This window comes from Pectinophora gossypiella, chromosome 6, assembly GCF_024362695.1.
Source record: "Pectinophora gossypiella chromosome 6, ilPecGoss1.1, whole genome shotgun sequence".
NCBI classification, from domain to species: Eukaryota; Metazoa; Arthropoda; class Insecta; order Lepidoptera; family Gelechiidae; genus Pectinophora; species Pectinophora gossypiella.
The window spans coordinates 3370589-4458758 of record NC_065409.1 but is presented as its reverse complement, the minus strand read 5'-3'; the positions used below and the strand labels follow the sequence as shown (position 1 = coordinate 4458758).

The 1088170-nt window shown below is 37.7% G+C and overlaps 29 protein-coding genes, 2 long non-coding RNA genes and 2 other non-coding genes across 54 annotated transcripts; 17 read left to right on the top strand and 16 right to left on the bottom strand.

The window, feature by feature from the left end:
• Positions 1–47619: 47619 nt before the first annotated feature.
• On the top strand, positions 47620–60516 carry LOC126367468 (uncharacterized). 2 transcript variants are annotated; one of them, XM_050010984.1, is made up of 5 exons: positions 47620–47851; positions 50675–50843; positions 57269–57521; positions 58568–58883; positions 59315–60516. In XM_050010984.1, exons 2-5 carry the CDS (start codon positions 50675–50677, stop codon positions 60500–60502), a joined length of 1926 nt encoding a protein of 641 aa, XP_049866941.1. In that variant the 5' UTR covers positions 47620–47851; the 3' UTR covers positions 60503–60516. The 2 variants fall into 2 exon arrangements, with proteins under 2 accessions (XP_049866941.1, XP_049866942.1); XM_050010985.1 differs by lacking the exon at positions 50675–50843.
• Positions 60517–69975: 9459 nt separating this feature from the next.
• LOC126367507 (cilia- and flagella-associated protein 299-like) lies at positions 69976–77774 on the top strand. The gene is made up of 4 exons (XM_050011052.1): positions 69976–70273; positions 71095–71272; positions 71611–71808; positions 77441–77774. The coding sequence occupies exons 1-4, from the start codon at positions 70110–70112 to the stop codon at positions 77609–77611; spliced, it is 711 nt and encodes a 236-aa protein (XP_049867009.1). The 5' UTR covers positions 69976–70109; the 3' UTR covers positions 77612–77774.
• A 235-nt stretch (positions 77775–78009) lies between these two features.
• LOC126367457 (nitric oxide synthase-like) lies at positions 78010–115528 on the bottom strand. Its single transcript, XM_050010968.1, has 22 exons — positions 115048–115528; positions 97278–97414; positions 95563–95725; positions 92534–92625; positions 88654–88795; positions 87714–87853; positions 86560–86734; positions 85761–85942; positions 85099–85213; positions 84565–84795; positions 83954–84058; positions 83320–83396; positions 83011–83114; positions 82099–82322; positions 81715–81948; positions 81461–81614; positions 81065–81234; positions 80715–80925; positions 80315–80402; positions 79914–80190; positions 79637–79828; positions 78010–78856 (listed from the first exon to the last, which is right to left on the bottom strand). Exons 1-22 carry the CDS (start codon positions 115303–115305, stop codon positions 78740–78742), a joined length of 3588 nt encoding a protein of 1195 aa, XP_049866925.1. The 5' UTR covers positions 115306–115528; the 3' UTR covers positions 78010–78739.
• An 8319-nt stretch (positions 115529–123847) lies between these two features.
• Positions 123848–159973, bottom strand: LOC126367455 (nitric oxide synthase-like protein). Its single transcript, XM_050010966.1, has 22 exons — positions 159567–159973; positions 153601–153737; positions 148045–148207; positions 141080–141171; positions 140743–140884; positions 138983–139122; positions 137121–137295; positions 132430–132611; positions 131351–131465; positions 128526–128765; positions 128325–128429; positions 128171–128232; positions 127984–128096; positions 127644–127873; positions 127138–127386; positions 126898–127051; positions 126649–126818; positions 126358–126568; positions 125968–126055; positions 125620–125890; positions 125350–125541; positions 123848–125196 (listed from the first exon to the last, which is right to left on the bottom strand). The coding sequence occupies exons 1-22, from the start codon at positions 159873–159875 to the stop codon at positions 125086–125088; spliced, it is 3651 nt and encodes a 1216-aa protein (XP_049866923.1). The 5' UTR covers positions 159876–159973; the 3' UTR covers positions 123848–125085.
• Positions 159974–298273: 138300 nt separating this feature from the next.
• Positions 298274–300084, bottom strand: LOC126367629 (uncharacterized). Its single transcript, XM_050011245.1, has 2 exons — positions 298649–300084; positions 298274–298412 (listed from the first exon to the last, which is right to left on the bottom strand). The coding sequence occupies exons 1-2, from the start codon at positions 300082–300084 to the stop codon at positions 298274–298276; spliced, it is 1575 nt and encodes a 524-aa protein (XP_049867202.1).
• A 19384-nt stretch (positions 300085–319468) lies between these two features.
• Positions 319469–324059, bottom strand: LOC126367477 (UDP-glycosyltransferase UGT5-like). The gene is made up of 4 exons (XM_050011001.1): positions 323065–324059; positions 322557–322782; positions 320911–321127; positions 319469–319816 (listed from the first exon to the last, which is right to left on the bottom strand). Exons 1-4 carry the CDS (start codon positions 323911–323913, stop codon positions 319522–319524), a joined length of 1587 nt encoding a protein of 528 aa, XP_049866958.1. The 5' UTR covers positions 323914–324059; the 3' UTR covers positions 319469–319521.
• Positions 324060–324382: 323 nt separating this feature from the next.
• On the bottom strand, positions 324383–334726 carry LOC126367504 (vesicle transport protein SEC20-like). Its single transcript, XM_050011047.1, has 5 exons — positions 334492–334726; positions 333994–334166; positions 333076–333230; positions 326393–326496; positions 324383–325295 (listed from the first exon to the last, which is right to left on the bottom strand). Exons 1-5 carry the CDS (start codon positions 334624–334626, stop codon positions 325131–325133), a joined length of 732 nt encoding a protein of 243 aa, XP_049867004.1. The 5' UTR covers positions 334627–334726; the 3' UTR covers positions 324383–325130.
• A 640-nt stretch (positions 334727–335366) lies between these two features.
• On the bottom strand, positions 335367–337298 carry LOC126367502 (vesicle transport protein SEC20-like). The gene is made up of 5 exons (XM_050011045.1): positions 337082–337298; positions 336704–336879; positions 336254–336411; positions 336030–336133; positions 335367–335834 (listed from the first exon to the last, which is right to left on the bottom strand). The coding sequence occupies exons 1-5, from the start codon at positions 337217–337219 to the stop codon at positions 335670–335672; spliced, it is 741 nt and encodes a 246-aa protein (XP_049867002.1). The 5' UTR covers positions 337220–337298; the 3' UTR covers positions 335367–335669.
• Positions 337299–337627: 329 nt separating this feature from the next.
• Positions 337628–352103, top strand: LOC126367470 (NADPH oxidase 4-like). The gene is made up of 13 exons (XM_050010988.1): positions 337628–337906; positions 341049–341144; positions 341756–341954; positions 343271–343368; positions 344071–344249; positions 344675–344798; positions 347746–347841; positions 348176–348316; positions 348496–348602; positions 349197–349319; positions 349639–349814; positions 350493–350727; positions 351933–352103. Exons 1-13 carry the CDS (start codon positions 337850–337852, stop codon positions 352054–352056), a joined length of 1755 nt encoding a protein of 584 aa, XP_049866945.1. The 5' UTR covers positions 337628–337849; the 3' UTR covers positions 352057–352103.
• A 4643-nt stretch (positions 352104–356746) lies between these two features.
• On the top strand, positions 356747–359177 carry LOC126367882 (odorant receptor 49b-like). The gene is made up of 4 exons (XM_050011661.1): positions 356747–356766; positions 356862–356961; positions 358301–358456; positions 358948–359177. Exons 2-4 carry the CDS (start codon positions 356932–356934, stop codon positions 359005–359007), a joined length of 246 nt encoding a protein of 81 aa, XP_049867618.1. The 5' UTR covers positions 356747–356766; positions 356862–356931; the 3' UTR covers positions 359008–359177.
• Positions 359178–362092: 2915 nt separating this feature from the next.
• Positions 362093–363444, top strand: LOC126367942 (uncharacterized). Its single transcript, XR_007566523.1, has 3 exons — positions 362093–362303; positions 362936–362975; positions 363144–363444. It is a non-coding gene; the product is annotated as an uncharacterized LOC126367942 (long non-coding RNA).
• Positions 363445–364351: 907 nt separating this feature from the next.
• On the top strand, positions 364352–371550 carry LOC126367941 (protein downstream neighbor of son homolog). The gene is made up of 11 exons (XM_050011747.1): positions 364352–364549; positions 364758–364873; positions 365299–365497; positions 366188–366318; positions 366814–366883; positions 367369–367524; positions 368287–368437; positions 368659–368864; positions 369719–369922; positions 370310–370493; positions 371277–371550. Exons 1-11 carry the CDS (start codon positions 364469–364471, stop codon positions 371453–371455), a joined length of 1677 nt encoding a protein of 558 aa, XP_049867704.1. The 5' UTR covers positions 364352–364468; the 3' UTR covers positions 371456–371550.
• Positions 371551–372051: 501 nt separating this feature from the next.
• On the bottom strand, positions 372052–387956 carry LOC126367684 (chromodomain-helicase-DNA-binding protein Mi-2 homolog). Of its 2 annotated transcripts, none has more exons than XM_050011327.1 (19): positions 387772–387956; positions 387281–387351; positions 386768–386890; positions 385637–385778; positions 383689–383834; positions 383213–383389; positions 382390–382596; positions 381522–381671; positions 380784–380909; positions 380099–380274; positions 379133–379256; positions 378508–378657; positions 377834–378009; positions 373993–377596; positions 373622–373816; positions 373369–373531; positions 372930–373069; positions 372433–372487; positions 372052–372343 (listed from the first exon to the last, which is right to left on the bottom strand). In XM_050011327.1, exons 1-18 carry the CDS (start codon positions 387806–387808, stop codon positions 372479–372481), a joined length of 5916 nt encoding a protein of 1971 aa, XP_049867284.1. In that variant the 5' UTR covers positions 387809–387956; the 3' UTR covers positions 372052–372343; positions 372433–372478. The 2 variants fall into 2 exon arrangements, with proteins under 2 accessions (XP_049867284.1, XP_049867286.1); XM_050011329.1 differs by having other exon boundaries at positions 382405–382596.
• A 481-nt stretch (positions 387957–388437) lies between these two features.
• Positions 388438–390573, top strand: LOC126367686 (uncharacterized). Its single transcript, XM_050011332.1, has 4 exons — positions 388438–388632; positions 388702–388840; positions 390112–390261; positions 390336–390573. The coding sequence occupies exons 1-4, from the start codon at positions 388568–388570 to the stop codon at positions 390558–390560; spliced, it is 579 nt and encodes a 192-aa protein (XP_049867289.1). The 5' UTR covers positions 388438–388567; the 3' UTR covers positions 390561–390573.
• Positions 390574–391164: 591 nt separating this feature from the next.
• LOC126367685 (TRPL translocation defect protein 14) lies at positions 391165–419860 on the bottom strand. 2 transcript variants are annotated; one of them, XM_050011330.1, is made up of 9 exons: positions 419648–419860; positions 419375–419442; positions 418891–418928; positions 417925–417962; positions 400794–400922; positions 398018–398154; positions 394001–394545; positions 393535–393725; positions 391165–392960 (listed from the first exon to the last, which is right to left on the bottom strand). In XM_050011330.1, the coding sequence occupies exons 1-9, from the start codon at positions 419709–419711 to the stop codon at positions 392695–392697; spliced, it is 1476 nt and encodes a 491-aa protein (XP_049867287.1). In that variant the 5' UTR covers positions 419712–419860; the 3' UTR covers positions 391165–392694. The 2 variants fall into 2 exon arrangements, with proteins under 2 accessions (XP_049867287.1, XP_049867288.1); XM_050011331.1 differs by lacking the exon at positions 418891–418928 and having other exon boundaries at positions 419648–419720.
• Positions 419861–420607: 747 nt separating this feature from the next.
• LOC126367241 (DNA repair protein RAD51 homolog 4) lies at positions 420608–422345 on the bottom strand. 2 transcript variants are annotated; one of them, XM_050010651.1, is made up of 5 exons: positions 422028–422345; positions 421663–421873; positions 421373–421550; positions 421167–421289; positions 420608–420860 (listed from the first exon to the last, which is right to left on the bottom strand). In XM_050010651.1, exons 1-5 carry the CDS (start codon positions 422288–422290, stop codon positions 420628–420630), a joined length of 1008 nt encoding a protein of 335 aa, XP_049866608.1. In that variant the 5' UTR covers positions 422291–422345; the 3' UTR covers positions 420608–420627. The 2 variants fall into 2 exon arrangements, with proteins under 2 accessions (XP_049866608.1, XP_049866610.1); XM_050010653.1 differs by lacking the exons at positions 420608–420860; positions 421373–421550.
• Positions 422346–422554: 209 nt separating this feature from the next.
• Positions 422555–434107, top strand: LOC126367299 (FACT complex subunit spt16). Of its 2 annotated transcripts, XM_050010751.1 has the most exons (18): positions 422555–422752; positions 422826–422936; positions 423900–424061; positions 424299–424598; positions 425059–425474; positions 425616–425760; positions 426093–426252; positions 426906–426914; positions 427267–427506; positions 427726–427924; positions 428873–429270; positions 429529–429742; positions 430189–430443; positions 431213–431360; positions 432355–432484; positions 432843–433107; positions 433271–433420; positions 433875–434107. In XM_050010751.1, exons 1-18 carry the CDS (start codon positions 422684–422686, stop codon positions 433879–433881), a joined length of 3378 nt encoding a protein of 1125 aa, XP_049866708.1. In that variant the 5' UTR covers positions 422555–422683; the 3' UTR covers positions 433882–434107. The 2 variants fall into 2 exon arrangements, with proteins under 2 accessions (XP_049866708.1, XP_049866709.1); XM_050010752.1 differs by lacking the exon at positions 426906–426914.
• LOC126367343 (protoheme IX farnesyltransferase, mitochondrial) lies at positions 434101–438814 on the bottom strand. The gene is made up of 8 exons (XM_050010832.1): positions 438658–438814; positions 438065–438185; positions 437509–437713; positions 436613–436808; positions 435975–436150; positions 435471–435650; positions 434835–434969; positions 434101–434610 (listed from the first exon to the last, which is right to left on the bottom strand). Exons 2-8 carry the CDS (start codon positions 438149–438151, stop codon positions 434357–434359), a joined length of 1233 nt encoding a protein of 410 aa, XP_049866789.1. The 5' UTR covers positions 438152–438185; positions 438658–438814; the 3' UTR covers positions 434101–434356.
• Positions 438815–440512: 1698 nt separating this feature from the next.
• LOC126367307 (E3 ubiquitin-protein ligase TRIM37-like) lies at positions 440513–451950 on the top strand. Of its 2 annotated transcripts, none has more exons than XM_050010769.1 (15): positions 440513–440757; positions 440850–441109; positions 442480–442690; positions 443025–443233; positions 443804–443911; positions 444422–444560; positions 445522–445607; positions 446222–446401; positions 446594–446708; positions 447631–447832; positions 448225–448363; positions 448554–448744; positions 449501–449721; positions 450634–450739; positions 451212–451950. In XM_050010769.1, the coding sequence occupies exons 1-15, from the start codon at positions 440704–440706 to the stop codon at positions 451400–451402; spliced, it is 2412 nt and encodes an 803-aa protein (XP_049866726.1). In that variant the 5' UTR covers positions 440513–440703; the 3' UTR covers positions 451403–451950. The 2 variants fall into 2 exon arrangements, with proteins under 2 accessions (XP_049866726.1, XP_049866725.1); XM_050010768.1 differs by having other exon boundaries at positions 440517–440757; positions 447616–447832.
• A 164-nt stretch (positions 451951–452114) lies between these two features.
• On the top strand, positions 452115–456544 carry LOC126367628 (uncharacterized). The gene is made up of 6 exons (XM_050011244.1): positions 452115–452169; positions 452828–453142; positions 453382–453555; positions 454428–454463; positions 454818–454966; positions 455566–456544. The coding sequence occupies exons 1-6, from the start codon at positions 452115–452117 to the stop codon at positions 455728–455730; spliced, it is 894 nt and encodes a 297-aa protein (XP_049867201.1). The 3' UTR covers positions 455731–456544.
• A 2672-nt stretch (positions 456545–459216) lies between these two features.
• On the bottom strand, positions 459217–932160 carry LOC126367292 (rho GTPase-activating protein 21). 13 transcript variants are annotated; one of them, XM_050010738.1, is made up of 25 exons: positions 931746–932159; positions 841619–842220; positions 562115–562285; positions 561412–561675; positions 560963–561204; positions 560311–560889; positions 559834–560048; positions 558435–558542; positions 557612–557692; positions 556945–557118; positions 556010–556063; positions 555117–555228; positions 554042–554131; positions 552793–552898; positions 551848–551931; positions 466882–467040; positions 466262–466442; positions 465699–465910; positions 465084–465294; positions 464348–464607; positions 464005–464158; positions 463294–463519; positions 462974–463062; positions 462723–462783; positions 462192–462330 (listed from the first exon to the last, which is right to left on the bottom strand). In XM_050010738.1, exons 2-24 carry the CDS (start codon positions 842204–842206, stop codon positions 462770–462772), a joined length of 4374 nt encoding a protein of 1457 aa, XP_049866695.1. In that variant the 5' UTR covers positions 842207–842220; positions 931746–932159; the 3' UTR covers positions 462192–462330; positions 462723–462769. The 13 variants fall into 13 exon arrangements, with proteins under 13 accessions (XP_049866682.1, XP_049866686.1, XP_049866683.1 ...); XM_050010725.1 differs by lacking the exon at positions 462723–462783 and having other exon boundaries at positions 459217–462330; positions 931746–932160; XM_050010729.1 differs by lacking the exon at positions 462723–462783 and having other exon boundaries at positions 459217–462330; positions 464032–464158; positions 931746–932160.
• LOC126367389 (uncharacterized) lies at positions 693199–699382 on the bottom strand. The gene is made up of 3 exons (XM_050010894.1): positions 699171–699382; positions 698758–698823; positions 693199–694034 (listed from the first exon to the last, which is right to left on the bottom strand). Exons 1-3 carry the CDS (start codon positions 699380–699382, stop codon positions 693701–693703), a joined length of 612 nt encoding a protein of 203 aa, XP_049866851.1. The 3' UTR covers positions 693199–693700.
• Positions 758202–760983, top strand: LOC126367413 (uncharacterized). Its single transcript, XR_007566484.1, has 2 exons — positions 758202–758256; positions 760948–760983. It is a non-coding gene; the product is annotated as an uncharacterized LOC126367413 (long non-coding RNA).
• Positions 908077–908148, top strand: Trnae-cuc (transfer RNA glutamic acid (anticodon CUC)). Its single transcript has one exon. It is a non-coding gene; the product is annotated as a tRNA-Glu (tRNA).
• On the top strand, positions 910222–910293 carry Trnae-cuc (transfer RNA glutamic acid (anticodon CUC)). Its single transcript has one exon. It is a non-coding gene; the product is annotated as a tRNA-Glu (tRNA).
• A 492-nt stretch (positions 932161–932652) lies between the features above and the next one.
• On the bottom strand, positions 932653–958013 carry LOC126367317 (protein scarlet-like). The gene is made up of 14 exons (XM_050010789.1): positions 957847–958013; positions 955452–955644; positions 951848–951896; positions 949957–950006; positions 949080–949216; positions 948284–948454; positions 947393–947631; positions 944045–944240; positions 941330–941464; positions 940538–940765; positions 937337–937472; positions 936479–936584; positions 935127–935227; positions 932653–932914 (listed from the first exon to the last, which is right to left on the bottom strand). Exons 1-14 carry the CDS (start codon positions 957940–957942, stop codon positions 932739–932741), a joined length of 2013 nt encoding a protein of 670 aa, XP_049866746.1. The 5' UTR covers positions 957943–958013; the 3' UTR covers positions 932653–932738.
• A 4813-nt stretch (positions 958014–962826) lies between these two features.
• LOC126367314 (protein white) lies at positions 962827–985321 on the bottom strand. Of its 2 annotated transcripts, none has more exons than XM_050010784.1 (13): positions 985156–985321; positions 979915–980146; positions 978777–979015; positions 978038–978109; positions 975258–975437; positions 974530–974687; positions 973676–973856; positions 973119–973295; positions 971410–971541; positions 970039–970267; positions 965899–966004; positions 965119–965290; positions 962827–963753 (listed from the first exon to the last, which is right to left on the bottom strand). In XM_050010784.1, the coding sequence occupies exons 1-13, from the start codon at positions 985243–985245 to the stop codon at positions 963652–963654; spliced, it is 2070 nt and encodes a 689-aa protein (XP_049866741.1). In that variant the 5' UTR covers positions 985246–985321; the 3' UTR covers positions 962827–963651. The 2 variants fall into 2 exon arrangements, with proteins under 2 accessions (XP_049866741.1, XP_049866742.1); XM_050010785.1 differs by having other exon boundaries at positions 974530–974663.
• A 470-nt stretch (positions 985322–985791) lies between these two features.
• LOC126367300 (phosphatidylinositol 4,5-bisphosphate 3-kinase catalytic subunit delta isoform) lies at positions 985792–1033029 on the bottom strand. The gene is made up of 19 exons (XM_050010753.1): positions 1032897–1033029; positions 1032476–1032721; positions 1031856–1032087; positions 1028619–1028848; positions 1015824–1016076; positions 1015063–1015235; positions 1014327–1014545; positions 1013561–1013766; positions 1010944–1011135; positions 1004546–1004752; positions 1003864–1004007; positions 1003027–1003160; positions 1002085–1002229; positions 1001256–1001444; positions 1000238–1000380; positions 999406–999557; positions 997770–997949; positions 997148–997267; positions 985792–995713 (listed from the first exon to the last, which is right to left on the bottom strand). Exons 2-19 carry the CDS (start codon positions 1032620–1032622, stop codon positions 995591–995593), a joined length of 3189 nt encoding a protein of 1062 aa, XP_049866710.1. The 5' UTR covers positions 1032623–1032721; positions 1032897–1033029; the 3' UTR covers positions 985792–995590.
• Positions 1018264–1021344, top strand: LOC126367348 (leucine-rich repeat-containing protein 23-like). Its single transcript, XM_050010839.1, has 4 exons — positions 1018264–1018510; positions 1019614–1020211; positions 1020523–1020698; positions 1021075–1021344. The coding sequence occupies exons 1-4, from the start codon at positions 1018314–1018316 to the stop codon at positions 1021193–1021195; spliced, it is 1092 nt and encodes a 363-aa protein (XP_049866796.1). The 5' UTR covers positions 1018264–1018313; the 3' UTR covers positions 1021196–1021344.
• Positions 1033030–1033479: 450 nt separating the features above from the next.
• On the top strand, positions 1033480–1038526 carry LOC126367320 (28S rRNA (cytosine-C(5))-methyltransferase). The gene is made up of 6 exons (XM_050010792.1): positions 1033480–1033723; positions 1033809–1034064; positions 1034913–1035175; positions 1036145–1036258; positions 1036747–1036921; positions 1037514–1038526. The coding sequence occupies exons 1-6, from the start codon at positions 1033601–1033603 to the stop codon at positions 1038473–1038475; spliced, it is 1893 nt and encodes a 630-aa protein (XP_049866749.1). The 5' UTR covers positions 1033480–1033600; the 3' UTR covers positions 1038476–1038526.
• Positions 1038527–1052985: 14459 nt separating this feature from the next.
• LOC126367301 (echinoderm microtubule-associated protein-like CG42247) lies at positions 1052986–1087120 on the top strand. 2 transcript variants are annotated; one of them, XM_050010756.1, is made up of 20 exons: positions 1052986–1053061; positions 1055359–1055811; positions 1077667–1077855; positions 1078869–1078985; positions 1079413–1079543; positions 1079717–1079841; positions 1080264–1080402; positions 1080597–1080746; positions 1080952–1081123; positions 1081454–1081549; positions 1082925–1083062; positions 1083265–1083396; positions 1083483–1083611; positions 1083687–1083815; positions 1084044–1084172; positions 1084327–1084489; positions 1084655–1084837; positions 1084928–1085023; positions 1085187–1085301; positions 1085380–1087120. In XM_050010756.1, the coding sequence occupies exons 1-20, from the start codon at positions 1053026–1053028 to the stop codon at positions 1085531–1085533; spliced, it is 2976 nt and encodes a 991-aa protein (XP_049866713.1). In that variant the 5' UTR covers positions 1052986–1053025; the 3' UTR covers positions 1085534–1087120. The 2 variants fall into 2 exon arrangements, with proteins under 2 accessions (XP_049866713.1, XP_049866712.1); XM_050010755.1 differs by lacking the exon at positions 1052986–1053061 and having other exon boundaries at positions 1055311–1055811.
• On the top strand, positions 1067616–1069895 carry LOC126367347 (putative nuclease HARBI1). The gene is made up of 5 exons (XM_050010838.1): positions 1067616–1068047; positions 1068142–1068338; positions 1068458–1068590; positions 1068712–1068853; positions 1069135–1069895. The coding sequence occupies exons 1-5, from the start codon at positions 1067796–1067798 to the stop codon at positions 1069548–1069550; spliced, it is 1140 nt and encodes a 379-aa protein (XP_049866795.1). The 5' UTR covers positions 1067616–1067795; the 3' UTR covers positions 1069551–1069895.
• LOC126367356 (uncharacterized) lies at positions 1069923–1072480 on the bottom strand. Of its 2 annotated transcripts, XM_050010850.1 has the most exons (9): positions 1072249–1072477; positions 1071966–1072164; positions 1071662–1071847; positions 1071514–1071579; positions 1071376–1071435; positions 1070862–1070966; positions 1070488–1070644; positions 1070245–1070382; positions 1069923–1070169 (listed from the first exon to the last, which is right to left on the bottom strand). In XM_050010850.1, exons 1-9 carry the CDS (start codon positions 1072251–1072253, stop codon positions 1070141–1070143), a joined length of 945 nt encoding a protein of 314 aa, XP_049866807.1. In that variant the 5' UTR covers positions 1072254–1072477; the 3' UTR covers positions 1069923–1070140. The 2 variants fall into 2 exon arrangements, with proteins under 2 accessions (XP_049866807.1, XP_049866808.1); XM_050010851.1 differs by lacking the exon at positions 1071662–1071847 and having other exon boundaries at positions 1072249–1072480.
• Positions 1087121–1088170: the final 1050 nt, after the last annotated feature.

The following is a 1088170-nucleotide window of genomic DNA, read 5'->3' as shown; positions in this document are numbered from 1 at the left end:
ATAAATAAATATTAACTGATGATTATAAAAGCTTCCTTCGTAAGTAGTACTATCTACTAGACAGCAACCCTCAGACGTCACACACACAATTGCGCATGTACGATAACGTCAATGTGTAGTGTCTGCGTAAAAACAAGATTTTTTATTTTGTTTGTATTATTTTAATTTATTTTATTTTCTTTGTTTGTAGCTCTACTGAACTGAAATACTCATCTACCGTAAAATAAGTAATTTCTAAGCTCCTAAACCATGGCTGGGACAGGAAACTTAACTGAATAACGGTCGGGAAGCAACTCTAATTATTTCCTTACATTACGCGCAAACCATTAATCATCACAGTCCCACGAAAACATTATAATTGTTCGTATTAAATTCTGTTTACAACCAAAATTCTTTAATTGTGTTTGTGCAGAAAATTCTAATTTTATTTTTTCCGTCGCATAGACCCACGCTGGAGCAGCGTGGTGGAGTTTGCTTCATACCCCCTCCGCTTGATTAAGGGCAGGCCTATGCCCAGCTGAGGGATGTACACAATATAAGCTATATTATGTTGTGTAGGTATTTAATTTTTTTTTTTTTTTTTTGTTTTTTGTCGAATAAATCAGTGTAATTCATGTATATTTTGATCCCAATATAATATAATTAAATCATTTGTAAATATCAATATAACACTACGTCACAAATACAAACTTAAAAACTAGTCATTAAATAATTATTATATATTAATATTAGGTATTTAATTATCTTTTTTTGTTTCAGTCTTAAAAAATGTCTCAAAAGTCAAAAGATCTCAGTTTTGAAGTTTCACAATAGTAGTAAATTTTTACGACATATCCTTGGGATGATAAGTAAGTGGGTGTCCCAAAAACGGTCTCATTGGAGCAATTCATCTAAAAAAGCAATATTCGTATTTGTCATTTGTTGGCATTATGTACCTATTTACTTTTTATACCTTTCTGCAAATTTTAAAGCAAGCAATATTACTAAATATTTCTTTCCCCCCTGAACGATTTCTAAGTCTTTTCTTCACTCGCACTCCAGCGAATTCCCAGTCCAAAAGTGACTTTATTTTCATAACAATCTCTAACGAACGTGCGGCATCAGCATTAGTGATGGATCAGCTTCAAAGTATAACAAAAACATAATCAAAAGCCGAAAGAAAACCCGTGATGAATAGGGTATCAGGTAGCCAAACAAACGCTGACAATCAGTTATTCTTGGCAAAATTTTAATAAGGAAACTTGAGGTTCGGTTGGTAATACTTTTTTAAATCCTATGAAATGAAGTAGCAATATTAACTGGGATATAAGTAGTATTTTATTTGTATGTTGGCCGGACATTGCACAACGAGAAAAGTGGGGGAATCAAGGAGACGCCTTTATCCAGCAGTGAGATCAAGTAGGCTAATTAAGAATAACCCTTTTAACGTAGCATGATTAGAATGATTCCAGGACATAGATATAACACGTCACCTAGAGTGAAAGAGACGAAAGATATGTGTCTTATTAACGGTTAACAGCTTAGTACGAAAGATACGTGAGATATGTCATTCTAATTATGCGCTATTCTAATGAAGAGCTCGGTGGCGCAGCGGTTAACGCGCTCGGTCTGCGATTGTTGAAGTTAAGCAACTTTCGCAAAGGCCGGTGGTCATAGGATGGGTGACGACAAAACAAAGTTTTCATTTCGAGCTCCTCCGTGCTTCGGAAGGCACGTTAAGCCGTTGGTCCCGGCTGCATTAGCAGTCGTTAATAACCACCAATCCGCACTGGACCCGCGTGGTGGTTAAGGGCCCGATCTCCCTATCCATCCAATCCATAGAGAAGGCCCGTGCCCCAGCAGTGGGGACGTTAATGGGCTGATGATGATGATGATGAATTATGCGCTACTATGAAAGGGTCATTATATATTTTTCCTTATTTACTAAGCGTGAGGTTTTAATAGAATAGGTACGAGAGAGTGATGTGACAACTTGTTCTCCGACTTCTCTTGTTTATTATTTCAAAAAAGTCCCAGTATTTACGATTCTAAAACAAACATATTTCCCATCGATGTAAGCAGAGACTAATGGAATTCAATTCGCTACGCCTGACACGCGTCTTTTGTTTCCCCCAAATTCATCAATAATTTCATACACGCACGCCGGGTTCAGAGTAGATCGTACTAAACCTTTTCTAAGGACATCTCCAATTTGGTCAATGTACGTCCTTCTAGGTCTTCCTCTGCCAGCCCTACCACCAACCTTCGCATTCTATACTGCTTTCGTAATCCTATTATCCTTCATCCGCTCTACATGTCCAAACCAACTGAACATTCCCTTCTTAATCTTACTCACTATATCATCTTTTACACCACAACTCTCTCTTATCACACTGTTTCTCACTCTATCACTCAATTTAACACCGCAGATGCAACGCAACGACCTCGTTTCTACGGTATTAATCCTACTTTCATACTTCTTCTGTCATACCCAACATTCATTTTTTAGTCTAAGGTTTTGTAAAATGAGACAGAGGTTATAAAATACTAATGTACCATACCAAATAATACCGTACCATTCTAGAATCTCTACAAAAAAGCAACTTTTTAAGCATGTGTATCAAACCAATTTTTGATTTACTACTGATAGTCAAAGTTTGTCCCCATCATTATGTTGCGTACGATTAACTACGTACTGTACCTTCTTATACATGTAGACAACTTTATACTTATTCTATTTGAATATTTCCATCTCGTTTATCATATTCACTTGTTTCTCAAATGCAACACTTAAATATGGAATATAAAATTTTGCATGACAAATTACGTGTGAATTTATAAACCACATGTTCAATTTCCATGACGGAATTTAAAGAAAATTAAATGAATTTGAACGGTAATCGTTTTCATTTGGTTTCCATGCATGCCAACGAAGCAATTGGGACTCGTTAATAATTTTGACATTTGGTTAAAATGGCTTTTTCTTTTAACGTTTCATATCGAGGGAATATTGATATTGGCCGCCATTTTGAAATTTAAACATTTCTATAACATCATCAGGCGGCATTCATTCTTTTCCAGGTGATTTATGCAGTGTCTAGGAGGCACTTAGTACCTACCTAATTTAATAGTGTCTTCATAATCATACTAGTTATATTACTAAATGTTGAGGTAAAAGTAGAATAAACACAAATCTATGACTGCCATAAAACTTTAATGTATCTTTAAAGTATGTACAAAGATAATTATGTCATTTTTAGGGTTCCGTAGCCTAATGGCAAAAAACAGAACCCTTATAGATTCGTCATGTCTGTCCGTCCGTCTGTCCGTCCGTCCGTATGTCACAGCCACTTTTCTCCGAAATTATAATAGTTATACTGTTGAAACTTGATAAATATGTGTATGTATTCTGTGAACCGCATTAAGATTTTTACGCAATGATAGAAAAAAAAATTTGGTGGTCCCTATACATAGAACTGAAACTCAAAAAAAATTTATTCATCAAACCCATACGTGTGGGGTATCTATGGATAGGTCTTCCAAAATGGTATTGAGGTTTCTAATTTAATTTTTTTCTAAACTGAATAGTTTGCGCGAGAGACACTTCCAAAGTGGTAAAATGTGTCCCCCCCCCCTCCTGTAACTTCTAAAATAAGAGGAGGATAAAACTAAAAAAAATATATTATAATAATAATAATAATCATTTATTTCGGACTCATCCACATTGATTACATCCATATTTGTTAGTAAAATTGCAAGCTTACAAAACTAGTGTTAGTAACATACAATATTAAAATGGCAAGTCCGGATGGACTCCCCGACGCTGGCGGCCAATCATACGACTGCGTGCAGCCGAATCCAGCGAGCCAGCATCGGAGAGTCCCACCGGTCAACTAGCGCGCGCAGGATGATGTAGATGATGATGATTATGATGTAGATTAGCATGCAAACTATCAACGAAAATTTTTTGAACCAGATCTAGTAAGTAGTTTTTTTTTTTAATACATCATAAATCGTAAACCGTAAAAAACTTTTATATTATGTTACTTGCTGTTACGGAACCCTTCATGGGCGAGTCCGACTCGCACTTGGCCGCTTTTTATAACATAGAGTCGTAGCCAATTATATTTATAGGACAACTATACATAAAAAATAATTTGCAAAACCTTTCTTTTTTCTCCGTAGATTTCGTAGTTGAACTACGGAACGTAGTTATTTCGTAGCAACCATTGCTACGCTTGAACCCCATGTAACTTGTAGATTCTCTAAGTACTTATTCTTCAAGAGTAAGTATAGAGTTGATTTTCACTTTCTTAAAATTCATTATTATTTCGTTATTTTAACACACATTTGTTTGTAGTCGTTTTGTTTTAAGTAGCATTGAACTAGAGAAGTAGCTACGTAGATGCAGAATTATTATTTAATTTTATTCCTCAGATTTATTATACGGCTAAAATTAAAAGCTTCATTTTAGAAGTCGTTTTTTAATGAAGACCGAAAACGCCAAAAGATCTCTTTTTTTATTCATTAGCGGGGTAGGGTAAGTTTCCAACGAGGGTAATGGAAAATTTACGTTTCTCTTTAGAATTTTTGAAGCCAAAAATGAGGTATAGTATGAACCGAAATAATTAGGTGCTTTGTCGCTTTCCTTAGACTTTAATTTTAGAGTCATATTTAAAAATATATATAGAGAATACTTAACAAATGTATTTTTTATATATTATGTGCGTGTAAGGAGCAGGGATGAAAGGCATATTATGAGAGATTAAAGGAAAGTTATGAGTATGAATGCGGATAGGGGTGGGGGACGCCCCAAGGAAGTGTGGATGGATTGTGTGAAGAAAGATATGTGTGTGAAAAGTGTGAGTACTGAGATAACAACTAACAAATATTAAAGGAAGAGGAATACCGGACGAGACCCCAAAATTTTGGGATATAAAATAAATTTTTATTTTCTCCTCATATTGACCCCAATTCTAAATTCATACCATAAACAACCCAAATCCCCATTCATTATCCTTCCATAGTATTCTCTCTTTCCTACGTACATATTCCACTTAGAGTGGGATAAGGGCAGAACGATGAATTATATAGTAAACACAATTTAGTGCCTTATGATTGATTGCACGGAATAGAAGAAAGAGATTCGAAATGTCCTAACGCTTATTTTGTATGAGAACCGCTGTCGCCGGTTCAACCCCACTCTCTTTTACTACTACTCCTGCAAACAGAGAACTACCATAGCTCTACTGCTTCTCAAATTCCATAGCCACTTTACCGGAAATGTATATTTTATGTACATGTGCAATGTGTATTTTATGTATGTGTATGTGACTGCAGTTTTATCATTACTTTCCGTAAGTTTCTTTTTTGTTAAATAACCGATTATATTGATAGGTGTTTAGTTTTCCTGTGATAAGGAGCATGATAGGCGATGTTTGATTTTTGCTCTGCAGATTGTATTGCCAAGACGACCTTAGAGCTCCGTAGGTCGTAAAGTTTGTGAACGAGAGGAGTACAAAATTGAAGTATAAACTATTTTCTCGTACTTGCATGGCGCGCGTTTCGCGCTCACTTGTTTCCAATCACTTTCCGCTATTCCGTGGTTGATTGAATAGTAAATAAGTTTTATGTTATGGCGTTTTAAACATTTCTTTCTTTTTAATAGAATACACAAATAAAAGCTACAATGCACTATCTACTACGTCTACGGTATCTCGGTAAACGATCCATTGCGGCAGGCGCGCTCACGCTCTGTTTGTTCGAATGCGACCGTTCTATTTAAGTCTCATTGTTTACAGAGTAGCTCAGTTGCACTGCTGTCTGTATTTTAATTATTACACTGTATTTCACGGCTACAATAAATACTTAAGTATTATTATAATGATAGATGTGGTGGTTAGAGTCCCTAGTTCTAAAATGTTATTCATAGGCAGAAACATCTGCCTAAATGCCGTGTGTTCCATATTTTTTAGGCTGTCCATTAGGTATATCTTCTTTTCCGCGGATAAGAAAATGACAGAATATAACTTAAAATGGAGGCTGCTTTGAATCAGCACTAATATGTTTATGAAGAACTTAGTTCACCAAATGCAGAATGTTGTAACAGGAATTAACCTGAGTAGATTAATTTAAGTAAACGTCGAGTAACGTAAGTTGATTTATGAAACTGAAGCGTCAACAAGAACTCGTTAAGAGCGAATTAATCTTAATCCGAGTTCATCCACATAACATGTGTTCTTAACACCGCGTGGAAAATTGAAACTTTCCCTTTTAAATACACTGAAGCCTTTTGAAGCCTAACTGTGGATACAAACATTGCGAGGCATGTGCCCCACACGACATGCGTTGCTAGCACGGGTCACAAAGTCACAAATGTGTGTACTAACTGTCATATCCGTGGCGAGGAATGTGCTCCGCACGCGATGTGCTACACAGCACGCGTCACAATGTGTGTACTAAGCGTCATATTCGTGGCGAGACATGTGCCCCGCACGCGATGCGTTTCACAGCACGCGTTGTATAATGTGTGTACCTTAATATTCGTGGCGAGACGTGTGCTACGCTCGTATTATATAAACAAAGCAAATAACGCAAAGCAAAGCGTAGCAAAGCATAATAATATATTATAACTAAGTATAAGCGTAGAAAACTGTGCAGCACAGCACATACCTCGCAACAATATTTGTATCTTCGTAATAATTTTGACTAAATTACTTCTTTAATCTGCTAGTTGCTTTGAGGATACTCAGGAAATTAAGATGCTAAGAGGTGGAGTTATTAAGTATAACAATTTATTTTAAATCTGATAAATAAGCAGACATAGCATGTCAAGGTCGAATTCCAAATAGAATTCCATAGTTTCTGCTCACCCCAGTGGGAAATAAGCGTGAGGTTATGTCCGTACGGTACATACAAGCAAAGTTTCATCGAATTATTTGAAAATTGGGTTAAATTTTGCTTGGGTGTCAAGAAATACTTATTCACACGTTTACCGCTTATATATTGTATGGGAAAAGCGGATAGTAGGTATATAAAAGTTCAGCTACACTTTATAGGTAGGTACATGAGACATGCAGTATTCTCTACAAAAGGTTGAAAATAATACTCTACTTCTATTACTCGATAGTCTGAAGAATCTATTGTGGGTGAAATCTTAAGTACAAATATTTGAGGACCAGTAAAGTGGCGTTCCCGGGAATGTTCCCAAAGTGAGAATGTTCCCGTTATAAAGACTCGTTAACAGTAACCACATTAGCTGTTTTTATTTTTCAAATTGTTTTTTCTTGTCATTGATTTACCACTACCGTAGATAAAGCGCTTGATACAAAAACGCGGCGAAAACTTGGCGCTTGTTTAGCTATACATTCGTACACAAGGTTATATACATTCAATAAAATCTTGGTGACGCGGTCGGGTTTTACTGCGAAAATTAACATTTTTGTACTATAATAACATGCACATTATGCGCAATGATGTTCCATCCTTCTGAAGTTTTTACTACGCACTTCCCCGTGTTGCCAGTTCGGCGCCTAATCGCGCACTGTGAATGTTGCTATATTAACAGTAACTTTGCGTCCCACTTTTTGAGCGCTGATGTTTAATCTACGGTAGCAGTAAATCTATTCTTGTAAGTACTCTGGTCTTGTTTGTCTAAAGGTTAGGTAATAAAACTCTTTATACAAAAGTTTATCGGTTCTCTATTTTTACTCATAAAATTGTATGTAATAATTTACCATGGCATAATGTTACTTGTCCTATCATTAGTTACCTACGCATAGTATTAATTTGTCATAACTTTTTAAGCATAATTTTGAAACTCATTACTACGATGAGCATAATAATTAATGACAATAATGATATATACTTAAGCATAATTATTATAAGCATAAAAACTATACTCCGAATAAGAAAAGTTTTGGCACAACTTTGAACATTTCCGAAAATTACTTTTTCCTTGGCTGCATTTGGTTCATGATTGTCATTTTTTATATTTTTTGACTCTATTTCATGCTGTTGGTCATTATTCAGTATACTTTTCGTGTGTAAGATAAACATGCTGGCGGCGAAGGCCACCCCCGCCGCACCCTAACCTACTGTCATGCCTTTTAAAAATTATGACAAAACACTATTATTTCAAAAAAGAATTATGGATACCTATATGCGAATCAAATTTATGCCAACAAATATTAGTCCAAAAATAAGTTATACCTAACAAACCAGTATTCTTAGATGTGATTATGGGAAAGTGCTATTATGCTAAAAAACTTTATGCAAAAAGGATTATGATAATTAAAATTATGACAAAACCATTTATGCATTTTAAGAGAATCCCAAGTTTATCGCCTTTTTACTGTTGGGAATGTTCCCAAAGTGGGAACATTCTCGGGGACAGCACGTCACTGTTGAGGACCTATCGAGCGGAAAAATCGTTCTGTGTGCTGTATGTTAACTGAATTAAAAAGTACCATATGTCGTTACAATACTACTCTTATGTTATTTAATTATTATCAAAATACGTTAAAGCAATTTCAAAACGGAAATAGTGACTTATATCATTTATATTAAGTAGGTATTTCTCGACAATGGGCGCCCAACTGGGCACTCTCAGGCCTGTTGTCTTAAATTGTGTACCGGGTGAGAGCTCTCAGCGCTCTACATTTGTCCGGCAAGTAGTTAATGCCATTTGCGGAAAATCTACAATAAGTCAAGTTAATAAAATAACATATTTTCAGTCTAGCCTAGAACCTGATATAGAAATAAGATGAATACCAACATGAATGAAATGGGGAACTGTTTAATGAAGCCGTTAATGGGTCGTCAATCATTATTAGCAAATCAAAACCACACTTTGAATACAGTAATACATGTTCCTATTGAGGTTTCTATTCCAATTTACACTCGGAACCAGAATTTACAATGAAATGAAATATACTTATATATGCAAATGTTATCGACATGGTACCGAATACTGAGAAAAAAAATCCAATGTTATAGAAGAGCGAGGTCCCCTGGCACAGGCATACTTTGCTTAAAAGGAGACCCTAGCAATTTAGTTTTAAGATTTACTCTGTAAAAGGAAAAATAAATATTTTATTTATTTATTTTATTTTATTACTGAATACTGAGGGGGATCATTCAGGCTGGTTAATAATATAAAGTGGAATTTTCTGTCGCAAAATTCAATAGATTTTTGTGTTTTTTTTTTAAATTATATTCAATTAAGTAATACTTTTAGCTTTTCCGACGGAAAATTTCGCTTGATATCAACTCGGAATCATGGTCTGAATCATCCATCAAAGTTTTCGTTATGATGTCACTAACACCTACAGTATATGAATTTATCAAAGACAAATTCACAATATTACTACAAGCAGGTATTGAATGCAATCCGAGGACATGTTTTTTTTTTTTACTCAGTAGATTTGTCTCATATAGCTTTCATTATTTGGTCAAATGGGGAGTTCTGAGGGCTCTCACCCGATACAAAATTTTAGTCAACAGGCCTGAGGCCCAGAGTCTAAAGGTGTTGATTATGAGTTGATATCAAATCTGTAATAGGTAACAGGTCATGTAAAAAAAAATTAAGTAATACTTAGATCACCTAAGACCGGACCAATCTTGACGTCCAAATCAGAGACCGTGTTTTCGAACCCCGTTGGTTTAGTCTTGATAACAAAACATAAGCTCAAGAGATCTTTCTTTATTTATTTTCTATATTTATTAATTTACCTCCTCCGCTGATCATGTGTATCATTTGCGATTAAAACGTGAATTTATTATTTATTTATTTTATTTTATTTGGGTAGCTTACAGCCTTTTGACGCAAGCAAAGCAAATTCGGAAATTATTCGTTTAAGTACGCGAACATCATTTGCGAACTACTATTTTGTATGACAAAGTGGGTACTTCAAGCCATTGGAGTTGATTGAGGTAACGACCATGCTAATCATTAATTGGCACTCGCCGCAAAGCTTTTGCAGGGTTCCAAGGGATTAGTGGTCACAATACAAACACGCACTGATTTCCTGGTAATTGTGTTTGCCTTGTGTTCGCTATGAGGTTTCCGTTTGTTACGGAAACAGATTAATTTCTCATGAGAACGTGTGGGAACGGGCGGGGAGCAGAGTCCATAAGTCATGTAAAACAGAAGAGAAAAGAAATATTTTCTACATCAGCCCGTAGCTAATGTTTCCCTCATTCGGCGCTTATGGCTATCGAGCCATTAGGGTCGATTAATTCTTTCAAATATTTTCCTCTCAGACGACGCCCTGAGCCGAGGTTCGCGCTCAACTGGGCACTCAGGCCTGTTGTCTTAAATTTTGTAGCGGGTGAGAGCCTTCAGCGCTCCCCATTTGTCCGGCCACGTGGTTAATGCCATTTGTGGCAAATCTACAATTAGTAACGCCAAAAAAAGTAGCTATTCTCATTACCTAAATCAAAGGGATTAGAATAGATCATACTTTAGAAATATGTAAAAACTTAGGTAAACTTTATTCAAAAACACAGTCGCATATCACTAAATAAAATGAGACAAAATTACAAAATATCGTAACACCTACAAATAATCCTATATTTATGTAAAACCAGCGTTATCTCACATTTTCTTTTGTGCCTTGTATCCAAGACGTTTAGATAGAAAACCGTACAGCGTACATTTAGCTTGTGAAGGCTATCTGGTCAAACCAATACGTGTCGGGATAACTACGGGTGAGAATGTTCCTAAAGATGTGAGGTACCCTCCATTATTTATTTGTGAAAACAAGCTCGCTCCGAAAGGTACTTAATACTGACATGGACGTAAGAATGGAACACTCTTTAAGATGTATCATTAGATTTCATGCAACTACAATAGACAAACAGATTAAAGAAAAGGTTAACGTCGTGTCTTATAGGGAAGTCAAGGAATTGGCCTTTGATACATTGGAATGGAAAATGCTACATCGACAAGAGTGTGGCTCTTGAATTGATTTGATGACAATAGACTAGTTTTTCAGCTAGTCAAATCACTTACTTTTTACTTAAAATTCATAAATAAGTTAAATATAAAAAATAAAATGTTTTTCGTTAGTTGTAGATCTGTCTTTTAGTATTGAATTTCATAATTTATCTTGAACCTATTAAGTACACGACCCAATTTACCTATAGTAATAAATGAAGCCATGGTCGGATTGTGAGGTAAGTATGCCGGAAAGCAATGGATGAGACTTGCATAGGATCGGAAAGGATGGTGTGAATGAAAAGAGGTCTTTACCCAGCAGTGGGTGGTTACAGGCTGAGTAAAATGAAGTTGTTTTATTTCTGAGAGCCCTTTCAACGTCTTTCAAGGTACGCGTTTCTACCATTCCGTTGCTTCGACGGCGGTATTTCGGCGGTTTGGGGAAGCGAAGACGAACAATTGAATTCCCTAAATAGTTTAAGTTTAATATCTTAAATAACAATAATGGATTCAATTTCTGCAGACACCTCCTATTTTTATTTTAAGTTATCGCTGTCATTTTCTTATCCGCCGAAGAGGAAAGGGACGGATGATTGACAACTGATGGACAACTGTTAATTTTAAAATCAATGAGCGAATGAACTAATAACCCTATTTTTTTTTAACAATTATGTCAGCGACTTTTTGTTTCGATTTGTCACTAGAAAAAATCTAGAACAATCCTTTTAATATTCTCTAATAATATTCAAGCAACAAAATACTTATATAAAATAAGAAAATGAAAGTACTACTTCGTTCTTTGATCTACTTTTTTAGTGTAGAAACATCTACCTCTTCTGCATCAGCGCCTATTGTGCTCTAAGACGAAGATGACGAAAGTGTAGTTTATAACTGATTAAACGCTTAATTTCGTCTATCAAAATCTATTTAATTCCAGCGGATTTTTAAATAAGTTTACTCCTTTATAGGTTTTCGGACTCCATGTCCAAGGTCTAGGGTATTATTTTTATTTTTATAAAGGTTTTCACACGTCCCTATTTACAAGGCCCTGGTGAGAGGTCGACGGAAAAAAGTTGTTTTCGTAAATAATGAAAACGTTATTTTATTACCAGTTTTTCACAGACCTTCCTGTGATGTTTCTTGTTGATTAATTACTAGCGGTTTTGTTTTAGAGACCCCAAGGTTAAACTACTTGTGAACATTTTTGTGTGTTCTTTTTTGAATAGAGTCTATATCTAACATACACGGTGTTAGTGACATCGTAACGAAAACTTTGAGGGCTGATTCAGACCATGACTCTGAGTTGATATCAAGTGGAAACTGAATAGTATCAACATGGACCCGGTAAGGGCGCTGCAATTGGTAGAGACGACAACATACCTACTTAATTATTAGTCAGTAATAAAATTGATATTCATCATTTACATTTATCAACAATATTATTGTACTTATTTTTTAAGTATTGTTTGATAATATGATTTTTATAATTTAATTTTACAAATATTTATACAAATATCAATATCATTTATATATTTATTAACTGTGTAATAGCTTTTAGTGATAAGAAGTAGCTTTAGTTGTTTTATAAAAGTATTTTCATTGGTTTCACTTTTAATATTGTGTGTGAAAGTTTGTGTGTAGTTTTTTTAACTGAAAAGTGTAGAATAAAATGAGTTGTTGTTTGTATTAGATATTACAAAGAGGTCGTAAATATAACAGACTCAGAAACAGGCGAAACGCTGAACTGTGTTGTTAATTAAGCTGCGTCAGAGCTGAACATGCAACTCCATTGAGCGATGACGTACCGTCACCGTTTGCGCTAAAGGCGTTCATAACATTAAACTTAGATTTACTTGTACGGGGCTTCAGCTTCATAATTAGTATATTACCTGAGACTCAGAACTTTAAATAACCAGACACTACAGGCAAAATATCTTTAACTAAATATTTATTTTCATTCGTTTTGGAAGCAATATTCCAGTAAGTACCTACTTAAACGAATTTCATAAAGTACCGAAATCTGGGGAATTAAAAGGGCCCACATCGAAGCAATTTAATAAAAAGCAATATGTCAATTTTTGACATTTGTTCACATTCGTACTTACTTTTATAGACTCAATCAAGCGCAAATGACAAAAAAAGTTTCTAGTCTGAAAACCTGTTATAAGGGTTAATGAGTAATATGAGTTACTTATCTATGATTATTGGGGTCGGTATGTAAAGGTGCATTTGTTTTTTTGTAAAAAAAGGAGAAAGTAAATGGAGTGAAGATAAGTAAAATATCTTTTTTAGAATAAATAAATAAATTCTATAACACACAATTTTGGGGGGCTATATAACTAATGAGGAGCTCGGTGGCGCAGCGGTTAACGCGCTCGGTTTGCGATTGTTGAAGTTAAGCAACTTTCGCAAAGGCCGGTTATAGGATGGGTGACCACAAAAAAAAAGTTTTCATCTCGAGCTGCTCCGTGCTTCGGAAGGCACGTTAAGCCGTTGGTCCCGGCTGCATTAGCAGTCGTTAATAACCATCAATCCGCACTGGGCCCGCGTGATGGTTTAAGGCCCGATCTCCCTATCCATCCATAGGGAAGGCCCGGTCCCCAGCAGTGGGGACGTTAATGGGTTGATGATGATGATGATATAACAAATACTATTACCTGGAATTCTTAAAACTTTTCTGCATAAGTCTAAGCCTTGTCAAAACTCAACTTTTATTTGTCAGAAAATTTTACACCTAAATCGACTTCACAAGTTGAATTTAATAAGAAAATAGGTATGACTTCCAGGTGTTCGCTTGTAAGTTGCAACTTCCCAAGTGCAAGTTTACTATGTTTAGGAACTTTAATGGAATCTAGAGAGTTGGGTACTCCTGCGATAAATATCGTGGCTAAACTTTATCGATTGATGAATAGGCGTTTTCTTTAACGGAAATTGCGGTACCTCCCTGAATCTCGACTTCTTATTCTATCGTGTGGGTTGTGAAGTGAATTACCAACCTCACGAACCCTGTTGTCAGGGTTTTTATTCACTCGACGTGGCTCATATAATGATTACTCACTTACATCAGTAAGTAGTAACCGGGACCAACGAATTAACGTGCTTCCGAAGCACGACTTCCGAATCATTTTAATTTTGGACAACCAGGTGATCAATCTGTAATGTCCTGTTCAATCCACAAAGTGATTTTTGTGATATGTCCCCACCGGGATTCGCACCCGGGACCTCCGAATCGTGAGCCCAACGCTCAACCACTGGACCATAGAGGCCGTTAAAACTTGACTGATACATCGCTATTATAATGAACGTCACAACATTGGCTTCTGTGCTTTGACAAATCTTACTCGTACCGCGCTTAGAAGCTATTGGAAATGTTATCTATTCAATATTTATGTTTGTTAAAATAGGAATATTAAGAAGAATTGAATGAACCTAGGACGGCACAAAGTTTATATACTGGCAGACGGTTTATGTAGCCACATAGTTTACAATAAAGGCAGACAAGTACCTAAGTAAATAAATAAATAAGTACTTATAATTGTATTAACGGGTTAGTATCTAACGGTTGTGCCGTTCTAGGTTCATTCAGTTGAAGAAGGTGGAGCTTTCCTTTAATCTCACCCCCACCTCAAATAAGTAGAGTAGAATTATTCTCACATAAGTGTATAAAACAATGATCAGGTAAAAATATATATTCAAAGCACTTCCGTTTCTAATCCCCTTCTTTGTAAAGATATTATTCAAATACTTTCGCTACATCTCTTCAAAGGCCTTCACATTTAATCCTTACATACAAACATTGCAAAGAAACCGTTTGTTCGCCATTCATTCCTACTTGTATTGTCAAACATTCTCCACACATTTATGTTTCCAAAGAATTCTAGTCTGATTTGCTACAATCGCATTTCTTTATATTTTTGTATCATACGGTTCAAAGGGACCATATCCCATGTCAAATCGACCCTTATAAACGCCCAAACCCGTGCTGAAAATATTTATATTGGCTTCATCTTTGGACTTGTCTTTAAACGTGCTGAGCCTTGCACAAACTGAGATACTTATTACATTCTCGAGACAAGTTAAATTGTTTTCTTTGTGTCTGCTATTATTCCTTATTCTATGTCTGCTGTAAAACAATCATGTCCATGTTTTTTTTTTAGCGAATGAAATAAAAGTGAACAATCAACATAAAGCTCATGACTATGTCCCGATGGATCATCCATCGTAAGATGGTCTGGGTACCCACATCTCGCCAAGCTATCTGTTAGACCAGCGTGATAGGCGGTGAACCGTATCCCCGACTAACTACACATATCCTCCTAAGACCGAATGTTCTTTAATCCAAACCCCATTGTTTAACTATTGTGTCTGGAAATCACAGTCTTAAGAGGTTAAAATGATCGAGTCAATTGTGTTAGTGAAAACTGCACTTAAGATAAATGAATAAGCCATTGGTGCAAGTCCAGTGCCGGGGAACGAACCGGCGCTCCCAGTTTGAGAAGCAAGCCGGTCTACCATAGAACATTGATTTAAAATACAACCAAGTGGTATTAAACTTTTACGTGTGGGTATTAGAAAAGTTCGGAAAAATAGAGTGCATCGAAAGGTGCCGGGAGGAACATACTGTGGAACTCACACAGAAGTCGTGGGTTAACTTTGGCGATGCAAATAGGAGGGAGCCCGCACTCCAAATTGAGGGAATTGTGGCGACAGGAGAGCAGTTTCTGTCGCGCAAGTGTCTGCAACTTTTGTGAGATCGGTTCATAGCGGTGACAGCCAGTTGAATCCAGTTCTCTAGTCTAAGCTGTAACCAAATTATACTGCGCCACGAACTTGGCATATGTTGAGCAGGTAAACCTGAATGCATAGATAATTTAGGCGATTCTCACACGACAAATAAGTAATAATAATCTGGGGGTTTAAAAAGGCCACACGAAAGCAATTAATCTAAAAAGAAATATTGCAATTTGACATTAGCGCATAATAAAAGTAAGTACGCAATGTCAGCTTTGGCAAATAACAATATTGCTTTTAAGATGAATTATTTCAATATGGTCTGGCTTGTTAACCCCCAGATTGTACTTTCTTCTAGCTACCTATAGTTATAGCTGTAAGCAAAATAATGGTTGAAAGAGGAATACATTTTTAAATATGCAAAATCATAATTGTGACAGGCGCACAGCGCCGTAGTCACTCTCTGTCATATTAAGACAACTATTTAAAAAATACTTTTAGAATAACGCGCCTGCCAGTTAGGATGATGTGCCTAGAAGATACATCACCATAATACCTTCTGGGTCATTAACCCATTCTGTTCATCAAGCGAAGTTTATGAATTAGCTTCTTATTATAAACCTCTAGAATATAGCTTCCTCGTTAAGTAATAAATAGCTTTGTTTTACACCAAAATGTAACTAGAAACCCAAATTTACAAGTCGGCTTGATTGATGGTGTAATAAATTAACTTTATTAAAGCTAGACGAGTAAATAATTTTCCTTAGCTTGCCCATAATTATTCAGGCATTGTGTATGAATGAATAGGGTCTATTAATTATGTATGTAGTTGAAATAATATGTGTTATGACATGAATATAAATTGAATTTAGTAGTAGGTAATATGTACTGCCTCTAACTGTTATGCAGTTACGTCTAGTTAAAATTAAGAGTGCAAGATTTACTTAACGTTTTTTTTATTATTTTTTTTTTTATTCAAAGTAATAATAAACATTTTACAATCAAAAACGGTGTCTCATAAACCTATCGACAGGACCTATCCTAGGTTTTATGTTTATTATGTAGATAAGATACCTACTCCGTTAAGTCCAGATCAACCTGAACAAAGCATAAAAATCCCAAAAAAAATATTAGAATCCCACGCGTATCAATGAATTATTCAGCTATAAGCTAGAAAGTAAAATAATTAAATTGTAAGTAAGACTTAGATATTTTTGTTTTATTTCCAAAAGTCTTGCTCCCTGTAATATGGGACTGAAACATAGCTGGCGAGGAGACATAAGGGTATGTTATACAGTCGTTAAGTATGTTATTTTGTTGATATGATTACATGTTCATATTTCCAAGCGTATGCAATGCCACCCACAGACGACGAAGAATTACGGCACTTCACTTTTCTCTCTCTCTCTCTCTCTCTATTTAAGAGCCGCGATCTTGTCGCGTGGAGTAATCGCCATTCACCTCTTCTTCCCGCCAAAACCTTCACCTCCCGATACGACACGACTTGCACCTAACTAACTTCACTTTTATATACTAAAAAATAAAATAATACGTACAGTCATGAGCAATATCATGTACCCAATTTAGAACCCTGTCGCACTATCATGTTTGACATTAAATGAGATTTACAGTTTAATTTGTCAAAAAAGTTCATGTGACATGGTTTCAAAATGTATACATATTAGTACTCGTGACAGGACACATCGAGCAATACTTACATGTAATTTGACGACACTCAAAATATTATTTTGTTGACCTAAATCTTAACAATATATTCTGAAATATGTTATAGTCATATAAAAACTTATTACATATAGGGACCTGTACAATAATAAGGTAAAAGGAATGATAATAAAATTTATTAAGAACGTTTTTCCGGATTTATACGAGTCCATATGATTTGAATAATACTTACTGCTAGTTTTATGAGTATTCTTATTTCTTTGAAAAACTAATCTAAAATATTATAAGGAGAATGTATGTCGTATTATTGGTATTATGTAAGACTGCTGTGAATCTAACGCATCAAATTGTTTAATATTAAAAGTTATTAATAATAATAAAATATCTAATTCAGATTCTGCATCCATAATGTGATGTGAGTGAAACAATAGAGATTTACAAACTATGTTAGTAGATTAAATTAAATGGCATTACATGTTACTGGGCCACACGGCGTATAGGAAACACATGGGTCATGACCCAGTGTTTTCTCTGCTACGGTTCTTAGAAGACTGTTGGTGCTGCCACGCACTCTCATCATCTCGTATTCCCACAGTAGTTTGTGTGTTTGTTGTTTGTGGTAGTTTGTTGTTGTTTGTTATTGTGTTGTTGTTAATCTATGAAAAAATCTACATAATTTGTATGAATATCAGTTGTTGGTATATTGGTGGTTGGTTGGTGGTATGAATATCAGGCGAAATTAGTTATTGAACAGTTATTATATGTAGACAGACAGAAACACATTTCTTTACTTTTCTAGGTAATGTAAATGCATAAACACACAACCAAAAATAAGTAAATAATCATAAGATAAGTACACAAAATGTGGTCAACTTGTTGAGAATGTATATGTCGTGGCCAGATCATAGAATTGGCCATTTCATGAAATGATCGACCATTTCATGAAATGGTCGTATTTCATGAAATGGCCAACTTCAACTGACCATATCGTTGAAACGTCAGCGTTTAATGATATTTCCATCCACGTTTGGCCATATCATTAATGTAGGGTGTCCATGATAAGTGGTGTAATAAAAACGCGAAATAAGATAGGAAATAATGTATTACTCTAGTACAAAGTACAAAAATGTTTAAAAGTCAATTAAAAATTAAAAAGTCGTTTTCGATTAACGGAGTGTTGATGTAGTTGACATATACGCCGTAACTGCATCTCGCTTTGAAGTCGTCGTCATATTTTTTGACACTATTTCATGCCATTGGTCATCATTCAGTATACTTTTCGTGTGTAAGATAAACATACTGGCGGCGTAGGGGTGGCCCAAGGGCCACCCCCGCCGCACCCTAACCTACTGTTATGCCTTGTAAAAATTATAAAAAGAAGGATTATGATAATTTAAATTATGACAAAAACATTTATGCGTTTTAATAGAATCCTGTTTCAAGTAGTTAATGCCTACTGCGGCATATCTACAATAAGTCACGTCAAAAAAAGAAACTTTACGGACAGTAGGATCGTCTATATTTTTCTTTTTTAAAATTAATATCTCTTCATTCGCAGTTTTAATTATATCATATTTTGAAATCCAATAATAGTCCATTGATTTACGTAGCGTGGTCACTCGACCTTCATTATTTGCCATATAACCTAAAAATAAAAATAAAGTTGCTGTCTACTGTTAATACGAGTTTTTCTTTTCACCTTAGTGTCAAAACATTGCTTCAATGCACTTTTATCTTGTATTTGCTCATTATTATTCGTATTATTCGCGTTCACACAAGAATAATTATTGTCCGCCGCCATTATGCAAAACATAAACAAAGCGACACCAGCGCCACTACCGGTGGATAATGTTACTATTTTACGATATGATCGCTAACGTTTGGCCATATCATGAAGTAATCATGCATTTAGTTGGTCATATCGTTAAACGTTTTGTGTTCATTGATCTGGCCAAACCACATCATGATGTGGCCAACGAATGTTGTTCTATTTCATGAAATACGACCATTTCATGAAATGGGAATTAGAATATCAAAAGCAAAAAACATTCAGAGCTGATTTTTTATTGAAAAACTGGCAATGACATTAAAATAACAACAAAACGTAATTTAAATGACATAAGTATATAAAAAGAAACTTAATAAAACCAAGGCCGAGGCCGTCGGTAACAACACTATTAATTAGAGCGATTAGAAATTTTAGTGTTAATCTAATTATGCGTAATGAATTTCATGCGCGCAAATAGATCTAATGTTTCAGATTCACTTAAAGCTTTGAATAATTTATCATTATTATCATAGCGTAATTATACATAATTAAGTACTTAACACTTAATAACATGAGTCATGACTGAATGAATTGGTTGGCACTACTAGGCTGATGAGTGAAAACAGAAATTCTAAAATATTCTAAAATGGCTGCCAAGAAGACAACCTGACGAACGTATAGTGGACAGGAGCGATGCCAACCGAAGAGGTTGACACTTTCTTTTTTGACGTGACTTATTGTAGATTATGCGTATATAATGGCATTGACTTTGGCCGGATATATGAGGCGCTGAGGGCCCACACCCGGTAGGTAAGTTGGCAACATAACTTGCTAAAGTCATGTTTTGCATTGCAAGCGAAAATACACACTGTTACTCCCTTTACGCATAGAATAAGGAATAAAACTACGTATAGAACGGCAACTCTCCGCTCCCCACCAGCGTCTGAGCTAAGTTTACCTCACCCCCCCTCGAACATAGTTTAGAATTGAATCGTATGGTGTCAGACGTCATACACACAGATGCGCGTGTACGATAATGTCAATGTGTAGTGTCTGTTTAAAACGGAGTTGTTTGTATGAAGTGTCTGTTTCATTTTTTATATTATAGCAATTGCTATAATATAAAAAAAAGTGTCCGGGATGTGCTTTGGGACAAAGGGTTTTTATCTATATAGCCTATCTAGTCGCCAAATTGAAAACATAATTTATTACTGGAAACACGTTTGTGGCTTGTCACCATGTCATATTCCAGCTACTAACCACAACCTGTAGGGCTAAAATGCGCAACGTGATAAAATGTTGTCACGGTCATTTTATCGATTCTGATCATATAGTTATGTCGTTTTGTCGATTGGTGCTAATATGTGAACCTAAACAAGTTATGTCATTCTGTCAAAATACGAACAAAATCACGTGGCATGCATGTTAGAGAAAAACAAACTTTCCATTTCGAGAAAATTTATTGAATCGCTCGATAATTTTATCACTTTGCGCATGTTAGCCCAGCTGATGTTTGATGTGCATTGTTAGTTTATTAGTAAGTATTTTATTAGTAAGTTTGTGGCTTAAAAAATTGTTCGCATAAGGTCCCTATCTCACCAGGGCCACAATGATTGCGCAACCAGCAGGCCTAGCACGCTATGTAAGCGCGACGCGACGCGAGATATAATAAGGTTCTTAGTACACGCGACCACCGGGACATCTGCGATTTTTTCAAGATTCACTCCTAAGGAAATATCTTGTTATTGTATATTGCTTATAGAAGTGTCCAGAAAAAGAAACAACAAATACCTATATTAATAAGAAATGAGAAAATTGAACGACGGCCCTTAATTTGTTAAATTTGACAACTCGCGCTTTGACATTTACTCGCTCTACTCGCGTAGTTAGTGTGCTTACTACAGAGGCCTGCAGGTGACTTTATTCAACTGCATACATTTTGTTGGTGGCGCAGTCGTGTTGGCGGACTAAGTGTCCCTAAGTGTAAAGAAGACTGGAGGAGTAGTCTCTGAAGGAATATTAACACCGACAAGCGAAGAAATTGTTTCTAATCGTGTGAAAAATTACATCGCGATCTCTTCTAATTTCATTAATTTTTATTTTGCTTTTATTAGTAAATAAAGCTCGTGAATCAAAAGATTACGCGTCTAATTTTATTATTGTTTCGTCCTAATGGCTTTCGGATTGTCCCCGCGATTCTGAAAGACAACTTAATTTAAATGAGACAAGTAGGTAAGTAAATACATTATTTCCGTATACGAGTACAAGACAAAATATACCGAATTTTAGGCACATTCAGGCTTATTCAAACAAGGTTCGTCACTGGATGATAGCTTACAAGATTTTGTATCACTTTTTTGACGATCAGAGGTGCTCTTTTTGATTTGACGTAAGTACTTAGATTGTTTTTGACGTACGAAGAACGTGTTTATAATGTTTTTAAGTCTTCTCATGCTTTTTGAACGAATTTTATCTTATTAGTCGTTTCAAATTAAGCTTACCAACTGCCCGTAAATAGAGATATAACAAGATATTGACAGGTTACCGACTAACCCACGTCGCCTACAAACGTCCACTGTATTAGACAAGTCCCTTGATCGACTTGCCCGTGATGTTGGTACATTCCAAACTTTTCGTAGGTACTTTAAAATATTAATTCTAGGTCGGTTTTCTATACATTCAGAGGGTCGCGGTATTAGCCTAAACTTAATCCTTAAACTACCACACGTAAGTAATACACCCTAGGATTTCGTATCAAAAGTGTTTGTGAGTTGTCAATCCATTACTTGTGGCTCTCACCATAAAATAAGGAGTTATGGTCGTGAATAAGTGTGCAACGTTTATGCAATTTCAAAGTATTCATTGACCTGAATTACGAGCAGCCGTCGTTTCCTGATTGAAGGCTGCGTAAATGTCTGTAATACAGTTCTGTGATTTCATGAACAATTTTAATTGTAATTTTCCGACTTCATTTTATTATTGAAGTTTCGAAAATTATGACTTCGCCGTCCCGATGCGATGACGATAATTTTTATTTAAATGCCTACTTCCTCTGAAGAAGTGGTCGGTTCTTTTAACAACATAACATATATAAGCTCATGACTATATTCCAATGGGGTAGTCAGAGACACATCCATCGCAAGATGAACTAAGTACCTACACCTCACCGACCAAGGTGATAGGTGGTGAGCCATACCTATCACCGCCTATAATGGTCAAGCCAACTTCACTTAAGATAAATCAATAACTCTCTGGTACAAGTCCAGTTTCGTGGTTTGAACTGGCGTTAAGATGCAACCCAGTGATTCGTTCACGATGTTAATTTAAGCCAACTTCCCAAAAGTAGAAAGAGAAGAGAAAGAAAAAAAAAGAGAAAGAGAGAGAAAGAAGAGGAAGAAAAGAAGAGGAGGGGAGAGGGAGAGGGAGAAGAGGGGGGGGGGGCAATAGAGAACGAGTGGAGTAGTAGTAGGGAGTAGTACATGAGTAGAAGACGAAACACTACCAACAGTGATGATGATAAAGATGGTCTTATCCACTACAAAGAAACCAGATAGCTGTGAAAAAGTTAATTCTATTTTTACGTTTCTTATTTTGGTTTGCATCTTGATTTTGATAAAAGAGTATGATTTCTAAACTTCACACTCCATTCACGTCCATTTAAAAGCCACCTTGGCTACATTTTTCTGGATTTTTAGACCGTGAAGTGAACATGATCTCGGCATTAGACGATTTGTATGCAGTTTGCATTAACAAACAAATATTGCGCAAGTTTTAAACCGCGGCTGTTGATGCACTTCGCCATACAAAGTGGTCATTTTTATTAAGTAGTACCGATATGGTGCGAGTCGTTACCTACTGGACACCTCAAGGTAGGCATAGAAGTCAAGGCAGACCGCGTAAAAGATGGTGTGACTACCTCAATGCTAATCAGGGAGATTGGCCGGAGATCGCGCAGAGTCGGGAGGAGTAGCAAAATCAAGGGGAGGCCTTTGCCCAATAGGCTAGATAAGATGAGACGAGATAAGAGACTATATAATTTAATACAATAAATAATAAATAGACAGCCGTAAATTCGTAGAAAACTAACTTAACAAGGTAGGTACTTTTATCTTACCTACTTTTATTTGCATAACCGTCTTTGGAACTACGCGGCAACTGTTTTATTTGAGATAAGTACTTTTTCCTACTTTTCCTGGTTTAAAACTTTTATGCTTTCATTTTAAAACTGGAAATGTTTTCATTTCATTCTTAATCGTAATTTTTTTTTTATTTGAACTTTCGAGATTGTCAAAACTACAACTCTATAATTACCCAGGTATATACTTAAGTAAGTACTTTAGGTTAGTACGTAAGCAATACTTTTAGTATACATATAACGTAACTTTTTATAAAATATATACCTATAGATATGGTAAGTATTTACGATTAGGTCATTGACCACACCCCGGACACTTCATACAATAATCTTATTCTTACCTTGTGCAGCCAAACGCCTAAGTGTGAGCAAGACAGACTGTAATTGCTGTCTCACTCAGTTCTTAACGTCCATTTAAGACTAAAGAGACCATCGAAATAGCGGCATTTAATGCCCAGTTTTTAAGACAGTAGTTAAACAGAAACTTTGCAAAAAAGGTTATTATAGGGTTAGTGATTATTAAGAAGATATGAATGCATGGGATTAACTGTCTGAGAACCGATATTAGGCAGATACATTACTGAATTGTATTACAATATTTTGTTTATTTTTTTAAAAGAACGTCTAGGGCCCTGTGCCGAGGTTTTTCTGCTTCTTTTCCGGGCTATACAAGCTGCAGTTGTTTTAAGCGGATAAGACGTTCGTTATGTAAAAATTGTCGATTCAAAGTGTAACTATGTTACCTACTGAATAAAGATATTTTTTAATTTGAATTAGAGGGGGGGGGGGGTGCGCCGGATACGAATTGATTGATACGGGGCGGAGATAAACCTTTTTATACATACTAGTACTTATAATTTTGCCTTATATGACTAATACGAATATGATTATTTTTTTATTATAGTGGTTTACATAGGTATTTTATTTTAGGTTATGAAGCAGAGTTGCAGAGGACCACTTGAACTCGCGCCAGACCCAGACACAGAAATCAGTCACTACAGCTACTACGAAAACCTGATGCTTTCTCGCATTTCGCGTTCATTGCCTTCGACATTCTAACGAGATATTATATTTCTTTCAATTATATTAATTATAGTTATTTCAAAAGTTTTGAGTACTTCCTTAATTAAATTTGACTTGTAACCTGATAGTAACTTATTCATCAACTCAAGTTTATTCCGGTGAAGAACCTTATTATTGTAAAATAATGTCATCATCATCAATTTAAGAGCCACGCTCTTGTCGGCGCAGCATTTTCCATTCCAGTCTATCAAAGGCCAATTCCCTATAAGACACGACGTTAACGACGTTAACTTTTTCTTTAATCTGTTCCATGTAAGCTCTTCTTAGTCTTTCCCTTCCTCTCTTTCCTTCTATGATGTTTTCTAATAAATTCGTCGTGTTTTATTAGTTGTCCAATCATCTTGCCTCGTAAAATAATGTATGTGTAATATATTTTTTTCATATCGAGAATAGATTATATTTGCGAGTGTAATGTGACTTCGTATACCGTAGTAGGCAGTCAGTTATTGGCCCCAGCGAGCACTCTTCACGCCGCAATCACAGACTATTGTCGCCTGCATTTTTAATATCACACTATATCCTTCCCACTACTGAACCCACTATCGACGCGACGATACAACCAAATAGACGCCTAATGTTTGAATTTTCGCATAAAATCCTGACCTGGGGTCCTTTAAATCACGGGTGAATAGGCATTTTCTTGGTAAGCTCGTTCCAATGTCGATCTCTTCTTCTCTTCTTCCTCGTGGAAGAACGAAGTCAAGAGCAAACCCAACTTTATTAAAATAAAATCTCAAGCAAGCAAGAGGGGGAAAGCGGGACGCTGCTTTTGACTGATTCACTCTTATCGTATGTCAGTGATGTGGCATTCGTAAAAAGGCGCAAATGTTATGTAAAAAGAGCTTTACTATCTAGCCTTTAGATATATTGTTTACCTGTGGACTTACTATTAAAGAGTTTTTACAATAGGAACATTTCCACTTTGCGAACATTCCCAGAAGTGGCAAATCACTGCTCTCGAACCTAAGCACGGAATTAGTTGCGAAAAGTCATCTGGTCTTATAGTCAGATATGTTGACAGAAATCATTCGTCTGTAATTATGAGGCTAGAGGTTATATCGTCGATGACGCTTACTGGAAACCAGCCCATTCCTTCATTCATAAAACTATTAAAACTGCAACATTATGAATTGCTGCTTATTATTTTTGTTTTCCTTCATGAAGTTTGTTCTTTGTGCGGTAGGTAGTGTGTTTTTAAACTCGGACCCAAAGTAAGAAGAAAAAAAAATATGTATGTTTTTTAAAAGCGTATGCTTTAACTTTTAAAGATTTGGATTTTAAGAAAAATGGACTTTGGACCTTCAGACCTTAAATAGATTGTTGTTGTCAGTCGAATAGTATTGCACCAGTTTTTAGTGTAACCTACATAAACTAACGCCTATCTCCCACCAGGGTTAGCAGAGACTATGGAATTCCATTTGCTTTGATCCTGACACACTTATCTTGCTCCCTCCACATTCATCAATCGTTTCATACACGCACAACGCCGGTTCGAAATAGACCGTACTAAACCTTTTTTGAGAACATTTCCAATTTGGTCCTTCTAGGTCTTCCCCTGCCAGCTCTACCACCAAACTTCGCTTCATATACTGCTTTCGTAATCCTATTATTATCTTTCATCCGCTCTTCGTGTCCAAACCAACTTAACATTCCCTTCCCAATCTTAGTCACTATATCGTCTTTTACCACATCTCTCTCTAATCACACTGTTTCTCACTCTATCACTTTTAACACCGCAGATGCTACTCAAAGACCTCATATCTATATGCTTCTTCTGCCATACCCAACATTCATTTTTTAGTGTAAGGTTTTGTAAAATGAGACAGAGATTATAGAATAGTAACGTAAATGGGGTAATCGTTGTAGATGTAATTTGTTGTTATAGATGTTAATTAATTACTTGACATTTTATAAAAACACTGTAAACAGTTCTTTTGTTGTGATAAATTATGACATGTGAAATGAAGCGTATTGTTTATAATAACAACAGAGGGATCAAATGTTATCGTTAACGAAGCAAAAGTAGGAAACTTGACGAAAATATTTGGCAAAAAAACTAGCTAACAGCCTAGAAAATTGGGCTCATCTGTAACTTTAGGGGCGTATTTCTAGGACACCCCGGTTGGTGGCGCCACCAACCCAACAAAAAATAATTTAAGTACTGATATATAATAATTTATGGTGGTTGCCAACAAAAAATAAATTACTTAAATATAAAAAGGTGAGTTCTAGAACGCCACAACAGGGTAGTTTCCAACTAGTCAAATCAGTTACTTTTTACTAAACGTTAAAACACGAAATTCCTATGGAATATGTATGAAAACGCAACCTGTGACGTCATAGAAAAACGTGACTAATATCACACTTGTTAGTAAGTACATTGTTCTTTATTAAAATTCATAAATAAATGGAAAAAATAAAACGTTTTTTGTAACCTTTATATCTGTTATTATTTAGTAATCAAAATTTCATAATTTATCTTTCGCCTACGATACTACCCAATTGTATGTAGGCATTCATACCATTAAATTAATACTCTCATTACAAACCACCCCTATCCAATCACCGCCCCAACAAATAATTCCTAACCACAAAGCCATACCCAATCAAGCTTATTCAGCTGAAAATAATATGCTACCCAAAAATGAAAGTCATTTTCTTTTCTAAAATTACTCCTGTTGAAATGAAAATACCGAGAAACAGACAGCTAAGCTATTTTTTAATGTAATGAAAAATATTGATAACGGTACAGTTCTATTTCCATAGACAAGCACATTTTGTTTATTTGTAGAAAAAGTAAGTCTAATATAGGGGCCATATCTCACTAGGACCGATGGCCGATGGAGCGGAAAGGTTCTGGAATGGCGACCACGTGTCGGACGACGCTCAGTGGGTAGGCCCGCTACAAGGTGGACCGACGATCTGGTGAAGGTCGCGGGAAGCCGCTGCATGCGGGCAGCGCAGGACCGATCTTCGTGGAGATCCTTGGGGGAGGCCTATGCCCAGCAGTGGGCGTCGTACGGCTGATGATGATGATCTCACTAGGACACCGTGGTAGTGCAACCACGGAAGCGCAACCAATAAAATGTGACTTGTTGGTTGCGCAACCAATAAGTAACAAGACACAAGGTGACGTAGCGTTTATACAACTGCGATTGCGTCACTTTGGACTCCTAGTGAGATAAGCCCTAAGAATTTTGTTCACAGCCTGCGTTGTCTATTGGTTAGAGCATTAGGCTCACAATCTGGAGGTCCGGGTTCGAATCCTGTTGGGGACATTCTCGAAATTACTTTGTGGGACAGTCATTTGTTTGGTAAGGACTTTGCAGGTTTGAATCACCTGATTGTCTGAAAAAGTAAGATGATTCCGTTGTTGATTGATTTGATTTGATTGATGATTCCGTTGTTCGCAGGGCACGTTAAGCCGTTGGTCCCGGCTATTAGCCGTAAAAATACTTCCACCAACCCGCACTGGATCAGCGTGGTGGAGTATGCTCCATACCCCCTCCGGTTGATTGTGAGGAAGTCTGTGCCCAGCAGTGGTACGTATATAGGCTGTTTATGTTACTACAGCGTTAACGTATGGAATAAAAGTAAGTAATTAAATGTGCTTTTATTGATGCTTAGCTCAACAACCCATGTAAGGGTTGCAACGGACGCACACACTTACAGTGGCATGACTTACTTTCGCGGGGTTCCTCGATTTACAAGCGCAACTTATACTCTGTTAAACGTAACATGATTAGAATAACAGTAAGACATACATCTTTCACACTAACGGACCGGTATACAGCTGAGAATCTTCTTTTATCGTGTGGGTTGTGAGGTGGATAACCAACCCCATCAACCCTGGTGTCAGGGTTATTATTGAGCCGCCTTAGGTCCCTGACATGACTCATGTAACGACTACGTACTTACATCAGTAACTAATAACCGGGACTGTTTAACGTGCCTTCCGAAGCACGGATCATCTTACTTTTGGACAATCAGGTGATCAGCCTGTAATGTCCTATCCAAACTAGGGATCACAAAGTGATTTTTGTGATTTGTCCTGGAGATTCGAACCCGGGGCTTTCGGATCGTGAGCACAACGCTCAACCACTGGACCACGGAGGTCGTGAATGTAAGCTGAGAATGAAAGAGACGAGAGATATAATTATCATTCTCTTCATGTTACGTTTTTAAAATGCGAGGTTACGTACGCATGAACAATTCCACATATGAAGTTATTGGTTCGCGGCTTCCGATACAAATTGGTGCTTTCTCTATATTAACACCAAATTTGCCAATTAGATTGGCGGTTTCGATACAATTGCCGTCAATAATAATTGCTTTGTGTATGCGATTAAAATGCCCATTTAGGTGTACGGTTCATTTGTTGACAATAGAACGAATTTTTTGCTCCACTTCTCTTTAAACAATTAGCGAATCGTGTGCTGAAAGCTGTTGCTGACATATAAACGTAGACAGTAATAATTATGAAAGGTTTATTTTTCCACTTAAAAACACAAAACAAAAAATTGTTACAATTACAAATCTTTATTGGTAACATGTTAAGCAAAGAAATTTAAATTCATAGCATAATTATGTTCTTAAACAACCACTCTTTTATGAGCTTTTTAAAAGATTAGGTGGACGCTGCATCCAGTATTTCCGGTGGTAAGAGATTATACAGGGTGTTAGTCACATCGTAACGAATACTGAGAGGGATGATTCAGACCATGATTCTGAGTTGATGGGCTATTATTTTATTCTGGGTCCCATGGTTAACTTATTCGCCAAAAAAATTTTTTTTTATTTATGCTATTGTTTGTTAATATTTCTTACTATTATAACAATAATAATATTTAAATCACATTTTACAGGACTTTGCAGCGATGTTTACCAATTATTTTTCACTTATTTTTATATTTATACTAGGGAGGGTGCAGAAAAACAACAACTGTGTTACTTTGTTACATTATGTAGTTTTATTATTGGGAACGTTCACATTAAATTCAAACCTTTTTTTTTTTAAATTAAGATAAAAGATTTTTGAACTTATATTATTAAATAACGAAACATTTCAGTCTAATACATCTTTTTATGGTTAGGTTTACCACTTCGTTACCTAATTTTGATTTTATGAGATAAACTTTTTTAATAAAATAGAAAACAATAGCAGTTCAAGCATTTTATTTATGGAGGCCATTTATATATTAAAAATAATCAAAAAAAGTCAAAAATTTTAAAACATACTTAGGTAGTTTTAGCTATAATTCTGAAAATGTCTCCATAAAAATGGGGGACAAAAAAGTAACGCAGTAGTTTAGTAAGTAGTAACATAATGGTAAACTTTCCGCATCTATGGTGTTTAACTTACTGAAAACAATTAAAAACAGAATACAATTAAATTGAAACCATGACAAATTAAACAAAACTCTCTTAGAATAAAATAAAATCAAAACTTCTTTAAAAAACAGTATTAAACATACATTAGTTTCTGTCTGAGTCTCTCTTCAGTCTTATTTTTCAAATATATTTAATGGGACATCAAATTCATTCAATAAGTTTTCAGCAAATGGAATTCTATAGTCTCTGCTTACCCCGGTGGGAAATAGGCATGAGTTTATGTATGTATGTATGTCATCATCGTCATCAGCCTTACGACGCCCACTGCTGGGCATAGGCCTCCCCCAAGGATCTCCACGACGATCGGTCCTGCGCTGCCCGCATCCAGCGGCTTCCCGCGACCTTCACCAAATCGTTGGTCTACTTTGTAGCGGGCCTATACTCAGCGTCGTCCGACACGTGGTCGCCATTCTAGAACCTTTCCGCCCCAGCGGCTATCGGTTCTCCTCGCTATGTGTCCTGCCCACTGCCACTTCAGCTTTGCAATTCGCCGAGCTATGTCGGTGACTTTAGTTCTCCTGCGGATCTCCTCATTTCTGATTTGATCGAGCAGGGAAATACCGAGCATAGCTCTCTCCATTGCCCGCTGAGCGACACCGAGCCTCCTCACGGGATCCATAGTAAGCGGCCACGTCTCACTGCCGTAGGTCATCACTGGCAACACGCACTGGTCAAAGACTTTCCTCTTGAGACACTGAGGTATTTTGAACGAGAAGATATTCGCAGCTTCCCGAACGCTGCCCATCCGTGTTGGATCCGACGAGAGATCTCTTTCTCGAAGTTGGACTTACCTAACTAGATTATTTGTCCTAGGTAAATGTACTGGTCTACAACTTCGAGTGTAACGTTCCCAACCTGAACTGGAGTGGGTGCGACATGGTCGTTGGACACAAATGTTCGTGCTAAGACCCACTCGTTGGGATGCGTTACTGAGATGCTCGAGCATGGTGTTCTGGTCTTCCAGGGTCTCAGCCATTAGGACTATATCATCGGCAAATCGAAGGTGCGTCAGGTACTCCAATCTCAATCTCCCTCAGGATTTCGGGAGTCGACGAAATGACTCTGCCGTCCTCAGTTTTCAGTCTCGTTAGTTGACTTTGCCCAATAGACAGATCTTTTGCGAACACCTTGGAGCCCTTGTTCCGCTCTATAGCCACTTTAATACGTGTAGTATTAAATTGGCGAAGGTCGCTCGTCAAAGACTTCGAGATCTGTCTATTAAGTTGTCTATAATGTAAGACATCCGCTGAGTCCTGCAGCCTCATTTCGTGTCTCTTATCCATGAGTTCGAGTGTGTGTGCGAGAGTTTCTGCGTTTTGGTACGGCGGGTTCTAAAGTGTTTAGAACCTACCGTACGGACAGCATCCACCATCAGGTCGTTTATATCGTCCACTTCTGCGCAGTTATCAAGGTACTCGAAGCGGTTTTGAAGCTCGAGCTGAAAGTGCTCGGGTTTTTGGATCTGGGCTGGCGCCGGTCGGAGCGTGGATTTTATCACTCGCGATCTTTCTAGCTTGATATTGATATTCAATGTGCCTCTTACCATGCGGTGATCACTTCCCGTCCTAACGGCATTGATCACAGAGACATCATTGAATATGTGCTTTTTTGTCGACATGATAAAATCTATCTCGTTTTTATAATTTCCACTGGGACTTATCCAGGTCCATTTGCGGGTGCGGGCTTTCTGAAGAAGGAGTTCATCATATAGAGGTTATCCTTCTCCATAAAGTCCGCCAGCATCCGGCCTCTGGTGTTCCGGACCCCAAATCCAAATTGCCCCACTCTCAGCTCGTTACCGCAACGCTTCCCCAACTGTGCATTAAAGTCCCCTATCACAATCGTGTAGTGGCTTTTATGGCTATGCATGGCTTTAGAAATCTCCTCATACATAGTCTCCACTTCGTCATCGTGGTGTCCCGAGGTCGGAGCGTATGCCTGGATGACAGTCAGCGAATATCGAGATGATATTCTGAGTATCAGGCACGCTACCCTGCTCGAAACACTACCGATGGTCAACACGTTGTTGACTAGGGACTTGTGGACGATAAACTCGACACTCTGTAACGAAATAATTATAAATTAAATTATTAAAACCATTAAATTTGTAAATATTGAGCAAAAACTTTGAGTATTTCCACTGCGTTACGATTGCTACAACTGCGTTACATTTCGCAGTAACGCAGTGCATCGGTAACTCAGTTGTAGAAACCACGTGTATTCTAAAATAGCACTCATATGGTAATTCATTTTATAAAACAGATCGTGTACAATAAATATTTGCTCCTTTTTTTTAAGATATAACGTAAAAGATTATTCAATATTCAAAAAACTCACCTATCACAGCGGTCACTCAGCGGTCTCCCAATTAATACACGCACCTATCCCGCCGGCGTCCTCGCGACTGACTCGGCGAATTTCAAAGCCACGCACTCCCCCCGCGCCCCAATAATATTTGATTATATGTTATACGACTTTTGGCGCAAATGCATACAAAATTCTAATTTTAAGACTCAGTTTCGTATGGTAACATAGTGTTCGTAATTTTTCGGTTTGCCGCGGGGACACAATAAATATTTTGGAATAATTAAAAACTGATAAAGGAAAATAATATTTATTATTGTTAAAGTAAAGATTAAATTACGTGTTATTACCGCAAATATTACATTTTAATAGCGTCTTGAAGAGTTTTTAAGTAATGTATGTTTATATGGAGTAAATATATGAGAGGGACAGTGGAATTTTGTAGGGAAACAACTGCGTTACTCAAAAGTACAACTTAGTTACCGTGTTTTTGGTTAAATTCAAATAATTTTGATAAAAAACGTGGAACATAAAAGCACGAGTATAACATCAGAAATGTACCAATAGTGTAATTATTTAAAAAATAATTGTTTGCTTTAATAAAAATCGTGTTTGAACGTGAGAGACAGGTTATGGGACCCAAAATAAAATAATAGCCCTGATATCAAGTGGAATTTTCCGTCGCAAAATTCATGTTTTTTTTTAGTTTTTTTAAATTATTTTTAATTCTATACTTTTGAAAAAGAAAATTCCACTTGATATTAACTCAGAATAATGAGCTGAATCATCCCTGTCAATATTCATTACGATGTCAATAACACCCCGTGCAAGTACATACAGAAGCCATACAAGTAGGTATGGTATTAGTGACACCGTAACGAATACTGAGGGGGATGATTCAAACCATGATTCTGAGTTGATATCAAGTAGAATTTCCTGTCGGAAAATTCATGAAATTTTTTGTGATTTTTTAAGTTATCTTCCGTTTCATACTTTTGCGACGGAAAATTCCACTCGATATTAACTCAGAATCATGGTCTGAATCATCCCTCAAAGTTTTCGTTACGATGTCACTGACACCCTGTATACAGATGGGCCTATTATATAAACAGATTGCTCACTCATTTTAAATTTGTTAGTACGCTAACATTATGAGACAATACAAGCGTATTTTAAGGGAGATGGTGCTTGTAAAAGGATTTCCCTTATACTACAGGTCACCAGGCCCCAACCCTTGGAAATCATTTAAACTATTCTAATGCGCTACTAAGTAGCTACAAATATTAGAGAAATGTATATTATATAAGTAAGAGGAGTGAGAGGAGCTCGGTGGCGCAGCGGTAAACGCGCTTGGTCTGCGATTGTTGAAGTTAAGCAACTTTCGCAAAGGCCGGTCATAGGATGGGTGACCACAAAAAAAAAGTTTTCATCTCGAGCTCCTCCGTGCTTCGGAAGGCACGTTAAGCCGTTGGCCCCGGCTGCATTAGCAGTCGTTAATAACCATCAATCCGCACTGGGCCCGCGTGATGGTTTAAGGCCCGATCTCCCTATCCATCCATAGGGAAGGCCCGTGCCCCAGCAGTGGGGACGTTAATGGGCCGATGATGATGATATTATATAAGTAATCCAAAAAAAGTGTACTTGTATTCCTTTACAAGTTATTTCAGTTCATTTTGTTTACTACAGAAACAATAAAACATGTTACAAGTTGCCCAGACTTATGTTAAATTACTTAGAAACTAACAACAACATCTTGATAAGGGTACAAATTGCGAGTAATATAGGCAAGGAAAAATTGCCTGTACTCGAGTAAAAAAGTGATACGATAAATTGTAACGTGAGGTTTCCCTTATCGTCCTTCGTTCTATAAGTACCTATGTATATACACCCACGTTAGAATTCGTCTTTCAGTGTCTGAATTAGGTACTACTCTTGTCGAAAACGTACAAGACATTGGATGTCTGACTGGCCGTAAACTACTTTTTTTTATATAATTTATTGTCCACAGGATAACACAGAAACACAATATGACAACATGAAGAGCGACAACAACTTCCAGTAGGCCTGTAAGAGGTGAAAGACTAACGAGGAGACGGCAGATAGCGTGTACAAGCATACATATTTGTACATACACTTATAAAAATAAATATACACTAATTACAATACCTAATATAATAGACATAAGTACTTATATATTTTGATAAATTATATAAAGTTATACGTGCAATTAAATGTAAATATATAAAGCAATAACTATTTACATATTTAAACAAAAAAATAATAATACTTATTACCTACATAGAGAGATAATATTCCTTAATTCTTATTTTTAAAATGCCAATAGACTGCCTGTCGCGCATAGAGTGATGGAGTGAATTCCATAACCTACCTGCGTTTTTATTATACTGCTGAATATGTATTATGTTATTGTAATGTTAGGTACGAATAAATCCATAATACCTTATTTAAAAAAAAACTTTTTTTGTCTCATTCATCAACCGTTATAAATCAATAAATTCATACCATAAACAATCAAATGTTTATTCATTATTCTTCCGTAGTATTATCTCTTAGGGTGGTATTAATAAACTAATCTCAGCTGAGACTGCCCTAAAGATCCTGCTCAAGTCCCTGTTTTTATATAAGAACTGTCACTTTGACATGATCATGAGGGCACTCTCGAAGCTGAGATGAGTTAATCCCACCCTTACTTTCTATTAATCTTACGTTCCGTTCTACTCACTTTTCTACAATTATAAGACTATAATACACCTTTGTTTAAGGTTCGGATATTATCATAATTAAAACACATAATAACGGGTTCTTACCGCGTTTAAAGCAGGGATTTGAGACTCCCGATATTTCGACACTGTTGCAAGTGCCATGGTCACGGGATGACAGTCTCAGATCCCTGTTTTAAACGCGGTAAGAACCCGTTATGTGTTTTAATTATGATAATGCACCTACTACAAAATGACTCATGGGAGTCTAAATACCGATAATAGAGGCCACTGCCATACGTAAGCAACATATGCCTTCTTGTATGTAGGTAGGTACGTCCAAATAACATAAAAACGAAACAGGTTCTAAAAGATTGATCCGTAGATTCACATCCGGTGATTTCATCGAGACTTTATTGCGCATACATTCCTTTTTTCTGTCGAATAAAGAATATTTGATTTGAAGTACCTATATATCTGCGAGGGTCAGGTACAAAAGGTCTGGTTACGTGCGAACTCGGCAGAATACACCCTTTTGTTTTGGGTACCAGTATTTGTGGTGACATGTGCCGAAAGCATGAGGTATCCTTCACCCTCAACTTAGTTGGATCAGTCGGTTCCCTGTCATAATCAGGGCCTAAAATTCTGAATAACTTTCGTACACCGCAAACTACCGCAAATAATATAATCTGTAGAATATGGTTGTATTTTAGTGGGTGGGGAGTTCTTAATATTTACCAGCACAGAGTTCTCAGGCTAACAATAAAAAAATAATTAAAAAAGAGATAGCGACAAAATAATTATTTCTGAAATAAGGTAAAAAAACTTGAAAAAGGTACAAACATACATACATAAATAAACTCACGCCTATTTCCCATGGGGGTAAGCAGACACTATAATAATTCCATTTGCTTCGATCCTGACACATATCTCTTGCTTCCTCCGCATTCATCAATCGCTTCACACACACACGCCGGTTCAGTGTACAGTGTACTAAACCTTTTCTAAGGACATCACCAATTTGGTCAATGTAAGTCCTCCTAGGTCTTCCTCTGCCAGCCCTACCATCAACTTTTGCTTTATATACCGCTTTCGCAATTCTGTTATCCTTCATCCGCTCTACGTGTCCAAACCAACCTAACACTCCGTTCTCAATCTTCGTCATTATCGTCTTTTACACCACATCTCTGTCTTATCACACTGAACAATAAAGGTACAAAATGGATCATAATATCTTGTAAACCGCAAATAATCACTGAAACGTACAAAGGGGTGTTTTTGGTAGCCAATGAGCCCCTCTATCTAATTTTTCATTTTAAACGTGACCCTTTGGGTCACCTTTGGGTTAACCCGTAATCACTATTACACAACAGACACGGTCGACTTTTGTTTTATTCATTTGAAAATTCGAATGCCATCCAGTGACATTACATGCTGAATTCTTCTGGAGACGTCAAAAGAATTTTTCATATTAACAAAACAAAAACAAACTTTGTTCAGCCATAACTTTATTTGGAACAATGAGTAAAATTCAGACAGATAATTAACACATTTGATGTCTCAAACATTAGTATCTACCTACGTTTCTCAATAGAGACACATAATATACAATACAGAAAACTTACTGCTTCAAAGCGAAACGTTCATCAAACAGGACTGTTTCACATGTTCATTATTGTACGCCACAATTTATTCTTATGTTATTGAAAATGATGAGTTTCGTAGACGATTTAAAGAACGGATCTACACTGGTACCTACTTACTTATTACCAGTAAATTTCAAACACATTCAAAATTAATTATTGTATTTATAAATTAATCATTTTAAAGTTACCAACTTATTTTTTCAAGTTATATGTAATTTTATAAAATGTGATTGAGATCAAAATTTTATTTTACTTTTAAACTTGATAGAAAAATACTTTGACCTATTATGGCATAAGAGCAATGTATCTACAATCCTGATAAGTCTTCGCAATACTCCGTAAACTTCAGTAGATCCATAAAGACCTTTTTATGTCTCTAATCAACTGACTTACATACGGGCAATTGATTTGAAAAGGAACATCTGATACGGGTACCTATTATACTGAAAATTACCTTATGTTATAGAGACTGTTTAGTTTTGTACTCATTAATTAATAGGAGGCGCCTCAAAGAAACCTGCCGTTGTTCGGTTGATTGACCAAGAAATTACAACCCTCGGCATATCATAGGAGCAAGCTGCAGAAACCTGTTATTGAGCCCTACATCACAGCAGGAGATAACAAGGTTTAAAGAAGATGATTACTCATTAAATCACAAACTTTTAGAAAGACGTGTTTTGCTTTTTTATTCGCCCCTAGCGTTGACGAAATTAACCCTTACCCTTATTTCCATAACAAGTTTTATACGCGCAAACATTTTCTTCATTTGGTGACGAACCTAAAGACAGTTCCCAACTTTAATTTTAGATAGAAACATAATTGTATGAGTAACATCAATTTACACAAATGTATGCAAAGAGTTGTACATGTGCCTTCATTATCTTAATTAACGTTGTCGTTATCACATTACAAACAGTTTGAAGTTTTTCGCAATTAAATCTTGAGAGATTATGTTGGATTGCAGGTTTGTTTTGTGTAGGGATAAAATTTAAAGCGGGAAAGTAGTGGGAAAATAAACTTTTTATAGAAAGTACAACAGTATCTACTTAAAAGTGTTTTCGCATTACTTACATCCGAATGAGTCCGAGTCAAATGACGGATCCGAAGTAGGTCGCAGAATGAATTGTATGGAACCTTACCTATTAAGGTAAGGCGGCGTAATTTAATGTGTTACACAGCGTGCGTTCGTGCTGTCAGTACAGGGAAATAAGGCGCTCGTAGCGAGCGTCAACACTGATTTTAAGCACATGACGTAACATATCATGCTCGCTGCGAATGGTACAATACGCCTCGTAACACCCCGGTCAGTCACTCACCTTAACGGATACAGCCGATAACTCGTAATTGTTTATTAATGCACATCTCAACACTAATCTCTAGAACCTCTGATTGAATTTACATGCAATTTTTCCTGTTATGACATGCATCTTTCCAAGAAAGATATAGTTACTTACCTGTGAATCAATTTAGAGGAAAACGCAATGAAACACCAATTTAAGTACAGTTCATATTCCATTGTCTGTCGATTTAGCTTAGGTGTCTTTAATATTTAAAAACAGACGTTTATTATCACAAAAACCTTGTTACAAAAATGAGGTTTTTCGAAGGTTTGGTAACTTCTTAAAGAGAGATTCTTAAAGGGCGGGTTTAATTGAAATTCTTTCGAAACTTTTCAACTTTTTAAAACAAATTTATTTTCAGGGAAATGTAAACAAGTTTACTCTCACATTATCTTAAACAGCGAAAGTTTAAAGATTTCCAAGATTAAGACTTTTTATGTTCTATCCTTTGTTCTGATAAAAGATAGACTTTACCCATGTAAAGTTCTGCAAAAAAGAAATGCTAGGTAAGCTGCATCCGAAACTATAATGTTAACACCTCGACGTCAATAAGCTGATCCCATTTCGAACCTCTTCTCCCCGACATTAACCTAAATATCTCGGACAATGTCCAAAGGGTCCTATCTCACTAGGACACCGTGGCGGCGCAACCATTGTCGCACCACCAACAAAATGTAGGAAACTATTTAGTCGCACTTACCTATATATAAATGCTACCTCACCTGTAAGGTGTGCATGACAACCGTGCCGCGCTCGGCACGAATTTTATCCAGACGTTTGACGTTCATCTACGTAGATAGCATTCGTATCGTTTATTGGTCGAAGCGCTCAATATAATTCGCACCGCGGCTGGTATCAACAACAACCAACAAAACAGCAGGTGTCACCTGCATACATAAACAGTTGTTGGGGGCCTGACCATGGTCAGAATTTGGTATTTAGGTCCGCGCCCTCATGTGCACCTTCAGACATGTAACGGTTGCAATTCACTCGCGTTCTCTATTTTGCCAAATAAAGAATATAAAAGTAAAGTATAAAATTCGTGTATCGTATAATTTAAATAAAAAAAAACACTCTAATCTCAAAAGGAAAAAACAGTGTTGAAAATACAATGCGTGAAATATAAAAAACACATCTCACGCCAGAGGAGGATCAAATGCATGCGCATACATTGTTGTTTCCCTAAGGTTTGGGTAACTCTGCAAAGTGCGTATTAAAATATTTATTCACGCAGAAAGCCTTTGAAAATATAGTCTTTTGGGTGGCTGTGAGTAAATGAAAAATATACTTCGTACACGTATTTACTACTTTCAGACAGCGAAATGATTGTTCATGAATATAACATAAACAACAGCCTATACAAACCCCATTACTAGGCACCGCTATTGCGTTATCTACTGAGGGAGCGTATTGTAAAATATATCTCAAGTTATATCCGGTTAAGGGCCACATAGAAGCAATTACTCTCAGAAAGCAAAATTGCTATTTGACATTTTGTTGACATTACGCACTTACTTTTAAATGCGCAAATGTTGAATTGCAATATTGCTTTTTAGGTGGATTGTTTCTATGTGGCCTTTTTGACCCCCCCGGTCTTGTCATGGACAGCGTAATGGCGATAAAAAATCTGGAGACTTATATATCGAAGTCGTCTGATTAAATCCTGTCCAGTCATTATGTTAACGATTTGTTGGTAAGCTAAAGCCTTTAAATACTGCGTCCTCTTACATCGATGCAGTTGGAAAACATAATATAACTTTGCATGTATTTATGTATGTTTTATGTAGCTCGTTTTAAGTTATATTGCATTATTTACTTATACCTGTATTGCACCGTCCCCGACTCCAATATGTAGCAAGTTCATTCAAAATAAGGTTGCCTGGAAGAAATTGCTATTTAGCAATAAGGCCGCCGATTGTACTTCTCTTACTCTCTCTCTCACCCGGTAGAACGTTTAAGACAACTGGCTTGAGGGTGCCCAGTTGTGTTGTGTATTATTTTGTGTCGTATTGTAAACAGTCTTAACCAAACTATCCCTGTAGAAGTTTTAATAGACCACGAATAGACAAGACATAAAAATGTAATGGTATAGTTGCGGGCGGTATTAAGACGAAATTGCCTACATTTATCATACGCAAATGTGAATATATCTCATTTGTTCCCGCGTATCTAGTTGCCTAGGTTAGCAGAATTTCACACATGTTCTCGATATATTTTACGTAATATTGACATATTGGAAATGGAATATACTCTACCGACAAGAGCTCAATTACACAGTCGTTAGGTATTATTTGCATTTATGCTGGACTGAAATGGTGTCAAATGAAAAAGTGCTGGAAAGAGTTGAAGAAAAGAGAACCATATTGAAGACTATAGAGAACCGGAGAGGAAATATGATTGGCCACCTGATACGACACGATTCATTTATAACAAACATTATAGAAGGAAAAATTGAAGGGAAGAGAGGAAGGGGTAGACCTAGGATAACATTTATGAAACAAATAAAAGAGAAAGTGCAGGTCGTGTCGTATCGGGAGGTGAAGGTTTTGGTGGGAAGAAGAGAGGAATGGCGGTTACTCCACCGACAAGAGCGCAGCTCTTAAATAAAGAGAGAGAGAGAGGTATTATTTACTTTATTTCATTTTGGAGAACAGACAGTCATAACACAGCGTCTATATGTTACATAGTGATAAGTGAAGACAAAGAGTGTACTTAGATAAGATAGATAATTTAGGTACTTAGATAACAAAGTGACGGTATGATCAGATTAAGACGTCTAAGAACAATAAGTTATATTGATTTGTTCGACAATTTACAGTACACCTCTGCTTACCCGCTCGGGGAGACAGCCCTATACCATGTTATATCATTGGTTCGGCTTACGCGCTTCGAGTACAGCAACGAACGAAACTGTGGGCACAAGTCCGTTGATGCAGTAAAATTAAACCTTGAGTTATTATAATATATGAGGTAGGTTGTGCATGCGTCAAGTAAAGGACTAACGTACCCCACCTCTCCATCCGCCACACCACCCAAGGACTACAACCCGCACATTTGTGACTGTACAACAATGGGCAAATATTGTTAATTATTTTACTTGTTGAGAAGCTCGGTGGCGCAGCGGTAAACGCGCTCGGTCTGCGATTGTTGAAGTTAAGCAACTTTCGCAAAGGCCGGTCATAGAATGGGTGACCACAAAAATAAAGTTTTCATCTCGAGCTCCTCCGTGCTTCGGAAGGCACGTTAAGCCGTTGGTCCCGGCTGCATTAGCAGTCATTAATAACCACCAATCCGCACTGGGCCCGCGTGGTGGTTTAAGGCCCGATCTCCCTATCCATCCATAGGGAAGGCCCGTGCCCCAGCAGTGGGGACGTTAATGGGTTGGTGATGTGGTGATGTGATTTTACTTGTGTCTTAAGGTATTTCAACAATAGTTTCTTAAAGTTTAAAGTGTTAGTACAAAAAGGATCAATAACACATAAGATAGCATCACGCCTGTACCCCGAAGAAGACCTAGGCAGAGGTGTATAGTACATATATACCTACCCACTTCTCGCCAGATATGTTTAAGCCCGTTATAACACGGGGCAGCTCCATTATCATTAACCGGGCACAAGTCCTAGAAATCACGTGATATCAATTATCTATGATCCAAACATGAATTTATACTATATAATAGGGGTGTGATCGGAACGTCATCTTTGAAAACTGCTCCGCATCAGGGAGACACCCTACGGCCTGGCAAACATATCACACCTGGAACGTTTTGGTTTTCATGAGACCTATTAAAATCTTGGTCGAATACAATTGCCGGTAAAAAAAAAACAAAATGGCCGCCATACAAAGCTTCGGACTTATACAGGGCACACGAGCAGCTTGCTGCGAGCGAACCACGCGACATCTAGTAGTACATATATACCTACCCACTGTATAACTGCCAGTTATGTTTAAGTCCGATATAACACGGGGCGACTCCATTATCATTAACCGGGCACAAGTCCTAGAAACCACGTGATATCAATTATCTATGATCCAAACATGAATTCAAACTCATAAAGTTGAATTCAGTGCCACGCTTTCTCGGAACAGGGCTAGCAATGATTCGGTTTTATCCTGGTAAATCAAAATTGCATCTGTGCTGGAGTAAAGCCAACGCAAAATTTACGTAGATGACATACTAAGTAGTTAAATGAATTTATGGAACTTAAGTCAAAAAGTAGAAGAAGCGCCTGATTAAAAATCATCTAATTAATTATAGCGTCGAGTTGTAATGTCGACAGGCCCAGGTGCGTCCGGCAGAGGCAATTACAACTTTTATAACTTGAAAGATACATTTAACTTAATTAGCTACCTTAGCTCATGGCCTTTAAAATTAAGTGGAAGCAAACCTTCAGAGCTTAGCTTGTTAAAGCTGTCGGATTAGGCTTTTTACGCTGTCTATCCATCTATACGCTATGTTGTGAATCTCTTACATCATCATTATTATAAACAGCCTATATACGTCCCACAGGTCCCACTGCTGGGCACAGGGCTCCCCTCGATCAACCGGAGGGGGTATGGAGCGGAGTCTAACTTTTTTGACGTGACTTATTGTAGATTTGCCGCAAATGGCATTAACTAATTGGCCGGACAAATGCTGAAGGCACAAATAAAACAACAGGCCTGAGGGTTCCCAGCCCAGTCCAGCTTTTTTTTTTTTTGTCGTGACTTATTGTAGATTTGCCGCAGATGGCATTAACTACTTGGCCGGACAAATGGGGAGCGCTGAAGGCTCTCACCCGGTACAACGTTTAAGACAACAGGCCTGAGGGTGCCCAGCAACATACTTAGTTAAGTATAGGAAATGTTTTACCATAAATTAGCATGACGTCAGAACGTCGTGCTTACGTAATTTAATTACTAGTAAGTATCTATTACGTACTAATAATATTAAATGATAATAGATGATTCGTGCTTCGGAAGGCACGTTAAGCTGTTGGTCCCGGTTACTACTTACTGATGTAAGTATGTAGTCGTTACATGAGTCATGTCAGGGACCTTTGGCGGCTCAATAATAACCCTGACACCAGGGTTGATGAGGTTGGTATTCACCTGACAACCCACACTATAAGAAGAAGAAGAATACTCAAAGTATTAATATTCGTGTTGGCGATCGATAGTCGACTAGTATCGATATTAATAGACTTGGCCGGGCAAATGGGAAGCGCTGAGGGCCCTCACCCAGGATAAAATTTAAATCACACAAAACACCTCGTTTTACAAATATCCTACATATTGACGTTATCGTACACGCGCGTCTGTGTGTGTGACGTCAGACGCCCATACGATTGAAGACTAAAGTAAGACCCAGGGAAGTTGAGGTAAACCTAGCTCAGCCGCTGGTGGGGAGCGGAGAGTTGCCGTTCTATACGCAGTATTATTCCTTATTCTATACTAGTACTATAATAACATAATAGATTACGATTACGTCATTAGGATGCCGTTTGAAACACACTTTGCGTGAACATAAGTACCTATTCCAAGGAATGAGAACATGTTTTCTTATTAGCTATATCTAAAGAGGATAACAAAACTATCTATAGGTCAGTACCGAATAAAAAACATTGAATCTGTTCAGCTGCTTGTCTTCCCGGGCATGTCGTAAAATCCGACAGAGGGATTGCGTTCCTTCTAACTTGATGGACAACTGTTATGGGCTATGGGCGATGGGCTGATCCCTTTATACCAAAATGTTGTTAATCAACAATAGCCGCGAGTTGTCTGTGTTACTATATTAACATATTATACATCAATGTAAGTATGTATGTATAATGTTCTACTACCTTTCGACTGCCGAGGCCAGTCGCTCGACAAATCAAAGAGAATTTCGAATTTAACTATGATTTAAATTAAGAACGAATTCCAAAATGTAATCAGCCAGAACTTTAATTTCTAAATGGAGGACCAACCAATGAGATTATCACCGTTTACACTAGTAGTTTTTTTATGTGTATGTACCACATAATAGTAGAGGTACATGAACATGACGCTTCATTTGTGTCGAGGTGAAACAGTACGCTGTTTCGACGTTTCATGTTAGTTGCGTACATAAATATTGTACAATATTGTTTGTATACGTAGAACACCTGACTGGATAATGCAACCGAATAGACGGATACTTCTGTTGTATGTTGTGATAGTCTACTGTTTTACGGATATTTCTATTTACATCGGCATTTCTCTATGTTGGGCTTATAAAATTATACATGAACACAATTATATAACAAAACCAGGTATGCTCAATCCTATGAAAAGCCGCCTTTGCTAGCCGTTTAATAATGTAAGTGTTACATAAGTGTCAAATGTGTGCTACTCTGAACCGGCGTGCGTGTATGAAGCGATTGATGAATGTGGAGGAAGCAAGAGAAGTGTGTCAGGATCGAAGCAAATGGAATTCTATAGTCTCTGCTTACCCCGGTGGGAAATAGGCGTGAGTTTATGTATTTGTATTTTTGATACAAATGTACATAAGTGTTACCATTAAATTGGTGTCTCCAACATTCCAAGGACTTAAATTTTATTATTGAAAATTAAGCGAATTACTAACTTACTTAATTACTGTCGCTTGTCACATATATAAAAATCATTAAAACTGTAAGTAAATCGTTTACTAAAAGTTCAAAAGTGCCTTACAAAATAAATTAGAAACATTAGTCGCGGGTATTTTTTTTTACAAAATGGCAACCGAGTATGACGTCAGCGCGGCTAACCTTAAAATGTTAGCTGTCACTTTTGTTATACCATGCATTAACATAAAGATCAAAGCACATAATTATGCTTGTATTATTTGTTCTGCCATAGTGTTGTATCAACTTGTTGTGACATAAAGACGGGTAATCACTTGCGACACGGCAACCGTGCCGCGCGCTGCACGAGTTATATCGATGGTTTGACCAATAGCCGTACAACGTGTATCTAGCATTCGCATTCGCTGCGTCTATTGGTACAAAGCCTCGATATAATTCAGATAAGGTTGCCGTGCAAAACCTGCAGGAACTCTATACGGACCCCGCCAGCGTGAGTGGTTTCCCTCTTTCAACGGTCCATTCCGAGCCGCTTCTCTCAACTCAACACCGATGCGAAACGCTTGGTCACGGAACATAATTATAAGGTCGTTTAGCTCGTGATATAAGTTTTTTGATCGCGGAACACATTAGGTCGATTTACGTGTGATGCAAGTTTTTTTTACGTAACTTCAATGATTATATTCGTGATTTATTGTTATTTGTCTCGGTTGGCATTTAACACTTGGATGGACAACATAGGGCTCTCATATAACACAAGATTTAAGGGTGTAGGGAGCCAAGTCTAGTTCCTATCCGTTACCTAGTTGGCGTACGGTCACGAGCATCAATATGCATACACTTTGGGACCACGTCACATGATGTTTTTTGATAAATTGCACTGTAAGTCTCACTAAATCTATACTTATAATAAATCTGTAGAGAGGTCAATTCTGTACATTAAATATTTTTTCAAAATAACTATCAGGGGGTGATAAGTGATCGATACTGATGCCAAAAATGCAATCAGTAAAAATTTTGTCTGTCTGTCTGTCCGTCTGTCTGTCTGTCTGTCTGTCTGTCTGTCTGTATGTTCCTTATAGAAACAAAAACTACTGGACGGATTTTAATGAAACTTAATACAATATTTCTTCACACTCCTGGACAGGTTATAGTATACTTTTCATCACGCTACAATCAATAGGAGCAGAGTAGTGAAGGGAAATCCTTTTGTATGAAAAATCTAAACCACTCAAGTTAGACGTTTGAAATTTGGCATGCAGGTACCTTAGATACCGTAGAGGTGCACTAAGAAAGGAATTCCCGAAATTCCCACGAGAACGGGAATTAGCCGTAAAATCCTTTTGTATGAAAAATCTAAACCACTCAAGTTAGACAATTGAAATTTGTCATGCAGGTACCTTAGGTACCGTAGAGGTGCATTAAGAAAGGAATTCCCGAAATTCCCACGAGAACAGGAATTAGCGGAAAAATCCTTTTGTATGAAAAGTCTAAACCATTCAAGTTAGATGTTTGAAATTTGTCATGCAGGTACCTTAGATACCGTAAAGGTGTACTAAGAAAGGAATTCCCGAAATTGATACGGGAACGGGAATTAACGGGAAAATCCTTTTGTATGAAAAATCTAAACCGCTTAAGTTAGACGCTTGAAATTTGGCATGCAGGTACCTTAGTTAATTTAAAGCTTAGTTGCAACAGAATATTGCAAAATTCCCACGGAAACGGGAGTTAGCGGGAAAAAAACATTTGTATGAAAAAATCGAAACCGCGTAAGATAGATGTTTTCAATTCAATTAAATTATTTATTGCATTCCATGTAGTACAATGGGGTGTTACATAGGCATAGGAACTAAAACATGGACCCTGTAGGGCACAGCAACGTTGAAGGGAAGAGAGGAAGTGTGTATTAAAATTAAAACTCAATGAACAATCAATTAAAAAAAAAAACAATTCAATCAATTGAATCAATCTAGCATGCATGCATACCTTAGTAAATGTAAAGTTTATTTTTGGCTGTATTTTGAAAAATGGGAGTTATTGGGAAAAAAATTGTATGAAAAAATCTAAACTGCATCAGTTAGATGCTTGAAATTTGATATGCACACCCACACACAGAAAGATCTCTATCTTATATAACACGCCACGCGGACGAAGTCGCGGGCAAAAGCTAGTGTCAAATATGTTAGTACGACAGAGTCCTAAAGTGGGTACATTCTATAGCGCATTCAGTGTAAAACGTAAATACATTAGTCTTTTTTTTTTCATATATCATTACTTCTGAGGTTTCGTTTTATTTGTGCCACAAGAGCTAAAATAATAATGTCATCACATCACTAGCCCATTAACGTCCCCATTGCTGGGGCACGGGCCTTCCCTATGGATGGATAGAGAGATCGGGCCTTAAACCACCACGCGGGCCCAGTGCGGATTGGTGGTTATTAACAACTGCTAATGCAGCCGAGTCCAACGGCTTAACGTGCCTTCCGAAGCACGGAGGAGCTCGAGATGAAAACTATTTTTTTGTGGTCACCCGTCCTATGACCGGTCTTTGCGGAAGTTGAAATACATTATGTATTTTCTTTAAATGATTGATTAAATATACCTTCCCACATAAAAATATTTACTAAGTTTATAAATTTTATGTTACAAATAAACGTAAATAATCCTATATTTTTTTTTATATGTAAGTAGTTTCTATTAATAAGTAATAAAAAGGACATTTAAATAGGAAGTTGTCAAAAGCTTCAGAGCCAGAGCAAACCTGAAAAAAATAGTAAGGGTTTATAATATTTTTTATTGTTTGTAGGTTCTCTAGACCTTCAAGTAGAGGCAAAAAGGTGTAGAGTTCATTTTTTTTTCACGTGACTTATTGTAGATTCGCCGCAGATGGCACTAACTACTTGGCCGGACAAATGGGGAGCGCTGAAGGCTCTCACCCGGTGTAGAGTTCATTTAGCTTAGTTTATCTATGAAAAAAATCGATCACCGAATGGTGTGGCTACACTTACGCCATCTATTGTCATCAAAATTATATAGTGAGGGTCCAATACCCTTAAGATAACAGGCCTGAAGGTGCCCAGATAAGGTGAATCTCAAGATGGCGTCAGAGCGCTATAGTAAGCCCATAGCGTTGAAAGAGGGATTACGTTAACAACGAAACCCCGAAATACACCACACCAGGCACCACACCACCACCAGGCTTGATGATGTTGGTCAGCCTGGTGTCAGGGTTAATAGACAGAGTTATACACATACAGTCAGAGATACAGTAACAAAGCATGCAATATTTATTACACACTTCATTAGTACGTATTTATTTGGAATTGAAGGTTTCCGCAGTGATGGGCCAGTCATGTAACTACTGTGAACACGGTCGCTCCTCTGCCGACTATCAACCGGATACAGCGCGATACCAAAATTTAAATACAAAACAAAATGACCCATTGACATAGTAATTTACAAGTTTATAAAAAAATACTAATATACTTATATAAAACCGAGTACCTGTGAATAATGTGAATATTCTTGCTTTAATAGTTTTAATTATATCTACGTAATAATTCAATAAGGTAAGTACTTATTTGTTTTCTAATATATTTATTTACTGGCGCCATGGTAGCCCAGTTGGTAGAACGCTTGCCTCTCACTTTGAGGTCGCAGGTTCGAATCCAGCACAGGCCTAAACAAACTAAATCGAATTATCACGTGCTCAGCGGTGAAGGAAAACATCGTGAGGAAACCCACATTCCCGAGAAATGCATTTTCGGAGGCATGTGATCTAACCTGTATTGGGCTGATTTTCCTTTCGCGGGTTGGAAGGTCAGACAGGCAGTCGCTTTTGTAAAAAACCGAGCCTGTCAAATCGTCAGGTTAGGTAAGAGGACGCTGGGAAAAACGGGATAATGCTAGGGATATGATGATGCTGTACCTAATAAACTGGAAATGAAATCATTATCAATCAATCTACATACATTTATATGTATGTATGATTGTACTTTATAGTAAGGTCGCGCTTACTTTCCATTGTGTTAGCCTGAGACGGCGGGATTCCACTTACTATGATCCTGACACATAAGTTTCGTTTCTTCCACTCTCATCGAAATCGTTATTTAAGTATATTAATTTCTTTATTTATATCAGTTAACAAAGACCCATAGAAATATACACCTTAACGTAAAATACATATTTAACATTAAAAAAATACATGCTGGTCTACAAAACATAACATAAATTCACGACTATATTCCAAATTGGGCTTGTCAGAGGTACAATAAGGTGCAAAAGTCCAGTCAGTTTCTTGCAAAGTAATGAATTAACTGGTTGCACTGAAGACCTCCTGGTTATTGTTTCTGTAATAGACCAAAAACACCTACAAAAACATAAATTTTATACTTACGACAACCAATGGTTCATAATTTCACTACTGTTTACAAATAATTCGCTAGGCTCACTAACTACATTTTTACTCTTTGATTATAATATACGTATAAATACATCACAAGATGAACTGAATACCCACATTTCATCCATTTCGCATAGTATAGAAATAATCCGAAAAGGTGATATGAAATAATAAATTGATGAAGTTGTTAGGATGTTTGTTTCTTTGGATGTATACATCGATTACTTCGCTCGATAGAATGTCAAACAATGACTAGTTAAGGAATTTCTAGAACGTAATATCATCAAACAACGTAAATGAAACACAATGTTACTTCTTGGCAAGTAACAAGTAATCACGCGTAAAAATCTATATATTGTAATGAATCTACTGTAAGTACTTAGTAGGTGATTTTTTTGATCCATTTACAAAATAAAGTAAGTTGTTGGAATTATGTACTATTGTGGAAGAAGTTCTTATTAATATAGTACTAAAGTTCATATTTGAAGTTGCGTAATCTATATTATTGTCATTCGGCAGCACACGTTTATTGTAACCTACGGTTTTTTATTCGTGATTATGATTGTTACGCTAATTTTCTTCAAAAAATACGGTTATTTTAACATTGAGTTGTCTCTTATTTTTTTCATTTTATTTAAGTAGTTTAATTTTGTTCCGACGACTTCACTTCTCTTTTTAGCTTCAATTGGTATTTATTAATGAAAATAAAAAATAATGATGCCCTACATTATTGTTATTTCAAATTATTATTATTATCACTAGTTAATTACGACATTAATTACAACATTGCAACTAGTGATATTGCATAGTGCTCTGTTTTCGTTCCATCACAGGATGCGTCACTATTTCCTGTATAGTGTTCCAGAGATAAGTGTCACACTAACCAAAACATGGCAAGCTACAATGAAATAGATTAGATAGGCAGCACAGAAACGGAAAAATCTTTTTTTTTGTTAGTATTACCTACCTTCCTATTCCCGAGTTCGCGAACAGGAGTCCTCGTTAATTTTGAACGACTCCAGCTCGTTCAAGAGCACTTTTATAGATTTACTAAAGTTGGGACTGCTTCTTTTTCTATCGTGTGGGTTGTGAGGTGAAATACCAACCTCATTAACCCTGGTGTCAGGGTTACTATTTGGTTAAGTTGAGACTGCTTTTGACTACAGAATATTTGATTTAGATTACCTAAACACACGTATTAAATATACCATGTGTATATAAGGTTTTAATGAAAGCAAATTAGCGAATATGGTGTGAGGATCAGTGTGAGTGAAATTCTGTGATCTCTATCTATCTATCCTAATAAATAGGAAATAGGCATGATATTATATAGGCATGTATGTAGGTATAAAATCTTTTCCAGAGTATAACGTAAAATTCATTTTTAACGTCGTTATACACTGTTATACACAGTAATAATCCAAAGAGGATACATCGATTACTTTTTAAATTATTATAGTTATAATTATGAATAATTATTTGCATGCCTATTGTGGTTTAATTTTATTATTTTAAGAACTAATGATACCAATGTTTTCCGCAAATAAATGATGATTGATTGATCGATTGATTGCAACCACTTGGTTCGTCAACCACTCGTTCATATTGGCGGCACTTCTTCGAATTTATGGCGAATAAGTAATTCACCTGTAGATACTATGGGTCTTGAACACTAATGCCGGATTACTTTGTCTGTGAGTCAGTGATAGCCCAGTGAACGAGTGAATTACATTTTAGTGTCACGGGTTTGAAACCCGGCTCGGTTTCAACACCACTGAATTCGACTTTATGAGTTTGTATTCATAGTCTGATTCATAGATAATTGGTGTCCCGTGGTTTCCAGGATTTGTGCCCGATTAATGGATATAGGCTCTCCCCGTATTACATGGGACTTTAAGAGAAGTGGGTGTATTTATATTCCTCTGACTACTCATTTGGGGATATGGGGGATGCTATGTCATGTATGTAATAACTTGTCTTTATTTTTCAGATGACAACGATAAAAAATAAGACCTTAACAGTATTACTTGCTTTTGTATTGATCGCCACGATGTTCTATTACAATATTTTCGATCTTCTACAAAATTGTGCCGAGAATTCATTTGGAAATAATATACGTTATGCGTCCAAATATGACCTGTGGTTACCGCAGTATAATGGTAAGTCGTCCACCGACTGCAAAACTTAGTATCACAGTTTTAAATAAATTTTAAAGTACCCACAATTGAAAATATATAAATATCGATTCTAATAATGCCTCTCAAGCGTACTCCTCCTAAGCAAAACATATCCCTGAAAGAGTACAGTACGCCTATTAATTTAGATCCAACTGTAGGAAGCAGTGAACCCACCTTCACGCCATGTACCTATGACTCGGAACCCGATATTACTCGTGAAGAGGTTGCATGCACCGTCACACAAAGATACAAACGCCGTGCTCTTCATACTCCACCCCAAATGGAGACTGTTGCGAACATGGAAAGATTTATGGAAGAAATGCGATCACTCTTCTCATCGCTGTCAGCTCGTCAAGAGCAGCGATTTGAAGATATGAAAACCGCACTTGAAAAACAGAATTCTGATATCAAGGAAAGTATAAACTATCTATCCGAGAAGTATGACGTTGTGATGGCTGAAATGCAACAATTGAAAAAGGAAAAAAAGGAAGACAAGAAGTGTATTAAATACCTAGAAGAGAGAATCGAACAATTGGAACGGCAATCACGTTGTGCTAGTCTGGAAATAAGAAACATTCCTGTAAAACCTAATGAAACAAAGCAAGATTTAAGCAGAGTAGTCGTTGCCTTGAGCCATGTTCTTGGTACCCCTATCCAGACTAACGAAATTAAAGACGTGTTCCGTATTAGTTCCAAAAATACCCACAAACCGATAATCACTGAATTTGTCACAGTCACAGCAAAGGAAACATTAATAAACGCTCAGAAAACACGAAACAAAGCACAACCACGGGAACTGCTTAACACTACTGATTTAAATATTGATGGACCAAAAATTCCTATCTATCTGTCCGAAAGCCTTACATTAAAGACAAAGAGAATTTTTTACCTGGCCCGAATCTTTGCCACTGACAACAATTATAGATTCTGTTGGTCGGCACATGGAAGAGTTTATCTGCGGCAGAAAGAAGGTTCTCCAAAAATCAGCATTCTCCATGAAGAGGATCTGATAAAACTGAAGTCTGGGGAATGACTAGATCTAGTTCATTTATATTTAAGTAATTCTCAAATATGTACTGTTTTCCTGATTATTTTTTGCAAATCGTTACTTTACTACTTTTCAGATAATTTAGATAAGCTATTGTTAAACTACTTATATGAACCACTTCTCTTACATGTGTGTAACACACACGATTTTATCACTTACTACACACCACACCTACACACTCCTTACTACTACACATCACACGCTTCTTACCACGCATCATATTCTTACAAAATATCTTTTATATATAGTCACCCAGAGGTCTCACACATACCAACACAAAAAAACCATTGTAAAATGGATGCCGCAGTGATATCGATACGTTTAAATATACTTTTCCAAAATTCGATCACGTAAATATTCAAGCTGACCTTGCTGAGCTAGCTGAAAACAATTCTTATCTGTGTGCTCCAGACCAGTGTGTCCATTTGAGTAGTAACAAATCTAAACACATACGTCTGTTTCATATGAATATTCGTAGTGTAAACAAAAACTTTGATGAGCTTCTGGTTTTGCTACAAAGAGTCTCCTTAGAGTTAGATGTAATTATCTTGAGTGAGTGCTGGCTCAGTAAGGTAACCAATTTGCCTATTATAGACGGCTATCTATCATATGCCTCTAAAGAATGGATAAATCAGAATGACGGTGTCATCATTTTTGTCAAGAGTGACGTGGAACACAGCATTGAATATCCACCTTTCAAGGAAGGAAATACAATGTTGTGTAAATTTGGTAATAGTCTTGCAGTAGTAGCTATATATAGATCGCCATCATATACCTGTTTGGATGCTTTTATAGACAGTTTGAATAATCTTCTAACGAACATGACCTATATAAAGTCAGTAGCTATCTTAGGTGACATTAACATAGATATAAGTCGTAATAATGGTTCAAACGAGAAGGACGTCTACCTAAACATGCTTGCTTCAAACGGCTTCCTCTCGACACATTACTTTCCTACACACGGTCTTACCTGCTATGACCATATTATAATTAAGTCTGACAATAAGTCTCAGTCATTAGTTCTGACATCGACAACAACCGACCACTACTCGACCATTCTGTCCATAGAACTACACTTAAATAGATCGCAAGAATATAAATACCGTTCTCAGTATAACTATGCCGAAATTGCTAGAGAAGTAGAAAGTACAGACTTTTCTGATCTTTATGCATCTCAAAATCCTAACCATGTAGCAGACACACTAATTTCTACAATTTCTACACTAGTTTCCAAACATACAACGACAAAAAAAATTCCAAATCGACAACGAATAATTAAGCCCTGGATAACATCAGGACTCCTTAGGTGTATGCGCCATAGGGACAAATTGCATAAAAGATTTAAACTTGATCCCGATAATCTGATAAAAAAAACAGAATATACTCGGTATAGAAATTACTGCTCAAAATTAGGTAAACAACTTAAAAAGACATATGAGGAAAGTGAATTCAACAGGACTAAGTCAAATCCTAAAGAAACCTGGAAAGTGATAAAAAAAATAACACACATCAATAAAAGTAAGCTCCCACCTACAGAACTTCTAAAACTCTGTGACAGCCCTCGGGACTCTGCTAATCTTGTTAATATTTTCTTTGGAAATGTTGGTGAATCTTTGGCCAACAATATCCAACTTGTTGCTACTCCTGTGGTTCCCCTCGACGGATTTACATCACAGACATCTTTCCAAAACTCATTTGCCATTATACCAACTGACTGTGCTGAAATCGAAAGAACTATTATGCACCTACGTAATGATTGTGCGGTCGGCTGGGATGGTATTTCCTGTCGTACTTTAAAATCTTCTAGCCAAGTTCTTGTCCCTTTGCTCGCTCATTTATTTAACTTGTGTTTTGTACAAGGGATTTTCCCCAATGCTTTTAAAAGGGCTATTGTCCACCCCATCTACAAAACTGGAAACAGAGGCAGCGTCAACAATTATAGACCGATTTCAGTGCTTACTACTCTATCAAAGGTTCTTGAGAAATTACTGAACTACAGATTAATAAATTATCTTGAAAAGCATCACATAATTGCCAATAATCAATTTGGCTTCTGTAAAGGAAAATCCACTGAAGATGCTGTTTTACATCTTACAGAAACCATAGCCAAGCATATTGACTCAAGAAAAAAATGTATCACTATCTTCCTAGATCTGAAAAAGGCCTTTGACGCTGTCTCTGTTCCCATTCTTCTAAAAAAATTGGAAGAGATTGGTATCCGTGGCTCCACTTTGAATTTATTTCATGACTATTTATCGAATCGAAGTCAGTGTGTCAAAATCGAGAGTCAGCTGAGTGATTCAGTTTCTCTGAAATATGGTGTCCCACAGGGCAGTGTCCTGGGCCCAACATTGTTTTTAGTTTATATAAATAGACTATGCTTGCTCTCTATCCCGCACTGTTCTATAGTCACCTACGCAGACGACACAGCACTTATTGTGGAAGGGTCTTCTTGGACAGAGGTTCAAAATCGCGCAGAAGTGGCTTTAAATAGGGTAATGCATTGGTTGTCTTTGAATCTACTTACACTTAATGTTGATAAAACTACTTACGTTACTTTTTCTGGTGCTAGCACTGACATACCTACTCAGCAAAGTCTTCAAATTAAGGCTCATCAGTGTGACCTCCGGCAAGGCTGCATGTGCTCATGTCCAATTTTAATCCATACTGAGAGTGTTAAGTATCTTGGTGTTCTCATTGACCAAACGCTTTCTTGGAAGTCACACATACAGGCGCTAAGTGCCCGAACTAGGAAATTAATTTTTATATTTAAGAAGTTGAGAAATGCTGCGTCAGAAACTGTATTAAAAATGGTATACTATTCACTGACACAGTCAATTCTCAGCTACTGCATTGCTGCCTGGGGTGGTACACACAAAACCACTCTTCTAACTCTGGAAAGGTCACAAAGGGCTATCATAAAGGTAATGAGTGGGAAAAACTTCAGATACCCAACAACTCTGCTATATTCTGAGTGTCAAGTTTTGACGGTGAGGCAGTTATTCATTTTACAAGTAATCTTACGAACCCATACATCGTCCACATTTGATCCCCGTAAGTTTTCATCTTTGCGTAGGAAAGACAGAATTATTCAGACAATCCCGGTCAGGACTGCTCTAGCCGCAAGACAATGTTACGCAATTGGCCCCTATCTTTATAACCGGATTAGCAAATACATTACAATTTACCCAGTTTCTATGTATGAATGCAAAGAAATTGTGAAGACATGGCTCATGTCACTGAACTATGATTGTACTGAAGCATTACTTATACCAGTGCAATAGTAAAGTCTATTAATAATGTAGAAGCTAAATATATTATTATAAATTAATAATTAAACTATTATACGCCCACGCAAATACACACACACGCACGCACACACACACACACACACACACACACACACACACACACACACGCACGCACGCACACACGCGCATACGCTCACAAACAATAAAAAAAAAAAATTTGTCTTATGTATCATCAAATCTCATCTCTGCTAATTTGTGTTATATAAACATAAAATAAGTAGCTATAGACACTAATTATCCGAGGGGGGAGCCTGGGGTTCTGTACTACAAGCTAACGCTTCTCACAGACCCCAGTCTCTCTCACCAACCACTTTATCATAATCTTGTTTTATTGTAAAAAAAAAAAAAAAAAAAAAAAAAAAAAAAAAAAAAAAAAAAAAAAAAAAAAAAAAAAAATCTGTATATATATATATATGTGTAACTAAAAGCGTTTAATTTTGTATATAAGTTACAAAGAAAGCTGATAAACTCATCTTTAAACCTTATTTTTAAATTTAAATCTATAGTACTGGCTTCCTAAGTTTATTTTAAGTTATATCTGTCTTTTTCTTATCCGCCGAAAAGGAAAGGGACTAACGTATTCGACATTTAATGAGAGTGACACATATACTGCTACTATTTGTCAAAAAAGTTAATGTAACATGATGGTACTAAAGCGTATATCGTCGCTTTATAGAGAAAAAAACGTACGCGCCATTTTGCAAAATCCCATTCTGTTTTGATTTTCTGCAACAAAACCTCGATTTCTTACTATTAATTTCAATCCGGGTAGAAAATGAGACCACAAACTCTTACCTTCTTTCTCTATGTTTTATTTTTTTCTTCTTTGTCTTGAGGAAGGCTAGCGCAACCATGGCGGACAACTCGTAAGGTACAAAAAAGTGCTAAAGCGGCACATGAAAAAGTGCGGCATTAAGCTATGTCAGTGGGAAAACCTAACCGCTAAACGTTCAGAATGGAGAGTTTTGGTTCACACTAAAGTTCATGACTTTGAACATCGACGGCGCTTAGAGCTTGACGCCAAGCGCGATGAATTGACAGCCCGACCGTCTGAGGCGAACAATTATACATATTTAAATGGTGTGCTCACATGCCCGCTATGTGCGAGGATCTTTTCCAATAAGATTGGCTATATATTATAAGCCACATGCGAGCACATGAACGTCGGAGTTGAAGCAGTCGAAATTGGCTGGATCACATTATCATCTATGTTTTAACTTTTTTGTCCATTGCGAGGCTTTGTTCATAAAAATCACATCGGAATGTATTTTTTCTAAAAGACGCTCATGTGGTTTTCACTATAAGGCTGCGATATAATGTGCACGTGACCGTGCCCCAAAATGGCTTGGCCAATACTCAACTGATTTAGCAGGTGTTAGAGGCCAATCATGAGCGCAATGTTACGAAATGTCAAGGCCGATCACGATCCGCCGATTAAGTATGAACTGTATTTCCTTACCTTTAGATAATATAATATTACCAGTCATATATCTGTGATAGGTATGAGTGTTACCGCTTGTCCCGTAGGCGACATACACAGTAGTATTATAATTAACTTAATTACCCTATAGGGTGTGTCTTCCAAGTCGGGTACGGGTGTGGTTAGCGAGAATTAATAATTTTGTTTGATAATTATACTTTTTATTTACACCTATATTAGAGAGCCGTGGTAGTCCAGTTGGTAGAACGCTTGCCTCTCACTTTGAGGTCGCACGTTCGAATCCAGCACAAGCCTAAACCAATGACTGTCGAATTTGTTTTCGAATGCACGTTTGGATTATAAATGATTATCACGTGCTCAGCGGTGAAGGAAAACATCGTAAGGAAACCCACACTCCCGAGATATATGCATTTTCGGAGGTATGTAACCTAACCTGTATTGGGCTGGTTTTGTCTTCGCGGGTTGGAAGGTCAGATAGGCAGTCGTAAAAAACCGGACCTGTCAAATCTTCAGGTTAGGTAAGCGGACCATGTGAATAACGGGATAATGCTAAGGAGATGATGGCTTACACCTATATTATGTTCAACACTTTTTTTTCACATTTCAGGCACTGAAGACTTCCTGATCAACACACGAGGCTGTTATATACCCAATTATTCTAAAACAATGACCTTCATCGAAGCGAAAAAAATGAAATTTACATGTTACGAACGAATAGTTTTTGTGGACAAAGTTTCTGAAGATAAAATCAGATTTCGCATTGATCAAACTAAAACCAAACAGAATGTAACAACATTTAAATGTTGTTACAAGTTTGCCTCCCGGTCTATCGAACGAGATAAAGAAGATATTGCAATAACGTAAGTTACAATTGTTCTAAGTATAACGCCTAATAATCCTTTCGATTTTCACTAGGATATATTTATTTTTTTGATTTGCCGTAGATGGCATTAACGACTTGGCCGGGCAAATGGTTATAAATAACATTAGTAAGGATAAACAGTAGCACAAAACCATTGTATAAGTACTTTATATGATGTCCATATTGTCCGTCAATAGGTAAAAAATAAAAAGTATCAAGACGTTTTCATACAATTACCTACCCGAGTGTTGCTTACTATAGAAATTTTATTTCCCCATTTGCCATCAGATTCTGGTACACCTATACCTACTTAGTTACTTAGTAGGATGTATGGTCACGAGTAGTAATATGTATACACTTTTTTTTACCTTTGATTGGTTTGCTCTTGGCCCCAGACTTGCCCGAAGGCATTGACGAGGTCTAATATGGAGCGAACTCGCCCAGAAGGTGCCTGTTCATTCTGGCCTTGAAAGCAGCCGGGTTATATGCATACAGAAGACGGCAGAAAGTTTAACTCCTTAACCTCCTTACTTTGATGTCAAATATGATAGTGCGACAGGGTTCTAATGTGCGTACATGATATTACTCATGACTATACCTCTGACTAACCTAGAAGACGGCAGAGGGTTAATAGATATAGATGGATAGAGCGCTCGTTTGATGACCGGTAGTATAATTATTATATTTACGAATAGATAAAATATAAGTAACTGTCGACGAAGAATCAATAAGCCATACTTTGACATTTAGTACTTACTTACTTGAAAAGGTATTTTTCTTTATAACTGAGATTATTTTTAAACAATGGACCCAATCCTCACGAATAATTAAAGAGATTTCTGAAGGAAGTGCCTAAGGTAGGAAATCCTAAAAAAACAGAATTTTTATTTAAACGTTTTGACCGTCAGCCTAGGCCATTGTGTAAATCTACCACTTACCAATATTATTTATTTATTTACTTTTCGGAAAATTAACAGCTACTTTAAACATTATAGTACATATAAAATATATATTATTATTTTGCTTTCATCATATTCGTTGCAGCTACACAAGCTGTGTCCCGTTCGAAAATGACACTGTAACAGTATTAGAAGAGGAAGTAGTAATAGTGTCTTGTATCCAAAAGGCCAATAAAAAAACAGTTTTCACTTACGAAGATGCATACTTAATACTTAAGAAGCAATACACGGAACATTTAAAACTGCAGGTGAAGGAAGATGCTGTTATAATGAAAGACAACTGGAACGTCCTAATTGTGGGCATGGACACGATGTCTCGTGCGCGAGCGCACCACAGCATTCCGAAAACCCTTCGCTACATGCGAGAACACGATTGGTTAGACTACCAAGGCTACCAAAAGGTATTCACTCCTTTGATATTGAACGATTAGTTACTTTCAATTAATTTCAACAACGGCCTCCGTGATTCAGTGGTTGAGCGTTGGGCTCACGGTCCGGAGGTCTTGGGTTCGAATCCCAGTGGGGACATATCACAAAAGTCACTTTGTGATCCCTAGTTTAGTTAGGACATTACAGGGTGATCACATGATTGTACGAAAGTAAAACGATCCGTGCTTCGCAAAGCACTTTAAGCCATTGGTCCCGGTTACTACTTACTGATATATGTACGTAGTCGTTATATGAGTCGTCAGGGGCCTTTGGCGGCTCAACAGTAACCCTGACACCAGGGTTGATGAGGTTGGTAATCCACCTCACAACCCACACGATAGAAGAAGTTACTTTCAATAAGACTGAGTTATATATAATAACAAACTTTCTTTCTTGTTTCTAGGTCGGTGCAAATACTTATCCGAACATAATGGCAATTTTGACTGGAAAAAACTATACCGAAGTATCTAAAGCCTGCGGCATGACTATGGATAACTGCCAGCAGTTGCTAATTTGGAACAAATTTAGAGACGCCGGTTATGTAACCGCATACGGAGAAGATAACTTGAAATTGCCTGATACATTCTCTACGCGCCACGGGTTCAAGACGCCGCCTACAGACCACTACACCAGACCGTTCTTCCTCACAGGAGAACATCGTATCGGCAATCTAGTCTGCACGAAGAGTAGACCATCAGCCGAACATATGCTCGACTACGCTCTTCAATTTGCCCAAGAATACAAAAATGATAGTTTCTTCGGCTTTTTCTGGATTAATTCCTACAGTCATAACTTAGATAACTTACCTACACTATTAGAAAATAACTTAATCAACTTTTTTGAAAATTTACGCGACGTTGGTACTTTAGATAACACTTTTGTTATTTTCCTAAGTGATCATGGAATACGATTTGGCAAAGTGAGATTCCAAACAGAGGCGTATTATGAGGAACGTCTTCCAATGCTGTTCATGTGGGTGCCCCACGCGTTTAGAGAAACATATCCAGAAGAATATCATATTCTGAAGCTAAATCAATATCGGCTTACTACACCTTACGATTTGCACGCGACCCTTTGGGACTTTATGAAAATGACAACCAATTGGATTGATATCGTTCCTCCAGAAGCGTGTCCAGAATGCAAGAGTTTTACAAAGGAGGTATCGCCAAACAGGACGTGTGCGGATGTTCAAGTAAGCCAAAAATGGTGCACTTGTCACAATCTGACTGATGCTACACACGATCCCGCGGCAAATCGAAGCCTTGAGCTAGCTGTAGCGTTCGTACAAAATAGAAGTAAATCGATCAAAACAGCAGAATGCACGATGTGCAGCCCACTAATATTAAAGACTGTCTTAAGACAACATTCATACAGAGATGGAAACAACACCTACTACGTGGTCGCGTTTATGTTTAGTTCTGGTCCTGGTTTTGAAGCTACAGTAGAACATGATGGAAACAATTTCAATATATTACCATTTACAGATCCTATAACATCTTATAATATGAAAGGTTACTGTGTTATAAACAAACTGGACAGGCCGTATTGCTCGTGTCTTAAAGTAAGTAAATGTAAAAAGAAGAACAAATAAATTTATTAACTAAGTATGTAGTTTTATTACAGCTATCGTTGACTTAGCGTAACCTCGTGCACATCGCTATACTAATCGATACGTAAGGAAGATAGTGCATTGATTAGTATCCAAGTTTTCCAGGAATCATATCTCGTACTATCTATATTGCTTTTCAGCTTAAATAAAGCAAATCAGAGATAAGCGCCTAAGTAATAATTTGATTTCATTTAATGAAATCAGTCATGTTCACATAAGCTTAACTCAAAAGTACTATGATTTGGGTGAGATCGTCTTAGTAAACATTATTTGCGTTGCCAAGAACATTGCTATTGGAAGGGGATAGTATCTTAATGTTGTTTCTCCTTTCTCTCAGAAATAATTACATGTACTTAATTAACAAAGTAAATTGTAAGTAAATCAGTATAAGTAGGTACCTACATCCCATGCTGTTTAAATAAAAAACCTCTCATTTTCGATCGTTCTTCCATCTTGCTTGCATCAAAACTAATCAAAAGTCATTTAAAATATCGTTCCGACATCGACCCTTCCGTTGTCGTAGCATAAAATTTTATAACTTTCGAAGGAAAACGGACAAGTAAGTAATAAGGTAGACAGTCAGGAACATGTTTGGGACAAGAAGTGTAATTTTTCGTTTGTGATTTTCTTGGATTTTCCGACAGGAAATTCCACTTGTTATCAACTCATTATGGTACAAATTATCCCCCAAAGTTTTCGTTACAATGTCACTGTGTATAGAGTCAGTTGTTCTTCGATTTATGTAACAGATCACTCTTTATTATAAACAATATAGGTAATAACGATTAAGTAATACGGCTATATCTATAATGTGGTATTTCAGAATTTGTCAGAAAAATCCACGAATAATGAAGGGACCTTTCCAGGCTACGTTTACCAAAAACAATATAGATGGCGTTGTACAGCTTTAACGTAATAATTACTTTTTTTTTTACTTGGGTACATAATTATTCCAAAATACAATGTAATGGCAAAACATAAATCAAAATAATTGTTGCTTGATATTTGGATCACGTTATCTATAGAATTATGTTGCTACCTATATTGCTTCTCTTTATTTTGATCAGAATCGTAATGAGTTGAAGATGCATTTGTGCTGGATTGTAATAAAAAGGGTCATAATTTATACCAAAAAAAAAAGAAGATGCATAATGTCTGTTATCAATGGCTCACGATCTGGAGGTCCAGGTTCGATTCCCGATGGGGACACTGTCGAAATCACTTTGTGAGACTGTCCTTTGTTTGGTAAGGACTTTTCAGGCTTGAATTACCTGATTGTCCGAAAAAGTAAGATGATTCCGTGCTTCGGAGGGCACGTTAAGCCGTTGGTCTCGGCTATTAGCCGTAAAAACACCTCCACCAACCCACATTGGAGCAGCGTGGTGGAGTATGCTCCATACCCCCTCCGGTTGATTGAAGGGAGGCCTGTGCCCAGTAGTGGGACGTACATCGGCTGTTTATGTTATGTTATGTTACTTACTAAAACAGTATTTGCCTATAATACTATTGGGAATTACGGGTATGTCTTAACAAGTGGCAAACGGTGCAAATTGGTTGGCATTTGCTAATCTCATAGAATTAGTTAGAGCAGGCAAACTAACACCAAACTGCTCGGGACACGTTTGCACTTCCAATCAAAAGCCTGTTGGGGCGATTAGTTCACTTTCCGAACCCCAAGTTAACTTGTACTTGAAGTACCACCTAACTAAATTGGGTTTTATTATCATCTGTATTTATTAAGTAAGGGTTAAATTCAAATTTAAAAATATCTTTATTCAGTAGGTAACATAGTTACACTTTAAATCGTCAATTTTTATATCGAACGTCTCATCCGGCTAAAACTACTGCAGCTGCAAGAAAGTTCTCGGCACAGGGCCCCAGACGTTCTTTAAAAAAAAACACTTAAAATCATTGGTATCCTATACAAATATAAAAAAATTAAAAATAGCATACTTAAGTAATATTCACGTTAGAAGTCTACAAACTCGTCAGACAGACAGAGAAGTCCGATACATTACTACCTACCTAGTCTATTTTTGCAGACAGAATTCACAGATTCACTTCTTGCCCAGACAAAAGGGGATTATAGACGCTTTCCCCTAGTAAAAACTGTACCTACTATACTAAATGCCTAGTAGTACTTGCTAATAGCTTTAAGGCATCAGATTTGAGGTTTGTTGGCGGAGTCTCGACGCAAGTAATTGTCGAAGAAAAGCTGTCGGACGTTTGTCGTTAGCGATAAACGAGAGATCGGCGACGGTCTCCGTGGTCCAGTGGTTGAGCGTTTTGTGCTCACGATCCGAGGGTCCCGTGTTCGAATCCCGGTGGGGACAAATCACAAAAATGATTTTGTGATCCCTAGTTTGGTTAGGACATTACAGGCTGATCACCTGATTATCCAAAAAGTAAGATGATCCGTGCTTCGGAAGGCACGTTAAGCCGTTGGTCCCGGTTATTACCTACTGATGATTGTAAGTACGTAGTCGTTACAAGAATCATGTCAGGGGCCTATGGCGGCTATAACCCTGACACCAGCGTTGATGGGGTCCACCTCACAATCCACACGATAGAAGAACGAGAGATAGGATTATTTAAAGTTCCTTAAACCGCACCTGTGCCTCGTTTACACTGATATAAGCAGCAGTGTCAGAAACAACAACTGTCACGTTTGCAATCGGTAAGTTGGCTTTCCCGGAACAAGTTCAGACAGAAGTGCGGATCTCGTAAAAACTTCCCAACACTGCTCTTTGACAGGAGTCTTGTTACAGTTTTCTTGTTTTGGTAAAAGAAGAAGTTGGCCGAACAAAACAAATGAGTTGGTTCGTTTAGAAATTGTTTGCAGCTGGTTTTTTTAATAATACCTACTTTTTATATCTTTAAATGGGTTTGATCTTGACACCATTCTGCCTCTTAAAGAGGTTAAGAAAGTGTGAACGGTGTAACGAGCTTACCCTCACTTATTAATAAAAGCGTTTATTTTGAACAAACTACGACACACATAGGTATAGGGTGTAGTGACACCGTATCAAATACTGAGGGGAATGATTCAGCTCATGATTGTTGTCGCCGAACGAAACAAATACTCCTTTGGCCGAAACTCTATGGTCCAGTCCTTTAAAAAAGATACATAATGGCGGACATTTTTAAGAAGTAAACAAGAAGACAGTTGACGATCGGGAGCGAAAACGGTTGGTCATGGTTGAATTACAGATATTTAATGATATTTAGTCGTATTGAATAAATACTGGTAATTGGTAGATAATGGAAACAAACGTACCTAAGTGTATAATTAATGTTAGATGTCAATATAAATTTCTATGAACTAATATGGTTTTTCTTATGATTCTGAGTTAATATCAAGTGGAACTATCTTATAGATTTATGAAATTTTGACATTTGGTTTTCAGGATTTGTGCCCGGTTAAAGGTCACAGGCTCGCCTTCTATTACATTACATGCGATTTAAACATAGTTACTGAGGAGTGGGTGCTCTATACGCCTCTGTTTACTTTTTCTTGGGATACAGCCGTAATGCTACGTCATGTTAACTTTAATATGTCCTCAATGAACAAATCATCATCATCATCAGCCCATCAATGTCCCCACTGCTGGGGCACGGGCCTTCCCTATGGATAGATAGGGAGAACGGGCCTTAAACCATCACGCGGGCCCAGTGCGGATTGATGGTTATTAATGACTGCTAATGCAGCCGGAACCAACGGCTTAACTTGCCTTCTGAAGCACGAAGGAGCTCGAGATGAAAACTTTTTTTTTGTGGTCACCCATTCTATGAACGGCCTTTGCGGAAGTTGCTTAACTTCAACAATCGCAGACCGAACGCGTTTACCGCTGCGCCACCGAGCTTCTCAATGCTACGTTATGTTAACTTTAATATGTCCTCAATTAACAAATACTTGGCTGAATAGTAAGCATGATGGCCCTAGGTTCAATCTTCCCAGCAATTGTAGTTACTCAGTGATGCATAATGTTTTATCTCAACTTACTTCCGATTCACTGCATTTACACTTTCTGTTACATGTTCAACAATATTATTTTTACTTGTTGTAAACTTCCCTGTCTGGAGTGTGAATAGTAGGTTATATGACTGGGTCAATGATAAATCATAAAATGTTAAATCTAGAAATGACAGCTTGGACGCTTGCCTGAGGGACTGGCCTGAGTGCGCGTAGGAACGCGAAAGGTGGAAAATGATTCAGCTCATGATTCTGAGTTAATATCAAGTTGTATTTTCCATTGCAAAAGTATAGAATTGAATGTAATATTAAAAATCTCAAAAAAAAACAAACATGAAAACTAACTCAGAATCATGGTCTGAATCATTCCCCTCAGTATTCGTTACGATGTCACTAAAAGCCTACATCGTCGCCTTAAAGTGAAATCGTTATATAAGGCTACCTTAAAGATGTCTGCCTTTATGACAATATGCAACTATCACTACCTAAGTGTATATAGGTAGCACTTGAAACTCGCAACTTTTTGAATTTAAATTTAAATCAAATCACAGGTTCTGTACCTTCTCTAAAAGCATCTCTTTTCAAACCGTCACTTGTTTCTTTAGAAATTCTCAGTGGTAACACTAAATGGGATTGGGTTCGACGATTCCCAAGTGTTCGTAGTTTCCTGACTAGCACCGCTGAACGGCGTGTGGCGAATGCAGTTCTTATTCGATACACTACAGCCAAATATATTAGCACTCGGCATTTTACTGCAGATTGGCTCCCGTCTTGCATGGATTGCGATGCACTTTTCATATTTTTCTATCAAGTCGTACGGTCGTGGGACAACCAGTCACAACTTTGTATCATAGATATCTGATGCAATACAAATCCAATTTCACGTTACGAAATGCAAACAAACTAAGTACCTATCTACTGTCGAAAGTATCTAATATCAAATGTAAACGTAGATCGTACTAAAGCTTTTCTTAGAACATTTCCAACTTGGTCAATGATAATGAGGCTAAAAACGCGCGGCAGCACTGTTGAGTGCCCCTAATTTTGACAGTTCTCCGTACTGTCTAGCTAAAATTCGTAATAAATTGCTATAGAATGTGGTGCCACGTGGAGTGTATCCCTTCTGAAGGATGAGTTACGAAAAAGAAAAGCAGCCATCAATTGGTAAAAGAGGTTTTGATTGGCAATAAATCTTCCTAAGTTTTCTTCTTTCAAACCTTTAGGGATTAAATAAAACACTATGATTTTGTAACAATATGACCAATACAATTTGTTTGTTTATTCAAATACTGGCAAAATTTAAGGAGTTCTTCGCTACTCACCAGTAGCGATACTTAATGGGAGAAATAGGTAGTTTTTATCCTCATTATATAAATTCTTCAAACGATCACGTGCGTAGGTATACTTGGCAACAAAAGTAGCTGACCATTTCTTACCCTAATCTTGCGGTAACAAGTTTAACATTAGTGGCCGACCGTACTACTTTGACCACCTAACCCAACTCAAGTACTCTCAATAAATTACCTCCGCTTTGTGACTGTTTAAAAAACGATTTACCTTCCGATTGCCTAAAAAGAACTCGCGTTTTTGCCAATATTTACGGAATATAAAAATACGTTTTTCAGATAAAGCATTTTATTTTCTGAGGAAAAACTTATTGAGATCATTTTATATTTTGAGACGAACCGTTTTATTAACACAAAGTCACGACTATGTACTTCTTACCTGTATAATCCGAAGAATTTGATTGCACTGATAATAAACATTTTCGACGTTTTTACTTAAGTTTTCGTTTTAATTTAATAATTTCTTTGAGAATACTACAATAATCATCACCTTTTGACCTAGATCTTTTCCGTTTTGGCATGATAAACGCGAAAAACAACGTAATGGTGAGCGAATTATGTGTGAACTTGATGACACAAAATCACGTAATGATCGGGACGCATGGGCCGCTAGGCGAGGCGGGAGCGAGACGGGAGATCATAGTTTTCTTTCTAGGCTTATACTCTAAATGTGTGATGAAGATGGTGCATGCTCATGTACTGCTGCAAGTAAATATGTAATCGTCTTCGGTTGACACCTGAAGTATGATTGCTTATGGGTGTCCATAAATTTATGACAACTAACAGCCACTTTTGTCATAAAGTCATACATAACATGTATTTGATCTTCTATGGCATTGATCAACTTCACTCTGCTGTTAAGGGGTACTATTGAGACGAAAAGGCCCTTTTATGGCTCATGTAACGACTACATACTTACTGAAGTAAATAGTAACCGAGATTAAATGCTTAACGTGCCCTTCGAAACATGGATCATCTTATTTTCGAACAATCGAGTGATCAGCCTGCAATGTCCTTAACAAATAACTTTAATAATGAAATAATATTAACAAATAACAACTGAACAGAAAGCTCGGTGAGGTGTGGGTATCTAATTCATCTTGCGAAGGGATGTACCTCTGACTACCCCAACTGGCATATAGTCGTGAACTTATGATATGTGAACAACTAAACCTTCCTAGTGGAAAATAACCCCACTCAAATCAGTACGCGAGGATGCCAAATAATAATATATGGTAAACAAGGATTACATCAGCACATTTTATACTTACATTTTTTCGTTTCGGTTCCGTTTACACAAGTATTGAATTTAGATTTCCAGGCTGTCGCCTCTACTGTAACAAATGAAGCATATCTTTCCGCGGCTTCACGCCATCTTTAAAACCGCGTGAACGAGTGAATTATTTCTTTTTAGTGACGATTGACTAGCGTAGTTACTGAAGTGTATTTTGAACCTTTTGTTGTGCCAGGTGAGACGCTCCCTATTTGTCTGGTCAAGTAGTGAATGCCAACAGAGGAAAATCTTTAATAAGTCAATCATCATCATTATCATCATCAGCCCATTTAAATCGCCACTGCTGGGGCACGGGCCTTCCCTATGGAAGTCAATAATAAGTAATAATTAGGAATTTAAGTTTTCTGTTCTAAGCTTGCAGGTTTAAATTCAAATTCAAAGTTTTTTATTTGTAAGAATACAGGTACAAAATGATCTTATACCCCGCATGATTCTGGCATATATCTACTACTAGATTTTATTTTGAGGTTACCTTATTTATAGACAACAAATTAATAAGGAAATATATTATAAAGAAAAGAGAAATAAACTTTCATTGACAGTTCAAAATTCGGAGGTCCCCTAATGACCTAAACTGTGATTAGGTAAAATTTCGTCTAGATCATAAACCGATATTTCTACATGTTTGAAAACAAGAGAATTTACAGTAAGACAGGAAAAGATACGAAAATTGTACAAAGAGCGAACGAAGAAGTAACATTAGAAACACCACTATCCGAAACTAACACTAATGAGTTAGAAACTCGCAAAAATTTATCACTTGCCTTTTAAGAACCCTTCTGGCATGAAAAGTCTCTCGAGACTCAGCTAATCTATTGCCCGTCTGCACTAGAATAGTTGGTGGTCAAATTCTCCAGTAAGAGCTAAATAAAATGCAGTGGTGGAAAGTAAAAAGTAGAAAATTCAGTTCCACAAAAAAAATGACCTAAAACAACAAACTACTTTTGAGTTTGTTTTAAAACAGGTGATCGACTTTTAACTATTTTACACGAAAGACTTTGGCATTATCATACTTTGTTGCCTTCAATCATTAGAATATATTGGTGCTGATTCCTGTAGACATCATCTAATTTTATTTTAAGTTACACCTCTCATTTTCTATAGATATCTGCCGAATCGACAGGCATAAAATTTAAGGAACACACGTCAATTTTAGGCAAGAATTTTAAAACCCTCCGATTTTTTATAATGGCCAATAACCCGACAGAGTTAAGTTGACAGCACACGTCAAACGGGTTGCATAGGTACTAGCGAGATGCCTATTTTATTCGCTCGGGTTATTTATTTATTTAAAAATTTTTTGGCGTATAAGAAAATGACGGGGTATAACTTAAAATAAAATTAGGAGGAATCGGGGCCACTATCTCTTCTTCTAGTCATATTATCCTCTGTTGGGATATAGGGCTCGGACAACAAATTTCCATTCCTCGCGTTCTTTTGCAGCTTCCGCTCTGTATTTTAATATACAGAAATATAAAAAATAATAGAATGTCGAATGTCATATGGCGGCGGTGGATGTCCTCAATAAATGGACCTTACTCAACATAAGCCGCGACGTGGGCCACCACGCTGTTATTCTGCAGGCCTAGCGAAGTGAGACACGAACATAATATTTCACATGTATTACTTTTTAAGATAGATACCTACATAAATAACATACCTAACATCAAATTACTTAAATAGAATACAAATATACTCATTGATTTATTTCATTTAAAAAAGAACAGAACATGGGAATCCGGAGAAAAACTTTTAACATTTTACAAATAGCACACATAAACAGAATAAGAAGCAACAAACAGCATAAGTAACTAAAACATAATTTAGAAAAAATACAGTTATTTACATAGGTACCTAACAACTTTATCAGTCATCGTGAGTTAACTTTTCAATGAAAGACCAAAACCAACTTCATTCGAATTTCTGTACACAGCAGGTCAAATCTCCATAAATTAATAATAGTAATATACTTCATATTCATAAATTTACGTCTACGCTGCTATCAACTGCCTATTTCTGCCATCAGATGCCAATAACACAAACATTTAATATTGTACACGTCTGTGAAGAGAATGATTTTGTGACGTTGCTCGAACCGTTTACATATTTAATGTTGTCGCAAAATCACAAAGACAATATGAAATTCGTATTCCTATTTTGAATTGATAAGTGAACAGTGCTAAAAGGATACGAAATAAATCGTCCCGCGCTTTCCTATTAAATATTACATAACTTTCTCATTTCTTATTGTAGCTCTTTTTGCCAATGTTTTGAATCCATAGCTCTTTAAGTAATATACCTACTTGCCAATGAAAGTAAAACTCCATCATTCAAAACATGTGCATTTTGTAACATTACTCATTGTTTTGGTGAGTATGTTAATATATAAAATTAAAACACATAATAACGGGTTCTTACCGCGTTTAAAGCAAGGATATGAGAGTCCCGATACACTCCATCCATGACCCATACCATCCTCCAACTATTCTCATCCTTCCATGTCTCACATCCCTGCTTCAAATACAGTAAGAACCCGTTATTATGTGTTTAAATTATGATATTAACCGCGTAAACTTAAAACAATGTATGTTAATATAAGACGTGTAGACCAGTATGGCAGTATCACAGTAGAAGTTTATTTTACGAAGTTTTACTTAGTTCCTCTAGTTTTCTTCCAAGGTCCGTATTGCTCTATGTGTCCAATAGAACAAAAAGTACCTAATTCAGTCTCCTTACTATAATATTTTATCTACCTTTAAAAAAGTCATTGTTCACGGTCACCATGGAAACGCGCTTAACGTCATTAACATCACCTTATTTGAACATCACTGTATCACTGTGTACTTTCAAACTATCTGACGTATCGTATCTGACACAAATTTAGCGAAAAATTAAATAATTTACTATCCATGGATATTTTATTATAATATTTAATCTTTTTAGCAAAATTACTTGTAAAATAAATTAGTTAACGCAATGGCTGAGAAAAAGAACGAGACTTCGGCGAGTGTAGAGTCAGATCGGCGGTTGCTGCCGTTTGACACGTATGAGGACTATCTGGACTCTCTCATTGAAATAGAGGATCTCAGGAATCTGCGGAGTATCAAGTCTGCTCGGACTATCGCTGAACTTGGTTACAGGTACCTTTCAAAGCTTCTATGAACGAGGTTTACCTTCCATGCTGAACGTTTCCATGCGCCTAGTCCCAGCCTCGAAAAAAATCTCGAACTTTTTAGGTAAAACTTTGAAATCTTGCCTCCCGAATTTGTGAAAACGAAATATGCCGACTACGCATTCTCTCGCATAAACCGACAGAGAGATTATGCCTCTTTTTAACGTGATGCATTATGCGTTTCATCAGAAGTCCTAACTCTTCTGAAAACTCGTGGCTACGCTCATCTATGTGGTCGCCTACGCAGCCGACATCCAGACTGCGGTTATGAGCTCATAAAATATAAACAGTCATATTTTTTATCATTATATGCGCATCAACAATGACACCACTCATGCAAACACTATGAATATAATAGAGTAAAACTGCGCACTACGTTGTTGGCGTAATAAGGCAATCTGTCGTCGACGAGCTAAGCTTCTTAGTTTGTGACAGATTCGTACTCCATTTCTTTGCATTTTTGCTTTATTAGATCTTAAAGCTCCACTTATTTGTATTGCTTAGAGAACTAAAATTCGACTGATTCCTTTGCTTTTTAAACCAAACTTCCACGACTTCCGTAACTCTTCAAATCAGAGAGGTAGTGTTGCGATAACAACATCTGCTTTTCCATCTCCTGTCAGTTGTAAGAGCGCTGACAGCCCGTACTGACCTTGATGTCAGAATATTATTACAGATCCGTTTAAGACTTCTGAAATGATAGCGACTGATACCAACAACCGCTGGTCAAGATCAGGTTAAAATGCGTCAAACTTTTAAATAAATCAAAATCAATCATATTCTTTCCAGAGCAAGAGGAGACACTCTAACAGAGAAGGAGTTCTACAAACGGCGAGCAGTGATCCAAGAGGTGGTGTTTCCAACAGTCAGACCTTACGTGTTGGTGAGCGAGGGCGCTGACCTTGAGGACCCCTTCAACAGAGAGCTGGCGATCCGAGAGAGAGCTAACAGAGTTGGAATACTTCAAGTAAGTCGCTTTATACTCCGAAAGTTGTATCATTGACGCAAATGTAGAATATAGAAGTTGAAAAAGCCCAAGCCTATTTCGTCTATGCTGGACCGGGAGCAAATAAAAGACATTAGACGCGTACTGCTTTGTTTCCCGAGCATGTCGTAAAAACCGACAGATGATGTGCTTTCTAATATGATGGATCGATTTTATGGGATTGACATACTTACTTATAATCTTAGGACTTCGTATCACAAGTGGCTGCAAGTTGTCTTCTGATCGCTTGTGGCCAGTTGTGGCTGTAGCTTTACGATAATTGTCGAAACAAATAAATATCCTATAATTATCTCCCCCAGTCGATAATCTTCTTACGACACTTCACACGTGGTGGTTTCGAAATCTCTGGCTACATAGACTACGCTCACCGGCTGCTTACGGAGAATTGGAGGCCGTTCTTCAGGCAAGGACGACCTCTGTGGCCGAGAGACAGTGACCTTGGCTACTACCACTGGCGACATGGCACCGTCCGGAGTAATATCAGTAGGAATTATAAGGTGAGTTAGTTCATTATTGGCTGATTGCGGGGAGTCTCGAAGTCGTCAGTTCTCCAATTGTTGGACGTTCCTGGCAAGGACGGTCTCTGTGGCCGAGGGAGAGTGACCTTGGTTACTACAAGTATCACTGGTGACTCCGTCCGCAGCATTATCAGTCGGTAATTATAAGAAGCTTATAGGGAATCACTAGTTGGAAACTACCCTATTATAGGTTGAGATTATTTGAAAGAAAGAAAGAATCATTTATTATTTAGGACACCACAGACACGGATTACATATATATACATTTTAATGACATCACATCAGAAGTCAACGCACACACGAAATATTTATTATTTATTGACCTCTCTCTTACCTCTCAGCTTAACGTATACCTGGTTTTCATTACCAAACGCAACTATGTATATGTTTACGATATAACTCTGAAATCAAGAATTGGTTATTAGACTTTACAACCCACATGAGAAAAGACATTTAGATTTATCACTCAAGATTTGTCATTGGCGCATCGCTAGCCGCGGAAGCCAGAAGAAAAAAAAAAAAAGACATTTAGAGAATTTTTTTTTGGTTACTGATAAAACGAGCTCTGTTGTAAATTCCTCTATGGAAAATTACAGAATCTTATCGAACAATTAAGTCTGTCTATAAAATATGAAGTTGTCTGTTTTAATATTGTATAGTAGGTTCCTACGATCTTATTTGTATGATCTTGTTTAATATCCTTGTGATAAAAGCGCGTTGAATATTGTTTGCTATAAAAATATTCACCTTCATTATACTTTGAGAGAAATGCCATTGAAATTAATTTCTTTGATCTTAGATTAATAAATAAGTATCTGAATTAATTAAAAAGTAATATGTTCACTGGGACGGTGTGGTGGAGTATGCTCCTTTCCCCTCCGGTTGATTGATGGGAGGTCTATGGCCAGCAGTGCATAGATAGCAGCAGTATATAGATTATCAATGATTATGTTAAAGTAGTAAGTAAAATATTACTTTTAATTTCTTACTAATTATGATAGTAATTTATGATGTTAATTTTTACATCAGACATAAATCGTGGCTGACTTTGCAAACTGACGTATCTGCAATTTTTTGCTAAAATAATTTGTCTCTTTATCGTGTGGGTTGTGAGGTGGAATATCAAGCCTCATCAACGCTGGTGTCACGGTTATGATTGAGCCGCTAAAGGGCTAAAGGCCTGACATGGCTCATGTAACGATTACTCACATCAGTAAATAGTAACCGGGACCAACGGCAATAATTTGTGTCTTATTGACAATGGCAAAAGTTGTAAATCAGATTCTCCAAAAAATTCAGATACGTCAGTTAGCGATGCCAGCGGCGATATATTACCTAATTAAAAATTACTTACCAAAAATAACCTCAATTGAATCTACTTAATTATAAAAAGTTTTTGTATTGTATTGTTATTGGTTTACATAGTTAATTGCATACAAGTAAGTACTTAGAATACATTGGAATCGGTGGTCGGCGCTCTTAAAACCATTTTTCCTACAGAAACCATGCACTGACAATTTCATATAACTGGTAGGGACACAGTATATTCCAAATTATATCCCAGCGCAAAACTTTGCCCTATTCCAAACTTTCAAAAACATCAAAAACACACTTTTTTAACAAAATCCTTTGATCTAAACTCGCCTCACAACTACGTGAGTCTGACTCACTCATAAAAAATCCCTTTATTCAACACTCGGATATAAATGAGAAGAAAGATCTTTTTTTTTGTTATGTTGGTATCATTATATGTTTACTGCACCAGCCCGTGCTCCAATGAATAATCTTCTTTCACCCTAAGGTTGCCTGGCAGAAATTGCTGTTTAGCGATAAGGCCGCCTATTGTGCTTATGTTTTATTCGTATGTTTATGTCCTTTGTATATGTTGTTGTGCAATAAAGTATTATTGATTGATTGATTGATTGAAAGATCATTTTCATGAAAATCACAACGTATTATGTCTTTAGTTTCGTGGCACAGATGCGATGTACCTATCTAAAAGTGAAGGATGTAATTGTTTCCCTAGGCAACGATATATTTGTTTGTGTAAGTAGGTAGCTGTATTGATTCCATGCAATGCTACTCTGTCACTTTAAAGTGAAAATCTGGTAAGCACCTTTTTGAATAACCTCTTTCGTCTATTCCGTGAACAAAACCCCGATTTTTTTCAATGACGGTTCCAGGCTTTGTTCCCCGATAAAAATATGGATTACGCTCTTCAGATTAAACGTGATAATTTTAATTTTCTCATTGCTCGGGGTATATAATTATTCAAAAATATAATCTGTAATGGCAAAGGCATACATACCTCATCATCATCATCATCATCAGCCCATTAACGTCCCCACTGCTGGGGCACGGGCCTTCCCTATGGATGGATAGGGACATCGGGCCTTAAACCATCACGCGGGCCCAGTGTCTCAGATATGTTTAGAATTATGTTGCTACCTTTATTGTTTCTCTTTATTTTGATCAGAGAATATGTTGTGCCTGGATGTGATGACCAAGGGCGATCATTTATAAATAGTCAAAACAAAGATAAAAGAGGCATATATCTGAAGGTTAAACGTAGGCATATCTGTACAGTCCCATCAATATTTAACTTATCCTGGATAGTCCCTCATCATGAATATCAAATATATTGAATTATAACTCATTAACAGCCTCTGTGGTCCAGTGGTTGAGCGTTGGACTCACGATCCGGAAGCCCCGGGTTCGAATCCCGGTGGGGACATATCACAAAAATCACTTTGTGATCCCTAGTTTGGTTAGGACATTACAGGCTGATCACCTGATTGTCCGAAAGTAAGATGACCCGTGCTTCGGAAGGCACGTTAAGCCATTGTTCCCGGTTACTACTTACTGATGTAAGTAAGTAGTCGTTACGTGAGCCATGTCAGGGGCCTTTGGCGGCTCAATAGTAACCCTGACACCAGGGTTGATGAGGCTGGTATTCAACCCACACGATAAGAAGAAGACGCCACTATGTTTCTGTTCACAACAGTCTGTAGATTATTTCAAAACAATGTCATTAAGCAGAGCTTGCCAGTCGACTTGCATAGTTGTCGTCGCATAATCTCAGGCATTCAGGCAAGTTTAGAGTAGGTACCTAACGATAACTTTCCTCTTGTACACCTGATTTCACATACTTTCCAATAGTTTCACTTGAGCACCTTTGGATAATATTAATAATTATATTAGATTTTTTTTGTGAAGTGACTGTAGATTTGTCCCAGATGGCATTAACTACTGGGCCGGAAGATCATTTCATTATACCAGTATTTATGTATACAGGGTGTTAATGACATCGTAACGAACACTTTAAGGGATGGTTTAAACCATGATTCTGAGTTGATATTGCGTAGAATTTTCCGTCGCAAAAGTATGGAACTGAAATTAGTTTAAAAAAACACTCAAATTATCATGAATTTTTGGACAGAAATATCCACTTGATATCAATTCAGAATAATGAGTTGAATTATCCCTTTCAGTATTTGTTACGATGTCACTAACACCCTACCTACTTGTATGGCTACTTTTATGTACTTGTACGGGGTAAGTGACATCGTAACAAATACTGAGGGGGATGATTCAGCCCATTATTCTGATTTAATATCAAGTGGAAGTGGAAATTATAAATTGAAAATAAATTTAAAAAAATCACTAAATAAATCAGGAATATTGCGACGGAAAATTCCACTTGACATGAACTCAGAATCATGGTCTGAATCATTCCCGTCAGTATTCGATACGATGTCACTATTACCCTGTATATCAGTATAAAGGATGTATAATATAAGAGTGTAACGAGTATATTGTCAGTATTGTGTAACATGTTATGAATAGAAATGAAAATTCCGTCCTAGTTGAGCTTCGTTGGAATCTGAAGACAGACTCCATGAAAATAAACTATAAAAATATATTCGCTATTCTATCACACATACCTACTTACATAAACATTGTAAAGGCCAAAGCTGGGTTCCAAACTCAGCGCTCCTCGTTTAGTTGTAGTTACAGGTCTTCTTCTTCTATCATGTGGGCTATGAGGTGGATTACCAACCCCACCAACCCTGGTGTCAGGGTTATTATCAAGCCGCCATAGACCCCCGACATGACTCATTTAACGACTACGTATTTACATCAGTAAGTAGTAACCGGGATTAACGGCTTAAAGTGCCTTCCACAGCACGGATTCTCTTACTTTTGGACAATCAGGTGATAATTATGTAATGTTGTAACCAAATTAGGGATCAAAATGATTTTTCCCCACCGGGATTCGAACTCGGGACCTCCGGATTGTGAGCACAACGCTAAACCACTGAATCACGGAGGCCGTTAAGTTATAGGTAATGTAGTCGTTAAGTTAAAGATTCGTTGAATTAGGTTAAATAAGATTTATTAGCTGTTTATTAGCTGTGACGAGTAGGTACGTATCGTTTACGTCGAGTGACCGTTTCGCACTGACCTACTATAATAATTGAGTGTGCAGCGCTACTAAAAGCAGGGTGCAACGTTAGCATAAAATATGTCCGATTGAATACCGTACAAACTCGTCCAACTGGGCACAGGCCTCCCCTTAATCTACCAGAGGAGTAAGAATCATGAGAGGAAATAATGAAATTTTCCGATTTTGTGATCGTAATATTGGACAGTGCTCTGCCGTTCTGAAATAAATAGCTCTATTTTTCGCATGCTATGAAAAATTTCACGAAATGCATTGTTAGGAACTGCTACCGTATGAATTCTGACTGTCTCTTTGTTACAGAACCATTTGTGACTGACGTGTTCCATTATTTTTTTTTATGTCCTCAAACTGTAGTAGGGTTATTTTATTTAGTTTAATTTATTTATTATAAGTAAACGTTTGATCACAATCTCACCTGTTGATAGGTAAGTATACAGCTCACAGACTGCGGCAAGTTGTTCCAATTTATCGTCGTTCGCATTAAAAATGCACGTTGTATTTCTTTATACCTGTTGCTTATCACACCAGAGTCGGACATCCTACTTTATAACCATAGTAAGGACACGTTTTTGTGTCCATTAATTAAGTCGGTATACTTGTATTACTTAGACGAGACATGTGGTGTAAACGACGATATAGTATGTAAGATTGAGAAAGGAAATGTTAAGTTGGTTTGGACACGTAGAGCGGATGAAGGATAATAGGATTACGAAAGCATTATGCGAAGGTTGATGGTAGGGCTGGTAGAGGAAGACCTAGAAGGACGTACATTGCCCAAATTGGAGATGTTCATAGAAACTGTTTAGTACGATCTAGGTACTCTGAACCTGCGTGCGTGAAACGATTGATGAATGTGGAGGAAGCAAGAGAAATTTGTCAGGATCTAAGCAAATGGAATTCCATAGTATTTTCTTGCCCCGGCGGGAAATAGGCTAGAGTTTATGTAAGCGTGTATGTTATTTAGCAATTTTCTGGAAGTTATTTTAATTTTACTATGTTCTAGCAGGGTCTTCGATGAGTTATTGTATTTAGATCTACGTAAGTACCGCATGGAATGCAATAAAGATTTTTGATTTGATTCCATCTACTGTCCTTACACTGACATCAGTTTCATCCTCCATCTTCTAACTTACAAACGTTTCACAGCCAATCATGGATCCAGATCGAGGTTTGATGTTCCAAAATCGTCATGACCACAAGATCATTTGCCCGGACCCCGACGAGGACCCTGGCCAGAATACGATGAAGCAGCGTGTCCACTCCGACAGATATACGCAGATCGAGATCTATGACCATGTGGTCAGAAAGAGGAGCTAAGCTGATGATGGTAATAATTTAAATAGTACTACTGGATTTGAAATTCACGAGGGCCATGATAATGATGAAAATAAATAAAATGCACACTACATGTTTTTTAAATATTTATTGCGTGTTTCACACCACGACGAAACATGTGTCATGTGTTTTAGTCTTTCCATTTGGTGTTTTGGATCATTAATCCAGCAGAATACTTACATTCTCTTTTTTTTCTTACCATGACGGTTTTACCTGCTAGGTCACTGGGCCGATTTATTTTTGCACCATTAAATGCGGTATTCAAATTTCTCCCTGGTTCAATCCATCGCGGTATGTAGAGTTAATCAATTTCATCAATTTGTTATTTTAAGGAACAAATAACAATTTAGGAAGTAAAGGTTTTTAAGTAAGACAGTAAATGATCCCGTTGTGAAATTTATTTAAATCAAATCCAGACAATAAATAATGCACTCCTTCAACATTAACAAAAAATCATTCCAATTTAATGTTTTTACGAGTGAATGTGTGTATATGACGTATGTGTGTATAAGTCCAACATTCGTCTGCATCGTAATTCTGGGAATCTCTACTAAATCTAAAATCCAGATTTTCGAAACAAACAGTATTATAACGATTGTTGGACTCATTTATACCACTAATAGAATCCTTAAACAAAAACTTAAAAATAAAGACAGGTAATTCCAAAGGTTCATTTCAGATTTTTCAGTCCCAATACTGTGCAATACTGTTATTTATGCTGAGCGAGGTCCTTTTATTCCGGACTCCACCGCAGATGATCGGACCGTCAGTGCGTTGCATTTAGAATACTTAGTTTTATTATTATTGTTTTTATGATTTTGGTTTGTTTTTCTTTTTGTTTTGGTTTTTTTTTCTGTGTATTTATTGATTTCCGTGTGGTTTCTGTCCTGTGTTAAATGTAATGCACCTGTCTGTCTGTGTCTGTGGTGTCCGGAAGTAATAAATGTTTCTTTCTTTCTTTCTTTCTTATTTTTAAAAGCATGATTCACCACTTTTCAATTTTGGTAGATTACCTAGAACTTTTCTAGCAGGTAGCATTACCGCTATCAGGTACTTATCTGGCGGATAGAAAGTGTATAACTACGTGATAAAACAGACCCAAAATATAACTTAGTGTTCTGTTATCGACGACACTCGTTGACGAAAAGCTTTCTCCACCGACTCGTAGTGAACCTCTGAGGTGCGCAAAGTAATGCCAAATATGTCTTCGTGATAACGATTTGCATCCTGAAATGACAGATAGAAATTAATGTATTTACAAAATTTATAAACTTAACAGCGATAGAAAGAACGCCTTACTTATTGTGTGTCTATTTAATCAACAAGTCTGAGCCGGTATTACGGAAAACACTGAAAATGAAAATAGGCAGAAACAGTTTTGAACCTCAAAATTGTTTAGCCAGAAGAAAGTCCATAAAGCTTTGCGGGCTTTTTCGTTCGTTTATTTGAAACGCATCCGTTTTTGAATAGGAAATAAATTCTCTCAGCGTAGATACGAACAAAAACCTAAATACTCTGCAGTTGTTTAAACATTTCTGTATACATTAACATTTTAGCTACGGTTGTATGCATCGACTTTATTATCCTTCACAAAGTGTCTGAAAATCCTCCGTTTATGCACGAGTAAATAAAAAGTATTAAATATATGCTGTTATTTCACTGCTTTATTTAAAACAGATTAATATATTGAAATGAAATAAAAAATGAAAATGAGGAATATTGAAATAATAAGGAATATTATTTTTGCATATTTCAACTATTTATATTTCTGAGCAGCATTTGCTGGAGTGTCTAAGGCTAATTGGAATTAAAATATTATAGAGAGTAGGTTTAGTTCCCGCTTTCTTTTCAATATTTGGTATTTATTTTGAAGACCATACTATACATATTCAAGTTCACAGGCAATTTATACTCGAGTTTGATCCTGTGTTAACGAAACGGCAAAACTTCATTAAATTCTTGCTGCTAATGTTATTATGCAAGGCAAATAATTGTATAAAAACTTACCATTAATTCAAGAATGTAATCATCTACTTCCTCTGTCGTCATGTCAGCGTATTTTTTGAGAAGGTTCTTTAACCTCTGTTGCACGTCTTCTGCCATTTTGCAGTCTCCACATACGTAGAAGTGACCACCTTCTTGCAGTAATATACGTGCTATATTGGCGCCTTCCTTTTCTAATAAATCTTGCACATGTTGCTGCAAAAAAAAAACAAAAAAAATGATAATGATAGTAATTGAGGATTGATGGATAGAGAAAAAAGTAGCTAATGACATTACAAACCTTAGTTTCATTTGGTTCTCTAGAGAGCGCAAGTAAAGACTTGGTGAGAATTCCTTCTTGCATCATTTGTTGTTTCTCTTCTTTATACAAGTCCATTCCTTTAGTTCGGCAACCAAAGAACAGCCACATTGGTCCTGGCTGTTTCATGTTTGGTGTGAGACTCTTCTTCTGGACACTCCTTTGGTGCCAGAAGCCTCTGAAAGGTGCTATACCGGACCCTGGCCCCACGAGTAGAATTGGTGCTGTTATATCTTCGGGCATGTGAAAACTGTTTGCACTGCGAACGATAAATTTTAATATTTAACCTATTTTTTTTTTAAAGGCAAAGTCCTGAGCTAGCAGTTGGTGAAGCTATTTGTAGTTGGAAGTAGGAAGGCGTTATTTTTGAAAAAATATCTTACCTTTTCATGAATACCAGCAATTCCTGGCCTTTAGTCGAATCTTTAAGATAATTTGAACATACTCCATAGTGTTTGACACCTTTTCCTTCTGAAATAGGTACAAGCATTCGAATTATACGATAGTTAGTAACTTATAATCTAGGTCGAAAATAAATATTTAGTGGGATGATTGAAAGTACTATTGGTGGAAGAGGACTTAAGGATAAACTAAACATATAAATCATCAGGAGTCTGGTGACCTATTAGTACGTAACGTTGGCTTACAATCGCTGAAATTATTATCATTGATAAAGCACTACCAATCGGCTGGACATACTTAATAATTAAATAAATTAGTTGCCCTCAATAATGAACCAAATTGTGCTATAAATTGAACCCTAAAACTTATAATATAACTCACTTTGGGTCTTATAAACCACAACTGACACAGTTAGATGTATACTATTCCCGTGTGCAAGTGGCGTTGAAGAAACGGAATAGTATCTCGTCTGTAATGGGGGCAAAAGAGCGGCCAGCAACGCAGCCTTCGGTTTACACGATGGGAACATGGCCAGCACTTCTGCTAGATGTGGGTAATCAAAGTATCGCCAGTCGTCGTATTTATTGGGTTGCTGAAAAATAAGAAGGTATTAGATTCTTTCAAAAAATTGCACATCATTGCTTTTGTACTGCTTACTGTAAATAAACAGCACCACTTAAGTGAGTAATAGGAAAAAAATACCAGCAATACATGGTTTAAAAAATACTTACTGTGATTAGTTCATTAAGTTTATCTTTTTCTTTTTGGTCAATGCAAATTTGGAGGAGGTATTTCAAAATTTTGGTTGATGGTGGCGTTGTGATGTCTAGAAATCGAGTAAACATATCACGGGGTGTCACAGCTTGTATTTTATCGTGGTTCTCCCAGACTTTGACAACACCTATAAGAAAGAAATTGACATTAGCTGCTAACTATTATATGAAGACTTAAAATATTAATGTTTTCTTATTTTAATTTGTGCTCGAATCAGGAGTCTATCCTGTTAAACTTACTCGTAACTTCTCAAAAGTTTATCAAAGGTCATTTACTTTCATTCTTATAGAATTTCGAAAGGCTTCTCTGGCTAAAAATTGTTATGTTATTATTTACATTTCAAAACGACTTACTAGTAGGCGTAAGATGTTCTTTCTGAAGTTGTAGTTGCACGAGTTTGTCGCTATCATCCACATCCTTACACTGTGCTAATACTGCATCTACTATATCTTTTCTATTACAAGGTATTACTCCAACGTGATCACCAGGATCATATTTTATTTTAGCCTGTGAAATTTATCAATATAATATAACTTACACGTATTTAAAATGGATATATCATTCATTATTACATGTTTAGTCAAAATACCGCCAATGACGAACTTACTTCGGGTTTCATGTCAACAAATATTGTCATTTTATCTTCTGTGACGTCTCCTAGATATTTGTTTTCGTTCACAACACAAGTTACTAGTTGTTTCTTAGTGTGGAATTCTAAAGCTTGTTTCAACGGAACGGCTTTAGTTGCTTTACCGAATCTGACAGTTTCTTCAGTTAACGGCAATGCTGCTATAGCTTGCTTTCCATCATTTTCATCCAGACAGAATCTGTCACACGCATCCTAGGAAAAAAATAAACATAAAAAAATGTGAGACAAAGTATACATTTTCAGTTTTAAATCTCGCCTCAGCAAGTGCATCTAAGAAGTGGCATTATGCCTGTACATCCAAAGGGGTAGCCAGAGGTGTTGACATTTTAAAAATATACTTACTTTAAATATTTCCGAAGCCCAGTCACGGAAAGATTGTTCTTGGCCATACAATTCATCTCCCAAACCAACCTCATGAATTCTCTCGCCTCCTAGGTCGTTAAGGACCTTGTCTACTGTCTTTCCGAAATTGCAGAATTTCGGGTAAGCGCTGGAGCCTAGCGCAAATACCGCGAAACAAACATTATTAAGTGGTCCATCCGCTGTAGACTTTACCGTGCCGGTACCTGCAATTCAATCAACGTTATTAATTACATCGAAAAAAATATGTATACTGTCTTCTCTTAAGTTTGATACCATGCTGCAAAGTAGGTATAAGCCTTTGTCAACATGCTACGCTTTTATACGCAGTCCGTGGTAGAAAGAGGGACAAATAGTACCTAGTACCTACATAGTTCTCGATTAGCTATCTCTGCTTCTTGAAATTACGTGACAGGATCAAAAAATAAATGTTATCCAAGATCTATTTCCTCGACTCCGATTTCTCCGACTCGATCTATACTGTTTCCGATTTCACTATAAATGTCTGTGCACGGTTGGTCTCCGGCCAAGTAACTAATGCCATTTGCGGGAAATCTACAATAAATCACGTCGAAAAAAAGGTCATAACCTTTAGTTTAGGAATGTGTACCTTACGGTTAAAATTCAAGGATATATCATCGTGCGCGTTGTCGCGATTTACAAAATTCTTGACCATGGGGATTAAGACATTGCCGTTAATCGATATGATGACTGTACACAACTGGGCATATAGATTTGAAACGTGTTAGTTTGCTTATGCCGGGACTTGTCTCAGAACCTTGAAATTCCGATGAGTTGTTCTACACAGTGCTCATTCTTTTATTTAGAAAATGTCAAATATTTTTCGTAGCTTTCACATCCCTTATTGAATTATTAGATGAAACAATGACTTACTTTTGTTCGACTCCAGTCGTGTTAGCTGCCTCTTGTATTCGTTGCTAGGAGTCATCATACTGTTGGTCCTCATCAAAGACCTCGGTGTTGGCATTTTGTTATGTCTGTTAACATGTTATTAATTAATTGTATAAATATTCTACTTATCTAGACAAGTGAAACTAGTTTCCTTTGCAAGAATATTTAGAATAGTAGTAGTAGAATCATCATCAGAAATGCAGAAAATATTTCAATAAGTACATGATTGTCTTACTCATGTTATTAAATAAACAAGATTAAACACCCAATATAAAGTAGATCTTATCTTACCCAGGAGAGTCAGCAATGCCAGTTTGATCGCTTCCTTTTTCTTTGTACAACATTTCGAAGAGGTAGTCGGCGAAAGGCTAAATAGATAAAAGAAATAATTATTTTCCCTGCTACTGTTGTAGGTATATCACAAGAGATGTTTAGATGGACAGCTTCTGTATTTGACAGTTCTGTAACTGGATATAATAAGAGAAAGTTGTCAATTTATTTCCCTCATATCATCACTAATTTAAGAGCCACGCTTTTGTCTTATATTGTCTTGTAAATGTTGTCTTGTCTTGGAGATGGGAGCTATTTGCTGGAGGGAAGAGGCAAATCACAGGGACTGAAGGCAGCAGTAACTGTCAGTACTATTCAGATAGAGGAGGACAGGAGTCCTAGTACGGCTTTGAAATTGACTGCTCTGGGCGCCATCCCACTCGCGTCAGACAGACCACTGCCCTACTTTTTCCCTAAAAAGTAGCACGGGGAGGAATGCTTCCTTATATACCTATTATAAAACCAGTGTGACGTCTTCGAACTATCTAAATTACCTATTATGCCCCTAGTATGTGCCAGCAGCGTGGGCAATGTGTACACGGCCCCTTTGGCGTTGGCCAAGCCGATTAAGAATAATATTTATTTCTTTACTTACCACGCCGTTAGTTGGCGGCTCTCCATTACCAAATGTAGAAGTGACGACAATCAGAAGGGTTTCATGTTCGATAGAGACTAGATCGTACTCTGACATACATTGCACCTGAAAACAGATTTCAACTTTAAGTATCTCAATTCTAAGTTGCAATTATAACTTCTACTCCTAGTTTCATTTGCTATGACAGGTACAGGACTTAGTTAAATGTCTAGTCATGAAACTAGCGGAGAGTTCATGTATAAAGAACTTTCCTGATGAAACTAATGGAAAATAAGGTTAAAATGTTAAATGTAGATTTACAAATTGTATTTTACTGATTCTTTTTTACTACTTTTATTAAAATACTGTTGGAATGGGTCCGCCATTTTCCTGGTCGATACATAGGTACTTAATCTTATTTTAGTAGCCATCTTTCACTTACAATACGTGCAAGATTTTTAGAACGGTCAAACTAAGAGAAAAAATACTATCGGCACCATTATCCTTTCTCAAATGATTTATTATAAGAAAATGTACAAAAGACATGCACACAAATCGAAACGTTCTAGACTCTAGTTAATCGCTGATTTCAAAGCTTCAGCTTAGTACCTACTTAACATGGTCAAACTTACCTGAGTGTTGAATGCGTGTCCGAAAATTAACCCTAAGTCTCTAGCAAAACGTTCAGATTTGCCAGTTTCTGTGGCATACAAGATTGTCGCTTTAATGCGCTTAGAGAGGGCATTTTTGAACAGTTTGGATGTCAACTTCACGGTTAGAGCGACTTGCTTGAAGCTGAACTTTTTGGGTGGTCTTTTGTTGTCTTCATCCTTATCAAATTTGTAAAGATTCCATGCGGGTTCCTGGAACATCAAAGTGATTTTATTTTCATCATTTTCTTAACACTAACTTCTAGCCTGAGAAACCCAACTATTCAAGGTATCGGTACTATTTGACCATCGATATTATTGAGTTTGCTTTACTGATAGGCAACATTAGACGCTGTAAGTCATTGGATAGATGACCGTTTTGATAACCTTTTTAACTTAACCAAAGAATATGATAGCGATATTTCCAAAGTTATGTTGTTTTTGTCTCCGGACACGAACCTGTTATAAAGGATGAGCCTATGAAAGCAGATACATCCAGCTTAAATATATACTTACTTGATAGTCATAGGAAGGTCTGATATAGTACAACGCCATTTCCTGATGAAAAACGTCCGTGATTGACGCAGACATCGGAGGCACAACCCAGATCCAATCGGAAGGACAACCGCCCCTGTAATAGACTAATAGTTTATCTCTTTGATCTTTGACATGACGAACCTGTGTTTGATGACCTTTTGACGAACAGTTTACAACCCTCAGTTTCCAATATTGGAACAACCACAAAACAGAAAAGGTCGATTTCTGGGAACAACAATGGCTGAGTGAAAACTAGTTTCATACTCTATTAATATACCTGTAGCTTGATTATTTTGATAGGGGATTTTTGGAGCCCATAGCCAAGTTGCAAGCGATAAAAAAAAAACGGCAGGCTAATCGAATAAAATATATTATATGGAATTGACGAAAGGTCACATCAAGCCGACATGTTTCGTTACCTACATCTGTCCTGTTGTCAAATTAATCAAGCTATTTTAACGCGATAGGTATGATTTTGGAATGTTCCAACATGTTGATGATTGCTGCTCCATTGGATTGGTGGAGGTGTAAAGGCACACTTTTTTACACATAGATTTTTTAAAGGGAAATGAAAGTGAAATCACCTAACATCTTGTTGGTCAAATTACTTAAAAACAAAAAGAAGCCGTATTTATTTTTACCTAGTTCTATTTTCATTGTCCAAATGCTGCATGAACTGTTCGGACGCAGTGTGGTGGTCTACTAATGACACGTTCTGTTTAATGAAGCTGTGCACCACAGCCAGATTTATTTCAACCAGCGCCTTGTCTTTCCATAAAGACAGGTTGTTGCTGGTATCCAGACCCATTTTCTCCGCTACTGGCTATAAAAAAAATATATTTTAGATACTGCACTGTCTTAACCAAACAAAAGACAGCCTCACAAATAATTGGAACTGAATAACATCAGTTTCGTTTTGATGATCACGATATTGATGTTCATCGTGAAACGAGAGATAGAGATGTTCTTAAAAACGAAACTGATGTTATTCAGTTTCCGCTAAAACTCCCATAAAAGTCCCTAAAACAGCATCTTCTCAATTTGTATTTCTGTACGAAGTTAAATAATTGATGTTATACACAACTGATGTTGATTCTATATAAGTACTTACAATATAAAAAAAAATCATTCAACGTGTAACTTTGTTACTTACTTATTGAATATATTATAACTTGAATTGACCTGCAGCGAATTCGGATATTCATCCAATTTTGGATTATGATGAGCCGTATTGTAAAAGGTTATCTGACTCTCGCATCATTTTGGAAATTATATTTTGCCACATTTGAGTTGCAGTGTTAACTTTGAATGTAATAAATCATAATGGTGACAGGCCCTTTTTCGTCTGTTTGAACAGTTTTTTTGAAGAGGAATGTTTTGCAGCTACAGCTAGATTGAAGTCAGAAGATGGTTAAAAATAATTGAGTATGAAAAACCTACTTTGAGCATATTCCGTCGCCCGGAGTCGCAAAGGTTCCGGCAGCCGATCTCAGTGCTCATGTACCAGCCGTTGAAGGCCGCAGCGGTGAACTCCAGGCCTCCACAGTCCAACCGCATGTTGGCTACCGCCGGCAAGGTGTACCAGCGGAGCCCAAGGTCTTTGAACCACTCGTATCTAAGAAAATTTGGGTTACATAAGATAAGAAATCATAGAATTCCACTTACTAGATCAATGGTGACACATCATTTTCGCTTCTTTCACTATCAATTAAGTAAATTAGAGTAATAATTCCTAACGTGGCATTTTTTTAAAACAACCCGAGTTTGACCGCAATATGTTGTCTGTATCTAGACCTTCCTCTTCCAACACTACTATTTACTTACATAAATCTATCTCATAATCTTCTTTTATTCATTCTCTATACGTATCCGACGGTTCTAAGCACACTTTTCTCAATTCTTATCTTTAGTAGGTACATCTTTCACACTACAACACTCCCGTATAGTAGGTAATTATTGGTTTGATCAGTAAGGAGAAAGCGTAATCAAGCGAAAATTCCTTATCTCACATGAAGTCGCTATTCGTATCTCAAACCATAAAGTGCTACTTCATAAATCAAAGCATTCGTAAAATTATAAAGGCGATTTAATTGCTACCTTTATTACAGTCGTTAAAAATAAACTAAGTAGATAAAACATTAATTTGGGATAGATTACTATAGAAGATGGGGTTATAAGAGTTAGCAAAGAACATAATTAATCTAATTTTCATGTTCAATATTTTATATGATAGAGTGAACCTGACGTGAAACGAATTGAAACTATTACTTTTTTGGAATACGTATGTATATGTATGACATATTAATATACTATTATATACCCCCTCCGGTTGATTGAGGGGAGGCCTGTACCCAGCAGTGGGACGTATATAGGCTGTTTATGTATGTATGTATGTATGTATATACTATTATAGATATTAATATGTCTATAGCATAATGTTTAACCACTTGTTTTTTCGACAAATTATTTCCAAACCCTGGTTGTCTAGTCTTCGGGCCATTAAAATAGCTTATCCAGCATCAATTTAGCCATTTACAGTGAATTGTGCTTCTATTTCCTCCGATAAACTTAGTAGTTATAATTTGTCATCTCACTTTGGATGCTCGAAGTGCACCTCCTGGATAATATCACGAGGAATGTCGAAGACTTCCGGATCCTTGCCATCAGCGGACAGCACCAACGGCAATATGTCCCACTCCGTTCGAGGCGGATTCCAACCCAGTTTTAAACACACCTGAAAAAAGGTAAGTAATAAAAATCCGTACTAATTAGAACTACGTATTAACCCATCCTGACTTCGCACGTGTAGCGGAGCATATTTCAACCAATTTACAGAAAACAGTAGTTATTTATACACCAGAACCTCCCTCTTGAACCACTCCAGCCATTGTTGATACCCGTATGAAAATGGATTCAGTACTACTGAAGTAGTTTTTGTGTTCATCGCAAATAGACAGACAAACGCGGCGCTGACTTGTTTTTTTTTATCATTATCATCATAAATCTTTGGCAATATGCTTTAGTCTGTACGTTGGTAGATATTCTTTTGGGTTTCAAAATGGACCTGTTTTAATTATCATAAATATGCCAAAACGTCCTCATAAAAGTCAAAATAAACATCTATTATGTTGAAATCTGGTCATGTTAGAATTATCATTCTATTCAACGCCGGTAAACAGGTTCATGACGTATAATATGAACTATAACTACTCGCTGGTATTGGTGAACTAGAATTGGTTATAATCCTATAGAATGCAAGACAGGATTGCTAAGTTAATTCCGGCAAAATTATGCTCAAGAAGATAGCATGATGGTGACGAGATTCAGTGTTTCTTTGCGTCTCTGTCTCACATCATACATAGGTGATTAGAATGTGAGAAACGAATATAGAATTATAAGTATCAAAAATAAATAAATAAAAGAGACTGTGTCTGTCTACACGGGGATTTCCAATTTTATCGGTTCAAGGACATGCATCATTCAGGTTAGAAGCCCGTGTATGAATGAGTGTGTAATAGAAATTGTAATATTTACATCAGTAAACTCGACTCTCCCAGGGTCACCGAGGACAGTGCCATCAGGTTGCTTGTAACCAGCGTAGCCCACCAGCTGCGGGTTCCAGATCTTGTAGTCATGCTTGCCATCCGTCCGCTGCTTGAATATCGTTATCGCAGACCTGAAAATCACCAATGAAATCAAAATTGTATATAAATCTAATTGATTGACATGTTTGCTACTAGCCAAGATCAGAACGCCTAGCCACGTGGCAATTTCCAAATTCAGAAACATCGTTACATTCCGTAAGTAGTTATACTTTGAATCGTCTATTTTTATATAAACATATTTTTTTGTTTTGTCGAACGTCTCACTACGTCCACCTATAACTACTGCAGCCTGCTCAACCTGTATAGTCGTTCCTATTTCTACACTCGCTAATGAGAACTGAGACACCTCCTAGTTACGCATTTAATTCAGAATACATTAGCAATGGAGATCATCGGCTCTCCATACTTTGGCCGGCCCAAAATTGAAAGTGCCGGCCAGAGAAAAAAAATGTGTCGAACCTTTCGAGTAGATTGCTCTGAACATTTTTTACTATGACACCAAACGTGTATGACCATTAGTTTGGCTTTAATTGGATTTTAAAAATCTCGATTTTTCATACATTTTGTATAAAAAAATATTATGTCCGTTGGGAAAAAAAGGGATACAGGCGTATTACAAAGGACCGTTAGAACATTTATTAGTATGGTGCCAAACTTCTATGACCATTATTTTGACGTTTATTGGACTTTCCGTTTTGGTTAACATGTTAAAATGCCGGCCATCGAAAAAATACGTCGAATCTGTCTAATAGTTGCTTGTCAATATTTTTTAGTATGAGAACAAATTATCTATGACCATTATTTTGACTTTTATTGGAATTTACGTTTTAGTTCAAATGTGAAAAGTGCCCACCAGCAAAAATATCATGTAGAGAGTATTGAGTAGAAGCCTATTAACATTTTTTTCTATAGCGCCAAACGTGTACGATCATTAGTTTGGCTTTTAGTTTATTTTAAAAATCTTGATTTCTTATTTATTTTGTTTAAAAATAAAGTGCTTTGGGTAAAAATTGCGGTACGACGGATTACAAAGGACCTTTAGAACATTTAATAATCTGGCGCAAAACATTTTTGACCATTATTTTGACTTTTATTCGTCTCTCTTTCCGTTTTGGTTCAAATGGGAAAATGTCAGCTAGCGAAACAAAATGAGTCAAATCTTTTGGTAAACGACTTGAAACGTATTTTTTTACTATATTACCAAATGTCGACTTTGGCTTTTATTGGACTTTTTAAAAATGTTTACTTTTTTATACATTTTAACAATGACAACAAGTAGAGCTTTCCCAATACCTAGTTATTAGTCAGATAAATACTTTGTGTTTTTGTTTTGTGTGTTGTTAGGTGAACTTCTATATTAATACTATCTGATTATAAATATGACGTTGGCTGTAGTTTTTGCATTCGATTCAACGTTACGGCCTAAGTTTAGGTTGAATTATGGTATTGGTTCACCTTGACCGTAGATAGTCACCACACTCCAGAGATAAGCTTGCCATCTAGTGACGAAATTCGTATTTTGGCATGACGTCTGAAGTAGCTGCTAGGGAAGACAGGAGTCGGGCAGTTGTACTTTGCATGTATGCCGATCACAATGTCTTGGTGCTACTCGGCCGATAACATAGTACCTATATGGGTACTATGTTACCGGTCGAGTGAGGTGATATCACCCCACTGTATTTTCCTTGTATACACACTTTTCTTAAAAAAAGTAGCTTCTAAAGCGTGTATCATCATCAGGTGAGGTAGTGGTCAAACGCAAACCTATTTTTAATTTATAAAAATGTGTCAAAAAGACGACTATATTACGCCTTTAGAAAGATAGTTCCATTATCACCAGATAAAACTTTTTTTCGCCAAAGTGTAGGTATCTATGAAAACACTAGATTTTTGAAAAATCGAATTAAGTTCAAAATAGTGGTCATAAACGTTTAATGCTTTAGTAATCAATATTCTGACAATCCTTTAAATAACGCGCCCGTTATATTTTATTTTTTTACAAAATAAATAAAAAATCAAGTTTTTTTTAAATCCAACAAAAGCCAAACTAATGGTCATACACGTTTTTGTTATAGTGAATAATGTTTACAGGTATCTTCTCGATAGCTTTGATATGTGTTTTATGCTGACCGGCACTTTTCACACAGAAACTATAACGTAAAGTCCAACAAAAGTCAAAATAATGGTCATAGACGTTTGGTGCCCTAATAATAAATGGTCTAACGGATAAGTTATAACCGAATATACCAATATTGTTTCTTGGCCGGCACTTCACATTTTCACAAAAAAATTATAAAAATTCATGTTTTTTTAATTCGAATAAAACCGAATATATTGACCCTACAGTTTTGGTGCCATAGTAATAAATGCTCAGACGGATAAGTTCTAAGGATATATACCATTATTATTACTTGGCCGGCATTTTACATTTTGACCAAAAATGTATGAAAAATACAGTTTTTTTAATTAAAATAAAACCGAAGATATTGACCCTACAGCTTTGGTGCCATAGTAATAAATACTCAGATGGATAAGATCTAACGGAATATAGCAAAATTATTTTTTGGCCGGCACTTTGACTTCTGGGCCGAAATCCGATGATCTCCTTTATTTCTAGAACATTTGCCATTTGGACTAGTCGATATTTTTCAGAAGGCCTCCTTTTTACAACGTAGGCAAGCACTAAGACGGGAATTCAAGTTCTAAGGCATAAAAGAGAATTCGTCAAAATTATGATAGCAACCAGTTTTCTAATCATTGCAGAACTCTTATTGATTGTCAATAAGTATTTTTGTTTTAGCTCTAAACTGTTTAAAACTGAGGTTCAAAACATACAAATGACGTATAAGAATTAGGTATGTGTGGCTAGTAACGTCATTATCTCTTTTAACGTTCTCTCACCATACAGATCATAGCTGAAAAACGTTCTTTTTTACGTAATAAGGTGATTAATTGATCATTGTGTAAATACACAGATCTTTATGGTATCCGGCTTAATTTATTTATTACTTACAGTTATTTTGTTATTTAGTATAGATAAACTGTGATGAGGTAACGAAGATAATGTTTAAATGTTAAAAGAAAAAAGGAACGTATGGGTGCATTTTTATAATATTGGGCGTATAATAGTACTAAAATGAATATAAGAGTAAGTTGATCATATTATAGAACCATTGATATATAATAATTATGTTACTATTAGAACAGCCAAAACCGTAGATACGATGTTACACACATTCATTAACGTAATCATAATAAAACAAACTCAGTCAATAAATAAATAGGTGAAGAGGGTCATCTTATAGGAAAAGGTCATCACCGATCGATTGAGGATAAGCCGCGCTTGCGCACATTTAAATGTCACCTACTGTTCTATTGTATTTACAATTATAAAGTTCAAAATGCTTATTTACTTTTTAGATAGCATCACTAATTCATAACCGTAAAATACGGGATTTAGGAATATTTCACATGTGATCTGATTACAATCTCAACGGTATGACTTTTATATGAAATTGTGATACCTCCGACGTGGCTTGCAGCATGTTTCAACACTCACTGATAAACTGTCTGATATCCTTTCTTCTGGATAAGTGTCTGATAGCAGTACCGATACTTACCATCGACCTTAAACAGTCTTTATTTCAACATAACATTTTTTGCGTTGATTTTTTGAATTGCTATTGAAAACTTTCATTAACTTCTGTCAATTTGTCTCTTTGGTTACCCCAATAGGTTTAAGTTCTACGTATGGTTGCACATTTGTATGGCTACTATACGCTAACTAGAAATACTAGACTGTTTCTTACCTGATATTTCCTTTATTTGTTCCATATTTGATATGTGTACATAGAGCCTCGAACATTCCCCTGGCGGTTGTCACTTCCCGGCAGTCAAATACCTGTAAATATTGCATGTATTTATTATGTTTATTGAAAATGTAGAAGGAACAAGTAACAGGTATAATAGAGTTGTAGGAAGGGCAATCAGTATTCTAACACTCAATAAAAATACACAATAAGACAAAAAAAATACAATGGCAGAACAAATTAATAAGATGTGATTTTTTATTCAAGATATCAAAGTGTGACACAAGGTGAAACACGTTTACTATTAAATTCCTAAATCACTCTAATTTTAAAAGTAAAAATATACAAAAATGGAAAATCAAATGCTGAGGTGGATGAAAAAGAAAATAGCGTCACATCGGACGCTGTTTTTCAGAATTCACTTTAATTTCAACACATTTTAAAATCAAAATACCCGGTGGAATCGTTGCTCGTTAAAAGTGAATTCAAATGAATCATGTTTATTTTTAATCGACTGAAGACAATTTTGACCTAATTTACCGGAGGCCTGAAACGCAGATGTAAGTAATTCAGGCCTTAGAAACCGTATGTGGCGTAACGACATCCCGTTTGGTTCTCGTTATAAAGTTGTCGTCTTTAGCGGTTCCTGCTACCCTAATTAAAAGTTCACAATGTTTCTTTGCGGCAAAGAGATCGCTAACAAGTACCGTTTTAAAAAAATATAAACCACTAAGCTCTCTGCAGCTGGACTGAAACAATTTAACTGCGACTTCAGTTGAAAATGCTATTATTTCTATTTAAAACTCCGCCCGCTCAGACAGAAATAGGAAATTTTTGCTTTTTTAGTTTTGCAGTTGGGAAATAAGACGCCTAATTGCTCAGATTCTTTTAAAAAAGTAGATTCTGGAAATCATACTTATTTTTTCTTAAGTATTAACGTCACACATTTATTTTTTTTCTCAATGGTGGAGCGGTTTTTAAACTAGAGAATTCAAGCAGATAAACGTAATATTATTCAGGAGGTCTTGAATTAAATAAAACAAAATTCGTCACCTAACATACCCTAAAGCGAAATAATTGTCTTCATTCATTGTTATGAAGTACAAAATTTACCCCGGAATGAAAATCTTGGAAGCATTTTACTATAATCTCACTGCACCTAAGCGGTGTTTTGAATGTTGAAATAAATCGAGCATTAACAAAGGCTCTGCCCGCAAGGGACATGTCTGAAAATCTGCGGGAATTAAGAAAATCCTGAGTTAAGTGAATTTATTATGTTTTAGCTTTGTAATACTCTGGATTAATGTCATCTCTTTAGGAAAATAACCTTAAATGGTAATGTTAAGAGTTTTTTGTGACAATCTTGAGGTGAAAGCAGGCACAACGGCAAAAAACGTAAAATAAATAAGAACTTTGTGTTTTTGGTCTCGATATACATGTTTAGTCTATTATATACCAAAAACTACATTAAACACCATTAATATTATACTGTTCAATTGATAAGAACTTTAGAAAATATATAACATCTCACAGAGGAGACAACAAAAAAAACCTAATCCAATTAATTACCTGCCATCAAAATGTTTGATTAAACGCTACCTATTCCTAACTAACTGCAACCGGAACATCAGCCTTTGTCAAAATTCCACACACTAAATATTAAATTCAAGGAATGTTGGTCAACATTATTATTACCTGATAAACGTTGTGTTTTATTACAAAGATCAGAGATCCCTTTTGTAAGCGCTGGCTGTCACACAGGGAGCTGTTTTCGGCTCACTGTTATTCAATGTATATTATCTACAGTGCAGACAAATTTTATTTACAACATTCAAGACACGTTAATATTCTCATTTATTTGTTTACCTTAAATATGTTTGTTTAAATCCTTTTATCCTATGTTTCCAACATAGAGGTTAAAAGGATTTAAACAAACATAATCATAACCTAAAAGTAACACGATATTGTATTGGATAAAACTTTATCAGTAGTTGCTTGAATATGAATAATGCATTATTTTAGTTCCAATGTTTTGCATTTTCTATACAAAATTATTATAATACCTCACAGCTCACTCACGCCTGTTTATAATTTAAACTTTTCTTCACCTTATTAGTAACGGCTCCTGCGCGTGCTTTTTCGTATTTTCTTTTATAAATTACTTAGCTTTAGTAACTCAATTTTACTATTTGAGTACATCTTCGTCCGTAATGGAACCCGATACACAACATCTTTATTCGTGGGTCAAACAAATCGTAGGGAACACGCAACTCGGGTAGTAGATGGTGAAGTAATCTTTTTAGAAAAACGGCATTAGGTAAGCTTATTTGGAAAATACATCGATTTTAATTCAGGTAATGGGTATCAGACGAGTCTGTATAGCTTATTTTGACCCAAATAATATAAAAGTATTTGTTCAGAGGGTCTAATGTAATATTAAGGTACAGTCACGAACAAATGAAATATACGTAAAAAAACAGATCTAGCATAATTTTGGATCAACCAACGACGAGGACATCTTTTTAAAGGAAGCAATTTTGTAAGTAATGAATTATGTCCGAGTTTAAAGTGAATAATTCCTTTTCTCAAACTGCTAGATTTAGATCATGCACATTGCAGAATTTAGTGCTATATCTTACTGACATAGGAGTACATTTTCAGGTATATCACACACATTTTTATTAATAATAAAAATATTTGCGATTGACGGAACTCCGTCGCCGTCCGCCGTTAAAATTAAAATTAAAATTAAAACATTCTGAGGAAGGATGAATGTGTAAATAAGCTATTTTATTTTATACTTCGGTAATCGTGTTTCACCTTACCATCAACAGAGATTTATTTCGAAGCGAAAATATTAGAATAAAAATAAGTGCCTGTAAACTAAACAATGTCTGGGATCTTAATGTCACACTTATCCTTTATCCTATCAATTAGATATTTTAGCTTACCTACCTGCTAAACCAATTTGAGTTCACATTTGCTGGCTTGTTAAAGGCTAAACATAATTCAAACTACATTGCACTTACTTGTAATTTCTTCCACTGAATCCTACCGATGCATCGCTGTGCATTGCGCCAAGCCATTTTGGAACCATACACGAGTTCAGAAAGTTTGATTTGGTAAGCACCTGTATCATAAATTTCTTTCTTAACTTCTGCTAGTCTCTTGAGGTGAGCTTCCGAATTTTTCCTAAAAGAAATAAAAGCGATAAAGGTAGATGTTTAAAAATATAACGCAAAATCTGGATAAAGTTATGGTGGAGAAGATTGGGGTGCGCAGAACCCCCTGAACACCAGAAGACAATTTGCAAACATTCCCAGAACTCATAGGAGTTCTGGGATCAATGGCCAAGCTCAACAGCCGTAGTGTCAGAATTACTATTGAGCCACCAAAGTCCCCTGATATGGCTCAAATTGTAAAGACACGTATTATTTAAGATTTCCGTCACAAGCATGTTATAATATAATATTATTACAGCTTTTTGTAGAGGTGTATATAATGTATTATTTATCTCCCAATAACATAAATGTTCATATTAAAATTGTCAGCAAACAAATCGATGTTTTCTTCATGAATCCACTGGCTTGGATTCATAAGGCACATGAAAGAAAACTGATTTATTGTGGAGTCTATTGACCCAATAGGAATCCCCTTCACCCTGATCCATTCTACCTACCGCTATTCATGTCGTCCTATGTAATTTGATGACGTCACCAATGGGATTGCCATAGGTGTGACACTGAGCGGGATATTTGAGATAAGGGCGTCAGAATTTAAAGTCAAATGGGACTTAAAATGGAATTTTACCTAAAACTGTCAGTTCCAGCTGCTATTTACTTATGTAAGTATCTAAGTAGTCGTTATTTGATTACGTCAGGGGCCACACGAGAGAAGAAACGGATAAAAGGGAACAATTTTGCAATCTTATTTTCTGTTAACTTTTAAAGTTGTAGATAACGCCTAAGTAGATTAAAATTTACTTATAGTTACAATTTTAATTACATTTTCTTGTCGAATCTGACTCAGTAACCTGGACGCAAAAAATAACAGCTCTCTACAGCGGGACTAGTCTCAGATATTTTGAAAAGTATGGTAGCCCTACATTTGGTAGAATGTATATGGATTATTCACAAATCAAAGTCTATAATAACATTATGAGCTTATTTATATATAACGAAGGTTTTTGATGGTATAGAAACTAATTTTCCTATCTATTGAAAGAAAATTTTATGATTAAACAAACTAAGGTAAGTAGTCGAAAAAAGCGAATATTTAATTTCGGTACCTTGCGAAAACACATTAACTTATTTATTGTTAACATAATACATCATGCCTATATCTCCTAAGGTAATGGGGACGGGGGAAGGGGGTTGTAATTATGTAGAGGTGTATATAGCATATTTTTCATTACGCCTAACCTCTACACGGTGTTAGTGACATCGTAACGCAAACTTTGAGGGATGATTTAGACCATGACTCTGAGTTGATATCAAGTGGAATTTCCCGTCGCAAAAGTAAATAAATGAATATAATTTATAAAAATTCAAAATAATTACAGTGTCACTAACACCCAATAGTACTTGTATAGCTATCTGTATGTACTTGTGCCTATGCCTATGCGCTTATACTGTGTACCTGATATTAACTCAGAATCATGGTCTGTATCACTCCTCCTCAGTATTCGTTACGATGTCATTAACACTCTGTATATACTAAATAAAACAAAATAGTAGATACTTACTTATTGACTGAAGCGTAGTATTGTTTAAGGAAGGTGTCAGCTTCATGGAAACATTCATCCGGGGTCCGGGGGGTGTCCCCGCGGCCTGTGATCCCCATTATACTGGAGAGACACACTGACTCCGAGCATACTGTTTTCTGAAAAAAAAAAAACAAGAAATATTCATATATATTTTTTTCTCTCTCTTTATTTAAGAGCTGCGCTCTTGTCGGTGGAGTAATCGTCATTCCTCTCTTCTTCCCGCCAAATCTTTCACCTCCTGATACGACACGGCCTGCACCTTTTCTTTTATTTGTTCCATAAATGTTCTCCTAGGTCTACCCCTTCCTCTCTTCCGTTAAATTTTTCCTTCTATGATGTTTGTTATAAATGAATCGTGTCGTATCAGGTGGCCAATCATATTTCCTCTCCGGTTCTCTATAGTCTTCATTATGGTTCTTTTTTTCTTCAACTCTATATATATTTGTTGTACCTAAATAAAATGGTATAGTTACAATAGAGACTTAACTAGTGCATGGCAAACGTCCTAACCGCTTAAAACGGTTTCTTCCATGCCACCATAAGGCGAGGTAAATATGCAAAAATTCAAAGATAGCGGTTGCAAATTAGGTACAATACAACTACAAATAAATACATAATATTACTTCTAGGCCGTGACTAATACTGGGGAGCTTTCAGCTTTTTCAGCTTTTGTAATAACATACACATACATACATAAACTCACGCCTATTTCCCACCGGGGTAAGCAGAGACCATAGAATTCCATTTGCTTCGATCCTGACACACTTCTCTTGCTTCCTCCAAAATATATATCATTCATCAATCGCTTCATACACGCACGCCGGTTCAGAGTAGATCGTATCTACCCCGATCTCGATCGATCGATCTATCTCGATCGGATCTTTTGTAATAAATGGTAATCTAAATAATGGATCCCAAACTGGTGTACTTAAAGAACTAAAAAAAATACAAGTAGTATTACCGTAATGGACGTGATCTTATGTAAGTACACACAGGAAATACAAAATTACAAACAAAAGAGAAACAGAAGAGTAAAATAAGCGCCCTTTTTGCTAAATTGCAATCTCTTCTAGGAAATCTTTGGCTTATTTACGTACCTATGCTATGTATGATAAAAACAGAAAATCCAGCGTATTAGACATTTCATAAATTTCGCATTAAATTAGACAGAAGCATCGAATGGAAAATATATATCATTCTCTACGCTGATAAATTGCTGCTCAGTAATAAGGTCGCCAGATTGTACTGTATCTTTCGTGTATGTTTTCTTTCTTTTCTTTTTTTTAATATAAAACTTTGTGTAAAACTTGTTTTGTATGTTGTGTACACTAAGTATATTTGTATTTGCATAAATGCTATGGCGATCACCAGTTAACACTTTGTACCGAGCTGAATGTGAAGGTTATATCTTCACATTCAGCACTTGCCCTTTATCCTCCCTTGACAACTCCGGAAGCTATATCACGTTATATCGCGCGTAGATAAGACTAGCTCAGTTCCAAGTTTACGCTACGTTGTATAATCGTCGTGGTGGTGTTACGTCATATACATCTACGTCATAATTATTCTTGTCTGAATTGACTGTGGGGTACAACAAATAGATAATTTAAACAATATGAGTACACAAAGGGAAAGAATTTGTTAGACAACAAATTATCCGTCGTCTATTAAAGTAATTTTCGTCGCCTTGAGGAGCTCGGTAGCGCAGCGGTAAACGCGCTCGGTCTGCGATTGTTGAAATTAAGCAACTTTCGCAAAGGCCGGTCATAGGATGGGTGACCACAAAAAAAAGTTTTCATCTCGAGCTCCTCCGTGCTTCGGAAGGCACGTTAAGCTGTTGGTCCCGGCTGCATTAGCAGTCGTTAATAACCATCAATCCGCACTGGGTCCGCGTGGTTTAAGGCCCGATCTCCATATCCATCCATAGGGAAGGCCCGTGCCCCAGCAGTGGGGACGCTGATGATGATGATGATGATAGTGAAAATCTCGTAAGCGCCATTTTGAAAAATTACATAATACGATTGTGATTTTTGTTAACAAAACTTCGCAAATTGGAGGTAAAAAAAATTTTGTTTCACTTTTTACTTAGAATGAAAGTAGGTTGTGAGTTTTTATTGAAAGAAATATTATCAAAATGTGATTTTCCGTAAATATTACCCTCCTCAACAGTCGGGTAAAAAGGTGCTTGCGAAATTTTCAATATAAGGCAATGTTATGTCAACTATACATTTTAACATAACATAAGCTCTATATCCCAATTGGGGTAGTCAGAGGTCGCCGCCTTCACCGAGCTTTCTGTTAGACCAACGTGATATGTATGTAGTAAGCCGTATCGCCGTCGATTACCTATACAATTTCTTTCCGTTTTACTGTAACTAATAAGAAGAGAATTGGCCAAGCTCTCAGGGCAGTGCAATGGAGGTTTCTATACATGACATTATTTGACCTGGCTAATTTTAAGTTAATACCCAAAATGTTTTTTAATAATCGGACGTACTAATGATGACTAGTCGGCAAATGCCACTTAAAAATAAAACGCTAATTTGCAACGGTACATTAAACAGCTTTGACAATGTCTGAATTAAGATGATTATAGAGCGAAATATAATCATATATGATCACAGTACCAAACTGGACCCGTGTTACGATCATATTCCGGTATATAATCCGGTGTATTCATAGGGTTATAAATATGATGTCGGTAACGTAAGTTGCTGAAAAAAGTGTCTCTTACGCATGATGCATCGCCCCTGTAAGGTGGCTCAATTGGTTTCATGTTTAATTGGTTTCAGGTTTCATTTGTGACCTGTGTTATGTTATCTTATCTAGCCTCTTCGATTTGCTGGGCAAAGGCTTCCCCTTGATTTTTCCACTCCTCTCGACTTCGCGTGATCTCCGGACAATCCCCCCGAAAGCATTGAGGTCTTCACAACATCTTTTACGCGGTCTGCTTCGACTTCTATATCCGCCTTGAGGTGTCCAATCAGTAACGACTTGTGCCCATCGCTCCGGGTACAACGGACAAATGTGTCCAGGTCAGTCCGACTTTAGTTTGGACTTTTCCTCTACATCAACGTGATACCCGTTTTGGAGTGCAGTGTACGGTTCCGCACCCGGTCGATTCGTTGACGCCCAGAACACTGCGTTCCATTGCTCTTTGGTAGACCTTGAGCTTGGACTTCTGAGATTCTGTCAGTAACCATATTTGGGCACCGTAGGATGGGCAGGATATATTATTGAACAGAGCACTGAGTTCAGTATAATTAATACCTAGTTGGCACTGCAACTATGATGCACTTACAATTATTGCGCATGCTACTAATTACACACACGTCTGGCGGCAGCCTATCAAATGTTTTTTTTATTAGAAGTTCCCCTTTGCCTGTTACATTGTGACTATCGTCATATCAAGACACGTACGTAAACCGTCTTCAAATACATAGTATAAGAAAACCAGGTATGCTCAAAAGTGACAGCTAACATTTCAAGGCTAGCCCAGCTGACGTCATCCCACCCTGCGTTGCCATTTCGTAAAATATTTTTACCCACATTTACCCACAACCAATGTTTTTCTATTTATTTTGAAAGGAAATTTCGAACTTTTTGTAAAAGATTTACTTACAGTTATAATTATTGTTATATATGTGACAAGTAGTAGTAATTACATTAGTCAGTAATTCACTTAATTTTCAATAATAAAGTTTCCGTCCATAAAATATTTGAGATACCAATTTAATGGTAACACAGTGGTAACACTTACGTCATCAAAGGGCTAGCAATGGCGGCTTGTCATAGGATTGAGCGTACCTGGTTTTCTTATACCATGTTCAAATACATTATAGTAAAAACCACGTAAGCGCCTTTTTAAAAACTCACATTACCAAATCCTCGATTTCTATCAATTAATTTTGAAGATTTACTTATAAGTAATTGAAATCACAATTTTTTAATTGAATTAAAACTAACATGTCTATTGCGAGGGTTTTTGGCAAAAATCACATCAGATAGTTGGTTTGAGTCGTTGGAAGTAATAAGGCGATTCCCACACGACACTGCGCACCGAAGCGGTTGGTAAGGTCGCATTGACTGTTTGTGATTCGCTGACGCCTAACACACGGACACACTCATCGCCTCGCCGCGCACGGTCACAGCTACAAAATACGCGTCGTTTTAGAATCGCCTTAATGTGAGGAATGCGATCTTTATCTCGTACGGCACAGTAATGCACACAATCCGTTTCATTTACACTTGTAAATTGGTTATTCCATCCAGCAATATCTAGATCACTGACAAGTTTTTCCTTATAGGTTTAAGATGTTTATTAAAATTCATGTTAAGTTGAATTTGAAACGTCATTCAACCTGTGTTTATGGAAAAGTATTCAGAAAAATAAGTACGATCACATCATATATAACTAATTAAACTACGAACTCGTAGGGATTTTTCTCTACCTTTCTTTTCTGAAGGTTTTTTATCTTTTTTGTCTAATTTTCCATCAACCAGTAGTGGAGCAGCGAGTATGCTCCATACCTCTTCCGGTTGATTAAGAGGAGGCCTGTACTCAGCAATGGGATGTTTATAGGCTGTTTATGTTTACGTATTTCTCATTTTTTTAAATTGCGAAATTGTAGGTAACTTTACACATAGTGTCATTAGTTAAATGCAAGCCTTAAATTCGTTTTTATGTATATATATATGTGCTCCAATTACAGGTACACAATAAGGTAATCTAATTTACCTGTGTCAGGAACATCCATCGCTTACATAAATTATATCTATTATATTTCAACTGGTATTTTTTTTATATAATTTTGCATGTCACAATCATAAATTAAGGTGGAACATCAAACTAAATATTGCAAAATTAAGTAATAAGGTACAAAATTATATAACACAGTTGTTTAGATTACCTGTAAATCCTGAAGAAAAATCGTATCTTAGGTAGAAGTAGTTAGAAGTGATGGCGATGGTGATGATGAGTGTCCTTGGTATTTCGGACGAAAGAGCAAAGAACATTGTACAGGTTCAAGTTACGGTCTTTGATATCTGAATCATCCAAAGCAATTACTGAGGAATGCAGTTTCCATGTAATAAGATTACAATACGACTATGAGACGCATAACAAAGATTTTATCGTGATATAAATCAGCCAAATCGGCGAGTAACTTAGTTTGAGTATTCGTCTACTAAGTTAGAGCTTCATTTAACATTCAAAAGACAACATACCTGCATATCTATGTAACCAATCAGCTCTTGTCAGATGTTTATAAATGTTTACATTACACGGGTTGTTTGTATCTTGTGTACGCAGAAGAAAAACTCCCTTTTGTTTAATATATTATTCATATACGTATATATATTATTATCATTAATTTTGCGACGGAAAATTCCACTTGATATCAACTCAGAATCATGGTCTCAATCAGCCCTCAAAGATTTCGTTACGATGTCACTAACACCCTGTATATATATTTGTAAAAGTCATGTTCACATTCGTAGATACTGATACTACAAAGTTTTAGTCAAAATTAAATGTGTTCCCAGATAAGTAACAGTCCCATAAACGCGATGGTTAAATGACGTAATAACGATATACCAACGTCAATTGTGCTGTTATCTATCTTGTGTAAGTATTTTTTTTAATGTTTCGTGTGTGTGTGTATGTCTGTGTGTATAAATCTATAATGATTATTTGATTTTTTATATAAGTAATAAAATATATTTTATTGCTTCTCTCTCTCTCTCTATTTAAGAGCTGCGCTGCGATTTTATTGCTTAAACCAGATAAAAAAAAATACAATAATTGGGATCTGCTAGTAAGCAAGGTAATTTACATGTGTCAGGAGCATCCCTCGCTTACATAAATTATATCTATTATATTTCAACTGGTATTTTTTTTTATATAATTTTGCATGTCACAATCAATTAAGTAATAAGGTACAAAATTATATAACACAGTTGTTTAGATTATTGCTGTTTATTTTCGATTTGAATAGCAGAATATTGCATTGAAACAAATTAGCAACGCGTTAATATAACTCTTATTTTAGGTAACCTTTATGAAAAAAAGTCCGCATTGGGATATTAGGTCATTACAAAATCAATACATCATAGAAATAAATTACAATTTTATCACCTTAAAGTGTTTACTATCAGCAATATAAAAAAGCTTTTTGTAATTTCAGTGCTTAATCGAGATACGAAAGCAGAATGTTTTTGTTTATAGTGTGCCTGCTTATATTGGCTTTTAAAACTTATTATGGTAACAAACAGACGAATTTACTGTCAGATTTATAATATTTGTATGGTATTCTGCCCGTGAACTTCGAGTATCGCGCGCGACACATTGTTTTCCACCTCTTTCACCCCTCCAGTGATAATTGCCGTGATAGAAATTCTGTACGGGTGGAATATATGTGGCGTCATTATATTTGTGTTTTGAACTGTCCAAACAAATTCGAAGAATCGACGTTCAGGGAATCGTTGTCAAAGGTATAATGACGTTGTTTTTGAAGAACGTTTAGGGCCCAGTGCCGAGGTTTTTATTGCAGCTTCTTTTCCCCGGCTATACAGGTTGTGAGAAGCTACAGTAGTTTTTGACGGATGAGACGTTCGTAATATAAAAATTGACGATTGAAAATGTAACTGTTACCTACCTACTAAAGATATTTTTGATTGTAGACGGCGTTAAATAGAAAAATAAACTGTTTTTTGTCACCTTTAGATCTGTATTTATTTAGTAAATCAGAATTTAATAATTTATCTGTGACCAATATAACTTAGCTGTAAATAATCAACACTAAGTTACATGACATTCAATTATCTATTCACATTTTTCTACTAAGTCATACTTATAATAACTTAATAAGCAAAAGAGTATAGACATGCTTAAAAATGTCTAAGTTTGTAATAAGTAATGTATGATGTCATATAACATTTCTTAAGAAAAAAACAGCAGTTACTATCTTTAGTGACTAAGTATTTTAGCTTCACAGCTTAGCTCAACTATTAACCACATTCTATTACAGTTGCATGACAGTCAGTTTGCAGCTAAGATGCAGTTACGCATACAAACCAGCAGTAGTAATGCTGTCCATTGTAGCTCTAAAATCCCAATTACTAATAACAAAAGACTACTTATCAACTGAAAATATCCTAAAATGTCTCACTTAACATACAATTTACGATATTTTACACAGTGCAATATAGAATACTTGACTATGACAAACACTCATGCACCCTCAAACGCGCGCGCACACCCACACACACACACCCACACTCACCCAATTATACTTGCGCATGCGTGGCACATACTCTTACACAATCAATCATACCCATTACGATACTGTACAATACTAGTATTAATTCTGCCTCTTTACCTTTAATTTAAATTTGTTTTCTATCTCTATACTTGCAGACTCGGAACCGAGGTATAAGTTACACTAAGTGATTTCATGTAAGAGTTGGGCCACTCCTAACACAGGCAAATCCTCCGATTCGCCTACTGGGAGATCCCATACACTGATGTATAACAACATGTTGGTTCTTGAATAAATTTTATTTATTTATTTATTATAATTACTATGTCTCCACAGGTATTCAAAAATATAGGTAACTACTGAAGATTTGATATTACAGAAGAAATTGTTATTCATTTAGTCTTTAACATGTAGAGTCACTAATATCAAGGTACCTAGGTATGCCATAATAAAAATACATAGAGCTGACGTAACGGTAATGACAAACAGGTTTATAAATACCTACTTATATTTCGATTGAATTTCGTTTGAATTCGATTAAGCCGAACAAGATCCGTCTTTTGAGGTCATCGCTCCGATCTGATTCAGAAATGTCCATTGCTCTTTCTAGGAACACTCTTTCAGTTCCGCCATGGGAATTTCATGCAGTTTTTTCATCATTTTTACGACTGTAGCTTGCATCTTGCGTCTGCGCAGGTAAGCAGGTATTTCCCGCATCCGCCTGGTGTCGGTCACGCGTCCGCCGACACTCAATTGTTTCTCGGTCATTATCCCGTGTAGCCGTGTTCCGTCATCCAGATCAACATCTGATAATAATACTGTCATTATTATACCCCACATTTTTTGTAACGGTAACTGATCGTGATTGAATCGATAACTACTTTTGTTAAGTCGAGATGATCGATTTATTCTATGAGTTGTATTCGATATGTACCTACCTAATATATTCGAATTGGATTTAGATGGAAGTAATTTATCTTCTCTTTGAATATAAGCTTCTTGTTTAATATGTTTAAATATCTCCATAATCGAAACAGCTAGGTTTCTGTCTCACGGATTGCTTTCCATAATTGATTTCATTATGGTGGAAACTTTCTAAAGGTAGGTATTTGCATATTCGAATATAGGCCTGAGCTGTGAGCGACGTTTGCCCAACGTTCGGGTTTGCTATTTATCCAGAGCAAATTGAATGCGTGGGATTACTTACACCGTCTGTCTGTGTACAATTGTACATGTCGATTATTTTTACAACGCTAATTTATGTTCCAAACATAATAGATTATATCGAGTAGACCATTTCTTTTAAGTACTCGTAAATGGACTGTGTTTCGACATTAGACTGTACTGTAAGTAAGTTTTCTTTTATTTTTATTCGTTAAAAGCTTTATAAGTAGGTACACTAAACAGCTGTAACAATTCAGTAATTTACTTAATTTTGAAAAACACGTTTTGTTCAATCATTATAATAATTATCACAAACGCGAAGCACTACAAAACTGTAAGAAACTGAAATCACCGAATAATTATGAAATGAGTAACATTGATTTCGCACGAATTAGTTACTATGTCTGTAATGTACATTATTAATTTCTGTTTTTGTTAATAGAGTAGGTACTAATAAGATTTCAAGATGCAACTTTGGAATGCCCACAAACAGAGAACTCAGTCTCCAACTCAATTTCGAAGGTCGCAAATTTCCAAATTCGAATCGTCATCTCGAGCTACAAATTCTAAGAGCTGTAAATTAATAATGGATCACTAACAAGGTCTTCGGGTAACTCATTCATTACCTGATACGTGAACCGGGCACAAGCAGGCTTTGTTATTGAATTAACACGTCACGCCGGCTTGTTCTCACGACCTACAAGTCTTTCGGTATAATACTTAGCGCTGTGAAAATTAATAACGTACAATCAGCCGCAAATTACAAATGTAAAAAATATCTAAAATTTCGGTAAAAGGACATAACATACGCGCACCACTGTATTCCTATTGGAATAGTCGTACATCCAATGCAAGATGAACTAAGTACCTAAGTATACACCTCACCGAACTTTCCATTACACCAACAAAAAAGGTCATTAAAAGCTTATCTGATATCTGCCTACACTACACATCATCAGGCGACAGCCAGCAGTACAAAAAAAATATACTTACAAAAATATTTCATACGGATATACATGAAGATATCGCCTTGAGCATTTTTTTTTTTCATATATTGAACACTTTTTGTTGTAATTTCTTGATGGAATTGCATTTCCACAACAAGATTCGAGTAAAACATAAATATAAATATTCCAATTTACAAATTCCATTATTTAATCCCGTAGCGTAAGATGTAATACGCAGTGCATTGTACTTTACTCGTTTTTCGTTGATAACTCGCTAATGTGGTGTGACCATTCGTAATTTGGATAATTTTGGCAACACCACGCTGAATCATTTCGTTTTTTATTTACAGCTCATTAATTAAATGGTTTACTGTTCAACCGGAAAACAAGTAAGAGTAAAAAACTGAGCTGTTGTTGTGACATAATTTTGAATCTGGTTTAATTAGTGAGTTCCGTTTAGTAACAAAAAATGTTATGTTACAGTTGAATTGCGTTTCTATGTATGGTGAGTCAGCACAACGGAATTCTTCTTCTTTCTTTCTTTCATGTCGTTTCTTCACTGCTGAGGATCGAGATTATATGCAATCTTCCTCCACTGGATTCGGTCCTGTGCCATATGCACTGTTCTTGGTATAGGGCCCCCTGCCACCTGCTTGGCCTGATCCACCCACCCAATCAGTGATCTTCCTCTAGCACGCTTACCCTCAATCTGGCTCAGAATAATGTGTTTCTCTAGACAGTGCAAAGGGGATCGCATTATGTGCCCAAAGAAACTCAGGAGTGTCTCCTGGCGTATGGTAAGCAGACGCATGGCGACCTTAATCTCATTGAGAATGTTAATTTGTTCTCATAGCTATCCAAGGAATGCGTAGCAGCTTTCTCCAACACCACATTTCAAAAGCTTGGACAACGGAATTAGGAGTGAAAAAATACAGTGCATTTAGCTGGTTATAATCTGGAGCACATCAAAAACCTCTGGATGGATTATCTATTACCTAATAGATAATCCATGTTGGAGAGGTTTTTGATGTGCTCCAGATCACTCCTAATTCACTCCTAATTCCGTTGTCCAAGCTTTTGAAATGTGGTGTTGGAGAAAGCTGCTACGCATTCCTTGGATAGCTATGAGAACAAATTAACATTCTCAATGAGATTAAGGTCGCCATGCGTCTGCTTACCACACGCCAGGAGACACTCCTGAGTTTCTTTGGGCACATAATGCGATCCCCTTTGCACTGTCTAGAGAAACACATTATTCTGAGCCAGATTGATATATACACTAGTCGCATTCGTTTCAGCGTATTTATTATAACCCATCTTAGGACTTTAATGTGACAAGAGATCTTCTGGATAGTTGTGATTCCGCCCACTTCGATACGGGTTGTTCACCTCTCTCTCTCTTTTCTTTTCTTTCTTTTTCCTCCTTTTTTTCTTTGGTCTTCGAGGTAATATTTAAATATCTCATAGTACCTAATAAGTATGAAACCTTTTCACTAAATTCAAATTTGGAAGAAGCTTTAAGCTAACTTTTACGAATATTGTTAAATCCTGCACGTTTTGCACACATCTTTATTTTATGGATCTCGCTTATTCTATTGTTTACTGATACACATCAGGCAATTGTTTTTATTACCGTCGTCTGCGCATTAGCTTTCGTCAGTTTGGAACGGAGTAATATTTTAAAGTGGAGGTGTAATGTAAACATTATAGACAACAATATGGCTGGATATTTGTTATTCTACTGCCATAGACACATTTCTGTCCGATCTATTTACGTAATTAAATAATAAAAAATGAAAATCTCTACGTATACCTAATTTTGCGGACTACATTATCAATTCATTTCTTTTATAAACCTAGTGGTTAGCTTTTTCTTCGAGGCAATGACGTATTAATCGTCTGAAACAGACGTATAAGGCCAATGATGATGAGTGGTTATCTTGATCTCAATCGTCAATTTCTCAACAACACTATTTTAACACCACCTAACCTGCAAACAAACGGTTCCGTGCTTCGAAAGGCACGTTAAACCGTTGGTCCCGGTTACTACTTACTGATGTAAATTAGTAGTCGTTACATGAGCCATGTCAGAGGCCTTCGGCGTCAATAGTAACCCTGGCACTAGGGTTGACGGGGTTGGTAATCAACCTCATAACCCACACGATAGAAGAAGAAAAAACGGTTTACCATTAAAAGCCACTGGGTGTCTTCGGAATACTTGCGGCTCTACCCACCCAGAAATCAGAATCATTTATTCAACGTAATTATAATGGATAAAATTGTTGAAAATCAATTTTGTATCTACGTCATTTCGCGAAGTGTTATGAGGAGAAGGACAAATTACAATTAACCGCTACTGCAACACATCTTTTAAATCAATTTAGGTATACAATGGCCCTGATTCCTGCAAACACATTCTAATTTTATTTTAAGTTATACTTACCTGTCATTTTTCTATTCGCCGAAAAGGAAAGGGACGATGATTGATAACTGTTAATTTTAAAATGAATGTACATATTGGCCAATAGCAAATATAAAATTTTGGACGGGGCTTTTTAAATTTCTGCCTAAAATTGATATGTGTTCCATAAATTTTATGCCTGACGTTTCCGTCCCTTTCCTTATCGGCGGATGAGAAAATGACGGGTATAACTTTAAATAAAATTAGTACTAATTATATGTATACACTTTGAAACCATGTCACATTAACTTTTTTGAAAAATTAAACCGTAAGTCTCATTAAATGTCAAATATGGTAGTGCGACAGGGTTCTAAAGTGGGTACATCATATTGCTCATGACTGTACTGGAATCAGTGCTATTACAAGTTATTTAATAACTAGAGGAAAACATTTAGGGATTACGGACCTGAGTTGAAGTATGTTTTCGTTTATGTTTAGAGTCTCAATCGCAACACTTTCAATTATCGGTTTGCCAACAACACAGGTTATCCTATTGGTTATAATTCTTTTGATATTACATCGTAATTTGCTTACATTAATCTGTTGCATATTAATAGTCCCATTGTCATGGGTACAAAGTGTTAAGCCACAAGCAATCCGAATGATTACCACTTAATTACCTTATAATACTGCTACTGCAATAAAAAATCTACTTAATAGCAATTGCATACCCACTTGTTTGAAACAGTCTTTATCTCAGAAAATATGCATTGATTTCCCTGTCGAGAAGTATTAATTGACAATGAAAAAATGCAATTTGATCGTGTTTTTATCATGATTAGATTATACAAGTGTCATTGAAATACATTGAATGTAAATTTTCTTTCGTAATTGTCTTTTGTTAGTAGATTGGTACACACATACATAAACTCACGCCTATTTCCCACCGGGGTAAGCAGAGACTATGGAATTCCATTTGCTTCGATCCTGACACACTTCTCTTGCTTCCTCCACATTCATCAATCGCTTCATACACGCACGCCGGTTCAGAGTAGATCGTATTAAACCTTTTCTAAGGACATCTCCAATTTGGTCAATGTAAGTCCTTCGCGGTAGATTGGTAAACATTACATAGCGTCACGTCTATATCCCCGAAGGGTAAGGCAGAGGTGTATAGTTTTACACACCTACTCGTCGTAAGTTATGTTTAAGTCCCCATGAATCAATGTCCCCATGTAATAGGGCGAGAGCCCATTGCGATCAACCGGTCACAAATCTGGGCAACCACGTGATATATAACATAACATAACATAACATAACCCTGGTGTCAGGGTGATTACTGAGTTATCGTGTGGGTTGTCAGGTGGAATACCAACCGTTGGCAGTTTTTGCGATATAGGATGAAAGCGGATTATTCTTCTTTTTTCGTGTGTGTTATTAACCCTGGTGTCAGGGTGATTACTGAGTTATCGTGTGGGTTGTCAGGTGGAATACCAACCGTTGGCAGTTTTTGCGATATAGGATGAAAGCGGATTATTCTTCTTCTTTCGTGTGGTTTATTAACCCTGGTGTCAGGGTGATTACTGAGTTATCGTGTGGGTTGTCAGGTGGAATACCAACCGTTGGCAGTTTTTGCGATATAGGATGAAAGCGGATTATTCTTCATCTTTCGTGTGGGTTATTAACCCTGGTGTCAGGGTGATTACTGAGCCGCCATAGGCCCCTGACATGGCTCATGTATCGACTACATACTTACATCAGTAAGTAGTAACCGGGACGAACGGCTTAACGTGCCTTCCGAAGCACGGATCATCTTACTTTCGGACAATCAGGTGATCAGCCTGTAATGTCCTAACCAAACTAGGGATCACAAAGTGATTTTATCTATAAACCACACATGCAAATAAATTCGAATTAAGTCAAGAGCCCTAGCCGGGATTAAAACCTGTGACAGTACGATACGGAGAAGTCCTATCATGGATTTGTAAACATTAGCTACTTCAATTGCTCAATCTAAGTACCGCTGCCCGTCATAACTTAACATAACAAATACTTTATTGCACAAACAGGAAAGAAAAACAAAATTAAAAACAAAAGAGAAATAGAATGAGTAAAATCAAATGAATGAGTGAAATAGAATGAATGTGTCGCGCATATTCTTTCTATTCTTGTATAAAAAAATCTGTCTAAAACACCTTATTACCTAGGTGGATTTTTTCTACTACGGTTCTAAGGCTGCGTACAAACAGTTTCCTTCCTAATACTTATCTACTACTTACATATTTTAAATCAAATACAGTCATTAATGCAAAGTTGTTAATTGCGAATAATATCTGCAACTATATACAACTGGAACAAGTTTTCTTATCAATTGATACTATTAAGAATCGTAATTCCTATTACGCTAGAATTCATTATTTATTATTAACAAAACCAACGTAAGCATTATACTTATATACAACCGTATGCAACATAACATAAGCTTAAGATTTTATTTCCAATTCAGGCCAGTCAGAGATATATCTATCGCAAGATGAACTAAGTACCCGCGCTTCACCCGAGCCCTCTGTTAGACCAACGTGGCTAGCCGTATCGCCGTATGTAATGGTCGAGCGAACTGTGTTAGTGAAAATTGCACTTTAGATAGGTAATCGGAGATAAAATCAGCGCTCTCCGTTTAAAAAGCAAGCCGGGTATTAAGTATTTATTTATTTACAATTGGGTTGTTTCTAAAGCCAAATTTATAAAGAAAAATGTTATAATAAGTGCGACATTTTGTCACGTTTTTCTATGACGTCTCAGGTTGCTTTTCCATACAAATTCCATTGTAATTTCGTATTTTGACATTTAGTAAAAAGTAACTGACTTAACTAGTTGGAAACTACCCCATACAACCTAGAAAAGGTAGAGAATAGGTAAGGTTACGTACAGTCATGAGCAATATCAGGTACCCACTTTAGAACCCTGTTGCACTATCATACTTGACATTTAATGAGACTTACGGTTTAATTTTTCAAAAAAGTTAATATGACATGGTTTCAAAGTGTATACATATTAGTGCAACATGTGCTAAGGGACCACAAAGACACTCATAAATAGAGATACAAGTCTGTTATTGCATTATACCACTTGCATGGCTATTTGCGAAATAAGATTGTCAATATACAAGCAAATGTGCTAAATGGGATGTAAATTATACTTCTGTCATTCTTTTGAAGGCCATGATGTAAACAAGCATTATTGATCTATGACAATAATCTAGGTACATAAAATCTCGTCTTTATTAGGCTATGGAAAATCCAGAATATTAATTTTGGTATCTAAACAGAATAATATCAAGGACCTAAGCTCTATAAAGGCGGGCAAAATGACGAATTGCCAGTAGGGAGATAAAAAGAATAGCATAGTTGTATGTTCAACAAAAAATTCTCGATGTATGTGGGTAAGAAAATCTACATGTTTCGTAGGTAAGGAAATTCTTCTCTAAAATAAAATTTTGCTTTTCCCCTCAATCCCGAATTCGTTTGTTTCATTTGTTCCACAAAAATATAACCATGTAACATTATTTCTAAAAAATATCTACCTATTCGTCATTACACTAATTTGTGAAAATATGTGTAAGTACAAAGGTAATCATACAGACAATAGGTGGTTTCAACTGATTTGCCCCAATTATCGGTACCTAGAAACCGCCAATTACGGACGTGGGTATTGATCACTGGCTGATTGTTATGGTAGTGACCAAATCTCATTTACCAACTAATATATCTATCTATAGTTATTCCGTTTTCACAGGCCAAAACGGCCATCATAGCGTGCCTCCAGTTAAATACTAATGGCGACCTATTGATCATATTTTATATTTTGGAATATTATTTTATTGAAATTGGCGAGTTTCCTAGGTCAAAGACAAATTATGAAATTCTGATTACTAAATAAAGACAGATCTAAAAGTGAAAAAACGTTCGCCTTTTTCTATTTAACTTATTTATGAATATTAATAAAGAAAAATATAACGATAATTGCGACATTAATTTGTCACTTTTTTCTATGACGTCACAGGTTGCTTTTTCATACAAATTCCATAGTAACTTTGTGTTTTCACGTATAATAAAAAGTAACTGATTTCACTAGTTGGAATGTGTTGGAAATTACCATATTGTATTCAATGTTTTTTTCTTTAATCAAGCACGGCTAGAGCCCTGTGGCTCTGCAAAAAAAACCTTCGCCACTTTTTACAGAGATTGATGGTCTATTTTTTATATGAGGTCTATGGTAAGTACCTAATTTATACTTGGCCAGCGTAACTGATTGCAACACGGTGATTACAAGCTATGAAAATGGCTAGCGTTAATGAACAATAGGTATTTTTATAACACGTCTCACGGTAGTTGTGTCAGGGCCAAAACTTTGCTCCACTATTGGTCTTTTTTATAACTTCCGCGTGAACCACGAAATGTCATAAATATAATTTACTTAACTAAATTCCATGGAATATTATTATACTTATTACACGTATTTACGAAACTGGTATGATATTTTAAATATAATTAAACTAAAGTAATAAATATATAAATATTGGATAATTAAAAAGGTATATAATTATTATTTTATATTTTTATATATAAATTTTGGTCATAAATGAAAAATAAACATAAACACAATACTAGACTTAGCAAGCAAAATGTGACTGCAAATTAGGTAAACCTTGACATACACATCTTCAAAATTGTTCTTTTTGATATTAAGAGGTTTTTTCTGACGTAACTTATTGTAGGTTTGCCTCAGATGGTATTAACTACTTGGTCGGACATATGGGGAGCTTTAAGGACTCTCACCCTATACAAACATTTAAGACAACAGGCCTGAGGGTGCCTAGGCGCGAGGCTCGGCTCAGGGCGTCGCCTAAAATGGATTACGAACATAACTGTATGCTAACAAGCAAATTTATAGTTCCTCTAGCTTGAAATCTAGTGTGGGTTTGTTTACTTAGTAACACATTAAAGTTTCTTGTAATGACCATTCTATAACGAAGTTTACTCAAGGTGTGTGTTTAAGAAATAACAAGCAATGTAAACTACTAAAATATGGCCAAATACCGACGGCGGCGCAGCCTTGTAGTGTATTGATTGGTATTAACTTAATATGCATTGCATAAATACTTATTATTGTAATGTAAATTATTTACTTTCTTTTTATCGTGTCGGTTGTGAAGTGGAATACCAAACTCATCGACCCTGGTGTCAGGGTTATTATTGAGCCGCCAAAGGCCCCTGACATGACTAACCCCCAATGCCACTAACACAGTTATCTCGACCATTAGTATTAGTATAGATGGCCATACCACCGATGATACCTCTGCTTAGTCAAAGGTTGTTATGTTATAGTCAGAATCTTAATCCCTATAGAGCAATTTACTCCTGATATTGGCCTAAGATGGATAATTACTCCTTACTCATGTAGTCCATATTTTTAAAGGACATTTACACCACTTAGATCACTATAAGTACTTGAAACGTATACTGGACACAGACATTTAAAGTATTGTAAGATATGGTTTTTGTTGAGAAACAATGGGTAATTATTCGTTTTGTATCAAAACTGCAACTAGAAGCGTATTACCAAGTACTTCTAAATTATAATTATAATCATTATAATGGTACGTACCAGCAAAAACTCGACTCTAACATTCCAAAAGCAAATCTCATAAGTAGCACTGAGTGATGACAGACAAGACATGTATTAGAACGATTCACTTTTTTGCCAGTAGATGATCAGTATTGTTTAGTCACCTAAATATTTAAATAACGCCTACACTCCCAGAGACATTGACTTTGTTATGTTGGTACTTCTGAACAAAAAATGGTAGAGTGTAGATTTTGTCGTAATGATAGGTACAGACGCAATATTACGACATTTACATTTATGATAGAGAAGAAATATTATTTGGGTATGTACATACTAAAATAGGTACTTACACCGGCAGGGATGTGTTTTTCATGTAGAGTGTCTTCAGTTTCAGTCAGAGTTTTATAGTTCATTAATCTTAATCGATGGGGAAGTTTTAATTTAAGGTTGTTCTTTTTCACTGAATTTTGTTTTTCATTCGCACTGTCACTTGTGGTTCCTGAAGATGTTGCCGGGTCAATGTTACCGTTCGTTTGCATTGTTGGCTCTGGAAACTCAGGGGAGTCCGGAGAGTCTTTCGCACGACAATTACAACAACTTTTCGGCATGTTGGATGTTTATTGATTCGTTAAACGCGGTCACTGAAGAATGTCGCGCGGGAGTGAGACGTGTGGTGGACGCGGCGGTATATATGCACGTAGTAGGAGATCCGGTGGTGGACTGAAGCTGGCCGTCTAGGTCCGTGGGCTACTAAATCAGTAGCAAAAAATATCAACAAGCATGCGTCATGTCACGACCGCGCGCGTGCGGCGTCCGCGCAACCGACCGACGAGTGCGCGGCCGTAGCGGATATCACCGCCTTGATCAAGGTAATGGGAAGACCAAATATTTGATATGTGATTAGACGATGTCGCATGACTTTAGTGAAAATCTTATAGCGTCATCGACGAGTCATCGAGTTCAGGCCCTTCAATTGTCTAATAATAGTTAATAAGTACCTACAATCAAAGCAATATAATATTTTTATAAGTACTTACTTAAGTAGGTGACAGTCACTAAGTGGAATCACTGCTTCTGATGGTTATATTGTCGATAACAACTTATATTTGTCACTATCTATTACGATCATTATCTAATCTACTTAAAGGTTTATACAAACACGAAGGTACGGAATAAATTGCTTCTTTTTTTGACGTGACTTATTGTAAATTTGCCTCAGACAGCGTTAACTACTTGACCGGACATATGGGGAGCACCAGGTGCACTCACCCGATTGGAAAGCTTTCGTCTACCGTTTGGAATTTAGTGAAATTTATATAATAAATAAACCAAATTTATTGTAGATGTTAGTATAATGTTATATACAGGGTCTTAGCGACATCATAACGAATAGGTACTGAAGGGGATGATACCGGTCATGATTCTAAGTTAATATCTATATTAATTATATAAATATATAATAAAAAATATATAGTAAAAAATATAATATAATACTCGTCTTTATGATTATTAACATGGATTTCGATCACCAAACGGACGATGAATCATTAGTGTATCATCAATCAATATTAAGTATGCATTATAATTTTAAATTGCCTTTTTAGGTTGCTTTATAAATGTTTTAATTATGTAAATGTTATCATCATATTAGAGAAAACTTAAAATACCTTAATTAAGTGGTAAAATAAGATATATATAATATATTTATCGTGAATTATTGTAGATTTGCCGCAGGTGGCATTAACTACTTGGCCGGAAAAATAAGACACTGACGATGAAATTCCAAGCTATAATCAACAACTCATCTCAAGACGACTTTTTTACTAAATGGCTAGACATCTATACCGCCAAGTAATTAAATTACCTCTATATGTTATTTCATTTTGTCTTTGTAGTCACTGTTGCTATGAGTTATTTATATTTTGTGATATATGTCATATTAAATAAATTAATCATAAATATAATTAAGTACGTAGGAATTATATAAATATTTTAATTTTTGTAATACACATAAATATAGCATCGCGGCGAGGCGTATATCATATACACCAACTCCTCGACACTCTTTATTATTATACATATATTGGCCCCGATTCCTGCAAACACCGCCTAATTTTATTTTAAGTTATATCCGTCATTTTCATATCCGTCGAAAAGGAAAGGGACGGATGATTCACAGCTCTTAATTTTAGGAAGAATGAGTAAATTAATGTGTCGGGTTATTGACTGATGTAAAATTTTTAGACGGTTGGTTTAGATTTGTGCTTAAAATTGACGTGTGTTCCATAAATTTTATGCTTGTCAATTACCCGTCCCTTTCCTTTTCGGCGGATAAGAAAATGACAGATATAACTTAAAATAAAATTAGATGGTATTTACAGGAATTAGCACCATTATATCTATATATTATATCTTCAGTTTATTGTAAGTACGTACACAAGAAACAATAAAACACAATTTGACGATAAGAAAGGGCACAACTTATTTCTGAATGTTTTATAAAAGCACCTACTTAAAAAAAATCTAATAAATATTCAACATCGTGGCAGGTAATGATTGTCTTTAGTTTATATGTTATATGTTACTATTGAAAATTTTTGTGTTTTTTTTATTATTTTTGTTCCATACTTTCAGACGGAAAAATTCCACTTGATATTAACTCAGAATCACAGTCTGAATCATCCCCCTCAGTATTCGTTACGATGTCACTAACACCCTGTATAATCTTTAGCAGACAGAGGTGATTGTCTTATGGCCTTCTCTTTCACAATTAACTGAATTTTATATATCTAAAATTTATCTCAATAAAATGAGCTATATCTCAATAAAATGAGCTATAACAGTATTGTAATGACCATTAATAGTGTTCGCATTGCACTATTTGCTGTGATAACTGCGTTGATATGAACTGCAAAAGCTAATTAGTTTTATCACAATCATACACTAGTAAATAATAGGTAAGTACTAGGATTTTTATCGAAATACTGCGTCTATATACATATTTTTTTTGACGTGACTTATTGTAGATTTGCCGCAGATGGCATTAACTACTTGGCCAGACAAATGGGGAGCGCTGAAGGCTCTCACCCGGTACAACGTTTAAGACTGCGTCTATAGTAGTCTATTGTATCGTTAACAATACGCCATATTATAAGGTTGTTCTATACTGACTGCAATTAAACGGGAAGCTACGTGCGAAATTGCAGCTGGGATACAGTTATGTATATTTTACTTATTTTTTCTTTTTTTATTTTCTGACTAATGGTCAATTAGGTATATTTTAAAGGTTCTACTGTATATAGGAGGTAACTTTTAACAAATGTAATTTTCTCTATTAAAAAAAACAAAGCTAAGTAGGTACTTACAGTGGCAGTGACGTCAGTTCTGAGTAGAACGTCTTGATCACTATTCGTATGCACCATGTTTCTCAAATGTACCGGCTCAGGGTGTTCTATTTTAAAATATTCTGATTTCACCGATTCCTCTGGTCTTTGGTCCATATTATCACCTGGACCTTTCATCACCGTAAAAGCAACGTTTGTTGGCTGCGTTTTGATAGGTTCTGGGGAGTCGGGAGGGTCCCAAGAAAAACAAATATTGCAATCATATGGCATAGCTAATCTGAAATGGACAGTCTACACACAATCCCACGGTGCTTTTACGAATAAAGAGCAGAATATGCTTTATTTTGTGGATGTCTGACTTATAACTCTTCAGGTTAGGTTTGGTCTTTAGTCATCAGCAATTTGTCCAGTTCTCAGATATCTTTCCGTGCCCGAGCTGATGATTCATCTGAGTATAAGACACCAAATTCAAGCCAGTCTGACTTGCGAACCCGGACACCTGTGTGAATAGTGCCAAAAATGTTGTCCAGGTGTCCAGCTATAAGCCGAAAGAATCCAATTATGCCCTCGAACAAAAAAGAAAAATAAAACCAGAAGATTAAGAAGTACTTTAAAGGTTTTGAAACGCGGTCACTAAAGAAATAATACTGAATAATACTAGAGCAATATATAATGTGCATGTTGTAAAAGACTTAATGGAGAATCGAAGTTGATTTTCTAGGTTGTTGATCCGTGAACTTTACAGGTTAATAATACACTGATGACTGAGGTTAATACGACATAACCGCAACAATAGGCTTCGATCAATAAATACAAAATTTTATCACGACATGTAATAAATACACACAATGTTATTAATGTGCGTGTAATGTGTTTATTTGCACACGTGATAACAGAAATACGTGAATCATCAAATGAATAGAAATATTTATATTATACCTTTCTCCCTCTGAATGCGTGTATTTCATATTAGTTCTCTAAACCGGTTGGGTTAGATTTGTTTTAGAAAAATTCGTGTGGTCCGCTACCCATGACTATCTGTTTCATTAGACCCTCTAGTTTCTGATATATCCCGATACCGATAAAAGGTGTGTTATTCTATCTACTCAGTCTGTGTCCACCCTGATCTTTCCGGTCCTGTGCAAGACTCATCCGTTACATTCCGGCGTACCTCACATACTTAGGTATAAATATTATAACCATCTCATGATAATCAGAGTATTTTATTATAGACAAATATTTTAATTTTGAGAGAATATCGTTTAAATAAATCAATATTTTTTAAGATCCACTGTTTTTGTCTGTTTTAACAAAGCAGTCATATAGGCACGTTCATTCGTAGTCACATAATGAGGCGCATTAAAGACGACAAAAGACGACGGAAGACGGTCTTGTCTGTACCTATGGGCTCATCGTACAATCTTTCTTCTTGTAATTATGTTTTATTTACTCATTCGTTATATTGTGTGCAATAAAGAATATTTATTTCTACTATTGCTGTAAAGTTTATTTTTAAATACTTAGTGTGTTCATGTTGAAATTGTTCAATTAATCCAATGCATACAAGGTACGAGGCAGACAACAAAATGTCAATCTAAATGCAATTAATAATTTTGAACAAATTATTATCAGTGATAAAAAACTTCAAATTCGAAACAACAACATACTTACTTAAAAACCGTAAGTAGATCTTTATCCAAACATATCATCAGAAACATAATTTATGAATACAAATAATTAGTGTCAATTAGTGGTTTGTCAATGATTTAATAGATGACATAAGTATTGACAAAATATTTACCATTAGCATCTACTTTGCATTGATGGGAAATACCTATAATGTAATAGCACAATCATATTGAAATAAAACTACTAACACCTAATAAATGATATTTATCATCCCTTGGTGAAATTCGATTAGAGTATTGGAATATGTTCGTCAATATTGTCATCGATAAAAGAAGAAGAAAAATATATCTTTTTTTTGTTGCAAGTTTTACTTTACCACTTTACTGCGCCAGTACTGCGCAATATGTTTTATGAATATTACCCCATGTTGCAGCGCGTTGAACGTACTATTGTAATACAACATAACAGATATAAAATACTTGCCGTGTAAGTAACATCGCCTTTAAGTAAATTGTCATGATTTTCATTCAAATGAATTTGGTTCCTCAATTTTAACGGACCAGAATGTTCTTGGTCATTAGACCATTTCTTGTCGATTCCATTCTCTTCATTTCTATCTTTCTCTTCGTCTTCCTTTTTATTTTCTTTGTGGTCATTAACTTTCTTCCTACAGTGTTAGGAGTCTTACCTACATTACACTACACTACAGTCTACAGTGTTATCAGATGGCACGACGTCATCATTCTTATTTTCGGAATTGTCCGAATCATCACAACAGCAGCAGCAGCGATAGTAGCGAAGCATTTTAGGCTGACCTGGTGAGGTGCGACTATTCCATGTAAGAGTTTTAAACAAAAAGGTAATGAAGTAACAAAATTACAAATAATATTACAAATACACGCTGTTTAACTAATACTAATAAATACGCAAATGTAGTTTTATGTTTTGGATGATGCAGTTTCCAATGACAAACAACATTAACAAATAATACTACAGACCAGGGGTCACCAAAAAAGGCGGACCGCGGTCCGCACCCGGATTGCCGAAGAATGTAAAAATATCAATTTAAAATGTGTGGTTATTCTTCTGCCACTCATCAGCCACGCGAGAACAGACGGACTAAGTTTTAAATTTTGAATTCGTGATGGAATATTACCTTAAATCTTTGTTGCTGGTGAACATCTACCAAGCCAATATATACTTTGTTCAATTAATATGTTTGCCCTTGTTTATACCTGATTTAGACTGTTGAGAACTATGGGACATAGTTCTTCATTATGCTTTATTATGTACTTACAAATGTTTGAGACGTATTATTATTCTTATCATCTCAGATGACTTCTACAACATGCCCGAGAACTTATATGACAATAATAAGTTTCGCTTCTAACTCCAGAACATTTACAAAAGACTCAGCCTCGAATTTATTTCAACCACACTTGAAACAGCAGTAAATATATTCAAAAGGAATTGTTTACAGTGACAGCAATCTCGTATCTTATTGCAGTACCGTGTTTTCGCTATCACATCCACTCAGGCCTGTCATTCAACTGGCACAGCAATTTACTCTAAGTGATCGGTTTGATAGCACTTTGAATATACTTTACTATTATACTGACTGAGTAATATTATGGAAACAGAAACTACTTACCACTGAGTACAAAAAGTACTTACATAATAGTACAAGAAACTAGACACAACTTTGCGTTTTGTACCTTCTATTTATTCTTTGTGCAATTAAGTTTTATGATATCTTATCGTATAAAACGATGTGTAGGCTACAAAATATTTTGTCCGGCCAAGTAGTTAATGCTGTTTGCAGCAAATACAATAAGTCAGGTCAAAAAAAGTTTAAAATCCGCAGGATAGAAGAAGAAAAGGAAGATTAACCTACCTATGACTACCTAGAGAAACCACATACGAGGGGCGGCTGGAAAATTATGAGCCTAAGTACCTTTAACTATTACTAGTGAGCCGCGCGGTACAGCACTAATTGAGGGTATCTCAAGCAATATAAATCTCAATTTTCATGTCTTTAGCATCAGTACTTTTTTAGTAATTGAACCTTAAACGTCACCATGTCTGAGTATTCCGCGAATTGCACGAAATTCGAGTACAGAGCTGTCATCAAATACCTTACAAAGAAGAATAAAACGCCGACGGAAATATTTTAAGACATGTCTACTGTTTACGGAGCGTCTACACCTTCGTTTGCCACCGTAAAACGTTGGAGCCGAAAATTCAAACATGGCAGGGAGTCGCTCAAAGATGACCCCAGGCCGGGGCGGCCGAACACCGCCGTTACCGAAGAAAACATCGAAAAAGTAAAAAAAACTTGTTCTTGAAGATCGGCGATTAAAGTTGTGGCATCTCGCTGAAGCTATAGGCATTAGCAAGGACCGAATCGGCGCCATTCTGCATAATCATTTGCACATGAAAAAGGTGTGTGCGCGATGGGTGCCAAAAATGTTCACGCCGTAGGATAAACAGCGACTCGTCACAACTTCGCAGGAGTTTTTGGACATCTGTGGTGATAATCCTGATGATGTTTTTTCGCGTCTTGTCACTGTTGATGAAACATGAATTCGACAGTATGATCCTGAATCCAAACAGGAGTCAATGCAGTGGATAGAAAAAGGAGAAAGGCAGCCTCGGAAATTCAAAGTTGAAAGATCGGCGTCCAAGCTCTTGGCCACTGTTTTTTGGGATTGTGAAGGAATTTTGTTTATAGATTACCTTTCCAAAAATACTACAATGAATGGTAATTATTATGCTGGATTGTTGACAAGAGTGCGTCAAGTGGTTGTCGAGAAAAGGAGAGGCAAACTTGCGAAAGGTGTCCTGTTTTTGCAAGACAATGCGCCCGTCCACACTGCGCGAGTTGCAAGGCGTGCCCTTGCCGAGACTGGATTTGAAGAAATCAACCACCCACCGTACAGTCTAGACCTGGCCTCTAGCGACTATTTCCTTTTTTCCGATTTAAAAAAGGACCTCCGAGGACGGAGATTTGCCAGTGACGAGGGAATGAAGGCGGCCGTAAACGAACATTTCGAAGACAAAGACGGCGAATATTTTTTGACCGGGTTAAAAGCGCTTTATAATAAATGTAAGAAGTGTGTTGAAGTAGAGGGAGATTACATAGAAAAATATTTTTTTTATACACATCTATCAGTATTTTTAATACCTTAGGCTCATAACTTTTCAGCCGCCCCTCGTATATACAAAAATAAGCCACATTGGTTTGTACCAATGACTTGGACGACTTTGACCAAACAGTGACGTTATATTGTCTTTTTTTAAAATCCCCTTACCCGAGTGCACCGGACAGTCATCTTCTGAGAATAAAACTTACCTCACAATTTCCCTGACCTACCACCGTCATAGATTTATTTACCTTTACCTGTAAATCTGATATCATCTAGTATTATCCATAGTATTATTATTATAATAACAATCAATTGGCAAATATCCATTGGATAAAAATAAATTATCTATACAGCAGATAGTAGACAAGTTAGATGACTAATCAGCTAAATTAGTTGTATAGTTTATTAAGGATTTGTATTGGTATTTTTCATGTTCATCCTTGTGTAGCTATTGAAAAAGTATTTTCTTAGCGTATCATTTTCAATGAGATAGGTGGCATTAACTACTTGGCCAGACAAATGGGGAGCGCTGAGAAGTTTTATCGGGAATCAAATTTGAGATTCCAGGTATGAGAGCCTATTTGGGCATGAACGAGGGTTCAGACCGTTATCAAAGAAATATTTGAAATAATTAATTATTTCGACCCCCGTGAGCTGATAGTGATAAGAGCTGAATGAGGGAAAACTTCGACCACGCCGGAGAGGTCGGTATCGAGGTAAGCATGGCAAAGAATGTATTGGGATATAAGGAAACAATAAATAAAATACTTTCTTGCATACGAAGGAACTTTATTTGACCAATAACAGACAAATATTCTCGTTATTCAAATTTCATATGTTTGTTCCTTTAACAGTTCTTAGATGAAATAGTGCATATTAATTATATTTCGCGTGATATGAGTTCGATAATATACTCTTTAAGTCACAAAATGTGCATTTGATTAAATTTAGAAGATATGAAGTCCACAATTTGTAAATATCCGGTAAAGACAGGTATTATTAGGTAAGATACTTTATTTAATATAGAAACATTAGGTATCAGAAAAGATTGTATATTAAATTCTTGTAACATGGATAATAGAAAATATGAATATATTTCTTAAGTCTAGTTAGAACATCACAAATTCAACACTCACACCTATTACAGTTGTATCGAAGGACAGATCAATCAAAGTACCAGAATATGAATTGGATAGTTGCACAATTCATTCCAATTATCCTAATATTTAAGCCTTTTTATAATATAGCTAAACATTTTTGTAATGATATCAACATATAAGTAAATATTTTGAAAATTTTAAAACATTCGTTTATGGCGTACAGTACGAATAAAAATATACGTAAACAAAACGCTTAACTTAACTTTATTTACATAGATAGCATACCGTAAACCTAACTACTTCATAAACTGTACACACTTTGGCAATTAAAATATATTTATAAAACTGAAACGTCGTTGTATTTATTAATTAAACAACGCTACGTATATATTTAAAACAAATGTTAAAAGGTATTAAGTATTTTTAAATCGTTATAATGGTTTAAGAACAGATTTTATCGAAAGGTTTATTAATAATTGGACAATATTATTGTAAACATGAAGTTAGTTAATTACAATTCATTACATCTATTAAATCGGATAAAATTACGTCTAAAGAGTATGTAATTGTTAAATTCTCACGCCTGAATAATTTCTTTGACATCATGCTCGATGCACTTACAGCGTTTTCCAAGAAACTTAGCAAACGAGTAAGTAATGCATTTTGTGCGCTATTTATACATAGTAACCCTGCTTTTAATTCTTTAAAATCAATAATTCAGATAGCTGCCTCTGAAAGTTGGCGTCAAAAAATACTTAAATCTGTAAATTAATGTTTTAGTATTTATGTAGTAACTTCTTTGAGGTTGCTTGTTTTCAAAACTATGTACAATTCGAAGACCCATGAATATGCACAACCTCCGTAACGACCATTTGCAATGGTCCAGATAAACCTACTCTCCCCGAAGCTAAAGCGAAAAACTCAGGTGATTTAATTGACTTTGCTTAAACCACATTAAAACATCATTAGCGATGGAAACAGAACCCTAAGCATAAATATTGTTGACCTTATAATGGTCTCGGATGTTGCAAAGCTGCCTCAAGTAGTTGGATTTAAGGACGTTGTAGGAGACGTCGTCCAAATGGTTTTAGAAGCTATACTTATAGATATAGCTTTGAAAGGTATGTCGGCTAGGGAAGCGAGTCGGGCCGAAAACGCGAAGACCGGCGTCAAGGTTGCGCCGCCACGCGGTTGCGGCGTGCCGACTCGCGGGATGCGCTGTGGACCTCTGCTGTGCGCAGTGTGATGCCGAAAATGTCCTCGTGGTAGCGATTCTCCTCCTATATGCAAACAAACAACTATAAGCAAAGATACTGTTGCAAAGAAATTATTTTATCATTTTATTTTAAAATTATTTCAGTATAATAATTTAATGAGAGTTTTACTTTTTACTTGCAAAAAATGGATGGCCATACGTTGCGTTACTAACTAACCTTTAGCTTAAACATAAAGTTCTGCACTTGATCATCCGTCATATCCCCATGTTTCTTTATAATCCCCTTCAGCTTCTGATGCACATCTTCAGCCATTTTGCAGTCACCGCAGACGTAAAAATGACCGCCGCGGTTTAATAGCAGATCGTGTATCTCTGAACCTTCCTTCTCTGCCAACTCTTGGACGTACATCTGTGGAATTTGCCATAGCGGTTAGATGCCTGCGCTTTAAAACTGTATCTGTAAAGGTTGTTTTCTATCTTTACTTACTTTTGGAATATTCTTCTCCCTTGACAAAGCAAGGAAAACCTTCGAGAGTACGCCTTCTCTGAGGGCCTGTTCTTTTTCCTCTCGATACAAATCCATGGTTCTTGTTCGACACCCAAAGAACAGCCATACGGGACCAGCGGTTGGTCGGCTGCGTGCGTTCAGGAGAGCACGACGATGGTGCCAGAAACCGCGGAACGGTGCTATACCCGTACCAGGTCCGATCAATATCAATGGAACTGTCAAGTCTTGAGGTAGATGGAAATTTGGTGCGCTAAAAATATGTACACTGTTAATAATGCCCCAATAAACTACACTATAATAATCATAAATATATAAATCAAATCGTACCTTCTGATGAAAAGATAAACCTCGTCTCCTGGTTTACGATCCATAAGATAATTCGAGCAAACACCATAATGGACAGGGCCTTCGCCGTCTGTTTAAAGATGATATCATTAATTTATATCTCATCAAAGCTAATTATTACACGCACAATAAAAATAGAAACTGAGTAATTTCCTCATAACGGTAATATTAGAATCTCACCTATCGAATCATTGTGTATAAAACACATGTTGATGAAAACTCAAAAATAGATCGTTTGTAATCAATTTTTCGATAGAATTCGTTGAACACGAATCCAGAACACACGTGGGAATCAACATTTATAACCATGAGGCACAATAGGTGTTGCGACGTACATAACATTATTATTTTATTCGGTGCACCTAAAATTACCTTGAGTTCTATACGTCACAACAGCAACTGTGAGGTGTAGTCTCCTAGGATGAGCTAAAGGAGATGATGAGATCGAATAGAATCTTGGCTGCAACGGTGATAGTAAAGCAGCCAATAGTGAAGCGCTCGGTCTAGCTGACGGGAACTGATCCAAAACTTCAGACAGGGTTGGGTAGTGATAATGACGCCAATCTTCATACGCCCCGGGATCCTAAAAATACATTTTCGTTTCAGTTTTCGTTCTAAGGAAATAATGTCCACTCGCAATAGAATTTTTTTTAAAAAGCTTACGTTAGCGAGCACATTTAATTGTTTGCGCTCTTCTTCATTGTCACAAGTTTTGGCTAAATACTGCAGTAGTATTGTAGTCGGTGGTGTAGTGACATCTAGGAATCTGGTGAATAAATCTCGCACGCCTACTACTGGGAGTCTCTCATGTGGTTCCCAAGACTTGACTGGTCCTGTTAAAACCGATAAAATGTTAAATTAATTCAAGAAATTCACAGGTGCAAAACATTTTATTCGTTTTTATATAGTTACCGCTGGAAGTATGCGTCTCCTTCATAAGTTGAATTTGCAATGGTTCATCATAATCATCAATATCCCTGATTCGATCCAAAACTTTATCTACTATTTCTTTGCGATTGCAAGCAATAATTCCTACGTGATCTCCAGGATCATATTTTATCTCATCCTAAAAACAATAACATAAAAATAATTATCATCAATAAGCAAACTTGAATATAATAAATTGTCTGATAATATTTAAATAATAGATACCTGAGGTTCCAAATCGATAAAAATGGTTGACCTCTCGGCGGACGCATCTCCTAAATCTTTGTTAGCCCTTACAGTACAAGTGACTAACTGTTTATTCAATGCAGATTGCAGAGCTGCAGGCAGATTTGGTGGACGAACTTCAGGGTGAGCAAATCGTACTGTTTCTTCACTGAGAGCTACTGTACCAAGAGCTCTTTTAGCTTCTTGCAGTGTTTCGTCGTCATCCAAGCAGAATGTTTCACATGCCACCTACAATGTAATAACACCGTATTATGAATTTACGACTCAACTTTATAAGTTTAGAAAACAAACTTTTATTAATCATTTCACGCGTGTAAAGTAATGAATGTGTCTATGTCTACTAACAAGACTAAAACGTTCTTCACAACTTATGTTCCTAATTGGCTTTTAAAATTTCCAAGTCTTGACTCATAAATGATGACACGTGGAATTGAGGCATTAGCACATTTGCCACGGTAGTTAAGAACTCGCATTATTTTACTTACGTTGAAAACGCTGGAGGCCCATTTCCGGAAGGCCTGGTCTTGGCCGCACATCTCGTCACCGCTGGCAAGGTCATGGATTCGTTCGCCTCCGAGGTCACCGAGCAACTTGTCTACATACTTGCCAAAGTTACAGAAGTTCGGATACGCACTGGAGCCCAGAGCGAATACTGCGAATCGTACGTTGCTCAATGGACCGAAACTATCAATTGATGCGGCGTCTGTTGTGCTTCCTGTAGACAAAAGGTGAAGTTGAAATGGTTTTAAATATAATCATCAATTATTTTGATAAACTGGAAGGAATTCCATGAATATATAGGATTATAAGTAAAAGGGTAGGTACCTTTAAGCGACTCTATTCTGCTTAATTTTTTTGTGCTGCTTGCCGCATATCTTTGCAACTCGATCTGACTATTTGCTTTAATAAACGATTTAGGCGTCATCAACTGTACATTTCTGAAAATATTGTTCGATGTTACTTTTTGTTAATTTATTTTATTCTAACACGTTCAAGTCAAAAACTATCTTACCCTGTTGGCTCCTCACCAACTTGATCTGCGTACAAAAGTTCACAAAGATGTTCTCCAAATGCCTGAAATGAATTGAATCGGTTAATACAAATAATTGTTTTTGTGAAAAGATAGCACTATAATTGTCATGTAAGTAATTTAAAAGTATACATACAACACCATTTTCGGGTGGGTCACCATTTCCAAACGTCGAAGTCACAACCAGCAGGAGAGCCTCGTGCTCTATGGAAGTTATGTCATAATCCGCCATGCAGTGGACCTTTGCAAACGAATCGTAATTATTTTCCTTTGCCGGACAGCTTGGCTAACATTACTACTAGCAACATTTTAATCTCGGCTACAAAGTTTGACGTACCTGCGCATTAAAGGCGTGTCCAAATATAACTCCTAGTTCTTTGGCATACTGTTCAGACTTGCCCGTCTCAGTGGCGTATAGCACCGTCGCTTTGATCCTCTTAGAGAGGGCTCTGCCGAATAGTTTGGATGTGAATTTGACAGCGCGAGCGATTTGTTTGAAGTGAAACTTCCTATTTATTGGTCTCTTGCCAGATATCGGTTTAGACTTCTGCCATTGATGAGTCTTCCAGGCCGGCTCCTGTCATTGAGATAACTTGTATTAATTACTTACCTGCGGCAACATTTCGGTATACGTAACTTAAAGAGCACCAGCTGCAGGGTTTCCTGACTCAACGGTTCACTTCAATTTATTATGAAGACAATTTTCTCAAAATATTTAAAAACGCTATCATAATCTTAAATAAGTACTAAAGTCGCAGATTTGAATCTAAAGTTTTCGGATTCATTATGGAAAACTTTACATTCTATTTTAGATCTAATTGTTACTCCTCCACAGTTTCATTTTAAATTTAAATATTTGCCAAACAAATAACAATGCAAGTCTTGTATTATTTTGTTGACCTATTTCAGTTAAGTATGCAAATGAATGGTAAACTTGAATTTATGTGATTGCAATAATAATGAATGGGTGGAAACGATACTTTTAGGTAGGTATTTTAACACAATGCAATTTCAAAGATAAAATGTTGATCAGCAAGCCATATTAAAATATAGGTACTTACATGTATCGAGTGAAAAATGTTGTAATATTTTGATTAAGTATTATGATAATGTTTCATAGTTAACATACAAAAATAATGTAACGTTAATGCCTTCTGGCAGCGGGAGTAGGTATTTTAAAATGGGTTCGTATACAAGGTTCAAGATAAATTATGAAATTCTGACTACTAAATAAACACAGATCTAAAACTAATGAAAAATATTTTCTTTTTTACTTATTAAGACTTTTAATCAAGAAAAACGTAATGATAAATCAGACATTTTATCACGTTTTTCTATGACGTCACAGTGTGCTTTTTACGTAACGTCTGACGTCTTTTATTTGTCATATGACGTCTGTTATTAAAATTATATATTTTTTAATTGCTACACTGCGAGTTGATGGAGAATCCCCTTCTCCATCAACTCGCAGTGTAGCAGTTTGGTTAAGATTATTTGTACTCTCTATTGTAAATTACTGTATTCCTTGAGTCTAGCAATCTAAATACATATATAAAAGGAGAAACTGACTGACTGACATATCAACGCACAGCCTAAACGGCTAAACGTAGGCATTTGAAATTTGGAAGGGACGTAGCTTAGGTAACATAGAGGTGCACTAAGAAAGGAATTCCCGGAATTCCCACGGAAACGGGAATTAGCAGGAAAATCCTTTTGTATGAAAAATCTAAACCGCTTAAGTTAGACGCTTGAAATTTGGCATGCAGGTACCTTAGTTAACTTAAAGCTTAGTTGCAACAGGATATTGTAAAATTCCCACGGAAACGGGAGTTAGCGGGAAAAAACATTTGTATGGAAAAATCGAAACCGCGTAAGATAGATGTTTTCAATCTAGCATGCATGCATACCTTAGTAAATATAAAGTTCAGTTATGGCTGTATTTTGAAAAATGGGAGTTAGCGGGAAAAAAATGTATGAAAAAATCTAAACTGCATAAGTTAGATGCTTGAAATTTGATATGCACTCCCACACACACAAAGATCTCTCTTTTATAACACGCCACGCGGACGAAGTCGCGAGCAAAAGCTAGTAGAATATATATTAAGGTATTTGTTTAGAAAGGTACACTCTTCTCGTCTTACTAATAAAACATAAACAAACGATGAACATGTGTGTATAAGTACTTGAGAGCCAAGCAAAGTTCAATCGAATTATTTGATAAGTGGATTCACACGTCGCTAGTTTATTTTTTATTGTTAAGGCGTTTAATGTTAGTAACAATGATTTCTTACTTAATAATGTTAGTATAGCACAAATACACGGTACAGTCACGAGCAATATTATGTACCCACTTTAGGATTCTGTCGCACAAACATATTTGACATTTAGTGAGACTTACAGTTCAATTTGTCAAAAAACTTAATGTGACATGGTACCAAAGTGTATACATATTAATGCTCGTGACCGTACACACACATACACAATAATACACATCTATTTACTGATTCTATAGTACAGTGATGTTCTCGGGAATGTTGCCAAAGTGGAAATATTCCCGTTGTAAAAACTCTTTAACAGTAAGGACACGGCTGCTTTTCTTTTTCAATTTTTTCTTTCTTGTACTCTGGTGTTATTTGCGTATTGGTTAAGTAATAAAGATCTTTTTACATAGGTTTTGCGTCTTTTTACTGCCGGGAACATTCTCAAGCGGGAATATTCGGCACGTCACTAGTCATTTACGGACAGTCCAGTCTACTTACAATCACGCTCAGCCGGGTCTGCATGACAACCGCGCCGCGCGCGGTGCGAACTATTTGAGCGCTTCGACCAATAGCCGTTTAACGTCCATCTACGTAGGTAGCGTTCGTATACTTTATTGGTCCAAGCGCTCGATACAATCGAGCGGCGCGGTTGGAATGCAGATCCGGCAGCGGGGGGAAGGCTACGTCAAAGCTATTCATGTAAAACAGCAATATTGCTATTTGACATTTGTTTGCATTACGCACTTACTTTTATTTGCGCAAACCTCAGATTGCAATATTGCTTTTTTTAGATGAATTGCTTCGATGTGGCCTTTTTTAACCCCTCATGATAATATGTATAGTGTGAGTGTTTAGTCTCTGAAAAAAGATACGTACGAAAAGAAACATGCATTTTTTTAACCTGATATTCATAAGACGGGCGTAGGTAGTAGAGCGCCATCTCCTGATGGAACACTGGAGTGATGGATGAGGACATTGGCGGCACGATCCATATCCAGTCAGCTGGGCATCCGGAACTACGTACAAATAAATATAAGTTCATACATCAATAAGTTGATGTCAGCTGTAGAAAGAGAATAATGATGATGTATGCAAAATAAGTTTAATTACACCAATGTACCAAATTGGATGAATTTATCCATCCATATCGATATTATAATTTGAATTTGGGGTCATTAGGAAAAGGGAACCCCGAATTTAACGCGAGTGAAGCCGCGGGCTAAAAGCCAGTAGATAATACATTGTTTTAAGTTTACGCGGTTATTATCATAATTAAAAAACATAATAACGTGTTCTTACCGCATTTAAAATAGGGATACGAGACTCCCGATATTTCGACACTGTTGCAAGTGCCATGATTACGGGATGACTGATGAGATTGGAGTGGAGTAGGTAGATCCATAATTTCCAGATATGTCTGACCGTAGAAAATTATGGATCTACCTACTTTCCCTATTTTAAACGCGGTAAGAACCCGTTATTATGTGTTTCAGTAGATAATAAATCTAGCTAGGTATAGCCTCACTGGGTCACACGAGACCTGTTCATTGTTTACGTAAAACCACATGTGCTTACTATACTTTGATAGTGGCATTTGTTAAACATTGCCAGGACCTAATGCCGACAGTTTTATAGCTTAAGTCCTACAAATCTGGATGCAATCTTATTTGGGTTAGGTCAAGTTCCCATGGTATGTTTATGTTCACTTTAGCCTAAATCCGGGCGTAATATGTAGACATAACATAACCTTCTCATTCTATGTTCAATGTCATAATTTTAGTCTTCTATCGTGTGGGTTGTGAGGTGAATTACCAACCAAGCCTGGTGTCAGGGTTGAAAAAATCAGCCTGTCCCTTCCTTCTGTCTTTCGTCCAGTTGTATGCATTAAATGAACTATCCATGGTAAGGGGTGAACATGGTTTTTGAAAATAGGTGTCTTATACATTATCGTGTGTAAAGTAAGAGAGCATTCTCACTTACCGTAGTCTGTTTTCGTTGTCCAGATGTTTAATGAAGCTCTCCGATGCGGTGTGATGGTCCACTATGGTGGCGTTGTGCTGTTGAAAGCTGTGCAGTACAGCCACGTTCACTTCCACAAGGGTCTTGTCCTTCCACAGGTTCACTGGTGTCCGGGTGTCCAGGCCCATTTTTGCTGCGACTTTCTGCAATGATAAATAGTAACATAACATTGTCTCACGACTATACCCCAATCGGGGTAGTCAGAGGTACATCCTGCTTTCTGTTACACCAACGTTAGGTGGTTAGCCGTGTCGCTGTCTATAATAGTCGAGCCAACTGTGTTGTTAGTAAAAAAATATAAATCATTGATGCAAATGCAAAAAATAATGTATATATACCTTCATTTGAATTATCCGTAAAATAGAATCCAATCAAAAACATGAATGTCAAAGGAAACCCAAGTTCAATATTATGATAAATGCCTTGATTGTTGACTTCGTTGGTAGGTTTATAAAAACTAGCCAAGACAGACCTTAGGCTACAATACATTATCTTATGTTATAAGAAGGTATGATATGTTATACTGTTACTTATAAATAAATTTCAGGACTGACCATTGAACTTGGCACCCATTTAGATCTCACTTCTTTTGTCGTTGAAGTCAACAACCAAGGCATTTATCATAATATTGAACTTGGCTTTCATTTCACATTTAAGTTTTTGATTGGATATCATTACTTTTTGTAGGTAAGAACATAATCCTCGTAACACCGTGGGTCCTTTTAAAAGAACAAATTCAAAACTAAAAGTACTTACTGCTCTGCCTACCTCGTTAGGGCATATAGGCGTGATTATATGTTATGTTATGTTATATGTTAAGTTAATCCACATACCTACCACATAAAGACCGGCTGTCATGAGTTTTGACTACTTACTGATTCTTACATTCTTACATCTATAGTTAGGTACAGACACTAATTAGGTACTTATGTTAAGCGTTCATAATAGAATCTAATTATTAAAAAATTGGCAGTTTTTTATTTATTCCTTTGTATTCATCTAATTACCTATATGCATACCAAATTTTAACTCTCTAGGTCATCTGGAACTGATACATAGATAGATAGATCGTTTATTTGCATGAACACAGTACAATTAATTAGAGTTTTGATCTATAGGTCAGTCAGTCAGTCAGTCAATGATAAAATATCTAAATAACCGTTTGAGATAAGCTAATGAAATTTAGAACACATATATATCTCGAAAGTCTCAATATATGAGCCAAATTTGATGCGTTTATATGAAATAGTTTTTGATTTATGAGGGGGTCAAAAGTGGCTCGAAATGGTTCGTGTAATATTACACACGGTGCGGCTCGCAAGTTCTGTTTCTTGAACTTGGCTTGACACGCTAACGCGTGTCTAGATATAACTAAGAATATGTCCACTAATACTTCTGAGGAAGACACTATATTCTTATGCTCTTTTTTATACGGTTAAATAAACATGAATTATACAATTTGAAAAATAATATTTGGAAAAATACAAATGGCGTGGGGTGAGCTACAAGTAATCAAATACAACTTAAAGCCACTGTTGACATGATGTAAGCTAGATATGATGAACCTTATGGTGATAAGGGATCAGCCTTTTGCTCATAACATTAAACCATCATGTTAGAAAGGCACAATTCCTCTGTCGAATTTTACGACGTGCCCGGGAAGACAAGCAGGTGAACGTGTTCTATGTTTTTAATTTGCTCCCAGAACAGCATAGAATTAAGAAATAATTTGTAACCAACCCTACATATTGTGAAAAGATCAACATTATCTATTGTAGCAATCGTTTCTTGTCTGAGTATATATCATGGTGTTTTAGGAATTGCATGAGTTAATTCCATTCCACTCCATCTGCTGGCACCAGACGTATAATCCGTCAATCCACACGCAACACACTTATTCGTTTTTATTAGAAAAAGCAAATGACTGAATAAAACTGAATATAAAATAGCTCTAAATAACAATGAAACGTGTGAATTAATAGGAAAAAAACAACTAAATGGAATTACAAATTACCACTTTTTTTTGACGTTACTTATTGTAGATTTGCCGCAGATAGCATTAACTACTTGGCCGGATAAACGTTGTACCTTCAGCGTAGCGCTGAAGGATCTAACCCGGTACAACGATTAAGACAACAGGCCTGAGGGTGCCCAGTTGGGCGCGAACCTCGGCTCAGGGCGTCGTCTGAGAGGAAAAATATTCAAAAGAATTAATCGATCCTAGTGGGCCGATAGCGATAAGCGCTGATTGAGGGAAATCGTCGACTACGCCTGTGGGGTCGGTATCGGAGTCCTGAAGAGTTTGGTGTCGTGAGCTGATTAGCCGCCTCTATGGCTAGAGTAATCGGGTCGTCGGGATCGTATATTACGTCCTTCGACAAAATACCACTGAATGTTGTAGGTAATAGAAGTAACTAAAATATTGCGTATACTTCAAGGGAAGGTTAGATTATCTGTTAACGCGAGTAAACTTTGAATAAATAACCAGCCAATTTCTCGATTTTCCGTAATAACATATGCAATGCTTGCTACTCTTATTTGGTGCATACAAACTAGAATAACATATTGTATAGGTATGAAGGTCCAAATGAACGCTTAGCACCAGCTTTAGTGTAACGAACTATTGTGGATTTGCATAGAACAAGCTTAATATTCCACCGTCGCGTCGGTAATCTGCGGTCTTAGCACAATGCTTTCCACCACAGATTCGTATTAGATAGGTAGTACCTATGTATAATTTTACGAGGCATTTTAATACGAGTGTCTCGGACTCCAGTAACTTACTGTAACTTAGTTACTTCAGTAATTTACTCCTAAAAGCACCCTAGACATAAATATGAATTATATTTTATCTTACGGAAATTGTTAATGTAAGTAAGTACTTTAAACAGAAATTGACCATTGTGACTTATGTTGACCAGAACCAGGTTCCATGCCCAACAAGTGCAAAACAATTACCAATGAAAAGAAAAAAATGTAATTAATACTAATGTTTTTTTTTAATGTGATTCAAGTGCAATAAGGAGATTTTGTATTTGTACTTGTATTTAAAAATAAAAAAAAAGTATATCAAGAAATAAATAAAAAATATATTATTAAAAATAATAATAATGTGTACGTAATGTTTTAAAAAAAAGACATCCATGTCCTGCGAGCATGCATGAAAACTTTGAAGAGAGTGGAAAAAGCGAAAGTGGTGTGTCAGGATCGTAGTAAGTGGAATTCCGTGGTCTCTACCTACCCCAACGGGAAATAGGCGTGATCGTATGTATGTGTGTGTATGTACAGTCATGATCAATATAATATACCCACTTTAGGACTCTGTCGCACTAACATATTTGACATTTAGTGAGAGTTACAGTTCAATTTGTCAAAAAAGTTAATGTGACATGGTACCAAAGTGTATACGTAATAATGCTCTTACCAATTTGCAAGCTACAGAGGTGTGGATACTTAGTTCCCCTGGCGATAGATGTACCTATGAGTACCCCAATTGGAATATAGTCGTGAACGTACCTTACAACTGTTAAGAATGAAATATTTCATTCCAATTTTCCATCATTTACCACTTCAATTCTTACATAGTAGCCATCTATCGAAACATTATGCTCTAGATTCAATGTAGAGCAACCGTAAAATCTAGTAACTTAGTATAAGGAAAACCGTAATCCTCCCAACTTGGTGCTAAACTACAAGGAAACGATCAAAAATGTAGCAAATACGTTTTCAGCGACTTTGAAAATAACAAAATTCTTATTTCGTATAAATATGTTTGGGAAAACTTATTTCGTGTAAACTTTTACAACCCAATAGGTATTTATTATTAAAAACAATTGCAGTTTCAATACCCTGTTATTAAATCGGTTAAAATCTAGCCAAGTAAGACATAAACGTGCGATTCAATTTTAGAAGACGATGCTATGAATTTTTATATTATAGAAGCGATCAAAGTCTAAAGCTCACTTAGGCTTTACGTTGGAGATTGGTTAACACCGATTAAGCGGATCTGGGAATAAATACGGCTTTTATTTTGGACAAAAGACTGAATCTTTTATGGTACTTATATAGATACCTTTTTTGATGTGGAAGTAGACGTGAAATGCAGACAAAATCATCAATCAATATTTTCCCTTTCGACTTTGTACGGATTATAGATAATTTATATCACGTGGTGCCCATGTTTTGTGCTCGGTTGAAGGCAATTTCCCCAAGCAAGGTGGATTGGTATTACACGGGACTTACACAATTTAAACATAGCTGGCAAGGAATAGGCGCTGGTGTATATACTATACGGGTAAGCAGAGGTGCTAACCCCTTTACAGCATACTATTTTAAGGGTTAATATTTTAACACATACATACACACATATACTCACGCCTATATCTCATCAGGGTAAGCAGAGACTAAGGAATTCCATTTGGATCGAATATATTTTAAATTTGTTAAAATTGTGATTTGTTTTGTTGTGCGTGTATGAAACGATTGATGAATGTGTTGCAAGAGAAGTGTGTCAGGATCGAAGCAAATGGAATTCCATAGTCTCTGCTTACGACAGTGGGAAATAGGCGTGAGTTTATGTATGTATATGTATGTGTTTGTAAAAAATTTAAGGGATAATAATTTCCCGAAGGTTTACCCTCTCGTTTCCTTACCTCCATCATGTTCAATCGGTTGGTGTCACAGAAGTTCCGGCAGCCGATCTCGGTACTCATATACCAACCGTTGAATGCGTTCGCAGTGAATTCGATACCACCACAGTCAAACCTCATACTTGACACTGCTGGCAATGCGTACCAGCGCAGGTTCAGCTCTTCAAACCATTCGTACCTGTGATAAAGTGTGAAATGCTGATTAAATGCAGCAATCCAAACTTCTTAGAGAATAATACACTTTATATTGCAGCTTTGTATTAAGTGTATATGCTATAGTTTGTAAGTAACAAACAAACAGTGCACTTTGATAAAATACGTGCTTATTAGTACGACCTCCGTGGACCAGTGGTTGAGCGTTGGGCTCACGATCCGACGTCCCGGGTTCGAATCCCGGTGGGGATATATGACAAAAAATACTTTGTTATCCCTAGTTTGGTTAGAACATTACAGGCTGATCACCTGATTGTTCGAAAGTAAGATGATCCGTGCTTCAGAAAGTACGTTAAGCTGTTGATCCCGGTTACTACTTACTGATGTAAGTAAGTAGTCGATACATGAGCCATGTCAGGGGCCTTTGGCGGCTCAATAGTAACCCTGACACCAGAGTTGATGAGGTTGGTACTCCGCCTCACAACCCACACGATAAGAAGAAGAGTGCTTATTAAAAAACATTTATGATACTTAAAAATACAAGACCACAAGAGCGTGGCTCTTAAATTGATGATGATGAAAAATACAAAATTCAGTAATCACTCTATTTTGCAAACAAAAAACAAAGTTTTGCTAAGTATTTTTTTTCTCAGAACGAACAGCGTTCGAAAAGTACAATGTTATGAATTCTATCAGTGCTCGTAACTTATACCGAAAAATATCTCAATTCCAAAGTAAGTTCTAAACATTCAATCACAAGTTATAACGATCGTTTATCACGCGTTAACGCCTGTTAACATTATAAATACTTATACATTATTGAATCGGGCCGGAGTTATGGGCTATAAACTCTGATTGGAGATCACTGGACCACACTTTTACGATAAGCAATCTGCCCCGCATGGGGATAAGTGTTCGTCTATTGGAGCCTCGCGACACAATATGCATTCCCGGCGTTTTTATGTCGGCATAAATCTGTGATGGAAAGCGATATATGGCGACGTGTTGCACGTAAGTAGCCGTGTAACACATAGTTTGATCTCGTAAATCGTGGGCTCACCGAGAACATTCCCGCTTTTTGTTTCACTTGAATGGTCTTTGAAGGCTTTACGGCCTATATCAAAAGAAATTGTTTTCTATTCTTTCGATACATTTTATGTCTGAATCACGTTTGTAAATGTTCGGTTACGTAAGCCTCTGTGCCGGTAGATTTAAGCTGAGAACTCGTACATTCACTTCAAGTGGGGAAACGGGTAAAAGAAATCGCGGATATTTTCGTTCCTTATATTTTTTTGGCTACGATACATCGTATCGATGGCTTACAAGCCATCGTCATAAATATTTCTGATTTATCTATTAACATCTTAAAGAACGTGACTAATGTTATTGGGAAACATCTATATAAGGTAACATTCATGCGGGTGGAAGTTTTACTTTGTTGGAGCTTTGAGTTTCTAATAACAATTTGGGTGCCGCCATCTAGAAGACATACTTATTTTTTATTCTCCTCCATAAATGCGAATGTCAAAATATCGAGTACTAACATTTGCTCGATTCCACAAATCAATAACCAGTTAATTCCTGTAAACATCAATCTGTTTCCGTTCAAGCTAATAAAATCCTTCGTCAAAGCTTCGTCTTTGTCAATCTTATTTGGATCTACGGAGCAATCCCAGTGATCCCGGGATTAGTATATCGAGATTGCTACTTACGTGGGATGAGTCATGTGTACCTCCATCACGAGCTCTCTAGGGATCTCGAAGTAGTCGGGGTCCTTTCCATTAGCCGAGAGCACCAGAGGCAGTATGTCCCAAGCGGTGCGGGCAGGCTTCCAACCAAGCTTCAGGCAAAGCTGTAATAAGGCTATTTGTGAGCAACACTGCACTGTTAAATCTGGTCCTATGGGACGGCCGGAAATGTTTGGAACTCCGTGATGTCCACAGTTTCAAGGAGATAGTGCTATATCGTTGTATACGGGACTAGATTACAGTGCTAACAACTGCTTTGTTTACATAATGGTGAATGCGCATTTGCTAAGCTTGAATTTGTTCATACATATTAGAAGCAGTATGAAATGTAAATAATTTAAAGTTACCTACTTTTTCAACTGACCAACCAATCGATAGATAGTCTCAAATTTTGCGGCGAAGACGATCCATCATTACAATTTTCGCCGACGTATCATGCATATTGATATCCCAGACAGTTCCGAAATCAAGTAATTGATTAAAACGTAGCAGGTGCAGGCGAAGTCAATACATTTCAACACAACAGGCAGAATGATTTATTTTCAGTGCCCATGTTAATTGAATAGTGTTTTTGCAATGCGGCTATCAAATTTCCCTGACTGGTTTAATCATATTTTTGTTCATATTTTCCGTTACCAGGAATGTCTGTCTATGTCCATTGTATGGTTGTTTAATTGTTACGCCAGTCGCTCGAACTCCGTTCTACTTTCAAATTTTCTGAAGCGACCACTATTCGATCGAATTTTGGAATAAAAGAGCGTTTCTTATCGTGATAATTATTGCAGTCGGAGTTTCATAATGAAGCATAATAAGCGGAAGTATGTAATTTATTCTACATTAACGTAGTGTAATTGTTGCTTAGATTAGGCTATGTATTATAATTTATTGACGATACTCTGTGGGGTGCTAGTATGGAACGTGACTTAAGTACTAAGTATAATAATATTGTGACAAATAATATACTACCTATGTAAAAGTATACGTACCTATACGTTACGACGATTCTTTCTACTACTAAATAATAATTAACTAAATTGTTAGTGTTACTAAACAACAGTAATATTGTAGATAACGAATATAAAATATAATGTCATATTAAGCTATATTTATAATGATATTTTTTTCATGTCGCTTCATATTCAATATTCGTTATTACCTGCTAAGGAAAAGGAGATAGGAGAATAATAAAATACATATCAAATATGGTGCTACTACATAAATAGCATTTTCGAGTGGCAAGATTCGACGCCGTAAAGATAGGTCTGCAAAAGACGTGGGTGTACAATGTTATGACGTCGTTGCCAATTTAAAAGGAAAATAATTTTCCGTTCGCCAAAAATATTTAGTTACATCTAGGCACATCCCTCTAAAATATTAACCATACACCCATAAAACTATTTTGCTACAAATAAACAACTCTGCCAACAAATCATGTAGCACCAATAAGTTCAAAACTACCACCAAATTTTTTTCATTCATCATCAGCCGTACGACGCCCACTGCTGGGCATAGGCCTCCCCCAAGGATCTCCTCCTCCACGACAATGTAAGGGGCTCCAAATTACACCTTTCGGAGCCCAAGCCAACCTCGCCTGCACGCGGTACATCCTGCTGTTCAACGAAAGAGTATCTGGCGACCTACCAACACGCACTGGACCAGCACGGTGGGCTTATGGTGGGCTTATAACCATGCTTGCGTTTTTAGATACTACATAGAGTACGTACCTCAGTAAACTCACAGTGCATAGGGTCGCCCAGTACTGAGCCGTCGGGTTGTCGGTACCCAGCGTAGCTAATAAGCTGGCTGTTCCATATCCTATAGTCGTGTTGACCGTCTGTACGTTGTGGGAACACCGTTATAGCCGACCTGTGTATAAAAGTTATTATTAAAAAAAACACTGGTTCCTCTTGTATATAATACTTATTGTTATACATTTGGTCAATTAAAAACAACGTCAATAAATTTATGAAAAACGTACCTATAATAATAGGAATAAAGCTCTGCGTTGAGTTTGAATTCTACTTATGAGTTTAATTAACCTATCCTAAAGCTAAAACCAACCTTATATTCCCTTTATTGGTGCTGTATTTGATGTGGTTACAAAGTGCCTCGAACATTCCGCTTGTGGTCGTCACTTGTCGGCAATCGAAAACCTGAACAGAAAGCAAATTGGTTGTCACTTGGATCATGTTGACAGATGTCGCTTAGTTCCGATAGTCCCGGAGATTGTGGCATTTGCAAGCGGGTTACGAGGTTCCGGGGTTCCAAGGTTTTGATCCTCCGGGGTTCCGGAACAAATGTTCCGCGTTGTTAGCTAATCGTCGCCGAGAGCGCATCCTTCACTGTCCAATTAACAGACGAGAACACGAAACGGTGTCTTAAGGGGAATAATCGGTTCATATACCCGCTGCGGACTAACGGATTGCATCTATTATTGAATCATTCTCACCCAATGAAAATATAAAATGAATAGGGTTCACGACGATGTAGTAGTAGGACGTAATGTAGAATGATTACGTAGTAGGACGGGGTTTGTCATATCCAGCTTAGGACGCTACTTTCAAGTATAGCTGCGAAGATAACTTTTAGTGACTTGAGAATTTATAAAATAGATAATATTGCCGTGGCTAACAAAACTTAATTTTATTTTCAGCTGACAGTTTTATAAATATGCGTGACGTACATTGTAGTGTGACGGGTTCGAGTCCCGGCTCAGACTCAAAACTTAATTCGACTTATAAACATAACATACATAAACTGCCTATATACGTCCCACTGCTGGGCACTGTCCTCCCCTCAATCAACCGGAGGGGGTATGGAGTATACACCACCACGCTGCTCCAATGCGGGTTGGTGGAGGTGTTTTTTACGGCTAATAGCCGGGACCAACAGCTTAAAGTGCCCTCCGAAGCACGGAATCATCTTACGTTTTCAGACAATCAGGTGATTCAAGCCTGAAAAGTCCTTACCAAACAAAGGACAGTCTCACAAAGTGATTTCGACTATGTCCCCATTGGGAATCGTACCCGGATCTCCAGATCGTGAGCCTAACGCTCTAACCACTAAACCACGGAGGTTGTTTAATTCGACTTAATGAGTTTGAATTCATGATTGACTCGTACGCAGCACAGGCATGAGATTTTTTTTCTTTTGAATTGATAACACTGGTTGATTTGTGCCCGCGTAATCGAAATAGGCTCGCCCCCTATTCAATGGAAGTTAAACATGGCTAACGAGGAGTGGGTGTATATAGTGTACACCACTGTCTACCTTTTGTGGGATACGGGCGTGATGCTATGTTATATTATGTATTCTGAAAATAGTGATGCGATCCTGATTTTCGATGAATGCCCGATGTAAATAGAGCTAGTTTCAGATAAGATGTGTCGAACAGTAATCAGAATCATTTATTAAACGTAATTAAATATCATGGATAAACTTGTTGCAGGTCAAATTAACATTACAAGAGAGCAGGCTCCGTTGGTTTGGGCACGTAAAAAAAAGACCTCCAGATTATGTGGGTAACGTTACAGCCAATCTAAACATACCAGGGCTTAGACCAAGAGGACGACCAAAAACAAGATGGGCGGATGTGGTCAAACAGGACCTGTGTATGTGCAATGTCTCCGAGAACGACACGTCCGATAGAGCTAAGTGGAAGAGAAGTACGAAGAAGGCAGACCCCACCATCAGATGGGAATAATAAATGCCAAGGAGAGAGACTGAATCTAAGTCATTAGCCAAGGTGTTATGGCTGAGGAGAAGAAATGATAAGAAACTGCAACAGCTACACATCTTTTAAATCAGTGTAAGTATACATTACAAGTTATATAATAACTGGAAGAACACATTTAATACCAGGCATTTTTTATAATTTTGGTAATCATTAATCTCATAATAAGCTTTTTTACATAAAGTAAGCTCTATTAGAATCGGCTTCAATGTGCAATAATGAAAAAACTAACCCCGACGTACCATACCACGTTGATTGCATTATCGTTACGTTGATTAAACATATTTGATATTGCATTTTAAACATGAAACTATTGTGAACTAATTAGGTCTCACTGTGGTCTCACCAAATCATAACTGTATTGTTCCGATCAAAGTAACCTCAACGGCCAATTAAATTATTTTGGTACATTGTTCTTATTTAATTGTACTGTGTTATATGTGACAATTGCAACATAATGCAAGGTGTAAAGGTGTTGATTCTTGCAGACACGTCCTATATTTATTTTAAGTTCTTCTTATATCGTATGGGTTGTGAGATGGATTACCAACCCCATTAACGCTGGTGTCAGGGTTACTATTGCGCCGCCAAAGGCCCCCGACATGGCTCACATAACGACTACTTACTTACATCAGTAAGTAGTAACCGGAACCAACAGCTATACAGGGTGTTAGTGACATCGTAACGAAAACTTTGAGGGATGATTCAGGCCATGATTCTGAGTTGATATCAAGTGGAATTTTCCGTCGCAAAAGTATGGAACGGAAAATAATTTAAATAAGCTCTAAAATTTTCATGACTTCTCCGACAGGAAATTCCACTTGATATCGACTCAGAATCATGGTCTGAATCATCCCCTTCAGTATTTGTTACAGTGTCACTAACACCCATACCTACTTGTATGGCTACTGTATGTACTTGTATGGGGTGTAAGTGACATCGTAACGAATACTGAGAGGGATGATTAAGCTGATTATTCTGAGTTAATATCAAGTGGAATTTTCCATCGCAAAAGTATAGAATTGAAAATAATTTAAAAAAACTAAAAAAATAACATGAATTTTGCGACGGAAAATTCCACTTGATATTAACTCAGAATCAAAGTCTGAATCATCCCTCTGAGTATTCGTTACGATGTCACTAACACCCTGTATATGACTTCCGAAGCACGGATCATCTTACTTTCGGACAATCAGGTGATTAGCCGGTAATGTCCTAACCAACCTAGGGATCACAAAGGGATTTTAGTGATATGTCTCCATCGGGTAGTTTCCTAGGTCACAAATGAATTATGAATTTCTGTTTATTAAATAATAATAAATCTTAAGGTGACAAAAAACATTTTCTTTTTTTATTTTACTTATTTATGAATTTTAATAAAGAAAAACTTAATAATAAGTGCGACAGTTTGACACGTTTTTCTATAACGTCGTATAAATCATACAAATTCCATAGTCATTTCGTGTTTTGACGTTAAGAATCATGGTTTGAATCATCCCGCAAGCTTTTCGTTACGGTGTCATTTCGTTCCATCGCAAAAGTAAATCAAAATAAATTAAAAAAATTAATATATTTTGCGACGCAAAATTCCATTGTGCTGAAACATTAATAATCATTATTCGGTAAGGTGTCACTAACAAGCTGTATGTGTAGGTTCATTATTTCTACATACTTATACACATACATACAGGGTGTTAGTGACATCGTAACGAATACTCAGGGGGATGATTCAGACCCTGATTCTGAGTTAATATCAAGTGGAATTTTTCGTCGCAAAATTCATGTTTTTTTTTAGTTTTTTTTAAATTATTTTCAATTTTATACTTTTGCGATGGAAAATTCCACTTGATATTAACTCAGAATAATCAGCTGAATCATTCCCCTCAGTATTCGTTACGATGTCACTTACACCCCACACAAATACATACGGTAGCCATGCAAGTAGGTATGGGTGTTAGTGACACCGTAACGAATACTGAGGGGGATGGTTCAGACCATGATTCTGAGTTGATGTCAAGTGGAATTTTCAGTCTGAATCATCCTGTAAATTTTTGTGTTTTTTTTTAATTATTTTCAATTCCATACTTTTGCGACGGAAAATTCCACTTGATATCATCTCAGAATCATGGCCTCAATCACCCCTCAAAGTTTTCGTTACGATGTCACTAACACCCGTATATACACTACACAGATACTATACACTATTATACTTATACATATTTATTTTAAGATTAAAACACTTCAAAGTAGCTGCTTATCTTGCGATAATTTGTGTCTCTACCAGCCAACAGGGATCAATGATGGGATTCTATGTATGTTAAAAGGTTGATTAATAGAGGGTGTATGTTCGTATATTGGATCGCAAGCAATCAGTATAAGCGGTGTAATTACAAAATGTACTGGAGAATGTTGGAAGGCTTAGTAATGCGGGCGCGTGGATGTTTATTTAAGTCGCCTTCAGCCCCCGACGAATGGAAACGAATGAATTAATACAGTTACCCCGTTGCCAATCGGCTGGATTAATAAGAAAAACAAACGGAAAAAATCTTTGTAGACTTTCAGGAAAAGTCTTCTAGACTAGACAGCCGATTCTCGCGACTACCTACATGTATATCTTCGCCTTATAGTGACAAAATCACATAAGCGCCTTTTTTGAAAAATCACATTCGAATGTATATTTGTTATCAAAATTTCACAATAGACACACTAGTGGTCTAGTATTTAACCCGAATTGAAATTAATTGAATGAAATTTAAAAAGGTTCAGTACGATCAACTCTGAACCGGCGTGCGTATATGAAACGATTGATGAATGTGGAGGAAGCAAGAGAAGTGTGTTAGGATCGATACAAATGGAATTCCATAGTCTAATAAAACACACAGGCACACGACTACGGCATGCAACTACTTTTGGTGCTAAAGTTCTGCTCCGTGCTACTACTTGATATTCCCGGGTTTTTAGTAGAAACCTGTTCTTTCTAAACCCTTTGTAGAGGCGTTTTCTCGGCAGTACTATAAATAGGTAGGTAATTACCAAAAAATAACCAAATTTTTCAAATTTTCCAAAAGTCCAAACTTGGTGAAGAAATTTCTGGAAAAATCGAATGTTTACCTAAACAATCGATTTTTCCAGAAATTTCTTCGCTAAGTTACGTAGGATGCCAGTTTAAAAGTAAATTATCGCTTATGGAAAACAATTTCCCAATAAATACAAAACGAACATTTGAAAAGTTCACAAAGAACACTTCTTCAACGTTTGTGTCATGTCTGAACAACATGATGCTAGTGAAACAGCTGTTTACAATCTGCTAGGTAATTCTGTTACATTTAGGGTACTGTAGAAAAACATGAGAGCCGTTTAGACGGAACTATTATTATACTACTTGTATTAGACCCTCGTCTGAAAACGAAGCTCAGTCTTAATTTGGGACTTGAAATGAATAAAACATCGCACGAATGTTCTTTTGAATAAATTTCCATTGTGCTGACAAATGACTAGATTTAGGAGTGAACGTATAAGATTCCGCGTGGGAAATGTGATTGCCTTGCACTTTGCAGAGTATTTTCTTTAAATTGGAAATATATTAAACATATGTTTTGTTACCCAGAATATTACTATAGGTAATAAATAATAGGAATGAAGAAGAAACTTTATTTGATTATTTTTCAGACAAGTTAAAATTAATCGAGCAAATGAACGTCAGAGTTGAAGAAGTAGCCATAGCCGAAACTGTCTGGATTTATTATCACTGTTGTGCCATTGTAGACATTTTTATGAGCTTTATGAAGCAACGATGAGCTCTAAATTATATTACTATTTGCTTCTCACTTAGCTTTGTTGCTGTTGTATTGTTAATGAGTACATTCACAAATATAGAACTACAACGTGTAATTAAACCGAAACTGATCTATCTAAAATAGTAGCTATTTTCACATCGTACAAAAGAAGCAGGCAAACAATTGTCCGAAACTAGTGTAGCTGAAAAAGCAACAACTTTCACAAAATGTAGTCCCAAAAACTACACGGCTGTTCCCGCCCCATCGCCGCAAAGAAAATAAACGTCAGCGGATGGAAGTCAAATGAAAATACGCTACGGAACCTTTTCACTATTGGACACTAGTCACTAGATAATTGCCCATGTTTTTTTTTTGTACCAGCGCGAAATGGGAGTTTTCTCATTAGAGTCAGCAAATTCATTTAGTTCCTCCTTTTGCACTCTTTCAGACTCTTCGTCAGCTAGTCCGGTATAATTGATTTTAGTTTTGTGTTGTAATTCTTTTTCAACCTGCTACTTAGTTTTCTACCACTTCGCTTCGCTACTAATAGAACTGGACTTTCTCTCTAGTAATAAGTTATCTACTTGACATCTCGCTACAAAGGCTGAGATTCAAAACTTTTACTGAATGTAATACAGTGTTCTGAAAACTTGTAGAGTTGAAATTAAACTGCCTTTCCAGTTTAAATTATAAGTGCTGTGTATGCGTACAAGGTGAAATAAAATTTAAAATTCGGAGCACGGAGGCGCCGTAGTCAAGATGATTTCTTTAGAACACCTGAAAATTACACAGTATTTTTGAATTTGGAGAAAAAGCCGCCTATCAAATAAATGCGACTCTAACCACTTCACTTCTCGAAAAATAAAATAAAAGTATGTAGACGTAAATTATTTTTAAACTGTATATACTAGAGGTATATTATTTACATTGTTCTTATGAAAAACAGATTCTTATAGACAGATTTGTATCGAAGAAAATTGACAAACTTAAAGCAGTTTGTCTTTATCAAATGATATATTAAAACTTTGACAATTGATTAATTTATTTTGCTTAAATTTACCAAACATTATTGGGCATAGAAAAGACTAGACACCTGAACATCTGCGTGTAAAGAAGTTGAATCCTTGTTTGTGGCCTGTAAACTACAGTGATCTAAATTAGATGATTATTTATTTGACGTGGGCGCGTCTGAGCGGGATTTCGCGTACACAGCAAGCTGCGTAACTGTGAAACGTGTTCTAAGAGAGAGGCCACATTGGCAACGCCTGTCTGTTACGTCGCCGTACATTATATACATAAACCCACGCCTCTTTCCCACCGGAGTATGCAGATACTATGGAATTCCATTGGCTTCGATCCTGACACACTTCTCTTGCTCCCTTCAAGTTCGTCAATCGTCACGTAATAGTTACGTCGTCGTAGCTCTTTGAATTCAGCCATTTTCAAAACGCAAAAATGTTTACAACGCATATATAACCTCACTCTAACATCTCAACATTTCCAACCGTTCAACTCACCTGTAACTTAGACCACTGAATTCTGCCAATGCATCGGCTGGCGTTCCTCCAAGCCAGCTTGGCTCCGAAGACTAGCTCAGTGGTGGTCAGCTGGTAGGTGCCAGTCTTCGCCACCTCATCCTGCACCGCCTGCCAACGGGCCTCGTGGGCTGGGGTGTTGGCTCTGTGGGAATTAACATTAGTTATTACCTCATAAGAATTTGATGTATTATGTTATGTGACCTACCGGGTGAGAGCGCTCAGCGCTCTACAATAAGTCATGTCAAAAAAAAAACAATGTTATGTGACAACATAAGATACGTTCACAATTAAATTCCCACTAGCTACTCACTAGTTACTCACACCTTTCACGTGAACCGAACTTACTATTAAAACTAGAAGTTTAATGCAAACTTTTCACCCCGTTTCGGGGTAGAATTTCGCAAAATCCCGTCTTAGTGAGCAAGTCCTAAATTGAACCCCTAAAATAAAAAAATAAAAACCGCTACTGCTCCTACCGCTTGATTTTGTGAGATTTCATGATAAGTGAGTCAATAAGTAAGTGACCTTTCGCTTTATATATCGACGGTAAAAAGCAATCCTGCTGTAACCCACAAAATGCAAAATGTTCACCAGAGCCCAAAAACTTTTGAAAAATTTGAAAAAAAATCATATCTCCTAAACTATTACGCCTATAAATGTGATTTTTAGAACCAAAATGTATTTTTTGATTATCTATCAGTTCAAATACCTAAAACTTACTAGAAGTTAATTTAAGCCTATGTTTGTGTGGGTTACAGCAATCACACTTTTTTTTCTGTTACACAAAGTTGCTGTAAATGAAGCAGGTAAATGTATGGGCCACTCAAAATCAAGTACTTTATTTATACGCAAAATTGTTGTAATTCACTTATAATAACTATTCCTATATAGCAATTTTGATGTAAATGTCATAAGTCTGTGTTAGCTGGTGCACTTAATTGTCTTAACTAACAGAAGTTGTGAAATGATAATAAAATTAAAATGATGTAAGTATGGAATGACATTTATATGAAGTCATTTTAAAATGTTAAAGAACATAAACCCACTAATAAATAGCTAAATTATGAAATTAAAAATTAACATCTTGCATACACCTAAGCAACTATAGTGTACTCCGACCGCTTAAAGCACGGGAAATATTACCTGTAGCGTGCCAAACTATTTAACAGGTAAATTGTATCAAAAACATTATACACTACTCCTACTTAGGTATCTATTAAAGAAAATACTTCTGTAGATTTGCCGCAAATGGCATTATTTACTTGGCTAGACAAATGGGGGGCGCTGAGGGCTCGTACCCGGTACAAAATATAAGACAACAGGCCTGAGGGTGCCCAGTTAGGCAGATTAGCTGCTGTACTTAAAGCTTTGAAGGTACTCGGAAGCCAATCTTTTTCTGCGGCTACCCACTCTGCGACCTGAGGCGTGAAGTAGGAGGTGTATTTTAAAGTACCCTCTTGCGCGGTGACAAACGATACCACCGTTACCGCTCCTAAACCAGCGAGTCTCACCGGGAAGGGAGTGGTAGCTAGGGCTCTGTCGCACGGCCCGCTAGGCTTCGTACCGGTATAGTCCTGCCACGCCTAGGCCGTTAAGGTCGAAGCAGGCTCCCCCAATGGCAAGCGTGACAAAGGAACGAACGCGCACATTTGTTCGCTCGCGCATCCCTATGTTGCTAGCCGCTGTCTCGAGCCGCAACTCGCCGCACACCAAATACGACGCATACTTCGCTGGCGGAGATCTTCGGCCATCCCCCTTTCCACTGCCCCTACCCCAACTCTCTAGAGCAGAACATGTCGGGAATAAGAGGATAACAACACCGCCAGAACGGTAGTCAACGCACCAAAACCTATACCAATCTCCGGTTTCTCCATGCCCTCTTTGGACATGGAGACAACACCACCGCGCTCATACGCGGCGGTTTACACTACCCCTGGCTCACCCCCACATGCGCCTCCATGTCCATCCCTGCGCATGACGCCCACGCCTGCGCCCGCTCTCGCTCCGGTGAGTTTGCAACCACTGATCCGCCCACGCAAGAAGGTTCCGCCCACAGTGGTGGATCATCTGCCCAATTGGACGCACCACTTCCGACAGGTGTGGGATAAGTTAGGCCATGTTCCCAACGCGCGTCCATACGGCAAAAGAGTACGCTTCCTGGCGAAAACCGATGAGGAGTTCAGGCTTTACCAGCGTTACGTCACCAACCTGGAGAAAGACACTGGACTCTTTTGGTTCACGTACACTCCCTTGATGGAACATTCGCTGAAACTGGCGACCCGCGAATTACCGGTGGATACTGACATCGCAAAACTCGAGGAGGAGCTGAAGAACCGAGGCTACGAACAGGAGTATATCCGCCCCATCCAGGCCCGCACAGGCAAGCCTGGTTGCATCTTCTTCGTGGAGATCCGGCAAACACTGGGGTTCCAAAAGATCTACGAAACCTCCGAACTCCCGGTATAAAAGTCAAAGCATAAAGAAGACCCAAGCGCCACAGTGCCATCACTGCCAATAATTCCGGCACAGCAGCCACAACTGTCATCGTCCCATAGCCTGCGTGCGATGCGGTAAGAGCCATGCGGCGAAAGACTGCATGCCTCCCCGTGAGGAACCGGCTATCTGTTGTAACTGCAGCGGACTTCACCCGGCTAACAGCTCATCCTGCCCGGTAAAGGTGCGCGAGCTGGCAACATGAATGGAGGGCACTACGCCATCAACGAGTGCAAGAGCCTCGAAACCCACAGCAGCAGCTACCGTCGCGAAGCATCCCAGCGAACTGACAGCCCAGAATTCGCACATGGCAGTGGCAAACGTCCAGATGGGCATAAACTGCACAGGTCGAAGCACTCACGCAAGAATGCAAAATCTACCCTGTCTGCCGCTGTGGATTCCGAACCACCACGACCAACACCAACCGCAACAACAACAGCAGTCACTGTCCCTCCATAGGAGAAGAAGGCCAAGCGGAGACATTACTTCCTACAATGAATAAGCTGGAGATGCTGGAGCAGACTATCCAGCTACTCTACGATATCCTGGACGCCATCCGAAGCAAGATAGACCCGGTGCCCATTATATTGAGAGGCTTGACCTCACTACTAATCCAGTTCAGTGGCGGTATTGACCATCTCCATTGAACTGCCAACGACTGGAACGAGGCTGTCCACATCTACTACTCTTCGCTGAATAGTTAGTATTGTGGTCACCTTCGAGGGTGAGTGAAGTTTCCAAGTAGTAGTTAACAGTCGTCGCCCCAAACCTTCTTCAGACCGAGCAATATGACGGAGCAGCCGGACGGCTCCAACACCGGACTCGACCATCGCCACAAGCTGAGGGATGTTCGATCCGGTAGCGTTGTATCGATATTCCGGATCGCAATGGATCGTAATGTACTGTATCGATCCTAGTATCGATCCTTATGACTCGATACGATTTTTTGGATCGATCCAGTATCGAATCAAATATTTAGAAAAATAAGATGTTGTGTTTTTGCTGACTTTCTGACACAAATTCCGTGTTTTTATGATGCCTTTTTATGTGCTTTGCCAAATTGGTGGTGTTTCCTTTAGTTTTCACCTCGATATGACATAATTTGCACTTTTCTCCAGTATCCGTTTTCACAAACAACGACCAAACATTGGATTTTTACTTTCCAGACAAGCTGTACTGTACTTGTACAACCTAATACGATTTTTCGATCCGATCCACCGTGCTTCTGTATCGATCCGCCTACGGATCGAATGACATTGTATCGATACAAAAATCGAGTGGATCGTATTACTTTGTATCGATCCACATAAGTATCGGATCGGATTGAACATCCCTAACGTGCGCTCACCGGGCCTCCCCCAACGGGTAACCACCCGGTGGGCTAGACCTCGCTAGTGGCAGAAATAAGGATTAGACCAACTCCAAATGGACAATCCCGTGACCCACTCGTATAAGTAATAATAAATAATTAAAAAAATGACTCCATATTGGTAGCGAAACATAGTTACAGCAAATATGTCACTCCTTCCCGACTGTCGCGGAGTAACTGAGCGACGCGGTAACCCGCGGTCATATACGCGCGAGCGCGTATTATAATGGCGGTAAATGCGCATGACCAGTAAATATCGATGTTTTTAAATTGGCGTAAGTTGTCATTGTCTGTAATATCATACTTGTTTAAAATGTAGTAAACAACGCCGATCAACAGATTATTGTCTAATAAATGTAGTAAACACAGTACGTTACTTAAATGTGTTATGCAATTATGCAGTAACCCGCACTGTTCACTATTAAATAGTGCTGTAACTACAAAGATCAAATTATTTGCAAAAGCAAAATTGGTGTAAAAGACATATCACAGAAAAATGCTGTTTTTAATGCTATTTACAGCAAATATTCAGTTGTCTTTTTAGAAAAATAAGCAAAATCCCAACGCTGTACAGAAATTTCTAGAGGTCGTAGAGCCATGGGAATAGGACCATTCGACGCAGAATTTTTTTCTGATTCCGAATCAAAAATAAAAAAATTTTGGCCAAGGTGTGGTTTACAGCAGGATTGCTTTTTACCGTCGATATTATAATTTGTCGTTGCCAAATAAAAATAAAAATTAAAAGCTCTTTTATATGTCGCCCTCAACAAATTTCTTTTTTGTCAGGGTTGAATAGTATTTTGCTCTTGAAAAATTCAGTACAAACTCTTATGTACGTAAATAACAATTATCTTTTAATATTTTTAACACAGTCATACAAAAAAAAACAGGCGAAAGTTTTTTTTAATTTCTGTAAAATTGATTAATTGCACATAATTAGATTTTAAATTGGCAACGACGGATTGTAGATTTGGGATAGACCGGAGTGTAGCCATCGTATGATGGACTAAGGACCCACCGAGCTTTGTTAGACCAACGTACTATACCTAGGTGGTAAGGCGTATAGCGCCGTCAGTATTGCCAACTGTGTTTGTATTTGGTACTGTATCCGGAAAATGGAAAGATTACAATGGTTTCAACCAGATTACAAATATAATCCATGTTAGTTCTAAAAAAATGTTTCATATTGATAAAGATAAGTATATTTTTAAGTTGCGTACAATTAATCAGTTCATAATATATTAGGCAAAGACCAGGGGATTCCGACGACAGACGAAGAGGTGGATTTTGTTTTATCATATTTATTGTATTTGGTATTAGTAGTATAAGTTACATGAAGTTTTGCCTTAGTATGAAAACTAAGTACTGTTCTCCTGTATGAAGTACTCGCTCCCGCCCGGTATGATGTATTAGGTATTATTAGGAAGTCTTGCATCTGTAAGGAAGCGAAATAATGTCCATGGATGCCTTTGGCTTCATTAAACACCTTTACTCGGCGCGTGGGGCTGCTCCCCTACCCAAGATGATGTTACGTGTAAAATATTGAACGAATGAATGAATGAAATGTTTATTTCGGATTTGAATCCATAGGTGTTAGTAGGTACAAAAGAAACAAAAATAACAATAAAGATCAAACAGATACAACAGATAAAGCAGAAATATTGAAGTCTTACCTTCGTATGGAAGCGAAGTACTGTCCGAGGAAGTCTTTGGCGTCATTGAGGACCTCTTCCGGGGCACGAGGCACGTCACCCCTCCCCGGGATACCCATCACACTGCCCAGGCATGCCTTCTCGTTACATTGTGTTTGCTGTAACAATAATAAAATTATTATTAGAAATAAGAATAATCTTCTTCTGCTTAACTTTTTCCAAGCCAGGGTCCAATTTCCTGCGTAATCTCTTTTACTTTACCAATAAAGGGAAAAGATCTGGCTGAATAGGTAGACAATACAGTACCCAAAACGAAATGCCGCCAATTAAAAATAGAATAATATTTCTTCTAAATACAATCGTACCCATTTTAAAATCAAGTTAAAGTCTCATGTTATTTGTATTTAAATTACACACTTAAGTAGGTACCACAGCTAATAATCTATTAATCTATTTTTCTACTCCTCTACTTTAATCTGGCATTTAAATAACCAAAAAGTCTAATATAAGTACATACATAATTAAACTCTTTGAAAAAGTGTACGCTCTATGGCCTATAAAAGCATTGTTTACAAAGTGTAACTGTACTATAATGTCGCCAAAAAAGCATTGTTGTTGTTTTTTTTTTTTGACCTGGAAACTGGCACCTTTACTTTGTTTGGTGCCATAGATATACTATAAAAAAAAAGTATACATTTGCCGCCATTTTCCCGCGCGTTGGAAAATAAATTGGAAAATTTTTGTGTTTCGTTTCAAAACACTAAAAAGTATAAAATAAAAAGGAAAAATGGATGAAGAACTATTGAATTCTACACCAAAATTACGTCGTCGTAGAAAAAGTATTGTATGCAACGTTGTATAACTAGGTCAAAAAATGCTCGTGGCGTCTCTTATTGCGATGTTCGCCAAGGCTCACATCGCAACTCACGCCACTCGCATTTTTTGACCCTTCTTATACAACTGTTGCATAAAATACTATAATGGAAACACCTAAGAATGGTAACACATTCATGACGTCAGCTTTGCAAAATCTCTGTTTATCAAAAGAAAAAACTTACCTTGTTTTGTTTTACCATGATTGCAAAGAATTCAATACTTCGAAAGTGTACAATTTCAACAGGGGTAGGTAAATACCTATTCCTAGTTATTCAAATGAGCGTCTACATGGAAATTGAACGTTACGTTGTAATGAAAATTCTAGTGCTTGTACTGATTGAATGAAATGGAATTCATTCTGCGACTTAGTATGATGTGATTTATTGTTTTTAGTTTATAAATTTGTATAAGTTTAAAATAAATAAATACTATTTTTTGTAACGGCCTCTGTTCTGAGTTGATATCAAGTGGAAATTTCAGTCGGAAAATTCATGAAATATTTTGTGTTTTAGAAATTATTTTCAACTTCATACTTTTGCGACGGAAAATTCCACTTGGTATCAACTCAGAATCATCCCTCAAAGTTTTCGTTACGATGTCCTTAACAGCCTGTATATACACATTTTCTTCATATTTCTTTTTCATATTTCATATTTTCTTTTATTATTCCCACTACCTACAGCTTGAGGTATACCTACTTACTGCCACAAAAAATATCAAAAGGTTAATAAATCCTTCACATTTATATTTGAGTCTCAAACCTTTGAAGTCATATTGGAACCAATTACCTAGAGAGTAGGGAACACAAATCGTTCACGTTTTGCAAACATTTTAGTTGTGAACTGAACGATGTATTAACATGACGACATCGGTTAACAGACGGAGATGGAGTCGTCGTAAACAGAACTTCGATTTGCAACATATTTTTAAATGTGAACATAAATCAAATCAAATCAAATATACTTTATTGCACAGAACTAGAATTACGATAAACTGCCATCCGTTCTAAAAACTATTTACTAAGTACTAAATTTTTGTAGAAAGCAAATAAAATTCCATAGTATCCGCTTACCCTGGTGGAAAATAGGCGTGAACAGAATAAGGGCCCTATTTCACTAGGACACCACGACAGTGCAACCACAGTCGAGCCATCAAGAAACTGTATGCAGTTGTATAAACGCTATCTCTCCTGCAGCATGCAACTGCATAAATTTTGTTAGTGGCACAACTGTGGTGACGCTACCATGGTATCTTAGTGTGATTTGACCCTTAATAAGTAAGTATTATGAATATGATTAAAATTGTATTTCATTATTAGCTGATATGTGTCTGATAGTCAGACATTTATTCATCAGTCACGCTATCAAATAGTATATCAAGAAGTAGTAAAACAGGCCTTGACACTAAATAAAATGAAGGCTCAATAAAATAACAATAAAGAATACCGAACTCGGTCTTTACAAAAAATGAAGTTGTTCCAGTGAAAATTTATTACTATACAACGGAGATCCGATGATTAAAGCAGGCTATGGTAAGATTCTTGTCACGTTTGAATGGAGGTTTTCCTGCTACAAAATTCATAGAAGAGTTAAAAAATAAAATTTCTAAAATTTTAATCAGACACAATGATGAGACTCAATTACAGTTTATTTTTGAAAATAATAAGTAAATATACCGATATTGGATGTTAGTATTTTTGCCATAGGCTTTAAATTGGCTTGGAGCAATAATAAAACAGTAACTAACCTAGACTAGACTTAAATTTTATTTTTGTTTGTACTTAGTAGTAGGTAAGTCTCCGTAGGTAAGTCTACGGCCTGCGTGGTCCAGTGGTTGAGCGTTGTGCTCACGATCCGGACGTCCCGGGTTCGAATTCCGGTGGGGACAAATCACAAAAATCACTTTGTGATCCCTAGTTTGGTTAGGACATTACACGCTGATCACCTGATTGTTCAAAAGTAAGGTGATCCGTGCTTCGGAAGGTAAGATAAGCCATTGGTTCCGGTTACTACTCATTGGTGTAAGTACGTAGTCGTTACATGAGTCATATCAGAGGCCTATGGCGGCTCAATAATAACCCTGATACCGGGGTTGATGGGGTTGGTGATCCACCTCACAACCCACACGATAGAAGAAGGAGTGGTAACTGGTAAGTGTCTGCATCTTTCTTCTCTATTAAAAATACCAGTTAATTAGGGGGTTTTGAATAAAGATCAACTATGTAGAAGTGAATGATCCAACAAAAACATTTTCATGTAAAATGTTCCAATACGAGATGATCACAAAACGTCAAGAAGTTATCAGATCTCATGTAGAGCCAAGCTTCTAACACTACAAGGGCTAACTATATACAAACCCAATGTTTACAAACTCTACACGTTAGGCAAAATATGGGGCTTGTCGGTTTCGTTCCTACAAGAACTGTACAGAACGGTAATGAACAGTCAATAAACTTGTCCATGATGACGTCATAAAATAGTTTTTTTTCATCTCACGCTCATGTGATGGTAGCGAAACAGCCCTCGTGGCCCCAGAACACTAAACACGTATCTTCAAACAAGCTCCAGAGCCTTGTTAATACAAATAACTCAGTATTTTTATGTAAAATTAAAATATTATTCGTTATAATCGCAATATTTTTTCACTCCAATAAAAGAATAAAATAGGCTCTAATATTGACAACTACACAACAAAGAAGGAGCTCGGTGGCGCGAGGAGCTCGGTGGCGCAGTGGTAAACGCGCTCGGTCTGCGATTGTTGAAGTTAAGCAACTTTCGCAAAGGCCGGTATTAGGATGGGTGACCATAAAAAAAATAAGATTTCATCTCGAGCTCCTCCGTGCTTCGGAAGGCACGTTAAGCCGTTGGTCCCGGCTGCATTAGCAGTCGTTAATAACCACCAATCCGCACTGGGCCCGCGTGGTGGTTTAGGCCCGATCTCCCTATCCATGCATAGGGAAGGCCCGTGCCCCTGCAGTGGGGACGTTAATGGGCTGGTGATGATGATATTAACAACATCAAAGTTATAGAAGTACTTTTGAGAAGCATGCAGCGGAAATTAATCGGTAATTATGTTGAACATGAAGTTATACCTTCAAAACATCATGTTCCAACCACAAAAGATGTAACAACAAACTCGTCTAACTTTATAAAACCCTACAAGAAGCAGAGATGGTTCACCGTGAACTCTTTAGAAAATCTTTTAAAAGTTCTGTTTTTGAGGAGCGTGTGTCTTGTGAATCCAGATGCGAGTTGCGTGCCTCGAGGCATCTTCGCGCGAAACTTCGAGTGCGATTCTATACGCCCCTTTTAAACATAACATTGAATAACAGGAGATAACTCTTATATATTTTAGATAATCTTTTATTTTATAAAAATGTTTCAAATCTGTGGAAAGAGAATAAATAGAAAAAGGAATAAAAAAATATAATGAATAGTAAGTTGCTATATAAGGCGTAACATTATAATTATAAACAGTCACAAACACGTAGGTACTACTACGCATAACAGGTTATTTTTCAAATAGAATATCTAGGTAGTACGTGCGTTGCCTAATTACTTTAAAATGTGACGCAAAAGGCACGTCTATTAAAAAGTTCGTTATTATGTTTGTATTTCCAAAAGGATGTGTTACATGTGAGTAAACAAAGGTGACCAATGGTTGGCTAATGTTCTGAACGCACTCAATCGCCGGCAATAAAATCGGTCACATCATAAACAGCTTTTGCAAATATTGTGAACTGAGATATATAGAGTTGCTAGATACGGCAATATTGTTTGACTTACAGTTAAAGCTACTACTCGGGTTCTAAGGGAGCAAATCAAATCGTATTTCACTAATAGACTACCACGATTATAGTTCATTATTTTATCTACCTATCTAATTTTTTGCAGTTTTACACATTCTTAGATTTACTTTATAATATGTAAATAAAAATAAAATCATTTTATTTCAGGCATGTAACCCATATTAAATATTAGCAATTATAAAATTAAAATTCCAAAATCAATAAAACAAAATTGTAAAATTAAATTAAGTTAAAACTAAATCAAATAAGAAAAATAAGTACTTAAATAAATATGATATAATTATGTTAATACATATTTAGTCAGTCACTACTAATAACTAATATGGCCCTAGTTACGTCATCAAATGCAAAAGATGGCTATACCACATTTTATATCATAATCCGATTAAAGATTACAGTATATCAGACATACCTGCGAGAGATACGCGGGAATATGACGAATTACAACCTGTACGCGAGCCTCGGCGTGATCTATGGCCGAAACGTTCCCTACGTAATAAGATATCCCTTCTCTTTCCAAGATTTATAGGTATTGGAAAGAATTGTATTATTTAATTCAGAAATCACGTGTCTAAAAGTGATACAGATATTCGTGGAATAGACTCGCCATGCGTCATGGGAACGCGATCTTTGGATAAAGTTAATTAAAAAGGTGCATTTTGTCGTGGATTCCAGGACTTGTGCCCGGATAATGGTAATGACTTAAACATAGCTGGCGAGGACTGGGTGTACTATACACCTCTGCCTACCCCTGTGGGGATACAGGCCTGATGCTATATTGTTACGTCAAGTCAAATTGAATTCTCATTCTTCACTATTTTAATTATATTTTCCAATTTACACTCAAAAACACTAATTGCCAACAAAAAATACACCAAAAAAATGCTGTTACAAGTTTTTTGCAAGATGGAGCGGAAAATCAAGATGGCGGATAATAACGGAAGTTTGGCAAACGTTAAAATAGGTTTAAAAAGTCACCTGAATTCAGCAGACAAGTGACGATTATGGTTTCAGGATCTTTCACATCCAGTTATCGCTTTATCATGGGTGTAGTGAGAAAATTACATATTTGTTTAGTGAGCGCGTGCCTAACACAAATGATCTTTCAACAAAGTAAACGTATCAAGAGGTTCGACTTATTCGTTTGGAATTTTACAGAAACTTCGTTTTAAATAATATTCGATACTCAACTCTTTCAGATAGTTCTATAAAATTCAACTATCACTAGTTTTGTAGGTACTACAAAAACTTTGTAATAGAACTCGAAGAACAGAACTAAATAGTTCGAAACACAAAAACTTACCACTCTAGGGCAAGTAGTATCATACAGCCGGTCGTACAAATAGTCTCCCGATTCCAAGTTCTTCAAGACCTTTGGCTTGATGGCTCTCCTCGGCGGATTCTTCCCGAGCTTCGGGTAGTCAAACACTGGACATTTCCCTTCAAACGCGTCATCGACATCATTAATATCCACTTCATTAGTCAAGCTCAGGTGATCAATAGGGCACGCTTTAACGGGTTCTATGAAGTTAACGATGAGATCGCCATTATGCCCGTTCAAAATGTCGTTATTAATTATACTTTCAGAATTTTGGGTGACTCCGGGAGCCATTTTTAGGAGAAATTGGGATTAGTTTGAGAGTTCAAACGAGGCACACGCGGCCGCGAGCGCACTAACCGTCGAGTGGTGTCACCGATGTATTTATAAGGCTATTTTATCGTATGTGCCAGATCGTAGTTTACTTATGTTTGCAAACAAAGTATTTGGTTGACGCAGCGTTGACATCCAGCATTAGGGGTTGACGTTATGAGTGCATTTAAGTATTTGTTACGGTTTAATGAACTTAATGTTGAATGAACGCTGACCGGGTAACTTGTAAAAACATATATTTTTTTAGATGGAATTTTAAGTATATTATAAATAATATAATGTGAGTTTATTAATCCGTGTGGAATAGGCAAGTGTCCAGCAAACTATTATGATAAAAATGTACACGGGAGCTATACCGGATATAAATTTATATTTACAGGTACTGTAAAACCCACTGATTTTAAAGAAAATCCTCACGAAACTAAAGCACCCACTCACCAGTACGTGTTAACATTTACTAACCTATTAAATATCAAGTCTTCGAATCGCAATGATAACAATAGTATTGTTCTTTCTCAAAACACAAAGGAAGATTATCCTTCCATTCTGCGAGGACCACAAAGCCTGAGTGATTATGATTTAATTATATTATTGTCATCTATATTAAACATAGAATAAGGTACAAACAGGACGTTAACGCGACGGAGGTCCAACGCATCAACAAATTCCGAATTTGTTCCCGAATTAATCAGGCCAGTGCCGCCCAATGCATAATAATATAATTATGTGTCAACATTATGTAATTAACAGTTTACAAAATCGTACGGTTCAAACATGTAGATATCTAAACTCCAGAAGATTTCAAAAAGATATGATCTTTGACATAATTCTCTACAAGTTGTAGTGAAAGAGGTGGTTAGAGTACGTTCAACGCCTACCCGGTTATTAACAAAATAAACAATCATAAAATCCCTTTATTTTTTGACGTGACTTATTGCAGATTTTCCGCACATGACATGGAATGAAATCACTTTGACTACTTGCTTAACAGTAGTATTTACGCTAAATTCAAAAATACAATCCAACATCCACCTCTGACACCGCCATAGAAAGGTCATGTAGTCTATGTAAACTTACACGGAAATGATAATTCCCATCTTAATTAACCAAATACACATTTAAATGCAAAGTAGCAAACATTATTATCAACAAAATGTTCGTTTAGTATTCATTACATACCTATGCTGGTATTGTTTATCGGTTATGTCAACATGCAAAACCGTGAGAGAAGTCATGTGCTTTCACATAATAATATTTGCCCAAAGTCATGCACTGAATCGTCATTTTGTTTACTTGTGACGAATCACAAGACTTTTTCTAATGTAAATACTTTTTTGATTGACGTAGGTAAGCTTAGTATACATTTTGAGAGGGGTCATGGTCACAAGGTTGTTAGAAAATAATTTGTAGTCAGTTGTTTGGTGGCCTGTGGTAAAATTGTACTAAGTATAGTGAACATTAGATACCTCATCAAATATGATAAGTGCGTGAGCCACGTTAGAGGTGATTGTCGAAACATTTATAATTATAAATGTTTCGTTTGAATACCCTGCGGATCTTTCCCTAGTGTTGCCTAAAGGATAGAAAGACGGACAGAAGTGATCAGAAGTTGACCGATAGCGGAAAGGAAAATCGTTAACCCTCTCTTAAGGGGTCGGTAAAGGAGATTTATTTCTTACAGAAAACTATATTGACATGGCGAATGATAGAATGTGGCGTCGAAATTAGATTCCTTTTTTGAATTTCGAGTTCGGATTAAAAAAAACAAGTTCTGCCGAAGTGTTTTTATTTCGTGAATTAATTGGTCGCCCCTAAGGATGTACTTGTATGTAAGTCCTTTAAATAATTCTTTTTTTGAAAAAAGGGGTTGATTTAATTTTTGCTCTTCTAGTGCTTGTATTCGTTTTATTTTCACCACAGAACTGAGGAGTGAAGCTTGTGAACTTTCCACTTCCGTAGCTCTAACGAGTCTATTTCATACAGAGGAGATCTGTATGAGTTCTAGTATGGTGTGGTGCTACTATTTGCAGTTTGTAGTTGCTTACTTTTGAAATATTTTTAATGTACTTGCAATAGTCGTTGACTATTTGTAGACACTACACAAAGGATTTGAACGTGATTTAGTGTAGGGTTGTCTCAAATGTTATAAGGTACTTGACCAGATAAATGAGGAGTGGCTCTCACTCGATACAAAATTGAAGACAAAATGCATGAGGGTGTTCAGTTGGATCGAACCTCGGCTCAGGGCATCGTCTGAGTGCATTATATTTTAATAAAAAAAAAAAAAATATATAATTTCGCAATTTTCATGGTAGAAAGTTAAATTTGTTATGCGGACTATTTGTGACTAACAAAAAAGAATATTTATCTGCTAGTTTTTTTTTTTTAAATCTGCCCGCAACCCCTTCAAAGAGGGGGTGAAATTTTATATGGGACTTTTCGCAATTTTCAAGTTAAGAAGCTAAAAATCGGTACTTACATTAGGAAAAGGAACCGTGTTACACCGAATTTAACGCAAGCGACGCCGCGGGCAAAAGCTTGTTATTAATATAACATAACATAAACTCAAGAGTATATTCCCAGAGGTACATCCATCGCAAGATCTTCTTCTATCGTGTTGGTTGTGAGGTGGATTATCAACCTCATCAACTCTGATGTCAGGGTTAATATTGAGCCGCCAAAGGCCCCTGACATGGCTTATGTAACGAATACGTACTTACATCAGTAGTACTCGTAGTAACCGGGACCAACAGCTTAGCGTCGCCAGATGAACTAAGTTAGACCCACGCCTCATCGAGCTAATACATAACATAACATAAACTGCCTATATACGTCCCACTGCTGGGCACAGGCCTCCCCTCAATCAACCGGAGGGGGTATGGAGCATACTCCACCACGCTGCTCCACTGCGGGTTGGTGGAGGTGTGTTTACGGCTAATAGCCGGGACCAACGGCTTAACGTGCCTTCCGAAGCACGGAATCATCTTACTTTTTCGGACAATCAGGTGATTCAAGCCTGAAAAGTCCTTACCAAACAAAGGACAGTCTCACAAAGTGATTTCGACAATGTCCCCATCGGGAATCGAACCCGGACCTCCAGATCTTGAGCCTAACGCTCTAACCACTAGACCACGGAGGCTGTTTGGCGCTGTCATCGAGCTAATAATTCTCTGTAATTCTTTTGATTTTAATGAGATTTCGCACCAATCAGCCTGTAGAAATGTGAACTAGCAAGGTAATATGTCTATAGATATCAATTAGTTGATTTCTATGTAGGTACTACGATATGAATTTTTCACTCGAGCTTATAAGCCGTATTCGTGTAAATGCGTTTTGAATTTAATATGAATCTTCCAGTCAACTGGTTTACCCTAGCATTTATTCCGTTTAGGTGGGGTTCGCTTATCGCCTTACGATATTGACAGACGCAGATTTTCAACGGAAGCTAATATTTGAATTTTTCGCACGTCATGGGGAAATCATTTCTTCATTTGTCAATTGTGATGGGGACTCCATACCTCCTTCGGTTGACAGAAGGGGAGTTTGGTGTGTTCAGCAGTAACCTACCGCACATTATATTAACTGAAAAGGTAAGGTCGAGGCAAGGTTGAGGTCGCGTGACTGTCACCGTAAGGTCGCAGTTTCAAATCCAGCACGCGCCTAATCCTATGATTTTCGAAATCGCTTTGCGAATTCATGTTTGGGTCATAAAGGATTACCACGTGCTCAGCGGTGAAGGAATACATCGTGAGGAAACCCACATATCCGAGAAATGCGTTTCGGAGGTATGTAACCTAACCTGTATAAGGTCGCCCAAGTAGCAATCAAGAATTGTGATTAAGTCATATATGTCTAAACTTTAGCTAAAGTGAGATTTATCCAAATCAAATAGGACTTATTAGGACTTCATAAATTCATTTCCTTCTTTAATACTATATAGTTTTCAACAAATCCTACTTTAGATAATTTAGAATACACAAAACCAAGTTAAGTATTCACAAAACTATTTAGTCTTATCTCAGCCTAATGTTAAGTCTACAAGTATTCTTTTACTTTACTCAGATTATTTAAAGGCTCACTTAACACGAAATTGATTTAGTGAAGTATCAGTTTAGTCTTGTAAAGTAAAAATTGATTGCCTAGATATACTTAAGGCAATTTTTATTATTTGTTGCTCCTATACAAGACTGTTTTATTCTTTTTTGACTACAATAAGTAAAACATAAGAAAAGTCTATTCAATGGACGATAAAATCGAAATAGAAGCAAGCAAAAAGATGGATGAAGACCAAATAATAAAAGGATCTGGTGGTTTTCGAAGGCAGAATATTAAATACAGAAAATTAACCTGTGATAATGCACATCCCACTGTTTTTGTTAGCGATGCGATATATTCTTCATTGCCATCATTTTTTTTATATCGATTGGTATAACACAATCATTTAATTTTGGCAAAAAAATCGTAAGTTCCTGTTTTTCAAATCCGATCCTGCGTGTGGCGGCCCAGGTACCTACGTCTCGCACAAATCTTCTCAAAAATGACTAAGCTAGTCTAACCTAGTCTAAGCGCACGGCAAGACTACACCATGAAAAAACGAGTTTTATATTAAAACCTGCTAAGTTAAAATATAAAATTAGGTACCTATTAGTCTAATAATAAATAAATCCAATCAAAAACATAAATGTGAAATGAGAGCCAAGTTCAATATTATGCAATGCTTTGGTTGTTGACTTTAACGACAAAAGAAGTGAGATCTAAATGGGTGCCAAGTTCAATGGTCAGTCCTGAAATTTATTTATAAGTAACAGTATAACATATCATATCTTCTTATAACATAAGATAATATATTGTAGCCTAAAGTCTGTCTTATTGTAGGTAAGTACATATCTTCGTAACGCGTGGGTCCTTTTAAAAGGACAAATTCAAAACTAAAAGTCGATTTTATAGGTATAAGACATTTGAATACCTATTAAACTCGTTTAAGATTCACGTTAAGTTAATGTTATGTAACGAATACGTACTTACATCAGTAGTACTCGTAGTAACCGGGACCAACAGCTTAGCGTCGCCAGATGAACTAAGTTAGACCCACGCCTCATCGAGCTAATACATAACATAACATAAACTGCCTATATACGTCCCACTGCTGGGCACAGGCCTCCCCTCAATCAACCGGAGGGGGTATGGAGCATACTCCACCACGCTGCTCCACTGCGGGTTGGTGGAGGTGTGTTTACGGCTAATAGCCGGGACCAACGGCTTAACGTGCCTTCCGAAGCACGGAATCATCTTACTTTTTCGGACAATCAGGTGATTCAAGCCTGAAAAGTCCTTACCAAACAAAGGACAGTCTCACAAAGTGATTTCGACAATGTCCCCATCGGGAATCGAACCCGGACCTCCAGATCTTGAGCCTAACGCTCTAACCACTAGACCACGGAGGCTGTTTGGCGCTGTCATCGAGCTAATAATTCTCTGTAATTCTTTTGATTTTAATGAGATTTCGCACCAATCAGCCTGTAGAAATGTGAACTAGCAAGGTAATATGTCTATAGATATCAATTAGTTGATTTCTATGTAGGTACTACGATATGAATTTTTCACTCGAGCTTATAAGCCGTATTCGTGTAAATGCGTTTTGAATTTAATATGAATCTTCCAGTCAACTGGTTTACCCTAGCATTTATTCCGTTTAGGTGGGGTTCGCTTATCGCCTTACGATATTGACAGACGCAGATTTTCAACGGAAGCTAATATTTGAATTTTTCGCACGTCATGGGGAAATCATTTCTTCATTTGTCAATTGTGATGGGGACTCCATACCTCCTTCGGTTGACAGAAGGGGAGTTTGGTGTGTTCAGCAGTAACCTACCGCACATTATATTAACTGAAAAGGTAAGGTCGAGGCAAGGTTGAGGTCGCGTGACTGTCACCGTAAGGTCGCAGTTTCAAATCCAGCACGCGCCTAATCCTATGATTTTCGAAATCGCTTTGCGAATTCATGTTTGGGTCATAAAGGATTACCACGTGCTCAGCGGTGAAGGAATACATCGTGAGGAAACCCACATATCCGAGAAATGCGTTTCGGAGGTATGTAACCTAACCTGTATAAGGTCGCCCAAGTAGCAATCAAGAATTGTGATTAAGTCATATATGTCTAAACTTTAGCTAAAGTGAGATTTATCCAAATCAAATAGGACTTATTAGGACTTCATAAATTCATTTCCTTCTTTAATACTATATAGTTTTCAACAAATCCTACTTTAGATAATTTAGAATACACAAAACCAAGTTAAGTATTCACAAAACTATTTAGTCTTATCTCAGCCTAATGTTAAGTCTACAAGTATTCTTTTACTTTACTCAGATTATTTAAAGGCTCACTTAACACGAAATTGATTTAGTGAAGTATCAGTTTAGTCTTGTAAAGTAAAAATTGATTGCCTAGATATACTTAAGGCAATTTTTATTATTTGTTGCTCCTATACAAGACTGTTTTATTCTTTTTTGACTACAATAAGTAAAACATAAGAAAAGTCTATTCAATGGACGATAAAATCGAAATAGAAGCAAGCAAAAAGATGGATGAAGACCAAATAATAAAAGGATCTGGTGGTTTTCGAAGGCAGAATATTAAATACAGAAAATTAACCTGTGATAATGCACATCCCACTGTTTTTGTTAGCGATGCGATATATTCTTCATTGCCATCATTTTTTTTATATCGATTGGTATAACACAATCATTTAATTTTGGCAAAAAAATCGTAAGTTCCTGTTTTTCAAATCCGATCCTGCGTGTGGCGGCCCAGGTACCTACGTCTCGCACAAATCTTCTCAAAAATGACTAAGCTAGTCTAACCTAGTCTAAGCGCACGGCAAGACTACACCATGAAAAAACGAGTTTTATATTAAAACCTGCTAAGTTAAAATATAAAATTAGGTACCTATTAGTCTAATAATAAATAAATCCAATCAAAAACATAAATGTGAAATGAGAGCCAAGTTCAATATTATGCAATGCTTTGGTTGTTGACTTTAACGACAAAAGAAGTGAGATCTAAATGGGTGCCAAGTTCAATGGTCAGTCCTGAAATTTATTTATAAGTAACAGTATAACATATCATATCTTCTTATAACATAAGATAATATATTGTAGCCTAAAGTCTGTCTTATTGTAGGTAAGTACATATCTTCGTAACGCGTGGGTCCTTTTAAAAGGACAAATTCAAAACTAAAAGTCGATTTTATAGGTATAAGACATTTGAATACCTATTAAACTCGTTTAAGATTCACGTTAAGTTAAAAAAAAATATATGCCAGTAAAATGGATGAGAGTTGTGTTGTATCGTGGGCGAAAAGCTGGCAACCTATCACCGCTAAACACATGTTCCAACTTGCTTACCTACCCTTAAAGTACTTGTCGAATGTGGCATCAAGTGGTTTTATGATCACTTAGTGCTCTGCCTACCCCGATAGGGCATACAGGCGTGATTGTATGTTATGTTAAGTTAATCTACATACCTACCACAAAAAGACCGGCTGTCATGAGTTTTGATTACTTACTGATACTTACATCTATAGTTAGGTACAGGCACTAATTAGGTATTTATGTTAAACGTTCATGATAGAATCTAATTATTAAAAAGTTGCCAGTTTTTTTATTTTTTCCTTTATATTCATCTAATTACCTATCTGCACACCAAATTTTAACTCTCTAGGTCATCTGGAACTGGGTTAGAGTTTTGATAAAAATGAGTCAGTCAGTCAGTCAATGATAAAAATGAGGATTTTGGACATATCTAAATAACCGTTTGAGATAAGCTTATGAAATTTAGAACACTTATATATGTATCTCACAAGTCTCAATATATGAGCCAAATTTGATACGTTTATGTGAAATAGTTTTTGATTTATGAGGGGGTCAAAAGTGGCTCCAAATGGTTCGTGTAATAATACACACGGTGCGGCTCGCCAGTTCTATTTCTTGAACTTGGCTTGACATGCTACCGCGTGTCTAGATACTTTTCTTTCTTCTTTCATTCTTTCTTTTAATAATTTTAAAAATGTACTATTTTTAACTAAGCTTTATTCACAATCATAAACAAAACATATCTATTTTAAGTTTTGTGTATGGTTAAATGCATTTAAAGTGGACATTAGATTCGATTCCTTTATTTTTTTAGCTTGATAAAGACATCGGGAATTTGGCCGCCTTTTTTAACAATAATGTTTTAGGTGGGATTAGAAACTACCGCGCACACACGACGTTAATCATATTGCAAGGGTTCTTCGTATATACAATATTCAACGGATACGGGTGAATTGCAAAAGTGAAAAAAAAAGTTGTCTTGGCTGAGAACGGTAGTGCAAAGTTCTGCTAAATGATTTTGAATATTTTTTCTGGGTAAAGTAAGTAGTCCTCTACCTTGGCAAAAAAAATCAGTCAGTTTCAGCAACTGTAACACGCTGAAAAATTTTTTTAAAGTGTCATTTTATCATTTCGGTAGCTTGTCCGTAACTCATTATCGCTTATAAAATGTCTTGCTCTACAATTATTTTCTATTATTGGGATTTAAATTGATAGAATTTCGTTAAATTATTAAATAATCTAACAACAAAAGCTATTTCTGTCTGTTTACCTTCCTTCTCGTACATTTGACAGGCAGTTAAATTTTGTCCGAAAAAAAGTTATCATTTCAGAGGACAGTAAGTTTTGGTAGAATAACTCCGTCAACATTGCGTCTATGACACCTCCTTACCTGCCAACACCTCGCATTGGTTCGGCTCGACCGCTAGATGTGAACATACCCGTCACAGCGTGTAATGGTTTCCCGCCAAAAAAAGAAATTTATCATTTCGGTGATAGGGGGACAAAAAAAAATCAGTAAAAAATCATTTCGGTAGCCATTATAACTCGTGTTAGATTAGTTCAATTTATTTCATATTGATGTGTTAAATCGGCTGCAAGTACTGTTTTGTTTGAGAAGTGTCGATTTTTCGATAGTTATTTAAATTCACAGTTTATACAAAAATAACCTGTTTTTTATCATCTCGGTGTTATCATTCCGGTGGATTCGGTGGACTGAAATGCCAATAACAGTTCATGGGAATGATAAGTAACACTGAAATGATAAAACCGTTAAGTTTTAGAGATCCGTGTGTTAAATTTTTGTTTCGAATTAGGTAATGTTTTAAGGGCCTTTTTAACAGTTCTGTGGAGCTATTTTATTTTTCCTCGAGATGATCTCATGGTTTTCCAAAACCATTTTGGGTGATTGGAAAACGTCATATAACCTTCTATCAAACTCCTCTTTCTGCTTTTCTCGGTAACCTTGAATACCCAGACTTATCCATTCTTTAGATCCTGGTGGACACTGGCCTAGATAAAATAGTTTACACCAGTGTCTACCGATCGCACAGCGGTAACTCTGAGACAAACAGGTTATTCACCTACCTCAGTAGGACAGTGGAGTTGGCACGGCGGAGGTATCTCTCAGCGCAACTTGTTCTTCTCCGGGACTCCAACGCCCACCAGCAAGAGTGGTTGTTCCCATTCCAGAAGACCAACCATGCTGGCAAAGAGGCGCAAGCTTTTGCCATGTGTGGCAAAATCTCTCACATCTGGTGAATTGCGTTACAAAGATACCTGACGTTGCTAACTATAGCGCCAACTGCTTGGACCTTTTACTGATAACTGATCCGGACCAATATCAATCTCTATCAGTGACTTCCCCCTTGGGAACATCCGACCATTGTCTGGTGAGATATGTGTCTGTCTATTCCCCACCTGATTCTAGCCCCAGAGGATCGAGGCAAATATGGTGACACACGCTAGCAAATTGGAATGAGATGCGGCACTTCTTCGCAAACCTATCCTTGGCGTGAGGTTTGCTTTTCTTCAGAAGACTCGACGAGCTGCGGAGATGCCATATTAGTTGTCAGGCAATGGAATACTCTATCCCATTTTCTGACATATCATCTGACGATAAGGCTCGCTCATGGTACATCGCGGAGTATGCTAGTGCAGAAGCTCTAATATGCCCCCTAACATGCGGGCTCTGAAAAATTCCCTGAATACCGCTGCAAAGTCTTGCAAGAAGACAATGCGCAGGGCACGTTTCGACAATATTGGCCAAATTGATGCCAAACTAACTGAGCTGGTAGTAAAACCTTTTAGCCGCTAGTCAAATCGGTCGAAGCAAACTTCTGCCGTATAAAAATGCTTCGCACTCTAGACGTGAATAAGGTCAGTAGTCCTGATGATATCCCAGCAATAGTACTGCGGAACTGTGCACCTGAATAGTCTCCTACTGACACGCCTCTACCTGCTCTCTCTGGGTTCAGGACAATTCCCGAAACCATGGAACCTTGCCAATGTGCAGTGTATGCCCAAAAAAGGCACTCGTACCAACCCTGCTAACTACCGCCCCATCTCGGCACAACCGCCGCTAATCCTGAACAACCGCCTCCTGGCGTACCCTGAAGCCAACAATTTACTCAGAGATAGGTCAACTGATGTTCTTCTTGTGTATGCTACACGCTTATGGAGTGAGGCAATCTAGAATCAAGGCGAGGATCTTGTTATGTCCCTTGATATATTCAGGATCCCTTCTAGCCTATGTAATTGGATAGATAGGGATAGATTGATTCGGGTAGTAGTTGATGGGTGCTTGTCTGATCTACATGCTATTAATGCCGGACTTCCTCAGGGATCTGTTCTCTCCGCCACGTTTTTTCTATCAATGATCTGCTGATTATGCCCGGTATCTTTAGGCATGCAGACGATAGCACAGTGACGGAGAGATACATGTCCAATGCACGCGTAAGCACCAGAGATGATAGTGCCCTCAGAGAGGATCTTGTGAGTCGTGTGAAACTGCCCCTTAAGTCCGTCTCAGACTGGGGTGACAACAAGTAGGTTGGACTCAACGCTTCCATGACCCAGGCGTGTCTGTTCACCGCAAAACGGAGTCCTTTCCTCCTGACTGGGACTTTCCGGAGTGAATTACCAACCATCTCGAGCTCTTGGGTATGGATATAACTTCCAACTCGTTATAATCTAGGAGACTTCAAGACTAGGGTGAATAGGCATTTGCTAGGTAAGTGTGATCCACCCTAGACCACATCGTCATTTACCATCAGGTGAGATTGTGGTCCTACGTGAACCTATATTATTTAAAATAATGTAGGTAAGTAATAAAGAAGCAATTACAATAGCCACAAAAAAGAGATATTGACAATAAGCATCATCCCCCTAGCATTATACCGATTTTTCACAGGGTCCGCTTACCTAACTTGAAGATTTGACAGGTCCAGTATTTTACAGAAGCGACTGCCTGTCTCACCTTCCAACCCACGAAGGGGAAACCAGCCCAATACACATTAGGTCACATACCTCCGAAAATGGAATTTTCGGGAATGTGGGTTTCCTCACGATGTTTTTCTTCACCGCTGAGCATGTGACAATCATTTCTGATCTAAACATGAATTACCTTACCACCCACCTATTAGCTACCACGGCTCCACATATTGACAACAACTAAATGCATTTTTTATTGCTCGATGAAAGAAACGAACAACAATCTATTACTATTAGTAAATAGTATTAAACTATTTTTTATTTAGCAAGTATTGAACTATTTATCTAAGAATGTATAAATCGATCTCCACCAACCCGCAGTGGAGCAGCGTGATGGAGTATGCTCCATACCCTCCTCTCCCCCCCCCCGTTAAATGAGAGTAGGCCTGTGCCCAGCAGTGGGACGTATATAGGCTATTTATGTATAAATCAAACTTCACTTTGTACGGAACCCTAGCTAAGCAGCACAATTTTTCTTGACTGTATCATTTCCGTGGGTTAATTTCATTTCAGTGGACTCATTATCATTTCAGTGTACATTTATATAATTTCGGTGTATATTTATATCATTTCAGTGGGTACTTATCATTTCAGTGGACTCATAAAAATTCAATTTTAAATATCTCAGTAACTTTCGATCGTATTTGATGCCCACTCACGCACATAATTCAAAATAGGTTAAAGTTTTATTTGTCGTCAAACATGTGAAGAAAAGTATTAAAATAAAAAATCTCACCGAAATGATAAAAAAATGAGACTTGTTGAAATTCACCCATACTCGTTAATTTTTACAATAATCACATTGTTTTGGCAATTAGAAGCGCGGTGATCGTACCTACTTTGCGTCAGCGAACCATGTAGCTACCTATGAGAATGTATGCGCGGAGACTCATTAGCAAATTGAGTTTATGTTTGTTAGTTCCAATTGTGATAAATATTAAATAATTAAGTAAATCACATTCCTATCCAAGTAAGAACTCAGCATAACAATATTTTTTTATCTTCCACGAGTCGAAAAACTTACCTCTCAAACAAACATACTTTCCATAGGTTTTAAGCTTGTTCGATTTTAATTGTTACTTGTTACATAGATAATTCTGGCACAGAATAAACAAACATGATTTTACGACATTACTTTACTAAATCAAAATAGAGGATCACTTTAGATATAAGAGTTTTAAGTAAGAATTCACTAAATACTTTTTGTCTTAAGTTGGTATACTCCTAGACAATTGAAGTAAAATTTATCTTAACTAGTACTTGATGAAGTGCAACTTGACTTTACTTTTCTAAACTGATTCTTACGAAATCAATTGTTTCTAAAGTCTTACTTCATTTAGAAAAATATTACTTAACGCCATTTTGCACTTACAGGAAGAAAACATGTAATATTTTTTTGACAATATTATCGTCAAAAACTGAAGTAAATTAATATATATTTCTGTTGTAGTAACAATTACTGCGTTCAGCTGTCACATATTAATAGAAAATGAATTTCTCTATACTATATGTCACCATTTTTTTTTATTTGCTGAATAATCAATCCAAATTTTATTATTATTTTTCTGGTATATTAAAGGCCCTTCTGTTTTTTAACACTTTCTATCGATTTTACACGAGAAACAATCATGCGTTTATAATTTCCTGTATGTGAAACGGCAGAATAACCTTTTGTTAAAACAACTTAACAAATATTTTAGACGCCATTTTCTTACAGACTTCATTTCTTGTGTTAATATAAATGTTCGCCATTATATTCTAAAATAAAGACGCGTGAAGTAAAAATCGTTTTAGTATGACCTGAAGTTTTACTTCGTTAAGTTACAATTGACTCAGTGCAATTCAATCCTATAGTCTTAACTAAGTATTGTAGATATCTTCAAGTATACATTCTTGGTATTAAGTGATACTACAAGAATTCTAAGTTTAGAATATGCAAGAACATTGTCTAAAGTAGGGTTTAAGTCTGACTTAGCGTTGTCTTAAGTCTGTCTTGTATAAGAGTTAAAGTATGTGCCCACTTTTACTAAACTGTATCTTCAAGATATCTTGAGGGATATCTTGGAGACCTATAAGACTTATCCAAGACAAGGGTTTGATTTAGTCTACTTGCCTTCAAGATATCTACAATTCTCTTTTAAGACAATCGGTTGCTACTTGGGCGAGATAGGTAGCTAATCCTTTAACCGCTTGTATACCATGACCCGTTTAAGGCCTGACAAAACGTAATGGACACAATACAATACATCATCATCATCATCACCCCATTAACGTCCCCACTGCTGGGGCACGGGCCTTCCCTATGGATGGATAAGGAGATCGGGCCTTAAACAACCACGCGGGCCCAGTCCGGATTGATGGTTATTAACGACTGCTAATGCAGCCGGGACCAACGGCTTCACGTGCCTTCCGAAGCACGGAGGAGATCGAGACGAAAACTTTTTTTTGTGGTCGCCCATCCTATGACCGGCCTTTGCGAAAGTTGCTTAACTTCAACAATCGCAGACCGAGCGCGTTAACCGCTGCGCCACCGAGCTCCTCAAAGAGTAATACTATACAAAAACGCTTTATTGCACACATAAACACAACACTAAAAACAATTACAAAAATGATAAGAGAAGCACAATCGGCAGCCTTATTGCTAAATAGCAATTTCTTCCAGGCAACGTCAGGGTGAAAGAACTTGCTATATATTGGAGTTACTACATACACATGTTTACTACATGTTGGGTTATTGATGGAGTCGGGGAAGGTGCAATACAGGTATAAGTAAATAATGCAATATAACTTAAAACGATCTACATAAAGCATAATGATACTATACACACACCTAAAACGTATAAGGCGATAGATTAGTATCTTGTCACAATTGTAGATCGTAGAGTAACACAAGCCTCTGGCAGCCCGGTTGTAGGTACGTCATATTCATCAGGGCACTAATAACAAAAGAAGTTTTCAGGAGCCTAAACTCAACTGGAAATGCAGCGTAATTTAGGAGTACTCAATCAGTCATTGACTCATCTATTCATTTCTATTTAAAGCCCTCTTCTATAAATAGTAATGCTAATATTAAACAATAGTCTATGTTTGTCATATTATATCGAAATAACAAAGGTAGTCGGCGTCTTATCGTTCATTAGCACGATGTATTACAAAATAATAAACGTATTAGCTGAATGTAGGCTAAATCAACTTGCTGAATATGTAACTTTGCTTTACAAAGTGCATTGAATGACGGATGTAGTTCTTAGATATTTTTCTAAAGACATGACAGGAAAAACAAGCCTTCTTCTTCTATCGCGTGGGTTGTGAGGTGGAGTACCAACCTCATCACCCCTGGTGTCAGGGATACCATTGAGCCGCCACAGACCCCTGACATGGCTCATGTAACGACTACTTATTTACATCAGTAAGTAGTCACCGGGACCAACGGCTTAACGTGCTTTCCGAAGCACGGATCGTCTTACTTTTGGACAATCTGGTGATCAGCCAGTAATGTCCGAACCAAACTAGGAACCACAAAGTAATTTTTGTGATATGTCCCCACCGGGAATCGAACCCAGGACCTCCGGATCGTGAGCACAACGCTCAACCACTGGACCACGGAGATCGTTGGAAAAACAAGTGGAAACAAAGAGAACATTTAAATGGAAAAAATAATAGGTCGAGGAGCCGGTGGTGTAATGTTATCACGCTCGTCCCGGTTTGACACTGTTGTCAAACCGTCCGAATCAGATCTTTTTCGATTTTAATTTTCTCTTTGTGAGTTTCCCTAAACACGGGTAAGTGCTAAAAAACAAAAATCATTCAAGTAGAACCAAATATTACGGAATAATAGCACAAAACCCGACTACGGAAAAATCGTTCTCTAAAAATTATAAATCATAAAATATTTATCGGAAATTCTTACGTACTTATAACAAGAATACATAAAATATATTATGTACATCTAATAAGTAGACAATCTTATATTTTATATATACCTAAATATTTTAATCAATTTTAGACTGTGCGCCAAATTACTTAAATTACATTACATAAAAAAGTACCCTTACTTACAAATCATAAAACTATTTTAATTCTATAGGTACTCATATGCCGTACTAAGTGAACGCTCATGACAGGCTCGACACGACTATCTTCTGAATAACACTGTATCTAATTAATGGCCCCGATTCCTGCAGACACCGCCTAATTTTATTTTAAGTTATATCCGTCTTTTTCATATCCGTCGAAAAGGAAAGGGACGGATGATTCACAGCTCTTAATTTTAGGAAGAATGAGTAAATGAATGAATAACCCGGGCGAATCAAAAGGTACGTCGCTGGTATGCAATCCGTTTGACGTGCTGTCTACTTAACTGTGTCGGGTTATTGACAGATGTAAAATTTTTAGACGGTTGGTTTAGATTTGTGCTTAAAATTGACGTGTGTTCCATAAATTTTATGCTTGTCAATTACCCGTCCCTTTCCTTTTCGGCGGATAAGAAAATAACAGATATAACTTAAAATAAAATTAGATGGTATTTACAGGAATTAGCACCAATATCTACCTATTGAATGGGAAACCTGGACAAATAGGAAGCGCTGAAGGTTCTCACCCGGTACAAAGTCTAAGACCACAGGTTTGAATTGTTGGACGCGAACCTCGGTTCAAGGGCGCGGGGGTCGTCTGAGGGGATAATATTTAAAAGATTCAATCGACCCTAGTGGGTCGATAGCGATAAGCGCTGATTGAGGAAATCGTCGACCACGCCGGAGGGGTCGGTATCGGGATTCTGAAGTGTTTGGTGTCGCGAGCTGATTGGCCGCCTCTATGGCTAAAGTAATCGAGTCGTCGGGATTGTATATTACGTTCTTCGGGCTCCGATATTTTTCAGCAAGGAGACCCTAAAGTACTCGTTAAGCAGTTGGTCCCGGTCACTACTTACTGATGTAAGTATATAGTCGTTACATGAGTCATGTTAGGGGGCTTTGTCGGCTCATTAATAACCCTGAAACCAGGGTTGGTGAGGTTGGTATTCCACCTCACAACGCACACGATAAGAAGAAGAGTACTTACTCGAATTCTTATACTAACTTTAGCTTGTTACAATTCCATTGCTTGTTCTCGCACGATCCGCTAACGGCCTCTTGAACGATTGTATCGCTTACATTGTTGCAATTTTTGCGTACCGCGTGAACAGGATCGTGTGCTATCTACCATCTCACTTGCGGCCCCAAATTGCTTATTAATACCTGTACGGCGTCTACAGTCGTGATCGTTTAGCTATTTTGTATGATCTTTAAACAATTTATTGTTATTGGTTTAGGGAGAGCTGACTCCGTTAGCTGACTTTGCAATGGGCTAATAATTAATAATTGTATTGTATTGTTTATTGTAAGCCTCCGTGGTCTAATGGTTAGAGCGTTAGGCTCACGATCTGGAGGTCCGGGTTCGATTCCCGTTGGGGACATTGTCGAAATCACTTTGTGAGACTGTCCTTTGTTTGGTAAGGACTTTTCAGGCTTGAATCACCTGATTGTCCGAAAATGTAAGATGATTCCGTGCTTCGGAGGGCATGTTAAGCCGTTGGTCCCAGCTATTAGCCGTAAAAACACCTCCACCAACCCGCAGTGGAGCAGCGTGGTGGAGTATGCTCCATACCCCCTCCAGTTGATTGAGGGGAGGCCTGTGCCCAGCAGTGGGTCGTATATAGGCTGTTTATGTATGTATGTTTATTGTAATAATTGTATTGTTAACTTCGCATATTTAAGTAGGTTTAGGTTTAAAGATAAGTACTTTATTCTCGGAAAGATAATACATAATGTCACTTATATGAGAAGAGGCTTAATTAATGACAAATGTTCACACATCACTGAACTAATCCCTATTAATAATAGATGGATATGCTTATTCAAAAAGCAAAAAACAAACGAGTACAAGTATTGATAACGTACGTATTGTAGTAACTGAATAAAATATTGTTTGATAGTTATTTTTTTATACGACGTAAAAATATTTTCCATATACGTAGTCATATGGTGGCGTCGTTATATGGTGCTGGTGCTGCAAAAATCATCGACTATAGATGTTGTGGCTAATGATGGTGACTCGATAATAACCCTGACACCAGGGGGGTTTCCAAGGTGTAAATGATTATGACAATTGACTGGTATTTTTGGACGTGACTTCTTGTAGCTTGTCCAATATGGCATTTACTACTTGGTCGGAAAAATTGATAGTGACAATGATAAAAATATATAAGATTATACAATGTTTTAAGTTTACGCGGTTATTATCATAATTAAAACACATAATAACGGGTTCTTACCGCGTAATATCGGGAGTCTCATATCCCCATTTAAACGCGGTAAGAACCCGTTATTATGTGTTTTAATTATATATAAGATAATCGTAATCGTTTTGTTAAGGCCCTCAGGTAGTTGATTATTTAGGTGAGTCAAAGACCTTAAAATCGTGTGGATGTACGAAAGAAGAAGAATAAATATACGTAAATATATAAAATGTCGCTAAATTCTAGGGTTACTAAGGAAATTCCTGAAAATAACGTAAAGTTTGTTTGATGTAAGCTTGCCATTTTAAAACACAAACTTGTGATACTTATTTAGGTAAAGCTTATAAGCGATTCAATACAGAAGTCATAGTTTTACTAGCTTTTGCTCGCGGCCTCGCTCACGTTACATTCGTGGTAACACGGTTCCCCTATCCTAATTTACCAATTTTTAGCTTTCTACCTTAAAAAATTGCAAAAATGTCACCCCCGCCCCCCTTGAAGGGGTTGCGAGCAGATTTAAAAAAAATTATACACGATTTTGTCAGTCACAAATAGTCCGCGTACCAATTTTTAGCTTTCTTCCTTGAAAATTGCGGAATTGTGCGTACAAACTTCCACCCCCCATTTTAGGGAAGTGGGGGGTTAGAAAGAGAGAGATAGCATATACCTCTCTCCATTCCTTCAACTATCATCGCTCCGTTTTGCCGTGAAAGACGGACAAACAAGCAGACAGCCACTTTCCTATTTATAATATTAGTGTGAATTTACTTTAGGTACGCGTGGTATGTTCTTAAGGATTATGTTTGTCATCATTTTATCATGTGACTGTTTGCTATGGCACAGAGGGTAAATGTTTAATGTATTCATAAGTTTTGAGTCACCTAATTACATTAGGGATGATATAAAACATTGTAAGTAAATATAAAACATTCTTCTATCGCGTGGGTTGTGAGGTGGAGTACCAACCTCATCACCCCTGGTGTCAGGGATACCATTGAGCCGCCACAGACCCCTGACATGGCTCATGTAACGACTACTTATTTACATCAGTAAGTAGTCACCGGGACCAACGGCTTAACGTGCTTTCCGAAGCACGGATCGTCTTACTTTTGGACAATCTGGTGATCAGCCAGTAATGTCCGAACCAAACTAGGAACCACAAAGTAATTTTTGTGATATGTCCCCGCCGGGAATCGAACCCGGGACCTCCGCATCGTGAGCCCAACGCTCAACCACTGGACCACGGAGATCGTTAATATAAAACATTGATTTATATTTAATCTTATAGTATAAGTATCATAGGTTCGAAATATCTGGGCTGGAAGCCGAAACAAACATCATTATTATCAGTTTCGGAGGTTTCTGACTTTGCTTAATTACTGCCTACTGAGCTTCAGTAACTATGATGGATGTTTTAAAAGTACTCTGAAATCTAAGGATCCTAAGCCACTGGGACACCATGATGGCGCAATCTTTTATAAAGGGTACCTCTTAATAATAATAGGGTAATAATTACCCGCTGGTGGCACCACCATGGTGTCCTAGTTAGGTCTTAGGACTCTAAAGTGAAGAGGACCTGTTTATAATGTGGGATGGGGCATGAAGTAAACGATTATATTTGTTTACCTTTGTTTATTTAAAAACGTTTTATAATCTTCTACGTTTTCCTCTTTAAAAATAACCGCCCGACATTTCCACACCACATTTCTCTCTTCTCTCTCGCTTACTCGTCGCTCTCTCTTTCACGCACCTTTGCGTTACATTTCATTCAACCTACCATTCCTACAATAACGATGTACCTACGAAGAAATCGACATCCATGTAATGTGGGTATTCCTCATGATGTTTTCCTTCATCGCTGAGCACGAGATAATCATTTATGATTCAAACATGAATTCGAAAAGAAATTCGACAACTATTGGTTTAAGCCTGTGCTAGATTCGAACCTGCGACCTCAAAGTGAGAGGCAAGCGTTCTACCGTCTGGTCTACTCGGTTACACGGAAAAGAGCATGGCTCTTAAATTTATGATGATGAAATATTTCAATGTTATGCGATATCTATTCACTTTAAAATAGCAGGTGAGATTAGTTGCTCATAGCGATATACTATATACTATTATATAGTGACGAGACAAAAGGTGTATTGTATCAAAATTATAATTTCACTTCACTGGCAATGTTAACTAGAACAATACCTGGCCGAGACAATGCCTTTAAAATGGTGGGGTATTGAACACTCGTGAAGTGTTAATTAATAGGCAAATTATTAAGCGCGCATCATATTAATAACAGAAATTATGAAACCCGTTTTATAACCGCTAGTTATCATTTTGTCTGTAATTAGAACAATGCACTCACTATAAAGCCTATACACATAGAAGCAAGACCGGAGGCGTTCCGGGACGAGAATAATATTTTGCAAGCAACGTTTGAGAAGTTTATGTACGCTTTCACACTAATATTCGGCACAATTAAAACACATAATAACGGATTCTTACCGCGTTTAAATCAGGGATATGAGACTCCCGATATTTCGACACTGTTTCAAGTGCCATGATCACGGGATGACTGATGAGATTGGAGTGGAGTAGGTAGATCCATAATTTTCTACGGGCAGACATATCTGTCTACCCTCTTTCTTTGCCGCTTGTTTATGTATTTGTTATCGGAATCATAATTAAAACACATAATAACGGGTTCTTACCGCCCGACATGTCTGCCCGTAGAAAATTATGGATCTACCTACTCCACTCCAATCTCATCAGTCATCCCGTGATCATGGCACTTGCAACAGTGTCGAAATATCGGGAGTCTCATATCCCCGCTTTAAACGCGATAAGAACCCGTTATTATGCGTTCTATAAGTAGTATAGTATGATTCTTTATTCTATGCCGCAATGCTCTGTGTGTGGAGAGCTTTATTCTGTTGGACGAGTTATGAAACAGACAACTTGTTTCGTGTACAAAGAGACTGTCTTAATAAGTTATTGGTAGTGCAAAGGACTTCCCGCAGTGCACTCTTGACAATGTGTCTGGCGAATCCTTTCTTTACTACGACTTCAAGCGGTAGACATTCTGTGGGCGATAGCTTTGTAAATGTAGATTTTCAGTATAATGAAATACAAAGTTGAAGGTATACTCGTGGTACAGTCATGAGCAATATAATGTACCCATTTAAGGACTCTGTCGCACTAACATATTTGATATTTAGTGAGACTTACAGTTCAATTTGTCAAAAAAGTTAATGTGACATGGTACCAAAGTGTATACATATTAATGCTCGTGACCGTATGTGGAGAATGAATGGTTACAGAAAAATGTTTAAGAAGTTAGTAGTAGAGTCAGAAGAAGGCCTCGGCGATTAAACAGTGATAAAAATCACGTGGATTGGTTTTAACTCTTAGCCGGTGAGCTTATTAAAATTGGGCAGTTTCCTAGGTCAAACATAAATTATGAAATACTGATTACTACTAAATAAAGATAGATATAAAGGTGACAAAAAACATTTTCTTTTTTTCTATTCAACTTATTTATGAATTTCAATAATGAAACTTGTAATAATAAGTGCGACATTTTGTCACTTTTCTATGACGTCACAGGTTGCTTTTTCATACAAATTCCATAGCAATTTCGTGTTTTGACGTTTAATAAAAAGTAACTGATTTGCCTAGTTGGAAACTATTCTATTTACTATTGACTTATAAGAGCGTCATTTTTATTTTCAACAATAAGTAGATGTATAAAGAAATGTAAAATAGAAGTGATATACTTTGTGGAAACTATCTATGAATATAAGTTTTGCGTATGAAAACTGGGAGCGGTAACTGTTTGAAAATATTTTCATATCTTTGAACGTACAGCAGTTTGCTTGGCAAACTTTAGTATATGGAGGGCTTACTTATCTTGAAGCATCGATACAAATAATAAGTACGATATTTATAAGACATTTATTTCTCATTCTTTTTCTCTCATGTGGGTTATGTTGTGAGATCAAATAATACAATAAGCCATTATTTGGTAATCGGATTGGATACGCATTTATCTAAAGACAACTTCACAAATTAATGCCACCCACTCCATTCAATCTAGGACAACTAGACGTCGGCAGGCACTCCATCCTTATGCTGTGGATATACCACCAATCGGCACTAAACGTTTCGCTTCTTCCTTTTTGATGCGAACAGCGAAATATTGGAACTGCCTGCCGTCGTGTTTTTTCTAAAATTCTTTTTTATCGGGAGTCTTCAGGGCTAGAGTGAATAGGCATTTACTAACTAAGCGTGATCCACCCTAGACCACATCGTCACTTACCATCAAGTGAGATTGTAGTCAAACGCGAGCCTATAATTTATTAAAAAAAAAGGTATTTGCAAAACTTACCCCAAATACTAATCCTTCCTGGTTATATAACGAGTTATGCCAAACCAATATGTTTCAGATTCCGTTAATGTGAAAGCTATTAATTTCATATTAATGATAGACACCTGTCGCCGTAGAGTCTAACAAGCTGTTTTCTAGTGATACTATTTCCAGCTTAATCGATACCATCTCGAGAGCGCGATGAATATTTATGTCGGCAACCTTTGGAATATCGGCCGTGGCTTGTTCATTACGCTATGGAGACACTGGGTCCTACTAACCTGCATATTTACTGATATCAATGCTTCGTTAATCTTCCGGCCAAATAGTTAATGCTCCGGTGGCAAATCTACAATCACTACATAGTATAAAACAAAGTCGCTTTTTCTGTCCCTATATCCCTATGTACGCTAAAGTCTTTAAAACTACGCAACGGATTTTGATGCATTTTTTTTTTAATAGATAGAGTGATTCAAGAGAAAGGTTTATATGTATAATAACATCCATTAGATAGTGGAGAAATACTGTTATTTCTGAGGTTTTTAATGTGATGTCGTAAATAATTTCATTTTTTCCTCAGCATTGCATCCGAGCGAAGCCGGGGCGGGCCGCTAGTAAAAAATAAATGCCTGTGTAGTGTTAGTTAGACATAGTTTTTATTTCAAGTATAAACTTGTCAAAGATCGATTTTACAATATATTTTTTTAAATATGTCGACGCTATTTTATAACGTGTACATGGTTAGGAAATGGCGTAGGCAGAAACTTCGAGACATGGTTTATCTGCACTATCTATAAAGGACCTGACGAACTAGAGTCAATGAACTATCGATGAATAACGAACTTCAGTCTTCTATGCACATTTTTATTTTGAATAATTGTTAGATGTTACGATAGTTACTGTAAGTGCTTTCCTTTCGCCTTCCACTTGTAGATAATTGCATTATGCATTCTTAGAAACTCTTATGTTGTGTAGGTAGTCTTTTGTTATATTTCTGATTCTAGGAGCTGTATATTTCTAGTTAGCATCTCACTAAGCCTAGCTTAAACGAATTGAAAATATTCGATAGTTGCTAGTATCTAAGAGCCGTGATAGCCGATTTGATAGAACGCTTACCTCTCACTTTGAGGTCGCAGGTTCGAATCCAGCACAGGCCTAAACCAATGATTGTCGAATTTCGATATCTGAGTTGAAATCAAGTGAAACTTTCCATAACAAAAGTATAGTAGTGAAAATAATGAAAAAAGAACACTAAATTTTTTATGAATTTTCCGACAGGAAATTCTACATGATATAAACTCAGAATCATGGTTTGAATCATCCCCTATTCAGTATTTGTATGGCTACTAATACTTGTACGGGGTGTAAGTGACATCGTAACGAACAATGAGGGGGGTGATTCCATGAATTTTCCATCGCAAAAGTATAAAAATTAAAATGAAAAAAAAAACTCAAAAATTCAACTTGATATTATCTCAGAATCATGGTCTGAATCATCCCTCTCAGTATTAATTACTATGTCACTAACATCCTGTATAATATTTGCTGCGTCTATTGGTCGAAACTCTTGATATAATTCGCGCGGTTGCCGAGCTTACATAAAAGTTTCATTATCAATATTTTAATTGAAAGCTATGAGATAATCGAGTAATTCTATGCGCTTAATTATACGTAAGTACGCGAATTCCCCTTTTTGTAGCCTTGTAAGTATTTCTGATGCAATGCGGAGATCTTTAGAATGATACGTGTTCTAGTGGAAATTGATGCAATTTATATGCAATCAATTTTGTCTCTACCTTTCGTGACTTTTTTGTAACCTTACCGCAGATCGTTATTGCAAGAATTATGTCATTTCTAGAAAATGTTTTACTGTGTACTTACCTACCCACCTAGGTACCCACCTACTTAGATAGTCTAGATACCTACATAGCTACTCAGCTCATAGAAGTCTTATAATATAATTATGTAGTTTGTTGTAATTCTATCTCTTGACACTTTTGATGCCTAAACTGCTAGGCCGATTTGGACAACAATTAATACTTCGTATACATTCTTGTGCAACATGTTTGCTCTTAGCGATAAGGCCGCCTTTTCCCACCTTAGTCTATCCTATAAATGTTTTGTAAATTTGTGTGCAATAAAGTGTTTTTATTATTATTATGTTTTTCTAGAAATGTACATTGCTTACTATTCGGTGTACGTCTACGTGCGTTTATAAAGAATATATTAAGTTTCCCTGTTACTTTTCACACGAAGTAAAATGATGAGAAAACTTATGAATAAGAAGCAGACAAATAAATGTAGACAAGGAAGGCACGGCAGAAAGTTTTCACTTTGAACCTTTGTTCACAGAGACAGCGCACTCAAATATTATGAATGACAAACACCAGGGAAATGTGTACAAGATATTTATGAGAAGAAGAAATACAGAGTCCGAGTTAAACGGTTCATATTTTTGGGGCACCGTGTTTTAAAATGAAAAACAGAACCCTCACTTTCTCTGCGTGTCTGTCTATCAAGACCCTTTTTCTCGAGAACGTGTGGAGCTATCAAATTGAAATTAACGTCTAATATAAAAATCACTTTGTGATTCCTTGTTTACTTAGGACATTATAAGCTGATCACATGATTGTCCTCGGAAGGCATGTTAAGACGCTGGTCTACGTTATTACTTGCTAATTTGCATTGTATGTTTTTTTTTTTTTGACGTGAAGTATTGTAGATTTGTCACAAAGTGCATCAACTTGACTAGACAAACAGGGAGTACTGAGGGCTTTTATACGGTTATATTTTTCTTAAATCACCTATAATGTCCTCTGAATTTGAACTGGGTATCCCCAGTTGTCTGTGACCAACGGACCGCGGCAGCGGCTCGCACAGGCGATTAACTTTTTTATTAATATCCAATGGACGTACTCCGACGTGTATCACTGAGGGATGAACGCATAATCCACTCCGACCATACACTTCAGTATACGGCTTGGGAACTTTGTTATTAAGCTCTACGAAAAAATATGTGGCAATAGTTTTGCACGAGTTTAGTGGTTAATAATTGAAATTGCTGCGATACTTATGTGGTGTGTTCGAAATTCCAATATTATATCGATGGTTAATTACCACGAAACCATCACAGTTGAGATGGACGTCGTACAAATCTACGTTAGAAATCCTTTCCGTGAAAACACGCTTTCCGCATTTTTCATTGGTATTATAAATTCAATGAATATCCTACTTTTATTGACAGAGGTAGAGGTCCAGTTCCAGGTCCAGGACGTTTCTCAAGTGCGTCCCAATTTGTTCACCGTAGGTAGGGTAAGAATGGCATTTTAGGCGTCTTTGAAATTTTTTTTAATAATGAAAACACACTCTTCTCATGTAGACTTAAAATGAAATTTCCAAAAAACCTATTGATAACTTTAATAACAGGGACTGTAACCTTTTTGTTTCATACAAAATGTCGGAATAATAACGAAAGGTAGATTATAAAGATATGAATTGTGACTTTGTCTTTGTGCAATAAAAATGGGGAGATAATTTTGGCACAAGGCGGAAAGATGGACCATTATGTTTTCATTAGGGAAATAATTGCGGGCACTGTAGGACATCGCGAGGACAGCGGCAAGTTAAACCGGAAACTTCGTGGGCCTAAAACATGAAATTATTATCACTTCAGTTTATGCTCCTCGAGATGATAATTTACGACTATTGCGTACTATAGAAGTAAGTACTGAGAGAATTAAAAACGGTTCATTGGTTTTCGATAAAGACATACCACCTTATTACAAAACGAAGTCTGAAGATGATATAAGTTATGAGGAGCTACGGTACGGTCACGAGTACTAATTTGTATACATTTTGAAACCATGTCACAAAGTGGGTACATGATATTTCTCATGACTATACATAGGCACCAAGTCGTACAAAACAGGGGAACAAAACTTTTTAGGGTTCGAAGAATATTGTTTGTACATCGTCCATTAATTTAGCATTGCTAGTTTAATTAACAGAATACTCGGTCCTTATTCATAAGTTCAAATGAGTTTGTCGAAGCCTGACCACGGATATGTAAATTACAAACAGCAACCCTAAAACAATGTAAACCCTATTTTAGTTTGTACGAAATTGTTTTAATGACACAGTTAGTGTGCGTTTGCAAATGGACGTTTTTTCCCCACTGCTCGATTTGTTGCGCGCTATTTTAATTCCGCTTTTGCTGACCCTATTCCGCAGTGGGTGGCGAACTGGCAAATGAGTGTTCATTGTTTGTCCCGGACGGTTTTTTGTGTGTTCCCGCAATGTCCCACACGGGTAATAGACTGTCTCGCACCTAGTAGCAACTTTTATAAGTGGGTCGAGCGGTGGCGTGGCTCTGCTTAGTGAGATCAATGCATAAACACGTGTAGAGCCCACTTTAATAACGTATTTCTTTGTCTGGGAAAAAGTATAAAATTATTAGTTTGAAACAGTAGATGCACTTGTTTTAGGTATTTACAGTCTAAAAGTTTGTGGTAGGTTGAACATACTCGTTGTAGGGGTATATTTATATTGGATTATTAATTTAGATAAGTACTTACGTGAAACAAGAACGCATTTTCTTGCAGCTCCTTTTCCCCGGCTATACAGGTTGTGAAAAGCTACAGTAGTTTTAGGCGGATTAGACGTTCGTTATTTAAAAAATGACGATTCAAACCGTAACTATGTTATCTACTGAATAAAGATATTTGTGAATTTTGAATTTGAATTGAAACTGATGAGAGATTGCAATTACCTGTACTCCTTTTTTTTTTTTTTTTTTTTTTTTTTTTTTTTGACGTGACTTATTGTAGATTTGCCGCAGATGGCATTAACTACTTGGCCGGACAAATGGGGAGCGCTGAAGGCTCTCACCCGGTACAACGTTTAAGACAACAGGCCTGAGGGTGCCCAGTTGGGCGCGAACCTCGGCTCAGGGCGTCGTCTGAGAGGAAAAATATTTGAAAGAATTAATCGACCCTAGTGGGTCGATAGCGATAAGCGCTGAATGAGGGAAATCGTCGACCACGCCGGCGGGGTCGGTATCACCTGTACTCCAAAGGGTAATAATTATACAATATAATAAAAAGTTGCTATTTTCTGAATAAACTATGCTACAAAGCTCCACATTGTTCGGAACAAACGAAACCAAACACCCGAATGAATTCTCTGAGGTGCAACTTTGAATATTTTATTTCTATATTCGATTTGTTCTGTATTTAATATTTCATTTCACAGAAGAAAATTAAATATTTTTTAATAAAAAGCTTAATGAGCACCACTAATAACATTATAGCTTTTAAGATTAAGCTAGATACCTTTATCTATACCGGTACCGATTTTACGGACCGTTAAGAAATCGGTAGCATAATCAAAATTTCATATCCATATGATAACGGCATCAGATAAAGCACACTTGCCCAATTCTATAACTTTTGTACTAGAGTAAATACTAACAACACAATATTCAAGCTTTTGCAAGGAATACATTACATATGAGCAAATTCACAGCAGTGAACATTGTACATAGGCTGTGTGGAACGGAACGCAGCTGCGTTCAAATCGTCCTGCGGTTGGCAACCCTAGGTCTGTCTGTAGGGCTGTCTCATCTAAAATGTAATCTAAACGCAGCGACTAAAACAGCTCCTTTATTTACAAACAAGAAGCATACATATCCGGATATAAAATAATAATGACACATACGCACAAACTAACACGCAGAATAATTTTAATAAAGCTTCAAAGCTAGAAAATTCGTTTACAGATCTAATCACTATGTCTCGGCTGTAGATAAATTCAATTGTCACTTTATCGGCACGTCTCTTTCAGTAACACAAAGTAAATAGGATCCTGCTGGCTTAGGAACAAATGGCTCTAGGATAGAAAGAAAAGCGCTATTGAACCGTATGACCATAAAAGTCCATGACAATCGCTACTACAACTCGTAGCATCAAGTCTATTGGTTTAGACAGTTGGGTGAGATCGACGCAGATGGGTATGGGTATACTTTTTTGACTTTATGATGATGAAAATAACCTATCGTGGAGAAAAGACTCTTGGGCTTCACTTACGGAGGAGACGCGCGATATGGCGCTTTATGAGAGCAATTTCGCACAGCTTAGTCCAATTATTTGCTTAACATAATTGACACAGGTTACCGAAATTAAAAATCACAGCGACACATCTTATCTTACTCATCATTGACCACTACATCTTGACAGATGATGGTAACAGTGACTGTGTAGCTGTCACGTTTTGCTACAGGATATCTTGTGACTTATCAAGCCAATAGCAGCACGGCATCTTTTGCCGCATTTCACACAAATAAAACGAGAGTGGGGGGGGGGAACAGTGGTGTGAAAGCGAAGCCTTTTCTGCTTCAGCTTCTCCAGGCAGGCTTCGTCATATCTCACTAAAAGAACAAAAAAAATAAAGAAAACTGAAACATGCAATTACGTGCACAACATATCAAATAGAAAGATAGAGAACAAACACATATGGAGAAAATTGGAGATAACAGCCACTGAATCAAAACGATCCGGAATTCCAGTAATTCGCTATTAGTGCATTATATCCAATAAGGCTTAGCTACATTTCTGCTGATTACGACCCGGTCCAGAGAAATTGCGGGAATGGATTTGGTAACAATATTAAGTATCATAATAGGATTGGGTGTGTGTGGGCTGGTGGTGCTGACGTAGGTTTACCCTTGAGACTTTACACGTGACCTCTGAGAGTTGCTAAACCAGCGACACCTTGCACACAAGGGTAAAGACCATTTTAGAGAAATTCAAATAATAACACAGAGCAAATGGCCCTTTTATCTCAGGACGTCCACCACCACCTTATGATCATTTCGACAAACATCCGTCTTGCTTTTTTTTTGTAATTGTTTAGTGGAAATTTGATATGATGTTATTGTTTGTGGCGCCCTTTTATAATAAACTATTTCTATTCTATTCAAATAAATGTAAGCTCAAGATTATATTCCCATTGGGGTAGTTGGAGATACAGCAAGCAAATGATGAACTACTCTTTCTGGCTAACTTATTATACTAAAGTGGTGACTGGTGTACCGGCGTCCGTAATGAATCATCAACTATCCCATTATCCCGTAGAAACGGCCTCCGTGGCCCAGTGGTTGAGCGTTAGGCTCACGATCCGGAGGTCTCGGGTTCGAATCCCGGTGGGGAAATATCACTAAAATTACTTTGTGATCTCTAGTTTGGTTAGGACATTACATGCTGATCCCCTGATTGTCCGAAAGTAAGATGATCCGTGCTTCGGAAGGCACGTTAAGCCGTTGGTCCTGGTTACTACTTACTGATATAAGTAAGTAGTCTTTACGTGAGTCATGTCAAGGGCCTTTGGCGGCTCAGTAGTAACCCTGACACTAGGGTTAATGAGGTTGGTAATCTCTCAACCCACACGAGAGAGAATAGATCCCGTGGTCACAGGGTCTGCTTACCTAACCAGAAGATTTGATAGGTTCGCTTGTTTGCAGAAGCGACTGCTCTCCGTAATGACTACCTATACTACATATATAATTAAATATAAATAAACACAGATCAAGATACGCAGTTTCACTCGCAAAAACCCGTGGCTGTCGCAACGTCAGCAAACAACACTAATGATCGTACAATAATTATCACAGACGCCGCTATTACTCTGCATTACTGCCGCAGTAGTCATACTTTATGAATTTTGACACTCAAACACTGAGCGCGTCACGTGTCGTCTTAAGTATACGACCGACGTTTAGCATTTCATATTTTCAGAGGAATTTGATTTTTAAGTTGGCTAAGTAGTGCTTTTTAAAGTCGAGTTATTAAGCAATCAATGTGCCTATTACCTACTATTAACAATGTACAAAATTGTGAAACAGAAATATAAAACCCAAAATACAGACCTGATTTATTTTGAAAATAAAACAAATGAAAACCTATTTCCGATCCCGGAAATTAAAAAGAAAGTTAAACTGCTCGAATTTGTTCGCAACAAAAGAGACTTAGGCAAGTTTTAAGATATCTGATAGAAGACTTTAAGTGAAATTCAATTGAATATATCGAGGTGTGATTTTGTAATGTACTGTAGTAATCAGGCACATGATAATATACATGGAATCGATACCAACACTCGTGGCGGCGTCATCCGAAACTAGTATGAAGAGGTTCTGTTCAACAGTTTTCTTTGAAGAAAACCCTAGTTAGGCGTTGACGGTTCGTCATAGAGAGGACAGTGGCTTTTAAAGTGTTGATGATCACGTATTTGGTTGTAGCAATTAAACTCGATCACGTTCACTTGTATAACGTTTATTTTTAGCACAGGATTATTAGCCATCGATGGAATGGGCCATGACAAATAACAAAAATCTGTCTGTTATTACTTTTTTAATTTGCTTTTTTAATTAGTGTTGTCATAATAACACAATTCACAACATAAAGACTCACATAGAATCTTAACACGTCGAGTATCTATGAAGTTTAATGACAGTGGAAAAAGTATAAATGAAATTATTTGAAGTAAAAAATTTGCTAAATTTATATATAGTGGGAAGATAGATGATATAGTTGATGTTGATACTAACAATTACAGCACTCTTGTTTCAGCAAGCCTGCTGACAGTAACGACTGTCACTGTACAAAGCTGACGACATACTAAGCGTGACAGCATTTTCATGTTTATTCGTCTTTCATAATTAATGATCACTTTACTTAGAGTTTCCTTCAGCTATACGTGTTCCGTTTGGGTTTTTTTTGTAATTGTCACATTTACACCCTAAAGTTTAGATTCTTAAAAATACTTACATCAATACAAAGATGGTAGACTCACAAAGCCTCAAAAGACACTTTCAATAATGTGTACTCACTAATATTTAAGTAAGTAAATAAGGCCCACCAGAAGAGATAAAGAATGTAAACAAAGTTTCAGGGGTTCAAAACATTTTCATTTGAATAAATTATCATAAAGTTCGAATTTTAATCGCTGTCGTCTGTACTAGACAAAGATGATTCGTCGAAAGAGTCAGAGTCAGCTGTTTAAGATAAAACTATCTATCGTAATATCAATCACGTTGTCAATGCTGTGTTTAAATCAACAACTACTCACAATAACAATAGCAAAAATCAAAAATAAAACTAACAGAAACGGTATAATAACAACAAAAAACTAATTAAATACGGAGACGAAAAAATATGTATCACTTTGAACGCAATCCAAATAGAAATGAACTTGTTCATAAAATGGCGGACCAAATGTTGACAGCTGCGGTACTGACTGATTTTCTGTCCTGTACCACGAAACACACAACGAAAGCTGTCGTTGATTAACTGACGCCATAACTTCGCGTACGAGTGATAAGGACAGAGATAATGATCCCTGGCTATCGCAATGTAACTCAGTAACGGTCCGCTTGTTTACGATTTTTATCTCGTCTGGTTGGCCTTCCTTTAGTTAGTATTTTTTACGAAGTTGGAATATCTAATAGCTTTGTCTCTACTCCGCTAAGCGAGAAAGCACGAGATTTATTTAAAATTGTTATGTCATGTTTATCTTTGTAGCAATATGAGGATGACATTTAAGTACTTGTAAGAAGAAATGCTCTATAAAATATTAGAATAAAAAAACGGATTAATTTTATAATCATTCTGCCTATGCGAAAGTTTAACAATTTACCGGATAGCCATTTAAAGGATAGAAAGAAAGAAAAAATATTCGGCATAACATAAATTAACATAACTTACTAAGAGGCAATTAAATTACTTCAGCAAATGTCACAGCCTAGCTGTAGCTAGACTATAACGCTGATTTTCAGCTGCAGCCGGTTGGGGAATCAAAAGACAGTGGAACAAAAAACTGAGCTCTAAAGTCTAAGCACATAATTATGTACCTAAACCGTAATGTGTTGAACTATTTGGTGTCTTTTATCCTGGCACCGCCACCATCACGGATAGATTACTTACTTATAAATTATCGGATCTTGTTACGTGAAATTATAACATTTTTTACTTATTCATAATGATTTGTTAGGTAACAATCTCAACAGATTTATACTAATGATATTTACAATGTAACGCTAACATATTATACACCAGCTATATACACGCGTAATATGTTATATTATCACAATGTGTTCGCTCACAATACACTCCTCGTGATGGATATGTTTCATTCACCTCCCAGTAATGACTTCTTGTATGTTTCTCTATTTACAGTCTCATTGCTGTCTCATAAGTGTTCATTACTATTCTAGCATAGAGAAAAAATACTACTAGCTTCTATTTTCTTACTATAAGTCGACTTATTATCCCATTTTATTCCTGAGTGTACAAAATAATAACTAATTAACTCTGAGTTCTGAATTCAAAGTATGACACGAAAAATATAAATGAAAATAATAATTCAATTCAATTTAATATTAATAAAAAATATATTATATGTATAATATATTATATTCAATTTTATGAACATGCAAATTATCATTTGTGAATATTAATAAAAAATATATTGTTATAATATATTATATTCAATTTTATGAACAAGCAATTTATCATTTGTTTATATTCGGAGAAGTACTGCTGTAGAGGCATAGTATGACAGCCCTGTTTGGAGGGCACGTTAAGCAGTCGATCTAGGCTACTATTTACCTACTTAAGAATGTAGTCATTGCATGAGCCATGTCAGGGGCCTTTCAATAGTATTATACTTTACATTTTATAATCGGGGTTCTTTCGTGCATATTTTATTATTTTTATAAGTACCTCGTTTATCTGTACTTCTTTCTTGCTAGAAATAGACACGTTTCTATCATGACTATTTCTAGCAAGAAAAAATATAAAATAAATCGCAGTAAATATAGGACAGTTCTTGTTTGCCTCTCCCGACTAGAACCGAAGCATGTTCTCGGAAACAGTGGTACTGGTAGGATTGCAGTATAAAATCTTGACTTTCAATGGGTGATTGTATTTTTTTAGAATAAAAAAAAATAGTCCTCAAGAACTCATTAGATGGCGCTTAACCAACGTCACTGGATCATTGCCAAGATGCCAAGAATAGAAAAAAAACCTTTCAACTTTTTTCAACTTTTTTTCTTGCACAAATCCACGAGACATAGACTTCTCTTCTTATTCTCATTTTTTCGGGAAATTCTGATAGAATTCTGTTTTTTTTTTATCTTCGTTATTTGTTTATTAAGTTTATTTTCAATAGTGACATGTACGTTTTGTTTTATGATATCAAAAAAAGAAAATCACAAATATTTAATATCGTTCTATTTCTTGCAGTAACCTTCCAAATTGTGGCCATCTACCCAGCAGCTAGGAAAAATAAAAAGAAAATTCCTGTTTGGTTACCCGCAGGCCTACTCGGCTAAAGTCTTCAGCGCTTCCCATTCATCCAGCCAAGTAACGAACGCTATCCGAGAAAAACTTAAAAAAAATTGACGTCCCCGATAAATCTACAATAAAAAATCTTAACTTTTGAAGAGTTCTGTAATGACCCTATGTTGAAAATGAACTGCTTTGATTTTGCCGCCAGATCTGTCAGGTTTGTTACGGCTTACGGAGTAAGTAGGTATTCATAAGACCTCTCAAACACTGACTTAAAAACCTACTTGCAGCTTCACACAAAACCGTTTATTCTTCGGTTGGAAGTTCCAAGTGAACATTGCCTTAGACAATCAAAAATATCTATATATTAAAGGTATATCCAACAACGATTGGGATGATATGCATCTAAACGTGTTATAATTTATCTTATGTCCCTTAAAGTCCTTTATATTACTTATATATTCATTTAAAACTACAGTCCCTCGTGAACTCTAAGAGCCATATTAACCTTTGCCACAAGTACATTGTTTTAATCATGTCACAAAAATGTAAAGGTCCGATATGATAATAAAATAAAATAAAATATAATAATAATATGTTTTGTATTTGTCATGTTATTTTTTATAAGCAATCTTATTTTTTTTATTTATTTTTTTACCTTTGATGGGTTTGCTCTTGGCCCTAGACTTGCCCGACGGCATTGAGGAAGCCTAAGATGAAGCGAACTCGCCCAGAAGGTGGAGGTGTGGTGTGGCGTGAAGGTGAAGGTAGGTATTTTTGTTTTGTTTCTTTTTTCATTCATAGTTTATTTTGTATATTAGATTTTATATTGTTTTCTCGTCATACAGCGCATTAGATTACACTGTAGTGTTGTATGTACCTTTATAAATAAAAAACAATATTTTATTCAAAAAAAGGTTTTTTTTTACATAATCAGCTTTTACAAGATGCTTACTTATATTATAAACCTTGACTTAAGAAGATTAAAGCATAATTATAACGTCAAGATTACCGTTAAACACTCGGCCGCCAGTTGACCGTAAATCTGATTTAGGAGCCGTTTTCCATCATGCGGATTTAACCCCACATGCGAAATTCCGCATTCGTACTGCAAGCAAACACTGGCTTTCCTAACAAGTGTTTATACCACGCGTGGAATCCGCAGCTGACTTTCTGCATGACAATAGTCAATAGCCCTCAGTCGCCCCTTGTTTGATTTCGTGGAAAGTGATTATCCGACTCCCAGTCAATCGGGATTATGTAAGGACTTCCGATATTTCCTCAAAACGGTCATAATGTCGGGTCCAATAGGAGACTAAAATAAGGCTTAAATGTTGAAAACACTTATGGCTGCAATATATAAAACTTCAATGTTGATAACACTTAACATACATGTAACACATACATAAACTCACGCCCGTAATCCCTAATGGGGTGGGCAGAGCCGCAGCTTGCAGCCACTGTTGATACGATGTCGTAAGTTGGATATGATGAACCTTATGGTGATAAGGGATCAGCCTATCGCCCATAACATTAGTCCGTCATGTTAGAGGACACAATCCCTTTGATAACACTTAAACGCATTGATATCAATGCTTGAACGGTTAGAATGTCGGTTCCAATAAGTAGGTAGATAACTAAAATAGAACTTAAATATTAATAACACGTAAACGGTTAGAATGTCGATTCCAATAGGTGACTAAAATAAGACGTGACTGTGAGCGAGGTACACAATTATGAGTGCACAATTGAAAAAACAAACAAGCAGAAGGTTTGATGGAAATGATTACATTTCCATTCTCCTTTTACCTGTCTGTCGCTAAAACAAACATCTAAATACCGTTATGAAATCCAAGATATCAAAAACATTATTTCAGTAAGTAACGAGGAGACACTTAATTTGACTAAAAAGTCTCGTTTACGCAGCAAAATTCAAACGAAATCATCAGAAAAGATACCTTTCAAACTTTTTACAGAATCCAGTTGTAATTTTATTAAAATACAAACAAGAACTTAGTGACAAAATTAACGTCTTAATTCCTCTCAAAGCAAAAATGTGGGTATCCATTAAAAACGCTCTGGAGAAGACATTTTCTCAATTAATGGAGTAAGCTTTTAGCAAACTAGTCTCTTGGTCGCGGTACTGCGAGTCGCTTATTTGTTATGCTTCGTCCTTTGGTTATGTTTTTGAGAACCTCATAATTAAAATTTACAATGAAGGTGTCAAAATGAAGGGAAATCCTTAATTTCTTATGAAAAGTTACATGAAATCTGTTTTGTAAGGACGTACTTATTATTATAATTATATATCTGCCCCAATAAGGTAGGGTAGTAGACTCAGAACATAATTAATCAGTAGTGGACCTGCAGGGCTTTACACATGTACCTAAATGAATATTATATAACACCTTAACTGTTTGCGACTTGCAATAAACAACCTCAACGATGACATCGACATTGAGAAGGAGTTAGGGCATTAGCAAATGCCTATTCACTCTAGCGTTGAAGACTCCTAGATTATAAGGAGTCTGAAAAACAGACAACGACAGACAATTCCAGATCTTTGCAGTTCGCATCAAAAAAGAAGAAGCAAAACGCTTAGTGCGGATTGGTGGTATATCCACAACATAAGGATGAAATGCCTGCCGACGCTTAGTTGTCCGTAGATGGAATGGCGTGGGTGGAATTAACTCGTGAAGTTCCATTGAATTTGAATTTAATATACCTAAACTTAATGACCAATAATCTTGAGATTTTCTGCTTCAGTGGAAATAATATGGTCGAACGTATCGAGGGTAAAAGAAAATTAAATAAACAAAATATTGTTCAAGATATCTTACCGTAAAGCAATTTCTTATTATGTAAATATCTGGTGCTACGCTTTGCTGACCTAAGTCAAATGCAAAATGTTGCTATTCGTATAAGTTATAAAAATATTGCATATATTGCAGCTAGCTAGAACTTCTGGGAATACCAACCGCGACTGAAATATACTGAAAATAAAAATAACGAAGATTTTAAACTGCATTGCAAAACATTGTGTTGCTGTTTAGAGTCGTAAAAATTGGTCAGGAAGATATCAAACTCCTTTTGATACCAAATATACATATATATTATTAGCTAGCAGGTACATGTCTGCACCTGTAATTTGGCTACTTCTACCTCCATACTTCTACAGACACAAATTGGCTTACCATAATATTAATGTCAACAGCCTCCGTGGTCTAGTAGTTAGAGCGTTAGGCTCACGGTCTGGACGTCCGGGTTCGATTCCCGATGGGGACATTGTCGAAATCACTTAGTGAGACTGTGTTTTGTTTGGTAAGGACTTTTCAGGCTTGAATCACCTGATTCTCCGAAAAAGTAAGATGATTCCGTGCTTCGGAGGGCACGTTAAGCCGTTGGTCCCGGCTATTAGCCGAGAGGAGGCCTGTGCCCAGCAGTGGGACGTATATAGGCAGTTTACGTAATATTAAGGTTCATCATATCCATCTTTGGACTTCGTATCAACAGTGGCTGCAAGTTGTCTGTGATTACTTGTGGCTCTGCCCACCCCATTAGGGATTACGGGCGTGAGTTTATGTATGTATGTATGTATGTTACGTAATATTAATTTAGAGTTCAAAGTTTTGTAAACATTCTTTTCTAAAAATTATAAGCATTACCCTTTATTCCCATCTGCCCCCTTTAGGCTTGCCACCGGGGTGGTGGTTGGCACTAATTAGGTGCCGTTTACCACCCCGGTGGTCGATGGCACTTAATCGTTTCATCTGCCCCCTTTACAGTTATAGTACGGGGATTTATTATCATGTCGTTCTGGACATTAAATAAAAAAATGTAAATTTAGCAATATTAATTTTAAATTTTTCGTTTCTTTATTGGATAAAATCACAGTTTTATTAGGTACACCAACGTAACTGATGGGCGTAAGATCTTTCACAAAATGTACTTAATCAGAAAAAAATACTTTAGGTAATATTTTCAATAGCTGGAATCACACTTTTTAATCACAGAATAATTTACAATTGATTTTCAAAATAATGTATTATTGGTGCAACCACATTCTTGTGACAACCGTTGGAGAATAAACACGTGTTCAAGAGCTGAGACTGACTATCATTTTACAGTACACAAAAATATTTATTCAGTGTCTATTCGCCTGGTCAATATTCCCATGATTGTATTCGTACCAGTTGTCTAGTTCAAGCGAAAAGCAAAAAATAGAATGCCGATGAGATCGATATTGCCGATATAACGTTGCAGCTACATCTTCGATTAGTGCGCCGGGCTAATCTCCGCCGATCGGCGCGCTTTGACGTAGATAATTATCTCGATGAATAACTCTGCCTGCATCGTCATAAACTTCCATAGGAGCGTCTCATAGACTGGCAACTGTCACTGACAGTTCTGACTCAATTGGAGTTTCCCTCGATTTTCCAAAGGGCAAACTATAATATTAAGTACTTAGAGTACGGTCACGAGCATATATGTATACACTTTGGTACCATGTCACATTAACTTTTTTGACAAATTGAACTGTAAGTCTCACTAAATGTCAAATATGTTAGTGCGACAGAGTCCTAAAGTGGGTACATTATATTGCTCATGACTGTACCTACTCTAAGCCCGAGCAAACATGATGTCTCTGATGAGAGTGGAAGAAGCGAAATCGGTGTATCAGGATCCTAGTAAGTGAAATTCCCCCCTATTCCCAGTAGTCTTACTAGTTGAACTACTAGGAATTTCCCTTCCCAATATTCCCCTCGGGTTCTCTGCCTACCCCAACAAGAAATAGGCATGATGTTATATAAAGGTGACATCGTAACTAAAACTTTGAGGGATGATTCTGAGTTGATATCAAGTGGAATTTTCCGTCGCAAAGTTAATTTATCTAGTCGTCTTTGCTCGACACCTGAAGTACAATTCTGTTATAATATTATGTATGTAACATTATATAATATATTACCTCGAGTACCAAGTTTTTGTATGAACCTTGTCAGATACAAGCACAAAAGCCCATTGAATTATAATTATTCATTTCACCCCTTCTGGGGGAAAGATTTGCCTGTACCCGCAAATTGATTGCCCGCGTTAAATATCCAGTACTGATTGAACGTGACGTGACGTCCCCATTTCATCGGCGGTATTTTTTCTGTTACGATATTGGAAAAGAATAAATTACGCCATCAAAAACAATTTACTGCATTCGACCAACTTAGTACCAGCTGTAAGTTACGTACTGTATTCGGAAGAATTTCAGAGAATAGAAGAGAATGTTTTCTTGTTTCATACTTTTTATAGCGTGATTTTCCGTAGTAGGGTTTTAGTTTTTAAACTTATATTTTTTTTACTTTACTTTTTACGAAAAGTATTTTTTATATATACTTATTTTGAGAACTACTACGGTGCTCTAATGCGGGAGGCATCTGGGGTCTAATAGCCACCTTAGTCATAAGAATTTTCAAGGTCTTCCCTAGATCGTAGAAGTTTAGTAAGAAAGTTCTATAAAGTCCCGTAAAGTTGAAGAAAACAACGATCGCTGATTCACCGCATACACTAAAATCCGCTCTTACCCAAAACCGAGTTCCTACTCCATTTTGGAGCCATTACCAGTGCTAGACACCGCAATCGGATCACTAACCACACCAGATCTCAGATTCCGATGACCCATTTACATGGCACTCGCTATTTGGTTTAAATAGTAAACAGCAAAAGAGACATGAGTAAGTTTTATACCGGGTGAGAATTGTAATGCCATCAAGAACACCTACAATAAGCCACGACAAAAAAGTAAACATTGATGTAGGTATGCCTGGGCCAAAAACATAAACTTAAAATGATCCTTACTGAATATCATCTCGAACTTCATGCCCTTTAAGGACGATATTAATTATGAATTATTTAATGTTCGTACATTATATGGTTAAGTGATGGACTTTTTTGTGTAATACAATTAATTTAAAAAATAATAATAAATAATTTAACAAAAATTAAAGATCTTTTGTACCACTCTAGAGCGAATAAATTTATTTCATTTCATAACTCACTGAGACGCCTGATCACGTCGCCAGCGACGTTTGGCAAAAAAACTTGGCAACACTTAAGCCGTTAGTAGTATTATTCCTTATTCTATAATTATAGGACCTGTGCTTCAGCGAAACCATTTTCGACGTCCAGTGAGTTGTGGCCCTATGTCCTATAAAAAGTCTACAACTGTATCGCTTCCGTAATGAACTATAATAGGGGAAGATAGATAGATTACTAAAGAAAGTCATAATTATTTATTTATTTAAGTTATATCCTGTATCATTACGGGGTATGAAACCAAGTCGATAACATTTTAACTTAGAGATTTTCATTATTTCGTTTAAAATGTAAACTATCAAATTAATAATACTTTATAAGTATATATTATCATGATATCTTCATCGTGAACCATTAATTGAGCAGTGTGTATCCTTCATACCACCTCCAGTTGACAAGGGAAGATATGAGAATTCCAGAGCGCCCACAAACTATAAGATTAAGTACATTCCTTTTGACATAATTCTCAACTCAGGCCAAAACCCTGCATTCAGAAGGGCGTGAACACGGAATCGTTGGTGGAATGCGTCGCGGACCAGTGGGCGCGTGACATAGGCTGTGGCGAATTGGCCTTAATCAGGAACATAGCAGCCTCTGTGGTCGAGTTGTTGAGCGTTGGGCTCGCAATCCAGAGGTCCCGGGTCACTTTGTTGTCTAGTATGGTTAGGACAACACAGGCTTATCACTTGATAGTTCGAAAGGAAGATGATCCGTGCTTCGAAAGGCATGTTATTGTTGGCGGCTCAATAATAACCTTGACACTAGGGTTGATAAGGTTGGTAATCCACTTCACAACTCACACGATAGAAGCAGGAACATAGCAAGAAAATAACAGTAGGTTAACCTCACACGAGGCCTGGGTAGAAAGAGTGTACACATATGGGTATGATATTTGCACGCTAGCCATATAATTACTTCACAACAGTTCTCGATGTATATAATGTTTTTGAACGTTGTATAAATTGATTGATGACAGGAAACCTAGCATCGAGACAAAACATTCCTGGTTTAGCGATGCTATGCGTCAAAACTGTATACTCAAGATTTAATTAAGTAAATAAATTTAAAAAAAACTGGTTGCACTTAAGACCTCCTGGTTATATGTCGTTTCTGTAATAGACCAACAAAACCTACAAAAAGATAAATTTTATAATTATGACAACTAATGGTTCATAATTTCCCACTGTTTACAAATTATTGGTTGGGCTTAGTGACTGAACTTTTGCTCTTTGATTGTACATGCGCTGTCCAAGTATGTGTATGTGTTCGTGTAAAGAGGAGAATTTTGGGTTAAGTTAAATAGACAACCCTACCTAACCTACTGATCTTTTTATACTATACCAGGAACCCTTTCGCAAGTCTGACATTGCACTCACTTCCTCACGATTGCTATTTACATTTCCGCGATTCAGGACAACAGTTTACCGTCAATTTGAATAGACGATGCGACGTTTAGCAAGGACAAATAAATTCTGTACGCCACCTTATTTCCCATTTTAGTTGTCTTGCTTATTTGAAAACTATTATTGATTTCTAAAATAGAATCATCTACCAGGTTATATATCCAATTCAACGGCGTTCAAATCTTGGATTTTTAGTGGGAAAAACAGTCGATATTTGTATTTTGACATACATCTGTGTCTTGTTATTGAAGTCTGCAGCATCTAGTTGACGTGTCTCTTACAGGTCTCGCTGTCATCCGTTCTCACCAGATAGTGCACCGGCCCCAGTACTCTCACAACCTCGCCTAAATTTCCATCTCTAGGACAGGTCCGTATAGTCTCGAACCTGTACCCTCTGGCCTAAGGTGAACACCAGTAGTAGGCAGACTCGTGACACGTATCCCATCCAAGTCGCCAATTATTATAATAATTAGTTAATTAATTAATAAAAATATATTAATTAATAATTGATTTATATTTATTAATTAATAATTTATTATTTATTTATTTATTATTATTATTTTATTATATTTTTATTTCGTCAATTATTATTATTATTTGTTGTTATTATATTCAATTAAACGGCGTTCAAATCTTGCAATTTTTATTGGGAAACAAACAATATTCATATGACATCTGTGACGACACAAAACCATAGAGAAATATTATACAGGTGATACAAGTGAGATGATTGATTCAGATTCCGTCGCAAAAGTATGGAACTGAAAATTATTTATAAAACACTACAATTTTAGAGCAACGGACGTCCCACAGGTCTTCCCCTAAATCTTGCAATTCGCTGCTATTGCTCTCTTGTTGCTGAATATTCCTGTTTTCCTGTCGAAAAATTCATGAAAATTGAACTGAACTGTAACTATTTCGTGGAAGAAGTCGTGATACCTGAACTCAACGACTGTCACGTTTCGTATCGACAGGAAAATTGGTTTCCTGCACACCGCGTCACGTGACGCTAAGATTGTACGAGTAAACCTCTTTTAGTCTAGTCCCGTTTATAACACGTTTATAATGCTTGTACAGGGATTAACATACATATACATACATATATTCACGCCTATTTCCCACCGGAGTAAGCAGAGACTATAGAATTCCATTTGCTTCGATCCTGACACACTTCTCTTGCTTCCTCCACATTCATCAATCGCTTCATACACGCACGCCGCGCCGGTTCAGAGTAGATCGTACTAAACCTTTTCTAAGGACATCTCCAATTTGGTCAATGTGAGAAAAATAAATGAGTAATTAATTGAATGCATGTGGATACCTGAAACGTTGGTTACTTGATTTTGCCTTGTATTATTGCTATTATCCTATTTCTCCCCAATCCACAATTACTGAGTAAGTTGTAGGTCTCTGCTACTTCCGTTAATGTCAACAAAGATTATAATCCAATCAAAATCCGTTGTGGAATAAAGTAAAAAAATGCGTAAAAAAATATAACGTATAAGTACTTTACGCGTAACGTTTCTCAGTTTAACCAAATCGATTAAAATAAAAAATCTAGTACCGTGACCATATAATCGCCGAAAACTACTGATTAACGAATTTGCCGAATGAACAACTCCCACTTACTACAGAATGCAGAAAAATCACAAAAAGCTGTAAATGCTACCTTTTAACTTTACAATTGTTCGATTGAGTAGTTTAAAATTCCATCAGAGAGCGAACTAACCACGAGGGTTGAGACTAGTGTTGGCTATCGATAGGATAATTAAAATAAGAGTAAATAAAATCCATAGTGTGACATAACCAAAACCCACAAAATTGGGTAGTTTCCTAGGTCAAACATAAATTATGAACGTTTACCTTTTTTATTTGCCTTATTTTATGAATTTTATTGAAGAAAAATGTAAATGTAAAAAAATAATAATAAGTGCGTCATTTTATCACGTTTTCTATGACGTCACAGGTTGCTTTTTCATACAAATTCGATTGTAATTTCGTGTTTTGACGTTTAGTAAAAAGTAACTGATTTGACCAGTTGGAAAGTAGCCTAGTGTCGGATAATTAACCAATATAACATTTTTTTAAACTTCTGCCTAAAATTGACATGTGTTCCATACATTTTATGTCTGTCAATTCCCCGGCCCTTTCCTTTTCGGCGGATAAGAAAATGACAGGTATGACTTAAAATCTAATTAGAACCGGAATCAGCACTAGAATTGGGTCGTGTTTGGTTCAAGATAAATTATGAAATTCTGATTACTAAATAAAGACAGATCTAAACCTAACGAAAAACATTATCTTTTTTCTATTTAACTTATTTACCTACGAATTTGAATCAAGAAAAACGTAATAATAAGTCCGACATTTTATCACGTTTTTCTATGACGTCACAGTGTGCATTTTCATACAAATTCCATAGTAATTTCGTGTTTTGACGTTTAGTACCAAATACTGAGAATTATTGAGGACAGAAGAGGCAAGATGATTGGACACCTAATAAGACACGACGAATTCATTAAAAACATCATAGAAGGAAAGCTAGAAGGAAAGAGAGGAAAGGGAAGACCAAGAAGAGCTTACATGGAACAGATTAAAGAAAAGGTTAACGTCGTGTCTTATAGGGAAGTCAAGGAATTGGCCTTTGATAGACTGGAATGGAAAATGCTACACCGACAAGAGCGTGGCTCTTAAATTGATGATGATGATGACGTTTAGTAAAAAGTAATGTAACGTTTTTTATGTATTTTTTTAATTATCTGTTTTTTAAATTTTATTATTTAGTTATCTAATAAACGATTACGTTGTCCTACTTTGCAAATGTTGTGTGCACCTATAATTGGCTTATGTAACAGTCTAATTCCTGATGTAACTTTTATTTTATTTAATGTTTTATTATATAAGCTGTTGGTGTACCTTTTTTATAAATAAAATAAAATAAAATAAAGTAACTGATTTGACTAGTTGGAAACTAGCGTATTGATCTAAATGACCTGTTGATAGTATAGGTGAACAATCGATATTTTCGCTATGGCTGGTTCGGTAGTGGAGGCTAGCATTTGCTGTGGAACTAATGAGCTCACGAGTGAGTAACCGATCGCTGCTAAACGACGAAACGGCATCTCAATTATCTGCGTCATCTGTTCATTGCTAATCCGAATCCCACAACACATTAGCTTATTACGGTCGTTGTTATTGCGTAAACATGGATCTATTTCGAGGTTGGTACGATCCTCCATCCTACTCAAAAGCATGCTGTTTTTGCCAGATCAGCGTTCCCTGTTTTGTCAAATATACCGACCTCAGCGCTCTCTGTATTTCACGAAATTGTGCAAAATCAACAGAATCATTATGATTGAACATTAGGATCATTACGTTTTAGTTTGTTTTTCGTTTTATTTTGTTTTCATTTACCCAGTCAAGTCTCTTTTATACATAAAGTAAATTTGAATTTGGAATAGAATAGAATAGAATCATTTATTTTAGGTATAAGTAGGTATTGGTACACAGTAGGAGTGACAAAGTAATTAAAAACTTATTTCTAAAAAGGGACGTCAGCTCAGCCATATGTTGTGACACTCCGACATTGAGGGAGTGCCACAACGCTGATTTTCAGCTGTGCCCCACTGCATTTGGGTCCCGACTGCATCTTTAACACACAATATAAATAGTAGGTACCTATTTTTTTTTCAGGTAAGTATACTTTTTGATGAGAGTGAAAGAAAAGTAAAATAGAAAACCTTTTTATTTTCTACCGAAGCACATATGTAATAGGTATGTGTTTTGTTTTTGTCCATTACATATATATGTTATATGATTACAATAGCACAATAAGGTGTACTAACCCAACCCAAAAGAGTAGAGCAAATTGTAAAGATTAATTGACGTCTGTTTCCGTACAAAAACCTCAAACGAGTGTTTGCATTTCGTTAGCGATATTTACAAGTCACACGAAAGGGGAACCACCGAAAACGAGGGTACTAGAGAAAAGGACGTACAGAGTATTTTACTCCACGATACTACTTACCTACTACCCTACTACCTCTAGTGTGCCCAAAGCAAACTTATGTAAAAAGAGTTTTATTACCTTACCTTTAGACAGATACGACCAGAAAGAACTATATGAAAAAGAAAAGCAGTAAGTGGTGTCCTTGATATATTTTTTTTTACAACGGGAACATTCCTACTTTCGGAACATTCCCAGGAAACGGCACATCACTGGTTGTAATGCCTATATTAGGTATGTTGATTTTTTTGATATATTTACAGCAAAAGGCACTTCACAGAAAAAGTTATCCCAACAGAAACATTTACATGGTTCAAAAAATCGACGAAACGTTTCGAGAAAAGGTAGGTAGTGCCCTGTCCTTGCGCTTCGCTTTGCTCGTCTTGGCGGAGGCACTCCCGTGCCCCCATACATCGTGTTTATAACAAAAACCTGACGGTAGAACTGATAATTAATAAAAATCAAATAGGTTAGATTATTTTTATTGTCTATTTTTAACCAGCGCAATTTCGCTTGTCTTCACGAGACTGGAAACAAAAGGAAAAGTAAGTACCCAATAATTATTTAATTTGCGTAGGTACTTCATTCAAATAATATTTTATGAAGCATATTTATTTCATTGTCTATTACTTTGTGCTGTTTTTCCCTACTCCTTCTCTACTCTGCAATAAAATTGTCCTAGCACCCCAAATTCCTTCGATCGCGCCTCAAAAGACGTGTCTGCGTCTGCCCATTCTTCCAGAGCTACTTTATTCTGATTTCCAAGTCTACAAACACTTGCTCCCTTGAACATCCTCCCGAGAGGTCTTGAAAAAATGGTCTTTCCGAAACAAAATTAATACTGTGAGTTCGGCAAATTAAATTACATGTTTTGTGTGCTCTACGAAAAGCGTATTTACATACCTTTTTGCACTCTTTTCCTTATTAGGTATTCTTATTACCTTTTTTCTCAATTAAAACACCTAACAGGTTTACATTAAGTGATATTCTGTTCTTGTAAGTTGTAATTCTTCGTCTAATTTAACACTCACTTCTTGTTTGGTTATGTTTTTGTCATGCTTTCCTCACCTCAACTACAATCTTACACAATTCATTAGTCTTCTTATTCAGTTCCAAAAGACATTACGCCCAGGTACTTATACATCTTATCGTTAAAATTCTTACTGACCAAGGTTACACATACAATATCATGCAAAAACGACCACATTTCTAAAGGAAACAGTCATTTGTTTTTTTTTATTTTAGCCCCTTGTGAGATAAAAGTTTTATGAACTTGCTGTCGCTTTGAAATTGTTAAGCCTTTTTTATGATATACTTCTAACTTATACAGGGTGTTAGTGACGTCGTAACGAAAACTTTGAGGGTTGATTCAGGCCATGATTCTGAGTTGATATCAAGTGGAATTTTCCGTCGCAAAATTCATGAAATTTTGAGTTTTGTTTTTAATTATTTTCAATTCCATACTGTGCTTTAAGCTGCATAGAACCCAAATTTCAATAAAAAAAACAATAACGACAAATTTTTGAAAATTTTCAATGTAATGGAGACAACAATTTTGCGGTATCCGTAATCAGCTGCTCGAACGGGCCAACGGCCACACGCACCGCGCGCCGTGCGCCCCGCTCCGTACGCCCCACTCCGCACGCCCCGCTCCGCACTCCGGCAGCGGCGCGGCGGCGGCGCAGCGGCGGCGCAGCCTACAAAGTAGGCACTACGAACCGATCCTATTTCTTTCTCTGTCTATCGTAAATTATAAATTTATTTTATTCTTATTCTTAAATGGACGGATAATCGACAGGCATAAAATTCACACAACACGTCAATTTTAAGCAGAAACCTAAAACAACCGACAGAATTAAGTTGACAGCACACGTCAAACGGTTTGCATACCAGCGAGATACCTTTTTGATTCGGCCGGGTTATTCATTCATTTACTCATAGGAATCGGGGCCATTATCTACCTAAAACAGTTGAAACAGTAAATAATTGTATTCTTTGTTGTCATTAGAATACCTAACAACCAACTAACACAACCACCACAGATTAGGTAATTAGTTACTTACTACGTCAATCATCCACCAACTCAGTATGTAAGTACCTACGCAAAACCTCGCTACACAAAAATCGAGCGAGGTCGCGTCTAGAATTGGGCGGACACTCCGCCAGAGTGTTGCCTATCGATATTCTATCGATAGGTACCTAGTTAAAAAAAAAACAATAGTAGGTACCTATCGATAGATCTCTTATATCAATACCTACCATTATTGTTACAAAGCAAGACTATCGACTATCGCTAGTATCGATCTAAATGTACTATCACTACTTTCGATAGTTTAGACAATTTTCAAGTTCAACAATTGATAATCTACCTATCGATAGTTCGGCAACTCCGCCGCGTAGGCAATGTCGGCATGTTCAAAGAAAAAAATTGTCCAAGAGGAGTGACCTTATTTTTTTCTTGTTACATGTTGGTACCGAGGTAAATAAGTACTAAGTTATTCGTGGTTTTAAATCTCATTGTTAAATCATCAGTAAAGAACTAATTAAACCTATCCTGTTCTGTGTACAATACCTATTCATGTAACGGCTACGTACCTACTTACATAAGTAGTAGACGGGAGCAATGGCTTAACGTGCCTTCCGAAGCACAAATCATTTTACTTTCGGACAATCAGGTGATCAACCTGTAACGTCCTAACCAACGGCCTTATAAACAGATTTTTATGATATGTCCCCACCGGAATAGGAACCCGGACCCTCCACATCATGAGCCCATCGCTCAACCACTGGACCACATAGGCCAAGAAGGTTCTAAGACATAATTAAAGGATCCTGGGACGCAAGACCTCCGAGTTAGGGCTTGTTTGATCTATCTTGATGAATACTCGGCCGTGAATAGCCGCACGGATCAAGGGCAACGCGCGCCAATAAAGTAGGCATTACGAACAGATACTAGGTATTTCTTTGAGTTGATAGGTATCAAGTAGAATTTCCTGTCGCAAAATTCATAAAAATTTTAGATATTTTCAGTCCCATATTGTGTTTTAAGCTGCATAGAACCCACACTTAAAATAAACAAATAAAAATTACTAATTATTAAATTTTATCAATGTCATCAATAATAATAATAACGTATCTACAACTTCAGCTATGCACAGGTGAATAGCCGGCGCACGGGTCAAGGGCAACGCGCGCCAATAAAGTAGGCATTCCGAACAGATACTATTTCTTTCTCTGTCACTTGCGCCATAAACATACTTCTCTCTCTCTCTCTAGTCGTCGGCTCGACTCGGCCGCGGCCGGCGCGTCGTCGGCGCCTTTGATGCTTTGCGCTAACGCCGCCGCGCGCTTCCGTTCAGTCGAATACTAACCTAGACCCGAATCGCGTGATGTTTTTCGAGGATATTTTTTTCGTGGTTGTGAGTGTTTTGTGTTTGTTTTATTCTGTAAATGAGTAGTGCCGACTATGATGATGGATCACCATTTACTGCGCAAAAGTATGGAAGATTGTTGATGTGTTATTAAAGAGCAAGGTTTTGTGTTTGTGAGTGCGTGTGATACCTACCTACCGCGGAGGAAACGCGATGTTGCATACCTACGTGACGTGATATGTTCTAGGGTAGGTACCTACCTAGATACTTCATCCGAAGGAATAACAATTAAGGTAAGGTAAGAGTAGGGTTTTTATTGTTAATAAGTTAGGAACATTTTAATAACTGGTAGGTAGGTACCATGTGTGAAAAATCGTGGTAGTAGGTGTTCTACTTCAACAAACTCAACAATTTTTAAACGTTGAACCACTAAACATCTAAATACAAGAGAATGAAAACTCCTACCTAGATATCAACATCGTATTACGCACGCGTAACTAGTGTTGGGTTCTTACCCGGAAAATTCCCGCGTTTTGGGAATTTTCCCAATTCTGAGGGAAAAAACCCGAAAAATTCCCATTTCAAGGGAAAATATTTTTTTATCGCATATATTTGTATTAAAAGTAAGGATTTCCAACAAAGACCATTTAAATATAATGTATGCCTACTTATGCCCAATTTATCTTCTGTCGTAGTGTCGTATGAACTCTTAAAAAACTTAAAGGAGATCATCGGATTTCGGCCCAGAAGTCAAAGTGCCGGCCAAAAAATAATTTTGCTATATTCCGTTAGATCTTATCCTTATGAGCATTTATTACTATGGCACCAAAGCTGTAGGGTCAATATCTTCGGTTTTATTCGATTTTAAAAAACTGTATTTTTCATACATTTTTGGTGAAAATGTAAAGTGCCGGCCAAGTAACAATAATGGTATTATCCTTAGAACTTATCCGTCTGAGCATTTATTACTATGGCACCAAAGCTGTAGGTTCAATATTTTCGGTTTTATTCGAATTAAAAAAAAACGGAATTATCATACATTTTTGGTGAAAATGTGAAGTGCCGGCCATGAAACAATATTTGTATATCCCGTTAGAACTTATCCATTTGACCATTTATTATTAGGGCACCAAACGTCTATGACCATTATTTTGACTTTTGTTGGACTTTACGTTATAGTTTCTGTGTGAAAAGTGCCGGTCAGCAAAAAACACATGCCAAAGCTATCGAGAAGATACCTGTAAACATTATTCACTATGACAAAAACGTGTATGACCATTAATTAGTTTGGCTTTTGTTGGATTTAAAAAAAAACTTGATTTTTGATTCATTTTGTATAAAAATAAAATATAACCGACGCGTTATTTAAAAGATCGTCAGAATGTTTATTACTATGGCATTAAACGACTATGACCAATATTTTGAACTTAATTCGATTTTCCAAAAATCAAAAAAAGTTTTATCTAGTGATAATGGAACTATCTTGCTAAAGGCGTAATATGGTGGTCGTCTTTTGAAAAATAGGTTTGCGTTTGACCACTACCTTACCTGATGGTGATACACGCTTAAGAAACTACTTTTTTTAAAGAAAAGTGTATACAAGGAATAAACAGTGGGGTGATAGAGGTACCTACTATGTTATCGGCCGAGTAGCTCCAGGACATTGTAATAGGCATACATGCAAAGTACAACTACCCGACTCCTGTTTTCCCTAACAGATACTTCAGACGTCATGCTAATATACGAGTTTCGTCACTAGATGGCAAGCTTATCTTTGGAGGGTGGTAACCATTTACGGTCAAGGTGAATCAATACCATAATTCAACCTAAACTTAGGCCGTAACGTTGAGTCGAATGCAAAAACTACAGCCAACGTCATATCTAAAATCAGATAGTATTAATATAGAAGTTCACCTAACAACACACAAAACAAAAACACAAAGTATTTATCTGAATAATAACTAGTCATTGGGAAAGCTCTGCTTGTTGTCATTGTTAAAATGTATAAAAAAAAAGTTTTTTTTAAAAAGTCCAATAAAAGCCAAAGTCGACATTTGGTAGTATAGTAAAAATACGTCGTTCAAGTCGTTTACCAAAAGATTTGACTTTTGTTTCGCTGGCTGACATTTTCCCATTTGAACCAAAACGGAAAGAGAGACGAATAAAAAGTCAAGATAACGGTCAAAAATGTTTTGCGCCAGATTATTAAATGTTCTAAAGGTCCTTTGTAATCCGCCGTACCGCATTTTTTACCCAAAGCACTTTATTTTCATACAAAATAAATAAGAAATCAAGATTTTTAAAATAGACTAAAAGCCAAACTAATGGTTATACAAGTTTGGCGCTATAGAAAAAAATGTTAACAGACATCTACTCGATACTCTCAACATGATATTTTTGCTGGTCGGCATTTTTCATATTTAAACAAAAACGTAAATTCCAATAAAAGTCAAAATAATGGTCATAGATGTTTGGTGTTATTAAAAAATATTGAGAAGCAACTATTAGACAGATTCGACGTATTTTTTTCGATGGCCGGCATTTTAACATATTAACCAAAACTGAAAGTCCAAATAATGGTCATAGAAGTTTGGCGCCATACTAATAAATGTTCTAACGGTCCTTTGTAATACGCCTGTATACCTCTTTTTCCCAACGGACATAATATTATTTTTTACAAAATGTATGAAAAGTCGAGATTTTTAAAATCCAAGCCAAACTAATGGTCATACACGTCTGGTGTCATAGTAAAAAATGTTCAGAACAATCTATTCGAAAGGTTTGACACATTTTTTTTCTCTGACCGGCACTTTCAAATTTGGGCCGGCCAAAGTATGGAAAGCCGATGATCTCCTTTGTAATATATTTTGAATGGAATGGTCGATTTTAATAATTCCATGCAAAGATATCTACATATTATAGGATATATAGGATGCTTTTGGCACGAGAGAATGTCATCATCGAGGAGCAACATGGTTTTGTGTAAGAAATTGGGAGGCACGAATACCTACAGATATTATTTACTTGGACTATGAAAAAGCTTTTGATCGAGTTCCTGTCACACCATTGATTGCTAAATTAGAGCCCTTTGGAATCAGAGGCAATGTCGTGAAGTGGACTTCCTGTCAAATCTCACATTCTCTGTGCGCATCGGAGAATCATACTCTGTTCCCAGAAAAGTCCTCAGCGGTGTGCCGCAGGGATCGGTGTTAGGACCTATTTTATTCAGTATCTACCTTACAGATCTTAAACATGGTATCATGTCTGATATATCACTCTTTGCAGATGACACGACAATAACGGGGAATCCACTTATTAGCCATAATATAATCCAAGATGATCTTGATAGGGTAATTGCTTGGACCCGAGATTGGCTAATCACATTAAACGTAGACAAATGCACTGTGTTGCATGTTGGCAGTAACCACCCCACGTTGAGTTACACCATTGACTCAAAACCTCTCGAGTGTGTTAAAAAACAAAAGGACCTTGGCATAACGATAACACATAATCTAAAGTGGGACGATCACATTATTGGAATCACTAAGAAGGATAACTCCCTCTTATACATAATTAGAAAAGCTTTTTATCATATAGATACGGAATTGTTTCTTAGGCTTTACAAAACTTACTTACGTCAGACCGCTGTTAGAACATGGGTTTCAAATATGGAGACTTTACTATCGGAAGGACATTGCACTACTAGAGAGAGTCCAAAGAAGAGCAACAAAGAAGGTGACAGTACTGGCTGGCCGGAGTGGACCTTAGCGGGGGCCGCAGGACTCTCACCTCTGGCTTGCCTTCATTGGCCAGCCAGAGTGGGGCGTTAGAGCTATACGCTCGCAGGGTGGAAGTGAAAGATGCATAAGTCGCGAGTTGGTAAGGCGGGTAAACCGCCTCGCAGAAACCGCACACCCTGACACCCTGAGATGCTCACAACTATGTTGCTGCCTTGCCGTCCAGTCGCGTCGGCTAGATAGGTGGCCCAACCAGTGAGTGACGAGTCACCGCCTGCCCAATGTATCTCTGTTATTAACATTGGTCGAGCAGGCGCCATAGTCCCCCATAGCCCCAGTATCCCGGTTCACTAACCCCCAACCCAATAGCCCAGTTAATTTTGTTCCCATAATCTGCCATAGTCCTACGCGAACCAGGGATTGTCTTTGGGTGCACTCCCATAGTGCATACAGGGATAATCGCCGGTTGGTGTCACAACACATTTAGAGTAAATTGTCTTAAGGGGCCTCTACGTGTTGGCTTCGGCCCCACGCACGCCTTCCAAAAGTCCGGGACTCCATGACAGACCCGACCCGAGACATGGAAACGACATACAAATAATAATAAGATTAAAAATAATTAAATAAAAAATATTTTCCCATGATTCGGGAATTTTTCGGGTGTTTATTTTATTTTCCCATATTTTCCCGATATTTTTTCTTTCCCACCCAATTTTTTCTTTCCCTGCCCATCACTACGCGTAACGTAGCCGCGCGTAGGTTTAGCGTCTGTGTGGCGCGTTGTTCGACTTACATTGCGGCACAGTAAAAATTGAAAATCTTAATTAGACATTTGCGACAAGAAAAACACCCACCATCGTTTTTAGTACAATCAAATAGGCGTTCCATTTTTTTTTTCGTTACGATGTCACTAACACCCTGTATACACTTATACTTACTCAAAAATTAACGTTACCCGTGTATCTTTTTATTACTCATATAATTACGTAACTTCTCGTCAACTGGAGCTCTCTGATGAATTTACTTTTGTCAAGCTACTTTTACTACTGGTATAGTACCTACAAAAGTTCATTTTCCTGTTCTTTCTTAAAAGCTCTTGTAATTAAAATATTTTGCATTGGGTGCAAAATACACGAGGGTCTTAGTTACTTGATCAGTTGAGCAAAACTTCATTAATTATTTGTAGATGCTCAAAGACTTGCTGAAGGTATTGCGAATCATAATTTATTCCCATCTCCAATTCAAGTTTGCCGTTTGTCATTTACAATTCTATTCCGTAAACACCTGTAGGAGTGTTTTGCAGGTTCAGCGATTAGTACCGTACAGCACTCGAGCCTTTCAACTTAACGTTTTAATACGTCTGCCCTGAGTCTGATTCTCTCTGTCCAAACACAAAAGCGTGCCAAACTCATATAATATTAATTATCCAGGTAATTTATATTCAAACAATACTTATTTTGTAATACTCTGTTTCATCATCAGAATATTTTATCAACTCTGTCAACAGTCGAATGTAAAGCATGAAACAAGACATTTTTAATTAAAATCTCAATTCCGGGGACAAATATTTTGTCCACTGCCCCTAGCAATTATTTATTGTTTGCATTCCCCAAACGAAGGGTTCAAACTAATTTCAGGCAAACGAAATCGTGAATTTAATTTGATATAAGTTGGGCCTTCGTCACGTTCATAATTACAAGGTTAATCTGCGATTACCCAGGGTCCAGGTTGGGTTACATTGGGAACACCCGTCTGTCGTTTGAAATAACACCTGAAATCCTAATAAGGGGAACGTGGAAGAAGGCGAGAGGATTTCAAAAAATAAGGGGGGGAAATCAGATGACGCACCTAACAATCACCCAATGGTAAATTGACAGCTTGGAATAGGGAAGTTTCAAACTAATCAAACCAGTTACTTTTTACTAAACGTCTAAATACAAAAATTACTATAGATTGTGTATGAAAAAGCAACCTGTGACGTCATAAAAAACGTGACTAATTATGTACTGATTATTACATGTTTCTTCATTAAAATTCATAAAGGTAAACAGAAAAATAAGGTGAATAGAAAAAAGTAATCAGAATTTCATAATTTATCTTTCCTAGAGAAACTACCCAATTATGTAGGTATATTATGCTACACTATAGATATTTTTTTATCTTATTTTGTCTGCAAACCGGCAAAGGCTTTGACCATACCCCTTAAAAATAAAGTCAAAGCACTGGACTACTGGAACTGCAGTCTCTGACCCGTAAACTTATCTGTGCCCCTAAAAAGACCAACCGCAATGAAATTTCAAATATAGCTTGTCTAAAATTTTATATTCCCTAATTTGACGACAGTAGGAGGAGATAAAAATAAAAAGTCCCAGTTTAAAGACAGTCGTTATTTTACCTAAGCTTAGTGCTCATGAATAATAAAAAAGTTTCGTTTATAAAATCTCTTTGCTAAACTTCACCATTATTCTAAATATCTATATTTTTGCCGGAAAGACTATTTTTCAATTGGATTTTTCATAATGATTTCTAACTATCTATTTTTAATAATCGTCATGCTGAATTATTCCTTATCGTAAGTATTACGTATTATGGAATACGTTTTTTTTCTGAATACATTAAATACAAATTTATCAAGCCACAACTTGTATGACAGCTTAAGAAGCTTTTTATGTCGCACCGAAATAACAAATTATATGGTTCTTTTAAAGTTGTTTTTATTTTCTGGTGTTCCATTAAAGGAAGAACAATAAATAGTGAGCGCTGAACGCTGTCACCAAGAAAGTGTCTCATAAACGGGAGTAAACATTATTTCGATATAAAAGTTTTGCTCCATCCCATAGTGGAGAAGCGTTGTGGATGGTGGAGCTCCCAGTGGCGACCCTAACAAAAATTTTTGGTGGTGCAAGACTTCAAACTGGCAACCTTCAGCCCCTTAAAACACAATCCCGGTATGAGTTTTATGTGGCCGCAATCTAACCCGATGAAGTTAGTTTGCGGCCAGAGTGAACCAGTCTTGGTTGATTTTAGCGCCCCCTCCTATTTCGACGCCACTGGGAGCTCTATTCCCCTCCGGTCCGGAAGAGGACAGCTCTAGCCCCCTACTAGATTTATACCAAGCAGTACATACAGACACACTTACCAGACCACACTTAGAAATACATTTTCGGAGGAATGTGACCTAACCTCTATTGGGCTGGTTTTCCCTTCGCGGGTTGGAAGGTCAGACAGGCAGTCACTTCTGTAAAAAACCGGACCTGTTCAATCTTCGGGTTAGGTAAGCGGACGCCGTGAAAAACGGGTTAATGCTAGGGATATTGCATTTGAATTTTGAATTTGAATATGTAAGTACTTTATATCAAGAGAGATAGAATTGAGCCTGTTTAGCAGCTAGTCGAGCTAATAATGGTGCAAGCAGCGAACTGTGACGTTGGCCCAATTACAGCGGCGCAGTTCTCATGGGCGATCAGTTTTATCGGCTTATTGCACCCTCACTGAACAGGATTTTGACTTGGGAAATAGACTTTTCATAGGGTAGTTTCCAACTAGTCAAATCAGTTACTTTTTACTAAACGTCAAACCACGAAATTACTATGGAATTTGTATGAAAAAGAAACCTGTGACGTCATAGAAGAACGTGACAAAATGTCGCACTTATAATTACATTTTTTGATTATTATAATTTATAAGTAAATTAAATAGAAAAAAGAAACCGTTTTTTGTCGCCTTTAGATCTGTCTTTATTTCATCATCATCATCAGCCGTACGACGCCCACTGCCCCACTAAATCTCTCTGTCTGTGTGTGTTGTGTGTCTGTCTGTGTGTCTCTGTTCTGTCTTTATTTAGTAATCAGAATTTCATAATTTATCTTTAACTTAGAAAACTACCCAATTGTAACTAGAGGGAGGTGCCCAAACTCACACACACACACGCGCGCACACATATTTAGACTTGTATACCACGAACTAAACTGTGGGTAAACTGATAGAATTGCGGCAAGATGGGTGGTGATGGAGTAGTAATAGTGAAGGAAACAGTAAACACCACCATCTTTTTCTCCATGTACAAAAGGGTCTGATTCTGTTTCAAGTGTCCACTTAAATGGAGGTCTTTTTGTGGAATGGAATGAGAATTTCGAAATTTAAAATGATTGACGGTAAGTAGGAGAGGCCAGTATGTGCAAAGTTTGTACTCTGCTACAGTATACACAACAAAATCAGCAAACCAACAATATTTACCGACGCATAACGAAACGAGATATAAATTCTAATTATGGGCCGAACAATTCTAAATACGAAGGAAAACAATAAAATCTCCAATGTAATGGTACAACATTTAATAAAGTCAACACAAGGAAAAACAAAAAAGAAATGGCCAAATGAAATCGCGATTTGGCCGCTTACTTAAGTCTGTCCGAAAAAAAGATAAATAGGTAATTCTTTCGGCGTTTTAATATTATTCAGAAGGTATTTCGTTGCGGTATCCGCGGATTACCTTCGCGAGGGAAAACTTGGGAAATCCTTAAAAATTCACTCTCATGAATAATAAAAATTAGCCCACTCTCTAAGAATACGGTGAGCGCAGGTAAACTTTGTAACTTGCCATAATTGGAAAACGAGAATACTTTTGCGACAATCGTTTGAGAGTTACGACAGACAGTTTTTATTATTCTAAGGTAAAATGTTGTTACTTTAGTATATATCTAATAAAAAACACTGAACGCTAAATTATTTTGTCTCGGAGCTTTTTTTTTTGACGCAACTTATTATAGATTTGCCCCAAATGGCATTGACTACTTGGCCTGACAAATGAGGAGCGCTGAGAGCTCTCACCCGGTACAACAAATGTTGTCCCTAGTGGGTCGGTAGCAATAAGCGATCAATGAGAGAAATCGTCGACCACGCCGGCGGGGTCGGTATCAGGGATCTGAAGTGTTTGTTGTCACGAGCTGGTTGGCTACCTCTATGGATAGAGTAATCGGGTTCGTCTTGGAGTGTGCATGGTACAAATGTAGGGGGTATATTTAATCATACCTGTGTGAGATACCCGTAGATTTCCTGACAACTCGTAAAATCAGAACATATTAAACTTATAGACACTGTCCTACACGTTGTCACAAATAAAAACTGCATAAACAAAGCCAAACCTTCTGGTACAGAAAATAAAGCCCCTATGAAGGCAGTTCCCCATATTTGTGGAGTATAAATAATCAAATAAACTTGGAATGTTTCATTCGATTCAATTTATTGGCGTAGTCTGATGATATTTGAAGTCACCTGTCGCGTACTGGTATAATTTCATGCAACGTTCATGGTATAAAGTGCAGGTGTACACTTGCGAAAGGAAACGGCGCGGTTTAAGACAGCTACCAATCTGACTGTAACCTGTATTTTCGTAAACATATTATAATATTCTCTTAATATATACATATATCCCTGTAGTAAATTTAATATCTAATATATCAAATCTCACAGTGTACTATTATTTTTAAATGAACAACAGAATTGGAAATAAGATAGGAAGTTTCATTCAACTTTTAATAAAATACAAAGTACATAAGTTTTCCTATTCTATTTAAAACGAGAAAGACAAAAAGAAATTAACTAATTTTAGAATATACCTTAAGAATGAGCCTAGGAAAATTGTCTGAACAAACATAATTATATTTGATGTCTACTTAATGTTATCATCTCCCTAGCACTGTTTTTCTCAGGGTCCGCTTGCCTAACCTGAAATTAATATTAATTTTAGGAAGGATTAAGATATTGATGTCTACTTAATAATGTGTTTAGAAATTACCTAAATAGTGATATCTTATTCAGTTATCACTGTTATGTTCAATAAATGATAAGTCATCATCATCAAGCCATTAACGTCCCCACTGCTGGGGCACGGGCCTTTCCTGTGGATGGATAGAGAGATCGGGCCTTATACCATAACGCGGGCCCAGTGCGGATTGTTGGTTATTTGAAATTATAAGTCACTTTTAAGTTGGATTTTATTTGAGACTGACACTGTTACATGGTAAAAAATTAAGATCAAAGAGAATGTGTGTTACCACAGTAAAATTATGTGTGTATCTAAGAATCACGAAGTTAAAGAGTTATCGTGATCGATGTACTTCTGGCTACCCCAATTGGGATATAGTCATCAACTTATGTTATGTTTATATTAGTTAGTTATTTAATAGTTTAGTCAATGAGTGGATAGGTTGCAGACCGTGAAGTAGCTTGACATTTCTGACAACGACAGCAGTTCCTGATGACTTTAGCGTGAATAATCCCGCCGCGTTTCTTCCGTTCGGTGTATCCTCGCCTTACTCCCCAATATAGAGCTCCGCGGATTTACTACTTTCATTCCGACCCTAAAGTTCAGTTAATAGCTCAGTTACCCCAAGTGCGTCGCCCCTAGCTACAAACAGTACCACCTTATTGTTTCTTCGTAACGTCTCTTGACCAAGTTTCTTGGACATATCAGTTTCAACTTGGGCTGTAACTTGGCAGGTAGGCATTTGGTCTAAGAAACTTCTGCGGTCTCGGAGCAGATGTTTAATTTAAATGTTGACATTCCAGCATGTTTGTCTTCATATTGAACTGCTGTTCCTGAACATTCTGAAATATCTGTAACTAGCAAGATATTGTACGCAATTCAGTATTTGTGCTGTAAAGGTTCCGTGACTTTACAAATTATAATCTAAATAAATGAGACTGTTTTAAATGACGACGTCCGCGGTCCAGTGGTTGAGCGTTGGGCTCACGATCCGGAGGTCCTGGGTTCGATTCCGGTTACTATTTACTGGTGTACCTAAGTAAGTAGTCGTTACATGAGCCACGTCATCAAGTTATTACCCACATTTGTAACGTCTTATTTTCTCATGCCATGATTGTTACCTGTTGTGTGTACCTTTTAAATAAATAAAAACAAATAATTTATTCTTAAGAAATGTAAAGTGCCTATGAACTTGGGACTGTACCGTTTGCTAAATTACCCTTTCGTCCAGCTATCGGGTCCATCTCCGCTGATTTTGTTTTTAATGCGGTCTTCCTGTGCTGGCAGACCGTTCCATCATTTCTTGTAGATGTACAACAGAGGTCTCGACCTTACGCCGTCAAATACCGCATTCGATTATAGCCAATAGGTACGAGTCCATAATAAATCAAGCAATTACATCAAGAACCGCGACCCACTCACATACTCATTACAAACAGCACTTAGGGGAAATTGGGTAGGTACTACGATTTGCTTACGAGCAAGGAAAAACATCCATTTGCGTGAGTATTTTTAGTAAATATATCGTTAAAATCGCGTAACCCAATTTAAGGTACGATTTGCACTCGGAAATTAATTATTTTTATTTGCTTTCGACGCACCTGTTACGCGCGTTTTTCGCGATAAAAAGAAAGTCATGGGACATCATAAATTTAAGAATTTTTACTTATTAACTTTTTTTGTGATCAATTATCTGATGCTGGATTGTGCCATATTTTTTTTATTTATTTAGCTTTGGCGACATGACCATCAGCCGAAAAAGAAACGTTACAATGATAAACAATGCATGAAACTTATGTCTAAAGAAAAGCGAATACGGCTATCAGCTTAAAAAAAGAAAAGTATTGTTACATGTCCCGTCCTGCTGCTCACAAACCTCAGGCGGTGAGAACAACTTCGCGCGGACATTGATGTGTCTTTCCCACTTCGGGAACATTTACGGCAATTAAAAAAGCGCAAAAGTTATGTAAAAGAGCTTTATTACCTAGCCTTTATATAGAATCAGAGTAGAAGAAAAAACAATCGTAAAAAAACCGTCAGAAAGACCTTTTTACAATAGAAACATTCCCACTTTAGGAACCATCCCGGCACATGACTGTATTATTTTTTTGGCGTGACTTATTGTAGATTTGCCGCAGATGGCATTAACTACTTGGCCGGACAAATGGGGAGCGCTGAAGGCTCTCACCCGGTACAACATTTAAGACAATAGGCCTGAGGGTACTCAGTTGGGCGCGCACCTCGGCTCAGGGCATCGTCTGAGAGGAAAAATATTCGAAAAAATTAATCGACCCTAGTGGGTCGATAGCGATAAGCGCTGATTGAGGGAACACATGACTGTAGCTAACGTCAAAGAATTAAATGAAAAATGAGCTTTCCAAAACACAAATTTACTTTTTAAGTTTTTTGTTAAAATCCACGACGGTTATTGAGTTTTAGCGACTGAGTTTCAGGTGTCAATCGAAGGCGATTACATATTTACTTACGATGTAAACGTCTTCGGTTGACACCCTCGCATAATTGGAATCAAACATCATCACAAACGAACTTCGTTTGAAACCTAATTATCATAATTGAAGTAATTCAATATGACAACAGTTCAATCGAAATTATAATCCGCTCAATGATTATAGTCTTAATATAATCGCGTAGTATATAAACACGTTATGACTTATTTTAAATATGAAGATGAAGTTTCTACCTATTATTAGATCACATATTATTTATTTTTTACTCTTTTGAAGAATAAGGATTTTGGATTGATTGGTGTGGTGTTTGTTTGTTGTGTGTTTGTGTGTTGGTGTTGATTTGTTTTGTATGTTCTGTGCAATAAAGTATATTTGATTTTGATTTGATTTGATGTTACGAATATCTATAGGTAATGATGACCACCTCACATGAAATAGATCGTCTACTTGTTTTGAATAATAAAAATAAAATGCGGGAAGCTAGCTTCATTCTTAAAACATTTTCCGTGATTTACTTATTAAAAATTTTTGACATACTTCCAAAGCAGATGTGACTTAATTAGAAATTCCTGACGGCTAAATAGAACACGTGCAATATTAGTCTTTCAAGTGTTGAATGTAGTATACTAATGACAGAATTAATGCTTTGGTTCGTTGCAGTCGAATACAAACTATTGCGAAGCATGTGCCCCGCACGCCGTATTGTGTAACCACGCCTCGTCACGAATATAAAGGTCCCTACGCACATTGTGAGGCATGCGTGGGTGTGCTCCACACTTCCCGACGACCCGATTACTCTAGCCATAGAGGCGGCCAGTCAGCTCGCGACACCAAAGACCAATCAGGACCCCGATCCCGCCGGCGTGGCCGACGATTTCCCTCAATCAGCGCTTATCGCTAGCGACCTACTAGGGTCGATTATTTCTTTCAAATATTTTTCCTCACCGACGACGCCCTGAGCCGAGGTTCGCGCTCAACTGGGCACCCTCAGGCCTGTTGTCTTAAACGTTGTACTGGGTGAGAGTCTTCAGTGCTCCCCATTTGTCCGGCCAAGTAGTAATGCCAGCTGCGGCAAATCTACAATAAGACACGTCAAAACGCCAACGCTTTATCGTACACCAGAATTATTTCATTATTCAGTAAAATTATTTACGTTGTACCCATTCGTAATATCTCCGTAGGACATGTTTCCGTTCGTTCCGAAATACGGGTAAGAAACATACAAAATGCAAACTAATTCCAATAGATAAAGAAACTAATGAAATAATGATGATATCTGTACATTATCGCTTAAAATGTACGATCGATGGTGTTCAGCCACGCTCGTTTAATGCCAGTCGATTGCGTTAATTTCGTGAGTAAAGTAACCGCAGCAAAGTACTCAAAACCATAATTTCCACTAAGTGCTGCCATCACTGTTCGTTTCGCCGAATTGTGGACCTTGTCAATATCCTGAAATCACATATTTCATGGACATTTACTAAGTACCATGAAAGTGTTTGTTATAAACAATTTACGGACACGACGACGCAGTATCCGTCGTTCACGTAGGTTGGTATAGTGGTACTTACTAGAGCTGTCAATAAATACAACAATAGTTGACTATAAGACGCATGATTATAATCGAACAAAAAAGGGAAATCCTGATACATTTTGCTAGCGATTCTCGAAGATTTTTTTTTCCTATTTCGAGCCACTAGCGATCGGTCATGCGGCCATAAGCAGGTGTTTTAGAATGTATGTGGGCGTTTATAATCCTCAGGCTCAGTAATAACCCTGACACCAGGGTTGATGGGGTTGGTAATCCACCTCACAACCCACACGATAGAAGAAGATAATCCTCTGATTACATGGCCCCCGTTTCTTTCCTCTATGTCAATAAAATGTTCTTTCTCTTGAGTCTGCTGCTGGTGTTTCCACCATGTAGGAGTTGAGTAGCAAGTGGATTGACATGGTTCTCTAGTCTCGCTCGGTATTTGGCATTTTGGTCCTTTATTTGTTCCATTATGGTCGGAATTCCCAAGTACTCGAGGAGTTCTAACATTCTGCTAAACAAAGGTGCTTTGGCTATCCATTTTAGTACACTGCTTTCGTATCTCAAAGAAATTATGTAGTAGGTAGACCAACCAATAAGCAAATCGACTATTTAGAAATCCATGAACTTCTACCACAACAACTGCATTACCTCCGAAGCACGGATCATCTTACTTTCGGTCAAGCTTCGTAAAACTTAGTAGGTACTTAGCTCGGTTTTCATTCTGTTCTTACATTATACGTCCAAAATCATGATTTGTCTAAAGTACCAAAATTAATAGAGATAATAATGGCAAAATTCCTTCTCAAAGGTGATTAATTACGCGTGTAATTTACAGATAAGTGCGGTACCGAGGCATGTTGAAAACGTTCCCAAACTTTGACGAATGTTTGTTCACGATTTCGCGATTCAATCTCGGGGACATGTGAACGGCGTGTTTGAATGAATTTAATTCATCTCCGTAATCTAAGATAATGACACGAATGAAGAGCTTGCTGGCGTAATGGCGTCTTGATACGCTTACTCGGTTATGTTATGTTTAATGGTTGTGCGAGCTAAGGTGATAGATACTGATGCTAACGAGAATTCAATTAAATTGTGAAATGGTATTTAATTTTGAAACCATAATCATGAATTAGGGTAAATCATAGTAAGGCATAGTTGGCCATACTTTTCTTTCGACTTTACTAAAGAAAATCATACGTTACTATAAAAATAAATATTTTTATTTAAACTTTAATTAATTAGCTTTGTGATATTAGATACTAAATTAACAATTTGTGTCGAGAACGCCTAAAAAAATATTTAAAAGAACACATTTGACCATCTCTCCTTAAGCGTCCGAATTAGGTAAGATGGTCAAAAAAAATCTAGATTTGCCATTAGTTTAAAATATTAATTATGTAAAAAATAACTGTCATTCGAGATGAAAAACACAATACTTACAATGGATACGTCATTTGAATACCTCAATTTGTGAAGAGGCGTAACGAATACACGGTTAGGAGTACACAAATACGTACATGAATACACAAATACGCGTATTATTTCAAACATTAGTCCCTTCCGCCGCGTAAAGTGATGGAAGTTACGGCACTCGTTTTGTTCAAATGAGTAATTTAATTTTTCCACAAAAGAGAGCACGTGAAAGTATTATATCGCTACATTACGATGCTTAAATTTCACGTGTCTGCCGCAATATACCTGGTGGTAAAAGAATCTTAAGTCTAAATAAGGATAATATATGCATATATTTTTTTTCCAGCGTACCTAGCGTTTCTTCTTCTTCTGTCGTGTGGGTTGTGAGGTGGATTACCAACCCCATCAACCCTGGTGTCAGGGTTATTATTGAGGCCTTTATGAACAATCATTATGCCGGTGTGACCTTCACCAAGAAAACTTCGATTCCTTTCAATTTTGGCTAGAACTGAGTTTTTTTTCTCTGTTTTTTTTTTGCCTTTGATAGACTGGAATGGAAAATGCTACACCGACTAGAGCGTGGCTCTTAAATTGATGATGATGATGGTTTATTTTTTATTGACTTTCTTTTGCGATATTTTGTTAACGAGAATCGCATCCGAATGTGATTCTTTCATAATAGCGCTTATATGGTTTGTAGTATAATATGCGAGTCGAGTGGAGAAAGAGTCGAGAGAATCTCTTAGAATACGGGTATGAGAATACGAAACTCCTCGAACGTCAACTCCCGCTACGGCGAATGATTTGACTCGTGTTTCTCTACGGTGCGTTCGATGGGCAAAACTACTAAACAACAAATAGTGTATTATACGACTTTGAGATATTGTCAACAAAAAGTTTTACGCGTAGGTAAGGCATTAAGTCCGCTCTAACACGTACGTGGCAAATAAAGCGGACTCTATAAAACAAATAATAAAATTGGGGGCAGCCAAAGGATACGTTAAATTCTGTTTTATGTACTGCTGAGACCCTAGTAAACCTTTGAAACTTAATTCGTTGCTACTAAATGTCGTAGGTAACAATAAGATCAAACGATAAAGCTTTCTGTAAACGATCTAATGTAGAGTTTGAAAGCGATAATATTTAAGGCCTTATTCTTCTTCTATCATGTGGGTTGTGAAGTGGATTACCAAACCCATCAACCCTGGTGTCAGGGTTACTATTGAGGCCTTTATGAAAAAAGGCCCCTGATATGGCTCATGTAACGACTACTTACTTACATCAGTAAGTAGTTACCGGCACCAACAGCTTAACGTGCCTTCCGAAGCACGGATCATCTTACTTTCGGACAATCGTGTGATTTTTGTGATATGTCTCCACCGGGATTTGAACCCGGAGCCTCCGGATCGTGAGCCGAACGCTCAAACCACTGGACCACGGAGGTCGTTACGAAGGCCTTATCGTTAATCTGACCTGTCACATCTTCAGATTAGATAAGCAGACCCTGTAAAAAACAAGATAATGCTAGAAGAATGACCTCTGATATTGTACATTTACAACTTATTGACGTTCTACTAGTCATGAATAGTGAATAGGTATCATTGTTAACACTTATCACGTGGCAGCATGCTTTGCCTGAGATGGTAACCAGCCACAGCCGAATCCTACAACCGGCGTGGGTCGTTCGATTAACACGCAGCGGTCACGTGTTATCGTGGTTAAACCTATAGTTGACGACAGGTCGACATGGCCGCCTCGCACACCCGCACAGTCCCCGCGGCGTCTTAGTCTTAGTGTCGCACGAGTCCGTATCGACCGCGTTTATCGATTATAATCTCGCTCACATAATTTATTACTATTGTGTTTTAAAAATGGCTACGGTTGCATCTTCGTCGCGTGTTCAAGCAAAAAAACCAATAATTCATTCACATGGGAATGGAAAATGAAATGGAAGATTTTATTATAAAAGTCGGAGATACCAGTGACGAAGATTCTTTAAGTTTTTGTAGCGATACGTTAGATGATTCAGATGAATAAATATTAACTTAAGTAAATGAAAACGTGGTATTATTTTATTCACATTTTGTTACATACATAATAAAAATATATCGATATTGAAAACGTCACGTCACTAGAGAATTGCCATGTCGGCCGACGCAAACAATATCAACCCTAGAAAATATCATCTCTGTCAACTGTTACTGTTGTCCCGGGTTGCTTTTCAATCGGAGAGCGCCGGTTCGAACCCCGCCACCAGACTTGCACCAATAAGATTAATTTATCTTCATCTTCATCATCATCATCATTGGCCTTATACGTCTATTTCAGACGATTTATGACGTCATTGCCTCGAAGAAATGCACTTTCTTTCATGGCTGTGCAAGCCAATCCTAGAGCGGCAAACTCTACCGCACACTCTGCAGGAGAAGTCTCCAACTAGTGGATTGACTAAACGACGTAATTTATCTTAAGTGCAGTCTTACTAACACAGTTGGTCAGTCGACCATTTATCACGTTGGTCTATAACAGAAAGCTCAGTAAGGTGTGGGTACCTAGTTCATCTTGCGATGATGTAACTCTGACTACCCCAATAGGGATACATCGTGAGCTTCTCTTATCCCTTTCAACCCATTAGACATACATATATGTTATATGTATGTCTTACCTTAATACTTATGCCACCAATACGTGAATAGAATGTTATATAGTCGATTATACGAAAACGCTAGAAATATATTAAACCTTTTTTCCGCTTTGATCATTAAATGCATAACATCAGCTACAGTTGGCAGATGTACATTGTACATACATCCATCGCAAGATAAACTAAGTACCCACATCTCACCGAGCTTTTTGTTAGACCATCATTTCATTAAATGCCTCAAGCATGAAACTCGAAATAAAATGACATTCCTAAGTATAAAGACTGACACATAACATAAACAGTCCAAATAAGTACGTTCCAATACCGGACGCAGGCACCCCTTCTATCAACCGGAGGGAGTATGGAGCATACTCCACCACGCTGCTCCACTGCGAGGTGGTGGATGTATTTTACTGCTAGTAGCCGGTACCAATCGCTTAAGTGCCAGCACGTAAATAAATCACAATGTAATTAGAAATGAGATTAGGTTCAAAATCATTTATTTTATTTATTGCAATCAGGCTGAGATATATATTTTTTTAAATAGCCCCAGAGTGCTTCAAATTACTACCTAATCCTAATCAATATGTTTGTTTCTAAAGCTGCAAAATAACACTGTTTTTCATAAACAGCATAATACAACAGTAATGGCGTAATCAGAGGTACGAACAACCAACTAAGTACCCACACCTCACCGAGCTTTTTGTTAGACCAACGTGATAGGTGGTGAGCCGTATCGCCGTCTATAATGGTCGAGCTGTGTTAGACAGGTAAACGAAAAAAGTACTAGAAGACCATGGAATGGATGGAGTCGGTGTTCCACACAGATTTAAAATTACAAATGTTTGCGCACATGTAGGCAGGTGTACAGTCCCGCCACTTCAGCCGAACAAACAGCTGGTGTGTTTATTCCCTGCAATTCAAACCAGAGTCGTTTGTTTAGGACGTAGTCGTTGCGCCACGACAAAAACAAACTGGGAACTTTCGGTCGCTTCGAGTGCCCACAATGATTTTTGTTTGCCTTATAATACAAATAGGTATGTTCTTAAGTTAGTTGGGTAATGATGGAAAGGTGTATTAGAAATTATTATAGTTATAATTTCATATTCTATTCTCTCTTTTTTTTTGTTTAAAATAATTAATTGAACATTCATCAATTGCAAAATCCCCAAAAGTTAGGTAATCTGATAATTATCGACAACGCATCTTTGTTTTTTCTTTATTATGCTTTTTTAGATTAATTTATGTTATTTTTGGCTGTAAATATTTATGTTTAATAAACGAAAAAGTTTTTATATTTTTATTTTTAGACAGCTTTCCTTGACGTCATTGTAATTTGAGTGAAAAGTGAATAAATAAAACTTCTGCAGAATGTAAATTGCCTTATCATTAGCGAGAGTAGCATTTTCAATGTTGTTTTTTCTTCAAAATATGTGCAATATTTATCCCGATACAATGCGGGTCCCTTGGCACATAAAGTTGTTCCAACTCCAAATGTAACGACTCGGGGCGAAGCCGTGGCGCGAAACGTCACTTCCCAAAACAAAATTAAACTTTCTTTGCTGCAAATTAATTACAATTTGTTACTGTAGGCATTATTTTGTTACACAAAAGCGATCTGTGCTAAATCTTAAGCGGTTTTAGTCGAGATTCTGTGTAAATGGATTGCTCACTACAAATTCCGACTCTCACTGAAGTTTCAATTAAGTACATAATTTCGGACTGACTTTCGCTTTGATCTTGTAATAGACTTTGACGTATCTCGCACTATTATTTCATGTAACAATAATAGGCAACTATCCATACTATTTTAGACCAGAAACAATTTATTGTACATTATTAGAGAGGGTGTACTGTAAAGCCTCGGCTAGCAAAACTAAATACTTATTGCTTTCAGAAAGATTTATTGAAGTAGGTTCTTTGCGGATTGATAATAAAGGTTCCGCTTTTTACATGCATAAATCCCTGTATTTTACATAAACTGCAACTAAGTTTGCCGAATATGGACATAAAGACTAATATATTATAAGGATATAAGTACAATAAATAAAGCTAGACTTCGTTTCTAATTACGTGCAAAATCAGTTCATAAAATCAATTCTACGAGAAGTAGTCAGATAGGTACCTGCGAGTTACTAAAGGAAGGCACATTCAATTCGAAAACTGAAAAAATACTACGACCCAGAGCCAAGCCTTTCATGGGGTAACAGAATGGTTTAGAAAACCATCACATTCAGCATACCCATTCCAGTAAAATGAAAAGGTTGGTTATTAAAACGGTTCATACATTTTCGATGCCGAAACCAAACGCGGCCAGTTTTTTTGTGCTCTAATACCATACTTATCTATATTAATTCCTGTGTACCTACAGTGCTTCTATTTTCTTTTTTCTCTTGTTTTATTTTAATTTTCGCGTGAACAAAACAATAATAAAGTACTAGTTCTGAATTTAAATTTTGATACTCGATAAATCTAATTTTTGATGAACATGGAAATTAGCATTCGTTTTACGAGAAGCTTAAAACAGTACCTAATTGACAAAAGTTTTATACTCTGCACGAGTTTTTGTAATGACAATTAGTTTTTTTATATTTTAAAGTTACTTTAAAAGGCCCAAAATATCTACTTATTAGTATTTATTAGGAATGTTTAAGCCTTAATATGAAACTGTAACTCTGTTTTAAAATTGCTGTGCCCAATCTGGGTCCATGTGTGTTACTCGCCCTATGTTACCAACCTTTTACCATGTGGAACGCAATAAATGATAATGATTACGTAGGCGTACCTATTACACTTGCAATATAACAGAACAGTCTCTCGGCACGCCGTAGTTCCGAAGGCGGTGAGGCGCACTCTCAAAATGCATTATGCCAGTACATTTTTGCATCTGCAATGCATGACGTTTATTGTGGCAAGAGAAACGACCCGTCGCCGCGACATTTTATTGCAATTTAGACGACGCAAACTTTAGAATGCCAATGAAGATAGGTCGAAAATATGTACTGAAATACGCTGAATTTATAGTTTATTTCGCGGTTACATTTTTGTTATTGCGTTAGTGTAATATTGCGGGAACATAGACAGGATGAATAAGATATGAAGAAGGAATAAGAGAACATTCTCGAACATTCTTTTGAACATTCTTAATAGTCACTGTGGGTCTGTGGTTCACCGGTTTGCTCCTCAAACGGGGAGCGCCGGTTTGGACTCCGTTACCGGACTTGCACCAATGAGTTACATATATTCATTTATCTTAAGTACAGTTTTCACTAAGACGGCGATAAGGCACATCACCTATCATATTGGTGTAACAAAAAGCTCAGTGAGGCGTGGGTACATATCTCACTGGGACTTATTCAGGACTCGGTTGCCAGCAATAAAATTAAATTCTTCTTCTATCGTGTGGGTTGTGAGGTAGAGTACCAACCTCATCAACCCTGGTGTCAGGGTTACTATTGAGCCGCCAAAGGCCCCTGACATGGCTCATGTAACGACTACTTACTTACATCAGTAAATAGTAACCGGTACCAACGGCTTAACGTGCCTTCCGAAGCACGGATCATCTTATTTTCGGACAATCTAGTGATCAGCCAGTAATGTCCTAACCAAACTAGGGACCACAAAGTAATTTTTGTGATATGTCCCCACCGGGAATCGAACCCGGGACCTCCGTATCGTGAGCCCAACGCTCAACCACTGGGCCACGAAGGTCGTCATAAAAAGAAGTAAAATTAAATGATGAAGCACAACCGCGGTGTCGCCACTATGGTGTCCTAGTTAGTGAGATAGAACCGTAATCAAATACAGCATTATAAACTATTTGTAAGAGATTATAGAAGAGGAAAAGTTAAGGGTACACGAACACCGTATATTAATTATTTACTAGTTGACTAATCTTCGCGCAGATTATTCAATACATTAATCAATGCAATAAATCTATTAGAAAACTTAACACACATTACAAAACTTACTTAACCTACACTAAGTTACACAGCGAAATTTTAATAAGTTTTGTAAAATGAGCCATCCAGCTTAACTAAATCCACTTGTTAAAGTTTGATCGAACTTCTTATGAAATAAATTATAATTTTGCTCATGTATAATTAATTCGACCCACATTTTTTGTTCAAAAGTTCGGAAGTACGGTAAGTTATATACATTTTTGAAAAAGATTTTGTTGCGAGATTTCCCAAAACAACAGGATGTTAAATCGCGGTTACTCCTGATCACCTTTCGTGATTGGTTCGCTCCATAAAACGGAAAAAAGACTGTTCTTTAATCTACGGTTTTATGTGATTAGCTGTAATCCATGATCCGGTCAAGTAGTTAATGCTTCGGCCAAGTAGTTAATGTCATCTGCGGCAAATCTACAATAAGTCACGACAAAAAAAATAGTGTAATCCATGAATACATGGACCATGATTCTGAGTTGATATCAAGTGGAATTTTCCGTCAACGAGGAGTATAAAATGGTCGAGCCAACTGTGTAGTCAAAACTGCTAACTTCATTTTTCAAAAAGCTTTTCATTAGTCTCGTAATCTACCTAAAAATGCGAAAAGTGAAATTTTCTCAACTTAATTTGCCCATTTGCTTCTGAAACTTTACAAAAAGGGCCTAGAGTTACTAAGGCAGCCCCGTATTACCTTGCTACGTTATATTTGGCACGCGTCGATGCCTCCAAATAGAGCTTTGTGTACATCAAAGTAGTTTATCAAAGTACTTCTGAACCTGAAATAACATTAATTACAAGATATTCGCCTCAAACAGTCTATTACAAACAAATTGTGTTGTATTTGTAAAGTTTACATGTCGCTTAAATTATCGTATAGGATTATATTATTCATGCCTTCAGACAATGCTGCTAATTCTGGTGATCACAAACTTAATTCTTCTTCCCTCGTATGGGTGGTGAGGTCAATGACCGAACTCATCAACTTGGTTACAAGGTTACTATTGAGCCGCCACAGTCCCCTGACATGGCCATGGCTCATTTTTAACATAAGCTCACGACTATGTCCCAATTGGGGTAGTCAGAGGTACATTCATCGCAAGATGAACTAAGTACCCACACCTCACCAAGCTTAAGTTTAGATTATTTTATTTATTATTACAAAATATTACAATAAATAATTATTAACTGACATCGTTAAACACTGGGAAAGCTTATCCCTACATCTATTCCACAACACATATTACTTAGTATACTAGCCAGTCGGGTCTGCATGACAACAGCACCGCGAGCGGCGCTAATTATATTGAGCGCTTCGACCAATAGCCGTTTGACATACGTAGATAGCATTCGTATCGTTTATTGGTCCAAACGCTCGATATAATTCGCGCCGCGTGCGGTCATGCAGACTCGGCTGGAGCGACTGCATAACGTGCGCTCTGAAACACGGATTATTTTACTTTCTGACAAAAGTAATAGTTTTTTCTTCCAAAATTGGCACCAAGGTCACTCTATTTCAAAAATCATAGACTTATGAACGTAAACTAAACTAACCCAACCTCTAATAGAATCTATTAAAATAAAAGCAGCACAACTTAGTGTAAGAGTTACGACGACATTCATACTTGTCCGTCATAATATAAAGATTTAAAAACAAAACATACTTAAATAAAATTAAGCAATTTATTTTTGAATAACAATAAAACTGAAACTTTGTTATAACAACAACATGCAACATGTTGGCACGCAGATTTGCACGTTGTGGCAAGCAGGTTAAGGCGATGCTTTTCAAAGTTTACTGCCAATCTTTCTACACGTGCAGCCTGTGGGTCAGCTATACGCAGAAGGCGTACAGCGCGCTACGTGTGCAGTACAATGATGCGCTCAGGATACTGTTTGGACTTCCGCGATTCTGTAGCGCTTCTCTCATGTTTGCTGAAGCGAGGATAGACTGCTTCTATACAATAATGAGGAAGAGAGGCGCCTCGACCCTAAATCGAATGTGTAAGAGTTCGAACAGTATCCTGAGTGTGCTGATCGGCAGGTGGGACGCGCCTATGTTCGCGCGGTGGATGCGATTGCACACATCTGGCAATCGTTAACTTATTTTGTGTTTTCTACTAACAATAGGTTAAGACTGCATCTTTACTAACAACTATGGATTGTAAATCTGAAAATAAACGATTATTATTATTATTATTATTATTATTATTATAACACCCTCTTCGAATACTACCTGGCGCAAATGGCTTGTCCCTTATACTAAAATGTATCATAACAATGGGAAAACTAAACCATGTAAGTATCTATAACTAGAAGCTTAGGTATATTGGTTCATAGAAGCTACAAGTGAGCTCTAAGCCTTATAAGGCCCGGAATGAATGCCTTGTTAAATTGTACCGACGGGAGTTGAGAGCCTACAAGGCTAATGACGGCTCTTTACAGGATATCAATTATTTATCTGATCAACGATTCCATTTATAAGCTATTATCTATGAGGAAGGCTAAATTAGCCGGAAAGGAAGTAACTAATTGCTACTATTTTGATACTGAAAATCATTTTATTTTCAAACAAATTTAATTGACAAGTAGGGAAATTAATAAGTCATACATTTTTTAATAAAATTTTACTTTCTGCCTACATAAATATGCATACTTACACAATTATTTATATATGTCACCGTAAAATTGTAAATAACGTTAGATTATAATCTATCTCGCGAGATTGTGAACTGTCGAAAAATTGTGAAACGTAATATACTGCTTACAATTTAACGTATTATTATTCGTCAGATTATAATCTATCGAAGTAAAACTGTTAAATCACAATCTTACAATTGTCAAATTGTCAACTGTCCGACGGCTGTCCCTGATTGGTCGGCCTTACAGTAGACCGTTCTGTGTCCATAGAGTTAGGAATATACATTTATCATATGACAAGTTTGTCTAAGTATGATAATTACGTTGAATAAATGATTCTGATTTCTATGTCATAGGTATGTCGTCTAAAACAGACGTTTAAGGGCTATGATGATGATGACGATGACGCGAATTGTCTTATTTAGCAATCTGCTATCTTCCTTTGACTTAATGAATAGACACTAACACTTTTATTCCTACCAGGTCCGTTATACATGACTCAAAACACATTAAAATCAAAACTGAATCCTACTAAAACCGTCTAAAACAATTATATTAAGTCACCCAAATCCCGCATACAAAAATATCATTTTCTTCAAAGATTCTTGCAGAAAAAACTCGTCGGGAATATTGTAGCACAAAAGTGGAAGCATAAAAATAATACTTCGTATTTAAGGAGAATGTTTTGCTCGTAATCTCAAGAGAAGGATTATGGCGGAGGTGAGGCGAATATCAACAGTCTAAAATGTTACAGAACAAACTTTATACATCATGGTTTACAAAAGAATATCCAAAAAAATGTTTACTTAAATACAGTTTCTTCAGTATTTGGAGCTGTGATGGCCTATTGCGACAGCGCATGCCTTGCATTCTAAACTCGCATAGTTGACATCCATACTAACCTCTGCATAAGCTCTCAGATCCATCTATAGATCATAAATTAATACCACCCACGATTCAATATTTCAATGTTTCTTTTAAAAAATACTAATAGCTTCGAAAAAGGAAGTTCGGAGGCTTTCTGTCCAAATCTTGGGACTGATTTTCTGATATCAAAACCTAGGAAGTCATAAGAATCACTGAGATCTAAAGTAAAAGGCTTTAATCATTCCAAATAGCGCCGGTAGTCTATGAGCTTCTCAGTTAAATAATTCTTGTCTTCCCTGGATTAAAAAAGTCTTACACAAATTACAAGCCGAATATTTCCTTAGATCAAACGTAACGGCATCTTGTCAAAGGCAACTGAAGGTAAGGAGGCCGTAGAGAGAATATTGAGACCAGAATGTAGGTTTATTCAGATATCGATACGATGCCAGTCGTATATGTTCCAGTAGATTGGAGAGTAATTGGAGATGTCCTTAGAAAAGGTTCAGTACGATCTACTCTAAACCGGCGTGCGTGTATGAAAGGATTGATGAATGTGCAGGAAGCAAGACAAGTGTGTCAGGATCGCAGCAAATGGTATTCCATAGTCTCTGCTTACCCCGGTAGGAAATAGGCGTGAGTGTGTGTATGTAGTAGATTGGAACGGCACCACACCATGGTTGCGCCACTAACGGTAAACTGCTCTGGATTCTGTTGCTGGAATAAAGAAATCTTACTATTCAGTAAGTTTATTGAGAAGGAAATTCCCAGTAATTCAACTGGTAAGACTACTCGGTAAGAACTACTGACTACTACGGACTACTGACTACTGGGAATAGGGAAAATTTGCGCAACCAGGTGAGGTACCCTTTACGTACAACTGCATACATTTCGTTGATAGTGCACCGTGGTAACCTAACCATGGTGTCCTAGAAAAACATACATGCTGGTTGTTATCCTGAAATCGACTAAAGAACATACTGATTAATATAATAATCACCATATGCGATGTATCCACGAATAATTTACGCTTTGAAATGCAAATAATCATCACCGACGCTTCTTCATTAAGCAACGTAAATATTTACATTTTTCGGTACAAAATTCCAGGTCTGATTGCAGTGTGATTCGATAATGCATTTATTCATGTGTCGATCACAGATGAACGCAATAATTACATTGCATCGGCTGTGGTACGATTGTTGGCTTTTGCTGAATGCCACGTTCGGTTTCGGTTCTGTTTCGGGTCTGTCGGCATTCGGAAATGTTAAGCCAATGCCACTGGAATTTAGAGCACATTAATAATCCGATGAATGAACGCTAAAGAGCCAATGCAAAGAGCTGTGGTTATTGGTGGATTGAACAGTGTAAACAGAATTGTAACTAGGAAGCTTGCTTGCGCGGTATTTCTGTTTAGGTGCCATTGGGTGAAACCCTGGACCATTCCCTATTTATCCGGATAAACCAAAAAGTACCCTCAGAAAATTACGACATTTGGTACACGTTTCATGTACCTAAACTCTTGACATACTTCTTCTTAGAAGAGATTAACGGCGTTTGTGACCTATCCATGGAAAACTAGTATTTACTACAGTGGCGTCGTTGCACGTCTGTTACTGTAACTGACATGTATCACATTAATAGGACAAGAATGAGTAAATTATATTTCAGCAGCTCAGAAAGGAAATACTTATTCGTACCGACGTTAGATTGAGCTCAGCCGCCGTGACATAAAGGCACGTGGGCTACCAGTAGCGGACTCAGTCAGGGGACTTAAACCCCTTAGTCCCAAAGCCCCCACAAAAGCATCTAACCTGTACCCCTAAAAATCACATATTAACGCTCACGCCTATAGTTATGTATATCCCAATTGGGTTAGTCAGACGTACATCCATCACAAAATAAACTTAGTACGTCTTACCGAGATTTCTACTAGACCAACGTGATAGGTGGTGAGCCGTATCGCCGTCTATAATGGTAGAACCTGTGTTAGTGAAAACTGCACCTAAGATAAATTAATCACAAATTAATCTTGACATTATTCTACTGTAAGTGACCTAACATACTCGTAGTAACTACTTTCCTAAACAGTTCCTTAATATCATGACTGTTAATGCAATGCAGTATTCAATGCTACTTACAGTACTTATTTTTTATTGCTTAACCTACTACTTAATACTCCAAAATAAATAGGTATTTCATGACCCATTGTCACACACACTCTATCTTACTCTATTTTAAGCAGCTAGCTAGAGTTTTCAACATTTTAAACAACGCCCTTCCAAACCAAGACCCTGAACTACGCCATCGCTTCGTACCGTGTTCTCGGCGCCAATAAAACAATATGGCGACCCGACACACGTCTGCGTCATAATTCGCAAGGGCAATCCCTATCGCAAAACAAAAGGAGAGAAAAAAGTGCCACGGGCACTCGTACCACTGACACGTCTCTATAGCTTACTTGCGTCAGTTGGTGTGTGCATAATCAAACGGTAGAACGAGAATCTAAAATATAGTTAAACATTCCGCGTACGTATTCTATTCGTTTCCAACTGTACCTACGTGCTGTAAGACCAAAAACACACACAAACACACACATACACACGCACACAGCACACAGCACACACATAGCACACAAAAAGCACACACACACACACACAGCCACTGATCCAGAAAAGACCGGCTTATCAAGAGTCACACAAAACATAACATAAGCTTACTTCACAATATTCCCAATTGGGATAGTCAGAGGTACGTTTATCTCATGGTGAACTATACATTTATATACCCGCGCCTCACCAAGCTTTCTATTAGATCTTTTTACTCAAAATGTCCGACCAAACTGGCTATTGTATCTTTCACTGTCTAGCCAGTCAGTTTAAAACATAAAGTTATTTGAACATAATTACGTATTAAAATACAGTCTAAAATCATCATTTTGCTGGGGTAACTTTTACAATAGCGAAACCTGCATTTGATATTGCGGTTAGGTTAGTATTGTATTGTTAATAGAAATCTGGTGCAAGTTTCATACAAATTCCACCTACCCGGAATCTTACTTTAATACTTATACCACCAAAAGTCTATACGTGAATATAATGTTACGTCGTCGATTATACGAAATCACTATAAATATTAAACCTTTATCGCGCTTTGGACATTTTATGAAAACATCAATATTTCATTCATTATTTCGGTCATCCAAACTCTATCCCAATTGGAATAGTCAGAGGTACATCCATCGCAAGATGAACTAAGTATCCACGCCTCACCGAACTTTCTGTTAGAGGAGGTGTCAACGTGATAGGTGAGCCGTATCGCCGTCTATAATGGTCGAGCAAACTGTGTTAGTGAAATCTGCACTCTGCCGGTATCGGGCTTCGAACCGGCGCGGCGAACCCCGTTTGAGAAGCGAGCCGGTGTACTACAGGACTACAATGACTCTGTCTCTCAGATCCTTCGCTATAGCGGCAGAGGTAAGACCTTTATACTCAATATAGACTACTAATAGTAATACCGAATAGTAATATAACGAACTACTAATAGTAATATTTCAGTATCAGTTTTCATTTTTACAAATGTGTCAAAAGTCTACATAAACCAGGAATATCCATTAAAAATACCTATAGATCTGTGTCGTACCCTGCGGCATGGGGTGACAACAAAATATGTGACAACGCTGCATATTTTTTGTGAATAAAAACATAATACATTCCATTCGGACGGATCGGTTTGTATTTTACAAACGAATTTTGGGGCACAAAAATAACTTTTATGTGGAGATCATATTAATACTTTTTCTTTTTCAGAATGATCAGATCATGTCGTATGATGGATACTGTAAAGCCCGTCATAAGGGGATAAAACGTTTACTAACAACTTAAAACACATAATAACGGGTTCTTACCGCGTTTAAATGGGGATATGAGACTCCCGATATTTCGACACTGTTGCAAGTGCCAGTCATCCCGTGATCATGGCACTTGCAACAGTGTCGAAATATCGGGAGTCTCATATCCCCATTTAAACGCGGTAAGAACCCGTTATTATGTGTTTTAATTATGATAATAACCGCGTAAACTTAAAACAATGTACTAACAACTTGTAAACCTGCTCCTTATTACAACCGGCTAATAAACTTAACCGCCTTGTATGTTAGCATTTTTTTTTTATTACAAATAGGTTTCCGTTTGACCAGAATCTCACCTGATTGTAAGTGAAGATGTGGTCTAAGTTGGACCGAGTGATAGCCCTCAGCGGTCCCCATTCGTCTGGCCAAGTGGTTAATGCCATTTGCGGCATATCTACAAATAATTCAAACCATATAAAATAAGTCTTAAGGTGGTGCTATTGCTGTGCCGCCTGTGCTATTGCCGTGGTAGCTTATTGGGTTAATAAATTATAAATTGCGTTGTTCGATTCGTTATCGACACGAAAGAAGAAGTCTAAGTTGGTACGCACGTACCTAGTATTAAATGTCCATTTACCCTAGTTTTGAGGATGAGTGAATAGGCGGGGAGAACGCAGCAAGGCGAGGTATTGCGTTATCGGCCCAGCAGTGCGTACACTAGGGCACTGCGTTGCACAACTACCCGGACCTTTCTCCCCTATCATATCGCTTCCCTAACTCTGCAACAACATTGGATTTAGAGAGCAATCCATTGCGATTACGCCCCATAATATAAGCCCCTGATAATTTACTAAGTACACATAACACCGTTACAATCAAGTTAATTGTGATTTCGGGCCACTTGCTGCGTAATCCAATTATCAGAATATTAATTAGGTATGATATCATACACTCTGTACTAGTGTCAAGTTGTTAATCTGTCTTGTTAATTTGTGTTACCAAATAACCAATGACTCTGTAAAGTTTTATTTACCTCGCGTAAAATAACATTATAGCTACTTTTTTTAAACCCTTTGTTCCATTATTGAGAACGTACCTATCGTTCTTCTGAACTAAATTAAAATGACGTTGAACTATATAGAAAGGAACATGAGAACTTTAAAAATTCCTATCCATTTCAACTTCGCAGCGGTCTAGATTTTAATTATCATGAAAACGGGCGTCCAAGAAATATCCACCCACATCTTTCTAGCATAAACTGTACAATAAAATATTTGATCACAGAATGTTAACTATTTACCAACAGAGGGTATTTTGTTTGCAGATTATAAGGGGTATTTGTTTATCCCGATCAGATTTTTTTCCGGATAACCGGAGGAAAGTATAGGGACAGTTGAGTTTGCCCTGAGCAAGGACGCCGTAATCTGATTGAATGGACGAACCGCCATAAGGCATTACGCCCGCTATTGAATTATCTAAAAAGTTTACGTAAATAAATAAACCTTGTAAAGCGATTTGGGAAACTTGGACTGTCTTCAGGAAAAATAGGTTATCTCTACTCGTACTCGCTTTCGTCTAACATGATAATAATATAAGGAGAAAGAGACAGTAAATAACATAAAAAGCCGATGACGTGAAGAAAAACATTGGATCTGATTGAAACAGTGGCTTTTCTCTACTGAAAACCAAGTCACTTCAATGTCAGAGAGAAACAGATATAGCTGAGGTTATCGACCATTGGAACGACCACGATAAAGACACGAAACATTGAAATTGAAACGTCTAACTAATATAAAGCTGTCAAAACAGAAAAAACGCCCGAGGAAAAATTTTACTTGGTTCCCTGTTGTACAGTCAATATATTTATCTGATAGCTGCTGTTTTTTGCGAGGTATCCAGCTTGTTTAAAACTGACATACCAGAAAAACGCCTGCAGATAAATTGAATAGGTATCATGTTGTGACTCAGTCTATCTATTTATTATTATCAAGAAAATAAATATAAATAAAAATATTTGCACAAATTAGGTTTTGTAACGGTTATAAGAACATTTTAATCAATTAATCATAATAAGAACATTTTAATCATAATTACAATCATTTGTCATCATCATCATACCTAAATACAAATTCCAGGCATCGAGCCAAACTTTTGCTGGTGTACCGTTGCATATATGCCATTTTCTATACTATTATTTTTACCTAACAATGAATAAAAAAAATATATCCTCCCAAAGCCGAGACTTCCAGACACAATAGTTACGCAATGGGGGTTTGAATTTTAAAAGGCTATTCGGTTTTACGACTATATATATTATTAACTTAATGCGATCTCCACAGAATCTCTGTACGCCTGTATTTCAATCGGGGTAGGCCGAACCACAAGTCATTATAATAACTAATATAAAACAACCCTCAGCCACTCTCCGTATTCGTCCCAAGGTAAATCGAATGGTGACAGATATACCGCGTCTGCAATAGCATAGATACCGAGTTCAACAATTTTGGACTCTCTATGCCTCGGTGGGCACGAGAATCTGTTAGCTTCAGTTATTGATGCATGTAACCCGTCGTCCAGGAACTTGTTGATTGGATCCAATCAACAAAGTTGAGCAATCTCAGATCCAGTCAGATGGAGAAACGTTTAGTAGTTTTTATTTGGAGCACGCGACCAGACCATCTTTTTGACACGTCCGTCGTGTGGAGTTTTCACTAACACAGTTGGCTCGACCATTATAGGCGGCGAGACGGCTCATCACCTATCGCGTTGGTCTAACAGAAACCTCAAATTCAAATTCAAAAATATCCTTATTCAGTAGATAACTTAGTTACACTTTGAATCATCATTTTTTACATAACGAACGTCTCATCCGCCTAAAACTACTGCAGCTTCTCACACACAACCTGTATAGCCGGGGAAAAAAAGCTGCAAGAAAAACCTCGGCACAGGGCCCTAGACGTTCTTTAAAAAAAATAAACATAAAATATTTTTAAGAATACAATTGAGTAATTTAGCTGCATAATATCAGTTCTCAGACAGGTAATCCCATGCATTCATATCTTCTAAATAATCACCAACTTTATAATAACCTTTTTTGTAAAATTTCTCTTTAACTACTGTCTTAAAACAGTTGAAAGGCAAATTCAATGGGAATCTTATTGTAAAAACCTACACATTGCCCCTTAAAACCCGACACCTCAGCGAGGTTCTGGAGCACTGGCCGCCTCTATGGCTAGAGTAATCGGGTCGCCGGGATCATTATATTACGTCCTTCGGTCGCCTTTTCAGTACCGTCCCTAAGCGGAACGTATTCGGAAGCCGCAACTACAAGGCGGTTTTCAAGAAACAGAGGAACTCACACTGGGTATGCTTCTAGTCCCGATATCGGCAACGTAGTTCTTTAGAGTATGCTACATACATACCATAACCCATTCTAAGATCGGTGAACTGTAAGTACGGTCACGGGCATTAATATGTATACACTTTGGTACCATGTCACATTAACTTTTTTGACAAATTGAACTGTAAGTCTCACGAAATGTCAAATATGTTAGTGCGACAGAGTCCTAAAGTGGGTACATTATATTGCTCATGACGTGCACTTTTAGACAAAAGAAACGTGCCTTTCTAACGACTCATTTTTAAATTAAACAGAACACTTTACTTACTTTTCCGGCTAAGTAGTGAATGCCATTCAAGACAAAGTTCATAATCCATACAGAAACCGAGCGGTGGCATAAAAAACTTTGTGTTCGAGTGAATGCGGCAGAGACAGCTATTGAAAGGTAAACAAAAGATCTGTTTGAACCGTGTGGCCGCCATCAGGCTATGACCACATTACAAAGAGCTTTGCTTATTGCTAAGAGCCAAAAGACTCGTTTAGTAACTGGCTGGCCATAGGTCATACCGGTGACCGAGGCACCCAACTAGACGGGTTGTTCACGTTGTGGCCGGCTGCGATAGTATTTAATACGCTTGGGTCAAATTTGAGGAGCTCGGTGGCGCAGCGGTAAACGCGCTCGGTCTGCGATTGTTGAAGTTAAGGAACTTTCGCAAAGGCCGATCATAGGATGGGTGACCACAAAAAAAAAGTTTTCATCTCGAGCTCCTCCGTGCTTCGGAAGGCACGTGAAGCCGTTGGTCCCGGCTGCATTAGCAGTCGTTAATAACCATCAATCCGCACTGGGCCCGCGTGAAGGCGCGTGCCCCAGCAGTGGGGACGTTAATGGGCTGATGATGATGATGACGCTTGGGTCACTAACCTAGCCAATAAACAAATCTCTACGTAGTGTGGCCTTAGCCTGTCAGATTAGCCTACGTTGACCTTCGTTGTCTTGTATACCCAATGTTGCTAAACGATAACTTTTTGACATCAGCCCGTCTGAAACAGGGATGTATCCTGATTATTTTCGGCAAATCTGTGATCTAAATCAGATACGAATATTATCTATCAGTTTGCCTCTGAGGCATACAAGAACCCTTTTGCCTGGACAGACAGTTTTACGTTTCTTACTAAACAGTTCAGTTTTTCATAATCTGAAAGTATTTTTTAGCACTAGCTGACATTGCCAAGGGGTGCGTCATCTCATTCATACATTATCTATTTATAACAACTGTCCAAAAATACGTTTACGTAGACTGCGATAATATGATTGGCCACAATATCAATTAATTTACAGGACTTGTTAGTTTCAACCAATCACAGGAAAGGATTTCTATATTATGTCAATATAGAAACAGAGTAACAGGATTAGATTGCAGCCACATGCAGTCTCTTTAAGAATAACATAACATAAGCCATGACTATATCCTTATTGAGGTAGTCAGAACATCCATCGCAAGTTGAATAAAGTACCTACCCGCACCTCACCCAGACCTCTAGTGACAGGTGGTGAGCCGTATCACCCTATGTCGTAATAATAACATAATTATTGTAGATCAATGCTCTCTATAGCAACTAGGTACCTTGTACAGTCATGAGCAATATCATATACCCACTTTAGAACCCTGTCGCACTATCATATTTGACATTTAATGAGACTTACGGTTTAATTTGCCAAAAAAGTTAATGTGACATGGTTTCAAAGTGTATATATATTAGTACTCGTGACCGTACTGCCGGTGACTGACAACACGAACTTCTTAATACACCCCATCCCTTTCAAACTTTGAAGATCGAAGCCAGCACCTGTCATCGGACAGTTCGCCAAACTTAATAGATTGACCTGCCTAATCCACCCGACCACTTGTTTTAGTTAAATTGCTCAAACTAACTGTCTTACCAATTGTGTCTTAGTATTGATTAATTGTTTCAGTATCTACAACACCACTAACGATGATAGAGTTTGTAAACTGCAACAGTCTTATCTCAATGGCAATAGCTGACGAAGACCGATTTCATACAAAATGGCCACGCGCTTGCTTATGTCATAAAAGTCGTAACCGCCTAATTTGTTTTTTATTTCAGCTTAATAAAAAACTATACGACATATTTTAAAATCTCCAGCGTTCCAATTCAAGATAAATTAATCACAGTTATGGTCTAATAACATAACATAACAAATACTTTATTGCACAAACAGGAAAAAAAAGGAAATTTAAAAAAAAGAGAAAACCAAAAACAATAAACAAAAAAAACAGCTATAAACGTATTACTTGTGAAAATGAAAGTTGAAAACAGCTTATTTTTTTTTTATATAGTATTTAATATGCCACAAACTTTTCAAACATTCCGATTGTAGGGAAGATTATCAAAGCGTATCATATGTTTTTTTTGTGGAATGTTTGGCCGGCTAATTTAGGAGGAGTAGTAATTCGAAACGGTCATTTCTGGTACATCCATAGGGGCCTTAAAAGGGCTAGCAATGGCGACTTGTCTTAGCATTGAGCATACCTGGCGTTCTTATACCATGAATTGTCGTAACTTATAAAAGCAGTTTTATCTGCCGGTTATATTTTCATACCCATAGGTATCGCTGCAGGTAAACCTTTTTTGATCGCGTTTTCCCCATATATCGCAAGAATCACAAATCATAACGCGTAAACCACAGCAATAGGTAACGTCATAGAGAAAATAAGTACCAATAAATATGTTTTATTACCCTTCTTGACGTTCGTGAATGTTTCCTTTTACATTTAGGTACGGTCTTTGACTCTGATCTTGATTTTACAAAACACGTAGGTACTTACGACATAAGGAAAACGGCCAATCTGGTAAATTGCCTCGATATAAACTTCTAATCTTTAAATTAAGAATGTTCAAACATACACTTATCATGTTGGTAACCCTGACACCAGGGTTGATAAGATTGGTAATTCACCTCACAACCCACACCATAGAAGAAGAACAGATAGTTCGGTGACGCGTGGATACTTAGTTCATCTTGCAATGGATGTACCTCTGACTACCTCAGTTAGGACATAGTCGTGAGTTTATGTTATGTGTTCAAATATTAAATTCGAATGTTCAAAAAAGTTCTTGAAAATCCTTGGAAATATTTACTGAAACGTGTATAAAATGTTTCAGACTTTTAAGTATTATTTTTTCGCTCAGAAAGTTGGCTGTGCCAAGTAAGTAAAACTTATCTAGATATCTAGACTTATAAAAATAAACTTCAATAGACTAGACGTAATATTTAGATTTTAAGTTAAATGTCATCACAGAAGTCGTTTTTTTTTTTATTTCATATTCACAAACGAATAACATATTTGTATGTGTTCTGTAACGTCACGAATTTATTAGAATTGGAGAATCGTCCTACTACTACTTTCTTAATGTAATATAATGATAAACATTCTAAAATGGCGAAACAAATAATGCAATCAAAATATATATTCTAATTATGATATTCGATAGACCTAAGATTATAAGACCGCACTCAGCGCGAGTTATTTATTTTTATTTGTTTTGTTTGTGACTGGGACCCATTTTCTGTACAACGATAGTACACTACATAATTTAGTACCGGCCAAGCCAAGTAGTTAAAAAATATACTATAGTGTTCCGTGGAGCGAAAAACTTACGAGACCAAAATTGAAAACAGAACACTTATGAAATCACTGATTCACATCTGGGGGGGTTAAAAAGTCCACATCGAAACAATTCATCTAAGAAAGCAATATTACAATTTGACATTAGCGCATATAAAAGTAAGTGCGCAACGCAAAAACATGTACGCAAAACATGAACGCAAAAACAAAAACATAGCAATATTGCTTTTTTAGATGAATTGCTTCGATGTGGCCTTTTTAACCCCCGAGATTGTCGCAGCCTACTTTCTGAGAAAACATCAGGCAACTGACCTTATAAATGAGCACTCCACAGATGCATATTTGAACAAAAAAAAGAAAAGTAGGGAGCAAACTTAATTTTTCCGTAGGAAATCTAGTCAATAAACTCGAGGACAGCGTTCTACGCCAATCAATGCGTTCAATTGCAGAGAACCGGAGCCGATACGATCCGATTGACGTCGTCTTAGCAGAAAATATTCATTTTACATCCACTTGATTCCCACCCACCCTACTCTGAAGTGCTTTCCATCTCAGGAATATTCAGTATTTTATATCTCAAAAGATAGTGTTTTGCAACGTTTTATTATCGGACATCTCTGCGGCTGATATCTCCGGAATATCGGAGACGGACTTCAGTGAAATTGAATCCGTAGTGCATTATTATTTTGCATGCTCATTATATTTTTTCCTTACTCACTGCGAGGGAAACTGTCCTTTTTCTAGTTGGTGTATAAAATATGTATAGAGTGACTACTCTAGATTTGTAAACTCGCACACATGGCAAAAAATTATGGATCAGACAGAAGACGATCTGAGTTTTAAAATTAAGAATAAGTAATGGACAAATCAAATTGCAGAACAATGAACCGTAAAACGAAAATATATATTATGAAAACACATTTTTCTTGATAAATATGGAACAGTAACATATTGACTGTGCCGTTTTCCGGGTAGTTAGATCCACATTAGCAGACGAGTGTGAAGGTAAGTTCTGAGCAAACATCGTCTGACGGCACAGACGACAAAAATCCCAGATTCCTCTTTCAGAACACTACTAGGTTTTATTACTACGTACTCGTAAGCACATTTTATACTTCACATGCTAAATTAGCCGTTTTTTAGAGATCTAAAATACCGCATGCAAAACCAGCCAGTAGTACTTGTGATTAGCTCGAACACAAAAATCTCCGAACAATAAAGCTCCGAAACACCTACAAATTGATATATTTGGGGCGCGTCATTTAGAAGATATTATGTCACATACGTAAGTATTCGTTGTAAATCAGCTGTCGCACAAAGAAAGTTAGTTGTAGCTACTTCGTGTGACATTAACGGCCTAACGCTCCTCCCGTCGAGTCAGACACGACATGACCCTTAGGCAATTCTCACACGACACCGCGCACTGACGCGGTTGGGGTAAAACGGTCGGCAAGGTTGCATATACAGGGTGTTAGTGACATCGTAACGAAAACTTTGAGGGATGCTTCAGACCATGATTCTGAGTTGATATCAAGTGACAGTTTTTCGACAAGAAATTCCACTTGATATTGACGCAAAATCAAAGTACAGTACTAGTACATACTAGTACACGAACGAATACTGAGGGGGGTGATTCCGCTCATTATTCTGAGATAATATCAAAGTATTTTTCATAGCAAAAGTATTAAATTGAAAATAATTAAAAAACACATGAATTTTGCGATAGAAAATGCCACTTGATAATAACTCAGAATCATGGTCTGAATCATACCCCTCAGTATTCGTTACGATGTCACTAACACCATGTATGTATTCCGTTGCTGCCTCATGAACACCGCCTAGCCGCGCGATGCACGGCTACAAAGTCAGCGTAGCGTCAAATGAGTATCGCCTTATGTTTCTTTCTTTCTTTCTTTATACTACTAATTCTGTATTAGGTTTTAAATTGAAATTGACTCAGTGGTTACTGTCAAAACTATTTTATGGTGTTAATGAATTTTTTTATAATTGCAATAAAATGTAATTATGACCAAAATTTAGAATAATGGAGTTTTTACGAGTTATGGATTTAATCCACTCACCGGCAGCAGCGGCTGAGGATGCTGCTGAGAAGAAGAGGGAGAAGTATGCAGCTCTATTGCCTGCATATAACTTCGTGCCCGTTGCCGTGGAGATCTTTGGTAGCTGGGGGGCGGACACCAAAATCTTTGTGTCAGAATTGGGTCTCAGGCTCAGGGAGAAAACAGGTGACTCCCGCTCCGGCTCGTTCCTGGTCCAATGCGGCTAGTGTTGTGGGCACCTTTGCTCCGGGAACAGTGAGGGGCGGGTTATTTAATGACTAGTTTTTAAGTTTGTTTTTGTGACGTATTGTTACTATTTACTTACATAATTTTAATCATATTCACATTTATATTAACTCACATTATTTTAATATCTAATTGAAATTGTAATTTAAATATATTAGAATTAAAATTGTACACCTAGACTGGTATGCTGCAGTGGATGTATGTAATATTGTTTAAGACCTTCTTGACCTGTAGCAATGCAATAAATACATTTGAATTTGAATTAGTATTACACTATAAGTACTCTAATTATGCATACAAATACTCGCGCCTATTTCCCACTAGGATTAGCAGGATAAGGCACGCCAGATTGTACGTATCTTTCGTGTATGTTTTGTGTAAAACTTGTTTTGTATGTTGTGTGCAATAAAGTATATTTGTATTAGTATTAGCAGAGAATATGGAATTCCATTTGCTTCGATTCTGACTTGCTTCCACCATATTAATTCATAGCTTAGCTTAGCTTGTTTATTGCTTAGTTTTAAAGATTAATCACACAGAGAAAAAGATCTAAAATTCTGACTCGAATCACAGGCGCAGGCACTAGTCAAGAGGAATTTTTAAATATTGAACTTAGGTATGAAAGAGATTCCACGAAAAGCAAAGACGCGCGAGGACAGTAGATATAACCTACCAGACCTACCCTGCTCTCTGTATTCAAAAAAATATTGAAAAACTTTGATAACTAAATAGAAGTTTTAATTATGTTGATTAGGTAATTAATTTTCAAAAAAATAAATAGTTTTTTTTTTTCAATATTATTCTTTATTTGCATACTATTGCCCCGGGCTTTTAAAAGGTTTGCGTTTTTATACAGTTGACCTGTGTATGTTATTTATCAAGAAAACAAACGTAGAATTTTTTTTACACGTAAAGATGCAATTGTTCTTCAATGGTGAGATGTGATGATAACCAATCACGTTTGATAATCGTCTCAAGATGGATAATGATGCGGTTCATTATCCAGTGCAGCTGCCAGTTATCATATTGGTTCCATTTGGCTCTACCTACAAAGGTATATTTAGTTGGTTTTTACGACATGCCCGGGAAGATAAGCAGATGAAGGCTATCTTTGTTTTTTATTCGCCCCAAATCCAGCATAGATGCACCTATATCACTCATCATCACTAATTTAAGAACCACGCTCTTGTCTTTGTTGCATTCTCCACTCTTGTCTATCAAAGATCAATTCTTTCACTTCCTTATAAGACACGACATTCTCTTTAATCTATACCATGTAAGCTCTTCTTGGTCTTCCCTTTCCTCTCTTTCCTTGTAGCTTCCCTTCTATGATGTTTTTAATAAATTCGTGTCTTATTAAGTGTCCTGTTATCTTGCTTCTTCTGTCCTCAAGAACTCTCAATATTTGCCTCTTTTCCCTTACTCATATTAGCACTTCCTCGTCAGGAACCCTTTTTGTCGAACTTTTTCTTTCCATCCTCCTCCAACATCACATTTCAAAGGCCTCGACTCCACTTATAACATTTGAATTTTTATATCAGATATGAATCAGTAAGTATAACCCATGTCTAAAAAGGCATCAAACAAGATCTTCTTTCACTACATTTGGTTAAAGATACTGTCCATTAAGATGCCAACTATTTCTCTTGACCCAAATGTTCTACTTTATAAATATTCAGCAACTTCGCTTGAATTTTCGTTTTCATACAAACAGTTTGCAGGTCCACTGAATTATGACTGACAAGTTTTTGTGGAATGTTTTCACTGCCGCTATTTGTTAAGGATGTAATATGGGGTCACAAAAACATATGAAACATTATTTCTTTATTTTTACGGATGTTTTCTTTGATGTTTTTAGAACTGTCATGTCGTTATGACTATGAATGTACCGGACAATTTAAAAAGAATACTACAATATACGTACATAGGGGGGTAAGGAATTTAACGTGCACTTTTTTTCATGGCTGTGCAAGGTAAAACATTAGGGCCGAGAAATTTCATACTCAAATTCCCAAGTATCTATATACGGTTTTTTTTTTTAAAAAGTTGACATACCTAGTAGTAAGCAATTTGTACAAACCAGTTGTTTCACAAACTGAGTAGTAGCTGCAATATGCAGCAAAACAATAAAGTCACAACAGGGAAAAAGCTAGTTCAAAATAATAGGTCGAGGGGCTTCTGAATATATATCTCTCCCGCTCTGTATAAAATAAACCAAAAGAATCAAAAGGCCACTGACCTCTAAGGCCAGTGTAAAGTTTATAGGGTCTAAGGCTGAACCGTTAGCCTACAACTTTATAGCCAGACCCGTGCAATATTGCGTAACGACGGGCTCAGGCGAGGAGGCTTTACGTTTCCGCTTTTAAAGAATAGTAGATCCTTAAGTGGCCTGTTGCGTGGATATTTTATTTGCCATTTGCCTGTGTAAGTAGGCACCTCGTCGACCAAGAGAATTTTGCAATGAATGATGTTATGACTACAAACTGAGTGTGGCCGCATATTGTTATTTCACAAAGTCCTTACTCACTGGGATACCATGGTTGCGCCACCAGTGGGAATATATTCGGGAACCGGTCGCAAGTAATAATTGTTTGCACTAAACCAGGTGAGGTCTTTTACAACTGCTGCACATTTGCAACACACACTTTTGTGAGATAGCGGGGTCCGCTTCTCTAACCTGAAATTATTGACAGGTCCGGGTTTTTACAGAACCGACTGCCAAACTGACCTTTCAATCCACAAATGCACAGTAAAATACTGCCTTCCAAATTCAAATTCAATTGTTTATTGATTCACATCACAATGTTATTGACGACGTGGTTTTGTCTATCCCAATATCGCTATATGCCTACGTGTCTATTATCTAACCAACTTTTTATTACATTCGATAAATTTAAAACAAAGGACCATCGCGATACGAATTTCTATCCTCTTTCATTTTATTTTTTTGCTTTTATTTATTTTAAAACAATCGACTGTCGCAAACAATAAAAACCCACCTATCGCATTTTAAGATCGAGACTCTATCTGTAACCTTTGTCTCGCGATCTCTAAAGACGCCAATTATAAAATTGCATCAAATCCTCGGGTTGTTCGATAGAATTGTCTTGAAGCTTGAAGTAGATTAGTCTAGTTAATAAAGCTGCTCCACAGTTAAGGCTTCGACACACTCAAAGCAGATCAAAACAGCTGAATCACACAGCTCCGCCGACGACGCCCTTATTTGGTCTCACGCACTTCATATCCTCTTGCGACCCGGATTACCTGACACAATAGTTAAACAATAGGGTTTGGATTTTACCACTTTCAAGGACAGAACGTTTAAGGACGTTCCGATTCCAAGGTGTCATACTACCTATTATGAACCACCAATGACCCATGGTCTCTATCCATGAAAGGGTTAAACGGACTTTAGACCATTATAATTTCTTGTGTTAACATGCGCGGACCAGCACTCAAACTGCACTGCTTCTAACCTGCATTTTGTATGCCAAAGGCCTTAGATAACACAATAAGCTCTGCAAAACACCCGCTTTCTATAAGGCGCTTGTACACGGCGAAAACGTCTTAATAGGTTTATAAGTTTTACCTTTAGTATTACCTTTTCTTTAACACGTTTACTGTGTAACGGAAAATTAGAAATCGACCCGTCACTTGTTATGTTATTTTTCGATAAACACATTGGGATTTATGTACATAGTACTATGGCAAGAAAAAATGTGCCCCACATATGGGACATGCACGTACGAGTTTCAAATGTATTGCATCATTTGTGGTTCATACACAGTGACCGTGTTAAAGGTCTGTCTCGTTGTTGAATAAAAAGCATAATTTAAAACTTGACTTTATTAGATATTATTCAATTATTATTTATTTCATTTAAAATTATGAGTAGTTTCGACGAAATTGTGGCAGGCTGCTGCAATAAGTGGATATTACAAAGTGTAGGTAGAGTATGATAGCGGTTTCCGCCACTTCTCTCCGACATGACATTATCCTCTCAGACAATACCGAAGTCAAAGTTCGCGTTGGGCACCCTCAGGCGTCAGGTAAGTAGATACAAGCCGAGATAAGTTACAATAACTGAAGAATCAACAACAGCCTCCGTGATCTAGTGGTTAGAACGTTAGACTCACGATCTGGAGGTCCGGGTTCGGTTCCCGATGGGGACATTGTCGAAATCACTTTGTGAGACTGTCCTTTGTTTGGTAAGGACTTTTTAGGCTTGAATCACCTGATCGTCCGAAAAAGTAAGATGATTCCATGCTTCGGAGGGCACGTTAAGCCGTTAGTCCCGGCTATTAGCCGTAAAACCTCCACCAACACGCATTGGAGCAGCGTGGTGGAGTATGCTCCATACCCCCTCCGGTTGATTGAGGGGAGGCCTGTGCCCAGCAGTGGGACGTATATAGGCTGTTTATGTAACTGAAGAATAAAATAAAGTAACACTCACAGGCCAGTATTACAACACATGCGATCGAGTTAGTGTGTAAACGACGCTACAGCTAAGTCCAGCTTCTTTTATGTTGTTAAACAATAAGATTTATCTATCTCGGCTGCCACACTATCCGATTATGCGACACAGGTCACATGCTGGCGGCTTTGTCTTATAAACTTGCTAACCTAACCTTGTTATAGAGCTTTGTTGTCGTAAATACGACAACTTATAGATGTGTATCTATACAGCACAACTGGAAATAATATTGAACATTATCTTTTCACCCGCGACTTCGGTTACATTGCAATAGAAAAGTACTCTAAGCACATTCTTAGGAAATACACTATTTCCGACCCTGGGTTTTAGTCCAGCAGTTTAGTGGTTTAGGTTACAAAAATATCAATACAAGTATAGCCTAATGATACAATCCATACGATAGGGTTAGTGTGTGAACGATGCTGCAGCTAAGTTCAGCTTCTTTTATGTTCTTAAACAATAAGACGTATCTTCCTCGGCTGCCATACTATCCGATTATGCGACAAAGGTCACATGCTGGCGGCTTTGTCTTACCTATAAACTTGCTAACCTAACCTTGTTATAGAGCTTTGTCGTCTTAAATACAACCTACAGAGGAATACGCTATAGGAATATTGGAAATAATATTAAACACTATCTTATCGCCCGAGGCCTAGTCCTTTTTTTGACGTGACTTATTGTGAATTTGTCGCGAATGGCATTAACTACTTGGCCGGACACTAGCCGTCTGTCTGTCGCTGCAATGTACTGTAATTACATAACACACGTTCATGACTTTATTTATTTATTATGTACCTATATCCATCGCAAGACAATCTAAGTACCCACGCCTCACCGAGATTTCTGTTAGACCAATGTGATAGGTGGTGAGCCGTATCGCCGTCTTTATGGTCTTAAATCTTAAAATGGTCGAGCCAACTGTGTTCAAGTAAAAACTCTAAGTATTTCCCTGGAAAATATTAGGTATTTATCCATCTCTGGATTTCTGTCTTTCGATATGCCAATCGATATCGGCTCAGCAGTTTAAGCGCGAAAGAGTAGCAGACAGTCAAAATTACTGTCGCATTTCGTTTCCTTATAGCGAAAACCAAGTAAGCGTCTTTTTGAAAAATGACACTAAGGTGATTTTCTTCAACAAAATCACACTTTCTCTCAATTACTTTCATTCCGGGTAACAGTAAAGGTCGCAATTTTTACGTGGATTGAAACCAGTCTGTCTATTCCGAGTATTACAAGCGAGCTGTAAGTGAGCAACATCCGAATGTGATTTTTCAAAAAGGCACTTAATACGTGGTTTTACCCCATCAACGGAATGATGGAAACCCATCTCCCTAGCATTATCCCGTTTTTCACAGGGTCCGCTTATCTAACCTGGCGATTTGACAGGTCAGTCTGTCCGACCCTCCAACCCGCGAAGGGAAAACCAGCCCACACGCCGAAAATGAATTTCTCGGGAATGTGGGTTTCCTCACGATGTTTTCCTTCACCGCTGAGCACGGGATAATCATTTACCATCCAAACATGAATTCGAAAACAAATTCGACAATCATTGGTTTAGGCCTGTACTGGATTCGATCCTTCTCAAACGACGCCCTGAGCCGAGGTTCGCGCCCAACTAGGCACCCTCAGGCCTGTTGTCTTAAATTTTGTACCGGGTGAGAGCCCTCAGCGCTTCCCATTTATTTGTCCTGACAAGTAGTTAATGCCATAAGTTACGACAAAAAAAAGGATTGGATCCTGCGACCTCAAAGTGAGAGGCAAGCGTTCTACCAACTGCGCTACCACGGCTCTAAGACGACGATTTATAATATTAGTATTGTACGGTTTGCAACCGCACATGTCCCGCGTCAGCTATTTTACCTTTTACGCAATTGTATAATTAGTTCACGACTCATCAAGGTAGTGTGTACTCGCGTATTAGTATAATTAACTTTAACAAGAAAGTAATCAATAAAACGCACTTTTTACGCTATCAATATTGTTCTCATTTTGACTCCACATCAGTTTATCAAGATAATCATCTTATCATCAAAAGATCATACACGTCTAGCAAGAGATTGTACAAGTATAGATACATCTCTTCCACGGAAAGAAATAAGTAGGTAGGTAAGTAGATACTTAGATACATACTAAACACTCTTTGTTATTAATGGTCAAGAACCACGGAAACTAGTTCAGCTTATTCGATCGTTTCCCAACAGAACTATGGGTTACTCATAAACCATTTATGAAACTTTTGCCTCTAAATATGTACGATAAGGAAATACGCGAATAACGTACCTTATTGTGTTAGGAACCCAAATAACAAAGGAATAATCTGATTTCATCCGCTAAGTTACATCTAAGATTGTATTCAGACATTATTAACTTATAAAATAAGTATATGTTATTTTCGCCTTATTTAAGCATGCCTTTGTATGAAATGTGTGCTGGGTTATGATTGAAATCTGTTTTATGGCGTAAAAATATCGTTTCGTAAAAAAAATGATCTTATCTTGGTATGTAAAATAATAACGTGAATTTACATACACACATACATAAACACACGTCGTGAGGAAACCCACATTCCCGAGAAATGCATTTGTGGAGGTTTGTGACCTAACCTGTATTAGGCTGGTTTTCCCTTCGCGGGTCGGAAGGCCAGACAGGCAGTCGTTCCGTAAAAAACCGGACTAGTCAAATCTTCAGGTTAGGTAAACGGACCCAGTGAAAAATGGGACAATGCTAGGGAGATGATGATGAAAGATTTGTAAGTCTTTGGTATACCCAGCATTACATACTACTTACTAGTGTCATTATTTTTTCTTCACAGTCCTACCATTTCAATAACATACCGAAACCATTTAAGAATCAGTAGCTTTCTACTTCATTACCATAACATAGACCATCAAATTAACACGAGGCTAAATTAACCTTTTTAAACAACATTGACATGAGCATATTGGCAATAACATTCTCCCAAAGAGTTATTTGTGGATAATTAAACAACTAATTGAATGTTTTAATTAAGAACAATATATACGTATACTGAATAATTGAATACCTCCACGCTCTACAAGGACGGTTTTTGTTTCCATTAAAACATGTTCGTTACTCAATGAAAATTTAATCTTTAATTATATGGAACAAACTATTTCGAATTAATACGTGGATTATCTGTAATGATCAGTACAAATTGATCGACGGAAAATACATATTGCCATCAATAATATATTTATACACAAGTAAGTATACAGGGTGTTAGTAAAACCGTAACGAATACTGAGGGGTTCAGGCCATGATTGTTAGTTAATATCAAGTGGAATTTTCCGTCGCAAAATTCATGATGTTTTTGTGTTTTTATAAATTATTTTCAATTCTACACTTTGTAGAGGACATAAACTGAGGATTAAGCATTTTGTTTTTAATAGTAGTGTGTTGGGTATCAATAAAAGGGCGTAATTTTTCGTTTTAAAAAAATATAAAGCAAGAAAATAGGTACAATTTTTTGAAATTCTTCCGAATAGTGATGTTTAGAAGATAGCCTTAGTCGTATGCCAATGTATCCTAAAAGTTTATTTACCGCGGCATATGACCACGGCTTATCTACTAACCATAACTTTTCTTAAGAATTTCAGAGAAATATAAGAGGTATATTTCTTGTTTTATATTTTTTAGTGCGATTTTTCCATAGTCGTTTTTTAGTTTTTTAAACTTATTTTCATTTTTTATTACATGTATACGTGTAAATTGATATCGCCGTTGCCAATTTAAAATATAATATGTGCAATCTGGTCAATTTTACAGAAATTATAAATACTTCCGTCTGAATTTTTTTTTGTATGACTTTGTGTTAAAAATATTAAAAGATATTTACGTACATAAGAGTTTGTACTGAATGTTTTAGGAGGAAAATACTATTCGATCCTGACAAAAAAGAAATTTGGTGAGAGCGACATATAAAAGCTTTTAAATTGACAACGACGATATGGCATGGTAAGATAAAATAATAGGTACGTACAACAAACATTACAAGAATTCGGCGGAACAATTTCATACACCCAAAACGAAAGTCAGCAGAAATAAAATTGTAAAATGTTTCTACAAATACGGTATGAAGCTTATAAAAGCCGTAGACAAATTCGTACATAGTTTAGCGTATGTAAACATTCAGGCGGTTGGGTATGTTTTCATAAATGTCCGACTCGGGAGCAAATGGTCGCATTAAAGAGATACGCGACCACACTATGCGAGAAGCTGACACTGTTTACATTTATCTCGCCAAAGACACTCAACAGACAAATTGGCCACTTTTTTACTCTTAAAAGGTTCGCATTTAGGCACAAACAGGAGCACGCCTACCTAATAAAAAAGTTAGGCAGAACTATCGTTATGAGCACCAGTCTTCTTCTATCGTGCGGGTTATGCGGTGGATTATCAATCTCTGACCCGCCCCTGACATGAATCATGTAACTAGGTACTTACATTTAGTAAGTAGTAACCGGGACCAACGGCTTGACGTGCCTTCCGAAGCACGGATCATCTTTCTTTCTGACAATCGGGTGATCATCCTTCGCTGGAAAAAGCTAAGAAAGCTTCGATGCTTCGATGTGGCCATTTTAACCCCCCAGGGCTCACAAGATGATTTTTGTGATCTCCGAATCCCAACGGTCAACCACTGCACCACGGAGTTAATACCACCAGTAAGTGAGTAAATAGTTTATTTCCTCCACAAAGTACTTGTTAGATAAGTACCACATGAGTAGAGTTTATATTTATAGAGTAATAGGGTACTTAGGTGACAAGTATCACAAACATTTTACTAACTATAATTCCATATTTTGAAATTCCCCCTCCCTCCCCCCACTCCCCCCATGGTCCTCCATTTTAGTGGACTAATGAAATGTATTAGGTTTAAGGTTTCTTTTAAAAAATAATAAATAAATGGCCACATGTGAAAACGGAATAGAAAGTCGTTGGACTCTACAAAATGATATATTTACAGCCATCCGAAATCAAGGAGTTAGAAAGAAATGGCAATAGGAACGCGTGACGTCACTTGTTCCTAATGCCATACAAGGTCCAATCAGCCACATTCAAATGTCGTTTTGATAGAAAGGGACGGAGCATTGCCTCACTACTAATATTAGGTACTCGCTTTCTCGGTTATTACTTTATTACACGGTCTATTATCTTTAATAACATTTTTTCTAAAGTATTTTCAAATGGAATGTATAGCACGAACGTAGCGTCGACTTTTGATATGCATTCAATATTTCCATCGAGATCCGTGAAGACGTTAGATAGTGGAATAACAGAATTCATATAAACGTAGCCAGAGGCAAACCACGGGACTGAAACATGCGTTTGTATTTCTAAAAGATTAGAATAGGATCAGGAAGGATGGAGAGAGTACTAGTTTGAAAATATAGTCTATAAGGTTTACTTTTGGTTGTTTTTACTTAACTGTATTGCCTAAGTACAGTCATGAGCAATATAATGTACCCACTTTAGGACTCTGTCGCACTAACATATTATTTGACATTCAGTGAGACTTACAGTTCAATTTGTCAAAATAGTTAATGTTACATGTTACCAAAGTGTATACATATTAATGCTCGTGACCGTACACCTACGTAAAAAATAGATTCTGTCAGACACCAACTTAATTTTAATTGAGTTTGTCATTTATAAAACTATCTCTGTCTCTTTCTTGCACTTATCATTAGAGAAAGACAGCATTATTTTAGACCTGTCAAGTTTTGTGTCTGTCAGAATCGGCTTCACCATCATCTTAAACACTTCATAATAAGTTTTGAATTCAAGACGCTGTTATTTGCATTCCTTAAAAATCATATTATGGTATGTTTTTCTTATTTTTATCTATCGATGGCTACCTATTGGAATTTGACTTCTCAAATGCGGTAAATGAGTTCGTCAATCACAACACAGCACAAAGCCAGCAATAGTAATCAATAGGTATGTTTCGGAAGTACGTTAATCGGGAGGCCCCTTTATGCCAGCTCAAAGCTTCGATGTAAAATAATAACTTTCTGTTGAAATTTTTATTTACGATTACATCAACTAAACCGTCTTTGAAACCGTGTTTAGGTATTCTGTCAAAATACATAAATTCATAGTAACATACATAGTTTAAAAGCAGAAACAGGTAATATTTTTAAAATAAATAAACAAATTATAGTTCTATTGGTCTATTAGCCTGCTTTTAGGTAATTTGATGTACCTACATAAAGCTCTGTACCCTACAAAAGTGTACACAATATACAATTGATATCCGCATAACAAGTGCTCTAAAGCAGAGTTCATGTAGCATTATCTGCGATAAGCCAATCACAACATTCACGTTTCCGCTAATAGCGATACGATTTAAGTGGGGAAAACCATCGATTACCGAGAATTATTATATGCACTGATTATAAAAAGATAACGTCCATTTTGCGGTCGATTATAAAAACAACTGGATGATGACTAGGAGGTGTGATACGCCGAAATTGTAAAGTCATGGAAATGTTCAATTGGTCTGCCCTACATATAATATTATAGTTTTTTGCTTATATTTTATAATAATAGGTGTTATGAACGTTTTAAAAAAGATCAAAACTCACATCGACTAATAAAGTGGTGGTACATTATACAATGGAGTACAACGGATTAGTATAGAATAAAAATATATGAGTACAATACGATAAAGGACACCTACATGAACAAAAAATATTATGACGACCTCTGTTCTAAAGTGTGACAATTCAAAAACAATTTGCACGTGTAAGTCGATTACACTAACAAACCAACACGTTAATAATGAAAACAAAATATAAACTGGAGGTTTAAAGAGGCGACACTGAAATAATGGATTATTTCAATTTGACATTTGTGCATATAAAAATAAGTGCGCAATGTCAAATAGCAATTGTTTTAAGTTTACGCGGTTATTATCAGTCATACGCAATTATTAGTCATATCCCCATTTAAACGCGGTAAGAACCCGTTATTATGTGTTTTAATTATGTCAAATAGCAATATTGCTTTTTAGATGAATTGCTCCAAAGTGGCCATCTTAAACTCTCTGTTACATACTTAGGTATCCATAATTCATTTACACGATACAATATAGCTGATTATTCACTTTTGGACTCGATTTTACCGGCTGATGACAATTGTGGCGTTTTCCAAATTCCACCAGATGGCGGCACTTGAACTATGCCAATATGGTTTGAACCCCTTTATATCCTAGAAATATTCAGAACATAAGTAAGATAAGAAGTTATATTACGTATTATCCCGCTTGAAAATGTAAAGAACTTTAAATATATAGGCCGCATAATAACAATTGATTCAAAATGTACTTTGGCAAAACAAGCCTTCTATAACAAGGGGAGCATATTTAAGGCTAAGATAGCCAAAGCAGAAAACGATGCATCAAAACTTTCGTATGGAGTATAGTCCTCTATGGTAGTGAAACTTGGATACTGACACAGAAAGACACAGAGAGACTCCAAGCCTTTGAAATGTGGTGTTGGAAGAGGATGGAAATAATGAGTTGGACTGAAAGGGTTACTGACGAGGAAGTGCTTGTAAGAGTAAGAGGAAAGAGGCAAATATTGACAGTTATTGAGGACAGAAAAGGCAAGATGATTGGACACTTAATAAGACACGACGAATTTATTTAAAACATCATAGAAGGAAAGCTACAAGGAAAGAGAGGAAGGGGAAAACCTTAAAGAGCTTACATGGAACAGATTAAAGAGAAGGTCGCGTCTTATAAGGAAGTGAAAGAATCGATCTTTGATAGACAGTAATGTAGAATGCTACAACGACACGATCTTAAATTAGTGATGATGAATGATATGTGGTTCTATGCTGGATTTGAGAAAATGTGAACGTCGTGTCTTATAAGGAAGTGTGCTATACCGACAAGAGCGTGACTCTTAAATTAATAGTGATGAAGTAAGATTATTTTAAACAATATATAATAAACCAGATACTCGTTACCATTTTAGCTATAAATGTGTGAAAATTATAGTAAGACACTCGTAATACAAGGTTACCACGGGGTTAAAAAAGAATATAACTTCACAAATAGGTATACATATCTACAAACAGCAATATTTGAATAACCTATTTCAACAATACGTACAATTTACATATTATGGTCCATTTGAGATTTCCCCTATTTTTCTTCAATTTTGTTCTCGGATCGGAAATTGTTCGTGCGGAAGGTATTGGTTAAGCAATGCTAATACTTTTTTAGGTAGAAATAATTCTAGCTGCTAAAGAAGATATTAGTTGAACACGGTTTTAAAAACGCGTTTAATATATTAAACTAAAAGTGAGGTGTGTAGAACTACATACAAATTCAAATACTTTATTTCGGAAACTAGTCCAAATTATGTAAGTAATAGAAAGCTTAACCTTGTATTAGTAAAATGACGGCCTCTATGGTCCAGTGGATGAGCGCTGGGCTCATGCTCCGGAGGTCCCGGGTTCGAATCCGGGTGAGGACATATCACAAAAATCTTTTTATGAGCCCAGGTTTGGTTAGGAAATTACAGGCCGATCAAAGTAAGATGATCCGTGCTTCGGACGTCACGTGGTCCCGGTTACTACTTACTGATGTAAGTACGTAGTCGTTACATGAGTCATATCAGGGGCCTTTGACTCAATAGTAACCCTGACACCAGGGTTCGTATGGGGTTGTTAATTTACCTGACAACCCACACGATACATGAAGTAATAAAAAAAGAAAAGAAAACAGAAACAAAAAAAAAGTAAAAAATGTATAAATCATATCTTATCATTACGTTGAAATATTGTGCATATATCGAGTATAATTATAATACATCCCTATTTGCATTCTTGACGCTTGCGTTACCCATGTGAATTCAGGGGGGTTAAAAAGGCCACATCGAAGCAATCCATCTAAAAAGCAATATTACAATTTGACATTTGCGCATATTAAAGTAAGTGCGCAATACTAACAAATGTCAAATAAAAAAATTTAAAAAAAGAAAACAAAAATAAAATGAAAAATATTACTTTTTGATGAATGGCTTTGATGTGGCCTTTTTAACCCTCCAGTTTCCATGTGGCGTGTTCATGTCATACAAAATTACATCAAGGTTTCAAGTAATACCAATTTATTATTTGAAAAGTTGTAAGGGTACATTTTATAAAGTAACAACAAATTACACCGATGTCTAACTAGCAGAGTCTGCAACGTTGACAAATTGCGCTCGTGTTAATATGGTGACAACTACTTAGTTGTTGTTGTAGCTGCTGGAAAATTTGGTTTATAATTTCTTAAATTGCTTTACAATAAAACAAAAGAATATTCTCTAAATATTTGAGTAGATATCTTTTCTTTTTTCATCTTTATTTCCGAGGTTAGTCACAGCATGTCACAGATCAGATATATCACAGACAGTGACGGTATAGTCACAGATATATTTATCGTGCACCTTTTCTCTATCCCAATATTATAATACACGTTGACATACAGTTTTGTGTTTTTATTTTAATTTTGTTGAAATTATTTTTTTTAGCTTCCGCTTACGTATTTGATATAAAACACTCATATCTTTGTGGAACATAATTTTAAATTTACGACATTCTATAAATTCATATACCGATTTTCTTTCGTAAAGCAAATATCCAAAGAATCCACCTAATATAAAGCAGTTATTACCAACTTTCAATAAATGCAACAGGTAATAGTAATTAAATACATTAGTCAGTAATTCACTTATTATGCGGTCTGTAATTCCGTCCGGAGCCCAGGAAACATACGGTGAGATAGGCATTTGACTTTTTATATGCGAAATGCGGGTAGATTCGTCTCAGTTTAGTCGATTTTTTCCCGATACTGCGAGGGTAGGCGCGCAAAGCTATAAATAGAATGCGCCTACGCGTTGTGACTCAGTTGGCGTTTTGACTTCGTCGTGTGCAGATGCGCGAGCGCAATGCAATTTACATCAAATTCGTCCAGCGAAGATGGCGAGGAATACGTGCCGCCGCGAAAAAATCCACGGCTCGAAGAAGAATCACCACGTGCTCCACCGCCGGTGGAAGCTAACGTCATGATACGCTCGGTCGTGCAAAGAGTGAACGAACAGCTACCACCACGTGCTCCGTCAACATCGAGGTCCACAGCGGACGATAGATTCGAATTATTAGCGCGGGAAGTCGCTAGTATTAAAAGTATTTTGGCACGCACCGTGCAAGCTCCACCTGTCGTGCCTGCGGAACACGCGCCAGCAAAGCCAGCGACCACGTTTGCGGTGCTCGATGACCTTGTCCCGCCCGCTGCACCGCTCTCGCCCGACCCCAAACTAGAGACGCCGCAGACTGTGATAGCTGATGTCACTAAACAAGCGGACCCCTCACGGCTTGCCATAGTCGATACTTTGCAGCATTTTAATGACCCTGATTGGGCGAATATTCGCTATGCCGACACGCAGAAAAAATATTTAGCATCTCCAGCGTTCACTTATCTTGAACTGAATGATGAATTGACTCCTTTCGAGTTGAAGCCATACTTACATAGGTCTCTGGACCAAACCTTTGGCATATTAACCAACATGCTGCTCGCACAGCGCGAAGCGGTACAAGTTGCTATGAAAAATATCTTATCATTACCCGGCGCACCGCCGGAGCTACATGAGAAACTAGTGGCTGCCTTCTCGGCTGGCAGCTCGTATGCCGAGGTATCCAAGGACTTACTGCAAGTTGTGTGCGGACGGCGAGCAGCCGTTATCGAACAACGTCGGGATCACGTATTGTCGGCAGTTAAGGACAAATACCACAAAACTGCTTTGCGGCGCATACCACCCACACGTGGTCATCTATTCCAAAAAGACCAGTTTGCTGACGCTGTTTCCAAGATGGGAGGAGTTACCAAAGTTTTTCGTCGTCCTTACGAATCCGCTGAGGGTCGATACTGTGCAGCTGCCAGGCAGGCTCCTGCCGTTTCACCAACGCAGACATTTCGTGGCACCGCCGGCGGCGCTGGCGCCGCCAACACCCGCTACCGCGCAGCAGCGGCACGCGGCCGGGGGGCCGGTGGCAGGCGCCCCGAAGGAGCGCGAGGACGAGCGCAGCAGCGGAGAGACGAGCGCCCCCGACGCTGAGTTCCGCGGTGGCAGATTGCGACACTTCCGCGCAGCATGGAGTGACAGAGGCGCGCCAGCGCACATTTTGGATATAATCAACGGGTACCGTATCCCCTTTTGTAAAAAGCCTCCTCTGAGGAGCATTAAATCTTGTGTGAAATTTCATATCGACCGCTCGTCGGAAATGTTGCGTGAAATACAGCGTATGTCTGCGCAAGGTATTATTGAGCCGGCAGAAGAAAATGTTGGGTTCGAGTCCCATATTTTTCTAGTAAAGAAGCAGGATAACTCCAACCGCCCTGTACTCAATTTAAAGGCTCTCAATCGTTATATGAAGCCAGGCAAGTTTAGACTCGTCAATATGCATAAGGTACCAGCATTTATACAGCCAAACGACTGGCTAATGAAACTTGATTTAAGTCAAGCATATTTTCATATAATGGTGGCGGCCTCCCATAGACGATTTTTAAGATTTACGTCAGTATCGACATCTAATACGCATGACACTATTGTCTGGCAAATGACTTGCTTACCGTTCGGTTTGGCAACGGCACCTAAAACCTTTGCTACATTAACCAATTGGGTAGCCCAGAAACTACGTGAACTTGGTATCAGGTTACTCGTATACTTGGATGATTTCTTATTGGTAAGCCAGTGCCCTCATCAGCTTCGGGCACATGTACGCCTTGCTAAAGCCCTCCTACATGAGTTAGGGTGGATAATAAACAACGAGAAATCATCCGAAGTTCCCTCACAAGTATTGGAGTTTTTGGGCATTCAATGGGATACCGCAAAGAATAAGAAATCGCTACCAACTAAAAACTAATACGCCTTCAGAAAACCCTAACTCAAATGATTTCTCACAAAGTGTGGTCCACATTTAAACTTCAATCAATAGTTGGTTGGTTAAATTTTGTCAGTTTTGTAGTGTCATACGGTAGACTGCATTTCCGCAATTTATTGAACCTAATGAGACAATCGGTTCGAGAACAGGTTCCAATACCCGCTACTGAGGCTGGTCGAGCAGACCTGCTATGGTGGAAGACCCATTATAATGACATGAGTGATATCTGGCCGCCGCCGGTTACGCAGTTTATTGTGTCTGACGCTTCTGACTTAGGGTGGGGAGCATATGTAAACGGTTATCACATAAAAGGTACCTGGACAGACTGTGAAAAGCTTCTATCGACAAATATGAAAGAACTGCTTACTATCCATTTTATACTAAAAGAGTTCGCTCCTCACTGTCGTGGAGAAACCGTTCTTATACAAAGTGACAATCGCACTGCGTTGGCATATTTGAGAAATCAAGGCGGAACTCGCTCAGACAATCTTATGAGCCTAACTAGGTCAATTTTTGCCTACATAGTGAAATACCGCATTCGACTTACATTAAGTTATATTCCAGGTCCACTGAACACGATAGCGGACAGCCTCTCAAGATTCGAAAAACTTCCCGAGTGGCACCTCATTCCAACGGCATGCAACGTACTCTTCACGAAGTGGGGCACCCCGTGCATCGACCTGTTCGCGTCGCACAGCGCGCACGTAGTCCCTCTATACGTGAGCAGAGACCTGCGCGACCCGCACGCAGTTCATTACGACGCGTTCAGCCGGGACTGGAGCTACAGCCTGGCTTGGGTGTTTCCCCCTCCTTGCCTGATGCCACAAGTCTTGCTGGCACTCAACCAAGCACGAGGCAGGTTCATAATAATTTGCCCACAATGGTCAAACGTACCGTGGAGAGCCGATCTCAAACCGAGGGCGCTGAGCTCTCCATATACCATCCGACACCTACATCGGTCATTAATAGACACAAGGACAGGCCTGCCACCCCCTCAGGTGGACAAGTTAAAATTGGAGGCATGGCTGGTACAGGGTGGGATGACCTATTACAGGACTGGTCACCCACGAAGAGATCTCTTATAGAGGCAAGTTGGCGCCCCTCTACTTTAAAAACCTACCGACAGGCTTGGACAAAGTGGATCACTTGGTGTGAGAACACAGGAATTAATCGCAAAGATCCTGGTGTCGGCAGTGTGGCGAGCTACTTAGCCTATTTGCATAGCGAAGTTGGTCTCGGATATAGGACAATATTGATCCACAAAACGGTGGTGACTAACTTCTGTAACCCACAACTTGCAACGGTTTTGGGCTCTCATCCTCTGATAAAGCATACACTGAAAGGCATTGCTAACACATCAAACACTAGATCAAAGGTTAAGCCACCTGTTTGGAACCCCCAGATTCTGGTTGACTGGCTTATTAAAAATAATCCACACAAAGAAACCTTATTTGAAATTTCTCGAAGATGTGCTATCTTACTGCTACTAGCATCGGGCCGCCGGGTTCACGACCTCACTCTCCTTTCAGTCGCAGAAGGTCACATCGAATGCGGAACCGATTATATCACACTTTGGCCGATATTCGGATCCAAAACGGACTCATTGACACACCGTCAGTCAGGATGGCGACTCACTGCTGGTGCCCACATCAACATCGACCCTGTGCACTGGCTGCAGAAGCTGGTGTCGGCTGGGGCCGCGCGGCGTCGGCCCTACTGCGGCAGCCTGTTCGTGGCCACGTGCGGCGAGCCGCGCGCCGCCAGCCGCGCTGTCATCGCCGGCTGGGTGCGCACCGTGTTGCGGGATGCCGGTATCGATGAGTCACCGGGCTCGCTTCGCTCCGCTGTAGCATCCCTTAATTGGGCTGAGGAGGTCCCGATTGACGAAATACTTGCGAGAGGTAATTGGGCTTCAGAAAACACGCTAGCAAAATTTTATAGAAGATCGTTAGCCCAACCTCTGTCAAGTGTCCCGTCTGTCGCTTCATGTTTTCAACCCATCTAAATTGTTTGTTTTCGTACATAATTGATCTCTAGTACAGATCTCAATTAGTTATAGTGAGAAGCACTGTTATGTTATTACACTTAATTAATGAATAAATATGCATTGATCATTTGTTTTGTTTTGTTTAAAATGACACAGTAGCCTGTGAGTTGTGTAGAGGCATTAAGGCAGTTGTTAAACCTAACAAGTACCTAACAAAACTTTTGTTATCATTTTCGTGTGTAATGTCTAGTAATAGACCACTCATTGCTAAACAGCTATGTACAGCTTACCTTGTAAATAGCATATGCTACATAATACATGTTGAGTTTTCGTGTCATTGGGCATTCGATTTTCCCTCACCATGCGATAATAAACACGTCTCACCGTATGTTTCCTGGGCTCCGGACGGAATTACAGACCGCATAATATACACATTCTTCCTAAAATAAAAATGATTATTATGCGTCTATTCCGTCCGGAGCCCAGGAAAACCATTTCTGCATGGTGATGACGCAACTGAGTCACAACGCGTAGGCGCATTCTATTTATAGCTTTGCGCGCCTACCCTCGCAGTATCGGGAAAAAATCGACTAAACTGAGACGAATCTACCCGCATTTCGCATATAAAAAGTCAAATGCCTATCTCACCGTATGTTTCCTGGGCTCCGGACGGAATAGACGCATAATAATCATTTTTATTTTAGGAAAAATGTGTATAATTTTCAATAAACTGAATAAAGATACCTAGTTTATTATATTATATATATATTTAAATGCATAAAAAATGCATATAAATGCATAAATGCATGTAAGTTATATATTGTCTCGATTACCGTGAGGTTCAATAAACTCTAAGGTCTTTATCTATAAACTTACCATAGTGGTGTTGCTGTAGAGCGTATCGTAGGACTCGGCCTTCGAAGCCACATTCCTCAACTTATAGGGCTTCTTGAGCGGCGCGGGCGGCTGCTTATGCGGCGAGGCCTGCTGCACCCCAGTCGCCACATGGTTCGCACTCGCCTTGTTCTCCTTCAACTTGCTATTATGCGTCAGGTTGTTCTTTGTAAAGTTCCCTAGCTGCTCGAACATGCTCGTCAAATGTTGCGCCATCATTTTGGATTTGATTTTAGTCACTTCTTGCGTCTGATAATATTCCTCAACCGAACCCGAACGTTCGGTGCATCGTTGAACACACTTTATATGAAGATTAGTGTTACTTCAGTCTCGTTTGCTGATACATTTGCTACCTGCTTTTATTCAGAATGAGAATTCGTCTCTTATTTTTTTTAAATTACAATGGCTGTTAAATATATTCAACTGCACTTCGTACTACAACTGTCTTGTTGCACGCGAAACTTACATTTGAATTCATACCATATTTCTAGTTTTCTTATTACAAAGTTTACTGTTGCACAATTAACAATCAAATAAATCGTATTAATCTTCAGAAAATACGAATTATCTAACAGGCTTAGTCCCAAGACGAAAATAAAAACTCCATCAATTTTTGCAACGCGATTGCAACAGTATCCTGTCATAACGAATATTAACGAGTCGCGCAAGCTCATATAAACCAGCGCAAACTACGTGCAGAGCTCAAATATACAGGCGAAGTCAAACGCAAACAGTGTAGGAACAGTCGTGTTCATACTAAACTTCCCTAAACATAGCAAGGAGGGTTGGCAAAACAATGAAGTGAAGCGATACTGTCACCGGGTTCCGCCAGAACTAGGCCTACGGAATACGAACAAGACGTTGGTAAGAAATGTTTGTTCGAGATTGGAATTGCGACATCGATTTCGCCGATATCGATTCCTCTGACGTTGATTGCCGGGGCTGTTTCGGCGGTAGAATATTTTCAAACCCTTGCGCGCCCGCTTTGCTTATTATTAGCCATGAATGGTTTGGTTAAAAATAAACAATCGTTGAATATAAACTTTTTTCGTTTTATGATTATTCGCTCGGTCTCTACCTACGCGAATATTAACAATAAAGAGTATAATGTAATTATTAAATTTGAAAAAAAGCAATCTCATTATTATATTAATATAGGTACGAAACAGTTGTGAAACAAATGGCCTTGTTAAAGTTATTCAAAAATAATACTTTAGTTTCATAAGATTGAAATCAGTTGGAATTTTTGATTTATTCACCCGGTCAGAAAGTCAAGCAATCTATGACCCGAAGTGGGTCAGCCCATAAGGCTAAGAAACTTAAATCCTACTCTTGTAAATATTAGATGAGACAATCCCTAACTTGCTTAACAACGCGACTTTGTTAAAGCTGTAAAATAAGAAAGGATTACGACGACATGATGTTATTTACATGAAGTTACTTTCGATGCAAATTCAAACACTGTTAATCAGTGATGTTGCTTATGAACTCTTTGATATTACATAAGCATACACATACGTCCAGTGAAGTGGCGTCATCGAAGAAATCTTCACATTATATATATTTATTTGCACACAATAAGACAAACAAAAGAAACATAGAGAATAGAAAAAGTATACTTAGATAGATTTCTTTCAGTTGATTAAATAATATTTTTATCGTTTTACAGTTTTGAAGAAACTCCAAAGCCTATCAAATGGAACGGTTCGCAATGCATAACCTGCTTACATCGGTTTATTTAACTTTTTAATCGTTTCCGAACGCTAAAGGCAACTAGGCTGCGAGTTCTTGCTATAAATATTTTAAAAAGCTGTTTTAAATTGGAAATCGAACACTCCCTACGGCTGAGCAGTCACGTTTTGGAAAAAACGAGCATCCGAGCACTTGCCAGTATCGTCCGACAAACTCCAATGGTGCCCCGGGCATCGCTAGATGCATTTACATAACGTGCACAGCAGTCCGTCGCTAAGATGCAAACAAGACTGCTTTAGCTTAAAGAGGTTCGATACAACTACTGAAAATATGGTAGAGGAAATTTTAAAAATCATGTACTTATGGGAATTTTAAAAAGCCGCGTTCAAAGGAGCTTCTTCTAGTCATATCTTTAAGCTCTTTTCGCATCGAGATGATTAGGCACACGTAGTAAAAGCTTATTGATTGAAACGTTCAACCCATTGTTGTAGAAGCAGATCGATGTTCATGGTCAATAGGCAAAAAGCGACACGATAAAAAAGCACTTAATAATAAGAAGTTGACCGCTTGACGAATGTACCTACAGAAAAGCGCCAGTGCTATTCCATTCATTACGTGTATACGCCGCAAGCGCATACTTCAGACCCATTAAGCAAGATTCAGGTTTTTAATTTGACGCATTTTTTTTTGCCTCAGGCATTATTTATCACTCAGCAGTTACATAAACGGGAGCGCTGACGCGTTGGGGTGGGATTAATTAAATATGGCCAACTTATTTTTATTATTCACACTGAATTTCTTCAGGAATTATTACTTTGAAATGTCTAATATTGAAATTACAAAAAAATATTTTCTCGACAATTGCTACCGAAACCTTGTGCGATAATATCCGCTTATGAAAGCTCGGCGGGGCGCGAGCGGACGAATTTCCTCAACTATTCAAAGAATTTGCTTGTAAAAAAATAATGAGGCAATATTTTGAAAGAAAATATTTGGGACAAAACAAAGCGGCTGAAATAATAGGCCTGGGAAAGTTGTCTGGTTGCTCAAAGGACACAGAACGCCGGCGAAGTTGAATCTTATCACGACCAAGTTTCAAGAAATGACACTTATCTCCTTTTACTTTGTCAATTGATTGGAAACCAATAAATTTTGGCGAAACTCGGGGAATGTTTGCTTATCTATCTGTCCTGTCCTACATGTTGTTTTCTATAGTTACTTTTGCTTAAATGGTTGCAGTTTTATAGATCGCATTTTAAATATCATAATTACATCGTTGATTATATTTCTTAACTACAATTGAATAGAGTGGGTTAAGGAGTATCTATAAATTATCTCAACCCTACCAGAAAAACGCCACTCAAATTCAAAATATAAATTTCCCTAAACAATCTAGAAACACCTTACTTCCTTTCTTTTAACAAAAAAGCTCCCTTGAGATTCGGGGCATTCCCTCAAAATTACCAATTCCGAGTCACTTGGAGTGATTTGCATAATTAAATTGAATTCGACATGTTCCTGCTCTAAATCTAGAAAATCTTAATTACTTACTTACTTAGGGCAAATTTTTATTATAATTACAGTTCAGACTTTAGACTGGAAAAAGTTTATCTTAAAAGCGTGGAATGACAGGATCTTAATGAAATTGAAGTTCGTTAGGAAAACTGTTTTGGTATCATTTAGGACTATACTGCGTCATGCATTATTATTAAATAGCTACTAGGTATATATAGAGTTATAGCCCAGTTGGAAGATCGCTTGACTCTCATTATGAGGTTGCAGGTTCGTATCATAGCACGGGCACCAATGATTTTAAAATTAATTTTCGAATTCATGTTTGGATTATAAATGGTTATCAGCGAAGTGAAGGAAAACATCGTGAGGAAACCCACATTCCCGAGAAATGCGTTTCGGAGGTATGTGACCTATCCTGTTTTGGGCTGGATTTCCCTTCGCGGGTTTGAAGGTCAGCCAGGCAGTCGCTTTTGGTTCTATTAAATCTTCAGGTTAGGTGAGCGGACTCCATGAGAAACGGGATAACGCTAGGGAGATAATGGCCCCGATTCCAGCAGACACCTCCTAATTTTATTTTAAGTTATACCCGTAATTTTCTTATCCGCCGAAAAGGAAAGGGACGGACGATTGTCAACAAGTTAATTTTAAAATGAATGAATGAATGACCCGTGCCAATAAAATAGGCATCTCGCTGGTATGCAATCCGTTTAACGTGCTGTCTACTTAATTCTGTCGGGTTATTGGCCGATGTAAAATATTTAGACAGTTTTAGATTTCAGCTTAAAATTGACGTGTATTCCATAAATTTTATGCCTGTCGATTACCCGTCCCTTTCTTTTTCAACGGATAAGAAAATGACAGGTATAACATAAAATAAAATTAGATAGCATCTGCAGGAATTAGCACCAATGTGATATTAGGAATAGAAAGGGACGTGAATAAAGTATATTGTCAAATAAAGCCAAACCCTCCTTTCAATTAGGCTTTTGTCCAGCGATATTCATTTAAAGCAGAGTTGTGAATAGTTTGTCCCGCAATTCTGACGGAACACGGGCGTCTCTTCAACGGGCGGGTCACGCTGACTAAGGGGTTTAATAATAAACGACCTACTGACAGAAATGACGAATAAATTCAAAGAAATACGAGTAGTAAGCTCGTCCGGAATGAGTCAAAATGTAGTATTTGTGACCCTAGTTTAGACATAATTGTGGTGGTGAATTTAATTGATTTGATAAATCTTTATACGTACTCGTATTGTTACACCCGCATATGGATGGGGCTAATCGAATTTAGCTTCCACTCAGCATTCGGAATTCTGAAGTGAAAGTTACAACAAAAGTAAAGAAAATCTATTGTTTAAATGTACCAATTTTACTTGTTTTAGTTATTCGTTATTTTGTCTCTACCTAGTTTGGGGTTAATTGATATATTATAAATACTTTTGACTGAAAAACCAATTATTATTTTTTTGCGAATAAATAATTGCAACTTTCACGTGACAATTTTTGTTTATTAAGAAGAAGTTATGTAGCCTCGTTTAATTAATAATATTTACTTTTTATTTACTTATTTGTTTTTTAGACCAAGGGTGACTGGTTATTATATTCCAAGACTGCGACTCTGGCTGCTCCAGTAGTCATTACAGACATAAACTTTACACATATGTTACATGTGTTTCCTTCAGCAAAATAACCATATAGCGCCTAACAAATGTTCGCGTTTGGTATCAGGGGCGAATATTTCACAAGTCGCAGGCGTTAAGGCTCGCAGATAACAAACGACCGTCGGATCAAGGAATACTGGTGCTGTAACGTTCACTCTTTAAGATATACCGTCTACGCCGCCGTTTCTACAGGCTATTTAGCGCGTAAGACAAATTATTTAGAAACTTTGAAGGAGTGGAGTTTCATAATTGAGTAGGCAGAATGTCGAAATATACGCTTCATTTTCTTCCGATGCCGTAATGACGCTTAGAATTGCATAAAAAATATTATTGTCAATCATTTCATCAAAGTTCACAAAATGGCACGGTATAAAACAAGGATGTTTTCGTCTTCTGACATCCCTCTAGTAGTCATTTATCCCCGCATAGTAAAAATCATGAAATGAAAAACTTGTCTAACTCAACAATAAATCTGCATTCAAATTTCATTTCCCTTCGCAAAAAGAAAACATGAAATTGAAAAGTATTTTATTCGTTATTTATTTTTTGACTTTCTCAAATATTAATTTTTGTTAACATTCTTAATTTTCTCTCAAGAGCATTTATTTGAAGGTAATCAACTTAAGCATAATAATTTATGAAACATTTTATTCTACAGAGACAAATTTTCTATAGAAATATATACTTAAGTACCTTTAAAAAATCATTTCAAATTAAATATGCAATTTCAATCAAAATTTGTGTCATGTTGTTGCTTTTCAAAATCAGAATTTTCAATTTTGATAATAATGAACGGGACAAACTCAATCGTTATATTACTACTTTTTCAGTTTCCTCGTTTAATTTTCTTGAAAACTTAGAAAAATACTTTTTATTCAAATAAGTGCCTAATTAATATTTAATAAATAAGTACTTACAATTGTAATATTGTAAGACTTCCACTTCAAAATTAAACCTTATTATTATTCTGCTCATATATCAATTTGAATGTACCTAAATAAGTAATTAATGTACTTGACCTAAACAAATAGGTTGTGAATGAATTAATTCATATTTTAAGTTGTTATTCTGAAACAGTAATATTAAATATAATAAAAAATTTTGAAATATTTATTTACATCTTATTAAACAAAATAATATACAATAAATCAAATAATAATAATAAAAAAATAAATTGAAGCAACGTAATCAATACAGGGAGCTAAACCGCGCGTGGTGGACATGTATAAATCATCGTAAATAAATTATGTACAAATATTAATATGATAAATGTGTGTATGAACGATAAATAATAGTTTTTCCATTATAATGTGTAGGTACCCAAATTAGCTGACGTCAACAGGGTCTGACGTCACATAATTGCGGTCATTTTGCGCATAACCACAACCTATCAAAGCTCAGCTTTGTTTGGTAATGTTAGGTCTCGCTATTTTTAGGGTCAATTTAAAAGGATAATTTACTAAACTATTTTTGGCATAATGAATTTTGGATCACGCTTGTATTCGTAAATAAAGCTAGTCTAATAGTTATAAGACCACTAAGAAAAGTGGTTTAGTGATATACGAGAAATTACTAAGTAAGTACTTGTTAAAGGTGGATAATATAATATATCCACAATAAATTCTAATTCAAGTCTAATTTTGCATCGAAAATAATAATGATTTAAAAGCGCACCCTAAGTTTCGTAATAAACACCTAATTAATATATTTAAGTAAAGTTTAACAGTTTAAAAAATATAATAATCTAGACTTTTTCAGTTTCGTACTACTAAGATTATAATGAACAATTATTTATTTAAAACGACTTTTAGATACTTTTTAGGCTAAATTAATCATGCAACGAATTTTATAAGTATCTCGTAAATTTTAAAAGATTAATTAAGCATAGCAACTTACTGATTAATAAACTTTTTAAACAAAATGTCAACAAGAGACGAATTCTCATCCGTACAAACCAAGTTTTCTTACTTCGAAAAACTTTTTGCAAGTTCAAAAGTTGTGGAAGTTGGGTTTCCGCAAAGTTGATTTTATGTGGGATATCTTTAGAGTTTATAGAGTTAATTTTTATGATTTGCACTAGGGAATTAGTTCGTCGGAGTATCTCCGGGAGTGCATGTCGGGTCGTGTGCGTGACACGAGGCGTTCGCGGCGACTGCTGTGCTTTGCCATCGGCAGTGGACGTCGAAGCCTCCGCAGCAGCTCTTCGGCGGGCGGACGGCGCATGCGCGGACAAGCTCCGCCTACTAAAACTTTTTCAGCAAAGTATCTGAACGCTTCCCGGAAGTTTTGTTTCTTGTGTCTATGGGCGATTCTTATGTGTAGAGCTTAGTGGATTTGCGAGCGTCATTGTGTATATTGGGATGACGTCAGAGATGACGCGTTCGGGTTTATTGCTTACAGACATTGATATGATAGATATCATCGCGCCAGTATAGTTTTAGGGATTACTACAACAAAATTGGATTTATTTAATTGCTGTTTTTGGTTTATCTAATTACATAAATAATACTTATTAATAATTAAATGTTCTTTAAAAATTAATAAGTATTACCTATAATGTTCTGTTATAATTATAAATTTCAATATAAGTCTTTATTTTTATTTAAAACCGGCTAATGAAATTTATTCACAGTAAGTGTCAAAAAGTGCTTTAAGAAAAGTTTTTTTTATACCTATGTAAGTATACAAATTTCATGAGAAACAGACGTAAGCACAGTATATTAACAAAGCAACGCCCGTTCTCACGCCCAAAACCTTAAACTTTATAACACAAATAGAATTTAACTTGCTACATCTTGGACATTATAGATACTAAAAATGGGTGTAAATGCAAAAGCGGGCGTATCGTCAGTTGTAAACAGTTTACAGATAGGTATAAAGGCAACAACGACCCTCGGAGCTTTCAACTGAAAATATATACAATTTTATCGCCCTAGGGTGAGTATAACCGTGAATATTGTGGGATCTGTCTTGTCCCCAGCGGCTACTAACTCGGTAACAACTATAATTTCTTATTCTAGAATGTGTAGTGTTACTTCTGTTTACTTGATGTTTATATTAATAGGATTTTCTGCGGTGTTTTGCCTCGGTTGGCTACCGAGTTTTCTCTTCTTGATTAGGTCAAAAGGTAAAATTGTATTTACTGTTTTCTATTAAGGTAGAATAAATAACATTTTTCTTAAAAATGAAAACTTTCTCCGGGAGGTCAATGCCCAGCAGTAGATGTATATAAGCTAAGCTGTTAATATTCATATCTTCATAATTACGAATTTTCGCGAAAAGAAAATCTGAAATTTTACATTTATTCGTGAAATTATGGTAGTCACGTACCAGATGAAAGATACGCTAGCTAAGCACAAGTAATGGCACTTTATAATGAGCCTGCGCAAGATTTTACGTTCTGTTTCACGTGTCTTACAGATTTAAGAGCTAAGCGCCGACAAATTCCAAATTTTATTATATTACGCACAATCGGCGCAGAAACACATTTAACAAGCACGCCTGTATCCCCGAAGGGGTAGGGTACGGTCACGAGCATTAATATGTATACACTTTGGTACCATGTCACATTAACTTTTTTGACAAATTGAACTGTAAGTCTCATTAAATGTCAAATATGTTAGTGCGACAGAGTCCTAAAGTGGGTACATTATATTGCTCATGACTGTACACCCACTCGGCTAAGTATGTTTGTTTGTTACAATAGCTTTAAACATTTCGGAATTTCCTAATGCTTGAAGAGCATTCAGAATTTGTCTTTCAACTGTTTTAAGACAGTAGTTAAACAAAAACTTTACAAAAAAAGTTATTTATTATAAAGTTAGTGATTATTTAGAAGATATGAATGCATGGGTTTTAACTGTCTGAGAACTGATATTAGGCAGCTAAATTACTCAATTGTATACCAATATTTTATGTTTATTTTTATTTTTTTAAAGAACGTCTAGGGCCCTATGCCGAGGTATTTCTTGCAGCTTCTTTTCCCCGGCTATACAGGTTGTGAGAAGCTGCAGTAGTTTTAGGCGGATGAGACGTTCGTTATGTAAAAATTGACGATTCAAAGTGTAACTATGTTACCTACTGAATAAAGATATTTTTGAATTTGAATTTGAAAGCCGTGGCAGCCCAGTTAGAAAAACGCTTGACTATTACTGTGAGGTGTCAGGTTCGAACCCCAACACGGGCTAATGAATTTTGAATTTGTTTTCGAATTGATATTTGGATCTTAAATATTTATCACGTTCTCAATGGTGGTAGAAAACATCGTGAAGAAACCTAGATTCGTGAGAAATGCGTTTCGGAGGTATGTGACCTAACCTGTATTGAGCTGGTTTTCACTTCGCGGGTTGGGAGGTCCTGTTCTGTAAAATACCCGGGTTGATTAATGAGTTAATGACAAAGTATGTAAGTAGATAAAACTAAAAGATTTATTTCAGTTTTAATGATATGTAGTAAGCAACCAACGTTACTACTGGCGATAGCAATACGCTTAATGTTCCCAAATATTGTACTTTTTATTCAACAGGTAAGTACATCGAAATCCATTGACATAAACCCCTAAATGGTCCATCTCTTTTTAACTCCGAAACACGGCACTGTTATCATTTTTATTATGTTTCAGCTCTCATATATGTTTTATGGGTGAGTAAAATAATACTCGTCGTAGAACATGTCGAACAAAGTCAACAGATAAAGACGAAAAAAAGAATTGACTGACCCTGACGGACAGTGCTAACAATGGTTATTGATAAAAACCACGATCACTTTACTCCTTAAATATAGCACGATTATAATGACAAGCAGGACAGAGATATACCACATCGCCTAGCGAGAAAGAGACGTGAGAATATGTCACTATAATCATACTACATAACTAGACTCGTAAAGAGAGCAAGAGTTTTTTTGGCCTAATTTCTTGTAGAGTTGATTCAGATGGCACTCACTTGACTAGACTAACGGGGAGCGCGGAGGGCTGTCAGTGGTCGAGGGTGGTGCACGAAATTGATACATGATTAGTCGTTTTTTAGACGCGGTTTACCGCAAATGGTATTAACTACTTGGCCGGATAGCTACTTGACCGGAACAGTTTTAACGAAAATAGTTTAATATACATAACATTAATAACAAGTCAGAGGTACATCCATCACAAGTGAATCAAGTAGTAAGCGCCCTCGCTTCACCGAGCTTTCTGTTAGACAAACGTGATAGGTGGTGAGCCGTATCGCCGTCTGTAATGGCCTCCGTAGTCCCAGTAGCTGAGCGTTGGGCTCATTATCCGGAGGTCCCAGATTAGAATCCCGGTAGGGACATATCACAAAAATTATTTTGTGATCCTTAGTTTGGTTAGGAGTCCTAACTAGGACATAACAGGCTGATCACCTGATTGTCCGAAAGTAAGATGATCCGTGCTTCGAAAGGCAAACCATTGATCCCGGTTACTTCTTACCGATGAAATTAGTAGTCGTTACATGAGCCAAGTCAAAGGCCTTTGGCGGCTCAATAGTAACCCTGACACCAGGGTTAACGGGGTTGGTATTCCATCTCACAACCCACACGATAGAAAAAGAGAGATGGTGCCAACTGTGTTAATGAAAACTGCACTGAATTAGGTATAGTTGTAAGCTGTTATAACTGATATACTTTAAGATAAATCGGCTTTCTATGTGCTATAAATTCACGTCAAAATACCTAATCCTACAAGCTGTGTTACTTGACATCAATTCCGAAGGTATAAGAATTCATGAAAAGCAGTCTAAACGATATCTTATTTCTCATTCTCATTAAATATTTAGAACTAAAAGCTCGTGTTATGTGTTTCATCTTGAAATCGTGTCGGCACTCGCTTTGTCAAATTGGCAGGGTGTCAAATAAAGCGAATCGTATGAGAATTTGTAAAAACAATCCTACTGAATACGAGATATTGGGTGGGCGAACAGAGGACGCTACTACAATAAGACAGAAGTATTTTTAAGTGAGGAGTTCGAATTGAATTGAAAATTCATTTTTCGGCGGGACAGTGTCGTGTTTTAATCTGAAGTCAGAATTTAATCCAAATAAAATGATATTCATTGATTATATAACGAAACAAAATAATAAAAAAGTATTTTTCCAATGAAGGACTTTCAAGGCAACGTTCCTAAAAGACAATGCAGATGGTGCTGTAAAGTTTTTTCAAAATAAAATATGCATCTTTTATCTTTGTTTTTGGGTTTCAATAAGTTATTAAACCAAGGCACAATTACTTGCCTCTCACTTTGAGGTCGCAGGTTCGTATCCAGCACAGGCCTAAACCAATGATTGTCGAATTTTTCGAGTTCATTTTTGGATCATAAATGATTATCACGTGCTCAGCGGTGAAGGAAAACATCGTGAGGAAACCCACATTCCCGAGAAATGTATTTCGGAGGTATGTGACCTAACCTCTATAGGGCCGGTTTTTCCTTCGCGGCTTGGAAGGTCAGACGAGCAGTCGCTTCTGTAAAAAACCGAACCTGTCAAATCTTCAGGTTAGGTAAGCGGACCCTGTGTAAAATCGGGATAATGCTAGGGGGATGATAATGTAACTTATTAGGAAAAGTACGTTAAAATGACATTAAACTAATTCAGTGAGTAGATATCATACACAAACTTTGGGATTTAATTATAAGTCATTATATTTTTTCACATCTCTCTTGGCTCATACTTAACATAACATAACATAACAAATACTTTATTGCACAAACAGGAAAAAACAAAATACAAAACAAAAGAGAAATAGAATTAGTACAATAGGCGGCCTTATTGCTAAGTAGCAATCTCTTCCAGGCAACCTTTAAGTATAGGAGATATTGACTTAAAATATTAATTTTAAAAAAGGCCTATCTTCGGGGGCTATATATTTAGTTATTTATTTATGAAACACTTACAGCTAAACACATATTTATATATTGTGCAAGCCTGTTAAAAGTGTAACATCGTTCAATATAAATGGCAATAAACACACCTGTTGAACATAATTCAACAGCTCAAAAATAATTCAACAAAAACAAATTATTTAAGTATATTGCTTGAGTTATTTCAATTATTTATTTATGGAAAACTTACAACTCATCACATTATACATATTATTATTGTGTAAGCCTGTTAAAAGTGTAACAACACGTACTTAAATGGCAATAAGCACGCCTGTTGAACATAATTCAAGAACTCAAAAATAATTCAAAATAATTTAATATTATATAGTAAAGATGTTAATGCCATTAAAAGCGAGTGGTTTGCCGGCAATGACGTTGAGCAAGTTGATGTAGATCTGTTGCTGCAGCGTGAGTGCTGGCAGGGGGGACCGGTCCTCTCTCGAGAAGTCAGGGGCCTCCGTCGCGTACCCATGCGCCCGAGTCATGCACTGGAGCACGGCCAAGAGGAATAACAGCTTCTGAAAACATAATGGAGAGGCGGAGTTTAACAAGACGCGTCATGCTGGTCGTAAAGCGAACAAAATCCTAGATAGATAGCATAGCATGCCGCCTGTGTCCCGTAAAGAGTAAGCATAGGTGCTTAGTATGTATGTATGATGTGTATGTATGTATGTAGGTGTATGTATGTAAGAGTGGAGATATATGTGTATCCTCCTTTTGATACCAAATATATATATTATTAGCTAGTAGGTACATGTCTGCACCAGTGCACCTGTAATTTGGGTACTTCTACCCCCATACTTCTACAGACACAAATTGGATTACCATAATATTAATGTCAACAGCCTCCGTGGTCTAGTGGTTAGAGCGTTAGGCTCACGATCTGGAGGTTCGGGTTCGATTTCCTATAGGGACATTGTCGAAATCAGTTTGTGAGACTGTCCTTTGTTTGGTAAGGACTTTTCAGGGTTGAATCACCTGATTGTCTGAAAAAGTAAGATTATTCGTGCTTCAGAGGGCACCTTAAGCCGTTGGACCCGGCTATTAGCCGTAAAAACACCTCCACGAAGCCGCATTGGAGCAGAGTGGTGGAGTATGCTCCTAGCGCCTCCGGTTGATTGAGGGGAGGCCTGTGCCCAGCAGTGGGACGTATATAGGCTGTTTATGTATGTATGTTTATGTATGTGTATGTATGTCATGTCATGCTATCAAAAGTACACAAGTTCTAGATCAGAGTGCAAAAAAGAAAAAGTTTATGGGGATGTCGAAATGGGATGTTCTTTCTTCTGAGTGATTAAAAGATAATGGACGACTCTTTATCTATCTCTGAACATCTACACTACACTAGTGGTCGGGTCTAAGTACACTCAAGAACAAACACTATCGACCCGTATTTATGTAATTGAAGCCGGGAAATATCTTATGAACCTTTCAAGAACAGTGAATAAACTACACACAACAAAGCTCATGGCTGTATTTTCAATTGGGGTAATCAGGGGTACAAGAACTAAGTACCTACCTATGCTATCTACAACACTGAAATAAGTACCCGTAAATTAACTATTAAACATAAACAGTATATGTATACAGTGTGTTAGTGACATCGTAACGAAGACTGAGGGGGATGATTCAGACCATGATTCTGAGTTAATATCAAGTGGGATTTTTTTTTAGTTTCTTAAATTATTTTCAATTCTATACTTTTACGATGGAAAATTCCACTTGATATTTACTCAGAATAATAAGCTGAATCATACCTCTCAGTATTCGTTACGATGTCACTTACACCCCGTACAAGTACATACAGTTAGCCATACAAGTAGGTATTGGTGTTAGTTACACCGTAACAAATACTCAGGGGGATGATTCAGACCATGACTCAGTTCCATACTTTTGCGACGGAAAATTCCACTTGATATCAACTCAGAATCACGGTCTGAATCATCCCTCAAAGTTTTCATTACGATGTCACTTCCTGTCGATGTGACGGGTGTATATTCACGCCCCACTTCTGGGAGCAGGCCTCCCCTCAATGAACCGGGGGGTGTATGGAGCATATTCCACCACGCTGCTACACTGTGGGTAGTTAACCAGTAAAAAAACTTACATAAATCCCCGTCCACATTTTACTGCACTGCACTGGTGGCACTGAACAGAATCTGCACACAACTGATTGCCTGACTTTAAATTGGTTCATCAATTATTTAAACTGTATGTTATACGATAATACTTTTAAATTCTGCCCTTCATTACGCTGTGGAAGGTCAAACACTAAATAACTAGTTTCAGCTACAATCATCAAGATTTGCGTGACTTACGAAATACATCGTGAAATCATTATAAAATGAATTTTCGCCGTTTGCCCATAATATCATGATACTAATTATCTACTTCACCACTAATTTAAGAGCCGCGCTCTTGTCGGTGTTATTTCATTCTCCATGCTGCTTAACCACAACACCACACACATACACATACACTTAATAATAAGTACGATATATAATTATTAACAAACTCTACAATAAAACGTAAATATTAGTAACATACTTAGCCAGTTTTAATCAGTTAATGGTGCTAATTCCTGCAGACGGTATCTCATTTTATTTTAAGTTATACCTGTCATTTTCCTATCCGCTGAAAAAGAAAGGGACGGCTAATCAACAGGCAAAAAAATATGGAACACAGTCAATTTTAGGCAGGAATCTTAAACAATCTTGGTTTAACCAGCGAGATGTGACGTGTCCGGGTTATTATTTCATTCTCTCATTCATTTTAAAAACAGCTGTCAATCATGCGTCTTTTACGCGTTTCGAGTTACAATTTCTATAAGAAAAGGTAATCACGGTTTTTAAATATAAAGATTAATAAAGATCCGATACCAAAATTAATTGCCGTCGGATCAAAATTCAATTCGGAAGGTCAAGAACTTAATATTGGCGACAATTTTGACTTACCTATTGCTATACCTATAAAGTGGTTTTAATACTTACATCAAAGGTAGGTAAGTAATCGTTTCACCGACAAACCAGCTATATTGGATGATCGATCCTTACTTCATTATAATATTCCAATTTATTTGAGTAGCTCGTAGGCCTGTGGTATTTGTTGATTGAATCCGATCAACGGAGATAAGACATTGAATATTAGATAGATATTTGTATTATTCCATGTTACCTATAGTCAATACAATATCCCTAGCATTATCCCATTTTTCACGGGGATCGCTTACCTAACCTGAAGATTTGACAGGTTCGGTTTTTTACAGAAGCGACTGCCTGTCTGACCTTCCAACCCGCGAAGGGAAAACCACCCCAATGCAGGTTAGGTCACATTCTTCCGAATATGCAATTCTCGGGAATGTTTCCCTTCACCGCTGAGCACGTGATAATAATTTATGATCCAAACATGAATTCGAAACCAAATTCGACAATCATTGGTTTAGGCCTGTGCTGGATTCGAACCTGCGACCTCAAAGTGAGAGGCAAGCATTCTACCAACTGGGCTACCACTTCCTCCTATAGTCAAGCGTAAAATTATATCAAACTGAAAGAAGTGGCCTGAAAGTGAGAAGTCTTTTACCTAATTACACTCCCCGGATACCCACACAAAAATCACATTTTTACCGTGTGCGAACGGCTTCCGTGGTCCAGTGGTTGTGCGTCGGGCTCACGACCTGGAGGTCACGGGTTCGAATCCCGATGGGGACATATTACAAAAATCACTTTGTGAGCCTGGTTTGGTTAGGACATTGCAGGGTGATCACCCGATAGTCTGTAAGCATGATAAGCCATTGGTCTCGGTTACTACTTACTGACGTAAGTACGTAGTCGTTACATGAGTCATGTCAGGAGCTTTTGGCGCCTCAAGAATAACCCTGACACCAGGGTTGCTGAGGTTGGTAATCCACCTCACAACCCAAACGATAGAAGAAGAAAAAAAGAAGATGGTTAACACACTCCTCCCGGTTTAACAAGAGCTTCGGGTGCAAGTCCCGTCCGAGTCAGATCTTTTTTCGATTTGAATTTTCTCTTTGTGGCCTCTACTGTATTTCTACAACCTATGCTGGTTGACTTTGTATCTGGATGTGTGAAGCTATGAAATGTATGAAAGTACTGAAAGTACTTTGCTATGTTCAGCTTAGATCAGAACCTCGTATGTCTCGTAACAATGTGGCATTGGCAGTATTTTAAAATACAATTGTGCAGCTAGTGCTTACATCGCTATATAGAACAGGATCCCGGCAACGAAGCGTAGAGACGGGCATAAGTTAGGGTGTTTTACCGACGAACACGACATAAATAGAAACAGCCTATATACGTCCGATAATGTGTTTTGATCGTTGTTTTTTTGTATCTTTTCAGGCTTGAATCACCTGATTGTCCGGAAAAGTAAGATGATTCCGTGCGTCGGAGGGCACGTTAAGCCGTTGGTCCCGGCTATTAGCCGTAAAAACACCTCCACCAACCCGCATTGGAGCAGCGTGGTGGAGTATGCTCAATACCCCCTCCTGATTGAAGGGAGGCCTGTGCCCAGCAGTGGGACGTATATAAGTTGTTTATGTTATGTTATGTATTTTGTTTATATACTTACCAATTTTTCTACATTATGTATTTAATATTGTGCTTTGCCGCTGACGTCGCTAACTGACGTATCTGAAATTTTTGGCGGATCTGATTAGCACCTTTTGTTATTATCAATAAGATACAAATATAGCAAAAATGCACTATACGTCAATTTGCAAAGTTAGCCACGTTATTTAATGTGGCGTCCTTCAATAATAAACGTTTCTTACTTTCAATCAACCGGAAGGAGCATGGACTGCTTCATCGCCAGTTGTTTTTACCGACATTGATGTACTTCTTCTTCTATCGTGTGGGTTGTGAGGTGGATAATCAACCTCATCAACCCTGGTATCAGGGTTACTATTGAGCCGCCAAAGGCCCCTGACATGACTCTTGTAACGACTACTTACAGCAGTAAGTAGTAACGTGCCTTCTGAAGCACGGATCATCTTACTTTCGAACAATCAGGTGATTAGCCTGTAAATGTCATAACCAAACTAGGGATCACAAAGTATTTTTTTGTGATATTTCCCCACCGGGATTCGAACCCGGGACCTCCGGCTCGTGAGCCTAACGCCCTACCACTGGACCACGGAGGCCGTTATTGATGTACTTATAATTTGGTACTATTCTTTGTTTATCAATATTTAACAATTAGAAAAGCTTATGCTGTTTCTGCTGTGTGTCTACTTATTCGGAAAAGTCGTGAAAGTGCAACAACAGGGGGGTTTTAACCCTTTTGCGCATATAAAAGTAAGTGCGCAATGCACACAAAGTCTTAGGTGAACTTGGTATATTATTTTTAAACCACAAAATAAATGCAATATGTAAAACGTCATCCATGGAATAAGGAATAATACTACGTATAGAACGACGGCTGAGCTAGCTTTAAGAACAACCCCGAACATACTTTAGTCTGACGTCACACATACACATGCGCATGTAAGATATCATCCATGTGTAGTATCGTGTAGTATCTGTGTAAAAAGAGGTGTTTTGTATGGAGTGTCCGGGGTGTAACGTCATCACAACAACCAAGTAGTAAATACTCGCATATGAAAAAGTTGTAAATTTGTTATTTGAAACGTCACAATTTTCCTTAGTGCGATGTTTGTCACTCACCAATTTACGTCAAGCGAATAATTCCGGTGCCGGTAGAGACCGCTCGACACCGTTATTCCCAGCTCCAGGCCGGTAACAGGATGATATATGAAGTGCAAGGCTGCGGACATCACAGCTGAGTGCGCAGGCGCCTCGTTACGCGCGTCTATTTGCCGCTACGTACATCATACTTGCATCGATGCGTTGGACTTGACAAATGCAGCCTGTTTTGTATACTTGAAGAATAATGAGAAATAAATGTATGTAGCCTTAAAATAAATAACATACAAGACAGGTCTTCCCTCGATCTATAGAAGGGGTACAGAGCGCACTCCACCACGACGCCCGAGTGCGGGTTGGTGGAGGTGTTTAGGCTAGTAATAATAGAATAAGGAATAATACTACATAAGAATAATGCTAGTAGCAAACCAGTTTTCAAGCAGCCTGTTTTCGATGTCACTTACACCCTGTATAAGTGACATCGTAACGAAATGTATATACTTATAGAGATTTTCTTTATAAAACAAAAAAACGTAATTCTAAGACAGCTTTTCGATAACGGTAAACATTGTCATGCAACGTTATCTTCAAAACCGAATACATATCTGCTTACTTATTTTCAAAATTGGCACATTATTGTGCTCATTGTGCAAGACAAAAGAATTCGCCGTATAAAAGAATAACAGGCAATAAAAGCATCCAGGAAAACCTTTTCATTTATATCTGCTGGTTATGTTACAAATTGGTGTGCCAACATACTTAATAAGTACCTATATGCTGCGTAGTTATACGGATAGGCTGCGTTGATAAGGCATAACTAATGCTCCAAAATATTGTCTGAAGACAACTTGCAGCTTCTTCTAAAATGGACTGTTTGAATAACCCTCATGTTAGAAACGACACATTGCCTAGAACCCCGATACCAACCCCGCCAGGGTGGTCGACGATTTCCCTCAATCAGCGCTTATCGCTATCAACCCACTAGGGTCGATTAATTCTTTCAAATATTTTTCCTCTCAGATGACGCCCTGAGACGAGGTTCGCGCAAAACTGGGCACCCCTGAGGGTGCCTGTTGTCTTAAACATTGTACCTGGTGAGAGCCTTCAGCGCTCCCCATGTGTCTGGCCAAGTAGTTAATGCCATTCAATAAAAAAAACACATTCCCTCTGATGGGTTTCTGATAAACAGGTGAACGCATTTTATGTTAATACACGACTACGGCAAAGCAAAAAGGAGAGTTTTGTGTTTTATCATCTACCGGTCACGTATTGAACTAGCATGTCTAAATACGCCTCCCGATCCTGCAGAAAACCAATCAATATATAAGTTTTTTTTTTCATCCATGACCATGCAGAAAATGAGAAAAATAGATAGGTACTCTTAAAGTATCGGTGGCCAGACAAAGCGAAGGGGTAATTTTCGATTCTTGTTGGTTTTATAACAAGACGTGCTGATCCTCTGGGAGGTAAGCAGCAGCGCCGCCAGATTGCAACATTTATCTCAACAAGCCAGCAACTATAAATAACATTGAACATTGATAAACGCTTCGAAATACAAAATAGACAAGTTTTTTTATTATTTTAAGAACCAGCATTAACTTTTGAGTTTATCTTTCTGGCTTTCACAATCATGTGATATGTAAAATTAATCATTCATGAATCATCCTCGTTAGTTCCAATTGAGGTAGACTACGCCACAAATAGAACAACAAAGCATAGAGCCCTTCCTTCCTTTTGTGTTTTAGATATTTATCATAATTATAATATATTCAGTGCGAATGACAAAGATATATTTCTTATCAATATTATTTAATTACTAACTAATTCCAATCAGGAAGACAAGCCATTTACAGTTTATAATTCGAAGCGCTTATCAATATTCAATGTAATGTTGTTATTAAATTGCTTTCATTAATAAAATGTATAATCAAAAATGTTTAATAACTAATAATAACTAGAATAATTCCTTTGTCGAAAATGTAATAAGTAAGCATATTTATAATAAATAACATGAAACGACAGTCCAAAGAAAATCGAAGTCTTTTAAAAGAAACATATTGAAATTCCAAAGGTGGTATTCCTTTAGGAAGCAACATTATTTTGTTATAACTCAATTCCTATCAAAAAAATTCCAAGCAATAATAGCGTAGTACCGCTGCGTAGTTCCTACAAAACCAATTCGCAATGTTGGAAAAGCGTGGTAGCATTCTTATTCCAATTTCAAAGTAACATCAATTAAATGCTGCATTTCTTATGAATATTGGACAAAGAGTAAATAAAGCTACCCGTTCACGGGTCCATTTTCCAGCAGTCAACGGGCGGTATAAACCAATTGCTTCTGAAATGGAGTCCAGAAGCAATTGAAAATGGCTCCATTCTCAGTACAAGCGACAATCTGCGTCCTACTGAAAATAGTTCCGCAAAATACGTTTGCGAAACGCCGAAATTTGGTACACAAATTTTAACCATGCAACGGCTAATTTGAATATTTTGAATATCGATTCGCCCTGGGTTGTGCAAAAATTTAATAGAAGCCAAACACTGGTTATATGTACCAATTACACAGTACAAATTTGGTGAAAAATGTTGCTGTTACTTAAAGTTACTTATTTTTAATTAAAATATAGAAACTAGGTAGTATGTATCAGAAAAATATGTAAAACGAAAATACTTACTTAGCTTTTATTTATGATATCTCATAACATAACTTTTTAAAAGTAAAAAAGTCGCCCTTGTTACATTTCTATATGAGTAATGTTTTTAATGATATTGTGATTATTACTGCCCGAGTATGTAGTAGACTACATAATACTTATTATAAATCCTATATCACGTTGCGTCTAACTTTGCAGACGCTGAGTTGATAACGTGTCACTTTTATTTAGTGCATCATATTTTTATAAAATATAGCAAAAGTTGCTGTAAGTTTTCTTACGTCTTATGACTTTACCAGTTGATATTTTCTGTTCTGTGACTTCACCCGACATAAAATGACATAAGCTCAGAATTATAAGTATTCCCAGTTGAGGTAGTCAGATGTACACCCATCGCAAGATGAACTGAGTATCCACGCTTCACCGAGCTTTCTGTTAGACCGTGCTAGGTGGTGGGCCGTATCGCCGTATATGGTCGAGCCAGTGAAAATTGCACTTAAGGTTGTCACAGGTAAAATAAAATAATCACGGTGAAGCGTTTGCAGGGTACAGAATTAAAATTCTAATATTGTATTCAACAAAATATACTTATTAGACAAATTTTGAAGTCGCTTTTTTTAATTACATTTTGTATTAAGGAATCTTAATCCGCAATAACTAAATACCATTTTATTGTTAAAAAATATTTTGCGCCTTTTTGAGACTTACGTTTTGAGTTACTTTCAAAAATTCACCCTAAACTTGTTTTGTGTTTTCAGGTACAGTTTCCAAGTTGCATCGTGTTAAGTCATCGATATGCCGAATATCAGTCAACCTTGACACACAACGCCGGATTGCCTCCAGCCGGAAACATGCAATTCAATCTCTATTTACACACAAACCAACCTTATGATTGCGCGCGCTCATTTTCCAACTCATTCGATTTTTGATTCGAATACGCTATAATAGCGAAACTGCAGAAATAAATGACGATCAAGTGAGATATTCCGTTTTCTAGGAACAATCATTTTTCCTTACAAGAATTCTTAGACGTTTTTTTTATTTTATTTAACAAAGCCCCCTTTGGTAGTCAATTAGTCTTCCGATCCGAAACTTGTAATTAATTTAAATTATTAGTAAGTAAGTACTTCTTTTCTGCACTGGTAGAGAAAAATGGATAATACATTTGGCCAATAGTAACTTAATTTATATATCAATAAAAACAATTTTACCCCAACAAGAATTCAAAAATAAATAGTTTTAATAAAATAGAGCCCTTTTGAAGGAGGTGTGTGTCTCTGTGTCAATCATTTAAAGGTTCGAGCAAAAGTAGTGTCACGGGTGCGAGTACCCTCGTCACACTGTCAACTGAGGAGACCAATCCGTCATCACGTCTTAGTATCGGGGACTCAACCAGCTTTTTATTTTTTGTTTTTACATATTTACAACTTACGTCATTCCCTTTTGGTAGAGCAAGAGCCACATGTTGGCAGTGACTTCCGAAGATAACTTTATAGTCAACAAGACGCGACTATATTCCAAATTCAAATTTGAATTTGGAACAGAATTAAAAACCTTATTGTAAAATAACATTTATTCTCTATTAGGTTGGCACTTGTATTTAATATATTTCTGATAATTACTTAATCCGTATGAAACACCTCGCATTTGTCGCTTTCTCTACTATTTATTATCCGGCAAAAAATTAATGCCATCTCAGGCAAACCTACAAAAAAATCTTTACTAACTTCAAGTAGAATAGGTACTTGAATTTTATACGGATAACTTACCGTCTCATCCTGTCTTGACAAGGCGTATTCGTAAGCAATTTTTCGAAACCATTTTTTGCATTCACTCTGCAATAAGTTTTCCTAAGTCGAATCCAATTCTAATTTCAATCCTTCACGGTAACAGCCAATAAATAGCTCTTGGGAACGACCACTAATCGGTAATTCCTAGCCGGGCTGAGACCCCGGACCCGATTTACAACCTATTCAAGTTTATGGGCAGCGCCGACGCGTGCCCGGACTGGCACCTTATTGTTTTATGTCAAGGAAACGGGACAAATTGTCTAGCTGTCCTGAAGGACAGGATCCGATCAAGACGGGTACACGCTTTTTTTTTTTGACGTGAGTTATTGTAGATTTGCCGCAGATGGCATTAACTACTTGGCCGGACAAATGGGGAGCGCTGAAGGCTCTCTCGCGTGTACACGGGTACACGCAAGGACACAATATTCTTAAGAAACTCAATAAATATGTAGAGCCGTTAAAATAGCGCGATACGACTCACCACCCCATTGGTGATATATTTGTGAACTTGGGTCTTAAAAAGACTATACCAATTAATCTAAAAAGCAATATTGCAATTTGACATTTGCACACAAATGTCAAATAGCAATATTGCTGTTGTTGTAAATTTATTGTTTCGATGTGGCCTTTTTAACCCCCCCTTATGTTATGTTAAAATAGCAAGGAACATAGGGGGGTTAAACGGGATGAAATTGATGCAATTCATCTAAAAAAGGAATAGATGAATTTCAATGAGGGCTGTGTTGACCCCCAGTTGATATATCCGTACATTGCCTACTTATGACGACGTAATTATTACTATCAGTAAACAGAGCCTACTCGTCATTAGCAGCCATGGTTCCTAACCCAGGTGGAAGAACTCTCGACTCTCACTGTGATGTCGCAGGTTCTACTCCAGCAAAGGGCGTAAACTAATGATTTTTGAATTTATTTATTTATTTATTAGGCACATCGACAGTACAAACACACAAAAATGAATATAACTTAATTAAATATTTATTATATTTTATTTATATTTATTTATTCCTATTAATTATTTTTTTATTTGTTTCAAATTTAGGTTTGAATCACAAAAAATGCTCAGTGGTGAAAGAAAACATCGCAAGGATACCTACATTCCCGAGAAATACTTTTCGAAGGTATGTGACCTAATTCCCTTTGCGAGTTAGAAGGTTAGACAGGTAGTCACTGCTGAAAAAAACCGAACCTGATAAATCTTCAGGTTAGGTAAGCGGACCCTGTGAAAACGGAATAACTAGACAGAGCTCATCTCCCGACTGGTAAAAATGTAGACTAATGAGTAATGTAGACTAGTTACATAGAATTCCATAGTCATGTAGTAGGCATGAGTTTATGTATACTGTATATCTCTAGACTAGACTATTTCCCAAAAGGTTGAGGTATCAATCCGTAAAAACCATTTTTTTCATGTGAGTTTGTTTCTCCAGTATTCTCGACACAAGAAATTCTAGTGTAGGTTATTAAAGGTAAAATAATACCTGGACTAAGTACGTCCCTGTTTATCCCTTTAGAAGACAAAGGCGAAGGATGACATATAAAAAAATGTTTCTTCGTGACAGAGTCGTAGCCAAGACGTTTTATCTGACGGGCTACGGACGGGCCTCTGACAGACTTGTAAATATTTGTCATGGTGGCGGAATTGGAACAGGAAATAATCCCCCAAAGTGTCGTTGCAGCTACGTGTTTATTTTTATTCCTTTCAATATGATTGCTGGAGTTTGTTCCGGCCAAGTAATCTTTTTTTTTAATGTTCCGGCCAAGTAGTCAATTCTACTTGCGGCAAATCTACAATAAGTCACACATACATTTTTTTTTATTCTACTTTTTTACATATATGGTCTCACGATTATATCCCAATTGGGATAACCAGAGGAACATCCATCGCAAGATGAACTGAGTACCTTCCCCTTCCGGAGCTTACTGTTAAACCAACGTCATAGGTGGTGAGCTGTGTCGCCCTCTAATGATCGCACTTAACAATAAGTCTAAGTCAAGTCTTACAAAAAAGTAGAGTCATAGTAAAAACCACATATCTAAGCGCTTTTTTGAAATATCACGTTCTGTTGTGGTTTTCTTCAACAAAACCTGGAATCAGGCTACTTTCATTCCAAGTAATACTGCCACAACAAAATCACATCAGAATATGTTTCAAAATTAAAGACGTTGCACAAACTGATTGAACGAACTTTTTTTCAATTCAGGTAAAATTTGTCGTCTCTGTTTGGTAGGCACCCGGTTATTTACTATAAGGCTACGTTATGTGGTTTTACAGATTTCGTAAGTCTGTATTTTACAAACTCACAGGTTTACAGGTGAGTTGGATTTGTGGCGCTACTCCCTATGCCACAAGTCGATATAGGTTAGATTAGGATAATACAGATATTCTTGTATATAGTTTAGGGACCAGTATCATAAATAAATTAAGATTCAAACATTTACAACTTAAACTATCTTGCGATGGATGTACCTCTGACTACCCTCTGATTAGTCGGGAGCCTATGCTTTTAACGTTTTTTTTTTTTTTTTGTTTCAAACATTTATTATTGGCTTTAACTTATTTATACATTGTCAACAGAAAGCTCGGTGAGGCTTAGTTCATCTTGTGATGGACTACCCGAATTGAAATATATGGGATATATGTATATGGTGCTTGTGTTATAGATATGTAGGAAAGTGAGAATACTATGGAAGGATAATGAATGGGAAATTGATTGTTTGGGGTATGAAAGGAGGATGGTTAATGAATGGGACGTAAGGAAGTTTTAAAAAGTAAGAAGGGCGGGTCTATGGTGCGATGTCGGTCGGGTTAGAGGATTTTGTTAAAATATAAGGAGTAAAGATATTTAAAATAACACGGGATTTATTTCTATATCCCACATATATTGTATTGTTTATAAGAAAATAATCAGATATATTATTATTTATTTATGGGATAACTTGTAACAACGTTTTTCACTGTACCACCACACCAGTAGAAGAGTTCCCAACTTAGTTAAGGAATATATAAACACTTCCCTAAACCTTCCGCATCTTTCATGTAAGAAACCACTGTTTTAAGAAACAAAAGTTTGCGCCGAATTTTATAAAATTTAAAAGTTAAATAAAGTTAGGTTTCCTACTAGTTACATATTAACAGCCTCTTATTTAACTCGAAAAACAAATGAAAACTTTTAGGATGTGGTTGGCCAATGGAAATTCCTTATTTCATATCTATAAACAATTTGAAGAGAAGTTAAACATGAATGTTGTTTAAATTAAATGAACAACTATATTTTGGTTTCCCATTTTAGTAAAACTAAGTACGAAAAGCGGGTACTATAATAGTACTTGATTTTATTTAGTAAATAAAGTACATTAGTAGATAATTAATAGTATACAGGGTGTTAGTGACATCGTAACGAATACTGAGAGGGATGATTCAGACCATGATTCTGAGTTGATATCAAGTGTAATTTCCTGTAAGTACGTAAACAAAAAAAATTATTTAAAAATACTTATCTGTTTGATTTGTGTTTTGTGAAAACAGGTTGTAAAAATTTTGGCGTAACTTTCCCACGTAGACGGGCCAAATTGAATTTCATAAAATACTGGACAAGTATTTTTTTTTTACACCGGACAGCCGAATTTATATAGCCGAAAGAGTAAAACATTTTTTTGTTTTCTTTCAATGTCAGTGATACAACCAACAAGGGTAAGAATTTTAACGGTCTTTACGTTGCCCACAGTCACTGTCTGTGATAAAAGAACCCTCGTCGCATCCGAGAACAAAAATATTTTTCTTATTTTTCTTCGGAGATTACTCAAGCAAACATTTTACTTTACTTTTGAAGAATTTCTAACTTTAGACTTATTTATAAAGATGAATGAAAGTAGAAAAATATGGTTGTTACTGTTCATCCCACTCATTCATAGCTTCTCGTTTATCTTTTTTTACTATTTTCTAACAGAACTTATCCAAGAGAACGAGAACAATCCATACGTATTCAATAGTGCCTTTTATTTTTATCTTAACTGAAATACGCCGCTGTAGAATTGTTATTATGTTTCTCGCAGGCGCTAATCCGATTTGCAAATCCGAAACTCTCTAACAATTTGCTCTTATTTCAACATTAAGCTTGATGGATTGTTCATTTGATGATGAAAGCATGAATCAGTAATGATACACACACACGTCACAAATCACACACGGTCAACAAAGCTAATCCCAGTGGTTAGAGCATTGATAACATAGGTAGGCAGTTGGTCATTACCAGTCACAAATAATATTGGAATGGTCATAGAATAAGGAATAAAAATGGTTGACCGTATTACTAGTATAATGAATATCCAAATTGTTTTTCGTAATGACAGGTTATTTTTGTTCAGGTTATTACCTAATTATTTTGCGACTTTAGTAGGTACCCACCCAAATAACTAGTCCCCATCTATGAAAGTATTTTGTTAGTACGGGAAAATAGCGTACGATGTCTACACGTGCCTAACTTTATTACCTTTGACTATAAACGACACATGTACTAATAATTGCCTTATTAAAGGAAATATTGAATTTTCGAGCCGTATCATTTTATGTAATTGCTGAATACTTCAATTTTCTTTATCTATTATTGTTACTTTTCCTCAACTTATAGTTATAATGCAATTGATTTTATATGTTTATACTCAGTTACAAAGTATGTGTTTGTTCATAGGGCATGTCGATCACTGATTAATATCTAAGTACCCTTTGACACATCACTTCAAGCCGTTTGATTGATTAACACGTTGTGTTCGATTACATGGTGATGCGCACGAGTAACTGTATTAATGAGTAACGTACAATCGATTTATTAACTGTATTCATAAACGGTAAAAAAAACGCAAAACATCGGAATATCCCAGAATACTTAAAAGATCTTGAGCTGTAAAGTTTCTATACCTACCCTCAGTTAAGCAGTATGGATTGCGCTCCCTATTTGCCCGGCCAAGTACCGGGTAAGAGCCTTCAGCGCTCCCCATTTGTCCGGCCAAGTAGTTAATGCCATCTGCGGCAAATCTACAATAAGTCACGTCAAAAAAAAGAGCAGTGTGGATATCTACACCTCTACGTTCCCTTTGGTTCTTAAGCCTTTTTAATTGACTCAAAGATACATACATGTTGATTTTTATAATTATTATCGACACCTGCCTATCTTCAAAATGACAGATAAACTATACCACTATAGAGCCGAGACTTTATTTGTCATCTACTTACCTTCCCTCTATTTTAATACTTACATACCTAGATGTAAATCAAATTACCTAAGCATCATTCGAACACAAACTATCATCATCATCTCCCTAGCGTTATCTTGTTTTTCACGGGGTCCGCTTACCTATTTAGAAGATTTGACAGATCCGGTTTTTACAGCAGCGACTGCCTGTCTGACCGTCCACCCTGCGAAGGGAAAACCAACCCAATACAGGTTAGGTCACATTCCTCCGACACGCATTTGTCGGGAACCTGCGATACCTAATGATGTTTCCCTTCAGCGTTGAAAACATGATAATCATTTATGATCCAAACATACATTCAAAAACAAATTCGGCCACAAGCTCTACTAATGTTTATTTAATACAAAATTATTGAAATGAAACAATATGTAGGACATCCCCGTCCAGAACACGGTTTATTTTATTAATGAAATTCGTCTCGTGTCCCCACAACATCGCCGTTCTGATTGCTTAGTATGCTGACAACGACAAAATACACAAATCGCAGAAGCGCTCATCAGCATTAATGGATATTTGATCGTATTATATCACAATACTAGCGCGCGTATATTTTATAAGTAACTTATACAAAATAAGTCTACCGGTCTGCATGACAACCGCATTTTATTATATCGAGCGCTTCGACCAATAAACGATACGAATGCTATCTACGTAGATGGACGTCAAATGGCTATTGGTCGAATTATTATAATAATTCGCGCCGCGCGCGGTGCGGTTACCGTGCAGAGCTTACTGCAGGGCTAACATGCGCAACGTAATAAAATTGTCGATCGATTCAATAAATTTTGCCGACATCGATAAATTTGGTTTTTTCCCTAACATGCGTGCCACGTGATTTTGTTCGTATTTTGACAGACATAATTATAAAAGGACATGATTATATCGTCAAAATCGATAATGTGCCCGTGAAAAAATTTTATCACGTTGTTCATGTTAACCCTACTGGACAGTTATCTGTGTCTTTATTTACCTAATTACTTACATAAGTATATAATTCGCGCCATGATTCTGAGTTGATATCAAGTGGAATTTTCCGTCGCAAAAGTATGGAACGGAAAATAATTAAAAAACGGTACTCTGGAATTCACCCTACTGGACACACCACCCCCGCCTTGCCAGGCACTCCGATCGAGTCCGGGAAGTGCACTCTGCAGATCTCCCCCCACGACTTCGTCTTCTTTGGCGGCGATCCAAGTCTTTGCGGATGCGGTCTCTCTTGGTTGTCTCCATTTTGGGAACCACTATGTCCAAAAACCCCTCGTCCGAATATCGCATCGTAGAGCACGTTAATCAAAGTCCTAGGAGCAGCGTGAACACGCGCGGCTGCGACGACCAGTAACATGAGCAGTATATGTTTGGAAACCATCACGGAAGATGCGATGTTAATTGAGTTGGCGTAGTGGCCTCGTTGTGAGGAAGCTCGCAACGTTCAGCCAAAGAGGATATATTTACTACGTAGTACAGTGTAATCGCAAATGATGCCGGGAACTCATGCGCGGACATAAAATACTTATCACTTAATAATAAGCAACTACACAAACATGATGACTGTTGACTTCTTATCAAACGAAAACTATCAAATAACCAATTATTCTAAAACAAACCGAACCTAATAGGTTACACGACAATCTTGCCAATAAATTATCGTCAATTTCAAACAACCTAGGAATTATAAACCCATTAAGTAAGACCTAATGAAAACACGTGTTTATTTAAAGACTTTTGGCCAGTATTACTAGTTTACCAGCCTCAGGTGGAACACGTAATTGGTTTAGACCAGGGGTGGCCAACAGGTCGATCGCGACTGTTAAACCACTCGATCGTGGCAAGGCAAAAAATATAAATACGTAAACCAGACTGTCCCACGTAATCACCTACTGCTGGACGCATCATCTTGTATAATTTTTCAACCGTCACGGTATTTATCCTCTATTTTACGCAGCATAGTCTTTTGTTTTCGGCTCGCGATGACCAATAAGCAGGAAGCGTGTGGGACGCGGGGAGGGACGGGAGGGTTTCAGTCAGTCAGTTGACTGACGACAGAGACTACCGGGGTTACGACGTTTCAACGATTGTCGATGTAAATCACGATTAGACTTTTTATTAGGCACGCCTCATAATTGTAATTTTTATACTTATGTTTTTTCTCTTAATAAAATAAAAAATGCTACATGATTGTGTACTCAACTATGCTGTTTCAATTAAGATTCTAGAAGTAGGTATGTAATAGGTAGATCGCGCAGGGTCTCGTTATTGAACAAGAGATCTTGGGTCCAATCAAGTTGGCCACCCCTGGTTTAGACCAATTAAACCTGGTGGCATTTTAAGTAGACATTTAGTTCTCAAAGTATTTTAGGTAAGGACTTTGGCAACATCTTCTATGATTTTCATGTTGATAGTGCTTGTAAATGTTGGGTAAAAATCGTCATTTAGCACAGAAGAGCTCGAGAATAACCGCCTGGGACCCATTATTAGACAGCCTAATTACAACATTTTAAAGAACCTCTAGCGCTCTGTGCCGAAATTTTCGTGCAGCTACTTTTCATCGGCTATACAGGTTGAGAAGCTGCAGTAATATTAGGCGGATGAGACGTTCAACGAATAAAGATATTTTTGAGTTTGAGTTTCATCGTTAGCTGGTATTTGGATCGCACTGCAAGCGGTCAAGATTCTATGTCTATGATGAATGCAAAAATCAATGCGTAGTGATGTGTCTATCAATAACTATACACAGCACTATCGATCAAGACTGCGACAGGAACTCATCATCATCATCATCAGCCTATTAACGTCCCCATTGCTGGGGCACGGGCCTACCCTATGGAGGTATAGGGAGAACGGGCCTTAAACCATCACGCGGGCCCAGTGCGGATTTGATGGTTATTAACGACTGCTAATGCAGCCCGGACCAACGGCTTAACGTGCCTTCCGAATCACGGAGGAGCTCGAGATGATTTTTTTTTTGTGGTCACCCATCCTATGACCGGCCTTTCCGAAAGTTGCTTAACTTCAACAATCGCAGACCGAGTGCGTTTACCGCTGCGCCACCGAGCTCACAACAAGGACTAAAATAATGTAAATATTATCCGCGTCAAAAGTAGAATTTTCATAATTATTGCTTCTATTCGTTTGCAAGCTCTGTGAGTGAAATGTCTTGTACAACAGAATAAAAGCTTCCCTTCTCATGCCATAAAGGTGAAAGTCTTTTGATTAGTCTCTTATAAGTGCACACTTAAAACCTCAGCTATACATTTAGGTATGCACTTTTGGGCTACGCAATGTGTTTACGTCTTTCGAGCGTTGGGCTCGCTATCTGGAGATCCGTGTTCGATTCCCGATGGGACATTATCGATCATTTTGTGAGATTGTCCTTGGTTTAGTAAGGACGTTGCAGGTTTGAATCACCTGATTATATTATCCAAAAAAATAAGATGATTCCGTGCTTTGAAAGGCACGTAAGGCCGCTGGTCCCGGGCTACTAGCCTAAACACCTCCACCAACCCGCAATGGAGCAGCAGCGTGGTAGAGTATGCTCCATACCGCATCCGGTTGATTGAGTGGAAGCCTGAGCCTGTGGCACGTTTATATTTATGTTTCACTATAACCGCCATAATTTTATATAATGTTGCCTATCATAGTTCAAGCCATTATCGAGGTCGTATAGAAGAAACCTCCAAACTAATCATTAGCTTCGTACCTCGCAGAATTTATTTAAACTTGTGTACCAGTTTATCTGTCTGTACCTACATCACCTGTCCATAAAACTGGCAGCGAACATTTATTTTTATAATTACAAAAACGTATTTTTGACGCAACTTGCAAGCGACTGTGGCCTGTGGTCATAAACCATTCGGTATTTTATTACGGCGTTTGCGCAAGCCGTGCCCTATCAGCCAGTCCTTTACACTCTAAGTTCTATTTATAAACCACTAGATTTGATCTAGATTTTATAGTGAGTAATCACGTGACTCATAATAATTATTTCCACTTATCCCACGACATAGAAATTATTTGTTTTAATTAAATAATACGTAGGTATAGTAAATATCGTAGGTAAATATGGATAAATATCCGAAATTTGCCTTTCAACTGTTTTAAGACAGTAGTTAAACAAAAACTTTACAAAAAAGGTTATTATAAAGTTAGTGATTATTTAGAAGATATGAATGCATGGGATTAACTGTCTGAGAACTGATATTAGGCAGCTAAATTACTCAATTGTATACCAATATTTTAGGTTTATTTTTATTTTTTAAAGAACGTCTAGGGCCCTGTGCCAAGGTTTTTCTTGCAGCTTCTTTTCCCCGGCTATACAGGTTGTGAGAAGCTGCAGTAGTTTTAGGCGGATGAGACGTTCGTTATGTAAAAATTGACGATTCAAAGTGTAACCATGTTACCTACTGAATAAAGATATTTTTGAATTTGAATATTTTTGAAATAAAATATTTCATTTCATAGTGGCTGTTGGGTTGATGGTGTTTCTTGCACGAATTACAGTGTATTTCGGAAATTAAACCACTTGTTATCACGTTGCGTTGTTTTATTTACGAGAGCTTGTCACAGAATTGTCATAGACAAAAAATATTTTTTACTTTTTAATTTGATATAATATTAAGGTAAGGTAGGGTATGTTTGTCGGTATGAATTTAATTTTACTTTATTTATTTATTATATTTTTACATATTAGCTTTAAGCAAGAACATACCGCCCCCCAAAAACGAAGTTTTTAGACAATGATATACAATGAATTATGTTTGTTAAACAAGACTAACATTCTTACAAAGTGTGCTAAACAATACTAATTATACAACTTACATTTATTTACTTTTACATTTTACAGTTATTATTTGAGATCAAGTTATTTTTATAAAGTTATAAAAGCTACTAGACACTATTGGTACTATTTATGAAACAATTTACATGAGTTTACAAAATGAAATTTGAATTATGTTTTCAAACATTTTAAAGTTACTAGAAATTGAAACATTTCACATTAATTTCTATGAATGATTAATCATTTTTTTTTACTTCAACATTTAAACATAAGTTTTAAAAATGAAATTTAACTTATATTACAAAACAAATTTCTAACTCAAAATTACACTTAGTATGAAACTTACACTTAGTTATTTTTAACTAACAGTGAGTACTAAGTACAAATTGAAAACAATATTTGAATAAGGAACACAATTTATAAAAACAATTAATGAATATAAACTAATTATTAATAGGTAGTTCACAAAGTTTAGAAATGGATTTAAACTCCTTATAGTATTCTTCTTATCAATAGTTATTCCAATTCTCAAATTAATTATTTCTTGCTTGAACTCACTATCTTGAACTATTTTTATACAACATTCTAATGCTTCATTTAATTCTTGTGGTGTTATTGATTTATTTTCTTCGCTAATGTTTATTCCTTTAAATTTCAAGAATCTTCTACAATAAAGAATTGTTTTTGTCAAATCCATTAAGGTATCAAAGTCTTCAAAATTGGTAAGTATTGTTTTTTCTTTCTCTTCTTTAGTTTTTAAGTTTACATTAATATTTTTTCTTTTTTCCAGGTCTACATCGGTGTCTTCGAGTTGGTGCATTTCTACATTTCCTTGTTTTAGCCATTCTGGCCCTTGCCACCATAGCTTTTCTTTCTTCAAATCCTTCAGTAACATTCCACGAGAGGCTATGTCAGCGGGGTTGTCGTGAGATTGTACATGAAACCATTTTTCCCCAATGTTGTCTAGGATAGTAACTACTCGATTCCTTACAAATGTTTGCCATCTTCCAGGATCTCCTCTCCACCAGGACAGGACTATCGTGGAGTCAGTCCAAGCGAAAATTTGTGAGGTAGGTATGTGAGTTGCTTCACTGATTTGGTTTAGAAGTTTCGATAGAAGAACGGCTCCACATAACTCTAACCTTGGTAGAGACACGGGCTTTATAGGTGCTACACGACATCTGGCTGCTATTAGCTGAGTTTTGTATACACCATGCTCATCTATTACTCTTAAGTATGCAGCTGCTCCATATGCTTTCATAGAAGCATCGCAGAAACCATGTATTGTTGCTTCAGGTAAGTTGTCTTTTGTTGTTTGTAACCATCTATCTATTTTTATTACTTTCAGGTCTTCAAAATTTTGTCGTATTTCTAACCATTCCTTTTCTATTTCAGGTTCTACTTTTTCATCCCAGGTCACTTTCTTCAACCATAACTTTTGCAGGAGCAATTTTGCAGGTAGTATTCCAGGAGCAAGCCATCCTAGTGGATCAAAATAATGTTGCATTTCAGCTAGGATACTTCTTTTTGTAATTATCTTCTGTGGCTGTGGTAAGTTCATGTTATATTGGAGGACATCTTCACCTAAGTTCCAGGATAAACCTAGTGTTCTGACTGTGCCACCAAGATTCATATCCATCTTTATATGAGTGCTTATTTCTTCAGGACTAAATTCTTTTAAAAATTGTGCATTGTTACAAGACCATTTTTGTAATTTAAAACCTCCTTTCTTTAAAATGGTTGTAATGTCTCTTGCTACTTGTAACGCTTCTTTTACAGTATCTTGTCCAGATATCAAGTCGTCCATAAAGAAATCTCTTTGTATTATGTTTTTAGCTTCAGGATGTTCTTCGCCTTCATCTTCTGCTACTTGTTGCAGGGTTCTTACCGCGAGATATGGAGCGGAAGCGGTCTCAAATGTTACTCTCAACAGTCTATAATCTTTTGTTTGTTCTTCAGGGTCATCACGCCATAATATTCTTTGATAGTCTGTATCTTCTTTCGTGACAAGAATTTGTCGGTACATCTTCTCTACATCGGACACAAATGCAATTTTTCTTAAACGCCATCTCATGACTATGCTTCTCATATCTTCTTGTAGTTGAGGTCCAACTAACATTTCATCATTGAGACAGATGTTGTTTATGTCTGGTGAAGAGGCATTGAAGACAACACGGACTTTCGTCGTGTCACTTGCTTCTCGCACGACTGCGTGATGTGGTAGGTAAACAGATGGTTTTTCTATTTCCTCTTTCGGTACTAGCTCCATGTGATTCAGTTCTATGTATTCTTTCATGACTTTATTGTATTCTGTTTGTAGTTCTTTATTCCTTTCTAGTCGTTTCTCCATTTGATTTAGTCTTTTCATTGCTATTTCTCTTGTTTTCCCTTCTGTACTTTTCGGTGGTTCTGTTCTAAAAGGTAGTTTCACGATGTATCTTCCTTCTTGATTCCTTCTTACTGTTTCTTGATATATTGTTTGACATGTTTCTTCTTCTTTTGTGTATTTGTTTCTATCATCAGCCTCTACTTCCCATAATTTGTATAGAATGTCGTCGAAATCTATCTGGTGATGCATTACCATAATTGGTTCATTTGAAGTGTCACTCTGTATATTAGCAAAAAGTATCCATCCAAGGCTTGTTTCTTGTGCGCATGGTGAGCCAGGAGGACCTCTGATGATATTGTTCTTCAATATTTGAGCATATACTTCTACACCTAGCAGGACATCTACTCGACCAGGTTGATTGAAGGTCGGGTCGGCTAAAGTGAGCGGTTGAATATGTGGCCAGGCGTGCGGCAAGTTCACCAATGATTTGGATGGTAGCTGTGAACATAATTGTGTAGGCATGACATAAGCTTTTAGAGTGAGTTGGAATTCTTCTTCATATTGTGACAACAATTGTATTTCTACTACATGATGTATTGCTGTCTGTGTAGATCCCACTCCAGATACTGTTCCACTTGTTGGTTTCTTCTTAATCTTCAAAAGTTGTGTGGCTCTTTCACTTATAAAGTTTGCTTGTGACCCTTGGTCTATTAGTGCCCGCAATATCAATGTTTGTCCATTCTTATCCTTCACAGGTATCAATGCTGTAGCTAACAGTGCAGTGGACTTCTTCATTGCCATATATGATTGAATTGCAGGTGATGAATTGTTCTCTTCAATAGGGTCTTCTACTACTTCTCCTTCGATTTGACTGTGATGAGTTTGCGTATTGTCTGACTGATTTGTATTCTTATTTTGATGTAGCAACGAGTGGTGACGTCTATTGCATACTCTACATGAAACTCGTAGTCTACATTTGTTTGCAGGATGCCCAGGGATCAGACAATTGTAGCATAAGCTTTTGTTCTTGGCAAACTCGCTCCTTTCCATAGGACTTAGCTTGGTGAATTCTGGACAATGACACAACGTGTGATTTCCGTTACAGCTGATACAGGTTCTCTCCGAGGTTGCAGATGACACATGGAATGATTTTACAGGTGCTTTGTTCTCTCTTGTGCTCGACATAATGGGTGTGACTAATTCAAGTGTGCGGAATTTTGCCTCTAGAAAGTTCTTCAATTGGTCCCAGGTAGGTAACTCATCTTTATTTGTAGTATATGCAAAATCTTCCCATGCTTTGTGTGTGTTTTCATCCAATTTCTGTACTACTATATAGATTATTACTGGATCCCACTTGTCTATACATACTTTTAGATTTTCTAAATTGTTTAAGCACTCTGTCGTTGTATCTAATAGGTTTTTTATCCAATTTGCAGTAGGTGTTGTAATCTTTTTCTGTCCAAATAGTCTTTTTAACACAGAATTGATTATCAATCTTTTGTTTCCGTACCTTTGTTGTAATATTTCCCATGCATTCTCATAGTTGGCTTCCGTTACAGGAATGTGTCTCAGTAGGACCTCAGCTTCGCCACCCACACTTGTCTTCAAATAGTGTAATTTTTGTACTTTAGAAAGTGAAGTGTTGTTATGAACTAGTGATGTAAATAAGTCATTGAAAGTTGTCCATTCTTCATAGCGGCCTAAAAATGTAGGAAGTTGAATACTTGGCAGATTGACACGTGGCACTGATGTGAATTCGGGCTCTACAAATGGGTTTTTTACTTTAGTTTCCAGCATGTCTCTTAAATCACCTGATAATGTTAAATACAGTTCTTCATATTGATAATAGTCCTCATTCACAAAATAGGTTATATTTGCCCTTTTTTCCTTTGATGTACATTTGATTAGGGATTGATGTAGTGATTTGAAAGCTTGCCAGTCTTCTTCAATGGATTTAATTCGAACTTCTATGTAACCTTTCGTCAGTCTTTGCTTCGGACATTTTTTCAAATTAACTTGCGTTTTCACTAACATTTCCGCCTTTTCTTCTAACATTGCTAATATTTCTTCACTAGTATAACTCATTTTTGTAGTTTATTTCTTCCAATCGTCGTAAATATTGTTATTTCACTTTCGTAAACAAATTTTTCATAACCTCACTTTTGGTGCCGGGCGCGTGTTCTGTATTTCTTTTGTAATCCGTTTTATTCGCACAAACTGATTGTATACTTCTTCATAATCCGGTTCGATATCGACCATATGTTGGGTTGTCGTGTTTCTTGCACGAATTACAGTGTATTTCGGAAATTAAACCACTTGTTATCACGTTGCGTTGTTTTATTTACGAGAGCTTGTCACAGAATTGTCATAGACAAAAAATATTTTTTACTTTTTAATTTGATATAATATTAAGGTAAGGTAGGGTATGTTTGTCGGTATGAATTTAATTTTACTTTATTTATTTATTATTATTTATACATATTAGCTTTAAGCAAGAACAGTGGCCATCAACATAACATCAGCTCAGGACTTTATAACCCAATTCAAGTAGTCAGAGGTACATCCATCACAAGGTGAATTAAAGACCCACACCTCACTGTTGAGCTTTCTGTTAGACCAACATGATAACGTGAAATAGACGGTGAGTCGTATCGCCGTCTATTATGGTCGAACCAACTGTGTTAGTAATAACTCATTGGTGCAAGTCCGATTCGAACCAGCGTTCCTCGTTTGAAAAGCGAACTGGTATACCACCTGACCACAATGACTATACAATAGTAATTAATAATAATGAATACTTATTATTATACAAGGCCAATAAATAATTAACACTTTATTTTCCATAATTTATTATAATAAATTATAACTAGAACATTTGTACTATAATACATTTGTAACACTAAACACATTGGCTGAACATGCATTGAAAACCTTTGAAGGAAAAGAGAGGAGTTTTAAAAAGCATCATCATGGAAGAAATCTTCAGAGTAGAGAGAAAACTATTATAATACAATTCTTTTTTGGCAGTCATAGAATTAAGTGAGATAAAGAATCGCTCGAATTCAATATTTTCCATTAATTTTGTAAGTACAATAAGCCAATTATCGTCAATTTTCAAGTTATTAAGCAGTATCGCGTGTTCTAGGCACTCCGGTAGCTATTCAATGCTTAGAGAAGCTACTATTATCGAATTTATTCACAGACGAACTAATTATCACAAGGTTATCACACTGTTTCTTTAGTTCCACAATCACACACTATTATACATAATATTTAACAATCACACATAAAAACAAAAATCACAACATTGCGGTGACATATCTTCGTCAGAAAACTTAACTAGGAGAATACCACATTATGAGGCTTTGCTGAAAACAGTCAGTAACGCTACACTTATCTGTAGGCAAATATCTTTTGCACGTGTATCAAAATTTGTTATTTTTTCCAGATCACTTCTGTCAGGAGTGAGAAGGCTGCTGCGTCAGCGTTTGCGGATACTAGTTCAGCCCATCCTCATAATGTTGCGGCGGCGCAGTAGGCGCTCCATTGCGTAGAACACGCGATCTGACCCTCAGTAGGGACACACGATCCCACCCTTGCCAGGCTGCGCGACCGAGTCCGGGAAGTGCACCCTGCAGATCTCCCCCCACGACTTCCCCTTCCTCGCCGCCGCCGGCGCTCGCTCCTGGCGATATCCGTAGTCATTGTAACCGTTGTATCCATTGTAACCAGCATATCCATTATAGCCGCCGTTGTAATTGTAATCGTAACCATAAGTCCGCCTACCGTTGCCGACAACCGCATCGTAGATCGCATCGAAGAACGGCCGCGGAGCTGCGTGGACGCACGCGATTGCGGCAACCAGCAACACTAGCAGCACGAGTTTGGAAGCCATCACGGAAGATGAGACAGTTGTGTCAATTCAGTTAGCGAAAAGTCCTCGTAGTGAGGAAGCTCGCGGCAGTGCAGTATAATCGCGAATGGTGCCGGGTGCCCACGCGCCGGCTTATATATCGGCCTCGGCTCATCCGACCGATAAACAATGTTCTCAGCTGCGCGAGCGCGGGTTCACGGTCCGTACCCTGGAATCGCATTGAAGCGTTGTTTACGACGGAATATTGAAAGGGTACGTTTCGCAAGGCAATTTCAACATAAATACTAGGAAGTATCGCAACCAACTGGATAAGAGCTTTGTTCAAGGCGAACTGAATGGAAACCAGAACTTGCGTAGCTGTCCCGATTGATTTTATCGCTATAGGGATATAGTTATATATATACCACTTACTCTCACTATTTGTAACGACAGCGATGTTATTGCGATACATAACAGCTTTTAAGGATCAAATAATCGGTTAACAAGGTCGACATGTCGGTAGCTAAATAGGGGCATTCCCAGGAGATGACTGAATGATGAGTAAGCTTCCTTGTCGCGCCATTTAAGTTTTTACTCACTTAGGGAAATGTAAATAAGCAACTCGAATGCAGCGTCAGACAATAAAGTGCGTCTGCGGTAAAGCGCAATAAATACGCGTAATTATAACTCACATATACAAATCATAATCTTATATATATTATATATATAAAAGGTTGGTATGGTTTTTATGTGTGTGTGTATTTTGACGTATTGTAGTGTAGGTTTTTTAATTTGACTATATTATATATTTTATTAACATTGTATTTAGTTAAATTTTAAATATTTTTTTTAAATAATAAAATAAAAGATAATATCTAATTAAGTATTTATATGCAGGTTTTCTTTTCCGTAGGTCTATTACATCATTTAAGTACAATGAAACACAACACTACGGTTGTAACTCACTCTTATTGCATTTATTATTTCCTATCTACTTATGTTACCTACGTAGGAAATAACAACGTACTTACTTCACCAACAAATCGAGACATTAATTATTATTCGAATGTTATCAATCATATCGATCAAAATAAATATGTAAATAGACTCAACTTTAAACTAATGGGTTAAAAAGATCCCTCTGTTAGTACGATCTAATCATAACTGGCGCGCGTGTATGAAACGGTTAATGAATGTGAAGGAAGCAAGAGAAGTACCTATATCACAATCGAAGTAAATGAAAGTCAAATCTGCTTACTCCGGTGGAAAATGGGCAAGAGTTTATGTGTTCAAGATAGGGCCCTACAGCTCCGCTAGCGATTGTCAGTTATGCAGTGACGCAACCCTGGTGTTAGTTATTAATGAGCTAACTGAATGATCTGGATGTCCCTTCCACCCTTTCGTCTAGAGGAAAGGACTATGCAAATCTTTTAAATACATTCATCAGCATGTAGCCACTTATGTTCTTTCCAAGATGATGGACTCCTCCAATTCGGACGTGATAGATGACCAACTGTCACCATTCCGTTCATATACTTAATGAACCATCTAATAATAATGTGGTCGGAATGACTCCAAATTCGAAATTCAATTTATTAATCGGCTTAAAAAAAGAAGGAAATTATTTTGTTTTCTTTTATAGGATCTTTATGCAAGTCAAGTTCAAGATGCAACCATTCACCTCTGCCCGTGAATAGTGGGTACAAGTATGAGTCGTTTTCCTCGAACGCATAGCTTCACGTAGTAAACTTGTAAGTTGAATAAACTACTTATTTTTGCATATGAAATGCGATTTGAACATGATTTCTACTGAAAGATAACACCAGTTGACCGAGGTCTGGGATAAAGATACAAACTTGAAATTTATAAGCTAAAAATATGCATTCAATGTACACCAATAATTACAGGGTTGTACGTTATTATTTGCAAATAAATTATCGTCAATTTCAAATAGCCTACGAGTTATAAACCCATTAAGTGAACCCTAATGAAAACACGTGTTTAATTAAAGGCTTTTGTCCCGCATAACCTGTTTATACTTACCTAATGCCCAGGTGGATATAATATTTGGTCTGAGTTGACTGATATTTTAAATACTTCAGATATAATAATAACTATTTGAAGTAAAGTAGGTGTTAAAACTAAATAATTTTCTAGTTTTCCGATCCCTTCACTCGTAAGTCCTTTCAAAAAACCGGTGTTTTGTCCTAGTTTTGTGATTTTGTTAGCCGATTCCAGTGGTTGAGCGTTGTAGTCACAATCCGGAGGTCCCGGGTTCAAATCCCGGTGGGGACAAATTACAGAAAATACTTTGTGATCCCTAGACTGATCACCTGATTGTCCAAAAAGTAAGATGATCCCTCCTTCGGAAGGCACGTTAAGCCGTTGGTCCCGGTTACTATTTACTGCATAGTATTACTATTTACTACATGAGCCATGTCAGGGGCCTTTGGCGGCTCAATAATAACCATGACATCAGGGTTGATGAGGTTGACCACCTCACCACCCACACAATAGAAGAAGAAGCAGATTCGAAATCCAACCCCGACTTTTGAACTAGGTAGGTACGTTTGATTACTTTAGATATAACTTAATAAGAAAGTTTATAAATTCTATTCTATTCTTCTTCTTATCTCGTCAGGGTTGCGTGTGAGATCAATGACCGAGCTCATCAACCCTGGTGTCAGGGTTACTTTTGATCTGGCATAGGCCGTTGACTTGTCTCATGTTATGTAACGACTACATACTAACTCCGACCGACTGCTTAACCAGCCTTCCGAAGTGCATGTCATCTTAGTTTAGAACAATCGGGTGATTAGCCTGTAATGATCTAACCAAACTAGGGATCACAAAATGTTTTTTGTGATATGTTTCCACCGGGATTCGAACCCATATAATAAACTTCTAACCTATAAAAAGTTAGAGGCACGCTCTTGTCGGTGTAGCATTCTCCATGCTAAGTAGCATCAAATTAGGGAAAATTAGGGCAGTGGTTTCCCGCTTGCCTTCCGCCATAGAATAAGGAATAATACTACGCATAGAACGGCAACTCTCCACCCCCCACCAGCGTTTGAACTAGGTTTACCTCACCCCCGAACACAGTTTAGACTTGAATCGTATGGCGTCAGACGGCACTTACACATATGCGCGTGTACAATAACGTCAATGTGTGGTGTCTGTGTATAAAGAGGTTGTTTATATGAAATGACCGGGGTTTGCTTCCGCCCCCACGCAGCACACAGTAGAGAAACAGTAATACCGTGGTTGATCAAGGGTGTTAAAAAGACCACATTGACGCAATTCCTATCAAAAATAACAATGATCTGTCAAAATCTTTATAAATGGAATAAGAGTAAAGGTGGACAAATACGGCCTTATGGCTATTTCTTGACAACAGTAAGCACAGGAAATGCGTGAAGGGACTGTTATAATATTGCTATACTTATGTAGGATATTTGCAGCATAATTTTGCTCAATAGTCGCACCTCGAAATGCCTTTCAATCTGAGTTGGAAATTATACATAGAACTGCACGGAATGGTCGGTATTTAATAAATATCGCAATTACTAAATGTTGAAATAACTGGACAAATCACCATCTGTCTTTATGGACTAAAATATCATCATCATGTCCCTAGCATTATCTCGTTTTTCACAGGGTCCGCTTATCTAACCTAAAGACTTGATAGGTCCGGTTTTTACAGAAGCGACTGCCTGCCTGACCTTCCAATCCGCGAAGGGAAAACCAGCTCAATACAAATTAGATCACATACCTCCGAAAAATGCACTTCTCGGGAATGTGGGGTTCCTCTCGATGTTTTCCTTCCAAACATGAATTCGAAAACAAATTCGACAATCATTAGTTTTAGGCCTGTGCTGGGTTCGAACCTGCGACCTCAAGGTGAGAGGCAAGAGTTCTATGAAATGGGCTTCATGGCAAAAATATTATCAGGTAAGGACTACAAAGATTTGCCTCAGAGATCGGAAAGCTCTCAGCGGCCTATTGTCCGGCACAGTAGGTAGTTAATCCCACAATTTGCGGCAAATCTACAATTAGTTAAGTCAAAAAGATGCCCCGGAATAACAAGCAAGAGAAGACACATCATTCTTTGACATCAAAAGAAAACGAATGCTAGGTAATATTATGTTACACATAAACTTCTTTCACCCTATGGTTGCCTGGCAGAAATTTCTGTTTAGCAATAAGGCCACATATTGTGCTTATTTTATTCGTCTGTACATGTCCTGAGTTTATGTTTATGTGCAATAAAGAATTATTGATTGATTTATTGACTGATAAAGTATGTTACGCTCAGCATATCAAATCACATTGAAGTTACTTTAGTTAATAAATGGAAAGGTCGCCGTAGTAGGCTTTACAGTACAAGCCACTACTACTACTACAAGCCTATACGGAGAAAGGATTTACTTGTGAAAGCTTTGCGATCTCTATTTGAATCAGTTTACTGCTGAACTTTACCTGATTGCGTCACAACAGCACGACTTATACCCCAAAGGTTACTACAACTATTGCCAGGAAGCTTACTATTTTAAATTACATAATGACCCCAGACCCCTGGCTGCAGACCGCTCCTTCTTTTTTTTTAAGTTATACTTACCCGTCATTTTCTTATTCACCGAAAAGAAAATCGCGCACCGCGCTAATCACTGGCGAATCTTATTGGTGAATCAATGATTAAAATTCCTTGGTGATAGTTTTTAAATTAGCGAATCAAAGTTTATGACACCCCGTCGGTGCGACCGCAAAGGTCCGACTATAAATGATTGTCGAGCCACAGTGTTAGTGAAAACTAACACAATTTAGTTGTGTTACATTATAAGTGTTTGAATAAGTATACTGTAGTTCTCCACTGACCGTGGGTGGGACTACATTCTCAGTGGAGTTCACGGATAAGCGCCGTCTCAAAGAATGCCGCCGCCGTTTACTCAGTGGTGAAGACGTAATTTATTTCCGATTTTGATCCTTGTATCTTAGATTATACAACATAACATCAGCTCACGAGTATATCCCAATTGGGGTAATCAGAGGTACATCCAATATGAACTAAGTACACACACCTCACCGAGCTTTCTTTTAGACCAACGCCGTATCACCGACTATAATTGTCGAGCCAACTGTGCTGCTGAAAACTAACACAATTTAGTAGTGTTACATTATATTTAAGTGTTTGAATATACTGTAGGTCGTAAAGTTCTCTACTGACCCACTCTAACTGGGCCCCTCAGGCCTGTTATCTTAAACGTTGTACCGGGTGAGAGCCTTCAGCGCTCCCCATTTGTCCGGCCAAGTAGTTAATGCCATCTGCGGCAAATCCACAATAAGTCACGTCAAAAAAAAAACACTGACCCACACAAGCAGGGTGAGGACGGCTCAATATATTCCTAAGCGTTTGTTCAAATAACTATCCCAATAGTCTTCTATATTTTGAAAACCTAACTTTATTAAGTAAATTAATTCCAGGCAGTATGAAATCACGAGGCAATTAAACTCTCAAGTACACAGGTAAATGACCACAGCCTGCCGTAGAACAGACAGCTGTCCTAACATTAGACTCACTTACCTCTTGAATCTGAAAATATCTGTAACTATTTACTTCAGTCTTACAGGGGGATTGACTGCGTGTTTTGAAAACAGCTCCCTTGAGGGTACTCTAGCAGGGTAAGGTATTTGTATAGGACCTGGCTTACTGCTGGAGTTATTGACGTCAGCGAATTTAGGCACAACCTAACTAATAAATAATAATTATATTAGTAATATGTATTAAGTACCTATTAATAATTGCAAATTTTTGCCTACTGATTAGAAAAGTCTACCAGCCCATCACCTTGTCAAGACATAATTTTTTGACGTTACTTACGGTCGATTTGACACAAACATCATTAACTACTTGACCGGATCTATTCAAGACAGTACCCTCAGGAATGATAAACAAAATGACATGCATTATTATTATGTTATCTTCTACAGAATCCCAGATGAGATAGGGCCAGGGGGTTTAAAAAGTGCACATCGAATCAATTCATCTACAAAAGCAATATTTCTATTTGTCATTTCTTCATATTGCGCTCTTACTTTTATACGCGCAATGTCAAATTGCAATATTTGCTTCTTTAGATGAATCGCTTCGATGTGGCCTTAACCCCACAGTTAAACGCAAACAAATTTAAGTCTAGGATTGTTTTTGCATGTCATTCAAGTACAGCTCTGGAAACCTAAAACATAAATACATAAAGCTATACAAAGTATTATTACTTATTTTAAAACGTGAATAATTTAACAAGTTAAGAAAATTCAGTGACATTAATGAAGCGTTTCCGGAGCTCATACCTCAGCAAGGGACTTCTTTGTTCCTTCATTGTTTTCGTATTCCAGCTTCGTAATTCGCTATAATAAATTAACATTTATATGGTCTATAAAGATTATTATAAAGTATTACGTGTGTATATAAATAATTCGCTGTAAGTACACATCCTTATTTTTGCATCGCTGATACAATCATTAAAATTTATGATCGTGCTTAGTTTATGACGAAGCCTTTCATTTGCATAATATGGAAGGCATCATGTAATGAACTTAGTATAGTACGAAAGATAAGAGACTATAAGAAGGCTGAAGAAGGAACTAAACTGTGTAATGTTAGGTATAGGCGCACCCTGGACACTTCATCACTAATTTAAGAGTCACGCTCTTGTCGGTGTAGCATTGTCCTAACTCTCCATGCTACTTTTTTATGGAAACATAGGGCAGTGGTTTCCCTCTTGTCTTCCGCCCCGCAGTACTCTGTCTGACGCAAGTGAGATGGACCCCAGAGTAGTCTATCCTGATGATGTGTGTCCTGGACACTTATACTATACAAAACATCTCGTTATCATACATGCACATCTGTGTGTGACGTCTGACGCCCATACGATTGAAGACCAAAGTAAGACCGAGGGCATGAGGTAAACCTAGCTCAGCCGCTGGTGGGGTGCGAAGAGTTGCCGTTCCAAAACCTCATCATCACCAGCCCATTAACGTCCCCACTGCTGGGGCACGGGCCTTCCCTATGGATGGATAGGGAGATCGGGCCTTAAACCACCACGCGGGCCCAGTGCGGATTGATGGTTATTAACGACTGCTAATGCAGCCGGGACCAACGGCTTAACGTGCCTTCCGAAGCACGGAGGAACTCGAGATGAAAACTTTTTTTTTTGTGGTCACCCATCCTATGACCGGCCTTTGCGAATGTTGCTTAACTTTAGCAATCGCAGACCGAGCGCGTTTACCGCTGCGCCACCGAGTTCCAAAACCTAGTTATTCCTTATTCTATGTTATAGACACCAATTTATATGTGCGCTACAGCAAAAACGTGGATTTCCCTGACGGTAGGCTACCTGCCCTAATTTACGGCACAATTACAATCTAGACTGCTTCGTTCTATCGAGTATGTTTGACCAATCCTAATTCACATTATATTGTGAGTGCCCAATCCTTTTTTTTATTGTTTAAGTGAGTCTGGTAATCCAATGGCATATAAACTACTTACCCGGATAAATGGAGAAAAAGTGCCCAGTCCATTCAAACTGTAGTACTTAAACCTTGAAAATCACATACTTATCAAAAGGTGTTTAGGAATCTTTACTTACATAATCATCAAATCGGATTTATTTGGGGCCACTTGTACTATCTCGTCTACATTCTCTCGTCTCGGTCGTTCAACCAAGTCACTTTATTCGAAAAAAAAAACTGGTGGCGTATACAACGTAAAGTTCTTTTTAAATCCCATAGAGTACATCTCAGATTGAATGCAAAACGTTATTTGAGACAATTTACCTTCTACGTGCCTGCGCTTCTAACCGCAGGTTTCTACGCCTCGATTACCATCATTATGTCATTCAACCTGAACTTACTTTACTTGACCATAATAACTTTACTATAAATACCTACATAATTCTAGTAATCGTAACCTTTTGTTACGGGAGAAAGTTCTTAGATAAGTTACCTATTTTATTACTGCGTGGAAAAGTTATGTATCTTTCCGGTTAGCATAACATAACAAATACTACTTGATTGCACGCACAGGAAATACGCATCAAAAGAGAGATAGGAAGAGTAGATAGATAGGCCTAGGTAGCAATTCTTTCTGGAAACCAAAGAAAAGTTTGACCGAGAAATAATGCCATCGTTTTTTTTTTTGACGTGACTTATTGTAGATTGGCCGCAGACGGCATTAACTACTTGGCCGGACAAATGGGGCTGAAGGCTCTCACCCGGTACAACATTTAAGACAACAGGCCTGAGGGTGCCCGCTCGGATCAGGGCGTCGTCTGAGAGAATAATGCCATCGCGTGGGTTTATTTATGTACGTATTTCTGATGAAACGCCTTAAATAAGCTGTTTTCCTTCTTAACGAACGCATCATGAAGATAAAAAAATATTTTTCCTATATTCGGACCCTACCTACTCCACCGTCTCAACTGCAGTTCAGTACCTATCTTTATTTACTTTTCATATGTCAATTCATCAGCTAATAGAAGCTACCTTTAATAGGTTGTGTAAGTATAAAGTATCAGGAGGTCGTCTTAAATCCAGCTCTTATAAATAAGATGAGGGCCTATTGAACTGCAACGATAGTTGTGAGCAGAGTGGGATCAAATGGGCTGTAAACAATGCCGGGCTGAAAAATACTTACAGGAGTTTCCCGAAGGTAGCTTAATTTTTTATTTGGTTCATAGGCACATAACAAAACCTTCAAGTGTAAAATATTGAGACCATCTTGGAATTTGGGATGGGTTTTTGTTAATGTATTTTTTCCATAATCACCTATATTTATAATCTATACCTACAGATTTAACGTTAATTCAATTCTAAAGTTTTCCCTAATTACGATATCAATCGCACTCAAACTGGGACGAGTCCGCAGAAACTGCGAATTAACTGGGAAGCCTTCGTCTTACAAACGCCCCTCTAACCTATCAATCAAATATTATTAATTGCACATAGAACAATTTGTGGCCGTTGTATTATTCTACAGCAATTTCAGTCTACCATCAAGTTTGAGTATTTAAATATGCTATAGAATTTCCGATCTAAGTTGGTATGGGCGTAAGTATTTAAATGGAATGTCCAGTCTATATTGTTATAGGTACGATTTGGCTAAAATTTGGAAAGTAGGTCGTACCTATGCAGGAGAGATCCTTTATTTTTACCTCAAATCACTCCTAGTAGGCCACATTTCCCCTAGGCCCAGCAAGTGGGAAGGCCACGTTACGAGGTACCCATATAAGGTATAAAACGGTAATGCGTCCAGCGCGGCGATATAACGCGGCTTTTAGCTTCATGGCCTCTCAACCATACCTGACTATACCTCTGTAATACAACTTGTGTTTACATCACTTCAGTAATTCTAATTGTAAAAAAAAAAACAAATCCTTCTCATAAGAAATAATTATATTGTTGAATACTATATCTAAATCTAAATTCTGAAGCCCACTAAATAACAAAGGTACTTATACGAATATTTTGTGCAATTTCAAAAATATTAAGTAGGTACATAAGTAAACAAACAAACGCGACGCCTACATATATTTATTTAATATTTTATCTTTGATCCAGTCAATTGCCCTATTTGTTCCTATTCAAGAAATATATTTTTTATTCAATAAATACGTATGCTAATTACACGTTGTACTTAATTTGGTTATTATTAAATGATTTTTAAATTAATAAATTAATGTCTATATGCACATGCCACAGGGTACAATTGATATTTTTTTAAGACGGTTAAAAAGCGGAAAAGGTATAATCCGCTTCGCTACTGTAGATACCTATTTGGATAACTGTTAGCCTGATACTCATATACCTAAGTAGGTACCTACGTTGTTCCGTCACGTGTCTCCATTTTTCCATCCCCATTTTTTTGACAATACTTATTAGGTATAGTTTTGCCACATTTTATGGCATTAACTACTTGGGCGGAACCTGGGGCAGTCTATATTCTCATACAATCCACCAACGCTTAATTAAATAAGGTTTATAATGTATTTCAATCAGCTAAAGCCCAAAAACCGTCAACTCCATCAAAGTCGGTAAATCCTGAACGTAGGTAAACAAGCAATGCATTCAGAAACGTATTTACATAAGAACAGAAGGCTCCGACTCAATTATTTACAAGTATTAAAGTTCCGGGCTCCCCACACAGTCATATGGTAATCCCTGAATGGGAAATTAAAATTCCGGGACGAATTGCTAATTAGGACTCTACAGTCCCGGTGGGGATACCTACCTACTGTACGAGTACGAATTTATTTCGTGTGAAAGGTGTTTGTGTATGTTCGAAACTACGTATGTAATTTGATATTAATGATCCTGACCAACTAATTGTTGTTTTATACCTATTGTGTAAATGCTTGTAAGTACAAATCATAGCTCTACCTACCCTAGTAATAGGCTACTTGACAACCTAGTCAAATGAGATACTTTTTACGAAACGTCAAAACGATAACTTTCTTTGGAGTTTGTTTGGGAATACTGTCCTGTGGTGTCATCAATACCTACTACTCAGTCTATGAGCTTTACAGGCTATGTTGACCAAAAACAATATGACGTAAGCTTTAACGTGATAATTACCTATTTTCTCATTACTCGGGTACTTACATTATTATTCCAAAATACAATGTAAATTGTTGTTTATAAATTGTTTATTTATTGTTTTTTATTTGTAATGTAATAGCAGGAGCATATAAAAATAATTGTTATTTGATATTTGCACCACATTATGTATTGAATTGTCGTACCTATATTGCTTGTCTTTATTTTGATCAGAATAATAATAGGTGGAAGATGTATTTGTGTTTGGGTGTAATAAAAAGGGTCATCATTTAGGCTCAAAAACAAAGATAAAAGATGCATATGTCTGTTATTCATGAAATTACCTTAGAAGGAAAATTTGTACAGCTCCCTCTATTTTGTTTTTGAGGAACGTAGCCTGAAAGACCCTCATTGTGTCTATCCCTTCAGGAATGAAGACGTGATAAGAACTATGTTGTTATGTGTTGTTTTAGTTCAACTAACCATAATAATGGTTAGTACTATATACTATAGGTACTATGACTATGTTGTGCAATACGTGCAATGCAATGCAAGACGGAGGGGGCAAGTCACAGGGACTGTAATCTGGTGCCTGACAGAGGGCAACAGTAACTGTCCGTACTATTCGGAGGCGGAGGACAGGAGTTCTAGTACGGCTGTGACATAGACTAGTCTAGGCCCCATCCCACTCGCGTGAGACAAATTACTGCGGGACGGAAGGCAAGAGGGAAATCCTATTTTTCGCTAAAAAAAATAGCTTGGAATGCTACACCGACAAGACCGTGGCTCTTAAATTAATAATTATGACTATATTATAGTAACTTAAGCTAAGGCTTACTGGTTGACAAGATCATTGTTACTTAGGTAGGTACGGTCACGAGCATTGATATGTAGGTATACACTTTGGTACCATGTCACATTAACTTTTTTTGAAAAATTTAACTGTAAGTCTTACTAATTGTCAAATGTGTTAGTGTGATAAGGTTCTAAAATGGGTACAGGATGATGCTCATGACTGTACGTTGCAGCTTTGTTATTCGTAATGATGTCTCCAATATACGTAGGTAAGTACCAAGCAATAGCGCCCATTTTTACGTGTAATTAACATGTGTGTCTTGATGTTTTTAAATGATGAGTACGTTGTTTGTTGTAATGGTAATGTATTTTTAAAATGAAGTCGACAAAAACAAAGGATTTTCCTTGTTAGGAAAAACAAATGAGCTAATACTTGTTAAAATGTCATTTGGTGTTCAAAATATACATACTTAAATAAAATATGTAGGTTGTTCATGATATCTTAGCAACTGTGGGAGAATCTGTCATGAATCGCCTGACTGTCCGAGTAAGATGATTCCGTGCTTCGGAAGGGACATTAAGCCGTTGGTCCCGGTTATTAGTCGCAAAACACCAACCCTCAGTGCTATATGCTCCATACCTCCTCCGGTTGATTGAGGGGAGGCCTGTGCCCCGAATACTAAGACTTACATAGGATGTTTATTTTTGTTTCTATTCCATAGAGCACACCCCGGACACTTCATACAAAACACCTCGTTTTACACAGACACTACATATTGACGTTATCGTACACGCGCATCTATGTGTGTGTGTGTGTGACGTCTGACGCCCATACGATTGAAGTCTAAAGTAAGATCGAGGGGGGTGAGGTAAAACTAGTTCAGCCGCTGGTGGGGAGCGGAGAGTTGACGTTCTATATGTACTTAGTATTATTCCTTATTCCATGCCTAGAGTACGTAAGTAGTATTATTCCATATTCTATGCCTAGAGGCAACTTCTTTATCTTTTTACCCGAAGAGACCTTAGCGCTACATTTGTCCGGCCAAGTAGGGAGTACCAACCGAATTTAAAATGCCCAGGATTATTTTAACCGGCCGCACTCTAACGTACGTAACTGACCTCGCACAAGTTCAATGCCGGCGCGCGCGCTCAACGAGCGAGACATGCGTCCGCGCATGCTCGCGAAATTTACGCGTACAGAGTGCTGGTTTTCTATTTATAGAACGAAAACATAGGTAAGTACTTACATAATTATCATGTTATGTATACATCAAATTACTAAATTGTATAACTTTTTTTTAAAGAACTTCTAGGGCCCTGTGCCGAGGTTTTTCTTACAGCTCATTTGCCTCGGCTATACAGGTTGTGAGAAGCTGCAGTAGTTTTAGGCGGATGAGACGTTTGTTATGTAAAAAATGACGATTCAAACTGTAACTAAGTTAAACCTTATAATAAAGATATTTTTGAATTTGAATTTGACACTTAATCGCCTAGTTGGACGGGACGAAGTTACGTATGTTTCTGATTATGCGACAAATTGTATTATTATAATTAAATTTGACAATTATCCCTACATATTTTTTTTTCTTTACATTGCGCATTTATTTTATATGCGGGAATGTCAAAAAGCAATATTGCTTTTTATATTAATTGTTTCAATGTGGCCTTTTTAACCCCCCTGGTCTATTTACAAGGAAAACGCTCACAAATAATAATGTTCAATTCCAATAAACATCAGTTGACGTCATTTTGGCCTCTAGATACTTACTATCAGGGTCCAAGAACGTGGGCGGTTCCAGAGGGCTCTGGTGACAGATCACTGACTCATTTATCGCGAACCTGGCCTTCCAGCCGACGGCATTGACGGCCAATCACACGAGGCAGGGGTGACGACAGAGGAACGGGAATATTTATGGGATTTTTGGCGTATAATATTAAAAAAAGAACATACTTACTTAACAGATAACATTAGCTCACGCCTATATCGCAATTGAGGTAGTCAGAGGTACGGTACATTCATCGCAAAATGAACTAACTCAAAAAGGAAACAATGTGAAAAAGGAAACAACGTAAAAAGAGAAAATAATGTGTTAAAAAAGTGGTAAGAAAAAGGCAACTGCTAAAGTTTATTATTGTTTCTACAATGGTGTTTAACGATTGATTGTCCTGTCCTGACCTATAAAAATCTTGACTTGTATGATGACGCGAAAATATTATTATAATACTGACTGCAAAAATCACTGGGCGCTACATAAAGCGGCTAACATCTTTCTACTTTTTTTCTCTTACGCGTAGATAACGTCCTCTTCCGAGGTAGATAATAATAGTAGATATCTAGCAGTCTATTATTATTATTGCATATGGCAGACAAAAATAAAATATCCTGCGTGGATCATATATCCAGCTTAAGATCCCCTAGCCTCTGCCGCATCCGCCACACAATGCAGCTCGGCTATGCCACCTGGGAACCGGTGCAGAGGGCACTCGTTCACTATGTGAGATAGGGTTTGATCCGAGTGACCACATTCACAGTATGGCGATCCCTTTAAGCCCCATTTATGTAGGTCATGGTTCGACTTTCCATGGCAGCAGTCTATCATTGAGCATAACACTTCTAACGAGAGTACAATATGAGTAGCAGCCACGTAGCAGCCCTGTCACATTCGTCACACGCGTCAAAGGTCAGGAGGTTACGAATCATTTCGGCGCATAATAGTTTTAAAGGCCATTTTGCGATAAATAATTGACGGAAAGATACATTTGGCGACATTTGGCAATGACGATAGATTAACTTACATTTATTTAATAGAACAAATAGCAGGGAAGCCCCTGAATACTTATTAATATTAATAAGGTAAAAGTGAAGTAAAGTGGCTAATACTAGAACTTATTGTTGTTAATATTACAGTCCAAAATATACAACGCTGAATAAAAAAACGACTTTTCCTGCTCCTTGAACAAGAGGCCGATTCGTCTGAAGCCGTTATCCTACGACCAAGACTTCTAAATTGGAAACTTTTCAACAAAATCGCATCAACCACATTAAACATTGGCGCACGACTGAACATTAGGATTCTTTAAAAAGAAAAAAGTTTCTGATACCAAATCTAGGCACGGGACTCTTAGTTTAAGTACCTAACTTGCATATTTTGTGTATAACATCTCATGGCCCCGTAACGCTAAAGCTAAAAAGTTAAAGACATACAAGTTTCTCTTTGCTAATTCGTCTTCCTATCCGAAAAAATCAGTACATGGTTCGGTACTTAAAACTTGTAACATGGGTTTGTCTCCACCCAAAAAGGGATTACGAATGTAACTTTATGCGATTGATGCCCCTAGTGGTCCCGAGTCGATGCAACTGTTCCGTGGTCGCAGGGTCACCAATCAGACGACCTTCACGTCACTCACTCACGTCGTCGCGACACGTCATACTACGCATGTTATTTATTGCCATCACCACATGTATGTACTATTGCATGATAGACGTATTGTACACGAAGGCAGAGAAAAAAGAATACGTATGAACGTATAGAACGGCGGTCAGGAGGATTTTTAAATTTAGGGATTTGGTCACAATAGATCTCGCTAGGTCGCAGTGGTCATTCGGGCTGCATCAGCTCGAGCCCTTCTCTTTTCAAATAATAACGGTAACTCAGCCCCGCACCAATTCATATCGGGCGCCGGCCTCACTTATTAACAGAGGTGTAAGATTAAATATGATGAACCGTATTGTGACAAGTCACCATCCCATTGATATTAAATAGGTCATCATTGGCGGAGTTTCGGTTGGTCATCCACCTCACAGCCTACACGATGGAAGAAGATTGGCGGATATATGGTAGGTGATGCCTAAGTCGTCTATGACTACGTGCTGTGCGTTCTGGCCGAAAATAAATTTTGGATAGGCTATGATGAATCAGTATCGGAATTGGAAACCATTTTTTTGACCATCATCACCAGCCCATTAACGTCCCCACTGCTGGGGCACGGGCCTTCCCTATGGATGCATAGGAGGAGCGGGCCTTAAACTACCACGCGGGCCCAGTGGGGATTGGTGGTTATTAACGACTGCTAATGCAGCCGGGACCAACGGCTTAATGTGCCTTCCGAAGCACGGAGGAGCTCGAGATGAAAAGTTTTTTTTGTGCGGTCCTATGAGCGGCCTTTGCGAAAGTTGCTTAACTTCAAAAACCGCAGACCGAGCGCGTTTACCGCTGCGCCACCGAGCTCCTCTTGACCCTTGCTTCGAAATACACGTCCAACTTACTGGATCTTAGAAATGTGTCTTGAACCATCCAAAATGTCAATAAAAAAGCGGGATATTGCGAATAAGAGCCTCCAAATTTTACGTGGTAGGAATTATCTATAATTAATTATGAAACAAATTATAGAAAGTATAACAACAACAATCCAATACTGGTTTAATTTCAACACATTCAATTACCACACTAATCTTTCTTCGTTTTTTTCTTACCGAACAGTGCTAAGAAGATTTTAGAAATAATTAAGTTTAAGAATTTAATTATAAAAGCTATAGTTAAAAGTACTGGTGAGATTAATATTAATATCACAATAGCGACATCTAATAGGATCTTTTCGTACCAAGCGGATTGCTTGGATGGTAGCGACGGTGGCGCGGATTGGTGTCGAGCTACGTACTCCGTCCAGTAGATGGCGCTGTCCATAGCAGGCATTGGTCGGTCATGCCACAGCTTTGATATCCTCTTCGCATTTTCTTGCATTCTGAAGATAACATTTCAGATAAATTATTACACCTTTAAAAAGCAAATGTTTGATGACACCAAACTGTAGGTATTTTTTTACTCGCGTACGATTTACGATACGTTGACCAATCGATAAAAGATTATAAATAGACTGAACGACTGTGTCAATGCACTGTCAATCTCATTACCCTGCCCTCTGTACATAACATGATGCCACAGTATGTTTATAGTGTTATAGTTAGTAGTAGACAGGTATTAAATATATAAGTCATCATTAGCCAATATCAGTCCCCTATAGAACACAGGGCTCTCCCTCTTCGGAGCAAGGAATCGTAAGAATATATTAGCAGACTAGTAGCCAAAGTCTGCTAGGTCAAAGATATTTTTATAGCCCTGTCCCAAGGCAAGCCACTGAGCTCGATCGATAAAAATACGATCGATTAAAATCATCGGCAAATGATTATCAGATTAATTTAACAAACTTTGAAGAACTGTTCACGACGGTCTACAGAATGTATTAGTGGATGAAAGAATCAGGCGAACTATTATTCTCAAGCTTCAGCTTTACCTGTTCCTCCAAATAACCTGTTTCTCCAAATAACCCAAGAATGTCCAGAATCAGATTTACAAAACAATATCATTACGAAGACCTTTCCCAACCTTTTCGTATGAACCCTAGATTGGAAACTCCTCAGTTAGCCAAGTTGCAAACAATTTCGAAAAGCGATAGTGAGAGTACATAGATACATAAACTCACACCTATTTCCCACCGGGGCGGGTTAAGCAGAGCCTTTGGAATTTCGATCTCTTTGATCCTGACACACTTCTCTTGCTTCTTCCACATTCATCAATCGTTTCATACACGCACGCCGGTTCAGAGTAGATCGTACTAAACCTTTTCTAAGGACATCTCCAATTTAGTCAATGTACGTCCTTCTAGGGCACACACAGCGATACAACAACGAAAGTAATAAAATAGTATAGGATTAATGTAAGATCACATAAGGTGACATGTCAATCCCATATAAGCATTTTATCGCTGTCACTGTCGTTTTTCGTAAAGTTTTGCAACTTGGCTAAGGCCATTGATCTAGTAGGTACTTCAATACTCACTTGGTTGAAGTTATCTCCTCAATGGCATCTGCTAAACTATCAGCGGTGAGACGGTCGAAGTAAAGTGTTTGGCTTAGTCCCACAGCTTGCGCTGACGCCGCATTGCCGAACTGATCTCCGAAGAACGGCATTACAACGGCAGGCTTGCCGCAGTATGCTGCTTCTGAGAGGCTGAGCATTCCACCGTGTGAGACGAACCCTATCACTTTGGGATTACCTGGAACATTCAATTTGGAAAGTGAGTATTATTCTTCTTCTTATCGTGTGGGTTATGAGGTGGATTACCAACCTCATCAACCCTGGTGTCAGAATTATTATTATTGAGCCGCCAAAGGCCCCTAATATGGCTTATGTTATTAGACAGTATTGGTGAGTATTATTAGACATATGAGAGCTTGCAGCCACTCTTTGACAATACCAAGAGAGATGCCAATGTATGATAATGGCCTCCGTGGTCCAGTGGTTGAGCATGTCTGTCTCACGATCCGGAGCTTCTGCGTTCGAATCCCGTTGGGGACATTACCACAAAAAAATAACTTTGTGATCCGTAGTTTGGTTAGGAAATTGCAGGCTGATCACCCCGATTGTCTGAAAGTAAGATGATTCGTGCTAAAGAGGGCATGTTAAGCAGACGGTACCGGCTGGTATTTACCTGAAGTACATAGTCGTTACAGGAGCTATGTCGGGGACATAAATCAGCTGATTAGTAGCAACCCTGGCACCAACAATTGGTGAGGTCGTCATTGATCTCACAATCCACACATAATATAATGAACAATTCATTGAATAGCGTATCATAACGCAGTTAGGTTTATATCAAATATAGTACCAGCTACATTAATTACACTTGGCACTTGGAATTGAGCCACGATATAAAGCAACCACCAATGCGATCAGTCAATGGATCGGCGACCTCCTGTGCGTTGGGCTCACGATCCGGAGGTCCCGGGTTCGATTCCCGGTGGGGACATATCACAAAAATTACTTTGTGATCCTTAGTTTGGTTAGAAAATTTCTGGCTGATCATCAGATTGTCTGAAAGTAAGATGATCCGTGCTTCGGAAGGCACGTTAAGCCGTTGGTCCCGGTTACCACTTACTGATGTAAGTAGTCGTTACATGAGCCATGTCAGGGGCCTTTGGCGGCTCAATAGTAACCCTGACTCCAGGGTTGATGAGGTTGGTACTTCACCTCACAGATAACTGAACTAAAAAAAGTTTTTGTTTTATGGTCATATTGTTACATCCACGTTACTTCAGAAATCGTGGGTGCTGTTATCTAGGCATGTCTTAAGTCTTCAAACCCAAAGATACACTTTAAAACTGACAAGTGACAATCACAATAAATATTTATTTGATTATTAGTTAGGTACTTCAAGAGTTACCTTCAAACACGAGTAAATATGGCTTGCCTCTGGCCTATTTAACTGATCTACACTAATATTATAAATGCGAAACTGACTCTATCTGTCTCTGTTTATGACGCTTAAACGCGATAAACGACGTCCACGAATGAAATCCCGTGCGGAAAGTAAGTAAACTGATAAAGAAATAATACACGCGCTTAGTACCTAAAGGTCATTTACATACATAAACTCACCATCACGATACGAAGTCCTAGGATGGATACTTGCAATGCGTACTCACATAAAACATCAACCTGTGGCATCCAAGTGTCGGTGTAAACATAATCGTCGTATCCTTCCGGTAAACTTGCGTTCTCGAACTTCCAGATTACTTTCTGCGGTATTTTCTTGAAAGCTTTCAGAAACTCTTGTAGTTTTTCCGGAGTCATAGTGTTTGCTTTCAGATTTGAGCCGAAACTCACATATATGGCGCCGTGTTCAGCATCCGCGAGGAATTTCTTAATGCTCTGTAAATATTTATTTCAAATATTTAGTAAAATAATAATGCTACCACCCTTTGAAGTGTAACCAGGTACTAATGAGTACCTATTGGTATTATTTAGTACTTAGTAGTATTGAGTGTCTATCGAAACATAATCATAGCTTGGAGGTATTATAGATATTAGGTATACCTACGTAAGAACCCAACCACAACAATTTTGCAATTTTTGGATAGTGTAGAAAATATCGAAGGTAGCGTAACGTTATCGAACCATAATACATGTTTTCGAATCTGCTTTTATCCTTACCTCTGGCACCGGTTTGGGCTGTGCTATGTGTATACCTCCAATCTCCAACACCTGCGGCGCGAGCAGACGAGCGCCGGTCAGCGAGTAATGTTGGTACACGAACATCATCTTCAACCTCTTCATTGTCACCTTCTCCATGTCCAAGGTATTAATCGGGAGGTACTGATCGAACACCTCATAGATTAAACCATGCATATACCATTTAACATACATGTTGTATATAAAGTCCAAAATAACCGCCTCAGTTTTATGATAGAGGGACGGATTCGGCCCGCCATTGGAGAAGTAAAAGGCATCAGAATCGAAGTTGAAGGGAATACCCAGTCGAGGGTACGCCGAAGGCAGCATCACATGAGACGTTATACCTATAATGGGAGCGTCATACAAAGCTCCTGCGTACGCCAGGCCGCACTCACCCATGAACATCTCCACGAAGATCACATCATATTTAATTCCTTTATCAAAATGAGCTTTAGCATTCTCATTCGTGAAGAAATTTTCGCAATCGGCTTTAGTAGACCCTGGACTCAACTGGAAGTGCCGAAAGAAGTTGTATAGATGCAAATAATTCGAATCGAATGTCTCGTAAAAGTCCATGGGGGTGATGTACCCAACATTGTTACCGTCTTGATCGAGGTCAATGAATTGCATGTTCTTGTGCGCGTTTTTGTCGGGATAGTTGTTCATTACTGTGACGGAGTGACCCTTGGCTGCTAACTCGCGGAATAAGGGGTGAACGGCCATGTAGTGGCTTTGGAGTGGTAGAGAGACGATGGCGAGGATGTTGAGGGCGAAGGCATGGTGTAGACACGATAGTATTGTGAGAAGTAGAAGCGGGTGTGAAGCCATTGGGCAGCGGGTACGCGAGTCGGCGCGGGCGCAGGGTGAACGACCGCGAGTGGACTTGGCTCAGTGGACTGGTGTGAGTCAGCCGGCAGCCGCGAGCTCTACACGACGACTGATGTGTGACTGGTCAAACCGCTTGCTCCGTAATTATACTGGCGTCATAGCTACACTACTACTTTTTATATCAATCAATGGCGGTATGCTAATGCCTAAACACACCGTAAATATAATATCAGCGACTTCGTTCGCGTATTTATTTAACTTTTACTAACTAAAAGATAAAGGCAAAAAACCTTGTCGATATAGGTAAGAACAGACATTTAGACACATAAATACATAACAACTTGTTATACCAACAGACCGACTCGCCTTCTAATTATATTGTAAGTAAATAAGTAGATTTATTCCTGTCAAGGGCAACCGGTGTACGAAGAATACTATTTAATGGTTCTTTACAATGAAACGATAATAATAAATGGAAAATTGTATATTACAGCACCGAAAGAGTTTATATTCAGTAAATGGAAGATATAACATTAATTTAATTGCTAATTATGTCATTTCATTATGTCACATAGGAACACATTTACTTAAAGGCACTTACCGATTTCAAAACAATTACATAAATATAATTATTATTTATTTACATGTAAAATTATACGTAAGTAGTCCAGATTACTTAGAATATATATTTTTCTTATAAAGTATTTTATAAATATTTACAAGATAACTAATATTTCCATAAGGATTTTCCTGTAGTTTTCCAAGAATTCAATGTAATGGTGGGTGCGTTATAAACACAATATATACCAATGTGGGTACTTTATATTTATATAAACCAATTTCATAAAACCCTAATTAAATTATTTTATGTCTAAAATTTCGTTGCCGTAGTATATTTTATCTTTAGTGTAAGTATAATTTATTACTTACTGCAATCGTTTTGATCAAATATCGTCACCTATTAGCAAAAACCATAAAAGCGCCTTTTAAAAAAAAACACACACAGATACTTATGTGATTTTTTACAACAAAACCTCGATTTAATTCCGGGGAAAAAATAAAAATGGAAAAAATTGGGACCACTTTTACCTGGATTTTTTATTTAAATACTAGCGTCTCTACTGTGAGGTTTTGTTAAAAAAATCTCAAGCGAATATGATTTTTCAAAAAGACGCTTACATTGTTTTCTAAGATATATCTATTTAATACCTAAAACATCAGAAAAGTCTCTTCTGCACAATGTAAAGGCAAACGGCAACGAAGAAAAGGAATGCAAAAAACATGATAACCTTGTCGGTGAACTCTCTTCGACCATACTTCTTGAGCAGCTTGCTAGATTGTGAGATAGTGCCCGCAGTGTTCTCTAGCTCGGATTGTGTGCTCTGAAACAATATATAACTTAGTCATCACTCTATTACATCACAAACAGAAAGAACAACGTAATGTAACTTTTATTACATAAGCTGCTTAGAAAAGGTTTAATACGATCTACTCTGAACCGGCGTGCGTTTCAGAAACATTGATGAATGTGGAGGAAGCAAGAAATGAGTCGGGATCGAAGCAAATGGAATTCCATAGTCTCTGCTAAACCCTAAATAAATAAATTCATTAAAAACATCACGGATGAAAAGATAGTAGGCATAGAAAACCAAAAAGATAAGGCGAACGTCCCGCTTTTCAAGCTTTGCGTTACACCGGAGTTTCCATACAAAATTCTTATTCTTACTGTGTAACCCGCTCACTCCTTAGTGGCTTAGGGCCATCGAAACTAAAGTGCCCAGAGGGGGTGAGGTAAATCTAGTTCGGCGCGCAATACGAATTGGTACGGGGGCGGAGAATGACCGTTCTGTATGCATTATTTATTCTATAGCTGTTTGCAGCAAGCATTATAATACTTGCATTCTACTCGTATGCTCTAGCGTGGTGAGGTGGACAGCTATCAGAATGGTCTATTCTATTATACTAAAATCAAACGCTCGCTGCCCGCGGTACATTAAAACGTGGAAGCAGGACGCCGATTGATGCGCTCTCTGTTGCACTTATGAGGCTTACGGGCGACCATAGTGACGTGCTACTGTCGTGTCGATAGTACTAATATAAAAAGGAATGATTGCACACTACGCGTATCCCTAGCGCACCGATGATTTATGGCACCGCGGGCAGCGAGCGATTTTAGTTATAGTATGTCTCTTTGGACTCTATATTTCTGCCCTATTGGCATACACATGATGCTAGAGCGCAAATAGTAGAAACAAACAAACATACGACTTTCAGAATTATACTATGTAGGTCATCAGATGCGATAAGAGATCAACGATATAACTTCAAGACAAGATAAGATAAAGAATGCATGACTATCAGTAGCATTTGTAATGTAGATATAATAAACAAATAGCTTTTAAATATTTACATTATACCATGTCTACTGAGTTGCAAAAAGTTATTTGTCTAGTTCTACTTGTCATAAAGATAAACTTACTTGCACTGTTGAACTAGATGAGACCAAACTATCTAACGTGTGCTGACTGCGTTGTGTAGTATCCGCTAGTTGTCTGCTGATTGAAAGTAATTGGTCTGTTACACCTGAAACAAAAATTATTGTTTATTCCTTAGAGACATTACATCTATCAATCGTCAATCGTGATTTAAGAGTAAAACAAAAATCGACCTCATTATCTAGTGATAATATTCCGTCAATCAGCATACGCTGCAGAATATGCTGATTGACGAAATACTGACAAGAAACCACGATCACGCTCCGACCGACTAGTGTTGTACCTATTAGTGGTATTGCAGAAAATTCGAAAAGATCCGTGGTAAAACCGTGGTATTGTTAGAAATTGACCGTGTATTGACCGTGTATGCATCACCCTTATAAGACCATAGATTAATAACATGACTTTTTATGTAGACATATTGTCTTTGCTCTCAACTGTCATTCCTTCTTCTTTGTTCAATGTCCAAACCAACTAGTCGACTCTTACGCCTATTTTATTTACGTAATTATATCGTGATATATCGTACAAGCAATATTGTAATCTCAAGTGCCAAAAACGTTTATTACACGCAGATCAGCTTCATCAGAATATTTGTGTTTTTATTTCATCAAACCAATCGCCGGTCCACGATTTACCTCGCCACAGGTTATGGGCCCAGCATACCTAGATTGGTTTATGCCCTAACCTTTGTGTGCAGGTTTCAGCGGTGGCTGTTCATCGGAGTGCATTTTGTCGGTGAGCTTGTCGGCGCGCCTTCCCTGCTGGTCGCCGTGCTCCCGTCGTCCTGTTTTTTACATGCCTCGTGTGAACTGAGCACGCTTATGTCAAAATGTCAAACAATGAAGATAATGGTAACACGTTGTCGAATGTTCCAGTCGCCTTTGCAGGTCAAAATATTGAGAAACTGCGCGGCGTGGAAAATTACCATGTGTGGAAATATCAGATGAAGCTTTTGCTAACTTTGGAGGGCCTATGGAAAACTGTAGAAGGAACGGATACCGACACCACGCGCGACGGTCGTGCTTTGGCCCGCATCGGATTGAGTGTTATGTCCTCATGTCATCAACACGTTCGTGATGCTAATACAGCTAAGGAGGCATGGACTAACCTCGAGAAAATATTTCAGGATAAAGGTCTGTATAGGCGTGTTTTGCTATTGCGTCAGCTACACAGAATTGAATACTGTCAGTTCGGATCAATGTCTCGCTATATAGAATCTGTAATGAATTTGGTTTGCCAGTTAGCTGACATTGGTAAAGTCATCGAGGACAAAGAAATTGCCGAACTTCTTCTAAGTGGTTTGCCTGAAGAATTTGATGCTTTGGTTTCTAACTTGGAAACTGCCTGCATGACCAATAGTGATTTAAGCAGTGAGATTGTTCGCTCACGGTTACTGCAAGAGGAATCTAGAAAAAGAAAATCTGACAACACGGAGAATGCTGCTTTTTATACAAACAAGAAGAATTATTCATCCAGTACGAGCGGAGTCGTGAAGAAGATTGTGTGTCACTACTGCGGGAAGCAAGGTCACATCAAGAGCAAGTGCTACAAGATGCGACGTGATAAGAAGAGTGATCACAAGCCCGTCAATCACTCACTCCTCGCTACAGGAATGGAGACAACCGCTTTCTTCGTGAAGAGTTGTGACTGGTATATTGATTCCGGTTGTTCCAATCATCTGTGTAACAATAAGGAACTGATGAGCAACTATAAGGAGATCAAAGGGAACAAGATCTTACTAGCAAATAACGAGTCTCTAGCTGCAGAGGGTGTTGGTGAAATCCAATTGGATGATTCATTTGGATCCAAGATTGAAAAGGTATTATTTGTTCCTAACTTGACTACTAATTTACTGTCTGTAAGTAGGCTAACCGAGAAGGGTTTGACTGTGGTGTTCAATAAGAATAGATGTAATATTTATAAAGATTGTAAAGTTCTTGGCAACCCGATTACCTCCGCATCTAGTCTTAATGGTCTTTATAAATGGGATAGGTATAGTCTAGCTGGTACTTCGCAAAAAGTGCACTCAATGTTCTTGTGTGATAGACAAGAAGCAGGTAGTGCTAAGGTCGCTGCCTCTGTGCCGATGTTGCCAATGGAGGTCTGGCACAGGCGCTTGGGGCATTTAGGGGTAAAGGGAATGTGTGCTTTAAAGGACGATCTAGCAACTGGATTGTGTTTTCAGGTTTGTAAAGATGTCAAGTGCGAAACCTGTCTGCTTGGGAAGCAAGCTGCCTTGCCGTTCCCCGCCGACGAGGTTGCACGTGCTACTTGTCCCTTAGAAATAATCCACAGTGATGTCGCTGGCCCTATGCAAGAGGCAAGCTTTGGAGGTGCGAAGTACATGGTGACGTTCACAGATGACTTCACAAGGAAGACGTACGCATATTTGATGAAGAATAAATCGGAGGTAATGCATCATTTTATTACATTTAAAAATGAAGTAGAAAAACAATTGGGGTTGCATATCAAAATTTTACGTTCCGACAATGGGTCTGAGTACTGTAATAGTAGTTTTGCTGAATTTTTAAGAAAAGAGGGGATCATTCATCAAACTTCTGTGCCTTATTGCCCGCAGCAAAATGGTGTGTCTGAGCGATTAAATAGGACGCTTTTGGACAAAGTGAGATGCTTATTAATTGATGCTGGTCTCTGCCCGCGCTTTTGGGGGGAAGCGGTTATGACTGCTGTCTATTTAAAGAATAGAAGTCCCACAGCTGCTTTGGCGGGACATACACCTGAGGGGTTGTGGACTGGATCACGGCCGGATCTTAGTCACCTTCACATCTTTGGATGCATCGCATATTCGCTTATACCTAAAGAAAAACGTCGTAAATTGGATGCTAGGAGCAAGGCTTACATTTTTGTTGGTTATAGTACTACTAGTAAAGGTTAGGCCCATAGCACACGGCGTATTTTAAACGCGCAGAAGACGCGCGTTTCAGGAACGCGCGTCTTCGGCGCCGTAGACGCTGATTGTTGCGTTTGCATTGATGATAGAAGCGCGCGCATGAAGCGCGTATACGCGCGTTTGAAGCGATACAAACGCGCGTACAAAGGAGCGGAGTAGGGGTAGGGGGAGGCGCTCACGCCGCCACTGCACCGCCCGCGCCTCGGCTCAGTTGCAATAAGAGGAGTCTCTGATCAAAACGCAAAAGCTACGGGCGACTACAGCGCGTCTGTATCGCTGTATCTGCGCGTATACGTGCAGTAGAGGCGCGTTTCACGATCGCCCCGTGTGCTTAAGTTACAAGGTTGCATTCGAATCTCGTTTGAATCGCGTATACGCGCGTAATCTGCGCGTCGTCTGCGCGTTTAAAATACGCCGTGTGCTATGGGCCTTATAGATTGCTGGACTCCTTGAACCCTCATAAAGTAATTGTGTCTAGGAATGTGGTTTTTATAGAGAATAAATATTACAAGGACATGGCAAATATTAATTTTAATGAATTATATAATGATAATAATTTATATTATGAATGTGACATTTCTAATAATTATACAAATGACAATAATTTATCTAACGGTGTTTGTGATGTCCCTAATATTGATAATGAAGACGTGAATAATGGTCAGACTTATGAAAATGAAATATTAAAATGTAATCCCATGCATTTTTCAGATGGAAGCGACGAAGAGTTCTGTACTGGCAGTGAAGATGATGAAGAGCAGGAGAATGCAGCGCTTGGCTTGAATGATTCGTTGTGTGCCCCCGCGCCGCAGCCGTCATCTGCAGGGGAAGCTGTGCCCGCGCCTAGCATATCCGTTGCTCCATCTACAAGACCTGTACGTTCTACTAGGTCTAAACCGCCGTTAAGGTATACTGACTTTGATACAGACTTTTCTATGGTCGCACGTGAGGTTCCTGAGGAAAGTTCAGTTACCCCTCAGTCATACGAAGAGGCCATGAACAGTGCACAGTGTGCTGAATGGTCTGCTGCCATGAAGAGTAAGTATGACTCTCTAATAGCTAATAAAGTGTGGGTATTAGTTGATAGGCCTCATGACAAAAATATAGTCAAATGTAAATGGGTTTATAGGACAAAAACGGATGCGTCAGGTAACTTTATGAAATTCAAAGCGCGTCTCGTTGCCAAGGGTTTTACTCAAATTCACGGTGTGGACTTTGAGGAGACATTTTCACCTGTAGTAAGATATAGTACCATGCGAATTTTATTTTCTTTAGCATGTGAATTAAATTTAAATATTGAACATCTTGATGTAGCTACTGCTTTTCTCAATGGTGAGCTGAAAGAAACCATTTATATGGATCAGCCACCTGGCTTTCATAATGGTGACAAAGATAAGGTTTGTCTGTTGCAAAAAGGTATTTATGGCCTTAAGCAAGCTAGTAGAATTTGGTATGAAAAGGTAAATAAACTATTGTGTGAAAATGTCTTCCATCAAAGTAAGTTAGAACCATGTATTTATATAAGAAAGACTAGTGATAAGAAAATGATTGTGATTGCTTTATATGTCGATGACTTTTATATATTTTACAATGACAATTTGCTGAAAGATGAGTTAATTAATTTGCTTATAAAAACATTTGACTGTAAGAATTTGGGAAATTTAAAAAGTTGTTTGGGAATTAATGTAACTAGAGAGAAAGACATTTTAAGGCTTGATCAAAAGGATTATATTAAGAGACTGCTCAAGCGGTTTGGTATGACAAATTGTAAGCCTGTATCGACACCCATGGCTGTAAATTATAAGTTTGACGATTCTGATGAAGAGTTATGTGACGAAAGGTATAACTATCGCGAGCTTATGGGTTGTCTCATGTACCTTTCGGTCTGCACTAGGCCAGATATTGCTTATGCGTGCAGCCAACTTAGTCAGTATAACACCAGGTTCAATCGGAGTCACTGGATCGCGGCAAAGCGCATACTTAGATATTTGTCAGGAACAATTAACTATTCTTTATTATTTGTAAACAGTAATGGTGAATTGTGTTTAACTGCATACACTGATGCTGATTGGGCCAACGATCCTATTGACAGGCGTTCTTATACTGGTTATATTGTTAAGCTAGGCAATAACACAATCAATTGGGAGTCTAGAAAGCAACGTTGTGTAGCGCTCTCTAGCACAGAGGCTGAATATTTGGCAATTAATGATGTCTGTAAAGATTTATGTTTCATTAAGAACTTTTTATTTGAAATTTTGAATAGAAACTTAGACATAAAAGTATACAATGATAATCAGAGTGCACACAAGTTGCTACAGGCTAAAGAGTACAGTCATAGACGTACTAAGCACATAGATGTAAGGTATCATTATATTAAGGACTTAGTACAGAATAATGTAATCACAGTTAAATATTTACCAACTGAGCATATGATTGCAGATGTACTCACCAAACCGTTAGGCTCTAGCAAGCATTCATTGTTTATCCATAGTATGAATCTAGCATAGGTGATGGATATGTTATGTACCAAATAGAGTTGAGTCTCTACGTTGAAGCTCTCTGATGTAATTGACGCTATATTAGGGAACTTCCTGTGTTGTAGAGTTTCCTCTAAAGAATGTAATACCCAATGTTATGTTGGCTTGTTAGATATAAGAATTTTAAGTAGTCTCTATCTTTGACACATGGCCTTATAAGCGTGAGGGGAAGTGTTAGAAATTGACCGTGTATTGACCGTGTATGCATCACCCTTATAAGACCATAGATTAATAACATGACTTTTTATGTAGACATATTGTCTTTGCTCTCAACTGTCATTCCTTCTTCTTTGTTCAATGTCCAAACCAACTAGTCGACTCTTACGCCTATTTTATTTACGTAATTATATCGTGATATATCGTACAAGCAATATTGTAATCTCAAGTGCCAAAAACGTTTATTACACGCAGATCAGCTTCATCAGCATATTTGTGTTTTTATTTCATCAAACCAATCGCCGGTCCACGATTTACCTCGCCACAGGTATTCCGTCAATCAGAATACGACCCACGTGCGACCTTATAAATAACGATCACAGTACAGTAATAATAAAGTCGATTTTTGTTTGAATAAAAAAACATGATTGACGAATGATTGGTGGATATAATGATGATGTAATGATGTAATACTCCTCTTAAATCTGATGTTAGTGAGGGAAAATGAAACGCAGTTCTGATTTAGCAGAACTAATATGGCCCATTCCTAGGCCCATTTTCCGCGGGATAAAGCTGGTCTGAACCTTCCACCACCCTGGCCGGCAAATACCTCAATCACCAATAACAGCTCACGTGCGTCTGTCTGGAGTCGGTCACCAGGCCTCCCTTAACAGGATCTCAATTAGTGGGCTGACACGCCGGCGGCACCACCTGGATGTGACTGACTCACGAAGGGGCGAACCTCGCCCGCCGTGGCCCAACTCTGCGTTTTACCGGGCAACGACTGCGCCTACGCCCAGGCCAAGCCCCAAAGGAAGACTACTCGACGACTCCTAGTCCTACATACAGGACGACTAGTATTCTGTAATCTATGGTGCAGCGTTCCTTCCGACAAATATTGCCGGTTGCAGAGTAGTGGCGTGCATGGTATGACGTTAAGGGATTTAAAGAGGAGATCACATCATCATCATTATCTCGCTTCCTTGTTACATCCAATCCTTCAATTAATCAGTTTATTTTGCCACACCTGTTAAACATACATAATTTAGAAACCACGAACCTGTGGACATTTGAAGCAGGCCATCTCTATCAACCTTCTTTCTATTTCTAACATTTGAATCCTCTGACTCAGCAGGTTTCAATAACTCTTGTCTTTGTTTCTTTTCTATGGCAAACATGCTGCTTATATTTGCATCTTTGAACTCTTTCAATAATCTGAAAATAAAGAACATATAACAGATCACAACTATATTCTAATTGGTGTAGTCAGATGTACATCCAGTAATTGTTGAGGATATGTCAGTGGATATATCTCTCATAAAGCCAAATTCCCCTTCAGCTCATCTGCTCATAGTAACACAAACGGATGTTTACTGATTGCAGATATAACTCAAAGAAAAATAAAAGATGTACATCCATCACAAGAAAGATTTATAACTTATACCAAATTATTTAAACAAAACAATTTACAATGTTTTACCTTATGGTAAAACTTAACCACTCATAGTGTTATCTTATCAGTGTGAGGGATCAAGTATGAGATTCAGAAGTTTTTTTTTAAATTCTTAAATTTTATAGAGGATTTTTTCTTACAAGAAAATGTCTTCACAAGTTATTAAATTCAAAATTAGACCTGTATTATCAAAATAAGCTGTCATACTGTATTTGTGGCCAGCACATAAAAATGTTGACAGTATTTTTTTCTTATTATGGTCAGCAAATAAGCAATCATTATTTCTCTAGCATGCTGCATATAATAGTGGGATAGAAAGATTGAGTACAGCCTAGTGGGAAAGAGCCATACCAATAAAATTTATCATAAGTGAGAGCAGCGGTCCTACTTTGCAAGAGTCTGAAAGATTTCATGAAATTACATTCTGCCTTATTGTAGTATATTTACTCCATTATGTGGTACTGAATCAAGAATTGAATTTAAGATTTCATAAAATATTTATGTGTGTATATAAAAGATTATTACCCAGCTAGCAGATGTCTTTGAGACTCCAACTCCACCGCATATTTCTGATCACCACTCTCTCGTCCATAAAGCTCTAGGTTCTCCAGTTCATCTCTAAGCAAGTTGATCTTCGCTCGCCCCTTCTCATTCAACTCATTTAAAGCCTCCATAGAATCTCTACATTCTAAAATATCCTGCAATAATAAAAAAAATAGTGAAATGCAAATGCTGGGTATAAAATATGTCTGTTAGTCTGTAAATTATCTAGTGTATGATTAAAAGTAAGAAAAAGCAAAACTATTTGGCTATAAACCAAATGTTATTTCTTTTTTGTTTATAAAAATCATGACATGCATGATTGAATAGAAAACAATTACGTGACGTATATAATTAAGAGAATAATAAAATGAGGTGAAGCGAATGGAATTTACAGTAATTTAACTATATGTATAGTAAGCGGACCCTCTGTCAACCCTACAAAGGACGCAGCATGAAGAAATATATACGTACGTCACGTACCTGGATTAATGCCTTAATTTGAAAGTTATACTTGGCCAATCTTTGCACGTAATTTTGGAATGTTACGTCAGGACTATCAGACTTCGTAAAAATTTTTTGATATTTGTCCATACTGTGCACCATTTTCATATTCATTTTTTATTATTTTACAATTGGAATTGTATTTAAAATGATAAAATTGGACGTGATAAAAAAATGTACTGAACAGATGATTTTGACAACTAGGCTAGCTGTCAATTTGTTTGTTTTGGTTTTCCCCGAAGGGTAAGGCAAAGGGAACTATGCCCATACAGCCATGTCTTACGTATTTTTTTTTTCTTGATGATTAATGAAATGATGAAAGGTGATGAATGAGGATGATGAAACCTAAGCCCCCACCCTCGGAGTAGACTCCTACTCCGAACCCCAAACGAATTAACTCAAAAGTCCGCATAAACTTTTGAGTTATGAAGCGGCTTCCCGGCACGAAGCGAAAATAGGCAGATACACTTTGTTCATTGAATACTCCAATATAATAACACTCGCGAATGTCTTCTGACTAACTTAATGCGATCATTAACCACAAAACACCACTTCGTATTAATTATTTAGATTACTCAACGAAGAAAGCAACTGTCCCGTTCCCGTTTCCCGCCGAAAAGCCGCTGTCAATTTGACACTGACAGATTTACACCGCTGGAGCTTGGCTGGAGCGTACTCCGATTTACGTAGAATACAAACCGAAGGTAGGTAACCCAAATGTAATCAGGAGAAACAATTTTAGTCGTTTCTTCAAGTTTCCTGTATTTTACAAATCCCCTAGCCATACTCTTAGTGGTACGATGGATATTCTAAAGTAAACCACCTTTCTTATTATGAGAAATAAATGTCGCACGTTACACTTTAAACAAGTATATTTCATATTCTTTGGAGTATTATATTTGAATCTATACAAAATAACAGCCACATTCAGAGATAAAAATACATTAGAATTCTGAGATCAAATCTTTACATTTATACACTTATCTAAATATTTAAGAGCATGCTACACAAACTAACATAATTTTCTAATATTGTAAGAGAGCCTCAACAAATAAGTTAATTTAAGTTAGCATATGAGTAAATACAAAGTATCTAAAACTTTATAGCCATTCTCAAAGTCCAGTCTTTTAATTTTTTAGATGCTTAGCACTTTATTCTTAAAATAATCTCTTTTGCACAATATAAAGACATACTGCGAGAAAGAAGAGGAAAGCAAAGAACATGATAACTTTGTCAGTGAACTCTCGACGACCATACTTTTTGAGCAGCTTGCTTGACTGCGATATAGTGCCAGCCGTGTTCTGTAACTCCGATTTTGTGCACTGAAATAACAGTTAATATTATAACAATATTCTAAAATTATTCAAAGAGCTATTTGGTATTCATTAGATACATATTTTATAGAGCTATTTGAGAATAATAAAAAACACTGGTCAACATAATATTCATGAACAAAAAACATTTTGAAGCTTCAAATGTTTTCTTAGTTATACTTATTTCAATTAAATTATACTTACATGCACTGTAGAACTAGATGATACTAAGTTGTCTAAAGTAATTTGGCTTCTATGAGTTGTATCTGCTAGTTGTCTACTGATTGAAAGTAACTGTTCTGTTACACCTGGAAAACATAATATCATATTTAATCAAGATATTAAACAGTTTTTTTTTGTCAATAAATCTTATTTTTTACATCATCCAGTCCAACAGATACATAATTTTTTATTAAGTAATGACCAACCTGACGACATTTTAAGCAGTCCATCTCTATCAACCTTCTTGTTCCTGTTTCGAATGCTGAACTCTTCTGAATCATTGGCTTTCAACAAGTCTTGTCTTTGTTTCTTCTCTATAGCAAACATACTGCTTATATTTGCTGATTTAAATTCTTTTAACAGCCTGTATACAAGAATGTAATTCAGTACTAATAAAATGGAATAATTTCTGAGACAAAACATTTGTTTGAGTAAAATACTATCCAAGTTAAATCTAGTTTCAAACTAGTTTTGCTATCTCTATTTCTTTTCACAATATGTCCTAAATTAAGCATTTATAATCCAATAAAAAAAAACAAATATAAAATATAACTACCCACATGATGGTTTAGAATGCTCCATAACTCTCTTTATTATTAAGATTATAAATATATTTTTTTTATATTATAATTATAACAAATATTTTTTAAGTTTACCCAGCCAGTTGATGTCTCTGTGACTCTATCTCCATGACAGTGTATGCCTGGTCACCAGTCTCTTTTGCATACAACTCCAAGCTCTCAAGTTCATCTCTGAACAGATTGATCATCATTCGTCCTCTTTCATTTAATTCCGACAAGGTTTCCATAGAATCTCTACATTCCAATATATCCTGAAGCAGAAAAAAATATATTTCTGAATGAGTCAATGTTTGAAATCGATCGATTTCTAACGTGCGACACAAATACAATACTACGGTCGTAATAATAAAAAAACTGTAATATTAATTTACTTGTAGAAGCTGTAGCCACATCTTTTCTTGTTGCTTCGCCGTTTGAGCTCATTATGTAATTAAATGAAATATTTTTACTTACCTGGATTACGGCTTTGGTTTGAAAATAATACTTCGCCAATCTTTTTACAAAATTCTGATAGATTACGTCGGGGTTTTCTAACTTCGAAAACAATGTTTGGTATGTTTCCGTACTATTAATATCTTGTTTACCATTCATTTTTCTTTATTTTCTTGGGCCTAAACTTTTTGATGAGATTATCGATTGCACAGAACAAACAAAACACAAATAATAACAAACAATTGTCAATATGACATTGACTGTCAGAATAACGTTCCGTTTTACCCAACCGTTTTATTTTTACTAAAATGATTTCGTTTTTTTTATGAAGTTGTTGCTAAAAATAACGTGTTAAATGTCGATAAATAAACTATCATCAGAATCAGTACTATTTTTGTACATACATGAACTGTATAAGAATTAGAAAGGTCGTAAAATGTATGCGGGTTTAAAATAACTACTAACACATAGTTGAGTATGACGATGACCTTTGAATGCAATGGGATAAAGTTTAGTCACCGTAGTATAAGCTCCCAGCCAGTCAGCTTTATCACAGGCAAGCCCAGATCGGCATGGGACGCATGGATCGCAGACGCGCGGTCGTAAAGGCTCTGCATACTCGCGTGTGAAATTTCGTCTCAAAGTTTTAAATAGTTCAAAAAAGTTATGTTAATATTTAGAAAAAACAAATTAAAAGAGTCTGAGTGGTCATGAAGCACATTACTGTAAAGTTTTGTATTTATTAAATTAATAATCATAATTAACACGTAGGTAATCAAGTAAAAGAAGATGGGTTTACGTATTATCAAGCATGGCTATGATTTTTTAAAAAGCCGGTTCTTTTTGGTGAGTGTTTTATTTACTTCAATATTTAAGAACCTATACCTACATAATCAAATATGATAAGTCCCTATTTAACTGGGTCCATTTATTTTTACTGTTCTGCTTGCTCTTGTCATTAGCAATAAACCAAAAGATACACGATGACAAAACCATACCGCGTGCAATTCGCAGAGTTTCGAAGTTCCAAGAATGTTTGATGATGTCAACTTCGCTATTATTATAAATTGTACATACATTGAGTATTTTATATAACTTGACTTGCTAAATTGATTTACCCAAGCTGCAATGAAACAGGACTTTGGAAATAGCACGAGAGATTAAAACCTTCACACGTTTATAATAAAAGCGAGTTCTAAATGGGCAGTCGCAGCTGATTTCGGATTCCAAGTTTCGAGTTAAGATACCTATACAGGTCACGGTCAATGCATTCGGTTACACTGCCTTTTAATATTGTCTTTCTAGATGAAATGATGATGACTTCATTTAGCTAGGCATTCCTACGTAAGTACCAACTTAAAAAAAAGTACGTTTTGAATAATATATGTTAGGTCCTTTCTTCTCTTTATTTTGGACTTCACACACTCATAGACTTCTGTTACACTGGCCTCATGTAAACAAAGCGCTTAAAATAGACCGTCTACATTATATCTTCATATACCAAATCTGTCACCGGCGTCTAGTCGTTAAATTTACAACAACAATTTACTAATCGATCATTCATGAAACAAGGCTGAAGGATTTTCCGCACAGTTAAACAAACATCACTGTAGTAAAGCAAACATTCAACGATTTTAACGCTATAATGATTACATTACATTAGTATTTTACCGTATTTGCTGGAGATTAGGAATAACGTGATAAGTAGCTTGTTTAGATCTGGAAAAAATAGAAGAGTAAACAAATATGGCGGGAAAGGAAAAGCGCTGTACATCGCAGTAGCGCTCGTAGTAACGCTGGTAGTAACGCTGTTGAGAAAAAAAAACTCTGTTCTGCCAAAAGCATGTTATGTACCTTATACGACTCACTCAACACCAGAAGTAGGTACTTAAAAAGCGGACATTAAACCATTAACAATGAGCTTTAAGCACAAAAATTCAAGTCCTTTTCTTACGATTCGCAACCGTTCACATCAGTAGGTAGGTAAGTAAGTAGTTTGTATCTGTAATTGATTAAATCGAATAATCAGACAGGACAATCGTAATGGAAACACCCAATAATTGTATTTATTAATAACGATTACCTAACGTTAAAGCTCAATACATACAGAGCATTAACCAAAAATACCCAAAACGTTACTGATCGAGGAGAGTTTGTATGAAACAGAGCTGAGAAGAAATGCAGCGCGTGTGTAGGTATTGAGTTAAACAGTAATAAAAGCAACGCTTTTCTAATTCTAGAAAATCTAAGATTCGTTCTTAGCCTAAAACGAAATCTAAATAGATTGTAAGAAATAAATGAACAGCTACAGCTACGGATGCAAATGCTCTACCGAGCATTTACTCGTACTCGGTACGTACCGGTAACGTTCAGCTGCCGATAATTAATGCTAGCACACACCCTGTCATCGGCACTACTTCGGAACCTACAGTCTATTGGCGCCCAGGGATGGATTGTTATCCTTGATTAACTGAAGTCCTGAGGGATTAAAAAAGCCACATCAAAGCAATTCATCTAAAATATCAATATTGCAATTTGACATTTGCGCATATACCAATATTGCTTTTTTTAGATGAATTGCTTCGATGTATCCTTTTTAACCCCCCAGATGTATATTGGTATAGACGCTAATTTAAACTTTTATAGATAATAGATACTGTTTGCGAAATAGATCTCGTGCGTAAGCAAAAAGGGCCACATCAGGAAATATGACTTTCCACTACACCACTTGTAGACCAGGAGCTCTTTATATCGTTACAGTGTATTATCTTAAACGCTCGTGAATAACAACAACTGATCCATATGCCAAAGATAATAAATAGAAGTCTGAGTATAATTAATGGGTCGACAGTTTTACTACCCGGCGAGCATCTTACTCAAATCACCCACTTGCCTAATTGGTCGAAAATACTCATATAATAGCTAAAGTTTTCCTAGTGAATTCCTGATGAACATTCGCAATTTCGAAGCTTCTCCTTGTTTTCCTTTACCTGTAGGCTATGGGTAAAAAGAATATTGTGATATTTACGTACAGCTTGGGGCCCCTTCTGACCTAAATACGGTACTGGTCCGTCAAGCTAGCTCCATTCACGCGGCTTCAATGGAGGCTGGCTGTCAAAGGCGTTACGGTTCTATACGCCTGTCGTTGTACGCGAGCCTTGAATAGAGTCTGAAGTGACTAGTTACAGCATAGCTACGGCAAATATACATACATGATAGAGTTAACTTCTAACGTAAGCAGTGTTTCTAGACTATGTCTGTAGGACGTAAATATCTGCAGGGAATCATTGTTACCAACCTCAATGTTCTTAATATGTAAATCTGTACTTCCTAATCAATATTTTAGAAAATTACATGAATTATCTCGTAAATAGACCAATTCAAATCAAGCTCATAGATCTCGTCTATAGTACCTAAGTATGTTTAACAACTCGAATAGGTACCTACTAATTTAAAATAATGCTATGTACACCGTTATTGTTACACATATCAGTCAGAATACCTAGTTAAGTTATGGAATAAGCTCAATATGTGTGATGTGGTTGTACTTTTTTTAAATAAATAAATAAATAAATGAAACACATAGGTAAGTAAGTACCTACAAAATCTACAAATAAATGTAGACAAGACTATAAACAACGTTAGTCAATATACGTAGAATAGACTAAACATCCAATAGCTCCCAATATATTTGTTTACTGTAATACCCAATATTAACTTTTCTTAAAATCGCGTAGTAACAGGCCGAACAAATATCAGCGATATTTTATGGAGTTTCCATTCCAAAAAATAAGTAGGTAGGTATTTGATACAGCTTATAAAGCGAGCTCGATGATTTTATAGATGTTTGTTTAGACAATACAAAAATACTTACTTACGGGTTAGTTTAGTTGGTATCTACTTCGGCAACTAGAGAAGTTTACAAATACTTATTACTCCAATTCGTCGCAATATTAGCAATATAATTTTATATTCTGTTTTGTTTCAGATATCATGGATCTCATTAGTTACGTACATTTTTTACCATTGTTTTGTTTATTACAAAAACGAACGACAATACTATTATTTAAGGCGAATACTGGGGGTAAGAACTCTTATCTCATACCTAGCCACCTATTATATAAGTCGTGCTAACCACAGAATAGAAGAAATAGATTGGGAAGTCTCTAACACGCATGTTGTACCTATATAAACAGCTGTCGCCGGTCGCCGGTTCAACCCCACTCTCTTTTACTACTTACTACTTCTCTGCAAAAGGATCGCCTTCATGATAGTCGATATTTGATTTGATCGCGGTCTTTTGGTCCTTCCAACTACTTTCTTCTATTCCGTGGTGCTAACCTATACTATATTCGTAATTAATCATTCGTACTTACATTTAAAAGTAAGTACTTAAATACTTACAAAATATTCTCACTGAACGCTGAACTTACCTTCTTACACATACCTATTTAAACCTAGGTCATCAGCGAAATATCTTGTAGGTATATCTACTGGAAGAGTATGTATGCCTTATAATACTACTACTATAATGTTTTAATAGCTAATAATGTATTATTCGTGCCTTATAAATATGTTACGTTACGTTTTATATTTATATATATTACGTACGTTATGTATGACATGAATTACAGGACACGATATATACCTAAATGGACAACTAGCATGCCTAGATACATAATAATTATGTTTCAGGTCGGTCTATGCGTATCCCGTGGTTCAGCGACAGTGTTAAATATATGCTGTGCTCTAGTTTTGCTGCCATTATGCAAGAAACTCAATCAGATATTGTATAGGATCTTGTGTAGAGCGTGGCCAGGGCTCTTCTTCTTCTGGCTGGAGAGAACAAAGAGTTTTCACATGACCGTTGCGATCACTTTGTACTTATTCGCTGGTAAGTCGCTGAATTACATTTCAGAGTTGTGCTGCTGAAACCTACTTATCAAGAAAAATAGTATTTTCTTTAAAAACCCCTTACTAGGCAAATTAGTGGACCAATTCGGATTATAATTATATGAAAAGTCGCTTAAGACACTCGACAATATATTTATTAAAATGTATTGAAATGCCTATTTTATATTAAGTACTTATATGTACATATATTAATTCATTAATTCATGGCCCTATCTATTCAAATGGTCCTTCCAACTCATTTGGAATTCTCATTGTATCTGTAAAAAATAGCTATTCTTTATTTTCTATCTGAATATATACCCACCAAAATATCAAATTAGGTTGGTAAGTATGTATTTAACTATCTGCACTATTGTCTTCTATAAACGGAGAGTGAGTCACTGAGCTAAAGCTCTAAAATTGGTAAGTAATAGTAGATTTATAGACACTAAGATTAATAATACGGTCACAGCCGAAAATGCACTTTAAGTTATAAAACCAGATGCGTATAATCATAACACTAAAGCCCTTTACAATAGACAGTTACGCCACTGTTGAAGCTAAAAAGCCTCACCATTAAGTTCTCGAGACGCAGGGTAATAACAGTACTTGTGTACCTACCCTGTTTAGAACTTGCTTTTGTACCCGCGACCTACTAGTCTGTAAGTTCCCGTAGCATTTATGAACCGGCGATTTTGAAACAAGCGTGAAGCGATGTGACGAGCTCATTATCAAAAATCTAAAACTGTGTAGATACAAATCTAAGCCTAGAAATTATCCTGCATCGAAATAAATTATGGTCATAATAAAATCCAAATAGGTAACGGTGTTCTACAAGTCTACATAATATCTGACTTACTGTCCATACGCACGTTTTCGAGTTATTTTTGGTAGCTTTTCGTTAAGAAAACATACAGTACAATAACATTATTAATGCGTGCTGGCCTTGTATACTTTCAAAATATGCGTCCGAGTCGAATTAGCGACCTAAATATGTTGGTGTGAAATGTCTAGACAACTCTTAAATATAACATACATAACATATAAAAAATACTTTATAGCACACATAGGAGGCGGTAAATGAGGCAGAGAACCATCTCTTCCTCGACCCTCTGTATGCTCAGCTTATCCCAAAAGATAACATCATCATCACCAGCCCATTAACGTCCCCACTGCTGGGGCACGGGCCTTCCCTATGGATGGATAGGGATAGCGTGCCTTCCGAAGCACGGAATCATCTTAATTTTTTGGACAATCAGGTTACCTATCGCAAAAGATAATATAAGTAAGTAATTTATAAATACAATGTGTTTGCAGTGATACATTCAATATCACACTTCAGTAACTTCTGGAACTTTTCCCGGAACTACGATGAGGTGCGACCCGACATCAATTTGGCTTCTTACAAGAATGAGGTAATATTTTTTTATATAATTTTACTAAAAATAATAGGAAACAGACTTACAAAAAAAATATACTACTATAATACTTATCAGAGACTCGATATAATATAGGTAAGTACTTAAAAGAGTTAGCGAAAATAACCCGTTATGGCCACCCTTTAACACCGCGCCCCTAGGGAATAATTTCCACACGACTACTCTGTTGACTGCTCAAATCTAAACGATATTAAAGATAGGTAGGTACTTAATGGAAATTATGTCGCTTTAATTTATGTATCTACCTTATTATATTCGAGATCAAGAGCACGCTGAGCACTTAAGTGTCTTCCTCACAAAATCAATTACTTAGACAAGGTGAATGTCGGACAAAGTCTTGTCATATACTATATTTTAAGTACATGTGAATCTCGTACGAAACACTTTTCATCAGTAGCATCGAGAAAAAATATAATTAGATACCATGACATAACATAAACATAAACAGCCTAAACACGTCCCACTTCTGGGCACAGCCCTCCCCTCAATCAACCGGAGGTGGTATGGAGCTCCACTGCGGGTTGTTGGATGTGCTTGGGCTTGTAACTCGGGACCAACCGGGACCTATTACATAAACGAAACGAAACTACAACGAAACTATATTTACCGAACTCGATAGATAGCGATATCCATGCAGGAGTATTAGACCAACTTTTAAATAACTAATGGCATTTACAGAACCCTCTTCTCTTGCTGCTGAGCCAACCAGGGTTGACAGGGCTGGCGATGTTAGCCATCACGACAACTATGTGCATCATGTCGCTCAGGGTAGTACGGAGGAAACTGTACAACGCTTTCTGGTACACCCACCAGCTTTACCTGCCTTTTATGGTGCTCCTCATCATACATCCTTTAAGGTACTTACCTATCTAAACCTTGTTCATACACTTCGTAATCAAAACTTGTCATGCAACGGCCTCTGTAGGCAACCACTGTATTGAGCGATGAGCTCACGATCCGATGTTCCCGAGTTCGAATCCCGCTGGAAATTTAACATTTCACAAAAAACACTTCGTGATTTCTTTAGCTACGACTATACAGGCTGATCTGATTGTCCGGAAGTAAGGTCCTGTTAACTACTTACTGATGTAAGTACCTACATAGTCGTCACATGGCTGGTTCTGTAGCGGCTTCAATAATAACCCTGACACCAGTTGCTGTGGTTGGTTGTTCACTTCACAACCCACACGATAAAAGTAGAAAAAGATCGCGGCCGGTAATATCGTAGAAGTGTAATATAAATATTTACAATATTTTACTAATTTAAACTCTTCTGTTACAGTGGCGTCCTAAAAGAAAACGTATTGGAAGAGAACGAACCAATTTATTATTCAACTGCAATAGACGAAGGGAACAATAGTTCTTATGTCACTCGTGGACCTATATTCGTACCCATCAAGTCAAAAGTAAGTAATAACTTGGAATTTGGTTCTTTTTCCATCCCACGTCACTGCCCACATCGGTTGTTAATGTTGCACAATCACAAATGGAATTCATAAATGGACAATGGTATAGTAACAGTTACTTTTTAAGATAATCCAAATAATGCCATCTTCTATCGTGTGGATTGTGAGGAGGATTACCAACCTCATCAACCCTGGTGTCAGGGTTACTATTGAGCCGCCAAAGGCCCCTGACATGACTCATGTAACGTCTACGTACAATGATCAGTAAGTAGTAACCGGGGCCAACGGCTTAACGTGCCTTCCGAAGCACGGATCATCTTACCATCTTACTTTCGGACAATCAGGTGATGACCGGGATTCGAACCCGGGGCCTCCGGATCGTGAGCCCAACGCTCAACCACTGGTCTACGGAGGCCGTTTCCTACCTACCTAATGATGGACCTAATGTTGCGGACCTAATGTTTCATAGTAGATACCCTAATATCGTACTAGCATCATTCGCATTTGTCCCATAAATTAACACTGTATTAGGTGGTAGACGTAGTCTCTACATAGATGTTTCCATAGGACATGTCCCAATGTATTCGCAAGGTATTAATTGTACGCATCTGCGTCCATATCGTGTCGACCACAAACGGACACATTGAATACGAGACCAATATGTGCCCTGGCTTAGTATTGGCACGTAGTATTATTCCTTATTACATGATATTGGCACATACCGGTCTCCCTTTCCAAGATAACGTATATTATGAATAGGATGCTTAACCAAGACTCGCGGGCTTATAATGTCATAAAAGGTTATGGGTTTATGCTACTGGTTGTTAAAACTGGTAGTTAAATAGTTAAGTGTATTGTCGTTACAAAAATAAACTTTTATTTGGGCGATTAAATGCTACTCAAAACTTTCGGTTTAAAGATTCTTTATTTTCAATAAAAACACAGTCACTTACATGACAAGAAAACGAATTTAACTTGATAACTAACTTATGCACCCTTCACCACCCTTGTAAACGTCCATTTCTTGTTTGTGATGTAACTAGTTGTTAAGTGCAATAAAGTATATTTTATGCAGTGTCGTCCGCACCGCGCCATACTTAGTAGATATCGCTCAATATAACTGCTTAGATTAGAAACCACCGCGCCAAAACATCACAAAAACCCCATAGTCATTCACTTATTTTGTGAAATATGCTACTTTACTGAACCCACACGCAGTTTCTAAATATACAAGTAAGTTTTGAAGTAGATAATATAAGTAGATTTGGCTAATAAAAAAATAAGTTATGGAGCTGTCACTTTCCGCGGGAATCGTCGATAGCTGGAACTAATATAAAAACTGTTCCGTTTTTTTTAAACATCTAGCTGGAATATTTAATACGGTAAAATCTACAGCCCGAGTGCGACATGTAGTTTGCCTACACCAATGCACTGTCAGGGTAATCAACCAATATCAAAATCGTTTATTTTCAATATTGATTCATTAGGCTTATTGAATATCGATGCTTCGGAAGGCACGTTAAGCCGTTGGTCCCGGCTGCATTAGCAGTCGTTAATAACCATCAATCCGCACTGGGCCCGCGTGGTGGTTTAAGGCCCGATCTCCCTATCCATCCATAGGGAAGGCCCGTGCCCCAGCAGTGGGGACGTTAATGGGCTGATGATGTATTCTTCTGTGATGAACTGGGGGCGAACAAAAGTAAAAACAGACTGATGACAATGTATCCTTTCTAACAAAATAGACCACTAGATTTTATATGGGCAATGGGCTTTTGGCGGCGAGGATGTGCTGCCGCCAAAGGATATTTTCGAGGTACCGAACAGAGCATAGTAGGTACCCCGCTAGTCACAAGTTGATAGTATGACTGGGGATCAACTATCCAACGGTGTCATGTTGGAAGATGTATATTGCGTCTCGCTGTGTAAACTTCGATAGCGCGTTTCACGACTGCTTCAAGACTGCATTATTGAATGTGGCGCCATCTGTTGCATGTGGGCGGAACTAGCTGGCCAACTAGTTGGGTCCGCCACAGGCTGATCGATCACTTACTAAAATACAATACGATTCATTATGTCGATCTTAGCATTTCGTCCTCTCAAGGTCTCGTACGGTCACGGTTCGTATGGTCTATGTTTAAATTAGCTTTGATATCACGGGCGTGGGAAGCAATCAAATCGATGTTCAGTTAGGTACACTTTGTTATAGGTAGGTACTAGGTACTTACATAATGAATACATTATAGACGAGACTTATTGTCCTGTGTCGATTCACAACAAATTACAATCCTTTAAACGGCCTCCCTCCGTGGTCCAGTGGTTGAGCGTTGGGCTCACGATCTGGAGGTCCTGGGTTCGAATCCCGGTGATCACCTGATGGTCCGAAAGTAAGACGATCCCTGCTTCGGAAGGCACGTTAAGCCATTGGTCCCGGTTACTACTTACTAATGTAGGTACGTAGTCGTTACATGAGTCATGTCAGGGGCCTTTGGCGGCTCAATAGTAACCCTGACACAAGAGTTGATGGGGTTGGTAATCCACCTCACATGATAGAAGAAGACAATCCTTTACAGTTAGGTGGATAGGTAGTAGTTATCTACTCCGAAACTCTATCGAAAGAATAAAGTATTTCTGTTTTACTGAGATTATATGTTACATAACTTTTTTAATAAATGACTTATAGAACTTTATTGAATAGTGAAAAGTAAAGTACAGAATACTTAGGGATAAGTACCTATGAAGCGACTCGACGAAGTGTATTCTTTCGTTTGTTTCTTTTCGGTTTGTCAAATCTATTTTATTCATCAATCTACTTACTGTTATTTTGCTAGATCAAAAAGATGAAAGCTGCTACGTAGCTAGGGACACCCAACAAGGGACACGATTTTTAAACATTCAGATAATCCATGGTTTGAGAAAAAAAATCATTTATAGATACTTTGGTTTCCAGACGTGGATGTGGATGGTGTTCCCGCTCAGCTGTTTCTTCCTGGATCTCATTTGGCGTATATTCGCCAGAAATCGAACAGCAGTCGACATTATAAATGTAAATATAAGTATTTTCTTAAAAGTTTTCAGGAATTCGTGATAGCTCTGTTCCGAAAACGCGTGACTAAACGCGTGCGTATAGTTAGGTACATTGAATTCGACTTTATGAGTTCGAAATCACGTTTGGATCTTGTGGTTTTTAGGTTTCGTTCCAGTTAACGGCAATAGGATCGTCCCCTTATTATCTACATGTGGTTTATACATGTAGTTACTGAGGAGCGGGCCTGGGCGTGTATACTATACACTTCTACCCCTTCTGGGATACGAGCATAATGCTATGTTGTTATTCTCTATACTTAGTTGTTTAATTTATTTAATGTTGTCTATACTAGGTGACTGCTATGCCCGGACGCATCATCAATTTGAGGATGAGCTGTCCTCACGAGGAGTTTGACTGCCGACCAGGGCAATACGTGCTATTACAATGTCCTGATATTTCCTCATTAGAATGGCACCCATTTACTGTAGTTAAAGTGAGTATAACCCGTGTGAATTAATTAGACACCTCCCGTCAAATGAGTTGCATACCAGCGAGGTGTCTATTTGATTCGCACGGGGTTCAATTTCGCACCCTTGTATTCTTTGATAGACACATTGGCGTAGTAGATCACTGGTTATATGATATATAAGAACTTATAAATATGGTTTTTAGGTACCCAACCCTGAGGAAAGGAATTTTGTAGTTTGGATCAAAGTGAGAGGAGATTGGACTGAAACTTTAGAGAATCTAGTCAATGAAAAAGAATTTAGCAAACTCAAGTAAGTAGCAAGACTGTTGTTTCTTTTATAATTTATAATACTTACAGACGCAACGCTACTAAAGTCTCCAAGCATTCAGGCATATGAATGGACAGATTTTTTATCAGCGTCACAATGGCGGCGGGACCTATTGCTTAATGTTGAAATTGCATTTTGTTAGATTATAGTACCCATCCAGTACTATTTGGTACCTAAACTAAAGAATCTAGTAACTTTCTCATTCAAAAAATATACACGTTAAATAAATTGTGGTCCCGCGTGGTCCATCTTAACGCTAATGATATTTTTAGCTTGAGGGAAAGAATTTAAATATATTGAAGCCTTGCCTTGTCCCGTACTGTATCTGCCAATGCGAGAGCGGCAAGTGATCGCACACGATCGACAGATGTAGTCAGTCAGTTAAAAACTCCAATAACAAAGAAAAAATAACTACTTTTTCTCCAATAGCAGGTCACCGCTTCTTAGGTAAGTACCTATGTGAGAGGAAACTATGCCAATTTCTTTGATGACCACCTGAAGTTGTCGGATATTTATTGTTTATTCTAAGGTTATGTACGAGGTGATAGGATATGTTAATTTATTTCCTGTATATAGAATGTTGGTGGACGGGCCAATGTGCAGCCCAATGGAGCGAGCTGCAGGCAGCGGTGTCGCGCTGTGTGTGGCTGCGGGTGTGGGTATCACGCCGTTTGTACCCCTGCTGGAACACTTACTCAGGTACCAGGACTTTATAACATTGGGAGAATATTTGGATAGACAGATTTTTACCTTGAGCGAAAGAACTAGAAAATATTGAAGCCTTGCCTTATTGTCCCGTACTATATCAGCCAATGCGAGTGTGGCAATGTCTACCACACGCTCTTCAAATGTAGTCACTGCCCCTACCAATTTCTTGTCGTTAACCGGGCAGAAATCGTGATGATAACAATTATCTACGATTCGAACATAAATTCAAACTCATAAAGTCTAATTCAGTCGTTTAGAGCGTAAGACGGAGTATTTTATTATGTACATTATATGATTATTGATTACTCAGGGAGCCACGCAGCGAGCTGCCAGGACGGGTACACCTATTATGGGTGGTGAGAAGCGAGAGAGAGGTGACGCCGTTAGCAGAACTAGCGACGAAATGTCTGCGAACTCTGAGAGACTCCAACCGCCCTGATCGGCTGCATCTGCAGATACATGTCACTAACTCCAGGGCTGGCAATGGTAGGTGGAAGCTTATTCCAATAGTTAGATACTTCTTTTCAGCCGTGTTGTGAGAAATAAGATTGGGGTGACGTCAATAGCAGAACTACCGGAGAAGTGTCTGCAAGCACTGAGGGACGCCAACCGCCCCGAACGGCTGCATCTGCAGATACATGTCACTAACTCCAGGACTGGCAATGGTATGTGGAAGCTTATTTTAAGAGTTAGGTAGGTACTTCTACGCAATCGTTATGACAAACTACGCCGTGGTGATGCCAATAGCAGAACTACTGAAGGAGTGTCTGCAAGCGCTGAGAGACGCCAACCACCCAAAACTGGCGACGGTATGAGATAGATTATTTGAATTCTTGACTAGGTTTATCCACAACGCTAGCAGAACTAGTTACCATTGTCTGAACGCGCTGGGAGATGCCAACTGCCACAACCGGCTGCATCTGCCGATACACATTACCAACTCCATGACTGGCAATGGTATGAGATAGATAGAGACATTATTCTAATACTTGACTAGGTTTATCCAAAACTTCGTAGAACTAGCGACTAGGGTTGAGGAGCGCCAACTGCTCCGACCAGCTACGTGATTAGATTAGATACGATTCTTAAACTAGATAGTTATCAAAAGTCATCTAAAATTTTACCTATCTAAAGAAGGTACTTAAACAAATAATTCTATTACAGCTCCAGCAAACACAATAGTGAACGAGAAAGGCGTGACATATGTGCTGAATATAAAAGAAGATGACAAAAACACATTATTGACACCAAATGTTAAGAAGAAGATGGCGGTTAACAGAGAGATGGATGATGACAAGTTTAGCTTAGCGAGAGAATATCCCCTGCTGGGGTGTCGACTGAACAGAGGCAGGCCTTACTGGGACCAGGTGGTCGGGTACTGGGTGCATCTGTATCCCAGGTGAGAGTTGTTGATGTAATCAGTCGAATTGTGCGGAGAGATATGGAGTTACGAATTTTGTTTCTTTTTGTCGCGTATATTATTTGGTTTGCCTCGAACTTTGAGTACACTATGCATTCTATAGCGTCCAGTGTACACTGGAATTGGGGACATTTGGAATAACATCGCTTCCAAATATTAATGAACAACATCCGATAGCTTAAGACTAAGTGCTTATGTAGACATATTGATAATATGTAAAATGAACTTTTTTTTGCAAACGTTTCAAAAAGTTTTTTCGTAAAGTTCTAAACAAAAAGTAACACCACCGTAAATAGGTGAGCAACTATGGAACATTCCTTCTCTGTACCAAGCTTAGCAGGAAAGTAAATAAGAATCATTTATATTCCCCGATGAATTATAAAATATAAATAATTTAATAAACCCTGCCACTTCTGGATAAACAAACAATCCTTGTTGCTAACTTAGCTTTTGTCACTGTCACACCACAGACACTTCATACAAAAAACCTCGTTTTACACAGACACTACACATTGACATTATCGTCCACGTGCGTCTGTTTGTGTGACGTCTGACATGTCTGACGCCCATAGGCACGATTTAAGACTAAAATGTAAAACCGAGAGGAGGTGAGGTAAACCTAACGCAGCCGCTGGTGTGCGCCTGGGTCTATTGTGTTTATTACCTAGTACCTACCTACTCATTATTTATTCTATGACGTCTGTTTCTGCACAAACAATTTCGCGGTTTTCCTTTCTAATTATGTCAATATTTTATGCGGTTTTAATTAATGAAAAGAAAAAACTAGTACTTAATAATATACCATTGTAAATGAAGAAAGTTTATCTTCCTGGGTTTTCCATTCTAACAATACGAACAATACGAGCTAGTAACTATTTTTTACGTATTGAGGTAAATATTTATATATGTCATTTCGTTATTATTCAATATTATATATAAAGTTTAATAGCTACATACTACTGTATAATAACATAACATAAGCTCACGAATATATCCCTACTGGGGTAGACAGAGGTACAGCCACAAGATGAACTAAGTACCCACGTTTTACTTCCGCCTCTTAGGTAGTATTAACAAAGCGACAACATTTTGACTGAACTGAACACTGAACTAGGTGATAGATTTAAAGACGAATTCTAGTATGTTTAGGAAATGGTTCTCATCAACAATATACTTTGTTCCAGACAACATCTGTCGCTGTATTGCTGTGGACCAAAGAAACTAGTGAGAATATTAAGAAATAAATGTAAGGACGTATCAAACTGTACAAAAACAAAAATTACATTCGTTCATGAACGATTTTCTTAAGTTCATACCTATTTATACTCAAATGAATTAAAATGCTGCGGTAAAGACTTGACTTGCTTTATTTTACTTTAGTAATGGTTTATGTTTAAGACAGGTGGAGTACCTACGCACCACGAAAGATGTCCCGTAGATTTTAAGATAAGAAAGTAAAGTACAAACAGGAACCCTGTGGGCACTACAACAACAGCTAAATTATACACAATGAAAATAAAAAACCAAGAATAAAAATAATAAAGATTAATCAGTTAAAAAAAATACATACATTTACAATAATCAGCTCCTAAAAGATTCGTTAAAAAACTCCTGTAGGCTCTGCACGGTAACGGCGCCGCGAGCGGCGCGAATTATATCGAGGCCTTCGACCAATAACCGTTTGACGTCCATCTACGTAGATAGCATATTCGTATCGTTTATTGGTCGAAGCGCTCAATATAATTCGCGTTGTGCGCGGCGCGGTTATCATGCAGACCCAGTTGCAGCGTATAGAATGATTTTTCAATTAAGTATTTTTTAACGACATTTAATGGAATAATTTTTTTGATTTTGATTTTTGGTTTTTTTTTAACGGATTAATTATTCTATACACATACTACGACGTTAGGGCTGTGTGTGTACTTTCAAAACAGAATGAGAGACTTTCCAGACACGTTCCCCAAAAATAATATTGATGGCGCTGTCCAGATTTAACGTCATAATTACCTACTTTTTCATTACTCGGGTAGGTACATAATTATTCAAAAAATATAATGTACTTACCTAATGACAGAAGCATATTATAGTATTTTTTCTACTCCACTACTTTAATTTGGCATTTAAATAACCAAAAAGTCTAATATAAGTACATACATAATTAAACTCTTTGAAAAAGTGTACGCTCTATGGCCTATAAAAGCATTGTTTACAAAGTGTAACTGTACTATAATGTCGCCAAAAAAGCATTGTTGTTGTTTTTTTTTTTTTGACCTGGAAACTGGCACCTTTACTTTGTTTGGTGCCATAGATATACTATAAAAAAAAGTATACATTTGCCGCCATTTTCCCGCGCGTTGGAAAATAAATTGGAAAATTTTTGTGTTTCGTTTCAAAACACTAAAAAGTATAAAATAAAAAGGAAAAATGGATGAAGAACTATTGAATTCTACACCAGAAGAAATTTCAACGTTAGCTCAAGAAATTACAGAAAATTTGCTACCAACAAAATCTAGCAGCCTGTACAATAAGGCCTATAATAATTTCATGGCATGGAAACTGGATCACAAAGCTTCTTCATTTTTGTATAATTTTTGTTTCATTTAAAATTAATTAAGTAATTTAAATTAAGTAATTTTAAATGAAACAAAAATTTTCCAATTTATTTTCCAACGCGCGGGAAAATGGCGGCAAATGTATACTTTTTTTTTATAGTATACCTATGGCACCAAACAAAGTAAAGGTGCCAGTTTCCAGGTCAAAAAAAAAAAAACAACAACAATGCTTTTTTGGCGACATTATAGTACAGTTACACTTTGTAAACAATGCTTTTATAGGCCATAGAGCGTACACTTTTTCAAAGAGTTTAATTATGTATGTACTTATATTACACTTTTTGGTTATTTAAATGCCAGATTAAAGTAGAGGAGTAGAAAAATATATAAAAATAATTGTTGTTTGATATTTGTATCAGCGTATAGAATTTTATTGCTAGGTGCTTATATTGCTTCTCTTTGTTTTGGTGGAAGATGTGTCGTGCCTGGATAATAAGTAATAACAAGGGTCATTATTTATACCTAAAAACAAAGATAAAAGATGCATATTATATGTCTGTTATCCACGATATTAGAAGGTTAAACGAAGGCAACATTGTACAGCGCAATCTATATTTTTTTTAAGAAACCTGGAAAGTTCCTCATCATAGACTACACAATGCAAAAATCTGTAACTGTGACAAATATATATTTACACAGTCCAGTGATAAGGTGCAACTTATGTCGCATTCGTGCTATTCTCTGGCATTATAATAAGCTAGACTCTCGCGTGTAGGCGTGTATGTAACTAATTACTTCTTTCTTCACTCTACTGGCTGTATTGTTCTATGTATTGCCCCAGTAACGGTTCCAGGGATTTGTTTGGAGAAGGGACTTAGTACTAGGTGCTTATCAGAGGGATTAAAAAGACCACATCCAAGTAATTAATTTAAAAAAGCAATATATAACAACTTTACATTTGCACATATAAAAGTGCGCAATGCAAATGTGAAATAGCAATATTGCTTTTTTAGATAAATTGCTTCTATGTGGCGTTTTAACCCCCCAGGCTATCCTTGAGGTTTTTAAGGATTTTTAAGCGGTTCCAAACACTTTTCATATGCACTAGAGGCTTCAGTCAGATTGACTGTCTGTGTGGAACTCTAAAGTCATTAGTAAAGTTACCTACTTATTACGACAAAGTTTGCTACCAAGCTTCTACTAAGTAAATCTTTATTATAAATAGGTTATTACCTAGGTAAGTACTTCAACAAATCAGTAAGTATAGGTAACTAGTAATTCTGTGAACTAAGGACCGTGAACTGACTTCTTTCAACGTAGATTAAAGTTTGTTTAATGTTACAAAGGTGCTGTCATATTGGTTGGATTAATCTTTAAGCACGTTGGAAGAAGAATATCGGATTGATAATCGGTATTAAAGCAACACCGTGCGTCATAGAACCTTTCTTTTTACGTGACTTATTGCAGATTTCCCGCAAATGACATACTCATATAAACTACTTGGCCTGCAGAGCTAATATGCGCAACGTGATAAAATTATCGATCGATTCAATAAATTTTGTCGAAATCGATAAGATTCTTTATTTCCCCTACATGCGTGTCATGTGATTTTGTTCGCATTTTGACAGAACGACATGATTTATTTGGGTTCACATATTAGCATCAATCGACAAAACGACATAATTATATTAATCGTTAAAATGAACGTGACAAAATGTTATCACGTTGCGATGTTAGTCCTGTATGCTCCATAAGTACTCCGATAGATATGTTGAGACAAGTATTCTACGTATATGTTTTTTTGACGTGACTTTTAGAGTTGTTGTTGTCTGCCCGAGTTGTTCATTTCAAAATTAATAGTTGTCGATTTTCCGTCCCTTTCCTTTTCGGTGGTTAAAAAATGACGGGTATAACTTAAAATAAAAATAGGAGGTGTCTGCAGTCATCACCAGCCCATTAACGTCCCCACTGCTGGGGCACGGGCCTTCCCTATGGAAGGATAGGGAGATCGGGCCTTAAACCACCACGCGGGCCCAGTGCGGATTGGTGGTTATTAACTACTGCTAATGCAGCCGGGACCAACCGAAGCACGGAGGAGCTCGAGATGAAAACTTTTTTTTTGTGGTCACCCATCCTATGATCGGCCTCTGCGAAAGTTACTTTACTTCAACAATCGCAGACCGAGCGCGTTTACCGCTGCGCCACCGAGCTCCTCTCAGTCTGCAGTAATCGTGGGCAATGAGGTACTTTCCAGGCTACGTTTCCCAAAAAAAATATAGATGGCGCTGGAAAAAATCCTTCGTTTAACCTTCCAATCAAGGATAACACTTTCATCTCTGTTTTTGGGCATAAATGATGTCCCTTCTTATTATACCCAGACACAATTATTACCAACCATTATTACTCACAATAGATAATTTACTTATTTTTATAGATAATTTAATAAATCTGGACAGCGCCATCTATATTAGTTTTGGGGAACGTAGCCTGGAAAGTCCCCCATAGATTAGAAAGGGTCACAGGATAAGTGTACGGAAATGGGTACAAGCTATTACAAAAATCAAAGAAATATACACAGAACAGTTTAAAGTTTTCCTATCGTAATCAGCAAGTACGAGTATGCTCGCTCATGATGAAAGCATAACTCTTGCTATTATCTACCCCTGTTCAAGGCTTTACGAAATTCGAATTAAACTTTTTATTACGTGTATAGAATTCTTAGGTACATAATACACATTTGCAAAATGTCGATTAGACAGATAGGACGCATGGTTATCGAAGACGATTTCCTGGACTTCAACTTGAAGTTTTTGATGTACACCGGTTTATGGCCAGATGATAATTGGTCCAAACGTCGAAGAATACTTTACAGTCTTTACGAGATATCATTGCACCTGTTATCAGTGACATTTTTGGTGATAACCACTATTGGAACGTACCAACACAGACACGAGATAATTATCTTTTTGTCTAATTTGGACAAAATTCTCGTGGCTTACAACTTTGTGATTAAAGTGTTAATCTTTACGCAAAAGCGCGATGTCGCTAAAGTACTGGTGTCTGAAATATTGTGCTCAGGGGATAAAGTAACCGCAAAAACTAAAAAAATGATGATATATCAAACTTCGTTTATATCAATTGCTACCTTAACTTCAGTTACATTTTTTAGTGCGTTAGCTTTGTATCATAATGAGATGGCGGTAGAAGCCTGGATGCCATTTGATCCAAAAAAAAACAGAATCCATTTAATAACAGTCGGGCAACTTCCGGCATTTAGTTTTGTAGTGGCTTGCTTATATAGAAACGTAGCTACGCAAGCATTGATGTGCAGTTTACTTATGTTCATGTGTGACCAGCTTATTGAGCTGCAAAACAAACTGAGGAGTTTGACGTATACCATTGAAACTGACGTTGAAACGCGTAACACCTTCAAGGAAATTGTCAAAAAGCATTTACGCCTGTTAAGGTAAGTAAGTAAAGTTTACCGATGAAGGGAAACAGGATATTGCTTAAATTTCATAAACATATCAGAATCGCATTACTTAGGTATTCCAATTTCAGATATTCCAAATCATTGCAAATCGTGTTCAGTGAAATATTGTTGGTTCAAAATATAGCAGTTACCCTAGAGATGTGTTTTAATGCTATGGTCTTGGCAGTGGTAAGTATATGTATAAATAAATATATCTACTCTATATTATTTTGATTATGATTGTCCATTTGAGTCTTTAGAATTAATTGAAATGTATTTTTTTTTTCTTTTTTGAATGTATGCATCTGGTTCAGCACGCTTGTGCGATTTTGTTAGGTACATTATTAGGCATAATCCGTGTATGCCTGCAAATACATTTCATTTGAGTATGTAAGTACTTATTTACTTTGCACCCATAAGCAACACGGACCTCTTTTGTTTGCACCTTTTGCGTCTCTGGTGCGCAGGGTGCGGGGCAGCGGCAACCCCGCCCTCTCGTACTGCCCGTAACTGCGTAGGTGCTGTGACTTGCATTTCATAGCATCTAATATTAGATAAGGCTACTAACATCTAGAATAAGCTTACTAAAACATATAAGACATGTTTCGTGAAATAAATAACTTATTATTATTATGTAGGTATACTATAGTTCTATAGGGTTACTACTGGTACCTTCTTCTGTTTCTAGATCAATGACAAGAAAACTATGGCTAGCTTTCTAGTTTTTCTAAGCGTCGCTTTGCTGAATGCGTATATTTACTGCTACTTGGGCAACAAAATGATTATTGAAGTAAGTAACGAGCACAAAGCAACTCAGTACATATAAATACCTAATAAGGAGCCGGATACGTATATAATTATGTTGCTACCTATATTGCTTCTCTTTATTTTAATCAGAATAAGAATGGGTGGAAGATGTGCTGTGTCTGGGAGTAATAACAAGGGTCATCATTTATACCCAAACACCAAATATGACAAACAAATATGCATACCTAGCTATGTCTGTTATCGATGAAATTAGAATGATAAACAAAGGCAAATCGGTATTCTCTGTATCTGTATCTACTTATTTTTTATTTTTTTGAAACTTCGTCTGGAAATCCCTCATTGCTCTGTACTCTACTGAGTATACTTAAATACTTACTTCAAAACTTGACACAGAAGCATTTCTTTTTTCTATAAATTTACAAAGGCCTTTTCAAAAAGTAAAAATACAAGACTGTAGGCAAACAACCAGTTTATGTTAAGCTACTTACCTATTCGCGACTAGGTACCAAGTGGTGAAAACAAACGACATCTAGGCTCGTAAGCATTAATAGATGGATCTCCAACGAGAACTTAAGTGCGTCTCAGCTGAGAGTGATTTTAGCACTCGGAACTTGAGATTGGTTTATTAATACGAGCCCTTAGTCCTAACCTACCTACGCCAGAATCTTCATACCTACCTACTAATTTCACAGGCAACATAAGAGGCGTGTTTTCTTATGTTGCCTCTTTTATACTTACTATACTTACCTACGTTTTGTAGGGCGAAGGAATAGCTCTAGCCGCGTACGAGGCATCCTGGTATACATGGCCGGTGGACCTGCAGAAGGATCTACTTCTAGTAATCAGAGCGGCGCAAAGACCATTCACAATCAAAGCGGGGGGACTGGTTCCGATATCCATACAAACTTTTGGACAAGTTAGTATAAACTTTATAAAGCGATTCTCATACGGCGCGCATTTTGTCCGGCCAAGTAGTTAATGCCATCTGCGGTAGGTAAATCTACAATAAGTCACGTCAAAAACCAAAAAACACACGGCGCGCGGCGCCCGTGCTTTTAGCGATGAAGTGGTCGGTAAGGTCGCATTCTATTGTAGGTTTGTAATCCGCTGACGTCTCGCCTCTTCGCGCGGTACGCTGCTACCAACGCTACTAAATCAGCACCGTAGGAGAATCGCCTTATGCTTGTTACTGACAGAGCCGGGAGAGTGGAAAAACGAAAGGAAATACTAGGGTGATTAATGTACGGGTGATTAGGGTTGCTAATCTACCTACGACTTAGGGCGGCTAAGGGTGCAAGTTCGCCTCTGATTCAAATAAGCTTCCCCGGCTCTACTTTATGCATTATAATCTATGTGTGGCTGTAAGCTGTAGGTAGTATCTAAATTAATTCTCATTTTTTCTTTCAGATGCTGAACAAAGGATACTCCATTTTTGCTGTACTTAACGACGCAGTAGACCAGATTTAGAATAAAAATACTTAATTATTGATTTACTTATAAGCACAAATTGTAGTGCGATTATTTCAACATTGTGCAATACTAATACGTATAATAATAATACAATATACAAATTATTTAATGCACAAAATGAACATATTTACAAACAACACAAGATTAGAAATCTATCAAACAAGCAATCAAATATAGTCAATCTCTGATAGTAGGTAAAATATAATATCGCTTTCAGTCGTTACGCCTTTTCTTTTTTATAGTTACAACAGTTATTGGTACCTAACTACCGTCATATCTAGGTACCACTATTTACATAAGTAATTAATTATTATCAGAGTGGGCAAGACCATAACGCAGCGGCGACGCCTCGAGACGAGGTTCACGCCCAACTGGGCACCCGCAAGCCTTTTGCCTTAAATTTGGTACCGAGTGAGAGCCCTCAGCAGCACTATATTCACATCAAAAAAAATCTGCTTGGTATCACTTGTATTATTCAGCGGAAAAACTTTTGAACGTGATTACTTTCCAGGTATAGTCAAATTAGGTACCAACTGCACTAGTCTACACGATCAAACTCCTATTAAACTTTCGATAACTCTTATTTAGAAAGTCATATTATACTTTTGGAAATAAATAGTTATACTATATTTTATTGCTATAAGCGTTATATATGTATAGGCTACAGAGCTTCACCATACCCAAAAGAGATTTCTAGTGGCAGTGCACCTAAATTAAAAAGACAAATTGATTACTTATAACATTTACTAACGCAAAAATGCAAATAACAAAATCTTAAATCGGATAGGACAAAGACAAGCACGCGAAACATCGAACTTATAATATGTATTGCGATTATAGGAACATTTATAATGCAAACACTGAAGTAGATAAACTCCTTAACATATTTAAACAGCATGTTATAACTATCGCTGATGAAATGACATTAAATTACGAACGAAGTAAATTAAATAAGTTTAAATTTTCGTAAATTGTGTTGATGATAAACGGATGCACGAGAAACGTTTCGTTGCTCAAGTTTACAAGTACTTACCATGAATTTGTTCACAACTGTAGTGGAATGTTTGCAAAATAAATGTTCTTAATCATTTAAGTAAGTAAGTATAATATAAAACCATCAATCATTAGAAACTTCAATCATGACTTCGGATTGAACGTGAACATCGTCGCATATATCAGTATCCAGATACAACGGATGATGTCCGTAGCGCCCCCTCAGTCTAGTACGACAAGTGGGACACACACACATTCTCTTCAAAGCCTTCAGAAGGCACTGGGTGCAGAACACATGACCACATTTCGTCGACGACACCGCATCCTTATTAATGTTCTCGAAGCAAATCGGACACTTTATACGCAGATACTGGCCCAGGTTATTCGTGTTGGATTTAGTCTGCAAAATAAGATTCTATTGAATGTCAGGAAACGTAGATAAATAAGTGGTAGAAGAATATTCGTACACACACACGATTATGACACCTGAACTATTCACAGCAAAATCTTGAGTTACCTAGTACGAGTAAGTAATAAGATTATATCACAGAAGTACCACAGCAGTATCACAGTGTAGAGCGTTAGACAATAGAACTAGTCTGCAGTTTTTACAGAGTCAACCTACCGTCGCAGCGCCTGAAGTTTAGACTCCATCAATATGGGGAATAGAGAGAATAATAACTATTACGTTTACATACGGGGAACTCCGACATAGGGGAATTTATACACCCACAATATTGGCACTCTTAAGCACATATATCTCTCTATGCCGGTCTTCATCGCATTTACTTTAAGTATGTCGTTAAACATAAACACTCAAAGTGTTACATAATTGGCATAAATACACCATTCTTATCCGACAGAGAAGTACCTATTCAAATAAACTTGAAAAGTGCGCCAAAACATTTTGGCGCTCGAATCAACCAACTGCCGTTTAAAGGCATAAAAGGACAGCAGGGAATTGAGTGCAGTGCAAGTGTATACAAATCTTATAAATAGGTTTCTTTATTGTTCTAGGTTTTAAAACTTACGCCGCTTGGTACGGTCTTTTTGCATTATTTGTTACCTACTTACCAACTGCTTTATTTGATAACGAGACTTTGTTTGAAAAGTACCTACTTGTTTTATAATTACCTTGACTATGGAAGCGCTCTTCTTAAGGTTCTTTGATCTAGTACCGTTTTCTGTACTAGTTGTTTTAGGTGCCATAACACAGAATTAAGCCAATTTGTTATTTACAGAATTTTATTTTTATCTTTCTGTACAGAAATTTTATTTGACACATACTTGATACAATGTTTTTCTTTTATGTCAATAACATGAAAAGAAGATTTTATATCATGTTTCATAATCCTTCAGCGCGTTCTCAGTTCTCATCGTTCTCATCCATTATAAGCAGAGGTGCGTGTTACTCTATGATTATAAAAGTCGTGCTCGTGCTACAGGTCCGTGTTGCTGTACTTATGCGTGCTACACACTTGGTCCTTGGTCCTTGGTGCTACAGTTTAGCTACAAACTACAGAGTAAGTATATAATACAAGAGTAGGTAAGTACTATAATACAACGTTAGCCCAAGTCCGCAGCTTTCATTCCTCTAACAAATCCAAGGCAGCAGTATCCAAGGCGGAGCCAATACCAATTGTATATTACTGCAAAAAGTTTATGATGAATAATTAGAAAGAAATTCAGAACTTTACAGGTTACGTTCCCCAAAAATAATATAAAAATATTATGATTGAAGGCTAGTATCCATACACTAGGCTGTATGATTACCTCTCCATGGCTAAAAAAACAATAAAAAGTCAACTGTCAAAAAAGTTCAGTTCAGCGCCTGTGACCTCAGAACAATAACTAAAGCATAGAAGGAAGGCTAAAATAAGAATTCAGAAACTATAAACCGGCTCTCTTCTAGCTTACGACACAAACTATGAGTGAGAAAAGGACAAATGATTCGCTCTTTGCTTCATTTTTTCCGAGGTTGTCACAACATGAAATGTCATTTGGACCTATTGGACTCATTTTAACTCGGCCAAATACATAGTAACATACATAAGAAGATTTTACTTATATTTACCGAACTATTTGACACGGTCGCGTCAACTGTGTTTACGAGTGTCTTGTGTTCAGATTGTTTTAAGTGATAATTTAACAATATTTTTCCAAATAAATGGAAAGAAACTTTTATTTATATCAAATAATTGAGTGTCTCGACTGTGTGACATTATGTCTTGTGTGGTATGGGGCTGCAGCTCACATTCAGGAAGAAAAGAAAATAGCCAACAACTTCTGTCGTTTCATCGGTAAGTTTTTTGTAATTTTCTAGTGAAATGTGAACTGCTGAACAATTTTAGGAAAGTAATATGTTTTGCTGAATAGATTTGTAGCATAAAATATTTGAGATATCCATTATATTATACGTTTCATCGATGAATACGGAATTGATTTGAGGTTATGTTGATTGTCCATAGTGATGTACTAAAATTATCGATACTTTTAATTTTTAGATTTCCTGTAGACGATAACAAAGAGAAAGAATGGATAATTCGCATTAATAGACGAAATTGGATTCCAAATAAGTACAGCCGTATTTGCTCGAAACATTTTACTGCGGATTCATTTATGTGTGTTCCTAATTCAAAGTGGAGGCGTCTTCGAGACGATGCTATTCCTACATTGAACATTATAGATCAGACAGATGAAATGGTGTTTAAATTTAAATTTCAGCCTAGCCTGCATCATCTCACTGCTGGATAGATAGATAAGATATTTGTATCATGTTATCACAACACGTTTATACTATCTATCATTCAACTACATATTATTATGTACTTAATAAACTTAGTATATACTAAGTCTGTAGTTGTTTTATGTCTAAACAATTATGAGTTGTACACGTTTTATATAAGTAAATTATTATTATCTTTGATTTCAGATATTAAATCCAAAAGTGTCGACTGGATTTACATGAAAAGGTATATCAAATAATTTTCTTTTTTTATATTTTTAACATGATATACATATATAGAGTGTATAATTCAACCAGCTGCACAATGCACTTAAATCAGATATATTTTACTTTTATTTTTATAGATTATTTTGTACATATACTATTTTAACATTATTATTAAACTTTATTTCAGTCAGTTCAAGAAGACGAGATGAAAAATTTAAAAGAAAAGCTGAACAAGTCCCGCCTCAAGATCAAACGACTTAATGAAAAAAAAAAACAATGTGACAGGGTGTCACAAAGACAGTTTCTAAGCAAATTGACACTGTTTAGAAATTAATAAATTTGTATTTATTGTAAATATAATGTACATAATTAATAACGTGTGAAATAAATACTTGCTAATGAAAATGAACAGATTTACGATCTAATTTATATTTCATTTTACCTCCTGTTCTTATTTACTCCTACTCCAACACTCCAGGTTGATACGAACTGCGCCCAATAAAGAATGTAATGAATGTTATAGATTTGTGTAAGCGACTTAGATAAATCTTGACTAAACCTTCCTTTACAAATACAAATATACTTTATTGCACACAACATACAATACTTACAAGTTTTACACGAAAGATACAGTACACCACCTACCTACCTTTTACTTTCCCTTTCTGTTCTCTTATGAATACTTGTATGCCGTATTTTTTTAAGTATAATGCTATATCTAGTAGGTACGAGTATGGTAATCCTAGTATTGAAACAGCTTGTAGCCCTAGTAAAGACCGCCATTTTATGTTTACAGAGTGGCACGTTTTTTCTGTAGGTATTTCCAGTCCATACTCTTTTCTATGTCTATGGCGTGACCCCATCGGGCCTCTTACCGTCTGTGCGGCTTAGACCCGGCGGCGGCGGTTCCAATTTGCACGGCACGTCGATCGACACCAGTGCACGGCGGATGACATCATAAATAAATTCGAATATTACAAAATACTTACCGATGAAACGATAACAGTTGGCTATTTTCTTTCCTTCCTGAATGTGAGCTGCAGCTCCAAACTAATATAAACCAGACAATATAATCCAAAAATGGTTAGATACTTACCTATCAGAGACAGAGTCTCCTTTCATCAAGAAGAAGATAATTGCATCCTACAAAAAGAAATCTTGTAAAAAAAAATTATCGACATTAATTGTAAGTAAATTTAATTTTATCGACATATTACTAAAGTGAAACCCAACACTAGGCAATGAAAAACTTGTGACAACCTACGAAATTACGAAACAATTTTTGTATATGCGTCTTTGTCTAACATTACGCCGGTTCCGTAAGATAAAGTAGAGCAGAATTATAGAGTTCTGTTGCTATTTTAGCCTTCCTTCTATGCTTTAGTTATTGTTCTGAGCCTGTGACCGGCTGCAACTATTTTTGGTAAAATTGGTAAAATAACACGTTATATACGATATTTATCCTTAAAGATAAAAATCGGTTATTTTTAACACAACATTCAACAAGTGCAAATGGAACCTACTTCGCCATGGAAAAAGCCAAACGAAGTGATGCGGCTACACAGGCTGAAAAAACGGAAGAAAACGTTGCAGGTAAACAAAAGCTATTTTCTACGCATTCCTGTATATTTCTTACTATTTGTTCTACTTACTAGTAGTTCTCAGGTATTCATTTCATTCAAAGAAAATGGAATTACGATAATAAGTTAACTTGCTTACCGAATGAAAAAGCGCGCCCATTTATCAGCTTTACCTAACATGTTTTTAAATTAAATAGATTTTCTGACTTTGTATGATACAGGAACGGATAACACAACCATCAGGGTCTGGTAAAAAGGAAACCATACAACAAGAATCGGTAAACCTCGATTTTTCAAGAATTCTTCATGGAGACAAAACAAAAAACCCATTTTCAAAGTAAGTAATTCCCAGTTATGATATAGTAAGGGTTAGTTAATGCTGACTCCACTATATTAAGTTTAACAATAGGTGTAGGACCTACGACTTATGTTATTGGGTTTACACAGGTGGATATGACTATAACCTATTGATATTAACATGATGTAATTACGGTTTTCTGATAACTCTTATTACCTATCAGGTTGGTCTATCAGAGGCTAAAGAGTGGGTACTTAGTTCATTGCAACTCTGACTAGTCTAAGCTTGTAGTATGTTATATATTATGTATATATATTGCCTAATGTGCCACTTTTATTGATTAACTTAATAATTAAATTACCCTTGAAACATGTCTTCCAGTTAATTTAATACTATGATCACATGTAAAGCTTCTTGATATTATCTTCAACAACCTAAAAGTATACAAATATTTTTATTTTCAGAAACTCTACACAACAAAGTAAAAAGCCTAAGTTAGAGGTTGATCCTCAACTAGAAGAGTCCAGTGATAACACATTGTATGCGCTGCTCAATTTACCAGCTAAAGTTCCTGAGAAGCCCGCTCAGGATGTTGATACAGAGAAGCTGTCCACTTTCTCCAACCTATTACAAAAGTTCACAGCAGAGCACACTGTGGAAACTGTAAGAACATTTTTATTTATTTTTGATATACATTTAATCACCACAATTAAAAACAAAACAAACACATCTTATAAATAAAACACCTCCTCCAATGTGTCACATTGCTGGCTTCACACATCACATGTTAGAGACATAAAAGAAGTAGAAAGATGAATTCAAGATGTGATGTGGTCAGTCTTAAACTATGCCTTGGGCACACAACAATTTGGGGCCTTTTTGAAAGTAAACAAGGCATTTTAACCTTTCGAACGCCGGAACACAGATCTCGACCAGACACAATGTAAAATCTATTGTGTCTGGTATCTCGGCATATGAGAGGTTAAACTATTAATTTTCTACTATGATCATTTGTTATGGGTAATCAAATATATATTTTATTATGTCATTAATTATATTAGTTTGCTGCTGGTTTTTTGGTTAATTTTTCAACTGTAAAAAATGCCCCTAACGTTTTTTGTGATTAAATGTGGCCTTATGGTACAAAAGGTATTAGGGGTGGCGGTGCAAAAGTAATCCCTATTAAAAACCTGAGACATAAAAAAAATATATTAAAGAGTTTGAATATGTGATATCACTTCAATGCATTCAAACTATGCACTAGGCATACCACATCCAAACATTTAAAGTAATTTTGTTGTTCATGTTTTTTATTTTTAAGTGGCAAAGTATAACCTGTGTTATGTACTTCAGGTAGTGGAGCAGAAATGTAAACATTTACCCATTGATTGGGCTTTGAAGACTAAACTAAGATTGATGTCACCGAAACCATTTGCGTGGAGCTCCAAGTTAAAAGCTAGTGAAGAGGCTTCGGGTATAACTGGGTAAGTGATGGTTTGACTTTTATTATGGCTCACCAAGCTCATATTCACTGATTTGAGCTGAACAAGACACATTGAGTCACCTAGTTAAGTTGCTGAAGTCAATCAAAGTACAATAGACATGGCCAAGCTCTACTCACAAAAGTAGAAAAATAGATTTAAATTCTCTGGTTCAATTAATGTGGAGGAAGCAAGAGAAGTGTGTCATGATCGAAGCAAATGGATTTCCATAATCTCTGCTTACCCCGGTGGGAAATAGGCGTGAGTTTATGTATGTATTCACTCCAGTTTCTACATCCAAATGGCTCCACAAATTATAAATTAGTAAATAACTTGCATGTTAATGGATCGTCATCGCTAATTTAAGAGCCACACTTATCGGTGTAGCATTCTCCATGCTACTTTTAAGGGAAAATAGGGCAGTAGTTTCCCTCTTGCCTTCCACCCCATGCTGATGATGATGTTAATGGATATTTTATGAATAATATCTCTTCACAGATTCGTAAGATGTGTAGATACAACAATGTCACAAACGCTAGATACATCGCCACGCGCGCGCCTGCATCAGGTAAGTGAAATTCGACTAGGATGAGACCATGTTTTAACTTAGTTCTATTAGAGGAGTTCTAAAAAGTGAATTTTCTTAAATAGCACTAGAGCTTAAACTCTATACAAGTCCCTCACACCCTCACTATAACGCTTATAACTTAGCATAATTAATCAGAGCAGGACAGAGATATAGTACATCGCCTAGCGCGAAAGAGAAAACAGATATGTCTCTAATCATGCTAAACGTAGCATGACCTCTTGTAACGATAAAGGGTATACATTTAGCAAACATTCACATGATATTCAAACATGAATTCAAACTCATAAAAAGACATCATAAGAAAGGCATCTAAAGCATGCTTCTAAGCCTGGTAAGGTTCAATACCTATACTATATCCCAATTGGGGTAGTCAGAGGTACATCCATCACAAGATGAATTAAGTACCCACAACTCACTTAGTTTCCTGTTTCCCACACGAAATGATGACTTTAAGCTCCCCCCAGGCGTGCCTGTACTGGCAACACCCGCACCTGCCGTGGCTGCAGCTGTATCCTCGCTGCGGCGGCCGCGTGGCCGGCACCAACGCGCTCGCCAGCCACGAGGACATCACCGAGGCCTTGCACCGCGAGTGGACCGAGAGTTTCCGCTCACTATTCCAGGTTTATGTTCTTTTTATGCATAATAGGTAAATATTTCATCTCAATCTCACTCAGGTGAGGGATGGGACACTTGCCTTGAAAAGACCCATGTTGCATTCCCATATACCTACCTATGTGGACTCTTTACAGCGATAACAATATATACTACTCGTATATACACCTACTCCTCGCTAGCTATGTTTAAGTCCCATATAATAGATGGCAAGCTTTATCTATTGCCACATTCCCGGTTAGGGCACAAATCCTGGAAACTGTGGTAATGATAAGCAGCATAAACCATTGAAAAAAATAATTTCTATAGCCATGGAGCAGAAAATATATTCAATATGTACCCATTTTTTTATTAGGTATTTCAGTTCTATAATCTGGGTTCTTTGGAAGATATTGGTTTTAACAATAAGTCTACATATTCCGCAGATAATTTTCTTTTGTTGTATATTTTCTAAGGTGTGTTCAATTATGTATATTTTGGGTCACAGTCGCTGCAACCCGGCCGAAACGTCGTGATAACAAAATTAATAAGTTGTTTTTTACCTTATCTCTCTCCTTATTTAAGAGCTGCGCTCTTGTCGGTGGAGTAATCGCCATTCCTCTCTTCTTCCCGCCAAATCCTTCACCTGATACGACACGACCTGCACCTTTTATTTGTTTCACAAATGTTCTCCTAGGTTGGTTTTTTACCTTATTTATCATTAATAACGTATCGACCAGTTAAAAATATTTTACTATTTTAAATATATTTATTGTATTGTAATTGTGCAGCTACTCCGCGCCCTGCACTGCCCGTACTTCTACGTATGCGCGAACACGTTCACGTGCCTGTTCCGCGCGGCCGGCGTGTGCGGCGTATCGGAGCCCTGCGCTTTCATAGCGCCCACTACTCGCGGCTTCCGACAAGCCTTGCAGCAGGAAGGTAAACAAACATGTTAAGCCTGTATGCATCCTCTATGGAGACGGATGAAAGAAGAGTTCATGTAGCAGAGATGCGAATGTTAACATGGATGTGTGACCAGAATGGACACACATAAACATAATATATAAACAGTTCTATAGTTCTTTAAATAATAACGTGTCGCACTTTTGTCAAGCACAAGCAGTTCAAAAATCAAATTGTGACTCGCATTTTTTTCCTAGACGTTGAATTCACGATGCCGCTAAGATCAAACAAGAAAAAACTGAACACCTCAAACGAAGACCAAGCGAAGAACCTGTCGTTTGACAGCAGCTACAGTACGATGGATGAAGGCAAAGACGATTCTGGGGACGAGGAAGACCCCGACGCGTTCCTATCGCAGCTTGGGCTGGAGACTGATGTTATTAAGAAGATTAATAATGCGCAGGTGAGACAGAAATCTTAACTATACTTAGCATAGCATCACGCCTGTAGCCCCGAAGGGGTAGGCAGAGATATACAGGATGTTAATGACACCGTGACGAATACTGGGGGGGATGATTCAGACCATGATTCTGAGTTGAAATCAAGTGGAATTTCCTGTCGGAAAACTCATGAATTTTTTTATTTTTTTTTAATTATTTTCTGTTCCATACTTTTGCATACTTACATACAATCGTCCCTCAAAGTTTTCGTTACGATGTCACTAATACCCTGTATAGTACTCCCACTCCTTGGCGCTATGTTTAAGTCCCATGTAATAGCCCTTTGCCATGAACCGGGCACGAATCTTGGAATCCACGTGATTTCAATTATCTATGATCCAAACATGAATTCAAACTCATCAAATCGAAGTCAGACATAGGTAAGAACGTTGTTATACAAACTAAAACTCGAATTCAGTGGTTTGAAACTAGGGATTGAAATCCGGAAAAACGGATCCGGTAATCCGGCGGATCCGGCATCATTTAATAGTTACCGGATCCGGTACCAATATACCGGATCCGTCGAATCCGGCCGGATTGATGGGAATCCGGTCGTATCTGGCCGGATTGAACATGACGCCGGATTGCAATCACTATTTGGAACCCGAGCCTAGCGAGTAATTTATCTTAAGTGCAGTTTTCACTAACACAGTTGGTTCGACCATTACAGGCGGCGATGCGGCTCACCGCCCATTACGTCGGTCTAACAGAAAGCTCGGTGAAGCATGATCACTTAGTTCATCTCGCGATGGATGTACCTCTGAGTACCCCAACTTAGACATAGCTGTGAGCTTACGTTTCGTTGGTTTACTTGCAGAGCCGCCTAGAGGCCGGCGCGGAGAGCAGCGTGGACCGCGCCGCGGAGTCGCTGGTGATGGCGCGCGGCGCGGAGGCGCAGGCGCTGTTCAACTTCCTGCTCAACTGCCGCTCCGCCGCCGCGCGCGCCGGCCCGCTGGCCGCCGTGCCGCCCACGTTGCTGGCGCCCACCGCCTTCCACGGGGCTACGCTGGCTTCCTTGAAGGTAGCTGCTAATACACTCACCAGGCGGATTGTTTGTGACTGCCCACCCCAAAAGAGATAAGAACATTCTTAGCAATAACGCCTGCCTTATTTGTTTGCTGGAGTTTTTGTTTCACAGTTGCGTGATGAATACTTAGAGGCCTTCATAGTAGTTGAGCGTTAGGCTCACGAACCTGAGATCCCGGGTTCGAATCCCTTTGGCGACTCAATAATAACCCTGGCATTAAGGTTACCCATACAATAATAACAGAAACAGTCCTTGTATGTTCTTTTGTGAGCAATAGTATATTTGTTAGTATCTTTACGTTTTTTTTTATGAGCATCTTTTACTTATGTGTTCATGTATAAGTCCGCCCGTGTAACTAGACCACCTCCCCCCTCCCCGCAGATCCGCGAGAACGTGATCCTGTCGGACAGCAAGAAGTTCTACTCGCTGGAGCTGCGCGGGCCGGTGCTGCCGAGCGCGGTGCACGCGCTGCTGGGCGTGGTGCGCGGGGGCGAGTACAGCGCCACCTTCGCCCACCTCGCGCCCACGCTTGCGTTCTCCTGGGCGGCGGCGGCTGTTGCTAAAGGTAGCTTTATTTTTATTTTATCCGTAAGGCGAATCTGGACCAGTATATCCAGTTAGAACTTATGTATCCCCAACTTACGTGTTATAACAGGATATTCGCAAAAAGACAAAAAGTTCTAGGATATTTTTAGTTATGGCAATGATATTGACTTCCGGTGTTGCAAGATCCACCCGTAAACCGAGAAGACCGTACCAGTTGCACCTGGTGAATGACACCAGTCAATAATGTGAGCATTGTCGGGAGAAGTCAGTCGTGGGATGGGTGACCGCGTAATAAATTTTCAAAACATAAATTGCAATGTGTTATATGAAGATAACTTTAAAAATATTTTTTATTAGGTAGCGCCTGCTGATAGAATACCGCTTATGTGTTCAATTTCGGAATTGCTCATTTAATTCTGTAGGCGTTACGACTTCGAAATAGTAAATCCATAATATTTGTTTATCCTTAAAAGTTATGAGCTCCAAAACTACGTATATGAAGGTACCAGTTAGTACCAACTATTGGTTATAAATAAACTGTATAAATGTGCGCAGTTTGTTGCTAGAATGGCGCGTCACCTAAAAAAGTATATTATTTTCTTTAAATCAAGGGTACCAACTGTCTAACGATCGGTACCAACTGGTAGCAGCTGAGCACTAACTTTTAATAATTACTTCGATGTAAAATAAGGGTATCCTGACGGTCACCCATGTACTGTATATCTGTTCTCATTCTTTTCATGCTACGAGTGACGTAAGTGATTACTCGCAGTCCAACTTTATCACATTTTATTTCTTCCAGACGAATCTTCTAAAGAAAACGAACCAAACCACTTTACCAAAGCATTCAACAAGGAGAACTTATCAGACTGCGGCATCAGTGAAGAGTTATTGCAACTGCTCTGCTCCTCAGATGCCAGCATCATCAAGCCCCTGGACAGTGTCAAGTATAACCCAGAGGACGATACGTATACATGGTGACTGGTGACATTTGTATACAAGAACTGTTTGTATTGTTTTATAAGACTGCCTTGTTTGTTTATCATGAATTAAATCACTATTTTTTTGACAAATGATTTGTTCTTGTGTGTATTGATTACCTTCAGGGGAATGTCGTGAAAACCGACAGAGGGATTACTGGATTATGAGCTTTCCAAACGTGATGAGCTATAAGGGTTGAACCGTATCTAGCCGCACGGAACCGCACTTTCCTTTGTTTCTGTCCCTTTCTGTCACTCAGCATCATCTGCTCATCATCATCATCAATTTAAGAGCCACGCTCTTGTCGGTGCAGCAGTTTCCATACTACTGTCTTAGGGAAAAACAGGGCAGTGGTTTCATCATCTGCTAGAGCGAAAAAAAAAGAATAGAAACATAGGAAAGTGTGTGCGGCCAGACGTATTGTGCGATGGGTGATCATCATGTTGTATCATGATATTTATCTTAAGATTAAAAGTGGTTGCAAGTTGCCAATTACTTGTGGCTCTGCCCCACCGTTAGGGACTACGGGCTTGAGTTTATGGATTGGAGGTACCTTAATAATTATACTATTTAAGAATAAAATTAAAACCACAGTATACTCCACTTAATCGTTAAGATTTATTCCATTTTCATTTTTGGTAAATTAAAAATAACGATTTCATAAGTCCACAATCACTTATACAATACAAAGATTCATACAGATCAGGATGAAATAAATAATATTGTGAGAGTTCGGTTTTTAAATGTCAATAATAATAATATTATTATTATGTTACCTAACACAACTGCTCTAATCACTATAATTATCACTTTAATTAAACCCAAGTTGGAACAGGAATCTTGTAAAGCTTAATCTACAATAATTATCTATGTGACCATTCAGCGGCTCTGAAACAAAATGAAGACCAATTAAATTTCATGATAGAATAGACTTAAAAATAGAAAAAAAATAACTAAAATAGATATGTTTATCTTACCTGCTGGCCCGTCAAGTTGAATTAGCGTGTATAAATTACGACCTTATTATGATTTCTGTGGACAAAAAAAAGCAATTAAAACTCAGAAACTAAATTAATAATATAATCGATCAGATAAGCGAAAAGACTTCCTTGTTTTCCAATTCTCAGTTAACAAAATTTAAAAATTCTATAAATATAGATCTAACACATGGCCCGTAGGGAAAATATTTGTATCTATTCTGAATAGTTTCTGTAAATATTATTATTATATTGTGGTATTATGTGTGCACAGTTCGCTCAACCATTGTAGACGGCAATACGGCTCACCACCTAGCACGTTGCTCTAAGAGAAAACTCCGTGAAGTGTGGGTACTTAGTTGGGTAATGTAATGTATCTACTGGGTAATGTACGACTTGTACCTTTGACTACACCAATAGGGATATAGTCGTGAGCTTGTTATGTGTGTTGTAAATTCTCCCTAACACTATAAATTAAAAACAATGTTTCTAGTTACATTAGAGGAGGGTGTGGGTTGTCCCGGCACGGAATACTGCGGGCGGAAGTTGGAGAAGTTGGCGGCGGCGGCGGCGGCCGACGAGAAACCGGGTAGGGAGCCACCTGGCTGGAACCCGCCCGGGAACTGCGGCATTTGAGCTGCAACAAATTAGTTTACTCGTATTAAATGCGCGTTCGTAATAGATCAGAAATATAATAACGATTTTCTTCAGGCAAACAACCCATAAAGTGTTTAAAAATAGGTAGGCAAGCAAAAAAAAATGGAACTTATATTATAAAAGACGAATAAAAAAGAAAATGTGGATCTAAAAAGAAACTTTGTTAAAGAAATTAGAATGTGATTTTACAAAAAAGCGCTTTCGATGTTCATTTTGTATTACAAACTTGTCCTGTGTAGTAGTATAATAAAAGTGATAAAGTGGTCTGAATATTCTCACCGGTGGGCGAAGGATTGGCAGCAGTGGCCGCCAGACGCGACAGTATGGATCGCTCGGACATCTGCAGACGCTGCGCCACGGGCGGGATGCGCGCCAACGTGGCCGGCAGGCGAGACACGTCCGACTTCATGTCTGAGAGCAACTCCTCCAGCTGGTTTAGCACCTGGAAGTTACAATGTCGTTGGTTTAGTCTTAGGTCCTTCCCGCCACACGACCATGCAAGTCACACTATAAGATAAAGTCACTAGTTTACCTTATGCAGCACAGCGTTTGCTGGCTTGTTGCCGGCGAGCGACTCCTTGCTGAGATGCTGGTGGCTCTCGGCGAGACACTCCACCTCGGCGAAGCGCGCATTGAGCGACATGGCGGGGTGGTTCGGGTCCTGCGTTAGGTTCAGGTAGGCCGCGCGACGTAATTGCTCCTCGATCACTAGCGCTTGCTCCAACAACTGCAAGAGAGTTGTCATTTTTGGGTAAACATATGAGATGTGGAAAAAAGTTTGAAAAGATGTGCTTGGTATTTTTTGCGTATTACGAAGCGGTAAGTGTTTTTGTATGGGACATGGTAAGTATACAAATACTTTTTAATTGATGGCACTTTTTACAGATAGAAGAAACATCTCACCTTAAAACGCCTTGCCAAGAACTTATTCTTGATCTCGAGGAAGTTTCCTTTGCCGACGTCCATTTTGAAGGGCTCGTTGATGATCGCGAATCGCAGGTCGTTCTGGATATCCTGCCAGCGGCCGTAGCCGTGCGTGACTATCCCGGCCAGGAGCCAGTAGTCATGGCGACGGTGCCAGATCTCGTACTCGCGGCCCGGCGCCGCCGCGCGCTCCTCGTTCAACCACAGAGTATGCAGCTCCGTAAACCCGCCGTCAGCGATGTTGAACATAAACTTGCGTCGCTCCACCTTCAGATCTTCCTCCTCTTTCACAAGAACGACGTCGTCATCATCCTCATCCTTCTTTTCATCCTTCGGTTTATCAGAGCCCTCCGACTCTGCCTTCTCACTCTTCACGTCGTCCTTTTTATCGGCGTCTTCTTTCAGCTCCTCCTTAATTTTCTCTTCTTTGTCTTCCGATTTCTTATCCTCCGATTTGTCGTCCTCTTTAGGCGAGTCCTCATCGACCGACATGCGTCGTTCCGCCTCCTTCGCTTCCTCTTTCACTTCCTTAGTTTCCTTCTCCTCAGATTTAGGCTTCTCCTCTTTAATGTCGCTCGTGTCCATCGGCTCGTCTTTAATGTCTTTTGCGTCAGACTTTTCGTCCTTGGCTTCCTCTTTATCGTCTTTTTCCGAGCCTCCGGGCGTGGGTGCGGCCTGTGTCACCTGTGTGGGCGCCGGCGAAGGCGCTGCGGAGGTGATGGGCGTGGCGGTGGAGGGCGCGGGGCTAGGGGCGGCGCTCTCTCCCGCGCCGGCTGCCTTCACTGGTTCCACTGGTTTACGAATCAATTCTGGCATACTGTAGTAACCGTTAATGTGTTCAAATTCTTGTACCTTCTTCCTGATTAGACTCATAACACCGATTCGTGTCAACACGTGTTGTCTGGATAAACCTTCCCTTGGTACACCGTCAGCGAAAGTTTCAGCATTATCCGCACCGGGCTCGCATAAATGTCGCATGAATAGAGACACGTAAGCTTTAAAGTTACGTTCGGATTTTCCTCGCAGGTCTCTCACTAGCCACTGGGAGTTGAACGCGTCTTGTGGCGGCATACCATATCGCATGATAGCGTTGAGGAAGGACTTCCTTTGTCTAGCGTTAAAGCCGAGGACTTCCATATTTCCGCCGACCCTGGCAAGCAGGGGAGGCAAGGGCCTGTCGCGCTCCTCTCGCCTCTCCAGGCGTCTCTTGCTGCGGCGGCTGAGGAGGTCCCCGTTGTCATTCTTTTCATCGAAGTCGTCATCTTCTTTATCATCTTCGCTACCCTGAGAGAAGTCAGAATTGTAGTCAGAGCCATTGTCTTGCCATGTAGTGTCCTCTCTGTTCTCTGTCTGTGCGACGCTACCGTCGTTGTAGTTGACCTGTTTGCGCACACGTTTGCCTTTACCGAGTGTTCTCGCCTGATCTTCTTGGTGTTGTTCGTAGTGATGCCGGAGAAGTTTGATCCAGTATGCCGGATCTGTGTTCTCTGCCTCTTGTTTGATAATTTCTGTGTCCACTTCTTCTTCGCCGTCGCCTTCTTTGGTGGAATAACTGGCGACTTTGAACGAACTGAGATACTCGTTAGCCCAAGACTCCTTCTGTTCAATACCTTCCTTAGAACGATCTAGCAATTCTCCGACAGCCTTGTCATCATAATGAATAGCTTCTTCTTTCCCTTCCTCTTCTTTGAACAGCTCTTCAGTACCGAATCTCAAAATATCGTCTAATTCCTGCTTCGTGAAATTGGCACCCTTGCCGCCCATACCGGGACGTACAACCAAATGCGTCAACATCATTTTCCTCTTGGCGACTTGAGTTACTCTCTCCTCAACACTGTTACGTGTGACGAATCGATAGATCATCACTTTGTTTGCCTGACCGATACGATGGGCACGCGAGAACGCCTGAATATCGTTGTGAGGATTCCAATCTGAGTCATAAATAATTACAGTATCCGCTGTCGCCAAGTTGATACCGAGACCTCCAGCTCTTGTAGACAGTAGAAATACGAATTGAGGCGCGCCGGGCGCGTTGAACCTATCGATAGCTTCTTGACGAATAGTACCGGTGATACCACCGTCGATTCTTTCGTACTTGTATCCTTCACCCTCCAAGAAATCTTCCAGGATATCCAACATTTTTGTCATCTGAGAGAAGATCAGCACTCTGTGGCCCTGTTCTTTTAACAGTTTTAACATTTTGGCCAACAACACTAGTTTACCGGATGCCTTGATTAGAGCTTGTGTATCGTAATTGCCGTGAGGGCCGAGTGGAGCTTCTTCCGCAGCCACTGGGAAAAGATAAGGATGATTGCAGCACTTTTTTAAGTCCATCATCACATTAAGTAGAGATACAGTCTGCCCGCCACTCTTAGGATTCAGAGCCTCGTAATTTCTCGTCAAAATATATTTGTAATATTTCTTCTGCATGGGAGACAACTCCACACGAACGATAAACTCGGATTTAGTAGGCATGTTCTTGAGCACATCGGCCTTGAGACGCCGCAGCATGTGCGGTCCCAGCATCTCGTGCAGCCTCTTTACTTGTTCCTCCTTCGACACGTCCGCGAACTCGTTTTGGAAAGCCGCGAGGTCGTTAAACTTGTCCTTATTCAAGAAGTTCAGTAAATGGAACAACTCTTCGAGATTATTTTGCAATGGTGTTCCTGTTAAAAGGAGCTTGTAGTTGATATGATAACCAGCCAGTAACCTAAAGAACTTGGATTGGTTACTCTTCAATCTGTGAGCTTCGTCGACGACTAACACGGCCCAGTCAATGGATCCGAGACAAGTAGCGTCAATTGAGACTAATTCGTACGATGTAAGAAGGACGTTGAATTTCACTTGTGACTTGATCTTGGAAGGTCGGCCGCCTCTATTAGCACCGTCGTCAAAAGTCAGCTCATTTTCTCTGATTACAGCTCGGGAATCTTTGTCGCCTACATAGGTGATGCAGTACAAATCTGGAGCCCACAACTCGAACTCTCTCTCCCAGTTAATGATTGTGGACAAAGGTACAGACACAAGGAATGGTCCTTTGCAGTGGCCCTCTTTGAAGAGGGAGTAGAGGAATGTGACTGTCTGGATGGTCTTGCCGAGACCCATCTCGTCGGCGAGGATGGTGTCGATGCCCTGTCCCCACGAATAACGCAACCAGTTGAGACCTTCAAGCTGGTACGGATGAAGTTGCATGCCAGTCTCGTAGACGAAGGGAGGCTGATCTTCGTATTTTTTGTTGAGATTTGTAGTGGGACGATCTGGAGGCGGGTTGTAGCGCCTGGGCTTGGGCTGTCCTCCACTGCTGCTTTCGTCCTCATCAAGATTATCTCTGTTCTTGCTCTTGCGTCCTGGTTTCTTGCCTTTGCTTCCTTTAGTCTTGCCTTCAGAGGTGATGTAGGCGCGCATGTCTGAATAGTAATCCATGGCCTGTTTGAGGCCAGCGATGTCTGCGTGTTCTGACTCCCAGGTGGCCTGGTCGTACGAGAGGTCGCGCCACTTCACCAGGTAGTACGTGGTGCCGTCGCGCGACGTGCGGTGGTTGATAACACGGTGTACTATCAGCCACTCTGGTTTTACACCATACCTGGAAAAATATTTCAGACAGGTTATTTTACTTATAAATGTTGCTGAACTAACCCGGAAGAGAGTATACTCCATATCGAACAATGAGAAGATGCGTAAATATAGGTTGGTTATGCAATAAATATGAAAATTTGCTTCAAATTGTCATCTAAGTAACTCGTGATATTGCCCGTCACATTAGGCATCATGGGCACGAGTTGATTACGTAGCTCTGACACATGTATGTGTGTTAACATACCGGTAATATTTCTCCTCAAGCGCTTTCTCATCGGACTCCTGATCGTGGCGTTTCTCCTTCTGTATGCGTTTGAATCTGTTATCTCGTTCGTCGAGCGGCTCCTCCAACTTGGGCGGCTCCTCAGGATCCGACTTGCGCATGTAGTAGCGGTACATCAGCGGGTGGAACACGTCCAACTGGAAATGTAATGAGTATTTTAGTTGGGTGTTTGGATATTTTGATGATTTTTTATGAAGAATCAAAAAATCCCTGGTATTTACAAGTGTCCTTCAAAGATGATATTTGCGTTGTGTAAAGGGGTTAACGTTACGTGTTACTGATAACAAAGTCAATGCTTCTTTACTTCGTTAATATAAAAGGCTTTTGGCATCTTCATAAATAACTTAATAATATAATAACATTTTTTATCAATAAAGCGAACTATTTGTATCGCAACCAGCTTTCTCATAAAGTAGTATTAGGAAGATTACTTCAATTGGTGTTTATATGTCAATATTGCTAACATTTTACAATATATCTTCAATGCGCGGTACGACTTAGATCTGTTAAAGTACAGAAGCGTGTGTTGTGATGTTCATAAGCACAGTGTTGTATCAGTCGAGATTAGAATCGATTCTTTTCTAAGAGTAGTTACATTTTAATCACGTAAAAAAATAATAATACTAAAAACGTACCTGTATCTCGGATATCCAACTGCAATGCCAGTAGGAGCGCTCGTGCCACTTGACGAAGAACTCGCGCGACCGCGGCGCCTTCGACTTGGCCGGCTGCTCCTTCCAGCGCCACGTCAGGATCTTGGCCACCTTGCCCTCCAACGGTGGACACTGTATTCAGACATTTTTGGATATTACATTACTTAAAGTGTGAAAAAAGAGGCCTTCCTCAAAAGCGAGACAATACAGACTAGCAGTAGTTTCTACAATCGTAGAGCGTAAATCGTACTGTCTTAACACTTTCTGAAAAATGTAAATTCGTCATCAGATTTCCTTATCAATTTGATATTGTTTTCACAATATAGCGAAAGATATAAGTATAGTGGCAATATTACATGGGACTTTAACATTGCTCGCCAGGAGCGGGTGTACTATACTTCTACCCCTACGGATACAGGCGTGATGCTGTTATTTTATAGCGAAAGTAAAAACTAAATAGAAAGTCACCACAATCTTTCTTTCCTCACAATGTACTTCACATACCATCAGGAAAGTTACTGACCAGACACTCACCTATTTTATATTTGGCCGATTAAAAATATACTTCGAAATTGGAAGAAAATGTATAGAATATGTATAAACTCACACTGCACCGTGGGCACCGCCACTCTCCGTCCGGCACCTCTTCCAGCGGCGGGTTGAGACAGAAGCGATGGTAGGCGGACGGGCATGAGTCGCAGCATAGCAGCTCGCCGCCGTCTTTGCAGATCCTGTGCAAACGTTTCACATTTTAAAGCTGTTTTTATCACGCAATTTTGTAGAACGTTTTCTACAAAGCAGAATCAGCTCAAAGTAAAACTATTAACACTCACACGAATGTCTTAAAATCTCATGTGATAGACCTCAAAATGATCTGTCGAAATATTAGGCTTTAGCGTTGAAAACTTATTTGTCTTGCTATTTGCTAATCTGTGGCTGGTTAGTAAGAAAAGTCATTCTAATACAAGATGGTGTAAATATTAAGTGATTCTACAAATCCGCCATATTTCTATGTTGCCCTCATCGAGCTACTCGAAGAACCGATCAATTTCCTTCTATTGTGTGGGTTGTGAGGTGGATTACCATAGCCACCTTGGTTTCAAGGTTACTGTCACGCCACCAATAGGCTCTGACATGGCTCATTTAATAACTACGTCCTTAACGGAACGAACGGCTTAACGTGCCTTCCCAAGCATAGATCATCACACTTTCGACAATCGGGTGATCAGCCTGTATTGTCCTAACCTAATTGTGGCATGTTAGTGCGCTGATTGTATTATAACTCACTGAACAGGTATTTAAAAGGGTTTAACGAAGACATATTAGCTAAGCATTCATCACGAAACTGAGGAACAACATCATCACTAATTTAAGAGCCACGCTCTTGTCAGTGTAGTATTCATTCTCCATGCTACTTTTTAGGGAAAAGTAGAGCAGTGGTTTCCCTCTTGCCTTCCGCCCCGTGGTACTTTGTCTGACGCGAATGGGATGGCGCCTGGAGTAGTCTATTTCAGAGCCAACATAACAACATATGAATCAAAAAATTCTATCAAACACATTACAAATTCTGTACCTGCAAAACTCCTGATGCTCGTCATCGTCTTCCTGGTCCTGGTTGCCTTCGGCCTCGCAGTGTGGGCACGACCAGCGACCTTCTGGGGTCTCTTCTAGCTCGGGCTCCAGGCACACCAAGTGGTATGCGCGCGGACACGTGTCGCATAGGATGATCTCCCCTCCTTGTTGGCATACCTGTTTTATGACATGGACAGATGTTAGCGAGTAGCGCCTGAAAGGAGAGGTTTTTAAAGCAGGAACTTTATCACGTCACTAGCACTCGCAGAATTGGGTAGTTTCCTAGGTCAAATATAAATCATGAAATTCTGATTACTAAATAAAGACAGATGTAAACGTGACAAAAGCGTTTTTTCTATTTAACTTATTTATGCTTACTTGTTTGCTTGCTTATTTGTGATTTTTTTCCCCGGTGGGAAATAGGCGTGAGTTTATGTATGTAACTTATTTATGGATTTTAATAATGACAAAATGTAATAATACGTTTTTCTATGACGTCTCATTGCTTTTTCATACAAATTCCATAGTAATTTTGAGTTTTGATGATTAGTAAAAAGTAACTGATTTGACTAGTTCGAAATTGCCGTCTCCACTTACAATAAGTGCAAGAAAGAGATGGAGCTATTTATAGTCCGGTCAAATAAAGTTGGTGGTTGCCGGAATCGGCCCCAATGACGACATCTCACCTCGCAGTAGTCCTGGTGCTCGTGCTCGCCCTCCGCGCCGTCGGGGAACTTGCTGGTGGTCTTCAACTTCTTCTTCTTCTTGCTCTTGTTGCCGATCTTGGTCTTCGCCTTCTTCTTCGGCTGTGGCTGAAATTGTTAAGACAATGCATAAAAATAAAAAGCGAAAGGAGCGAATAAAAATCGTAGAACTACTTGCCTTCCCGGGCATGTAGTAATATCCGAAAAAGGATTGTTCTTTCTTGTATTATAGACAAATCACCTGACTTGATTGTCCAAAAAGTTAGATGATCCGTGCTTCGGAAGGCACGTTAAGCTGTTGGTCCCGGTTACTACTTACTGGTGTGAGTAGTCGTTACATGAGCCATGTCAGGGGCCTTTGGCGGCTCAATAGTAACCCTGACACCAGGGTTTATGAGGTTGGTATTCCACCTCACAATCCACACGATAGAAGAAGATAGACAAATTTTACGAGCTGATCTCTGAGGCGTGAGTTTATGTATGTATGTATAACATATAAAACAAGAAAAGAAATGGATGGATTTGTGGCTGGGGCTGTGAATGATTCCACAGCCATATTAATGCCGTTTATTGTACTCTAGTTCTCATATCATAAGCTCACGACTATACCCCAAAGTCAGAGGTTCTTTCATTTCTCTTTTCTTTTGTCTTGATTTCCTATGTGTGCCAACAAGTATTTGTTATATTAATGTATTACGTATGAAAATGTAAAATACATACCGGTGCATTGGGATCTTCCTCTTTGACAGCGGCGGGGTCTTCTGGCGCGGCGGCGGTGGCCGGCTTGGGCTCTTCGGCCTCCGCTAACATCTGCTCGAATTCTGCATCCGAGTCAGAGTTCGCGCCCGCACTGCCTTCTTGTTCCTCCTCCTGTGTCATCCAGTTATATTTGGTTCAGTACAGTCATGAGCAATATACTATAGGACTCTGTCGCACTAACATATTTGACATTTAGTGAGACTTACAGTTCAATTTGTCAAAAAAGTTAATGTGACATGGTACCAAAGTGTATACATATTAATGCTCGTGACCGTACCAAGAGGTTGTACCGCGGGTAACACTTTTTAAGCTGCACTTAGGTTTTTATAAAAAAATCCGGACCTGTCAATACTTTAGCTTAGGTAAGCGGACCCTATGACAAACGGGATGACGCTAGGGAGATGATGTAGTAAGGTTTTTAACAGGGTTTATTAGATGTCTCAGATGGCATTCACTACTTGCCGGGCTAATGAGGAGCCCTTAAGGTAGATAATAGAAACAAACAATGTATTTTATGATTAAGAAAAGTGTTATTGTAGAGTGCCTTTCGTTTCTTTAGAAGCCTAACGTTTGAAAATATTAAAACCATGTTGCCCGGAAGAGATTGCTACTTGGCAATAAGACTGCATCTTGTACCATCATCATCTTGTGCATCTTTCCTTTGGGTTGTATTTCATGTTTGTGCAATATGTGTATGTTATGTATGTTAAAAAAAAAAAACAAAAAATTTAGACATTCAAGAACTTTGCAAAATATGGTGAAAACAATTTAGTTCAATAAATGAAGTTTTAAGTAATGAAGGTGTACTCACGAGGTGTATGCTACTCACACTATTTATACTCACACTACTCGTGCGCTTCCTCTTGCTGAACTTGATCTTGAGTGTGGGCACCTTGGGCTTGCGTCCGGGCTTGCCGCGCGGCGTGGCGCCCGCCGCGTGCTTGGCCTTGCGACCGCGCTTGCGGGGCGCCGGGGTGCCCTCGTCGCTCGCTTCCTCCTCCTCTTCTTCCTCTTGTTCGTCACCCGCTTCGTCGTTCTGCAGACAAATGTTATATTAAAATGATACTGAGACAAACTAAGACGCAACTCTGGCGTGTATTTCAGGAGATTTTGCTGCTGAACCACTAATCGCCGGAAACAACTTGCCAACAAGTTAGCGAATCGCGAAGATTCATAAGATGAAATGTTATATTATTATTATATACAGAGACAGAGCAACTCTGGCGTGTGACTCAGAAGATTTAGTTGCAGAACCAACAAGTTACCGAATCGCGAAGAGTGAATAGATTAATGACAATAAGCCTCTTATTAAACTGGACATAAACATATTTGGCGAGGAATCGGTATTCTATATACTACTGTACACCTTTGCGTACATCAGGGTACATGCGTGCATGTGGGGGATACATGCGTGATTTCAACAAACTAGGTGAAAACATTGCTCTTGATTTTAAGGGCGTTTTTGCACTACATCAAATTCTTATCCGATTCGAGGCGGTCGTAGAACTGTTTGTATAGTGGATTACGCACTACATCCGATTTCCGTCATTTCCGGACTCGAATATGAACCGGATGTAGTGCGAAAACGTTCGAACAGATCATGAGTAAACTCATAATTCCTAACTCATCAAAACTCACTCTCACTCACTCACCTTAGAATCTTTAGGAGGGCGTCCAGGCCGGGCTTTAGGCGCGTAGTCTGACGCTGTGGAGGTGTTGGTGTTCTCCTCCGATCCCATGTTCTGCGACCCGCTGCTCAGGTGCGGGTTGGACTCGCAGAACAGGCGCCACTTGGCGGCAACTAGCATCATCAGCTTCGATACTGGCACCTGGGGGGAAATTTTATTTTTGGTACACCAACATAAAACACATAAACAGCCTATATTAGCCCTCATTCAACGGGACGGTATATAGATCATACTCCACCACGCTGCTCAACTGCAAGTTGGTGGATTTTACGGTTAATGACCGGGACCAATGGCTTATCGTGCCAGAATCACGTTACTTTTTCCGAAAATCAGGTGATTCAAGCCTGCAATGTCCTTACCAAACTAAAGACAGTAATGTAGCCTTAATTAAAAATAATTTTGTTTCCGGCACAAACGGCATCAATGCCGTGTATACGTACCTTAGGGTTTTCCTTGACGAGTAGCGGTCTCACATGCTGCTGGAATAGCTTGTAGGATGTAAGGTTCTCGAGGTCCGCGTCGCTGTATTGAATGTCCACATCAGTCAGCCCGAACGACGCGCACACTTCCTCAACAGTCGGCATTCCTGGGAAATTAGACACTAGATAAATACGTGTCCCACTGCTGAGCACAGACCTCTCCTCGATCAAGCGAAGGGGGTATGGAGCACAGCATACTTTACCACGCTGCTCCAGTACAGGTTAGTGGAAGTGTTTGGGCTAGTAGCTCGGAACCAACGGCTAAACGTGCCTCCATCCTCCATCGTCATACTTTTTCGGACGATCAGGTATCATCATAGCCAAACAACGGAGCCACAAAGTGTTTTTCGATAATGTCCCCATCGGGTATCGAAACTGGACTTCCAGTTCGTAAACCCAACGCTCTATTAGACTACGGAGGCAGCATTCGCTGCGTCTATTAGTCAAAACCCTCGATATAATTCGCGCAGCGCCCGGCGCGGAACCCATTCCGCCCGTGATGAAGTTGACTTGAAAAAGCTTTTGCTATTGAATCGTCCAGGCTTTGGAAGGCCCAAAGTAAATAGTAATCATCCAGGTATATTAAAGGTATTTAGCGACTCAATTATTCATTGTTTTTTTTACGTGGTTATTTTCATAATTAAAACACATAATAAGGGGTTCTTACCGCGTTTGAAATAGGGATATGACACTCCCGATATTTCGACACTGTTGCAAGTGTCATGTGCCATGACTCAATTATTATTGAGTTTATATTTTTTTTGTGCCCTTAACCGCACAAGGAACAGGGAAAATGTATTTGATACTTAACCTGCACAGATCATTTTAGTGGTTACAGTTCTTTATTACGTCATTTTGTGAATCACTAACTTAATACTATTCTTTTTACTTGTGACAACCCACATTGATGGAACTTACAGATCCCAATAAAGGGTAAGATCCAAACAGAAGAAGCCAACTTATACTTTTAAAAAGAACGTTTATTAGGGCCCTGTGCCGAGGTTTTTCTTGCAGCTTTTTTTTCCCCGGCTATACGGGTTGTGAGAAGCTGTAGTAGTTTTAGGCGGATGAGACGTTCGTTATGTAAAAATGACGATTCAAAGTGTAACTTTGTTACCTATTGAATAGATATTTTTGAATTTTACCTACCTACCTGAGTACGCATCTTAAGTTTTCAAGGTTGTTGCAACTCCAACAACTATTACGAACATGCGGGTCAAATTCATAACCTCCTTTTTGTAAAGTCGGTTAATGGGCATAATATTTCACACTGAACGACGGTAACAGCTCCGAAATCTTATAAATAGAAACTCAGTGAACATGTCATTAGCCTGTACATGAGCGGTTTTCTACAAATTGCCGTCTATTTGGAGGAAATGCGTCGGAACCGCTTTCGCCATGGGTTTCAACACGTGAGCATTCGAGAGGTCAATGCTCCACTAACCTTGGAAGCTGTCTATTGTGACTCTAACTAAACGGGCGTTTTTCTATAAATAGTGGAATATATTTTCTAATCTGTAAAGAACTAGAACTAAGCGTTTCGTTACTTTTTCATTTTTCGGGAGTTTCTCGATATAAATCGATCTAAGATGGTAGTACATCTATCAGATACTTATCCGATGATAGCTTATCAGGCAGTTTCACACACACGCGCGTTTAGTGGTTATTGATATAACATATACCTACTCTGAAAAAATTACATTTAAATAGTCCTAAAATGGATATGATGCACTTTATGGTCTTAAGTAATGAACACACAAGTGCATACAACCACTTGTAGTATTACTTACCAACATATGTATTTGTTACAAGAACCACGTTAGAGGCCTTCGGCGGCTCGATAGTGACCCTGAGACCAGGGTTGATGAGGTTGTTGGTCTTACAACCCCCAAGAGAGAAGAAGACTTACCAGAGCCCGAGTCGGAGGCGGCTGGGGTCACAGGCGTCGCATGCTTACTGCCGCGGCCCTTACGAGACTTCTTAGATGACACGGCGCTGAGGGCATAGTCACTGTCTCCTTCGGCCTCCATCTCCATACTAAAGTCATCCTCCTGCAGCAACATTGTATTTGACAAATTCGTATCGGCAGCAGAGCTAGATATACCTATACTTTTGGGTCTTACTTTACTCAAACCCTGGACACTTTATACAAAAACCCGGTTATCGCACACGCGCACGTGTGTGTGACGTCTGACGCTATACGATTGAAGACTAAAGTCTCGATCGTTCTTACGCGGTAAGGCGGCAGTTTTTGTATGGAGTGTCTGGTTTGTTATTATTAATGGTCCTTTAAGATGTTTGAGATGTAGATTTTGAAAAGTACCCAACTGATTATGTATACATGGGCTGGCAGAGGAAGACCTAGAAGGTTCAGTGCAATCTACTCTGCACCGGCTTGCGTGTATGAAATGATTGATGAATGTGGAGGAGGCAAGAGAAGTATGGTAGGATCGCAGCAAATGGAATTCCATAGTCTCTGCCTACCCTGTTGGAAACAGGCGTGAGTTTATGTATGTAAGTATGTTTAAATGGCCAAAGGGATTTCCTGGTCAGTTTGGTTTATTAATATTTCAGATAAAAGTAAAAATTTATAAGGAAAAGTAATTGTCTCTGTGATAATAGAATATACAGTTAAATTCAATCAAGCAATACTTTTGGTCACATTATCAGTTGTATGATTGTTATCAGATCATTCAAGATAAGAGTTCCATGGCCGCAATTTCTAACACATTCTTAGTCAAATACATTTAGTACTAAAAATTAATTTTGGTACTTATTATTTACTTTATTAAATTTCTTTTAGATACATTTTATAAATTTTTGGCTCATAACTGGTAAAGAAATGAATATTAACTAGACCATAACCATGAGAACATAGTAATAATAAAGGCAATAGATTTTTTTTAATGATAATTGAACTTTGATTATTGTCAAGTGTAATTAATTGTAGGATTTGGAAATTAAGAAGTGTACAATGTAGTAAAACATAATTTAAGTTCGTTGACCAAAAAAAAAAATGTTGAACTGTAGAATCACTCACCTCTTCACTCTCATTCCTTCTCTTCTTCTTTTTCTTTCTGCCTTTCTTTTCTTCTCCACGAGCTTTCCTTTTCTTTCCTTTTTTCTTCTTTCTGCCATCCTCTGGGGAATAATCTTCATCCTCCTATGATTGAGACAGTTGTAAATATAATTAATGTTTAATCTCTAATCTTAAATGTTGAATAAAATTGTTGAATTTTTAGAATGAAAATAGGGTCTTTGAATGTTTTTTATTTACATAACATTAGGTAGAGTCTGTGTTTATATTACAATAAATGTTTTGGTTAGTATCTGCTGACAGAAGTGTGTCATGCATAAGGTCACATCATCCACAAAAACCATAACCAACATCTTATCTTATCTTATTTAGATAACCAACATAACCCAAGATATTAATTAAAAATAATTAAGATATTTCATATCACACACTTCTAAATATTTTGCAATTAGTAAAGCTACCTGGTTGTCAAAGTGAATTTATTACCAAAATAAAACTGTTTTTTTAATGATTTACCTTTGGTGGTGCTTCATCACTCTCGCCGGAGTTCTCGTTCTGACCTTCACCTTCCTCCACGTCCTCGTCCCCTGCAACCGGGCAACAAACTTGTCAATCCACCTGCGGCTCGCCGCCCGCGACCGCCACAACCCCACACGTCACGACCACCAACCTACTCCCACGACACATGCCACCCTCCCGCTAACCCCACTAATCCCTTTGTTTGGCGGCGTCCATTTTGTTAAGTAGTAATGAGGGAGATTGCATGTTCTTTTCTGTCACTAACATCCACTCCAAAATATTTACAACCCAAAGAAAACATATACGCCATTATAACACTGAAAAACACCTTCTTACCACCAGAGAACAGTTTTATACAGTGGTTTCAGAAAACAATTCGTTTCAAAGACCGAAAATTTCTAAATTTTTAATTGCTTATACCGCAAGTAAACACATGATACCGCTATTCGCGGCTTACCTATGACATGCTAGCTCAAATGAATCTTTACCTGCGAAAGAGCCGTCTACTTCTTCGTCTGAAGCCATTTGGATTGCTTTATAACACTATTTGAGACGTGATGAAAGATTTTGGTCTAGAAAAGATAAAGGACGCGCAGTTTTTTTGCGACAAATAGTAATTAATTCAGAAATTGATGCCGCCGTCACTACTACGTGAGAACTAGCGACATCATCTTTCTCGCTCTATCACAAACATGGTAGAAAAAAGAAATTACTGGGATGCAAGTCAGAACTTTTTAAAATCTACCACACTCCTTATTCTTGAGATTTCAACCTGCATTTATCGAGTCAAAATGCCAAGGATGTGTGCAAAATATTTAAAAAATACTAAATTAAGTATAATGAATACGAATCTATGTACATTTTCAAACTTATAACGTTAATTTTTAATATTTACTACCAATTACAATTCTACTATCAGACACATGTGTCGTAAAATGGCAATATTTTTAAAAGTACCAACATGGCGAAAATAATCTGGTATTGCCATAGGTGAAAAATTTATCGGTTAGTCGGGTCGCCAATCGGGTCGCGTGGTCAGAATCTGACCGACTGACCTAAGAAGTCAAACAGACAGAGCGACTGAGAAAATCGCATCCTGCATTGCCAGATTTACGAACTGTCTAAAAGGCAACTGTCAGTCAATCAATAAAAATCATAAATCTACACTCGTGCGATACTTATCATCATATACCTACACGTTAAATTGTGAATTATTCGTTTCAGCATCATATTTTGTGTAGAAATTGGACCTTATCCTTCGGTTCGGCATATTTTCCTTTGAAAATGAACGCTTTATTGGACTATGGCACGTCGTCCAGCGATTCTGAAGAAGAAGAACCCAAGAAGCCGTAAGTTTAGTTAGTCCATCATTTATAATTTATATTGGTCGTATTTATTTCATAGATATATGATTTCAGGACCTCGGTTGAAAGTACAAAACCAAAGCTACCAAAACCGGCTCTAGGAGAAAGCTCACTACAAACTTCTGTGTTCTCCAATCCATTTGCTGAAGCTGAATTAGCCAAGGCAGCTATCCTCGAAAAACATGTTAAAATGGTATATGTTGACTTTCTACTCCATACATATCTCACTAAATTATTTAGAACTTTTTCTGAAGTTATTTACTAATCTGAATAGATTCATCACTTAAAATAGGGTCTTTGAATGTTTTTTATTTACATAACATTAGGTAGAGTCTGTGTTTATATTACAATAAATGTTTTGGTTAGTATCTGCTGACAGAAGTGTGTCATGCATAAGGTCACATCATCCACAAAAACCATAACCAACATCTTATCTTATCTTATTTAGATAACCAACATAACCCAAGATATTAATTAAAAATAATTAAGATATTTCATATCACACACTTCTAAATATTTTGCAATTAGTAAAGCTACCTGGTTGTCAAAGTGAATTTATTACCAAAATAAAACTGTTTTTTTAATGATTTACCTTTGGTGGTGCTTCATCACTCTCGCCGGAGTTCTCGTTCTGACCTTCACCTTCCTCCACGTCCTCGTCCCCTGCAACCGGGCAACAAACTTGTCAATCCACCTGCGGCTCGCCGCCCGCGACCGCCACAACCCCACACGTCACGACCACCAACCTACTCCCACGACACATGCCACCCTCCCGCTAACCCCACTAATCCCTTTGTTTGGCGGCGTCCATTTTGTTAAGTAGTAATGAGGGAGATTGCATGTTCTTTTCTGTCACTAACATCCACTCCAAAATATTTACAACCCAAAGAAAACATATACGCCATTATAACACTGAAAAACACCTTCTTACCACCAGAGAACAGTTTTATACAGTGGTTTCAGAAAACAATTCGTTTCAAAGACCGAAAATTTCTAAATTTTTAATTGCTTATACCGCAAGTAAACACATGATACCGCTATTCGCGGCTTACCTATGACATGCTAGCTCAAATGAATCTTTACCTGCGAAAGAGCCGTCTACTTCTTCGTCTGAAGAAGTCCATTTGCTGAAGCTGAATTAGCCAAAGCAGCTATCCTCGAAAAACATGTTAAAATGGTATATGTTGACTTTCTACTCCATACATATCTCACTTAATTATTTAGAACTTTTTCTGAAGTTATTTACTAATCTGAATAGATTCATCACTTACTTATTTCTCTTTTGAGTCTCTGAAATAGGGTATTTTGATTTATTGTTCATGTAATCCACAAAATAATGGGTAAATGATAATTTTATTGGAACAAAATATCAAGTCACAAGCTTCTGCAAATAACAACTTAAAAGTAAATTCTTGTATCCGATTTTACATACAATCGTCAAGTACATAGGCAATAAACTGTAAGGTTCCAGGTAAAGATGAAACTCTCATGATTAATGGCAAGAAGATTTGTTGGAACTACCGGAAGGGAAGATGCCGGTTTGGCCATAACTGCAAGTACGCACATGACTCGGACATTCAGAAAACAACTGATGAACTGGATGCAGAAAAACAAGTAGGTTCACCTTTTTTATGATTTTGTTCTTCTAATATATTTCTATTTCAAAATTTTCTTACATTTAATTACAGAAATTGAACACAGTTGTTTGTGAAGGCTCTGGCACAATGACCTCAGCACCACCCCCACAGGCACCTCTAGATCCCAAACTACCCACAGATGATGAACTTTGGGAAGGAGGGCCAGAAAGGAAGAAGAAAAGACCAGGTCTAAGCCAAGGCTTAGTGCCAGGGAAGAAAGTGTTGCAGATGTACCAAGACCAGAAAAAGAAAGATATCAATAAAAAGAAATCATAATAATATACCAATATTTTTTGATTTTTTTTGTAGTGTATGGAATTAAAAGGTGTACTTAAATGAGATTACCCATTTAATTGGAATATATTGAGCAACAAAAGTTGCTTTTATCTATATACTTCTGTTTTGTGATAGATCAAAGTAAACCTTTCTTGTGGTATCCCGTAATATTTCAGTGGTACATAGCTCTCCATTTTATTATGGGGTCAAGTCAAAGCATGGAAACACTATTTGCTATCTACCAAAGATAGAAATTCTTATACAGCAAGACCTTTCAAACTAGGAATCAATCAAATCATTTAATGCACAAATAAGGTGGAAACATTAAATAAAACTATTATCTGTATGGTTCAATTCCCAAAAATGTATAGAGGGCTGAGGGACTGAATTGAGATTTAAAAATTGTGTCACTTATGCTGGCATCAGGACCACATGGATCAAAAATACGAAAATTTGTCGCCAAATATTAGAATTTATCACTAGTGTTAAACATTATAAGCGTTTTTGGTGGCAGTGCCGATATAAGCGGTTGCTAATAGCGAGAGGTTTCCATAGTCCCACATTTTGATATTTTATCTTGGGTATTTAACAAATAAAACGAAAGTTTTAGCAGATGCATCTTTCTATATTAAGAACCAATGCAAATATTACAGACAATGATTCCAACTTTTCCCATTATCGTCTGGCATGCATAAATTGCATAATCTTTCATAATATATAAACATCTGCCCCTGAACGTATCAATTTGGCAGCAGTAGTGAATTTTCCTTGTCAATTGTTACAATCAAAGCATTTTCTATAATTACACATTTAATGTATTAACATTCATGTTGCGTCATCTAGCTGGTGCACCAGATATGTGGCAAAGTACTGCCAACTTGTAGGCCCAGGCCGCGTTCACTTAAGTTGCACTGCTAATGTAGCTTTGTGTGTACTGTTCTCAAAGCTTGCTGATCGAGATACCAAAACGCACTTCCCACAGGTTCAACAAAATATACAATTCCTTTTACTTAGTGAGAAATACATAAAAATACGATTTAGTACGGATTAGTTGCAAGTGTGAACGCGTCCCGAGGCAAATGTTCAATAACATAGCACAGCCATCAATGCTACAATGGACTAATGCCAAAGCGAATAGCTTTACTATACCTCCGTAGATGTAGCTTTTTTAGTGTCATTATACTAGCGATGTTGTCTTAAATACTTTTGTAAAATACATTTAAAGGACATTTATCTCGTAAGTACTAGTTCCCTTTTATAACGTAAATATGCGACGAATTAGCGACGACATTCACTTCTACGTTAAAATTTAAACTATTTCAAACAATAATAATTATCTAATAAGATTTCCCATCTAAAAGGCCGCTATAAAATAAAATGTGGGGATCGCTGCCTACATCACATAACGCGAATTAACAGTATATCAAATTCATAGATCCCCAACAAAAAGTTAACTTTTTCTACTTCGACAATACAACATCGAGACATTAAAATCTTTAACTTCATCTACAAAACAATGATTCCAATTTCAATTTACTTTTTGACGTTTATTCGAGTTCCTTTCAATAATAAATATATTTGCCTCCTGCATAACACAAATCAAGTCTATAAGAAAATGCTATTGAGAAATAATAAACCTAAGGTCCTAGATATATCTAAACATACAATAACAATACTCACTGCTTATTGCAACTTCTTAAGTACTGTGACAGACACAAGGATCGATATACATGTTACACATTTAATGTATTCAAATATATTCTGGAAGGCACAAACAATAATCAAACAATTTCTATATAATTCATTTGTTTTTATACATTGATGCAATAGTTATGTAAAATATAGGTTTGTTGTACTAAAAGAATATATAAAAATAGATTTCATTTAGCAATTTACACATTAAAATATGAATAGATACAATATATTACATACAGCGTTTGGCTTCCTTTAGTGTAGGTTTGTCAGCGTAACATTTGATGTGTAATTTGTAAAGTATGGGTCCAGCTTTTCAAATATATAAGTACATCTTATCAATATTACAAGTATAATAGGTAGTTTACAAATAATTTCGTGTATATTGAAACATTATAAAGTGGAATTTTATAAAATCGTAAGTCTAAGCGTATAAATAAGTTTATATCTTAAGAGCGACCTTCTTGGGAATCTTTGGTGTTTGGAGATCGACTCCGTGTCCGTTGGTGAAGGCAGTGGGCAGCGGCGCGGCGGCGGCCGCGTGCCCGTTCACTGGCGCGCCATCGTGCCCGTTCAGTTTCCCAGCGAACCCATTCGTGTTCGCCCCATCGTGGCCGTTCACTTTTTTATTATTGTCGCTCAGGACATTGGTACCAGAACCATTGACTTTGTCACTGTCACGACCGTTCATCGCCAACTTAGTTTTCCCTGATAAACGAAAAAACCTCATTTTAACCCCACCATTTCCGTTACCGCTATGTTTCCGTGTACTAATGGCGTAATTGTGTTAGTCACTGACAAACTAAAGGAAAGTGATTGGAAAATTAGTGTCCATACAACATTATATTATATACATCTTCTTTTATGAGTTAGGTATCTGTATCATCACTTGATACCAGAGAGTTAACGCTCGCATCTGGAAAATCATTTACAATCTGTAATATCTTAGATATTTCATGAAAACTACAGTCTCACACTAGCAGACGTACAATAAACTATCGAGTGCGTCGAATTTAAAACGTGGAACTAACAGACAACAACTAGACAAAAAAGTACGGACTAAAATAACCAAAAAAGGAATTAACTAATAGGGTAGCTAACTATCGCTAACACAATTACGCCAGTGAACACATAGTAATGAAAGATACCGCATGCATACAATACACTTTTGGCCACGTACATCGGATACTTTTGCGTGTAATACTATCGCTCGAAAAATCGAGGGCTTTTCCTTGTATCCTATGCATTGTGTAAAAGTGTATGTTGTTTAGAATGCACTTACCATGGCTTTCATTGCCAGAGTAATACTTTTTCGAGGTCTTCCAGTCTTCCTTCAAGGAGAGGTTGAACATGGAGTAGGCAGGGTCGCCGGTCACCTCCTTCACGATCGTGAGGAACTTTGGCAACGTCGCTAGCAGCGCGTCCTGGTCATACGCCGCGCTATACGTTTCTAACAGTACCAATCCCCGGCACCTGGAAATTTATCAACATTTAACATGCAAATTCTCATAAATCAACAAAAATAAATACAAAATATCTACAACTACAACTAATCTAAGGATAAACATTCGTGCATTTACCTGGTAAGAGCAGTGCAGCAATATTAAGTGTTCATGAAGAAGTAGAATAATAAAAAAATGATACATATATACAATAAATATTTAATTAACTGACATCCATAATAAATAATACGTATATAAATAAATAAATAGATAGATACAACTACTAGACATAAAGTTTAGAATCACCTTGGATGCGTGGGCTGCCTGTATATATCCAGCTGGTAATACTGATTGTTGTAGATGAAGCAGCGGCGTTTCTTGAAGATGGTGAAGTGAGCGTCGTCGCGCTGGGGGAGCAGGTTGAGGTAGTCGCGGTGCGTCAGCTGCGTGCGCACCTCCACCGACTGACCGGTGGGGTGGAACTTGCGCAGCGTGTGGATGTACGACCAGTGGCCCTTCTGACCGCGCTTACGCAGCCTGACTTGCGCCTTACGCACATCGCTGTGCAAGTAGTTGTGAACGACGTCGAAGTCCTGGAACGGGGGGAACTCCGTGTCGGGCGCGAGGGGAGTTTTGACCAGGAACTTCCTCTTCTTCGAGTTGAGGTTAAGCCGGTCGCCGGTCTCAATGCCGATCCTCTGGCAGACGCACGCTATCAGCCGGTTCATCTTCTTGTCGAAGTCGGTGGAGTTGTCGATCACGTCGAAGTACGGGTGCCCGATCCACGCGGACGCCGCTTTGTAGTCCAGCTCGCGAGCCAGCTCCATGCCCTCTGATCGGCAGACATGTTCCTGGGGAATAAACAATATTTATTTAATCGTTTCTTGTATAGGACACTATATATAGAACAGGGCCCTGTTTTAATAAACATTACAATTAGTAAAAATACTACATTTCGATTTTCATTTTTTTTTCTTATTCCATTTCGGTGTTCATTGCGTCACTAATATGAAGGTACAAAATATTTCTGATCATACTGCTCACACACTCCGCAATGTAATCTGAATTACCATGGTATTTTATAATTGTAAATGGCATTAAACAAAGCAGGGATTATATCCGATAGAACATACATACAGACAGATGAGACACAAGACAGACAAACGCTTATTTGTAACAAAAAATCTTCTAGCAGATCAGGAATCCTATTTCCTGATGCGAGAATGAAATTGTCCTACAGTCATTGAACAAAATGGTCTCTCCGCCCCACACCAACCCGTATCGGATGCCGACCACACTTTGGGTCTAAATGTAACGGGAAGAGCGCACGGACTTTTCTCGTTCGCAGTTATGCGTGAGTTTTTTTTGTATAGTGTCCGTGCTTCAGTCACATTTTCAGACCGTAGTTCATAATCGAAATCTTCCACTGTCCTTGGGTAAAATGATGGATTTCCCCAAACTAATTCATTCATCGCATAAGATAAGATTGTTTGTTTTAAATCTTCAACGTCACAACTGGAAATAATAACATAATCATGATAACTGATAACTAATTCAAATAAAAACTGGCCATGGTCATATGATTTGGATTTAAATCGATAATGAATCTGGTATTGCAATTTGTTTCCTTATAAATAAACATAAATAAACAATCATGTGCTTGCAATCGATCTTTTTGACATTCTTATCAAAACACAATGAATACACATTATAAGAATACAAGAATTATTACTTCAAGATCTATAGAAACTTGATACAACCCAATTAAATATATTACTGAAAAAATACAAACATATTTATTTTATCAATTTACTGCACTAATAAGATAATGGATTGTTTTTTTCGTTATCAGTTAATGCCAATAATGTCTAGTCGTTCTTGATAACAATATAGATATGATTTTTCCATTTCTATATTTTGCGAGATAGACAAAGTACCCCTTGGGACTGTTACGGTATCGCGATTCGGTGCGGGGATGTAACTCCTTCCTTTCTATATTTTCTTTCCAGGTAGTTAAGTAGTCGCATAGAATAAAGAATAATACTTCGTATAGAATGGTTACACTCATCCTTGCACCAATTCATATCGGGTGCTGACCTCACCCCCACTGCGACTTGCTTTTTTTAGTCTTCAATTATCATAAAATATATGGCCTCTGTGGTCCAGTGGTTGAGCGTTGGACTCACGATCCGGAGGCCCCGGGTTCGAATCCCAGTGGGGACATATCACAAAAATCACTTTGTGATCCCTAGTTTGGTTAGGACATTACAGGCTGATCACCTGATTGTCCGAAAGTAAGATGATCCGTGCTTCGGAAGGCACGTTAAGCCGTTGGTCCCGGTTACTACTTACTGATGTAAGTAAGTAGTCGTTACATGAGTCATGTCTGGGGCCTTTGGCGGCTCAATAGTAACCCTGACACCAGGGTTGATGAGGTTGGTACGTCACCTCACAACCCACACGATAAGAAGAAGAAGATAAAATATATACAGGCTGTTAGTGACACCGTACCAAAAACTGAGGGGAATGATACCGCTCATGATTCCGAATTAATCTCAAGTCTTTTCCGTCGCAAAAGTATGTTACAATAACAGAATTATGGGCCGGAGATTGTCTCTCGCTCGCATTTACAGGCGGCACAAAGTGCAATTTTTGTATGAAGTGTCCGGTGTGTGGTAGATAGTATATAAATTATGTGGTACTAACTAACAACAGCTGAACTGATAAACTACATAATTGTGCGCACGAGGTAGGACATGTATATAATATATTAAATCATCACGTGGCAAACCTCACTTCAAGTGCACATTAAGTATACTTAATCTGCGCTATTGAATCGTATAATAGTCTTGTTAGTTTTATAATATCTCTTTGAAGCGAAGCTTTAAAAATACGAGTTCAGAACAAGAAAAATAGGTTTTTCATGTCGGATCGAGTGCAATGAGACTATTCTAAGGTTTGTCTTTGGATCCGGACCAAGAGCAGCGGCGAGGCGAGCACTTTCTGATAACACTAAAAACTTAACTTTATTAACATTGACATAAAATCCAATCTTCTCCCTAACAAATATCGACTCGCAGCGACTCGAGCCCACGGCAATTCGTCGAACAATATTGCATTGTATGGAAATAGTAATAAAGTTACTTTCAGGTTTTATCAGAAAGTACATACTCTTTTAAATCATTTCATATGGTAGTTTTTTGAACTTTTCGATAAACAACAGATTTTATAGAAGATTTACAGGCACTAATATAACAGTATTTTTATCGCGTGCTATATCTACCGTCATTGGATGACGTGTGTGACGTATAATCAGCGACTGGGTTGCCGCATGTAACGTTATGATAAATAGACGTGCAATTGGAAACATACTGAATAATTCAACTGCGCCGGCCGTAGATAACAGCAATAATAACTTGCGTCATTTACTCGTCCGATGCATTATATCGGCAGTCGTGTAATACCATGTTTGAAAAACTATCGAGCGGAATATAAACTGCGTATGTTTGACTACAGCTGTGATATCCGTGACTTAGAGCGCAATAGGCGTCCTGTTTCATTGTCGTTATATTGTTACGAATTTCAAATAGATCCGCGAATCGTTATCTAGTTGGTATATTTACATACCCTATTTAACGTAGGATGATTAGAATGATGCCAGGACAGAGATATAGTACATGGCCTAGTGCGAAAGGGACGAGAGATAGACACTCGATGTATGGGACCACGCGTATCCCACTGAAGTAGGCAGAGACTTTGGAATTTCACTTATGATCCTAACGCACCACTTTCGCTTCTTCTGTGGCGACCCTAGCCAAATATTTAGGTGGTGCGAGCCGGTATGAGCAATCTAGAGCGATGAAGTTAGCTTGCGGCCAGGGTGAACCAGTCTTGGGTTGATTTAGCCCCCTATTTCGGTGCCCGGTGAAAAAACCGCCAATGCTTCTTCCACTTCTATCAAAAATCTTCAAAGATGCTCGAAGGTTTCTTGAAAACATCCTGATTGTATTTCATTAATTCTCTCTACACTTCCGAAACATGAAATTGTTGGTAACACGAATGTATCCCCGAAGGCGTACGTAGAAGGGTATAAATAAAATTGTAGGTATTACACCTACTCCTCACCTATGTTTAAGTCCCATGTAAATAGGGAACGAACTTATTGCCATTAACCGGACACAAAAGAAACCACGAATTATCTGTGATCCAAACATGAATTCAAATTAATAAAGTCGAATTCAGTGGTTTACAACCTCCGTTCTGGGCGATGACGGATTATTGATCAACCTCATAATGAGTACTCATTTATGGAAGATGTCTTACCTCGATGGAGTAGAAGTCCTCGGCGCCGTTGGCGGCTGAGACCATGTGCACGATCTGGTTGTATCTGTTGTCTCTGAGCTCCACGTTGTTCCAGTTGTTTGAAGACATTATCGCCTCCCACTGCTCTTTAGGTATAACTGAAATTTAGTAAAATATAGTTATTAAATTTAGGTAATTGCCTTGTTATATAAGATATTATTATATAAGCCTCTACTACCTCTGTGATCGTTTCTTTCTTTGCACAATAAACAATATTTGTATTGTATTTAATACATAAGCTCACGACTATATCCCAATTGGGGTAGTCAAAGGTACATCGTAGGATGAACTAAGTACCCACACCTCATTGAGCTCTCAGTATATTGTTTGGTTTGAAGATTTTCATTTGGAAAGGGCTGGTGTGTGTCGGATTGGATGGTTAGATTGGCAGTAGCTCTTGGACAAAACCGAACCCGTTACACCATCAAAGCCGACCTTATAAAAACGGAAAGACACTAGGAAGATGATGACGCAGACGAGTTAAATAATCGCCCCAATAAATAAGTCAAAACTGTTATCATCATCCTTCAGCGCTCCCTATTTGTCCGGCCAAGTAGTTAATGCGATCTGCGGCAAATCTACAATAAGTCACGTCAAAAAAAAAGATGTTATCATCATCACTAATTTAAGAGTCACGCTCTTGTCGGTGTAGCATTCATCATGCTATTTTTTAAGGGAAAAATAGGGCAGTGGTTTCCCTCTTCCAAAGTGGTTTCAAAACTGTTGTAACTGATAAATTAATAAGTAGTGTATCAACTAAAAACTATGGATTTTATTTATATTATTTCGGAATATTATTAACTAAGTTGCTTGTATAGCTTCCTTTATAATTGAAAAATAAAATATAAAGTTGAACTAATAGGATTAATGTTTTCCAGAAAGTTCAACTTTTACAAAAAAATAACTGGAATTTTTTGGTGGATTGGTTTTTTTGGTATAGTTGAACTTTGTGGAATAGAGAGCACATCATCAAAATCCGCCCAACATTTAAAAATGCAACTTCAAAGTTAATTCAGTAAAACAGGCGGTAATTAAGCGTTGTGTAAAAAATAATCTACATTCGTAAAATTATTAAATTATTATGACCTCGTAAAGTATAATTTAGATAGAGCGTACACAATGACAGGATATGTGAGTGGAAAGTTATGAATGAGTGATTTGTTTTTTACCTAACAATATAATTAGATCAAAGCAAAAAAATAACTGGTATTTATGTAAATAGAAACAAGAAATGTCTGCGCAGTTGTTATGATTCGCCAAAATTTTCCTATCGACCCCGAAAATTGTTATTGTGTTCGTTTTTGTAATTTATCTAGCGTTATTGGTCAAGGCAGACCAACTTATAAAACCACAATTATTATAGAATAATAATATGGTTCAAATAGTTTCTAAAGAGTAACAAATAAAGTGTATAATTATTCTTTATCATCCCCCTAGCATTACCCCGTTTTTCACGGGGTCCGCTTACCTAATCTGAAGATTTGACAGGTCCGGTTTTTACAAGCAACTGTCTGTCTGATCTTCCAACCCGCTAAGGAAAAACCACCCCAATACAGGTTAGGTCATATACCTCCGAAAATGCATTTCTCACGATGTTATCCTTGTTTCAAACATGAATTCGAAAACAAATTCGACAATCATTGGTTTAGGCCTGTGCTGGTTTCAAACCTGCGACCTCAAAGTGGGCTACTACGGTTTCTAAAGTGTATAATTATTGTTAAAACATTAAAATGCCATGTGACAATAAAATGCAGTTTATACGAAACTCAATAGCAATTACGACGCTTGTCGTGTACACGTGACCGTAGAATAAAATGTTTCTGCTACAAACGCAACCGCGTGATTCAATGATGGTGTTTGTGAAAGGACGGAAACATTTGTGACTAATCCTTTGTCAGATTAAATATAAAACCTAATTGTTTTATTTCTACTTACAACACCGAACAGCAGATCAAAATTCGAATGGGTGAATATCAAAATGTGTCAAGTTTGGTGGCGACTGACATATAATTTTTTCGTGAAAAATTGGGGAAATTGGGAAAATTGGGAATTGAAAAAATCCTTTTTCATGTCGGAACCGAGGATCCTTTTGGATCTTTTCATGTCGGAACCAAATTGTTCACGAAAAAATAATATGAAATTTCGCCACCAAACTTGAAATTTTGAGATTCACCCGAATAAAAGTGTTATGGAAACTTTTATATTTCCGTATTTTTAGCTAATGACTCATTGGGGGAATTGGGTAGACGGGATCGGGACGTTACCGAAAGTATGGGTTATTATTTTGTAAGCTTAAAGACACGAGTAAACGTTGGACCAACCAGCTCGGCCAACAAGTACCTACTGGAGAAATAAAATACAATTTCGACGACAATGTTTGGTCTGAAGGGTGGTAATGAAATAAGCAAAGGCCGGCGCTATCACCGCCAAAATGTCATTATGAATGTGTAAGCACGATTCTATCCTAATTAGAAAAGTTTCATTTGACGCGTCCGAGATTTGTGTGGAGGGAGCGGAGGCCAAATGTCACTGGCAATCTATAATGCTAATGAAGGAAAACTTTTGGAGAATTTTGGAAATCACAAATGTGCATCGAAGACAGACGAGAGATGATTTATTTATTTTCATAGGATAAACAATCATACGTGATATATTAACAATAGGTGTAGGATATTTCCAAGTACATGTACAATCAACCACATTATTCACGTATTAAAATGATACTCGTATAACTCACATGCACTAGCGTCCATGGCTCCTCTGTCGCAGATGATGAGGCAGTTCCTCTGGCAAGACTGGCCAAGCTCGAAGAACGTGTTCTCGATCTGAATCATCGTCTTCAGGAGGTTCTCCTGGAATGTCGCCGCTGTAACAACAAATAATATACTTAGTAATGAAACAATTAGGTCGGTAAACTGTGGTCGGTTTTCCCTGTACAAGAGCTCTGTTTTGGTTTAAAGTATTACATTTCTTGGTCAATTTAAGCGTGTGCAGTTCATGAGTGCTAATAATATTAATATTACAAAGTCGTAATTCTCGAAATTCTCTTAAAATCGAACCCATATTATGTATTGAAATCTCGGCCTTAGGAGGTTAATAAAATGATTACTCAAACCTTAATCTACGTAAATCTAGCTGTTTACTATACACATAAATATAGCCTATTCACACGACCACATCATAACTTCGACAAGCGACTGTAAAGATGTTTCTCAAGGATGATGTGATGGATGATGACCAATAATTTTAGCAGATAGTGATTAGCTGATTCTAAATATTTATAACGAAAGTTCCAATCAACGTGTTGCACAATGTTATGAAAATAGAAGATATAGCCGCTTGTGGGTGTAAAGGAAATTACCCACAAGGTCTAAAGTCAGCTGATGAATTGGGCCTGTTTTCTAGAACAATAACCCTACAAATTGTTGTATTGAATAAGTGCCAAATATCCACGCGAGTAAGTAGCAGCCCATTGAAAGTCTGCCCGCTTGTGGAAGGGGTTTACGCTCCAGCGATTACACGACGCAAATTGGTTTTGAACGGACAATAGTCTTGTCAAATCGAAATATAGTACAAAAAGTTTCTGAGATATGGCTATTTGAAACCTGCTTTTAGATTTATATTCATAAATTGCTATGCTTGTCTTAATAATACTAAACATATTCAAAGGAAACTTTTTGGTATAGTCTAAGATGGCAAATCACGCTATGAATCGAATTCGTGTCTGTTTATTTAACTTACTAGTAGGCACAAACTATATCTACTCACATTATTATGTGTGTATGTAATAGTTCCACAAACAGTCGTCTAGTAATCGCTTCCTGATCATTTACTGTCTGGTAGGTAGTTCATTCAATCAAATACAAAATAAAACGTAACATTTTGATGAACAATTATACACTCGCCTCATTTATGCCATCACCTTAGTAAATGATGCATCATAGAAAGTCACAGAGCCTTGCCAAAACACTGACCACACGTACAAACAGATTATGTTCCCTGATTTATTTCTGCCAGACACTGTTTACTGTGAACTCGGCAAACTATGAATGGTGCCCGGACGAAGGTCGAGGTATAAGTACTTTCGAAGTTACGACGGGTAGGTACAATAGAGGACAAAAGAAGGATAAACGGGAGCTTTCTACAAAATATATTGTACGTCGGATAGGTATTTCAGCAGAATTAAGTTCGTACAGCCAAAACGAATAAAAAGTAAATCCTAACGTGATATCTTTTTTATATTCTTAGCCGCACTTGAAAAGGCTGAGAGGAGTAAATCACTAAATCAGACGTGTTTTTGAGCGAGCCCTGCTCCCGCGAGCTTCATTTGAATTAAAAAAGTATAATATATTTTGACGAGAATATTCAATATATAAAGTACTGTCGAAGCAATTTTATTCGTCTGACGCAAAAATGCTAGTCATAGCAATCTGATTGCAAATCAAGGGTTGTCACGGACGTAATTCGTATTCGCTGCCAACTTCCGGAAGAAACATGCTCATCACGTTATTCAAACGGTCTGTTTCCTAAACGTATCATCAAATTGCCGGAAAAAATGTCATTTATTGGTGAAGCTACTGGATGAATTCAAGATTTTATTGTAGAAAAACAGAAACTAATTTAAATATGGAATTAAATCCGTTTCGAAACAATGACTTACAAGACATCATTCACTTAGTTGCCGTACTGTACTGTAATACTACTATTCCGTAGAAGCGATAATTGCTCAATCGTATTATTTAGTATGACTGACTAAATACAATGATTTGCAGTTGGCAGAAACTAGTGAAAACCAGTGATAACTCAATCTTCATCATGTCACGAAAACATCAAGGTTAAATGTGACGTAGCCAATATATGTGTACTAAGTGTATGCTTAGTTGAATATACGTAATACGACCAAGTAAACATTTGAAACGTGTGAAATTAATCTATATCGGTTCAGCGGATGAAAGGTTTAAAGCTTTTATTCAGATGTTCTTCTCGCTGGTGTTTAATTCAAGCAATTTGAGATATGAAGCTGCTAAAAAGCTGAATAGCGCGAAGCGTCATCTGATGAGTGAGGCGACGCGGAAAATACATTATCACCAACAAATCACTGATAATGGCCCCAAAGCCGCTGAATAACTATGTTGCCAATGCCAAAACCCATACACCGAACTACACGTGATTCTATAAATATTAAATCAAATTGGTTTTGTCTTCTGCCAAAAGAATTACGAAAAGAATATATCTTTTAATCGTCGAATAAAAGTCAATGTATTCCGAACATGAATCGCTTCGTGCATGGGAAACAAATTGAACAATTTTCATATTTTAACATTTCATTTTTTCCAGCAGTTAAATTGTCTGAATTTAGTGTGTCTTTTAAAGTCACTATAATCATCTTTGCCTAGTTTATTACATTACTGATTATTCAAACCTATTGTTCCTAAAAACTGCACGATCAAACAGCTAAAGCTATCGAATGCTATCGTATGATTTGCAATACATCAGTTTGGCGCGAGCCCGAGGCTATCGTATGTCTACTGCCTTCTATCGCCATTGTAGGTCGGATAATCGCCATCTATTGCAAATTTATCAGCTTGACGACAACTATTGCGAATCTAAGTAGATCTCTTGCAAATCTAGAGCTATCCTGTTTCAGTAAGGCGACCTAACGTAATCAAGATGTAACGCAATCACATCGGATTGCGCCGGTTGCAATTGTAATCATTACACCGATGAACGTTTATTGGTGTCATTATATATGGTTAGGCATGACGTGATGTCCGTATACACAACAGGACCCTTCGTCTGATTCGATCGACAACCAGAGTTTCACTTTCGTAATATTTAGTACCTTCCGAGTAGTGTAAGAAAAATAATAGTACCTTTACAGTTAAACAAAAAACTTGAATTAATTTCCAGCAGGACCCTCCGTGGTTTGAAGGTCTTCAGACCATTGGTGTATATCCCTGTATAGCGGTGCATTAGTACCTTCAGATTATCTTCGTTTTCTTTTAAAACAAATATTAGTTTATAAGAAATAAATCTACAAAATTTTTATACTGCCAGCAGGACCCTTTTTTGTTTTGGTGCTCTCAGTCTAGACAGTCATATTTCCTAGCAGCAATATATTAGTACTTTTCAAAAAAATATCGCTTCGTTAAAAAATGAGTAGTATAAAGTAATAGTAATAAGACTCTGATTCATTATCAGGGAAAATATTCTAAATAGCATAACGTTACTTCTATTCCCGGAGTTTACTTTACCTATTATTGTTTTATTTATGTGATGCAACCAATTAAATAAAAATTTAGTTTTCATGTTATTTTAGGTAGGTACGTAGTTTAATCGTCGAAGAACATATAATTCAATAATTTACAAAATTGAGGGTAGATGAAAAAAAATAACCGATTTCGTAGTGTCATATCGCATATTAGTAACAGAGGTTCATTTGTGCAGTTACGTATTGTCGTTCAGGTTATTTAAAATATTTTTGTGCTAATAATGGTTAGAAAAAAGAAGCTATTTTCTAATTTAATTTCTATTGGTAATTGTAATTTAATAATTCCTAATGTAAATTTTTGTAAATATAATTTATTTTTTGTTATAATTTTCATTGTGTTTTCCTTTTTGACGATATTAAACTACGTACCTACCTAATATAACATGAAAACTGATTTTTATTTCATTGGTTGCATCACATAAATAAAAGTGTTAGAATATTTTCTCTGATAAAGAATCAGTCTTATTACTTTTTAATACATTTTTTTTTAATTAAGCGATATTTTTTTGAAAAGTACTAATATACTGCTGCTAGGAAATATGAATGTCTGGACTGAAAGCACCAAAACAAAAAAGGGTCCTGCTGGCAGTATAAAAATTTTGTAGATTTATTTCTTATAAACTAATATTTGTTTTAAAAGAAAACGAAGATAATCTGAAGGTACTAATGCACCGCTATACAGGGATATACACCAATGGTCTGAAGACGTTCAAACCACGGAGGGTCCTGCTGGAAATTAATTCAAGTTTTTTGTTTAACTGTAAAGGTACTATTATTTTTCTTACACTACTCGGAAGGTACTAAATATTACGAAAGTGAAACTCTGGTTGTCGATCGAATCAGACGAAGGGTCCTGTTGTGTATACGGACATCATGACGTGAGCTATTGACACCCCTTGGCTCTCGGTGCTACAACGATTGTGGTATTTATTTGTCTTGGCCATCATAATTTTAACGATTTTTAGCTTTTCTCGTCTCAATGCAGGGCAAGTCAAAAATGTATGACTAAGTTACGTTTTGTGAACTGGATCTATCCAAAGCTGGACTAAATTTAACTCAGTATTGTTTTTCCTCAAACGTTGACCAGGCAAACATACAGTGATGAGTTCTCTCACCCGCTAAAATAAAGGAGTATGTAACATGACACCTGGTAAGAACAACAACAACTTGGTACATGTTTAAATTAGATAGATATACTTACATAATTATTTTTGTCTTCAACCAGGAGACAGACAAACGGCCATGATTGTCTCGGTTTTATTTTCAGCCTTTGCCAATGAACTTTCGGTAGACACACTCATAGAAGTGTCTATTTGCATTAGATAATTTAAAAAATAGAGTACCGCGGAAAAGAACCAGTGTAATAAAAAAATAAAAAGTATAACCCGTGACGATGGACACCAACTGTGCGGCCTCGATTTACACGTCACTGAAAAAATGGCGGCAATTTACGAGTCGCCGTAGTAAATTCGCAATAAATTGCCGTGTTCTTGACATCCCCAGTAATGCTACTCATCTTTGGATCTTCATCGCTACTTTACATACTATTTATTAAATAATCATAAAATACTGCCTGTTACAGTTTAGATTCGTTACTTATCTAAAATAAATCTAAATGACGATGCATTTCTGTCATAAATAAAACAAAATGAAGACAAATGAGGTGAAAATATCAAGTCTCTCCGTTGATACAGTGACTGATATTATGATAAAATGCCATAAATAGTCATGTCATACAGATAAAAGCGACTTCACTGTCAATGTCAGTGCCATGAGATGCAATGTGAACGAGGTAAGGTATAAATAACTCTATGTTGAACATACATTGGGACAATATAGTAACTTATTACTGTAGTATTACACATCAATGCTTTCGGAACAGTGAGTTTCTTCCGTAGTATACAACAAGAGGAAAAATGAAAAATAAATATTCTTTATTATTATGGATTTCCTAACATGGCAGCATTGGCAGATGTTGTGAAATGAAGTTAATGACAAAATGACCTTAAAGTTTTTTAACTAAGTACTTATTCAATTAAAGTTTTTTATCATTGCAGAGGCGGTAAACAACTGGTTTCCTACTTCTCGTAAAAACCTCAATAAACCGTAATCAAGTACACCCGTTTAGGGTAACTTACGATGGAACGTCTAGTAATTGAATTGCTAAAGGTTAAAGACACGACGCAAGGACGATGGTGAAGGACATCGTATAAAAAAAAATACGGTCGCGCCATTGTATATCACTATAAAACTTGATAATAGCGTAGCGTAGACATGTAGGTATAATCACATCCATAATTCATTGCTTCAGGCAGAATAACGGTTTTATATGCTGTGTTCAAAACATAAATCTGGTTCTAACCAGTTCCCAGTTTAGTTTTGGACAATTCACGGGGGTCACGCCGTATCTCAATATTGATAACTGACACGCGGCCGTGTTTAGTCTTTAGGAGTCGATGACATTATATAATCGTCCACGTTTCACGGACTTGATTGTATGAATAAGACTTATAGGCATACTACATAAATATGCACGGTTTAAAACACTGATAAATCGTGGAGCTATATATTGGCTGTAAACTTAGAAGGCAAGAAATTAAGTCGATAGAAGTTCTGTTCATCGCGTGTTATGCCATCAACATCAAGGTATTATTGTCAACTTTCGTGCACTGAACGAATTTGCATTAGCTTCTATTGAAGATAAATTACCTTACTTGGGTTATTACGCTAATAATTCAGACTACACTGACTACAGATACAATAATAATGCGATCATAAACGTTACAGACTCACGTACAACATTAACAAAATAAAAACTTTATCTTTATCAAAGTATATCGTAAATATAATCGTGTTAGTAATAAAAGTCATAAACCAAATTACAGTTATCTAATGGGTACACGGCTTCTGTTCCAAAACAACAGTTTGCGCAGATGAATCAGACCTTCTGGCCAAAACTAATCTGCTTCGTAATAGTCTCGTAATTTAGGCCTAAATTATTCAAAGCTCTACATTTCTAGGGGATTAACTCAGAAGGAAGGAGTGTTCAAAGCACAACTCATCAGGAATCCTATTAGGAGCCTCTTAAAATTCTAAAGGTATTTTATGCCTGTCACGCGCTGATGAAAAAAGAGTTGAACGTCTGAACGCTACATTTTTCTGAATGGAATGAGTTATGTTATGACGAGTCAACATTCTGGCAAGACGCGCTAATGGTGGACATTGCCCAGCACGCCTCTACTGACGTACATGCAAACCAACTTTTGTTTATACCATTGCAAACAATAGCACAATAATTCTATTGAAGTGGACATTGAACTATGAACAGAACTTTGCCGTCGTTTTGGAAACTGGCAATTTGGCAAGGATGTCCGTCTACACAGCTGCTGCTAATGTCCTGGAACTGATAGTTAAAAACAACATGTTTTTATAAGTAGTAGGTCTGTATTATTTTTATTGTCTGTGTAATAAACATTGAGATATGTTGTGGATGCAGAAATGAGATTAGCATCAGCAATTCATAGTCTAATCCATACGTTACTGATATTATATGTTCCATTAACACTGGTTTTATTTTTATTGCTTATGACTCCGCCCTGTATAAATATCCGATTCGATTTGAATATAAGTTGCTACCTGTTTTTGTTAGGTAGGTATAGATAGGTTGGGATTTGGGAACTTAAATATTTTTTGAAGCCGGTAAATTAATAGCTTATACAAATCCTACACGTATGTACCAGACATCAAAAAATCAAAACCCTTCCGAATATTGTTCCAACAAAACACTAGTGTAACTGGATTTTAAATTTGAATTTGGAAAAGAATTAAAAGCCTTACTTATACGCACTGTAAAAAGTAATTATTTTATTCCTAATACTCGTATTTAATATATTTCTGATAATTCTTACGAAACAAACTTACGAGGTGTTTCGACTTTTGTGATTGTATACTGAGAAGTTTAAAGAAGAAGTATAGAGAATTCAAGTATAGAGAAGTAGTAGGTACTTTTAAATGGGTACCTACAATTTATGATTCCGGCGGCCTGCCAAATAATTATTAAAACCAGCTATATTCTGGTAAATGTCCAAAATACTTTATTTTTCGAAATCATTAAACGCTGCAGATGTCTGTCCACATCAAGTGAAAGTTGTGTTTTAAATTTTAAATTACGAACAAGGAAACTATCATTGATGTTTTAATGTTCTGTGGACAGCTGTCCACAGAAAGAAAGATGGAATGAAAGAAAGTTGGAATGAAAATACGTTTTTTCTCTTTAGTACTTGATATGAGGTTGATGATTTTCCGGGGATGATGCGCCCTATAAAGGCAATGACAACGAGCTAGAAGTGACACCTAATGACGACACGGGTAATGAGCGATTGAATAGCGATCCAAAACTCGATGCCAAATAGTCATTTCCTCGCGTTCTTTGCGAGCTTAAGTGGCGTATTGTAGCGTTGACGAGCGTGGCAGCGTGTACCTATTGTTTTAGCGAGCTCAGTGGCGTCATTTTATATACAATTCCAGAGGTAAATCGATTGATAACGAACACTACTTCCGCAATCATTGTTTCTGTATTAAAAATTGATTAGATTGTTTCAATCTGGGGAATTTCTTGCAAACAATTTATTCATTTTATTACTTGACTATGCTGCCAGCTGACTATCAATTGATAGCATGATACTAGCAATAATAGCGATAGCCCAATATGAGTCATGATTTCATAAATATTGAGCAACATGAGTACCTTTCTTTATTGCAAACTAGTGATACCAGTAGAGTAAAACTAAACCCGACTTCGGTTGGGTTTATTTTTAGTCTTCTTGGAGAATCGCCGATCATTACATTATTCATACAGAATTTCTCGAGATTATCCAACATAATTTACAACTGGTTTCGAATCTAAAATCATAATATTTAAAGTTTTAATATCCAAAAAACGTGTACAGTGTTACAGGTGTATTGATAACACCTTCCAAATATATTTTGATCCAATCACGTTGTCTATTAGGTCTCTAAAATGACGCCACTGACACACGTAACCTGGCGACTGGCGACGTCTACTTTATTCGTTGACTCACCGCGGTTGCCCTGACTCGCTTGCGATACGGCGACGACGGTGCATAACTTGCATTCGGTCGAACACTCTGAAACACCCTTCGGCGACTCTGCTACATTTTAGGACTCATTGTAATGTTTGAGCAAATATATAAGTTGAGTAAGCTATTGCTCACGATGTCTACACACAAGTAAAATCTTTAGTTTTCTATCGTGTAGGCTGTGAGATCGTTGATCAACCTCAGCACCCCTGGTGTCAGAGTTATTATTGAGCCGCCACAGACCCTTGACATGGTTCATGTAACAACTACACGCTTACTACTGTAAGTAGTATCTGGGACTAAGAGCTCCTACTCGTTTTCGTATTTTAAAAGAATATTGTAACAGACTGACTCATTGTTTACTTTAATCGAAACTTATTGTATCGTGAATAGAATCTAGGACATCTTATTAAAAACGTGTCTCACATTGAATTTCACTAGTACCCTAGCGATTTCTTCTAACCGCTAATGACTATTGGGAGTTGTGAAAACATTTAGAGGTTACCCCAAACGAGTGCGAGGTCGACTTATAAATAATAACAATAACATTTCGTAACAAGAGGGCAAATACTTCTATAACAATAACTTTATTGATACACTATCAATATTATCCGTTCAAATACGTAAGTATTACAATTGTAATTTAATCTTAATTGCATTTTAATTGTGGTTAGATAGATACTACTACACGAGACTGCACGCGAATGCAATTATAATAACCCAGATATAGTAATATAACTGACATTAACTTCTACTTTGTTACTTCCATCGTAACATGCTTAATAAGTAATGTAATCATAATCAGATATGGCTGTTTAATTATTTTTCGCCTAATACGTAGTTGTATTAATTGTTGAATTGGCTACTTTCGTACTTTGTAACAATATGCTACCTTCCGATAGATTAAGTTAAAATTGTTTAATTGGAAAATATCAAATGAAACAAGGTTTCGATACTCAGCAAGTTTCAAATTACTTATAATCAAACCTACTCAAAAGTGCCTACACTAAACTAGATAGAAAATGCACATAGGTAAAAACAGAAATAAAACAATTGGAATGAGGCAGTAACAAAATGGCCAAGACAGGACGATCACGAGGTAAAGCATCTCCTCATGAACTAAAATGGAAAAGGTCCGCGTAGGAAACCAAAATAAATTGGACAAGAAGGAATGACTCACGAACTTGTTTTATTGTCGTAAAATGCATCAAAATTATGAAAAATACTGCACAGGAAACAGGAAAGAGATGATAAATCTGCCATCTCACGTCAAGATGCGGTCATACAGTACGCTTCTCGAGATAATTGATAACATGCATTTGACGTCGATAATGTTTAACAATAAACTTTTACGCTAGAAGCGTTTTGCAAATGCAAACAAACGCCTACGCAAGAATCTGAGCTTGAAGTTTGACGTCACAGCACGTGACTATGGCTACCTATATAGATATAAAAAGAAATGAATATGTTGACACTTTTTAAGAAAGGCCCATATGGGCAAGGGATAGGTAGCGTTGTGGGGTAGGATTAGGTAAGCGATAGGAGCGAGTAACAAATCCTTCACTAAGAATGAACACACTAAAATGATGTCCATCCCGGGCACATTTTAAGGCCACGAAATAGGCCCTTTTGTTTCAAGTCGACCACCAACACCTTATGATAATTTCGACGAATATCCTTTCACTCATATTTAAAATTTGATATGATGTTATTGTCTTGTTTTTGTGTGACATCACCACCTATCTCTATAATAAGAATCACATTATGATTATGTAATTACATAAAGTAGAATGTTCGTTTTCTACAGCAACTTTACCATTCAAACCTATACAACGTGCAACAAAGTTGTGTATTTATTTCAAACACGGCTTTTTTTAACTTAAACACGCATTAAGCTAATATTTCCTGTCCTGAAAAGGCTTCCACGGGCCAGGAATACAAATTCGAATGTTACGTGTTCTCTTTAAAAGGCTTCGTAAACATGTTCATGTAAATGTATCTTTAGCCATGACTAAAATCTGTATTATTTGTTTTATTTCCATTGGACTCATTACGTCGGCATTGCAGATAAAAACGTAGGTCTTAAAACTGAAATAACTTTTTTTATGACGCTACGTTACTTGAACAAATTTTCGAACGCATCGAGCAGATTAGACAGGACGGAAGCTTTTGTTTCACTTTGAAGATTTCCTTCTTGAAAATCGAACAGGAATCAAAAACGGAAACTGAAAAGTAGAGAGTAAGGCCGCCATCACTTTTTGCGTACGTACACTTTACACTTTTCTACTATGACAAACTCGGAACCAGTAAGCGCATTCGTACTTTGAAGGTTGGGATTGTTCATGTATGAATACGCACGAGCCGAATTCGCACCTACGAAAACGCATCCAAAATGAGCCAAGTGTGGTGTAGCTTAATATTTACAAAACAATAAAAGTCATTATTACGCGTTATTTATTATTACAATTTTAACATTACACAACTTTTCTGATAGCGTTGTAGACAATCAAAACACCAGTACGATCTAGATAAGATTGAACGAACATACCACAAGTGGCATGTAAATAGATTCACCGCGTCGCGTATTGTCATGGAAAATATTAATAAGTAGCACTTGTCTGCCATCTCACACGTACATAAATATAGAACAGATAATAGGATTTCATTGAGGTTTATACCAAAAGCAAGGTTTCCTGCTGACTGTTTTATTTATTTAAATTGCTATGTAATATTATGACAGTGGCATGTTCTATTTTCACTTACTATTTTTCCATTGACACGACTGTCAATATATACTAATTTCCTCTTCTATATTATAACTATTGTATTTGTGATGTGGTGATTTATTATTTCTCTGTAACCTCAACGCTAAACCTCTGCGCTGCTCTACCCTAACCCTGACAGATTTTTTAGCCAATTCGCACTGTGGTCCGATCCACTACCGGTCGGAAACAACTAAAAACCCGTTATATAGGGTATCCTAAGGGGACCACAATTACATGCATAGATAACGCCCGTGATCCTTAATGCAGTGGACCACAAGAGCAAATACTTTTGATACGAAATTCTTAAGATGGATATGATATAGGTAACTGGACGGTAATACGTGATCAGCCCATCGCCCTTCATCCCCATCGTCTTCATGTTTCCAGACACAATAATTAAACAATGGTATTTAGATTTTAAAAGGCACCTGGGGCTTAAGACCTTAGGACACAATCCCTGTCATTCATAACAAAACAAAATGATATCGTAACATAATAAATTGTGTATTCCGCGCGTAATATGCAACATACCTCTATTCCGTGATGACAAATGACAATAGTAGCTCTTCATCCTTTGTTCGTGATTAACATGAAAAAATGAATGTTCTGGGAAAATCGGTTTAATTCCTATTGGCTTAAGTAGAGATTCAACTAAGTGGAAGACAAAGCAGTCACTTACATCAAAGATAAATGCGAAGAACTTAATTTACAGTGACAGGTTGTCGCCATAGATTTTAGGTACAATAATGTCCATCATAATAATGTTAGACATGACATAAACACATAATAAACATCCTTTCGTGTAGGTGTACGAATGAAGATAGATAGTTTGAATGATTTACAATGCAAAGTAAATATACGTTTATTCTGTTTGTTGGAGTGTGATCGATAGAGTAATGTATTGGAAGTATAGCGGTTCAGCGGTGTCCCCAGTCATCTATTTCTGTACAAGCTTAGCTACACTATACTAACGAAAGCATTTTTAGATTAGACAGATATAGATTCTAGTCTAGATTGTGTAGAATATGCTGTTATACCGATAAAACAAGTTCGTTTTCCTTGAAAAGACAAACATTTTAGCAGTAGAAATTGCGAGTAAAATACCACGCTGGTTTAAATAGTTTTATGGTTTTTCGTTGGTAAAAAATAATATTAGAAGTTTATTTTCTCATACCTGTATATTTTTGTGTACGTAATTGAACCTAACCTACCATACCCGACAGATAAGATTGAATTAATAGTTATAAAATTAGGAATGTAAACATGACGTTGTTTCCATTACACTAGAAAATTCAAGAACGTAAATAAGGTTTATAAAGCTAGGTTCATTTAATATTCAATCAATTATGGTCTAGTCGACGGCGAACGTTCGAGAAGGCTCTCCAATATCCATTCGCAAAAGTGGTAGTCGCCCCGATCCGTCCAGATGGAAGCAGTACTATCGATTGGTAAATTAAAATGATTTAAGCGCAGAATCGCCAACAGTACCAACAATCCAACATACTGTTCGATAGAAAGTTACATAACAAACAAAAACAGCGGAATAAGAACATAATTGAAAACTAATTCCGACTTCGAAATTAGATTCTCTTTTTCCAAATGAAAAGGAATTATCGGATTTATTATCAACAAGCTGAGTCAGCCAAGTGCCTCTGACTACCCCAATTGGGTCGTGTACTAGGTTCAAGATAAATTATGAAATTCTGATTACTAAATAAAGACACATCTAAAACTAACGAAAAACATTTTCTTTTTCCTATTTAACTTATTTATGAAAAACGAAATAATAAGTCCAACATTTTATAAGTTTTTCTATTACGTCACAGTGTGCTTTTTCAAACAAATTCCATAGTAATTTCGTGTTTCGACGTTTAGTAAAAAGTAACTGATTTGACTAGTTCGAAACTAGCCTATTAGAATATAGTCGCTTATGAGTCGGAACTATCTACGCGTTCCGTTCCGTATTTGCATTACTTTTATTGTAAAATATTTTACGTCTTACTTCATTCGTAAACTCAGTGCTGCGTTACCGACTTCCGTCTAAAACATACTACAAATATACATTCTAAGCTCGCCGTGAAGCCGTGAACATGACCGTGACAGCGTTGCGTCAGCGCTCTACCACCTAACCCGAAGCCCCATAAGAATCTTCACCTAATCATACAGCTGATCCTACATAAGAAGATTATATGGAAAATGTATTCAGGGACTCGAACGATCTCAATGGAATGAGATTCTATTACCAAGAAACATTAAAGTGCTCTGCAGCATTTACCACCGAACGATCAGACGATGTCCCCTGTGTAATAAACTAATAAGTAATAAGACTGCCACAAAGTTCCGAACTTTATAATATAAACAATCCTCGTGACGTCAATAAAACTTCGTTACGGAGCTGGCACCGGCTTTTAAGCTCAAGAAACAGAAATAAACGGCACACGTGACCGCTCAACTACCGAAATAAATCGCGTAACCGTAGACAAATTCACATTTTATTCATTATCACAACCACTAGTGGATCTAGGTCGTTTACAAAGGGACTTTGGCCCGCACTATTATGACTTGGCAATGAAAGTCGTCATACATCAGCGTATTCGGGATGATAAATCTTTTAATACTCGAGAGCCGAACCGTACAAATGCTCGGGGGCATTCGCTTGACACAAAAGATGGTGAAAGAAAACAACCGCTAATGACTGCCGGTACCGGTACTACGTACACACATAAACTCAGGCTTGTAATCCCTAATGGGGTGGGCAGAGCCGCAAGGAATTACCGATACCGGTACTAATGATAGTGAAAGCCGGACACTAAACTGACGTATCAGGGTTATCAGTATGAAAATTATCAAAAACAGTAAGGTTATCATTAAAAAATGCTATGCTATAAAGGTGACTGGAGTGCCGCTTGGAGACTTCGAAAACTAGAGCAAGTGTTGATTGCCAAAATATGATACACGTGCTATAAATATGGGATTATTTAGTAATTAAAGTGAATTTCTTTCGCGTCAGGCAATTGGCAGACGCGACGACCTACCACACGTGAAGTGACAGGTTGGAGGCACGACACCAGGAGTCATCGCAATTTCTAAGAATAGGGAAAACGTAAATGCATCGGATAATATGTTCTTCGAGTAACGAGGAAAATATATTAAAGAAAGTCATCCTCGGAGAAAAAAAAAAATAATGATTTGTACCCTATTACGTCCTCAAATTTAGATTTCTACCTCTAACTACAAAAGATTTCAACAGTTGTGCCTCAAAAGATAAAGGTGTAATGTAAGGTGATTTTACAAAGATTTTTCTTTGCCTTTTTTAAATAGGTACCTATGAAAGGTGCCTTATAACTGTAACTTAAAACTTCAATAGTTATTTTTGTATAATTGATCGATTGATTGATATCAGCAAATAAGGGGTCAACGGCATTGATTTGAATTTCAAATTAGGCTGCGTAATATAAAGTAATATGTATTGCACAACGACAGAAACAATCAAGGTTACCTTATCGAATCGAAATCGACATAAAACACGTTTTCTATTTATATCGGGCCATAATGACAATGAGCCGAAAAAAAATACAATTTGGGTTTTGGCACCAATCAATGGTAAACATTGTTCGAGGTGTCGGTTACTGGCACGTAAAGTTTCCGCCGAGCCTCGCTTTGAAATCACGATAAAAAGCCATCAGTCCAATTCTGGTTACTATCGCGTTGCAAAAATTGCACAACTTTAATGATTTTCCAATATCCGCCAATCAATGCAAAGTCAAGGCCAATTTAGGAGTTTTATATAAAAAAAAGTTAAGAGTCTAAAGACACAAAGGATTCGCTGTGTTTTAGTCATAGGGGACGAGCCTATGCCTAATGCCAACTGCTACTAACCAGGCACAAATCCTGTAAACCACGTGAAACCAATTTATCTATGATCCAAATTCAAACTCATAAAGTCGAATTCAGCGGTTTAGAGTCCGAGGGATTCGAACCAGTGACCACTACGATGTAAGTCTATAAAGGATTGATATGTAAGTCTATAAAGGATTGATTAGTAGGAAAGATATTAATTTCATTACACAATGATACTGTTTGGCTACCGAGTATGGATGCGGACATCATCGTTCTATTTGTAATCAGAGTCATGTTCTCGTTAGCGATCATTACTTCGCAAACCATTGATTGTCCGTGTAAGTGTGATGGAAACAATAACAGCGCATCGTAAACTAAGCTTTTGTGATCCGAAAGAACCGAACAAAGTTGCTTTTAGCCGGATTTCACTGAAATCTATAGAGCGTATCTGGAAACGCTCAATAACGTTTTGTCTACACAACTGCAGTCAATAACATTGTTGCCATTACACAGGTGATATTATAAAATAAGAATCATTATGGACTCCGGGAAAAGTGACAAATATTGAGAGTTATTGAGGACAGAAAAGGCAAGATACGGACAGGACGATGGACAGGAGATAAGGACATTTAATAAGACACGACGAATTTATTAAAAAACAAAATAGAAGGGAAGCTACAAGGAAAGAGAGGAAGGGGAAGACCAAGAAGAGCTTATATAGGACAGGTTAAAGAGTCGGTGAACGTCGTGTCTTATAAGGAAGTGATATGATTTTGATAGACAAGAAACGGAGAATGATTCACCGACAAGAGCGTGGCTCTTAGATTAGTGATGATGATGATGACGGACCCCTTAGGGCACAGCAAAAGTAGGAGGGAGGAAAGTGTAGTCTCAAATTGGCACAAAATAAGCACCTACACTAAATATAAGTGGTAGTAGTATTTTGATAATGTTTGGTCTACACAACTGTCTTTTTGAATGGCAAATCGCTTAAACTTTTTGAAGATTATATCGGTATGATATAACAAACATCTCTGCTAGATATGTATGAAACTTTTGAAGAAGACACAAAACAAAACAATTTACTATATAACTTTGTCGATTACTGTACGTTAGATAATTATGTATTTTTATTAGGGGCAATAAGACCTATAAAAGCCTAAATTACTCGTAGTTGTAAGGGTGAGGCGAAATCTATTTAGGTACTTACAGCTTTTACGAAAATTAGATTTTACCTTACTAGGTACACCTATATAGAGTACTCCTCGTCATCACTAATTTACACGCTTGTCCACGCTTTTATCAGTGTAGCATTCTCCATGCTACTTTTTTAGGGAAACATAGGGCAGTGGTTTCCTTTTTGCCTTCTGCCGCGCAGTACTCTGTCTAACACGAGTTGGATGGCGCCCTGAGTATCTATTATATCTATTTCAAAGCCGTACTTAGAACTCCTCCCTGTCCTCCGCCTACCCTAAGCCCTACCCTATCCTAGTACTTACTGTCTGAAAACTTTATAAACTTGTCTCAGGTTATATAAACCGCTTCTTATCATTAATAACAATGTGATTCAGCGAGTCAAGGCCGAGGCCATAACAAAAATACTCGTTATCTCTACGATAGAAAAATTTTCATACTAAAACCTGTAGAATAACAACGATAGTTTTCCCTGTGTCTGGATATCCCAGATGCCAAGATGAAGACGGCGACGAGCTTATCATAAATATAGGATAAACATAGCACGATTCTGGCGCGCCGCTGTCTCCGAAACAAGACCTATAAAATCGCGCCAATATTTTTATAACCTCACTTCTCGAGCGGGATTCCTTGCCTCGAAAGTGAAAAGTAAAAGCTAAAAATTAGAAACGTGCAATTTTAATTTAAAAAGATTCTTACCTTCATCCGGGGTGAGATCTGCAAACTTGACACCACCACTGCAAACAAAAAAAAAATTATTGCTATATGCATTTTTAATAACAAAATATTCAATACTTCATAAAAATTCATTTTAAATTAATTTAATAAATATTGTTCAATATAAAAAATAACAAAAATAATCAAAATAAAATAACAAGTCGACCTAAGGTGTTGACTTCTGCCGACTTGTAGAATTCAGATGGAAAAATATAGATTTCACAGTGCATATAATAACTATCAGATTTCGAATTTGCATTAAAGTGACTTTATGCTATTTAATCTGAATCTGAGGCTTTTAAATATATAAAAAACTGATGAAATACCTACACAAATTAAATATAAGACACTTAATTTTTAGTGCAATAAATAGTTTAATATTATTGAATATCATAAGAATTTTAAACTATACAGGTACCAATGATGTTTGTTGTAATATTGCTAGCATAATTTCAAAATTTAATTTACCATTACTATTTAATAAAATATAAACTTGTATAATGCACAAATTTAATTTGAATTGAATAATTCTGAAATTAATAAATTATAAAGCTTAAAATCAATTCAATGCACAAATTTCAAAATTCTGATGGGTAACCCAATTTCTTAACTAGACATTGATCTATAGAAAAAGAAGGTACCAAGTATTTTACTTATTATCCTATTATCAGTTTTTATCTGAGGGATAAAATATTACTGGTCTGAAGTGGTTAAAGTACCTATTTAAATGACATAATTAACAGTAAACATCATGCAGTAAACTATAATCAAACATATAAATATTAACTTTTACTTCCAAAGAAAAAGTAAATATAAAAGTCTAATTTACAAAGACATATCAAATGGGGTAAGGGTATCTCTAAATTGCTCTAAGAAGATAAACCAATGTCATATTAAAAAATTGAGTGTCAAACATGCACTCATGTATGTGAAGGTGGCACTTCGTACCTGAGGAGGACGGTAGCCGTTTCCGGCACCCGGAACACCTGGAAATAAACACAACGTGGAACGGTGTCTTATCTGGTCTCCGTGTGGAGAAACCATTACCAGGGACCCTACAGCTGCACTTATTTTAATTTATAGAATCAACAATATTAAGCTCTTTTGTTTAAAAATACAGCAATTTTATCTGAATACAAATATATGAATTACAAGCTATCAAATTAAAATTACAAAATTAAGTTGTAAAGTACTAAGGGACTATGATAATGCAACTATTGTAACATGTAGTATAGTTCAACTAGGATTTACTCATGATATACAACTGTATATGTTTCAGTTTAAATCTAAAGAGTATTTAATTTTACAAGCGTTACAATATGAAATAGGCTTTTGATATTAAAAATCGTCACCTTTTGGCGCGGTCGTTGCAATAAAAATACGTAACAGCAATAGAGTTGACATCACAGGAAAATTACAATACGTAACTCACCTTCCATCCTAAGTTCTCGAAGAATGTGCTCAGCCGGGACTGTCCAGTGGTTTTGCCGCCGCAAGGCCCTGGTTAGGTTAAAAAATACAGCACGGGTTGAAAAACGATACGAAGAAACCCCACGTGTTGCGTTTTCTGTACCATCTCAATCTCACTATGTACGTGTAATTGGTATTACCCATATCTTACATTATACTACATCACATGGATCACAAAACGAAGCATGTTACAGTGATATTATCAGCTGAATATTAAAATAGTCGTAATTCTTACCTCCCGTGAGGACCAGCCTGTAAACGACCTTCTGGGTTTGGGTCGCCATTTTATATAAACGCATATAATAAATTAAATTACACTACCAAGGGAAACTAAGCAGATAAATATCATAAAAATGTTAAATTTACAAAAGTGATAAAAAGTGCCATCACAGTTCACTACACACGCATCGCCGAGAGGCGTGCGGGAAAATGAAAGAATGGATCGCTTGACGTTTCAAAATATTCCTTTTGAATGAATGAATCATAGACAACAGAGGTATTCATAAAGAAAGATATGACCTTGTGTCGTATTGATATTGACAGGTTGCAGTAGCGACATCTAGGAGTGTTTGTGTAAATGAAACCACAAACCTCAAGGCCTGAGAAAGGCATTGACCTATACATAATATACTGGACCGGCAACCTATTATTTGACTATAAACGAAGAAGTAGGTATCTACTATAAAATTATCAATCATCCGTGCAAATCGACGAGTACCATGCCACTAGTGAAAGTTCTTCGCAACTTCGACATATTACACCATTCAGCCAAGCTGTGGGCCAAGTATACCAGTGAGCGAAGCGAAAGGCTTTCTGTACTAAGGGTTCTGTAGAAAAGTCACCAGGGTTCCGCGCAATTTTTTATACAGGGGTTTCCCAACTTTTAAGATAACGAAGGGACCCCATATCAAATGATTACTTACGAATCAAATCAATGTGAACACATAATTTTGGCCTGTTCACTATGATTAAACTAAGAGAAGAAACAACAAAGAAAAAATTAAAGTTGATTTGCACCAACTATAAATTAGTTTTAAGAATTTCTACTACTACGACTTCCTGTTGGCGCACAGCGTTGATGATGGCCACGATCAGATCAAGTAATAACAAAAAATATAATCTGTCTGCCTAGTTAGCAAACAATGTACCTACCTACCTTTCAAACATTTAATTAGGGATATTCATAAAAACAGCCTTTCTTTATGGAATAATTTATTAAGTAACACCTAAATTACTAACTTCTAAAACACAGTTCTGAATATGTGTTATATTTGTTGTTTTTACTACTGTTACATTTATTTGTATTTTGTTACTTTCTATTAACTTTTCTTGGTCTTGAATTTTCTCCAATGTTAGGACAAAGGCTGGTATATATTGCCAATACCGTCCTAAACAGCGGTTACGTTTCTCTGTATATAATTCTTTACATGTAGTAGACTGCTCACAATCTGAAATTATATAAGATTGAATAAAAACAAAGACAATAAATATTTACAGTGTTACTACAAAACAAAGACTAAAAGATAAACTATGTTTAAAATGTAATCCGTACACGAACAAAGTCCCACAGGCCGCGGCGCTACTGTCGCAGACTCTACATAGAATTATTATGACTTGTCAAGTTAGTTTCATCAAAATCCGCAGACTTCTTTCGTGGCGCGAAAAACTATTTTAAACCTTGTTTATTTTTAGTTTATGTTTTGTAGTACACACTGTTAATGTTTTAAGTGTACTTTAGTGAATTTTCAATTTACCTTCTACATCAAAAATATCTTGGTCAATCCATCTAGTCTGTGTGTTTACACAAATTATTCCTATTTCAAGCTCTTTACACAAACATCTTCCATAATTGACAAGTTTATTTAAAAAAGTTAATCCTGGAATTTGAATACAATTTTAAAACATTGTCTAAAATGAAAATATAGAAAAAAAGCATATTTATTTATGAATACATCCTTACCAACTTTATTATTGTCACCAAGATATTGAAACATCAAACAAGGCAGAGAATCAATAATTATTAAAATTAAGTCTTTTACAACAAGACACTTATTTTGAAGTTTCTTAAATAATTCTAACATTTCATCCATTGTCCAAATATGAACAATTCTTATCTTGAACATTATTTGTGCCATTTCCTGTCAATGAAGACAAGAAACAATTATTATAAGGATAATAAATATTTTTCTCATATGAATTCAGATTCGAACTACTTTAAAGTTGTTAGTACCTAATTAATTTGAGAAATACCTTGTATGAGTAACCATAAGCATCTAAAATCTTCTGTATTCTCGTTGCTGAAAAATCCCCCTTAGTATCCACATAAAGGACAACATTATCACTGTTTTTAACAGCATTTATAGATATCTGCATGCATAATTGTGTCTTCCCTGAATCTGGTAGGCCACATACTTCTATTATGTTACCTACCGGTATTCCACCACTTGTTACAGCGTCCAAACTTAAACAAAGAAAAAAACAAAGTATTAATAAAATGGGGAGGCCTTTGCCCAGCAGTGGGATCTTGCAGGCTAGATTAGATTAATAAAATGAAACTTTGTTTACAATCTACAAAAATGTTTTTTTTTTTTTATATACAAAAATAAATGAATTACCTTTCTATACCATAGCTGATATATTTCTTTTTCGTTACATTTTGATCCAATAACGAAGTAGCCTTTACAACAGGCGCCGAATATTTATTTAGAATATAATTTCTTACATCTATAATCTGCGGCAAAGTAAGTTTGGTCAGATTCGATAATTTCTCGGTGTCTTCTTGCAGGAAATCTAAAATTGTAGTAATACGATTTTGTGCAAGCACTTTTATTACATTATCTGTAAGGTAAATATGTTCACGGACTAATAATCTTTGCATTTCTAAATTAAATTAATCGAGGCAAACGGCTGTATTTTGAAAATAAATTCCAATTTTCCGGCAAAAAATGCAAATGTAACCATAAATAATATTTATATTTTTTTCCGAAGCCCCATTTTCAAACCCATTTTCCTAACACAACCACCATCACTTTTCAGTTGAATAAAATAATATGTTGAGCCGCGGGTCGACAGTCAGACTGACCTGACTGACCGTATGATGGTTTGCGAATGGGAGCGTTCGCCATAGACAAGAAGAGGAAACTGACGCCCGCCATTTGTGTTTGCTGTCAAACGCGGTAATGTCGATCGAAAAATCGCGGATATTTTGTGGTTTTTGAGGCGCAATTGCATAGTTTGTCTTTAGTTGTTAGGAATTTAAGTTTTTTTCACAATGTCTAATATATCGCTTGATAAAGACACCTTTTATCGGCGTATGAAAAAGCTTTATGCTGCGTGGAAGGTGGGCAACTCTTCATGTGTTCGGCAGGCATTGCATTTTAGATTAATTTAGCTAAAATATATGTTTTTTGTAGGCTGCTGCAACGGATTCGAAGAGCGATGATGCATTCGCGAAGGTGGATTGCCTAGTTTCATGCGTCGGTGTAGATGAAGACACACTTTACAGCAAATCAACAGCTTTGCAGGTTTGTTTTTTCAACTCAATGTGCTTTTGGGCATGCTGCCTGAGTACATAAAGAGAAGCTTTTGTTATTACCATGGCTTAACTGTCACAAGAGTGGAAAATGCCGTTAATATTGAAATGCTGTCCCATGCCCATCCACATCTTGTACTTCTTAAAACTTGTATAATATTTTAAATACCTATGTGGTTGACAACAACGAATTTCATTCAAATCAATTCATACATATAATTGAGTGTAGTTTAACCTAAGTAATTTCTAACTTGACTAGAAATACACACATTGTTTTAACACTCTTGTTTTGAAATGGCCAAGTATGTTTTAAGTATGTGTTATTGTAGAACTGCAATATGAATTGAGGACTGATTTTGCATTGCTACCATTTTCTTTTTTCATTATATGAAGTATTTTAGTAGTAAAATTTGAATCAGTATTATTAGTATAATAAAAATTGTTGTAGTTTCCAACTAGTAAAATTAGTTACTTTTTACTAAATGTTAAAACGCGAAATTATTATGGAATTTGTATGAAAGAGCACACAGTAGCATCGTCAGTTTTAAATCTGCTTAATTAGTAATCAGAATTTCATATCTTTGATCTAGGAAACTACCCAATTGTAGGTACAGCATTGTAGAAAATAGGTTCAATTATAATAATAATAATAAAAAAGTTATGCAATTCAAAAACATGTTAATAATAAAAAAAACTTGTTGTCTGTACTGTATACTCATATCTTTAAACTGACTTATTCAAAGTACTACTTGCAAGCAGGTAGGTAAGTATCTAAATTGTTCTCATATCAAAGATCATAATGTCATAATTCTTCACTGCTTTCCCCTTTCCGTTTGATCGTTCCATCCTTTTTCACACAAGATTTGCAATTAATCACTGTCAGGTAATAAATTAATTATCATCCTTTATTTTTAACATAAATAAGAAAGTAAGAGCACTATTTTGTTTCCAATAGACTTGGCTTTTTGGATATGAGCTGCCAGACACAATCACGGTGCTCACTGAGCACAGTATGTGCTTTCTCGCCAGCAAGAAGAAAATTGAGTTTCTGCGGCAAATTGAAAATGGAAAAGATGAAACTGAACTACCTCCGGTCAAATTACTTATTAGGGATAGAGTGAGTATTTCATTACTGTTTAAATAGTAGTGACTGATTCATGATCCTTTGTGAAACTACTAGAAACTGAGCACTAGATGTCAGCAGTTACAAAAATTTATAGATTTATCCCAAAATTCCCAAACTATAGTTTCACACTGGAGTTTGTTTAGATATTTTATTTATTGCATTGTTTGTATGGCTGTTATGCACATTTACATAAAAAAAATCCTTTTCCAACTTCCTAATCGTTTCTAGAATGACAAAGACAAAGAGAATTTCAATAAACTCATACAAGAAATTAAAAAGTCCAAATCTGGAAAGACACTTGGAGTTTTTGTAAAAGACAATTATCCAGGAGAATTCTGTGAAAGTTGGAAGCAAGCGATGAAGGCAGAGAAATTCGAAAATGTAGACGTAAGCTCCTCTATTGCCATGCTGATGGCCCCGAAAGAAGATCCAGAAGTTATCACAGTGAAGAAAGCATGCTTAGTCACTGTTGACTTGTTTACGAAATACCTGAAGGATCAAATAATGGAGATCATTGATTCGGATAAGGTAAATGTTATGTTTATACTCTCTTGAAACTTATTCTGTTTTTATATCATTGGAGGTAAGGCACACTTTTTTGGGAGTAATGAGAGTGTGTGCATCATCTTCCATGGTTCACTGTTATAAGGTTGCATAAACATTATAACACAGATTCTAAACCCAAAATAGTAGTACATTACCATTTTCTATAGTCTTTAATATACTTCTTGTAAAAAAAGTTTTCATCTCGAACACCTCCATGCTTCGGAAGGCATGTTAAGCCGTTGGTCCCGGCTGCATTAGCAGTCGTTAATAACCACCTATCCGCACTGGGCCCGCGTGGTGGTTTAAGGCCCGATCTCCCTATCCATCCATAGGGAAGGCCTGTGCCCCAGCAGTGGGGACGTTAATCGGCTGGTGATGTTGTTGTTGATACTTCTTGTATGGATTATATCTGACTTCAACTACAAATATGTTCGTCTTTTAGAAAGTAAAACACTCGAAGCTCGCTGAGGGCGTCGAAGCGGCAATCTCAGACAAGAAATATGTCACAGGAGTAGACACAAGCCAAGTCGACATGTGCTACCCACCTATCATACAGTCTGGTGGCAATTACAGTTTGAAATTTAGTGCTGTCTCCGACAAAAACCACCTGCACTTTGGTGCTATAGTGTGCTCTCTGGGTGCAAGATACAAATCATACTGCTCAAACATTGTCCGTACTTTGCTGGTCAATCCAACGGACGAAATCCAGAGCAATTATAACTTCCTCCTGAATTTGGAAGAAGAGGTCATGAAGACTCTCATTGCTGGAGTCAAATTGTCTGCTGTGTACGAAGCAGGCCTGGCTTTGGCTAAAAAAGAGAAGCCAGATCTCGTGGATAACCTCACAAAAACATTTGGGTAAGAATTTTATATGCTTATTTATTACACAACTTCTGTACACCTAGCTACAATTACTCTCAAAGGATATAATTACGCAATATGATGCAAAAGTGACGTCAGACATAGATATTTATTATATTTTCTTCATGTTTGAAACAGGTTTGCGATGGGTATAGAGTTTCGTGAGAGCTCCATTGTGATTGGACCTAAAACATCAGTAGTAGCCAAGAAGGGCATGGTCTTCAATATCAACATTGGTCTCGCCAATCTCACCAATAAGGCAGCTACTGAGAAGGAAGGAAAGGTTAGAATATAACTATAATTTTTAACTGTAGGACAGAGGGAGAGAATTGTAGACCTCATGGCATGACTAGAATCAACGAATTAGAGCCATAGACGACACCGATTCGAACGACTGTCAGCTGGATCTAAAGTCAGCATTATAGAATAGAGTAGCTTATTTGTTTTCGAGCTCCTAATTTCTTTGATAACCACTTTTTTCAGTAGTTATAAAACACCCTCATATCGCGTGCCATTATCACTTAGCCAGTAGACTTGGGACATTTATAGCACCGCGCGCGATATGCGAGTGCTGTGCTACGGCAAGTGATTGTTTGCATTATTAATTTTCTCCAGACATACGCCCTATTCGTCGGCGACACGGTACTCGTAAACGAGGAACAACCGGCCTCCCTCTTGACTCAGAGCAAGAAAAAGATCAAGAATATTGGCATCTTCCTCAAGGACGACGATGAAGACGAAGAAGAAGAGAAGGAAAACAAGACTGAGATACTTGGTGAGTCAACTCTATCTGTCAGCTTAGTGAGGCTATCATGTAAGGTTAATACTACATAAGCTCATACTCATAAAATTAACCTGACGCGAGGACCCTCAAGTAATTTGAAGACGACTTGCATTCATTGTGATACATAACATTATACTTTACAAATTCTCCAAGAGATGGCGCTACTGAGACGTGAGATTGCTCATCAAAAAAATACTTGCTGTTGATGGATTGGATTTCAATAAATTCATACTATTCTTTTCTTTAATAACTTTCTTGCCAGTCTCATTTTAAGGTTATTTTATTATGTATAACTTAACAAAGGGTGTCTATAATTTGTTTAAATTGTGTGAATCATATTAATGTAGATTGTAAGTTAATAGATTCTGTCTTAAGTCCGGCATATCGCCATTTTAAAGCATATCTACAGGTAGACACTAAACAGTTTTTGTAGATATTGAGATAAAAAATAGTCTCTATTAACTTGGCATCATAAAACAAGCTTCATTACTTGTTTTCAGCATTGATTGTGAATAATAAATGCTTACTTTCAAATTATTTTAGATTTCTTCTAAGGGATTGTCGCAATTTTGTACATTTGCTTCGATATTTTGCTGTTTAATTTACACATTTTTATTTACTTACATGCAATCGTGGATGGATAGAGAACGGAGGTGAGTTTTGAAACACTAATTGCATGGCGTGTGTTGTATCCGGTAAAACCCCATAGTATCCAGTCGGCCAGGAATATATTTCAATGCCTTTAGATGTCCCAACAATCCACCTAAATATTTTCATGTTTCATTTATCTATGTACTATCACTATTATACAACGAAATATTATTATTTTATATTTATTTATTATTTCTTTTTTCTGTCTTAAGAGACCAATTGTGAATGTCTCGTCGAGTCTTTTAATGCTATTGTAATTAAAAGTAAGTAAAAAAAGCGCATGCCGTGCACTTTTTATTCAAGACTATTAGAGTCTTCGGTGTTCTGAATATAAAATCTATGATCACTTTTTAGGAAGAGGCAAAAGAACAGCCGTTATAGAGTCGAAGCTCCGCACGGAACATTCCTCGGAAGAAAAACGGAAGGAACATCAGAGAGAACTGGCTATAGCTCTCAATGAAAAGGCAAAGGAAAGATTAGCTAAACAGTCTAGTGGCAAGGAAGGGGAAAAGATAAGGAAAAGCACTGTTTCTTATAAAAGCGTCAGTCAAATGCCGAGAGAAAATGAAGTTAAAGAGCTGAAGTTATATGTTGGTAAGTGTCTTTTAGATTCGAACTGCCGAAGAGCGTGGTGAGAGCTCTCACTGCTCCCCATTTGTCCGGCCAAGTACTTAATGCCTAAATCTGCGGCGAATCTACAATAAGTCATGTCGTATCGAGGGTGTCTACCCTGCCCCGCTTCGAGATGAAGTTGTTCGGCATATATCATGTTTAAAATGGGGCCAATTTAAAACAAAGTATTGATATTTTCAGATCGCAAATACGAGACGGTTATCCTCCCAATATTCGGCATTCCGGTACCATTCCACATCTCCACTATAAAGAACATTTCTCAGTCGGTGGAGGGCGACTACACTTACCTTCGGATAAACTTCTTCCACCCCGGAGCGACCATGGGCCGCAATGAGGGAGGGAACTACTCGCAGCCTGACGCTACGTTTGTTAAAGAAGTGTAAGTTGCCTATAATTTTGAAAAGTGAAGTATCTTTAAAATGCTAGTTTGCCCAATATGTGCTGAACGTAAACACGCCTTTTTCTCTGGAACGTTTCAGTAAATTGAGAGGAAATAAACGTATATTTTTGTATGTCGTCACCTTATAGTCAAAACCACGTCAGCGCATTTTCGATAAATCACATTCTGATGTGATTTTCTTCAACAAAACTTTGCTTTATGATTTCGGGTGAAAATTGAGATCACAAATTTTGACCTGGGTAATTCATCTAAAAAAGCAATATTGCTATTTCACATTTGTTTGCATTGCGCACTGAATTTTATATGAGCAAATGTCAAATTGCAATATTGCTTTTTTAGATGAATTGCTTTGATGTGGCGTTTTTAGCCCCCCTGGATTGAAAGTAGCTTATCTATTGTAACGTTTTCATGACAAAAATCACATCAGTATGTGTTTTTTCAAAAAAGCGTTTACGGGATATTCATTATATGGCAACGTTGTGGAGTATATATATGGTATCTTCACTATATTTCTCTAAAGTCATCTTTCCTCCACTTTTGTATGCACTTGACTTCGATTGTACATCCACAGCTCTTATACAGCCATTCTAAACAAATGAAAACAACGACCTCCGTGGTCCAGCGTTGGGCTCACGTTCCGGAGGCCCCGGGTTCGTATTCCGGTGGGTGCATGTCACAAAAATCACTTTGTGATCCCTAGTTTGGTTAGGACATTAGAGGCTGATCGCCTGATTTTCTGAAAGTACGTTGATCCGTTGGTCCCGGTTACTACTTATGTAAGTATGTAGTCGTTACACGAGTCATGTCAGGGGCCTTTGGCGGCTCAATAATAACCCTGACACCAGGGTTGATGAGGTTGGTATTCCGCCTCACAACTCACGATAAGAAGAAGAAAAATGAAAAGACTAACCTTTATGCAATTTATAGCACATACCGGAGTACAAACACGAAGGAACCAGGCGAGATATCCCCTCCATCGTCCAACCTCAACACCGGCTTCAGACTCATCAAGGAAGTCCAGAAGAAGTACAAAACACGAGAGGCAGAAGAGAGAGAAAAGGAGGATCTGGTCAAACAAGACACTTTAGTCCTCTCACAGAGCAAAGGCAACCCTAAGCTTAAAGATCTGTACATAAGACCCAATATTGTAACGAAGAGAATGAGCGGGTCTTTAGAAGCTCATACGAATGGGTTCAGATTCACTTCTGTTAGAGGGGATAAGGTGGATATCCTCTATAATAACATTAAAAACGCCTTCTTCCAACCATGTGATGGAGAAATGATTATTTTGCTGCATTTCCATTTGAAGCACGCTATAATGTTTGGTAAGCCACTTTTTATATAGAAAAATAGTACCATAGATAAAACCACCATCATTTTGCTCTTTAGTCGCATGAGGAGCGTTTTTGTACCAATTGTGCGAACACGCAGGAACAACCTCTGAGGTGGTCGTCGTAGACCATTATTCGTACGGAAATGTGTCCAAAATGCGACCGACTTTAACGTCGTTCTTTCTTGAAAGACTTTGACTTGAAAGACATAGTGAGTTTTACTACATTTTCGTCATAAATTACTTCCCTTAGGCAAGAAAAAGCACGTGGACGTCCAATTCTACACGGAGGTGGGTGAGATCACGACGGATCTCGGCAAGCACCAGCACATGCACGACCGCGACGACCTGGCGGCTGAGCAGAGCGAGCGCGAGCTGCGACACAAGCTCAAGGTCGCCTTCAAGAGCTTCTGCGAGCGCGTCGAGAACATGACCAAGCAGGAGGTCGAGTTTGATACACCTTTCAGGTAAACACGTGTATTATTTCCTTGATTCATACATACGTTAACTCGCGCCTATTTCGTTCTGGAGAAATGATAATGTATTATTTTCTAGATGCTCAGATATTCCACGTATACCTTTTCCTTAACGCTGATCTGTATATATCTACCCACCATCTGTATGTATCTGCCCACTGGACTCCATAATACAAGTGTTCCACTTACCTCCAAAATCCTCTTAGTCGACGCTCGGAAACGAAAACGGCCACCAACTTTAGAAATATTACCTCAAAATTAGCATGGACCGTGCAAGCACTTACTTCATGACGTGACCTCAAGACTTAGCAGATTTACATTGGATGGTAATTGGATAACCATACGCGGTAAATCTAAAATGAAAACCCATCAAATTATCTGCAGCACACCTCAAAACTAGCCATAAAAATCTTAAAATAAACTAATTCATCCAACAGAGAACTCGGGTTCCCCGGCGCCCCATACCGCAGCACAGTGCTCCTCCAACCCACGTCGGGCGCCCTCGTCAACCTGACCGAGTGGCCGCCCTTCGTCATCGCTCTTGAAGACGTAGAACTCGTGCACTTCGAGCGCGTGCAGTTCCACCTCAAGAACTTCGATATGGTGTTCGTGTTTAAAGACTACGCGAAGAAGGTCGCAATGGTCAACGCTGTGCCTATGAACATGCTGGACCATGTCAAGGAGTGGCTGAAGTAAGTATTTGGGTAGTACTTCGAATACCGGAAGTCAATATCATTGCCGTGCTGGCAAAAATATCTCTCAACGTCTTTTTGCAACTATTTAGTTAGAAATTATTTAAGAAAAAGAAATTATTTAGCAAAAAGACCGAATTTGCCGACTTGTGTATGCTGTCGAGTAAATTGCTTAAAATTCAATATCGAAGTAACAATGGTACCGTTTTGGCGGACAGTGCTTGAATTAATTTTAACATGATGTATAAAAAATAGTACAGTCATGAGCAATATAGTACCCACTTTAGGACTCTGTCGCACTAACATATTTGACATTTAGTGAGACTTACAGTTCAATTTGTCAAAAAAGTTAATGTGACATGGTACCAAAGTGTATACATATTAATGCTCGTGACCGTACTTACCGCGTAAGTGCGAACAAGACACAGGCCGCGCGCGCTCACTTACCCCTTAACGGTTTACGGATAGCGGAAGGGTGAGAAAAAGTTTCCGTTCTATACGTAATATTATTCTTTATTCTATGGTAAAAAAAATCCCAAATTTTCTGGATGATTCACTTATAAAAAACACGACGTCATTCGTTATCATAAGCTTCGGTGCGTGCTGTTATTTCAACTTTGAACGTAGTTCTCTTCATCTAGCATGTTCTGTTCTAATATCAGCCTTCATATCTTCAAACGTTTTTCACATGTCTTTTAAAGGGACTCATAGTTGTTTCTGCGTTATATGCCAAGTGTAAATGATTACTAATCTTATCCCATTCCCACAGTTCGTGTGACATCCGCTACTCGGAAGGTATACAATCGTTGAACTGGACGAAAGTTATGAAGACAATCACGGACGACATTGAAGGCTTCTTCGACAACGGCGGGTGGTCGTTCCTCGACCCCGAGTCTGATGTCGAGAACGCTGCACAGGTCAGGAAATATTGAATTATCTACATGGACATCGTTACAAAAACTTTGATTCTGAGTTGACATCTAGTGGGATTTTCGATCGCAAAAGTATGCAACTGAAGATAATTTTAAAAAATATCAAAATTTTCATTACATTTCCGACAGGAAATTAACCATACGTACTTGTACGGGTTGTAAGTGACATCGCAACGAATACTAAGGGGGATGATTCAGCTCATTATTCTAAGTTAATATCAAGTAGAATTTTCGTTACGATGTCCTGTCTTTGTATATTGATTTGAAGGTTTTTGTTAATATGCTTTATTCATAGCAGTACTCTTTTGTCGGAGGCCCTCGAGCGATATGGAAACTGTGTCTTTGTCGGGTATGCTACTAGCCCAAACACCTCCAGCAACACGTAATCCGTAATACACTATTGAGGGGCGACCTATGACCAGTAATGGGATTTAAATGGGCTGTTCATGTTGATATTAGCAGCAGTTCTGTTTTTCCGAGGCAAAACACATCATACATGTTATATAAGATTTTCATAGTTTTTATAAAATAACCAAAAGGTATACTAACTTTATGATCTGTAAGCACGTAGTTCCTATTATAAGACGTATAAGACAGATAATTTACTCTCAAATGTCAAGAAGACAGACATCATTCGTTGTTTTGATCATAATCAATAACCTATAATTTACACAATTTTGATAAAATAAAGCTAAAGTTACTGAACACAGTATGAACGAAATTACTGAATGCGAATGAATTCAACAACAATGAGTACCAATACCACTACGAACGTACATTGTTCCAGTAATTGTATTCTTTATTTAGATTATTACTAGCAGTAGATATAACTACTGCCTTTTTATAAATTAGCAATCATTTATCGCCATAGATTCATTTTTTCTTGCATGAAGATGTTTAAGTATTTAGTACCACCAATCAGTCCTTTTTTTAGGTCAACTTGTCAATAATTAGTAATGATCTGATCTTTCCCTTACAGTCGGAGGATTCGGAGGAAGAGGACGACGCATACGAGCCGACAGACGCAGAGTCAGAAGATGAGTCTGATGATGACTCCGAATACGATTCCGAAGCTTCGGACGTTTCCGACGGCTCCGGAGAGAGTGAAGGTAATGCATATTCTCGGATATTTTTGTTGAATATTATTTATTGGTAAAGGTTGTTCTTTTTAATAATGATATAGTTTCTACCCTGAACGCCTACATTGACTTCACAACGCGCTGATTGTGTTTCTATCTAGTAATGTAGTTGAAGTAATGGTTTGTCAATACACTATAAACATGTTTAATGAAGTAAATTACATGGTCTCTATTAGTGTTGCCCGATAATCGACTGTATATCGATTACTTTCTAAGCCCCTAGGTAATATAAATATCAATATGATAATTCTACTATCTAATTTTTTTTATTATTTAGGGGTCCACAATCTATTATTCGGTAACACTAATCTCTATTATAACCTTACAGATGAAGACGAAGAATCCGGAAAGGACTGGTCGGATTTGGAACGCGAAGCGGCCGAGGAAGACAAAAAGGAGCGTGGTTTCGGTGGCGGCGAAGAGTTCGACCGTAAACGCAAGGGCGGTCGCGACCACTCGCGCTACGACGAGGATCGCAGCAAAAAGGGAAAACACGACAAGTCCCATCATAAAGGCTCTAGCTCCAATCACAAAAGTTCGAGCTCAAGCCATAAAGGCTCGAGCCATAAAAGTCCGTCGAAGCATAATAGCAGGTGAGTTCGAATTACATACCAAGTTCTTTTTTATCTTGTGGTATAATTATTATATTCTAGGGCGTAGTACACACATAAACTCACGAACGCTATCCCGTCTCGATTGACATCGTTTCTCTTCAGATACCTCCATGACAAATGAATGCATTTTATATTCCCGCAGCCCGTCAAAGAACCGCGACAAGCACCACAAAGACCGTGATCACAAATCGAGCAAGTCGAACGGCGACCACAAGAAGCACTCCGACCACAAGTCGCACAAGCGGTCACGCGACGACAGCCGGGACCACGGACGCAGTCCTAAGAAAGCAAAGTAAGATATTCGCAACTTCTTTTTAAACACGTTACCCCGCAGTGTAATATTCTCAATAAGCCCTCCGGTTGGTTAAGGGATGTACCGATGGCTTTTTATGTATGTTTTGTCTTTATATAAGGATAATTGTGCCGATTCTGGCATTAACTAAATTAGGTCGTGTCTCTTTCTTGCGCGCATTGTAAATGAAGGACAGCACTATTTTTAGAAATCAAAAAACATGTTTGTGATTGCCAGAATGTGTAATGTTAATATTGCCTCCATTGATTGGTCCATTGTTCTACATTATGGTGGCTAAACTCAATTTTCGGCTTGTATATTTTCCCTTATCAAAGGGTTTACACTCCCGTTGGTGACATAATACTAGTGAACATTAGTGAACCAGTCAAATTGCCTGTGTGTAAACATTCTCTCATGGTGACAAGTTGATAAATAATGCAATGTTTGTTTGCAGGAAATAAACGGGCGCAAGATATAATTCTCACCTCACATGAAGTCGAAACGGGTTTGAGTTGGCGCACACAAATCGCGTTACACTTAATTTTTCGTTATGTTTGCAACCCAATGTCCGTCTGTATTTGATGTTCAAAATCAGGTCTGAATGTTTGTATGTATTTGTAGTTTTATTTGAAATTCCAGCGTAATTGTAATTAATTTATAGAAACAAATAAATGTAAGGATTTATTATTCGTACATTTCATTTATTCTTTAGTCATAATTGTAAGTTAGAGGAACTACATACATTTTTCTAACTGAAAAATAAATACATGGAGCCTATTTATTCAACAGTGAAACTAAATAGGCCCCGTTTTATAACAATTAAATCTCGTTTGCTGATTTAATAATAACTTACAAGCTCTCTAAAGTGAATCACATAATTAATTGTACATTATTTACAATGAATACTATATCTACGGCCGTGTAGATAGTTTCTTTTTAATTTAGAGTTGTATCCGCTGTGGAGTCTTGTGCGGCGACGACGGGGCCGCGAGGTAGAACTGTTATTCTCTTGTCGTGCAACTTGGCGACGTCTTGCGACTTGATGCCGTCTCTCTGCTCCTGGGAGTCCGCAGAGCTCCAATATTTCTTATTGACTAGCATAAGTAGCATTAACGCCGGCAAATGTATTAGAGAAAATCTAAATAGTTTACGCGAACTACCACTGTCGGATTTTTGGTAAAATTGCCATGCTGAAAGAGAAACAAATGAATTATATATTAATAAGTCCAGTTACACTCAGTTACATGTTTTAGTTCACACAAGACTGGTTTGGTCACTTATCAGTTTGTTTGAGTAAACATTTCTTCTCTTGTCTTTACACTTTTCCCCAAACAGTCAACTGTACTCGAACTACAAAACTGGCCTTGTGTGAAACTTCTTCAACATCCCTTTATACATATTTAATGTTTCTTACCTAAGTACATAAAATAAACATTCAAAGGCAGCGATTCAAGGGCGAACCACATATTGGTAACATCAAAGTATGAGGAAGCGAGACAGGTTCCAGTGATTATCCCCGTGTGTCTTAGCGCTACTCTTCTACATAGTGCTGAAATGAAAGAGATATTATCTTATGAATTACATCAAATACATGTAGGGTGGTGTAGTAAAATTTAAATAACTGTGTAACACTTGAAGTTTTCTTATTTTTTCTCTTATTTTTTTCAATATTATAAAGAGCACAACCTAGCTTTCAAAATCTACCCATCGCCATCCTCCTTCCCCTCTCCCCTCTCACTCCCCCCCAGGACACGTTCATAAACTTCACCTCATATATATCACGTTCATAATAAGCTTTCATTCGCACATACATAAATAAATCCTTCCTTCACTTATATCGTAAACACCAACTACGAGATGATGTCCCCTTATATATAACATTATAACAGGTTTATAATGTTAATTCTAGTTTGTCTCTGAATTATTAGACTTCGGCTTTTACAAGTCTGTGACTTACATCATCCGGTAGCTGGCGCGGGAGTAGGACTCCGTAGGACTACTACCATATGAACTTTCTGTCTTAGCAATAAATTAAAAACCTCTAACATACCAGGGTCAGTGACCGCCATCATACGGTATCCGGCGCGCGAGTAGTCCGGCCGCAGGTTCCAGGAGAGCGCGTTGAAGTGAGGGAACTGCCAAGAGTACAGCACTATGCCCAGCACGAGCGCGCCCGCGTCCAGGCTGCCTGTGCACCCCGCCCACCCCATCAGCGGGGGGATTGCGCCCACTGGGGAAAACATACTCGTTATCAGAACTACACACTCCGCCCCGCACTAATACGAGCTTGAGAGTGTGCTTGATCTACTTCTGTCTCGCTCGCACTTTATTTGACGGCACACGTAACGATCGAGATTCTTGTATAGAGTGTCCTGGTTGTACTTATACGCCAAATGTTTTATCAACAGTTTTTAATTTGGAAAGGTTGCTAGCGACATACTGTTTCTTTCTACAGACCGTAAAATGAAATAGAATTAAATAAATCCACATTGACACCTTCAATAGTGATCATTCAACAACTAAAACTTATAGATCATGTGCTTGTGACACTCACCTACAGATCCAAGCCACGTGTTCAATATAGACATACGTTTCATAGGCGTGTACACAGACGTGTAAAGCACGAGGTTGCCCGCGCCAAGGGCTGCGGTCAAAGGATTCACGCCGAAGTACAGGATGCTAAGTCCAGTAGCGCTTGACGCCGCTGCGAAGCTTATTGCGTGTACGGGTCTAGAAAATGACATAACTTGTATTATAAACAGTTAACTGAAAAATAATTCTTATATAAACAATAAAAGCAAACATCAATAAAAACCTCTCCCGCCATTTATATTATTACATTTTTTTCAAACAAGCAAAGAGGATATAAAATATAAATCATTACCTCTTTTACTTTTTTCTACTTTCTCGATAAATCCTGGCCAAAATTGCTTTAAAAAATCTTAGCTATAGCCATTTATCAATTAAAAATAAATGCGTTATTTTTTTTTTTTGTCAAATGGCTATACAAGTGTTTGTATTGTTATGTGGCCAGTTAAAAAAGTAATAAAGAGATTCTTATTGTGTTACAGATAAATACTTTTCAGTTTAATTTATTTTTTGCTGTATTTACTGTACTACCATGGCGGCAGTGTGCGCCTTGTCAATATATGGGATTTCAATGGAAAATCAATATATGTATAGTAAACTTACTCTAACAATCCTTTGACAAGCACGCGGTTTTTGGTTCTCGACATTTGCGCGTCAAACGGCACCTCATGGTACTGGTTGATGGCATTGGCTGCTGCCGAGACGAGGCCCGTGCCTGCGGCGCACATCGCGAAGGTCGTCAGCTCGAAAGGCGCAGGCGCGAGCGCGTATCCCGCCATTGATGTCATTACTACTAGTGCTGAAACATGATTGTTAGTTTTATTGGATTTTATTATTCCTTGACTTGAATGACATAACTTTCGATGGTAGTTTATTATATGACATAGTTTATTCTTAACAAATGTTTATTTATAAACAAACAGGAAAATTATATTAAATCAATATATGTGTTTGTTACAAGTATTGTTTACCCATTTTAAGATAACATGACCGCAGAACAGAGACATAGTATATCGCCTAGAGCGAAAGAGGCGAGAAATATGACTCTTTCGCACTAATGGTGAAAAACAATCATGCTTTTATTATGGCAAGTAAGCACCCGTAATATGGCAACCGATTAACGCGCGAGATAATCGGTTGCAATTTAGCATAACACACCCATCCATTTACAATATAAATAAGTGCTATCTCGGTGGTATGATATAAAAGATAAGATTAGCCTTTACGTAAACTATACAGCATAATAATTCATAAGCCTGGTTAATAATGTATTACAATAATCATATCAAGATCACATTCTAATATGAATGCAAAACTGTTTGTTCTAAAGACAGGTTGACTTAGAAAATGTTCAATTTTAAAGTCGTAGTACCTATTCTTTGATCTGAAAGCATTCTAAAATATTTTTAGAATTATTAAATAAAGTAATATTTTTTTATTGTAGAATTTTGTAAAATTAGATCAATCTGAAGGTAATAGCTGTAATCTATGTTACTTACAAGTCAATCGGAACTTGGAGAGCATCATGCAATAGTTGCCCAAGTTGGCCTTTCTATCATGGGACGGAGTTTCCTTCCACACTCGTGTGTCCTGCGGTACCTTGCTCTTGGGTGCACATGTCTGTGCTTGAGTTGTGACCGGCAACTTGCTTCTCCAACATTCTGATGTGGATATTCTTGCCAGTTGCTGTGAGAGGGAGCCGTTCTGGGGAATAGTGTTTTGGATGTTGAAGCAGGAGTTTATGGAGATATATATTATATTATTATAATAAGAATATTTCATTCATTAACATCATTCATTTCAGTCATTAATACATAATATTCACTCCTTATTTAGAAATTGTTTATTTGGTTAATTTGATTATTTGAAGAAACCTCTGTAGTTTTACCTTAATCAGTAAACAAAATTATGGCTCCTTAAGTCAAACACATCATACCACTGCTTCACATATATAATACAAAGTTAAACCACATTAAAATATACATATTAAGATTATTATAGAATAATATAGAATAATACATTATAAATAATTATTATGACTGTTTCAATACTCACTCCAACCTGCAACAGCAATGATTTAGTGGTGACCATGCCGCCATGTTTGAGGCACAGCGTGCATTGAAGCACCTTTATGTAAGACATTATGGTGTAATCAACATCCACTCAAGTCAACATCCTGGAAACAAAACCTCTTGTTTACATCACAGAACCTTGTAGGTGTCATCGCTTGGTACCTAGTTATTTAACTAGAGGCTACAGGTAATGAAGAAAGCACAGTTGTTTAGGCTAATAAATAAGAAATCAATAAAAAAGAGTTAATTCAATTCTTATTCTTAAATGTACAATAGATGATTTCCGTACATGATGACGATATTTCCATACATTAAGTAGTATATAGGTATATTACCGAAATAGCTACGTTTTGATATATTATATTATAAATGATATATTAAAATCAAATTCAAGTTTATTAGAGGTCTCGAATAATTACAGTGGATTTTTAATAGTATATCATTAAGAAGTAATTTACCAAACTAAATTGAATTATAGGTACAGAAGAAATATAAAAAAGTAAGAGAACATGAGTTAAAACATGTATTTATGACTTATAGATGAAAATACATGATTCAATAAAATATACATCCTACCTGAAAATAATATACAATTATGTATTTAATGAATGCAATTACAAGTCCTATTTGTCACCATAAAATAAATACTTTTATAAAAATCGAGAATCAAAACATTGAGGTTATTTAGGTAATCACGAAGGACGTTTACTTAATCCGTTCGTTTCAATATTACTTTATGTTTTGTAAATAAATATGGAACTTGAGCAAAGATTTATCTTTTATTAATTTTTATTTGACCCATTTATTAATAATGTAGGCTGCTTAGTTAAAGTTTTTCACGTACTTAATTCAATACTGCATTGAAAGTATTTTTCTTGTTCTTGCATTTATTAAAATTTCCAATCAAAATTACTATTGATGATGAAATAAACGTGCACTTTCATATGCTGACGTTTGTCCCTGACGTCATTTGGGAATACCAGCGGCTTTTTGGCGGGAGGCGGGAACGGGACAGTTGCTTTCTTCATTGAATAATCTAAATAATTAATACGAAGTGGTGTTTTGTGGTTAATGATCGCATTAAGTTAGTCGGAAGACATTCGCGAGTGTTATTATATTGGAGTATTCAATAAACAAAGTGTATCTGCCTATTTTCGCTTCGTATCAGGAAGCCGCTTCATAACTCAAAAGTTTATGCGGACTTTTGAGTTAATTCGTTTGGGGTTCGGAGTAGGAGTCTACTCCGAGGGTGGGGGCTTAGGTTTCATCATCATCACCTTTCATCATTTCATTAATCATCAAGAAAAAAAATACGTCAGACATGGCTGTATGGGCATAGTTCCCTTTGCCTTACCCTTCGGGGAAAACCAAACCAAAAAAAAAAAAAAAAAGGGAATACCAGCGTTAGACACAAATCGAATATAGGGGTAAATTAAAGCCACAGGTAGTGAAGAAAAATTATTATACAAAATATACATTGGCCCCGATTCCTGCAGACACCTCCTAATTTTATTTTAAGTTATACCTATCATTTTCTTATCCGCCGAAAAGGAAAGGGACGGATGATTGTCAACAAGTTAATTTTTAAACGAATGAATAACCCGAGCGAATAAAATAGGCAAGATCGCTGGTATTGTAATCCGTTTGACATGCTGTCTACTTAACTCTGTTGGCTGATGTAAAATTTTTAGACGGTTGTTTTAGATTTCTGCTTCAAATAGATGTGTATTCCATAAATTTTATGCCTGTCGATTACCCGTCCCTTTTCCAAAAGATAAGAAAATGACAGGTATAACTTAAAATAAAATAAGATGGCGTCTGCAGGAATTAGCACCATTATTCGCCTTTTCCACCTAATGCCACTCAGCTATAGCATTATAGAAAGACATAAAATGTAAAAACAATAACCTGACATTATTTTCTTACGTTGTTACTGGTGTCATCCCTCGTTGCCAGTTTAAAAATGGTAAATTGGTGACCCCATGAAAGATTATAATCATCATATACTGTATTGTTGAAGTGAACATAGATTCAACCGTTTTTCATTTGGTTTTTTTTCTTTATTCATTCAGTGCAGATTATTTCATACTCTCTACAATGGCCCCGATTCCTGCAGACACCGCCTAATTTTATTTTAAGTTATATCCGTCATTTTCATATCCGTCGAAAAGGAAAGGGACGGGTAATCGACAAGCATAAAATTTACCATTATTTTGTATAAATATAATTTGCGGGTAAGAAGTTAACCGTTTTTTACATATTGTCTTCTAGTATTTTATACTTGACCTCCTGAATCGAAAAATAAACTATAACTATCGTAAAAGTATCTGCAACTTTTTGAACAAGTGTTTATTTTGCAATATCTATTTAGAAATGTTTAAAATGGTTGTGGATGAAATACTGTGATAAAAAAGACAGGGAAATACAGTAATGATGGTGGCAACACAGTCTTTTTTTGTTTTTATTTTGATTCGATTGAGATTCGAATCGAACGCGGAAGTAGCTCGTTGTTGACGCTCGTCTGGTGAAAGATGTCTTTTTGCTTTTTCAGAATAGTCTAAAAATGTCTAAATTATGGTGAATAACTCGTCGGCCCCGTAAAAAGGAAGGTGAAACCTAACAATGGCCTCGAGAGGCGACAAAGGGAATGGAAATGGCGAGGAGCAGATCGTCGAGGTAAATCGATGTGGCCTACATTTTTTGACAGTTATGTAGAATCAAGTCAGGGTCGAGGATTACACTGAGGATATGTGGGAATGGGGTTGCAGACGCTGGCGGAGGTGTTCCGCTGCTTCATCTGTATGGAGAAGCTGGTGGACGCCCACCTGTGCCCGCACTGCTCGAAGCTGTGCTGCTACGCGTGCGTGCGCCGCTGGCTGACGGAGCAGCGCTCGCAATGTCCTCACTGCCGTGCCTCGCTGCATCTGCACGAGCTGGTCAATTGCCGCTGGGTGGAAGAGGTCACCCAGCAGATAGAGACCATGCAGCAGAGCAACTCCGTTACCCAACGGGAGAGCTATAGAGATAGGTAATATCTTTGATGTTTTTAATGATTGCTCAGTTTCATTTCATGTTCATAAGACTTGTTCTACTTTCATTGCACAATAGGTTGATGTAAGAAATCATAAAGAACAGTCTAGTTGCAATAAGTTTCCTAATAAGAAAATCTTATCATATAGGAAAATGTTATCTGTCGGCCAGACTACAAGTAAACAAACAGCAAGAAGGGAATTATAATTAAATAAAAATGTACCTGCCTAGCTGTTAACAAAATTACAGTTATTTTTACTTGTTGTAACACCTGAATTGCCCATTGTTAGTAATGACAATATGTTATTAAAAAAAATTATTAGATACCTTATTTTGAGTTATGACGATGGGAATGTTTTTCTCACAATGACAATGAGTTTGCAGCCTTTGCATGCTAAAGTGACACATTACAGACATTTTTATGTTTTCTGCGGAGGGACAAACTAATGCTGAGATTTTATATATCTCCTGCTACTAACCTGTTATTTACTGACAGCATATTCTATACATTATACAGTAGGTACCTATAAAGTTATTGCTATGACAATGACACATATATTAAAGAACTAGGCAGTTAACTTAGGTATAGCTCAATAAATACAAATATTTATATGATCTCATTACAGTAACAAAGAAGCCATAATACAAGTCCTATGTTGTGTGTAGTATGGCATGTATTGCAATGGTTTAGTTAGATTTACTTTGGCTACTGACATGTAATAAGAAATGTGATCCTTTCTGAATGTATTTTTAATAATTAGAGGAAAAAGAGGTATGTGAAGTTGCAGGTTTGAATGCAGCATTTCAAGAAATAAAATTGTAATATTGTAAGAAATAAAATTGTACTTACCAATTTAACAATAAAAAAAAAAACCAATGATTTTCGAAATTGTTTCTGAATTTCTATTTGGGTCATAAATGGCACATGCTCAGTGGTAAAGGAAGACATTGTGAGTAAACCGGCATTCCCTAGAAATATATTTTTGGAGATATGTGACCTAATCTGCATTGGGCTGGTTTTCCATTTGCTGGTTGGAAGACAGTCAGGCAGTCGCTACTGTTGGCTACCAACAGGTGGCAGGGTCGTTGAGCCTCTGACATAGCTGATGTAACAACTATGTATTTAAAAGTGGCAAAATTTTCTATCGGCGTTTATTTATTAGCCATAAATTCATATATACAATACTTTTTTTATATAATTTAATAAAGAGCAAATTCCATTCAGCAGTAACATATAGGTAGGTATCTGTGTGCCCATTGGCAAAGGCATCCCCAATCTATTCCACTCCTCTTTGCATATAGTCATTCTAGTTCAGGTTCTGCCTGCCAGTCTAACGGCGTTACCTGTATGATATTCCACTGCCGCAGATGTCCGACACACCAGGAGAAACTGACGGTGTACTGCTGGACGTGCCGGCGCTGTATCTGCCACCAGTGCGCGCTCTGGGGCGGCACTCATTCGGGACACACTTTCAAGCCGCTGGAGGAGGTGTACGAGCAACATGTGACGCAGATCCGGGATGAGGTCGCCCAGCTGCGCCGCCGGCTGTTGGAGCTCATCTCGCTGGTGCAGGATGTGGTCAGTACTATGTATATTAGAGGTAGAATGTGCACATAGTCAGGCACACATTCAATCAGCTGTCCTGTAATAATGTAGAAGGTATAGTGTGTTTTTATTCTGGGCTCTAAGTCCTAACCAGAAGTTACAAATGCAACTGGCAATCTGTGGAAATCTTTAGGAAAAAAGAGTATTTAAATGGTTTCCTTTTGTTCATGTCGATCCCTTATATCATACTGCATGCTGTCAGATTGTCACGCGTAGTTACGTGCCCTCATTTATCTGACTTCACATAATCGGAAAACCCTTCTGTGGTCTTAAAAGCATAGAATTTAGCGTTCCAAAATATGTGCAGGAGCGTAACGTGGAATCAGTCCGCGCGGCCAAAGACGAGCGCGTACGCGAGATCCGCAACGCTGTGGAGTTGATGATCTCGCGGCTGGACTCCGCGCTCAAGGCCAAGCTGCTCACCCTGATGGGGCAGAAGAACAGCCTCACGCAGGAGACGGAACAGCTCGAGCATCTGCTTCAGGAGATAGAACACCAACTGCATTCCAGCACTAGGTATGCTCGTTCTACGTAAATAATATCTATAACCCCTGCGAGTTAAAAGACCTTGGACAACCGGATCTTTCTTTCGAGGAGCTCGGTGGCGCAGCGGTAAACGCGCTCGGTCTGCGATTGTTGACGTAAAGCAACTTTCGCAGAGGCCGGTCATAGGATGGGTGACCACAAAAAAAAAAAAAAGTTTTCATCTCGAGCTCCTCCGTGCTTCGGAAGGCACGTTAAGCCGTTGGTCCCGGCAGTCGTTAATAACCACCAATCCGCACTGGGCCCGCGTGGTGGTTTAAGGCCCGATCTCTCTATCCATCCATAGGGAAGGCCCGTGCCCCAGCAGTGGGGACGTTTATGGGCTGATGATGATGATGGACAACCGGATCTTTCTAATCCGAATGAGGTTTGTATGGGAGAGCAAGAATATTGCGTAATTTGCCGGGAGACTGCAAGGTTCTTTTTTCTATGGGATACTCGCGAGAGATTCGCGACGATAACTCAAAATTGGAATGGTTTTGTTTTGGACAGGATAACATCTGTCAGGTCAGATAATAAGCAGTATATTTTTTTTTGGTGCAGATCTGAACTAATAGCGAAGAGCGGCGAGCTCTCCAAGATGATTCACCAAGTACGCAAGAAACCCATGGCCAGTTTCGTGACTGCCCCGGTGCCGGCTGATTTCCACAGGTGAGTTCTCCTGTCGTGTTTGACCTCAAATAAAAATAAATAAAAATAAATATTCAGACTAAACTTGTCCATCAGATGTTAGTAGTTACGCACACTTAGTATGTATGTGAAAACATCTATTGTTGGTACTAGTAAATAACTAGTATGGGTAATTATTGAGGTGCCAAAGGCTCAAACATGCGAGTTGACGATGGACCGCTACGCACATATATAATTGGGAAATATAAACGTGTATTGTATTGTGATCCTTTGGTATTGATTGTCTAGGAAAGCAAGACTTAAAATGATAATATGCTCTGAACCACTGTAGTAATGTGAAGTCTCAATTTCAACAGCTTAATGCTGTCAGGCGCTTCACTATATCCATTATCTTTATGTAGTTTTGACTCTGATGAGATTTTGGCGTCCATTCTGATGGCATTGACTAGGGGGTGGTCTTGTAAGTGTGAAAGTATTCGAATATCTGTTTACCGTGTTGGGACGTTTATAGGCGGTTTATGTTTTATATAGGGTGTTCATTTGCAGCGAGATCGTGCCGAGCTACGACAGCAGCACGTTCCCGCTGAGCAACTTCACGCAGCTGCAGCACGCGGCCGCGCCCGTGTACTCCGCGCCGCTGCACGTCAACGGACTCTGCTGGCGGCTCAAGGTAAAATTCACCTCATTTAACAGTTTATCGTATACAGGAGAGAACATAAATGCAAAACAGACAAATGGTTCAGCTTATTTCTAGTCGAAATCTCTTCCACTTTATCTAGTGTAAATGTTCGGAAGCGGGTGCGCGGAAATAAAAAGAAAAACTAAAGGAATATCACTTTTACTGAAAACAAGGAAAAAGAAAATTCATAAAAGACAAGCAAAAATAAAATAACGTAAAAACTCAACGACCGATCTTGTGACAGCGAAAAAGGAAGAGAAGAAACAAAAGACAATCATACCATATAGAAGAATAAACAGAAATTCTTATAAACTAAGGAGATTGTATATAATTATCATAAAGTATTAAATCTATATAAAAATGACCGTGCGTCGTTTACACCTAGTGGGCTTCTAACGGCCTAGTGGGCTGAGAGAAGACGAGATGAGTGGATACATGGATTCAATCAATACCAGCGTTGGTGAGATAATATGCTCTGTCATTCCCTTCCTCGTGGTGATTGATTGAATCTGCATGACTTCAGGAAAACATTCCTTTTATAAAAACAAGAAAATTAAAGCAACTCGCACATTTTTTTGTGCTTATCAATAAGCAATAGTAAACTCACAATCTGAATGCCTGAAGTGTAAAAAATATTGTACGTATAATTTACCTATCACGTTCGTCTAACAGGAAGCTCGGTGAGGTGTGGGTACTTAGTTCATCTTGCAATGGATGTACCTCGGACCACTCACTAATTTAAGGGCCGCGCTCTTGTCGGTGTAGCATTCTCCATCCTACTTTTTCAGGGAAAAATGGGGCAGTGGTTTCCCTCTGCGTTAGTGACCTATGTCAAAGATAAATTATGAAATTCTGATTACTAAATAAATTCTTAGATTCGAACGAAAAACGTTTTCTTTTCGGAGGTCATGTCATGTGTTAGCTAGCTATAATTTTCAATTGTTTGTTCTAGGTGTACCCCGACGGTAACGGCGTGGTGCGTGGCAACTATCTGTCCGTGTTCCTAGAGCTGAGCGCCGGCTTGCCTGAGACCTCCAAGTTAGTACACATTGTACTGTGACTTTATAGATTGTACTCACTTTAACATCATTTATAGGTTGTGAGAAACTGTAATAGTTTTAGGCGGATGAGACGTTCGTTATGTAAAAAATAACTATGTAACCTACTGAATGAAAATATTTTTGAATTTGAATATAAATAAATCGCTATATTTTTGGAATACACAAACAGCCTCTGTGGTCAAGTGCTAAAGCGTTGGGTTCATGGCCTGGAGGTTCAGGTTCGATTCCCGAAGGGGACCTCGTCGAAATCACTTTGTGAGACTGCCCTTTGTTTGGTAAAGATATTACTGGCTTTATGCATTAATTACTAATACACTTTTAAGTACCACTAAATTCGACTTTGAGTTTGAATTCATGTTTGGATCATAGATAATAGATATCACGTAGTTTCAAGGATTTGTGCCCTCAAGGATGGCTCGCCCCTTATTACGTAGAACTTGAACTTGAACATAGCGTCGAGGAGTGGGTATGTATATTATACATATACACCTCTGCCCGTGCGTGTGTGTGGGTGATGCTATGTTATGTTAGTTTTTATGTTATTATTTTGTCTATGTACCAAGTTGTACGTTTTATTATTAATATTCCCAGATACGAGTACCGCGTAGAGATGCTCCATCAAGTGTCTCGCGATCCGTCCAAGAACATAGTGCGCGAGTTCGCGTCAGACTTCGAGGTGGGCGAGTGCTGGGGCTACAACCGCTTCTTCAGGCTGGACTTGCTGGCCAGCGAGGGTTACCTCAACCCTGAGACTGACACGCTCATACTCAGGTCTGTATACTGCTGCGGATTGATAAAATAAAATAAAAAGATGCTCTGCTCAGAAAGCTCGGTGACGCGTGGGTACTTAGTTCATCTATGGTGAAAGTGCTTACCTCTGACTACTCCAATTGGAATATAATCGCGAGCTTATGTTATGTTTGGTAAATTTTCCGTTTAAGACGTAAATACTAAATTGTTTAGATTCCAAGTCCGTCCGCCGACGTTCTACCAGCGTTGCCGCGACCAGCAGTGGTACATCAACCAGCTCATCACCGTACAGAACCAACACATTCTGCAGATCAATGATCTTAAGGAGGTATGACATCTTACTTTCTGTCCTAAGTACAATATCTAAGATTACAAATACTTACTCAAATTAAAAGTAATTATTTTAAGAAGTCTTATTTAATAACTAATTATATGCCTATCAGTTTCTTTTTACGGCCAGTAGCCGGGACCAACTCTTCTAAATTTACTACATTGTTAAAACTTACTGTGTTGGCACACCCCAGACACTTCATACAATAATCTCGTTTTACAGACACTATCAATAAATAAATAAATAATCATTTATTCCGTAATCATAATCTTCCATAGTTTGTTAGTATTGACAAAGAAAAATTACTTATATATCTAGTGTTAGTAAAGCATGTAGTTTATTTTAAATTATAAATAAGGGGTCTGTCACTCGTATGTACTACTACACATGACTAATGATGATGATGATGTTTGTACTATACATTGACATTATCAACACGCGCAACTGTGTGTGTGACGTCTGAGGGCTGCCAATTACAATACCTAATTTAACCGTCATTGCTTATGTAGGTAGTTACTACTTACAGAAGATGCTTTTATAATCATCGGTTAATATTTAATTACGGTGGGGACGGGCGGAGTGTTGCTGTTCTACACGGAGTATTATTCCTTGTTCTATTGTGTTGGTCTACCAGTAAGCTCATAGGCGTGGGTACTTAGTTCATTAGTCGTACCTGTGACTACCGCAATTGGGTTATACCAATCTTTATTTATAAGGTCAGGACTACATTATGACATAGATAGGTCTATCATACTACATTATTATATAGACCTATCTATGTCACTAATGACATAGATAGGTCTATGTCATAATGTAGTATGACTAAATCTTTATTTATAAGATCACGACTATATGACTATATGACATAGACCAATCTATGTCATAATGTACACATAACTCACAGCGTCTGTCCCTGGAGATGTCGCGCAACTCCATCGCGGCGACGCGGGCCGCCGCGCCCAGCTCCAACAACGCGCAGACGACCGCGGGCAACGAGGCGGACAACCCCGCGCAGAACAACCCCGTCGACGGCAACAGCCTCAGCGACTCCATCGTCTTCGGACAGTGGAAGTTCAGCACGCCCCACAGTGCCATGAGCAACCAGCCGCTTACTAGTCCTAGTAAGATACGACTGTATTTTCATAACACCACAATTAGTACGAACACATGGTCCCAATAAAACATTTCTATTTCTATTTTAGTAACTATAGTGTAGTAGGTTTTAAGTCGTAAGACCGAATGTTCTTTTCCATCCAAAGGTTTGAAGGTTCATTTCGCTATCATCAACTTATGTTAAGTTACTCATCTCTATCATTGCTTTATCAAAATCACTGAAAAAAAAAAATGTAAAGTAGCTTCTTCAATGACAAATACATTTACAATGTTGCTTAACCTCTCATATGCCGAGATACCAGACACAATAGATTTTACATTGTGTCTGGTCGAGATCCGCGTTCCGGCGTTCGAAAGATAAAACTAATTACATGCAACACACTATTGGCTGATTCCCCAGGTATGCTGAACACAGGCGTGTTCGCGGAGGACACCCGCAACAACGACGTGTGCGCAGCGCCGGCGTACGGCTACGGGGACTACCAGCTGGACCGCCGCCTGGCCACGCCGCACCACTACAACCTGCCCTCCACCTCGCGGTAATGATTTATGCTATATTTATTTACTTTACCCCCTCCGATTCATTGAGGGGAGGCCTGTGCCCAGCAGTGGGACGTATACTAGTATAGGCAGTTCATGTTTATATCGCAATTGCAAAGAACAGCTAGTCTATATTAAAACTGAAAGCAAAGTTGGATCTTTTTTGTATAAACCCTTGGTTATCCCCAGGTCGGCCAACTCGCTGCACGTAAGCGCGGGCGGGGCGGGCGCGGGCGCGGGCGCGGACAGCATGGCGCTGGTCAGCCTGCACACCCTGTTCAGCGCCGCCAGCCGGCCGTCTCGGGTGCCCAGCAAGCTGCACGCCAAGAGTCCCAGGCATGACAAGCACCATCTGCCGGCCAAGGAGTCCACTCTCACCGGTACGCTCAAACGAGTTAACCTCGGTCGATAAGATTGTGTATTTTTTTATCCCAGCTTTATATATTCGTTTTATTCATTCTTTACATCGTCTTTATTCAATTCGATGTATAAATTTTAGACGACTTTTTTCAGTTTGATTTCTTATTAATCGCGGCATATAGAAAGAGAGTAAAGAAAGAAAGAATAAACAAGAGAAAGAAAGAGAGTGTAGAGAGTATATTTAGATACCGGAGCCTGTAATATTTGACCATGTTGAACTGATTCGCATCATTCAGATTTTTCTACTCCATTTAAAAGGAGAATTGAAGATCAATGGCCTCCGTGATCTAATAGTTAGAGAGTTCGGCTCACGATCTTGAGGTTTCCCGCTACGAATCATAGATGGAATCGCTATTTTTTGTTAATATAGAATAGAATAGAAATTGTTTATTATAAAAGCCGCTACACACAAAGACAAGACAATAACATCACTTAAAGTTTTTCACAAAACAATTACAAAAAGCAGAGGAGGATGTTCATTAGAATAATCATAAGGTGGTGGTGGACGTTCTGAGATAAAAGGGCCTCACTCAGCACAAGTCGCGGCGTGAACCACGACGCTGGTATTATGTGGACCCTGTTGGGTGAGGCACGAACGTCGTGTTTCATAAATATGCGATAATATTCGTACATAGATTAAATATTACCAAATTACTTAAAATAGAATTTAGGTGATATGAATATTGAAGATACGTGATTCCACGTTTGATTTCCAGCGGTAGCAAGCAGCCCGGTGACAGAGGTGAGCCCGACGATGACGAGCGCGGTGCTGTGCTCATCCATATCGTCGTCGGAGCTGGCGGCGGGGGGTGCGGCTGCTGCGGGCGGTGCGGGGGGCGCGGGCAAGCCGGCGGGCGCGGCGGCCGACGCGCAGCTGGACAGCCCCGACGCCACGCACGTCGGCCACGCCGCCTCCGAGTCCAGCAGCGACACCGGGGTCCGTATGCACACACAAATATGTTGTTTTCTTTTTATAATGAATGTTGTGTTCACTTGTAATTGGCTTACACATAAGTACTGTGGCCTAACTAAATGTTATAATGTGCATAGCTATAAGTGATCCATAAATAAATACATTTACCCTGCCTGTCCACCGGAGCAGAGCGGAACAGAGATACGGACAAATATTAACTATTAGCATTGCACAAGCTAGTTCCCAACTCCCCGTATTGGTTAATATTTCTCAGTTTCTCCGCTCTGGGAGCGGATATACGTGATAGGCGACCGTACGAAATAGAACACGCTGTGTTGCTCTCTTCCTCGAGGTGATTGAGGCGATTAATTTCAGTGGATACCCTGTCAATTACAAAAAAATGTCTAAAGCTAAACAGATTAAAGCTTACAAAGAAAGCTTAGAAATTAAATTTAAGAAGACGAGCGTGTTAATCATTTTATCAGCCGTCATTATGCCTTCGCAAAAACACAAGACCTGCGGGTTCAAGTCCCGTCCGAGCACGGGTATGTACTATAAAAAACAAAAATCCGATTGAAGCTACTAGTCCAAATTGACCGATTGGGCGTGTACTGGGTTCAAGATAAATTATGAAATTCTGATTACTGAATAAAGACAGATCTAAAACTAGCGAAAAATATTTTCTTTTTTCTATTTAACTTATTTATGAATTTTAATCAAGAAAAACGTAATAATAAGTCCGACATTTTATCACGTTTTTCTGTGATGTCACAGTGTACATTTTCATGCAAATTCCATAGTAATTTCGTGTTTTGACGTTTAGTAAAAATGAACTGATTTGACTACTTGGAAACTAGTCTATTGGATCAATGCACTCTGATTTCGCTCAAGTAGACGCGCAGTGAGAAAAAGTGTGACATATTTTGTTGGTTACAGGACTTAATGTTCAGTGAATTGGAAGTGTTCGCGGATGAGAACAACCCGAGCCACGCCGACGAGAACTCCAACGAGGAGAACGATGTTGACGACGAAACCATGTCCGGTAAGGGAAATTGAACTCAACGGACGTAATGTGATGTTTTCTTCCTCAACTCCTATCCTATCATTCTTAGTAACTCGTTATGATTGCAAACAAAAGTGCTAGGAGACAGAAAGCGTCAGAGAAAAAAAAGGAGAATTTAGATTGTACTGTATAGGAGTTATTTCTGTCATTTCTGAACTGACAGAACTGGAGGGTTCAGCTTCCGAACGGCAACCGAGCTCGCGCGGCGCGAATTACATCGAAAGCTTCGACTAATAAACGCAGCGAATGCTATCTATGTACATAGACGTCGAACGGGTATTGGCCGAAGCCTCGTAGCCTCGTACCGCGCGCGGTGCGTTTGCTGTGACGAGGGTAGAACAGTTTAGAAGCACATTCCCCACTATCCTAAACCTCTCTTGTTCACAACCTTGGTCTCCCTGCTACTTTATCCCCCGCCTCCTCCTGACTGCCCCCTCCCGCCCTCCCGCAGACGGGTCGTCGGCGAGCGGGTCGTGCTCGTGGTGCGGCATGGGCGAGTCCCCGGCGTCGGCGTGCTCGGAGGCGGGCGGCGGGCGCCAGTACTGCGCCTACCGCCGCGCGCAGCGCCACCAGCCCTACGCGCGCCCGCCCCACCACCCGCCGCACCACCCGCACCACGCGCACAGTTGCGGAGACATCTGACTACACACCCCACACTCACCACACTCGCTGCTAGTTCTCCCCAAATGTCCCGCTTACAACGCCGCGATCTCTTTAGGATATAAGGCCCCGGGAGATACAATTACAAATGTACTATTCTAGAGCGGATCTAACAACGTCGTCGTGAGTAAAAGTTTGATCAGAACTAAGCGATTGTCTCCGACCGATGAGAATATATACGACTGGAGATGCGAAGAACGAAAAATATATCTTTCACGGCCGATTCGGTATTGAATATGATTAATTTAGTTTTTTTCGGTTTAATTATCTGATTCAAAATACTATTGCGCCGACGACTAAAAGTTACTTTATAAACACTATCGTTACTCTAATAAGTAAGAAATGATTTGCGACAATCGCTAGCGGAAAAACACAGAAAAACGCCACAAACGTTTTCTACAGGGTGAAAATAAACGTAAAGCTGCTACAGTCGTTGTTTTTGAATATGTAATTAACTTTCAAATTATAACCGTCTTCAATACAATAGTTTTGTTGTAATTTGTTATATTTTTCAAATAAATTTGAAGTAATACAAGTCACGATTGATTTCTAGATTGCTTTATAACAAACGACACACTGTAAGTTGAATACTTAATACTCGGTCGCTTTGAGCTTGGTGGGTTATATTTACCCTCCTCTTGGAGCTTTGGAGACTTTTGTTTCCGTGTTACCACCACAAAAAAACAGTTTAAGCATGTTCCTTATAGCTGGAAAATGGGAAAATTCTGCGTACCCGTGGCCACCGACAAGTTTCAACCACAGCCATAAAAGATAATACTCCTATTTATATTCTGCTATGTTTAAGTCGCATGTTATAGGGATCAACAGCCTCCGTGGTCTAGTGATTAGAGCGTTAGGCCCACGATCTGGAGGGGGATATTGTCGAAATCACTTTGTGAGACTGTCCTTTGTTTGGTAAGGACTTTTCAGACTTGAATCACCTGAGTGTCTGAAAAATTAAGATGATTCCGTGCTCCGGAGGGCACGTTAAGCCGTTGGTCCCGGCTATTAGCCGTAAAAACACCTCCACCAACCCGCATTGGAGCTGCGTGGTGGAGTATGCTCCATACCCCCTCCGATTGATTTGAGGGGAGGCCTGTGCCCAGCAGTGGGACGTATATAGGGATCGAGCCTATTGCCACCAACCGGGCACGAATTTTGGATACCACGTTGATAAACATGAATTCCAGCTTATAAAGTCGAATTATATAGTTTAGAGCCCGAACCAGGATTCGAATTTATTTGGCAGGGAGTGGGTGTGTATACTATAATCCCTGCCTACCCCTTTGCGGACACAGTTACGTTATGTTTAAATTCTGTAGACCATAAACCCAAACCCCAAGCTCAAACCGTCCGACAGTCTAATCGAGGCATATGATCCAACATTGACTTGGTATGTGCTTGCAGGTGAGAACGATATCGAGGGCGCTTGCGGCGGCGCGGGCGCAGGCGAGCCTAGCGCGGATATACTCAGCCGCCTGCTGTGCGCTGTGCACGGGCGACACGTGACGTCACACGGCGCCCCTATGACGTCACACGGCGCTCCGGTGACGTCACTCCCCGGGGTCGGCGGGGTCACGCCAGCAGGCACCGACGGGTCCACGCCCCCCTCCACACATAGACACGACAATGACCCGCAACTGTCGACAGCAGCGCACACGGACATGCTGCTGCTCAACCTCATGCGCATGAACGGACTCACGCCGAAACATTCCAAACACAGTGAGTTTTTTTACAGTTGAGTTGTTATTTTCATTCGTTATCGAACTTTAATATTCGCAATTTAGTGGATCACTCTAAGACGATGTCGAAATTTTCGCAATCCCAACTAACGTAAGTGGTTTCTTGCAATATATCTTGATGACTTTTTTAATAGGCTGTTTTGTCCTAGTCAAATGACATACTGTTCCCCAAAGAAATTTTAGAATTTAACTTTGATCCAGTGAAATAACCTATTGCAGGTCCAAAACGCAGCTGGTCCCTGAGCCGGCAGCAGGCGTGCGAGGAGGGCCGCGCGCGGCCCGCGGGCTCGGCGCCGCGCCGCGCGCTGCCCGCGCCCCCGCGCCCGCGCCGCGCGCCCCGCCCCGCGCTGCTGTCGCCGGGGCAGCTGGCCGGCAGGCCCGCCTGCCCCATACGTGAGTATACACCAGGATACATAACACATAACATAAACAGCCAATATACGTCCCACTGCTGGGCACAGGCCTCCCCTCAATCAACCGCCACCACCGCCATACACCAGGATATGCGTAGTATAACGGACAGCTGAGAATAGCCCACTGGTAGACCACTTGGAAAAACATTTGACTCTCACTATGCGGTTGCGAGTCCGAGTCCAGAACGGTCAACGTTGTGTATGTTATGTATACAGGGTGTAACGGTTACACCCTGTATACGTAAACAATTTCAGTTTTGACAGAAAATTCCACTTGATATTAACTCAGAATCATGAGCTGAATCATCCCGATGTTTTAACATCCTGTATACGTAACATACATACATTACGAGTAGCATACGTACATCAGCACAGCGTGGTTCCTCAGCTGCCAGCAAGCGCAGGGCTCTTACAAGTGGGTAGTTTCTGTTTAGTCAAATCAGTTACTTTTTACTAAACGTCAAATCAAGAAATTACTACGTTATTATTTGTATGAAATCGTACATCGTGACGTTATAGAAAAAAAGTGATAACAAATCGAACTTATTGATGCGTTTTTCGTAATTCAAATTAGTAATTAAATTAATTGGAAAAAAGGAAATTATTTTGATTACTTTTAGACTTGTAATAATGTAATTTAATACAGTAATTTAATTTATTTTTTGACCTACGAAGCTACCCAATACTCGTTCCCCGCACACCACGGCATGTCACGCTGTTGTAATAAATAACAACAAATAGCCACGCTTCGATTCCATCACAAGTGACATATCTGCATCCTGTCAAACGTTTCAAATGCGCACTCCCAATTGAATGTAAATGCACGCACTCTACTCTCACTTTTATTTACAGGTAACATGCCACATGTCGGGCCGCGAACACCAATAGGTTAGTTGTCGCATTCTGTACATCCTAACGGAAAATAAAAGCCTTTGTTTATCCTATTGTGCACAAATAAGTATATAAAAACTCCAATCTATTTTTCAACACTATATAACATTTACAAAAACTCATCAAAGAGCCACGCTCTTGTTGGTGTAGCATTTTCCATCCTTGTCTATGAAAGGACAATTCTTTGACTGATCAGACACGACGTTCACCTTCTCAATTCAAATCTACAATAAGTCACGTCAAAAAAAAATCTATCTTCCCTTCTATGATGTCTTTAATAAAGTGTCCTAATATAAATAATAATCCACTTTAGGAAATAAAAGTATCAACGTGTTGTCTTGTGTATCACAGAGAACATGGGGCCAGTGGGGCCGCGCACGCCGCCGGGCACCCCGGAGCGGCTGACGCTGTCGCCGCTGTCCACGGCGTCGCTGCTGGACGCGCCCCTCGACCCCGACCGCTACCCCGTGCTCGCCGACGGGCTCAGCGACAACGAAGAGGTCGAGCTCTTTCTGGATTACAACGTAAATATTTACCACGCTAGCGCGCGACTCTATACATCCCAATAGTTTGATCATAATTACTTTTGGTAGTGTAGCTGTGATTAAGGCCGGTTGCATTTTGCATGCGTTTTCGTACGATATTACATCGTAAATGTAATGTTTACGCACTAACGTGGTGCGTATGACAGCAGGACAGTATAGTGCAAAACATACATACTAAGGAAATACAAATAGTATACATAAACGCAAATTGTATAAACGTGTAAATACTTGTCTACGGCGACCAACTCGCATCCTGTGAGTACTTGGAGATTTATTCATGCGTAATACGCAATACGCACGAATGGAATTCATACGAAAACGTGTCCAAAGTGAGACCGTCTTAAACTACTTTTTTCGATTTTCAAGGCACAGAAGTAATGCGCGCACTTTTACTTACCATTTCATTAGACTCATACAAAATCTTGAATGAATAACCATAAGTACCTATTCCATAAGTACCTATTTGCTTGGCTTTGTAAATATTTAATATATTTATGTAGTTTAATTGCTAATCGCACATAGACGAGTTTACTAAGTCGTTGGTGTGATTGTAGGACACGCTGTTCGACATGCTGCTGAACAGCCTGTCGCTGGAGAGCCCGGGCGCGGCGGAGGCGCCGGAGCGCGCGCGGCCCGCCACGCCGCCCGTGCAGCCGTGGTCGCCGCCCTCCACGCACGGCCCGCACGGCCCGCACAAGGACGCGCCCGACCTCGACTGACCTCGACCTCGACCACTACTCTCCCGTCGCGAGTACCACCATTGACAAGCCGCCCCACCCGACGGTATGCTCGACAAAATAGTCGACCGCTTCACCGCCTGGTCCAACACATTCAGAAACACTATCGTGAAGGTGTACAAAGCGGCGGCCTGTCGCAAATCCGACGACCGTCACCCGCTAGAAGTGTACGTCTGAGGCTCTTAGTTTAATTATCCCCTAGTCATTCAGTTTGGGTACTCCGGTCGGGTTTACAAAATTTACCGCTTCATTCGCAATGTGACAGGACGGCCTATGGGCGCGATGTACTTTTTAGGTTAGTAAGACGTTTTCCTCGTACGGTTTTGGATTTGTAGTTGTAAAGAAACAGAGACACATCGGAAAAAATATTCTGGAAATAAAAACCGATTGAATTGTAAACAAACGGGAGATAACTTGTCTCTGCTTTCTAAATCAGCTCCCAAAACCTGATGGCCTATCTGAAGCGGAGGTCAGTAAATTAGATCTAAAGGGTAATGTTATAAACCGAGTACTGAACGGCGCAGGCGTTTGATTGCGTTTGATTCGATTCACGCAATACTATGACATGAAAAAGTAGAAAATAATTCTAATTACCTGTATTTCGCTGGTCAGATCTCAAGTTCCGTATACCTTTTCAAACTTATAGCAAAGTATAAGACTGAAAAATGGTTAACGTCTTGATAATTAAAGGCAACGGTCGCCAGAACAAATATATTGGTGACATAACTCTGTAGCCCTCTTGATGCCAAAAACTTTTGAAGTCACAAAAGTACAATTTTGCTTTGAACAGCACACAGATATCGAAATGTTCTAAGCAATGTTGCAGAGGGTAATTGTCAAATGACATGAACTATTAGACATAGTTTACACCGGGCTAGGCTAATGCGTACAGGACTACAGAATCGCGGCAATAAATGCGCAATCCCAATTACGGGACTCTCGGATTTTCATAAATAAATAAACCGATGTTGAATGGCGATAGATTGAAAATCAGGAGTTGAAATCAGTGTTAGAGGCTCATTTTAGTTGAATGCGATTGTCTATTCTTTCGTAGGTGCGATTTGAGTCGCGGCGACTTATATTATCTATTCAGTCAGGGTATCGCGTTTGATATGCATATTGTATTGGACTCTCAATAGTTTCATTATTTTTGTTCATAAATTTATAATATAAATAATTCTCGTCGCAATTTTATTTGTCCATAAATAGCTAATTTTATTTCAATTACGTTTAATTTGTAATTTAAGTATTAGCTAGAATACTCAAAATTTTAACGATCTCCGATGTTTTTTTAGTCATGATGATTCATATAAATATATAACAATGATTCTTATGATATTATGTATGTGTAATAGTGAATTAAGTTTTGCTTCAATTCATAAATTTGTGTTCTTAACATATATTCCATTTGTGATTTTAATAGTCATTGCATTTATTGTCTGATATTCATGAGCTGTTTACTACTTTATAGATGTAATAGGTGATAATGTCTGATGTTTGTCTGGAGGGTTGCTCCCCTTCAATGTTAGGGTAATGTGTGGTAACTTGCCGTCTGTACGCTGCTCTCCATGACATATTTCTGTCTCTCTTGTACTAATTATAGAAGTAAATCCGGTTAGTCATCAGTTACACATGCAACTGCATTTACTTCTCTATGTACTGCTCATGTAGTTAAGATTCAATTTCACAGTTATAAAAGGTGTAAATAGCATAAGAGCATTTGTTCTCAGCTGTGATAAAAATTCAAAATTATTAAAAAAAGTAATAAAATTTCTATTGTCGACCAAAAATGTGATGATTTTAGGAATTTATCAGCCAATCGATTGTTGGTTCTTATATTGTTTACATTGAAATGAATGCTCATATTCCGTATACACCGCGTTTGTTGAAATAGTTCAAATTGATGTTCGTTGTTCGCCCTGGGGTACCGGGCGTAGGTGTCGATATATTTAATCCGTAGATGTAGTTTGAGGATTCGACTGAACAGTTCAAAGCGTGTGATCGAGTATGGATAAGAGCTGAGCACTGATTAAAGTAAGGCTTGAAATGTATTCAGTAACAAAGTTTAAGAGAAAAGTATTAGTAGTTATTTCGAATTAAAATAAACTAATTATTTTTGCTTTTAGATAGACAAAAAATTAAATGTACAACTGTATTCGACTGACTTCTTAGAAAATGGGAAGGTGGTGTTTTAGCACTTGTTGTGTGATGCTGTCGTTAAAGCTTCAGATTTGTTTGTGGTATTATGGTTAAATACATCTATGTGTATGAGTGATGGATGTGGCGACACTTGAAGTCAGGCTTCGCTTCTACAGCCACATTCCTCTAGTGTTCACCTTCGCTCAATCAATTGCTTTTTATAGCTTCATTGTTAAATAATAGCAGTCTAGGAAAACAGCAGAAAGTCACCAGCACAGAAATAGTAATTTTTAGTACCTTCTAGCAAGGTTGGTCTTTTGAGAGAGAAGATTTGAGAAGGATTTTTCATTTAAGCTATACTGTAACTTGGCTGAGGGCCTGTGAACTCTGTGATCACATGTTAAAAAAAATCGCAATAGTGCCTATTCGGGCCGACGAACTTAATTTTAGTTTGACTGCTCCAAACTAGTGCTGTCCTCCATTTACAATAAGTGCAAGAAAGGGTTAGTTTTGCCCTGTCAAATAAAGTGGATGCCCCAAACGGCACTATTAAAATTTGCCAGTGACATTGCCAGTTTGTCATTATTGTCAAGTTTCTCCATAATGTATTATTATCCCGTGAATTGCGACTTTTCTCCTCAGCTTACTCTTCCCATTGTCGAAAAAAAAAAAGAAAACTCCAAAATTATATTGTTTCTAATAAATAGTAGATAATATTTAATGAGTGTAATAGAAAATGACATTATTTGATGGAAGTAACACAATAAAAGAAAAAAATCAAATCTTTTATTTTTCTTTGTACATATTATAAAATGTATTTGACCGTCACTTAACACGTTAACAGTCCCCATACAAGCGTTTCAAAACATGCCATATGTCCAAATGAGATATTATATTTTTTGGCTTTCGTTTGTTATTCAATGTGACATGTTTTTGACTTTTTCTATTTATAAGGTCTTTGGCTACAAGTCCTTTATGAAAATATCAACAAATTTTACGAGTCCGTGATTTGACAGCCCATAAAGCTGCACTGGTCTCGTGTACCTCATAGGGTACACGAACTCAGCGGAACCGCTCCCCGTGTGCCACATACGGTACACCGGACTGTTAACGTGTTAAGTAAATAATGGTCACTATTGACAAAGTAAATAATCTCGACACCGAAAATATTTTTTGAGTTAGTTTATAAGCGCCTGTGTCCAAATTACTTTGCGTAAATTGTGACCGTTTATTTTGCTCTCTTTGACGGTTGGATATGGACTTGTCTCGTCACTTTACTTCTATAGTTACTGTGTGTGGAAGGTACCTAATATATAAATCCAAACAACGTTTTAAATTGATTCAATATTTTATTTTCATTGCTCCAAAATATACACAATGACAAGTATTGTAAATCTGGATAGCCCATATTTGCAAAATGTCTTTAAGGTTTATTTGAATTTTATAGCTGATTACACGAAGAACATGAATAGAGAACATGAATACTTGTTTACAATTTGTTGCAAACAGACACGGCAGCGCGCGCGCCGGCGATAATGTCTTTTATGCGATGCCGGCGGCGCCCTCACTACTCTACGTACAATACGACGCTGTATCAATAGTAAATTCACTGTCCCTACATTAAATGAATATTTACAAATAAAAATTTAAAAGGAACGCTTTGCAAACATTCAACAAACTTGAGATCGTCTTAACGTAAAGATGGTATAAAATTTTCAAAAAGTTAAAGAACGAAATTCTAAAACATAATTTTCTTGACGAAATATTTACAAGGTAAAATTACATTCATAAAATGAAATTGTGCCAAATCACATTTTACAGCTTTCGCAAATAAATAACAATTGAATTTAGCCTAAAATACTTCTTTGATAAACAAAACAATAAAAAATAATTGCATTCAACAAAGCTACGATAACAAATTTAATATAAATTAATCATAAAAAGAAATGTACATTTTTTACATAGCTAAGGGGATCACTTTCATTATTATCACTGTAATGTAGTGTTATGTTACCGTCAGTTACTGCGAGACTGCTCTCGTACATACATTCTATAGATATACATTATTATTATTGCATCAACTATTTACAATTCAAGATTATCAATCGCATTTAAAATTTAATTAATTCAAGCTTCGACATCTACACTATCAATCTTCTCAATATTATTATTTTTATTAAACTTGCCATTAACATATTTCTCATCAAGAAAAGACTACAAGGTAACTCTGATTCATAAAGGTACCTATTTAATATTTTATAGATTGTGCAATAAATTCAAATCCGCTAATACTATTGCGAAGGCAAGTAGGTGATGTATGCTTTACTTATTTTCCATTAACAACCACTATTTTCAAACTCCAGGAGTACTTACTTAACGACAAATCTTACAGAATATCCTTATAATTACGTGGTGTTATAATGTGGTCATACGTACCCCACGGGGCAGATAATGTATGTCTACAAGCTATAAGTAAATCCTTAGGCGTCATATTCATCTAAATAACATTTAATTGTCTCGACTAACTACACTAATAGCACTAAATATTATGCTTTTTATTTGCACTCAAGAAGTCAATGACCCCACAGCAGCCGGTGCCACAAGTGGCTGCAGCTAGCCGGCTGCCGGGCGGGACCGCCACTGGCTGGCACGGTGTGCCGCAATTATCTTACTTGTAAGGTTACCATTGATATGCTCGGTTGGCTTCGTTGCTATCATCGCCTTGCACGCCAGTCACCTCATGTTCTGTCTCTAGTACGCACCGCACATCCATGTTATTCTCAGTTTCTTCATCATTCTTTGGCATTATTTAGTGAGCTTAGTTTACGCTGCCACTAGTATTACTTTCTTTTTAGACGTCAATAATTTCCATCTATTCGTCAATGTATTGCACCGTTTAAATCATATTTTTTGAATATTTCTCTCTAGTTTAATAATTCGTTTTATCCTACATCTTTTATGCGATATAACATGAGTAATAATGGGTTACAATTCTGTAATATGCACGGAATTTAATAATCTCAATATGCTATAAGATGACATAAAATACTTTGAGTATTATTTCATATATTATAAATTATAATTAGATATTTGTGACCTAATCTATTCAGTCAATTGAATCGAATCAAAATAAATAGCCTCTCTCAAAACGAAAGTTATAGTACCGATGTGGTGTAGCGGATAATCAGACTTGGTTGTTGTTTTATATTCGTTATAATATTCGATTCGCTGTAACGTTCACTCTCTGTAACCTAAATCTTACACTCGTTCGTTTAGCATCAAAATACAAAAGAAAACTATGTGAAACAGCACCACCTAGTAGGCACCGATAGAGGTCAGCAACTAAGGAGACGTGTACTTTCAATCCGTGTCGTGGGGATCCTCGCGGGCGTCGGGCATGGCGCAGCCGCCGCGCTTACAGCGAGTGTCAGACGTGGGACTCGAGCGGCGGCCGCGGCGGCGGCACCAGCGGCGCCGGCCACACGGCCGCGGCGCTCAGGTCGGGCGACGAGGTCCGCGTGTGTCGCGCGCTCCACCCGTCTTTGTCGAAGTCCTTGGTGCCGCCCACCGTGTGCCGCCGCTTGATGCCGCGCTCCGGCATGCCGTTCTTCCGCTTGAGCTTGGTGGAGCGCCAGGCGCCGGCCTCGCGGCGCCGCACCACGTTCCACTCGCCCTTCTCGAGCTTGCTGAGCCGCTCGCCCTTGTTGAGGGACTCGGAGCGCTGCAGGCGCTCGGCGCGGCAGTTGAGGCTCTCGGAGCGCAGCACGCGCGCCTCGTTGCGCTCGGACTCGCGGTTGAGCGACTCGGAGCGCTTCAGCTTGGCGCAGTCGAGGTCCTCGTTCTCGTCGTCGCCGTCGGCGTCGTCGTCGAGCGCGGCGCTGTTACGCTTGCCGCTCTCGGGGTTGGCGGGCCGCAGCCCGTTGTACGCCGCCGCCGGGTACAGCACGCGCTCGATCGTCTTGTCGTTGTCCGGCATCGCGTCGCTGGAGTTCTGCGAGCGCGTGTCGACGTCCTTGTCGTCGTCGAGGCCGGCGTCGTCGGGGCTGGCCTTCTTGGGCACGCCACAGTTCTCCTTCTCGGAGTCGTCGGTGTCGGCGCGCGCGTGCCCGCGGCGCCCCCACAGGCGCGCGTCGGGCTCGTCGTTGCTGCTGGAGGACGAGTGGCGCGTGTCGCGCGCCAGCCACGCCGCCTTGAGCTCGTGCGCGCGCGCCGCTGGCGACACCCGCGCCGATCCCGCGCCGCCCGCGCCCCCCGCGCCCGCCAGGCTGGCCTCCGACACGGAGCTGCTGGACTTGCCGGTGTCGCGCTCGTCGTGCGTGTCGCGCTCGTCGTGGCACTCGTCCGCGTACGGGATGCTGGCGTCGTCGAGGGGCGACGAGTTGTTGAGCGTGCGCAGCTTCTGGTCGAACGTGCTCGTCAGGGAGGACACCAGGTCTCCGGTTCCTGCAACAACGCAAGCGGCGCCTTTAGTGAGTGTTAGGGTCGACGTCGGGTTAGACACGAATACTTAAGCGTGTTAGGATCGTTTTTGCGTCGTTAGGTGCGTGATATTGATAAGTCTGATGAGGATGAATGATATCGGTATGTACAGCGCGCGGCGTCTGCCGGCGCGGACGATGCACGAGCATGTAAAGCCGTGCTGTCAGCAGCCTTCAAAGCATTAGTCGTGGAGTCGTCTTTGCTCACATCCATTCACACTAGCTGCAACGCCGTACCTCTGCGGATGTTCCACAGAAGTACAGTACAGTATGTTTTAAACAAATAAAGCTTTTTGATTGGTTAACGTCGCCGTTCATACACGCACACACTTGCAACACACGCTCACATTCCTATACCTTTGAGTGTGGACAAAAGAAAGGATTGCAGTGTCTACTCTCTGACGTCAGTACTGGACACCTAATGGAGCAAATAGCAGACACTTTTATTGTAAACCTGGTATATAGTCGACAAATAATAAATGTGGAATTGTGTGGACAAGAAATTCAGTAGGGAAAATTCAAATGAGTAAAAAGAGGAATATACGTCATTTTATGAACGAAATTTTAAATATAACGTATCTTTCCTTCAGAGTCATAGTATAGCTTACCATCGATGGAGAAGTTGTTCAGCGCATGCGTATGCCGCGAGAGCTCTTGGCGACCGCGGCCCAGCGCTGCCATCGAGTCCATTTCAATCCTGAAAAAATAAACATAAAATTTACTATTCTGGAAACTCTAACAATAAAATGTTACACAATTTTGTCGTAAATTGTACGAACGATGACGTCAGAGGAGACGAACCACTGCTTGTCGCGTTATTATAAAACCACGCAAGCGTCGTATCACATCAGAATGTTTTTTTTCAAAAGGCGCTCTGATGGTGTTCATTATAAAGCGACGTTGTGTATGTACGTATATGCATACTAACTTGTTGGTGGCGTCGCGCGCGAACCTGGGCAGGCCGTCGTAGTCGGCCAGCGAGGTGGTGAGGTGCGCGGGCGGCGAGGTGAGCGGCGAGGCGGGCGGGGAGGGGGACGGCTCGGCGCGCGCTTCCTCGAACCACTTCTTGTCTGCCTTGCGCGGCTTGCGCTGTATCTTGCGGTTCGCCGCCGAGATTATCGACGACACGATGTCGCGGGTCGATACGTCTTTACCTAAAGAGAAGGGGTTTGTTAGCTTCCTGGGTGTAAAGGGGGCTCCAAACGATAAAGTCCGAAATTAAAAATTAGATAAAGGCTCATTGGCTACCCGAAAATTTAATCAATTATTTATAAATAGAACCTTTATTCCCGTGCAGCAAAACAAAACATTATCTCAACTCTTTTCTACGAGACTGTATATAATAGGCAAGCAAGAGGTCCCTTTTTACGAGTACGTTACGTCAAAACGATACATTTAATTGATTTCGTATGACGTAAAACGTGATGGTTATTTGCTCTACAATTCTAAAATCAAATTTGTATATCAGTCGAAAATAAAAATGAGATTGTTTTTAATCATCGGCTTCCATTTCTAGATTAACGTTTTATAATGTAACTTACACCCAGTCATCTAGCCTATTATTATTTGTACTTTAAAAGCTTAAAATTAAAGCGTAAAACAAAATCCAAGCGTGTTAGTCAATAAGACAATGTCTAACTTTTGAGTGCTGATAGGAGTAGGTCACCTTCGATCTTCTTCACGTTGTGTATGAGGAGGTCTCTGGAAGGCGCGGGCGCGGGGGACAACTCGTCCGCTGCCGTAGGGGGGTCGACAGGCGGGTCGCCTTCTTCCTCTTCGAAGTACCAATCGTACTGTAAGGGTTATTAATAATATTTTAATTTTTAATAGGGTAGTAAATGGAATTCTGAGGTAACAAATAGAATTGAGAATCACGTCATTTTTTTGAAGTCGTTTAATGAGGTTTTTAGTATTATTTTACCTAAACATAAACAATCGGACTCAACAGCTTTACAGACTGCTCAAAAACTAAAGCAACTTACATGAGTGAGGAAGGACTCTATAATCCGGCACTGGCTTGACATATCATTGACCATAGCTAGCATGTCGTCGCTGGCCGCTCGTACGAGGGTCGGGCCGAACACTATGGCCAGGTTTCTCGCCTCCATCTTGTTGAAGGACGAGTGCGCGACCACGCGGCGCAAGTGCTGGATCAGGTACTTGAGTGTCTCGTAGTGGGCTTCTGGGAGCGCGTGTACGAGGCGGCGTAACTCGCGGGCTCGGTCTGGGGACCGGTCCGCCGCTGGAAGGACCAAGGTTAGATGCTAAAGAGAGGTTTCAGGTGCAGAGAATAAGACAAAAAGTATATTTGCTGACAAAAATAAAATATCCTGCGTGGATCATATATCCAGCTTAAGATCCCTTAGCCAAGCCTCTGCCGCATCCGTCACACAATGCAGCTCGGCTATGCCACCTGAGAACCGGTGCAGAGGGCACTCGTTCACTATGTGAGATAGGGTTTGATCCGTGTGACCACATTTACAGTATGGCGACATTCACAGTATTTCAGGAATGTATAGTTTCGGAACCTACATATCGAAAGCCTCCAACCATGACTAGGTTGAGAGATCCTTGCGTTAGTAAAGAAGAATATCAGAACCTTCTGTTACGGTGGGACATTTGGAGATTCATAATAAAACGAACATACTCATCGCCCACGCCCGTATCCTTAGTTCATATATTTTTTAAACATTCATATTACAAGTCAAATGTACTCACCAATGAAAGCAGGGTAAAGTTCAGCCGTCAGCAGCGGATCAGGCAGTCTCCTGAGGTACGCCTTCAAGAGACTGGAAGCCACGTGCACGTCGGCCCAGCGTGCGTCGCCCTCTGGCGGCGGCTCCCCGCGGTCCAGCGCCGCCGCCAGCGCCGCCACGCCCGCCGCGTTGCCTGGCACGCGGTACACGCCCACTGTGCGGAGGCCATACGCCTGCGGACAGGATGGTTACATATTAGAAAAATGGTGGTTTATTATTTGGGTGAATTGACGGCACTCAAATATACCTTTGTTCTCACTAGTTCGATTCATTAGTTCGATCGTCGAATAAAGGTTGACGCTTTTTTTTTCCTGTAGTAAATGATAGATTGTTTACTTTAAGTGTGTCGTTGGTTTCACTTCTGATCGCTAGAATGTCGACGGTGAACTAAGTAGAAAATAATGTAAAAAGTTGTGTCAGATAAAAATATTTCGACACATAAATAGGTACCTCAAAGTATCCCAACTGAAGCTAGAAAGACGTCTGTTCCGTTTGACTCTCGCTCCATATCAGGCCTTTAATGTCTGAATCTGTTACTATTTTAAAATTCGAAAGAACTAAAGGAAGAACTACTAACCTCAACAGCCTGGGCAGGCAAGGTAACAGCTCTTGGCACGAGCGGGTTCTGTGGGTCGGTGGGGCATCGCTCCAGGGGCGCGCCCAGCCAGCCCGTGGTCGTCGGCTGCGCCTGCGTGCTAGCGCCTCCATGCATGCGGCGCAGCTGTTTCGCCATGCGACCCTTCCAGGTCTTGTTCTTCGGCGATGACGGCAAAGTAGGTGTTGGCGGCCCTGGAAGATGAATTGGGGTGGATTAGTTTAAATCACGATGAAAGGGCTTCTTCCTTTTGAGAAAGAGAGAAGATTGATTACTATCAATCCAAAACGAGTAAGACAACAAACTAGTTTTATTTGGTTGGATTCTAATTCCATCTAGCTGCGGGTTCAAATCCCGCTCGAGTCAATCTTTTTAGATTAATTTTCTCTTTGTAATTCTGTCTTTGTCACAGACATTTAATTCCTCTTAAAGTATTTTAATGTCTGTGTTCTTTGTTTTCTTTAGGCTCCTTTTAAAAAGTTTTTGGTACAAAGGTACAGTTATCGAAATCCTTCCATTATTTCGCATAAGAAGTTTAAACTCACCAGTGGGGGACCTGTTTCTGCCGATTTTCTTGCTTCGCTGCGGTGGCAGGGGCGAGGGGCAGTCGGCGGGCGCGGGGGCGGCGGCGGAGGGCGCGGGGGGCGCCGGCTCCGCTGGCTGCGGTTCTGCTGAGTGCCTCCGGAATGCCGCTAGCCATCTCTGCGCGTCCGCTGCGCCTTCCGCCTTGGGGATTGCAATAAAGCATGCCTTTAGTAACTGGATTTATAAATGCAAGTGGTGAAAAAATTAAAAATGCGACTAAGGATTTTCTGTTATGTATATAACCTACGTAAGTACTTTGTTCCAATTGAAATACTGATTCATTTTAATCTACGCGCGTCGTGCGCGTTTTTTTAGGCGTATTGACAAATAAGATTTACAAGTGTAATTATTCTACTAAATGATTACTTTCTGCCAACCAACTTCTCGGGTCCGATCAGTCTGACAAAGCAGTCGGACCACATGTTCAGAGGGTTTCTCGATTAAGAATACTGCTTTAGGGATCTAAGTAATTTGGCTGATTATTTCAGAAACAAACCAGCGAAAAAGTCTACGGCAAAAACACTTAAACCCCCAATTACATGAATATGAACCTAAGCACTATCTAGGTTCCTTCACATACCTGTAGCAGCAGTTCGGCGCCCGCGGCGGTGGTGACTCGCACCACGTGCTTCCTCTTAGTGTAGTCGTCAGCCAGCGCAGCTAGCGAGTAGCGCACGTCTAGTGCGTCGCGCGAGCCGCTCGCTGCGTCTGCGCCGGTCCCTGTCACCGCGCCGGGGCTCTGTGGACAATCGAGAAAAGTGTTAGATAAACTGATTGGAATAGTTGGTATGGTTCTGTGGATAGGAACAAGGGAAGAGTACACCGAAAGATTATGGTGAGTTAGCTTCGAAGTTTTAAGGATAGAAATAATGTTACTATCCTTAAATTTTTCCTTTTCCGAACTTTTTAGTATACCTACTTATATACTTGTTTATACTTGCTAAATATGAATACTTAATGGCTATTTTCATATCCAAATGAAATCAATATAATGAACATATAAATTCACACAACTATTTATGCGTCCCGCTCTATACTTTAATCTGTGCAATATTCTTTCAACACGATCACGGGAGAGTCGTTATCAAAATAATTAGCGTTATTACCTAGACATCACACCGCATTCATAAACGAGTTGCAGATAAATCGTGTGAAACGAAACGACAACTCACGGAACTAAAATAAAAATGGCTCAGTTAGCTTTCACCCCCTAATTATAGGTATTACCTTTCCAAAATGAATAGTTGGACGTGAATCAGACAAGTTAGAATGCATCGTGTTTGAGCTCCCATTATCTCTGTGAAGGCGGTATTAATCATGGGCCGTTGCGCCGGCGCAACTGGGTTACTGGGTACGAACTTCGGCGAAAACATTCGACGACCGACGAGATGGTAAACATCACGTGTTTACTTAACATACGCCGGTGAAATTCGATTGTATCTCAAACATATTAGTAGCTTAGGTAGGTTTCGTTTTATTGTTACATATTTACGGTGAAACAGTCGTATTATAGAGATCTTCTTTAAATAATAGTCTATTGGATTTTATACACATTGAAAACATTGTAAAAATACATTTTACAACATTTTTGTTAGATTTGTGGGCATTTAACGGCTTTAATTTAATTTACTAGCTAAGAACAAAAATATTTTCATGTTGTAGGTAATAACATTGATAGTGCCCAGGGCACATTTCTGTTAATATTTACATACAAAAGCTTATTCACACATAGGTATAGAGTTTTACGACCGTGCAGCAAACTCATTAATGAATCATTACGGGTAGTTTTTGCGTGCTATTAATGAACTGCGAAAACTAACTGCGAACTGTAATGACGACTGAAGCTTCATTAGGCACTTTCTAAAAAAATGGACGAAAAAATAGATAAAGGGGTCGCAAGCATCGCAGTGACAGATTTAAAATGAAAGAAAATCAGGAGGTTACGGTAATTGAGATAGATTTTTAACTTCTATTAGTAGGTAAGTTTGGATCGACATTAAATAAATGCAATAACTAATAATGGACAGAACGACTAATAAGTACAGTACAAGTTTGTATTTCAATATAGATAACATATTACAATAGCTTCAATATTCGCGGTACGGGCATTTTTTTTGAAAAAAAAAATAAATAAATAAAAAGATGAAATCGAGTCCAGAATCCAGTGTCGTAACGTTCATTAGAATAGTCATGTATCAGTCGAGATTAGGACGATTGATTATGATCTATCTAACATTATACATATAGAATTTTATGAACATAAAAGGAAATCTCCGGACATACTGTTGTGTGGACAATACAAAACCAAGCGGGGCGTTTTGCTTCGATCTCGAATCGACGCGTTATGCGCAGAATGATCTAAGTTTTTCTTTTCGATCTTGACCGTGTATGGGCAGACTATTGTCTATCTAACTTCAATGACAGCAAATGTATGTCAAATTGTGCTTGATTTTGAACGTGAGTCTATCGTGACTTACTGTTGGTTACGGTCACGGATACCGTCACGGCCCTTGATACACATTGATTACGATTTCTGATTTTGAAATGAGGTCAGTCTTTGGAGAAATTGATTTCGTACTTGTTTACCAACAATCGTTCGCTTAGCAATTTTACGCGTTGACGAGTTAAACAGGTTGAAACAGGGCTGTGATAATGCTTCTATCATTGATGTACCTAGAATATGTTGCTTAAGTTTGGCTTGAATGAACAACAGCTTGGTAAACAACAAACATAGTTTACTGATGAGAACAGTTCCATTTTTACCTTTATAAAACTGCGATTTCATAAAGCATTTTGAACGCATCTACTACCCAATTTTTGTGCAAGATATGATCTAGTTTCAGACGATCTGTGTACGTGAGAACTCGATTTCAATAGACAAAAACATTCGCTTTCAATAGACTCAAAATTACACCGATAAAAATCAACGATTTGCCCCGACCCACATTCGGCTCGCATGTGCAACACCGAAAAAGCGAATAAAAACTAGTTGGTCCGGCGACAACGTTTCACGATCGTAACCTATTCACATCAAACGCAATTAGCGGGTCAACGTCTGGTCAGAGCGGCTGAGCTCGGTGACGTAACACGCGCGCGCACCTCCGCAGGAAACGTGCTAACTCACAATTAACAGAAGGGTAACAAGGATGCCCCATCAGAACCAATTAACGCCGATGTAAGTTTGTAGAAAGTACTCGTGAAAGAAGTTAGAAACTTATGTTGACCTGATACGCGGCAGGTATTGATGCCTATTGGCCAGTATACTTTAGTAATAAGCATACGAGTGGGTCAATTGCCTATACCCAATATCGTAATTGCGCGTGCGATGACGCCCCCGCCCTCGCGTCGCGAATCGAATATCTTTAATCGTTTTACGACGCCATTGCGCTGTCCCCGATTTGTTTATTGCAGTCTTGAGAAAGGCATTGTTAAATGAGATTAATTGCTTAAATTTTTACTTTCATCATCTCTTCTAGGAACTAGATTTAAGAAACTTGCTTCGATCTTTCATAGCACGGGTTCAAGGCGCGTATCAAATAACGTTGCATACGACTCGAATAATGTTCGCGGTTTCACGTAATGATCTTGCGGCAGACAATCGCAAAAAGTTTATTTCAGTTTAGTAAATGCGGAGTGTGTTGGGTAACGTCCAAACCTTGTCTCATGCAAACTGCAGGAAAACAAGACGAAAAGAATACGGTTTTGCGATCCCCAGAATTGAAGATTTCTTCTTTTCCTTTATGTTGTATTCCTGTTGGCAAAGTAGGAAGCGATAGCAGCTCACCAGTATATTGGTGTACCAGAGCGTCATGTTTTGGCCGCAGTCCACTAACGTCACAGGTGGGCCGGACTCATCACCTCGTGGTCATTGTCACTTGTCCACAAAACAATGCACATAAATCCAATTTCTAGGTATATATTTCAATCCAGAAAGTTCAAAGTACACGCCAATTCCTGAGGGCAACGTCCCGCGTCACTTGCGATTTGTAAACTTCCAAAATTACACTGAGTTTGCACTGATTGGTTCAAACCACAAGTTCAATTGAGATCACTATAAATCAATGTCAGGCGGTGAACGGATTTATTTCAGTCACTTCAATAACGTTGGTTGTTTTTCTTTGAAGAAAGAAATTAAGTGTCGAAAGGGTTAAAGAAGTAGGAAATTGGTATTGAAGCCCGGAAGGCGGTAGAGACGAGCGGCGCCTGTGACCGCCTGAAGGACTGTGCGCGCGGCTGCGTGCTCGCGTCTGCGCAGAGAAAGTGCTCCCGCGCAGACTTCACGGCGTCTGCCAAACGTTCGTTTTCACGGCTCCCAAATTGATGACTTTTTCCGGACAACTCGTTTGGCACGATATTGTCGCAAACTCGTGGTTTACAGGTTTGGCGTAGGAACAGCTTGTTATTGCCATCTTTACTATACCAGTAACATGGTAAATATCATATTAAACAAGTGTGATATTACAGCTAAGAGAAACGGGTGCTGAATTTTGCACACAAACGAGAGTTCAAATCGAGAGATAGTAAAACATACATATTACAAAGTTATTGGTACGAGAAATATTTTTATTTACATACAGAGATGTATCAAGTAAAAACAAAACACTAAGTAATTGAAAGGTGTTTTTTCAGTTGATTGTAATCTGCGGTCGCGGTTGTAACTTCATTTCTCCGATGCGGTTGCGCGATAATCGCAATTCGTCATACTTTTCCTGCGTTTCTCCAGGGCTTAGCATTATTCCCGCTTCATGACTGATTTACGCCGTTATTAATGGTCTTGTCATAAGAAATTTGTTACATCCTCATTGACGTCAAACAACTTACAAACGAGTTCTGGGAACTTCGTACACTACCAATAGGTAGTAAATAAATATATTTCAGACACGCGTATACATTTTTTCAGACCGCACGTTTCAATCGTTCAGAGTATTTATTTTGCAAGATATCAGTATTAAAATGTATCCTCTCCAATTGCGAAATTTCGACATCCCTTCAGAGCAAGCTGTCGCCAAGTTGTCATTGACCTCTCGACAGAAGTTTCCTCACTCGCCATTAACACCGAATATAGAAATGTTTAAAATTAATTTTCTATGAATTTCGTCTCTACGGAGTTCGTTAAACCACAATAAGTTAGGTATTTAATGTAATAAGATAGGAACGGAACCGAGAAAGCTTTTAAGCTGTTGAAATGTTACCTGTGATCGGAATCGCAAGATTAGATAGTCGATTTCCGACCGATTTTAATCTCAGTTCAAAGATAACGGAAGCAAGTTTATTGTTTGCTTACTATCTTAAGAGGATTATTCTGGCATATAATTTAACTTTCTGTGCGACTTGCTCAAAGCAATCGCTCAGCAAGTGACGCGCCTGGATGATTGATGGCGAGAGATGGTCCATTCTCATCATAGCGCAGCAAGTTTTAAAAGGCACTATTTGTAAATAAGCCTTGTCTGTTTCCGTAATATTTGCATTTCTACTTTACATAACTGTTACGGCGATCCGTCTAAAACTTTGAGCTAACCTTTCAAAGTAGGTACCCGTGTTGTGACTAAGTTATGAACAAACAATAAAAGCTTTGATGACTCAACGGCGTTGAAGCGATGTAGTTTAGATTTACCCTGTAGGTAATGAGCCTTGTAATATTCGGCAATAATGACTCAGTGTTGTGTAATCGGGTAGAAAGCGGTTCGTCTAAGAGGGCTATTTGCGAAGATTGTCACTGATATGAGTTATTCGGCAGTCAATTTCGGATTGCATAAAAGTGGCTGTTGGCTGGAGTCATAATGAGTTGTGCAGTCAGTTGGTAGGTCAAACGTCCTGAGGGTCGGGCGGTAACGACTTAGCGCAGAAGTTTCCGTGTTGAGGGGAGATTAGTTCCCTTGAAGTTAAGGGGCAACGGAGGTGGAATGTGTGTCACGTATGAAATATTACTATATAGGGCGGTGGAGCTTCTTCATAACTTAACAGAGTAACTATTACTAGATAGCTCATTCTAAGTTTGCGAGGGTTTGCTAGTAAGTGTTAGTGTTCGAACAATAATATGCTTAGGTGTGATAGAGCAGTGGGGTACCCTCAGGCATGAGGTCTTAAATTTTGTACTAGGTGAGAGACATTAGCGCCCCCCATTTGTCCGGCCAAGTAGTTAACGCCATTTGCGGCAAATCTACAAAAGGTCACGTAAAAAAAGTATGTTGCAAGTATAAGTAATTCAAGTGATACGAATGCAAAATAAATCTCAGTTTATCGATACAAAAAGATTAGTTATTTATTAGGTATACCTGACAAAAATATGGGTGAGAGAGTACGCAAGCTTTTGCACTATAGCATCGTTGACTATGACAGAAACCAGATGCCCTGGTCCTCCCACTGGAGCTTTAGTGTTTTACGTCACAATGACGTCATAGGCGCAATTGGGTCAGCTGTTATTGCATGTTTTATAACTAATATTTAGGCTATTTATAAGACAAATTGCTAAGAAATAGAACGGATGTTACGGAGGCCTTTGAAGTTAGGTTTTAAAAAATGAAAAGTTGATATACTATTAGGAAATTAGTTCGGGTTTAGGCTAAACCGAAAAAGTAATAAAAATCAGTCGTTGATAATAATTAGTGATTGATAAGTATTAAGTACTTGTTTCGCTACTTAAATAATTTAACATTTACGAAGCGAAATTACACATAAAATAAGACATTAATGATACCAGAGGGGTTAGCCCAAAACGATAGTGATAAAAATTTATAGAATTGACGTGTAACCTTATGTCACACCCATATTTTTTACACGGGATTAACATGTCGTTTTATGTCAATCCCATACATTTTTATCAGAGTCACAGTCGCTTTTAGAAATAGTTTGCAACTTGGCAATTCAGTGGTATCATTAACACTAATCGTCACTTTTGGTAGACCAGTAGTGATGATAACAGAAGTAAAAAGTGATGTGAAGTGTGTAGTGAAGTGAAGTGTGTGGTGAAGTGATAAGTGACGTTAGTGTGTGTTTGTATCCTCTGCTTTTCTACTTTTCGCTACGAGTAGGTAAATATGAAACTATATATAAAATACTATTTTTTTCGTAAACATGGGTGAAAGTTCAATAGAACAAAGGTGTGATAGCGGCAGACATAAATGAAAGATAAGAGTTTGGGATACATTTTTACGACAGTATTTTTTTAACCGTAATAATAAATTAGGAATCGGGGTTATTGATAGCCTCATTGTGGTATAAATAAATAAAAGAAGTTGCGTAGCCGTCTGTAAACATGCATAGATTATAAAACTATCTTTATTGTTGCCAAGACGGAAAAATGATTGATACAAAACTTGGAATATGTCATTTCAGTAATGTTATTATAATCTACAGTTGGTAGTTTAAGCATAGAATAAGAAATAATACCACGTATAGAACCGGCAACTCTCCGCTCCCCACTAGCGGCTGAGCTAGGTTTACCTCACCCCCCTTCGGTCTTACTTTAGTCTTCAATTGTAAGGGCGTCAGACGTCACACACACAGATGCGTGTGTACGATAAAGTCAACGTGTAGTGTCTGTGTAAAACAAGGTGTGTTGTATGAAGTATCCGGAGTGTGGTATACAATAGGATTGGTGGCTTTATAAAATATTTCCAATATTGAATTACAAGTCATAGGTTTATACTACCTATATACTAAGTTATACATGGAAATATCAATTGTGGGTTTCTTTAATTGTTTAAATTTCTTGAAAATTTTGCAAAATAAGTACTAGTAAGTAGTGTTTTTCGCAAGGAGTGCGTGATATTCATAACCAATAAAAATCATAGTACATCCTTTTTTTGGACGTGTTCTATATTGTAGATGTGCCTTGGATGCCCTTCACTATTTAGCTGGATATTCACAACTAAGCCGGAATCGGTAGAGCAACATTGGTACTAAAATTTCTAACCTGATTATTGAGCAAATAAATGGAAGAGTCACAAGTACCTACAACACTAACTTATAGTAAACATTAATAGGTACTGATTTACATGCGTCTACTTTTTACTGATTGATGATTATATCGCCGTTAGCGTGTCGTGTTGTGACGACGCGTTGTTTGCATTGCCTGCGCACGCGACCCCGAAACGCACCCGGCCGGCGCAAGCGCACGCTCCATCGAACGCCGATCGCGCGGAAACTAGCTACCACGAGTATCGCCTTAAGGTGATATTCCACCGGCTACAGGAAATAAGACTATTCACATTTTTATTCTGACCTGACGTATTGTAGAACTTTGCCCAGTAGTAGGACCTAGCAAGACATTTAGATTAGTTGTAGATTTAGAACAAGGCAATGCAAGTTGAATTTACAGCTTAACTTGCTTCCTGAGGAAACCCTCAGGAAATGTCGTAGATTCGGCTAATAGGAATACATTTGTCCTGAGGTTTTTGGGCAGACTTTCAACTTAGTAATGAGCGCCATTGGCGAATAAGAACATCTATAAATACACTTCGTTGCCCTTCCTTCCGAGTGAAAATTAACCTTCCGAGGTGTGTAGACAGCCGGTGGCCGTTAAGTTAATAACTAACTTCATTTACTAGGTTTCTACTTGGGAGTTAGTTTTAATTGAAAATGCAAAATCAAGATATTCAAGATCTTTGAATATTAAACTTCGCGACGGAGAAATTGAATAGGAACATCGAACTTAGGTACTTATATACGTAGGTATCTTGATTTAACAGCCAGTCTGTTAAGATTAGATTTAAGCTCGCAGATATTTTATAAGTGACATGTCTTTGTTTTATGGGAGAGTAATACAGAGAAAAAATGTTAGGTAGGTGAAGATGAGCTACGCGGGTACTTATTTCACTCCCACAGATAAAAAAGAATTGGTTTTGTGGGGTTTTTATTGTATCTATATTTTTTTGTATAATTATGAAAAAATAAATACTTTACTTACCTACTTACTTAGTACACCATGCGATGATTGTAAGTACTATAGTATAATAATCGGATTATAGTAGTGATCTTAAATATGAAAAGCTGAAAACTTGGTATAAATGAAAGGAAATGTTTTAATGTTATTTTTCTCTCGAAACTTCCTCTCCACGTGTGATTTGTTCTCCCGAGACGAGTGCAATATGTTTGGCGTGCGCCTCCGCAACTCGATACGTATGCATATGAATCACGGGAGTTTTTGGTTAAGAGTTCGCGTGCAATTAGCATAGAAAGTAAACAGTAACGATTGGCAATATGTCCGTCTGCCCACTCGCCATTGAGTGACTCCACTCGCGCGGAAATCGTCTGGAAGAGCCGTGGGCGTGATTGTCTGGGAGCGTGAGCGCACCGAGGGAAAGTAACATGACTAATTCTGACGCAAGGATTTATAACCAATGTTGACGCCGGCGCAATAATATCTTAATTAACATTCCAAGAGGAAATTGAAATTGCAAGAACAAAACAAAGCATTCAGTTATTGACTTTACATGCCGATTTATTAGAAATGAAATTGCAAGTTCCAGCTATCTCAGAGCACGTAAGTCCATGTCCATTATGTCCATTAGCCATCATTGTCATTTCTGAGAATAGTGTGCGGACCAGCAATATTTCCATTCAGGGCACGTTTCAGACCGAGATCTGTTCCAGCGATGCTATTTTCAAGCTCGTTGTCTATGCCAGGTCGTCGACCCCGGCAGTGCGCACGGACGCGCTGCAAGCGATGCAACCTGCGTATGCGCACACCGCACGGAATAGACAAGCGATTGTGAGATAGTGCTTTACTGCGAAATATAATTGAGATTATTTTTCTGCAAGGAAGAAAGCAAAGAGGATAACACAGGGGTTATATTTATTGGTGATAACTATCACATATGCATTGCTCTGCGTATGCAAGTTGTTTCCTTACGAGCTGTGGCTTTGTCTAGCTGAATGGCGCTTACGGGCACGTGCATATTTATTAGAGAACTATAAAGAGATAATTTTACATCAGGAAACACTAAACTCTATCGGGAAGGGCGTAGTGAATAATAAACAAAGCCCAGGGTATTCTGAAATCAGTTTCTGAGGATCCAGAAGAGTAATGCAGAAGCCTCCAGTCCTATTTTATCTGTTTTATCCACTTGGAAGAGTAGGTACTAGATTGGTTTTTCGAAGAAGTTTAATGGCTAGATTGTTTTGCAGTTACGTATAAGCTTGGATGAACCAATCTTGGTTCCAAGTAAAGCTACATCTGGCTGTATTTGTTTTGTTTGTAGTGAATGTATACTATATCTCAATGAAGTAGTCAAGAGGTAGATCCATCCCAAGATGAACTTAGTACCCACGCTTCACCGGGCTTTCTGTTAGATCAACAAAGGTGGTGAGCCGTATCGCCGTCTACAATGGTCGAGTCAACTGTATTAGTAACTGCAGTTAAGATAAATTAATAACTCATTGTTGTAATTTAGGTACTTTTTTAATATATTTATTTATGTACTATAGTACATACGCATCATCATCATTGGCCTTATACGTCTGTTTCAGGCAATTTATGACGTCATTGCCTCGAAGAAATGCAAGTATAGTACAGAACCGATTTCCCGCGTCGCTCGTATCTGATAACGTACAGATCAGTATAGTATTGTGATCAAACAGATTGCATGCAAACGTTGTAGCGTGGCGCGCATGCGTTTCGCAGAAGCCAGACACTCGGTCTGGTGGGCCTGCGCACACGCAGGGTTGACGCATACAAATATTACAAACTGTATTTTCTTTGCTTGGTTTAATAATGTACCAGGAATACACATTACTCGGTCGACCGATAATATTCAGATGATTTCGTGATTCGGAAGACAAGTTAAGCCTTTGATCTTGGCTTCTGGTGACTGGCCTTAAAATCCACATAAAGAAGTAGGTACATAGTAAAATTGGTGAAGTATCCACTCCACATATCTCATATCCCCTAAAAACATATATTTTGAACATTTATTTGTAATTGGCATAACATAATATAAGCTTAGGACTATACCAATTGGGGTACAGAAGCCTCCACCTCACCGAGCTTTCTGTTAGACCAACGTGGCAGGTGGTGGGCCGAATCGCTGGTCTATATTGGTCGAGTCAACTGTGTTAGTGAAAACTACATAATATATGATTAATTAATAATTGCAGTTGCAATTCCGGTACCGAGATTTGAACCCTGTTTGTGAAGCAAGCCGGTGTACCACAGGACCACAGTGATTTTCAACAAGCAGTGGAGTTGAAAGCCCTAATTTCATGGAAATCGTCCAGAATCCATAATCGTGCGCATGGAAACGTTGGATTTACTTTGGCCATACACCAAATGTTATAAAAAATCATATCGATCGTCACATACTTAGTATTACGATAACGGAATAAACCGAATAAAAATTGTGGGAGGCGTTAACAGTCAACAACTTGTACCTAGAGGTGTTTCAACACTTATCTAGTGTTTGGCTTTCCGTGTTTTAGTAAAATGTGAAGAATTGCCTTTTCACGTTGCCAAGGAAACTGCTACGATCGACTGTAGTTTACAACAAAGAAGGACAACAGCCAAAACGCTCTCTAAATGAAACTCTGAAATGGAATTTTCCAGAATGTAGTTGGGTTTGAGGTTTTGAGGAAACCTACTCTATGACGTAGCATTCATTAAAGCACAAAGAAAACAGTTTCAAAGTGGCGTGAGTTTTCAGGACACGAAAACCTTTGCAAAACTTTTTTTTTTAGCTATTGCAGTCAGTGTCCCTCGACACCTTCAGGCCTGGAGGGGGGGGGGGGGGGGTTTAAGTCAAGTTACAAACGATTATGACAATGGGCAGTGACAGTGATAAAAATACACATTGACATATCCTCACAGGAAAGGCAAAATTACGTAAGCGCCAAAATATCATAAAATAGCAGTCCATGTTATGATAATTAAGTATTATTAGATGTACAAAATGAAAAAATAAACAAGATAGGTAATCTTACGTGGACTTCGTCCAAATTGGATAAATGGGTAAAAAGTTATGAAAAATACTTTAAACGGCTTTTTCTCGAAACGGCCTCTTGGCGCTTAAGTAATTTTGCCTTTCCAGTGACGATATCATCTTATGTTGTATGTTACTGTTGATTCTCATAATCGTTTTCAACTTGGCTAAGGCCCTGTTGTTTTAATTTGGTACCGGGAGAGCCCTCAGCGCTTTTAATTCTTCCCATTAATTTGTCCGACCAAGTAGTCAAATAGGTAACAAAAAAACAGTCAATGTTAGACAGCTGCTAGCCCTGATTGTGGTCGTGACGGCCATATGGCCACTTACCAGCGTTGCTTTATATCCGTGCCTTATTTGCCTACTTGTGCAATTGGCCAGCCCACTGGGACCCTGTTTTTGCCTGTCAATTATTGGGAGCAGAGCATTACTCCTCGCAGATCACTTTACAAGCTCTTTCGCTTAGTTATTTTCAAAACGATACTTTGTAAACACTAATTAGTACCTACTGTATACATTTATAATACTTAAACTCACGACGGTAAACTGTATTGAGGTCGGCACAGTCACTAACTTTAACAAAACAACTTCTTTTGTAGCGACGTATCTATGGTAGCTTGCTAATTGACGTTTTAGTATTAAGATTCTACATTTTGTGAATTAGGCTGTAACTTTGCTTAATAAAATAAAATAAATTATATTTTGTCGGCTACATATTGATCTGTAGATAATAGATCAATGGCTAGGTAGGATAAAAAAGAACATATAATATAGGTAAGTATACTGCCAGATATCTCGATATCTGCCCTATCAAATTGCCCATTAGGTATCTATACTACCTACGTATCCCTAAAAGGAATCCGTATAGCCTTATTTAGTAATCATACAAATACTAGATCAATCTTTATATAAACTTCGGAACACTTCCTACAAGCTTTATTGTGCCCATGTAGAACAAAACTTGTATGTTGCTATAATTTGATCTGTTCTGAACATAGACCATAGACTGAAAGGTTATAATTTCTGTTCTAATGAGACCGAGTCGCACTTTAAAATACTATACTGAAAGCTGAGCACAGGTGCCCCTTTAATCAACCGGAATTCCATACCCCAAGCATGCTCCACCACGCTGCTCCACTGCGGGTAGGTGGAGGTGTTTGAGCTAGTAATCCTGACTAAGCTTATCGTTCCTTCCGAAGAACGGAATCATCTTCCTTTTTCGGACGATCAGGCGATGAGCACGTGATCATCATGTATAATCCAAACATGAATTCGGAAAACAAATTCTAAAATCATTGGTTTAGGCCTGTGCTGGGATTCGACGCTGCGACCTCGTGATGAGAGTCAAGCTTTCTTCCAACTGGGCTACCGCTCTTGAGTTGTTGACCGTACTATAATCACTATAATGGGTAGTAATGAGTTGCGCGCGTCCCCGCCGCGCTGCGCGGGCGCGGCATCCGTTCCTAGAAGCTAGAACACTGACAGACAGACCGACGCACAATGCTACATACAACGTACAACATACGTCGGAAACGGTCGCACTGACAGGCCCTAAGTGATGTTATCAGAGTGCTCTTGAATAATAACGAATAAGTACCTATCTTGGAGACTATGGGGAGATTGAATAAGAGTTGTCTTACAGCTGCTTCCGCGCAGTTTGTGATTGGTAAGCTAAACTGATGTATGACATAGGACATGTCTACTTGGTAAACAAAATGTTGGACTTTAAAAATGTGGTTCTATGCTGGAGTGGGAGCTACCCAGCCGTGGTAGCCCAGTTGGAAGAACGCTTGACTCTCACTGTAAGGTCGCAGGTTCGAATCCAGCGCGGTCCTAAACCCATGATTTTCGAAATCGTTTTTTCCCATTCATGTTTGGATCATAAATGATTGTCACGTACTTAGCGGTGAAGGAAAACATCGTGAAGAAACCCACATAGTTACCCGAGAAATGCATTTTCGGAGGTATATGACCTAACTTGTATTGGGCTGGTTTTCCCTTCGCGGGTTGAATGATCAGAAGTTTCTGTAAAAAACCCGACCTGTCAAATCTTCAGGTTAGGTAAGCGGACCCTGTGAAAAACGGCATATCAATAGGGAGATGATGATGAGTTTGCTGGACTGCGAGCGTATAAAAAAAAACAGATCACATTCAGCTGCTTACCTAGGCTGAACTCTTGTCACCGTAAGGTTAATCTATCTTTGGACTTCCTATCAACAGTGGCAGCAAGTTCTCTTAATTACTTGTGGCTCTGCCCGTCCCATTAGTGAAGTTGTGAATGTATGTATGGATCTTAGAAACCACGAATCCATTTAAAAGTATTAGGGATAGGTACATATTTTAAATTATGTAGGTTTCACACCTCGGACACTTCACACAACCTCGTTTTACACATACACTACACATTGGCATTATCCTACACGGGCATCTGTGTGTGTGACGTCTGACACCATACAATTCAAGTCTAAACTATAATAATAATAATAATAAAATATTTATTTCAGATTCTGCATCCATATAATGTTAGTAAAACAATAGAGACTTACGAACTATGTTAGTATATTAAATTAAATGACATTACTTGGCCACACGGCGTATAGGTAACACGTGAGTCATAACCCAGTGTTTCCAGAATGGGCCATCCATCCTCTCTGCTACAATTCTTAGAAGACTGTTGGCGCTGCCACGTACTCTCGTTATTAGGGAACTGACTCGCTTGCGAACGATAGCATGGAAGCCATCAGTATGCGCATCAGCAAACATTGCAGACGCACTACAGTAACGTGGAAGCCCCAACAATGATCTAAACACATTGTTATATAGGACCCGCAGAGCGCTGTAAGCTTTTTGAGTAAAGTTGATCCACATGCTGCAGGTGTAAAAAGATTGGCAGTATGCCTTAAACAATGTAATTTTTACTTCAAACTATGATCGAGAGGGGGTGAGGTAAACCTAGCTCAGACGATGGTGGGGAGCAGAGAGTTGCCGTTTTATATTCCTTAATCTATGGTAGGTATGTAAGAATAAATGTAGCGCCGACTCTCGAAAATAGTAATAGTCTAAAATTAGAGAGAATAATCCTCATAAATTTGGTAGGAATTAAATCCCCGTTAATCTCAGGAAACAGATCATTAGATATCTCGTATCTCATTCGTTGAAAGTTGAATGATAATTTAATCGTCCCCCAATCGTTGCGACCTCTCGGTCACATGTTACATCAATTATTTAATAATACCAGAGTATTGGGTCAATGGCATACGTGTAACTCTTAAATAACGACGTTGGTTTCGTAACTGTTGAAGTTTGGGAACGCGGGTTATGAATAGAACCGGGGGAGGTACAGGAATTTGCATTATATAACACTGGATTGTTGCCTTAACATGACAGTAGGCTTCATTTTGTCGTTATAAATAGAATATGATTACATCCTTATGTACATTATGAGGTTCCTTGCGACGCGTTGTTAGAAGTCTATATCGTTATAGGTATAATGAAAAATCGCATTCGGATGAGATTTTTGTTAAGAAAACCACGTAAAGACAGCTAGATTCAATCCAGGTAAAAAATTATGTCTTGTCTAAATTTAAAAACGGAATGAAATTAATTGCAAGAAATCGAGGATTTGTTGAAACCTTTTTTGTTTGCGCCTTTTTGAAAAAATTACATCCAATAGATATATGTTTTTTTAGATAAGTATTTTTTTTTTGTTATTATATATTTTTATTTTTATCCAATGTGATTTTATAATATCGCGACGATATCAATGAACGAAAGTGAAATCGAGTACAACCCAAACTCGTTTCCCTAAATACATTGTATCAACAATGCAATCACGAATTCCGCAAGATCTTTAAAATGTATATTTGAAAAGTGTTTGTGGTCCGACAGACGGTTATAACAATAATCTAATTTGACTGGAGTTATGAAACTGCGAAAGCTGCCAAAAGTATTCAGCAATAAAGTGTATTTGAGTGACGTTCTGTTTACGAGGGCCGGCTTTGATTGCGAAACCTGGCATCAGGCGTGTCGACATGCACGTAGTCCGAATGTCAACCAACCAACCACCAAACTAACCAATAGCCCTAGGTACCATGCATACATGTCCTACGCTTAATAATTCTAATGATTCATAACGCCGCAATGCTTTCTTTACGGAACGGTATGCCGGCCGGCGATTACAATAGCTACCGATATGGTACAACGACTATCGTTTCACCCTTGTAACTAAATGTAATGACGAATAGCTATCTAGTACAATCAGCACATCTATTAGAAAGGAATTCGCTATGTAGAAATAGTCTGAGAATGCTAAAACTACTGGAATAAATGTCAATTTGATACAAACCACATGTCAACGGGCTCAAAATAAACGCAAGTAACCTAACCAGTTCGGTAAACCCGTCTATTCTATGGACATTTTCGATGCATCAATCCGATACTAGGTATTTGTGCAGTATGCACGAAGCTTTAGGTGTGCCTTTTGACTTTAAAAAAAGATACAAGTACCTGTTCAGATACGTGGACATGATACATTAAAAATGGCATTTAAAAAGCATTAAATGTACTTTCATTAGCTGCAGAAAGTACAGTTCGGTCACATAATACAATCGACAAAGCCGACATTAGCGAACTCTCAAAAAGCCATTAGACACCTCTTTATCACTCGAGAGGCTGCGTCTGCTTCATTTGTCGACGTTACTAAGGGAACTCACTGTTGTTTCACTTTAAACACTACCATAGTGGGTTTTTTTTCTTTACATTGTATTAACGGTAGCAATTTCTGCCATGAGAGAACTCGATAAGGACGTAGTAATTAAACAATTTTAAACTCTCATTTCGATGAAAATTTTATCGTAACTACGTGCAAATTAATATGTAACATAATATTACAGAAGAGCAAGCTACATTTCATTGAACAATAAAAGTAGCTCATTGAAATACGAAACACAGTACGGGTGAAGTCTGGCGACAGTAATCGATTTGCGATTCAATCGAGTGGTGCCATAATCGCACGCGAATACAAACTATAGGCAAACGCGTTATGAAACCAATCGACAGCGGTTTCGAATTTCATGAGTAGCCGTGACATAACGCAGACTAACATCACATAATGTGGTGCACAAAAAGTGGCAGTCACACAACCACTTCAGATAGATAATTCGTTAGCTATGCTTTTACTAAGCAAAATACGCTGTTTACTGCGCAGAACGCAGATACGTAGCAAAACGAGGTATTTATCCGAAGGACATTTAGAAATCTCATAAGAGTGAATGAAAGTAAACACCATTAAACATGTACGAGGTAAGAACTCGCTACAGTGAGGTCAGTTCCGTAGGGACCAACCTCTAAGTATATTAATTTCGTAGTAAACAAGTGACGCTTGAGGCAGTCATGCAGCTATTTCCATTTAATTGAGGCTTGAAAACTATGTGATGTGATGACTATAGCAAACGGAACGCGCGTCGATAAAATTTCTACCTCAAACCCAAACCGTCAAGGATGATCAGTGATTGCGTGGCAGGATCGATTTGCAGGTGGATCACGCGCGCGAGCCGCCAGTATGGCGTCATATCCTCTGCTGAATTGGCCACGATAATTAATAAAAGAATGGCGCACGCGCAAGGCAACGCTATGTTCGGTAATGGAAGGCAGTTTTTGACGCATTGTTGACGTTTACGAAGACTCGATTGTTTGCGGACAAAAAACTGTTGCGTTGTTGAATGGGCAAGGAAGGGTTCAAAGTTGGTGATTCATCACGCTTCTGACAGCTTGCGGTAATTGGTTGCGTAGGTTTCGCAACATACCTTTTTGCTTCCTTGTGCTTAAGCTATTGTGCAGCTTTACTTTATGTTGTTTTTCATTTCTTTATGAGGCTATTTTATTTACGTTAAATGAAAAGCTATTGCGATACAAAACTGTTCTGCATAAATAACAATTATCTATTTCTTTTTCGTTATATGCGCTACAAGATTTACTTTTCTATTCAAGATACCACAGAAGACCAAGACTCACATGTCAAGTCAGGTGGATTTAATATCAGGTCTGTGATCTGCGCACGCGGTTGACACTTCTATCCGGCTGAGTCTGGCCGCGTCTTCCCATAGCCTCCAGTTCTGACAGGCATCCCTATCTCTGTCATCTGTCGCCCATTATGTACGTACTAGACATGTGTGACCTCCGGGACAACATGCAAGGCCGACTATCAGACTCACAATGAACCATCGACAGCGCGAGCTTTGTATGGAAAATTTTCCAACTGTCAATTGTTTTTTTGGTTTCGAATGGGCGTGTAATTTATGATTGTTTCGGCGCGAATTTTATACTTATAATTACAAGTACTTACAGCAAGTACGCCTAACGCTTAAGCTGTATCTCGTTAAGTTTTTAGACATCGAACGCGTTCGTTTGAGTTTCCTACTCAATCAAAATGCGAGCCGCGCGCGCGTTCTTTAAAAGGTTTGAATTTATTTGCGTCTTAAGTCAGACCGGACCGGGTGTTAGCTCCGGTACCTATGGCTGTGATACGAAACGCAAAATCTCTAGAGAAATAATTATGAAAGTGGAGTGATTTAAATGCGGGAACATTATTGTTTGTCGCTTTCACTTAACATTCATATGACGTTAATAGTATATAGCGTGGAAAACAAAACGCACTTTACCATACTTTGAATGGGAGCTATTTTCAAAGGTTCTATTCACATTATTTTAATTGTTCTGAGTAATACAGGTTGTACCAAAATAAGGGTTAGTAACTTCTTTATACGACAGACAAAGAGGGATGTTGACCTCAGAAGAAAGTTAGATGCTTTCATAAAATGTAAAACATTAAGGCTCTGAATCGGCCTTTGAAGGAGAAACATTGGATGAGCACGCAGAATCCAAGAAAAGTTGAAGAAGTGTTTCAGTACATTAACCCAACATAGAGAGAACTTTTTGCATTGATTTTGTGAGAATTTGTAAAGGTTATCGACCTTAGACAAAGTTTAGTTACAGGAATTTCAGGCATAACTCATTAAAACGTAGACTTATTATTATATGTGCAATTGAGAATTATTGTTTGAACGTAGCAGCATCACACCTGTATCTAAGGGTTCGGCAAAGGTTCATTGTAAGTGCACTCACTACTCGCCAGCTATATTTAAGTCCCTCGTAATAGGGGTGAGCATATTACCAGTAACCGGACACAAATCCTGGAAACATTATCTTTCAATCATGAATTTAAATTCGTAAAAGTCGAATTCAGTGATTTCATTAACTGATAATTAATTTGGGTTTGTCACAGTAAAAAGATTTTTATAGTAGGAATTTCTGGCGAATTTTTCTATTAATAGTTTCTAAGTGTAGATGAAGTTGTTCGTGTACCTAACTTGATTAGCGGGCAAAGACCTTTCGTCTGTGCGAGTGTCGGTGACAGTTTATTAGATGAAAATACAAGTTCCAAAAATAGTCCGTATTGCTAGAGCTAGACGGTTGTAGAATAAATAATGTAAAAACTTTGCTAACTTGTGTAGATTGATATCCTAAAAAATCTTGTTGTCACTTTCCGTATTCCGTATTTAAACTTAGAAATAAAGAAAGTAATTGTAAATTAAATAGCATTTTGTTGTTACTGGGACTTTAATAGATTCGACACCCTCGTTTCGATTATTTTACGTTGCATTCAAAAACAATACAATAATATGACTCATTAGAAAATAGTGTATAAAAATTAAGCTTCCTTGAGTTATAAAGTTTTCTCCCAGCAACAGTATGAGGACCTTAAAACTCCTTTTAAAGACAATAGCTTAGATTTTGCGTAAGCCATCGGAAATGTTAATGAAACAGTAGGGCCGACACATGTAAGGCTTGCGACACACCGGCGACAACTGGGCCGCGATAATCGGGGGTAAACCGCGCTAACTGCAATGTTGTGTAACAGCACATACTGTGGGTTGTGGTCACACTGGGTACTGTGAAGGGACGAGGTATGTGGAAATGTGGACTCTTGTTTGCGACTAAAATACCTTTCACACTTGTCTTATGTAGCCTGTTTGATCCCACTGCTTGGCAAATGTCATCTCTTGATTTTACGACTGCGCGATCTACAGCCAATCTCCTGACCTATCACACAAACGAGGTATTTTTCCAAGCAAATTTCTAAGAGAATCAGAGTTCAGAATAAAAAAAAAATTCACTAGGTTTTTTACTCTGAACTCTGAGTTCACTTGTCATGTTGAGTTGAGAATCTCCCGTGGACAAATCTATCTCCTAGAGGTACAACTTTAGCGCTCCCCGTGGCAATAATGTGTACTAAATTCGGACAGACTGTAAAAACCTTTTTGATATTTGCTACAATGTTGCCTTTATGAAAATAATAAAATATGTGTACTTATATTATTATTTGAAATTTTCCAAATAGTTGCGAACGCTGGGCGGCGCCGACGCTACCGTAGTAACTATTACCTAGTCTGTGACGTTACTGTTGTGGACGTAGTCAATAGCATTTAAGAAGACCTATTTAAGGTCGCCGATTGCTTTTCTTGTCATTTTTGTTATTGTTTTTAATGTTGTGTTTATATGTACAATAAAGCGTTTTTGTATTGTATTATATTGTATTGCAATACTGCTATACTTAAGGTGACTGGTCTACTAGTTTTAAGCCGTTTATAAGGCACTAACTAGCTTTCATACTGGCATTCATCAAAAGCAGATAAAGTTACTAAATGGATACCCATCTATTAACTTACTTAGAACTTACTGACTCCAATAACTAGGGTACAAACTTCTCAGCTGGAACTGGGGTACGAATCTCAACTTAATGTTCATCAACCCTGTGTCTACCGTATCAGTCTGATTATACAGTGTGTAGTTTTTCGGACCCGACAAACTTTAAGGGTGGATTCTACGAGTAATTTCATCGAGAAAACACCTCCATATGTGGGGTGAAATCGCAATAAAATTATTGCTTTTTTTTTACAAAAAAATGAGATTAGGTGCTTTTAACTTATTTTATGTACCTTTTTAGCAGTTATGGATATTTTTATTCGATAGAGACGACTTTTTGCAGATAAAAGCATTTTATTTCATGTCCGTTTGGCCTTTAAATCTCGAGATATGAATTTTTATGAAGAAGAAAATATAAAATTTTAAAATGGCCGCCATTTCTAGGATATTGAGATTTGACCCCACATATGGGGGTGTTTTTTCGATGAAATTACTAGTAGAATCCACCCTTAAAGTTTGTCGGCTCCGAAAAACTACACACTGTAGATAGGCACATGACGCATAGACACTTGAGCACGCTCATGTCTATGCAAACCTTGAAGAACACTTGATCTACAAAACTCAGCTTCTGATCCAATCTTTATAACGTTATATCTATGCGATAGATATATTTAAAGAGGTGCCGCATTTTTTTAATCATAGACGAAGAAGAGAGACATGGTATTCAAGAATAAAAGTGTTTTTTTTTTAATCATAACGGCTATGAGGTAGACAGTCATTGACTTTAACATAACATGACTCTAGTACATGACATGGTTGATTCACGTTCGCCACGCGCCAACCGCAGACGATAGAAATCTCAGACGGTGTTGAGTGTACGGAGGTGCGTGTGCGCAAGTCAACTACTTTACTAACTAAAGCATTAATAAAGGAGCTAATTCCTACTAACCTGTATAACGTAGTAACTAGCTGACGTTTTTATTTTTTATTTGTGTTTTTAATTCAACTAAATGTTCGAGGTGATGATAATCCGTACAGAATGAAAAGATGAAGGTAAGAATTAGAGAAAATACATCAGACGTTAAATGTACATCAGAGGTTACGATAATTTGAATGTTTTTTTTTTTTATAGGATTGCAGTTAAGATTCACGGTCATCTAGGTTTTAATATATTACGCTATGTTATTACAGGAAGTAAATTAGGAAACTAACATCCGGTAATATTTTTTGCAAGCTTTATCAAACATTGGGAAGAAAAGGTTATACTGTGGTCATTCAAAGACATAATAAAAATAACTGTTTTTATAAAAGTAAAAAATGCTCTAACGAAGGTAACAATAATGAGTTTCTATTCGGCCAGTGTTCCATTTATAAATTACAAAGTAACAAGATTATAAAGCTGCAAACGAACGCCTACCCAAAGCCGTGTAAAAAAATAAAAACAAAACATCACGTGAGCGTGGCAACTAAGTCCCGGTAAAGGTTGTAACTGGGACATTACCATAAGAGTTCCAGTCGTCGAGCTCGGGTCAAGATCAACATAGATAAGGTCTCTAAGGTTAGAACGCACCTGGAGCGCAATGTGTTTAAATGCAAATAGACTGTTCACTGTATTGTAACTGTTGTTGAGAACTCTATCCTACGGCTAATATGGACAACACTCAATTGCCTTAAGTATAGTTGCTAAAGGGTAAACGGCAAGTTAAGAACTATGAAGTAGGTAGTATAAACACCAACACATAACAAGCTCACGACTATATTACCAATTGGGCAGTAGAGGTATATCCATTGCAAGGTGAACTGAATACGCACACTTCACCTAAGCGATTTCAGTTTTAGTTAGTCTAACATGATGTGTATCGTCGTAAGTGAAGAGCGCGCGATCTTTATCGATATATTTTCGGAACTAATTCCTTATGATACTTTAATAGAACTCATTTTTATGTCATTGAGTATTCCCTCACCTCATCCTTTAAAAACATTTAAATTTCTTAAAACCTTTGTCGATAATATTTCAAGCTGTTTTGGTCACGAAAAGCTCAAAAACGTTAGCCTTATCGAACAAACATTTTAGTATCGCTCAAGGAAACATACATTTGCATGTTGACATAATATATCGGAATACGGTGTCTGCACAGATTTATGGACGTGTCTTCCCAAAAGCTCCATTCTTTATTTACAACGCAATATATTTTAAACTAATGTTAGTTTAACAAATATTGCTCGTCCGAATTCTATAATAAATAAATTATCTGTAGTATATTTTGGCGCCAAGTCTAACAGTTTCAAAAAGGTACTTAAAGATAAGTTGTTAACAACATTTTTATGATATATTGTTTACCTGACCTTGGAAATAGTCGTGGGAAGACAAATTAGCAGAAAAGTTGTTAATAGTAGTCACATTACTTTCGTTTGTTCTAAAAAGAATCTTGTTACTGTTATATTTGAAACAATGGTACGTATTTAAGACAAGAAACAATACTTAACGAGACATGTTGTAAGCGTGCCATTTCCAACTTTTTTGCGCAAAAAGTTCGAAAGCGAAAAGATGTCATATCTTATTGTTTTTTTGACACAATTTGCACCTCGTAACTTTTTGTAAGAAATGATGTAGGACAAATAAAAAAAAAGTATAAAATATAGTCAAGTTTTTGTGCTTGATAAGTATGAGTATTTTGATATATCCATTAGACAGGGTGGTCATGTCACGCGAGTATATAACTGAATTAAGTGCCAGAGCATCTGTTTTATTTCAATACGATATTAAAGATTTATACTTTCAGTTCTGACTAATATATCTCACATAGTTTATATTTCACGCTTTACTTTCGCATCTGCGTTGTTGCAAAAAACAAAAACCATTCGTTTTTTGAAACAATAGAATATAACCTAGAAACGTAGTAAATCTAGGAGGTGTTGCTCTAGGCATTGTTTGGAGATAAACTTGTGGAAGTGAAATCCGTAATAATCTGTCAAATGACTGTCTCTGTATTGTTTGTCGTAGCATTAGGCGGCATCTTGAATTACCGCTTTCACTCTCTATACCGCACATCATCACTGACATAATGATTTACTATTATTACGGCTTTTACGATTGTATTTTTCACACTACTCGTGTATTTATGCGTGTAAACTTGAGCTCATTTCGTATATTGTTATGGTGTCAATGTTGTTAGCTTTTTGAAGAAACGCTTAAGTTTTGGTGATGTTACTTCTAATGGGTTTATTTTCAGCTCAAATGAAGGAAAACTTGAATGTTTAATTAACTGAGTTAAAATAAGATGCAGATTGTAGTCCAATTATATTTTATAAACTAATCTTTATATTATTATGCAAGATAAAGAAGGTAACATTAAAAACACATTATGACGCGATGTATGTGAAAATAAATAAACTAAACCAGCTGTCAATTTCCCCTGAACGTGGTTAATTACACGGTCATAGGAAAACATAAACAGATTCTTATGAACCTTGACATATTACTTGCACGCGTAGGAGTTTATATTTATAATCTCTCCGTGTTGTTTTTATATAGGCTCGTTTGTTGCTATGCAGTTCGGAAGTTGGCTGTGAAGTAATATTTATAAGGCGGCAAGAAAGAGCATCAATCTACATTTTATACAAGACGATTCTAGCAAGTTTCTGAGCTATTAGAATAAGGTAAACGGACCTTTAAATGTCACCTATTCCGGGCGGACACTGTGAACTTCATGTGGGTATAAGTTTGGACATTATTTTAAGGTGGATCTTAAATATATTGGATACATTTATTAAGGTTGTTTTGATAGACCACAGTGAATCACCAAACCAAACAATATGAAAATATACTTCAAAATTGCGGCGTGATATTTTCCAGCGTTAAACCACCAATTATAAGGGTGGTTGGACCTTTAAATGTCACCTAATACAACGTTTCGCGAATTACGTAAAGGCGGCACCTGACGCGAACTTGGCTGGAACCAGTTATTACCAGTTTGAGACCAGTTCTGCCGCGGGCAAGGTCCGCCACTCCGTGACCACAACGGGAGCATTTGCCCTACCGATCGTCCGTTTATTATTAATACGAGAATTAAACACCGGGTTCCATTCAAATTATTATGTTTTATGGATATGTGTGTGGATGATAGAACGTATTACTTTTGCATAAATAGTTATATAATTGTAAATGAGGGATTATATACTTCAAACGGGAACGGGAACCTACAGAATTCGAACCTACAAACTTGGAACGACGTCGCGAGTTCTCTTTACGTTCCTTTAATAATAAGTGCAATTTAAAGGTTTCTTCGTTTTACATGACCACCGATGACACACTTTTCATTAAATGATACTGATTGGAATAGATAATAAGTAATTATCATTCAACGACAATAATTAAACCGTAGAATATACCTAATATCAGAATTGTTTTAATACCTTTGGCATAGAATAAGGAATAATACCTACTACGTATATTACGGCCGTCTCCGTTCCCCACCAGCGGCTGAACTAGGATTACCTCAACCCCCCCTCGGACAAAGTTTAGTCTTCAATCGTATGGCGTCAGACGTCACTCACACAAATGCGCGTGTACGATAACGTCAACGTGTTCGGGGTGTGCCTTTAAGCCAATAATAGTAGTAATAGTATTGACGTCATAAAACCGCTATTATTTTTATTTATGATAAGTATTGTAGATTAAAGATAATTATAATGCGATATATAATTTAATTAAAACAAGGAGCAGGGTAGCATTCGATCACCGAAAGGAACCACGAAAAAGAATAATTCATGTTCGTTGTATAAGATGGGATTATTAATTAATACGGAGAAATTATGGCCCGTATTCCAAGAAGCCATAATAAAAAACGTTTAGTGATGAAATAAAGCTGTAATTTTGAACGGTCGATGAACTCTCAATAATTACATACTTGATTGAAAATATCGGCAATTTCAATTTAAAATAATTTTGTTTAATTTGCAAAATGAGATTGTAATTCCAATTTAATTTATTTTACGTTATTTTACGTCGTATTGAAGATTTTTATCATTTATTAAATCAAATTATGTGTTTTTATTTTCCCTTATTACTAGCAATACGTCGGAAACCCATAGTTGTAGCGTGTGACATATAGAAGGGACACTCCCTCCTCCCCGCTGGAAGGCAGCACACGGTAACAGTGAGATCTTTGTAAGAAATGAAATGTGGGTGTGGTCGTGGTCTAGATAATGATGGACTACCTAATGATACCTACAGGTAACCTCGCTAAAGGCTCCATACACATAAATTAGGTAAGGCTATAAAAATATCCGCAAAAACTATTATAACTACCTATACTTTAAAAGGTATGAGTAGTTTATGAGCTTCAGTAGTTACCGATTTACAAAGGCTTCTGCGAATGATAGCAAACAAACAGCTAATGGCCAAGTCTTGTGAAAACTATTTGCTAAAACTAAAGGTCTTTTTATAGCTTACGGCTTTTTAGTATGCACAGCTAAAAATAAACGTGTGCTTACTTCAAACGATGCCTGTTAGTGAGCTGCAGTTACCAAAGTTTGTATACACCCGCTTTATAAACTCAACTGAATAGGCAAGCCTTTTAAATTGCACAGAGAAAATGTGTATTTTATTTTTACCGTGACATTTTATATTTCTCAAAAGAGATTTTATACGGTTTTTATTTTGCTCTAATTAAAAATGGAACCGCGTTTTTATCAATTTGAAACTGTTTATGGCGTTTTATTTTATATATTTAGCCAGTTTCTATCGAATCGAAAAGTCACAAAACTCTTCATAAACAATCAGCATTCCTTTTTCGAAATTCAGTTCTTTCCGGCCAGCTCAGTTGCGACGTAAAACAGAAAAGTAGATGACGTCAGAGGAGGCTTTCGGGGGAGGATCACGTGCCGGTCACGCAGACGGCACGAGAGGACGCTTCAATCAACCATGGTTGTATGGCTTCATGTTTATATTTCTTTAATTAATTGTTTGTAGCACGTAAGTAGTAAGTGCTTCGTTTGTAGTGATGATCGATTGGAGAAACAAATTGTCAATATTTAGGTACCTATATACACTTTTGAATAAATATAGACTTAATCAAAATAGGTGCGAGTTAATTTTATTATCTTCATAGTAATTGATTCATTTCTTATCTTACTAATTTGGTACAATCGCTTAATATTGCGAGAGCGAGAAAGTTGCGAGTTTGTAAAAAACTATTAAGGTAGACTGGCTTAACTAAATTCTACTTATAGATAAGCGGCGGCTATAAGCGCAGTGCAATATGGATCCTCTTTATGACTTATTAGTACCGAGTAGACTGAACGTTGTAAATCCTAAATCGTCATAAGCATCCCATATCGTTAGATAGCTTTTTACGATAAAATTTTGGTTCATATACTGCAATTTACTTTAGATAACCTTTTTGCGTAGTCACTTTCAAAATTACTTCTGTATTTTATGCAACAAGCTCGGAAACATACTTCTACCTGTTAGATACTATACAAAATTAAATAATTTTCTTGTTATTATTAACATAAACTTCATCTTCTAAAGAAATCGAAACAAGAATTAATAATAGGGATATGCGTAAAACATTAAGCGTAAGAAACGACTAGCCGGCAATAAAAATAAACAAGGCTCCGACAATAAAAATATAACTAATGGTAAAAAAGGAGATAAGTTATCTTACCCACGATCCCGTGGAGCCCCAGCGTTTAAGTCTCTTCCCGAAAATGTTTTGGCACTGCGAGAGACAGGACACGGACGCCGCAGGCTGTATCTTCCCAACGAAACTATCTACTCTGTCCAAAGTCATATTCACTGCCACAAAGTTTATTTGCACAGGCGAAAAGTCTTAAAAATCACTTAATAGTGTCTTTTGTAATCCCGGCAATTCATCCGGATATTTTAATGTTAATATTTCTCGATATAAACACAGTAACACGAATGCACATTACTCGTAGTACCAGGGCGTTATAAGCCGCAAGTAACGCGTTGTGTCGGGGCCGTCCGTAGTCTGCGACCGCGGCGGATCGAGTGGCGGTACGACTGCGTTTTCCCTCGGAAAACTCGCCCGCCCTCGCAGCGTGTGTTCTTTTTCCCTCTAATTAGGACACCAAATTCAAACATCCCGCGCATTTCTCCTTACAACTTTTAAACGGAATTTTATTTTTTATTTTTAAATGGTCTTCCGAATTCGAATGTCGCATTCGTGAAATAGCTGTGAACGCGTGATATTTATTTGATTCTTTCTTTGAATTGGTCGACTAATTTGGTTAGACGAACGTGACACTCAATTCAATTTATAGATACGTTATTTCCTGAACTATAATTCTACCTTCCCTTCTAATAATTCATATTTTATAGTTAATATTTTACCTGGGCATAGCTAATTGCGTTAATGTAATGGTGTTTGTATGATAAATGGAAGAAATAAGTATGTAATTGACTAATAGTTGCCAGTTTCGAACATGGAGATCATTTTTTTTAAAGATAAAGAAACAAAGGCATGTTATTCTATTGACGATAATCACGGCTACGATAACAATACATTTTTTTTAAAGTTCTATTCCTGGGATGGTCATAGTAAGCTGTAAGGTATTCACTTAGCCTACGCGTGACACATCACAAGCAATTGCGTAAGTGAATATGGCATGGTGTTGCCATGGCTAATAAAAGGGGATTTCGGCGCGCCCCCTCACCGGAAATAGCGTCGATTGCCGCCATCTACATCCGGTCGTAATTGACGCTCTGTACCTTTTTAGATATACACGTGAACACCCCAAATGACCTGCGATGTCTAATGACCAGTTACTAAGTGAATTTATATGGGTTTTCCAATTTATAGTATAGGTTTTTACTAATAATTTATCGGATATTCAACGAGGGACTTTTCAGGCTACGTTCACAAAAATATACAGATGGCGCTGTTAACATTTGCCTTCGTTTAACATTCTAATTTCATGGACAACATACATAATATGCATCTTTTATCTTTATTTTTGGGTATGAATGATGACCCTTTTTATTACATCCAGGCACAAAACATTTTCCACTCATTATTATTCTGATCAAAATAAAGAGAAGCAATATAGGTAGCAACATAATTCTATACATAATCTGATCCAAATATCAAGTAACAATTGTTTTTATATATTCTTCAGTCATTACATTATATTTTTGAATAATTATGTACCTGTAAATCTGAACAGCGCCATCTATATTATTTTTGGGGAACGTAGCCTGGAAACTACCTTATTGGTTTCTTTGAATTTTAAGGTTAGTTCTTTGAGTACCTAATTCAAGCGGTAAGCCGTTTTCCTTCTTTTTTCGATTAAGTATTTTGACTTTTTTCTTTTGTTTTGACAAGGCAACATTGTACAATGTGAAGGAATAAGATTATATAAAATCTATAGTCCGCGTGGAAACACGGTAGAGCGCCTTAATTAATTAGGTCGAAACGTAGGTACTTAATTGCTAATTATTCCTATCTATACGTACATCTCTCAATATATTCATCTGATATACAAAACGGAACCTTTCGAAACTTCACGCTATTGGATAGGACCTTCAGCGCTTAGCTTGCAAAATATACAAGGAATGCGGGTTATAAAAAAAAAATTCCTTATATAGTATTGTTTTTATTTCTAACGTTTTCACACATTGTTTGTTGTAGGTACTTAGATAGACAGACAAGGGCCGTCCGAGTACTTTTTGTATATGCCATTCAAAATATCCACTGAATTTGACTTTACGACTTTGAATACATGTTTTGATAGATAATTGGTATCTAGTCGTTTCCAGGATTTAGGCCCGGTTAATGACAATCGAACTAGTCAAATCAGTTACTTTTTACTAAACGTCAAAACACGAAATTACTATGGAATTTGTATGAAAAAGCACACTGTGACGTCATTGAAAAACGTGATAAAATGTCTGACTTATTATTACAATTTCTTGATTTAAATTCGTAAACAAGTTAAATAGGAAAAAGAAAATGTTTTTCGTTAGTTTTAGATCTGTCTTTATTAAGCAATCAGAATTTCATAATTTATCTTAAAACTGTGTGTATATTATACAACTCTGCCTACCCCTTTAGGCATGATGCTATGTTATGTTTGATACTGTGCTGCTATGTTGTCTTTGTCATCTCCATTTCCTTATCTTAATAAGCAAAGATTATGCTTACCTTTTTTACCCGACTGCTGAGGAGGGTAATGTTTTTTTAAGGTTGGGAAATGCGTTATGCATACCACGCCGCCCGGGCGACGATGTGGTTACGTGGACTCCCCGGAAGACAAAGCCTACAATAAAGTCTTCTACGTTTACGCAAATCCTACCCACATTGGTCAAATATTGATATTACTAATTCGGCTGTTAATTAATCGAAAGCAAACAGAAAGATTTGAGAAAGGAACAAATGGATTTGACCTTGTCCTATCCTTGTGCTATTTTGGTTGTTCCCTTGAGTACAGTTGGAAAAGGTTCCTTATTCGATTCCGAGCTATTCTTAATAAAAATTGAACGCTTGAAAGAAACACTTACGAAAAAGATTCATGATGCGTAAGTGGTAGAGTTGGAAGAGGAAGGCCAATGCAAACATACCGCGATAATATCCAGGATTTAAAGAAAGGCCACGCTAAGAGTACTCTAAACCGATCTTTTTTTTGTGACTTATTGTAAATTTGCCGCAGGTGGCATTAACTACTTGGCCGGAAAAATGGGGAGCGCTGAAGGCTCAACAACGTTTAAGACAACAGGCCTGAGGGAAATGAGACATTGATAAGAGTGGAAGAAACGAAGGTGGTGTGTCAGGATTATACTAAGGAGCATTTCGTGGTGTCAGCCTGTCCGGGAAATAGGCGCAATAGAATAGAATAGAAATAGTTTATTACAAAGGGCGCCACACAAAAAAAAAACACAACAACATCATATCAAATTTCCACTAAAACAATTACAAAAAAGCAAGACGGATGTTTGTCGAAATGATCATGAGGTGGTGGAGGACGTCCTGAGATAAAAGGGCCTCACTCAGCAGAAGTCGCGGCGTGAACCACGACGCTGATATTATGTGGACAATATTATGTATGTATGGTGAAAGAAGCCTTCCCATTGCTCCGCATATTCATGAATGACCTTAATGATTTATAATGACATTTCCTGAAAATATCTAGTTAACACTACTTTTCAATTTAATTTCCTACATTACAAGCAATTTAAATGTAGTTTTAATGTTTTAATGTTGTGCTGCAAATATAATTAGCTATGTTAATTATTTAATAATTTAGAGATTGATTCTATTTGCAATGGTATGTTATAATTATTTAAAAAAGTAAAGGAAGGAAAAAAATGTTAAACATATAACTGAAAATAATCTTTAAATATCTTTTAAAAAAAAGGCCATGATCGAAAATCCTCATTATTCTGGAATGCGCTGATGAGACACATCGTCCCAGTAACATAACTTTGAAAGCAAGCGACCGTGTAAAATATGTGCGAAAAAAGGAATTTAAATTGTTATTGCACATCAGTGAGGTTGTTCGTTGTAGAAGCGCGCGCGCAGCGCAGCGGCCCGTGTCTCGTTTACTTTTGTTTTAGTTTGCTTGCTTACAGGGTTGCTTGCTGATAGTGGGTTTATCACTTAAATTGTAAAGTTGTAGGTATTTATTTGTTGCTCTGGTAATTTGATACTTTTATTTTAAAGGGGGCAGGTTTTAGCTTTTAAAGATTATCTTTATGTAGGAATGAAAAAAACAAAAATAATATACCTACCCACTTAATGTCTTTCTTCACATAGGTAGTATGTTTATGATTCTAAATGTCTTGAAAATAATGAACTGAAATCGTGCGTTTCGCACTCTCGTGCGAATCTCAAACCTTTTGAGTGCTTAACGAGTATACGTAATGTAAAAATATTAAATAATAACTAATGATGCAAATGCAATTACCTTATTAATTTATTTCCCCGACGTAACTTTACGATACACTTCACAAACTGATATTAACTACCTACGGCACAAAATTATAACATTATAATGGCCCCGATTCAGACACCTAATTTTATTTTAAGGTGTACCCTCACCTTAATGCGTGATTTGGTACATCGCAAAATGAACTAAGTGGGTACTTAGTTCATCTTGCGATGGATGTACCAATTGGGTACTTAGTAATTAGTCCTGAGCTTACGTTATGTTATTATAATATTTTATGTTATTTTTCTTTCGTTGAGTAACAGCCCTATAATTCAATAAGGCTGGTGTACCGTGTAGGTTTTAAGCCTGGCTAGGTCACGAACCCACGTACCGTGTAGGCTTAAGGATACTATAGAACACCTAGGCTAACTCCTCACTTCAATGGCGATTGTTATCGTCTAAGCGGAATACAAACGATTACATTAATCCTTATTATCTGCTTATAGGTGTTTATTACAAGGAGGTGTAGGTTACTTTCAATTTGTGTTTTTGGATATTAAGCATAGGTGGTGTTTATCATGTCCATAGTAAAAGTTATAACGACTTTTGTGCTGTCGCTTTTAAAAGGAATATTAATGCTTGCTGGTGAAAACACGACCGGTGTACAAAAAAAACTTACTCTGGTATACGAGACAACGCATTAAATAATGTTGTTTGAAAAAAAAATAATGAATGAATGAATTATTTTTATTTCAGATCTAAATGTAGTAACAATGTGAACTTAAACTATGTTAAATAATTATATTACTTTTTAGAATATTTCAATTTAAGTTTAGGCATGTTTATGAAAGCTCGGAATTTTATTTAAATTTAGAGCATTCATGAACATGCCTAAACTTAAATTGAATTATATTTAACGAAATATTCTTTGTCCTAGAATCGTATCCCAAATGGTTTACGTATCTACCAGTCAGACACTCGAATTTCTACATTTAGGTGTATTTTCGTCAAATGAGTTTATTGCTCAACGTCATTAAAAAAAAAAACTTGGCATAATACTTATTCGAATTACTTTAATAACACGTACAGTAAAAACGTGGGTTGCCATCTAAATATAAAACCATTGAAATCTCTCCTTCACAGTATGACAGCTACTAATAAAAATATAAAACCTCGAAGAATCCGTCTACCCGTAACAGCAAGCGTATAAATCACACGACAAACCGTTTCAAAAGTAAATATAAATAACTAAAGTAAGCTTACTATAATAAATATATCTTGCGCCTAACAGTTTACAATGCCGCCGTTTCAACTTGATTAATAGTATTACAAAAGTGAAACAGATATATCAAGGGCCATTGAGAAAATGTCACAATATCAATTTGGTTATGTGGATGAACCGTGTGGCAGTATATCGCCTGTCATACTGGAAGTTGAATTGTTGAGAAAATCGATTGAATTTTTATATATAAAAAAACAAACCTAATATATCAATAAATAAAAGCTATATTTTTCTATGTATTAGAGTTCGCGCCAAAAAGGGCCGACGCTGTAATTCTACCGGATCTCACGTTATATATAATACATAGACGCAGACATTAATCTTGTTTTAAACATTATATATATTATTAAAAAGCCATTAGCCCAGCCAAGTTGGTAGAATGCTTGACTCTCACTTTGAGGTCGCAGGTTCGAATCCACCACCCGCCTAAAGCAATGATTTCGAATTTGTTTTCGAATTCATGTTTGAATCATAACTGATTATCACGTGCTCAGCGGTGAAGGAAAACATCGTGAGGAAACCCACATTCTCGAGAAATACATTTCGGAGGTATGTGATTTAATCTATATTGGGCTGGTTTTCTCTTCGCGAGTTGGAAGGTGAGACAGGTAGGCGCTTATGTAAAAACCGGACCTGTCAAATCTTCAGGTTAGGCAAGCGAACCCTGTGAAAAACGGGATAACGCTAGGGCGATGATGAAAAAGAAAGGCATTTCTATCAGTTTCATTTTCAAACGTTCTATAGACATAACATTTCCAGTTAATTTCCGTGCCACATACCAATAGAGGGCAGAGGAAATATTTAGCGATCAGGTTGTATTAACCTTCGGGAAGGCGTGGCAAAACCCAACCACTCTGATATAAATATTTTCTCATACTTATGCTTATGACGTTATAAAAGTTCATCTCCGGAAGATAAATAAATAAACATATACGAAAATGACCTTTCAGCTGTAGAAACGTCGCTTCATGAGTGGCCAGAAATGAAATGAAAATCATAGAATGTTCTACGCTTCTTGACCCATGACCTGAATTAAAGGTCATGAGTCAAGAAGCAATTTTATTATATCCAGGAAGATGGGTAGCAAAAGATTGCTTCCATCTATCCTTTCGTAGAAATGAGAGTAGGAGCTTTTGAATCCATTTAATCAATACTTTTTACCAAACAAGAAAATACTACGGAATTTGTATGAAAAGTAAATGTAATTGGGTAGTTTCCTAGGTCAATGATAAAATATGAAATTGAGTTTACTAAATAAAGACAAACCTAAAGGTGATAAAAACGTTCATTTTTCTATTGAACTTATTTATGAATTTTATTGAAGATAATCTAATAATAAGTGCAATATTTTACGTTTTTCTATGACGTCCCAGGTCGCTTTTTCATACAAATTCCATAGTAATCTTGTGTTTTGACGTTTAGTAACCGGGTGAGAGCCTTCAGCGCTCCCCATTTGTCCGGCCAAGTAGTTAATGCCACCTGCGGCAAATCTACAAGTCACGTCAAAAAAAAAGACGTTTAGTAAAAAGTAACTGACTGATTTGACTAGTTGGAAAATACCCTATTCAATACCTTTGTTTCTCTTGATTAAAATTAAATAGAGTTTTGACTTGTAGTAATTCAATAAGTAATTAATATTTAATAATTTATTTTTGTCCAAGCAATTACTCAATTATTGCTGTAATCAGAAGATTTTGGTAGGTACGCAAAACTGTGATAAAGTACCAAGTAAAATGAAATAAAATTAAAATTCCTAAATGTACGTCGTTTATTAGAAAGTGGGTGGTTGTTTTGACCGAAGCTTATGTTTTTGTCATCAACGATCATTTTAAATTATAACATGAAATAAATAACAGTCATTTACTGTATTAAGCTGTCATAATTCATTTGTGGTGGACTATAACCGTGGATTTGGTTTGATTATACTTTCCATTTCAATTTCAATGAAAGCGAGTAATATTTTTTCATTCATTAATCGGTTAGGTACTTTTACGCATTTAGTATTATTACTGAAACGGGTGAGAGACTTCAGCGCTCCCCATTTGTCCGGCCAAGTAGTTAATGCCATATGCGGCAAACCTACAAAAAGCCACGTCAAAAATATATACTGTTCTTGTTTATTATAACGGCTACACGGTGTCCAATAATATTACGTGTACTTAAGATGTAGCTACAGGTGACCCGTGAGTAATAGCATGTTACAACAATTCAATTATTTTTAAATGATATCTGTAGCATTACAAACTAAATACGGGCTTTAATTAAAGAGTACTTTTCTTTCCTCAACATTTCCGCTTGAGTTGCAAATCAAGTGTCCAGTGTTCTATTTTCAACCCTGTCTCTAAGGACCGTGGCGGTTATTTATGACAATAACGGTTATTTTTAGTGAATTGTCAGTCATACCACAAGGACATCACCACCACCGCTCTGGCATCAAATCACAGACGTGTTCTGACGGGCGGTGGTGTTGGGTTAAAAATAGTTCACTATTTATGGGACTTGTGACGTAGCGGATAACGCGTGAGTTGTCATAGTAAAATATGATTAAAGTTTGTGTAGTAGGAACATACGAGTAGAGCAACACGGACCTCCGTTGAGTAGGAATAACGAATTTTGAACGTATTAAGCTTCGAACGAGATACGGTAGCGATCGACAGCGATTGAAATGTATTGCCAAAGGACTAAAGTTGATGAAAAATTGTTTTTGCCAATAAGCTTAATAAAATTAAAAGTAATATTTGCTTTTTACATAATTAAGGGCACATTTTACAGATTCATGTTTATTAATATTAGCGGACATTTCCCTTTTCATTTTCAAAATTACGTTACTTTGAAATATCATCCGTAAACAGTTTACATGGCCTAATGGCCCGCAATTGCCTGCTTTTATGGCCTGAAAATATTCAATTTTGAAAAAATAGGTCAAACGAAAGTACTCATTTATACCTAATCAAAAGAACTACCTACCATAGCATAGCTTCATGCCCCCAACTCCTCGCTAGCTATGTTCAAGTTACATGAATTAGTTGGCGAAGCAATTGCCATTAACCGGGCACAACTCCTGGAACTGGAAACCACGTGATAGGAATTGTCTATGATCCAAACATTAATTCAAACTCATAAAGTCTGGTGTGAAGAGTAAAAAATTTGAATAATGTTTACTCTATTGAACTATATACTCACGGAACTCGCCCACGTAATAAGGGAAGTAGAAAACAAAACTTTGTTTACCTGCAACAAGAAATAAAAGCTTTCATTAATAAAACTCACAATAAACAACGAACCTAGGCCCAGACATTTGACCCACATCCGAGATACTGTACTGAGTAATTAATCACGAACAAAAGCCGCGTCAGATCGGACTATTAATTTCATCTTGGCGACCCAAAATCATTTGACTGGAAATTATAAAGTTATTACTGAAATGTCAGATTAAGGTCGCATTACGTAGGTGCATCTGTTTGTGATTTGTTAAATGCGTTATAAATATGCGGAAACACAGACCTTTCTTTCTGGTATTGGTTAGTTAGTAATCTTTTTCAGAATTATAAACATGACTTAATTTTTATTTGTACGTATTGTAGTGAGTGAACAATTTTTTTTCGTATTGTTGTGAGTGAAGAATAAACTGCTCCAAGAATACTTCATTTGGTTTTTGTTCACAATATAAGCGCGCATATGACAAGCTTCCAAAACATTATTTATGTTTTATTTTAAGAGGTTTTAGTTAAAATATGATAGGCAGACGACACCTCAATGGTCAAAGTATTAGTGTCAAGAACAATAAAAAAAGAAATTAGAAAGTATTGCCAGAGGTGAAAATAAATCAATTGTCTGTAAAATGCCAAGGTTATCTAAACAAATTTTCTTAAACCTTGACCGTATTTTTAAATACAAGTTTCTTAACGTATTAATTACTACACGCCTACTTATTTTTTGAAAAGTAGGTAGAAAAGGAAAAAAATAATAATTAAAGAAAAAACTTTATTGATGAATTTTTAAGTCTAGGCTAGTGCAGAAACTTGTTAAGTATTTCTTTGTCATCAAAGTAGGTATCTATTTATCTAACTAGCTAATACAGGTCACTTGTCCACCGCCGCTTCAGCCCACTTCCCGCCACATACATTTCTCACTCAGATCTGATCTAACAACTCGTAACCCATGTAACACAAGTCCACTGGACCGAGTGACGGATCCAATTATTTTTTTCTCGAATTTAGGTTAGTACTGGCTAACAATGAATCTTTTAGGACGCTCTGAATATAGCGACGAAGCTTTGTTTGGCTCAATTAAAATGTCAAGGAGTCGAGATTAATTAAAAACCGTTGTTGGACGGTAGGTAGAGCCGGTAGAGATAATTTGTCGCGTGTCGCTACTTTTGGTAGTTTTATGGGTAAAACCGTGCCTCGGAAGGCACGTTAAGCTGTTGGTCCCGGTTACTAGTTACTGATGTAATTACGTAGTCGTTACTGAGTCATGTCAGGGGCCTTTGGCGGCTCAATAGTTACCCGCACACCAGGCTTGGTAATCCACCTCACAACCCACACGATAGAAGAAGATGGGCAAAACTTTTTTTAAAGAGGAAAGGTGGAAAACTTACAAAGCTTACAACTTATAGCTGTTTTTGACTATTTTTCTTCTTCATATAAAGACGACGAACTTCTTTGTACAGCCCGAAGTCCTATTTTACGACATGCTCAAGATGATAACAACGTAGATAATTTAGGAAATTTGAAATGTATGAATAGAAAGTTGTCTCAATTAGAATGTCAGGAAATCAGGAGCTACAGAAATCAATTAAACAAGGCTCTATTATTTAAACGCGTTCATTTCTGGAAATTTGCTAACGAACTTTATTGGGAATTAACCTAAATATTATTTCAACCTTTGAGCTTGCGAACTTCGTCATTACGACGCAAGATTTTCATGAAACTGATACATTTCGGTTTCGTAGAAACCAAAATAGGTCGACTGTCAAACCCTTTGATATTATTAAGTCTTCATACGTTTCATTTGTACGGGATATGGACCAATGCAACGTTGTAAGCTTATCTCAGACGAACAGCATTCTTCCGAGATTGTACAACGTAGCATATTCTGTTCACCATGATAGGTAAACAGCGAACTGGAAGCGTCTGGGTTGATATTGAAAACTCAGTCGAAATCCTGTTAATGCATTGTTTTAAGTTTACGCGGTTATTATCATAATTAAAACACATAATAACATCTCATCAGTCATTCCGTGATCATGGCAACAGTGTCGAAATATCGGAAGTCTCATATCGCCATTTTAAACGCGGTAAGAACCCGTTATTATGTGTTTTAATTATCCCGTTAATGTTTTAAAAACATTACCTATAGTGAACACCTTATAACGCCTTTTTGAAAAATCTCATTCTAATGTAATTTTCTTCGACAAAAGCTCGATCTCTTACAATTTAATTTCATTCTAGGTAAAAATGAGGACTACATTTTTTTACCTGCTTTGAAACTAGCGTGTATATTGCGAGATTTTGTTAACAATAATCACACCCGAATGTGGTTTATCAAAAAGCGACGATATGCATTGATAAATCGGAAGCCACTTTCTATGTACCTACTCAGCAAAGTACCAGAGCGTTCAAAACGAATGCTATCAGTCATCTTCACCATGCCGATTGTTGCTCAACTTCGTTCGTCGTTTTGAAAAGCAATAAGACTACAAGTTCGTTGGTCGTGACGCGTAAGTCTTATGGTTGCACGTGAGTCTACTAATGTGATTACATTATGCAATATAATCTGTGTATCGTCGGCGAATCAGGAAGAGTAAATACACACAACGTAAACCAAACTGACCTCTTTTTATTCATAAATAAACTGCCGTGAAAAATAACGAAAAAAAACTTATAAACAATGTAGGGAAGGAGCTATGCACGCGATTATTAAGAAGTATGAATATGGAGCAAGTCAGTTGAAATGTTTCATAAGCTGTGCTACTTTCAATACTCATTTAAAATTGATTCATCAAACTATACTTAGCACATCAATGCGTGTAATTTTGAATGGAGAGACGTAATGATCGGAACAATCTGTTTCATTGACGTTCGCAATGGCTAAATATTACAAGCGGGCGACAAATTTAAATTTTTCTTTTTTTAGAACAACAAGAGACTGGCCACGAGGCTGTTCCTTATCTGTTCTAAAAAAAGAAACCTGTTTGAAAATGGAACAATAAACAAGAGAGTGATGCTCTCCCGTGATGTACGAGTAGGTGCAATAAACTTGTAAGGGCACGTTTATTGTTTACTCGGCGTTCATTCGACAAAACTCTTTGTCTAAAGCGAGTAAAACTTTTACTGCATTTTACTGTAGCTGAGTAAACATTTTCCGGGTACCATGTCATCGCACGCGTTTACTCGTATTTCAACAGCATAGTATATTAAACTAACAGTGTTTATAATAACTACTAGTTATCGTCACATCGTATCGTTTGTTCTTATTATGGAGACAGTTTTAGGTGTCACTTCGAATGGGGCAATTATAAAGCAAGTTACGGTGTTTTGAATAACCGATATTATAATGCAGAAAGACACACTGCTTTCGGTTTCTGCTCTGTAATTTCCCGCATATAACTGAAGAACGATTTGAAATCCTATAGAATTTTATGTAAGAAAATGTGTCGGATCCCTTGAAAGACGTTTTGAAAAGGTATCTTTTCATCGCAAACGTCAGCTGTCGATTACACCGCCTACGTATAGTACCTATTTGTCATTAAATAACCTTTTATTCGTACGAATATGGGTCGCAACAGCCCCTTTTCACTGTGGACTTTTGGATAAATTACATGTCTGTCACGAGCCTCAATATTAAAGGCAAATCCGACCAAGTAAAGGCAAATCAAAAAAGTAAAGTCACGTAAATATTTTCAAAATATTACGACCTTCAGTGAGGGATCAAAGTCAAATAATACTAACATTAATTGTCAGTCGGTCGAGTTTATACAGAACTAATAACATTAATAACTATATGTATATACTAGCTTTTGCCCGCGACTCCGTCCGCGTGGCGTGTTATAAAAGAAAGATCTTTGTGTGTGTGGGAGAAAGGTTAAAAAATGCTTAATTTTATTATTTTTAAATGAGGTTACAGTATAAGTAGCTCAGTTAAATAATGAATTGTTATTAATTTCTAGATTATTAGTTTATGATTTGGTTTGATATTTTAGGAAAATACGATCAGTTTCGAAAATTTAAACAAAATTTAAAAATTACAACAGAAATACGCCGTGAAACGTCCGCCTGGAAAATTCAACAGAAAACTACCTACGAAAGATTTGAACCATCCAAGAATAGTGAATAGTTCGCCCGCAAAATTCAATATTTGACACGACCATCAACGACGTCTGCCTTCACGCGTCTGCCGCGTTCCGGTTGCTCACTCGGGTATCTACCCCCCCCCCCCCCCCCTCCGCGCCTCGCCACCGCTGTCGCCGCCCCACAAACGCCGCCGCGACCGCGACGTTTCTTGGTTGCCACTACCGCGAGCTATAAATTTCAAGCCTCTAACTCGCTTCCCGTTCCCAGGGAAATTTTTAACTTTGCATTCACTAAGGTATTATAATATATGCATGTCAAATTTCAAGCACCTAACTTATGCAGTTTAGATTTTTTCATACAATTTTTTTTACCCGCCAATTCCCATTTTTCAAAATACAGCCATAACTAAAATTTATAAATATTTACTAAGGTATGCATGCATGCTTTTATTCGTAGCATGCATGCTAGATTGAAAACATCTATCTTACGCGGTTTAGATTTAATCATACAAATGTTTTTTCCCGCTAACTCCCGTTCCCGTGGGAATTTTGCAATATCCAGTTGCAACTAAGCTTTAAGTTAACTATGGTACCTGCATGCCAAATTTCAAGCGTCTAACTTAAGCGGTTTATAATTTTTATACAAAAGGGTTTTCCCGCTAATTCCTGTTCCCGTGGGAATTTCGGGAATTCCTTTCTTAGTGCACTTCTACGGTACCTAAGCGACGTCCCTTCCTAATTTCAAGTGCCTACGTTTAGCCGTTTAGGCTGTGCGTTGATATGTCAGTCATTCAGTCAGTCAGTTTCTCCTTTTATATATTTAGATATTTCCGTCATACATGATTTCTTTGTAACTTTAACCATTAAGGCTGCTCACGCGACGGAAGCTTAAAGAATGGAGTAACTTCTCCCGTTTTCCCAAAATTTCCCTTCACTGCTCTGCTCCTATTGATTGTAGCGTGATGAAAAGTATACTATAACCTGCCCAGGAGTATGAAGAATAATTGTACCAAGTTTCATTAAAATCCGTACAGTAGTTTTTGTTTCTATAAGGAACATACAGACAGACAGACAGACAGACAGACAGACAGACAGACAGACAGACAGACAGACAGACAGACATAAATTTTACTGATTGCATTTTTGGCATCAGTATCGATCACTAATCACCCCCTGATAGTTATTTTGAAAATATATTTAATGTACAGAATTGACCTCTCTACAGATTTATTATAAGTATAGATTACCATTACATCAACACAGCAAGACGGAACTGTTTGGTGTATTCCTTCACTGTTTGGATGTTTATGTTGACTTCATAATTTAGTGCGGAAGTTTTGAGTTATTATTGTGGTTAATAGTTTCAGTTTTCTATGGTAACATTGTACACTAAAGCGATAGGCAACCAAAAATTATAAGTGTATATGTGCCATATTAGACTAAGACATTTAAGTTTTCAATTTATTCTAGACAACACAAAAAAAAGTACTTCCAAGTGAATGTCGTATTAGAACTTTCTTTATGACATTAATAAACTTACTTTAAAAGTTAACTCAGTAGGGGGCCTGTTGTATTTCCTAATGTTTATAGTCCTAAAGTCGATTTTCCGAACATCATTTTCCTAATATTTAATTGTACTAATGTTCGATCATCCTAAATATTGATTATCCTACCGTAATACTTGTCCTAATATTCTTTAGTTCTAATATTAATGTCCCTAAAGTTTGAAATTCCGAATTTTTCATTCCCTATATGATCTATTTGACATATTTTGGTTAGTTGTGACCATCGAGGCCCGAAGGGCCGAGAGGCGGCGGTGAAGATTTGTTTCGTAACGACAGCAGTCACGGGTGCGAGCGAAGCGAGCACGGAAATTCGCGGCACCCCGACACTGTAGATATAGGTTACGAAGGCTGTATGGCAGGGGGCGAGCAAAGCGAGCCCCCTGCCATATAGCCGAGTGGGTTAGGTTACTTGTGACCATCGAGGCCCGAAGGGCCGAGAGGCGGCGGTGAAGGTTCTCTATTGTATTCCCTAAAATTTCTTATCCTACTTTTTATTTTCCTTCACATTTTATTTAGGACTATACATTTTAGGAATATAAACGATTGTAACTATGGACATTAGGGCTTACCATCATTAGGATGAAAAAAAATAGGGCAATGAACACTAGGAGTTAACAAAATTGGACTAGGATCATTAGGACATTCGATACTTAGGACTAAAATGTGAAGGAAAATAAAAAGTAGGATAAGAAATTTTAGGGAATACAATAGAGAACCGAGAAGCCGGCTATAAAGCAAGGTTCGTTCCTCGAATCATAAAGCTTCAGTATCCTCAAGTATACAGAATACTATATATACCCATGTCTATTCCTTTTGATGGTAATTAATCGCTCTGAGAGATTAGAGCGAAAAGGTTTTATTATAGTTTTATTTTGGAAATAGGGATCGATTTTTGGTTAGGACACCTCATACAAAAATGTCATTCTAACTTTGAGACGTCTTACCGCGTACCTAAGTGTGAGCGAGACGTCCTATCCACGCGTACTCCCTCGTACTCCTTACAGGCTTACTGCCATTCTTCTTCTATCGTGTGGGTTGTGAGGTGAATTACCAACCGTCAACCCTGGTGGCAGGGTTACTATTGAGCCGCCAAAGGCCCCTGATATGGCTCATGTAACGATTACTCACTTACATCAGTAAGTAAGTAGTAACCGGGACCAACGGCTTAACGTGCCTTCCGAAGCACGGATCATCTTACTTTCGGACCATCAGGTGATCAGCCTGTAATGTCCTAACCAAACTAGGGATCACAAAGTGATTTTTGTGATTCCACCGGGATTCGAACCCGGGACCTCCGGGTCGTGAGCCCGACGCTCAACTACTGGACCACGGAGGCCACGGTTGTTAATGCCATTAAAACTAAGACTATTCTATTTCTATTGTGATTTCATATTTTATTCACTTTTTATTTGTCCGGCCAAGTAGATAATGCCATCTGCGGCAAATCTACAATAAGTCACGTCAAAAACAAAAAGGGAAGACAGAGCCTCGCTCCAAATACACAAAAGCACCGTCAATTCGCCGTCCCCGGAATTAAGAGACGTTGAAAAATTTACGGCTTTGTGCGACACCCCCGGGACACACTGCTGATGCCTCACTTATTAGTCTCCCGAACAAAGATACTTCCCGAGCGTCGTCCTAATTTCTAATTTTCTTCTTTGTGAACTCAGATTTATGTTACTGGGACATTCTTCCATTCCTTTTACATTTGTTATATCACCTTTCATACTTTAGATTTCTGAATAACTTTACCGACGACCTTGTTTGGACGCTTTATTAACTTAATTTTAGAGTGGGCCATATCATAACATTCTTTGAATCAGCATCTCGTGTTCGGAAACAGTCTAATTAATGTTCTCGGAATACTTGCTGAATATCAAAATTACGAGAAAAGTTGTGTGAAATAAGAAAGACCTAATTATCGGTTAAAGACCGTTCTATAATTAGGCGTAGTTAATTTGAGAACACGAATAGTTGTGTTATAAATAGTGTTATGTTATATTGCAGAATACATGGCCGAGTTATGTCAGCGCATCTGCGCCCGCGCCGCCGGTTTCGCGCTCTTTCGCGATAGAAATGGGAGCTGTCAACATACTGGTTTAGAATTCTATGACGCACTTTGCGAATAAGTATGAATTCTTCAGAAGGGGATTTCTTGGAACAATTTTGTCATGGGTGTGTGAGATTTCTTTAATATCTAGTGGAACATTATACGCAATGTCCATTGACACCTATTCTTTAAACTAACATGTGATTCGCTTCGTAAATAATCACCTCTGAGTCCTTTACTTTTGGGATAATAAGCGACACTACACCAGAACATTTTTTTTATATCATTAAAGTCAAAAAAGCTCGTAGTAGTTTTAAAACTGCTCGTAAATATAAATCTAGGGACACTACCTCAAAAGGTCAGAGCTGTTGCCTGATTGCAAGCGGGTAGTTATGGCACTGCTCCATAGGACTATGTTCTCTAATCTATGTCCCCCAATCTACTTCAGCGATAAGGCAAAACGTTCAATATTCCGCCAAAGGTCGCACCTAATACAATTTCCTGTCGAAATGTAGGCCAAGGGTTAATTGTGTCGTCAAACACAATCGCTAATTAAAGCTGTCATGATAATGCGTAAAAGCCTCTCGTGTGTGGAAATTCTCGAACCAGATTATGAACTAATCATCTGTATTTTAATGGAGTTAATATGTTTGAGGAGCTCGGTGGCGCAGCGGTAAACGCGCTCGGTCTGCGATTGTTGAAGTTAGCAACTTTCGCAAAGGCCGGTCATAGGATGGGTGTCCACAAAAAAAAAGTTTTCATCTCGAGCTCCTCCGTGCTTTGGAAGGCACGTTAAGCCGTTGGTCCCGGCTGCATTTGCAGTCGTTAATAACCATCAATCCGCACTGGGCCCGCATAGGGAAGGCCCATGCCCCAGCAGTGGGGACGTTAATGGGCTGATGATGATGATGAATATCTTTGTTATTACTTAAGACGAAGTTAAAACGAAGTATGTTGAATTCAGAGTTCTTCTGTTTATTTATATTAACATTTTACTTGATTGACAAAATATTTTATAATGTCACGGAGTCAAGCGGGAAAACTGTCATGGAGTGGACACCTCTTGGATATAGAGGCAGAGGCAGATCCAGGAAGCGATAGCGAGATGACTTGGACGTGTTTGAGATGGATTGGAGAGAGATTGCTCAGGACAGAGAGAAGTGGAGAGGGGAGGCCTTTGCCCAGCAGTGGGACAATCCGGTGTAGTAAATAAAAGTTTACTACTCTCAAAGTTCAAAATATCAAACCTGGATTTCACGTGCAATGTGTCTCCGCCCGATTATCGTAGTAAATTAGAAAATTAGTAAGCGTCTTAATTGACTCAGTTAAGTACCATCTGAGGTTTTAAGCAAATGAGGAGTTTCGTGTGCTGGTGCTATTTTGGGAGATACACGTTCCGTAGAAGCCGTGTTTACTCGTACTAGTCATGAGGTGAGGTCTACAAATTACAATGCGATTTCTTAAGCTGGGTCCAAATGTGCAGCATTTTCGGAATCAGTCACCGTAATGATCGCTAGTGTAAACGCGGTTATGAATAGGGTATTTGGCTGAGTCAATGACAACATTTAAATGCTAATTTAAAAATGGAAGATGATCAAAAACAACAATTTCTTTTTCTTTTTGAATTATTTTAAATTATTTTTCTAATTTAAATTATGAATTAAGTACGACGTTTGACCGGTTCACTTGATGACGTCACACGACCATATCTTCATACATTTTTTTCGTTTTACAGTCCGTAAAAAGTGACTCCTTAAAATATGTTGTTAAGTAGCCTATTCATGATCGATGGCCTCCAAACGAGTAAAAAACGAGACGGGGATACGATATGCCCGCTTAATTCCTAATAAGTAAGAAAGAAACACAAAAGTACTCGTATTTCCTAAAAAATATCTACCCACCTTTATTATTAAAATATCTGCCGAATTTCAACATCTTTAATTTGGTTTTGCTCTCATTTCCGACTAATTAAGATTTTAAGCTCCGTTCGACGAAATTCAGTGAACGTTTTAAGCCGAAAAATCTGATTCCGCCCGACCTCATTTTGGAAATAAATTCTGATAAGTGATTTAGAAGTTAGGAGGGATCAGTACATACATACGTACATACATAGCTGTCAAACACATAACCCTCCTTTTTGCTTTGCCGCAGTCGGGTTAAAATACATGGGTTACGTTGAACCTATACTACGGCCCTGTAGCCACTCTACGTAGGTAGACTGATTGTAACAGGGTAGTAAAACATTAACGATACTCCGGCGGCGGGGGCGAATCGGTTTATAGCTTATTTTTATTAATAGAAATTGTATAAAATCACAGAAATATTATATTGCTTGTTTTAATAGGCCATGAAAGAGAAATTTCTTATATCATTTGGGGAATAAGAGTGCTTTAACTGAACGGAAATGCATGAAAGCGAACAATTACTTTTTTCTGAACAAATATTCATTTTCATTATCACTTTTCGTATTAGGTTAATGTATCAAATTTATCATATTATGTTGTACCTCTAGTTACCAAATATCACGGTATTGTACAACGTAACAACCTCATTAGCATAACCAAGAATAACCCCAACTATTTTAGTAAACGAGTCGCCTAAAATAAAACCCTCTGGTAATTTTAACATCGTAATCATACTCGTAATACAATTAGTCCGTCATCAGCGATATTTGTGTGCAACCTAATAAATTGTCCACAACAAGTCCAGTTATTCGCATGATATATGGACACTGCAGGCTGGGCCTAGTAAAGTTTTTGGCGGATCGTAAACTGGAAAATTAATTGCAAGTGATATTTCTCTTGTAAGTGCCCTCTGAAATAGACTTTCATTGAGAACAGCTACTTTTGTAAGCTGTTTATTTGTAATTATAATGAAATGAAGCTAGTTTCGTAATCTGAGCATTTCCCGAGCTTTATTCCGTTTTTTTCACAGGATCCGCCTTCTTACTAAAGATTTGACAGGTCCAGTTTTTACAGAAGCAACTCCCTGTCTGACCTTCCAACAGTGGCGGATTTACCAGTAGGCTGAGTAGGCTGAAGCCTAGGGCGGCAGATTTTAGGGGGCGGCAAATTTGGCCCAAAATTTTTTTTTTGTCTTACAAAAGTAAAATAATAGATATTATACCTATACACAAAGAAACAAGTGACAAGAGTTATAACATTTTAGTAATGCACAGTATACTGAACATTCTTACGTTTGTACGGGCTTCAACCGAACATATTTTGCTAACTTTGCGCCGTGTTTTTGGTAGCGCTGTGCACTCGACTATAATTAGTATCGAATTTCAGAGGTCAGTAGGGGCGGCAAAATTTGAATAGCCTACTGGCGGCAAATTTGTAAATCCGCCACTGCCTTCCAACCCGCGAAGGGAAAACCAGCCCAATACAGCTTAGGTCACATACCTTCGAAACGCATTTCTCGGGAATGTGAGTTTCCTCATGATGTTTTCCCTTCACCGTAGAGCATGCGATAATAATTTATGATCCAGACATGAATTGGTTAACTACTATTAAGTAAATATAACGTAAGCATAATATGTATTACTAACTGAGGTAATCAGAGTTACATCCATCGTAAGATGAACTGAGCAACTTGCAAATTGAAGCTTCAACCGGAACTTTAGGTTAGACCCACATGATAGGTGGTGAGCCACCTATTCGAAATATAAACTTACTAATAAAAAATAGAGGATTAGGATTACAGTTTAAATTTAGAATTTATCGGACTATAGAATCCAAACGCGTTCGCAAAGTATGTGATGTTGATCCACGTAACTCGATTTACGGAACACATCCGTAAAACTATCGTAACGGCGCCAGTGGGGGCGCCTGCGCTGAATTCGGAGCGAGGCGCTAAAAACGTCGTTAACACCCATCTGATCCGCTTTTGTTTACTTTTTTCTCCACTCTACACAGTTTAAACACTGTTATGCGAATTCAAACGTAAACGAGATTTTAAATAGCCCTGCGTAGTACATAAAACTGATCGACTTAATTTTTTATACTGTAATACTTTGTTGCGGTAATAATATGGGTGTTGTGAGGCTCTTAGCCTAGAAACGATCGTAAAAGTTAGGTAATTCTCGGAGCGATATTTCGGTGGCTCACCTATTAGTAGCATGCGTTTAAAATACCTTTGTGTTTCGGAGGGCATCTAAAACCATCGGTCTGACTATTAACCCACATCAGTAGTAAGTACCTAGTTAAAATAAGACAGGGTTATTAAAGTTTGATAACTGGACTCATAGTTTGGAGCAGAAGCGTGATGGAACATTCTTCAATGCAGTCAATACAGTAATTTACTCCCCAAGTTTGGAAAAGCTACTACATCAAACTGACGCAAAATCAAATGTTAGACTGTGTATTTGTGCATATTAATTACATAACATAACATATACAACCTAGATACATCCCACTGCTGGGCACAGGCCTCCCCTCAATCAACCGGAGGGGGTATGGAGCATACTCCACCACGCTGCTCCAATGCGGGTTGGTGGATTTTAATAACAAACATTTTTAAAAGTTAGTAAGTGCAAGCAAATCTCCGGCCAAGCGCAAATATACAATAAGTCACGTCTAAACAAACGTCTAAATAAGTCCACCCGAAAGGGACATGGGAGGGTAATGATAATGGAAATATTGTATGAAAATAATTTACCTCATTGATTGTACATCGGTTTCACTTTCAACTCAACGTCTGTCATATTATAAGTGATGTGTTTAGATTATGTTCCCGACCTATAGATTTCGCAAATGCCTTCTTATGTAGGTATTTATAGGCACTGTTTATTGCAGACCGAAATATCAGAAAATCGATAAAAGAACATGCGAACAGACTTTTGTGTGCCAACTGCGAATGATTTGTAAAGCTGTGATGGATTGCAGTTAAGGAAAGAAACATATATAAACATAAATAAGACATTGGGCATACCCACATTTTGGTCTAGGGAACAGTAAGTCAGATTAAGGACTGTGTAAGGGAAATTAGAGATTTCAGGAAAAAAATCGGTGAAATGGCAGCTAAATAAAACACATTCCTATGTCTTTGTTCTCGGAATGCGTACTTGTGTTTTCTCCAATACGGTTGACAATTATAAGCAACAGGCTAATAGACTGACAAGGTAACTTGCCACCTTATAATTTTGGGTCTTCAATAATAAATGTGGTGGCATTAACTTATGATAACTTTTGGTTCTGAAGGATTACCGTCGCGAGTATCTGTTACTTGGGGATTCTCACTAGGACACCAAGGTTCTGCCACCATCGAGATTACTCGGGATTCAGTTACGAGCAACTGTTGCGCAACCAGGAACTACCTACATTTTGTATGGTTGCGCCACCGTGGATAGATGTCTGTCTGAGAGGCATTGAACGTTGAAAATAGATTAAAATTGAGATAAATCGTGTTATTTGTGTATGTAGGCGGTGCAACAATCACTATGCCAGTGTACTGCGATGTGGCCTTGTGGCCACTCTTCCAAATTAATGGATTCCTTCCACGCTCCGATCGCTAATTAATTTACTTAATTTGTTAGTACAAATGTTGCATTTTTGTGTTTGTTTTTTTGGTGGCTTGTTGTTGGCCAGTTAGTCGTAGGTAGTTAGGTCTAGATAATGATGTGGTAGTTGTGGTAGCCCAGTTGGTAGAACGCTTGCATATCAATTTTAGGTCGCAGGTTCGAATCCAGCACAGGCGTAAACCAATGATTGTCGAATTTGTTTCCGAATTTATGTTTGGATCATAAATGATTATATCACGTGCTCAGCGGTGAAGAAAAATATCGTGAGGAAACCAATATTCCGCGTAACAAATTTTAGCTTTCTACCTTGAAAATTGCGGAATGCTCCATACAAACTTCGCTTCGCGCTTCGAATACAAGCTTCGAAGTGGCGGATTAGAAAGAGACAAAAAGTAGTCTTTGTCACTTTCCATCTCTTCAACTAACACCACTTAAAAAGTCACGTCAACTCGTTACTCCGTTTTTCTGCGAAAGACAGACAAACAAACAGACACACACACTTTCCCATTTATAATATTAGTTTGGATTTCCCATAGCGCATGAGAACTTGTCATTTGTAAGATGAAACAGGTGCATATATTCGCACGCGAGTTGAAAGCGAGAGATTCAGAATAAACCCCAGGTCGTTTTAGGTGTGCACACGAGGTAACGTACTGCTGACTGGTTCGAGAATACCCGCAACATTCACAGGATGCGTCTTACGTTACTTGCATTAGCGGTGCATACAAAAATGCAGACCGAAATAATATTACCGCAGCCGCGCAAGGAAGCTCAAATATGTTAAGTAATCCATTCCATCGCTGAAACGAAAACACACATACATACATACATATACACGTCAGCAATCGAGTAGACAGAAGACACATTGCAGACACTTTTATTACGAAGTCATAACGACTATATTATCGCAATTGGGGTAGTCATAGGTACATCGCAAGATGAACTAAGTACCCAGTAGTACCAACACGTCACTGAGCTTTCTGTTACACCAGCGAAGTCTTCAAATGCATTTTATGAATTGTTAGCGAGATCTGCACGGCAACCGGCGAGAATTATTAGAATTACTTATATATTATTGAGAGCTTAGTCACATAGACGCAGCGAATGGTAGACAGTCGTATACCAATTGCTGCGAGGGCAGATGTGCCCATCACACAATCCCTGTCATAATTTTTACGTTAAGGAAGATAAGGGCCTGCGCAGATGACGCGGCGGAGCAGTCTTTTTACTGCGAACGGCGGCCATTGGCGGCGCGCTCATTTTGAGCGCCATGTATGCGTTGGCTGTATACGCTTCTCTTTGTACCATTGAAATTGTCCAGCCTGGGTCGTCTGCGCATGCCCTAAGCGTTTTATGTATTTCATTCGCTCCCAAACGAGCAGAAACGAAAATAATTCTTAATTGTTTTACATTGACTGATTTCGAAGGAAAATCACCGAAATTAATTCCTTTATGGTCATTGATTGAGTCGTTGGAGTAAATTGTTCAGTTACAATTGAAAGCAATCAAATCAGGGGTCGGTGCCCTGGGTAAACACGGCCTATCTGAAACATAACAGTCAAACAATTGTAATTTATTACAAATAGCTCTGTAAGCCTTATGTTGAACCTCTGTGAACCCGAGTAGAAAGAAAACTGGCCAAGTACGACTTGGACTCGCGCACCGATGGTTCTGTACCACACAATAAGTATGTATCTATTTAAAAAAAACAGTATTTGTTTGCAAGTTTGCAAGCCCGAGTTTTCCATTATTGTTGTTTCACCAGTTTGACGTTTGCATACTCATTTACTCATTTTCCTATTCTCATTTATAATATTTTTACTCATTTTTACAATATAAAAAAACTACAAGAAACAAGAAAGCAAGCAAGAGAAAGAGAGAGAGAGAGAGAGAGAGAGAGAGGAAGCAAGAGAAGTGTGTCAGGTTCGAAGCAAATGGAATTCTATAGTCTCTGCTTACCCCGGTGGGAAATAGGCGTGAGTTTATGTAAAAAAACTACAACCACAGCTAGAAAAACCAAAATCCCTGTATGAGATCCCTTTAAGAGTGTTGGGACCCTCGCTCAGCAACAATTGATGGCGTAAGTGTAGCGGTGATCGAAATTATTATTTTTGTCATAGATAAACTAAACCATTTAATTTAGTTGGTGAAAAAAAGGTGCAGAGCTTATTTAGCTTAGTTTATCTATGACAAAAATAATAATTTCGATCACCGAATGGCATGGATAAATTTACGCCATCTATTGTCGCCGAGCTGAGGAGCTCGGTGGTGCAGCGGTAAACGCGCTCGGTCTGCGATTGTAGAAGTAAAGCAACTTTCGCAAAGGCCGGTCATAGGATGGGTAACCACAAAAAAAAAGTTTTCATCTCGAGCTCCTCCGTGCTTCTGAAGGCACGTTAAGCCGTTGGTCCCGGATGCATTAGCAGTCGTTAATAACCATCAATCCGCACTTGGGCCCGCGTGATGGTTTAAGGCCCGATCTCTCTATCCATCCATAGGGAAGGCCCGTGCCCCAGCAGTGGGGACGTTAATGGGCTGATGATGATTGTCGCCGAGCTACGGTCCCAACACCATTAATTTTACTTGAATCAAGACGGAACCCTAAAAACAATTTCCATTTAACGTTAAGAGCCACAACCATACTTGAAAGTTCGACTTCCTAAATTGGAGCAAGTAATATGTATAGAAAATCTCATATACATCTGAAGTCAATGAACTCTCAAGTATGTACTCCTGACTCCTGTACAAATAATGATTTTGATCTTCATTTATTCACGTATGACAGTTTAATCCTGTATGTATTGAAATATTGTTTTATTTGCGAAAACAAAACGTTGTAATCGCCTTTTTCATATAGTAATGATATTAGGTACATATTTGTAAGTCCATCAAAAGTGTAGAGGTATTTTCGGCCCTAGCGAAATATTTAAGGGGTGCGAGCCCTCAAAGTGGCAACCCTCAGGCCCTTAAAATACGAAATTTTTCGATTAGTTTACGGCCACCGAAACTGACCTTTTTAAATCTTTTAACAATGCTTCTATGCTGTTCTGGGAGCAAATAAAAAACATAGAACACGTTCAGCTGCTTGTCTTCCCGGGCATGTCGTAAAAACCGACAGAGGGATTGCGTCCTCTAACATGATGGACTAATGTTATGGGCGATAGGCTGATCCCTTATCACTATAAGGTTCATCATATCCATCATAGGACTTCGTATCAGCAGTGGCTGCAAGTTGTCTTTGATTACTTGTGGCTCTGCCCACCCCATTTGGGATTACGGGCGTGAGTTTATGTATGTATGTATGTAACAATGTTGTTTACGACCACCCGATATGAGTTTTATATGTCCGCAATCTAACCCGATCAAGTTTTAGTTTGCGCCCAGGGTGAACCAGTCTTGGTGGATTCATGGTCCCCTATTCCGGCGCCCGGTGTGGTAGCAACTCGCCTGCCTTGTAGTACTACTATAGTAACACAATGGGGTAGTGTCTAACTAGTCAAATCAGTTACTTTTTACTAAACGTCAAAACACAAAATTACTATGGAATTTGTATGAAAAAGCAACCTATGACGTCATAGAAAAACTTTACAAAATGTCGCACTTATTATTACATTTTTCTTTATTAAAATTAATAAATAAGTTAAATACATAAAAGAAAATGTTTTCCGTCAGTTTTAGACCTGTTTTTAGTTAGTAATTAGAATTTCATAATTTATATTTGACCTAGGAAACTACCCAATGTAGGTACCCTATACATCAATGTTCTAGTACGTAACTTAATGCATTACCTATAGTAACATAAACTTGTACATTACGCCACTAACACAATATTCCGTAACATTATTACCTCACTTCCTATTTCTGAAAGCTAAATTCAGCCATCGTTATTGGATAATCGCATTTTGTCGGAAGTTGACGACGGTAACGAAGTTGCAGATTTTTTTATAGAACGGCCATTTTGAAAGCATTTTCCCTATTATGGATATGCTAATCCTTTTATGAATTAAGGTATTTTTGGATGTAGAGGCAGCTCATAAACTCGGATAGAGGGATTATGTTATTTCTAACATAATGGAAAATTGTATTACGAGGGAATGGCTGATCCCTTGTCAACATAAGGTTCATCATATTCATCTTAGAACTTCGTATCAAGAGCGGCTGCAAGTTGTATTTGATTATTTGGGGCTCTGCCCACCCCATCAGGAATTACGGGCGTGAGTTTATGTATTTATGTAAAAGTATAGATATAGGATTTTCTACTACTATTTTCTCACCCCCCCCCCCCAGCATTATCCCGTTTGTTCCACAGGGTCCGCCCACCTAACTTGAAAAATTGACAGATCCAGTTCTTCACAGAAGCGAAACCTGTCTGAACTTCCAACGCGAAGGGAAAACCAGCCAAATACTGGTTACATCACATGCCACCAAAAATGCATTTCTCGGGAATGTGGATTTCCTCACAATGTTTTGCTTCACCGCTGAACACGTTAATCGTTTATGATCCAAACATGAATTCGAAAACAAATTCGACAAACATTGGTTTAAGCATGAGCTAGATTCGAACCTGTGACCTCAAAGTGAGAGGCAAGCGGGCGAAGTGGGCTACCACGGCTTCTACTACTATATTCTCTTGAAGATATTTGCAATAAAAATAAAGATGTCTTATGTTTTTTCTCTTCCACATGCTTTAGTTTTAAAATATTTAATTTCTACAAACAACCGTGTATGTTGGGTTTCATGAGACTAATTAGCACTGTGGCATTTCCCTGCTTGACCCCAGTTGTGGTATTGGAAAATTAATTACACGGATGTAACAAAATCCTTTACTAATTCTTTGACTGCTGTAAGGTTTTCCAGTTGATGTTTAGTTCTATGACTTTTTTCTTTCTAATTGGTTCGATACAATCTCATCTGTAGGTTAGTGACGGAGCGGCTTAAGGTAGGACATGCCTAGAAGGGGGCAAAATTTTTACCTGGATTAAAAATTAATTGAATAAAATCGAGGTTTTGTTCATGAAAATCACATCAGAATGTGGTTTTTCAGAGGCGCTAACGTAGCTTTCACTAAAAGGCGACGTGTGAGGGGCCGAACTTATTATTTTTGTAATAATTACTTAAGTACCCTTAATTGTATAAGTTATGTACGCCGTAATTGTCATATATATTAGTCAAAATACCGTAACCTTATAAATGTAAAATGTTTTAATATATGTGATGTGGTTGTACTTTATAAATAAATAAATAATGATTTAAAAAAAAGACAACAAAAAGTGGTAGTTACTTAGTACAATTGCTACTCGCTTGTCTAGTCAGTTAGATTAGTATTAGCTCTAAAGATAGACCGCCATAATGCATGCCGATGTGTTCCATAAACTACATTGTATCCCTCGTGAGATACGCATGCCGATTCTTTTGCACGTGTCACGTGACGGCACGATGTGGGAGGCCACGTGTTGTATCCATACCTACATAAACAGTCCATATATGTCCCACTGCTGGGCACAGGCCTCCCCTCAACCGAAGGGGGTATCCATACCTATTTGGGACCATTTAAACTACTATTTTTTGGAAACAATTGAAGTGTGCCAGGATCGAAGCAAATGGAATTCCAGTCCCTACTTACCCCGGTGGGAAATAGGCGTGAGTTTATGAGTTTATGGCATGAGTTGGCATGACATGAGTTTATGTATATGTACGGTCACGAGTACTAATATGTATAGACTTTGAAACCATGTCACATTAACTTTTTTGACAAATTAAACCGTAAGTCTTATTAAATGTCAAATATGATAGTGCGACAGGGTTCTAAAGTGGGTACATGATATTGCTCATGACTGTACACTACGATTTGGTACTACATTAGTAATTGTTATCAGATAAGACTCATAAGTCTACATATATTATACAATTCCATGCCAAATATAAATACATATATTTGACATGGAATTGTATTCAAATCTTACTAAGAATTCATTATAATGTGAGAAGATATTTGTATTGTTAGGTGATGATATGGTTTGTATTAATGAATAAGATAACGGCCTCTGTGTTGTGTGTTGCGCTCACGATACTGAGGTCCTGGGTTCGAATCCCGGTGGGGACAATTACAGGCCGATCACCTGGTTGTCCAAAGTAAGATGATCATTCGGAAAGTACGTTAAGCCGTTGGTCTCGCTTACTACTAACTGATGTAAATACGTAGTCGTTACATGAGCCACGTAAGGGGCCTTTGGCGGTTCAATAATAACCCTGACACCAGGGTTGACGAGGTTGGTAATGTACCTCATAACCCAGACGATAGAAGAAGAAAAAATCATAAGATTATAATAGTGTGGGGTTAATAAACTTTTTGGTAACATAAAAAGAAAACGTTACATTTTGTTTCTCACTTTATTCATCGTAAAAACTGGCTTTAAATAAAACTGTAGCTATTTATGAAACAGAAAAGAATAGCTTTGTTTTAAATACTTTAATTTAGACTATTCTCGTTACTCATACTCATACATTTTCCTGGAGAATTTCAGTCTATTGTTATCCCTTTGTTTCTAAGGAATAAGAAAACTACTTCATAGCCGTGGACGGAAGTTGTAACAATGCGATACACTAACTTATTTACCACGAGCTGTACGGAACAGTTGTATATTAAATGTTTCAGGGAACATTCACGATGTGACAGATGAGACGTTTATATCAAAATACTCGTCATTGCGACGGTGACGAATGGCACGACCGATGATATGTCAAAAACTAAATATACCACCTTTATTTTGGTCATTTCAATCTGTTTTCGGGAACATTTCGTTCACAATGCCGCTAAAGACGCTTTAAGCATAACCACATTCACAACAGATTGACGAACATCTTGAGAATATGTGCGGAAAACATTTTCAACTTCAATCTCAATAGAACTTGTTATATCAATCACGGAAACAAGGTCGATCTACGTAAACTTCACAACCGGATTGAGGAAGGAAACGCTTCGGCAAAGAAAAATGAAATTCAGATAAACAAAGCATTGAGAATATTGAGATCAAACAGTGTAAATGAAGCATGATCCCCCTATTAACCCAGCTGCTACAACCGGGCTATGTTGCTACATATTTGGAACAACCAAACAGAGCATAGCGAAGCATCAAGACTTGCCGAAAACATATAATTTGCTATCAAATTTTGACGCGCACTTCCTCCATTACAACGTTCCAACGCGCGTTGTCTTATCAAAGATCGGATTATTTCACCATTACCTTTATGTAATGTAATTAAACGCAATAAATGCATATATTAATGTAACGTATTCATAGTATGGAAAAGAAAAATAAAGGAATAATTTGGATTGCAAAATCTATAGCATTATTTGTTTACTAGTGCACAAACAGGAATTCCAATTTGCATTCAATTCAAAAGTTTTAAAAATGTTCAACAGTACAGTTTTGTTTAGACAGAAAACTTTTGCCAGTGGAAACAGTATACAATTTTCATAACCTAAAACTTACGGTTGCAATCCCGACGAGGTACATAGAACGAAAAGTTATTATGACAATCGTCAGTGAGAGTGATCAAAATGATTGACATTTCACCCACCATATGTCAATTTAAATGAGCAACACCCCGGAAACTTCATACAAAAAACCTCGTTTTACACAGACACTACACATTAAAGTTATCGTACACGCGTATCTGTGTGTGTGACGTCTGACGCCCATACGATTGAAGACTAAAGTAAGACCGAGCGGGGGTGAGGTAAACCTAGCTCAGCCGCTGGTGGGGAGCGGAGAGTTGCCGTTCTATGGTATAGCACAAATCGGGAAATTTTCCCCTTGGCTAACCCTGATTATGATGAACTATTTCTTTTCTACGTATTGGCAATGGGGTTGTGCCATGGCACCATACGGATCATCATATCCATTTTAGCAGGCCAACACCAGGGGCCTGTTTAATAAAACTTACAATTGTAAATTACAACGACAATTTAATGTTCATTACGTAGCTAATATGACACTGCAAAATATTTGTGATCACTAACTCCGCAATGTACATCAAATTGTCATTGTAATTTACAATTGTAAGTTTTATTAAACAGACCCCTGGTGTGGCCGCACATTTATTGAGTCTGCCCACATCATCAGCAATTCTGTCTGTCTGATCATCAAGTATTCCTTTGCATGTAAAGACAATAATAGCCCTCTGTAATAGGTACGTGTGATGTTATTTATGTAACTATTATAAGTGCCTACCTACCACAATCCAGTTAGTACGGGCGTCAGCAGCCATGACGTCACACCACCCCGCCTAACTTCACACCCTATTGTTATCACCGACTGTCTTTTGTTTGACTATGTTGCGAACGAGGAACCTGCACGTTCTGGTTTATGTACCTACCATAGGCTACTTGACAACCTAGTCAAATGAGATACTTTTTACGAAACGTCAAAACGAAAGTTTTCTTTGCAGTTTGTAAGGAAATACTGTCTTGTGACGTCATCAGTAAACGCGGTCAAACGTCGTACTCATTGTTACTCAATTTAAAAATAAAATTCGAAAATAAGGCGAAAAGTAAAACGAGATTGATTTTTGACCATCTACGACCGGCTTCTATTTTTAGATTATCATTTTATAATTTATCTTTGACCCAGTCAAATACCCTATTATCCAGGATGCGTTTCTCAAAACCAACATTATGTAGATGGCGCTGTAAAGATTTTCCTTCGTTTAACCTTCTAATTTCATGGATAACAGGCATAATATGCATCTTTTATCTTTGTTTTTGGGTATTAATGATGACCCTTTTTATTACACCCAGGCACAATTACATCTTCCACCCATTAGTATTCTGATCAAAATAAAGAGAAGCAATATAGGTAGCAACATAATTCTATAATGATTGACGTAGGTCAAGCAAAAACATAAACAACAATGTAATCGTGACGTCACAATTTACATCCCCAAATTAAAGAAAAGCATTCTAAAGGACGTGGGTTTGTTGACGTTGCGAGAGAAATGGAAGTAATTTTGTAATTTAGGAAAGTTTCATAGAGGAAGGTGACGTCACTCGAGGACACAGTTTTATTATTCGCTCCCTTAGAATGGAACGGTTACTTTCGGGAATGAATTCTATTAGTCACTGTTTAAAGTAAAAATAGTTTTACGAATTAGATGTAAAAGATGCATTTTTTTGCTAGTTGACTTCTTTGAGATTTGTACTAGCCAAATAAATGCAACAGTTACGCTAAACCAACTAAAAAGAGTCTTCAAACATAGCTCCTTAGGTTAAATTTCATTGGCCTCCGTGGTCCTTTGGCTTGAGCGTTGCGTTACTCACAATCCGGAGGTCCCGGGTTCGAATCCCGGTGGGGATATATCACTAAAATCACTTTGTGATCTCTCGTTTGGTTAGCACATTACAGGCTAATCACCTGATTGTCCAACAGTAAGATGATCCGTGCTTCAGAAGGCACGTTATGCCGTTGGTCCCGGTTATTACTTACTGATGTAAGTTAGTAGTCGTTACATAAGCCATGTCAGGGGGCTTTGGCGGCTCAATAGTAACCATGACACCAGGGTTGATGAGGCTGGTATTCCACCTCATAACCCACACGATAAGAAGAAGACCAATCGTAAACAGAAGTCTCCAAAACAATCGATCGACCACTGTGACAAGCCCTGAACATAATTAGATATTATTTATTTGTTTACGTCGCGCCTAGCCTGGATTAATTAATTGATAGCCTTCAAGAAAACAGTAGGGATGGACTAATTTCCTAACGGAAGTGGAGCGTGATATCAAACGATAAATCAACCACGCACCCATTTCTTGTTGGGAAAAATTGAAGAATTACATGACAAATGCATGGAATGAGAAATCTCGTCAATTTATAATACAGTCTAAATTATCGGTACTCAAAATAAGCGGTCATAAGGGCTTTTTGCTAAGAACGGCAAGGAAAATCATGACATGGACATGAAATGTGGGTAGTTGCACTCAGACCTTCAGATTCTCCTTAACGAACCAGATTTGATTTCTTCTTAGCATACATTGATTACAATATTACTTATAATGTATTATAATATATTTTTTTAACATTTGCAATTAATTATTTGTAAGATTTATTACTTTGTAAATACGGCCGTAAGCGCCTGAAAACAAAATAAAATGAATCTTCAGAAAACTAAACTGCACAGAGAAACGGTTTTCCTATTAAAGTTTCAGTCCATTACCATTACACGCTTGGACCGATAAGCAGCATCAAATATTTTAACTTGTTCGTTTCGTAATAGGGCTGGTTTTTTCTTCAGAGCAGTCGTTTGTATAAAACGGACTTCAGAAATCTTCAGGCTAGGTAAGCGGACCCTGAGAAAATTAGAAAAAATGCTAGGGAGACGATGAAATTTGTTACGTCTTACGCATAAAATATATATTTAATAGGTAGATAGGTATATTATTTATATAACTTACAAATAATCTCGTTTGATGAAGCAGAGTTCTAAACAGCTTACCTGTAAACAAAAAATAGTTTTACATCAATAAAGTTACAGACGTAGGTAGTGAAGTTATGATATCAGTACCGAGTGGCGGCCCTAGAAAAATATGAAGGTGGTGCGAGACCTCAAAGTGGCACCCCTCAGCCCCTTAAAATACAAAACTTTTCGATTAGTGTACGGCCACCGAAATTTACCTGTTAAAATCTTTTAAAAATGTTTATTACGGCCATCCGGTATGAGTTTTATGTGGCCGCAATCCAACCCGATGAAGTTAGTTTGCGGCCAGGGTGGACCAGTCTTGATTGATTTTAGCGCCAACCCTATTTTGGCGTCCAGTGCGGTCGCACCGCTCGCACCGTCCTAGGGCCGACACTGTCAATAGCTAGTGATTTTGAGCGTAAGTTATGAATTTATATTGTGGGGTTAGCTTTTTCTATCTCATGCTTATCTTTTAAATATTATGATAATTAGCCTTATAATCTGTTTACTATTTGCCCTATATCACAGTTTACTACGACAATCTCCGACCTCTAATTAGTAGAGTGGCGTTCAATTTATATCCATGTAAAAATAGTATCGTCCGTTCATTCCTAACAACGGGATTTTCCTAACGAAGAGGAAGCCACCATGGAGGACAAGAGTTGCGTAATTAAAATAGTTTATTATATTATGACCTTCTCATCACTCATTAGTTGAAATGAATGAGGCTGCCCTTCAATGCAATGTTTATAAAAAAGTTACAAAATTCTTATAAAGACATTTGGATGAAACTTTTGTAAATCAACAGTGGCTGCAAGTTGTCTTTGATTACTTGTGGCTCTGCCCACCCTAGTAGGGATTACGGGTGTGAGTTTTGTAAATAAAATGTTCGTTTCGTCAAGTCAATGCTAAAAATATTATGATTGTACGATTTATTTATGATTAAAAAGTAATGGTCCATTTTTAACCGGAAGAATATAATAGATAATTAGCCTTACATTTACTACGCTAAATCGACATCCCACAAAAAGCATTCTAGTCTAGCGAAGCGATATATGTACCTTGATAAAACAAAACTGTTTTATATAACATGTACGAGCTATAAATTTTGTGTTATGGCGTTTGTGTATTATGAAGTTTATATAAGGCGTTCAATTTACAATTTCGGCAACTAATAAAGCTAAACAGATGTAGGTCATGGGGCGTTCCTTATAGGTATTATAGTTTCCGTAAAAACAAAGCGTTTCGCGGTTGGCGGTCGGGGTAAACAGATGATTAGGAGCATGCGCCAATGAGGGCGGACGCACACCACGGAGACTATACATAACATAAACAGCCTATAATACGTCCCACTGCTGGACACAGGCCTCCCCTCAATCAACCAGAGGGGGTGTGGAGCATACTCCACCACGCTGCTCCAATGCGGGTTGGTGGAGGTGTTTTTACCGGCCGATGCCGGGACCAACAGCTTAACATGCCCTCCGAAACACGGAATCATCTTACTTTTCCGGACAATCAGGTGATTCAAGCCTGAAAACACGGAGACTATACAAAATTTTTATTCTTATTGTATGCTGCCTAATATGTGTGAAGACCAATCACCATCATCATCATCTCCCTAGCATTATCCCGTTTTTCACAGGGTCCGCTTACCTAACTTGAAGATTTGACAGGTCCGGTTTTTTACAGAAGCGACTGCCTGTCTGACCTTCCAATCCGCGAAGGGAAAACCAGCCCAATACAGCTTAGTCGCAAGAAAATACATTTCTCGGGAATTTGAGTTTCCTCACGATGTTTTCCTTCACCGCTGAGCACGTGATAATCATTTATAATTCAAACATGAATTCGAAAACAAATTCGACAATCATTGGTTTAGGCCTGTACTGGATTATGAACAATCACCATGAAAAATAAATGTTTATAGGCGCAATTATTGAGTGATCAAATATTCGAATCAGACGAAAGAACGTCGACGTCCAAATATTTTTCCTCTCAGACGACGCCCTGAGCCGAGGCTCGCGCCCAACTGGGCACCCTTAGGCTTGTTGTCCTAAACTTGTACCGGGTGAGAGCCTTCAGCGCTCCCCGTTTGTCCGGCCAAGTAGTTAATGCCATCTGCGGCAAATCTACAATAAGTCACGTCAAAAAAAAATAGTATCAATCTGTTCACCATTTGTTTTTACCGCTAGCAGTATACCCACACCTCATCCCGGTTATGAAGTATTATTTGCAGACGGTTACCGGGCGATCGGTCAGCGGCTCAGTAGGCCGACGTCATAAACATATCCGAATGGTTTTACAACCACCCTCGCGTGACATAACATTGTTGTTAGAAACTTCCGATTGTTAGCAAACTTGTCATGTGTTACAACTTTTGACACGTAGACGTTTTTTAAACAAAGGCTTATAAGAGTTTTTAACTAAAATACAACTACTATTAAGCTCGGTGAGTAGGTACTTAATTTAATTTACCTCTGACTACCCCATTACGATATAATCGTGAACTTATGTTACTAACCGAACTAGCGACACGCTATGATGGCCGTTTTAACATAATAAAGTGATAAAATACGAGACAATGATGCATCTATAAAATACACGTTATTTTTTTAAATATATTCAAAATCTAGTAGACTCAATATCAAATAGAATTTTTCGTCGCGAAATTAAAGTTTTTTTTTTAGTTTTCTTAAATTATTTTCAATTCTACACTTTTGCGATGGAAAATTCCACTTTTGCGACAGATAACCATACAAGTATGAGTGTTAGTCACATCGTAACGAATACTGAGGGGGATGGTTCAGACCATGATTCTGAGTTAATATCAAGTGGAATTTCTTTCATGAAAATTTCAGTGACATACTTTTGCGACGAAAATTCCACTTGATATTAACTCAGAATCATAGTCTGAATCATCCCTCAAAGGTTTCGTTACGATGTCACTAACACTCTGTACACTCACTCCTTGCCAGCTATGTTTAAGTCCCATGTAATAGGGAACGAACCTAACTAACTTATATCTTTCACCTTATATACTAGACAAACGAATATTGAGTACACCCCATGGCCCGAATCTGTCATCGTCATCGGAATTGATTAACGGAAGAGTATTCGCGATTCTGGAATCGATTTGTTTGTGCTGTCACCCTTCATGGGTGACCTAAAACACCCTGATTGTAGGTCAAGCGAGCTTCGGGGTCGGTGGAAAATTTGGTCCCACAAATACGCATTTAGGGGAGGGGTAACGGGTTGCGACTCCGTCAAGCTTACTTAACTTGAGTGATCGATATTGCTGGTAGGTTTAGGTTCACCGAATTCTTGGAGTGAAGAAGTGCTGTTAGGAATCTGATGATGATCTCATGCGTGCATCCCAAAGAAAAAAAAAGGGTACGCGTAGTATTCCACCCACTCCTTGCCAGTTAACAGACTATCCAGTAGGGCTAACATGCGCAACGCGATAAAATTTTGTCACGGTCATTTTATCGATTCTGACGATATCATTATGTCGTTTTGGGAGTTTCTTTTCTCTTCACACGAAAAGGATAGAAACTTGTAATATTTATCCTGGACTACAAGTTACGATTGTCATCGAAATCGCCTCCTGATTACCTCCCTTCTAATCAATACGGTCGGAGTGAGACGTGATCAAGTGTAGTACTACATCATGTGACCGGTTGCTGGGAGGAATGGAAATATATAGTCACGTGACCAATCCATGACTAAAGCATGGGGATTACAACTTCTTCTTCTCCTATCGTGTGGGTCGTGAGGTGTAATACCAACCGTGGTGTCAGGGTTACTATTGACCCGCCAAAGGCCCCTGACACGACTCATGTAACGACTACTTACTTACATCAGTAAGTATTAACCGGGACCAACGGCTTAACGTGCCTTCCGAAGCACGGATCAACTTACTTCCGGTCAATCTGGTGATTAGCCTGTAATGTCCTAATCAAATTAAGGATCACAACGTAATTTATGTAATATGTCCCCACCGGGAATCGAACTCGGGACCTCCGGATCGTGAGTCCAACGTTCAACCACTGGACCACAGAGGTCATCGACAACGATTAGGGTAAATATAAAAAAAATATTACAATAGTATGTTGAGGAGCTCGGTGGCGCAGCGGTAAACGCGCTCGGTCTGCGATTATTGAAATTAAGCAACTTTCGCAAAGGCCGGTCATAGGATGGGTAACCACAAAAAAAAAGTTTTCATCTCGAGCTCCTCCGTGCTTCGGAAGGCACGTTAAGCCGTTGGTCCCGGCTGCATTAGCAGTCGTTAATAACCATCAATCCGCACTGGGCCCGCGTGATGGTTTAAGGCCCGATCTCCCTATCCATCCATAGGGAAGGCCCGTGCCCCAGCAGTGGGGACGTTAATGAGCTGATGATGATGAGTATGTTGTAAGACATGATGAATTTATAGAAAGACTTCTCTTTCCTTCTATCTTCCCTTCAATGAAGAAGAAGAGTTTACACCATCCTGCCCTTATAAGTGCTGTGCCAGAATAGTGAGTGGAATTCCGTGATCTCTACCTCTGTAGGAAGTGTGTAGGCGTATGTAGTCAAACATAAAACGAAACGAAAATAGGAATGCAACAAGTCCAGCAAGTGAGGTATTGTACACTTCATATTTTAAACCATGAGCCAAAAAATAACAAAATATACAAAAGTTTTAAAACAGCACGTGTCTTCTTCTTCTATCGTGTGGGTTGTCAGGAGAAATACCAACCCCATCAACCCTGGTGTCAGGGTTACCATTGGACCGCCAAAAGCTCCTGACATGGCTATGGTATGATATGGTAACGACTACTAATTTACATCAGTAAGTAGTAACTGGGACTAACGCACCACGTGTGAAGATTCATAAACTTTACGCTTTTTATCCTTTTCATTCATTGTATCAATTCTGTGCAGTTTCATATTTTGGACGTATTTCGTCGCTGATGTCTCTAACTCACGTATCTGATTTTTTTGGAGAATCAGATAAGTACTTTTTGCTATTGTCAATAACACACAAATTATTTCAGCAAAAAATTGCAGATACGTTAGTTTGCAAAGTCTATTAAAGTATTTCGTGTTTGACGAAAGACACCGAGGACAGTCGCGCGTCAATTTCACCTCATTAGCGAAATTCGTGCCAATGAAAACAAACCCAACCACACCTAAATAAGACTCAGTATTGACCTAAATATCTCTCAAATCATCATAGGTTTAAAAAACAATTAATAAAAAGTAAAAACAGCACAATCAGGCCAAGTTTATTTCTCATAGTCAAAGGCGAAGAATTAGGTAACTAACGCTAATCTTTAGCGAAATTGAATAATCTGTTGTAAAATTTGCGAAGATTTTTGGAAATCTGACAAGTATACGGGGCGTCGACACGAATATGCGTTCTGGAAAGAATTAAAAAAGGAGGAAGTTCTTAGTGTGAGTGGAATTCGCCCCAATTGAGGTTCGACGGTCGGGAAACCGATCTGGCTTTCCACTTATGTGACTAACTAGCACGGCAGTGACTTTCCCCACACGGTCGTGACATTTCCCAAAACAAATGCACATATATTCAACACTTTTACAAAACTGTATTTTTCTTAGAACAAAATAAATTTGTGCCAAGCTGCTTAATAGGCCACTGGTTCCTTAGGCGAAGAATACCTGCTCTTCTTTAGGTCAAAGGTCAGGTATTTCATAAGGCGTGCTTTTATGCGGAAAATGGGGAAATATTTTTTTTTGTTTTTGTTACACAATTACAGTGAAACGCATTCGTTTCTGTTATGGAATAGTAATACAAAACTTAATTGATACTAAAAAAACATTTGAATATGTGCGGACATTACCAAGTTTATGCTATTCTTCGTAAACATGTGTCATTTTATATTTCTAAACATTAACAAAGGAAAAAAGCTTCTATTAATAATGGAAACTCATAATAAATGCACTGTAATCTATTTGTCGTGTACTTCCATTAGTTTGCTGTAAGACTGTCAAATCCAAATATCAACAGCTGCTTATATCGTTCATTGTTTTCAAAGAAGTTATTCTGGATACAATTTAAGCGATATAAATTTAACACATAACATAACTATAGATACACCCACTCTTCGCCTACTGTTTAAGTCCCATGTAATAAGGGGCGACCCTATTGACATTAACCGGGCACACATTCTGGAAACCACGTGATTTCAATCATAATGATCCAAACATGAATTCGAACACATAAAGTCGAATTTAGTGGTTTAGAGTCGCGACGCGATATTCGAATCCACTACGATGTAAGTGACATAAGCTTAGTGTATTTATATAGCAAATTTATACAAATACAAAAAATATTAATTTGTGAATGTTGCGTGTTACAAGATATTACAATGTTGTCATCGGTCTCAGCACATTCATTCAAGAATTGGCATACATATTTAATATTGCCATTCATCTAACAAACTAAACTTCAGAAATCAACATAATAATATGAACTTAAATAAACTCAAATAACTCAAACTTAAATAATTCAATAACATAATTCAAATTTTAACTCAATAATAATAATTCCTAAATGTCATGCAAAATAATATATCAATTATTAATTTCAATTTATAAATAAAAGTAACCAATAAAAAATCCAATTTATACAATGTAGATTTATGTGTATGGATATAGTAATCGATCATCTTGTATGTCACCAGCCAAATAATCAAATGTAAATCCAAAAGAAGGAATACCTGAAGACAATTGAAACAGAACATAGAGATTCCAAATTATCCGACACTTGTATTTCTTAGAGCAAAATGGACATATATTTTTTAAATTTAAGTGACTTATGTCGATTTGCCTTGTATGGGATTAATAAATAAAAAAGGGATAGATAAGAAAGAAGGCAGATCTTGCACCTTCGGCTTCTTATTCCTAATTTCCTACCTATTCGAGAAAGTTGCAAAGTTCACACGAAACTTGCTAGACACCTATCTCAATTATCCTACCAAATCCAGAAGTAGGTTCATTACCGAACTTTTACGGCACGTAGATAAACTCTCCAAATCATACATCAACATATAACTACATCAATCAGTCACAATATCGTTAACGAGCGAATTTTCCTGTTGTTCGAACACCAGAACGAGTTCCAAAGAAATATTTGGTTAACTTGTTAGTATTACATCTGCCAAGCATTTGAAATATTCGCATGAGAGATGTGTTTTGGTGGTAAAGGAATAAACTGGTAAATATTGAAAACACGTGGCGAGTGACCTACTTGCGATCTGGTGACCAAAACACGAGGAGATGCAGATTTAGTCGTCAAGGTCACGTTATATTGCTTTCCGCTGCACGTTTGTTACTCCACATAACTTTTGACGTAACTAAATGGCTAATAAATTGCATAAGAAATGCTATTTTTAGGCTATTTGTAAGTATATTATTAACCCATAGGTGAGTTGGCGAAGAAACCCACATTCCCGAATGCATTTCGGTACATGACCTAACCTGTATTCTTTTTCATTCATGTGGGTTGTGAGGTGGATTACCAACCTCGTCAACCCTGGTGTCAGGGTTACCATTAAGCCGCCAAAGGCCCCTGATATATGATAAAAATTGTGTATGAAAATTGTGTTCACTAATCCAAATCCCCTTATAATCAAGGATGTACTCGTAATACGGATAGGGCAATCTATCAAGGAAAATAGGCCGACAGGGGCTTTCCTGTTGATTCCAAATATCCCGTGGCGATGCCCAAATTCCTAAACGTGCCAAGGCTGATTGATTCCGCAAACCTATTGCTGACAGTCTACATTTTGCGGTATACAACATTATACAGGTAAAGCGTGATTGAACTCTGTAGAAACCATGATATAAAACGTCTTCGTATGTTTTATAACACCACAAAACAAAAGAATTAAAAAAGAATCAAACAAATTAAAAAATAATAATCTTCTTTCAAGATTTTTTGGTTCTATGCTGTTAGGTACCTTACCTACAACCGTTTTGGAACGTGTTAAGTATACTTATTTAAGAAAAAGCTGCGCAAGAAACTTGTCAACACAGGTCTAATAGCACCGGTAATATTCCGTTCCCTATATACATATGCAATTTCCTTAGCGACCATCTCGATCGGCAAATGTTACTATTATTCAGACACGTGGAAAACTTGAATTATAGCATATTAATACTGGCATTTTCCCTAAACATGGCCTTATTAGCTGTCATGAGATTAACCGATCACCCTTTCTAGGGTAACCCCTGATTATTCCACTCCGACGCGTATATAATCATCCACGCACTTTCGTTCTATTCCGGTCTTGTTTACCATTCACAATGAGTTATGTAAGCCGAAATTGACATTATACAGGTTGTTAGTAGTTAGGTATTCAGACCATGATTCTGAGTTGATATCAAGTGGAAAAAAAAGAAAAAAAAAGAAAGTGGTAGTGATTAAAAACGTAAGATCCATAACCGTAACTAACGAATAATTCGAAATTATTTATTATTCCGAAGTAAGTATCCACAATTTATAATAAATTATTCGAATATTTGTATTCCATCCAGAAATTTCATATCCGCAAAACATTCCTTTTATAAACGAATGTCTTATATGATGTCTGTTCTGTGATGAGTTTACTCTATAACTCCGTCGGGTAAATTGAGGGGGAGACCTGTGGGACATTATATAGGCTATTTATATGTTATGTGATGCCAAAAGCGACATACAATAGTAAAAAAATAATATAAAAACTTTATTTATGTAAAAACTACGACACACATATATATTTACAACATAAAAATATACACACATTAATATTTAGTTGGAAAACATAAAGGTATATGGGTGCCGCAGCTCACCAAAAGACATCTACGTAAAAGTTAGGACTTAAACTAGCATGTTACATTCTATTTTTTTCTGCATGTTGACCTACTGTGGAATGCAACTTTCATTCTATTCCAGACGTTTTATAGCTCACTTTGCAATCGAACTCATACCGATTGGATTACACATTGCTCACTGGTACGTGTTTATGTATTTGTTATGTAACGTAACAATGTAATGAGCGATAATAGGAAGCCTATTTGCTAACGTGTGTGAACTTATGAAAGGGCGGAGGAAAATTTTGGTATTTACATAGGGAAGGTGTTGTGAGGCGCAAAATAGCTTGTTAGAAAAATAATATTACGTAATACGCTGTGCTGTGGCTATGATGTAATCGGTTTACAGTGAAGATAAGTAGAAACGTAATGAGGGAATCGTGAATAAGAATATAAGGTCTCTAACCAAAGTTGCAGACGGAAGAAAGTTGGTAACCAAAGTTGAAGTTGGACGGAAGGGGCAAATCACAGGGACTGTAACCTGGACCCTGACAGAGGGCAGCAGTAACTGTCAGTACTATTCAGAGGCGGAGGACAGGAGTCCTAGTATGGCTTTGTAATAGACTACTCTGGGCGCCATCCCACTGAGTACCGCGGGGCGGAAGGCATAAGGGAAACCACTGCCCTATTTTTCCCTACAAAAGTAGCATGGAAAATGCTGCATCGACAAGAGCGTGGTTCTTAAATTGATGATGATGAACCAAAGTTGAAAAGGCAAGATAAGAATATATCGAATAAGAAAAATAGAAAAAGATATCTATTACGTATAGAATAGAGCTGTCGAGACACCAGACGTCTGCGGATTATACCGAAAATGTTTCAGGCTTTAATGTAGGTAAGTAATAGTGTTTTAAATTAATAATTTCAATATAGGTCAAGTTAAAGCATTAACTAAAATTGAAAGACAAGAATCTGTCGCTTATTTAAACATTTTGTCAAGACATTTGTGCAAAGTTTTCCATAACTTATTGTTGGTAGACTCAGACTATTTCCCCTCAACAAATTCTAAGTCATATACAATACATTATTACTCGAGTGTAAGAAAGCCTCTGAGTAGACAGTTTATATTTGATTTTATAATTTGATTTTTAGCTTAAGTCAGCGAAATTGAAACGACGTTCATACAAAGCTCTTCTTTTTAATTAGGTCAGGAAAACGTGAATCGGACATCACATGACCTTAAAAAGTTTTCAAATGTCTTTACGGACAGACATTTTCATCCGTTTACACATAATTACTTTCGAAATTTATATCTTGTTGGAAATGAAATTAATTTCTATACATTTTAAAATATAATGGTTAGCCTCGTACGTATATTCTTACACGGACGTTTTTACAAAATATGTATGAAATCATTTTATATAACACCATAATTTGAAACAGGAAGATTTTTTATGACATTTTACGTAAATAACATTTTTTACTTAAACCGTAATTTGCATTCATCATCAGCCCTTAAGGGTGTTTTATAAGAAGCCGAAAAGTTTATCAATTTCGCGATCTTCTCTCCATACTTCCTGCCCTTTATCGGATTGACAATTTAAGGCATTTACAACGTTACAAATTGGTAACCTTCGGGGAAAGAGGAGGCGATTTTTCATTGTGACCCACAGAAAAAGGAAATCCTATGCCGTGTCAGGGTCAGTCTTAAAACAACGCGAACATAAAACAATATTTGAACAGTAAACCTAACACGCGCCATTAAACAGACAACGTTTGAGATGTTCTATGCCACAGCCTAGTTTGTTATGAAACTATTACATACATTTAAAAATACCGTGTCTAGGTTACTTCACACGTCATCCCATTGTTCTAACAGCCGCCTATTAACCTGCATCGATAAACTTCTTGCAATTTCGATAGCCGCGAACGACATAATAAAACTGGTGTTAACGACATCAATTTCATAAACCCGATCCTTATTAACGATGATAAAACGCGGCTTATAATTTGTTAGATAAAGTAGTGATTACTCGGTGACGGTCGGGTGTATTTTTTTTAAATAAAGAGTGAGTGGTGATGGCGTAGTCTCACCGAATATGGTCCGGCGGCGTCGCCACACACGTCGCTCGATTACGCAAAATCGAGACAACGCCGCCCTCAAATTAACCTGCCGCCGCCGACAGCGGCTCTTAACGACCTACCTTAATACCCGAGGAAGTGATTATTGTTTATTTTTATAATTGTCGCGGCAGGAAGTCGGAACCCGGCGCGGACGCGAGCCGGCGGCGCGGGTAAATCAGCCGCGCATACTCACACTCACACGCAAATAAAGCAATTTGACGACGGTTAATTGAGTAACTGTCACTGCCTGATATATGAGCAATTTACGTCAGCAGAGCTTACGATGATGTTTATTGCCCTATCGCTAATGAGAATGCCGTGGAGATTCAATCGGCGGGACTTTATTCATACGTGGTTCGATGAACTAAGAGATGTAGCATAAAGTAATTGAAAATGGAAGTCTGGCTTGGAGAGTTCGTAACGAGTTTGTTTGATCGTCTCGATGTGTCATTGTCACAGCATGTCGTGTTACCATATAGTAAAGGTGAAAGCCCTTCCTGACGCAAGCGACGACAATCTCCTATGATCCAGGTACACAGATCACGCGCCGTTGGAGGGTTCGTTACCCTTGCTCTCTATTATTGGTTTTTCACCTCCATTAAACCTGTCTCCTTTTGCAAATTGTCACGATTTCTAAGGTTCAGTGACCCGCAGGGAATGGGTACTAAATTGTGCGGGTTGCCGGGGTAGTTTCCGACGTTCATAACGAAAGGTTTCTAGGACCAGAAAGAACTTGTTTGTCAGTTGGAAAATTAAGTCAATCGAACATTGTTTTGATCGAATTGAATGCTCAAATTTTAATTGAGAGGGCTATCAATACTAATCAGTGAGCAGTTGATTCCTTCGCTCGTTTAGCAAATGAGCTGGTAAATGAAGAGTAAGGGGGCGTTGTGGGCCAGTGCGCAGTGTTCAAGGCCGGCGTATAAATAGCCACTTGTCCCGGCGCGGGCGCAGGAGCCAGTTCTGCTCCGAGTCGCATCCTAAACTGTCTTTTTCCTTTAACCACCGTGCCATTGGCCTTTGTCTAGGACATGACAGTGCAAATAGACCTTTGAGAACTGGAATATAGACGTAACTGCATATATGTGTTTGACGCTGTTACATAAAGAGGCCGTTGCGGGTATAATTACGTATAAATACTGTATTGAGACTTCAATTAGATATTTCAGCATGTAACTGCCGATGCCGATATAATGAATGGCACAATGAAATATCCGTTAAGTAACGGACGTATATATGAGGATATAAATAACAATTGTGAGAAAAATTCGCCGTCTTCAATTTATTTAATTATCATTGCCGAATGTGCTCCTAAAAGGAACATTATAAATGTTTTGTACCTCAAACCTAAATAGGCTTAACGGTCAGCATTCATAGAGGTTAATTTATCGGCCGATTCAATTCGAAAAAAACTATTTTGTTCTGCATAGAATCCGTACTGTGCACTAACCAACTTGTAATAGTAGTTTAAAAGAGTATATTCCATATTCCCAAAAGGAAATTTAAATCGAAAAGGGCTGACTCAGTTGGGACTAGCAAGCTGCAGCTCTTGACAAGTCGGAATGAGCGTGTAATGGTTACCACCGGGTCCTAATCCTGTCCATGCGATTTTTTCGATCTATATCAATATGCCGACGCGAATATTCCATATTCATCTGCGTGATTTTCTGTGTGTATTTATATTATTAAATTGAGTCGTATACTAGATATGGACAAATGGGGAGCGCTGAAGGCTCTCACCCGGTACAACGTTTAAAACAACAGGCCTGAGGGTGCCTAGTTGGGCGCGAACCTCTGCTCAGGGCGTCGTCTGAGATAAAAAAATATTTGAAAGAATTAATCGACCCTAGTGGGTCGATAGCGATAAGCGCTGATTGAGGGAAATCGTCGACTACGCCGATGGGGTCGGTATCGGGGTGGTATAATGGACCTACGACCTATGTTTTGTTTACGAGGCAACTCAATAACTACTTCTACTGGCATGTGTTTCGTACGGAGAAATTAAACGTTATTTTGACGCGTTTATATCGGGAATGAGTAAACAATGAGCACAATTAAAACATAACAAAGCTTGGTTATTTCTGTTGAGGACGTGTTCCTACGCCAAAATTCCTTGCACCTGATGGTTTGGCATTGACTGAACCAAGTAGCTAGGGTTGTCAGTAAAAAAGACACTTATTATTTTCAATACAATACAAAAACGCTTTATTGTACTTATAAACGCAACACTAAAAACAATTACAAATATGACAAAAGTACAAGTACAATCGGCGGCCTTATTGCTAAATAGCAATTTCTTCCAGGCAATCTTAGGGTTTTATTTAACTTTTTTTTAACCTTTTTAATTTTTTTCCTTAACCTTTTTTATCTTTTCTAGCATTCATAAACATAAACTCGCGTGAGATTTGCCCAGTATTGCCCACCGGGGTAAGCAGAGACTATAGAATTACATTTGTTTCGATCCCGATACACTTCTCTTGCTTCATCAAATACGTGTTTATTATTTCCTTCTATCAATAAAGAAATAATAAGATTTTCTAAAAATGGTACATTCAACTCTTTGACGTTCGAGAAAAGTATGATGGAATTAGTTGGCGTTCTTTTTACCCGACTACGGCGGAGGTTATGATATTTTTGAACGCTTATGAATATAATAGATAGAATAGAATAGAATAGAATAGAATATAATAGAATAGAATAGAATAGAATAGAATAGAATAGAATAGAATAGAATAGAATAGAATAGAATAGAATAGAATAGAATAGAATAGAATAGAATAGAATAGAATAGAATAGAATAGAATAGAATAGAATAGAATAGAATAGAATAGAATAGAATAGAATAGAATAGAATAGAATAGAATAGAATAGAATAGAATAGAATAGAATAGAATAGAATAGAATAGAATAGAATAGAATAGAATAGAATAGAATAGAATAGAATAGAATAGAATAGAATAGAATAGAATAGAATAGAATAGAATAGAATAGAATAGAATAGAATAGAATAGAATAGAATAGAATAGAATAGAATAGAATAGAATAGAATAGAATAGAATAGAATAGAATAGAATAGAATAGAATAGAATAGAATAGAAAAAGTTTATTATAAAAGGACGCCACACACAAAAAAGACAACAACATCATATCAAATTTCCACTAAAACAATTACAAAAAAGCAAGACGGATGGGTGGGGAGTTATGCTGTAATGTGGGTTCGTGAATGGCTGTCAACTGATGAAAATTATATTATGGTCCATCAGTTGGTGAGGAAATAATGCCTTAGTCCACATTTACAACATATAGGGGTGATAAGTGTAACATTGTATTCGATCCGGGGATTTAAAAAGAAAAATTGTTTTAACAAGCTGCTTCCACACTTTCATAGCTTTTATAAAGATTACGCAAATAAACGCCCGAATATCCGATCACTGCACATCACAACTGAGTATAACACTGTTATTAAATTAAAAAAATATATATAGCGTCTTTGGATACCAATAAGTACGAATACCTCATGTCACTAAATCCTCATGATTTCCTTAAATAAATAAAATTAAAAAAAAAAAAAAAACAATCTTCTGCCAACCCTACAAAAATGGAAAACAATAGCGGATACCATTGATCGTTGACCTAAGATGCACATACATACACAATTACACAACCACATATACACACAAACAATCAATTGAAGATATTGATTCGCACGCCTGCGCATTCATTCACAACTTTTTTGAACGTGCGATACAAGTAAGGAACTAATCATTACAGAGAGTAATATGTTGGCATTGACATCCATTCTAGGCAATTTGTTGTAACGTAGTAGGTACATAAACATCGGCTCATACATATTAGGGCTACCAAGTACGGTCACGAGCATTACGTATACACTTTGGTACTATGTCACATTAACTTTTTTGACAAATTGAACTGTAAGTCTCACTAAATTTCAAATATGTTAGTGCGACAGAGTCCTAAAGTGGGTACATCATATTGCTCATGACCTATAATGGTTAAAAAACTTATTTTGGATATTGTGTGCAATCACTACATAGTATAAAACTAATAGATAGAGTGATTCAAGAAGAAGGTTTATATGTATAATAACATCCATTAAATAGTGGAGAAATACTGTTTATTTTTGCGGTTTTTAATGTGATGTCGTAAATAATTTCATTTTTTACTCAGCATTGCACCCGAGCGAAGCCTGGGCGGGTTGCTAGTAAAGTATATTTAATTTGTATTGTATTGTATTCAATATCCTATTTTAAGCAACTGATTATAAATCTATTAATCATCTTTATAGATAATTGTAGGTAATGGTAGAACAGCTGATTAAGCAGCTGTTTTGAAAAGAACTAGGAAGGCGCAAGCGCAGGTGCATAATGTGACGGGTTTTATAGCGGAACGCGACTTCATCCGTCAAACGAAGGTTTTCAATTATAAGCTCGATGGCTGGCATCCGAGCGTGGGCTTCATCAGTGGCTGACTATCTGATGGCCAGACTTGTCTGAATAAAGCGTGTCTTAAACTGAGAAGAGATTTTGAAAATAATAATAAAAAACATACATAAATAAACTCAAATAGGGTTGATGGCATCTGGAGTAAGCAGAGACATTTACATTTGGGCGTAATTTGAGGGGATTATATTTGACTCTAGTGGGCAGACAGCGACAAGCGCTGAATGAGGAACTGAAAAACAAGAAAAACTTAAATAAAAAAAGCATTAGTAACTTAACCAGATAAAAATATTTCCTTTTAATAACCTAATTTATTTCTTTAAATTATCCAGAAGCGGATTCTTGACTAGGTAAATATTTCGTCATCTGATCCAAGACACGGAGATAAACCTTATTTCTTGAACTTGTTTTGTATGTTGTGTAGAATAAAGTATATTTCATAATGTAGTTATTTAACACACTTTCGAAGCTTTAAATAAAATACTCGTGCAGAAACGTTACTAACATACTGTGAGGCGCTGTATAGATCGTACAATATAAGAAACAATAAAAAGCCTATAAGAATCACACCCCATATTATATGGTATGCGCGCGCAGGATCGCAACTCGCGCGCAATGACAGGACTCGATCGCGTGCTCGCGATCCATTTCACGCCGCGTTTGCGCATATCGCCGTTAAATTAGGATCATCCCATGTTTTGAATCCTGATGCGAATATCAATTATATATCACGGGTTGTTATGACAATATTTCAGTCGAGTTGAGTAGTGCATGAGATTGATCGTTATAGGGTGATTTAAAGTTGTTTTTTTTTCTATTTCGAAGCGTTGTATTTCAATGTTACGTTTTAAGGATCTTATCTCATAATTGTTTTCATAAATTTATGTCACTTATAACTAATTATAAATTAATAATTATTATTATTCTTTATGTCTGGATTGATTCCATTTCGTCTCTTTAAGGCCGTTTCCACCACCCACCAGGCCTAAACCAAGTGATCACTCATTTGATAAATTGGTCTGATTGTAAGAGTTTTCGGACTATTCGGCATTTGTTTAACATTATTATGACCCTAACATAGGTATAAGGTTCCTACCTCACTAACTTTAAATATAAAAATACGAGTATTAGGTATATTTTATTCAATTTCCTATAATTTTACTTTCCATCATAGTTTTTATCCAACATTGTTATTATTTAAAGTCTAAGTTACCTCAAACATGTGTACGTGTTGTTTTAGTATTTGTTTAAAATTTTAATTTTAATGTGGTTGTAAAGTTGCCTGGAAGAAATTGCTGTATGAGCAATAAGGCCACGTGTTGTGCTTTTCTGTATATGTTGTCCTTATCTCTGTATTTTGTGTCCATTGTGATCAATAAAGTATTATATCGTTGGTCCCGGATACTATTTACTGATGTAAATAAGTAGTCGTTACCATGAGCCATGTCAGGGGCCTTTGGCGGCTCAATAGTATCCCTGACGCCAGGGTTGATGAGGTTGGTACTCCACCTCACAACCCACACGATAGAAGAAGAGTATTATATCTAACTATACACTTGTAATGGTATAACATACGGTCATTGTACATAATATGGATGTAATTTTTTGATCCGAAATAATCAAATTTAATTAATTAATTTATTAAACAATAAACAAAACAATTTTATTAAATAAACAATTTTATTTATTTATTTATTTTATTGTCCGTTGCATTTTATTTGTACGTATTTTTTTATGTATACATATATACCGATGATGTATCTTAAATAAATAAATAAATAAAACACCTTATATGTCTATGTTACTCTATCTACTATCATCATCAGACGACACATGACATCATTGTCTTGAAGTGGTGCACTTATCTATGTTACTCCTGTAATATATCAATATAAATTAAGACGAGGAATGTTTATACATAAACACTACTCTAAAGAAAGTGTTGATATCTAAAAACAATAAACACGTCACTAACAGACTCCAATCCACTCAAATCACTTAACAGTCCAAGGTGCAAAAATCTAATCAATTCCGTTCCGTCAGCTGCTCTCAATTGAAGAAACTCAATAAATGAAATATTATATTGAAAAATACTTGAGCACCCGCCAAAAAGTCACAATAAATAACAAAAATATGGAATGCAATTTTCATATTTTAACTTTGAAATGGTAAGAACATGACTTTTAAAAGTCTAGACAAACTATCTCGGCTAAATTCGAACCGTGTTACAAAGGCTTAAAGTTTAAATGTGATAGAGACAGTATTATAATGTTGACCATGTTATGAACGGTATGTTTAACCTTGCTCGCGTGTTGTTATCATCATAAGTCATAACTTATTTGAAAACATTTTCAATTTTGCTAGAACTAGAGATGCACTTCTGTATGAGAGTTATTTTTTTTTTACAATATTTTTCTAGTACTTGTAGTAGTGATACCAGTTTTAATGTCTACGTACAGCTCTTTTAGAGAACTTTATTTAATTCTAATAAGCAAAACTCAAAAACAATTTAGTCAGTATGTTTTTACATAATAATGTTAAAACGAAAACTATATTTATGTCTGTATAATTTGTTTGTGCGTAATAAATATTAAATAAATAAAACTATAAATAAATAAAAGTATTTATACAGGTACACAAATAAATTACACAGAAATAAACATGAAAAAGGCGACCAAGGGTGGGGGGGTTATGCATACCAATATTGTTTTGGTTGAATGTGTGAAACTTTAATTTAATCATATATAACAACCAATGTACCATATTTAATGCAAATATTTTTTTTGATTTGATTTTTGAGCTTAACTCAACAGTTGAGTTTTCTTCCAGCAAACCTTGGAAAAGGAAAAGAACACAAGACAGTAATTTATTCGGTTGATTGATCGATTGTTTTGTGATCACTGAACTATGATGATTAGAATGAAAGTGCGGGGGTTATTTTATTGAAATTGAAGCATGCTTACTATTTAGGCCAAGTAGTATTATTTATTTATTTAGATACACATACAGCAATATGAAACTTTAACAGACAGCATTATAAAATATATAAATATAACAATAATATATACATATATAATAGTTAATGCCATTTGTGGCAAATCTACAATAAGTCACGTCAAAAAAGTTATCTATTGAAATGCGATCGTTGCCGCTGGCTCTAAAACTAAATTTAACAGTTCACAACAAAGCATTTTTCTGTTCCCATATTTTCGTTCTGCATCCTTTCCCCTACGGCTACCATATTTAGCCAAGACAGTCGAGTGGGAGTCACCTGTAGATTATTGACTGTGAGATTTACAATCGTCTGTCGTACACACATACATTAACTCACGCCCATAATCCATAATGGGGCGGGTAGAGGTACCAGTAGTCAGACGATGATGTGTAGTGATTCTAGTATAGGTATACAGATCAATGGTACGGTCACGAGTATTAATATGTATACACTTTGAAACCATGTCTCATTAACTTTTTTGGCAAATGAAACCGTAAGTCTCCTTAAATTTCAAATATTACAGTGCGACAGGGTTCTAAAGTGGGTACATAATATTGCTCATGACTGTACGTGTGCTTGATGGCACGCGATGAATTAATTTTGGCCACGGCATTAAAGTCGTAAGAACGAACGTCCTTTTAAAATGTAAATCCCATTGTTTAACAGTGTGTTCTGGAAATCTCGCTATTTAGAAGGTTAATTCAGAAGTGATTTCAGTGTTTATTTATTAGCTATGACACATGACTAGTTTCTTTTTAAATTTTATGAAAAATCGAGCCTAATAAACGATGATGTCTCCAAAGTACTGTGGTAGGCTTACTACTAACGTTTGCCATCCCTGCATTAGTATCTGTTTACTAATGAATGTCATCCGTTAGTCATTAAAATACCTAAAATAAAGCCCCATATTTCACTGACAGCATTAAAAGTAGAGACTAGACTTGCCTACTAAGATAGGCATTGCCATTGACAAATGAGTTCTTATGTCTTGTTTTCATCAAATCTCTTTTATTTTAATTGTTGTATTTTTATGTGAGTTTTCTTGTGTACCTTTTAAGTAAACAAATAAATGAAAGTCGTAAAACGTAGCATACTCATGAAATGAAACAAAACACCAAGTTTTGATGAATGCTACGTTACTACACTTTTTGTTGTAATACACTTAGTGACGTCATAGCAATTCCCTTTTATTTTGTTCTACGAATTTCCGTTGTTTGATGACGCAATTAAATGTTGACGTTGTGGCTGAAATTGAAGTGTGAATCCTTATATAGTAAGCATTATGCATTCTGGCTATTACAAGGTTGTTATAAATATTAGTTTTACAAAAAAAAAATACATAGACGCGGGTATGAAAGAATATTATGAACGTGATGTGTATGAGGTGAAGTTTATGAACGTGTCCTGAGGGGGTGTGGGGAGAGAGAGGAAGGGGAAGGAAGATGGCGGCGGTTAGAAATTCAGCCAGTGTTCCGGATTATATTCTTTTTGTAAAGAAAATATAAGAAAACGTTGAACATTACGAGTGATTTTATTTTTACTCCACCACTCTACATATATTTCTAAAATAAACTGGTTAAATTAAGGTTGATTACGTCTACTAAGAATATATGTATTGTATCGTAATTGTAACTTCGAAAAAAATGTAAGTACTCTTATACTGACGCCTAATAATGAAAACCACGTACAGTCATGAGCAATATAATGTACCCACTTTAGGACATTTAGTGAGACTTACAGTTCAATTTGTCGAAAAAGTTAATTTGACATGGTACCAAAGTGTATACATATTTAATGCTCGTGACCGTACGCGCCATTTTGAAAAATCACATTCTAACATATTTACGAGGTTATAAAACGTATTGAACAACGAACACGTGTTTCACTGATTCAATGTTTATGTTTTGTACGACGACGTCGCCGCAGCCAAAGGGTTATTCACATTTAGAAAAGTTCCACTTTTACTATAACTCGAATGGGAAATGAACCCGGCACTCTAGCTTGGCAACCAAGCTATCTAGTCATTACACTACAAGGGTAGTCAATAGTGAAACAGCTAACACATTGACGTTAGTGGTAGTAGGTGGGCCTTGTCTTAGCCGCAGAGGTCGAGCAGTTAACAACTTATACGACCTAATAAAATTAAGTGAGATATTACATTTCAGCGAAGCGTTTGCGTGATATACCAGAAATATCCACTAGAACTACAGAATTAGATTTCAGTAGCGAAGTTTAAAATATATTGAGGAAAATCATAATAACTATTATCTCCTTACCGTTATCCCGTTTTTACAGGGTACGCTTACCTGATGCACACCCCGGACACTTCATACAAAAACCCTCGTTTTACACAGACACTACACATTGACGTTATCGTACACGCGTATCTGTGTGTGTGACCTCAGACGCCCATATGACTGAGGACTAAAGTAAGACCGAGGGGAGGTGGGGTAAACCTAGCTCAGCGGGGAGTTGACGTCCTGTACGTAGTATTATTCCTTATTCTAGGCCTGAAGATTCGGGGTCCAGGAATCTTCAGGTCTAGGTTTTTACAGAGGCGACTGCATGTCTGACCTTCCAACTCGCGAAACAAAAACCAGCCCGATACATGTTAGGTTTTAACTTCAACAACTACTTAAGCTCTCATTTATAACAATCTCACATCAACTTTCTCAACATATTAACAAAAGTGTATATTTTCATACTCTATTTGTGAAATGTCCGCATTAATAAACTCCTTGAAATATAGGGGCTTCAGTTCTTGGAATGCCTAAATCTATTTCTCAAGGAATGTCTTCCGCGTAGTGTAACTAGGGGATTTACATCCTTATTACTGAAGAAATAGGGTCATATTGCACTGTTGGTTTGCAGGATATCGAAGAGAAAATGGCGCTCCTTTTATTGTACGTGGAAATGACAGATTAATAAGAAATTATTGGATGTTTCCTGGCCGACGGGACACTTTTAAAGGTCCGTAGTTTAGTTACATTATTTACATTCCTTCTAACCGGAGCATACCTTCCTTTCTTGTGCGATATTCCAGCAGCTTTTAGTATGAGTGTGTAAAACGATTTACGTACGATCCGTTTCCATATAAAGTCGTTCAGTTTTCTCTGCTTCCTATAAGTATTCGTATTTGAAACTATGATCTTGTTAAGCATGTAAAAGTGATTACCAGGGATTGACTCGATAGTTTTGTTTAGTTTTTGATAGTAACCAGTCAATCTTTGGAAAGTTTTCTTAAGTACAACTGGAGGTTAAAAATATAAAAAGCAATATTGCAATTTGACATTTGCGCACATAAAAGTGCTCAATGTCAACAAATGTCAAATAGAAATATTGCTTTTCTAAGTGAATTGCTTCATTGTGGCCTTTTTGACCCAACTGGTACTATTAACAAATCCCGATTTCCGACTTTCAGAATTCGCAATCATAAAATGCTTTTCTTGACGAGTCAACACATGACGCGTCTTTACCTTCGCCATTGCCGTCAAAGAACTCTTTACGATAAGATGACAACAATACAAAAATGTTTTACGGAGGATATATAAGTTGCTACGACGATGTGTGACATTTACGCTGCATCTGGAAAGGTTACGTACTGAAATACATCACGATTGTATGAGTGACGAGTATAGTAACCTTCGGAGCTTCATCAAAGACGTCAGCGACAGGGGTGGACGCAGGTTTAATAAATAGTCTGTTTACACAAAAGAAAATATATGTATACAGGGTGTTAGTGACATCGTAACGAATACCGAGGAGGAATACTAAATATCATGCTATGTGTTGTCTTTATGCAAGTAAATCGGAGATTTTATTTCGGACCTGTATAAGGTCACTACAACTACGAGTACAGTGAAAGTAGGAGTACCGCCCTGTGCAAGTTCGTGAGAGATGCGTCGATGTATGTTATTGTGCCGTAGTTTAGTTAGGACACGGCGGCTGATCACCGGATTGTCCGAATGTAAGATGATCCGTGCTTCGAAAGGCACGTTAAGCTGTTGGTCCCGGTTACTATTTACTAATGTAAATACGTAGTAGTTACATGATAGTGATCTTCTAGCGTTGTGGGTTATGAGGTGGATTACCAACCTTATCAGCCGAGATGCCAGGGTTACTATTGAGCCGCTAAAGGCCCCTGACATGGCTTATGTAAGGACCGCGTGCGTTTTGTCAAATAATATAAGTGTTAATATTTGTAGCGCGTAAAGTAGTAAGAATACATACATTAACTGCCTATATACGTCCCACTGCTGAGCACAGGCTTCCCTTCAATCAACCGGAGAAGAATAAAGAAAAAAAAAAAGAAAAAATAAAGAAAGAATAAAGTAGTAAGAATATAAATGAAATAATAATACGCAGAGATAATAAGAACATAACAGCTGGCGTATCAAAAACATGTACAACCTTACCCATAAGTCTCATTAATTAAGTCCCTAACTTCACGCTCTAGTAAGTATAAAGTAAAGACGTTTGATTATGATCGGGTTTAAGGCACTAACGAAACTCTTGCGCAGACATCAATAAAATGCACCAGTATGTTACGTACTTTTACCGGGTGGGAGCGCTCAGCGCTCCCTATTTGTCCGGCCAAGTAATCAATGCCATATGCAGCAAATCTAAAATTGGTCAAGTCAATAAAACAAAATACGTAGATTTTTTAGGTAGGTTAGCTTAGTAATGGTGACAAATTATATTCCTTTCTTTCCTTTTCTTTTTTCCTCGTTTCTTTTTTTGTCTTTCCTTTTTTTCTAGTTTGTATTAAATACAATGGTATACCAATTGCAGACGGTGGAAGAAAATTGAAAAATAAAGAGAGTTTATGTGACTTTTTCACAGAAACAGTGTTTTATGAGCCCCCTGACAGAAGCAGGCCTGTACTAATATTAATAATTAACCAAATTTACTCCATAACCATACCAACTTGCGCACAGAAGTCTAAAGGTAGTCAGTCGGTTGACTCGCCGTTACGTCACGGTTAACCGCCATGCGGGCGATATGGCGCATGCGTCGACAGCTGCGCGCGGCCGACGCGTGCCCAAGCGTTATCCCATATATTATCTATGGTGATATAGTAGATATGCTAAACTGTCTTTTGCACGTGTATCGCACGCTTATGATATTTGTGACCGTTAAGAATAATTATTACATGATAATGATCAGAGTAATAGCGAGGAATCGGTTTGACGACTAAATGCAAAAAAAAATATACTGTGGTAAGCCGGCTTGCTTCTCAGTCAAGGAGCGCCCGTTCGAACCCCGGTACCGAACTTCACCAATAACTTATTCATTTATAATAAGTGCAGTTTTACTGACATAGTTGGCTCAACCATTATAGACGGCGATACGGCTCATCACCTATCACGTTCGTCTAACAGAAAGCTCATTGAAGTGTGGGTATTTAGATCATCTTGGATGTACCTCTGGCCTTTGTAGTCGTGAGCTTATGTTTTTGTCAAAAGAGCTGATCTGATCTTATCAGATGTATTCAATAAAGCCTGATAAGTTCGCTGAAGGAACATATAATAAGAAACAACTCGAACTCTGTAATTCCTATAAGAGTGGTCCATAGTTACAACAAAACTTCCACTAACTAAAACGCGGTCTATATCGCCTTTTTGACAAATCATATTTCGAGTGTAATTTTTGTTAACAAAACTTCGCAATAGACACGTTCGTTGAGGAAAAAAATGTGGTCGCTCATAAGACAAAAAATTGTTGAAAGTAACCGAGGTTTTGTTGAAGAAAATCACGTTATAATGTAAATTTTTAAATTGGATGTGAGTTTTGTTAACAAAACCGCGCAAAAGACACGCCAAGCTAGTTTCAATGCGGTCAAAATTTGTGGAGTTATACATGCAATATATACACGTATTGAAATTAATTGAAAGAAATCGAAGTTTTGGGGAAGAATATAAAATCACAAAGTGATTTTTCTAAAAGGCTTACGTGGTTTTCAGTCAAGGCGTCGATATACCTACATCAAAGATGGACCATGGATGCCCCATTAATTTATGCCACCTGGCAATACTAAATATTGTGTGTAAACACACGATTTAGATGAGCTTATAAAACAAAACTGTAAATAATGACAATTTAGATGAGTTTATAAAACAAACATTGTAGAATAGGTATGGGTATCTTGGCAAACACATTTTTTTTTTGTATAGTAAACAAGTAAGTATGGGCTTTATCAATTACAAACGGACTTTCCAAGAAATGGGGTGAAAAACAAAAACATTCCACTGATCACAACAATATCCCATTACGAGTTAAGTGTTCAAAATATTTGTCTTGCGCACATAGTAAGCGTACGTGGTTATAGATAAACTAATAAACGCATTGATCGGCAAGTCAAGGCCACAATTCTTGCAAATAAAATTTTTAACAAAAAAAAAAACCGACTTCAAACGCAAAACTAAAAAGCAATAAATAAATTTACTTCGCACAAAGTAATTAGTACGTATTTTCAATTAGTTAATTAATTTATAATTCTGAAGCCGGTGCCAAGGAAATGCTACAACGAAGTACCGATTCATATATTTTTCAATACTGATTGTTTTGTAATTTTTTGTTTGACATTGTTTTGTAATTGCTTTGATATAGGTATTAAACAATTATTGTGTGTACATAGTAATTTGATATTGTAGTAGGGTTGTTGTAGCATTTACTTGGCACCGACTTCAGAATTATAAAATAATTAACTAATTGAAAATACGTACTAATTACTTTGTGCGAAGTAAATTTATTTATTGCTTTTTAGTTTTGCGTTTGAAGTCGGTTTTTTTTTTTTGTTAAAAATTTTATTTTATTTTACGATTTTAAGTGATGGTTAGACCGAGCAAGGATGCAGACAGACAGATTTTCTGATTTATATTCATATATAATAATAATATATTATTAGTAGTGATCACATTATTATTGATGAACATGTTTACACACACACACTCACACACGCATACCTATCTTGTTATAGTACGAATAACTCTTAATAGGATTGGAAATCGAAAAGATTATATTTGTATCTCACCAGTTTGGTATTATGAATTTTGGTATATACTTTTTAAAATAATGCTTCTTATCATGGAATAAATGAAAGAGCTTGGAAGGGCCAACAAGTATGAGCAAATAGTTCATAATTCAACTTTGCACTCCACTCATCATTTAGGTTGTTTATATTTCGCTTATGTGTTGAATAGCTATAAAGATATATTATTATGATAGCTATTATCGACACCCAATTTAATTGATTCCCGAATCTATTGGTTATTCTGTTAAGGAGTATTTTTATTTATAAAAATGTGGTAACCCCAGCAGCAGCGTTATCTATGTGGATGCGATAATCAAACACGTACTCCGAGGGCTTCGACTAATAAGCTAAGCGTGTGATGTCTAGGCAGATAAACGTCGTTTGTAAATGGTTCTGGATTTAAATTTGAATTTAAAAAATCCAGGGATGTAAAAATTACATTTTAAAAACTACAACTCACCTGAGTGGGATGGTGTCTGTAGAGATACAGCTTAGTCCCATGCAGCACGGCCCACACCTGCTTCCACGATCGATCACTAGCTCGCTGAAACAAAACAATATGTAATTTAAACAGCTGTCAACTTAGATTTCGATTTGCAGAATTTGTTTATGGCTTCATTCTATTCTATCGAAAAGAAAAGGGACGGAAAATCGTCAGCTTAATAACGTGTCTTCTAACTTGATGCGTCATTATTAAGGTTGGTCATAATCATCTTGAGTATTTTTGACGTCACTGTCGTCCCTGTGGTATACTGGGAGCACCAGTTCGAACCCCGGTACAGGACTTGCACCAATGAGTTATTACATACATACATAAACTCACGCCCGTAATCCCAAATGGGGTGGGCAGAGCCATAAGTAATCAAAGACAACCAATGAGTTATTAATCTATCTTAAGTGGAGTTTTCAATAACACAGTTGGATCGACTATTATAGAAAGTGACATGGCTCACCACCAATCATGTCGATCTAACAGAATGCTCTGTAAGTGGGTAATTAGTTCATCTGGCGAGGAATGTACTTCTGACTAACTCTATCTACTTTCTTGGCTTTTGTATCAAAAGTGACTGCAAGTTTCCTTCTAATTACGTAAAAGTTTAAAATATTCAACAATCCCTTTAGAACACATCATACATTATCATCATTAACCTAAGCAATACGCTCTTGTCGGTGTAGTAGTCTCCATTCCTGCCTATCAAAGGCTAATTCTTTGATTTCTTTAGAAAACACGACGTTCGCCTTCTCTATAATTTGTACCATGTAAGGTCTTCTTGGTCTTCACCTTCCTTTTATCTTCCCTTACATGATATTTTAAATAAAGGCTCTACATACATACATATTTCCCACCGGGGTATGCAGATCACCAACATAGAGATAAAAAATAATTATTGTTATTTTTTTTTACCTTGCCATTGCTGACCACCATTTTGACTTGCACGTTGCCCTCCACATCACCCTCGGCTGCCTCCACTGCGCCTTCTGGCGACCCTTCTTCGCCCTTCTTTTCTGGGCTAAAGGACATAAAAAATAAATTAATCAACGTAATCTTATATGATTTGCTTTGTGATCAGTGACCGACTAGTGCTCAGTGACCGATTAGTGATCAGTGACCGACTAATGATCAGTGACCGACTATTGATCACTGACAAACTATTATAGTGATCACTGATAATTTTTATGGAACGCTCTCTGACCTGACTAGATAATTCTAAGTTATGAGATCATAATTTCTATTCTTATAATAAATGCAATTTTACTTACTAAGGTTATAAAAGTTTGAGATTTTAAAAATGTTAAATGGGTACCTATAAGATACATCCTATGTAAAGGTAGTGACAGTTTGGAGAAAAAGACGTTAAGAGATTGAAATATAAAGTATATATGATAACATCATCATAGGTGCGACAATGCAGGACGGAAGGGGCAAGTCACAGGGACTGTAACCTGGAACCTGACAGGGGGCAGTAGTAACTGTCAGTACTCTTTAGAGACGGCAGAGTTCTAGTACAGCTTTGAAATACGACTACTCGGGGCGCCACTCGCGTCAGAGTACTGCGGAGCGGAAGGAAAATACTGCCCTATTTTTAAATTAGTGATGTGGTAGGATAACATGGGTTTTTGTTGATGGTTTAGATACCATAGACATACTTACTTTTCGAAGAGATTTCACTATGCATCAAATGCAATAATTAAATTGAATTAATATTACAATGTAACAAAATACTGAAGTACAATACAACATACATGCGTCACTCGTACACTAATGCGTTTCTAAACTACCTACGACAACACATGGTTCATGCAGTTGCAATGACATATTATTCTTCATGCAGTCAGACAATGATTCTGTTATTTCCTTTTAATCGTTTTCAATGTAAATTAATATAATTTAATTAAGTCTCCTCATACAAGTTACTTGAATCTCCAACAATGATACTTTGCTTGTTACGTGACTTTTACTTAGTACTTACTCGACGTGTATTTATAAAGCCCAATGTATACTTAAAACTGGGCAAAATGCAGTGCAAGGCTTTGTCTATGAAACTTTCTTTGCAACTAGCAGCGCCATCTGTTATTAGAGTTCGGAACTATCACACATGGTAGCAAGCGCTAGAAAGCGCCATCTATCGCACAACTGCTGTCATGCGACGTACCGGCCAGGGAGAGAGGCGTGAGGGTCGAAAATCCGCAGCAGTGGCGTAATGTCTTCCGTGAACCGAGGGGGGCGCCACTTGCGGTGCGCGCTGTGTTTTTGCACAACCCAATTTTAGTAACCCCGTTAGTTTTTACCAATTATTCACCAATATAAAAAAGACTCTAAGCTAAACTTTTTTCTAATTGAGTAGCCATTTAGTGAGATTTTGGCCATTAGACAAAAATCGTTTCCGTTTGGTGACATGTTCAGAGTCTACTACTGAGCAATGCTTTCATATAATATATAACTTTAAGGAATAAATATCAGCCAATTCCTCACTAGTGGCCAACCTTTAAAGACCCAATTAATCTAGAATCCAAAACAGACTTGTTAAATACCCAAATGACATGAAATACAATGTTACTATCTACAGAGGACATACAAAAGTACACCATAAGGGCAGTAACACAGGGTAGAATCTAACTACAACATAAATATGACACTGGATTTATAGGAATAAATGTTGACAGATATTCAATGCTTTTAGACATTATAATGTTACATTCTGATTATAACTAGAAGGGGCTACTTGGGGACAGCTACTGAAATTGAAAAACTTTAATACTGATGCAGTCATATGATTACTTAGATTTTTTTCACATAAATTAGTTAGAATGACTATATTATTTAAAAGTTATTTTTTTCATCTTTGAAAGAGGAATTGTTCTTGTTTTAAATTCAGAATCACTGTTCCAAAAAGTCTTAACGATTTCTTTGTCCAGTAAAAAGATACCATTCGGTCATCGACTTAACAACCGAAGAACAGGTGTAAAAAGGCCATATTGAAGTAATTCATCCAAAAAAGCTATATTGCAATTTGACATTTGGGCATATAAAAGTAAGTGCGCAATCTCAACAAATGTCGAAAGGAAATATTGCGTGGTGGTTTTAAGCCCCCAGATTGTGTTTGTCACACTTTAGCCGCGCCATCCGTTCCATTCCCTCAAAAGCACCCTATATTTCAAACGATCTATCAAATGACTGCATCAAGAAGATAATGAACTAAATATAGCAAAAGCTTCCCAAATACGCACCTCCTCAGCGCATGGTGTTCAGCATCAGGCTCCACATCGCTGTCCAGGTGCAGCCGGTCGCCCCACGTCGCTTTCAGATACGACACCCGGCGCATAGCTCGCTCTTCCTCTGCTTGAATTGTTAAAATACTAATTAGTATTCCTGCTTTCGTGATATGAAGTTCGTAGATTTGGGAACAGGGATTCCAACACCTCCAGCAACTCTCTGGTTAATGACGGAAGGCTTCGATCCAGCTACATCAAGGTTGGTTGATTAATTCTACGTAAATGTCTAATTATTATCAGTATGAAATATTTATTTATTCATCATCTCCTTAGCATTATCTCGTTTATCACAGAGAGAGAGAGAGAGAGAGAGAGAGAAAATGAGTCCGTTTACCTAATCTGAAGATTTGACAGGTCCGGTTTTTTACAGAAGCGACTGCCTGTCTGACCTTCCAACCCGCGAAGGGAAAACCAGTTCCATACAGTTTACAATACAGTGTACTTAACAAAATAATTCACAAAACCATAAAATATTGTATTCACGGTATTGCTGTATCAACCTAAAAAGACCGATGCCTGTGCTAGGGTTAGATACTATAGATAAGTATATCTAATATATCTACTAGGAACCATATTTCTTATATACTACTTGTTGAGATGATCTGAAACGTCTGAATTTTAAAATCACTCGAATGTCTCTACTAGCTTCCGTTCCAAGACGCCCAAGACCAAGCCGTAGCCAAGACGGTGTGAGGCGCCATCGGTGTAAAAAAATAAAATGGCAAATGCAAAGAAAAACTGCTGCTATTTATATAAGTTGATATTATGATATCCCCTGATTTTATAAGTTTACAATCCGAACCGTCTTTATTAACTAGTCACGCTAAAAAATCTTTCAATCAACTGACCTCCAAGCTGCGCATCTTTCTTCTGTCGCCTCGTCACCAAGTCATCGGCAAAGCCTGTAAGAAAACCATCTTTATAGATATGTGTCATTTCACCTTGGTTGTCAACCAAAATTAGTACATTGAACATCGATGACGGCTGTTAGTTTGCATTAGTAGCACACCTAGAAGCACACATGGCATTCGGAGTTAGTAAAGAAGACAAATTAGGTCCAGAACTCTCTCCCTTACACTTCGATGGCTTGGCGGTCATTTTGGAATGTTTAAGGATAATTAAAACACATAATACCGGGGTTTTACCGCGTTAATCAGGGATATGAGACTCCCGATCAGAGATATGGGTCTCATATCCCTGATTAACGCGGTAAGAACCCGGTATTATGTGTTTTAATTATGATAATAACCACGTAAACCTCAAACAATGATTAAGGATGTTTTACAGTTTATTCGGATTGGTTTTTTGTTGTTTTTAATCAAGATAAGCATGCTGGGGGATGCAATTTGATCACAAAAAGCTTTACAAATTCATTAAACTGGTTCTTTTATACTTGTTTCGTACAAAAAAAAAATACAATAGGTTCATAATCGACTCTTTGTTAAGATAATATGATTAATTAGTTTGGTAAAAACGGCAATTTTGAAGGTTGGCATTTAAATATTTGCCTATAGTGATATACTAATCGCTTTTGTCTGACTGTAAGCAAAATGACAATCAATAAAATCCAGTTTATCAAATCAGATTTAATAACACGTCGACACTTCTACGGACAGTGCTGAGTGAGAGTGATCAGTGACCTGGGATCAGTGTCGGTGGAACTGTCAAGGATTAATTGTATAATACAAACAACGAGATTCTGGAACGTGGCGTAGGTTAGTTCAAGTGGTTAATAAGGGAGAGAGCGTGCAAAGTACGGGCGAGCATTGCGTGTGCGCGGGACCTGAGTCGGCGGGCGTGGTGGGTGTGGGCGAGGGCGAGGTGGCGGCGGACTGCGCCGGCGACGACAGACTCAGCTGCGTCGGCCGCGCCGGCGCCGCTCCCGGCAGCGACACGCGATTCATCGCCTCCATTTGTTCTCTGTTCAGCCCCATTCGTCTCTTCGCGTGACTGCCATCTTGGGGCGAACAGTGCTATTAACGCCGTGCTTCAAGCCTCGTGTGTGTATTGTAGATATAGTGGGTGGGGCGTGCAATGTTTTTATCAGGATTGTTTGTTCAAAGTGATGAAAAGATGCAGAGACCATCATTAATAAATACATTACCCTCCTTTGTCTTGCGCAGTTGGCTTAAAAGGCGAGTATCTCAAGTCTTAACTGATTTGACAGCTAAACTGATAAATCGATATTGACACGTCCTTGTTATAGAAGTTGATTTGCACATTAATTATTTCTAGTAGGATTGCAATCTGATAAAAACACACACACTTAAGTCAAATAAATAGACCAACAAATTATCTTTTCCGTGACAATTCGTTAGCATATTCATTCGCCAACTATAATAAAAATGTAGTGAAATGATCACGCAGTGTAGTGAGTAAATGAGCACTATTGTGCGAGAAAAAGAAATAAAAGAAGTATTTATTTATTGATATGTGAAGTAGAAGTTTACCTGAGGCATGATGTCTTCTAATAGGTAGTCCTTCACTTCCGGTACTGTTCGACCTTGTTCGCATTTGAACCTTTTCTGTTTCTGTAAACAAAAATAGAGTACATTATTGACACATTTATGTCCATCCTAACTACTTATATATTTGTTTATGTCTAACTTAAATAACTACTGACTTACCTAGATATTTAAAAAGCTGATCTACAATTTTTTTTACATATCGCCTTTATATGTATATCGTCGAGGTTTTGTTAAAGAAAATCACGTTCTGAGGGGTTAAAATGGCCACATCGAGGCAATTCATCTACAAAAGCAATATTGCAATTTGACATTTGCGCATATGAAAGTAAGTGCACAATGCAAACCTATGTCAAATAGCAATATTGCTTCTCTAGGTGAATTGCTTTGATGTGGCCATTTTAACCCCCATGTGAACTAATCCTCGTTTTCATTGAAGTAATTTCATTCCGGGCAAAAATTGAGACCACAATTTTTTACCTAGATTGAAACTAGCGTGTCTATTGCGAAACTAGCGTGTCAGACCGTTAGGCTCACGATTTGGAGATCCGGGTTCGATTCCCGATGGCGACATTGTCGAAATCACTTGTCCTGACTGTCCTTTGAGTGGTAAGGACTTTACGGGTTTCGATCACCTGATTGTCCGAAAAAGTGGAATGATTCCGTGCTGCGGAGGGCAGACGTTGGTCCCGGCTATTAGCCGTAAAAACACCTATGCTCCATATTCCCTCCGGTTGAGTGAAGGGAGGCCTGTGCCCAGCAGTAGGACGTATATAGACTATTTATGGTATGTGGACGTCATACTAACCGGGCACAAATCCATCTGGAGGTGGACAGTGGAGGTGTTTGCTGCCGGTGATCATGAGCTGGTTGCCTGACAAGCTGCCGCCGAGGGGTATGCCTTCGTGCTCCAAGTCTAGAAGAAGATATTTCCTCACGTTAGGCACCCAGGATCTGAGGGTCTGAAGGGGCCGCATTGAAGCAATTCATCTAAAAAGCTGTATTGCAATGTGTCATTTGTACATATAAAAGTAAGTGCGCATTTTCAACAAATGTTAAGCGGCAATATTGCTGTTTTATATGAATTGCTTCATTGTGGCTGTTTTAAATCCTCTGATCATTGAAAACTTCAGAATTCGTGTAAATCTCAATTAAGTTTACTCTTAATTGGTCCCTAGTTTGGTTAGGACATTACAGGCTGATTGCCTGATTGTCCGAAAGTAAGATGATCCGTGCTTCGGAAGGCACGTTAAGCCGCTGGTACCGGTTATGACTTACTGATCTAAGTACGTAGTTGTTGATGAGTCATGTCAGGGGCCTATGGCGGGTCAATAATAACCCTGACACCAGGGTTGATGGGGTTGATAATCCACAAACCACACGATAGAAGAAGAAGACTCTTAATTGGTGATTGACACGTTTACAGAATGTTAATTGCACTTATAATCCTTCGATACTCCGATGTTTTTTATTCGTTATGACTATTTCATTTTCACAATGCACTTATAGTTTTCACTAGTGATTTGTCCGGCCAAGCAGTTAATGCCATCTGCGGCAAATGTACCATAAGTCACGTCAAGACATGTAATATAACTTTGTAATATGGCGTACACTTCACTACACACATGCCACAGCTTCTACCAATGCACAATACTTTATTAAATAATTCTTTTACGCCACAATGTTTACGAGTACTCCGTCGCGTGGCCCGCATTCACTAGCGTACCTCGATAAACAGATTTGCTTATCATATCGTAAAACATAACCATTCATTCGTCACTGACTCTTATCTTTAAAAGTTAAGCCGTCGCTAATCTTTATTTTTTCAAAGATTTTGCGCTTTAAGAAAACCTTGTCCAGGACATTGGGAAAAGTGTCAGCGCGCTATCTTACAGAATGATGTAATGTATATTTTGGAAAGTTACTTTATGAGAACGGTACATGAAAACATAAATCGCTCATGTGATAATAGTCACAAGTTACTAAAAACAGCAGAGATTTACAGATTTTTACTATCGACCCTACAAGAAACGGACAAGTCAGGAGTGATTCACAGTGATTTAAGATTTTGATCCTTTTTAGAGCACGCTTGGAACTCTTAAATTATTAAAACAATAAATAATAACCCGTGCGGATCAACTACACTTCATTGACATGGGTAGTCTAGTAAATTCTCAATTAATTATAGCTACACTTTGAATCCTCACCTTGTTGAGGCTGCACATCCAAAGACCGAGCCTCTCTCCGGGCCACTTTAGACTCGAACTCCTTCCTTCGGAGCGCCACACTTGGCTCCAGCCTGGTGGTGGACAGTCTGGCTAGCTCGCTACGAGCCACTTCAGTCCGTCTCTCGCCACCGCCCCGCGCCTCTTCCAGCTGCCTTGTTCGCGCTGTTACTAGTTGTAGCTCAGGGACTGGATATCTAGAAGAGTTATGAAGAAAATTATCAATAGTATTGTCTACTTAGTGTACTAGATAGTCCACGGGTCATTGGCCTTTCATAGTAGTGACGCTTTGAATGAATCGCGTCGCCTGTATACGTTCTATCCTTGAGAGTGTAAATGTGGAGAATAGTAATCGCATTGCGATTTTCAGAGTTCTTGGCTGGAACAAAAGGTTCTCTTCTGGGAAAATAATCCAAGTAGCGTCTATAGTGTCATCATAATGAAATATGAGATAATTACCTGCTATCCTGATTAGGATCCCTCTGTTCATCTCTGTATTCCGAGGAACCATTACTGACAGTTCCCATGTTCGTGCTCTGGATGTTCGGCGCCATCTCCTGTATCTTCGCCAGGGTCGAGACAAACTGCGCCTTATCTAATTTCTGCCGCATCTTGTCATGAGTTCCATTGACCTCTCCATAGCCGCTGTAAGTTCCACTATCAACGCTTGCTGAACAATCTTCTTTCTTCTGATCCTGGGATGGGATCGAAGGCGGAGGGGAGGCGGTGAGTGGAGGCGACGCAGCAGGCGGCGGCCACGCTGGTTTTTGAAGCTTCTGTGGTCTGGCATAGAACTCCTTTTGTTTAATCGGTGGAGGAGCATCAGGGGTCACCCAACCAGTAGGCTGGCTCGGTCTTCTAAGGAAGGCTTCCTTCTGTTCAAGGCTCTTTCGTATTCGGGAGAGGATGATCGAGTCGTCGATTTCTCGCCCGGTCAGTGTCGAGTTGGAGTCGAAAGAGCCGAGACTGTCCTTACTTTCTGTTGCCGATGAGGGCAGTGACGTGTCTGACTCCCGTCTGCTGAAATCAAAGATGTCACTGATTAAAAAATAATCCTCTTTTCTTTCCCGAAACAAGAATTTCAATTTTTTAGTTATTTCTGAATACCAACCTATCATGTAATAGATAGTGCGGTGTACTGCTAAGTCGCATATCATACCGCGACGGGGTAAGAGACGCGACGCTCGCATATTCGGGTTCTTCCCGATGTCTGACCGGAGCCTGCGGGGCTGGCAGCGCAGCCCTAGGCCTCCGGTAGGCGTCGAACAGCCGCGATTCGTGTTCGGTGATTGGTGCCGGCATTTCTATAGCTCGCTGGTTTGACTCTGGGTTGTAAGCGGCTTCGCTGAAATACTGGAGAAGAAAACATTCTTAGTTTTAATAAAACATTTAGGTAATCGCAGTTTTTTATACTTAAGAGTAAATTTCTGAAGCAAATATGTTGTTTTTAAATCAACAAACAAACAAATCTTTTGTGGCGTGGAGTCTTGAAGGGGAACTCACCAAACTGCTTGAGTTCATGAATTGTCTTAGGCGCGCAAAATAAACAATCAAACCTACCCGTTGCAACAAGTCGTGGTCTCTCGGCACAACAGTGAGCCTGAGCGTGCGAGGCTCTCTCTGTGCCAGTTGCACGACCCTCGCGTAGGGGGCCCTCGACCGACCGCAAGCGACGGGCTCTCCGTTGACTGCGAGCACGCGGTCCCCCGCGCGCAGGCCGGCCGCGGCCGCTGGCCCGCCCGGGCGCACGGACCTCACGAAGATCGTGTCCATCGGAGCGCCCACCGCGCCCACCGCGAGGTGCCGCGCATCCTCATATAACTCCTGCAATTTGAGAGAAGGACCCGTTAGAAATCTTCACCTGCAATTGCAGTATTTTAAGAAATTATTGAAATATTTCTTTGATTTATTAGGAGTTCAAATATTAGTTGGGGATATTGTGGATCAGTGTATGATTTTCAGAAAGGTATGTCTAAGAAAAAGAAACAGAAAGTAGAGTGTCAGGATCGAAGTAAATGGAATTCCATAGTCTCTGCTTACCCCTCCAGGAAAAAGATGAGTTTATGTACCTATATCTAACAGGAGTTCATAAAGAAAGAAACATATGATATTTTAGGACGCCATGGTAACTACTTCACCGGGACACACAGAAAAAATACATTATGATAACAGCGCTTCAATCACTTTCAATGTGATGTACAACGCGACTATGTCAGAGGCCAAGACATGCGTTATATAGTGGATGTAAAGCATCGGATCGTACCTGTAAAGACTCCGGTGGGTAGACGACGAGATGTCGGAGCGTAAATCCGAAACCGTGCCGAGCGTCGGGGCGCTGGATGATGATGGTGCGCGGCGCGGCGGCGAGGGACGCAGCCGGCGCGGGCGCAGCCGTCGGCGCAGGCAGGGCCAGTGGCGGCGCAGCGGGGGGTTGCTAGAACGAAAAGAGTAAGGTTAATACAAAATAATATATATGTAATATATGGATCCCGTCCAAAAATTAAAAGACTTCGCCATTCAGCGGTCAAAACTGTCTTTTTTCATTAGTATACTTAATATTGATGTGTATAGGTTACAATAGGAGATTGGGCGCTTTAAATAGTAAATTATTATACATCAAAGACCACCGACCCGCAGTGGAGCAGCGTGGTGGAGTATGCTTCATACCTCCTCCGGTTGATTGAGGGGAGGCCTGTGCCCAGCAGTGGGACGTGTATAGGCAGTTAAAAATACATCAAAGGGGCGCATAATGACAAAAAATTTTTCAAATTAACAAAACTTTTCCCTGTTCTGTAATAGTGATTATAATTCCATATAAAACTGAAAAATATGACAGCGTAAGAATTATCAAATCAAACCATAATATGGCACTGTGGTTTATGAATTGCCTGAAATAATCACATACTTAATACGGAAAAACTGATAAAGAGAATAAAGCATCAACACAAAAAATAATATATGTAATGCATTATGCTACACCGACAAGAGCGTGGCTCTTAAATTGATGATGATGAATGCATTATATTTTCGTTATAAACATAGTATTGAACAATAACAAGAGATAAGTAATTTTCCATCGAATAATAACCGATCGATAGGTACCTACTTCCTAGATAAAACTTCCTCTGAAACATTAACTTGTATACGCACTTTAGATATTTTCACTATCAAAACCACCTCTTAAAGCACAATATTTATACTTTTTTTATCGTACTATGTAACTTTGTATTAAATTAATTAAACAACACAAAAAATATATAAATATTCAGTATTTAAATAAATTTATTAAACACCTGTTTACTTATACCGATACTTTATCACTGCAACTCGATTTATCGTACGAATAAATTCACAATAAACAGTTATGACGACGCAAGATTGCAGTGCTACAGATAATAAAGATAAATTAATATAGATAATACAACTAGTTTCATGTATTTACATTGCAAACGGAAATAAGTAACGCCTGATAATCTTGCTAGTGCGCGGAGGCGTTGTGTGGAGACAACGACCGACTGGGTGCTAGATACTTCTTAAATTATACACGACATTTTCTTATCCGCCAAAAACAAAAGAGACGGGCATATCATTTATGGAACGCACGTAAATTTTAGGCTGACGACAACCTTTTAAAAATTTTACATTGCACAATAATGCGAGAGAATTAAATTGACTATTAGATTAACCGGGTAATTTATTTTAAAATTAATAAATGTTAATCGCCCGTCCCTTTCGTTTTCGGTAGACAAGAAAATGACAGGTATAACTTAACATAAAATTAGGTCTCTGCAGGAATCACTTCCATTCCTACTACAAACCACAGGCCACACAACAATCCCTCTAAAAAAGCAATTCTGCTATTAGACATTGGCATAAAAATAAAGTGCGTCGTGTTAAATACTTGTTAAATAGTACATTGCTTTTTTAGATTGGCGTCTATAGAGATTGAACACTGCTTGGTGAAAGTTGGTCATGGACCTTACATCCTACGGAAGAAGACCACCACACAGTTCATATTCAATAGGATGCTTACGGTTTGTGGTTGATTATAAATATCAATTCTAACCTACCGGCATGTAGTAATACAGAATATTAGGAATTTCCTTCCCAATAGACTTACTGGTAAGACCACTCCAGGGTTGATGAGGTCGTTCACTGATCGTGTGGGCGAGAGAAGAAGAAAAGAATACGAAATAGTAATTTATGAATACGGCACATGATGGTTGGTTGGTGTGCAATAAAGTATATTTGATTTGATTTGATGATGTATCACATTGCTGCCAAAACGACTTATGTCATACTCGTTATAAATTAAAGTTTTTCAATATTTAGCATCTACTAGGTCCTCGGTCGATGTGCGCAGGAGTGAAACAGGCTCATATCATAACAACTCTTCATGCGAGAAGTGTCCAAGATATCATAACTATCGTGCTATCTGCGACAAACATGATGGCATCCTTAGGCGATATACAAGTTCTACTTACATGGCTATTTTTTATACTTATACGCTTATGGATACTTGATTTCAAAATTACAAATATAATCCTCTTAGACAACGCCTTCAGCCGAGGTTCACGCCCAACTGGGCATCCTCGGGCCTGTTGTTTTAAATTTTGTACCAGCTGTGAGCCCTTAGCGCTCGCAATTTATCCGGCCAAGTAGGTAAGTCAAAAACAAAAAAGATAGTTCATACTTTCAAGTATCCATTTGGCTGACTTGGGACAACTTGGCCCAAGAGACCTCTATAAAATCAAACAAAAACAATTATCAAAACCAATATTTTTGGACCTAAGAGTAAGAGCTTCGAGTTTTAAAATCATGTAGATACCGTTAAATTCTTAAATACCTACTAACGGCCTCCGTGGTCCAGTGATTAAGCGTTCTGCTCGCGATCGAAGGTCCCGGGTTCGAATCCCGGCGGGGACAAATCACTTTGTGATCCCTAGTTTGGTTAGGACATTGCAAGCTGATCACCTGATTGTCCAGAAGCAAGATGATCCGTGATGCGGAAGGCACGTTAAGCCGTTGGTCCCGGTTACTACTTACTGATGTAAGTACGTAGTCGTTACTTGCGTCACGTCAGGGGCCTTTGGGGGCTCAATGATAACCCTGACACCAGGGTTGATGAGGTTGGTCATCCTCACAACCCACACGATAGAAGAAGAATACCTACTCAGCTTCTTACATCAAAATTGAGCTGTTGCACGAATGTGTAAGAGTAACGAATTGCATAACAGCAATTGGTTGCTAAACATTATAAAAATCAACAAGATTATACACAAATCTCGCTTAAAATGGAGCTTAATATGACGCGTTGTCAGCTTGTCAAACGAATTGAAAACTGAATCGAATCTTTAATTTCACGAGTCGAAGACTTTCGCCAATGTTGCCAACGTCGTGTTGGTAATCCCGCAATGTTGCCAACCTACGCACTGTCACATTGCGCGTATTAACCAGACTAATCCCAATATTACAGCGCTTATAGTACTCCTATTACGCAAAGCGATTTGCTTTCTACTAAAGAGAACATACGCGTGTACAAGTTGTCAAAGACAAAGTTGCAATCCTTAGTAAATATTAGTAAGAAGGTATTTATGTCTTAAGGTGAAATTTTAGTATAATCAGGGTTTCAGGCACTCGTACAAACTTAATATCAACTAAATTCAAAAAAGAATACATGGGGGGCGCAGACTGTCTATCTTCTTCGCATTTGCGAGTCAGGCTCCTTGATCATCTTTTATTTCTAGATTAGCATTTCATCCAGTGAAATAATATCTAATTCACAAAATTCTAAAATAACTCTTCACCATAGTAACAGCACACCCCGGACACTTCATACAAACCACCCCGTTTTACACAGACACTACACATTGACGTTATCGTATACGCGCATCTGTGTGTGTGGCGTCTGACGCCATACGATTGATGAGGAGCTCGGTGGCGCAGCGGTAAACGCGCTCGGTCTGCGATTGTTGAAGTTAAGCAACTTTCGCAAAGGCCGGTCAAAGGATGGGTCACCACAAAAAAAAAGTTTTCATCTCGAGCTCCTCCGTGCTTCGGAAGGCACGTTAAGCCGTTGGTCCCGGCTGCATTAGCAGTCGTTAATAACCATCAATCCGCACTGGGCCCGCGTGATGGTTTGAGGCCCGATCTCCCTATACATCCATGGGGAAGGCCCGTGCCCCAGCAGTGGGGACGTTAATGGGCTGATGATGATGACCAAATTGCAAACGACATTAGGTGAAATGTCAATCCCGTATATATTTATCACTATCACTGTCGATTGTCATAATCGTTTGTAACTTGACTAAGGTCCTAAGAAATCATATAGTGTTATGCCTTTTTTGCATTATTCACTGCAAATTCGCCTCGGATTCATTGCCTACTTGGAAGCGGAGAGTTGCCGTTCTATAAGTAGTATTATTTCTTAGTCTATGATACCAGTAGGTACAATAATCATACTCTACCAGTCATCCTATCCACCTGATTACTCCCAACCCACGCCCTGTCACCGACTGAGCTCGTTACCATGGCAACTTACTGCCAAACCCGTAACTCCTGACTCCGCAATCAGGGTCCGTCGTCAAGAGAAGTAAATGAACTACATTTCTACGGTTGGATTTGCTATTTTGTTACGCAGTGTCACATTAGTGTCCGTTGTACTTTGATTTTATATATTTTATTATTTATATGTTAAGTTATTTATTTGTAAAGCAGTATAAAATTATCAGCCTCATTTGCAAGGAAGAGGTTATAGGTTATTTTGTAAACGTACGTTTTGGTTAGCGTAGCTGTTTTGTATTTTAATACTAAAACTGTATGTAGGTAAATGCGAATCGAGACGCAGTAATACACTGCACTCGATGTATAAGTGAAATTTTTGTAATAATTAATGAGTATTTTATAAAGCTCATCTGATAATGAGTTCTGAGCGTTTTCCCGTTTTTTTTCACACGGTCCACTTACTTAATCTAAAGATTTCACAGGTCCAACCCGCGAAGGGAAAACCAGCCCAATATAGGTTAGGTCACATACCTCCGAAATACATTTCTCGGAAATCTGGGTTTCCTCACGATGTTTTCCTTCACCGCTGAGCACGTGATAATCATTTATGATCCAATAATGAATTCAAAAACAATTTCGTCAATCATTGGCTTAGGTCTATGCTTAGATTCAAACTTGCGTGCGACCTAAAACCGATAACAAATAATCAATCGTAATATTATATAATTAATCGATATAATGAAAATGCTTACAGTAAACAATGTTTTGGTTTTTATTATTAATAAATTGTTGCTTGATATTTGGATCATATTATGTAGAGAATTATGTTGCAACCTATATTGTTTCTCTTTATTTTGATCATTATAGTAATGGGTGGAAGATGTCATTATGACTGGGTGTAATAAAAAGTGTCTTCATTACGACGTTACAATAGGCAATCAATTAATAGATCATGATGTATATGAAGCATCGAGTAAGCGACAAACTGGTTTTAGAGGGAATCTCGTATACGAGGTACGCCGCATTGATTGGCATTTATGCCTATTCGGTACGAGACAGTGCACTGTGTGTGTTTTTGAGTTCATTTCTTTCAATGTTTTCTGTATTTTTATATTTTTATTTTATTTTTTATTTTTCTGTTTTAATGCGACGAATAGGTGCCGAGACAAACCTCTGTGGTTTAACGGCATCATTCAAACCATGAATTTAGATTAAGGATATAAAGAAAATAAATAAAATAAAAAAATATACACCCAAAAATAAAGATAAAAGATTCGAATATTTTTGTGGCCATGAAATTAGAAAGTTAACTGTACAGCGCCATCTATATTTTGTTTTTGAGTAAAGTGGCCTGGAAAGTCCCTCATTAGGAATATAGTCGTATGTTATGTAGTTTTTAAAAGGACAATCATTTAATTGCAGAATTAAAATCCTTTGATAAATCCGTAATCCCCTCGTATCACGGTGTCCTCGGAAGCCGTATGCGCGGGATTGGATCAAGTTTCAGCGTACCTGCGCCCGCGCCGCGACAGATTGCCGTGCACGTTCCCTTCCGGTTTTATAGGGTTTGACATTTTTTTAATATCTCAGCGAAAAGGAGGGAAGGGATTTAAATAAAAGTTGGTAGGTCGTTTGCGTGGAAAAAAATGTTGTGTTTATGTTCACGCGTTCCCGAGAAAAAGGGTCTTGTCAGACAGATAAGGGTACCGTATTTCCTTTTGAAGTTCGGAACCCTAAAAAGGGGTAAAATCCGTTCATACCTGCGTCCCGGATTTGCCGTGACAAATAGCCTCAATTTTATTTACCCGCGTTTAAAAATTCAAATGGAAATGCTGAACTCAGCTCGGGAAATTTATAGGCAGTTGGCTACCTAATCCCAGGCCCCAGGTCGTTGAACTGTCGATAAATTGCAAAACCAACATTAAGCTGTGTGTCTACTCAAGCGGAACGTAGGACTGTTATACTATGTCCGTCCTTGGCGGCCTTTTTGGTAACCGTAACGACCGTTGGAAACAACAGACTGTCTGTTCAAAACCTTCAATAAAAAGCAAAATTTACCACACTGGAAGTACTTCCGTGTTAAAACAAATATAGTTTAACTTAATAGTATGGTGACGGAGCGTCAGGATTTCTTGATTTATGCTTTCTACGTGTCGTATCTTACTTACTTATACAAGAAGTCAAAGAATTAGTTTTGTGTAGCGATAGATGGAAAACGCTACACCGACAAGATTGATTTCTATCATTCTAAATTCTGCTATTCAAAATTCTAGATTAGGTAAATTCAATTCATCTTTTTTGGGGTTATGCATACGTTTTTACAATGAAACACCAGATAATATTGTGAAGCTTAATTTGTGTAAAAAAGCTAATTATGAGATTAATGATTACCTAAATTTTAAAGATGCCTGGTATTAAATGTGTTCCTCTAGTTATTAAATAACTCGTAATGTAAACCTACATCGATTTAAAAGATGTGTTGCTATTGCAGTTACTTGTCATTTCTTCTCCTCAGCCATAACACCTTGCGAAACGACGTAGATTCAAAAATGATAAATTGACCTTCAAAAAGTTTTTAAATGTTGAAAAAAATTACGTTGAATAAATGATTCTGATATCTATAGAACTGCGTTCGCCAAATCGGCTTTGGGGTCGTAATGTCGTAGTTGTCGCAAATGGCGACGCACCGTACGGTCTGTTAGCTCCGACTTCGCTCCAATGGACGTGCACCTTTAGTTGCACGATCCCCATTGAAAGACCAGAACATTACTCATAGTATGGCCACCACAGGTCAGACCATTAGTTTGCTTTATGATGATTTAAGAACGGTCCATCGCTGTAATTGGCTGTTTGGACAAGCAGGTTAGTTTAGTGTTAAGAGCCAGATTATGGAGTAGTTTATTCCTTCTTACAATGTTGCAAATGTGCTGATAGGACGTTAATTTCGCAAGGTAATGCGCAGAGAAGTTGATGCGTGGTCGCTTTCATTGCTAAGTGTAATTTAAATCGTTATGTATGCTTTAAAAAGGTGCAAATGTGGAAAAATGATTCTGCCTACACAAGTAGTTATAAAACAGCGAAATAAATATCTTCTCTCGTAAGTGGTAGGAAAATCTAGTTACCAACGTGGACGAATGGCTTTATATCTGCTTAAACAGACGATTTTGAGAGCGTTCTTACGTGTGTTTACTTCACAGGACGTAAACACAGGACGTGTACAGACGAATAAAATAAGCACAATGGACGGCCTTATTGCTAAACAGTAATATCTGGAATCTTTCCAATTTCCAAGTGTAATTTGTAATTTTCAAGGTAGGAAGCAAAAAAATGGTACATTAGGAAAGGGGAACCGCGTTACCCCGAATATAACGCGAGCGAAGCCGCAGGCAAAAGCCAGTAAGTAACATAAAAAAAAGATCTTGACAAACAGACGGACGATAAAGTGATCCTATAAATCAAATCAAATCAAATAACTTTATTGCACAGAACTAAAATTTCAACAATCAGACATAACACATGAATACAGTACAATTCAATAATAATTAAATTCAAACAGTTATTATTATTTTTTTAATTATTATTTTTTTTTATTTTAGTATAAGGGTTCCGTTTTAAATTTTGACATTCGGAACCCTAAAAAACTACTAACGCAAGCGCTTTTCTTAAACACATGATTACCTACAACTCTACGCATAGAGATTCAAAAGTTACAAAACGAAAATATTTACAAGCAAAAGTATTACAGCACGCAATTTAAAATTCGAAACGAACAATTCTTAACAACTTAAACGAGTTAATTCTCAGCCTTGTGAACAATAAAACAAATAGCAACAATTACTCTAATTTGTACGCACTTTCTTCTCACAGCCTTACTCTCTCATTATATAAAATAACAAGGCCGGTAAAGTTCAAGAACACGAGTTATTTTACTTAAAATGAGTACTAAGTAGTTGTTAATAGCCGTGTTTACGTTGAAACAAGACTCAGGGCTTGTAATAACACAACAGTATAGTTGTAATAACAGTGGTCGAAGCCAGTCGATCCAGATAGCGGATAACGACCTAAAATGCTGATATTTAATGCGTCATACTTTTCATTTGTATACATACATAAACTCACGCCCGTAATCTCTAATGTAGTGGGCAGAGCCACCAGTAATCAAAGACTTGCAGCCACAGTTAATACGAAGTCACACCCCGGACACTTCATGCAAACAACCTCGTATTACACAGACACCCACAACACATTGACGTTATCGTACTAGCGCATCTGTGTGTGTGTGACGTCTGACGCCATACAATTGAAGTCTAAACTATGTTCGAGGGGGGTGAGGGGGGGTAGTGAGGTAAACCTAGCTGAGGCGCTGGTGGGGAGCGGAGAATTGCCGTTCAATACATAGTATTATTCTATGACGAAATTCTGAAATAGATTATAGTGAAGTTTATGGTGACAAGGATTCAGCCTATCCATAACATTAGTCCATCGTGTTAGAAAGGACACAATTCCTCTGTCGGATTTTACGACTTGCCCAGAAGACAAGCAGCTGAACGTTTATGTTTGCAAACTTTGTAGAAGACAGAATTTCAAATTCTTGAACATTCTTAACATAAATAGCCTACGTATATATGTACCACTGCTGGGCACAGGCGTCCCCTTAATATACCGGAAGGGGTATAGAGCATACTCCACCACGCTGCTCCATTGCGGGTTGATGAAGAAACATTCTTAATCATTAACTATTTATTAACTGGTTCGTACTTCTAATTTACTCTACATTGGGACAATTCTATAAATCCTAGACATTATGAAATACATTGTTTTAAGTTTACGCGGTTATTATCATAATTAGAACACATAATAACGGGTTCTTACCTTTTTTCTTCTTGTCGAAATATCGGGAGTCTCATATCCCCATTTAAACGTTATTATGTGTTTTAATTATTATGAAATACAAGCAGTACCTACCTACTCATATTAAAACGATAAAATCTAGACTTAGATCTTTATGAACTACCGTTACTAAGTAAACTAACATAAATATTTTTTAGGGTTTCATAGCCTGTAAAGATTAAACCCTGCGTCCGCGTCGGCAACCCTAATGCACAGAGGTCGTAAACACAAACTTTTATCGTAACTATCGTAATTCCGCGGTATAAATATTTACGATTCGTAAGTATCCAGTATATTAATAGCGGATACGAAGCTAGTGCCGGATCGCTACCGGAACTATACTTTACTATACCTTTGATTTTGAAGAATTTGTATATGAGATATTATTTAGTTTTACTTACTACTCTGCTAAAGCTAAAAAGGTTCTGTCTTTCGTAAAAAGTAAAGTGTTTTCTGTAACATAATCGTTTATTGTATTCAATCGCGAATTTGTCATTATTGTTTGTGAAACGGAACGGCAATTCGAAATGTATCAGATTTTGAAGTTGAATTTAAAATTGGAATATTGAAAACAAAACAGTGTACTTTTTTGTGTTTCAGTAAATATGTATTATAGTTAAATCTTCTTAATGTTTACAGTGTTGTGGGTAGACTAAAATATAAGATATTTCATTACACTGTACCAGTAGTGAAACAGTTGAAGTATGCTTTTAGAAGCTCAAGAGCTGAACATTACTCTGAGATCCCAAGATAGTCGTAACTTCGTTATCTCAAATTCCTTGAAATATATAGAATTTCCTTCTAAACTCCAGTGGATTCACTGTATTGTAGATGTATGTGCTACATACTTCCTTCGGGAGTTATTAGAAATAGAAATGGTTTGCAAACTTAGGATCATGATTTCAATCACCCATCAAAGTTTTCGTTACGATGTCACTAACACCCTGCATAATTTATCATATATTTTTCTTAAACACTACAGAGTCGAAAGCCACATAGAAGCATTTCATCTAAAAAAGCAAAAATCCTATTTAACATAACATGCGCAAATGTCAAATTGCAATATTGTTTTTTTAAATGAAATGCTTCAATAGGGCTTTTTTAATCCCCAGTAGGCGTATTATGTATCAAGGCATGTCACTAATTAAACAGTCGAAAACTTTTCCCTTTTGTAGTTCCATCAACTATTTAGAAGGTTTACCTACATCATTCCTAGTTCCTATTAAACGTGGTGTCTTTGAAGTTTACGGTCGTGGCTCCCAGTCGGAGAGTGGCATGTTACCACAGGCACGTGTGACTAGTGAGCACGTGTTAGATCTTGCGTCACGTCTACTGTCCTTTGCTTTCTTTTAGCTGCAAAGACGTGTTAAAAAGAGATAGGCTCCTTATAAATAGATAAAAAATGTAAAAGGGGTATTTATTTATACAGTGTTAGTGACATCGTAACGAATACTGAGGAGGATGATTCAGTTCTATATTCTGAGTTAATATCTAATAATAATAATAAGAGATTTTCTGTCACAAAAGTATGGAACTGAAAATAATTAAAAGAAAACACGAAACATTTTCATGAATTTTCCGAGAGGAAATTCCACTTGATATCAACTCAGAATCATGGTCTGAATCATCTCCCTCAGTATTCGTTACCGTGTCATTAAGAGCCATACGTACTTGTATGGGTACCTTTACGCACGATGCAATGCACGATGTATCTAAAATTAACTAGATTTAAGTACAAACTACAGCCGTTGGTCCCGGTTACTACTTACTGATGTAAGTACATAGTCGTTACATGAGCCATGTCAGGGGCCTTTAGCGGCTCAATAGTAACCCTGACACCAGGGTTGATGAGGTTGGTAATTCACCTCACAACCCACACGGTAGAAGAAATACAAACTAGAAAGAATCACGCATTTTATTTTGGAAATAGAAATGTCTGTCAGGGGTAAGACTTTAGATATTATAGGATTTGATTCACAATCCAATACATAAACTCACGCCTGTCTTCACTATTAGTACGCGCAGGATTGTTCTTATAACTACATCTTTCGTCTAGCCTAGATATAAAACGTACATTTCAACAGACATTCGTTTGTCTATCAATCCATCAATCAGCGCTGTCTGCAATCTCGACATCAATTAGTCGTCTAATTCAGGTGTCTCAGACCGACTGCCAATAATAACTGCGTCCAAACTCTAAACAAACTATCATACTGTTTAGTCTACTACAACATTTGTTATGAACATGTTTGCCTTAGCTTCTTTGTTCTTTATTTTCTTTCATTTTTAATCAAAAATTCTCTTGTGGTAAATTCATAGACATTTTCGTGGATAGGAATCTATGGGTTCAGTGCGTATAATGAATGCCATTCCAAACATAGATGTTGGCTCCAGTTTCTTAACGCCGAAAAGGAAAGGGACGGGTAATCGACAGGCATAATATTTATGAAACACATGTCAATTTTAGGCAGAAGTTTAAAAAAGCCTTTCCAAAATGTTATATTGGTCAATAACCCGACAGAATTAAGTTGACAGCACACGTCAACGGATTGGATATGCGCGAGATGCCTATTATATTCTCCATTATCCCATTTTTGTTTTCATTAATTTTAAAATTAACAGTTCCCAATCATCCGTCTCTTTCCTTTTCGGGAAAATGACAGGTATAACTTAAAATAAAATTAGGAGATGCAGAAATCAGGGCCAATATATCTTTTTAAATGACGTCTTGAGCTGACGCTTGCACTCGTCTTAAATTTTGTACCAGGCTCCCCGTTTGTCCGGCCGAGTAGCTGTTAATGCCATTTGAGGCGAATAAAAAAGTAAACAAGCAAAATTATAGATGCATAAGACAAGATGGTAATGAGGACTTAATAAAGTCTTAACAAGGGTGACCATTCACTTCCAACAGTCATTGTATTGGGGTAATTAATAAACCTCTCAATATACATAACAATGCACAGTGTTTCGTTTATAAATTGCTATAAAAAAAATATTTTTAATGTTCACGAGTCGTTCCAGCAGTTTTTATCAAGAAACCATGGCTACACAATCACAAATGTTTTTATTTAATAACAATAAATATCGCCGTACATATTCTGCTCGTAGAGATTTCTATTAGAAATAAGCTAAGCCATTCTGTTTGTTTTTAATTTTCAGAATTTAGTTGCGTTTTAATAAAAATACCACCGCGTAATGTTAAACAGTTTTTTTTTTAATATTTTTTTTATCTGGTTCAACGGACAGTATCGCAAAAAACTCAATTATGTAACGAAATTTAGACTAAGTATTTAATACTATTTTCTCTCTAAAAAATCTAAAAATCACGAATTTTCACGTTATGAATTTGTGACATGATTCAGTTTTTTCCGTTAACAAGTTTTTTAGCTACTCTGTATGGTCCACTGTGCTGCGTAAGGAAATGATGGAATGTCCAACGTCATTGTTTTTATACTTACTAATTAATAACGTCAACGGTCTTAAAACTTGTCAGAGTTATCTGTGAAACGATCTCTTTATCATTGTGCTGTGTAAACGGAGGCCTTTAAAAACAAAATATTTGCTTTATATTTTTTTTTGTGTTAAATTAAGCTGACTAGAGTTGTGGTTCATAAAGCGTCTTATGCAAAAGATATTGTTTCATTTCATGGTTTGGTTTTTGTTTGTTTTTTTTTTTAAGATTTATAAGTAGGTAGTGTAAATAAGTTAGAATTCTCAGATTTAATTTAATTTGAGTAGTTAATGGGTATCTTTGAGGCGGAAGCGGTCCGGGGTGGGCTTCTGGAGTAGGTAGTTTTGGACGAAGCCTGATGTGGTTTTGTTTTTGTATTTTGACGAAGCTTGTGCGGATTTTATTATGTATGAATTGAATATGCTTTCCCTTATTTATTTTTTTAATATGAATGTTGTTACTGACGAAGCCTGCGGTGGATTTACATTCTGTTTTTTATTATTATTGTTTCTGAATAAATATTTTTTATTATTTGAGTAGAGCATAACAGGTAAGATTTTTGTATTTTTTATCAAATTTATTAACTAAACAGTAAACAATCATACATCATACAATTGACTCTGTCATAAATTTTACAATCCCCACGTCAAAGTCAGAGTGAACATGCGCCTTCTGAGCTCCATCTTGGGCTTCGGTATGCCTTCGGGCAAGTCTGGGGCCAAGAGCAAACCTATCAGAAGTAAAAAAGTCATGGTTTCCAGAATTAATTAGTTCAGCAGCAACATTCCTCGATATTTATGACTTTACATTGCATTTCTATCAATAAAACTTAGGAGTATACATTGTCTTTTTATTATAACGAATAGATATCAGATCTTTGGAACAAATGACCTAACTTAGTCTGTGTGTCTGTTTGTTATATTTTGATATTTTGCATGCTACTGTTTGGCTAAACATGTCATGGACCTGTATAATTTATTCCTTCTCTGTATACCGTATTTAAAGCAAATAAAGATTCAGATTCAGACACCCACGCGACATTGATAATTTCTAACTAACAGAAAATTAATTAAACATAACGATAAATTTTCTTCTAACCCCTTTATCCTCAAAAGGAAACAGGCCCCACCACCTGTCTCGTGCGAAACTCTTACCTGTCCATCATCATTACTCTTCGATACATTCCAGTTTCCCTTCAATCACATCCCAAGACATTTTCTCCGAGATTCTTAATAGATATGAAGCTGATTTTATCTATTAATTGATCGATGGGGCGATTGAAAGCTTTGACAAAAAAGGGTTGAATATTAACGGTTTATATTTATCACTTCAAAAAATTATAATATGTAACACTGTATATGTACGTATATTGTAAACTATGAGGCATGATTCTGAGTTGATATCAAGTGGCATTTTCCGTCACTAAAGTATGACACTGAAAATAATTAAAAAAGCACTAAAATTTTCTTGAATTTTCCGACAGGAAATTCCACTTGATATCAACTCTGGAGTTATGGTCTGAATCATCCCCCTCAATATTCATTACGACGTCAAAACTACCTGTATTATATATACACACATATATATACATATATACACATTTGAGGAGGCTAATCAAGCATTTGCTTGATTCAGTTTCTATTAGTTGATGAGATAACACATTTTGGGAAGCATTATAATAATTGTATGATGTTGCTCCTACCGATTGGTTGGGGGGACACCTGTGCTCAGTAGTGGAAAGTGTATAGAGGTATGCCGTTTATGGTATGTATATTATAAGATGTTTATGAAGGTATTAATAATTTAAAAAAGGAAGCAAATATATCAGTTACTTCTGGTTATGACAGCCGTTTATTTTTGGGGAAGTTGAAATCTGTTGACCATTTAAGATTAAAAAAAAATCAACTACTTGTATTACGCATTTTAATTAAACTGTCGGCTAATGTTGACGTTTAACAAGTTAATCTGCGCTAAAAATGTGGTACGTATCGATTTAATTTTATAAAATATTTTATAAAGAGAAAATTATTGACTCGGACGGGATTTAACACTTTCAAGGACAGAACGTCTAATGACGTTCCGATTCCAAGGTGTCATATTACCTATTATGAACCATCAATGACCCATGATCTCTGTCCGTGAAAGGGTTAAACACGCAGTTCTTAAAAAAAAGAATTCTAAATAAAATTAAAAAGTACTTAAAACAAAACAAGCTTTATTAAGCATTATTTAAATTGCCTAAAATTTTATCTTGAATCAATGTTTGCATCTCACGACATATGACAATTATGCCATTCTTCAAACTGTTCGATATTCCGCCACTAAATGGCAAAATTGTCTCCAAAGGTTGCGAATTAAAGGGTTAAGGTTTGTTCGAAAGTATCGATAATAATTAACGAAGGTTGAGGAACAATGCAAAGATCGTGGAGATACGGAGGTCGCGCTAACTCGACGCCTTATATAGACGGAGGCAGATGAGTGGGCTAGCGGCGACAAGTTGCCTGTTTGCTAAACCATTACGTAGCCTATTCTGATAATCTGTGGTCGAACTTCGTTAGTTTAGTAATGACTAATTCTTTCAAATATTTTTCCTCTCAGACGACGCCCTGAGCCGAGGTTCGCGCCCAACTTGGCACCCTCAGGCCTGTTGTCTTAAACGTTGTACCGGGTGAGAGCCTTCAGCGCTCCCCATTTGTCCGGCCAAGTAGTTAATGCCACCTGCGGCAAATCTACGATAGGTCACGTCAAAAAAAAATAGTAATGATTAATTCTACGGACATTTTGATTACGAGCTTAAAACCACTTCATGCAAGTTCACTGTTTATATTTTACGTATCTAAGTTAGTTAATATTTCTTTTGAGAATAAAGATTCTATCGGCCTCCGTGGTCCAGCGGTTGAGCATCGGGCTCACGATCCGGAGGCCCCGGGTTCGAATCCCGGTGGGGACATATCACAAAAATCACTTTGTGGTCCCTAGTTTGGTTAGGACATTACAGGCCTGATTGTCCGAAAGTAAGATGATCCGTGCTTCGGAAGGTACGTTAAGCTGTCGGTCCCGGTTACTACTTACTGATGTAAGTATATTGTCTTTACACGACTCATGTCAGGGGCCTTTAGCGGCTCAACAATAACCCTGACACCAGGGTTGATAAGGTTGGTATTCCGCCTCACAACCCACACGATAGGAAGAATAAAGATTCTTTAACCTGATACCAAAATCAAGGATTATCTAACCCAGTTTGTTTAACTAAGTAAACTATTCAGAACGGTAAATTTAAAAATCGCCAAGAGACAATCAATCAGACACCAGCCACAATAACACAACACACAAATCGCTCAGGACAGAGCGAAGTGAAGGCTCAGAGAGGAGACTAATAAAAAGGAGACAATGGTAGGCTCAGGCTCAGAGGGGACGTGAGCAAAAAAACAGAGACAATGGTTGTGTCACCCCAGCGGGAAATTCGGTTGCCGGCAATAACCAGCTGCGCAACCAGGTTACCATTTTATACATACATTTTGTTGGTGGCGCAGTTGTAGCGCCTATGGTGTCCTAGTAGGACCTACCCCTTATGTTTAATTTGAAGTTTTTAATTGATTTGAGTCGCAGATAATTAAAAAAAATACCTAAATGACTCTTTAGGGCAGAATTGCCATTAATATTGTTCGAGCAAAAATGACTCATTTAACAGTGATATTCCGGCTCAGACTTCTTGTCCGTTGACCTTTTAATATGGAAGCAGGTAGCATGGCAGGCATGATCATGTAACATAATATTCGAAGGGTTGATGCCTGATTCTTATTTTACCGGCTTGCGTGCGCGCACTTTCGCGCACTCCTCAAATGTCAATTTTATTAAGTAACCCAATACTTTCAGTTTTAGCTTTACGTTTAATACTATATTTTAAATGACACGCGAGGCATTCCAAGGCTGCCTCACTCACATTTAGTTAGTGTCCAATTAACGTAGCTAAAATGTTTCCTGGACATTGAGAGACTTTGAAATGTGGTCGGTTTCCCGGTGTTAAATCAATGCAGCTAATGCACCGGTGATTACGCCAATATCTGTAATTGATTAGCACTGAGAATCGATAAAGACTCGTCTGTAACGAGAGAGCTAAGTCTGCTTATAAATTATGCGGCGATAAATTCTATATCTATTAAGGGGTACGCTCCATCAGAACGAGTGATGAATGGAGACAATGTATCATACATAATTCTGTTACGGGCATGTTAGACAAGACGGAAAGTTTCGCTCCCAGCAGATGGTGTCGTAGATAGAGATTTATACAAGGAAACTGTGAAAACATAGTAATATAATGGGAAACGTTCTTGACTGAGCAAAGGAAAACGGATTATGACAGCCATTACATAAATCACACCGTTGACTTAAACCGCTCTTGGTCTCACTTGATTAAGTCTTCAACGTCTCATTACTGTAGCTAACACCGCGTAATCGCAGGCGCAAGTCGCGTTTCAAAAACCAATAATCTAACGTCTCGATCACGTGTCAACTTTCGATTTCAGCCAATCCCGTGTTGCGATCACAATTCCACTCTCTCCTGATAGGACGATTACGCGCCTCTGTTATTATTTACGTCCTCTGTGATTAAAATAATTGCAGAAACCTCTAATGATGTTGATATAGAGTCCACGACGGTTCATCTAAACTGGAGCGATGTCTGCAACGCTGCAATGTTTGCTATCGATGAAATTACTTTGATAAATCGTTATGTGAAAACAATTTAGTTGCGATCTATCGGTGTAAGTATACGTTTGTAGTCGCTCAGAGTTATGGCTCTATTTCGATCACATGCATTGCTTTAGAATGTAATAGTGTACGCGGTTCGGTCACTCTGAAATTGCAATATACTGTAATGTAATAATTATAGTAATTCCCTTTCAAAATGTGAGTATCTAACCACAGTTGTAATCTGACATTTGAAACTGATTGAAGAACGTGTTCTGAGCGCCACGATTCAGTTTCACGCATTTAAGGCTTTACGAAACCTTTCCCGATTCGCACATAATCTCACATCGTTATTCTGGCTGATTCTGTCTGTCTATGGCGCAAGCTAAACCACAAATTCACACGTACAAATCGTCTGTAATGGCGTTGACTATGGAGACATAATCAGCAGGTTACATGAGTCCATGTACAGATTTTTTTTTAATTATTTTTGTGTTGCTTTCCACGGTCATAAAAAAATATGCAGGTATCCATTTTGACGCAATTTAACTGGTTTATAGAGTCTGGCACGAAGGTTTATCACCGATTTATTCCTTATAAAAATAGAAACACACGAGTACATCCATTATTAACCGGAAAAACAATTCAACGGCAAACAATCAGATTAGGCATAAATGATTGAAGCAAAAACACTACGCAAAGTGTAGTTTGTGAACTTCAACTAATAGTTTATATCACGTGACTAAAACCATTAAAACCTCATCACATTTGATTTTCAAGACGATTTAAGTAGTCCCATTGTGGTGGCTCAAAAAAAGACTTTCACAACTTAGATATGAAATTGTTATTTAGCGATAATAATGCTTTGGAGACCTCAGGGTATCCTAGTTCAGACTCCAGCCTCTACAAATACTATTAATAATATTTATACTATTAATGTAGATACCTTTTTCAAAGACAAATAAAGAATAGGTATATTTCTAAATATCCGGTCAATGCTAAGAAAAGTTAGGCCAGCTAGCTAGTTTAGTAATATAGTATCTAACAGTAGCTTTCTTATATCGAAACCGCAAAATTGCGCGGGGTAAAGAAACCTACAGGGCTCAGTGAACACAGGGGAAAGCAAGAGAAAGAAAATTAATAACAATGAGAATAGGGAAAGGAAAATGAAATAGAAATCTTGTAGATATTCTCAATGAAAAACTTAATAGATCTAAATCGCGCCTGACCGAGCGCAAGTGGAAAAGCAACTTGCAGTCTGTTTTTGCATCTTTTTGTAAGAGTAACATGATATTATTATGATGCATTATATTATTTATACTCTGGGCACCATAATACTGCGGGGCGGAAGGCAAGAGGGAAACCACTGCCCTATTTTTCCCTAAAAAGTAGCATGGAGAATGCTACAACGTCAAGAGCGTGGCACTTTCTTAAATTAGTGATGATGATAATATTTATTACAGTGAGGTACTAAGAAATGTTCCTAGACAGTCATACACTCAAAAATATCACCATCTTTCTTAGGCAGATGGATTAAAAACGTCTACATCAAAAGCCAATTTGGGTCAGAAAATGTCTTACAAAGTTTTACGTATTTATATGTAGTCGACAATAGGACTAAAACCGCCCCGGAACACCCGAAACAATTGACTGAATCTCGAACATAAAGCAGATTTTCTGTGTAACATTTTTTACGTGATTTATTGTAGATTTGCCGCAAAATGTATAATTACTTGGCCAGAGGCGCTGAGGGCTCTCACTCGATACAAAAATTAAGACAACAGACCTGCGGGCGTCGTTTGAGAGGATTTAATTTGAAAGAATTAATCGACTCCAGTGACGCGGATGACGGATAACAGGATTACGAAAGCGGTATATAAAGCGTACATGAAACTATTGATGAATGTGGGGGAAGCAAGAGAAGTGTGTCAGGATCAAAGCAAATGGAATTTCATACCATTCTGCTAACCCCGGTGGGAAATAAGCGTCAGTTTATGTATGTATGTGAAGGAAATCTTCGACCACGCCGGCGGTGACGGGGTCCTTATTTTCATTCTAGTTAGAACTGGTTATCTGCAAGTACGACTGTTCCATAATATCATTAGTTTGCTTGTCAACTAGAGGCGAAGAGCGCAGGAGGTGAGCGCTAGTATGTGAGAGTCGGTTTCGGTGCGGCTGTCAACGTCATCGCGCGTGATTTATGATCATCGCGCTCACTTTCTAACCGGGAATGACAGACGGAGGGAGTGAAAAGCAAACAAGGTTAGAATAATATCATTATGTTATCGTTTTGTCCGTCATTTGTATGCTGTTGCTTGCAAATTTTGGTGTTGATTCGAGTCGTATAAAGGTAAGGTAACGGCCTCCGTGGTCCAGTGGTTGAGCGTTGGGTTCACGATCCGGAGGTCCCGGGTTCGAATCCCGGTGGGGACATATCACAAAATTCACTTTGTGATCCCTAGTTTGGTTAGGACATTACACAGACAGGTTGATCACCTGATTGTCCAAAAAGTAAGATGATCCGTGCTTCGGAAGGCACGTTAAGCCGTTGATCCCGGTTACTACTTACTGATGTCAGTAAATAGGCGTTATATGAGCCATGTCAGGGGCCTTTGGCGGCTCAATAATAACCCTGACACCAGGGTTGATGAGTTTGGTTCACCTTACATTCACCTTACAACCCACACGATAGAAGAAGAAGAAGGTAAGACGGGATTTAACTGACAACAAATAATACTGACTTCAAATCAAGAGAAAACACGGAAAGTTTTGTTTATATTTGGATTTCATTATTTTCCTAAATAATATAATACACTTACAAAATTTTGCATCACATAATGTACCAAAACCTAGGCTAAATACTTAGCCCGTTCTTCTCGCTCAACAAACAATAACTTCAAGTTTTTTCAATATTAACGTACTTGCATAAACTTCTATTTCCCACCGTGGTAAGCAGAGACTATGGAATTCCATTTGCTTCCACACACTTCTCTTGTTCCCTCCACATTCATCAATCGTTTCATACACGCACGCCGGTTGATAATAGATCGTATAGAAACTTTTCTAAGAACATCTCCTATTTGGTCGCGGCCTTCTAGGTCTTTCTCTGCCAGCCCTACCACCTACCTTCGCTTTATATACTGCTTCCGTAATTGTATTATCCGTCATCAGCTCTATGTGTCTAAGCCAACTTAACAACAAAAACAACTAAAAAATCTCGAAAAACCCTCGAAACTCGTAAAACTCAGAAAAAAAAACAAAACTTTGCAAGAAATTCGATATCTGTCACCAAGGCTTATGACAAATGGATAATCATTTGTCTCGAAGACAATTTTAACGCTTATTAGCACAACACGGAAGCAAATATTTAAGCCTGACGTTTATTTAATGGCTATAAAAACAGAACAATAATAAAAGTCAAGAGAAATTTATCGAATTTCGTATTTTCTGCCCTTGTGTCTAACCTCGATACGATAAATTAGCTAGCCAGACGTATAAAATATTTCTCACATTAATTATAAGTGAGTCTGAGAAATTCTAGTGTCTAGTAATATGATGAATTTGCGGATAAGTTGAATATCCATGATATAGTGGCAGCCATGCTTCAAGATCTCGCTTCATTAAGATTTAGAAATGCATCCATTTCCCGCCCATGAATCATGCGCAGTAGCCGAATAGGGTCAGAGATGATGAGTTTTTGGAGATTTATCTAATTTCACGTTCTCTGTTAGACTACCTACTACTAGAGTTTAAGACTACCAAGTCTTAATGTGTAATGGGTTTAATAATAACTGTACATTGGGTTAATGGGGGATTTTCCAATCGACGTTTCCCGAACACACGATAGATGGTGTTGTTCACTTTTGACGTGATAATTGCCTATTTTCTCATTGCTGGGGTACATAATTATTCAAAAATGCAATGTAATGGCAGAAACATACATACATACATAAACTCACGCCCGTTATCCCACTGTTGATACGATGTCGTAAGCTGGATATGATGAACCTTATGGTGATAAGGGATCAGCCTATTGCCCATAACATTAGTCCATCATGTTAGAGGACACAATCCCTCTGTCGGTTTTTACGACATGCCCGGGAAGACAAGCAGCTGAACGTGTTCTATGTTTTTTATTTGCTCCCAGAACAGCATAGAAGCAAAAACATAAATAAAAATAATTGTTGCTTGATATTTGGATCACATTATGTATAGAATGATGTTGCTACCTATATTGCTTCTATTTATTTTGATCAGAATAATAATGGGTGAAAGTTGTAATTGTACCTTGGTGTAATAAAAAGAGTCATAATTGGTACCCAAAAACAAAGATATAAGATGTATATGTCTGTTATCCATGAAATTAGAAGTTTAAACGAAGAAAAAACTTAACAACGCCATCAAAAATAAAAAATGCTACTTAAACAGAAGCTGTATACGAATAACGTCGAACTTTCACTTGCTACTGCGACATCACACCTACTCTAGAGAAGAGCTAGGCAGCCCTACGGAAGGAACTGCGGGAGTTGCGCTCGCGCATCCAGTGTGCCGATTTCGAAAATAGAAGCAAGTTGACACACATAAATAATATTAGCGGACTCGTAAATAACTGCGCGCGTCGGTAAAGACTAAATCGGCGGCGTGTGACGCGAGTCTTTACGACGTGTTGCAACTACTTGCAACCAGTCAGAGATGCGCACGCGCCGAAATGTTTTTTTCATCAGTTGTAAATGTTTTTTTTTTCAGGGTTGATGAGGTTGGTAATTCACCTCACAACCCACACGATAGAAGAAGATCAGTTGTAAATTCAATACGATTGATAGATTAGGAGATTCACGTTGCAAGCTTTTTTGGGTTGCTCTTTTATCGTTATATCTAATTATAATCTCCTGGTAATCATAAGCCCGTCTTTAAGAACTATAGACGCTACTGAGCCTAATATAGGTAAATCTCCTCGTGTCCGATTTCCGTTACATTATTTTACAACATACGGAGATAACATAACACAAACAGCCTATATACGTCCCTCAATCAACTGGAGAGGAATAAAATAGAATAGAAATAGTTTATTATAAAAGGACGCCACACACAAAAAAAAAGACAACAACGTTATATCAAATTTCCACTAAAACAATTTCAAAAAAGCAAGACGGATGTTTGTCGAAATGATCATAAGGTGGTGGTGGGCATCCTGAGATAAAAGGGCCTCACTCAGCACAAGTCGCGGCGTGAACCACGACGCTGATATTATGTGGACCCTGTTGGGTGACGCACGATCATCGTGTTCCATAAACATGTGTTAATGAGAGGGTATGGAGCATACTCCACGACGATGCTTCCTTGCGGGTTCGTCGAACATACGGACGGATAAAATAAAAATATACACTAGACGCCAACTTTTGCTTAACTTTTACACCCGTACCCGTTTTACACCTCTAACTACCCCAATTGGGATACAGTCGTGAGCTTATATATTTCCACCCATTTTCTATCTTCTTCTATCGTGTAGGTTGTGAGGTGGAATACCAACTTCAGCAACCCTGGTGTCAGGGTTATTATTGAGCCGCCAAAGGCCTTTCCTATCGACAAATAAGTCTACCGTCTTTCACAAACCATATTTTCTCCAATTTCGTAACACCTGACCTACCTACCAGATTCAATTATCTAAACACTAGTGGCTATCGACATTGAGCACGTCCTATCGACATCGAGCACGTCCTATCGACAAGTCCATCACTACCGACCGAAACAAACCCGGCATTCGTGCGTAACGACCATTTGGAATCAATATCGTCGATCGTAAACGTGATCGAAATATATTCCTACCTGCAACTGAGGCCTGAGTGGCTAGGGAGAGGGCCTCTTACCGGAAAGCATAACATAACATAGCACAAAACCTGTGAGTGACAGATCACCATAACACAGCACCACAGAGGTGAATAGTATGGTCCACTCCTAGTCAACTATGTTATACTACCCGAAAGCAATGTAAAAGTTTCATAGCTTTTGAGTTTCAATGGTAGAGTTTCTAGCAAAAAATGTCTCCAAAATCATAAATAAAAATGATTTTTACTAGTCGAGAGCCGAGTTTCTTTAAAGGTCACCATCATCACTAATTTAAGAGCCACGCTCTTATCGGTGCAGCATTCCTCTCCATGATACTTTTGAGGAAAAAATAGGGTAGTGGTTTCCCTCTTACCTTCTACCCAAAGGGTAACTAAATATCGTAACAAATTATCATCATCATCCGACGCCCACTGCTGGGCATAGGCCCCAAGGATCTCCGCGACGACCGGTCCTGCGCTGCCCGCATCCAGCGGCTTCCAGCGACCTTCACCAGATCGTCGTCCTTGTAGCGGGCCTACCCACTGAGCGTCATCCGACACGTGGTCGCCATTCAAGAACCTTTCCGCCCCATCGGCCATCGGTTCTCCTCGTAACAAATCACAAACTATGTATTCTTTTATTCCAAATCAAAAAGGATTTTTTTTCCACCTGGGGTCATGACTATTCCATTATTTAAGGTCCAGCTTACCTTAATGCAGCATAGTACAAAAACTCTTTATAAAACTCGAAAAAAAATGAATGTTTCCATCCGGAAGAAATCCATAGGAATAGAGTATAGTGGAGATATTTATTGAAAGAATGGGGTAGTTTCCAACTAGTCAAATCAGTAACTTTTTCTAAACGTGAAAACACGAAATTGTTATGTAATTTCTATGAAAACATAACCTGTGACGTCATAAAAAAATATGACAATTCATAAGTAAGCTAAACAGAAAAAAGACAAGGTTTTTTGTCAACTTTAGATCTATCTTTATTTATATTATAATTTATCATTGACTTAGGAAACTACCCTATTTGCTGAGTACTATCGAAGTTTACCTCTTTCCTATTATTACCTATTTACATGACTTAAAACTCTTTATAAAGTTATTATAAGTAAACTGACTACCTCTACATTTACCCTCCGAAGACTAATAACCTTAATGCATAACGAAGCGTCACGACTTAGTACCTGCAACAAAAAAACGACATATTAAGAACATTGAACAGGAAATAACGATAACATTTATAAGACAATTTTCTTATCTGTTCCGATCATGTTTATCACGACATTTACATAATGAAAATAAAGGTTACTATAATTGGCGTCAAAGATACGTGTTGCGTATTTACATAATCTGGTTTTGTCGGGTGCTAACGCGGCCGGTCGTGGGCCACGCTTGTGCTAATGGCTAATTGTTGTTTGTAATTACGCCACCCATTCTGATGAAGTACAGACAATGCCAAAAAAGGTTCGTCAGTTTTTAAATTGTTTCGCAGGGAGTTGCGAGCTCATATTACCTTTAGTAAAGTCACATAAATGCTTGTTGCGCAGAAAATTATGTTGAACACTTCGATTAGCTTGCAGCCAGATTGTTTTCTTTTTTCTAGAGTAAAAGAGGCTGTTGAACTAAAACCTACCTATTGGTTTGACAGTGGTTTGATATTTATGAAAATTATGGTTAATCTCATATTTTTTTAAATAAAGTAAAACCTCACTTTGATGGATGTTGTCATCCATGAAATCCCTGACTCTACTTTACCAATAGATGTTCGTGTAATGTGATGTGTATGACACTGTAATGCTGAATGTACCTTTATATATAAATAAAAATAAACCAAAATAATTTATATTATGGCGTTTATGGGAGTAGCGTTGTCTGTGTAATGTAAACCGTCAAAAAATAAAAATTCAAATTCAAAAATATCTTCTTCAAAAAAAATTCAAAATTATCTACACTTTGAATCGTGAATTTTTACATAACGAACGTCTCATCCGCCTAAAACTACTGCAGCTTCTCACAACCCGTATAGCCGGGGAAAAGAAGCTTGCAATTGAGTAATTTAGCTGCCTAATATCAGTTCTCAAGCAGTTAATCCCATGCATTCATATCTTCTAAATAATCACTAACTTTATAATAACCTTTTTTGTAAAGTTTCTGTCTTAAAACAGTTGAAAGGCAAAGCCTGAATGTCAATGGGAATCTTATTGTAAAAACGTATACATTACCCCTTAAAAGAATAAAAGCAGCATACGACCGTAGGACTTATGCTTACAACTTACGTGTAAACATTGTTTGCATTTAAACGAACATGTAGATACACTCTTTTGCTTTTAAAATCGACTAGTAAACTATGCTTTTTATTGCTAGTATTGAGTTTCTTAACTTGACAAAAAAAACCATTACACAAACTATGAGGGCAATAAATGTGTCCTTAGGTAACACACAGAGTTACTTTCGCATTTATCATCATCTCTCTAGCATTATCCCGTTTTCCACAGGTTCCTTACCTGAAGAAGCGACTGCCTGCCTGACCTTCAAACCCGCGAAGGGAAAACCAGCAAAATGCATTCCTTGGAAATATATTTTCTTCTCCGCTGAGCACGTGATAATCATTTTTCAAACATGAATTCGAAAACAAATTTGATAATCATTGGTTTAGGCCTGTGCTGGATTCGAACCTGCGACCTCAAAGTTTGAGGCAAGCATTCTACCAACTGGGCTTCCACGGCTTTTTTCGCATTTATATTTATTAGAGTGGATAATGATTTCATACAAAAACTCGGTCATAGTAAGGCGAAGCAAGGGGTTGTCGCAAGTTGTTCGTTCTAAGTTTAATTCCAGTTTACTTGCCTCTACACAAAAACCCACTTACCATTAGCACTATGAACACGGCTTTGCTCACAGACCTTTAAACTTTCAGTAATTATTGAAAGTGTAAACGAGACCTTTTACTTTAAAGTGGGTAAGTAATTACGACAGTGGCTCAGTTGTTAGCGGTGTCGGTTCTCGTTAAGAAGGTCAACAGTTCGATGTTCAGCGAGTAGCGGCTTTAATTTTTAAGGGACTTTAGTCTGGAGTCTTTAGTGTATAACTCGAGAGGCGATAACAATAGGTTATTTGACAATTTAGTGAAATTAGATACTTTGAACGAAACGTCAAAATTAAAAATGGAATTTGTAAGGAAATACTGGCCTGTGACGTCATCAGTAATAGCAGCCAAAAGTCGTACTTATTTTTACTTAATTCGTAATTAAATTTCGAAAATAAGTTAAAAAGAAAAAAATTAGATTGATTTATGATCATCTTAGACTGGCTTCTATTTCTAGATTAGCATTTTATAATATTTATATAATCTTTGACCCTGTCAAATACCTACCTATTATCGGTCGTTCTTATAGGTTAAAAAATATATGAGATCCACATTGTCGTTTTGCAAAACGGTTACAACCAGTGATGTAGAATGTTCCTAGAGTGGAAATGTTCCCGTTGTAAAAGTCTTTAATAGTAAGGACACTGACTGCTTTTCTTTTTCAAATTGTTCTTCTCTGCCTAAAACTCAAGTAATAAAGCTCTTTGTACATAAACTTTGCGCCTTTTTACTGCCAGAACGGCACATAACAGGGGGGTTAAAATGGCCACATCGAAGCAATTCATCTAAGAAAGCAATATTGCTATTTGACAGTTGCTTGCATTGCGCACTTACTTTTATATGCGTAAATGTCAAATTGCAATATTGCTTTCTTAGATGAATTGCTTCGATATGGCCATTTTAACCGTCCTGGTTACAACTTGGCTAAGGCCCCTTTTCTTTACATAATACAAGTATGAAATTATCGCTTTTCAATAGTGGGTAGATTCCGATATTATAAACGTGTGTAAATTTTTAAATCAACCGGGTATTTTGGAAATGGGGTCAGTCTGTAACACGTTATTTTCGACCTGGTCACTGTCACAACTCTGACAGTGTGACAAGCCGTACAGACGATGAAAAATAAAAAAAATAAATGAAGACAGACATACATCACGCCCGTAAAGGGGTAAGCAGAGCCTCAGCAACGCATGAGACTTTTTACGAAACGTCAACTCGACATTTTTGACGTGGCTTACTGTAGATTTGTCGCTAATGGCGTTAACTACTACAGTTAGGCGCGAACGTCGCTTTTGTATAAGAATTTGTATAGAAATATAGGTTATTGAGTCGCTTAGTAAGTAATTGATACATAAAATCGTGGCTAATTTTGCAAACTGACGTATCTGCAATATATTGCTAAAAAAAATGTGTCATATTGACAACAGCAAAAGGTGCACATCAGATTCGCCAAAAAGATACGTTCAGAATGTTCAGATACGTCAGTTAGCGACATCAGCGACCATATTTGATACAGTAATTGATATATAAGAGGCGCTATTGTCCCAAAGTACAAACATACATAATACTGCTTATTTCTAAATGTTATTTTTTCCAGTAGACCCGAGAGTTAACAGGAACAATAATGAATTATAAACTCATCAAGAACTCTGGCACCGGCTAGGCGGCTACTTAAGACGGGAATGTAAACAGTCACAATCGTTATATGAACAGCCAATCACAATAGCCGGCCTGAAACGCGCTATTAATGTTTTCCAAAACGGCCGCATAAGTATACTTAACTCCCGAATAACTACCGCTGGTCCTTGGTGACCGGGCATAAGTATATCGGATGTTATGGATTGTTGTTGTTGGACCCTTGGTAGTACGCTTGCCTCTCACTTTGAGGTCGCGGGTTCGAATCCAGCACAGGCCTAAACCATCATCATCAGCCGTACAACGCTCACTGCTGGGCATAGGCCTCCCCCAAGGATCTCCACGACGATCGGTCCTGCGCTGCCCGCATCCAGCGGCTTCCCGCGACCTTCACCAGATCGTCGGTCCACCTTGTAGCGGGCCTACCCACTGAGCGTCGTCCGACACGCGGCCGCCACTCCAGAACCCTTCCGCCCCAGCGGCCATCGGTTCTCCTCGCTATGTGTCCTGCCCACTGCCACTAAACCAATGATTGTCAAATATGTTTTCGAATTCATGTTTGGATCATAAATGATTATCGCGTGCTCAGCGGTGAAGGAAAACATCGTGAGGAAACCCACATTCCCGAGAATGTGATGGATTCGAACCTGCGACCTCAAAGTAAGAGGCAAGCGTTCTACCAAAATTAAAAAATCAAAATACTTACAATCATGTCAATAAAAAAAAACCTTGTCATGCTGAATTAATTCTAAGTAATATTTACAGGACGCGAGTATAAAGGCTGTTTAAACCAATTTAATAATTTACTCTTTAAATTCGACAGCTAGAAAAGGAAGTAACAGAACGACGCGTCCCATTTCGTAACTCCAGTTTATCATCTTCACACGTCCTGGCTTAATGAGTTAATGTCGCGGCATTAATGTCAAATGGCCCATTCACGGGAGGAATGCGGAATGACTCTGGCAATTGACATTATCCACTTAGCAGCTTCTGTTGGGTTTGGGCGCTGGTGAAAGTCATGAGCTGAGGAGATAGCATTCTGAGGAGAGAGAGAGCATTGGTCAATGAACAAGCTGACACACAAAGTCGGTTCATCATTTTGGTTATAATATAACATAGCGCCACGCCTGTATCCCCAAAGGGGTAAGCAGTGGTGTATAGTACCTCTATACACCCACAGATCACAACTAACGAAAAATATTTTTAGGACTGTGCTGGATTCGAACCTGCAACCTCAAAGTGAGAGGCAAGCGTTCTACCAACTGGGCTATCACGGCTTACTACTAAATAATCGATTATATTTTAGTAGTTGTAGAAGGTGAGGAGCTCGGTGGCGCAGCGGTAAACGCGCTCGGTCTGCGATTGTTGAAGTTAAGCAACTTTCGCAAAGGCCGGTCATAAGATGGGTGACCACAAAAAAACAGTTTTCATCTCGAGCTCCTCCGTACTTCGGATGGAACGTTAAGCCGTTGGTCCCGGCTGCATCAGCAGTCGTTAATAACCACCAACCCGCACTGGGCCCGCGTGGTGGTTTAAGGCCCGATCTCCCTACCCATCCATAGGGAAGGCCCGTGCCCCAGCAGTGGGGACGTTAATGGGCTGGTGATGATGATGAGTTGTAGAAAGCTCAGAGCAGCATCTATCTGCACTTAGGCATCTTTGTAAGTGTAAAATTAGAGTTACTCCAGCGCAAACCTACATCAACACTCGCTATTTTAATCCACATCGTTCTCAACACTTGAACCAACTCCCATAATGATAGGCGACCATACAAGCATGTCGCAATATCATATTATAGATAGACCATCCAATAAAGAGCATAATAGATAAACGTCTGCTATAAACGGCGCTGTGAATCGTGCGAAACTAATAGACATTTCTATGATCCTCCTCAAGTCCAATTCAGTGAGTAGGCTTGTTGTTGCATACTTAGAATACTCTTGAAAGACCCGTTTGTAATATGAAAACAATCTATACTACGGTATAGTCATATAACCTACCAATAATACGTATAAGAACGGAAACTCCGCTCCTCACCAACATGAACCAAAATGGGGGTCACTTTTGTCCATTTAACCCTTTCACGGACAGAGATGATGAGACATTGATGGTTCATAATAGGTAGTATGACACCTTGGAATCGGAACGTCACTAGACGTTCTGTCCTCGAAAGTGTTAAGCCGTAAATCGTGAAAGAGTGAGGGAGCGCGCGCGGACCTTCTGTCTCCCTTACACGCGCGTGGTAAGAAGGAGATTTTTTAATTAATTGTCCGAGCTGTGGTGAAAATATGCAAAATATCACATTTAAATAAATATCGGTCATGTAAATCTATTCATTGTTATCAACAGGATAAACTGCAATAAAGATATGATTACATTTCGGCGAACTTTGTTCAGTATAAGTCACTAAGAGAATAAATGACGATGAAATGTACCGAACGATATAAAAAGTCACGTATGAGAAAGTAGTAGGAAAGATATTCGCTAACGCTAACAACGAAATAAAGTTACGATATAACCCATACGTCAAACCAAGTCGTCATATCACCAATTATATTAATACTCACTGAACAAACAGACGAAGAATGCGTCAAAGCAAACATAGCGCAACACGCATTAGTTCAACATATGAAAGTGAGAACTGAACATTCAGAAGTAATAAAACATTACGCAAGGAATATAGGCCGCTCGTAAACTGTTCCCAACTGAAGAACATTGCGTAAACGGAACAGAGAAAACAGAAAGTGCCTCATATTACTGCGTGGACAATGCGACACCTGCAACAATTTAAAATAGAATCCTGGTTCGTTTTAACCAATAGACGAATAGTAGTGTGGTCGTGTTTCGGTCGTAACTCTGGCTTAGAAAGCAGCCCTTCCCATCGACTATCGTAAATAACAACTCAGCTATTATCCGTCTTTACTCCAGATTGTGACGTGACACTAATTCGCATTGTTGGTACAGTGAAATATGGCTGGAAGAAGCTAAGGTAACTTTCGTAATAAACCGTTGTGGTGTGACAAAAACGGTTGGAAAGGCGTTACGAAACGTTTGCATTTTGCACATCGAGCACGGCGTGCCCTTAAACGTGATGTATTTGTTAACTAACAAATCATTGATGCAAGTTCCATGGTGGACATACGCAATGGTAAGAAAGGGATTCAACAATGATGGTTCATTTATATGTTAGCACAATACAACGCTCTTAACGAACAGACAATTTCCCAAAGTACCTACTTACAAATATTTTGCAGATCGCGATTATATTCCACATTTTCATTTATTTTTTTTGTCCTTTTGTTGGTTGCCTGGAAGAAATTGCTCTAGAGCAATAAGTCCGGCCAAATTATAGTGTATTCATGTGTTATGTCTGATTGTTGAAATTTTAGTTCTGTGCAATAAAGTATATTTGATTTGATTTTCAGATACGCGCCCCAATTTCTAATCTCAGTGTTGATTCGCTCTAGCACATTTCCAAAACATTGTGCGTCATTCTGTAACTACATGTCAATGGTTTCATAACGTTGACGTCATCGAGTTTAGATCAGCCTTCGATGATCACAACGGTATTATTGTAATCAACAGTTATTGCCCGCTGAGCCGCCCGGATTTCGGTTGTAATTTAACTACGCTTTTGCAACGACGGCTTTTGACGCGAGTTTTCAGTTAGAATTAATTTTAAAAGAAGCAATAAAACAAAAATAATGAAAGCGGAAAGGATGGATGATGATATTTCGATATACACGATAGGACATAGGTTCATATGGATAAACAAACTCACATACCAACGCTAGAATGGTTCCTAGTCGTCACAGGAATCTAAAAAACGACGAAGGAAATGAACTATGGACACTATTTATAATTATTAAATTCTTTCGTTTCATAATTTAACAAATCAGTCCTGCCAAAGTTAATAAACGAAAAAAGACTATTGCATATAGACATTCTTATTTATAAAATATTAGTTTAAATTGAATGCGTAATATGCGATGGTAAATAAAGCACTCGAGTCTTTGAAGTCTGCCATTCGTCTGAAGAAATCACTCAGATGAAAATGCGATTACGGGTGAAGAGAATTTACATATTTGAACGCTCCAAGTCCCGTGTATCAGTTTTAAGCATTTTGTATTCTAAAAATACTGAAATGTTTACGCGTGTAACGTCAATGAAACGCGGAAGCCAGCGATAGACTGATTTATTAAAATAATAACAACTACCGACAGATCTCATACATTATGTTGTATCATCTATATACGACTACCTTCCAACTTCTCCCTCTTAAACTAAGCAAATAATAAAACAATCAGTGAAACCAATGTAAAAATATGTCTTAATTAATTCTACGGGTTAATGTTTGTTTAGCCCGATTGAACGCACGCAGTGCTCGGGCGGAGGCGCCCGCCGGCGGGGATGCCAGTACGGGGTCTTGCGGAAGACTCGCGGCGTTGGGCGAGCCCGCGCCCCTTGTGGGCGTCTCAACATCCTCTCCGACGGACGCATCCTCGAACGTGTCTTCGGTGTCCTTATCGACCGGTTCATCGATCTCATTCCGATTGGCACTTCCGGATGTGCCACCGGGTGTGATGCTAGCCCTAGTCAGCGAGAAACGCATATTATTACGCGCTTTCAGAATTTGATCGGCATGGCGCCGCCACTCCACTCCATTTCCCATGTCTACCTTATACGACAACGGGCCCGTCTGTGTTGTAATTGTCCCTTCAACCCATTTCTCCCCCCGCGCGGAGTAGTTGCGAGCCAAGACGGACTCACCCGGGTGATGCACGCGATGCGGAGTACCGCGGGCCGCGTCTATTTGGCGTTGCTGCGCGGCGCGTGCGACGGCCGCCACGTCAGGGCGCAGAGCGTCGAGGCGGCCTCGCAGGCGCCGCCCCAACAGCGCTACTGCCGGCGAGACTGACGTCGTTGCGTGCTCACAATTACGATATTTAAATAAGAATTTAGCTAACGCCGTGGCGACGTCCTCGCCTTCATGTAGTGCCCTCTTGATACACTTTTTCACGGATTTTACTGCATTTTCTGCTGCCCCGTTTCCCTGCGGTCGATAAGGTGCCGAAGTCACATGCTTGATACAATTATTTTCGCAATATTTTCTAAAATCATGTGACGAGAAAGGCGGGCCATTATCCGTCACGAGTTGCGGTGGCAACCCAAATCGTGCAAAAATATTTCTAAATACCGAAATCGTCGCGTTCGCATCCGTACTTTTCATTGGTAACGCCTCAATCCATTTGGAATGCGCGTCGACTATGATTATATATCTTTTCCCGCCGCAGTCCGCAAAATCTGCGTGAACCCGTTGCCACGGATTCGCAGGAAACTCCCATGGGTGCATCGGGGCGCGGGCCGGTGAGTCACGGACCGCGCGACAAGCGTTGCAAGCGCGACACGAATCTTCTATATCCTTGTCAATTCCTGGCCAATAGACATAACCTCTAGCTATATTTTTCATTTTGTTTATACCTAAATGGCCCTCGTGAATCTCCTGTAAAACTTGTTTACGTTTTTTCGGTGGTATGACTATACGATACTTGTAAATAATGCATCCTAATTCACAAGTTAAATCCTGTTTTCTATCAAAATATGGTTTTTCATCTTCGCAACTCGTGGTGGACGGCCAACCATTCAATATATATCCATATATTTTACTCATCGTTACATCGCATTTAATTTCCTTTGCTATATCCTTAAAATTAACGGGCAAAGTATCTTCTACCAAATTGACATAGTTAATAACTCCATTGAATGGGCGACCTTCGTGCGGCAGTGGTAATCTCGACAGTGCATCAGCCGGACCATTATTCGCCGACTTCACAAATTCCACGGAAAAATCGTAAGCTGCTAGCCGAGCCGCCCAGCGCTGTAGACGACTCGCCGCCGTTTGCGGTATCCCTCCTTTACTACCAAAAATGTGACTAAGCGGTTGATGATCAGTACGTAAAACGAATCGTCTCCCAAAGAGGTATTGATGATGTTTCGTTATACCGAAGTAAATCGCGAGTGCCTCCTTGTCAAGCTGGCTATAGTTCCGCTCGGGCGCGCTGAGCGTGCGCGACACGCAGCTGACGGGCCGCTCGCTGCCGTCGGCATATCGGTGCGCCAGCACGGCGCCTAGCCCATACGAGCTGCTATCTACTGCCAGCACGAGCGGCCGCCCCTCCTCGTAATGAGCTAACACCCGCTCGCTCAGGAGGACGCGCTTCGCCTCTGCAAACGAACGTTCACATCCTTCGTCCCACTGCCAATTGACGTCTTTCTTTAGCAACGTGTGTAAGGGATGTAAGATAGTGCTTAAGTTCGGAATAAACTTGCCGTAATAATTTAGCATTCCTAAAAAACCCTTCAATTGAGAGACGTCCTTCGGTCGTGGGGCGTTAGATATAGCTTCCAATTTTGCCGAGTCGGGTCGCAGCCCTGACTTATCTATTACAAAGCCTAGATACTTTACCCGGTCTTGTAAAAATTTGCATTTGTCACGCTTAACCGTAAGACCCATTTTACGTAACCTATCGAGTACAGCTCGCAGGTGAGCCATGTGTTCTTGCCTATTCGAGCCAGTCACGCAGATGTCGTCTAAAAACACAACCGTACCCGGGACCCCTCTCAGGGTCTCCTCCATCAACTTTTGGAACTTTTCCGGTATACACGACAGGCCGTAAGGCGTCCGGCGATAAACAAACGTTCCAATGTGCGTAGTAATAGCTGTATACGGTTGTGATTCCTCCGACAAAACGCACTGCTCGTACGCATGTTTCAAATCGATTTTCGTAAACTTATCCCCCCCACTGAGCGACGCAAATAACTCGTCTATTCGAGGTAACGGATAAAAATCGCGTTTTAATTTAGGGTTAATCGTGATCTTATAGTCACCACAGATTCGCACTTCTCCGTTCTCTTTAATAACGGGCACGATTGGGGTTCCGTAGTCGGAATGGTCGACCCGGTATATAGAACCGTCGGCCTCGAGCCGCGCCAGCTCGCGCTCCACGCGCTCCTTCAGCGCCAGCGGCACGGGCCGCGCGCGCACGTACACCGGCGTCTCGTCTGCGAGTTGTAAACGAATGGTACGTTTACATGTACCTAATTTCTCCGTAAACACTTCGGGGAATTCGACACACAATTGGTTTACGAATCCGTCATCGATTATCTCGTGGAAATTAATTTGATTAATTTTTAGTGCACGTATCCATTCTCGTCCTAAAAGTGGGCGTGCCCCCCCTTTAATAATGTAAAGTGATATATTTTTGGCTGTAGTATCCCCGAAACATACATCTACATTAATATAACCTAATGACTCGATTCGTGAACCAGAATAACACCGTAAAATCAAATTGTCTTTAGTGATCGGTCTGTACCTAAACATGCATTCGTACATCTCCTTACTTATAGCCGCTATGCGACTACCTGTATCCACTTCACATTCGATCGCCTTGCCGTCGATGGACACTTTAATAAAATAAGGTTTGTTACCTTGAGCCGCCACGTCCAAATTACAATAGAACATGTCCTCACCGGAGTCGCTGCTTACATAATTTTGACGACCGCGAACACTCCTGCACATCACTTTAAGGTGTCCTTTTTGATGACACTCATCGCAATTATAATTCGCGTATCGACATTTATACGCGCGATGCGCCTTGCCGCACCGCCAGCACCGCTGCGCGCCGCCGCCGGCCCCCGGCGTGGCCGCGGCGCCGCCCGCGCTGCCCGCCGCCGCCCCGCCGCGCCCGCCGCCGGCGCCGCCGCTGCGCGCGCCCCGGGCGCGAACCGCGCTCGCTTGATGCAAACCCTCCGCCTCGCCAATGCCGCCGACGCCCGAGCGAGCCGGCAGCGTGCTGCCGCTCACCTCCGCGTGCTTCTCCGCGGCCTCAAGAGCCAACGCCAGTTCCACCGCCTCTTTGTATTTTATTTTCTTTTCAGCAAATATTCTGGATCGCATCGCCTCGTTCGCTAACCCTGACACGAACTGGTCGCGAAGATTCTCTTCCAGGGTTGATCCGAAATTGCAAGTGGAGGCGAGGTGCTTTAAATCTTGTAGATACTCCATGAGCGGTTCGCCCGCGCGCTGTCGGCGCAACCGGTATACGTGGCGCTCCGCTATTTCCGATCGCTGTGGTTCTAAATGTTCGGACACAATTCGCACTAACTCATCGAATGATTTTGCTTCCGGATGATCCGGAGAACACAAGTCACACATTAGCGCATATGTAGCTTCACCCACGATTGTAATTAACAACGACACTTTTAAATTGTCTTTTATTTCGTTTAGCAATATGTATTGCTTTACGCGACGAATATAAGCCGGCCATTGTTTCGACCCTAAATCGAACGGTTCTAATTTGCCTATAGGCATTATCAAATAAACAACACGCGTGGAGAAAAATAAATTTACTTAAAGTAAGTACGCAAAGTACGAAATCCCAGACTCGTAGCCAATGTAACGTCAATGAAACGCGGAAGCCAGCGATAGACTGATTTATTAAAATAATAACAACTACCGACAGATCTCATACATTATGTTGTATCATCTATATACGACTACCTTCCAACGCGGAGTCAACTTGACATTTCATTCCTTTGCTCGACGGAAAATCCAATATTAAATCGGACAGAGTTGTGAACATGTTCTGCCTTTGAAAGATCCTTCACCAGTTTTAGACGAAACAGAATCCAAAGTACTTGTAACACATTACTAAAATAACTTCGTAACACGTAACGTGGAGCGTGGGTGATAACTCAGCATATTCACGCATTAATTTAAAGATAAGTCGACAAAAGACACAATCGTGCCGCATCACTTTATCGTGTATAATCGGCCGATTTTTCGGGATTATACGTAACGCTCGTAAAAAGTAGTAAATGCCGGCACGGTTGCGCAAACGCAGCGGTGAGGCAACTTGAACTTTAAGATTATGGTCAATGTCACCGTATAACATGCACGCAGCGTTATCATCTGACATCTATAAGCTACAAGCACTTGTTCGGTCATTGCGTCGTGGTTCTGTCAGGCGGGCTTACCTTTTGCGTTGTGCATCCAGATTTATGAAGCTAGCGCAACTGCATAGTTTTCGATTGGCAATCTTTCTTTCGAGAAGATTCTGGTTTGTAGCAGATGTTTTATATCTAAATTGTTTCACTTAAAGTAAAGAACACTGATGTTTTTCTTCCTAAATTTAATTTAATATTAAAATCAATTGCCTTCAACACTTACGAGTTAGCAAGTCATGTGTCGCCACTTCATTATTAATCAAGAATATCGAATATAAACCAATGAACTTGCGGGTTTTTTATTGCATTATTATTAAAAGAAAGATTGATTGAATAATGTTAACTTTTTTATTTAAGTACAATATTTTTTTATCACAACATCGGCTCGGATGACGCAACTGTCATAAAGTACAAGACACCTCGGTTCATTGCTCTCTATATAAAATATTAAGTATACATCTGGCAGCACAGATCTAGGCTTGATATTGTGGACATTCCTTCATGTAGCTGATGTACTTGCGCTGCTTAGTGTACCATGAAACAATTGCGAGTGACAGGCCGATTAGTCACAGTTATTATCAAGCGAGATGCGTGCGCGCCGATTGTGGGCCTTATTAAACAAGTTCTACTTGATTAATGTTTAGTAAAAACGATGCTAAGTCACGTTTGGTCATAGTGTAGTGAGCAGGTGGTGATTCTTCACTGGATTGGCTGTTTAGAGAATTAAATTGTGTTAATGGCATATTTACTTGACGTTTTCATGTGGGATTTCCAGGCTACTTTCCCCAACAAAAAAATGGCGCTGTATAGAATTACCGTGATAATTAAATTTTTTTTTTCTTTATATCCTTAATCTAAATACATGGTTTGAATGTTATTCATTACTCGGGTCGTCATTAAGTAACGTACCAGTTAATTCTTATAAAGCTTAACCAAGGAACGGATTCTGTGACATAGCATTTTAATTATATTACTCAAAGTAAATAGACAATAATCTATTTCTGGGGAATTCATTCAATAAAGATAGGTGAGCTAGTGAAATAGAATAAAATAATAGTACACATACATACACACATACATAAACTCACGCCCGTAATCCCTAATGGGGTGGGCAGAGCCACAAGTAATCAAAGACAACTTGCAGCCACTGTTGATACGAATTCCAAAGATGGATATGATGAACCTTATGGTGATAAGGGATCAGCCTATCGCCCATAACATTAGTCCATCATGTTAGAGGACACAATCCCCACAAAAATAATAGTAAAAAAAATAAAATAATAGTATTTACTACATTATCATTATCATCTCGATAACGTTTCTCGTTTTTCACAGTGTCTGCTTACCTGAACCTGAAGATTTGACAAGTCCAGTTTTTTACAGAAGCGCCTGCCTGTCTGATCTTCCAACCCGCGAATGGAAAACCAGCGCAATACAGGTTAGGTCACATACCTCCGAAACGCATTTCTCGGGAATGTGGGGTTCCTTACGATGTTTTCTTTCACCACTGAGCACGACCACATTCGAAAACTAATTCTAAAATCATTGATTCAGGCCCGTGCTGGGATTCAAATCTGCGACCTCATAATGAGAGTCAAGCTGTCTTCCAACAGGGCTACCACGGTTCTATTAGTATCTACTACTAAATACAATGATGTCATAGTTTTAAATACATAAAAAGTAGGTGTGTATGATTTATGACTCCTACACACTACGTCTCAATCAATATGAATGAAGCTAAATCGAATACTAGCTTAGTTCACAAAATGTAAAAAATGAATAGGTACTTCTTCACGACATGAAAACGCGAATACTGCGGTGTTAATTCCACAAAGCTTCAAAAGGACGCGCGGACGCTGCGGTTTAAGTGTGAAACATTTAGACGCAAGCACAAGTGTTTCGTTTCGATGTTATTTCAGTTTTACGACGTGCGAAATTAATAACTTAGAGATTTTCACGAAGTACTAAGTTTAAATATAGTCTCTGGCAGGTGTATTTATGATGTGTTTTAATTATTATTATAGTTATTTCGTGTTTTAGTGGCGATTTATGACTACGATGTAGGTATGTTCAGTTCAAGAGTTCATTTGCCAATCGTTTTCCTTTCACACACAAACAGGACATAAAAAAATATCACAATATATATAATTCAAAAGGGCTTATTGATCTGAAGCGATTTCTTTCAGGAACTTCCAGGAATCCGCCAACAAAACTTATTTTCTATCTGTTAAATATAAATTGACTGAGGTGACTTTTACAGTGTATGTTCTCGTAGTATTTATTATTTTAACAATCCAAATTCCGCTTCCCGGAAATATCCCGACTTTGGGAATGTCTCCGGCAGGACAGGCGCAAAAGTTATGTAAACAGGGCTTTATTACCTAATCTTTAGGCAAATAAAATCAGAATTCAAGAACCAGCAATTTGAAAAAGAAAGGCAGCCAGTGTCTTAACTATTATTGAGTTTTTACAACAGGAACATTCCTAGGAATCATCGTTAACTATGTCGCTCTTCGCGATTGTTGAAGTTAAGCAACTTTCGCTAAGGCCGGTCATAGGATGGGTGACCACAAAAAAAAAGAAGTTTATATCTCGAGCTCCTCCGTGCTTCGGAAGGCACGTTAAGCCGTTGGTCCCGGCTGCATTAGCAGTCGTTAATAACCACCAATCCGCACTGGGCCCGCGTGATGGTTTAAGGCCCGATCTCCCAATCCATCCCAGGAAGGCCCGTGCCCCAGCAGTGGGGACGTTAATGGGCTGGTGATGATGATGATGATTACTAGGTAGGGTGTACTGTGACGTAACGTGTCAACAGGTTATCACTACAGGGTTTTCACGTAATTAGTTTAGTTTGTTTAGCGAGTGGGTGCGGCGTCAATCACGGAGTGAAAATCGAGGCAAGGTCGGCGCCATTTTTTAATTTCCTAACCCTGGCTTGGGTCCAACGCAAACGTCTACTGATGGTTGATTCATGCTGCGGTATCGACAGACAATGGAAAAATTGGACGTGTGGAAATGCTATGATATTGAAAGGGGGTTTTAACCAATTTGCGTACCAATATGACAGGACTTATTACAACAGGGGCCTTAGCCAAGTTGCAAACGATTCTGACAAACAATGACTATCATAAAAATGTATGGTATTGACATAAGGGATTATAAGGTGACATGGCGCGACTGTAAATATTTAAGAATAAGAATAAAATTTTATTGCCAGTAACAATTTACATTTGCTATATGAACTAGGTAATTATGAATATTTCAAACATAACTTCAATAAATGCATTAGGAAAACATAAGTAAGTAATTCAATAAGATACGATAAGAAAAATATAGGTACCTTATTGAGCAGAAACAACACAAGATACAGAAAATAAGAAAAGATATGAATAAGAAATATACAGCAGGCGGCCTTATTGCTCATGCAGTAACTTTTTCCAGACAACATTTAGTTTTAATCTTCAATCAATTTAACGATACATCATATCACATTGATATAAAGGATTTGATACTCTATCCATTCAGAGGACATTATTTACTTGGCGTTCAAAAAAGTCGCGAACAGTAAAATATATTATTTTTTTAATTTACGACTGTTCTGTAGACATAATACGTAATAATCACGTTGTAACATTATTTACAACTGTGATATATAAACATTGTCACTACATTAAGCTGTCTGCATTAGTTTCGACCATCATACAGATTTAGTCGAGCGAAAATTTTAAATTGTGGAAAATCGTGTTCTCACAAGTTTACAAGATACCTTTGATGTTGAAGGTGAAAATTGAAATTAACGTTAAAATACGCACGCGTTGGTGGCTTTCAATAGAAACCAGGAGGTTGGAGATAGTCTCACAAATTATGAGGAAAATAAATAATGACGTAAGGGGCTCTAATCATGACGCAATTTGTATCACTTTTTGCGGTGATTAATTGATGAAGGTAAATCATTGTTGCTATACGAAAATTAGACTGAATTGAATTCGATTATGTTGACGGATAAAGGAAGTATTATCATTCAGAATTTAAAAGGTGATGAATAACATTTGGAAGAACGTTTGACTCGTGAGTTCGCAGGTTCGAATCACAGCACGGGCCTAAACCAATGATTTTCGAATTTGTTTTCGAAGTCATCTTTGGATCATAAATTACTATCACGTGCTCAGCAGCGAAGGAAAACATCGTGTCAAAACCCACATACCTAAGTAATGCGTTTTGGAAGTATGTGACCTAACCTTGTACTGGGCTGGTTTTTCCTTCGCGGGTTGGATGATCAGACAGGCAGATAGCTCTGTAAAAAACCGGACCTGTTAAATCTTTTAGGTTTAGTAAGTGGACCCTGTGAAAAACAGGATAACGCTAGGGAGATGATGATTAGGGCCAGACATTTCTATTGATGATTATAATGGGGCATAAGACATATCCAAAGTCAACAGACAGTTTTCCAGCAAGCACGATCCTGAATATTTTTATGACTACCAATTCTCTGCATAACAATCCCAGATTTCTAAACAAGTGCCTACTCGTTATCCTAAGATCATGACGTCCAGCGATATATTAGACAAGAATCCTGAGGTTAACACGAGACCAGACCATCTGGCGGCGAGAAAGCCCACATAACACGCCTTCATTGAATATGGATGCCCAGTTAGGGTTGCCACGGTAACGACAAAATGGCCGCCTGCGCAAAATGGAGCGATGCGAATTTGGAACTGCAAATTTGCAACGCGCGGGGACGTTCTATAAATATTTAAAAGGACAGACGTAGAGTACAAATCTAAATGGAAAATAAAATGAACTGAAATGAATTTACATTGAGCAGCTGGGAAACGTATTCATTTGGTTCACAAAGTTCATTTTTAAGGAACAATAGGCGATTTCAGTAGGAAAATTATGGCGTATACATTTTTCGTTTAAAAAAACTAAAGCATCCCAGCGTATCAATTTCTTGCACTATTTGCCAAGATTGAACACGTTTTTCGAACATTCCAACCGGCACAAATGCGCTTTGGCAATCCGACCTTTGTTTTATTACTTCAACCCTAATCGCAGATAAAGCGTAGCCAATATCTGTAAAAGGTTAAGAATTTTAATGTCTTCATTATAAAGGCCTTCAATGGAGTGTAGGTATTACAAAATCAGTCAAGTAATCTATCTAACGAGTATGGTACCAAAAGAAGCTTGACGACAAATGACAAGATCTCAGTCAACAAAGGTTGCAGTCAGTTCTGCTTTATAAAGGTATATTATATAATGCTAAAGGATTTAACCTAAAGGATGTTATATACAATACTGATGGGTCGATTATTCTAGCCAGAAATCAGATAATCAGCTTGAGACTAGTCGACAGTGGTGTCGATTCGAACCACTAACTTCATTTTAACATGATTTGACACGATAAAAATAGCTATATTTATTTCTTGCTCTTAATGTAAGTGAAGGACGGTACTACTAGTTACAGAGCTGTCAAACTAAAATTAGGTTAAGTATCTGTCAGCCCGATAAGGCATCATTGGCCCCTTTCACCGTTTTTCGCCATCAGCCCATTTCAGGGCATTTCTCTATAAGTCAAGTCGACAAAAATCTTTCCATACTATAATTCTAGGTAAAATTTCGCAAATAGTCCAGAGTCTCATGTAGCACGAAATAACGGATAAAAATAATTTTATTTGGGAAGTCCCCTTTCTTGATGCTCGTGAAAATTTGATTTGTGTTCGATATTTGAAGTTGTTTGTGTTTGTATACAACACGCACACATAGAGGCTGCGTTCAGCTTCGCTTTATAAAGACATACTGATTATAGTACACTATGGTATCGATATCGAAGTGCTTATTTGGAGATACTTAGAAGAGCTCATGATACTGCGCATTAGTGATACAATTAGTGTACACCGTGTTTTTGCTTTATAAGGCTAATGTGGAGCTTTTTTCGATTAATTTATCATTACTAGACATTACTAGCTATAGTACTTAATAAAAATCTTACTTATAGTTGCACCAATATGACTCTATTTCGTGTCAAACTGTTGGTAAAAAGTCGAATCCAGATGCAATATTCTCTGGTACTCATAATTTCAACACGTATTCAGTTGCTGAGCAATGAGCAAAATCATACCGTACGGATACACAAATTGGTGAAACTTTTCACTACGAATTCATATCAAATTCCAAAGAATACGACTCCTATACATAAACGTTAATAGCCTATATACGTCCCACTACTGGGCACAGGCCTCACCTCAATCAACCGGAGAGGGTATGGAGCATACTCCACCACGCTGCTCCACTGAGGGTTGGTAGAGGTGTTTGGGTTAGTAGCCCGGTACTAACGGCTTAGCGTGGCTTCCGAAGTACGGAATCGACTTATTTTTTCGGACAATCAGGTGATTCTAGCCTGTAATATCTTACCAAACCAAGGACGCTCTCACAAAACATGCAACTATAATTATAACTCCTATATAACACTAAGGGTGGTATTAATAAACTAATCTCAGCTTCGAGGCTGCCCTCAAGATCATGTCAATGTGACAGTTCTCATATAAAAACAAAGACTTGAGCATGATCTTGAGGGCAGTCTCAGCTGAGATTCGTTTATTAATACCACCCTAACTCTCAACATATAACAATATTTCCTAGTCCTAACACGGCAATATAATCCCCCGACACAGATCCCATGCGATTACATCCCACATACACCATAATACAATCAGGAGATATAACAGCCGATACCATTCATCGACGTGTTAACAATAAGACGTAGTATTATGCTTACATTATGCTAAGTTATGCTAATATACGTTCAGTAGGCGTAGTACGGAGTAGTGTTAGGAATTAGCGAACCGATACAGTTGCGTAAGAGGTCGTTGAACCACGAATTTGATGTAGACGGTGATAACTGTTATATATGTATATGTGAATCACAATGTTCTCAACATGGCGATCAGATTATTAGGAATAGGGGGTTAAAACTCGAAGCCACATCGAAGCATCTAAAAAAGCAATATTCCTATTTGACATTTAAACAAATGTCAAATAGGAATATTGCTTTTTTTTTGCAATGTAAACACATTGCGCACTTACTTTTATATGCTGTTATGGGTTGAGGTAATGATAAAACACTATCAATGATATGGTAGGTTTAATAACTAATTTAAATAAAAGAATACATGTGAGCCTAGCTAAATAAAAACAAAAAGAAAAAAACTAAAACTAAACTTAATCTAATGCTTGGACGCCAGGAGAGTTTTTATTTGCCAACGTTGATGGAACTCTGCCAAAACCTTGCCACCGGCTAGCAGCTCAGGGCTATGGATGGTTATGATGAATAATGGTTATGATGGTTATGATGAAATTATTCTCTAGGTCTCGCCCATCAAAAAGGGCGTATCGGTAGGCTACAACAATAAAATTGTACGGATTAGTCACTGAGGCAAAATACTAAAGTTTGTCTATTAACTATCCTCCCCTTCTATGACTTATGGACTCACCCCTTTTTGTAGCACCACACTGAATGTAAGTAATAATAAATATAAATAAAAATTGCCAGGATAAATTCCACAAATCCACAATGAATTCCACAATCTATGTCGGTATGTTTGAATGACCAGTAATTGCAGTTGACACAGGTTTGACCTCAAACACAAGAAATGGTCGAATGCCCTCATACGTCGCGTACAATTACTTAAAAACTAAAATGGTTAACTTTGGATTCGCACTCAAGAAATTTAAAAATACAAAAAGACTTTTGCCTCGCTGGGAATCGAACCTACGACTTCGTACACTGGAAGCGGACGCTTTACCACTAGGCCCGACGGTCTGTTACAATAACGTCGAAATTCATAAACCCTATCTACCATCCCGTATGACGGTGTGACACCGAAGTAGCATGATTTATATTTTTGTATGCTTACCCTCCACACCATTCTTAAACACTCCACAGACCGGTTGCACTAGTTGAACCGTAGTTAACAATCCTATTATAGTTTTGATAATGTGAAATGTTTAAGTAAATACAATAAGTACATTTTTGTGATAATATTTAACAAACTTAGATCTTAACATTATCTTACATAATAATGCGCTTACTCTTCTATAGTGTGGGTTGTTAGGTGGATTACCAACCCCATCAACCCTGGCGTCAGGGTTATTATTCAGCCGCCATAGGCCCCTGAGATGGCTCATGTAACGATTACAAACTTATATACATCAGTAAGTAGAAACTGGGATCAACGGCTTAACATACCTTTCGAAGCGTTTTTTTTTTGTTGTTGACTTTCTGCGGCGCTCCCATGTTGTTATATTTTACATTATTATATTTTGGCTTTTCTCTAATTAAGTATTTCGTTTTATTATCTATTATTACGAGCCGCCAAGCAATAAGTCCGTAACGCCAATGTTTCTTTTAATCACAGATCATAATCTGTGATTAAAACCAACAAACTTTTCCAAACAAGTTTTTCTTCAAAGTAAACACTGAACAGCCAGCAATTATTTCAAGTAACTTACTAGTTCTACAGCAATTTACGAAGCAAGCTTTCGAACCAGACTCGCCAGTTAGCCATAAAAGAAGTTGGTACCGTCAGGGTCAAAACACTTAGATCACTTACCAATTGTTTCTTTTGTTACATAAGTATCGCAAGTATTTGGCGCCAAAAACGCCAAATACGGAAGACTCGGCCGAAACCCTCCTATAACTACACACAAAATTCGTTAGGCCAGCTTTATTGTGTGCCGTGTGACCGGACCTTCAAGTCGAAGTTCGGTTTCGCCAGCCACATCAGAGCCCACCACAACAACGACCCGGGATAGATATTTAGGAGTCGCCGTCGCCGGATACGGTTTGGACGACATGATGATGATCGCAAGTAATAAGTTTTTTTTTAAATATTATGAAGTATATACTATCTTTTTTTCTCTTCTTGTATCTTTTTATCCCCTGTTGGGATGTAGGGCTCGAATAAGCCTCAAAATCGCCTTTCGGGGAGTCGCTATCAACGCAATAATTTTCAGCTTGCACCCATGACATGCAAAGTCTTTTCAGCTCTCAGTCAACCGAGCGTCGCCAGGTCTCCTTGGTCGCCCCCTTTTAGTTTTCCACGCGTACACCAGGTCAGAGCTCGTCGGGACGGGTGTTCCACAGGTCTTCTAAGGACATGACCAATCCACCGCCATTACCGTGTGCGGATATAAGCCTACACGGTATTTACACGTGTGATGTGTCCCCACCGGGATTTGAACCCGGGTCCTCCGGATCGTGAGCCCAACGCTCAAACCACTGGACCACGGAGGCCGTTAAGAAAGCACGGTGAGGTGGGGGTAGTTAGTTTATCTTGCAATTGAAGTACGGTCACGAGCATTAATATGTATACACTTTGGTACCATGTCACATTAACTTTTTTGACAAATTGAACTGTAAGTCTCACTAAATGTCAAATATGTTAGTACGACAGAGTCCTAAAGTGGGTACATTATATTGCTCATGACTGTACTGATCGGGTGGTCAACCCAAAAAAAAGGGCAATGAACCTTATGCTTAAATTGCTAAGTATTCTCTCACCGACTGTACAATTTCCATACACATAAATTAATCAATGTCTGTTAATTGGACACATTTAGAAGCAATTATGTAAGTAATGTGTATGTATGTATGTTGTATGTATGGAATGAGATGGCTGTGATACTGTCAATTAGCGGGTGTGTAACCGCTCGCATTTGGTATATTGCAAAGGGTCTTATGTAAATATGGGGATAAATAACATAAGTACGTGACTATATCCCCATTGGGGTAGTCAGAGGTAACTCCGTCGCGAGATGAATTAAGTACCCACCCACACATCTCAAAACACGAAATTACTATGGAATTTGTATGAAAAAGCACACTCTGACGTCATAGAAAAACGTGATAAAATGTCGAACTTATTGCATTTTCTTGATTAAAATTCATAAGTAAGTTAAATAGTAAAAAGAAAACGTTTGCCGTTAGTTTTAGATCTGTCTTTATTTAGTAATCAGAATTTCATAATTTATCTTGAATCTAGTACACAACCCAATTATGTGTACTTACTTTTTGATCATTTATTTATTAAAATACATGTACAAGCCACTTACAATTTTACATTGCCCACAATTTTCCTCATGTAATACCCCTTTTTTAAATAAACTCGACCAGATTGGAACCTGGGACTTACCGTTTGATGGTCCAGGTGTCTCTAGCGGCTAGAGGCAAGTTCACGCATGTTTATTAATTCAAGCCATATTGAGTTTTACTGACTTTAAAGTAACCTGCAGACACTATGATCATTCCTTTCTAGTTAGAAGATCATTGGCAATAGCATGACGCGAGTGAGATTGATGGATAGCTATGCCCTACGGCTGCATGGGTAGTACAATCGCGCGCGACGCGATAAAAAAAATAGACGACATAACATCATTAGAGAAGTAAGGTAGGCAGAGATGTATTGTACTGTACCCAGTCGTCGTCGCTATGTTTAAGTTCCATGTAATAGATAGGGAGCCTATTGCCATTCCTGGCACAAATCCTGGAAATCACGTGATGTTAATTATCTTTGATCCAAACATGAATACATACTCATAAAGTCGAATTCAGTGGTTAGAGCCCCAGCTGGGATTCGAACTTCTGATTCTACTATGTAAGTCACGCGTTCTCCGAATAGGGCTGTCGCTGATGTACGAGGAGAGAGCATTCTTTGCGTTTAACTTTACAAAAAATGTTATTATAAAGTTAGTGATTATTTAGAAGATATGAATGCATGGGATTAATTGTCTGAGAACTGATATTAGGCAGCTAAATTACTGAATTGTATACCAATATTTTATGTTTATTTTTATTTTTTTAAAGAACGTCTAGGGCCCTGTGCCGAGGTTTTTCTTGCAGCTTCTTTTCCCCGGCTATACAGGTTGTGAGAAGCTGCAGTAGTTTTAGGCGGATGAGACGTTCGTTATGTAAAAATTGATGATTCAAAGTGTAACTATGTTACCTACTGAATAAAGATATTTTTGAATTTATTAATCTAAATAATTTATCTCGCCCGTAATTTATCTCGTCTTCCGGGGAAGTGTAAGAGAAAGACTACTTATAACTATGCAGTTACGACGACGCGGCGGGGCAGCAATGCCCTTGTGGCGTCTCTAACTCATGCAGCGGGGGTTGATGTGTGAAGGTTACAGCGAAACCAAGATTATCTCGTTTCTACCAAGCTTTATAATTGATAGCTACGTCGATAGGAGTGTCCTAAAGAAAGTCTTAATTAGTAGCCATGGGTTAATTACTAACAGAACACTGGTTTCTTAAGTCAAATGTCAGATGGTGTTAATTTGCGCATATTACAGATGCATTGAATTAATCAGAGGTCAAAGGAAAGGACCCTTTATATTTGATATTCATTGAGTTGAGTCTTCGTTGCAGATTTATTGAGCCAAATCACACAATATTTATTATATTTTCCGTTGCTTTTTCTTTGTTAAACATAACTGGTGAGAAGTAGGCGTATATACTATACATCTCTGCCTACCTCTTTAGGGATACACGCGTGATGCTATGTATTTTAGAAATCGACCTTATGTAGTTATTGCATGAAACACAATATCTTACTTAAACAGATGTTCTTTTGAACCTCTGTCACTCAAACACATTTCAGTCTGTCACTTATAAAACTTGCCAATTTAATTAAGATAAATAACATCCAATGTACGTGACAAGGCATCTCAGATGTCTCCAAAAAACTTTATACCAATTAAAAGTATGACGTGAACATTGCGCGCGCGCAGAGAAAATTGACAGTATCTAATGTCAACGGAGATAATAGAAAGCTAATCTACACTCGACGCGATGGTGGCAACTAATGTCACGCTACAAGTGGCGCGAGGTACAAGAGGTAACGGAAGGACGGAAACAAAAGTATGTAACAGAATTAGTAAAATTCATAAAATTCTTGCATACACAACATACACGACTATATTCAGAGGAACATCCATTCTAGGACTTACATTGATATCGACTCAGCATCAAACTACGACTTACATTGACCAAATTGGAGATGTCCTTAGAAAAGGTTTAATACGATCTACTTCGAAGCGATTGATGAATGTGGAGGGGGCAAGAAAAGTGTGTCAGGATCGAAGCAAATGGAATTTTATAGTCTCTGCTTACCCCGGTGGGAAATAGGCGTGAGTTTATGTATGTATGTACATCCATCTTAAATGAACTAAGTAGCGAAGCCTCACCCAGCTCTGTATTAAACCAACGTGATAGATGGTGAGCAGAATCATCGTAAAGGTGGAGCCAACTGTGTTAGCGAATATATATAAAAAAAACAAAATAAAATAAAACATAAAAAAGTCTTGTCCGGTTTCAATTTATTCGTATTTGTTAGTGACACCGTAACAAATACTGAGGGGGATGATTCAGGCCATGATTCTGAGTTGATATCAAGTGGAATTTCCTGTCGAAAAATTCATGAAAACTTTAGCGTTTTTTAAATTAATTTCAGTTCCATACTTTTGCAACGGAAAATTCCACTTGATATCAACTCAGAATTATAGTCTGAATCATGCCTCAAAGTTTTCGTTACGGTGTCACTCCCTTTTTTATATGCAATGCACATAAAAATACAAGTACGACGCGGCGCGTTTGACTATTTTGTACTGCTTGTTGTCGCGGAACGTTCCTGGTAACACGTTACTCTCTGTATCGAAGTCTTAAGTTATAAATGCCTGTGTCGCCAAAATGTCTGCTGTGCAGCTTCACAACCTCAAGCAAGTTTCTGCAATTCTACTTACGGTAATACTTCCTCGAAAAGGGTATCCATATTATTGAATTAACAAGACATGTTGACGGTAAAAGATAGACTGAATAACCATTAGCGCGTCAAACGATAGCAAGTCTTAGACACCTGCGATAAGTATGTCGCGTCTCACTTATAACTTGGCATCGAAAGCAGTTCGAAAGTAGGTTGGGTAAGTGCAGATATTGTGCCTTTTACCCTACACGGTGTGACAGCTTCCGATTCTCTGTGACACCGCCGAGTTTCCTCTTGATTGGAATATATTTATGACTAGCACTTTTCTATGGCGTTCCTCACGAACGTGGGTAGAAAACCCGATGCTGATTTGGACTTCGTGAGGTTTATAAATTGGTCGACCTTAGTGTCACACAACGGACAATCTCATTCTTACTGTTGCTTCAACCTCCCCCCCTACTCCCACTCCCTCCGGCTATTTAGATTTAAGTAAGACGGGGACCCATAGGGGGCGAGGTCGGTACCCAATACGAATTGGCGGAGAGTTACCGTTCTGTAGGTACGCAGTGTTATTCTTTATTCTATGCCTTAGTGCTAACAAATATAATCAAGTAGGGTGGTAAGGCGTGGTAGATTATTTTTTTTTTTTTTTTTTTTTTACGTGACTTATTGTAGATTTGCCGCAGATGGCATTAACTACTTGGCCGGACAAATGGGGAGCGCTGAAGGCTCTCACCCGGTACAACGTTTAAGACAACAGGCCTGAGGGTGCCCAGTTGGGCGCGAACCTCGGCTCAGGGCGTCGTCTGAGAGGAAAAATATTTGAAAGAATTAATCGACCCTAGCGGGTCGATAGCGATAAGCGCTGAATGAGGGAAATCGTCGACCACGCCGGCGGGGTCGGTATCGGGGTCCTGAAGTGTTTGGTGTCGCGAGCTGATTGGCTGCCTCTATGGCTAGAGTAATCGGGTCGTCGGGATCGTATATTACGTCCTTCGGACGCCGATACTTTTCAGTACCGTCCCTAAGCGGGATGTATTCGGAAGCCGCAACTACCAGGGGATTTGGGTGGTGCGGAGCAGAATCGAAAAAACGTTTGGAAGCTAATTTGAGCCATTGGGCAATGGTTGGCAGACCTAGGAAGGTAGATTATTGTCTACGAACATTATAAAGGTATTCACTAAAAAGCAACGATAGACCATATTAAAGTTAGTATAAGTCAATAAAACTCTGTAACATTATGTAAATAGTGATGTACCTAATCGCGCGTGGGCAGATATCGACAAAATCTTACGAGTAACGATAATAACTTACGATTTCACGGCTAAGCTTTGAGACGTCTGATCGTAAATTTTAATAGATCATAAATCTTATTCTGTTTATTTACGTGTTCGTTTGATAAACGTTTATTGTTTTGCTTATAATACTGTATTCGCAAACATATTTGGAATTGGGACTATTTGTTTTCATTAGTAACTTAACCAATAAATTCTTGAGCTAAACGGTAACTAGTTTGATTTTGTATAGAGCAATAAATAATTTCAGTTATCGATCCTAAAAATCTTAGTCGTTTAGCCACCGCTAATTGAACGGAACATTTAACCTTTGTGAACGGAAATCTATTTCATTTTGAACAAGACAGTTGTTACGATATACGTGGTTTGAGGCCCTTGGCCGGTCTGTTGCGGACACTGTCTTTCCAAATGTCGAAATCCCAGTCATTTATCAATAGTTAAAATAGAACGGTCAGTCCAATTAGTATGTTATTATGAGAGTAGCTGGCGAGGCGTAAATAGCTACAAATTGCCACAGGAAAAACAACTTTATTCACGGCAATTACGCACACCGCGTATGAACGCACGCATAAATTGAGCCTGGACGCTGTGAATTAATAGGTAATCGATTAATTATCAGGTTTATCGATACTATCGAGTAACGAGGTGAAATGGGACGCGTACGACACTAATCGCTTTCCAACACTAGTCCTATAACCCGTAGGACAGTAAAAATAGTGCTCAAGTTTTATTTGCGTTGTAAATATAGAATGAATGTTGTCGTGTCAGATGACATTGAAATAAATTGCATATGTATGCATGTAGTGTTTACATCGCATGTTCAGTTAGTAGGCTGCTAGGTAAGCGTTATTATTAAGTGCGTTGTAACAACTACTTGCATGTCGAACTTATGGATATTTTACGATAAATCTTTTGTAACATTGAAAACTAAATTCAAAGCCAAGCGTACAGTGACCACCTTAGTAACTATATAACACATAACAATTGGGCTAGTGAGAGACAGAGAGAGAAAGAGTGATAAGAGATAAATGGTGAAAACCTTAATCATTTCTCTAACATTTTATATATCCTCCATTTACTAAGCATTAGTAAGTATTGTTAAGTATTTTTTCCTAAAAAAGAAGATATCAACACACCCAACTTCCACGAGTCTCGCATTCAATTGTGTGATTTGCACGTAAACAGCGTCTGCGCATATTGACGTTACGTAAGAAACACATGGAGCAGCCTAAATTGCAGGTTTTCGTAGAAACTGGGTTACGAAACGAAACGTATTCGAAAAACGAAACTGAGTCGGTCAGAACAATGATTGATTTAGATTGAAGTCAGTTAGAAAACAAATGTTTTGTAAATTGTGTGTAATGTAAAAGTTCTCAGCCGGCATACCTAAATAACAATGAAATTGTATAAAATTACTTCCGCAAGTCACTCTTCTGTATTCGTAAGTACTTATATATTTGAAATTGAAAAAGGTCTTTGTTCGTTCAGTAGGAGCCTGATCCGTTCAAATTACATCAAGTAATTGAAATAATTGGAGAAAAGGAAGTTAATATAGAACACGAAAGTAATATAAATTATTTTTTAATATAAAGTAAAATGAAGAAAATTACACACCGTCAAACCTACATGTTACACCTAGTATATAGGCTTTGTGATTCAACAGAATTCGAACCAGCGACCTCAAAGTGAGAGGCAAGCGTTCTACCAACTGTGCTAGCTGGGCTTTACTATAATAAATGACATGGTAAAAATATACCCACAAAGCGGTATGGACCTAACAAAAAATCCACTAAATCCTTTGAACAATGGTTTAAACAAATTGTATTATAGCGTGTCTTTCATTGGCTCACCTTCTTCAATGGGCTTGGTCGTAAAAAGTAAAGCGTTGATCAGGCCATTGCTCCTAGTGCCTGTTGAATCATCGCTATCTATCACTATCTAGTTGGAGCTGGAAAAGGTCTATGGGATTTAGCATTCATAGAAACCTGCTTCCGAAGTATTAAAAAAATACATTTTTACGGTATTTCCTAGCTGCAACTTGCGACTTCCGATTACGAATACATCCCGCTTAGAGATGGTACTGAAAAGTATCGGCGTCCGAAGGACGTAATATACAATCCCGACGACCCGATTACACTAGCCATAGAGGCGGCCAATCAGCTCGCGACAACAAACACTTCAGAACCCCGATACCGACCCCGCCGGCGTGGTCGACGATTTCTCCCTCATTCAGCGCTTATCGCTATCAACCCATTGGGGTCGATAAATTCTTTAAAATATTACCCTCTCAGACGACGCCCTGAGCCAAGGTTCGCGCCCAACTGGGCACCCTCAGTCATGTTGTCTTAAATTTTGTACCGGATGAGAGACCTCAGGGCTCCCCATTTGTCCGGCATATAATGCCATCTGCGTCAAATTTACAATAAGTCACGTATAAAAAAAACTAGCTGCAACCGCCTTTGCTAAAATTATCATAGATGGTTACTATGATTTCTGAGCCCGTTTACTTATGATGGAGACAATTTTGTCCCTCGTTTTTTACTACGCTTTTTCCTATAACAGATCTTGATGTAACTTCTATCTCTGTTGCGTAGATCGTAGTGGAACTCTCCAGTGAATAAAAAGTTAATCTTTTTTAATGATGTTTTCGGTTCACGCCCTTACCTAACTTTTTGCGAAGCGTTTTTGTATTGAGTTTTAAATCTGGAGATTCGAGGTTGAAATGTACTAAGATGACGTACTGTTACAGTCTTCTGATTACATAAGCTCACGACTATATCCCAATTGGGGTAGTCAGAGGTCCATACATCGCAAGATAAACTAGTATTCTGATAACTTAAAACATTTCGTGTTTTATTCAAGTATTTGAAATTCAACTAATTAAGTTTTTTCAGCGACAAGTAAGTAGGTATGTTTTCTCTTTATTTATTTTAATTATAATTATTCGATCTAATATACAATTCTTTCTTTATTATATTTATTATTCTTCATTCTTTCCTTGATCCAACTCCGAATGCCAGAGTAGACGGAAAAATCCCTTGCTTACGAAATCCTCTCTGCCCTACTTTTGGTTTTAGTGGCTACAAAAATTTGTAGCCACTTTTGGTATATCTAAAGATAAAATAGGCATCATTGTCGGTAGGATGCATATAGCCTGCTTAATCTCACCGGGGTAAGTAGTTATATAATTTATGCTAAGTTAATACCAGGGTGTCTAAAAAGACTAGTACTCTAGAATTTAAAACCTATGGATAGCATTAATTTTAAATGCACTTCATTACGTAGTATTATTCCTTATTCTATGCTTACGAAGCCTTATATAATAAATGTGATGATATCTACCTATATTATATTGCTCTTCGAGTAGGCATGTTATGGATCACAACTCATGGTGTAAGGTGCAAAAAAAGAATAGCGGATTAGAACATGTGTTGAGTCGAGTCAGTGACCTTTTGACGAATGAATAATAGCAGAAAAAATTATGGTCTTCGATACGTTGGATCATTAAGATGAACATAATGTAATCTCACGATAGTCGGTACGCAGGTGCATAAATAAGCTCATACGCTTTGTAAAAAAAATGCGCCCATGATTCTGAAAGTTTGATTGAAGAACAAATCGTGGTTGAACTTGTGTCTTATTGGCAATTGAAAAAGGTGCAAATCAATTTCGCCAAAAATTGCAGATACGAGTACAGTCATGAGCAATATAATGTACTTTAGGACTCTGTCGCACTATCATATTTGACATTTAGTGAGACTTACAGTTCAATTTGTCAAAAAAGTTAATGTGACATGGTACCAAAGTGTATACATATTAATGCTCGTGACCGTATGTTAGTTAGCGACGTCAGCGACGAAATGTGGAGAGCTGGGAGGTTAAAATGGCCACATCGAAGCAATTCACCTAAGAAAGCAATATTGCAATTTGACATTTGCGCATATAAAAGTGAGTGCGCAATGCAAACAAATGTCAATTAGCAATATTGCTTTCTTAGATGAATTGCTTCGAACCCCCCTGAGGGATCTCATTCAATAACAGTTCTTCCGCAATTTAAGTATGTCCCCTAGAGGGCGCTATATTGAATTTAGCGTGACTTCACATAGCCTATAACCGGACGGACAATCAATTCGATTCTAGCCACATTTGTTAAATTCTTATAAGTCGAGAGGAGTGGAAGAATCAAGGGGAGGCCTTTGCCCAGCAATGGGATCGTATAGGCTAAATAAGATAATACATAAGATACATAAGATATTATTAAACAGAACGACCAGTTCCGTACAATTAGTGATTATATTTCAATCAAGATAACATTTTACAATAGCTTCTATGCGCAGTAGGAATTAATCTGTCAAAGTACTATAAGGTGCAAAAGTCCGATAAGTTTCTTGCAAAGTAATAAATTAACTGGATGCACTTAAGACCTCCTCGTTACATGTCGTTTCTGTAATAGACCAAAAACACCTACAACAACATAAATTTTATAATTATGACAACTAATGGTTCATAATTTCACCACTATTTACAAAGAATTCGCTGGGCTCAGTGACTGCACTTTTGCTCTTTGATTGTACGTAAGCTAGTGTATTGACGTTCAATAGCATAGTGATGTAACAGTCGATATTAGGTCGATCGATTCTTTTCTATCTAACAATACACAGCGGTCAAACACACTCCTCCTTTTTGCTTCGGCGCAGTCGGGTAAAAACTAATTGATTATTAGTTATTTTTATCTGAAACCACATCAATTACAAGAGACAATCAATGAATGATATACGATCGGTACTAGCTACTGGAACATAATACACTTACTATGACATCACGTCATGGTATAGTGTGTATTATCAGCTAGGCTTCTCTAACAATGGCCGCCGGTATGCGTGTGCGCACGAATTGTCACGCTTTGATATGTCCGCCATGATTGAGTAGATTGGTAGAATTGTATAGCAGCAGATACAGCGAAGAATAGTACTTTGTCATGTGTTTTAATAAGCATGGAAGCTTGACGTTACTTTAAATTGAGCACTATACTTGTTATTTTTTCTGAAAATTACCATTTGACACGATTCATCATGTTTCATAAAAAAATACTTAAATGACGATAGTAAACAAGTTACAATAATTATATGGGAACAATTAGTTATTTCCCCCTCCAGTTCATTGAGGGTGGCCTGTGCCCAGCAGTGGGACGTATATAGGCTGTTTATGTAATTAGTTATTTACAAGTAACAGCGAAAAGGGGTATTAAGTCAAAAATGCCGTTTTTTGACGTGACTAATTATAGATTTGCTACACATGGCATTAACTAATTGGCCGAAACAAAAAGGCATAATAACTCTAAAATACAAAGATAAAAAGACATTGGAAACGACAAGCCTTATAAAGACAAATTCGAAACAGATCAAATAAAAAGTAAACAGTTTTGGAGATACAATAGAACAATCGAAAGTTTCACAACACTGCGTATTACGAAACACATTTCGTCACCGAATCGCGCCCCCATAAATTACCCAAAATTCCGCATAATTATTTCTTTTTTGTTCACAAAAAAGTCGTTCACGACATAATTTGTTCACTATTGTAACGCTAACATAGTGTGTAATGGAATGAATAACCGAGCACACAAATTTTAAACCGTGACATGACGGTAGAAAGCTTAAAATACATTGAGTATTTCAACGTGTAGGGGAAAATAAGTGTTGTGTGTTGTACGTAATTATAGTTTAGTAATTTGGTGTTTTGTGAAGATTGACAATGGTGTTCGTAATGGTGACCGCTTGGTGGTCGATGTCGAAATCCACCGCGGGAAGTGGAATGAATTCCATAATCTGACCACTTTCTAACACTTTCGACCATTGTCGTCGTGTGTGGTGGACAAATCGTTTCCTACATGATTTTGAAATGTCGTCTCTAGAATTATTTATGTGAATGGGAAATTCTCCTAAACGTCAAAACACGAAATTACCATGGAATTTGTATGAAAGCAACATGTGACGTCGCACTTATTATTACTTTTTTATTAAAATTCATAAATAAGTTGAAAAGGAAAAAAAAGGTTCTTTGTCACTTTTAGACCTAGGTATCTTTATTTAGTAACCAGAATTTTATAATCTTTGACCTAGGAAACTACTCAATTGCCACGGTCAATAGCCACAAGCAAAAAACACATTTCAAATTCAGAAGGCGTAACTTCATAACACTTCGTATCGGGATCACAACACGAAGGACAACAAGTTTGACGGGTTAAACCCATTAGATAGAAAGTCGCCCCGTCCCTTGATAGAGTTGAAATTATACAATTATTGGATATTTCTATGCTCGTGTAAAGTGATAATTGGCTGTCAACAGGAAAAGAAAACAGGCGATAACTGCTCCAATAAGGAGTTGAGTATAAATTGGTTGAATTCCTGTATCAAGGTGATGGAAAGTGTCAAGTGTCCTTTTCTATTAAGTTCAACCAGATTGTTGTAGTTCAGTTTCGATTGGGATCTTAAAACCCAGGACTTAGATCTTGTTATCGTGTGGGTTGTGAGGTGGATTACCAGATTCATCAACCCTGTTGTCAGGGTTATGATTGAGCCGCCAAAGGCCCCTGACGTGGTTCATGTAACGATTAGGTACTCACATCAGTAAATAAATAGTACTTACATTAGTAATAAATAGGAGTCACATAATAATTTATTTCAAAAAGGCATTTATTGCCGGCGGTTGTATTTATTTAAGGCGGTTCAGTGTGTTATTGGCATTAAAACTTAATCTAAATGTACTTAACGGTGGTGATTCTGGTGAACAAAACTGAATTTTAATTTAGTTTGACCGTTTTACTTGCTATAAGTACAAGAAAGAGATAGAGTTAGTTTTGTAAGCGGCAAACTAAATTAAAATTAAGTTTGTTTACGGTTTAGTACCTATTGTTAGAACCTACTCAATTAGCCTCTCTGGATTAACCAACGCTCTCTCTAGCAATGAGTCATACAACTGAAGAAGTTTGAAGTCTGGAATAATTGGGAAAACAGACATCTACGGAAATTTTGGTTACCAAGTAGCAGTGGAATTTCTTCAAAAAATATATAGATAAACATAACTTCCGTATCTCCCATCCGGCCCGCGTCGGTAACAAGAATCAAAGCACTCCCACATCAAATAACCAATCAACAGCCACAAATCACCCAATTCTGCGCGACCCTAACATCTATAAAAAGATTAACAGTTTTAGAATCATGAAAATGCATATAAGAAAAACAACACGAAAATATCTAAGTTCATTGACCTGCCACGTGGGATGTGTAAACAAGTGTTGTATATTGTATGATTAATAAACATTTGGAGCAGGAAACCCTTGAGAGGATAAATATAGGGTGTGCGCATGCGCAGACGCGGCGGCGCGGGCGGCGGTCGGCGGCCGTTGCGATTGTTTATAGGCTTGAACACGCAGTGAATTAAATCCGTACTTGGTAGCGTATTATTTTGTGCGTGGCGACTAAATGAAGCGATTTCAGCATTTAATATTGCACGCGGTCTAACCATGATACTATTTCGACAGGTACTGATAACATTCTAACGCTCCTAAGCCCTAATAGATTTGAATCAACATTTAACACCCACATTTTTGTTCCGATGGGAAATAGGCGTGTAATTATGAATATTTTTGTAAGGTTTGAGCTTGAAAAGAAAGCTAAGATACTACTTCGGTCACTCATCTATTGACTAACCTCAAAGATAGAGGTAGATAAGATCACGCCAATTTCCCATTTAGGGTAGATAGAGACCTCGGAATTCCCCTTACTACGATCCTCACACACCACCTTCGCTTCTTCCATATACAGGTAGAGATCGAAGTTTGATTACTTTTTATGTTGCATTTTTGATTGTATAAATATCAAACTCACACTAACAGCACCGCGATCCAAAATTCTTAGCAACTGGATCAGATTTTTACCTGTAACAATAAAATAAAATAAAAATAAAAGTTTTTATTTCTTCTTTTTAAGCAACATAAAATAAATGTTTAAATTATTTCAGACAATATTTTTATCTTATTAAAGATACTAAAAATATAATAATAAAAATCATAGAGGCGACTTGTTGGCTTCAGACCCACGCGCGCCTTTAAAAAGTCTAAGACTCCATAGGCCCGATATATGGAAACAAAATGAAAAAATATATATAAACATTTTCTTTGTTTCTTTCTTAATAACATAACAGACTATTTTATGACTGATATCTATGAAGGGTGCACGTGACGAAGACGTACAAGTATAGAAAATGCTTTAATACAATTACAATAACATTATGCACATTTACGCAAAAAAATAAGTGATAGACTCCAGCTTCTTATTTATTGTTATGAAATAAAGAATAAAAGGCATTTGTTTAGGAGCACCTAAGATTGGCAATGTTAGCAATATTTCCTTATTTTTGAAATTTAAAACTCAGGTCGCGTTCTACTGCGTCTAATCCCGTAAGTAACAATCGCGACACTGGCAGTAAGTAATGGCTGTAAGATTATGCGATCCATTGCCATAACCTAAAAAAAAGTAAAACTCATTTAAATAATTGTTTTCAAGTAATACCTACTACTTAAATATTTTATTATCTATATCAAATAGCAAATTTTAATATATTTTGTATGTTTACTTTTTATTAGACTACGTTTTTACCTAAATAAAATTAATAAAATAAAAAATATGGATTACCGTCAAGTTTTGGTTTCTATTGCTTATAATTTAAATGTAACGATTAACAACTTATTAGTGTATTTTATTTTCTTTAAAATGTTTTAGCAGAGTCCTAAGATAGTATGTTCTAACTATAATGGTAACGTTTGAACGTGACTTCTGCGATACGGGCTTTAGCCTAGTGCAGGAGTTACAGCTAATCTTACAAGAATGTCTAATAACAGTTAAAATATGTACCAATACTTTGTCTGAACATGATTGTTCGAAAATAGTTATAAGTTATAATTGAATAAAATTTTATTTTTATTATTATAGTTTCATTTTTTCGCTCGACCTGGGTCGGCTTTTTCTCCTTTCTCCCGCCCAGAGACCCCCAGGGAAAAGGTAGATCGGAGTCCCTGTGTGAATGACGGCCTGTTTCTGCATTACGTGTATGTATTATTATATGCCATCGAATTTTCTTTATCATTATATAGGTACTTATCGCCATGGCCGAATACGGCTGGAAGTACGGGTGTAAGATCTGCATTTTTCTAGACTTAAATAACAAACACGCCCAGGCAAAGCCGGCTCAAATCTTTGGTTTTGAGATATAAATAAAGCCGTTTATTAATGACTATATTGACCCTCATCAGCCAATCTCAGTAGATTATAGTCTAACCTTCCGCTTCCCGTCTCACCGCCCTTCTCATCCATCATCTTAATACTTCGCGCAATTAAATCAGTCTGCCGCTACCGCAAGGTACGGTCTATCAGAGAACAAGTTTACATTACATAAAAGCATCACGCCTGTATCCCCAAAGGAGTAGGCTGAGGAGTGTACGCCCACTCCTCGCCAAGTCCCATGTAATACCCCTGTATTATAATATAAATGGCAATGTCAGAAACACCCTTGTTACTGACATCGTAACGAAAACTTTGAGGGATGATTCAGACCATGATTCTGAGTTGATATCAAGTGGATTTTTCCGTCGCAAAAGTATGGAACTGAAAATAATATAGTTATCAACTCATTTATTGCGTGATAACACCGGCTCACTGAGTTTCTATCAGGCTGTCCAAGGTTAGCTGGAAGAAATCCCAATTAGGGATAAGCTCGCCTATGCTTTATCTAACGATAAATTATATGTAAATTTCCTTTGTATTTTAAAGCAATAAAGAGTATACAAATAAACAAACAAACGGGGCATAAATCCTGGAAACACGTGAAATCAAATCTATGATCTAAATATGAATATGGTTAACCCCAATTTAGGTTTCGAACGCGTGTCACGAATTCGGAGAAAAAGGTTTATTGTGCAGTCGAGTTCATCGAATTATACATAATTATATAGGCTTCTTAGTGATGTCATGTCTCTCTTTATATCCAAAATTAATTATTTATTATTATACAAACATACACATTTTAGGTTCACTCAATCTACTAGTCCAAAATGATCTGATTGCTTTACTTTAAAAATTACATTTTCTTATGTTCCTTTTTTAAATACATTGTCGATGACTCGATGTCAATACAAAATAAATAATTACTTACACAATTAACCTGACAATAAATGCACGTGTTACATTTTTTGCAGTAATAAAATAAACCTTACAATAATAATAAGTATTAAAATGATTAGTGTTACTCGTTGTGATTGTGTACGGTCACGAGCATTAATATGTATACACTTTGGTACCATGTCACATTAACTTTTTTGACAAATTGAACTGTAAGTCTCACTAAATGTCAAATATGTTAGTGCGACAGAGTCCTAAAGTGGGTACATTATATTGCTCATGACTGTACTATTTAAGGTTACTATCCCATTTTATCGTTTTTGTAGAATAAAATACGCACATAATATAATACTACAAAAAAACTAACGATATTAAACTAAGTAAAGCTATTCTCAACTACACATACTGCGCTTCCTGCCCCGTGGGAACGAGCGGTGCGCCGGCGCCTGCGTACCGGAAAGCGCGCGCGTTACTGCGCACTCTAATTTATGCAGCCACTGCAACCTAACTGGGTTACCAGCGATTTGTTCGTCGATACAGGTACATTATAGACATAAGCTCACGATATCTCTATTGGGGTAGTCAGAGGTACATCCGTACAAGATGAACTAAGTATTCTACTTACTTATCACGTTGTTCTAACGTGATATGTAGTGAGCCGTATCGCCGTCTATAAAAGCCGAGCCAACGTGTTAATGAAAACTGCACTTAAGATAAATTCATTGGTGCATGTCTGGTACCGGGGTTCGAACCGACACTTCCCAATTGAGAAGCAGGCTGGTGTACCACAGAACCGCAGTTATTAATAGTGGTATATATTATGTTAGTAACTAAAACTCCGGTTGAAAACTACGGTCAAACAGTAAATGTTATAGGAAAAAACTTTGAAAGAATCACATTATTTATTAAAGTTTTACTTAGCAGACAAATCAACCTAAAGTGTTTATTTGAATCCATCTGTTTTGGATTTCATGTTTTACTTTAGGGTCTTTTTCTTCGTCTTCAAATAACTTTTATTTCTTTTTGACTTCACTTTTTTCTGTTTCTTTCGCGACACACGTATTTGTCCCGTGGTAATGTCTTGCTATGTATACCCCTGTGTAGAATCCAGCGCAAAATACTATTATACCTCTTATCATTTTGGATATAATAATAGTTATTAATTCGCTCCCCTGGACGAAAGTCCAGGTATTACTGTTTACTTCTGAAGGCGTGTAATTTCTCTTCTTTATATTTATTCTATGGATTTTATGATAATTTAGCATTACTGCTTGTCTTGAGTCGAAAGGAACACCATGAGAAATTAAGTCTTAAAGCCAAAATTAGTGAGGATATAAAAAAAACTGGTAAAAATGATGACGATTTATTCTGACATTGACATTGTTTTTTTTTTCTTTCGCACATTTAAGGGTAAGACAAAGATCAAGAGACCATACTGCCTACTCTTTAGTAGATTTATTGTTTTTGTTTATACTCGCCTTATATAAGGCAGGCAAAAATCTATGGACCATACAGCCTTGAGTTTAGTAATTTAATATTCGAAATTCACGATCAAAATAGGTCAATATCCAATTTAGTACCTATAATATGTCTACTGCTTAGTAATGGCAAAGAATCGAATCACGCAGTCTCTTTGTTCCCATTTTAGTATAATAAGGTTTGATAAAAGAAGTTAGGGACAAACTGCTTCTTGCTGCTTGGAAAGAAGGAGTCTTTACTAGCGTGCATTAGATATTTCTATTGCTTTAAGCATTGCTTTAAGGTGCCTCATAGGATTGTATTAATACACTAATATCAGCTGAGATTGCCCTCAAGAAGCTTAAGACCGTTTGTATATAAGAACATGATTTTGGGTGCAGTCTCGAAGCATAGATTAGTTTGTTAATACCACTTAGAGTGAACAAATAGCAAATTGCTTTCGTAGATGAATTGCTTCGATGTGGCCATTTTTCCCCCCTGGTCGTTCTGTTTAATAATATATATTTCAAGGTTAGCAGTGCACCATTGTCTTCTATATGCGAAGTCCATGTGTGTTATCCGTGAATGTATCTGTAACAGTCACTTTTTCTGCTTTAGCAACACAGTAATAATTCAAGAGGCGCTTATTTCAATCAGTTGCATGGTAATAAACCATCTTAAAGCGACTACTGTTTTACTTTGCTAGTATCTTTACAATATTCGTCTTTACTTTACTGTACTAAAAGCTACTTTTCTCTATCATGGGTCTTCTTTTCTTCAAACCTTAAGAATGCACTCTTAAGAGCTTTAAACATAATACAATAAAAGTGAATTTTGCTTATCTAAGTGTGTTTCTAAAGTTGTCGCCCGAGGCATGGACGTGCATATCTTTAGATCTGGGTGAATTCATTAACTAGTACAATGTAAATATACAGACAGTGCTTCAAGATAATAAAACAACGCAGCGTGTCTTGTTCATTAAAGAATGCACAATATGCAATGTGTTAATATGCGAGTCGTATCAATTCCCTTTGGTACTTTTGCGAGATACCTACAAGCATTTATAAGCGGCTGAATTTACTTATTTTTATAAACATAAACATCACTATCTCGCCAGACTACTGCAGTTTAGTGGGACACTTAAGACTGATAGTCAACCCAATAAGTAATCTTACTTTTTAAGCTAGATAATTTGTCTTTTACAGTAAAGTTACCGCTTTTTGGGAGAATAGTATAGATTTTCAGAAGGGTAGACATGCCTTTAAACGTAGCTGTTTCCACTTGTATGCCACTTTCTAGCATATAGACTTCTGAAGCACCTACCACACCGCAGCTATATACTGTGACATTAGGCTGTATATGTGTAAATAGAACGGAAGCTATATATACAGTTAGTTAAGTAGAGCTAATAATAACTCGAGTCGTTTCTGCCTCAGTTTGCATTTTCAAACTAGCACTTTATGATATTTTCGGATTGAAACATAGTTGTTTTGGTTACCAAAGTCGTAAATCTTCGTGTTATTTTATTTGAAAGGCGACATGTTAATTTTAAGGTGAATTAATTTTCTGACTTTGTATAAAGACAGAAACCGTGGAATATATTACATGAACTGTATTTTGATGTGCTTGCTTGGTTTTATTTAATGTTACTATGATAAATGTGAATCTATTTTAAAAATTATAAAGTCACTCTTCGTCGTCATCGTCGACTTTGTTAGAATTAGAATTCGAAGGAGATATCCTTAGAAAGTAAGTAAGTAAGTAAGTAAAAAGTTTATTTCCTCTACAAAAAGAATCCATAACAAAAGACATTTGGTTTGTGCATACAATTTTTGAGAAGAGGCTGGTGCCTAAACTAGGTAAAACCTGTCATATAGGACACCAGGTCTCCACCTCCAGATATTAAACAGTTAAATTTACAATTATGATAAATTTGCAGAGTAATTAGTAAATAATACAGTAAAAAAGTAAAATTAAAGAAAGTGTAATAATAAATTTCAACGTATTTGTGTGTATGTATGTGTGCGTGTGTATGTATGAATGTGTGTGTGAGTTAGCGTGTTTGTGTTAGTGAACGTGAGAGTATGGCTGTTTCTTTGTATTAGTGCGTAATAATAAAACAAAAATAAAAATAATGATAGCAATGATTAAGATTCAACGAGTAGCAGATTTTCCGTATCATCATAAGTAAGGCCAAGGAGCCACACTGAGACACATACTTTACAGCGGTAGCTATTTAAGGGGAAAATATTGTTTATCTTGTTACATTTATTATATAAGTAATTACCAAGGAAACCAAAAAAACACTTTGCGAAGGCAGTTTTTCGCGGAATGTTTTCACAAACTATGTCATGGCGTCTTTTTCGAAGAATAAGAGTGGGATCATAGTTAACTGTGGCATGTTTTCTCAATATTGTGCTTAGGACAAAGAGTTTTCTGACGGACAATACTTCCCAAATTTTAAAAAGTTCATTAGTAGGGAAAAGAAAAGGCTTAAATGTGGCAACCTTTAAGACTGCTCTTTGAGCGGTTTCTAATTTTATTAAAGTAGTTTTAGGTGCACCACCCCAAGAGGTGATGCAATACGAAATGACAGATTGACAAACAGCGAAATAAACCATTTTTATAATTTTAAATTCTGCTATTTGACGGAGGGATTTAAAGATAAAAATTAATTTTCTAATACGGCTTGAAATGGTATTTATGTGGGATTGAAAGTTAAGTTTTTCATCAAGATATATACCCAGATATTTAAAAGTGCTTACATTTTCCAAAAGGGGACAAGAACAAAAAGTATTACAGACAGAAGAGCAGGAATGAGCGATAAGAGATGGTACTATATCAGGGAAGGATGAGCTTCGCATGCCGAACATCATGAACTTAGTTTTCTCTGCATTTACGGTTAGCAAATTCGTTCTCAGCCAACATATCACATGATCTAGGCCGGTTTGAGCTGAATTAAAAGCATCAATCCATGAAGTCCCATAAAAAACTAAGGCCGTATCGTCGGCAAAAGTAATTATTCTACCGTTCGCCAAGGATATTTGGCACAGGTCATTTATAAACGCTAGAAATAGAGAAGGACCAAGGATACTGCCTTGAGGCACACCATAGGTCACTGGCAAGAAGTTACTGACGTAATCCCCAATCCTGGCACACTGTAGACGGTTAGTAAGGTAACTTTTGAATAACCTAAGCTGAATGCCTCTGATTCCCAAGCCTTCCAGCTTTGACAGGAGAAGAGAAAGGTCGACCGTGTCAAACGCCTTAGCAAGGTCGAGAAACACGGTGACACATTTATTGCCAGCATCCAAGTTTCCGACAACATAGTCAATTAGATCAGCTACTGCACTATCAGTGGATTTGTTTGTTCTGAATCCATATTGTTGAGGTGAGAGAATATAGTTCGATTCCAGGTAATAGACAAGTCTCTTATTCATAATGCGCTCCAAGATCTTGGACAATGTAGGCAAGATTGAAATAGGTCTGTAGTTGGTGACAGACGTTCGGAGACCAGACTTGAAGATGGGAGTAATTACCGCCTTTTTAAAGACATCAGGGAAGACTCCAAGTGATAGGCTTAGTTTACAAATGTGAGTAATAGGGGGTACAAGAATATTTATGTAGCGCTTCAAAAAAGCTGAAGTAATACCATCCCAACCAGAAGTATTGCTATTTTTCAGAGACATAATTAACCGCTCAACCTCTTGTTCATCCGTGTCAAACAACACAAGCGAGGAAGAACGAGTAGCTGTTACTAAAGCAATATCAGGAGGAGGGTGAGGATTAGAAGATTTGATATTTTCTGCTAGTGTTTTACCCACATTAACAAAATATTCGTTTACCGAGTTAATAGATTCCTTAGGGCAACTGAAAGATTTTAGTAATTCGGAAGAAGCCTCATACTGCCTTTTCATATTGGTATTGTCTTTAATAACATCCCACAATTTCTTACTGTTACGTCCCGCTTCAATTATTAGTTTCTTTTGATAATCTCGTTTTAGATTTTTAAGTGTGTTGTTACAAAAATTACGGTATCTTCGGTAAGTTAAAGCAAGAGTTGTATTATTTGGGGCCGATCTGAGTTTTAAATGCATATTGTCTCGATTTCGCATACATCGTAAGAGACCGATCGTGATCCAGGGTTTAAAAATAATGACACGGCGTGATAATTTTAGAGTTTTGGTATTCTTTACAAGTGCCTGCATAAGAAGGTTGACGAACAATAATGCTGCATGATCTGGGTTGGAAGAAGATAAAACCGACTGTAGATCCATAGAGTGCATACTATTATCCAAGCCAATATAATCTAATTTGGAGTTAAAGCGGTGGGTACGGTTAGATTGATGAGCGTCTAAACACAGTAAAATTGGATGATGGTCAGTGACAGCTGAGTGGATCACAAAGGTATTGCTAGGGTTTTTGGATTTTAAAATAAAGTGATCAAGACAAGTCTCCTTTCTAGTAAGCAAGTTATGCGTAGGTAACATGCTGTATGAAGCCAATAGATTAAGGTATTCATCTGAATATTCTTCGGTTGATTCAGGTCCGATATCGATATTAATATCACCGGCTAATATTATGTTTTGAAAAGATGAAATGGATTTAAGTATATTATGTAACGATGATAAAAATAGTGGCACATTTTTTTTGAAGCAGTGTGGTCGGTACATTGCGAGTATCGCCGTTCGGTTATCAATTTTTAGTAGCAAACAATTGCACTCCGGAAAGTTGGGTTCGGAAACGGAGAACGAGAGAGATTTGTTCACATATAATACAACGCCATCGCTTTTGTTATAGTTGTCAGTGGTTTGATAAGAATTGTAACTCGTATCAATTACCGGGAGACTGCCGTGGTAAGTCGCTAACCAACATTCTGACAGTATGATGATATCCGGGGCAAATTTAAGGCGTGACATAAGTGTTAGAAAACTATCGAAATTACGATTGATACTACGAATATTTAAGCATAATAATTTTGTTTGCTTGCATGAAAAATTAAGTAACGAAAAAATGCTTTCCGCGTCACATTCCGTCGAATGTGATGTTCCAAAGTTATCCAAGTCATCTACCAATACATTAATATCTGCGAATTTTAATATTATAAGTAAGAATGGGCCGAATATATATATTTACAATAGTAACGTAAAATAAACCAAGGATCGCACTAATAATAATTGAATGTAGAAATGTATTTATGTGTGTGAGGGTAGTGTTAAAGTTGTATTCGTAAACATTGAGTAAATGTGAGGTGTAGTGAGTTGAATAGGCAAAAACATTTTGTGACATAGAGTAAAAACAAATAGACATGACAGTGAACATAATATTTAGTCACAACTCGTTCCTTAGTTTGTGAAGTTGATCTTCGCTTTTGATCAATATAGGGGTTCCGCCATCTTCCTTCTTCAGATAGACATTTCCACTTGCCGTCCAGCAATAGGCAAGGCCTTTATCGTTTTTCACTCCTTTGGCCAGAAAAAGAAGTCGGCGTCCCTTTGGTGAAAGGTATTCGGAAATGTGTATTACATTGTTGTAGTCCACCAGTCCAAGGTCAGAAGAAGTAAGAGAAGGCATCTTGGCTTTATAGCGTTTCTTCAATGTATCAAGCACGTTGGATTTAATAAGAGTATTTGAAAATTCTATAACAATCGACGAAGTGGAGCTTTCTTTCTTGCTCGGCAGCCGGAACACATCCCTACAATCAGACATTCCAATGTTCAGGTCAAGAGCATTTGACATATGTTTTGCATAATTGTATTGATCATTTTTTGTCTCCCCTTTAACCTTCGGCACATTTCTGATCTCTATACAAGTTTTTCTTAAATCTCTGTCCAACATGTCACATTTTTCTTCAATTCTGGAAATTTGTAGTGTTATTTGTTTTCTATTTGTTTCCAAGCTCGCTATAGTATCCTGGACCTTCTCAATACGGGCTGAGACATCAATAATAGATTTTTCTATCTCCGTGTTTGAGTTTTTTATAGATTCATTCTGACCCTTTATGGCTAAAATTTTCTTCTCGATGTCATCCAGACGGGAGTTTTGCCTACACTCGAACTCATCAAACATCCGTTTTAAGGTCTGAAGAACTGTGTCTTTACTGCTCGAGGCATCTTCATTTTCAAGTTCTATAAGATTTTTGCGCGTCTTGTTACGAATAGTAACATTCAAGTTATCATGTGTCACTTCTAACTTTTCCGCGCTCTCTGGTATCGGAGTAGTAGGTAAACTCGAACGAGGCGGCGAGCGCGCAACTTTAGGCATAGTCGACAAACGATAGGGACAGCGCACGCAACTACCAGGCTATCAGAAATACGATAGTAATGTAGCGGTCAGGCCACGCACGGCTCAAGTTAGTTTTGTTGCGATTGACAAAAGTGAACAAAGTCTCGTACCGACCAGTCCAACTTGATCTTTAATGTATGTGCGAAGTAATGCAAAGTAATAGCACTCACAGTTGTTAAGCCACCGCTATCCGCGCGTTCTCTTCCACTTTCTGTTGTCCTATTATTTGAACAGTATTTATTGATTTTACAAGTTATTTATTTAAAATATTATATCAAATAAGGATTTACAAAATATACGTCTGACTGCTTCAGAGAAGTGAGGTGAAGAGGAATCAGTACGATCTACTCTGAACCGGCGTACGCGTAATAAACGATTGATGAATGTGGAGGAAGCAAGAGAAGTGTGTCAGGTTCGAAGGAAATGGAATTCCATAGTCTCTGCTTACCCCGGTAGGAAATATAGTGAGTTTATGTATGTATATGGTCACTCGTGCGAGGTAGAGTTCTTAAAAAGGTGTTATTTTGTGAATCGTTAATGTGGTTAAAATAATGAATTAAGTTATATGCGGGTACTAAGTTCATTGTGCGTTGTTGTATTCACCTATGACTACCCTTAATAGGAATGTATATTATTATTATTATATTAAATAATTAATAATTGGAACGAAAGAATTAGGTAGTACCTACAAAAAAACTGAAGTAAAAAGAAAATTATGGCCGCTCACAATCCAGAAGGTATTCAGCTACAAACGAAAAAGAACTCAAAAATTCGTAAAAGGAACACGACTCGTTTCTACTTCACTCCGTAAATCCGTCTGAAGTTGTTCGCAAGTCTAGTCTGAAACGACGCCGCTATTGCAAGATGCATCTTTTTAAAAATGGAACGAGGCAACGGCGAGTGCACTCGAAGCCTTTGTGCTTGCCTCTACACTCTTGAATGCTGTCTGGATGGGGTGTAGGGGATGACAGGGGTGAATGACCGATACTATCTGTAGTGGGGATTGTCGGACTGAAATTCGGGATTTTAACAGACGGGAGATTTAAAGCTTCTTGCCTATCTAGGCATTATTAAAGGGTCGCTAAGGGCGTTATATCAAAATTCAATATCGCACAATTCATTTCTTATTGAATATTAAATATTGTATATTAAAAATTATTGCTTTTATTGATTTGTTAAATAAGTCTACAATTTAAATACCATAAAAGCTATCAAAATCCAATAACATATTTCCTTTTTTAGGATGTAAGTGTTAGGTACTTTAAGATTATCAAGCAATAAATCGAAGCATTTGGCGGTCGTCTGATAACTGTCTCTTCTAAAGTTGTCATCAAACATTATCATCATCGGAACAAGTCGTTAGAGATATTGAGCCACACAAGAAGGGACCGGTTACTATGGCATTAATTAAGGTTCATTCTCGAGATTAGTACGCGACCAACGACAGAAAAGATTTTATAAAGCGGAAAAAAAATAAGAAATTTATTGTAAGGAGGTTAGGCATCGAAAGAGATCCAATTATTAATACCTACTAAGTTGTGTCCCATAAAGACGTTATGAAACATCTTACCTAGTACATATACGCGGTATACCTACCTCAATAGACAGACAGACTGCTAAAGCTAATTAGCAAAATGAAGTAACGCGCAATTCGCGTACATACGAAATATAACTCAATAAGAGGGATAAGTTCAAAGCGTGTCCCGACCATGACCCTCTCTGACGTCACTCTGCCCAATCTCATTTGGTAGGATTAACAAATTATTCATCCGTGACGAATACACGAGCAAATTAGACACACAGAGACAACAAAATGAAGGTTGATTATGGACTGTTTGCGTTGGGGTTGTCGATTTCGACTTGACGCTACATTTATACAGGGTGTTAGTGACATCGTAACGAAAAAAAAAATGGAACGCCTATTTTATTGTACTAAAAATGATGGTGGGTGTTTTTCTTGTCGCAAATGTTTAATTAAGATTTTGAATTTTTACTGTGCCGCAATGTAAGTCGAACAACGCGCCACACAGACGCTAAACTTACGCGCGGCTACGTTACGCGTGCGTGATACGATGTTGATATCTAGGTAGGAGTTTTCATTCTCTTGTATTTAGATGCTTAGTGGTTCAACGTTTAAAAATGTTGTTTGTTGAAGTAGAACACCTACTGCCACGATTTTTCACGCACGGTACCTACCTACCAGTTATTAAAACGTTCCTAACTTATTAACAATAAAAACCCTACTCTTGCCTTACCTTAATTGTTATTCCTTCGGATGAAGTACCTAGGTAGGTACCCTAGAACATGTCACGTCACGTAGGTATGCAACATCGCGTTTCCTGCGCGGTAGGTAGGTATCACACGCACTCACAAACACAACACCTTGCTCTTTAATAAACATCAACAATCTTCCATACTTTTGCGCAGTAAATGGTCTATGATCTATCATCATAGTCGACACTACTCATTTACAGAATGAAACAAACACTCACAAACACGAAAAAAATATCCTCGAAAAACATCACGCGATTCGGGTCAAGCTTAGTATTCGACTGAGCGGAAGCGCGCGGCGGCGTTAGCGCAAAGCATCAAAGGCGCCGACTAAGGGCGCCGACGACGCACCGGCCGCGGCCGCGTCGAGCCGACGACTAGAGAGAGAGAGAGAAGTATGTTTATGGTGCAAGTGACAGAGAAAGAAATAGTATCTGTTCGTATGCCTACTTTATTGGCGAGCGTTGCCCTTGACCCGTGCGCCGGCTATTCACCTGCGCATAGCTGAAGTTGTAGATACGTTATTATTATTATTGATGACATTGATAAAATTTAATAATTAGTAATTTTTATTTGTTTATTTTAAATGTGCGTTCTATGCAGCTTAAAACACAATATGGGACTGAAAAAAATCTAATTTTTTTATGAATTTGGCGACAGGAAACTTCACTTGATACCTATCAACTCAAAGAAATACCTAGTATCTGTTCGTAATGCCTACTTTATTGGCGCGCGTTGCCCTTGATCCGTGAGGCTATTCACGTCCGAGTATCCATCAAGACAGATCAAACAAGCCCTAACTCGGAGGTCTTGCGTCCCAGGATCCTTTAATTATGTCTTAGAACCTTCTTGGCCTATGTGGTCCAGTGGTTGAGCGATGGGATGCGGAGGGTCCGGGTTCGTATTCCGGTGGGGACATATCACAAAAATCTGTTTATAAGGCCTTTGGTTGGGACGTTACAGGCTGATCACCTGATTGTCCGAAAGTAAAATGATCCGTGCTTCGGAAGGTACGTTAAGTCGTTGCTCCCGTCTACTAGGTACTTATGTAAGCACGTAGCCGTTACATGAATATTGTACACAGAACAGGATAGGTTTAATTAGTTCTTTACTGATGATTTAACAATGAGATTTAAAACCACGAATAACTTAGTACTTAGTACCTCGGTACCAACATGTAACAAGAAAAATAAGATCACTCCTCTCGTACAATTTTTTTCTTTGAACATGCCGACATTGCCTACGCGGCGGAGTTGCCGAACTATCGATAGGTAGATTATCAATTGTTGAACTTGAAAATTGTCTAAACTATCGAAAGTAGTGATAGTACATTTAGATCGATACTAGCGATAGTACCGATAGGTCTTGCTTTGTAATAATAATGGGTATTGATCTAAAAGATCTATCGATAGGTACCTACTATTGGTTTTTTTTAACTAGGTATCGATAGAATATCGATAGGCAACACTCTGGCGGAGTGTCCGCCCAATTCTAGACGCGATTTCGCTCGATTTTTGTGTAGCGAGGTTTTGCGTAGGTACTTACATACTAAGTTGGTGGATGGTTGACATAGTAGGTAACTAATTACCTAATCTGTGGTGGTTGTGTTAGTTGGTTGTTAGTTATTCTAATGACAACAAAGAATACAATTATTTACTGTTTCAACTGTTTTAGGTAGATAATGGCCCCGATTCCTATGAGTAAATGAATGAATAACCCGGTCGAATCAAAAAGGTATCTCGCTGGTATGCAAACCGTTTGACGTGTGCTGTCAACTTAATTCTGTCGGTTGTTTTAGATTTCTGCTTAAAATTGACGTGTATTCCATAAATTTTATGCCTGTTGATTATCCGTCCATTTAAGAATAAGAATAAAATAAATTTATAAATTTACGATAGACAGAGAAAGAAATAGGATCGGTTCGTAGTGCCTACTTTGTAGGCCGCGCCGCCGCCGGCGTGCGGCGCGGGGCGCGCGGAGCGGGGCGTGCGGAGCGGGGCGCGCGGCTCGGTGCGTGTGGCCGTTGACCCGTTCGAGCAGCTGTTGTCTCCATTACATCGAAAATTTTCGATAATTTGTCATTATTGTTTTTTTTATTGAAATTTGGGTTCTATGCAGCTAAAAACACAATATGGAATTGAAAATAATTAAAAACAAAACTCAAAATTTCATGAATTTTGCGACGGAAAATTCCACTAGATATTAACTCAGAATCATGGTCTGAATCATCCCTCTCAGTATTCGTTACGATGTCACTAACACCCGGTATATAATATAATACACCTGTATACTCGAATAAGTAGGGAAATATGTATAGTATAATATATACTTCTCGCCAGCTACGTATAACCTATATAAGTCTTATAATTATAATGGGGGCGACTCTAATAAAAGACCATAAAAAATGTGAGGAAGAATTGCGTGTGTTTTTGTTTTTATAGTTAGAAATAAAGTGTTCTGAATTGTTCTTAAACTATAATGAATTTCGAAATTTGAATAATCTTCTAAATCCGTGTACCTACTCGTAAACAAATCGATTAATATTAATAAGCGTCAAGAAACCCTTAACGTACGTCAATCATTTTCCATTTTTCATTATCTGTAGCTATTTATAACTATAGTACGGAATAACCCACGTATTACTTCGTATAATAAATCCAAATAATAATAAAAACAAAAAACGGTAAATATCATAACCATTATTCATGTCTGTAGCTCAGCAGGTGACGAAAAAAAGAAATAAAAAGTAAAATAATAGCAAAGGGGATACGCAGGGAGCCAGTTAGCGAGTGGATTTATTATTGTGCTCTGAACTTTATTGTCAGGCAGAACAGAGTGAAAATAATAGCGCGAAAATGGTGCTTCCATTTTTGAAATAAAGTAAAGGGGTGTTGTTAGCGCCACGGGCGGGAATATCTATAATCTATGAACCTCTTTTTTCTTTGCAAAACAAACAGTTTGTTTTGTTAACATACGAGAACGAGTTGTGTGTTCGTATTATGCCATTCGGAGTTTGTTATGAAATAGGTAGTTTTTGTATTCCTTTTAAAAATACAATAAGTATTGAATACCGGGTCTATCTTAGAATTTGACTCTAATTTACCCCGCAATGAGAAAATAGGTAAATATCACGCTAAAAGTGAACAACGCCAGCTATCGTGTGTTTGGGGAACGTCGATTGGAAAGTCCCTCTTGTGCTTACAAGGGTTTTGCTTTTGTCAAACTCATGCCGGGTGGGAGCCTTCAGCGCTCCCCATTTGTCCGGCCAAGTAGTTAATGCCATCTGCGGCAAATCTACAATAAGTCACGTCAAAAAAAAGTCAAACTCATGCATACTTTTTAATCTCATCGACATCACATACTGTGCTGAGCATTATAATTGCTCTCTCCCAGCAGGTTATATTACAAGCGCTACTTCATACTCAGTCTTTATTGTTAAGCACCCCTCACATCGCTACAATGACGTCACAATAGCACTTCCAGACGTAAGAGTCGTTCAATGTGTGACAAAGAACGCCGCTTAATCGATTTGGAGAAGTACTTACCTTTTTTTTCTTTAAAAATATGTATTATAGAAAAGTAAGATATAGACAAACCACTAACTCTTCGATAGACTTCTTATTGAAATGATGTGTCTTATGCAGAGTACTTAGATCTCCTTTTTAGACGGTCAAGTTAGTAAATCTTCTAACGAAAAGAAAAGCATCTAACTAAAGCATGAAAAAAGAAATATTACCTGACAATTAGTCATCCCCCAATCATCAATCCGCACTGGGCCCGCGTGATGGTTTAAGGCCCGATATCTCTATCCATCTATAGGGAAGGCCCGTGCCCCAGCAGTGGGGACGTTAATGGGCTGATGATGATGAATTAGTCATCGTAGTAGCCTATTTTTATATGACTGTGTAATATTGTACATAACATAAACAGCCTATACATACGTCCCACTGTTGGTTACAGGCCTCCCGTTAATCAACCGGAGGGACTCTGGAGCAAACTCCACCACGCTGCTCCATTGCGGCGTGATGGAGGTGTTTAACGGCTAATAGCCAGGACCATAAGAAAATGACAGGTATAACTTAAAATAAAATTAGATTGTGTGCACTAGAATCAGCAATAAATGTTGAATTTAGATAATAACATACATACATAAACTCACGCCCCTTTACCACCGGGGTAAGCAGAAACTATGGCATTCCCTTTGCTTCAATCCTGACACACTTCTCTTGCTTCCTTCACAATCATCAATCCCTTCATACACGCACGCCCGTTCATAGTAGGTCGTAGGTACTAAACCTTTTCTAAGGACATCTCCAATTTGGTCAATGTAAGTCCTTTTAAGTTTTCCTCTGCCAACCCTACCATCAACTTTCGCTTTATATACCGCTTTCGCAATTCTATTGTCCTTCATTCGCTCGATTAGATAATAACTTTAAACATAAACATCATACGCAGATCGACAGGTCGGTTTCGATATGGGATGACCGTTATAATCATAAACTAACCAAGAAAATAATATACATTATACTTATCAAGTAATTGTTATTGTATCTATTATATTTTATTTCTCTAGATCAAGGTATTCTGCTTAGTTCATTACGTCTGTCTTGACATTAATTAAGAAAATAACACCTAAACCCGAGTAAAATACTATAAAGATAGAGTCAATACCATTTTATTGCATAGAGTAATAAACAATCTATATTTAGAGCGCATTAATGACTGAGTCACTATTGATGAGATTCCAACTAGTGATGTTTAGTTACTCGAATGGAACAGTTCACTAACTCGAGTCATACTGTGACTCAAGTCCAACTTGACAAAAGTTGGTTCAAGAATACAGTTTGAATTATATGGATACACACATATAATTATGCAATATGTATGTAATTATATATTACTCAAGCAGCGCTTATTGCTATCGACACACTAGGGTCGATTAATTCTTTCAAATATTTTTCCTCTCAGACGACGCCCTGTGCCGAGGTTCGCCAACTGGGCACCCTCAGGCCTGTTGTCTTAAACGTTGTACCGGGTGAGAGCCTTCAGCGCTCCCCATTTGTCCGGCCAAGTAGTTAATGCCATCTGAGGCAAATCAAAAATAAGTCACGTCAAAAAAAAAAATGTAATATTAATAGAATTTAAACACGCGTCAGACAGAGTACTGCGGGGCAGAAGGCAAGGGAAACCACTGCTCCACTTTTCCTTAAAAAAGTTTCATTCATGATTGAATGCCACACCGAAATACGTTTACTTTACAGCAACGCTGATTTTTTTGTAACCTCTTGTGATTTTTTTACATAAAAAATAATTCCTATAAAAATCGATATTTAAGAAGGTCAGTGTCATTTTTAATCAAAAAGATATGATAGCACCATATCAAATTTTTCACAAGGTTCAGAACTGAGTTAACTCAAAAATCCGATTCAATTCGAGTGAGAGAGTTTCGCTACCAATTCAAACGAACTCTAGTTATATTTTTGTGACATCACTATTTCCGATTTGTCGCGAAATGGACCTTGGGGTGGTGTAGTAAAGTCTTTACCCGGAATGTGCGAAGGGAATTTTATACGGTAATAAATAATAATGGATCGACTTTGGCCTTGGACGAATTAGTCAGCCACTCGGGTAATAAACAGGGAATGAATGTCTTTCACAGACATTATACGAAGATATTCTCAATAGCCCTGCAACATAAATAGGACTAATTTACGTTTCCTTGCATATTATCCGTAGCAGTTATTTTTTAGTAATTATCACTTATTAAAATATTATTATTATTAAATGATTATCACGTGCTCAGCGGTGAAAGATAACATGAGGAAACCCACATTCCCGAGAAATGCATTTTCAGAGGTATTGGGCTGGTTTTCATTTCGATGGTTGGAACAGCAGTCGCTTCTTTAAAAACCGGACCTGTTAAATCTTCAATTTTTTTTAGGTAAGTGGACCCGGTGAAAAAGGGATAATGCTAAGGAGATGATGATGATGACTTATGAAAATAATTTTCATTTTTTTTATTTACCATTTTCCTTTGAATAATTATAGTTTTTCTTACTTACGTAAAAATATATGTGAATCAGAAGTGTGAATTCGCGTTAAACATACCTGTAACAAAAAATATTCCTATGTTAGAATCTAGGGCTATCAAAATAAACATAACAATTTTTCATTCAAAGACTACCTGCTGTTCGAAAAAACAGACTCGAAAAACAGTTATAAGTAACGCCCTTGCATTTTATATTATCATTGAGCGATTTTTATATCAATAACAGTGACAAATTAGCCTTTGCGTCTTCAGTGATCGATTTTATTAGCCAATTGCTATCTTATTTATTAAAAACATTTAATAAACAATAAATTACCTAAACCAATAACATAAACCTCACTCACAGTCACCCAAAAAGTGGCCGAATTATGCAGCACCTTGATTTTTAATTTATTTCTTTATTTATTTGACGAATTGCTTCTTTTGCTCAGCCAATCGAGATGTCAATGAAATCTCAACTGACCATACATGGGGTTACCTTCGCTTTATTAATTTTTAATTCTGAATTAATCGGCTGCGCCCTTTGTTTGCACAGACGGCAAAAAAACAGCATAACCACATTAAGCAATTTGTATACTTTAGTAGGCTGTGTTTTCTCGGATTAAGTCAGTGTTTCATAATGAATTCAGTACATTACCTTTAAAAAGGCGAAGGAGGGTGCGTAAAATTTTATTATTTTTATATTTCATAGCTTTTGGCAATAAAATGGGTAATAAAATCGTGCGATATTTTTTTTCTCTCACTTTGTCCGTTACGCTTTCAGGCCCACTTGTCTTTCCCGACATATTTTAGAAATCTACTAAGAGACCTATTATTTATATACGTTAACATTATATAAAGACATAAACTCTCCCCTACTTCCCACCGGGGTAAGCAGAGACTTTGCTTCGATACTGACACACTTCTCTTGCTTCTTCCACATTCATCAATATTTATATATTAACATGCGTTAATCTTATAAAAAGAAACAACTTTTGTGTCTACATAACACAGGATACTTCTTCCAATCCCACGCAGTTAGTTAATCTTAGTTAGTTAGTTAATCTTCTTCATCCCGTTTCCCAGAGATTCCTCACTGCATCATACTAGGTTTAAAATACCACCTGAACGTTCGGCACGCGTCAAAAGACACCGCCAGGTCGCCACAGTATACCTTAAAGCAGTGCGTCAACTCGAAAGTGTAGTCTAACAAAAAGAAACCTTCCATACTGATGCTGAATTTGATAAGATCTCGAAACAGGTGTTTTTTATCAAAATAGGTGACTTTACTTAACCGACCCTCTGACAAACGGGATGACGCTGGAGATGATGAGGTGAGTAGACTATTTAGGTGCTTTCAGCTAAAGAATAATTCCAATTTTGGAGTCAAACATGACACAGGCAGTCGCTTCTGTAACAAACCCGACCTGTCAAATCTTTAGGTTAGCTAAGCAGAACCTATGAAAAACGGCATAATGCTAGGGATGATGAAGCCAAAGATGCATTATTCAATTTTTTTTCTATTCTACTCTTTACTCATTTTTTTATCAATCACAGCTAGTGAAAAACAAAGGAAGAAAAATGTATAAAGTGTAAAAAGCTGTTAACTCAAACAGAGAAAAGACGACTTGAAAAAAAAAAACAAAATTAAAAATAAACTTCTTTATAAAATATTTTCTGGCTCGAGATATGACAAATTATTTAAATAATTATGAATGCCAACCAACAGTTGTCAAAATCCACTTTAAAAAAAAATAACCTGTAAAAACAAATTTTCACGCTACCTCACCGCGAACCATGCACTCTACAGTGCGCCGACGCAGGTGAACGGTTGCAGACGACGCGGTTAATCGCGCATGCGCCGTAATGGCTCAATCGGACGTAATTAGCACCTGTGCTACACAGCTCTAATTAAAAGATAATAGCACATTATTATACGTGACATTTATTTCTTCACAGCTTGTCTTTTTGTAAGGAAGGGGAACTTGTTAGTTTTTGTTGGTGAATAGAAATGTTGTGTTTACTTCTTTTTTTATTAACCGACTTCAAATAAGCTTCTCATATTTGCGTTCTTATGTTTTTTTTGTAGTACTTTAGTTTAAGGTTGATAACCTGCAGTCCTGGAGTAATAAGCTGTAGAACTCTTCTACCACTGACGAACTGACGACTAGCATTCTGCATACTTTTATATCAAAGGCCAATTCTCTGAGTTCTTTAAAGACACTACGATCGTAAGCTCTTCTTGGTCTTTCCGAGGAATCTCTTTCCTTTTATCTTCCCTTCTATGAACAAATTCGTATGTCTGTGAAGGGTCCTGTGCTCGAAAAGTGTGTGAAGTGTGTGAAAGTCGATAACACGAGTATGGAAGAAATGAGCGCAGAAGTGACGGCTGATAGAGATCGATAGAGAAATAAAAACACATCTCCGATGAGGGTAAGAGAGCACTGAGAAGCAGGAAGGAAATAAGACAAAGAGGGAAGAGGGAAGAGAAGACAATAAAGTCTATAAACATGATGGACAGAAATACAGCAAGAAGAATAGTGCTGAAAGTCTTAAATAAACAATGCTGTGTAGTGGTTATTTCAATAATAACAAGATAGCACATTTGAAAAGTTCTAGTCACCCATTACATTACGAATCACATCCAATTAATGCCCTTTTTCTCCTAAGCTATATGTGCGCTTACGCAACTAAATACCAGAACAATTGTGAGTTCAATGCCAAGACCTGGAGATGCGATCCCAAATAAAGACATCACATTCATTCGGTCCTAATTGATGAGGTCATGCGCAATCGTACTGCTAGGTACTAAGCGTAGATTAGCATGGGAATATTATAATATTGTCTGTAATATGGCGTTGCAAAGGCAGAAGCTAATTTATGTTTAGTCTGCTAGTAAAAAAATGTTTTTGTTTGTTTATAAGGCCTAGGCGTACAGTCATAAGCAATATCATGTACCCACTTTAGAACCCTGTCGCACTATCATATTTGACATTTAATGAGACTTACGGTTTAATTTGTTATAAAAGTTAATGTGACATGGTTTCCAAGTGTTTACATATTAGTACTCGTGACCGTACATACTGCGATCATATCCAGGATGTTTTAAAGAAAGACCAGCTCAAGAGTACTCTAAACCGGCGAGTACGCATGAAGTCTTTGATGAGAGTGAAGGAAGCGAAGGTGGTATTTCAGGATCATAGTAAGTGGAAATTCCCTAGTTTCTACCTACCCCAATGGTAAATACGCGTAATCGAATGTATTAAATTCGAAATTGTTATTAAACAGAAACAATCATAACGTAAATAGCTTTTGAAAGTTCCTCTGCTGGACACAGGTTTCCCCTTAAACTACCGGAGTAAAAAAAAATACTACGTATGAGTACAATCGGAGGAGCTCGGTGGCGCAGCGGTTAATGCGCTCGGTCTGCGATTGTTGAAGTTAAGCAACTTTCGCAAAGGCCGGTCATAGGATGGGTGACCACAAAAAAAAGTTTTCATCTCGAGTTCCTCCGTGCTTCGGAAGGCACGTTAAGCCGTTGGTCCCGGCTGCATTAGCGGTCGTTAAAAACCATCAAATCCGCACTGGGCCCGCGTGATGGTTTAAGGCCCGATCTCCCTATCCATCCATAGAGAAGGCCCGTGCCCCAGCAGTGGGGACGTTAATGGGCTGATGATCATGAGTACAATCGGATGGCGTATGGAGCATCTATATCTATGAGATTCCATTACAGGACCTTCCTTTTATCGTGTTGGTGGAATACCAATCTCATCAACCCTGCTGTCAGGGTTATTATTGAGCCGCCAAAGACCCCTGACATGGCTCATGTAACGACTACGTACTTACATCAGTAAGTAGTAACCGGGACCAACGGCTTAACGTGCCTTCCGCAGAACGGATCATCTTACTTTCGGACAATCAGATGATCAGCCTGTAATGCGCCAACCAAAATAGGGATCACAGAGTGATTTTTGTGACATGTCCCCGGGATTCGAACCCAGCTCCTCCTGATACCAACGCTCAATCACTGGAACACAGAGTCCGTTACAGGTTGATAAAATCCCGCCAAAAACCTGTATTCAATCTGTGCTATTTCTGATACTAGAAAAGAAAGAATCAAAATTATTTCAGGAGTAAGGGAGCGTTATTGGCCATAATTCCGTCATTCTAGCCGGATATGGGGCGTAACAGAATTCAAGTAAATTGGGTTAAGTACCTAATACCATAATACGGCAAATTTATCGTTATGTAAGTATTATAGTAGAGGTATAATGCCCTTATATTTACGACTACTGCATAGGCATAATAATCCCTAACAATATTCAAATTGCTTCGAAACAATAAGGAAGAACTTTGATTGAATAATGCGCGATTTATGTTATAGGGAAGCATGTTAATAACACAATTTCTCCGCAGGTGCCTTTCGATGTTCAATGCTTAAATTAGAGGGAAAGTTGACGTTACTCTTTTGTCATATGTAAATTCCAGTAAGTATGCAATATTACGTGTAAAAACAAATATATTCGCTAGTAATACAGGGTTTTCGTGACATCGTAACGAATATTTTGAGGGGTGATTCAGGCCATGATTCTGAGTTCATATCAAGCGGAATTTTCCGTCGCAAAAGTATAACAAGTCGCAAGTGTAGTATAATTTAAGAAAACATAAAAACTTTCATTAATTTAAAGTCCACTTGATATCAACTCAGTATCATGATCTGAATCATCCCCCTCAATATTCGTTCATTCGTAAATATTTTTGGAATATGAGAATAGAACCACTTGGAAAGTTTAAACATTAATAAAAAGAAGGGTTGATGAGGTTGGTAATTCACCTCACAACCCACATGATAGAAGAAGAATACCAATATATTTATAGAATAAGTGTACCTAATACCCACTTGTCACCTTATTCACCATGTTTGACGCAAATAAAGTTTCTATTCTATACTATTCTAATAAAAAGAACTTAAAGCTAACTTTAAGATAAATTATTTGATATTTAATATCAACGGTTGCATGTTTTATTACGGCGCAAAAAATAAAATCAAATCATTTATTGAATGAGTTTATGTACATAATTATTTCCTCTGCTCTGTCATTGTAGATTACAAGTGTGAATTTGTGTATGTAAAAAAATAAAGTTACTTGTAGTCAATCAAAACCTTATAGTTTCATTTTCAATTTTCATATAGTGAGTAATTATTATCATTTCACTTAACTCTGTCATGTCTTTTTAAGACATGCATTTCCTCTGCGTCGGCGTATACGCAGATAGACTTACAATTTATGTTCCTGATCCTCCAGCTTATAAGGAAACCGTTTAAAGACTCGAGTTTATAGGACGAGCTCTAATTGAGACGTTCTATACGTTGGTGGCTTCATTACTGATGGCTGCATAAATAGATAGTTGTAGCTGCCTAACGAAGGAAAAAATATTGCAAACTGGATAGGTCTTGATTATGAAAGGCTACATCAGCGCTGCTGATTGCTACATCAGCGGCTTTGGCGCCTTAATAATAACCTTGACACCAGGATTGGTGCAGTCGGTCATCGACATTGCATCCCACACGAGATAAGAAGAATGGCTGAAATTATATACACAATACAATGTTATGCTAATACATTGTATCCCTCAATCAGCGCTTATTGCTATGGACCCACTAGGGTCGATTAATTCTTTCAAATATTTTTCCTCTCAGACGACGGCCTGAGCTGAGGTTCGCGCCCAACTAGGCACCCTCTGGCCTGTTGTCTTAAACGTTGTACCGGGTGAGAGCCTTCAGCGCCCATTTGTCCGGCCAGGTAGATAATGCCATCTGCGGCAAATCTACAATAAGTCACGTCAAAAAAAGCTAATACATTGTTCGAGGTTTACGCAGTTATTATTAGAATTAAATCACTTTGTTTGGAGGCTCGTATACCTGATCTTAAAGCGTTAAGAACCGGGTACCATGTGTTTTAAGTCTAATCTAATCTAGCCTACAAGATCCCACTGCCGAGCATAGGCCTACCCTTTCTCTTTCCATTTTTATCATTTGTCCTGAGCGGAGGAAGCGGACCGTCATGCATTGGGTGCCTCATGACGGTACAGGGGTCGTGGACTCGTGGTAGACGAAGATGGAGATGGCGAAAACAGAGCGTGGGAAGACCTCGCAAGAGATGGCGTGACGACCTGGACGCTTGCCGGAGGGACTGGTCGGAGTACGCACAGGACCGCGAAAAATGGTGTTTTAATTATGTATGTTCTTGTCTATGTGTGCGTCCTGAAATAAAATAACAAAAATCCGTATTTTTTCCATACTACTTCCAAAAAATAGTATAATATATAATAGATAGACTGGACTACATCTCCTCTCCATAGAGTCATTTTACTATTTACAAAAACTATTTTACTCATCTCTCGTGGTTTCTTAACACAGATCCGAACGACTATTTTTAGTACTGGCATCGTAAACACGATCGTATCATGTAATGAATACAACTCAAATTAGACTTGCACTGATGTGCAATCCGGGACAAAATCAGAATAATATACAAACATAATCATCGTTGAGGTGAAAATGTACCTTAGCTAGTAAGGAATAGAGGGGTTGAAGTATATGTTTTAGCTAGGCAGATGTAAAGATGGGACCTTGCGTTGTAACTTGACTATTATAGGGTTGTGCCAACTTATAGTGACTGCGGAATACGAATGCGAAAGTCGAAACTGTATAGACAATGTGGAATATACATTTGCATCCGTAGAATAAAGTGTACTAAATAATATTTCTTTTCTTTTAATTTTTTCTATTGCATTGAAAATTACAGTATCCGTTTCTTGAAAAATTGCCTTAACGGACATAAAATAGATGACAAAATATTTCTTTCTAGCAACATAAATTCTCAGATAAAAACAAATCATATTTATTCAGTGAATATCAACCTTTGTTAGTACCCAAGTTATTACACAGTTATATTTTACACAACACAAAAGTATTCTACTAAACGAATAGGTAAGTATGAATTCCAATGCGAAGAAATTCATTCGTACATGCGAACGTAACTAATGCGAATGCGAAAATTCACATTACAACACTAACAATTACTCATAAAGACGACGCGTCGACTGGTTTTAATAGTAATTTACTGGGACAACACTATGGCCAATATGATTTATGTGCCTGCTTTTAAATACTTTATAGTCTCTTGTCCTAGATTTATTAGTGTCTGGGTTGGAACTAATCGAGATAAACGGATAACTGCAGACGATGGCCGATGTGCACTGACGAGAAAAAAGAAGTTTAAAACAGCATGCTTTTAGATAGATAGATAGATAAAATACTTTATTGAGCACACAAGATACAGATACAGAAAGGCACAACAGGCGGCCTTATTACTCATGCAGCAATTTCTTCCAGACAACCTTTTGGTACAGGAAAATTTTGTACAAATATATACTTTCCAATCGGCGTTCCCCATAAACTTATTATTTCATGGATAACAGACATTATGCATCTTTTATCTTTGTTTTAGGAATCAAATAACGTCATTCACATCACGCCTGTAACCACAAAGAGTTACACAGGTTTTTTTTTTGATTTATTAAAAATAAGTACAGTACTTAATAATGTGTATCGAATCACTCTTTTAGCTCAGTACTTACGGAATATGCGCACGATTTACGTTTTGTGTTTAATCACATGTAAAAATAACAAAATGTCCGCCATAAGGTCGCCATTCCAGACACATCCTGTGACCTTGTGGTGATACGAAGATTACAGCATATAGTAGATACGAATACAATTGTCCACTTCTCCAGCGCAGACGTATTCTGTGGGTGTGGATTAAATATGATATATTATCTCGCTTGTCATACTCATAGGATGGTGCGAATTCATTATACATACACAATGTTGAATATTACTTACAATACAAGAAATAAAAATAAAATTGCTGTTCAAAATTTTAGATTAAGTAAATTAAATTCATCTTTTTTGGGGTTATTTACGTTTTTACATTTAAAAACCAGATAACATTTTGAATTTGACAGAAATTGAATTTAAAACTCATGTGAAGCTTACTTTATGTAAAACAGCTTATTGTAAGGTTAATGATTACCTAAATGATAGAAATGTCTGGTATTAAATGTGTTACTCTTGTTATTAAATAACTTGTAATGTATAACCTCATTGATATAAAAGATGTGTTGCTGTTGCAGTTTCTTGTCATTTCTTCTCCTCAGCCATAAACCAAAATAAAATAACACCTTGCGAAATGATAATTACGTTAAATAAATGATTCTGAATTCTGACGATGAACCGAACATTTAGTTCTAATTTAGTTTTAAACTACTTATGTTACTTATCCCTAATAAAATAAAGGGATGTTAAAATATATTGGACTGCAAAAGCACCCCGACACCCCGAAATCACGTTCGTGAGGACATATGGAGTAGACAGACCCATATGCAACGAGAAGACAAGAAATGTGTTGTGTCTTTTTGTTGGCTGTAAGTTTGTATTGTGGCGTCCTAAATAATAATAAATGTTATATTTTCTTTCTCTTTTTTCTTTAAGTGATCAGAGCAGTGTATTCAAATTCAAATTCATTCATTTTTTCGCCATTGGGCGAAATATTTTCGATTTAATTTTCTCTTCCTAAGATAGTAGTTACGAGTAAGAATAAATAAATGGAAATAAAGATTACAAAATAAAAATAAAAGTAAAGTCCTTTATACGTATTCACGTACAGAATAATTAATAGAATCATTTATTGGGCGTAAAAACATTGGACCAATGATTAGAGCTGTTTCTAGGAATTGTGAACAAACATAGTGAATTAGTGAGTCAACGTATTTGCAATAAAGAGAAATACTAGATATTTTTGTAGCAATATAAGACTGGTTACAAGTAACTGTGTGACTATGTGTAACCACATTTAAGTAACTTGGAAGTGTTAAAGTCAAAACATAAAAAAAAGAAGTAGGTACGTTTGCACGGACCGAAAATTCACTAAGCCGATTTGGATTTCCTACTTAACACTTGCATTATTTAACGGCTGCGCAATTTTTTACACTATTTATTTACTAGAGTGTGAATTCTTACAATACAGTATAATTCTGGGGCAAAAACTTACCAAGTTAGAATTTGACTCACAAATGATGTTTTGAAAGTTGGGCGAAGCAGTGTCGACAAAAGCGAATTAATTAATCCGTACCACAGATAACATAGTAGTACAAGTTCCGTACATCAAATTATTTCTTACCCGTTAATAAATAAATAGTCAAATACGTCCCACTGCTAGGCACAGGGCTCCCCTCAATCATGTCAGAACTTCATTTGATCACTGTTAGTTCGGGTGTTTAGACGTAGATGTAGTTTACATAGCAAACTAACACTTCCTCCCAAAAAGTCCGGTGAAGTAAGAGTTCGACTAGCGGACGGAAAGTTCCGTACAAATTCTCGTAAATATCATCATCTCCCTAGCAATATCCCGTTTTTCACAGGGTCTGCTTACCGTGCGCTAGGTGGGTACGCGGCTATTTCCGAATGCATATACCGCGTGCTATCAAGGCCAGAGCTCGCTCCATCTTAGGCCTCGTCAATGCTTCGGGCAAGTCTGGGGCCAAGATCAAACCCATCAAAAGTAAAAAAAAATGTCCCTAATTAACAACATTGGCCACCTAACAGCGCCTCATCAGGTCATACCAGCGCCGCATCACTCTGTACGCATGTCACAGGCGATACGCATCACATGGTGGTGGTACAGTGATTCAGTGATGACGTCACGCCACGTGCGCGTGCGCGTGCGCGTGCGCGTGGTAGCCGTGCATGTCTCAAAGCAAATATGTATTGTGAATGGTAATATTGTTTGCGGAATGTTAAGATGCTTAGCTTGGTTGTACTCGTAGCTACTCACAAGTTGTTTGGTTGTAACGTAGGCGTAGTCTGTCTTAAGTGTAGATTTGTTTGATAGAAATACACATATTATATATTTTATGGTTCGAATCCCGACGGGGACGTATCACAAAAAATACTTTGTGATCCCTAGTTTGGTTAGGACATTACAGGCTGATCACCTAATTGTCCGAAAGTAAGATGATCCGTGCTTCGGACGGCACGTAAAGCCGTTGGTCCCGGTTACTACTTACTGATGTAAGTGAGTAATCGTTACATGAGTCACGTCAGGGGCCTTTGGCGGCTCAATAATAACCCTGACACCAGGGTTAATGAGGCTGGTATTAGACCTCACAATCGATACGATAAGAAGAAGTAGTAATCAGAATTTTATAATTTAGCTTTGACCTAGGAAACTACCCAACAAACGAGACAGACAAACCGCGTGTCCCTTCCCTTCCCTTCACTCCTTTGTTTTTACGGCTCTGGACCATAGGCTAAAGTAAGACCCAGAGGGGGTGAGGTAAATCAAGCTGAGCGCCCGATACGAATTGGTGCGGGGCAGAGAGTTACCGTCCTTTACGTTGTAATCTTCTTTATTCTTATTGGTTTTCTTAATATTTTAAGTAACCCAAATAAGCAAACAAGTGCCGGCGTAACATAAGCTATTATAAACAGCGTTACGTAAATATAAAAACTGAATAAACTTCGGAAATTTCCCTGCCACTTCCGTATTTGGTTGCATAACCCACAATAGTGCATTCTGTGTGTAATGTTGGCTCTTACACGGTCTGCTGGTCAACCACGGCGGAGCACTTGCAACTACATAATATACTATCAGGATAAATAGTTGATAAATACATACAAATCAATGATGATTTGATTTTAACGCACGAGGGTTTCGGAGGTGTCTGACCTACTCTGTATTGGTCTGGTTTTCTCTACGCGGGTTAGAAGGTCGGACAGGCAGACAATTTTCAGGCTAGGTAAGCGGACGAATGGATAATGGGATATGAATAATTACATACAAATCATACAGTCATACGGGTCAGTTATTATAATAACAAACTTTGTTAAAAGCCCTAAATATAGAAACATAATAAACGTCAGTAAACCCTGCGTCGTGGTCGCTCATCAACCGTGGCTGGTTAGCACCAAACATCTCCTGGGATTCGAACTCAGCACCTCTGGATTATGAGCCCATCGCTTAACCACTGGGCCACGGAGACCGTTATTAGGTTCCTATTTCACTAAAACATCGTGGTGGCACCGAAATACATACTTGTTGGTTGTTGGCGCACTTGCATAAATTTTTCTAGTGAGATAGGGGCCCTTAAAACTGTTTAAAAAACGTTTGAAATGATAGACTTCCACGCTAACGTTCCTCAAAATCAATATGGATGGCCTTCTAATTTCATGGATAACACACATATGCACCTTGTATCTTTGTTTTTTTTTTTGTATAAATGATGACCCTCTTTTTTACACCCAGACATAGTTACATTTTCCACCCATTATTATTCTGATCATAGGGGGTGATCATGCTTATCGGAAGGATTGGCTGGAGATCGAACAAAGTCGAGAGAGTGGAAAAATCAAGGGGAGGCCTTTGCTCAGCAGTGGGATCGTATAGGCTAAATAAGATAAGATTATTCTGATCAAAATAAAGAGAAGCAATATAGGTAGCAACATAATTCTATACATAATGTGATCCAAATGTCAAGCAACAATTACTTTTATATATCGCACATCTAGTTCTTTAAGGTCATAAATGTATTTTTTTTAAATTCTACAGTAGAGCGCTTTAACGATTTTTGTTTTGCCATATCTACGTTAATTACGAAGTTAAATCACTTTCAGATTTTTTGACATTTATGGCTTAAAGAACTAGATGTGCGATATGCTTCTGCCAATTATGTACCCGAGTAATGAGATAATAGGTAATTATCACGTTAAATCGTTATCAACATACATACATAAAGAGCCTATATACGTCCTCCACAGGCACAGGCCTCCCCTCAATCAACCGGAGGGGGTATGAAGCATACTCCACCACGCTGCTCCAATGAGGCTTGGTAGAGGTGTTTTTACGCCGAATAGCCGGGACCAACGGCTTAACGTGCCCTCCAAAGCACGGAATCATCTTACTTTTCGGACAATCAGATGATTCAAGCCTGAAAAGTCCTTACCAGACAAAGGACAGTCTCACAAATTGATTTCGACAATGTCCCCATCGGGAATCGAACCCGGAACTCCAGATCGTGAGCCTAACGCTCTAACCACTAGACCACGGAGGCTGTAAAATCGTTATAATCTATTAATATTTGGGCAACGTACCCTGGAAAGTCGCTTATTGTTATCTAATATTTACAATTTAGTCGTATTATTTATTAAACACACTCTACTCACGAGAACCACGTCATTATCAATCAACCAGCTGTCATATTACGAAACGTCAACGACTTTACAATCAACAGATTTCCATCAACGTCTCAACTTTCCATTTTCACACATCACGAATTACGTTAAATTAGTAAATTAGACATCTTGTCGAGATAGACCTTGCGTGACTGTATGCGGGCTTAGATCGTCTCAGATATAGACATCGCGTGGAGTAAATCTTGAAAATGATGATGAGAAAGTATAAAGACATTCATAAGATATCCAACATCAGTTTTGCAGCGACCTCCGTGGTCCAGTGATCGAGCATTGGGCTCACGATCCGGAGGTCCTGGGTTCGATTCCCGGTCTTCTTCCCTGCGAGTCGATGGCGATCGATACTAAATTTTTGCTGAACAATAATCCCGGTGACCAATAATCATGATTCCCGGTGGGGACATATCACAAAAATTACTTTGTGGTCTCTATAGTTTGGTTAGGAATGATCCATGGGTCGGAAGGCACGTCAAGCCGTTGGTACCGGTTACTACTTACTGATGAAAGAAAGTAGTCGTTACATGAGCCATGTCCGGGGCATGGCGGTTCAATAGTAACCTTAACACTAGGGTTGATGAGGTTGCTACTCCACATGACAACCCACACGATAGAAGAAGAAGCAGTTTTGCAGGTAAAGTTTCACACACAAAGGTAAAGTTTAAGTATCTAAATTACGTAGTGTATCATAGCCAAAAACAGGATATCATGAATTATAATAATAACGTAACAGGATATGTCATTATTAAGTATTACATGAAACAGTTTTTTTTCATAGTTTTTCAGAAGGTGGTTTTTAACCGCTCAATTATCCATTTCAATACACAGGATACATTATGATACATTTGTTATCTGTTTAGGTAGACAGAAGATGTTGAACCGGCGTCTACATCAAAATAGATCTGATCGTTAGATGACTAGCTTACGTCCAGTTGCACAATACCTTAAGTCTGTTTAAACAGTTAATTGCTAGTTGATTTAAATTCAATACGAATGGGAGATAATAAAAAACGCGATTCTTTGTATAAGAGGTGATTAGAGAATTTGAGAAAAGAACTTCACGCCGTGACGTAACGACAACTCGATTGATACGAAAAATACTATCAAAAGAAATTCCATGAAGTAGGTAAGTGAAGTTATTTCTCAGAATCCTTAAAGTAGGCAAGTGACCGAATCATTTCTCAGTACAAAACCAAAATCCGCAAAGGTCAACCACCCTTATTTATAACTAATTACACTAGGCGTCAAATCTACCCAACCATTTCATTTGGAACATTGACCTTAAGCATAGTAAAAATATAACAGTAGGTGCAAACATGCGTTATGTCCGGTAGCAGTAATCATTGGGCCCAACGGTTCAATATCCGGCCACGAAATGAATGCCATCGTACGTCAACAAAAATACACTATACTCAACTACAATATTTTTTGCACGAATGATCTCACAATGTGCAAAGCGATCTTAAAGTTTGTCCTTTTAAAATCCAAACACAATTGTTTTACTATTGTGTCTAGAAATCTCGGCCGCGAGAAGTTAATGCAGATTTTGGGATTTCAAAATGCGAATGCTCATTTGCGTGTATGGAGTGTGCCTACTGTTCTCTTTACACTGTGCCCGAGCATTGCAGTTACAAAACGGAGACTCTTTTGAATACAACACATCAATCATTCAAAAGACTGTATTAAACTTTCACTAACATCCATTAACCGGGCATTTGCCGCGTAAATACGTTGTGGTGACATGTAGATGAAAAGAATGCTTACAAATGACTTCTTTCTCGCTCGTAATCTTTTCATTTATATATCGCAACATACCTCTTCACCAAATTGCGAAGTTTGTGGGAAGATGGAAGATACGTACCGTATCTTATATGAATGTACGCTGTTTTTATTTACACAACTAAAAGTTAGGAGTCAAGAGTAGTGATATAGGTATCTTGGGAGTCACACCATCAATATTGACAATTTAAAGGACAGAACGTCTAATGACGTTCCGATTCCAAGTTATCATACTCTCATACTACCTATTATGAACCATCAATGACCCATGGTCTCTGTCCGTGAAAGGGTTAAATAATAGTGTCTTAACATTCGTTAAGAAAATAATTTACCTTTTTAATTTGGATGATGTAGTTTTTGTAGCCAGATTTACAAACATGAATTCGTGCAAACCATACCTGTAACAAAAAAGAAAAAATATTAGACAAGTTACGAATTCTTCTTTCTTCATGTTCTCTGGTGAGTGTTGTAATGTCAATAATCGGCCTCATCAACCCTGGTGTCAGGGATTACTACAAAAACTGCCTATATATGTCCCACTGCTGGGCACAAGCCTCCCCTCAATCAACCGGAGGGGGTCAGGGATTACTATTGAGCCGCTAAAGGTCCTTGACATGCCTCATGTAACGACTATTATTTTAAGGTCGTAAGGCGCAGATGCCTAATAAACACAATAATAGACTACTCTGGGCGCTATCCCACTCGCGTCAGACTGATTACTGCGGGGCGGAAGGCAAGAGGGAAACCACTGCCCAATTTTTCTAAGTACGCTAATTTAATTATTGAAAATTAATTAAATTACTAACTAATGACTTTACCTTATAACTATTACTTGTCACATATATAAAAAACATTAAAACTGTAAGTAAATCTTTTACTAAAAGTTCAAAATTTCCTTGCAAGGTAAATAAAACATCGGTCGTGGTTAATTTATTTTTTACGAAATGGCAACGCAAGACAGGATGACGTCAGCTGGGCTGCCCTTGAAATGTTAGCTGTCACTTTTGAGCATACCTAGTTTTCTGATACCATGAGTGTTCGAAGCAGTTTATATTACTAACCCAAGATAAGTAACTAGTTAGCAATGGGACGAATATTATCATCATCTATCTATCTACATCATTTGCATAGAGTCGGGTCCTAACCTGAATAATTTTGTATGGATTCTCCGGCGTGTGCTTACGACATAAAGTAAGCACTAAGTACATCGTAGTGCTTCAATGTCGCCTTTTTGACTCCCTGATCTGACAGATACCTACTTTAAATCGCTCAAACTGTATGGTGACGAGTACTAATATGTATACACTCTGAAACCATGTCACACTAACTTATTTAACAAATTAAACCGTAAGTCTCATTAAATTTCAAATATGATAGTGCGACAGGGTTCTAAAGTAGGTACATGATATTGCTCATGACTGTACGGCAGCCACGAGCCAAATCGCCACAGTATTCGGTACAAGTGAAGTCACCTGCTATATTTCCGACACTGCAGCTATTTCAGAGTAACGATCCTTCAGGTTTTATGGTTGTTGTCGAAAGCGTCAGTATGTTTGGACGCCGTCCATTTTTATACGTCGATAATCCGCGCGTGAGATGTAGGACGCGACGTCAGGCAGTCAGTAGCCACACATACACACACACAAACACAAGATTACGCCTATTACAACATACATACATACTTACATAAACTCACGCCTATTTCCCACCGTGGTAAGCAAGGACTATAGAATTCCATTTGCTTCGATCCTGACACACTTCTCTTGCTTCCTCCACATATCAATCGCTTCATACACGCACGCGTTCAGAGTAGATCGTACTAAATCTTTTCTAAGGACATCTCCAATTTGGTCAATGAAAGTCCTTCTAGGTCTTCCTCTGCCAGCCCTACCATCAACTTTCGTTTTATATACCACTTACGCCTATTTCAACGTATAAATAAACCAGCTTTTAAACCAAAACAAACAACTTGTTTACATACTTAAGTAGTTCTGGCCGACATCAACTATCTGGCTTACCAATCGTAACAGTAACATTACAAGATCAATAATGTTACGTAGACTACACGTCATATCACTCTTCATTACTGGTTCTGTCTGTCTGTCTATCAGAGCAAACATTTTGCAACGTACTAACTTGGCGGTTGTATGAGAGTGCAAGATTATTACGTGAATGAATGTTGATAGGTAAGTATCTATCTAAGAAATAAACATAGAGTCATGTAGTGAGTGACACTGCAAACTGGCGTATCTGCAATTTCTTGCCAAAACCATAAACAAAACAGTTACTTACAGAACAAAAATATCAAACAAAAATAAATTAAATAAAACTAAAATAAACAAAATCCAAAATAAAATAAATTACAAAATAATACATGACATAAACATAACCTAAGCAGCCTATATACGTCCCACTGCTGGGCACAGGCCTCCCTTCAATCAACCGGAGGGGGTATGGAGCATACTCCACCAAAAAAACCACCTAAAAACACCTCCACCAACCCGCAGTGGAGCAAAATAATAAACAAAAAAAATTTTGCTAAAATAATTTGTCTCTTATCAAAGGAGATCATCGGATTTCGGCCCAGAAGTCAAAGTGCCGGCCAAAAAATAATTTTGCTATATTCCGTTAGATCTTATCTATCTGAGCATTTATTACTATGGCACCAAAGCTGTAGGGTCAATATCTTCGGTTTTATTCGAATTAAAAAAACTGTATTTTTCATACATTTTTGGTCAAAATGTGAAGTGCCGGCCAAGAAACAATATTGGTATACTCCGTTATTACTTATCCGTTTGACCATTTATTATTAGGGCACCAAACGTCTATGACCATTATTTTGACTTTTGTTGGACTTTGCGTTATAGTTTATGTGTGAAAAGTGCCGGTCAGCAAAAAACACATGTCAAAGCTATCGAGAAGATACCTGTAAACATTATTCACTATGACAAAAACGTGTATGACCATTAGTTTGGCTTTTGTTGGATTTTAATTGGATTTTTTTTGTAAAAAAATAAAACATAACAGGCGCGTTATTTAAATGGAATTAAACGATTATGACCACTATTTTGAACTTAATTAGATTTTTCAAAAATCTGGTGTTTTCATAGATACCTACACTTTGGCGAAAAAAACTTTTATCTGGTGATAATGGAACTATCTTGCTAAAGGCGTAATATAGTCGTATTTTTGACACATTTTTATAAATTAAAAATAGATTTGCGTTTACGCTTGAGACGCTACTTTTTTTTAAGAAAAGTGTGTATACAAGGAAAATACAGTGGGGTGATAGAGGTACTACGTTATTGGCCGAGTAGCACCAGGACATTTAACTTAGGCCATAACCTTGAGTGGAATGCAAAAACTACAGCCAACGTCATATCTAAGATCAGATAGTATTAATATAGAAGTTCACCTAACAACACACAAAACAAAAACACAAAGTATTTATCTGACTAATAACTAGTCATTGAGAAAGCTCTGCTTGTTGTCATTGTTAAAATGTATAAAAAAATAAAGATTTTTAAAAAGTCCAATAAAAGACAAAGTCAAAATAATGGTCAAAAATGTTTTGCGCCAGATTATTAAATGTTCAAAGTTGGATTAAAGGTCTTTTGTTATCCGCCGTATCGTAATTTTAGCCCAAAGTACTTTATTTTTAAACAAAATAAATAAGAAAACAATATTTTTAAAATAAAATAAAAGCCAAACTAATGATCGTACACGTTTGGTGCTATAGAAAAAAATCTTAATAGGCATCTACTCGATACTCTCTACATGGTATTTTTGCTGGTCGGCACTTTTCACATTTGAACTAAAACGTAAATTCCAATAAAAGTCAAAATAATGGTCATAGATGTTTGGTGTCATAATAAGAAATATTGAGAAGCAACTATTAGACAGATTCAACGTATTCTTTTCAATTGCCGGCATTTTAACATATTAACCAAAACGGAAAGTCCAATAAACGTCAAAATAATGGTCATAGAAGTTTGGCGCCATACTAATAAATGTTCTAACGGTCCTTTGTAATACGCCTGTATCACTTTTTTTCCAAACGGACATAATATTTTTTTTTACAAATTGTATGAAAAATCGAGATTTTTAAAATCCAATTAAAGCCAAACTAATGGTCATACACGTTTGGTGTCATAGTAAAAAATGTTCAGAGCAATCTACTCGAAAGGTTTGACACATTTTTTTTCTCTGGCCGGCACTTTCAAATTTGGGCCGGCCAAAGTATGGAGAGCCGATGATGTCCTTTGTGTCTTAGCAAAGGATGCAAATCAGATTCGCCAAAAAATTCTGATAAGTCGGTTAGCGACGTCAGCGACGATGTGTGACCGAGACGGCTAGATTTACATAATATAACGTAAAGTCACGCACGTATTGCTATCGGGGTATTCAGAGGGAAGAGCTACAAGTTATCTTTAAAACGACCCGCACCATATCTTTACAACAGCGAGAAGTTACCGAAACGAATACCTAATGGAAAAAATACCTCCTGTTTGACGTCATCGTCGGAAACATTGGGTGTGGACTGTACATTATCTACCACAATAAATATTAAAGTGACTGATGTATACTTGATATTATCATGATCATTAATGAATCATCAATGATACCTAGCTGATCTCAGAGAATATGTTAATACGATTATTATGCCATAAACCCGTTTTTTGTCCGTGGTACTAACAGTAGTACTACCAGTGGTACCACGGGCAAATTTTTCTTCCCCTGGCACTACTACGATGCTTGGTAGTAAGTACTACGGAAAGAAAATTCTACCCGTGGTACTACTGACATTTAGTAAAATATATTCTTAGTTTTACATCTCATATGCTCATATTTAACAGCCTCCGTGGTCTAGTGGTTAGAGCGTTGGGCTCACGATCTGGAGGTCGCATTGGAGCAGCGTGGTGGAGTATGCTCTAAACCCCCTCCGGTTGATTAACCAGGCAGAGACCATGGGTCATTGATGGTTCATAATAGGTAGTATGACACCTTGGAATCGAAACGTCATTACACGTTCTGTCCTTGAAAGTGTTAAGGGGAGGCCTGTGCCCAGCAGTGGGACGTATATAGGCTGTTTATGTTATGTATGCTCATATTTTAAAAAAATACTTTTTAGTATTCGGTGTTAGAAAAAGTAATTGACGTAAGATATTCAAATTGTTTATACATGTCATGTATGTTAAATGAATTAGCTAGATCATTTTCTGACGTTAAACAGTGGTTAGGACGAGCGTTGGCATTAAGATTAATACTACGTATAGAACGGTTCGCACTAATTCGTATCGAGCGACGAAAAAATTTTATATAATTTATTTAAATTTGGGTTGTAAGTTTAGGTTTATATTTTGTTCTATATTAGTATAAGTAATTACTTAATAATTTATACGCGTATGTATGTCTATCTATATAATATTATACGTTCTATATAACTCTAGTCATGTAGATCAGCTTGAGGAAATCTCTTTGTTTAGAGATAAGCTTACCTGTACTATCTGTTTTCTTTGTATCTGTTTTAATGTATACAAATAAATAAATAAAAAATAATAGCAATGGGACGGATATAATCATCTCCCTAGCGTCATCCCGTTAGCACGGCGTCCGATTACCTAACCCTAACATTTGACAGGTCTAGTTTTTTTTGCAATGGGACGAATACACACTTTAACTTTATGTAACATCTGTTATACCTGTTTCTTTGTGTACACTAAACATTTAAACAAACAAATGAACACAAAAAAAAAACTATAAAATAAATGCGTCACGACTTGTTTGAATCGGATTCGATGTGATAGCTGTTACGAAAATGCAGATATGATCGGACTTTCAAGATGTTGTACAAAAAGATATTATGTAATACCTCGCCATCGGTGAGCTTTCATCAAACGGGTTTAAATTTTGAGACAATACCGGTCTGTGTATGATTGATAACATTATGGGTCGTATGCGTGCTTAGAAGATGGTGCTGAGTCCCGCAGACACCTATACATACCTGTCATTTTCTTATCCGCCTTAACCTCGTAAGGCCCGGATTTCCAGACACAATAGTTAAACAATGGGATTTGGATTTTGAAAGGCATTTGGGCCTTACGACCTTAAAGGAAAGGGACAGCTAATTGACAGGCTAAAAATGATGGAAAACACGTTTTTAGGCAGAAATCTTAAATAACTATACATGTACTAGTAAAGTAAGTAAGTGTGTGTTAATATATTGTGTTGGCAACCCAACAAAGTTACTTTTTTGTTATATTTTAATATGGCAATATTCTCTCTCTCTCTGCTACCAACTATTATAACTACGACATTGTGCTCCTCAATTTAATTAATAATAAATTAATTAACACAGTAACAATCAGTGCGTGTTATTAAAGTAGTGCATTAGTGGACCCACAACAGTGCTACAATCCAATATATACAAGTTCGGAGCACTTAGTACCGTACATATTGTATGTGTTATTTCTATTTAGATTCTATTTGTTAGTGATGTACACGCCTATTTGCCCTCTCTTAGTTTTTAAGTTTCTTTCTCACGGTCTGCCGGAAGAGAATAATGCTAGAAATAAGCTAAACCGTTTGTTTGTCTTGTGTTAGTCTAATTGTTTTATATCCTGCTCTGTGTACAATAAACTGTTAAATAAATAATAATAAAGAAACTATTCCAATATTTTAGCGTTGTGTACCTATTATTTAGATACTGTGGTTAGTATGGTGATAGGGTGGATTTAAGTTGACAGCACACGTTAAACGGGTTGCACACTAGCCAGATGCTTATGTGATACGCCCGGGTATTTGTTTCATTCGCTCTTTAATTTCATATTACAGCTTTTCGGAAAGGCGCTTTAAGCGTCTTTTGATTTTATTGTTTTTTTCTACCTAAAGCTGCTGTATATTTCTATTTAATGTCCTCTAGCCCTCGTTGACAATTACTTCCGCACAATATCCCAGGAAGAGGAAATGACTGAAAACCAGCGCTGGATGACACGATAGCATGGCTCCATCACAGCACAAGCTGAGCCATTTCCTATTGCCCGTATTCGTAATATTCATAATTGCCTAGTTCTTATAGCAAATGTAAATTGTTACTGGCAATAAATTTATTTTATTCTTATTCTTAGATATTCACTAAAAACTAAAAGATTTGCTAAAATAGTACCAGTACAAAAATAGATATAAAAATAACACGTTGAGTAAATAAATAACAACCAGTCAAACTTTAAATTAACGTGATCCAAACACGTGAAGCAGTCACGTTTTAAAAGTAACTTTATTGCCAAATAACTTTGTAAAAACAACCGAAGATAGCAAGCAATAAAGTGTTTTTCTCAACATTGTTAATTGTAACATTTAACGGACGTGCGTCACGTTCTTTAACGTGATAACGTGAACGTGATAAGTAGAGACCTATCAATTCTTCAGGTTAGATAAGTAAAACAGGATAACTAACTTCAGGTGGAAAACGGGATAACTCTATGGGGGTGAAATAAAGACATCTAAAGGTGACAAGAAACGATATATTTTTCTATTTAACTTATTTATGCATTTTAATAAAGAAAAATGTAATAATAAGTGCGATCATTTTGTTTGTCACGTTTTTCTATGACGTCACAGGTTGCTTTTTCATATAAATTCCATAGTACTTTCGTGTTCTGACGTTTAGTAAAAAGTAACTAATTTGACTAGTTGGAAACTACCGTATTGTGCAGTAGTTTTAGGCGGATGAGAGAGACGTTCGTTATGTAAAAAATGGCGATTCAAAGTGTAACTATGTTACCTACTGAATAAAGATATTTTTGAATTTGAATATGTGGTAGTCAAGGAAGGATACATCCATATCAAGATGAACTAAATACCTACACCTCACCGAACTGTCTGTTAGACTATGATGATGATGGGCTTCGATATGGTCATCTAAACTTCAGTAATCGTAATACTATTTCACTCTAAACACTCCTCTCTGCGATACAGGAAGATATATAGCACGAAGATAAGAGATCTAGTTCATCAATTCTATACATTTTCTCAAGAGGCTATCTAAGCTGAATGGCAGACAGAAATATGTATAAATGATTCATACATTCACACGTAACAGTAGGTGAGTATACATTCACAGTATAGTATCACGCATGACTGAAGAAAAAAAGAAAATTAAAGTATAAATATTTCATACTGGTTATCGAAACTAAGCGCGAAAGAATTCTAAATCTATAATCAAAACATTGATTCTCTACAATATGTAAGTGATTCTTTCGATGTGATCGAAATATTAATTTACCCCACTCAAAGATGTTTCTGATTTTATATCCAAACATGAAATCGAATTCAAAAAGTAAAATTCAGCGGTTTCGACCCCGGGCCGGTGTTCGAACCCGTGACATTACAATGTCGATCGCGTGTCCGCATGTTGCGTAGCTGATACATATTATGACAAGCACAAGATGACGTAAATATCGCTAAAGTTTCATAGAATCACAGACGAAAGTGTCAGAATGATAATAAGTTTGAAATCTCAGGTGTCTGTCCACCCGAATTGGAAATAATCTTCTTCTTCTCTCGTGTGGGTTGTAAGGTGGATTACCAACCTCATCAACCCTGGTGTCAGGGTTACTATTAAGCCGCCAAAGGCCCCTGACATGACTCATGTAACGACTACTCACTTACATCAGTAAGTAGTAACCGGAACCAACGGCATAACGTGCCTTCGGAAACACGGTTCATCTTACTTTCGGACAATCAGGCCTGTAATGTCCTAATCAAATTAGGGATCACAACGTAATTTTTGTGATATTTCCCCACCGGGATTCGAACCCGGGACCTCCGGATCTTGAGCCTAACGCTCTACCACTGGACCACGGAAGCCGTTATTGGAAATAGTGATATCTCGTAAGAAAACGCGTGAATGAATTCTTGTTTATATCATACGTAACACTATCTAGCAACCTTTAACTTCTGCCATTAATGTATCAAGGGTCATTATTTTGGCAGATAAAGAGTTTTTGGCGCCACCTCACGGCTATTAATTACATTAACGGGTAAACATTACACATATTGTTATGTAATGTTTATCTTATGTAATTCGTTTACGTTTTTAACATCGTGTGTTGCTGTCAGACGTCGGGAAAGGCCACGAAAAAGATCCCGCGGCGAGTTTGACCGCTTTTTGAATTGGTGGCACGTATAAGCTGGGGACAGGGAGGAGTGGAAGAAAGGCCGAAAAGTGACGTTCAAAAAGCGCTGACTATGTAAGCCAATTTTAAAAAATAAATATATTTGAATTTTGGCCTTTATCCTGCAGTGGGACATCTGGGCTATAATAAATAATAATAATAATAACACCAAAGCAGAAAACTAAAAATTTGTATGCGGACTACGAGTATTTGTGGCTAACAATAAAATCGTGCAACATTTTTTTGTGCCACCATGGTGTTCTAGTGAGATAGGACCTTTAGATATGATATAACTACATGGGATTAAATGTGTATATAATAATTTATTTTAGACTTTTTGCATATTTTTATTAATATTAGAAATTTTATCTTGTCTTATAACTTAAATTAGCTTACATGAACCAACAACTGGGAATTAACTCTTTTGCAAAAACAATCGCCAAACTATTTCAAGCTAACCGCTTAAACGTGCAGTAGGTAGAATAACAAAGTATTTTTATTTCTTTTTAAACAGCTTAGTGCTCCGTGATTGGTCAACGGATTTTGAAGTTGGAATGTCGTTGACTCATAATCCTCGAGGTGATAGATGACCCACTTTCTGTGTGTCTAGACGGACTTGTCTCAATTCACGGAAAATTTAATAAATCATCACGAGCCCATTAACGTCCCTCTGCTGGGGCACGGGCCTTCCTTATAGATGGATAGGGAGATCGGGCCTTAAACCACCACGCGGGCCCAGTGAGGATTGGTGATTATTAACGAATTCTAATGCAGCCGGGACCAACGGCTTAACGTGCCTTCCGAAGCACGGAGGAGCTTGAGATGAAAACTTTTTTTTTGTAATCACCCATCCTATGACCGGCCTTTACGAAGTTGCTTAACTTCAACAATCGCAGATCGAGCGCGATTACCGCTGCGCCACCGAGCTCCTCGAACATATATACATTCATCCTGAACATATATTACAAATGCTGGCTCAGGCCCTAAACTACTGAATTCGAAATTAAAGCACATAATAACGGGTTCTTACCGCGTTTAAATGGGGATATGAGACTCCCGATCACCCGTCCCCGTGTGATCTCCCGTGATCATGGCACTTGCAACAGTGTCGAAATATCGGGAGTCTCATATCCCCATTTAAACGCGGTAAGAACCCGTTATTATGTGCTTTGATTATGATAATAACCGCGTAAACTTAAAACAATGTACTGAATTCGATTTTATAAGTTTGAATTCATGTTTGGATCGTTTTTTTTTTTTAAATTTGTGCCCGGTTAACGGCAATAGGCTCGCCCCTATACACCTCTGCGTACTACTTCAGGGATACAGGCGTGAAGCTTAAGTTATATATTAATATAAGCTACCGTGATTCCTTGTGGGCTCGGCAGTTGGCACAAGCAAATAGAAAAAAAACTTATAGCCACAATTGGAATTGATATTGAAAATCTAAGGACCAAGATGGATGAACCATATACCTAGTGGATCCGTGATAGGCCTGCCTGGATAACGCATGACTTACATCGTTGTGTAACGAGTTGGAATCCCGGCTTAGGCTCTAAACAATAGGGTAGTTTCCAACTAGTCAAATCAGTTACTTTTTATTACACGTCCAAACACGAAATTACCACAGAATTTGTACGAAATAGCACACTGTGACATAGAAAACGTGATAAAATGCCGGACTTATTATTACGTTTTTCTTGATTAAAATGCAAATAGAAAAAGAAAAGGTTTTTTGTTAGTTTTAGATCTGTTTTTATTTAGTAATCAGAATTTCATAATTTATCTTGAGCCTTACGACGACCCAATTGAATTCGGGTTATACTTTTCGTAGCAGGTAAAGAAAAATACTTTTTGACATTTTCTTCCGCTCTCTGCTATGTTTCCTATAGGTAGACCGTCTAAATCAGACTTCGCCTGCGCGGTGCAGAGGCGCGGGGGTATGGCGACAGGGGGGACCGAGAGAGGTGCGGGCGCCAGGCGCATTGTTGTTTTTGTCGCCATACCCCCGCGTCCCTGCACCGCGCAGGCGAAGTCTGATTTAGACGGTCTACCTATAATTGGCGGAACCTTAAATACAAAATTACGTATGCAAAGACAAGACCTGTCAAATTATTTATACTCAGCCATAAAACGTCATAACATATTCTAATTTATTGGACTATTACGATGACTATTACGATCTCGTTTGCATCGTAATCTTTCGACCGGTTCAGACTTAAGATTTTTATCAAATTATGCAAGATTAGATATTTGTTTCTTTCGAGTCTTTGGCACGGAACTATTACTTTTATTAAGATGTTTTGATACACGTTGTAAATTATACGTAATAGAGGAAATCACTTTTCCTGTTGACACACTTAATTCTAACGACGTGGAGAATGTTATGAATCATCTCACGCTTTTTTTTTTACTTAGAAATACGGTTATCTGGCCTCGGAAGGCACGTTAAGCCGTTGGTTAATAACCATCAACCCGCACTGGGCCCGCGTGATGGCTTAAGGCCCGATATCCCTATCCACCCATAGGGAAGGCCCGTGCCCCAGCAGTGGGGACGTTAATGGGCTGATGATGATGACGGTTATCTGGCCATGAGTATTTATAAACAGTCTAACATTTATCACTATCAACTTTCAAACAAGTCGCTTAAGTATAGCGGTTAGAAGTTTTAGGATTCTTAGGATAAGTAGGTACTATTTTATTTAACTATTTTATCTGGGAATTAAGTTCGTTTTTAAGCTTAGAGATTTTCTATACGTATTTAAATATTATCATCCATTTTCATTACCCGGCTCGAAGGACCTAAAAAATAATGTGAGCGCGAATGTTGGTAGGCCCGCGGGTGTAATGACAAACGGGAGAAAAAGACAAATAAAAATGTCACCAACGAAGAGATGCTGTAATCGTGGATGCCATACGAACACTGATCATTAAAATCTGTAGTTATATTTAAGGAACTTTTTCTTTTCGCGTGTGGGGTTGTGAGACCAATGATCGACTTCATGAGAGTTTCTGGCTCCTATCTCCCTAGGAAAACATGGTGGTGCCACTAACGTAATGTATGCAATTGTAAACCTCATCTGGATACGCAACCAAAGTATCCTAGTGAGATACGGCTTTTAAACTATTTATAAACCCTTGTCTGTATTCAATTGTTTTATGTGACGTCACGTATGATTCGTACATTAATCTATTAAATCAATTAATAAAAATAATGAGATTTATATTATTCCAGAATGTAGCTATTTCTCTAAGGCATACCGTTCACATTTCTTAATTTCATCACAACTTAAGCTCACGGGGTAGTTAGAGGTACACCCATCGCAAGATGAACTAAGTACCGATACCTCACCGAGCTTACTGTTAGATCGGTGGGTTCTATGTATTCGTTTAGAATGTCATTTCAACACCAGTATATTTGTTAGACTGTATATTTTATCTCCACACTGTTATTACAGGTAAAAGCGGGTGTAAAAGCCTGTAAGCGAACAGAAACATGCGTCACGACTGCTGGGTGCAAGGATTGCATCTAAGGTTGCCTTTCCAACGATAGAGCTATGACATTCTGATGCGATTTCTTTGCAGGCTATAACGTAGCAAGAATACTTTTGGATGTGACATAACACAAATAGACGACTATATGCGACTATATGACTTATCCCTAATTGAGATAGCAGCAGTTAATCTTTAATGCAGTTTTTACTAATACAGTTCGCTCGGCCATTATAGACGGCGATACGACTCACCACTATCACATTGGTCAACAGAAAGCTCGGTAAAATGTGGAAAAAAGAAAACACAGAAACCGAAAAAGACAACGACACATACACATTTCTTTGTTCATAGCACAGTTAACACAAAGCTCGGTGAGGTGTGTGTACTTACTTCATCTTGCGATGGATGTACCTGTGATTACCGTAATTGGGATATCGTGAGCTTATGCTTTGTTGTTATGTTGGGGTAGGCAGAGGTACATCCATCGCAAGATGAACTAAGTACTCACACCTCACCGAGCTTTGAGTTGCTGTGCTATGAACACAGAAATGTGTATGTGTTGTTGTGTTTTTCTGTTTCTGTGGTTTCTGTTTCTGTGTTTTCCATTTCTGTGTTTTCTGTTTGTGTCTTTCTGGTGTTTGTAAATTTTTAATACCAGCTCTTATTACTTTTGTAGCAATGTTTATTTTTTTTATAGCATAGTACAGAAGTGTAGCCCTAAAGCGCAATGGACGATCCATTGTATTGTCAGGCGTGAACCGAGCGTGGTTCCTAGTGATAAATCTGCGCGGACGCTTCGTTAGGCCCGAGACATAGTGAAGCATAGTTGGCAGTTTTCTTTGTGTGAAAAAGAGTTTCACTTAATAAAAGTTGAGTTATTGCACACCTAATTGCCTCTTCTTTAGTATGTCGGAGTCCCGTCTATCGAGGTCACCGCACCAACAAAATGTATGCATGAGGTTAAAAAGGCCATATCGAAGCAATTCATCTAAAAATTAATATTGGAATTTAACATTTGCGCATATAAAAGTAAGTGCGCAATGTAAACGAATGTCATCACATAAACAGCCCACCATATACGCCCAATGCTGGACACAGGCCTCCTCTCAATCAACCGGAGGAGGTATGGAGCATAATCCACCATGCGGGTTGGTGCCTCCATAACCCGGACCAACGGCTTAACGTACCCTCCGAAGCACGGAATCATCTTACTTTTTCGGTTAGAATGTTAAGCTCACGTCCCGGTGGTCCCGGGTTCGAATCCCAGTGGGGACATATCACAAATATCACTTCGTGATCCTTTTAGTTACGACATTACAGGCTGATCACCTGGTTATTCGAAAGTAAGATGATCCGTGCTTCAGAAGGCACGACAAGTCGTTGGTTCCGGTTACTGCTTACTGTCTACAATAACTAACCCAAAGAAGAACACATCGGTATAACTCTAATTTCTGAAAACAGTCATAATGACAGCAACATGACGCCGCCGCGCCACCATCACTCAGTGAGCCCTCTGTACGAAGTGCGCACGCGCCTGCCCTGCGCCGGCGCACGATTTTAGGTCAAGGCAGCGTTGCAGGGACCGCGAGATTATCACAAATTGCACCGGTGCATTTGCGTACTCGCCTCGGAACAATCATTATATCATAAGTGCTTTTTCGTGAGACAATCTGGTCCAATGTTGGTGGAAAAATTGGAGCTTAGAACTAGAAGTTGTCTTTGTTGGCTGACTATGATTAAGTACAGTTCAGGTTATCAGTTTATAATACAAGTGTATTAGAACACAAATAAAGATTTCCCTTCGACTATGATCAATCAGACGCTTGGGCTCACGATGGGGACATATTACAAAAATCACTTTGTGATCCCTAGTTTGGTTAGCACATTACAGGCTGATCACCTCATTGTCTGAAAGTAAGATGATCCGTGCTTCGGAAGGCACGTTAAGCCGTTGGTCCTGGTTACTACTTACTGTTGTAAGTATTTAGTCGTTACATGAGTCATGTCAGGGGCCTTTAGAGGCTCAATAGTAACCCTGATACCAGGGTCGATGAGGTCGGTAATCGCCCTCACAACCCACATGGTAGAAGAAGAAGAAGCATACGCTGATTGCTTTCCCGATTCTATTTTAGAAATATTTCGTTCCTTATTGGTTGTGGTACAGCATTATCATTACGAATATAGCCACAGAGGCTGCAAAAAATCGCGAGGAGTGGATATCCGTTCGAGCTTCGAGCCCTAGATACGAATTGTAGCGTTGACAGCGACTCTCCGAACGGCAACCCTCGCTACGGCGAGTCTCTTTACAGCGAGTAGCCTTATTTTTCCTCTACGTCGAGCGAGTTTTGACGTTATAGTACAGTTATGGTAAAAAATTGTTTTGCTGTAATACGATTAGAAGAGGAGATCATCACGAACATGGCGCAGAAAAAACAACAAAATACATGTGAATCTCCGTCACCAAAAATAAATTCCAAAACAAACAGCAAGTGTGTTTGTTCTATTTACGATTTGTAACAGAACATCTATAGCTAAGCTTTGGTCTGAGTATAAACGGAATCTCTATCAATGTATGTACCAGTTCATGATTCTAAGGTATATCAAGCCACAAACTTCTATCTTAACAATTGACAGTGTAGTCACGTTCCAAAATTAAGGGTTGCATCATTTCAATAAAGTCTCTAGTCGCGCGGTTCAAGCACGATTGTATAAGATAATGGTGGAATCAGAAGTTCGTGGGAAAAATAATTGGAAACTATGGGAATGGCGGTCGTGATCTCTGGTGACGAAGGCGAGAACCTCGATGATTTGTTGATGGTGGAACAAAGAGTCATTAGTCATTCATTAATCAGTTCTGCAGCAGGTTACGGCTTCGTAGATAGTTCTTTGTGTCATGGAAATAATTAACTAGAATGGTTCTAACGATACAGATTGAGTTCTAAAGATACATGCGCAGGTAGAAACTCTCTTCAGCATTGTCATCTCTCTAACGTAATCCCGTTTTACAGAGTCCGCTTCTTTAAGATTGGACAGGTGGTTCCGTGGTTCCGGGTGGAAATCATCGTCGGCATAATAAACATATTTTTTTAAAATAAAATAGGCTCGCGTTTGATCACAATCTGATCTTGATGGTAAGTGACGATGTGGTTTGGAATGGGTCATGCTTACCTAGCAAATGCCTATTCACTCTAGCCTTGAAGTCTCCCAGATTATAACGAGTTGGAAAAACAGACGACGGCAGAGAGTTCCAGTCCTTTGCTGTTCGCAGCAAAAAGGAAGGAGGCAAAACGTTTAGTACGGATTGGTGGTATATTCACAACATAAGGATGGAATGCCTGCCGACGTCTAGTTGTCCGTAGATGGAAAGGAGTGGGTGGAATTAATTCATGAAGTTCCTGCGCACACTTAGCGAAGTGTATCCTATAAAAAAACGACAGACAAGCCACCCTTCGTCTGTATTCTTCGTGTGTATGTGTGATGGTCTTTTACGTTGTAAGTATAAGATTCCACGTTGGAGGATACTAGCGTGATGCAACGGTATGTTCAAACAAGCATGCGCACAAGTCAACTCGAAATATTAGCACAGAAAAAACATTCTCAAATAGGGGAGGCACATATACGTGGGAATAACATAACAGGTGATATATCACACGTTGTTACGGTAGGTGCATACATTCCGACGGTGTAGGGTGCTCACCCAACTGTATCCGAGGGCGGAGAAATTATAAAGGAGAAGTAGAAAGTTCCACTTGAAAACGGACATTTGAAAATTAAAGGGGAAATAAAGATAATGCCATGTCTTGAAACAAGTAATTGAGTTCTTGTGACGGTACTCGTTGTGAAAAGTTTTTGCAATATTATTAAATGTATCTACTTACTAGCCCGTGTTGTCCAGCTTGGTAAAGATATCCCCTTCATCTATCGACTTTTCACACCCTTGGGTTGTAAGATAAGATAAATTTCCTAGTTAACTTGAAATTGAATAAAAGATATGAATTCTTCAATAATTATAATGGTTTAAATAGCAGGTCCTTAGCCTATCAGATTTCTGCATCTTTTGTCCTTTTTTTTCAATAAATTAAATATATTTATCTTATATTATCTAGCGTCGATTCACTCATAACATCTGTTCGTAATCGCATTTTTTTAGCCACTTTTTGCTGTTTTTGTGATCTTTTTTTGCGACTGAGCCCGCAACACAAGCACAAGGAGTCGAATAGTAGTTACCAACTTCGAATAAATTCGTTAATCTTGAAGAATAAGAATTTATAAAATATTGCCAGTAAAATTAAATGGAATAATAAAAGAGCTACCACTTAGTTTTGCATTTTTGTTTAAAAATTTTGACTGAAAAAGGTTTGTAAACCTTTTGAAATGCAAAATTAAATACATAAAACTTGGTACTTTGCTAAGTAGTCCACGAATCAAGGGATTAAATAGAAAAATGTATCCCATTTATTTTGTGATTAAGGGATTAATTTGCAATGGTGGAAGAGTATTATTATCTCTATGACAAATGGATGTATGGATGTCGCGCCGTTAGGGTTAGTGTGTCAATGCAATCCCAGCGTCCATAGCAAATGCATTATTTTCGGATACTTTAATGTCATTAGTTACTGTCGCGTCTAATTAGCTTTACTAACTAATACAGTTAGGAGATTGCCTGACTGGGCTATTTTGGTCTGAAACGTTTTCGATTTTCTATGTTTCAGTCGCTCCCACTAAAGAGTTTTCTAATGTTTGCTTTTGTTTATTTATTACTTCATCATCATCAGCCGTACGACGCCCACTGCTGGGCATAGGCCTCCCCCAAGGATCTCCACGACGATCGGTCCCGCGCTGCCCGCATCCAACGGCTTCCCGCGACCTTCACCAGATCGTCGGTCCACCTTGTAGCGGGCCTACCCATTGAGCGTCGTCCGACACGTGGTCGCCATTCCAGAACCCTTCCGCCCCAGCGGCCATCGGCCATTTATTACTTACGAGAAATAAATATTGACGATATTTTTTACCTATGTGGAGGTACTTTATACAGCTACGGGTAGATATTCATCCCTTTCTAAGAATCTTGAATTCGTGTTAAACATACCTGAAACAAAAAAAAATACAATCTATTACAAAATAATAGGGAAAATACTCAATATTTAAATTAAGGTTTTTAAAAAATTATACAACATCTTCATCGATCGATAGTCGGCTGTTAAGTAATAGATTTTGGAATAAATGACATTACAAACACGATTAAAAAAGCTGGCCCAAATATCGTACCTTGCGGCACAATAACTCTACCCATGAGAACAGCGCAAGGTAAGTATGGAAGTGCCCAAAGGGCGTTACGGAGGGTCCATCCCTCGCAAATTACAAAGAGAACAATGACGCATGCGCAGTATTGTGCGAATACTTTTTTCATATATATTTTTTATAACAAAAGGCATTGCACAAAGCGCTCGGTCAGTCGGTTCACGCTGAGTTACCAACAAAAGGGTGATGAAATTAATCAACACACCATAGAACAAGATCTGTGATACACTTTGCATCATCTCTATTTTGAAACTCTATTGCGTAATGCAGTTTTGGATTGGATAACTAAACTATGGACTGAACTTTTACAATGTCTAATAATATTTACCTATAGAATATTATGTATAACCGAACAAGCACCGAAAGGATTTACGTAAGAAAATTTATGATCTGTGGTCTACCGTTTTTGACTTTTAGAATGCGGATGGAGTCAAATCAATTTAAAATATAAAACCTAAATATACATATAAAAGGAGAAACTGACTGATTAACGCACAGCCTAAACGGCTAAACTTAGGCACTTGAAATTTGGAAGGGACGTAGCTTAGGTACCGTAGAGGTGCACTAAGAAAGGAATTCCCGGCATTCCTACGGGAACGAGAATTAGCGGGAAAATCCTTCTGTATGAAAAATTTAAACCGCTTAAGTTAGACGCTTGAAATTTGGCATGCAGGTACCTTAGTTAACTTAAAGCTTAGTTGCAACAGGATATTGCAAAATTCCCACGGAAACGCGGGAACAAACATTTGTACGAAAAAATCTAAACAGCCTAAGTTAGATGCATGAAATTTGACATGCATTCCCACACACACAAAGATCTCTCTTTTATAACACGCCACGCGGACGAAGTCGCGGGCAAAAGCTAGTGAGAAATAAAACAATACTTGCGTCCACCATGCACTATAGTATCATGACAATGCTTTCGAATACAATAAGACTATTTAATCAAGAACTATGAGATCATACGTCTGATATTTTAACAATACAATAAAGTGAAAAGAGACATAATTTGAGTGCAATCAGGATTACTTTTTGAAGTATTATTAATGGCGTTACAAATGATACCTAAAAAGATATTTATATATAATAAAGATAAGTACACGATATACAATATATGGCTCATCACCCGATTGTCCGAATGTAAGATGATCCGTGCTTCGGGCATGTTAAACCGTTGGTCCCGGTTACTACTTATTGATGTAAGTATGTAGTCGTTACATGAGCTGTGTCAGGGGCCTTTGGCGGCTCAGTAATAACCCTGACACCAGGGTTGATGAGGTTGGTATTCCACCTCACAACCCACACGATAAGAAGATACAGTAGAATCCCGGCAAAGGGATATATATAGGCTAGTTATGTTATATTTTATGTAAATATTAAAATACATAGTATTTGTCGACTAACAGACTACATAGTTACCAACTGTGACATCAAAACTCGTGATTCGCGTTATAAAAAACTAAATAACTTTTATGTTTTTACGAGCAACATTACGACTTTACATAAACAAAGACTTAAATACGGTACATACAATGTGTTATGGAATTGTACAGGAAGTAAAAGAAACGGTATTTTTGATTGCAACAACTCTTTTATTCTAAGAAATGAACGCAAAACCTTCATTGTTTCGTACAGCTGTTTATAAGCTGTAAACAACCATACATTTAGCAACAAGAACTGGTTTTATTCATTTCTTGAATTCAATTCAGTTAGAGAATGAATGAAGGAATCCGTGAGAAAAAATACATTATACTACACCTACAAGGAAAGTGCCTTCTTCTCTTTTTCAAAAGAGGTCAAAAAGTACGACATTGCTGTCATACAAATAAGCGGCAAGGAAAAGTGTATGAGTATCCATTTTTTCCGTATGTGGGAAGAAAATGTGTCAGATAATCCATTATTCCCGCTCTCTATTATTTCTGAGAAAGTATGATTCCCAAGTCATGTGTCATAAGACCAAATGTCCTTTTTAAAATTGTGTCTGGTTATCGCAGACTTAGAAGGTAAGGTCTTTTCCTATGTTTCGGAAATTGAACTACACCCTCGCTGGTAATAGGTTGCTTTCTTCTCTTGGTGAATAATGTACTAATTCTGAAGTAAACAATTAAATGGCTTTAAATACAAACATTGAAAAAAGGCTTTTCCCGATCGGTAGTTAGTACTCTTAATACCTGTGCAAGAACGCTAACTTGGTGTACTTTAAATTTCTGCTTAGTATAGCTGCAGTAGTTTTAGGCGGATGACACGTTCGTTATGTAAAAATTGTCGATCCAAAGTGTAAATACGTTACCAACTAAATATAGATATTTTTGAATTTGAATATAGGTATAACAGAGAATGATGAGAAGAGTTCAGAACACTCTATAACAATAGAGTAAGCAATCGGTGCTCTGATAACATGCTTCTTCTTCTTCACAGGTACCTAATTAAGATACTTCAAAATCACTGAAAACTAAAGTCATAGAGTATGCACAGCATGTTATCATGTTATGTGTGTGTGTCAGCATGTTATGTTGTGTTGGTTGATGATGTTGATAATCCATCTCAATACCCACAAGATACGAAGAAGCATAAGGATGCCCCACTGAAATCAAAAGCCAAATCAAAAAGTTCCCACAACGCCAAACACAGGCGATTGAATAATGATGCCGAACATTGCATTTTCTGTGCATTATAATAAACATATCAAACATGGCGGATTGGGCGCATACCACACGTGACCGGCACGCGCCCTTAGTCCTCCCGAGCCCTTTTAGGGTCCTCCCGGAGGGATGGAGTATGTACCCCATGTCTATCTTGGTTAGGGATGGGAAGAGGTAGAGTATTAGTGAAGTTTATAACTGTTATTACTGCAGGTGAAGTGGATAGTATCCTACTTCACAGGTCAGATATGAAATTCAGATTACTAAATAAAGAAAAAAAAGATCATTTTCTATTTAACTTATTCACGAATTTAAACCAAGAAAACGTAACAATATGTCCGACATTCTATCACGTATTTCTATAACTTCCATAGTAATTACTTGTTTTGACATTTAGTAAAAACTAACTGATTTGACTAATTGAAAACTACCCTATTATGATCTAGATACTTAACGTTTAAAAGTAAAAATTAATAGTAAGGGACTTATATAAATATTTCGTGCTTTGTGAAGTTGCTTCAACATTCAACCTTATTTTTAGATAAATGGTGTGTCATTTACATTACATCATACTTTATATTTCGCAACTCGTTTGTGCAATAATTTAAAAACAAAATTGATTTTAATACGTTTGTAGTGTTCGTCCAATTATAGTTTGCAGAAAATGCAAACTTGTAATTGTTGCAATTTTGCATATAAAACATTGATGCCGAAATTGACTTCAATTATATCTGCCATAGTCATATTCCATTCAGTCTTTAGGTACATCTAGGTATCTTTAGATATTTCTTTAGGTTTGGTATATTTATCCAAGTAACAAATAGCACAATCTGCCTAATAAAATACATATTAAAGAAAAAAATACTTAGAGCCGCAGCCCGGACACTGCATATAAAATCTCATTCGTACCGTGTACCGCTTAACGTAAGTGTAAGCGAGACAGACAATCGGTGCGCGCTCCCTTACTCCTTAACGGCTCACAGCCATTTAGACTAAAGTGAGACCCAGCCGGGTGAGGTAAATTTCGCTCGGTCATCATCTCCCTAGCATTATCCTGTTTCCAACTAGGCTCCGCTTACCTAACCTAAAGATTTCACAGGTCCGGTTTTTTACAGAAGCGTCTGCCTGTGTGACCTTCCAACCCGTGAAGGGAACAATACAGGTTAGGTTAGGTTTCCTCTCGATGGTTTCCTTCACCGCTGAGCACGTGATAATCATTTATGATCCAAACATGAATTCGAAAACAAATTCGACAATCATTGGTTTACGCCTGTACTGGATTCAAACCTGCGACTTCAAAGTGAGAGGCAAGCGTTCTACCAACTGGGCTACCACGGCTCGTAGATAAAGGGTATAGCGAGGTAAGGAAGACGAAATGGCCCCCACGGCCCATGACGGAATTATCATTTGTACTGGTATTGGCACTCTAAAAGAATACGAAATGTAAGGTCGTTGACCCCTGACCTTGACCTGTCTTTGAGATATTCGAGAAAGTTCGTACGCGCGCCGAGTTTTTTCAATTTTTTTTTTCCGAAAAACTATAAAAGCTAGAAGGATGGAACCAATTGCGTATAATTAGGGATACTTTGAAAAATATTCTGTATTTTTTTCAGAGTTCTGGTGAAATGACAACTGTGCAAAATAATTAAACAAAATATAAATATATTTTTTTAGTACTGTTCTGTTATGTTTACCGCGCCAAAAAAAATATATAATACTCTTTGATTTATATACTTACACCACACAAAAACTGATCAAAATCAAAGAGGCGCTTCTTGAGTAATTATGAATTTACTTAGTGTGCGTACGGCTGGTAGGAACTAATTAAAGAGGTCGTTTTTAGATTAATTATTATAATTACATGTTAAACATAATTTCAATCATCATCATCACTATTTTCATTTATTACAACATTGATTGCATCATTTGAAAATATTTTCGACAGAATTTCAGCAGGACGTAAAATGCGAGATAGATATCTCTCATGAGCTAAATAATATAATTATTACACTTGCGACATATGAAAATCGACTTGCGAAAATCATATTCTGGGCAAAAGAAAACCCATTTATGCAAACCGTTTACAATCTGTACTACGAACGGGTTTATAGTTGATTTTGGTGGGCCACGATTTCGACGTAATAGAGTTTTAAGTTTAGCATCCTGTAACACTTTCTTCATAATAGTGGCATCATTTTCCGTACCATAAATTGGCCCCATTTAGGCCATCTTTTGCCCAGAATACGATTTTCGCAAGTCGATTTTCACATGTCGCAAGTGTAATAATTATATTATTTAGCTCATGCGAGATATCTATCTCGCATTTTACGTCCTGCTGAAATTCTGTCAAAAATATTTTCAAATGATGCAATCAATGTTGTAATAAATGAAAATAGTGATGATGATGATTGAAATTATGTTTAACATGTAATTATAATAATTAATCTAAAAACGACCTCTTTAATTAGTTCCTACCAGCCGTACGCACACTAAGTAAATTCATAATTACTCAAGAAGCGCCTCTTTGATTTTGATCAGTTTTTGTGTGGTGTAAGTATATAAATCAAAGAGTATTATATATTTTTTTTGGCGCGGTAAACATAACAGAACAGTACTAAAAAAATATATTTATATTTTGTTTAATTATTTTGCACAGTTGTCATTTCACCAGAACTCTGAAAAAAATACAGAATATTTTTCAAAGTATCCCTAATTATACGCAATTGGTTCCATCCTTCTAGCTTTTATAGTTTTTCGGAAAAAAAAAAATTGAAAAAACTCGGCGCGCGTACGAACTTTCTCGAATATCTCAAAGACAGGTCAAGGTCAGGGGTCAACGACCTTACATTTCGTATTCTTTTAGAGTGCCAATACCAGTACAAATGATAATTCCGTCATGGGCCATGGGGGCCATTTCGTCTTCCTTACCTCGCTATACCCTTTCGCTCGGTATCGATACGAATTGATGAAGCGGAGAGTGGCTGTTCTATACAAACGTAGTATTATTCTTTATTCTTTGATACAGTATAACGTACCTATCTGTTACTGTGTCATCTCTAACTTCACAAAGGGACCGGACCCTTCATACGATCTTGTGACCCCTTTGTGCAGATTATCTGCGCATATGAGATAACCATCTTCAAACATCTAAAGTCCTTTTGATTTCTGTTTCAGAAACGCAAATGGGACGCAAAAGGTAAGTCGAGGTCAGTACGCATTAACTTGAGAAATTTTACATATGTACCAAATGTTATTTCCGAAATTTTGACCACCAAAGTGATCTCCAAAATTCAGTCTGTGTACCAAAAAGTGACCCACGAAACTACGTTTAACTATCGAAACTGAACGACGAAATTGTAAGTAAATACCAAAAATTACGAATAAAATGTAACCAAAGAATGTATGAATGTGTATGAAACGATTGATGAACGTGGAGGAAGCAAGAGAAGTATGTCAGGACCAAAGCAAATGTAATTCCATAGTCTCTGCTTACCCCGGTGGGAAGGCGTGAGTTTATGTATGTACGAATAAAATAACTTTTTCGCATGGATCGGTTGGGCTTATGACCTTAAAACTGCACCAGATGATATGATAAGAAAGCGAGTGGAGAGAACTGGAGACGGTACCAATATGTGGGGATGGGGTGATAAAGATATGTCTAAAGATGACCGGGAGTCAGTGAAAATTCTTGGAGAGAAGTTTCTGTAGTATTGAATGCTTGAAGGACATCATCACAGGCCTTTACATCTTTATCAGATGATTCAAACAGCGTTTCTGTGGCAGCTTTTAAAATGGCTGTAAAGTCCGATGCGAGAGCGACAGTAGCGGCCGCACGACTGGCATTGTAGTTGAGGGTTATTAGACGGCACAGGTGGTAAATCAGCCCTTTCATTTCTGTGTCGCCTCTCGCGCTTGTCGGCCAGAATCTGGAACCAGGTTTTATCGTGTGCTTTGCACCCATCGGCCAAAGACGTCCTCCACTTATTCCGGTCACTGGCCAGGTCCTCCCATTTATCGGGGCTGATCTTAAAAGCAAGCATGTCACGCTTTGTGCAGTCTTTAAATCGCAACAACGGCCTTCCCACCTTTCTTTTTGCAAAGGCAACTTCGCTCAACAGGGTACGTCGTGGTAAGCGAGTGGCGTCCATTCGATGCACATGCCCCAGCCACCGCAATCTTCGCTGTTTAAGCATCGCGGTGATACTGGGAAGCTGTGCAATTTGCAACACTCTCTCGTTCGTAACCCTGTCTTGCCAAGTGATGTTTAATATGCTGCGAAGACAGCGCATATGGAAACCGTTCAACCGTCTTTCCTGCTTTGCATACGATGTCCAGGTTTCAGCTCCATACAAGAGTGTGCTTAAGACACAAGTTTGATAAACTAATATCTTGGTCCTCGTTGTAAGATGGTTGTTACTCCACACTCGTGCATTAAGCCTCCCGAACGTCGTAGCCGCCCTTCCCAGTCGACTAAACAAAGAACAAGAACAAGAACTATAGAAAAAAATAAGACTTTTGTGATATGTGAAAAGTATTTTTCTAAGTTATTAAAAGTGTTCCATTTTAAAAGTATCCTAAAAATATCAATCCAATACTTAACAAAACTGATGAAAATCAAATATACGAAACACTAACATATCAACTGTAGCTAACAATTTCAAAAATGCGTACCAATGATGTATTGACAAACACTGAAGGTTTGTTTAGAATTCTTCACAGAGTTTGATCTAAAAGTGACGGGATGTGTCGAACGTACATTGATTACATCAACCCTGATTATTGACCGAAAAGTTTCGAATAAACCAATGCAACAAGAAAAAGAATATATAAATTAAAAGGGCAAAAATACATAGGTTATCAAAGACAACTCGCAGCCACCGTTAATACACAGTCCGAAGATGGATATGATGAACCTTAAAGTGACAAGTGATCAGCCTGAGAAAACAAACAGCAGAATGTTTTCTATATTTTTATATGCTCCCAGTCCAGAGAAGAAGCACAAAAATAATGTTCATATTCACTTCATTAACAAATAGTTAAAATACAATCTACCTAATAGTACACTTTGACGTATCTTCATTACAAGAAGACAATTTAAAAGAAAAGTAAATTACGATAACTGATGTCAAAACAGAAACGCAAAACTTTTATCCATTATAATTCTTTCCAAACTTCCTAATACATTAACGCCCCAAGTTTTTGATTTACACTCATTCTCTTGGACAGCTAAAGCCGAAGGATTTACTCAAAATCGTATTACGCAATAAACGCTATGAAAAACGGATATTATCACACTATAAATTTTCGCAACCATTGTATTAGAATTGCCAATAAATTGTCACGCTGTAGCCAAAACGATGTTCGAAAGGGGATGGTAACCCTTCTACACAATATTTCAAATTCGCCCCCTCGGAATCGATGTAACGGACAAAAATTTCAAACAGATATTATGAATGATTTCTATCCCCTTCTAGTTGAAGCAAAATGTAAGGGATAGAAATAAGGGGAGGGCAAATTCTGTCACCAAAATCTCGTAATAAGGGGTTAGAAGGAAATTCGATTTGTTTTCTCATTAGCATTAGAAAACGTTAATATAATGTCCGTTATTTCCCCTACGCCTACCTAAATATTTTATATTAAAATAATGCACTTGCTGACAATGCCTATTTCAATAGTTAAAAAAGCACTAGTCGATTGAAGTTGATGCATCGTGTCAAATCTTTCATAATCTCTATAAAATGTATTCTTACAATATAACGGATCCTTAAATTTTTCACCAAATTCAAAATCAAATTCGAATGTCGACTTCAATATCGCTTCCTGTTAAAACCACATCAATATAGTCAGAAATATGACCTATTATACATTCTATGCACCGTAAATGCATATCCCTAGACAATACGGTGCTCTAAATACCACAGCAGCGCGACAGTCAGAACGGAAGAGCGACGCGCGTCCGGACTGCAATTAACGCGGACCGCAACGTATCCTGCGGCCGCGTACCGCTTTGGAACACCGTGCTCAATGTGTTTATGATGACCTTTATTATGTTTATTATTTTTCTTCAATAAAACTCAAACCCAATATCTTTATTCAGTTGGTAACATTGAATCGTCAATTATTAAATAAATATATTTTTGTCGAACGTATACGAGTATCCGCCGACTTTTCTGACGAGTTGACTCTACCTATCTGACCCTGATTATGTTTATTTTTTGTAGGTAAGCTGAAAGAAACATGTACTTGGTAATCAGTCATTGCAACGTTATCTGTCATTGTAAGAGTAATTGTTATCTCGTAGTATTATGCACCAAAATAAGTGTTCGATCATGATAAGAGGCAGCTGAATCTTTGTTTTACGATGAATCGAATGTGTTTTTAGTGCAAACTGAAATGTGCTTGTTATTAAAAGCAAACGAGATTAGATACAAGGTAAATATACAAAAATATCAAAGAGTGACGTGAGTAGTATGTTATTGGGCATTCTAGACCATCGAAGTGAAGGGATTCGCGAAAATGTTATTGGGCATTCTAGACCATCTTCGTTCAGTCGGATCGCTCGAGCGCCAACGCGCTATCGCGCGCGCTCTCGCGGATCCCTTCACTTCGATGGTCTAGAATGCCCAAGAACATTTTCGCGAATCCCTTCACTTCGATGGTCTAGAAATACCCAATAACATCGATGGTTCTTAATATTACGATCAATCGGTTAGCAACTACAACACTCACCAGTATAGCACGAGTCGATTTCATATCACATTTTTTTGAGTCTAGATTTTTGTCCTGGCTTTCTAGACCACTTTATCGTTAAAACACAAAACTTCACTTCGTTCGCTTGCGTTCACTCCGTTCCGTGTGGGGTTTTAACAATAAACTCGTCTAGAATGTTCAATTCACACATTGAAAGTAGGTATATTCACACAACAATAAACTGTTTTAAAATAATTATCTAATCGACAACGTAAAACAGTATTACCACCGTTTGTGGTTGTCACAATTTCGAATTAGAATGCTCATAACCTACGGGACAGCATATCACATCAATATTTAAGTTTAAATAACATTGCGTCAAGAAATACATTTCATTGCTGTAAAAGCTATAACACGCAATAGACAAATTGTCATCGCTTTATACTTATAATGAAATTTGTGAAACAGAAACATGCTTTGAAACTACCTGAAATCTGTCCTATATCGAGCTCTGACACTCAACGTCATGGAAAACTATTGCCGAATACAATAAGGTGCATTATTTGTGGGCCATCTAATTGCGGCAAAACTAATTTAATGATTGGACTTTTATTGCATAAAAATGGTCTTCGTTATAGAAATTTATATGTATATTCCAAGTCTCTTTGTCAACCAAAGTATGAATATTTAGAAAATGTGTTAAAAATGGTACCGGGTGTATCATTTTATAAATTTCATGAAAAAGATGAAGTTCTAAGCCCGCAGGAGGCTCGTTCGAATTCTATAATTATATTCGACGACGTCGCCTGTGAAAATCAAAACAACATGCGGGATTATTTTGCTATGGGGAGACATAGAAATATAGATAGCTTTTATTTAAATCAGACCTATACTAAGATTCCTAAACAACTTGTTAGAGATAATTCAAATTTGATAGTATTATTTAAACAGGACGATATCAATCTAAAACATGTATACGATGAACATGTAGGCACAGACATGTCGTGGGCACAATTTAGAGAAATGTGTTCAAAGGTATGGAGTAACAACTATAATTATGTAGTTATAAATAAAGATTGTGGAAAAAATGAAGGGGGGTACAGGAAGATGTTTGATACATTTATAGTTTTTGACTAAACTGAAAATTCTGTTGTCTATCTCAAGTATGATAGCGTTCTCAACTTTGTCATCGTCAACCATATATATTTATAAATAGTATCACTTTAACCTCATTTACCTATTCGTCTCTACGCTGTACAAAGCAAAACACGTATTAAGCTATCTCTATAATGGAACAATCGTTAAAAAGACAGATAGTTAATGCTGCAGAGGCAGTGAAAAAGAAGGTTCGTAAGATGAGAGATATCCAGTCGGATAATGAAAAAGCACTGGAAACCGTTTTTAAGCCTATAGTTAATCCACTTAATCAAATTTTAAATAATTCCATGAATAACATAAAATCTAGTGGAGATGACTCTTTTGCTAATGTACAGTTGGATAAAACATTAATGCACAAAAATGCTTCTTCAAATGTAGAGGAACAATCTGATAACACCACCGAAGAAGATTCAGGGGATGAAAGTATTACAACTGATAATAATATAGATGAATCTTTCAAATCTATTGAATCTCATGGAAGTCCTCATAAAAATATATCGTCATGGTCTCTTTCTCCGGAAGTGTTTGAAGACGTTCCATTTGGTGCAAGATATGAACGTGGGAAACTTATGCTTGGCTCAGCCCGGTTGGTTATTGATGATAAGCAAATGTCAATAAATGGATGTATATATCAAATTACACCAGGTCTAAAAGAGTTACTATTCAAAAAAGTTCCTGATTTAAGCCTAATATCTGAAAACGATAAATCATATTATAAACAAATGTTAATAGACACAAACGCTCATCGACGAGATTATGATCCAAGAAAACCTATAAAAAGCAATAAAGGAAGGAAATATTTACAAATCATAAAACCAATGTTCAAATTAGCTCGTTCTATATCAGCAAACAGTACAGATGAGAGTGTTGCTAAAGGAGAAGGCTTACCAGTATTAAAAAAAATAAATAAAAATGTTGATTACATTTATTGGGATGATCCTAACGAATTAGTTGAGCGATTAAAATTATTAGTAGCTTCGCGAGAAGCTGGCAACACAGGATTGGATAATGAAATGATTTCCATAATAGAAGAATTGACAGAACGGGGAATTATCACCCAAAATAAAATATTAAGTGACAAAATATACCATTTTAGCAAGAATAAATAAATAGAGAAACACATGATTATTGTTTTAATTATAAACCAACCTTTCGTTAATTCAGACTATTAAAATGAATATTGATAAATTCGGCCACCACGTACATAAAAGGATGCGTTTATCCGACGTATTAAATTTTAGCGAAGAATCAGTACTTAAAGTAGAACACGGAGAAATCAATTTACATTTGAATAGAATGAGAGGTGTGAAGACTCCAACAGAATCCGATGATGTAGTGAATAAAGAATATGTTGATAAAATTACAACTAAATCTTACACAAAGACAGATGTAGACTTACTGATAAGTGCTTGTAGAAGCAGCATTCTAAAAGACGTTGATTCAAAGTTAAAAACTTTAAAAGCAGAGTTACCAGACGTTTTTGATCAGTATTTGAGGAAAAAATATAGCGAAAAGGTGAAACAACAAAATGATTAAAGAACAAGTTGTAAATGAAATTCACAGACCGGCACGAAGAAATTTTATTCGCCGTTCTGTAATATTAAAAGGAATTGATGATCTATGGCAAGCTGATTTAATTGATTTAAAACACTTAAAGAATTATAATAGGGGTCATAATTACATATTAGTTGTTATAGACTGTTTTTCAAAGTACACGTGGGTAATACCGCTTAAAACGAAGAATAAGGAAGAGGTGACTCGTGCTTTTGAGACAATAGTCAAGCATTCTTATCGAAAGCCTATCAACTTGCAAACTGACCAAGGAACAGAATTTTATAACACCATTTTTCAAAATTTAATGAAATCTTTATCTGTTAACCATTATTCAACATACTCTACTAAAAAAGCTTCTATTGTGGAAAGAGTTATAAGGACATTGAAAACCAAACTATACAAACTTTTCAGTCTTAATGGCAATTACAAGTGGGTAGGAATACCGTTAAATAAAATCGTGTGTACCTACAACAATACTAAACACCGTACTACACAGTTCAAACCAATCGACATCAATTATGAAAATGAACCAATCATAAAAAATAATATAATGAAAATCGGAAAAAATAAATTAGAAAAAAATGGTCATAAATTTAAAGTTGGTGACTACGTTCGTATAAGCAAATATAAAAGTAGTTTTAGCAAAGGATATACACCTAACTGGTCTACAGAGATATTTCGTATTAAAAAATGTGTAAATACGAAGCCAGTCACTTATCAAATTGAAGATCAAAAAAGTAACGAAATATTGGGAGGCTTTTATGAACACGAATTACAAAAAACTGCTTATCCTGATGTATATTTGATTGAAAAAGTTATTAAGAAAAGAGGAAATCAACTATATGTGAAATGGTTAGGTTTATCACAGGAAGAGAATAGTTGGGTTAACAAAAAAGAGATTGTTCAATAAATAGAACAGTTATCTCTATCTATTTTCATTATGTTTGTACCCATGCAAGGAGGAGGACTAATAAATAGTTTAATAAATAATTTACCGTTTGAGTTACACCTACCAGGTTACAACTATTGCGGACCCGGGACTAGGTTAAAACAACGATTATTGCGAGGTGATATAGGTGTTAATGAACTTGACGAAGCCTGCAAACGCCACGACATAGCATACTCGAATTATAGTGATTTACATAATCGTCATCAAGCAGATTTACAACTTTTAAATATGGCTAAAGCACGACTCAAAGCAAAAAACGCTGGGAAGGGTGAAAAACTCGCATCATGGCTGGTCAGTAAAGTTATGAAAACAAAATTAAAAACGGGATCTGGTATCACAAGTTTTAAAGGTTTAGTTTCTCGAATAAAGTCACACATCAAGAAACTGAAACCTAAAGATAATAAGTCAGTGGTAAAATATGCATATTTAGCTGCAAAAAAAATCTTTAAAAATCATAAACATAAAATTCGTTTACCACGTGTTATACCTATACCGAAAACAGGAGGAATTTTACCATTAATTCCAATATTTGCTGGCTTATCAGCCTTAGGCGCTTTAGCAGGCGGTGCAGCTGGTGTTGCTAAAACTGTAAATGACTATAAAACCGCTCAACAGAACTTGCGTGAAACAGAACGTCATAATAAGGTGATGGAATCGGTTGCAATCGGTAAAGGTTTATACATGAAACCTTACAAGAAAGGAAACGGATTATTCATAAAATGTACCAAATCTTGATGAAAGAGCTACCTAATCGAGCATTAACAAATATTGATATTATGAAGTATGCCAAAAATATTCCTTATTTTCGTGCTGTTTATATGAAAGATAGGTTGCCTAAAATGCCAAAAAAATTGAATGTGGAATTATTAATTTAGACAATTCAGAAAATGAAGGAACTCACTGGGTTGCTTATGTAAAAATAAATAAATATTGTGAATATTTCAATAGCTATGGGGATCTTAAGCCTCCACTAGAACTAATAAAGTATTTAAAGAAATGTAACATATATTATAATTACAATAGATATCAGAATTTCAATAGTGTAAATTGTGGTCATTTGTGTTTGGCATATTTAGTTGACTTTTGGAATAAATATATATAACATGGAACATTGTTTTATTTTATGTTAATAGTAAAATGTCCTTCACACTGTCAATTACTGGTAACTCATCAGCTTTATCGACTTATTATTCACCTGCAATACAGCTAGACGGTGAATATGAGTGCGCTTTGTTGTATTTATCTACATTTAATTCGATTCCTAATATCGATAAAAGAAACAACCGATTTATATATGGTGATAATGAATTAATTGAAATACCTGAAGGAGCATACGAGCTACAAGACATAAATGATTACTTGAAGGAGAAAATAAAAGCATCTGCCTTTAATCTGCAGTGTAATAATAATACTCTACAAACCTCAATTTTTTGTACAAAAGATATACATTTTGATAAAGAAAATTCGATTGGTAAGTTGCTAGGATTTGGAGCACACGTTCTAAAAGCAAATATAATGCACACCTCTAAACACCCAGTCGACATTCTGTCAACAACGGTGGTAAGAGTTGAATGTGATTTAGTAAGCGGATCATATATTAATGGAGAACCTAGTCACATTATACATGAATTTGCTCTTAATGTGCCTCCTGGATACAGAATAGTAGAAGTTCCTAAAAACATTATTTATTTCCCCGTCAACCAAAAAAGTATCAGCTGCATACATATAAAATTATTAGATACTTCCAACAATCCTATCAACTTACGTGGTGAAGAAGTACAGCTGTATTTACATCTCAAGAAAAAATGATCGACTATAATAAATACACTACACAACAAACTAAAAACATCAGTCATCGCCGAACTATCTGCAAAGATACAGCCAAGAAGAAGGCAAAGTTAACTAAAGAAAACAAGGACTTTTTAAAAGCAATTGGGTTGTTAAAATGAATATTTTAGACATTTCTTCAAAGCCTGCTTACGACAACACAATAGATGGTGTCGAATACCATTCCTACAAACCATATATAACAAGTTTCAACAGGAATGATGAAATTCGAATACCTATAAACCAGCAAGATTTATGTATTTTACCATCAGCAAGCACTTTGTATTTGGAAGGGGTTGTAAACGTCCTGAAGCCTGGCACACCAGAACCGATATCGGCATCAAGTATTGAATTTACAAACAATGCTTTACTGTACTTATTCCAAGATATTAGGTATGAACTCAATGGAGTAGAGATCGATAGAGTTAAAAACGCGGGAATTACAACTACAATTAAAGCTTTACTATCTATGAATCAAAGCGATTCACGTGTGTCTAAAGTATGGGGCTGGGATATTAATGGTACTAAAAATGTAAACAATGGACGTTTTTCAGTTTCCATTCCTCTTACTCATATTCTTGGCTTCGCGGAAGATTATAAAAAAGTAATTATTAACTGTAAACATGAACTAATTCTGTTGCGAAGTAATACGAATCTCAACGCAGTGAAACTTAATACGGGTGAATACGTTGAAAATGTTCACATTGATAAAATAGTATGGCGTGTCCCTCATGTAAAAGTTTCTGATATAGAAAGGATTAATTTATTGAAACTCTTGGAAAAAGATCGTGGAATTCAATTAGTATTTAGGAATTGGGATTTGTACGAATATCCTTTACTTCCACAGACTACAAAGCATACCTGGTCTATAAAAACGTCTTCTCAAATTGAAAAACCAAGATATGTAATTATAGGATTGCAAACGAAAAGAAAAAATAATGCAAATGCAGATATGTCTAGATTTGACCACTGTTACTTGCGTGACGCTAAAGTCTACCTCAATTCTACTTACTTTCCGTACGAAAATATAAATGTTGATTTTGCCGGTTATAAAATTGCTTTATTATATGAACAATATGTGAGATTCCAACAGTCTTATTACGGACGGCGAGCAGATCCTTTGCTAAGTGCTAAAGAGTTTAAAGAGATAGCTCCTCTCTTCGTCATTGACTGCTCACGCCAAGTCGACAATCTAAAAACAGGATCCGTGGACGTTCGGGTTGAGATAGAAAGTGACGAAATTATACCTGACGGAACATCTGCTTATTGCCTCATATTAAACGATAGTATCATTGAATACAAGCCTTTGAGTAATATAGTAAAAAAACTATCATGAACGACATTGTGATCGTCGATCTTTTGGGGTTTAAAGTTAAGAACGATTTTATTGTGAAGGAATTGGCTATAGCATATGCTGAATATACAGTAATGTTTTTAGTTAAACCCCCTAATCCTTTTAATTATTTAACAAAACAAGAAAAAAAACAAGTACGATGGCTAGAGGCAAATCATGGGATTTACTGGAGTGAAGGTTTCATTGACTACCGTGAATTTAAACGTATAATTGTACCATATTTGAATAACAGAAAAATAATTACTAAGGGCTTAGAAAAAGTGAAATGGATTAATGAATTGTGTCCTACGTGCACGGTAATAGATATTGGTTCTAAAGGATGTCCTAATTTTATGAAACTGTGTGATATCTATGATAAAAATAATTCTATGACATGTGTAAATCATTCAAAAAAGTGTGCTATAAAAAGTGTGGTATGTGTAAAAAAATGGTATTTCGAAAATAATATGTACTTATTTGATTTATTTAAATAAAAAGTAAAATATTGATTTATGATTTTGTTTCATTTAACGGTTTTCTAGTAAAACAACGAAATTTGAAAAACACATTTTATTTATTAAGTTCATAAAACTGTTTAAAGTACAATAGATAAAAAAATATATTTTGAAATAACAGTTACCATATTAACTATTTCTACTATATACATTAAATGTTTCCATAGCTTGTAGTACTCTGACATTAGTCAGAGACTTTATTTGCGATGGAATTTACTGTGTTGTGAATACACGAAAATGCGATTCCAACATATTTATGAAATAATCGCATGTTACATATAAATACAAGTACTGTAATTACACAATGTCTTTGAAATATTGTTAATTAATTTTTCAGTCTGTCCCAATATATCATCATAACTATCTTTTACCACATATTGGGCTTTCACTAAAACATCACTTTTTTCTTGATTTTCACTTGTATTTGAAGCACCTAAATCCACTATGCTGATTTTAATTAACTTGGTGGCTTTCTCCGCGTTCCGATTTTGCACAAATGAAGATGACTGCTTCCATTTTCCGCATTTAACTTTAGATTTAATTATCTTCCTCTTCTTCTTCTTATCACTTTTCAGCTTTTGACTCTTGTTATCATGAGGCGCCGTCGATTTTGTGGTAGTCGCTTGAACAGGATACCTTTCATCGAAGTCAGCAAGCGGATCTTGCGCGTAAGGGTAGAATAAATCATCTTCGTTAACGTTTGTTAAATTATTCGACATGTTCTGAAACAATAAAACGTATCACATTAATTTATGTATAAAATAAAATACAAACATTTGATTTTATTTATAAAATAAACCACAGTACTTACCAAAGTACTTAGCAGGCACCGCTTTTAGTGCTACACCTTCGAAATTATGATGATGATTTTTAACCGTCAACGGTGTCTACGTCTTTCTCCACGAGTAACTGAAAATACAATGACAGATTAGACTATACCCCTCAACACATATAAAATAAAGAAATAGGTAGTTTATGCACACAATAACACAATAAACGAATATTACCTGTTCATACTTATTTAAGCTACAAGTTTCAACTTGTTCACCCAGCTCCTTTGACATCAGGTAACATGAGTACAGCGCGGATGCCAGCACTCGATCTTCTTTATCATGCGCGCCGTATATACTTCTCACAAGAGTTTTTTCTTTGATCTTATCTCCATCTCGGCGAAGACGATGAATTTGTATTGATACTGTAAATTTTGGGACTTCATCCCCCACTATAGCGAGAAAACTCATTTTCGGCATGGACGCGGACATTTTCGAAGGTGTTGCACTAACGAGAAGCGAAATAGAAATGAAATAAATTATGATGCAACGTCGCGGTCGCCGCGTTGCCCCGCACATATGCGCCTTCTCATGTTACCGCACGTGCACACTCAAAATCGCTTAGGTTTTCATTGTCGCGTTGTATTTCACGTTAACAAGTTTAAACATGAAAAATGGAGACTAGCGATTATAATTAAAGGAAGTATTTATCTAAGTACTTATTTCATCACACTAATGTTATAAATGCGAAACCCCTAAAGAGCTGAACGGATGAAATTTGGTAGCTAGATATATCACATAGCTACCGCATTAACGCAAAGGCTACTTTTTATCCTATAAATTTTGAATCTACGGTGATTAATTTCAATGATTGTGCAAGACAATATAGTATACTTAGGTATCCAACATGTCGGTACTCGTTGAAACAGTAAGACCTTCGCCACACTTGGCGGAAATTCCGACGCCGAACTTCCGTTGCGGTAAATAACCTGCCTGTGTGTGCCTGCTATTTGTAATTTTTATACAAATATTTGTATCGGCGTTCCGTTGCGGAAGATCCACGACTTAATTTCCATCAAGTGTGACGAAGGTCTAAGTTACCTGTCTGGTGATTTGGTAGGTATGAATAAATGAAACTATTATGTATATCATATTCTTATTTATTTTCTCCACTGCTGCTAACTTTTTATATAACAATCGTCATCATCTTATATTATATTTTTATGTTTATAGGTACCTACTTACAACATAAAGTACACTAACCTAAGTATTTACAAACAAAGAGTTTTAAGGATGATTCTTTCAGGGGTAATTGTTACATAGGTATTTTTACTTTTCTCTCTTAAAAACGAGCTTGCAATCTTCGAATAGATTATGAATCTGCTACATAAACGACTACAATTCCTCCCACTGCGAAGAACAATTGACCTTGAAAGAATCACCTTAAGCAGTACAGCCAAAAATTGATTTATGACCCCAAGCAAGGGTAGTCACTTTGTCAGATTCTAACAATCGCTTATCATCGTTGCTAGAAAGAGCTATTTTATTTACTTTTTGAGTGAAAATTTCATGTTTAATTGATTTAAATAGAACATTTTTTTTGTAAACAACATCACCATTGTATAACACATGTTTATAGTCTGATACGCTCAAACCATTAATTACATTTTTTTTGGTACCCTTCGCCTTTTTTATTGTTTTGTTTAAGGTTTTAATACAGTAAAGCTTTGACCTTAATCCTACAAACTCTCTAATTATTTGTCCACCCATTTCGTCCTTGAATAAACCAGGAATCTTTTTATTAACAATAGGTAAACCAAATTCATTTTTTGGGTTGTAATTGCTTGTGTCAAAATATTTTAAGAAGTTAGTCTTCAAATCTTGATAAATGTCATCTGTATGCACATTATATACGAAGCTATCAGTATCGGTATAGCACAACTTAATGCGGTTTCCATAAAATGGTTTTATTTTTGAGTAATGGAAATCGTACATATGACTTTTTGAGAGTTCAAGTACAGCAAAACCAATATAAATTGGTTTGTCAAGCACAATCTGTGAATGTTTCATCTGTATAGCTACCAAATTCTCAGAGAATATTGAAGCACTATGGAAATTGGGACTTGCTATTAAGGTCTCTGCGCCAGTACATTTTTTAGTTAGATTATTTTTGTCTGACCACTTATTAACCAATCGTACATCTACTCGTTGTTCTGTGTTCTCCAAAGTTTTTCCAAATATGCTGTTGTTTAATAATTTAAAAAAATCTTGTTCAAAAGTAGACTGTGCTTTCTGGCGAAGTTGGGTGTTGAGATCTATGTATTTTTTTAAAAAGTTACTTTGATTAAATGTTATAGCTCTATGAATCTTTTTCAACACCAAGCCATGTTCTAAGCATTTTTTTAGATGTACGTAATGAATAACATAATTGTATTTATCATACAAATTAGGTATTAATTTTTTCGATTTTCCTCTGGGTGAAATAATTTTTTCAGGACAAAATGGAAAATCATTATGTTCATCATGTAAATGTGAAGGGTACGATAAGTCCACCTCAAGAATAAAACCATTTTCAGAGTCATCCATAATATTTAAAATATTCGACTCTAAAGTTTTTAATTCAGAATCGTTCACAAATCTGAAGTTTGAATGTGGTAATGTTTGGCACATACTGTATCCATATAAATTGTTACAGTCAAAGTAAACAATATATGAACTTGGGTGAGATGGATCAAATGTTTCCAGATATTTATGATTTGCTTTAACATGTCGTTTAGAACACATGCAAACGCCACCGCGTATACCTTGCTGTATCATACGGTAAATTTCTAAATCAGTTACAAGTTCTAAACGAACGCCTGTTTTAAGGAGCATTGCATCAAATGATAGACTCGGAGCCGTAAGATAGAATGCAGGATCGAGTTGGTAATATTGTTTACATGTAAGTCGGAAATTTTCATAGATATCTGTCAACAAAAGTACATCTGTTATCAAGTACAAATCAGTATATTCACCCATATTGGTTAATGAAAATTTTAACCACACTGATTGAGCGTGCTCATAATCCTCATCTGAGATCGGTTCATTGGTAAGAGAATTGTAAAAACAGTCTTTGGGAGGCAAACACTTTTCTTTATATCGTTCCCAGTTACACATATAATCGTAAGGGTATACGCCCTTTCGAGTAAGCAAATTAAAGTGTTTTTCATCGGGATAGTAAGATTTTAAGTATCTAAATTCATCGTTTTTTAAAGTCGGGGTTAGTTTTTCTAAGCTAGTTCCCAAAAACTTAAAGGAATCTACAAATCGTATCTGAAAGCTATCGGTATCGGATATAGACACAAATTTCGTGAAAGAAATATAATTTTCTTTGGTTTTAGGTATGACCTTGATGGGTCCAGGAACTTTAGCAAGCTCCTTAATAAAAAGATGACAGTCATAACCTGAAAGATTATGAAAGAAAACAGGTAAGAATTTGGGCACTTGAAAGTTCAAATTACATTGACTGTGAGCCGCACCGCGGTATTTACCAGTTATGTGACAATGGTCTCTAACTTTATCCATAACCAATAAACGCTCGCATATGTGACAAGTTTCGGCATTTTCAAAGTTTAACGCATCACTTTCTGTAAAAACCATAGGTACACTATTACTTAATACTGCGCTTATCCTTTTTGCATCGTTGCAAATTGAATCAACAAATTTGTCAACACAATCTTGTCCTCGGTACGATGTAATGTGATTATATCGTTCATCTACAGTACAAACAAGATGATAAGCAAAAGCTACGGGCACGTGCTGCTGATGAGTCACTGTGCTTGACTTGATAGGATCATTTTCACAAGTCTCGTAGGGTACGAGCATTGACTCAAAATCTGCATAAACAACAAAAGGAACATTTTGTTTTCTGTTATAATTTTTGAACTCTATAAATGACCCTTTTGGGGGTAATTTAGTAGCTACACCTCCACAACTATGAGAACTTAACTGATCGGTCGAGTTGAAAAATAACAAACAATGTTCGCAAAAATACAATTTACCATGATGTTTAGAAATTTGACTTCTAACTAGTCGCGGTAAATCCTTGATTAAACAGTAATGTGACATATTACCTTCCTGTAGGTACAGTAGATGAATTACTTTTTTATTTAATGGTTCAGATTTGTAAAGAGGGCCGATAACTGTATTATTATCTTTTAAACCGTAAACAAAAATACATATTTGAGGGTTGTTAATTTCAAATTTAGCTATGTCTGAAAAAGTAACTGGAAACGATATATCCTCTACATTTAAAACGTCTTTGAAATTAGGATATGACGATACTCTATCAGGATGAGATTTAACTGGGTATAAAGCAGCTGTAACTGACCACAAAAAGCAAAAACTGTCTTCGTTTTTTATGTTTACACACGCTTTTCTGGCTTTGATTGGTGCAGGCAAATCAATGTGACCTGACCCTCTTAATGGTTGATATTTATTAATATTCAATTCTAAATGGGAATTATGTAAGAAGGTCCAACCACTATCACGTTCTTGAAATTCACATTTTTTTCTCATCAAACTAATTTTCACTTTGTTCATTAAACTATCAAAGTCATAATTTTTATAGAGAGTATAATTTTTAGTTCCAAAAGACTTTATTTCCTGAGAATCATTTTTTACTAAAAGAAAAACAGCAAAATGTTCAAAATTGAGTTTTATACAGTCATTTTCCTTGAGAGACAAATCAATTAATGTTTTGATTTTATTTTTTATATCATCAAGAAACCGATCTAAAGAATTATGACCATCCAAATCTGGTGATAATATTCTGTATGAAGCTATTCGGTTGCGAAATGCGGACTCAATTAATTCAATCCCGTCGCTAAAAGGAGAAATATTTTTATTTTTATGGTTAGTGCTTCGTAAATGCCCCATCCAATGAACACGATCTACAGAGACTTTACAAACTGTACAAAACACCATTTTTGATAAGTATACTTTAAATATACAAAGAAAATGCCTCGCCTTTCATACGCTAACGACATAAAATTGCAATATACACAATGAATGTATGATTTACAATTATAATTTCATAGGTATTTGGTTGAAAATTCAGTGGAAAAAAACTACTAAGTATCTTAAAGTGAAGTTATATCAATGAACAGCAGCAGTGAGAGAAAAGGTTGTAATAAGTACCTGAGTAGTAGGTACTTATTACTATTCACTTATGAAGACGGGCTCACAATCTTCAAATAAATTATGAATCCGCTGCATAAACGATTGCATTTTCTCCCACTGCGGAGTCCCCCGATCTAACTTTACTTTAAGAGTAACTTCAGCCTCTTTCCACCGCTGATCTGGTTTAGAGGCAACAGCTTTCTCGGTGTTATACACCCGGAACTCTATATAGTACTCGCCAGACTGGTTGACGAGCTCCCGGCGCACTCGACCGTTGGGGACGCGGCTGGTCAAATAAGTCTGCAGCACTGCAGACTTCGACGTCCCCGAAGTTGCTCCCGTCTCAAACCCGAAGAGTCCTCCAGGGCCAGTACTGGAAACCGAAAAATACGAATAAGTAATAATTTAAATAAAAATAAATAAAAATAAAATAAAATAAAATAAGCCTTTATTGCTGTTACTTATGTTACTTACATTGTACTTACATCTAATTGCCAATACTTTATAAAATAAACTAAATCTGTTGTTTAATTAACTGTATCGGCGAACGGTTGATGATTTGCGACAGCTTGTCTTTCGACAAAGGCCTCCTCTAAAGATTTCCATCTGGTTCTATCCCTTGCTATTCGGGTCCATAATGGTCCCGCTACTTTTTTGATATCGTCTTCCCACCTTGTCATCTGTCTACCTCTACTTCTTTTAGCATTTCTTGGGTACCATTCTGTTATTAATTTGGTCCATTTCTCTTTCTCTTCTCTCATTATGTGTCCTGTCCATCTCCATTTCAGTTTTTTAGAAACTGTTAACGAATTTTTAAATTTTGTTTTTCTTTTTATTTCGTCTATTTTAAATCTATCTGTTCTCTTAACCCCGACAACACTTCTTTCTATACCATTCTGGCATACTTCTATTTTCTTCTGCTGTTGCTTTGTCAATGCCCATGTTTGACAGCCATAAATCAAGCAGGGTAAGATGCACGTATTAAATACTTTCCTTTTTACATTTACAGGCATTTCTTTGTTCTTCATGACTTCGCTCAATGACCAATATCGCTTCCAGGTGTTAGCTACCCTTCTTTCTATTTCTTTTTGCATGCAATCTTCGGTAGATACAAGCTGTCCTAAGTATATATATTCTTTTACATATTCTATTTGTTCATTATTTACTTTTATGTTTTCTATTTCTGTAGAGTTAGTCATTACTTTTGTTTTGGAGGTGTTCATTGACAGCCCTGCTTTAGCGCTTTCATCAGATAGTTGTTGTAGCATTATTTCTAAATCCTTTGAACATTCTGAAAACAAAATTAAGTCATCTGCGAAGCGTAGGTGTGATAAGACTGTACCATTTATGTTAAGTCCGTTTTTCGTCCACTCTAGGTTCCTGATTATCATCTCCAAAACAGCTGAAAATAGTTTCGGTGAAATCGGGTCCCCTTGTCGAACCCCTCTTTCGATAGGAAATTCGTCACCAAGAGATTCCAGTTTTACGCGTGCAGAACTCCTCGAGTAAATATTGTTATATATTCTTATGTATTTTATTTGTATCCCTTGAGCCTCTAGAGCTTCCCATATATATTCATGTTCTAAGGAGTCAAAGGCTTTGTTAAAATCCACGAATGCCAGGAAGTAATCTTTATTGTATTCTTTATATTTTTGAAGAGTCTGTCTGAGAACATGAATGTGGTCTATAGTTGAAAAATTACGGCGAAATCCTGCTTGTTCCTTAGGTTGATTTTCTTCTAGTGTATTAGTAATACGAGAAAGTATGATTTTCGAGAATACCTTGTAGATATTTGACATCAAGGATATCGGTCTGTAATTTCCAATGTCTCCTTTGTCTCCTTTTTTATGTAATAAAACTATTGTTGATTTTGTCCAGTCATCCGGGATTACTTCTGTCTCAATGATTTCATTAAATACATCTGTTAATTTATGAACTATTACTGGCAAAGTAGTTTTTAATAATTCGTTTGTTACTAAATCTGATCCAGGTGCTTTATCTAGCTTTTGTGTTTTTATTGCTTTTCTTACTTCTTCTTTTAGTATTGTTGGTGTAGGTTCTGAGTCTACCGGTATAATGTATTGTTTTTTAACTTTCATTTTATTTTGACTTTGATACAAGTGTCTGTAATATTCTGTAGCAATTTTTAGTATTTCGGTTCTTTTGCTTGTACTATTCCCATCATTTTTCTTCATTCTTGGCATCCAATCTCTTTTTATACTCAACTCTTTTATAGCCTTTTTAATTCCACCTGTTCTTTCAATGTATGTTTTTAGAGTACGTGATCTTTTATGTTTCCTTTCTTTTCTAAGTTGTTCACTTATACTTTTACTTAGTTCTGCTATCTTTTGTCGATTGACTTGTTTGTCTTTTCTTTTTATTAATTCCATTCTTTCTCGTAACAATTGTTTGGTTATATCTGAGGTTTCTTTTTTGCAATTCATATTTACTTTCTTGGTTTCATTCTTGAGTATGTTTACTAAATCTTGGTATTTTCCTTGCGTTGATGATGTGTTGTCATTTTCCATTTTATTTATTGTTAATTTTAAATTATCAAGAAGGATGTCACTGTTGCCTGTGCATTCCAGAGCTGTTAATTTATTGTGGAATTTTCTCGACTTCTTAATGTTTTTCCCACTTAATGTTGCCCGAACCATTCTATGATCTGAGTTGAAATTTAAATTGTTTAGAACCGATACATCTTTGAAAACTTTTATATTGTTGGACATAATATAATCAATTTCGTTTTTGTAGAATCCATTTGGCGATATCCATGTCCATTTATTTTTGTATTTCTTTTTGTAGAAGCTGTTTAGGATGCTTAATTTATTTTGTAGAGCAAAAGTTACCAACCTTGTCCCGTTTTTACTTCTTTTACCAAATCCATGTTTTCCCATAGCAAATTCTTCACCCATATTCCGCGTTCCAATTTGTCCATTAAAATCTCCCATGACTATAACATTTTTATACGAATTATCAACCGTGGTCTGTAGATCTGAATAAAATTTTTCTATTTTTTTAATGCCTTCTTTTGTGTCTGATTCAGTTGGTGAATATGCCTGAATGATAGTCCATTTTTCCTCTTCTTTTCTTTTCATTGGTAACTTTATGTTAAGGATTGCGATTCTTTCTGATATTCCTCTTATTTCTTCTATTTTATTAGCAAAGATTTTATTTATCATAAATCCTACTCCATACAATCCTTGCGTCTCTCCCTTGTAATGTAAAATATACTTTCCATAATCTTCTATTCCTTCCCCTAACCTTCTCATTTCACTTATCCCAATTATATCCCATTTAAGTTTTTCTATGGCTAACTCTAATTCTTCCAATTTCTCCTGGGTTCTCAGTGAGCGGCAGTTAAGGGTAGCTATGTGTATATATTCATTTTTGTTTTGTGCTTTTTCTTCATGTGTGTTGTAGTCTATATGTGTATTTGTATTTATATACGTATAATAATCTATCTTTAGAGGGTCTTGGTCGTTTTCCCCCACGAGGACCAGTCGGCTTGGGGGAGAATTATTTCTTTCCGTTGAGTTAATATCTTTTCCGTTATTCTGTTGTTTTTTCCGTTCACCGATAGCTAATTGTTATTGTTTTTTATCTGCTTGATAAGAGAGGGAGTTTGATCTAACTCTCATCATGTCAAATGCATTTATTCTATTAGTTTTAGTAGCCGATGTAACTTGTTGCTTTCTTGGCTGGATGTTATTTTTTCCCGGCGAAGGAGTTTCCCTTTTCCTTTTTTCTTTGTTTCGATCATTTTCCTTGACTATTAACTTGTCGTATTTTAGATATGCAATATTACCTTTCTTTCTTTCCTCCTTTAGTTTAGGCAGTAAAGATTTTCTCTTTTCTAGAACTTCCTTTGAGTACTCTTCGGTGATATACACTTCTTTCAGATTTTTCTTGCTTTTCATTATTTCATTTTTTTTCCATCCGTTCACAAAAGAGAAAAGAACAGGTCTTACTTTCTCGTCTTTCATTTTTCCAATACGGTGTACTTTATTCACCTCATTTTCTTCTATCTTTATTTTCAAGTCATTTTTAAAAATCTCCTTCACCTTCTGTATTAATTCTTGAGTAGAGGTTTCCCCCTCTTGCAATTCATATATTATTATGTTGTTGTTTCTCTTATCTCTCCGCAGATATTCTACTTCTTTCTCAAGATTTTCTATTTTTGTTTTTAATTCCTTATTTTCTGCTAAAATAGGCTGTAATTTCTCATCCATTTTTTCCATAATAGTATCGGTATGTTTTTGCATTTCTATTTGCATTTTATTAAATAGAAGTTGAAATTGATCGTCCATTCTGCTTGGTATTATCGAAGATTTGCGTATATTGGAACGTAATTTGGTAGAATATTTATTTCCTTCTGCTGGCAACACTATAAGTGTCAACGTTATGTCAATGTGACGTGCGTGCCCTGACGTCTTATCTACGAGTATTATTCTACCGTACAAAGTGAAATGTTTCTAACCTTTACTTGATGCCGGGATTTTTATAAGTATCGAATTCTCTTCTAATCTTCAGTATTTCCACAGAATTGATGTTTACATGTCTCTTTAGCACTTTATCCTTCCGTTTAGTGGTGGTTATAGTATGGAAAACCAACTTGGAATATTTTTAAACTACGATATTCTTCGGAGTGACAGTACAGTGATGTTTACTTTTCAACTACCGGCGCGCGAAAAAAAGTAATAAATAGTAATAATTTATATAGGTTTAAAGGAACAAAGGAATAGCTGCACAAACGTCTCCGTCACCTTATTTTGAACTATGTTCATCATAATGATATTGTTCGTAATGTGTATAATGAATTATGGAGTGTAATAAAGATATCTACACAATTATTGAACCAGCTGTCCGCCCCGGCGTCGCACGGGTGCTCGGGTGAACAAAATACATAGGTATACGAGTAGCCTATGTTCATCAGAAATAATGTAAGATTCTAATGGTGAAAGAATTTTTCAAATCGATCCAGTAAGTTTCGGAGTCCATTCGATCCAAATACACAATTTGACAATCAAATCTTTCCTATTTATAAAATTAATAATGTAGACAAAATATGTAGAAAATTAGGTTTTGTTACATACCTCGATGAATACGTTGCGGTCGCGCCTGCCTCGTCGTTGGCGCTCGAACGCGACTTCTTTTTAGAACTGTAACAATAATGTTTATATTGAAACGATGCAAGTGTTACCGCCGTGCGCTACGATTTCCAATTAGAACGCTCATTATACCCATTACATTATTTTTATATTACTTTTGTTACTATTAATCAAGATACATAACATAACATATAATTATGCATGTATGTCAAAAGGGTAGAGATAGGGGATATGTAAGTTGTATTTGCAAATAGCGTAAAATTATCTCGAATAAAATAAAAGTAAAGTGATAGATATTAAAGTACCTATTTAATATTCCAGTGATGGGCACGACTGTCTCACTATTAACTTCTCTCAAAAGCACACAAGATTAAAGATAATCATATTATTAATCTTACCTAGTAGGCGTTGGGGTCGACTCCGCCGGCTTCCTCTTGCTCGCAGGCTTCTTTTTCAACACTTTTAGCGCAGACGTAGGCGCCAGCGGCAGTTGGGAGTCCGAACCGGATGAATATTCGTAGTTAGACCTGAAAATTAAGAAATCGGTTAGGTACATGGTATTTAAAATGTTGTGTAAATTTATTATGTAAAAAACTCCAACATAATACATAAACTAAAAGTAAATGTAAATACTTACTAACATTTTAACAAACTTTCTTGAAGAAAAGCACTGAAGATGAAAATAACACGGATGAGGATACCACAATTGTGGACAATTGGGAATCGATCAAAGGAATGAGTAAAGTTTAATGATTTTTCCTATTTTATAGAAAAACAATACAAATCCGTGCAAAACTGAATTATGCAAAATAAAACCTTAAATGCAAGACAATAACGGATTATGCATTGCATATTTCAAATTTTTGCATTTTGGACGCGTAGTCATCGCTAAAATGCTTAGTTGCTATTCTCACGAACAAACGAGTTAGTCGCAACACTTTGTAAAATGATACACCGCATATTCATATTAATTAGGTATTTATTACACAGACGTAAACTTACACCTATTTCCGATGACGCAGTACGACGATGGCTCAGTGGTTAAGAGTTTGATGTTCAATGTAGGTATATGTTACAAGTTCGATTCTCTACATACATTTTTTTTCTGACTAAATTATGTACATTGAATATAAACGATAATCTTACGAAGAGGAATATCATGAATATACCTGCATACTGGTTGTGATGATTATGTAATCACGATCTAGTTGTACATTAGGTAGGTACCTAAGTTGTAATGAACAAGGAGTGCAACGTTTCAATACTGATATTTTAAATAATATTAACCTTATTTCAACCTGCTTTGAATCGAACAATAAGTCGAACGTTATAATCACCATCATCATTACAGTTGAACAAAAACATAACAATATTTGAGTAAACGCAAAGCATTGATTCTGCATGATGAATCAAAAGTGAAAACTTGTTCACCTTCTTCATAATGTATTGTAGGTAAACCTGTACCCTGCAATAAAAATAATTTATCAAGCGAAGTCAGTAACTGAAACTAGTTGTTTATTAAAAAGTTTCCCACGAGTCAGAGGATACCTGATTGATATAATATATGGTATAGTATAGCCCACATTCCTCAATGCATACGAGGCACAATCTGTGTAATGTGTAATGTAATTCAGTATAGATTTTTGCCTTGACCGGGCATGACAAGTGAGCTAGAGAGTGATTTTGATTCTTTTATAAATAGTTAAATTAATTGATCACACTATTAGGAAAAAGCTTCCGCTATGGGAATTATATCATGTAAGTCAAATTCATTATGTTATTACAATTTGCTGTCCTTGAATCTAATTACGACTCACGCCAATTTGGACAGAATTTCTGACACCCATGTGGTAATTTTTGGGTCACACATTGTATCGTCACTTTTATGTCTAATTCTAGAGATCGTTGAGCCAATCTGGCATTGAATGACAGAATCGAAGCTGTTCTTGAATTTAATGACGACTCGCGCCAATCTGGATAGAATTTCTAACACCCATGTGGTAATTTTTGGGTCACACATTGTATCGTCATTTTTATGTCTAATTCTAGAGATCGTTGAGCCAATATGGCATTGAATGACAGGACCGAAGCGGTTCTTGAATTTAATGACGACTCGCGCCAATCTGGATAGAATTTCTAACACCCATGTGGTAATTTTTGGGTCACACATTGTATCGTCACTTTTATGTCTAATTCTAGAGATCGTTGAGCCAATCTGGTATTGAATGACAGGTTCGAAGCTGATCTTGAATTCAATGACGACTCGCGCCAATCTGGATAGAATTTCTGACATCCTTGTGGTAATTTTTGGGTCACACATTGTATCGTCACTTTATATCATAATTCTAGAGATCGTTGAGCCAATCTGGTATTGAATGACAGGACCGAAGCTGTTCTTGAATTCAATGACGACTCGCGCCAATCTGGATAGAATTTCTGATATTTTCGTATGGTACTTTGTGGGTCTCAAATTATATTATCACTTTAAGTATATCATAATTCTAGAGATCGTTGAGCCAATCTGGTATTGAATGACAGGACCGAAGCTGTTCCTGAATTCAATGACGACTCGCGCCAATCTGGATAGAATTTCTGATATTTTCGTATGGCACTTTGTGAGTCTCAATTATATTATCACTTTATGTCATAATTCTAGAGTTCGTTGAGCCAATCTGGTATTAAATGACAGGACCGAAGCTGTTCTTGAATTCAATGACGACTCGCGCCAATCTGGATAGAATTTCTGATATTTTCGTATGGCACTTTGTGAGTCTCAATTATATTATCACTTTATGTCATAATTCTAGAGATCGTTGAGCCAATCTGGTATTAAATGACAGGACCGAAGCTGTTCTTGAATTCAATGACGACTCGCGCCAATCTGGATAGAATTTCTGATATTTTCGTATGGTACTTTGTGAGTCTCAAATTATATTATCACTTTATGTCATAATTCTGGAGATCGTTGAGCCAATCTGGTATTGGATGACAGGACAGCAAATTGTATAGAGACATGAAGCAATCTGCTAATGAATTTGACTTACAGGAAAAAACTTGATTCGAACACGGACAGACCAAAATAATTTTCTAAGTGATATTATACTTGTGATATTAAATACAGTGATATGAAATCCCATGATGACTCGAGCTATACTGGTGAGTGTTGTAGTTGCTAACCGATTGATCGTAATATTAAGAACCATCGATGTTATTGGGTATTTCTAGACCATCGAAGTGAAGGGATTCGCGAAAATGTTCTTGGGCATTCTAGACCATCGAAGTGAAGGGATCCGCGAGAGCGCGCGCGATAGCGCGTTGGCGCTCGAGCGATCCGACTGAACGAAGATGGTCTAGAATGCCCAAGAACATTTTCGCGAATCCCTTCACTTCGATGGTCTAGAATGCCCAATAACATACTACTGACGTGTTTCGCAATATCTTTCTGATTTGAAATTGAGCTTTACTTATTTATTCATTTTAACGTACTCCTTCACCGGGAGCATTGCCCTGTATTTTGAGCATTACGTTACAGTACTGTATATCTGCTTATCAGCGGATCTCCTCCCTCACCGATGTAAAGTTCGGTTCTGTAACATTATTGCAGGCGAATGTTCGCGGTGAGGGAGTACCTTTAAATATAACTCGAACATAAAATCAATGTGTCGTCATTGAGTAGCCATTGTTTGAAAATTTTCCGTAAGTATTTAATAATCTATCCGCTCTGGCCACAAAAATGACAGTCTTCAAGCCAAGAACCATTTCAAAAGAAACAACAAAAGAGGAAACTGTCTTATCCACTCACAACAAGCTTCGAGGAATTTGAAAACAAATCTGAATCTGAATTTGAATTTGATGCAAGTTAGTAGTCGTTACTTGAGCCATGTCAGGGGCCTTTGGCGGTTAAATAGTCACCCTGGCACCAGGGTTGATGGGGCTGGTAATCCACCTCACAACCCACACGATAGAAGAAGAAAACAAATCTGAATAAGTAACTCGTAAATTCATGCTACATATTATACTTTATACGCGTACGTCACTATCTACTAAACGATGAATGTATCCTATTGAAAAATTCAACTGTATGTTTCAATTACATTCATGTCAATCCAAATACATTACAATGTTCGTATCAAAATATCCTCAACACGTCCTTCACACTGAATAACGACACTCATAAATGATTACATTGAATCTTACAATGTAAAACATTGCGTTAAAAGTACTTGTTATGTTGTTAATTCATAAACTGTTGTGAATGAAGATGAAGATGGTGATGAAGTAAAATAAGATAACACGAGGCCGTGAGACGGTGGCAAATGGCAATACGACAACATTTTTTTTTCTTTCTTACCCAATAAAAAAGTTTGCGTCACTGACGCGTGCGAGGGCTACAAAAATGAAATCCTAACTTAAACTTTTGGGAGAAAACTTCTCAACACGACAAGGAATCAATCAAGAACATGTTTCTAACAATATCTCCGAAGTGTTAACAGAATAAGAAATGTTGCTAACCAACACCAATCCCACATAACGTCACTTGGGAGTCCTTACACGCTTCTCCAATTCATTCAAATCATTCTTTAACACCATGCCCTACAATAACAAGGTTTTGAAGGACCAATAAAATCTTCCGCCGGACTATAAATCAACATTATTTGAAGAGTAAATAATTTGTTTACCCGTCGCCCGTATCATCGTGGCCCGCATGTCATCGCTACAATGCGAATTGAATGATTGTCGACCATTATCTCAACGACGACGAACGTTTGATATTCCATTCATGAATTGATTAAATTCTGCTATGCAAAATTTGCAACACAACAGCTAAATAGCATGAAAAAAGTGACGTAAACAAAAGTAATAACATGCTATAAGGAAATATTCAAAGAAAATGTTAATAGGTGTAGAGTAACTATAAATAGTTAGTTACACACCATATTTGATTTACCTCTGAAAAGACATGACGTGAACATATGGCCACGTAAATATGCGTAGCGAAATCAACTTCACGTGTTCGTATCACGCATACCTAGATAACATGATATACAAACCGCCTTATAATGGAAGTGCTAAAATAGAAATCTATTAACATAAAAGTATTTTACGTTTAGGCAAGAGCAATAATAGTCAAGATTAAACATTTCTACACAATGTGCTTTTCTCAGACGTCACTTTGTCTATAGGCACAATTGACGGATGACCCTTCATTACTCAAGTCTTTAATAAAGAACTTAAGAAAGCGCGTATGCAAATTCGAATAGCGCACACTTGGCCTAGAAATTATAAAGTTCACACTATACGCAATTACTATATAATACATGCTAAATACGAGGAGAAAGAATGTCGATACATCAATAAAGACAGACAGTGAGAAAGTCTTGCTAAACATGACCTTGAGTGCATCGACATCCATCACCAGAATATATAAATACTTTCCCGAAAGGTTGTTGCCACCAAGTTCAACTTTTAGCCTTGTCTGTCCGTGTCAGATTGGAGATTTATCAGATGGTATCGTTTGACCTGAACTTGTCAAAGGCCCGAGGCTGTTCAATAGTGGTTATCAGGCAATATATCTTCGCAGGTGACTGCGTATATGGGTAAAGGTCTCAAATGATTAGCACCAACATGCTTTCACTGTGTTATGAGAAGCAATTTGGGATTGGTGTTTATTGTGGTTTGTGGATTAAATTGAAGTACCTACCTAAGATCTTAGATTTGAGATACGAGAATATCAGTATAATACGTCAAAGTCCTTTACTGGAATCGTCAAAACTAATTGCTTGATTTAATCTTTGTATCTTACGTAATATGTCTTTGGCTATTATTTGATTTTCAGATATCACGATTTCAGTTTCGACAGAGACACATTTACTATATTTCACTGAGTCTAGAGAATCTGTACTTTATCTTCATGTGGAAAAAATTGACTGCGTATTTATCACCTCAGACATCGATCCTATAGAATCACTTAGAAAGTTACAAGTCGTCGGTACGTCGGTAGTGACCAGGACCCCGCTGCGGCCGTGACCGCGCTAATTGACGGGTCGGTCGTGGTCGCCAATCGTGATCGCCATCGACCGCCCGCGGCCCACACGACCACACGGGTTAGACTGCAACTGATTTTCTCATTACCAGACATGCTGGGCATCCAAGACTTGATGATTCGAGATTAAGCAAAGATAGCTACTGTTAATATAGAATTTTAAGAGAATGTAATTTATTCGATTCATTTTTTAGAAATATTACCCGTATTTGGCTTGATGAACGAAAAGTTTTTTTTATTGGTATATAGAAAAAAGCATTAGATTTAAAAACGGAATTTTAATTACTAACGGCAACTAGTGTACCGCAAGATAACGCTTCTGAATGGATTACCGTAGTGTATTGACTACACAGGAGGACATTTTAACCTGATGAAGTGAACTGCAATCGATCATCGTGCTTGTGCAATTTTGATATACCTTGTTACTAAAATGTTCGTCTACTTGTCCATCTGGAAAAGGAAAAGCATCAGAGGGATTACAAATAGAAATACGTGTGAAGCAAACTGGCAAGAAATACTGAGAAAATAACAATTAAATAAATAAAGAGTATCAAAGATTGATGTCAAAGAGGTAGACAACATGAAATGTCAGCCAACAGTCAAAAGCGAAATTAAGAGCGTTAGTTACACAAACCGTGTCGAGAATCGGTGCCAAGTTCAAAAGAAAAACAGAAGAGCGACAAGTCGAAAGGAAATACGGATTTCCTGAAACCGACGCGGCGGTCACAAACTGTTTTTTTTCTTCACGATAAACCACACAGACGCGTCCAATTACGTCTCTAGTGATAAACGAGAAGATTTTGTATTTCGAGTGAATTTAGGAATAACAAAAAACATACATAAAATAAAAATAAGAAGAAAACAAAATTTACTTACTTGTTAAGTCTGACTCGATATATGTGCGTAATTTTACACCTCAAAAAGTACACATGACGTTGAGTAAACAAATTCAACATAAAAGGAGCGATGCAATGGCCTAGATTCAGAATTCTTTAACACGGTTTTGACAAACGATACTCATATCAAATTACTTAAATAAAAAAAGAGTTTCAAGAAATCAAATAAAAGGAAACAAGCTGTATATTTATTGCTGTTGCCAAGATCAAAAACATAGATGAAACAAAACTATGACGAAAGAATATAAAATCCAAAAGATATTTTTCGATTACAACGCGCAAGACAATATTTTACGCAATGGATTACAGAAATGATACTGTAGACGGAAATGTTATAATTTGCATTCATAGGTCAGAATCAGAAACAAGCTGATGCTAATGTAAATACCAGGCATGCGGAAGACAACATTACATTTACTTGCTTGTTTAAGTCCGACTCGAAATAGGCTAATCTTTTAAAGTATGAGCATTGTTGCAACTTAAGTACAGTTGGTAAGTCTATTACGACTACAGCCATACTAAGCTAGCTCAAATAGAGACAATATTAAAGTTACATCATTTTATGTCTCTAAGCAGAAATATTTGGACTTTCTAAATGACGAAGTAGAAAAGATTTTAAGGTGTTTAGAACATGCAATGAGACACTAAAGAAAAGAAATCTTCAAACAATTTGCTGTCAACAATGACACCAAGGCCAGAGACGCAGCTAGTAAATAATAAATCAATCTCAATCAATACTTAGGTACGAAGATACTGCGCAATAACAAACTGCTTCCGAGTACACCCCGTTATGGGGAGCGATAGTGGGTTAATTAATGAATAATGGATGCCCTGCAATATTTCACTGGTTTCTCTAGCACATTGTGGGTGTAGTAACTCAGCATGCTCTCGAGGAAGCGCTGATTTGCGATTTAGATGTGTGACTTACGAGTCGTAAACATGTCAACGGGAAGAGGCGGGGCCGGCAGCGTCGTCCATTAAAGCCCACTTGACGTATGCTCACCAATTACTATCAACTTTTACATTCGTCGTAATTGAATCAGGAATGTCACCCATTCCACTAAGGAGTGAGCCAGGTCGGCAAATGGAATTTTCTCTCTTTTCCCGTCGGCAAACTATCGCGGAAAAACTTCAATGTGAATTTTATTAATTGGTTGACTAACGACTGACGCCGAGTAAACGATTAAGTGCTCTATTTGAAAGTAATACAGGTTTGAGAAAATAAGTTAAGGTGTCAGGAAAATTAGTTGCTGTGTTAGTGGCCACTTCAACGTAATTCATTAAAACTTGGTTCATTCGTCTTCTAGCGAGTGTGGTGCAGGTTGCGACACCTTTCGCCGGCGTCGCACTAATATGGGGAGGACCAGCTGTCGTTTTTTCAACGATGCCATAAAAGAGCGCGTGCGGCTCACCTGGACACGCCAACTTTTTGCTTATTCTGTAAGAATGCAATTTCGCGATACATGATATCAAAAACGTTGGCGAAAAACGAAAGTAACATTAGATGGCTAACTTTAACTTGCACTTTCACGTAACGGGTATTGACAAGCTCTGAACAAGTGATGAAGTGGGAAGATAACCAAGTGACAATAAATCGTGCAAACACGGCGTGTGCTCACGACAAGCTGCTAATCGGTCGCTCTCATGTGCGCGTGAGCACGGTCGATGATCTATGGAGATTGGAAACACTTATTGTTGGTTTTTAGTAATCCGTCAATATTAGAACGACAACATTGATACTAAAACTTGTTTACAATCACATTGTCGTATTACATGCAATTTGTCAAACTTGTGCTACATTGTAGAGAGCGTCATCGAAATTCTCGTTACAACTAATTTCAGAGAACAACTTGGTTTATATTTTCCGATGTTTCATCCAATAAACGGACTAGGGTAACACATTAAAGCAACCTTCTTAGAAGCGGTTTAGATGCGTTTAACACACATTCCTGGGTTAAGGGGCTGCTGTCATTATTTCAAAGTGTAGGGATAACGTTATGATTAAGTTTACCGTAACGCTGCGCTTGGGTGACTGGGACTAAAATGTCACGACATTTAAACATATCTAGTTCACGAGACAACGTAATTACTGTCATTAGACGCGTTTTCATGCCTTTTAAATCTCCAGAGACAATTTCGAATAACACGTAAAACCTGATTATTGAATATAAATCAAACGAGAGTAGAATTTATTGGTATCAATAAAGCATACCATACAATATTCATGGACCATTAATTTGTCATAAACATTGTTACATGTAGGTTGCAATTTACGATAAAAAATGGGATAAAAATATTTTTCCTTTACGTCAACATAAATTGGAATTCTATTTAAGCAACAGCGTCCGCTGCACCGTTTAAGGTGATCCATCTTTCCTTTTGGGTTACATCTTCGTCGGACCACATTCCGTATGGGACCTGCCAATTACGCTGGGAACACTGAAACTCTTTTTTATCCCATCGCAACCGTTATTCGATGACTTCGACAATCGTTAAGAACTCGTTCCTCGGTCCATATAAGGACGATCATGTTCCGATTTTCTAGCCTCATCACACATTTCCACTTTTTAGCAGCGTCCCTACCAACGCATGACATATTGGTGTCGATGCAACAATAAAATTTTACGTACATTTATTAATAAATGCTGGGGATCAAGTTGGTTAAATCGTCGTGTGAACTGTCGCCAGTAGCGTCAGGTTTACCGATACCCGACCTCTTAACCAATATTTGCAAACATTAAATCTTTAGCCGAGACAAATGAGACCCGAAAACTTTTTGTCGATTTACAAACGAATTAATTGGAAACGATTTACAACGATCGATTCGTCGCCACGAATTGAATACCGCTGCATCGGAGCTCGACTTACCGATACCAAAACGGAACCAAGGCTGTTCACGGATTAATGTAATTGCGTCGAGGATCAGAAAGTGAAACTTAATCAGTGCCTAGATACGAATAGGTCACTTAGACCAGTCCGCTTAGATTTCACGCTTCACTTTTTTGGCGACATGACATGAATAATTAAGTTAGCATTATTTTCGTAGGCATTGTTCGAAGGCGCCCTCGTGACACCGATAAATATCCTAGTTCACATTGTGCGTTTACAATTCATACTTTATTTCTATGGTACTCCCAATAATAAACTTATACAAAACAAAAGCTGATGTATTCAAATGTGATTCATCACGAATGTCTCCAAGTAAAGGTTTGAGCAATGCGGTGGCTCACAAAGACAAAATGGTGAGTAATTACGGACTTACCAAACACTGGCCAAGGTTACGAAAACGAGGGACCTACATGCAAGCGTAACTATTACACTAACGTAAATGATACATGGGAACTAATAATAAACACATAACAATGAGTGTTGCTCTTTTGATGTAAGCGAGCGCGTCATAGCCGCGGCTGCCACTCGTAAAACTAATTTCGGTACAAGTAATTACTTGCCCGCAACGCGAATTGAGAAATCGCAAGGAAATCTACTATAACTCGAACAAAAGATGGTCCGGTTTTAGACATGTACGCAAAAAATCTAAATCACGAAACGTTTGGCGAGCGCAAACCGCAAAAACTGTCGCCAAGTCTGCTTGCTTTCACTGCAGTCGTAAAAATGTTTGACCGGATAATAAATACAGCCAAGTTAAACGTCGACGTGACTTTATTTCGAAAATTCAAGTCCACGCGTTGGTCTCACACATCAATGTAAAAGTGGATCGAACCTTGGCATCCGTGATGTCCTGGCGGAAGGCCAAGAGGCAATTGAATGAGTGACGATTTGCACCGATTAAAAACCAGGGGTAGACGGTCAGGTTCGGTCTATTTTGGGGAGGTCGAATATTCTGAAGTGCTCCTGACTCAGACTCCAGTTTTGCTGGTATCATAGCACTTGAGACCGAACCCATTGAGCTAGAGGAAATGGTATCTGTTTACGATAAAGGCGGAGCTCGGCAAATAATTCAGTGTAGCGTATTTACCCCTCCTAAATCCGATACTACTTGAGTAGTTTTTCAACATGAAACCTTTTTTAAGAAACTGACTCATCGGGTCATTTGACACCGTTATAAAAACGTTGTCGTACTTAAGCGCCAAACATTAGTTTTGAAATGATTCCAAGGAGTTTTCGTGTCAGTAGGAACCCGTTTTAATGTTGGGGTTTGTAAGCAAATGGGTGTTAATGAAGGCTTGTAGTGAGTGAGTCCTGTTGTAGAGTGTGTCAGACGTGATCAGGGCAGCAAAGGCACGCTTTGACAGTCACGTACGAGCCGCACTGTCTGCCGCGATATCGCGGGAGTTATTGCCGGCCATCTAATAGACAATTATCTTTTCATTCCTATAAACTACGCTCAATTATGTGGGAACGAAATACGTATACTGTCCAACTCCTAGTGGCGCATGTTAAACACGCATCAGGATAATCCAACGTTATTTTGTTATTTTCTGATGCGACTAAAATGTGTCACTGTATGTTTCATGTAGAACATAAATAAATGCAAGTCCGAACGGTCGTGTAACAAGGGTTCGACAACTTTGAAAGAATTTGGCAAAGATATTGCAGCTTGTAAAAAATACTTAAGTGTTACAAAGTGACAGGTGATACGTTCTCGAGAGTAAAGTATTTTAGAATAAAATTATAACCATAATAAATAATAGGAGGAAGCCCGAGACGATAATCGAGACAAAAAGTTCGTTGTATGTAACTCGTGGAACATAATTAGTTAAGTTGTACCCCACGATGACAATAGATAAGGCTATTATAACACACGTAATAGTGCCCTTGAAAGACCGAGATAACTAGTATAAGATAATAACCTACATCGACCTTGATAGTACCGAAATGATTTATTATGGGAGCGGAATATTTCTGTTGCAACATCTCGTTAGGTACAAAAAATATTAGAAACATAAAACACAAGAGCAACGCCAACAGAGGCACACAGATCCATTATAAACAATGATCTAACTATACGAAATTGGAGCAAAAAGTTGAAACGAGCCGTAATGAACGCTACTATATAAAATAACAATAATGACATCACAGTTATCGTACTTACATATAGCTCTGTTTATTACAGAGTAGGTATCCACAATAGGAGAGCTAAACGCCTATTGTATGATGAGAACAAACAAATACGCCCGTTGTGGATGATAAGCGTAAGTCAAGACGCACCCGCCAATTATACAAGAATCGAAACAATGGCGTGAACACATTATCGGTACTGTTATTAACACTAATAACATTACAGTTACAGCTTAAACTAGAAATCATTACGATCGAAAAACGTGTGCTATCTACAAACGATTGCTATTTCCAGAAAAGTTATATTAATCTGCAACACATACTGAAACTTAATACTTCGAATCGCAAATTCTGATAAACTTGTTTAATCGCCAACTGGAATTGGACGTATTAAAATTGCGACAGGCGGAACATTTTCTGATAAGAACCAGCAGATAGCGCCGGATTGCCGTAGTTTTATTGTTGTGAAAAAATACATTAGCAACGAACACGATATTCAGAGATATTGCTCACCTTAGCACTGGAAACGTTGGCGTTCATCCAACTGTGGATTCGGACGCCTTGGCTGTCGCCGAAAACTATGTCCAACGCTTTACAACATCAGTAGAGTTTCTACAACTCTTAATCCAAGAGCACTGTAGTCAAAACAAGCACCAAAGAAACTAAGCACGTGTCACAAACAGAACTTGTTGTTCAAATTTGGAAAACACTTGATTGGAACCAATTGTGGTCTTTCACATCACGTTAAATATTTGCGTAGTCACAGGTGCACAGTCGTAAATAAGTGTAGCATTCGAGCCGGCGACACGCGCGGTTTCGACGGTGAGCCGCGAATAACAGACGATAAAACGAGTGAGCGTGCGGAGACCCCCTCTACAACGACCGCTATACGCACGCGGCGCGGCGAGACTGACGGGTATCGTCGCACGGCGAGCGACCGCTCCGGTCACGACACGCAACCACTGCGTCTTCCAACATCCAACCCCTCAAACCTACCCTCGACAATTCTATTCTCATCTCCCAGTTTTTACCCTTAGGAAAAAACAACGCTGCATCTTACATCTCTGTACGGGACTACTACGCGTTTTAGTCTTGGATTCCAACCGCTTTTTCTGCCACCCAAGTAATTATTCACGCCATTTAAGGAACCCTGAATTAACGCAGTCGCGTAAATAGTAATCATTGTATTCTCGTGAGAATGTCTGGTAGTTGCAAATAATTATAATTATTCTTGTTAAAGGTAAAGAAAATGCTGTAAATATTTTTTTAAATTCATTGTCGAAAATACTTTTACTTATTGTCATTAAAACATGGTAGGTGGTTTTTATTGTAGAAGCAAAGGATTTGAACTACAAAAAGCACTTTCTGACACACATTGGCGTTATTAGATATTTTTATAACATTTTAATTAGGTCAGGACATTCTTTAACATTTTAGGGCATTTTTTTTCAGTATTTTTTCTACCAGGCACGAACAGACAATGTAAATAAGTACTTGACACAAAAATATATTCCTACATTCGTAATTATTAGATTGCTAGGATACTAAAAGATGGAAAAAGGAAACGAGATTATAAAGAAAAGAAAAACGATGTATACATATAAATAAATATGAATGTTGAATGAATGACATAAAAGATAATTTCTATGAAAGCATAGGAAACATAAGGTTGAATTTTGTCTTTTGCGATCATATTAAATAGTAATTTTACCGTCATATGCAATAAATATCCAGGCAAATTAATTGAAGCGAAAGTGTGCCACGTCCTGAAGGCGAACTAATGGCGGGTGATGACAGCCGGCACCGCTATGTGCTAGGATCACGTCGAGCCAACGGTAACACGTCGCGATATGCACCACGCTCATTTGAATAATCGGCGCATTGAGACGTCGGGTTTCGGGGACAATTGCTGCTTTTAGACGCGGACAATGTGGACATGTCCGCTGTGATTATTGTCTGTGAATACCCCCAGCCTGCAAACGAATGGCAAATTATACCCGTTATGGCCGAATACCGCTTTTTCGAGCAATAATGTCGAGAGAAACCTCTGAACCTACTTCACATAACGCAAATTCTAGACGCTACGAATGCAAATGCGAAATTGAAACAAGAAAGAATAAAATAAGATACACGAAGATTCACTTGATATCTTTATCAAGCGAAATAATTTCTCGAAAGAAATTCTTGACGGCAAAACGCAACAGATCAGGAATGTGCAACGGCAGACATGAAACAGATGGATGGAAGATAGCTACATAGAGATGTAAGAAAGCCGATACAATTAAAGTGGAATCTAGAAGACCGGGTAACATCATTGTGGTTATTAATCATGTATAACCCGATTAAGTATCGGAGGTATCGTTTCCGCTTGAGGAGGCCCTTTGCGGGCGTCGACTAGCTTTAGCCGGTTTTGCAGCGTTGCATGGCCTGATGAGCATTGGACAGAATTCAATCGATGCAAGGCATTCTGCCTCGTTACAGTTTCCTGCCTTTCCGCGTCTACTTATGACTTGATTATACATGAAGTAAGCTTGGCCCTCCTATGGAGATGTCATCATTAATTGGTTTATATTTCCTCAATAATAAATTAAACTTGTCACGGCGCATGTCATGAACAGTTCATCGTACTATGATCCTACCGCTTTAAGTCCTGGTCTATGGGATTTGAATCTACTTTTATTATTTTATCATCACTTTCAATAATAGTTATAAAAAGTTTAAAAGTTTATTAATTTGAAATTATCAATCTGATGCATTGTTCAATGGGTCGTTAACGGCTTCCGCTGAGAAAGGCTGAGTGGATTTTATCTGGAGAGAATCGATTAGAGACGCACGCAATCGATCGATTGACGTCACGAGACGGATCTTTTATCGGATCCTTAAATAAGCGTTCACCGTATTCAATATACACGAACGTATATAACTAGACAATATGATAGTCGGAATTGTGATTGTTACCGAGTCGTGCTTGGCGGTTAAAGGTACATTGCAACTTAAGACACTGTCAATTTGTAACTTAATTTTGAATTCAACTATGCTTAATATATCGCAGCACGCTTATTGACAAATTACACATGACAGCATTTTAGCAGAGCTTAATAAAATGACTATTGATCGCTTATAAACTTGTAAGTTATTTTGAACATACAAGAACACACTGTGAAAACTGTGAATACATATTCTTAATCATTTATTGGCCATTGAGAAGGGTACATTACATTGTTGGTCGTCATTAAAATTAGTTCCACCTAGTCAGCTATTGGTGCTAATTCCTGTAAATACCATCTAATTTTATTTTAAGTTATATCTATCATTTTCTTATCCGCCGAAAAGGAAAGGGACGGGTAATCGACAAGCATAAAATTAATGGAACACACGTCAATTTTAAGCACAAATCTAAACCAACCGTCTAAAAATTTTACATCCGTCAATAACCCGTCACAGTTAAGTAGACAGCACGTCAAACGGATTGCATACCAGCGAGGTACCTTTTGATTCGCCCGGGTTATTTATTCATTTACTCATTCCTCCTAAAATTAAAGCTGTCAATCATCCGTCCCTTTCCTTTTCGACGGATACGAAAATGACGGATATAACCTAAAATAAAATTAGGCGGTGTCTGCAGGAATCGGGGCCAATAGCATGCAAATATATAAGATTGTTTTAAGTTTACGCGGGTGTTTTAATATATAAGATGTACACATATTACACGTTATTAATTGTTTTTGTAACAGAACGTGGTAAACATTCAAATTTACCCATTTATTGTGGTAAACATTCAAATTTAACAATTAAATCAATTACAATACTTAAAAGAAAATAAAACGGAACAATAAAATGTCAATCGGTGATTTACAAAACCCACTTTTTTGTTGATGTCGGGTAATAATTTCCTTTAAGACTTTCTCCATTGTACTGGCAAGGGTGTCGAAGATATTTATCGTTTGGGGTTCTTCAGACAACAGTAACATGGGATTCGAACTGCGTCGAGTTTCTCCGCTACAGAAGTTAATGTATTTGGTTAATAAATAACGTAAAGTTCAATTGAATTTAAGAAATTCATTATGTCTTCGTCTCTTCTTTGTACTTTATAGAATTTTCAATTCTTAAGAAAGAATTCAAGAATCGCAGACAAACTATAATTATTACCAACGTTCTGATTACATTTAAGAATCATTTTTGTTATGGTATTGCTAATATTTTTCTGTTTTCCCGCTAGGACGATTAACAATTCTTGATCCTACATTGTAAGAAGTTTGCTAGAAACAAAAATGCGCTTTTCTTTTACTCTCAGTAGCTTTTCTTTTTGATGTTCCGGGCGAGAGCCTTCAGTGCTCCCCATTTGTCCGGCCAAGTAGTACTATCTGCGGCAAATCTACAATAAGTCACGTCAAAAAAAATTGATGTAATTTTATTAGGGTAGTTGACAAAACCGGGGCTGTCAAATCTTCTGAATAGGTAAACGAACCATGTGACAAACATGATAACGCTAGCGAGATGATGACGTCTTGATGTTGCCCATGTAAGGAGGCTTGCTGGTGGTAGCTTGGTAGAGCAAGTGAAACGGACGATGGTGAAGAGAGGAATGAATATTTATACATTTTTCGCACGTAAAATGTTAGCGGTGGTAGGTAAAAAAAATTACGATATTGAGGGTAGTTTCGCGCACTATAAAATGATGCGCATTGTTGGTGCTCACGCAGGACCGAAGATTTGGCTCGCCGGCCACCTATTCTGACCCGTACCACCTGGCAAGAGTTGCTAACTGGGTCTCCCTCAATAGGGTATCACCCGGCGGTACCATCCCAGACACGATATTGGGCCCTTGGTGCCTCGCCCGTTTTAGCAGGCGTCGAGGGCTACCGCACCAAAGGGGCCGCTACTGGTACTGGTGCTCACGCAGTCGTAGGCTAGTCCGCTCGCCGGACGCTCCGATAATGATAATGATATATGCTGCCACACAATTAACATACTATGGTAGTACGATGAAGTAACTGTCCAAGTCGACGCGCAGTCACCTCCTGAACCTATCGCCCTTCCAACAGCGCTACAAGTTTACGGTACACCACAAATACATAATAAACGTCATTCTCGTTAACTTAAGACGTGTCTGCAGTAGTTCCGCATATATCTCGTCTCTCTCTCTCTATTTAAGAGCTGCGCTCTTGTCGGTGGAGTAACCGCCATTCCTCTCTTCTTCCCGCCAAAACCTTCACCTCCCGATACGACACGACCTGCACCTTCTCTTTTATTTGTTTCATAAATGTTATCCTAGGTCTACCCCTTCCTCTCTTCCCTTCAATTTTTCCTTCTATAATGTTTGTTATAAATGAATCGTGTCGTATCAGGTGGCCAATCATATTTCCTCTCCGGTTCTCTATAGTCTTCAATATGGTTCTCTTTTCTTCAACTCTTTCCAGCACTTTTTCATTTGACACCATTTCAGTCCAGCTTATACCCTCCATCCTTCGCCAACACCACATCTCAAACGCTTCCAATCTCTCTCTGTCTCTCTGTGTCATAGTCCACGTTTCACTTCCATAGAGTGCAATGCTCCAAATATATGATTTAATAAACCGTTTCCTTATTTTTAATGATATGTTTTTGGTTTTCAAAATGTATTTTTTCCTGTTAAATGCTTGTTTGGCTGTTGCAATTCTGGCTATTATGTCTTGTGTGCATCTAGAGTCACTATTTATTATACTTCCAAGATATTTGAAACTATCAACTCTTTCTAATATGTTGTCATTCAGTTTAACAGGTCTATAGTTTGCTGGATGTTTGGATGTTGTCATTATTTTAGTTTTGCTCGCGTTTATCTTTAACTGAAATTTTTTGATTACAATGTCCATGGTTGTTATCAGATTTTCTAATGCTATTTCATTTTCTGCGAATGCAGCAATGTCATCTGCAAATCTTACAAATTTGATGTTTTCCCCATTGATTTTAACCCCCCCTTCCGAACTTTCCATATATCTCGTATGTATCCAATATTGTTGCGTGGGAATCTTCGGAAAACTAGTAATTATAGTGTTACTTGGGTGGGTTACATACCATAAATAGCCTATATACGTTCGGCCTGCTGGGCACAGACCTCCCCTCAATCAATCGGAGGAGCATACCCCACCACGCTGCTCCACTGCGGGTAGAGGTATTTTTACGGCTAATAATCCTAATAAGTTGTGGTGTATAGTATAATATCTATCTCCCTATTATAATATCTAGCTCTACATTAGTCATAAGTTAGTAAGAGGAGTCTCGATGTATTAGGAGACTCAATAAAAAGGTAAAAGTTACACATATCGAACCAGACATTTCATTGAACAACCCACATTGCAAAGGAATCGATCGTTACTGATATTGTTGTTAAAATTGAATGTCAGAATATTAAAATTACGATATATTTCAGTATTATCGACATGTTTCACGAATATTAAATTATAATAATATTTATAACGTATGACGTAAAAATGCAAAATCATTAAATTAAAGTAAAAAAGTTAGAGTCGAAAATTTGACTAATCTTTGAACTTGTAACTCAAGTTCGAACGAAGAGTTCGAACTCTATATAAGACTCGTGCCATCTCTAGTAGCAGTGTACCAGTAGAGACGGAAAATTCCACTTGATATTAACTCGGAATCATGGTCCAAATCAACCCTCTTAGTATTCGTTACGATGTCACTAACAGCCTGAATATTCGGTTTTATAAGGTCATCCGCCACTTCCGCGTTTTGTCGGCACTTAACGAGTGAGTTTATGCAAATATCAATTAGTTGGAGAAATGTTTCCTCATACAGGGTATTACATACAGTCCTGTTTGGTCAACATTACTAATATCTTTTTATTTTATTTTTTATATTTAATTATGTTTTGCGTAATAACTTATTTTTGATTAGTTCCAAAATTGAACAGACAGTTTTTTTATTACTTTTAATTTCATCATCATCATCATCAGCCCATTAACGTCCCCACTGCTGGGGCACGGGCCTTCCCTATGGATGGATAGGGAAATCGGGCCCTAAACCACCACGCGGGCCCAGTGCGGATTGGTGGCTATTAACGACTCCTAATGCAGCCGGGACCAACGGCTTAACGTGCCTTCCGAAGCACGGAGGAGCTCGAGATGAAAACTTTTTTTTTTGTGGTCACCCATCCTATGACCGGCCTTTGCGAAAGTTGCTTAACTTCAACAATCGCAGACCGAGCGCGTTTACCGCTGCGCCACCGAGCTCCTCACTTTTAATTTAGATTATCTATTATTATTATTTTTAATTTTGGTTTTTATTATTATTTGTGTATTGCGTAAGTCGAAATTAATATTAAATCCTGATTTTTATGAGGTAAGTCAAACACACGGTCGTGTTGTAATAGCTAGTAATTGGGTCGTGTATTAGGTTCAAGATAAATTATCAAATTCTGATTACTAAAAATACACAGGTCTAAGTTTTAAGTTATTTATGAATTTTAATCAAGAAAAACGTAATAATAAGTCCGACATTTTATCACGATATTCTATGACGTCACAGTGTGCTTTTTCATACAAATTCCATAGTAATTTCGCGTTTTGACGTTTAGTAAAAGAGTAACTGATTTGACTAGTTAGAAACTAGCTGGAAAGTAAATACAGATTTTTCCGTATCTTACGCGCTGTCAGAATTTAGCAGTTTTGTATGGAATTATAATCATTATTACAGAACAGATAGAGCCGATCTTTGTTTCGTTTATTTTGAAAAATTCGGCGCGCGATTTCAAACGATTTTATGATTTTTGTGAAACTGAAAATTCGAACAAAAGAGAGCCTCTAATATAGAAGAGGAGGATTGTGAAGTGTATAGATAAATAAATAACTCAAGTAGTAGAAACGGGAATCCCATCCTCGAAGTAACCAGTTTCCCTAGAGGTAGTGAGTATTTGTTCGTCGGACGGTGTGCGCAGACGCACGTCTCAGGCTAATTGGCGGCATTATCACGTGATACGTCGTTTCCGGATGGCGAGGTTGAGAATACACCAATAAGGTTAGAGAAATTATAGAGGAAACTTCTTTAGAGGTAACGAGGTGACAATTGCAAAGTGTGGTGTTTTTGAGTGAAATTGAAAATAAAAAAATAAAAACACATAGGCAGGTTCTAAGTTGGAATATAATAATTAATTACGATAAAATGTGTATTTTTCATAAACATAACTTGCCTGTCCGCCCGTTCATCATGTTCTTTTGTTTCATAAAGATACACAATTCCTTAATACAATAAAAATCACACAAAAGGAATACCTAAGTTTGAGGGAGCGTAGTTGACGTAATAATATTAGGTACTAATGCATAGCTAGCTTAAATTGCTACTTTAAGAGATCGCTAGTTGGAAATAAGGCCGCCTACTGTACCCTATTCTATTTTTCTTTTGGTATATATTTAAAAAAAAGTCTATTCTATTTTCCGTTTTGTTTGTTTTTCCAGAGTGTGCAGTAGAGTATTTGTTATGTAACGTTATCTTAAAGCTTAAGAGATGTTTATATTAAATATTGCGGTGAAACATTAATATATAGCAAGTGTATTTCACAGTCGACAGTGATCTGATCACGTAGACAACACTATCCCGGACACGGAGAGCAATATTTTATTTCACAAAACGAGGAAACTACACTTTATGGCGACGTTTATGATCACTTTATGCGATCGGGTTTGCAGGCAAGTGACAACACTAATTTCGTCACTATATGTTGCCGGTCACTTAGTTTAGTTAGTTCCTGACTGACAGGTGTAAGGCTATTTGAAAGCTAGAAAGTGTTAGCAAATGTAATGGACGTGTTTAGGTAGTTTGCTCATACCCTACTGCATTTGTGTCTTTACACTGTACTAGCATTCCTGGCAGTTTGGTAAGTAAGACTATATAAATATCATCTATAAAGTCATCTCCCTAGCATTATCCCGTTTCCCACAGGGTCCGCTTACCTAACCTGAAGATTTGACAGGTCCGGTTTTTTACAGTAGCGACTGCCTGTCTAACCTTCCAACCCGCGAAGGGAAAACCAGTCCAATACAGGTTAGGTCACATACCTCCGAAAATGCATTTCTCGGGAATTTGGGTTTCCTCGATATGTTTTCCTTCACCGCTGAGCACGTGATAATCATTTATGACCCAAACATGAATTCGAAAACAACGAAAAACTATAAGAAACTGCAAGAAAGACTATAAGTAATATGTTTATATAGGGTGTTAGTGATATCGTACCGAACACTGAGAGGAATGGTCCAGTTCAAGACTCTGAATTTTGTTAAGTATAGAACTGAGAAAAAAAAACTTTTAAAAAACTCTAATATTGTCATGAGTTTTGGGACGGAATTATAATACTTTAACCATTTGATATCAAAACTCAGAATCGAATACGGTGCTTAGAGCAATACGGACCTCCGCCGATGTCACTAACATTTTTTTTTTTAAATCTTTATTTAATGAGCTTTGTCTCAAAAGTGACAATGCCGCTCAAAACAGCCTCATAGAAAAAAAAAACAAGACTTGAAACCCAGACGCAAGTATTCACTCACATCTCAATTTCAAACCCCGCTTGACCAAATTGTACAGCATCTTGGCCTCATCCTTGGCCTAGATAACGGAAAAGCCAAAATGCTGTTACATGCACCGATCTGATAAAATTCAGGACACATAATCTGCATTGTAGATCTAAGGGATTCATTACGCACACATTCCATTATAATATGGTATACATCCTCAATTCGGTCACATTCCACACAATAAGGTGAATCAGATATCTTCATCAAATGAGCGAATTTATTAAGTGGAATGTGTCCGGATCGTAGTCTCAAAGCCAATACTAAATCATCTCTGTATAAGTAATGAATATGAAAATGATTTACAATGTTATTTGGAAAATGAATACAGATTCAGTAAAGTTCAAAGTTATAGACTACTTTTGTAGTTTCTATATTTAAATCGAACAATAATCAATCTTCCCCAAGTCTGGGCAAGAATTTAAATCTTCCAGTTTGGGATCAACTCGTTGACTGCGTGGGCGCACGCTTAAAGCCAATTAGTGGCATCTCGTTTCATCGAAAGTGAATATCTTACTGACCTTACACAAGTCTGATCCGTATTCTGACAGATTTATGACTCTTTGTGTAAGTATGTCGGGTTCCCAGAACGAAATCGTATCGGTTCTGCACGTGTATCGCGAGCTAAAGCTCTTTGATATAGATAGAATAGACATTTGTGTCATTGAACATTACGGCTTAACGTTCTAATGAGGGACTTATACATTGTTTTAAGTTTACGCGGTTATTATCATAATTAAAACACAAAATAACGGGTTCTTACCGCGTTTAAAGTAGGGATATGAGACTCCCGATATATCGACACTGTTGCAAATACTGTGTGGTGTTGTGTTGTGTGTTGTAACGTGGTGGGAACCCGTTATTATGTGTTTTTATGAAGGACTTTCCAGGCTAAATTCCGCAAAAATAATATAGTTGGCGCTGTTCAGATTAAACGTGATAAGTACCTATTTTCTCATTACTTACTCGGAGACATCATTATTCTAAAATGTAATCTATTATTCTCTTCTATCGCGTGGGTTGTGGGGTGAATTACCAGCCTCATCAAACCTGGTGTCAGGGTTATTATTGAACAGCCAAAGGCCCCTGACATGACTCATTGAATGACTACTTACTTACATCAGTAAGTAGTAACCGGGACCAACGGCTTAACGTGCCTTCCGAAGCACGGATCACGGATCTATTATTTATCGGCTATTAGCCGTAAAAACACCTTCACCAACCCGCAGTGGAGCGGTGTGTGGAGTATGCTCCATATCCCCTCCGGTTGATTGAGGGGTTTGTGCCCAGAAATGGGACGCATATAGGCCGTTTATGTTTATAATGTGATCTATTTTTATGAGCAGTCTTGTACCGTCTACAGGAATTTATTTATGGACTTGAATTCACTGTGAAAATACTTGTATTAAAACATACATCTGTAAGATATTTAGACTATGTGATACTTCTTCTTATCATGTGGGTTGTTAGGTGGAATACCAGCCTCACCAACCCTGGTGTCAGGGTTATGATTGACCTACAAAGGCCCCTGACATGGCTCATGTAACGATTACACACTTACATCAGTAAATAGTAACCGGGACCAACGGCTTAACGTGCCTTCCGAAGCACGGATCATCTTACTTTCGGAAAATCAAGTGATCAGCCTGTAATGTCTTAACCAAACTAGGGATTACAAAGTGATTTTTGGGATATGTCCCCACCGGGATTCGAACCCGGGGCCTCCGTATCGTGAGTCCAACCACTGAACCACAGAGGCCGTGATACTGAAGAATAGGGAAGTTGTTTTTCTCTTTTCTACTAATTCTGTATACTGAGTATAAAATAAGTAGGAAGAACGCAGTCTACTATACATGTAGCTATCAGACCTATACACAAACACAGATATGAAAACAACTTAGTCCTATACCTATAATACATTAGCGATATGGCGAAAGCCCCGTGAGAACATGAACACAGCGACCTTGAGACGTTCCGCTTTAGGGTTTATCTGTCGGCGCACGCGCATCCATCAATATGCAGGCAACGGCAGCAACACTGAATCACTATGAAGACTTTATTCTCATGAGAATTTCAACATTTACAGCATGGAATTAAATTGATAGGAATACAACTACGTAAGTACAAACAAATTAAAAGTTAGTTTTCAGGTTTTAATTGTCAGGTTTTCAGCCTTATTTAATTCCAATTTTAAATCATAATCTTTTCAGTTGTAGATTTTGCTGCTGAAAATGTTTAATTTAAAAATCTTAATTCAATATAACTTATAATTGGTCTAACAGAAAGATCGGTGAGGTGTGGGTTCATCTTGCTACTGGGAATATAATCGGGAGCTCATTTTATGTTTTAATTTATAATTATTAATTAACACCTATCTCGCTAGGCCAAGGCGACCAAGGGATGGTATGCGATATCGTGGCAGACCACCAGCCCGGTGGTCGGATGACATTGTGAGGTATGCCGGAAAGAAATGGATGAGACTTGCACAGGACCGGAAAGGATGGTGTGAAAGAGAGGTCTGTACCCAGCAGTGTGTGGATACAGGCTGAGTAGATAGATAGATCTTGCTAGGAGACCATGGTGACGATAACAACAAATTGTATGCAGTTGAATAATGGATGAGGAGCTCGTTGGCGCAGCGGTAAACGCGCTCGGTCTGCGATTGTTGAAGTTAAGCAACTTTCGCAAAGGCCGGTCATAGGATGGGTGAGCACAAAAAAAAGTTTTCATCTCGAGCTCCTCCGTGCTTCGGAAGGCAAGTTAAGCCGTTGGTCCCGACTGCATTAGCAGTCGTTAATAACCACCAATCCGCACTGGGCCCGCGTGATGGTTTAAGGCCCGATCTCCCTATCCATCTATAGGGAAGGCCCGTGCCCCAGCAGTGGGGACGTTAATCGGCTGATGATGTGATGTGTGTGTGTATGCAGTTGAATAATGGGTACTTCATCTGGTTGCGCAGCCAATAAAGATGGCGGCAATCCCGAATCATTTCCCTCTGGTAGCGCCATCATGGAGTCCAAGTGAGGTCTAACTTCTTCTTCTATCGTGTGGGTTTTGAGGTGGGTTGACCCCATCAACCCTGGTATCAGGGTTACTATTGAGCCGCCAAAGGCCTCGGACATGGCTCATGGACTACTAACTTACATCAGTAAGTAGTAACCGGGACCAACGGCTTAACGTGCCTTCCGAAGCACGGATCATCTTTCATTCGGACAATCAGGTCATCAGCCTGTAATGTCCTATAACCAAACTAGAGATCACAAAGTGGTTTTCGCGATGTGTCCCCACCGAGATCTGAACCCGAGACCTCCGGATCGTGAGCCCAACGCTCAAACCTCTGGACCACAGAGGCCGTTAACTAATCAACGTTTTTATAGCATAGGTACCTATCTAGTCAGAAAACTATAATATAACCAAGAATTTTCATTTTATACGAGGATTAAAACTGTTGGAAAATCAAATTAAATATTTAACGACCTCGATCATGTACAGTTAATCGTAAAGAAGGTTAACATTAATAAGAGTTAAAACTAAATTGCATATAAAATCTAGATTTTAATCAAAATGCCCATTTATGGTGGCAATTATGGGTCAGCAATAAGCAAGCGCTATCAAAATAATTAAAATTGTATTCTACATCAGCATAATTATGCTTATGTACTCGTACCTACGAGTAGGCTTATCCGAACACAACATAAAGGTATATTATCTTTTTTAAGCTAAATGACCATACATTATCGTCAGCATCTTCCTAGCATTATCCCGTTTTTCACAGGGTCCACTTATTAATATTTGACAGGTCCGGTTTTTTACAGAAGCGACTGCCTGTCTGATCTTCCAACCCGAAACAAAAGATTCGTAATTATTACAGAATGTTTTCCGACACTAACTAGAAAATTTCTAAACCGACTTTGAACTTAAACTCATGAGCGCTACACGGGATGGCCCAGAATAATCACGGTGTTACGAACATGCGCAGGTTCAGAGTAGATCGTACCAAAAATTTTTACTCACATGCTAATTTTGGTAAATGTAAGTTCTCAGGTCTTCCTCTGCCATCTCTACCATCAAAACTTGGTAGCTTAATAGGTATTTAAATATTGTTAACATAATATAAACAGCCTATATACGTCCCACAGCTGGGTACAGGCCTCCCCTCAATCAACCGGAAGGTGTGCGTCAAGCTAGCGGCCTCAAAAAAAAAATGGGCACGAAAAAATAATTTGACCATACCAAAAAATAGTACTCTTATTGAAAAAAATAGTACCTGTTGTAAAAAAATTAGTACCATCACGGTTCTGGATTTATAGCCATGTTTTATTGCACTTGCTAGCTTGACGGTGAGCGAAATTTGGCGAGAGTTAACGACAAGGTCTTTCGCTTTGATTTAAACGCCAAAAAATAGTACCGAAATAGTACTCACCCCCTGCAAAATACCGAAAGTAGTACTTCAACGGTTCCAAAGTTATAAAGGCAGTTCTTTGATCCCGCTAGCTTGACGTTTTGAAAATACCTATTATCTGGGTAACGCTTGCATACTTCAGTATGTAACTAATGTCAATAAACTCGTATGAAATAGTACTCCCTACCATCATAATTTTGATCCGATTCTCTTTGTAGAAATGTTAAAAAAATCATCATAACCTATGCCATACATTTGTTGTTGATACAGTCACGTAGACAATTACATAACCTTACAATTTATTCGTAAGTATTGCCATTTTGGAGGTCTACCCTACCATTTCTTTGCACTTCAGAGTGCTGCTATTACAAAAAAATCCTATTGCATACACCCATATGCACTAATTTTAATAGAAAATGGCTGCATGGGTCTAGTTCTTATCGAAAACAATCTGTGATTTTAATACATCATAATACATTTTTAATCTGCTGTTTTATTTTATAATTTATACCTTCATGTTGAATTTGTTACGGATCGAAGTGTTTGTTAATAAACAATTTGCAGTATTTGTAGAATAACTCAAAGAGTTTCAACAATGATATTACTTTCATCTGACAACCCTGGCACTTCACCAATTTTTACCCAAAAATGGGGAAAAATACTAAAATCTGACAACATTCTTGACCATGTGTAATAATTTTGTTCGCGACTGTACTTGTCTTGATAAATGTATGACATAGGTTATAATGACTTTTTGACATATTTCTACAAAGAGAATCAGGTCCAAATTATGATGGTAGGGAGTACTATTTCATACGAGTTTATTGACATTAGTTACAAACTGAAGTATGCAAGCATTCCCCAGATAATAGGTATTTTCAAAACGTCAAGCTAGCGGGATCAAAGAACTGCCTTTATAACTTTGGAACCGTTAAAGTACTACTTTCGGTATTTTGCAGGGGGTGAGTACTATTTCGGTACTATTTTTTGGCGTTTAAATAAAAGCGAAAGACCTTGTCGTTAACTCTCGCCAAATTTCGCTCACCGTCAAGCTAGCAAGTGCAATAAAACATAGCTATAACTTCAGAACCGTGCTGGTACTAATTTTTTTACAACAGGTACTATTTTTTTCAATAAGAGTACTATTTTTTGGTATGGTCAAATTATTTTTTCGTGCCCATTTTTTTTTTGAGGCCGCTAGCTTGACGCACACACCGGAAGTGGTATGGAGCATACTCCACCACGCTGCTCTACTGCGAGTTGGTGGAGGTGTGATTACGGCTAATAGCCGGTTTAATGGCTTAACGTACCGTCCGAAGCATGGAATCATCTTACTTTTTCAGACAATTAGGTGATTCAAGCCTGAAAAGTCTTTACCAAACAAATGACAGTCTCACAGAGTGATTTCAATGTCCCAATCGGGAATCGAAAGCAGACCTCCAGATCGTGAGCCTGGCGCTCTAACCGCTAGACCACCGAGGCTGTTAAATATTGTTACCGAACTTAAAAAAAGACCAAGTACATTATACCCTAATATCAAAACACAATACGTTACCATCCAATCAAAATCGGTGAAAGTTACCTGCAACAAAAACAGTTCATAATCAAGTTCCAATTTAATCGAGTTATCTAATAGCAATAAATCGAAACTCAAAGCATTAATAAGACAATATAAGATCGAAGAAAAGTCATTAATAATGTTACATAAATACGCATTAAGTTTCAAAGTACAGTAAAGTTCACAATACAGTAATTTTAATTAAGAAAGAAACCTTAATAGCAATGTCCTAGTTCCCATCAATTTATAATTTTATTGAGAAAATTATTTGGCAAAAAAAATTCATCAAAATTCTTATTAAAGTTTAAGTAATCTATGACGCTTGCCCCCTATTATGTAGGAGGGAGTGGATGCATATAAAGAAAGAAAGAAAGAAAGAAAAAAAATATATTTATTCGACATACTTATTGTTTTAACATATTAACATAAAATAATACAATTATGAATGTATGCCTAAACGGTTCCACCTCAGCATAATGCCATAGCCTAGACAATGTCATATATATACGTAGTATACATCTCTGCCAACATTTTTGGTGGTACAGGCGAGGTGTTATATGTTAATCTGATTACTCTATTTTTAAAAAGTGTTGCTTATTGGCTTGTCGCTTTGTTATGAAGATTAGAATTTAACCTGTAAAGTTCTAATACAATATGATGTCACTAACACCCTGTATATATGGCAAAATATTACGTTGAAGATGCCATTTGAAATGATCACCATATTTATGTAATGTGAAAAATGTACAATTTCAATGGTTCTGCTTCTGTCAACCACTAAAAACCCTATACCATCTAAGGTCTAAAGACCCAAGTGTAAGTTATAATTACAGACGCCATTTTGCCCACAAGCGATCAAAACATGTACAAATAATGTTTCCATTAGTTAATATGACAGTAATTAATGTTGATATTAATTAAAGGTACGGATATAGACTCATTAATTTGTAGATATTAATTAAATCGATTCATTGCGTTATGCAATTTGTTAAGTAACAGAGCTGGTTCTAATTGTATGCATCTAGACGGTTGCGGATGCACAAGATGACCAAACTACTTTTTAACTGCTGCTTTTTAATAATTTTGTTTGCATATTTGTATTCTGTGCATATAAACAAAAATCGGCGTCTAAAGGACGTACGTACGAAAGTACGACTCCGACTACCGGATTAAGTATTCTAGTCATAGAAGAGGCCAATCAACACGCAACGACACTTCAGAACCTCGATAACGACTTCGCCGGCGTGGTGGACGATTTCCCTCATTCAGCGCTTATTGCTACCGACCCAGTAGGGTCGTTTCTTTTTTTCAAATATTATCTTCCCAGACGACGCCCTACGCCGAGGCTGTGTTGTACCGAGTGAGAGCTCTTAGCGCTTTCCATTTGTCCGGTCAAGTAGTTAATACCATTTGCGGCCAATCTCAAAAAGCATATAAAAAAGTCACTGTGGTATTGTGGTTCACCGGCTTGCTTATCAAACGGGGAGCGCCGATTCAAACCTACCAGACAGGACGACACCAATGAGTTATTCATTTATCGTGTAGTTTTTCACTAACACAGTTGGTCTAACAGAAAGCTCGGTGAGGTGTGTGTACTTAGTTCATCTTGTGATGAATGTACGTCTGACTACCCCAATTGGGATATAGTCGTAAGCTCGTGTTATGTTTATGTGATAAAAACAACATTTAGAGAGCGCTCTGATGCTTCTCCTGTCGTATATTGTCATGGGTCTTTTATGGGTCATGTTAGAGTGAGGGTGGTTTGATTGTCCAATACTTTCACCACCCGATTGTTTTGCAACTTCGCATATATTAATTTATTATAGGTAATTACAAAGGGTTACATAGTATCTGTTTAGTATCTGTTTAGTGGGAAATAGGCGTGAGTTTATGTTTGTTTGTATGTGTACAAAGGGTTACTAACACCTCCGATGATAAGAGATAAAATTAAGCTTTTTTCAAAAGGTATTTTTATGTTGCAATTGTCTACAGGTCACAGGTTGATCATCTATCACCATATGGTTCATCATTATACACCTAGGACTTCATCAAAAGTGGCTGTATGTTGTCTACTGATGACTTGTGGCTCTGACCACCCAATTCGGGATAACGGCCGCCAGTTTATGTATATATATATATATATATATATATATATACATAAACTGGCGGCCTTGACAGCCTCCGTGGTCTAGTGGTTAGAGCGTTAGGCTCACGATCTGGAGGTCCGGGTTCGATTCCCGATGGGGACATTGTCGAAATCACTTTGTGAGACTGTCCTTTGTTTGGTAAGGACTTTTCAGGCTTGAATCACCTGATTGTCCGAAAAAGTAAGATGATTCCGTGCTTCGGAGGGCACGTTAAGCCGTTGGTCCCGGCTATTAGCCGTAAAAACACCTCCACCAACCCGCAGTGGAGCAGCGTGGTGGAGTATGCTCCATACCCCCTCCGGTTGATTGAGGGGAGGCCTGTGCCCAGCAGTGGGACGTATATAGGCAATTTATGTTATGTTATATATATATATATAAGTATCATTACAACAACTTCACTTTCTTTGTCTGAAGTAAATAAAAAACAATCGTCGACCTTGCTTCACGTATTGTGTTCGCTTATTAGTGCTATCTCGATCACAATCGCAGCATCACTGCATGATGAATCATCCATGGTTGCAACTCATTCTGAGATAGAAAAGTATTCTGAAATACTTGGTTATTTTGTGATATGGTTTTAGTTAGGTGAAGGTATGTTTTCTTCTTGTGCCTTGGAGGGCGATGAGGGTTCTCACTCGGTATGTAAAAGATCATTACCTACCGAATGAGAACCCTCAGCGTCCTCTATTTCTCATGCTAAATTGTTAATGCCATTTGCGGCAAATTACAATAAGGCACAAGAAGAAAACATACCTTTACTTAACTAAAATTAAGAAAAAATAATAAAAAAATGCAAGAAAGGAGGAGTTCGTTAGAAATCTAAAGAATTGCTTCCAAATCTCTTCTTCACAGTTTAATCATAAAAAAAATGACTTTATATTTTAAACGAAACAAAATTATGCAGTTTTAACAAAACTTTATGGCATATACTCGTATTTTGTCGCTTCAAGCGCTAAGGTCATAAATTGTCATGTGTCTATAGATGAGTTTTATACCAACTGTTTTCTTGTTTTTTTTTTTTAGTTTGGTGCAGGAAAGTATATTTGATTTGATTTTAGAAGTATTTAACTTTTGTAATTTTCCCCTACTTTTCATCAAAATGGAAGAAATTTCTGTTAGAAATAAGTAGTGCATTTTGTCTCTCTCCTTGCTGTCATATTGTGTTTCTGTGTTATCCTGTCTACAATAATTAATTAAAATAATTAATAAAATGTAAGTTTTATTGTGTGCGGTAAACATCCCGTAGCAAACGACATTCCTCCTCAATTCACCACCGCGTTTGACAAAAACCTTTGTAGAATCCTATCCACGCAGAACATACAGTCGCAAATCATGCGACCTTTAAATCTAAAAAAGAAACATCAGGGATCTAGAGCATTATGCAGAGAACAAAATAAAATAAGAATAACGTTTCAGATTCAACGAAAAACACATGGAATATGCGAATGCAGCGTTTTTCTACTCACTTACCCCGTCGTGTGGACTAAACTTAGATACTGCTGTCAAAACTATTCATTTGATTTTACTTGTCGACATTTTGAATTTGAATTTCGTTTTTGTTAATGTGTACAATAAAGAATAATAAAAAGAAAAGTAATGTACCACCCTCATAACCTGTGAAGATTCCTTTAACATTAATACTTGAGAAATAATACAATAAGTGTTTCGTGTAAGAAAAGTAAAGCCATACAAACAAAATAAACATGAAATTACTTAAATAATAAATAAGAAAAGGTGTTTAAAAAAAAAAGGAAAATTATATCGATAATAGTTGCAGTTGCATACATCGATATCGAATACTAGATAAGCCACTTAACACTACAGCAAGAAAACCATTTGAAACAATAAATTGCGACATATGGCATAAACTACTTGACTGGGACGAAACCCAACAAATCAAAACAAAAGTATGGAAAATAACAAAAAGTGACAGTAACATGGATTCTGATCCCATTGTTCGAGATGTTCCAACTATGGAAGAACACATGTAAATCCCTAAAGATCAAGGCAATATTGTTCATGAATAAATGATTTACTGGACAATGAACGATGGACGGCTGCGACCGTGATTGATAGCAGTAACAAGGAATTTTGCATAAAATTTGCAAATAGGATCGAAGACATGATACACATGACGCTTATTTTTACGGATGAAAAGTTTTAAAAAAGAAAGAGGATCAAGTTACAAAAAGGTCTTTGTCTGAATTTCATTCCTGTTAATTCCATCCTGAATATCAAATGATTAAAATACTACGCTCATTAAAAGTGTTTGACGGCCTCTGTGGTCCAGTGGTTGAGTATTCTGCTCACGCTCCGGAGGTCCCAGGTTAATCCCGGTGGGGACAAATCACTTTGTGATCCCTAGTTTGATTAGGACATTGCAGGCTGATCACCTGATTGTCCAGAAGCAAGATGTTGGTCCCGGTTACTACTTACTGATGTAAGTACGTAGTCGTTACTTGCGTCACGTCAGGGGCCATTGGCGGCTCAATAATAACCCTGGTTGATGAGGTTGGTCAACCACCTCACAACCCACACGATAGAAGATTAAAAATTTTGTAGCCCTCATAAAGAATTTAGTACAACATCCAATTTAGTACCCAGAACAATACTGATACAATTCTCAACAAAGGCGATCCAAAAAGAGCATCAACTAGTATCGCCCATCATCCCTAAACTATGCGTCTAAATGTCACGGTCTTTGTTCGAGCAAAAACAGCGAGCGAAATACAGACAAATCTAGGCAAAAGTGTTCTTAACATTAACAGCATAAGGCCTACTTCAGGCCTACCTCGTAAATAAAACGTGATTCTTTCGCAAATAAAGCATACACATGCCTGAAATACTTTTATGCCATTTCGCAACGCGCGATCCCAAATTAGGAGGAACCAGACCCACAATTTGTAGACCAACATACCAAGATGCTATGCGATCATTAAATGTAAATTCGATATAACCGTTTAAAGTACCAAAACGAATAACAATATAATAACTTAACTACTTGAATGTATTTAAGAAATTTTCGACTTTTTACGGGCAGAGAATTCATTCTCAATTATTTGGCAGTTCTCTGAAATATACGGGTTTAAGTAATTAATCAGCGCGGTCGATTGGGTTTTTATCATCGTGATGCCTTTTACAGAAACCACGAGTGTCCGCCCAAATGGTCAGTTTTCTGTTTTATGACGATTGAAATCTATAAATGAGAAACATATGAGGGTCTTCGGAGACCCCTCTCTGCTTAAAGTTTATCGCAAATTGTTTTTTTTTTTCGTTTATTGCTCGAAACTCGCTTGCAACAGTGTTTTTAATGACAAAGATAGGTAACAGTAAGTATAATTAAACCTACCGCATTAATTTCATTTTACAATATTAAGTATAATCTCCTATTCTATCATTTCATTTTATTACAAAGATGGCCAAGTAACCTATCACCATTAAGGTGGGTACAGACTGGTGTTACGAGGCGTTATGCAATGTGTTACACAGCGAACGTGCATTGCAGGCTGATCACCTGATTGCCCGAAAGCAAGATCCGTGCTTCGGAAGGCACGTTAAGCTGTTGGTCCCGGTTACTACTTATTGATGTAACTATGTAGTCGTTACATGAGCCATGTCAGGGGCCTTTGGCGGCTCAGTAATAACCCTGACACCAGGGTTGATAAGCTTGGTATTCCACCTTACAACCCACACGATAACAAGTTGTCTTCCGTAGCGACTAGTTGCATCCACCTCGATACATTATGAGCGTGAATTTTGTCTATCTGTCTGTTTGTCTGCGAGTATAAAATGCGTTTTAATTGGTGGAAGCGACAATGGGTACGTAGCGATGTCAGCTCCGAGATAGCCGCGTGCGCAGGTCGCGTGATATGCCAGCCGCGATCGCAGTCGCCATCGCGCCGTGGACACATTGCTTTTCATTAATTGCTCACTAAACACACTTTGTAAGGAGGGTATAGTGAGGTATGGGAGGGTGTATTATAGGTGGTCGTATTGTATTATATATTTTTTTATAATATATTGAACACATTCGCCAAACTGGAAGACAATTTGTTGGCGAAGTCATGCACTCATTACTATTACAGCAAATTGTAAACTTAACAAACCTACATGTAGGCATACAGAATTGTATTTTCTATCATCGATTCCGCCTCTTTCGGAATTTACGGTTGTTAAGTATCAAGTAGTGGGCAGGCTGCAAAATGTTTGCCTTAACTTAATGCAGACCTTTTGTAAACATAGGTTTAAAAAAGTAACTTAAAAGAATATCATTCATAATGTTTACTTTTTACAGCGTTAACACCATAATATTTCTCTGTAAAACCCATATTAACCTCTTAACGCCGAGATTTCTAGACGCAATTGTTAAACAATGGGTTTTGGATTTTAAAAGAACATTCGGTCTTACGACTTTAAAGTGGATAATAGAATAGAATAGAAATTGTTATGGCGCCACACACAAAAATAAGACACTACATACATACATAAACTCACGCTTATTTCCCACCGGGGTAAGCAGAGACTATAGAATTCCATTTGCTTCGATCCTGACACACTTCTCTTGCTTCCTCCACATTCATCAATCGCTTCATACACGCACGCCGGTTCAGAGTAGATCGTATTGAACCTTTTCTAAGGACATCTCCAATTTGGTCATCGTAAGTCCTTCTCGGTCTTCCTCTGCCAGCCCTACCATCAACTTTCGCTCAGCTCAACTTATCAAAAATAAGACACTAAAATCACTTAAAATTTTCACAAAATTATAAGATAAGGATAATAAAATCGAGACATAGAATATCACCACCTAAAGACAGTATCGATAAAAGGTAAAAACTGTATCTTCTGTTAGTTACTGTTTTATCGCAATTAAGCGCATCCATAATCCATAGATAGCTTGATATTTCCAAGCCCTTCGTGGTGTGAAAACGAGATTCCCATTGTTTATTATCTAGGAAAAAAACTGCATTTTCCCCGTTTCTTGCGCAAGTCATCAAGAATGACTGCGCTGGCAGGTGACAGGATAATGACTTGAACCGTTCAGATACTGCAATAAACTGCCGAATCCTGCAAAAACCCCAACTGCCGACCACTGCAGTTGGTGTAATGGCAGTAATAACTCACTCATTATGCTGTTGCTAATTACCTCAATAAGTCCTTCTTATTGCGTGTAAATCACACTGCACATTTCGATAAAGGCAACGCGCAGGTACTGTTTTACAAACCGAGGGTCTTGAATTTTGTTCTTTTTTTACATTGGGGGGTATGATCCCCTCGATCTGCCCTTGAAATGAACATACCAAATAGATAGTTCATTACTTTAATATAAAAGTCCTTAAACTCCACTTTGTAAGACAGTCTTTTGTTTAGTAAAGACATTGCAGACTTGTATCAGCGTCCGGAAAAATAACATGATTCCGTGCTTCTTTATGTACCCTCGACTCGACTCGACGATGCATTTGGTCCCGGTTATAAGCCGTAAAAACACTGCCATCAACCCGCAGTGGAGCAGCGCGATTGAGGGGAGGCCTGTGCCCAGCAGTGGGACGTATAGGCTATGTTGCCCATCGCTCAAGAAAAACCTAGGATCATATTTCGAAACACCGCCTTAGAAATACTATGTAACGTAATAATGCAATTCTTGATCGTCATAATCCCTTAATTGGTCCCATTTCTCGATTGCGATCGCAGCGCCGGTGGCCGGTGGCCGGTCGGCCGCGATCGGCCCGACATGCCCAAATCTACCGGCCGATCTCCCTGGCTTTGACCCTAGGGTAATTAGCACCAATCAGACCACCCACTAGTGCCATTAAGCCAAACTCAGGCGCCGCCTTTCAAGCCTCGCGGTCACATGAATCACGACGCACTGAAAAAATATTGGAAAATTAATTGCGAGGATTTTTATTTTAGTTGAGACAAAGTTGCGTACCTCGCGATCAGTTTTTTTTTTCTTTAGTTAAAAAGCCTCGTTCTTGTTGGTGTAGCATTTTATATCTACCAGCATCATTGATCACTTTTCACTAACTATAGTTCCTTGCGAATTGGCGAATTCGTGATAGCCCTGTTCGAAGAACGCGTGACTTACATTGTAGTGTCTTGGGTTCGAAACCCGGCTCGGACACAAAACCACAGCCCGCGATTCATGTTATGAACACAAGATTCATGTTTGATATCCCGGTGTTTCCAGAATTTGTGCCTGGTTTACTGGAAATAGGCTCGCCTCTACATGTGGCTTAAACATAGCTGGCGACGAGTAATGTATGTACTATACACGTCTGCCTACCCCCTCGGGGATACAGGCGTGAACCCATTATGTTATATTTTCGAAGAATCCAAAGCCATGTCTAACTCATATCATCCTTCACAAACATCACAACATCCTTCGCAATCTTTGCGATTGTGATCTGCTTAAACCCCATTTCTTCCATCCTGTTCCGTTCCATTTATTGGAATTTTATCAAACGCAAACGCTACGATCGAGATTAGGATAAAAAATGAATTCAGTAGGGCTAACATGCGGAACGTGATAAAATTTCTGATGATGTAATTGTCGTTTTGTCGATTGGTGTTAATATGTGAACCCAAATAGGTCATATCGTTCTGTCAAATTAAGCACAAAATCACGTGACACGCATGTCAGGGAAAAAACAAACTTATAAATTTCGGCAAAATTTACGTTGCGTATGTGAGCCATGCAGGCCAATTCGAATTCTGAAGGAATTCACACGGACTGGAAATTCGAAATTCTTACGCGCAGTCACAGATCTTGTTGCCCTGAATCCCAATGTACCGGCTACCCCAAAAACCAAGACCACAAATACACGTACCTTTAACTTACTTAGACAGTTGACATCGATATAAACCACCCAGCGCTTGTTACACGACAACTACATGACAGGGACATAGCTGTGAGAATTTTATTCCGTTACTCTGGCGCCGGCGACTTTGCCAATGAGAAATATGTTTTCGGGCTATCCATCATCGAAGGGAGCGATTCTCAAAGTTTTCAGTCTATTGTAAAAATAAATATGCTAAAAATAGAAATATGCAATGTATTTTTGGAAGTGGTTGCCTGGAAGAAATTGCTTCAGAACAATAAGGCCGCACTGGTACTGTTGCTTAATATTACATAAATGTTTGTATGTTTTGTTTGTGTGCAATAAATTATATTAGATTTGTATTATGTTTTTCAATGTGGAGGAAGCAAGATAAGGATGCTTGGATGCCATCATCAATATTGCTAATAGCAAGAATTTGTAAAAAAAATAGCTATATTTTTGTGTCTACATTCCCCTAAGTTACTATGCTTACCTAAAATTGACGGATTATAATTTTCTTGTCAATTAATTTTTACTTGTACTCGCACAATAATGTTAGCTCATTTATAATGTTGTTGATTCATTAAACATAAAGGTACTAGATCCCACTGCTGGACAAAGGCCTCCCTTCGATTCCCCCACTCTTCTCGACTTTGCGCAAACTCCGGCCAACTTCCGCCTTCGGCTTTGTTTCAATAAAGTTTAAATCTACACAAAGATACCCAAGTTATTTATATTACATTTAGATTTGTATTACAGATAACACGTAGGGCCTTAAGTACCTACGTAACATAACAAACAATACAAAATAACCTTTTGTATTCCAAAGGGTCCAATTTCAACACTATAATTGCTTGTTTTGAAATCGTTTTGATCATTTAATTGCAAAATAATAAGCATTGCGTGACGAAAGGGCGATTTCGCATCGCACCGGATTATAATGGCCATTTGACTTTGAACCTTACCATCTCGAAGTAACTGGATGACGGACGTGCTAAGAGCTATCTGGTATGCTGCTGGTTTTAGTGATGTGCCAAAGTGGGAATGTTCCTGTTGGAAAAACTCTTTAATAATAGCAAGGACACGGGTTGCTTTTTTTTCTTCAAATTGTACTCTGATCCTGTGCTTCAAGGCAAAGCAATAAAAGCCTTTTTTACATAACTTTTACGCCTTTTCAATGCATTACTGGCTGGTTGGCTGGCTGGTGGTGGTTAGAGGATGAAAAATATAAAGCTCAATTTAAAGGATATTTCAATTTTGATATTTTTTAAAGTGTATTTAGCAGAGCTGAGTTACATCTTTAATCAAATAATTATCCATTTGGGAATTAATCTTAGGATCAACCTTTAGTATTGGATTTTCTTTCGAATGTAAGGCCTATCCTATCTTGGCTGCAAAACCTACGAAAGTGGACATATCACGTCCTTATTTGAGAAAGCAGTTTGCAGGGAAGAAAAAGCCTGATGACAGACGATTTCCCATCGGAGATGGGTGACAAGAAAAATAACTATCACTGATAGACCCAAATCGTGGTACTACTAAAAGTAACCAGAAATTCGTCACGGATCAATTTAAGATGGCGTGGTGTCTAAAAAAGAAAAAGTTCATGTCAAACGAGATGGATTACAACCATGATTATTACCATTAGAAAATTACCAGACCTCATTTCCTAGTTGGAAATAATTACAGGCCTCTAGCAGGCTCGGTGTTACAATAACATTACGTGGACCCTGATGCTGTTTGTCTTGGCTTTGTATAGGTCTTTTAACGACCTCCGTGGTCCAGAGGTTGAGCGTTGGGCCCACGATCCGAAGGCCCCGGGTTCGAATCCCGGTGGGGACATATCACAAAAATTACTTTGTGATCCCTAGTTTGGTTAGGACATTACAGGCTGATCACCTAATTGTCCGAATGTAAGATGATTCGTGCTTCGGAAGGCTTAAGCCGTTGGTCCCGGTTATTACTTCTTATTCTTATCGTGTGGGTTGTGAGGTGACGTACCAACCTCATCAACCCTGGTGTCAGGGTTACTATTGAGCCGCCAAAGGCCCCTGACATGACTCATGTAACGACTACTTACTTACATCAGTAAGTACCGGTTACTACTTACTGATAAGTACGTAGTCGTTACATGAGCCATATCAGGGGTTTTTGGCGGCTCACTAATAACCCTGATATCAGGATTGATGAGGTCGGTAATCCACCAAACAACCCACACGATAGAAGAAGAAGCTTGGGACTTTGTGGCAAAAGTGCCTGCTATATCTGATTAGGCTCTACGGACGTGAGTTAATATATGTGTGTATCGTAATCTTCCTCAATAAAACATTAATTGAGTGCGCAATAAATACGTACTTAATAACAAAGTTGCTACCACTTACCAGTATCAATAGGTGACACTTTATGCAAGAGGGAAACGGTTAATAAAATCTCCATAAAACCAAAATGGCTGCCATAAACCGAGGTGACACTTTCTACTGTAAATAAACGTAAATTATTTTCAACTAATTAAGAGGAATAACATTATGTAAGCGAGGTCATAAGGTGGACGACTGAATATTTTCGTTTAGTTTGGACCCTCCGCGATTCGAAGTGTACTTAAAGGTCAGGCCTTACATAACAAAACAAATACATCATTGCACACACAGAAAATACAAAATTACAAAATAAAAGAGAAGTAGAAAAATACCAATCTAGACCACACCAGTGCAGACTAGTGTAGTTACCTATTTCTAGCACAAATTAGGTAATCGAATCGGTTGGAGGATAGGGAGTGTCGTGTTTTATAAGGAAAAGAAAGAATTGGTCTTGGATAGACAAGAATGGAGAATGCTACACCGACAAGAGGTAAGTACTTGAGCTGTCTTCGATCAGTTGATAATTCTGATAATCTTAAACTTAATAACTTTTCTAACCAAGCAAGGTTATCGAAGACATCTCTCATAGAGATTAAACCTCTCGTTTTATGTATTTTACCTTCTTATTTTTTTTTGTGTACAATAATAAGTTACATAACTGACTACAACCAACTCACAGTCATCATAGGCTTTTACATCTTGATTAGATGATTTCTACAGCGCAAGGTCTTGTATTAGCGAGCGAAATCAAAGATGACCAACTCAGTATTAACGTATAATAAAGAGTAAAAGATCACAAAATAAAAAACCTTACTTTACACCCCCGTTGCTATGCGCCATACAATCAACAATACCTAGGCAACGGGGATTGCCAGATCTGACGCCAACAGTCTTGTATGGCTGAAAAGTCCAATACGGGAGCGGCAATAGCGGCCGCACGACTGGCCTTTCAGCTGAGGGTCGTCAGATGGTGTGGATAGTGAAGCGACCCTCTCATTATTATGTATTTTGTCCCCTCTGTCGTTTAAAATCTGGAACCAAGCCTCGTCATGTGCCTTGCAGCCATCGACCAAAGACTTCCTGCACTGGTTAGAGTCACTAGCCAATAGGCTAACACACGCAACGTGACAAAATTTTATCACGGTCGTTTTATAGATTCGAAGGACGATCCCTACGATCCGATTACTCTAGCCATAGAGACGGCCAATCAGCTCGCGACACCAAACACTTCAGAACCCCAATACCGACCCCGCCGGCGTGGTCGATGATTTCCCTCATTCAGCGCTTACCTAATATTATTCCTCTTAGACGACGCCCTAAGCCGAAGTTTTGCCCAACTGGGCACCCTCAGGCTTGTTGTCTTAAATTTTGTACCGGGTGAGAGCCCTCAGCGCTCCCCATTTGTCCGGCCAAGTAGTTAATGCCATCCGCGGCTAATCTACAATAAGTCACGTCAAAAAAAAAGTTTAAAGGATTCTGACGATACAATTGTGTCATTTTGTCGATTGGTGCTAATACATATGTGAACCCAAATAAGTCATGGCGTTCTGTCAAACAAAATACAAACAAATTCATGTGATACGCATATTAGGGGAATAATCAAACTTTTGAATTACGAAAAAATATTAAATCGATCGATAATTTTATCACGTTGCGCATGATAGACCTGCAGGTCTTCCCATTTATCGGGGCTGATGTTGAATGCAAGCATGTCACGCTTTGCGCAGTTCTTGTAGCGCAACATGAGCAGTCCTACTCTTCTCTTTGCGCACGCGACTTGGCTCAACAGGGCACGTCTCACAGTAAGCCATAGAGTAAAAAATAATATTTAGCACAGAAGTGTCACTCTCCGCCCGGCACTAATACGAGCTTGGCACGATCCTGATTTACCTCACCCTCCCGATGGAGACTACTTTAGAAGCAAGGGAACGCGCGCGGATTGTCTGTCTCGCTCGCACGCACCACGGTTTTTGTACGGAGAGTCCAGGCTGAAGTAACACACATACATACACATAAACAGACTATATACGTCCCACTGCTGGGCACAGGCCTCCTCTCAATCAACCGGAGGGGGTATGGAGCATACTCCACCACGCTGCTCAAATGCGGGTTGGTGGTGTTTTTACGGCTAATAGCCGAGACCAACGGCTTAACGTGCCCTCCGAAGCACGGAATCATATTACTTTTTCGGACAACCAGGTGATTCAAGCCTGAAAAGTCCTTACCAAACAAAGGTCAGTCTCTTTAAGTGATTTCGACAATGTCCCCATCGGATCGTGAGCCTAACGCTCTAACCAATTGTTTTTTTTATTGTTATTTTTTTTGACGTGACTTATTGTAGATTTGCCGCAGATGGCATTAACTACTTGGCCGGAGAAATGGGGAGCGCTGAAGGCTCTCACCCGGTACAATGTTTAAGACAACAGGCCTGAGGGTGCCCAGTTGGGCGCGAACCTCGGCTCAGGGCGTCGTCTGAGAGGAAAAATATTTGAAAGAATTAATCGACCCTAGTGGGTCGATAGCGATAAGCGCTGAATGAGGGAAATCGTCGACCACGCCGGCGGGGTCGGTATCGGGGAAAATCTAACCACTAGACCACGAAGGCTGAAGTAAAAGCAAGTTAAAACTGGGAGGTCTGTGCCCAATAGTGGGACGTATATAAATCTGTTAAAACTGCAAATAACTTGTGACTCATTACGTCATTTAACGTTATCAATGGCAGGCAATTAAAATCTGGAGGTGTAAACAAAATTTATGTTTCCACTTTCATTTCAACAACTGTTTTCATCGGCGCACGCGCTGCTCTTTGTTAAATAACTGTAGAGAAAGGGTTAATAGAAATAAACATACCTACTAGCATTACTTTACATGTATGAACTATGACGTCATAGAATATCTATATGTAGTATTATTAATTAATGAATGACTCAACTAAATTTTGCTCACACAAACACAGTTCAGGTACAAGGAATAAAAAAATATTCAATGGTCATAGTATTCCAAGATTAGCATAATATTGGTGCTAATTCCAGAACACATAATTTTACTTTAAGTTATACCTGTCATTTTCTTATCCGCCGACAAGGAAAGGGACGTGTAATCGGCAGACATAATTTTAGGCAGAAATCTAAAAAACTCTCCTAAAAATTTATATTGGCTAATAACCCGACAAAATTAAGTTGACAGCACACGTGGAACGGGTTGCGTATCAACGAGATGCCTATTTAATTCGCCCGGATTATTCATTTATTTTAAAATTAACAATTGTCAATCTCCCGTCCCTTTCCTTTTCGGCGGATAAGAAAATGACGGGTAAAACTTAAAGTAAAATTAGGAGGTGTCTGCAGGAATCTGGGCCATTATTATTATAACTTAAGTCTGAGTTTATCATCATCAATTTAACAGCCACGCTCTTGTCGTTGCAGCATTCTCCATGCTACTTTTTTAGGGAAAAATAGGGCAGTGGTTTCCCTCTTGCCTTCCGCCCCGCAGTACTCTGTCTGACGCAAGTAGGATGGCGCCCAGAGTAGTCTATTACAAAGCCAGACTAGGACTCCTGTCCTCCGCCTCTGAATAGTACTGACAGTTAATGCTGCCCTCTGTCAGGTAATCTTACCCTTACCTCAAGTATAATCCAGTAACGCATGACGTCATTATTTTCGTAAGTCTGAGTTAGGCACTATTAAATGTTTTAAGTAACCAAAAGCAAACTATGCCTTTACGGGCAGGAATTCTCTTAAATCATAAGATTCGAGAGGTGATTATATTCAAGCTACTTTTTGTCCATAATACAATCGTTGCTACTTTAATTAAATATTAATCAATATTGAGTTATTTTAATCTGGAAACCGGTTTACGGTATAAAGCCAACTTTATGGATATTTGAAATTTATAATCCAATTTGTTCATACTTAACTGTTACTTGATTCAAGGTTTTATTGATATTATATTAAAGGTTACTGCTGTTCATATTTAATGTATTTGAAGGAATGAAAGCAAAAAGGAAATATCTCTCAGTGATAAATAGGTTCAACTACGTAACCGCGTAAATACGTTATACATTAACTAGCGACCCGCCCCGGCTTCGCTCGGGTGCAATGCTGAGGAAAAAATGAAATTATTTACGACATCACATTAAAAATTTCACTATTTAATGGATGTTATTATACATATAAACCTTCCTCTTGAATTACTCTATCTATTAAAAAAAAACCGTATCAAGATCAGTTGCGTAGTTTTAAAGATTTAAGCGTACATAGGGATATAGGGACAGAAAAAGCGACTTTGTTTTATACTATGTAGAAATACATACAAACATGCATAAATATTTCGCGGGAAACCGCTGGATGCGGGCAGCGCAGGACCGATCGTCGTGGAGATCATTGGGGGAGGCCTATGCCCAGCAGTGGGCGTCGTACGGCTGATGATGATACATAATATTTAAGCAGAGACCACGGAATGCAACTTACTGCGATTCTGACACACCAATTTCGCTTCTTCCACTCTCATCAGTCTTCATGCTGCTCGCCGGTTTGGAGTGCTCTTGACCTGGCCTTTCTTTAATACTCTACACATCCATCCATCGCAAGATGACCTGAGTACCACTCACCGAGCTTTCTGTTAGACCAACGTGATAGGTGGTGAGCCGTATCGTCGTCTATAATGGTTGAGCTAACTGTGTAGGAAGTCATTGGTGCAAGTACGGTAGCGGCATTCGAACGGGCGCACCCCGTTTAAGAAGTTTATTTATTCTTTATTGAACGTCTAGGGCCCTGTGCCTAGGTTTTTCTTGCGCCTTCTTTTCCCCGGCTATACAGGTTGTGAGAAGCTGCAGTAATTTTAGGTGGATGAGACGTTCGTTATGTAAAAATTGACGATTCAAAGTGTAACTATGTTACCTACTGAATAAAGATATTTTTAAATTTGAATTTGAAACACTTGCGTCATAAATCTTAACAATAACAAAAAACAATTTGCTATATGGATTATGATTTATCAGCTCTCTCTGAAATCCCTCTCAGATTCAGCTTTAAATTACGTCTGGCGGGAAGGTTACAAAACCTTCCAAAACGATAATTAAAACCATTTATTATTATAAAATTTAAAAGGAAAAGAAATACACAATAAGTCATAAAAATAAGGAACAGCAAATAATAGCTCATAAAGTTTAAAACCTTATTTATGTCTGCGTGTAAACAAAGACTGAAGGTAAAAGTTTATTAACGCTGGAAGTGAATAAGGGTTAATTGAATAAGAGTTGATTTGACTAAGAGTTGAGCTGATAATCCATTAAATTGCAATTAGTTTCAGTAAGTAAGCCACGTTCGAATCTCACAGGGACAGGCTATAAATATTTTCACACATCCAATTCTGAAATTAGGAGAGGTGTATAACTAATTGACAAACACTTAAGATGCCTCTAATATCTATCTTCGGACACCAATAAAGCAACAGAATCATCATTAACATTCTAACATTTTTGTGTTCTTATTTATTTATGTTACTTTTGAAAGCCTAGGCAGTAGTAGCTCTCGACACACAGCCAGAGTGACGGGCGATACTCGTCGTAATTGAACTGTACTGTAATGTAGGAGAGATGTCACGCTGTGGGAGTTTGTCGTCACACCGAGCGCGTGACGAAGAGTTTAAGGGCGCAGTGATTGCACTTTTGATTTGGCCAACAGGTGGCGTTATAAAAAAATAGGCCTGAAGATTTCTACAGCCATAGAAAAAAAAACTTAGGCTTTCACTTTTTATTGTCTTTCTTGTGCTCTAAGCCCTACATGTATCTAATATCGTAATTTACCGTGACACGGCCCACACACTGTTCAGTTTGCAACACGTTCGTGCCCCAACGCTACCGGGTTCGATTCCCGACATGCAAACCGTACGCCATTGTCTAATTGTGCCGCATTTCACATTATTTCACTGCAAGTATGACATGATTTTCGTCATGAGGTAAACGTGTTGTGTTAGGAATGTTATTATTACGAAATACATTCCTTTTCAGAAATCAGTCCCGCCTTCAAATTAGTCGCGTTGCTGCAGTGCAGCTGTCGGGCGACAGTCGCACGTTTTGATAAAGCCCTTAACCTAATGGGAGTGAATAGACACATACGCCACCCAAAGCCAGTTTGCAGCCTCATTTGACACCCAGTTTCTGTAATATGAGCCTATATTAAAAAATAACCTTAATTGAATTTTCATACAAGTCACAGCGGTCCTGTGGTTCCCTGGATTGACTCTCAAACGAGGAGCGCCGGTCCCGGTACCGGACTTGCCGAACTTCACTAACTCAGTTGGCTCGCCCATCAAAGATGGCGGTACGGCTCACCACCTATCACGTTGGTCTAACAGACAGCTCGGCGGCGCGTGGGTACTTAGTTTATGTTTCGAAGGATGTACCTCTGACTATCCGAATTACAACTTTTTAACAACTTACCTTCACATATAAAAAATATCGAATCATTTAATGATTTTAAACGTAAATTAGCTCAATATATTATAATTAAATATCAACCATAACTTGTTTTTGGAGGGATCGTGATGGGAATGTAATTTAATTTAATGTGAAATAAATTAAGTGTGGTGAGTTGTGAAGTTAACTGTGAATTTTCTGTACGAGCGAACATTAGTATTTATTTTATTGTAATCTGTTCTCATGTAAGTGACTTATTTCATGTCTTAATGAGAATAAAGAATCTTTGAACCTAATTAGGATATAGTCGTGAGCTTATGTATTATATATTATGGCACAGCTGAAAATCAGCGTTGTGGCACTCCCTCAATGTCGGAGTGTCACAACATATTGCTGAGCTGGCGTCCCTTTTTAGAAATAAGTTTGTAATTACAATGTTCACTTCTACTGTTATACTAATACTTATATCTAAAATAAATGATTTCTATTCTATGTTATGTGATTTTTCATAAAAATAACATATTAAGCAGCTTCTGGGTATACGCTGTTCCATTTTAGTAATTCAAAAGAGCGAATATTCCAATGGTATTTTTACAAGAGCATAATATGAGTAAGAAGTACCAGCTTAAGTACGGATATGCAGCTGTTTGCTCATATTTATAGATTATCAGCACATTGAATTCAACAGTCTTCAAATAAGATTATTATTATAACCAAATCTGCACCATTACATAACTGATCAGACATGAGTCAGACTTGTTCGGAAACAGTCCACGCCAGAGGTGACAAATATGTGGTATGCATTTTAAAAAATCTTTTTACCGAGACTAACTGCTGCCCTCCGAAGACCTTCTTTTCGGACAATCAGGCAATTGAAAACTGTCTGGAATGTATTTACCAAACAAAGGATAGTCTTACAAAGTGATCTCATGATGATTATGATTATATCCCAATCGGGAATCAAACTAGGGCCTTCAGATCGTGAGCCCATCGCTCTAGCCACCATCATCTATCACTAAAGTATTGTTGCATCCTAGAGATAAGAAACCAGTCATTTATATTAAACATATAATAAATTAATTAATACGAATATGAACTCAAAGTATTTTCTGAAGGCATTCCAGTGAGATAATTATGCAGAATGAGACTTGAAATAAATACAACAAACTTAAAAAAAAAAAAAACACTACTGCAGCTACTGTCATCGTGTACTGTAAACAGTGTGTTTCTGCAGCGGCCGTTAAAATATTTTTATTAACCTGAATGTTGACCACCTCTGGTGTAGTGTTATCTAATATCGATTACATTATACTCCTACGCAGGGCTCGATCAAATCGAATGACCAATCGTAGGTGTTAATGTGATGTCGCTGCGCAAACGACTATTGTTATTAGTATCTAATATGATTATGATCCCAGGTGTAATATTGACTAAATAATAATACAACACTTCTGACTTGCTTTGCTTGCCTTCCCTGGCATGTCGTAAAATTCGACAGCTGGACTTGTGTCATTCAAAACTAAGTGCTTAACGAGGGATTTTTCAGGCTACGTTCCTCAAAAATAATATAGATGGCGCTGTACAGATTTTTCTTCGTTTAATCAGCTAATTTCACAGATAACAGACATATGCATCGTTTATCTTTGCTTTTGGGTATAAATGATGACCCTTGTTATTACATCATCATCACCCGTACGACGCCCACTGCTGCGTATAGACCTCCCCCAAGGATCTCCACGACGATCGGTCCTGCGCTGCCCGCATCCAGCGACTTCCCGCGACCTTCACCAGATCGTCGGTCCACCTTGTAGCGGGCCTACCCACTGAGCGTCGTCCGACATGTGGTCGCCATTCTAGAACCTTTCCGCCCCAGCGGCCATCGGTTCTCCTCGCTATGTGTCCTGTCCACTGCCACTTCAGCTTTGCAATTCAATTGTTAATACACCCCGGCACAATTAAAAATAGAATAGAATAGAAATTATTTATTATAAAAGGACGCCACACACAAAGACAAGACAATAACATCACTTATTTTTTTACAAAACAATTACAAAAAGCATAGAAGGATGTTCATTACAATGATCATAAGGTGGTGGTGGACGTCCTGAGATAAAAGGGCCTCACTCAGCACAAGTCGCGGCGTGAACCACGACGCTGGTATTATGTGGACCCTGTTGGGTGAGGCACGAACGTCGTGTTTCATAAGTATACGTTAATATTCGTACAAAGATTAAATATTACCAAATTACTTAAAATAGAATGTAGGTAATATATAAATTTATTATATGTACATCTTCCACCCATTACTATTCTGATCATAAAAGGGAAGCAATATAAGTAGCAATATAATTCTATACATAATGTGGTCCAAAGATCACGCAACAATTAATTTTATATACGATTCTGCCATTACATTACAATAGTTATGTACCCGAGTAAAAAGAAAATAGGTAATTATCACGTTAAAGCTGTACAACGCCATCTATATTGTTTTTGGTGAAACGTAGCCTGGAAAGTTCTTCATTGTTGTTTACTCACGCGGGAATAAAAACAAAACTACAATAAAGTAATTAGTTCTCAATTCAAATTCTGATACACGATAAATCTGATAATTAATGAACACACACACACACACACACACACACACACACACACACACATTACTCCATACCTAGAAGTTTTATTTTTGTTAATTTTAAATATTTTTATTATGTTTCATTATTGTGTATTTTGATATAAGCAGTTATAATTTTTCATAGTGCTCTGTATTCTGTCCGTGTGTCCATTTTGTAAATCCTGACAGGAAATCGTACTCTGGCCCCTGCGATACAAGCTGAGCTTAGTGCAGGGACCGCCGCATATCTAGAGTAATTGGTCTTATTATAGTTGTCTATATTTTTATTAATGTAAAATTGTAAGCCTATGTTCAATAAAGATTATTATTATTGTTATTATTATTACATGGAAATTAGCATTCTTTTGAATTCAGGTAGGGGAACATGAAAATTAACATTCGTTTTTATTCAGATATACGATGATCGCCGAGGGACATTTAAATACTGTATAGATACTGTTTCGATCGGGTCGACATCATAACAGCCTTTCAATGCAAACTTCCTTTTCCATTCCATTTCCATCCGCGGAATAGATTTCCAGCGGATATACCTGAACATCCTTCATGCGTATTGAAAGCAAACTATCTGCAAAAATAAGCCGTGATGAAGAGCCCAGTTCGGAGAACGCGTTACTTCCATCGTAGTGTTATGGGTTCGAATCCCGACTCGGACTGTTAACCACTGAATTCCACTTTATGAGTCTGAATTCACTTTAGATTCATAGATACTTGATATTACGTGGTTTCCAGGATTTGTGCTCGTAGGTAAACAGCCTATATACGTCCCACTGCTGGGCACAGGCCTCCCCTCAATCAACCGGAGGGGATATGGAGCATACTCCACCACGCTGCTCCACTGCGGGTTGGTGAAGGTGTTTTTACGGCTAATAGCCGGGACCAACAGCCCTCCGAAGCACGGAATCACTTACTTTTTCAGGCAATCAGGTGATTCAAGCCTGAAAAGTCCTTACCAAACAAAGGACAGTCTCACAAAGTGATTTCGACCATGTCCCCATCGGGAATCGAACCCGGACCTCCAGATCGTGAGCCTGACGCTCTAACCACTAGACCACGGAGGCTGTTTGACGCTCTAACCACTAGACCACGGAGATTTGTGCTCAGTTAATGGCAAACAGGCTAGCTCCAATTTAAGAAAGACTTAAACCATAGAATAAGGAATCTCCTCTTCTATCGTGTGGGTTGTTCACACACAGATGCGCGTGTACGATAACGTCAACATAGGTATAGATATGCTGGTCGATATTGCCATCTGAGACAAATCTACAATGGCACGCTGAACTAAATTAAGGAATAACATAACATAAGCTCACGATATATACGACTTACTTTACTTACTTCACAACTTATTTTTATTTGTTTTTTTTTTATAGTATTTATTATTTTATACAACATGTTGCACTGTCCCGCACCAAATTGTAATAATGTTTCCTTTCCACTGGTTGCCTGGAAGAAATTGCTGCTTAGCAATAAGGCCGCCAGGTTGTACTGTATCTATCATCATTTGTGTAAATTTGTTTTGTATGTTGTGTGCAATAAAGTATATTTGATTTGATTTTTGATTTGACTATATCCCAATTGGGGTAGTCAAAGTCAGAGTACATCCATCGCAATATGAACCAAGTACCCACACTTCACCGAGCTTTCTGTTGTGGGTGTAACAGAAACGAATAAAACGTGACTTCAATTACAATTAAAAATGCGATGCATTTTGTTTGATTAATATTAAATGACATATGAAATTATAAGTGTTGATAACCGTGTAAATGAAGTGACAGTAACGGGACATCGAGCACGCTCTTCCTGCGGAAGCGGCGGCCAATGAGAGTGAAAGTGCGCGTGCGCATACCGCGTCCTCGTCGTTGACATGTGTCAACTGGACACTGGAGCAATTTTATCATTTGGCTTTTTTATTTTTATTTGTCTTTCTTGGTCTAGTACAAGACATAAACTTAATATATGTGCCGTCATCTCAATACGTCTCACACAATGTAAAACAAATTGTGAGATAAAGACACACAATAAGAAAAGAGAAGAGGAAGCTTAGGTAACTTTGGAAAATTTCAATTACTTATATACAGGGTGTTAGTGACATGGTAACGAAAACTTTAAGGGATGATTCAGGCCATGATTCTGAGTTGATATCAAGTGGAATTTTTCGTCGCAAAAGTATGGAATGGAAAATAATTAAAAAAAACACAAAAAATTTCATGAATTTTCCGACAGAAAATTCCACTTAATACCAACTCAGAATCATGGTCTGAATCATCCCTCTCAGTATTCGTTACGGTGTCACTAACACCCATACCTACTTGTATGACTACCTGTATGTACTGGTACGGGGTGTAAGTGACATCGTAACGAATACTGAGGGGGCTGATTTAGCTCATTATTCTGAGTTAATATCAAGTGGAATTTTCGATCGCAAAAGTATAGAATTGAAAATAATTAAAAAAATACTAAAAAAAATCATGAATTTTGCGACGGAAAATTCCACTTGATTTTAACTCAGAATCATGGTCTGAATCATCCCTTAAAGTTTTCGTTACCATGTCACTAACACCCTGTATAATACCAGCGTCGTGGTTCACGCCGCGCCGCGCCTTGTGCTGAGTGAGGCCCTTTTATCTCAGGACGACCAGCGCCAACTTATGATCATTCTAATGAACATCCTCCTATGCTTTTTGTGATTGTTTTGTGAAAAATTTAAGTGATGTTATTGTCTTCTTTGAGTGTGGTGTCCTTTCATAATAAACAATTTCTATTATATTCTATTTTTTTTTATTTTATTCGCCGTTACTCTAGACAAAATATGCAAACATTTTGAAACAAAATAACGCAATTCAAATTTTTCATCGCGAAATCAATCTAGTCGCAAATAGGCGAAAGTTGTCGTTCGATTTTTATGTTTTTGCCAAGGTGCAAAATGTGATAGCGCCGGAATTCACAAGAAAGTTGTGAATTTTGATTCGACACGAAACGTATTTTACGACATTTCTGCGTTATTAATTTAGAACATCTATTTAAACCTGCTGCATATATTTGAATACATTACGTGTGAGAAAACTTTAAAGATTGTTGTAATATCGTCTTAAATCACACCACAATAAGGCATCAGTTTTGTTTGTCAGATAAAAATAAAGACTTAAACTGACGAAGACATTCGCAACAAAATATATGGTGTTAGTGAATACTGAGGAGGATGATTCAGACCATGATTCTGAGTCTACTTCTGAGTTAATATCAAGTGGAATTTTCCGTCGCAAAATTCATGTATATATTTTGTGTTTAAAATTATTATCAATTCTATACTTTTGCGATGGAAAATTCCACTTGTGATATTAACTCAGAATTATGAGCTGAATCATCCCCCTCAGTATTTGATACGATGTTACTTAGACCCTATACAAGTACATACAAGTAGCCATACAAGTAGCTAGGGTGTTATTGACATCGTAAGAAATACTGAGGGGGATGATTCAGACCATGATATTGAATTGATATACTGGATTTTCCGGACAATTCATGAAAATTTTGTGTGTTTTTTTAAATTATTTTCAGTTCCATACTTTTGCGACGGGATATTCCACTTGATATCAACTCAGAATCATGGTCTAAATCATCCCTGAAAGTTTTCGTTACGATATCACTAACACCCTGTATGTTTTACAAACCTGCAATTAGCAATATTGGAGCGACATTTCCAACTAGGAATATTTAAGTTAATAAATATTGGCACCAATTAACTGGACCCGGGCAGTTCAGGGCAGTATTTTTGTTGTCAAACCAAATCACTACCTTCTTTACCGTAGATCAGAGATAAGCGGACACATCAAGAAATTAAACCGATTAAGACGTCTCGTGGTCACGGAACTCGAAAACAATAAAGATCGAGATGAATGTATCGATTAAAATAATCGAGTCGACCTTTAGCCGATCCGTCATACAAATATCTTTATATTCATAGCGCTTCAAAGGCTATATAAGGAGACGTCGACAGAAAAATTGCAGTGTAGGATACCCCATTGTTTGTTGAAAGAGATGTATCGAGGATGATTTCACTTAATTCTGATGTTACCAACAGAAAGTATGATTTATGTGAGGAAGGTCTCGTACAAGACGTGGCGGTCCTTTTGATGGCACACGTCAAACTTGTAACCCGCCGCTTCATGGTCACACGACATACGTAACAAAACCGGCCAAGTGCGAGTCGGACTCGCGCACGAAGGGTTCCGTACCATTGACTAGGTAAACAAACACAAATTTCATATTGCCTACCTGTTGCTATTATTGATATCGAGCAAAAAAAAAATGCGTTTGTTGTATGGAGGCCCCCTTAAATTTGTTTTTAGTATTTGTTATTATAGCGGCAATAGAAATACATAATTTGTGAAAATTTCAACTGTCTAGCTATCGCGGTGCTTGAGATACAGCCTGGTGACAGACGGACGGACGGACAGAAACGAAGTCTTAGTAATAGGGTCCCGTTTTTACTCTTTAGGTACGGAGCCCTAAAAACTGTGGCCGAAACTTAATATTTGAGGTCTTGTATTAATAGTTTCGAGAGACAAAATTTGCTGATTTGAATATAAAACTCAAAATCAAGACAAACTTACACGACTTGTTTTGTATTATTTTAATCACAAACAAATTTCCGAAGGTTTAGGTTATCATCATCATTACATTTCTACATTAATCTTCTAATAGAGAAAATTAAATCGAAATAAAATCTGACTCAGACGGGACTCCAACCCGCAGCTCTTGTGAAACCGGGACGAGCGTGTCAACCATTACACTACCGGGCTGTGGGTTTAAGTCTAGTCAGGAGTCAGATTTTTTTCTTTAACTTTATGTTTGAGTTTCCCTAAGCATGGTTGAGTGCTATAATAAACAAAAATCCTTTAACCTCCTAAAGCCGAGATTACATTAGTTAAACAATTGGGTTTGGGTTTTAAAAGGACATTTAGTCTTACGATTTTAAGCTTTAAAACCATCCGTTTTTTATTGTTTACTATGTACGATAAGGTGCAAAAGTCCAATCAGTTTCTTGGTTGCACTTAAGACCTCCTGGTTACATGTCGTTTCTGTAATAGACCAAACACACCTACAAAAACATAAATTTTATAATTATCACAATTTCACCACTGTTTACAAATAATTCGCTGGGCTCAGTGACTGCACTTTTGCTGTTTGATTGTACAATAACTAAACTAATGAATAAATAACATCAGTTTACATAACGCTTCTAAAGTCAAAAGCTCTTCTTTAGAAGAAAGCTTAATTAATTCGCTCATTACGCAAATAATCAGTGATTTAAATAATTTATTTTTAAAGGGTAACATCATTAGTCTGACTATACTTTCTCTGCTAATAGTGACGTCACTACGGCAGATATTTTATAGTTCAACTCACTCACGAGGGCCGGTGTGACTCATTGGCTTACGCTAAATGTCGCATGAGATAAGCCTATCTCATGGCTCAAATATCGTGTTATAAGAAAGGTTGCAGGAATTACTATATAAACAAATGTGTCACTCCAAGTTCCTGTATCGAAATATCATTATAATTAAAAGTTATTAGAGTGTATGTTTTGTGTAAAACTTGTTTTGTATGTTGTGTGCGTATTGTATTTGTATTGTCACTTTCTCATCACTAATTTAAGAGCCACGCTCTTGTCGGTGTAGCATTCTCCATGCTACTTTTTAGGGAAAAATAGGGCAGTGGTTTCCCTCTTGCCTTCCGTCACTTCCTACCAGGTCCTTAAAAAAATATAAGAAGAAAACTTAAGTTCGTTATGCGCTGAATTCCAAGCTCGCATTATCAAAATGTTTCGAAGATACGTACTACAGTTAAGTATGGAGAAGAAAAGATTAATATTGACTGACTTCACTTTGAGATCCTTAGTTTGGTTAGAACATCGCAGGCTACTGACCCCATTGTCCGAAAGTAAGATGATCCATGCTTTGGAGGTCACGTAAGTATGAAGACGTTACATGAGCCATGTCAGGGACCTATAGCGGTCCAATAGTAACCCTGACACCAGGCTTGATGACGTCGAACATTAGTCTCATACTAGAAGAAAGAAAACACAGATTTTTTTCTCTATAAACCAGAAATATACCTTACTTTCGCCTTACTTGTGTTAAATTCGAGGTAAGACGATTCCTCTTTCCCCTTTGTAATCTTTATCTTCTAACCTTGAAAACTGCGAAAAGTCCCATATAAAATTTGACCCTCTCTATGAAGAGGTTGGGGGCAAATTTCAAAAAAAAAATTGCGCTATTTATTTGTAATACCAATTTATACCTTGAAAATTGCGAGTTGCTCCATACACACTTCCACCCCTCATTTTAGGTAAGTGGAGGTTAGAAAGGGACAAAAAATAGCCTATATCACTCTCCATACCTTTAACTATCTCCACTTAAAAAACCACGTCAATTCATCGCTCCGTTTTGCCGTGAAAGACGGACAAACAAAACACACACAGTTTCCCATTAATAATATTACGAGTAGTATAGAAGTATAGATTACAAAAATATTTGTTTTATAAAGCGATCAACGATCACTATCAAATGTAATCGATATCATTCGTTACTCGACGAACCGAGACGAAATCGATTGGCGATCAGAATTGTCACGAATTGAAAAACAACTGTCGTTTACGTTGTAATTCTACTAATTAATCTGTAAGCAGACCTCGGAGAACTAGTGAAAGAATTAAATTATGTACAATTTTTACTTTAATAACATAATAAGAACAATTGTCTATCCACACAACGTATTTTACGAACGACCTCTGTGGTTTAGTGGTTGACGTTGTGCTCACGGTCCGGAAGTCCCGGGTTCGAATCCCAGCGGAGACAAATCACAAAAATCACTTTCTGATCCCTAGTTTGGTTAGGACATTACAGGCTGGCCACTTGATTGTCCAAAAGTAAGATGAACCGTGCTTCTGAAGGCACGTTAATCCGTTGGTCCCGGTTACTAGAGGTACTTTCTGATATGTTGTGTGGTATGTAGTCGTTACATGAGCCATGTCAGGGGCCTTTGGCGGCTCAATAATAACCCTGACACCAGGGTAGATGAGGCTGGTATTCCATCTCATAACCCACACGATAAGAAGAGATTTACTTACATAAATAAACTCGTATTTCCTCCGGGGTAAGCAGAGACTATGAAATTCTATTTGCTTCGATCCTGACACTTCCTCCACGTTCATTAGATAAGTCCTCAATAGAAAAACGTATTCATTATGGTGAAATTCAATAATTGGAATTCCTCATTTTATACGTTGTTGATCAAGCCAATGCCACAAAAACACTGCACAAAATGACAAACAAATTCAATTTCAAATAAAGTATATTTAGATACGGACTATCGGTTTACGAGTTTCAAGAGCCAAATTAACATACATAACATAAACATAAATAGCCTATATACGTCCCACTGCTGGGCACAGGCCTCCTCTCAATCAACCGGAGAGGGTATGGAGCATACTCCACCACGCTGCTCCACTGCGGGTTGGTGGAGCAAATTAACATAAAGCAGTTTAAAAATAGATTCAAGAAATAAGGAAGAGTAGCTATCGCCGTCTAATCGTAAATCCGACGACATCAAAGCGTGCGCCCGCGCATATCGAGACGTCTTACGTTACACGACATGTGACGTAATAAAGGCTGTTTGTAAACAACTTTTTGATGGCTTTATTTTGTAAATAAATGGCGGATGAATGCGTTGTAAATTGACGGCGACAACTCTATATTACACTTTTTAATTAATTATTGCGAATTGGTTTTATTTTTTAATTTATGGTTTTATGGTAGATCGTGATTACGCGGTTAACTTTCACTACGCAATATTAATGTTTAGAAACAAGGATTGAATAAGATTATCTTATTAATTTCTTTTGGTACAAGTTGTTATAAAACAAGGCTATTTTTTTTTTTATATTAAAAAATAATACAAACTAACACAGTTGGCTCGACCATTACTACAGACTATCACGTTAGTCTAACAGAAAGCTCGGTGAGTTGTGGGTACTTAGTTCATCTTGCGCTGGATGTAACTCTGATCACCCTAATTGGGATAGTCCTGAGCTTATATTAAGGTTTTTTTTTTAATTATAGACGTTACCTGTCGTATTTCTGGAAGGTAGGTAAAAGGTCATCATCATCAACCCATTATCGTCCCCACTGCTGGGGCACGGGCCTTCCCTATGGATGGATAGGGAGATCGGGCCTTAAACCATCACGCGGGCCCAGTGCGGATTGATGGTTATTAACGACTGCTAATGCAGCCGGGACCAACGGCTTAACGTGCCTTCCGAAGCACGGAGGAGCTCGAGATGAAAACATTTTTTGTGTGGTAAAAGATACTTTTAGCTATTTGGTTAAATTTTAATTCGCAAAGAAAGAAAGTAAGTAAATAACATTTATTACTCCCGAACACCACAGACACAGACAGACAGGTACATTACATTCATCACAGGACAGAAACCACACGGAAATCAATTCACAAAAAAAAAACACCTAGATCAAAAATTATTAAAAAATAATAAAAAAAACAAAGTGTACAAAAATGCAACGCACTGACGGCCCGATCATCGATTTGAAGCGAATTGGATGGTGGTTTCTCATTTTCTCAACAGCAAATAGTGAATCCTATGCCATGGTTGAATAGCACCGTTTCGCCATAGCAAAAACTGTAACTTTTCGAAGGCAATTCAGATTAACATAAAACCGTGAGATCGAATCTAAATGTCCTTAAATATCAAAGCCTAACTGCCTACCTGCGCAGAGCAGACGATATAATCTACGCTCATCTAGATACGCCTAAATGTCACTGGATACTAGGCAGAGAATAGTACCGTAACTAGGAAGGGTGACAGCCGACGAGGTACTGTGAAGATACCACAAAAATGTACTGTTACTAGTTACTTCTTCATGACTAATTTAAGAGCCACGCTCTTGTCGGTGTAGCATTCCTCTCCATGCTACTTTTTAGGTAAATATAGGGCAGTGGTTTCCCTCTTGCCTTCTGCCCAAGGTACAAGGTAATTATATAAATAAAATTAAAATTACTGTCCATAAGTTTGTAAAAATAACCTTACTTTCTAATGTTCTTTTTTTAGCCTGTTATCCTGTACTGGGATGTAAGGCTCGAACAATAGATTTTCGTTCAAATACTTTCTGTTTTTAAATAAAAAAAAAGAAAAGAAACATTCTTCTTTCTAACTAAAAGGGTTTTTAAAGGCAAGTTTGGGAGAGTAACTTGATTAGTAAGGCTTCAAGCCCTATTAATTTATTCCTGAAAACCATTGTGATGGTTTTCGTCAGTTTATTTTTTCCCCGGGTGTCACCCCAAATCAGGTGACACCTAGCTACGCCCCTGGCGGCGAAAGCAATGGCAGTTGCAGTTTCTCTTGTCATTTCTCAAATGAGTTTTGTGCATCATTTAGAAAGGCGATGTAGTAGTAAATTGAATTAATACGGCGCCGGAGTGAAATCGAAATCGTAGGGTGAGCCGTACTACAGATGAGTCGTTTAGTATAATTAAACAATTAAACTTCACTTGTGATCAAAATACGAAAGCAGTAATAAGCATACATTCAGTTTACTTGTAAGACATCAACTCACTTATTGTTGAGTTTCATTCAGGTAGGATCTGGTGAAGGTCGCGGGAAGCGGATGCGGGCAGCGCAGGACCGATCGTCGTGGAGATCCTTGGGGGAGGCCTATGCCCAGCAGTGGGCGTCGTACGGCTGATGATAATGATGAGTCCAAGATTAGCTGGATGGAATCCCAATTTGGGATAAACTCACCTAGCTTTATGCCAGGATAAATATTATGTGCGAATTTCCTTTGTATTTTAAAGCAATAAAGAGTATACAAACAAATGTGTATATATAAAACAGGTGTCGATACACACAAGCATACTGGTAAGGCACAAAATGTTAAGGCATAAGAAGGACCCCTGTCACTCTGGGGACCCACTGGGCTTCAGCCTCACTGACTGACTACTCAGTATTTATCTATATCTTCATTAAGAATAAGAATAAAAGACTTTTTTATTGCCACTAACAGTTTACGTTCTTTAACAACTCTCTCTCTTTATTTAAACGCTGCGCTCTTGTCGGTGGAGTAATCGTAATTCCTCTCTTCTTCCCGCCAAATCCTTCACCTCCTGATACGACACGACCTGCACCTTCTCTTTTATTTGTTTCATATACGCACGCAGATTCAGTGTAGACCGTACTGAACCTTTTCTAAGGACATGTCCAATTTGGTCAATGTACGTACTTCTACTTCGTACTTTCTTGCAGGACACATAGCGAGGAGAACCGATGGCCGCTGGGGCGGAAGGGTTCTGGACTGGCGACCACGTGTCGGACGACGAGTGGGTAGGCCCGCTACAAGGTGGACCGACGATCTGGTGAAGGTCGCGGGAAGCCGTTGGATGCGGGCAGCGCGGGACCGATCGTCGTGGAGATCCTTGGGGGAGGCCTATGCCCAGCAGTGGGCGTCGTACGGCTGATGATGATGACGTACTTCTAGGTCTTCCTGCCAGCCCTACCACTAACCTTCGCTTCATATACTAAACGACAAAGACGCCAAATATTACGCTATGAGAACGATTACAAGAACCACTCTTCGTTGCGTTCATAAGTGAAACCAAAGTCAAGTCGAAGGGCGAGGCTAGTGCTTTTTAGATGAGCAGTTTCGTATAATTAAACACTAAACAGCTTCCCATCAGGTGCGATTAGATAGCATTCAATTATTACTGAGAAAGCGTTGCCAGTTGGTACATCAGCTAGTAAGTTTAGATGAGGTAGTTAGAAATATAATTTCTTCTTTACTCATGTGAGTTTTGAGACCATTGTCCGATTTCACCAACCCGACCATCATGGTTACTATTAAACCACCATAGGCTTATGTAACGACTACACACTTAGGTAAATAGTAGCCGGGACCAGCTGCTTATCGTGCGTGCCCTTTGAAGCACGGATCATCTTGCTTTCGGACAATCAAATGATCAGCCTGTAATGTCCTAATCAAACTAGGGATTACAAAATGTTTTTCTGTTGTATGTCCCCTACCGGGATTAGAACCAGGGCCCTCAACGCTCAACCACGGGAGCCATTTACATAACAGGACTACTTACATAACGAAGGAAGTCTGTGATTATTTCCATGAAGACATACCTGTGAACAAAAATACATATTTATTAACTATTATTCTTTGCTATAACTTAAAGACACAGCAACTACTCGTATACTTAGCACAGTTAGCACATAATAGGAATGATTTATGTGTAGTAAACGAGTGGAATTGCTCACTATATGTCATGAACCATACATAATCATGTAAGGTCACGAATTATCTGAATTCTGAATCACATTCCAAAACTGAAATGTGTCATAGTTACATAAATACTTATGGGGCAAAATACCCACAAATGGGCAACATGCCCATAGCTGTCTAAATATAGGGTAAAAAACCTGCGATGTTAGAATATGAGATTAGAATGTTTCATAGTTATATGAATACCTATGGGGCAAAATACCCACAAATGGACAACGTGCCCATAACTGTCTAAATATAGGGTAAAAAACCCACGATGTTAGAATATGGGGTGAAACCCCGCGAATGGCCTCCAACCGCCCCTTACAGCCATCCCTGTCCACCTGATTGCTTTGATAAATTCATCTGATTACCTGATAAATCACCACAACGATATTACCTACTGCAATGTTCTACTGTTTGTTTTACTATCCGTTTTACTGTTTACTGTCTGTTGTTCTCTTTATCGATTTGTATCGGATAATACAAATATAGCATAACTGATATCTAAGTAATTAGGAAAATATATAAGTATTATAAGACTTAACTGAATATTCTTCCTGCACATCGACAGGAAGTCTGATAAAACTGTTGTTGATCGTTATACCTGAAAACACACTGTTTCTTCTCTAATCTGTTTCTGAATAATCTGAATATTCACTGATTTCTGTTCTCTCCTCTTAATGCAATTTCATTTGTTCCCTTTGTCGATTTATACCAAATAATACAAATACCTATAGCATAACTGATATCTAAGTAATTAGGAAAATATATAAGTATTATTAGACTTAACTTGGGGGAGGCCTATGCCTATCAGTGGGCGTCGTACGGCTGATGATGATGATAAGACTTAACTGAATATTCTTCCTGCACATCGACAGGAAGTCTGATAAAACTGTTGTTGATTGTTATATCTGAAAATACACTGTTATTTCTGCTCTGATCTGTTTCTGAATAATCTGAATGTTCACTGATTTCTGTTCTCTGTTCTAATGCACCTTCTTTTGTTCTCTGAAAATTATTTAGTTTTTTCGTAATGACAGCCCGCCAAAAGCATCAACTTTTTTCTGGCCAGTGTTATTATGACATATATAACCTACAAATCGATTACTCACTCGAGTAAAAATAAAATCGATATGATGCATTTTAATATTATTATGAATTTGATTATTTAAATTCGAGAACTGATTACAGTTCGAGACACTGCCCCGACGCAAGAATTATGAAATACACATGTGTTTTGAATAACTTCAGATTCTAAAACCTGCTGTAGATTTTGAGTAGACTGTTCAATTTGCTGCACTATGTTCTGAACAGCTTGAGAAGCAGTTTGTTGACTTCTCTGTTTCATTGCTATGTCCTGTTAATTTATCTGAAGCTGTTGTTGATTATGAGACAGCGCACTGAATCAAAATTTTGCTGATGTTTTCAATAAACATAAGCAGATATGTCTATTCTGGATAACTGAAAAGTATCAGTAATATAACAACTTTATATATCTAATATCACAACTTTCTCTAGATGATGTTAGCATGTTTGGTTTGTGCTGACAACTAACGACTAAAAAAGGACTAAAAATTTGAGCTATTCCAATTTGTTGCTACTGGAGGTACAGCCTAATAGAGGGCAATTAGGCTCTCACCTGAATATCCTGATCTGCGACTGAAGAGGTCGAGGCTGCTGATATCATCGACAGCTCCCTGATATGCGTCAGCGTATAGTTTACCTCATTGAACTGCTGATTAACGTTCTCCAACTCCCGAAGCTCGTCAACAAGGAAGAACTCTTAATTGTACTGAATAATAACCTGGAAGGCATCCACTAGCTGTGGATAATGACGCCCGGATTGCTTCTGCGCCACTGATAACACTATAACTGTTGCATATGAATTGGTTAATATACGATATTTAATTGAAAACTTGGTCTTAACTTTTAGCAAATGGTTGGTATTCATTCTAATAACAATACTCACTGACTATTTCGAATATGTTTACACTGAATTTTTGCAATATAAATTGAAGTAGAACATAATAAAAAAATACCCCAAACACATAAAATCGATGAATTCGTACTTTCCGAAACTCGTAAATGAACTGAACTGACTGACAACAAACTTAACATCTCAATTCAACTGATCTGATTTCATGTTGATAACTGGTATAGTCAATCCGATTTAATGTTGATAACTGGTATAGTCAATCTGATTTAATGTTGATAATTAACATGGTATGGTCATAATTGTTATGGTCAAAAGTTACATGGTCTATCCGATTTGATGTTGATAACATTAACAACTGGCTTCGTCATTCTGATTTATCAACTGATTTGGTTGATCTGATTCGCAACTAATCTGGTCAATCTGCTTTGATAACTGATTTGGTCCATCTGACTTAACTACTATTATTGGCCCATCTGATTTGAGTCAACTGATTTAACAACTGTTATTGGCCCATCTGATTTGAGTCAACTGATTTAACAACTGTTATTGGTCCATCTGATTTAAGCCAACTGATTTAACAACTGTTATTGGTCCATCTGATTTAAGCCAACTGATTTAACAACTGTTATTGGCCTATCTGATTTGAGCCAACTGATTTAACAACTGTTATTGGCCCATTTAATTTGAGCCAACTGATTCAACAACTCTTATTGGCCCATCTGATTTGAGCCAACCGATTTAACAACTGAATTGGTCCATCTAATTAGGTCCATCTGATTTGATGTCAAATATTCTGTATCTACTGATTTCGTACTGGGTATCATAACACTAAATTACATGTTCAAGAGATCCCAGCATCTCCACCATGTCATGAACCATACATAATCATGTAAGGTCACGAATTATCTGAATTCTGAATCACATTCCAAAACTGAAATGTGTCATAGTTACATAAATACTTATGGGGCAAAATACCCACAAATGGGCAACATGCCCATAGCTGTCTAAATATAGGGTAAAAAACCTGCGATGTTAGAATATGAGATTAGAATGTTTCATAGTTATATGAATACCTATGGGGCAAAATACCCACAAATGGACAACGTGCCCATAACTGTCTAAATATAGGGTAAAAAACCCACGATGTTAGAATATGGGGTGAAACCCCGCGAATGGCCTCCAACCGCCCCTTACAGCCATCCCTGTCCACCTGATTGCTTTGATAAATTCATCTGATTACCTGATAAATCACCACAACGATATTACCTACTGCAATGTTCTACTGTTTGTTTTACTATCCGTTTTACTGTTTACTGTCTGTTGTTCTCTTTATCGATTTGTATCGGATAATACAAATATAGCATAACTGATATCTAAGTAATTAGGAAAATATATAAGTATTATAAGACTTAACTGAATATTCTTCCTGCACATCGACAGGAAGTCTGATAAAACTGTTGTTGATCGTTATACCTGAAAACACACTGTTTCTTCTCTAATCTGTTTCTGAATAATCTGAATATTCACTGATTTCTGTTCTCTCCTCTTAATGCAATTTCATTTGTTCCCTTTGTCGATTTATACCAAATAATACAAATACCTATAGCATAACTGATATCTAAGTAATTAGGAAAATATATAAGTATTATTAGACTTAACTTGGGGGAGGCCTATGCCTATCAGTGGGCGTCGTACGGCTGATGATGATGATAAGACTTAACTGAATATTCTTCCTGCACATCGACAGGAAGTCTGATAAAACTGTTGTTGATTGTTATATCTGAAAATACACTGTTATTTCTGCTCTGATCTGTTTCTGAATAATCTGAATGTTCACTGATTTCTGTTCTCTGTTCTAATGCACCTTCTTTTGTTCTCTGAAAATTATTTAGTTTTTTCGTAATGACAGCCCGCCAAAAGCATCAACTTTTTTCTGGCCAGTGTTATTATGACATATATAACCTACAAATCGATTACTCACTCGAGTAAAAATAAAATCGATATGATGCATTTTAATATTATTATGAATTTGATTATTTAAATTCGAGAACTGATTACAGTTCGAGACACTATAACTTGCGCAACAAAAAGTGTAAACATTGCAGACAGGGCCGCGGCAGGTTGACCTGGGGCCTTGGAATCTGTGCCTTGGGACAGCAAAAGTTTTGGTTCTATGCTGTTCTGGGAGCAAATAAAAAACATAGGGCTCGTTCAGCTGCTTAGGTATCTTCCCACGTATGTCAGGACCCCGAAACCGACCCCGCCGGCGTGGTCGACGATTTCCCTGAATCAGCGCTTATCGCTATCGACCCACTAGGGTCGATTAATTCTTTCAAATATTTTTCGTCTCAGACCACGCCCTTAGCCGAGGTTCGCGCCCAACTGGGCAGCCTCAGACCTGTTGTCTTAAACGTTGTACCCGGTGAGAGCCTTCAGCGCTACCCATTTGTCCGGCCAAGTTAATGCCATCTGCGGCAAATCTACAATAAGTCACGTCAAAAAAAAGACAAGGCATGTCGTAAAATCCGACAGAGGGTTTGTGTCCCTATTAACAATACATGGTGAACAATTGTTATGGGCGATAAGCTGATCGCTTGTTACCATAAGGTCGATGATATCCATCTTAGGACTTCATATCAACAGTGGCTACAAGTTGTCTGATTACTTGTGCTCTGCCCACCCCCATTAGGGATTACAGGCGTGAGTTTATGCATGTATAATGTTACTCATTACACAGGTAGCCTCCCTTACCAATTACCTAATACCGAAAATAAAACAGGGGTAAAAAGGCTACATCGAAGCAATTCATCTAAAAAGCATGGTGACATTTCGGTGCCTCAAAGGCTTAAAAGTCGTCACAGCTTCCTTAAAGAGGTGGCTCTATTAGATTCCGAACCTAGCCAAACCCGCTTAAATCTTTGACGGCGGAAGTGCTCTCCCACCCCTTTAATCGCACCATCGGAAAGCCTCCCGCCTGGAAGCAATCTAGCGTGGCCCACATGGAAGTCTTTAAATAGGCTCCGGACACAGGTTGGCCGCTGCAAGGATAATCTCTGCAGGTGGGGATACCTGGTTGATGGTTGCGATGATTGCGAGTGTAGAGTATCACCACACAAACTATGGCTCACCTTTTGTGCTGTTCTAAGTGCCCTAACAGGTGTTAGGGTCTTTAATAGTGCAGGTGCACTATTAAAGACCTTTACGAAGCCACTGACAATGCCGTAAGCGTGGCCAATTAATGTTCAGCAAAAGTTTAGTATCGATCGCTATCGACTCGCAAAGAAGAAGATCTAAAAAAGCAATAAGTATTGCTTTCTTCGATGAATTGCTTCGATGTGACCATTTTAACCCCCAGAACGTTTAAGAAAACTGAAAATGTATTTTCTGATTAGAGGTACTTTGAATGAAATTGTATTTTAGTCAGTAAGTCGGCTTTTTCCTGGCCCTGAAATTGTGGACCTGGGTTAAAGTATCCAGTACCCAGGGGGGCCCCGGGTAGCTGCGCCACTGTTGCTGGTGTTTTAACCCGGAAATCTTAACGTTATTTATAGTTTGACCGGCGCGCGCGCTGCCAAACGGTAACCTTTTGCAAAGGATTTTTAGAGGCTGCTCTACAGAGTTTAGACTTGGGGTAAGTGTGTAGATCTAGTATTGTACTTAAGGCTCGAATGATTATTGGCCATATCAATTCATACATCTTTCTAATACATCTTTCTCTCATCGTATTTTACGAATAGCGAGTATCTTCACCTCCCCAGCGTTATCCCGTTTTTTTCACAGGAACCGCTTACCTAATCTAAAAATTTCACAGGTCCGGTTTTTATAACTATAAAAATACAAAATTAAAGTTTATTTAAGTTTTTAATTAATAAACTTAGTAAAAAAATTGTTTTTCTTTTTATTATAATATTTTATATAGGAAAACCTGTTAAGCCTAGACTATATTATTTTAATTCTAAACAAACATTTCTTGTAAGGTAACAACTTCAAAGTTTTACAAGTCGCCTATCAGGGTTGTTGGTCGCGCGTAAATCAAAGTTGGAATGGGTGGCGCGCGCACGCACCGCTCAGTGCGCAGGAGTGCCTCAACCAACCGCTGTTAGAGGCTCCATACTGTCTGCTTTATGCTATTTTATTCCGCATTTGTATAATTTATGGGATTCGAGATGGGCAAGAAGGAAATCGAAAAGATCGCCTTATTACAGAGCAAATTCTAAAGATAGGTATAAATATAGTCCCGGTAAGCGCCACGAAAGAAGTCCACGGATTTTTGAGAGAGAGAGAGAGAGAGAGAGAGAGAGAGAGAGAGAGAGAGAGAGAGAGAGAGAGAGAGAGAGTGATAATGGATGTATTGTCAATAATTCTACGCCGAATCTGCGACACTAATGCCGCGACCGCAGGTCGATTTTATTTTAAAGTTGGTTATCTTTAGCAACCCCCTCTGGTATAGTAAGAGGAGTTCTGGGAGCAGGAGGAGTGGGATGCATACTTATAGGCTATTTACGAATGTATTTTACATAGTATGATGATAAATATTACTTATAGTTCACTTTCAACTTTGTCTTTGTTTCATACAAAAATATGACTTTCCGTGAAAACCAACGCCCGTAGACAAGTGTAACGTGTAACTGTTAACGATATAACTACCATATCGCATGTTTACATAAAACAAATCTAGGAAATTGAGACGTTGACAAACGGAACCAATGAACTATCGATTTCACGCGACAGTAAATCCATTGCTATGATTAAAATATCCGCTTTCACTTTGATTGTATCCTAACTATTGTGTGACTTGTACTTCATAAAATCCCTCCGCCCTCTGCTAAGTGGTGACTAAAATGTCTTTATCCCTTGTGGGAGTAAATGCTTTACATAATAGATAAGGTCGATTTTAGTATTGGCAATTTGAAAAGTACTGGTGACGTAATCAGAAGAATTGGGCGCGTACTGTCACTAGATGGTATTTTTCAAATAACCAAACCAAATATTGACGTGATATTAAGAGATGGAATTATAACTAATTCCATATACTAGTAATCTTAATCATCTTTTTTTTTCTTTTTTTTTTGACGTGACTTATTGTTTTGCCGCAGATGGCGTTAACTACTTGGCCGGAACTCTAAGCGAAACTTTCATCAATAAGTATAAACTTTAGGTATCTAAAGGTAAGAAATACCTGCTTGCATTTCTAAGGACGTTTAGTGGTCGAATCGGCGAGGTTACGCAACGACCCGAAATACGAAGAAACTTCATTCCAATGCCGTTCCAGCTTGGAAAGTGAGAGCTAAAGGAATGCGAATCATGCGCATCCTTTCGGAGCTACCGGAGCAGGTTGGTATGCCGCTTTCGATGAGTTATGTGGGCGCTATTTATTTGAAATGTATTCAATAAATAATTTTGCCTTCTTAGCTAAAGTATTATTCTTCTTCTTCTAAAGTATTATTTGATTTGATTTTTACTCCATACCCTGTGCATTCTTAGCAATGCAACCGTACGTCACGAGTCGAGCTTGTCCTGTAAACGCATCTCTCCATAGTCCGTTCAAAATCGCATTTTGGCCGTCATGAATAAAACATTTTGCCAAAATAGTCGCTCGGTTCTCTCCAGACCATATTTGGGGTAACGTGCACGACCATATCATTGGCATATGCCGTTCGTTGCATAACTTCCTTGAACGACTTACTGTCACTCTGTCGGATTAGGCTTGGAGTTTTTGTTGCCGTGGCATGTAGATGAAATGTTGTTTTGCAGCGGATGACGTCAGATTTTTTTATAATAAATACTATAATTCATTAACTACATATTTTCCATTATTAAACATATAAGTTATGTTAAAATGACTTGTATTTTTAAGTGACCACTCTTCTTCTATCGTGTGGGTTGTGAGGTGGAGTACCAACCTCATCAACCCTGGTGTCAGGGTTACTATTGAGCCGCCAAAGGCCCCTGATATGGCTCATGTAACGACTATTTACTTACATCGGTAAGTGGTAACTGGGACCAACGGCTTAACGTGCCTTCCGAAGCACGGACCATCTTACTTTTTGGACAATCAGGTGATCAGCCTGTAATGTCCTAACCAAACTAGGGATCACAAAATTTTGTGATATGAACCCGGGACCTCGGAGGCCGTTAAGTCACCACTACATCGCCAAGTGGAGACGAGACTTCATCATCTTCCTAGTTATCCCGTTTTTCACAGGGTCCGCTTAACTAACCTGAAGATTTGACAGGTCCGATTTTTTCAGAAGCGACTACCTGTCTGACCTTCCAACCTGCGAAGGGAAACCAGCGCAATACAAGTTAGGTCACATTACTCCGAAAATGCATATCTCGGGAATGTGGGTTTCATCACGTTGTTTCCCTTCACCACTGAGCACGTGATAATCATTTATGATCCAAACATTTATGAACTCGAAAAGAAATTCTACATTTATTGGTTCAGTGGGGATGTGACTTAACTCATTTAAATGCATTCCTGATGAAAAATAATAAAACAAACGCGATGCTTGGTAACTATAACTTCAGAGGAAAACCTTTTTAATTCATCACTTTCAACATAATTCAAATCATCAGACCGATGCGAAGCAATTTGTCAATCCAGTGATAAAAACTGCCCATTATTATATTCGTCTTTAACGAAAGCGAAACGAAAACGGATGCACCACGCACAATGTTGCTAGTGAAGTTACAACTAATTCCTGTATCGTAAATAAAGTGAATAAATAAAAGAATCACTTAAAAATCACCGTATCTCATCGATGGGGCCAGGAAATGCGCGTTTAATAACTGATGGTAATTTTATGCGCGCTCAATTTTGGCTGGGTGGTCGACGCGAGGCCATGAGGTACAACGAGCGTGTATGGACACTTACATGGTAAGGAATCGGGTACTAGGTTCAAGATAAATTATGAAATTCTAATTACTAAATAAAGTCAGATCTAAAACTAACGAAATGTTTTTCTTTTTTTTTCTATTTAACTTATTTATGAATTTTAATAAGTCCGATATTTTATCACGTTTTTCGAGGACATCACAGTGTGCTTTTTCAAACAAATTCCATAGTCATTTCGTGTTTTGACATTTAGTAAAAATTAACTGATTTAACTAGTTGGGAACTAGCCTATTTATCAACGAGTGTCCGATCCCCTATTCGAAATTACAACAAAGCAGACGTCCGTTAGCTTATTTTTAATTTCACGTGGCTAATTCCGTGCCCTGGCAAAATCCATAATACGGTAAGTGTTGATGACACTATAATTAGCACTGTGTTTGTTTAAAATTAAAGAGATTTGTATTTTTAATTGAAATTTTATTTAGAGAAGCACACGGTTACAGTGAATGATTGAAGTTAGAGGAAGTCTTGCCATAGATGAAAATATATGTCTATTTATATCTTGAACAGTACGTTCCTCCGAACAGAAAATGACGCTTTATCTCACTAATTCCACAACGACCCCCATGGTCCAGTGTTTGAACGTTGGGCTCACGAACCGGAGGTCCCAGGTTCGATTCCCGGTATATATCACAAAAATTGCTATGTGACCCCTAGTTTGGTTAGGACACTACTGGCTGATCACCAGATTGTCCGAAAGTAAGATGATCCGTGCTTCGGAAGGCACGTTAAGACTTTGGTCCCGGTTACTACTTACCGATTTAAGTAAGTAGTCGTTACATGAGCCATGTCAGGGGCGTTTGGCGGCTCAATAGTAACCCTGACACCAGAGTTGATGAGGTTGGTACTCCACCTCACAACCCACACGATAGATGAGAAGAATCAAATCAAATATACTTTATTGCACACAACATACAATACAAATTTACACAAATGGATCATAGATACAGAAGAACCTGCCTATGTTATCTAAATTAACACTTCCATCCAGCAAAGCGGCTGATCTTAGCTGCCCTCCCTGGTGTGAAGCACTGGCTTCGTTAAAGGCGTATCTAATAGCCCTTTGTGACGCAAGTAAGTGCGATATGTTCGTATTAGCAGCGATGACTGGCATTCGCATAGAATTCGTCATAAATTTTGAATGCACTTTCTCTGCCCTTATAGGCGGGCCCGCGTCGCCAAGTCACACCTATTTAGGCTGCAAATTTGTAACGTATCTTACTTGCGTCATCTGATGAAGTGCACAAATGGACTCAGTGATACTGTTTTAGTACACTAAAATGCACGTAATGTGAATAATGTGTGTATGTGTGTGTGTGTGTGTGTGTAATGTAATGTGTGTATGTAAGTGTGTATTGTGAAAAAGAATAACGAGTAACTCTCCGCCCCGCACCCCCTAGATTTACCTCACCCCCTCTAGGTCTTACTAACGTAAGACTCCGGACACTTCATACAAACAACCTCGTTTTACACAGACGCTGCACATTGACGTTATCGTCCACGCGCATCTGTGTGTGACGTCTGACGCTCTTATAATTGAAGACTAAAGTAAGACCGAGGGGGGTGAGGTAAACCCAGCTCAGCCGCTGGTGGGGAGCGGAGAGCCGTTCTAGAAAGAGTTTGGAAGGGGAGGCCTTTGCCCAGCAGCTGGATCTTGTAGGCTAGATTTGATTAGATTAGCTGTTTCCCTCGCACTTATGCGGTAAGGCGGCTAACGGTAAGAACGATTTTTTTGTTAGGCTACGCATATTTTTCGACCTCAACTCTCCTGATTTCATAGTCTTACACGATTTCGTAAAAATCAATTTCGACGTGTGAATAATCGATATTAGCCAATTGGAAATCAATAATATACTAATACATTGTGTATAATAGTCTCTTGAACAAAGGTATTTGGCAACCAAATAACTGATTGCAAAGGTCAACTGCGAAAGTCGTGAACCCCGAGAAAAGTCAGGTGATTGAATAGAAGGTTGCGTTTATTGGATTCCATGATGTCGATACCAGGATTTTAAATGTTATCGACGAAAAACATCTGTTTTGATATATTAAATTTCGTGTATTAAAATTCTTTCCGTGGGTTACCTGCCGATACTTTTCAGTACAATCCCTAAACGGGATGTATTCGGAAGCCGCAACTACCAGGGGATTTGGGTGGTGCGGAAAAGAATCAAAGAAACTTTTTGAAGCTTTGAGCTATTGGACAATGGTTGAGAGGCATAGGTCAATGTGCAGATTTTCATTGCGAAGGAACCACGGGGCTCCTGTGCCTTTCCGCATGAAACGATTTTGCATCACCTGTATGCGATGGATTTGAGAGGGACTCGCCTGAGCGAAAACCACTCTAGCATAGGTCATTCTGAGTGTACAAGGGCAAGACGTGTCATCATCATCATCATTATCCCATTTTTCCCGTCCGCTTACCTAACCTGAAGATTTGACAGGTCCGGTTTTTTACAGAACCGACTGCCTGTCTGACCTTCCAATCCGCGAAGGGAAAACCAGCCCAATACAGGTTAAGTCACATATCTCCGAAAAAGCATTCCTCGGGAATATGAGTTTCCTCAAGATGTTATCCTTCACCGCTAATCACGTGATCTAAACATGAATTGTCTGACCTTCCAACCCGCGAAGGGAAAACCAGCCCAATACAGAAATTTATTTTTCCTGCACCGGCGACCCTATGTGCGAAAACTTATAGCACCATCGTAAGTAACAGCGTAATATATCCTCTCTGTTAACATCTGTATCAGTTTTCGACAAATCATACAACATCGCACCGACGACTGGGTCAATAAATCGTAGGACATTATAACGGTGGCTATTTGTCTCGCTGCAGGACTGTTAAAGAACATTGCACACCAACTATTTACTATTGTTTCTTGTTTGTGCTGGGCATTATCATTTTCAGGTTTTGTTCCCACAGCTGGGCATAAGCCCACATCGAAAAAGATACACGGCATTTAGTAACATACCTGATAGAGATAATCTTGCTAATCCCTGTAGACACCGTCTAATTTTATATTCAGTTATACTTATTTGTATTTCGAACGGATTAATATATTGAATTTTAAAAATTATTTATTATAAATATAATTACAACTCCATATGATGTGCAATTATTTTTTTTATTAAACTTATTTATGAATTTTATTAATGAAAAACTTAACAATTAAATATTCTTAAACTTAACATTAGAAATAATTAAAATTAAACTACTAAAAACAAAAGTACATAACTACAGGCTCACCTGTCATTTTCTTATCAGCCAAAATAGATAGGGACGGTATTCAACAGGTATAAAAATGAAAACAACCCTCTAAAAATTTTACATTGGCCAATAACCTGACAGTTGACAGCACACGTCCAACGGTTTGCATATCAGCGAGATACCTATTTGATTTGGGGTTTTCATTTCTTTACTAACTTTTTTTTTAATTAATATCTGGTACTGTGCAAATCGGCGTAAACTCATGATCGGTTCTTTGGTGTAAGTGTTGTACTCCCGGCATATTCTGTTAGTATTCCTTGTGACGATAAATCACCTCCTATCGCACCGGACCGTGAACCAGACGACATTGGACAGGCTAAGCGAAATAGGATAGATATAAAACTTTATATACCTACACGTTACATTTTCTGAACAAATACCATCTGATATTTACCCGTACTTCTGTTTTAACAATACTTGCTTGACTTTGTTTATTTGGACTTGAAAGAGTTCACATTAAAAATTTCAATAATAATTTTATCATATACCTAAAGGTTAAGGAGCCATGATGGCTCACTTGGTAGAACGGTTGTCTATCACTATGAGGTGCAGGTTCGAATCTAGCACTGACCTAGACCAATGACTGTCGAATTTGTTTTGAATTTACGTTTGGATCATAATTGATTATCACGTTCTCAGCGGTGAAGGAAAACATCGTGAGGAAACCTACCCGAGAAATGCGCTTCGCAGGTATGTGATCTAACATTATTGGGGTGGTTTTCCCTTCGCGGGTTGGAAGGTCACACAGGCAGTCGCTTCTGTAAAAATCAGACCTGTCAAATCATCAGGTTAGGTAAGGGGATAGGTTGGTAATATAACGTATGATGGAATATATTCACGTTGTAGAATATACAAAAATTTTTCTTACTTAATTTGTACTCCGGATGGTAACTCTCAGCGCTTCCCATTAGGCCAAGTAAATCGTAAAAAAAAATCCTATAGCATATTATTATAACACACCGAGAATAAATAAAAAGTTTTTTCTAAAATCACAATATTCTACAATAACAACATAAAGCGACGTCTACACCGCCTGCGCCCGCGCAGATCCATTTATTGCGGCCATTGTCAACCGTGTAATGAGAAAAAAAGAAAACCATTGTTGTTCGCGATCTCAACAATGACCATAAACAAAGTCGACCAATGTTGTTTTTTTATTGTTTTGTTGGTCGTAAACATAACATAAAAAGTGTACAAGTTGGTCTATGTTAAACATTAAAAGGGGGAAAATTGTTGCTCGAATATTCTTTGATTACTTTGTACTGTAGGTAATATAGGTGTTGATTTACAATAATAATAGTTTTACAAATTATTGTTAAAGAAATGATTATTTTCAGACAACAAGATCCATTTTGTTAGTAAACATAAACTCAAAATCTAAGTGAATTAGTACTTTATCTTTTGTTGAAAATAAAAAATAAAAAGCATTTATATAAAGTTGTAACGTTTACACTTCTTAAAAAATATATATTTAGCATATTGTATTAACTAAAGAAAGAAAGAAACATTTTTTTTATTAATATTTGTAAAAATAAGTAAATAGTGGAGTAAGAGGAGAACGGAAAGAACACCTATATCCGGCCCAACTGCCAACCTCACCTGCGCGCGTCGGTGCTTCATTATGAGTCGCTGGCGGCGGTGTCCACTGGACGCCGCGGTGCTCCCTGCTAGATAACGGACGAGGCTCTGGCGACCGAGCAATGGCGGTATAACCATACCACCGGTCGGGCAACCGACCGTAGAGGCAACAGCGGCCTTGGAGTTTAAATAACTTCAAAAATGTCTGGGGCAGAAGGCAACGGGAAACCACTGCTTCTATTATCCCAAGAGAGTCAGCATGAAGGGTCCTCGCAACCCTGATGCTGACCACGATCCTCAGATATGAGGGACCGACCCAAGAGAGAGAGATTTGTAAAAAACCGGATCTGTCAAATCTTTAGGTTAGGTAAGTGGACTCTGAAAAACGGGATAATGCTAGGGGGATGATACCGTTTTGTATCTTCCATATTCACAATTAGGTATCCTGCAGATGGTAATTCTTCCGTTTCTCAGATTTCTATTATTACAACAAGAATCGAACAAAGTGAGGGCAGTCGAAAGTGATCATTAGACAACTTAAAGCCTAAGCTTAAGTACTTAATAGACAGACTCTAATGAACGGTAGGTACTGTAATAATTATTGATAATTAATTGTTGCTATTATTGTTGCAATTACTGGAGAAAGGCCTGCTGTTGTCTTGTGTATTGCCTTTTCTCGTACTGTTTGGAACTGCTAGTGGTTGCATGGAGAACTTACCCTGGAAAGTCTTTGGGTTAGTCAAAGGTACATCCACGCTTATCCGATCCGCGCTTTAGATTTTTTTTTTGTTTTAACTACTATGTACAATATACATACAGGGTGTTAGTGACATCGTAACGAAAACTTTAAGGGATAATTCAGACCTTTATTCTGAGTAGTTATCAAGTGGAATTTTCCATCGCAAAATTATGGAACTAAAAATATTTAAAACACAAAAATTGACATGAATTTACCGACTGGAAATTCCACTTGATATCAACTCAGAGTCATGGTCTGAATCATCCCCCTCAGTATTCGTTACGGTGTCACTTACACTCAGTACAAGAATGTACTACAGGTAGCCGTACAAACGCTCATTATTCTGAGTTAATATCAAGTGGAATTTTCTGTATACAATATGCATATGGAAAAATCCAGGCATATGTCACTCTCTAAGATGCTTTTGACTCAAATTCACTATTTGGCCAGGCAAGCCGAAAATGCATCAATACAATACAAAAGATAAAAACAAAAAGCCTTCATGTGATCATAAAGGCGGTCTGACCACCCGAAACCTCTCGATGTCTTTATTGACAAAAAAAAAAACATGCGGCATTTTTTTAAGTAATTACAATTATTGACTTGTTACATGTCGATGCCGCCATTATCATACCGCTTCATATTTCCGGCATCCAAATTACGATTATGACGCATGCGCAATGCGCACGAGTTGTGAACAATAAGAAATACTTAGTGAAGGTTACGTTAGTCTAAGATTATTCGGCTGACAGCCACTCATTAAAGCAGTTATATCAATCAATTAGAAGAAAAAAAATTGCAAAATGTTATTGCGAACTGATTGCCGATACTGATACCAATAAACGTGAATTGGTTTTTATAAAGTATTTAAAAAAGAACTTCCTCTTCCGCTGAGATTATGGAATTTAACCCATCACGATGCTGGTTTTCAGAGGTATGCATCCTTTTTGATGTGAACAGCAAAGGAATGGAACTATCTGCCGTTGTCAAAGGACTTGTTGTAGATTTGCTGCAGATGGCATTAACTACTTCGCCGGACAAATGGCTGAAGGCTCTATACTCTCCGGTACAACATTTTTAAGAGAACAGGCCTGAGGGTGCCCAGGGCGTCGTCTGAGAGGAAAAATATTTGAAAGAGCGATAAGCGCTGATTGAGGGAAATCGTCGACCACGCCGGCGGGGTCGGTATCGGGGTCCCGAACTGTTTGGTGTCGCGAGCTGATTGGCTGCCTCTATGGCTAGAGTAATCGTCACAGAGCGGAGGTCCGTGTTGCTTTATGGCCGTCGTCTGTTTTTCCAACTCTTTATAATCTGAGAGCCTTCAAGGCTAGAGTAAATAGGCATTTCCTAGGTAAGCGTGATCCACCTTAGACCACATCGTCAGACCATCAGATGAGATTGTGGTCAAACGCGAGTCTATTATCATCACATCAAGAGCCACGCTCTTGTCGGTGTAACATTCTCCATGCTACTTTTTAGGGAAAAATAGGGCAGTGGTTTCCCTCTTGCCTGCGCCCAGAGTAGACTATTTCAAAGCCGTGCTAAGATTTATCTTTCCTATTTTCTTTCTCTTGCCTATTATATTAAAAAAAAACTCACCGAGCTTTCTTTTAGACCAACGTGATAGGTAGTAAGACGTATCGCTGTGTATAATGGTTGAGCCAACTGTGTTAGCGAAAACTGCACTTAAGATAAATTAGTAACTCATTAGTGCAAGTTCGGTATCGGGGTTCGGACCGTGGTCAAACCAGAGCCTATATTATTTAAAAAAAGTAGTACTCCAGATTCAAAAAAATTCGTTCGCAAATTGCCTTGACACAAAACGAAATAATATTGAACACAGCTTGCCACACTACTGAACATAGTCAATTGCTTATTATCTGGTGTTTAGATAACAATAAGTTGAGAACATAGACTCACGTAACCCATTACAGAATTAAATAGCAAAAACCATTTATGAAATTACTTTTTTTATAAAAGTAGTTTATATAAGGTCGCTATCGACAATCGAAGTTTGCGCGGAGTTAGGTTGTATTTATTCATGGATGGAAAAAATTGTCTCACTGAGGGACTTTCCAATCGGCGTTCCCCAAAAACACGATAGATGGCGTTGTTAAGTTTTTTCTTCGTTCAAACTTCTAATTTCATGGATAACAGACATATTATGCATCTTTTATCTTTGTTTTTGGGTATAAATGATGACCCTTTTTATTACACCAAGATACAATTATAACTTCCACCCATTATTATTCTGATCAAAATAAAAATAATCAATATAGGTAGCAATATCATTCTATACATAATAGGATCCAAATATCAGGCAACAATTAGTTTAATATATGCTTCGGCCATTACATTACATTTTTGAATAATTATGTACCCCAGCAATGACAAAATAGGTAATTATCACTTTAAAAGTGAACAACGCCATCTGTCGTGTGTTTGGGTCGACTGGAAAGTCCCTCCTTGAATGAAGAAGGGATATCAGGCATGCTTTACGAACGCCAAGTTATGACTAACCACGCGAAGTCGCCAAAGCCACGCCAAATCAAGTCGCGTTTTCTGTAAATCATGACTAACCTACAGAAAACACGCCTCCAGAACTCTTTATCGAACCACACACAAGGCACTCCGTACAAAAATCCCATACTTGCCGTGTGCAGCCTAACGCGTACGTGCGAGCGAGAGACAGTCTGCAGCTCTTCTCTTTAGTCTTTAGCAGCTTATGGCTGTTCGAATCCTCACATAAAATAATGTGGCAACACTAGATTTAAGTTTTTTAATTCGACCACAAGATGGCGATTGTATCACTCTTTCCCTTCAACTCTTTGCGTAATCATTCAAAATGTAACTTTAAAATATAATCCTATTAAATACAGTCCACTTTTAACTTTTATGTGCAATTTCATTTAAATTTACTCCAGCTCCGCACATAAAATGGTCCTTCGAGCCGGATTTAAAAAATAGTAAGAGTGAAAAGTGCGCGTTGTGTTCTATAATGTGACGTAATTTCGCCGTCCACGCAACGACGCAAGCCTACCCAAGCCATTGTTGGGAATATTGGGCATCATCGTAAGTACCTGCGAGTTCTCCGGCTTCGTGAGCTATTGTCACAGTCAGCGAGGAAGGTACTGTAAAAATCGCCAAGCTATAGTTGGTGAGTTCTATAAAATTCGTCGACAGACGCCATTACGCCCCAAGCTATTGTTGGTGGCTATTTTCTCTTCGTTGGACTGAGGATCCACAAGGAAAGCATTTAAAAGCATACCTATTTGCTTATAAGAAGACATCAAGGAGCTGTTTTCATAATAATTTACATAATAATAATATGATCTACGCGTCCAGGTGAACACGTAGCATACATCGATAGCCATAGTATCGATGCATACCTACATTAATTTGTGTTTGTGTGCGTGAGCGCTGCCGTTTTGCGCGCCATCCCATTTCACTCACTCGACCACTCAGCGAGCGAGATTGAGTAGCGTGAAGTTCCTGAATTTTCGTCCTGAATAAACTTCGTCATCGATAATTTTCGTAAACCTGACTTTTAACTTTGGTTTTTATAATAAACTTTGCCGATTTATCCAAAAGTGCGTGAGTGAATCCGAAAATATCATCGTATAAGAAAATATCAAATTACGCGCGCGAGTGAAGTTGCTTCATATTGTGATTAGTGCAAAAAGTGCCCGATAGGGAGCGCTGCGTACGCGATCGGATCGAATCGGTCTCTGGATTTATTCACTCAATCGATCACACCGCCATTTTATTGGACAATTTGCGTCGTCATTTCATTTTTACACTGTTTTGTGAATTTGTTTTACAATTATTGTTTAATATTATATAAATAAAGTGCGTTACAATAAGGAACGATGACGGATATAAAAAGATTGGTCGCGGCCAGAGGGCAAGCAAAAGGTACGTTAACATCCATCTACAATTCCTTGTTTGATCCCAACAAAAAGGATTCCATAACCTTGGAAGAATTGGAAGTGAAACGTGAACGCGTTATTCAGGCATTTTCAAAGTATGAAAGCCTAAACATTGATATTATATCTTTGGTGGAATCAGACACGGAAAATTTCGATTCTATTGAAGAAAAATATTGTACCGTTTTAGCCGAGCTCAATAAGTTAATAAGCAAATTGCAACCCTCAGGCTCACGACCAGATCAACGCTCGATTTCGGGAGAAGGAGGTGGAAAATTCCAACGCCTTCCGCGCATAAATATTCGTCAATTTGACGGAAATAATATCGGTGAGTACACACCATTCATAAATATGTTTATGTCGATCGTAAACGAAAATAGTGCACTAAGTGAGTGTGACAAGTTGTACTATCTTACAACTTTCTTATCAGGGGGGGCTTTAGACGTTATAAAACACCTCCCACTAACCTCAGAGAATTATTCTGTTGCTTTAAATTTATTAAGGGATCGTTATGACAATCAAGTCAAACTGATTTCTCATCATGTCAATGCCTTGTTGGATATTGATTCTATAAAGAAGCCTAGTGCTTCAGGGTTTCGTATGATTGGTAATCATGTGAAACAGCACTTAAGTGCATTAAAAAATTTAGGGCTACCTACTGAAAGTTGGGATGCCATTCTTATTTGCATATTACAACGCAAGTTGGACTTTTATACCGTCAGAGCATTCTTTCTAGAACGGGAGAACAAAAAGAACATGCCTTCATTAGATTCCTTCTTATCATTTATAGAAAATAGAGCTGTAGCACTTGAGACTGCTACGGGCCCCAAAGAGGAGCCACGTAAGAACTCAATGGCTGTGTGCGCTCAGGCAGTGTCTACAGTAAAGAAGCAGTCACCTTCAGCAAAATGTAAGTTCTGCAATAATAATTTTCACAAGCTGTACACTTGTGCCAAATTCAAAATGGCAAATTATGGTAGTCGAAGCACATTTGTCAACAAACATGGTTTGTGTCAAGTATGCCTTAATAAACACAATGGAAATTGTAAATTTAATTTTAAATGCAGTTTTTGCCAAGGTGACCACAACTCATTGCTTCATGCTGAAGGTACAAATTCATTGCCAGTGTCACCAACAAATCCTGGTACAGGTGAATCTAAAGTCAATTTATTTTGTAGGAATGGCGATGAACCCAAGGTATTATTACCTACAGCACAGGTCCTAGTAGAATGCCAAGATGGCACTAGGTGCGCCGCGCGAGCCCTGTTAGATTCAGGGAGTCAAGTCTCTCTAGTTTGCTCCAGTTTATTGGACAAAATAAATTCCAAGATATATGATCAAAAGAACACTATCCTCGGTGTATGCCAGGAAGTAAAAAATTATAACAAAAGGGCTAAATTTGATATACATTCCCGTGTTTCTGATTTTAAAATGAACATAAACTGTTGTATTGTTGACAGGATAACTTGTGATCTTCCACAATTTAAAATTCTTAAAAACAGGTTGGATATAGGGCAAAACAATTTACTTGCAGACGAGAACTTTGATCAGTCAGCTCCTATAGATATTTTATTGGGTTGTGATGTGGTTTTACAGGCATTGGAGCACCAGGCATCCCCGCTTAAGGAAAATGGACCTTACCTACTCAAGACAAAATTTGGTGATGTGATAGCCGGTTCGTTGCCTCCAATGTACGTATCCCTACCCAGCATTGACCACTCCATATCTGTTCAAAACCAAGTAAGTGAGAATATTCATATGTTAACACCTAATGTGGAGGACTCACAGGAAAATACTGTTGTACCTATTTCAAGCCAAGAGTCATCTTTTGAGGAATTAAATAATAACATTAATAAATTTTGGCAAGCTGAAAAAGTTCCTGAGGTCTACTCTGAGCAATCGTCAGAGCAGGAACTAGCAGAAAGTATTTTCCAACAAACTGTCACTTTACAAAACAATAGATTCACAGTAGCACTTCCTTTAAAGCAGCCTATAACTAAAGTATATCTTGGAGATTCTTTTTCAATTGCTCTACAAAGATTCTATAATCTTGAGCGCAGATTATTAAAAAATGATAAGCTTTATCAGATGTATAAAGATTTTATTAATGAATACCTAGCGTTAGGTCATGCTGAGCACTATGATGTCTCAAATTATAATTTAGAAAAGGATGCTTGTTACTTTTTGCCACATCATCCAGTATTCAATGCTAATAGTCCAACAACAAAAATGAGAACTGTATTTGATGGCAGTCTCAAGACTAAAAGCATGATTTCATTAAATGATGTCCTTTTAAATGGACCAATAGTTCAGAATGAACTTTTTGATATACTAATCTTATTCAGATTGCCAAAGTATATTTTACTTTGTGATATAAAACAAATGTTTAGACAAATTCTTGTGAGTCCTCCATATAGGGCTTTACAAAACATTTTGTGGCGTCAATCTATAGAAGAACCTGTGTCTTGTTTACAATTAAAAACCGTGACATACGGACTTAAAAGTTCTTCGTACTTAGCAACCAGGTGTTTGCTCGAGTTAGCCGAACGTTACAAAGACACACACAATTTAGCCGCCACTGTTTTGAAAACGCAAACTTATGTCGATGATATTCTCACTGGGCACAATGATTTAAGTGTACTTAAAATTATAAAAGAACAGCTAGTGGAGTTGTTAAGGCTGGGGGGTTTCGAGCTGCACAAATGGGGCTCTAATCATACCTATTTGTTGAACCACCTCACAACCAATCAAGACCCAATCACGGACATTGACATGAGTAAAGATAATTCTTTTCTTAAAACATTAGGTTTGCGTTACAATGCCAAATCAGATAATTTTTACATTCATTGTTCTGAAAGTAATATTCAAAAGAAATACACTAAAAGGCAAGTTTTGTCATTTATTAGTAAAATTTTCGATCCTCTGGGGTTAGTGGGACCTATTATAGTGTCTGCAAAACTTTTAATGCAAGATATTTATGCGCTGAAGGTGTCATGGGATGACATCCTCCCCGAGGATATAAATGCAAAATGGTTAATGTTTGCTAAAGATTTAATTGAAATGTCAGACATTCAAACAAAGAGACACATTGATGTAGAAAATGCGAAACAGGTGGAATTGGTTGGATTCGCTGACGCCTCTAATAAGGCTTACGGTTGCTGTTTGTACATCAGAAGTATACAGGCTGATGGTACTGTAAATATACATTTATTATGTTCAAAGTCGCGAGCAAATTCAACCAATAATGACCTTTCTACACCACGAAAAGAATTGAATAGTGCTCTCTTATTATCTATGTTAACTAAAAGGGCATATGAAACATTGAAAACACAATGTGATAATTTAAAGGTTTATTTGTATCTCGATTCACAGATCGTGCTGGCGTGGCTGAGCATGGAACCAGTCAGACTGCTGTCATATGTCGCAAACAGAGTTATTAAAATCAAAGAGCTGACTTCAGGATGGCCTTGGTTCTATGTGAAGACCACTGACAACCCCGCGGATTGTCTCTCTCGAGGAGTGGAGCCTCATGCATTGCAGAACAATGAGCTTTGGTGGCACGGGCCTCAATTTCTAAATAACAACTCATTTTCTCATGGAAATGCAAAGCATGAGCCTTTATCACCGCACGAACTGCCTGAAATTAACAAAAAATGTTGCATTATTGTAAACTGTAATGATGCTTGTCATGTTGTAACTAACAATGATAATACCTTTGATATGGACCTACTTGCTCGCTTTTCTGATATTACAAAACTAAAACGAGTTGTAGCCTATATGCTACGATTTTCGGATAATTGTAAGATAAAAAATATAACAGAGAGGCGTACGGGCGCGCTTCAGCCGTGTGAGCTTGAAAACGCTTTATTAACAATTATTAAAATGGACCAACAGAGGCATTATCAAAAAGAAATTGCCTGCTTAAAGGCTAACAAACCTGTATCACATTCTCTATCAGCATTGAGTCCTTTTCTTGATAAGAATGGCTTATTAAGAGTTGGTGGGAGATTGGAAAATTCACAGCTTCCATTCACTCAAAAGCACCCATTGATACTTGTTAAAGGTTCTCACATCACTAAGCTTCTTATATGGAAAGAACATGAAACTTTATTACACGCGGGACCTAAGTTATTGCTTGCTTCACTTAATAATAAGTTTTGGCTTATCAATGCTGTGAGGGAAATAAAACATGTAATTCATAAATGTATAAAATGTTTTAAGCTAAAGGCAAAGGCTGCATCACAGCTGATGGGGTCTCTGCCAGCCGAAAGGGTCACGGTAGCCAGGCCTTTCGAGAAGGTCGGCATCGACTATGCAGGTCCTTTTAATATAAAATTACACCGTGTTAGGAAACCACTTATTTTAAAAGCATATGTGTTAATATTTGTATGTTTTGTCACAAAAGCGATACATGTGGAGCTCGCTTCCGATTTAACCACAGCTTGTTTTTTAAATTGCTTAAAAAGATTTATTGCACGGCGTAATAAACCTTCGCAAATCTTTTGTGACAATGCAGCTACTTTTAAAGGTGCAAACTCACAATTACAGGAGTTGTACAAACTACAGTCTCACCCAACACACCAAAATTCAGTCGTGAAGTTTACAGCTGATCAAGGTATCACCTTTAATTTCATTCCCGTATTCAGTCCGGTATTTGGTGGGTTATGGGAGGCTGGGGTTAAGAGTTTAAAGTATCATATGAAAAGAGTAATTGGGCAGACAGTACTTACGTATGAAGAGCTAAATACTGTTATCATACAGATTGAAGGCATATTGAATGCGAGGCCGCTTACGCCTATGTCCTCGGATCCCTCAGATCTCTCATATTTAACGCCAAGTCATTTTCTTACTGGAGCTCCAATTACTGGCAAAAACAGTACCTATCTATGTTGCAAAACAGGCCAAAATGGAAAACTAGTACTCCTAATATTGATGTTGGTACTTTAATAATCCTTAGAGATAATAATATCATGCCTTTCCAATGGCCTATGGCAAGGGTTGTAAAACTTTACCCAGGAAACGACAACAAGGTGCGTGCATTTGATGTAAAAATGCCTAATGGTAATATTGTACGAACCAGTATCACAAAGGTATGTCCATTGCCAATTTATTGATATGTTTTGAATAGGTAGGGTTTTGTTCTATGGATAAAGTAATGGTTGTTCTGTTAAAAATATTTGTGATAAACTTTATATTATAATTCTTAAAATAGGTATTACATTATGTAACATTAAGATAAGTTAGTCTTTTTTCTTTTACTGCTGCCTGGCAGCCTTGTGTATTATCTACACGCAATAATGTGACTGATGTGCATTATACTTACCAAAAGGGTATCTTTTTTCAAATTTATTATAATTTGTAAGACAACTAGGATAGGGTTTCAATAAGACAACTAGGACAAGCTTTAAAAAAATTAACTTTTTACTAGTTGCATAAATCTTTTATTTTGTTTTGTTCACATAAAGTCAAGGTTACTTTTTAAGTTGATTAAAATTTTCACAAACTATTTATTATGACTTTTAAGGTCTTAGGTCACTTAGATTAATAAGTGTTAAGCTACATTAGCAAAAATGTTGTAATCAGTCATTATTGATATTTAACTTTTAATTATCCTGCCACTGTTTGTTCCTTTCGCTTATAATCAAACTGTATAAGGATATTTTGTGAATGTTCCTCTTTTTGCTGGTGGGGCAATTATGTTCGAATCCTCACATAAAATAATGTGGCAACACTAGATTTAAGTTTTTTAATTCGACCACAAGATGGCGATTGTATCACTCTTTCCCTTCAACTCTTTGCGTAATCATTCAAAATGTAACTTTAAAATATAATCCTATTAAATACAGTCCACTTTTAACTTTTATGTGCAATTTCATTTAAATTTACTCCAGCTCCGCACAATGGCCATTTAAGATTCAAAGACCCAGAGGGGTTGAGGTCAACGTCCGTTATGAATTGGTGCGGGGCGAAGAGTGTCCGTCGTATACGTGGTATTATTCTTTATTCTAAAATCAAACCTGACTTGCCTTACCATGTCGCAGTCGGGTAAAAAGCATACAAGTCTTCTCCAACGGTTACTAGGCCTGTCCCTACCTCTACGTCCCAGAGGTAGTATAAACTTCTTGGTAGTATTGAATAAACAAAAATTTAAGTACCTTTAACCGACCGTAAAAGGCAGCGCAGTTTTATAACAATCCCTATACGAAAAAAACTTGTACCAACAAAGAAACCTTTGGACCTATCCGGTCACGTTTCGTTCCGTTCCCTAAACCTCTGACTTCCGATGTCGTGACCTCAGGGGGACCTCGAAATCCGAAAGTAAACAATAAGATACCATCGTCACATTTAATTAACGAGCTCAGAACCGAAGGTATTGATTTTGTAATTATTTTGCTATAAACACGCTATAAGTAAAGGTATGTGATGTTTGTTTTATATCGTCGCTTACGTTGCTGAGTGACGTATCTGAAATTTTTGGCGAATCTGATTTGCACCTTTTGTTTTTATCAATAAGATACAAATTATTTTAGCAAAAATATGTCAGGTTGCAAAATCAGTCAGGATATGTGAGTTTTCCGTAAGTAGTTGGCCTCTCATTTTGTTCTCTCTACCAATCCGCAATTTTCTTCTATCGTGTGGGTTGTGAGGTGGAGTACCAACCGCATTAACCCTGACAGGGTTACTATTGAGCCGCCAAAGGCCCCTGACGTAACTCAAGTAACGACTACGTACTTACATCAGTAAGTAGTAACCGGAACCAACGGCTTAACGTGCCTTTCGAAGGACGAATCATCTTACTTTCGGACAATCAGTAGTGTCCTAACCAAACTAGGGACCACAAAGTAATTTTTGTGATATGACCCCACCGGAAATCAAACCCGGGACCTCCGGATCCTGAGCCCAACGCTCAACCACTGGACCACGGAGGTCGTTATATCGCTTTTTTAGATTAACTGCTGCAATGTCGCCATTTTAATCCCCCTGTTTACTTGAATCAGTGGGAAACAAACAATAAAGTGATCAGAGGGGTTAAAATGGCCACATCGACGCAATTCATCTAAGAAAGCAATATTGCTTTGTGACATTAATTTTGTTTGCATTGCGCACTTAGTACTTTAATATGCGCAAATGTCAAATTGAAATATTGCTTTCTTAGATGAATTGCGTCGATGTGGCCATCTTACCCCCCAGTATTGGTACGCTTCCGGAAGAGATAAACCGTATGTTATTTGTATAATACGAAAGCATTACAATACATTTAAAAAATAACTTTAATAACTGCTTCCAAAAGATCAACCCACAATATGCTGATAAAGACAAGAAAAATCTACTTCGCTCCAAAAATACGCACATGACTCACTTAAAAGGTAAAACTGTTGTGATAAATTGAAAATGCACAAACGTAAGATATTAATTGTAGCCTGCACGGGGCTGATGATAATAAGATCTGATTTATTGACCCGTCTGAATCAAGTTTCCGGGTGCATAAAATTGGTGCAGCATTAAATGCGATGAAAGGGACATTTTGGATGTTTCATCTTCATCATTAATTTAAGAGCCACGCTCTTATCGGTGTAGCATTCTCCATGCTACTTTTTTTGGGAAAAATAGGGCAGTGGTTTCGCTCTTGCCTTCCGCCCCGCAGTACTCTGTCTGACGCGAGTGGGATGGCGCCTGGAGTAGTCTATTTCAAAGACGTGCTTTTGCTCTTTAGACGTTTAGATTACTTACCTATAATAAAACAAACATAAGTATCTAGAAAGTTATTAATAACTGTGTCCGATAAAGCACAATTTTATTGACTTTTTATGCTTACTGTTTTTAAGCATATATATATTATAACTATTGTCTATCCTTTGCAAAGGTTTTTAAAGCGAAAAGTGTTGCTAAGTGTTGCGAAGTTCCAAAAAGGTTATAAATGTAAGTAAGATTCTTTCCTCTTGCGTCCAAAAACCATTATTAGCTCGTTTCTTGTTACACGCATGTGCCTTCTAACAGGTTACATACCTATCATTCAGTGCATACGTCATAATTATTTATACTTACCTCCATGCTCGAAAGGCTGTTGTAGATATCAAATTATCGCATCTACAATAGTAGCGAGTCAAAAGCATTTTGTACTCTGCCATAAATCTGCCAAAACCATAAGACTAATAACGTCATTAAATAAAATAATTAATACGATACAATAATAAAACTTCGTAGCCAATTAGTTAAAAGAGAAAGGACATTTAAAACCAGCAGTAAGATGGCGAATGAAAACGTTATGTCAATTTATGTGTTTGGAGATTAAAATTAACATTAGAGAACCAGAAGTGTGTGCTGAGACTTGTGTACAATCAATAAGTCAGTATAAATGAATTAATTAATGCAAGTATGGTCGCGATACAATCGTCGGGACCACTTTCTACGACTAAAGATTGTCAACGAGTTGGTGGTCTAAGCCATTACGTGGTTACACAGGTTGGATAATAGCTTCTTGTAATTGATGTTGCCCTAGTAATTAAAGTATGAAATACCTTGCTTGATACCATAACATAAATCGCGGTTGATGAGAGCGGGATTACTGAGTACTACCCTGTTAATAGGAGTGAGTTAGATACTGCTAACTTCTGTTCATGTGACTTAGGAGACAAAGATATCTTTGAGTTAGTAGCTTGCTCAATATAGATATAACCTGCAACTTGGCTTGATAAGCACTAGTGCAATGGGTCCTTCCAAAAAGGATTCGAAAATAATGTTTTGAAAAAGTCATGGACCTATCGATTGCAACTTATAATCGTTACAAATCGACAAACGATTACGGAATACCTTCAAGCTCCTTTCAAGATTTATGATTGACTGATAATGAATCATCATCTCCCTAGCATTATCCCGTTTTTCACGGGGTCCGCTTACCTAACGTAAAAATTTGACAGGTCCGGTTTTTTACAGAAGCGACTGCAGGCAGACCTTCCAATCCGCGAAAGGAAAACCAGCCCAATACAGGTTAGGTCACACACCCCCGAAAATGAATTTCTCGGGAATGTGGGTTTCCTCACGATGTTTTGTATAAAATATGATTTTATTTAAAATTATTTCTAATATTTTTCATGTTATTCATGAGTCAGTAGTAAAAGTCACAAGTAATAAAATAAAATTAGCGATTTCACAATAAGTACATTTATTTCGCGAACCGGTACCGACAGGAAATAGAACCGATATGAATGTGTTTTCATTAAAATAATTGCGATAATTAATCGAATTCCGTTCCTTTGAATATTTATTAGTTAAATACTAGTTTGCAAATAAACAAGAATAAAATACTATCATCTCTTTGGTGAAGTAGAATAGTATAAACGAAATTGGTGTTATAAATAATATTAATGTGAGAAGAGAAGAAACTTATTATAATGAAACTGTCTAAGCCTTTAATAGGAATAATAAATTTTGTAGGATTTCTATAACTATATTCGCACTCGACACGTCGTAAAATCGAAAGTGATTTGTAGGTAAGTCCGTTCAGTAGTAAATTTGTGAACATCATTCTCTGTCTGTATATATGGGGGCCTGTTGTATTTCCTAATGTTTATAGTCCTAAAGTCGATTTTCCGAACATCATTTTCCTAATATTTAATTGTACTAATGTTCGATCATCCTAAATATTGATTATCCTACCGTAATACTTGTCCTAATATTCTTTAGTTCTAATATTAATGTCCCTAAAGTTTGAAATTCCGAATTTTTCATTCCCTATATGATCTATTTGACATATTTTGGTTAGTTGTGACCATCGAGGCCCGAAGGGCCGAGAGGCGGCGGTGAAGATTTGTTTCGTAACGACAGCAGTCACGGGTGCGAGCGAAGCGAGCACGGAAATTCGCGGCACCCCGACACTGTAGATATAGGTTACGAAGGCTGTATGGCAGGGGGCGAGCAAAGCGAGCCCCCTGCCATATAGCCGAGTGGGTTAGGTTACTTGTGACCATCGAGGCCCGAAGGGCCGAGAGGCGGCGGTGAAGGTTCTCTATTGTATTCCCTAAAATTTCTTATCCTACTTTTTATTTTCCTTCACATTTTATTTAGGACTATACATTTTAGGAATATAAACGATTGTAACTATGGACATTAGGGCTTACCATCATTAGGATGAAAAAAAATAGGGCAATGAACACTAGGAGTTAACAAAATTGGACTAGGATCATTAGGACATTCGATACTTAGGACTAAAATGTGAAGGAAAATAAAAAGTAGGATAAGAAATTTTAGGGAATACAATAGAGAACCTCTTGAAGTTGGTTGATCTTTATACCTATATGAAGATAGGTTGTTAATAAACAATGGAATGCTGGAAAGCTAAAGACGAATGCAGTAGGTTAATTGCTTCTTCAGGAAAACTTAGATAATTCTGACTTGATTTGAAGAAAAAGGCTAAGCGATGAATTGTTTATATTTGGTAAAGATCCAATTAAAATAACAGGCATTGCGCTTCATAAATTAAAACTCATACTAGAGCACAAATTGAAGCTTACTACGAAATAAAACATAGGTAATTTATTATGATTGAATGTATCTTTGCCAAATCTGTTAAAATATAATATAATATAGACTTATTTCATTAGATATCAAAGATAAGCATCGCATTAACAAAAAAATAATTCGCAAATTCGCAAGCGCAATTAATCACAAAGCGTAGCATTCACTAAATCACTTTGAACACCCATCAGATGTCATAGAGAACATAATAAATAATCGGCGTCGACCTCGACAAAGCCGATAGGAAAGCTTTATCTTATGACAGATATGTACGATTGTCTGACGAGATATTTCAGCAGCAAAAAGTGACATTAAAGACTATAACAAAAGAGGAGAAAGTGTATTAAGAGTCGTACCGCCCGAAGCAAGACCGCATGACAATGGTCTATGGTGATTATGTGCCGAGTGTTATAAAATATGAACGATAAAAAACTAGAGAAAACAATAACTAAGTTGTGCAAAAAACGCGGGAAACTGACAGAGGTTATGTGGCTTTCGTTAACCTTGCCGATACTTATTATGTACTCGTGAAAAGATGCATAGATGTTGGAGAAAACATTTTTTATGTGGTAGAAATAGGCTCATAGAAAGTTAAAAAGTCATTATAAGGTAAAAACGTACGTAAGAATAACGATATACAATTTAACGGCACAGAATAAATATATCCTTAAATGACAGAGTACTGCGGGGCAGAAGGCAAGAGGGAAACCACTGCTCTATTTTTCCCTAAAAAGTAGCAAGAAGGATGCCTCACCGACAAGAGCGTAGCTCTTAAATTAGTGATGATGATAAACCTTAAATGGTAGAGAGTGATGCAATGATAAATCGGAAATAAAAAATCTTTTAGAGAGCCCAAATATTTACAAGACACTAATGCATAAAGCAGAGCAGATACAGGATGTTAGTGACATCATAACGAATACTAAGGGGGATAATTCAGACCATGATTCTGAGTTAATATCAAGTGGAATTTTCCGTCGCAAAATTCATGATTTTTTTTGTGCTTTTTTAAATTATTTTCCGTTTATCCGTGATAATAATTACATTGAATAAATGATTCTGATTCTGAGTTATTTAATAACTAGAGGAACACATTTAATACCAGACATTTTTATCAGTTAATCGGTAATCATTAATCTTATAATAAGCTTTTAATCTTATATTTTGTTCTGAACTAGTCTTTCTGTCTAATAATAGGTATACAGTAGGCGGTATGTGTCTCCCCGAAGCAGTATCTTCGCGTTCCTTACATATAACGCTACACTCTATTGGAAAAATAAAGAATAATCGTAAGTCAAGGTAAGGGTTGTAGCATGCATGTTGCGTCTAACGCGTTCCTCCCTGCGGGGCCCGTGATTCCGATGTCGTTCGTGCGAACAGCGCGTAAATTCGTGTCCGCGGTGCGCATGCGTTCACGGCTCATTTGCGCGCAAATGTTTTATGACATTGTTTGCGTTGACTGTCTCGTTCGAAGTATGGTGTTTGAGATTTTATCTTGCGTGAGTACTGAGAATTCTTTATTAGATTTAGTGAAGCTTTTGTAAGGATAAGGAAGTCCTAGATGTAAAGGTTTGTTCAGGGACGGCAGCTGAGCTAAGCTCGTTTAGAACATATTCAAGCGACTGATCAAAGAAACTACCATAGCGACCTAACGAAGTCTAACGGTGGACAACGGAAGTAAGTATATTTATAAAGTAAGTAGTAAGTTAAGATTTGTTGATTATTTTGATTGATTGCTGAAATAATTATTTTTTAGAAAATATTGGTGTTAATTTCAGTAAAAACAATCTAATTTTATTTTATGTTATAAGAACCTGTGTTTTTCTTATGCGCTGAATAGGAAAGACACGGGTAATCGACGGGCATAAAATTTATGAAACACACATCAATTACATGCAGAAATTTAAAAATCCCTCCCAAAATTTTATATTGGCCAATAATAATTAAATTGACAGCACACGTCAAACGGGTTGCACATTAGAGAGATGCCTATTTTATTCTCCCGGGTCATTCATTCATTCACTCATTCATTGTAAAATTTACTGTTACGGAGGATAAGAAAATGACGGGTATAACTTAAATTAAAATTAGGAAGTGTCTGCAGGAATCAGGGTTATTGTATGTTTCATTTATTATTATCAATATTCAGTAGGTGTTCAAGTTAGCGCCCATTTTTAACGGTAACAAATTCGACAGCGCCGTACTTACAAAGTACTACATAACAAATAACACGTCTGTCCCACATATGCGTTGAACCAACTAACGATCTGAGTAACATTTAGTAAGCATGTGTAATATAAATTTAAATCATCGAAAAGGTTAAACGCCTCATGCTAACATAGCTCAGTACCATAAACTATTAGTTTGCATTTCCATTTACGCATTAGAAAATTGTCAAGAGAAACCGGGTCTGAAGGACTATGAGTTGTGGAATGTTAAGGAATTTTGAAGAGAATTTAATGCTTTGAACTGAGTAAGTAGGTAAAGGCATGTGCGTAAGCGAGGCTTTGGATGATACGTACTCAATCAAATCAAAGTGTCGCCAATGTGTGTATGTGTGTAAGTTACCTACTCATCCCCCAAGCATTATCCCGTTTGTCATAAGGTTCGCTTACCTAACCAGAAGATTTGACAGGTCCGGTTTTTTACAGAAGCGACTGCCTGTCTGACCTTCCAACCTGCGAAAACCAGCCGAATAAAGGTTAGGTCACATACCTCCGATACATTTCTCGGGAATGTGGGTTTCCTCTCGATGTGAACTAAGATACCTACTGAATAAAGATATTTTTGAATTTTGACTTATTTACTACGTTCTACCACACTCCGAACAATGCACACAAAAATCTCATTCTTACCATTTGCCGCCTCACGTACGTACGAGCGAGACATATATCGTGCGCTCTCCCTTTTACTCCTTAACGGATTACGGCCATTTAAGAACGAAGTAATATCTAGAGGTGTAAGATCGGTGCCCAGTACGAATTGGTGCGGGGTGGAGTGTAAGGTACCATTCTATTGGCAGTACGTAGTGTTATGGTATTTTTTGTTCTATAATTCTTCTCTACTTCACTACGGGTTCCGAGTAACGAATCGAGCTTTAAGATACCCTAAGGAATTTAGGTTATGTGCGAATTTACCGTCAATATTATAAATGCAAGATTAAAAAAAAAAAACAAAAAAAAAAACAAGTCTTAATAAAACACGCTCCACGCTACGCTTATGCACACACACAAACTTTCTTACACCGCTATTCGAACCGAATCGAGAAAATACAACGCCATTCGATACAGTTGTCCAGATCTCGGAAGGGATAATTCTGAATTCCCGTTGCAATCCAATCGTGCGCATTACACGGACGTCGACGAACGGTGTGGGCGAACGCCAAATCCCCATCAATTGACAGCTAACCACCCGCCATATTGAATGGCTTGGAACTATGTCGCCTGATTCTGAGTTAGGGAATCCTGATCGGAATAATCCTGTGGTGAGATGAAGAAGTGTATGGTTCGTCCACATTGTGGGCATCTAGGTGTTGGCGATGCTTCTCACGATGTTTTGGTACACAATCTTCTCTTCTATCGTGTGGGTTGTGAGGTGAATAACCAACCTCACCAGGGTTATTATTGAGCCGCCAAAGGCCCCTGACATGGCTCATGTAATCATTACTTGCTACACACACAATACAGAATGATACAGCTGGAAAATGGTGCTAATTCCTGTAGAGACAATCTAATTTTATTTTAAGTCATATCTGTCGAAATATATGAAGAAATCAATCACTTTACCTTATCCTGTGATGCAGACCAGTTTACGTAAGCCATTGCCATCAGATCCAGCCACTACTTTACTGCTATCAAACAACAACTTTATCGCTGTCAATCAGTCGTCAATACGAACTAAACTGCAACCATTAAGGATCTCAGCAAACAAACTTGAAAGGCATTAGAAACGGCGGTGACAATAAAATAAGTTATAAAATCAAACGGCGGCGTTAGTAGTGTTGGGCGGTAGTCGATAACACAAATGTCGATAATGGACTCTAATGGCGACAGACGGTTGTCGCCAGCACTGTCCCGCTTTGTCCCCGGTCCCATCAACGCGACATAAAGACATCAAGTCACGACTTCGATAGTTTATTTATTGTGTTTACGATTCTCCGACACATACTGATTGCTTCGAATTTATTCTCTTCAGGTATTGTACTGTGACAAATTGCCATTAGAAAGGTTTGTGCCGTTAGAAATAATGACTTAAGTAGCTAAATGTAGCATGGATGTGTAGGATTAAGACTAATTGCTTTCAGATAAGCGACAGGACGCTTAATGGTCAGGAAACGAAATTATTTTTTATTCTTTTCAAGGGTATATAACGTTTGTAACATGCACTTGAATGTGTCATAATGATTATCATCTCGAATATGTCGCTAAAAAGGGCACATCAAAGTAATTCATCTAATAAATATAAGCAATAAGCGATAAGGCCGCCATTTGCCATGTACTTAGTTAAGAGACTTTTTGTAATTATTTCTTTTTTATTTTGGTGCAATAAAGTGTATTTGTATTGTAAATATTGGTAATTTTATATACGCAAATGTCAAATTGTAATATAGCTTTTTAGATGAATTGCTTCTACGTGGCCTTTTTTAATTGATAATACATGTACCTAAAGGTAAATCTAGTCAATTATAATTAGAATTGAGTATTTTAAATCATAATAAAAATAAAGATCTGTTTGCACGCTGTCGGGTTATTGGCTCTTCTTTAGAGTAACCAGGAGGGTTAGCCAAGTTGGATGGACATAAGGAGCCCAGCTCGTACAGTTTTTTTTTTTTACTTATTGTAGATTTGCCGCAGATGGCATTAACTACTTGGCCGGACAAATGGGGAGCGCTGAAGGCTCTCACCCGGTACAACGTTTAAGACAACAGGCCTGAGGGTGGTCATACGTAAATTTGTACTATTTATTTACCCATAAATTGGAGATAAGAACCTACTCGCATTCAAATAACGCTATAACAATCTGTAACGCCTTTATAACCTGTGGCCACATCTCGTTTTCACTTTTATCGATACCATCGATCGATATAGCCCGATACGGGTGATTCACTAAGATAAAATCTTTGTGCCGTAATCGAGCGTGACCACAATGCACTATTTTATAGCTAACTTAATAGCTTAATCAAGTACAGTGGAAAGTAGTCTGAAGTTGTATATATTTGTTAAATGTGATATATTAAAATTTGTATCGTTAAACGGTGTAAACCTGTTTGATACGGTCATATATCAATCATTTTATTACGAAATAATTTCAGCAAGTCTACGTAAATTTATTTTTCTACGTAACATCTTTGATTATGTACGATGAGCTGCAAAAGTCCAATCAGTTTCTTGCAAAGTAATAAATTAACTGATTGCACTTACCTCGCGACCTCGTGATTACCTACATATCGTTTGTGTAATAGACCAAAAACACCTACAAAAACATAAATTTTATAATTATGACAACTAATGGTTCAAAAATTCACCACTGTTTACAAATAATTCGCTCAACTCAGTGACTGCGCTTTTGCTCTTTGCTTGTAAGTACATTAGATTTAACATAGGACAGAAACCACATGAAAAAAAACAAAGATAAAAAAATAACTACTTGTCCGGGAATTAATCTCTTCTATTAATCTCTTCTTTCATCTATTCTTCGGGAATTAATATTTGACATACCTACGGCGTTTTGGAAGAACGTAATTATCTGTCATATTCTAAATTATCCAAAGAACTTGAAGCCACTGTTTATATTATTTTTCTGGAACCAACAGTTATCAAAAGAAAAAAAAGCTTTATCCCGTTTTTCACAGGGTCCGCTTTTCTAACCTGAAGATTTGACCGGTCCGGTTTTTTTACAGAAGCGACTGCCTGTCTGACCTTCCAACCCGCGAAGGGTAAACCAGCCCAATACATGTTAGATGTTTTCCTTCACCGCTGAGCAAGTGATAACCATTTATGATTCAAACATGAATTGGAAAACATTTGACAATCATTAATTTAGGCTTCTGTTGCATTCAAACCTGCGTCTCAAAGTGAGAGGCAAGCGTGCTACCAACTGGGCTAAAAGGGCTCGGCTTAAAAAAAATATAATAAAAACAATAAATAAGTAATATGATGAACCTTATCGTGACAAAGAAACATCCTATCGCCCATAATATTAATCGATCATGTTAGAAATGACACAATGCCTTTGTCCCATTTTACAACAAACGGCCTCCGTGGTCCAGTGGTTGAGTGTTGGGTTCACGATCCGGAAGTCCCGGGTTTGAATCCCGGTAGGGACATATCACAAAAAAATACTTTGTGGTCCCTAGTTTGGTTAGGAAATTACAGGCTGATCACCAGATTGTCCGAAAGTAAGATTATCCGTGCTTCGGAAAGTACGTTAAGCCGTTGGTCCCGGTTACTTACTGATGTAAGTAAGTAGTCTTTACATGAGTCAAGTCAGTGGCAACAACCCTGACACCATGGTTGATGAGGTTGGTAATTCACCTCACAACCCACACGATAGAAGAGAAGATTTTACAACATGGCCGTGGGGATACAGCAGTGTTTATGTAAGTACAGATAAAAGTATAAAGTCTATTGACGACTTCATTTCAGCTTCAAATTCAATAATTTGCAGCTATTGATAAAGTGTAAATGATATAACTACTTCACAAATACGTTTCATTAGCACATAATAAAGTGTAATGAAGTAACTAATAAATAATTTTCTATTTGCACGCATTGCAGGTGTTAATTTTATGAATTATAGCCTTCCTCAATAATACATGACATGTTTATTACAAACGATACACCGAAAATGGCCTCAAAATATTTTGTAATGTTACATACATGAAGAATTTCTATTTACTGGTCACACTTTATGAGTGCATTACACGGAAGTAGGCGAATTATTGGAATACGTTGTTTCAATTATCAGATTTCTTAACGTTTTAGGACTGTCAGTTTTCGGCTGGTTTATTTTGGTAACATTAGTTTGTACACGTTTTATATAATACAGATTGATATTAACATTTGCTTAATAGTAAACACACAGTGGTCTAACAGAAAGCTCAGTGAGGCGTGGGTACTTAGGTCAACTTACGATAGATGTACCTCTGACTACCCTAATTGGAATATAGTCGTGAGCTTATGTCATATTATGTAAATAATAAACAGGATACAAATGCCACGATTCTCTTTATACGGCTAGCCAATCATCATAACAATAAATACTAAGACTCTCCCCATAAGGAAGTAGCAATTACAAATCATAAACAAATCATTGGTCTAATATATCAAGTCATTGAAGCGCACGCGCCAGTAAAGCAAATTATTCGCACATCCAAAAATGGAAGACATCGTAACTAACTGCGGATAGTTTGCCATACGTTTAAAGGGGAAACGCTAGGTTGCTTTATAAGTTTTGCGATATTTTACAGCTTGATTTTGGAAAGTGTGCAACGAGTTCTTTAGAAATTTGAAAATATTTGGGACACAAACTTTTAATGAGTAAAATTTTCTCAGTGTGTATTTTCCTCTTAGAAATTAAAATATTCATATGATGGCAATGCTTCATTTTCATCTTTTCAAACTCCCGATTCGATCTCGAATTTTCCAGCTGGTATGATATCTATTAAGAATCAGAAGTATGCAAGTTAATAAGCAAAAGACTTCAAATAATTCATCATTACTCTATTTCCAAGTAACAGTAACCTAGTTAGCTTGGTGAGGTATGGTTATGAGGTTCATCTTGCGATGGATATACCTCTTGACTCGTAAGCTTATGTTAGTTACCTAATTGCAAAAAGAAAATAAAGATGAATGCTAATTAGCTGTCTGTGGCTCAGTAGCGCAGTTTCCTAATAAGCAGAAGATAATTCAAAACCATTTCGACTTCCTATACGTAGATAGACCAACAAGCTAGGGATACTTTCTAAGCGTGGGTGCAACAACTGCAGTGTAATTAATGCAACTGCACACAGACGCATCGGGAACGGTGAAACGCAGAATCGTAAACCGATACAAATAAATATGAGAACGCGTGAGAAGCTACCGAGAGCGATAATTCTAAATCTATTCTATGTAGTGGATGCGTTAATTTTACATTAATTTCGATTGTCAGTGCATAAATAAGTAAACTACCTACGGAATAGAAAGAGGTTGAAAAGGCCTTAACGCGCATTTTGTATGAGAACCGCTGTCGTCGGTTCAACTCCACTCTCTTTTACTACTACTCCTGCAAACAGATAACTACGATAGCTCTACTGCTTCTCAAATTCCATATGTACTATTTTATGTAATAGACTGCAATTTTATCATTACTTTTCGAAAGAAGCATACAAATTTTCGTAAGAAGCATTTTTTTGATCAATAACCTATCATATTAAGGTTTTTAGGTTTCCTGTGAGAAGGAGGGATATCCTTGCATAATAGTCAATATTTGACTTATTGCTCCCAAAGCCGTTGGTCCCGGTTACTATATACTTACTGGTGTAAGTGAGTAATCGTTACATGAGCCATGTCAGGGGCCTTTGGCGGCTCAATAATAACCCTGACAACAGGGTTGATGAGGTTGGTAATTCGCCTTACAACTATACGATAGAAAAAGAAGTGTCAAACAAAATTTCCTTGTTCGAAAAGACAACGATATAGACACAGAATTAAACTATGTTTTGTTTGAAACCCTAAAAACAGTCTGGTTTGGCCAAATATTATAAATTCCAAAGCTGTAAAAAGAAACAAAAAATATAATGCTCTTAAATCTAGTTAATAGGCAGTGGCTATTCCCATCCCTTTCGCACGTATGTGCGCATCTATTACCTGTCTCGCTCCTTACCCCTTTTCTCACCGGAAGGCCGGAAGCGAAGAAAACAAAACCAGTTGCTAATTGACCGCGTCCGCGCACGTTTCGAGTTCCCCAAAAATATCGGGAAAACTACATAATTTCAGTGAATAAAGAGCTACAGTGAAGTGATATTTGGTGTGTGGTGTTAGTGGAATAGGACTTCCACCTTTATTCCACGGGAGGCCTCCCCAATTTGGATTTTGTCGTATACACGAGGTGAGTCCTTTGAATCCTTTCCCCTTTCTGCCACTGCCTAATTATTTAGTAAAAATAAAACCAATTTCTATTAATAATTATACAAAACTCCAGCGCCTTAACATAATTGGTCCATCCGACCCGGATTCTATAAGATTAATTTAGATTTCGGTGATAGTGTTTCCGCCACATTGTTCCAAAATGCCGGACGAGGCGAAAATTTCCGATCTCCGCTTACAAAAAATACAAAATAAATTAAGCGCGATCTATGGCCGAATACAAACCATTCACGATTCAATGGCACATATTGGCCAAGATGAGGTTAAAATAGATAATTTCTTAGCCGATTCCTTCACTGTAGATTTACTTCGGACTGACTTTAATAACGCGATTGAAGAACGTAATCAAATGCAAATATCATTGACGGACGGTCCTGTACCGAACTATAGTTCATTAATTGCGTTTGAACAGTTATACACGCGGATTAAATACAAAATTCATCAATTATCGCAAATGACTCAAAGTACGAGCCGCGTCGATGAGAGTAAATCCGTAGTGAAAAAACCTTCACGCAGATTACCTACAATAGAATTATGTTCGTTTGACGGGAATAGCGACTCGTGGCCGATTTATTATGAAACTTTTAAAGTGTTAATACACGAAAACCCGGATCTTTCCGATGGGGAGAAAATTCACTATTTAATGGGGACTTTGAAGGGCAAGGCTTTAGGTATTTGTGAAGGTGCTTTGCCTACCGCCGATAATTACCCTATAATATGGAAAGCATTGGTCGCTAAATACAATGACAAGCGCGTACTGGCCGCTTCGTACTTGGATAAGTTATTTAATTTACCTAACTTGAAGGAATACACGCCAGCGCACATTGAGGAGTTCATAGATAAATTCTCATCTATATATTCCGCATTGAAACAATTAAAACTCGATAATTTGGAGGATTTCTTGTTTATTTATATTGCGTGCAAAAAAGTCGGATTGGAAGTGGTAAAGGAATATGAACTTAAATGTCATACTAATAAGACCGCTCCAACGTGTACCGATTTCATTGTTTTTGTTCGGGAACACTCGCGTATCATGCAGCGCGCGCATTCAGTTACATTTTCTTCTTCAAGTACGAAAGCGGGCAGTACTCAGGTACGTAGACCCCCCACACAGTCATCGGCAGGATCCGCTACCCGTTCGAATAGCGTTAAGACGTTTGTTAATGTGTCTGAGCAATCTAAGTGCCCGTCATGTGGACGGAGTGATCATTCTGATTTGACAAAATGTCAAAAGTTCCTTTTGATGACTCCTAATGAGCGATACAAAATAGTAAAGGCTAATAAATCATGTGTAAATTGCTTGAGTCACCTTCACACGATTTTAAAATGTGATAATTCATGTCGTTGCTCTGAATGTGGCAAAAGTCACCACAGTTTACTTCATTTTAATAAAACATCTATTGTTGCTAACGTAACGGAAACGACCCACACAACTCCGGCTCCCGAGTTCGGCCCTGTGACGATGTGTGCACTCGACGCGTGCGAGCTTGACCGAAGCGATACCCGCCCCCGCGACCGCCCGCGCCCCCGGAATAGTGAGAATACATCCTGCGTCCTTCTCGGTACTATTCAATGTTCCGTAAGAAATGACGACGGAAGATTGTTTACGTTACGCGCGCTATTAGATAGTGGTTCGCAACGCGATTTGATTACAACTGAATGTTGTAAGCGTTTGAATTTAAAATTGTATGAACCGCAGACTAAATATATCTCGGGTGTAGGTGACATACCTAATCCTATTGAAGGTGTTACCTGTCTAGATATTCAATCTCGCTTTGATGAGTCGGTCAGGTTAAATATTAAGCCATTAGTGGTAGATTGTATCACGAGCGAATTACCAACCGCTAAGATAGACGTCGCGCACTTAAATTACTTAAATAATCTTGATCTCGCGGACAGTGACTATTTCACTCCCGCTAAAATAGACCTGATTCTAGGCTCGGTTGTATTCTCCCGTATTCTGGGGCAAAATAGGGTCTCCCGCGCCGATGATGAGCCCGTCGCGATTGAAACCTCATTAGGTTACGTAATAATTGGTCGGGCCCCCACTGAAGAAATCGTTCAAAATGCCGCTCGCGCGCTTTGTTGTACTGTGGATGAGCCATTCGAAACTCGCATGAATCGTTTTTTCGAATTAGAGGAAGTGCCTAATGCACCTAATATACTCACGATGGAAGAGCAAAAATGCGAAAATTATTATTGCGATACTACACGCCGCGATAGTAACGGGCGTTATATTGTTTCGCTGCCTTTCCGTGAAGACCCGTCTGTCCTTGGTATCTCGATGCCGGCAGCTGAGCGTAGGTATTTGGCATTAGAACGGAAGTTATCATTAAATAATACTGTTAAACAGGAATATGATAACGTATTTGTGGAATACTTACAGAAAAATTATATCCAACCGGTTGGTACTGTCGCGGAGGTTAATTCCGGTAATAATCAGTACGTTATACCCCACCACGGCGTAGTGCGCACAGATAAGAGTACTACCAAATTACGAGTAGTGCTAAATGCTAGTAATCCTACTACGTCAGGAAAGTCGTTAAATGACGTTTTATATACGGGCCCTAACCTGCAAAACGATTTATTTCAGATATTACTTAAATTTCGCTTGCACGCCATCGCGTTAAGTGCCGATATCCGTCAAATGTATTTGCGCATTTTAGTCGACAACGACGACAGGCGCTTCCAGCGTTTATTATATCGGTTTGATCCCAATGAGCCCATTACCGTGTTCGAAATGACACGTGTTCCCTTCGGGTTATGCTGTAGTCCTTATTTGGCAATACGCACAGTGCGTCGACTCGCCGAGGATGAACTTGAGCGCTTTCCCGCGGCTGCAGCTGTCGCTAAGGCGGACATTTATATGGACGACTTAGCCACTAGCTGTTCCTCAGTGGCTGAGGGCGTTGAACTCTCGAATCAGCTGATCGACTTGTTTGCGGCTGGAGGGTTCGACTTGGTCAAGTTTTCGAGTAACTCACCCGAGGTACTAGAGAGCATCCCGGTCTCGCATCGCGTCTCGGAGGCGGTCGAGTTCAGTCCGGAGAGTCAGCTCAAAATTCTAGGACTCCATTGGGTACCGGCCGATGACGTCTTCACGTTCAGTGTTAATACGGAGCCGCGCGTGTGCACCAAGCGCAATATTCTATCCACTATTGCTCGATTATGGGACTTGGTAGGATTGGTGGCGCCGGTTATACTGCTCGCTAAATTAATTTTAAAATCACTGTGGCAAGCCAATGTCGATTGGGATGAGACTCCACCCCCGAAGATTATGTCTTTATGGCAACAGTTTGAAGCCGAATTACCGTTTCTCGAGTCTGTTAGATTACCGCGGCACGTAGGTGTTCATGATGGTGCCATAGTATCCGTGCTAGGTTTTGCTGACGCCTCGGAAAATGCCTACGGAGGCGTAGTGTACTTACATGTCTATTTCCCGGATACGAATCGTACAGCAGTTAATCTAGTGTGCGCGAAATCCAAGGTGGCACCGTCTAAAACTGTCATTACCCTCGCGAGGATGGAGTTGTGTGCGAACGTCATATTGGCAAAATTAATGCGTGTAGTTATTGATACTTACTCTTCACGCTGTAAGATTGATAATATATTTGCGTTTACTGATAGTACCGTGGCGCTCGCGTGGATTCACTCGTCCCCCACGCGTTGGCATACTTTCGTGGCGAATAGAGTAGCACAAATTCACGACAAGTTAGATCCCTGTTGCTTTCATCACATACCGGGGAAAGATAACCCCGCTGATTGCCTGTCGAGAGGTTTAACCCCTGCGCAATTGGTCGTGCATCCATTGTGGTTCGCAGGGCCGCAGTTTTGTTATTTATCACTCGCTGAATGGCCGGTTCACCCCTTCGATCCCGCGTCTGTCGATGAAGCACCTGAAATGAAACCTAATGTATTAGTCACTACCGCACCATTAGACTGTCACACGTCGCCTCGTGTCTTCGGCGAACTCGCAGCACGCGTCTCTTCATGGCCCAAGTTACTGCGGATTGTGGTGTATGTTCTCCGCTTCGTTAAGAAGTTGCCGAATAAGTTTGAAGTATCTCATTTAGAGCAAGCTGAATTGACAGTGTTAAGAGACCTTCAATCGGCACACTTTCGCAATGACATAGTTAGTGCTCAGTCGGGAGACAAAATGACACCTGCGCTTATGAAGCTTAATGCTTTCCTTGAAGATAGAGTATTACGTGTCGGCGGGAGACTTACTAATGCGGATCTGAACTATAATAGTCAGCATCCAATAATGCTCCCTCGCAAAGATCGCATTGTTGATCTTATCATTGATCATTATCACCGGAAATACTTGCACGCTGGTCCCCAGTTGCTTATGTCTTTATTAAGGCAAAAATACTGGATTCTAGCTGCGCGAAATATAGTGCGTAAACGTGTGCAACAGTGTAATGTCTGTTTCAAAGTGAAACCGCGAAACGATCACCCCTTGATGGCAAGTTTGCCGGCCTGTAGGGTACAGGAAGCGAAAGCATTCTGTCACACCGGAGTGGATTACGCCGGACCATTGCAGGTTTTGCCGTTTCGTCGTCGTGGTGTACGCAGCCAGAAGGCTTATATATGCTTATTCATATGCCTTGTTACTAAGGCAGTACATATTGAATTGTCTCCTGACCTGAGCACTGACTGCTTCATGAATGCGTTTAAACGTTTTTTGTCTCGACGTGGCCCGGTCTCGGTAATGTATTCAGATTGTGGCACTAATTTTATTGGCGCGAAAACACACCTTAATGAAGTTTTTTCATTGCTCGAATCGGAGGAATATAAGGATAAATTTGCCAATGAGTTGCGCGAACATCGCATTGAATGGAAGTTTAATCCAGCGTCGGCACCTCACTTCGGAGGGCTATGGGAGAGTAATGTCAAAAGCGTTAAATCTCACTTAGCCAGAGTAGTTGGCAATCAGTTGCTTACCTTCGAGGAAATGACGACTTTACTCGTCCAAATCGAAGCGATTCTAAACTCTCGTCCTCTAACCGTGTTAAGTAGTGATCCTGCTGAACCGTTGGCTTTAACTCCATCACATTTTTTGGTAATGACGCCATTAAAGTCACTCCCGGTGGAAGACTTGTCAAATCAGAAGGTCACTCTGCTCCAAAGGAAACGTATAGTTGACTGTATGGTTCAATCCTTTTGGAAAAGGTGGAAGATTGAATATCTTAACACCTTACAAGTTCGTAGTAAATGGTTGAAACCTGGAAAACCTATTCAAACGGGTACCGTAGTGCTTCTTAAGTCTGACAATAGTGCTCCGTTGGATTGGCCTCTAGGCGTTATTAAACAAACGTTTCCCGGAAAAGATGGCATAGTCAGAGTTGTGGATGTCCAGACTAAATCTGGAATCTATCGTCGACCAACTGTGAAGGTTTTTCCACTCCCTAATCAATAATTTTATACAGTCCGCTTAATTATTCTTAGAAGTAAATAAAATAATATTATCTTCATTAGTATCAATAATCTCTAATTATACATCTTTGATAAAAATAAAATAAATTTAACTAATATAAATTGTAAAGTAAACAATAGTTCAATACCTAACTTAAAACCCGTATTAAAGACAACAAGTTCATTTTATAAATTATGAATAAACAATAAAATAAATAATTGTTAAATTAGGACAAAATATAATTTAAATTAAACTACTTCAAATAGCTTAATAAGTAATAACTCACTAAAAAATAAACTTGCAAATTAGGTAATTTTGGGGGTTTTATTGAAGGACTTTGTCCTGTCAACCCGGGGGGCATGGTTTGGCCAAATATTATAAATTCCAAAGCTGTAAAAAGAAACAAAAAATATAATGCTCTTAAATCTAGTTAATAGGCAGTGGCTATTCCCATCCCTTTCGCACGTATGTGCGCATCTATTACCTGTCTCGCTCCTTACCCCTTTTCTCACCGGAAGGCCGGAAGCGAAGAAAACAAAACCAGTTGCTAATTGACCGCGTCCGCGCACGTTTCGAGTTCCCCAAAAATATCGGGAAAACTACATAATTTCAGTGAATAAAGAGCTACAGTGAAGTGATATTTGGTGTGTGGTGTTAGTGGAATAGGACTTCCACCTTTATTCCACGGGAGGCCTCCCCAATTTGGATTTTGTCGTATACACGAGGTGAGTCCTTTGAATCCTTTCCCCTTTCTGCCACTGCCTAATTATTTAGTAAAAATAAAACCAATTTCTATTAATAATTATACAAAACTCCAGCGCCTTAACACAGTCCGACATCGCTGATAACAAAGTGGAACATGCATATCACAACACCGCATCCACCTAACCCTACACTGTACTGAGTTATCTTCACGAAGGCTAACTTTCTAGCAGATATGATTTAGATAGACCTATGCATCGCCTGTGGATATGCCTGGCTCGTTAGCTGGATGTTTTGTGTGCTCGGAATCAGTTATCACGCCCGAGGTGACGGCGGGAAGCGAATTTATGCCACATCTTTGAAAGATCGTGGCTCATGACGGTTGAACGCGTTCTTATATGTTTAGAAATATTGGGTTTATTCTTTAGTCGGTTGATATTGGCTTAAATTGCTTGTATTCAATTGTTCTGTCATATATTTATCATCATCAATTTTAGAGCCACGCTCTTGTTGGTGCAGCATTTTCCATGCTACTTTTTTAGGGTAAAATAGGTCAGTGGTTTCCCTCTTGCCTATGTTAGGGCTGATAAATTAATGAATGAAAGAAAGAAAGTTTATTCAGTACAACAAACAAGTATCAATTATAAAGGCCCTGGCTCCTAAACTAGTGTAACTGTATTTCAGGAGAAAATTTCTCACTCGTGTTTTTTGTCTATTTTTGTTTAAGAACTGGCATTGTACTTCTCGGTAATATAATTACGCTATGTGCAACATCGGTTAAAACACAAAAATAAATTACTTAAAGAAGGTGGTGCAGATTTGTAATTAGCAGCATAGCATTATAGACTTTTGTATGTTTCTTTTGTGGGTGTGCAATACAGAATATTTGCTTTGATTTCAATTACTGTCTTTTTCAGCTGTACATCTTCCTAAAAGTAAGTAAATAAACTATATCTATAAACTCACACCAGCAATCCCTGAATAGGTACGCAGAGGCACGATGAACCAGAATATAACCATCTTCTACTTTTGTTACAAAGTCATAATACGCATTAGGATCTTTTCTTTAGCATTTCATTACATTATTATTCAGATTTTCATGATGGTAATGGTAACCCTTACGGAGGTAATCTCAGCTCTTGAAATTATTACCTTGATCTTCTTACTCAATTTCCTTGCTAATGTAATGTGGCATACACTTACTTTCTAGTATTACAAACCAGTTATTTCCAAAATAGAATCCAATTCCTATTTACGACAGATTTTCCGTATAAGTACTCATATATCTCGCTCGCTGATGGGCAATAAAGCACTAATACCCTGACTTTCTCCGGGTTAAAATACTTAAACAAGTCTATATTCTACGTTTGTACTGACTTTTATTATTTTGCTCTACGACCTTTGGAATCGTTAGCATAAAAAGGTTGAGAAACTGTAATTTTAGCGCTCCTTCGAATACTAAGTACGTATTAAGATGAAAGTGTCGATTTGTTATTGAAGCGTTCACGGGCCTTCGAGTATTTTATTGGTAAAAGTAGATTGAGTCTAGTTATGTGTTTTTTTAGGATCTACGTACATTAGGTCCCAACGTAAACAGCTGATTGGAAGTAGTATTGCGCTAGAGTCTAAGAAATTCTCATAGTAAATTGTCCAAGTTGTATTGAATTAACATTTTAAGTGATTCGGCTTTCCTCAGATTACCTGTAGGTAATGTTGAAAGCAGATACAGATTCTTCCGAATCGTACGCGCTGTCTGCGTCCGAATCACTATCACATAACGGCTAAGGTGTGACAGCGCGGACAATTCGGAAGAATCCATATGGGCTTGCAGATTAAGAGTCCCTTAGGGATAAGATTGCCAATTGCCTTCTCTATTCGGTTTCTTTTTATTTTTTATATTGTTTTAAATTTGATTACGTAAATTGATCTATTTGCTCCACATTCGTATAAGCAACCTTTCACATTTGACTTGTACCATTTCTCAAATGTGGGTTCATCAAATGCAATAACCTCAAACAAAACTAGACGCAATAATTAATATGATTAGCGCATCATTTCGGACAACCAATTAGACAATGCCCGATTGCATAACTTTAAAAGAAACAGTTTCAACAATTTCTTACACTCATTAATTAACGGTAATGTTATTACATAGAAGAGAAAGCATTGTTTTTGACCTGGCTCACAATACATTTGTGGGAAGACCGTAGGCGGCGTGGGTAGTGTGCATAATTACCTAAACCATCGTACCTAGACCTCCATATCGTTTTCTACCTTAAACAGAACTACACAAACCCAAAGTTCAACTAATTCTGGCCCTTGCAGAAACGAACAAAAGACCCCTAACGCGCCCGGATCGAAATTATCGAGTTATCCGTAAAATCGATTTCGTATTTCTTAAATCGATAATGAATTGTTATTGGTTAATAGTTACGAAGCCCTGTACGAGTGTAATTCTATTTTTTAATTAATTTAGTGCTATTGAATAAGGTAATCGTTACTGGTTGATCAGGCCAGAGTAGCTTCTGAATGAAGTCGTCCTTTCTATAATTTATTTATAGTTACACTTTCCCTCAGAAGTTGCTGTTTAGTAATAAGGTTATCTATTTATAACTGACGTGTACGTTGTGAAATAAATAATAATTAATTGATTGAAGGGACGAAGGGAGAATATAGTAGATTCTACTAACAATTACAATGTTGCTTCTTTAGTCGTCCCGTTTTTAATTTGACATGCTACCTATTTAAATAGGTATTTAAGTAGGGTGGGTTTCTAGATATTTAATTATCGCAAAGATAAAAATAAAATGAATACGACCTTTTATTAACACAAAATAATTCGTCGAAGGATCAGCGTGTATACAGGGTGTTAGTGACATCGTAACGAATACTGAGGGGGATTATTCAGACCATACTTCTGAGTTGATATCAAGTAGAATTTTCCGTCGCAAAATTCATGACTTTTGCGATGAAAAATTCCACTTGATATTAACTCAGAATAATGAGCTGAATCTACCCTCTGAGTTTCGTTACGATGTCACTAACACACTGTATATAGGTGCGTCAACCTGTATATAGGCGTATATACCCCCCACTGCTGGGCACAGGCCTCCCCACAATCGTCCAGAGGGGGTATGGAGCATACTCCACCATTGGTTTACTGTGGGGTGGTGGCGTCAACCTTATACCAATTTCCTACCAGTACTGTTAGGTATTCTGTAATTTTACCTAGCTCAATTCGATCGACAACTTATATTTTTTATGTGCACAACAAAACAGTATTTATATCTCCTTGACAGTAAATAAACATAAACTTGTCACAGCGTAAAGTGGAAACAGTTGGTGTAAAGCGCCAACTCAGCAGGGTTCTACAGTGATAAACACTCGTTGGAAGACCAGCGATATTTCTAACTTGAAAATTATGGTCTTTTGGAGACCATAACATTGAAATTTTATTTACGACAAAAGGAATTTAAGTAATTGCGTGCGTGAACGGGAAAGGAATATTCCAAAAGTTTTGCAGGTAATAAACATACCTACATACGGCTTTGAAATAGACTACTTTGGACGCCATCCCACTCGCGTCAGACAGAGTACTGCGGGGCGGAAGGGAAACCACTGCCCTATTTTTCTTTAAAAAGTACAAGAGCGTGGCTTTTAAATTAGTGATGAAATATACATACTCGCGCCCGTTATCTTTAATGGGATGGGTAGAGCCACAAGTAATCAGAAGACAACTTGCAGCCACTGCCGATAGTCCTAAGATTGATATCATGAACCTTATGGTGACAAGGCATTATCTAATCGCCCATAACAATTGGCCATCATGATAGAAACGACATAATCTCTCTGCCGGATTTTACATGCCCGGAAAGACAAGCAATTGAACGTGTTTTGTTTTTTATTCGCTTAGAGAACAGACGCTGCTCCCGCATTGGAGCAGCGTGGTGGGATATGCTCCATACCCCCTCCGGTTGATTGAGGGGAGGCCTGTGCCCAGCAGTGGGACGTATATAGGCAGTTTATGTTTATGTTTTTTTATGTAGAGCACAGAAGAATGGCTGTAAACTTTGTTTTTTTATTAGTTTGTGTCACTGATTAAAAAAAAGATAAAATATACATTATATTATTAATGAGTAATAGTAATTACTAATATATTAGGTATATTTAATTTGATGTGATTTCATTTGTTTTTTTTATTGATTTGATAAAAAATGACAGAAAACAACTCTTAATTACTTTTTGTGGAATACGACGGGTTAGATAATAAAGATGACTTCACTTTTAATAAGTTTTGTAATGTTATGGATCACAAGTTCTTTGCGGTTCGTAGACATAGTTTTTTAGGATTGTATTCTTCTGGCTGTTAGAAGTAAGGCAAGGAAGAGTGATACTAGGATCTTGAGGTAGGACGGGTTCAGGATCACAGCACGGAAGAACAAAGGGTATCTGAAAAAAAGAGGAAATAAATTAATGGATAAGGATAGGTTATATCGCCTGTCACTTTCAAACCTTTTTAAGTATCCTGCCAGTTGGTCGGTTAACTATAATTGAGAAATAAATGGCCACCTTTTTAATTATGAGGATATTTTTTTTTCTCTTAAGCGGGCCCAGTAAAACCGTGAAACGCTTTTTTATTATTTTTCTGTTTTTTCTTTTTAAATTGGTTATTTTCGTACCTTGAAGTCAATATTCAAGTAATGAAAAGCTTTAGATAATTCACACAAATTCCCTTATCAAAAAATCGAAACAACTCGTAAGTTTAGTTTTCGTAAGGGTTATAAAAATATATTAAATAAGAGTACTAGAAATAAAAAAATAAATGCCATTTTACTGTGGGTATTATAATGTTCCATAATCAAATTTAAATTGTTCTTAAAACAAACGCAAATGTTTTTTAGAAGTACCGATAGTTTACCTCTACACAACGATTGATTCATCTCTAAATAAAGTGAAGCAAAGGTGTCGGAGTGTATCAAGCCATAGAACAGATAATATTGGTCCAGTCTGACTACGTTGAGTACGTTGTATAACGTCGATGCCAGGGCCGATACGTCTGCTAGATCGTGCGGATACTTCAGGGTTGTCAAAAGTTAATGTATTTTACTTATTAATGGTTTTTTATTCATTGACTATTATGGTTCGTTTTTGGACAGAATTTCACGTGATTGTAATTATTCGGTAGGATGTCACTAACACCCTGTATATTCAATTACAGTCCCGAGGCAGGACCGAAAACTACCAAAAAGCAGTTAACCAATCTGGCCAAAATACTAAAGGTTTTTATGAAGCATTGTAACATTTCTTAACAAAAAACGGAAGTTATATCGCTTTTCTAAGTGGTATAGTATACTGTTTCGTACAACCGATAGAAAAAAAAATTAAGCACAAGACTTTAGTCTATTTGTAAGTATAAGTGGGACAACCCTGGACATTAGCTCGAGACTGTGGGCGTCTCCATCTCTCTTTGCCAGCAGACAGTCGTCAAACCAAGCCGTAATTGACACCTTAGCAGTTAACATATCGCTAATGTGGGTTTTGGGCACATCCCGACGTGTGCCAGATACTTGGCACTTGGCACCCACGTGTTGGTAATTGGTACACAGGAGCTTTGTTCTTCAACTTTCTTCTAATTGAGTTTTGCATACCTGAAACAATGGAAGAATTTGTTAGAAATGTAGGAAGAAAGGAAAGAAAAATAGCGTATAAAATCTAATTAAGTTTTGTTCACTTAGGTCATAGAATAAAGAATAATACTATGTATAGAGTATGTTAAGGAGCTCGGTGGCGCAGCGGTAAACGCGCTCGGTCTGCGAATGTTGAAGTTAAGCAACTTTCGCAAAGGCCCGTCATAGGATGAGTGACCACAAAAAAAAAGTTTTTATCTCGAGCTCCTCCGTGCTTGGGAAGGCACGTTAAGACGTTGGTCCCGGCTGCATTAGCAGTCGTTAATAACCATCAATCCACACTGGGCCCGCGTGATGGTTTAAGGCCCGATCTCCCTATCCATCCATAGGGAAGGCCCGTGCCCCAGTAGTGGGGACGTTAATGGGCTGATGATGATAGAACGGTAACACTCCGCCCCGCACTATTTCGTATCGGGCGCCGACCTCACACCCTCTAGATGTTACTTTAGTGACACCCCAGAAACTTCATAACAGAAATCTAACAGTGAATTTATACCAAAAGATAAACTAAACTTTCCTAGTTTCCAAAAGCCGTTTTAATAGAGTTAGGAAGGTATTGATTGGAAGGCCAGAAGGCAGGGTTCACAGGGCACACCAAGGCCAGGGTCACGACCTTCGCACAATCGTATTGATTTTTTTATAACCGGAACTAGGGTTGGTGATAACACTGCGTCGGTGCTGTGTCGTGCTTTTATTGGGTAACCGGGTACTTGGAGAATTTTAGGTTAGGATTCTTAATATATGTGTTTTGATTTTGTTGATTTTTTACATTAATAATAACTATAAATGGGTAGAGGATTAATAGCAGATTATTTCTTCAGTTTCTAGAACTTTTTTCAGTTTTCTGTTTCTATTATTTTTTATATTTGCCTGAAATGGCTTGCATGTGACCGGGTAGATTGGAGGCGCTGAGGGGTCTCACTCAGTTTTTGGAGATGTTTGTTTCTTTAAGTGTATGGTGGTGTATTCTTCCAAAACGAATACTAAACAAAACACAAACTAATTTCGTATTTCATTAATTTGGGTATCAATAACATAATTCTGTCACATAAAATGTAATCTTTAACATTGAATCGACCATTACAGACAGTTAAATCAAAATATACAAAAACAGCTCATAAAGTATCGTATTCCTGACCGCAGCCACTTTGTTTGTACTCCATGTAAACGTCATCCATATATTGATTCTGATTTAAAATGTAATATTGTCAGTACTAAAGGTTCCCTTCCGTCAGACACGACAGATTGATATTTTGTTCAAATTAATTGCTATGGATACCGATTGGTTAAGTGTAAGTGTGTACGGTCTCCGTAGTTATTCAGCGGTTGAGCGTTGATCTCACGATCATGGTTTCGGCTTCGAATCCGGTGACGTACCATAAAAAAACACTTCATGATTCCTAGTTCGATTAAAACATCGTAAGCTGATCACCCGATTGTCCGAAAGTAAGATGATCAGTACGTCGGAGGGCGCGTTAATCAGTCGGCCCGGCTATAATTTACGTAAGTAAATAATGTAGTTGTTATATGGGCCATGTCAGAGGACTTTTGTGGCTCAACAGTAACCTTCATACCAGGATTGATGAGGTCGGTCATTGGTTACACAACCCACACGAGAGAAGAAGAAAAAAGTTGGCTAGCTCTAGCAAATAGTATGTTGATGCTTTTCATTAGTTATGTTAAAGATTTTTATAAGAATGGAAGTGATGCAATAAAAGTATACATGTATAATTATAATTAAATAGCTATTTCTACAATAAATCTTTCTATATCAACCTAGTTAATAAGCTATACTTAAATAGTGTGAATAAATATACTTAGCGTTTAGTTCTCGAAACAGACAACGCCTTTTGTGTTGTGTATGGTGTCAAATTTTACACGTTAAAAACTGAAATTATATAAATTCGCATGACAAGTTTGGAGTAACATTGGAGAGTGAAAACGAAATATTATGCGATTTCACCTTAAAAGAATAATCACCCATATTAATGCAACATTGTATTCTGATCGTAACTGGCCATTTTTTGTGCTCACTTTATTAACTGCCAATACATATGATGTGATGAACAATAAATTTACGTCTTGTACTTGAAATGTTTTAAACGAGAAAGAGCAAGCATGAAGTACTAGCATAATAAATAAAAGAGTTTTTAACATTAATGATAACGAATAGTCAGTTGTGGAACGAAGGCGAATAGATACATTGTTAAGGGAATCGATTCGTACAATGTCCCTCACAGAGAGGACACGCGTCAGCAGAGGTAATGGGCTATAAAAATCACCGAGGTGCTTCCATTTAGACTAAAGGCATTCAAAAACAAAACGACATTTCAACTACAGAAATTCAATACAAAAGTAACAAAGAATTCGCAATTTGTACGAACAGATAACTCTACAGAAGCTACTCCTACGGCTATAGCTCAATCTGCCGAAACAAAAGAAAATCGAGACGGCTTAACAATTATACGACAATCGAAAACATGGAATAAAAACATAAAGGATAAAATGTGGAATGCAAAAAAGAATCTGGCAATGCATTCGGACAAAATTACGGATCGCGAGAAACAATGGGCGATGCAAATTGTGACCGCATACTGCATTTTATTTATCAGGAGGGCAGAAAAAAGAGGTCCGATTCAATACACCATAAAGGGTAAGCAGTGGTACGTATGGTGCTTTTAAGGCAGCCTTGCCATTGTCAAGGAAATATTAAAATGAAAAACGCGACCCGGAAAGGCCGTTGCTTTGAAAATAATTTATTGTAATGGGATTTTAGGAAGGCTTTCGGCAGCACGCTGATTTATATGCGAAACTGAATGACAAGCTTCATGAACACCTTCGGTCGGTCATGATCTTATCGATTGGCGGTAATGGAACTTTTCAACGGAATCTTGTACCAAATACAGAAAGCATTTGGGAATTACGTTTTCCAAGAAACCTCGTTGGACTCAAGGTAATGAATTTCACAGATCATTAACTATGTTTTCCTCTTATTCAATGTATCTTCTTCGAATGGTCGTAAGCAATTACACATCTCTGTTTACGTCTTAAAATATACTGGCTTTTCCTCTTCGTTATGTGCACAAAAGTTGCAAACATGTTGAGTTGCCAAGTTTATAGACACGGATCATTACCTCAGGGGGAATAGGAGAAATCCATCGAAAATTTATTGAACGTGGTCATTAAATTGTGGTGTTATGAGACTCCACTCAACTTCGTACACTTTCATTGACGCCCTTGCGTGATCCCTCATAAAATAGTAGCGACAGTTTAAGGGCTCACGCATATAAATAAACCCGTCAAGCACATGATATATTCTAATAGCACGATTATTGAGATGCACGTTTTCCTGGCATAGTAAACACCGATCTTATTTGAACCGACGAAGATTTTTCATTTCTGTCAGTATAATGCCGAGTTGACTTTCTTCTATAGTATCGATTGAGAAATCAAGGCAATCGTAGCTTATCTTCCCACCTTCCTATAATCCATTGGAATATGTCTAAGCTTAGCGGTATATTTCAGAAACCCACAACAATAAAACAAGCTTTCAATGAGAAATGTTTCGAAACTAGAGTACAATAGCCACCTAAGTCCTTTCACTGCGGTGCACATAAATACGTTCCTTGTGGCCACAGATGCAGCAATAATTCAAACTATTAGTCGAATTTCGTGTTCTCAGGCCGAGCAGTGAAAGTAGCTTGCTACTGGGCTTTGCGGTGCACCGTGCATGGTGCAGGGTAGAGACGAAGGGCGAGACCATGCATGGAGCCGATATACCCAATTCTACCCGAAAGCTAAATAGACAATATAAAACAAAAGCGAGAAGAAACACTAGGCTCATGGTCTATTAAAATAATTACATCGTGAATCAAACAGTAAAGACAAATGAAGTAAAGGAGATTTTCTCAGCAAGACAGCTGCAAGAGGCTGTTAAAGAAAAGCTATAAAAAGATATTGTCATGACAGCCTAAGCTAACTTATTAAAACTCTAAATATAAAACGACATCGATATTATTTATAGGTGCTAAAGTCTAAGAAAAACCGCAGCCTGCTCTAAACTTGTCCCTCGGACACGAAGCACGTGCTAAGCTAAGGACCACCGATGTTTATCGTCTATTTACTGCTGCATTAACTTGTAAAAAGCCTATAATTTCGCCTCGGCACGGTGAAAAATGTCCTTAGGGCTGCACGCACCGGCCCGGAGCCCACCTCGTATGGCCTGATGTATCGATACCATTATCTATGAAATTGCCTGTCGATAAACGGTCGATATTATCAGCGTAGTGCAGGTGCTTTATAATGGGAACCACGGAGTAATCTAGGACATTGTTTTTGTTGCAGTTGCTGTACACGTTTATTAACATAAGGAGTGGCATTATTCAGAGGGAAAGGTGGAAATGTGAGGATTACAACTGAGGTGCGACCGAAACAATAGCGCAGGTGCCTTTGTTATATCTTGCATATCTTTAGTAGATACTGTCTGGGTGTAAATTTTAATGTATCGTATAATGATCCCGACTGAAAACGTCAGACTGGCTATTTAAATGGTTACGAACAGATGACATGTTAAAACTAGTCCTTGAAACAGAAACATGCACCAATAAATCTGCCAAGCCCTCGGTGAAGTAAAACAGACAGGCCGATCGCTTAGTTAACATAGCGAAGCGCGGATATGAATCACTTGGCGATGAAAGGCGGTGGGTGTCCAAGATACTTCCTTGCCCACCCACAGGCTCCCAGGAATTACGACTGAAGACTCCGAAGTCAAAGCAGTTACGTCATAAATAGCAAACTATTGCTAAACCGTTATGCTGTTATCGATATGACACGGTCATTAAATCCATCTCGGCTATTCTTTGGTCGGTGTTAGAAGCATAGTATGTTATTGAGAAAGAGTATTAAACTTCAGAACTATTAATAAGGACATTGAACATGATTTAAGAAACCTGAATCCAATGTTGCATCAATATTTTATCGTCTAAAGGAAACCAGGAATTTCAACGAAATGTCAGAGATCGATGGTAAAGTACTAGGAGAAAATGAAATAAAGGAATTTCCGTATCCAGCTTTGGCGAGCAAGTCGATATGAGAGACAATGGCATCACCCACGCTGCTCTGCGGGGCTCTCGCATGCCAGGCGAGTCAAGGAAATGAATTTTGTTGGTAGCTGGAACTTATGACAGATGGTCTACCGATAAGACTTGTTTAAGGAACGTATCCATACGGAGATACTTATCAATATATGCAGTGCTGAATAACCACAGAGCACCTAAAAAGGCAAGCGTTAGAAAATGTTACTTGATAATATCATTCATAGAGCGGCTTCACGTTTAATATACATATAAGTAGCTCAATATTTCCTGAATACAATACAGAAGTTATTTGACAAATAGTTGGTTGTCCGTTCAAGACCTTACATTTCAATGGAGCGGCGAATATAATCGACTGTTATACGATTTATTGATACCAAAAGTTGGAAACAAGTTCGAGCCCTATTGTCAGGTACAGGCTAAACTTTCATAAGTTTCACTCGGAATACATTCACTTAGCTGAAGATTACCATCAAGGGCATTTCGAAAGGGAACTCTGCGAGATAGGGTCAGTTCTCTCAAGTGCTGAGTGAGGTTGTAGACAATAATGTAACCAGGGCCGATGAGGAGAAATGTCTGCCACATTTACAAGTAAAAACCTTTGCGATAGGATTTAAATTGGGTAAATTTGCTTAGACCGCGGTGCACCTATACTTTTATTTATTCCATTCAAGTGGACGATTGTATAAACGTCAACTTCCGATCGTAACATGATACATACAGAGCTAAAAGAGAAATTAAATTAATGATAAAAAATAGTTACACATCAACAACTCAAACATCCATTGTCAAAATTTTTAAAATACCTATAATGAAATACCAAATTTGAAAATGTCAAATGTCAGGTTTTTTGATCAAAAGCTTGATTGAAAGTTTGGCATATCAAAATCGGTCATTTTTGATACAAGTGACATACGAATCATTGTAATGAAAAAGTCAATATCAAAGATGCCTAGGACGCTAACCGTTTTATTTTTCTTATATCATGCACAGAGTAGACACCAATATAGTGCTCAATTCGCGTGTCTATAATGGTATCCCAATTCATGAAACGACGAACGGAGCAGATAAGAAAAAGCTCCTGGCGATAAAACGTAAGAGCACTTTGCGCTAAAATAAAACTTATCTTTGGAAAATAAAGATAGCGGAAACAGATAACAGAAAATGGTACCGCCATTGCAGATTCCAAAATAAAGCTTAGGATGTTAGAACTCATATAAGAAACAGAGAAATATAATTATTTAGATCATATAAATAAAACATTTTGCAGTACTAGTATTCGAATGTTTTTAAGATAAACGGTCTCTATGCCAACAACACTAATAATGTGAAAGCACTGTTGCAACCATTCCGTAATTCTGAGTCAAAACGCATACAATTTGTATGCATCGCTAACCACTTCCACTATCAAAATATCTCGCCGAGAAATTACCTCACTTCCTACGTTAGCAAAAGGCAACGAAGCATTTATAATTTGTACAGCCAGTAACACAGTTGTTCCGCTAGTCACTGCCGCTTCTTACATAAACGCTGAGCTATCTTAACCACCGGCAATACAAACACAATTTGGACAATCACAGCAACTACATTGTCGACTGTACTCTCTACCCACTTATCAGGACCGCTGACGAAAGCACCTATTTGCAATCATTTGCATGAGGAAGCCAGATAAAGCATAGTGCATGAACAGATACCATTGGATGGGTGGCCACACTTAGTGCACAAATCCGATACGGACCTACTGTGCGCTACGCATTCTCCAGATACGTACTATGATACATACAGATTTATTAATGAAAACGGTTAGCTACACGACATTTCAATGCGGCCTTATAAACATGTAAATCAATTGATTTATAAACACGTTACACTCGAACACGGCCACCGAATTAGCGCGAATGTTTCTCGAGATAATAATTCTAACTGGAATCGAGAACCGCAATACAGATCGTGGCAATAAATCCTACATTCGTACACACATTAAAATCAGTAGCAACGACTGTGTCGACATCAAACAAAATTTATGGTTTCATTTTATCTGCGAACATTTCGCTCGCCATACGAGGCTGCAGTTGCTGAAACAATAGACTGGCATAATAAGGCAATGCCGGACATTACTGGAGCGAGGTACCGTTCGAAAAACTTTCGGCCGAAATAAAATCGAAACTGTGGATCCGACGGGTCAACGAGATACGATCCTTTTAAATGGCAAACAGTCGACTGGAGAAAGGTTCACGAAAAAACACTGAGTAGAAAGATTCAATTTATCGCGTTGAAACCGGGACGCACGACCAAAACGCCACTCTGCCCATAAATCACTTTATGTTAAAACTTTTATTTTTATGTTTCCTACAATTGCATCGAACAGAATCAATAATAAGCGATACAATGATGCTCATTATTCGTAATGAATATGAATTAGCCGAGGGTTGTACTAGCATGCAAAAAATATCTTTAACACTAATTTCAATATGTATCCATGTCAACAACTAAGGAAACGATATAATGATTTTTAAAAGCGCATTCGAGTCATTTCCTTCTTATAGGGGACCGTAAAAGATAGCTGTTTTTGCATATTCAACGTCCGTCATTAGATAATGTAGCCATAAAGAAAATTGCAGGCACTTCCACACCCACGTGCAAGTAAACATTTCCTTTATCGCGAAGCTCACCACGAATCATGCATCTGTACCGCGGGGCACTGTCTTTACAACATTTACGTGTATTTATGGACACGATCATTGATTTTACAGAGATTTATGGACGGTCTATGTAGCATATTAAAAGATATGAAGATATTCACGAGATTACGATCGTGATCGACTGCAAAATCAATACAGCGAAGGGATCGTGCACAAAGTGGGCGTTTAACCTCTGACCGAGGGCGTGCGGCGGCGCGGGCGCGCACTGCGCGTCAAACCATCCATCATTGCCGCTATCTGTGGCAAATTAACCCACTACAGACGCCACCGCCGCTAACCGACCAATGTCGATGGCACGCCCGTGCTAAGGGCCCGATAACAGTCGAGGGTCGTCCTCTCCGGTCGGCGGCGCGGTGAGCTACCCGAATGCGACGTTTACAAATCGCCCGGCACCGGGAACGTCACGGTTTCCAATTTACTTTCTTCTGCGTCTCGCTGACCCCGCCGACCGTCATAGGAATCGTGAAATCGATCTCATGGGAAGCGTTATTTGCATGCCGATTTTCGTGGCCGCATAATTTGTAAGCCCTGGAAAGCTGTTGATAATTTCAGACGGTTTGAAGGTAAAAGTTACGAGTGTAATTTGGTTTAAATTGCTGACTACTGTGGTGGAGTGACATAGAGAACAAGCGGGACAGATCGGAGGCAATACTTAATGTCACTCAAGATGACGCGCTGATTGCGGCCGCCGATACTAAACGGGTTTGTATCATCGGCAAACGTCAATTACGAGAGTAAACAATTACGCAACCCACTGTTTAAGTGGGCCGCCGAACACAGTGGCAAATCGTGAATGAAAATGAAAAATGGGAGCAATTAAAAAGCGCAGCGAGATCAGAGATATACTTTTCATTTCAATATTGAAATAAAATTTAAGCGATTGCGGAGCAGCTGCTTGTGGCAACTGGCAATTAACAAACGAATAAAATAAAACTGGAAGCAATTGTTCATAAAACAATGACAGTAAGGGTATTATAACGGGCGATTAATTATAGAGCTCTTAAAATAAACAAATCAGAAGCACGAATTACAGTACAAGCATACGACTACACCGCTTACAGACTACAATATAATCATAGAGTAAACGACAGAGAAATATAGGACTCTGATGTAAGAGACGAATGTAGATACCTAAGAGAAAGAAAAGGTTGAGATAAATCCAGCTATGTAATCCCTAAGCGTGAATGTCCACTAGTCTCGGTCTAGGCAAGATCGATACAAATCGGCAATTACTGGCCATTAACGAATACAAACTTTAAAACACTCTCGGCTAGTTAGTGTTAATGCGTCGCCTCAAATCACACGCAAGATCCGAGCCATTAACCTTATCAGTTTTGCGCAATATTGAGTAAAAGATGGCGGGCAGATTTTAAATTTATCGATTAGGAGATATTGGGAAAAATGAGAAGAGTAAGCTATTTCGCAAAAATATTTATTTTATGATAATTTGATAATATTGATCACCAAACAAAAGCTAAAGTTTTAGCTGCAGGTGAGAATTGTAAAATGCAATTTGATTTTATTTAATTCATCGAGGGTGATTACATATTTATCAACTTGCATGAGATCCTTGCGTTTCACAGGAAGGGATACTTTGTTACGGTTGTTTGAACGTCCCTTTCAGTAAAACTGTGCGTTTTATGCGTAAATAGTATTAAGTAAGCAGCAATAGACTATATATCGCCAATAAAATGACGTGCGCTTTCATGTAATTACCGCAATCTCATGAACAGTTTAATGGATACAGCTAGTCGTAAAATAATATTACATTTTGCTTAACCGTTCCTCGTTCGGGCATTTAAAATAGAAAATACTAAGTTTCACCCAAGTTTACGAGTTTGACTTGGAAACGGAGAAATTGCCAGGAAAATGGGAGGTGGAAAGAGTTATAAACTAAACTAGAATAATCTATACATCTCAAAAGTACTTACAGAAATAAAATATGTGCAAAACATTTCTAGAGTTATTAACGAAGTCGTTTATGAATACGTTGAAATATGGTCTGCATAATTTAAGAACTAAAATATTTCCTGTTTGTTTTTGCTTTACGACTGTTTTATTACAATCTCTGTGATGCTAGATAAGTTAATTAATATAGTTTATGTAAGTTGTGTTTCTGTAAACCCGTTACCGACCTCGCCGGCTTGGTCACTTTCCCTCAATCAACGCTTATCGCTATAGAAATACTACAGGCGATCCAACAGGGCACCCTCAAGCCTGTTGTCTAAAATTTTGTACCTGAAGCCTTCAGCTCTCCCCATTTCTTCGGTCAAGTAGTTGATGCCATTTGCAGCAAATATACATTCATATAATAATAGTACTAGCAACATTTACTGGTTTAAAATAAATCTTGAAAAGACGAGCTACTTTTGAAGAAGCTATCAACTTTCATAATGCTCTTGTATCTGTAGCTAGACTTATCCGACAACAACAGTTAATCGCCCCGTCAATACAGGGTTTAGCATCACAACAGGCCCGGGGCGACTGCAGTAATTTACCACATAATATCCGTAATATTATTGGACGCGCTGGCGCAGTAATGAAGAAATCTATTAACTCGCGGCCGGCGGCGACGCCTGTAGCGACATCTAGCGCTGGTAACCGCAATCAGTTGAAAAACATTGTTGGGTGACTACCGAACGGAGAGCGCTGGTTCCGGCCAAGTAGTTAATGCCATCTGCGGCAAATCTACAATAAGTCACGTCAAAAAAAAAAAAGGAGAGCGCTGGAGAGTTGATATGCTGGTAAAAATGTTATGTACGAAATCCTTTTACGGTAAAGGTAAGTTACACATGGATGATTCTGTGTTGCAAACATTCACATCAACATTCAACACAGCTCTTTTATACCTACCTTCCTAAATGAATTAAATGAATGATACCTATCTTCTAATGCTTTAATACCAGACCTGTCAATTCTCCAGGTTAGGCAAACAGACCCTGTAAACTTAATAACGCAAGGGAGATGATGATTTTCTAATGCTATGATCATCAGACGATTGGCTACAAAGAGTAATGATATGACACTTACTACTTTAGTAATTATAATTTAAGAGAGGTTGCTCAAATGGGATAACTTAATATTAAAAGCAACTAACATTTCTAAAACTTTCTCACATCTTCTCATAAATAGAAAAGTACGTAATATTTATTTTTCTTCAACCCCGTCATACCAGATGCATTATAATGTCAAATGTATCTCTGAACGCCGACACCCAATTACAACCAGTTCACAATAGAAATTGTTATTGCTTCATTTCCTAGCAGTAGCAGATTTAGATCGATCGCAATACTCGTATTTCGAATCGATTCCGACTGTCGTATCGATACTTATTTAATGTGACACCAAATAGGGCCAATACCGTTTCAGTTGCATTACGACATGACACGGAAAACTGGATCAGTCATTCAAGTCACGGTGGTTTTATCTGGATAATAAATCTAAATAACAGAACTAAAAACGGCTTGGAAGTTCTTTACGAGCGGAAAGTCGTACGCGCAGGTGGTTCGTTAGTACTATTTAAGATTGTTCCTAGTCTGCGGAGAAACAATTGACTACCTAATGGATTTGTTTATGGAACGCATTGCCGCCGTGTTTAGCTCAGAAATAAACATAGCACAGATAGGTTGAACTAAGAGGGTAACCTCGGAAGAGAGTTCTAAACTGATCACTCCAGTGTCATTCACAATAAATGAACTGATGGATATTTTTCAAATTTCACTGCACCGCGACTGGTGCAAAACCCAATAAGGAACATAAACGTGACTTTATGTGTGTTATATTTAACATGTTATTAACAAGTCTCAGCGACAAACAAAGACTTTGAAACAACAATGGATAAAAGGGTCAGTCTCTACAGCCACGAAAACAGGAAAACCTTATTTGTACATCGAAATATAAACACAATCAATAAACTAAGATCAGAAGTAAAGATTGTTCTTTCGAAAGAAGAGTTACAACGAAAAGTTCCAGCCATAAAACGCGCGAAAACATTGTTCGAGGCTCAATGAGAATCCCCATAATGATTCCATCATCGGAAGTGATTGGCCAATAAATTTGATACACACGTGCCGAGCTCGTCGCTTCCTGGTCATAAACCAGAAAATAAATTAAAAATCCCCTCAATTACGAAAATGTATTCTGCAATTCGCAACAATGTTGCAAGTTGCAAGACAATCTTCAGTGAAAATTATTCAGAAATAAAATATGGTTATGGACATTTGCATGGAAGGCAGAACGATTTAGAGTTCATAATTAAATTTCGTTCATCCCGGAGACTATTTAACCACAAAAAATAACAATGACCTTTGCGTTACAGAAGATCACCTAACCCAAATGAAAATGCATATTGTTTAACACCAAGGTACTCTCGAATTATTTCTGAATTTATAGGTTATTTCGTTTAATAGATTGATGAGCATTTAAAACCTAAATGTAGTTTAGCTAAATGCGAAAGCTTACCTATGCACTACACCAAAGCTATTATTCTAAATCTGCAGAGGTCAAAAGCCTCACTCGGTTTCTACATAGCTGCTAGCGTTTACAAAGAATATTCATTACCTCCAGCGAAACAATGTTGAATAAGACCTCAAACACTTTCGTAAGGAAATCGGCTATAATTCATGGGGAATTGATTTGCAAATCCCGTGAATGGGACCTAGAAAGTTTAAGTAGTAATAATTCATCGAGTCGGATCCATTTATTAATAAATGACCGCTTACTTATAGGTCAGCAGAGAGAGCTAAGCTGCAGAGAAATTGGCATAAATCTAGCTTTGATGCGCTCTGATTACTCAGATATCCGGGGACAGTAAATTATACCATCTCGAGGTGTATTAAATGTGAATTTTATTTGAAGTTGCATTTACCTTGGCCCTGGTTGCGGAATTTATGACTTCAGAATGTTCCGTATCTTTTAATCTAAATCATCGTCATCTCTCTGGTTTTATCTCGTCCGAGGACATTCAGCCTATTGTATAGGCATTGTTCTTGTATCATGTAGGTGTGAGGTGGTTGACCAACGAGCCTTGGCAACTCTGGTGTCATCATGTGAATCTGATGTTTCATTTAATTCCTTTTACCAATGACATCTACTATGAAACGGCGTGTGTGTATGAAACGATTGATGAAAGTGGAGGAAGCAAAAGAAGTATGTTAGGATCGAAGCAAATTAAATTATATAGTCTCCGTACCCGGAAATAGGTGTGAGTTTATGTATGTTTGTATTAACGCCAAATACAAAAAACTGTACGTTGCCTGTCCATCGCATGAACTAATATTTATATTTAAAAACAGATGTGCTTCTATAGCGATATTTTTAAACGATTCTTCATCGCCTTACCGCAAAGTAACCTTGTTTTAAGTAGACAGTCATTAAAAACAAAACCCCGCATTACCCACACGTGATCATTAAACACTACCGACTGAAGATACGATCTGAAAAATCAATGTTCGTATCGATTATATGGTGAGGCAATATCATTATCGGAATGACAATGCCCTTCGCATGCTACTTAATATGATTTATGTGGTGACCACACGGCAAGTCGGTAACTATAATAAGGTCCGAAACATAAGATGAATGGCGATAAAGAATATCGGGTCTTTGCACGCAACCGCTTCAATTAAGGAGTTTTTTTCTTAAAGGTGGTTGAAGGGAATTTGTATAACTGTAATGGAATGTACTTATAAGATGAAGTCATATAATTTATGAAGATTTAGGAAGAACCAGACGGTTATAATTCTAGCTGGTAATTGCTGTGGAGGTAGGCAGAGCCAAAAGCCACAAGAAGAGAACTTGCAGTAACACTGAGGTTCTTGGACTTCTAAGACACTTAAGCCACGACTATATTTTAAATTGGGCTAGTCAGATGTATATCCATCGCTAGATGTAGTAGTAGTAGAGTACCCACACTTCACCGACCTTTCTTAGACCAACGTAATGGTGAGGGTGAGAAAATGGCACTTAATATGTATTAATATCTCTTTCCATAATACCTTAGTAGATTTTACATCGTGCTCGAGATGATAAATAGCTGAAAATATTTAGTCTCTCCTTATTTCCAGTTAGGCAAGGAACTGACTACAAAATATATACCTACTTATGAACAATTGCTTTTACAGAAGTACGATAGCGTATCCAAAAGCTTCCTTGTGTGTGGTCAGCGACAAGAACCTCGGCTCGTAAAAATAATTGTCAATAATTTCGCACTGCACATGTTTCTATAGGCAATATTGAGGAAGTTAATTATATCGAGATCTTACGGAAGGCACCATAATGAGAATCTTTGTATCATCCCGGTTCACGGAACTTGATTAATAATAATAAAATTAATAAGGTAGTGATTACGCGTCGATTTCGAGGTGAGAATTTTTTAGTAAGTTTGTCTTTTATACGATTTTATGGTGGCGATCTTTATCGCGTATAATTTAATTGGATATATCGAGATTTTATGTTCTTGATATTTGAAGGAGAAAATTTTGGCTCAACAATTAATACTGGTGTATTAAAAGCACTTGATATTTTTTTATTTCCATGGCTTCTGCCAGCCAAAATTAATAATTAAGAACTTTTCGACTCTTTGTCGACTTCTGTAACAGTCTATGTATGTGTGTATGTATATTTAATGTGTGTATTAAAAAAGTTTCTTTACCAACATACTTGTCCACTCAGTGTTCATATCATTTTTTTTGTCAGTTATTATGGGGGACAAGCTAATCCTTATCACCACGAAGTTCATCATATTCATTATTCATCTTAGAACTTCGTATCAACAGTGGGTGCAAGTTGTCTTTATTTGCGGCTCTGTCCACCGCATTAGGGATTGCGGGCGTGAAGCAAGCATTTATACAAGTGCATTCAGGAGAAACTAATACTTTCTGACGGCGCAGAATGCTTCCAGCTCAATAGAGTGGAAGTTCTTCGCATAATCCGCTTGTGCCGTGCCACGTTCGCTATTTGCATTTTAATTTGTTTATTTTTACCCTTTAACTATGCAAATAATACGAGGGATTTTTCTCCTAGCTGAGATGTGTTACAGCTAGAAATCTGATACAGCGAACTTGTGCCTGCAATCTCTGTAGTTTTTCCTAATCGTTTGTAACTTCGGCCTGAGGATTTGTTTGTTTACTTTGTAAAATTCGGCGCGTAATAAAAACTGGATGATTTTCGTTTTTTTTTTTTCAATATAAATAAAACAAAAGTCCACCTTGTCTTCTATGCAATAGTGATACTAATTCCATACAAAACTGAAAATTCTGACATACGCGTACGATTTGAAAGAATCCGAATGTGCTTTCAGCCAGTTATTATGATGTATTACTGTATTGTGCTGTGCCTTGTTCTTTTAACTATTGCTTGCATATTCCACATATTCTATAACGTTAGAGAGGACATAATACTTCAGTAGACATTTACAATATGCTGTTTTTTGACAAATTCCTAGCGCATACAAATCGCTTCAAACAAATAGTACCTTCACATAGAGCAACGGACTTATAAAAATCTTCTGCGTGATATGACCCAAAACTTGCATAACCGAATTTGAGACTTTCTAAACCACTTCTCGACATCCTTCAACATACATACATACATACATAAACTCACGCCCGTAATCCCTAATGGGGTGGGCAGAGCCACAAGTAATCAAAGACAACTTGCAGCCACTGTTGATACGAAGTCCAAAGATGGATATGATGAACCTTATGGTGATAAGGGATCAGCCTATCGCCCATAACATTAGTCCATCATGTTAGAGGACACAATCCCTCTGTCGGTTTTTACGACATCCTTCAACAACATAACATATTCCTTAATAACTGACGTTACCAGTTAATGGCACCAGTCTCGTGTTAGGTCGAATTTACAATTCGATTCGCCATCGTCGCATGTGGGCGGAGCGCTGGTTGGACGTTTAGAGCATCTTACATGACAATGGACTATTAGCTCAGTTGCCGATGTCTACGCATGCTGTGCTAAAGGTTTAAGTTCGGGTTCTCGTGGAGTTTCTACTCAACTCGCGCTATCTTTTTTTTTGATTTTGCGTCTACGGAGTTTATATCATATTAATATAACTAAGTCATCAATGAGTATGATTGACGAGAAGTGGGTGTACATACTTATACATCTCTGACTACCCCTTCGGGGATACAGGTACGTCATGTTTATGTCGTCAAATAGAAGACGAAAGAAAAAATATTTTAGGACACCACATTTAATACTGATACATACATACTTTTTAATTTTGTGAAAAGTTGGTATAAACGCACACGTTCAGCGCATTTTTACAGGAATAGTGGCTTAGGGATATTATTGTTATAATAATCCTTTAAGTAGGTAGGTACCGCAAAAATCCAGCCAAATTAAATAGCTGGAGCTCCTAACGATGGTAACCCTATACTCTATAAACTTTACAGGCGTAGATTTATTGTATGTACCACGTGTTATGTGCTAGGAGGAATTTCCAATTCGACTCGCGTTGCCTTCATTAAGTGGGCGTCGGATGTTAGAGCATTTTACACCACTATGCTCTGTGGTCATGGTTCAAAGGGGAACTAGCGTGCACTCTCGCCTCTAAGCGGTTTCAAATAACTTATACTATTATTAACATGCACCTATTTATGATAGCGTGTTGGTTTTACTTGTTCGGTCGATAACGACACTCATTTTAATTTTATTGTATTTTATTTTACATTACGGATTGGTGGGTAATAGATGATCTACGACTTCGAGGTGTACCACCAGCTCCGTGGTCGGATAACATTGTGAGGTATGTTGGAAAGCGGTGGACGAGACTTGCTTAGGACAGGAAAAATGGTGAGAAAGATAGGTATAATCAAAAGTGGGTGAGACAGACACACTCCAGACCCTCCATAAAAAACGTCTTACCGTGTGCCACCTAACGCGTAAGTGCGAACGAGACACAGTCAGTGCGCTTTCCTTCTTACTCCTTAGCGAGTTATGGCCATTTAAGACTAAAGTAACCAGAGGGGGTAAGGTCGGCGCTCGATACGAATTGGTTCAGGGCCAAGTCTATCTATTCAGGTTAAGTAAGCATATGATGTGGTTAGAGCGTTAGGCTCAAGATCTGGAGGTCCGGGTTCGATTCCCGATGGGGACATTGTCGAAATCACTTTGTGAGACTGTCCTTTGTTTGGTAAGGACTTTTCAGGCTTGAATCACCTGATTGTCCGAAAAAGTAAGATGATTCCGTGCTTCGGATGGCACGTTAAGCCGTTGGTCCCGGCTATTAGCCGTAAAAACACCTTCACCAACCCGCAGTGGAGCAGCGTGGTGGAGTATGCTCCATACCCCCTCCGGTTGATTGAGGGGAGGCCTGTGCCCAGCAGTGGGACGTATATAGGCAGTTTATGTAAGCATATGATGGCCTCGATCCCTGCAGACACATCCTAATTTAATTTTAAGTTATACCTGTAATTTTGCTATCCGCTAAAAAGGAAAGCCGGGCAATCCAAATAGGTATCTCTCTGGTATGCAACCCGTTTATCGGGTTATTGGCCAGTGTGAAATTTCAGGGGTTGTTTTAGATTTCTGCCTAAAATTGACGTGTGTTCCGTAATGTTTATGCCTGTCGATTACCTTTTCGGCAGATAAGAAACTGACAGGTCTAGCTTAAAATAAAATTAGATGGTGTCTACAAAAATGAGCACCAATATGTAGATTAGGTCATTAGCTTTTAAGCTTACCAACTCCATCACTTTGCTTACAATAGACAAGGCAGTCTATTCAAAATTCGACCAGCGTATTATCCGGTTACGCAACGCGTGCAAATGTCGATAATTCGATTAGCTCAATAGTGTCTGATTTCTAATCCGAATATACATGCATACATACATGGAGTACACTATAATAACGAAGTGAGAGCCATAATCGCTGTAAAGTTACTCAATCTCACAATAATGGGGATATATTACATGCCTTGATGATATTCAAGCTAAAAATGTGTCGAAATATCTCGACAGATCAATTGAGTCTTTAACGTTATAAGTTTCGTACTGTAATGTTTACAAACCAATAATGTAAGCACTTCCCCAGTGATACGGGTGAAGACCTCAACGGCTGCAGAGGCGGAGAAGGGACTGTAATCTGGAACCTGACAGAGGGCAGCAGTAACTGTCAGTACAATTCAGAGGCGGAGGATAGGAGTCCTAGTACGGCTCTGAAATAGACTACCCTGGGCGCCATCCCACTCGCGCCAGACAGAGTACTGCGGAGCGGAAGGCAAGAGGGAAACTACTGCCCTATTTTTCCTTAAAAAACTCTTAAATTAATGACGATGCGAATGTAAGCACTATATCCCATTTATGATGATTAAGATACTTTAAAACAGCCATTTACTTTGACAACAAATAGACATTTGGTTAGATTCTAATTTCACAAGTAACCTACTTATTCCTCAGTTTGCGGTGTTAGATTCTTCATTGGCAAATAGAAGCGATAGGCTTCTTTCAATTGAGCATTGCAAGAAAAGGTAATTCTATCAAAGTTGTGAATAGTCAAAATAATAAGCATCATCAGAGGAAACATTAAATATTATTTTAATTATGTTTCTGCATCGTCGTCGTATCCAGGTGGCGCCTTGGCCAAGTTGTTATCGACAGTGACAGCGATAAAACTGTACGCGATTGACATAAAGTGACATGTTGGTTGTCATAATCGTTTACAAACCCCCTGTACGATAAAAAATGCTTTTGATTTGATGCAAAAATAAAATAACCTTGACACAAAAACACTGTTAAATGACTACAATATTCAAGATCAAGATTGCTAGTACATTTCTCAACATAAACACAAGCTACTTCAAACTACTAACCTAGCCAACTTCGTCTAATGACAAAAGCAATCACAAAAACATTATCAATCTGCTGATTTATTTCAAATCAATAATGTTTTCTATGCAGTTTCCAATTGCAACTTTCTCTGGGAAATCAGAGGAAATGTACTAGGAAATCCATCAGCAAAGCTATGATTTAATGTTAGGAACCACAAACCGTATTATCGGTATAAATTATGATGGCCGACGAATCATTATGCGACGTGAATTTAACTTTCAGAAAATATAAGTTGGGATTGAATTGCATTTTATGTATGTTGTATAAAGTGTAGATGACATTTAAATAGGTTCTTTATGACTTTTATACCATCAGCATTAACGCTTTACAGCAAAAAAGTGAGATATACATAGTTCCTCATAATATTGCCCGTATTACGTTGAAAAGGATTATTTTTCTTGCCCTAAATTTACTTTGGAGACCCTTAATTTACTTTTCTACTTACCGTGTGGGTTGTGAAGAAGAATACCAACCTCATCAAGCCTGGTATCAGAGTTATTACTGAGCCGCCAAAAGCCGCTGACATGGCTCATGTAACGACTGCATATTTACATCAGTAAGTAGTAACCGGGACCAATGGCTTAACTTGCCTTCCAAAGCACGGATCGTTATACTTTTTGGACAACCAGGCGATCAGCCTGTAAAAAGATTTTTATGATATGTCCCCACCGGAATTCGAGCTTAGGACCTCCGGATCGTAGGCCCAACACTGGACCACAGAGGCCGTTAATAATAAATATAATTTAAAAATCCGTTAAAATATTTTTTATAAAACGCATATTTGAATGACTTCACAAAGGCAAGTATAGGTACTTGACTTATATCATGCACAGAGCATTTACCCCATAATTCGTCAAACAACTCTTAGGTGCCCTTGTCTAGCCTAAGTTTATTTATCGTCCAGTCCAGGTGTAGGTGTTGACATCCAGATTTATCATGGAAGCAGCAAGACTAATCGGTCCGACATTAGAAGCGAATGTCTGTTTACCGGCAATTTGTATGCGCAAACGCATTGTTTGCGAGTTCTCGAGCCAAGCTACAGGGTGAAATTGAAACAGGCAATTTGTTAAACTGATTTAGCAGTGAATGTTTGAAATGGCTGGCTAGAGATGATGTATTGGGATGGCGATGGTGTGGGCAGGTAACTGCTAAAGTGTGAACGAGGTAGAAAGCAGGAAATAGTTTTTTTTGTGGGAAATTATAGTGACTTACAACAAAACTATAAAGTGTTACGTGAATATTGACTCAAGTTTCAAGCAATAAACAATGAATTTCATGGACTTATTTTATAATGTTGTATGATTTGCATGTTACTACAAGATTACAAATATATACATAAACTCACGCCTATTTCCCACCAGGGTAAGCAGAGACTATGGAGTACAAGACAAAAGTACAAGAGTAATGTTATAAATAATTATAATTTAAAGAACATGAATTGTCTCACAATTTGACCGTACACTAAAATTGACAATACATAATTAAATTCTAAAAAAAGTAGTTAACTTTCATTTCCAACTCGCGCGTCTATCCGACTTCAAATATGATTGATGCATGAATCGTAATGTATTGTACACACATCAAACATTCCAGCTGTTTTACATTGTTGTTTAGGAAGTATTGGACAGTCGATGATAGGTAAAAAATGATGAATTAATACATTCTTGATTTGATTTGAAAAATAAAATTTTCAAATCGGTACAAAACGTTATTGAATATTACATATTGCTTATCAATCGGTTGTATGTTCAAACGCGGATCTGGATGGTAAAAAGGCCACATCGAATCAATTCATATAAGAATTAGTGATGTGCCGGATCGTTAAAAATGTATATCCGCGGATACGGATCTGAATACGGATATTTAGTGTAAAGATCCGCGCATACGGATACGGATACGGATCTTTATTTTCTTATTCGATATTATTCGATTGGTGTCAAAAAATTATGAAAGTTTTAGTTATTTCATTGTTATAAAAGTAATATTTTATCTTGCTTTCATTATAAAGACCTATCTATCTAAATGTTTGCAATATAAAGGTGCCAAATATTTGATTTTAAGAAATAAAAACAATCTGAATGGAATTTTATAGTTTTTATTTAATAATTCTACTTAATGACCTGAAAAAGATCCATAAAAGATCCGCGTGAAAAGTAACGGACACGGATACGGATACGGATTTTTCTTTTATCTCGGATATCCGCGGATACGGATACAGATATTCGGAACATCACTAAAAGAATGCAATATTGCAATTTGAAATTTGCGCATATAAAAGTAAGTGCGCAATGCAAACAATTATAAAACAGCAATTTTGCTTTTTCAGATGAATTGCTTTGATGTGGCCTTTTTAACCCCCCTGATAACGAGACAAAAAGAGAATGTGATATACATCGACATGCTGAGAAGTATGTGTGTCGATTATGTCGAGTAAATTAGAATAGGCTGACGACATGAGTGCACCCATAAGGTGAAGCGATGATCTGAATGTGATGCGACGGATGCGGGCAGCCGAAGATCGGTCATTATGGCGACCTTTAGGGGAGACTATGTCCAGCAGTAGACAATTATCGGCCCACGATGATAATAGGTGTATCCAATTTAGGTCTTAAAGGCAAATAAAAACACCAGGGAGTAAATCATTTTTCAGTAAAAATTCAGGGAAACATCAACTATCCGTGTAGAAGGTACCTCTGTTACACGTCCGGGCTAGATGCTTAGTAACCACATTTATTAACTGAACTAGCTTTTTGCCCGACTTCGGTTATCGCGCGTAGCATGTTTATTCCACTCTTAAATAATATAAAAAATATCCTATGTTCAAACACATAATAAACGGGTTCTTACTGCGTTTAAAGCAGGGATATTTATTTTTTAATTAAACGCGGTAAGCACCCTTTATTATGTGTTTAAAGTATGATAATTATAACCGTGTAAACTTAAAACAATGTATATCCTATGTTCCTTTCCAAAGTATAATCTATACGTGTACCAAACATCAAAATCGATTTAATGGTTTAGGTGTAAGAGCGTAAAAGACAGAAAGAGTTACTTTCGCATTTATAATATTAGTAGGGATGACACAAATAAGCATTTTAATATATACTCCATACGATAACTAACTTTCATTTACAACTCTCGAGAAAACAACATCATCCAACTTTCAGTTTTACACAAATCAATCGTAAATCGGTGTCAATTGTCTAAAGACGCACATTAAGTTAATTTAAACCCGCCATCAAAACCCTAATAGCGCTATAAAATCCACTATGAGTAAGTAGGTATTTGAGAAAGACTTTCAAAACTGACGTTTATGAAGCGAAATGTTTGTATAAGTATGTGAATGATCGTTCCATACATGGATAGATATTACGAATGAGCGTAGAATTCGATAAAACAAGGATGGAGATTTAATCTTTATTTAAACATCTCATGCAAAAGATCTCTTAGCTGTAAGTTAACTTTAAGTATCTTAAACATAATAATATTAAGCGAACTCCACTCCCACAGACAAACCGAGGAATTGGTTTTGTGGGGTTTTTATTGTACCCATATTTTCTGTATTTCTTATGAAAAATAAACATTTTTACAATTACAAATTTACAATGTATACATTTTTGTGATAATATTTGTTTATGTACACTCTAATTCTATTAAAGCGGTATTATATTCTATGTACACCATTAACACATATTTATGGAACACGATGTTCGTGCCTCACCCAACAGGGTCCACATAATATCAGCGTCGTGGTTAACGCCGCGACTTGTCCTGAGTGAGGCCCTTTTATCTTAAGACGTCCACCACCACCTTATGATTATTTCGAAGAACATCCGCCTTGCTTTTTTGTAATTGTTTTGTGAAAATTTGATATGATGTTATGGTCTTGTTTTTGTGTGTGGCGCCCTTTTATAATAAACATATTCTATTCTAGAATGCCCAAGACAAATAGGAGTGGAGGAAGCATTTGCCCTGCAGAATATGGATTGGACAGATGGATAGTAGGATGATGTACAAATATACATTTTACGCCTATAGTCCCTACTGGGGCGGGCAGAGCCACAAGTAAACAGGAGACAACTTGCAGCCACTGTTGACTACGAAGCCTGGCCCTATGATGAACCTTATGGTGATAAGAGATCAGCCTATCGCCCATAACAATTGTCCATAATGTTAGAAAGGTCAGATTTTACGACATGCTCGGGTAGACAAGCAGCTGAACATGCTCCCAATCCAGCATAGAAGTTGGGATGATGTAGGCTAATAATAATGGTATTAATGATAGACGTATTATAAACCAGTTTACCATATCCAATCATGTGCTGTCCCGGCAGTAGAGAGGCGCAAAAGTTATATAACCTAACCTAGCTTTAAGACAGATAAGATACAAGAAACAAAAATAAAGAAAAGAAAAAGAAGAGTAGAACGAAGAACAATTTCAACATAAAAAGCTGCCAGTGTTACCATTAAAGAGTTTTACAACTGAAACATTCCCACTTTGGGAACCATCACAGGAACGGCACATGACTAATCATATCTATCATGGCCACAAACACCAAAAATGTCCTCAGGTACGACTTGTAATCTTGTAGCTATGCCTAGCCCAATACGGTTTAAGGGCGTGTTGTTATACGCTTTCACATGATACTCTGTATGAAACATTTCCATTAGCATATGAAAAGGGAATATTATTCGAATAACTGTTTTCACCTGGCAAGTACTTCTCTTTGTATATTTTGTATGGCATTGTATGAAACTGGATGTGCAGTTAAAAGATAATATTTGCATAATCATTCAATACGGAACGAATTCATTATCGACCTGTGTTTCCATGGTTAGTTACGATACGGCATTTAATATAAACTTATGAAATAGACACGGAATTTTTGAAGTACGTAAATAAACCGAATAGAGAATCATCACACAAATCATCTGATATCGAGACACGCTATACTGCCTGGGAACTCGAAGCAGAGATAGTGCCTCTGCCTATCACGATAGAGTCTTCGAAGACTAGTGCATGAATGTTTACATTACTACAAACTACATTTTACAAAGACATCTGAGGCCTATTTTACAACAACTCGTTTTAAAGTTTAGATATCTTAGATTTCACAGTTGAGCATGTATGAAAATTTCGATGAGTATGCACGAAGCAGAAAGAGCTTCGTCAGTATATTAACAAATTTAACTACATATGTCTATCTGTCTAGCTCTAATGAAAACAAGCGTATATGATGTTCCGTTTCACATTGGCCACAGTCATTAATAAGACAACCGCGCTCCTGATATTCGTTCCAAGATAGGTGGATAAATCGTGCCGTGCGCATTTTTGACGTAGCACAATGGAAACATGCTCATGCGGCCATCCAAAGCGCAGTCAGCTGTCAATCGCGGCGCACGCGCGCGTGGGTGGCGATTATACGTTGACATTGGAAAGTGCTCGCTTACACATTGTAGTGTTAATTTATACGTAGTAAACCGACGTGTTTTGCATGGCAATCACTTTTTCATTAGTTAAGCAGGAAATGATGTACCTACTGTAATTTATGTCAATACATAAGTACTATGAAAGGAAATGGGTATATTATAATAAACGTTTCTTTCTTTCTTTCTTTCTTTATTACTCTGTGTAAACCACACAATACATTTGCATGCAGTTTTGCATAATATAATATTGTACTTAATCGAGGTAGGTTAGTTGATTCACTTGTGAACTAATTTTAATGTCACTCGATATAAAAAGTTTTAAATAATTACCTAAATTTAAAAAAAAACCATGATATTTATACCTATATTTTGTGAAACCGTAGATCCGTGGTAACCCAGTCGGTAGAACGCTTGCTTCTCACTTTGATGTCGCAGGTACGAATCCCGTACCAGGCCTAAACCAATGACTATCGAATTTGTTTTCGAATTCATGTTTGGATCATAAATGATTATCACGTGCTCAGCGGTGAAGGAAGACATCGTGAGGAAACTTACGATCCCGAGAAATACATTTTCGGAGGTATGTGACCTAACCTGTATTGGGCTGAATTTGCTTCGCGAGTTGGAAGGTCAGATGGGCAGTCACTTCTGTAAAAAAACCGGACCTGTTAAATCTTCAGATTAGGTAAGCAAACCCTGTGAAAAAAACGGGATAACGCTTGGGAGATGATTTTGTTTTTTTTTTTATTATTTTGTGAAAGAGAGGAAACATATATTCAGTAGTGGGATGATATACGCTGCATACATATAGGTAAATATAGAGATAGTCATTTAATGTGTTATATCTCCCTTTCTGACGCGTACTGGTCGTGCAGGCCAGAAATATAAGAGTACATAACAATAGCAAAAGTATTTACAGGAATTTATCTATTACAGGAACTACAGAGTCTATGAAAACTGATACTTTATGGCCTCCCTGTCTTCTAAGCGCTTTGCAGCAGTCAAGTAATCCTGGTATCCTGTTACTTAAGGATCAGGTTTCTAATGTCTTGGTGAGCCTTAGACGTGCTTGAATAACAAAGACTTCTTCACATTTATATCAGAGGATAAAAATAAGTATAGAAAACAACTATGTTTGATTTGTTTGTTTTATTTAGATTATGATCACCAAACCCTCGAAAAACTGAAGATTCCGTGTCTCGAATCAATAAAGAAAATTTGCTTTTCTACGTTCAGTAGGGCTAACATGTGCAATGTGATAAAATTTTGTCACGGTCATTTTATCGATTATAACCTTAGCTAATATGCGAACCTAAATAAGTCCCCCCATTCCTTGTCGTTCTGTCAAAATAAGAACGAAATCACGTGGCGCGCATGTTACGGAAAAAACAAACTTATTTAATCGCGCATGCTATACGCATGTTAGCTCTGCTGGTCTGACTATTTCTCTACTGATCTGTAGTGGAGCAGTAGGCTGGAGATCATGATGACCCATATCGTCACCTTTCAGTGAAAATAACGTAAGCGCATTTTTTGCACATTTGGGGGGGGGGGGGTTAAAAAACACATCGAACCACTTCATCTAAAAAAGCAATATTGCTGTTTGACATTTGTTTGCATTGCGCACTTAAAATGTTTAAAATGCAAAATGGTTTTTTTACATGAATTGCTTCGATGTGACCTTTTTAACCGCCCTGATGTCCTTTTATTCAACAAAACTTAAACTTTAACTTTTTCTTTTAATCAAATCAAATATACTTTATTGCAATATATAATCAATTTCATTCCGGGTAAAAATTGAGATAATAAATGACTTGGAATGAAGCTAGCTTGTCTATTGCGAGGTTTTGATAACAAATATCACATCCGATTGTGATATTTCAAAAAGGTGCTTACGTGGTTTTCATTGTAAGACGACGGTACAGACTATGTTGTAATATATAATGTAACAAAAGTTCTACAAACAATCAAACCTAGACCAACAAGACAAAGTATGAAAACAATTTTAATAAAACAAAACAAAAAAACTACACCCAGTGCTCTACCTTGCGCCACAACTGACACTATCGAAGGCCTCGGAATCTTTTACCTAAATTACGAGTATTAGAAGCCATGAAAGGCACAGGTGATAATATAATGAGTCGGTCACTGCGCAGTAAATCAGTGGCGCCTGCGCCCCCGGGCCGGCACGCCCCTCGCGCTTTCAGCGAAAGCGACAACCCTGCGAAGGGCGATACTAATGTGCAACTGGGTTGCCATAAATACCAGCTTTTCTGGGATTCGAATAAGTAACAAATTTATTTTTAAATTTAAAAGAAAAAAGAAGTTGTGAATATCCGAAAAAATAAGGGAAAACTAACCGTTATAATAAAAACCACTCACAAGTCCATTTGTATCACTCTCGTTATTCACGAAGATAAATGTAGACTGTGGAATAAATGGTTTCTATAAATCGATATCAAACAGAAAAATCAAATTGACTTCCCTGAAACCGTCCTTAGTACGTCTACTGTGCGTATGTGTAGCTATACATATAAGTGGAAACTTTCTAGCTACCTATACATGGACCCTACAAGTCACAAGATGCCATTGCCCCATTGGGTACCAATAAGGGATCAAAGCAGCATGTAATCAATCTATCTTCCGTTAATCAATTTCCTAGGAATCAATCATTTCGGTTCAATAACCTAGGGATAACGTACGGTAAGCTGCAAAAGTCCAACTCACGCCTATTTCCCACCGCGGTAAGCAGAGACTATAGAATTCCATTTGCTTCGATCCTGACACACTTCTCTTGCTTCCTGCACATTCATCAATCGCTTCATACACGCACGCCGGTTCAGAGTAGATCGTACTAAACCTTTTCTAAGGACATCTCCGATTTGGTCAATGTAAGTCCTACAAAAACATAAAATTTATAATTATGACAAATAATGGTTCATAATTTCACCACTGTTTACAAATAATTCGTTAGGCTCAGTGACTGCACTTTTGATCTTTGATTTTACATAGTTTTAGACCAATGTAGACTCTATCATGTATTTTTTTAAGAATATGACTAAACGTCAGTAAGTCACTGTGGTCCTGTGGTTTAAAGGTTTGCTTCTCAACCGAGGAGCGCCGGTTCGAATCCCGGTACCTGGTTTGCACCAATGAGTAATTTACGGCAATATGGCTCACCACCTATCACGTTGCTTTAACAGAAAGCTCGGTGAGGTGTGGGTACTTAGTATATCTTGCGATTCATGTACCTCTGACTACCCTAATTGGGCTATAGTCGTGAGCTTATGTAATAGTAAAACATTTCAAGGAATGAATCGTACACAATTTATTAAAACTCGATATAATAAACCAAAGAACAAACATTTACAAAAATAAAATTTTACATCTTTGATACAATTTTTTTTATCACTTGGGAAATTTTTGCTTTTATCATTCGTCGTGTTATTCAATGATATAGTTTTGTACACTACTGCGTCTTTTTTGTGGCTTTTCTTCGGTCATGTCTTCTAGATAGAGTAAGTGGATGCCTGTTTGCTTGACGATTCTCGCGCAACATACGGGGCAACATGATCGGTTTTGAAGCCAAGTGAGGAGGCAGTTTTGGCAGAAAACGTGTCCACACCTGGTCGAGGCCACCGGCTCCTTCCCGAAATACTTGAAGCAAATAGGGCAACGTATCCTCACGAACATAGTCGTGAACAATGTTTTGGAACTTGGCTGAAACGAGGTTAACACGCTGATCCAATTCTTACCAGGTATGAATTGATCTGCCAAAGGCCCCTAATCTAATACCTATGACTCATGCAACGAATACGATTTACATCAGTAAAGTAGTAACCGGGATCAACGGCTTAAGGTACCTTTCCAAGCACAGAACAACTTACTTTCGGTTTTATGTTATATGGATTCCACTCCACCAGGTTTCAAACCTGGGACCTCCGGATCTTGACCCTAATGGGCCGTTGTTGATCCAATGAAATGTATAAAGAAACTGGGATAGTGAATATTCTGAGGCAACTAAATATTCGTAAATCTTTTTTTTTATTTTACTTTAGGTTAATTACAGTGCTAGAAACATAATGTTATTAATTTCTGTACCAGTGGACCATACCTAAAAGTAGTTGTATTAAAGGCCTTAAAACTGTTCTCACCTTCTTTTTTTTAGCAGTTGCCTTAGACTTCGCGGTTCCCTGTTTAGTTTTCCTTCCTTTCGGAGGAGCCATGGCAATTTGCTTTGGTTTTTTCTCCTGTATTTCCCTTATTTTTAAATGTTTGTTAGAAAAATGTTGTTGTGCCAAATTTGACACTACTGAAATACCGTAAGGGAAATATCTATGTTTTTCGTTATTGAATCTATTTGTTGTATAATAATAAAATCTACTTATATCGTTATTATGTAAAATTCTAAACTACTCTACTCTGAACCGGCGTGCGTGTATAAAACGTTTGATGAATGTCCACATTCAAGAAAAGTATGCCAGGATCGAAGCAAATGGAATTCCATACTCTGCTGATCCAGGTGGGAAATATGCGTGAGTTGAAGTACGTATGTAAAATTCTAAAAATAAAATTATTTGCTTCCAGAAACTAACTAAACCGAGAGTTGAAAACTGCATGTCATACATCCCAACAGGGGATAAAAGGATCAGAAAAAGAGAACATAAAGAAACTTAAACAAAAATCTCGAACACGGGGTTCGCAATCCTCCATTTCGACTCAAATAGTTTTCTTTCCCTCGAAGAAGGTACTAACTACTGTCAATAGACTAAAAACTATCGGCAGCCGGAGATCTACACTTCAAATGGCAGTTATGGACCGTTGTTTCTGTACTAAAGGTGATAATTTCCATGTAAACAGTAAAGCAATTCCCTTGAAACAGAGAGTGCTGGTCACCTGAGCGATAGCGCGAGCAGCCGTCAGCCGCAGAATCCAACAGACGAATTATTGCTTCGGGAATTACAAAGATCTCGATGCACTTTCTATTGCGGGCGCTTATTGGGCGGAGGTAATAAGCTATTTTTCAATTGCACGCCTCGTTTCGGTGCCTTTCTCGGATTGCTCAACTAGGGACGCAAGCGACGCTCCGACATCGGTTTCAACATGTCCAATAAACAAATTCATGCTTTTAAAAATGTAGAAGACTCCACTAAGCTGGTTTGGCATTGTGATTAGTCCGAAGCTGATTTTAATATCTATGTTGGAAGAACATTGTGAGATAATATTTCACCCCATCTGATTTAGGAGTCATCGACTGACTGCATAATTTCATTTTAAATTCGGTAGCAAAATTATAACGAACTTTTCTGTCATTTTTAAATTCTACAGTAAAAGCACGATCCGCATCCCTAGTTTCACCGGGAGTATCTTTGATTCGCGGTTATGAAATTGAGTTTGAGCTTCCTTGTTGGCGTTGTTTGAGTAAATCATTCAATGTTTATTGCGTACGAACAAAAACAGAAGTGTTTTCCAGTTGCGTCATCATTATTGATGGTGCCCTTATCGAAGAAAGCGTAGAGGTGCCTAATAAGGAACTTATTGTTGGATCTAATGGGAATTATGTAGGAAGCCTCACGAGTTTTTGTACTTGTGAGCTTGTAGTTTGTTTGAAGTATTTGTTTAATGAATGGGTCATAGGTCGTAGTGAAGCCATAAGTCTTGGGAATGAAGCGGTGAAATGTTAAGAAAAGGTACAAATATATATATGAATAGTAAATGAGACGCATATGTTATGTGGATCGCGTTAAAAACGGTCTGATATAGCAATATTAAACGGTTTATTGTTATTAATGTTGCCAGGTAGTATGTGTCTATGTAAGTACGAGCACATCCCACTCTTCATGTACCGTCCTCAAAACACACAAAGGGCTGTCATATTACAAAATAAAATTATTGCAATAGCAATTAAAGGCTTAATGCAGATGGCATAGTATATCGATCAGTGACAGAGAGAACATCAATATTATAATCGATACAATTGCATCTCCGCCCACGCGACCACGAGCGACTTGCTCGACTGCGATTATGAGGTCGTTTTGAATCGATTAAATCGATTTTAAATCAATAATGGTATGACTAATGCTAGTATTAGATGACTAGGAGAATAAATACGTTATTTATTATCTATTTAACAAAGTCGGAATATAAATAAATTCGCTTGTAACTTTAGTGATTGAAATGAAAGTGAATAACAAATAATTAAAGATAAAAACTAAAATTTTAAGGTAACGGAAAATAGCAATACGATATTATACAAAGAAAGTGCCGTAAACCTGAAGAAACATAACACCCAACAAGTGAAATCAATGCAACACAACACCGTGCTAAATTGAACAACATTTTAACTAAATACTTGCTAAGTACAACATTGCTTGGCTGTCCACTTGCATATTTTACTAATCGCCGGTTACTAACAAGGCACAGAATAAGTAGAAGCAGGTCTTTATAATTGGCCTAACTTCACAGTTAATTGGCACCAGTCGCTACTACGAGATTCTCTCGATTCCTACTAGGCAGGTAATTATGCACTGAAATGGCTAAGAAATTGTCACCATTTAAGAGACGACAATTCTTAGGACGGTGAAATTTCCCTACAAACTTCGCGGAATTCCAGCACATATGCAAATCACTTTATTAAAGCACACATGAACATGCAATTAGACGACTTTGTGTGTAATAGATGAACACAAACCAATTTTCATTAACGAATTGTATTCACTTTCCATTGAGAACTTCACAGAAGCTATTCAAGTAGTGTCAGATAATAAAGATAATTTTGAAGCTAGTGAGATAGTTTATAGCCTACACGGGCCGGTACTACCGTTACAGCTACTTGCATCTTGTAAATACAATTTACAGTGGAACTACAATCGTTCAGCAATAAAATCAAGACAAACGATCTCTCGCGAGTTGATTGCCTGTCGAATGCAGAGCGTTGGACCAGTACTCAATCAAGTGGAGCAGAAGTGGGCCAACTCATTAGCCTCAAGCCCTTAAGTGGGTCGAGTTTAAACGAATTTAATTTTGAGCTGCGATTATTGCAGCCATTAAACGGTATTATATGGTATTACTAAGCCAAAAGTTCAGAACACCTCTTGTTCAGGGCGCGTTCTTTTTTCTTTAAAGTTTCTGGGACTAGTTTGGTTGTGTTTTTTATGATGACTATAACTTTTGAACAATTGTATCTGTTTTGCGTTGATCCTATTCGAAGCTCCCTTTGAGTGTTAAACCGAAAATTGCTGTCTAAGAACCTTCACATGTTGACCCATTTGCGCATCCCATAAACCGTTACTTCATTAAAAACGTCCACTGGAGCGTGAGAGTTGGAGATATGAGAATGTATAATTGTCATGGCGCCCTACATAGCGTTTATGACCATAATTATGAGTGTAGTGAACCACATTGGGGTAATATCCTTTAGGCAATCAACCGAGTAAGTACTAAAGTTAATCTGGAACATAAATGGTAGAAATGAGAATGGAAATTGTAATTTTGCGACATATACTGAATATTAGATTTCATGACCTATCTGACCCAGATTGTTGATATAAACCAGGATATGGAAATTATGGCTAGTTTTATAGCTTCTGCTTTCACGATCATAAAATTTACGATATTGTCAATTTGTCACCAGGATGTGCAAAGTAGTCCATGTTTCTTGAAACTAAACACTATAAGCAGATATTGGTGCGTTTCGGGATCAAAATTTATGACTCTCATAATAAGAGCAAATAGATGCTCTTCTGGATATTTGATATTTGTGTGTAGTGAAGTGAACAAATCAGCAACATTTTACTTAAAATCACATCTAGAAATTACTGCGTAATCTGTATTTTATTGTAGTAGGAATGTAGAAGTTCATTATTAGCACTATTTTACACCTAAACTCAGTCACTGGCAGATTGAGGCTACCCACGAATACCCTCAAGGATAATATAAAATCCGGGTGCGCTGTGTGTTTCAGGCCAAGGTCTGGCTCCGCCCTGTCTGGTCATGCCATTACCCACCTCCGAGTGAAGTGTGGACAAGGCCATAATCATGGCAGATGGGGCCCTGCCCACTGTTCCAGCTAACGGAGCCTCCAGATCGTGGTCTACATTCTGGTGTTTTATATTGTATAGTCTTAGTGAAATTTTGAGCAAAGAGAGAATAGTGCAAATGGAAAAGGCGTATGCCCCTGATTGGATGAACAGATTTATTCTGTAGTTGATGGGAAGGCCAGTCGATGAATATTTGTTTAATCCTTGAATACTTATGAAATGTTATAATATATATTTTTTTAATTTTTAAATGTAAACAACTGCGAAAAATGTGAGCTCACGCTTGTGTGTAAAGATAAAATGATAATTTTGTGTGCGAGTTATTAATCAACTCGGGAAAGAACTACTTCATTTAGTCACTTTAACAGAGCGTGATCACTTCTACGACATGTCATCATGGATGAGAAACAATCAAAATGAGAATGCGCTAAGTGCGAGTAATTGGTATTAGCGATCCTGCATAAATGTTTTGTCCACCTCAAAAAGCAATTAAACAAAGGGGTGGTCTACTCAAAGGACCAAAGCACCGCGTGACAATGGTAATGCGGGCATGTGGAGTGCCATAAACGCGGTCAACCAAGACCGGACGCGTTTGCTTTATTACCGAAAATGGACTATGCCGACTAGGATTTGCACTCAACCCCTCTAACAAATTGGTGTTACAGAGTTTTACGGATTGTTTGACACAGTCTACTGGCGTTGTGAGAATTGTTTAAGCGCTCAGTCATTCTGTTTTAGTGTACCTAAGTACAAATAAGTTGTACTATATTCACGTGTTATGTCTGTTTTTTAACATTAAGTTCTGTGCAATAATGTGTATTTAGTTTGATTTTGATGGTGACTATTATTATTAGAAACTAAGTTTCATGATTATACTTGCTTTTTTCGAAGGTGGTCATAAAGTTTCAAAGAAGTTCAGCTCTGATGCTATTAAGTTTCGTAAGCTATTTGATCAACTTTGATCATTCGATATCATATCATCTGTCGCATTACAGCACCCACCTGCCAGGACACAATGGATACCAATCTGCATATAAGCTTAATAAAATAAGAAAGTCCATGAGTCAAACCGGGAAGTTACCAAAGAGTAATCGCGCATTACAAGACACATATTTCGCGTGGCGCCACGATACCAAGACAAGAACAATATGTTATTGTGTGCGGTGAGTCACTACGCTATCGCTTTCGTATCGGTCCTAAAACATGTCGAATCATCGCGCGATAATGATTAGCATACATGTCGAAGAAAGTGTAACGCCCACAAGTTACACAAACCATAAACAATGGATGTGTACAGTCATTCTGAGAGGTAAACAAGCTCGAGAAGTCTGGCGCAAATTGAATGCGGATTACATTTAAGACATCCCAACAGCGAACCGTCATGTCTGACCACGTTGAAGTAAATAACGCTATCAAATGCAACAATCGCGAGAGTTTAATCACCTTTCGAGTGAAAAATCGCAAGCGACTGACGCGTCGCTCCTGCCGGTAAAGTTTTTGTTATTCTTACGTTTACCCGGTGTATCAAGTTTCTTTGCCGACGACGTTGACCGTTACGAATCAAACCGGCACCGTATTACGCGAACCGTTCGAAATCATTATACTTGTCAAATAATGCAGTTTTTGCACTGCGAAATTTCAAGTTTGATTGGTATTCTTGTCACTTTACCATGAAGGAAAATCATATGGATATTTTCCGAGGATTTTGAAGAAGCATAGGTATAAGTAATGTGTGTCTTACCTGTATCTCTCTCCTGGGTTGCGGTAACCGCATCACGGGCTGGGGCGCCGGCATCCTCGTTGGCGGCGGCGCGACCGCCCTGTGGCCCGGCACCGGGGGCGGCAGCGCCGGCCGCGGGCCCTGCACCACCGTCACTGCAGGCATCAAGTGCGGCGGCCGCCTCTCTACCGCCACATTCTCCGCTTGCGGCACCGTCTGTCTACGGTCCACAACCCTCTCCACCCTATCCTGTTGCCTTCTTTCAACGGCAAGACTATCCGGCCCAGTCGACCTTCGCTCCAGTTTCTCTGGGCTATGAATGGGTCGATTTCGATCGGCAAGATTTTCTGGACTGTGTGGTAGTCGGCGGTCGGCCGCATCTGATCTCCCAGAGCGGTCTGGGGACAGATGCTGTTGGTTTTGCTGGTGCATGGCTCGCTCGACGATGGCGAGGTGTTCGGAGGGGCGGATGAGACGCGGCGGCGGTGGCAGCGCGGCGTCGGGCAGCTGCGTGCGCGGCCGCGGCTCGGGCGGGCGCGAACTCTGCCGCGGCGGCGGCGCGGGCGCAGGCGCGCGCCGTGCCCGAGCCGCCTCTGATTCGTCGGTCATCGGTGCGCGCCAATCTGTTGCCAAACAATATTTCAAATTAAAAGGAGGTTTAACAATAATACGAAGATATCTTTGATGTCTTGAATGTTTATGATCCTTTTCATTATCCGCTAGTTTCATGTTGGTTGACGATCACTTTGTTTGATATAGATAAATAAGAGGTTTTTATAAGGTTAATGATATTTAGTGATTCATAGTCTTAAATCAACAACAAAATAGGTATCTAACCAAAGCAGCAACATTTATCACTATAATTACTTCTATCCCACGCCATATGGTGACCACAATAATCGCTTTAGAAATAATGTTTCTACCCGATGAACCATCGCATCCAGAACATCAATCAAGTAAGGGGCTTCGAAAAAACTAAAAAAATCTTTATTCCCCTAAGTAAACATGGATATCGTTAAGTGGGGACCGATATTGACAAGCACTTGTAATGAAACATCGATGTATCACGCAATGTCTGTTTAATTTAATATGGTTTTATTATTGCTTAGAATCACGAAGATGCGTATGTATTTGTATTAGGGAAATAGACAAATTGTGTTTTTTTATGAAATAGACAACTTCTTACTACCGGCTGGCTGCAGTTGAGTGCAGTTTTTCTTAGACAAATACAGTGAGATCAGAAACCTACAAAGCTCGACAAAATCTAGCGAAAATAAATATTTAGCAAGTGAAAAATCTTATTAGCTTAAAAAAGCTATAGAGGTTATCGTTAAACACGTTATAAAAATCAGTGTTCAAGGGGTCGTAACATTAAAGTTTTCATAACTTGTTTAATAATTTTGCCTAAAGTAGCGCCATCTGTTGGAATCCCACGGAACTCGGTAGGCAAGCAGTGAACGTTGTGTGCATAGCACATGCGCGCGCCGAGCCGAGACGCGGCGACACCGGGTCTGAGCGTTCTTTATTCAAACGTAAACGGCTACAGAAAAGCTCTTCCTACAATGTAGAGTCGAGTAGTATTTATTTCAAAAATAACCGGCAATTTATGAACGGCCCAAAAAAATATATTAGGCAAAATTTGTCGAAACCATGAAGACATTTAGTATCGTTAATCTGTTATGGCTGTGTGTGACATTAAGAAATTATTTGATATTACCATCATTAAATAAATAACCCTTAAGATGACTATGAGTTTTTTAAGAAAGTATTCTGACAACACAGATTTTTCCTGTTAATTAATATACTTCAAGAACTGGCGATCCAACTTTATAATATTTCGACAGAAGGTACCTATTTAAATAGTTTTGTCTTGTAATATTTTGATAAAAAATGGCCACAGAATTGGCCTTTGATAGACAAGAATAGAGATTGCATCACCGTCAAGAGTCACCATTCAGATCTATCTTTATTTACTAATGAGAATTTCATAACTTATCTCTAAACTATCTAATTCTACAGTGAAACTGGTGCTAATTCCTGTAAATACCATCTAATTTTATTTTAAGTTATATCTGTCATTTTCTTATCCGCCGAAAAGGAAAGGGACGGGTAATCGACAAGCATAAAATTTATGGAACACACGTCAATTTTAAGCACAAATCTAAACCAACCGTCTAAAAATTTTACGTCAGTCAATAACCCGACACATTAATTTACTCATTCTTCCTAAAATTAAGAGCTGTGAATCATCCGTCCCTTTCCTTTTCGACGGATATGAAAATGACGGATATAACTCAAAATAAAATTAGGCGGTGTCTGCAGGAATCGGGGCCAATATACATCTAAACTTAACGCACTCAAAGGCATAGGTAACAAACAGTACATCAAACAAAAAAAAACAGGATGAATACAGATTAGCTAACAAAAACACAACTGCATAAAACAACAAAAGTTTTGCCTAAATTACACGGAGTGGTGGTTGAAAGTGGTGCTTTTATCAGTGCATTATGAATAAAACATGGCATTTGGATACATAACGGCCCACCGCTATAGTTGGCCCTATTTTATAAATCATCGCTACCAACATTAACATTATATCTGATAGAACATTTGAATTATGAAAGAAAAGATACATTTATTGTTTTACTTATCTCGCGTAATAAAGTTATAGTTTGAGAGCTTGCGAAGGAAAAGTACACCATTTTAAAACATGTGACTAGGAATGGAAATACTGGAACAATTAGAATAGAATACAAATTGAACACTTAAAACTTGCTGTAGTAGCTTGCTGTTTATATCATGAACATATCATAAAACTCCATTATGGATCTACAATGTAAGGATAAGATTTCAAAGTTACCAACATTTATTAGGATGAACAAGTACCTATACCTACTGTTAGGTAAGGTATGTATTTCCCTTTATTTAATCTGTCCAAATATATTTTATAATCCCATCAAAAACAAATGTGAAATGATAGCCAATTTCAATATTATGATATACCTATGCCTTGGTTGTTGACTTCGACGACAAAAGAAGTGAGATCTAAATGGGTGCCAAGTTCAATGGCCAGTCCTGAATGTATTTATAATAACAACATAAAATATAATATAATTTCTTCTTATAACTTAAGATAATACGTATATTGTAGCCTAAGGTCCGACTTTACAAGTTTTTATATACGCTTCCGTGTGTCTGGAATAATACATCATACTTTGTAATCGTAATAGTTACATCATGACACTTAAAAGTATACACGTGATTAGAGCAAAGGCTGAGTCAAATATGCTCTTCTTTATCAACTCCCGACCCAATATGCCCATCACGCTTGCAGCGTTACCCCCTCCCGATATGTATTTTAATATTTTTAATATATTCGCGATAAAAGTACGCCTGTATATTTTTTTAACCGCGATATTTTTATTAGACGTTTTCTTTATCCTAAGTGCAATTTTTACTAACCTATTTTGTTGATCTAACAGAAAGCTCGATTTACCTCTGACTACCCCACTTTGAAATATAGACGCAAGCTTTACGTTTTCCTCCTTAAATCGAAATTGGTTTTACAACGCGATCTCTCAGTCTACACCGTAATGGTGTTATGTGCCGTTATGTCTCCTCGTTATGGTAAGTGTTAGTGTTAAAAACCATAATCACGTTAAAACAATTTGAGGTGCTTCCAGCAGAGTTTAACAGTTATGGGTTTGAGGAGCTCGTTTCACTGCGCCAATGAAAATAAAAACTAGAAGCTCAAATGTAGGCGGCAGCACCGGTGGGGACTAAGTAAGATGATCCGTGCTTCGGAAGGCACTATAAGCCGTTGGTCCCGGTTACTACTTACTGATATATGTACGTACGTAGTCGTTACATAAGCAATGTCAGGGGCCTTTTATTTTTAATAAAAGAAGGGATGTGAATTGTGTATGTAACAAGTAGAAACATTCTAGATAATTCTAGAACCTCCCGGAATTAAGACGTTACCTACAAAATTAAAAGCTCAGTCCATTTTTCCCGCCGGGAATTAGTTAAGCAGTCAACTTGAAGGGTATAATTAATAGACAAACAAATACTCTGATATCTGTGTACTAAGGACTAGAACAGGTTTAACAGGTTAGCTATGTGGAATTAATTCGTGCTAATTAGAAACATCCTGCATAGACATGTTACGAGAGACAGAAATTTATAGACGTCCCCAAGATTTACAGATTAGCGAGGAGGAAATGTGAGTTTCAAGCAGAATACCTACAAGGAATATACAGTTATGGAAGATAATTACCCGTATTATCCGTATGTACGTAATATTGTTTTATCAACAAAAAATAGGTAAGTAATCTTGATAAAAACTATATATTATATTATACAATCAACTTAATTATAGCGTTACGAATGCCTCAGGACGAAAACATCAACATGCTAAAAACAGGTTAAATAATATGAAAGCTTCGAAAATGCTTCGTTTAATAACGTTCTTCATTACACTTAAAACTAGATATACTTAAACCTCTCTTTAGTTTGATTTTTCTTTCGTGTGGATTGTGAGGTGGATTACCAACCCCATCAACCCTGGTGTGAGGGTTATTACTGAGCCGCCATAGGCCCCTGACATGATTCATGTAACGACTAAGTACTTACATCAGTAAGTAATAACCGGTACCAACGGCTTCACGTGCCTTCCAAAGGATGGATCATCTTACTTTTTGGACAGTCATGTGAACAGCCTGTAATATATTTATATATATATATATTTTTGTATTTATTTTTTATTTGTTTTGTATTTGTTACTGTGGTGTCCCTTTATAATAAACGTTTCCGTCTTTCTTTCTTTCTAATATCCTAATCAAACTAGGGATCACAAAGTGATTTTTGTGATTTGTCCCCATCGGGATTCTAACCCGGGACCTCCGGATCGTGAGCACAACGCTCAACCACTGGACCACGGAGGCCGTTTTTTAGTTTGATTCAGTAGGTACTTAATGTTTTGTCAATGTTTGTTGACACATCTTAAAACAATTAGGTGATAAAAAAGATAATCGACTTTAAAATGTATCAAATAAGAAGTAAGAAATAATATGTTGTTGAATACAACGTTAGAACCTCAATTCTGATATCCTCCTTTCCCCTCTTTTTTTCTGAAGAAGTGAATAAGTATTTGTATTCGAAAACATACGAACCCCACTACACTTGAAGTCTCAATTCCCGTATCACACTCACTGTTTACTCACACCGCCAATGGACCCGATAATTTATTCGTCGATAACAAACCCGATTCAAACACACAAGCCGACAATTACACACGAAGGGAGAACTATTATTATCGTAATTGTTGTATAAATACAAAACAATGTTATTGTTTATTTTAAATACAACAAATTATTCCATGAAACTACTTTTCTTTGTTGGAAATGTTGAAATAGTAGGTGCATACACCATTGCCATGACAACACTGCGACGCTGTTTTCCCTCCAAAAGATACGCGCATGCGCTGAAATTTTCACGCGACATACTTATTTTTGCAGTTGGCATAAGGAAATTTGTATACTAGACAAATTAGTATGAGGGTTGGACGGGATGTAAAGTTAAGTTTGTAAGTTAGGGTAGCGTGTTTAACCCCACGCAACATTTTGTGATGATAGCCTGCAGTAGCAATTTTCGTATTGTTATTAAAATTATGTTTGTATATGTATAGGGGTAGAAGGGAAACGCTTGTCATTTCCTTTACGATATAAGATCGAGTTTAGTTACGTATTTTTTTAATATTTTCTTTAGGATTGTGGAAGTCGTTTCCAATTTTTCAGCCTTTAGGCTTCGATTAAAAAGAAAATACATTTTGTCTTATTTTTTAAAGTAATCTTACATACCTACATAGGTACATGTTATGTTTGCTCGCTTTATTAATGAATTCGAATTGGACACGTATTTTTATACACATTTTGGACGTCTTTTATTTCATAATAAGTACCAATATGTATTTAAACTTTCAAGCGGACAAATCCTCTTCGTCTTAGTAAAATAAAATTAACTAAAAAAGATTTTTACTGCGAAATCCATCATCCATAGGCTGTTAAGTAGCTTATTTTTCAAAAGCGGAACTAACATTGTAAATTAAGCCCTGTTTCCTTAAGATAAGAATATTAAAGAACCTATAGATATTTAAATCCTTATTTTAAATGCTAATAGGATTCAAGGGGAAGGAATAAGAATAAAAAGTAAATAAGAAACTATGATCAATATGGTAATTGAAGTAAATCTATTCAAATGATGTAATTAAACGAATCGTCTGCAATTTTTATTACTGTACACTGGTGGAAGGGAAAAGTAAATAAATAAAACGTTTTGTGGTTATAACGATAATACAAGTAAAAGCCGTTATTTTTAATTTATATAAAATACGAAAAACTTTACTTTCCTGCTTTTTGTGTCAAACTTGAGATAATTGTAATCACTGATATTAAATTTAATTTAAAACATCATTGACCGCATTTTTTTTATATTAAATTAAATAATTTTAATACTTTATAAATATATGTTTTTCATTTTTAAACCTAAAAATAAAATATTATGATATCATTAATTATATTTTATAATACTATTTTTCCTCTTCAATTTATTCTTATAGGTACTTAAGTACTATTTTTCTGTGCGGCCTTAGCTGGACACAGGATATAGAGAATTAAAATCATGTCAGAAAAGAAACAAGTTATAAAAAATTAAATGACGTAACAAAACTACAAATACAAATCCTTAATAAACCGTCTACGGCGAGACCATTGAAACTAAGATAACGCGTTTTCAAACACAATAACTTCAAATTCCCATGATAATAAAATGTAAATTAGCTTTTTTATTCACTCAACAATACACGAGATTTTATTAAGATACAATGATAGATGCTTTAAATTTAAATTTTAAAAATTATATGTTGCAAAAAAAGCGAGGACTTACGATGACCAAATTGGAGATGTCCTTAGAAAAGGTTTAATACGATCTACTCTGAACCGGCGTGCGTGTATGAAGCGATTGATGAATGTGGAGGAAGCAAGAGAAGTGTGTCAGGATCGAAGCAAATGGAATTCTATAGTCTCTGCTTACCCCGGTGGGAAATAGGCGTGAGTTTATGTGTGTATGTATGTATGTATATGTTGCAAAAAGGGTTCGAATGGTTGAGATGTACTTATTACTTATTGTACGGTGTTAACGAAACAGGAAATATACTCCTAAACGCCAGTATACATGATCGAAGACTAAACGATTGTTTTTGTGGTACAAATGTCGCACCGCACTTTCCAAAAGTCGTCGAATAAAACATTGTTGTTACTTTTTTTAAAGACAATACAACACCAAGCAAAGCAACGATTAAATATAATTTTAGTTAAACATCGCACATAGAGAAACATGTACACGGCCAGAACAATTATAATAACTTTAGCAAATTCAACAAACATTTTTCAACCCGTTCGAAGCGCTACGTAAAAGCTATAGAAACCCTTAGCATGAAAATGCATAACGAGCGAGCGTTCACCCAAGGACTTAGAAACCCATATAAAATGTATGAACCGCTATTATTCGTTGGGTAGCAGAATCAAGTATTCAAGTCAGTGGTAATTATCGCTCGCACTGGTCTCTAGGCGCCGACCACCCTATGGATACGTGGGCTGAATGCACGATGCAGGGTTGAATATAATTATATTCAGTGTTAGAGTAGGCATTTGCATTGTGGATCGATTGAATTAAATATTAGTAATGCTGGAGGTGGTAATGCGAGGGAAGTTGCAAATGGTGATGATAACGGTGTGTATTGTGACGGACGAGGGGAAAAAGCAGAAAATAAGGCAAATGGTTGTTTGAGGACAACCTAGGAAAATATACCTACGTATAATCACTAAACGACATTAACATGAAAAGGGAGCTAGAGATTGAAGGTAAAGCATGGAAATCTACAGTAAGTAGCTACTTGCTAACTGCGAAAATAAAATATTCACAAACAAAAAGGAAAAGAACCTACTTATGCAGGTGCCTTGTATATTATGTAAAGCAAATGTAAGCTTTCTTAAACATATCATAGAATGAACTAAATTCAACATAATATTTCGCAATAAAAAGAAAACATGTGAAATGTCTAAAGAGAACAATTTAATTCCCAGACTATTTCAGTAACAATAATATATGGCAATTGGCATAAACACACGTCTTCAGTTAACAGAAAAAGCCGTATCATATCAAGTACGATTCACAGCATGCAGAACATTAAACGCTACAAAACAGTGTCAATGAAATTACAATGGGACAGACATTATGGCAGAGAAATCAACACGGTAACGAGGCATGAAAACCCCCATTACAATCGCACAGTAAACTTTCAATTAAAGAGACAATTAAAGTTTTTCTGCATTTTTCGAAACGTGCTATAATGCGTGTGATGCGCGGTATTGCGAACGCGATGATTTCGCTGGGTGAAATCGATGGATAAATGGCGGCGCGACAAAGTAGATGTGGTAGGGAATATTGACACATACAGGTACGAGACGTGATTATAGGATATCGGGAGTCGGGACATGTCACCTTCACGCGGACTGACGTTGTTTTTTAAATAGATGAAGAGAGTCTCAGGGATACTTTGACTATACCTAACAGGTGCATGGAATAGTGTATGTTTACAGTATTACGGCGATTTTGAATTCGTTAATATTAAACAACACAAGTAGTCCTTTTTCGATACCGCCACTCAAACTGACTTACCTATAATTTAACATGAAACAAAGTTAAGATTAAAGGATCTAAACGAATCGCATAACTTTTGCGGTCTTTCCATATACGCATGCTCCGCTTTTATGTCCCTATATTCTTTACTTTCCTGCAACTTTAGAGATAAGCGTAACAAGATCCGGCTGGAAGGACCAATCGCGCGCCATCTTGCGTTAGTGGCGCGAAAAGTGTCGTCAACGCGATACAATCTGCGATGATTGCGATACGCGGCGCAAACGCAGCCGGAAACCAAGAGCCTAACCTTAATACACAAGCTTTCTCTGGGAGATAAAATTTTTATGCCCCTCAGACGTGCAGTAAAGGATAACGCCGGATTACGCGCAAAGTGAAATTGGGCATACGACGCGTAAAAACAAATGAGGGCCGCACTCGATTTTGAACGCAAAATAAACTTTCTCTGACAAGCTAATTATATTATACATACATGCGACCACTGTTATATCTTCGGAGTGTACTAGAAATGCTGGCATAAATAATACTAACTAATAGATATGACATGATACTTGTTATTACTATCTACTTAAGAATTTGCTACAACGAGAGACCAGAAAGTGATTAGACAATTCGTCTCAATGCGGGTAACACTAACAAAATAAAAATGAACACTTCAGAAAAGTATACAGAACGTAAAGAAGACCCACATTGCGAATGTGAGGAAAATAACAAGTACGCAAAACTAAACGGAACATGCAATAAATCGTCTGTTCCCAACAAAATACGCAGCTGGTAAGTGCTAGATTTGGCATACGATTGCGTCTGGCGTTCCAACTCCTTTCTCCAAAGGTCGGGATGTGATGCTATTTATTTATTCAAATCCACCGCCTGTTGACGTTGGTCACGTCGCAGACTATTTGTTGTGTTCTTGATACACATCTGTAGTCATATTCACACGCTTTGCTAGGTAAATTATTGAAATAAAAAGGGGAAATTTTTCTATGACTTTAGAGGAGTAAGGATTACATGAAGTTGGCATTTGTTAATGCAATATTGATCCATTATTTAGCAAAGACGCACAGTAATTCAATCGTCAGTATATTTTAATACGAAATAAAATACAATTTCTCACTTGACTGCGCTCTTGACACCGCAGAGCTGCAAGCGATAGTACCTGGGATAATAGTAAAATATTCACATCACACATTTCATACAATCCGACATTCACTTGCGCAATACACCCCTGCCCCAATTCGCAGCAACATTAGACATCGCAACCTAACGCCTCAGCATTCCTCAATAACAACACCCCAGGCGCGGGCGCAGGTATTGATGAGTGTTGCGTTGCCAATGATTGCTTAAAGTTCAGTCACGAGCGAGGATAATTTGCAAGTTTCGATATTTGGTCGAACATTCAAAGCCGAAAACGTTTGCGAGAATTTAGGTGGAACAGCAGCAATTTGTATTCCATCAAATTGGTTCGTCTTTTGGTGGTCCGGTATGTAAGATACAAACCAAAAACAAAACGGCTGGAGCAAACACATTAGCGTCGTTTTAAAATACGTCTTTGCATTCCTTTACTACATTGTACGCTCTCAAGTCAAGCTCGTTAAAATGTTTTTTCACTTTAAAACGACAAGTTTAAAAAAATCGAATCGTTATTATTTAGTGTTAATCATTATCTTTAACTTTCTGCTGTAAGTGTTAAAAAAGGTTAAACAGTCGGAGAAAGGGAGAGCCTTTATTGCAAAGTGAATACTTTTCATGTTTTAGCGTTTAGTTTATAATATTTTCTTTACTTTTTAATGGGTTCTTTGGAATAAGATTGTTTGTATTTTGCAAGCGACTGTATAATGAACATTGTACCGTGGCTCTCAGATCCCTATCCCACCTGTAGAGAATGCATGTTATTGTTTAGCAAAATTGCCTTTTGTATTGTTATTGATGGCGCAAACTTTTGATCACTCGCTGTTTTGTTGTTGTTGTTTTTCACATCGATCTTATCTCGTTGTTTACGACAAATTAAAGTGTCAAATTAGTTATCGTTAAGATTTTGTTCAACAACGATAAAGCTTTCAAACCTTTATCTTTTTGTTTTGGGTTTATCTATAGTTAACATCGCATACTTCTGGTTAGTTTCGATTTCAAAAGGTGACAAGGTTATTTAAAAAAGCATTCGTTCTTTTTTTGTTCTCGCAGTAGGAATGAAAGCATAAACATAAATTATCTAATAGTAGAGGTAGGTATAATTCCGTCTATGTTGCTAAAGCTGTACATAAAAGACAGATGTATAAGTCGTACCGTACATACAAAATAACTTACTTATACTATTTGCTCTTCATCTGCAACATTATTTTATGACTACCTTAATGCAACACATGTAGAATCTCTACAAGCAAAAACTTTATAGTAAGTTCTGACAACCTGTTAGAAAAACACACCGCAGCGTTTTTAAATTCAACACTAAACGAAGACTCATTAAACAATTAACAATTTAAATTCTCGATAAAAGGAGTCGCGTAACATTAGCTAGGGTCAGTTCTTTGCCCCTTTATCCCTAACACAAATACTACATTATGTGATTAGTACATTTCAAAGGGTCGTGTGTGCCCTATAACCCTTCGTTGCATGTGCACTTTGAGTCTGATAAATCACTATGTAAATGTATTCATTCAAGCCCTTTGTTAGGAGTAAAAAACAGTCATTAGGTTAGTATGCGTCAATCAATTTCAGAAAGGATTACTGTGAAATTCAAAGTTGATTTATGGGATTAAGATATGAATTTAGGAAATTTGATTTTGGGGTTATTTTGAAACACGTATTGATTAACAATTCAACTAAAAATGTAGTGCGTTAGATATTTACAATCTCTCTGTGATGTTATTCTTTACTTCACAGCCCTTCTATTTTACGATGCTGTGGATTGTGAGGTGGACGACCAGCCTCAGCAAACCTAGTGTCAGGGTTATTATTGAGCCTTTCCTATGACATATACCTACCATGGAACAACTCCGTGGTTCTAACTTTTCTGTTGGGTACGCAACTAACAACCCAAAGGTCAAACCAAGAGATGTATCTAGTTGTTCAATCCATCGACAATCAATTAATTATACGTCAAGTCAAGGTCATGTAAACATCATTGGAGTCTTTCTAAGAAAAAAGCAATAAACATTACAGTATGTTATGTTCGTTTGATGTTAACAGACTGATAATAAATATAACAACGTCTAATCTTAAATGAATCAGTGACTGTCAAAGTTGCATTAAGAACACACATTTGCCATTTAATGATAAAGATCGGTATTTCAAGGTTAATAAGCTGGTTTAATTAGACTTTTACAGGACCTAATACATTATGTTCATATATTACAATTTCACTTGACTTGTTAATGTACGTACTTGTTAATCTTCATAACTAAATGCATTTTGATATTGCCGGCTAGTCACTTTACGGACATAGAAAACAAATTCAAACAGACAAGCTTATCAAAATATACGAGCATTTAATCCATAAATTACCATTAAATCAATATCCCATAGTCTCACGCACTAGATATCCCGTTTCTACATCAGCGGGATAATTGTTTCGCAGGCTGGTTATTACGATAACGGTGCGATCGCGCTGGCTGTGCCGACGACGGCCGGAACTAGCCGATGGTTCCCGAGCGGATTATTGGCAACAGGATTCTTGGTACCGAAAGAATCGCTCCTTCGTCAACTGCTAATGACAGAAGTGTCGCGACTTTTTCACTCTTCAAGAGTTATGACATCTTATGTAGAGCCAAGGATTTTCTATCGATGAACTCTTAACTAAAATTCTCAGATCACTGCCAAGCCCAACAAGGCAGTTTAAAGTTAAAAAGGAAGAACTAAAATAGTAGAAGATAAAGTAAAGTGCAATTTCACGAAACGATGTTCGCGGAAGCAACTTATGAATTTGAACTCCGCCAGAAGTCGAACCCCGAATCGATTGCGATCTTCTTTGTACGTCGATCAACCATTTAGCTATCTGATTCCTGTTCGAACCTTAATGAAGCTATAAACCCTCCTTAATGAGTCCACCATTAACAGCTGATCTTATTGAGATGCTCCCAGACCCCTGATGGATCTAATGTGAAAGAGTAGCATTAACTTGTAATGATGGCTGATAAGTTCAGTTACTTCAGAAATTGGCTATAACAGAGCTGATTATAGGCGAAAGGAACTAATAGCAAGTAATAACAGTTATAAGTTGTATGAAAGTTCACGATAGTTCTTAAAAGATAAAGGAAACAAAACATTGTTAGCGACTGTGAAATACTGCAAGTAAATCGACTTTTATGATATGAACGGGTTTATCTAGGATAGGCTACTCAGACGCCACCGTCGTCTCGTCAGGTGATAAGCACTGATGAAAAAATTGATCCCAATCAATTTTTTTTTCTTTATACCCAGTGCAGTGGATAATATTTGTCGCCGACACGAAAATATATCTATAACTAAGCTGAACGATATCTACCAATATACTTTTACAGACTAATATAACTCCATTCATAATACGACCAGACAAAGAACCTGACAAAATATTCCCATTATTCCAGCTTTGCGTCTTCGACTGGTATTATCTCCTATGATTTAAAGGGAGAGACAGACTCAGTTTATCTTCTCTCCTGAGACCCCAGTTCTAGACGTTGCAAAGCTGTGAAAAATAGCTTTATTATAACTTTATCATAAGTTCTCGAACGATACTCGAACGCACCCACGCTAAGCTTAGTCCACCCTCGCAAAATTTTAAAGTAGGGTTGGTTATTCTTAGTATTGGTAACAGAGATACATGAATCAGTTAAATAGATATTAATGCTGATTGCAGTATACACCATCTTATTTTATTTTAAGTTATACCTGTCATTTTCCTATCCGCCGAAAAGGAAAAGAACGAGTAATCGACACGCACAAAATGTATGGAACGCTCGTCAATTTTAGACATAAATTTCAACAATCCTCTTAAAATTTTACGTTTGGTTATTCATTCATACAACTTAATGAACAACTATCAATCACGCGGGTGAGAGCCTTCAGCACTCCGCATTTGTCCGGCCAACTAGTTAATGCCATCTGCGGCAAATCTACAATAAGTCACGTAAAAAAAAAATTAATTACACGTCCCTTTTCTTATCGGAAGAATAAGAAAATGATAGGTATAACTTAAACATTAGTTAGATATTCAATATTATAATGTGCATGATGTACTTACCTAAAGAATTGAATTGAATTATAATTAGTTACACATTAAGTTCAATGCTATTGTAACCAAAAATAATTAACAAAAATAATGCTATTTATAAATGTAGTAACTGTTGGTGAGACAATTAAACAAATAAATAAAAAAATAAGAGGTGCCTGCAGGAATCAGGGTTATTGTTTGTGATATTTACCTATAACAAAATAAGTTATATCAAATGATTGAATTGTGGGCGCAAGTCAGTCGACGACAATTATGTTATTTTTATGTTAGTTACGTTAGCATTGACTGTGTGACTATCAATGGGATATAAAGCCACCTATTTCTCCCACCAGGTGTCACTACTGGAGTGTTCATAAATTTTGTCAGTTTTCCATACTATTTGAGTAAACAAACATAATGATTTGGTTATATTTTCACACTATAACCCTTTGCGCAGCGTTTAACTGCAAAACCGTTGAATATTTATTCCCAAAAGATCGGAAAGAAGAAGAAAACTTAGAAAAACTTATTTTCAATCAAAACTGCCTTTTTCCAACTGGCTGCTTTTCTTTTTCGTAACTCTTCCTTCAGATTCACACTCCACGTTGCTCCGCATTTTATAGCAATTTATCACGAATTTTAGCTTGACAATACTGTATTTGACAATACATTTGACATAAATACTGCTGTACATTTGAGTTTCTAGTTTTTATCTTCTTATCCTTTACATACGTGCAATTCAATTTAGAATACCAGATAATACTTTAGTTGACAAACTCATCCCTAGCGGTGCAGTAAATACGTCACTACCTCCACGTTTGACTAATAATGCGCATACGTCATTCGATTTATACCCACTAGTTCTGTCCCGAGGCTCCGCCTACTAAAGCCGTGTTTGTTTCTAATTTAAGAGCAAATGTGAAGATATATTGATATTTTTTTGGGTTTTAACACTATTTCAATTTACAGATCTTTTTCGAAAGATAGCTTTGGATAGCTTTTAAAAGAGTTACACAACTTTCCTTCTGATTGCAATGCGGAATCTGTGTAACTTTTTAGGAACGATTGCATGTGTTTTATTTATGTGTTTATTATACGTAGTAATACACTTTTGCGTCTTTTATTATAAGATAAAGAAGATGTAGTCGATTTTTTGACGCTCCACTTTAGCGGGTATTTGATAACTTAATAAATACATTATTTTAAACAAATAGCCGAAATAAACCGTACAATCACTATCTATCACCAATCTAAGTACAATATCAAATACTATACGAATACTAATGGGTTATTAAAAAGATTGCATATGCATGCATGAGGTCCGTCTTCAGAATGACATATTTAGAACGCGCGGTGATTTAGTATCATTAGCCAACGAGATATCATCAATTGAAATATGTATGACGTCATCAATTGAAGCTTACGAGTGACGTCATCGATGCGATGATGTCACGTTGCGGAGACACCTACACCCACTATCCACTAACTACCGTATAGGGACAAGTGGGGTGAATCATCCCATAGGGCGAATGCACTTGCACAAAAATTGCGTATTTTTTGGTATAGAATTTTGCTGGAAGGAACTCTACTCAAACTCAGGTTGCTGATTGCTTTTTTAATTTCATTTATTGTAAGAATTCCTTATAAAAATACACTAAGTAACGAACACCGCGCGCCGTAGTATTTTTTAAGTTTTATGTAGAAAAAAATAAAGAGTTATTTAAATAAAGAAATAAGTCAGGACGACAGTTTCAAAAGGACTATTTTTATTTTTATTAGATATGATGACAATTATACCTATATCTGCCGCCATAATATGTATGAATACCTAGTAATATTTAACATTGCTGTAATTCTGTACCATAGTTTCACAACTAATAACTCCCTTCATTCAAGTAATTTTCTCACGCTCTCACGTGTATTACATTTTCTCACCTTTAGAACATGATAGTTAATATAATATTACTTTCATTTTATGTCATTTTTTACATTCTACATTATCGTACCGGCCAAGTGCTTAATGCCATTTGATGCACACATACATAACATAAACAACCTATATACGTCCCACTGCTGGGCACAAGCCTCCCCTCAAATCAACTAGAGTGGGTATGTATGGTACATACTTCACCGCGCTGCTCCACTGCGGGTATGTGTTAGGGGTGTTACAATAATACACGTCGAAAAAATATACAAATCAATATCTTGTATATTCACAGGAAATATCACGACAGTATTCACTTTGGCGTCCAACTCTTCTGTCGTGTGGGTTGAGAGGTGGATGACCAACCTTAGCAACTCAACAACAACTCGACAATAAATCCGGAATGACAAATAAAAAACAAAATAATAATAATTATTAATACGTATTCGCTACTGAAAAAATATGTATATATAGCGTGGAACATTATATTTTTTATTTTCTGGCCAGGCATAAGACGGTTCTTCTTGTAATTATTTACATCTGTGGGCAACAGAACGAAGAGGGCTCATCTTCGTAGACAGGGGTGCAACCCTAACATTAGGGTAGCCAACAACATGCTTAGTAAGGTAAGCTCACACCCCTGGACTTTGAAGATAAATATGCATTCGTAGAGAAAGTTAATTTAGGTGAGGGTTTGTTCATTAATAAGCATGAATTTGAACGTATAAGTAAGTCTAATTGTTAAACGGGAATCCTTTAACGTCATTGGTAACGTTAACACAATTACTTCAATAGGTTTCCTCGCGGCGACCGAATTAAAATTACTTATTCCAATTTATGCCGTAAAATAGTGGAAAAGTATTTCTTTGTATTATATGCCTTGTACAATAGCGAAAACCTATTTCATTGTAATGCGCCCATATGACTTAGAAATTGAGTTTACTGCCTCGTGCTGGCTTATAAACAATATCGCATGACAGGGAATAATTCTATTTTATAATAAGGAACCCTACAATTTTTAATAAACTTGTAATTATACCTTTACGAAAGATTTTATCTACCCATAAAATGCTAAGTCACATAAACTACAGTAATAATATTATTTTTATGGCGACTTCATCGTTTTTATAACACAATTAAAGTCGAACCAAAGAGTTATCAGCATCAACAATCAAGTTTTTAATTGAATGAAAAAATATTACACAAGCGAACCCATTGGGCACGCTTGTGTTAATTAATTAAAATTTCAAGAAAATAAAAAGTATGTATCGGCTCGATCGAGAGTAAATTGGCCTCAATACATTGAATTATTGATTTGGACGTGTTGATGATATTTTTGGCAGCAGGTACTAAGAATCCATTTAAAGGTAAAAGACAGTTCCTTAATGGAAGTTGTGTAATATTATTCTTAAAATAACTGTCCTTATGAAATACCCCTGATCTCTCTCATTATTTAAGAGCTGCGCTCTTGTCTGTGGAGTAATCGGCATTCCTCTCTTCTCCCCGCCAAATTCTTCACCTCCTGATACGACACGACTTGCACCTTCAGTTATGACCCCTGATGACATAGTTAAAAATAAAACATGTACATTCCCGGAAATCTTCAACAGATGGCGTTAATTTTCGCGTGCATTTTCCCGAACATGTAAAAACTGACAGGGATGGATTACGTCACGTGTCTTTTCTTAAATGATGGACCATTAATATGGATAATCAAAAAGCTGATTGCCTATCTCCATTCGGTTGTCAAAAGAGGCTACAAGACATTTTCTGATTACCTGTAGCTTTGTCCATCCCATTAGGGAATACGAGCGTGAGTTTATGTGTATATCTATTATATACAGGGTATTAGTGACATCGTAACGAATACTGAGAGGGATGATTCAGAGCATGATACTCGAGTTGACATCAAGAGGATTTTCCGTTCCATACTCTTGCGACGTAAAATTCCACTTGCTATCAACTTAGAATCATGGCCTGAATCATCCCTCAGTTTTCGTTACGATGTCACTAACGCCTTGTATGTATTATGTGTGTGTGTGTGTATAAAACACCCGATCACGTACGCCTTTATCAAGCAAACATAGCAACCGTCCCAGCGGTTGTGTCACGCCCGGCTGCGGTTTCAAGCCAAGCCGACTCAATTTCAAGAGCTGCGGCAAGCCACCAATCATACCGGCTTGTGTAATGGAAAGTAAAATTAACCACAACCATGTTAGGACTCCGAATCAAGGCAAAAACTAGACGCGAACCCTTCGAGATTTTCTTACAAATCATCCTTCATATTGACTTAATCGTCCAGCTTAATAATTTGTATGCTCACGATTTCGCGAGCGGTCACTAAACGGCTCACAAACTTTCAGCAATTTCGAAATTCCTTTAAAAGCGAGGCTTGCCGTCCAAAGGGCTCTGAATACAGGGTGATCACGCCAATCTATTTCTGGCTCGGAGCCCGTAGATAAATTAAATAGATAGCAGCCAGACGCCACTGGCAATTTGGCCCAATTAGGAGCAGGCCGTAGAAAGCGAAGATAGCATCCACGTTGAAGTGAGCCGTCAGATTCCTTGCAACGAGTACTTAGTCTTGCATCTTGGGTCCGATTTACGTATAAACAACATTTTGCAAGAAAATATTATTTCAAATGTTATGTCTAGTACGGTCACGAACATTAATATGTATACACTTTGGTCACATTCGCGTCACATTAACTTGTTTGACAAATTAAACTATAAGTCTCACTAAATGTCAAATATGTTAGTGCGACAGAGTTCTAAAGTGGGTACATTATATAGCTCATGACTGTACACTAGTTACTGTCTCTTAAGCCTGACCCAATCTGTAGGTACAGTGTAATCTGAAGGTATTAGAGAAGTGGCCGAAACCCAAACGCCAGTGAGATGATAAAACTGCTGGCTCTTGTATTTAATTACTAAGGGGTTAAAACGGCCACATCGAAGCAATTCATCTAAGAAAGCAATATTGCAATTTGACATTCGCGCATATAAAAGTGCGCAATGCAAACAAATTTCAAAAAGCAATATTGCTTTCTTAGATGAATTGCTTCGATGTGGCCATTTTAACCCCCCAAGTCACTCTTAGTATTTCCAAGAAGAAATCTTTGACGAAACTAGTGAGTTTATATTACATGCATAAGATCACGCCTATTTCCCGTTGGGGTAGGTAGAGACCAAGTAATTCCACTGGATTTTCAGAGAGATTTGTTACGGAGCATTGGGCGTGTTAGAACCTGAACTGCATGAAACAACCACACATCAAAAATAATCTTATCCTATCTTACTAGCCAATGTTGTACCACTGCTAGGCAAAGACCTTCCCTTCGTCATCACAAAAAAATGTGTGTGTGTTCAATAAATGAGAAACCCATTGATGACACCAATATAAAGTTTCTATTTTTTTTATCATTAAATAAAATTAACTCAGGCAAAGTAACACTTAGCTTCAAAACAAGACTTATACTTGACGTATTCCTTTCAAGCTTCTTTGCAAGCATTGAGTAATTCAATATTTTTTGTGTGACGTCACAAAGTCGTGCCGCAGTCCCGAGACTTGTGTAAGAAAAAAAATAAAAAAGAACGCATTTTTTACGCGTTTCTTGAGCGACAAGTAAGGGCAATTTATTGCGGACACGCGCTACTTGTGGCGTAAACATACGCGTAAGCGTAATTTTACGTCTAATTATTGTGTTTTCTAGCATATTTGGAAGGTAGGAGTTGTTAAGATTCTTAGGAGTCTTCGAACTTCAAAATATGAAAAACCGTTTTGGCGGTTTTTGTAGTTCTTATTTCGGATTTAAACTTGATTCTATTTTACTACAGACCAGTAGCACGCCAATCCCATATATTTTTATCACTGTCACTGTCGATTGTCACAATCGTTTGCTACTTGGCTAACGCTCCAGGCTGAAAAAAAACAGTATTAAAACTGTTTGTGATAAAGACAAAAAAGTGTATTTTTTTAAAACAACAGAATATTTTCTTTTTAAAAAATAAGTCATGAAAAGCTATTCATATCTGCTTAATAGAAACATCGTGTAGTCAGTCAGTCCACTCAAGAGTTATTGCAACTTTATATCTAAAGTAGATATGTATGTAGATAATAAAAAGAAAATAATTTAAGAAATATATAAAAAATCATGATCCTGAATCCTGAGTTATTAATTTATCTTTACTAAGACAGTTGGCTCGACCATTATAGACGGCGATATGGCTATACGACTTCTTTTTTGACGTGTTTTATTGTAGATTTGCCGCAGATGGCATTAACTACTTGGCCGGACAAATGGGGAACGTTGAAGGCTCTCACCCGGGACAAACTTTAAGACAACAGGCCTGAGGTGCCCAGTTGGGCGCGAACCTCGGCTCAGGGCGTCGTCTGAGAGGAAAAATATTTGAAAGAATTAATCGACCCTGGTGGGTCGATACGGCACCCACCTATTACGTAGGTCCAACAGAATGCTCGGTAAGGCGTAGGTACTTAGTTCATCTTGCTTAATGTATCTCTGACTACCCCAATTGGGATATAATCGTGGGCTTATGTTATATTAAAAAGCCGGTGACTTATACCACACAGCTTTACAGGAAGAACCTGTATGAAGCCCCCAAGTGAACGAGATTTTAAATTAAGGAAACACTAATACATTATATTATGTATATTACACAATTTTAATTTAGGGGTAAAACATGAATTACTTGTTTTACCTACTTCGAACTTGTACCACACCCGGACACTTCATACAACAACTTCGTTTTACACAGACACCACACATTGACGTTATCGTACACGCGCATCTGTGTGTGTGACGTCTGACGCCATACGATTGAAGACTAAACTATGTCCGAGAGGGGATAAGGGAACCCTAGCTCACACGCTGGTGGATTCCTTATTCTATACTGCTTTTTAAAGTTGTTTTAAACGTCTTACTTACATAAACCCATGTTGTCTTCTACATAGCGACTAACTAGTAATTTGCCACCATACGAATCGTGGTATCTACATCAACATTTACCAAATAATATGTAAGTTATTGTCTGGTACTTTGTATAATAAACTAATATTGTATAAGGTATGATGTGGATAACAGGCAGTATACAATAAACCGTAGTTCGTATTGGGCGTGCGTGTTATATATCTTCACCCGCCTACCCTGCAAAGATGTCATATTTTGCTGTTCTCGATCATCATTCATTCTCCATGTATAACTGTTACCTAATTTGTGGCATAAGCTCTTGTTTGTAACCCCGGCAGAGCTACTTGAAAGTCGTCAACCACAATTTCCTGTTTTCGAGGATGTAATAAAGCCACATTGAAGCAAACATTGCAATTTGACTTTTGCGCATATACTTAGGGTTGTATTAATAAACTAACCTCAGCTTCGAGACTGCTGTCACGATCGTGTCAATGTGACAGTTCTCATATAAAAACAGGGACTTGAGCATGGTCTTGAGGCAGTCTCAGCTGAGATTAGTTTATTAATACCACCCTTACTTTTAAGTAACTGGGCAGTGTCAAGAAATGTGAAATGGTAATAATTGTTTTTTAATGAATTACTTCTTACACCCCCAGCTGTTTTCTTTCAAGAAAAAGCATGCCTGTAGAAATATACAGTATGTTAGTGGCACCGTAACGACAATTTTGGGGATGATGAAAATAAATCAAAATGTTAGTGTTTCTTTTAATTATTTTCAATTCCATACTTTTGCGTCAGAAAATTCCACTTGATATGAGCTCAGAATCATGGTATGAATCATCCATGAAAGTTTTCGTTATGTTGTCACTAAGACCTGTATATCATATACTTTGATGTGCTCTGTTAAGTCACAGAAAGACACTTCACTTTTATGTATCAGTAAGTCTAAAAGTTATCTACTTATGAATATTCAAACGGACAAAGCAGGTAGAAAGGTAGTAAATAATAAAAGTACTATTTTCCGTCACAGCCATATACAGGATGTTAGTGACATCGTAACGAGATTCAGACTTTTTGAGATTCAGGTTTTTTTTAAGTTTTTTTAAATTATTTTCAAATCTATATATTTGCGATGGACACTTGATATTAACTCAGAATAATGAGCTGAATCATCCCTCTCAGTATTCGTTACGATGTCACTTACACCCCGTACAAGTACGTACAGGTAGTCATACAAATAGGTATGGGTGTTAGTGACACCGTAACGAATACTAAGGGGGATGATTCAGACCATGATTCCGAGTTAATATCAAGTGGAATTTCCTGTCGAAAAATCATAAAAATGTTGTTTCTTTTAATTATCTTTTGCGACAGAAAATTCCGTTTGATATCAACAGAATCATGGTCTGAATCATCCTTTAAACTTTTCGGTCCGATGTCACTAACACCCTGTATAGTAGTTACATAACTCTAACATAGATAGGTAACAGATCATAGATATTCGCCACTATCAACTGCATTCAATATAGGCCGAATCGAAATAGTACATCTAACCATCCGCCCACTGTCGATCGTTCAACTTATCGTCCAGACTATCTGATAGCTCGGCCTGTATCGGCCTATCTGAGATGAACCTAGTATTTATCTAGCTAAAGATAAAAGATAGCTCTTAAACTCTGCAGGTTTATATTTTCCTACATAACTCAAGGTTGGTGAGGTTATAATAGTTTGTGGTTGAGCTAGTAGTGTCATATCTGTGGACGCCATTTCTGGCATGTTTATGATAAGCACAGGTTTTGTACACGGTTACATTCTATACTAATATTATATGTCTGGTATTTATCTAGTTTAAGAGTTATCTTTTATCTTTGGCTGCAGAGCTCTGCAGGTACATACATATATGCATAAACTCATGCCTATTTCCCACCGGGGTAAGCAAAGACTATAGAATTCCATTTGCTTCGATCCTGACACACTTCTCTTGCTTCCTCCACATTCATCAATCGCTTCATACACGCACGCCGCTTTAGAGTAGATCGTATTAAACCTTTTCTAAGGACATCTCCAATGTGGTCATCGTAAGTCCTTCTCGGTCTTCCTCTGCCAGCCCTACCAGCACACAGATGCTCTGCATGTTTAGACATATTTTCCTATATAACTCAAGGTTGGTGAGGTTATAATAGCTTGCGGTGGAACCAATAGTGTGCCGTTCCTGGCAGTAAAAAGTGATGTAAAAAGAACTTTATTCGCTAGCCTTTCTCTCTCTCTCTTTCTCTCTCTATTTAAGAGCTGCGCTCTTGTCGGTGGAGTAATCGCTATTCCTCTCTTCTTCCCGCCAAAATTTTCACCTACCGATACGACACGACCTATTTGTTTCATAAATGTTCTCCTAGGTCTACCCCTTCCTCTACATACACGTACACACATACATAAACTCACGCCCGTAATCCCAAATGGGGTGGGCAGAGCCACAAGTAATCAAAGACAACTTGCAGCCACTGTTGATACGAAGTCTTAAAATGGATATGATGAACCTTATGGTGATAAGGGATCAGCCTATCGCCCATAACATTAGTCCATCATGTTAGAGGACGCAATCCCTCTGTCGGTTTTTACGAAATGCCCGGGAAGACAAGCAGCTGAACGTGTTGTATGTTTTTTATTACCCCTTCCTCTCTTCCCTTCTATAATGCTAGCTTAGCTAGCCTTTAGGCAGGTAATATTAGAGTACAAGGGAGAACAATTCGGAAAAGAAAAGCAGCCAGTGTCCTTACTATTGGAGAGTTTCTACAACGGGAACATTCCCGGGAACGGTACACTGGATGGAACTAGTAAAATGTCATCATATCTATGGACGTTAAAAAGTAATAAATGTTTCTTTCTTTCTTTATTGCTGAAATGTGTGTGATACGCACAGGTTTTGTAAATGGATATGTATACTAATATAATAAACGAGAAAGTAACTCTATCAGTGTTACTACAAAACAAAGACTAAAAGATAAACTATGTTTAAAATATAATCCCTACACGAAAGAAGTCCCGAAGGCCGCGGCGCTACTGTCGCAGATTCTGCATACAATTATTAAGACTTGTCAAGTTAGTTTCATTAAAATCCGCCGACTTCTTTCGTGGTGTGAAATACTATTTTAAACCTAGTTTATTTTTAGTTTGTGTTTTGTAGTAACACTGTTAGTCTCTGTTATCCGATTCAGAATAGATTTCAATAAGAATTGATATAAGATCAAAATCTCGAGGCCTCTAAGCAGTCCATAAACATAAACCTGTAGGTAAGTACTATTAAACTTTAATAACAATTCGCGCGTGTGAGCAGTCAAGTATGAATCTCAAAATGAATTACTTTTTTACACGTTTTTAATAACTACTTGTAAAAAACATAAAGCAATTTGGAGGCCATGCGCTCCATTTAGCTCACTACTATTTACTACTAACTTAACTGGAATTATTCTAATAAGAACACTTTAGAAAAAAACATCTCAACAGATACCTACTTTGGATTTAAATGCCTTTACATTGCTCCTACATTCCCGGTGCGAAAATTATGATATCTATTCAAAACGCAATTAACATCGTACAATATGTAAAATTGTATCAGATTGTTAAGTTTATTTTCAGGCATTGTAACTTAGAAATCTGTAGGCCTATTTTGTAACACGGTGCACATCTGAGATCTGTCGAAGATCAAAATTAAATTATTTTTGTGACGGACCTAATTATTAACGAAAAACTAAGTCAATTTCATATTTTTACATACATACATACATAAACTCACGCCCGTAATCCCTAATGGGGTGGGCAGAGCCACAAGTAATCAAAGACAACATATATCATATTCATATTTCATATTTTTTTTTCATATTTTTCTTTTTATTTTAAACTTGACTGTCGTCACTTTATCTTTAATTGTTACATCAACGTAAACATGTACTTTGACTTTGATATAGAGTACTCTGGGCGCCATCCCACTCGTGTCTGCCAAGCACTGCGGGGCGGAAGGCATCAGGGAAACCACTGCCCTATTTTTCCGTAAAAAAGTGCGTTCTCCAGCTACACCAACAAGAGCGTGGCTCTTAAATTAGTAATGATGATGAAACTGAGATGAAATGATGTGGGCGTATATCCCCATTGCTGGGTACAGGCCTCTAGCATAGAATAAGAAATACCTAACTACGTATAGAACGGCAACTCCCCGCTCCCCACCAGCGGCTGAGCTAGGTTTACCTCGGACATAGTTTAGTCTGCAATTGTACGGCGTCAGACGTCACATACACACATGGGCGTGTACGATAACGTCAATGTGTGAGGTCTGTGTAAAACGTGATTGTTTGTATGAAGTATCCGGGGTGTGCCTCCAGTCAACCGGATCCCCACCCAAGCAAGAGGGTGCAGGCGACCTATTATTACATTAGACATTAGGTTAACAAAACGTTTCTGACAACTCTCAGTTGTCCACATCACCAACTGTTCTTTAAATCTTGACGATAAAAAGTCTGGCGGTCCGTTGATCTAACTAAATAAATCCATCTTAATATCACGGTTCGTTGCGTGTATTACATATCGGTTTGTAGTTGCAGAACTGAATTTTATATTGCTACTTGTTGAATGGAGCAAATCGGTGTAAACGTTTTTTTTAATGGGGTCATAAAAATTGCGCTTTTAACTGTGGGAATAATTTAGACATATGCAGCTGTATTTTAACAAATTACCAATGCTCCGATTCCTGCAGACACCTCCTAATTTTATTTTATGTTATACCCGTAATTTTCTCAACTGTTAATTTTAAAATTAAAGAATATCCCGGGCCAATAAAATAGGCATGTCGCTCATATGCAATCCGTTTGACGTATGCTGTGAACTTAATTCAGTTTTTTAAATTTCTGCCTAAACGTGTATTCCATAAATTTTATGCCTGTTGATTACCCCTTTTCCTTTTCGTTATAAAATAACAGGTATAACTTAAAATAAACTTACATGGTGTTTACCGGAATCATCACTATTGTAGGTATAACTAACATTTCATGCTCCTTATTTTCTCGGATAGATTGCTCAATTTATGTATCTACATCATTGCCAAGTTCAATGTAAGATGGTCCGCCAACACCTATAAATCATAAGACTATTATCTGCCTAAAGCAAAACTTGAGCCGTCAAGCCATTAATTCCATGGGTTTTTGTTACCATGATGTCACCCCACGTAACTATGGAGTGATATTTATCGTGACTCCATAAAAATGATTTGTTTTTGATGAAGTTCATTATGTGAGTGATAAATTACCATCTCGAATAGTACGTACCTACCATCCAATTCATACTTTGTTGCAAAGTTTGTTCTAAATAAATCTTTACTTCTATAGGTAAAGCACTGAACACATGCCGATGGATTTTCATTCGGCCATATTCCATCCGGCTAATTGTAAATAATAAAAATAAAATAAAACGCATTTATTTCGGGTAGATATCCATATTGTAAGATATAAAAATGACAATTACATAATGTAAATTTAAAATTAAAAGTTACAATCAAAAATTATAAATAAATGATATCAAAGTTAAATTTATTAAAATCAAAACTAAACGCAAAATTATATATAATTATAAAATTTTAATTTAATATTAACATAAAAATAAAATAATAAAATCCATTTATGAAGTGTCGGTCGGGTCCCTCAAGATCACATTTTACCATTTAGAGCCCCCTTTCTGGCACTTTCACGGAGAGATGTTTCTCACAGCAATGCCGAAGAAAAGGGCTGTCCGTCCAGTCTGGGTGCAATTGTAAACCCACCGCATTACAAGATTTTTCATTTGCAACAAAATTTTAGATTTGTCAGGTTCGGTTTTCTACTGAAGCAACTTACCTGTCTGACAACTAACTCAATACTGGTGGCCTAATGATTAATTAATATGAAAAATAACATAAATCTCCAGTTACCTAGGAAGACAAAGCATACAAGAAGCAAACAGGAAAATGTCGACGACCTCTACAAAAACTGTTCCACGAAAACCCGGCTAACGTCGAAGCTACGAGAAGGTAATTCACCATAAGCTCGACGGGAAATAAATAGGTTGTGTTACGTAGAAAAAAAGTGAAGATTGAAGCTATTGTGAATCTTTGCCGAGATGTTTAAATGTTAAATTAGGCAGAGTTGTTTTTTTATAGACTTAAAGACTTACTGTATCTTTAAAATGTAACATTTTATTGTTTTCTATTACTTTGTTATTCTAAATTGGCTGCTTGACAACCTAGTCAAATGAGATACTTTTTACGAAATATCAAAAGGAAAATTATCTTTGGAGTTTGTATGGAAATACTGTACTGTGACGTCATTAATAAAAGCGGTCAAACGTCGTACTCATTGTTACTTAATTCGTGAATAAAATTCTAAAATTAATCGAAAAATAAAATGAGATTGATTTATGATTATAGACTGGCTTCTATTTGTAGATAAGCATTTTTTAATTTATCTTTGACCCAGTCAAGTACCCAATTTGTACGATAATATGTTAGAATTTTACTACTATGAAAGGCTAGCTCGCTGGTGTATTAAAAGTGTTTGCTAACAACAAATGTTCAGGCCCTCCGCATTACAGGGCTTCGCTAGTGCTAGGTCCGCCAGTTATGTATACGTTTTTTTGATAAATAAACATATTCTATTCTATAGACGAATGTATCGTTAATACATAAGCATTAATATTATGCACGGTCAATTGCTGGGTACAATTACACTAACCAAATCCACCCATACTTATGTGTCAAGGTCACATCGAGATCGGAAAGATCGACGCATTAGACTATATCGATATCGTGGTTACCATGGTTACGCCCAACAATTTGCAATTAGACTACACGATCCTGTTCGCCGCGCCCGTGACCTTGACACATCGGGCAGCATAAATTGGCAAATGTAATAACCGCTTTAGTGGATCGGAAGGGGTATAGAGCATAATCCACCACGGTGCTCCACTGCAGGTTGGCGAGATACGTGCAGAACCAAACCAATTCAGAAAGATCGCTTCTAAAATCTATTTTACTCTACCGTATGTATCCGATTCATTTGCTTCGTGTAATAAACTAGTTGTTGTACATCTTACATACAAATTTTCTTCTCCTATTTCACCCCCTTCAAGTCTTTTTTCCCATCAAATACGCCTGTTCTTTCCCAAGGTGTAGTCCATCTCTGTACCAAATTTCGTCAAAATCGATTCAGTGCTTCGGACATGAAAGCTTAGTAGTTATTTTCGCATACTTACTTACTTTCGCATTCTTCTTCTTCATCTTATCGTGTGGGTTGTGAAGTGGAATACCAGCCTCACCAACCCTGGTGTCAGGGTTATGATATCATTGAGCCGCCAAAGGCCCCTCATAGCTCATGTAACGATTACTCACTTACATCAGTAAATAGTAAACGGGACCAACGGCTTAACGTGGATTATCTTACTTTCGGACAATCAGGTGATCAGCCAGTAATGTCCTAACCCAACTAGGGATCACAAAGTGATTTTTGTGATATGTCCCCACCGGGATTCGAACCCAGGGCCTCCGGATCGTGAGTCCAACGCTCAACCACTGGACCACAGAGGCCGTTCGGTCGGGTAACCTGCATGTCGAGGGAAACGACCGCAAATCAAACAAATGTTGATAAAGTGTGGTGAACACCGTGGACACACAAAGTGCTAATTTTATCACCTGCGACTGCATTTCTAGTGTGATGACCAAACAAGGAGCAGCAAATGTTTACATCGCAGCTGGTTAGTGTGTAATCAGCCCATATACACTTATAAAGCAGGTGATAAAAATCACGCTCTATTTGTTAGGTATACATACTTAAGTGCGTAAGAGATTTTTTGTACTTGTTTTTTGTAAGTTCATAAATGGTCCAGCAAAGAAGCAAAATTAAATTTTTCGGGCTTATGTTCATCATCATTTATTTAAGAGCATTCTCTGTGCTACTTTTTTAGGGAAAAATAGGGCAGTGGTTTTATGTTGCATTCGGCCCCGCAGTACTCTGTCTGACGCGAGTGGGATGGCGCCCAGAGAGGCTTGTGTTATGTAAATAAAAACACAACACAACTCTTAACATAAACCCAAAGGATATTAAAAAGTGTTCTATAAATATCTAGAAAGATTTACGATACATCGCTAAACCTGGCCTTGCTTCTCAACATAAAGTAAAGTCGTAGTAAACAAACACAGACAGAGTCACGTACATGGTTTTTGTTACAAAAACATTAATTATCTTCAGTACATTAGTACAGCACAAAAGATAGAGTAATTGTAACACTTTGTAATAAGTGATTTGCATAAAAACTACTCTGTGATTAAACTGACAAAGAGTGTTTTGTTTTGAGCTTACATCACAGCTGTAAAAAATCTTGGCTGGATCGATATAGGATAATGTAACGACCTTGTGGAAAAATCCTGTATTATACTGAGGATCTTCAATCGTCTTTATCGACTACGATCTTTATCATGTAGTATACTTTGGATTTGGAAATCATGAGAAATAAAAAAAACAAGTTCGAACTTTTCTACTCTAATAAATTGAAGTCTTCAAATCTTTGATACATGCTTCGTAGTACTACTTCGAATCAAAATTATAAACGAAAAGGTTTACGAATTGCTGCGTATAACAATTAAAACAAACAGATTTTGACGTCATGTGGTTAAAATTGTATGTTCCCATGAATGTTTAAATTACAGCTGATCACACAATCTGCAAACTGAATGCGGATGAAATATTTATTGCAAATTAGTACGTACTCTATAAAACCTAGGTAGTCAGTCATTCCTGATTACATATCTAAATAAAACGTAAGCGACCCCTCTGAATAATAGGCCTGGTTTTCCTACATTGTATTATACTGTAGGGACTATACCTAGTCCACTTTTTGGCGGTGCCTGTCTTGCACACAGCAACTAAGTCTCAATTCGTATAAAATAATCATTTTACAAATTATTCTAGAACAGTGCTTCCCAACTAGTGGTCCGAAAGCTACATTTATGGTCCGCGGTCCACTTATTTATACACAGTAATGCAGACTGTTTTTAATATTTTTCTTCTTTTATTAGACATATCTTTTAGACATATTCTTTATGTTCTATCTTCTCTTCCTATCGTGTGGGTTGTGAGGTGGATTACAAAACTCATCGACCCTGATGTCAGGGTTACTATTGAGCCGCCAAAAGCCCGTGACATGACTCATGTAACGACTACTTACTTACATCAGTAAGTAGTAAACGGGACCAGCGGCTTAACGTGCCTTCCGAAGCATGGAATATTCTATTTGACTTATTTAATTTTGCTCTCCCTAGCTACTTATATATTTATTATTGAACACTACACATGGCAACATCTCTTTAATTTTTTTTCACTACTTCATTGATTTTTAGTCCTATGACACCAAAATCCATCTCGTTAAGACTGTAAATACTGTTTTAGTTAAAAAAAAACATAGAATACCTTAACAAATTAAATTATCTACTAAATATGTTTGTAATTATACATTTTCAATCGTTTCTATGACCTCTATTGACTGAATGTTTTTTTTTTTTAATCTGGTGGTTCCTCCAATATAACCAAAATGGTCCCTGGTCATAAAAGTTTGGGAGCCACTGTTCTAGAACAATAAAGCTGGCATAAATTTTACTTCCCGCCGGTAACATTTGGCGCAACATTAGCGTGCCGTGACTAAGTATGCTTCCCTGTAATATTACACGACGACCTTCAAAACTAATTTTGTTTACTAATTACGCGTTCGGCCTAAAATAACGCCCGTGACTATTACAACGGTTATTTCCGAACTAATGAACAAGCATCCGGTCAATCGCTTGTTCGTACAATCAACATATGTGCGGCAAATGTGCAGGTATTGCAATATCCACAGATAACTTTTAAACCAAATTATCAGCTTCTGTCAACGACCTCCGTGGTCCAGTGGTTGAGCGTTGGGCTCACGATCTGGAGGTCCCGGGTTCGAATCCCGGTGGGGACATATCACAAAAATCACTTTGTGATCCCAAGTTTGGTTAGGACATTACAGGCTGATCACCTGATTGTCCGAAAGTAAGATGATCCGTGCATCCGGCACGTTAGGCCGTTGGTCCCGGTTGCTACTTACTGATGTAAGTAAGTAGTCGTTACATAAAGCATGTGAGGGGCCTTTGGTGGCTAGGTTGGTTATCCACTTCACAACCCACACGATAGAAGAATAAGACACGTCAAAAGAATCATTATCGTTACCTACGTTTTATGTGAAATAAAAATCAATCTAGACAAAATAGAGCTTTTAAAAGATTGTATTCTTCATGGTGATAGTGAGAATAAATTCGGATATCTTTTATAGTTCGGCCATCATCTTACAACACTACACGTCTGCACTCTCGTTGCAAGTCATCAATCAATGTATCGGATGTAATATGTTAGGCTAATTAAAATCAAATTAGAGCGAACAAAACAAAGGGCTTTCGAGGTCACGGATTAAGCCGCGCATACTCAATAATATTAAGTAGTTCAATATTAAGTAGTCGCACACGATCGAAAGGTCTTAGTGTTACTGTGAGTTAATGTTGTATATAGGGTGTAGTAACATTGTAATGAATACTGAGGGGTATGATTCAGACCATTATTCTGAGTCAATTACCAAGTGGAATTATCTATCGATAAAATCGTGATGAAAATGTTGGAGTTTTTTTTTTAATATTTACAGTCCCATACTGACAATGACAAATTATTATAAACCATCAAATCCTTACTTTTGCGATGGAAAATTCCACTTGATATTAACTTATATTGAACCTCCTGTGTATTCCGTACAGTGTCACTAACACTTTTATCGTCTGGGTTTGGAGGTGGATGACCAAGCTCAGCAACCCTGGTGTCAGGGCTATTAGAGATCTACCAAAAGCCCCCTCATTACTAATGTTATAACTAAAATAATTATACTCGTAATTCTTCATGAACCTTATGAACTTTCTAGCTGGGTAAGACCTATATGTATGCGTTTACATTGCAATCTCCTTGATGCAAGTCTGCTAGCGCCAATGTACATACATAAACTCACGACTATTTCCCACCGGGGTAAGCAGAGACTATGGAATTCCATATGCTTCGATCCTCACACGCTTCTCTTGCTTCCTCCACATTCCTCAATCGCTTCATACAGGCACGCCGGTTCAGAGTAGATCGTACTAAACCTTTTCTAAGGACATCTCCAAATTGGTCAATGTAAGTCCTTCTAGGTCTTCATCTGCCAGCTCTACCATCAAGTTTCGCTTTATATACCGCTTTCGTAATTCTATTATCCTTCATCCACTCTACGTGTCCAAACCAGCCTAACGTTCCCTTCTCAATCTTAGTCACTATATCGTCTTTTACACCACACCAAAAAAACAATGTAAAATAAAGCATTAACACACTTCTTATTAATAGGTAGTCTCTGAGTGGATATATGTCTTGTACAGTGAGACAATGTATCACATGCTCGCCCGGATTATTTGCACCACATGTCAGACTTTCAAGAGAAAGTTTGCAAAAAATAAACGGGTCAGATTCGAAGAAGGCATGTTTTCGTCCAGTAATTTGTTTTGAACTGTCTTTGCCTGCGTGTGTATCGTTTATTAAACTGATTGTAAGCCATTTTTTTTAATTTGTCACTCAATATACAGGGTAGCACAGAGGTTCACGTTCAAAATGAAAAAATAGAGGGGCTAAACAACCCTGTATCATCATTATCATCTACCTAGCATTATCCCGTTTTTCACAGGGCCCACATACCTAAATTGAAGATTTGACAGGTCCGGTTTTTTACAGAAGCGACTGTCTGTCTGACCATCCAACCCACGAAGGGAAAACCAGCCCAATACACAGGTTAGGCCACATACCTGCGACAATACATTTCTCGGGAATGTTGGCTTCCTCATGATGTTTTCCTTCACCGCTGAGCACGTGATAAACATTTATGATCCAAACATGAATTCGAAAACAAATTCGACAATCATTGGTTTAGGCATATGCTGGATTCGAACTTTCGACCTCGAAGTGAGAGGCAAGGGTTCTACCAACTGGGCTACCACGGCTATTAAAGTCTTAAGACATGTCCTTTTAAAATCCAAACAACATTGTTAAACTATTGTGCTTGGAAATGTCGCCCTTACTTCCACTAGAAAACACTTATAATATTATGATCATTACTCGCGTTATGGCCACCGTTACACCAAGCGGATAGCCTTCCGTATACCGAAGCCCTAAGCCTCGATAGCGACCTTGTTCTTAATGCACGAGATCAATTTGTATCTAAATGTCCGTGCCATTTGTTCTATTATCTGTTGGGGCGATATTTTAAATCATTTATCATCGTTACTATACTGTAGACATGCGTAACTGGTTTAAAAAGGCCTACACGATAAATGGCATTATAATAAGCATTTTGGCATTACGAATGTAGGGTTCTGTGATTGAGTTTTACAACGGTCTTTGTACGATCTTTACCTATGTTTGTTACTGCCTTTGTCTCAAGATAATGTATACAAAACTAATTCTCCTAAGCCAATTTTCCAGCGTCCAGAAGGGGTAGGCAGAGGTCTACGTATAGCTATGTTTAAGTCCCATGTTATAGCGAGCGAGACTCTTGTCATATTTTACCGGATAAAAATTGTAGTCAAGTACCGGTACCTACTGTAACTTGTCTAAATGTTATTAATACTTCACTTTACATGTTTAAAACAACAAATATTCTAAAAAAAACCTTCATTGTAATACATTACAAGTATTTCTCCTCGGATGCATTATAACTCTCCCAATAAATAGATGAAAATTACCTGAAACAAAAGAAAAAATACGAATTACGCATTTTGAATACGAGTAAGTTAATGTATTATTCGAATCGAATGCCTCTTAGATAGGTACTTTAGAATAAAAAAAAACAGATTCACACTTTCGACTATTTCGTCATCAAATGATCAGGCGTGATGTCGATAAATCGAGCGCCCTACACAATACAGCCAATCAGTGGAACAAAACAACAAAAAACTGTTGATAGCACAGCAAACAACAGTTTAGCAACGACAATGGCGTCTGTTGTTGTTGTGGGGCATTCCATCACGCACACCCGGGGCACATTGTAGTTAGATATACCAGCAGTTTGTTAGTTAACTACTCTTAGATAAAGGCCTCAATTTTAAACACGCACACATAATGCTCGTTTTCACTGGTACTACTTAACCAGCCAAACGAGATACTTTTTGGAAACGTCTATGGAATTTGCATGGCAAAATAGGGTCGTGTGACGTCATCAATAAAATCGGACAATCGTGGTGCTCATAGTTTTAAAATTCGAAAATAAGTAAAAAAAAAAGAAAACCAAACTAGGACTACCAGCGTGTTTTTTCCCTGTTTATATAATGTCTGTTTATTTATTTATTTATATATTATTTATATGCATGTCACATCTATTTAAATAAAAGCGAAAGGTCATTGACTCAATCATCACGAAATCTCAGGAACTACAAGTCTCAAATTTTGCTTGGGGGGATATTTTAGAACGCAGGTTGCTCACTAAGGCGGGATTTTGCGAATTTCATCCCCTAAGGGGGTTAAAATTGGTGACAATTTATATGAAAAATCTATAATTTTAATGGTAGGGTTTCACGGTAAGAAGTCGCGGGTAGCAGCTAGTGGTATTACAAAGTTCTTACAAATATAAATGTGTAAAGTCTATGTGCGCGTGTGTGTGTTTGTATCTGCGTTATATAGAGCTGCCATGTTGGCACACTATGTATTGTTCCCATTGTCCCTGAGGGTCAGATTTGACAGCAAAATGACGCAAACTCCTCGACCGTTTGGCATCCAAATTGCTGACCAGGGGGCTGGAGTAAATTGTGCCATAAAAATAATCGTTTAGGCGCAGAATGTCCAATTCGCAAAATGTCCAGTTCGCAAAACGTCCAATTCGCAGAATGTCCAGTTCGCAAATGGTCCAATTCGCAAAATGTCCAGTTCGCAAATTGTCCAATTCGCAGAATGTCCAATATTCATCGTAACGTGATTAATTTACTAATTAAAAAAGTTGGGTTCTAATGCTAAGTCAAGTTATAAGTATATACATATAAGTGGTCCACTGATTGTAATTTTAAACCTACAGGACTTTCTCCTTTAAATCAACAGGACTTTAAAAGAGTCAAACTTTTTAGGGAACTGTTATATATATCTAAATGTCAATACAATTCAAATTTTCCAAAAACAAACTGCCTAATTATTTTCCAATTGTCTCGTGGTTTCTTTGTATTTGACGTCACGTTTGTATAACAGTTCCCTAAAAAGTTTGACTCTTTTAAAGTCCTGTTGATTTAAAGGAGAGAGTCCTGTAGGTTTAAAATTACAATCAGTGGACCACTTATATGTATATACTTATAACTTGACTTAGCATTAGAACCCAACTTTTTTAATTAGTAAATTAATCACGTTACGATGAATAATGGACATTCTGCGAATTGGACAATTTGCGAACTGGACATTTTGCGAATTGGACCATTTGCGAACTGGACATTCTGCGAATTGGACGTTTTGCGAACTGGACATTTTGCGAATTGGACATTCTGCGCCTGCTACTTGAAATTATAATGACAATGGATTTCAAACGATATCTTGTCTGTTGGTATAAAAGGTCATACTGCAAAATGTATTAGGTAAATATTGATAAGTGTTTTAGTTCAGTTTCTGTAATAGCTAAGCCAACATAATAACTGACGCAATTGTCTACGAAGGAAGGAAGGGGAGTGAGCCTAAGGAGCGGATTTTAGGAACTTACTAAATCGTGCCTGGAAACCCTATTGGGGAGCAAAATCACAAATTGTTCTCGAATTGTTGCATCCTGTCTTGGTTATTATCGGACCCTACAAATAAACTTATAGACGAAAGACTTTTATGTATTTATAAAAAAGTTGTCTGGAAAAAAATGCTTTTCAGCAATAATGCCGCCTATTGTACTTTGTCCCATTTGTGATTCTTAATTTCCTTGTGTTTTTGTGCAATAAAGAGCTATTGTAATGTGTTGTATTTATGCATGTTAGTGTGGCCTGTCACCATGACAGCCCGCACGCGTCATTAGAAATGCTAGTTTAATACGTCCCCGCCGGCCGAAACGAACTGGGTTAGTAATTCCAAGCAAAAAACGCCTGTAAACCCTACTCCAAAAAGTCCCAAACAGCGAGGAACTGGAGTAGGATTTCTGTGCTACAACCCCTCATTCTTTTCTAATTACGCAGCCCGGACACTTCATACAAAAATCTCGTTCTTAACGTCTCCCGTTCCACCGCGTCAATGCTTCCTTACCTCTTAACGGTTTATGGCCATCTAAAGTGACACACAGCGGGTGCGGGGCGGAGAATGTCCATTTAATACATAATATCATGGTATAAGAAGACCAGGAGGGTTAAAATGGCCACATCGAAGCAATTCATCCAAGAAAGCAATATTGCCTGCATTGCGCACTTACTTTTATATGCGCAAATGTCAAATGGCAACATTGCTTTCTTAGATGAATTGAATTGATGCATGGTATAAGAATACCATGCGTAGTATTATTCTTTTTCAATGTCATTGGTCAGCGTGAGTTAGGTACGTTCATATCATTACGCAATACAATCAACATCTATTACCTGTCACAATTCATTAGCGTAACTTAACAATACAAATGGTCCAGATGGTATGTCTGTCCAGTAGTCACTACCCAACATTTTATACTTACCTATTTTGAGCGTCAATTAAATGTAATGACGCTGATAAGATGACGGTATCAAAATATCTTAATTTTAATTAGTGAGTTGCGTAATTCTTTGTTAAAATGTAACTGTTCGGTATGGGAAAAGTATATTGATGGAAAAAAAACCTAAACTTATCGAAACAAAGCACATAAATACATTTTGAGGAAGTATTGTGTATATTTTTTATCTTCAACCTTAACAACATGACAGACATTAGTGAAAACCTCATATGCGTTCAGATGTGATGTGACTTCGGTTAACAATAACACGTAAGTTTCAATTCAAGTAAAAATGAGGTCTAACTTTTTACCTAAAATTAAATTAATTAATGAAATCGAGGTTTCGTTGAACAAAATCGCATTACAATATGATTAAAAAAAGTCATGATATTTAATCAGTTTAGTATCTCAACACTCATGTATATTTTTCTTTAGTTTTAGTTGTACTTATGCACTGCACTGTATTTAATTGTGTTATAAACATGTTTTTTTTTCAGCCATGACCGTATTCCGCTCAAACTGAAATAACACCAAACAATAAACATTCAGGGCTTAATCTAAGTTTGTCGAGTAAAATCACGACTTCACAGTTGGGACGGAGTTAATTAAAGGACATTCAAAGAGCTCGTGAGAAAACACAATCGGGTAACCTTGACTTGTTGCACAAGGAGGAATACATATCCCAGCACGAATTCATACGAGTTTGTATTTATTTTTTTCAGACATTAAGCCTGCTAATCTTCTTGTTATGTGACTTTATTAATAAACCTAGACTGAATTACTGAAATATGTATTAAAAACTATATTGCCCGGTGTCCGTTTGACCTAGAAATCAAAACCCTCGACATGTCAGAGGAAGCTACAGAGGCTACAAAAGATGGATATGATTGGAAATCTGTTGTCCGAGTCCTGCATCCTACAGCCTAGAGGATTAGAAGATGAAAAAGTATCTTGCCTGCAGAAAATGTAGAATTAACTACCAGAAAATGAATTCCTTCAAAAAACTTTCGATTAATTTACGTTATAGATAGATTTTTTAGTGTAGATAACTAAGTAGTAACGACAGGCTTCGCTTAAAGATTATAATAGACAATTACTTAAGGCAAAACGGTATACCTTTTATAATTCTATGCAATCGGTAATATGGTACATTTGATAAAGTTAATTTAATGTTATTTAGAAATCGCAGCATGAGGGATAATATTTTATTAAGTAAAGCAACTAGATACAACAATAATGTATTATAGCCCTTAGCAATCAGCTGCTTGATGTATATCGCTAAAAGTTACGAAACCACACAACTGGAGCACTGGCCACTTTGGACGCAGAGAATTGAAAAAATAATAAAACAAAATCCCAATTTAAAATGAGAACAAAAACTGGCGGGAAACATATTGTGTAAGGTTTCGGTTGTTGGCGGGAAAGTTACATTGCGTTCGAAAAAAACCGTTTTATTTAGTCGTATACTTACTTTGGCTATTTATATCGTGACCTGTTTGGATGAAAAGTGAAAATTAAAGCTTTACAAATATTAGATACCTAGGTATGAATATGGTTAATAATGCGCAATCTTTATTAGGACCTTACGACATTAAATAAAGCAAGCTAGTTGCAAATGAGACTTGATCCATAAAAGAGATTTTATGAGAAGTTTCTTAGATGAGTAAATCGAAAGTACCGCTGATAATAATATTGGGATCTAAAACGGCCACATTGAAGCAATTCGTCGAAAAGGTAATATTGCAAATTTGACATTTGCGCATAAAGTAAGCACGCAATGGTGCTAATTCCTGTAAATACCATCTAATTTTATTTTAAGTTATATCTGTCATTTTCTTATCCGGCGAAAAGGAAAGGGACGGGTAATCGACAAGCATAAAATTTATGGAACACACGTCAATTTTAAGCACAAATCTAAAACAACCGTCTAAAAATTTTACATCAGTCAAAAACCCGACACAGTTAAGTAGACAGCACGTCAAATGGATTGCATACCAGCGACATACCTTTTTGATTCATTTACTCATTCTTCCTAAAATTAAGAGCTGTCAATCATCCGTCTCTTTCCTTTTCGACGGATATGAAAATGACGGATATAACTTAAAATAAAATTAGGCGGTGTCTGCAGGAATCGGGGCCAATGTCAATTAATGTTAAATTAAATAGCAATATTATTTTTTAGATGAATTTTGAACTTCCCGGCCTATTCATTGAATGCGAAACATGTGGACGCTTGTTATTGGCTTGCAAGTATATAGTGTGTTAGTTACATCGTAACGAATACGGAGGGGGATGATTCTGAGTTAATATCAAGTGGCATTTTTCCGTCGCAAAAGTATGGAATCGCCGTGTTATTCATACAAATTGTAGTAGATGTAATCATCCCAAATATAAGAAAGTTAAAATTAAAAGTAACTCAAAAACGATAATTGTAACCATGCAGTTTTGTAAAACCGGTATCGAAGAGGAAAACTAAATCTGTATACGAAGATTTAAACATACAAAAACGATTTATGTCTATCTTAGCATAATAAATACGCCATTGTTCTCGACATGAACAGTAGCACATATGAGGTCATTGACTGCATCATGATAATTAAGTCATATTTTTTTCTTGGGGCGATGATCCGCGTACGATTGCTGTGAGCAATTACAGATTAAAATATAAAAGGATCATTGATATGAAATGATTGTAATGTACTTTGTACGGAGATGAACTGGGTTGTTTGCAGAAACTCGGATACCCAAGTAATTTGTAACGCTAACGATGAATTTTTTAACGTTTTATTATACTTATTCTGATATCCCTATACAAGCCTATGAGAGTAAAACATTTATTACTCACAAATTCAACTGTTTTATTGTCAAAATATGATTGCATAAACCATATAGGCTTGAGTCTATTTTATTTAGGCATCAGCTGAAATGATTATTTTGTAACTTGCTTCTTACTAATTTTGTAACTTTAAAATTATTGTTAAATGGTTATGTGTGGAGGAGCTCGATGGCGCAGCAGTAAACGCGCTCGGTCCGCGATTGTTGAAGTAAAGCAACTTTCGTAACGGCCGGTCATAGGATGGGTGACCACAAAAAAAAAAGTTTTCATCTCGAGCTCCTCCGTGCTTCGGAAGGCACGTTAAGCCGTTGGTCCCGGCTGCATTAGCAGTCGTTAATAACCACCAATCCGCACTGGGCCCGCGTGGTGGTTTAAGGCCCGACCTCCCTATCCATCCATAAGGAAGGCCCGTGCCCCACCAGTGGGGACGTTTATGGGCTGATGATGATGATGATGGCTATGTGTGGAAATAATTTTTTAATTATAATTTAAATCATCTATATAAACACGAACTATATAAACACCAGGAAACTGTCGTAGAAATAGGAGAAGTGAAGAGAAAAGCTAGAGTACGGCAAGGTGTAAGACAGGGCTGTTCCTTATCTCCACTAATATTTAACATTTTCATAGAGGGTGCCATGAAGGAAATAGCTAAAATCAGTAACGGAATAACAATAAATGGACAGAATATAATTAGTATCAGATTTGCAGACGATATTGCGGCACTGGCCAGTAATAAAGAAGACCTAGAAACCCTACTTCACACAATGAACACAGTTTTTGAAAAATACGACCTTAAAATTAATATAAGTAAAACCAAAATTCTAACAATTTCCAAAACTCCAAAAATAGACAGCCAAATAATTAAGTTAAATAATATCCCGATTGAAAATGTAAAGAACTTTAAGTATCTAGGCAGCATAATAACGAATGACTCAAGATGTACTTTAGACGTTAAAACCAGAATAGCAATGGCAAAACAAGCTTTCCATAACAAAGGGTGCATATTCAAGGCTAGGATTGCCAAATCTATCAGAAAAAGATGTGTCAAAACCTTCGTATGGAGTATAGCCCTCTATGGATGTGAAACTTGGACACTGACACAGAAGGACAGAGAGAGACTCGAGGCCTTTGAAATGTGGTGTTGGAGGAGGATGGAAAGAATAAGTTGGACAGAAAGGGTTACAAATGAGGAAGTGCTAGTAAGAGTAAGGGAAAAGAGACAAATACTGAGAATTATTGAGGACAGAAGAGGCAAGATGATTGGACACCTAATAAGACACGACGAATTCATTAAAAACATCATAGAAGGAAAGCTAGAAGGAAAGAGAGGAAGGGGAAGACCAAGAAGAGCTTACATGGAACAGATTAAAGAAAAGGTTAACGTCGTGTCTTATAGGGAAGTCAAGGAATTGGCCTTTGATAGACTGGAATGGAAAATGCTACACCGACAAGAGCGTGGCTCTTAAATTGATGATGATGAATTTAAATCATATTCAGAAAATTAAAAATTTATGAAATAATAAGTGTTTCTACCATTGCCTCGTATGAAATATTATATTTATATTATGTAAATGGTTTTACTCTAATATTATTGTGAAAATACAATTCCGTCAAGTAGTGAGAACACAAAGCCCTAGTTCAATTGACTATGTAATGTTCTTGAAAGACTGACTGTGATCAACCAAAAGTTGTTGACGAATATAATAATACTACGCCCTTTGGCAATTCTATCTTACGATGTAAGTACTTTAATCGAGCTTTATACAAACTTGATGTCGTTAGAACTATAAAAACTGCGAATAAAACTGTGCCTTAAGATAAATGGCAAGGACTTTATCTCTCAAGTCGACTATTACAACATTAACGACATACATGGGATATACTTTAAGTTTTTCTTCTTCACTTAAGACTAGCGATGTGTCTGTGTAGGTTCCCACTTTGGGAACGTTTCCAGCAGAAAAAAGACTCAAAACTTATGTAAAACGAGCTGTACTACCTAACTTGTAAGCAGATAAAACCAGGGGGGTTAAAAAGGCCACATCGCAGCAATTCATCTGAAAAAGCAATATTGCAATTTGACATTTGCACATACAAAAGTAAGTGCGCAATGCAATTAATTGGCAAATAGCAATATTTCTTAGATGACTTGCTTCGATGTGGCCATTTTAACTCACCAGACTACAAAAAAGAACAATTTGAAAAAGAAAACGCAGTCTGAGTCCTTATTATTAAAAAAAAATTACAACAAGAAGATTCCCACTCTGGGAACGTTCCCGAGAACGCCAAATCACTGCTTGAGACCGTATAATAATATGTAACGAAAGCACGTCTCAACCGTTCTCTTCTAGCTACTATGTCATGATACCCTTCAAGACTTCGTAAAAACATTCACTTCTCTATCAAACGTTGATAGCTGTACAACTATTTATTAGTAACACGAATTGATGTAGTAACACAAACGATTACTACATGATTCAAATACTGTAATGAACAAATATTAATCTTCAATGAATTGCATGTAATAGCGCCAATGAATCGAAGAACGCAGTATTTGCATCATAAAATCATCAATTGACATCGATTCAATCAATCCATTATAGTTATACCAAGTCATATAAGATAGTTACAGAATTGGGTCGCTTTTCCGTTTTCGATTTCAATGAAAATGTTTAAATCTTTTCTGTTAAAGGTTATCTAGAAAAGTCGATGGCCTGCTAAAAGATGGATTACCATTTATAAAGATTATATTATAATCATATCAAATATATCAAACTCATCTTTGTATTTTCAGGAGCAATTTATTCGTTATGTCGTTGCTTACAAATTACATAAATAATTCTTAAATTAATTAGAAATGGAAAAAGTATTTTTATTGCATTAAATAAGAATCTCCTTCTAGGCGAGCTCGCTCCATCTTAGGCCTCGTCAATGCTTCGGGAAAGTCTGGGGCCAAGAGCAAACCCATCAAAGGTAAAAAAAAAAATGATAAATGTACTATACGGTACGAATACGCACATTTTGATCTCACTAGCAGAACAGAAGAGTACTTAATACCATACTCCAGAAAAGTGTCGTGAACCGTGGTAGATATTCCTATTTCCCGTTGGATTAGGCAGAGACTTACTACGATACATCATCTTCGTCACTTGTATATGGTTCTTATTACTAATAACGTAACGACGTAATAAATACTCTATCTAAAGTATTTTACTATTTATAACCCTATTTATACTTTCACCGATTTGCCTACATACTTACATAGTATATTTATCTCGTGAAGGTTTTGTCAGTGAACAATGGTTCGTCTTATTAATTGAAGACGCGTGAGATAGCATTGATTGGATCTAGAGGGCACAATGAGTATTGTGTAACATTATCTAACACACTAGGTCCCGTTGTGTGGTAGGTACTGAGTCTACTCTTCTCAATGCTATTGTGTCGAATAATTATGTGTGCATAATGTAACAGAACCAGAGTTGTTGGTGTTTGATGATGTGTGTGCACCCCGAAACCGACCCCGCCGGCGTGGGCGACCATTTCTCTCAATCAGCGCTTATCGTTACCGACCCAATAGGGTCGATTAATTCTTTCAAATATTTTTCCTCTCAGACGACGCCCTGAGCCGAGGTTCGCGCCCATCTGAGCACGCTCAGGCCTGTTGTACCGGGTGAGAAGAGCCTTCAGCGCTCTCCATTTGTCCGTCCAAGTAGTTAATTCCATCTGCGGCAAATCTACAATAAGTCACGTCAAAAAAAAAATATGTGTGTGCAGAACTGTGGAGATTGACTGGGCAAAATACTGTAGTCTGATATCCGCACACGGAAATGGTGGTGGATTGGTCATGTCCTTAGAAGACCTGTGGAACACCCGTCCCGACGAGCTCTGACCTGGTGTGCGCGTGGAAAACGTAAAAGGGGCGGCCCAAAGCTGGCGACGCTCAGTTGATCGAGAGTTAAAAGCTCTCGGCATATCATGGGAGCAAGCTACAGAGACTGCAAAAGATCGCGAGGAATGGAAATCTGTTATTCGAACCTTACATGCCAACAGGGGATAAAAGGATTAGAAGAAGAATGTAACAATAATCTGGATGAGAATAGGATTGGCTTGGAAAAGTTGGCAGAGAACATATAATAACATAAATAGCCTATATATGTCCCACTGCTGGGCACAGGCCTCCCCTCAATCAACCGGAGGGGGTATGGATCATACTCCACCACACTGCTCCACTGAGGGTTGGTGGAGGTATTTTTACGGCTAATAGCCGGGACCAACGGCTTAACGTGCCTTCCAAAGCACGAAATCAACTTATTTTTCAGACAATCAGGTGATTCAAGCCTGTAATGTCCTTACCAAACAAAGGACAGTCTCACAAAGTGATTTTGATAATGTGCCCATCGGGAATCGAACCCGGACCTCCAGATCGTGAGTCTAACGCTCTAACCACTAGACCACGGAGGCTGTCCAGTTTGGCAGAGAACAAAAAGGTGGTAAATGTGGATCCACATGGATATTTTACTCGTTGTCACACCCTTGATACTCCATAAAAAAATCACTTTTAGGTCACCTCATGCGTAAGTGCGAGCGAGACATCCCCTTACTCCTTGACGGCTTACGTCCATTTAAGACTAAAGTAAGACCCAGAGGGGGTGAGGTCGACGCTCGATACGAATTGGCGCGGGGCGGAGTTGGAGCTGCGCTCGTCGCTTAGTCTGTGACGTCTTGCAGTTCCATAGAAAAGTATTCCTTGCAGCTTTGCGATACACCAGTGAATTAGAAAATCACTCCCTTGCAAGACGAGTAGCTCAAACAAATTTCAGTTCTGTGTGTTTGTAATAGACCTAAAATTGCAATTAAACCTATTGTAGATGTCTGTTAATAAATAGTGAAAGTATATTAATACTCATAATTAATTGTAGTCGTAAAGTTTTAGATATCGTCGTAATTTGTTTATAATTCATGTCATATCATATTTTACTGCGCTTTTATTGGCAGTAAAGCTCTTTACGGATTTATAATTAATGTTGATTCTATGTTTAGTTGTAGTCCGTGGTAGCCCATTTTGAAGAACGCTTGGTGAAGTCGCGGGTTCGATTCCAACATGGGCCAAAATGATGTTAAAAAAATAGACTGGTCTTAGCCTAGTTTCGATTATACGAAGAGAATTATGAAATTAGTTTTGCTATCTGTATTGTATTTGGTAAAGATACTATTACCTAAATAAATACCTGCGGGATTAAAAAAGCCACATCGAAGCAATTCATCCAAAAAAGCAATATTGAAATTTGACATTTGCGCATATAAAAGTAAGTGCGCAATGCAAACGAATGTCAAATAGCAATATTGCTTTTTTTAGATGTATTGCTTCGATGTGGCATTTTTAATCGCCTAGGTATTTATTTAGGTATTAGTACCTATCTTTACCTACTTTGCTACTTTACTAACTACTTTGTAACTTTTGAAGTCAGCGAATAAAGGCTATTTTCATTTCATTTTTCATTTCACCTATCTTTACCAAATACAATACAAATACCAAAACTTGATCATCGTGATTTCATAATTCTCTTCGTATAAGCGAAACTAGGCTAAGAGCTCTTCAATGTTATAAAATCCTTGTGTTTATTTATAGCAATTAATACAATTTTAATTTTATAATTGTATTTTAATTGGTCATTAAGAGACAGTAGGGCTGTTAAGGACGCGTTCTCATTATAAAGTTATTGGTGTCGCTCACACTTTTTTTTTGCATAACAAAATATGGAAAACATTATGTTTGAGGATGATATAGACAAAAAAAGACCTTAGAAAAGTAACCTATAAAGTCAAAGTTTTGCAGGATGGTCCAATACAAAAAAAATTAAAATGAATGTATAAGAAATAGAAAATAACACATATCTATATATGTATATATAAATAACATACACCTACAGACACACACATGCATACAGGGTGTTAGTAACATCGTAACGAAAACTTTGAGGGGTGATTGAGGCCATGATCCTGAGATGATATCAAGTGGAATTTTCCGTCGCAAAAGTATGGAATTGAAAATAATTAAAAAAAAACACAAAAAATTTCAGGAATATTCAGACTGAAAATTCCACTTGATATCAACTCAGAATCATGGTCTTAACCATCCCCCTCAGTATTCGTTACGGTGTCACTAACACCCATACCTACTTGTATGGCTACCGTATGTACTTGTGTGGGGTGTAAGTGACATCGTAACGAATACTGAGGGGGATGATTCAGCTGATTATTCTGAGTTAATATCAAGTGGAATTTTCCATCGCAAAAGTATAGAATTGAAAATAATTAAAAAAAAACTAAAAAAGTAATGAATTTTGCGACGAAAAATTCCACTTGATATTAACTCAGAATCATGGTGTGAATCATCCCCCTGAGTATTCGTTACGATGTTACTAACACCCTGTATATAACATACACATAGTATACAAAGCATATTAGAACAGCCAAAAAAATAACATCACCTAGCGTTACCCCGTTTTCACAGCGTCCGCTTACCTGACGAATTGACAGGTTCGGTTTTTTAAAGAAGAGGCTAAGTAAGGTAACTTTAAAATATTCCTTTAATTATTTAATTATTCTCCATTTATATGGTAGCTGGTAACTGGATAACTACTTAACTTAGCATGCATTTTCGTATAGGCATGGGTTCAATGAATGCATAAAGGTGGGTACTGACTGGTGTTACGAGGCGTAATGTAATGTGTTACACAGCGAGCGTTCGTGCTGTCAGTACAGGGAAATAAGGCGCTCGTAGCGAGCATCAACACTGATTTTAAGCACATGACGTAGCATATCATGCTCGCTGCGATTGGTACAATACGCCTCGTGACACCGGTCAGTATCCACCTTTACGCTCAAAAGTACATAATTATATGTTTGAAGTAAAAAAAAAGGTTTTGAGTTTGAAACTCTGAAGGGCAATTTATCAACTCAATTCAGCTATGTCTGCTTCTATCGTGTGGGTTGTGAGGTGGATTACCAACCTCAGGGTTACTATTGAGCGGCCTTTCTAAGAAAACCGAGTACCTACAAAATACTTGATACCTGAGAGGACGTTTATAATCAAATAGAGATATATTTTAAACTGGATAAACCTATCGCAAACACTTCTAAGAATCTTTATCGGCTCGTCCCCACAATCGATGCGGCCGATGAAAACTTTATTGAGTTCAAACATCCTATTCGCTTATCGATTTTATGACATTTACTTTGAGTGCACTATCAGTCTATCGCATTCTAAGAATTACTAAATGTCTTTAACCTCAAAAATCCTTGATAGTCTGCACAGTCATGTTAAAGTGTAAAGGAAAATTCATACAAAAAAAACGCGCGAAAAACTTCTAAAGTTTATGGTCTACACACTGCGTTTAAAGAAGTTTCGACCTCTTTTACATTTAAAAAAGTTTTAAATATGAATTAATATTGCATAAGCAATAACCCAAAAACCTTCGATTTTAAAGATTTAAATTAAACATTATTGTCTTTGTCCAACCTTCGAGGTATAAAACATAATCATTAAACCAGCGCTTTGGATTACTTAAATGTCACGGCTTTAAGTGTAATGCCATTTGTTTTTTAATCTTATAATCTGTGGAAATTGGATCAGTAATATATAAATAATATTTAAAAAATGAACTTGTAGTTGTTCTGATAATTAATCCGTTACGTTTTAGCAGTACTATGGCCCCGATTCCTGCAGACACCGCCTAATTTTATTTTAAGTTATATCCGTCATTTTCAATGAGTAAATGAATGAATAACCCGGGCGAATCAAAAAGGTATGTCGCTGGTATGCAATCCGTTTGACGTGCTGTCTACTTAACTGTGTCAGGTTATTGACTGATGTAAAATTTTTAGGCAGTTGGTTTAGATTTGTGCTTAAAATTGACGTGTGTTCCATAAATTTTATGCTTGTCGATTACCCGTCCCTTTCCTTTTCGGCGGATAAGAAAATGACAGATATAACTTAAAATAAAATTAGATGGTATTTACAGGAATTAGCACCATTATCTAGTCAATGATATTACATAATTTCAACCTCAGCAAAGTTGTTTGTTGATTGTAAGTAAACAATGAAGTTAAGCAATTTCGGGACCAGTTCGTCATTGAATTTGTGACCGTTTAGAAGTTTTCATTTTAGTAGAGTATGTTGAATAACTCATCAATCTAAACATCTCGCATGTTTATGTCTCGTAAGGATTCTATCTACTCAGCCTGTATCCACCCACTCTGGGTATAGGCCTCCACTCTTTCACGCCATCCTTTCCGATCCTGTGCAAGTCTCATCCACAAGATGCTGTTACATCTTGTGGATGAGACTTGCACGCCGATGACACAAGGACGTCTCATCCAAGATCCGTAAGGATTTTAAAAAAAATATTAGGAATAAAAATAATAATGTCATTTTATCATAGTTATTAGAAGATTAGAAGTTTTTAATTCTTAATAGGATTAACGTTCCAAATTTAAATTTAAAATTCATTTAATTTTTTTTTGAACAAAAATTCGAAAGTATTTCGATTTCGATAATCTTAAGCAATCAAGCTCAAATTCATGTGTTATTCTCCCCAATGCCAAGCATTTAACCCAGTCTAATGGTATGCCCTGATGGCAACACCAAACAATGAGCTCGGGCCACGGGTCCTCAGAGATTCGCCAAAGGCCCAGTATTCGCGGACAATGGCTCGATTCACCGCCGACCTTGCGGTTCGATCACGACTGCCTGTGCGCACCTGCATTCTCATTACTAGGGGTTCTCGATCGAGGTATTTGTTAGACTGTTTAGTTTATAAACTATGTAAGTCACTAGGGTCCTGTGGTTCAACGGCTTGCTTCTCTAACGCGGGGTAAGTACCGGACTTGCACTAATGAGTTATTATATTAGTGCAGATTGGCCTATCACATTGGTCAAACAGAAAGCTCGCTGGGGTGTGGGTAATTAGTTGTGATGGATGTACCTCTGACTACCCCAATTGGGATATAGTCGTCAGCTTATGTCATATTTGTATCTCAAAAGCAGCTGTAATGTGTTCATTATAATTACATTTAGATAAACCCGAAATGAAAGCTACTAAACGGGCATCCATCCAATGACTGACCGTTGCTGTCCCTTGGGGTTATACTGTTCCTCATGGATTCTTTTACCAGAAGCGACTGCTTGTCTGGCATACCAACCCAAAGGGAAAGCCCAATACAGGTTAGATCACATACCTCCAAAACGCATTTTTCGGGAGTGTGGGTTTCCTTAAGATGTTTATCTTCACAGCGGAGCCACGTATGATTCATAATATACGTGAATTCGAAAACAAAAATAAATATTTGATGTTCTTATTAGGAAGTAACTAAGCTCATAGTAGTGGTATTCAGCACACAAAGATCTTTCCATTCTGTGAGCAATTTACGCTTCGAGAAGGATGCAAGGCAAATTCCAACACTTATTTTAAATTGCCACTAAAATCTTCGGAGCGAGAAGAAACATAGGCTCCTATTCAATAACCGTTCGTTAATTTAATTTATGAATAGAAAATAGAGACGAAGGTAGAAACCTCAAACAAAGAATATTAATGGGTAATAAATTAAATAGGAATTCACTAGGTACAGTTGGAAATGTTTGGGTGATAGCGGATTTAATTATTTGATCATTATTAGAACGTTTTCAGTTTATAAAAATCACAGATCGAAGTCGTACTATGTTTTTAAAAATAGGAAATATGTATCTTTTTCGGCGATGCTCTTCTTCTGTTATCGCGTGGGTTATGAGGTGGATGACCATCCTTTTATTTAACATGACTTATTGTAGATTTGCCGCAAATGGCATTAGCTCTCAACCGGTGATAATAACATTTAAGACAACAGGCCTGAGGGTGCCCAGTTGACCGCGAAGCTCGACTCAGGACGTCGTCTGAGAGGATAATATTTGAAAGTATTAATCGACCCTAGTGGGTCGATAGCGATAAGCGCTGAATGCGAATTAGATGTGACTTACTAGAGACTATTTACTGTAATTTTCAGTTTTATATAGAATTATAATCACATCACAACAGATAATGTAGTTTCTTTTGTGTTTGATGAAAATTTAAAATTCTGACCGCGCGTACGATTCGGAAGAATACTGATTTCAGGTTTTAAGATCCACATCAACGACCCGGACGAACGGGATGGACGTTTTGTCTGGGAGTAATTTTTTTTTTAATTTGTCAGTGCAACGAAAACTGCTTGGACCCGGTTTGGACGATACGAAGTTAATCTGTCACTACAATTTAATCATAATTAGATATGCTTTATGGCGATTCGACCTTTACCATCCTTGACATCATAATCTGTGACTAGCGTTGTGGACTAGCGGAAAATCACTAAGCCAATTGCGATAAACAAAGCAATTCAATTAGTTTATCCATGATTATAATTATAAATACGATGAATGTATTCCCCGATACGAGTATGAGACTGCAGGAGCTAGAAATAGGTTGTTATAATATTTATTTTGTGAATTTCTTTAATAAAACCGTTTAATTACAGTAAGTTATATTTACAAAAATATTTTTTAAATTAATCCAAAATTTATGAATTAAAAAAAATAGGCCAGGGGATAGGGGTTATATTAGAAATAGGTCGGTTTTTATTAGAACGTTGATCTTTTTTCTAATTAACTCTAATCACCTCATGAGAGGTATTCAATAACATCCAATAAGCAAGAGGAGAACCTAGCCAAATGACATAGGTACATTTTACGAATCGATAAAACGAATAGATACATTTCTATGGAGTTTGTATAGAAGTAGAACATCATCACGAAACGTGGTCAAACATCGTAATCTTTGTTATGTAACTCTTATATATAAAATTCGTAAAACAGTGAAAAGGAAATATGAGATTGATTTTTTTCAGACTGGGTTCTATTTCTGGATTATCATTTCATGATTTATCTTTGACCCCAGGCTGGTCTATAGTATTATCCCTATATGAAACCACTCTCATCACATCACTAATTTAAGAGCCACGCTTTTGTCATTGTTTAGTATTCATTCAAAGCATTCATAATAATAATAATAATAATATAGCCTTTTATTCAGATCGCTTGATACAATGGATTTTTAAACTTATTTAAACAACTAACATTAAAAACTTAGACTTATTAAGTATGAATGAAATTAGATTAATATTTGTTGCTTGGTTATCTTTCCTAGATCTGTTTGCCAGTCGGCAAAGGCCTCCTCCAACCTTTTCCATTCCTTTCTTTCTTGAGCCACTCTGTTCCATGTGACTCCCGCCACTCGTCTAACGTCGTCGTCCCACCTTTTCTGTGGTCGGCCTCTTTTTCTTTTACCTTCCCTTGGGTACCACCATGTCACCCTTTTGCTCCATTTATCTTGTCCTCTAACCAGGTGACCTGCCCATCGCCATTTGAGTCTTTTAATTTTGTGTATTACATCGGTAGTTTTTGTTTTGTTTCTAATGACGATATTTTTAACTCTGTCGGACTTTTTGATATTTAGCATGCTCCTTTCCATTGCATACTGGCAAGTTGCTAGTTTGTTAAAGATGACCTGATTTAAGGACCATGACTGACATCCGTACGTAAGGACAGGTAGTATACAGGTGTTAAAAAGTTTGTTTTTTAGGTTTATATGGAGATCTTTATCTTTCATAGCCTCTCTTAAACTCCAGTATCTCTTCCAGCCATTTGTAATTCTTCTGTCTACTTCCACCTGCATAGGATCTTTTTGGGTTATGAGCTGCCCTAGATATACATACTCGTCTGTATAGTTGATTACAATGTTTCCTAGATCTATAGTATGCTTGTACCCGTTTGTCATCGCCCTAGTTTTTTCCATATTCATTGTCAACCCTACTCTCTCGCTTTCTTTAGCAAGTTCTTTTATCATTCTGGTTAAGTCTTCTGCTGTTTTTGCCAATAACACTATGTCGTCCGCAAATCTTAAGTGCGATAGTAGATGACCATCTATATTAATTCCGAGGTGTTCCCAATTAAGTCTACGGAAGACTGATTCTAGTACTGCGGAAAATAGTTTAGGAGAAAGAGGGTCTCCCTGCCTTACGCCTTTTTCTACTCTGAAAGGGGTCCTTTTCTTTTCTAGTTGGATTACTGCTGTGCTGCGGCTATATATTTTTCTTATTAATCGGATGTACTTGTGTTCTATTCCTTGTTCTAGTAACGCCTCCCATATTTTGACATGTTGAAGAGAATCAAATGCTTTGCTATAGTCTATAAATGCAATGTAGTATGTAAGTTGGTATTCGTTGTATTTCTCTAGAATTTGGCGCACTACGTGAATGTGATCGATCACTGAGTAATCGCTGCGGAATCCTGCTTGCTCTATAGGTTGGTTTTCGTCTAGGGTTCTTTCGAGCCGTTTTAGGATGATCTTAGCAAAAATCTTATATACATTGGACATTAGACTTATAGGTCGATAATTTCCTATGTCATATTTATCACCCTTCTTATACAATAGGATGATGTGAGATTTGGTCCATTGCTGTGGGATGGTTTCGGTATTCGTGATATCATTGAACATATCTGTGAGGACAGGTAACAGGATCTCTTTACTATATCTTAGAATTTCATTACTAATGCCGTCAGGCCCGGGTGCTTTCTCTCTCTTTTGAGTGTCGATAGCCTTACTGACTTCAGCCTTGAGAATACTGGGGGTGTTCAAAGTATCCACCAGATTGATTTCAGCTTGCGTAGTGTTGTTTCGATAAAGGTTTTTGTAGTATGACGTAGCTGTTTTTAATATGTCAATTCTGTTGTGATTAAATTTTCCCCGGTTATCCTTCATTTTTACGATCCAGTTCTTCGTGTCTGTTAATTCTTTGAGTGCTTTTTTAATACCACCGGTTTTCAGAATGTAATTTTCTATCGTTCGCATCCTTCGTTGTTTTCTATCCTTTCTCATACTTTCCTTGACATCTTTGCTGCTTTTGGCTAATTTCTGTCTTCTGTTTTGAATATTTCTTTCGTTAATAAGGTGGTTTCTTTCTTCTAGGAGATTTAAAGTGGCTGTTGATAGTATTCCTTTTGCATCAATTTTAGTATCTGCTATGAGTTTAATTTGGGTTTTGATAGCATTCTCTATATAGTTGTATTTATCCTGGGTTTCTAGTTCCTTGGTCTTCTCTTTGAAGTCTCCTAGTTCAGTTCTTAGGGCTGTTGTTATTTGCTCCAATTGCTGTTCGTTGAGTTTTGTATTTCCTAAATCTTGTCTCGGTCTAGCCTTCTTTGGTTCATTTATTTGGAGTTCAGTTCTAATGAGCCTGTGGTTGGTATTGAAGTTAAATCTTCTAATGACGGTAAAGTTTGTAAAGTAGCTGTTTCTGTTGGTCATGATAAAATCAATTTCGTTTTTTGTTTTACCATCCGGCGAGATCCAGGTCCACATGCTCTTTCGGTTCTTCTTAAACGTAGTATTTAAAATTGTTAATTTGTTTTCTAGTGCAAAGTTAGTAATTATTTCCCCATTTCTGCTTCTGGTCTTGTTACTATAAGAAAATTGACCTAGTATTGCATTTTCTCCTGGGCGTCTTTCTCCTATTTGGCCATTGAAGTCACCCATGACTATAAGGTTTTCATGGGTATGCTTTTGAATGGCTTCGTTTAAATTCTGGTAGAAGTTGTATATTGTTTCCGAATTTGATTGCTCTGTAGGTGAATATATTTGTACAATAGACCAAAGCTTTTTATAGCCAGGTAGTTTCATGTTTAATATTGCTATGCGTTCTGAGATTCCTATGAATTCTTCCACATAATGTTTCAAATGTTGTTTAATAATAAATCCTACCCCATATTGGCCTTGTGTCTCACCTATTTGATAAAGTAAATAATCCGGGTAACAGGTGATGCTTTCGCCCATTCTTCTCACTTCGCTCAAACCAATTATGTCCCATTTGATAGATTTTAGCGCATATGTCAGTTCCATAAGATTTTCTTCTTTACCCAATGTGAGTACGTTGAGACATGCTATGAAAATTACTGGTTTTCGGCCCCTGTTGTCTTTATATGTTGGAGGGTTGTGGTCGCTTTCCCCCTCGAGGACCAGTCGGCTTGGGGGAGTTTGTTGTTTTTTTGTTTCTTTATTGGTAGTTTCTTTGGTTGGTTTTGGTTTCCGTTTGCCGTTCTTTAGTTGCTATTGGTTTTTATTAGTGTTAGGTATGTTTGAAAGGGAGCTGAATCTATATCGCATTAAATCAAAAGCATTTGCCTTGTTTGTCTTCATTGTGTTTACTGTTTGTAGCTTTTTTGGTTGATTGTTATCCGAAGAGGGTGAAGCGGATGTTTGCCTTTTCCTTTTCTCCTGGCTGTGATTATTCTCTTTAACAATTAATTTATCATACTTCAGATATGCTATATTACCCTTTTGTCTCTCCTCAATTAGCTTGGCTTGTAGCTCTTTTCTTTTTCCCAACACATCCTTCGAGTAGTCCTCCGTAATGTATATATTTTTTAGGTTCTTTTTATTTTTGATAATTTCGGTCTTTTTCCAGTTGTTTACAAACGAACACAGTACCGGCCTCGTTTTGTTGCTGTCACTCTTCCTATTACCTAGGCGATAAATTTTGTTGATATCATATTCTTCGATTTTAATATTCAAATCTAGATTGAAGGTTTCTTTGAGCTTTTGTATTAGTTCAATAGAGGATTGTTCGTTTTCTTCTAATCCAAATACTACAATATTATTGTTTTTCTCTGCCCTCTTAAGATATTCTATTTCTCTTTCCAGTTTTTCTACTTCAGTCTTCAGTTTCTTATTTTCCTTTATAATAGGGATTAGTTTCTCATCCATCTTTTCCATAATACTATTTGTTATAGAATCCTTCAATTCAGCATTTTGACTTTGCATTTCCAATTTCATTTTTTCAAATAACATTTGAAATTGAGCTTCCATCTTTTCTCTGCGTGTAACGAAACGCAATAGTGGAATATGGTAGAAATGGTATAATTGTTTTTATGGATTGGCAACACTGCTTTATATGTCAGATTTGTTGACGCTTGCGCCGGTGTTATTTTCGTGTTTTCTAACCTTCAATGTAATAGTTGATATTGTGGTTGTAATTCCACGATGTCTGTATGTTTCTAATCACTTCCAGGAAGTCCCAGTACTTCACTTCGACGAAAACTAGCAGCTAGAAATTACGTTTACTATTTTATTTCACTTAATTTCACTCGGAGCTATCACTACGATGTTGACAGTTCGGAAGCCGGAAACGGAAAAAGCATTCATACTAAAATTCATTCTTCCCTTCATTCTCTCTCTGTTCGCCCAACCTCCGCAGCGTCAATACGTGTATTTAGTGTATTGTGTTTTGTAACTGTTTTCTTTCATATATAAATAAATAACAAGTGATTGTAAAAGTGACTTTTTGTTAATAACGCCCTGCTGCATTAGAACATTCTTTTAACAATCAAAATAGTGAACAGTCATGTAGCATTCTCCATGCTAATTATTCCATGGGAAAAAATAGGGCAGTGGTTTCCCTCTTGCCTTCCGCCCCGCTGTACTCTGTCTGACGCTGGTGGGATGGCGCCCAGTACAGTCTATTTCAAAGCCGTAGCTCCACTCTCACACGATTTAAATCCATTAATATTGTTTCATTTACAGCAAACATGACACGCAAACTTGACATTGACCTGCAGGTCAAGCGATACGACTGTAATGGTATTGTACATTTGTTATTGACTATTGCGAAATGCCAATCACTTACAAACCAATGTCAATGTGTAACCTATACACTTGCATACAAATGTATGCTTGTTTATAAATCGAAGAACACATTTATAGTAGAAAATCCCTAGTAATCTTTGTGATCCCTAGTTTGGTTCGGACATTACGCTGATCACCTGATTGTCCGAAAGTAAGACGATCCGTGCTTTGGAAGGCACGTTAAGCCGTTGGTCCCGGTTGCTACTTACTGATGTACCTAAGTACGTAGTCGTGAGAACATACTTACAACAAATTATGTACTCGCGATCTGGTGGTCCGGGTTCGATTCCCGATGGGGGCATTGTCGAAATCACTTTGTGAGACTTTCGTTTGTTTGTTAAGAACATTGCAGGCTTGAATCACCTACTTAACCGAAAAAGTAAGATGATTTCGTGTTTCGGAAGGCACGTTAAGCCGTTGGTCCCGGCTATTCGCCCTAAAAAAATTTACATCCACCAAAGCCCAGTAGAGCAGCGTGGTGGAGTATGCTCCATACACCTTCCGGTCGATTGACGGGAGGCCTGTGCCCAGTAGTGGGACGAATAAAGGCTGCTTATGTGTTATCCGCACTGGGCCCGCGTGGTGGTTTAAGGCCCGATCTCCCTATCCATCCATAGGGAAGGCCCGTGCCCCAGCATTGGGGACGTTAATGGGCTGGTGATGATGATGTGTTATGTTATTATGTATATTGGTTATGTATTTTTATAACAACCAGGTTATCTCTTTTGATCTCTAAATTAAAGCATAAACCAATAACAACCGCATCGCTACTTATTATTATAAGACCAGTATCGGACCTCATTTTAAGCACGAAACTTAAAGGCCATTGAAAAATTGAGAGCGCACTAAACTTAATAAGTAATCATGTTGATTATAATGTGAAGGATGAAGAAAGTTCGCAAGAGGTCAGAGTACTCGAAGAAAAAAAAATGTGGCAAAAAATATTGCAAATTGCCGACTAAGCATTAATTCTTCATGCGACTCCACCCATATGTAAACTCAGGGACGGATTTTGGTAGTATCATGCGTGGATATTTAAAACGATTAAGTACTTCCACCAACCCGCAGTGGAGCAACGTGGTGGAGTATGCTACATACCCCCCCTGGTTGATTGAGGTGAGGCCTGTGCCTTGCAGTGGGACGTATATAGGCTGTTTATGTTATGTAAGTACTTTCAAAAGAGACGGATTCACATCAGATGCTCATGAACATGATACATAGACATATACATAAACTCACGCCTTTTTCCCACCGGGGTAAGCAGAGGCTATGGAATTCCATTTGCTTCAATACTGACACACTTCTCTTGCTTCCTCCACAATCATCAATCGTTTCATACACGCACGCCTGTTCAGAGTAGAGGTCACTGAACCTTTTCTAAGGACATCTCCAACTTGGTTAATGTACGTCCTTCTAGGTCTTCCTCTGCCAGCCCTACCATAAAGCTTCGCTTTATATATTGCTTTCGTAATCCTATTATCCTGATAAACCATAAATACATATTTATGACAATATCAGTATGAGTATTACGGGATTATGGTTTTGAGATTGATTACAATTTAACCTGGCATCTGATATCAAATTCCGATTGTTCGTCATACAAAAAGCGACAAAAAAGCATTAGAATTTGTGTGACTTGTTTATTACCTATACTGGGCATGTCATCAGTCGTAACCGACCCGTCTTTTTAAGTCATATTGGTATTACAGGTACTTCTTTTCTTACATTTTAAACCTGCCAATTCATACTTCTACTATCATTATTCATACTTATGTTTACCAACATAACAAAATAATCTAGGACAAAATAAGACTTCAATAGCAACATGTTGCTGCTAATCATCCTCTACCTACTGACTTGCGGATCTGCAAACCACTGTATGTACGAGTATGTCAGCTTTTGCGGCACAGCAACCGATTTATCGAAGGCTTTGACCAGTAACCGTTCGACGTCTATCTCATATAATTTAAATTCTCTATAGATTTAAGTTGCGGTTGTCGTGCAGAGCCTGCTGTTATTAAATTGTGATAGGCTGTGATAAATTTTGGGCAGCCCGACCCCCAAAGTCCTTAGCACTCCGTCCCTGTGAAACCTGGTTCTAAGCGGCTAGTCGTGACCGAACCCAGTGGTTAATTAAACTTAGGCATGGAATTACGACTAAAAAGTGGGAGGTACGTACTTTTGCACGCAGATCCAGCTAGTATGAAATATTGTGTAGTTTTGGCATTCTGTCTGTCAGTGACTAAATTAGTCTAACGGGGTTTTATAATAGCATAGCGTCGCAAGGTTATTACAAAAACAATCGATATTGTGTTCGAAGATATAATTTGCAAGTCCTAGCATCGGACACTAATAATATAATATCTTAGCCACTAAAGGTCGGCATGAAGATATCTAAGAAAGACACGCCACTTTTATATGCGGAATGAAAATTAAGCTTTACAATGTAAACAATCCTATATATAATGTATCCAATGTAAACATAAATTAATCTGGAATTAAAAATAAACTCAATTTAAAAGTAACAATACTTTGTTAAAACGTTATTATCGCTTTTGGCTACCGTTCAAAACTCACCTGTGTAAATTTTATAAAGTGACTCCAACAATCCTTGCATCATTTTGCTGATGTTTTCTTCTATATGACACCACCGAAATTATACAAACAAACTTGCACTTCCACTTATCATACCACTGAACACTACATCACTATTACTTTCATAATAAGACGTGTCCATTTCAAAAGCATTTTTGCATCTAAAAGATATTCCAATTAAAACTAACATTAGAGAACTATTCGTTGAATGCAGTGATAGAAACCAATCAGATGAAGCTGTAAACAAAGACGTCACAGTCAAAGATTGAAATGACGATACGAGTAACATATAAAGAGCAGTTCATAGAGAAATAGTAATGCCCATATAAGTTCATCGACCTAGACACAGTGGCCAAATTGAAGTAACGGTAACGACGTCGGATGGTTATCATCAATCAGATTTGCGTAACTATCTGTTAGCAATTACTCCGAAGAGTACTGGAGCAGATAGCCACTGAGTATGTGGAATGTGCAGTTACAGTTACATACAAGTTATAAGCAAAGGACAAAAGAAACAAGATCGAACCGGGACAGATCGCCGGGAAACGATAAAAGAGTAGAAAATGAATGCGCAGCAATTAAGCAGCAATGGGAACGGAATGTTGATAGTGATGAAGATTGAAAATCATCTGATACGAGTATTTCAATTATAATCGATAATCTTGATAAGCATGACAGAGTAAAAGCTAATCTGAAATGCGAAAGTAAATATTTCAAATGCCTACTTAAATCCATCACAGACACAAAAGAATGGAATGTATAATTCAAATATTTCACAAGCAGCAATAAAAGGCACCAGATGAAGACCTCGATCATCAGAGACCATAAAAACATAATAACGCACAAGGTCATATTTTTATGTAACGTTACACCTACGTGGAAAACAATAGAATAAACTGACCAGTACATACATCGTATTTCACATGACGTATGCATGCACGTTATGGGCTTATAATGTCGAAATGTGGGCGGGAAGCCAGTCGAGGAGTGAAATATTGACGCGGGTGGAACAACACAGTATAAAGTTGTAACGTTTCTGAGGTTTTATTTGGACTTAATTACAATTTAAGATGTCAATCATCGGTATTAAGCTTGGTAAGAGAAATAAAGAAAATACAGAAACAGGGTTCAAAGACATATAAACTATTAATGTTATAATATGTTACTACAGTATGAACAGACAAGAAGAAATATAATATAAAGAAAATTAGTTCTAAGAACTTTACGAGGTATTTGGGGAATTCATATAACTAAAACTTCTATTTTTCCTTAGCAACGGGACACATACCTATCGACAAGCAAAATACTTTCTATGTTTGTAACCTTGGCACGGATCTCTGTCTGTCAAAGATTTAAACAGGCGTTTCCCGAATTCATTTGTCATTAGTAATAAGGTGTAACGTACTCGAAATTTCTAAATAAAATAAACATATCAACGGTTCTCACATTTTATACCTAAAGTGCTGTTAACTATGCCGCTAATGACCGATTCATAAAGCGTAAAGTGCCATTCGTCAAACTAACAATGGGACTTAAGTCCAATAATAATTTACTGTCGTCTGTGGCAATCAAGGTGTGTGATTAGCTGTCAAGTGTGTTGGTTTAAATCCATTGAACACCGATACAATGACTGACTCTTCGCAAGATATAAACTGAACCGTAGAAGGCGACAGGTATATTAAATATTAATTTCCCATTTGGCAATTCATTACCACACAAAATCTGTAATATACGAGTTGTATAATGTTTAATTTACGATATTCGATTTTGCTTATTTACTTATCCAATTGGAATACATAAAAGGAGTTTTCGAGTTTAAAAACAGATAATTCAATGCCAGACGTGACCCACCTTGGGTGGGATGAATAAATAATAACATTTACAATCGAAAAAATAATTAAGTGTTACGCTTAAGCCCGAAGCGAGTTAGGTAACCAAAAGAAAAACGACGTAGGCCATTAATATAACTCTTAACTTTAAACAAGATCTTTCAAAAATGTCGAATAGACGACGAAATGTAAAAATAGTGTTTGTCCGGCAATGTGGAATCGAATGAAAACGTTAATGAGACGTCGTGAGTGTACAGAATTAGCTGCGCATGAGAGCCTTTGCGAAATGAACGCAAATAATAAACACTTAACGATACAAAGCCAATATAGCGACACTAAATTTTTATGAAGCTCTTCATACGAGGGTCAATTTTTGCGTATTCATTATCGTGTCTTTGAACTTACGAAGGCTTAACCAAGATTATGTGCGAGTATATTTGATGACAAGATCTTGCATTATAATAAAGTAATTAAGCAACATTCGACATTCAAGATAAGACTACTTTCATACTTACATTAGAATACGACACGTACGAAAGTGACTATCAATGTAGAAATAACAACAAGAGTATCCACTTCCAAATAGCTTTGACGGCTACGCATTGTCTAGAAGACAACATTAGTGACATACTTGCCCGTCTCGGTGTATTTGCGGATTTATTCGTTTTCTTTTTGCTGAACACTCACGATAGATTTAGACTTCAAATACGAATGTTCGTTATAACTCATCTTTATAGCGACGTCTGTTTGTGTTTCCGAAGGAAACATCTTGTTTTCCTATTCCTACGTTGACTTTAAGTGAGCGACAGTGCAATCGTAGGTTTCGCAATTTTAAAGGGCGTAATTTAAGAAATTGTCGTGACTATTGTATCAATAGTTAAAGAAAATATTATATTCCAGAATAACATCAACTACATAGAATAAAAGGGTTACTTCAAATACAATAATAACGAAACTCATCATCAAAAACTACTCATGTAAAAGAGTTCAATATTCAAGCTCTAACTGTAAATAAAATTGTCCATCATCGTAAGTGCGAAGAATTTGGCAATGATCGCAAATATCAATTTATCCCTCAGCAAATTGAAAGTGACATGTCCGAGCTTACTCAGACACGCGAAAATCCAACGCAATGGCCAGACACCTTAGTAACATGAACACAAAATTAAAGATTCAAGAGCAATTGTCATTCAATTCAATTGTCGTGTCAATTGACACAGAAATCTTAAAAGCATGACACATATCACATTCGGATGATTCGTGAAACTGCACAATCACTCTCCAACATAAATAAATATCCGACGCGTGAACACTGAAAACTTCTGTGAAAATGTATCGTGGTGGCTTATGATAACTTTGAACTGACAGATTGAATAAACACTTTACTTCATAGACAATAACACTTTGAAACCAGATGGTCTATCAAAATCACAGTCACTTTCTAGAAACTAGAATTCACTCGCGACGTTTCCTTGTAGACCATCTGCAGAGATCCGAACAAAAAGGGTTTGAACATCGTATAGAAGCTAGTGCAGCTGCCACTATTTATTATAACTTAGTTAAGTATTCCGGAAGAGCGAAGTGATTTAAGATTGCCGAGACCCTTTTCGTTCAAAACGTGACATTTTCGCGCGTTTTCCGTGCGCTCTCCCGGTTGGCGCGGAGTGGAGCGAGCTGTGCGCCCGCGCCGCCGCCACTGCGACGGGATTATTTATAAATTCCCTCAGACAGGGGTCGTAGAATTCGCACGACGCGGTATGCCACAGCTGACTACAGGAGGGCGCCGGAAACAGTTACATGATGACGTGGCAACTCGCTAGGAAGTTTGATTCTTAGGACCACCCAAACCAAAGACTAGGTACTGAAAACCAAAGTTTAAATAGTGGTGACACCACTCTGATCACAGGTTCAGATGACGAATGGTTCAGAAATACTAACTTTATCGCCTTGCCAATGTGTATCCAAAACATCCTACAAATGACACGAAATATCTACCATACAAGATAAAGTATTTAAAAAATCAATAAAACCAACGCAAGAAATACCAGAATCAACACTGTAAATAATCACTTCGAATTCACATCTGCGGATTCATCATAATTTTTACGAGTACTTCGGTAACATGATCAAAGTAAAAACCGCTTGCAAAGATCATTTCGTTTGAGTTGCGCAAGCGGACAGGTAAACATACAGACATTTTCCGGCGACCCTGGCCATGCCGCCCACCGGCACAGGTGGACGTTTATTCTTAAAATCGTTTACTAAAGCACATTTCATAATTGACAGCAAGAATTTTCGAAAGCCAATGTAATGAATATTAAAGCGAAGTTAATAATTAAACAAAGGGACGGATAGTATAATATGCTCGAAGCGGTAGATATATGCCAGGCAATAGTTGTAACAGTTCCGTAAAGAATTCTTTTGTTAAGTGACTGTTTGATTTACGTATTGTGTTAATTCTTATTCATAGCTGAATTGAGTTGTTCGATTTTTTTTCTATATCTGTAGAATGTAGCAGATTGAAATTATCAAAAAGGCATATGTTTATGCAGAACTAAGGTGTTTCGATCAGGTGTGACTACGGTCTAACCTACAAGTATTATGACACCAAGTCCAACATGTGGGTGGGATTTGAATAATGACAGAAATTCGTTAGCGAATCGAAACTAGTATTTAGTTACGGCCATAATTAAGAAACATGAAGACAAAATTATTGGTAGACAAGCAACACAGCATGATGAATTTGGGTATAAAATTGAGATTAACTTATTGAAAGAATCACACTTCATTTCAAATCTATATTATTAGACGTAGGTTACTAGTATTTTTAAAAGTTTGTGAAGAACAGCTAGATATCTTGTTTTGTAACTAAGTGTTTACGTAAGGGAAATTTCTACGAAGTACTTTTTCCGGCGTTAACCTTCAAAACAAGAAAAATATGACAAGTAATGAATCACTAAGAGGCAACAATAGACCGGCGTTTGGCACCGACGTTCACAATTCATACATTCTGACAAATGACAGCTAAAATTAAAGAGTGGAGTACCAAACACTAATGTCTGCATTGCTATGAAATGCGGCCAGTTATTAAAACTTCTAGGTCGATACACTCTACATACATCCAAACGGCTAATTAAAAGGTTCATCTAATCCAGACAGTTGCAAATGATAATATAAATCTTCTTTACTTCGCGTTAGAGCAACTATTTTGCTCGTTTGGCCCCAGTTGCATCCTTTGCGTTGGGTAAGTGTGTCTTAAATTACAGGCCATCCGTTATGCCACCTTCATTATTATTTATACCATTCGCTAGGAAATTAAACGAATGGGAGAGATATATAGATAGCATGTGATGCTACTATACCTAATTAAAATATTTAAGTGATTATTGTAAAGTAGATGATGCTGGTGATAATTTTGAAGATCTAAATGAAAGAAGCGTCACGTTTAGCTGTCTTAGGTACACTTTAAAATTATAATGTGTGGGAGTAAGTAAATTATTGTTAGTATGCGATACTATTTATAAAAGTCAAGGTCGATGCACGGTGTCGTCTTCTACGCCATATTTAGTAGGAGAGATAGTGAACTGCCAGACAACTTGCATTAGCTAGAAAACAGTTTCTTTGATAATGTTGGAAATGCTCTCGTAACAGTTCCTTGAGTGTAAAATAAACTGCATAATTCACAAGAAATACATTTTTGGGAAAACTATTATTCATTTCATAATACCACGATTATGCAAGTGAAATGATCAAAGACTCCAATAATTTTTTGGCGTGTTTACTAAATGAAATCACACGTGTATCCATCAGAGATCAACATATCGCATTTTCGACACTTGCATCTGTCAGTTTCATTCCTTGCGTTTTGTTTTGGCTCGTGAACTCTACTTTAAATATCACTCTAATTCCCAGCTGATGATACACATAAATCTGAAAACAACAACATGTTCAACATTCCGTCGTTTCACAATCAGTTGAGCTGACAGATGGGATGTCAGTTCGCGGGTCATGACTGACAGCTCTGACATCGCTCTATTTGTGAGGACCTGCGCTTACGCATTTCAGTGCTTCAGTTAAACGCTTGTGTATGTTGTCGTCAACCTTTGATTCAGAAAGTAGAGTTTTAGTCATTTCGACGGGTCGACTGTGACTACATTATAATTAGGAATAGTAAATATATATTCTTAACTATAATGTACATTTAACCCGTCATTTGTTTGTGTGTTCATTAACCGATCAAATTAACATGTTTATCTGACAACCTCTCGGAAGTGGACCGAGTTTATAAATACTGTCGTCTAAACATTACAAACAGGCGGTTCGTCGTGTTGTTGATTAATTTTAATTTTGGACCTCGATATAGAGTTGACGACCGCTGACTTCGCATCAACAGCTGTTCTGACGTCGGTGCTATAAACTTTATGGATAATAAACTATTGTCTGAATTTACCCTTTGTTTCTTTCTTACATCAAAAGTTGGTGCGAATGAGTAGGTTTATCAAGGGCATCTTACTGAAATCTGATAACGTTTGTGGTGAAATGTGAATACGTTTCACGTTATTATGAACTATCAATTGTTTATTCTATCAATTGTTTATTACTACAACAGGTGCTCTAGGAATAAAAATTTACTTCCTTCGCTCGAAATGTACAATTTTGTGTAGTTTCTATCGTATAATTTGACTAAACTTTTAATCATTCATTCATTTTTTTTCTTTTTATTGGTCATGTCAGGGGCCTATGGCGGCTCAGTAATAACCTTGACACCAGGATTGATGGGGTTGGTAATCCGTGAGGTGGATCCCCACGATAGAAGAAGAGAAACTTTTAATATCATCTATACTAAATATTGCATTATGCATGTGTCAATATCATTATTACTGTAATATTCCTTCAGTCTCGTCTTTTATCCTTAAAGTCAAATCAAAGAAATCAAAATTAGGTTTGATAAAGACCTGAAGACTTAGAACTCCAACAATATTGGTATTGGCTTTCTGACTTATCTCTTACGTCACTTAATCAATTACTTTATTTACTGTAGTTTAATGGAAAACATCCTCATAATAGTACATTGTATTGGAAATATTGACTGATAGTTTAGTTTACATTGTTATTTTGGTACAGTTTCCCTTAGGTAACATAAACAACAGGGTATAAATGTTTTCGGTAACCCACGTCAATGATCGTCGATTCCATGTTTATTTTGTAACGGGTTTATTTCAATACTGTTTTGGTTGAGGCTCACCTTACAATGTTGGATAAATAAATCATGAGAGTAGGTTCAAACAGGTAAACTTGGGTGAAGAATTTCGGTGGTTTTTATTTAGTATTGCTATCTGCCGGATAAGTCCTGAATAGGCTAGCAGACAGTTATACGCAAGTAGATCAACAGGAGACGACAAACTTGTCGCTGGTTCAGTTTTGGTATGTCTTAAATAATATAATAATGATTATGATACGTAATTGTATAACACTATGTATGTAATTGTATGAAATTAAACCATTAGTACATTATTGTAATGCAGCAAAGCAAAATGGTGTTCCCTCTTTTTTCTTTTTGTTTAATCATGCAACAGGTTAGCATGGTATGAGCATGTGATCTTCTTCTCTTCTTCTTCTCTGAAGAAGTTCTGGTCAGTCAGGGTTACTATTGAGCCGCCAAAGGCCCCTGACATGACCCATGTAACGACTACTTACTTACATCAAGTGGTAACCGGCTTAACGTGCCTTCCGAAGCACGGATCATCTTACTTTCGGACATTCAGGTGATCAACCTGTAATGTCCCAACCAAACTAGGGATCACAAAGTAATTTTTGGGATATTTGCTTACCGGGATTGGAACCCGGGATTTCAGGATCGTGAGCCTAACGCTCAACCACTGGAAGCGATGAAAGGCATATTACGAGGAAAGTGATGAGTATTAATGTGGATGTATAAAAAATTGCCCAAGAAAGTGTGGATGGATTGTGTGACGAAGGATGTGCGTCTATAGGGAATACATGTTGTGCCGACTCCACATAAAGTTGAATAAGGGCAGGATCCGCCTCCGTAGTTTAGTGGTTAGAGCGTTAGGCTCACGATCTGGAGGTCTGGGTTCGATTCCCGATGGGGACATTGTCGAAATCACTTTGTGAGACTGTCCTTTTGGTAAGAACTTTCGGGCTTGAATCACCTGATTGTCCGAAAAATTAAGATCATTCCGTGCTTCGGAGGGCACGTTAAGCCGTTGGTCAAGGCTATTAGCCGTAAAAACATCTCCACCAACCCGCAGTGGAGCAGCGTGGTGGAGTATGCTCCATACCCCTTCCGGTTGATTGAGGGGAGACCTGTGCCCAGCAGTGGGACGTATATAGGCTGTTTATGTAAGGGCAGGATGATGTTTAATCATGCATGCCTTATCAATCACATTCAACAAACAAACAAACAAAGGACAACAGAATCAAGCACTAGAACAACTAAATATTTATCTTCAAACGTGTGTTCACGCATTATATTCATATTCGGGACGGAAATATGGTTAGTTGGAACAATTGACGCATGCGCGGTCGTTTCCTTTATGGTCTCACGCAAAATTGTGGTGTTTTTGAACGGGTTTAGACCCTATTAGGGTCACGCACTTTGTTAACAGATGAGGACGTATAATGGACTATTTTGAGACTCTGTCGTCATCTGGCCCTTTATGGTGATGACTCTGATGAATGAGTTGCGATATATTAATATTATTTGATAATTTCTTGTAGTATATTATTCACCACGTCCACATATATGTAGGTAATTTTACAGTCAGTTTCCGATATCCAATTCGTATTGAATAAATAGGTAGGTATTGTTTGTAATGAATACGAGCAATAAAGAGAAGTAATTTTAGATTTTTAAATACACTGTTATTTCTGGACATCGTTTTCGAACCGGTATCTGTTTTTCAACCGGATAGACATCATCCGATATGGTCTAGTGGCTAGGATACCTGGCTCTCACCCAGGAGGCTCGGGTTCGATTCCCGGTATCGGAATATTTTTTTTTGAAGTTTCAACATACAAATAAATATTACTTTTTTGTTAGCATATGGTCATGTAGGCGTACTTACACAAACAACAATGGTTCATAACATTTTTTTTTTTTTTTTCAAATTATGTTTTCATATTTTTTATAGCTTCTGTTTCGTGGAAACGAAGTTTGGTACAAAATTGCGAGGAGCAAACAGGAAAAAGAATTTGCAAATTGTAATTTGAAATTTATGGTACTAGAATATATGCATGAATAAACGCCCGTCAACTTAATTAGGGTGGACTGAGTCAAAAGTTGAATACTGATAATTTGCAGTCACGCTAAAGTGCTTATAAGATGGATATGATGAACCTTAATGTTCAATGCACATGATTGCATAGTACATCATGTTGGAGATGACATAATTGCTAATACCTCAGACAGATGCATACCCTGCTGGTCGTACAATCATTCTTATACAATAATCGATGCTTAAAATAATACTTAGAAATTTAATTTTAAATCACAACACGTCAACAAAGTGTACGAATTGTTTATGTTATAATTCGTTACGCATTTACACTAAATTCCACGCGTGTCAAAATATGATAGTTGCTATTGGTAAAATAAATAAAATAAACTAATTAGTACTTGAATAACTTTTTCTTTTTCCCACTGTCCAACATTGGAGTTCATTATTATATTTTATTATTTTTTATAGTTAATAAACATTAAAAACTTTATTGGCTTTCAAAGCGTGTACAATTTCTTTCCGGGGCTGGATGAAGTTGTAATGTAAGGCGCAAGTGCTGCGGTGAGCTATTTTGAATTGTTTACGGCGCGGCGGCGTTGCCATTCATGGGCAATAAAGACGCGCGGGCGCATGCCGCCATTGTTGGCCAGGGAGCGCCATTGTTGGCCCAAGGTGGAATGCCCTCAGTCTGATTTGGGATTTTGGCATTCTTTTGTTTATTAAATTGTATAGTATACTCGTAGTTTGCTGTACAATTTAGGTTGTTCGTTGTAAAGCTTTATTTTCGGTAAAGATTTTTATGACGAACCACTAGGTCGATTAGTTCTTTCAGATATTTTTTTCCTCTCAGACGACGCCCTGAGCCGAGGTTCGCGCCCAACTGGGCACCCTCAGGCCTGTTGTCTTAAACGTTGTACCGGGTGAGAGCCTACAGCGCTCCCCATTTGTCCGGCCAAGTAGTTAATGCCATCTGCAGCAAATCTACAATAAGTCAGCTTTTTATGTACTTATTATGCAATTTGTTCTTATTTTGGCATTTTGGCATCGATTTATTTAGAGCGGCTTCTGTGAGTACCTAAATGCAATTTGAAAATATGTGCAAAAACGTTTTCCATACTTATTGCGTATCATATCTGTCACAATTCCTCAACATGAACATTTTTTTTTTTGACGTGACTTACTGAAGATATGACATGTCGCATATTATTGTGGCATTAACTACATGGCCGGATCTATTGACATTTCAAGATTATACCTAACTTATTCTAACCCAATAGGAATGCAGTAGAAATACGTGATATGAAATAGACTTTATGACATGCAAGCTTATTCTCACTTCATTTCACTTTTTAAAGTTTATGGCTGCATCGTTTAGAAACGATCATTCTGCCAACGTCAAGGTACCGAAGAAAAAAACAGTAAAAAAAAATAGTCGGTGTGTACCTAACATATAAATTATATTGAATACTGTTCGGTGGAGAGACTTATTCTCACAGCTTACCCATACAAGCTGTCAGCCGTCATCACACAAATACACCGAAGATATTACCTGAAACACAGAGAAAGATTATCAAAATAAACCCAGGGATAAGCGAACGCAGGGGACAAAAACACGCTGTTCTGTCCTTATCATACTTATACGATTCATCTTGGTTAGACAGAGATGGCACTATTGACATGTCACACGGTAAGTAGTTCACAGTTGTTATCTCACTAGGTCAGAGATAACCTTACTAAAGATTTATTACTATTGACAACAGAGTACGCTAGTGTGTAAAAACTAAAGATAAATATAAATTGCGAGTGTATAGAATCCAAGTAGAAATTTCGCGAAGTATCGTACCATCCGATATGGTCTAGTGGCTAGGATACCTGGCTCTCACCCAGGAGGCTCGGGTTCGATTCCCGGTATCGGAATACTTTTTGAATTCATTTTTAGTTTTATTTTATAGAGCATGGTAAATGTCGACGAGTGAGTGTAAAAATGTAGCTAATTTATTATTTATGCTTTACAAAAACGAATAGCAGTCACATGTCCAACAGAACAGAATATTAAAAAAACGATGAGTCACCAACACCACAGCGTATTTTTTATGACTTATTTATAACTTACAATATTTGGCTCAACATAACGCGAATATCGATTTTCGAACTCATTACGGGCGCATTAACGATCATAAACAACCATAAAGTACATAAATCAATCAATTAACCGAATAACACAAATTACCTTTAATCGAAGTTTTAATACATTTTGAGTGATTTCGCCTTCGGAGGCCGCCATTTAACAACTCATGCGCAAGTGATCTTTGGGGCAGGATATTATTTAATTTTACCAATTAATTCGGTGACAAAATGCTATAATATATGTTGGTTTAATCCTCCTTGGCCGAAAAATTTACAATAATAAAAAAAAAATACAACAGAAAATATTAAAAATTATGACTTAGGTCACGATTTGCGGCGTGTTTTGATTGACCGTGGCTTGCAGCTGTTAAAAGTCAAATAACATGTTAATAATTATAATTAAACATTGTAAATCCATTAAGGCCTTCGTTCCATAGTCAAATAGCGATAAGGACACGAACGTAGGTAAGTCATGCATTCATCAAAATATATACATTACTAATAATATACAGGGTGTTAGTGACATCGTAACGAAAACTTTGAGGGATGATTCAGGCCATAATTCTGAGTTGATATCAAGTGGAATTTTCCGTCGCAAAAGTATGGAACGGAAAATAATTTAAATAAGCTCTAAAATTTTCATGACTTCTCCGACAGGAAATTCCACTTGATATCAACTCAGAATCATGGTCTGAATCATCCCCTTCAGTATTCGTTACAGTGTCACTAACACCCATACCTACTTGTATGGCTACTGTATGTACTTTTATGGGGTGTAAGTGACATCATAACGAATACTGAGAGGGATGATTCAGCTGATTATTCTGAGTTAATATCAAGTGGAATTTTCCATCGCAAAAGTATAGAATTGAAAATAATTTAAAAAAACTAAAAAAATAACATTCGGAAAATTCCACTTGATATTAACTCAGAATCATGGTCTGAATCATCCCTCTGAGTATTCGTTACGATGTCACTAACACCCTGTATACATGTACTTAGGTGATGATATTTTATGATTGATATAATTTGATATGACTGTATTTTTTATACATTTTATTTCCTTGTATGTGGTAGAGCTGCTGTGAAAACAGGATGCTGGAGATGTTGATAATGTGGCATGTATACAATCTATTTATTTCAACAAAATATTTGAAAAAAGTTACTCCTCAGTCAGGATAGAAGCAAATGGAATTCCATGGTAAAAGTAGGTAATTTAAAAACAAAACTAGGTAATGAATTTTCCTATGAACATTTCTCGTTATTAAAAAACACGGCGATACATTTCAAAAAGAACAACACATCGAAGGAAATACATAGCTCCTTACCTCACAAAATGTCAAAATGAACTTTACGAGTCTCGACCGAAGGATAAAGGTAAACCTATTGTTTTTACTGATTGCCCAACATTTGAATGTCTTGGCCTCACGACTAGGCATAGATGTTGACACTGATATGAGATTACAATGAGACGACACACTTGTCAAACAATGGACCCGAATCTGAGATATCACACGTCGAAATTCGCATAAGGTTTGACCTGAGGTGTCGTAAAACAAATACAGCTAATTTAAATATAACAAGATTATAATGTAACGGAACTCTGTATTGTTCAAACCCCATACCCCAGCAGAAGATAACACAACAGGATAATAGGATTAAAAGAAGATATCAGACACTTATCTTTTAGAAATCATTTGTGCCTATTCCGTCTTCTCTTATTGTCAAATAGTTTTTTTGTCTTTAACTGACTAAATTAATAAATATGATTAAATAAATTTACGCCTTTAAAAAAATCCGCCTTGAAAATTAACATGAACTACAATACAAATACAAAAAAGCATTATTAGAAAAACGCGCAGAAACTAAAAAGCAAAAAAAAAAATGCAATTACATAATATTCAAAACACAAATATTACTTTAACAACTGCCATCCGCTGCGCTGATGTATTACGAGTTACTGAAGTAGATTATCCGTTCTCCGAGTCACCAAAGCACCTACCTAAAGGATTTTATTTTTATAGCAAAGAGAAAATTAAATCGAAATACAACCTACCTATAGTAATTTCTACTCTACGATGCATACGCAAAGTAAAGTCAACTGATGAGTTGCTGATAGTAACTGATAGTCATAAAATTCGTATTCTCCTGCTACTGGTATTCGCCAGATTTAAATTATAAACATTATCGTAACGTTTACACACCTTACCTATTCCTATCCACCTCATAGATATCAGTACCTACCAGGAAATCTGTGTTTTACAACCATAAATCTGAGAACCATTTTCATTGCACCGCATTAAAGTTATATGTGTATCAAACACCAATAAACATTAACAACTAATTTAGATTTTTATAGATCGTAAACGTTGAATTTATACTTGCAGTGACCAAAATTGGTCATTTCGAAAGTTCGATATCATCACTCGATCGATTTTATTATTCCATCGACGATTGGTGCAAGGCTATAAATGTCTGCTTAATAAGGTCGATAATTATATCGTGTTGCTACTATTGACCTTCGGGTGTCTAAAAAGTCTAACTTGATCTTTTTGCCGCCTGCAGGCAACTCAAGGCTTATTCAGATCAATACCATATTAAGAATAGCGACGAAAAAATTGCTTTGCCCACATTACAATTGTACAGTCTTGATAATACCTATACTTATGAAAAGATCCAATAAACTAAGGACTATAAGTAATTCAGAAAACTTAGGCCAACTTCACGTTTATAGCTCAGTAAGAATAACTGTAACCTGACTGCGTTATAGCCGTAGTTACGCAGCAATACATTCAATATTCTACCGCGATACATATAATAAGTAGCCAGCACTTTATTGCACATAAAAGGACCATAAACACGAAGTAGGAGTACGAAACGACGAATAAACTGACTTTCGATAGGTTTTCATCCGAAGATAGACATTTCCCTTTATCCATACCTTGCGTGAGGTCCGAGATCTGTATAAGGTTCGTAGGTGCTAACAATTACGTCATAGCTACCAGTCAACGCTATCATTTGTGGTGCGAAAGTTCACCCGCCGGTCAGTACGGCATTTCTCTCCTTGTACGGGAGGTGTCTGTGACCACACCCCTCATTTGCAAATACTACTTGGAACGAGAATTTAAATCTGTCTTGGCAGTTCGTAGATTATGGTTGTAACAGAACAGATATCGGCTTTATCGAGCCTCGTGCTCTGACTGTCTTTCTCTTCATAACTATACTTGATAATTTCACCATGTATGCAGATTTTCAAAATGGAGGGAAACACGCCACTCGATTGAATTTGATACTTTCAAGCTTTCAATCAATGTTACGTATTGTATATTGAAATTGGATCAATTATAGCTCCTCAAATTTAATGAAGATAAGATGTATATGACTAATGGACCCATATTTGCAAAGAGAGGTGAGAATGCTACAACAACTTACAAATGCAAATGAAAAAGTAGTGAGGCAAAAAGTCCAATAGTTAGAGCTCGTTTAAACTAAATTGTCTGGTCTCACGCATGCCATTTGCATACGCTAATTGGCGGTCTAATGAGCCTTAATAATGTATTTCATTCGCAGCTCGCCACAATAGTCCTAGTTCTGTAATAATTGATGACTATTGGACCAATAGTCATATATACGTCGTAATCGTGCATGGGTGTAAATTAGATTCCACTGTAGAAAGAACATTCAAGCGATTTTGAGAAGAATATAAATAGTTCAACTGAGTAACAACAACAATCAGATAAAAACATACGAAAGACAGTAAGTATTTTTCTAGATCATTTCTATCACAAATGCCTGCCAGTCAGCTTTGGACTCCCTAGTGTAATATAATGCAAGAGTCCAAAAATAGTGGTATGTATTAATTAGATGGACATTATTTATGAAGATTATTTACTTAAAACATCGATATCATTCTTCCGATCACGAACATTATCTTTCAGATCTTTGAAAGTGCAGAAATCTTTAATTGAATGTTGGTTAAAATATTTCCATACTTACTGAGAACAGCAGAATGCGGGCCATTAAATGAAATTGCGATTCTTAATGCATATTAAATGCGGGTGGAATACCGTTCAATGTACTGAACCTCCAAAAAAAAAATGCGCCTTTAGATACCATTGGGTGCGCTACAAGAATCTTGATAGCAAAAAAAACAAGAACTTATTGAGTTACAATCAAAAGAAAGTCAAATATTTCAACTATTATAGGTTCTTTGAAGTACAAAGTTTACACAAAGTTGAAAGGTATATTTTTTACTATTCGTATCAGTACAGTAATAATAAACAATTCGTTGGATGTAGTTGAAGGCAGTGCGCTTCTTAGAACAGGCGTGGTGCTGAAAGAGGAACTCCAAAGCATCCGATAAGTCAATATTTACTTTTATCAGCAAAACGTGAGTGGACCAGCGGAATTAGACCTACGGTGTTTATTGCTCCAGTACAAATAGTTTACGCTGTTTATTGAAAGTATCAACGTTGTTGGGTTTGCAAATAACAAATAACGTACGTAAGCCAGGTGTTCTGTAGTCTGTAGGGCAAGAATAATGTGTTGCCAACCGCAGACATAAACAGGTAATGAGTAGTAATGGAAAGACACCGGTCTGTCTATCAACAGGAGCAAAAGACGAATTGATAGAAGGCGCTATGCTACGTTGATACATTGGTTTATCTTTGAAAGTAGGAATTCCTGCATTAAATTGGCCAATTGGTTCAAGTCAATTTACGACTGTGCACCAACTTGGTGGAACGTACCTACATGGTTTAAAAGTAGGTGCTTTCTTTTTACACATAATTAAGCAGCATTAAAGACAGCCAATTAAAAACAGCTGCAAAAATGTATCCATACCTACAAAATACGGTCTAAATAATACAGTTGACATACAATTTCGAAAAAATTATTTATCAATGCTTTACAGGTGTCTTGTTACAATGTTTTAACAAAATGGTCGGTTACATTGTAACTTAATACTTTTTATTATTAAAACGCAGTTGCAATGTGAATGCTTGGACTAAATAAAGAAGTTTGTAACTTTGTCAATCTCTTTAGCTTTTCAGTTTGTGGCCAAATATTATAATCTCTATATAAACATTATATTACTAAATGCAATAGTATTGCGACAAAGAAAACAAATAATGCAGTCGATGAAGCATTAAACTGTCAACGCAGAAGCATCGCAGAGCAGACCACCCTGCGCGGGCGTCGAACCCGAAACCTGCCCGATCAAATAAACTATTCCCAGAGCTAGTCGACGATTTACGTTCCATTCGCAATAGCCACGCAGGCAGGCCTTTGAGGCAAGCCAACGAAACGAGACCACGACTAGCCGATGTTGCCAATTACTTAAATACCTTAAATACTGGGAAATTTTCCACCACTAAGAAAGCTTTCTAACTTTTACACAAAGTACTTCGTCTATATGTCACACGTTTTATAATCAATCTTTTCAACTAGACCAAAATATATTAACTAAATGTGCAAGGATCTTTAGACTAATTAGAATATTGCGATGAAATCAGATAACGGAAATCAGTTGTATCCGAGACATGTACGCATGGATTACTTAGACATTCAAGTTAAGATGTAAATAGGAATTTCTTTTTCGATACGTTTACTTTTAAACATAAGCTGGGATACATTTCCAAAGTGGCAACCCCAGAGAGCAATAAACAACTAAACCTCGGCGAATAAAAACGTTTCACCATTTTACAGGCACATTAAAGTCCACATCAAAGCTATAACGGGTGTAGACGATTGATTACTAGCGATTTCGGGTTTTCATTGTGCTGGTTCCACGATGAAGACTTAATGATGTTTTATCGCTTTTGCTTCGTCTGGATCTTTCTGCTTGCATTTTGTATGAAAGGAACGGCCAGTAGGGTCATTGTTTTTATTATTATAGTCCTTAAATGATTTTGAATGAGCTCCTTTTTAAGGCATTTTCATACAAGTCCGCTCGTTCTCAATGGCGCATAAAATAAGGCAATGTTGGTGTAGAGAAACTTAATGAAATTTGAATTTGTTGATTTTGTCACCGAGCAGAATCGAATCGATCCCAAATCGGGCGAAGGCCCTGTCGGCCTCATTTTGGTGACATGCCTTTAATAAACATGAGCCAGTTGGTTTCACGTAAATTGCTCAGCGACGTCAAAGATGAAGTCATTTTGGAATTATTCTTTAAACGTTTATCGACAAAAAATTGTAATTATATGCCGACAAAAAATAATGAGGCGCCTATAAATCGGCCACGGACACCCAACCGTGTCTACTTATTGCTTCTGAATACAAAGTGTGTCTTAACAATACACATTTTATTACGTTCACAGCTGATCAGATGGATACCAAAAACAGAGAGCAAGTAGAAAAAAAAACAAAAATGAACCAAATGACGTACGTAATACAAAACATATTAATCCAAGTAATGCAATATTCTCAGAACAATGTGAATTGAGAAACTTATCAAGTAAGATTCTGCTAATTTCTAAGGACAATGAATACGTTGTTCGCGCAAAGTAAGACGCACACTGACATAGAAACAACGTTATTAACATGGATTCTACTAATTAATGTGTTAGTCTCGAGTCCAGTGAACCAATTCAGCATCATATTCTAGCGAAGTACAAAATCCTCTTAGCCCTCTTCATGGAAATCTAAGTAAACATTTCTCTGATGCTTTTTATGCTTATTAACATTGTTCTGTTTATGCTGACAACTTTTGTTCGCCTGGGAATAGAAAAAAATATGGAATGTCGAATTTTAAAATCGAGTAAGGGATGACCTTTTCAACTTCATTTGTGTGGATGATGGACTGGTAATCTATTACCAAGTAGTTGACCATATTATTATCCATCTGGACTTCAAAACCAAGTGTCTATCAACTATCTTCTAGAGCCTTGTATTACATCTACCCACACTCACGGCTCACCCTGTTGTCATAGAATAACGCATGATACTAAGTTGTCTTGTTGTATAACTCTTTTTCATTTATTTGTGGTAGCTTGTAATTGGCCTTTATTTACTACTAAGTGTAACATTGTGTGAATTAAGCTGTAAGCTCCCCAAACAAAATAAAATAAATAAATAAATAGAACGGTAACTCTCCCCCCTGCACCATTTCGCATCGGGCGTCGAGTCAAATTTACCTCACCCCCTTTAGCCTCTAGAATTTAACTGATTCTAAATGATGTTTGTTTTTATAGCTAAGCACGGGTACTTTACCTTACCTTAGGGAAACTCACAAAGAGAAAATAAAATCGAAAAATTTTGACTCGGACGGAAGAGGACGCGGTGGCGAAATGGTTAACACGCTCGTCCCGGCTTGACAAGAGCTGCGGGTTCAAGTTCCGTCCGAGTCTGAAATTTTTCGATTTCAATTTTCTCTTTTTGAGTGCAAATGACCGGAAGCCGGCTAAAGAGTAAGGACTGCTCCACTGAGCTCCAGTCTCGCTCGCATTTACGCGGCAAGAATGAGATTTTTATATGGTGTGTCCGGGATATGCCATTGTCTCTGTCTGTTCCAAAAAACTGGTTGTATGATTAAACCGCGAAGCCTTGAAATCGATCCAACCGCATCATAGGTGTGCATGTCAACCTACTTTTCTGATAGGTATTATTTTCGTCGCTGCTGACATTTACGTCAAATCTTATTCGCTTGCCTTAGGGGCGACAGTTGACTGCAGCACGATCAATCAACTGTGTACTCCGGATTGCTTTAACAGTAATATTTAATGTTAAGTCTGAAATGTTGAGAGACGTAAGTCAACGTGTTGAAAAGTAAAACGAACCGATTTTGATCGGATTATTAATTAAGAAATTCAAGCAACACGTCCTCCGTAATCCTTAAAACAGTTGACTGTAGATGGAGATCGAACAAATTGTCAATTAATATTGGCACCTTGTAAAATGAACAATTTTCAATTTACATACTCTAGAGCGTAAAATATAAAGACGTCAGTAGACAAGCGTAGATCTACTTACATCTAATATAAGTATTGTGTTGTATAAAAAATGACTTCAAATGTATTACACCAAGTGCAATAATGAAGTGTTGAAAAATGTAAAACGCGCCACAGAATAGGAAAACTTATCGTAAATTGTCGTAACCAATAGACCTGTATTCCCGGAGGTCACCTTGACAATGTCTGTGGTCAGTTCTTGTCAGTACCATGTTGTCATCCAATGTAATCTGTTTTGATTTTGTGGCCGCGCGGGTGCGTAGGCGTCACTGCACTACAAAGTGGACTTGAAAGCGAAAGTGAACTTGTGTGAAGTTTACAAGCCCATGACTATGAGGAATATGTTATGGCCAGGGAGCTACTTTGTTGACCAATGAATTCCAGTAGGTGTGAAAGTGAACTAAAGATACAAGTAATAAAACCAAAGAGTGTAACAAATATTAACGTAAATGTAGATAAAACAGAAGCCAAGGGTATAATGCATATAACTTGTGATACCGACGAGACACTCCTACGTATCTAATCTCATTATCTTGCAAATAACTGGCAACCGATTGCCTCAAGGATCACGGAGGGCTAAAAATAGACACAGAGTAAATAAGATCATCAATATTTGATTCAGTTCATAATATTAAAAATCGACCATGTTTTTAATACGAAGTTTTCCTTAAAAATGCATTTTTTTATTGGATGAGAGCCCTCAACGGTCCTCTTGTGAAACCAAGTAGTTTATGCCACAAACCTACAGTAAGTCAAGTCAAAAATATTGCACGTATTCTTATGGCAACTTTTTGCAATCTGTTATAAAACGAATCCAAGTATTTCTCGCAATTCGTTCGATAATGTCTTTCCATCTGGGTAGTATGATAATTGAATATTTCAAAACCTGCGTACATCAAACAGAAATATGGACAAATCATTTTCTTTAATCCCATAGTATTAGCGATCTAGTGGCATGTAATTAAGTTTATCCCCTAAACATGTGCATATCACTATCAATAAAGATTAGTCTAACCGTCTAACCAAGCTGTAAGCTTCAACTTAAATCTAGATTCTAGACAAACTGGTTTATAATGAAAATCAAGAGATCTACATTAATGACTAGATTATCATAACAGTCTGGGTGTCATGTAAGATATCTAAGTTTAGTTTTCTTACCTTATGTAATGGTTTATATTTCAAAATTACTACTATAGTAAATACGTAAATAATACATCTAATTTAGCAATAAATTCCGAATCGAATGATAACGCCGAATAGTAAATGAGAATATCTTTAAGAAGAAGAAATTTTGCGAAGCCTTTCTACTTATTTGTCAAAGATGAGGATATATTGAAATACTTATATATCTAGAAGAAACTAGTTATCATTGGAAATAGAGTCAGAGATAATGTGTAATATAATTGGTGCATTCACAACTACATCTGTAACCTAAACCCCTATTACAGTCACGGAATATCGTCTTGTTACAGATAAATAATTTCAATTCAATAGAACGTGGAGTCATCGAACTCTAAAAATAGCTTATACGATCACAATAGTCGATCTAATCTATTCAGTTCAAGTTGAACGCGATGGTTTCTATACAAGTGGCCAATTCACGGTCAGCCCAATAAATGTTATATTGTGCTCTCTTTCAAACGCCCCTTTGATTGATCCATGAGAAATTGTAAAGAATTGTTTCCAGACCATCTGACTAATATTTCAAATATTATTAACAAACGATCCATCCCTCCAGTCCAAGTAGTTTTATTAATTAGCTTTTCCTTCGTGTCGCGGACTATATTTTAAATGAGGTTCTAAATAGGTCACATCAAAGCAATAACCTAAAAAGCACTATTGCAATTTGACATTTGGGCATATAAAAGTAAGCGCACAAATCTTCGTTTAAAAACTTCGGGCAAAAAAGTAGTTACAGCACTTAATGGTGATTGATATCCTAAGTCGATATCAATATGACAAACCCTTTGAGAAATACTCGTGTGTCAAATCTTCCGCTTTATGATACTAGGTTGTATATCTTGTGTCCCTAACGAAAGAGATAACTAGAATCGATATTTACTTCGACAGAATTATCTCTTACCGTTAGTTCGTGATGGTACCTTAATTGAGCTTTTAGCGTTGACACCAAGAATAATGAGAGAGATAGGTATCGAACTCGAGACGTTCGACCTACTTCCAGACAGAATGAATTGATATGTTTGTGTCGCGAAGAAAGTTATGATCGAAGTGTTGATTGAGGATGACGATGCGATGCCCTTGCGCATTGCGCCGTGAACATGACTTTCAAGTCGTGCTTGTGTAGAATGACGGAACAATCGAAGATTACACATTATAAACGAAATATTGAAAAATATTCAAATTGATTGTTTTCTGACAACTTGTGGCTTTGCCTACCCTGGGGGATTTCGGGGGTTTGGGGAAATAAAATCATATCCTATGATTGGGTAAAAATATCAATGAATTTACAAGAGTTGTCAGTTTCAACCAATCACAGGAGAGTATTTCTATAAGTCAACATCAAAATTGACTTACATCTGGTTGCATTTATATATGTTACTATAGTAAAAGCTGAAAGGTTCTCTTCTCGTTTCACTTCAAGATAATAACCTGAGGGGGTCTAAAACGGCCACATAGGAACAATTATTCATACAAAAAGGTAATATTGCTATTTAATTACTTTTAATTGAGCAAGTGTATTTTTTAGATGAATCGCTTCAATGCGGTTTTTAGACCCCTTTGATTTGAGTCTCATACGGATTTTCTCATCAAAATCAGAATAATAGTGTAATTTATGGAAATCGCCACAGTGACGCTCAGGCAGCTGTCGCATGCGCAAACGCAGGCCTTATCTAACCGCAGTCGAAGGTAACATGAGCTCGTGATAACATTCCACGCTCCGGTCCGGTCAGACGGTGAAAAGTATTGTAGGTATTTTGTCTAATACACGAGACACATACATACATAAACTCACACCAATTTCCCACCGGGGTAAGCAGAGACTATGGAATAGACTAGTGGTAGACAAAATTGCCCTCTTCAATGCGTAGGAAAGGGAAGAAAATTGAGAATGACTGAATAGTTTTTATTGCTATAACTGTGGTCCAGTGGTTGAGTACTGGGCTCGCGATCCCGTCCCTCGCCCGGCGGTCCCGGGTTCGTATCCCGGTAGGGACATCACAAAAATGACTTTATGATTCCTAGTTTGGTTATGACATTACAGGCTGATCACCTAATTGTCCAAAAGTAAGATTATTGGTACTTCGGAGGGCACGTAAGCAGTCGTTCCCGGCTACTATTAAGTACGCATGTAGTCATTACATGAGCCATGTCCAGGGGTCCTTCGTGGCTCAATAGTAACCCGAGGGTTGATGAGGTCGACAATGATCGCACAACCCACACGAAAGAAGAAGATTGTTATAATCTGCATTTCTCTAAGAAGACTTTAGGATAAAACTCCAGTCATTAATGTTAATAAAAGAATAGACAACAAACTAAGTACGGTTCTCCGTTTACTTGGTTTCATACAACTCAATCCAATCATAAGCTTCTGTATTGCTATAATGTTCTTACGCGTGCCCTGTGATTATTGTTGGTAATTCTGTGCAATTTGCAATCATTTTCTGCAGTCGTGGTGTCAACATTAGCTATACATGCAATACCTATACATGCACCTACTTACTATAGGTATTAAATATAGAAGGCGCTTATCATCATCCTCCTACCCTTATCCCTATGTGGGGTCGGCACAACATGTTTTCCTCTTCCTTCATTAATTTCTGTCAGTCGTCAACTCAGTACTCACTTTCACACACATATCCTTCTTTACACAATCCATCCACACGTTCTTGGGTCGTCCCCTACCCCTATATCTATCCACATATAGAAGGCGCTTATCATCATCCTTCTGCCCTTATTCCACTCTAGGTCTCGGCACAACATGTTTTCCTCTTCTATTCATATCTGTCAGTCGTCATCTCAGGACTCACTTTCCCCTCACATATCCTTCTTTACACAATCCATGCACACGTTCTTGGGTCGTCCCCTACCCCTACCATCATCACCAGCCCATTAACGTCCCCACTGCAGGGGCACGGGTCTTCCCTATGGATGGATAGGGAGATCGGGCCTTAAACCACCACGCGGGCCCAGTGCGGATTGGTGGTTATTAACGACTGCTAATGCAGCCGAGACCAACGGCTTAACGTGCCTTCCGAAGCACGGAGGAGCTCGAGATGAAATCTTTTTTTTTTATGGTCACCCATCCTAAGACCGGCCTTTGCGAAAGTTGCTTAACTTCAACAATCGCAGACCGAGCGCGTTTACCGCTGCGCCACCGAGCTCCTCCCCTATATCTATCCACATATTAGAAGGCGCTGATGAGAACGTTTAACACCTGCTATGAACTGGCGTTACCTAAGTACATTATAGCGCGCATTTGCGCGTGAGTCATTAGGTATGTAGGGGTCCCTGAAGTCGAAAAGAAAAAAATGAACCTGGTTAGAATACTAAACATGTAACTGTCTTTCTTATCATACTGCTTATCATTCCAAACCAGGCACTCGTTGAAGACTGTTCTAACTTCATGCACCCGCGTCACGGGTTCTATGTCGCCTGTGCTGAACTTGTTATGGGCGATGAATAGTAACTGTCAATACGCGTCCATCAAACAAAACATTTTTATTTCTTTATTGCACAGAACTTAATCATAATAATATCCATCTTACGACCCTATTACCACGACTGTTGCAAGTACCTCTCTCTGTGCATCACAATAGGAACAACCATGCAGGATTTGGGCTCGTTCTTATTACATGGGTTTTAAAGTCGTAAAACCGAATCTCCTTTTAAAATCCAAACCCCATTGTTTAACTATTCTGACTGGAAATCTCGGCCTTAGGAAGTTAACATAGCTAGCGAGGAGTGGGTGTAATACCAGACATCTCTGCCTACCCCTTTGGTGATACAAGCGTATTAGTACCACAACACATAAGTGTTATATTAGTACCACATTTATAGTACACATAAGTCTACATTAGAACTAATCGCCGAACCTAACGCGATCCTAATTGGGTCGTGTACTAGAAGGTGCAAGATAAATTATGAAATTCTTATTAGTAAATGGCGACAGTTGTAAAACTAACAAAAAAAACTTTTTTTAATAATAATATATTTTATTTTATATAATATAATTTTCTATTAATAATAAGTCCGACATTTTATCACGATTTTCTATAACATCACAGTGTGTTTTTTCATACAAATTCCATAGCAATTTCGTGTTTTGACGTTTAGATAGAATCATTTATTTTAGGTATAAGTAGGTATTGGTACACAGTAGGAGTGACAAAGTAATTAAAAACTTATTTCTAAAAAGGGACGTCAGCTCAGCCATATGTTGTGACACTCCGACATTGAGGGAGTGCCACAACGCTGATTTTCAGTTTAGTAAAAAGTAACTGATTTGACTAGTTGGAAACTATCTTATTCAAATCAATAGGTTTGCAAATCATTCTCACTTATCCTGGCAGCGTTCTTGACAGCTAAACTCCGTGAAACCTTTCATAGGCGAACTGACCTTAATGAGCACAAAGAAACCACCAGATGTTTCTCATTAATATTCATAAAGTATCAGCAAATGTCATAAATGGAGATTACGTGCATATTGGTGCTAATTCCTGTAAATACCATCTAATTTTATTTTAAGTTATATCTGTCATTTTCTTATCCGCCGAAAAGGAAAGGGACGGGTAATCGACAAGCATAAAATTTATGGAACACACGTCAATTTTAAGCACAAATCTAAAACAACCGTCTAAAAATTCGCCCGGGTTATTCATTTATTTACTCATTCTTCCTAAAATTAAGAGCTGTCAATCATCCGTCCCTTTCCTTTTCGGCGGATAAGAAAATGACAGGTATAACTTAAAGTAAAATTAAGAGATGTCTGCAGGAATCGGGGCCATTATTCAAATAAGGTAAGGGTGTTTGCTATTGTTACTTGATTTACGGTATAAGGTCCTTTGCTGCGTGCTGTTGTGTTTGTGGGGAAAATAATTTAATTTAACAATCTAACAATTGACTCACATTAATATTATGTCATCTCATCACTCTGCTAGCTTCAAATTCTAGAATACTCATTTAAATGATATTTTACCAGAGTACGGTCATGAGTATTAATATGTATACACTTTGAAACCATGTCACATTAACTTTTTTGACAAATTAAACCGGAAGTCTCATTGAATGTCAAATATGATAATGCGACAGGGTTTTAAAGTGGGTACATGATATTGCCCATGACTGTACATATTATTTTTGGCCTCTAGAAACATGAGTTAGTAGTTATCTTTTGATGTCCTCGTGTGATTCTTAAAACTTAACATACCAACAATAGGTTGTGAGAGATGGGCTGGGATTCTGTTAACCAACAAGATAATACGTCGAGTCGATGAAGAACTGACAACATTGACAACCAAACTAGTGGCAATGAACATTTTTAGTGTTAAGAATACAAAACTTCTTCACAAATCAATTTCCAAACCACACATTGTGATGGCAAACGAACCGAGAAACAAGAGTGGCGTGTAATTGCACAAAAACACTAGCATATGTATGGAAACGTTTACAATAATGGCGGGGTATTACGGCCGGTCATCAGCGGAGACGCTTCAAGGTCATAGGGACGCTCACAAGTGGGGAATAATGAATAGATAATGTAGACTATCTGATGTATAGCCCTGTTAGAATTTGTGATGGCCCTGTTCGGAGAATTCGTAACTTACGTCGTAGTCTCACGGATTCGAATGCCACTAAATTCGACTTCATGAGTTAGAATATTCAGATTTGGATCGTATACTTTCTTAGATTATAAAAAATGGACGATATTGTATTTGGAAATGCCGGTCCTCCTATGTCATGTGACCATCTCCTATAGCATTATCCAGATTTTCAAGGGGTCCGCTTACCTAACCTGGAGATTTGACAGGTCCGACTTTTTATTGAAGCGACTGCCTGTCTGACCTTCTAACCCGCGTAATACAAGTTAAGTCACATACCGGTCCATGTACACACAAAACCATTAGTAATAATTAACAACAATAGTTTTAGACAATTCAAACGGCAATGAATTTAAAAATTATCTCGTAATGAATCAAAACTATTTTGCGTTTCTGTCCTTTCAAAACTAACAGACCCAGACGATAAGATCCCAACCCCAACTATATCCAATCACTTAATAAACAAACCAATAAAGTTAAAGACAATAATTGTCAAATATTTAAATAATTAGCCAATCCTTTGCACATTCCTTGTCCTTAGTCTCTTGGCGCCAAAACATTATCTGACCACATGACCTTATTGACGACTATAAATACACAAGTTTGCCACGACCCCTGACAGATGCCAACCCCTTGTTTTACGTAAACACGTTACACTTTAAACGAGATTACGAAAGTTCATCTAAGACTGGTCATAAGCGACTGCATAGAAGTCAATTTTAATTGTACCATCTGACCCGTATAAGCAGGCTGCTATGAATATTGATCGACTCCACATTGATACGGACGCAACGACCTTAATTATATCTGTTTACAGTATGCTCGATCATGCACGTGCTTTGTCAACAGAATGGACAAGTCAGCTACTGTGCTTAGATAAGTCACACACGTACGACCAAGTATGCATAGATTAAAAAATACTGGGGTGGTTAGAGAACAGGCGTCGTTTTCAAGACCGGCTACTTTGCCTTTGAGCTGCGCTTTATCTCCTTGCTTAAAAAAGGGTTTCTTGTATTCCAGATTAACTACCAAGAATTCGGATCGTTGAGGCACTTAGGTAATGTTCAGATTAAAATATTTGCAAAAGAGTAGTAAAGTGCCGCATATTTGCAATTTTAGCACAAATTAAGTCTGCAATTACGCTGTTTACTCTAAATAAGTCTCCAATTACACGCTTTCATAACATTTCGCAACCGCTACCAGTCTTCGCGGGGATTATGGACTAATTGCTGCATAAATCCAAAAACCGTCAGGTGTAATTACTTGTAAATATTGCGATTTGCCTCGCTGTGCCTCGTTGGATGCATGTTCTCGCCTTTCTCGGGCATGTATAAGTTAAGGCCAAATATTAGCGAGTGTGTCATAGCTAACGGGATAACTTAACAGCCTTTTATGGGAACTCGTTATGTCTGTTACTTCGCTTGAACACATATCGTAATCACTATATGAAAATATCTCTCTCATTATACCAACACGGATATTGGCCGCTTTCGTCGAATACTGAATAGCATGTGCAAAGTTATTGGCGTTCGGCGTCGTCTCAAAGTGGAATAATGGCAGACTGAGCTAAACGTACGACCTAAAATGTCTAAAGAATATGGATATAATACAATAGTTACTTGTAGTTTACACCGCTCATATTGCTTGATATCACACCGCAGACTGGAGTGCTTTTCATTGGGCTTTTGTATCGAGAAGGAAGCTGTTAATAGGCACCAGCGATCGATGAAACTGAGCGTTTTAATAATTTCCTGGTCATGCCAATTACTCCACATTCACGCTTCCTAGTCCTGTCAAAAGTGGCCGCTCCATCGTGACAATAGTCTACTTGTCGGACATAATAGAACAGGTTTATTTATTGGCAGTAACATTAGCGGTGTACGTGTAACTACCGTTACCTTACAGCCCATTACCATCGATAGCTTGTGTTAGTGCATTTCATTCAATAAGAAACGTGATTGTTGATAAAATTATTGAAATAAATACTCCCAAAAGGTCGCAGGTCACAACTCTGGCGTATCTGACAGATAATAGAAATTGATTAAATTTAATAGCCTCTGTTAAAACCACAAGTCATAATTACCTTTCACAATAAAACTAATCTGATGCCTATGTTGCTGACAAAAAAGTCCAAAAAGGGGGCTCCCAAATTCTGTGAACAGCGTATGAGTCATGTTACCAAATCGATTGGGTAGACGATCAATTTAGTGTTCACTTTACAAAAACACACCACAAAAGGTTTCGTGCTGAAGTGAATCAGAGTCACTCGATACGTGGTGACTGTGACCGGCTTCGATCCTCTTATCCGGTGTGTGTTACAAACTGCAAAGCATCTATATCCGTTACAATTACAAAAGGGTTAACTTTAATTCAATTACAGCGACCCGACATCAAATGCCCTGCGCTTCCTGAATATCCGGATACGTATTGAAAACGAAGACTGATCGATATTTTGGGCCAAATGACTCCATTCTATGATGTAAGTAATAAAAGAACGTCGACGTATAAAACTAGACTTAAAGTTCAATATTAACATCCATTTGAGTTTACAACTGTGGTTGTTACAAGAATAGGACGTCACCCCACGCAAATATATTTCATTACGCCATTATAAAATAGCACGGACCCTCATAAGCTGTAATAAATGCTGGCTGTGCTGGATTTTACTGGAGTAAGCATTGCAGTGCAGCTGTGTGCAGCGTAATTACAGGTCGCCGACCTGAACTGCCCACAAAGGGAGCTAGTGCTAAAATTTAACCTCCTGCGCATTGCTCCGGGAAGTAGGCAATTCAACTCCTGCACTTTATAGCGTTCTGTATATATTTCTTTTAGTGTACCTAGAACTCGCCCGAGGATCCTTTCACAGAATTACTGCAATTGCACGCCTTTCAATCTTATCTCCATCTCACAATGACCTTCAGACCAAAACAATGACTCTTTTGTTTCCACAGTTCTTTGTGTACTGAACAACAACTTTGTTGTGCGATCCTATTTGATAGAAGTTCGTAATGAAAATAATTATTGGGCATTCTTACAAGGAAAATTTTAACTTAATTTCAAAAGACGCGTTTTTGTTGGTGGTCTGTGACTTCTGTTATTCTGTGATGTAAGATTTTAAGATACCCCTAAAAGGAATGCACGACAAAAAAGATCCAGATTTCCACATTCCTCAAACAAACCTTCGAGTAGCTTATGAGATGTCATATGGTAAACGCATCGGCATTCAAGTGTCAGGTCGAGTATTGTCCCAAAACAAGTCGGCCCTGTTCCCGAGTTGCTTTTTATCCAGATACATGAGACTCCGCGGCGCGTCTTAACGAGCATCAAACCAGTTCCACATTTCATCGCGTCATGCCAAATCTGGTAGTAAATACTTCGACACACCGTTTGTTCTCACGAGTTTTTCATTACATGAAAAAGCTTCGACTAGCATCGTTCATTACACATTGGCCGTACAAATTATGTAGTTATCCGAATTTAAATTCTCTGTGGAATGATCACTGGATCATTATAATCATCGTATAATTAACTTTCACTTGTCTGTTAATTTGACCGATGCTGTAGTAATTGGTTACGAACAAGAGACGGTCAGCGAAAATTCACATTATAATACCATAGATGGGTAACAAAAAAGAGTAAGAATCTCCTTTCACCTTCTCGGAACATAAACCTGCTAATTACCGAGTTCATCGGTCTCGGGTTACGCTGAGTTTGATTTAGGTGTGTTGTTGATTTTATGCTCGGGTTGCAAAGGATCTCTTTGTTTAATTTTGTTTGCGCTACACAACAAACTAAAGACTTGACTTTTAAAGTTATTTATTCTGATGTCGCGTCGTGCGTCCAATTTAAATACAATTTTTATCAGCGCCATAGCCAAATAGCTTAATCTAATCTTATTCAGTAGAAATGTCTTTCGTCGCAGTTCACTAGTTGCACGTAAAATATTCAGAACATGTGAAATAAAAAGTCATATTTAAATCTATGTTGTACGGAATTCTTTTTGTAATCAATGCGTCATGAGACGACGTGACTCAATATCAGCCTCACGTCGATTTTGACACGTACCGGACCCTCTCTGAAAGGCTATCATCAAGCAGACGGAAGCTCGCAGAAAATGCTCATTCACCGAGCCCACTCTGTGCTCAATCTGCAATCAATGTGTGCTTGAGACCGCTAAGATTGCTAAATTGCATGTTTCAGTTGCAATCCTCGAGACTTCGGCGCCTTTTGCCGGGATGAGTTGAAGAAAATCGCAATATCAAAACACAACATCCTGGTCATTTAAACGAGCCTTATCTATAGCACTTTATAACAAAAATGATTTAATTTATCTATTGAGAATTGACAGGTTAAAGACCTATCCTGGTCAAACTAGTCGGATAGCGGATATCCAGGCGGCGATTAAATGGATCGCATCCGCAGACGATAGACAGGACGCTTCTATGGGAACGAGATCCATAATATATGGCCATATTCGTCTTAGTGATTAAAGCAAGATTCTGATCGAAATGACCCGACATAGGTTTTAATGTTTAAGAGAACTGAAAGCCGGGGTAGATCATAATTTAAGTGAAAACTTAATTGTTTCTAACAAAGAGGTTCTAACAGTAAGAACCTTTCAAGACGGATGTTGTTTATTTGATGGCGAAGCAAGGTCAAAAGGGCGTGCGAGGTTTACAGACATTAGTTGTAACGACCATGCGTCTGCCTTGATAAGGAGGTATGAGACATTTAAGTTGAAAAACTTATGAAGACATGCAATTGGGCTTTTTACAAGAGTGAGTAAGTGGCCCACGCCCGTATAATCTTCATATGAGCTGTTAACAAGCAACTTCGTATTATTAAAGCCGTTCACCTCGATAGATCTGAAAAGTAACGTAGCTAACCTTTGACGGTTAGTTATTTGCGTTTGCAAGACATCATGCCGTGACTATTAATTTAACCTGGCAATTACAGATGTAATAGTCGATATGCAGTGTGTTCTTTTATGGACTAGTCGAGAAATTCGTCGAATCATTTACGATTTTACAAGTAATAAGTTTCATAGTGTTTGTTATTTTGGCTCATAGGTACCTTCGCTTTTTGTAGTAGTGAATTCGTATGTGTGTCTCTGTATTTTCTACATTTTATGGTGTAAATTAAACCGAGTTTTATCTCTGTACTGACATAGTATCTAACTACATAGTTTACCTGTTTTACAGCAATGACGTCACTGGACCAACGTCCAATCTAAAGTGCTTTTATCTGCGTGATAACGTGAGTGGAAAACATTGGTTAAGTGCAAAATTCGATAAAACCTAAATGTTGCAAGCTAAAAACAGATCAATACTATGTAGGTACTAGGTAAATTATACTAGGTAGTATCTATATCTAGTAGGTATCACCTACAACAACATTAGCAACGCTTGACTTTGAACTTGGGTTCAAAACAGTAAAAACTAGAAGGTACCTACTAGGTAATTTCTTTAAGTGTTCCGAACAGCGAGTTGATGACTTTCCGAGTAAGACTAAAAGCGTCCTCTTCGTTGAAATGGTTCATTTCTAAAAACATTCCCATAGAAATCGTGATTCGTTTTGAACTCGTCTGCAGAAGGTTGTATAAACTCCAATAGGTACCTAGGTACTAGCTAGCTACCTTATAAACCTTTGACCGAAAATATTAAAAATAGGTACCTATGATCGCAGCTATTTCCGAAAAGCGTCGCCGGATGTTTTGGTACAGTGTAAACAGACAAAATAATGACGATAGAAGTCATTGTTTTAATTACTTAGCAGTGTACCTACAACAATACAAGGAAACAGTAAATTGACTTGCAACGTAATTGATTAATCTACGTTAAAGTTACCTACCTACCTACGTTAGGTTTTGCAGTTTGTTACAGAAACAGACAACGGTAAACAGCGACCTCGCTTAACGAATTTAAACAAAAAGGGTTCGAATAATGAAATCAGGGACTCAAAGACGCGTCCTTCGTTTATGGTTGTTTTACTTTGGTCCCTTTGTAATTCCTGCGGTTGCATTCCCGCTTCCCGCGACGCGCGAGACCTGCGCTGATGCCTGACTCAGCCGCAGGGACCGCTAGCGCCGACCGACCCCGGCCGGTCCTCGCCTTAATTATGTACTGCATGCTACAACTGTTCTGCATTTATGTAGTTCCATTACGTCATATGTTTCATACACAAATGTCGACTTTCCCGCTCTTTCGTCACGCGCCTCGAACTTGAAACAGATGTGAATAACGAACCGGCACAAGACAACGCCGTCTCCGCCGGCTGTTTTATAAGGAAAAAAATATTCGAAATTGGAACCCGAACTTCAAGCTCCGAGAAGAGTTTGAGACGACAATGTTTTTCGGTCGCCCCGGTCGCTATGTTGATATTTCCGAGCTGACCGTTCATATCAAAACTCGTTTAAATATAACACGATTTAGTACAAACAAGACGAATCTGGGGCATGATAAATAAACACTTCGGTGCTATCTGCAAAGATAATTTAGTTGGATGTCTTACTAACCTGATGGCTCGGCGCAGTCGCTCAAAATCCAAGCTGCATTTTAACCTCAAAAGCACCTGAAGCACGGTCACGATACACGAAGGTCACGGTTATGTTGTGTTGCATAACACCACTTAGTTGCACCAGTTACCGCATGAAGTTTACAGAAAACAATACACGACCGAGGATTATCGTTAAAACGCTCTGTTATCATAAACACATGAATGCACTGTTCGTTATACGTTTGTTTCGGAACAAACGTCGCGAGTATCCATTCAGGTTTCCATCAAATCGCATATTCGGTATGTCCGCTAACTAAAACAAGCACCATTTAATATTCGATGTCATATGCAGTTTACGATTAAACATGTCACAGCCGTGCACTGCACTCCGTCTGACACGACGAATATGGCGGCCGAGTTTGAACTACGCTTGCGCCGGCCGCCCGCTGCGTGCCGGCCAGGTAAAAAAAAAAACATGAACGATGCTAGCGCTATCTAACGAAACATGCTCGAACTTTTATAATACTAAGAAGTATTCGCTCACTTGGTCTTTGATTCGCTCAGTGAATGGTTCATTCAACTCAAAGTTTCTAGATGCGAAATAAAGATGGCGTCACTTGACTACAAATTGATTATCGCGCTATGTTCGTAAAGAGGCGTAGTCAGGATAATTTTGAGCCATTTTTTAATGTTGAACCTTTGGTGTTTGTTGAATCAGATATTTATACCTTTTGTAAGTTAAAGGTAAGTTAAAATAGATACATTGAGGCAAAATTAAATTTTGTTTTGTAGGGTCGGGTATGTAATATAATTTAATTTGATGAATTTACCGGATATTGAGCTTTTTTATTTATAATCAATACCTAGCTACTTAGCTCTTACGACAAACGGGTATAACAAAATAAAACAATCATTAGGACTCATAGGATTGTATTTACACCATCAGTGACAAGGTTAACATTTAGACACCATGCCTGTAACGATAACAAGATCTAGTTATATTTCAGATAACTTATTTTCTCCTAGTCCTATATCGAAGGGCCAGTAGCGCGAGTAGGTGGAATGCGAGGTACAGGACGAATAAAGCGATGACGTTTCTCCAAAGATGGCCGACTTCAAAGTCGTATTGGGCGAGAACTTCTTCGCCAGTACTCAGGCAAGGGGCGCCGGGTCTTTCTGCCACACAGGCTGAAAGAAAACAAAAAGCGCAAAATCAAGCTTGTAATTTATAACGGGGTGGGTAAGTGTGCGTGGCCAAATAGTGTGTGGTGTGTAGTTAAATAAACCTAAGTCCCATGCAGTCCTAGGTATTCGTACTAAGACGCATGGCGACAGGTTATCAGCTCAAATCCCCTAAATAGACTGTTAATAATAAATAGATTGTTTATACATATTGGTCGGAGATTCGGTGGCATTTTTTACCTAAACTTGACGTAGTGGTTAGATAATTGCCACTGAATTTCCGACCTTATTAATATATTAGAAAACTAAGTATAATTACTAATTATATGAAACGTAATAATTAGTTTAGTGTGATAACATTCGCTTCATTTCAATAGAGATGTTGTTTTTTTTTCAACCTTCCTCTTTCATTCAAAACTGTTGCCATATAAAAAAATCTTTAGATTACATTTTAACGAGCAGTGGTATTCTTTAACACCTTTTTGAATAGAAACAAGATATTAAATCTCTTTAAATGGCTCTTTACCTTTTGTCTAATGTTACCTGGTAGACCCTTTTTGTTTGAAACATGGGAATACCCCTGGTCTAGCGCCATTGTACACTACCTGTGATTTTTTCACTCATCACTAATTTAAGAGCCACGCTTTTGTCGATGTAGTATTCTCCATGCTATTTTTTTAGGGAAAAATAGGGCAGTAGTTTCCCTCTTGCCTTCCGCCCCGCAGTACTCTGTCTGATGTGAGTGTGATGGCGCCAAGAGTAGTCTATTTCAAAGCCATGCTAGGATTTCAAAGCCGTGAATCAATAGAGGGTCTATTGATTCAAATATAATTGGGTAGTTTCCTATGTCAAAGATAACTAAATATTTTAATAAAGAAAAAAGAAAAAGTAAACATTTTGTAACGTTTTTCTATGACGTCACAAGTTGCTTTTTAATACAAATTCAATATTACTAGTATAAATAGTAATTTCGTGTTTTAACGTTTAGTTATTCACCCTATTCTCTGAGTGATCTGCTGAGTGGGTCGATAGCGATAAGCGTCAAAAGAGGGAAATCGCTGACAAAGCCGGCGGGGTTGTTATCGGCCTGTTACCGGGTGAAAGCCTTCAGCGCTCCCTATTTGTCCGGCCAAGTAGTTACTGCCATCTGCGGCAAATCTACAATAAGGCACGTCAAAAAAAAGGTATCAGCCTGAGGTGTTTGTTGTTGCGATTCAATGGCTACAGTAATAAAGAGAATGAAATGATGACAACCATTACTTTGACCGCATTTTATTCAATTTTTTAACTACTTTATCAGTTTGTTTATACGTAGAAATGTAGTTCAAGTTGAAATGACTTTTTGGCCCCATTAGTAGAGATAATTTATTTTTAATTAATTCCGACTGATATCGTGGTAACGTTATGCAATACAGAAGTATTATATGTTTAATTGTTATATATTTAATAACATAATATACAATACTTCAATCAACTGTATTTACTATAAACTATGGGCACATGTACAATTTTATTTTTAAATATGAGCATCATATCATCGTAACACGGGATCCCGATCTCGCGAGATCTCGTCTACTTTTTCCGGATCAATCCCGAAGCATAATATAATGAGATCCCATTCGAGATTGGGCGACTCTCCTCGAGTTATATATTTTTTGTTTTGATTATGCTGATTTCCAAAGAAAACTTAATTATTTCGTTAGTAATATTGAAGAATAAAGGTATTAGTTTTCGTTCAAAAAATATTTTTTGTTTTAATCTTACTGTCATATGGCAGTTTTCATCCTAACCATCTTCTGAACGTGTATGTTATTTGTAAAAATTTTGACAAAGTAAAACTAATGGGAAAAGCGAAGTCTTACTATTCAGTAAGTCTATTGTGAAGGAAATTTCCAGTAGGTAGTTCAACTGGTAACACGACTCGGTAAGACTACTGGGAATAGGGGATTTTTTATGAACTAGATAAGATCCCGAAAATTTCGGGATCTCGCGGGATTGATAGTTCCAATCCCGAGGGGTCTCAAATTTACGATGTCGAGTCGGGATTGCATTAGCTTAGTTAGCTTAGCACCTAGCTTACTTTAGCCATGACCGTAAGCCGCTAAAGAGTAAAGAGGAGAGTGCTATGACTGTGTCTCGCTCGCACTTACGATATAAATGAGGTTTTTGTATCGAGTGTCCATGGCGTGCTATTCCTAATGTATAACGGTCAACTTACTTATATTCTGGACTCCATCCCACTGAATGATGCTCATCGCTTCGTTGGAGTACATCAGCCACGACAAGTGCCGTATCCATGACACGTATTTTGGTATCGAACTGAAAAATAACGCGCATTATAAAACTTAGCTCATAACATACAACCAAAGGCAGGGAATTCAAATACTTTGTCAACTCGGCTTGGAATTGGTGACTCAAATCTGAATTATCGTTGTACGATGAAAGTATGATCCAAATCAAGTAATGAGTTATCGAAGAGTAGATTATACTACACTGGCATTCAAAACTAAGTACCATACTTTTAAAATTATTTCGTAAAGTAGGTTGATAGATAGGTATTATATATTAATAATATTGATCAATATATAAAATATATACTATTGATAATTTGATAATTTAATTTGATATATATATATACGACGGAAAATTCCACTAGATATTAACTCAGAATCATGGTCTGAATCATCCCTCTGAGTATTCGTTACGATGTTACTAACACCCTGTATATATATATACAGGGTGTTAGTGACATCGTAACGAAAACTTTGAGGGATGATTGGGACCATGATTCTGAGATGATATCAAGTGGAATTTTCCGTCGCAAAAGTATGGAACAGAAAATAACTTAAAAAAAAAACGAAAATTTTCATGAATTTTCCGACTGAAAATTCCACTTGATATTAACTCAGAATAATCAGCTGAATCATCCCCCTCAGTATTCGTTACGATGTCACTTACACCCCGCGCAAGTACATACTGTAGCCATACAAGTAGGTATGGGTGTTAGTGACACCGTAACGAATACTGAGGGGGATGATTCGGCTGATTATTCTGAGTTAATATCAAGTGGAATTTTTCATCGCAAAAGTATAGAATTGTAAATAATTTAAAAAAATTAAAAAAAAAATCATGAATTTTGCGACGGAAAATTCCACTTGATATGAACTCAGAATCATGGTCTGAATCATCCCCCTCAGTATTCGTTACGATGTCACTAACACCCTGTATATATATATATATGCAGCTATATATAGTATAATATATAATATTGATATATTGATCGGCAAAACTATAGACGCAAAAAGCTGGATTATGCGGCGTTTAATATTCAAATGGGGTCACCAAACACCAACAGTAAATTAATGTCTTATGAGAATAATCACCCAATATTACAGAGAGAGAGAGAGAGAGAGAGAGAGAATAATCACACGCTAGTTGGCGAAACTATTTCAGTAAGTACCTATGATATTAAACGAAATTCCAAAGGATTACGGATTAGGTATCATGTGGTCTGTTACACATATACGACTAAGTGAAGATAAATATCAAGTTGAATGAACCATTCTTTACCTTAACTTGACGAAAAGCCCGGAGGTCATCATGAGGGAGTAATCGAATGGCACAAGGTAAGCTATAGCTATTGGCATCGAACCGAAAGCACACGAAAAGAACGAACCTGGAAATAAAACAGACAATTTTATTAATATAAATATAAACTTGCACCACTTAGTTATAAATGTATCTTAATTGAACAAACAGCCTCCGTGGTCTAGTGGTTAGAGCGTTAGGCTTACGATCTGGAGGTCCGGGTTCGATTCCCGATGGGGACATTGTCGAAATCACTTTGTGAGACTGTCCTTTGTTTGGTAAGGACTTTTCAGGCTTGAATCACCTGATTGTCCGAAAAAGTAAGACGATTCCGTGCTTCGGAGGGCACGTTAAGCCACTGGTCCCGGCTATTACCCATAAAAACACCTCCACCAACCCGCATTGGGGCAGCGTGGTGGAGTATGCTCCATACCCCCTCCGGTTGATTGAGGGGAGGCCTGCCCAGTAGTGGGACGTATATAGGCTGTTTATGTATGTATGTGTTATCTTATGTGCAGTTTTCAGTAACACAGTTGGCTCGACCTTTATAGACGGCGATACGACTCACAACGTATCACGTTGGTCTAACAGAAAGCTCGGCGTGGTGTGGGTACTTAGTTCATCTTGCGATGGATGTACCCCTGACTAAATCCGTGAGTATGTTATGTTATATTGTACAGTCATGAGCAATATAATGTACCCACTTTAGGCCTCTGTCGCACTAACATATTTGACATTTAGTGAGACTTACAGTTCAATTTGTCAAAAAAGTTAATGTGACATGGTACCAAAGTGTATACATATTAATGCTCGTGACCGTACACGTTATATAAATCTTACCACAAGCGATGGCCACGTTGAGCACCAGTATGGATATGAAGACGGTGAAGCTAAAGGCGTAGAGCGTGCTCCTCAGCCCTGCGATCCAGTACACCACCAGGGTGAACAGCGCCGGCTCTATCACCAGCCCCGGGAACTGGTGGGGAAGGTGCAATGGTCATAATAGGCTAGCTTCCAACTAGTCAAATCAGTTACTTTTTTCTAAACGTCAAAACTAGAAATTACTATGGAATTATGAAAAAGCACTCTGTTAGGTACGGTCACGAGCATTAATATGTATGCACTTTGGTACCATGTCACATTAACTATTTTGACAAATTGAACTGTAAGTCTCACAAAATGTCAAACATGATGCATAACGTTATATTGCTCATGACTGTACATCATAATAATATAAAAATGTGATGCAATTTGGGAATTGGGTCGTGTACTAAATAAAGACAGATCTAAAACAAACGTAAAATATTTTCTTTTTTCTATTTAACATATATAAGTATGATTTTTTTATAAAGAAAAACGTAACAATAACTCTTACATTATGCCATGTTCTTCTATGACGTCACAGTGTGCTTTTTCATACAAATTCCGTAGTAACTTAATTTCGTGTTTTGACGTTTAGTAAAAAGTACCTACCTGATTTGTCTAGTTGGAAACTACCCTATTATTATTACGTTTTTCTTGAATACAATTCATGAATAAGTTAATTAGAAAAAGAAAATCTTATTGACCCTTTCCGCTACGAAGGTCGTAACCACAAATTTCGAAGAAATTACCTACTTTTTTTAATGCAGTCTTACATGTTTTTGTGCCCTATAATAGGCCGTATTGATACGATGAAACAAACAACTTTTAGAACACAATACATTGAAAAAACGATTTGGAAAATCGATGGTAATTTTTTTCAAAACAGACTGACTACTGATCTTTATATTCCTAAATAACTGTTTATTTAACAAATAGTACACTTAGATAAAAAAAAAATCGATGGTTAATATAAGTAGATTTAATGCATAGTTCATTCCGTTTTGAAAAGAATAGGTAGGTAACAATATGCTAAATATTTTTATCAGTGTACGCGCGTTTTTTTTAAGCTGTACTTGACGTCCCAATAAACGTAAATTAAAGAGTGTAAAAATATATTTTTGCTCGTCCCCAAAAGTAAACATTTTGGAGTTACGACCTTTTCATTTATAAAACACAAAATATTTTTTTTTCTGAGAAGTGTGTTCTCTAATGATCCTATTCATCCTATATTGTTAATAAACGATTTTTGTTATTAAAAAATAATTCATTATGTACCTAGGTATGTATTGCATTGAAAATAACTTAATAATGTATATTGAATGGATGTGTAATTGTTTCTAAGTAGTTTCAACGCCAAATTGTCTATTCCAATAGAAACATATTATTATGATAGCATCACGCCTGTATCCCAGAAGGGGTAGACAGAGGTCAAATTCTGGAAACCACAAATATCAGTTATCTATGATCCAAACACGAATTCAAACTTATAAAGCCGAAATCAGTGGTTTAGACACCGAGCCGGGAGTCAAACCCGGGACACTACGATATAAGTCAAGCGTTTTCCGAACAGAACTATCGAGGGTTCTCAGTATTACTTTACATGGACATTACAGGCTGATCACCTGATTATCCGACAGTAAGATGATCCGTGCTTCGGAGGGCACGTTAAGCCGTTGGTCCCGGTTGCTACTTACTGATGGCGGCTCAATAATAACCTTGATAACACCAGGGTTGATGAGGTTGCTAATCCATCTCCTACACGATAGAAGAGAATGTTACTATATTGACATATTGTATAGTAATGATCTTTTCTGTTCAGTTTAGGAAGCTAATATAGGTAGGTACATTATACCTACCTACACAAACAAACATTTTTCAAACAGTTACGTCACTTTTCTATCAATCGTGTTATACGGGATCAATCAATAAAAAAAAAGAACTGGGTCAAACGCAAAACTATATATTTATTCCATATTTTTGAAATAGCTTTAAAATATTCATTTTTGTTATATTTTTTTAATTGTATTGTTTACTTTTTTTATTCGTAATCTAGTTACACAAAATTATCCAGCGTAACATGAAAATGAAAAATGAAAAATGTTTATTTTCTTTTACAATCATTTAAGCGACATAGCCTGTGTTTGGAGGCCCCGCTCTTCCATTATTACAAATAAATTGTATGTAAATAAAGCAGTGTGGTAGGTTTAAAAAAAAGACAAGTACTACGGCATGCAGATAGAATATATATCAGCACACCCAGCCCTACGATGTATAAATCTTGGGATCAGTACATATTACTAGGACATAACAGGAATAGACAGGGTGTGCCGAGTATAACACTAGGTAACATATTGTAACATTGGATAAGACAAAAAACTATTCTAATGAGTGAGATTGATCAGCGCAATTGATTGACGGCGTATTGGCGCCTCTGCACTGTAAAGTCGTGAAATGTAAATAAATAAATAAAAAAATAAATCAGTAGGTGTCGTGTGCATTGCACAGTATAGTGCGTATGTGTGAGTGTTTGAGTGTGAGTGTGTGTGTGTGAGTGTGAGTGTGTGTGTGTGTGAGTGTGTGTGTGTGTGTGTGTGTGTGGTATCTAAATGAGAATGGTGTATAAGGCGCGGTTTGTAGGTGTATGAGAATCATACTGCAACAATCATGTAATACGATCCAGTAAAGACTCGATAACATCATAAGTTTGAGCTTGAATCCATTTTAGTAAAAGTGTTTTACATTCGTAATATTTTTTATCATATATATATATATATATATATATATATATATTTCTTTATTTATTTTATTGTACAAAAAGGCAGAACGTGAATTAAATTGCCTAGTAGCAAAGACAGTTTTAGTATGAGGTACTTCAACAACAATATCCTTTCGCTTTTCCTTTTTACGGATGTCGAAGGGGAATGATTTGTGGGCTTTTAGGATAGTCATTGTTACATATAATTTTCTGACAGATACATTTAGTACATTTAGTGTATATTTCATAATTATTTTTGAATTTGTATACCTATCTAAATAAATAAATAAATAAATTTTGTTTATTTGGTTCTGTAAGTAATTAAAATATAATATTATTTTATTATATCAATTTTTTATAAAGTGTTTTATTATTATTCCGATTCCTTCAAGAGAAAAATAAACAAAAGAAAAACAACTTACCAAAGCCAACATCCTCGCGGTATAATAGATCGGTGTGGAATACAGCCCGGCTTTTAGCTCCCTGTTGAAGAGTGGGAACTCCTCGGGAAACATATGCAGGACGGAGTACATCGGACTGAAGGTGTTCTCCGCGATGATGATGAAGAGGGCCCCCTGAACGTCTTGGATGCCCGCCTGAGTCAGTCGAGCTGTCCCGAGGAAGCAGAGACCCGCTGTCAGCGCTATAGCCTGGAAGACCAAGGGTTTATTAATGTACCAAGGTTTAATCAGGTAATGTACTTGCTTTGATACATCCTCAATTTGATAAGTAGTTTTATATTCGCCTAGGCCTTCCGCTGCCTACTCTACTTTTTTTTGACTTGACTTATTGTAGATTTGCCGCAGATGGCATTAACTACTTGGCCGGACAAATGGGGAGCGCTGGGGAACCTCGTCTCAGGGCGTCGTTTGAGAGGAAGAATATTTGAAAGAATTATTCGACCCTAGTGTTTCGATAGCGATAACCGCTGAATGAGGGAAATCGTCGACCACGCCGGCGGGGTCGAGTATTGGGGTTCTGAGATTGGCCGCCTCTATGGCTGCCTACCCTACTACACTGTGACGTCATAGTAAAACGTGATAAAATGTCGTAAGTACTTAAATAAGTTAAAAAGAAAAAGTTTTTCACTAGTTTTAGATCTGTCTTTATTTAGTAATCAGAATTTCATAATTTATCTTGAAACTAGTACACGACCTAATTAGTGATGTCAGCTAACCCGTACACAAGAAAAGAAAAAAAAACTTTTCACTTACCAATTTCTGCAGTATCCTTATGAATTGCACCCGTGAATCCCGAAGAATAACTATAAAATATCTGTATACCAGCCAAATAATCTTCGTGAAGAAAAACGGTGGCTTGAAGACGTCTCCATTACCCCGTCTTGATTCCTAAAATCAAAGGAAGAGGTAAATTATTCAATAAGTACATAAATCAGTCCATTGGGAATTGGGATATAGTAATGAACTTATGTTCAATTCAATTCTTTATTGGTGCAATCATGTGTACAAAGGTTCTTAAATTAATTATTTAGCACTTACAACATGACACCCCGTCGGGGCACTGCAAATTTTCTTTCTTTGATATATCAAAAAAAATAGAAATAAAAAATAGAAGTAACTCAATCATACAATATAAAATAATATAAAATACAAAATACAACAACAGCATCAGACATGATAACAAAGAGCATTTTAACTTAATTAAATGAATTTGTGGATCAAAATAATTATTTCGATTCTAAAAACTCCTGCAGATTATAATATTTTTTATTAATTAGGTAAGTTTTCAATTTTTGCACGAAGTCATTATATTTACTAATATCCGATATTTCTTTTGGAAGCTTATTATATATTTTTATCGCCATAATATGTGCATTCTTACTGTATAACTTCATATTTACTCTGGGAAGTATCAGTTTATCTGTACGTCGAGTCGTGCGCATGAAGCGATCATTATTGGATTTATGGAATAAGTGTTCGTTTTGCCGGACAAATTTTGAAATTTCTAAAATGTATATACCCGTTAGTGCAAGAATTTTTAGTTTTTGAAAATAGGGTCTGCACGTATCAGTCTGTTTTATACTTATTAAAATTCTAATGCATTTCTTTTGCAATATAAATAAGTCTTCCGTATCCGTGCTATTTCCCCAAAGGATGATAGCATACGACAACCAGGAATGTGCATACGCATAATAGGCCTGCAAGGCGGTTTTTAGGTCAGTGGTCCGCTTGAGTTCATAAAGGGCATACGTAAAGCTCGACAATTTACCCGCAATTTTGTTTACATGTTCCTTCCAATTTATACATTCGTCTATTTCTATTCCCAAAAAAGTACAACTATCAAAATTTTTTAATTTAGTGTTATCTATCTCGCAGTTTATATCTATTTTTTGTCTTTGGTGAGGCCTAAATTGTATTAGTTTTGTTTTTTTACAGTTAATCTCTAAATGATGACTACTCAACCAGCTTTTTATGTAACTAATTTTTTGTTCGATTACGTTAGTTAAATTGCAGGTATCGGAAGTTATAATTATCGACACATCGTCAGCATATAGGACACTCTGTAGGTTAATATTTCTTATTTCTTTCGGCAAATCATTCACATAAATCAAAAATAGCAAACATCCTAATACACTACCTTGTGGAATTGATTTAAATACTGCGGCTTCTGAGGATCTTATTTTTGAAAGAAAATTGTCTTTTTCGTCTAAATAATCTATCTCAACAAATTGTTTGCGGTTTGAGAAGTATGAAGTAAACCATTTAAATGCTATCCCCCGAATACCTAAATTATATAACTTACGCAACATTATTTCATGCGAAACGCAATCGTAGGCTTTGCTCATATCGAGCATTGCACCTACGGCTATATGTTTATTTTGAACAATTTTAAGAATTCGGTCGATGAATGTGTATACTGCGAGGGTAGTGGACCGTCCCTTCCTAAAGCCGAATTGGTCGTATGTTTATGTTATGTTCCATATAACGAAACAGATAAGTACTGTTAGATAGAAAAGAATCGATTGTCCTAATCTCGACTGATACACCACTATTCTAATGAACGTCACAACACTCTAGCTTACGCATTTTGACAGATCTTATTCTTTCCGCGCATTGAAGCAATTGTGGCTTTTCGGCGGGAAACGGGAACGGGACAGTTGCTTTCTTCATTGAGTAATCTAAATAATTAATACGAAGTGGTATTTTGTGGTTAATGATCGCATTAAGTTAGTCGGAAGACATTCGCGAGTGTTATTATATTGGAGTATTCAATAAACAAAGTGTATCTGCCTATTTTCGCTTCGTGCCGGGAAGCCGCTTCATAACTCAAAAGTATGCGGACTTTTGAGTTAATTCGTTTGGGGTTCGGAGTAGGAGTCTACTCCGAGGGTGGGGGCTTAGGTTTCATCATCATCACCTTTCATCATTTCATTAATCATCAAGAAAAAAAATACGTCAGACATGGCTGTATGGGCATAGTTCCCTTTGCCTTACCCTTCGGGGAAAACCAAAACAAAAAAAAAAATCTTTCCGCGCATTGAAGCAATTGTAAAATGTTAATCTTTATTGATATACATAATAATCACTTGATCTGGGGGGTTTAATGTGACATGGTTTCAAAGTGTATACATATTAGTCGTGACCCTACAATGGACATAAGATACAGAAATAAGTACTATTAATAAGCAGAACCACTAGTTCAGGGGGGTTAAAATGGCCACATCGACATTTTGAGATTTGACATTTTGATCGCATTGCGCACTTACTTTTATATGCGCAAATGTCAAATTGCAATATTGCTTTTTAGCTGAATTGCTTCGATGTGGCCATTTTAACCCCCCTGAACTAGTCGTTCTGTTTATTAATAGTAAGTACTTATTTCTGTATCTTATGTCCATTGTAGGGTCACGACTCACTAACACACTGTATAGCATTTGCCACAAAAATCTGTTTCCTTAATAGACCCACCTTATCACCATTATCCATAAGATGGAACTCCAGATGTATTTCCATGTCGAGCTCCTTAGCAGCGTCGCTGACGGCGAACCGGTCGCATATGCTCTTGATAGCCTGCCTGGAAGCTGCCTCCGACCCTGGCGTCAGCGCTAGCACCTTGATGAAGTAGTCCGTCGGGTTGTAGGTGAGAGGGCAGTGGTAGCCCAGGCTGGAAAGGTGAGAGATATATTGGTATTTCAGTCATACAAGCTTACCTCATCACTAATTTAAGAGTCATGCTTTATCCTCCTAAGGCCCACGGCCCTACTAGTAGTACTAATCCCATTGTTTAACTATTGTGTCTGGAAATCCGGGCCTTAGGAGGATAAGTCAGTGTAGCATTCTCCACGTTACTTTTTAGGGAAAAATAGGGAGCTTTCCCTTTTGCCTTCCTCCCTGTAGTACTCTGTCTGACGCGAATGCGATGGCGCCCAGAGGAATAAGAAGACAGTTTACCTACTTGATCTTTATTTAATAAAACATTTAGTTACTCACAACATAGTATTTATAACGACATAATAGTAACGACTTGTGCTGAGTGAGGCCCTTTTATCTCAGGACATCCACCACCACCTTATGATAATTTCGACGAACATCCGTTTTGCTTTTTTGTAAGTAATTGTATTGTGAAAATTTTAAATAATGTTATTGTCTTGTTCGTGTGGCGTTCTTTTATAATAAACTATTTCTATTCTGAAAAAATGCTATGCAATTTTTATATATTATTTTATTGCTCCCTATTCGTCTAATCGTACCGTACAAGTAACAACAGACCTTATATGGTCGAGCCCTTTGCGTTTAGAAGCGAATGTTTAAGAAGTATCTAGTAATCAGGAAGTTCTATTAGGGTCACCGGTCTAGCGGTCATAGATGCAAATGCTCTTACGCATCGGGAACGGATCTCTTCATAATACTGGCATAAATCAATCAATCTATTATTTACTATTTCGAGTTACGTCGTTTCACACGATAGCAACAATATGTCGAAAACCTTCGACAGTTCAACAATATGGCTTCACCAAGATAAGTATCTAATAGCTGTATTACAGATTTAAGTATATAATATACAGATTGTGCTTGGTTAGTTCTGAATAGACTGCTATCAGTAGGTAATGATTTCTGTTGCTTTATTTTTTACTAGCTTTTGCCCGCGACTTCGTCCGCGTGGCGTTTTATAAAAAAAGAGATATTTTTCATACAAAAGGATTTTCCGTTCCCGTGGGAATTTCGGGAATTCCTTTCTTAGTGCACCTCTACGGTGCCTAAGCTACGTCCCATCCAAATTTCAAGGGCCTACGTTTAGCCGTTTAGGCTGTGCGTTGATATGTCAGTCAGTCAGTTTCTCCTTTTATATATTTAGATGGTGTAATGGTCGTCTGGCTTAACAAAAGCTGCGGGTTTAAGTCGCGTCCGAGTCAGTTTCTTTTTTCGATTAAAATTTTCCCTTTTAAGTAGGTATTTATCATGAGGTTGATGAGGTTGGTAATTCACCTCGCAACCCACACGATAGAAGAAGATGAGGTGGTGATAAGCCATATCAACCTTTGGCAGCTCTATAACAACCATGATACTAAGGTTGCTGAGATTGGTAATCTTCCTCAGAAGCCACACGGTAGTAGAAGATGAAGTGGTGGAACAGCCTCATGCAAGATTCAGTAGATATACAGTTTGTTGACAAACAAGTTTTATTTTTTAACTTGTATCAATTTGAGTACCTTAGATGAAAATTCAAATTAAAATCATCCTTGATTTCCAAAGTCAAATGGAGATAATAATCACTAGACATTTTTATTAAAATTTAAAGTGCTCTACGAACACAATTTTATAAATCAAACATGTTCTCATATCAATATCCCGTTATGCACATTTCCATTTCAATAACGTCATCTAATAGAAGAGTCTGCTTTTTATGCATTTGATATTTTATTTTATGGAGGAGCTCGGTGGCGCAGCGGTAAACGCGCTCGGTCTGCGATTGTTGAAGTAAAGCAACTTTCGCAGAGGCCGGTCATAGGATGGGTGACCACAAAAAAAAAGTTTTCATCTCGAGCTCCTCCGTGCTTCGGAAGGCACGTTAAGCCGTTGGTCCCGGCTGCATTAGCAGACGTTAATAACCATCAATCCGCACTGGGCCCGCGTGATGGTTTAAGGCCAATCTCCCTATCCATCCATAGGGAAGGCCCGTGCCCCAGCAGTGGGGACGTTAATGGGCTGATGATGATGATGATGATATTTTATTAAGGGGTATAAATTATTACAAGTTTGACGAAGCCTGTGGTGGATGCCTAGTCTTTTTGTATTTTTTTTTATTTGATATTTTAATTTTCATATTTATTACACAACTTAGTTAAGTTATTATTATAAGTTGGACAAAAAGGGTTACTAATGAGGAAGTGCTAGTAAGAGTAGGAAAAAGAGGCAAATATTGAGAGTTATTGAAGACAGAAGACGTAAGATAATTGGCCATGCTCGGTTTTTGTAAAAGTACAGAAAGCTCAAAACCATTTCGAAATAAATGAATTTAAAAAAACTCCTTATATTTACTTTTTTATTATTCAGTATTTTTGAAGATTGGTTCTTTAAAATGGACTATATTTTAAAATAAATAATAATAAAAATACATAAAAATCATATCATAGCCAATTGGACACTTAAGAAGACACGATAAATTTATTTAAAACATCATAGAAGGGAAGCTACAAGGAAAGAAAGGAAGAGGAAGACAGAGAAGAGCTTACATGGAACAGATTCAAAGAGAAGGTGAACGTCGTGTCTTATAAGGAAGCCTTTGATAGACAAGAATGGAAAATGCTACACCGACAAGAGCGTGGTTCTTAAATTAATGATTATGATAAATTATTACAAAACTGTATTTTGCATAATGATGACGTAACAGATCGGATGCATGGACAGAATGGGGACCCAACACCACCGGTTGCCAAACGCGCTCCCGGTTTGTCAAGAGTGAGATTATTATACTTAGGTAAGTATTGTGATGTGTGTTATATTGGCTTCAGTTAGGTATTTTATGGTTGGTTTATTTGCATTTGTGTATTTTGAATTCTTCGAGAGGCGTCGGTTGTTTTTGGTATGAGATTGCCGACAACGACCGAGACTGGACACACCCTATTTCCCTTTTCGGGATACTAATTTGTCCGTTAAGGACCTAAGAAGACAAATCCTTTAAAATTTGTTCCCTTTTTCTTATATTCAAAGTCTTCTTTTTCTCATTAAACAGTGATTGCAATATAATAACAGTTTTTTAGAACGTCTAAATTATAGTATATTCTTAGGTAAAATTACACTCCCTACAGTACCTACCTCTCAAAGAAGTTCAACGCAGCGGAAGCGTTACCAGCAAAGGCCACTCTTCCTTCAGCCAGAAGCACCAATCGGTCGAACAGTGCCATCAGCTCTGATGACGGCTGGTGTATGGTGCAGATGACGGTTTTTCCCTGTGCTGCACTGGCTCGTAGTAATGTCATCAGTTTCTGCGCTGATGATGAGTCTAGTCCCGTTGTTGGCTCGTCGCAGAAGAGTAGACCCGGGTCTGTGAGGAGCTGGTGGGATAAGAAGATGAGCTAAGAATAGAAGAATTAATATTCTTCTTTATGGGAGCTTTCGCAACCCTGACATTATTGATGAGGTCAGTTATTATCTACCTCCCCCTAAGTTTTTACACTTTGTATACAGTAAGCAGGTACTTTATAATTATCTAGTCGATTAGGATTACTGGAAGTAAAAACTACTTAATGCGATCATCTCAGTCTAACACAGATGTTTTATTCCAGATTTTGTTAAAAACAATAAATAAACCTGACTACAAATTTCCAATCGGAGTGTTTTTTTAGAAGTTAATTTCTTTAGATGTGACCTTTGAATATGTAAATATCAACTTGACGAGTCAGTTTAGATTAGGTTAACGGTTTAAGTAGTTAGCTATCGACCATATTGATCTACTCGAACATAGAGACCTCGCGGCACGACAACAGCGCCGCGCGTGGTGCGTTTAATATCGCGGTGCGGTTGACATGCAGACCCTGCTGATGGCGATATTACAGCTTATCACCTATCACCTTGGTCAAATAAAGCTTGCGAAAACGTGTGTACTCAGTTCATCTTCGATGTCTGAACTGTGACTAGTTAGTCACGAGTCAAATATTTCGTTATATAAGTATTTAGTGGGCAGTGGAGTGTTCTCATGAGACTGACCTCAGTTGCAAAGGCAAGACGCTTCCTCTCTCCGCCAGACAGGGTCTTCCTTCCATCCAAGCCTCCAATCCTGGTGTACCGGGCTCCATACAGCGCCAGTTGCCTTAGAAGCTGGTTGACGCGCCTCTTCCTCGCTAACGACGTCGTTCTACGGTCCATACGCAGTCGAGCCTGTTGGTGAGTGACGTTATAACTTTTGGCTCCAACTTTACATATTGGTCCTAATTCCTGTAGACACCATCTAATTTTATTTTAAGTTATACCTGCTATTTTCTTATCCGCCGAAAAATGAATATAACCCGGACGAATCAAATAGGTATCTCGCTGGTATGAAACCCGTTTGATGTGTGCTGGCATAACTTAATTCTGTCAGGTAATTGTTTTAGATTTCGTTTGTTACGATGTCTCTTACACCCCATACAAGTGAGTACGTAGAGGTCGCCATACAAATACGTATGGGTGTTAGTAACACCGTAACGAATATTGAGGAGGATCATTCAGACCATGATTCTAAGTTAATATCAAGTGGAGTTTCCTCTCAGAAATGAAAATTTTTTGTGTTTTTTTTATAATTTTCAGTTCCATACGACGGAAAATTCTCCTTGATATCAAATCAGACTCATGGTCTGAATGATCCCTCAAAGTTTTTGTTACGATGTCACTAACACTCTATCGTTTTAGGCTTTCGTAAATAGTAAGTAAGTAACTACCTATTTAATTTGACTAGATTATCTTCTAACCAATTATTATGTGAGTTATGTTCTTCTGTATATAGAACCAAAAGAAATATACTAACCATAATAGTGAGTTGTTCTATAACGGTGAGGTTATCGACGAACAGGTCATCTTGATGCATGTAGCCACTCTGGCGGTGCATGAAGTCTCCAATTGGCTGTCCGTTCATGGCAATCTCTCCTTCTACCACCGTTCCTACTGTTGGGAATAATTCCTTTTTTATATTTTTGTGTATATACACATACATACTCGCCCATAGGTGGGTAGAGCCACAAGTAATCAAAGACAATTTGCAGCCTCTGTCACACACCGGACACTTCACAAAAACAACCTCATTTTACACAGATAGGTACTACACATTGACATTATCGGACACGCGGGGTGAGGTAAACCTAGCTCAGACGCTGGTGAGGAGCGAAGAGTTGCCGTTCTATACGTAGTATTATTTCTTATTCTATGCCACTGTTGAAGTTTTAAGACATAACGCATCAGCCTATCGCCCATAACAATCGTCCATGATGTTAGAAAGGACACAATCCCTCTGTCGGATTTTTAGGACATTCCCGGGAGACAAGCAGCTGACCGTGTTCTATGTTATTTATTAGCTGCCAGAACAGCATAGAAACAACATATTTGTGTACTTATTTAACAAGTAGAGATTTCTCTGGCGTGACTTCACGTTGTAAAGGCTTTCGATGGTGTTTGGTCCTTGGCCGGACAAATGGGGAGCGCTGAGGACTCACACCGGGTAGATAACAAGAAATTAAAAAAGTTAAATTATACGTAAAATGAGGAATAACATCATAATAAAAATAATGTTACTATAAAAACTTAATGTTTATGTGAATATACTTAATTATTGGAAATCAACCGTCTAAATATATTTTCATATTAATTATTTAAACTACTAATAATTTAATAGAACGACTTCCACTTACCTGGGTTTCTATGCGCTAGAGCAGACATAAGAGTAGTTTTACCGGCGCCACTGTCAGAAAAAATATTACTTGATTATTTTGAGGTGAGTTACATTTTATGACACAACCCAATACACACACACACACACACTTACAATAACTTACAATGTTTTGTGGCAAGAAATGTAAGTATAAGAAAATAAAATAAATAAATAATGCTCTGTCAACAACACGCTGGGTACACATGGTTAATCAAAATGACATTACAGACTGGGGGGGTTAAAAAGGCCACATCAAAGCAATTCATCTAAAACAGCAATTTTGCTAATTGACATTCCTTTGCACTGCGCACTACTTTTATATGCGCTATGTCAATATTGTTATTGCAATATTGTTTTTTTAAATGAATTGCTTTGGTGTCTGCCTTTTTTAAAAGGATTTAAAAATCCGCCAGGACACCTGACCAAATACCTGTCAGTAGGCCAAGCAAGATGCCTTCTCTTTAAAACCCTAACGCTTTAACGCAACGACCAGCCAAATAAAACCAGAGTAAAACGAACAAAACTTGTAAGTAAGTACGTGTATTGAGGAACTTTCCAGGCTACGTTCCTTAACACTTTCATGGACAGAACGTCTAATGACGTTCCGATTCCAAGTTGTCATACTCTCATACTACCTATTATGAACCATCAAAGACCCATGGTCTCTGTCCGTAAAAGGGTTAAAAACGATATAGATAGCGCTGTAAAGATTTTCCTTTTGGACAACTTATTTATACTTACATTAGTAATAATTGTTGCTGGCTACTGACAATTGCATTTCCGCAAATACTAGGAGAGCACTATATTAAGTCTACCATCAGCTCGAAAAGAAGAAGATTAGTTTAAGTTCAATTTGTTGGGCTAAGCATATGTAGCTTCAAAGAGAATGATGGCGGCGATTGTACAAAGGCTAAGAGAGTTATTTCATTCGATTTTTTCTCACAGCTATCGTCTAAACACAATTTGCTAGGTATCCGGTTACAAGAGTTGATACCCCAAAATCGGAAGCAATCACGCGTAAACCTAATGTAACTTAACCCTGGTGAAATAAATGATCAGTTCCGATCGAGTGCACTCAAACCCCGTTATTTAGTTACTATGATCAGCTGTTCTGACATTTTTAGAGGTAGGTTTCGCGCCAAGAAAATACTGCGACGCTAACGCCGCGAACGCGGAACTTCTTTAGTGGTGTAGACTCTACACGCAGTGGTACGGTAACGATTAATTTCCGGGGCGGTGAGTGACAATATACAGGGTGTTAGTATCACCGTAACAAATACTGACGGGGATGATTCAAACCATGATTCTAAGTTAACATCAAGTGGAATTTTCCGTCGCAAAATTCATGACTTTTTTTAAGATTATTTAAATTATTTTCAACTATATTTTTGCGATGGAAAATTCCACTTGATATTAACTCAGAATAATGAGCTGAATCATCCCTTTCAGTATTCGTTACGATGTCACTTACACCCTGTACAAGTACGTACAGTCATGAGCAATATTATGTACCCACTTTAGAACCCTGTCGCACTATTATATGTGACATGTAACGAGACTTACGGTTTAATTTGTCAAAAAAGTTAATGTGACATGGTTTCAAAGTGTATACATATTAGTACTCGTGACTGTACAGGTAGCCATATGTATGAGTGTTAGTGTCACCGTAACAAATACTGAGGGGCATGATTCAGACCATGAGTCAGAGTTGATATCAAGTGGAATTTCCTGTAGGAAAAATTATAGAAAAATTAGTGTTTTTTAAATTATTTTCAGTTCCATACTTTTGCGAAGTTTTCGTTACGATGTCACTAAGAACGTGTACTTTTAAATAGCATACAATCGTAATTATAGATACTCTAGGTCCTTACCTGGGTCCCATTAGGGCGACTAACGTTCCTGGTTTTGCAATTCCGCTCACTGAAACAAAATCTCATATAAATAACCTTCAAAACCTATGGTAAGCGTAGTTAGGCTGGTGTCTCTTCGGGTTGAGTAGTTAGATGATTATGTGGTTAGTTCAATAATACCTAGGCATAATTTAATTCCAGACGCTTTCTACTTACTGATGTAAGTACGCAGCCCTACATGAGTCATGTCTATGAGCGCTTCCATGGGGTCATGGGGTTCGAAACAACCCTCCCCCCCATGGACGACAGGTTGGGTCATAGTGGCCACAGCAGTATTATCTAATTCTCTGATGGGCGAAAACCCCCCTTCCTCTATACTTATATATAAAAATAAATTATATGAAAATCATCATCATCATCACCAGCCCATTATCGTCCCCACTGCTGGGGCACGGGCCTCCCCTATGGATGGATAGGGAGATCGGGCCTTAAACCACCCCGCGGGCCCAGTGCGGATTGGTGGTTATTAACGACTGCTAATGCAGCCGGGACCAACGGCTTAACGTGCCTTCCGAAGCACGGAGGAGCTCGAGATGAAAACTTTTTTTTTGTGGTCACCCATCCTATGACCGGCCTTTGCAAAAGTTGCTTAACTTCAACAATCGCAGACCGAGCGCGTTTACCGCTGCGCCACCGAGCTCCTCATATGAAAATAATAATTATTATTTATCATTAATTTATAATGCATCTACTCTGTTTAATATACGTATATGTATACCTTCTACAACTTAACCTGTTTAATATTTTATCTTTGGACCGTTTCTTATTTCATATTTTATGTTTTAAAGGTGACATTTAGATCTAGATAATAGCAGAAACAACCAATGGCACGTGTTAGGTTCAGTAACCAAACACAAATACTTTTCTTGCATAGTTGATAGATTCATCATCTAAGGAGTCTGTTGAATCAAACATTCTTTTGATGATTGAACGCACCAACATTTTGCGTTTATAATCTTCCTTTATCGTGTGGGTTGTGAGGTGGATTACCAACCTCATTAACCCTGGTGTCAGGGTTATTACTGAACCGCCAAAGGCCCCTGACATGCCTCGTGTAACGACTACGTACTTACATCAGTAAGTAGTAACCGGGACCAACGGCTTAAAGTGCCTTCCGAAGCGCGGATCATCTTACTTTCAGACAATCATCAGCCTGTGATGTCCTAATCAAACTAAGGATCACAAAGTGATTTTTGTGATATGTCCCCAAAGGGATTCGAACCCGGGGCCTCCGGATCGTGAGCCCAACGCTCAGCCACTGGACCAAGGAGACCGAACGTGAGCTGAGGTGATGTGATGAACCATTAAGATTAAAAAACTATAAAAATAATTCTTGTAACCTGATCTATGGCAAGATTTACTAGTTTGGCTACCTATAGATAACTAGTGCCCGAATTGTTTATAAAGTATCCTTAATTAACTGTTTAATAGATTTTAATATGTGATAAAAGAATCTACCTAATGAACTAATTAATGACCATGAATACTAAAATGATATTAAGTTTATTTCAGATTTAATTTAAAAAATAAACTGTCTCTAAAAGCTAGTTTGTCTTTGTAATAAACGTGTCATTTAATTACAATCATTCCTAATTTAATCCAAAAATAACTTACTCAAATAATTTATTGCATAAAATTAGTCTATTTTATCTGAAATAAACTTAATATCATGTTAGTATTCATGGTATAAAATTTGTCTATTTTATACAACAAATTATTTAAACAAGTCATTGTTTGTTTAAATAATTCATTGTATTAAATTGAGTAAGTAACATTTTTTGTTTTTAATTTATTTATTTTTTAGGAAGATTTATTTATTTTATTATTTATTTGATTTATTTATTTTTTAATGTTATGGGCGATAGGCTGATCCCTTATCACCATAAGGTTCATCATATCCAGCTTACGACATCGTATCAACAGTGGCTGCAAGTCGTCTTTGATTACTTGTGGCTCTGCCCACCCCATTAGGGATTACGGGCGTGAGTTTATGTATGTATGTATGTATTTATTTTTTATTTATTATTAATTAGTAGTACGAGTATTATTTTATTAAGTATACTTACTCACGTAGTACTACTTATTTCTTATTCTATGGTAAGTATACGCCTTATTAAAGTTTTGTCTCCTTATAGTGAAAAAAGGCGCTAACGTTAAGCCATTTTTTTTTTGTTTTGATTTTCCCCGAAGGGTAAAGGTAAGGTAAGGCAAAGAGAACTATGCCCATACAGCCATGTCGTACGTATTTTATTTCTTGATGATTAATGAAATGATGAAAGGTGATGATGATGAAACCTAAGCCCCCACCCTCGGAGCAGGCTCCTACTCCGAACCCTAACAAATTAACTCAAAAGTTCGCATAAACTTTTGAGTTATGAAGCGGCTTGTTGGCACGAAACGAAAATAGATAGGTACACTTTGTTTATTGAATATTCCGATATAATAACACTATCGCGAATGGTTTCCGACTAACTTAATGCGATCATTAACCACAAAACAGCACTTCGCATTAATTATTTAGATTATTCAATGAAGAAAACAATCGTCCCGTTTCCGTTCCCGCCAAAAATGCGCAATAGGCAAGCTAATTTCAAACTAAGTATAAGTAAATATTTATGGTCTCAATTTTTACCCAGAATGAATCGAGGTTTTGTTGAAGAAAATAACATCAGAATGTGATTTTTTAAATAAGTAATCCATAAGGAATCCATATTCCTTAATAAGTAAACTACAATGTCTCTACAAGATGTCTTCTAATAAATTGTGGCTTTGTCTACCCTAAATTGTCCAAGTGTTCTTGTACTACTTATATGTAAATGAATATCTACAAAACCACACCCACACTGTAAGGTGATATAGCTGAGGGGCTGTCCAATAGACTACTTGACAACATAGTCAAATGAGATACTTTTTACGAAACGTCAAAACGAAAGCATTCTTTGGAGTTTGTATGGAATACTGTCTTGTGACGTCATCAATAAAAGCGGTGAAACGTCGTCCTCATTGTTACTTACTTAATTCACAAATAAAGTTCTAAAATAAGTCGAAAAGTAAATTGAGATTGATTTTTTACTATCTTAGACTACCTTCTACTAATCTTAATTTATTTTTGACCCGGTCAAATACCCTAGGTTAGTTAATAAGTCTTGCGTAAAAATAATACGAGGTGCTAATATCTAACCAGGCATTTTTATCATTTAGGTAATCATTAATCTTATAATAAGCTTTTTTACATAAAGTATGCTTCACATGAAGTTAATTTATATTGGATTAGGACCATCATCATCAATTTAAGAGCCACGCTTTTGTCGGTGCAGCATTTTCCATGCTACTTTTTTAGGGAAAAATAGGGCAGTGGTTTCCATCTTGCCTTCCGCCCCGCAGTACTCTGTCTGACGCAAGTGGGATGGCGCCCAGAGTAGTCTATTACAAAGCCATACTAGGACTCCTGTCCTCCGCCTATGAAATAATAGTAGGTATCTACTAACAGTTACTGCTGCCCTCTGTCAGGTTCCAGGTTACAGTCCCTGTGACTTGCCCCTTAATAGTGGATTAGGACACTCACCATTATTGACTAATCTCTTCAACTTGCCGCCTTTGAGCCGGATGTGCACGGAGACATCACGCCACACCAACGTGCAGGGTCTGGGCAGAGGAGTGGACCCCAGAAACTCTTCCACCTCCGGGAACAGAGGGTCGTACTTCGATCCACGAGTTGCCGAGTTGTCCACGAATACAATGTCAGCTGGTGTCAGTTCCTGGACAGAATACTTTTTTTATTTTTTACGCGACTGCGGTGAAGCAAAAATCTGTTTGACCTCTATGTACTTATACATATATGTGCGCGCGCCTGCGTTTTGCGCGAACGTCTGCGCACCTTAATATATCCTGTGTACCTGACCGCTTCCTTTTTTTTTTTTTGACGTGACTTATTGTAGATTTGCCGCAGATGGCATTAACTACTTGGCCGGACAAATGGGGAGCGCTGAAGGCTCTCACCCGGTACAACGTTTAAGACAACAGGCCTGAGGGTGCCCAGTTGGGCGCGAACCTCGGCTCAGGGCGTCGTCTGAGAGGAAAAATATTTGAAAGAATTAATCGACCCTGGTGGGTCGATAGCGATAAGCGAAATCGTCGACCACGCCGGCAGGGTCGTTATCGGGGTCCTGAACCGCTTCCGCTTCATCATACGTATATGGATGTATGTGCGTATGGACGTCTGTGCAAACCTAACTTCTAAACCACCTGTCAGAATTTAACAAATGAGGTGTCTCTAGAAGCGTCTCGATTGTCCGGTGGTTATAGGCTATGTGACGTCACGCTGAATTCGATGCGGCATCACTATTCGAAAAAAGATCTAAATATATAACTATTTTCTTCTTTCATACTTTTTAGAACATGATTTTTCAGAAGTTTTTGGTTTTAGTTTTTGAACTTTTTTTTACCAATAACATAACATGACAGCCTCCGTGGTGTAGTGGTTAGAGCGTTAGGCTCACGACCTGGAGGTCCGAATTCGATTCCCGATGGGGACATTGTCGAAATCACTTTGTGAGACTGTCCTTTGTTTGGTAAGGATTTTTCAGGCTTTAACCACCTGATTGTCTGAAAAATAAGTTGATTCCGTGCTTCGGATGGCACGTTAAGCCGTTGGTCCCGGCTATTAGCTGTAAAAATACCTCCACCAACCCGCAATGGAGCAGCGTGGTGGAGTATGGTCCATACCCCCTCCGGTTGATTGAGGGGAGGCCTGTGCCCAGCAGTGGGACGTATATTGGCTATTTATGTTATGTTATAATTAATTTTACTTTGAAGGTGATCAGCTGAACGCCTGCACCTATTGCATAGGTTATGTTTGATTTATATTATACTAGCGGCCGCCCGCGACTTCGTCCGCGTGGATTTCGGTTTCCGCGGTAAGAATTTCCGATTTTATAAATTGTCAAAGCCTGTGATAAACTACATTATTGTAAAGTTTCATTAAAATCCGTTCAGCAGTTTTTGCGTGAAACAGTAACAAACATCCATACTCACAAACTTTCACATTTATAATATAAGTAAGATTTTTTTAAATGATAAAATAATGATACCTGCAACGAATCTGCATAATTTATTGCTAATAATAGTCATTAATAAATTAGGAAAAAATCACTAACGACCGGAATTTAAATTGTCTTTCTTCGCATTGACAAATTACGGCAGAAAAAATAAGGCAGGTTTGTTAGTATCGTTTTTTTTTTCAAAAGAGTTAAAGACTATAACATTTTATCGTATAGATAAGTATTATGACTATTGTGAATAATTCCTTGCTTGCTGAATTTAGTGAATAATTCAGCAAGCTTCATAGTCATAATACTGTGTAGCTATCCTAAATAAAAAACTACTCATCAAAAAAAAAACGAAACACTTACTAAATTTTGGTCCACTGAACACGAGTTTAATTAAATTTTAATTTGGAACAATTATAAATTAAAAACCTTATAAACTTTATCCACTGTAAACGATATTTATTTTTTATTATTAATAAGTAGTCGCATTTAAGTAACTTACTTGATATTTTTTTGATAGGTAATAAGTAGGTACTTACAAAAGATAACCTCACGAGGTATTTCGATTTTTTTGATGAGAAAGAAACATTTTCTAAGGAAGACATATTACATTTAAGTACTTACCTACTTAATTAACAATTATATTAATACATCACTTTGGATTTACCATAAGGAAATAATAACAATAAGGTCAATAAGTCAGATAACGAATAAAGACAATAATAAAGTCACGAAAGAAAAAAAGATAAGGTTTGACATTCTAAAATAGAAAAGTTGTAGGAAAGAAATTAATCAACACAAGTGTTGCATAATGTGCATTAAGTGGCATTATGTTAATATCAAAATATTTTAAATATCACCCACATATTTATTTTACACTTTTATTTAAGTAATGTTGAACAAAATACTTACAAAGGAATCATCCACAGACGAAGGGTTGGACGTGTTATTCGTGGATGGATTTTTCGACGAGCTTTTCAAAGCTCCGCCATTGGTGGATTTCAACATTTTCCACGGCACACAACTCTTACAAAAAATTAAAAAGATAAAATAAAACAAATGTCAAATCCGATTTTGGAAAGTCATTGGTAGCGCGCGCGGGAACATTTTTATAAGTTTTTAAAAGTTTGGAATTTCGAACCGCTGCGCGGCGATACGCGCGCCTCTCCGCAAGTGCAATAAGGTGTGACATTACTCCGTACGTTAGACAAGGACGGCTTGCTTATTAGAGCGAGATAACTATATTGCTATGGCATCCCATTTGGGGCAAAATAGTCAAAAATGGGAAACTAGTTTCTCAGTTCTTTTCATAGTCTATTTAAGTTACGAAAGCTTCTTGTAAAATAATGGGAGTTTTGTGTACGTATTGAGGATTGGAAATGCATCGTGTGACATAATTGAAGAATCGATTGATTGTAGGTACTTCGGTATTTAGTTAAATCGTTCATCTCATTACGAATTTTAACATTAGGCAAGTATCTGAGTTAGGTATGCAACAATGTAAATAAAAAGAAGATAAAAAATCTGATGTTCAAACAGTCATTTGACACTGTCGTCCCAAAAAAACAATGCGTGCTACTAATTTAATGATAAGATTGTACTTCGTGATATATAAAAAAACAAATTGCACCACTTCACCTGTCGCCATACTCAAACTCAAACTTAAAAATATATTTTTAAGTAAGTACATAAAGTAAAATAGTTACACTTTGAGCGGGCATTTTTTGTAAAAAATGATACTTTTTGTCGAACCTCTCATCCGCACAAAACTACTGCAACTTCTCGACCTGTAGCATAGGAAAATAGGAAAAGTAGCTGTAAAAAAACCTCGGTACAGAGCTAGACGTTTTTAAACAATGTAGTTATAAATTTCAGTTCTTTTTTTGACGTGACTTATTTTAGATTTGCCGCAGATGGCATTAACTACTTGGCCGGACAAAATAAATTTCAGTAATTATAGCTGCCTAATATTGGCTCCCAAGCGGCAGCTGTTGCCAAACATTTCAGCCTTCTAAGTAAGCACTATACGTACTAACAGTCTAAGGACTAAGTCTTAAAAAGTAGCGGCAAGTTATCTTATGGTTACTCGCTGCTGTGTCCAACCATTCGGGATTACGGGCTTTACTTTAAGTATGAACTTACCTATGTACTCTTATCCAATTAGGTAATAACTAACGCCTAGTAACACATAGACTGGCGTACATAGTTATTAGGTAATGTGTAAAAGAATACCCGAATTGTATAATGTAATGGAAACCGATACTTATCCACATTAGGCTATTGGAGCAGCCTAATCTCATAAGAAAGTGTATATTACCTAGTATAAATCGGATGTGAAACTAACTGGATTGGATACTGGTATACATAAATGATTTGTATAAGTGAGGATATCGAATGAACACAGCCTTTAACGATATGGCCGAACGTTGATTGAAACATCATTAAACGTTGACGTTTCAACGATATGGTCAACTTAAGTTGGTTATTTCATAAAATTTAACCATTTCATGAAATGAACACATCATGAAGTGATCAATTCTAAGATCTGGGCGCGACATACCTACCATGGTAAGCGAATTGTTAGGACAGATTGACATACGATAACGTAAGCAATTTCTTAGCACAATCAAGATGACTCTAGTGACACCTCATTTGTTAAATACTTACTTACTGAAAAGTACATATTCCTTTTTGCTTCGCGCAGGCAGGTAATAAGTGCATCACTTCGCGACAATGACGTCAGAAAATGTGTATTAAGTACCTATAAATCGGAAGTAAACTAACTGGATTGGATTCAGACATACATAAATGATTTGCATAAGAGAGGATATCGTACCACGAAAGCGCCTTTTTGACACATTCGATTCGATTTCGAATGATTTTCTTCAACAATCCCTCGATTTCTTTCAACTAATTTCAATCTGAGCGATAATAAGCGAATACTACCGAATGCGATTTTTCAAAAAGGCGATCACTTTAACATAGGTAAGTACATATTATATTATTATAATCCTCATCCTGATCATAAATGATTATAAAGTGCTCAGCAGTGAAAGTAAACATCGTGAGGAAACCCACATACGTAAACTCACACCCATTTCCCACCTAGGCCGCGAGATAGGCAGAGACTATGGAATTCCATTTAAAAACCCACATTCTCGAGAAATGCGTTTCGGAGATATTACGTGAACCTAACCTAACCTTACTCTCTTAATAACAAAATTCATTTAAGTGTCATCTCATTACTCTATGTTATACTTACTTAAGTATAGCTAAGTACTTTTCTAGGAAACTCACCACACCTCCAAGGTAAGGTGATAGGTGAGTACATAATCTAGTATAATTATACCTACTCGGCGACCAGTGGCCCAAATAGCGACCATTGCTGATGGAAAGCGATGTGACAGCTCTGTTGCTTGGCTTCGGTTTTCTTGTAACATATACATTGTCACGCGACACCGCCGGCGTTGGGTCACCGAGCAATGGCGTTCCCGCAATCGATAGCCTAGGGATGTACTTGAGTTAGTAACCCTGTGTAGTCTGTATATACCCTGATGACCGAGTGGTGAGCGCGAAACCATAGAATAAAGAATAATACTAGAACGATGTTTGACATCCCTAAATGCATCCACAATAAATACATCCTGCAAGATCTGAAGCTAAAAACTGTGAAGCAAGAAATCGCTACCAGTAGCCAAAACTACCAGAAAAACTAACTTGTCATGTCAACTCTCTGGCTGCTGACTTATCGGGGTCCGGAAGTATTGTTTACATACGACTTAAGAGAAACAGTGTTTCATCTTTAATAAACAGATTTCCTGCTGAAAAGTGTGACCGATCAGTGGATCATTTCTCACCGCTACAATGACCAAATACAGGAGAAACCAAACAAAGAAGCAGCTAAATGTCCATGATGACAGATTGCTGTGTTGAGCAGGATACATAAAAGAGAAAAAAAAAATATACTACGTGTAGACTCTCCGTCTCGCACCAATTCGTTTCGGGCGCCAACCTCACCCCCTTTGGGTGTTAAGTCTTACTTTAGTCACACTCCGGACACATCATACAAAACACCTCGTTTTACACAGACACTACACATTCTTCTTCTTATCATTCTTATTGTTAGGTGGAATACCAACCTCAACAACCCAGGTGTCAGGGTTATTACTAAACCGCCAAAGGCCCCTGACACAGCTCATGTAACGACTACATACTTGCATCAGTGAGTAGTAACCGGAACCAACGGCTTAACGTGCCATCCGAAGCACGGGTCATCTTACTTTCGGACAATCAGGTGATCAGCCTGATACTACACATTGAAGTTATCGTACACGTTGTGTGTGTGACGTCTGACGCCATACGATTGAAGACTGTGTCCGAGGGGGGTGAGGTAAACCTAGATCAGATGCTGGTGGGGAGCGGAGAGTTGCCGTTCTATACGTAGTATTATTCCTTATTCTATTCTTTACTCTTTAGTCTTAAATGACCGTAAGCCGCTAAGGAGTAAGGGAGATCGCGCGCGAACTGTCTCGCTCGCACTTACGCGTTAGGCAGCATACGGTAAGAATGAGATTTTTGTATGATGTGTCCGGGGTGTGTTACGCCCAATCATATAAAGTTATCTTCTACAAGTTAATATTACATTGCTAACCTGTCACTAATCCATATCCGGGTGGGAACATTTGATCTATGAATAAGTATAATCATGTATTTGTTCAACTTAATAATGTTAATGCTGTTAACTCATTTTTGCTGATGACGATGTCGATGCTGCCTAGATGGAACAAGCTTAATTTTATTTACTTTTTGACGTGACTTATTGTAGATTTGCCGCATGTTATGGCATTAACTACTTGGCTGAAACACGCCGGCAAATACGAGTGGGTACTTGTACATAAACCGTCGTCAGCGAAAACTTCGTAAGCTTGCGCTTGAAAAATCATTTTTGGATGAATTTGTTACTCCTGTAAACCTTGCAACAGACACGGTGGTTTCAAACCAGTTTAAATAATATGCGAAGTCTCAATTTTTACTTAGAAAGAAATTAATTGAATGAAATGGAATTCTCCAAGAATCCATTTTGAGGTTATAAGATTTAATGTTCCATACTAGCTTCCGTTTACAGATGCAAAAGGACTCTTACCTGATAGGTACTGAAATGTTGTTTTCAATTTTAGTATGAGAGTCCTCAGGGCTCTCCATTTGCCGGTCTAGTAGTTAATGCCATTTGCGGCAAATCTACCAACAATAAGTCACTTCAAAAAAAAGTTTACAACTGTCAAAATGGGATAAAGTTTCCTTCAAATGATTTGTTGCCAAACTTACCAAACCCAGCAGGGGCTTAAGTTGATACTTAATTTACTGCGACAGAAATAACTTGCAAATAGGTATAGTTAACATACTTACCTAAGAATTAATAGCCATTCGCTCTTCTTAAATATAAAACGCCTAATTAACCTTGAAAGTTTAGTGTCACAAGTATATTAGATAATTTTAAGTAGCATTTTTTCGGTACCTAGACGAGTTTCGTAATTAATATTAGACTAGTTTAAATTGATTTGATTGCATGCATGGAATGTTGTTTTGATAATGTATGTAGGTTTGGCAGAGGAAGACCTAGAAGGACGTACATTGACCAAATTGGAGATGTTCTTAGAAAAGGTTCAGTAAGATCAACTGTAAACCGGCGGCGTGAACCTCTGGGCCACCCTGTATATTTACTTAAATACTTACTTTATTTAAGTAAGTACTTTCAATTTATCTACTTACCTATGCTCAAAAGAGATTCTCTTATCGTTAAGCATGTTAATGAGGTACTTACTGAAAATAATACAAAAAGCTTTCAGTCAATATTTATTTGCTGTAACAAGCAAACAACACGTTTAATAAGTAAATTTAAATAACAATCATCAATATTATCTCTTAATTCAAATGTAATAAAACATTTATTGATATAATTCATTACAATATTATAAGTAGTTGTAAAACGCCTTAGTGCACCTATTGTCTATGCACTAGGTACCTATTCTAATTATAATAAATGAATAGTCTAATTATAATTAGGTAACAGCGTAACCAGATATCTCGCTTTTGACGGGACAGACCATTTCAAACTTGAGATAGATGTCCCGCACAGTCCCGTTTATTGGTCATTTTTCGACAGTAACTACTAGATATTCGAGTTACTTAGAACTAGATTTTTTTGCGAGATGCCTATTTTATTCGCCCGGGTTATTCATTCATTTTAAAATTAACAGTTGTCAATCATCCGTCCCTTTAGTTTTCGGCGGATAAGAAAACGTCATTAAAATTAGGAGGTGTGTGCAAGAATCGGAACCACTAATCTGAAAATGACTTCCTTGCCCAAAATAACACACTTAAACGCAACAAAATATGCACTACGCTTAGCGTTACAAGAAGTGAATTATTCTAGCAGTTTAGCACTCATAGATCCACAAAATAGTAAACGTACCAATATATAAATATAATACTTAGATACATATTCTAAATAAAAAAAAAAGAATTTATAATTAAAGGGATAAATGAAATTTATAATTAGTTACATTTTATTTGACAAATAAATTACATCTAATATTCCTGTCGACACAATTATTGTATTATAACAATTACTTATACATACTTATGCACAGATATACATCCATTTAATGACCTACAAGTAGTTGCACCTTTGTTCTATAATGTTATAGCTACATAAGTCTACTTTCCGCGGCGCGTGCGCAGCAGGAGAGCGATGTAGGCGAGGAGACGGAACCCGATGAACAGCAGCACCATGTTCACCACGTCCATTGTGAAGTCGTCCTGCGAATTACAAATTAATTATACTTAACATCTTCTATTTGATCCCACTGCTGAGCAAATCCCCCCTTGATATTTCCACTACTCTTGACTTTCTCCGGCCAATCCCCCCGATAAGCATTGAGGAAGTCACACCATCTTTTACGCGGTCTGCCTCGATTTCTATGCCCGCCCTGAGGTATCCAGTGAGTAACGACCCGTGCCCATCGCTCCGGATGCATCCGACAAACGTGTCCGGCCCAGTCCCACTTCAGTTTGGCGGACTTTTTACCTACATCAGTGATACCTGTTTTGGAGGCAGTGTAGTGTTTCGGACATATATAAATAACGTAATATAGGAGCATACTCATCCATACAGCCCCACTGCGAGTTGATGGAGGTGTTAGACCAATAAAGGCTTAACGTGCCCCCTAAAGCACGGTATTATCTTACTTGTTCGTACAATCAGGAGATTTAGTCTGTTATACTAACCAAACAAAGGACAGCCCCACAAAGTGGTTTCGACAATGTCCCCATCGGGAATCGAACCCGGAGCTCCAGATCGTGACCCTAACGCTCTAACCACTAGAGCACGGAGGCTTTTAAATAATAAATTACTTATAGGTATTTTTTATAATGACTAAGTAGTACGGTCACGAGCATTAATATGGTACACTTTGGTACCATGTTACATTAACTTTTTAGACAAATTGAACTGTAAGTCTCACTGAATGTCAAATATGTTAGTGCGACAGAGTCCTAAAGTGGGTAGGTACATTATATTGCTCATGACTGTACAATCTGTTACCATCCGTCTCGAACTTCTCGCAGTCTACAACCAACATTATGATGGCATTTTTTGAACTCTTATTACCCGGTTAGGCATCTACATATTGTATGTATCTTGTCTCCAAATGCCAACGAACGTTTAACAGGATATTACTTACTACTTATTCTCTTAAGAGCGGTATCTACTATCATTAAGATGTTCTGATAACAAAAATGTATTAATTACTTATGTCAATTTGGGTTATCTTCGTGACCTGGTGATGACAATTGAGATCTGTTATAATGTGAGAACAATATTCATAAAAAAAACTGAATGAAGGAGTCTCTTGCTCCGTTTCTTCTCTTAAGCCAATGTCCAAAATACGAATCCTGACTTTCAAAAAGTATCCTCTAGTGAAGCTAGTATAAATAACTTGAAAATTAACAATTAAAGATTTTAGTTACATTATTTAAATGGTCAATGAAAGTGTGTCTTTTATTCTGTGATTCTGTGAAAAGAACAAAAAAATATACTTAATTGTAAAGGCTAAAGTAATTGACCTTTCGAGGCGAAGCCATTCCGCCAGGGGGCGTAATTCGCCAAAATTCCTTCCAACTTACCTCAGAAAAGCTCAGCGTGTCAAGAACCACTTGGCCTGAAGCTGGACATGTGAAGTTCTCCCTCGTACACGCGATAGAGTCCACTCCTGACCACTGGTTGATCAGCAGAGCTTCATTGCCGTACCGGAACCAGGACAGATAGGATATCCAGCCGAGGTACGGTGGAACGGACCTTGAGAATGGACAGGTTTCAAATAGGCAAACAAACAAAGAACAGATCCCGTCAGAGATCGTCATCTTTAATCCACTTTAAGCATAAAATAAAGAATAGTACTGTGTATCAAACGGTAACTCCACCCCGCACCAATTCGTATGGGGCGCCGAGTTTTACCTCACCCCCTCTGGTTCTTACTTTTAGTTACTTTAGTTCTAAGGTCGTAAGGGAGCGCGCGCGGATTGTCTGACTTTACCGTTCCGTTCAGGAAGAAAATTAATTTTTGAACAATATATGAACGATTCTCGACAAAAATATATGAACAACTAAACAAAAAACATTATGAATGGTTTCTATGACAATATCGTTCCGAACAATGTTATGTTGTTTGTGCACAAAGATTATTGATTGATTGAATCTTTGGCAAGTTTCTTAGACCACTTTATTATATGTGAGAGTTACCAATACCACCTAACTCTTCACACAATACAACAACACAATACAAAAATTCTTTATTGCACTTAAACTACTACTACTTACTTTTTTTTGCTCTTTATTCACACCTTTGAGATCATGTTTTTAAAACGTCCATCAGTATTAAGTCCAAGAGCTGATGATGTACTCACCCTGAGTTGAGGAAGAACCCTCCAAACAGCATGAATGGTATGATGATGGGCGGGCCCACTGACGCTGCCATGCTGACACTACTGCTGGCACAGGAGATCAGGTAACCTGGTGAGAGACTTTAAATATTCAAAAGAGGACGCGACGAAAAGTAACAAGATTCATTCCAACATAAACATACGCCCGTTGAATCGCTAATGGAGCGCATCGTAATTCATTAGAAGACATATTTTGACACGGAACCCTAAGATGGATATGTTGACAGATTAACTTAAGTAGTGTTAGATAGAAAAGAATCGATCGACCTAACATCCTGATACATCACTATGCTAATGAACCTCACAACACTTAGCTTACGTACTTTGACAGATCTAATTCTTACCGCGCATTTGAACGTATTGTAAAATGTTATGTTAATGAAATATAATCACTAATTGTACTGAACTGGTCGATCTGTTTAATAGTAGGTTATCGTTTAGTGTCTACAAATGTATCTAATAGTTGCTTTTTACGTTGAAATAAATAAATAAAAACTGGTGAACGGTATGGGTATCGAAAACCTTTCAATGTGTATCGTCGTTGCTATTGGTGCGATAGACAAAAAATAAACTAAATATAAGATTTTTGTGGGTAGCCATACATTACATAGAAAACTCATGGTTCGCGGGTTGTTAAAAAGTTCATCTACAACTTACAACCATAAAATCTTTAATGACTTTATTGACACCACAATTTCACAAGAAAAAACCGGTTCGAGATTTGGAAGAGTACACAATCCTAGCTTTTGCGCCAAACTCGGTATAATTAACGCATTCTATTTCTTAACTCTTATTCCAATAAAGAAATGAAATAAAACTACCTACTACACTATTAAAATTATAATCGGCCCCTGTGGTCCAGTGGTTGAGCTTACTCACGATCCGGAGGCCCCGGGTTCGAATCCCGGTGGGGACATGTCACAAAAATCACTTTGTGATCCCTAGTTTGGTTAGGACATTGCAGGCTGATCACCTGATTATCCCAAAGTAAGATGATCCGTGCTTCGGAAGGCACGTTAAGCCGTTGGTCCTGGTTACTATTTACTGATGCAAATGAGTAATCGTTACATGAGCCATGTCAAGGGCCTTTGGCGGCTCAATCATAACCCTGACACCAGGGTTGACGAGGCTGGTATTCCACCTCACCACTCACACGATAAGAAGAAGAGATTATAATAACTTTTAAAGTTAGTACACAACATAAATTTTCGAACTAACAAAGACTCGTAGTTGAACAGTACAAAGAAAACTGATAAAATTGTCTATAAAAGATTTTTTTATTTTAAATCTCTAACTTCTATCAATGGTTTAGAAAAAAACATCATTTTAAAAAGTAGTAGTTAGTTTTGTGGGCCAGTCGGTAAGTATATATTATTTTTTGTAATATAACATTTTGTAAACGAGTGTACGGTAAATGGTATCGATAATATGCCGACATGCCAATAGTATAGAGTTACTGACATACGAGATGTTGCGGTCGCGAGAAATTATTTGCCGTTGCTTGTCACATATCTTCACGGCTTCCTTAACCACTTTGTAACACAAATACGACTGCAAAGTATAGCTACTTAGAGACATTGATTTACAGATGTAAGTGCTAAGTAAGTAACTAATAAAATGCTAGGTTGTCGTCTGATTACTTATGGATCTACCCTCACTATTAGGGCGTATTATGCGCGGGATTGCCATCAACCGGGCACAAAATATGAATATGAATTCGAACTCATAAAGTCGAATTCTGTGGTTTAAAGCCCGAATCGGGATTGGAACCTATGACACGATGTAACTGACACGTTCTCCGTATGGGACTAAGTATCAAGATTAATTTTCGTAGACAATCTAATAATAATACGCACAGTGACAATTTGGTCTAGGATGGATCACGTTTCGCTCTTGATTTTGGTACTAAGTCATTAAACGGCCTCCGTGGTCCAATGGTTTAAGCGTTGGGCTCGCGATCCGGCGGTCTCGGGTTCAAATCCCGGTGGGGACATATTACAAAAATCACTTTGTGATCCCTAGTTTGGTTAGGACATTACAGGCCGATCACCTGATTGTCCGAAAGTAAGATGATCCGTGCTTCGGAAGGCACGTTAAAATGTTGGTCCCGGTTATTACTTACTGATGTAAGTCAGTAGTCGTATGTAATGTTACATGAGCTCATTAGTAACCCTGACACCAGGGGTGATGGAGTTGGTAGTCCACCTCACAACCCACACGATAGATGAGATGACTAAGTGATTTAAATCTTTATCTTAATTTATTCTGGGCTGGCAGAGGAACAATAGAAGGACGTACATTGATCAAATTGGGGATGTTTTAAAAAAGTTTTCTTTGAATCGAAGCGCGCGAATAAAACGATTGAAGAATGTAGAGGAAGCAGGAGTAGCATGTCAGGGTCGAAGCAAATTGAATACCCTAGTCTTTGCTTACCCCGGCGTGAATTTATGGACGTTTGTATATTATTTTATTTTCAAATTAACTTATTATACTGAAGGTGGCAACACGACTTTGATGGAACCGGAATGATGTGGTGTGGCAGGGCTATAAAACCTTGGATTTCACATTAATTAAGTAGTAGTATTCGGCCCAGTTATTTCTATTTATTGTGAAATACTTCCAACGAAGACTTACTAATTAAATAACAATTATGTTTGTGGTAGGGTTTGACTCGTACGAATCAATTAAAAGTAAATTAAAATGGTCGCAAAAAGTTAACTAAAGCGCATACAACATTATGAAAGTACTTATTAATCAATAATTATTATTTAATGTTTTCATATTTTATATACCTACTTACCTATTCACGTTAAATACCTACTGAGTTAAATAAAATGTGAAAGAGAAACCATTTTATGTAAAATGAAATGCACTATTATTTAGTGTGTGATAAAAGCAAATGGAATTATAATAGTCTCTGCTTACCCCGGTGGGAAATAGGCGTGAGTTTATGTATGTCTTTGTGTAAGTACTTAAAAGTTTTACAAATAGCTTCAATACGTTGGACCTGTCAAAGTGGAAAAGCCAGTGCTGTGACATTTCTTAACATAGTGATGTATCAGACGAGATTCGGTTTTATTTTATCTACTTAACATAAAGTAACAGTAACAACTGAGTAGCGACCTAGGTCAAAGATAAATTATGAAACCAAATTCTGATTACTAAATAAAGACAGATCTAAAATATAATAATATATAATATGCGAGACCTACGCAGAGGCTCATGGGCTCAGATACAATGCATCCAAAAGCGAGTTCATGGTGTTTAATACAGGTGCTAAAAGCTACCAAAACGTGCCTGATATAACGTTATGTGGCTCTCCATTGAAAAAAGTGGATAAGGTGAGGTATCTGGGCCATTGGGTCTCTGATAATTTGTCAGATAATGTAGACATAGAAAGGGAGCGCAGGGCGCTGTCTGTTCGCTGTAACATGTTGGTCCGCAGATTTTCGCGTTGTAGTGAACAAGTAAAGGCGACGCTTTTCAAAGCGTTCTGCCAGTCGTTCTACACGTGCGGTCTGTGGGTCAGCTTTACGCAGCGAACTTATGGAGCTCTGCGTGTTCAATATAATAACGCATTCAGGATGCTGTTCGGACTGCCGCGTTATTGCAGCGCCTCATTAATGTTTGCAGAGGCGCAAATTAATTGCTTCTATACCATCATGAGGAAACGTTGCGCCTCCTTGCTGCGCCGCGTGCGCGCCAGCTCGAACAGTATCCTGAGTGTGTTAGCAGACCGGTGGGACTCCCCGCTGCTGAAGCGCTGGATGCAGCTGCACGCTACTGTGCCAAGGGTCGCGCGTGTGTATTAGCTTAAGTTGTATAAGTTGTTACTAACATTAGAATATAAGTTGTTTGTTACTAACATATATGGATACAGTCCGAATTAAATAATTTGAATTTGAATTTAAAACTGGCGAAAAACATTTTCTTTTTTCTATTTAACTTTATACATTTTAATAAAGAGAAACGTAATAATAATAAGTCAGACAAATTATCACGTTTTTCTATGACGTCACAGTGTGCTTTTCATATAAATTCCATAGTAGTTTCGTGTTATGACGTTTTGTAAAAAATAACTTACTTATTTGACTATATACTCACCGAATGAGGTCGCAACATTGGTAATGAGCGCCGCCAAGCCTGAAGCTATGAAGAACCTCTCAGGAGCCGGATTCAACCCAATCATGTAGTAAGCTATGGTGGTGAAGACTAGAGGAATGGTGGCGAACACCGGCGCCTCAGCCAGGGTCTTTGAGAGGAAGTATACATCAGCTCTGTACATCCCTGAATGGTGCTCCCGGATGAAGATCGGTAGCTCTGAGCAGAATACCTGAGTAGGAAGGTAGGTAAAAATATATCAGGAGTCATCATCATCAATTTAAGAGCCACAATCTTGTCGGTGCAGCATTTTCCATACTACTTTTTTAGGGAAAATTAGGGCAGTGGTTTCCCTCTTGCCTAACAAGATACATCAGGAGTATACCACCATTACTGTAGTATCTCATCTACTACTGGATACTCCGGCTAAGTAGTTAATGCCATTTGCGGCAAATCTACAATAAGTCAGGTCAAAAAAAACTGGATACAACTTATATATGTCTCAGCCTCCTGCTTATACGTGTACGTAGTTATCACGAAAGCTATTATAAATAAAGCTATAGTCCCGACTATTAGCCGTAAAAAACAACTCCATCAACCCGCAGTGGAGCAGCGTGGTAGAGTATGCTCTATTCACTCTCCGGACGATGTTGCTGTTAAGTTTATGTTTAAATTGTATGTTTTAACATTGAGATAAAAAAAATAGCATGGAGAATATTAGCACCGACAAAAACGTGGCTCTTAAATGAATGATGATGACGATGATGAATATTAAGAAAACAGTTCGTAATAACAGCTCTATCATTAAATTTTTTTTTTTACTCATATATTGCAAGTACTGGCCGAAGTCATTTCAAATGCAGAATAATCATGTGTCAATTCACATAAAAAACTAAAAAAGTTACTACTTCTTCTCCCACACAATAGTGTGGGTTGTAAGGTGAATTACCAACCCCATCAACCCTGGTATCAGGGTTATTACTGAGCCGCCATAGGCCCCTGACATGACTCATGTAACGACTATTTACTTAAGTACATCAGTAAGTAACAATCGGGACCAACGGCTTATCGTGCCTTCCGAAGCACGGATCTTTTACTTTTTGGACAATCAGGTGATCAGCCTGTAATGTCCTAACCAAACTAGGGATCACAAAGTGATTTTTGTGATTTATCCCCACCGGGATTCGAACCCGGGACCTCCGAATCGTGAGCACAACGCTCAACCACTGGACCACGGAGGCTGTTTAAAAAAGTTACTAAAAAAAGAAGTGTTTTATGAATAATCTAAAAATAAGAACCATAACCCAGGTACTTTCGTAAACCATAATGTATCCTCGAGAATTATGTTTTCTCTTAAAACATATCTTTACTTACGTTGATAACAGCGAAGATGTTCTGGAAGGTCATATTGGTGAGGAACATGAAGATGGCTCCGTTGATGTTCATCACGCCATCCTGGTCAAGGTGCTGGCCGAAGTAGATCACGCCGATCAGGATTGACACCATCTATGTAACAAACGGGGATGTAAGGGGCTCCAAATGACACCTTTCGGAGCCCAAGCCAACCTCGCCTGCACGCGGTACATCCTGCTGGTCAACGAAAGAGGCTCTGGCGACCCACCAACACGCACTGGACCAGCGCGGTGGGCTTATGGTCCAACCCCCCCAACATGATCTCAACACATGAAAAACGGCCCTCAGTCCCCGGCAGCCCCGCTGTCCGTGGCTACGGTAGCGGCTACGGTAACGGCGGGGCAGGGGGTGCGAAGGTGAAGGTCGCGGGAAGCCGCTGGATGCGGGCAGCGCAGGACCGATCGTCGTGGAGATCCTTGGGGGAGGCCTATGCCCAGCAGTGGGCATCGTACGGCTGATGATGATGATGTAACAAACCATCTATGTATGTTGAGGAGCTCGGTGGCGCAGCAGTTAACGCGCTCGGTCTGCGATTGTTGAAGTAAAGCAACTTTCGCAAAGGCCGGTCATAGGATGGGTGACCACAAAAAAAAGTTTTCATCTCGAGCTCCTCCGTGCTTCGGAAGGCACGTTAAGCTGTTGGTCCCGGCTGCATTAGCAGTCGTTAATAACCATCAATCCACACTGGGCCCGCGTGGTGGTCGAAGGCCCGATCTCCCTATCCATCCATAGGGAAGGCCCCTGCCCCAGCAGTGGGGACGTTAATGGGCTGATGATGATGATGTAACAAACATCTTTCTATAACATACATACATAAACTCACGCCTATTTCCCACCGGGGTAAGCAGAGACTATGGAATTCCATTTGCTTCGATCCTGACACACATCTCGTGCTTCCTCCACATTCATCAATCGTTGAACACACACGCTGGTTCAGAGTAGATCTTACTGAACCTTTTCTAAGGACATCTCCAGTTTGGTCAATGTACGTCCTTCTAGGTCTTCCTCTGTCAGCCCTACCAACCAACCTTCGCTTTATATACTGCTTTCGTAATCCTAGTTTAGGTATTTTAACATAAACAATTATAATCAGTTAGGTAATCAGCCGGCCTTATTGCCAAGGTAGCCATCTCTTCCAGGCAACTTTTAGGTATAGGAAATTATAATAAACGCGTAGAGGAGTAGTCGGTGCAATGCAATAAGTACCTATTATGCAGGGAAATCTACTGAGGAACCAATTTGTACTCGTAGAATTTGTGAATTTTAAGTTTAGCTTTTGATCATGAAGACGTAACGAGAATTTGTTATAGTAAGAAAACTATTCATCAAAAGCCGCTTAAAGGTATTCACAATATTCGCAAAGATTTTAAATAATGCTGAATACTTACTTACAAATTGTGAATAAAACTTTTTTAGACTGGAAGACAATTTAATTCAAGTTAAGTAATTAAACTTCTTAAAACACGTCGTCATTATCGAACGAAAGACTGAAGGAAAGAGAGGAAGGGAAAGACTAAAAAGAGAAGGCGAACGTCTTGTTTTATGGAGAAGTCAAAGAATTGGCCTCGGATAGACAAGGATGGAGAATGCTAGACCGACAAGAGCGTGGCTCTTAAGTTAATGATGAAACTTCAATAGTTACACTTTCCTTTCCAACCATTCATACTTACAATGGTCTGTAGGAAGCGAACTTTGATGAGCATGGGCTCCTTAGTGACAGAAAGCCAGGAGCGCCACAACACGGCCCGGAACTGCGCACACCACGACGCCTTGTATGGGGATCGGCGCGCACGCAGCGCCGCGGTACTCGACCACGCCACGTCCGCCCAGCCTGACGCCATCTTGCGCTAGGGGGTGGGATAGTTGGTTTTCTTAATTTGTAAGTAGGGGGGGTAGGTTAAGATTATAGCCAGGTTAGTTAGAAATAGAGGGAGATATTCTAAAGATCTCTTAAATAAGATTAAATTTAAAAAAAAGTTTTTTAATATTATTAAGCGAACTCCACTCCCATATAGAGTAAACAAACCAAGCAATTCGTTTTGTGTCTTTATGAAAAATGAGCTGAAAATGCGGCGAAATTGTTTCAGTAAAGGATAATACGGCAGTGGTTGCTTCGCGCTCGACGTGGCTGGCGCCCTGACATTTATTCCACTCCAATTTATTTTTTATCGGACTGGACTGCACGATATTAAAGTCATGGTGACCCTACATGACATGTTAAACCTACCTCATTGTAGAGGACGTTCTCAGCTTCAGCAGCGATGCTGCAGCCTAGCTCAGACTTGGCAAAGGCGGTGCAGACGGTGTCGATAGTGTGCCTGGTGGCCTCCTCGCGGCCCGGCACCCCGGCCAGCAGCTGGATGAAGTGGTCCGCCGGGTTGTAGTTAGCTGGACATGCTGCGCCCAGTCTAGTGAGGATTACGGATGAGATGTCGGTTTGTTAAGCTCTTTTTTGTATTCGATAGAAATAATTGAATGAATTAATTAAAAACAAAACAAACACATAAGTTATAAATAGAACACCTCCTCCAATGCGTCACATCGAGGCAAGGTGCCCAACAAGCTGACAGCATTGCCTCTCTGAATTGCTGACTTACTCTTTAAAAAAACCACCTTTTTTGTTTCTTAATCCTGAAATTGTTTAGGTAAATGATCGCCTTGGGATGCCTATAGGGTAGTCATAAGAAGATATTAAGTATACAAAGAACTGAAAGGCATCCCAGACGTCCTCAAAGTTAAGAAACATTGACTCAGTAACCTTCAAAGGATGTCTCGTACGATTGAAATAACCGGCATTAAGCTGTTTACTTACTTACTCTTTTAACACTTTCAAGGACATATAACGTCTAATGATGTTCCGATCCCAAGGTGTCATATTATCTATTATGAACCATCAATGACCCATGATCTCTGTCCGTCAAAGGGTTAACTGGGTACCCTCAGGACTGTTATTTTTGATTTTGTACCGGGTAACAATTCCTCAGCGTTGCCCATTTTTCCGGCCTAGAAGTAAAATCCGCCGGTTTAGTAGGTAAATGCCATATGCGGCAAGCCTACAATAAGTCACGGTAAAATACTTACTCTTTGAAGAACTCAGTGGCCTGGTCCGGAGAGCCGAGGAAGGCAACGCGGCCGTCAGCCATGATGAGCAGCTTGTCGAACATGGCATACAGCTCGGATGACGGCTGGTGGATCGTGCAGATCACCGTCTTGCCCTTTTGAGCTAGACCTTTCAGTACCTGATTGAGGGAATTTAAGTAAGAAATGGTGCAGATTGGTTGACGACTCTGTAGAAATAGAGCCGTGCTGCACTTACGAGTTATGATGAGTGCAAGAAAGATGTAAGTAGAGTTAGTTTAACAACCGTCAAAGTAAAATTTGAAAAGTTTGTGATTGTCCGACTCCACACCAATAAGTACATGACATAAAACTTACTACTTACTTACTTTTTTCGTCACGCTACTTCTAATTTGATAGTGAAGAAAAGATATAAGAACTATGATAATTGACAAACAAAAGTCGAATAAAGACGATTAACGTCTTTATAATTTAATTAATACCAGCGGTCTAAAATCGCCACATGGTTGCAATTCATCTAAGAAAGCAATATTGCTACTTCGTTCGTTTGCGCACTTGATTTTTTAAGCGCAAATGTGAAATTGCCATATTGATTTTTTAGATGAATTGCTTCGATGTGGCCTTTTTAACCCCCCAGAACATAATAGAGACGAATCAAGCATCAACGAGACACATCCATTCGTAATCCAAATAAATAAACGCATATATAGCAATAAAAAACACGGACGAACCTGAATAACATTCTGCGCCATGAAGGAGTCGAGCCCAGAGGTGGGCTCATCGCAGAACATGAGAGGAGGGTCGGTGAGGACCTCACTAGCGAAGGAGAGCCTCTTCATTTCCCCTCCAGAGATGCCCTTCAGTCGACCAGGGATGCCGATCACTGTGTTCTGGCATTTCGATAGCGCCAACTATGGTGAAATTGGTGAATGAGATTCCAGAGTATTGTGCAGTTTTTTAAGGGAAAATGCATGTAGTGTTGCTAGGGGAACATGCAAAAAGGGATAAGATAAAAAGTCGCCCATAGTAATATTCACCCTCCATACAACTGCACAAGTACATTTTATTGTTGGCTCAACCGTAGTGGCGTAACAGTGGTGGCGCCGTCATGGAGCCCTAGTGAAATATAACCCAAGGTGTCCGCCTATTTATGTATACACTGTCCACGATTATTACGTGTATGATAAACAAATAATCTGTTAGTCGATTTAACCGTAAAATTTACTAACACGATGAGTCGTGTAATTACATAAAATAATTTTAATTTATTTTCCACATTATTTTTCCGTGTAGAAAACATTTTGTCATCAAACTATAACATTATTTAAATACTACTAGGCATGAATAAAAAATATTTGTTACAATAAAATTATGTCAGCCAACAAAGGGATTAACGTATACGTATTTTACGATTTATGATAAATTTTACGATAAATTATGGTTAAACGGCGCGGCGCGCGGCGCGATGGCGTTTGGTTGAAAGCTTCATTTGCGTAAGAATGTCATTTATTTAATTTTAGTCGTTTCTTGCAAGACAAGGTCCACTACGTCACTAATTTAAAGTGTATCAATTTTATTTTACAATTATTATTAAGTTAATAATAGCGGGTGTGCCAGCTAAACCGTGCTCTCAGATATTTTACAAATAACATGCGCAGGAGGTTCGACTGGCTAGTCACCTGGCGCTTCGGTCACTTTATTTAAATTGTGACATAAAAAAAGCTCGCGGCTATATTTGGGCTCCCCATTTGAGAAGCATGCCGGTGAACCACTGGACCACAATGACTATTATAAAGTATTCATATATAGATTGTGCATACGCCGGTAAGCTTTGACCGTAAGTATTGTTTCAAACTGGATTGGATAACTCTATTGATTGATTGATGATTGGATTGGATATTCTTGAAGCAAAGACATCAGGCCTACCGGGTGAGAGCCCGCAGCGCTCCTCATTACTCCGGCCAAGTAAGTAATGCCATTTGCGGCAAATCTACAGCAAGTCACGTCAAAAAAATAAACATCAGGGGGTTAAAAAGGCCACTTCAAAGCAATTCAGCAATATGGACTTTTGTTTGCATTACGCACTTGCTTTTATATGCGCAGATGTCAAATTGCAATATTGCTTTTTTTGAGATGGATTGCTTCGATGTGGCCTTTTTAACCCCCCGGAATCCAACTGCACTAACTGTACAACCCAAAAAAGGCACCTGTGAAATCTCTTAGAAACAAACTTATTTAAAGTCACTCCCAGCAGATAAATCGAGTTCGTTATTATTGCCTACTGTAACCGAAACTGGGACTATAAACGACGATCCACATTTTTAACAGCTTTCCCTTATTTAAATTAGTGACAAACGCCAGCCGCGAAGGGTCATTTCAAAGACACGTTAGCTAGCTTAATTAAATAATTCACAAACATGTGCCTACGGTAAGCTATAATAGGTAGAGAAAAGACATAGGTACTTACCTAAACCTACCAGCTTACCTATATATTACCCTAAATTGATTAATTGCCTTATAATGAAAACCATGGTATAAGAAGACTAGGTATGCTCAATCCTATAATAGGCCGCCATTGCTAGCCCTTTGATGACGTAAGTGTTACCACTGTGTTACTATTAAATTGGTATCTCCAACATTCCAAGAACGTAAATTTTATTATTGAAAATTAAGTGAATTACTGACTTGTATTTAATTACTATTACTTGTCACACATAAAAAACATTAAAATTGGAAGTAAATCTTTTACTAAAAGTAAAAGTTCAAAATTTCCTTACAAAGTAAATAGAAAGATATTGGTCGAGGGTAATTGATTTTTTACAAAATGGCAACGCAGGGTGGGATGACATCAGCTGGCCTAACCTTGAAATGTTAGTTGTCACTTTTGAGCATACCTGGTTTTCTTATACCATGATGAAAACCACGTGTGCCTTTTTGAAAAATCACATTCGGATGTGATTTTATAGACAAGCTAGTTTAAATACTTATAAGTAAGTACTTGGATAAAAAAATGACGTGCAATTGGGTCGTGTACTAGGTTCAAGATAAATTATGAAATTCTGATAACTAAATATAGTCAGACCTAAAATTGACGAAAAATATTTTCTTTGTTCTATTTAACTTATTTAAGTACTTATGAATTTTATTTAAGGAAAACGTAATAATAAGTCCGACATTTTATCACGTTTTTCTATGACGTCCAAATTAATACTAATTTCGTTTTTGACGTTTAGAAAAAAGTTACTGATTTGACTAGTTGGAAACTAGCTTATTTCGGCCTATTTATTTATACTCGGATTGAAATTAATTTAAAGAAATCAAGGTTTTGTTGAAGAATGTGATTTTTCAAAAAGGCTCTTACGAGAGCTCTCTATAGAGATTTTCAAATGAAAGACGATTTAAGACATCCTCGGTTCAAAAAGTTAAAAAATAAAATTTATATTATCAAGACCGGTATCTAAGCAGCTCTTAGAAACTTGTCCAAATTCAAATTAATCGTTTACTTGCTTACCTCTGATATAACCTCCTGCACTCGACGCATGCGCTGCGCATACGGTATGTGGCGGTCCATGCGCACTAAGGCCTGTATAAAACAAAATATATAAAAGTCTGAATTTTCGATATAAACATAGCTATCTGTCGTCTCTTTCATACTAAGCTGCGTAGCGTACCGTTAGGGCGAAAGAGTCACAATTATCTCCCGTGTTATTCGCACTAGACGATGTATTAGTGACACCGTAACGAAAATTTTGGGGGATGGTTCAGACCATTATTCTAAGTTTATATCAAGTGTAATTTTCTATCGGAAAATTCATGTTTATTTTGTTTTTTGAAATTATTATCAGTTCCATACTTTTGCGACGGAAAATCACACTTTATGTTAACTCAGAATCATGAGCATAACTGAATCATCCCCTTCAGGACGGTGTCACTACCACCCTGAATATCTATGTGCCGTTTTAATCATGCTACGTTATAAGACGTATAGTTCATTTTCTCTTTGTGACTTAACCCTAAGCGCAGGTAAGCGCTTTGTTAATTTAATTACTAATTTGTAGATGTTATGTACACTGTAATTGTCATATATATAAGTATTAATTTTAGTAATTATCTTAGTTGTTAATGTTTTGTATATAAATATGATGATGATGATGTATGATGTAGTACTAATAAATAAATAAATACAAAATCATTTATAAAATCATGCAAAATCTAAAATTACAGCAGCATCTTATGAATCCAAACCTTACCTGGAATATCAAATGCTCTCGCACTGTCAGAGTGCCAATAAAGAGATCCTGTTGCTGGACATACGCTGACATGGCTGCGAGAGCTTCAGGAGTGGCTGGCTGGCCGTTCAGAGCCCTGGTGCCACTGGCCACCACGCCGCTCGGAGTGCGGAAGGTCAGCGTGTTGAGGAGTGTGGTCTTCCCCGCCCCTGAAGAACCCATTATGGCTAGCAGCTCGCCTGGGTATGCTGCGCCGTTGACTACGACAAGATTAAAAAAATAAGAAACGTAGTAAATAATTGTTAAAATGGTGAACAGTTTAATTCATGGATGATTGACAACTGTTAATTTTAAAATGAATAACCCGGGCGAATAAAATAGGCATCTCGCTTTTATGCAACCCGTTTGAAGTGTGCTGACAACTTAATTATTTCGTGTTATTGGCCAATATACAAATTTGGAATGGGGTTTTTAAATTTCTAACTAATACTTGGGTTAAAAATTGAATTTTGAAACTGTTATCCGATACTCCTTCATTCGGACAATGTGTTGAAATTGGCGTGTGTTCCATAACTTTTATGCCTGTCCCTTTCTTTTTCAGCGGGTAAGAAAATAACAGGTATAACTTTAAATGAAATTTGATGGTATGTACAGGAATCAGCACCATTGATTAGTTAAGTAGGTTCCTGAGTATTTTGGACGTAGTCGTGACATGACCCTTGTCAGAAGCCTTTGGCGGCTCTTTAATAGCTGTCAAGTACAACAATAAATACAGTTGATCTTCTTCTATCGTGAGGGTTGTGAGGTGGATTACCAACCCCATCAACCCTGGTGTCAGGGTTACTATTGAGCCCCCAAAGGCCCCTTACATGGCTCATGTAATGACTACTAACTTACATCAGTAAGTAGTAACCGGGACCAACGGTTTAACGTGCCTTAAGAAGCACGGATCATCTTTCTTTCGGACAATCAGGTGATCAGCCTGTAATGTCCTATAACCAAACTAGGGAACACAAAGTGATTTTCGTGATGTGTCTCCACCGGGATTTGAATCCGGGACCTCCGGATCGTGAGCCCAACGCTCGAACCACTGGACCAAGGAGGCCGTTAAACAGTTGATGAAGCTGGTCTTACAACACACGATAGGAACAATACCTACCACTTCTCAGCAGCTGCTTCCTCTGTTGAAACATGGTGCTGGCTGACGGCTTCCAGAAGTGCCAGAAGCGGCGGGACCTGGATCGTGACTCCGTGGCGAAGGCGTTGACATCCGCCCAGGTGTACGTGACCTTCTCGGTGGCTCCAATGGCGCCATAGTTGCGGTGGGAGGACAGTCCTAGGGTGACTTCACCGCCGCTGGTGCGTGGTGATTGAGATGGCGTGTTTGCATCCTGGCAGTCAAAAGTTGGATTGGATAAACAGCTTGCGTGTAGGATAGGGATGTATATGACTTATATGTAGATATATATACACTATAAATATTCACGATACGCGTAAGCCATTGGGGTAGACCTAGATGTACAGTCATGAGCAATATAATGTACCCACTTTAGGACTCTGTCGCACTAACATATTTGACATTTAGTGAGACTTACAGTTCAATTTGTCAAAAAAGTTAATGTGACATGGTACCAAAGTGTATACATATTGTTTTAAGTTTACGCGGTTATCACGCGCGCGCGGTCGCGGAGTCTCATATCCCCATTTAAACGCGGTAAGAACCCGTTATTATGTGTATACATATTAATGCTCGTGACCGTACTGGGTGTTAGTGATACTGTAACGAAAACTTTAGGGGTGATTCAGCCATTACAGGTATGATGGTGGTAAATTCATGTTTATTTTGTTTTTTGAAATTATTTTCTGTTCCATTCTTTTGCGATGGAAAATCCCACTTTATCTTAACTCAGATTCATGAGCTGAACTGAATCATCCCACTTAAGACGGTGTTAGTAACACCCTGTACTTATATTATATTTTTTTCATTTTAATCATCCTTCGTTATAAGAGGTATTTTAATGTAGTTAATATACGAACGTACGTGCGTAACGTATATACATGTATTAACTAAAATTAAATAATAACTAAAATTAATTAAATATGTAATAATGGATTGCCGCAGGTGGTCGGGCTTTCAAATCATGCTCTGCCTACTCCAAAGGGAAATAGGCGAGATCTTATGTATCATATGAAATAAATCAGGTTATTTAAGTAACCCAAGAACGATTGGACCGATTTTCATGATTTTTTTTAAACTCAAGTCGAAGGAATAACAAGAAAAAAAATCTAAGGAGTACAAAGTTCGTCAGGCCAGTTACGAGAAGTATGACTTAAATGAACAAGCAAATATTTCTCTTTTTTTTTTAATGTGGAGCAAGCAAGAGAAGTGTGTCAGGATCGAAGCAAATGGAAATCTATACTCTCTGCTTACCCCGGTGGGAAACAGGCGTGAGTTTATGTATGTATGTATGCAAATTGTTCTCTCCCCTTTTAAAGTTATTGTACTAAATAATTACGCAATTTTCAAGGCTTCAGGTACTCGTGAAATTACCTCATGAGCATTTTCCGCTTCACTGACGATCAGCAAGGGTTGTTGCGAACCTGACACTCGGGAGGGCCAGGTGGTCAGTACTATTATTGATCTAGCCATTAGTTGCACTAGATACATCATCAAGAGCCAGTATCTTACAATGAGGTCCATTATTGTAAAAGAGTTACGTTTGATATCTATTGTTCAGCAGGACTAACTAGCGCAAAGGACGCGATACTTCCGGTTCATATAGACTTAATCCCATTACGACAATCTCAGTGATTTAGGACTTCAGTCATTTTGGGACTGAGGTAAATTGAGATTCAGACATGTAGGTACTTATAGGAAATTGTCGTAATGGGATTTAGTCTTACGAATGAACCGGAAGGTACGTGATAAAATTATCGATCGATGCAATGCATTTTGTCGAAATCGATAACTTTGTGTTTTCCCTAACATGCGTGCCACGTGATTTTATTCGTATTTCGACAGAACGGCATGACTTATTTAGGTTCACATATTAGCAAAAACAACATAATTATATCGTTAGAATTAATAAAAGCACCGTGACAAAATTTTATCACGTTGCCCGTGTTAGCCCTACTGGTTTTGTCCTTTGTACTATTTTGTACCTAATTATTTTGAGAAATTTTTAATAGTGTTTACTTGTGTTCAGTTGGTTATTTATATATTAATAAGTGGTTATTTTCTTATTGCTCGGGGTACTTAAATAGTTATTCAAAAATATAATCTAATGACAGAGGCATATAAAAATAATTCTTGCTTGATAAGTATTAGGATCAGCCTCCGTGGTCTTGTGGTTAGAGCGTTAGGCTCACGATCTGGAGGCCCGGGTTCGATTCCCGATGGGGACATTGTCGAAATCACTTTGTGAGACTGTCCTTTGTTTGGTAAGGACTTTTCAGGCTTGAATCACCTGATTGTCCGAAAAGTAAGATGATTCCGTGCTTCGGAGGGCAAGTTAAGCCGTTGGTCCCGGGTATTAGCCGTAAAAACACCTCCACCAACCCGTAGTGGAGCAGCGTGGTGGAGTATGCTCCATACCCCCTACGGTTGATTGAGGGGAGGCCTGTGCCCAGCAGTGGGACGTATATAGGCAGTTTATGTAAGTATTAGGATCAGATACGTATAGAATTATGTTGCTACCTTTATTGCATCTTTATTTTGGTTAATATAATAATGGGTAGAGTAAGTACCTCGTTCGTTCTTTCAATAGGTATACGAAACTTGATGAGTGTGACAAAAGTTAAAACGGCCATTATAGCGTGCCACTAGTTGGTTATGTAGTGGAAATACGGTGCTTTTGATTCAATCCTAGTCCATACATAAGGTGTTAGGTATCTCAAGCAACCCATACCTGTTACTACATACTAGGGAGGGAGTTAGTAACTAAACCATCAATAACGTACAAAACAAACACGGGCAATTAGAAGCCCGACATTGGGGGTGTTTGTTACCGGACGGGATTAGGGAGGCAACCTACAACCGGATCACCGGACGTACCGGAACGAACCGGATCGTGTTTCACCACGTGACACCGGTAGCGGCGCCTCACACCCGCAAGGACCCCTGGGCCTTCACAGCGTTCGGTTTTACACCCCGTTTTGGGTGTTAAAAAGATTTACTAAGAAAAATTTATAGCGGACGAGCTCGACACCTTCGTGAAGGATGTCCGGAAGAAGCTCAGGGGGGTTAAAATGGCCACATGGAAGCAATATTGCAATTTGACATTTGCGCATATAAAAGTAAGTGCGCAATGCAAACAAATGTCAAATAGCAATATTGCTTTCTTAGCTGAATTGCTTCGATGTGGCCCTTTAACCCCCCAGAATACAGTCACATATAGTCGTGGAGGACCCAACCTGTCTCCCAATTTTGATTGCTTCTACAATTAATTACATTCGACCTTTTACGTTTTCACGCACAATTTATACATTCTACTTCGTTTCTATTCTTAATAAACATTTTGTTATTTATCATGCAATTTAATCCCGGTAAAATAACAGAACAAAATCTCCACTTTACTATTCCACAATTATAACTTTATATCTCGATTATCTGGGAGCACCATTATGAATATAAACCGAGTAAGTACGTATACAACGATGTATTATGATGGACTATAATCAAACTATCACTACTTCAAGTAGTCTACTTGACATATCATAATGCTATCATCAGGTCGAATTAGGTGCAGGAAGGCAGCCATTGAGGAATTGGAGCATCGGAGACAATATCCAAAGCAATTGACATGATCAATGGACCATAGATGCACTTCTGAGAGACGCTTATCGCATGAAAGTTAAGAGTATTTTGATGTACTTTTTATCAATCAGACAGATGAATGAATTATTTGGAAGTTATCGTAATTACCTCCGTGGGATATATGTAGAGGTCGTGTCTATGGGTATATTTTGTTATTATTACAAAATTGTGTCTGTTTTAAAGAAATTAAAGTTTACTTTACTGTATAAATCGAATATTCATAAATATGTATGTATACTTACATAAACCCATATAAAACGAAGATACCTACTACGAACGTCCCTTTAATCTTAATTGATTAATGTATCAACACGCTCATAATCCTTAGTGGGGTCGGTAGATCCAGAAATTGTACGGTAATAAATTTATTATTTAGTTACAGTACGCATTTAAATCGGATTATAGGCAGGAACTTTACTTGTCTTACAATAGCGACTATGGATTAACAAATACTAAAAGTAATTTAAGAATTTAAAATCGACTTCAAAATCGCCTAATAAAAAGTAAAAAAACATGTTTTGTTGAATACAATGTTGGAATATTCATTCTGAAGTGAAATTTGGCACTCGTGTTTTGAAGTCAAACAGAATTATGCAATTCCAACAATATTACTTACCTATATACGGGTCCTTCTTTTTTGAAGTCGGTAAAAATAGAGAAGTTTTCCCTGCAACTTCATATTTTACTTATCGTCAAAGAAATCAGAATACTCTTCGAAGATTCCAGCGCTAGCAACTTGTGAAACCGGTGCATTAGACAAACTTGTTTGGTTGTTTTTGGACAGAATCGACCGCTAACTTAATGATGAAACACACTATTCAACCTTCTTCTCAAACACTACCAACTTAAAACTCTAAATCAATGCCGTAAAAATCAAATCTAATACAACTACCTACAATGTAGTTTTTACTGACCTTTCGAATGATTTTCCATTAACAAAAGTAAGTTTAGATCTTTATTACACACTTGATAACGTGACTATTATCGTTAGATTTATTTAGGCAAATATTTAATTACCTACATACTGAATACACTATACCACTATCACTAGAACGACACTAGAACACAAAATGCTAAGGAATTTTTCATGCAGTTGGAAATAATGTGGCTTTTTGGCGGGAGGCGGGAACGGGACAGTTGCTTTCTTCATTGAATAATCTAAATAATTAATACGAAGTGGTGTTTTGTGGTTAATGATCGCATTAAGTTAGTCGGAAGACATTCGCGAGTGTTATTATATTGGAGTATTCAATGAACAAAGTGTATCTGCCTATTTTCGCTTCGTGTCAGGAAGCCGCTTCATAACTCAAAAGTTTATGCGGACTTTTGAGTTAATTCGTTTGGGGTTCGGAGTAGGAGTCTACTCCGAGGGTGGGGGCTTAGGTTTCATCATCATCACCTTTCATCATTTCATTAATCATCAAGAAAAAAAATACGTCAGACATGGCTGTATGGGCATAGTTCCCTTTGCCTTACCCTTCGGGGAAAAACAAACCAAAAAAAAAAAAAATGGAAATAATGTTGTTAACAGTTGAAGGTGACAATGGAGTTAAATATTATGAAATAAGTAAATATATAACATACCTGAGGCGAATTGTTGTATGTGACCCGTTGATTATCAACAGACGAAGCAATAAGAGGTTCATGCTCGTCATTCCCAGCTGCTCCCGTCATTTTAAAAAGCAATCACTTCTTTATCACAAAAACAAAATCATAACACAATGGAGAACAACACTATTTAAAAGTAAATAATCACAGATTATATATAATTTTAATTTAGAGATATTTTTTTCTTTTCTTTTGTAATGGCCACAGAGTAGTTAATGCGGGCTGGTTTATTTTTAATTTTTAGGCGCCAAAGTCGGCGCGCGCAGTCGTCGCTGCCGCGTAGTGATATGCTAGCCTTTCGTAATCTGGTTCTACGCTCTACGTGCAATTAACTAATCGTGCCGTCAACATCACTAGCATTTTCTTGTCCTGTCTACGAAGACAGCACGAGCATTTCTTGGCGTGATATTCTGAGGTTCTGTTTACTTTTAAATGAGCAATGTTGTCTGTTGTAGATAAAACTAAACGAGAGCAATCTCGTTGATGAAATCTTGATATGAACTCAAACGTGTTTATTTATTTAACAAAGAGTCATTTGAAGGTAATTAAGTTTGTATATTTTAATACTACGAATGTAGTAATGGATAAGGTGTCGCAAATACACAACAGAACTCGTATGTAAATGTTTATTCAAAAAAATCATATTTGAGATAGCAAATAATTATTCGGTAAATTATTTTTATACAATATTTTAAATGAATATCTTTTACATTTCTTTCGTTACTCGTATGAATATTAAATGACACATGACAAAGGAACTATTGGAGACTTGAGATGTTGTATGAATCTTAAAGATAATATGCATCAGCAATATGGCTAACATACTCTTTTTATATACAGGGTGCTTTGAAAACTGATACAGTTTCCTTGGAAGTAAATTCATTAAAAACCTTCCGTATTCAAAATGAATTTATGAAGTCCTTTACAGAATCTATTGATTTCATTTTCTCCTTCAAAGAAACTTTATCATTTCCCGTAGTTCCCTTTGTAAACCTTAAAACTACTTCACAATGACAATGCGTTAACATACACTTATTCATTCAATAATAATATTATTTGGTGAATTACTTCTTATAGAAATGGATACTCTTCAGTGGAATCGAATCGTCGAAAACTGATCAATTTTCGGTTCATTATTTCTGAACAGCAAATGTGGGTTTGACTTGAACACTGTTTGACGTCTTGTAACAATCGACCATTATCACCTTGTATACGAACTGACAATATACTTACCATCTAAATAGCATTCAAGTAACCCGTTAACAAATCAAAAATCACCATCTGAAATGCATACATACTTATACATAAATAAGACAATCGTTCTATTTACATTGCACAAACTAAACCCAAGTTATTTCTAACTTACAGACGAACAGACTATGGATAAAGTATCAGATATTTAGCACTACATAGGAAGCATTTCATGTTACACGATATACGAGTCTACAAGCCAAGTATATAGCAATGGAGTACAAAATCTTGTGAGTGTTGATTAAAATGATAATTAGAAGTAATATGAAAAAAAAATAGTTTTAAACAAAGCATACTCGTATTTATGGCAGGTAATAGCATTAACCATTTGTATCCCATTATTTACAGGAAATATACACACAGAGAAAATAACAATATCAATTTTCTAATTGAAAGTCATTTCTAAACAAAACTCCTTTAAGAAAATAACATGCTTACTCCAAATTAGCTTAAAAAGAATAACAAAAAAGTAACGCCCCACAGGATTTTGACCGCATTTTGTGATTTGTATAACTTACTTGATATATACGATAGGTGAAACGTTATACAGTATACACCCATTAACTTGTTTAAATGTCAATTGTCCAAAACGATTATGTAATTTTCATAAAAAAATATTGTACATATTCGATATTATTGAGTACAAATTACGTGATTTGCCGTTTAGATTGCACTGGGTAAAATTTTAATGCACCTTTTTATATTTTAGTGTGACGTTACGGGGGATTTTGATATTATAAATCGTATAAGTTACGCATTATTCTGCGCGTATAATAATTGATATCAGTTTAGATATTTCAATTGGCAGCAGATAGGTGCGGTAATATCAAACTTATCAGGTTAGTATAGAAACGCGCGAACTCATTCACAGCAAACGCGCGGGCGCTGCCATCGTAGCGAGAAGAGGGCCCGGCATCCTCCAAACAAGAATAAGCGAGGAAGTAGTGTCGTAAAAGATTAATTCATATTTTGTTATTTACTTATTTTGGCTATTTTAAATAAAGAAAGGTTAATATTTTTTTACGAAACATCTCTCCATTCTTCAGCGGTTTCGTAAATGCCATACTTGGCTAAAGACTGATATTATCGCGCCCACTTCCGCTTGCGCTTGGTACTGTGAATGGGGCCTTAGATTATACATATGAATCTACTAGAAGTTTCCAAAAATAACATATCGGGAAGCTACTGTTACTGGAAGGTACAATGTATACAGCTTGATCGAGATCATTTTATTGTATTGTTTGCTAGGTGACGCAATTAATTTTATTACCAACAGCGGCTAGGGATGCATGTTCCACATTTGTATTACAAAAAAAGTTAAAAGTTTCACACTAGGACTTGTAGCGAAACGGATAGCATTTTTAACTATGTTTATGTGACACTAATGTCTTGGCCATACGTAATTATGAGACGTAGGTACCGTAGATGCTTTTTGTGTGCACTGGCACTGCGAATTATACCAGCGACTTTTTTTTTCTATTGGATTATAATCAGCTACAACATGAGGAAACCCGCATTCCCGAGAAATGCATCTTTCGGAGGTATATTTCTGTGGTACCTAACGTGTATTGGGCTGGTTTTCCCTTCGCGGGTTGTAAGGTCAGACAGGCAGTCGCTTCTGTAAAAAACCGGGCCTGTGAAATCTTCAGGTTAGGTAAGCGGACCCTGTGAAAAACGGTATAATGCTTCCATAGACTAGTGGTTAGAGCGGTAGGCTCACGATCCGGAGATCCAGTTTCGATTACCGATGGAGACCGGTTGATTAAGAGGAGCCTTGTGCCTAACAGTGGGATTGTTATGTAGATTATAACACGATATCAGCGTATTTATTTGTGAATAAAGTCCCGAACATTCACGAAAAAATCCATGCATCACTAGTCGAGAAGACAGGCAAATCGTACTACAAGTATTGATTTTTTATTATTCTTTCGAGGAAGAATTTCTATTGATAACTAGGCGATCAGTCTGGTTTTCAATTGGCAGTGAACAATAGTAGATATTATCTAGCATAGTACGCGTGATGTAATAGTGAAGAAATTAATATCAAAACCGCAGATACAGGCGTCATATCGTTTACTGGAAGTGATTTGAGTAGCACGTAATTGGTCACGTGATTAAGACGTTTTTTCCTGGTTGCAATATTTTGTAAGATTGGCCGAATTTGTAAGGTTGGGAAAGGCTGAACGAAGAATTACTTTTAAAACCTTTTAGACCTCGAGTATTTATTTATACTATTTAAAATTCACTTTTTGAATTATTCATCACACGTTTTTATGGAGCAATAATCTTCGATGGCTGGCTAGGACACTCGCTCCCAAGTTTAGAGCTTATTAACCGACTTTTAAAAAGACAAGGTTCTTTGTTTGATCCGTATTTAAAATACAATAGAGTCTAGATCTTCTGAAGTACTTCATGCTAAACAATATCTACCGAATCAATAAAATTTAAGCCAAACGCTTTAAATGAGGTATTACATTATTGTTTTGGCGTTATATTTTTTTATTATTTATCATGCGCATGCCTAATCTATTGTAACTGTATTATGATATGTCTAACAATATTCGAGGTATCCTTGCGAATGTTGTCTTTTATGTTTTAACATTATTATTATTACTAATGGAGTTGTTTAAATTCATGCTAGACGTTTGGTTTTAACCAGGAGGAATGATAAAAATGAGTACAGTAGAAAAATATAATGACATCAACCAGTACTGGGGGGTTAAAATGGTCACATCGAAACAATTCATCTAAGAAAGCAATATTGCAAATTAAGCCTGCGCATATAAAAGTAAGTGCGCAATGCAAACAAATCTCAAATGTTATTGCTTTCTTAGATGAATTGCTTCGATGTGGCCATTTTAACTCTCCTGGCTGGAGTACGCATAGGACTGCGAAAAATGTACGAACGGGATTCCTTTGCCCAGCAGTGGGATCTTGTAGGCTAAATTAGATTAAATCAACCAGTAAGTTTCAAAGTCCCCCAAAAATCAGGTTTTACTACTGCGGGTTTTAAAAGTAATAAAGCAATATTGCTACCCGCAGAGATTTTATTTTCCCTAGGCAATCTTCGTATGTCCGAAAAATGCTATTTTCCATCTTCAACAATAATTATTCGATTTATCGTGTATCACAATTTGAATTTAGAATTAAATAATTCATTATTGTTTTTTTATTCCCGCGTGAACAAAATATTTTTTTCTAATTTTAATCATTAAAGTACTGAAATGCAGTGATTGCTGAGGGCCATTAGAAAAATGGAAGCAATATTATATATGTATGTAACTCATCTTTCCATTTCCCCCTGATTTCACAAACGTAAGAAAAAGTTTATGATATTATTTTTAAAGAATCACCTGTACATTTGTGACAAGCGCACTGAAAATGGCCGATCGCCTTCACACTGAAACTTACTGAGAACCGACTAACTATAATGACTTAATATCGTAGACTAACCGACATAACTATTGTATAACCATTGACTCGACATATAATAAAATGAATGTGAATATTCCTGAGAAACATCAACTATTCGCTGAAATAGGAAAATAATCTTTTTTCACTTCTCATCAAAAAAAACCGAAACACCTCGTAAGTTTATGTTTCATAAATATTATCGGAAAAATATAAATACGAGTTTTTGGGAATAAAAAATAAATGTTATTAAATTTTGCAACAGGTATTAAAAGGATATTAATTTTTGAATATTTAAAATTTGTATTTGGAACATAAACCAAATTCAAATTTTAAAATTTAGCAAAGTCGTGTTTTGTTTGACAAAAAATTCGGTAGCGTTTCGATTTTTTTGATGACAAGCATAATTATTAATATTTAATAAGGCATTCGTGCTAATATATTTCTAAAAATATTCTAGTCTGATAGTGTAAAAACAAATTCTATTGCAGTCTATTGCGTTTTTCCGTTGCAATTTCTTATGTTTCCATAATCATAGTTATCAAAGCGAATAGTCGACATAAACAAGAACCAGTTATTAAATTACATACAATAATTAACCTAGCTATGTGCAATAGTGTAGCAACAACTTAACACTAATGTATCATAAGGCATGGTCATTAATCAAATACTTCATACAAATCGACAATAGTTCGTGTATATTTTCACTAGGGCATTCCAACAAGCGCAAAATTCCATATCTCTTAGCTTTACCACGATCTAATAAACAAATATTACATGAAAGGTTTACAATTTCATAGTGGCCAGTAGTGATTATGACAAAAGAACACATTTAATTAGTTTTTCTTGCATTTCGTGCTGTATCACTGCAACCTATAAGATCTATTGTGATCGTCACCTTATGCTACAGTTCACCTCTGAACCCTGAGTGTAGTATTTGCTACGGGGTGCGAACTTTGAGCGCTTCTGGAGTCATTAGATATACTCCAAAGGTGACATAACGCTTGCTCATTATTTCATTCGTAGTGTGTATAAAACCACTGGCCTATTTTTTTCTAAAAAGTAGCATGGAGAATGCTACACCGACAATATCGTGGCTCTGAGTGTGTACTGTAACTAAAGGGAGAGAATTAAGACCTACTATACAATAATAACGTCTTAATTCTCTCCCTTAACTTAGTATTGTGAAATAGTATGAATACACACTCATTCACATTAATATCCACGTAAAAACTATCGGCCGGTAGCTTTGAATCCAATCAGCAACCCCAATTGTCATTTACAAGGCTCTGCTAATAGATATTGTAAACCTTTCCAAATAAATCCATAAGAGATTGCGACGTAATAAAAACAAATGAAATCGCGTAATGTAACGTAAATACGTTGTCTCCCACGACACCATGAGGTAGCCTGAAGTCATAAAAAACTTAAAAGCGAAAATTATTTTGATCCTAAAAAGTACGACGTTATAATACTGCTAAAACTATGATTCCCCGCGCGGTGACGGCGATACAGTATGTTTCGGGGGTTGGACAAAGCTATAATCCGCGACGTATAACTTGAACAACAAATTATCGGGCCTCAATTGAAGTGCGGTATGAGGTGGGACGCGAGGGGCAACGCGTAACCATGACAACGCAGAACCGCTACCTGTGCGGACGGCCGCCATTTTTTTTCAACTTATACGCCGCGGATTATAACAAGACCTATGCAAAGATAGCTAAGTTTGAATAGGGTCTACATTTTATACAGTTCAACGAGAAATAAGAATCGAGTCACAATAAATCCATTACTAAAACAGCTCATTTCTTCGAAAGTATACCATGTGGAGCCTATCCTGATATATTTGCCAATGAGAGCATTGATTCGCCTAAAGTAAGATTCGTTCTATAATGAAGTTACAAATAAAATATGCAAAAAGCGACAAGCGGCGGCGGCCGTACCATCTCCCCACATCTCCCTTCATATTATCCCTTCTTATTTTCTCTTATCATCTCCTCTCACACTCACGCATCTAACTATAACTAGAGTATACGGATGACGCCTAAAACTAAATGAACGAGCAACGCTAAAGTGAAAATTTTGATCCGTCTCCTTAATCTAATTAAAAATAACTATCTGTCTTTCTAATTGATCTACACATTTATACTATACCAGCGGAGTAGCCGCTTCGTTTCGCTAACACAGTAAAGGGACGTTTAGTACACGTATTCAAAAAAAAAATCTGGACCCGACTGAACCGGTGTAGGACCAACCATGGAAAGTCAAACCATCACCTACATAAATGGGGCTTAAAGGAGTCGCCACACTGTTAATGTGGTCACCCGGATCAAACCATATCTCACATAGTGAACGAGTACCCTCTGCACTGGTTCCCAGGTGGCATAGCCGAGCTGCATTGTGTGACGGATGCGGCAGAGACTTCGTTGGGGGAGCTTCAGCTGGATATATGATGCATGCAGGATATTTTATTTTTGTCTGCCATACGCAATAATAAGTACACGTATTCGGGTTTATGTCCAGTTTAGTAGGGTATATCTTCGAGCATCTGTGGCGAATCTCGTTACCGTTAACGCATTTTTAAAATTTGTCACCTCTGCCAACAATTTGGAAACATACTCGTGAGCTTATGTTAATTTTGATATTCAGGAAATATCTGCGGACTCAGTGTAAGTTAAAAAGTTAACGGCCTCCGTGGTCCAGTGGTTAAGCGTTGGGCTCACGATCCGGAGGCCTCGGGTTCGAATCCCGGTGGGGACATACCACAAAAATCACTTTGTGATCCCTAGTTTGGTTAGGACATTACAGGCTGATCACCTGATTGTCCGAAAGTAAGATGATCCGTGCCGAAGCACTTTCGAAGAAGGCACGTTAAGCCGTTGGTCCCGGGTACTTACTGATGTAAGTAAGTAGTCGTTACATGAGTCATGTCAGGGGCCTTTGGCGGCTCGATAATAACCCTGACACCAGGGTTGATGAGGTTGGTAATTCACTTCACAACCCACACGATAGAAGAAGTGTAAGTTGATACTATATTAAGTTGATATATAAGATATTAGCGTAGTTACAATTCCTATTCTAGCACCGCCAAATACGCTTTACGTTAAACATACTCATGAATTTACGTTTTCTCTACTAAACTTTTTAAAGGCCGCATGATGCAGTATGTTCTACAGCTGCAGTTTAAACCTATGTACTGTTTTAGGGTGCATGGGTTTTTTAATCTGAACAAACTTGTCGTCCCAGTATAGTCGTTAAATCCACTTTGACACACTTGAAATCTCATCCTTACGAGGTCCCTTTACTGTGCCCGTACAAACCTACGAACTTTGATAAAATAATGAACGCTTAAAACCAAGTTCGTCCTATCCGGCGCATATAATCGCTCTTTATCACAGCCAAATCGCCGCCGCCAACTTGACACCACTTTTGCCGTGTTTCAGGGTGATTACACCAGGTTAAATCGTTCAGTGATTTATTTGGAAATTTTTAATAAAGATTTAATGAAATTGTAAGTAAAATAATTGCAATGGTCGTTAAGGTCTTCGTTTCATATGAATCACCGAATAACATTTTGAATAATCACCCTTTTACACATAAAATATCTCAATTTTCTTCCAGTTTCTGGCCAGCATACAAGTACCATCGCATCAACAAGCTTATTTCGTTAGAGTCGTTAAAACCGACAGTTCTGTTGCAATTTGAAATAGTTTCTCTATATGTCGCAGCGTTCATTCTCGAATTTAGTACACTTTTTAGAGTACAATCTTTCAAGGAAATTTCGAGAATGTTTCGAGCTATACTTGCCGCCGCGGGTATCCAGTCTCTAGTATAATTACACTATCAGTCTTTAGACAACCTCGTCCCGTTCACATCGACACTCCAATGTCTCCCAACATTCAACAACTCAATCATATTATCAATCAAAATTATACATAACAATTTAACTACACGTATATATGCAATGCTCCTTTACAGTACCAACATTTGCAAGTAAATATAGCTAATTTAGCAAACCCTTACTAATATACAAGATATAAATAATGTTAAAATATATATTTTAATTCCCTTATATTACCGAAAGCTTTTGTTATTATGCTTTTAAAATAATATAACCTTTACAAGTCTCAACTTACACAATTCACCTAGTTTTCGAACCTAGTTACCATTATGCCTAAGTGAGAGTCGTGTAAACGGGACCAACCTTACTTCATAAACTTGTTTTAACAAGTTTATTAACTACCCTCAACCGCGGCGGACATTCGATGGGGTTGCCACCGTAAGTATACTTTTATTTTTAAATCCGTTTACAAAAAATATTCAAAATTATGATTTTTAATTTAATGAAAACATGTTTTCTTCAATATTACCATTACCATTATAAGATGAATCGTGCCATACAATTATAAACCATTAACTTCCCGTGTTGCAACACTGAATAAGAGCGTGATTATTTTTATAACGAAAGGACAACTTGTAAAAGTACCCTTAATCATTATTCTCACTGATAGCCGCGTCTGTCGGGCATAGAGAAAGCGGCTTTAAATGACTTATATTTAGCGCAGTGCCACTTCAATTTTACTGACTGCAAATTTCATATCTTAAAATTTTGGCAAACTTCATATTATATTATATACTTTTCCTCTATATATAGAGAACAACGTTTCAGTGAATACATTCTTAATACAAAAAATACTTTTATTTTTTAGCATTGTTTCGGCATATTATTGCGGGTTCTACTTTAGCTTTAGCTAATGGAATTTCGTAACAGAAAAAAAGTAAAATCAATTAAACATGAAAATAAACAAGAATATGTTTTATGTAAACGTTTTTGAAAAGAAAATTCAGCTAAAAGCATTTACATTATTGAGTTGAACAAATATATTCATAGATTAATTCTTCCTACCTCGATATGGATTAGTGGTAGGTATACTTACTTATGTTATGTTATATTAACTTGTAGAAGATAATTTTACATGATTGGGCGTAACACATCCCGGAAACCCCATACAAAAATCTCATTCCTACCGCGTGCAGCCTAACTCGTAAGTGCGAACGAGACAGACAGTCCACGGCGCTCTTCCTTACTCCTTAACGACTTATCGCCATTTAGCTATATTAATATATAAGCTATATTAATAAGGCTTTGAGGGCTGTGGTAAATCTAGTTCAGCGCCCGATACGAATTAGTGCGGGGAGCATTACCTTTCTACATGCAGTAATATTCTTTATTCTATGATTATACAGTCCATCATGTAATTCATAATGATTTATATATAGGATTTTACACGCCCATTCGAATATTTAAATCAAAAAGTAAAGCAATATAAGTCCAATTCCATTATATCATTAATATTTTAAATATAACTTGATTTAGTACATTTTATAATTCACTGGAACAAAGTATTCTATAAATAAACCTAAGAAAATTTGCATCAAATATGTGGCACTGCGCTGCATGTACGAATCAGATAACTAACTGGTCGGCTCAATATACCAACCAACTGGCTTAATATACCAACCAACCAACTAACTGGTTGACATAATATACCAACCAAACCAATTAACCGGTAGGCTAAATATACCAACCAATCAACTAGCTGGTTACAAACATCAACCAGCTAAATAACCAGCTGGCGAAATATACCAACCAACCAACTAGCTGACCAGATATACCGACTAACTAGTTAGTTCACAAGGTCTGCGGGGTGCTCTTAGACGGCTGCTTCAGCCGGTGCACGCGTCGTTGTCAGTTGTTCTTGTCTATGTTGTGGATTGCCCAATTGAATGTTGTGGTCCACGAATTCTTCATAGCCTCTATGAACTTGAGTCTGAAGTGCTCCATCGCTTTGTCTTCGGTTAGGTCCATTACCTGCGGGGATCATTATGGTAGTTTTATTTCTGTATGGTGTCGTTCAATAATAACCCTGACACCAGGGTTACTGACGTTGGTTATCCACCTGATAACCACAAGCTTCTGTGGTAACGTTTTCTCTGATGGAGTACAGAAAAAGGTGGGTTGAATGATTCCGATCCTAGGGTTGTCACTTACAACCTATATGAAATAGCAACCTCACGCCTAGATCGCTGCACCGAACCGACAAGAAACAACAAGAAAGAAGAAACATTTATTGTGAAGCTGTGTAGGCTGTGGTGTGTGTGGTTGTGGCTGTGTGTGTGTGTTGGTACCGTTAATCGAAACCCAGGAAAATCAATTGGGTAGTTTCCTAGGTCAAAGATTTGTTTATTTACAAATTATGTGGTTCTGAATACTAAATAAAACAGATCTAAAGGTGACAAAAACCGTTTTATCTATTTTACTTATTTTGAATTCTAATAAAGAATAATGTAATAATGTGCGACATTTGTGTCACGTTTTTCTATGACGTCATAGGTTGCTTTTTCATACAAATTCTATAGTAATTTCGTGTTTAGTAAAAAGTGACTGATTTGATTAGTTGGAAACTATCCTATCCTATGCATGTTATATAGAGTGCTTGCGGTGGGGCGTACATAGTGCGCAATATAACGCAATCCCAAGTAAAGGAACTCTGGAGCGGAAACTGAGTATAAATATAACTGTCGGGTTCTTATTATAAGATTAATGATTACCTAAGTAATAAAAATGTCTGGTATTGAGTGTGTTTCTCTAGTTATTAAATAACTTGTAATGTACCCTCGTTGATTTAAAAGATGTGTTGCTGTTTCAGTTTCTTGTCATTTCTTCTGCTCAGCCATAACACCTTGCGAAATGACGTAAGTTCAAAAATGTTACATTGACCTTCAACAAGTTTATCCATGATAATTACGTTGAATAAATGATTTTGATTTAGATTTTTTTTCTTAACTGTTGACTTAGTACAAATATAAGCGCTGATTCGAACTCCGGTACCGGACTTGCACCAATGAGTTATTAATTTATCATAAGTGCAGTTTTCACTAACGCACTTGCGTCGACCATTATAGACGGCGATACGGTTCACCGTCTATCACGTTGGCCTAACAGAAAGCTTAGTGAGGTGTGGGTACTCAGGTTATCTTGCGATGGATGTCCCTCTGTAACCCCCAACTACCCAACCCAACTGGTATATAATCGTAAACGTAATATAAAAAAAATGAATGGCTGTTTGTTAGTCTCGTTAAAACTCGAGGCTGAACCGATTTGGCAAATTTTAGTCTTGAAATATTCGTGGAAGTCCAGGGAAGGTTTAAACGGTGAGAAAATATGGAGAAGGGTGATAAGAAGTTCACCAGGTCATCTACTATATAACTAGGTTGCGTGTATCGACATGACCGCGGTACTCACGAGGGTCTCGCGCAGGTACTGCAGGTCCTCCTCCGACCGCAGCTCCTGCAGGCCCGTGGAGATCATCATCGAGAACAGCGACAGGATCAGATGCCCATGCTGCCGGAGGATCCTGAACGCCTGGGGGAATAACCATTGTGTCAGAGAATCTACACTGACTGACTCACTCATCACGAAATCTCAGGAACCACAAGTGCTAGGAGTCTCAAATTTTGCATGGGGGTTCCTTTTGGGACGTAGGTGCTAAGTCGGGATTTTGCGAAATTCAACCAAAAAGGGGTGAAAAAGGGGGTTGAAATTTTGTATGAAACTGCGTCATTTTTAAAGTTAAATAACATCTGATTGTTCATATAGGTAGTCACGATGCGGTCGTTAGCTATGTGCCCACATAACCACGATTCAAACGCATCCCAAACGCGATACTGTCGCGACGCAAACGCGATTCAGTAACGCAGCTCTCCACCCACGCGCCGCCCTCCATCCATTCTTCTTCCGATGTCGTCCGAAACGGTAGCGCGATAGTATCCCTTCTGTAGCGCGTTGCAAACGTGACTGCATCACTACAAAAAGTCTCCGTGGGCGAATGCTCTTAGGTCAACAAGCTAAAAGAAAATCAACTCACATTCTCGCAATGCTCGCGGAACCTCTTGAAGTCGACGGGCTCGTTAGCGCCGGTGCCGCGCTGGCCGTTGTTGATGACGTGAATAAAGTCGTGCGTCAACACGAACGGGACGCGCTCGCGCTTAAACCCGTACTTGTGTTTAAACTTGCCAAGGAAGTGGCCGAAGTCTATGTGGAACAGCTGTGGAGAAATAGTCATTGTTGTAGGTCTATCTTCTTTTTTTTATAGTATTGTTATTAATAAGTGGGACGACTTGGTCCGTGGTCCAGTGGTTGAGCGTTGGGCACACAACCCTGAGGTCCCGGGTTCGAATCCCTGTGGGGACATATCACAAAAATCACTTTGTGATCCCTAGTTTGGTTAGGACATTACAGGCTGATCACCTGATTATCCGAAAGTAAGATAATCCGTGCTTCGGAAGGTACGTTAAGCTGTTGGTCCCGGTTGCTACTTACTGATGTAAGTAAGTAGTCGTTACATGAACTCTGATTTTGATGGAGTTGGTAATTCAAAAGCATTATCCATGCTACTTTTTTAGGGAAAAATAGATAAAGTCAATAAAGTCAATGTACAAAGGTTCAATTCTTAAATTGACCCGACTGTGAATATAAGCAGAGACTCTTAGTTCTGTGGTCAAAATGTCTAGTCATTGAGAAAGAGAACACGTCATAGAGAATGCTATAATTTATCTCTGTCATAGTGACTAGAGACGGTTCTTTTATAAATAAACTTGTTGCCTCTGCCCGCTCTATTTTGGACAATTGTTTTTTTTTTATTTATTTGGCTTTCAAAACAGGTTGGGACTACATCAATAAAATAGGTACAAAATAATTGTTTTGAACTAGATCCCAGCCCAAGACATGTGTGCTCAGCGTAGCCAAATGTTACGAAGCTTGTACGGAATGTTTGTTGCGGCATCTAGTTTTACAAAATACATAAAACCTAAATGTAGGTTTGATGTATACCTATGTATAGTTATTGTAGACCTGTAGTTCACTGGCTTGCTTTTCAAAAGGGCAGCGCTGGTTCGAAACCCGCTACCGGACTTGCACCAATGAGTTCATTTATTACACAGTTTTCACTGTCACAGTTGCCTCGACCATTATAGACGGCGATACTGACCACCGATCTCGTTGGTCTAACAGAAAGCTTGGTGGCGCGTGAGTACTTAGTTCATCTTGCGATAGATGTACTGACTACCCTATTGAGATATAGTCGTGAGCTTATGTATACAATACCGTCTTCACCATAAGGGCACACGGGGCCCGTGCCCAGGACCCCCATTCACGGGGCACCCCGAAGGATCCACAATTTCTCTCACACATTTATTCTCAAAACATTTTTGTCGGGCACATTACACTTTTTTCACACATCAGGATTCTTATCAGAAGGTCAGATTTACAAGGCATATCATATACTACGCCATTATATTATCGATCACTGCGACTTTTCCCAAAAACAAAAAGCCTATGCTGTATTTGATTATCTATAAATGGGTTCATAGGTATTTAGTAAAAAAATTAAGTGTTTTTCTTTTTTTACTTTCCAATTCGCTTTCTTTATTTTCAAAAAGTGCCCCAAATTCTTGTGTGCCCAAGGGCCCCAGCCTAGTTTAAGACGGCGCTGTATGGTATACCTGTCCACTCCTCTTGACCATGATGTTGTCGGGGTGCCGGTCGGCGATGCCGAGCACGTAGGTAGCGACGCAGTAGCCGGCGCAGCTCATAGTGAACTCGTCCACGGCTTTCTTCTGCGCCTCATTCGTGTGGTTGTGCTTCTTTAGCCATTCTGGAATAAGTACCATAATAATAGTGCTATAGTTAGTCCTACTACATAGTTTTTTAGCACCTTGAATTAATAGTACACTATGATTCAAATTCAAAAATATCTTTATTCAGTAGGTAACATAGTTACACTTTGAATCGTCAATTTTTACATAACGAAAGTCTCATCCGCCTAAAACTACTGTAGCTTCTAACAACCTGTATAGCCGGGGAAAAGAAGCTGCAAGAAAAACCTCGGCACAGGGCCCTAGACGTTCTTTAAAAAAATAAATAAACATAAAATATTGATATACAATTGAGTAATTTAGCTGTGTGCTGTGTGTGTTATAGTTATAAGTTATAATAGTTATAAGTGAGCTATATTATGCCGAGTCTAGATTTCGGCGTAACGCAGCCGAGAGTGTATTAACCAATTTTCACGCGTTTCATACGATATTTTTCAACACATTTGTATCATAAATTATTATCACGTGCTCAGCGGTGTAGGAATACAACGTGAAGAAACTTACATACCCGAGAAATAAGTTTCGGAGGAATGTGTCCTAACCTGTATTAGGTTCGGGTTGGAAGGTTAGACAAGCAGTCAGTAATAAACCGGTTATGTCAAATCTTCGGGTGAGGAAAGCGGACCCTGTGAAAAATGGGATAACGCTAGGGTGATGATGAAGTATCACAGGTACTCACGAAACAAGTTAGTCTTGGAGATGGGCGAGGCAGCGTTGAAGAGGGCACTCTGCTTCTGTATGTTGGCCACCGTCTCCGCGTCGTCCACCACCTCGATCATGCCGACACCATACTCCATTGAAATGCAGTTGTACGGGTTCAATCTACAAGTTAACACGGAAGTTTAATAAAATTTCGAAGTAACACTCACATGACAACAAGACAGATGGAGTACACATATTTCCTTGCCTTATGGTTGTCTGGAACTTTCGGACAATCTGGTGATCAGCCAGTAATGTCCTAACCAAACTAGGGACCACAAAGTCATTTTTGTGATATGTCCCCACCGGGAATCGACCCCGGGACCTCCGGATCGTGAGGCCAACGCTCAACCACTGGACCACGGAGGCCATCTATATTGTTTTTGGGGAACGTAGCTTGGATAGTCCCAAATTGAAATGATATAGGTCCCGGCAAACTTCTTGAGTATCGACCTTGACTGCGCACAACCGAATTTTAGATCTCTTTGGTGGTGCGGTACGGGGCGCGGGGGCGGGTGAGTCCCGCATCGACCGGCTATTGGTAGATCAGTCGATACTTACCCCGCGCGCTCTGTCTTCGTCCCTTTGACTCCCGAATACACTTGCGTGCAGTGAAACTGTCACGTTTTTGTTATTGCTCTTTTATTAGATTTTTTTGTTATTGCTCATTTTTTTTAAGTTTAAGAATTAGTTACTAGCACGAGGTCTATGTCTACAGATCCAAAACCTAGCACTAGCTCTGGTATTGCTGGTTTCAATCTCATGGAAGGAATATCATACTTACCTGACGATTAGTTTTTTATTAAGTATAATAATATAATATAAGTTTTAATAAACTATAATAATATAGATAAGTTTAGTTTTATTTACATAATTAAATAATATACTTAATAATTGTTTTTTTTTAATGAAGTTAAGAAAATAATCAAAAGTTCATTTTTCGCGAACTTTCCCCCACTACGACACTCGATGCTTAAGAAGTTTGCCGGGAGTTATACCTGAAGTCATATCCAGCGTTCTTCCACAGCCGGTCCATGATCCGCAACATCTGCAGCGTGAACATATCCTGGCGTAAATCGTCGCCTATCTTCAGTATGATCCGGATGTCGGTCCCAGTTGGGTCCACATTCTCAAACTCTAGCATGAGAGGTCGCTTCTTGCTGTCCATCACGCGGCATTTGTCAGTCCTGTAAAGTTAAAGCATTTATTGTTTCTGTACAAGTATGTAAGTTCCAATATGCGGGCGGGAAGTGACGAATTTTTATTTAGTTAGCTTACCCACCGAACGGATTTGTTACGGTATAAAGTTGCGATAAAATTAACATACGAAAAAGAGAAGTACGATAAAAGAGTAAAGACATAAATATAAATAAATAGCCTACACGCGTCCCACTGCTGGGCGAAGGCCTGCCCTCAATCTACCAGAGGAGGTAAGGACCATACTCCACCACGCTGCTCCACTGCAAGTTGGTGGAGTTGTTTTTTGCACGAAATCGTCTTACTTTTTCAGACAATCAGACGATTCAGCCTGCAGTGTTGTGGCCAAACAAAGGGCATTCTCACAAAGTGATTTCGACAATGTCCTCAATGGGAATCGCACCTGGACCTCCAGATCCTGAGCCCAACGCTCTAACCACAAGCCCATGGAGGCTGTTAAAAGAGAATAAAGAAAGTAAAGTAAAAGTTTTTTTATGGAACAGAAAGCCTAGTATATCCCCAACCCCTATCCTATACGAGTACATGGGAAGAAATCGACCTTTCCTCTTCGTACTTCCGGGCATGACGCCACGTCGGCGTCCGATAGTTATTATAAAATGGGCGACATACTTGATCCTCTTGCAGACGAAGCTGGGCGTGAGGGGAGACACGAAGTCGCAGAGCGTCTCGATGCAGTGCTGCTCGTTGAGGTGCTGCACCAGTGCGGCGCGCGCCTTCGAGATCTCCTTCTTCTTACTCACGCAGTGGCTCACCCCTGGCGACGGATACACATTGGTACAAAAATAGAATGGAAATGTAGGAAACTGTAGCGGACCCAACTAGTTGACCACCTAGTTCCGCTCACATGCAACAGATGGTGCCACATTCAATAGTGCAGTCTTCAAGCGGTCGTGAAACGCGGTATCGAAGTTTACACGGCAAGACGCATATATACAACTTCCAACACAACACTGTTGGATCGTCGATCCCTAGTCACACTACCAACTTGTGGCTAGCGGGGTACTATGCTCAGTTCGGTACCCCGAAAACATCCTTTAGCGGCAGCACACCCTCGCCGCTAAAAAACAATATTAGGCAGCCAAATTAATGAAATTGGATAAAAAGTGATGTATGTGTGGCAGAAAAAGGCGTAAAATTGTATTCAGTATTTTTTTTTATGAACGTATGTACCGAGATTTTTATTGCACTTTTTGCACTTACTTTTATTTACTACTTTCCTCGCTATACAAGTTGTGAGAAGCTGCAGTAGTTTGAGACGTTCGACAAAAAATAAATTTATGTAAAAGTTGATTCTAAGTGTAACTATGTTAACTAATGAATAATGATACTTTCGAGTTTGAGTTTCAATGTCAAGAGTCATTATCTTACTGTCGGACAATCAGGTGATCAGCCTGTAATGTCCTAACCAAACTAGGGATCACAAAGTGATTTTTGTGATATGTCCCCACCGGGATTCGAACCCGGGGCCTCCGGATCGTGAGACCAACGCTCAAACACTGGCCCACAGAGGCCGGCCACAATGTCCGGAGTGTGGCTTAGTCTTATACTTACACTTAAGTTTGTCGAGGCAGGATATCTGTCTCATGAGGCTGTGTATGTGGTCCTGGCAGCCCCAGCAGTATGCCTCCAGCATCAGACCGAACCGCACCGATACTGACGGCACTGACGGAACGTGCATCTCGGATCTGCAACGTAATTAACAAAAGTCAATCATCAACAACCACAACGTAGTGAACTTAAGTCATATCAGGGGCATTTGGCAGCTCAACAGTAACCCTGACACCAGGGTTGATGCTTTAAAGAAGAACAAAGACGTGGGGTGCATATTGATCATTATTGATATCTGCTCGAACTTCCACTAAAACGGCGAGGAGCGGAAACCAATCACAGCATGCGAAAGCGGGAGAAAAGACGCTCTTTCACTATCTCCCTCGCGGTGATTGGTCGATTCATTCATTGGTGGTGTCCTTTATAAAAGGGCCTCACTCAGCTTAAGCCGCGGCGCGAGCCACAATCCTGGTATTCTGTAGACCCTGCACAAATTGATTTGTGCTCAGCAGTCGAACTTATACAGGCTGTTAGTCACATCATAATGAAAATATTAACTCAGAATTATAGTCTGAACCGTCCCCCTTAGTAATCGGTACGATGTCGCTTACATCCTGTATAGGCTGTTTATATTAGTTTATGTTTATCACTAGTCCGGGAAGATTAGTAGCTGAACGCGTTCAATGTGTTGTTTTCTTTTTAATTGTTACTTTGTGTGAGTTTTTAAGTCTGATGTTTTTGTATTATTATTGAGTGTGGCGTCCTTTTAAATATGCATTTTCTTTCTATTTTGTTCGTTGCTAGTCAATAGAATCAATGCAAATATAAATGTGAATGTACCGGAGATGCCAGAAGAGAAAGTGTCCGATGGTCATGTTGTTGAAGGCGCGCTGCAACAGGAACTTGGAGAGGTCACACATCAGGTATGACTCGTGCTTCAGCGCTTGAACTAGTTGCAGCAGGTAGAGGAGTAGGTCTTCATCGCTGGAACAAAGAAGTAATAGTGTAAAGACAATAACAATAGCAGTGTAGTTACACTGCTGGGAACACGGGTTTTGAACATTGGATTTCTATATGTGATTGAATAAAAGAAATGACATGTCAACATAGAAACTGAGCTACTCTGATGATCTTAGCGAGGCACTTGACCGCGAAGGTCCCGGCGGCGCAGTCAGCGTATGCTACACCAGAATAATTTAAAAATAAATCAAATATTGACTATCATGCAAAGAGATCCCTCCTTATCATAGGAAAGCTAAAAACCGATCGGCTACTTATAAAAAAAAAAACTTTTGTATGCCGTATCTTACGAAAAGTAATAATAAAATTGCAGTCTATCACATAAAATATACATTGTCGGTAAAGTGGCTATGGAATTTGAGAAGTAGTAGAGCTGTCGTAGTTATCTGTTTGCAGGAGTAGTAGTAAAAGAGTGGTGTTGAACCGGCGACAGCGGTTCTCATACAGAATGTGCGTTAGGGGCTTTCCAATCTCTTTCTTCTATTCCTTGGGGTATATTAACCTGATCTTAGCGAGGCATTTGACGGCGAAACTCCGGACAGTGCCGTCGGCATAGGCGTAGTCCAGCAGCTCGAGCGCAGACTCTACCCGCAGCAGCTCCCAGTTGGCCAGCAAGCGGGCCACGATTGACACCTCCGCGCGCTCGCCCCATTCCACACACGATAACAGCTTCGGTAGTAGTTCTGGGGCTCGGGTGCGGATGAAATCCCTGTAATTATAATGTTAGATGTCGATGTGTACAGTGTAGTCATAGATTTACTACTACCGTAGATTGAACATCAGCGCTCAAAAAGTGGGACGCAAAGTTACTGTTAATATAGCGACGTTGACAGTACTTTACTTCAGTGCGCGATTACGCGCCGAACTGGCAACACGGGGAAGTGCGTTGTAAAAACTTGCAAAAATAGAAATAAATAGCGAAAAAAGAAGAATGGAACATCATATTTCTAATAAGTTACATTGTGCATGTTATCATAGTATAAACATTTTAATTTTCGCAGTAAAACCCACCAAAATTATTATTTTAGTTTAAAATACACTAAAACAAGTACTCCCGGTCAATGTGAGTCGAGGTATAACCCGATGGCGTTACGAAGCACCACGCGCTAATATACGTAATAAGACGATGCGTACTTTCTTAATTTGGCGCGATTTTATTCAATGTATATACCGGTGTGTACGAATGTTTAGCTAAACAAGCGCCTTTTGTATCAAGCGCTGTATCTACGGTAGTGGTAATCAATGAGTGTAGTACTAAATTTGTAGATCTCGTATAACAAATAGACCACCAATCTCTTAAAAAAAGTGTCCGCCGTGCATCTTGTCACAAGTGACGGGATGTGACGACACTGTACAGTCATGAGCAATATCATGTACCTACTTTAGGACTCTGTCGCACTATCATTTTTGACATTTAATGAGACCTACGGTTTAATTTGTAAAAAAAGTTAATGTGACATGGTTTCAAAGTGTATACAGGGTGTAACGGAAGGGGGGTATCAAGCCGAAAGGGGACAAAACTATACCTTATGTAGATCTTATCTGCAAAATTTCAATTAAAAAAAAACACTTTTGATATTTTTTTCAATTTCAGTTAAAAAAATATTTTAATATTTCCAGCATGTAAAAAACACGGCACAGCACTATTGAGGTCACTGTTCTTAATCCACTCAAATATTGGCACTACACAAATCTCCTAGCGCGTCCTGGTCGCCTGGTACTCGCGGCGCTCGCACGGCCGCGATAGGTACGAAATTCGAGCGGGCGGCGGCTTTGGCGGCAACGTCAAAAGGAGTCGGCGGCCGATTGGAACAATCCGAGTCGGCGGCACGTCGGCGACTGTAACAAACAAGAATGACACTAAAGCATCTAATAATTGGAGTCATTTTGCTTTGACAACTATTCTCACATTATTTTATGACGTGTAAAATAAGTTAAAATTACCTACTTGTTTAGGTAAGGTATTTAATTTAATAGTAAATAGGAAAAAAAGTGTGAAAGTGTGGGTAAGTAGGTAGGTAATTAATAATTAGACTTACGTTTTACAAGAAAGGTTCGAAATGTCGTCATCCCCGTTCGATGCACAGACCTGCCGCTTCATCTGTCCACAACACTTTCGAAGCAAAGTCTGGTGAGCTTTCCACTTGAACTCGGTACCATTCTCAGAATGCCACACGAGGTAAATAATCAGCAGGAATTAGCTCGGGCGTACGTTGCATGTGGTAAGGTTCGCGTGGTAGTCCTTGGGTTGGCTGCACGGCTAGTACGGCTTCTTCAAACTCCGGATCACGGGTCGCCGAGCGGCCAGTCTCGGATGACGCGTGGAAAGAGCCCGTTAAATGCAGTAGGCGATTGACCATTTTCCTGAAGCAATGCAGTGAAGGCAGTTGCCTGGCTTCATCAGCTGGTCTACCTTCTATGAATCGCTGATACAAGTTCCGTGCTTCACTTAAGTTGCCATCGCCGGCACCCACACACATCATCATTTCATAATAACCTACATTACTCAAAGACACCTCGAACTATCACTGATCACAGTTATCACAACAAATCCAAATTTCGAACTTCACTCCACAGATAGTAAACAAGCACTGACAAATAATTTGACAGTTTACTTTCGTGTGCATGTTTCTATCTCTTTTGGAATGCTAGTATCCTGGTATTTAAGGGTGTGTTATTTCTTTGTGCGCAATAAAATATTTTTATGGTATTGTTTGAATGAATGAATGAATGTATTGTATTTTATGAAAGTAGGTACGTATTTTACTTTGAACCTAGAAAAGTAAAAAAGTCGTTTATCTAATAAGGATCACCCGCGCTCACACTCTGGCACTAACACAGAATTGCCACGTTTCTTCGCAAATATCCCGCGCAATAGCAGAAGGCGAAATTAATCTGTCAATAATAAGACATACTATCACTCTGCCCGTATCCCTAATGGGGTGGGCAGAGTCACAAGAACATCCCATTAGCGGTACGAGCATGATAATTATTTATGTACCTATGTTATGATTACTTGTGGCTCTGTCTGCCCCATAAGAGATAAAGGCGTGATATTATGTATGTATGTTTGGTACGGGCATGTAGCGATACGAGCGTGTAGTGGTAAGTGAAATTCCGCAGTCTCTGCCTACTCCAATGGGAAAAAGGCGTGATGTTATTGTTCACTGTTGGATAATACACGACTACAATTTAGGAAGGAAAAAAAATACAAAAAAAAAAAAAATATTTTTTATCATGGTTAATGATAACTTCCCCTTAACAGCACCGCCATTTTGAATTTCGGGTGCACTAGGGCTTGCCGATCAAAAAATGTCTATCGATAATCTATCCCGACCGAGAGTCGATCGATAGCAAGACTATTGATAACTCGGAAAGTGGGAACATTTTCGATTTTATTACCTAAGTGCAATACAATCGATAGTATCGTTGCGGATTAATAACAAACTATCGATAATTTTGCCCTCAGTCAGTAGTATTGCTACACTCCGATAGTATGGTTATTTTGAGTGGGCTGATTGTCTAAACTGAATTTCAATAACTCAAAAGTCCATGGATTTAGATTTTTTGAAAAGCAATTTTTTTATTTCTACCAATCAAAATCGTAGTTGAAAATGATTATGATCGATAATCGATACTGAACTATCGATAGTTTGAAACACTAGCGTGCCTTTTTCTATTCGCGAGCCCTGGCATCCTGGTACAGGGTATAAATCCCATTAACTGTCCCAATGCAATTTGCAATTCCGTGCTTCGGAAGGCACGGTTGGTCCCGGTGACTACTTACTCATGTAAGAAAGTAGTTATTACATGAGTCATGTCAGGGGCCTCTGGCGGCTCAATAGTTACCCTGACACCAGGGTTGATGAGGTTGGTAATCCACCTCACAACCCACACGATAGAAAGATTTAAAAAAATACTGTTATGTGTTTTTAATTCCTTGTACGCAATAAAGTATTATTGTATTGTACGAAAGTACTTATTTTAAGATTACTTTTACCATGTCATAGTAAAAGTAAAGTTATGTTAGGTAGGTACTTTACTTGAGAAATTGATTTTGTCTTTACTATGTTGTAAACGTAACATTAATGTCTCGTTAATAAGATACACAATCACTTGCAGCTGCTCGTATCCCTAATGGGGTGGGCAGAGCCATAAGTAATCAGAACATACTAACATAATATCACGCCCGTATCACTAAGGGGTAGGCAGTCACAACGGTACTTGAGAAATTTATTTTGCTTTTACTATGTTGTAAATCCCCAAGGAATTCTAAGAAGCCTCTGACGTTGCCGGTCGCCTCAGGGAGGCACCCCGTCTGGCCAAGGTGCCGGACCCGGTAGTTGGCGGCTCCTTCACACTCCAGTAGCACATGGGCCGCTGTCTCGTCCATGCAGGTTCTGCACAGGGGCTTGTCGGTGACACCTAGTGTAAACAGATGTTTGTTGATATCACCGTGACCACACAGCTACACCTGCTACCTGCAGCTGTTACCTGTATTAGTGGAGACCTCTTCACATTTAGAATTCTTTTGGAGAGACAACTATTGATGTTGGGTAGTGCCAACTTAGCCTGCCTGCATTTATTTACGGTGGTTCATAGTCTGGTGTGTTTGTTCATTCCCAAATACCCTAATACCGAACTAGCTTTATTTGCGGATGATACAGCCATCTATTCTTCGTGCCGTGGTCGAGTTATGATGACCGGAATTCTCCAACGCGCCAATGCCTTGGGCAAGTAGTTTCGCAAATGGAGAATCAAGGTAAACCCGGAGAAAAGTGCAGCGGTGTACTTTTCAAAGGGCTATTATAATACGTCACGGTCACGCTGTCAACTTAAGTCATCAAGATGTCTGGCAAGCCGATCCCTTGGGAGGAGCAAGTCAAATATCTCGGCGTAGTCTTAGATAGACGTCTTACTTTCAAGGCCCATATCAAACGTGTGCGCGATCGCGCCACGTTTGTAATGGGCCGTGTTCATTGTCTCCTTAACAAGCGTAGTAAATTATCCCTTTGGAATCTACACGACTTGCATCCGTCCGATCATGACCTATGCAGGGGTAGTTTTCGCTCACGCGAGTCTCTCTCAAATCCACCGTCTACAGGAAATACAAAATCGTTCGTGGTTCCATCGCAATGAAAATCTGCACATTGACCTAAGTCTGCCAACCATTGCCCAATGGCTCAAATTAGTTTTTTTGATTCTGCTCCGCACCAACCAAATCCCCTGGTAGTTGCGGCTTCCGAATACATCCCGCTTAGGAACGGTACTGAATAGCATCGGCGTCCGAAGTATGTAATACGATCCCGACGACCCGATTACTCTAGCCATAGAATCAGCCAATCAGCTCGCGACAACAAACATTTCAGGACCCCGATACCGACACCGCCGGCGTGGTCGACGACTTCCCTCAATCAGCGCTTATCGCTATCGACTTACTAGGGTCGTTTAATTCTTTCAAATATTTTTCCTCTCAGACGACGCCCTGAGCCGAGGTTCGCGCCCAACTGGGCACCCTCAGGCCTGTTGTCTTAAACGTTGTACCGGGTGAGAGCCTTCAGCGCTCCCCATTTGTCCGGCCAAGTAGTTAATGTCATTTGCGGCAAAACTTCGATAAGTCACGTCAAAAAAAGGTGTGTTTGTTGGCTGCTCTCGTTCGTAGCAGCGAGCGGACCTGTCCGAATGAGATCGGCAATATCGGTTCCGGACCGATGGCTGTTACCTCCCGTTCCCCTTCTGGCCAACTCGTCCGCCGCGTCGTTACCTCTTGAATCACTGTGTCCTTTGATCCATTGTAAAGTGAGGTGTTAGTATTTGCACACCTTAGTCAGTGATTGGTGGTAACTGTGTATGAGTAGTAGTAGTTGTTTAGGGCCTGCAAAACTCTGAAAGTATTCTAATGAAACTGTCCCGTACCTAGCTAGCCATGAACGCATTCGCCGCTAGTGTGATGCCCATTTGACCTGGATGACGGTGTTAAGGGAGCCTGATATTACGTAATCATAAAATAAAGCATACTACACAAGGAGACGAGATGCATTGTAAAGTACATTTCTTTATCAACTATTAATGTAGGTAATCGACTACATTTTTGGACAAAACTTGTACAACAAAGTGACTCTGCCCATCTCAGTAGCGCAGTAAGTGTGATATTAGATATGTGTAATTACTTGTAGCTCTGTCTGGTCCATTAGGGATAAAGCCGTGATTTATGTATGTTCACATCTTGTTCTATCCTATTGGTTGTGAGGTGGATAACCAACCTCGTCAATCCTGGTGCGAGGGTTATTATTGAGCCGCCAAATGCCCCTGACATGGCTCATGTAACGACTACTTATTACATCAGTAAGCAGTAACCGGGACCAATGCCCATTGTTTTTTTAACTATTGTGTCTGGAAATCTTGGCCTCACAAGGATGAAACAAAACAATTTAAAAAATATTGATTAATATGGCCATCACTGGCACGTTTACCCTTTACTAGGGCAGGCATAAATAAAAGAGGTGGTAGCTGTTCACTCAAAAGTTAAATACCTTGAACAGCTGATTGCTACGTAGTGTTGTGCAAATTTGAATTTATTACATGAAGACCTGGAATTCAATTGCTCATAACTAATGCAAATATGAATTTAGGCGGCCAATACTCTCGCATGTGATTTGTAGATAGTGACAGAGTAGGCACACTTCGGGTTGATACCCCCGTTCCGTTACACCCTGTATATATTAGTACTCGTGACCGTATTTAGTCTATTACAGAAACGACATGTAACCAGGAAGTCTTAAGTGCAACCAGTTAATTTATTACCTTGCAAGAAACTGTTGAAACTTTTGCATCTTATCGTCCCTCTGGCTACCCTAATTGGGATATTGTCGTGAACTTATGCGTAGTAGTTATACTGACCTTGCAGCCCAGAGGTCCTTTCTGTCTTGCTCATGCATCTCATACATGGGGTCCTTCTCCGCCGTGGCGCGGAGTTGCTCAGAGTCACGGGTAAGGCGCGCTATGAGCTCAGGAGACTCGGTTTTGATGTGGTCCGCGTATGCTTTCACTGTCTCTTGCTTTGGGAACAGGATCGGGTATTGGCATTCGTAGCTGTAGATATAACGGAGATTATTTATTTATTTTTAAAAGACAACAAAGATTGAGTTGCATTAGTCGTATTTGTATGCATTTACTTATTTATTTAGGTATATATATATATATTGTATATAGTGTGTATTTTTATAAACCAATATAGAAAGTATATAATATGTTTATATATTTTATTATAATTTATTTAAATGTGGTTTGTAGGTTTAGGTTAATATTGGTGCTAATTCCTGTAAACACCATCTAATTTTATTTTAGGTTATATCTGTCATTTTCTTATCCGCCGAAAAGGAAAGGGACGGGTAATCGACAAGCATAAAATTTATGGAACACACGTCAATTTTAAGCACAAATCTAAAACAACCGTCTAAAAATTCGCCCGGGTTATTCATTTATTTACTCATTCTTCCTAAAATTAAGAGCTGTCAATCATCCGTCCCTTTCCTTTTTGGCGGATAAGAAAATGACAGGTATAACTTAAAGTAAAATTAAAAGATGTCTGCAGGAATCGGGGCCATTGTGTCTTATATTAGTATAAGTAATTAAGTAATTTCTAAATAATTTGTACGCGTATGTATGTCAATCTATATAATATTATACGTTGAAAGTCTCTCTTGTCACGTAGGTCAGCTGGAAGAAATTTCTTTGTTTAGAGATAAGCTTGCCTGTACTATCTGTTTTCTTTGTATGTTTCTTGTGTCTGTTTCATTGTGTACAAATAAATAAATAAATAAATAAAGATCCAGTGGATAAGTATGTTAGTACTAATTGGGTCGTTTACTAGGTTCAAGATAAATTATGAAATTAAACTAAAAACATTTTCTTTTTTTTATTTAACTTATTTATGTATTTTAATCACGAAAAAACGTAATAAATCCGACATTTGATCACGCTTTTCTGTGACGTTACAGTGTGCTTTTTCATACAAATTCCATAGTAAATTTGTGTTTTGACGTTTATTAAAAAGTAACTGATTTGACTAGTTGGAAACTAGCCTATTAACAAGCATGGTTTTGATCGGTTGTATTATAACCCACATATCAAATACCCTGTTATTTGACTGGGTCAGAGATAAATTATAAAATGCTAATCTAGAAATAGAAGCCAGTGTAAAACGATCACAAATCAATCTCATTTTAATTTTTGACTTATTTTGGAATTTTATTTACAAATTAAGTCATCAATTTAAGAGCAACGCTCTTGTCGGTGCAGCATTTTCCAAGCTACTTTTTAGGGAAAAATAGGGCAGTGGTTTCCCTCTTGCCTTCCGCCCCACAGTACAGCAACCAGCAGCAGCAGTTTAGCAGTTTGGGCAGCAGTAACTGTCAGTACTATTCAGAGGCGGAGGACAGGAGTCCTAGTGTGGCTTTGTACTCTGGGCGCCATCCCACTTGCGTCAGACGAATTAAGTAACTAAAGAAAAATGGGATTGGGCTGGACATGTGTGTCGCATGCACCCTGAGCGGTTGGCGCGGATCGTCACACGTTGGGTGCCTCATGAGGGTTAGTAGACCTCGAAAGAGATGGAGTCACGACGTGTGGGACCACAAAAATGGTAAAGAGAAAGGGGAGCCCAGCAGTGGGATCTTCTAGGCTAGATTAAATAAGAAAGAGAAGATGCGGTATACCTGTCAATGAAAGACTTTCCAGTATAAGTTTCTCATAAACAATATAGATGGCGCTGTACAGATTTTCCTTCGTTTAACCTTCTAATTTCATGGAATTGCACCTTTTATCTTTGTTTTTGGGTATAAATGATGACCTTTTTTATCACGCACAATTACATCTTCCACCCATTATTTTTCTGATCAAAATAAAGAGAAGCAATATAGGTAGCAACATAATTCTATAAATAATGTGATCCAAATATCAAGTAACGATTATTTTTATATAATGCTTCTGCCATTACATTGTATTTTGGAATAATTATATACCCCAGTAATGAGAAAATAGGTAATAAACGCGCTAAAGTACAACGCCATCTATATTGTTTTTGGTGAACGTAGCCTGGAAGGACCCTTATTATGCTTTTTTTTTTGACGTGACTTATTGTAGATTTGCCGCAGATGGCATTAACTACTTGGCCGAACAAATGGGGAGCGCTGAAGGCTCTCACCCGGTACAACGTTTAAGACAACAGGCCCGAGGGTGCCCAGTTGGGCGCGAACCTCGGCTCAGGGCGTCGTCTGAGAGGAAAAATATTTGAAAGAATTAATCAACCCTAGTGGGTCGATAGCGATAAGCGCTGAATGAGGGAAGGCCCCTTATTATGCACGAACATAACACTGACTTTAAAAAGAAAAAGGTGCAAAAGAAGTGTGTATAGCCTCTGCTTACCCCGGTGGGAAATAGACGTGAGTTTATGTATGTATGTATAGCACTGACTTTAATAATAATGACAGGAGCTAAAGTTAGTTTTGATACTCACTCTGAGAACCGCACTTGTAGCGCGGCGCAGGAGTCAGTGTTGGGGTTGGAGACGACGGTACCGAGCGGGTGCAACAAGAGGTCATCGCCCTGCGTCTCGTCCGCCGCGTGCGTCCACATGAACAGAGTGACACCATCTGTCCGCAGCTGCTCTTTGTAGTCGAATATCATCGTGTTCGCCCACGCCAACTTGTTTATACTGTAGTCCTGTGAGAAACATCGTCAGTTAAGGGAATATCTCGCTCTGGTAGTTTGTACTAGGTAGTATCAGCTTAAACACGGCATCTATGGTCCAGTGGTTGAGCGTTGGGCTCGCGATCTGAAGGTCCAGGTTCGATTCCCATCGTCGCAATCTCTTTGTGGCAGTCTCACAAACTAGTTCCTTTTGTAATCGCTTTGCAGGATTGAATCACTCGGGGTACAGTCATGAGCAATATAATGTACCCACTATAAGACTCTGCCGCACTAACATATTTGATATTTAGTGAGACTTACAGTTCAATTTGTCAAAAAAGTTAATATGACATGGTACCAAAGTGTATACAAATTAATGCTCATGACCGTACAACGCCATCTATATAGTTTTTGGTGAATGTAGCATTTATTCCATTACCCTCAGTGGAGCAGTGTGGTGGAGTATGCTCTTTACCCCCTCCGGTTGATTGAGGGGAAGCCTGTGCCAAGCACGTAAGACGTATATAGGCTGGTCATGTTATGTATGTTTTCTTCCTTAGGTACATGACCCTGAAAACAAAACAAAATCGTACCTTATTAGCATCCTTTCCTCTTCGCTTGCCCTTCAGCTTGGTGATCTCATAGATGGCGAAGCAGAGGCGCGCCATGCGGGGTAGGTTGTACACTTTGATGGGGAACTGCACTTCTTCGTCCCACGTGGCTACGCCTTCCTTGGAGACGGCCGTGGCGTGGGTTTTCCGGGACTCGCAAAGTGGTTTGCCGCCGTGGAATATACCCGCTGTGCATACCACCTGGGGATAAAAGCGTGATGTAATGTGAACTGTTAAAACATCTATTACTCTATCTATATCTGTAGTTACGATTAGTTAAAAAAATCATTCTTATTGAGCGATAAAGTCCAAGATAAAAAAAGCCTTATTTTAGACTCATACCTAAAAGCTTTTCCTGGCTCTTTTCTTACTATGTAGGACTCTCGGCCTCCGTGGTCCACTGATTGAGCATTTAACTCACGATCCAGAGGTCCCAGGTGCGAATCAGGTGGGCACATAACACAAAAATCACTTTGTGATTTCTAGTTTCGTAAGGACATTAGAGGCTGATCACCTTCCGGAAGTAAGATCTTCGGAACGCACGTTAAGTCGTTATCCCAAGTACTAGTTACTGGTGTAAGTAAGTAGTCGTTACATGAGCCATCTCAGGGGCCTTTGGCGGCTCAATAATAACACTGACAACAGGTTTGATGGGGTCAGTCATTGATCTCACAACCCACGCGATAGTAGAGGGACATCCTCAAGCTGATATACTGACCTCAACCAGCCGGCCAGGGTCGACGTTGAGCCCCCCGACGCTCTGCACGAGGCAGGAGTAGTTCTTGTCGATGTTCCACGAGGACTCGTGGTTGCGCCGGCGCATCGTGTTCGAGTGCTCCGACGTCAGCCGCACGCGGTCCGGCAGGCAGTAGTACTGGATGTCGCGCCCGACTGCGGAATTCGTGGAAGTTATTACTAGTTTATTAATTATTAATTATAATGGTGCTAATTCTTGTAAACACCATCTAATTTTATTTTAAGTTATATCTGTCATTTTCTTATCCGCCGAAAAGGGACGGGTAATCGACAAGCATAAAATTTATGGAACACACGTAAATTTTAAGCACAAATCTAAAACAACCGTCTGAAAATTTTACATTGGCCAATAACCCGATAGAATTAAGGTGACAGCACACGTCAAACGGTTTGCATACCAGCGAGATACCTTTTTGATTCGCCCGGGTTATTCATTAATTTACTCATTCTTCCTAAAATTAAGAGCTGTCAATCATCCGTCCCTTTCCTTTTCGGCGGATAAGAAAATGACAGGTAAACTTAAAGTAAAATTAGGAGGTGTCTGCAGGAATCTGGGCCAATGTCAAATAAAAATACCCTATTTGTCCCTAAAAAAGTAGCATGGAGAAAGCTACACCGACAAGAGCGTCGCTTATAAATTAGTGTTGTGAAAACTACTTAAATTAAAAATAGTAGCAGAGATTCCTGCTTGGTCAAATAGAGAAAGAGAATCAAACCACTTACTGGACACTGGCAGTTTATCCATGTGCACAGTCATGACTTGCGGGACGCCGTCTCTGGATAGCGTCTCTTGTATATAAAGGTACCGGATCAGGGGGTGCCCTCCGAGGAGGTACTCTTCCCTCCCGCAAACCTTCAACACGTAGTTTCCAGGGTCCTCCACTCTGATGTTGAGGGAGTTGGTCTTCTTCTGGAGAATCGCTTTTATATGCTGCTCCGGTGTTGTTTCAGTCGCCACGAGTGAGGTGAACGAGAACTGTTGAAGATTGTCATTCTTTAGTACGCATATGTTGACTAAGTAACGTAGGTAAGCATTAAGACAATATTTTTGTCAATTCATCCCCTAAAGAGTAAAATAGGGCCTGAAAGTTTGTATACTTTGTCATTTTTGAAGGTAGAAGCATGAGACTTCTCACAAAAGTTTCCTGGGTGACGTTTAATTTGTGAGAGACATGATTTCTGTGACTCGCTTACACAGAATACCAGGGTCGTTGCTCGCGCCGCGGCTTAGGCCCTTTTAAAAAGTATATCACCACCATTGTTGACCGATCCATACACTCAATTACAATTCTATTTATTTGTACTCTCTTGTGTAATCTTTTTTTAGTACGTGTTTAGATTGAAAGTTTTGTGTTATCCCGTGTTTTGTTCCCTACCGACTCATAGTCACACCAAGTTATCACACCAGTGTTACAAACAGGATTTTTTTTCTTTTTAGTCACACTTCTAATTTTCACACACCATGTATATTATAATTACTAGTGCTGTACCTACGTATAGTACCTACACTGCACACTAGCATCTATTTCGTAGTATTTAGAGCAATCCATGGCCTTCTGGATATCCAGAAGATATCCAGTGATTCATGTATTAATGCAACCTTATCTAGTGCTGGCCGGTAGGAAACGCAATAATTGTGATAATGATAGACAAACGTCAATACAAACAAATGCGCATCTACACATCAATATTTTTGCAAATTGTGCCTTGGTTTACAATCGCATTGAGACATGGATTTTACCATTATTAATAGAAAACGTGGACAAGTATTATTATTTGAAAAACATCAATATTACAAACAAAAAGATTATAAAAAATTATCACAAATATGGTTTTGTCGTAACCGTCGTCGCATAAATATAAAGTGCTCAGGATCTGTCACAGCACTCCCAATTAAATAAAAAAATTAATAAAAACTACGTAACTTTATTCAAAGTATTAACAGAATTATTCAATCAGAAGGAAATTAATAATGTAAAAAGAAGAAGGGTGGACCAAACAGAAAAAGATAATTTTGTGATTTCCTGCCAATTAAAACTTTTAAATGGTGAAATATCATTAGGACATTTTCTTGAAACATTACGTTAAACATTGTTTCAAGAAAATGTTTTAATGATTTTCACCATTTTATAGTTTTAATTTTAAATTCGAATTAGTTGTAAATAAAAGCTATATACATAATTTGAATGTTTTCTTTTAATTAAAAAAAAAAATAGTTATATACTAACACTGGTACTGGTAGATACCGTAGTACAGCTAGGACAGCACTAGTTAGGGAATAAATACAATAAATGGTGTGGAAAAAATTGTAGTGTGATTAACAAGAAAAAAAATCCTGTTTGTAACACTGGTGTGATAACTTGGTGTGACTATGAGTCGGTATACGTTTTGTTTTATATTTGTTACTTTAGTGTCCCTATATAATAAACGTTTCTTTCTAAAAGTAATGATGGTAAATTGGATTAGTCGACGTCGATCGATAATTTCTATATCATTTAAAGCTACCAGACCTATCGATCAACGTCGACCGATGGAATCGATCGATTGGTTAGTCGAACGGTATCCGTCGATCAATTAAAGCTACCAGACCAGTCGATCAACTTCGATCGATCCGGCAGGTCCGCCGGAGGTCCGTGTTGCTCTAAGTATGGTCTGGTAACACCCTAAACTATGCTAACTGTGCATTCCCGTTAGTAACCAAATAGTACTTAATAGGGTATTTGACTGGGTCGAATGCTAATCTAGAAATATAAGCCAGTCTAACATGATCAAAACTCAATCTTATTTAACTTTTCGACTTATTTTAGAATATTATTTATAAATTAAGTAACAATACCCGCGGAAGTCCGTGTTGCTCTATGAACAATATGGTACGACGTTTGACCGCTTTTATTTCCATACAAACTCCAAAGAAAACTTTCGTTCTGACGAAAGTGAATCTCATTTGATTAGGTTATCAAGTAGCCTAAAAACTTTCCCAAATATTAAAAAAAAAACAAGAAACGTCACATCTGTCAAATCATAAAACTACGTATATCCTTTGACGATATCGTTGTTGTTTACAAAGAGAATTATAAAGCACTACGTTTTAGTTATTTACGTTTTGAGCAAGTTTTGAGTGCAAGACACGTCGATATTTGGTAGTATAGGTTTAGTAAACATATTAAGTGATATTCCCGAGCGAATAAATCAGTAGCTAAGGTGCCGCAAATCATGTTAAAATTAAAAGTTAAACGTTATCGCGGCGAAGAAGACGAAGACGACTATATCGACGAGCAGGATTTTCACGAGGGCACAGCGACTACCACAACAGTTGGTGTAGATAAAGATGAGATAGAACCCAAGTCGCTGGTGAAGTCGGAGATTAGTGACAGACTGAGCTGGCTTGGGAAGACTGCTGAAGGACATGGGTATGTAAATAAAACATTTTTTTTTTAAATTTCCTCCTTTTTCGTGTGGGTCATGCAATGCTTTCACCGAACTAGGACCTAACAAAGTGAGTTTATTTTTGACACATCGCCACCGGGAATTGAGTACCAGGACTTTAAAATCGTGAGCCTAATGCTCTAACTACAGAGATTCTTAAGTTTGCTAAGGGTCTGTTCCGCTACTTGCTGATAACTGTCCGATAGCCTATTCTGACCTTATCTAGCATGCACAGTTAATAGTGGATGAAAGCGACAAAGAAACTTTATCCATAATATATAATAAACAATATTAAAATCGGATGACCATTATAGACGGCGATGCGACTCACCACATATCACGTTGGCCTAACAGAAAGCTTAGTGGGGTGTGGGTACTTAGTTTATGTTCCGATGGATAAACCTCTGATTATCCCAATTGGGATACTTATAGTCGTGATATACATACATAAACTCACGCCTATTTCCCACCGGGGTAAGCAGAGACTATAGAATTCCATTTGCTTCGATCCTGACACACTTCTCTTGCTTCCTCCACATTCATCAATCGCTTCATACACGCACGCCGGTAGAGTAGATCGTATTGAACCTTTTCAAAGGACATCTCCAATTTGATCATCGTAAGTCCTTCTCGGTCTTCCTCTGCCAGCCCTACCATCAACTTTCGCTTTATATACCGCTTTTGCAATTCTATTTATCCTTCATCCGCTCAACGTGTCCAAACCAACCTAACATTCCCTTCTCAATCCTAGTCGTGACGTTATGTTATAAATCGATTGCCGTGCCAAAACAAAAGACAAAAGTAAGTTATTGGGTGATTTAGATTCGCAATTGGAGGTGACACCGTCATATGATGTCCTAAGGCACGACAACGTCTACCAGATACGTTACATAAGAGGGGTTAAAATGGCCACATCGAAGCAATTCATATAAGCAAGCAATATTGCTATTTGAAATTTGTTTGCATTGCGCACTTACTTTTATATGCGCAAATGTCAAATTACAATAATTTAGATGAATTGTTTCGATGTGGCCTTTTTAACCCACCCATATTGAAAGATTTCGACCCCTTGTCTACTTGTCCCCAGATACGCTTACCTAAAAGCGACATGCACCGATATGAAACTCACGGAAATTTCTGCCATAAAGACATTCAAATATTTGCTGTTTGTTGACTTTTCGCAAAACTACCTTACCATCGAAGCGTTGCAGGTGGTCACTGAGATACCATTTCTGCTACTCATTAAGGCAGATAAAAACAAGCTGATTTCAGCCAGACTGAAACGACACAAGCACCTGCAAGTCATCGTTATGAGCTACAACAATATAAGTACAGTTATGGATGTGTTCCATCCTCAGCTGAGTACTTTGGAAGTAGGATATAATAACATTCAAGAGATAAAGTTTCGACGCCCAATGCCGACTCTACGAGTACTAGACTTCCGATACAATTTTATCCGGGAACTGACCGATATGGACTATCCTAACCTCGACAGTTTGTACTTGGCTGGGAACAAAATAACTAAACTGACCGGGATAGACCGACTGCAGAATCTGAGGATATTACATGTACGGAACAATCCTATAAAGTACCTGAAGGGATTCGAGACTGAACTGCCGAAACTTCAGTATTTGAACCTGCGCAACTGCAAGATTGCGACGATCAAGCAGATCAAGAAATTACGAGTAAGTCTACCGTCTGAATCCATGGCCACAACATAAATAGTCTATTAAAACACATCCAAAATAAGCTTTAATAAAAGAGCGACTTCGAAAGCATTAAGTATTACGAACAATACAAAATAACCTACGTTAACATCGTCATTTTTGTTTATTTATACCAGATAACTAAGTCAGGGAACCTGCTTTACATTAGCAGGTTCCTGTCAGTGATTACCTGGTAAAACTTGCATTAGCCGCCTTTTGTACTTTTTTATGTCATGTGTAAGTTTTATGTCTCGTTTTTATATAATAAAGTATATTTGATTGTTTTACAGGAGCAGAAGGCTTTAGAGACCCTGATCTTGAAGGGTACACCGTACATGGGCGGCACGGGGAAGGAAGGTCCCGAGGCTGCTGATGAGGAGGAAGACGCAGAATCGAGGATAGAAGTACTGGCGTCGCTACAAAGACTTCAAAGACTGAATAAAACGCCCTTTACGGAAGAGGAGAGGTAAAGAAAATGGATTATACAAAACTAATTTTGACTACATCGGAAGACTCGGTTTCAGACACAGTAGTTAAAAAATGGAGATTGGAATTCAAAAGGGTATGGAGCCTTACTTTTCATGATTAGTCACAGTCACAGGCTACCCCTCGTTAATCGAAGGGCGAATTCTCTACAACGCCTTTTCACTACGGATGGAGATTCTTTATTTTAGCACACACCGAAGCCGCTGGAGATTTGAGAATTGGCACTTTTTGAAACCCAGGTTTGGATAAAGGGTACTTTTCAGGGACGAACTTAGTATGCTTACCATGCTAGTGTACGCGGACGAAGTAGTTACAATGGTCAATAATATTTTAATCTTGCAACATTTCGTTCACAGACAAGAAGCCAAAGACCTGATGACACAATGGCTGGAAGAAGGCGAGAAGGATGATGAAGAAGAAGTTGCTGAAGAAGGGGAGGGTGAAGGTGAAGAAGAAATGGGGACAGAAGGGCCTTAAACTGGTGTTGATAGACCAATCTAAATATTCACCATACCTACTACAGCCCTATGGCAAGGCGCTTATCTACATACGCGGATTTCATTCAACTAATAGAGACCTTATAGCATCTATTGAATGGACTTTCTACAGCAAATGCCAACCTTGGGGGATACTTTTATTTTGAGATATATGCTATGTAATCATGCTTAATTAAAATTAGATATCTTAAAATTGTCTTTTGATTTAATACGTTACTCACACAAGTGATTCTGTATGGGAGTACACAGAGCCAACATCTGCCATTGAAGTATCAATATGCACGGAGGTAATGAATACCAATAATGCTAACCATAGAGCAACACATGCCTCCGCGGACCGTAGGGGAGTAGCCATAGCGTTAGTTGCCAATACAACATTTTCTGTCACTTTTTGCGGGGCGGGAAGGTGTGAGACGTCACACTGTGGTGGTACCAATTGTTGATAAATTGACTATCGATAAATTAAAAAAAACATTTAGGGAAATCAGTTTTAAAATAAGGTAAAAAAGATAGTTGATAAAATTGCTAACACAAAGACCTTCTCGCCTCGTTGTGACAGCAAATGCGGAGCAGCGCCAATGGAACACTAAATAATATAGAATGATAGAGAGAGATAGAGATGGATTCTGATATCGTTAGGCGATTTCTGGATCTGCACGTTAAAATGGTAGACCAATAAATGAGCTAATTACCATCTGTCCCTACACAATTACCCACAGCTGTTGCTTGTTACATATTATTACTTACAAAAAGCACTATTAATTTGGTATAAAATAATTTTATTTATTTTTTATTTCCGTGGAAATGCCAATCTCTGATAAAAATAACTTTTAATTATATGAAAACTTTTTTGGACATTTTTAAAACATAAGACTGACTTTTTATAACGCACAAGTCAAAACACACCTAATGCCGAAACGTAGAGTGCCGTAGCAATTTATCTTCTATTTGTTGAGTTTAGTTGAATTGTACAAGTTTTGGCTAACAATGACTCACAAAATACAACAATTGCTGAAATCGCACATGAGGATCGTACATGACGATTCGGAAGAATCATCTTCTGGATCGGCAAGTACGATCGCAGTACAGAAAGAGGTCAAGAGTAAGATTGTAGAAGAAGAAGCTTCATCTACAGCTAGCCCAGAGCATACCGCTCGAGGGTCGCATGCGGACCGAACGTCACATATAGATAGCGTCAAAAAATTGCAACTATTGCAAGGAGATGACGCCAAGCTCCAAGAGTTATTACAACGTCGTCCGCTCCACAGATCGGAAATCAGCGTCCGACTGTGTTGGCTTGGGAAGACTCCTGAAGGAGACGGGTACGTGAATAACAATATCACAGGGACTATAATCCCAATAACCATGAATACAACACATTTTGTCTTTAAATTATTATTTATGTATTATTCCACAGATATACATATTTGAAATTATCATGCACGCACTTGAAACTGACAGAAATTATCTCCATAAGTACATTCAAAGACTTACAATTCGTTGACGTATCCAGCAACTTCCTGACAACTAAAGCTTTGCAAGTGCTCACTGAATTACCTTATATACTACTCATTCATGCCGATAAAAACATACTGAAATCTGCCTACCTGAAGAGGTGTCAATTCCTCCAGGTGCTTATTTTTAACAATAACTTTATAACTTCGATCGAAGACGTGTATCAGCCCAAGTTAAGCACTTTGGAAGCAGGTTTCAATCAAATTACAGAGATAAAGTTCGAGCACAAACAGCTAGAACTACAGGTGCTCGATCTTCGCTACAATCTTATTACTGAACTTGGCGACATGTACTTTCCGAAATTGGATAGTTTGTACTTGGCTGGCAATAAGATAACCTCCTTGGTAGGGATTGATCGCCTGCAGAATTTAAGAGTGTTGCATGTGCGAGATAATCCAATAAGGGTTTTGGACGGTTTCGAGACTGAACTGCCCAAACTCGAGTATTTGAACTTGCGCAACTGCAAAATAAGGACGTTGAAGCAGGTCAAGAAATTACGGGTAAGTAAGAACACAAGGTGTATAGTTTATTTTTATTATGAGGAATTATTTTAATATGAATAAGAGTAAATTACTTAACTGCGTCAACACATAAACACTACAAAATGATGAAGAGGGAGAAGGAAGAAGAGGTTTTGTTTTGTTCAACGGCATATCTAATGGAACTTTTAGCTTTACTACTTATAGATGAAATTCGAAAAACTGTGCAGTCGCACTGGCTCAAGACCCAAATCAAAGTTTGTAATGTAAGGTGAAGACAGAGATTTTTGCTCAATGCTAGTCCCCTATTCCGTTTAAACGTTGTCATTTGTTCACAGAACCAGCAGGCTTTAACAACCATAATCTTAAAAGGTACTCTGTTGATGGGGGGCTCGGGGAAGGAGGAGCCTAGTCACGAAGCGGATGACCCAGAAACAAGGATTGAAGTGTTGGCCACACTACCACAAATTAAGCGACTGAACAAAGCCTTCTTCACGCCGGATGAAAAGTAAGGGTTGATTTGAACTGTTGGATTTGATCGAAGAAAAGAGAATCTTAGTATTCTATGTAGGTTATCATTCCGGACAAGTCGTAAAATTCGACTGCGGTCACTTGGCATCTAACATACGTTGATTATGTATATATGATTGATGTATGAAAAATACATAAATGGCATGCATACCTCATTCCGATGGTAAAAGGACTCATTATTACAAACTATCATTATTCATTATATCCTATAATATACCTCGCGAGTCATCGCAAACCCTCAAATTATGAGGAAAAATTGTAATTATATCTATTTAATTTGTTTTTAGACAAGAAGCTAAGGAACTACAAGATTATTGGTTCGAAGAGCGTAAACTCGACGAAGAAGATTTAGAAGAAGAATTGGATGTAGAAGAAGATGATGAAGAAGAGGAGGAAGAAAAGGAGGAAGAAGAAGAGGAAGAAGAAAACTAAGTGAACGAAGATTTTTAAAACGTAATATTTTTTAACAGATTATGTGAGCATTTTTAGTTTAGTCCTAGGGAATAGTTTTCCTACTTAGCTTTATTAATAGCGATGTCCTGGCCAATAGGCTTAATAAGTCAGCGGTTACTCTGTTGGTTTTTTTTTATAATTTACGTGCTCCTTTAAGCTTTTCTTTGTAGACAGAAATTAGCTGTTCTTTGTATACTTATTTAAGGTTGTGATTAAGTTACTACTAAATATATAATAAGAATTTGTTTTGTTGCGTAAGTATATTAGCTATATTGCATGATTATAATTGATTGTTTTGACTTAGTTACTTAAGTCTGTTTCTTTCTAACTTAAGTTAACTTAGGCTTTTCTCAAACCATAACACTAAATAAATACGTGATTATTATAAAAAAAAAACATGTATATGATTTATTTATTTTGTACCTCTAGTACAATACAAGGAAGTAAATCGACATCCATCATCGCAATAAACTTAAATAGTTTGTGTAAATTAAGAAACTACTTTAATTATTATTGAACTTTAATTATATAAAAAATTAGGTCAAAATAAAAAGTAAAAGAAAAAGACATAATCCTAGTCGTTAATAATAAAACCTCAATAAAAAATATAACCTAGTTGAATTTTGACAAGTTTTGACAGCTGATCTGAAAGTAAGCATCAAGTTTTGTAACTGTCAACGTTTAAGACCTACAAAAATGCTAAAATCACATTTTAAAATCCAACAAGACGAAGAAGAAGAGCTTGTGCCTGAAGAAGAAGAAGAAAATGAGCCTAGTCCATTGGAGGAAGTGATTGAAGAGAAAGATGAAGTCGGACCTCGATCGCTTAACAAATCTGAAGTCAGCGTCCGACTGAGCTGGCTTGGGAAGACTCCCGATGGAGATGGGTACATGAATCATAAAAAAAATACATAAAAGATGATGTGAAGAGTGATGACTTAAACGCGTAATGCCTGCCCGGAGATCGCACAGGATCGAGTGAAGTGGAAAGAGAGGCCATCTCATGGGATCAGGGTCGAAATTGGCAATACATGTTTCAGTTTGAAGTTCTAAATTCTAAGGGATAATTATAATATTAATCATTAAAACAAAACAATCACTATTAGCTCTTAAATTATTTATAAACTTGTCCACAGATATACATACTTAAAAGCGCAATGTACGCACATGAGACTGACGGAAATTTCGGCCATAAGGACATTCACGTACTTGCAATTTGTCAACTTATCCAACAACTTCCTAACCACTGAGGCTTTGCAAGCAGTCACTGGATTACCATATTTGCTACTCATTCATGCCGATAAAAACAAGCTGGACTCCGCCGATCTGAAGAGATGCCAGTACCTCCAAGTTATTATTTTCAACAAAAACTCCATCACCAATATTAATAGAATTTTTCAACCAGAACTGAGGACTTTAGAGGTGGGTTACAATCAGATTACGGAGATAAAGTTTAAGCACCTCATGCCTACGATGCAGTCGCTTGACTTTCGATACAATCGCCTTACTGAAATCGGCGAGTTAAACTTTCCCAATCTGGACAGTTTGTACTTAGCTGGTAATAAGTTAACCTCGTTGGTGGGGATAGATCGCTTGCCAACTTTAAGAATATTGCATGTGCGAAACAATCCTATAAGGTTCCTGACCGGTTTCGAGACTCCAATGCCTAAACTGGAGTATTTGAACTTGCGGAACTGCAAGATCGGGACACTGAAGCAGGTCAAGAAATTACGGGTAAGTCGTATTTTTTTTCCTTCTCTTTTTGAATTCAAAAAGTTTCGAACATAATGTTTAGCAAGAGCAACTGTTTGAAAGGAACAGTTTTAATGCTCCATGTAGATAGATCACAGGATTAACGTATGCCTTGTATAAGGATAACAAAGAAGTGAATGGAGGATAAATAAGGACCAACATCGCGATGATGACGTCCTTGTCTTGTACGGTACGTTCGTGCGTATCGGTACAGAGCTCATAAGCAATCACAAAGCGACGCCTAAATTTTGAGTTTTATAATCCATACATATATTTGTGCAGGAACAACCGGCGTTAGAGGTTCTGGTTTTGAAAGGTACGCCGTACATGGGTGGGTCTGGGAAGGAGGACCCTGAAGAGCCAGATGAACCAGAGGACCCAGAAGCCAGGATCGAGGTGCTGGCCGTCTTACACAAACTCAAGCGTCTGAATAAAGGCGTCTTCTCACCGGAAGAGAGGTAAATACATAAAAAAATAACTAGATTTTTCTTCGGTGCTGACGGCATGTGGATGGATAAGATTTAAACGTAGAATATTCTCTACCTGGATCTGGACTGGACCATGGATCATCTTCAATCTAGCGAATTCCTGATGATTTGCTAAGGCTGTAGGGGTTCGCCAATGGTCTTTTTATAAAATGTTCAAAAGGTTTCTAATGCTTAATACCTATAACCACGATTACGATGATTACGATGTGTTTTAGTCGATTTCTACGACAGGTCCGGAATGAGCAGGTAACATTCTCGCGTGAATATTTCTGATTTTTTACTTATATTTTTCTTGACAGACAAGAAGCCAAGGATCTCCAGGCACAATGGTTAGAAGAAGGCGAGAAAGAAGACGAAGAAGAGGTTGTAGAAGAAGAAGGAAAAATGGAAGAAGAACAAGAAGAAGATTAGGCAGTTACAAAACATTTTTATACTTTAGCGCGTAGTTTATGTATATTTTTATTATTAAATTAGTTTTAGATTAGTTATATATGATATATTAGGAATTTAATCATTTACTAATTAACATATTAATAAATTACGAATCTTATTTTTATGTATAGTTCTTTTTTTTTAAGCGCAAGCCCATATTCGTACGGTAAATACGTTCCGAACATTCACTTTTAACCGCAAACCGCAATTCTCTGGTAGAACTACGAAAAACCCGACCATTGTATAATATACAAATAATTCGATTTATTTATCCTTATTTAAACCTTCACATGCTCGTATCCTTATACATCCTTATGTAAGGCTATGACTCAGATGTGAGACCAATATAATACTATCACTTGCAACTTCTTTCAAAAAGGCAATTTTCAATTTTTATTGGCTGTAGGTATTTTATGTTTAATTTTTTAAAGAACGTCTAGGGCCCTGTGCCGAGATTTTCCTTGCAGCTTCTTTTCCCCGGCTATACAGGTTGTGAAAAGCTGCAGTAGTTTTAGGCGGATGAGACGTTCGTTATGTAAAAAATGACGATTCAAAGTGTAACTATGTTACCTACTTGAATAAAGATATTTTTGAATTTAAATGTAAAAAATAAGGCGCAAAATGCCATTCACATATGTGTATTATTTTTTCTCATTACTTTCTTAGAAAGTTAGAGGAAAGATTCTTAACCACAAATTAAGTGCTTGACGTGTTAAAGGGTTTTTTTCTCTATTCAGCCCACCTCTTTTATTTTGGGGAGTGAGTAGTTTCCTAGGTCAAAGATAAATTATAAAATTCTGATTACTAAACAAAGACAGATTTAACGATGACAAAAAACGTTTTCTTTTTTCTAAAGAAAAATGTAATAAGTAGTGCGACATTTTCAAACAAATTCCGTAGTAATTTTGTGTTTAGACGTTTAGTAAAAAGTAACTGATTTGACTAGTTGGAAACTACCCTATTCCTAACAAACCCTAGATCGCAGCCTGGACACTCCAAACAAAAATCACATTGTTACCGTGTGCTACACTGCCCCGCATTACCGCGTAATTACAAGGAAGACAGTACGCATGCGCTCTCCCTTATTCCTTTGCGATTTGTTTTTTCTATTATAATTTTTATTTTATTTTTATTTTATTGTGTGATAGTTTACTTTTTAATTTTTGAAATTGTATTCTATTTTTTGAGTGCTTTTCATGTTATTTATAGTTTTATTTTTCTTTTTTCATTCATCGTTATTACTCGTCATACAGCGCATTGGGTTACACTGTAATGTTGTATGTACCTTTATAAATAAAAATAAATTTGCAGCTTATTAGCCATTTAGACTGAAAGGCTTCTTACATTACCCAATCTATCGGGTTCGGGTATAAAATGTCTGGCGACATCCCGAATCCGATGAGCTAGTACACTGTCCGATCCAGGCCCAAACCCGACGCCTTCCTTTGATCAACAATCCCTTTAAGATCCAGAGGAGGTGAGGTAAATATCGCTCGGCTCTCGATACGAATTGGTGCGGGGCGAAGAGTTACCGTTCTATACGTTCTATAAGTAGTATTATTCCGTTATGTTGCGTACGTATATATGCACTTCGGGGAGACACATTTAGGCTAAAACGCTCGGCACAGTAGTTAACGAACCCCACTAATAATTTTTATATTTGTAAAAACTCTCACAAATGAAACAAGATATTCGAATTATGACGTTTATAATAATCTAGACTAGGAAAATGTACTGTATAACAAACACTCACCTCTGTATTGGCAATTTTCGTGACGAGTATAAAGGTGTTGCTGTTCAAATGAGCTAGAAGTGTCTTTGGAACTGTCGAGTGGTCTGCTAATCTGGGAGGACACTGGTACGCCAATCTCTGTAGTGGTGTACTCTGTGCCCTCTTTATAAGGTTCTCTTCCGCTAAAATCCGCATCCGTGTCCGAAAGTCATTTACTTCTGAACTTCTTAGACTATCGAATTCATTTATACCTGAAAATTAAATTTTATATTAGTTCTTTTGGTTATGTGGACATGTAACTATATATTCTTGCAAAGTATCCCGCTACTGGGCATAGACTAACTTTCCTATATTGCTACATATTCTCTCTACATATCTGTTCATAGTGTGTCATATTCATAACAAAAATCAAAAATACTTTTGTGATCAAAGATAATTTTCCAAAATAGCGTTCTGATGAAGGTCATGTACACCTTTACTCTCTACATTAAATTATTTTTAAACTAAAGATAATAAAACGAAAGTAGGTAAGTAAACTTTTTTTCACTGATAGTTGGTAAATTAGGCTATCATATGACCTAGATCATTAACTTATTATTATAAAAATAAGCTGTTAACAAATAACTTGCTATTTTTGCTTTATTTACTTACGTCAGCCGCCGCGGAACAGCAACCGCGCCGCGGCGAGAATTATATCGATGGCTTGGACCAATAGACGCAGGGAATATTACCTATGCAGACAAACGTCCTACGGCTATTGGTGGAAAATCTCGATAAAATTCGCGCCGCGTGTGACGAGGTTGCTATGCCGCGGGGGCATACAGGTGTTAGTCAATTGAGATTTTAATTTAAACAATAATATTACCTAAATTAAATATGCTTTACTATTTTTTGTAATTTTTATTAGTTTTTTTTTTTTATCAAATTCCTATTAAGTCAGGCAGAACAACAAGTTGTCATGGAAGAAACCTATGACTAAAATGGTTTCTTTTACTATATTTGTACCTAGTGAAAGGAAACCAATACAAAATATCACTTTGTAACTTGTATGATCTCCTAATAACATAACTAGAAGTATTCTTGCTAAGATTTAACTTACTAATAAGGCTTACAGGATATACCTAAGTCCCGAACATTTTAATGGAACTGACTGACAAGTAAAAAAATCAGAATAATTCTATGCAGATTTGGCAAATACTGCGACGCCAACGCCCCCGGCCGCAGGTATCACACATATAATCCCTGTCAGTATGGGCAGAGCCATAAAACACCAGAAAACAATTTGCAGCCGCACTTGGTATTTTATTTCTAGTAGGATATGATGAGAGAAATCATTCCTTGATCCAAGTACTTTTAAAGCCTATCTTTTTTTTATAACCTATGGAGAGGATATCCACTAGCCAACATCCAACTAAGACATGGCTGGGTGTTCAATATTTTTTTTTCTTCTAGTTCACCAAAAGCTATAAAACTTTTCATCAATAAAATGCAAACACTTTCGAATTTTTAATTTAAAATTTAAACTTGGAACATGTTCAATTTATATTTAATATTTTTCAAATAATCCTTACGAAACAAACTTGTGACTTACTTTGATTTTTTGATATTATGACTTGGAATGAAAAACAACATTCTTTGTCAACTTTTTGACATGAGTTAACTATTTATGTGAATAGTCACTTTTTCTGTCTGCCTTCCACATAATCCTATCAATATCCTGTTTTCACACAATAATCCTAATATTGTTATCATGTCCAAACAAAGTCACTGCAGAGATATTATTTTGTATGAGTAAACTTCCATGAAAGTGAAATATTTATCAGTAATCAGAATCATTTATTCAACATAATTATCAAGGAGAAACTTATTTAATTTATTTTGTATTTCTAATTTCTAAATAGGGCTAGTCACTGAAGGGGCAAGTCACAGGGACTGTAACCTGGAACGTAACAGAGGGCAGCAGCAACTATCAGTACTATTCAGAGGCGGAGAACAGGAGTCCTAGTACAGCTTTTATATTACTCTGGGCGTCATCCCACTGGCCTCAGACAGAGTACTGCGGGGCGGAAGACAAGATGGAAAACACTGCCCTATTTTTCCCTAAAAAGCTGCATGGAGAATGCTACATCGACAAGAGCGCGGCTCTTAAATTAATAATGATTGAAGGTGCTTGGAAACAAATTCTGCATATTGTTATGAACTTGTAATAGGCAATATAATTATTTATCTTTTGATAAACGGATAGCCACCTTTGTTTACCAGAATGTTCCATAAGTACTTGTATATTCCAACCATAATGGAAGAAATAAAGAACCAAAAGGGGAAACAGCAAAACTAGAGAACCATGTTAACCCACTTGATGCTCAACTCCTACATGTTGGTAACACCAGCAGCAGACTCAAAAGAAAGAACATTCTATTGACATAGAGGACAGAAACAGGAGCCATTTAATCACAGGATTATAAACACACACACACCTATACACTCTAAAACACCTGCTTATGGCGGCACAACCAATCGCAAGTAGCTTGAAATTGGAAAAAAGAATATCTTTTCAACACTAACAATACCAGAAGAGGTTGCATATTGACTTTGGATAATTTAGAGCTTTGCCTGTTTAATTGTATTGAAATCTAAACAGGACACAAGACACTTTATTGCACGTACGTACGTACGTAAACAGCCTATATACGTCCCACTGCTGGGCACAGGCCTCCCCTCAATCAACCGGAGGGGGTATGGAGCATACTCCACCACGCTGCTCCAATGCGGGTTGGTGGAGGTGTTTTTTACGGCTAATAGCTGGGACCAACGGCTTAACGTGCCCTCCGAAGCACGGAATCATCTTACTTTTTTGGACAATCAGGTGATTCAAGCCTGAAAAGTCCTTACCAAACAAAGGACAGTCTCACAAAGTGATTTCGACAATGTCCCCATCGGGAATCGAACCCGGACCTCCAGATCGTGAGCCTTACGCTCTAACCACTAGACCACGGAGGCTGTTACTTTATTGCACATAAACACAAAATTAATATAACAATTACAAAGTGACTAGACAAGCTCTTTCTTTCAGGCAGCAGGTTGAAAGAACTTGGTAAATATTGGAGTCAAGATGGTGCAATACAGGTATGAGTAAATAATGTAAAGGGTAAATTAAGGAAACTTGTGTCAAAGTAACTTTAGTCTCCATAAAAGGTGCCTTTACATCCCGTTATGTTACGTTGATAAGCAAATACAGGATTTCGCCAGCATTCTTACCTCTTCCAATCAAATGACTAATGTGTGTGTTCAGTAATTGTTCCCCCGGCCGCTCTATCGACCGCTCATGTATTATGAGAACACCACAGACGGGTCGGATGTCCCGGAGGCGCTTGCTCTCATCATCAACCTCCTCCGGCGATGCCAGTGAGTTGACGAATCTGAACACATAGCCTGACATCTCGTGCAGCATCCCGAACAGGGGATATTTTGCCGCTTTGTCCCATAGTTCCTGATGAACAAGTGAATTGTTAGTATATCATACGGTTTCCAAGATCTTATATATGTAATTCTTGTTACATTAAGTAAAGTAAAACAAAACATTAGATTGGAGTTAAAAATAGTAATTTCTTAAAACCAATTAACATTTTATGTTTCTTTTATATATAAGTCAGCTTGTTACCTATCAGTGTTATAACAAAACCTGTAATCATTCAGCCCACATGCATGAAATGAGTACATGCACATGTAAACAATATGAACTACTTTCTAAAATCAAAGCTATCTCTGTAAACATATTACTCAATACTTTAACCTACTTTCCTAGAGCAGCAAATAGCAAACAATATGCTAGCGAAACGAGTGAGTCACGCAGATACAGGATGTTCTGAAATACTAACCTCCTTGACATCCTGAAGAGTGGCATCCCAACTGACCCTCAGGGGAATGAACACAGAGTTTGGCATCAAGCATGTCAGCTCCACATAGTCGGACGGCGAGGCCGTCCAGTAGTCCCACGTAAGCGGGCAGCTCGGCGCAGGAACCATTGTTTTGATAGATTTTGCCTGATCACTCAAAATTACCCCCACGACATTTTAACACCTTTCACTAAGAGAGTTACATAGCGACCGAGTCGCTGCCGCCGACTGAAAATATTATACAGAATACATTAGTCATTGTTATTGAAACCACCGCAATGTTGAATCATAGCATTTCCTGGTATTTTACGAGGGGCAAATCGCCATTCAAACTGAAACTGTCAATGATAATCGCACAAACAACATTGATAAATAAGGTAGCGGACATGATTTATCACTTTACCTATATAGAAATCATTTACATAATTTACAAATATGAAACCGCATATGTAAAATCTTACAAATATTCTTTTGGAAAATTGTAAATAAAGATTACGTGAAACAAAAATACGATATTTGTGTTAAGTAAATTGTCTATGGTCTTTTATTTTTTTCCTAAAGCTAGCTAGTTAGCTATTAGGCAACCTATTCAACTATTAACCTATTGATTGACTGATAAAATATTGCGAGGAGCCATTACAAATTGAAAAATCATTGAATAAGATGAGCCTAGCACACATTGCTAATATTGCTAATCTTAGCTAGTAATATTGCTATACGAAAAAGAGTGTGCTTATGTTCTTTATGTCTTTAACAGGCAGCTTTATTTTTCCCCGTCCGTCAATAAATGAAAACAAAAAATGTCTATGACAATAGGCTGCGTTCGGTCCTTGTTAATATTTCTAATATTTACCGAACGTTTTTAAAATATAAATATAATTTAAAACATACAGATGTTTTATTATTAAGGAAATTAATACGCATAATTAATGCTGATATTAGTTCTTTTCTATAGTATTAAATTAAAATAAAAACAATGAAACATAAAAGTAATGAACGCATTATAACCCTCAAGTTATTGACAAGTGTCTCGTCTCGTGACAAAAATTAGGCAATTTCAGTAAAAAAATGAAATGCTTTTTGTGAACTGATTTCTGCAATAACACAATGTACGAACATTCAATAAAAGTACCACGACATTTTAAAATTGCAGCAAATATCGTTAAGAAAGTATCCACAGAAGGAGGCAGTGTAAAAACTTTGTTATACGATAACAAACTTCGCCACTTCGTGAGTATAGGAACTTAATTATTTAAATTATTGTTTTAAATTATCACACTATCAAAATGCTACATTTTAAAATTACTATTTACAGAGGACCAATGTGCTGTTCGCTCTCATAACAGAAACAATCAAACATGCAGCAGACATAGATAAAATTTTTGAAACATGTAGTTTGTTAACAAATGAACCACGGCTTGATCCGTGGTTGGCAAAGGTCCTCACATCAGAACTACTGTTTGGCAAAAAGACTCTTCCTGGCAAGAGCAAACCTGAACAAACTATTTTATCATACAAAGACCAGTTTGAAAAATATACATCGGACCATCAGGCCGACTTGAAGACTGAAGGTAATTATTTTTATTTCTTTTCAGATATAATTCCATCTTTAAATATCTGCAATGGCTGACACACCTAAAGAACCGTTAATTCCGCTGCAGACACGGAGGGCGGTGGCGGTATTGGGTGGACTGTTTCTATATAGTGTTGCCATGTTTACTATGCCCTTTGTCGCATTTTTTGGTGTGCGGCACCTTTTAACTGAATACTACCCAGTAGATGCTTATGTACGTAATGTGTGGTCAGTTGTGTCTGCGGTTGTCGTGGTCAATATGATCATTTGTTTGTATGCTATTAAGGCTTACCATGAAAAGGAGTATGATGCCGATGGGAACGAAGTTGACCAGCATTCGTATGATCCCCTTCCTACACCAGATGCAAAGAGCAATCTAAACTTAAAACAAGATTAACATGTGTATTAACATTCCAATTTTGGATATTGTGCAGTATTGTGAAGATAAAAGAACTTATATTTTAAAACTTTTACATGTGTAATATTTCTAAGTGCTTAAATGTGTGTTGAATGTGTGGAACCAAATTACAATATGCTAGATAGAAATAAATAAGATTTGCAAACATAGAGTTTCATTTTCATTTACCTTACACTTAAAATTGTCTTCGAATAAACTTAAACTTTAAAAATATAAGAATAACATTGTATTAGTTTCTTGATTATTGATTTAACTATTTTAATTATAATAAAAATAATGTAACTCATACTTTAAACTCCAGCTAGTAGTATATGGCTAGGATCTTAAAAGAGTGGCGTATTAGAATCAATGAGGCTTGCCTTACTTTTCATCCATCACACAATGTAAACAAACATTCTAACCGTATATTTCTTACCTTCCCCTATCAGCTGTTCGCAGACCTCGTTATGTTCGTATCAACACCAACTTACTGACTACTTCTGATGCAATCCGAGCATTCCAAGATGAAGAGTACCGATTTGTCCGCTGCACTTCTGGCTCCTATAATGACTACCTGCAGCAAATTCAAGGCCTATCCGAATATGACTTTACTCAAGACTATCACGTGAAAACTGTATTCGTCTTCTCTGCTGGTACGAAGCTACATGAAAATGAATTGTATCTGGAAAATAAAATTATCCTGCAAGATAAGGTTTGTAGAACAATTGTTCTTTGTTTCATGAGCTTAGTAATTTCCTAATAGGTATATTAGTAATATCCTTAAATTGGTTACATTGCATACTATGTATACATTTCGAATTATTTACATTGCCACTTGTTGCTCCTCGCGACTTTCTCCGCATAAATTTCGGTTATTAGAGTTATCACAGTGTAAAAGAGGAAGCAGAGCATATCATCGAGCCTTATAGAAAAAGGATTGTCCACCATGAAAACAGACCTGCATCGGCCTTAAGTGAACCACTGCCACTGAGACGCCTAAAAGGGCAACATATCTGGGTCAAACTTCAGCAGTGAGAAACAAAATGAAGGCAACCTGACACTGGAAAGGCATGCCTAACATCCCACTGGCAATATAACATAACTGCTTATGGTCGAGGGACCGATCGCATATTAGCAGAATAAAAGAAAAAAAAGGGTTATCACAGTATGTCATAATCTTTTTTCATAAACTTACGCCGATAATCCCCAAAGACGTAGGCAGAGTAAGTAATCAAAGGACAATTTGCAACCAATTTTACGAAGTATAAAATGGATCAAGATTCTTTACACTTTTCACATTCTTTCCATTTATTGCCTAAGCTAACATACCGCGAGAAAATCGAGGATGTTTTAAAGAAAGGCTAGGTCGAGAGTGCTCTAAAGTCAGTCTTCAATTTGATAGGCATTGACAAGCACGTTAAGCCGTTGGTCCCGGTTACTACTTACTAATGTAAGTAGTTGTTACATGAGCCATGTCAGGGGCCTTTGGGGGCTCAATAGTAATCCTGACACCTGAGGGTTGATGGGGTTGGTAATCCACTTCACAACCCACACGATAGAAGAATTTGATAGGAGTAGAGGAAGCGAAAATGGTGTGTCAGGATCATAGTAAGAGGAATTCCGATGTCTCTGCCTACGCCAAAGTGCAATAGAGCTGGTCTTAATGTATGTGTATGTTCAGGCTACAGCAATGGCGGTGCACCTCCTAGCCCCGCCACCGGGCAGCGTAGCGTTGGACATGTGTGCCGCGCCCGGTATGAAAACCACGCAACTCGCGGCGTTTATGAGAAATGAGGTGAGATTCCCTGGATTAAAGCTGACGATGAGAAATCGCTTTAAACGACTCCGCCAACAAGTGTTTTTCCCCGAAAGCTAACGATGAGTAATCGCTTTAAAAGACATCGCCAACAAGTTTTTTTCTAAATTTGTGTTCATCCATACGTAAAATCGCCCTTAAGGCTGTCACAACATAAATCCCAGTTAGAACCTCTTTGGGTATCAGTCCTAACCTAAGATGGATATAATTAGTACCATGTCACATTAACTTTTATGACAAGTTGAACTGTAAGTGTACAAATATGTTAATATGTAATATCAAATATGTTAACTAACTCTGTCACAGTTCTAAAGTGGGTATGTAATAAGTATTGCTCATCACTGTGTAATCTGTCAAATCGACTACAGAACCACAGATGATAAACAGCTGTCCTCGGTACATCCATGGTCATCATGAACCGAACAGTGATATCAAATACACTAAATAACCCCAGAAAACATTTACAGGGCAAAATCTACGCAGTTGAGAGGAACGAAAGGAGATATCAGACGCTATGTGACTTCGTCGAGAAGACTGGCTCCAAATGCGTGGAGACGGTACATAGAGACGCGCTGGAGATTAAGAGGGGTGACTACGATGACGTGGAATACATTCTCCTTGATCCGAGCTGCTCGGGATCAGGTAAGAAAGTATCCAAATTATTTTGTGTTCAGTGTAAAATCGTTACTCTATCTATAGGTACTCAGAGGTACTACATAAACTCTCACCACTTCACCAGTGGTCCGTCTGTCGGTTTTTACGACAAGCCCGGAAGGATAAGCAACTGAACGCATTCTGTTTTCTTTTTATTCATTCCAGTCCAGCAGAATTAATAATAATAATGAAATCACTGGCATTACTGGCTGATCACCTGATTGTCCGAAAGTAAGATGATCCGTGCTTCAGAAGGCACGTTAAGCCGTTAGTGCCGGTTACTACTTACTGATGTAAGTTAGTAGTTGTTACATGAGCCATGACAGGGCGCCTTTGGCGGCTCAATAGTAACCTTGACACCAGGGTTGATGAGGTTGGTACTTCACCTCACAACCCACACGGTCGAAGAAGAATAATAAAATATTTGATAGGAAAAAAATCGAGTACTCTTATTGTATATCTATAACATTAAAATAAGAAAGATTCCATCTAAGTAAGTAGTAACCCATCCATTAGTATCCATTTGTTTAAGAATAAATTAATTTACTATCTTAAAAACTACAATTTCCATCGCTTTCAGGTATGGATCTATGCGTCCACAACTACATCGAAGACACCAGACTTGCTAAACTCACGTCTTTACAGGAGAAGTTTCTAAAACACGCAATGAATGCGTTCCCTAAAGCTAAGAGGATCGTGTATAGCACTTGTTCTTTATTCCCTGAAGAAAACGAAAGAGTTATCACCAATGTTGTGAAGACTTCAAGGTCCAAATGGCGTGTGCAGGACGTAAAGGAGTTACTGAAAGGACAGTGGAATAACTTCGGTTCGGGTATGTATGGTAGTATGGGTACAAGATGTATGTATGCTAAACCGGAATCTGATTTGACTACTGGCTTCTTTCTGGCTGTCTTGGATAGAGATCAGAAGGAATTAGAGAGACAGCAAAATGGAGAAAGCATTGTTAATAAAGTGAACGCAAAAGCAGATAAATTTAGAAAAGTAGATGTTGAAAACGGCGAAACAAGTGAGCCTGAGAAAAGAAAGAACAAAAAGAAGTCTAATTATGAACCCGCAGAAGAAGTCCAAACAGAAGATCAGCCAGTCATTGAAGTCAGCATAAAGAAAAAGAAGAAAAAAGAAAAGACAATGGAAGTGAATGACACTAACGAAATCAGTGCCATTAATATTAGTAATGGAGATGAACCTAGAATAGAAGATACAGAAGATATACCTAAAAAGAAGAAGAAGAAAGACAAACATAAGAAAATGGAAACAGACATTAGTGTAAATGAATCTGAAGATACTTTAGTTCCGGACAATGATGGTTTAGAAAAACGTAAGAAGAAAAAACGCAAGCATGGCAGCGACAACGGGCAACTAGCAGAAGAAACTCAAGTCGCTGATGAAAAAGTAGATCATAGTAAAAAGAAGAAAAAAGACGCTAGTAACAAAGTTGAAAACATTGAGACAGATACCAGTGAAGTCCCCAAAAAGAAAAAGAAGAAACATCGTAATAAAGACATTGAAATTGAAAGTTGATGTCATTTGATTTGTTAAATTCTTTTTACTTTTACAAATAAATCGATACCATTAGAATTTTAGAGTTTTATTAATTCTCGTTGTTGATGAGGTTGGTCATTGACCTCTCAAACCACACGATAGAAGGAGATCCGATATCAAATTTAGAGAATTACATATTTCCTGGAATCAAAGAAATCAATAAGTTTCAAAGACACTGATCTATCTGTATTTTTTTTAAGTGTATCTTATATATGCGAGTGCAATAAAGTATACAGGGACATGAGGATGTTGTGTGGGGGATGATTCTGACTTGATATCAAGTGGAATATCCTGTCGGATTTTTTTTTTCAGTTCCATATTTGACGGAAAATTCCTCTTGATATCAACTCGGTATCATGGTCCGAATCATCCTCAAAGTTTTAGTTACGATGTCACTAACACCCTGTATTTGATTTGATTTTGTCCAAGTAAATTAAAATCGTTATCTCGGCAATTAGTATTAATTGCTGAGTAAATAAAAAACAGCGGAATCACTATTAAGTATAGTCGATAAATCCTTAACATTAAGTAGGCCAAACGTCATAAGCGACACTATATTACATAGGTACCTCGTCTGGGTTAGTGCTTCCCAAACTTTTCAAATTAAAACATTGATTACAACTATGTATGCAATGGCTCTGCTTCTTGAGTTCTGCCTACACACAGCCCGGACATAACATATAACATAACATAAACAGCCTGTATACGCTCACTACTGGGCACAGGCCTCCCCTCAATCAACCGGAGGGGGTATGGGGCATACTCCACCATGCTGCTCCAATGCGGGTTGGTGGAGGTGTTTTACGGCTAATAGCCGGGACCAACGGCTTAACGTGCCCTTCGAAGCACGGAATCAACGGGTCTGCGCTTGTTAAAGTTAAGCAGCTTTCGCAAAGGCCGGTCATAGGATGGGTGACCACTAAAAAAAGGTTTTCATCTCGAGCTCCTCCGTGCTTCGGAAGGCACGTTAAGCCGTTGGTCCCGGCTGCATTAGCAGTCGTTAATAACCACCAATCCGCACTGGGCCCGCGCGGTGGTTTAAGGCCCAATCTCCCTATCCATCCATAGGGAAGCCCCGTGCCCCAGCAGTGGGGACGTTAATGGGCTGATGATAATGACACTTTGCGAACCGCAGCCCAACTCAGCTACTTCCAAGAACTACGGTAAAGTAGCGTTTCTTTGTGCGCAGCCAGTAGCAAATGATATGGGACTCTATTACCATAAAATACGCTTTAGTTCGAAAGCGATCGATCGCCGGCCACTGGACCGCACGCCATTTTGTCACGAACTGTCGTGCGTCCTGGTTTTTCTATTTTAGGGTTCCGTTGGAGTTTAAAAAAATGTAAATATTTAATCATGGATTTACTTATAAATAACTAACGCTTTACTTACTGCTCTGGGTGTAAAGTTAAATGCGCTCAGATTGTCCCTGGTATGTAGTAGAGATCTACTTTAATGCTTACTCCACACAGAATCGGGACAGAGGGACAAGCGGGGTGCAATGTAGGGGGGTGTAGCGCGGGGTTTTGTGTGAAACCGCAACGAAACTCCCACGCTTCAGCCGGTTGTCCCGAATTCTCAGCTCTGTGGTATCAAGCTGAAGAGTTCGTCTTCTATATCAACAAGATGATGGAATAAATAATCACTTTTTTTCTTTTTTTTTTTCTTTTTCACTTTTTTTTCTTTTTCTATGTTATGGGCGATAGGCTGATCCCTTATCAGCATAAGGTTCATCATATCCAGCTTACGACATCAAGAGTGGCTGCAAGTTGTCTTTGATTACTTGTGGCTCTACCCCATTAGGTATTACGGGCGTGAGTTTATGTATGTATGTATGTTCTTTTATTATCGTGTGGGTTGTGAGATGGATTACCAACCCCATCAACCCTGGTGTCAGGGTTACCATTAAGCCACCAAAGGCCCCTGACATAGCTCATATAACGACTACTAACTTACATCAGGCAGTAGTAACCGGGACCTACGGCTTAACATGCCTTCCAAATTACGGATCATGTTTCTTTCGGACAATCGGGTGATCAGGTGGTATTTACACTTGTGAAGTTGTGACAGATGGTAACTTGTAACAGATGCGGTTCATAATATCCATCACTAGGAATTCAATATTACCAGTCTGCAAGTTTTGTACTGGTGTCTCGTGACTCGTTCCCTCGTTACATGGGACTTAAACAGGTGACGAGAACTTGGTGTTATTGTACACCTCTGCCTAACCCTTCGGGGATACAGGCGTGATGCTATGTTAAGTCTCGTAACTCTGCCCAACCCATCAGGGATTACAACCGTGACTTGCGTCTAAAAAGTTTAGAATTAATATATAAAACGAAGATGTTTTTTTATTAGTTTCCGTTTATAGAGTATATTTATCATAAATACTTGGTAGGGTAAAATATAAAGAACTCATTCCTGGTTGTAGGGTTTTTATTAACCACAAGGGGGTATAAAAGAAACTTTTTTCTGTAAATTATTCAAAAGCAAGCCAAGAATACGATATTGTAGCATGTCGTAGCACTCGTAGCTTAGCCTACTTGCTACGGTGTCGTAGTTACCTCTCTCCGTAGCACATCTCGGGCACTCAGTCACTCCATACAAAAATCTCGTTCTTACTTGTTTAAATCTATGTTCTTTTCTTCATAACTACCATACAATTTGCATGGAACTATTCTGAAATCAACATTCGAAAGACCAGTCCGACGATAAATAAATTTTCGAAGAATCGTTCAGTCAAAGCAGCGTTTGTCGACAAAAAGTTGTTTCGCAATAAACTCTTTTCGCACAATCGTTCATTCGCACAATTGTTAATCGAACATATGTCTCTCGAAATTAAGTTACGGATCCCTTACCGTATGCCACCTTACAACGTGCGTGCGAGTGACATAGACAATCCTCGCTCTCTCTTACTCCTTAAGGTGATGTGTTTCAGTCAGCTAGGTAACGCTGCGTCAGTAGATGGCGTTACTTCTGCAGTTTTCGTATTTTTTTCCATTTATTCGTTTAGTGTTGAGTTCTGACCCAGTGAAATGTTAGGTGGCGAAATCTTACATACATTATCTTTAAGTTAAGCTACAATTTTGAAGTATTTACTGAAGATATCATATTGAAACATTGCATCAAAAGTTGGTGTCATTTCAATTTGTGTACAAACACGAAGCTGTCACACACACATGCGAACTAGGTTAGCTATTAAAAGAGATGCATAATTTGAAGTCTACTTCTAACTTCTAAATGGCGCATTTGGTAAAGCAGTAGCCGCCATTCTTAAGGTTCACGGTTCAAACCCAACTGCATGTTTTAATTGTTTTTACTTTTTGTATTTTTTTTTTACAATTGAATTTGGCGAACCCGTCTATTTGTTACGGAATTTTCAAAAAGTATCACTTTTACCAATAATATTATAATTAAGTATACAATAATTTACTTTGCACTAAAGTACCTTCCGTAATTTCCGTATTTTTTATTTTGTAAAATTCTAATAGGCATTAATCGCATCAGTGAACATGCGGCTAACTAAAAAACTACTGAACGGATTTTCATACGGTTTTCACCAATGAGTAGAGTGATTCATGGGCGTGCTTTAGGGTTTATAATTTATACAAGTATTTTTTTTGTATAAAATGGTTCAAAAATGATGATGAATGTCAAACATAATTATCGTTACAAATATAGCCGACTTGGAGCTTTCGGCGAAAACGCTGCCTGAGCCCATTGAGATATAACAAAACAACGTATGGTTGAATTGTTCCTTTTTTGTAGGTATACCGAAAAGTCCACAATATGTCATAATAATTATATTGTGTATAAAGAATTGTGTATATGTATTGTATGATTTTACAAATAACGATCACAGTACAGTAATAATAAGGTAGATTTTTCCTAAATTGCGTAGGTTCAAACTTTGTCGCATCGCGTTTGAAAGATGTAATAGCGCTTCAGGACGTCCCGCAAGCACGGCGCTGATGTCGCAGTATCCGCATATAATTATTATGACTTGTCATTTAGTTCCAATAAAATCCGCGGGACTTCATACGTATGTCAGTGACAGCTGGTGATAGCATGCGGGACACTTAGCACCTAATCGAATTCTATGTTGTTTTCGCGCCCAGTCCAGACGACTCACAGCGCATTTCTGGACATATATTTACGCGTGGTGTTTATTGTTAGGTTAGTTAGTTCAGGTTAGGACGTCTTTTTATAACGAGGACGTTAAAAAAAGACGAGGCTGGGACGTATTGAAGTAGTATTTTCCATATATACGCGGCCTGAAATGGGCTGTTTCGGGGACCTGAACTGGTTGCTGTCGAACTTATTATCACGTTTTCTTGATTAAAATTCATAAATAAGTCAAATAGAAAAAAGAAAAAAGATTTTATTTAGTTTTAGATCTGTCATGATGTCTGTGATGTTTGTTTATTATACATAAGAATTTCAAAATTTATCTTATTTTTTTTCCCAAAGGGCAAGGCAAAGGGAACTATGAACATACAGCCATGTCTTGTGTTTTTTTTTCTTGATGATGATTAATGAAATGATGAAACCTAAGCCCCCACCCTCGGAGCAGACTCCTACTCCGAACCCCAAACGAAGTAAGCGGCTTGTTGGCGCAAAGCGAAAATAGATAGGTACACTTTGTTTATTGAATATTCCGATTTAATAATACTATCGGGAATGTTTTCCGACTAATGTGATCATTAACCACAAAACACCACTTCGTATTGATTATTTAGATTATTCAATGAAGAAAGCAACCTTCCCGTTCCCGGTCCCACCAAAAAGTCCGCGGCAAAGAGAATATAAATAAATCTGTATGTTGGATGGAAAAACAATTAATTATAAATGACTACTATTTAGGCCGGCAAATGCAACAACTTCTTTTTTGATTTGGTTTTCCCCGAAGGGTAAGGCAAAGGGAACTATGCCCATACAGCCATTTCATTTTATGTATTGATTTTTTATTATAATATATGTCCTCTTTTAAAACACGGTATTTACCCATTATTTAAAAATGTTTAAATAAGATACGTTATTACAAAAATATTTTTCCAATATTCCTTTTCTCAGATTGTAGTATTTTTAGTTTTTTATTTATATTTATTCTCTTCATACAAAATCTCTTTATAAATTGTCACTGACATTCTATTACACTTGTCAAGTAGTCAAAGCCTTTAGAAAAAAAAAACTATCACGCACACAAACTAACATTGACACCTCTACACGCTCAGCAAATACACTGTAATCTGCACCACTACAAATGTAGAATTGATCAAAATTGAGGGTCTGAAATATGGTACTTCTCGTATTCGGACCCTAAATTTTTGTTAGTTTGCGAAAATAATACACCAAAATATTACTATTTATCGGTTTTATAACAATATTCCTCTATCCGTTTTCCTGTAGCACTGCATCAACTTTTGTATGGAAAACGAATCACCTTAATGGTTTACAGCTAAACAGAATAAAGTCCATCGGGGGTGAGATAAATCGTACTCGTATCGGTGCGGGGCAGAGAGTGTCCTTTCTATACGTACCTGTAGTATTGCTTATTCTACGCCCGTGGGCTGCTTCTTCAAAGTAAAGTTCAAAATTATTAACACTTGTAGACAGCAGGAAGATAACTTGCAGCTACTGTTAATACGAATTTCAACGATAACATGAACGGCGCGAAGTGAAATGGTGGGTGACATCCCCCATATAATGGTCCATCAAGTTAAGAACGACACAGTTCCTGTGTTTCTAGAAATAGCCGCAAGAGCAATAAGGCCGCCTGTTGTGCATTTGTTAATATATTTTCGGTACGTTGTGTTCTTTGTGCTTTGTGCTCTTATAAACAGTTGGCGTTCTGGGGGGTAAGAAGGCCACATTGATGCAATTCATCTAAAAAAGCAATATTGCTATTTGACATTGCGCACTTTTTATATGCTCAAATGTCAAATTTCGATATTGTTCTTGAAGATGAATTACGATGTGGTGTTTTTCGTGCTCCTGCTCCCAGTTCACACGAAAATACAAACACACGTAGTTGTATGCACGCACGCGTGCGCGTTACTTGTTAGATTAATGTAAAATTATTATACATTTAATGTTAGTTCATTGTTGTAACATATAAAATAATAAAGAGAAAATTTAAATCGAAAAAATATCTTACTCGAACGGGACTTGAACCCGCAGCTCTTGGCAAGCCAGGACGAGCGTGTTAACCATTACACCACCGAGTCGTCCTCCTGTCCATGCGAAATTCGATCTATGTAACGTCATTAAGCCGATGACAAACTCGCCGACATCGTGTTCGAGTCAAAAAAAAACGATTTAAATTATCGCTTAGTGAGTTTCCCTAAGTATAGGCAAGTGCTATAAAAACAAAAATCATATTAAATCATACACCAATGCATTAGTTACACTTGTAAATCCAACTTTGTTCTTTCTTTTTGAGTTTTTTTTCTGTCTTCTGTTATATTACATTCGTCATTCTACTTTCATTTAATTTAAGAACATAAAATACCTACCTATCGTGTCAAGACTGCGCCAAAACATAAAACAACTACAAAAACCCGACACCATTATTAAATATAGTAAAGATTGATATGTTTTCAGGCCAACGTTTGTCCTTCCTTCAATTACCTTTATCAAAAATTTGTTCCACAATTTTCGCCAACCTTGGACTAATTGGTGACCAAAGTGGTAATTCTTGTTCCCATTAGTTATGCTAACCCGTGGGCAACGTAATAGTTTCAGATAAAATTGATTGCGTATGATTAATGGTAACTAAATAAATATTATGCTGTTACATAAGGTCCTGTGACCTGGATTGACTTTTATTGCCGCTATTAAAGCGCTGAACATATTTTTCTATGGATTTTCTTGTGGGTTTGGACGAAATATCATTTAAATGACATTACCGGCGATCTGGCGGTCCGGGTTCGATTCCCGATGGGGACATTGTCGAAATCACTTTGTGAGACTGTCCTTTGTTTGGTAAGGACTTTTCAGGCTTGAATCACCTGATTGTCCGAAAAAGTTCTTACTTTTTTGTTCTTACTTTTAGTGACGGAATCATCTTTGATTCCGTGCTTCGGAGGGCACGTTAAGCCGTTGGTCCCGGCTATTAGCCATAAAAACACCTTCACCAACCCGCAGTGGAGCAGCGTGGTGGAGTATGCTCCATACCCCCTCCGGTTGATTGAGGGGAGGCCTGTGTCCAGCAGTGGGACGTATATAGGCTGTTTATGTTATGTTACCGACTATTAATGTTTGATTATTTTAGGAAAAAGAAAGAAAGAAAGAAACATTTATTATTTAGGACACCACCGACACGGATTACCTTTATACATATACATTACAACGACATCACATCAAAAGACAAATAACGCACATATTAAATATTTTCTATACAGAAATATAGAAAACGAACACAGAAATTTATACCTAAATTAAATGTGATGTCATGTCGACATGTGTAGTGTGTAATCTAGTTATCTTCGTTTTAATTTGAGTATAAACATTTATCTTCGAAAAGTAAATACTTCCATTCGGTATAATAAAACCCTATGCTAATTGGTCAATTGGTGGGATTCACCCAGGGTGTGTCAATAGGCAGACAATAACGACCAATAACGGAAGCGACAATGTTTAGTCTGTGTTGTCTACGTTTTTTACGTCAATTTAACGTGTCCGTGCCAGTCGGTGAGTGACACCACGTCATAACGCATCCGCCCTGCGATTGGCTGGAACAGACAGCGCCGCCCTACGGCCCGCCCAGAGTCAGTCGCTAGGATACCGAGTGATGAGCCAGAATTGTTTATTTGTTCGTAGATCGGATGAAGGATATTATGATTACGAAAGTGTTGTTACGAAAGTGGATATTATGAGTACGAGTATATAAGGCGAAGGTTGTTGGTAGGGCTGGCAGATGAAGACCTAGAAGGACGTATTGATCAAATTGGGCATGTCCTTAGAAAAGATTAAGTACGATCTTCTCTGAACGGGAGTGCGTGTATGAAATGATAGACGTATGTGGTGTAGCAAAAGAAATCTGTCAGGATCGAGTCTCTGCTTACCCCTATGGGCAGTAGGCGTGATTTTATGTATGTATATATGCAGCTGCTCACGCAGCAATAGGCTACTTGACAACCTAGTCAAATGACATACTTTTTCCGAAACGTCAAAACGGTAGTTTTCTTTGGAGTTTGTATGGAAATACTGTCCTGTGACGTCATCAATAAAAGCGGTCAAACGTCGTACTCATTGTTACTTAAATCATAAATAAAAATCGAAAATATGTAAAAGAATAAAATGAGATTGATTTATTGATCAACTTAGACTGTCTTTTATTTCTTGATTAGCATTTTATAATTTATCTTTAACCCAGTCAAATACCCAATATTTGTAGGGAAACGAGTTTTAATTCGTTTAAGAATAACGGGTTTTGACTATAACATATACAGTATGCTTGTGACCCTATCTAAGTATACATTGTATACTTGTATTTTCCGGTCAAATAAGTAGTAAATGTCAGGCAAATTCACAAAACGTCATTTGAGAAAAGAATACCGAGTTGGAGTATGCCCAAGGACTTATTGCAAATACTTGAGTGAGTAATAAAACAACTTACTCAGCGTAGTGTGTGACAAATCGAAGTAAAACTACTTAGTACTGTTATACCTGCGAGTAGGTAATGGTATTTCTTTAACAATCCTTTCGTGTAGGTATGTTCAGTCGGTGAAATTAGCCAAGGTCGGCCTAATGGTGCCGATCACAAGATTTCAGCTAGAAACTGGGACACATAATAAGAATATCTCGTATTTGAGCTACGTTATAGGAGCTACTGGTTGGATTAGAAACTCTGTGGCCAATTTAGATTATTTTTAAATTGTAGTATGACGGAGTAATAATGGAAACGACCATCTCCGATAATAGCTAATTTATTAAGTAATCCAAAACACATTCAATACAAGGTACCTTGATACACAAACATACACACTACAAAACAATCGACTAAGAACTCGGTTTTACTCTCCACGCGGAATAGCGTGGTTAGAAGTCGGATTGGGGGACAACTGGCCTTGAGAAATTCTAGGACGTGGGCCAGTTGTCCACTAATGAAGTAAAACTAGAAAGCATCAGTGCGACAAGTCAATCAACTGTTTATTAAGCTCGGCATAATCTGATTAAAGCAGTGAAGTCAACCACCGCCTTTGAATGAATTAAAAAAATATCCTAATTGGAATTTCTTACTTAAATCTGCTAATCGGCACCGTTTCTCAGGAAACGGAACGACTTATGAAATAATAATATTACGAAAACATACGAAATACTTACCGTGCCGCGTCAAATTGTTTCGTTAAAGATTTAGGCTACAATTATCCAATTTTGACCTAGAATTTCAGCCATAAGTACTAGGTATTCAGCAATTCAATTACTTTCAGAGATTTGTAACTATAGGTACTTATAATTTTCATATTTTGGAATATTTCATAGCGTTCAATTTGTAAATGGGTTTTGTTTAAACCACGTTGAGTAATGTACAATTACAATTTCATAAGTGTTATTTGGCTGAGTAGTGTTAAATGGCTGAGACCCTGGAAGACCTGAACACCATGCTCGAGCATCTCAGTAACGCATCCCAACGAGTGGGTCTTAGCATGAACATGGCAAAGACAAAAATTATGTCCAACGACCATGTCGCACCCACTCCAGTTCAGGTTGGGAACGTTACCAACCACACGTTAGTTGTAGACCAGTACATTTACCTAGGACAAATAATCCAGTTAGGTAAGTCCAACTTCGAGAAAGAGATCTCTCGTCGGATCCAACTCGGATGGGCAGCGTTCGGGAAATTGCGGAATATCTTCTCATCCAAAATACCTCAGTGTCTCAAGACGAAAGTCTTTGACCAGTGCGTGTTGCCAGGAATGACCTACGGCAGTGAGACGTGGCCGCTTACTATGGGTCTCGTGAGGAGGCTCGGTGTCGCTCAGCGGGCAATGGAAAGAGCTATGCTTGGTATTTCCCTGCTTGATCGAATCAGAAATGAGGAGATCCGCAGGAGAACTAAAGTCACCGACATAGCTCGGAGAATTGCAAAGCTGAAGTGGCAGTGGGCAGGACACATGGTGAGGAGAACCGATGGCCGCTGGGGCGGAAGGGTTCTGGAGCGGCGGCCGCGTGTCGGACGACGCTCAGTGGGTAGGCCCGCTACAAGGTGGACCGACGATCTGGTGAAAGTCGCGGGAAGCCGCTGGATGCGGGCAGCGCAGGACCGATCGTCGTGGAGATCCTTGGGGGAGGCCTATGCCCAGCAGTGGGCGTCGTACGGCTGATGATGAAGTGTTATTTGTTTTAAAACATTGTAGAACAATCTTTTGCCGCGTATTATGAAAAAAATCAACTATTCTTTTTCCTGAAGAGCCTGCGTGTTGCCCTTCATAAAACTCGTATCTTCAGGATCTATTATGACAAATGATTATTATTTATAGCTCTTTCATTTCTAGGGTAAACGATGTCCAAAAAATATAAAGTATTAATTTAGTTTAGTATGCAATTACGGTCAAGGACATTACGAATAAATTGAAATAAAACTCAATGAAATATACGTAATGCTAGGAAAACTTTTAGATAGGCAGTGTTAGATTAAAATATCAAGGTTTTTCCGAATGTTTGTTTACTTAAATCTGTGATGGGCTGTTTGGAGAACCGTGATTTACATAGTAGTGTCGCGGATTCGAATTCCGAATTGGGGTCCACCACTGAAGTCGACTATGGGTTTGAATTTATGTTTGTATTAAGTATAGATAACTGTGATCACGTAGTTTCCACGATTTGTGCCCGGTTAATGGCAATAGATTCGCCCCCTATTACAGGGGGCTTAACCACAGCTGGCGAGGAGTACGTGTCTATACTGTTCACCACTACCTACTCCTTTGAGGAAACAGTCGTGAAGCTATGTATATGTATATGTGGTTCAAATAGAAACTTGAAACATACTTTATATATATATTGTCTGTGCGTTGTAAAATGCGACGCTGACGTAGAAATATACTACGCTGCTACGACGCCGTAGCATATCGTAGCAAAGCTATAACCAATTTTAGGAATACAGTTAAAACCATAAAATACAATTCACTGTAAAATTAACTGTAAACTGTTTTGAAAACAATTTAGGTCAAAACGTTTAATTTAAGTGTGGTAATATGGTTCAAATTAGTGCGTTATTTCACTGTTGACAAGAAAGTATGCACTGAAGCAGTCTGATATTATTATTCATTTAAATCTTTCCAGTACCGTCAACAAAACGCTGACAAGAAAAATAATGGCATTTTTCCTATCAAGTCTCATTATCGAATAAAAACAAAAAAACCACAGTGTGCATAGATATTATTTCGTTATATGCAAAAACGTAACTAAAATAAAATAAGAGTCATTATTATAAATGAGACTAAATAATGAAAAATGCAAATTCAACATACTTCGTGTCACAACTTTCGAAATAGTTCATCAAACATTTACTATCTGAAAATCTAGCCTTGCTAACCTGCTAATGAAATTAGAGCAACCATTTGGACTTTCAACCTGTTTTACCGACGTCAAACTGTTTTGCCGACGGATCTTTCGCGACATATCACGCGAAAAGTTAAGCATCAAGCCATTTATGTTAATTCGGAAGGTTGAAAGGCGAAACGTATTTACCTTTTCATTATACTGTTTAAAGTGGTTTATATTAACCAGTAATAGTGCAAAATAAGCCCTTAATTGCTCTTGGCTATGCAAAAAGTAATGAACTGAATAGAAGGTTAGTTCCCAGCATGTTATGTGGTTAACTAGTGCACTGATCACACGCTCCTATCAAATATTTTTCGTTTAAAAGTGCCTTTTTGTAATTATTTTTAACTTAAGCAAATAAGCTTGAATATTTTCGTCATAAATATACCATATAGCAGTACGTAAACTTGCATAACATTTTGTTTTTAAATGATAAATGAGCATCTCGCTTGTGTATTCAAATCATCGATAGAAAACGTCGTGAAGACTATAAATTCTCACCCATAATAATAATTCTCTTAAAGGAGGTAGGTATTGCAAGTTAACCAAGAACAAAGGCAAAGGCAAGGCGGCGGGGGTAATTGGAACCCATAAAAACAGCTCCAAACACCGCCAGGAAGACTGAAAAAATATAGTTAGCCTACATACCCGCGGCTATATAGCGTTGACCGGTAGACGCGTGCCGCTCACAGTGGCAGTACTACCTGTATATTTATTTTTTTAAATTACTTAATTAAGAAAACCGACAAGCTACCACCGACAAGAGCGCAGCTCTTAAATAAAGAGAGAGAATTAAGAAAACACGTCCCAGAACTAAACATCTAAGGGTGGTATTAATAAACGAATCTCAGCTGAGACTGCTGTCAAGATCATGCTCAAGTCTCTGTTTTTATATGAGGACTGTCACATTGACATGATCTTGAGGGCAGTCTCGAAGCTGAGATTAGTTTATTAAATACCGCCCTAAGATCTACTCGCAACTACGTCAAGTAATGGTTGGATGCAATTTGCATACTGTTTAGATAGATAGTTATGGTTTCTTCTTCTCTTTTTCTTCTAATCCTTTTATCCCCTGTTGGGATGTAGAGCTCGAATAACAGATTTCCACTCCTCGCGATCTTTTGCAGCCTCTGTAGCTTGCTCCTGAGTTTTCAATTCTCATACATACATATGTATACTTCTTCTCTCGTGTGAGGTGTATTACCAACCTCATCAACAGGTGTCAGGGTTACTATTGAGCCGCCAAAGTCCCCTGACATGACTCATTTAACGACTACTTACTTACATCAGTATGTAGTAACCGGGACCAACGGCTTAACTTGCCTTCCGAAGCACGGATATCTTACTTTCGGACAATCAGGTGATCAGCCTGTAATGTCCTAACCAAACTAGGGATCACAAAGTTATTTATTCTGTTACTGTGTTATTATGTATACTGTTTATAATATATAATTTGATAAAAAATTAAATGCTTTGCTTTCCTTTTGCTAAATGCGCAACAATGGTGGCTCCACCAACAAAATGTGTGCAAAATGAATGAATCATAATAAAATATGCCGCAGCCACTTTCGGTTTAAGTGACAATAAGCAGCAGCACACAGTAAGACATTCCTACTTCAGTACGTAGGTACTAAACTTAGAAAGCGGCCGGTTCCGTATCATTATAGGATCTCTTATTTGACAATAGGGTATTTGACTGTGTCAAAGATAAATTATTAAATGCTAATCTAGAAATAGTAGTGAATGTAGTGAATGTTGGGTATGGCAGAAGAAGCATGAAAGTAGGATCAATGCCGTAGAAATAAGGTCTTTGCGTAGCATCTGCGGTGTGAAGTTGAGTGATAGAGTGAGAAACAGTGTGATAAGACAGAGATGTGGTGTAAAAGACGATATAGTGACTAGGATTGAGAAGGGAATGTTAGGTTGGTTTGGACACGTAGAGCGGATGAAGGATAATAGGATTGCAAAAGCGGTATATAAAGCGAAAGTTGATGGTAGGGCTGGCAGAGGAAGACCGAGAAGGACTTACGATGACCAAATTGGAGATGTCCTTAGAAAAGGTTCAATACGATCTACTCTGAACCGGCGTGCGTGTATGAAGCGATTGATGAATGTGGAGGAAGCAAGAGAAGTGTGTCAGGATCGAAGCAAATGGAATTCTATAGTCTCTGCTTACCCCGGTGGGAAATAGGCGTGAGTTTATGTATGTAATCTAGAAATACAAGTCAATCCAAGATAATCAAAAATCCACCTCATTCTCATTTCTGACTTATTGATCGTCATTGTTTAAGTAAGTAACATTAATTAAGTAACAATGACTAGGTATAACATTAGATTGCTTTATTGATGAAGTCACAAGCCACTATTTCCGCATAAACTCCAAAGAAAAATTTGGGGAATATTATGAATAGCTACAGTTTTTCTACACTCTTAAGAGAAGTAGAAAAAAAATCAACACAGATAAGTCATGTTAGATCATTTGACAAGAGTATCTAATAAAATCTCCACCAACCCGCATTGGAGCAGCGTGGTGGAGTATGCTCCGTACCCCCTCCGGTTGATTAAGGGGAGGCCTGTGCCCAGCAGTGAGATGAATATAGGCTGTTTATATATCTAATAAAATAAACAGTGTTTTTAAATGTATAGCATAGCCACGCTAACGCACACGGGAGCGCTGCCCGCTCGCCCTCGACGTCCATTCCAAACAACCGTCACTCGATTCCGTTCACAAAACATAACCGGACGACTACACTCTAATCATCGTCACTCCTTACTCCACCCTTTAATACTTCCTCCACCGTGGTCAATTTACCTATTGTGTAAACTCCACCGGAAAACTCCACGAAGACTTATACCCATACTTATGCCACCGGCGTCGCGCCATTTTTCCCGCGAATTCAAAAATTCAATTAAATTGAACTACTTAATTCAATTAAATTGATTTACGCGAGTGAACTGTGTGATGTTCGGCGAGTAGTGTAAATGAAAACTGAAGACACGATGGCTACTGCAGCTGTGGTAAGGATTTTTATATGTTTTTGTAGTTTTTTTATTAGTATCAGTAAGCAAGGATAAATTATAATTAAGTAAGTATACATTTTCTACAATTGGTATACTTAATTAAATAAAGATAACTAGAAAGACCAAGCTTTGATACCTGAATAGGTTTTTGAATTAGGTCGTAATGATAGGTCAAACGAACATCAAAGATATTTTAATTTTTCTATGAAATATTGAGTAGTTTCACATTATTCTAAGCTATTTTATAATTGATTTATAAATATAGGTTCTGATGTGGGCATATTAGTCTCCCGACGCGATTAAGAGATATACTTTTGTACGTTATGTTTGCTCATTTTTATTTGAATAAACAACGGTAATTGAGTTCCTTCTGTTAATAATTTGAATAAGTAATTGGCCTTGATGTCACCCGTATTTCAATTACAATGTTACTATCCTCACGATTTCATTAAGTAGCCTACTTACCTAACTTTGTAAATAAATTGCTGAAATAAATCATATTAGGTACTTAATAAATCATAAAGGTATTAGGTATAAACCTAGACAATAATATCATAAAGTATTAAACATTTATGTATTATAAATATATATCTTTTTACTATTGGTATTACATAAATATTATAGGAATTCATTAAATTATTTCTTGGTGTAAATATTTACATATGCATCATACTTAAATTAAATCAGCAGAAAAGATAGTGTCCAATTATTCTGTAAGTAATAATAAAATACTAGTGAAATTAGCTATTACTAGTGGTTGCTTCAGTATTAGTGAAATATTTGACAGCTTAAATTGTGTATTTTTCACTAAATTAGTTACACAAACTTTGTGACTCATGCAGTAGAATTAAGCACTGCATTCATCAAAACTTTCTTGCCGTGAATCACATCTTGACGGTAATATTCGTAAATTGCCACAATGAATCACATTATGGCGATTCACACACGGCACCGCGCACCGCCGCGGAGGACGGCGACGGTGAAGCGGATTTCGTAGCGGTGCTCCGCGCGCTGAGGCGGTTTACGCGCCTATCCGCGCGGATGGATTTAACGCGGTTTTGGACAGTTTGATCACAGACACTGGCAATAATGGACGCAGAAGTGGTGACAGCAATCTGGCTCTTGTGGAGTAATTTAAGGCGCAGAGAGAAAAAAAAAAGAAGATATTGGGTTCATCCATTTTTGCGAAGCAGAACTCGAAATGGGACATTCATATTATTCTATAAAAGTTTTTTCATGTTCCAAATAGCAGAGCGACTTTCAATTTCCGAAATAAACTTCTCGACATCGAAATCCATTTTTAAGTTGCATTAACACGTCCTGCACTCACGACGATTCGCGCGGTTATGCGGTTCCTCGTGTGCGAGGCGTCGCCCCTCCGCGCGGATGGCAGCGCGGAGGGGCGGTGGCGGCGAGAGCACCGCTTCACCGCGCGGTCGGGCGGTGTACGTGTGCGAGGCACCAACGGATTTCAAACAGGCCAATGCGACATGAGAACCGCCTCACCGCCCACCGCGGCGGTGCGCGGCGCCGTGTGCAAATCGCCTAAAAGCATAATAATAAGCGAATATATATACTTATTTATTCGTGACTACTACGAGTTACTCATGTGCCAACGTGGTTCGTTATGCTTATCGGCAACTTGATGACTTAGTAAGCAATTTTCTAAGTTATTCGATGAATGCTATGCCTATCCGTGTCTTTTGGTGATTAAAACCTTTATTTTATTTTACTAGGAAGTAATATTGGCGTTATATATTCAAGTAGTACTTATAAAAAGAAATTTCACGCTATGGCTTGAGAATTGTCGGTATTATACGTACTCCTATTTGTATAGTTACTTAATTTGATGACTTTAACAGTCCAAGGATTTCGGAAACGTAAAGAGATTTAGGTTGTCCTTCGCGTATATTTAACTCTAGGTTGAAACTACCTAAGTAAACACACCCTGTTAGTGTAAACGTGTTTTTTTTGTTAAGGATTAAACATAGTAATGATGATTTCATTGCTAATGTCCTTTTGTAGGTACCTACTTATTGAGCTAAAATTTGTATGTATGTAGAGGTGAAGTTAGTTAATTTTTTTAGTTGAAAGCCATAAACATAAAGCAATCAATCAACCACGTGGCCGGCATGAATCGTCAGTTTCATGAATGAAGTGGGGAGTAGGTGTCCTATCTATCAGTTGATTGGAAGTGGGTAGGGCAGGGCGGCCGCGGCCAGTCGGTGGGCGATCCGTCGCGAGGGATGTCGCGTCGGACGGGCCGTCGTATTCACTCACGTGTGCGTTCGCAGGCCGCGGCGGAGCCCGCGCCGGCGCCTGAGCCGGCCCCGGCCCCAGAGCCTGAACATCCCGCATCAGACGAGGAGCGAGAGCCCGGAGACTGGCGTCCCTCGCGCCCCGCCTCCCCGCCGCAGCGCCCCGACGACGCCTCCGAAGGCTCCGAACCCACCACCAGACCCAGCAGAGCAGAACCGGCGAGCCGATACGCCAATCTTAATTTCTGGAAGGCTCGCCGCGTCACCTTCTACCGCAATGGCGATCCTTTCCATCCCGGCGTGGAGTTCCGCTTCAAGCCGGGCAGAGACCTCGTGTCTCTGGATGCTCTACTGGACAGACTCTCCGAGCGGCTGGAGCTGCCGAGAGGTGCCAGGTTTATCTTCGGCATGGACGGCGACAGAAAGTACAGGCTGGAGGAGCTCGAAGACGGAGCCTCCTACGTGGTGTCTTCCTACAAGACTTTCAAGGTAACTCTATTTCACTTTTTAATCACCTGCAAACAAAACTCAATTGTACAAATAAGCCATACTTTTTGCCCGTTGCTTACATTCGTTTCTAGCTCGGTGCAATGCAGTCAAATAGTCTGTAGGTATACTCATAAACGTATATATAAACCGGTCCTTCCTTCGTGCAAAACAGGCCAGTAGGTATTACTTTGGTAATTAAAATATCATCTACATGCCGTAGTAATGAGTTTTTTATTTATTTATTTGCAATTAGGTTTTGGGTTATAAGAGGTCCTAAATTGTGGTCCACGTGTTGGCTGGCGTAGTCGCGGAGGCCACGGCCTTGCCCAGATGTAGGTCGCAGGATAAGCACGCACCGTCTCAGACATTTGCATTTTGATTACACATACAGAAAAAAAATATCGATAAGCCGAACAGTCGGTAGCTAATTGCGAGAAAATAACGTGAAACCTAAACATAGTAATTTGCTGAAAGGAAATTGTGAAAGGGAATTTAATTCTGTAAACATCGTCAAAATAGTTTGTTATATTCGTAGAGTTCGCGTGGTCTGATCAGTCGTCATCGAGGCTTAACAAGGGGTGAGTGGGGTTGTGGGTGCGGGGCGCTTTTCAAATTTAAGGCTGTAATTTAATACATAGGTAGAGGAATCTAGTTAAAACATAGTGATATTTATTTAATCATTTATTGTGCCCGTCATCAGCGTCGTGGTAGACACGACACTCGAAAGAAATGGCGCGACGACTTGGACGCTAGCCGGAGGGACTGGTCGGAATACGTTCCACATAAGTGGAAGGGGAAGCCTTTGTCCAGCAGTGGGATCTTGTAGGCTAGATTAGATTTATTGTACACAAGATAACACAGAACAATATGACAACATGAAGAAAGACAAAAGGCACAACTTATTTGTAACAGAAATTTCTTCCAGTAGCCCTGTGAGAGTGAAAGATTAACGAGAAGATAGCGATATTTAAATTTTATTACAAAGGTTTTGTGTGTGTTAGTTGTAGATCTTTTTAATGTAATGTATTATCGGATGCCAGACAAATATATCTACCATTAATAACTGACAAGGGTTTACACCGGATGCCGTTTAGATGCAGCACGACCGGAACATTTAGATAAACATTTTTGACGCATTATACACATTTAAAATTTTGTGAAATCATCATCATCTGCATAGCATTATCCCTTTTTTCATAGAATCCGCTTACCTAACCTGAAGATTTGACAGGTCTGGTGTTTACAGAAGCGACTGCCTGTCTAACCTTCCAACCAAAACACGCCCAATAGAGGTTAGGTTACATACCTCCGAAAATGCATCTCTCGGGAATGTGGGTTTCCTCATGATGTTTTCCTTCACCGCAAAAATTTTGTAAAATCTTCATTATAAAATTAAAATAGGTGATATGTATAAACATTTTCGTGATTTTTAATATATGCATTTTAATTTCCACTGAGCATTAAAATCGAATAATGTATAGCACGTAAACATTTCTAAACCTACTTAAGATATACTTTAACCCTGAAACGAACCAAACAAACCTAGTTCGCTTAACGACCGGCTTTCTGACTTAGGTTAATTGGTTGTGATTTAACGTCTGATTACCTACAGACATAAAATATTTCACTCGTTTAAAACGAATACCTATTCATCGTGTTTTTTTTATTTAATACGAATAGAAAATAGGATAAGTTACTATATCCCTATTAGGGTACTCAGAGGTACATCCTTCGCAAGATGAAACCAAGTACCCACACCTCACCGAACTTTCCGTTAGACCAACAAAAGCTGTTGATGAGTAAGCGCATACCTTATCTCATCCACAGTTTGCCTGAAAACATTAAAAATGTGCCAAAAATGTTAAAAATGAGTTAAAAAAATATTTATTAGATTTAATTTAGCAAGTACCTATTTCTTAGTTTTTGTAATTTAACCATGTCTTTGGTGGAGGTGTTTTACGGCTAATAGCCGGGACCAACGGCTTAACGTACCGTTGAGCACGGAATCATCTTACTTTTTCGGACAATCAGGTGATTCAAGCCTGAAAAGTCCTTACCAAACAAAGGACAGTCTCACAAAGTGAATTCGACAATGTCCCCATCGGAAATCGAACCCGGACCTCCAGATCGTGAGCCTAACGCACTAACCACTAGACCACGGAGGCTGTTATAAATAGAAAAAGTAAAAATCGTCGGTGATTCGCTGTCATATAGGATATATTAAGGTAAAATTAGTTCGCAATGCAATTTCTGACTCTGCCTATCCCAATAGGAATTAGAAGCATGGTATGACGTAGGGTACCTACGTCTTCTGCCACTTCCCACTTCTTTTTGTCGTGTGCGGCGCGTTCTTATCACGTCGGGGCTTCGCCTACGCCATAGAATATGTAATAAGTACTGTAGATAGGAACTTAGGTAACTCAAAGAGGCGGCATGTAAGAATAACACATTATGGTACACACTTTGCATAGATCTCACAGGTCTACTGGAAAAAACTATTAGAAATAATTGAGTGTAACACCTAAAGGCGATAATCAAAACTGTTCTGAACTTCAGGGCGAACGTTATAATAAATCATCGATACACTATGCTTCAATGTATCTTCTTGCGATGTGTTAACATCGCGAAAATACTAAATTGGGATGCAGGATACTACGATAGATAAAAACTTCTTCTTCTGTGTTACTCCATCTATAAATCAATTATTAAATAAATAAATAATTACTAGCCTATGTACATCCCACTACTGGCCACAGGTCTCCCCTTAATCAACCGAAGGGGCTAAGGAGCATATTCCACCACGCTGCTTCAGTGCGGGTTGGTGGAGGTGTTTGAGCCTAACGTGTCTTCCGAAGAACAGAATCATCTTATCATAAATTGATTTTAAATAAACAATTGAATTAAAGGTGTCAAACTCAAGAAAACTAAATTAGTATTAGCTCTATTTAAACATAATTGATTGCTATGTCAGCCTGTCTAGCAGTTAGAGTACTGGGCTCACGATCTGGAAGTTCGGGTTCGATTACCGACGGGGACATCGTCGAAACCACTTTAAAAAAGTGACTGTCCTTTGGGTAGGGCATTGATTGCCCGAAAGTGATAATAAAGATGACCATGTCACTAGCCGCAGTGGAGCAGCGTGATGGAGTATGCACCATATCCCCTCCGGTTGAATAGTGGGTGGGTGGGCTGTATATAATGTACATATATCTATGCCACATGTACTAGCTTACAATCTAAAATAAATAATATGCGGCAATTTTAAACATATGCCCTATGTATTACATTAAATGGAGGCATGTAGTGAAATCTATTTTACATTTACATACAAGTAACCTCAACCTACACTTTAAAGAAAAGGCATAACACAACAGTTCATTAAATCGCTAATCTAGCTTAGCATTGTGCTGTGGTTGCCATGTTAGTAAGTGCAAGGTAGTGCATTGCCCCCGATAGGTGTCGTTGTCGGCGGCTTGCGGCCGTAATATTGCGTAATAGGACACCAGGGGCGGCCCTAGGGCGCCGAAATAGGGGGGCACCAAAATCAACCAAGACTGGCTCACCCTGGCCGCAAACTAACTTAATCGCGTTAGATTGCGCCATATAAAACTCATACCGGGTCGCCGTAAACTAATCGAAAAATTTTGTATTTAGAGGATCTGAGGGGCGCCACCTTGAGGTCTCGTACCACCTAAATATTTTGCTAGGGCCGCCACTGAGGACACCAGTACAAGCGCGAAAAAATACAAAAACGAGAAAGTCATGAGTATCGAGTAGGTATAAATATGAATAGGAGCTCGGTGGCGCAGCGGTAAACGCGCTCGGTCTGCGATTGTTGAAGTTAAGCAACTTCCGCAAAGGCCGGTCATAGTATGGGTGACCACAAAAAAAAGTTTTCATCTCGAGCTCCTCCGTGCTTCGGAAGGCACGTTAAGCCGTTGGTCCCGGCTGCGTTAGCAGTCGTTAATAACCATCAATCAATCCGCACTGGGCCCGCGTGATGGTTTAAGGCTCGATCTCCCTATCCATCCATAGGGAAGGCGCGTGCCCCAGCAGTGGGGACGTTAATGGGCTGATGATGATGATGATAAATATGGATGGATAGGGGCGGTCCAAGTGTGGATGGCTTGTGTGAAAGGTGTGAGTACTAAGATGACGACTTACAGAAATACCTAAATTGAAGAGGAATACATGTTGTGCCGACCCCACATGGAGTAGGATGAGGGTAGGATGATGATAGGGGTCAAAAAGGCCATATTGAAGCAATTCATCTAAAAAGCAATATTGCTATCTTCCATCAAGTAATGACTAGGACATTTGAACAAAGCGATTTTTCTGATATGTCCCCACCGGGACCTCCATATTGTGAGCCCAACGCTCAACCTCTGGACCTCAGAGGACGTTATTAGTGAAACAATCACAAGCTTGTTATTGAGAATAACACAAATGTTTATGACGCCTGACCTTTCAAAAAGTTTAGTACCTAATAAATTGAGCATATAGAAATCGTGTAAACTATCTATCTACTCAGCCTGTATCCACCCACTGCTGGGTAAAGGCCTCCTCTCTTTCACGCCATCCTTTACGGTCCTGTGAAAGTCTCATCCATTGCTTTCCAGCATACCTCACAATGTCATCCGATCACCGTGTAAACACAGAACTAATATATTTCTCTGTCTAGCTAAATACATAAACCTTTCGGCCTTAATCTAAACTACCCTGCTTTGCTTTAAAATGGACAAACCTTGATAACTTATTGCGGAACTCATAAATTACCGAGATAGCTAGACTTTAATCTAGAATACTAATAATCTATTCGAAAACCCATCCATCTTGCCAACCTACTTTAATATTTTTTCGCTAATTTCTTTGTAGAAATTACATTGGCGTAAAGAAAAACTTGCCAAGTTTTAGTTGTATTAAAACAACGATGGTTCCGTACACAAAAAAAGAGTTCATGTGTTAGACATAATTGCATTCGTTCGTTTTTTTAGGAAATCGTAGCTAATATAATATACTAACTTTGTAAATTAAAGATAACACACATTTAATAGAGTTAAATCGTAAAAAGAAAGTCAACCTCCTTTTATTGAATCATGACTCTTATGTATTTTCTGTAAGACTAAAGGAATTTGATTTATTCTACTTAAAATATATAATAGTAAAGGCACGGAATAAGTTTAAAATCTGACAAAACTGAAGTGTAAAAGGCAATAATTGGTGCTGAAAAAAACAACTGTGATACACTATCAGACAGCGAAGTCATAACGGTTTCTATTTTCTCCTTCACGGAACCCTAAAAACCAGAACTGTCATCAGTGTTATCGGTAAGGACTGAATAAATGAATAAGTAAATAAGTGAAATAAGTAATAGTCGGTTGGAGGGCAGTTGAATCATTATGTAAAGCTCTACTATACATACATGTTGCTGGGCGAAATCACGCGATTTTTAAGGTTCCTAGTTTTCGTTCTGTTTGTAGATGAATATCAATAATTGCTACGAAATAATTTGATTATTTTGCTCGTTTGTGTGAAACGGTTTCTTAGAAACCAAATATATCGCATTTGACCTTTTCATTACTTCGGTAAGACGTGTGGACTAAATTGCTACGGTTACGTAGCACTTGCGTAGCAGCGTAGCAAGTGTACGTTTGTGAAGTAAGTTAAAGTGTGATTGTGTATAAAATTTTAGGATTTTATTTTATTCATATGTGGACATGATCCGTGGTAGCCCAGCTGTAAGAAATCTTGAATATCACTGTGAGATTGCAGGTTCGAATCCAGTACGGGCCTCAACCAATGATTTTAGAATTTGTTTTTGAATTCATTAGCATCATAAAACAATATCCTGCGTTCAGCGATGAAAGAAATCATCGTGAGGAAACACACATTCCAGTACTGGGTTGATATTGCCTTTGGGTTAAAAGGTCAGATAGACAGTCGCTTTTGTAAAAGACCGGACCTGTCCAATCTTCAAGTTAGGTAAGCGGACTCTGTGAAAACAGGATTACTCTAGGGAGGTGATGAAATGTAGACAGAGTGATCGGCCTAAGTGGACTAAACTTACAGAAAAGTGAAGTGGTTAACAGTTTTCTACATGATAAAGATAATAAACCTTTTCATATTTATTAAATTTAATCTTCGTGCAGGTTTCAGAGAACAGGTTACATGCCAGAACAAATGCAGTAAGAAAACATTCTTAAACGTAGTGTAAAACTTTCCCTCGCTATGAACATGACCTAAAGTTATCCATTACTGGCCATTAATTTAAATTTTGATAACTGTAATCAGGTTGTACCCTATGATTGTACAGTCTCGGAAGTGTTTTAATATTGCTAATACAAAAATGCGGCGTCTTAACGACCTGGGTGTGGCGGTACAGTCATGCTGCAAATTACTCACCTAACTTTCACTTTCTTAAGATTTTTTTTGTCAATTTACATCGGACCAAATAAGGACTAAAAACATTTCCTGCTTATTTAAAGAAATTCACCAAAAAATAGGTAGTTGTTATTAACGTACATAATAAAATACCTAATACTGAAATCTTTGAAAAATTATCAAGGTCAGAAAATTAACTTACTGACATGCACTTTTTTTTATATTATATCCTTCGTCATTCTGTATTATATTCTTAACTACAAAATGGCGACAGGGCTACTATCACGTTGGTCTAAAAGGAAGCTATGTGAACTGTGCGTACTGTGTTCATCCTGCTATGGATGTACCTTTGACTACACCAATTGGGATAAAATCGTGAGCTTATGGTACTAATTCCTGTAAACACCATCTAATTTTATTTTAAGTTATATCTGTCATTTTCTTATCCGTCGAAAAGGAAAGGGACGGGTAATCGACAAGCATAAAATTTATGGAACACGTCAATTTTAAGCACAAATCAAAAACAACCCTATAAAAATTTTGCATTGACTAATAACCCGACAGAATTAAGTTGACAGCACACGTCAAACGGTTTGCATACCAGCGAGATACCTTTTTTGATTCGCCCGCGTCATTCATTCATTTACTCATTCTTCCTTAAATTAAGACCTGAAAATTATCCGTCCCTTTCCTTTTCGGCGGATAAGAAAATGACAGGTATAACTTAAAGTAAAATTAGGAGGTGTCTGCAGGAATCGGGGCCTATGTCATTATATTCTTAACTTAACTACTGATTATTTAATATTCACCCACCTTAAATATATTTACTAAATATTAGACGAGTTTTGAATGGTATTAATCTAAAAAATGAAATTATTAATTTAATAATCTAAGTCATAATTAAACTACCGATTTTCTAACACAAAAGGAACATTACATCCACTTAGTCAAATAAATTCTATAATTAATCTATATTAATGACTTTTATGTGATCGTAAACACAATTTAAAAACTCTTTTGTACAACGGAATGGCGGAATTTGTTTTAATTATACTTACGTAATATCCTTAGATAAGTATCTCAATCTAATAGGATTTAAAACTCTTGTAATATTACCAGCAACACTCGTAAATATAATAGGTAGGTTAATAAGCATATTGCTTTTAATTTTTGAATGGAATGTGTTAAAAAGCCGGTGTAAAAGCATTTTATCCGCTCAACAGTACACTGTAGTGTTTTAGGAAATGCATAAATTGCACTTTTGTTCCGTACTACGTCGTTCGTGATTCACAACAGCTTACAGGCTACAGTGTATCCATTGTTCTAGGCTGTCGAATTAGGAAAATAGGTCACACGGCAAATTGTCGATTGCAACGAACGTTTTACTTTTAAAGTCTTATGTTTTTGGACTTGGGGGAAGATTCGTGAGTTTTGTTTGTGAATTGTGGAGGGTTTGTGTTGGTCGTTTTGCGGTCGGCTAGATGTCTTTAGAACGGGGAGTAGGCATATTTTGAAACATGACCTTTAAAAACTTTGTTTATTTATCTATTGAAATAAATATCTTGAATCAAATTATATACTTAACCTTTTGCGTGCCAAATCAAATCACTCCAGTGCATTCGTATATATAAATAAGATTTCCCTTCGAGGTAAGCTCTAAGCGATCATGGAACTCCACTTACTACTTTAGTACGATCCTGACACCACTTTCGCCTCTTGCACTTTCATCAATTTCTTCATACATGCTCGCCGGTTTGAGAATTCTTAATCTGGTTTTTCTTTGAATCCTGGATTTGAACGCGGTATTTTCGTCTGGGCCATCCTCTACCGACATGCATAAGTCTACTTTCATTCATTGTCTCTACACGTCCGATTCATCTAAGCAACCTTTTCTCAATTCTCATGCACTGACATGAAAATAATTAAAATAAATTAAGTATTACTTAGATTATCACTTATTCCTGTTCATTTTTCGTCTGCAAAATAATAGAATTTATCGCTAACCGATTTACCTTGTAACGTCTGTGGTACAACCCACGAGCCACGACGCAACCGCTCATTTTCATTAAGCTTTACCGCGGTATTTATGATGGTAATAGCTTTCTACAAGCATTTCCTGAGCATTACATAACCAGCTATGCCAACTGGATCAAGGTCTCCAAACCTTTTAAGGCGGCATTCTTTTTTCGTCTACAAGCTCAATGCGTGCTCTCGAATTAGCCCTTATCAGGTTGCGTGTTAATCGCGATCAGCATAAGTTGGCATGAGCCGTAATAATTGCTTCTCGTGAGAGCCATAAAGGGCTCTTAATTGTAACTCGCCGTCTGGCCCCCGATTTGTATCGGCCAGCTATAAAGCGTTTAGTGGATTTAGTTACGTGGTTGCGTGGAATCTGACGGAGAGTGACCTTGACACCCCCGCCCCGCCGCTGCTTTCCTCCGCCGCCGTATTAAAATTCGAATAGTCTACCACATCCAACCGAGCGATACGGATAGCTCCTGCCTTTTGAATCGGAACCTTACGCGATTGCCATAGGAGCTTTACTGGCTTATCGGTGATGTGAGTTGGGCTCTCTGGCTATGCAATCGGAAGGTTTTTGTTTTGCTGGTGCAAATTAGTCAGCTGTTGCAAGGGTCTAGTACCAGTAGTACCCCTAGAGGCGGCCTACTACGACGTATTGCGCTAGACAACCGCGGATTGCAAATGTAAACAAAGTCGACTAGTGAAGTGGAGAGTGACGGCTTAATTCAACGGTAGCGTTTATCTCCGGAAACAGGAAGGGGTCTGTAAATCACTTCAGGTTTAAACGGAACAAGTACTGACTTCATAAATCAATAATAAAACTGCATTCTGGGTTTTGTAGTTCGAGAGTGTTAAAAGTGAACAACGTCTTATGTCATTTTAATAGTGGCTAAAGTCGCAATTGCCTGTTTGTTTACAGTTGTTGTGGTACGTGTACGTACCGTCAATAGATAGATCAGACTACGATCCGGCGAATTTGTGATGCCTTCCGGGGCAGTAGGTATCTAACGCCCATTAAGATCAAGGAAAGTAACTGTTCAAAATCTGCAAAAAAATATTGCACTTTTCACGCAAAACAAGCTGCTTCCTATGACAAACTTCGAAACAAACTTCCAAAGAAACAGGAACTTAGTCTGCCGTGACACAGTCAGTCACACACGTCGCGTGTCAAAGATTCAATCTGCGGGACAAGCTTAGAAACAACCATGGCCCACTTTAACGGTTAATTAGAAAAAAAAACCAGCAACCCTTTTCATAATATTACAATTGCTGTTAATATTACAGTACTTTATATAATAGCACATACTTCTATGTTGCGACTTGGCTGGAACAAAGAAAACTGTTTTATATAATATGTAACGTATTGTTGATTAGACGGACCTCTTCGTAAACAATCTGTATAACATAGCTATTGCAATTTGATTTGTTGTAAATTGTTAATACTAAATTGACATAAACGTGTATTTGGAATTAAAATCTTACGATTCGTAAACTTGACATTATAATACATGTACTGTCACGTTAGGTATATAGTATCTATATATATATAAAGTAGATTGTAAAAAAGGAAATATAACAAATCCATCAGTTTCATAAAGTGTCCTATCTTATCTTTATTGTATCTAACTTTCAACTTACCAACTCTGTAACTTACGTATTGAGTATACTTGCAAATCATCAGATTTGAAAGCAAAAGTTCCCCAATACCAACCTCGTCACCCTCCCTGACACCAGGGTTGATGAAGTTGGTAATCCACCTCACAACCCATACCTTGTCGCCAATTTTCTTCATCTGCCACATATGGCTATCCCTTAAATAACGCTCTAAGCCACGATCGCACCTCAACGCACCTTTGTTACCAGATGAGAGTAACAGCTCTCAGCACAAACTCCAGCCATATCGCGACATGTACCTACGTCACGACAAAAATGCAGTAGGAAATCACCTCACATTCTAGATGTTAAAACCACCCACTGTATCAGCAAGCATGACGTCACAGCGGCACAATGAATCTACCTCGCTGAAAGTCCGTCCAAAGGCGAAATTTCAAACAGCATAATAGCAAACAATCAAACAGCGTATCTTACGTTTACTGTAAGTTTATGTAAATCAGTGTCTGATCGGCGGACGGCCGGTGTGACGTCAGGACGGTGCACTGTACAGTATGTTAAGCAGCCGTCTCAGATTATGCAAAACTTTACTGCATGCCAACACGAAGATCCCATTGTCCACCGTTAGTTAGGTACTTGAACTTGAGTGGAGGTGGTGAACGCAAGTGACATTTAAAACTAGGCAATGCTCGTAAAGTCTCGTCATAACAACCCCAGATTGTATCGCTGTTTACATAAAATTGTTTTACATTCCATTTTGGTATGAAGTCAAGGTAGTTTCGAGATATTTAAATTTTAAAGTCATGAAAAGCTCTCAAATTTTTTGTTGACAACTCTATCGAACAAGGTTGCTTTAATTACTATTTCTCAAAATAAAAGCTAAATTCATCAAAAATATATATTACTTATCTAAAACTGTACGGAACATTTGTTATTACGCAGCTCTCAGTTGATCAGTTCTCATAATACATTGTGTCGTCAAAAATAAAATGCGAGAAATTACTACTTACATATAACAAAAAATAAAAAGTAATTAGAGAATTTCTAGTATAATACGTAAACAGATCTTTAACTGGTTATAGATATTCTGAAGTGATTTAACTAGACCTCTGTCACGTAGAACCAAGCACGCAAGCGCAACCACGACCTAACCTAACGTTACTCAAGAGCTTGTTTCTTCAATACAAAATACACTCGTGGACGTTCCATTCGCATTCTGAAATTGGAAGCCTTCACAAACTGAATAAAATAAAAAATCTACGTAAAAAAATTGCAACCGAGACGACGTTTGCGTGAAGACACGCGTCGAATTGAAAACCTTCTTTATCGTAGTCGGTTAAAAATGCAGAAATAAATCGATTTATAAAATAAAAACAAAAGACAATCGCCAATAAACAGTTCGGATTACTTTAGACGGTGTGAATACATAGCAGGTATTTCTACAATCCGTATTGAATATTCTCGCGACATATTGTGAGGCTGTGAGCCGACAGTTGTGCGAGGAGTCCCACAAAGGACTGAAAGTGTGGCGCCCAAGCCGTTACCGCTGGCTGCAGCAGTGCAATTCTGTAAGCAAATTTTTGAAACCCGCATCTGAATCCGCGGTGAGTTTTTGTTTTGGCATTCTGTAAGACATGTACTTAAATTGAATGCACACTAGCGACACAGTTGCGAGTACGGCAGCGAGTCGAACTAAAGTTGATGCGAGATTTTGACGTTTTTAGTATGAGATGACAGATGTATCCGCATTCTGTAAGGTGATTCCCCGTTCACTTCGCTGTTCACTTCACTTACGAACTCGATTTGATCTGTCAAATAAAAAGTTGATGTTCGTCGAGTGAAATCTATACGTTTATTAGTTATTTGCTGGTGATATCGTGTCTAATAAGACTCAATAAGTTTCAATTAAGGTAATTTAACAGATTAGTGTTTAAAAATCTTTAGTATAGTATTTAATCTAGTGTTAGTGTATGTTTCTTCTGTTGAAAATGGCTCGAATGTTTTTATTAAAGTGTTTATTAGAGGAAGCTCATACTTTGGACAATCTTGAGTTGCGCCGACAAGCCTATGAAATTCGTAGTTTGTCTCTATTGACCCGAGATGATAACTATGTCAGTGTATACAGACTTTCAAAGCAATTGATCGACCAACTCGAACTTGAGTTGCTTCCTATAATAAAAAGTACCAAACGTCGAGGAAAGGGACTTACGACTCGTATTAAGGTGAGAAAATTATCTATCTATTACTTACTATTTATCAAATAAATTCTTGTTATGTTGTTGAAATAGATTGTTAACCTAGCATACTAATCCACAGATATTGTGTACCTTGGCATTTTTGGCTAGTGGCAGCTACCAAAAAATTATAAAAGAAAATGTTCGGACCTATTTGTCCCAAACATCTGCATCCCGCTGCATAAACGAAGTGGTTGAGGCACTCAATAATCCGAACATATTGAAAAAGTATATAAGGTTTCCCCAAAATATCCAAGAAAGACAGATATTAAAGGAAAGGTTTGTTTCTTCAGTTAAATACTTATAGGGACATACCTACTTATATTTGATTTTTTTTGTGATAAAATATGCGATTAAATCCTAATACCCGCTATGTACTTTCTTTTATTGAATTACAGGTTTTATGAAAAGTTTAAGATTCCTGCTGTCATTGGCTGCATTGATGGCACTCTCGTGGCTTTAAAGAGACCGGCTGAGCATGAAGAGCGCTTCTTTTGTCGTAAGAATTATCATGCTAGGAATGTGCAATTGGTAAGTGAATTAGAATCTTAAGTCTTGCTTCATAAAACACCTTAGAGGTACTCTAATTATTATTTATAATTATTTGCTGATGACCATCTCCCTAATTTTAGACTAAGTACCTACTTTTTAGATTACAGATGCCGATCTTAACATTTTGCATGTTGATCCAACATATGGTGGTGCAACACATGACAGTTTTATTTTCAATCACTGTGATGTAAGAAATCACTTAGAGGCTTTGACAAATGCTGGTGAAGAAGTTGTTTTGCTTGGTAAGTGTTTCCTTCGCCATTTCTCATATAAAATATTATAAATTGGCCCTTAAGTTGACATTTGTACCTACTGAAACAGTTTATTTTATTTAATGGGATAAAAAGTACCTAAGTTCTTTTCTAGACCATTCATCGGCTATCTCAGTGCAACATTTCACGTCGTATGTTGTATAATTTTGGGAAAGCAGCAACAAACTAACTTTTCAATTTTATTAGTAAGGAGTTATTTACTAACAATTGGTTTAATAAATATTTAATAGTAAACTTGAATTTATTTTCAGGTGATTCTGGATATGCTCAGCGGGCATACATTATGACACCTATAAATAATGCCCCGGACAATACTCCTGAAGCTTATTATAACATGCTTCATGCAACGGCTCGCAACTCTGTGGAACGGACAATTGGTTTGTTAAAAGGGCGCTTCAGGTGTTTGTTAGTACACAGAGTTCTAGATTATCATCCGGATAAAGTTGCAAAAATAGTAATTGCATGTTGTGTTCTGCATAACATGTGCAACCGGGCTGGAATGGAGGTAGTTAATTTGACTGAAGATGAAAACCTAGAGGAAGCTCAGGTGGTAGCCGAGGCACAGAGAAGGCAATCCCGAGACATACCAAATCATGATGATTTAAATGTTGGACGGTCGCGAAGGCAGGATCTTGTGAATAGATTGTGGCGATCGCGTCGACATTAACTCTATCTCAGTGTGAAGTGAAAAGTTACAGAACTTTAAAAAGACTAAATATTTTAACTATCTACGTAGATCTAGTTGTAGTGCCTACTAAGAAATGACAAGTAATTGAGAGGTATATTAGTGAGTGTGTTGTTATCCTTCAGAATTACCTACTTTATATAATGTTAAACAATAGAATTGTATATAATAGGCTATTATTACTTTAGGGTCTGCTATTAAATTCAAAATTGGATTTTATGACAAATGTAATACATATAAGCAAAACCAGAAAAGAAACAACGAATAATAAGAATAGAACATATAATAATCTACTTTAAAAATTGAAAATATACAATTACAATTTAATTTTTTATTCATTTATTTGACCCCGGTTCAATCTAATAGCTTCTGCTAACGCATTTAATCCTTCTCCCACTGCCGCCACAGCGTTAGCGAAAATTCCGTCTCTCTCAATGCTGCGCTCCATCATGGTCGCCATAACGCGTGTATTGGACCGCTGAATTTCTATCTGCTGCTCTTCAACTCTCAAAAATCTGTCAGTAATCGACGAGAATTCCGTTCGTCGTTGAGAAGGTGGTGGCGCACGCGTACTACGAGATGCTGAAAAAAAGATTAAAACCTGATCAAAATTCGGTAAAATTATTTTTTTACTAAGTTTTGCATAATAATTATATAGTTTTCTCATTTAACTCACATGACTCAGCACGTCGCCTGGAAGGAACACTACGGCTGGGGCCTGTGCCAGAGCCTGTAGCGCCGCGGCGAGATGGCGAAGCCTCAGTCGTTACGGCATGCGACTGTTGTGGCGAAGGGGGTTGTACACGTCTAGATGCTGAAAGTAAATTTCTGTAAATGTGAGTTTATTACCACAGCAGCAAGACAGTTATAGTTGTCTTCTCAAGATACTTTCAGACTTAGGTAATATTTTTATACTTACACGAAGAACCAGCACTTTCAATTGTAGACGTGATACGGCTACTGATAGCGGCGGTAGCGCCGCGGCGAGATGGCGAAGCAATGGATATTGAAAGTGGGGTCGGAGTGTGGGACAGAGTAAGTGCTGGTGTACTGGGACGGGGTTCAGAGTGATATAACTGAAATAGCGAAAGATTAAATAAATAGGAAAAGAACCATTTATAAAAACATATGTAAACTTCTAACGAATGATTACTTTTATTAAGACATGTTTAGACATACAGACATACAAGATACATCATACTTACAAACAAAAATTGCAAGATAAATACAAGCTTTTAATAAAATATAAAATGTAGAAACTTCAAACACAAAAGTTAAAAAGTATCTACTTACCTGTAAACTACTCTGGCTTGGCTCAGAAGGAAAAATATCTGAGCTTTCAAATAGCCTTCTAACAATCTTGCTTCGGCGGTGTGTTTCCTCTGGTGTCTCAGGTGCCTGAAGTTATACCGGATATTAGATAAAATAACGGTTTATTGTAAGTATTCAATATTTTTTCAATAATAATTATTTTATTAAACATAACAACATTTAACATTTTATTTTATTATTAGCTTGTGTTGTTGTTTTTGTTATTTTTAGATTATTTGATTTGATAATTATGTTTATTAAACAAATCACATATTAATTAAATGCGACATTAAACATTATAAAGGCACAAATAAATAATAAAAATAGTAAACTAATCCTATTAATATTATGGTGTTCAGGATGTCTGAGCACAGGTTTGGGCCACCATAATAAAAGACTTTTAATGTTTCGGTCCACTGACTGATCAATTTTTCTCAGGAAACATAATTTAACTTCATGTGCCAGTCACAGAAGGGGCAACACAATATCTACTTACCAAAACAACATCAGGTTGTATTACTTCTTGTAAGTTTTCTAGCTGTGGCACATTAGATACCTGTAAGTGTAATAGTAATTTATTTGAGTACACAATGTAATCAAAATAACATTAGATCAAATAAACTGAAATACATACTTCGGAATGTCCACTACTTTGTATTAAAGAGGAGGCTGGGGGAACCAATTGTGTTGAGTCAGATTGCTGAAAATAAAATCATTATGAATTTTATTATATTATTTTAGTATGACAATGACGAACACACCTAATTTAATAGATCTCTTACCGAAAATAGCTGGATTCCCAAGTGAGCATCTCCAGTGCCAAACTCTGGACCCCCATACAAAGCTACTATCCGTTCTTCCAATGCAGATAGTTCAGCTACATCCTCCACCCCACCACCAGTCCTACGTCTAGCTGCAGCCTGTGCTGCTACTTTTTTTTTAACAGCACTTTTTTTGTCAGACCAATACTATAAATACAGATAATATATATTATGTGTTTGAGTGTTTAGAATGCGTTAGTACATAGTGAAATGTTTCAAGAACAGTATTTCGGACAAGAAATAATAATATCAACATAATACTCACTTTGGTCCACTGCTTGTATGTTTTTATCGTCCCACCCATACTATTGAGGCGCTCTGACAAAACTTCCCAGTGCCGTCTACTCCGCTCTCTGGCATTTAGAGTTTTTGAGAAACCCTTTGCCAGATCTGGGTTTCTCTCCAGGAAGTCAATCATTGCTTCTATTTGAGCAGAGGACGGATGAGATGAACGCTCGCTTACACTGAAAAGATTTTTGTTTTTGTTACAAAACAAAATATTCCCAGTCAGTAAGAGATTAATTTTAAGTAAAGGAATATAAACTTACTTCATTATCCCGTTTCAAAATATGTCCACACGCAGCCAAAACACCACAATCTATGCACCAAACCACTTAAAAACATATTAATGCACTTGAAATTCCTCAACTTTGTTTTCAAAAGTTTGAACAAAACTTTTTTTTAACTTTGAGTTATAAAAAAGCAAGCATAGACTCAATGTTCATTCATCCAAAAGAATTAAGTTTATGATTAAAAACGTTATAATTTAACTTATTAAGGGTTGAGTAATTTAAATTCGAGTAAAGAATCGTGAATAAAGTCATCCAAATTATAGTTCTTTAGCAAAATTTCATTGTTTTAGCTAAAAACATAAAATCGGTAATTACCGATTGGTATCTTCTCGTTAAGTGCCAATCACTAGTAACTCGAAAGATATATCGAAGCTCACTTCACTTCGCAAGTGAGCTTGTGATGTTTACAGAATACCAAATCAAGGTCAGGTGAGATCGAATGCGAAGTGTAAGTGAGCGTCGAAGTGATAAGCGAGTTATTGTTCGAGATCTACAGAATCGACATACAGCTAGCTGACCACTCCATGACCGACAGCGACGAAGAGTCACCCTTCGTCGTGGTCTCGCTGCCCGTCTACACGCCCGAACCGCCTGTGAGTATGACAAGCTACAAACACTTATCAAAAAGAAAAAGATGTTTTTTGTCTCTACTTGGGGCACCCTAAAGAAAAATAATAAAAGAATTTACCATTTATATCGGATATAGATCATCTCTATAGAAATACTGTAGACGCAAAGGCGAGTATACATACATATACAAAGGTAGCTACGTGCGTAGCTAAAGGCTACGGCGTAGCAAATGTTTTGAACATATAATGAGATCACCATAATAATAAACATAATTTTAACCACTATCATTTTAAAGGTACTAGCCTCATACCCCGTAATTCGTATTAGGGTAGGCAGAACCACAAAAACAAGAAAACAAGTTGCCGTTTCGTTAGGTATTGGTGTCCACGTCGCATACAAATGGAAATGGAGTACACTCTTGAACTAATATAGAGTATTTATTTATAAGTAAATTAAAATACAGCAGTTTCATTTCTGATACATACATTCTTGCAGAGCATAAAAATTATACTGTAAAATACACTAACAACACATACGACTGATGTCATCGGCTGGAAACCGGACTACGACCCATAGATTTTAGGTCTGTCAACACCATTGTAAAAGTTAAACAAAAGCGGACAAAGACGGAAAAATATTAACCTATAATTTAATGCCATATATCACGTTCTCATACAAATATATTCCAGTTAATTACTGGTACCCTTCAGAATATTTGTTGCCACGCAAAACTCCAGATTCTAACGACCACTACGATGATTGATAGAATAATAACTTGAGTGTATTTACCGTTAGGTATTACATAGTAATGTTTTCCTTATAAATATGCAAAGGTTTTGCGTGTGTTGAGTTCATATTACTCCGTGTGTGGAGTTCAGATAGGCGAACATACACAACTGGGTTAATAGAAGTGTGAAATTATATTTTCTTTCCCATGTTAATCAGCGCGCGAATAAATTGTGAAGTGTGTTCAAGAAAGAACACTTTCTATTACTTACACTTCAGTTTTTAGTTTAAAAAAGTAAAGTAGTGTAGTTGTAGAAGTAAAGCGTTTTTATTTTTTATTATTATTATTAGACCAGTAAGTAACGTCTCATCAAAAAAATCGAAACACCAAGCAAGTTTACGTTTCGAAAGAATTATCAGAAAAATATTAAATACTTACTTACGAGTTTTAAGAAAAAAATAAAAATAAAGTAGGAATTATAAATATTTTTAATTCTTAAAGTTGATTTTCCAAATTTATATTTCAACTCGTGTTTAGTTGAACAAAAAGTCGATTTTTTTCTTAAATTAAAAAAGAAGGATTTCATTCTTAAAATCCATTTTACTTCATTTTATTCATGTCACTATCTACAATGATGAACTAATTCATATGCAATGTTGTCTTCTGAGTTCTGACAACTTGTGGCTCTACCCGCCTACCAAATTGCGATGACGAGCGTGAGTCAGTCTTTGAGTTTGTAAGTACAAGGTTTCGAATGCCTTAATATCCAGTCGATGCGTTGGCTGCTAGCCAGATTTATAGACATTGTGGAGACGATAATTACTGTTTACTTATAAGTTAATACGTACTATATAGTAGTAAAACTTTGTACTGCTCCTGGTATTGTGTTTCGTCTGTCAATGTTTGTTTGGTTATTACATTGTTACTAGAAAACTGTGAAAGTGGCACTCTCGCAATTCCACAACTTTCATTACTCGCTTACGTGCATATTATGTAAAGTTAAGAATACTAATTCTTGAAGCGTTTACTAGGAACAACTATTTAGCATATTGATTGCTTCCCCATGGATACACCGCCAATTTCCATACGTAAACGACAAAATGACCAACATTTTCAGACGTATTAATTTCACAAACACCGCAGTCCACTTGTTATGCAGCAATTTGATACGTGGCCTCGGTCTCGACGTTTTATTCCCTCACACGTGGTGGGGTGCTAGGGAACCACGTATCGCAGACCCCAGAAGTTGTAGTTTGGCAGGGAGAATCGCGTGTTTGGAATAGGTTCGCGCGGGGAGGGGGAGCTCTATCAGACTGGGCGAGACGTTCAATTGCACGCACAGAGCGATAAGAGGCGTCCTTCAGAGACGGTCAGTACCATCGGCCAAGGACTCGGCATAATTTGGATGTAGAAATGCGAGTTCTTTTGTTTACCGGTCAGTGGTCGATCGCACGTTGGACGAACCGCCTGTCTTGGGGACTTTGTGCAAAATACCGCGAATCAGGATTCGGTATCGCGCCACAAGTGCTGAGGACTTGCGCATCACTGTCATGGTGAGTGTTCCCAGGATATGAAGCACAATTATTAAAGTGAACTAGCACAATTCATTCAGTCATTCGATATTGGTAAATACGTTATTAACCAATCAAATGATTTCACTAAAGCGATTGGCTGATAGAAAGCCGCTACTAATATAACCTAACTCATTAGTCAGGTTCATTGCAAGTAAGAAACGTGTTCAAAATAAGCCCTAATTAACAACAGCTGAAAGATTATTTAATATTACAACGTTGTCAGCACGTCTCGACAGTACAACGTTTCTGTAATCGGGTCGGCAAGTGAACTAGGTTAAAAGCCGAGCTATTCGCAAGGAATAAAAAAAACCATGTGTGGCATGTACGGAACCGGCGGAATTCCCCTCGTAAACCTATAAAATTCTTGAATAAGCGTCGAATGGTCTGCAACACGGCCGGAATAATAAAATGTTATTTTATGAAGAAAATTTTTAGTTTTATTTGGTAGGTAACGAAACGTCGGTGAATTCTCCAGCTTAAAATGGGTTAGTGTTAAATTGATATTTAGAAGTAGGACACGCTTGTTACAATAACTGTTACTTTTCAAATCGATACCACGTAATGTGATTTCTAAAGAAAAAAAACTATTTAAGTAACACTACTTTGTGCTTATTAGTTTACACGTAAGTAGATCAAACGTAAAGTTTGTTTAAGATAAGAATTTTTCAAATAACCATGAACTTATGTACTTATTACGAAACTCTCACATGCTTCTTAAGAATCGCCGGCAAAAGTGATCGGAACTAAGCGAGGAGCATGCGAGTTGTTTTTATCTTCTCCTATCGTGTTGATTGTAAGGTGGATTACCAACCTCAGCAACTCTGGTGTCAGGGTTGTTATTGGGCCGCCAAAGGCGCCTGACATGAATCATCGCTTTTCAACTCTTAGACTAGAAAATATAACCTAAAAAACGAATTAATATAGTGCTTTAGCTTCCCTGGACAAAGTAAGTGCTTTTTTTAACGTGGCTTATTGTAGATTTGCCGAAAATGGCATTAACTACTTAACAGAGCTCTCACCCGTTACATAATTTAAGACAACTGGGCGTGAACCTCGGCTCAGGGCGTCGTCTGAGAGGAAAATATTTGAAAGAATTAATCGACCCTAGTGGGTCGATAGCGATAAGCGCTGAATGAGGGAAATCGTCGACCATGCCGGCGGAGTCGATATCGGGGCAAAGTATTTACTTTGGCAAAGTAAATACCAAAATACTATTTACAAAGTTAATCCGTGTTTGCTCTAAATATCCTATGCAACCCATTGTATGCATGTCAGAGAACATTTTCAAGTTTTATTTTGTACATTCATCAAATGCATTCGTGTCAGGGACGAAGCTGCCAACGTAAAAATTAAATTGGTCGACTTTACACCCCAATGCCTAATTGGAACACTGTAATTTTCTACTTAAATCGTTTAGGTTGAATTGAAGTGTTGAAAGTTCTACATACATTCAAATTGTTTCACGGAAGTTTTTAAACCCGTTTCAGTGCCGGACCGTACAAATTAATACACCAATACGAGACACTAGAATAAAGATATTAAGTATTATGAAACGAATAAATTATCCTAGACCCAAATCAAATAATCTGCCTACTTTAGTTACATAAATTTAATCTACTTACATTCAATGTTATTAAAGACGTTTAATTCTCAAATAAATCAACTGCTTATATGTTCAAACTGACCTTGAATATTAGTTCGTTTACTTTTTTACTCGTAGACTATTAACATATTATCTACAGATTTGTCATATACCTACAAATTATAACATTTGTAGTCGTGGGTAACTGAACTTATCACCGCCCAAACGGAGATTATTATCACCCAATCTTTTCATGTGAAATGACACTGAAAGTTGACAGCAACAAACTGTAATAATGGATTAACTACAGTTATTTTACCTTAACCCAGTATGACGTTATCCAAACATTAATCGACTTCAAATTGCAAAATCGTGGAGGCAGTACGTAACTATTTGTTGAGATCTGCGATGATTTCTGTCGATTCTATGTGTGCGGGCGAGGATTCTTGCAACTAAGTGCTTATGCACTTTTAATTGCTCTATAAATCACTGTTTATTTGTTAAGTACTTACTTGAATATAATGGACTTTAAATACACTTAGCTCGCCGGAGGACTCGGCTATAAGATTGGAATAGACAAAAATATATTAATGAAAATATTATTATATACTTGTGTTAACAGTAACAACCCCTAAAATACAGTTCGTTTATTTCTTTATATTAATTTATTCGCAGAGTTTAGGTAGAGTAACGTAGTTGAGTGTGTTATTTTGAAAAAAAAAATATTGATCTGCCTATGTACAGTCATGAGCAATATAATGTACTCACTTTAGGACTCTGTCGCACTAACATACGTATTTGACTTTTAGTGAGACTTACAGTTCAATTTGTCAAAAAAGTTAATGTGACATGGTACCAAAGTGTATACATATTAATGCTCGTGACCGTACAGTTGTTGAATCAATCAGTTAACGAAGCTTTTATTCATTTGATTTATCCAGGCCGCAAGCTACGGCAAGAAGAACGGTATGTGGTACGGGGGCACGTCTACGGGCGCCCCGGGGGGGTGGTCTCGGGCGGGGACCCGCAAGCAGTCGGTGGCGGAGTCCGACGCCCCGCCCCCGGGAGGTGGCAAGCCCGCCAGCGGCCGCGTCATCCGGATCATCAACAACATGGACCATTCTATCCAGGTGAGTCCCAGGTTGGGCGCCATTTATATCTTAATGATTTTAACGTTTAGTTAGGTAAACGCCCGCCTCCGGGTGGCGACAAACCCGCTTGCAGCCGCGTCATACAATCGATCATCTGTAGATATACTGTGATAAGAACAACGAGAAATATGAAGATTAAGTAACGACAACGGTATTAACAATAAGAATTAAAAACTTAATTAAGTAATTACATTAATAAGTAAAATATAAAATAAAATGAGTTCTTCGTGCAAATGCCTACATTTCTTCAAAATGATAAATCTTCATGAAATATTTTTCCTTTGCATTCAAAAGTAAAGAAATAATAATAATAATACAATTTTTGTATCTTTTGTTTTCTGATTTAAGTATAATAAAAACCTTCAATAAACTGCGTAATTATAAGGAAATAATCATAAGCCTTGTTAGAATGTAACTGGGTTAACATAGTGTAATTAAAAGCGAATCAAAACCCTGTATTTTTATAAACTCGCTATATTGTGTTACGTTTATCAGCAATCGAGGTCTGTAATTATCATAGGTACTTACTACAACTCGTTATTATTACTTTTGTTACCTATTAAAATAATAATACTTCTTTTTTATTCACATTTCATTCACAGTTGAATCAGTTACAAGATTGTACCCACCTACTTATTTTTTACGCGATTGACACATATAAGTAGCCAAATTTTTTTCGAGCGTGTTGCGTATTCAGTTCAAATATTAGTTCCTTGTTCATAAAACGCAGAATAGCGAATAGAAAGAAAAGTACTTAGCTCTTATTTCTCAAACTGTTACATTTCCTATTTCTTGACTCATACCTTATTGGATAGGTTACATGCACATGTATCATTCTAATAGCAGCTTTCACGTGTCGGCCTTGATAGCTAAACACCGAAGGCTTCGACGGTAGAAACCCGTGCAAAATATGAACCTTTTGCCGACTAGTCCGACTACAATATTTACTGCTATCCATACCAAGGCCATGTCTAATGGTTGTTTGCTTCCAGTGTCGTGTTCTGCTAAACTTACGAACTACACAACCTTTTGAAGAAGTACTCGAAGATTTGGGGCAAGTTTTGAAAATGAGCGGTGCTAAAAGGATGTACACTATCACCGGTCAGGAGGTAACGAATTTTCATTTGACATGTTCATTCTTCACTTGCTATAAGCAGCATTCATATCATAGAGCAATGACGACCACGTGTCGGACGACGCTCAGTGGGTAGGCCCGCTACAAGGTGGACCGACGATCTGGTGAAGGTCGCGGGAAGCCGCTGGATGCGGGCAGCGCAGGACCGATCGTCGTGGAGATCCTTGGGGGAGGCCTATGCCCAGCAGTGGGCGTCATACGGCTGATGATGATGATGATGATATCATAGAGTAATATTGATCATTTTAGTAATTAAATAGGCATTGCGTGGTGATGCGTCTCTGTATACTTACCTACTGACATATAATGTAAACTTAGTAATAAAAATATGCACGTATTTTGCGCCATCTTCACTCTATACAATTCATACAATGAAAGAATAACTTTGTTTTATTTACCAGGTAAGAAGCTTTTCACAACTGCGAAATGAGTTCGCGGACGTAGAAACCTTCTATCTGGGCTCAGCTATGGTTGCTGCAGCATTAAGCCCCGGTGTCAGCGCTCCACTGCCTATCGAATCGCCTGTTAGAAGGTACCTAATCATACCTAAAACCTACCTATCTACCTACTTAGACTGTGGCTAAAGTTGAATATGAATATAAAAATTGAAACAAATATTCACATAGAAAAAAAAACATCAATAAAAAACCTTTTCAACTTTTTAATAAGCTGTGGTGTTATCTACCAACTTTGTTATCTGTTTAGGTCTAGATCAAGAGCGAATGTGGCTGCGACGCCCATTGCTGACGACACACGTGGACGCCGAGCACGAAGCAAAAGCCGACCAAGAGTGCTCTATGCGCCTGAAGGCGAAATTATTCGCAATTCAGGTACTTGTACGAGTAAAGTTGCCCAAAGACGCGCTGTACCACCCAAAAAATATTCGCACTACTTACCTGACAGTCGGATTTCGAGTTCATTAATTTGTCGACAGGCATTCACTACTTTCCCAAACTAAAGAGTTTTTATTTTGTACAAAGCGACGACAGCGACTATTCATTGCGGCGTGCGATATACGACGTGAATCGCGTCATGTCGATCATTGCTAATAAACAACCATTCAAACGAATCTCGTAAAATTATGTGATGTGGATTTGCAGCCATATAAGTCACCTTCAATAAAATATAAAACAGACAATGTTGAACTTGCCCTTAATAAAATAGCAAAACATTCTAGATCTAGTTGTGTGTGCCGCACTTAGATTGCTGTAAATAACCCGCTTTCGATGGGACTAACGACTTTCTTCTACAGACTACACTCTTCTAGAAGTGCTGAAGGAAGAGCCGATCCGGGTGACCATTCGTGGACTGAGGCGCACCTTCTACCCGCCCATCCATCATGCTCCCATTGATAACACTCCACCTGATAAAAAGTTGCAACTTGACTGGGTGTAAGTCTTCGCTCTACTTATTATTCTAACCTAACCTAACCTAACTTTGTGAAATTCTAAGCTTTACTATTGGACTTGGACCATAAAATCTCGAACCTTGAGTTCATGAATTTTGGCTTTGCAGTTTAAATTGCCCAATAAGAAAATTATACCCAGACTGTCTAACCTATGAAGTGATTCATCGCCTCTTTTAGCTACGGATACCGCGGATCTGACTCTCGCCGAAACCTATGGGTACTACCTACTGGAGAACTTTTGTATTACGTGGCAGCTGTGGCGATTATGTACGATCGAGACGAGGAATCTCAGAGGCACTACATCGGACATACTGAAGATATTCAATGGTAAGGCTTTTCTAGCATGCTTCGTTTTTCTAAGTCTTCGTTAAAAAGCTGATAATGTTCTACACCACCATTGAAGTTTAGGCACTTTTTCTCTTGTGTGTGTTGTGAGATCAACGACTGACCTCATCCACCCTGAATAAAAATAAAACGCGTGGTATTCCAACTATATACAATTGTCCCCTCTAATTTTCCACCAATCTTCCAGCATGGAACTCCACCCGTCGCGCGAGTTGGTGGCTAGTGGCCAACGCGCCGGCCGCGGGCGTCGAGCGCAGGCTCATGTTCGCATCTGGAGTACCGATACACTCCAGACCCTTCACGTCTTTGGAATGGCAGAGTTTGAAGCTGGAGTATCTGCAGTTGCTTTCTCTCAGCTGGTAAGGAACACTCTGTTTTTTTGGAATTGCGTACTTAGTTGATGTAGTTTACCGTTGTAGGTACTTATTGTTAATTCAATGAGTCGCCGGTTCAAATCTAGTGCTAGTCAAGATTTTTTATTAGTTTCACTTTGTGAATACTACAAAAATGTTAATTACGTACTTGATATTTATTATTTGTTTAATTATTTCAATCATAACGTGATGGCTAGATGGCTCCACCAAATCTGTAGATGCCCTAAAAAGATTAAAATATGTTTTTCGATTTGTACCCATGCGTTATTATTAAGTTATTAAGTTAAGAATTGATTTTCGAAACTACTTTTACAGAACGGTGGAAGCTACGTACTAGCAGTGGACGCAGGACGAGAAAGTATCCTATCAGTGTGGCAGTGGCAATGGGGACATCTACTCGGCAAAGTGGCCGTGAGTCTTCACTACTTTCTCAAACTTATCTTGATTTGTCAGTATTTATTACAAGCCCTCAATCCAGTGACGAATTTGCCAATGGCCTTGTAAATCCCCAAGGTTAACGGTCCCATTAAGATTACAATTCGTGATAATTGTAACCCTATAAAAAGTAACGTAAACGTTAAACAGCTCATTAATAAGCCAAGATTTTAGTCACAAAAATCTATTGAAAATAATAGTTTGGTGGTGACCCAAACGGGTACAGTAATGGGGTTGTATACCTTCTAATAGGTACAAGGTTATTCTGATTTACATCTACAATGACGACTTTTCTTTACAGCTTTCTAACATTAAGTATATCATAGTATAGTTCATAATTCAAAAAATTGCTTGAATTAAATATTAACACTTGATCTCTTTTTCTTAAAAATACTTAATAAAGTAATCCCGAGTACGTATTCCCGTATGTGTAGCGTGTTGTAATAGGTATAAACTTTAAATATAATATAAGTACATAATAATAATGTTTTTAAAATTTACCTTACATAAAACATCAGGACTGAAACATTAATTTTATACGTAATCTATAAGAAGAATAAACTTCCTAGCAAATTTATAATGCAATATCGTTATCGCCACGGTAATAAATTATGGGTCGGTTGCATTTCTCCAATTTTTTTTCCACTTTCTAAGAATTATGGAATTAATCTTCATATTTGTCAAGAACCACAATAGGTACATTATCGCGTCACGCGAACACTATAGCACAGCGGCTCGAGTGCGCCCGTTCGTTGTTATTGTTACAAGTCAGTTTTTATTTTTTGATAAAATCCAGTTAGCTCTAGGCTGTTAGTCTTGGAGACAAAAAAATACTTGGAGGTTTTTAGATTATTTTTGTTCATAGGCTCTTACCAAGGTACATTTCGTTGACATGACTTATTGTTTTGTAGGTACATATATATGAGGGGTTAACTACTTGGCCACAAAAAAGTTATAAATTTTATTATTACTTGCTTATATAGGTAGGTACCTACTGCGGGTTCATTCAATAATAGGTACTTAAAGTGTGTTACCTATTAGCAACAAAAGACATACCTACACGTATCTATACACATAGGTTGGAATTCCTACTAAGTAGCTACCTAGTACCGAGAACTGCAGATAGGTATTACAGTGAAAAGAACGGTGCAATCCAATTTATCTACATTCCCATGACCGGCTTTTGATAGGTACTTACCTGTACCTACAAGTCCTACAACATTCCCAGAGCAGCATAATAGGTATTCCATTTTTTTACGTTCCTAGAAACACTGTACATAGTATAACGAACAAGCATGTCTTAAATTAAGTAGGTAGGTATTTATCTTACCTTTGGCTTTGCTCATCACAGACGCTGCAGGAAGAACTAACCGGGGCAGCATTCCATCCCTTGGATGATAACTTACTTATCACACACGGCAAAGGACACTTGGCATTTTGGAACCGCAGGAAAGACGGATTTTTCGAACGTACCGACATTATTAAACCGGTAAGATACGATACGATCGAACCGTGTTGTTTTGTTTCCCGCCATTTTATCAAATTTATTGTAGAGCTGTTTAAACTGTCAAAAAACCGGTAAATATTTTTTTTATTTTTGATTCATTATCGGTTTATATAATTTTATTCCTTATATTTTTCCCAATGTTTTCCTCCATGTAAGTACTTATTTTTTTATGCTTTGTTTCTAGCCTTCTCGCACACATGTTACCGCATTGCAGTTTGAGCAAGACGGTGATGTTGTGACTGCTGATAGTGATGGATTTATAACAATTTATAGTGTCGATAGCGATGGCGCGTATTTTGTGAGAATGGAATTCGAGGTAAGAAAAACAGTATTAGTATCGAAATATCAAATTTGAAGGCGAAATATGACGAAATTCACAATACCTATTTTCTTTACTTTTAGGCGCATATTAAAGGCATAAGCTCGTTGGTGATGCTTTCTGAAGGCACTTTGATATCGGGCGGCGAAAAGGATAGAAAAATAGCAGCTTGGGATTCTCTGCAAAATTACAAGAGAATCACTGAGACCAAGGTTTGTATCTACTTACATGACAAGAACTATACGTACCTACTTTTTACGCATAAAAATCTTATATTTATTTGACAGTTACCTGAGTCCGCTGGTGGAGTACGCAGTATTTATCCTCAAAGGCCAGGTCGAAATGATGGAAACTTGTACGTCGGGACCACACGAAATAACATAATGGAAGGATCTCTTCAGAGACGATTTAATCAGGTAAAGTTAAACAATCATCAGTAATGAATTAACGAAATACTTAACTATAAAAAGAGGAGTTAAAATGACTGTCTGAAGAATTCTAGGTGCAATGTTCAGTTCAGTCTTTATTTCGTAAAAATCACATGGTAATGGTCGGGACTTACTTGTACCTTCTATTCTAGCTGATTCAGATTTTTTGGTTTTATAATTAGTTTGATTTTTAGTTTTTTTTTTGTAACATTTCAGATACTATTTGGCCATCATAAGCAATTGATGGGTTTAGCGGTTCATCCAGACGACGAAATGTTTGCCACAGCTGGGCATGATAAGAATATTGCCTTATGGAAGGGACACAAACTCATATTCGCTACTCAGGTTAGTGTAGAATCTAAAATACTAATGAACACAATTAAAAAAACAGGTTAGGTTAGCAATAGGCCGCCTAATGTGCTTCTTCTGTCCGTCTGTAATTACTGTCGTGTTGTGTTGTGCTGACAATATATACTGAATTAGTTACATGTACTTACAGGTGGGATACGAGTGTGTATCTCTGGCGTGGCATTCTGGTGGTGGCGCTCTCGCAGCTGGCAGCACAGAAGGTCACTTGGTAGTCCTCAATGCAGAAGCTGGAGCTCACGTTGCTACTCTTCGAGTTTGCGGCTCTCCACTCAATTGTTTGGCATATAATTCCGGTAATATGATCGTAGTACTTCTATATTCATATTTACTTATTTTTTTTATAAAGTTGGAATGAAATAACGCCTCACTTATCACTTTTATCCAGTATTTGATTGATTGATTGATTGAAATATGTCTCAATAATTGTACGAGTATTAACACTGAAAAATATATTTCAGCTGGAGACACTCTCGCCATAGGATCTCAAAATGGTAGCATTTATCTATTCCGAGTTTCGCGTGATGGATTTTCTTACAAGAAATCGAATAAAATTCGTGGTGCACAACCACTTATGCAACTCGACTGGAGTCTGGATGGAAGCTACTTGCAGACTGTCACTGCCGACTACGATTTAGCATTCTGTGAGTTAAAATGCAATACTTAAATAGATAAGTATGTATACCTATTAGATATCAAAGTTAAATGTTCTTAACTTCCGCACTTTGTTTTAGGGGATATCAAGGCTTTGTCTCCTGAAAAGAGTCCAATAGCCATGAAGGATGTAAAATGGTCAACTTATAACTCAACTGTAGGATTCCTTGTGTCGGGTAAGTAATTAAATAATTCGTTAAGTAGGTAATTAACCCCTTAAATGCCGGAACGCGGATCTCGACCAGATACAATGTAAAATCTATTGTGTCTGGTATCTCGGCATATGAGAGGTTAAACCTGCTTGTTGCGTTTTTATTCGACTAATAAAACCTATTTTAGGTATGTGGAATAACCGCTTCTATCCAATGACAACCCTGATATCAACATCAAGTCGCGCAGCTGCGCATGATCTTTTGATAAGTGGCGATACTGACGGTTACCTGCGCTTGTTCAGGTAAGCTTCGTTTCTCAGTTAATTACGTATTTACATCATGTCTTTGGTATTTAATGTAATGTAATTTGGTAATTACAGATACCCTTGTGCCAGTCCAAAAGCTGAGTACAATGAAATGAAAGTCTACAGTGGAGCTGTTTACAGTGCGAGATTCCTATTCAATGATCGATGCATGGTCAGTGCTGGAGGTACTGATGCCGCTCTCATGTTATGGGAGTTGGTGGACGATTAGCATCAGGAAGCGCCGGGGTTGCCACCGCCAGCGGTTGTGGTAGCGCCCCCCACACCATCACCGCCGCCCCCAGCGCTTTTACCTTACTCCACGTTCCGAGTTCTAGATTTTGATGAACTCGACTAAAGATATGGGGATAATTGTATCTCGAGAATTTTTGTGGAACTTTCCTAAATGGAAATTGGCTTACGCCTGGAGCATCAGTTACCTAAATAACTTTAGATGCTACCACTTGACGTGACTCCTAGAAGAACCAAGAGAGACAAGACGTTAGAAAATGGCGAAGGTCTATTTGCAGCAGCCACTACACTCAGTCTCACCAACTACACAATAAAACTGTACTTACAAGAAGTTTTAAATACCAAGTAAGATATTGAAGAACTAATAAAATGTCAGCAATAAAATATAAATTATATTAAGTAAATCAAAATTAATATTAATCAAATTATTACCTAAATTATTCACTGCCATTCATTACTTGCATAACTTAAAACTAAGTATGTAGGTGGTTAAGAATAAATTATTATCGGTTTATCACAAGATATATTAGATTTAATATTTGTAAATTGATTGGGTCAGGTGAAGTGAATGTTTAAACTATTCAAATTCCTTAAATGATATTTACACTATCACAAAAATAAATTAGGTATATAATGGACATTAAATGTCAAATTTGAACACATATCAATTGTTGCTGACATATTTTGATCTTATAAAACACATAAAATTATTGACGGGGAATGGGAACGACATTGGAATTGAGGAATTAAATTTAATGAAAGATGCCCAATGATTCGAATATGACAAAAAATATATCTTCAGTTTAATCCAAATTATATTAGTGATTTAAACTTATTAGCTGACTTCCTAAAAACGACGATATATGTATAGATATTTATGTACTTTATAAAAAAGTTTTTACCATTTTTGGATTGGGCTATCAAGTTAAATGGAATTGAGAAGATACCAAGGTAGATATTATTGATTACCGAATGATATGGGCGAAAAGCACATTTAGATGTTAACTTATCAATTAAATTAAGTAGATGACTTGAGGACTTCCTTTAATGTGGCAGGCCACGTGGATTTACTTATATTAACATTTTATATGTAAAAACAATTGTTTATTCAATTTAGAAAGTCACAAAACTAAGTGTTCATAATTTACATAGTACCTACCTACACACAGCACATTAGTACTTATTATACAGGATGTTTAGTGAAGTATGTTTTGCGAAGTACTAAGTCCCTAGTTTTTTACTTAAGCATTATCAATATAAAACCAGCTGATAACTGCACATCCTGTATATTGGGTTTAATGTTCTATAGTAATTAACAGTGAAAATATAAGTAAATATATAATCACAGTAATATTATATCATACCTAGTATCCAAACATCCCATATACAACAAAGGTTGATAATCTGTAGTCCGTTGACTAAAAATCTTGCAAAAGATTTATCTAACACTGTACCTTTTACATTTTGTCACATTTCTACGTAGATGTAGTTTTAACGAATTTAGAATTTAAATAAATCTTATGTTCACCGCCGAAATTAAATATCAGTTTAAAATTATTATTTTTTGTGTCAGTAAAACAATACCTAAGAACATTGACTCAATAGAAATAGAAAATAATAATAAAAAATCATTTATTTCTGAATTTATTTATTATTATTTCTGCTCAATAAGATATATACTTTCTAATCATATTTAAACTTGCGAAATTGGCTAATAAAACACAATTTTCGTAACTTTTATCACAAAGTGATATTGCGTTGTTTAAATCTAAACTGTATACTAATTAAAATAAATAATATCTAAATGTCGTTTCATTTTTGCCTTTTCATATAACTCTACCCAATACATAAATATAAAAATAAATGATTACAATAATATCGGTTTTAGCAAGTTTAGAGGGACTCTATCCCATCATGATGAAAAAAAAGATCGATCATTTGCCGCGTGAAATTTAAATGTGAGAGCCCTTCCTTCAAGACTGGATTTGGATTTTTGTTTATAATAGTTAATCGTAGGATAAGGATAAAGTAGGTAGTTAATATTTAACAAAGCTCTAGTCTCTAAAAAACTAACGCTAAATAGTATGTAGTCGAACCTGTAAAAAAAAAACAACATTGCAAGATTTCCAAAAGATTTCAAATTGACAGCGTTTTACCTACCAATAAAACGCTTATTAAACATACTTACCATATTCGAAGCCTATATTATTTGAGAGTGGCAACACTGTTTTCCCCTGATTGGTCATATATATATCAGTCCCTGTTACGCATCCCTTTGTCTCTCTCTCTCTCCCCTCCACCTGGCAGTGTACTCGAGAGTGTTGAGAGTTCAGGAGCTTCATTGCGTCTCAAACATAAATAATTAAGAATTTATTTATTTATGCACCAGGCAGAAATAAAAGCTAGGCTTCGAATATGGTAAGTATGTTTAATAAGCGTTTTATTGGTAGGTAAAACGCTGTCATTAAACAACTGTACCGCTATTCGAAGCCTATATTATTTGAGACGTGTCTAGTATCGCCTGGTGGAGGGTCGCCAATGTGATAGATGTGAACTATGAAAATAGAAATGACCCATTATAATGTACTGTGTATGAATAAACAAGTAAGTAGTACTT

Coding starts and splice junctions, on each gene's coding strand:
- LOC126367468 (XM_050010984.1), top strand. CDS start 50,675: ATGACAACGATAAAAAATAAGACCTTAACAGTATTACTTGCTTTTGTA. Junction 57,522..58,567: donor AAAGAAGATATTGCAATAAC/GTAAGTTACAAT, acceptor TATTCGTTGCAG/CTACACAAGCTGTGTCCCGT. Junction 58,884..59,314: donor ACTACCAAGGCTACCAAAAG/GTATTCACTCCT, acceptor TCTTGTTTCTAG/GTCGGTGCAAATACTTATCC.
- LOC126367507 (XM_050011052.1), top strand. CDS start 70,110: ATGGCTGAGAAAAAGAACGAGACTTCGGCGAGTGTAGAGTCAGATCGG. Junction 70,274..71,094: donor ATCGCTGAACTTGGTTACAG/GTACCTTTCAAA, acceptor TATTCTTTCCAG/AGCAAGAGGAGACACTCTAA. Junction 71,809..77,440: donor ATATCAGTAGGAATTATAAG/GTGAGTTAGTTC, acceptor AACGTTTCACAG/CCAATCATGGATCCAGATCG.
- LOC126367457 (XM_050010968.1), bottom strand. CDS start 115,305: ATGCCGAAAAGTTGTTGTAATTGTCGTGCGAAAGACTCTCCGGACTCC. Junction 80,403..80,714: donor TGTGGTTTATAAGACCCAAA/GTGAGTTATATT, acceptor TACCTATTTCAG/AAGGAAAAGGTGTCAAACAC. Junction 78,857..79,636: donor ATTACATTCTTGAATTAATG/GTAAGTTTTTAT, acceptor CTGTCATTTCAG/GATGCAAATCGTTATCACGA.
- LOC126367455 (XM_050010966.1), bottom strand. CDS start 159,875: ATGGCTCCCGGAGTCACCCAAAATTCTGAAAGTATAATTAATAACGAC. Junction 128,097..128,170: donor GTTGGTGAGGAGCCAACAGG/GTAAGATAGTTT, acceptor CAATATTTTCAG/AAATGTACAGTTGATGACGC. Junction 127,052..127,137: donor TTATCGATTTGGAACCTCAG/GTATCTATTATT, acceptor TATTGTTTTTAG/GATGAGATAAAATATGATCC.
- LOC126367629 (XM_050011245.1), bottom strand. CDS start 300,084: ATGCATCACCAGATAGATTTCGACGACATTCTATACAAATTATGGGAA. Junction 298,413..298,648: donor AAGCCCGTGTCTCTACCAAG/GTTAGAGTTATG, acceptor CCGCTGACATAG/CCTCTCGTGGAATGTTACTG.
- LOC126367477 (XM_050011001.1), bottom strand. CDS start 323,913: ATGGCTTCACACCCGCTTCTACTTCTCACAATACTATCGTGTCTACAC. Junction 321,128..322,556: donor GCCACAGGTTGATGTTTTAT/GTGAGTACGCAT, acceptor TGAATGTTCCAG/GTAATCCCAAAGTGATAGGG. Junction 319,817..320,910: donor GAGGAGATAACTTCAACCAA/GTGAGTATTGAA, acceptor TGTTATCTTCAG/AATGCAAGAAAATGCGAAGA.
- LOC126367504 (XM_050011047.1), bottom strand. CDS start 334,626: ATGAATATGAAAATGGTGCACAGTATGGACAAATATCAAAAAATTTTT. Junction 334,167..334,491: donor AAATTAAGGCATTAATCCAG/GTACGTGACGTA, acceptor TTATTATTGCAG/GATATTTTAGAATGTAGAGA. Junction 333,231..333,993: donor CAAAGACATCTGCTAGCTGG/GTAATAATCTTT, acceptor CTTTATTTTCAG/ATTATTGAAAGAGTTCAAAG.
- LOC126367502 (XM_050011045.1), bottom strand. CDS start 337,219: ATGAATGGTAAACAAGATATTAATAGTACGGAAACATACCAAACATTG. Junction 336,880..337,081: donor AAACCAAAGCCGTAATCCAG/GTAAGTAAAAAT, acceptor TTTCTGCTTCAG/GATATATTGGAATGTAGAGA. Junction 336,134..336,253: donor ACTGCTTAAAATGTCGTCAG/GTTGGTCATTAC, acceptor TATGTTTTCCAG/GTGTAACAGAACAGTTACTT.
- LOC126367470 (XM_050010988.1), top strand. CDS start 337,850: ATGGGTTTACGTATTATCAAGCATGGCTATGATTTTTTAAAAAGCCGG. Junction 343,369..344,070: donor TGGCTTCTTACAAGAATGAG/GTAATATTTTTT, acceptor TGGCATTTACAG/AACCCTCTTCTCTTGCTGCT. Junction 349,320..349,638: donor CTGCTGGAACACTTACTCAG/GTACCAGGACTT, acceptor TTGATTACTCAG/GGAGCCACGCAGCGAGCTGC.
- LOC126367882 (XM_050011661.1), top strand. CDS start 356,932: ATGTGTTTTAATGCTATGGTCTTGGCAGTG. Junction 356,962..358,300: donor ATGCTATGGTCTTGGCAGTG/GTAAGTATATGT, acceptor TACGTTTTGTAG/GGCGAAGGAATAGCTCTAGC. Junction 358,457..358,947: donor CCATACAAACTTTTGGACAA/GTTAGTATAAAC, acceptor TTTTTCTTTCAG/ATGCTGAACAAAGGATACTC.
- LOC126367941 (XM_050011747.1), top strand. CDS start 364,469: ATGGAACCTACTTCGCCATGGAAAAAGCCAAACGAAGTGATGCGGCTA. Junction 368,438..368,658: donor ACAAGCCTTGCAGCAGGAAG/GTAAACAAACAT, acceptor TTTTTTTCCTAG/ACGTTGAATTCACGATGCCG. Junction 370,494..371,276: donor GGCGGCGGCTGTTGCTAAAG/GTAGCTTTATTT, acceptor TATTTCTTCCAG/ACGAATCTTCTAAAGAAAAC.
- LOC126367684 (XM_050011327.1), bottom strand. CDS start 387,808: ATGGCTTCAGACGAAGAAGTAGACGGCTCTTTCGCAG. Junction 380,910..381,521: donor AGGAAGATCCCAATGCACCG/GTATGTATTTTA, acceptor TAACAATTTCAG/CCACAGCCGAAGAAGAAGGC. Junction 373,532..373,621: donor CAAACGCTGTGCTGCATAAG/GTAAACTAGTGA, acceptor TGTAACTTCCAG/GTGCTAAACCAGCTGGAGGA.
- LOC126367686 (XM_050011332.1), top strand. CDS start 388,568: ATGAACGCTTTATTGGACTATGGCACGTCGTCCAGCGATTCTGAAGAA. Junction 388,841..390,111: donor TCGAAAAACATGTTAAAATG/GTATATGTTGAC, acceptor ATAAACTGTAAG/GTTCCAGGTAAAGATGAAAC. Junction 390,262..390,335: donor AACTGGATGCAGAAAAACAA/GTAGGTTCACCT, acceptor ATTTAATTACAG/AAATTGAACACAGTTGTTTG.
- LOC126367685 (XM_050011330.1), bottom strand. CDS start 419,711: ATGCGTTTATATAAAATGGCGACCCAAACCCAGAAGGTCGTTTACAGG. Junction 419,443..419,647: donor CAGGCTGGTCCTCACGGGAG/GTAAGAATTACG, acceptor TAACCTAACCAG/GGCCTTGCGGCGGCAAAACC. Junction 394,546..398,017: donor AGGACTTCTACTCCATCGAG/GTAAGACATCTT, acceptor TTTATTCCCCAG/GAACATGTCTGCCGATCAGA.
- LOC126367241 (XM_050010651.1), bottom strand. CDS start 422,290: ATGCAAAGATTATTAGTCCGTGAACATATTTACCTTACAGATAATGTA. Junction 421,551..421,662: donor CTTATGGTTACTCATACAAG/GTATTTCTCAAA, acceptor CTTCATTGACAG/GAAATGGCACAAATAATGTT. Junction 421,290..421,372: donor TGGTGACAATAATAAAGTTG/GTAAGGATGTAT, acceptor TTCAAATTCCAG/GATTAACTTTTTTAAATAAA.
- LOC126367299 (XM_050010751.1), top strand. CDS start 422,684: ATGTCTAATATATCGCTTGATAAAGACACCTTTTATCGGCGTATGAAA. Junction 422,753..422,825: donor AGCTTTATGCTGCGTGGAAG/GTGGGCAACTCT, acceptor TGTTTTTTGTAG/GCTGCTGCAACGGATTCGAA. Junction 425,761..426,092: donor CTACTGAGAAGGAAGGAAAG/GTTAGAATATAA, acceptor AATTTTCTCCAG/ACATACGCCCTATTCGTCGG.
- LOC126367343 (XM_050010832.1), bottom strand. CDS start 438,151: ATGTCTTACATAAAGGTGCTTCAATGCACGCTGTGCCTCAAACATGGC. Junction 437,714..438,064: donor CATTGCTGTTGCAGGTTGGA/GTGAGTATTGAA, acceptor ACTATTCCCCAG/AACGGCTCCCTCTCACAGCA. Junction 434,970..435,470: donor GATGGCGGTCACTGACCCTG/GTATGTTAGAGG, acceptor CTTTCATTTCAG/CACTATGTAGAAGAGTAGCG.
- LOC126367307 (XM_050010768.1), top strand. CDS start 440,704: ATGGCCTCGAGAGGCGACAAAGGGAATGGAAATGGCGAGGAGCAGATC. Junction 442,691..443,024: donor TCTCGCTGGTGCAGGATGTG/GTCAGTACTATG, acceptor AAATATGTGCAG/GAGCGTAACGTGGAATCAGT. Junction 449,722..450,633: donor AGTCCAGCAGCGACACCGGG/GTCCGTATGCAC, acceptor TGTTGGTTACAG/GACTTAATGTTCAGTGAATT.
- LOC126367628 (XM_050011244.1), top strand. CDS start 452,115: ATGTTCCTTATAGCTGGAAAATGGGAAAATTCTGCGTACCCGTGGCCA. Junction 454,464..454,817: donor CGGGCCGCGAACACCAATAG/GTTAGTTGTCGC, acceptor TGTGTATCACAG/AGAACATGGGGCCAGTGGGG. Junction 454,967..455,565: donor GGCTCAGCGACAACGAAGAG/GTCGAGCTCTTT, acceptor GTGTGATTGTAG/GACACGCTGTTCGACATGCT.
- LOC126367389 (XM_050010894.1), bottom strand. CDS start 699,382: ATGTATTATGTTGGAGTTTTTTACATAATAAATTTACACAACATTTTA. Junction 698,824..699,170: donor TCGACCCCAACGCCTACTAG/GTAAGATTAATA, acceptor TTATTGTTACAG/TTCTAAAAAGAAGTCGCGTT. Junction 694,035..698,757: donor ACCGCAACGTATTCATCGAG/GTATGTAACAAA, acceptor TTCGGTTTCCAG/TACTGGCCCTGGAGGACTCT.
- LOC126367292 (XM_050010725.1), bottom strand. CDS start 842,206: ATGACCGACGAATCAGAGGCGGCTCGGGCACGGCGCGCGCCTGCGCCC. Junction 561,205..561,411: donor ACCACGACTTGTTGCAACGG/GTAGGTTTGATT, acceptor TTTCTTCTCCAG/TATTTCAGCGAAGCCGCTTA. Junction 555,229..556,009: donor GAAAGATGCGCAGCTTGGAG/GTCAGTTGATTG, acceptor TAACAATTCAAG/CAGAGGAAGAGCGAGCTATG.
- LOC126367317 (XM_050010789.1), bottom strand. CDS start 957,942: ATGTTGAAATCCACCAATGGCGGAGCTTTGAAAAGCTCGTCGAAAAAT. Junction 947,632..948,283: donor GTCTTGCCTTTGCAACTGAG/GTCAGTCTCATG, acceptor TTATCCCACCAG/CTCCTCACAGACCCGGGTCT. Junction 937,473..940,537: donor CCGCGAGGATGTTGGCTTTG/GTAAGTTGTTTT, acceptor CTTCCCCACCAG/TTCCCGGGGCTGGTGATAGA.
- LOC126367314 (XM_050010784.1), bottom strand. CDS start 985,245: ATGACGGGAGCAGCTGGGAATGACGAGCATGAACCTCTTATTGCTTCG. Junction 966,005..970,038: donor CAATGTTGCGACCTCATTCG/GTGAGTATATAG, acceptor GTCTCTCACCAG/GTTACCTGATCTCCTGTGCC. Junction 965,291..965,898: donor GGGTTCTTCCTCAACTCAGG/GTGAGTACATCA, acceptor TCCATTCTCAAG/GTCCGTTCCACCGTACCTCG.
- LOC126367348 (XM_050010839.1), top strand. CDS start 1,018,314: ATGTTAAAATTAAAAGTTAAACGTTATCGCGGCGAAGAAGACGAAGAC. Junction 1,018,511..1,019,613: donor AAGACTGCTGAAGGACATGG/GTATGTAAATAA, acceptor ACTTGTCCCCAG/ATACGCTTACCTAAAAGCGA. Junction 1,020,212..1,020,522: donor AGCAGATCAAGAAATTACGA/GTAAGTCTACCG, acceptor ATTGTTTTACAG/GAGCAGAAGGCTTTAGAGAC.
- LOC126367300 (XM_050010753.1), bottom strand. CDS start 1,032,622: ATGGTTCCTGCGCCGAGCTGCCCGCTTACGTGGGACTACTGGACGGCC. Junction 1,014,546..1,015,062: donor ACCCTGGCCGGCTGGTTGAG/GTCAGTATATCA, acceptor TTTTATCCCCAG/GTGGTATGCACAGCGGGTAT. Junction 1,011,136..1,013,560: donor CTACAAGTGCGGTTCTCAGA/GTGAGTATCAAA, acceptor TTATATCTACAG/CTACGAATGCCAATACCCGA.
- LOC126367320 (XM_050010792.1), top strand. CDS start 1,033,601: ATGTACGAACATTCAATAAAAGTACCACGACATTTTAAAATTGCAGCA. Junction 1,033,724..1,033,808: donor ATAACAAACTTCGCCACTTC/GTGAGTATAGGA, acceptor TACTATTTACAG/AGGACCAATGTGCTGTTCGC. Junction 1,036,259..1,036,746: donor CGGCGTTTATGAGAAATGAG/GTGAGATTCCCT, acceptor AAACATTTACAG/GGCAAAATCTACGCAGTTGA.
- LOC126367301 (XM_050010755.1), top strand. CDS start 1,055,311: ATGTCGCGTCGGACGGGCCGTCGTATTCACTCACGTGTGCGTTCGCAG. Junction 1,080,403..1,080,596: donor AAGTTGCAACTTGACTGGGT/GTAAGTCTTCGC, acceptor CGCCTCTTTTAG/CTACGGATACCGCGGATCTG. Junction 1,085,024..1,085,186: donor TGTAGGATTCCTTGTGTCGG/GTAAGTAATTAA, acceptor AACCTATTTTAG/GTATGTGGAATAACCGCTTC.
- LOC126367347 (XM_050010838.1), top strand. CDS start 1,067,796: ATGTTTCTTCTGTTGAAAATGGCTCGAATGTTTTTATTAAAGTGTTTA. Junction 1,068,339..1,068,457: donor AGACAGATATTAAAGGAAAG/GTTTGTTTCTTC, acceptor ATTGAATTACAG/GTTTTATGAAAAGTTTAAGA. Junction 1,068,854..1,069,134: donor TGAAGAAGTTGTTTTGCTTG/GTAAGTGTTTCC, acceptor ATTTATTTTCAG/GTGATTCTGGATATGCTCAG.
- LOC126367356 (XM_050010850.1), bottom strand. Junction 1,070,383..1,070,487: donor TGAAAGTGCTGGTTCTTCGT/GTAAGTATAAAA, acceptor ATTTACTTTCAG/CATCTAGACGTGTACAACCC. Junction 1,070,170..1,070,244: donor CAGGCGACGTGCTGAGTCAT/GTGAGTTAAATG, acceptor AATTTTGATCAG/GTTTTAATCTTTTTTTCAGC.